Source organism: Chionomys nivalis, chromosome 1 (genome assembly GCF_950005125.1).
Source record: "Chionomys nivalis chromosome 1, mChiNiv1.1, whole genome shotgun sequence".
NCBI lineage: Eukaryota > Metazoa > Chordata > Mammalia > Rodentia > Cricetidae > Chionomys > Chionomys nivalis.
This window is the reverse complement of record NC_080086.1, coordinates 54,042,062-54,943,946: the sequence shown is the minus strand read 5'-3', so window position 1 is coordinate 54,943,946 and position 901,885 is coordinate 54,042,062. Positions and strand designations below refer to the sequence as shown.

The following is a 901,885-nucleotide window of genomic DNA, read 5'->3' as shown; positions in this document are numbered from 1 at the left end:
TTAGTTTTATGGATTAGATTAAATTAAATGACCATGGTGCTTAGTGAGTTATCATCTCTTCTAATTAAAGTAGCATAGTCTCTTGTTCAAATTGAATCTTTACCAATTTTTAAGATATCCACAGTTTTTCTTCTCCTGTGGAAACAAAAGCAAAACCCCTTACCCAATGTAACACATGCCCTGGTTTCCATTCTGAGGACAGTAATCTTTAAAGTATATTGGCTGATTTAATTCTGTAGCTTTTTTTCTATTACCTAATGTTTATCCACAGCTGTTGTTCCTTTCTCATTAGCATTTAGAAAATTCAAAGTTAATAAAGCATCATGAAGTCTATTTCTGGGGTTATTTATTATCCCTTTCTGTTTATTTAACATATCATTTAGAGTTCAATTTGATCTTTCTATAACTGTCTGCCCTGTAGGATTGTGTGGTAGAACTGTAATATCAATTACATTATAATTAATAAAAAATTTATTTCATTTTCTTAGAAACATATGCTGTAACATTGCTTGACTTTATATATACAGGTATTCCCATTATGGCCATAACTTCTAGCAAATGTATGATTACTGAATCAGCCTTTTCTGAATTCAAAGCAGCTGCCCATTTAAAACCTGTGATGTGGGATTTCATTGGTCAATAAAGAAACTGCCTTGGCCCATCTGATAGGGCAGAATTTAGGTAGTCGGAGTAAACAGAACAGAATGCTGGGAGGAAGAGGAAGTGAGCTCAGATGCAGGGCAGCTCCTCTCAGAGCTAGACGCGATGCAGCCAGCCACCAGGTCAGACATGCTGAATCTTTCCCAGTAAGTGCACCGAGTGGTGCTATGCAGATTATTAGAAATGGGCTAAATTAATACATGAGAATTAGCCTAGAAGAGGCTAGATATAATGGGCCAGGCAATGTTTAAAAGAATACAGTTTGTGTGTTGTTATTTCGGGGCATAAGCTAACCAGGCGACCGGGAGCTGGGTGGCAGGAATGCAGCCCGCAGCTCCTTCAACAAACCTGAATAGGTATCAATGGTGTGGTGTACATATTTTGGTTTTCCATATTGTACAAAATGGAACACATTCATCTGACAGATTTCATTCCTTTGAGTACCCTTTGGGTTGTTTCCTGCAGGTAGTGGCGTTTGGTTGCATGAAGAACAAGAAGGACAGTTCCTTGACTTATTTCTATGTCATGGAGAAGCCTTTTTTTAAACCTTTGTTATAGACATGATTTTTTAAAATGAAATTCTGAGACTTTCAGCACATTTCAAATCAATAATTGATCAATTTTTGCATTGCCTTCTGTTAGAGGACATGGCATACCTGTATGGGATCAGATGTTTGTTATATAGATGGGAGTATGCCTATTCCTGATTATATTTTGTAACTAAATAAATAATGAAGTCAATTCTGTATAATCTGTATAAATTCAGTGGTTTCAACATGCAAAACAACTCTTCATAATGCAAATTTGTAACTATATTGAGAAGTTCTTTAAACTTCCTTAGTACCATGAGGATGGCATATAATTCTGACTATGGATAGAATCATAAGGGCTTTGCTCCACTTAAATTTTCTGATATGTAACTTGCCTTTTCTTATTTATTTGCATCAGTATAGAATGTAGGGGTTCCAGTTATTGGTGTGCCCCATACAATGTGAGGAAGGATCCAATTAGTTCTCTTTGTAAATTGAACTCACTTGCTTTTGGGATAGTTGTTGCTAATCTCTCCCAAAAAATTACTATAAGCTTTTGTCAGGGTTCTCTTTTTTCCTCATATTTGTCAGTTTCATCATTATTAAAATGTATTATAATCTGCTGTGTCTATTCCTGCAAGTTAATAAAATCACAATTTTTCTTCTAGAATTAACTCAAAGACCTTTTTCACATAAATTTTTACTTTTTACTTGGTTTATGTGGTAAAGAGATCCATCATAAAATAACATCTTCCCTCTGGATTAAAATTCCTGTAGGGGAATGATCAGAAGCTAGTATGACCAGAATGTGGTTAAGATTTAGATCCCCATGATCCACATGTGCCTCCTGTAATTTCTCTTCAATCAAAGCCATTCTATCTCAGCTTCAGATGATAATTTTGTCAGCTTATTTAAGTCCTTTTCACCATCTATGGTTTTATTTAAATTAATCACGTTGTCAGGACCTATCTCAATAGTGGGCCATAAATGGGAAATATCTCCTAGCAATCTTTGAAGTCATTAAGAGTCTGCAATCAATTTCTCCTAATTTGCACAATTTGAGGCCTAACTTTTGGTAAACCTATTTTATACCCTAATTAATTAATAAATCTCCTCTTTATATTTTTTAAAGAGCAATTTTTAATCTTCAACAATGCGAAATTGCTTTTACCTTTTCAAACATTCTTTCTAAAGTATCTACATTTGAATCAGATAGCAAAATGTTATCCATGTAATGGTACTATAGATTCAGGATGTTGCTTATGTATCATTTCCAATGGCAGACTAACAAAACATTGGCACAGGGTGGAGCTATTTTATATTCCCTATTGGAGAACCTTCTACTGATATCTTTTAGCAGGCTGAGAATTATTATAAGTAGGCACTGTGAAGGCAAATTTTTCTCTGCCTTTCTTGCAAAGGTAAAGAAGCAATCTTTTAAATCAATAACTCTAAGAGGCCATCCTTTAGACAATAGAGAAGGCAAATGAATGCCAGACTGTAGAGAACCCCATTGGTTGAATATTTATTAACAGCTCTTATATATGTTATCATTTTCCATTTTTCAGATTTATTTTTAACAAAAAATACAAGAGAATTCCAAGGGCTGATTGATTCTTCAATTTGCTGAACATCTAGTTGCTCCTGTACCAACTGTTCTAAAACCTGCAGTTTCTCTGTTTTTAAAGGTTATTGTTTAGCCCATACAGGTTTGTCCATCAACCATTTTAAAGGCAGATCCATTGGTGTCTTTGAAATCTCAACAGCTGTTATGACCTGTTCTTGTACAACCGGAATGGTCAGTGACTGTTCTTTATAAAACCATCTAATATTTTCCCCAGAAACATACATTAATTCATGATTTATTTCTGTAATTGGGGAATGTTAATCTGAGTATTCCATTGCTGTAGGAAATCACATCCCCACAAATGTATTGCTCTGTTAATCACGTATGGTTTTAATACTCCTCTCTGCATTTCTGGTCCTATATATTTGACCCCATCTCGTGTTCTGCTTTACCTGATGGAGGAAGGTCATTGGCTAATAAAGAAACTGCCTTGGTCCATCTGATAGGGCAGAATTTAGATAGGTAGAGTAAACAGAACAGAATGCTGGGAGGAAGAGGAAGTGAGCTCAGATGCAGGGCAGCTCCTCTCAGGCAGACGCGATGAAGCAAGCCACCAGGTTAGACATGCTGAATCTTTCCCGGTAAGACTAGTGCTACACAGATTATTAGAGATGCGTTGATCGGGATATGAGAATTAGCCAGTAAGGGCTAGAGCTGATGGGCCAAGCAGTGTTTAAAAGAATACAGTTTGTGTGTTGTTATTTTGGGGCAAGAGCTAGCCAGGCTACCAGGAGCTGGGCGGCAGGAACACAGCCCGCAGCTCCCACTACATTTACCTGAGATAAAGTTTCAATCTCTAAAAACTGAACTTTTACATCTTGAAGAGGCCAATTTGTATGGCAAGATTCTGCTGAAAATATTGGTACATCCACACCTATGTCTATCAGACCTTCAATACAAAGTCATTTATTTATATTTTTATTTTTGGTCTTGGTTCATTTATAGAAGTTTGTCAAAATACTTGCTTTATGGTTTCTCCTGAGATTTTCTCTCTTCTATATCTGTCTGTTCTATTATCCAGAGCAGTTTGGTTTCTTACAATAGGCATTAGGTTCTTTAATCGCTCTGGGAAGGAGTTTCCTCTATGACAGAAAAAAATGACTAAAGGGGATTTGGGATAGGGATCTGTGAGCGGCCACTTATGGAGTTTCCCAATGGCAAAGGATTACTATGAATATTCCTTGTTGACCTACATTCATTAGTCCAACGCCTGCCTTTGCCACACCTTCTGCATAATCTAGAATGGAGGATCATTCTGAATGGATTATTTTTAGAAAAACATTGTTTCTAGGAACACTTTGTCTACAATTCCTTTTAAGGTGACCTTATTTGTCACAATTTTAACATTTGACATTTCAACTTTTCTAACATCTCTCCTATCCATGCATCATCATGGTCATGAGATTCCCTATTAATTGTGTCTCAGTTCCATTCCTCCAAAGGTGCTGACCTTGACTTTAATGGCCTAATCATCTTTTTTGTATAGAGAATTGTTATTTTCAAAAGCTAGAGGTTCAATTATCATTTGTCTAGCTTCTGAATTTGGTATCATTCTATTTACTGCTGAAGTCAATCTTTGTAAGAAATCCATAAATACTTCCTTTGGGTCCTGTATAACTTTAGTAAATGTTTAAATTTTTCCTATCTCTCTAGTTCTGTTCTAAGCATTCAAAGCTGCTATGCAGCATGAATTCATGATGTAGTCATCATATACAGCCTTTCTATTCATTAACCAATAAAAACAACATATATACAGAAGGACATCCATATCAGTAGATCACTCATCTTCTTATAGTACACCTGTTTTTGGACTTACAGTCCAGGCTCAATTAAATGGAATTTAAGGATCATAAAATTCATCTTGTAATCCTTAGCTTAAACCTGTAAGACTTTCTTACCAAGTAAGGCCATTTTCACTGGTTATGTGGGTTGGGACTTGGACTTGTTTGGGGGAAAGGTCACTTCACCAGCTATGATGGACGTCACCATGAAAGTCTGAACATTTGCATTCTAACCCCAATAATATGATCTCAGCTATACTTTAAGGAGACCTGACATATGTAAAATTATGATTTTCAAATGCTTATTAAAAATCTATTTGCAACCAGGTGGTGGTGGTGCACACCTTTAATCCCAGCACTGGGGGTTGAGTTGAGGCAGGCAGATCTCTGTGAGTTTGAGGTCTGCCTGGTCTATCAGAGCTAGTTCCAGGACAGGCACCAAAGCTACACAGAGAAAACCCATCTTGAAAAATAAAACAACAACTACAAAAAAAAATATGCAAAACTATTTGCTAGACTCACCACCCTGGATTTGGGGGGTCTTAAGTAATAAATGCCTGTTGTCATTGAAACTGTTCTATGTGAGGGATGTGCATTTTGCTTAGTTTTCTCTTTTGCTGGGACAAACACTTGACAAGAAGCAACTTAAGGGATATTGGGCCTGTTTCAACGGCAGTAGTAGGGGTTACAGTGCTTTGGCAGTCAGAGAACAGAGTGATGAATGCCTATGCTTGTAACACCCGATTCTGTGTTACCCTCTCGGTACAGTTCGCGCTCCACTGTACTGTTCAAGAGCTGGGCAAGGGCCTGGAGATTGAAAGAACACACAAGAGACCTGGGTCATTCGAAAGGAGATCAGCTGAATGCCGCTTATTCAACTTTGGGGAAATCCTTATATACCTCACTGCTGCACAAGAATTTCTGTCCAGGCAGGTGGGACATTACCACACCAAAGATGGAGTCAACAATGCCCTACAGCTAATCACCAGGTAGGACAGAGGGAGCACAGGAACAAACAGAATGTTTTAGTTAGCTGACCAGAAACTGTCCTCAAGATGAACCCCAGGAACAGGGGTAGACCCTGGCCCTACATATGCTTAGCTTGAGTTTTCTTTTGTTCTTTTGTCTGGGAGAGAGACCAGATGATAGTGGAGTTTGAAGACATTCTCATAGACACACAAGAGGTTAATGGTAACTCTAAGTGTAGTCTAGTTGACAGTGAAGGTTAACCATTATGTGGCTAACAAATTTGAGTATATGTCACATCTACTGGAATGTTCATTTGAATGGACACTGTAGGTATATTGATTAAGGGAGGTAACATGGAGACTTCAGTTCATATAATGTGCCCCTGAAAAGTTCCCTAGAAGCTCCTGTTTGAGCAATATCTTTGAGGAGGGAAGGGAATATGCCTGAGATATGCCTGGAGAAAAAGCCTTTCATGTAGAGATGATAGGGAGTGAAAAACACCTCAGCTAGGGCAGGAGGGAGTAAGAGAGGGGAAAGAGTTGGAGGAGATGTGATGGATGATGATGACAATAATGATGGCAATGCTGTTGTTGTTGTTGTTGTTGCTGCTGCTGCTGCTGCACAGGTACCTACTGTCCTGCTGGGGTTTTAGTATTTGCTATGGGGCTATGAAGAGAGGCCATGGGGATTCTAAGTGGCACCATGCTACTGGATTCCATCACAGCATCAATGATGCAGTTGCATTGAGAAGAGACTTAGACTAGGCTGTCATGGAGGCACATGTCAGCAATTTCAGCATTTGGAAGATGAAGCCAGGAAGAATAGGAGTTTAAGGTAATCCTCAGCTAATAGCAAGTTCAAGGCCAGCTTGGATTACATGAGACTCAGATCCATAGAGAAAGAAAGATGGCGGGAGAGAGGGGGAAAGAAGGAAGAAAAGAGAAAGAGAAATAAATAAAAGGAAATACAGACTCACATGAAGGTGAGGACCAAACAGGGAGACCACTGGTACAATAAGCCTAACAAAGGGGTTTCTAACAGGGATGTAAACCAGAAAAGCTGTGTGTGTGTGAGAGAGACTTCATGTATTCTGAAGTTGTGTGTGTATGTGTGTGTGTGTGTGTGTTGAGCTTCTAGAATTTGCAGAGAGTTGGGTATGAAAGATGAAGTACAGGTGTCTAGGACACTTCCAAGCATGGAGACAGAATTGCAGATCACATTACACTATTAAACAGTATGTGACTCAGGTCCCTGAGGTCCACTAAGATTATGTCACAGAGACACAGATATGGGATTTAGAATCTGATCTTATATTTACATTATCAGACTCCTAAATTGCCCACACACCATTCTTTCCACTGTAAAAAGGATCTTACTATTATGCTCACAAGTGTGGGATTGTAAGGATAATATGAGAATGATGGTCTGAGTCTATAAAATACAGTGTGGCAAATGCCTCACTCTTAGTACTGCAGAATGAGCATAGTTTATTATCTCTCATGGTTCTTGATCAGATTGCCTAGAGAACTGTAGCCAGATAACACTTAAACATGTCTCACTTGTGCACAATGTGTCTGATGCTGGCTATTGGTCGACAACCTCAGTGGGCCTGTAGGTTGAAACATTTACCTTTGACTTTTCCATGTGGACCATGCTTCCTCACAGTTGTGTAGTTGAGTTTCAAAGGCAAGCATCTTCAAAGAGAAAGATTCCACTGGAAGCTATGTCGTCTTTGAGGTCTAGTCTGGGATGACATATAGAATCAGTTATGTCATGCTCCATTAGTGGAAGCAGTAATTCACTAGGTTCAAAGGGAAGGATGTCACCTCTTTAAAGGAGTGGCTAAGTCACACATAACAAAGATCCTGCAAGATGGGATAGAATGTTATGGCAATTTATGGCAAGTATTTTCTACAGTAAAGTAGTTGATAATATTTCAAGGGAAGATAAATTTAAGAAGGCTTGACAAAATTAGACAGTCTGGGTTCTGAGTTTATGCCCAGAATAAGTAAACACAGAACAGGCTACTAGATACAATGTCCCAGGCTTTTATCAGAGGGAACAGACAGCATAACACAACCAGGAAAATTCTGACTGTGACCACTCACTCCCAATTTTGTAAAAGGTATGCCTAAACCTATAGAAAAGACCCCAGATAATGCTTGCTATAGAAATAAAGACAAACTATGGAAAGCATAAAAACAAAACAAAACAAAACAACGACCTGTCATCCTATAGACAACTAGCATTAATGTGTGTTCTGTTAGAGGTCATGCCATCCTCCTGGAGTAGGCCACTGTACTGGGCAAGGAAGGGTTTTGAGATTTAAGATCTCAGAGTCATGGGTATGAATCCTATCTCTGTTTATTTCTGCTATAAGACTGTGAACAGTGAACTTTTCTGTGCCTTCACTCCCTTCACTTCCTCACTTGGACAACGGTGACAATAACGAGTCAATCTTTCCATGTAGCACAGTGCACTTGAGATTACAGAATCAGTATGAAGTGTGCACACACAGAGTCACATCATTCCTGTGGCTTTTGCTGTTTTCACAACATAAGCTGGTCTTGGACATCTTTTCATATGACGCAATGTAAACGTCAACATCACCATGTTTTAGAGATGTATAAACATCCACTGCACACACTAAGTAACTTGTTGGTTACTTCTAATTGCTGGGTATTTAACTTGAAAACATAGTTTACCAATTACATCCAATCCTTCAGTACCCAAGGTAAACACTTAATAGAGTTTTATTCTTTGGCCCAGTATTTTCAGAAAAAAAAGACAAGCTTTTAGAAATGGATTTACTCAACTGCTAAATGTCCTATCTAATTCTTAAAAAATTAAATCCTGGATGGAGGTGGGTGGTCCTTGGACTTCCCACAGGGCAGGGAACCCGGATTACTCTTAGGGATGATGAGGGAGGGGGACTTGATGGGGGAGGGGAAGGGAAATGGGAGGTGGTGGCGGGGAGAAGGCAGAAATCTTTAATAAATAAATAAATAAATAAATAAAATTAAATCCAACAAGATATAAGCAAGTATTGTCTAATGACCACCAGTGTGCAGTTAACAAGCTGATTTTTAGTCTGCTACCATTTTCCATCTATGAATTTTTTGGAATATTTGAAAATAAAGTATGCCAATCACAACATTCCCTCTATTACTGTTGAACTTCGATGAAAGAAGATACATTCCTACATAACTACTACATCTTCATCAGACACAATGAATTATGTCTAATTCTTTGTCGTCTCCTAATGCACAGTCCATTGCATGCCTGCAATGTCCTTTTCAGTTTTGGCGGCTGTTTTGTTCAAATTATATTTCAATCAAGAACAAGTTATTATAACGAGTCTCTCCCATCACCTTTGCTCTCCTGTGAACATTAACTTGTTGGAGAGGCCTAGCTGCTGGTCACCCTGAGTGCCTAAACCTGTGTGGTAAAGAGAGCCCCTACATACAAGGTCCTGGTGGATGATATTTAACCATCTGTGGGCACTCTTAGCCTACAGTATTTTATTCCAAAGCTAGGCTTTCCTTGGAAGGAAGGCATTGTGGTTAGTTTAAGAGGCCACATGGGAGTTCTTGAGCTTAGAGCATGGATTCCCAGGTCCATTGTTTAATAAAAATGTTTCCTTGGGGTAAGAGACTGCTGTTAATTGCTCAATTCTGGAGTCTGGCATCACATAGACAATGCATTGAAGACTTTATCCCAGTCGATCTTCTGGTGCTTGTGGGTTTTCTGGGAAGCTTTTTGTGCCTTTTGTGGGGTGGCCAAAAGCATGTCTTTAGCGTCAGGCCTATGTGTGGAAAGCCTGGCTGTCTGCTGCTAGGGTGACATATCACCTTGGGAAATCACTTAAAGTTTATTGTCATTGGCATCCTGTGATGTAAAGTGACAGAACCCTTTCTGCTCATCTTGTGCAAGTGACTGATGAGCAAAGACTACTACTGAGAGACCATCAGGCTTCTCTGCCTTGATGTCAAGCCTTCTCACACTCCCACGGGCATGAGAATCACTAGGCCTTCGGAGCAACAGAACTAGAGATTCTTAATCTGTAGACGAGACCCAGGAGTGAACTTTCTTTAGCAGGTGCCTATGTAAGTCCCACTTAAGAGAGCCAGGGGCTGTGTTTGAAATAAACCTACTTGGGAAGCTCAGGTAACACATGGTGGCAGTTAGGATGTGCCAGAGCCCTTTTACCCCCACCCACACTGACACATTCAATACTCACAGCTCTCCCACGCACTGAATAGTTTTCTGTCCACATTTTACAGATGAGAAAATTGAGGCTCCGAGAAGTCAAATAAATCCCTTAAGGTTGAGTAGCTGAGACAATACAAAAACCTTGAAGGCGATAATGGAAAGCTTAATTGAAAAGTACTTCTCATTGATTTGTAGATTTAAAATTCTCCTTTGTTAAAATTTAAAAATTTGTTGGCCAAAAGGTTATTACTACTCTTTGGTAATGTGCAAGGACTGTTTCTCATTCTGATCAAAGAGATGTGTGTAAAGTACTGTGCTAGCTATTCTGTGAAATGCAGGTTGACAATCCAGAGCAGTTGAATGCTTGGCCGATAGGGAGACTCCACCCAGACTTGTGCAGTGGAGGAATAAATATCTTTTAATATACTCCAGTGTCTGCAAATGCTGCTCCTTAAGGCTTTATTCTGATGATGCTTGGATTTTTCTCTCTTGTTCTCACCAGCTACGGGTTCAACTGATCAATTAGAAAAAACTGGAAAGGTCAGGCCCTTGATTTGTTGTCTGCCATCTAGCCATCTGCCATACTGATGGTGGGAAATCTTTGAACTGCATCTCTTCTGTGTAGAATCCCAATACTGATGTCATTGCTTGCCTGTAGCTAAGACCACAGTCTGGCCTCTTGGCCACTTCAGGCTTCTGACTGTCTTACATAAATTACTGTGTTTAAAGTACAGAATTGACTTGAAATGTTATCTTGGATGTAGGGAACTGGCTTAAATGCTCTGATTGTGAGTGGCCTCTTTAGTCAGTCGAATTAGTGATTAGCACAAAGATTTGGTGCTGCATTGGTCAAGTTAAATCCAACCAGTGTTAATCAACTGTGTGAGGCTCAAGGCAACAACGTATCTCATCTGTAAAGCGGTGTAGATATTTACATTAGAGTAGTTGATGATAGAATGAAGAGATACATTACAGTGCTTTAACTGTGCTAGACATAAACTAAATATTGCTGAAAATCAACCCCATTTGAAATTGAAAATGATGTCTTAAGTGAATAAATTTTTGAAACATATCTCTGGATGCTTGGGAACTATTTCATAAATATTATTTGCCTTGTGTACTATTACAGGAAGGTGGGGTAAACTCAGATTTGTAAGATTATTTATAGTATCAAATAAATTTTTATTTAAAAATTTATACATTAATTGCATGCACATATGCAGTATTGACGTGTGTGTGTGTGTGCATGTGTGCGTGCAATTTTCCTTCTACCAAGTAGCTTCAGATAGAATTGGGCCTGGTGGCAAACACATTTTCCAATGAGCCATCTCTCTAGTATGTGATATATATATCACATACTATATACATACATATATATATATATATATATATATATATATATATATATATATATTTAAGTCCTAAAATAAATGAGCTGCCACTTTAACTCAGAGATAAGTCAACATGACAGGAAGGAGCCACGTGATATTTCTGAGGCTCTTTGGGGTGTTTTGGTGCTCTAGACTTCAGGATTCCTTCGAAAAAATACACCATGGACGTTAACAGTGATGACAGAGATATTTCCAAAGAGAATTCTGGTACCTGCAGATTGGACAAGATCACGGAGATTTGTTATTTTTTCAGCTAATGGAAATGTCAGTCCTTCTGAGTGTTATTACATTATTTAACTTGGAGAGAAGAAGCACCTCAGTCCTAAAGGAATCTTTTAGTAAACTAGCTCTTTGACAATCTTGTTTTGATATCATTATGGCTGAGCTCCCTGTCCCCAAGGAGCCTGCTCTTGTAGCACAGGACCCCAAGGTGAATTTGAACTTCAGATAAACAATGCCTTAATGTTAGCATGGATGGATGACTATGTCCCTATTTTCTGAATATGACAACCCTGGACTATGGTGTAGGGCCATGCTTCTAGGGCTTTATTGACTCTGCATCCCAGTAACCCGAGAAATTCTTGAGAAGGCATATTTTGATTCTATGATCATGAATCTGAGACACCAACTACATCCTCCTTCTTCTGTTTTGATAAAAGCCTTATGTCTGGCTTTAAACATATGATCCTTCTGCCTCAGTCTTATGAGGGCTGGAATTATGGGTTAGCATTCCCACTTGTCTTGATGACCATTCTAAAGTTCACACCAGGACAGTAAGTGGTGAGGGGGACAGTTCCTCCCTCTAGAAGAATCAGTCTTCATGCTCGGATGCTTGTTGCCATCACCAATGTTTCGTCATGATGCTGTTCTTAGACTGGGACCTTGGGGTAAAAGAATGTGTTTCTTTACAGTCCTGGAGGCTAGAAGTCCTAGATCAAGGTATTGGTAGGGTGATCTTTTTCCAGAGGTCTTTCTCCTTGATTTGTGTGGCTTCCCTCTACTGCTTCTGTACCTACTTTGCCTTTGAGCTAACCCTCTGCTTGGTGTATCCATTGTGGGCTTCTGTGTAGTCCTAATAACAAGGCAACTGAGTTAGGGTATACACTAAGAGACTCACTTTAATTAAATTGTCTTAACAAAATATCCATACCAAATACAGGTATGTTTTAACGTACTATAGCTCAGGACATCTGTGTGTGAATTCCGATGGGATAGAATTCAGTCTACAACATCATCTGAAAGTCGATGAACAGAAATGCCATGGAAGGGCCATCCAGAGAGATTAGCCACTTGACTGGCCAGAAGCTGTGAGGGATGAATGATGTCCCACGTGCTTCTAATCAGACATATCAGATTGTCTAGCCTGGACCCATGCCTCAAACTTGAGCACGAATTGGTATCATCAGAATTCCTCCTCCAACTCCTCTGGCTTTTCTAGCCAGCCAGCAGGGAGTTTCTTGTGGGTAGGCTCTTCCCAAACCCAAACCCATCCAGTGGCTGCTACAAACTACTAGCCCCACCCCATCCCCAAAACTGCCTTTCCTCCTGCAACCTAAGTGGAACTCTGAAACACAGGTTGATCCAATACTGAGGGGACTTAAGAGGTGAGTGAGCAGTCATGCAGCAGGACACCCCACTCTCTAGGACCTCCACAGTGGGACAAACCCCAGGTACCTCCCCCAATTCCCTTGGCTTTCCTAGACAGCCAGCAGGGAGTTTTCTGTGGGTAGACTCCCCTAAAACCCAGCCGCTTTCACTGGATCCACCAAGCTACTAGCAATACTCTGCCTAAGAGCTGAGAGCTTGCTACAGTACTGAGGCGACCAAGAAAGAGCACCAAGAGAGCAAACCAGGAGAGAAGACCAAGAAAGCAGGCTTTTAGAGACCTCAGAGGCTTTCTGAGACAGGCATTGACAGTACAGAGCAGATCAAGAAAAACTTCCAAACTCTCAGACAGCCACTGGAAAGATTGGACCAAGATGCAAAAACACTGCTGGCCTCATTTGAAGGAAGAGATGAGTAGGAGCCAATGCAAGAATTCCTCCAACAACCTAAAAAGCAATATGGTAACACCAGAACCCAGTGGCCACACAACAGGAAGACCTGATCATCCTAACCCAGAAGAAGTAGAAGAGAATGACTTTAAATGTAACTTTATGAAAATGATGGAGACCTTTAAAGAGGAAATGAAAAACTCCCTTAAAGAAATGGAGGAAAAGCAAACAAAAAACTGGAAGAAATTAATAAATTCCTCAAAGAAACCCAAGAAAACTAAGGAAAAACAATCAAATAGGTAAAGCAAAAATTCAAGACCTGAAAACTGAAATAGAGGTGATAAAGAAAACATAAACCGAGGGAATTCTGGATATGGAAAATCTGGGCAAACAAACAGGAAGTACAGAGACAAGTATAACCAACAGAATACAAGAGATAGAAGAAAGAATCTCAAGTGCTGAAGATACTATAGAGGAAATACACTCATTGGTCAAAGAAAACATTAAATCCAACAAATTCTTAACATAAAATACCCAGGAAATCTGGGACACCATGAAAAGACCGAACCTAAGAATAATAGGTGTAGAAGAATAAGAACTCCAGCTCAAAGGCATAGAAAATATATTCAACAAAATCATAGAAGAAAACCTTCCAACCTAAAGAAGGATATCCCTATGAATGTACAAGAAGCTTATAGTCTATCTGGTGTATTTCCTCTATAGTATCTTCAGCACACCAAACCCCACACTGTAATAGTAAGAGACTTCAACACTTCACTCTTGCTAATGGACAGATCAAACAGACAGAAACAGAGAAATAAGAGAACTAACATGTCATAAATCAAATGGACTTAACAGATCTCTATAGAACATTCCACCCAAACACAAAAGAATATACCTTCTTCTCAGCACCTCATGGAACCTTCTCTAAAATTAATCACATATTTGGTAACAAAGCAAACCTCTACAGATACAAAAAAACTTGGAGTAACTTCTTGTATCTTATTGAATCACCATATATTAAAGTTAGAATTTAACAACAGTAGTACTCTCAGAAAGCCTACAAACTCTTGGAAATTGAACAGTGAACTACTGAACCACCCCTGAGTCAAAAAAGAAATAAAGAAAAAAATTAAAGACTTCCATGAATTCAATGAAAATGAAGACACAATATATTCAAACCAATGGGACCACGAAAGCAGTGCTAAGAGGTAAGTTCATAGCACTAAGTGCCCACATATAAAAAATGGAGCTCACATTAGTGACTTAACAGCACACCTGAAAGCTCTAGAACAAAAAGAAGCAGAATCACCCAGGAGGAGTAGAAGACAGGAAATAATCAAATTTAGGGCTGAAATCATCAAAATAGGAGCAAAGAAAACAATACAAAAAATCCATGAAACAAAGAGCTGGTTCTCTGAGACAATCAACAAGACAGACAGACAAACCCTTATTTAAACTAATCAAAAAGCAGAGATAGAACATCCAAATTAACAAAATCAGAAATGAAAAGGGGAACATAACAACAGACTCTGAGGAAAATGAGAACATCACTAGGTTATACTACAAAAACCTTTACTCCACAAAATTGGAAAATGTAAAAAAAATGGACAAATTTTTTGATAAATACCATATGCCACAACTAAACCAAGACCAGGTGAGCAATTTAAATAGATCTATAAACTTCAAGGAAATAGAAGCTGTTATCAAAATCCACCCAACCAAACAAAGTCCAGGGCCAGATGATTTTAGAGCAGAATTCTAACAGAACTTCCAAGAAGAGCTAATACTTATACTCCTCAAAGTGTTTTACATAATAAAAACATTGCCAGACTCTTTTTATGAGGCTACAGTTACCCTGATACCAAAACCACACCAAGACTCAACCAAGAAAGAGAATTATAGACCAATCTCACCCATGAACATGGATGCAAAAATACTCAATAAAATACTGGCAAACTGAATCCTAGAACACATAAAAAAAATCATCCACCTTGATCAAGTCAGCTTTATCCCAGAGATGCAGGGCTGGTTCAACATATGAAAATCTGTCAGTGTAATCCATCTTATAAATAAACTGAAAAAAAAAAACATATGATCATTTCATTAGATGCTGAGAAAACATTTGACAAGATTCAAAACCCCTTCATGATTAAGGTCCTCAAGAGATCAGGGATAAAAGGAACATATTTAAATATAATAAAAGCAATATCCAGCAAGCCGACAGCCAATATCAAATTAAATAGAGAGAAATTCAAAGTTATTCCACTAAAACCAGGAACAAGACAAGGCTGTCCATTCTCTCCATATCTCTTTAACATAGTTCTTGAAGTTTTGGCAATAGCAATAAGACAAGAAAAGGAGATAAAGGGGATTCAAAAATTGGAAATGAAGAAGTCAACCTTTTCCTATTTGCAGATGTTATGATAGTATATATATGAGTGACCCCAAAAACTCTACCAGAGAACTCATGCAGTTGGTAAATACCTTCAGTGATGTGGCAGGATACAAGATTAAAAAAATTAGTAGTCCTCCTATACACAAATTATAAAGAAGCTGAGAAAGAAACATCACCCTTCACAATAGCCACAAATAACATAAAATAGCTTGGGGTAACACTAACTAAAGAAGAGAAAGGCCTATTTCACAAGAACTTTAAGTCTTTGAAGAAAGAAATTGAAAAAAATACCAGAACCGATCTCCCATACTCTTGGATAGGTAGGATCAACATAGTAAAAATGGCAATTCTACCAAAAGGAATCTTTAGATTCAATGCAATCCTTATCAAAATTCCAACACAATTCTGCACAGACCTTGAAAGAACAATAATCAACTTCATATGGAAAAACAAAAAACCCAAGGTAGCCAAAGCACTCCTGTACAATGAAAGAACTTCCAGAGGCATCACCATCTCTGACATCAAACTCTATTACAAAACTACAGTAATGAAAACAGCTTGGTAATAGCCAAAAAACAGAGAGGTTGAGCAGTGGAATTGAATCAAAGACCCAGATATTAATCCACACACCTATTAACACCCATTTTTGACAAAGAAGCTAAAATTATATAAAAAAAAGATGTATCTTCAACAAATGGTGCTAGCATAACTGGATGTAAACATGTAGAAGAATGAAAATAGATCCATATCTATTACCATGCACAAAACTCAAGTCCATATGGATTAAAGAATTCAATATAAATCTGACCACACTGAACCTGATAGAAGAGAAAGTGGGAAGTAGTCTTCATTGTATGGGCACCGGAGACCACTTCCTAAATATAACACCAATAGACAATACCCAACAGACAATAAGGGTAACAACAAATAAATCAGACCTTCTGAAACTGAGAAGCTTCTGTAAATCAAAGTACACAGTCAATAAGACAAAAAGAAAGAGTCTATTAAATGGAAAAAGATCTTCACCAACCCCACATTAGACAAAGGACTGATCTCCAAAATATATGAAGAACTCAAGAAATTAGACATTAAAATTCTAAATAACCCAATTTAAAAAAATGGGATGCAGAACTAAAAGAGAATTCTCAACAGAAAAATTTCAAATGGCCAAAAGATACTTAAAGAAATGTTCAACATCCTTAGCCATCAGGGAAATGCAAATAAAAATAACTCTGAGATACCATCTTACATCTGTCAGAATGGCTAAGTGGTGTAGGAGGTCCTTCTGTATTTGTGTTGCTTTCATTGGTTATTAAAGAAACTGCCTTGGCCTAGTTGATAGGGTGAAACTCAGGTAGGAAGGGAAGACAGAACAAAATTCTGGGAAGAAGGGCAGTGTGGCAGACACCATGAAGCTCTTGCCTAAGATTGAGGCTGGTGAGAATCTTTCGCAGTAAGCCACAACCTCGTTGTGCCACACGGATTATTAGAAATGGGTTAGATCAAGATGTGAGAGTTAGCCAATAAGAGGCTAGAACTAATGGGCCAGGCAGTGTTTAATTAATACAATTTCTGTGTTGTTATCAGGGGTTAAGCTAGCTGGGTGGCCGGGAGCTGGGTGGCAGGAAACAGCCCACTCTCCTTACTATAGCTAAGATAAAAAACACCAATGATAGCTTATGCTGGAGAGAATTTGGAGTAAGGGGAACACTCATCCATTGCTGGTGGGAATGCAAACTTGTACAACCACTTTGGAAATCTGTATGTTGGTTTCTCAGAAAATTGGGAATCATCCTACCTCAGGATTCAGCAATACCACTCTTGGGCATATACCCAAAAGATGCTCAATAACGCTACACAGACATTTATTCATATATGTTCATAGCAGCACTATGTACTAGCCAGAACCTGGAAATAACCTAGATGCCCCTCAAATAAAGAATGGATAAAGAGAATGTGACACATTTACACATTAGAGTACTACTCAGTGGTAAAAAAAAAAAAATGACAGTTTGAATTTTGCATGCAAGTGGGTGGAATTAGAAAACACTATCCTGTGTGAGATATCCCAGACCCAAATGACGAATATGGTATGAACTCACTCATAAGTGGATACTAGCTATAAACCAAGGACATTGAGCCTATAGTTCATGATTTTAGAGAAGCTAAATAATAAGGTGAACCCAAAGAAAAACATATATAGATATACCTTGAACTTGGAAATAGACAAGATCACCTGACAAAACTGGGTGCATGGGAATGCAGGGAGAAGGGAGGGTGAAAGGGGAAGAGAAGGGGAGGGTTGAGGAGGGATTGTCAAGTCTGGGAAAGACAGAGAAGAGAGCAAGGAAAGAGATATCTATATTGAGGGAGCCATTATAGGGTTAGTAGAAACCTGGCTTTAGAGAAATTCCCAAGAATCCATAAGGCTGACTCCAGCTAGGACCCTAAGCAATAGAGGAGACGGGGGCCGATCTTGATTTGCCCTGTAGCAAGACTGATAGATATCTTAAATATCACCATAGAACCTTCCTCCAGAAACTGATGGAAACAGAGGAAGAGAACCACATCAGAGCACTGGACTGAGCTTCAAAAGTCCAGTTGAAGAGTTGAAGGAATGAGAATATGAGGTAAGAGGTCAAGACCATGATGGGTTCATCCACTGAAACAATTTACCTGAGCTAATAGGAGCTCACCAACTCTAGCCAGACTGGAAAGAAACAAGCATAGGTCCAAACTAGTTCATCTGAATGTGATTGACAGTTGCAAGGCTGGGGCAGACTGGCAATGGCACCAGGATTTATCTCTACTGCATGCACTAGCTCTTTGAGAAGTTATTCTTTTTGGATGTATACCTTGCTCAGCCTAAATATAGTAGGGAGGGCCTTGGACCTTCTACAAAGCAATACGCCTTACCCTCTCTGAGGATAGGATGGGGGTGGGGTGGGAGGGTGTGTGGAAGGAATAGGAGAAGAGGGAGTGGGAACTTGGATTGGTATTTTTTAAAAATCTAATAAAAGAAAATAGGGAAACAAAAAATAAAAAAAACTTTAATTGGGTTGCTGATTCTAGATTTAGGGTACAATCCAAACCTTAATGCAGACTATGTTAATACATAAAATTCTGCAGAAGAAGAAATGGATAGCTTTACTTACAAATTTCTAAAGCATGTTTGAGACCAACCCTTTATAGCCTATTGGTTTTCTAGACTGTTAGCCTAGCAGGTTTTAAAAACACACCTTACTCTATATAGAAGTTCTACCACTATCGCCAGTAAAAAGCCAATACTCCGTCATTATGAGCCTTCTTAGAAATGTGCCGTGATTGACTGATAGACAGTCTTGAAAGGCTAGTATATAGTAATAGAACGGTATGTTAAGCTGTGTCTTCCCTTCAATAGAGTGGGCTAAAGGACACCCCCTGTATCTAATCTACATGGAAAGTAGAAAAAGACAAGACCATGGGGATCATGGGAAAGAACAGGAAGTAAGAAGAAGGGAGGGGAGCAGAGAAAAATATATCGCTCAATAAAAACAATAAAAAAGAAAAAGAAAAAAAATACTCCCTGTTAGGACCTTAGAATTACATGTGTGCAGAGCTGCAGCTGTGTGCTAGGGAAGCCCAACAGCATCATAAAAGGCAGGTGGTTGGTTCAAATGACAGACCTCTGAGGACATTGTCTATTTGCCTGCAGTTTTAAAATTCCTCTCTTTATTTCCCCTAACTCACCAATAAAGCCTGAGATGGGTATAATTTGAAGGAGTACTTTGGCCAGAAAATTTTGATGTTAGTTTCCTGTTTGTTTAGTTTTTCAATCTTCAAATGATAAATATCTTTAGAAATGACATACTTTGGCTGGTTCTGCTAAAGCAGAGGATTATACTGGTGTGTATGCCTTGCATGTTTGAGGCCTGGTGTTTTTTTCAAGACATTTGCAACCAGTATTCTGCCTAAGGATGATGGCCTCTTGCATATCTAATATTTAGTTCTGATAATTACTGGTTTTGTTGTCTCTAGGGATTGGACCTAGGACCTCACACATGACAGTCAACCCTATGCTGCTGAGTGCTCCCCAGTCCCTTTTATTTTTGTGTTTTTCCTTTCAAGTAAAGGTGTCAGTGACTACATTGCCTTGATAGTCCTTAAGGCTTCCGTCCTTCTCCTACCTCAACCTTCTCAGTATCTGAGATCACAGGACTGATCCTCTAAGTTTGGCTCAGTCCCTTGGTTTTGATGGTAAAAATTCACATAGAGAAAGGATGTGCCTCTTACTGCTATATTGCTATAGCAAGCCAGTGAGATAACTAGCAGTTAACCCTCTATCCTTCCATAATAGTGTAGCTGCTGAGGTAGTTAATATCACCAGGAACATTCATTTTCATAGTTGAGATTTAGTACTTAAGAAGAAGGGTATGTCCAGGTGTGGGGGGGCTCAACACCTTTAATCCCAGCACTAGTGGTGGGAGTTCTAGGCCAGCCTGATAGGATCATCATGAGACCCTATCTCGACACCACCATCCAGGCAGCTGAAGACAAAACAGAAGTAAGGCATACTTGACAGATTTGTTTCAATGAAACCTTAAACATGGTGTTCAGAGGACCTAAGCTCGTCAGAAATTAGTGTGCATCTAAGTACGAATCCTTAAATTGTTTAAGTAGGCAAGTGCTGGGTACCTAGGCTAGAGGTTGACCATTTGAAAAATCCCAGCATCGGCTGTTTATGAGCCAGCACAGCAATACTGGTGTACGCAGGATTTATCCATACCCTGGATTGGAAGCCAGACTGGCTAAATACTTCAATTTTGGGGGAGGGTGATCCACACAACCTGACATAAGAAATATAAGGCAAAACTGGGTTGTGGGAATTTTTAATTTTTCAAAGAATAGTTCAAACTAAGGGTTTAAGTTTAAAGGAGTTTTCTCTGAACTCCAATGTCTTTGCTGATGGGTTTCTGATTCAGTAAATCTGGGGTCTTCCCTGGGATCTCTTTACATCTTCCCTAGGTACCTTGGCTCCCTGATGGCATTGATTCTCCTTCTATGATTTGTTTTCCTTCAGGCTCTATTCTCAGAAGGCTACACACTAGGTCTTCTTTGAAGAACTCCTTCACTTTCTAGTATCATACCGGCCAGTGAGGGTGTAGGGTGAGTGTAGTAGGAGGCCACTTGTTTCTTTCCCAGCTGCCCAGACTCCCAAATAACCACACAGAAACTGTATCCATTGCATCACCACTGGGACAATTACTTAAGCATATTGCTAGCTAGTTCTTACATCTAGAGTTAACCCATCTCCATTATTTTATATTTTACCACAAGGTTCGTGGCCTACCAGCAAGGTTCCAGCATGTCTGTCTCTGGCAGCAGCTCCATGGCTTCTCCCTGACTCTGCCCTCTTTCTCCCAGCATTCAGCCTAGCTTTCCCCACCTATGTTCTACCATGCTATAGGTCCAAAGCAGTTTCTTTATTCACCAATGGTGTTCACAGCATACAAAAGGGAATCTTACATCAGGTGAGTGGGTGGTTAGAAAGAAGGGAGCCTAGAGGATCTTAGATCTTTGGCTCTCTCCTTACAGGGATTACATAGAATGTGCCTGTTCAGTGGCCCGGAGATCACATGTCCTGGGAAGGCATCCCTTTGCCAAAGGTGTTCCTTTGTCTTTCCAAGTTCTATTGACTTTTCTGTTTCCCAACCCTTTCCTCAGCTGGCAGGAAGGTCAGGGCCTTGCTAGAACATTTATGGCTTCTTTATATTCTTTGCAAATATTGTTTTATTTATTTTATTATAAGTCTCCTTTGACTAGGCAGCTGACTTAGCTGGTAAACTGCCTGTATAAGCATGAGGCTTGGATCTTCAGACTCCCCAACATTTATTTCAATGAAATCTGGGTGTTGGGTGTACACCTGTAATCCCAGTGCTAAGGAGATGGAAGATCATGGATCCTTAGAACACATTGGCCATTCAATCTAGTGGAATTGTTAAACCCAGATTTAGTGAGAAGCCTGTTTCAGAAAACCTGTCTCAAAAATGAAGTAGAAAGTGATTGAGGATACTGACATCAACCTCTGGCTTCCACATGCATATTTACACATGGAAGCATATGCACATATACACATAGCTTTATGAGTATGTACACATACACACATACACACACACACCAGACTCTTCTCATTCTTGGATTTATACTGTTTATTTCTTGCTGCAACCCAACTTCATTTTTGCTATTTTACCCACTTGCCTAGCTTTTCAATGCACTTGAGTGTTAAAGGACCTCCTGCACTCAACATTTTGACTCTGTACAGAGCTTGCAGAAGTTTAGAGGCCCTGCTCTTTATATCCATCATGGGATATTCCATTGTGACTGATTTCTCCAAGGTAAAGAGTTAGAAAACCAGTTCTAACACTCATCTAAGTGTATCTCCCCCCTCCCCCAGCATCTGGTATCAAATCTCTCATAACGGACTAGCAGGTCCCAGGTGGCAAAGGACAGATGAATTAAGCATGATGCTAAGGATAGAAAACTTAATTGAACTTTCTAACTTTCATTTGAGTGATACCAGATACCGTAAGATCAGAATAGAAAGGAGTGTGCTCCGAAGAAGGAGCTTGTAAGGCAGTCTTAACTGAATCTGGGTCTGAATTTTCTGCCTCAGTATCTGCATGGTCAATTAATCCCTTAAAGTGATGACTAGTGGCCAATTTATTTGGGGAGTACAAGGGGCTAATTGGTAATATTGTTACAGAGAATCTTGTGGGCAAAAATTATGCCTGCCTTTTAAAATTATGCCTTTGGGATGTAGAGAGAGCTGGAATGCCTTGGGCCTCAGAGGAATTCAGCCTGCCAATGTCAGAATTAATGAATAATATGGAAACTTAAGTGTAGGATGGATGGGGTGAGGAATGCATTAAAGATTAATGGCATCCGACTAGTAGGAGAGCTACATTTTCTGGTGATCAAAGGCTCTGAGGCTTTTATCTGTGAGTGCCTCTGAGAATGTTGAACATCTTGGAATTTGTCATATCGCCTTTGGTTAAGTTTTATCACCCTGCTATTCAGTAAGACACTCCAAAGAAAATCTTCCACACTCCCGTTCTGATCTGATCATTCTTTCAACAAATATTTGGGGGACATCTACTCTGTACAGGATGGTGACAGCAAAACACACACAGTCCTTTCTCTCATGACAATTACACTGCAGTAGGATAGATAAGTCATCCTTAAATAATAGAAGTACACAGTTACGTTCTCAGGCACTGAGAACTCTTGTAATAATGTGTACTGGGATAACAGATCTTCCAGTGGCAAATACTCTAAATCCTGGGTTAGATATAATAAGGAACATTTTGTTTGTGGCATTGAACCCCTCTAAAAGTTGGGAAGGCCAGGAAAAAGCAACATCAGAGAGCAGGATGGGGATCATGGGCTGATGTCCAAGTTGCCATGTCTGCGAAGCTTTCACAGAATATATCAGAGGGAACAGTTTACCCCATGAGTCAGCAGCCACAATGGGCAGCTGAAGTGAAGCTTAAGTAATATTCCACAGAAATGCAAGACTCAACTCCAAGATTTTGTTACCTATAATCTGGTCAAAAATGAGCCTGGCATTGGCTATCAAAGTTTCACTGAAGCTGCTATGCAGACCAATTTGATGTGGTGGTACGGGTGGTGATAGGGTATTCTAGCAGGGGATTGGTCATGTGAATAGGTGTCTTGGTCAGAAGGTTCAGGTTTAGGAAGAGGAGGGGGGAGAGAGAGAGAGAGAGAGAGAGAGAGAGAGAGAGAGAAGAGGCTAAGGGGTGGGAGAAGAAGAGGAGGAAGGAAGAGGAGGATAGAGGGAAGGAGGGAGAAACCACACACAGTACAAGAATTGAAATTAACATATTGAAGTATGAAGGTGTGGTATTTATAGCAAAGTTCCAGGATTTATAATGATGTGGTAAAGGACCAGTATTTATAGTGAAACAACAGTTATTAATGACCTTAGGTAATGAGAGAGCCCTGGGATTGCTATTTCCAGTGTTCTTTCTTGCTGCCTTTCTTATGTGTGTTGCAGCAAGGTAAGAGTTGGAGATGGTCCAGGTGAGATAACAAGTGTTTTAAACCATGCTGGGAGCAGGATGCTGTGAACAGAGCATCACTGGATGCAGGAAAGAGACAGTCTCCCCCTCAGAAAAGGTTAAAGGACTTTCCCATTGCCTCTGTTTTATTTTGGGAGCTGAAAAGGAGTGGATAGAAAATTCTATCTGCAAAGAAGTATAAAAACCCTTCATGGTGCAGATGTCACAATATCAGAAAAATAAAGCACAAAACACAAAATACCCAAACTACTACCACTAACATTTGTGTCTTTAAGGAATGAAGAAGTCAAGGGCAGTAGATCCTAGAACAGAGTGGCTATGAGAGTCATTCATGGTCCTCCAACCCCATCTCAGTGCCCCTCATAGACCTGTTTTCCTGTCTACATTCTCTCTCTACCCCTAATGATGCCCCCGATGGTCCTTTCTTCCATGCTCTACTTTGCTAATTTTATTTCTTTCAAATGTCTCATTAATACATTAATAACAGTCTTGAGGCTGTTCCAAGCACTCCTCAGAGGACAGCATATGCCTATGACCAGCTGAGAGATAGACTCCCATGTTCATTACCATTGAATAAGAAAATCAAGACCTAGGCAAGCCAAGTTACTTTGTTAAGGGTCACAGGCATTAATGGTTGACTCAGGACGTGAGTTCAGGTGGAAGTTCGCTAAAAGAAAATAAAAAAATTGTTCTTGCTGCAGGTAGCTAGATTTCCACATCAGTGATTACTGCATTTTAAAGTGAACATATATATTCTGTAGACTTCGAATATGTGGTCCTGGGATATGGCTTCAATTCTCCATTTCCAATGAGCTTCTGGACAGTATGGAAGTAAATAGACCTTCAAGCAGCAGTGGGGTGTGGTAGCCATTTGGGAAGGTTCACTGGACAAAATCACCCAAGGAAGGAAAGGCTAAAATACATAGCATAGGTGAGTCCATCTCTTGGAGATACCATGTTGCCTCACACTTATGGTTGAGTAGGAAGTTCTTAGTTCATTGAATGGACACCTACTCTGGGTGTGTTTTATTATGTTTGTATTATACGTATGTGGGCAAATGGCAACTTTTATATTGGATGAGTGTGAAAATATTCACTTGTAATATATTCCTCTTAGCAACTGGTTTTTGATAACTATCTCCGATGATCCATGGTGAATCACATAGGTATGGCACTTTCATTTAAAGTTCAGATTATTCTTTATTTTCCTAATGCTGGATGTGCAGTTTGTTTATTGAAATGAAGCTTCTTCTCAGACACAAGTGCCAGGTTTTCTACAGGAGTTATACAGAAATGAAGTGGCCAGATTTTACCTTCAACCTCTCTAAGAAGTACTGACCTGTTTCCAAACTGTCCAGCAAAGCAATTGCAAGCAACTCAAGTGAGGCCAGAAGTTTTCTTCCCTCTTTGAGGAGTGTGAGATTGTACACTATCTTGCTGCTATTTTAAGCTTGTAGGACTTTGCTAACTGAACTTTACAGTATTTGTTTTTGGGTTGCAATTGCTTCACCCACTCTTGTTTTCATCATCTGTAGCAGTCCTTATCTGCTCTTCACACTGTTTCCTACCCTGACTCATCACAGGTAGCTGCTTGTATTCTGTTGACTGTTTAACTCACATCTTACAGTATCTGTACCCTGGCACTTTTCATTTGGGCAAATATCATCTTTTCTTTTGTGAATTATCCTTTTCCTTTTTGAAGGCTCCTGTGCTGAGAAGATTCCTTGCAGAAGTTTTCCTTGCTCTACAGCTGAGGATGCCTGAGATGGAGCACAGTTGCCCCAACTTATCACAGTGCATGGATGAAGAGCATGAGGCCGGTGATGTTGAGGACTGGCAGCAGAACCTTGATGGGAGACTACAGAATGCATTTTCACAGCGTCCCGCGCATGTTTCACTTCCTGTGCAGTTGGTTGCTACTTCACTTGTTGATGCCCCTCACAGGACTCATGAGCAGTATGCCCAGGCCAATAATATTGGCTGATGATATTCTAAAGATTTAAATAGAACCCGTGTGCTTTATGTAGACCTTTCTTTGGTCACTGAATGAATTATCTGTAGTACTTGATGTCTCTGTTCTGTGATTTCTATAAAATGGGATCACTGGATCTTGCTCTACCTCCCTTGGAGAACTGGGAAGACTTGATCAGACAATGTAGTCTAAAAAGTTGCTTGCATGTTCTGATGACCACAGATGGTCACAGATGAAGAGACACAGACAAACCTTTGACCATATCCCACACCAGAATGTGAATTACACATTGAAATACTGAAAACCATCATATTCATTCACTGACTTGGTGGTGGCTGTGTATGACCCCAGAACTTTGAATAGTACCTGAAATGTTAGTCTTTTTTGGGCACAAAAACAATGTAGAATTTGCTATCATTTCTATTTGACTGAGGAAAAAAAGTAAAGTTGAATTCAAGATCTTATGTGAAAATATACATAAATATGAAACTCATAGCAGATATGAAAGTAGTGGGACAGAAGAAAGCAGAAAAGGAAAGGGATGAAAAAAAGCCTTTGCATTCTGATGAAGGAAACACTGCTTTAAGAATTGTAAAACCTTGTACTGAAAGAGGTCAAGTCAATATTTGAGTTTTTGTTTTTTTTTAACTGTAAAGGATTGATGGAATGATTGGTCTGATTGCATAAAGTTGGTCATTGAGGAGGCAATGGAACCACAATTTAACAGCAAATGCTTGATTTAGTAATTTTTTTATGTCTACAAAAAAGATGAGAGACAAGAGTCTACAGACCTCTGATCTTTTGCTTTTGGAGAAATGCTTTAAGAGTTGGACTGTTGCCTGTGCTCTGGAAAAAGTACTGATAGCTCCTGAAGGACCTGGAGTCTATGCTTAGGGTTGGGGTAGGGTACATTCTAATAGTATCTCTGTGTCAGTGTCTTGGGTTTCTATTGCTATCATAAAATACTGTGATCACAAACAACTTGGGAATGAATGGGTTTATTTCACCTTATAGCTTACAGCCCATCATGAAAAGGGTAAGGGCAGGAACTCAAGCAGGAATGATGCAGGGGCCATGATGGAAAGCCACTAATTAGCTTGCTCTCTACAGTTTCCTAAGCCTGTAATCTTATACACCTGAGGACCACCTGTCCAAGGGTAGTGCCACCCAGAGTTGGATGAGTCCTTCCACATCAATCATTGCTCACGAAAATGTCCCCCACAGACTAACTACTGTCCATCTGGTGGAGGCATTTTCTCAGTTGAGGATCTTCTTCCCAGATGACCTTACTCATGTCAAGTTGACAAAAGTTAATCAGACACTCATCAAGCAGTATGACTTGTCATCTGTTGCTTTTCTACTATTTCTGCATATTTACTATTTCCTGATGAGGCACCTCTACCTGTTTTGGAGGGTTGTGTCCCATTCTCTGCCATTTCATGAAGATGTCATGTGGATGTGTGGCTGCTCTTTTCTCTCTGGGAATGACTGAGTGACTCAGGCCAGGGAAATCAACACAGACTACCTCCCTAGTGACAACAGGTGAGCTCAAGAGAGGTTACTGTAGCAGAAATAAACAAAGAAACTCAATATAAAGACTTTTGATTTAACCTCTGTTGTGGGGGCTGTGGGCTGTGTTCCTGTCACCTCAGCTCCTGGTAACCTGGCTAGTTTATGCCCCGGAATAACAACACACAAACTATATTCTTTTAAACACTGCTTGGCCCATTATATCTAGCCTCTTCTCAACTAACTCTCGCACCTGGACTAGGCCATTTCTAATAATGTGTGTAGTAGCACCCCAAGGTGCGCTTACTGGGAAGATTCTAGCCTACGTCCATCCTGGGTCGGAGCTTCATCGCATCTGCCCCAGAGAGCAGAGCTATCGAGTCTGAGCTCACTTCCTCTTCCTCCCAGCATTCTGTTCTGTTTACTCCACCCACCTACGTTCTAACCTATGAGGGCCAAGCAGTTTCTTTTTTAATTAACCAATGACCTTCCTCCATCAAACCTCTGTTAGAGAAAAGGTAAGTCTCTTGCACCATCTGTCACCAAGAGGAAAGGACCTGCCCAAGTTGCAACCCAGAAGGAAAGATGCTGATAAGGAAAACCATGTTTTATTGATGCTTAAGTCCTTATCTGCTGGCAACTCTTCTACCCTAGTCATTTCAGTTAGGTTAGGGTGTAGATCCTCTTTCATATTATGTTGTGGTTTACTTCCATAAAAGGGGGCTTGATTAATATACTGATTACATTTTTTCAATGGAATTGATTCTTTAGGGCAAAGCCCTTAAATGTAGATGAATGAAGGCCAGGGACATTTAACTTGTATATATTTCTAGATAATTACTGAAAATATATCTTTGGAATTTTAAACTCTCATCAGAGCATGCATATCTGTAATTATAATAAGAGGTACTGGGATTAGAGAAAGTCAAATTTCTTGCCAGGTCAGACATTTTAAGTTTAGAGACATTTTGTGATAAAATCATAATTGTGCCTATATTTCTAGGCAGCTCTTGATGGCTTTAGATGTCTTTTGCTATGTTGTAAGTTGTGCCCTGCCACACTCATGGCCCTACCTTGATTCATTGTTTCCCAATGCTCTGACAAGATGGGAGGTACTGTTAGTGTGATAACGATGCTTAATGCAGCTTCCATCTTCAATTCACACAAGTCTTAGTGGCGATCCAAAAATGTGAGTATTTACACCTTGTCTGAAGGTCAGAGAGTTTCAGCTTGCTCAAAGTTGTTGACAACAACTATGATTACACACCCTGACCTAGGATGTGGTTACTTGGTGTTTTGGACGTTAAATTGGTCCCTGGAAGTAGGTCCACTCCACCCTGGCCTAAGGTCAGAGAGTTGAAACTTACACCTGTTTCTTCAAGGTTATTGTCTGTTTCTACCTCAAACAAAGGTTCCACCTTGATTTACACCAGAGAGTTCTGCTCCTTCAAGGTTATTGTCAACAGGTGTGATTAATATACACACCTTGTATTTTAGAGAAGTTGATCTGTTTCTACCTCAAAAAAATCTAAGTTCCTACTCCCTTAGGAAGATAACTATGTATTTCATCCAGGGAGTTATTTGCCTACAAAATGTTTTGGTATAGGGTGTGAGCGTTACTTGTCTTTGTTCTAGCAACAGAATGTTTAACCAAGAATGTAACCTGCAATCCTTCAACTGGTCAGTTCATTTTTTTGTATCATGTTAATGCAGATTGTTTTTTTTCTTGCTCCTACCTTTTGCGGTCAGGGTATTTAAGGAAATGGAAATTAAACACAGGTAATTTCAGGATTTACTGGAATTCCCTCCTGATACTATCCTATGTTTCTGTTTTATTATTTTTACTTATGTCTTTGTTCTCTTTATTTACTTTTCTAATCCCCATGCCTCTACCCTGGTAAATGGTATCTTTGTCAAAACTGGTCTCTGACACTCACACAAGTCATATCTCTCATTTTTTCCCTAAATTTTCTGACAAAACCAAAGATACAGATAAATATGTAGTATATCTATCCATCCAGGATGAAGGCATTTGCCTTATTCAGTTTAACCCTACTGGACACATCCCCACCACCATCACCAAGCAAAGAGGGGACTTCTCAACCATCTGTATTTAATGAGTGTTGAGTTTTCATTACAATTTGGGGTGGTTCCTAGCCACACTGAGAAACTGAGACAATCATGGTTATTACTTGGGCCAGTTAGTTGAGATCTATAAATTCTTTCCCACAAACTAGTCTCACTACCATGGGATCTTTATGGGTGAGATCCTGTTCTTTGAGTGTTTCAGAGCTGTCAATTCATATATCTTTTGGCTATGGTAGGGTAGTTAGTGGCCAGTGAAATAGTAAAGCCGTGTTGCCTTCCTTGTGACACCTGTTACCAATGCCTTAGCAAATGACCCACCTCATGACATGCACATCTCAGACAGATAAATCTTTAGTATCTTCAGTTTCTCTAGGCTCAAATTCTAACATTTTATAGTATCTTGTGTATATGTGTGTGTGTATGTGTATGCATGCACACGTTTTTGTGTGCACTCTGCATGTGTATTCATGTGCATGTGGAAGCCTGAGGTCAAGTTCTTTTGTTATTCCTCAGCTGCCACTTACCTTTCTTTGTCTTTGAAAGAGGGTTTCTCTCTCTCTCTCTCTCTCTCTCTCTCTCTCTCTCTCTCTCTCTCCTGAAACTCCATGATCTAGCTAGACCGATTCTCTTGCAAGCTCCAGGGATCCTCTTGTCTCTGTCTCTCTAGTGTTGGGGTTATAAATGTGTTCCACCTGTTATTGTTTAAATAAAATTAAATGGTTCTGTTCCTGAAGTGGCTGCAGTGGGTAGTGGGTCCCAATACCATGGTGGGCCACAAAGGCAGCCAGTCCCAGGCAGGGAGCCGCATTGTGGATGAGAGACCAATACAAATAGGCACACCATGTAGAGTGAGGCTAAATATTTATTTAGTGGATTATGGAAGGGAAAGGGAGAAGGATGGAGAAGGGGGATGTAAAAAAGGGAGAGAGACTTCTAAAAAAGAAGTTTTATTTTCTTCTTTTGAGTGTATGAGTGTTTTGTTTGCATGTATGTCTGTGTACTAAATATATGATTTGTACCTGTGAAAGTCAGAAGAAGACATTGGTTTCCCTGGAACTGGGGTTACAGATGATTGTGGGCCACCATATAAGATCTGGAAATCAAATCTGGTTCCTCTGGGAGAGCAGTCAGTGCTCTTAACTACTGAGCCATCTCTCCAGACTCTCCTGAAGTATTTTTTTAAAACACTTATTCTCCACTTTTAAAATCTTGATTTCCCTTCCATATTTAATCTACCTTGCTTTGTGAATTTTGCTTATAGTCCTTCAGAGTTGACACAAAGAATGCATTACATTTACATTACGAGAGAAATTCCTAGACTTAATATCCCAGTTTCATAAAGAAAGAAGTAGGTTAATTCCCTATACTAACATGTTGTAGAGATTTATGTTCAAGGTCCATTTCAATCCTTATTTTCTTGACTAGGACACTAAGTCTCCAATTATTTATGTGAATCAAAGCTTCTGGAATGAAAAGAGCATTAAGGTCTAAGCACATTATCTTCTTCTGGTGTGCAGAGGACATGCAGAGGCATTTCTGCCATTGCCTAGAGCCCAGAAACATGAATCTAGGACCCTAGGCTCTATCCAATGCAATCCACAAAACCCCAGGTTCTATCCAATACAATCCACAGGTCCCCAGATTCTATTCAATGTAATGCACAGAACCCCAGGTTCTATCCAATGTAATCCACATAACCCCAGATTCTATTCACTGCACACCATTCACCATCCTTATAATGGATTCCTGATACATGAAGGAAGTATACATGTTGGACACTTTGATTTCTAGCCATAGCTGGGAGCACACTATTTTCCACACTATTTTCTATCAAGTTCAAAGAATGTGGATAAGATTTGTCTTGGAATCCTACATTCTTAGGACAATGATTCCAGGAAAAAAAATCAGCTTAAATGATGGTTGTTAGAAAGACAAAACAACAATACCAACAAAACATGTATTGCAGAATTTATCAGCTTCTATTTTCTGCAAATTGTTAGGGGAATAAGCCAACAAAACATTGAGCAGTCCATGTAGATTTTTAGAAATTTGATCTCTGATAGACCTTGACAGTGAATCTTCCCTGAAATACATAATTTATAGGTGAATGCCTAGGCATTTGCTTTTCTCTAGGTTTTAAAAAGAACTTTGATACATTTTCTATGTAACCTTGTGATTACATTTGTCCAACCAGTACATGTGTATAACCCATTCACATTTTTTTCTCAATGTCTAATGAATGTGTTAAATACTTTTAGTTCTATATGGAAGCTATTCACACATGATTTTGATTTTTAACCAAAACAGAAAAAAATTCCTATGTAATACTATTCACATGAAAATTTCTTACACCAAGATACTAGAAGAGAAGGGATAGGTGTTCTGAACACCACAAAAGAGTTGGCCATGTGCACAGCATAACCGTTAATTCTGCAAGTTTCAGCTTGTACAAGAAAGACTTGTAAACCTGACTGTGAAATATGAACTTAACAAGCTTTTTAAACTATCATTTTGCACAAAAATATGTTAGACTTTCTCTGAGAAGGCAATGCTTGGATCCAGCTTGTTTCCAGGCACTGCATGTTTTTGTCACTCCAGTAAATTATTATTACCTCTAAATCCCCTGCATTTCTCCTGCTGTATGTTTATTTTTTGTTTTTCTGTGGCCTGAGAATTTATGTGACAGATGTCTGAGCAACAGGGTTTCATAGACGAGGGTAACAGTTAACACAGTATTACTTGTCCTGCACTGGCTAATATTTGAGGTTGCAAGACTGAATGAGCATGGCGTGTCAGTGGGTTGACTCTAGCCAGATATGATAAAAATACTTCTGTATGTTGTCATTGGGAACAGTTAGGGAACATGATGCACCTTGAGAGGCTGCCTTGACTGTTTGGTTTGTACTATACACATCCTACAATCCAGAAGTAGAATTACTTCTTTAATATAATGCTGAATGGGCGTGAATGAAAGTGAAGGGGATTTGTGTGTGTCGTGTGTTTCATTTTCTTAGACCCTATATGTCAAACTTCTTAAAATATAATACAATATAATGTCAAAGTTGGGAGGAAGTACTAATGCAAGGAATGTCAAAGTCTTCAATGACAATGAAAACAGCTGCTTAAGTAAATGACATGATCCTAGGCATAGGCTATGGGCCATTTGCCTGCATTACTGTCAGGTTCTATATAGCATATGGATGTTATTGACATAAGGGACAGTTTTAAATTCTAGAACATCCCTGGCCAAGGAGTACTGGGGATTTTGTTCAGAGGTGTGCAGCTGGTGTTTTTTTTTTTCTTCCTTTGGTCTCTGAGCCATCAACCTCAGAGTGTCATCCATGGAATTGATGGGTTGGTGACCACTCTCTTTCAGGGTGCTGCTGTTTCAATATTCTTCATAGTGGCAAATGGAGCCCACTGCTGGGACTACAAATGGAACTTCATCACTTCCCTATGAACATGACTTACCAGGTTATTAATCTGGGGCCATTAATACATCACTACATTTCATCGTCATAGATTTTTAAGGGGGATAGAATATTGTTATCTACATTTGTAGATGAGAAGGATGAGGGTCATGGCCATCAGGCACTAGAATTGAGACAAGAGTTTATAGATTGTGGAGGAGGAGGCAAACTGAGAGACAGCTTACACTGTGAGCCAATCATCTCTCCAACCTCGAAAGAATGTCTGATACGATTGGATAATGGATGTGAAGTGGGAAGAGGAGGTAATGATTTCTACATTCCTTTTATCTTGCTCTGAAAGGCTGGCTCCTTTATTTTGGGCCCTTAAAGCTTCCAGTAGCACCCTTTGTACTTTGAATGCCTTCTCAACTACACAGAGAGGAAACTGCATTAGCTATTAAATTGGATACGTGGCCGTACACTATTTTCTGACTGAACTTTTTAGTACTTCAAAGACTTGAAGTACAGTTTAATGGTGTTTTACCTGTCGTTGGAATTAAAAGTCGAGTGCCATTGTGTGCTGGTTTTTGTCCCTCCTTTGGCTGATATTTAGAGAGGTAATTCTTCTACTTGAGGCTTGCACGATGTGTGCAGTACGAAACAAACAATACTGATAGGCTTCTTGAGGTGCACCGTGGATTACTTATTGTCCCCCTAAAATTCCTTGCTGAGAAAATCCTACTGCCTACACTTTGACCCACTGCAGCTTTTTTTTTTCTTAATAGAAAGATAAAGAGACCTGAGGTCTAACTCTCCTGAATTTCTGTTACCATTCAATCATATAGTAAACACAACAAAAGTATTGTCTAGTTTTAAGGTTTTCAAGCAAGGGGAACAGGAGAAGAAGTCATGCCTCCTGTAAGACACTGACTGGGAGAGTGGATCTTTTGTAGGGAGCTTGAGGTAGACTGGGCAGACTCTCCCATTCTTCCATGCCCCCCTTTTCTTTTTTCAATGTACTAAGGCATAGGCATCTCATCTCTCTTTATTTTTTATAAGCATCTATTGCTAACAAAATTTTCTGCCCATTAAGGTTTGTTGGATTTTTTCCTTCGTCTCCCAGTTAGATCAGTGTATTTGCTTGGTGGGTCCCAGGCAGATGGATCCAGCATCTGACCTAAAAAGGTAAACTGACTACTATCCCATCTTGTACATTTTTGATACTGCTCCCGATACAGCTGGAGATGTTTGGCAAATGCTTAATACTTACTAACTTGATATGTCTAAGATCAAATATGCCAAGGGGAGGAAGCGGATTCCCTCCCAGTAATAGCCAAGGGACAGTCTCTGTATCAACCAATAGAAGAGGAGAGGCATGCATAGATAGAAAGGGGGATACCAACTTTTGTGAAATGGGGCATGTGGGACTGATGGACAGAGGAAGGAAACTGCTGTGTAAGAAAGTGCCCAGATTCAAATCACTCAGGCACAGACACACAGATACACATACATGGCACATGGACTTGAAGAATGTTAGTTGATAACAGAGAAATGGGAGCAAGAAAGGAAGAAAATGCAAGGATGTCAGGGGCTTAGCGTGTTTGACTGGTAATATCTGGTGCTAGATAATTCGTCCTGTGCAAGGAAGAATTCAGATCAGAGGAAATACTTTCCATAGACCTCAGAAAGGGTGACCATGGATGAATGTGACTGACACAGTGTCTGTGGTCAGCATTTGCCATTCAGAAGGAACTCGACTCTGCTGGAATGCATTTGCTTGAGAGACAGGGGAATTCTAATGCGTTGTAAGCTGCTGTCACCATGTTTATGATTTGGTTTGAAGACCTTACAGCAGGTGTGCTGATGGAAGATTGGACTGAAAGATGTTTATGGTCATGACTCCTTGAAGATCAGGGTGCAGATAGGCATGCAGGGTACATGGGTAGGCGTGAGAATCTTGACAGAGCACTTCTCTGCAAATGGAATAGATGCTAACTGCCCATTGAGTCAATGTACCCCGTTCCAGGGTATACACTGCATGGAGACACAGACATATTTTTAATAAAGCTTATTTATTAATTAAAAATATCTTTTCTCATTTTACATACCAATCCCAGGTCCCATTCCCTTCCCTCCTCCGCTCTCTCCACCTTCCCTCCCACCCTAACCCCCATCTACTCTAAGAGAGAGTAAGGTTTCCCATGGGGAGTCAACAAAGTCTAGCACATTGCTTTGAGGCAGGACCAAGGCCCTCATTATACCTAGGCTGAGCAAGGTATCCCTCCAAAGAGAATGGGTTCTAAAAAAAACAGTATATGCAGTAGGGGTAAATCCTGGTCTCACTGCCAGTGGCCCCACAGACTGCCCCAGCCATTCAGAAGGTCTATGCTGTTTTCCCCACTGTTGGGCTGGAATTGGTGAGCTCCCATTAGCTCAGGTAAGCTGTTTCAATGGGTGTCCCCATCATGGTCTTGATCCCTTTGCTCATATTATCGTTTCTCCCTCTCTTCGACTGGACTTTGGGAGCTAGGACCAATGTTCGGTTGCGGATCTTGGAGACACAGACATCTTGAACACAAGAGCCAGATTCTAAACTTTAAATCAATAGGGCACAAGAAGAATACTATAGGCTCCTTTTCTTAACAATGCTTAATAGACAGCATTGACAGATATTATATAGACCAGTATCCTTCTTTCAGTAAATAACCATTTTACAGAAACCAGTGTGTGATTTCACCAGTGAGTTACCTGTCCTTGCACAACAAATTAGACCCCAACAGTGAGTTTCTGTGGTTCTCCAGCAGCTTAGCTGGGCAGTTAGGGTTTGGGAGTCTCATGAGATTGCAGTCAAGGCATCAGTGGGGTCCGCACCTCTGACAACTACACAGGGTTGGCAAGTATGTGTGAGAAATCTCCTTCCTCACTTGATCTTCTTCATAAAGGGACTTCAATGTCCCTATGTGATGATAGTTGTCATTCTCCATAGTGACTTTCCCAAGAGGAAACAGATCAGAAATGACAGCCTTAATAGATCACTTTGGCAGTATTTGATTTTATTGCCAGTTTTATATATTATGGGAAAGATTCACTAGGGTGTAAATATAGGGAAGCAACAGTCATTGAAACTGCCTTGGACACTGGTGGTTATCAAATCCGATCAGCCTGCCCTTTCAGACTTACTTTTTGAACATTCTTCCAAATTTACCTCAATCAAAAAAAATCATAAATATGTACAAATTTTTGTACTTTACTCCAGTTCATATTTTTTGAAGTCATTTATTAAACAGAAATTTAAAAGCTCTTTTTAAATTAGTTTATGTGTGTGAGTGCCCATGTGCCATGGTGTACACATACAGATGAGAGTAAAACTGTAACAAGAAGGGTCCTGTTTGTTGTTGTTGGGGGTTTCTGTCCTGCCTGGTACCCCCAGCTGTTTAGCCCCAAAGAAAATCACACCTAGATCTCTATAAGTTATAAGCTAATTGGCCCATTAGCTCTAGCCTCTCACTGGCTAACTCTCACATCTTGATTAACCCATTTTTTCTGATCTATGTTAGCCATGTGGCTTAGTACCTTTCTCAGTGGTTGCAGATCATATCCTGCTGCTTCGGTGTCTGAGCAGGAGAGGGAGGAATCAACTTCCTCCTTCCCAGAATTCTCCTGTTCTCATTACATCATTTCTACTTCCTGTCTGGTTTTCCTGCCTATATTTCCTGCCTGGCCAATCAGCGTTTATTTATAACATAATTGACAGAATATAGACAATTCTCCTGCATAAAACTTACAGGAGTTGGTTCTCATTTTTACCCAAGTGGGATCCAGTGATTCAGCTCAGACTGTGAAGCTAAACAGCAAGTGCTCTCACCCACTGACCCATCTCACTGGGGCCAATACAGGCATTTTTAAGTATAGTCTGACAGCGTTCCATCTTGAATATCTTAGACTCACAGGGATGCCCAGCCTTTTGACCCTGAAGCATGACACCCACTACAGATGTGTTAGGCCTCATACATAGCTATCTTGGGACTCATGAAGTCTGGGACCATGTGAATCCTCACAACACCATTTGTGAATTGGAAAACGTATCCTATAACTGTATATTGAGAAGTCTAAAAAATTCCTTGGTTCTTCTGATTTGTGATCTAAAATGAATTCATAGGGAGGTCATATTTATCTCATGGGAAGGTGTATTATCCCTCATCAGTGACCAAAATTTAATCTATGACTCAAATATTGGCTAAGTTTACGATTTCTTCAAAAAAGAGCCACAAAAAGATTTTTATGAGTCTATGCCTTTGATGGGCTTACTAACCCTGTCAGAAGATTGCTGTGTCAGCGTACATGGCATTGCGTATACGGGCGCTTGGAGGGGGCTGCTCTGCTTTCCCAGTTCTGTTCTGCGGCAGCCAGTTGATGAATTTTCTCCCTTCCATCACAGATTGTTATAGTATTTAAAGTTTATGTGTTCTCTCTCAGAACCAACTGGGGCTATGGCCAAAATTCTGATTGGGAGTGGGTGTTGGGGCTGGAAGCTATATATATGGAAGCAGAACAGCTGGGATAATCTATGTTTTGGAGACAATAATCATGAATAATGCAAATTCAGCCATTAAAATAGAATGAAAGGGTGACATCTCATTCAGTGGAAATTTTAAGGAAAAGTCACAGTTCCAGAGTTTCAGTGGTGGCCTCTCTAGCCAGGCATCAACAGGATCACTCATGACGCCCCCAGCTTGGTTTATAAGCATAACATCTTTAATTTCAGCCCTGCAGCAGAGCTTACAGGGAATTCATCCAGGGCCATCCTTTCTGGGAAGTCTTCCCCCATAGCTGTCCGAAGCTGGGCCAGGTGCACCTGCTGGCTCCTGCACCCACTGTATTTCTCCACTGTTGGTGGCTGGATGATGACTCACTTACTAACAAATAATGGCTCTTCCGTAAGTCAGGAACTGCACTTTTCTAGGTCACTATTGAATTCCCAACCTCGACCATACTGTGTGTTACTACTGACTTGCCGCAGCAAGTAAAATGTGCTACTCCATATAACTGTAAAGGGAAGGCATTGCTTCGTGTAAATGGCAAATCTCTCACTGCATGGTTTCAGGACTGATTGGATTCAGATGCTCAAAGGCCTGTGCGTTCATCATCTCTTAAACCTGTGCCTAGTTCTGGCCTTAATTCCATGCAGCCTTTGTCTTTTGAATGTCATCACAGCCAACAGGAAATGTCTGCTGAAGGGAAAGAAGAACCCTCTTCCTCGAACGGTTCCGGCATAAATCCAAGCAGAACAATATTTGCTGTGACAGAATCACCTGGGATCACCCACCCTCCCAATGTGTTCAGTGTCAGGAGGGACACAATGCAGTAATTGACACGAACTGTCTGCAGAGAATGGGCCTGTGTAGGATGTGGAACTTGGACATTTGAAGTAATGATTTGGATAAAGGAGAGAAATGAAGATGGTATTCTGGTCAGACAGACCCTATCAGCAAAGGCTCAAAGGAACCACCTCTCATGAGGAAGTCAGAGGGTTGGTAACTGGCAGAGTCAGTATATTTGATTTCCAATTCCAGGTTTTTTTTTTAAAATAATGAATACCTCTTAAACTATTTTTTAAATAATAATAACTAAATTTTGCTTTTTTAATGTTAAATAAATAAACCAAATTTTGCTTTTTTAATGTTATCTTGCCATTATTTTATGCCTTTGTATACTTAATGCAGCTTCAAACACCAATCAGGGCAACGGACCTCCGAATTATCTGAAGAACGCAGCAGGGGCTGATGCTTTCAGCCCTTCACGTATTTGCTGAGCGGATTGGACCCACCGTGGTGATAACGTTGGGTGTCACTGCAAGCTGCTGAAATGAGAACAACAACAACAGTGGTGGCGACAACAAGAACGCTGCCAAGGGAAGCAGTGTGAGTTCTGAACATAGTAAGCAGATGCATGAATCTATAAAGACAGCAATTTCCCTAAAAAGCATCTCAAAGTGGAAATGAACTGAGAATAGGTAGCACGGTACTGCTTCTATCCGTAGGTGCTTAGAGTCCAGCCTTTATAGTTTATTGGCTGTCCATAGTGTCCATGGAAGGAGGCAAGAGACAGACAAGTCACATTTTGCTTTCATTGATTATATGCCTTTAGTCTGTCACTTCCGTGATGTTTGGATCCCATCTCTCTTCCTCAAATGCCCACCCATGGACTGCCCATCCATGTCTAGAAGTGGAACACCTGACCATTCAGATGTGGATTAGTGCCTGAAATCCAAGGTATTTTCAAAGAATATTTTATCTGGTGTCTTTGCCTTGAGGTCATTTCTTCTGTCAGAATTTTAAATACGATGCCAAAAAAACTGCTAAGCTATTCAGAATATGATTTATTATTAATTGCCAGTAAGATTTACAGGAAACCTGACTGTGTCCAGCCCTGGTGCCAGGCACTTTACAAGTGTAATCTAATTTAATTGACCAGTGTTTGTATAGATTAATAGTATGAGTGTAGAGTAGAGGCCATTTATTTAGTTCCCTCCTTGGAATTCACATCAGTGCAAGGTCATTGCATCCCTGTCTTTTTTGAATAGACACACGCGGTCAGGAGGTTTCGGGGTGCGGGCTTCCTTCCCCAGACTCATATCATTCAGAATCTGTCTGTAACCATGAGCGAGATGTCTGGAACTTTCTGTCTCAACCAGATGTTTCAGGCCACATGTGGAGGGAGATAAATGTGTCCAGTGGCACCGTCACTGCTTGTACCAGTGACCTTGCGTCTGATAGTTTGAAACTGTATCGATTCCATGAGCTGTCAGGAAACGCTGGGACTGTTCCCAGTTCAGATGGAGGAAAGGACTTTTCCTTACCTGGTAGTTTAAAAAAACCCAACAAGACCATTCTGCTCATTTGGGTACCAGATTGGAAAACACATAAACAAATACTCAGGGGCTCCAATCCACAAATATTGAGGTATTAATTGGCAGACACATTCCCTGATGTGACTCTACCCGGTCAAATTTAAGAACATTAAATTTCTACTTAGTGCATAATACTTATGCTAAAACACAGGCTCCCTTTTCAGACTGCCCACTGGGCCTCAAGACCATAATCATCTCTGCATTGTGCCTTATTTTGTGAGTTAATTGCAGTAAAGCACCATGGTGTGAGTTTTATCTTAATGTTATCAATTGGAATTATTATCATTACTACCGTTATTTTATTATTATTATTTTCTCAGAGACATTTCTGGATATGCTCTTTAAGGCCTTGAGAGAAATGCCATGCTAATGCAAACAAATGGACTTGAAATAAAACCAGAAGCATTACCACTCTGAGATCGTCACCTAGACATGTCATGATCTGCCTGTGCGTATGACTTGTTCCATAGGATAAAAGTCTCTTCAGGCCAGCTGCTGCTTCTGCAGTCTTGGCTCTTCCTGTCAGGAGGAAGTAGTTTTCCTTCCCAAGGCAGAGCAGAATTCTGAATCTGGGAGAACAGGGAGAGACAGGTCAAACCTGACTGAGAAGGGTGTAGCAGTAACTGAGGAGGCTGCTTTCACTCTGAAGACGATGGGCTATTCCATTCCAGCTCTAAAGATTGCTGCCGTTTTCTTTTTTAAACAAAGAGTTGGTTTTTATTACATAAAAATAAAGAGTCTAAGATAGCACAGTGGAAAATTTGAAGTTAGGGTACCTAGTGAGGGATAGAACATTGGATTAAGATTCCAGGGGAATTAGCAGCCAGTTTTCTATAGTTAATAACCTTTAAGACTCAAATACTATAGCAACTGTGTATCTTTGGAACAGTACCTCCCCAAATGTTTCCCCAACTCTGAGATTTTTAAATCTTCTGTAATGCTGGTGAATATAGCAAGGAAGGGGAAGAGTCCAAGCTGGGGCTGTACAATGTTTCTTCACCTAGAGCTGTAGGGAGACAGGCAGACAGAAGGGCCAGCACTAGGAGTGATGGAGTAAAGATATTCACCTCCACAAAATCACGTGGAGACCAAGAGGGCAAAATCACTGGAGGAACAGTCCTCCAGAATGTTGGAACTCAGCAAAGCCTTAAAACAGTGTGAGTATCCCTCAAGGGAGCTTCGCTAGAAGAGCATGCTTCCATACATTCTAACTCACGCTATTCCCGTCTCCCTTCCACCGCTTAGTAGAAACCCTTGAAACCAACAGACCGAGCCAACGGGGAAGCCCAGCCATGCACAAGAAGCTGACTGCAGCCAGAGCTGCTTCAGTCTCTTTCCTATAGAATTCACTGTTTAAAAATCTAATTTCTCACTGGGCAGTGGTGGCGCATGCCTTTAATCCCAGTACTCGGGATGTAGAGACAGTTGCACCTCTGAGTTCGAGGCCAGCCTGGCCTACAAAAGCCAGTTCCAGGACAGGCTCCAAAGCTACAGAGAAACCCTGTCTTGAAAAACAAAAACAAACAAACAAAACACCAAAAACCTAATTTCTCAAGAACTTCATGCAAAAATGTAAACAGAGACTGCACTTCCGTTCTTGACTGCCCAGACCTGAATAATCACATAAAAACCCTGTTAACTACAGCACTGTTTAGCAAATCTGTTTGGCAGTCATAGCAATACTCTGATTGCAAATGTATCTTGATTTGATCTGACTTATATATCACCAAGTAAAATTCTTTTTCTAGGGGATGCTAGCAAAAACCACTTAGAGGTCAAGCTTCAACTATGAAAGTAGAGAATAGTTTGCACACGTAACAGGCCAGCCAAAAAACGTCAAAGGAAATTAGGAGAAGGACTAAGTGTCTAGGCCATACACATGTGAAGGGTCGTGTGCATTCTCAGGGCTCTTAGTACGTTCTGGAAAATGACTGAGACTTCCAAAGTACTCACCTTTGACTAATCTTGAGGCCCTATGAAGGCAAGGAAAGGCAGACTAACTGGAAGTCAAAGATGTGTCCTATATATGTATGGAGCTGCTCAGAAAAGACTGTAAATACTACTGCTTTTAGGTGTTTAAGGAAACATGTCTAATTGATGGCAAGCACTATGCTCTCTGAGCACTTTTTCAAATCAGAGGAAGAATACAGATTTTACAAAATCAATTCAGAAAAGGCAATGTAATAGTTACTTTTTTTATAGTTATGACCAAATACTCAACAAAAGAAAGTTAAGGAAGGAAGAAATGGCTTACTCTGGTTCATGGCTTGAGAGAATTCAGTGTTGAGGGGATTCAGTCTGTCTAATCAGAGAGCCTGTGGCAGTAGGAGCATTCATTGTTGAGGGGATTCAGTCTATCTATCTAGAAAGCATGTGGCGGTTGTTCACATTGGGTCTGCAGAAAGAAAACAGAGAATGATGGTGCTCAACTGGCTTCCTTTTCTCCGTTTATTCTGTTCATGGGGTTTTGCTGCCCACATTTAGAGTGGGTCTTTTTTCTTAGCTAAAACTTCTTTGGAAATGCTCAGAGGTGTGTCTCATAGGTGACACGAAATTCAGCGAAGGCACTAATAAAGGTTAATTTTAGTCAGAGGCTGCTTGTTCATTTCCTGGCCTCCCAGACCCGAAATAATCACACAGAAACTATATTAATTGCAATACTGCTTGGCCAATAGCTTAAGCATATTTATAACTAGCTCTTGTATCTTAAATTAACCCATTTCTATTATTTTGTATTTTACCATGAGGCTCATGGCCTACCGGCAAGGTTCTGGCACCTGTCTCCTCTGGAGGTGGCTAAATGGTGTCTTTTTAGCTCCGCCTACTCTATTTATATATATCTCTTCCAGCCTGGTTATATTCTGTTGAGCTATTGGCCAAAAGTAACTCCTTTTATAACCAATGGCAACAAAACATATTCATAGCATACAGAAGAGAATCCCACATCAGTTAATCATCACAAATCCATCCTTATTAACTTGATATCTAGACACAAAACTTTGAACTACAGCATTTGATCCCTGGTCCTTAAATACTCATGGCCACCTTATAGCACAGAATACATTTATCTTATCTGAATAATATCTGAATCCTAACAGTTTTAAATGATACTGTCCAAAAATCCAAAGTCCAAAGTCTCTTCTCAGATTTAAGGCAGTTTTTGAACTCATTCTTTGTAAAATAAAAGATACACTTGTAATGGCACATAGTAAACATTCTTATTCCAAAATGGTAATGCAGATACAAAAAGGAAAGATTAGACCAAACCAGGTACAAACCCTCAGCTACAAGTATATAGAGCTTACAATGACATCATGTGAGCTCCAGCAGCCCTAGATAGCCTACCCTCTCTTTCTGCTACTTCCAGAACATTTGATGTCTCTTTGGGGTTACCTCCACTCTGTGCCTATAGCAGACATCCCATTGTTCTGGAATTTTAAAGGCCCTGCCATCTTTATTGCAGTTCAGGCTTCACTTTATTTATCACCCTCAATTATTGATTCCTTGCATGGAATACGACCCTGCCATACAGTACTTGATTGAAATAGATTTTTATAAACCTCACACAAACTTCCATGATTCTGAAATTCTTGTACTTTTACATGTCTGCCAATGTAGGTGGCACTGTTAATTTCTCCTGCTGTACTAAACTCTACTATTCTTTCCTGTTGATTGAGGCTTCTGTCCTGCCTAGTCCTGCAGTCATTCAGTCCCAAATAAATACACCAAGATCTACATTAATTATAAACTGATTGGTCTAGTAGCTCAGGCTTCTTATTAATTAATTCTTATAACTTATATCAGCCCAAAATTCTTGTCTGTGTTAGCTACGTGGCTTGGTACCTTTCTCAGCAAGGTAGTCACATCTTGCTTGCTTTGTGTCTGGCTTTCTTTGTGTCTGGGTGGTGACTGTGGACTAAACTTTTCCCCTTCCCATAATTCTCGTTGCCATGCCTCTACTTCCTGCCTGACTACTGGCCAATCAGTATTTTATTAGAAATAATACAAATGACAGGATAAAAGACCGTTGTCCCATAACACTTTCCCCACCTTTTACTACAACTATAGTGGCTTCTGGAAGCTTGGCAGCTGAACCTCAGAATTCCTTCATGGCATTCTCAGTTTGGGCTCTTTTCAGATAAATTTGTATTAGCTTGTATTAAATTGTCATCCTCACGCGGATGGCATGTTTTCGGCCTCAGGGCCCCTTTCCTTTCATCCCACGGCATAGCTCAAGGCTCTTCTTTAATACTGCTGATCTCGTTAACAATTGCAGCTCCTTATTCTATGCCCATCTTGTCCACAAATTTTAAACTAATTCTCTTTTCACCACCAAACTGTACTTTCAAAACATGCATTTCTCCTGTTCCTCACTGTTTACATGGCGGAGAGCACTGAGCGGTAACCATGTCACAGTGTGGATGTCATGCTGTCTTGAAATTCCACCTACCAGGCAATTCAGTTTATTGTTCTTGACTTTTAGCCTAACACAAAGTTTTATGTCACGGGCAGAATGCGGCAAGAATCTTTGCCAGAGTGCAACACAAATGGTCCCATATGGTCCTTGTTTTCCTCTGAAACCTATGAGTAGATCTTCCAGTGTCCACTTTGTCTCAGGGCTCCACTTTCCCAAGTTTCCACCAGAACTGACCATAGGGCTTTGTTTATAGCACTTTGGAGCTTTCTTGCCTATGTCACATTCTTTCTTATTTTTCTTACAAATCAATCCCCAAATCCCATGAGCCACACCATCAGGTTTAACACAGCAAGAGCCCCAGTTCTCTACACTTGTTTTATTGTATGGGTTACCTCACTATTGTGGTAAAATACTGGATGAGTACATTTGAAGGAAGCTTAATTTTGGCTCTGAGTTTGAAGGGATCATCGTGGAGAAGGCATGATGGCAAGAAACTGAGGTTGCTTGTCAGGTCTCCAATCACAGAGTAAAAAGGATGAACATTGCTTCTCATCCCAATCAGTGAATTTTCCCCTTTTTATTCACTTGGGGCTGTGATGGTTCTGCTCACACTGAGGGCAGGGCTCCGCTCCTCAGTTAAACCTCCTTGAAAACACCCTCATAGAAACACTAAGTGACATGTTGCCTAGTTGAGTTCAAATTCAGTCAAGGAGACAGTGAACAGTTATCATCAAAGAAAGAAAAAAAAATCAGCAACAACAACAAATCTTAGGAAGGGGAAATTTAAATTCTATTATTTTCATGATGTATTCAATAAGTCCAGTGCTTTCTTCATTTTCTGTAGACATGTAGTTTTATGTTGCCAAGTCTAGCCTAAAATTTGCTATAAGGCCAAGGATGATGTGTTGATTTCTGTTCCTCCTGATCCCACCTCCCTAGTGCTGGGAATACAGGCATGAGCGACACTGCCTGGTTTATGTGGTGTTATGACTTGAACTCAGTGGTTCCTGCATCCAAGGCAAGCACTCTACCAACTGAACCACATTGACAGCCTTAAAATGTCTAGTTTTCCAAAAAACAAAACAAAACAAAAAATCTTACAAAAAAAAGGCATACAAAAAGATAATTACTGGGAAAGTATCATCTTTGGTGATGAAAACTGGCTGCAACAAAAGTAAGCTATTTTATTTTATTTTATTTTTTGGTTTTTTCGAGTCAGGGTTTCTCTGTGGTTTTAGAGCCTGTCCTGGAACTAGCTGTTGTAGACCAGGCTGGTCTCGAACTCACAGAGATCCGCCTGCCTCTGCCTCCCGAGTGCTGGGATTAAAGGCGTGTGCCACCACCGCCCGGCTGTAAGCTATTTTAAATATGTTTTAAAATGAAAGAAAATTCGTTAATGAAATGAAACTAAACCATGAGAGTAATTTTTCAGCAAATAGGGTCACCTAGGTAGCTCAGTGGGCAAAGGCTTCTATGACAAGTTTCTTTACCCACTGAACTCCCTCTTTGGCCTATCATTTTTTTCTAAGGATTTTTCAGTTGCCCTAATATTACTTGTTAAATATGGTGCTTTCCTGGTTGAAAAGTGTGCTATCCTATTTTAAAAGCATCAAGCCAACATTTGTGGGCTCATGTCTGAACTTTGACTTGTACCCCATGAATGTGTATGTGTATCCTTGGTCAACACTCAGCCTTGGTGTTTGTAGCTTTGCATAAGTTCTGAAGTTTGACTGGGGTCCTTTAAGATGGATTTGTTGAAAGCTGCCGTTTCCTTAGCAGGAGGTTGACATCGGATATGCTGCTGTGTGTAAGCTCCATGTCCTGGTTGGGAGATCACCCGGAGCCCCTTTTGCAAACTGGATCCGTGTTAAACCCACAGCCAGGCATACTGCTTTGTTTGACAGAAAGAACAAAGTGCACAGACATGTGGCATTTCTGAGCCTTGATTCTCCAAGTATTACTGTAGTGTTTTAACTCTTGTCCTGGTTTCTCTATCTTTAACCGCTTTACTTTAACCCTAATTACTTGAAATGGAATCTCCATCGTAAGTGTTTGTGAAATCCTGGTTCTAAGATGTTGAAAAGAGTTTTTATATGTGTTTAAAATGCACACATAATTATTGAAAGGAAAGTTTGTTTAGGTCCTATAGTTTCTTTTCAAAAATTTTAATTATTTTACATCCCAGCTGCACTTTCCCCTCTCTCCTCTCCTCCCAATCTCTCCCCAACCCCTCTGTTCCCAACCCATAAATCCACTCCTCTGTTTCTATTTAGGAATGGGCAGGTCTCCCATGAGTATCAACAAAACATGACACATCAAATTGCAGTAAGACTAAACCCCTCCCCATGTGTTGAGGCTGGGCAAGGAGACCCAGTATGGGAAATAGGGTCTCAAAAGCCAGTAAAAGAGTTGAACATAGCCCCTGTTCCCATTGTTAAATCAAGCTACACAACTGTAACATATGTGCAGAGGGCCTAGGTCAGTCCCATGCATGCTGCTTGGTTGTCGGTTCAGTCTCTGTGAGCCTCTATGAGCCCAGGTTAGATGATTCTGTGGGGTTTTTGTATGTGTGTGTGGGGGGTGTATGGTGCCCTTGACCTCGTTGGCTCCTACAATCCTTTTCCCTCTCTTCTGCAGGATTCCCTGAATTCCACCCAATGTAGGCTGTGGGTCTGCATCTGGAAATCAGTTGCTGAATGTCACCTCTCTGATGACAATTGATCTAGGCACCAATCTAATCACAGGAGATGGCCAGCTCAGGCTATGGATTCACTATTGCTAGGAGTCTATTTCCCCTTCCTAGGGCGATCTGGGTTACTCCCCACCATGAACCCTCCTTGTTACCTAGTCTCTCTGAACACCTATGACTTTTAAAGAACCCTTAGGCATTTTAATACTGTCTTCAGGGAGGTGCAGCTGTGTGGTGATGCCCTTGTTTCTGTGAGAAGGTATTTGATTAGACTTCCACTATGCAGTGCTTAGTCTCCAGTCTCTGATAAGCATGCTAATCAGTGGCCTTATCTATAAACGTAAGCAATATATTTTCCTATATGAGCTACCTTTATTTTACTGGGTGCTTCCTAGAAGTCAATCCTTGGGGTTTTCTAGTAGTTATTCCTGATCAGATTGTCTGTTGTTAAAGACTGAACCATATCCCTTTCAATGGCATTGTGAAGTTCTAACCCAGCAGCCCTGGGATTGAGAACGTATTTGGAAAACAGCCATCTAAAATGTAATCTAGCCAGTAGGGATTCCTGACAGATTAAGAGTGGCTCTAAATCTTGTACTGGCAACTGGCGACTGTATAAGATAAGGGAAATTTAGCATACATGCATTGATAGAAGTAGAGTTGAAGTCATGTGTCAATAAAGCTAAGAATGCCCCGTACTGTGTGTGTTTCAGGGGTTTTATTGCTGTTATGACACCATGACCAAAAACAGGTTGGGGAGGAAAATGTTTATTTTGCTTACACTTCCACATCACAGTCAATAATGGAAGGAAGTCAGAGAAGGAACTCGTGGCAGGAACTGAAGCAGTGGCCTCGGAGGAGTGCTGCTCACTGGCTTGTGCCTCTTGGCTTCCTTAGACTGTTTTCTTATAGCACCCAGGACCCAGTAGGTGGCAACCACCCTCATTAATCAAAAAAATGCCCACAGATCAATTTGGTGGATGCATTTTCTCAGCTGAGATTCTCTCTTCCCAAATGATGTTAGCCTATGCCAAACTGACATCAGACTAGTCAGCAAAGTTAGTGATCGCTGCAAGTTAAAAGAGCTAGTGCATTCTGAGACCTTCTAAAATGGATGGTAGACCTCCTGATTCTGTACCTCTTCAGGAAATCTAGGGGTTATTATTTTTTTGATTGATTTAAGCTTCCTGAGTTGTAGTAACTTGTCCTGAACCCCAGTGAAAGAGTCTTTCCTACCTTTCCTAATCTCTGGAAGCCAGATGAGGGCTTGGGCCTTTCATTTTATGTACTGCTGACCCTCAGGTCTTGAAGAGTTTCCTCATGTGTACTAAATGTTTTATTTTATTGACTGATTGATTGATTGAGTGCGTGGATTGATAAAGCCTTCCAGCTACGTGGTCTTTGAATTGTAAAGAGATCAAGTCCATGTTTGCAAAACACAGTCATGGTTCATCTGCTACAAAATAGACAACTAGAGTCAAGTGGTGTCTTTAATCCCTTGAAGCTGAGAGCCGTGGTTCCATGCAAATAGTTTTGGAGTCCCAAGTTCAAGAATACTTGTTGAGTTTGTGTTAAAATTGAGACCTACCCATAAGAGGAAAATTGGAACACCTGGAGCTTAGTTTTTATTTAATAACATTGTACTACTTACTGTACACTAGGCCTCATTTGTTTCATGTGATGGAGGCTACCACAGTCTTCACACGTTCAATTGTTATCATTTGCATCTGTATGCATGAAGCAACAGAATCAAAAAGTCCTGTTTTGTTTTTTTTTTTTTGTTTTTGTTTTTTTTTTTCTTTTTTGGAGGCCATGATCAAGAAGCTGTGTAACCTAGATCCAGTTCAGGGAAGTTATAGGGCATACATGCACTGCTCTCGTGTGTGTTCTGATTGTACTTCAAGTTTTAGATTAACATCTTGCCACCCAAGCAGGCCTCCTTCATGCCATGTACCTTGTGTTATATGTTGCATATGGACCACAGCTCTGTATTCTCCCTTGTTTGTCCAGGTTCGAAACTGTGTCCTGTATCACACACAGTAGACACATAATCAATGTGACTGAAGATATTCGTATAAATGGTGCCAAGGATGGTACTTCATAGAAGCTGTGGGCCAATCATATTGCCAGGAGGTTGGGAAGGCCATGCTGCCATTGACCTTCTTGAAGCCTTTAGTCATTTATGTTCAAATCCCTTGGCTTCTTGCTAAGATTTTGTTTTCCTGGACTTCATTTATTGCATCAGACTCTCTGAGAGTGAATTTTTTTCCTCATTACACCTGATATCTTCAGTGTTTGTAGTGTCTTCTCCCAGTTCAATATCTTCATTAGAAAAATTTCCCAGCCTCTCGGGATATTTCTGTTTTTATAGAAGTTGGCAGGTGAAGCACCCATGTCTCTACCAAACATTTGGTATCAGTTCCATATAGCTCTTTGCCCACTTACTGTGCCCATGTCTTCTCTTTAAAGCTCCCATGCACTTGCCTGTAAGTTCCTGGAGGTCAAGGTCTTTCACTGTCACAAACCAAGCACTTGACACGGTATCCAGCAGGTAGCAGTCAGTCAGTAATACAACAGGGGTGTACAAAAAAAAGAAAGACAACAAAATTAGTGAGTAATTAGGAACTCTTAGTTTCTCCTCAAATTTCTACCAAGACTGCACAAGAGCAGAATATGTCTTTTTATTCAGCATTTACTTGACGATCACATCTTGCCCCTCAAGCTGACTCCTCAGTCACTTCCTTGGTCGCAGGATCCAACATGGCATTAATAGTCTTAGAAAAACAGGCACAAGTCACAGGGATCGACAAGAATTGCTTGTCTTACTCATTTTGTTTGAGAGGATGTGAGTGCAGGGAATTTAGATGTTGGTGGGACAACAGCCCTTTAGCCTCCAAAATAATACCTAGTAAGTGTGGCATGGTTTCTGTTGGAATGCGGGAAGAAAGCGGGAATAGCAGCCAGTAATTGGCAAATCACTGTATTTCAAACAAAACACACCCCTTTGGCAATCTAGGCAACTACAAGTTAAGTGAGCCAACATCTATGCTTCATAAAATATGGAATGCTTTCATTTTCTGATAGAATCTAACACATGCTGTATTTGTTGTATATAATTTAGTAATGCCTGCATATGGATGTTTTTAATGAGCCCAGTGGCCTTTGTAACACTGCGTATGTGGAAGGATATGAGACCCTTTGAGATTTCTTTCCCTTCTTATCCCCGAGTTTATACAAACTTGCTTTATGCTTACACAGCCAATAACGAAGCAATTTGCCAAAAAAATTTAAGTTAGGACAAACTTTTTTTAAGACTTTGATCATGAGTTTGACTGTAGCCAGATGGCCCTACATAAGACCTTTCTCTCATTATTTTTTAAAATGTCCTTAAATACTAGGATAGAAAAATTAAATTCCTTTGTTAATTAATGTCTTTATTCCTAATATTTAATAAAGCATTGTGTCAGTGAGAGGTTATTTTGTATATATATAGTATGGTCACTAAATATCAAGAGTAAACAAATGAATGATACCTATGGAGCAATTTAGTGGCTGGGGAGATGGCTCAGTAGCTAATATGCTTGCCACTCAATCACGAGGACCCGAGTTCTGATCCCAAGCACCCACTTAAAAAGCTGGGTGTGGTGGTGCACATCTGTAATCCCTGCACTGATGACTTAAGACAAGCATCCTTGGGGCGTTCTGACCAGGCAGCTTAGCTGAATCAGCAAGTTCAAGGTCCAAGGAGAGAACCTGTGTCAGAAGAAAATGCAGAGTGATTGTATTATCACACACAGGAAAGTATGGCATTACAATGTTTATTGTGGAAGACTGAGGTGAGGAGAGAATTGATTGACCAATCCTCATGTCTTTATAACCTATAATCATTAATTATCAAATCAAGAAATTCTTCTGTCATTTATTCTGTCTTCTATGGCACTATTTTGATGTCTATATTTCAAATTCTAAGGACTGTTTAAAAATACATTATCATGTAAAAAGTTGTAATTCCTTAAAACCATTAACATATCTAGTCAGCCTTAAGAATTTTTCAACTGTGTATGTATGTGTGTGTATGCATGTGTGTGTGTTTTATTTTTCTCTTTCAAGTAGTCAGCTTATTCAAATAAAGATCTAAACAGGCTCTGCACAATGCATTTACTTGATGGTGGCTAAGAATGAAATACAAAACCTCACTGCTCCAGAGAGTGTTCCACCAATTGCATTAAATCCTCAGCCAACTTGACATGTTCCTTATGCCTTCTTTATTCTGTAGGTTCCTCCTCTCTTCTCCTGATCATTTTATTCCTTTGTAGCTTATTTGTCATGGAAACCAATTCACTTCAAGCTTTTGAGTCTGAAATGGCACTTCCATGGTGTTAATGTATATATTTTGTCACTTTTTTCTTATAATGTAGTAATTACATCTAAAGGCTTAGTCTGATTGTGTCTGTGTGTGTGCATTTATGTGTGTGTATGTGTGTGTCCATGTTTGTGTGTTTACTATATGCACAAGGCTCTTTCTTTTAGAAGAGCAGAACTCTCTTGTCTTGGGAGATACATACCTGGATGTCTCTCTTCTAGTGAGATTAAGATGAATCTGTGAGTTTAGCTGGAAATGGATGACATTCGCATCACTAAAATACACCCCAAATCTGAAAAACAAAGTATTTTATTTTTTAGTCACAAAGATGCCTTTAAACGGCAAACACATGCATCAATGTGCAAGTATAAACAGTTGCCAAACCAACCCATCTATTTTATTTGTGATCATGTGAAAGCTCTCGTTGTGTTTGTTTTCTGTGAACTGAATTTGAGGCTTTGACTGGGAAACCATAAATCCAGTCTTTGATGATATACGACTTTGCTGAAAGGCCAGATTGGAAAGGGTCCCTGCTAATTTGTCTTCTTAGTGATAAGTGGCAAGCATCCCACTCACTCCTTTCTGGTCTAACACACCACTGACTTCATCCTTCTAAAAAGTTTTCTCTTTCATGCTTAATTTTTGATGAAAAAGGTCTTGCTAGGGACATTCAAATCAGCCAGGTTGCACAGGTCACATCCGACAAGCGCCTCAGGTGTGGGCAGATGAACGAGCGCCTTCTAAGACCGGAGTGCAGCCGCTTCTTCTCACTTTCCCCAGACACTAGTTAGGCCTAATACACTCAGAAGGTTGCTTGTCTAATTTGAACTGCTAGAGACTTTGGCTGGAGGGTAACTCTGTGTCCCCGTGATAAAAGAACACATAAAACAACCCGGTGCCTGATCACTCTCCCTGACTGTCAGTGAATCATGTCTAATAGCACCTCCATGCAGTTTGCGCCAATTTGCCTGCAATGGCATCCTTTTCCGTGGGCTTGCTGCTCAGCAGGCCCTGAAGCAATCTATGAATAACTTCCCAACAGATGCTGTTTATGAATTGAAGCAAATGGCTTCCCTGTTTCTCTTTTTTCTCACTTCAATAATTTTCAGTTACATTACGATGAATATTTATAGTCCTGTAGCAGTGCATAAAAATGGAGACCAAGCAGACCTGGGTATTGTTTCGTACGTGAGTGCTGTTCTAATGGGCTCCGGCTGACTGGTTATAATAATGTTCTGTTGATGGACCAAAAAGAGGATGCAAATGGTAGATGAGTCATTTCCATTCATTGTTTTACCTGGATGGGCAGTGATCGAGAGCAGGCAGCATCCTCTACTCTCCTGCGATGCCTTCCCTTGCCCAAACAACCCAACTTGGAGCATGCCTGGCTCCTAATTTTGACCTTCAAATACTTCCACAGAGTCTCCATCCTTAATTGAAAAACTCACTGGGCTAGTTGGGCACTCTCTGTAACTATTTCTGTTTAAGAATCAAGTAACTCCTGCAGAGGAAGCCATGGCCCACAAAATACAGCAGTCCTCAGAACTGAAACATAAGTCACAAAGAATATGTTGATTTTGATTGCCAGGCCTTTTACAGAAAGTCATTGAGTCACATTTTTTTTTTTTTTACTAAAATGGCTTTTCATGTGTTTCATATTTCTATGCTCTTTTAAATATTACAAAAATGGGAGGACTTATATCTAGTTATTGCTCTTAAATTTTGTTTGAAGGGAATTGCTCTCTCTTCAGTGGCTTATGTTTCAAATAGCTGGTACACCTTCTTGGCATTCCCATTTTACAATAATGAGTTCGTTAACTACCCTATATTTTCCAGACCATTGACTGTGTCATATTGGCCCTCATACAAATAATTGCTTGTTTGGCTATTTGCTTATAAATAAGAGTGTTGAAAATGGTATGTAAATATGTACATGCATGCATAGTGAATATATTGTGAAGCCTCCCAAAATATGTAAATGCTCCCATTTCCTACTTGGGCGTTATGAAATACTCACCAACTACTCAGATAGAACCATATTTATTATGCATGCAAGCCCACAATCTCTTTACCAACTATCATTTGTATGCAACACACAGAAGGTTGTGCTGTAACACAACGGTAAAAATAAAAAAGGCAATTTGAAAAGAAGCCCATTCCTTGCTTTAACTGCAGCAGAGGCTATGAGTGATCTTCCTTCGATACAGTGAAGCATAACCTACAGTTCTGAAATATTCAAAGCGTTAATGAAAAGCCTGAGAATTTAATATTTGATCCAGAATGGTTATTTTTAAAGAAACTGAGATGTAACATAATGTCTCATAGTGATTACCCTACCCCTCAGAATATGGAACTGGAGTCAGTGGGAAAAATTTCAGGCCTGAACTGCAAGGCTTAAGAAGAGAGTATGGCCCCTACATGCTGCCATGGTGCTTTTCTTTTTCTTTTTCCATTACTGCAGTGCCCAGGCTGCAACCTGGGCCTTGTGCATGCCAGGCAAGCAGTCTAGCAAGTCACACCCTGGCCCTCTATTTGCTTTCAACAACACTTAACAAACAATGAAAGCAGTAACCTTAATATGGATCACAGGGTCTCTCACTAAGACACCACCAGTTAACAGAGGTGTGACTGTCATTTTAGATGCTTGTATGCATATGGAACATTTGTAGCTGCACACAGGGGCACTTTTCTTCCTGTGCCATATTTTATAACTCACTGTGGAAAATATCTAAGCCCTTGTTTCCTCTTTGTCCCTGATCTACAATTGGTCACTTCCCTTTTTTCTTGATTTCAAGTCATCCATTTGATTTTCTTCATATTGTTCCTTTATCTTGGAGATAGTTTGGAGTTTCATTGATTATGATTTTGCAACAACACAATGAAGCTTTATGGGGAAAAAGTCACATTTTCTCATGGTCTTTGGGGATAAAAGTGGATGGGAGGATTGGGGTGGTGCTTATCATCAGGGAATGGACCAATTTTCAGGGCAAGGGTGTTGAGAAAATGTGGCTTGATTATGGAAAGCTTTGTGAGGTTTGGGTATTAGGAAGTTGTTGTTTTAGAGTAAGTAGCTAGAAATGCAAGAGGGAAGGTACTGGAGTCCAGCATTAAGCATAAATTTGGGAGCAACAAAGTTCCCAATAGAAACAGTTGGTATTATTGGGCCTGCAAGATATCACATTGGGTAGAGAAGCCTGCCACTAAGCTTGATGCCCTGGGAGGAGAGAACTGATTTTGCCAGCTGTTCTCTGACCTCCACATGTACACAGTGAAATATGAGCACACACGTGTTCACACACAAAGTATATAAAATAGAAATTCAGTTAAGTTTTTAATGAAAAACTTGGGAACACTAAGCCAGAACTAGACCTCACAATGGTGGTGGTGGGGGGGGGGAGTCTGTGGCTCAAAGATGAGGCACAGATCTATCTGAGCTTTGGTTCTTACTACTTTCAGAGGTCAGACCAATGGAAAAATTAAGGAAAGTCAATTGAAACCAGTTTTAAAATATCAAGATAATTGCCGGGTGGTGGTGGCGCACGCCTTTAATCCCAGCACTCGGGAGGCAGAGGCAGGCGGATCTCTGTGAGTTTGAGGCCAGCCTGGTCTAGAAGAGCTAGTTCCAGGACAGGAACCAGAAGCCACGGAGAAACCCTGTCTCGAAAAATCCAAAAAAAAAAAAAAAATCAAGATAATATCCCTATTTTCTAAAAATATCTGCTTATCTCATTTCCTAAATCAAGAGACAGGCCTAAAGGTAATTCTGTGGACTTTGAATACAGGTATATGTAACACTAAAGGTTATTATGTGGACTAGAAGCCTCTATTAATGTGTCACATGAAGCCTCTAGAGCAGGACTGTACAGCCTTCTGGCAATGCCATGATGGTATCTACAAAGGTATCAGGCCACATTCATGCTTATTTTGGGGCACGTGCCATCTGCAGGCTGGAGGTTGGGCATACTTGCCCTAAAGGATGGACATCCCAAAGGATTTCAAACTCCACATTGACAAGAGGTTCCTGCTTGGGCTGTTCCTGTCAATCTCCCTTTCATGAGGAAAAACAACAACAGCAGCAGCAACAACAACAACAACAACAACAAGATTTCCCAGACCAGGTGGAGAATGAACCAGGGATTGTGGAAATCACTTGCATAGTTCTTGTATCTGTGGGTGCCCGAAATTCTAGAAACTTGGACAAATATATCCCTTCTATTTTTATTAAATAATGCCATCAAAGAAACAACTAGTAAAAAAAGATATCACTTGTATTTCTGTACTTTATGGATACCCTATAGAGATAATTAAAGCAATTGATTATTTTTCTCTGTAAAAGTATGCTTTGATACACTGTGATATTAAGTATATTAGTCTTTTTTATTGTATTCAAGGTGATTACATTATTGTTATATTCTTCACATTTATTCTTTTTCATATTTTCTTAGCTGTTTTGTCATATTCCTCCAGCCATTGAAGAAGGAAGTTAAAAAGAAATCCCACACTGGCTCAGAATTGAGTATGATAAAGGGTTATTTATTTAGGGGTAGACTCACAGATCACAGTCTTCTGCAAAAACAAGGAGTAGAAACCAAATCAAGCCACTGGAAGAGAGGCTGGACCAGCACTTTACATTGGCATATATAGTATAAGAGGCCATGCCTAAGTGGGTGGGTAACTTAAAGGCTATTAGATGTAGGATTTCCTACAGCATTTCCCCCCTTTGTTTAAATAAGAAAGTTTTAAGCATAATACAAAATTATATACGATAAGAACAAATATTAGGTATAAAGATAAGAATTACAACTAACATAAACAATATCAAGGAAGAAACGTGATAAATGTCTCAATAATTATCCAATCCTAAGGAGTTTAAATCTTGTATTACAAATAACTTAGCCAAGTCATGAGAGGAAAGTAACTACAACTTCTAGTCTTCAACCCCATCGAAGATCCGAGAAGGGAAATAATATTACTTGAGTAAGCAGGAAGTACAATTATGCGACTTCCAAAATGTACAACAAATGAAAGAGACAACTGGCTACCTGGACAATCATCCAAAGTCTGATTTGCAACATTGGGGAAACCAACTTTGGACCATTTTCAGAAGCAGAAAAAATTTCAAAACCATCTTACCCTGTCTTGGCAAGATTTTGACAGTCTTTTTTCTTGTTTCCTGCTTGTCCTGTCTGAACATAGTGCATTTTGTCAGTGGTCGATGTGTGGGCAGTTCCTTGCCCAAAGGTCAGTTTTGCCAAGAAGAAAACAAACTCCAAGTGTAGTGTCTTTGGTTCTCAAAATTCTCTTGGGAATAGAGCAGTGGGGGAGGCAGGAGCACACGTGTCTCACATCAACAGAACCCTAAGTTATTTAAATGCCATATTCTACAGCTCTTTAAAGTGGTTGAAGATTATCTATCTATGCAGAATGCAATCTCTACGTATCTAAAGAACTTGATTAGTCTAACTATAAGTATGACAAACTATAGGGATGATTATTCACCTATTATTCTTAATGCCTATATAACTTAAAGACTAAGACTTCATATTAGAATATTAAGCAATCTTTAAACAACTGTGCAACAAATGAGGACAATGACATCAAAATGTAAACAATGTATAAGTATCTTGATCAGAGGTAGAAATGTATATTGCAATCCTAAAATTGTATCAATATACAAAATGTCTTAAGCATGCATTCATACAATATGACAAAATAACCTCTTAGGTGTACAAATATTATAGATGAAAATAGGAACATATTCAATATAATTTAAGTTTGTATCAATATAAAAGAATCTAAACCAATATAAATTGCCTATAAATAATAGCTCACAAGTATTCACTCTATTACTCACTATTATTATTGTGAGTAAGCACACACTAATCTATTATCTCATTCAATTTTCCTTTTTTTCCAAAGAGATCCCTGAGCTTACATAATTTCCCCCAACCCACAAACCTATAAAAATTATAATCAACCCCTAAATGATGTCTCTAACCCTAGGACAAACTTTGTTGGTAGAGAGACTATCGTCTTCTAGAATTACTTCCAGCTGTCATGGAGCAATGTCCTTTCTATGGGATTCTGTGAAAGTAAAATGATGGTTAAGTTTTGAGATTATTATCTGGTAAAATTGCAAATACTCTCTGAGTATTTGTTAGGGTTTTTCTGAGGTTCCTTTTTGGAGTTCTGGCCAGAATGTTGTAAAAAAGTGCACCATTTCAGCTAACCAAGTTGGAACCATCTTGAGCAAGCAGCTGGTACCCAAGACAGGTATTATAGTAGCACATTAGCATCATTATGTCATATCAACCAGGTAGAGTTGCTGTGGGGCCCCATCTTCTCCCTGGAAACTTCAAATATTTCTACAGGAAAATTCATTGTTCATTGAGGAAAACTTAAACATTATTTATACAGACATATATCCAGTAAAAGGTACAATAGAGACAAAAATATTTATGAAGAAAAGTAATTTTTTTCTAAATTCTTTTTTTCCTTCTATCCCATACCATAACTTCTGACATGAGACAGAAACTCTGAATTTTCATTTTAACAACATGCTTGGATTTAAAGAAGGACAGAGCCATTGTCCAACTCCAAAGCCAGCTCTATATATTTATATATATATATGTATATATATATATTTAAATGTATTTGTTTTGATCACATGTCCTTATATTTCTTTTTCTTGATGTTCCTTAATGGATAGTTATTTTTCCTTCTGTCAGCATCCAAATATTCAGAGTCTCTTGAACTTTTGAAGATGTGTATTTTTCTGTAAAGACGAGAACTGAACCCTGCCCCAACCCTATATGATTTCCTCACCACCTGCATGGTTGTCACCTCTGTGGATGAGCTGTCATATCTCTTTCTCAGGAGATTTCTCTTTTTCAAACTGAATCTTTATTAATTTTGTTGATATCCATAACTGTTCTTCTCCTGTTGAAACAAGAGAAAGACCCCTTCCCCAATGTAACACATCTCCTCGCTTCCATTGTGAGGTCAACACATCCTTGAAATATGACAGCTGATTTAATTCAGAAGACTTTTCTATTATCTAATGTCTCTCTGCTGCTGTTGTCTCTTTCCCACTAGCATTAAGAAAATTCAAAGTAAATAAAGCATTATGTAATCTATTTCTGGAGGTATTTTCCATCCCTTACTGTTTGTTTAACATATCCTTTATATTTCCATTTGATCTTTCTATAACTGCCTGACATGTAGGATTGTGTGGTATACCTGTAATATGATTTATATTATAATAAGCAAAAAAACTATGTTTCATTTTCTTAGAGACATATGCTGGATCATTATCTGTCTTTACTTGTGCAGCTATACCCATGATGGCCATAACTTCTAATAAATGTGTGATTATTGAATCAGTCTTTTCTGAGCTCAAAACAGTTTCCCAATGGAAACCTGAATAAGTGCCAATGGTGTGGTGTACATATTTTGATTTTCCAAATTCTGCAAGTGGAACACATCCATTTGCCAGATTTCATTCCTTTGAGTACCCTTTGGGTTACTTCCTGTGGGTAGTGGTGTTTGATTATAGAAAAAGCAAGTAGGGCACACTTTATAATCTCCTTAGTTTGTTGCCATGTAATGGAAAATTCTTTCTTTTGTAATGGAAAAACTTTGCTATTGACATGATGTTTCTTATGAAATTCTGAGGCCTTCAACACATTTCCAAACAATAATTGATTAATTTCTGCATTACCTTGTACTAGAGGACCTGGCAGACCCATATGAGATCAGATGGGTATTATGTATATGGGTCAGAGCCTATTTCTGATTATATCTTGAACCTATATAAATAATGAAGTCAATTCTGTATCATACTTTATAAATCTAACAGCTTCAATATGTAAGACAACTCTTTCTGCATATTGTGAATCAGTAACTGTATTAAGAGGTTCTTTAAAACTACAATGAGAATAGTATATAGTTCTGCCTTTTGGACAGAATTATAAGGGCTTTGTTCCACCTTACTTAAATCTTCTGATTTGTAACCTGCCTTTCCTGATTTATTTACATCAGTATAGAATGTATGGACTCCAGTTATAGGTATGTCCCATACAATGTGGGGAAGGATCCAAGTGGTTCTTTTTTTATAAAGCTAATTCTATCACTTTTGGGATAATTGATATTAATCTCTCTTAAAATATAGCACAAGATCTTTGCCATGGTTCATTTTCTTCCCATAATTTTTAAATTTTATCAGTAGTAAAAGACACTATAATCTCTGCTGAATCTATACCTGCTAGTTGATAAAGTCACAATTATCCTTTTATAATCAATTCAGAGATTTTTCCACATAAATTTTTAATTTTTTATGGTTTATATGGTAAAAATATCCATTCTAAGATAATATCTTCCCTTTGCATTAAGCTTCTTGTAGGAGAAATTCTGGAAGGCAATATGATTAAAATGCAATTAAGATTTGGATTCACCCTATCCACATGTGCCTCCTGTATTTTTTCTTCAACAACAATCAATTCCTTTTCTGCTTCAGCTGTTAATTTTCTGGGACTATTTAAGTCTTTGTTACCATCTAAGGTTTTGTTTAAATGAACTATTAGGTCAGGTGTTATCCCAACAGCCAGTCATAGACTGGAAATGTCTCCTAACAATCTTTGAAAGTCTTTAAGAGTCTGCAATCATTCTCTCCTAATTTGTGCCTTTTGTGTTCTAATTTTTTGTATACCTATTTTATAACATAGGTAACTGACAGAATCTCCTCTCTGTATTTTTTCAGGAGCAATTTGCAATCCCCATTTTGGCAGAACTTCTTTAGTTCTTTAAACATTCTAAAGGATCTCTGTTTGAAGCAGATAGCAAAATGTCATAACCGTAACGGTAAATTATAGATTTAGGATTTTTTTTTAACCTTATTATTTCCAATGGCTGACTTACAAAGTATTGGCATAGGGTGGGATGGTAACTTAAAGGCTACTGTCTGTGGAAATTCCCACAGCAAACCATGTATTTGTCCGTCCATCTTTTATTTGAAATATAGCGTTTGCTGAGCAATGGCTGGCAGATAGTAGTTAGAGACTCTTTGGTAAATAAGATAGGATTTGAATTCACTCTCAGAGGTACTCCCCCTAAGAAGGTTTCTAGAAAAGCAAAACACTTGTTAAAATACAATGGGACAAATGCCATAATAAGTCATAGCAGTGATACCCAGCTGGGCCTGGGTTTCTCCGTTAGAGATGGTACTAGGGTTGTAGACAGAGATGTCCAAGTGAAGGGTAGGCTAGCATCAGCAGAAATTCAGAATGATGGGTCTCAAAGTTCCATGCAGAGAGGGCTGGGAGTGTGAAGATCACACTGTAGGGAAGCTCCTGGCCTGGTCCTGAGATGGAAGAATGGTGTGTAGTCTGTTGTCATGTGCAGTGGGTGTGTGGGAAGCCCTGAGGATATGGGGACCTCAGAGACCAAAAGTGAGAAATAGTCAGATATGTGTGGACCTGACTTTAAAGGGTTGTGTTACACCTTCAGAGTCTGTCATTCTGAGGGTAATGGGGAGATAATTGGGTTTCAGGAAGACTTAAATGACATTTTCAGTTTGGAATAGTGTGAACATAGCATAGCAGACAGACTGGGAAAGCCAGACCAAAGTCAGAGAGACCACTTGGAAAGTGGCCAGGGTACCCTGGTGAGGTGATGGTCGCTTGAACTGAGGGAGTCAAGAGAAATTCTCAGATGGGAACATTATGTTGCTTTATGCTATGTTCAATTGCTTCACAATATGGAAGCAATCCCAATAGCAGAAGGGCAGATCCAACTCTTCCTCAATCTCCTCAGAAACTTCATTGTCCAGCTTTTTCATATTTTCTTCTTTGTTTATCTTACCCCTTTACTATGCAGATCTTTCATATACACCTTTATAAATTTTATTAAAATTGCTATACTCTTCAAGCCCTGTGTTAGGAATATAGACTTGGTATTGGACACATATAAGGTTAAATCCTGGTCCTGTTGTCAAATATTTAAGTATCACAGGCAAACTTTTTAACAGGTATTTCAACCTTCTCATTTTTAAGACACAACTAATAATCACAGCACACGGAAACAACATTTACTGTGGTGTTAAGACCAACAACTACTCTATCAGAGTAATCAATATAGTTTTTGATTCCTTACAACTACAGAAAGGTTCAGACTTTATAATTAACACTCCCAGAGATCCCAGTATATGTAGAGAAGAGGTATACTGGTTAATGTTTTTGTAAGTTTGTCATAAATACAAAACCTAACATTATGAGGAAATATAAAGCAATTATGTTATTAGGAAAAATAATTAGACTTTGTAAAAGATTAATGCAATCTGGCAGCTATAGATCTTAAATTATTTTAGATTGCATATAAACCTTACATTATTTTGTTCATGCAATTCAACAACAAGAGGTTATATGTATTTAAAAATGATTGTTGCTCAAGTCATCCTAAAAGCATGCATTTTTAAACAGTATATTTTAAGCAGCCCAGAAGGAAACTTCTGGTAATGTTAATTTCTCATGGAAATTACTTTTTTTGTCTCTGGACAAAGAGTTCAGAGCCAATCAAAAACCAATCAATATAAACTCTAATGTAAGCCATAATTAAGGTTGACAAATAGGTTCTTGAATGGTGTTAAATAATGCATTTATAAAAATAGAAATCAAAAGTCACAGAAGCCAAGGCATCAGTATCAGAGAGATGCCTGCTGGAGACATTCTTGCTTTTCACTACAAACTTTGATGGACATCTGTTAGTGACCCCAAAGCCTTATGGTGGTGTTTTAAAGGTACCCTGGGTTCCCTCGTGTAGATGATCCATTTTAGCCAGCTCTTGATGTGAGTTTAGTTGCTGTGTGGATAGGGTCACTGGGTTCTGAGAAATCCCTGTGGGATGCATAGGCAGGTAGTTCCCTGATGTGTGTGGATCTTAGAACTTGGAGGCCTGATAGGCATCTCTCTGACATTACCAATGGTCTTGATGTCAGTATCTTAAGATTTCACACAGAGCAGTGACATATCGGCTACCCATTGCAGAGAGCATTTGTAGGGGAGTATTTCCAACAGTTAAGTCAGGGGAGGATTTAGAATAGCACTGCTAACACAACGGCAACATTGTTGGAAAGCAAAGAACAGTTATGCCACATACCTTGAGGGGGCATTACTTCCATATTCCCTTACTATACAATATAAACATGAAAGCAACACATACCATATTCTCACTTTATGAAGCTGTCATAAAGATCAATTTGTTTGTAAAGGGGCTGAACATTTAGAAGAAAGGTATACATTTATTACATCTTTGTGTCAGGTTGTTTATATTTAAGTAGGAACTGTGCTCTGGAAGTAAAGTAATCCCTTTAAGCACTCAGCATTTCTAATGAGTTATTTAATGCTTTATGTTTGTGATGTGCTCTGTGATCAATAAAGTACAGATAAAAAGCATTCTATAAAGCTGTAGCTTATGTTATGAAATAACACAAATTTAGGTTGATGACTATGATTTGTACTAAAGTAAATTTCTCTTCGGAGTTACCAGCTGTTGATTTTATATTTTTCTGTTTGAAGGAGGTTTTCAAAGGGATCTTCACATCTAATGGATGCCCACAGAGATCATTGTCTTTGAAATTCAAACTGTATCCTGTTTGCACTACTCACTCCGAATTGGCCTCTAGGAATGACTTCCAGTTTCACTGAGAATTGGTTGTTTGTTTTCGGTAGTTTCAGACAGGGGACTGGAGACATGTATGAATCAGACTTTCTGAGTACAAAAGATGGCTGTACCCAAATCAAGTGCCAGGTGGCAGGAACTACCTTGTTGGGAGTTAGAATGAAAATGCCTGCACTTGTCTGCCACATGGCACCTTCAGCTAGAAGACCCTCTGCATCAGTTTTTTTTTTTTTTTTTTTTTTTTTTTTTTTTTTTACTTATTTATTTATTTTTAATCTTTTTTAATTAAAATTTCCACCTCCTCCCCATTTCCCATTTCCCTCCCCTCCTCCCAAATATTGCCCTCCCCCCACTTCCCTCCCCCTATCCCCACTCCTCTTCTCCTCCCCCCACTCCATTCCCCCTCCCTCTCGATACTGAAGAGCAGTCCAAATTCCCTGCCCTGCGGGAAGACCAAGGTCCTTCTATCTACGTCCAGAAAGGTGAGCGTCCAAACAGGCTAAGCTCCCACAAAGCCAGTTCATGTATTAGGATCGAAACCTAGTGCCATTGTCCTTGGCTTCTCATCAGTCTTCATTGACCGCCATGCTCAGAGAGTCCGGAATCAACCCATGCTTATTCAGTCCCAGACCAGCTGGCCTTGGTGGGCTCCCAATAAATCAGTTCCACTGTCACAGTGGGTGGGTGCATCCCTCGTGGTCCGAACTTGCGGGTGAGGTGGCATGGGGCAAAGGGGAAATGGGATGAGAAATATGAGAAGGGGAGGATGGGAGGAGCTCGGAGGATTGGGATGGTTGGGATATAGGAAGGATGGATACGGGAGCAGCGAAGTATATATCCTATCTAAGGGAGCCATCTTAGGGTTGGCAAGAGACTTGACTCTTGAGGGGTTCGCAGGTGTCCAGGAATATGTCCCCAGCTGGTACCTTGGGCAACTAAGGAGAGGGAACCTGAAATGACCCTATCCTATACTGATGAATATCTTGCATATCACCTTAGAACCTTCATCTGGCGATGGATCGAGGTAGAGACAGAGTCTCAATTTGGAGCAACGGTCTGAGCTCTTAAGGTCCAAATGAGGAGCAGAAGGAGGGAGAACATCTGCATCAGTTTTTGTCCTCAGTCAGCCTCCAGGCTCAGACTGCCTTGTGCTTGCATTGCCCAGATTGTCACAGGTCTGGTTAAAGCCTGTGGTTCAATTCTTGACTGTCTCATGTGTATAGATATGCTTTTCGTGAATGTGCCAGACCTGTCTGGGAACACTGACATACAGGATCCCCTGACTTTCTCACTCTCTTCATAATGAATGTATTTGCTTTCTAATGTAATGCACAGGCTATCTGGAATCCACTCCATTTCCAGCTCTACTCAAAGTAATAAAAGCCACCAGTGGGGCATCTTTAAGGAGCAGAACACAGTGTACAAGCTGTTTAAATATCATGTCTCACTTCTGCTGGAAGCTTACAGGACAAGCCTGTACAATGCTCTTCCGTTTTAAAGAGAAATTTAACCCACAGCTCAGGATGCTTAAGTGCTTTGCTCAAGATGTAAAAATCCAATATCAAATTCAAGTGTGTTGACCCTTCACTATACATGATGGCTTCTACCTGCCAGTCATACATACGTGGTGGTTATAGGTACACATTTACCACCTGTGTAATGAGAGGTTACAGCAAATTGATTCTGGAGCTGCTTTCAATAATACAAGATCTTGATCCCATTATTTCAGTACTTCTCTAGTGTCTTTTTGACTTTATCTCTACCCAAAATATTTAGCTCATAAATTACAAGCATCTTAAAGAAAACCTATTAAGGAGAGAGTTTTGCCTTAGCCTTCTCTTAGTGAAAGCCTGGGAGGTGGCACTTTCAAACACTGCTGATGAGCTCGCTCCCTTCCCAGAGGTCAAACAAAAAAAATCCCTCATGAAGCTAGTGTGTGTCGGGGAGACACATTGTTCAGTAAATGAAATAGCACGAGGACCTGAGTTTTAACACCTAGAACCCATGTGTCCTGGCATGTGCTTACAATCACAGTGCTGGGGAGCTAGAGAAAATAGAAGCCCCTGACTTACTGGCTGCCCAGCCTAAGTGTTTGGCAAGTTCCACACTGAGAGTGTTTTCTCAAACCCCAAACCAAATGTTAGAACAAACAGTAAGAACCTGTCGGTGGTGCTTATGGTGAGCAGCACCTGGGGTTGTCCTCTGGCTTCCACGTTCAGGTGCGCACATATGCATGTGCACCTAGAGCGGAGGTAGATTTACTAATTGTAAGGCCGTGGATGCTTTTATTTTATTCCAAAAATTATCAGGACAGAATTTTATTTCTTTACTTTAAAATTGTCTACAGTGCCAGATCTGAAGCAATCAGCTAAAAAATTTATTTTTAAGAGAGACCTGTTGCGTCTGTAGGGACAGCCCCTGGGAAGATACACAGCAGAGCCCTTCCTTAACTCAATTAGGAGCACTACAAGTGAGAACTCCATTTCCTCATGTTTTCTCCCAGCATGAGATGACTCAGCCAGAAATAGCGAGATAATATCGCAGATGTTCCTTTGCTCGAATAGCTGGTTATTGCTTATCTCGATGATATTTTAATACAAACACACAACTGTTCACCCTGTTTTATGGCTGTCAGGACTTTGCTTCATATTTAACAAATGGAAGTTTATGAGCAGATGTATCATTGACTCGGGCTTTCTTTCCCCGTCATTATGTTACATGGAAAAGCTAAATGCTGGAGAGGGAACTAGCCACATCTGCACCAATAGACTCCGGGATTCAAGTCACCTGTCCGGATGAGCTTTATTCTCTCCTGTTAGCAGCAAAAGATCAAAATTGCTCTCTACGATCCTAAGCAAATGACAATGGGGTATGATTACTATCACCACTTTCCTCGGGTATGTATAGAAAAGCAAAAGAATTCCCTGCATCATCATCATCTTCAAATGAGCCCCCCCCCCCCTTCTGATCGAGCTTAGTGGGCTCAGCAACGTAGCAGGCTTACATGGCTTTGAGGTTTTTGACCCTGATGGGGGATTAATTTAGCTCTGTGACCCTAAAGTGGTTCCTTACAATGTGTGTGTGTGTGTGTGTAAGTCACAGATCATTGTCACTTGTCTTTCCCAGTCCTTCTCTAGTCTTTTTCCTTCCTTCCTTCCTTCCTTCCTTCCTTCCTTCCTTCCTTCCTTCCTTCCTTTCTTTCTTTCTTTCTTTCTTTCTTTGTAGGTGTGATGTGTAATGTTGCTCAACAAATAGCAGGATTTGTATGTGTGTGTCATTTGTGTTTGTGTATGACTCTCTCTCTCTCTCTTCGTGTGTGTGTGTGTTCATGTAGAAATTGGAGGTTGAGGTCCAATGACTTCCTGAGTTCTCCTCTTTATTTTTGAGAAAGGCTATCTCACTGAATCTGCAGCTTACTGACTTGGTTACACTACCTGGCCGAGAATGTCAAGGATCCTTGTGTCTCTGCCTGACTATCACTAGGATTACAGCTATACACTACCACACCTGACTTTTTATGTGGGTGCTGGGGATTGGAATTCAAGTCTTCGCGCTTATGTGGCAAATTCTTCACTGACTAAACCTTCTCCCTAACTTCCCCCAAACAATAGATCTTATTAGATAGAGCAGAAAGGATTTCATGCTTCAAAATGTCTCTATTGCAACTTGTGCAAGTCATTAAAAATCCTGGACCTTTTGAAGTTAGCTAGGCCATGTGATTAGATTGGGAAAACGAAATGCAAAAGGAAATGACACATAGACAAAGTTCTAGTATCAAGCAGTGTCATTGGCCAACTCCTCAGCACTTTCCTTCCTCTCTACTATGCCGATAAAGTCCTAGCATGGGCTGCTACCTTACACAGGAAGTGTATAAGAGTGACCCACAGTTCAGCTTATAGTTGTAAGACAAAGTTATAAAATGTAACCAACAAATGAAACTTTGTGGCAAGTTAATGAGAAATTAGGATTGTTTTTTAAATCATAAAAATTACTGTGAATTAATTGACATACAAACTTAATGGTGAGTATATATGGTGACTCATTCTTATCCCCCACCTCTTTCTTGCCACCAAGACTCATTCTTAAAAATAATGTGTTTAGTGCTTCTTTGAGAGTTTCATACAATGTATTTTGATTACATTCACCCCTTCCAACTCCCTTAAACCATAAAGTTCAGTTTATATTGGCTAAGTACTCTTGGATATGGAGACAACCTGGCATACGGTCAACCTATCTTTGGTCGCACAACTAATGAAAATTGACCCTCCCTGTACTAGCAGTTATACAATGCTAATAGCTTCTCAGCTAGAAGTGATCTTTGCACCCTCCTACCTCCTGCAGGCTGGGATTTTGTCTGCTTGTAACTTTTGTCTGTCTTGTGCATGCTGCCCCAATTGTTGTGGGTTCAGATGTGCAACTGCCCTGTTGTGTATGGTAAACACTATTTCCCTGTAGTCATCTATCACCCCCGCTTATTGTAATCTTTGGACATCCTCTTTCTGGAAGATTCTCTGAGTCCATATGGAAGGAGTGTGATGTTGAGCCCCCATGTAGGGCTCAACACTCCAAAATCTCTTATTTTCTGCATGTGACTAAATATGGGTCATTTTTGAAGGCCTCCTCTTTAGTATCAAGTGTCCTCTTAAAAACTGAAGATATAGGGACTGGATAGGTAATGCAGCAGTTAAGAGTACTTGCTGCTCTTCTAGAGGACCCAGGTTCTATTCTCAACACCCACATGTAAGTTTACAAGTGTCTAACACTGATGCTCTCTTCTGGCCTCTGCAGGCACCAGGCATGCATATGGTACACAGACATACATTTAGCTGTAACTTTCATACATATAAGATTTTAAAAAATAAAAAATGGAGCTACATTCCTAAAAGTACATACAAGATAAAAGTAATTGACATTTTTCAAGTATGTACTATATGTTATACCCAGCACTACATAAACGAGGTATGGTAGCACGTGCCTGTAATCCTAACACTTAGGAAGTAGAGATAGGAGGATTGGGGATTCAAATCAACCTCAGCTATGCAGTGAGTTCAAAGGCAGCCTGAAATAGCAAAGCCCTGTCTTTAAAAGAAATTATGTGCTTCTTTCATGTATACACATGTATATATGCATAGATGTAGGAAAAACTCCCATACACATAATTGTATATATTTATGAATATATAATATATTTATGAATACATTTTTTAAAGACAAGTGTTCAACCTTGTGAAGTTGTTTTCACTATGATATCTTATAGGTAGGAGTATAAAGCTCAGAACAGTTAAACATATTGACTTTTGGTCAAACAACTAGCAAAAGACATAGCCAGAATAGGGGCCATATGTTTGGGGACAGAGAGTGCTCCTCATCACCACACCCCACCATGTATTAGTGCACACATTTGCAGACCCTAAGTAGAAATACAAACACTCATTAAGTGTGAAGAAGAATATAGATTTAAATCACTCTCATCAAACAGGCAAATAAAAGAATGGGCTATGTTGAAGATCTTCCTAGACCTCAAGTCTGCCATTTCACTTCATTTTTATTCTGCAATGAATTTGATCTAGTTGAGGAAACCTACCTTATTGGCATCTCATCCTTCCTGCACTAATGGAAGGTATAGAAGGGCCATGATTTGAACCCACAAAAATACGCTTTCCCAGATTGCTCTTAGAGGCCTCTTTTACCAGCGATTCTTTTCATTTCATGTTTTAAGGAGGACTCCACAGGGGCCACAGTCAACTACAAAACTGAAATTAGATGGATGGCCCAGTGTTAAGAGCCAACCCCCAACTTTTCTGAATTCTCTGTGATAATTCATGCAAGGATTTGTGTTTTCATCCTGACAAAAGTGTCAAAAATCAACATAAACACAGTTTGAATTATTTAGGAAACAAATGGGAAAGTTGAGCAGAAGTCAAAATTTCAGAGTTGTTGGCAGTCATGAGATTCGAGTAAGTTAGACCTGGCTGCAGTCCTTAACGCTGTCTCTGCATGTGTCTGAAGCTTGTTGCTATGTCCCTACATTTAAAATGTAAAATTTTACAATTTTTTAAACTGTAAATTGAAGATGAAAACCCTACATCTCAGGAAAAATAAATTTAATAATGTCTTGAACTAGAACATAATAAATTAATAAAGTATTATTTATAATTACTCATCCATGAAAGAATAATTTGGATTAATTTGACATAGAAGAATATTGGCTAGGTACCTACTGACCCTTTCCCTAAGGACTTTTCATAGGTCGATGATACTATGAGTGTGACAGCTGGAAACTGGCTTTTTTTCTTTAAAGGATTCACACTATCTCAGAAGCTGCTGAAGCCTAGCACACACCTAGAGGGACTCCATAAGCAAGGCATAGACAAATGGATATCCCAAGGAGAAAACTGCCTTAGCATAACAATGAAAACAGGTAAAGCTAGGCAATAAAACAGAGCAAAACAAATAGATTCTATAAATGTAAAGTGAAAACCAAACCACTCCTGCAATTATAGCACTCATATGATTTATGCCTTTAATTTGTCTAAATCAGTGACCCATAGAGTATTGGCATAAAAATTTCAAATTCAGCAGAAACCTAAATCACTGTAAGGAAACACTGCATTTTTATTAGTTATCCTTCTTGCATTGACTTCTCCCAAACAAAATGAATCCTTCCCCCAGCGAGGCAAAATGAAGTATTGTACTTACTGAGATATTATTGATCCCCGAGTCTTAGCATCCAATACGTCACAGACACATAGACGCATTCCTTGCCTGTGAAATCGACGGCTCAGAATTACATTCATGAAACCTTGGCTTCTGCGAAACGTTAACCGCACATTCTAGCCTAGATTAGTTGACAGGAAGACACTAAAACAAACCGTGGCAAATTTGGGTATAACAAACATAAACAAAAAATTAAATAAATCTTCCAGGGAAATCAGTTTGAGATAGCTCATAGAAGCCACAATGGCAAAAACATATATACTCGAGAAAGCTCAGTAAATGGGGCCAAGCCCTGGGGTCTACGCGACAGACTGCAAGATACAATAAAGTCCCAAGGGTGGATTGTGATTTTGAAGTACAACCATTGATATTCACATACCCGAGAGGAAGGTTCTGATTGCCCTTTGAAATAGAGGAGGCCAATAAAGAAAGAGAGGCCCCTGCTGACTTCCAGAAATGATTCAAACCTTGGGAAAGAAACTTTGATTTTAATTCACAGAGACCTATGTTATCCTCTTGCCCTAAAGAGCTGTGAGACAATAAATTTGTGTTGTTTTAAGCTACTATTTTGCTTGTGAGAATGGTTATGAAATCAACAGAAAGCTAGAATTGCCATTTTGGAAGTTATTTCTTACAACACGCATTAGTATTGTATTAGAAATTCAACTGGTGCTCAGTACCATCGACTAAATGCAGCTGCACAAACATAAACAAAACCTCCAACACAAAGTACACTCGTAGATGGTCCTGCCGAGTTTTATGAATAACTACCTCTGGGTTTGCTGTAAAGACAAGTTGGAAGGAATGGTGAGGAAAGATGCCAGTGGGCTATACTCTCACTTTCATGCCCTCCTCATGTGGAGCAGGAGAGAGCTATGCAAACTCCCTGAACACAGAAGAATTCAACACAAGGGAAAAAGTGGAGATGGTGGTCTGTATCCTCTTGGATTAACTCATAGAGGAAAGAAAGAAAGAAAGAAAGAAAGAAAGAAAGAAAGAAAGAAAGAAAGAAAGGAGGGAGGGAGGGAGGGAGGGAGGGAGGGGGGGAGGGAGGAAGGGAGAAAGAAAGGGAGAGAGAGACAGAAAGAAAGAAGAAAGAGAAAGAAAGAGAGAGAGAGAGAGGGAGGGAGGGAGGGAGGGAGGGAGGGAGGGAGGAAGGAAGGAAGGAAGGAAGGAAGGAAGGAAGGAAGAAAGAAAGAAAGAAAGAAGAAAGAAAGAAAGAAAGAAAGAAAGAAAGAAAGAAAGAAAGAAAGAAAGAAAGAAAGAAAGAAAGAAGAGGAAATATGTCTGGTGTCATGGAGGTGGTGTGGAAGAGGTTATATGAAAGAGGACTTCTAGGTGGGCTGGTAGACCTGAAATTTTGGGAATAGGAAACTTGAATGTGGTTGTTGGAAGGGGTCTCCACTAATGGTCTGGGAGCCCAGGCCAGAAGCCACCACAGAAAGGAACGTGGGAACTGCTGGGGATTATCAATGAAAAGTCTGCATTGTGGTCCTGCTATTGTCTAGAGGGCTCAGCTAGTAGAACAAGGCCTTTTCCTGAGTGAAAGACTTCAGGCTTTGGAAACCCAGCCAGAATCAGGCAATAAAAAGGGGTCAGGAGAAAGCAGTCATCCTGTACACATGGCTAATGTCTCTGTTTGAAGCGGGTCTGAAATGGAGGAACAGAGAAACTTAATGTTTGGACTATTATGTATTTAAGATCAGACTTTACTGCAATGAGACTGTTCCTGTGACTTGAAAAGAACCACAGAAACTGTGGGACTTGTCCAACTTTTCAAAACTAGAATCTATTGACAGACAGTGGCAGATGGAGGATGAAGTTTGTCAAATTTGTCTTATAAATGTGCTCATCAAGTCTAACTTTTTTTTCTTATATTAGTTATCAAAACAGCAGAGTGGTTTGAAGGCCCAAGGAAACAAAATCTTGGACTAAAACAATGACATTAAAAAAAGTCTGAATGTATAACAAGTAATCTGTAGTTACATCATATTACCCTAGAGATGACTATATACAAAATCGTCATGAATCCAAATAAGAACAACAACAACAACAAAAGGTAAACACTAGTGAGTAGGTAAGACAAGGAAAAGTACAAATTGGGATAAGAAAAGTGACCTAGGAGATGAGCTTTCCACCCAAAGATTTTGATAGGTTCAGCTATAGAATGCTAAAGAATTTCCTAAAATGAAGAGACAAACACATCTTCAAGTCAACAGAACACACGGACCCTGGCTTCTGAGCATAACTCATCTCTCGTGTTCCCAGGTAGAAGAAAATCTACTGGCTCTGACTGGTCTCAACCCTCTCCACAATCTCTATATTAGTTCCTTTTCTTGAGCAATAATAAAATATCTGACAAAGGCAAACTTATGGGAAAGAAATGTGTACTTTGGATCATAGTTTCAGAAGGTTAAATCTAACATGGTGGTGAAGGCAGGGCTCCTCAAGTAATGGTCAATCAGGAAGCAAAAACACAAGATCAGAGCTAGAGGCGAGTCTCATATAAACACACACACACACACACACAACACACACACACACTCAAATATGAGATCCATATATGAGATAAAAACAAGCGGCGTGTGTATTTCTGAGTATGGCCTCTATCACTGAATATGATGATTTCCTGTTCGATCCATTTTCCTGATGGTTTCACAGATGTAGCTTTAAATTTTAACTTTATTTTTAAGAAATCCATATATTCATACAAAGAAATATGATCACACCTATCCCATCTCCCCTAAACCCTTACATATTATTCTCAATAAACACTTCCCAACTTTGTCAACCCCACCTGCTTTTTTATAACTTATTAAGTCTTGTCAATGCTGCTCACATGTGCACCCACAGAAACATGGGAAACCTACCAGCGGCCATAACCTCAAAAAAGAATGATTTGTCATCCCCCAACAGTTACTCGCTACCAAAGGGGTGAAGGTTTGAGCCACCTATGCGTGGCTGTCTTGATCTTGTGCAAGTTATGTGCAGGTAACCATAGCAACTCTGAGTTTATAACGATAGTCATGCCATATCCAGAAAAGATTATTCTGTAGCCCTCCTCTTATTCCTCCAGCTCTTACATTCTTTTTGCCTTCTCCTCCTCTGTGTTACCTAAGCCTATGGGGGTTAATGTTGATGCCCTGTTTATGTTGACCCTTCAGTCCCTTATTCTCAGTACTTTGACCAATTATGCATCTCAGCACTGACTGTTGTCTATTGCAAAGGGAAGCTTTTCTGACAAGTTTGAGAGTAGCCCAGGTCTGTCAGCACCAAGAGCTGGGTAGCAGATACTGTTCCTGGCATGGCAGATTCTGGATCACAAACTGAACCTTCAAGACTCATCAAAGCCCTTTCAGTTTATGGCACATAAAGGAAAAAAATGCCTTAGGCACCATTTTCTTTGTTGCCATCCACAGCTTCTCAACCATTGCTCAAAGGTAGGAATTGGGTTCCTTATTGCACCAAAGGCTGCTTTAGTCAGGAAGCTGGACGTAGCAAGCAGACATGCTGATATAGGTACGCATCTCTAAGTCATACGCTGTTCTCATCAGTCGGAGGCTAAGGGCAAGTGCATTCAAGCAGAAGACCGAGAGGGTCAGAACATAATTGGGAGAAGAGTTGGAAGAGCAACCACAGGCACAGCGCAGAAAGTGACTTGCCCCATCGGCCCCTGGAGAGTCTTGGAAGTAAAGCAGCTGCACAGGAGGGGACTGGCTGGTGGCGCCAGCTGGTGGAACATATTTCATACAGAATGTTACCTGTTGCTTTCCATAGCAATGTCTGCAACACTTCTTAAAAATAGAATCGTAGCAGAAGCCGTTCTAGGCATATCCCCTGCTTCTAAGCAGCCATGCATTGCTCTTAGCCACAATGTGGGGAGATGCTTGACAGAGCTGATAATGTTTGCAGAGGGAGTTTAAAGGATCAAAAGCCCTAAAAGTCAAGATAACTGTTGTAGTCTTTCTGGAATTCCATGTGGGCTCTTGCTGACTGTGGCCTGAGTCTTCTGTGAGCATGAATCATGCATTTCTTTGTTTGTATGTTTGTCCATATCGTTTTATGAGGCAGTGTTTTTCAGAGGTACCCAGGATTGGCCAAGTAGGCTAGAATGTCTGGTCAGGGATCCCGAAGGATCTGTCTGTTTGTGTCTCCCCTTCACTAGGATAACAAGTGCATGCTATCATGCCTGGCTCTTTTGAGGGCGCTACCTGAGGTTCTCATGTTTATTCAGTATGCAGTTTACAGACTTAGCTTTCCCTCCTGCATTGTATATGCTCTTTAAATGTTGTAATGAATGAGGGAGGAGAAAGAAGCTGCTAGATCTCATCTCAATGCCACTGTACACCTGACCAGTCTATCTTATCTTTGACTTTAGTCTCAGTTGCTCCCCCTGTTTTCTGTTTCACCAGCCTTTATGGAAGCCTCTGTGCTTATGGGTGTAAAGATTTTGTATGAGGTTTACGTATTTTTTTTTCTTGGCGACAAAAGCCAGATGAGTGCTGAATCTCTTTGGGTTCACTGTGGCAGGGAACCACAGCAGCTCCAGCTCTCAGAGCTGGGTGCCCAGGGCTCTGACTTCCCACATTTACTAGAATCCCATTCTGAAAGAGCAGAGGGAGACCTCTGACCCACAAGTGAAAGGAAGGATAAGAGCCAGGAAACCTGTCAGTGGATGTTCTTGGACACAGCTTTCCCATGTGACTTCTGACTTGGTGTCGCTCTTCTTTAGGAACCTGAGAACAGCTTAGGTAAGCTGAACACATTTCTTTTTATAAGTGGGTTCTGCCAGTCAGGATTAACAGTTACATGCGGAGCTAGGCCAGGTGGTACCGATATATAATCACAGGTATTTGGGAACTAGGGCAGGGGATTGCAAGTTCAAGGTTTGACTGGCCTACAGAGCAAGATTAAGACCAGTCAGTGCAACTTAGTAAATCCTGCCACTAAATTAAAAAAAAAAATATTAAAGGGTTGGATATATAGGTTGATGATAACACACTTGCTTCGAATGTTAAGGACCCTGGGTTCAATCCATAGGACTATAGAAAGAGAGAAGAAAGAAAGCAAACAAAAGAGGAAAAGTGTTATAAGTAACTCTAGATTTTGGATACTAAATTTCAAAATCATACAAAGTTTATAGACCTTTCTTTGTGCTGCTATGGAGACACCAGCCTGAAGGCTTAGACAGCTTGTATTTGTTTCTCATAGTCCCCGAGGCTAGAAATCTAAGTCCAAGTTCCCAGGAGGTCAGCTTTTTTGTGAGGGCTTGCTTGCTTATAACCTCACATGACTTGCCTCAAGCACCAGAGGAAGGAAGGAAGCAAAGGAGAAACACAGAATGGAAGATGAGGAAGGTAAAGAAGGAGGGAGGAGAGAGGAAGGAGGGGGAGAAGAATGAATCTGTCTTTTCTTCTCCCATCATGTGATGGAGAACCATTCGCAGGACCTCACCTCAACCTAAGTAATTCTCAAAGATCTATCTCCAGAGACCATCCTGCAGAGGGTCAGGGCTTTAGTATATAAATTCTGTAGTACTTTCCCTCTACAGCTTAGGACACTTGGAACACTACTGCGAAAACAGCAGACTTTGTGTTAAACTAGCTAGCAATGATAATGAACAGAGTGGACATCAAGTTGTCTACAGGATCATAGTGCAACTGGGGTGAGGACTGGAGTGAGTTTCTGGAATCTCTTAGCAGCATTCACTCCAGGATGTTCACTTTGGGACTGTGAGCATCACCACTGGGGAGGCAAGCTGAATGTTTGTAGTGATCGAGAGCCCTCAGAACACCCAAACACTGCATTTCTCTAAATGGAATGTCACTGACAAAAAAGAAAAAGGCAAAAGAAAAATTATCTCTCTGGAGCCCCCTTGCTAACGGTCAGCTGGGCTGTTCCATCAACCTATAATGTGAACCTGTTCAGCTGCATTTTCCAAAATGAAAATGGTCCCAAGAAGGGGAGACTCCTCAGGCATAAACTCCTCGTGCAGGCTCAGTACTCAATGGGATGTTTGCAAATTAAAACAAGTCCCCTGAAGCAGAAGCTAGTCTTCTGCTAGATGAAATATGCTGAGGGTATCAGCTGCAGAGGAATCTCTGAAAGACATCCTGAGGTAGGTAATAGTCTAACCACATTGCCAATTTCCCTTCTCAGTGCATAACTTAAAATGCCTTTCAGAAGCAGAAAGCAAGATCCCCCACTCTCATCCCCTGTGGAGTAAGGGTGAAAGCCGGCTCTCCCACATCCCGCCAACCCCTCTATCTGGTAGTAACAGACTCTTCAACACCAATAAAGAAATTTTTTTATCCCTTATTAGCTGATTTAGTTCCAGCCCCAAGATTCCTTTGCTGTAACTTTTCTTTGGCAGCTCATTTCCTGCCAGGAGTTGTTTGTTATGAAAACCGATGGGAAATGAATAATGTATAAATTATAAAAGCTACCCCATTTTTACCTCCCTCGTTATGGCCCACTGTGTTTTCAGGAGCATATGTGTTAGTGGGGTGTTTGCAGTATTCATGACATGAACTTCTAATTTATGAGCTCTTAAAGGCACACTAGTCATCAGCATGCTAATTATTAATATTGCACTCTGAGGACTTTTCTCAGGAGCTCTATTGCAGCAGAACAGAAAGCTATGAACTAGTATTCGGCCACTTTCCAGACACAGGGCTAAGTCTGACTGGAGCGCGAGTCTCTGACACTGATGTGTGGATGGTTGGATCTGGAGTTATTTACTACGTGAAATACCAGCCTTGCCAGTTTTTAAATGTTAATGGCTTTATGGTGAAGACAAAAAGGTCTGTGCTTCCCACCTGGAGATTTCAGAATTTCGCATCCGGGCATGGAAATGCCTCCACAATGTCGGAAATCACTTTCACTTTTCTCTTAATTACCTATTGATGTTTATGAAGTTTCATAATTTCAGATAAAAGTATGTGAAATAGTGTTTGTAATGACAGAATGGAGAGGACTACATTTAATATGCTGTATTTACTGATTTGGAGTAGGGAGGACAGATTTTCTTGTTGGTTTTATAAAAAAAAAAGAACTGAAATTAAAATTTTAAATAGAGTATATGGATTTATTTATTTCAGTCAGGTTGCTGAGCCAAATTCAGAGACCACACTAATTGACTCAAGAGCATGAGTCAGCAAATTAGAAAGATTGCCCAGGGCCCAGGTTATCTTTAGAGATGTGGACTGAATGACCACACAGGTTTTTAGTCTATATCTTAGTCTTTATTTATTGTATATGAAACTTAAAAATTTTAACTCAAGTTCTGGGGCTACATCTCAGTGGGTAAAGAAACTTGCTGTGAAAGTATGAGGTTACAGGTCTGTAACGTCATTGCGGCCATGGGAAGATGTAATGTCATTGCGGCCATGGGAAGATGTAACGTCATTGCGGCCATGGGAAGATGAGCTGCTTTTGGGCTGGGTGTACAGAGCAGAAAACAAACCATGGAACTGAATCAAACAAGGTAGAAGGTGTGGATCAACACGATAGGTTTTCTTCTCACCACTGCATGTATGTGCCCTCATTTACATGCATGTACACATGCATGTATGCATGATTTATATGCACATATAAATATAACAAAATATACAATACTCAACTTCATATTTGGATAGCATTTTACATATACTCCCCTTAATCAGTTGTATACTAATTCTAGTATTTTACATATTTAAATTTTAGAGTTTTTTTTTAAGACTTTCATTACATGAGTACTGATTTTTAATCAGTGTAAAGCCTCTCTCTTCCCCCTTTAATTCCTAACATGACTACTCCAACTTCCTTTGAAATTCATAACCTCTTCTATAATTGTCATTGTGACTTTCTACACACACACACACACTAACACACAACCAACTGAGTGCACTTAGAATTGTTGACATATGCATGTATTTAGGGCTGATCACTGGGAATTGGATCAGGACACTCAACTTTTAAGAAGACTGATTCTCCCTTTAAGCAGCAATTGATTTACTGTATCCCTTCATGTAGGGGTTTGGTCTTGTGAAATTTCCCCTATCCATGTTAGCAGTTGACTGTTGGTATCATTATGCAGGCCTCAGGCGACTATATTGTTCAGATTTCTTGAATGCTGGCTTCCTGCCCCTAGAGAAGACACAGTTTCTTAGCAAGAGTGCTGGTCTTCCAGCTCCTATAAACTTTCTGCATAATGATCCCAAGTTAGAATTATATTGGCTTAGTGAAGTAACAGTAGTATATAAACAGTTATTGCACTTTCATTTCCTGACTGCCCAGACCTGAAAATCACACAGAAACTATATTAATTACAACACTGTTTGGCCAATGGCTTAGGCATATTTCTAGCTAACCCTTACATCTTAAATTAGCCCATTTCTATTAATCTATGTATCACCACGAGGCTGTAGTTTACTGGTAATGTTCTGGAATCTTTCTTCTTTGGCAGCTGCATGGTGTCCCCTTGAGTCTGCCTACTCTCACCCTCTGTTGGATTTCCTACCTGGCTTTATTCTGCTAAACCATTGGCAGAAACAGCTGTATTCATCAAACAATAAAAGGAACACATATATCAGAAGGACATCCCACATCATCTCCCCTTTACTGTCTAATTAAAAAGGAAGGTTTTAACTTTAACATAGTAAACATCACATACACAAAACAGTTATCAAGCAACAATTATTCCAAAAATTACAACATGTAATCTTTTTACATTCTGCAAATTAAGGAAAAGACTATCATCTATTCTGTCTTTGTGAGTCTAAAGTTTTAAAGCTAATTTGTCTTTTATCATAACTAAGGAAAACTGTAATTATAGCTATCTAGTCTTCAACTCCATCAAAGACCTTAGAAGAATATAATACTATCTAAGTAAACAGGAAGTGCACTGTAAGCAACTTCCAAAGTTCTAGAATTGGCAGAGACATCTTACTGCCTGAATAGTCATCCAGAGGTTTTTGTAACATTAAGGCATCCATCTGCAGCCTATTGACCTATAATAAAAGGCAAACTTTTTAGCAAAGTAGGAAATTTGAAGATCTATTCTGCCTTGTACTGGCAAAATTTGTCAGTTACTTTCTTCTCTGACCTGCAGAATGTCTGGCAGTTTCCTCTGTGAAACAGGAACCCTAATGGACCATTTTGTCTTTTGGAAAGTTCAGCAGTCACTTTTCTGTGCATCCTACATACCATCAAACAGTCCAGGAAATAGCAGTTTCTTACCCAAATGGCTAGCTGCATCACATTGAAAACAAATTCCATAATGAATTTCTTCAATGCCCATCAACTTTTCTGAAGTAATTGGTGCTGCCAGAAGCAGACATGTCTCACTGTTGAGAAAGTCTAAGTTTTTAAAACCTTTTGAATGCCATATTCCATAGGTCTTTGAAGTGTTCAAGATTATCCATCTAACTGAAATATATCTATGTATGTCTATAAAACCTAGCTAGCATGACTAAAAGTTTTATTATTATAAATGACTGTTTATTAATCTCTATTTCTTAATTATACATTATATATATTTTTGGTATTTCAAGACAGGGGTACATTACATTTTTAAATGAGCTGTGTAAACATAATACCTTAAACAAGAATAGAAATATATATACAGTGTAACAAAATTGACCTTAAATTTGTATCAATAGACCAAAATCCATATCAATGTAAAGTATTCATTTCTATATAATATCCCTCCTTTGTATTTTTAGAAAGAGATCAATTGTGACCGTTAACTATTTATACCCAACACATTTCAAATAAAAACAAATATTTATAAATAATTATTTGTGAATCTGAACATAGTTTTCTTCGAACTGTTTCTTGCAGTTTGTTGGGCAAAGTATTTTTAGTATACACAGAAACCTTTAGGGGGTCTTGTTTAATCAAACCACATTAGCTATTAAGGAATCCACAGCTTTCTATTATCTGTGGAAACAAAATCAGAACCTCTTTTCCAAAGTAACATATTATTAGACTCAAATTTTGAAGTTAAGATACATTTAAAATATATATGTTAATTTAGCTTAGCAACCCCCAGGATCAAATGTTTCACTACAGGAAAAATTTCAAAGAAAACACAATAATATGCATAATTCAGACTGTGTGTATTTTCCATCTTTTCATGGCCTATTATGATTTTTATTCCATTTTTTCTTTTTCTTTTTCCTTTTTTTTTTTTTTTGATTTTCGAGACAGGGTTTCTCTATAGTTTTTGGTTCCCATCCTGGAACTAGCTCTTGTAGACCAGGCTGGCCTCAAACTCACAGAGATTCCCCTGCCTCTGCTCCCAAGTGCTGGGATTAAAGGCATGTGCCACCACCGCCCGGCTTCCATTTTTTCTTTAAGAACCTCAGTTTAATAATATCCTTAAATTACTTTTTAAGTTATGATTCTTTTGATCTTTTAACTTCTCTGTCTTAAGCCCATTCACATTTGTCAAACTTAATGTGGCCCGTTTAGAGACAATTTTTATCTGAATCTGCCTTTATTGTTTATCTGTACTCCTTTTCTGGCTAGGAATATTTTTTAAAATGCTAAGCAAGCATGTTTACAATTAATGCTGTGGCTTTTCCCATTGACTCTACCCCATCCATCATGGCAGAGTGTGTTTACTGCCTCTGCAAGTCATGCTCACCCATTCAGTTCCAGAGATGCAGCAGGTCTAAGTCACCATTAAGCAACTAGTAGCATGCTGCTCACAAACCCCATTTAAGTGCTCCAAAGAAGGATGCCTCTGCTTGCTACCAGCAAACAGAGCCTATCTGAATAAATGCTGCTACCAAGAAGTTACTCATAAAGACTCCCGTTTTTGTGGGTCACTTCTGGTAGCTGCATTTTTTTTTTCAGATAGACCCACAAAGACTCCTGTTTTGTGAGTCTAAAAGTGCTTTTCAAAAGCTTCCTTAGGCTTTATGTGGATTACATTACTGAATGGTGGGCATCATTATGTAAACAGAGATTGTGCTTTTCTTTCCTGGCTGCCCAGACCCAAATAATCAACATAGAAACTATATTAATTACAACACTTTTTGGCCAATGGCTTAGGTGTACTCCTAGTTAGCTCTTACATCTTAAATTAACCCATTTCTATTAATCTATGTATTGCCACCAGGCTGCAATTTACCAGTAATGTTCTGACACCCTTTTCTTTTAGTGTCTACATGGCATTTCCTTGACTCTACCTATTCTTTCTCTCTCTCTCTCTCTCTCTCTCTCTCTCTCTCTCTCTCTCTCTCTCTTTCTCTCTCTCTCTTCACATTTCCCACCTAGATTTATTCTGCTAAGCCATTAGCCAACATAGCTTTATTCATCAACCAATAAAAACAACACATATACAGAAGGACATCCCATATCAGTGGCAGGTTCTCCTGTAAGATCTATGACCTCCCCCAGTAGCTGCTTAGGTGTAAATTCCTTCCCACTAATGTTTCCACTTTATGGCTACTTTAGATAGAGCAGCGATGAACATGAATGAACAATAGTAAGACACAGAGTGATAGCTCATCATATGGTAGATCTGTTTCTGGCTTTTTGAGGAACTCTGACGTTGATTTCTGTAGTCACTGCATCAGAATGCACTTTTATAAGCAGTAAGTGAGAGTCTCCTCTTTATCCCTTTCAAACCAGTGTTTGTAATGATCTTAGTCATTCTGACTTGGCTAAGATGAAATCTCAAAGTAATTTTAATTTAGTAGTTTCCTTCATGTTTAAGAATGTTGAACATTAAAAAAATTTCTTGACATAACACCATCCAGCTCAGTCTGTCTGGCGCTGGGGGCAAATCCTCAGGGCAAGTAGGCAGGCGAGACCTCCTTTGTCTCACTGGCCCGCCTGCACCAACCAAGGTAGGCGCTTTGTTTACGAACTACCCAACCTGCACGGAGATCTGATCTCGGCACCAGGAGAGACAGCAGTGCGGTGAGTTTGTGACTGGACAGGGAACTCTGAAGTTCCTCATCCCCCTCCCTATACTCCCCGGGCTCCCTGCAGGGGCTCTACCCCCCCATACTGCCTCTCTCTTCTTGTCCCACCCAGCTTGCATCCAGAACCCTTCTTCCTTCTGTCCCCTTTCCTCTTTGGGCACATAACACCATCCAGCTCAGTCTGTCTGGCGCTGGGGGCAAATCCTCAGGGCAAGCAGGCAGGTGAGACCTCCTTTGTCTCACTGGCCCGCCTGCACCAACCAAGGTAGGCGCTTTGTTTATGAACTACCCAACCTGCATGGAGATCTGATCTCGGCACCAGGAGAGACAGCAGTGCGGTGAGTTTGTGACTGGACAGGGAACTCTGAAGTTCCTCATCCCCCTCCCTATACTCCCCGGGCTCCCTGCAGGGGCTCTACCCCCCCATACTGCCTCTCTCTTCTTGTCCCACCCAGCTTGCATCCAGAACCCTTCTTCCTTCTGTCCCCTTTCATCTTTGGGCACATAACACCATCCAGCTCAGTCTGTCTGGCGCTGGGGGCAAATCCTCAGGGCAAGCAGGCAGGCGAGACCTCCTTTGTCTCACTGGCCCGCCTGCACCAACCAAGGTAGGCGCTTTGTTTACAAACTACCCAACCTGCATGGAGATCTGATCTCGGCACCAGGAGAGACACCAGTGCGGTGAGTTTGTGACCAGCGGAGGCGGAAGCAGCCCTGGACAGGGAACTCTGAAGTTCCTCATCCCCCTCCCTATACTCCCCGGGCTCCCTGCAGGGGCTCTACCCCCCCATACTGCCTCTCTCTTCTTGTCCCACCCAGCTTGCATCCAGAACCCTTCTTCCTTCTGTCCCCTTTCATCTTTGGGCACATAACACCATCCAGCTCAGTCTGTCTGGCGCTGGGGGCAAATCCTCAGGGCAAGCAGGCAGGCGAGACCTCCTTTGTCTCACTGGCCCGCCTGCACCAACCAAGGTAGGCGCTTTGTTTACAAACTACCCAACCTGCATGGAGATCTGATCTCGGCACCAGGAGAGACACCAGTGCGGTGAGTTTGTGACCAGCGGAGGCGGAAGCAGCCCTGGACAGGGAACTCTGAAGTTCCTCATCCCCCTCCCTATACTCCCCGGGCTCCCTGCAGGGGCTCTACCCCCCCATACTGCCTCTCTCTTCTTGTCCCACCCAGCTTGCATCCAGAACCCTTCTTCCTTCTGTCCCCTTTCCTCTTTGGGCACATAACACCATCCAGCTCAGTCTGTCTGGCGCTGGGGGCAAATCCTCAGGGCAAGTAGGCAGGCGAGACCTCCTTTGTCTCACTGGCCCGCCTGCACCAACCAAGGTAGGTGCTTTGTTTACGAACTACCCAACCTGCATGGAGATCTGATCTCGGCACCAGGAGAGACAGCAGTGCGGTGAGTTTGTGACCAGCGGCAGCGGAAGCAGCCCTGGAAAGGGAACTCTGAAGTTCCTCATCCCCCTCCCTATACTCCCTGGGCTCCCTGCAGGGGCTCTATACCCCCCATACTGCCTCTCTCTTCTTGTCCCACCCAGCTTGCATCCAGAACCCTTCTTCCTTCTGCCCCCTTTCCTCTTTGGGCACATAACACCATCCAGCTCAGTCTGTCTGGCGCTGGGGGCAAATCCTCAAGGCAAGTAGGCAGGCGAGACTTCCTTTGTTTCACTGGCCTGTCTGCAACAAGCAAGGAGAGACATCACTAGAACAACAGGAGAGCTAGCACTGCAGAGAGCCATCACTGGGAAGGTACATCAGTAGGCAAGGAGACCTGATCCGGTAAAAGAACATCCAGAGGGGAGCATTCGGAGAAAGAGATGGGCAGGCGCCAATGCAAGAATTCACCTAACAATCTGAAAAACTATATGAAACCACCAGAACCCAGCGACCTCCCAACAGGAGGACATGAACACCTTAATCATGAAGAAGTAGATAAAATTGACTTTATGAAAGTGATTGACGCCCTTAAACAACATGTAAAAAATGCCCTTATAGAAATGGATGAGAAGTATAACAGAAAGTTTGAAGAATTGAGTAAATCAGTGAATGATACCCTAGGAAACCAAGGAAAAACAATCAAACAGATAATGGAAACAGTTCAAGACTTAAAAACTGAAATGGAGGCAAAGAAGAAAACACAAACAGAAGGCCAGCTGGACAGGGAAAATCTAGGTAAACGAATAGAGACTACAGAAGCAAGCATAACCAACAGAATACAAGAGATAGAAGAAAGAATCTCAGATTCTGAAGATACCATAGAGAAAATAAACACGCTGATCAAAGAAAACAGCAAGGCCAACAAACTCTCATCACAAAACATTCAGGAAATATGGGACACAATAAAAAGACCAAACCTAAGAATAATAGGAATAGAAGAAGGAGAAGAAGCGCAGCTCAACGGTCCAGAAAATATATTTAATAAAATTATAGAAGAAAACTTTCCCAACCTAAAGAAAGATATACCTATGAAGGTTCAAGAAGCATACAGAACACCGAATAGGCTGGATCAAAAAAAAAAACATCCTCTCGCCATATAATAATCAAAACACAAAGCATACAGAATAAAGAAAGAATACTAAGAGCAGCAAAGGAAAAAGGCCAAGTTACTTATAAAGGTAAACCTATCAGACTTACACCTGACTTCTCTATGGAAACCATGAAAGCCAGAAGGTCCTGGATAGATGTACTGCAGAAACTAAGAGACCATGGATGCAAGCCCAGACTACTATACCCAGCCAAGCTTTCGTTCACTATAAATGGAGAAAACAAAATTTTCCAGGATAAAAACAAATTTAAACAATACGTAGCCACAAATCCAGCCTTACAGAAAATAATAGAAGGAAAATCACTAACCAAGGAGTCCAACAATGACCACAATATCTCAGACAACTAGAGACCCTTCACCAGCGCAACACAAAGAAGGGGAACACACAAAATTTACAACTTAAAAAATGACCGGAGTTAACAACCACTGGTCATTAATATCACTTAATGTCAATGGACTCAACTCTCCTATAAAAAGGCACAGACTAGATCCAGGAGTTCCTGTGTAGGTGCCGAGAAGTTTCATCGGGACAGGTGAGTGTGTGCTATCCTGGGGCGGACTGTCCAGGTAGAGAGCACAAACACCCCTCCCCCAGCTCCTGCTGCAGGGCTTGCTCTCCTACACACCCGCCCCCACCCCCACCCCCAAACCTGCCTTGTCTGCAAGGTCCTTAGCTGTGGAACAGTTTCCTGCCATTTCACTAAGGCTACCAACCCAGAGCAGTGAGTCCCTGACCAGAGGGCAGGCCTCAAGGTCCCCGCCAGGGAAAGCGGGCCCTTGCTGCTGGGGCTGCAGTCTCTGCTGTGATCTGCTGGACCTGCTCTGCCTGCGCCCTACTTCCATTAGTCCCTGGCTCATTGGGGCATCCAGGAGTTCCTGTGTAGGTGCCAAGAAGTTTCATCGGGACGGGTGAGTGTGTACTATCCTGGGGCGGACGGTCCCGGTAGAGAGCACAAACGCCCCTACACTAAGGCTACCCAACCAGAGCAGCGGGCAGGCCTCAGCAACCCCCGAAAGGGAGCGCAGGCACCTCCAGCTTGTACTGCAGTGTCGCCTGTGTTCTACTGGACCCCGCCCGACCCCTTGCATTTGGCCTTCTTTACGCGGGTCATTGGAATACCACGCATCCATGTTTTGGTGTTGAGGAGTTCACCTGGAAGGGAACGGTTCCTGCCCCTACACTGAGGAGATACACCTAGAGAGTTAGTCACAGCAAAGACTGGTCCAAGACATCAGGCCTCTCCTGGCTCCATTTGAAGGAAAAGATGGGCAGGCGCCAATGCAAGAATTCCCCCAACAACTTGAAAGGCAACGTGACATCACCAGGATCCAGGAATCCCGAAATGAGAAGTCTAAACCCTAATACAGAAGAATTAGAAGAATTCGACTCAAAAGTGAATTTTATGAAAATAATAGAGGACCTTAAACAGGAGGTGAAAAACTGCCACAACCAATTAGAGATTACAAACAAAAAGGTAGAGGAAATGAATAAATATCTCAAAGATACCCAAGAAAACCAAGAGAAACAAGAAAAAGTAATCAAACAGGTAAGGGAAATGGTTCAAGACTTGAAGAACGAAGTGGAAGTAATAAAGAAAACACAAACCGAGGGAAGGATGGAGATGGAAAATTTGAATAAACGAACAGGAACTACAGAGACAAGTACCACCAACAGATTACAAGAGATAGAAGAAAGAATCTCAGACACTGAAGATACCATAGAGAAAATAAACACTCTCATCAAAGAAAACAGCATAACCAACAAATTCTCATCACAAAACATTCAGGAAATCTGGGACACAATAAAAAGACCAAACCTAAGAATAATAGGGATAGAAGAAGGAGAAGAAGTACAGCTCAATGGTCCAGAAAATATATTTAATAAAATTATAGAAGAAAACTTTCCCAACCTTAAGAAAGATATTCCTTTGAAGGTCCAAGAAGCATACAGAACACCAAATCGACTGGATCAAAAAAAAAACATCTCCTCGTCATATAATAATCAAAACACAAAACATACAGAATAAAGAAAGAATATTAAGAGCTGCAAAGGAAAAAGGTCAAGTTACCTATAAAGGTAAACCTATCAGACTTACACCTGATTTCTCTATGGAAACCATGAAAGCCAGAAGGTCCTGGATAGATATACTGCAGAAACTACGAGACCATGGATGCAAGCCCAGACTACTATACCCAGCCAAGCTTTCGTTCACTATAAATGGAGAAAACAAAATTTTCCAGGATAAAAACAAATTTAAACAATACGTAGCCACAAATCCAGCCCTTCAGAAAGTAATTGAAGGAAAATCACAAACCAAGGAGTCCAACAATGCCCACAATAACTCAGACATCTAAAGACCCTTCACCAGCACAACTTGAAGAAGGGAAACACACAAACTCTACTACCAAAGGAAAGAAAGAAAGAAAGGAAAAATGACCGGAGTTAACAACCACTGGTCATTAATATCACTTAATATCAATGGACTCAACTCACCTATAAAGAGGCACAGGCTAAGAGATTGGATACGAAAACAGGATCCAACATTCTGCTGCTTACAAGAAACACACCTCAACCACAAAGACAGACATCTACTCAGAGTAAAGGGCTGGGAAAAGGTTTATCAAGCAAACGGACCTAAGAAACAAGCAGGTGTGGCCATACTAATTTCTAAGAAAGTTGACTTCAAACTAAAATCAATCAAAAGAGATGGAGATGGACATTTTTTACTCATAACAGGAACAATTCACCAGGATGAAATCTCAATCCTGAATATATATGCCCCTAATATAAAAGCACCCACTTATGTAAAAGAAACGTTACTAAAACTCAAGGCAGTCATCAAACCACACACACTAATAGTAGGAGATTTCAACACTCCTCTCTCACCAATGGACAGGTCAATCAAACAGAAACCTAACAGAGAAATAAGAGGATTAAGGGAGGTAATGAATCAAATGGACTTAACAGACATCTATAGAACATTCCACCCAAATAGGAAAGAATATACCTTCTTCTCTGCAGCTCATGGAACCTTCTCGAAAATAGACCACATACTCGGTAACAAAGCAAACTTACACAGTTACAAAAAAATATCGGTAACCACCTGTGTCTTATCAGATCACCATGGATTAAAGTTAGAATTCAATAACAATGCTATCCCCAGAAAGCCTATGAACTCATGGAAACTGGACAGTCAACTACTGAACCTCACCTGGATCAAGGAAGAAATAAAGAAAGAAATTAAAGTCTTTCTTGAATTCAATGAAAACGAAGACTCAACATACTCAAACCTATGGGACACTATGAAAGCAGTGCTAAGAGGAAAATTCATAGCATTAAGTGCCCACTTAAAGAAAACGGAGAAAGCACACATTGGAGACTTAATAGCCCACCTGAAAGCTTTAGAAAAAAAAGAAGCAGACTCACCTAGGAGAAGTAGAAGACTGGAAATAATCAAATTGAGGGCTGAAATCAACAAAATAGAAACACAGAAAACAATCCAAAGAATCAATGAAACAAAAAGCTGGTTCATGGAGAAAATCAATAAGATTGATAAACCCCTATCCAAACTAATCAAACGGCGGAGAGAGAATACGCAAATTAACAAAATCAGAAACGAAAAGGGAGACATAACCACAGACTCAGAGGAAATTCAGAGAATCATTAGATCTTACTACAAAAATCTGTATGCCACAAAATTGGAAAATGTTATAGAAATGGACACTTTTTTAGATAAGTACCATATACCAAAGTTAAACCAGGACCAGGTGAACAATCTAAATAGACCTGTTAGTCGCGAAGAATTAGAAGTTGTTATAAAAAACCTCCCCACCAAAAAAAGCCCAGGTCCAGATGGCTTCAATGCAGAATTCTACCAGAACTTCCAAGAAGACCTAATACCTATACTCCTTAATGTATTTCACAATATTGAAACAGAGAAGTCATTGCCAAATTCCTTTTATGAAGCTGAAGTTACTCTGATACCAAAACCACACAAAGACACAACCAAGAAAGAGAACTACAGGCCAATCTCACTCATGAACATCGACGCAAAAATACTCAATAAAATACTGGCAAACCGAATCCAAGAACACATCAGAAAAATTATCCATTATGATCAAGTAGGCTTCATCCCAGAGATGCAGGGCTGGTTCAACATACGAAAATCTATCAATGTAATCCATCATATAAATAAACTGAAAGAAAAAAACCATATGATCATTTCATTAGATGCTGAAAAAGCATTTGACAAAATTCAACATCCCTTTATGATAAAGGTCTTAGAGAGATTAGGAATACAAGGGTCGTTCCTAACTATAATAAAAGCTATTTATAGCAAGCCGTCAGCTAACATCAAATTAAATGGAGAGAAACTCAAAGCTATTCCACTAAAATCAGGAATACGACAAGGTTGTCCACTCTCTCCATACCTCTTTAATATAGTGCTTGAAATTCTAGCAATAGCAATAAGACAACATAAGGGGATCAAAGGGATTCAAATCGGAAAGGAAGAAGTTAAACTTTCATTATTTGCAGACGATATGATAGTGTACATAAGCGACCCCAAAAACTCCAGCAAAGAACTCCTTCAGCTGATAAACACCTTTAGTAGCGTTGCAGGATACAAGATCAATTCCAAAAAATCAGTTGCCCTCCTATACACAAAGGATAAGGAAGCAGAGATGGAAATCAGAGAAGCATCACCCTTCACGATAGCCACAAATAGCATAAAATATCTTGGGGTAACCCTAACCAAGGAAGTAAAGGATCTATTTGACAAGAACTTTAAGTCAATGAAGAAAGAAATTGAGGAGGATACCAGAAAATGGAAGGATCTCCCTTGCTCTTGGATAGGGAGGATCAACATAGTAAAAATGGCAATTCTACCAAGGGCAATTTATAGATTCAATGCAATCCCCATTAAAATCCCATCAAAATTCTTCACAGATCTTGAGAGGACAATAATCAACTTTATATGGAGAAACAAAAAACCCAGGATAGCCAAAACAATCTTATATAATAAAGGATCGTCTGGAGGCATTACCATCCCTGACCTCAAACTCTATTACAGAGCCTCAGTATTGAAAACAGTTTGGTATTGGCATAAAAACAGAGAAGTCGACCAATGGAACCGAGTAGAAGACCCTGATTTTAACCCACAAACTTATGAACACCTAATTTTTGATAAAGGAGCTAAAAGTATTCAATGGAAAAAAGAGAGCATCTTCAACAAATGGTGCTGGCAGAACTGGTTGTCAACGTGTAGAAGAATGAAAATAGATCCATATCTATCACCATGCACAAAACTCAAGTCCAAATGGATTAAAGACCTCAATATTAGTCTGAACACACTGAACCTGATAGAAGAAAAAGTTGGAAGTACTCTACAACATATGGGTACAGGAGATCACTTCCTACGTTTATCCCCAGCAGCACAGACATTAAGGGCAACATTGAATAAATGGGACCTCCTGAAACTGAGTAGCTTCTGTAAAGCAAAGGATACTGTCACTAAGACAAAAAGGCAACCCACTGACTGGGAGAAGATCTTCACCAACCCTGCAACAGACAAAGGTCTGATCACCAAAATATATAAAGAACTCAAGAAACTAAACTTTAAAATGCTAATGAACCCAATAAAAAAATGGGGCACTGATCTGAACAGAGAATTCTCAACAGAAGAAATTCAAATGGCCAAAAGACACCTAAGGTCATGCTCAACCTCCTTAGCGATAAGGGAAATGCAAATTAAAACAACTTTGAGATACCATCTTACACCTGTCAGAATGGCTAAAATCAAGAACACCAATGATAGCCTTTGCTGGAAAGGTTGTGGAGAAAGAGGCACACTCATTCATTGCTGGTGGGAATGCAAACTTGTGCAACCACTTTGGAAATCAGTGTGGCGATTTCTCAGGAAATTTGGGATCAACCTACCCCAAGATCCAGTAATACCACTATTGGGAATATACCCAAGAGATGCCACATCAAATGACAAAAGTATCTGTTCAACTATGTTCATAGCAGCATTGTTTGTAATAGCCAAAACCTGGAAACAACCTAGATGCCCTTCAATGGAGGAATGGATGAAGAAAGTGTGGAATATATACATATTAGAGTACTACTCAGCAGTAAAAAACAATGACTTCTCGAATTTTGCGTGCAAATGGATGGAAATAGAAAACACTATCCTGAGTGAGGTATCCCAGACTCAAAAAGAGGAACATGGGATGTACTCACTCATAATCGGTTTCTAGCCATAAAATAAAAGACATTAAGCATATAATGTGTGATCCTATAGAAGCTAAATAAGAAAGTGAACCCAAAGAAAATCATATAGTCATCCGCATGGAGAGGGGGAAGTAGACAAGATTCCAGGGCAAAAACTGCGAACTTGCGGGTGAGGTGGCATGGGGCAAAGGGGAAATGGGATGAGAAATATGAGAAGGGGAGGATGGGAGGAGCTCGGAGGATTGGGATGGTTGGGATATAGGAAGGATGGATACGGGAGCAGCGAAGTATATATCCTATCTAAGGGAGCCATCTTAGGGTTGGCAAGAGACTTGACTCTTGAGGGGTTCGCAGGTGTCCAGGAATATGTCCCCAGCTGGTACCTTGGGCAACTAAGGAGAGGGAACCTGAAATGACCCTATCCTATACTGATGAATATCTTGCATATCACCTTAGAACCTTCATCTGGCGATGGATCGAGGTAGAGACAGAGTCTCAATTTGGAGCAACGGTCTGAGCTCTTAAGGTCCAAATGAGGAGCAGAAGGAGGGAGAACATGAGCAAAAAATCAGGACCACGAGGGATGCACCCACCCACTGTGACAGTGGAACTGATTTATTGGGAGCCCACCAAGGCCAGCTGGTCTGGGACTGAATAAGCATGGGTTGATTCCGGACTCTCTGAGCATGGCGGTCAATGAAGACTGATGAGAAGCCAAGGACAATGGCACTAGGTTTCGATCCTAATACATGAACTGGCTTTGTGGGAGCTTAGCCTGTTTGGACGCTCACCTTTCTGGACGTAGATAGAAGGACCTTGGTCTTCCCGCAGGGCAGGGAATTTGGACTGCTCTTCAGTATCGAGAGGGAGGGGGAATGGAGTGGGGGGAGGAGAAGAGGAGTGGGGATAGGGGGAGGGAAGTGGGGGGAGGGCAATATTTGGGAGGAGGGGAGGGAAATGGGAAATGGGGAGCAGGTGGAAATTTTAATTAAAAAAGAATAAAAATAAATAAATAAGTAAAAAAAAAAGGCACAGACTAAGAGATTGGATACGAAAACAGGATCCAACATTCTGCTGTTTACAAGAAACACACCTCAACCACAAAGACAGGCACTTACTCAGAGTAAAGGGTTGGGATAAGGCTTTTCAAGTAAATGGACCTAAGAAACAAGCAGGGGTGGCCATACTAATTTCTAACAAAGTTGACTTCAAACTTAAATCAATCAGGAGAGATGGAGAGGGACATTTTCTACTCATAACAGGAACAATTCATCAGGATGAAGTCTCAATCCTGAATATCTATGCCCCTAATATAAAAGCACCCACGTACGTAAAAGAAACATTGTTAAAACTCAAGGCAGCCATCAAACCGCACACATTAATAGTAGGAGACTTTAATACTCCTCTCTCACCAATGGACAGGTCAAGTAGACAGAAACCTAACAGAGAAATAAGAGAATTAATGGAGGTAATGAATCAAATGGACTTAACAGACATCTATAGAATATTCCACCCAAATAGGAAAGAATATACCTTCTTCTCTGCAGCTCATGGAACCTTCTCAAAAATCGACCACATACTCGGTAACAAAGCAAACATCCACAGTTACAAAAAAATATTAATAACCACCTGTATCTTATCAGATCACCATGGATTAAAGCTAGAATTCAGCAACAATGCTACCCCCAGAAAGCCTACAAACTCATGGAAACTGAATAGTCAACTACTGAACCATACCTGGATTAAGGAAGAAATAAAGAAAGAAATTAAAGTCTTCCTTGAAGACAATGAAAATAAAGAAACAACATACTCAAACCTATGGGACACTATGAAAGCAGTTCTGAGAGGAAAGTTCATAGCACTAACTGCCCACTTAAAGAAAACAGAGAAAGCACACATTGGAGACTTAACAGCCCACCTGAAAGCTCTAGAAAAAAAAAGAAGCAGACTCACCTAGAAGGGGTAGAAGACTGGAAATAATCAAACTGAGGGCTGAAATCAACAAAATAGAAACACAGAAAACAATTGAAAGAATCAATGAATCAAAAAGCTGGTTCCTGGAGAAAATCAACAAGATTGATAAACCCCTATCCAAACTAATCAAACGGCAGAGAGAGAATTTGCAAATTAATAAGATCAGAAATGAAAAGGGAGACATAACCACAGACACAGAGGAAATTCAGAGAATCATTAGATCTTACTACAAAAGCCTGTATGCCACAAAACTGGAAAATGTAAAAGAAATGGACGCTTTTTTAGATAAATACCATTTACCAAAGTTAAACCAGGACCAGGTGAACAACCTAAATAGACCTGTTAGTCGTGAAGAATTAGAAGCTGTTATCAAAAACCTCCCTTCCAAAAAAAGTCCAGGACCAGATGGTCTCAATGCGGAATTCTACCAGAACTTCCAAGAAGACCTAATACCTATTCTCCTTAATGTATTTCACAATATAGAAACAGAAGAGTCATTGCCAAATTCCTTTTATGAAGCTACAGTAACTCTGATACCAAAACCACACAAAGACCCAACCAAGAAAGAGAATTACAGGCCAATCTCACTCATGAACATCGACGCAAAAATCCTCAACAAAATTCTGGCAAACCGAATCCAAGAACACATTAGAAAAATTATCCATTATGATCAAGTAGGCTTCATACCAGAGATGCAGGGCTGGTTTAACATACGCAAATCTATCAATGTAATCCATCATATAAATAAACTGAAAGAAAAAAACCATATGATCGTTTCATTAGATGCTGAAAAAGCATTTGACAAAATTCAACATCCCTTTATGATAAAAGTCTTGGAGAGATTAGGGATACAAGGGTCATACCTAAATATAATTAAAGCTATATACAGCAAGCCGACAGCTAATATCAAATTAAATGGAGAGAAACTTAAAGCCATCCAACTAAAATCAGGAACACGCCAAGGCTGTCCACTCTCTCCATACCTCTTCAATATAGTTCTCGAAGTTTTAGCAATAACAATAAGACAACATAAGGGGATAAAGGGGATTCAAATTGGAAAGGAAGAAGTTAAACTTGCATTATTTGCAGATGATATGATAGTGTACATGAGCGACCCCAAAAACTCCTCCAAAGAACTCCTACAGCTGATAAACGCCTTTAGTAATGTGGCAGGATACAAGATCAACTCCAAAAAATCAGTCGCCCTCTTATACACAAAGGATCTGGAAGCAGAGAGAGAAATAAGAGAATCATCACCTTTCACGATAGCCACAAACAGCATAAAATATCTTGGGGTAACTCTAACCAAGGAAGTGAAAGATCTATTTGACAAAAACTTTAAGGCATTGAAGAAAGAAATTGAAGAGGATACCAGAAAATGGAAGAATCTCCCTTGCTCTTGGATTGGGAGAATCAACATAGTAAAAATGGCAATTCTACCAAGGGCAATTTATAGATTCAATGCAATCCCCATTAAAATCCCATCAAAATTCTTCACAGATCTTGAAAGGACAATAATCAACTTTATATGGAGAAACAAAAAACCCAGGATAGCCAAAACAATCTTATACAATAAAGGAACTTCTGGAGGCATTACCATCCCTGACTTCAAACTCTATTACAGAGCTACAGTAATGAAAACAGCATGGTACTGGCATAAAAACAGAGAAGTCGACCAATGGAATCGTATAGAAGACCCGGATTTTAACCCACAAACCTATGAACAACTGATTTTTGATAAAGGAGCTAAAAGTATACAATGGAAGAAAGAAAGCATCTTCAACAAATGGTGCTGGCACAATTGGATGTCAACCTGTAGAAGAATGAAAATAGACCCATATCTATCACCATGCACAAAACTCAAGTCCAAATGGATCAAAGACCTCAATATCAATCTGAACACACTGAACCTGATAGAAGAGAAAATGGGAAGTACCCTACAACATATGGGCACTGGAGATCGCTTCCTATGTATAACCCCAGCAGCACAGACATTAAGGGCAACATTGAATAAATGGGACCTCCTGAAACTGAGAAGCTTCTGTAAAGCAAAGGACACTGTCATTAAGACAAAAAGGCAGCCTACTGACTGGGAGAAGATCTTCACCAACCCCGCAACAGACAAAGGTCTGATCTCCAAAATATATAAAGAACTCAAGAAACTAGACTTTAAAAGGATAATTAACCCAATTAAAAAATGGGGCACTGAACTGAACAGAGAATTCTCAACAGAAGAAGTTAAAATGGCCAAAAGATACTTAAGGTCATGCTCAACCTCCTTAGCGATCAGAGAAATGCAAATCAAAACAACTTTGAGATATCATCTTACACCTGTCAGAATGGCTAAAATCAAAAACACCAAGGATAGCCTTTGCTGGAGAGGTTGTGGAGAAAGGGGTACCCTCATCCATTGCTGGTGGGACTGCAAACTTGTGCAACCACTTTGGAAATCAGTGTGGCGGTTTCTCAGAAAAATTGGGATCAACCTACCCCTGGACCCAGCAATACCACTCTTGGGAATATACCCAAGAGATGCCCTATCATATGACAAAAGCATTTGTCCAACTATGTTCATAGCAGCATTATTTGTAATAGCCAAAACCTGGAAGCAACCTAGATGCCCTTCAATGGAAGAATGGATGAAGAAAGTGTGGAATATATACACATTAGAGTACTACTCTGCGGTAAAAAACAATGACTTCTCGAATTTTGCATGCAAATGGATGGAAATAGAAAATATGATCCTTAGTGAGGTAACCCAGACCCAAAAAGAAGAACATGGGATGTACTCACTCATAATTGGTTTCTAGCCATGGATAGGGGCCACTGAGTCTATAATTTGTGATCCTAAAGAAGCTAAACAAGAGGGTAAACCCAAGGAAAAACATATAGATATCCTCCCAGCTATGGGAAATAGACATGACTGATGGGCAAAAAATTGGAATCTTGGGGGTGGGGTGGGATGGGGATGAGGGGTAATGGGGAGAGAAAAGTGTGAAGGAGAGGATGAGGGGAACTGGGGGAATTGGGGTGATTGGGGATAAAGGAAGGTTGGATAGGGGAGCAGGGAAACTCATACCTTAGGTAAGGGAGCCACCTAAGGGGTGGCAAGAGACTTGAACTTGGAATGGCTACCAGATGCCCAGGGCAATGTCCCCAGTTAGTTCATTGGGGCACCTGAGGATAGGGAACCTGAAATGAACCTATCCTATAATCATACTGATGAATATCTTGCATATCGCCATAGAACCTTCATCTAGCGATGGATGGAGATAGAGCCAGAGACCCACACTGGAGCACCAGTCTGAGCTCCCAAGGTTATAATGAGGAGCAGAAGGAGAGAGAACATGAACAAGGAAGTCAGGACCATGAGGGGTGCACCCAACCACTGAGACAGTGGGGCCGATCTATTGGGAGCTCACCAAGGTCAGCTGGACTGCTACTGAAAAAAAACATGGGATAAAACCGGACTCTCGGAATGTGGCGGACAATGAGAGTTGACGAGAGGCCAAGGAGAATGGCACAGGAACTTTCAACTGGCGATAGATCGAGAGAGAGACAGAGACCCAAATTGGAGCAATGGTCTGAGCTCTTAAGGTCCAAATGAGGAGCAAAAGGAGGGAGAACATGAGCAAGGAAATCAGGACCACGAGGCGTGCACCCACCCACTGTGACAGTGGAACTGATCTATTGGGAGCTCTTCAAGGCCAGCTGGACTGGGACTGAATAAGCATGGGTTGAAACTGGACTCTCTGAACATGGCGGACAATGAAGGCTGATGAGAAGCCAAGGACAATGGCACTAGGTTTCGATCCTAATACATGAACTGGCTTTGTGGGAGCTTAGCCTGTTTTGATGCTCACCTTCCTGGGCCTGGATGGAAGTGGGAGGACCTTGGTCTTCCTGTAGGGCAGGGAATTTGGACTGCTCTTCAGTATCGAGAGGGAGGGGGAATGGACTGGGGGGAGGAGAAGAGGAGTGGGGATGGGGGAGGGGAGTGGGGGGAGGGGGCAATGTGTGGGAGGAGGGGAGGGAAATGGGAAACGGGGAGCAGTTGGAAATTTTAATTAAAAAAGAAAAAAAAAACATAATCCTTTTCTTGTGATTTGAAAACTGTCAAAAATAACCATAAAATTAAAAGTTTTGACAGTTTTTTTTTTTTAATGTCTGTGTGTGGGGGTATAGCTTGGTCAATAAAGTACTTGTTTTGAAAGCATAAAAAAAAATTCTTATCTTTTGAAAGTTATGTTTAATTCTATACCCCATTTTAAAATGTTTGGTTTGTTTTCTTAATATTTAGTATGTTTTAAATCGAAATCTTTAAAATATATCAATTATATATATAAAAAGTAATTTATCCACTTTTATTAAAAATAAGTTATTTTTCTCATGCCAAATATCCTGGTTATAGTTTCACTCCTCTCTCCTCCTCCCAGTTCCCCCACTTCTTCGTCAACTTTGATCTATACCCTAGATTTTTCAAACAACAGTTAATACTAATGCTCTTCAAATTATTCAACAAAACAGAAACAGAAGGAATACTGCTCAATTTATTTTATGAAGCCACAGTTACCCTGATACCTAAACCACATAAAGACACAACAATGAAAGAGAATTATAGACCAATATCCTTTATGAACATAGACATAAAAATACCCAATAAGATAGTTGCAAATCAATTTTAAAAACTTATCAAAAAGATCATCTGCCAAGATCAAATAGACTTCATTCCAGAGATGGAGGGATGGTTCAATATAAAAATAACCAATAAATATAAACAAACTTGAAGATCATCTTAGTAGCTGCAGAAAAGGGCTTTGACAAAATCCAACACCCCTTTATGATAAAAGTCCTAGAGATATTAGGTATGCAAGGGACCTACCTAAACATAATAAAGTGAGCTTACAGAAAGTCCATAGCTAACCTCAATTTTTCTTTCTTTTCTTTTCCATCCCTCCTTCTCTCCATCCTTCTCTACCTCCCTTTCTCTGTTCCTCTGTTCTTCTCTCTCTTCCTTCCTCTGTGTCTTGTCTTCTTTTTTCTCTTTGTATATTCTAGGTACTAACTTTGGCAGATGTATATCTCTGGTAAAGACTGCTTCCTAGTCTATAGCCTGCCTCTACATATACTTTAGTAATTTTTTTTTTGCTGTACAAAAACATTATAGTTTTATGAGGTCCACTGTAATTTTTTGCTTTATTATCTGAGCTATGTAGCCTGTTTAGAATGTCCTTTCCTATGCCAATGAGTTCAAGTATATTCCCCACTTTCTCCTCTATCAGGTTTTATGTTGAAGTTCTTGATGCAGTTGAAGTTGACTTTTAAACAGGGTAAGAAATAAGATCTAGTTTCATTCTTTGACATGTAGCTATCTAGTTTGATGAGCACCATTTATTGAAATTTTTGTATTACAATGTGTATGTATTGTTGGTTTCTTTCATTTATTTATTTATTTATTTATTTATTTATTTATTTATTTATTTAATTTATTTCTTAAAGATTTCTGCCTCTTCCCCGCCACCGCCTCCCATTTCCCTCCCCCTCCCCCGATCAAGTCCCCTTCCCTCTCCTCAGCCCAAAGAGCAATCAGGGTTCCATGCTCTGTGGGAAGTTCAAGGACCACCCATCTCCATCTAGGTCTAGTAAGGTGAGCATCCAAACTGCCTAGGCTCCCACAAAGCCAGTATGTGCAGTAGGATCAAAAACCCATTGCCATTGTTCTTGACTTCTCAATAGTCCTCATTGTCCACTATGTTCAGCGAGTCCGGTTTTATCCCATGCTTTTTCAGACCCAAACATCCCCATGTCTCAGTGTGTGGGTGCACCCCTCGCGGTTCTGAGTTCCTTGCTCATGCTCTCTCTCCTTCTGCTCCTGATTTGGGCCTTGAGATTTCAGTCTGGTGCTCCATTGTGGGTCTCTGTCTCTGTCTCCTTTCATCGCCTGATGAAGGTGGAGAAAGGGGTGCACTCATCCATTGCTGGTGGGAATGCAAACTTGTGCAACCACTTTGGAAAGCAGTATGGCGGTTTCTCAGGAAATTCGGGATCCACCTACCCCTGGACCCAGCAATACCACTCTTGGGAATATACCCAAGAGATGCCCAATCATACAACAAAAGTATATGCTCAACTATGTTCATAGCAGCATTGTTTGTAATAGCCAGAACCTGGAAACAACCTAGATGCCCTTCAATGGAAGAATGGATGAAGAAAGTATGGAATATATACATATTAGAGTACTACTCAGCAGTAAAAAACAATGACTTCTTGAATTTTGCATACAAATGGAAGGAAATAGAAAACACTATCCTGAGTGAGGTAAACCAGACCCACAAAGAGGAACATGGAATGTACTCACTCATATTTGGTTTCTAGCCATAAATAAAGTACATTGAGCCTATAATTCGTGATCCTAGAGAAGTTAACTAAGAAGGTGAACCCAAAGAAAAACATATAAGCATCCTCCTGAATATTAACCTTCATCAGGCGATGAAAGGAGACAGAGACAGAGATCCACATTGGAGCACCAGACTGTTTTAAAAAACAGGTAACTTTAAGGGCCTTTTATGTAGGTCTTAAGTTTATTAAATTTATCAATTAATCTGTTTTTATGCCAGTATCATGCTTTTTTATTACTATAGTTTCTGTAGCACAGCTTGAAATCTAGGGTGGTTTTAGCATGTTTTTGCTGTAGTTAAGAACTGTTTTGGTTATCCAGGATCTTTTGCACTTAATATAAAATTTAAGATATTTTCCATAAAGAATTGGGTTGGAATTTTGATGGGGATTATACTGAATTTTATAGTTGCTTTTGGAAGGATGAGTAATTTTACAGTATTAATCCCATCAATTCATGATCATGAGAGGTCTTTCCACATTATGGTATATGCAATGTTTTTCTTAGTGTCTTAATGTTTTTATTGTATGTGTTTTTCACTTTCTTAGGTAGATCTATTCCAAGAAATTTATTTTTGAAGCTATTATGAATGATACTCCTTACTTGATTTATTTATTTGTTGCTTATATATAGGAAGTCTATTGAATTTTCTGTGTAAATTTTGTATCCATCTACTTTACTGAATTTTCTTGTTAAAATCAACTTTAGGAGTAAAATCTTTAGAGTCTTCCATGTATAGAATTAAATCATCTGAAAATAAGGTTATTTTTCTTTCTTCCTTTCCTGTTGGTGGTATCACCTTACCAATTTCACTTGTCTTATTGCTCTATCTAAGACTTTAAGTACCATACTGAACATGTTTTGCTCCTGGTTTTATTGTCTATGCTTTGAGTGTTTCTATATTTAGCCAGATGGCTGTAGGTTTGCTGTGTACTACCTTTTTTGTTCTTTATATTGAGACATCTTCCCTGTATCCCTAGGTTTTCTCAGACCAGTGGTTCTCAACCTTCCTAATGCTGCCACCTTTAATACAGTTCCTCAGGTTGGGGTGACTCACAACCATGAAATTATTTTTTTAAAGCAATTTATAGATTTAATGCTCATTAAAATACCATTTATATTAAAACAGAAAACCACAATTCTAAAATTTATTTGGAGTCACTAGACTTCTTCATATCTGAAGTCATCTTGAGCAAAAACAACAAAGAAACTTTATGCAACCTGATTTCAATGAATGTTATAAAACTGCTGTAACAAATCATCACAATGATAGGATTAAAAGTAGATGTATAGCCTGAAATAACAGAGCAGAGACCCCTACAGGAAACACTCACATCCATAGAAAACTCACACTTAACAAAGTAGGTAAATCTTATTGTAGCAATTACATAATTTTAATAAATGGTGCAGAGTAAATGGAATGTCTGCAGCTGATGAATTAAACTATATCACCTTTTACAACTCAGTTTCAAAGGATGAAAGAGGTAAATAGTAAAACTTCTAGATCTAAGTACTGGGAAATGCTTCAGGAAATGGTAATGAGTAAGATATTTTGGATAAACCCAGACCCAAAAAGAAGATCATGGGATGTACTCACTCATAATTGGTTTCTAGCTATGGATAGGGGGCCTCTGAGTCTATAATATGTGGTCCTAAAGAAGCTAAACAAGAGGGCAAACCCAAGGAAAAACATATAGTTATCCTCCTGGCTATGGGAAGTAGAAAAGAGTGCCGGGCAAAAAATTGGAATCTTGGGGGTAGGGTGGGATGGGGGTAAGGGGAGATGGAGAAAGAAAAGTGTGAAGGAGAGGATGAGGGGAACTTGGGGAAACGGGATGATTGGGGATGTAGGAAGGTTGGATAGGGGAGCAGGTAAACTCATATCTTAGTTAAGGGAACCATCTAAGGGTTGGCAAGAGACTTGAACTTGGTGTGGCTACCAGATGCCCAGGGCAATGTCCCCATGAAATTATTTTATTGCTACTTTATAACTGTAATTTTGCTGTTGTTACGAATCATATTGTAAAGAACTGATATGTGAACCCAAAGGGGTCCTAGCCCACATGTTGAGAGCTACTGCCTCAGACTTGTATAATGATGTGAAGTTGGACTTTGTAAAAAGCCATTTATACATCTGAGATGATCATGTGGTTTCTTTCTTTTAGGAGGCTTATGTGGAGGATTACATATTATTATTTATGTTTATTAAACCATACCTCTATCTCTGTGATAAAGGCAACATGATCTTGGTAAATAATCTTTTTGATATGTTCTTGAACTTGGTTTGCAATAATTTTATTGAAAATTTTACATCGATGATCATCAGAGATACTGGCCTTTTTGTTGTTGTTGTTAGGACTTTGTTTTTGATATCAGGGTTATCACTAGCTTTGTAAAAAGTATTTGGAAATGTTCCTTCATTTTTTATTTTACTAAGTAATTTGAGGAGTAAGGGTGATAGTTTTTATTTGAAGATTTGGTAGATTTCTGTATTGGTTCAATCTGTCCCTAGATTTTTTTTAGAGGGGAGATTTTAATCATATCTCATTGGGTGTTATGAGTCTATTTAAATTATTCATTTTATTTTAATTTAGCTTTGCTAAGTCATGTATATCTATAGATTTATCCAATTCATTCATCTATCAGATCTTGTAGTTGCAGAATATGTGTTTGTAAAGTATTTTAATGCACTCCTCTTTCATCCCAAATTTCATTATTTGTATCTCTCTTTTGGTTAATTTGGCTAAGGATTTGTCAATTTTTCAAATAGCAAGTCTTAGTTTTATTGCTTTTTTTGTAATTTTTACTGTTTGTATATTATTAATTTTAGTTCAAAATTTGATTATCTCTTCCTGTCTTCTTCAGGTATTTTTTTTCTTATTTTTTCAAGGCACTCAGGTTAATAGTTAAGTTACTGAACTGTGATCTCTCATGTGATGCTGGATTCTCCTCTGTATGCTATACATATGTGTCATTACCATTGATTAATAAAGAAGCTACTTTGGCCTATGGTAGGACAAAATATAGATAGGCGGGAAAGCTAAACTGAATGCAGGGAAAAAGAAAGAAGGCAGAGGCAGGCAGACACCATGGAACTGCTGAAGGAGAAAGATGCCAGAACCTTACTGGTAAGTCATAACTTCACGGCAATGCACAGATTAGTAGAAATGTGTTAATTTAATATGTAAGAGCTAGCAAGAAATATGCCTGAACCATTGGTTAAAAAGTATATAATTAATATAGTTTTTGTGTGATTATCCAGGTCTGGGTAACTGGGAAGTGAAATGCAGTCTCCAGTAACACTCAATTTCTTTGAGTGTAGGCAGCCATTGGTACAAACTTTTCTTGCAACATTGCCTTTGTTTTGTTCCTTTGGTTTTAGTATGTTATATTTCCATTTCATTTTAGCAATTTATATTTTCCTTCTTTATTTCTTTCTTGGCACAATTGTCATTCAGTAGTGCTTTGTTTAGTTTCTACAACTCTATGTATTTCCTATAGTTTTTATTGCTGTTGATATTCATCTTTTTCTATTGGGCTCAGAGAGAATGCAGGATGTTATTTCATTTTGTTTGTATTTTTTGAGACTTGCTTTGTATTCTAATATGTGGTTGATTTTAAAGAAAGTTCCATGGGCTACTGAAAAGACTTGGTAATCATTAGTGTTTGATGGAATATTCTGAAAGCATCTATTAGGCCCCTTTGATTTATGTTGTTTTTTAATACAGAGTTTCTCCCTTTATTTATTTTTTTCTTGATGTCCTGTCTATTGATAAGAATGTGCTATTGAAGTCACCCATTACCACTGAGTTGTGGCCAATTTAGGGTTTTACCTGCAATATCATTTCTTTCGTGAAATCAGGTGCCCCTGTGTTTGGTGGTTATATGTTTAGAATTGTTATATTATGTTTGCGCATTTTTACATTTAACAAGTATGAAGTTTCTCTTATATTGTCTTGACTAGTTTTGGTTTATAGACTATTTTGTCAGATGTTAGAATATCTACATTTTCTTTCTTCTTTGTTCAATTTTCTTCAAATACCTTGTTTCATCCTATTACCCTAAGATGGTTTCTATCATTGGTAAATGGGTTAGATCAATATGTAAGAGCTAGCCAATAAGAGACTGGAACTAATGGGCCAGACAGTGTTCAAAAGAATACAGTTTCCGGGTAATTATTTCCGGGCATAAGCTAGCTGGCGACCAGGAGCCGGGCAGTAGGAACGTGGCCTGCAGTTCCTTCAACAGGTGGGGATATATGGTTTTTGGAGACACCTGTTTTCTAATATAATCTGTTAGTTTGTATTTTTATTGGAGATTTAAGGCTATTAATAACCAGAGTTATTAAAGATGTGAATTAATTCTTGTCATTTTGTTGATTTTGCAGTTTTCTCAGATCTCTTAGGATTACCTGTCCTGACATTGTTTATTTGTTCTTTGTGTCCCTTTGGGTATGTTTATCATTCTCTTTAGGTTGAAGTATCTCTTCTGGTGTCTTTTGTGGATCTATCTTTGTAGGCACCAATCCCTTTCATTTGTTTTTGTCATGGAAAATTTTGATTTTCCCTTCAATTTTCATAGTTTTTCTGTATGTAATAATCTAAATTGACAGGTTGATATTTCAGTACTCAGAGTATTCATTGCCAGGCTCTTCTAGCTTTAAATATTCCTGCCAAATAACCTGATATTATTCTAAAGTGCCCACCTCTATAAGTGACTTAACCTTTCTGTATTATACCTCAACTTTATTTCAGAATAAGGGGAGTAGGAATATGTAGAATGGGGATAGCACCTGAGACATCATGTAATTTGTGAGTGGAAGCACCATCCTACCATATAGCTGGAGCACAATACCTAATTTCACATGGGCAGCATGGTAGGATCATTTGTTGGGAACTGTCAAAGGTCACACTTAAAATAAGTCAGGTATCCATGTTCAGAGACAGCTTTCAAAAAAAGCTCAGGTAGAGAGCAGAAATCCCTTCTGGGAGAAGGGAGTCCTCTACTTGGCTCTGAGCTCAGAATGCTGTCCAGACATCATGGGCTAAAACCATAAGCAGCAGAACCCTCCTACATTTAGTAGGGACCTTCTCAATAAATTTGTATTTTTATGGAGGAGACATGTTACTTTGAGAGGTGTGGCGATGTGCATGTGTATGTGTGTTTATGTGTGTATGTTGTAGGATATTAGTTTACCTATGTAGATATGTGTAGAATTTGTTTATGTTGTAAAATGCTAACTTAACAATGTAAAGATGTATTGTATTTGTTTACCTTGCCTGCCTAAGGTACCTTATTGGTCTAATAAAAGGTTAAATGTCTAGCAGCTAAGCAGGAGGTATAGGCAGAACTTCCAGGCAAAGAGAATAAGTAGGAAGAGGAATCTACACTCAGCAGAAACAGAAGGAGACAGGGAGAAAGGGGAGAAGGGGAGATGCTAAGAAGATACTAGGGGCCAGCCAGCCAGCCAGCCAGCCAATCAGACATGGGGGAGGCAGAAAAGCATGACATATAGAAAGGATAAAAGCCCCAAGGCAAAATGTAGATAAATAGAAACAGTTTAAATTAAGTTAAAAGAGCTTGTGGAACAAGACTCATCTAAGGGCAAATATTCATCATTAATAACAAGTCTTCATGTCTTCATTTAGGAGCTGGTTGGTGATCCAAAGAAAATTCCAACTACATGTTTGTGTGTTTGTATGTATGTGTGTGTATCTTGTTTCTATCTTTGTGTTAGAATTTGTAAAAACTAACATATGGAGTTCTTTACATTTTATTTCTTTCTTTCATTTTGTTCAAGTCACATTTCTTTCAGAATGGGTGCTTGCAATGTTCAATATTAAGTTAATTCATATCAAGGTATGATATCAATTTCTTCTGGTTGTCTGCTAGTTAGGGACTACAGCTTTTTATCCATGGTCTTCTAGTTGCTAGCTCTAATATGTTGCCTTCAGAGGCTTGGTCAAGAAACATACTTGGGGAACTCCACAGGAGCAGGATTGAGTCAACAACCTGGACTGGAGTGGGCCTGAGGCAGGGAACTCCACAGAGCAGGACTGAGCCAGCAAGCTAGACCAGAGCAGGAATGAGGCAGTGAACTCTACAGGATCAGGACTAAACCAGCAATCTGGGCTGGAATGGGGCCTGAGGCAGCAAACTCCATAGGAGCAGAACTGAGCCAGCAACCTGGGCTGGAGGAGGCCTGGGACAGCTAATTCCACAGGAAGAGGTAGAGGGGAGCAACTGCTGAGGGAATAAGCCGGAGCTAGAGACCTCTGTGGGTCTAGCCATGAGTCTGGGACCTATAAGGGTGTAGGCAGGAACCAGAGACCTCTGCAGGTCTGGGCATGAGTCTGGGACCTTCCAGTGAGTAGACCTGAGCCAGGACCCCTGTGGGTCCAGGCATGATTCTGGGACCTCCAAGGAACTAGGCCTGAGCCAGAACCTCTGTGGGCCCAGGAGTCAATCTAGGACCTCTGAGGGAGTAGTCCTGAGCTAGGACCTCTGAGGGTCTGGGTGCACCCAAGTCTTTGACCTCTAAGGGAGTAGATGGGACCCAGAGACGTTGGCAGGACCAGCCCTAAGCTAGTGACCTCTGCAAGAGTTGATCCAAACCAGGGACATTTACAGAAACAGGTCTGAGCTGGCAATCTAGGCCAAAGCAGGCCTGAGACAGCAAATTCCATGGGAGTGGAGTAAACCCCATGGGCGCTAAATGATCTCCAGAAACTCTGACTGACTGCATCATGAGGAACAACCATCTGAGCCTTGGATCCACTGGCACCTGTAAGATTGATCACCAGAGTCACAGACAGCACCAACTACACCAATTAGAGGGAAATATGGGTAGACAAGATAAGAACACATACCACTACCACAAAGAGCAACATGACATCAGTAAAATCTAGTGTCCCTAAAACAGCAAGACTTGAACAACCAAATATAGATGAAGCAGAAGAAAATGACCTAAAAAGTAACTTCAGGAGAATGTTTGAGGCCCTTAAAGAGGAAATAAATTCCTTCAAAGAAATGGAGAAAAAGGCAGACAAAAATTGGAAGACATCAAGAAAACATTAAAGAAAAGCAAGAAAAAGCAGCCAAACATATGAGACTACTCGAGACTTGAAAACTAAAATAGAGACGATAAAGAAAGCACAAGGCAAGGGAATTAGAGAAAGAGAAATCATGAGAAAATAATCAGGAACCACAAATGCAAGCATAAACAGCAGAATATGAGAGATGGAAGAGAGAATGTCAAGCACTGAAAATACAATAGAGGAAATAGATGCCAAAGAAAACATTAAATGTAACAAAAGCTTAACATAAAATATCCAGGAAATATGGGACACCATGAAAAGACTAAACCTAAGAATAATAGGTATAGAAGAGGAAGACAAACAGTGCAAAAGCACAGAAAATATATTTAACAAAATCATAGAAGAAAACTTTCCCAACTTAAAGAAAGATATGCCTATGAAGATACAAAAAGCTTACAGAACACCAAATAGACTGGATAAAAAAAGCCCCCTCACCACATGAAAATCAAAACACTAAACATACAGAATAAAGAAAGAATATTAAGAGCTGCAAAAGAAAAAGGTCAAGTAACATATAAAAGCAGATCTATCAGAATTACACCTGAATTTTCAATGGAAACAATGAAAGCCAGAAGGTCCTGGTCAAGCATTGTGCAGACATTAAGAGACCATGGATGCCAGCCCAGACTACTATACCCAGCAAAACTTTCAATCACTACAGAAGGACAAAACAAGATATTCCATGACAAAACCAGGTTTTACCAATACCTAGCCACAATCCCAGTTATACTCAAAGGAATAGAAGGAAAAGTCCAACCCAAGGAAGTTGACTTCATCAACAAAAACACAGACAATTGATGATCTCACAGCAGCAAATCCTTAAGAGGGGAAAAACACACAAATTAACATCACAAACAATGAAAACTAAATTAACAGGAGATAACAATCACTGATCATTAATATCCCTTAACATAAATGAACTCAACTCACCTATAAAAAGGCACCTAACAGATTAGATACAAAAACAGAATCCATCCTTCTGCTGCAAAGAAGAAATACGTCTCAACATCAAAGACAGACATCGCCACAGAGTAAAGGACAAAGAAAAAATTTTCCAATCAAATGGACCTAAGAAACAAGGTTGTGTAGCTATTCTAATATCTAACAAAATAGACTTTAAACTAAAATCAATCAAAAGAGACAAAGAAGAACATTTCATATTAGTCACAGGAAAAACCCATCAAGAGGAAATCTCAATACTATGCTCCAAATACAAGTGTACCCTCATATGTAAAAGAAAGACTTCTAAAGCTTAAATCAAATATTAGACCCCACACACTAATAACGAGAGACTTCAACACTCTACTCTCACCACTGGACAGGTCAGTCAGACAAAAAATTAACAGAGAAATAAAGGAACTAACAGATTTTCTGACTCAAATGTACTTAACAGACATCTATAGAACATTCAGTCCAAACATAAAAGAATATATCTTCATCTCAGCACCTTGTGGAACCTTCTCAAAAATTGATCACATACTTGGTAACAAAAAAAAAAACCTCAACAGTAACAAAAAAATTGGAATAACTCCATGTATCTTATTGTATCACCATGGCTTAAAACTAGAATTCAACAGCAACACTAATTCCAGAAAGCCCACAAACACATGGAAATTAAACAATGCTCACCTGAATCATCAATGGGTCAAGGAAGAAAAAAAATGGAGAAATAAAAGACTTCCTAAAATTCAGTGAAAATGACCACACAACATACGCAAATTTGTGGGACACAATGAAAGTAGTGTTAAGAGGAAAGTTCATAGCACTAAATGCATACATAAAGAAAATGGAAAAATCCCACACTAGTGAATTAATAGACCATTTGAAAAGTTTAGAACAAAAAGAAGCAAACTCACCCAAGAGAACTAGATGGCAGGAAATAATCAATTTGAGAGCTGAAATCTGTTGTAATAAGGGCGGCAGGGCTGCGTCCCCGGCACCCGGCCGCCCACATGGCTTATGCCCCAAAATAATTACACAGAAACTGTATTCTTTTAATCACTGCCTGGCCCATTAGTTCCGGCCTCTTATTGGCTAGCTCTTACATATTGATCTAACCCATTTCTAATATTCTGTGTAGTACCACGAGCTGGCTTACCAGGAAAGATCTTAACCTGCGTCTGTCTGGAGTGGGAGAATCATGGCGACTCCTGACTCAGCTTCTTTCTCCCAGCATCCTGTTCTGTCTACTCCGCCTACCTAATTTTCTGTCCTATTAAAGGGGCCAAGGCAGTTTCTTTATTACTTAACCAATGAAACAACAGATAGAAAGATGACCCACCTCCATCATTTCCCCTTTTTCTGTTTAAACAAAAAGGCTTTAACTTTAACATAGTAAAATTACATATAACAAAATGGTTATCAAATAAAAATTATAGTTACAATATTTATATCTATTTTATCTCTTATCATAACTAAGGAAAACTATAACTATCTATCCATTCTTCAACTCCATCAAAGACTCCAGAAGGATATAATATTACCTAAGTAAACAAGAAGTCCAAAGCTCTAGAAATGACAGAGACATCTCACTGCCTGGACAGTCACCCAAAGTTCTTTTGTACCATTGGGGCATCCATCTTCAGCCTTCAGGCCCATAGTATCCAGCAGACATTTTCATCAAGCAGGAAATTCCAAAGACAGTTTAGTCACTTTTTGCTGTGTCCTGCAGAATGTCTTGCAGACTCTTTCATGAGTCAGGAACCCCGAAAATCCATCTCACCTTTAGGCAAGTTCAGCAGTCCTTTTTCTGCGGGTTCTCTGTGTCCAGTTTATGCAACAGTCCAGGCAAGAGCAGTTTCTTGTCCAAATGACTATCAAACTCCTTAAGGAGCCTCTTCGGTGCCCATCTTCCTCTTGAAGTAGATTGGTGCTGCCAGGAGCAGACGTGTCTCATTATCATGAAAAGCCCTAAGTTATTAAAACATTAAATGCCATATTCTGCAGTCTTTGAAAGATATGAAGAATGCCTATCTAGCTGAAATATATCTATGCACATCTAGAAAATCTAACTAACATGACTAAAAGCTTGACAATTATCGATGATTATCCATTAACAACCTATATACATTACATTTTTAAATGAACTATACAGTCACAATACCTTAATCAAGATTAGAAATATGCATATACATATAACAAAATTGACCTTCAAATCCACACCAAAGCAAATTATTCATATCTATATCATATCCCCCTTTAAATGTAAAAGAACATTTATAAACCATATTTGGGAACATGGGCGCAGTTTTTTTCTCTCCAAACTGCTTCCTGCTGAATGGGGGCACTGTATTCAGATCTTTCATGGTGTAACCTGTGTGTCAGGGTCATCTCAGTCGGCAGTTGAATGAAGTAATTTTTTGAAGGTGTTCACAGCAACCTTTCAGGAGGGCGTGGTCTATCATACCATATTGGGATAGAAGAAATCCACAGGGTCGCATCCTCTGTGAAAACAAAAGAAGACCCTCTCCAAAGCATCATATCCTTAGACCCATATTCTGAAATCATAATACCCTTGTATCCATTCTGGTTTAGCTTGGCAGCCCATATAATGAAATGTCTCTCTGCACTTAGCTCCTTTACAGTCAAAAATTTTAAAGAAAACACAATAATACAAAGAATCCAGACTCTCTGTGAATTTTCCATTTTTACGTGGCTTATTTTTCTTTATTTCTTTTAATCTATAACTATCTGTACTCTGTCTCTTTAAAGACTTTACCCTTTTTTTTAAAGACATTAACTTTATTCTTTCTATATATTTTTTTCTCTCTCTCAAGCCTACGTACATTCATCCAACAGTGTCTGAATCAGTTCTATTGTGAATCTGTAATTTTTTTAGTATCCAGGAGCACTTTGTTTTGTGCTTTTAAATCGCTAAGCGCTTAAGAATCTAAGCTGTGACATTCCTAGGTCAAAAACAGGTACTGCCTGCTTGCCCCGCCCAGTCCAACATGGCGGAGCCGCTCGTGCCTCTGATCCTTGCACATTGCACCAGTAGCATGGTGGAGTTGCTTGTGCCTCTGAGCCGCAGCATAAAATGACTTCCTTTTAGGCACACAGTGAGTCTAGTTGCCATCAAACAAATCGTAGCACTTTACTCCAAATGCTCCATTCAAAAGCTCTGTCTCCCGCAGGAGCCAGACAGAGATTGCAATGGCGGCACAGCCCAGAAAGCCGGCATTTTAAAACAGTAAGTTTTTTCCTGCTGCTGAGTCAGGATAATTTCCTTGCCACACGCAACCCACAAACAGCAAAAAGCTGTCTTAAATTCTCTCTGTGTCCTTTTTAAGCCCTCTCAGGTTTTACGTGGAGTTCATTAGCACGATGGGTGCCACTCTGTTGTAATATGAGCGGTGGGGCTGCGTCCCCGGCACCCGGCCGCCCACATGGCTTATGCCCCAAAATAATTACACAGAAACTGTATTCTTTTAATCACTGCCTGGCCCATTAGTTCCGGCCTCTTATTGGCTAGCTCTTACATATTGATCTAACCCATTTCTAATATTCTGTGTAGTACCACGAGCTGGCTTACCAGGAAAGATCTTAACCTGCGTCTGTCTGGAGTGGGAGAATCATGGCGACTCCTGACTCAGCTTCTTTCTCCCAGCATCCTGTTCTGTCTACTCCGCCTACCTAATTTTCTGTCCTATTAAAGGGGCCAAGGCAGTTTCTTTATTACTTAACCAATGAAACAACAGATAGAAAGATGACCCACCTCCATCAGAAATCAACAAAATGGAAACAAAGAAATAGAAAAATTGAATACAGCCGGGCGGTGGTGGCGCACACCTTTAATCCCAGCACTCGGGAGGCAGAGGCAGGCAGATCTCTGTGAGTTCGAGGCCAGCCTGGTCTACAAGAGCTAGTTCCGGGACAGGAACCAAAAAGCTACAGAGAAACCCTGTCTCGAAAATTCAAAAAAAAAAAAAGAAAAATTGAATACAAAGATTCAATGAGACAAAGAGTTGGTTCGTCGAGAAAATCAACAAAATAGACAAACCTTTATCCAAACTAACCAAAAGGCAAAGAGAGATAATAACCAAATTAACAAAATCAAAAAAGAAAAAAGGGAACATAACAACAGACACAAAGGAAATCCAGAGAATCACCAGGTCATATTTCAGAAACCTGTACTCCATAAAATTGGAAAACCTAAAGGACATGGACAACTTTCTGGATAAATATCACTTACCAAAATTAAATAAAGACCAGATAAGCAAATTAAACAGACCTATAACTGCTAAAAAAACAGAAATAGAAACAGTCATCAAAATTCTCCCAACCAAAAAGCCCAGGACCAGATGATTTCAGCTCAGAATTCTACAAGATTTTCAAAGAATAACTAATATCAGCACTCCTCAAATTGTTCCACACAATAGAAACAGAAGGAACATTGCCAAACTCTTCTTATGGGGCTACATTTACCCTGATATCCAAACTACATAAAGACATTACTAAGAAAGAGAATTACAGACCAATCTCACTCATGAACATTGATGCAAAAATACTAATAAAATACTGGCAAATGGAATTCAAGAACACATCAGAACCATCACCCAGCATGATCAAGTCGTCTTCATCCCAGAGATGCAGGGATAGTTCAACATATGAAAATCTGTTAACGTAATCTACTATATAAACAAAGTAACAAATAAAACCACCTGATCATCTCATTAGATGCCGAAAAAGCTTTCGACAAAATACAACATCCATTCACGATAAAGATCTTAGAAAGAGCAGGGATACAAGGAACATACCTAAACATAATAAAGGCAATATATCACAAGCCAATAGCCCACATCAAAATAAATAGAGAGAAACTCACAGTGATCCCATTGAAATCAGGAACAAGACAAGTTTGTTCACTCTCTATCTATTTAATATAGTTCTTAAGGTCCTAGAACTAGAATAATAAGACAAAAAAGGAGATCAATGGGATACAAATCAGAAAAGAAGTCACCCTCTTTATTTGCTGATGATATGATAGTTTACATAAGAAACCCCAAAAATTCTATCAAGGAATTCTACAATTCGTAAATCCTTTCAGTAATGTGGCAAAATAACTAAAAAAAAAAAAAAAATCAGTTTTAGAGTATCTTTGTAGAGGAGTTTGGAGGTTCTTCTTTTGTTTCTGTTATTTTAATTATTTAAAAGTTGTTAGTTTCAGTAATTATTTTGAAAGTAGAATTCTGCAGTGAATTCATTTGTACATGAGATTTTTATTTAGCCAGAATGCATTTTATTTCTGTTTCAATTTATTTGTTATGATCTGTTTAAGTTTTTTATCTCATTGTTTAAATTTGGTGGTTCTAATGAATCTAAAATTTGGCAGTTTTTTTTGAGATTTTCTAACTTAATAGAGTTTTAAAAGTATTCTCTTATAATATTCAGAATTATTTTGGTGTCTTGTAATGTCTTCCTGGTAGTATCTGATTTTGTTTTCTTTGGATCTTCTTTGTCTGTTTGTTGGTTAATTTGGATAAGCATCTATTGATCTTTCTTGTCTTTTCGAAGAACCAGCTCTTAGATTTGATTCTTTGTATTGTTTTTTTTTGTTGGTCAGTGATAATGTTTTTTCTATCTCATTAATTTCTACCCTGATTTTTTTTATTTCTGCCCAACTACTGGATTTTATCTTTTTTTTCTTTGTTGTTTTCCAAACTCTTAAGTTTCATCATTAGTTAATTTATTTGTGTTCTGTCTGTTTTTTTCTCTTGTTTTTTCTTCTTCTTAATGAGGCCACTCAACATTGTAAATTTTTCTCTTAGCATTCAATTTTAATGTGTCTTGGAGGTTTTGTTGTGTTTTCATTTTTCTTCATTTCTATGATCTAATTTTTTTCTTGATTTCTTCTATGATTCAGTCATCATTCAGTAGTCTTATTTAATATTTATGATTTAATGTAATTTCCAGAGACTTTTTTTGGTATTGATTTAAAACTTTATTGGACTGTTGTTAGATAGGACACATTTAGTTATTTCAGTGGGGTTGATGCATGTCTTAGTCTAGTAGCATGCTCTTTATTAAACTGCATGTATCAGGGTTTGTTCAAAAATATGTTTAGGATTATAATGTCTTCTTGCTTAATTAATATTAATTCTAAAATTTTGAAGACTAGACATAAAATCTTTATTGTAAAATATGGCTCTAATTTATTTGAATAATTAGTTACTTTTATAGGTCACAGTGTTTTTATTCATATTATTTGTTGGTGGTACTGCCAAATATAATAAAAATAATCACCCATATTGATTTATGTTAAAAAGCTACAAGCTATCCTTATCTTGTGATTTTTGGAGAGCTGGGGAAATGTATTCATTTATCAAAGTAGAATAGAGAGACTAGATAGATATTACTGTTCCTAAAACATTTGAGTTGTATTTCTCATTAGTACTTTGAAAAGTACACTTAAATGGTAATTAAATTGTAACCTAATGAAATAGTAAAATAACAGTAATTTCAGAAGATTAGTTTCTGACTAACCACAGTACAAAAAAATCTAAAATAGACATAATTTACTCATTACTATTATCAAAGATAATAATTCTATCTTTTGGTATATTTATTTCTAGTCTTTACATATAATTGATGTTTTTAATAGGCAATATTAGATTTTGCTATGGCATTCCATTTTACATTATTCTAATGCTATAAGTATATTCTCATATAATTTCAAGGTCTTCATATACATAATAAAAATAACTATAGAATGGGGCTATATAGCAGGCTCTGGTGTAGGAGGGTCTTCTTTCTATGTGTTGCTTTCTTTGGTCAAATAAAAAAACTGCTTAGGCCTTTTGATAGGACAAAACTTAGATAGGTGGCGAAAAGAGAACTGGAGGCTGGGAGGAAGAAGGCAGTGTGGCAAATGCCATGGCTCTCCTTTCCTAGATGGACGCTGGTTAGACTCATGCCAGTAAGCCACAGTCAAGTGGCAATACACATTAATAGGAATGGGTTAATTAAGATGCGAGAGTTAGCCAATATGAGGCTAGAACTAACGGGCCAGGCAGTGATTTAATTAATACAGATTTCTGTGTGGTTATTTTGGGCATAAGCTAGCTAGGTGGCTGGGATGACAAGCAGCCTGCCAGCTTGGGTGTAAGGGAGCCGGGCAGTGGGAAGCAGCCCATCACTTCATCTACAGGGCCCAGCAGTTAAAAATGCTTGCTGTTCTTGAAAAGGACCTGAGTTCAGTTAGCAACACACATACATGTTGGATAGTTCACAATCAGGAACATACTCCAGCTCCAGGGGATCCAGTGTATTCTTCTGCATTCCAGGGGCATCTGCACAGATGCACATGCACACGCAGGGATGCATGTGTGCACATGAGTTGGAAGTAGAAACAAATTTTTAAAAAATACAACAGAAGTTGGGAGAGTGTTGAGGATGTTATGTAATTCTGAAACAACCATTTAAAAAGATTAATGTCTAGAAATTGGCTCTTGCTTGTTGTGTTCAGTAGAATGCATCCCCATGCCTTTCACCCAGCTTCTAAGTGATTATTTGTATTATTTGTCGCAGTTGTTGTGGGAGTATTTTGTGTGTTCTCTAGAGCATGTGCTCTTGAAATATGTGCAGATTAAAGCCACAAGCAGTTATCACTTAGAAAAAAGTTGAAATAACAGCAGACATTGCTTCTGACCCAGAAGAAAGTAGCACTGGTGACACTGAGAAAAAAATGCAGTCATCTGGGAAAACAGTCTGTTCTTCCCTTTTAAAACTAAAAGCTAAGTATTTAGCTGTCATACGACAGCAACTTAATGACTGTTTTCTTGGGTATTTATCTCAGAGAAATAAAAACTTATCTTTACCAATAAACAAGTAAACAAATCATAGAAAAACAAACAAAAATTCAAACTGTATACAAATGTATAACAGCTTGAATCAATGGGGGAATGATCATACAAATGTGATATACTTCCTTTATATAATATAATTCAATATTAAGAATGAAATATATGCTTATATATGTTACAACTCAGATAAATTCCTGAAGAATTATATTGAGAAAGGTCAATATTAAAAGTTAATATATAATATACTTCTATTTATGCAGTATTCTAGAATAGCAAAATTACAGATTTAGATAGAAACTATGGACTTCCAGGGGTTGAAGACATGGGTGAACATGGGGCTCAGAACATGATGGAAGAACAGGGGATGAGTGTGTTAACAGGACAATTAAGGGCATCTTTATGGTGAAGGGTCTCTGGATTTACTTCAGTGGTGGATACAATGAGCCTATGCATAGGAGAAAATTTTACCTCACACATACATGAACACTGATGGACATGCACATACACGAATTGGCAAAATGCTAATTAGATAATTTTATGAGTTGCTATATAGCATAGTCTTTTCGCAAATGACAACATTTGTCAAACTAGGTAAAGTATCTATGTCATGTCTCTGTTTATTCTATGACTCCATGGGAATTTGTATTTATTTCAATAATTTTTGTTTTTGCTTTTTTTCAAGGCTTGGTCTATCTGTGTAACAATCCTGGCTGTCCTGGAACTTGCTTGCTTCATAGAACAGGCTGGCCTCGAACTCACAGAGATCCGCCTGCCTCTGCCTTCCAAGTGCTGGGATTAAAAGTGTGTGCCATAACTGACAAGTTTATTTCAATATTTTTTAACTAATGAGTTGTGCCAAAGCTGACTGACAAACCTGTGTCAATGACTATTGTGTTTACAGCTTACTTTGTAAATTGCTGCTAACCTTCATGACCAGTTTGAAAGAACAGATATCATCCATGGAAGGGAAAAGTGGGAGTTCTTAGACAGTTTGAGAATGTGAGGCAATAGATATGCTGCAGTCAAAACTCTGAACTCTTCACAAATCCCTTCCTGAGTACACATTCCATTATGCATTGAGTAGGTGCCCTAGAGCAAAATGGACTGGAAACTGGAAATCAACCAGGACTCTTTGAGTTCTCTGCAGTTCAGAACTGCTTCTGGGAAGGTGAAGACTTTGTTTCAGTTTTAAAAAGCTTGTGCTTAGTCACCATAGTTCATCCGGAGCTGTAAGGAGTATAACTCTGAAACTCAAACACTGGAAATTTAAAAGAAGATGCGCACACACAACCACAAAACTACACAGACTGTGAGGAGTGAAAGTTGAGTGTGAAATCTTGCCAAGTTGCTTGTCTTCTTTATTCAACAGACAGAAGCATTAAAAATCAAAACCAAAACTGGAACCAAATTAAAAACAGACAAAAACCATAATAACCAAATATGCCATAATTAGTGCAGTTATTTTACAGACAAAATTAATATAGGGCTGGTGAGATGGGTGAGCAGTTAGGAGTTCTTACTACTCTTTTGGAAGATATCCAGAACTAGCTTACAACTTGCCTGTAACTCCATTTCTAGGAGATTTGACACTTTCTTCTGACCTTAAGGACACACACAGGTGGTACACATAAATATACTCACAGTAAATGAATGAATAGTGCACACACATGTGGTATACATAAACACACACACACACTATATATATTATATATATATATATATAAATGAATAAGTACCACCCACATACATGGGGTACACATAAACACACACAAAAAATGTATGAATGAATAAATATTCTTAAAAAGAAAGTTAAATAAACTTAACGATAATAACCTAGAAGATGGATAGCTAGAAGATTACTTGCGTAAGAAATACTGGAGAAGTTTCTTTAAGTTCCAGGGGAGCCTTACAATATTGTAACATAGGCTTGCAGACAGAAATGAGAAACATTTGAAAGAATGAACACTTGTATATGTAAGCAAGTCTATATAAGCTACATATTATGTAAATACTTTTCCTTAATATTTACAATAAAAGGTATCACAGAATTCAGATATAATATATACTGTACAAATGATGTTGAAAATAGAAATGTACTGTTTCACAATTGTGACAGTTTAGTCTACAAAAATCAGTACAAAATTTAAGCAAATCTCATGAGTTTGAGTTAACTACACATGCTGGTACCATATGAGTAACCTTTGAAAAGGAAATTCAAAGGAATATAGTTAAAAGCTCATGGAGAGTAAACTGGCATTCTCTAAGATGTTAAGAAGGATATGATAGGTAAAGGGCAATGAGAGGGGAATGGAGCAAATAGAAAACACAGAGCACAATGACAGATCAAAGTCTTGGTATACAGCAATCCCACTAAGTATAAACGGTAAAAATATCCAAGAGCAAATATTAGATTGGACTATTTGTAATAGCTGAAGGAAAAAGGCACAGGGACCCTGGAAAGGAGTGATGAAAGGCTGGAAGACAAGTATGGAGGTATAGGTGGTCACTGTGGCCTGTGACAAGTGTCTTTTTGCCCTCAAACAGAGTTCAAAGGTTGAACTAACCATGCTGATCATCTTTGTGATCTTAAGATACTATTGGAGTAAGTGTGCCTCCTCCTGGCCTTGCTACTCTGTCCAAATCACAGAAGTCTGAAAGTCTGTCCCTCTTCTGTCACCAGTGTTTGCGTGGTGATCTTGATGACAGGATGTTGTCAAATAGAAGAAGCCTGACCCTAACGTGCACCACAGAAGTTATGCTAACTCATATCCTGCCTCATTGCTTAAGACTAGTTTTTAAAGATGGTGTGCTGCTTCCTTTCTTGTCCATAAAGTAGAGTTATATTTCCTTTCCCTAGTTCGCGTCTGTGAACTCATGAAAATACAAATGGAGGAAAGCATCCCAGTATATTGGAGGTGAGAAAAGGACTTCCGGTCTGAGAGTGACACAAAAGATGAAATAATGGTGAATTATTCTAAACACAAGGACTGGAATCACACATGCCACAAAACTCAAACCAGAAACAGCATGTAACGTGAAAGAATTACAGAATTCTTAGAACCAGAAATTTGGAACTTCTTTGGCTTACAGCCACCCCACCCCACAGGCTCCCATTTGAAATAGCGGCCCCAGCTGATGGTATTTAGGCAGATTGTGAAGCCTTTGTGGCTTGGGGCCTAGCTGGCCAATGTTGACTGGTTTGGGCATTCTTTAAAGATTATATCTGTTTCCAGCTTCAGTTTAACACGTTTCCTGGTCAAACTGCTGTGGGAAGCTCATGCCATTGACTCCCATTGCAGTAACTGGAGTTCTTCCAATTGTCATGTCCTCTTACAATGATAGAACATATCCTCCAAACATATGAGTGCAATCAATCCTTTTTCCTTTAAGTCACTTCTTTCAGGTAAAATTTTCATGTATAAGCTGTTGGTTGCAGTGACAAAATCCTGGAGATAACTTGACGGAAGTTTGTACCTTCTAGGTGATGGTTTCAATTCATGGTTATTAGTGTCATCCTCATAGTCACACTGAGGCAGAGAATCATGGTGGCAGGAGCATGAGGAGGTAGAAGCTGTTCTACTCATTTGAGGAAGGAGGGAGACAGACAAAGACCGAGAAGCAGAGAGACAGAGACTGAGAGAGCAACAGAATGAAGAAATTACTGGAGATAGCATATAGCTTTTAAAACCAAATTCCCAATGACTTACTTCATCTAATTAGATGGTATACCCCAAAGTTTCCTTTAAATATCCAATTAAAATAGAAATTATTAAGAGACTTAGTTCATCAACGAAGTGAAAGCACTTCTGATTTGATCATGTTCCATAGGCCTCATCTCTAATAGTGCACTCGAGGCCATGACTTTAACACATGAGTGTTTGGGAAACTTTTTCAGACTCAAACATTCAAAACATTCAAAAACTCAAAGTTGATGTGAATGTTCCTGTTGTAGGATTATGATGTCGTTATGATCTCTTCCAGAATTTGAACGAGGCTCACACTGAGGGGTCTGAGTTTTGCTCTTCTTTTCGGCATTCTTTGTACATTGATGGATTTGTTGGGGATAAATCCCAGAATTAGAAAGAGCTAGGTCTTCTGGCTTCACCACTGTTCTTAAGACCTAAGAATTGTTCTGAATTACTTCAATACTTAGGTCAGTAATCATCCAATATTTTAACTATGTGACACTGCCTAGATCCAAAAGTACTTTGATGTTTTCTGTTTAAGTTTGTCAACAACACACTAAATCAATTCCTTTTCTGATTTATATATGGAAACCACAGTCTTAAATACCAAGATATGGCCTTTGCAGGGAGTGTCATAAACCACCTTTTGGGATAGTTTCTGCTGTGGTCCTAGTCATGAAGGGTTTGTACATTCCAGAGTAGGGGCATGTGGATTAGAAGTGTTAGGTAGGAGGATAAAGATATGAAAGAAACACAGAGACACAGGATAGTGCCTGGAGGGCAACTCAGTGAATACTGAATACTGTGTTCGCCCACGTTTAATTTTCATATGCTTTTATATCCCAATACAAAAGGGGTGGGAAGTAGGCAAAAGATTGCTTTAACATGACACAAAGGACAGCCAGAACAGTTACTTGCTGCAATACTTGGGACATCAAGCTGTTATTTCCTGAGTAAAGCATTTAATATCTCAGGCAGGATATGTAGTGAACACACCCTACACCAAGTATCCTGTAGGCAGCCTCTCCCTATGTCAAACCACCCAAATAAAGGGGAAGGAGTGTACTTGAAGTCTCTGACCTTTGGTCAAGGTGGATTGGATCCATCTCTGTGGACAATTTTAATGTTCAAAACACCAAGTAACCACACCCTAGGTCAAGATGTGTAGCCACACCTGTTATCAACAACTTGTAAAGAGCAAAAGTGAGCTCAAACTCTGCCCTCCAGTCAACAGGCTCACAAGGGAGGGTCTTGTGAAGGGAGTCAAGGCAGGTGCTCCTCTTTGGCTCCTATGGTTGGTGAAGGCCTTACCTTCTTCTCTTCCTCCCACCCCCATCCTCCCATATATGGGACAAAGAGGAAATAAACAAGGCAACCTGAGAAATGCTTCTAGGAGAAAAGATGCTGAAGAAGGCAGAGTCGTCTCAAGTACATGTTCAGAATGAACAGGGTTAGGCAGGATGAACAGATCTGAGGCAGGATCACCAACAATCACAGGATGACACACAATGATTTAGAAAATAAGTGTTTTCAAATAAGCCTTAGCTTCCTGTAAGGTATTTTTCTTTCAGCACCTGTTCTTCCACACTGTCTGGTGTGTATATGTATAAAATTTTAGAAAGTCAGATATGCTATAGAGTGGCAGTTGCTTAATGTAGCATGACTCAGTCCACATCACTTGAATCTTTTCTTAATGTATTCACACCTAAATTTTTACTAGTAATTGGGAGTATCATCAAGACTATGGCTGTATACATGTAAGTGACAAAATGGAGTTTTATTGTATTGATGTGCCATAGTTAGTTCATTTGCCTCATTTTCTATCAATGGGCATTAGTTATTTTCAGAGTATTTTTTCTCATTTAAGCCACCATTAATTATGCGTATGTGTTATCTTGTTTATTTTTATAATTATTATTATTATGATGATTCATAATGTTAATTAGTCTGTCCAAATTACTGATTGGAACATTTTGAACATATTTAATAGTGATAGGTATTTATTTTTAAATGCTCATTGAATGCTTGAAAATCTAGGTAAAATAACAGGCATTTGTTTCCTATGTCTTTACTAACACCTTACATACCAGTCTGGCTGAGTATGATGACATACTGCTTTTGTTGTGGTCTGTCTCTCTTTAGGTTTCAATGATTGCAATTCCTGTATAAATAGCTGGGCAAGGTGAAACGGTATCTAAATAGATTTCTGGAAATAACAACAGTATTTGCCTTAACATTTTTATGAGGATTAAATGAAATGAGATACGTGAAATGCTTAGCACAGAGTTGACCCATAGTCCACAATAGAAGGTGGTCCATGCTGCGTGTGTGTGAAACTGAGCCTTTTCTATGGAGGAATGGACATCAAGCTAGGAGTCAGGCATTTCTAGATGACAAATGGATCTTGTTCTCAGAAAGCAGAACACCCTGTCTTCCTTTGGCCAGCTCCCCTTCCCTAGTCACAACATTCTACTAAAGCAGTTCATCTCACAAAGGGGCATGTATGTTGAACTCCTCCAATATTTGAGCTTGAGATTTAAGTGCCTAAGTCAGTAAAGAGTACTGAGTCTAAGGTTGGCTTAGTAAGTTAGAAAGTAATCTGAGATGCCACAAGACAGAGCTCATGCCTGGCACTGCTAACTCACCCAGGAATACATGACTTAACCCCTAGTGTTGGGATCCAGTCTCGTCAAGTTCGTACCTTCCAGGGTAGAAGCATATGGATTAAAAATGTTAGGCTGATTTTCATTCTTCTACAGGCTGACATCCAGTTTTGCCAGCACCATTTGTTAATAGATCCATATCTATCACCATGCTCAAAACTCAAGTCCAAATGGATTAAAGACCTCAATATCAGTCCGAACACACTGAATCTGATAGAAGAGAAAGTGGGAAGTACTCTACAACACATGGGCACAGGAGAACACTTCCTACGTACAACCCCAGCAGCACAGACATTAAGGGCATCATTGAATAAATGGGACCTCCTGAGACTGAGAAGCTTCTGTAAAGCAAAGGACACTGTCACTAAGACAAAAAGGCAACCCACTGACTGGGAGAAGATCTTCACCAACCCCGCAACAGACAAAGGTCTGATCTCCAAAATATATAGAGAACTCAAGAAAGTAGACCGTAAAGGGCTAATCAACCCAATTAAAAATGGGGCACTGAGCTGAACAGAGAATTCTCAACAGAAGAAGTTCGAATGGCCAAAAGACATTTAAGGTCATGCTCAACTTCCCTAGTGATCAGGGAAATGCAAATCAAGACAACTTTAAGATACCATCTTACACCTGTCAGAATGGCTAAAATCAAAAACACCAATGATAGCCTTTGCTGAAGAGGTTGTGGAGAAAGGGGTACACTCATCCATTGCTGGTGGGAATGTAAACTTGTGCAACCACTTTGGAAAACAGTGTGGCAGTTTCTCAGGAATTTCGGGATCCACCTACTCCTGGACCCAGCAATACCACTCTTGGGAATATACCCAAGAAATGCCCTATCATACAACAAAAGTATATGCTCAACTATGTTCATAGCAGCATTGTTTATAATAGCCAGAACCTGGAAACAACCTAGATGCCCTTCAATGGAAGAATGGATGAAGAAAGTATGGAATATATACATATTAGAGTACTACTCAGCAGTAAAAAACAATGACTTTCTGAATTTTGCAGGCAAATGGACGGAAATAGAAAACACTATCCTGAGTGAGGTGAGCCAGACCCAAAAAGAGGAACATGGGATGTACTCACTCATATTTGGTTTCTAGCCATGAATAGGGGACGTTGAGCCTATTATGCGTGGTCCTAGAGAAGCTAATTAAATAGAAGGTGAACCCAAAGAAAAACATTTAGGCGATGAAAGGAGACAGAGACGAAGACCCACATTGGAGCACTGGACTGAAATCTCAAGGTCCAAATCAAGAGCAGGAGACAGAGCACGAGCAAGGAACTCAGGACCGCGAGGGGTGCACCCACACACTGAGACATTGGGGATGTTCCATCAGGAACTCACCAAGGCCAGCTGGCCTGGGTCTGAAAAAGCTTGGGATAAAACCGGACTTGCTGAACATAATGGACAATGAGGACTACTGAAAACTCAAGAACAATGGCAATGGGTTTTTGATCCTACTGCACATACTGGCTTTGTGGGAGCCTAGGCAGTTTGGATGCTCACCTTACTAGACCTGTATGGAGGTGGGTGGTCCTTGGACTTCCCACAGGGCAGGGAACCCGGATTACTCTTAGGGATGATGAGGGAGGGGGACGTGATGAGGGAGGGGGAGGGAAATGGGAGGTGGTGGTGGGGAGAAGGCAGAAATCTTTAATAAATAAATAAACAATAAAAAAAGAAATGTTAGGCTGAATAGACAGAGATACAAAAGAAACACAGAGACATAGGATAGTACAGTGAGGGCAACTCACTGAATACTCAATATCGAATCGGCCCATGTTTATTTTCCATATGCTTATACACCCCAAACCAAAAAGGGGAAGAAGGCAAAAGACTGCTTTAACATGACACAAAGGACAAACAGAACAATTACTTGCTTCAGTACTTGAGACATCAAGTCACTATTTCCTGAGTTAAGCATCCTGATGTTTTGGGCAGGATATGCAGTGAATACACCCTAGACCAAGTATCCTGTAGGCAGCCTCCCCAGATGTCAAACCTCCTGTTTTAAAATGAAGGAGCAGGAATAGGCTTACATTCTCTGACCTTTGGTCAGGGTGGAGCAGATCCACTTCTATGTGCCATATTAATGTCCAAAACACCAGGCAACTGTAACCATACCCTAGGACAGGATATCTTGTACATAGCCACACCTGTTGTCAACAACTTTGAAAGAGCAAAAATAAGTTCAAACTCTCTGACCTTACATCAAGGTGGAACAGGACTCACATCTGTGGGCCCCCACACCCTAGAACAGATCTTACTTCTGCTATTCTGCTAGTATTAAACTGATACCTAAGCACATAAGTCTCTTCCCATAGATTATTGTATCTCTCAACCCTCATTAGAGAAGCTCCATTTTGTAGCGGTGATCACACAGAGACCCACAATCAGTCAAAGATAGGGGAAAAGAGACTGTAGAGTGTTCAGTCCTTATCACATCCCCTCCTCTCAAAGCACGGGAATCTTCCGGGAAAGGAAGCAGAAGGTTATAAGAGCAAGAGGCATTGAATGACTACACCAGAACACTGTTTTCAGTCATGACAGGTCTGCTGTACATGTGAACCCACAGTGGCTGTGACTGTGTGCATACAACCCTCCCAAGATCAAGCCAGCCAAAACCTCAAAATAGTTGGGGGAAAGGTTGACAAAATCTCATTCACTAGATGAGGAGCTATTGGCACCTGATGGCTGCTGTGAAGGGGAGAATAAGTTTTCTTTAGAGATAAGGCTCTGTAGATGCTACCCATGCTACAGTAGATGGACTGACACCTACGCACATGTAAGCAGAACTAAGTGGACTCTGAGTTAATACAGAAAGAGTACAAAAACGTGGATGAGAATAGCAGACGTGGAAAAATAGCAGAGGAATCAGAAGAGAAGGAAATGGCAGGTAAATGTAAGTAAAACATATTGCATGCATTATGAAATTCCTTTTTTTTTTTTTCCAAGACAGGGTTTCTCTGTGTAGCCCTGGCTGTCTTACAACTTGCTCTGTAGACCAGCGTGGCCTCAATCTCACAGAGATCTGTCTGTCTCTGCCTCCCAACGCCTGGGACTAAAGGTGTGTGCCACCACAGGGCACACTGTGAAATTTTTAAACAATAAAGGAAGAGGAACAAGGAGGTGGCTTACCAATAAAGGCAAATGTTGAAGATCTTGCTGTCTTGTGTGTTTATGTTAATGTCAGCCAGGGGAAAACCCTCAGACCAGGGGAAGGAGGGCAAATCTGAGAGCACCTGGGGAAAGATCGCCCTGAGGTTTGCATGCACTTGAACAAGCATGCCCCTTCCATAATGCTGCCTGAATTGAGTGTCTGCCATTTGTGACCAAAAATTTTCTGTTTGAAACACCAGTTTTAGGTAACAACTATTCCTTATGCACAGAAACTATTTTTAGCTGTGACTGACTTTATTTTCTTACTTATTTAAAATTTTAATTTTAATGCTACACTAATGATCAGTTTTGCATACTGTGAAAAATCCAGATTAAAAAAATATTCTCATGCCACTGCACATGCAATGATCAGGCATTTCTGACATCCAAGCTGTTGGATCCCTTTGCATCTGAACTCAGGATAAAGCAGACTCTGGCAGCTTGGGGAGGGTTTATATGTTTATATAAACAGGGTCACACTGTGGCTCTGAATCTAGGGTGCCTGGGTCTCATGATGCGGATAGCATTTCATTTATGGGCTCTTTAAAAATTCTATCTCTGGGCTAGAGAGATGGTTCATTGGTTAAGGGCACTGGATTCTCTTCTTTTAGGGGACCTGGGTTTGGTTCTCAGCACCATGTGGCAGCTCACAACAGTCTGTAACTTAAAGCTCAAAGGATCAGACTCCATCTTCTGGCCTCTGCAGGCACTGCGCATACATGGTATAGAGACTTGGAAGTAGGCAAAGCATTCATATACTTAAAATAAACGTAAAACAGTTCTATCTGTGAGCATGCTGAGAATCCCATTTCCTCTAGGAATTCAGTTCTGCCACATGCTACCTGGTAAGTCCTGCACAAGGTCCAGAGTCACTCTGTACAGTTGGTTTCTCTAAAATAAGGCTGACAGTTGTAGCTGTTTTGGGCTTATAATAACAAAACAAGGTAATGTTTCTTTTTTCTTTCTCTTTGTATGTGTGTTTCTGGGTGTGTGCATGTGTGTGCCTGCAGAGGCCAAAAGACATGCCAAATCTTTTGGACCTGGAGTTAAAGGAATATGCGTTGCCTGCCATGAGAGCTGGGATCCAAACTCAGGAGCAAGACAGAACATCAAGGGCTCTTAACACTGAGTTGTCTCTCCGGTCCCAAATGAAGTAACAAGTTATTGTGGTTCAGAACAGCATTTGACCCTTAGCACTTATTATTATCACCCTCTTTCCCCTTTGAAATTGTGTTTAAATGGGGAAGAAGGAGTCTGAGAGACCTTTATGTCAAGAATTTCTAGTACTTGTCATTAATTATTGATGAAGGAATTAAGAAATCAAATGGATCAGGGGTTCCACTAACAGGTATAATAAGATTATTCATTCCAACTCCATAATCTTTGCTAAGTAGTATCTTGCCTAGAATAGGGCCCAGTGGGAGTCCGTGCTATCAAGTTTGGATAGTTCATAGCTAAACATTACGGTAACCAACTTTCCCTTATCACACTGGGAAGACCAAGTGCTGGGGCGGGGAGATGAATTGGTTAGCTAATTATAGCTGCCTCTTCTTTGGACAAAACCTTAGTAATAACAAATTTAGTCAGAACGGAAGCCTTTATACAATAACTAATGGCTTTCATTGTCATCAGCAATAACATTTTGAATAGAATGGGATGCTGTGTGTAAAATAGCTAGGGTTACATTTTTTTCTTCTTTCATGTGAAGAGTAAAGACATGGCTGGGTGTAGTTACCGATCAAGGAAGCTACACCCTTTGAATGCTCTTATCAGATGATGGATTGCATTTCTGGTCCCTCCCTCTGGTGTTAGATACTCCTTCTTCTAAAAGTGTACTTCAACAGTTGTTCTCTTTATTGTCTGCAATGTTCCAGGGAATGAAATGACTTTGCTGAAAGAATGTGTAAAATAAGAGTGTATTCATCCTAAGCAGAAAATATATTCATTGGTGATCTTTGTGCATTTCAGTGCCTTGATTGCCATCTGGTGCACTATTTAACTTAATCGCCCAGTAACAGCCACATATGGATCCCCCCCGTGTGTGTCTATGTGTCTGTGAGTACACACTCAGGTGTATTATGCATTCATGTGTCTGTGTGAGTGCACACTCAGGTGTATTATGTGTCTATGTGTCTGTGAGTGCACATTCAGGTGTATTATGTGTCTATGTGTTTAGGAGTACACACTCAGGTGTGTTATGTATCTGTGAGTGCACACTCAAGTGTGTTATGTGCCTATGTATCTTTGAGTACACACTCAGGTGTGCTATGTGTCTTTGAGTGCACACTCAGGCGTGCTATGTGTCTATGTGTTTGTGAGTACACACACACAAGTATGTTATGTGTCTGTGTGTCTGTGAGTACACACTCAGGTTATTATGTGTCTATGTGTCTGTGAGTGTACACTCAGGTGTGTTATGTGTCTATGAGTGTACACTCAGGTGTTCTATGTGTCTATGTGTCTGCGAGTGCACACTCAGGTACATTCACCTAGGACTGAAGAAGGCCTTGGATCTCTGGATCCCTAGCAGCTATAGTTAGAGGCATTGGTGGTATGCCTAACTTGTTCCATAGACTGGATTTGAACTTCACTCCTCATAATTGAGAAGCAAGCAGGATTTGACTACAGCGCCATCTCTCAGGCCCTCATCACCTTACCTCCTCCCTGACTGGCCTGGATCTCTTTGAGTAGGCTGGGCTGTTGGACCAAGGAATCTTCCTGTTGGGAATTGGGACTGAGATTATATGTGTGTGCCTCTAGCCCAGCGTTTTTTTAAAATAATTTCAATTCTAGAAATTCAAAAAAAAAAAAAAGAGAGAGATAGTCATGCCTATAAGGCAAGCACTGACTGATCTATCACCTAGCCGAGAAATGTTTCTTCACCCAGGTGAGCCATTGTTACAAAGTGTTTAAGCAACTTTTATGCAACTCAACTGTGAACTGTGTTTGGTGTTATTTTCTTCTCACAGATAATATGGACGAGAGGATTTTAAAAAATATGTAACATGTTAGTAGGAAAGACATCAATTTTTAAGAGTTAAACATTTGTAAATAATATCTACAATATGCCAATCAGGTAAGAATTGGATTCTCGGTAATTTATATTAATTGTCATCAACATTAAGTGTTGTGGTCTTTTCTAAACACTCCGCAGATGTACAACTTTATCTATCAGTCTTGTAAAATGGATGAAATAGTCTTGTAAAACGGATGAAATAGTCCATATTTACGGCGACTTACAGTCAGGCCCGTCACCTGGGGTAGATGCTTTTCAGAGCCCTTCTGCAAGTGGCCATGAATTTAATTATAATATGTTTACCACTTGTAGTCAAGGACACTCTAATAAAGTGAATTTCTATTACTGAAAACAGAACAAGTCATTGGTTAGAATAAAGAACATTATAGTTTAGTACAAAGCACCACAGAAGAAATAAATGGAATACATCCAAGAAGAAAAAGGAAGTTCACTGAGGTTCCCCGCATACAGGCATACAGATAGGACAGAGAGCTTATGGTATAGTCTATCTTGCACTTGTTGGGGGTAGGAGCAGCTATGGGTGTTATAATGACATTTTCATTAAGTGGTGGTCTGGTTTCAGAGGAGACTTTCGTAGTGTGTTGGAGTCACAATTTGCATCATTTTATTCAACTAAAGGGTCTGATCTTGCCTCCTTTAAGTCACATAATTCTTAGTTGATGTTCATGGAAGCTCTGTCTAATTCCCAAAGGGAGAATAGAGTTCTAAATTATGATATCCTCCTGAAGAGTTACGAGTGTCACCCCATTAACACTTGACTTGTGGGAAAGGCAACTCTTTGAATGTTGAGATAAAAATATGTCCCTCTAGTGGAGAGCTATATTTTATCTGTAACTGAGTACTTTAGACTCAAGTGACCTATATTGAGGAATCGAATTAATAATGAAAAGATTAAGGGTTGATAGATTCTTGCCACACAGGAACAGGAAGTTTAGCACCTTGGCAGTAGCGAAAGGAATTTGGGACATGATGCTATTCCCAAAATTATCAGGAAGAGAAAATATAATAAAGGAGAAAAAATAGCGAGAACAGTTTCTTACTCCCACCTCCCCGGATGCTCACGCTCCTGCTTCCTTAGATGGAGCAGATACATCAGATTTTTCTTTTGAAAAAGCCCTGAGTTTTGTGGGCTCTTTTCCAGTGAGAAATAAACCAAAAGTTTTTTTGTTTATTTTTGTAGTGATCATTATGTCCTCAGAACATAATTCTCTGAATCCCACTTCTTAGTATTCTAAGAAAAGTTGCTGCTTTATATGAGATAAACAGTGTCATCTTCAAGTTACAGTCCAGATAAAAATGCATCTGGTTCCGTAGCAAGCCTAACTCCTTAATAGAATTGCTTCTTCATGGGACACGACTTCTCTGAGTAGGCTTTCTTGACTGCCTCCCTCCAGCCCTTCATCAATTCTTCTTCCATCCCCTCTTCCTCCCCCACCTCTTTTTCCTCCTTTGCTTTCACTTCCGCTGCCTCCTCTCTTTCTTCCGCCCACGTTAGTTCCTGTCACAGCTCAGAAAAAAAATCTGTCCCAGATCTTAAGCACTTTTAAATTCTTATGATAGGAAATGTACCCTGAATTTAATCTGATTATTTAAAAAAGAACTGCAGACTCAATTTCTTATAATAACTTGTTACGATTGAATAGACGGCAGATCTTGAAAAGTTAGCTGAAGTCATGAGAAGGAGGAGGAGGAGAAAGGAATCTGAAGTATAAAACCACCAGCCTAAAGCCATACTTATTCAATACATAATAAACTAAAATCAGGTTTGGGGATTTCAGAATCCCACCTCTGACTGCTTTTGCTTTTGTTTTATTTGTTTGTGTGTTTTGTTTTTTGTATTGAATGCTGCAAGTGATTTACATGCATTTGTGATATACTTCTGCTTTTAAAGCTGGTTTGGGGAGGCACCACGGTGCCATCATGAGGCTGTGAGTGTTCCTATGAGTCCGTAGTTGTGTACACTTGACTTCTGGTTCTGGAACACCAAATAACTTCTATTGGCAGCATCAGTTCCTGAATGAGCAGATTATCTGGGCTTTGGATCTCTAAGGTAGACATTCTGACATTTGGAGACACAAGTGTTTTTCTCAGCATTTTGTTTGGATCTAACTTTTTTTTTAAGGATGTAAAATGATTCCTAATGCAAAGTATTCTCGTAAAGAAATACAGGCTGATTTCACTAATACAGTTAAGTACTTTTAAACACAAAGATTTAAGCCTTCAAGAAACTGTGATTGAAATTGAAGTTCGATCTTTCTGCCCTGAGTGCTGTCTTTTTTAAAAAACGATTTATTTTAAAATGCGTGTGTGTGTGTGTGTGTGTGTGTGTGTGTGTACATGTGTGCAGGGCCAGGTAACTATGGAGGTCAAAGGCATCAGATCTCCTGGAGCAGTCTCCCCTTGAATTGAAGCTATAGCTGGTTGTGAGGTTGTGAGCCACCCAATATGGACTCAGAAAACTGAACTTGGATCCTCTAGGAGACCAGCAAGTGCTCTCAACCACTGAATCATCTCTCTAATCTCTTGGAGCTGATTTTTTTATTCAAATTATTTTTTACTAAAAGACTAACAACATAGTATAGACTCAGCAAATGTTGATTTTATATTAAAAAAAAAAGGGTGGGGTGGTCTTTAATGTCCCTGATTCCCTAGTATTCATACTGTGTGTCCTTGTTAGTCTTAATAGTCAGCTTGGCACAGCCTGGAGTCACCTGATAAAGGAGGCGTGCCAATTGAGAAATTGCTTAGTCAGATTGGCCTGTCCACATGTCTGTGGTGGCATTGTCTTGATGTAGGGAGGCCCAGCCTACTGTGGGCTTGTATAAGGAAGATATCTAACTATGGGTCTGCGGGTGAGCCAGTAAGCAGTGCTCCTCCATAGTTTCTGCTCAGGTTCCCACTTGTATTTCTGTCCTGACTTTCCTCGATAATGGTCTATAGCCTGTAAGCTAAAATAAACTCATTTTTTTCCTAAGGTGATTTTAATCCATGTGTTTGTCACAACAAAAAGATCAAATCAGAACACTGCCTCTATTTTTCCAATGAAAAGAAAAGAATCCATTGAACCTTGAATAGAAAGTCTAAATTTTTAATCTTTTTAAATCTTTTAGACATGGGAAGATAGGCCATCACATAACTAAATAGTATGACCCTTTATTTTCCCTGACATGGAAACACTTCATGTTAGATTCTATTTTAAAATATGTACATATTGATGTATGACTGCAGCTGTAACATGAAAAGAAGGAAACAAAGAACATAAGGGTACATTCCTACCCATAATCTCAGTTTTTCTGTACAAGTAGAATGTACATACAAGGTACAACATAACATACCTGAGAGAAAATGGGTAAGGTCCTAACAATGATGGTTACTTTAAGAATAGGCTGTAGGGACTTGATAATTTGTCAGTATATGTTCATTATTACATATTTAAATTGAAGAAGGAGCTTAAAGTGAACTCCCTGTGTAACTATTAATAGTACTATGCTAATATTTTAAGATAATTTGCCAATTAAGTGTCTAATTATGTACTAAGTTTGAAATGAGGTACTTCATTGTTTTGGCCAAAATCTCTCACACAGATGTTAGTTAAATAATTATTTGTGATGTGACAGAGAAAATGACTAGATCAGGCTGGAAATGAGGGTTTAACTACGTTTTTAATTTTAGAACACTGTGATAAAAGACATAGGAAAACCTAGTGTTTGTAAGAAGCATTTTTTATGCAGCTAACTATAGGTTTTTGTGCTCTCTCTCAATCTATACACGTATACACACATTTAATCAATGCAATATTTCACAGTGTCTGAACAATATTATACAACATAGGAATGCTGCAATGCTTACGACTCTCAAACTGCAGTTAATGCTCTAAAGCGGAAAGAAAGTTTAGAATTGATAAGAAAGCATACTTTCTATATTAGGTAGATATTATTATGGTATAGTTTTAAAAGAAACTGCTGTGGGATAACCCTTCTGCATGCTGTGAATATATGTTGCTCTCATTTGATAATAAAAGCTGTTTGACTTTAGCAAGGCAGAATATAGTTAGGTGGGAAAGTCAAACTGAATACAGGGAGAAAGAAGGGTGGAGCTGAGAGAAACCCAAGCCAGATGCCCAAGAATGGTGTAGGATGTGTTGCTTTCATTGGTTGAATAAAGAAAACTGCCTTGGCCTAGTTGATAGGGCAAACTCAGGTAGGTGGAGTAGACAGAACGGAATGTTGGGAGGAAGAAGGCAGTGTGGCAGACCCCATGGCTCTCCTTTCCAAGGTGAACGCTGGTTAGACTCATGACGATAAGCCACAGTCAAGTGGCGATACACATTAATGGAAATGGGTTAAACTAATATGTGAGAGTTAGCCAATAAGGGGATGGAGATAATGGGCCAGGCAGCAATTTAATTAATACAGATCTCCATGTGATCATTTCGGGCATAAGCTAGCCAGGTGGCTGGGACGACAAGCAGCCAACCAGCCTGAGAGTAAGGCTGTTGGGCGGTGGGACGCAGTCCACTGCTCCATCTACAACAGAGAAACAAGATGCCAGCAGACTGGTAAAGGCCACGGCTATGTGGCAATACATAGATTAATAGAAGTGGGTTAATTTAAATGTAAGAGCTAGTTAATAATAAGCCTGAACAATAGGTCAAACATTTTGTAATTAATATTAAGTTTCTGAGTGATTATTTCAAAGCAGTCATAAAACAGGGCAGGACAGAGAAACTTCCAGTTACAGAAACACTCATGATACATTGTACTGTAATAAGCACTCATGGGACTCTTGGTTTAACTGGGTAGTCTTGGTGTTGGCTAATCTTCCTCATATGTCTGTGGTCAGTCAGGAGAGACCCCAGTGGAGTGGCAGTCCACGGACTGGCTTGGGCTGGCAAGCATTTGGGACTTTAGCTGACATGATTAGGATGAGTGGCTACTGACCCATACTGCTTGTTTTCTTCTGTAAGTTAGGCTGGGGTTATTCTTACAACACAAGAAAACAGAAAAGGAGGTCCACAAGGCTTCTAAAGTCCCACATCTAGAGATTTTCCACTAAGATAGTGGACTAGAATCTGCCTTTGTGTGACTTGGTGACTTGGTGTACTGGTTTCTGTTGCTATGATGAAATAAAATGACCAAGGGCAACTTAGAGGAGACATGGATTTATGTAGCTAGAGTCTGTCTTGGTGGGGAAGGCATGGTCATAGGGAAAACATGGCAGCAGGATTGGGCAGGAAGCTGGCTGATCACATTTTTATTCATACATAGGAAGAAGGGAAAGAGGGAGAGAGAGAGAGAGAGAGAGAGAGAGAGAGAGAGAGAGAGAGAACAAGAGAATGAGAGTGAGGGAGTGAGGGAAGGAGAGAAAGCAAGTTAGCAGAAGAGAGAGCAAGTTAGAAAGCATAAGAAAGTGAGACGGAGAGGGAAAGAAAGAGAACAAGTTAGAGCATGAGATAGAGAGAGAGAGAGAGAGAGAGAGAGAGAGAGAGAGAGAGAGACAGACAGACAGACAGAGAGAGAGAGAGAGAAAGAGAGAATGAGGTTATATATAAAGCCCACCACCAGTGATGCACTTCCTCCACCAAGGCCCTACCCTCTAAAGGTTCCATAACCATAACCTTGACAAACAGCACCACCAATGTGGAATCAAATGTTCAAATACACAAACCTATGTGGTGCATTTCTCATCCAAAGCATTATGCCTAGGTAAGAAAGAGTCAGTATAAGAAAGAATAGACTACCTCAAAGAGAGAAAGAAAAGCTTTAGAAACTCAAGAAGGAGATAGGATAATGGCAAAGTACTCAGGAAAAGAAAGAGAACAGGCAATAGAGCCTATCACAGCAGAGGGAGGGGAAACAGAAACCTCTTTCCAAAAACAGGCCCAGTGGCCACAGCAGTTGTACCCTCAGGTCAGGCTTGCCACCCTCAGAAACCACAACTCTAGCTTCAGGTTTGACCAAGACAGTGTTCCCACCATGCTGTGTGACTTAGATGGACAACAGTCCTTATGTGACGTCTTGAGAGGGAATCAATTGTTTGAAACTGGACTAATTAAGTGTGCTTAAGGACTGGAGCAACAGTTATTTGGGGAGCTTGAATTTAACTGACCTGACCACACCTTCAGGGTGGGATCTGTCTTGAGAGGTCATTGTGGAGAACAGGAAACAATGTCAGCAAACTGAAAAGAAACTTGACCCAGGCAGTGAATAAATTTGACTCTCAATGCTTTTTATTTTAAGAACCAAATTCTAACTCAGAAACACATTTAGATTCAAGTTCAGTTATTAACAGTGTATTCTCTAATGGCTTAAATGTGTCCACAGTAAGACATATTTCTAAAGTGGAATATAAAATATTTATTTTGTACTCTTCAGGTGGGTTAGTTAAACATGAAGAGAGTGACGGTATCATGGCAGTACTACTACCATGGTATTTTGTAAGAGTGGACTTTGCTTTGTGTTTTTATATAATTTTGATGTTAAGTTTTTTACTGAAATGTAATGCAAGGAGAATTAAATATACAAAAGTGGAGAGCTCAAGGTATTTTTACTGAGTCAAAACAGACCCAACCCATTCATAGCAAACATCTTATTTGTAAGGTTCTTGCTTTCTAGACACAGGCTTTCAGGACCCAGACTAACTACTAACTGCATTCTGTGTGTGTCTGTGTGTGTCTGTTTGTGTGTCTGTGAATGGTTTTCATATGCATATGGTATCTATGCAGGTATGATGTGTGCTCATGTGTGTATGAATAGTATGTATGATATATATGTCTGTATGATGTGTATATGTGTGTATTTGTATTGCCACAATCTACTTGTGGGGATATGAATGTTTATACAATGTACATACATGTATGTGTGTTTTACCATAATCTACTTGTGGGAGTCAGAATGTCTATATGATATGTGTGTATGTATTACCATGATCTATTTGTAAGGGCCAGAATGTCTATATGATGTGTGTACATGTATGTGTGTATGTATTACCTGTTATCTACTTGTAGGAGTCAGAAAACAACTTTCAGGAATCCAACCTCATCTTTTCATCTTTCTTTCTTTTTTCATTAAAGAAAAATTTGTATATTGTGTACACACACACACACACACACACACACACACACACTGAGGCCAGAAGGGTACTTCAGACCCTCTAGAGCTGGAGATACAGGCACTTGTAAGCCTTGACTTTTAACTGCTGAGCAGTCTCTCCAGCTCCTCACCTTTCTTCTGAGGCAGGGCCTCTCCTGTTGGTTCTGTACGGTGTATTCTAGCATATCAGGCACACGAGCTCCAGGTCACTCTCCTGTCTCTGGCTTCCAATCTTCATAGAAGTGCCACAATTACAGATGTGTGCTACTGCATGTGGCATTCTGTTTAGATTCTGGGATTCAAGCTCATGTTGTTAAGCTTGCAGGACAAATATTTTTACCCATTGAGCCATCTGCTCCACCCTTACTTAGATGTAAAGATTGCTTTGAACTACATTTTTTCAGTATAGTGGAATGATTTTATGTTATATGTTTTCTTTATGTGTCTGACATCTTTGTTCAGCATGAAGTTCAAAATGAGACTGTGTCTCATGGCAGTTGGTTTGATCTCTTTACCAGTAAATACCACTATTGGTCCATTCTATTGGCATGAGCCTTTGGGTATCTTCCAGTGGGAGGCTATTACAAATACTTCTGCTATGAATACACCAATATGTTTTTTTTTAATACAGAAGTATTGCATTTATGCTGTGAGCATATCCAGAAATAGAGATGGAAGGGGGTGGATTGTATATATTTGTAGTTGAAAAATGGCTGCCAACTCACTTCAGAAGTAAAATTACTACTACTTTGTCTTGTACACCTTTTAACATTAGTGTACTTGCTTCCTTTTTTAAAAGTAATTGTAAAAAATTGAAATTTCCTTTGATAAGGATATGTAACCTCAGACTTTCAGGTTAACAACCCCAGTGAGATGATTATTAAAATAAACTCCTTTTGATTATAGGGAAATGCTGCTTTTAACAAAGTTATTCTAAATTCAACTTCATGAGTGAAGTGGGAGCTTAAATTAAATGATGGCAGCTGGTTTGCATTTGTTCTTTGGCCCTTTTATCATTTTATTGCATTATAAATTCCTAACCTATGTGTTCTCCTTAACTTAAAAATAGTTTTTATTCCAGATAATTATTTTTCTTTTCCCATTGCACCCAGTGACTTTGCTTCCTTTATCAAGTATGATCAAGGTTCAATTAAAGTTAAATTTTATTTCAAAGCAGCCTTGCGTGTCATCCTCTGACATAATTTTATGTGAAAGAAATACTTGTGACTTTGTTTGCTTAATACTTGGCTCAGGGAATCAGTAAGTGTATTCAAATACTCCTTTCCAATCCCAAAACAGAAACTCTTTCTCAAATTGTAGTCAGTTCAGAGAATATAATTTTTGGACAATTGATATTTCCATCAGTATCTGGCTTGGAAACTGTGGTTTTTCCATCAATAATGACATTGCTGCAATCTCTCCCACTAAATTATAAACACATAACAAATGCTAGAGTAAGAGGGGTCACTAGAAGACAGTGTCATTCTAGGGTGCCAAAGTAGTAAGACTTTAAAACCTAGTGCCTCCCAGCAGCTGTAAAATTGTGTTCCAATGCAAAGCTTGTGTCAATTAAAGCCGCAGTCATTTTTGGATAACACTGTTCATTTTGATTTGATTATAAGGGTAGGTTCTTTTCTGTTTAACTTCGGGGAAGGTTTGAAGAAGTATTAAGACATACACCATTTAACCACTAATTATTTTAATTATTCACTAACGATAAGGCACATGAAAAGTCACATTATATTCACATGCAGGTTATAATTTTTTCTGAACAGTGTATTCCAATTTTATGGGTGAATAGCAACCAGTGGGAGCAGATTATTATTTAAATTTATAAGCCACCTTTGGGTGAAATTAAAAAAAAAACCTATTTACCAAATGATATGAGAAAAACATCCCCCAAGTAAAAGGAAATAGTAAGTGTAAATTTTTTTTCTTTTTCTTTCTAGTTTTTCAATTGGTACATAAAGTTATACATATTTATAGGTTGCTGTGTGGTATTTTGATACCTGTGCACAGTATTGAATTTTCAAGCAATAAGTATATCAGTGTCTTTATAGTCACATGTATTTCTGGTAGAAATATTTTGTACCTTTTCTTCAAGCTCTTTTGAATATACAGTATGATGATTTGTGCTGATCCTATTGAGCAGTGACATATCAGAACTTCAGGTCATGTTTATAATGTAACATAAAACTTTCCTTACCTATACCTAACCTTCCCAACCTCTAGTGTCAACTCTACCACTCTGTTCTCAACTTCTAGAAGATCAATTTTAAATTTTCCATATGAATGAGATAAAGGGTGTATGTGGTTTCCTATGCCCCCCCCTTTTTTAACAAAGCATGATGTCTTCAACTTCAGTCCATATTGTCATTAATGGCAGAATTCCATTATTGCTATGACTGAATAGTATTATGTATATATATATATATATTATATAATAAATATACATGTACATAATATCTACATGCACATATCTATGTGTGTGTGTTTGTTTGCTTTATGCATCTGCCAGTTAAGGAACATTTATGTTGTTTCCATTGCTTGGTACTTGTGACTAATAATGTGGCTATTACCCTACTCCCATTAATATCTTTTCTTTATCACTATCTAATAAATATCCAACTAATGATAACCAGAAGAGAACAATAATTTTGGTTTAATGCTATTGGTAGCTATGCTTTACAAATGATGATATAGATATTTGAAAGGGTTAGAATAAGTGATTTTCCCCAAATATTATAATACAACTGATGGGGTTTAAAGTTATAAATTTATAGAAATTTCATCTTCTCTCTTTTTTTCTTTCTTTACAGAACAACTTTGTCCGAAAGAGTCCAGGATGGCCATAAGCTTAGAATCCTTCTGCCTCAGGTCCTTGGTTAGAAATTCCACCTTTTAACCTATCTACATGCTGAAGATTATAACATCACAGTGCAGGTAGTTTTGTTTTGCACATGACCAACCTCCTGGATGTCAGTGATCACACACTGGCTGATAACGGCAGTCCTACAACATCATGGTCCATAGTCTGGTAACCGCAGAAGAGCTTCCATCATCAGGTTTAGCGTGAAATGTATAGTAACAAATCATGTCACTTTTCTCGCAGCCTCTTGGTAATTGGTCTCAGTGTGCTCGGTATTAAAAGTATGTGCAGACAACAGTGCAGGTAATCTTTCCCATTTGCCTCTCATTGATAGAGCTGAGTGGACATTTTATAGGAACTGATAAAATTATCCATTTTCTAGGTAATAATAGTCAGTGGAGTCACTCAGCCAACAAAGCTAACGGTAAAGGAGGGAAATGAAATGGGAAAACATTGGAGGTGAAATTCAAGCAATATATATGATGTTATAAAGGAAATACTGTCTACAGGAGTGTGGACAGCAGCAGGCTTTGGGAGAACCTGAACATGAAGCTCAAGGAACCCAGTGAGGGTGAGTTTATCAACATAGGCAAGGAAAGCAGGTGCTGAAGAAAGATGACCAAGTCTAAAGGAAGGGCATCTGCACATTTCCGGCAGGAAGAACACTTGTAAAATAGTTCATGGCACTGAAATGGAAAACTATCTTGAAAGCATTTCAAATTTTGAAAGTGATATAATAATCTGCCGGAATACAGAAAAAAAATCTGACTTGGGATCTTATATGACATCCAGAAGAAAGCAAACTTTATCTGTGAGGTTTGTTTTCTCTTGTTTTTTTTTTCCTGTAAATATAGCAACAAAGCATCCTAGTCAGTGTGAGCAGATACAACAAAGTATTACAGACTTATTATCTTAAATAGCAAAATTTTTATCTCACAATCCTGGAGTATTATATATCTGAGATGAAGGACTAGCTAGGTAGATTTCATTTCAAGGACTAGTCTTCTAACCAACAAACAGTCAGCATTTTTTATATGTGTAGCTGGTCTTTCTGATAATGCCAAAACAGAGGAGAGGAGGGTAACAGAACAGTCTGTAAGAGCCATCTCTATCTAAGCCATAAACTCTTATGGCTTGCTTTCACTAAGTGCCTTCTAATGCCTTGGTTCCTCTCAAAGAGCCCTATTGGGGCTGCAGACCTTCAATAGGAATTTAAAGGGAGCATCATTCATTGAACGCCTTGGCGTTCAACATCTGCATTCTGTTTCTTGCTAGAGTTCATGAGCACATGACCATGAGAGCTATTTAGAAATGTGTAGCATGAAATCAGTAGATCAAGCCTGTGGCTTGCTGAAAGTTCAAGGTTGTCCCAGACTAGCACTACCTCCTGGCTCTCAGCAAAAATGAATTTTCCACAGTGGAAAATATGGCTAGCGTATTAATTACTTCACTCATTATTGTAACCAAATATCTGACAAGAGGTGACTTAAGGGAGAAAGGGTTTATTTCATCTTATAATTCCAAGGGACATGCTCTATCATGGTGAGGAAGAGGAAAATGCAGTAGGAACACAGGTGGGGTCAGAGCAATAAAAGTCAGAGCAATAAAGATGAATGCTACTGTCATAGCCAGTACCCCCAAAACTCGCCGATTTAAGATAAACTAGTAAGAACACACAAGCCACCAGAGGTAAGAAATAACAAAAGGCAGCAAACAATGTTTCAGACTTAATACCCAACTATTAGAGGAATAACAGATGCTGGATGTAAAATTAATATATGAAGTAAATAAAAAGATAAAATCGAGCAAGGAAGGAGGAAGTTGTTCAAAATAATCAAATATCTGACAAGCAAAAGTCTGTTTTTACACTCAGTATGAAGTTTTTCAGTGTTGCAGTTGCATTACAACACAGTTCATGCATATGGGTATTTACAGGTAAAATAACTAAAAAAACATTAAACAGTCATTAAATAAAAATAAAAAATAAGGATAAAAAATTTTATTTATCTTAACTTAAACAAAAAGTCTCAACTCCTTAGGAAGGCATAGCTATTCTAAGCATGTATATATTATCTAAAACAATCTTAAAGAGTCAAAACTGTTTGACTTACAAATGTGAGCTGGTAGATGCCTGTGATTCAGACACGTGGAAGACTGGCGTGGAAGACTAGGCTATCTGAGAGCAACTTCAACACATAACAAAAGTTTATCTCGAAAATTAGTCAAAATTACAAATTATTAGTACTAAGTCTAGTATCACACAGTAGAAATTGGCATGACTGTCTTATTTCTTTAAAAGATGTGCAGCTAATTAGCTATTAGTAATTGGCTATTTTATCAACTTTTGCTTAGAGATGTTTCTTTGAAAGTATCCAAGTCTTGGCATTTTGACAAGAACATTTAAAATTTTTCTATAAGTTCTCTGTTGACTTAAGAAGACAAGCCTACATAATTCTGAGAAGGGTTTTACTACATGTCTTCTGTGGAGTCAATCTTATTAAAGGCATTATTTAAGGCATATATAATTTTGCAAGTTTTTTCACACCAGAAAATATGAGGCTCAAATGCTATGTCAGCAAATTCTACACATTTTGAGAAGTAAAATATTTCCAATGTCATGAAAATTCACAGAATTCAAAAGGAAAGTCTCCCTTCCATTTATGAGCCAAAATACAAATGAAGCAATTTGACTGATAAATGTAAAGGTATCAATCAAAACATTAATATAAAAAGCAATACGTCAAAACTGTTTGCTTTATCCTAGAAATTCAGTTCATTTTTATACTTTTTGATATTAGTATATCTAAAGCTGCATGGTTTCAAATCATCAAATAACCACTATATTTCAAATACATTTTAAAAAATATATCAAATTATAAGTAGAAGAAAATTTTGTTACTCTATTAAAGAGTACATTAATACTTATAGAAACTCTAATTCTTTAGCAGAGGCATTTCTTTTAAAACTAAGCATAAGACAAGGGTTCCCAGATTATATCTGGACTACCAATTCTAGTCCGTTAACCAATTTGTCTATTTTTGCCAGTACCATGCATTTTCACTTGAATAGCTCTGTGTATCTTGAAATTAGAAATGATGACACCCCCAGAATAGGTTTTATTATTCAGGAGTGTTTTAGTTATATATAATCTTTTGTGCTTCTATATGAAATTTATGATTTTTTATAAAAAGTTCTATCAAGAATTGCATTGCAATTTTTGATGGGGATTGCACTGAATTTGTGTGTTGCTTTTGGAAGTCTTCTTATAACATTAATCCTACTAATTATGAGCATGAGAGATTTCTCCATCTCCTAGTGTCTGTTTCATTTATCTCTTAAAGTTTTCACTGTGTGAGTTTTCAGGTCCTTGGTTATGTTGAGGTTTATGGTTTAAGTCGTATGTTGTTTCTGAGGCTATTGTAAATGAGATTGTGTGCCTGATTCCTTTCATAGTCTGCACTTCTTTGGTATATTGAAAGGGCACTGATTTGGGCATGTTCATTTTTGTAACGTGCCACTTTGATGAAAGTATTTATAGCTCTAGGAATTTCTAGATGAGAGACTATGGAATATACTTCAGGGTATAGACTCATTTAAAGACTTATAGAATAGCACTCTTGTAACCCAGGAAATAGGACCAACAATCAATAAGCAGAGAATTTCCTGAAATTAAAAACAAAACTCTACTGCAAAGGAAACTGTCTATCAACTGAATGTTCAGGCTACAGATTGAGAAAAAATCATTGACTACTGTACATCTGAGAGAGGATTACTGTCTAGAATATACAATGAACAATGATAATGAAACTCAACAGAGCACTGAGAAAACAATCACAACCCAACTTTAAAGTGGGCTGTGAAACTCAGCAGAGCGTTTTTGATGAAAAAGTGCAATTGACTAAGACATATATTTAAGTTTTACCATCCATAGCAATCAAGGAAATGCAAATTAAAACTACTCTGAGATTTCATTTTACTCCAGTTAGTATAGCCAAGACTTTTTTTTTTTTAAAAAAGGCAATAAATGCTGGGTTGGATGTGGGGAAGGGGAACACTTCTTCATTGTTGGTAGGAGAGCAAACTGGTGCATCCACCAGGGTGGCTTTGAAAAAAACCTAGAAATAGATTTATCATCTGACTCAGCTACACCACTCCTTGACATATGCCCACAAAACTCTGTATCTTACTATAGACCTACTTAGTCATCCATGTTCGTTGTTGCCCCACTGATAATGGCTAGGACATGTGAAAAACCTAGATGTCTATCAACTGATAATGAATGGATAATGAAAAATAAACTTCCCAATGGAACATTAGTGAGCATTAAAGAATAATGAAATGATGAACTCTGCCAAGAAAATGAATTTAGCTGGTGGAATACACTGGGTGAGTTTACTCATACCCAAGAAGACAAATGTAAAATGTTCTAGCTTACATGTGGATCCTAGTGTCAAATCTTTAGATTTGTGTGTTCAGTTTGAAGTATACATAGAATCCAGAAAATTAGAAAGGAAGCATGGATAGGGAGGAGAAAGAATGATTGCAGGGGGTGGAGAGATAGTAGAACATTGATTGTATGAAGGGGAAAGAAAGAATAATGGAAGGGAAGTTTAAGTTGGAAAAGGGATGGAGGCATAGGTAGAATAGGGTCTAGAGGAAGGATAAACAACATTCAGAAAAATGCATACAAAACTCTACTTTGTAAATCTCATATGCATATAAGAGAATTTAACTGACATTACCTTATAAGTGGAATAATAATTCTCTCAGAAACCTTAAGTTGGCAAATAAAAAGTCTAGTTCTTGGTGTGGTATACCTGTCCTCCTGTTTTTGATCTCCCCCAATAGAACAGGCTATTGTCATTGTTCTGGGTTGCTGTTTAGCATTTTATTGCTTAGAGAGGGAAGCATTTGTTTGAGTTAAACTTCCCCATCACTATTCATTATTGAGGGAAGTGGGACAGGACCACAGGCAGGAACCTGGATGAAGAAACTGAATTTACACTGCCTACTGGCTTGCTTTCTATGACTTCCTCCCTCATTTCTTAGTTCTGGAAGGTGCTATGTAGACTCCTGGGGTGTGTGGTTAATGCAGAAAGTGATCAGAATACAGAGAATATCTGTGGAGTGTTCAGCCACACATGGGACATCTTATATCAGGAAGGCCTAGAGTAAAACGTTGTCTTTCGGACACAACAGGAGTGCTATACTCATGAGTTCACAATAGCTGTGCAGGGTGTTTTCTATCGGACACAACAGGAGTGCTATATTTGTGAATTCACAATTGCTGTGCAGGCCATTGTCATTCGGATACAACAGGAGTGCTGTACTCGCGAATTCACAATAGCTGTGCCTGCCTGCACTAGACCCACACAAAAAGTGTGGGTGATTATTTGAATGAAAATGGTCCCCTTAGGCTCTGAATTTGTAGTTTCCAGTTGGTGAAAGGGAAGGATTAAGAGATGTAGGTTTGTTGGAAGAGGTATATCTCTAGGGGTGGGCTTTGAAGTTTGTACAATCTACATCATACTCTCTCTACTTCACATCTGTGGATCAGGATGTAAGCTCACCTCCTGCTTCAGCACCATGCCTGCCTGGAGCACCATGCTCCCTGCCATGATGATCCTGGACTCTAACCCTCTGGAATTATGAACTTCAATAAACATTTTATTTTGTAGGCCACTTTGGTCATGATGTCTTATCATGTCAATAGAAATGTAACTAAGACCAGTGGATCATCCCTTTAGCAAACCTGTATCTCCAAAAAATTTATAATATGATTCAAAATAATAGCAAAACTACAGTTATGAAGTAGCAACAAAAGAACTTTAAGGTTGGGGATCACCTCAACATGAGGAGCTGTATTATTAACGGGTCAGTAGCATCAGGAAGGTTGAGAACCACTGCACTAAGAGAGAGACAAGGTGAGGAGGGGATGATGAGCCCCCACCCTTGGCCAGAGAGATGTTGACAGTTTAGGACTCCTGGAGAGAGTGAATCTATTTTCTTTAAGAATGTTTCTCCTGGTAGGTTGACTATGTCCAGTGCATGGTCTCACAAATTGGACTGGGTGGGTTATAAAAAAGAAGGACGTGAGGTTTAGAAGAGATGAGGGGATAAATGATGCATTAAGCAAGAATTATGGAGAAGAGTAAGCTGACTATGATTATGCATGAATGAAATTTTCAATGAATTAATACTTTTTTTTTCCAAAAAAGACAGGAATAGCTGCTGTGGTGATAATAGTGTATAAGATAATGCTGGAGGTTTCAGTCAGGTCCCCAGGAAAGAAAGACAGAAGATAAGGGAAGCGTGATGAATATCCAGAAAAATGGACAGAACCAGGGATTCTCATCTTAAGTGAAGTAAGCCACAGTCAGAAAGACAAATACAGCATGTTTTTATCTTGTGCAGAATCTAAATAAAGTAGCATTTTAAAGAGACAGGAAGAGATAAGTCAAAAATGTAATTTTAGGGGCAGAATTGAAACTATATTATGCACATGTAAGAAAATATTACATTGAAGCCCATTATTTTACATAAGTAGTATATACTAATAAAAGGGAAAGGGGAGTTTAAATTTAAGTACTTTAAAATATATTGTTATTTCAACTTTTAAGGACTTGATATTTTTCAAAATAAGAAGTTGAGAAGAATTTTTTTTTTTAAAAAAGAAAGATCTGTCTTCTTAGCTTGCAAAGTTCAAGCATATATTGTTTATTGTAGCCATTTTGCTTTAATTCTCCAGGACTGCAAAAAAAGTAATATATGAAAAGGAAAAAAACCAGATTTCTCTTTGTTTTTTAATGGGGGGCATGCAACGCTCCAAATAGAAAACTAAATGGTATTTATAAATAAGTCAGAGAAACAACAGCGCTTCATGAGGCAGCTGAATGTAACACTAATAATCAAACTCAGACTTTATGTACAGACTTCCTAGAAAATAATTTTAAAAAACGAGTTTTGTCACAAAGTATTTGTAGTACTTAGGAAGACATTTAATGGTGACATAATTTATGTGGTAAAATTATAGTAACTCATCACTTTATGAGAAAATATAATATGACAGTGTGTGGTGGTATATACCTGTAAACCCAGTACATCAGATCTATAGACAAGAGGGCCAGATGTTCAAGACCACTCTCAGCTACATAGCAAGTTTAAGATTGGTTGAACTTTTCAGACAAAAATTAAAAACAAGAACATTTTCTTCATACAAAGGCTTAATATCATAAAAATGTTACTGTTCCTATGTTGATCTATGGATTAAATGAAATTTCAATTTAAACTCCAAAAGGTATTTAAGAGGCAATTTATGACCTAATTTTTAATTTTAGTAAAGGTTCAATTGCCCAACAATAACCAAGAGACTCTTGAAGAGAACAAATAGAAAGAACTTAGAGGAGTAGCACTCCCAGAAGAGAACTCTAATAGTTAATAATTAGCTTAGATTAGCATCATATGCAAACTGAACAGGCTCAAGCTCTCAGTATGAAACCCACACTTAGCTGGTACCTTGCTGTGTGGCCGAGGCTTTGCAACTTTAGTGGAAAAGATAGACTTTCTAATACATAGTACAGAAATTATTTCTTATACAAATAGAAGAAAATATAAAAACCATCAAGATGTGATTCCTACAATATTCCTCAAAAATGTAAAATAAGCTGTTTATATATGCTAGCCTTCCTTGATCTTCTTTGAGTTATAGGGGTGTCATTCAATGTCCTCATCCTTTACTATTTGGAATTATTCCCTCCATTTTCTTTATCCCTTTCTCTAAATTTTTCTTTATTGTTTTTTAAGCAAGAATAACAATGGTTGCTTTGGGAGTTAATTTTAATTCAATATAATCTTAGCTAAAATTGATTATATCTTCAAAGGTTCTATTTCCAAGTGAGAGCACACTTCCTGCTTTGAGATGGATATGTCTACAGGGTGAAGGGTACTGTCCAATGTAGGATAATCATTGAAGAAAAGCTGAAAAAATCACCCACTGCTTATAAAGATAATGGAAAGATAAGCTACAAAACAAGAGAAGATATTAATAATATATATAATGGACAAAGTTTATGTACATATGGTGCATAAATATTTGCATAACTGATGTGAATCAGTAAGAGAGATAAATAACCCAATGGAAAAATTGACAAGAATCACAAATAAGCAGCTTACAGAAGAAAAAAACGTGTATGGCCAATCGCCTTATGAAGAGACTCTAAGCATGTGCATTGAAAAGGGAATGAAGACTAAGGTCATGATAAAAGTATATTTTATTATCTCTATGTTAAGGAGTCTGATAATGTGAAATATTGTCACTCCTCTCATTGTAACAGAAACCCTCATGCATCACTATTGTTCATGGGATCATTGCTTATCACAGTGAAACATTAGCTGCAATCCAATAACTCATTGGTAAAGATATGTGATATTGCTGTGGGATAATGGTCATTTATCCTGTCACTTTTATTATTTTAATAAAATACTGATTGGTCAGTAGCCAGGCAGGAAGTATAGATGGGGCAAGCAGGTAGGAAGTTAATGTGGGGTGACAATAACAGAAGAATTCTGGGAAAAGGAAAGGGTCAGTCTGTATTTTGAAAATGTCTTGACTTCAAAATTTAAGTCAAAAGATATGTTACTTTGAAGAAGAGATTTTGCTTTTGTTTCCACAGGAAATGAGAGTCTGTGGATTCATTATGGGTTAAGAAAATTCAGGTTTGATGAAGGAAGATCCCCCGAGAAATCTCTGATAACAGATAGCCCAGATGTCTGAGTTCTATACCAAGAACAGACTCAAGACTGCTGGCTGAGATGATTAAGCCTCACAGAATATTCTAGTCAGGACTTGACCATAATTCAAAATTTTCTTTAGGTCCCCATAAGATTATCAGCACCCTCTATCAGCAGGAAGTAACCTGAAAAACTATGCCCAAAACATTCCCCCAAAGTGAATTATGGTGTTTTTCTTTGTTTAGAGTGTTGGTTACAAGTTGTTGTGGATAATGCTTGGGAAAAAAGCTAAACAAAGGCAATTAGATTCAGAGTTCTTGTATGGAAAAAATGGAGGGGGGTGCTATGGGACAATGGTCTTGTATCCTGTGACTTGTATTATTTTAATAAAATGCTGATTGGCCAGTAGCCAGGCAGGAAGTAGAGGTGGGATGATGAGAACAGGAGAATTCTGGGAAGAGGAAAGATTCAGTCTACAGCCATTACCCAGACATAGAAGAAGCATAGAAGATGAGAATGCCTCACTGATGAAAGGTACCAAGCCTCACAGCCAACACCCAGACAAGCATTATGGGCTAATACAAGTTATAGAAGTTAATAAGAAGCCTGAGCTACTAAGCCAATCAGTTTATAATTAATGTAGATCTCTCTGTGTTTCTTTGGGACTGACTGGCTGCAGGACCTCAGTCAACACGATATATTATGATAAATTCTTTCAGTACACGAGTTTAAAGTTGAATTAAGTTATGTATGTGTGACAACACAATTCTGGGCTCAATCAAGAACTCTTGATACAATTGTGTATGATCTATGCTTTTACAAGCAAGAGAGTAAGACAAACTTGAAGATAATTTTAACTTTCAGAAAGAGACAGAGAGGCAGACTAACAAGATATTAGTAACAGCCTAGCTTTTGGAGGTAGATTAGTGTTCATTGTTATCATAGCCATCATTTGTATCAGATACAAATATCCCCTCATATAACACATACAAAATCATTTTCAGTAAAAGAAAAATCTTATTTAATATTTATTTTTCATTAAACTGTGTTTACATAGATGATTAAATGTATAAATTCAAATTTAATCAATCATCCTACACCAAGTCTGATTAAAATACTTTAAACCTCATATGTCAAAGATAATGTCAAAAAAAATCAATAGACAGCTCCAATTAGGAAACTCTTCTCTTTTTTATTTTTCCAGATTTAGTCTATTTTCCTTTATTGCTTGTCAAATTACATATTTCTATCAACATACTGTAATCTATTTTTTTTACATTTTTTCTTAGTTGAAAATAGGTTCTTTTCTCATACAATAAATATACCCTGATTATAGTTTCCCCTTCCTCTACTCCCATTTTCTCCCCCACCTTCCTCTCCAGGTTCACTCCCTTTCTGTTTCTTTTTAGAAAAGAACAGTCTTTTTGGAGATAACCAAACATAAAAAATATCACATCGAAGTTGGACACAGCAGCACAACAGCAGGGAAAGTTACATATGTGGAGAATTTTCTATCTCTATCCTGAACACATACAGAAAGCAGAAATAAACTGTATACACATGTCTTATCTTGACACCAGCACACACTGCTACTCTCCAAGAAACTTTAGGGCACAAAAGAGGCATCCGATCCCTGGTTATTTAGCCTGCAATATAGAATCTATATCTGTATATGTTTCTCTTGTCAGAACATTGCACAGTCCATAAACTGTTCATTCAGGAATTGTCTTTTTTGTCTTCACTCTACCCTGCGTCATGGCCAGGGCCAGGGAATGTTCCCTCCTGTCTAAAGAAGGTCTCTTAATCTCAAATGGTTTGTAGTATAGTTGCTTGACCAAGGTTCTAGCATTAAACCTCTGTTTCCAAGTCTTGAATTTCTTCTATGGCTGTGTAGTTGCTTTTTAAAGCTAGAATTTTCTTATTAGAGAATGCACATTTTTTGACACATTGGTTCATCAGAAGATTGGGTCAATCTCTTACATCACCCTAGAGCTATAGGAAGTGTGTTGTCATTTTGAAAGCTCCTATGTCATCCCTCTTGTCAGCTACTTGAACTTAGACACATGGGTTCTAAAATTCTGTCATTGATGGTTACAGCTCTAGACAATTCTGATTTTTCAAACTGTGGTTAACTAGAATAGTTATTCTCAACCTGTGGCTCAGAGCCCCATTGATAAACCCCTATCTTCAAAAATATTTATTATGATTCATAAAGGTAGAAAAAATTCAGTTATGAATTAGCAAGGAAGATAATTTTATGGTTGGGGGTCATCACAGCATGAGGAACCCTAATAAAGGGTAACGGCATAAGGAAGGTTGAGAACCACTGGGTTAGAAGAGCTAGAGGTGGGAGTTTAGATGAGGTTTGCATGAATCTTAACCTGTTATTCTGGAAATACTTAATTCATTAGTGAAGAAAAATTAACAAATTTACAACTCAACTCCTTTTTTCACTTACTTGTTTGAAAATTAAGAAATGAAAAAAATAAATGAGTGAATTGGCTGTTTCCTCCTTAAATTTTTTGTTTTAGCAGATAGTAAAGGAAGATTTACAAGGAAATACCTAAATATATCTTAAAACATCATCAGCTATTCTTGTTGGTGAAATTCCTTTAAATAATGCTGCATTATTTTAAGTTATACACCTTATTTTTGCATAATAAAATATATGAGTTCTTAATAAAATTCCTTCTTGGAAGAGACCTTGGTTCATTCCAGATTGAAGGGTTGTGCCTTTGCCTGCCTGGATTCAAATTTCACTCCTATGATTTACTTGTTGTGTGTCTTTGGACAAGATTCTTAGGTCTGTAAACCTCAGATTTGTGGTTTATAAAATGTGACAGCTAGTAGAACCTTTCTTGGGTCTTTGTGAAGATTAAATTACATTCATTTACAAAGTTTATAAAAAACAGCTGATTCTAGTTGCTGTTCAAATGGTTGCAACTAGCTAGGTCTGCCCTCGAGTTCATCTTTTTGAACAGCCTTATCTGAGCAGTTTGCCATGCTTCTTGTTAGGCCTGGGTGCTGAGAACTTGGAATTGCTTAGGTTTCGTATTCTATCACCTAACAGTAGAACAGCTGCATGTTGCAGTATCTTTAGAAAATGGCATACTGAATGGAAAACTAGGCTTCCTGTGTTTTTGGAAGACTAAGCACAGAAAGTTCCCTGGACAGCACCTTATACACACAGTGATAGAACAGTGAATGTCTGCCTTCTATCTGGTCTATGTTGAAGAGAAAGACCTTGACTTTGTAACCCTCTAGCAAGAACATTGCAAAGTCAATCCAGTGGCATCTTTGTGCTATCACTGCCAGGTTTTGGGTTGTCTGTATGGCTCCTGTTGGGTAACCTGGCCTGCCCTTGGCTTTGAGCCCTTTCTTCTCAAAGAGACTTGATTAGGGCTGAGCCAGAGTCCATACATACACAGTGGGCACCATGGCTCCCAGCTGCTGCCCATGTGTCACTTAGGATACACTGTCCTTGCAGGCTACTCTGAGTTGTTTTCCCAACTTCTGCAATAGACTTTAAGTTTCTGACAGTTCAGAAAACCTGTTATATGTAGTCTTTGCTCAGTGCAAGTTGGGGTATATTATGTCTGATCCCTTATCCACACCTGGAGTACTGTTATCTGTCTCCTCAGGCTGGAAAAGTTCAGTCCTGTGCATATTCAAGGTCTGGCCCAAAGCATTTCTCAGTGCACAGCTAGAACTCTCTTCTTCTAAACTTTTCATTATGTGTTTATCAAGCTTAAATCAAAACATTTTCTCATGGTCTACTGCTCTTATGCAATTCAGATCTTTCTGCCTCTCCTTTCATCCACTCCATCTGTTTGCTTTGGTCACAGAAACCTTTGTTCCTTGGACAGTACAAGGTCATTACTGCTTATTCCTTTCACATTTGGTTCTCTCTGTCTGAAAACCTCTGATAAAATTATTGCCTCATTAAATTGTTTTTCTTTTTCGGTGAAGTTCTATGCACGTCAAAGGACATCAACTCAAACAGCATATTCTGTGGCTCCATCACTCTTGTACAATGGTTCTTAACTAGGAGTCTTGTGGCCCTCCAGGGGACATTTGGCAGTCTCTGTAGATGATTTTGCTTATAACCACTATAAGGGACAGGGCATCACATAGAGGATGAAGGCCAAATGTACTCTAAACATTGGGAAATGCTCACCAAAGAATAGTCTCTCACAAATGTCAGTGTTATGAAGGCTGAGAGATTGCATGTAGCACAGTCTCACTTTATTTACTTAAGGAACTTGGCACTGTGAGGAACTGATTGATTCATTGTTCATGATTGTAACTTGATGCTACTTGTGTTCTGAATTAGAATATAAATGCCAGGAAAATAGAAATCTTGTCTTTCAAAGATTTATTTGAAATTTCATGCCTGAGCTCACTGTATTTGCATCATTTCCACTGCTCCTTCTCCTCCCTCCAGCTCCTCCCATCTCCCGCTCCATCCCTCATGGAGCTCATGATCTCCTCATTAACCATTGTTGTGATATACACGTATGTAGTTTAATAGATATGAAACCTATATGTGTGTGTTATAGGTATATTTTTAAAGACAACAACTTACAAAAATGTTTCCTTCTGGCCTTTCCAAACATCCTCAGTGTAGTTTATCTCTCCTCTCTCCCTCTCAGTATTAAACTCTTGTCCTTCTCCCTAGTTCCATCGCCCTCCTGTTTCTCTCCCAATCCCCCTTCACAGCACCTGTGTCCTGCTATCTCCCTCTCTAGAGCTCCTTTTTCCTCTTTCCATCCCCAATAGCTCCTTTTGTGTCTCCACATTTCTTTGGTTACCCTAGGATTTATAGTCACATGCAAAAATTCAAATCTAGAACCCACAAATATGAAGGAACGCTCAGGCTTGTCTTTGTGAATTACTTCAATCAATACAGTAGTTTCTAGTTCTATCCGTTTCGATAAAATTTTAAAAAGTCTTGCTATTTTTTACAGATGAACATGACTACATTATGAACTCATTCCACAGTCTCATTTTCTAGTTGTTGGCTAAGAGATAACTAGATTGTTTGCATGTCTTAGCTATTGTGAAGAGAGCATCAGGGAACATGGCTGAGCAAACATCTTTGTAGTAATGTCGAGTCCTTGGGCAAATGCCAAGGAGTGGTATAGCTGGGTCATATGGTAGATGTAGTTTTAGCTTTTGGAGGATTCTAAACAGTGATTTCCATAGTGGCTGGTACCCTTTGATGTCTCCTCACATGCACTTGTTGGTTGTTGTCTAAGAATAATAAAAAGTTAAAGAGCTGTTCTAACTTTGAAATCTCAAAGTAGTTTTAATTTTCATTTATTTCTAAGGATAATGACCATTTTTAAAAATATTTTATCTGTTTTATCATGGTAATGTCTCTAGTGTCTACTCTGTACCTGACCTTGGTAGGAATATTAACAGTATTTGTTGAATTAATAAAATCATGTCAAATCTCAGTGGGAAAGTTAACTATGTGTTGCTGTGCATTATATTTGACCACACTGTACTTACACTCCATTTTGTATTGGTTATTGATATATATTTTGGAGATAATTGACTTTATAACAGAGATATGTCTGTGATAGATGAAATAAATTCATTAATAGGCAATATCTATTGTAGAAATATTCCAAGTTCTGTGTCTGTCACAAGACTTATTTTTAAGTGTGCTCTGTGTACTGTCCTTCAATAGCTAGTACTTTTCGTCCTTGCTTTATTTTTAACTCTACTTTAACTATCTAGAAATTAATAAAAAGCAATGTACACTTTGAGAAGGCATGAGAACTGTCTGAACACACCCTTTGCCTGCCATTGTGGGTTAGGTTAACACCTCCCTAGGTTTGGAATTTGTAACACAACTGCCTTCCCCTAACATGCATGTTCCATTTCAGTATTATGAACATGGTGATAATGAGGGGTTAACTTCAACATCACCTGCTTAAAATCCAGACATACTTGTCTGTCTAACTAAAATCAGAAAGATCATAATGGGTCCATAAAGAGTTGATGCTGTCCCTCTTTGCCTGGTTTTCCTAGGGGCAGAATAGTGAGTCAGTCACTGAGAAGAGTTTGTTTGGCCTACATGGGATCTGTTCTGTTTTGAATAGTTTTAGCTGCTACTTTTAGGTTCCTAAAATGTGGAATTGGATTATTTATCATGGAATTGGGGCACCATGTACCTTTTGTTTTAATGGGCACTAGCCAGATGTGTGTGATGAGAGTTGATTGCACCTCCATCATTTTTTCACCACTTCTGGTATCTATGAGAGTAGAAGAGGAGACAAATTCATGGAAATGGGAATGTGTGCTGTGTCCTGTCTTGATGGCTATATTGTGATTGGATATATCAAGTCAAGATTGTTAATTACATTGTTCAAATGTTCAGTAGCCAGTCACATCTTTTCCCCATGTATAAATGAACTAGCATTGTCCCCTGTGATGGTGAACTTATTTGCGAATGGTAATTATCATTTTTTGTACTTTATTTGTTTTGTAGTTACATCTCTAAAATCTTTATGTGTTTTATTTTTATATGTATAGGTGTTCTCCATGTGTGTGTGTCTGTGCACTGTACATATACCTGGTGGTGCCCACAGAGGCCAGAAAAAAAAGTGCCATATCTCTTGTGACTGGAGTTACAAGTTGTGAGTCACTGTGTGTGTGTTGGAAATTGAACCCTTGTGCTACGGAAGAGCAGCCAGTGCTCATAACCACTGAGACATTCCTCCAGCTGCTCAAAGCTATGTTTTCAGGTACACCTTAGTTTAGAGTTTTATACTGTTTTAGTAATTAAGGCTGCTCAAGATTAGCATTAAAATGTGATTTTCTGCATAACTTTCTCTTGCCTTCAAGCCTATTTTATCCAGTATTATTGTTTCACCCACATTCTTTACTACTAATCCTTTAATTTACTAAAATCTCTTTGAGTGCAGTTAAGTGTGTCTCCTAAAATTTTGTCCATTTAATCACTTGTAAGCTGAACCCAGGTCCTTGTACATGAATGCTTTACCACTGAGTAAGTTTCCCAGTCTTGGGGGTTTTGTCATGGTCTCACTATGTAGTTGAACTTGGCAGTGAAGATCCTACACTCCTAAGTTGACTGCAGATTAGCTACTGAGTTTTTAACACCAATGCATCAATCCTAGATAACCACTAGATACATATGCATGTGCACGCACACACACACACACACATACACACTCACACACAACTTCTAATATGTTGTGTTTCTTGCTATTACTTAATAATTTGTAACAAGTTATTTCATTTTTTCCTTTTGTTTTTTAATTTTAAATTGTTGAAGGATGTTTTCCCCTTCATTCAGATTATTTTTGATAGTAACAAGTCAGGCGTCTGTGTTCCTAATTATCCAAGTTATTATAATATGCTTGCCTATCTTAATGATATATAAAATAATGACTATTATTGTCATACATCAGAATAAATAATATGTGACCCTAAAGTAGCTCTACTCAGATCATATTCCTTCAAACTTAAATAGTATTATTATCCTATGTTTTAGTTTTAATCCTTCCCCAATCAGGTAATTAGACTGTGTTTCATATGTTGGATGATTTTTATAATTTTATGTATCTGTATATAAAGATAAACATACACACAGTATATATATATATATGTATATATATATGAAGAAATGAGACTCGTGTATGTATATGTGTATATATATGTACATCAATGCCAAATTTACTACCTTTTCTTTTTTTTTAAATATTTATTTATTTATTTATTATGCATACAATATTCTGTCTGTGTGTATGTCTGCAGGCCAGAAGAGGGCACCAGACCTCATTACAGATGGTTGTGAGCCACCATGTGGTTGCTGGGAATTGAACTCAGGACCTTTGGAAGAGCAGGCAATGCTCTTAACCGCTGAGCCATCTCTCCAGCCCACCTTTTCTTTTTTTTTGCAATTTAGACTTGGTAAAATAATTTTCTCTCTTCTTGGTCTATGTATTGTAAGGTATCTTCTAGTGAAGATTTGACCCATTAAGAAAGCAGTAATTACCTTTTGGTCATGTGACTCTCAGTTTTATAGTAGAAAGTCTAAACAAATTCTTGATATTCCTATGGATTAAACTTTGAATCAAGTTTCATTGTGTAGCTACTTCAAGTTCCTGGATCTCACACATCAAAGAGAATTGAAATATCACAGACCAGGATGTGTAAGGAGCACAAAGGTGGAGCAAAGGGGCAGGGATAGATATAATCAAGCTACATTGTATGCATGGGTAAAAATTTCATAGAGAAAATAACAAAAAAAGAAGTACAATAACACACCATTATCACTATTAAATCGCTATTGTCATTTTATGTTCAAAATTGCTCACTATCTTGAATTCTGAACAGTTCATATTCATGTTTATAGTGATATGCACATGAAAGTACAAGCAGGGATATGAGACCCTCACAGGTAGTGATCCTCCTATAGCTAAGCAAAATATTTTAACTGATCAAAGCTGTCTTACACTGTTATTTTTGTATCAGAAGAAACAAATATGACAAAATTTATCTTAAGCTCATACAATATGGCTTTAGTTTGTTTTATATATTGAGGTTCTGCAAAAATATTTTAGCTCAGAAAGAAATTCTTCTAAGAAAACCAATCCAAAGAAGGAAAGATATATTTTGGTTTTAAATGTGTCGCTGCCTGCTTGTTATTCTTTGAAATTGAATCTTATTATATTCTGTGGCTGTCTTAAATCAAGTGTAAACTCTGCTTTACCTTAAATAAGAAACATAAAACTTTTCTCCCCTACCGCCACAGTCCTGGCTGGACACAAAATTTAAAAAATTACTTCTTTCTACTCTTCTGTCCTCTTCCCTTTTCTTCCTTTCCCTCCCTCCTTCCCTTCTTACTTCCTCCCTTTCTCCCTCCATTCTCCCTTACTCCTTTCCTCCTTCCCTCCCTCTCTTCGAGATAGAGTGTCATTATGTAACTCAGGCTGGCTTTGAGCTCCTGCTTTTCCTGCCTCAGTTTCCCTCTTGCTAGGATTATGGATTTGTGTCACCATGCCTGTCTTCCTGAAGAAACTTGTTAAAAGTTAATCCAATATTTGAGAACAATTAACTGAATACTACACAGAACAAATAGAGGACATTGAATGTTTCCAATGCAAAGAAGAGGCAAGTGCCTAAGGTGTTAGGTATCCCAATGGCCCACATATGGTATGATTACATATTATGTACATATATGAAATGTTACAGTGTACCCAATAGACATCTTATTGATATATGCTTATTCAAATAATTCCAAAGAAGTTAGTCTAGATTAGGGATAATCTATTTTCTCACTGATATGGTCTTCCAGAAAGGTCTTGCTGTGTAGCTCCAGGTGGCCTGAGACTCTTGCATTAGAGTCTGGGTTGGTTTCTAACTTGGTATCTTCCTACCTTCATCTCCTGAGTGCTGGAAATACAAGCTTTAGCCACCACAAACAGCTGTGGGAAAACATTGAATACTTTCAAGCATTTTCCAACCTATACAATTATTTATTCTTTTATGAATGATAACTTCATATTTATGATGAACCAGTCTAGAATAAGTGATTATCAATGCAACCTATTAATTCACCCTTAAAATTTTCCTGCCTCCTGAGAAAGGATAACAGTTGTGTCTTATTGATGTAAAATGTTGACATAATGATTTGTTATAGTATAGTCAAAATGGCTTTCTCTGAATTCACTTCTACTTTGTGCAGTAAGAAACATAAATCCATCTTCTTCATATGTCTCCCCTTTAGCTCTTGACCATTTGGGTAGAACTAAAAATGTAATTTTGTTGACTCAATAAAGTGAGAAAATTATGTATACCTAATAATTACATCACCCTTTGAGATTTATTTTTAACAATTCAATAATTTAAATGAAGTCCTATTTCTTAGAAGTATTTTACGAAGGAATTTTAACATAGATTCTAGTTTACAAATGACAATGTGGATGCCACATTATCAAACCCAAATTAACTCAGTAATGTGGTCACTATTCCTTTTGTTTATTTTTTTCTCTGTAACTTAAACAAAATTATTTAATTTAATTGTCAAATCACTGCTGGGAAATACAACAGCTTAGGTCTGAGGAAATGGGTACATGACTTGATCATGTCTTACACAAACTAAGACTGGATTCTAAGCCTCCATCTTGGGGTTGGGATTCTTTCCACCTTGTGCATTTGAAATAGTTGTGAAATCCTAACCAGTACCTAATTAAACAGTAGCTTCTGTGTACTCAGCAGATACTCCATTTGGCTAGTTCTGAGCTCTTGAAGAAGACCCTGATGTCTATCAGTGAATTTCATCAAGGACCTATTGATTTTTCTTGGATTTTGGTTTAAGTTTTGTTCTGTCTAGATCTTTTTCATCCAACACAGAAGTCAATAGTTACACGAGAATATTAATGCTCAACATGTAGACATTCTTATTCTAAACAGAGATGTTCTGTAAGTATTTTCTGATAGTGATATTGTACCCCAAAGCTTCTAGACAGTAAAGGAAAGAGTCAACAGGGGGAAAGGATGAAGAATGTAATGAGGTGATATATTTACAATTAATGTATCTGTTAAGATCTTGGCTGACATCCAAAACATGTAAGAAATCCAGGCTTCTCAGTACTGAAGACCAATACCCTGATCCTATATGGGTCCAAGGTTCTAAACTGAGATTAGTTGAAATGAAAGCAGGTCTTTTATTTGCAACCCAGCAGATACACCCAGAGGACATTGTGTTAAGCTAAATACCATCTCGGGATCTTACTACCATGTAGAGCTTCAGAGAGCTGAACAGACAGAAGTGGATAGTGAGGTTGGTCCCAGGGCTGGCGGGTGGCTGGGGTGGGATGGAGAGAAAGGGGATCTCAGTGTGGTCAGGGTTGGGACAGGTAATACAGTGGTTGAAAGACAAGGGATTCTCCATGTGAAAGGAGCCACGAATCGGTCCGTGCTGAACCACAATGACTACAGTTAATAACTACACTTCCAGTTTCGAAAATTGCTTAAGATGGGAGACTTTTAAAACGTTCTTACCATAAAAATCTCTTAAGAATGTGAGCTAATGCATAGGTAGTTGGATTACTTTAGCCATGACATGCTTTCATACAACCCTTGGTATATGGTAAACATAAGAATTGTAATCACAGTAAACAGAAGCTTTTTCATCAACAGAAGTTAATTTGAGGAAGAAGAAATATATAAAATATCTCAATAATTCTAATACTGATCATATGCTGGAATAACATATCTTAAGTACAATATTTAGCTTATTATTAAAACTAATCGTACGAACTTAAAGTTTTCTCTTGTAGTTTTAGAACACAAACCATGTGGGGCATATATTGAAGCTTCCCATCATCTTCATTTTTCTAAGATTTATCACTTATACAGTGTTCTGCATGTATGCCTGCACACCAGAAGAGGACACCATGTGGTTGCTCGGAGTTGAACTCAGGACCTCAGGAATTGCAGACAGCACTCTTAACCCCTGAACCATCATCTTATGCAGCAGCTAGAGCTTCATTTATCTTGAACCTAGCTCCTGATTTCATTCTTTACCTCATTCTCCTTCCATTTAGGAGACTGAGTTTTCAGCCAGTATTCAAGCCTCATTATAATATTGTCATCTGGGGCTGGAGAGATAGTTTTTTGATTAAGAGCTCTGACTCTTAGAGGACCTGAGTTCAATTCCCAGCATTCTCAGGGTAGCCCACAATTGTCTATAACTCTAAGATCTGACACCCTGATGTAGACATACATACAAGCAAAACACCAATGATTACAAAATAAAAATAAATAAATCACACACACACACACACACCCAATATGGTCATCTGTTTAATTTCCTGTATATGGCATTTGGCACTTGAATCCATATCCTATTGTGCTGAATAATTAAAAAATTTGAAACTTCTTAAATATTTGAATTGACTTTTATATTAGAATTCCAACTGTGTTCTGAGTTCTATATATTAAGCATTCAGACACTCAGAATCCTAGTAGTATATTGGGCTGGAGAGGTGGTTTGGTACTATCTGCTCTTCCAGAGGACCTGGGCTTGATTCCTAGCACTGACATGATGGAGCCAATGTTCTCTTCTGGTCTCTGCAGACACTAAGCACACACATGGTACACAGATATGCATAAAGGCAAAACACACATATAACATATTTAAAGTGAAAAACTTAAAAACTAGAAACAAAAGCAGTGTAAAAGTGGAGGGGAAAGCATTAGAGAAAAAATGGTTTTAAATTGTGAGATCTGTATATTCATTGGATAATTTCATTTGAAATGTTCTGCCTGGATTTCCTCCTCTCTCTCTCTCTCTCTCTCTCTCTCTCTCTCTCTCTCTCTCTCTCTCTGGGTGTGTGTGTGTGTGTGAGTGTGTGTACATGAGTGTATCAGAGCTTCCACAGAAAACTCTTAGAGCTGTTTCTGCCATTGAGTAAACAACAAATACTGGCCTTTATTTGATCACAGATGTTGACTGAAGATGCCTCAAACACTACTGTGTTAATGTTTGGTCCACAGCTTCATGGGCCTTTCTAGTTAACATTAGAATAATTATTAACATAGATAACTATGGAATCACAGCTAATTACATTTCTGTCTTTCACTATCTTTTTATCTAACTGTCCCTTCTCTTTTGGAACTTTGTATTATTTCTCAAATTCCAGTGTTTTACAACTAAATAGGAAATGGTGGATTATGATCTAGCCAAACTCCCTTTCTTACTAAATGACAACGATGTCATCCAAAGATGCTAACATATATCTTGTATTCAAATAGCTTTTTCAGAGATGGGAAATGAGTTCTATATTTTCTCTACCATTCACCTCCAGCCAGTACCAGCTCAAACTCTGAAGACAGTATCTCAGTTAAATCTCATAGCAAGTAACTATAGTGCTGCATCTGTTCCCGAGCATTGGGGTGGGGAAGCAGAATCTTGGAGAGAATGAGTTGTACAAGCACATGCCAGTAGGCTGAGAGCTGGTGTGCAAATTAGACTGTGAAAGCTGGTTTCTGCTACGTTGTTCTTAAAGCTAAATGATAAGATTGTGGATTACGAAGCTGTGAAATTTCATCTCTATTTGGTCAGTCTTAGACGAAGGGGGCTTAAAGGCTCCTGTGATCATGTGCATTTCGTGGCTGTGAGACTCAGCACAGAGACCCTGTAGAGTTCCCCTGATATGTTAAAAGTAAGTGAGAATAAACAGAGGATGAGAAATGAATGATGGGCAGAATATCTATACATAGTTCCTTAAGGGTCATCTAACTGACTAGAGCACACAGGGTATGGGGACTAGACTGGGAACATGTGACAGGGTGTGGGGACTAGACTGTCTGGTGACAGTCTCCCATCAGGATCATGACATTATCAGACCAATCTCAGTTTATCTCATTGCACAGCACTAGGGTAAATATATTAAAATATCCTTAGAATTGAAAAAAAATTAAATTACTTGCACTGCCTAGTAATTAAACAGAAGAACTAACTCTACTGCCAAGCTTTTAATTTTTTGTACTCAGTAGTTTCAGTAATTTACTTATAATAATAATATGAGGCCTTGGCTTAGTGATTTAAATAGCAAAAGGTTGTTTTGGGATGTCATGAATTTGTTCTATCTAGCTACCTAAAAATGGGAGAAAAAAAAGAAAAAAAAAACCCTGAAAATCAAGCCTATCAGCCCTACATTAAGGGAGTTGGGGATTAGATAACTCAACAATCAAAATACACACACACACACACACACACACGAGGCTATTCCTGTTAAGGATGGAGATTTTCCTTTCTTTTTGTTATTGAAGATGTCTATGAGGCAAGTCACTTCGGAGACTTGGTCTTCACATTTGTCTACCTGAAGTTGAGAGAGGTGGGGTTGTGAGCATGGACCAGGTTCTCCTACTAGCCTGACAGAAATCTAAGCCTTAGTTTCGGTTCACTAAAATGGGACGGAGCTATGCTGTGGGACAATGGTCTGTACACTGTCACTTGTATTTTAAATAAATGCTGATTGGCCAGTAGCCAGGCAGGAAGTAGAGGTGGAGCAACCAGGCAGGAAGTAGAGCCAGGGCAATGAGAACAGAAAAATTCTGGGAAGAAAAAGAGTCAGTCTGCAGTCATTACCCAGATACAGAGGAAGCCAGACACAGAGCAAACAAGATGTGACTGCCTCACTGAAAAAGGTACCAAGCCACATGGCTAACACAGACAAGAATTATGGGCTAATGTAAGTTATAAGAATTAGTTAAGAGCCGGGCGGTGGTGGCGCACGCCTTTAATCCCAGCACTCGGGAGGCAGAGGCAGGCGGATCTTTGTGAGTTAGAGGCCAGCCTGGTCTAGAAGAGCTAGTTCCAGGGCAGGAACCAAAAAGCCATGGAGAAACCCTGTCTCGAAAAAATCCAAAAAAAAAAAAAAAAGAAGAATTAGTTAAGAATAAGAAGCCTGGGCTAATGGGCCAATCCATTTATAATTAATGTAGACCTCTGTGTGATTCCTTGGGACTTAATGGTTGCAGGACCAGGCAGGACAGAAACCTCTGCCAACAGAGCTAAACAGACAGTACTCAGAAAAATCACAGGCTTCTGCTCACTAAGTAGGCTCCAAATCTCCTTTGCTGGCTCAGCGGGCCCCCAAAGCCCCTTTGCTAGCTCAGCAGACACCCCCAGTCCCTTGATAAGTAAAGATAACTTTCCCTACCCTGCTGCTGGAAGGTCCCTAACGACTAGGACCTCCAACCAATCAGCCCTCTACTAATCTTTCCTCTACCAATCAGCCCCAGATTAATCCCTCCTCTCTGGTATTCCCCTAACTTCACTTAAAAGGAATTTGTAACCTTCTATGGTGGTCACCAAGCATCACCCAACATTGGAATTAATAAAGCACTCTTGTTATTGCCTACATGGCTGTTGGTCTTCTCTGGCGCCTTCCCTCAGACCTTAACAGAAGTCTCACAAGGTTAAAAGAGAAACAAAAAGGAAACCAAACCAAACAAAACAAAACCCAAGCTGTGAGCAGAACTGCAATGTTGCCGGAGATCCCTGCCCTTGCTGGTTTCTAGAAGATTCCCACATTCCATGACTTATGGCCCCATGCTCTATTTTGAAGGCCAAAAGAAAAACATCTTCCATTCTCTCAATCCTGATACTGTCTCCGCATTTCATCTTCACTCATCAAAGCCCGGATGCAAACTGCCATCATCACAAAAATGTCTCCTGCAACTCTATCTTTCTTGCGTTCAGGTCTCTCCATCCCGCTTTTCCCTCCTTTGTTATTAATTTTTAGTGTTCACAGGCTCTACCCAGATATTTTTCTCTTTTCATTTGTACAGCTTTGCATGTAATTATAACCAGCGATTGTATATATTCATCAGGAAACACACCTGTCTGAGATTGTCACTGTGCACCTCTGATCCTCTGAGGTCTGAGCCCTCTTATTAGCTGGACTACCACACCTGTTTTCTAAGGGGTCCCTGTGTGTCATTTCCAGTGGCATCCATCCCTTCATCTCTGTTCACTTCTGCAACTCAGTAGCTGCCTTTCTTCCAGTCCTGCATTTCCATTTTACTAAGAGTCCAGATGTTTACAATGCCTGCTTCAGGTGGGAGTGGTTAAGGGTTGGATACACATGTAACTATATGTAGTGTTTATTTGCTGTCAATATTTGCTAGGAGTAAGCTCAGTTAGGAGACTAGTATCTGATTATTCAGAAATATCTGAAGATGTATCATATAGAAATAGATACAATACTATTATGTGGGTTTTCTTTGTTTATTTTTGGTGATGTTGGTAGATGGAGGACCATTCTCTTTGTATAATTACCCAAGCTTGCACTCAGACAGCCATTACTAAAAGAAGCTAAATCTTATCAGAAGATCTTTAAAATGCGTAATCACCAATGAGTACTTTGACAGACGCGTCATAGCCTTACATGAAAATGGACCGTAACTGAATTAATGGTAGACACAAAAAATTATTTTGCCACATATTTTATTGCTTAATATAAACCATGCTGTGAAATAAATATGCCTTCATAAGTGGTACATTCAGAGTCAATCAATGATAATTTTTCCTGTTGAAGTTTGGTAAATAATTTAATAAATCTCCTACTAGAAATCAGATGGAATTTCATATAAATCAGTAGATTTTTAGTTTAGCTGTTTAGTACCCATAATGAATACTTAATGTCTAACAGCATCTACTGTTTACATTTGCCTGGGGTCTCTAAAACACTAGGAGATGAAATGATTTTTTTCTGTCGCCTGGTGTATGACTGTTGCAGAATTAAAGAGTTCCATGACTTTCCTGTTAGAGAAAGAAATTTCTTCCTGCAGTCTCTTATGAGACGGGACAGGGGTGGAACTGCTCTTAACAGTGTGCTGTCTTGTCTAGATTAAATTCGTTCTGAGCTGTGCAGCTCTCAACTGTACCCTCTTGCATTCTTAAAACAAACCACAAATTCTATGGGACACATATTTTGTTCTTTGCTGAGTGCTGAGGATGTAAAATGATGATTTAAGGGCCATGAAACTGAAGTTGGTATGAAGCGAGGAACAGTATGTAAATTTCCTTTAGAAACATAAAAGAAAGCTTGTTTTGAATATGCTTAAAAGTTTAATAAGAGTTCCTTTCTTGGTGTTCTGGAAATGCAACTCCACAGAAAAAATAAATATATATCCATTAGCCTCTGCTAAAACGCGCCCAGATTTCCAATTACAAAAGTCTTGTAAAGCCAATGATTTCCTCCTTTTAGAATCACTTAAAACAAGTGCAAGAATTATATTGTTATTTGAATAGGCAACATTCATGGATATTGAATAGATTTCTGCATAAGCTGTGGAGAGTGTGACACTTAAATGTAATTCTATTTGAGTGCTTTGGGAAACTCCCCAGAAGGATCTGAAGCAGCACAGGAGAGGGGTAACTAGGGAGGTTCTGAGGTTCCCAATCTTTTCTGTGTGAACACTGATAATAAAGTTCACAGAGGAAGTCACAACTCAGGTCTTTGAAGGTTAGCCTGGGTTCCAGGTGTTGACGATTGATGGAGAAGGGTCATTTGTCTATCTGTTGCTTTCATTGGTTAATTAATAAAGAAAACTGCTTGGCCTGATAGGTCAGAACATAGGTAGGCGGAGTAAACAGAATAGAATGCTGGGAGGAAGAAGGCAGTGAGGCAGATGCTATAGCTCTCCTCTCCAAGATGGATGCAGGTTAAGATCTTTCCTGGTAAGCCACCAACTCATGGTGCTCCACAGATTATTAGAAATGGGTTAATCCAGATGTGAGAGTTGGCCAGTAAGAGGCTAGAGCTAATGGATCAAGCAGTGTTTAAAAGAATACAATTTGTGTGTTGTTATTTTGGGTATAAAGCTAGCCGTGGGAGTGGGGCGGGAACGCAGCCCGCAGCTCCATCTACAGACGATACAATACTGGACATGTTAGATAATGTCTATGTCCCAATAGCATTTACTTTCCTTATGTTAGGGTAATAAACAAGACTCATCGACAAACCAATATATAATATCCTGTTGGGTAGTTAAATATAAGCACTACCAAGAAATGCAAGATCATTTTTAAAAGTCATGATTGTAACCTAATTGCTTTGAGCTTTGTCTTCCCTCATAAGAAGATTTTTCTTATGATTTTCATATGCATGGGAATCGGGAGCATCTTATAAAGACACATTAAGGGGGTTGAAGGTTTACACAAGTGATTACATCCCAATATAAAATTAGACTCCAGACATGCCAATTTTATGGCCTAGCAGAGCTTCTGCACAGTTTTATCTCTAAGCCTGCTGACCAAAGCAACAGCAAAATATCCAAATATTTTGTCAGGAAGCCCATCTTAAACATACCTGCCATCTAGGTGTTTGTAAGTACCCATTGCAAAGAGGTATCATCAAGATGAGCTTGTGCGAACCAGTGCGTGGAAAAGTAATACCTAATACCATTCAGTGAAGAATAGTCCTTCATCACTGAAGAGCCATCACCTCACTTGTTAAAGAACAAAACTTTTTATAACACTATATTCTGTTTCCTCTTTCTTGAAAAATTCCCTCTGCCTCCTTTGGGCCCTTACTGGCTTCCTATCTGTGGATATTCTGCATGATACTACATAGTGAAAGCTTAAGAAGATGACATCAAATATGAGAGAAAGCATGTGGTGTTTGTCTTTCTGGGACTGAGTTATCTCACACAGAATAAGTGTTTCTAGTTCAACTATTTGCCTGAAAATTATGTTTTTCTTAATGGCTGAATAATATTCCATTTTGTATACATGCCGCAGTTTCATTACCGATTTATCAGTTGATGGACATCTAGGCTGGTTTCCAATTTCTGGATATTGTGAATAGAACAGCAACAGACATGGAAGAGCTTGTATCTCTATAGTAAGATATAGATAGAGTCCTTTGTAGATATGCCTAAGAGTGGCACTGCTGGGTCTTGTGGTAGATCTATTTTCAGCTTTAGGGCATGCCCAGGCTCAGAAATAATTGAGCAATAATGCAAAATGGATTCCATGACTTTGTTACTGTTGTTGTTTTGTATGTGTGTAAGTGTGTGCATGCATGTGTGCATACATGTGCTCGGGCATTCTCTTTATTGTTTGTGTATTTTTTGAGAGGAAAAGAATATGGAGTTGGGTGGGTATGGAAGTCAAATGTTCAGAAATTTTGGGAGACACTGGGGGAAGGAAAGGAATATGAGCAAAATATATTGTACATTAACACATGAAAAATAAAAAGAGTAATAAAAAAGAGCAAAACCATCTCTGATAATACTTCTCTCTCTTTTAAATTTTTGTTATTTATTTTACTGTGAATGCATGGATTCATATACATATGAAGGCCAGAAATTACTCACTCTTCACCTTGCTTTTCCAGAGAGATTTCTCCCTGACCTGGAGCTCATTGTTTTGGCTAGGCTGGCTGGCTGGCTAGCCCTGAGGGTCTTTATGTCTCTACTTCCTAGAAGCTGAAATTATTAGCCTATATTCTCATCCCTTTTTTTACATGGGTGCTGGGGTTTCAAACATGTGGCCTCATGTTTGTGCTGCAAGGGCTTTACCCCCAGAACAATTTTTCCAGTCCCTTCTTCATATTTTTGTATGTATTATGGAGAGATGCGCCAGGCCACTTGGAGAATTTGATGACAGCTATGGCCCCCATCTCCAGAAAGATAAACATTTATACTTTGATTCATAATTTGGCACACATTCTCAGAGTTGTCATCGAGGTTCTGAGGTCCAAGCAGAAATCCCAAGATGCCCGCTTCCCCCTCACTAGACTATCATGAAAAACAGAGAAACTTCATGTTTTTCATATAATCCTCCCACCATGAATATTCATGTAACCATCTTCTTTTTAATTATTGAGCAGCAAAGAACACACTGTTGTGGACTCTGATTAAAAGAAAAAACTCATTTGCAAATACTCCTTGGCCAGTTATTAACAAAACCATATGCTTTGAAAATTAGAAGCATCCAAGAAGAAATGAGGAAGAGGAAAGATATTGGCATCTTGAGTAGTCTGTTAAGGGTCTGGACAGAACAATTCTCAGACTCTAAGTCCATTGCCATTTATGTCTATGTATTTTAGGGTCTGATCTTTATTTTCCACTTGATCCCCTTTCACATTTTACATTTTCAAACTCCATAGTCAGGTTTCGTGTAACATTATTTATATCTGTTTCTCCATATTCATCCAAATCTTAAGAAACTGAATTAGGCAGCTAACTAATAGAATAGAACCGAAAAGTTTAACAAAACATTTCCCTAGTTGAGCCTTAATTAAAACTCCAACTGCAGTGAAGAAAATGGTACCAACGTAGGTGGAGAAGTCTTAATTGCCAGGTATCAATTATTAACAGTTTGGTTGGTATCGCTAAAAAGATTTCAAGTCATTTTACCTACTGGGAGTCCTTTGACCATGCCCACGGCATTTACCTACTTGATATGTGTAAATAAAATTATACAAATCAGAATGAACATGCTCACTGTGACATGATATAACTTCACCTGTTATTTTCTAGCCTTACTTTTCCATTCTCCACCTGCTCTTTCATTCTCTCCTCTTTGTTATTTAAAACCTTTATTGGAATCTAAGAACAGAGAATAGGGGCATCATTAGCAAGATTTCTGCAGGAGGCTTGTACTCAAGTGGTGGTTCCAAGGTCCTGAATTGCAAACACCTGCTTCTGTGTTAAAGTCTCACAATGGTGACACTCAGCATGGGAAAAATTTCTTTTTTAGAAAATAATTCCCTTTAGTGTGAGTTTCCCTTCAGGTATGCATGCATAAACACTTTTTTGTTGTTTTATTTTGTAAGAGTGGATCTTGTAATACACAGCAGGTGGGTCTCTTCAGTGCTCAATACCCGAGAAATATTCCTAACTTGGTCCTGTTCACTCAGATAATTTGATTATATTTTCAGAAAACTTGTGCTTGATGTATTGCTGGTGTGCCTTCTCTTGCCTAGGAGAATCATAAGCCACTGGTGTGCCATGAAAGACTTAGACATGTGTGTGTATACTTCATGCAAGAATATTTTTTAAAAGCACTGTGTTCTATCTAAATACGTTTGTGCCTAGTGGCATTAAATGAGATAGCTACATGTATTTTGGCTGGGAAAGCTTTTTTTTTTGTTTGTTTGTTTGTAACATCTCTATTTCTAAAATTCATATTCTTCCTACAACCAAACAACTTGCTTCTGTTTTATTGCTTTCTATGTGCTAAAGGAATACATGATAGATTGAGTGGGGAGGGGTGGGAAGTCCATAAATCATAAATAAATAAGACCTATGGTTAATAGTTTAGAAATGGTCTCCAGGAATACCTGCACATGACAAATCAATGTCTGAGATGCAAGTGCCTGACTTGTGACTTCTGGCTTGGGCATGTACTTGAAGAAGAATTGGTGTTTATTTTTTTAGTATAATAAAATATCAGAGCTTAATAAGTTTAACTGTTATTGTTCTTAATGTAAAATTCTAATGGATTGCATTTGGCAGGGTGGGTACAAAGCAAGGGAGATAAGTAGAAACATGCAGAAAGGTCTAATACCACCAACAAGTATGGAAAACACTGGGGTCATCTATAAGCAATGCTCTTCTGGAATGGAGAAAGCTTAGAGTTTCTCTTGGAGCTCACACATATTCTCATAGAAAAGCATGGGACTCATTTCTGAGCATGCTCACTTTAAGGTTCTAGACTCCACCCCCACCACTTTCTTCAGCATCTTTCTGCTCTTCTACTTCACTTCTGCTCCCAATGCCACAATCAGTTCTTATCCAAGGAAGATAATATCCTCAGAAGATGAGACTCTAAGGTGAAACTCGACTTTTGGAGGCAGCATAGCCAAAGCCATCCTCTGTGATTCTCAGACATCTCCAGTGGCTAATAATCATCTCCAGATCTATAATGCAGTTGTGTTGGCTTGTTCTCCTTCCTCCCTGCTTGTCAGGATCATTTCTGAAATCAATTACCCAAGATTGTTTCCCATGGATTTTATATGGAAAGACAAACTTGAGATACAAAGCACAGACTACACTGTGGCAAATGGAAGAAGCCCTGAATGAATGAAGTCCTGAATAAATATGTATTATTGACATGGGCATGGCCATGTCAAGGACCAGAGCCTCATACCCCTGGGAAAATAGCAGTGCTGTCCCCACATCCTAATTTGGAATGCCCCTCTGTATGCTGTGAATATGCTGTATTACCATTGGTCAATAAAGTATCTACTTTGGTCTATGGTAGGGCAGAATATAGGTAGGTGGGAAAAACTAAACTGAATGCAGGGAGAAAGAAGGCAGAGTCAAGCAGATACCATGTAGCTGCCGAAGTAGAAAGATGCCAGAATCTTATCAATAAACCACAGCCTCATGGTGATACACAGATGAGTAGAAATGGGTTAATTTAAGATATATGAGCTAGCTAGAAATATATCTGAGCCATCAGTCAAGTAGTGTTGTAATTAATATAGTTTCTGTGTGATTATTCTGTGTTTGGGCAGGTGGGAATGAAAGTGCAGTCTCCACTTCCACACATTCCCCCATCCCATTCCAGGAGAGGCTCAGAGGGTGATCAAGCCTTCCTCTGGTCCCTGTGTAGATGTTGATAGTGTGTGCAGAAAATGTCCACTATAGCTTTTTATGCTCCCGTACAGAGACTGCTCCTATGGGGACTAGGGAAATCTGCTTCTCCTTCCAGCTGTATAATAAACACTATCTCCTTGACTCAGCTGGCTACAATAACCCAGCTACCCAGTTCACCTCTATATGATAAACATGCAGAGCTCCCAGATTGCTGTGGTCTGATCCCAGCTTTTCTGTGTTTTATCTCCTTTTCATTCCCTCACAACTGAGTCGGGACAAATCCCTGGAGCCATTCTGGGCACAGCACTATACATTTGCTCAGACAACCCTATTTATGTCCCAAAACTGATGAAAATTCACCTAGATGTTTGTGTGTGTGTGTGTGTGTCTGACAATATAGACTGATAGGGGTCCAATTTTATCTATATAGAAAAATCCATACATAAGTACTTTTTCTTGAAAATTTTATAGGCTTCTACATATCAACCGAAATATCAATTAAAGAAAACTACTTGGATATTATAAATTACAATTTAATTATTTTAATCACTCTATGAAATAGAAATAATCCATTTATAGTATTGTCTGCTTTCTATTTTTGACTTTCTAGGTTGTTCTTTTGATTTATACTTACTTCCAGCCATCATCCAGTGAAACTGATAATAAATAGAAAATGGGCTATCTATTCAGTTCTAGGCGGGCCAAACTGCAGTTGTATAAGGCTTCATTGGAAAACTGTTCATGTTTTCTTATTAGCATTTTTACAGTATCCTGGGTCATCCACCTTTCTGTTTAGCTTAGGATATTAGGACTGATTTACTTTTTCTGTGTTGGGGCATATGAGAGTTTAGTGGTTATTTTTTCAGAGAGAAAATTAAAATAAGCATTCATGCAAGCTGATCCTCCTCTTATGAAACCCAGCACGTGAAAATAAACCCCAAAGTATAAATCCCATTCACTATGACTTTCATCATGCAAACTCCTAGTATATAGGTTAGTCATCTGAAAGACTTACCTGCTGATTTGGTCCAAACAAGGAAGATAATGTTTTTGTTTTAATTAGAATTACTTGTTACTTAAGGATCAAGGCACCATATGCCCAAATGAACTTTCTGAGATTCTGGACACAGGATGCTGTATCAAGCCTGCATTTCTCTTCTCATGGTGCATTTACGGTTGCTCAGTAACAGAGCCTGCCTCTTAATTTGGAGTTTCCCTGTACCTTCCTAGGCTGTGAGTTTATGATTTTTCCAGGAACAGCCCCTTTAAGGCTTGGATTGGGATCTCTGCTTTAACATCATGGAGGATACAAATTAAAAACCACTGCTCTCCTTTCAAGCCAGGAGGCAAGATGACTCTGGTGACAGAGCATATACTTATGTTTCTCAAAACCAAGCACCACCACCATTAGAAAGGAAAACTAAAACAGGACACTTATAAGAGCTGTTTCTAGTACTCACAGTGGCCTTTATGATTTGGTCCAAACATCCTTAACTTACTAATAGGGAAACCCAGGAACAGAGAAGCTAGTTTCATTCACACTCAGCTAGCTAATGATTTAGTGTGCTAGCACTTAAGTGGTTTGAATATGAATTTAAAGATTCTTCACTTTTGCCATGGAAGGAAAAGGTCATAGGCTCTATTTTCCTACAGCATCTGAGTTCTTTAAACATACTATTCGTAAAAAAGAGAAGAAAGACAAAAAGGAAATGGAAAAGAAAGAGGAGAAAATAGAAAGGAAAACAAGGTATTGGTAATAGCCAAATTAGGCAGCTCACAGTGTCTTTCAAATAGACAAAAACTCCAAATCATTATGCTTTTGAAGTGGTCTGGGTGGTTGTGATGAGCTTGCTGTCAAAATGATAGATCAGTAGGAAAATGAGAGTACACAGGGGTGACATGAGAGCATGTTAATTAGAAATCACAGGCTTCAGAGACGGAATGGACTGGTCTTGTCTAAACAGCACTTTCCAGTCACTCAGAGTGTAGGCTTTATCTTATTCTGCACGTGTGGAACAGTTCATTGTAAGACCTGGGCTGTATATAAAAAGGTAATGTATATTCTATTTCAAAGCCTTCTTCAATGTCACCTTATGAATGGGCTGAGGAGTTGAGCACAACATGTGTGCTGTCACCGTCATTAGTTATTGAAACAAAAGTTCTTATGTTTGTAGGATTGTGAAGTGGTGACAGGGCAGAATAAAAGGATCTTTTTGTCCTTCCCCAGCCGTTTAGAAAATAACTCCAAGGAATGGCCCATGGAGTCCTTCAGAATTTCAAGACATGACTTGAGTTGGATTGCTGAGTGGATGAGTGGAGGGTAAGCTGGAGCCACGCAGAAGCAATATAGCTCATGTTAAATATATACTGTTCTCTGAGAACGCCGAGTTTTTGAGGCACCAGGTAAATCAAATCTCCTATGGATTTGTATTCTGTGAACTATACCCCGGTACTTCTCAGCCCTTTAAATGAACCTGGGTCACACTCTCACAGCAAACTCCCTGATTCTCTGGCTCTCACAATCTTCCCATTCCCTCTTCCACAGTGATCTCTGAGCTTCAGGTAAAGGAGTTTTATTTAAGATGTGTTCATTGAAACTGGGCTCAGGAACTCTGAATTTAGATTGGCTGTGGTTTTCTGGAATGGTCTATTCTTGTTGTAAGGAGATTCCTTGATGAAGAGTGAGGACTACACTTATCTCTCTATGTGAAGGTAAGTCTTTAGAACATAGTTAAGGATTCTGGTGATTTAATAAAGTGGCAGATTCTCCTTCAAAATCTATGACTTCACTAACCCTGGGTAACTGGCTAGGTTTCTAGTACCAGGCATGCTTACCCTCTTATTGAGTGGGTCTTAAGTTCAAGTAGAGAACTATTGGTTACCCCTAAGGTGTGACCCACTGTATCATTAGCCCTGTCATTCTATGCCAGTGATTGTTTTATTGTGGCTCATAAGTGTCATAACTGGGTAGGATTGGTGGTTGCTCTCCTCCTGTGTAATGGGTGTAATAACCAGACTAGCTTAATATGAAACAGCAAATTTTAATGAAGTAATGGCTTACAACACCAGGGATTCATCGATGAACAGGAAATACAAAAAAGAGAGCGGTGGGGCTCATGCTCGCCAGATTTATACGTAAACATTAGCCCGAGAACAACACGCCCCCAAAATGGGCAGAGCTAACCGTACACTCCTGTTAAATATTACAAGGCACCTGATGGTACCATGAAAGCTAATCCTTAGGATGGAGGCTTTTAGGTCAGTTCATCTAAGGGGCCTCTGAGCCCTGTGTCTGAAGCATATGGTATCTTCAGCGAAAGGGAATTACCTTCCACCTCTGGGGGCAACCAAAGGCAATAGCCTGTTAATGTTGGGTAGAATCTTTTGTACAACCCTGACCAACAACTTAGAAGAGTGTTTCTTATAGTGTTGGAATTTTTGTTAGTTGGCTTTTGGTTCTTAGAAAGCACATTGTCAGCTTGGATCAGAAAATTTTGTTCAAACTATGTATGCATATTTATTTCAGAAGATATACCCATAAAGTCTCACCCACATGACTGCCTAAAGATGAACTGAGCCAGGATCACAACAATAGGTGTGCTACTATCTATGGGAGAAAGTCCACAAGGCATCAACTAAAGAATGCTGAGATTGAGAGAAAGGTCATACCAACTGGTTATCTAATGCTAAAGGGTCAGCCCTGAAAACATATACATATAAGTAACATTATATGGACTGAACACGTTTCTAAATTTATATATTTAGAAACACACACGTACACACATACACCACAATCACCACCACCACCACCACCAACAACAACAACAACAGTTAATCAAAAAAGAGGCCATGGATTTGAAAGAGTGCAAGGAGGGATATATGAGAAGATTTGGAGGGAGGAAGGGAAAGGTGCAGTTTATGTAATTATATTATAATCTCAAAAAATAAAACAAATACTTAAAGTTGTTGTGGCCTTTGAAAGAGAGGAGGAAAGAAGAAAGAGAAGGAAGGAAGGAAGGAAGGAAGGAAGGAAGGAAGGAAGGAAGGAAGGAAGGAAGGGAAAAGGAAAGAAGGGAATGAATTCAAGCAATCAGACAGAAACAGCATTTGACTCTGAACATAAAACATCTATCTACTGAAAGTTACTCAGAGCCCAGTGAAGTTGAGTTGTTGCTTACAAAGCCTTAATGGGCACCTTGGTTCCTAACACATTGGCTGTCTCACATTATAAACAGTCTGTCAGCTTTCTAAAGAACAAAGACCCTGGGGCTGGAGAGATGTCTTAGCTGTTAAAGGCAGGCTCATGACCAAAAATATAAGAACAAAGACCCTGTTCCATAACTCTCCATTCTTATTAAGGTCTGTTCCTATGCTAAAGTTTTTAGTAGCTTACATTAAATTTTAAACGTATTTTCTCTACCAAAATGACAAATAAACTGTTGACATTAAAAAGAAAAGAAAAAGAAAAAGAAAAAATGAATCCTGGGCCCCAAGAGGCAGACCTCAGCTCTTAGCTGCTTTCTACACAGCTATTTCACAGTGTGCTCTTTTTATTTTAATTATCTCACAACTGGGTCTTTCTCCTTCTACCCTTCATTCCTCACAGTCTGTTCCCGACCCCAACAGGCCCAGTGTGCTGCTAAAACAGAAGTCAGAATCTGTTGCTTCTCTATTCCAACTCTCTGAATGTTTTATATCAGCTTAGAACAGAAAGAGATCCAGGTCATGTTGAAGCTCTACAGATTAACCAATTTGGCAGACCCTGAGACAGAACTATTAGCATCAGCAGGCAATTTGTTAAACATACATGCTCACTGCGCTGGCATCGGAGTGCCTGGAGAAGAGGTCCTGAACCCAGAAACCTGTATTTTTGATGACCCCCTCAGGACATAAGATCCCTTCCTGGCTGAAGTTTAAGCATTATTGGGTCTTCCTGTTGTCTCTCAAGACGACAGTGTAACTGCTCCAGGAGCCTACTCTCGTTTCCTATGATCACATCTAAGACATCGGCTCACTATCCATTCCATTACCAGAAAACATGCACGTACTGAGGTGCCAAGAGGTAGGATCTCAACTTGCTTTCCTGAGGGGAAATGTATGAGCCCCACACTCTTGCAGGTTGTACCCCACCCAGCTCACTGCCATCCCACTTCTGAGCTGTCTCCTCACAATCCTACAATTTGCATGCCTATTTTGTTTACTGTTTGACTTCCTCTGGAATGAAAGCTGCATCAGAGCAAGTATTCTTGTCTATTTTCTATTCCTCAACAACTTTTGGAACATACCTGACAAACAGTAGGGTCTCCGTCATGTTTGCTATGTGAGTGGAAATGATAGAACAGCATAATCATCTTTTGTGGTTAAGACATCAGAATGCTTATCTTATGTTTGAAGCACAAAAATCTGTTTCTCTCTTTTTGATGCTCTTTGGGCTAGCAACGGAGAGAGGACCATAGATCTATGCCATGCAAGAAAAGTAAAGTTCATTCTGAATCTAATGACAAGCTTCCAGATGGACCAGGCTGTCCAACAGGGAGAGACCCAAGCTTTTTGAGCTGGACATGTTATGGTTTTAGTAACTAAGCTGGCAGTCAGCATCAGGAATAGACTAGTGCCAGAAATATAGTTGATTAAAGCATACTACAGAAGAAAAGGATCTTATACAAAGAACTCTTGTGTCTGCATTATGATGTCCCTGTTAATTTCTTCATATATTCCATCCATACACATATATGGCCATCCCATACATTCATCCATTCTACCCTATCAATATATCTATTCAATTCCATCTACCATATCCATCCATCCATCCACCCATCCATCTAATAGTTGACTAAATAATGAACTGTGGACTCCAAGATTAGGGTACTTAGCTGGGTCTTTGAACTTTTTAGAGGGTGCATTGTAAATAAGTTGCGCATAGGAATGTGCAGAGTCACTAAGACAACCACATATTTCTTAGCATAATCCTTACTTGAACTATCTTTCACCTGCCCCCCCACACCAAAAAACTCCGGCTTCCTTTTAAAGCACAACTGTTGGGAATATTATTTTAAGGTGTGTTACTTTTGTTTATGCTGAATTTGTTTAACTCTTTGAAGTTGTGATATTTTGCTTGTTTCGAACAACTAATAGTCTAATAAAGATCTGAATGCCCAGTAGTAAGCAGGAGACAGAGACTATATAGAAGGAGAAAACTGGGTGAGGGTATTTGGAATAGTAGCCCAAGAAGAAGGAGGATGTCAGAGGCCAGCCATCTAGCTTCATAGCAATCCATGGAATAAGAAAGATTTAAAGAAGAGAATGGGAAAAACAGGAAGGCTAAAGGGTAGACAGAATGATATAAGTTAAGAAAAGCGGGCAAGAAACAAACCAAGCTAATGCTGGATGTTTATAAATAAGAATATTTATATCACACACTCTGTGTATGATTCATTTTGGAGCTGGGTGGTGGGTCTCCCCAAAGAGTCCAAAGAGCCTAATATCATATTATCACACACACACCATAATGCAGATGTTTATCAGCTAAGTGGGAATTCATCAACATGGAAGAGTGGATGGGTTTCAAAGGTGAGGCTGCAGGTGTTCGGGTCTTGTCACTAAAGCTAGTCTTTTCGGCATCACCTTGAGCACTGAGTGCAGTGATGAGCTATTTGGTGACAAGAGTTAGAATGCAGAGCTTTACCCTTGCACTTGTGTTGTGCAGCAAATGAGCCAGGTGACGTCTGGAAATGTATGAGATCTGTATCATCTGGAAGACCACATTTATCTTTTTGCAGTGTACGATTAACATGAAGAATCTCAGCGAAGCCTAGTGGGAAACCTACATGAAGCTCTCGGTGTAGACATTAAAAAAAATACATACAGATGTCGCATATTCAAGAGATGGGTGCATCTTTGTTTTTTCTTTTGTGGCATCATGGGATAAAAAGGATTAACTCAAAAACAAATATGAATCAGATTCTGCCAATGGTAATGTCCACATGCAGGGAGGCTAATGATGCTGTCAGGAAGGGCATGTAAGGCAAGGCAATATTCTGGAAGCATCTCTTATGTTTTAAAAGACTGGGGCTTCTGCTGGACCCCACAGCCAAAGTTAATAAGCCACCTTGAGGTCACTTAAGACTGTTATGATACCATGTATTCAAATTCTTGACTTAACCTACCTTTAAGAGAATAATGTAACAACCAATCTTATCTGCCTTGAATTTTCCATGTGATCAACTTTTGCAATCTAAGCTAATACATACCTGCAATCTTAAGTTACATACTTTTCCATACCCCTCACCCAGAGTTACATGTGCATCATCTGCTGAAAGCAGCAAATACAAAAGGTGAAAGCGGCTTCCTAAAATTTACAATGACAATTGAAAGTATCCAAAATATGGATATTGGTTGACAAATGATGTGGATTTATCATGATGGCGCTTATTATCCTAGGTCATTTGGGATCAGTTGGAGGCAGTGACTTAATCCCTTGTAAAATTCTTTTAAGGATTTTTGTAAAGTATCCCATTCCCTCATGTGATGCATTCTGTGCTGTTCAGAAAAGACAGAGCAAAGCCCCTTGTTAGGGATGAGACACCATTAACACAGTCACAGACACACACAATCAGCACACACTGACAGCCGCACTACTCACACACAGACTCACACAGACCCAACAGCTAGTCATAGAGACACATACAAGCACACAGGCAGAAACAGACAGATACATACAGACAGAAGACACAGACCCAGGGACAAATAAATTCACAAGACAACCTTCAGGCAGGTAGAGATTTAGATTCATGCAACAGACAGAAGAAGGAAGACACAGGAGAATAAAGTAGAAAATTCAAATCTCGACTCACTCTTAGTTAAACGACTGCACAAGGAAGTGCTTTAGTTCTTAACACAACACTGATGCATTGTTGGTAATTTGAGTCGATCCTAACGGTCATAATCTGTGCAGCACAGGAAACTGAAGAGTCTCCTGTGTTTGGAATTTAGGGCATTACCTCAATTTCATCAGGCATGAACCTTGATTGGCAAACTTAAGGCACTCAGGCTTCCTAACGACTCAGGGAGAGAACCACACAGCCGAGCTGTAGTTTCTCCACCATGTTGTTAAAATTAGGCTGAGTAGCTTTGAAGGCCATTCTCTTTTGCAGCTCGCTTCTCCATGCTGCTTAGAAAAGACAGCAGTGAATGGAAACTGAACAGCAAACTGTGTTCTCACCATCTGTCTCGAAAGAAGTATGATATAGGAGTGACTGTCACTCAGGCTGCTTGGAAAGGCAAGCCATTTATAAGTGTCTCCAGTCCTGATTGAACACTGCACACAGAGTTGAAGCAAACTATTCAAAAAAATACCTTCTGAGGTGATTTCCAGGGCTGGCAGTCCAGTGAAAAGGCTTCAGGCATCAAGTTCACGGCATCTGCTGATAATGTCAATGTCTTTATTCGACCAGATTAATTAAAATGTTGAAGATAATAAAGATAAGAAACTGTCTTCCATCCCCCCATCCTTTGGATTTCCCTGTAAGAATCTCGAAAATTTGGAGAGCAGGTTGGGGACCAACGTATCCATCATTAGTAGTAACTATTCACACAGTTTCAAACCCTTTCAAAAACCATACCTGTAGCAGGCAATCTGGTTTGAAGCTGTGAGGAGAGTTGCACGTGTTGAAAAACTGAGTCTTGACAAACAGAAAAGTGTCAATTTTTAGAGCAGAGATGACATTATGCTTCAGAGTCTGAGGTAGGGAATGAGTGAAGAGCGCATGCCTTCAGTCCCCCTGCTAGAATCTCTAGCACGCTGTCAAGACACCAGTTTGCTGGCCTACTTCTGACACAGAAGACTCTGTTCTTACAGGGAAAGTATTTGCTATACTTTTTCCCATCCTAGCAACATGAGAGGTCGCCTTTTTGGGTCACATATATAGGTCTGTATTGTGAGTGAACACACTGCCTGCTTTTATAACCAATTGAGGCTCTGTCCTTGCACACCCAAGAGCAGAAATTATCAGTTAAACAGGCAATCACTCTGCTCAATGCCCACTGCTCAGCACCCTGCTCCTTATGGAGGGGCAACATGTCTAGCCTTGGACAAAACTAGGTATAGCATCTATTCAAGGATTCCTTCAACAGTGGCCTTTTCAATTTAAAGAAATACAGAAAAACTCAGTTTTGTTGCTAGTAATAGAGAGACGATTTTACAAGGAAACATAATTTGACTTAGACTTTTTCCATCTTCTTGTAGCAGTGTGCTGTATTTTAATAGACTTCCCATGTATTATGCAAACGGAATGCTTTACAGACTTGTCACAGATGGCAGTTGGAAGTGACTATTGGCTGATCACTCCTTACCACGTTCTTTTTAAAAATGACAAGCTTTATCAGCCTACCCATAATCCCCAAGTTGAGCATAAATGACAAAATTAAAACAAATTTGAAAAGAATTTCACAGGGAAGGAATGGCAGTGTGGCTGGGTTTTTGGTCTTGTCCTCCAAGTCCTTGCCTTAGGAACCTGATCCCTGTGCAGGGGGTTAGGAAGTGGGTTGGTGAGCAAGAAGCCCTAGTGAGAGAATTGGTGCTGCCCTCAGAAGAGTGGGTTGCTTAATCACAAAAGCAAGGTGATTTCTTATCTTTTTTGTTTTAACAAGATGAAGTCTGCCTTTCTTGCCTCCTCTTGTGGTTGTGTTCACTTCCTTTTCCCTTTCCACCATGTCACGATGCAGTATGAGTGCCCTTGCCCTACGCCTTCACTGTGTGTTTAGCCTCTCCTGCCTTCATAATCGTCAACTTCTCCTCATAATTTTTCATTTCTATTTGGTCTGTGGTCGTCTCGTATAGGAACAGAAAGTGCTTTAGAGGCTGTTCTTCAAAGAATGACTATAAAAAAACATTTTTCTTACATTGCAGGTGAAAGAAACTTTCAAAGCTCTTCACTGAAGTTTTGAGTGTTGGGGGCGTGTAACACGAGGAAGTGGCTGGGACAAGGGAGGGTAAACATTTGAAAGATCTGGGGCTGTTCACATCCTACAGAGTTCTGAACTGATGGCTACCAAGACTGCAGGTCTCATTGTCACCTCTGAGTCCCTAATATTCTCCCAGATTGGTTTCAGTTTCCCTCCCCCCCCCGCCAACCCAGTTTTTGTTCAAGACGTCATTTGTATCTCCTGAAGTAACAGCTTTCCATCCATTTATCACATCCATTGGCCTGTCTCCTGAAAGACAGCCTTTATTCCATTTTTATTCATGATTCCTTTCATTTATCTGGCTTCCCTGAACATCTCCATGTAGTTCCAAATCATTGGCCGGAAGAACCCTCTATTGTCAATGAAAAAAATTTGGTTGTAAAAACTCTGGTTATAGAAGTCCATGAGGAGGAAGGAAGACTTGATTGGGGGAGGGGGAGGGAATGGGAGGTGGTGGCGGGGAAGAGGCAGAAATCTTTAATAATTAAATTAATTAATTAATAAAAAAAATCAGCAAGAAAAAAAAAAGAAGTCCAGGCAGAGACAAAATTGTGGATAGGACAGGGAGAAATCCCTTGGAAATCATGAGCAAGAAGTACCATGCTGCCAAGGCTTCAAAGGGGATGACACTGGGAAAGAAGCCACGTGGAAACTCTTCAGGGAGTGTCACCAGTTACTGAGTCCACAGACTCTGCCCTGGTGCTCCCTGGTGATGCTGTAGCATCTTTCAAGGGCTCTTCATTTTTAGTCCTGCTTGCAACCTAGCCAATGTTTTCTAAATCCACATCTTAGAAGCAAACTGTTATCCCACAATGTCAGTGTCCAGCAGGAGAAAGATGACAGCTGACCTTCCTTTGAGTTATTGTTCATTTCTGCTCTGATCAGCTGCACTGGGATTGACGCACACTGAGGTAAGAAGATGGAGAAAAAATGTCCCACAGACCAGCTGTAGCAGGAGTTTGAGAAGAAGATGTGGGATATCCTGTGTGACAATGTAGTCACAGGCATGTCCCCAGGGTTCCTTCCAGATTAGCTAATGGGGTGTCTGATGACTTTTAGAAAGGGCTAAAGATGAACATGTTAGATTTCACTTATATTCAAATTTTCTTGAATGAACATTTAGTTTGCCCAGTGTGTATTCCCAACAGGAGTTGGAAAGTAGAAGACATAACACATATGGTCTGTGTAAGTCACTGTGTATGCATGTTTGCACTCTGAAGAATGAAAGGAAGGAGTGCGGGAATAGGAAAGCAAGCACTTTTAGAGCATGCTCCTCCATCCCCATACATCTCATGGATAAAGAGATACTGCTTATAAAATGTACACCGCTAGCTGAAAGGTGTGTAGTTGTTAAGTGATAAAATGGATTCAGACCTGAGAATTCCCAAGCCAAGGAGCTTTCTAACTCTGCAGCATATTTTTATCTCTATACAAGGTCTTTTATCAATTGAAACAGGACTGAGGATCTTTTATACTTTGTCATTTCATAAATAATGCTTATGGCTAAGGCTTTGGCTCAAAGGTCATCACCCACAAAGAGCCTGTGGGCCACTCCCTTCAGAACGTTTCATCCTGTGCCCCAGTGGTCAATTACATCATGATTTTGATTGTTGTCTATTCCTGTGTGTGTTGTCACTTTGTGTATCTGTTTCCACATCGTTCTCTCCCTCCAAAATACTAAGTTCCATGAAGGCAGACATTGCTTTTCTTTCTCATGCCTGACTCCCTGTTTCTACAATCCTGTCTAGGATACAGTAGTCACAGGGAAATAACTACTCATACCTCTGTGTGTTCAATAAGTGGAATATTATGATAATAAGTGTTAGGATAGAGGACACACAAGGACTTGTTCTAGCCACATGATTATTGAGGTGTTGCAAAGTTTAATTTTCCTCTGGCTCTCCATTTTTCCAAAAGTCCCTCCCTAACTTGTAAATGGTATCATTATTTCTACCTAAAACAAAAGTGGGGACTCACTGTAAAAGGAGCCAGAAACATCTGACTCAGATGTGACTACCTGTGTGGGTGTGCTCCACACAAACTGTGATGTGACAGAGAGCCACTTAGCATACAGATGCCACATCCCAAATACCCTCTGTGTTTGTGGATATTCCTGGAACTTTGTGACGGGGAGGAAGTGTTCATTCTTATTTTGGGCTCTGGCAGCCTGCAGAAGCTCCCTGTCACTGGTGCCGGCAGGTTGTGGATAGGGTCTACTGTTTATTACCTATCTATCAAGTCCTATTTATTTTTAAAATAAACTTTTAAGTGGACTGTAAACTCCCTTCACAATCAGATTTGTCCTCCTCTTTTACACTTGACAAGACTCTGAAAGGAATAGTAACTTTGTCTCATAAATATTTGAACTTGAACCTTTTAAGAAAGAACTATACTCAAGGTACTCAAGAATAAGGAAGGTCTCTGCATCTATGCCTAAGCCCTTCTTCCACCACTCATTTTACCACCTCTTTCCTTCTTATTTCCTCCTCCTTCCCTGCCATCCTTTTATTCTTCCTATATTATCTTATTGGAGAATCTATACTATATCCTGGACCCAAATCTAGCTAAAGACCACTACCTGCACTGCACTGTTCTTAAGTACTGTGGTGTTATGTAAATGTGTTTTTTAAAAAGCCAAAGGGGCAGCTCAGAAAACCTAAACATTGCAAATCCCTGACTTGTCCTCTGTCATGCAAACCTACAATGCCATTCAGCCACACTGTGCAAAGCTGATTAGAAAGGGCATTGACATGAGGGGATATAAAGGAGTTCAGCATTTAGAGTCATACTTGCTTTGACTCAATTTAGACTTCTTAGTGTCAAGCCTTCAGAAAGTCTCTTATCCTTTCACTCTTTTCTTCTTCATAGGAAATACAAGGATAATAATAATCCTTTGGGTGAGTATTCAGGATATTTTCTAAATATTTCCAACTTTTTCCCTTCTAAGCATGTCCCATCAGCCCTTTGTTTAGACAGTTTGTCTGATGTGTTATAGCTTACAGAATAGAACATAAATCTTAGTTTAAAAACTCTTTCTTTAACCCTAACTGTGGGAATGGAGAGATGGCTCAGAGGTTATTACATGTAATTTTGCTATGTTAAAGCCTTCTTTCCTTTTTGTTTAAACAGAAAAGGGGAAATGGTATGGGAGGCCCTTCTGTCTATGTGTTGCTTTTATTGGTTAATGAATAAAGAAACTGCCTTGCCCTGTTAATAGGGCAGAATTTAGGTAGGCAGGGAAAATTGGACTGAATACTGAGAGAAGGAAGGTGGAGAGAGAGAGACAACATAGCCCTGCAGGAGATGGATACCTGAACTTTAGCAAGTAAGCCACAGCCACGTGGTGATACACAGATTAATAGAAATGGGTTAAATTAATATAAAAGTTAGTCAATAAGAAGCTAGAGCTAATGGGTCAAGCAGTGATTTAATTAATACAGTTTCTGTGTGATTATTTCGGGTCTAAGCTAGCCAGGCGGCCAGGAACTAACAAGCAAGCCTCCATCCAACAGGTTAAGAGCATTTGCTGCTATTCAGGGAGCTCAGTTTTTGTTTCCACCACCTTCCCCTGGTAACTAACAACCACACATAATTCTTCTTCCAGGGGACCTAATGGCTTCCTCTAGCCTCTGTGGGTACTGCGCTCATGTGGTACACATGCTTTGGCACATATATACACATAAAATAAAACTTTTCAAAAAAATACCCTATGTCTTCCATTTCTACCTTTTAACCCTAGTCTGTCAGTCTGCCTACCTAACTATCTCCGTGTGTGTGTGTGTGTGTGTGTGTGTGTGTGTGTGTGTGTGTATAGGAATATAAGTTTGCTGGAAACACTGCAAGGAGCTGTAGGCTGTTTAGTAACAATTGTGCTGCCTGTATCTAGTTTTTCTCCTTTACCTGTGGATCTGCTTATATTCTCCACAATCATGGAGAGACATTTTCATAGAAAAAAAATGTAGAAAAATTTAAAAAGCTTTTAATAGCCCAGAAATTCAATTGCTTTCTCCTTAAGGATCCTCTTTAGTCATCTTCCCATATTTGGACCATTATCTGGTGACAGTGCATGACTGTCCTGATTGGACAAGCTTAAGTCAAGTGATTGCCCCTTTAATCATAGAATAATTTAAGGCACTGAAATCCATGAGGCCTTTATAACTAACCTAGGGAGGATAGGGGGGAGATTGGGAGGCTTAGTAGTCATTCCAGGGTATTCATTACATACCTTTTTAAAAAAAAAAAAAAAAAAAAAAAACCTTATAGGAAGATAGGAGAGATCATAGTAAGAGAACCGCCTCCTTCACTATGAGCTTTGTACTTCAGAGCCAACCTCCATGGACACTCCACATTGACTTCCTGTGGTTCAGAAACAAGAGTATTGACTGGGACTTCTTGTGGTTGTGTGTGAAAGTAGAAATGAATTTTCCTAGGTCTCCAGTGGAAGCCCTTGGCCTTAGAGGACCATGTATTTAGGTATCTCATCTCCCAACCATGAGAGGGCATAGAAAATAGACAAACTCTAGTTAACTGATGAACTTTTCTCAATCATGTGGGAAAAGTCACTAAATATCACCACGTGTAATAAATAAAGCATTACAATGCTCTATGAGTCAGAAACCTCTGGAAATGATCTGAATTCTGCTTTGTAATGTGAGAAACACTTGCAAATTCCTAATATAAAATGTGACAATAGAGGAAAACTGACTTGCTATTCTTGGCCACGCCAGTTGTGCCAAAGGGTATCATAACTGTGGTGGACAGGTGCTGGATGCTGAAAAGCTGTGGCAATTTCACCTCCCAAGTCCTTCTTCTATTTTCACTTGGCTCAGAAAATTTCATGAAATTATACAAATCCCTGAAATCTAATATTTTTATGTGATAAAATTGTGTAAGAGGAGGGGGTGGAAGAGAAGTTTGGAAAATATGATGACAGATGGCAAGTGGGCTCAGGCACATAGCGTTCCTATATATAGGGGAGGGGACAATCTGGTTAATCAAGGGGAGGGGGAGCATTTTTTAAATTTAGATCCAAGTATTTTATATATTCAGCACCATCATGTGTAGTGTAAAAGTGTACTGAGGCAGCTGAGCTGGGTAGAATTTTTAATGTTTTTCTTGGTTGGGGGTGAGCTGTGTGATCTATATTTTCAACAGCTTTACATATTATTTCATGGTGTCTACATCTGAAAACCAAATTGCATCCATAGGTTTGGGGGTATGTCTTTTGAGGGAGGATTGAGAATATCTATTTCTAGAGAGAGTTTCTTCCAGGGAAATCTAAAGGCATTTCAAAGACTATGGCCATCACATAACTTAGCACATTTAGAGAGTTTAGGTAAATATTCTCAATGAAGACGGCTCTGGAGTTTGAGTGGAATGAAAAATGGCATGGCAGTGAAGAGTCTGGAGAGCAACACCCGGCTTTACAGAACCCAGGATGGAAAGATGGACTATTTTGCATAAACCATTCCAGATCTTTGGATCCCAATTTAATAATTTCCAAAACTGAGAGTTTGGGGGCTAAGGAGATGGCTGAGTGGGTAAAGATGTGGCTGCACCAATATAAGCTTCTGAGTTTAAATTTTAAGAATCCTCATGAAACCAGATGTGGCATCGTGGATCTGTTATTTTAGCACTCCTGCAGTGAGATGGGAGGCAGAGGCAGGAGAATCCCTGGGAGGTCGTGGGCCAGTCAGAATAGGTAGTTCACAATCAAATAACAAGAGAAGATGAGGACTGGCACCCCAAATCTAAGTGCCTTATCCTCTCTCTAGTAGGAAACATCTAGGGCTGAAGGGACTTTGGGGTTGGTTTTCCCAAAAGGGACTTGTTTTCCATTGTGTATTTGCCTTGATTTGCTAGTATTGGTTTCATCCTAAGTTAGCACTCCTTTAAAATGGCTGCAAGTGACATAGTCACATGCCTCTTATTTCCAGCTCTAGTTAGTTACAAAGCGAAGATTATTTCTTGAAGTTGTTTTAGAGAAAGACATCTTTCCAAGAGATGTTTACAAATCCTGCATTTGCATATCCTTGTCCAGTCTAAATTGGCTTCGGTGCCCATCTCTAATTATGACCAGGGAATGAGTCTTCCATGTGCTATAGGAGAGACTCCTAAAACTATAGTTAACTCAGCAGAGTAATTGTATTAGCATGAATGAAAATCAAGACAAAAGATATATTTAAAGAAAGCAACCTTGAAATTTTATTGACATTTTTTTTTTTTTACCTACTCTATTCATTTAAAAAAGATCCGGGGGGGGGGGGACATGACAACAAAGTAGAGATTTCATATGAAAGCTATTACCACACAAAGCACATAGTAAGCTTTCAATAAATATGCCTACTTTGGGCTAACGTTCTATCTGTTAAACATAGCAAATGTGTTTTTTAGTTGGCAACTAATTAAAAAGAAATTCCAGGTATTTCTGGTGTTGCCATAGTGACATAAAATCTACGAAAATAAGTTTTTGTTTTAGCACAGTGGTTTTCAAACTTGGCTGCATCTTGGAACTAACTGGGGAGCTGTGAAAAATACTATTGCCAGAGTCTCCATCCAGAGATGCTAATTTGATAGATTTCAGGGTGGGGTCGTGGGACAGGGAGGCTTATCTTCTTCATCCCTTACTGAATTTACTGCTGAGCCAGAGGACCTCTAGTTTAGGAGATATGAGTATGGCCACTTCTTCCTCTTGAGCAGGGCCCAAGAGTTCCTTGACTTCCTTTTACAACACTCTTCCCTGCTTGTCTAAACTAGTTATGGCTAGAGTCTCCTGTCTGAGCTGGCACTGTCAGAAATACCACACACTCTCTATTACAGTATGAAAACCGCTGAATGTGAGGGTGGAAACCAAGAGTGGGGAAGGCCCACTATCAATATGGTGTGTGAGAAGAAAGGGATGAAAGGATAGGAAAGAGAAAATGAGAAGGGAGGCAGAAAGCACTTCCTTCTGTTGCTGGGATGTGGTTGGAGAGGCACTTGTAGGCATCCTGAGTCTCAGCATCCCACACAAACACCCATGCTCACACAGACACGTCATCTGAAACTCTTGTCAGCTTCCTCCCACTTAGCCCACTGCCAACCACTCACTTAGCATCTTCCTGGGAATTTATAAAACATCTCAAACATGAATAAATGAGAAGTGACTGAGTTTGTTCATTCATTCACACATTCATTTATTCATATTTTCTATAACTATCGATTGAATATCCACCATTGACCAGGTACACTGGCAGATGGCAAATGAACAACTGTGATCAGAACAAGCGCTTTCAGATTTTATCAAAGTCCTGAATTTGAAAAGCATTTGGGGCAATGAACATGGGCATGATGATCTACCATCTTTTCATATAAGTTCTTGAGTTCCAGTCTCTGCACATTGCTGAATGAATGGGGCGTTGGATAAATTAATGAGTGAAGGCAAGGGTAAATGAAGAGTAATGAATAGGCAGAAGGGCAGAGTAAAATGATATTGTTTTGAAAGGATGGATGAATGTCATTTCATTCTAGGTTTTATGATCTGTGGTTTTAAGATAATCAAGTAGACCTAGGTTTGATGGCATATCCTATACTCCCAGCATCCAGGAAGCAGAAATGGAAAGAATCAGATCAATCAGTGCTACACAGTAGGATAATTATCTCAAAAACAGAAAGAAATCCTACCTCAGATGGCATTATATGCTGTGCATGTTGGGAAGGTAATGCATGTTTGCAAGCAAGGAAAGATGAGGTTGGAGAAAGTCTGTACCCAAGGTGCTAAAAACCAACGTGAGTAAAGACTAGCATGATAGAAAGGTAGAAAATGTATAAACATTATGTATCAAGAAGAATGCAAAACATTCAAGGGCTAAAAGGCACTGTGTTTTCCCTGATGGTACAGATACGGACAGCAGGCTCAGGACACAGAGTAGTAGTCACTACTGCAAATGGACGTAGCACTGACTCTCAGGGATATTAAGGAGCAGTGTCTAGTGTAGACTTCAGGGACTAAGTGGAACTCAGTGGAAAATGACCTACAAGTACTGTGTCTAGAGACATTGAGTTGGGAGAACTAATGTAGAAGGGGACTAGTGTTTGAAAATGGAAGAGAGTGTGCGTGTGTGGATGTTTCAGTTACGGTTGAATTTGCAAGAGTTAAGAGAAATGAGAAAACACCCTAAAAGTTTGAGGAAAAATGTACTTTAAAAAGCACACACACACACACACAAAATATCAAGACTAACAGTATTCTAGGCACTCTGATAGTCACCTTGCAATAATTCAATGATTCCCTCCATATGGGGGTCAGAGTGGTACATCCGCACAGCTGGAGGTAAGAACAGTATAATCTGGTTCCAGAGTTCTTTGGTTATCTCTTTCATACTGTCTTACTGACCAGGTCAATAAGAAAGAATTAAAAGGAAGAAGACACAAGGAAGGGGCTGGTTGTGAGGTTCAGCAGAGGGCTGTTTGTCTAGCAGGTCTGAGACCTTGGTTTTAAAATACACATTTAAAAAAAGTATGTCCTATTACTAGAAATTGCATAGTTCCCAGAATTAAAACTGAAATCAGATTAAAAAAAAAAAGAATAGCTGATATTGAAAGAAAACCCAGAAAAAATATATTTTAAAATAAATTTGATAGGAACATAGAGAGAAAAGAAATGTCAATAGGTTTTCTTCCCTAGAAGGGAAATTCTAGGGAACTTTTGCTGAAGTTAACAACTAGTATCATATAGGATCCCATAGAGAACCATTTTTCTTGTTGGCTCTGTCTCATTAAAAGTAAGAGCAACCGTGTTAGAAATAACCAATGGATAGGAACTATTTAGGAAAAGAAAAGTTGTTTGTTATTGGTTAAGACACCATTGAAGGAAGAATTACTGATTTGGAAAATGTGATATCACAAGAAAAAAAATCTAACAAAACTTTTTTGAAATGTTTTTAGTCTTATCAAGAAAGGATCTCACTGTGTACCCCTGGCATACTTGGTACTCACTCCTTAGTAGAGGTTGACCACTTGACTGATAGCATCTTCCTGCATTGGCATCTAAGTGCTGGAATTATAGGAATGTGTCACTATACCTGGCTCAATATAGTTAATGTTAAAAGTTTATTATTTAGAAAAGTAAGAAATCCTATAGATATGCTTTAAAAAGGTTTAGGGATGTGCACATTTATATGAGAATGCTGCTAACCTTGCTGTGGTGCCTCAGAGATGATTTCAAATTCTCGATTTAGATCTTGAGTCTTCTACCTTTCTAAAGTGATGCATATGTGTGACATGAACACAGAAGGAGAGTCTATTTAGGGGCAGGAATGGTACCAGCAAGTGGGGGAAAGACTGTACGGGGGAGAGCAGTTGGGGGAGATTTGTCATATATATGTATGAAAGTGTCACAATAAAACTAAAAAGTATAATTCTAACTAGAGAGATACTAAAGAAAGAAAAACCTGAGTATGTATTTTTTTTATAAGTAGGAAAATGATAAATATTTGAAAGTATAGAAAACGTTACAACTTCAATCATAAAGGGATTATCTCTTTGATATTTGTTTCCCTTGTTTTCTTATTATTCTAAGGTTTTCTTGTGTGTCACCTTCTTCTGTATAGTATACCTCCCTTAGCTTATGGGTGAAGGATGGGTCGTTACACAGTTCTAAGCCCAGCACTGTGATCTTTCTTCTTGCTCCAGATAGCAGTCCAAAAAGACACAAGGATTTCAAACTAACCTCTGGAGACATGAAGTGCTTTTCTGTAGAAGTTAAAAAGGAGAAATCCTTGTTTATGTGACTTAGCTCAACATAATCCTTTTTCTTGCCATTACCTGTATAGATTTAAGTACCCTGGCTCTATTGAAAAGCACAGCTCTACCATCCATCAGCAAGGTCAAGGAAAACACAACCTGTGCCATCAATAATTGGCAACAAACTAGGAGATCTTGAATTACCTGAGAGTAGCTGCCATGGTTTGTCTTGCTCAAAACTTATGTCATGGATGAGGAAGCACAGAGCTCAGACACCTGTTAGCAATTCTGATGCATCATGATAAAGAGATTGCTTTGGAACAGATATCCTGAAAGGCAGAGAGATAATTGGAAATGAGACAGTTAGATCTTCAATGGCACAGTGGAATTGCAGAAGCAAATTCGCCTGGAGTTGAGTTCACTTGTGGGCTGCCAAACACTAAGAAACTATATATCTTTATTATTTTCTTGTTTGAAATGGTTTTAGTGTGTTTTTTTTTCTGCAAATAGCAACCATCATTTACAACCTACATCCTTCTTTTGTGTCATTAGCATCTTTGGAAGATTGATGTCTTTGTCTGCTTGCTGCTCCTATAACTGAACACAGTAGAGTGGGTAATTTATAAAGAGTAAAGGTTTAATTAGCATGCAGTCTTGGAGGCTGCTTGGTCCAAGGTCAAGGCACCATATCTGGTGACAGCCTGAAGGTCTTCTTGTGAGTGGTGAATCTGCAAAACTCTGACCTATCAGAGACTATTATATCATGAAAGGGATACTTACAAGAGTTAGACCTAGCTTTTGTAACAACCTAATTTCCAGATAATGAGCTAACTCATTCATTTATTGGTCCATGGATGGATTAATCCACTCATGGGGGCAGAATCTTTTGAAACTTCCATGTGGTCCACCTATCAAGACATCCAAGTGGGAACTTGATTTCAAGATGAAATTTGGTGAGGACATTTAAGCCATAGCAGCTACTATCCTTTTTCGAACTTCCTGCCAGCTATCCAGTGGCATAGGTTTGTTTTCTTTGACCTTGATACTGAATGCCAGAGCTATGCTTTCTAAGACAGTAGTCACTAGCTGAATGTGGCTCTCTAGATTCAAATACAGTGAAAGTTAAGTAGAATTTAAAATTGGCTTCCACAGCTGTCCTAGCCACACTTCAAATACTTAACAACTAGTTGGATAGTGGGTTACGTTCTTAGCCAGTGTACAAGGAAAGCATTTCCAGTGTTGAAGGAGATGCTCCTGTATGGCCGTGTGTAAGTACTTGTGTGTAGGGCACAGTGAAGAAGGGAGAGAGGATGAGAGACAGGGAGTAGGGGAAAAAGAGAAAGAGAAGAGGAGAAGGCATGTTAGAGTGGGAAACTTGGTGTGTGTGTGTGACACAGGAGAACCTCAGATATCATTTCTGAAGTGTTATCCACCTGTCCATCTCTCTCTTTCAATAAGGTCTCTCATTTGCATGAAACTTACCAAGCAGGCTAGGTTGGTCTGCTAAGGGTCTCTCTAATGTTACCCCTGTAGCACTGAGAGTGCGTGTGCATGCCTCCATTTCCAGCTTTCATGGATTCTGAGAGATTGCACTCAGGTAACCATAGTTCTATAGTCTGGTGGCTATAAAAAAATGCCCCCCAAAGGGAGTAGCACTATTAAGAGGTGTGGCTCTTTTGAAGTAGGTGTGGCCTTGTTGGAGGAAGTGTGTCATTGTGGGGGATAGGCTTTGAAGTCTCTCTTGCTCAAGCTTTGCTCAAGCTCTTGTTGCCTTCTGGTGAAGATGTTGCCAGCACCACTTTTGTCTGCATGCCACCATGCTCCCGCCATGATGATAATGGACTTAACCACTGAAACTGTATGCAAGCCACCCCAATCAAATGCTTTCCTTTGAAGAGTTGCTATAGTCGTGGTGTCTCTTCACAGCAATAGAATCATAACTAAGACACATAACAAGCACTTTACTGTTTGAGTAATTTCCTCAGCCCAGGAAACCTGTGTTCTCACACCACCATGTTGCTTCAGATAACCTCTGTCTTCTCCTGAGCATTCCCTCTTCTTTTTCTTATATTCTCTTATCTCTGCCAGAAGAGAGACACTAAAGTAGGAGACTGTTGAAATCCTTTCTAGGTTTAATTTCTTTTAATATTTTAAAAGTATTCTTTGTTTTTACATGTAGATTTTTCCATTCTTCAGGGCTTCTGTGTAATGTGGCATTGGACCATATTTGGATATCGAATTCTGAGATCAAAGGCTGCAAATTGAGAACAATTTTCTTCCAGCAAAAATAACCTAAATTTAGTTGCAGGGATTTGTATTACTTATTTTTCTATTGCTGTGGCAAAACTCATGTCCAAGGCAACTTATAAAAGAAAGTGCTTAATTGGGCTTACATTTTCAGAGAATTAGAATTCATGATGGTAGAACAAAGACATGGCTGCAGGAGCAGTTGAGAACTTACATTTTAATCTACATGTAGGAGGCACAGAGAGAAAGAGTCAGACAGACAGATAGACAGACAGACAGAGAGACCAAGAGAATGGCAAGTGCCTTTTGAAACCTCAAAGCCTGCCCCCAGTAACAAAGTCCTACAATAAGGCCACACCTCTTAATCCTTACTAGACAATTCCACCAATCAGAGACCAAGTACTCAAGGAGAAGAGCCTACAGAGATCATTCTCATTCAAATCACCACAGGTATAAACAATGTATGGGCCAATTTCCTTTACTTAGCATCAAAACAGAAGACAAACAAAGGGCACAGCACTCATCCTGATTGTGTCACTACTTTATAAATGAATACACTGCTCACCAAAGAGTCCAACGGAGGTGAGAGGAAAGAATGACATAATCAATATAGTCCTATTAAAAATAGTTTACTGTAAATGCATTCTAGATGGTGAACTAGTATTTGGTCCTTAATTTATTCATTATTATTCATTTATTCATTCAAACACTTCAGTGTTTACTACATCCTAGGCAGTATATTAGATTCTGAGGAGGCAGCAGCAAAACAAATGCTTGTTCTGTTCATCTCAGTAAGGAGATAAAGCAGATATTAAACCGATAAATTCAGAAATGGTAGTTAAGGCTGTAGAGGTGACACCCCAAAGATTTCATGAACACATGATATAATAACCACCTGATCTTGTCTGAGCAGAAGGGAAGGTTTCTGAAGAATGGTTTCCCTGTCTCATTCAAATTCCTAAGGAAAAGTGTCAGCAGGAGCAAGAGCAGACAAGTGTATTAGTCACTTTTTTGTTGTTGTTGTTGTTGGGACAAAATAACTGCCAAAGGCATCTTAAAGAGTAGCTTGTTTTGGCTCACAGTTCAAGGGTACAGCCCATCGTAGCAGCAAGAGCTGGCGACAGCTAGTCACATCGCATCTATAGAAGTAGAAAATATTGAGTGACGGCACTCAGCTTGAGTCCTCATTTTTACGACGTCCAGGGCCCCAGTCCATAACTGTGCTGCTTATGTGTAGAATGTGTTTCTAACCCCACTTAACCTAATTGGGTAATCCCTCAAAGGTGCTCTGAGATGCAGGTCTCCTTGATGATTCCAGATTCTGTCATCACAGCGTGTTTCTAACAGGTGAGTGTTGCAATCTAGAGGGTCCAGCTTAGGCAGATCCTTGTCAATCATGACCATAAAATTTGATATTATTTTAAATTCAGTGGGAATCTTTGAAATTTTTCAAACTAGCAAGAGTAACACAATCACCATAGGTATTAAACACATTTCAGTTACATACACAATGAGGGAGAAATGGATGGAAGATGTACACTCTCAGGTAAGTGTATTCAGTTGGAAGTTACTCCTTTGCTTTGGATAAAGATGATACATGTACCTTGGATGATGGTGTTTGAAGAAAGGAGGAAGTAGTGGATGACTGAGGCATAGCTGAGTAGCAGAGTTCAAAGAAAGAAGCAACTGAATGTAGAAAATCATTGAAAGGGATATAACAGAGCCATTTCATTGAAATGAAATCAATGAAAGAATGAGTAATTGATTTAATCTTGTGGGCCTGAGAGGGGTCTGGTTTCAAATCAACTGGGAATATGAGTGATATTTTTAAAGTAACACTAATGCTTCTTTTGCACATGTCTGCAAATGATAGACATACATTTACACGTTCACATGTGTGGAGTTGCATGTGCAAGTTCTTGCACACATGGGCCCATGTGCATATGAAGATTTGAGGCAAATGTTGGGTATATTTCTTGATTACTTTCCACCTTACACACTGAGGCAGGCTTTCTCAAAAAAATGCAGTTTGCCATTCAGATGGTGTGACCAGTTAGCTTGTTCTAGTGATTCCCCTTCTCTACATTCCGAGTTCTGGAATTACAGGAATCCGCTTTGTTCACTTGGCATTTGTGTGAACTGTGGGGGTTCCAGCTCAAATGCTCAGGCTTGCATGGCACACAGCACTTTCCCTTCTGAGCCATGGCACCAGACCTGGATCTGAGATTTTCACAAAGCAAAATGCCATGTGATTGTTTTTGGTTTACCAAAGTAATGACTGTTACAACCCTTATGTGCTTTATAGTTCATGTTCACACCTTTGTAATGAAGACAGCCCCCCTCCAGTCTCTGCCTTACCAGTACTTTGCATAGCGAGAAGAATGGGCAGCTGTTGTGATGCCAGATTTATCTGTGTCCTAGAAAGACAATAAAGAAATCAGGAGTTGAAGAACAAAGGAAATGACCCCATTTTTTCTTTCTCTTCTGACTACAAGACAGAGACCATAAGCTGTAAGCGGTTGGTTCTACTTGATAAAGTAATTGCCAGGATGGGCTACTGGAGCTGAAAAATGAGACTCCTACATCAAGGTTACCTTTTCATCAGGCCTCAGAGCAATCTTGCCTCCATCTTCTTTTTCTTACATTTTTTCTCACAAATTTTCTTACTAGAATTTTGTCTGATGTATTCACATCTGAATAGCAGACTATCATTATTATTTTATAACAAGTAATTTATCCTCACTAATATTATCAGTATTACTGACTGTTTAGTTTGTTTTTTAATTTTATATCTATCTTTTTTATTTTTATTCTTTTTTTTAAAAAAAAACTATCTTTATTCATTTTACATACCAATCCCAGTTCCCACTCCCTCCTCTCTTCCCATTCCCTCCACTTCCCTCCCCACCCCCATCAACTTTTCAGAAAGGGTAAGGCACATTGCTTTGAGGAAGAACCAAGGCCCTCCCTACTATATCTAGGCTGAGAAAGGTATCCATTCAAAGAGAATGGGTTCCAAAAAGCCAGTACAAGCAGTAGGAATAAATCCTGGTACCATTGCCAGTGACCCCTCAGTCTGCCTCAGCATTTCAACTGTCAGCCACATTCAGAGGGACTAGTTTGGACCTATGCTGGTTCCTTCCTTGTCCAACCAGAGTTGGTGAGCTCCTATTAGTTCAGGTAAGCTGTTTCAGTGGGTGTACCCATCATGGTCTAAACTTCTTTGCTCATATTCTTCCACTCTTCCACTGGATTTTGGGAGCTCAGCCCAGTGCTCTGCTGTGGCTCTCTGTCTCTGTGGCTCTCAGTTGAAGAATGAAGGTTCTATGATGACATTTAAGATAATCACTAATCTGACTACAGGGCAAGGCCAGATTGGGCACCTTCTGCACTATTGCTTAGGGTCTTAGCTGGGGTCATCCTTGAGGATTTCTGGGAATTTCTCTAGTGCCAGGCTTCTTGACAGCCCCATATGGTTCCCTCAATCAAAATATCTCTTTCCTTGCTCTCCACCTCTGCTGTTCCTCTATCTTGACTATCCCAATCCCTCAAGTTCTCTTCCCCTCCCCTCTTCTCCCCTCTTCCTCTCCTTCCTCCCTTCATTCTCCCTCACCCCCATGCTCCCAATTTTCTCCAGAGATCTTATCTATTTCCTCTTCTCAGGGGAATCTATATGTGTTTCTTTTAGAGTTCTCTTTGTTACATACCTTCTCTGGGCTCATTATCCTTTGCTTTACAGCTAGTATCCACTTATAAGTGATTACATACCATGCTCATCTTTCTGGGTCTGGGTTACCTCACTCAGGATGTTTTTTTCTAGTTCCATCCATTCGCATGCAAATTTCAAGATGTCATTGTTTCTTACCACTGAGTGGCCCATTGTGTAAATGTACCACATTTTCTTTTGGTTGAGGGGCATCTAGGTTGTTTCTATGTTATGGCTATTACAAATAATGCTACTATGAACATAGTTGAACAAATGTCCTTGTAGTATGATTGGGCATCCTTTGGGTATATGCCCAAGAGTAGTATTGCTTGAGGTAGGTTAATTCCCAATTTTCTGAGAAACCACCATATTGATTTCCAGAGTGATTGTACAAGTTCACATTCCCACCAGCAATGGAGGAGTGTTCCCCTTACTCTGCATCCTCTCTAGCATAAGCTGTTCATCCTGAATGTGCCCAGTCTCAGCTGTCTAGTTTTTAAATTTTATTATTTCAGGTGTATGATTATTTTGCCTGCCTATAAGTATGTGAACCATGTGCATGCTTGGTGCCTGAGGGCCAAGAAGAGGTAGTTGTATTCCCTGAAACTGGAGTTACAGATGGTTGTGAGCCATCACATGGCTGCTCAGAACCAACCCTGGGTTTTCTGCAAGAGCAGCCAGCATTCTTAACTGCCTTGCCATTTCTTCACCCCATTACTCAAATTCCTAAGCAGCAGTAGATTTCTTTGTTATTACCATTTTCATTTGTTTTATTTTACTTTTGCTTTGTGAGTTTGTATGTGCTCGTGCGCACGCACTCATGTGTGTTTAAATCTCATTCTGTTCTAGATTTTAAGAGAATAATTGTTTCCTTCTTCGTTGTGATTACTGAAGCATTTACTTAGCATTAAAATAGTTCTGTCTTTGAATGGCTGTATGTCTTGCATGTCATATTCTTCTCTCATATCTGGCTTCTTTTACTTTTATGAATAGGCCTATGGTGTTATAATTATGAGTTAAAGTTTATTGTTTCTTACTAATGCTGTTTGCCTAGAATTTGGTTGCCTAGCACCTGAGTTGTAGAAATCATAGAGGAATCTGAATTATAGTTCTCCAATCTTGCTGGAAAGAGATGTGACATTATTTTAATTATCCAGTTTCTTTGAATTTAGGTGTCTTTAACAAAAAAATTCATCTATTAGCAATTATGTATTAAATGAGATAATGTGTAAAGGGCCCAGACTAGTATCCACCTTCCTTCTTTTCCCACTATATGTATGCACTGACACATGAGCATCTGACCAGCATCATCAGCTCACGTATTCTAGCTTTGTTTTTACCTGATTTCTGTTCATAATACTTTTCTCATTCCATTATATTTCATATAACACAGTATAAAATAGAGAAGCTACTGTCTTTGCTGATTTTCCTGTTGCTGGGATAAAAAGAATCAGGTGTGGTGGTGCATGACTTTAATCCCAGAACTTGGAAGACAGAGAGTCAGAGGCTGGTGGATCTCTGTGAGTTCAGGGCTAGCCTAGTCTACATAGTGAGTTCTAGGCTATCTAGTGAGACCCTATTCCCCTCCAAGAGAGAGAGACAGAGACAGAGATAGAGAGACACAGAGAAAAAAAGATAAAAAAACCCAACTCAGGCAGCACAAAGGAGAAAGGGTTTATTCTGACTGACAGTTGTTGATGGATAGAGTCTCCTGTGGAAACACATAGCAGCAGAGACAGGAATTGTCTGGTTACATTACATTTATATTCAGGAAGCAGAGAGTAAACAGAAAATAGGACCAGGATGTAAAGCTTCAAGGCACTCCCCAACTCTCCCCATCAAGGGTATGCCTCCTAAAGGTTCTTACAACTTTTGCTAGCAAGACTATCTACTGGAGACCAAGCATTCAAATATGTAGGCCTTTAGGGGCATTTAAAATGGACATTGTAGACTATCTGGTAGATAGTCCCAATAACAGCTCTTTCTCAAAGTAAAAAAAAAAAAAAAAAGACAGGAAGAAAAAAAGAGAGAAATAAAGGAATAAATAAAGAAGGAAAAAAAGAGAGAGAAAGGAACAAAATGAGAAAATGGGCTTTAATGGTACTGACTGTTTGGATTCCAAGCTTCTTGGTAATGCTTTTGTCTGTGTCATCATTTTCATTAACAAATTGAAATGGAATAAGAAAAAAAAAGCAAAGCCTTGAACTCACAGCCAAACTTTGTTATCTGAAGAAATGTCTAACACACGTCTAAGCCACGTGACTTTGCATTGAACTAAAACTTGGTGGGCTTCTTAGTCTGGCTGTCATTTATTTAAATTCCTCTCATTGTTTTTCACTTTAGAAACATGGAGATGTAAATTTTACATGCCTCATATTTTCTACTGTACATTTGTGAATTAAAATAAGCTGAATTAGTAATTGAAATAAGAACATCTTTCATTTCCAGGGATCAGAAATAAAAGTGTGGAAGGAGATAAATGGGGAATTCTATCTTTGAGTAAATAAGTTCTGTTGCCTATTCTCTCTACATTGGACTTAGTTCCTTGGATGGATTTCCCAGGTTAGTTTTTGTTGTTGTTTTGTTTTTAAATTTATTTATTTGTTTTACATTGTGATCGCAGTTCCCCCTCCATCCTCTCCTCCCAGCCCCTTCCCAGCCCCCTTCTGTTCCCACTCCACAGTCCACTCCTTCTTCATTTCTCTTTAGGAAAGGGCAGGTTTCCCATGAGCATCAACAAAACATGGCATATTCAGTTGCAGTAGGACCAAGCACCTTCCCATGTGTCAAGACTGAGCAAGGCCACCCAGTATCGGGTGTGGGGTCCCAGGTTAGTTTTTAAATCACACTTACTGTATGGAACATTTGTATAGAGATTTGTCATCATTCAGAGCTACAGTTTCATCTGGAGAAATTCATTATACTATAATTTAGATGTAGGTTTTTTTTTTTTTTTTTTCCAAGACAACTGAATGACTTAACCGTTAAGAGCATTGGCTGTTCTTGCAGAGTACCTGATCTGGACTTGATTCCCAGTGTTCACTTGGATGCTTATAACTATCTGTAACTCTAGTTCCTGGAATCTGATGTCCTCTTGTGGCCTCTGTGGGCACCAATTGTATATACATGCAGATACTCAGATAAAATGACTTGTCAAGACAACTGGACTGGGTGGCTTCTCTTTACTTGGTTCCTTCTCTTCCTCAGCTTCCAGCTCTTTCCCACTAATGTTTCTTCCTCCCAGGTTCCCATCATGTTACAGCCTAGTCCCCTCCTCCTCTACCCTCTGCTTATCCACTTTTCCTTGTGCAGGGCAGTTTGCTGAAAGTTTGGGGCTATTTAAGTATTTTAGTATTAAGTAATCATTTTTTTACCTCCAACATCTCTGCAGGGCCTTCTTTCTGAATATGTGGGTTTTCCCATGGGAGAAATTCTAGTGTATAGGACACTTTTAAAGTACATATATGTATGTATGTATGTATATGTATTACTGTATTTGAAATGTCTGTCTTTAGGAATTTGACCCAGAACATAATTTGAACCCAATGATACTTAGACTATTTTGAATTAATGAAACTGAAAGTTAAAAATAATAAGTCTATAGTCCTTTTTAGTCTCCTTTCTTTCAAACATTTTCCTGGCATGACAATGGTCCATCATCATCAGCCACATATGAGATCAACTTATGATGTGGGACTCCCCTCTGTATGCTGTGAATATGTTTTATCCATTGGTTAATAAAATAGCTGCTTTTGGACAATGGCTTGACAGAGTAAAGCCAGGCTAAAAAATATATATTATAGAGAGAGTAGGCAGAGTCAGGAAAAATCCATAAAGCTGCCACAGGACATAGATACCTCTGTTGGAGCCTGTTGAAACTTTGCCGGTAGGCCATGACCTCGTGGTAATATACAAATTAATGAAGATGGGTTAGTTCAAGATATAAGAGCTAGATAACAATATGATTAAGCTATTGGCCAAACAGTATTGCAAATAATATAGTTTCTGAGTGATTATTTTGGGTCTGAACAGCTGGGAACGAACAAACATCCTCCCCCAACAAACTTATCCATCATTCTTCATTTGGATACCCCAGAGCCTCTCACCCCAATATTCCATGCTTTGTGATTATCAGTGTTTTGATGAAAAACAGCCAATAGATTCTTATCACAGTGGTCTCCCTGAAGACAGGAGTTTGAATAGGTGCACGGCTGTTTCCTTGGAGATAGTTTAGGATAGGACATGGAACAAGACAATTTAATTAGAAAATGACTAATACAGGTTTAAGTCTTTATCAATAAAAATTGTCAATTTTAAGCTATAATAAAGTTACAAGTCTCAGTTGCTTTGACAACTACTTCCTAATCACTGTGTGTAGCCATCTGGGTTGTGGAGGGGGAGGCAGGGCCTCTTCATTGTGGTCCCTTGGTGATCTGATCTAGGCTGACAGTACAGCTTGTCCCTGTTCCAGAGACAAAGAGAGATTTGGATGATATTTCTCCAAATGCTAAAACTTCAATCCCAATATAATCACACCTGTCATCATTGACCAAAGCTTTAAACCCTAACAAACCCAAAGGTTACCTGCTCTCCACACTACCTTGGTCAGAAGATTTCAAGTCACAGCTCCCCTGAAAGGCACGAGAGTCCCTTTGGTTTAAGTTGAAATAAACCTCAGTGTTAACACAGGGGAGGTGGCTTAGTGAGTAAAAACTCTCACTGAGCAAGGATGAGAACTTGTGTTCAAATTCCCATCACCTGTATGAAAAGCCATCTATTCCTGTAACCCCAGTGATTCCGGGGGCAGAGAGAAGGGGATTGTCAGAGCTTGTTGGCCACCAGTCTAGCTCCAGGTTCGATGAGAAGCCCTCTCCAGGGAATAAAGTGCAGAATGACAGGGCCAAACAGTTTACATCCTCCGGCCTATGTGCACACACAGGCACTACATCCACCTACAACACAGACTCACATGTGCAGACGCACATCCTCAGTATTTGCTGATGTTTATGTTATGGAAGAAAAGAACACTGACTGCAGTGTAATTGTTTCTAAGGTATCTGTTGGGAAGAAATAAAATGGAGTGGTGCTGCCGTTCTTACTTCACTCATCCGTTTCACTCTTCATATATATATATATATATATATATATATATATATACATACATACATATATATATAATGTTACAGCAAACTGTTTACCTCTTTATATATCCCACACTTTGTCTACAGTGTCTTAAGCATGACCCCTGAGTTCATGCTTCAACTGTATTAAAGTGCATTGAATTATAGTTTAGCAACTACATTGATCCTTTGTACATTTCAAAATGGCAGCATTTATTAGTATATGGGAATTTATTTTTAATTTAGATTCATTTGCAAACCATTGTCTAAAATCATGGGGCAAAGACTGTCTTGAACACCTGAATGTTTCAAACAACTAGAATAATACACGTCTCTAGAATTAATGACTAATAAGTTTTGAAACTACCTTTCTGTCAAATGTAAAAATATAAGGCAGATTTTAAAAGTACCTTTTCCCAAATTCCTCTAGTGGAGATGGGCTCCCGTGCAGAGCGTTTGAGTTGGGAATCCACTCTACCACTCTGTGCTTCTGTTACCTCGAAAAAATTCTTTCTGCTCTCTTAGTTTCCCTCCACGTCCCTCATCTGTGAGCTGGAGATAATGGCAATGCCTGTCCTACTGGGTTAGTAAAACACTTTAGATTATGCCTTACAAGACAGAGTTCAGAGTAGTGCGAGCACACGGGGAAGGCCTGATGAACTCTGGCCCCTGCTTCTGTGGCTGTTTCTATTTCTGTCTTGATTCCACAGCATGAATGCAAATGTCTATAGATACCCATTAATTAAGACTGCAGTAATGAGCCTCAGAAATAAGACACATGAACCCAAACTCTAAATTCATCATTCCTAACATTTTTGATTGTTATTTTGAAATTTGGTTTGTGGAAAGAGAAGTCTCTCTCTCTCTCTCTCTCTCTCTCTCTCTTTCTTTCTCTCTCTCTCTCAGTCTCTGTCTCATTCTCTGTCTCTGTCTCTCTCTGTCTCTCTCTCTGTGTGTGTGTGTTTATGTGTGTAATGATCACTGTAAGACCAGTGAGAAAGACTGGTGAAACCCAAGAGGGTCTCACTCTTTCACTTTGTAGAGCCCAGGAAAGAAGATTTTTCTTAAAGATGCACCCCAGCCTTGAGTCTTCTTTATAATGTTCACAAAAGGCAAAGGCATTCTCAGAAACTTTGAAGTTTTCAAGGCAAGAAAAGTGTGAGAACTATCTCTGCTCTGAAAATAACGTAGAGGACTTGGGGTGGTGACCTTTGACCATGGATCACACCAGTCTTGCTTTTTGCTTTATCGCAAGCACCTGGCACATAGTAGGTGTGGTGTCAGTGACTCATAAAGCAACTGAATGAGTATTTCAGAGACTTATCGCTGGCGCAGCCTAGAAAAGAAAAGTAGGTCACCTCCCATGCGCCTCTGAAGTTTAAGTACAATCATAGTATATTTCCAGGGAAGCCGGGGTTCACACCAGAGTACTCGAAATGCTAGTGAACTTCTGCGTGTTTCCCCTTTCCATCTCAGCACGCTATTGAAAGGAAGCAAAAATACTTTGACAAAGAACCCTGAGCATATTTCTTCATCATAACTCAGCCTTTGGTGTCAACAATGATATATTTCTACTTATTAAACATGTTAAATAACTCCAAAGATTTTTATTTGGCTTAGGAACACAAACATCAGTTATATTCCAGATAAACTGTATTCCAAGATTTAGCTGACAAAACAACTGACAGAAAAAAATAGAAGCAGGATAAGCCTAGCAGTGTATTTGGTTAACTTGCTGGCAAAAAGAACATTCAGAGGTAAGACCTGGTTTGTGTCTCGCTTTTCTGTTTACTGTTTCAAGTCTTAACAGTCATTAACACTATCAATATTTTGCATGATGCTTCCTTCTTTTTCATTTTTCTTTCCCTTCTCAGTCTACTGGCATGAGAATGGTCTAAGACAAAAACCTCCGCCGCAGACCGTCAGGTAACAGTGTGTTAAAGCACTGCTTGGGTCGTGGGAGAGTTAAGGGCAGTTATTAAAATTTACCTCATCTATAATAGAGGGTAATGTCACTTTAAGACATGTGAGACTTTAGAGAGGAGGGGTGTATTGAAACAGACTCCCGCTCCTCAGCTCCTCACAGGAGGGACAGCAGCCCTGCTCTTACATTTCGCTGCCTAACTCTGTCCTGAATGTGCCCCAGTGGGGATGGTCTGTCAGTGGCTATAAACTGCTTCTCATCAGGAAACTACATTAGCTCACCATCACTTCAAAGGTCTCGTCAGACAGAGGTGACGCCAGGAGAAGATTTAAAGGTGAAAATGACAAGGTTTCCACCCCTCAAACCCTGGCTCCTTCTCTGACAATACAGCGAATGAACCCAACGTCCTCTTAGCTGTGGAAATAGGATCGGAAGAGGAAAGCCTTTTTTTTTTTTCTCTCTCTTTAATTCTTGATAAAGAACTGCTGGGAAGTGCTGTCTTTGAATATCGCAGAATTGTGGCACAGATGGATTTTAAAAAGTGTTAGCTCTTTCCAATGAACACTAGGAGAGTGCCCTGCTCTTGGCTGGATTTTCCAGGTAAGAAAGCCTCTGCGAAGATTTAAGATCCAGAAAGCAGATTTGAAACATATTTAGAGAAGTACGTAAGGCTAGATGCATTATTTGGGGGAAAACACTTACTGCCACTGAGCGGAGCAGAGCTCTCTCGGAGAGTGAGTGAGTGAGCGAGCAGGAACAGAGAGATATTGAGGAGCCTGGGAAGTAATGCTGAGAATTAAAGAAAGTTAACAGGGGAAAAAGAAAGAAAAAGGGAAGTGCCGCGATTGTCAAATCCGAGCATCTTCCTGCATGCTGAGGTCTATCTGGGTTAAAAATGAGCAAGGGACGGCAGAGCTCTGAAGGACTATTAAGTTCTGATGATCGCTGGATTTTTCCTGAGTTAAATTTCCAGTGCATTTTAACAGCAATTGACAACACAGCAAATGCATGCCGGGTCACCTCTGTTTTGTCTTCCTGTAATTTTCAGGCTATTCCGAAAGACTCTAAAAATGCATTCATTTGGGGATACACAGAAGGAGGGATGCTATTTATCTGGGCTGATGAGAATGAATCTATGTTATCCTGCTAGTATAGCAGAGCATGCTGTATACAAAAGTAAACACTTAGCCACTAAACTGGAAACTAATTAGAAAGTGAGAGGTCCATCTGAGTCACTGCCTGGGGCATTGATTGCTCCATGGGGTTGAAAAGAATGCTTCCCCACTTCACACTTAATTACAATCCTCACGTTTATCTATTGTTATCCTTAAAGCCCTTCTCAAACACTCTGCCTCTCTGAAACCTGTGAATTACCAAGAATTATGCACATACATATATTTAATGTTTATTTTTGCTGAACATCACTGGTTTAGAAAGAGTACCAATTTTCACAGATAAGGAAGGCATCCTGGGAGGTCACAGCAGGGTTTCAATATATAGCAGAATTTCTTGAAGGGTGTCATTTGAAAGAGGAAATCACAGCCTTGCCTGCATAGCACTCTTTGAGCTTCCTAAGAGAAAGGCATGTTGTTAACTGAATTCTTGTATAGGAGATGCCTCCTATCACAGGCTGACTAAGGAAGATGCTTCAAGTTTGATTAATTTGGCAATATGAAATGCAGCATAAGGTGTTGTTTGGGAAATTGGACAATATGTAGCGCCGTTGAGCTTCTGTAGCTCCTGAGACGCTCATCGGTGCAGATAAGACTCTCAAAGTTTCAGCGCCTGAGAAAAGGTATATGCTCACCCATAAATACACATACCACCTGTATATGCATATTCATCAATGCTCCAGCAAATGCCACAATGGGATCTTAGGAGGCAAAACAATACTGTAAATTATGGGCCTGCTGTAGGATAGATGCATAGACCTTGCATCCGAAACTCATTCTGGCTGAAAACACGGCTCCTCTGATTCCAAGTCCAGTCAGAAAGCTGAGTTCTATCGGGAGATTACAACATGCCTCTGAGAAATGATTGCTTAGTTGAGAGGACAGCATTGCGATTAAAAATTCATGACTGTAGAATTAAAGGAAAAAAAAGAGCCCACTCTTTTTCTTCCAGGCTTATGTCAGACTTGCAATGAAGTTAGAATGAGCAAGTCTGCAGCTTCCGAATGTCTGGGGAAAGTAGTTTGCAGCTCCTTGTGTAAAACTGGGTGTTTTCATAGGCATGCAATGTTTTCATCTGCCTGATTGATAGTCAAAAACCTTAATTTTGCCTTTTGGGCAATCATTTGGCCTTTTACTTTCCAGATGTTAAGGGACATATTTATGAGCTTCTGGAAAGGGTCTTCAATCCAATCCCTGGCATGACCTCTGCTGGAGCATTCCTTCTAGGCTGCCAAGGAGCCAAAGAACATTACGCCTGATATCTCCCTTCCCTCTTGAGTGGGACGTACTCCTCTGGGGGCTGCAAGTCAGGGGTAACCTGTTCTCGTCTCATGTCCTCTCTAGAGAATGGCAATGGTCTCTGCGATGTCCTGGGTCCTGTACTTGTGGATAAGTGCTTGTGCCATGCTGCTCTGCCATGGAACCCTCCAGCACACCTTCCAGCAGCATCACCTGCACAGACCAGGTAGTGTGTGTGTGTGTATGGGGGGGGCGGTCTCGGAGGGGGCTTGCTCCAGAGCAGGCTCCTCCAGGCTCATCGTGGACTCTTCAACAGATGGTGGAAAGCAAGTGACAGAAATTGCTATAGTGTGGGCAGTTTGCCTTTGAATTCTAAGACATGTTGTAGGCTGGATGCTCTGGGGGATGGAGAGTACACCAAAAATGTCTTGGAAGTATTTCTGTTAATTTTTCAGAAAAGGTGGGTTTCTTTAAAGGAGTCGACCCCCCTCTCCTGCACTCCCACTAGCGTCTTCCACACACCTTGTTAGCAAAATATTCTACAAACGGTGGAGTAACTTTGAAGACGGGGGGGGGGGGGGATTCAGAGAGAAGGCATGTATTTCTTGGGTTGAGTTTATACCTAGTGTAGATGCTGTCATTTTTGTCTGGGGCAAAGGACTCCAGGGATGTGTTAATGACCAGACTAACTTTAGAAGTTGTCAATGAAAAAGAAAATGAAACAGTGACTTACTATGCCGTGTCTGGTTTAATTTGCATCCAGTCTTCTCTCCTTTCCTTCCTTCTCTCTTGGTTCCTCCAGCATGCTCGGCGCCCCCACCCCTTTTTCCTCCCTCTGTTGGTAGTTTCAGGAACAAGTTCGCTCTGCCATGTGTTTTGAAAATTTCCTTTATTGCTTTCCTTTTTCCTTTAGTTCCGGGTGCAGTTTGCTTTCTTTGGCTTCTAACTCTTCTCTCTCTCTCAGCTCTTCAATCCTGATTTTCCTTTCTTTGCTGCTTTAGCTTTCTCATACAAAATCACCCTCAGTTCAATTGTCTTTACAGTCCCTAGTTGGTTGCAGAAAGGTGTCCTTCGATCCTTGTCACCACCACCCTTATCCCCCACCCCTGTAGCTGTGTTTAGCCTTTGTGTCCTTTCGGCCACACCCCCTACCTTCACCGTCGTTGGGAGCCCCCTGGAATGGTCAAGTTCACTGTCCAGGTACCAGTTGCTGTCCCAAGTTCCCGCTCCTCATTTCTGGAGCGCAGCCGCCCTCCCTCCCGGACCTGCTTGTATCCTTCCCTGGCCTCCTGCCATCCACAGGCTTCTGAGTGCAGCAGGTCCTAGTCCGGAGTCTGCATCGCTGTCTTTCCTGGCTCCGCAGCAGCCTTGACTGTGATCCTGCATTCTTATTTTGGCCTCCTCCAGCTCCTCTCCCGGTGCCTTTTGCTGTCTCCCGGGGTTCAGCTTCCAGGCTGGGGCAGACTAGATAGAGCCGGGAGGGTGCATGCCAGCGCACGCCTGCTGGGTCTGCAGCCCTCAGCTGCAGAGGAGGGCTGGGGGCGGAGGAGGCCAGCTGTCCCGGGTCCCAGCCGCCTTCCTTCCTTCCATAAGCCAGGTCAGGGAGGGAGCGAGGGGGCGCTGGTGCCCCTGCGGGTGGGCATGGAAACCAAGCTGCTGGCTGCTGCCTCTGGTGCTTCTTGCCTGTGTTTACTGTGTCCTGTGTGCAGACCCTGGCACAGGAAGTGCCAGGTTCCTGCCAGAAGCCTCAGTGCCAACATGGAGGAAGTATAATCGTGGATTTGGGGATCCCTGAGCTACCTCCAATCACTTAATCGCCAATCTGTTCTGGCAAGAAAAGTCCTCGGCTTGTTACACAGTCGTACAAATAACTGGTAAATGCGGTTTCTCTGTAATGCTCAACAATGAGATAAAAGAACCATCCATCCCGAAAGTGCCAGAGAATATGTTCAGGGTTAATTCAAACTGTTAGTTTAACCACTTTGTAAGTGGATATAGTTTATCCCTTTTGTTTAGAGAATATATGTGGGAGTTTGGAGGTACTGGGTGATAGTCTGAAGCCACCCAAAGAATGGTTGCCGATGGAGGTTATGGCCATGTGATTTTACCACAAGAGGGGGAAATGTCCCCTAGTACACAAATTGTCTATACCAGGTACCTTTTAGGAGCATTGGATATAATCTATGAAAACTTTAAGGTCAGATCAGTGCACACACCCCTTTAAACTGTAAGCCAGTTCTTGGAGGTGGCTGAAGGAGGTGGTAGGTGGTGGGGGACAGGGACCAGTGGTGGGGCAAGTCTCTGTCACTTAACTTTCCTGACATGAACTTGGATAAGTGACTTTCCAAATCTGAACGAATTTCCCCATCAGGGGATGGGGGAGGGACTGGGGGGGAGGGGATGGGAGGGAATGACTTCCTAAGAAGTGGCAAGAGCTGGCTATATTGTGAATTTCCTATAAATATCAAGTACAGTTGCGTCCTGTTTAAGGGACTGCAGCCACCTACAAGTCAAGGGTGTTGAGTGAGTCAAATTCTCCTGTTTGCAATGCTAAGAGATCCATTGGTCAGGACAAAGTCTGTTGTCTTTGTTGTTTTCTAACCCAAGTGATACATGGCTAGGACCTGCCGGTAATTGCCATCTCTCTTACTTTATGCTGTGTGTGCAGTCATTAAATAAAAAGAAGCTCATACAGTTTGTAGTGAACTCTCATGTAGAGCATGTCTGTTCACTTCTGGGAACTGGGGCTATTATGTGTATCAACTGTGTATCATCATAGGTCTTATTAAAAAAATACCATATTTTAAAACTTGATTCTGGCTGAAATTCAACTCACTGCTGGTGTTCAACCTCATCTACCACGGAGTTTGCTCACTATCAGTCAATCTGTGTTGAAACTATACCTTAAATATCTCCGGGAACTTTGTTCCCAGCAACTCGGCCCCATGGGCTCACTCTCTGAGCCCTATCCCAGTCTTATTGTAGAAAAGGAGGAACTATAAACGCTTCTTCCAAATGCAGAGGGATTAAAATACTGTTGATTTGGAAGTCCGATGGGTCTGTGTAATGTGCCTGTTTAACTTTCTTAGGATCGCTACAATAGCTGCAGAGATTAAAGCAATAGATCTTGCTCATAGTGGTCTTCCAAATTATTTCAGTCACTCTTTAATGTGTGTGTGGTTTTTTTTGTTGTTGTTGTTCTGATTTTAAGAGCAAAAATGTGCTTCTTTTTTTTTCTCCCTCTCAGATAAGTGTTGTGGCATTTTTCCTTTGTGGGTCTTAAATCTTCAGGGACACTAATGAAATGTGTGAAGACAAAACAAACAAACAAACCAACCCAGGGCCAGTTATCTGTGACAATCTGCCCCTCAATGCACAAGTAACCAAATAAATGTTTGGATAAACGAGCAAAAAAGGGATAGCATAATTTCATTCTCTCAAATCAGTGAAAATAGGTGACATGATGAGAAAAAATGAGACAGCAGTGGACCCCAGCCTTGCTACATTTGCCTAAGCTTGAAAAATCACCCCCTTCACAAGGCAGAGCAGAGCAGCATACTTGGCATGCATGCCAAGCATGTGGGAATGTGCAAAATGACAAACCTTTCACTAGGCGTGTGTATGTATGTATTTATGTATGTATGTATTTATGTATGTATGTATGTGGGGGGGCTCTACAGTCACCCTCACCCGCTTAGGAATGGCATCCACTCCCCCTCAGGCCAGTCCCTCACAGGCAGCTTCCCCATCCCCTCCACAGCAAGATTGATGGTGTTCCTATTGCAAGCAGGCAATTTCAGTCTCTCAAGAAATAATCCACTACACTGACAGATGAGAGGAATTTGACAGCAGCTCCCCTTGTTGAGATTGTGCCACACCTGGATGGCACCAGCCAGCCAGGGCCCTTTAGGGGAAATGGTTAGAGATTTGGGCCAATTTCTGCTGTCATAACATGAAATTGGGATAGCGTTTTCGTAAGGCCATGCATTTGTGATCTGCCTCCTCAATAGAGTGGGTTTGTGCACAAACAGAATAAGAATATGTTAACTAGAAAACGGACTGATTTTAATGTATTCGCCTGCAGCCCCTAAGTACTTCCTATTTTTCATATTTATAGTATGAAGATTGCACCATTTATTTTCACTTACTCACTAGTTAAGGAAGATTAAAACAGTCAATCAAATGAAACTGAAATTTAAAATTACATAAGTGAATAAAATGTGCTGTAAATTAACAGATTCATAATTTCAGTAATTGAAATATTGAAATAATTTTTATTTGGGGAATGATGTACGAAGTTACTATGACAACTTGGAAAATATTTGTGCCCCCTCCTAATATGAAGCCTTTGGAAGGACAGTTAATTTAAAAACAAAACAAAAACCCAGACTCCACAATGAAAACTCATATGTAGCATCTCTTTGGTTTCCAGTAATTAAGATAGCCTAAGTTCTTCACACTCAACAGTGTGTATGCTGGAGAAAAAGCATAAATGGTCTGCCAAATGTAGCCTTCCAGTTTAAGATTATGTTTACCCCTGATACAGATATATGAATTATGATGACAATTTTAATGCTTCCTTTATTTGGAATATGTGGGTGGAAGTGTGTGTGTGTGTGTGTGTGTGTGTGTGTCTTTGAAACAATAAAATAAGAGTCTTCTCAAAATTCTTTAGAAAGATAAAAGGTCCCTGGGATTCTTTAGTAAAATAAAATTATGTATCTGTGGATTACATGAGACACAAGTTATTAGTAAACAATGAATCATTTGTTCTTCAGTCAACGTGATTTCACTGACATTGGAATGATATATAAAAGCTTGCTCTGCAGAGAACATCTATGTAATTCATACTTGACAAGATTTAAGGCTGTATTAAGCAGACTGTGTATGTTAGGAGTTCATTTATGACTCATTTATGACTTTATTATATAGTGAACATCAGCATCCATTTTAACATCATGATTTGGGGTAAACCATTAAAAATTTGTACGAACCTTACATATATATATTACCCTACCATTCAAAACTACATTTTAGAAAACTGCCTGGCACATATGTTTCAGATGCCAAGGTGCTTTTTCAAAAAGGGTTGTGTTGTGGGTTTAGTGTGTAAAAACTCATGGGTACAACTGTGGCTGCACATTTTCCTTTCAGGAATGCCTACTAGCTCGAAGCTGCTAAGTATAGTGGATTGGCATTAGGATTGGAGCAGACAGGCAGTTATTTGGTGTAAGCTGGTGCTAGTGATAATGCATTGATCATCTGATGGATGATATTGACCTCCTCCAAGAGGCAGAGCACGGCTATGGACATCAAATAAAACCCCCAAATACCAGGGAGGAGTAGAGATATAAGTACATATTTCTTGCCACTGCCCTGAACTTGGAGTAGAACGGTGAAAATGCCATTATTTGTGCACGAGACTATGCAATTAATAGTTAAGGATAATAGATGTTACACTACACTGCAAACTAAAGTATTTAGGAATAGCATAAATGAGCATTAGTTACCAATCATTACTTTCTTAAGCGTCATTGTGGATGATGATATGAACTTCCAACTTGAAACATGAAACTTAAAACATGGCAGACCATTTTAATTTGAGTACTCCAAAGCTGATGAACCATTTTCCCACAGCATTATATCTCTTAAAATGTGGAATCTCTTGAAATGTGAAACGTGTGAATTTGACACATGCTTCCACTTCTAGATGCTTACCTCCATGAAAAATTCTGGACATGTGTGAAAAGATTTATGTTGAGGTATAGTTATTGCAGCAATGGTTATAATAGCAACAACAGAGTTTCAACTCCATCGAAATGGGATTGATAAAATAAATTATGGCACACATCTACCCATTGGGATTCAGTGTGGGCCATTACAAAGGATGAGTTAGGTTTATGTGTGCTCATGTGGGAAAATCCCTAAGATATTGATGAATGAAGAAAACAAGGAGCAAAATGCTATTTCAAAACAATTCAAAGAAATGCAAAAAATATCAAAATGTCCAAAGAGTACAAACATCATGCAGTACTAGTGAAATCTGAAGAAAATTCTTAAATGATTTAAGAGAGTTTAATTTTTTAATTGCTTATATTAATATTAGTTATGAATACTAGTGGATTTTGCCATACATTTCCATGTCTGTATATAATGATTTTGTTTATATCCAACACTCTATTCTGATCCATTGCCCATGAACTCTCCTTTATCTTTATCTTATCAATTGATTCCCCTTCTACTTTCATGTCTTTTTTTTTTTTTTTTAAGACTTAGGTTTTTCCAGTTGTGTGTATTGTGTATCTGTGGGTGGGTGTGTGCACGTAAGAGTCAGTGCCTGAGGAGGCCAGAGCTGTTGAATGTCCTGGAGCTGGAGTTATAGGTGTTTGTGAGCTGCTCATTGTGGGTGCTGGGAAACAAACTCTGCTGCTCTTGCAAGAGCAGTGCATTCTCTTAACTACTGAGCATTCTCTGAAGACCTATTAGGACATTTCCTATGGATGTGTGAACTAATGAGTTTAATAAGGATGCTTACAGGAATGGGGGTGGTATTTACCTGAGCATAAACAACTTACCAGCGACTATAACACTGAAGAAAGTGTTTCTCTTTCCTCTAGAAGCTTGTAACTGACTATAGATTTTCAGGAAGGGGTAAGGCCTCCTGTATCCCTCACAATCTTTTTCATAATATTAATAGGTCTGATTTTATGTAGACTTTGTGCAGGTAACCACAGTTGCCGAGAGCTGAAGAGTGCCAATTGTGGCTTAGAATTTTCGCTTATTGTTTTGTCTGTATGCTTAATTCGTTTTGGATGAGCATGTATGGCTTTTTAACAAAAGTGTCAATTTAGCTATAGAGTTTTAAGGATTTGATTCAGAACTCTGTGAATTCGAGGCCAACCTGGTCTACAAGAGCTAATTCCAGGACAGGCTCAGAAAACTATAGAGAAATCCTGTCTCGAAAAAAACAAAACAAAACAAAAATAGAAATAAAATAAATGATACTTCTAAATAAACAAAAATAAAAGAATATGGTAAGAAATTAGAATGAATCCTCTTTCCTAAAGCCTTCTAATAATAGAAAATGTAAACCAGTATCACCCAAATTATACTTCATAAAGATATTTGTTGGGAAAGTGTATTTGAATGTTGGGCAAACAATTGCTACGTGATATATTTTCCACTACGAGACATATAGTGTAAGTGATGAAAATTCTGGAAACAGTTGCAGATAAAAAACAATTATTTTTTACAAACATTGTTTTTTTTATTTGGCCTGCATCAACAGTGTATGCTCACATCACATGCCTTGAGAGATGTGGGAGAAGAGAATTTTGAAATTATATTCATCCCTTATATCTCAGTATGACTGAGGCTCTTGACATGTATTAGATGCTCAGAAGATAAATTATTCTCTTATAATTTGCTAAATTTTTCAGCAAAAAAATTGATGAAGATTTTGGTAGAATTGCAACATCTTTGTTAGTTGTTATGATTTGTGTGTGTGTGTGTGTGTGTGTGTTTGGGTGTGTAGGCACAAGGATTTACGTTGTTTGTATGTGTGATTAGAATATGGACACTATTCAAATGGATATTAATATAAATAGCAAATAATTAGTATAATATACATGTTTATAGGTATGTATGTCTTTATATAGATATTTAACTATTTGATATTTGACAACCACTTTACTAAGCAAAATAATCTGAAGAACTACTGCTTTAAAATGTGCTTATAGAAATTATACTTATAAATATAGCCACATGTTAAATGCCTGAGATTTTCATTTTCAATCTAGGCTTCCTTTTTCTCTTTTCGATTTGCAAAAGTCTCATAGGGATGAGCTTGGGGGACCAAAGAAAAAACTCCCCTTAACAGGCAGAAAAAGGCCTTTCACTGTGTCAATTTTTTCATTTTGAGAGAGAAAAAAACCACCTCAGCTTTGTAGCAAAGAGAACAGCAGACAGGCAATTTCCCCCCTTCTTGGGGTAAAGAAAAGATGAATTATTTTGTTAACAAGTTGTATAAACTAATTGAATCCCCCAAAGATAACATCCTTAAAGCACACAGGGAACTCTCTTAGCGCACTCTTTCTTTCTCCTTCTTGACATTATGTAATATCACACTCCAGAATGAAAGCAGAAATGGTGTTATCATGAAGTTTTCCTCTCAGAAAGTTGGATTAAATACCGAGGGGTATGTCTGTTGATTAAAGACTTCCTTCATGTAGGGAAGACATCAAACCAAGTCTCACTCTGGGTCTTAAAGGACAGAAGACCCTCTTGTATGGTCACTGTTCTCCTGACATCACCAATGTTTACCTTTACTGCTTCCTGACATTCTCTTTGAGAATGTCACTCAATTCTAAATCAAAGCCATCTGAATATATGTATCCAGAGGTAATACCATGTTTCTCAATTTTGCAGATACACACTTTTCAGAATTCTAGCTCCTAGATTCCAAAGCACCTAAATTAAAGGAAAGAATTATCATGCTCTAGTAATTAACCATGCATCCTCGGAGTCACTAGCCAAGCTTCCTACAGAAGAAAAATTAAATACTGGTTCAATAAATATTTTCTAGTCAATTAGGCTTTATCTAAGCAAGATCTTTTTATCTTCTAACAGTCACATAATGGTGGGAAAAGACCACATTAGCTTTTTAAGAAATGATCAAATACAACAAGGAGAGATGACCATAGAGTAGGAGTCAGAGGCTGAGCTTGTAGCCTTTCTTCTAAGCTGTCAATTATGAAGGCTCCAGGGGTCATGGTTGGAAGGAATGAATGAACACTGTTCACATGCCAAGAAGGCAATATGTATGTTTCATAAATAGTGATGTATATTGTAAGATAATGAATCTTTAAACTGCCCCAAGAACTGGTTTGTTAATTTTATCAATTCCGTGTAGAAAGATTCATTGCAAAATTTCCTCTTTGAAAGAGTCATTGGCTGAAACTAATTAAACGTTATGGACAATTCATAGGTGAGAAAAACATCTCCCGTGGTAACTGAAATGGTTGAAATAGATGGGGGAGAACATGAGGGGATGCTAACATCTGAGATAACTAAAGAATAGACACACATCTTGAGGAATAAACTTGTTCTGAGCTGCCTCTGAGTCCAGCCCAGTGTGCGATTACCTGGCATTTGAAAGTGATCCTCAATCTTAACGTTTATTTGTACTTTCCTTACCTTGTAAATATCAGAAAAGCACAACAAATCTTGACTAAGACTGACATCCTTCTTGCAGACTGTCAGACAAGATTATCTCCAGTGGCCAATGGTTTTTGATTCTTAATGAATTTATCAAACATATCAGAGCAAGGTGAGGCAAGGGAGGCAAGGTCAACAGTTACTAAGGGGGCATTGTAGGCACAACTGTCTTTGTTTAAAATCGTGAGCACACTTGAGACATGTCCTGAGTTTTGCCCAACAAGCACTCGAATCTTTGTTTTTTACATGTACTGAAATTGTTATTACAGGGAATCCAGTCAACTGAGAGTTTTTATATAATGAGGCCATTGTTCAAATCAGAGCTCTCATTTGAATCTCAGCTCAAAAAAATCCATTAATTTTCTTTTAAATTAAGGCTTGGGAAAAATGGTAATCGGTAAATGTAATAAAATGGAGAGAAGCATCCAGAAGTACTGTGATGCCCACATAAAATTCTTAATTTAATATTTTATTAAAGTTCTCAGCATCTAGTTTGCAACACACTAGTATGTTATAAATATATCTTAGAAACCAGTATTATTTCTTTTTCGCTCTTGTTCTTTAAGCATGTGCATTTATTTCATGCAAGAATAAAGGTAACTTATTAGAAAGCCACCTGTGTCATCATTCTTCTGGAAATGACACATAGCTGAGGTTCCTGGGCATTCCTAAATTAGTGTCCTCCTAGGAAACCTGGCTTTCAACTCTCAGAAAACAAGACTGAGTTCCTGCGTGCAGATAATGCTAATTCATCCCGTTTGAGAAAAGACAATTTGTTATCAGTGCATCGTGAGAGTTGTTTCAGTTGTTAGTGATTTTCAATTGCTGTGGTCTTGCTTTTTAATTATAAATCGCTGTTGGTTCAGTTTTCTCATTATCAATGAGTTTGCTGTGGGCTGTTTGGTTAACCCTACAGTATGAATGATGCATATTTGCTTCTTTTGTACTTTAAATTGCTGAAGAAGACTAGTCATTAAGCCACTCCTGAATTTTGGTTGAGATATGGTTGATCTGAGGTTTGGCTGGTAAAATGCTTGCCTGGCATAGATGAAGCCCTGGGTTTGGTTCCCAGTATCCCATAGACCAGGTGTGGTGACATATACCGGTAACCTCAGCCCTCGGGAGATAGATCATCCTAAATTACTTAGCAAGACTGAGGACAGCCAAAATTACATCAGGCCCTAGAGACAGAAGGAGTGTGTGTGGTAATTTAGATTCTAATTGCTAAATCTTGTGTATCTTATCATTCTATGTGCATGTGTTACATATAGTGACTACGTAGACATTAACTGTGGACCCCTACAATGTGTTCTCATGGTACTTTTGTGTTTATGGAACTAGAGCATTGATTTAAAAGAATCTGTTCATAGGTTCATCTTATCTCAAAAACTAATAGAAAAGAAAAAGAAAAAGGAAAAAAACACAACACACACACACAAGCAAAACAACCAACCAACGTAACTGAAAACAGTGTTTCATTGAGGCTTCTTTCTAAGAATTTATCTCCTAGGACTCTTTCCATTATGAAGTTGAAATAGGTGGGCATTGAATATTTCTTTTCTTCACTGAGCTATGGTTATGGAAGTTTGAAGATCGCTTTTGTCAAGACAATTGTGTGACTAGAGATTAGTGTTCATAGGAGTTTAAATTAGAAATAGTAGCTGACACAATGAAAACTCAATCAATCAATCCTCTTTTATTAGACAAAATGATAAAATGCAGAGGAATGCAGTGTTTGGAAGCTTTCTAGATACAGTTACACCAGATGGAAATGGTTTGGTTGGTCCTTGCATCTCTTCTTCCAAGAATGCAAAAATGTCACATCCTGGAAAGATATCTGGAATTGAGGTCACTGGGTGAACATTTGTAGGGCAGCATTTTTGACAGCGGCTCCCAGAATTATTGAGAAGACAGAGTAAATTCATGGCTTGTTGGTTGCCAACCACAAGCCTTTTATCAGGCCTATGAGATCAATAAGTGATTACTTTCTATGCTTTCGTCCTTGTTGTTCCCTGAATTGGGCAGGGGAAGTAGTATAGTTGTCCTACTTAGGGCTGAGCTTTGATAATCACTTAATTTCAGCATTCAATATTCCTTCTCTATGTTTCCATGTTGCATATATTCTACTATCCCCTCCAGTTATATTTTAGTTGGGATTTCAGTACAGCAGATCTCTATATGGCATCTTTTTTATAACCCTCCATTTTGGTTAACCCGCTCTCCAGACCCCATTCCTCACCCCCACTCCATTTTAAACTTTTCTATCCCTAAAATTTTTATCTATTTTCATTTTACATAGACTCTAATCATACTCTCTGAAAACATCCCCTCTCAACTTCATTTTTAACATAGAGGGCATTTAATACATAATATTTCTTAAATATTTATTGGCCGTTTCCTGGATGCAATGAATTGTATTTTTCTTGTATAATAGAGAAGACTTATTTTTTTTTTATTTTTATTGAAAAAAAAATTTCCACCTCCTCCCAGCCTCCCATTTCCCTCCCCCTCCTCCCACTCCTCCCCCCCTCCCCCCACTCCTTTCCCCATCCCTCTCCAGTCCGAAGAGCAGTCAGGGTTCCCAAGATGACTTATTTTTTAATAATGCCCACTTAACATTCTGGGAGAGAGAAAATACTGGTCATGCTAAAAAAACTGTGTTTACACACAGCAAGGTCAACTGAGTCCTTGCTGATGAATGAATAAGAGCTTTAGCCTAAACATTAGTCCTCACAACTCTGTGACAGAAAACATAATTTTAGTTTATGAAAGAATCTAAAATAATAAGTTCATTGATGTGATCAAGTTCCTATAGCTTGGGACATGGCTTGGGATGACAAACTGGAGATTATTTCCAGTGTCTGAGTGGCACCTCCATTTACTATACAAAAAATTCAACGTGACATGATCCTTTCTTTATCACATTTTACCTGCAACACAATCCTACATGTCAGTTAGTGTCGCCTTCATTGCTTCACATAGCAAAATGTGAGGAATTACGCTAAATGTGAGGAGAAAACTTAGTTTATGCAAGGTCCCTTAGTCAAGTCATGCTTCCATTATAACCACGTACTGCTAGGAATACCAGCAAGATCATCTCAACCAAGTGAAATTAGAAAACAAATTCCTGTACAAGAGCCATTGTTTTATTTTAATACCTTACATATTGGGAACTTTTCTTAGTCTCTATCAGGCAATATTTTGTGGCTGGGGAATGCATTTGTCTTTATTTTTGCTGGACAAATTGGGGCACATGCATTCTGTTCGTTCTTTGCTGGATGAACAGCAACTCATCTGCAAACACTTTTTCTACATCTATTGTTTGCTGGTAGACTCTGGAGACCCTTCTGTACCACACACAGGGAAGCAGCAGCAGAACAGAAATGGCCTCAAATGGAGGTTTTTTTCCCTAATACTCGAAATGAAGTTGTAAATCATTCACACTGAGAAAGAATTCTCTCAAACTGCAGTCTAACTTTTCTGATACCATTTTTTTTTGTTGGCATTTATCATGTTGAGACTTTATAAATTATGTAGAGTATTGTAAAGTGGGCTGACCTTTCTGGCAAGTGATTTGATCATTTGCAGCAGTGTCTTTTGGCAAAATTATCGAATTTTATGTCTTTCAAATAAAACATGCAAGACCCACAGCCTAGTAACATGATAGGTAGAAATTGGTTGTAGAATCAGACAAGAAATCTTACTTCTCAATCCCTGTCATCATCAAACAGATATTGCCCTCTGTTATAAAAGTATCCCCATGACCAGTGATGGCACATTCTTGACAGACAACCAGTTCCTTCTTCCTATGAAAACACCATTGTAGGCATCATTAATCAATCATAGAAAGTTTTTACATTGAATCTAGATTCTGTTTGAGAATCACTGAGTAACTAATAGGACAGCAATGATTAAAAACAAAACAGAACAACAACAACAACAAAAAGAGCCTCAGCAACTGCTTCCAGAACAGTCAACACCTAGCTGATACTACATACCACATGTTGCCTCATAGACTTTCTATTTAGCTACAAATATGAAACACACTGGATCTTTCTGGTTTAGACTGTTCTTTATGTTAATCACCTGTCCCTTCAATGTGAGCCATATTATTCACTTAAAATTAATTATTTGAGAGCTGGAGAGATGGACCAAGAGTCAAAACTATTTCCTGGGTTCTATTCCCAGAGTCCACAGGGAGGCTCACAACTCCCATTCCCAGGGATTGATGCCCTCTTTTGGCCTCTGCACATACTGCATGCACATACATGGCACACAGACATACAGATAGGCAAAAATGCCTAAACACATTAAATAAAATTTTAATAAATAAATAAAAATAATGATTTAAATGATCAAAAATGTTGATTCATACTCAGTACTTAGAACAGATCCCAGAATAGATTAAATACCTACAAGTGAAGTGTTATCTTGCATCTTTGGGAATTAGCTGCTTTTATTTTGAGTGTCTTGACTTCACCCTGTTAAAAATTTTTGGTGCAAGGAGTTGGGTAGGATAGAACACCATGGCATACTAAACAAACCAGAAGTTCACATCATGCTTCTATTATTATTATTATTATTTCTATTATCACACTTATTGGCTCTAAGGATAGATAAGTGAGACTAATTCTTCCTGTTTTATCCACCAAATGGGAAACCCCTATTTATAAAATCCCAGCTTTTAGGCTTGAGGAGGAAATAGTGAAGTTGTGTGTTGTTATCTTCTCTAAAATAGGAGCTCAGCATGAGATACCCTGTTATCCTATCAGATAACTATTTGAATGTCAGAAAAAAAGGGAGATAGATGGAATACTTAATATTAGCATTAATACACTTAATGTTTTATCATGTAATGAAGATGCACATATAAATTTTATAACTTGGCCTTAATTAATTACAGTCATATCTGAGACTCCTGAGAATAAAATCCATGTATTCAGCACAACAAATAAGAGAAGTTTAATGGTTAATCTCTTCTGTACAATACTCAATAGTTAGCCATGAGTTCTAAGTCAATATGAATAGGTCAATATTTCTAGTGCCGTATATGTAATTACTCGTGAAAGTGCTCTAGTCAAGTTTGGCAGTGCCTGTACAATGCCACCTGAGGGAAGTTTAGTTAATTAATAATCCTTCAGAGGTACCCTGGAAGTTAATACTGTCGTTACTCTCCGAAGATAGCCCAACTCTTTTATAATTGCACTAAAACAGATACTAGTCACATGAAATCTTATATCATATATCCATGCTTCCTTGTGTGGCTTGCCTTTTTATTAACTTTAATTATCTCAGAGGCACTGGGGATTAAACTCAAAGATTTGCCAGTGCTAAGCCTGTACTCTATCTCTGAGCCCTTTTCTTTGGATCAAGCTGTTCCCAGGAAAATCTATTGCCTATGTATCATCACATAGCCCAACTACTGAAGGAAGATACTCATAAATATGCTGATAAACACAGCACTATCTAAATGTCCGTGGGATTCATCCCAAACCCCCATTTGTGTTTTGAAGCTATACTCTCACATGTATTCTTTATTTTCTAGTCTGAGTATAACATGTTACCTTTGTATATTAAGAATTGCCCAAGATGAGCCTGGGGAGATGGCTCAGTTGATAAAACACTTGCCATAAAAGCATGATGTGGACTAGAGTCAGGATGCTTAGATCACATGTGAAAAATCAGGACATGATTGTGAGCATCTATTCTCTCAGTACTGTGAGGGCAGAGACAGGTAGGTTTGCAGAGCTCACTGGTCAGACAGTTGGTGAGCATTTGGTTCATGGAGAGACCTTGTCTTGAAAGATAAGGTGGAAATAATAGAACAGACTTTTGACAGTGACCTCTGGCTTCCACATATACATGTCCACAATAAAATTGTACCCAAACACACACATGCACACATACAAATTAGCATATATTTACACTACACACAAGAATTCTTTGGGTGTGGTTATCGTTCCACTGATAAAGTGTTCGTCTAATATATAAAAACCCCTGAATACTCCATTATAAATGGGACATGGCAAATACATGTCTGTTTTCCTAAATTTTAGGAGATGGAATCAAGACAACCACAAATTCAAGGCTATCCTTACCTACATAGTAAGTTTGAGGACAATATAGGCTATGTGAAACTGTTGTAGAATATTATTTTAAGGTGTGTTGCATTGGTTTATGCTCTGGAACATTTGTCTAACAATGTAAAGATGTGTTGCCTTTGTTTATGCTGCATTTGTTTAACTCACTGAAGCTGTGATTCTTTGCCTGTTCAAAATACCTGATGGTCTAATAAAGAGCTGAATGATCAACAGTGAGGCAGGAGAAAGGATACATGGGGCAGTCAGAGAATAAATAAAGGGAAAAATTTGGGAGCAGGAAGAAGGAGTAAGAGAGAAGGAGGAGGACTTCAGGGGCCAATCACCCAGCTACATAGCCAGCCATGGAGTAAGAGTGTAAGATACACAGAAGAAAAGAAAAAGCCCAGAGACAAAAGGTAGACTGGTTACCTTAAATTAAAAAAAGCTGACTAGAAATAAGACAAGCTAAACCCGGGTGATTTTAAGTAAGTATAGGTCTCTGTGTGTGATTTACTTGGGTGGTGGGCTGCCCCCAAAAGATAAAAGAGTCAAATGAGTAAATAAACAATCAAGAACATGAAACCCTGTTTCAAAATATCTAAATGCCAAAGTTGTATGATATCTAAAATTCTGAACCTTGGCAGAGAGAACGAATATTAAAAGAAATATCAGTGGTCTGTTTCTCATGTTCTAAGAGCCTAGGGAATTTGAGCTATCATGAGAAACTATCCTGAATAGGCAAAGCCATGGATTAAAGATATTTTAAGATGATGATAAATTTGCAATTGATGTCTCAGAGTCTCTTAATAACTGTATCTAACAGTCATCAGATTTGTACTGAAGGGGTCAAAAGCATTATCAAGCCTTCCTGAGTTCTTCCTGGAGCTTTATTATTTCCCTTTTACTGTCCTCATTAACATACTTAGCAAATGCTGTTAAGTATTTCTGGCAAGCGGAGCATCTGAGTAATTTTATAGTAGTGGAAAGGATTTATTAATTATAATCTTTTCATGAGTCTATTTATTTTCAATTGTGACATTAATAGGTTGCCAAAACAAACTAGAGTTAATTGTATTTAATTAAATTGTTGAACACAAGTAAGGGTAGTTTATTATTGTTGTAAGTAGAAAGGTTTATTGATGTAGTTGTTTGTGTGAATAAGGCCTAGTGGGAAGTTCTTTCTGCTGGCTATCATGCAGTTCATCAAGGAAAAACAATTAAAGATGCTAACTCAATGATGTCATCATGATAGAAACTTTGGAAATAGAAGCTTCCCGTATTAATTGCAGCATTGAATTTTGTGTTAGGTATTTAAAGTATGTATGTGGGGTTGCATCAATGCAGAATTTCCTGCCTTCCTACTATGGCCCCTGGGGAGCAACTATACCTCCTCTCCTTCCTTTATTGACTTGAATTGATGGCAAGAAATGACTGAGGTCTGGGCAAAGTTCTCTCCTGCTTCAAATACAATGGGAAGAGGTAGAGTGGGTGGTGTTCTAGGGCAATAAAATACTTCCTGGTGATGATCACATGACAATCGCAGCATTCTCTTTGGTGTTTTGGTCAGGATGAAGGATGGACATTAAAGGGGCACATCAGATTGGAGGAAGGGTGCTGCTTTGCTGTGGACCAGTGCATACAAATGCTTTGAGGGCACAGAGGCAGAGGGAAGCAGGCTTTGGCAGGAAAAGAGTGACTTAGCACTCCTCTCCCTTTGCTAAGCCTAAAATTTGCATGGATACCAAATGCAAACTTTTGCTCATCATTTTCTGTGTGGCTGGTGTAGCGCCAAGCATTCCAAATCATTTTATTAGCCTGCATATTTACCCCTGTGAGGCAATTCCTCTCTTCTTTGTACAAATAAGGGGCATAAGGCTCACATAAGGAGATACGTTTCTTTGCCCAAAGTGCAGACTGGTAAGTAGAAAGGCAGAATTTGAGGCAGGCCATCTGGAAGCAGATGCCATGCTTGCTGCAATGACAGTGTGGGAATTGTGCCCCTGGCAGCATGCTTAGTTTTCGTTGAGGTGGGAAGTGTTAGAGATGGAAACAAATGTATGTCGGGCAGGGAAAGGTGATATCAGAGTATCTAGGCTTCTCAGGGTCACCAGCTCAAGTTCCTTCCCTACTATGTGGCTGTTTGCTGAGGATGACTTTAAGTGGTTCCCTCCAGTCTGGGTCCTGAGTGGCAGAGAAGAGCTGGAGAAGGTCTGACAGCAATGAGGCTGCTGTTTGTAATGATGACAAATCAATTTTGTTCACAACTTTCTGGCTATACCTGGTTGTATGGCTCAACCCAATAGCAGTTTTTTTCATTTGTATATATCCCTGCTTAAATGGCTTAGTTGTCTTAATACTTCAGTGAGGCTTAAGGAACTAAAGAAGGCAAAAAGGATAATCTAGTTAGTGAATCTATATCAAACCGAAAACTCCACAGAGACCCTTGGACAGGTAAGTGACTGAGTGTCACGGTCCACCTTCTCTTTGGTGAGATGTGAGGAAAGCCTTTGAAAGGGCATGAGTATTTCTGTTCTTCAGTCAGTTGCATTTCTTTCCTATCATGGATGTGTCATGCTTTTTATTGCTTATTATTTTTGCATCCCTCCCTCCTCCTCATCGGTGAGACTGTAATCTGGGTACTGATATCCAGTTCAGGGAAAATTTCCACATGGGTCTCAAAGGTCAAAGCATCCCCTACTACACCATCTAGGATGCTCTTGTTTGTTTTAGAGAAAATTGGGATAGGGAATACTTAGCAGGGAGGTCTTTTTCTATTCTCCTGGCTATGTCTTTTTTTATTTTTTAATCTCCTTATTTTCATTTCTAGAACTGTGCTTCTTCCTGGTTGGCAGGCAGAGAAATCAGCTATGGATCAAATGCACGCATGTGCCATGGATTAATGCATGCAAATGCTTTGATGACAGCAGGAGACAGGGGCTTGTGAGAGTGGATGCTGACTTGGGGAGAAAAAAAATTAATGAAGCCAGGAAAACAGCAATAGCAGAGAACATGGCAATTTTAGGTGCTAAATGACTTATTTTCAAACCCCAGGAGTATGGCAATATTATTCCTCGCCTCCTTCCTGTAACTAAGTGTTCTCATAATGCTTGGTGACCTCCACAGAAGGAAAGTTGTTTGAGGAGAGTCAGTCTTCAGGAGAACTCTTTGTTAACTAACAGAATTTTTCCTTATTACAAAAAAAAAAAAAAAAAAAAAAAAAAAGAATTCCGTGCTCATGGGCAGATCAGAAGGAGCTGAAATTCAGCACGGCGAAGCTAAAGGAAGAGAATTAAAAACAGGAATGCTAGTCTGGTCTGCTGACACTTCTATGTGTCACCAATGTCATCACCGAGCACCATTTTCCTGTGGATGGTTTATGAAGATGACATTTGCTTGCCAGATTTAGTTCTGTGAAACGTGTCTTTAGTATCTGACCTATCTCCTAAGAGGGGAATTCAACAGAGACAATTATTTTTGTCATAATTTTAAAGGCTTCTCTGGACTAGAATATCTCCTACACGCACAGAGACACACACAGACACACACACACAGTCTCATATGTTGTTAAGGTATTGTAAAATTATATTTCAGTGAGGAACAAGGTGGTGATTATTCTAGCAACCACCTAGACTAAGCTTTCGTTGGATCATTGCCTGCCAAGTGATTGTTGGCTCACTGATAGGGTCTCTGCCATGCTATTTTGGGATATGCTGCTGAGATTTGGGGAGTTTCCTTTGTCTTACCTAGAGAAGTCCCTTTCACTCAGGAAGCTGAGCTCTCCCTGACCCGCTTCATTCATAACTCTCTTCATCACAGTGAATGGCAACCCCAACCTTCCCATTGCTTATACTAACACCTTAGCATGGCTCTCAGCTCTGGGCTTTCTCCCAAATTTCACATTGAGTCTGCCAATGGGGCTGTTTTCCCAAGCTTCATGATACATCTAGACTCTAGTCTCTTCTCTGCATCTCTACAGTTGATTATTATGTGCTCCAGAGTGGATTGCTACAGAAGTCCTTTGCAGCCTCATACTTTCTTCTCTTTATAGCAGAACTATACAGTTAGACACCATCTAAATTTATTTATGGGACCACACCCTATTTGGGTTTCATATTTCTCTCAAGGTAAGGGTCACAGTCCTTAAAATGGTCCTACATGGTATACCTCCAAACCCATGACCCTGTTATCACTGACCTCTTTAGTCATTTCCCCTTTTGCTGACTCATCCTTACTACAATGGCCTCCTTATTTTCCTTTAACAGACAGACACACACCTGTGCCACCGGCCTTTACTCTGCCTGGAACATAGTCTCTTCCATTTCTACGTGATACACACTTACCCTCTTTGGTTTGGCTTCTCATATGGACTCTGTGCTCCTGCAGACCCCTTTACATTTCTCCATCCTCACAGAGGTCTGCATCTCTCCCTTCCTTCTCTCTCTCTCTCTCTCTCTCTCTCTCTCTCTCTCTCTCTCTCTCTCTCTCTCTCTCTCTCTCTTTGTGGCAATAGCATGTGCTACTTTAGACTTTAACTCCCTTGTACTTATGTCTGTCTGTCTGTCTGTCTGTCTGTCTGTCTCCTCTAACATGTGAGTTGCACAAGAGCTGTGGTTCTGTCCTTGCTGCCACCTGATAAACCCAGGATAAAGAAAAAGTCCCTGAAATACTTGACAAGCGAATCAATGAAGCAAAGAAATTTTAGAGTCTCATTATGTGACAACCTTTTCCACTGTTTCTTATTAAATATACCCATATAAAACTATTCCCATAGCCCTTGCCCCAAACTCTTGTTCCCAGCTTGTTGCTCAAAAAGGAATGCCTTTCTACCCTGGTGGTTCTGCCCCCAAAACTAAAGTGTCTTTGCTGGTCACAGGTGAGTCCAGGGGTTATCCCATGAACAAATGTTTTTGAGTGTGAATGGGCTGGTTTAACAAGGTGCAGGATGTGGACCATTAGTTCTTAGGATCTTTATGGCCAATGTGGTGCCAAGCCATACCCCACCCTCAGAAGGTCTATTTTCCCTTGACACTCTAAGAGAAATCCAAAAGAGAAATTCATATGATTTACAAACATACAAATATGCCAACGAGGGACATTTGGTGATATAAATATCATTTTCTTCAAACTGCTGTGTCTGCCTGCCATGTAGCTTTTGTCATGTATTGAACGTTAAGCACTGTGCATGAACATACCAGTACCCATCCCTGCTCTTGAATCTTGATAATAACTGAAAGAGATAGACTTTAATTATCTTAATCTTTCAGGTGAGAAACATAATTTTCCAGTTTCATACAAGTAACAAGTGACAGAGCGGGGACTAAAATCCAGTCACACCCTAGTGTGTGCTCTTAACCATTGTGTGGCATGCTGGTCTGACCCTAGGGTGTGCTCCTAACTAGTGTGTAGTATGCTGGTCTGACCCCAGTGTGTGGCATGCTAATGTGACCCCAATGTGTGGCATGCTGGTCTGACCCTAGGGTGTGCTCCTAACCAGTGTGTGGCATGCTGACTCATGTGTGTCTTCTGTATGGAAGTGATACACTATTAACTTGGGATACCATTCTTAAGGAAAGGAAACAGTGTTCCCAACTCTCTTTCAGGGCACTTCATGAGCATCTTTCTCTGAGATATGAAGTGTTCATCACCTTTTTGGATAGACTATTAGTGTTTGATAGCTTAAAATAGATTAGCCCTCTTTTTATTTGAATTTTTTTCAAACTATGTATTTGATCAAACTATATATTTCCCTACCCAAGTTTCAACTCCCCCCATCATCTTCCCCATCTCTCTACCCACCCACCCAACTTTCTTTCTTTTTCTCTCCTCTTTTCTCTCTCTCTCTCTCTCTCTCTCTCTCTCTCTCTCTCTCTCTGTCTCACTCACTCAGGAAAAACAAGGTCACAAAACTGTAAAAAAGCAAAGAAAAACAAAAACAAGCAAAAAATTTAAAAAATGCCAAAACAAGGCCCAAACCCACAAAACAAAATGAAAACAAACCACAACACAAAACACAAGCATGGAGTTCGTTTGTGTTAGTCAACTATTGGGCATGGGCCTACCTTGGAGTATTATTTGCAATTGATACCTGCTGGCGAAAGGAAAGTCTTTTTTCTCCAGTGGAGTGTCACTTTTGCATTTACTTGAATTGTAAGAAAATTTCAGCTAAGGAAGATGAGCCAAGTTGACTTTAAGTTTATGGGAGGTTGAACAGTCAAGACGTCTTCCTGACAAGAGTCATTCAGAGATGGTAAGTCAGTGGATCCCTCTTGATCAGGCTAGTTGCCTGTCATATGATATGCGTCACCTGTGGACTAGTGCAGGACTCTTTCTGTGATACTCTGAATTTTGTTTAAACAGCATAAATGTCCATACAGCTACCCTGGTGACTGTATCACCCTGCCAACTCCTATTGTGTTCTCGATTAGCAAAGACCCCCAGGCCTTTTTCACACATGCAGCACAGACATCATGCCCCCCCCCCCCCCCCCCCCCCCCCCCCCCCCCGTCTCCGCTTTTGCAACTGGCTATTTGGATCCAAGTGTGGACTCCGAGTTTGTTCCTGTTACTTTCTATCTCATTAAGTTTCAACCTTCATTTCCTCTCATTAGAAACTATCAAAAATTTTAATTCTCTTACAACCACTGAATTCTCAGCTTAGTGGTTTTGAATGGATAAAGAAATCTGTAAGTTATAATTAATAAATTTGTTTCTGAGCATGAATGAAGAATTTACCCTGCTCCAAAAGGGCTGATAGCATGTAAGAATTTTCTCATTTTGTGTTTGGGGTGGAAAGAGAGCAAATGCAATTGCCATGTGAGTAGGAGGACCTGAGTTTGGATTGCTAGCACTCACGTGACATATCCAGGTATGCTGCATTGGGGGAGCGGAGACAGGAAGATCCCTGGGTCTTGCTGGCCAGCTAGTCTAGCCAATTACTGAGGTTAACAGCACCTTGAGCGACCCTTCAAAATATAAGGTGGAGAGCAATTAAGGAAGGTGCGTGAGGTTGGCATCTGTCCTGTACAGTGCAATGCAAATGCACCTTCACACACCTATGGGGGAGTACACACACACACACACACACACTCATATGTGCACACATGCACATATATTCAAACAACACACATGCAGAAGAGTAGTTTCAAGTGCTTCTTACACATACAATCTTAGGGATGGGAACTACAGGAAAAATGTCCTAAAAGATAACATCAAGTAGTTCATTCTGAGGTGAGAAAGTGTGATGGAATTACAATGTGAGCCACATATAACACAACTTTCTAGGGACTACATTTTTATAGTTAAAAATGTGCAATTAGGATAGTATCATTTGTCCAACCAATTCAAATTATTAGTTTTAATTTTTCCCATGCCTGTTGATGACAAGTTACCATAAGCTTCACTGCTTAAAGCAGTAGAAATGTGTTGTCTCACAGTCACAGGGAAGCTAGGTCTAGCATCACTGTAGGCTTGCAATCCTCCAGTGGAAGAACCCGTGCCTCCTTTGTCTCTCCCAACTTCCTCTGGTTGTTGGTACTTTCACTGTGGTGACTACATCACTGAGATCTCAGTATCCATACCACCTATCCCTCTGCTGGCTGTCAAACCTCTTAGTCTTACCTGTAGGGTACTTATCTTTGGATTAAAGACTACCTAATCCAGGACAAGCTTTTTTTTTAAGACTTGCAATCACTGCTTTTGTTCCTCCCTCTTTGGTAATGGTAATATTACTCACTGTTTGAATTTATAGTCATAGGTTCTTTATGCATGTCAGGGAACATGGATATATTGCTTAAGGGGCATTATTCAGTCCATTGAAATGATCATTCAGGCCTTCATTAACAATATAAAATTACTTCATAGGTTGTTTGCTTTATTTTTTGAGGAAGTGCTTTGCTGTCTGGCCCTAAACTGGCAGTTTATTGTCATGCAGACTCTTAGGGGTCACCATAAATTCTTTATCTGCATTTAGAATTTATGAAATCTGTAGCTGAACAAGACCTAATCACACACTGAAGTTGTTCTGGTTATATTTAAAAGTTTTCCTCTAAGCAAACCAAACACCAGCTTGAAAATTTAAATTAAATAAATCCAGTAAGATTAAAAGGCCATCCTATTGGTCCCCTGGTCCTGGGTCAAGCTTTTGGTAGCCAAGCTACCTGAACTCCAGAAGAACGAACTCTTCCACTTTTTACCGGGTAGACACCAAATGCCCTTCTCTATTCCTCTAATTAACATCGTCTCAGCACGTTAACTTGATGTGTTTTAGGATGAAGAAACAAGAGACTCTAGCTAAAATGTCAGGAGAATGGGTACAACTGAAAATGCGATGGAGAGTGTTATTAACAAAGGCAAACAGTAATGTCCAATCAGTAAAACAAGCTAGAAAGAGGACACAAGTTTATGCTAGCCCACACTTAATGGTGTTTATCCCATCTCTCTTTTATATGGTATTTTCCCCTGTGGGCTTTTTTTTTTTTTTTTTTTTTTTTTCCCTGTGGGCTTTCTTAAGACACAGAGTGTCTGCTTCCAATAGCAACTCCAGACTGAAATGTCCCCTCCTTGGTACAGAGCAAATGCTGTCTCTTTAGAGGCTTCAGAGAGACCACGAATAAGCTCATGCATTACTGTGAGTCACATGAGCTTAGCTTCACTACCAGAAATAATTACACCAGCAAAAATGATGCCAAGGCTTCTGAGATGGTCAAGTTCCTAAAGTCTCCCGGTCCTCTGACTGTATTGCATTATATAGGTGTTGAAACTGTTTCCTGTAACAACTCAGAGCCTATCTAAAAATTTCAGATTTTTTTTTCTCAAAAAGGGTTTCTTTTTTAGAGTACAAACTTGAAGGTCTCCACTGAGAATACCTTAATACAATCATTATTGGAAGAAGATAAATATTCAATGTGGACTAAGGCCTGGAATTATCCATATTGAGAGACTGATGTACAAGTACTATCCTTGTGGAATACCTGGCGACAAATTTTACATCTCATGTGGATCTCATTCCACAGATGCTTCTGTGGGATGCTGTGCTCATGCCGGTAGGTGATAGAGAAGATGAATAAAAGTTTACTTTAACTCTAGAGTACTCACAAAACTGTAGACAACACTTAAAATGAAAAAGAGATGTAAAGCAAGGAGAAGTAAGGGCTGAAGGTGCGAGGAATAAGAAAATTTAATGATGCTGACCTAGAAGAGCCAGGGAAAGCATACTTTGTGGAGGAGAGCATAGAGGGAGTGGGTCTGGAAGGTAAATGAAAATAATCATTTCCATTTGTCGAGTCGTTCCTGGGCGGCAGACTAGTCACAAAACCAGAAGCTAGAGCATGGTGGCCAGTAATGGAAAAGGATGGGGAATAAATGAAACAAGAAAATCAGAAAATTTTGTTTAAAAAAAGTGGGGCCTCATTATGTAAGCATCCCTTCCTAAATCCCTGGTAACACTGAGCTATACTGAATAACTCAGAAGGTTAGATCTGATGTTTTCTATCTTCTCTTGTACCTCCTGTGGCTTTTGTTTTTATTTCTAATGTACATACTACTTGAGACATATCCCATTGTGATAAGCCCAAGCTGGAATCGGAGACACGTGGTTCTCTTAGACTTAATCTCTAAATTATACCTATTTGAATCTTCTTATAGATTTTCCTTCTTAGGCCTGTGGAGCTTATTTACTTATTTGCCCATTGGCCATGTTGGAATCTGAGTCTTGGTGCCTGCATTTCTCTAAGATTTCCTCATGTTTTATGTCTTAAGCCTTGTGCTCCTGTCTTCAGGTCTTTCTGAACTTTATGCATTTAGGCTGTGCTTCTCTGGCCTGTGTGAATCATCAGCTGAAGCTCTCACCATACTTTTTTTTTTTAATCAGTACAATGAGCCAATAGCCAAACAGATATGCCCTCTAGATAAGTGAAGTCACTAACACACAAGGAAGGAGTGTGTGCAGAGGGATGCTAACACAGTCAACTAGCAGGGGATTAACCAATGCTTGCTTTGATATTTTTTATTCCTTATCCTTTCTTTCCTGCTTTTTCCCATGCCCATATAAATTCAAAGTGTTTAGTTGCAACCCAAAGCTCATCTGATCTGATTAACATCTGGAAAAGAAAGGATGGTAAGAGTGCCAGGTTATATCAGGCTTTTGTTGTTGGTCTTACAGAGCTAGTACACATGGAGTGGCATCTGGCAAAAAAGAAGCATGACTTTGCTAAATTCTCTTTTCCCTCATTGTAGTGTTCTCAGTGCTGGCCTACGCCCATCCATAGTCCTCCAACTCCCAAACCACTCTTTTCCCACGCGCTGAGATCCTCCCTCTATTCCATCTCTATCCTACTTTCTGCCTGTCAAATTCCCTGTCTGTGTCTATAAGACGAACCCCAAATCATTTGTTTACTATAGAACCCACTCTTCTTGGGTTTCCCTTTTATACCACCCTGTTCTGTAAGATGAGAAGATTTTCCTTTGGACCTATGTACTGCGTGACTTGTGAGATTATTCCTATGGTTCACCTTTGATAGCATATGGACAGTAGTTTCAGAATCCCCACAGACACCCGAATCCTTGGCTGTTCAAATTCTTTATATAAAGCATTGCAGCATTTCTGTTCCCATATACTTTAAACTATATCTGGGAACTCCAATACCCAGCAGAAGTGAGTGTAGTACATGTTGACATAATAGCTATTAGACCATATTTTAGAGTTTATATTATTTTTATATTGTTTCTTCTTTTGCTTTTTCCTCCTCCTTTTCATTAAAATATTTTCAGCTATGCTTAGTTGATTGGCAGGTGCAGTACCTGAGGCTACAGAGGTCTAACTCTGTACATAAATTAATTATTGCTTGTATTGTCCTTCCATTTTCTTCTACTCACCGTTGTTCTTTCTATCAACCCCTCCAATCTGTCATTCCTTCCCTTCCTCCCCCTCCCCTTCCCTTGTTTTTTTTTCATCCCTCCATATAATATCCTTATATTTCTACCAAAATTAAGTGAGAAGAGAAAACCTTTACTTCTACATGGTAGATAAAAAATATATATACTTACCAGTTGGTTAGGGAGGTAATGCCTGGTTGTGAAACACTTTCACAATAATGAAAAAGTGGCCAAATTGCCTTCAATTTTTGGTGAAAATAGATAATGCCTCTAGTAATTTTCTGCATTTTCCCATTGACCTAGTTGCTACTTCCTTGTGTGAGAGCCTGGGCTCATGGTTTTCCTGTGAGGGAACTTTCAGACTTACTTCCCTTTCTGACAGTCTGGTCTGCTGTTCCAATATTCACCTTTCCTCTGTCCTCACAGCTGGGGACTGAACATTGACTTTCCACACCTGACATATCTGGAACACTCTACCTCAGGGTCATTCCTTTCTGTGTCTTTCTTTTTCCAAGTATTGGATCATGAGGGTTTTACTTTTCTGTGTTTCTTTTCTTTTCTTTTCTTTTCTCTCTCTCTCTCTCTCTCTCTCTCTCTCTCTCTCTCTCTCTCTCTCTCTTTCTCTTTCCCTCTTCCTTTCCCTCTTCTTCTTCTTCTTCTTCTTCTTCTTCTTCTTCTTCTTCTTCTTCTTCTTCTTCTTCTTCTTCTTCTTCTTCTTCTTCTTCTTCCTTCTTCTTCTCTATTTGAAAACTATGTACAATGCAAGGAAACTATGTCTGATATAAGTGTTTAACTTTTGATGTTGACATTTACTTTGCAATTTTATGTCAGACATTGCTCTTTTAAAAAATTATACACAAATTAAATGCTCCCTGACAGCACAGCATTTTTAAATGCAGGTAAGCTAATATGATATGGCAAATATTAGCTTACGAAATGCTGGATCAAACTTATGTTGGATGCTTCCTTCTTAAGGAATGGATAAAAGGAAAAATTAGCATGTAAAGTATTTTCTAAAGTAGGCAACATTTGTTCTCTGTAGAAAGTGGAATTGGACAATGCTTTCTCTTTCAAAAATATTTACTATAGAAATCTTTGTCAGCTGATAAAGGTTGAAAGTAAAGTTTTTAATGTCCCTGTGCATATACACATACCATGTTGAGTTTCATAAACCACCTTTCAGTTAAGAGATCACTTCTCAGATCAGTTTGTTTAGAAGAAGACAGGTGACAATATAGCAGTAAAATAAATGAGAACTTGATCATACTAATGACAAGAAAGGCAACATCTTCAGTCAGAGAAGCACATGTGTTCATTGTGACCAGACAGCTCACCTTTGATGTGGGAGATAGTAGTCTTTCATAGGTGTGACATTGACTACTTGCTAATCAATAGCACCCTTCTAAGTGCATGGCTCAGATTATAGATTGAGCTAAATAAGTAAACCATTACATAATATAGAGAAGGTAGTGTAGGAGTTAGGAGGAAATTAAGTTTGGGTCCTCTTGAATGCTTCCTTCCCTTGACAGATGATAAAGATCATTTTAATTGTGATAATAAACTTGAAAGTAGTAGCGGCTGATATACAGCACTTATGATCCACATACTAATCTTCTTGCTTATCTAAATTCATTTATCCTTCCCAGTATACATTTACCTGTTATGTAAGCCTATAAGACTCCATTACTAGATTATTCCCTCTAATCAAAGAGAAATGGCAAGTAGTTCATCATTCCTGAAAACATCCTTCAGATGTCTAGGAAGTAAAGGAGTCAAGTCTGTGTTTGGACTTTCCAATTTCTCACCCTGTGCTCTGATGTTACCTTAAATGGCCTGTATTCTGGTCTAGCATATTGTACTAGGTAGTAAGAAGTTCTTGGGCTAGGAGTTGTTTCAGTGGGTAAAGGTTTTGCATTGCAGATGTGAGGACCTGAACTCAAACCCTCGGATTTGAAAAGTGGATGTCCTAACATATGTCTATAGTCTCAGTGCTGTTACATTAAGGTGGGAGGTGGAGGCAAAAGAGTCTCTAGAGCTACCCTGGTATATGCAGTAGAAACCACAAACAAGAGACCCTGTGTCAGATGAGGAGGGGAATACCAACACCTGAGGTTGTCCTCCGGCTTCCATGTGTGCACTGTAGTACACACACACACGCACACACACACACACACACAAAACCTCACACATCTCTGCCACCTACAAACACATAGACAGATTTCAAAAAGAGTTTCTTCACAAAATAATGTTTTATATTCTTAGTTCTTACTCTTCTGTTGAGTTGCAGATGAGGAAGTTGCTATCAACCTTTCATGTCCTCACTTGGCAAGTACTAACACTTTCTATGCCAGGATGTTGAGTCTAAGAGTCTACCTTTTCTGTCTATATAAAACAATGGGGAAGAGAGAGGGCAGTGATATTTGTGTGAATGTTCAGGTGAATACGCAAACTGGGAAATGCCTGATACTAATACAATGCAGGAAATCAAAACACACAACAGAAAAGGCTGTTTCCCATTCGTTTGCATATTCTTCCTTGTGGTGGCACCTAGGTTAGAGGTGTCTTGGGATTTGCTCATAAAGGCTCTTCAGTTCTCTTAGAAGACTTTCCCTTTCAGGAATCCATCCAGCATTTACAGAAAAGGCTGCTGATAGAGCAGTCATTCATTTCCCTCTATTCCAGTGCTTCTCAATCTGTTGGTCACTACCCCTTTGGGGTTTGAATGACCCTTTCACCGGGGTCACTTTAGACCATCAGACAACACAGATATTTATATTACAAACCTAACAGTAGCAAACATATGGTTATGAAGTAGCAACAAAAATAATTTTTATTATTGGGTTCATCACAACATGAGTATGTGTTCTGCCGCCTGCAAGGGTTATTAAAGGGTTGCAGCATTAGGAAGGTTGTGAGCATTGCCTTATTCATTGATCATATCCCATTGTATGATTTAGGAAAGCCAAGAATTCTCTCTGATTTATGGACTGTACCTAGCCTTCTTTTTCCTGTTGTTTGTGACACAATCCTATCTGTGGGTTTCTTAGCCCAAGACTATTGTTTCTTACATGCAGTTTTGAGGCACTTTCTTACTTCATAAATACCTTCTGTTTGCTAGTAACCATCACTTCTGTCCTCTTAAACCTGACTCTATAATTACTTGTGTCTCCAAATATACCGTTAAAAAGTGAGTAGACTAGTGAGCTATGGCGTATCTGCAGAATGGAGTAGCAATACAGTACAAAATATTGAAATGTGCACTGACATGGTATCACGTTAAGTCAAAGAAGTCAGACTCAAGACCATCTTCTACAGAGTATTCTGAAAAGCCAGCATCAGAGTGATGGAAAACTTACAGTGATGTCCTGGGGCTGGTGCTGGAGCTATGCATGGTGTGGTGCCAGCGTGTTTGAGGGGAATGGAAGTACCCTACACTGTGCTAATGGTGACATGACAGTTGAGTTTTTCAAAACTCTGCGAGGCAATTCAGCAAAAACAACGGATGTTATTATCTAAATTTAAAAACAGTGAATGTAACATAAAACATTTCATGACATTATTTGTAAGTTTATTATTGATTTCATATCTAGCTTAATGTCAGGGAGCCTGATACTTATTATTATAACCTTTTGTAAAACTTTCTTTGGGGGAAAGTGTCTCTGAACCCAGTGATTTTTAAATATGTCATGTTTAGCTACAGGTGATGATTAGGTGCAGACTTGGTAAGTCCCTGTAAACTCAGGCTAGTAGCATAGGTATCACAACTCCTGTGCCCATTTATCTACCCTGTTCCAAATCCTGGTCAATTTCTCCCTAGAAAATATTATGGCATGATAATTACTCTGTTGATCCCCAAATAAATATTGACTCTGAGGACAATTCCTCCTCTTTGTCAAAGTAATTCTCACGAGTTCAAGAAAATTATAAAACCACTTGTTCAATACATAGAACCTAGTCTGTGGCCATTCAATATCAACAGAATTTTGAGTATTCAGCTAATACTTTGCTGTTTATTTCTTATGTTGGTGCCATCACTTGCTTATTGATCACACATATAACACCTGCCAAGAGCTAAGTCCTGAGTCAGAAGCCAGCAAAGTAGAGCTCAGACAGATTCTCTTAAGTCTGCGTTCTCTTGCATCAGATAGGTTCACTGTTTAGATGCAGTGTGGTAATCCGAGCAAGGTCACAGACCCATGAGCAGATGGTGAGTGGCTTCATCTCTGAGCAGGTCAAGGAAAAACTGAGAGACATGATAACAACTGTGTTGTCTTCAAGAGTAGGTGAAGTGTTTATCCCCACAAAGAACGGTAGAGAAGGGCACAAGCCAGGAACAAAAACAGGGAAGAGTAGAGAACATGAACAGCCCTGTATCTGGAGAAATAAGAGGACTGAAGTATTCTGGGGAGCACAACGGAGCTTACAGTCTGGAGATGACACCAGGGCGGTGAGGACCACATTTTCATGTCACACTAAAGGAACTGATGGTCTTTCTTATAAGTGGTGATGATGAGCCTCCAGGCTCCAAATCTTCCAAGACTGTCCCCCAGCCCATAACACCTAACTCCAACGTGGAAGATTTGAAAGCTATTTTTTTCTTTTTCTTTTCAAAAAATATCTAGGTATTAACATTTTATGTCTAAACTGCAGTTTCAATTTTTCCCAGTGACATTCTTCTACTCAATAAAGGCGGTAATCCATTTTAGAAGAAATACAGTTCATCCATGGGACTCAGTAAAATGATTTTCCATTTTAGTGGGGAAATATTCAGCCTGTAAATATTTTAATCTTTTCCTCTGGTGTGTGGAAGGGGCTCTTTTAAATGGTTTTTGGCAGGGATGAGACACAGTAAGATTTGCATTTTAGAAGCATCACTCCAGAGGCAAGGTAGAGAGAAGACTCTGGCAAGAAAGATTTCACTGCTCTGGAGGCTCAATTTAAGCAAATCCGTTTTAAGCGTCTTGTGGACAGACAGGACAACGGAGCAAGAAAAAATATTCTCACTGCCTACCATTTCCATGTAAGTGGGAATGCAGCCTAAAAGAAATTGTGTGGCCTTTGACTCTTGCTTTCTGAGAGAGAAGAAAGGCAATGGAAAACCATGAAACACCTTTGCATACCATTGCATGAAAGACTAGTGTTTGCTAAATTATTGTGTTACACAGGATTCTCAGCTGATCGTACCATCAACAGACCATGGAAGAGCACTAGAAATTTTGAGCAGTGCTAGGTTATGTCTGGGGTACTGTTAGCATATGCACCTTTGTTTTGACTTGTCATATTTTGTCTTTGTCATGTTTTGTCCAAACCATCACTGTCATACAACAAAACAATAGCTTCCAGAGTCCAAAACATCTCCCTTCTGCTTTTTTTTAATGAGTCACTTTCAGTAAATGATAGACACAGAGGCAACTGGAAATACTGAGGCAAATTATCTAAGCCTTTGAACACCTAAGTTTCATGTCAATGGAATCATGAGCCAATTTACTAGGGAAGTCTTAATTTCAGCAGACCAGATAATAAAATCTGTATCACAAGTCAAGTGAATCATACAACTTTGCTTCCTTTGGTTCTGCCCTGGACTTATATGTAAGTGCTCTGAGGCTAAGGACAATGTTTTCTCTTCATACTGCACCCACAGCACACTGCACAGACTCTGGTGAGAACTTGGCGAATATCACTTTATTGAATGAATGATGCTTTTATGTTTGCATTGTTAACATATAGAATCCATAGTTGAGTGGTCAAGTTTTGAACTACATATTATTTACAGTAGAGGATATCTATAAAATACAATTTTAAAAACTGCACAGAGGGCCTAAAGAGATGGCTCAGGGGTTAAGACGACTTGTGGCTCTTGCAGAGGACTTGGGTTCAGTTTCTAGGACCCCCATGGTAGCTCACAACTCTCTGACATTCTCTGACTTCCATAAGCACCACGTATACATGAGGTTCATAAATGTGGGGCAAAGACTTAGAGACATAAAATAAAAATAAATAAATGAAAACACTACACAAGGTTCAGTGCTTATAGGTTTAAACAATTGCATTAATCAAAAATCTTGGAAGTGTTTGAGTAAACTGAAAACAATCAAAATAAATGTTTTGAATAAATCTAATTATCAAACCATAATTGCTTGGTAACATTTCTATATTTAACCTCCCATGTTCTTTACAATCCATACAATACAGTGCCCATGCCTTTCCATGAAATGAGATGCTTTGTGTCTTTTATTCAGAACCATTTTTTATGTTAGATGAAAATTCCCTAAAATTTTAACTTGTGTATTTCTTGCTTTGTAGCAGATTATGTTTCAGTATTTTCCTTCCCTAGTTACACTTCAAGCTCCATGTCACCAGGATTGTGTCAGGCTTGTCCTTGCTCTGAGTGCAGTCTCTGCCGTTTGTCAGTCTGTACTTGCACACTTGTTGATTGATAAGCACTATTTTTTCCTGTAAGTGGCATAGTTCTTTATTTTCAGAATATCTCATGATTCATTTCCTTAACCTTCTGTTGATGGAATTTTAGATTTTAATTACTTGCACAGGAAGATCCACTTTCTAGGTTTTCATGTAGAATAAACACACCAAGAAAATCCATGCTACTGTGTGTGTGTGTCTGTGTGAGCATTTAGTATAACTAATATGAGACTATGTTGAAGGAGTGGCAGGCTAGCTTTACCCAAAATAATTACACGGAAACTGTATTCTTTTAAACACTGCCTGGCCCATTAGTTCCAGCCTCTTATTGGCTAGCTCTTACATATTGATCTAACCCATTTCTATTATTCTGTGTAGCATCATGAGCTGGCTTACCAGGAAAGATCTTAACCTGCGTCTGTCTGGAGTGGGAGAATCATGGTGACTGCCTGACTCGGCTTCTTTCTCCCAGCATTCTATTCTGTCTACTCCGCCCACCTAAGGGTTGGCCTATCAAATGGGCCAAGGCAGTTTCTTTATTAATTACCCAATGAAAGCAACAGATTAGAAAGAAATCACTCCCACATCAAGACTACCTGCCTTTATTATCCTACAGTTTCTTCTGACTCAGTGAGACTACAGAATTTCATCTGACTAATATCCATGTAGATAATTGTTTTGATACTATTTGAAACAACACTTCAGAGAACAGCTGGGGTACTCCTTATGTAGACTTTTTTGAAACAAGGATTTGAGCTTTGATAGTTCATTGGGAAGAGGCTGGTTATAATAGGAGATGCCAGTGGGGGTCTGGGGAAGTGAAGCAGGAAAGAGAGGACAGTCATTACATTTTGCATCAATAGCACGTTACAGATGTGGACAGTAGGGGCTCAGGCCTACTGAAGCCTTCTGAGGTCTGTGCAGAGCTTGCCTCAGAGGAGTCTCATTTAAGGAATAAACTAATTATTCTTGCTTGTCACTGGCTAAGAGCTGCTCTTATGGGTATTAATTGCACATTCCTGACTTGCCCTATGGAAGGGTTAAGTATGTTCATGTGCTCAGGTTCGTAGGAACTCCTCAAGCCACTCCACATGCCAACTACATGGAGATAGAGACTTCTGAGATAATATGGTAGGGCACCAGGAGCCTGTATGCAAAGACTGTGCTGTCTTGTGCACAGAGTTATTGCTACTGGTGCTCTGATGGTGCGTCGTTCCATCATGTTTCATCGTAGTGACAAAATGAAGCAACTTTAGCAAGTGTTTATTTTGGCTTGTGGTTTCATCATGGTTTCTTAGCCCTATTTCTGTAGGCTTCTTTTATGTAGAGCATCATGGTAGGTTTGCAAAGTTGCTCATTTCATGGCCCCCAGGAAGCAGAGAGGAAGAGTCTAAGGGTAAGATACTATCCTAGTTAGCTTTACCTGACTTATAATTTAAATGACATATCCTAGAGCCATCTGAGTGGAGTTTCATCTGAGAAATTGCCTAGCTCAGATTGGCACTGGAGGATTATATTAATTGATTAATTAATTGATTAATTAATTGATGTAAGAGAACCCAGTCCACTGTGGGTGATACCATCCCTAGGCACAGTCTTGAACTATATAAAAGAGCTAACTAATTATGAGTCTGCAAGTGAGTGAGAAAGCAATATTCCTTCATGGTTTCTGCTTCAAATACCTGCTTGAGGTCTTGTCTTGATTTCCTTTCCATGATGGACTGGGACCTGGAAGCATAAGCCAAATAAATCCTTCCCTCCATTAAGTAGCCTTTCTGTGGTGGTATTTGATACAGAAGCAGAATGGTGCTAGAACAGATATAGTCTTCAAAAGGTCTATCCAGAAATACCGGCTTCCTCAAAATAGGTCAGACCACCTAAGAGCCCATTCAGCTGCACACTTCCCAGAGGGTTGGTTCATTGATGCATTTAGCATCCTTGGGATCTATTCACTTCACAGTAGTCTCTCACGTGGAAAAGGTTGAAAAGATGAGCCACTGGAAACATTTTATTTTTAAACAATAACAGTGGGTTAATGATCTGCCTTAGCCCCCAAATTTTCCTTTTGATGCATTACAATTTTCTCTAGTCCAGTAGCTCAGGAAGTGTGGCCATCCTCCTAGCAGCTTCAGAGTTGCTCAGGAAACTATTTTAGGTTCATATACTTGGTCTCCTTCCCTGTTCCCTCGCAGTCTCTGGATATGACACACAGCATCCTATTTAAAAGCCCTTCCAGGAGATATTGGTGAGCACTAATTACTCACCCCATTACTGTACTCATTTACAATTTACATTTATGTGACTTTACTTCACTTAACAATTTTATAAGATAGAAATTATTTGAGCAAAACAACAATACTTTTTATTTTGAATTATTTTTCTTAATGACATGCATGTTATCAACAAAGATCCCAATGTTCTAATCCTCTGCTGCTTTATAGATTACACAACTCTGGGATAAAATAACGTTATTTTGAAAATTACACTAGTATTTTCCAATACTAGTGTATTTTTGATACTGCTGTACATGAAGAAGATATTAACGTATCGATGACCCATTAATACATCAGGCTTTAATGCAAATGTAAAAATTAGTGATCTCATTAAATGAGCTTATAGAATGGCATGGAAATATTTGCAAGTAACTTGGCTGATAATGATAAAGGCTTGCTGCCTCACCGAGAAGAATTCTGGTGGTCAAAACTAGAAGTAAAGTTTGGAGCCCTTGTTCTTGCCCTCTGTAGTTTTCCATACCTCTAATACACTCTGTTGAGGTTTGTTAATATAAAACATATCTTTCTTTTATGTTCACTTGTCTGATAAAAGAATCAGCTGAATTGTCTTACCAAAGTTCAGATTTTCTTCTCCCAAGAGTTTATGCATGGGTTAACGTGAAAATGTATGCATGCATGTTGCCCCCTCCCAAAATTTCTTTTTATTGTTTGCCCATTTCATGTAGTGTATTTTCAACTTCTTACTACAGTGGAACTCTTTGATTAAAAATTAACCTTAATTATTATAATGAATTATGGATACAGGTTTCTTATTGGCTGTTCTAGGTCTTGATCCTTCACAGAACATGGTTTGAAAGGCCTATCCTGGTGACCACAGGCCCTGCAAAGAGCTTTGGCCAGAGATCCGTCAGTGCTGTTAGATTTTTTTCAAATTCTGAGTACTATTTCTTAAAGAAATTAATCCAAATTAAACTCCTTACTTATTTGGATAAATTAACAGCAAAAAAGCCTTTCTTTTCCTATGGCTGGTCTGTATTTGCTGTAGACCAGTAGTTCTCAACCTTCCTAATGTTGCCACCCTTTAATACAGTTCCTCAGGATGTGGTGACTCCTATCCATAAAATTATTTTTATTGCTACTTCATAGCTGTAATTTTGCTATTATTATGGATCATAAATTAGATATCTGTGTTTTCTGGTGGTCTTAGGCAACCACTGCAGAATGGGCATTGGGTTGCAACCCACGGGTTGAGAACCACTGCTCTAGCTCTAGACCATCCTTACTCTCTGTTCTCTGATATTTTTTCTTCTCTAAGTTTTATAAAATGGCTTGAGCATGTCGGACACTTAATTTACAGGCTTGACTACAAATCTGGGAAACTAAGCAATATACAACATCATAGATTACGTGAGACTATCATCCATTATATTTATCTAGTGTTAACTCTGTGTTACACATAACAGACATTGTTATGAATTTTGATTGTTATTACCCATGACATTGACCATTATATGTTTGTATATGTCTTTTACTTCCATGTTGGCTATGATTCTGGTGTTGTTTAATTGAAGCCCAATTAGTGATACTGGGAAGAGAAATAGTACCACTAAAACTGACTTCTCCATAATATCTCAGTTTTGTTTCTGATCCTAAGACTATGCAGACAATAGCAACATTACTCAGTGAGGAGAGAAGAAAAGTAAAGTAATCTCAAAGTTGGGTGAGGGGGGATGGGAGAGCTGAGAAAGCAGGAAGGAGAAGAGTAGGTAAGGGTGAATATGTACAAAATACACAGTATGAACTTCTCAAAGAATTAATAAAACTTTATTTAAAAAATAAAATACCATCCTAGGTCACCTGAGTTCCTTTAGGTTCTTCTATTTGGGAAGGGAGGGGTATAATTTTAAAGAGTTAATAGGATGAGATATGGGAGCACAAACCTTTAATCCTAGTGTTCAGGAGGCTGAAGATCAGCATGCATTTGAGGCCAGCCTGAGCTACATAAATTAGAGACATGTCTGAATAATTTAGTGGAACTCTCTCTAGACAAGCAAACAAAAAGAAAAGAATTAACTGAAAATACTAAGAGTGTCTTGCTTGGAAATTTTTTTTTCAATTAAGAAAACACTATATAACAAGAAATTCAGTATCAAAATCATTTTTATTTTTGGGGAAATATGAATATACTTACTTGGATCTAATATTCCAATAAAGATAATTAAAAATTCACCAGACACAGTATAAACATTTTCTACTTTAGAAAAAAAATTAATTATAGCCTAAAAAACAAAGAAGTAGGTTCATCATTCACAGAGTGTTCTGTGAGTTCTTTTTCTCTGGTATCTAAATGTGAGGCTGAAGACTTGCTTTCCTTTTGCATCTGAATTCTGAAAGAGGTTGAGGCAGCTGGCAGAATTCAAGCAGTTCTTTCTCCTCAGTGTTTTCCCCAGATGATTCTGCATGTCTCAGATGCTGTTTGCAAGAATCAAATCTTCCTATGTTGTTAATAATGCACTTATTTGGAAGTAGGCTGTTACCAATGGACGTATACAGAACTTTTTCATACCCCTCGCCTCATTTTCTCACCTAGAATTCCCATGACCACCATTTCAGGTATCACTTTTCATTAATATATAAAGACAAGAAAATTCATGGCCCTTAATTTTAGAATTCTACTTTATTTTTATTTTTTTTATTGAAAAATTTTCCGCCTCCTCCCTGCCTCCCATTTCCCTCCCCCTCCTCCCACTCCTCTCCCCCTCCCCTCAGCCTCTCCCCCTCCCCCCACTCCATTCACCTCCCTCTAGATACTGAAGAGCAGTCCGGATTCCCTGCCCTGTGGGAAGTCCAAGGTCCTCCCCCCTCCATCCAGGTCCAGGAAGGTGAGCATCCAAACAGGCTAGGCTCCCACAAAGCCAGTTCATGCAGTAGGATCAAAACCTAGTGCCATTGTCCTTGGCTTCTCATCAGCCCTCACTGTCCGCCATGTTCAGAGAGTGCGGTTTTATCCCATGCTTTTTCAGTCCCAGTCCAGCTGGCCTTGGTGGGCTCCCAATAGATCAGTTCCACTGTCACAGTGGGTGGGTGCTAGAATTCTACTCTTAAAGCCAGAAGTTTGGTACTAGTCTGACAAATATATCATGCCCTTAAATATGTGTTCCTAACTCTCTCCTCTCTCTCTCCCTCTCTTTATCTCTCTCTCCCTTCCTATCCCTCCCTCCACTTCCCTTCTTTCCTTTTAAAAAGTATTTATTTCCCGATAGAACATCCCCATTGCCTCAGTGTGTGGGTGCACCCCTCGCAGTCCTGAGTTCCTTGCTCGTGCTCACTCTCCTTCTGCTCCTTCTTTGGATCATGAGACTTCAGTCCAGTGCTCCAATGTTGGTCTCTGTCTCTGTCTTCTTTCATCGCCTGATGAAGGTTAATATTCAGGGGGATGCTTATATGTTTTTCTTTGGGTTCACCTTCTTATTTAGCTTCTCTAGAATCACGAATTATAGTCTCAATGTCCTTTATTTATGGCTAGAAACCAAATATGAGTGAGTACATCCCATGTTCCTCTTTTTGGGTCTGGCTTACCTCACTCAGGATAGTGTTTTCTATTTCCGTCCATTTGTATGCAAAATTCAAGAAGTCATTGTTTTTTACTGCTGAGTAGTACTCTAATATGTATATATTCCATACTTTCTTCATCCATTGGGGTCTGAAAAAGCATGGGACAAACCGGTCTCGCTGAACATAATGGACAATGAGGACTACTGAGAACTGAAGAACAATGGCAATGGGTTCTTGATCCTATTGCACGTAATGGCTTTGTGGGAGCCCAAGTAGTTTGGATGCTCACCTTAATAGACCTGGATGGAAGTGGGTGGTCCTTGGACCTCCCACAGGGCAGCGAAACCTGCTTGCTCTTTGGGCTGAGGAGGAAGGAAGACTTGATTGGGGGAGGGGGAGGGAATGGGAGGTGGTGGCGGGGAAGAGGCAGAAATTTTTAATAATTAAATAAATTAATTAAAAAAGTATTTATTTATTTTATATGTATGGGTATTTTTGCCTAAGTGTATGACAGTGCATCACATGTATGCAGTGTCAGCTGAGACCAGAAGGGGGCACTGGACTCACCCATACTGGAGTTGCAAGCCACCATGTAAGTGCTGGAAATTGAATCCAAGATTTCTGCAAGAGCATTGAGTGTTTTAACCACCAAGCTATTTTAAGTCCCAGACCGGAGTCCTTTTTATCACTTTACTTCTTCATTCATTTAACCATGTCTTTTTATTCATTTAACTATGCCTAGTTTATACATTCAAAGTAGCATGTACTTTTCCCTACTCATTGCAACTACATTTTTATATTTCTTTAAAAAAATATTATTCTCTCAGTTTCCCCTCCCTTCTCTCCTCCCAGTCCTTCTTTCTACTCTAGATCTACTCCTCCTCCATTCCCCTTCTAAAAAAAAAAAAAAGAAAAAAGAAAAAGAAAAAAAGAACAGGCTTCTTAGGGATATCAATTGAACACAGCATAACAAATTGGAATAAAATTAGGCAGAAACTCTCATATCACGGCTGGGCAAAGCAACCCAGTATGAGGAAAAGGGTCCCAAGCACAGACAAAAGAGTCAGAGACACCCTCCTACTCCCACAAGAAAACCAAGCTACATAACCATAATGTATATGCATAAGACCTAGCTCAGACCCATAGAGGGTCTATGTTTGTCCCTTCTGTTTCTGTGCTTACAGAGTCCTGCTGAGTTGATTCTGTGGACTGTGTTCTCTTGGTATCCTCCATCCCTCTGTGTTGCAAGGAGGAGCTGTTTGGTGCAGCAGGCCGCTTGTTGGTTCCCGGCCACCGGGCTAGTTTACACCTGAAATAACCACACAGAAATTGTATTCATTAAATCATTGCTTGGCCCATTAGCTCTAGCTTCTTATTGGATAACTCTTACATTAATTTAACCCATTTCTAGTAATCTGTGCATCACCACGAGGTCGTGGCTTACTGGGTAAAATTCCCAGTGTCTGTTTCTGGCTGTTCCATGGCTTTCCTCTCTCTGACTTCCTTCTCCCAGCATTCAGTCCAGTTTTCCCCATCTACCTAAGTTCTGCCCTATCAACAGGCCAAGGTAGTTTCTTTATTCATTAGCCAATAAAAGCAACACATAGACAAAAGGACCTCCCACACCTCCTCTGGCTCCCATAATCTGTCCTCTTCCTTTTCTGTGGGGTTCCCCTGGCTCTGCCTGGTCTTTGGTTGTGGGTCCCTGCATCTTCTTATATCAGTTGTTCAGTGTCACCTCTCTGATACCAGTTGACCTAGGCACTGATCAATGAGTATACAGAATATCATTAGGAATCATTTCATTGACTTTTTTTCACAGTCATGTTTGATTCTACATAAGCCGCACGACTGTATCATATATGCAGACAATGTAGGTCAGTCCCATGCAGGCTCACTGGTTGTCAATTCAGTCTCTGTGAGTCCTTATGAGTCCAAGTTAGTTGATTCTGTGGATTTTCTTGTGGTTTTTCCTTTGGCTCCTACAATCCTTTCTTTCCCTCTTTCTGTTCTTCTGCAGGATTTCCCCCAAGTTATGCTTAAATTGGCTGTGGGTCTCTACATCTGTTTCTGCCAGTTGCTGGATGAAGCCTCTCTGATAGATGTTGTTTTCTTCTAAAGAAGCTGAGTAATACTTCATCGTGAAAATTGTGTGAATATATTCTTTATCCATCTAATAGGCTTTTTCCAGTTTCTGGCTATTATGAATATAGTTGTTGAGCAACAGTTTTGTGATAGGATGGAGTGTTTTTTGGGCATATGCCCAAGAGTGGCATAGCTGGGTCTTGAGGTAAATCAATTCTGAGTTTTCTGAGGAACTTCCATATTGATTTCCACAGTGGTTGTAGAAGTTTGTACTCACACCAGCAATAAAGCAGTGTTCCCCTTATTCAATATCCTCACTAGCATGAGCTGTCACTTGTGTTTTTGATCTTAGCCAATCTGACATGTGTGTAAGGTGGAGTCTCCAAGTAGTTTTGATTTGCAATTCCATGATAGCTCAGGATGTTGAACATTTCTCTGAATGTAACCCAGTCATTAAAGATTCCTCTGTTGAGAATTCTCTGTTTAAATGTTACACTCATTTTAATTAGATTGATTTGTTGATAGCTAGTTTTTTATATGTTCTCAATATTAGCCCTCTGTTGGACGTAGAGTTGTTGAAAATCTTTTCCCATTCCATAGGCTATTGTTTTGTCCTATTAACAGAGTTCTTTGCATTACAGAAGCTTTTTAGTTTTCTGAAGTTACATTTATTCATTTTGCTCTTAGGGCCTGTGTTATCAGTATTCTGTTCAGGAAGTTGTCTCTTATGCCAATGTATTCAAGCCTTGTTCCCACCTTCTCTTCTATTAGGTTCAGTGTATCTTGTTTTACATTGAGGTCTTTGATCAACTTTGACTTCAGTTTTGCTCAGGGTAATAGATATGGATCTGTTTGCATTCTTTTCCATGGCAACGTCCAGTTAGACCGGCACCATTTATTGAAGCTGTTTTCTTCTTTCCATTGTATACTTTCGGCTTCTTTGTCAGGTGTCCATAGGTGTATGGATTTACATCTGGATTTTTGATTCAATTTAGTTGATTTACCTGTCTGTTTTTATGTCAATCCCATGTGATTTTTATTACTATAGCTCTGTAGAAGATCTTGAAATAAAGGAAGATGATATTTCTGGAAGTTCTTTTATTGTACATGATTGTTTTAGCTATTTTGTTTTTTTTTTCCATATCAAGTTGAGTATATTGTTCCTTCAAGGTCTGTAAAGAATTGTGTTGGGATTTTAATACATTGAATCTGCAGATTCTTTTGGTAAGCTGACCATTTTTACTATGTTAATCCTACCAATCCATGAGCGTGGGAAATCTTTCCGTCTTCTGATGTGTTCTCCAAACTCTTCCTTCAGAGACTTGAAGTTCTTGTCATGCAAATCTTTCACTTGTTTGGTTAGAGTTAAACCAAACTATTTCATATCAGTTGTGACTATCATGAATTATTGTGTTTGTAATTTCATTCTCCCTAATCTATTGATTATATATAGGTGAGTTACTGATTTTTTGAGTTAATCTTATATCCCGCCATTTTGATGAAGGTGCTTATTAGCTGTAAGAGTTCTCTGGTAGAATGTTTGGGCTTGCTTATGTATATAATCATATCATCTGAAAATAGTGATATTTTGACATCTCCCTTTCCATTTTTATCTGCTTGATCTCATTAGCTCTCTTATTGTCCCAACTAGAACTTCAATTGCTATGTTAAATAGATATGGAGAGGGTGAATAGCCCTATCTTATACCTGATTTTAGTGAAATTGTTTTTGAATTTCTCTCCATTTAATTTGATGTTGGCTATTGACTTTTTCAAATTGTCTTTATTATGTTTGATATATATTTCTCTTTTATCCCTGCTCTCTCTAAGACATTTATCATGAAGGGGTATTGGATTTTGTCAAAGGCTTTTTCAGCATCTAATAAGATGGTCATGTAGTTTTTTTCTTTTACTTTGTTTATATAGTGAATTACATTGACAGATTTTCATATGTTGTACCATCCCTGCATCTCTACGTGAAGCATACTTGATCACGGTGGATGATATTCTTGATTTGTTCTTAAGTTCAGTTTGCAAGTATTTTATTGGATAATTTTGTCTCTATATTTATGTGGAAGATTAGTCTATAATTCTCTTCTTTGCTGAATCTTTGTGTAGTTTGGGTATCAAGGTGACTGTAACTTTATAGAATAAATTTGACAATGTTTTTCTTTCTATTTGGTGGAATAATTTGAGGTGTACTGGCTTTAGGTCTTCTTTGGAAGTCTGGTAGAATTCTACAATTAAACTTTCTGACCCTGGTCTTTTTTGATTGGGAGAATTTTAATAACTGCTTCTATTTCTTTAAGGGTCATAGATCTATTTAAATTGTTTATATGATCCTGATTTAAGTTTGGTAAATGCTACCTATTGAGAAAAATATTAATTTCTTTAAAAAAATTTGTAGACAGTGTTATGAACTACTTCCCTCTTAGAACTGGTTTCATTGTGTTCCATAATTTTGTTTGTGGTGATGTACATGTGCATGTATGTGCTTTCCTTCTTTTGGTTTTGTGAGATTATTTATTTGACTTTATCATGGAATATCTTGTTTTCTCCACCTATAGTGATTGAACATTTTGCTGGGTATATTATTCTGAGCAGACATCAGAGTGTTCTTAGAGTCTGCAGGATATCTGTCCAGGCCATTCTGACTTTTAAAGTCTCTGTTGGGAAGTCAGGTGTAATTTTAATAGGTTTGCCTTTTTATGCTACTTAGCATTTTCCCTTGCAACTTTTAATATTCTTTCTTTGTTTTCTGTCTTTATTTTGGTTATTATGTGGTGACGGAACTTCCCTTTCTGGTCCAATCTATTTGATATTCTGTAAGTTTCTTGTGTAATTTTTTGCATGTTCATCTTTAGGTTAGGAAATTTTTCTTCTATGATTTTGTTAAAAATATATTCTAGACCTTTGTGCTGGGCTTCTCTTCTTCTTCTTCTTCTTCTTCTTCTTCTTCTTCTTCTTCTTCTTCTTCTTCTTCTTTTTCTTCTTCTTCTTCTTCTTTTTCTTCTTCTTCTTCTTCTTCTTCTTCTTCTTCTTCTTCTTCTTCTTCTTCTTCTTCTTCTTCTTCTCCTCCTCCTCCTCCTCCTCCTCCTCCTCCTCCTCCTCCTCCTCCTCCTTCTTCTCCTCCTTCTTCTCCTCCTTCTTCTCCTCTTTCTCCTCCGCCTCCTCCTCTTCCTATTATTGTTAGGTTTGGTATTTTTGTAGTGTCCCAGATTTCTTGGATGTTTTGTCAGAATTTTTTTATTTGATGTTTTCTTTGAAGGATATGTTCTTCTTTTGTATCTTCAACATGTGAGATTTTATCTTTCAGCTCTTGTTTTCTGTTTCTGATGCTTCCATTTGTAGCTCCTGTTCACTTACATACATTATTCCATTTCCAGAATTCCCTCCATTTGTGATCTCTTTATTGCTTCTATTTCCATTTTTTCAGGGCTTGAACAGTTTTATTCATGTCCTTCAACTGTTTGTCTGTTTTTTTTTTTTATTTTGGCTTTCTTTAAGGGATTTATTGATTTCCTCCAATTTTTGTTTGTCTTTTCCTCAATTTCTTTAAGGGATTTATTCATTTCCTCTTTAAGACCATCATCATCTTAACAAAGTTGGTTTTAAGGTCATTTCTTGTGCTTCAGTTGTGTTGAATATTCAATGCTTGCTGTAGCAGGAAAGCCAGACTTTGGTGGTAACATATTGTCCTGGTTGTTGTTGATTGTGTTCTTATACTGGTGTCTAAGTATCTGGGTTTGGGGTAACTATAAGTATAGGGGCAGATTCCTGAGAGATTCTTTGTTGGGTGGATCATTTGTTCATTTGTTTCCTCTTTGGTCTTCTGGCTAGAGTGACCTATGGTTGAGTAGAGAGTGTCCACCTGAGTTGGGGGCTGGATTTCTGATATCTAGGGTAACCTCTGGTCAAGTAGGATGTTTCTGCTGAATTGGGGGCTGGAGATCTAGGAGCTGGTGTGGTCTCTGGTCCAGGTGGGGATCCTCTACAGGAGTTGGGCGTCAGGTTATGGTGACGGGGAAGGGCAGAGTGATTTGAGGGACACTGGGAAGGTACTCAGTGGAGTCAGTGCTCAGACAGGTGGACTACCTGAAGTTATGGTGGCTGGTATGGCCTCTGGCCAAGCAGGAGGCCTCTGCTGGAGCTGAGGTACATGGAGCAGGGCAGTCGGGTATAGGGTGGGCAGGAATTGAGAGAGGGGGACAGTTCTAAGATGCTATGCTTACCTAGGGTTCTGGTTGCCCTCTTGGCCTCTGGTGGAGCACAGGGTTTCCACCAGACTTGTGGGCTGGGATATGATGATGAGCTGAGGGAGGATTGTTGGAGGTAGGCTAGGTGGGCACCGGGGGAAGGTTAGTGGTCTATGGGCAGGGTGTTTACCTGGGGTTTTGGGTGCCAGCATCACCTCTGGTAGAGCCAGGGGACTTCTTCCAGAGGAGTTGTGGGTCAGAATATGGTGAGGAGAAGAGGAGGAGCACTTGGGGGTAGGCTGGGCAGGTACTGAAGGAGTGATGGTGGTGTGCAAGCAGGGAGCTTACCTGGGGTTCTGGATGCCAGCATGGCTTCTGGTAGATCAGGAGCCTTTTTCCATAGATGTGGATATATTTATTTTTCACCTAGTTTGGAAACTCAATAATGGTAGGGCTTTCTATTTTTTTTTAAGCTGACCACTGAAACCCTGGCATCCTGCAAAGTACTCATAAAACATCCATTAGGTTAAAACACCTGAATTCCTTCCTCCTTTAATTGTGAGCATCTCTTTGTGTTTGTTTCTTTCTAATATCTTATGCTGACCGTGTTAGACTTGAATTCTCCATTCTCCTGCTTTAGTCTCCCAAGTACTAAGATTACAGACACATGCCACCATCCTCAGCTTTTGTTCATAATAAAATAGGAGCTCTCAACAGTGACATGTGTTCTTAGCAACCCAGCCTCTGGTCACCTTCCTGATTTTACTGCCTTTTACTCTTATCTTGTACACTTCATTCCAGCCTTGACCTTCTAAGAAATATCGATCCTCTCTATAAAAATGTTCCATTGGTTTTCACTGATATATTGTTTATCATTAGAGAGAGGAAGAGAAAATGGAATGTTAAAGTGGACCAAATTCCAAATCACAGACTAACCATTTATTATTAGATACTAGAAAAGTGCAAAAGATTTTCTAGCCCTCAATTCTCCATTTCTAAAGTTGGAAAAAAGAAACTGTCATGGCAAAAGTCCCGTGATTAGGCTCAGCATAAAGACACAGGTAGTAATTATTACTGTCAATGATCATGAATATACCAACAGATATTGTTGTGAAATAAATATCTACACAATCTCAGGGAAAAGGGCATTTTTATTCTTTTCTGGGCAAGCCTCTACAGGTTGGCAAGGGACACTTCTGCTGGCCTTGGTTGGCTTAGTAATATAAGAAGGCATTGGCTGACCTCAAGAGTTCTGCTCTGAATTTTGGGTCCAGCCAGGCCAGATCTGTTCAACATGCCTATTTCAGGTCGATGAACCTAAACCAATGAAGAAAGCTCTTGCCATTTCCAAGGTAGAGAGCCAAAACAAAAATGAGACATCTTAAGAACCTAGGCTCAGAGCTGGTACCACATCCCTTATGTGCATAATCCATTGTCCAAACAAAGTCACCAGCATGAGCTTTACTTCATTTTGAAAATCAAGCACTTAAATTAACAAAGGGGATCTCTCTTTTCGAGAAAACATCCTAGCATGTCCTAACAAAGGCTGGAATTGGAAGCTGCCAGGAACTGTTAGTGATGTGAGTAGCAACTTTTCAATACTGTCATAATCACTGAGTTTTGGGAATTTTCCTGCTGGTATATTTTAATTACATTTTTCTGCTGGCAACATCTTTGTCCTAATAGGTTTACACTCCCCTTAGATCAACTGGAATTCATTTTCTTTTATCCTCATGGCTTATGTAAGTCATACTCCCATTGAGGATACTCCATTTTCCACTGAGGTGTTGAGTACAAAAGAGTTAATTTTGCGCTGGCTTCCACAATTTGAAACAAACTTATGTCTCCATTTAGTTTATCTACTATATGGAATATTTTTATGTAGTTTCAGATAATATTTGTTGTTGTTGCCTGATGTGAAAAGTTATATTTTAGAAGCTGTTTGTATTGGTATAAAATAATTCATCAAAAATAATTAAGCAAAAAATTAGCTGACCAGAACCTTGAAAATGTTGCTCCATTAGTTCTAGTAAACACTTATTTTTAACTTTTAAAGATTCATTATTTATTCTCCAGTTTGTAATGATACATTTTCAGTAAGCTTTTAAAACAATAGGCTGACTATGAACAAGAATGCTAGAAATAAATCAGTAAAATTTTCTATAAGGGTCTCTTTGTCTTACTTCTAAGATCAAGTTGAGTGTGTTGCTTCTTTGGTGACAATAAGTATTGATTGAAGTCTTACTCTGTTCAAGCATCATGATAAATATGACACATGGATAATCCCACTTAATCCACAAAGCACAATGTGTAGAAGATCTACCAACTGAATTTATAAATAAACAGTAGTTCAGAGAGGTTAAATAGCTTAGTTTTCTAGCCAGCCAACAAGTGGCAGATCTAAGACTTGAATTGAGATAGTCTGATTCCAGACCCTGGGTGGATGGTACTTAGGCAGAGGTACCATGTGTTTATAAAAGTTAAACCTGGCGATATTAAGTTTTATAAGGTACTGTTATATACAGCATGATGATTTTTTTTTCTAGTGCTGGAAACAAGATTGTGCATGTTAGACAAACACTTTACTATTGGGACTGTACTGCATATTTATATTTTAAAAGAAAAGACTATTAAATATGTACTACTTCTACCATATGTTGTCAGAACTATTATATAACACTATACCCAATAAATACTTGGATAAAGTTTTTGCTTTCTCAGTTACCCCTGTACAGAATCTATGAAAAACTATTATTCCCATATTCTAGTTGTTGAGATTATTCTCCTCACTTATCTTTACTCTCGTGCCGTCTTGGTTGGTAGTTACTGCTAGCTGTGAATTCATGGACACAGCAGCCATGACATATCCAGAGGCTTCCATTTCATAGTGCTCTTCTTCATATATTCTTCCACACATTTTCTGCAATGTTTTCGTGGAGGGCATGATATAAATGTCTTGCTTAGGACTGAGCATTCAGTAATCAATTTGTCTCCATATTTTGACCAGTCACAAAACTCTCCATTGATCATTACTTACTACAGACTAGTTTTTCTAACTTGTAGGAGTGACAGCAATTACATTTAATTAAGAAAGGTGCTGCCCTCTCTGAAATGAAGTCATGGATCTTTTTTCCTTGGGGTATCATGTAATTGCCTAGATGGGAAATATCTCTTAGGTAGCAGATGAAAATGTTGGTTAAGCCGTTTGATTGGAAGGAACAGACATATGGTCACATAGGTTATTTAAATGGGGAATGAGAATGTACTGGGAATTTTTACCAATATGGAACTAAGGTTGATGGGTGGTGACAGATAGCAGATCTAGAGGTTTTAGAAGCTTCCACAGCTCTAAGACCATTGTTCTACAGTGAGAGATGAGGGTTCAATTGCTCTCTGATCTTTTGGATTCTGTATGTGGGTCCATTTTGCTAAGTGTCCCTGGGGAATAGTGTCTATGCTCCAGCAGCCACCTACACATCAAGAGACAGAGAGAGATGTGATTGTATAGAAGTCAAGAACCCAGGCGTCATGGAGTCCCTGAAATAACAAGACCAGAATGACACGCTGCATTTCTGCTTTATGAGTCCCAACTCTTTTTAGTTGAATGATTGATTTCTGCTGGTCAGACACATTCTCATCCTTTGATTAGTAAATTATTTGTATTAACTAACATAATATCTATGATTATAAGAGTGTGTTGGGCAAGACATGTCCATATGGGACTCATAGATCTTGAAGGTGGGTTGAAAGAATACTGTGTACTACTGGGTAGACTTTCCACTATACAACTCTAGGATCAACAATTCCATAGTCTGTATTGTATATCATAGCTGTGCCTCAGTTCCCTACTTTCTTCTTAGTTTTATTTTCAATACATAGGATAAATAAACCCTTCATTTTGCCTAATAGTGCAGCAGGGTCTGTTGACAGAGGATATTTCCTCTCGGGACCAGATTTTGTTCAGCCACCAGGCAGGAAGAGTGTGTGACAGGCAAAATGATTTGAATGTCTCTCATCATGGGCTGTGGATGAAGAATAATGGCAGCAGTGTATCAATCACACATGTGTCTTATTTTAATCCCTTAGAGGAAAGAGGGTAATGGTTTCACTGTTTCCCCAGACTAAAGAAGAATAGAAACATGATTTGTGTTAGTGGGGACACATGAATTCTGTGTGTCAATAATAGAATCCAAGTGGAGATTTTATGTTTGTCTTGATGCCTGGGGAAAGGTAACTGATGGTGTGAGGCTCAGGGGAATAGTTCACCTGGGGCTGGTAGTGGAGCAGAGGTAAGGGGAGGGTGTAGATGTCAATTTCTAGGATGCAGGGGAGGATAGGTCCCTCTTCCAGTGTCTCATGCAGTGGCACAGAAACTATCATTATGAGAGAAGCCCTGATTTTTGTGTGAGAACAGGGAAAGACTATTTTTGCTGTTTGGTTTTCCCTCTGAAATAATTTTCTTCCCTTCCTGAATAAGCTTTCAGGGATGGTCCTGATGCTCTTTCGGGTTCCTATTTAGCAGAGGAAGCTGAGCAGGGACGCTCATCTATACCTACACAGAGCTGTTCTGATGAGTGTATAGACTTTGGAGCCAGATGTTTGTGGTTCAAATCTTGTAACATCAGTTCACAGCTGGAGGACTCTGGGTCACATTCTATAATTTTCTCAAATCTTGGTGTTTTTTTTTTTAATCAGGGTTTTCTAGAGTTTCAGAGCTTTCAGAATGAATCTTTCTCCCTCTCTCTCTCTCCCTTCCCCCTCTCTATATATACACATATATATGTACATACACATATATACATACACATGCATATATATAAATATACAGACACACATACATTTAAAGGATATTTATTGTAATGACTTACAAGCTCAACTAATTAAACAATGGCTAGCTGTGAATAGAAAGTCTAAGAATTTAGTAGCTGCTCAGTTTCAGGAGGTTGGATTTCTCACCTGGTCTTCTATATATGCTGGAATCCAGAAGAAATACCTCCAGTTCCGGTGAAGAATGGATGTGCCAACAAGGTGAGGGCAAAGAGGCAAAGAAGGAAGGCTTCCTTCTTCCATTGTCCTTATTTGGCTTCTAGCAGAAGTCGTGTTCCAGATTATAGGTGCATCTTCCTTCCTCAAGATCTGGATTAAAGAAGTTGTGTCCTTCAGCTTCAAGATCCAGATCAAAGGCATGTTGTCTTTCTATCTCACAATCTGGATCACAGGTGTGTCCTCCATTTCTGGATTGTAGTTCATTCTAGATATAATTAGGTTGACAACTGTAAATAACTGTCACAATCCACCCCTTTTCAACTGGACACACAACTATATCCAAACGAATATATGAATTACATATTTAACCAGGTCATAATTATGCCTAACATGTTGTAACTATCCCCTGAACAACTGAAAACACAAGTTTAGAATGTGTGACAATGTCCCTTGGGGGACATCGTTTTAGTATCTCAAACTTAAGTATCATGACAGTAATCTGGATTTAATCACCCATCCTAACACTGTTATTTCTTTCTTAGCTTGTTGTTTTTTTTATTTTTATTTATTTTTTAACAATTTTTTTTATTTTATGCTTTTTAAATTAAAATTTCCGCCTCCTCCCCGTTTCTCATTTCCCACCCCCTCCTCCCACATAGTGCCCCCTCCCCCTACTCCCCTCCCCCTATCCCCACTCATTTTCTCCTCCCCCCACTCCATTCCCCCTCCCTTTAGATACTGAAGAGCAGTCCAAATTCCCTGCCCTGCGGGAAGACCAAGATCCTCCCACTTCTATCTAGGTCCAGAAAGGTGAGCATCCAAACAGGCTAAGCTCCCACAAAGCCAGTTCATGTATTAGGATCGAAACCTAGTGCCATTGTCCTTGGCTTCTCATCAGCCTCCATTGTCCGCCATGTTCAGAGAGTCCGATTTCAACCCATGATTATTCAGTCCCAGTCCAGCTGGCCTTGGTGAACTCCCAATAGATCGGTGCCACTGTCACAGTGGGTGGGTGCACCCCTCGTGGTCCTGACTTCCTTGCTCATGTTCTCCCTCCTTCTGCTCCTCATTTGGACCTTAAGCGCTCAGTCCGGTGCTCCAAATTGGGTCTCTGTCTCTATCTCGATCCATCGCCAGATGATGGTTCTAAGGTGATATGCAAGATATTCATCAGGATAGGATAGGGTCATTTCAGGTTCCCTCTCCTCAGTTGCCCAAGGCACCAGCTGGGGACATCTCCCTGAACACTTGCGAGCCCCTCTAGAGTCAAGTCATTGCCAACCCTAAGATGGCTCCCTTAATTAGGATATATATTTCACTGCTCCCGTATCCACCCTTCCTATATCCCAACCATCCCATTACCCCAAGCTCCTCCCATCCTCCCTTTCTCACATTTCTCACCCCATTTCCCCTTAGCTCCATGCCACCTCACCCGCAAGTTCCCAGTTTTTGCCCGGCAATCTTGTCTACTTCCCCTCTCCAGGCGGATGACTATACGATTTTCTTTGGGTTCACTTTCTTATTTAGCTTCTCTAGGATTACAAATTATATGCTCATTGTCCTTTATTTATGGCTAGAAACCAATTATGAGTGAGTACATCCCATATTCCTCTTTTTGGGTCTGGGATACCTCACTCAGGATAGTGTTTTCTATTTCCATCCATTTGCATGCAAAATTCGAGAAGTCATTGTTTTTTACCACTGAGTAGTACTCTAATATGTATATATTCCACACTTTCTTCATCCATTCTTCCATTGAAGGGCATCTAGGTTGTTTCCAGGTTCTGGCTATTACAAACAATGCTGCTATGAACATAGTTGAACAGATATTTTTGTCATATGATAGGGCATCTCTTGGGTATATTCCATGGCCAAAAAACACTTAAGGTCATGCTCAACCTCCTTAGCAATAAGGGAAATGCAAATTAAAACAACTTTGAGATACCATCTTACATCTGTCAGAATGGCTAAAATCAAAAACACCAAGGATAGCCTTTGCTGGAGAGGTTGTGGAGTAAGGGGCACACTCATCCATTGCTGGTGGGAATGCAAACTTGTGCAGCCACTTTGGAAATCAGTGTGGCGATTTCTCAGGAAATTTAGCTTGTTGTTTTAAGACTTTAGAAGTTCAGCTTGACCAGGAGGAAGTCTGAGCTTTCAGTTCAATGTAATGTTTGTTACAGCTCCTGGCAGAAACACTACCCCATCTGGAACCAAAACTTCTAGGCCATCAGAATTTAGGGTTGTGGGAACAAGAAGCAAAATCTTTTCTAGTGGGTCACTAAGGGTGAGAGGGAGTAGAACTATTCTCTTTTCTATCTGTTGATTCTTGAACCAGTGGATCCTATGTATAGGAGAAACAGTATCATAAGGTAGCTGCTGATTCAAAGCATATATTGCCTCTGGAGAACCTTGTCCCAGTCCTCCATGCTGATGCCACCTAATTGACACTATACCTATGTCTTCAAAAGGGCATTCCACTATTTTATCAGGCCAGATGCTTCAGGATGGGGGGAATATGTAAGATCAGTGGATTCCATGATCGTGGGCCCACAGTCACACTTCACTGCTCTGAAGTGAGTTCCTTAGTCAGAATTACTATTGTGTGGAATATGATGTCAGAGAATAAGGTATTCTGTAAGCCCATGAATGGTGATTTTGATAGAAGCATTGCATGTAAGAAAGGCAAATCCATAATCAGAATAAAGTATCTACTCCAGTAAAGACTAAGTGTTGTCCTTTCCATGGAGGAAGTGCTTCAATGTAGTCAACCTGCTACCAGGTTGCTGACTGGTCACCCTAAGGAATGGTGCCATATCTGAGCTAGTGTTACTCTCTGCTGTTGGCAGATATTGTACTCAGCAGCAGCTGTAGCCAGGTCAGCTTTGATGAGTCGAAGTCCATGTTGTTGAACCCGTGTATAACCTCCATCTTTGCCACCATGGCCACTTTGCTCGTTGACCTATTGGGCAATGATATAAATGGTTGGGGATGAAGGATGACTCTACAGAATGGGTCATCCTATGTATTTGATTATTGAACTCCTCCTCAACTGAAGTCACCTTTAAATGAGCATTAAATGGGACACAAGTATATTCACATCCTTTGCTTATTTGGAGAGATCTATCCACATGCTTCTTCTCAGACATCTTTCTCACCAATTTTCTAATCATGTTCTTTCCAAGTACCTACTCATCCAGTCAATCTAGTAGCTACACCCGAGTCAGTGAACAATTGTCCACCTAGCCATTTCTTCTTTGAAATAAACTGTGTTACCATGTGTAGGGCCCAAAGTTCTGCCCACTGTGAAGATTTCCCTTCAACTGTATCTTTCAGGATTGTCCCAGAAAGGGATTGTAATGCTACAGCTGTGTCCTTTTGGGTGGTACCTGCTTACTGGCAGAACCATCAGTAAAGAAGGTCCTAGTCTTCTCTTCATCAATCCTAGGGCACATCCCATGAGGCTATAGAAGGCAAGCTTGGCAGTAGAAGGCATTGTAATAGGAGTACGAACCATAGGCATTTAGGCATCTTCTATGTAATTTGTTTGTGTCTTTAGGACCTGCTTGAGTCCACTCACATATGTACTGCTTCCATTTGATAATAGATTGCTGCTGTGCATGTCCTGGTGGGTCTAATAACTCCCAGTTCAAGATAGGAGGTTCAGGTTACATGTAACTTGGTGGTCCATTGTCAGTTTCCACTAAGGCCCAATAGCAGGTCAAGAGCTGTCTTTCAAATGGAGATTAATAGTCTTCAGGTCATGATAGAGCTTTACTCTAAAATATCCCAAAGATATCTTCTGTGATTTACCTATACGGGACTGCCAAAGACTTCCAACAGCATCCCTATCTGCAACTGACACCTCAAGTACCATAGGGTCTACTGAATTATATGGTCCAAGTGGCAGAGTGTCCTGCACAGTAGTATGGACCTGTTGAAGAGCCTTCTCCTCTTCTAGGCCCCACACAAAGCTAGCAGCTTTGTGAGTGACTTGGTATATGAGCCAGAGTAACACATCCAAGTGTGGACTATGCTGTCTCCAGAATCCAAACAGGCCTAGGTATCCCAAAGAAGGAGGCTCCAATGTCAGTGAAGGATGGATGTGTTAGCAAAGTGAGGACAAAAAGGCAAAGAATGAACAATTCTTTCCTTATCCCATTGTCCTTATATAGGCTTCCACCAGAAAGTGTGTCCCAGATTAAAGGTTTGTCATTCCAACTCAAAATTTGGATCAAAGGCATGTTGTCTTCCTGCCTCAAGATCTGGATCACAGGTGTGTCCTCCATTTCTGGATTGTAGTTCATTCCAGACATAGTCAAGTTGACAACCAAGAATAGCCATCACAGTGTTTTTGCCAGAAAACCTGATACGCCTTAGTTTTATTTTCTTCAGAAACAGACTTCCAAGTAAAAATTCAATGATTTTTTTTTTTAGGAGACAGTTATAAGAAATGTGTGTTGTAAATGAGGAAGAGGTACCGGAAAGGGGGAGATCCAAAAAAGGCTGCATTCTCAAAACAGCTGATCCTAGAAACCAGAAACTGAGGCAAAGCTTAAGATTCTGGGATTGTCTCAGTCAAGAATCAGAATGAGGTTCTCCTCACTGACTCTTCTCAGGATGCTCCCTGAGGATGATCAGTGGTATGGCCTTTGGAGAATCTCGCTTACTCTACATTTCATAAACTGTTCCCAGGACATTAAGAGAAAAGGCCTCTCTGTGTACCAACAAATGGAGAGGACAATGGACTGGCTCCCTTTAGCCTCGCCATGCCATGCCATATTACCTTGTTGAGTGTTAGAGGACTATGGTATTAACCTCAATTAAATGTTTTCCTGAATGGCCCATAGAAAGCTCTAGCTCTCTACTGGTGTCTGTCTTGTCATCATTAGAGAGTCCTCCAAGTGAGAACCTGGGTAAGGAACTGACCTGAATTCACATACTGCCTCTTACTGTAGCCACTGGAAGGAATAGCTTTGAAGCTTCTAGGACAAGGTCTAAATCAGTGACAGACTTCTAGAAAAGGTCAATTCATAATTATTTGGGAGCTAGACAGATGGTTCAGTGGGTGACATATTTACCTGGCAAACACAAAGATGTGAATTTGAATCCTAGCACATTCACAAAATCTGGGAAACAGATATGTGGGTTCCTGGGGTTGCTATTCAGTTAGAACAGCTGAAACAAGTTTTGAGTTCAGTGAGAGACCCCGTTTCCAATACTAGGATGAAGAGTGATATATAAAGACACATGTGTAGTAGGAAGTTGCTTGTTCGTTTCCCAGCAGCCAAGACTCCCAAAATAGCCACACAGAAACTGTATTAATTAAATCACTGCTTGGCCTATTAGCTCTAACTTTTTATTGGCTACCTTTACATCTTAATTTAGCCCATTTCCATTATTTTATATTTTATCATGAGGCTTGTGGCCTACCAGCAAGGCTCCAATGTGTCTTTCTCCTGCATTGACTCCATGGCTTCTTCCCTGACTCCACTTTCCTTCTCCCAGCATTCGGTTTAATTTTCTCTGTCTAGCTCTGTTCTATCCTATCAGGCCAAGCCAGCTTGTTTATTAACCAATAGTATTTACAGCGTACAGAAAGAAATCCCACACCACACATAGTCAACCTCTAGCCTCTACATGCACATGCATGGATGAGCACTCCAGCACATCTATGTTCATGCAGAAGTATATAACATACACACACTAAAGAAAGGATAAGAGTAATAATTGTTTCTTTACAGGCCTTATAATATGTTGCTTCTATTCAGTGTGACCTTACAGCATGAAAACTTTTGTAGACAGTGTATCTGTAAGTGGATGTGATCCTGATTCAGTGGCAATTCATCAGCTATCAAAGGTTCTCCATTAATTTGCTCAGGAGACAACATATCTTCCCCTATATCTGTATAACATTTGCTAAAGGAGCTTTTGTGTTTTAAGAGACAGTAGAGAGAGGTGCAAAATGTTCTCTGTACAACCCTGTCTGGGTTTGAACTTTAGTCTCAAGGGTTTTCTGTGTGGAAACCAATATAAAATGTTTATTATCTCACTATCACGTTTCTCATGAGGGTAATAAATTTACCTACTTTATAGGATCATTTGGATGATTGCATAGGTTAATCTCTACATTCAACTTGATATAATATCTGGCATATTTAGAATTGAATAAATGTTTATATTACACCTATTTAGATTTTGATTCCTCTCTTCTCTTTACTGAAAATCCATTGGAGTTATTTTGGAGGGAAAACTACAGGATAATTTCCAAGACTTTTCTTAAGATTCAGATTCAGTGCAGATATTTACTAAAACATTTGAGTAACCTTGAAGAACCGTAGGGTTCAAATCAAAAGACCTTTTGACAATTCAAGAGGCTTTTCAGATTACTCTAATCACGGAAGAAGGAGCTACTAGCATGCCATGTGTAGAAACTGATGATGCTGGCCTCTGTGGCAGGATTTATTTGCTTTAAACTGGCATTAGTGCCAGAGTGAATCCCTAAATTAGATATGTCACTACTGAACTCTTAACCTCTAATATTCGACACAGTGTATGTCATAATATCACATATTATTTATAAATTATCATCATAATTTTTCTGTCTCACAGGCTTTGAAAAGATGGATGGAAATATTTTGTCAAGATAAGTGCATGCAGTCAGAGGGGGTAATTTTTTTCATTCTTTCTTTTTTGAATGGCACTATCACCAAACAAAACTCTTGTCAGATGCCTGGTTGGTGAAAACTGTGTAATTTATTTTCTCCTAAATCAAATTTAAACATTGAAGAATTGTTTTGACAATACGAATAATGTCCTTTGCATTCTATATCTTTCCATCAATCTGGAACAACTGGAGCTGACAGAGGACAGCCCCCAAAACTCTCATCTTTGTTGTGATTTAAAGAAGCCTTTTCTCCATAAATTACAGAGGTGTCTGGCAGTGGAAAGTCTGTGAGACTGTTATGCATAGCTGTTTAACTCTCAATATTATGACAGCATGACTCTGAAGTGATTATCCCCATTCAATTGCTCTCTCTTCTAAATTTCACCACACTGGAGCAATTACTAATAGCTCTTTCCCATCAAAATCTCACCATGACCTCTTTCTCTTATTTCTAAATATGGAGAGCTTTCAACTTGACAGATAATGTGCAAAAGAATTTTTAATTGAAAAAAAAAAAAACAAACGGGTCTAGCTGGTGGCTAGTGAGGTCATAGGTCCCAGGGGATAATCTACTATTAATGCTTTGTTAACTGGACAGTGTCAAACTGCCTTCTCAATTCACTCTTTGCCAATTTAATACAAGTATATAACACATTTGAGTTGCTCTCATCCCTACCCTTTTTATCTCTCTCTCACTCATGTCAACCCTCTTTCCTCTTTAAGTTTGTTTCCCTTGTCTTCACATCTGCTAGTTTTATGTCCACACTGAATTTAATCTAGATAATATGTGTGACCATTGGTTTGCAACTATTCATTATTGGAAACTGGTGGACTCACTGGTCCGTATACAACTCAAGATATTGATTTCCCTTTCCCAGAATCTAGCCATAGCCAATAGCTTAGTATGAGAGAGTAGGAGCCCACAAGTTCCTCTCCCTTTTGTGACTAATTTTCTTTTACTGTCTCAGTTCTGATTGCTCAGCTCCCTTGAGTTCATGGTTGCAATGGTTGTGCCATCCCTAAATGATTGCAGTGAACAGTTCTCTGGGCTCTTCATGCTTCCTGTCCTCTCTAGCATGGCATTATTCAGAGAAGATTCGTTTTGCAGAGGGCAGACTCACAAATGGTCAGAATGTGAACACTAAGTGACTATGGGGTGATTACCTCTAAATAGGACATCTTTATTTCCTGCTCTGAGGTTCATGAGACATCATAAAAGAGGGTGCAGAAAGAAGATAAGAGCCATAAGATGGGGATGAGTGATGGGGAACACTGTCTTCTAGATGAAGCACAACGAATGTGCTCAGGTATTCACTGTAGCTGTGTCCACCTGCACTATACCTACACCAGATTGGGTCTATTACCATTTCATCATGCGGTGGGAGGGGCTTCAGAGGCCCCATCCCTCATCTAGAGACTGTGGGCTGGGCCGTTAATGAGTTCTGGGGGAGGGTTATCATTTTCTTCAGTGGTATGGTCATTTATAAGTTGCCTACAGTCTAGAATATTAGCCCCCAAATCGTGCTCATTTAAGTAACCATAATGGAACTCAGTGACATACACTGGCTGTCTCCCCACCACCAAGAGAGGACATCAAAGCACAAGGAGTAAGAAGAAAGGGTTCAGTAGAAGACAGAGTGGGGTAAGAGGGTAATGGGGCATAAAAGTGACAGAAACCCACATATATTTGTGGAACTGTCAAAAAATCAAGTGGGTCTGAATAGGCCCCTTCAACCCCTCTTTTGACAGCCACCTTTCACCTGACCATCAGCAGGTTTCCATGGCTACGGTGAGACTTCTAATGTTCTCATGAAGCTTATCACCTGCTGGCACCCACACAGAAGCCTGTGATGATTAAAGAAGGCTATTCTCTGAGAAGAGGCACACTGCAACCAAGACATGGGGTTTCCATCAGGAGATCTTGCACGGTTCCCAACCAACGCACTCTTATAAAGTATATTTGAAAGTTGCACTCTAATTAGTTAGCTTTGCCTCCTGGCTTCATATCTTGTCTGGTCAGCTCCATTCATCTTTCCTGTCAATCTGCTTGATCAATTATTCATCTATCATTCCCATGGTGTTTCTGACACAATATTGAGCAATACAGCTTTTCCTATCTGGTTCACTTTTTGATGCTGGTCTACTGTCAATGGCTAATTTTGAAACGATGAGTCATGGCTCACCCAGATATAATAAATGGCTCTCAAAGATTTGATTGCACTTCTAGTGGGATAATAATGTTTTACAGTTGGGCTGAATGAGAATTGGACTTACAAAGAATGTCCCTGTCCATCAGGGGTACTTACTTTTGTGGGCAGAAACCATTCATCTTGATTTGGACAGAAGATTTTTAGGTCACCACCATCATCTACAATTTATTTTCCCTTAGATGTAGACGTAGATGAGTAAAAGAGAGTCATAGTACATGTATACCACTGGAATGGAAACAGAATCAGAGTAGTGGTCCTCAACCTGTGGGTCACAACCCCTTTAGGGGTTGGTTAAATGACCCTTTCACAGGGGTTATCTAAGACCATCAGAAAACACAGATATTTGCATCATGATTGATAACAGTAGCAAAATTGCAGTTCTGAAATCATAACGAAAATAACTTTATGGCTGGGGGTCACCACAACGGGCGGAACTGGATTAAAGGACTGCATTAGGCAGGTGGGGAACCACTGCTCTGGAAGGGCTGCTAAATATTATACAGCACCCTACAGAAGCCATCCCTGATCTAGAACAAAGCCTTCAGCACTTTCAGCACTAGCATAGATAGCCACTGTGGTTAGGTCGAGAATGCAGCATCCATACCGTGGTGTCGAAGAGGGTGGTCCTACAAGTTAGGCAATCTTCAAGGAGACCAAGTCAAGGGGGGGTCTCACTCTAAACTGTTTAAGATGTCCCTCCCCTTATAGATGGGATACTTACTTTTTTTTCTAAGAAATCACCTGTACTTAATTTACTCAGTAAATAAATATCAAAAAAATTCCAAAACCTTTTTATTCAAAAGTATTCTGCAATGTTAGGAGGCTCTTTCTCCACATTCAACTGAAAGCTGGCATTTTTGTTGACCTTCGTTTTTCCTCACAAAATTTTTGTTATATGAAAGTTCTTAGGGTGGCATAAGCAAAAACAGATGAAAAACTATGTTTTGGAAGCCAGAAGGAAAAGCAGGAAGTTGGTAGGATCCCCAGTGGAATCTGTGTGTTCACGCACCCCTTCTCTGCAGTAAAATTTTGTGCAGCTCATCGGCATCCTTGCTTGTCTTCACCCGAATCAGCACAGTGACCTCAGTGGTAGCATTCTTCTTATCAAGTGGTGGATCCGGCACACAGACAATGAGGACGTTATTCTTCCCCATTCGGGTACATGGCATATTGGGAGGAATCAGAATGTTCAGGAGGATGTTGCTGGACTTGCTATCCTGCACTAGGAGCTGCGTCTTCTCATTGGCTGCGGCTTTCAAATGCAGTACGCCCACACCCTTTTCTTTAAATTCATTGTCTTTCTTGTAAAATAGTCTGCATTTTTTGGAGTAGAAAATGCCCTCCTCCTTCCCTTCCATGAGGACCATTTTGGGTGGCTCGTCCCGCTTGCTTTTGCACTCGTCACTGCAATTTTGTTCTGGACTGTCTTTTGCGGACACTGGCTTCCTCTGGGTGGTACCTTTACCAGTCACACTGGAGCTTCCGGTGGATGATGAAACCTCATTCATGGGACTAGAGCTTAAGGAACCCCAAACTGGGCTTTCCGTGCTCTTGCCAAAGTTACATGAGGCACTTGCTCTTTGGTATGGGTCCGCTTTATTTTCTGCGATAAACTCTGTCTTTTCAGATGTGACCGACTCTGCCTGTAGTTCTGCAGCAACATATTGGGAAGGAGGCTGCGTTCCAAGCCAGCCCCGGTTGGGCTCTCTTTCAGAGAAACAGCCGCAGCTGCTGTGGAGCTGCTTTTCGATAGCGACTAAGTATTTTTCGTACTGTTTAAACACAGGCGTCAGATCACAGAACGGGTTCGCGTCCACGTGCTTCACTATCCAGTCCCGGACAGAGCAATTCAGGCCGGTCAACTGCCTGTGGTAGACACTCCCAGCGTAGGCTTGACTGAAACTAAGGCCGAAGGAGGCAGAATGCTGACTGTGACCAGTAGGCTGGGGACCTGAGAGCTGATCGTGGTCTAAAGAGGAGGGGCCATCTACAATAACAGAACCCAGGGCTGCCTTGGGCTGTGCTGCGGCCCTGACCGTGTTCTTTCTGGTTGTTGGTCCTTCCCGGGGCTTCTCTCCAGGACCACTGCTAAATTCTCCTCCTCCTGAAGGCACAGCCAAATCCTTAATTTCTTTGGAAGTCCCTCCACCATCTGGCTGGAGTCTGGTGTGTCTCCGCTTAGCTCTCTTTATGGTTCTGTTCCTCAGGACATCCTGACAGGCCAGTGAGAATGTTCCCTCCTCTTCAGCATCTTGATGCCAGCTCCTGCCTGTAACTTCCTTCTTGGCATTTTTTTTGGCCATATATGTTGACTGGCCCTCAGGGTTCCCGCAGCTCTCCGTGGGTCCTGAGAACTGTCTTTATCAGGAGCTTGAAGAGATTTGGTTGTCAGCAAATCTGGCGGTTTGAAAACCTGTTCATAGCCCTCTTCCGTGTCCCGCACTGAGCCTGATACCACTTGAGGAACGGCAACCACACAGCGCGCTCCAGAGTAGAATCTCGGGGCTATTTAAATTTTAACGGACCTTATTCAGAACCTTGGTCTGTATGCCCAAGTAACTGGATATTCAAGAGGAAAACAAAAGAAATATACGATTTCTTTTTCTAATACGAATGAAAACACCACATCTGCCTTTTAGGTATCTTCACCTTCTTGTACTTATCCTCCGTAATTTTGCTGTCCACTTTTAAGAGACATGTATATAGTGATCTTCTGCTTTTACTAAGGCAATAGGTCCTGGCCCTCAATGAATGCCTGCAACTATAGATATCACCAAACTAAGTTTATGAACACATGTATGTGTGTATGTATGCATGTGTATAGGTAAATATAAGCCATGTTTTTTTTCTGTATATATAGCTCTTAAAATAGTTTTGAATTAGGTTTAAGATACCAACTACAGTACTAAAACATAATGCACCTTTACAAAGTTATTTGAAACTCATCTGATATTTATTTCTAGAGTTTTCCATTCAGTATTTCTAGAGCACATTTAACTACTTATAACTGAAACCATAGATGGTGAAACTGCATTTTAGAGAGGGCTACTGAGTCACTCTCCTATCCAGCCAGCTGTGGCATCTGCCTTTGCTACTTATTGTGTAACAGTTTATTTCTTCATAATTTGTGCACTGTAGATTCACTCTAATGGTCAGCGAAGCTTCCAGCAAAGCAGAGTCATCTTAAATAATAAAAACACTATAAAATAAGTTTGTATTTTTAAAAATATCAAAATAGCCATCAGAGACACCTGAACTCTTCTGCATTCCCTCTAACTTCTTTGGTAGTGAAACCAACTTGATGATACCAGGGACTAGTAAACTATGCCTTGTGGCCTGGCATGTGATTAAAAATAAAGTTTTATTGAAATGCATCTACATTCATTGCATATTGTCCTCAGATGCTTTTACACAACAACAGAGATAAATAGTTACAACAGACACTGAGTTCCCTGTGAACTATTTAATAGTCATCATTTTACAGGCAAAGGTTGTCACCCTGTGAGGTATGGAAACAGAGTTTATATTATTCACTTATATTCATTCAGTCAACACATATTTAATGTAGCCACTAAAGTCCAGACTGTGTCTTAAAGTATTAAGATTATCAAATTCTTAATCTGGCACAAATGTGTTTCTTTGCTGCTTCACTTTTGGGGAAGACAAAGGATACTGATTGATCTTAGTGTTGAGATTTTCATCTCCATGTCTTGGTTTGGGTTTTCCTGCAACCATGCCATCAGGCAAAGATTTGGGTTCAAGAACTTACGTTGGGTAGAAAACAAAACATCAAACAAACACAATCTCAGGAAATGGAAGGATGGGTGGAAAGGCAGTTGGCTCACTGACAGACCACCTATCATCCTTTGTGACAAGGTTAGGACCTCTATGGATAAGCCTGGGAAACATGTAAAGTTCATCATCAGAGATGGCCCACCTAAGTGGGACAAGTTTATTTGTTTCCCAGCTTTAAACTGTTGGTTGAAAGCTCCTCATGAGTTGGAGGACAGAAGATGGGAGAGTCTAATTCTGTTTACCTAGTTGTGAAAAGCCATTTTTGAATAATTTGTATTTCATGATACAGAGTTGGTACTCTCCTCGTGAAGCTATGTTGAAACTTGACTGTGGTTATCCAACCATGGAGTAGACCTTGAAGACAGCAATGTGGTCATCTTTCACACTTTCTCATGGGTCAAACTTCCGTTCAGTTTTTAAGTAGGAAGAGGGAGCTATGTTTGTCTCTATCATATCACATCTCCCAAGCTTCTCCCTCCCACCAGTTTCCAGTCTGATCTTTCACCTGAAGAAAATGAGAATCGTCTTTCATATAGTCCTTTAAACCTGCTGGCCTCCTTTCTTGCCCTGACTTGGTATTCAAAACACCTTACTCTGTTATTTCCTTCTTTCTTCTCATGGATGACACTTGGACTACTCTAGAATTCTATAATCCTTTCAAAGCCCATTGCCATGGTCTTTCTCAGGAGCCAGAGAGCTTGCACAAACCACTGTGTTCACCTTCAGTTATGCCCCATGCTGAGTCCTGGCAATTCTGATAACCTCAGCAGAGTCCTGGCAATTCTGATAACATAGCATATACATGGTCTAACCAGAAAGATCAATTTTGTTTGAGTTGTCCATTTTCAGGTTTCTAAGGTTAATTATACCCAACTCCCTGCCATGTATATGTGATGTGTTTGTGTGCATACTTGCATGTGTCTTAGAGTACTCATTTGTGGAGAACCAAAGTTGACATCTTGTATCTATAAAGCTTATTCTTTACATTATTTAATGAGGCAGGCTCTCTCCCTGAACTTCCTGGAGATCATCTATCCTGGCTAGTTAAGCTAGCCAACTTGCTTTGGGGTTCCCCTGTCTCTGCCTTCCAAGTGCTGACATGCCAGACAGCTGCCATGCCTGCCCAGCATTAAGTGAGTTCTGTAACATGAGGGCCAGGCTGCTTGGGGTTTCTGTCCCACCCAGTCCCCAAGCCATTTAGTCCCAGAAAAAATCACACAGAGCTCTCCATAAGTTATAAAACTGATTGGCCCATTAGCTCAGGCTACTTATTAACTCTTGTAACTTATATTAACCCATTATTCTTATCTGTGTTAGCCACATGGCTCGGTAGCTTTCTCAGCAGGGCAGCTCACATCTTGCTTCTTCGGTGATCTGGGAAGAATTGGCAAGGGAGCTTCCTGCTTCCTAGAATTCTCCTATTCTTATTGTGCTACCCGTCTGGTTTTCCCGCCTATACTTCCTGCATGGCTATTGGCCAATCGGTGTGTATTTAAAGTATGATTGACAGAATACAGACAATTCTCCCACACCAGAGTTCTAGATGTCTGAACTTTAATCCCCAGGCTTGCAAGGTGAGTATTCTATACACTGAACCATCTCCTCACCTCCTTCAAGGATCAGTTATAAAGATGCCTTTCTTGGGGCTGGTAAGGGCTCAGCAGGTAAAGACATTTGCTGCCTAGCCTGACAAAACTTGAGTTCAATACCATCAATACTAGGGATACACATGATAGAAAGAGAGAGATGCTCCTGTAAGCTGTCTTTTGACAGCCACATATCCACACACTTGTGTGTGTGTGTGTACATATTTGATGCTTCTTAAAAGGATAACCTTTACTAAGACTTTAGTTTATAATTGAAGTGTCTAGTTCATTCTTGTTTTCCCAAGACTTTCTTACAGAAAGTGTTGGGAAAGTGTTATATCACCCCACAACAACCAAAACCAACCAACCAAACCAACAAAATACAAGATTAAAATCAAACCAAATGAGAGAAGGAAAACTTCTCAGTTTCAGATAAATTTGTGCTGCTTTTCTTTGTACAGTCTTGGTTTGAAATTTCTTAGTTCACTTTCCTTGACCCCTCTAATTTCAAATGTCTTGATACCAAGAGCATATGCTGAGGTGAAATTCATCTTGATTTACCTAGAAAACACAGGAGGATATACTAGTTTGAAACAATGGAAGTAAAACAGCTGGTCAGGAAGACATTAATGTATCACAGTGAGCAGCAAGTGCTTAATCCCATGAGAAACTAAGAACTAAGGTGAAATACAAACTTCTTTAAATTTCCAATACTTAATTACAATATTGGGAACTGGCAAATTCCCAAGTCACTGGTTAACAGTTCTTCCTAGGCAGCATTAAATTCTAGGTATTTTCAGTCATCTGACCTTGGCCAGGGTGATTTGATTTGAGTTCCAGTATAAAAAGCATATGTGGTCCAAGAAGCCCCAGTTGAAATTTTGCAGGAGTCATTGAAGAAGGTATGATGACATTAAGCAGCACTTATCACCCATGAGAGCTGTGGGACAATGGTTTGTACCCTGTAAATTGTATTTTAGTAACACTGATTGGCCCCACACAGGAAGTATAGGTAGGACAACTTGTAGCCCATGTTAAGCTGATTTCATCACCAAAAAGAATTTTTTTATTGTCTATAGTTTATAGTAAGATGCTTAACAATAAAGAGGTATGAACCTGGTAATTATAATTCAGCTGCCTGAAACCACTTCTTTCTAATACTTGTCTTTGAATCCTGTTAGCCCTGGCCAACGGTTCTTTCCTGAGTGAAGACAAACCTGCCTGTTTTAGGTCAGAGTCAGTGGATCTTCTATAACCTGCAAAAGAAAACCAGGCTAGAAATCTGCCCTCTGCAGGTTGTTGTGGGAGAGCTCAAATGCTGTCTATGGTTCACAGTTTCCCTATCTGTTTTATAGGGCTAGTTCCCATTACATAAAGCAAAGCTCCAATAGCCACCAACACCAGCTTCCTGCATCAGAATTGGAAAGAGGTAACACTGTGTGTCTTCCTTACCTCCTGTGACTGACAGCTTAATCACTAAGTTAGTGAGAAAATATCAAGCTCACAGTCTCATTTAAACATAAATATATGTGTATCAAATATGGGAGGATGGAAGAAATTTGTTTTTATTTTAGAAATAATTATTTAATTATATATAGTTTTATACTTGATAAGTGTGATAGACAAAACATTGTATCTAGTCAAAGATGTCCCTTCTGCAATCCCAGGGCAGATCCTTTGATTGTCATATTTTACCAAATTGCAAAGGGGACTTTCTTCATTTGAGAAAGAAAGACTCATGATGTATGTGAATGGACTAGGTAGACCAGAGCAATTACAATGGCCTTACCTTTGAATGAGTTAGGGGTCATTCAGCATCAGGACAGGATATACAATGACAGAAGCATTGGCTCTGTGATAATTTGAAAATACAGGAGAAGCCAGAGAGATTAAGGAGCAGATTCTTTCTTGCCACATTCAGAAGGAATGTGACCCTGATGGCATAATGATTCTTGTGTCTGAAGATCCATTCTGTATGCATAATTGCTGTGAGATAAAGTTCTTGCACACTGTAAGGATTTGTCACTCATACTAGTTTAATAAAATTCCTAATTGGCCAGTAACCAGGCAGAAAGTATAGGTGGGGGTGACCAAATCAAGAGAATTCTGGAAAAAGGAAAGATAGAGAGTCAGTCACAAATCAGATGCAGAGAAAGCAAGATGATAATGCCTCAATGAAAAAAGGTATCAAGTCACATGGCTAAACATAGACAAGGACTATGGGTTAATTTAAGTTGTAAGAGCTAGTTAGTAATAAGCCTGAGCTAAGAGGCCAAACAGTTTATAAACTGTATGTTTCTTTGGGGCTGAACAGCTGCAGAGCCATGTGGGATAAAAACTTTCTCTACACCTAATCTCCAGAACTATAGAATAATATGTTTATGTTTTAAATCATTAAATATGGTAGTTTCTTGATGATTGTGGTGGTTTAAATAAGTAATGTCTCCTGTAGTCTCAGACATTTGAATTCTTGATTCCTAGTTGGTGACACTCTTTGAGGAAGCTTAGGAGTTAAGGCTTTGCTGGAAGAAGCATGTCACTGGAGGGAGGCATTTAGGAGTTTGAAGACTCCATTTTAGAGTGTACTCTCTATTTTGTGCTTTTGGTTCAAGATGTGAGCCCCCAGCTTCCTGCTTATGATTCCATGTCTTTGCTTCACTTGAGTGGACTCTAACCCTCTGCAACCAGAAGCTCAACTAAACTCTTTAAGTTGCTTTGGCCATAGTGTTTTCTCACAGCAACAGAAAAGTAACTAATATAGTCATGTAGCATCAATAAAAATATTCATTAGGGTATATATCATACATATTTATGGTAATATTGAGAACTATAAATTATGATAAAAATTCAAAAATGTAGTTAATGAAATAACACTTCACAGATCTACTACATATTAACTCTGTGACCTTCAGAAAGTTACTTAACAGCATTGAGCCTTGTTTCTTCATCAAGAAATGGTGATGATATAGCATTATCTTAGATTTCTATGAACTTCAACCAAGATAACTTATAATTGAGAGAATGCATTTTGTTCCTGGCATATAGTAAAAGCTAAAACATTGATTTACTGCAGCATGATGATTGCAACCCTCATTCATATGAACACTTCACAGCTCACAAAGTGTTGTCACCTACACAGATTATTACCCTTACTCTGTACTCTAGCTTTCTGCTGTTGGAGCAGAAAGGATAAATGCTATCCCCAAAGTTACAGAGTTAGTAAGTGGCAGATGTGGGATTTGAACTCAGGCAGTCTGGTCTTAATTCCTTATCAAAGAAGGTAAAGAACACATCTCCAATAATTATGAACAAAGGACATATGAGTTTTGATAGCCGGAAGGGAGACTTCTGGAATAGTGCCACTAAAGAGTTCTGACCTTTGTGACAGCATTGGACACTCATTATAGTTGCATCCCTATTTAAAACTATTCCTTATCCTTAGATTCAGCTGAGGACTGAATGTGTTTAAAAAAACAAAAGGTGCATGTGTACTGAAAACATACACACTTTTATTGTTATTGTTATCTAAGCAATACAGTACACTATTTACTATGTACTATTTACATGACACTTAATGTTATATGCAATCAGGAGATGCCATATTAAAGTACATAGGAACATCTTTGAAGGCTACATGTATATATTATGCAGTTATATTATACATATAGGACTTGAGCATTCAGCAATGTTGGGGTGATGGAATATTTTTGTGCATAATTGGTTATAAATAACCAAATTCAGATGAAAAGCCCCATGGATAATCTTTATCTACTCTACAATTGAGGCAAGTGCCATGCCTAACTAAATGAATTAAAGACTGAATAAAATAAGGACTTTTGTGAAGTATACTAGCTGGATTTACAGACTGGTAGGCATTCTGATTTTAAGTGCCATGAGAGAGTGTAATTGCTTAAATTTGGGTACCTAAGTTGAAATTCTTAGGTACAAGTGAACCTGTCCCTGTTACTAGGATTAGATGGTGTGCTGGTTACATTTTGTTAAACTGACACAATGTAGGGTTATTTAGGTCTTGGTATTTATCAAAGCAAAAGAGAGTGAAGTAGGACATACTGCTCAATGGTAGAACACTCACCTAGCACCCTCAAGACCTTGCTTTGGTCCCCAGCACCAAGACATAGACAACACAACACACACACACACACACACACACACACATAGACACACACAGAGAGATACACAGACACAACACACATAGACACCACACACAGAGAGACACATAACACAGAGACACACAGACACACATACAGAGACACATACCACACACAGAGACACATAACACACTCACATATACATAAAACACACACAGACACAACACAGGCACATACACTTATTTCTATGATTCTTTGAATGGAGTACAATTATAGAAAATCTGCTGCTTAAATCTTATTCATGAACGATACAAGACAATTGGCTTCCAGTCCTTCCAGTAGCCAACCTGGAAAGTAAGAGATGTTTGTCTGGATGTCTTAATATTATCCTTAAACTCCCTCAGAAGTCTACATTTTAACAGTGCCTGGCATGGGTATGTGTTCATATTTGTATGTATGTATGTATGTATGTATGTATGTTTGTATGTATATGTGTACATATATATGCATACATATGTATATACTCTTTTAGAATCCCTTTCTTCCATCAGAGGTATGACCTCCCTAAGTGGCCAGTGTCTGCCTGTCTCCTGGCAGTGACTACACTCTACTGTTGCACAGTACATGGATAGCAGCCTCACCCATCACAACTTCATCACTATAGTTTTTCTATCAACTGCTTCCAATGGAGAAATCACACACAAGCAGACCCTGAGTGTACAGTGACCAGTGAAATTTCATTTTGAGACTCCAGGATATTTTATTTTCTTTTAATAGTGTTTAAGGCCATGACATTTGAACTTAAAGAAATAAAGATAGACTGGTGTAATTTCAAGCAAAGAAACATATAGGGCATGGGAGTAATCTATTCTAGATCATAATTGATATGTAAATGCTTTGCCAGGAATCTCAGCACTGAGATTTTATGACAACCTTATTTGTTCATGAATGGCATCACTCTGGGGTTCCATGAATGTAGAGTTCCTGGTGTCCACTGTGATGTGGGTTTAGTTTCCTGTTGAGCTGTGGCTCTTTCTAATGGATGTCAGGTACATATGCCTTAGGGGAAAGATAAAAGAGTGAAAAGGTGGGCTGGAGAGAGGCTGTTTAATTTTATTGAGCAATATTTCTCTTTTAAATGGACTCATGGATAATTCAATTAGCAAGCTTTTGATTGTTCTTTTTAGTGGACAGGCACTATATAATGGAAAGGGGGATTCTTTAAATCTCACCATCACAAGCCATCATGGTAAGGTGGACGGGTGAACTGTCTTAGTCGCTGTACTATCGGTGTGAAGAGACACCATGACCAAAGCAACTCTTATAAAGAAAAACATGTAATTGGGAGTTTACTTTCAGTTTCAGAGGCTTAGAGCATTATCATCATGGCTGAGAACACATGGCAGATAGGCATGGTGCTGGAGAAGTAGCTGAGAGCTACATCCTGATCCCTAAGGAAAGAGAGATTGGGTGTGGCATGGGCTTCTGAAACTCCAAAATCCAACCCCAGTGATACATTTCCTCCAACAAGGCCAAACCTCCTAATCCTTCCAATCCTTTCAACAGTTCCTCTCCCTGGTGACTAAACATTCAAATACATGGGTCCATGGGGCCATTTTTATTCAAACCACCACAGACTTGATCATGCAGTGGCCTTGGATTGGTTTCTCTTTGTACCAGGTGCATGGTCCTTTTCAATGTCTCACCTTCTCCTTGCTCTGACTCCCTACCATGTCTGTCCAGTTTATCCTCACACTCGTTTGAACAGAGTTGCTCCCTGGACATGAACTTGACTTAAGCTGAGTGGACAGCAGCTACCAATAGCACTGTAAAGATCTTCCCAGTGGAAAGTGCCACAGCAGGCCACAGAGGTCTGTCTGTATTATCTATGCTGTATGTAGCAGAAAGCGCCATGCTAGGTCATGTAAGAGTCTGTCCCATCCAAGCTGTAAAAAGATGAAAACACTAGTAACAGACAGTGGACTTTGAGAAGGTTATTAAATGAGTCTCACATCAAAATCTTAGTTTTGCATTTTGATTGTGAAAATGACATGAGTATAATTTTCTTTTTTAAAAAAATGTGGTGATTGACTTCTTCTACTAAGAACTCGACCCTTAATGCAGTCGGTATGCCCCAGGGAGGGTGGGAAGCAGAAGTTTTGAGAGAGGGAGCTGGGTTGGCTGTGATGGAGTAGGAAGCAGTGTTGGAACATGAAGTCCAAGCAGGAATCATGTTAGTGTTACAACATTAGAAATGATCTGGGCAGCAGGAAGGACCTCATTGGAAGCTGAAGTATTGGAAATACCGGAAGCATGCAAAAGGGGGATTTCAGCCTGAATAACAGGTGTATTTCACACAGGATAGAAGCACGAAGGATTATACAGTGTCATGAGAGAGTAGATTCTGAAGCAGAATAGATGTGGAAGTGAAGAACAGAAGTAGCTGGTGATGACGGTATATTCAGAGCATCCAGGAGAGGCCTCTCATTTCAGAGAGTGACATCATGTCTTCTCCAGGAAGGATCTTCAGGATGGAGGAGGAAGATGAATAGACTCAGAGGGGTTTTGCTCTTTTATTTTGTTTTTTCTGTAGATTTGGAACCTGTCCTTGAACTCACTCTTGAAGACCAGGCTGGCCTCAAACTCACAGAGATCTACCTGCCTCTGCCTCCCGAGTACTGGGATTAAAGGCGTGCGCCACTGCCACCCAGATGATTTTGCCTGTTTGCCTTCTCTGACTACTACTTATAATTATTAAAAATACTATTTATTCTTCATCAAAGACAGGGATATTTCTTTATGAGCATGTGAAGAAATGAACTTGCAAAAAAAAAAAAAAACAACTCAGAATTAATGTCCACATGTGATTCTTTTTGTTGGCAGGTTTCTTTTATATTATAGTTAATAAAAATGTTAAAAATGTGGAACTGATACCTCCAAAAGAATAGTGTCTTCTTTGAATTTACAATGGAAGTCTGTGTGAGCTACTCCTTTTCATCACTGGAGTAGAATATCAAAAAACAAGCACTTTGAGCTAGGAAAGACTTGCTTTGACTCACAGTTTAAGGACATAGTCCATCTTGATAGGGAAGGCTGGATGGTGGGCTGGCTGCAGACTGTAGCAGTATGTGTGGGAGGTGGCTTGTTTGCCTCTTGGTTTGCTCACAAGGCAGAAGGAACAAACCACTTTCAAGCAAGTCAGGGTATGACGGCTAACTCTCAGTTTTCTATGGCTGGGGGGATTTAAAAGTAAGTAGAATCATTCATCATTCTGAAACAACAGACGTTAAGCTTTAAAGATTGAGGAGTTTTTGAACATCCAGAAACAGGGTAGAAGAGAGTTGGCGGGATGCTCTGTGTGGTTGGGTTTGCAGCAGTTAGAGTCACAGAAATGAAAACTGGCCATGCTGGGACACAGAAAAACAGCTGGGAGAGTATTTTCTTCAAATGGGCAAATGAACCAGTGGCTAAACGAATGGATGAATGCACAGGGAAGGAGGGAGTCTGGGGAGGGTTCTCGTAGCTCTGTATTTATTCACTGTTTATTGATTCATTTGTTGCATTTGGGGCATACTTAAAGGATGGTGGAGAACACTGGGTGCCTTCAGTCACTCTCCAGTTTATCTTTTTTTTAATTTAAAAAGATTTATTTGTTTTGCATTTGTACATGTGTGTTCTGACTACATGTATGTGCCTGGTGCTAGTGGAGGTGAGAAGAGGTTACTGATCTAATTCTCTAGCCTCCATCATTTTCAGATAGGCTGAGTGACCAGTGAGCTCCCAAGATCCTTCTGTCTCTTTCCCCTTCCCTCAGTCATGGGGTTACAGGCACATGGGACCACACCCTGCTTTTATGTGAATGCTGGGGCTTTGAACTCAGGTCCTCGTATTTGCACTACAAGTTCTCGTACTCGCTGAGTGGTCTCCACATCCAGTCTATTAGTTCTTACAGGAAAAGTATCTTCTGAAGCATTTCCTTTCAGCCTGACTGGTGACAGTAGAACCTACTCCCATCTCCCAGCGATGTCCTCTGACTAAGCAAATCGGCCCAGAATTTCCTATTTCTTGAATGTAGGTTTTTGTGTTTATTAAAGTCAAGCGACTGTCATATTAAAGTAGAAAAGGAGTAGCTGCGCATGTAAATTATTTCTAAAGTTCATCTGCTGCTAAATGAGATGCAGTTCCCCTAAACTTAGAAATGCTTGATATAAATTATGACCTAATTAACATTTGCATGGTAATCCGGACTTCCTACAGCTTATTCTGCTAATTAGCACATGACAAATGAGCACACATTAATATTTTATTGTAACATAACTTGCCCAAGAAGGCTTCTTAATGCCTCTGAAAACATTTCACACTTTGTGTGTGTGTTTTTGTCATTTTCTGCCTGAGAAGTGTCTGATTATGGTTTTGTTATTATATAATTTTAATAATAAAATTGCCTCATGTTGTAAATTTAACAAGATTGGACACATTTGCAAGCTCAAGGAATCTCTATTTTCTTCATTTAAAGGCTTTTAATTCAATTTATGGGAAAAAGCTGTGTTTTTGAGAAAATAAAATCGTGATGTGTACATTTCAGCTAGTGTGGCTTTCCCTGGTGGACCCTGAGGTGGGTCCCAAAGCTGTGCTTCACGAAGAAACCAAAACCACCAAAAAAACAGCATCACATGTAGGCCTAGCTTTGTACTATGTAGGACTTCCTGTACATTGTAAATGCAATTAATTAATTGTTTGTCATCTCTTATCTAAATTGCTACTTGGGGGAGTTCAGGATAGTCTTTCTTTGGCCTGGAAGAGAGAATGGCTACCTCCATAGACGCAATTTAATTGATTTGTCTGCCTTTGCAATTTTTTTTCTGTTCTGATGGACTTCCCTTTTGTGTGACAGGGACTTTTGTTTGTTTTACTTGGGATTTCTCTAACATGACTGCAGAAAATGCAGAACGTATTTTCATCTGATCTCATAAATCTTATCTGCGATTTTTAAACTCTGAGAGAAGACTTTTCCAACTAGAATAAGAACCTTTACTGGAATGGGTAATGAATTCTGAGTTTCAAAAGCATGTTTTCAGGGTATCTAGTGAGCCACTGAGAAAATAGTTATCTTACCTTTCATAGACAGGAAAGCTAAATAACTAGTCTTACATCCTATAGACAAATAAACTAAATAAATAATCTCATATGTCTCTATATGCTTCTGACATTGTTCAGTAAGATTTCATGCCTAGTGCTTGATTTGTATCAATGGCTTCCCAAATCTAATTCAATCAAACCCCCTTCTAAGTATAAGAGAGTCCATAAGTAGGGTGAGAGCACAAACTGGTAATGGAGAACCGTGTGAGTGCTTCATTTAACACTAGGAATTTGTATGTATGTCCAAAGAAATATAGATGTAGATGTATGATATAGATGTGTATGTCAATCATCTATTTACACATCTCCTTATTTGTATTAGCTTCAAGTTATATACAACCAAACTGTTTGCCATCAGATGGACAAAATAGACTGTACTGTCACAAATGTCACAAATAATGTATTGTGCTACTACTTTAAATTTGGAAATTAGATTGATTTTATTTGTAAATTGCTAAATGCAGTTTCCACCACTTAGCTACTTTCATTCTTTTCTTCCTTACATTCTCCTCTGCATCCCTTCCTTTCTCCATTCTTCTTGGCTCCCTGCCTTCCTTCCTTTTTCATTTAGTAAGTATTCACTAGTTGACTGTTAGGTAGCAAATCTGATGGTGCAAATCTGAATGAGACTGTGTCCTTGCTGTGCAGGAATGGCAGAAAGGCAGATATATAAACAGTTAGGGCAACTAGAAGGAATAATTCTTCTAATGAAACAGCTCTGAAATGCTCAGCTAAAACTGGGAAGATTGGTGTGGTTGTGCTTAGGGGGCTTCCTTTGACTTTACCGTGCTTGTCATTCCTCACTGGTTGCAGTGTCATCAGTAACCAAGGACAACAAGCCATGGTTGACTTTTTGGCTCTGATGGAGACAGGGAAATAACGAACACTCCTGTCTTACTTCAGTCATAACATTTCCCATCAGCTATTAGATGACAGATAAACTAAAAAACTAGTCTCAGTATGTGGTGCACATATAATAAGAAATGCAACAAGAAGAATTTTGTTGTACATTATATAACATGTCATTTTGTCCAGAAAAGATGTATCAGTTGGGACTGACCTCCACAATTCTGCATTTTGGTTGGTTGTGGTTTTATGTGATGGTCTCTATCTGTGGCAAAGAGAAGTTTCCTTGATGAGGGGTGAGACTACACTTATCTGTTGATATAAGGACAAATATTTAGAATATAATTTAGAGATTATGCTGGCTGAGTAAGTGGTAGTTGTAAGTTTTCATCTAAGATCCATGGCTTCATTAACCTTAGTTGGCTAGATGTCCAGTACCAAGTGTGATTTCCCTTTTGTTGTGCAGGTCTTAAACTCAACTACAGAGCTATTGGTTAATGCCAAGGTATATATAACCTTACCCTTAAGGTTGTGCCACATTAATCATTGTTGTGGTTCATAGGCACCATAGCTGGGTAGGACTGTTGGTGGCTTCTCTTCTTTGAAAGATTGTATGACACTTTCTGGTACCATGAGAGCAGGGAGGAGACTTCCATGAAAGCCCTTAATGCATAGACTTTTTTGTTTATAGTCACTCGGTTTTAATGTTGTCCCAAGGCTTGAGACTTCATAGTACAACCATGCTGATGACTCTAAGCTTTTAAATCTTTAATCACCCTAATACCTGTGCTTGGGGTCATGTTACTTAAGTAGACACCACTATTCTCAGGAATAGCATTGCTCAGATAACATATTTGTGTCTTTACGCTGTGGTTTACCTGAAACAAACCCCAAGAACATGGAACTGGAAATCATAAACTTCTTATTTCCTCCAAAATTACACTTTGACCAAAAAGAGTTCGTGCATTTTGGCTTTAACTAGACTGTTTACTCTCTCTCTCTCTCTCTCTCTCTCTCTCTCTCTCTCTCTCTCTCTCTCTCCTACCTTTCTTTTAAGTTAAGAAGAAAATTGTTAGGTAGTTATTTATTTTCTTCTCTTTGAAGCCAAAATGATGCAGAAAACAAAAGAACAATAAGGATAGCATGTTTTTGTTTATACATCTGCATATATGTATACAACTATGCTTGCTTGTGTAGGGACACATGTGCAGGTGTATGCACATGTATATAGAGACCACAGGTCAACTTCAAGAATCATTCCTTGGTACCATAACCTTGTTTTTTGAAACAGACTCTCTGACTGATCTGGAACTCATCAATATGGGTAGGTCAAATTGTCTGGCCAGGGAGCTCCAGGGATCCTCCTGTCTCTGCTTCTCTAGCACTGGGATTACAAATGCTAATGCTAAGCTTTCTTACACGATGCTTGGAGACTGAACCCATGCCTTCATGCTTCCCCAGCTTACGCTTCACCAACTGTATTAATGAATTTTATGTTGCTGTGACAAAACACCATGAACAAGGCAGCTTATCGAAGAAGGAGTTTAACGAGAAGGCTAGAGTTGATGGTAACAGAGTAAAGGCATAGTCACAGGAGCAGGAAGCTGAGGGTTCACATCTTGAGCTACAGTCACAAATCTGAAAGTGCAATGGAAATGGCCCAATGTTTGGAATCTTCACACCCCTCCCCCAGGGATGTGCTTCCAACCAGGGCACACCTCTCAAACAGCATCACCAACCAGGGATCACATATACAAATACCTGACCCTTTGGAGGGCAGTGTATTAAAGCCACCACACGGACTTATCTCCCCAGCCCGGAGGGTTGATATGGTTTTGAGTATTCATTATGTAAGAAGCTGTGGATTATTCAGTACCATCCCTACCTTTTTCTCTTCAGTCCTCCATAGTGTTGAAGACACAGTCTTTTTACAAAAGATTGTCAGTATTATAGGGTCTGGGTTCTTCCTTTGAAGTCTTCATTCAGTATGTATAGAGTGCAATGTCAAATTCTGGAATTGGGGTACTTCTGAGAAAGGGAGTAGCATATATATTCATTGAAAGCATATATATTGGAATGCTCTATTGAAGGTGACACAGGGACAAGGGGAACTGACAGGTATAATAATTTGTCCCTGGGATGAAATTAAGAGATCTGTGTCAACTAGTAATTATATCTTGATAAGGGAAATGGTGGAATGATGGGAGGAAATTAGGGAATGTTTATGAGAGGTAGGTTTGTGTAATATGCTTTAAAATAGTAGAGCCTGGGAAGCTGTGTTCCCATGCAATGACAAAGTTGTTAGCTTAGCCTGTCTGTACCTTAAATTTTTATCTCAAAAATGATGCAACCGTTGCAAGGAATCAGGCAGTTAAAACCATAATTTGCTTGGAACATTATCCTAAATATTGTAAGCACTATTTGACACTCATTCTCATTATAATTCTGCTAGCAGAGGTTGTAATCCTTGAAATGAGGCTTAAGGAATGAGGAAGAGTCAGCCAGAAAGAGGACCAGATGTGGTAGTAGCAGGTGGCTTTTGAAGCTGAGCTATGATCATGAGCAAAAGCACAGATGTGAGAAAATACCTCATGTTGCTTGAGCATAAAGCACAGGGTGGGAAACTGGAGAACTGGGCCGAGGTCACACCATAGCTCTTAATTTTGTGTTATAAATTTTCAAGTGATGTGACTGTATTCTCAAGATGAGGAAGAGGCTGATGTTTCGGCTATTGTTAGGCTGAAAATGTGGAACATGGATTTGGACGAGTAAGACTACAGGCAGGGTGAGAAGTTGGTTGGTCCTACAGGATTCCAGGTGACAGGGGATGTATAGATAGAAGCAGGAGAGGGTTTTAATTCATACTGTGCTGTAAAATACTCAACTGGGTAATCTCTGAAGGGTCAAAGTTTATTTGGCCTGTGGTTTAGGCGACTGTGACTTTCAAGAGCGTGGCCTTGGCTTCTATCCCACATGTCGTAAAGGTTTTCTTACTGCATGGTGGCATGGCAGAGGACATCCCATGATGACACAATACCAGTGTGCCAGCTCATACCGCACATCTCAACTCTTTTTGTTATACATTCACTAATGTTATCAGGAGCACGTCATACTCATGATTTCAGCTAAATAGCTGTCAAAGATCACTCTATTTCCAGATATCATTTGATGTAACATAATTTTGAGGATTAAATTTCTAATACATGAACTTTTGAGGTGAAATTCAAACCGGAGTTGATGGATAAAAGGATATCCAGGAGTGCCTAGAAGTGAGTGAAATTGATACATCGTATTTTATTTTATTTATTCCTTCTCTCATATACTATATCCCAACTGCAGCTTCTTTTCCCTCATTTCCTCTTAATCTCCCCACCTCTCCTCTTCCTCAGACCCACTGCTTCTCCATTTCCACTCAGAAAAGAGCAGGCCTCCCAATTTTATGCTTAGATGTAAGATGGAGTCACAGAAATAACTTTCTGGCCTTGGAACTCAAGCAATGACAATGGCACAGATAATATACAATGTTTTATGGATTGGTTGCTTTTTGTGAAATTTGTGATATCATGGGATGTTTCTAGACAGATATGTACATTCCGATATATGCATGGATATTGTGAACCCCAAGAGTGAGTGATGGGTCTTGTCAGAACTCTAGAGCATGTGACCCAAAAGACAGTAAGAATCTAGTAGCCTGAACGAAAGACTACAAGCAGAAGGCATGCAGAGCAGTGTTGATGTGTTTGTGCTGTTTTCAGCATTAATTAATCTGAGTTAGAGTACAATGAACTCTAGTGATATTTTTCTAAAAGGGAACAATGCTCTCTTCCCCCAGCTCATTAGAAAGATTTCTGTATGGAGGATCTTTGTTCAACGACAGGCGTTTGAATTTCAGGCTTCCAAAGGAAATTAGCCGACAGGCCATCCTTGTTCCGTGTTAATTACAAAATGAGTAGACAAATAATGGGAAAGACTTCCTTTGGGCAGCCTTTTCTACTTGGGGGATTCTGGAAGGATTACTTATGCCATGGCTTGGCTTTGTGACAGGAACACATTATGCATTTACAGAACATTAGATTTAAGTGAAAATGATGGGGTGTGATTTTTCTGTGTGGCTGTGGCTGACATTTTGTATGTATTCAAGAATGTGAAGAATTTTAACCCCAAACTCTGAACCCGAAGTTCAGATTCCTGGAACTGCATCTCAGGGTAACTTTTACCTACTGTGCGACCTTGAATAAATAGTTAAATTATTGAAGTTTCAATTCCTCATTAATAAAAATTAGAAATATAACTGTTCATATTAAAGGGAAATGATCAAATTAAAAGAAACCCATAAAAAGCATTTGGGAAATTGTGTAACTCCAACTTTGCTGCGGAGGCCTTTTATCCCCACATATCAGAGGACTGAGAGTCTAGAAAGAGCAAAGAGTTCATTTTACAGTGGAGCTGAGATATCAGTTGGGTGCACAGACACCTTAGCTTCCTTTGCAGATGCCATGTGCATTTCCTTTGGATAGTCGTTTCAATCTTGAATCAGGAAAACTGCTTCTTGTATCCCCAAATGCCTCTTTCTTAGGCTTTTTATTGTTTGATTTTCTCTTTGGTGGTCCTATGAATTGACTCCAAAGTTTTAGGAATGCTGGATGGACAAATGTTTTACCACTGAGCTACATTCTCTCTCTCTCTCCCTCTCTTTCCCTTTCTCTCTCTCTCTCTTTTTCTCTCTCTCTTTTAAAATAGCTTTTTTGTTGTTGTTGTTCTTGAGACTAATCCTGAACTTGTTATATATCCCAGATAAACCTCAAACTTAACATCCTCCTGTAAACAATTCCAAGCAGCTAGAGTCACAAGCCCATGCGGCTATCCCCGGTATACCTCATGCTTGCTGTCTCAGAATGATTTTCACCATATAGTGTTCCATTTCAGAATCCACTACAATTATTGCAACAAGATTTCCCCACTCTAAATTTTTTTCTCTTAAAACATTCAGGAAGCTGACAGTTGAGAAAATAGTTGCATCACAGAACATAGACATAGGATCAATAAAAGACTTTTTGGAAGCGTATTTGAATCTATGACTTTCTTTTATAAAGAGTTGCCTTAAGACTGTCATAGTTGGGTACAACTTCATGTGGACCACACAACTCCTGCTCCCCTTTATGTATGGACACACAGATGGTGGCGGACACAAATTAGCTGCATTTTGGTTTTTCACTGGAGTCTGGGGTCTATGTGACTTTGGTTTTTACTCTTATTATAAGTGAAGGCGCAAGTCATAAACAATCCCACACCAGTTTGGAATTGTGATTAATAGGGTGGTATTTATTTAAAGGGGAATAAACTTACAGATCACCGTCCCAGACAACAGCCCTCTGTGCACGCAATTAGGAAGAAGTCTAGTCGCCGGAACCGGAGCAGGAAGTAAAAAAAGAGAGAGGAGGGAAGTAGCCGCTTTTTTTAAAGGGAAAGAGACCACGCCCCAATGGGCTGGTATCTCGGCGGCTATTGGCTGGAGGAGCGGAAGGACCTCCCGCAACATGTAAGAGTCTTTTAAGTACTACCAATGTGCTTCTTTCCACTATGATCCTTTCATGTGGTAATTCAGAAATTAACTTGGAATCTTTGATAAGAATATTGAAAAGCTGGCTATAAGAGTGCATTTAATTCTATGACAGAAAGTCTATTTCGGTAGAATAATATCAAATTGTATATGGGCTTAGGTCCTAAGAATAACATTCTCTAGGTAGGTACATATAAACATACATATATGCATGCATATGTATAAATAAGATATTAATTTCTGAAAATATTATTTCAATAAAATAGAATAGGAACATTAATATTATGACTGTATATGAACTGTTGTTTATGATGTGCAGTTTTGGTAGTTGAAGACTGAAAGAGAAAACTGAAGCTGGCAGCCAAGCACACTAGGTTGTGGGTGATGTCAGTGAGGATTTTTAATGTTTTATGTGTTATAATAATTATTTCAGGTTTGCTTGTCTCATTACACAGCGAGTAGCTTAAGGGTAGGAACAAAACGGTATTTATATAGTGCTCTCTGAAAGAGACACCATTTTACTTGCTTCAGGTTCATCTGAAAAATGTAAGAGTCCTGAATCAAAAGAATTGGAGTCTCCAAGCTGTCAAAGCCCAATTGCCATTTTCCATTCTTCAGTTGTTTGACATTGAAGAAGTCACTCCCCCTTCTTGGCTTATCCACTTTTCCACATAGAAGAAAGGCGTATCCTACCTGCCCTTCAGGGAGTCTACAAGAATGTATTTAACATTTAACAGGGAATTGTCCTTAATCTGCAAGGAATTAATATTTAATATTAATGAAGTTCATAGCCTTGCTTTTAACTCTCTTTGTAGTTGCAAAGTGCTTAGCAGCATAAATGAGCATGAATGAAAGAAAGAAGCTGAAGGCCATGGCTATGGCGCGCACATTCCTAATGAGACACTGCCTCTGTAATCAGATGAGAACTCTGACTGGTGACAAAGCAGTGTGCTGAGCGGTAAGGAAATTACCCAAGGAGCTCAGCTACACCCACCCTTCAACCTGCCCTATTCATGGCCAGGTAGTTATATATTTCAGGTGGTAATCACTTTGGTTCGGTGGTAATCACATTGTTTCTATAGTCATCATCCTGGATTTTAATTGCCTGTTTTCTGTAGATTTTATATGAAAGTCATTTAAACTAAAATTATACATCAGAAAGACTGGACAAGAATACTCCAAAATGATCACTACATGAGAGCAGTTACAGAATGATTACAGTGGACTTCTTTGCTCTTTCTTCTTTAAACTTGCTTTAATTCATCTCTTTGGGTGTCACTAGCATATGTTGGTGGAGATTATGATCAACAGGCAAATGGACTTTCTTGAGATTTTTGAACTGGCACTGTGACACTCCTGAGGTTTATGAGAAATGGAGATGAAGAGATACATCACTGGAGATCTCAACAGAACTTACTGAATGTCTCTGCAGTTTCAGGCTTCAATTTTTTTTTTTTTGGCCTTAGCTTTTGTTTTTGGCAAGCCTTTTATTGCTTCTGGTCAATTACTGACTAGAGAGAACTGAGTGTTTGATTCATTCTCTCTTCTCTTTTTTTGTGTGTATGCATGTGCTTCTGATTTTTCCATGACCTCTACTTCTTTACTTCTACATAAATCATCTCATCCACCAGTGTTGTTTGGTAGTGTTCCTGTCAGCTACCTCAAGAGTTTCTTTTTTTCTCTTCACAGTCTCCAATGAAACCAGCACCACAGGATTATAATTCATATTTCCCAGTTTAATTTCTTAGAATGAGAGCCTCAGTATCCCAGCCCGTTCACTTTTGGCAGCGCTATTCATGCCAGTGTCCCCATGTTCCTGGACAGATGACTGACTGTCAATCATAGAGGTGACCTAACATGTGACTTAGCGGATACACTTCATAGTTACCTAAGATCACCCTTTAATATGAACTGTGGGAAGGAAGTTTCCCAAAGGGAAGGATAAGTGGATTGTAGACCTATAGTTACTGTGTTATTGTATACATATATATACATAGATATATGTTACAATGTCATAATAATTATATATTTTCATGATTATATTACAGTGTATAGTTATATTGTTTTATGGATTTAATATATGCTTAGTCTTAGATTAAATTTGTTCATAGCTTAGAAAAATGGCAATTTCTCTTCATGTATGACTTTATTACATTAATATATATTCTCTACTCCATTCAGATGCTGATATTGTTAGTACTTGGATGGCTTTTCTAAATTTTTCATAAGTGTGTATCTATAATTTAAGTTCTACCTCTCACCCTTCATGCTGTCTCCTTTGAGAATTATTTCTCCTAAGACAGTGAGAATTCACTGCCCTCTCTCCCACCCATTATAGAGCTTCCTGCCTTTATTTCAGTGCCTGGAAATATGTGCCCTGTGTTAGACAGAGTCACCACTGCATGTATTTGCCTTCTCTCCAATGTAGGTCTGGGTCATAGAAATGGTATCTTGTGGGCTGGTGGTTATGTCAGGGGGCAGTGGGGAAAGGATAGCTCTCTTGGTAAAGCACTTATCTTATGAAAAGTCCCATCCCCAGGATATACTTATACATTCCGAGTATAGTGATATGCACTTGTCATCCCAGCACTGGGGAGGCGGAGACTGGTGGTTCTCTTGAGCTCATTGTCCACCCACTGTAGCCTAGTTTTTGACTTTCATACCAATGATTGTCCCCTCCAAATGATGTGGTGAGCACTCCTGAGGGTTCTGTCTGTTGTCCTCTGGCCTCCACATGCTCCCCGCCACACATGAAACATTCTATGTTGTTTATTCATTTGCATCTTCCTCATGCTCCCTAGCACCCAGTGAATGGTCAAGGCATGTAAGCTCAAATTGAACACTTGGCATTATGATACAAGAGTGATGAAATAGACATGGGTTAACATTGCTCAACTGCCGTGTGTAAAAGCACATTTTATGACTTCTGAGAGCTGAGTGTTGGCATATTTTTTCCTGATAGAATAGGGGATTATAATTCCAAAATTAATAACTAGTGAATAAATTCTGTGTTTACAAATCAAGAAGTGGAGCACGACCTATAGGCCTGTAATCTTCGGAGACTGAGGGGCTGGGGAGGATTGTGATTTCCAAGCCAGCCTTGGCTACATTGTGACACCTTGTACCAAACAAAAACCCCCAAAGAAGAAATGAGAAGATGAACAGTGTAAATTGTTTTCTTTGTAACAGGGTTTATAAAGGCCTTAATGAAGAAGCCCTTTGGGGCTCTTTGGAGAGGATACCTAGCATGCAACTCTTCCTCATTCGTATGATTATAATTAATGCATGGACAGTGACCCTTAGAGTAGGGACGAGGGAAACAGTAGTACTAGAGCTCTTTAGTAATTGCTCACATTAAGCTTGCAAGTGTTATTATTGTCAATTCCAAAGGAAATTCCAATTTCCCAAACTAAAACACAGGCTAAATACCCAGAAACAAGTTCAACCTGGCCCATAGGAGGATATCTGATAACAGCCAGCATCCCTCAGTAACTTGTGCAACCAACTCCCTCCTGCCAAATGGAGTCATTTCCCTTATCTCTGGCAGAAGGAACATATGACTTTCCATTGACACATACCTGTGGCTTCATATCAAAACTTATGCCAGTTTCCAGGATTCCTCAGTATCATAAGTACTTGCTATACATTTTAAAGCTCCTACACCATTCTCCCTGACCATCACCCCACCCCCCCACTACTCGCCCTCCTTACCCCCTATTTTCATTGTCTTTTTTCTAGGCTCTATCACCTGTTATTCTCATTTCTTGCAGAGAGCCCTGGCTATGTCCAGTCTGCTGGTCATTCTTTCTGTGCTTTAGAATCTTCTAGATGCCCTGGACTGCTCTCTCTCCCTGTCTCTGTCTCTCTGTCTCTCTCTCTCTCTCTCTCTCTCTCTCTCGGTCTCTGTCTCTGTCTGTCTGTCTCTCTCTCTCCTACACACACACACACACACACACACACACACTAAAAACCTTACCATGGAGTGGTCATTGTATAGACTCTTTACTGCATCTCCTTGGATACAATTATCACTGTGACCCATGTAAGGACAATGAAGATGCCATTTTCTGCACAGCTTTGAAGGGATTTTGATTTGTTTTCAAGTCTTATCCTGCTCCTTAGAGTATACCCACTCATTCTACTCTCTCATGTTTGGTCTCGTAATTAGTATTCCAAGGAACTACTCAAGAACTTGAAAACTAAGAAAAGGATACTCTGTAGCTGAGTGCCTTTTCAATGTAAACTCCCTCAGATTAGGGTTTTCATATTCTTCTGGTGGGTTTCCTCAAAGTTTGTGCCCACAGGGAAACAGTAAAGCAGCAGAAAAAAAAATCCTCAGACATGTCAGAACATCTGTGCCCAATTTGGAAAATTCTAACAATGGCTTTTGATGTTTATTGCAGATATTGAGGAATAATTTAATATTTGAGAAAACTGACACCTGATATTTGACAAAACCCATCATTGTCCTTCCTACCCAAGAATTTGTTTCTTTCTTCTCAGACAGCACAGTCCATTGATAGATACTGAAATAGTCAATCCTTTACCAACATGTTTACCAGTGGGGACTTACCAGTTTAGTGATCCAGATTGAGAAACACACATAGACTTTTCCTCTTCTCTCTTAAAGTGTTCTAGGAAAACAGATACTTCCCTGATGTTCTTCAGGTTGTTTGTGGGTATTGCCCATGGTTTTCGTTCTGGGCAGAGTGTCAGGGTGTCAGTAGCTGTGTGGAGGTCAAGGTATGCTGGAAGCTTAGAGATCGGTGGTGTTTTCTGAGTCATCTGCCCACCCTTTTTGTTGATCCTTGATCTTAGCAGTATGGGATGGCATCTTGCATGTCTATCCCAGTTTGCTGGAGCTATCTCTAATTGCTGCGTGCTAAAGCAACATTCTTGGTTTTTTATTTTCACTTCTTTTTAAGCCATAGCCAACTATATAAAAACATTTTGACTATAATTTTCCCTTCTGTTTTCAAAATTGATACCTGAATTGGTTTATTTCTTAAAAGCTCTTTGTTCTGTAGTGAGTCTGAGGAGGACGAAAGATGAGATATCTCTCCTCCCTTTTAGTGCAGTCTAAAGCACAAGGGCAGCTTGTCAATCACAATGATTTCGAAGTTGTACAATTTGCAGTGAAGGGACCTATTGTGTTATGAACCTATCTTCCTCCCAGTGTCCTGTTGGAGAGCATTCTTTGATGCTAACAGATGACAAAAGGTTTTAGGTAGCGCTCTCTTAAATGATTTACTGAAAGAATTCTCCCCCTTGATCAGGACCACGGAGGTCAATGTGGGATGTTAGAGCATTATTCTTGCAGGATCATCATTTTATCAAAATGAAAAGGGTTTTCAACAAGACACCCCGCAACTCCCAAGACAACAATTACACTCTTGGAACTGAAAATCCTGCATGTTTGCAGACATTTTAGAGTTTGGCATTTGTGGCTTTTCTCACACTATGAAATATTTATGTGCTGTTCAAATAACCCTGCTTAGTTACCATTGGATACCCACTGCTGTACAGGAATTGTATTTAGAAGGGAATTGAATCTGATTTGCAAAATCCATAAAGCTCTCATGCCCAGATAGATGGAGACAATAGTTAATGATACTAGAGAAGAGAAGTGAATTAATTCATCTTGGAGGGGTTTTATTGTTGATGATGGTGGTAAAAGAAAGAAATGCCCTCAAATTTTGTATGTCATTTAGAGAACCTGCAACTGACAATAATACTCTGAAGGATTCATCCAAGTAATTAATTTTGTCAACACAGAAACATGAAAAACGGATTATTGGTGGATGTCATGTAGAGAAAGCATGTAAGAAAACATCTACCAGACTTCTTATTGTTCACTTTTCTCTGTTCCTTCCCTTCCTTCCTACCTCCTTTCTGCTTATCAGTCCGTGTCCATGTATGTAAGGCTGGATATGATGGTATATACTTGTAATGTCAGCACTTCCTAGGTCAAGTCAAAAGAACAGAATTTCAAAGTCAGCCTGTGCTTCATAGTGAGACTCTTGTTTTCTGCAAAGAATGATAATGTGTTGATTTATTAATTCAGAAAATGTCTTAAACTGATGATGTGTGCAGGTATCAGGAGGATAGCCATTTGTTAGCCATTTTGTTGCTAAAAACATTATTTAAAGGAAGAGTTTGATTTTCCATCACAGTTTCTGAGGTTTGGGGACTTGATTGACTGGTTCCATGGTTCCTGGGCTATGGAGAAGTGAAATGTCATAGCAGAGGAATGTAGCAAAACAAAAGTACTCACTTCAGCATCCTGAAAGCAGAGAGTCTTCAAAAGAACAGTGCTCAAGGACACACCTTTAATGACTTATTTCCTCCAAATAAGCCCTGCCTCCTATCATTTATAACACCACCAACATGGGGCAGGAATTTTACATTCAAACCCTAACATACCATATGTAATCCATCTTTTTACTCTATCTACTTTGTGAAAAATAATAAAGCAAAATCATTCAAATCTAATCAGGAGTAAAGTTTTGTTTTGTTGAGATGGTTTTCATCATCAGTTGAGAGTTAATATTACTAGTTAGTGTACTCCAGGGCTTTACAAGATTTTCTATAAATACCAGTGTAATGTAAACTTTGAAAAAAATTGGGCTCAGAGTGTCCATGGACTAGAGTACCCAGAAAACCACAGAGCAACCTTATTACCTGAAATCCCACAGCCACAGTGAATTAGTGATGTCAGGCATAGACACAGGCTTTATCCTTCCAAAGATTTTGGTTTTATTGATCACCTGTGGTTTTAATGCACAGCAGTTCCTACTATAACTACCAAGAAGGTGGCAATTATGAAATCATATCTGAAGCACTGGCCAGGAGCTGGGAACTCTCAACACTAATCTGAGTTCAGCTGCTTATAAGCAGCTTGATATTTGGAGAACATCAAATATTCCTGGGCTTCTCTTTCCTGTCCTGTAAAATGAAAGCATATTGCTAGATAGTTCCTTAGTTTATATGCAACTTTTGAATGAGTGTGTTCTTCATTGTTTCTACTTGAAGTTTAAATCAAAATTGTTGGGTACTTCATTCTGAGTATGTCTTCATTATATTTACCCGTGCAAAGAGAGGAGGAAACATAACCAAATAAATGCCACAGACTTCAACCAAGGGTCTGCTTGATCTATCAAGTTCTAAAGGTTTGTTCAGTACTTGTATCTGAATAGACTGTAGAAGGTCTAAAGTCATAGTCAAAATCTAAAGATCCTTTCAGTTGGCACAATGAGTGATTATAGCAGTGCCATGAATGGTGGGAATAGAGGGACAGTTCTATTTAGGGATATACAGCTAGGATGCAGAGGAAGAGTGAAAGGGATGTTCAGAAGGATTCTGTCATTGCTGGTCTGAGTAACTGGACAGACAGTAGTTGTCATTCCCTAATATGAAAGGTACTAAGATTTCCACGGGGATGTGTGAAAGTTGTCATGGGGATGTTTGGAGAGCGTGGTCACCATTTTGGTTTTATGCATACTATATTTGAGGACTGAGGTTGAGTATGAAGCTAGACGTGTGTGCCTGAGTTCAAGAGAAAGATGAAAACTTGTGATTTAAATTTGGGAAATGTTAACATTGCCAAAATGATATTGAGATGACCAATCCTGAAATTTCTCAGTTTTCTCATCTATGTGTTTTGCAAGGGTTAAATAAATAATGAAAACTTTATAAATCATGTATAACACTGCTTGATGAATAATATTTAACTGATAAATACCAGATATTTCTTTTCATTGTGACAAAGGGCAAATTAAGAAGCATGTAGGTGCTATATTTATGAACATCAACTTTGTTAAAGTCATTCCCAGAGACTTGGCCAATCTCAGACTTACAATTTGGTTTTTCTATTATTTTGGTATAATGGGGCACCTAAGAGAAAAGGAAATATATTTAAGTGAATGTAATAAGTGGTTATTAATTATACTTTTCAGTGAAATCTGAGCTATGAATCTCAGGATCTACATTATCCAAGTTGACTATGCCAACTCTAGTTTTTGTGGTTAAAATGTGTTCCTGATCCTCTTTGGCTAGATAGAAATGTTGACTAGGAGAGACTGTAGAGTCCTTGAGATGCTCAGAGAGAATCTGTTTAATAATTCAACCGGTATTTACATGGTCCCTTGATGTCTGAGCTAGGTCTTGTTAGGAATAAAGGATAAAATATTAAAGAGAGAAATACAAACAGTCCTGCACTGAATTACAATTTCTACTTTAAAAACGTGTTCGTGATTCACAGGCGCTATTATGCGTGTGATCTCTGCAAATGAGATTGGCTGGCTGACCTCCTAAGAGCCTCTCTTAAACACTCACTGAATATTTCATTATAAGGACCATGACTTGCACTTGGGGTAAGCAGCCTGAGATTTTCTATTCACTAAGAGCTGGATGTGACAACGCATGCCCTTAATCCAAGCACTCAGGGGGCAGAGACAGGCAGATCCCTGAGTTCGAGGCCAGTCTGGTCTGTAGAGCAAGTGCCAGGACAGTCAGCGATACACAGAGAAACTGTTTCAAAAAATAAAAAACTAACAAACTAAATGAATAAGTACATGCATACATAAATACATAAATAAATATAAATAAAAAATTCCCTCACTCATTTAATCACTAAAATGTGAAAAACAGCTAATAGAAGTCACAAACCTTGATGACCCAGAACTCGGTGTTGCTGGAAAAAAACTGTCAGGTCACCGAGGCATCTTCATCCAACACTCCAAATGAACAGGCCTTACAAACTTACCTTTTGGTCTCTTAAATAAAGCATTGACTTGTAGATTTGCACATATATGTAAGAAACAGTAGTGAGAGATCCTGGGTATATTTTCTTAAGTTCTTCTCTTTTTAATTATACTGTAAAAATGTTCGAGAATAGTATTTCTATATCATTTATGATAACTTATTGAAAAAAACCACAATAGACTATTCCAGTCAGCTATTAGTGCCCCATTTTTTAAAATTTATTTATTTTTACTTAAAAATTTCCACCTCCTCCCAATTCCCTCCTGCTTCCCCCATCTCCCTCCCTCTCCCTCTCCAGTCCAAAGAGCAGTCAGGGTTCCCTGCCCTGTAGGAAGACCAAGGTCCTCCCCCCTCCATCCAGGTCTAGGAAGGTGAGCATCCAAACAGACTAGGCTCCCACAAAGCCAGTACATGCAGTAGGATCAAAACCCAGTGCCATTGTCCTTGGCTTCTCAGTCAGCCCTCCTTGTCCGACACGTTCAGAGAGTCCAGTTTGATCATATGCTCCTTCAGTCCCAGTCCAGCTTGCTTTGGTGAGCTCCTCATTTTTAACATTAAGATTTTACACAGGATTAGAGGACTATTTCATCAGTAAAATACTTGCCTTGCAATCATCCCCCAGAACTCACCTTAAACAAATAAAAACAAATAAACAAGCAATCAATCAATCAATCAATCAAACAAACAAACAAAAAAACCCAGGCATGGTGGCGCACATTAGTAAACTAGCACAGCGGCAAACACGGGTGAATCCCTGAGACTTTCTGGTCAATTGCAGACCAATGACAGACATTGTCTCAAAAACCAAGTGGATAGCTCGTGACGAAAGACATCTAAAGCTGCCCTTAGTCCTCTACATGTGTGAACACATAACATACTCACACCCATCAAGGCATGTATTTGCACACACACCAACACGCACACAGACATACACAAACACAATAATTTGGTGTAATTAGGATTACAAATGCAAGATTTGAATCCTTAACTCTAAAGATATGCAAAGACATCGTAGTTAATACTATTTATGTTTTGTACTCTATGTATTTCTCCTCCGTCTATGATCCTGCAGATATGGATAGTCCTCTGTATATAGAGCAGCTCAGTGGACCTCTTTGTAACACTGAGCTCAACAGGAATTCCTTCTTCAGTGATAGTTTTCCTTTGGGACTGTAAATTCAGAGGACAAGCATTCTGTCTGCTCTCACCACATTTTCTGGAGCATCTGGCAATGTATCTACCATGCAGAGACTGGATGCGTTTTTGGGGGGATGAGAAAATCAACTACTCTACCCCCAGCTGAGATGCTCACATTGCCAAGAGTTAGGTTAGAGAAAACCCAGATTGCGAATGTTGATGCAACAAAAATAATAATAAAAGAAAAGATCAATGGCTGTGAGATTTTGAGTCTCAAAGCCTCAATCTGGATCCTTCTCAAGGTTTCCATCCATTACCTCCTCTCATAGTACATATCTATGTGCTCAGACCCATGGGAAAATATTAGTCTTCAAAACAATCAAATGGGAGCTAAATATCAAATAGCCAGACACCAAAATATTTTGAAAGCAAGTCAGAAACTGTGGTCCATTCCTGGACTTCTTTCTCAGTGGAGAACATATCTTTTTCTCTCTCATATTATTTTTTGTCATCTGGACAGGAGTCAGGAAATTATTTCTCTACATAACAACAGTGCAAGTCAAGGCTTCCCTAAACCTTTCTTGTGGCCACCCAAGACTCTGCAGACATTTTGTTTTCTAGAGATAATCGAGTGTTAAGAATTTGGCATTTTGTGTGTCTTGGTTGGTAAGTAATCTGAAATAAATTCTGGTAAAGGAATCCATCTTCCTGTCTAACTCTGAGCACATCTGGAATAGTTTTATAAAGTAGTATTTAATAATTCTTTTTCTTTTATTTATTGTGTGTATGCATGCATGTGTATGAATACATACACATGCATGCCATAACATGCATGTGGAGGTCAAAGAACAGCTTGGTAGCCTCTGAGAGTTAGTGGGATGAGACTCAGATGGTTAGGCTTGGTAGCCAAGGTCTTTATGCACAGAGCCATCTTACAAGCCCCAAAGTAAAATGCTTATTATACATTTGTTTGTCTTGCTCTTTAAGAGCCTGAAATAACTGGCTCGCTTTTTCTTCATACCTCTTTCCCCAGTGCTCCAAGCCTTAAGATTAAGGATTTCAGTTTCTAGGTTCCAATTTGAGATCTTCTGAGATTTCTGGTTGTTGCATGCCTCATTTTTTTCAGCACTGAGAAGTCACTGGGATAAAAAGATGAACCCGGGCACTGTACTGTGGTGTCTTTCTTCAGAGCTTAGCCTCTCTCTCTTTCTCTCTCTTCCCCCCTCTCTGCCTCCCCCTCCTTCTCTCCCTCTCTCCATCTCTCCCCCCTCTCCCTTTCTCTCTCTCCCTCTCTCTCTTCCTCTCTCTCTCCCTCTCCCCCTTTCTCTCTCTCTCTCTGTTTTTTTTCTCTTTTTCCCTTTTCAAAAATAGGTTCTTTTCTCATATAGTATATCCTGATTATAGTTTCTCCTTGCTACTCCTCCAAGTTTTGTTCCACCTCCCTCCCCCTCCAGATCTACTTCCTATTTGTCTCTCATTAGAAAGGAACAGGCTTCTAAGAGATAGTAACCAAACATGACAACATACAATACAATAAGATAAAGCAAAACCTATCATATTGAAGTTGGACACAGAAACCGAATAATAAGAGCAGACACAAATGTCAGAAACCCACTTGCTCTCAGTCAGGAGTCCCATAAAATACAAAGCTAAACCCTATAATTATACGTAGAGCACTTGTTGCACCCCCCATTTGGAAGCTCACCAGGTTTGAAACTAAGCTTCATATGCTTATCAACTTTGAGAAGCTACTTGAAATTCTTGGGCAAATTTTGAGTGCAAAAGGCAGGGTCAGGGTATGCAATTGGCCTGCTCCCAGCCAGCCTCTCCTAATAAGCATGAATGCTTTCAGAGAACACCACCCTCAGTCATGGCCAATCTGTGCCTGTGATGGACCACAAGTCTCTGATCACATCTAAACTTAGATAAAAATATGGAACCCACCATTTCCTTTGTATAATTAATTATTCTCAGTACAACACATCTTGTTTTTTGTTGATCAGCTACCACCTCATTGTTTTGTGTTTTCATCCAAGAATAACTAAGATACCCACTTATAGAATTATGCAACTTCGCGATAGCCTATAGTGATACTGAGAAAAATGCTGAGCAGTAGGGGCAGCTATTTTGGTAAAGAGCTGTAAGAAGACGCCACCATGGGGAGAGATTTTCAACTTGTTCAAATTAAAGGTTTAGATCAAAACAGAGAGTTCTTGTGACAAAGGGGCCATGACAAAGGAAGAAACTGAGTTGTGGCTACCAGTAAATTTATCCTTTTATCTCGGGCATATCTTTCATGGAGCATATTAAGCATTTTGCATAAACATTTTATAGGCATATCCATAAGCAAAAGAACACTTCTTTCTTCCAACAAACAGTTCTCAGAAGTCCTAAACAGAAGGTCTTAAGGTCTAGACGCCTCCCAGAATAGCCATCGAAAGTTCCACATGTTCCAAAGCTAAATCAGCTGGCTCCGTGTGCATGTAGAGGGCTATATTATAGTCATAAGGGCTGAGTAATTGATGCTTAGACCAGAGATTAAGATTTACACCCCACTTAGCCTTATCGTCTAGGTGAATGAAGCCAGCTGTGAAAAGATAATTTTGTTGATATTTTACCTTCTTGTTCATTAAATATGTTGTTCCAGATTAGTTCAGTCACTACTAGGTAAATGTCCAGTCCAGTGGTCGGAGAAATTCACTTTTGTGAAGGTTTATTTCCCTTCAAAAGTTTTCCATTCTTGCCGGGCGGTGGTGGCACACGCCTTTAATCCCAGCACTTGGGAGGCAGAGGCAGGTGAATCTCTGTGAGTTCGAGACCAGCCTGGTCTACAAGAGCTAGTTCCAGGACAGGCTCCAAAGCCACAGAGAAACCCTGTCTCGAAAAACAAAAACAAAAACAAAACAAAAAAAAAAAGTTTTCCATTCTTCAAAATCTAAGATGGTGATAGGTGTAGAAAAATTGTTGATGAAAATAAGAAAACTAGAGTGTTCAGGGTACTTTTGCTGGCTTCTTTTGAGAGCCTTTCTTCCAACCCTGCAAATCCTTTTATTAGGTCTTTTAGGTCATAACTGATGAGACTATCATCTATCTCTCTATCTCTCTGTCTGTCTGTCTGTCTGTCTGTCTGTCTATCTATCTATCCACCTATCATCTACACAATTGTTTGCTTTGTTTACAACTCCTTTCCTTATCAAGTTTTTCTTTCTATCTTATTTCTTGGTTTTATAATGGCTCTGTCTTGCCATTATGATGTTAAACCAATATCCACCATCTATAATTTGGCTATAAATTGAAAATTATCTTAGCAGCCCCATTCCAAGCCCTTATTACCTAGCACCTACCATTTGCTTTTTCTTCCTGCCCCCCTCCACCCCTCAAAAAAAGGTAATTTAGGAAACTTCTAGATGTTTCCAATATTATAGTGAGTCATAAAACAGTGTGTTCAGATCTCAGTTGACATGGTAGTCAGGCATAATTCTAATGGTAGTCCATTAGCGTCAATTTCCATCTTACCATGCCATGAAGCCATTTATATTCTTCTTTAGCTAACCTTTGAACGAAGGATACACAGGGGTAGTGTTCTCCTGCAGTTACAGTGGATGACACTTATGGCAACCTTCATGGTTACATTGTGTGATTTCACTACCCCACTTGGAAGATTGGTGCACAGTGGTAGATAAAAGATGGCAAAAAATAAAAACTTATCTTTCTGACTTCCCTGAAATCATTCTCCAAATTGCCCATGAATGTGCAGTTGTGTTCTCTCTTACAGTTCCTCTATCTAGGACATATAGCATATGGACATCTTTGCAGGACTTTCCATAAAGGAAGGGAGCCTTTGAACTTTTCCCCTCTTTTGACAATACCTACCTGTCAGAACTATTGTCTTGATATGATCTCAAAATAAATCTAACTTGACAGTCCTCAAGGAGCAAGATTTCTGTTATTCCAGATGATGCCTGCTCTTTCTCTGTGGCACTAAACCCCATTAGGATAGAGGAGCCTCAGGGTATTGTGATTGAAGATGAATGAAAAATACATCAGTTTAATATTTTTAAAAACAGTATATCTATCAAAGCTCTAATTCTATCTACTTATGATTTCCAACTTTGGTGGGCTTATAGATGTTTAAATAATTCGTCTCCTGTGAGCCAATGAATCTTTTTCTGACATTCGAAATAATTTGTTTATCTGTTGAGGTTATAATTCACTGCCTTATTTCTTCCATTAGAATATGAGATCCATAAGGATGGGTTTCTTAATCTCTTTTGTATCCTGATGCATGTTTTGTGTCCAGAATATTTAGTTGGAACTTACAATTGCTCAGTGAATAAAAAGAGCAGATTTTGTTTCTACCCATTTAATAACAAGTACAGAAATTCAGACCTTGTACATAGGTGAAAAAATGACTTGTCATACTGACTGAAGGATGCTTAGGAAATGTCATTTTGCAATATGGAAAAGACATTTGTCAGTTCATGGAAGATGGGAAAGAGAAAAATGAGTTATTTCATCTCTGCCACAATGGCAACATTCTCAAGAGTAAAATAGAGTAGTTTGCCTTTAGAATTTTCTAGGCACTTCAATGAATGTTGATATCCTTTCAGTTTTACTTCCCAGGTTTCAGCCTTTAGTAGGGCATCAAGAGCCCGAGAATCAAAGGGTAATGAAAGTGAAGGTGTTTCGGTCTTCATTCCTCATTGCACATTACTTTAGCAACGTTGGAACACCTTGCAAGACTGTGGCAGTACACGCAGGACTCGACAAAGCTACCTGGCTATCACAGAAATGGTCTTTGACCCTCTCACAGGCTTTCTGGTGGCTTGGCATCAGGTGTGTGTCCTTCTGATCCTGTCTTCACACAATGGGCATGTGATTGGATGTCTTCCAAATATGCTTACAGCTTTTTGGACATGATCACTGTATTCATATTGGCTAGCATTCCCCAGGCTGACTTTGCTGCTTACAAAGCCTCTACTGTAGGCGGAGACTGCTCATCGTTTCCCAGCCACTCAGACCCTAATAATCACACAAAGCTATGATAATTATAACACTGTTTGGCCAGTGACCCAGACATATTTCTAGCTAATTTTTACATCTTAAATTAACTGATTTCTATTAATCTGTTTATTGTTGTGAGGCTGTGGCTTACCAGTAAATGTTCCAGGGGCATCTTTCTCCTATAGCAGCTAGCTACATGGCATCTCTCTGACTCTGCCTACTTTCTCTCTATATCTCTGTTCAGATTTCCTGCCTGGATTTACTCTGCTAAGCCGTTGGCCAAAACAGCTTTATTCATTAACCAATGATAATAAAAATACATTCATAGCACACTGAGGGAAATCACATATCACTCTACTTTCTCAGACCCATAAGATCCACTTCCCTACTTTTGATAGTACTTCATAGAAGAGTATATATAGATATTTTTTTCATTGAGTGTATTTCTATTGTTTAAAAAAGGCATTTGTTTTAAAAAATAATATTGAGAGATATTTGTGCAATGAGATACCTCTGCTTGGTGTAGCTCGAACCTGTGGGAAATTTGACATAAACTATTAAGGAACTTTCAATTCTGAAGATCTGGGTTGAGGAAATATTTGTCCAGAGTATCTGGGGATGGCAATGATGGTATCATAGAAGTAGCTGTAATGGACAGCACTTACTGAAACATCCGATGTTTTATATAGTTTGATACCTGCCATGCATTAAATAATTTAATCCTGGCAAAATATTCTGTAAGTTAAATACTGTTAGTACCCCTATTTTGTACATAAAGTAAGTGGGTTAAGAGTAGTTAAATATTCTGCCAGAGTTTTGTGGCAGACGTCAGACAATTTCCTTTACTACAGATACATTGAGTTCATTATTTGTTTGTGTGTCATTGGTTTTTTTTTCTTGTTGTTGTTTTAATTTTTTTCCTTACAATTCCATAAGGTCAGAACTTTAGCTACTTTTCTAGCCAAAGACACTAAGGCTCTCAGGGAAGAAGTTCGGAAACTTCTCTCAGGTCAGACAGCTTGGAATCAGAGCCGGAGTTTAGAACAACAAAGCCAGCGCCCTGAACTTCTGGGCAAAACTAACTCCTATTGCAGTGTGACTTAAGTTCCAACAGAAAGATGCTGCCAGGAACAAGAGGCATAACATACACACACACGAACATATACAGATGCACATGAGAGCACTTGTGTACCCTCATCTTCATACCGTGCCTACCTTAAGGAAAGGGGACCACAAGATCACTTTGGCTAGGCTTAGAAAGGAAAGTTTGGCAAAATTCCTCTCACAGGTAATGGAAGAGAGTAACCAGATAGATGGGAAGGCTTTTTGAAAACATCTAATTACCATCCAGCAGGTGTGTACCCCAGGGCACCCTCAGCAGGTAAATGGTACCTGGGGATCTTTGGAAATACTTCTTTGAGTAAATGCTCCTTTTCTCCCTTCAGCCTTCTCCTGCAAGCCAGGGGATTTGATAACAGACGCTCAGGGCTCATTCTTATTAAAGTAAAAGAATTGAGTCATCTGTCGCTGTTGATGCATTTCCCATGCATGCATCTGCCAGGAGTATATCCTGAGAGAAATGATCTCCTCATAAACAAGCGACAGGGACTATAACCTGGGGTTGGATTTCTTGTGATTACAAAGACAGAATCTCAGCTTCATTAACACCAGCCTTTACTCCAGATGCTTCTTTCCCATAATAAACCTCATTTGAAAGGAACACCTTTCAGCCTTAGGGCCACAGCAATTATGTTGGGTTGAAGAGCAGTTAGTTAGAGTAAACAAAATAAATGATTGTCTCTATCTGTTTACCTTCTCTATCTGTTTGCTTCTGTGTTGATCAGCCAGCACAGTACTACTCAACATTCCGTTTTTTGCCCAAAAATCTGCTTTGGATAAAATGATCCTTAAAATAACAACAACAAAATAAACTTTCTATTGATTCTTTGTGGATTTCACATCGTGCATCCCGATCCCATTCATCTCCCTGTCCCTTTGTAATTGCCATCTGCCCTTGAAACACCCCCTCCCAATAAAATAAAATTTAAAGGAAAACTTAAAACCCAAAACCAAAACAACTAGCAACCCTCATGAAACAAAACAACAACTACAAAAATCTTGGCATGGAAGCTGTAGTGTGGCTCAGTGAGTCACACAGTAAACGCGTTAGTCCATATATCTTTACTTGTAAGTGTTCATTGCTATGAGTCATTGGTCTGGTTTCAAGGCCTCTGGGTTAGGCTACACCATTGATACTGGGCCCCCACTGGGGCTCCTCTTGGATATCCTGCTGTTACCTTGTCTCATGGAGACCCTGCAGCTTTAGTTCTACAGGTCTGGCCCCTTCACATGGTCCAGCAGTTCATAGATGGGGTGGATGTTGGGATGGGTTAACTCATAGCTCTGTTTCTGGGCCTGGATGATAGCTGGGTTTGTCAGCCAGCCACCACCTCATTGTCACCACCTGGGAAAACTCTCCTGCCCTTCCAGGGTCAGTTCACCCAATGTAGTAGGCAGCAAGGAGCAAGGCCAGTTCTCCTGCTCTCATGGCCTCTGGTCCATCTCACCCATAGACACACCACCTGGGCCAGCTCTCTACTGTTTTTCCCAGGCAAAGTGCAGGGTCCACTCTCCTGAGTGTGGCAGTTGGTGAGGGGCAGGACCAGCTCTCTCTTGCTCTTATGACCCCAAGGCCAGCTCTACTGCCTGCCACAGGAGGCAAGGGGAACATATGTGTATGCTTGGGGGGACATCTTTCTCTAATCCATGACACCACATGGCAGATGGGGGGCATGGGATCAGCTCTCCTGCTCTCTTGCCTTCAGTGCTGGCTCACCTGTGCCCGGTGCCAACAAGGGTCAGATCTACTGTGCTGTCCAGGCAAGATGCAGGGTCTGTTCTCCCAATCGCTATAGCCAGTGAGGGGCAGGGCCTGATGTCCTGTTCTCATGTTGTCTGGGCCAGCTTTTCCACTGGCTGCATCCCTCCTTTGCTCTCTCCACCAAATGGCAAATGAGCCATGGGATCAGATCTCTCACACACATTCGCTGGCTAGTGTTCTGTAGTCTTAGAGCAGTTATTCAAGCTTTGAGTCCTTACGTATTCAGTGGTCTCTGTCATTCTGCAATATGAGAGGAAGACGGGCAAGCATGTTCTATTCCTCTATGCACCTTCAAGGCCACCAAGAAGACAAGACAGGGCATTTTGTTTGACTTGCTCAATGTTGTACCCAAGACCTGGCACTTAATACATGCTCAGTAAAAGCTTAAGTATAGTTCTTGAGGAAAGGATACAAAGACGAAGAAGAAAAGAGAGAACCCTCAAAGTTTGGTAGCCCTGACATTGGCCTCCATTGTCAGGTAAATATGGGTCTAAAGCCCACTTCACTTCTTCTCATATTGGATATGAATGCATCAGCATGCTGTCCCTGTAAAGCCTTAGTTTTCTCATATGCAGAATGGGAACTTCTTCATGGAATGCTCGTTGTTAGGGACTAGACCATGCTGGGCAGTCAATAATTGTAATTGCCATTGATACTGAAGATTGATTGGCTTCTCGCTGCAGAGAATTACACCATTGCTTTCAAATGAAAGCTAAGTGAACTCAGCGCCTTAACTGCACTGTAATGGAAGTCAATAATTGGATGCATCAAATAGAAAATAGAAACAAAAGCACACCCAACTGGTGCCATTTTGATGTCTGACTGTTCTGTAAAATGTGTCCACAGACTTGAAAATGACTGGCATCTTCTCACGCAGAGCCGACTTCTCTAGTCTCCTGGGCTTCATCTTAGCTTGGGACTTAGGAGAAGTCACTGTACCTCCCCCGAGTTTTAGTTTCCAAACACAACAAAAATCAAAGCATAAAAATAAAATAAAATAAAATGAGTAAGGTCACTGCTTTCTTCATTTCAGAGCATCCACTCTGCACATGTCTGCCTTGTATCTTCTTCATTGCTTTATCAAATCATCAGCATCCACTGTCTCTGGTTAGATGCAAAGCAGTAAGACAGTCAAATGATGGGATACCTGACAAGTGGGAGTGTGTGCTAAGGAAGCCTGCTGGTTGAAAGACAGATGTGCAAATGAATACAAGGAGTAGGAAGTAAGAAAGATCATAGATAGGGGTGCTAAAGGTTATGGGTGTATGGACTTGGGGTCTTGGCTTATTCTGGCACTTTGAGGCTACTAGGAAGATGTGCTACCTTTTGAATATTGATTACCAATTTAGTGTCTGATACTGCTTATCAATAGACCTTCATGTGTATGTAGACTACAGCAATCCTAAGCAATTCTTCTGGTTGTTCACCATTCTTTATTCCACGAGTCTAATCATTCCATATGAAGCCTTTCTTGTGTACTGTGTTTCTGATTCTCTGCTCTGGAGACAGAGCTGAATAAGACCCTCTCTTCTTAAGAAGCACCTGGTCAAGGAAATGGTGCAGCTCATATATCAACAAGCAGAGACCAAGGCTGGGAAGCAATTCCTACTTCTGTTTCACATCTAACTAGCACTGTACATCAGTTACCTGCCATACTAGATGAAGGACCTAGACACTTCTATCCATGTGAAGGAAGAAGGAGAGGATCCTGTGTCGAGGTAATTGCGATCTTTTAGGCCTGAGTTGCCAAGTCGGATTATTCGTTAGGACAGCTTCTCAGTTTTGATGCAGAAGAAGGAGAGCATGAATAAAGATAGGTAGCAGCACCTCCTGGGTCCTGTGAGTGAGCTGAGGCTGAGAGATAACATCTAAAAAGTGCTATTCTATTTTCTTCTGAACATAGATGACTGATATTTTCTCCTGGAGATTTCAGGCATATCATTGCAATTTATAGATTTATGCCACAGCACCCTCTCCAAGGAATCTGGCAGCTCTCCTCTATTCTAGGAAGATGTACAGTTGCTTTGAATGACTTCTTATTTGGTCATTCCTCCCTAAGTACCTCTCAGGAAACGCAGGTTTATATAGATCTCAATGGTTCTGGGTGGAGATTCTTGCTTGGTTTTTCTTCCAGGTCGTGATAGAGATGAATAGGTTAAAACGAGCACCTGTATCATCAAAGATAAAAATTCTTTGCAGCCTCTTTGCAAGCAAGAAGTAAGATATAGTTGTGCTGGGTTAGCCGTATGTCTGACATTTCGCTCTGGAAGTCAGGCTCTGCCTTCAGACTCGATGAAGATGCTGTCTTTCTTTTTTTTTCTCCATAGAAGCCTGGGGCTGGCCTGGGCTGTGAGGCTGATACCATTCTTAAAGATGAGAGGACTATAAACTTCCTGTTCTGGTTAACTTTTATCAACTTGACAAAAACTCAAGTCACCTGGGAAGAGAACTGAAATGGAGACAAAGCCTGCATGAGACTTGCCTTTAAGCAAGTCTGGGGGACATTTTTTGAGTAATTATTGGAAGGACCCAGCCCACTCCTGGGTAGATGTATCTGGGTCATAAGAAAGCAAACAGAAAGCCCTGAAGAGAAGGCCAGTAAGGAACATTCCCCCATGGCTCTTGCCTCTGATTCTCCCTGAGTTCTTCCCTGATTTATCTCAAAGATGAATTGTGATTAGGGCTTAGAAGCCACATGAGCCCCTCCTTCCCCCAAATGGTCTTTGGTCAGTGTTGTATCACAGCAGCAGAAGGTAACTAGGATACTTTCCTATATTTGCAAGTTCTAAACTGGCTTTCCCATTCTTTAAGCACCCTGGACTCCCAATGCTTTAAGTACCCTGGGCTCAGGATTTCCTTTTGAAGCAGAATTGAGTTTAATAAGGGTGTTTTAATATAGACATAAGCCTGAGAGTTAAGGCAAATAGGCATTCAGATCGAAAGGCATACCTAAGAGCATGGGTCTGGGCTTCTCAGAAAAAGTAGCTGGGGCTTAGGATTTTAAAGATTGTTCATTTAATACCATTCATTATCTACCTTTCAGGTAACTATGATATCACAACTTTGCAACATCCTGTATCTCTCTGACCCAGCATTCATTATGGATATAGCAGAGATGTTACATCAACCTAATTAATAGGGGATCCAACCAGGAACTTTAATGTCAGCTAACTAATAATACACACAGGAAGCTGTGTGGCTTTCTTGAGTGGCTTGGACTTCGGATGGGACTGAGTTGAAGACTCATGCTCCTGTAAAAGTTAATCAGCTTGTTATTAAGTATCTCAGTCTCAAAATTATGTGCTCAGTCCCCCACAGTATAGGTTGGAGTCATGGTTGATGATGAACAGAAGGAGAGTGTGTGTGTATGTGTGTGTGTGTGTTCACCAGCACTCTTGCTTTCAGCCCTTTAAGTATTGGGCAGACTGAGTTATTGCTGCTACCTGCTAGGAGGAAGTATAGGGAAACAGCTATACTAAGGGCTGGCCTGTGTGTTGGGGGATAAGTGAATATTAAGAGTTCCTTCCCTACAAATGTTTATTAACTACATGTCATGATAATTCTAGTCTCTTTGATTAATTTCCCTATTTTAAATGTTGAATTTGTGCTAAAAATCTGAACAGTTCTAATCAGATTAGTGCTAATACGTCCATATTATACACTCAAAGTAATTAACATCTTTCTGTGCATCCACCCCATTAGCTAGTCATTGGTGGTGAATTATGAAGTGTCTAGGACTGCTTTGAAGTTCTCTGGGTCTGCGGAGTGTAAGCTTGAGCACTATAATCATTACCATCAAATCATAATAAAAGCAGTAATTGCCAGTAGTCTCTACCCGTTGCTTCGTTGTTATGTGCACCTCTGTTCTGCGCTCCTTCACTGGGTTATATCATGCAGTGCCCATGGAACAGTGATGTAGCTACTTTGAATTACCTCTAACACACAGATGATAAAGATCGAGACTGATTTTCCCATAACTGAAAACTAACAAGAGACAGCAGCATGGTGAGGACTTGAACCCAGGTTGTTTAAGATTCCCAAATATATATAAATATATGTGTGTGTGTGTGTGCCTGTGTGTGTTTTTGTCATCTCAGTTTATTGATTTATCCTGAGTGTACCTCCAAGATGCAGCAGGGATTTGAAGGCTCATTTTTAGACATCCTTTTCATAATAATTAATCTTTATTGTCCTTGTTATAATCATCACATGTGGACTCAGTAGCCACTTTATACCAGTCTTTTATCGTGGTCATTAAGGACCTTGGGAGGTTGCCAAATTGAATTGTATCTACTGTATTTGCTTAGCTAAACACCGAAGTAATAACCCTATATCAAACCATTCCAAGAACGGTTCTTTATGAATTTTTACATTGTTCAATTAAATTTTCATTATCCTTTCAAATGTATGCAAAACAGAGAAGTTTTAAATGAGACAAAGTATGTAAAAATTATAAAGTATTTTGACAGAATTCATTACATTCATATTATGGATAAAATATCACATTCCTAGAATATTTAAAATGGTCTTTAGAAGAGATGAATTATCCTTAAATTTCATTTATTTTTACACAAATTGTATTGCAATGAATTTTCTCATAGAAAGTCTTGGATTAAAGAGCTGTCACTCCAAACCACGGTCCTGACAAATACAACCTGGAGTGAACCTCTTCCTCAGACTTCCTTACGCATACAGTGTTATTGGACACTGACCATGCTCCCTGGCTCACATGTTGCTTATGGCCATATTTATGCCATGACAGCAGAGTGGCGTACCAGTGGGAGATATACAATCCATGCAAAACCTGGAATTACTTTCTGATCCTTCATAAAGAAAAGTTGGATCACGTCTGCTCTGAATGGTTTCTTCCAAGCTAGAATGTTTACAGATGCACATTCACATAAGACTTGATGACTTCTGATCTGGACAATTTCTCTCAAGCTAAATGTTTATGGATATCCATTCCTGTAATTTCCTAGAGTCATAGAATATTAGAGACTTTCCAGATGGACAAACTACTATCATTGCAAAATAATTAGAGTTGTTTAACATGTTTAGCCGGTTAAGAAATATTTTATCTAATTGAAACCTGGCTTGATTTGAAAAAGGCTCAGAGGTTATCTCAGTCTTACAGTTGGTCTTTAAGCACAAAATTTGTTTATGAAAATTCACTAAAGAGAAGGAAAATAAATACTGAAGTCTGTGTGAGAAAGCACGTCTTCCTACGGTTCTAGTTTCATGTCTGTTGCTGTGGTGAAATATCCCGACAAATGGCAACTTTACAGAGGAAAGGGTTTATTGGGCTTATAATTCCAGTTTACAGTCCGTCATTTCAGAGAAGTAAAAGTAGGAACCCCAACGGCTGGTGACATCCGATCCACAGTCAGGGGCAGAGAAAGCAATCACAGAACGCTGGCTTGTTCCACTAACCTCCAGCACTCACATGTCATCCAGGGTCCCGCCAGCGACTTCCTACCTCAGTTACCTCACAGGCCAACCCAACCCAGACAAATCCTTAGAGAGACCCTTCCTGGTTGTGTTAAGTCGACAACCAAAACTAACCATGGGAAACTTGGTGGGCACAATTCAGCTACAGTCGCTAGCATCTCGTCTTCTATTCTCAGGCATGCCTACCCCTTTGAAAGGAATTTTTAAATGCTGAAATTTATTTCAGTTGCACTTTCAAACGCGAAAGAATTACACCGTGCAGAAATATTTCAAAACTATAGCAGGAACCATCTTAAATCCATGTGTGAGAGCTGATCCTGCAGCATATCTCACATCGCATGCCTGGATTAAATTCATTAAACCCGAAACAATAAAACTTGGGTGGGAGGGGTCCAGAAAGGACATTAAACAGTTATGAAAATGTCCAGTCAGTGCCTTGCCTTATGTAATAGAACCTAGCCCATAAATCAGTTGGGCATAGAGATGTAATCAAATTAAAGCTTTACTTTTCTTTACTTTCGTATCAAATGTTAGGTCACTACCTGTGTCAATTTCATTGAACATTTGAATGCTAGAAGAAATTTTAATTAATTTTTTTTTTTTGGTTAGGTATACTTTTTAGAACAAAAAGCACAAACAATAAGAACAATGGCAAAAACAGTGAGGAAATGCCTATTAGAGCAGGCAGTGTTTCTCGGTAGGAAGGCAGCTATCACCATGCCTGATGATCATGAGGGCAGGCAGTGTTCTCTGTGCCTGACGCCCATGAGGGCAGGAAGTATTCTCAGTGGGAAAACAGCTTACCACCATGCCTGACGACCCAAGTTCAGTCTCTGGGATCTACATGGTGAATAAAAAGGACCAAACTTTGCAAATTGCCAAATCAAATAGCAATTGTGCCAAAGCCCAACTCTGAGAACCTTGGATATACTGGGCATGTATAGGCACTGGGTGGAGGGTAACATACTGGAGGAGGGACAGCTGTATCACTGAAAGGCCTTTCCTAGCATGGGTAACAAGTGAGCCATGCTGCCACCCTGGAGCTCTCTTCATGGCTGGCGGGCAACTGAACAGGGCAGAGTCTCTCCCCGCAGCAGGTGTTTACTGCTTCCATAACTCCAGGGAAGGTCCTCGGACATTAGGCTAATTCAGCATTCTCAGATAAGTGGAGATTGTTTGCTTCTTGGGTCTTCTGAGTATCCTTTCTGCTTTCTGGGGAAGATTGGGGCTTAGAATTTCAACTCACAGAGTTGAAATCACAGAGGAACTTACGGAGCCTCCCTCCACCTAAAATGTTTCAGCTAGAAGGAAATTGTGTTAGCCATCCCCTGACCTTCACTGACAGCTCCCCACAGCCTCCTCAGCTGTCAGCATAAATAGATATAATACATTTTAAAGGTAAATGAGACTTTGTCAGCATAAAAGTCATACTTTGTAAACAGACAGTTGTGACAATGAAGACAAGGTATGAATGGCAAAGCAAATACCTTTAACCAAAATACTTGATGTGAAGCGTAATAACTCAATATGCAACACTAAAAGAAAAGGCGTGGGCATTCAACATCATCAATCACAGGCACACTCAGCTGAAACTATGAATATAAAACATTATGTACCTAACAATCTGATTAAATTAAAGGGGATGAGTGTTGAATGCTGGCTAGAATGCTGAGTAAACAAAATTCATGAACTTTGTGGTGGAGATGCAGAACCAAAGACCCTTGGCCAAACAATTTGGCAGTTTCTTAACAAAATGGATATATATATATGTGTGTGTGTGTGTGTGTGTGTGTGTGTGTGTGTGTTTATAAATGGATTCCAGTTTGCCCACTTTTGTAAACTTGAAGTAGGACAGGGTGAAAGTATTTTTTATATCATAGTAACTAGAAAATGCTAAAATTAGGAACTTAGACCAGGAGGAGAGGAGAGGTTAAATGTTTACCATTACAGCCTTACACATGACCCAACAATACTAGGGACATTAAAATTTGTATCTATTTATATGCCCGTGCATTCATGTTTGTAATAGTTTTATTCAGACTTTGATAACCAGATATGAAAAAAGGTCTATCCAGCAGGAGTGGATGAACAAATAGAGATGTTTTCACATGCAGAGTGCAGAATACTGCCCAGGCAAAACAGAGAAATAACAAGAACCACCGACATATGAAGCATGTCTACAAACATAGTCTTTCGGGGCTGGAGAGATGGCTCAGTGGTTAAGAGCATTGCCTGCTCTTCCAAAGGTCCTGAGTTCAATTCCCGGCAACCACATGATGGCTCACAACCATCTGTAATGAGGTCTGGTGCCCTCTTCTGGCCTGCAGACATATACACAGACAGAATATTGTATACATAATAAATAAATAAATATTTAAAAAAAAACATAGTCTTTCTGTGGTTTAAGACTAAAGGGGATATCTACATCACATGTCTACCTCCAAGGTTCAGGTAGCTTTCTAAAAGGGGGGCAGAAAGAGTTTATAATACAAAGTTGCTAAGTGAGAATAGTAAAACCATGTTGCTCAAGAAACTCATAGTTGCACCAATAACTCAAAGTGATGATAACAGCATACACAAGACCTTCCCAAGCTCAAGCCAGAAAATCCCAGCATGGCCTTACAACTGGCATTTGATAGCTTTTGGGAGAAAGAGAATCAATTTTAAGGATGTGACCTCTGGTATGTCCTATCCCCAAGAGTATTAGTTAACACAAATAGAATTCGAAGAGCATGAAATTGGGAGCGTGAAGTTGGGTATGTATAGAGGTAGGGTTGGGCTTGGGAGGAGTTGGGGGAGGTCCATATGCTTAAAGCGCATTGAACTAAATTCTTAGGGATTTACTAAAAATAGTGTCTTAAAGATAAAAACTGCAAGAAGAAATAGAAGTAAGTACTTAGGGAAGGGACCTGCATCAACTATATCATCTCTTGTCATCTACATTTCTTTTTCTTGGATCATGAGGAGTGTTTATGAACTAGAAGAAAGGTTGCCATTGCCATTAGTCATCCAGTAGTGTTCACAGATATTTCAGAAGCTCAAGAGAAGGTTCAGGCTTCTCCCTTCCATGAATTGTCCAGAGAGGCTGGCTTTCATATGTTTTCTGATATTCTCATGTAACACCAATTAGCAGTATGCAGATTCAAATTCAAATTCAAAGGGCAAAAGTCTTTTCGCACATAATTTATTGTCAATTTCAATTTGCTGCTTGTGTTTTTATTGATTTTGCAGAGACTCTTGGATGGTTCTGCCCTAGTCATTAAAGTACTAATTTTGCTAAACACTTATTAAGACTTTATAAATCATGAACTCATGCCAAACCTTATGCTTCAATGCCTGGATGAGGAAATGCAGAGACTGACAGACTGTGTCATTTCTTTCTTTTTTTAAAAAAATGATACTATGTTCTAATAATTTTGGCCAAATATTTTTTGGTTTTTCAAAACAGAGTTTCTCTGTGTATCTCTGGCTGTCCTGGAACTCACCCTTTATACCAGGCTGGCCTCGAACTGATAGAGATTCACTTGCCTCTGCCTCCCCGAGTGTTGGGATTAAAGGTGTGCACCACCACACCCTGACTTTGACCAAAAGTTTGAAAGATTCCATATTAGCAACAGTCAAAGCACTTTTGGTAGATAATTATTGTATAACCTAATAGTATCTCTGTGTCAAATGGTGTGCAAGAATGGATTGTTTCTGTCCTTTAAGGTGTTTAGTTCATGTGGTAAAATGTAGAAACTTGTTCAGATAAGGGCTGTGAGAGTTGAATTTAAATGTGTGAAGCCACTTGAAGTAAGTTGTACTATAAATACTTTCCTAATAAATCCCAAGGTTAAGACCTTAATGTAATCAAAGAAAAATCGAGAGAACAGATGTTTGTAAGTTAAAGATAAGGTAGTGGCAATGATATTTTACTTAAAGTTTGTGTGTATATGTAAAGAGATGGGTATCATGATGCATTTTGGTCTTTGGCTCCTAACTCTTCCTTTCCACTTTTAAACTGAGAAGTGCATATACCTTGGCTGATTGGTGAGTGAGTACCCAGGGATTCAGTTTCCTGGAAGGGCTTCAGACATTAAAGAAGAACAAGTCAATCCAGGCAGAACAAACCTGTACAAGCATATTTAGTAAATTCTCACACACCAAGAACACTGTTGTTGATTAGATGAAGACATAAAAACACACCCAAGGGAAGTGGCCAAAATTAAACAGTTGCAATTTTTAAATTTATGATTTCTTACCTGAATCTATTATTATAAAATAAAAATATGTAAAATAAAATAGTAAGATAAAGCAAAGGCCTAGAAATGCAATGGAATAGTCTTTACTCTTGATTTTACTCCATAGAAGTAATATACATGTGTCTATAGAGAGAAATCTTTCAAATTAAAGCTGCATAATGTTATACATCCATCTCTGTAATCTGTCACATCACTTGCATGATTTATTCAGCCATCTCTATGGTAATTTGACATTATATTCTTTCATAAAATACACCTACAGATCTTCTGAAAGGCTACCCACAATTAAGGTCTCGGACACAGGATAGATAGCCAGCTCCCAATAAATGAATATTTAATTTTCTAGTCTTTCCTTCTTGTCCTTCAGATTCCTGTACTCAGTTAGGAAATTGGCGTCAATTGCTGTGTCCTTGGATATATTGCTCGATGCAAATGCTTTGGTTGAAAACAAAAAGGAAATATGGAATCAGAGCATGAAGCGATTTGTAGGGGAGTCACAGATTGAGCTATGTTTAAGCCCTGGAATCTGTTGGGAAACAAAGTGCCCAGTGGCCTCTCTTCAGAGATCTCATCCCTTTAGGTGCTCCGTGTTTTGCAACTTTTCTTCTCTCCCAACTCCTCCTCCTTCGCACAAACACATTCTCCTACACACACACAAACATTTGGAAAGTTTCTGGATTGTCTTTCCTTCACCTACAGCCTTTCTAACCTTCATTTCAAAATAACTGAAAATATAAGTTTGCACTTGAATCCTTTTTATTTCACTCCACCCACCTTCAAGTCATTTGAGTGCACATCCCCAAAATTATTCTCATTGAATGTCCCCAGTTGATGGGGAACCACTGTCAGTCAATGACCTTTAAGAGGTTTGATCAGGTTAAGGCATGAGCATAATAATAATAATAATAATAATAATAATAATAATAATAAATAGAAGAAGAAGGAGAAGAAGAAGAAGAAGAAGAAGAAGAAGAAGAAGAAGAAGAAGAAGAAGAAGAAGAAGAAGAAGAAGAAGAAGAAGAAGAAGAAGAAGAAGAAGAAAATGAAAAGGAAATAGTTTCTTGGGAAGGAAATGGAACGGCATCAAAATGGAGACTTGGAATGAAGAGTAAAAGGAGAGAAAACCAGGTTCTTCCTCTTAAAGAATATTTCCATAAAGCCATGACTGGGTTAATGATTGTGCTGGCTAGAGCTTTGTCACATCAGCTTTATCAAATACACTGAGTGACCCTTTTGTGTGCCAGCGCTGGGCTTCAGTTTTATGTGCTATCACTTCCTTCAAATTACCGTCATCTGATAATCAATTGTGACACTTTTAAGAAGGTTTCTCCATATCATAAAATGGAATTATCATCTTTGATTTGGAGAAATTTACATTGATTTAAAAAATAATGTTAGCATTGCAAGAACACTAAATGCATTTTATATGTATATGTACATATATTCATATATATTTGCAACATACTTAAATGCACACATATATATGGACATAGGAGTACATACACATGTGTGTATGATGGGTGATGTTAAGGAGCAAACCGAAGACCCTACACATGCTTGGCAAGCACTCTACAACTAAGCTACATCCCCAGTCTGCAAGGAACAAACTTAGAGTGGTGCTCAGGGGACTTGCTGAGGGAGAACTTTGCAGAGGTCTCCAGCCACAACCTCTTGGGAAAGATAGTGGGAGAAGAGCTGTGTGACTCAGTAGAGTCAGCCATTAGGCAAGTTACCAAAACTCTCCATGAACCAGACAGACTCTGAGCAAATCGGTGTTGAGGTGGAAAGAGTGTCTCCAGGGAGAAACTGTGGGCCAGAGCAAGAAAGTGATGATGTAAAAGTGAGAGTCAGGGAGAAACAATTCACATTTTGTATTTTGGTGTTAATTCAGGCTAGCAATGTTTGCTGTAAACCTCTCTTGCATCACTGGGTGACCACAGTGAGGTACAGCTCCCAGTCACACCGTGGCAGTGTGAGTGGACAGCTGATATTCCCTATCAGTTGTAGACTGTGTGATAAGCTCTGATGTTGGATGTTAGATGTACTAAATGCAATTTCAGCCTACAGTGTTACTTGCTGGGAGATGGCCGTATTGCAGGTTGAGAAGTATCTTCACTGTACAAGTACCAGAGATGGCCAAACTACAACCTACTATGATCTACTTAACGTGAATGACTGGCTGGTTTTAACTGTATGTTTGGAGATCTGTAGCATGATGAATAAAAACCCATAGACTGATATTGGGGTTCAGCCTGAAGGCCAGAATACAAAACAGCCAGCCACTTTACCTCTTATATCTACCTTAGCCCAAAATGGCGATCCTGCCTCCAGGAATCTCAGAATGAGATTGGCTGAGAATTATCTCCTCCTGTTTTATATTTCTCTCTAGTGCTGGAATTAAAGGTGTGTAGCTCTATCACCTGATTTATATGGCAAACTAGTGTGGTTACTGAGATTAAAGGTGTGTGTCACCACTGCCTTGTCTGTAACCTGACCAGTGGGACTGTTTTACTCTCTGATCTTTAGGCAAACTTTATTTATTAAAATACAAATGAAATATCACTACAGAGATTCCTAACATTGAAAGTGATATGTTCCTGCCTTGTCATGGTCTAGGCCCGTGGCTGGAATAGAATCACCATACTTGGGCCCTGGACAGATGGTGCAGAAGTTAAAAATTGCCATACTTGGAGAAATATCCAAGATTTTTAGGGCTCAGAACAAAGGAAGCTGTCTATAGAAATATTCTATAATAACATTGATAGAATCACGGCTGGAGAAGTGACTTAGCTGGTAAGTGAGCTTACAGTGCAAGTGTGACTGTTTGGTCCTCAGAACTCACATGAAGGTGGAAGGAGAGAACTCTGTGCATTCCGTTCTCCCCTTCCACTGTTATTCTTCCTATAGGTTTGAAAATGACTTTTTTCTAGACATACAATTCATTCTTGACCACAAGTTTCTTTTGGTACATTGAGAATATCATTTCACTCTACTTCTTACCTATTCATTGTGATGAGAATTGTCTACTAGAAGAGCCTGCCTGTGTGTACAAGGAAGCAGCAATGTAGTTTGTTTTCTTGTGTGCCTGGTTAATTCACGTTGTGTTATAGTCATTAAATTTGAAGTGTTTGTAGAATGACTGGTGTCGTAGAAGCTTTGTATATCTCTCTGAGCAGGGTGATACTAGTCCAGCCTCGGGCTGAGGCCTTGGAGAGGCAGGATCATGTGAGTTACTGGGTTCAGAATCAAGAGCCCGGTGTCTTCACAGTCAACTCACACTGAGATGCCTCCATGTGAAGTTTGATTGTCTTTCCACTCATGCTTACCCTCAAAGAAGGCAATGTTTGGAATGGAACCTCAACTCCTCATTTTTATGACTGTGACCTCTAACTGTTGGTTCTCTGAGAACCCCCTACTCTAGAATAGGGGTGGCCGTAATTTGTCTACTACTACAGTCTGCTTGTTCCTCTCTTGGTTCTCTGAGAATCTCCTCTTCTAGACTATAGGTGGCCATAATCTGTCTCCTTCTACAGTCTGTCTGCTCCTTTAACTGTTGGTTCTCCGAGAAACTCCTCCTCTCGACCAGAGATGACTATAATCTGTCTCCTTCTAATACAGTCTGATGGCAGTTTGTCATCAGATTTATGGACACCACCTCCAGAAAAGGCCTTTAGTCTATGACATCTTCCAAGATGTGCCATTATCCCTGTCCTGTCTTTTGCCCCTCATTCCTTCCTTCCTCTGATCTTCAAACATACAATTAAAACCATCTGGCCATTCATGTAGATAGGACCATGGTGGATTGCTGTTTTGATGTTTCTGAAACTTGACCAGTAAAGACACTCCTGAGCCTGCAACATAGCATTCCATGATGAGTACATCACTCTTTCCCCATGTCTTAACTGTGAGAGATTTGCCTTGATTTGAGTTTAGGGCTTCTTATCAACAATGCCAATATGTACAATCTTGTGTGTTTTGAATAAATCAAATGAAAGTCTCTTTTAAATGTGTGGCAGTTTGAGAAATGTCCCCCATAGAATTGGGTATTTGAGCACATGGTCCCCAGTTAGTGGCACTGTTTGGGAAAGCTTAGGAGGCACAAGCTTGCTGGAGGAAGCTGGTTACTGGTTTTGACAGCTGTGCTGCTTCTAGTCTCTTCTCTGTTTCTTTGTGCTCATAGTTGAGATGTGATCTCTCAGTTTCTGTTACAATCACCACACCTGCTACCACACATGATGGACCATTGCGTGTAAACACACACACACACACACACACCATGACAATGCTATCTGATGGACCAGGTGGAGATTCTGATGTCTTGGAAGAAACTCACAGTAGTTAAGACACCTCCCAACCTGCTTTGTGCCTTGTTCTCTGGGAGTTTTCTGTCGCTGAAGGTTTGTTTCTGTCCCTCAATTTTACAAACTGTCAGTGTTAAAAAGAAAACTCATCAAGATACGTATCAGAAGGTATATATACATGTACCTGGGTTTGTGCTTGTACGTGCTTATGTGTGTGGGCATATGTGTGTGTACATGCACATGTATGCTTGTGTGTGTGTGTGTGTATGTGTGTATAGGCCAGAGGGAAATCTCAGGTTTTGTTTCCCATGGGGTATTGTGGATCATACTTGAGTTTTGAGACATGGTCTCTCACTTGGACCTGAGGCTCATCCATTTGGCTAGATTAGTCAGCTAGGAGTATTACTAATGTCTCTGTGTGCCCAATTCTGGGATTACAAATCTAATACCATACCTGCCTTTTTAAGTAGGTCGTACGGATTAAACTCAGATTCCCATGCTTTACTGAGTAAAGTTAGCAAGGACTTTACTGACTGAGCCATCTTCAGCCCATATCTCATTTTGTGATAATTTTTTTGTTGTTGTTGAAAGCCTTGCAATACTGTGCAGGCAATGTCTTCCATCAATGTAAAACATTCCTAGAAAAAGCAAACTTTGGGAATGAACCACCCTTGAGTACCAATGTCTAGGACCAGCCACTATTAAAATCTATCAGTCTGAATCACTCTGAAGTATTCCTAAGCACTAACATGGAATTTAGATATGTACATTATGTAAATGTATCTAGTGTTCTTAGATAAGTGGACTGTTAGTATCTCAAGCTGCCATGCTACTTGTAATGCATAGGCAATTGGCCTTTGTAAAGGAAGAAATTATTTCTGAGCAGATAATTGATACAACATCACTGTTTCTATGATTCTTTTCCCAGTGAAATTAACAAATTATTCTCAACTGCATTTAGAAGAAAAAGACTGGTAAGAGCTCTCACCTGTAGAACTTTTTAAAAATGATTTTTCCTAAATATTTTCTAATTGAGATGTGTTGAACAAATACTTATTTGTAGAAGCTAAAACATTGTTCATAAAGAACTAGAGAATAGAGCAGTGGTTATCCAAAGTTAGGACAGAGGAGGGAGAAGGGTGAAGAGAGGGTTCTGAATTTTTACAGGGCATACTTGCATGGAGAAGTGAGTTCTAATGTTTTCCAGCATGGTAGGGTCACTATAATTGACAGCAAATAACCAAACATTTCTGAATGGCTAGCTAAGAAGACTTTAAAGGCTTCTAGCACATGGAAATGAGATATATCTGAAGTTCCAAGCAGAATCAATTACTCTGATCCAATTATGGAATGTGTGTATTGAAAGGTTACATTATAGTCCATAAATAAGTACAGTTACTATATACAAATAAAAATTATTTAAAAAGAATTAGTGTTCTATTACCCCTGCAGTAATGACAGAATTCTGTAAATATTATTGTCACATACACAAATATTTAAATATAACCTTCTGATTCCATTAAGTGTGTGTTACTATTGTGTCTATGTTTTCAGGGCTGACTGTATACTTATGTGTATATGATTTTTAAGCTTGGTACTGGATAACCAGTTAAGGCACTCATCCCAGGGGAAGACTAATCAATACTAATCCTACTCTCAGCATTCCTTAGTTGCCTTTAAGTTATTATTATTATTATTATTATTATTATTATTATTAATGGGTAATTTGTGTACATGTATGTCTGTGTACCATGTACATACCAAATGCCTGTGGAATCCAGAAGAGGAGTTACAGGTTTTGAGCTGCCCCATGGGTACTGGGAATCAAACACAGTTAATCTGGAAGAGCAACAAGTACACATGTCTGCTGAGCCATCTCTCCAGTCTCTTTGTCAATAGTTTTTTGTCTAAGGGTAGAGACCTGTGAGATTCCCTCTTCCCATGTTATCATATCTATTGGAGTTGTCATTTGGCAGCCATATTTTTTGTGTAAAGATTCCTTGTAGTTTCTGGAAGACATGCTCTCAGAGCAGATTTCTTGGGGTTCAGACTATCTTTCTGCCTCCACATTTGTGATGTTCCCTGAGCTTTAGGTGTAGGAATTGTGTTGAAGATTTATCCACCATAGCTGGGCTTACCATGATCATTTGGCCAGTCTGGATTTTTAGTGGATCCTGCTGAATGCCTATCGATATGTCAGGTTTGGAAACCGGCAGTTTGGAAGAGTTGAAACTGACTCATTAGGTGGCATATGGTAGTCATGTACTTCTGTCTGCTTTTCCATCACCCTTGTACTGGGGCCGAAGGTTCTGAAAAGAAAGACTTCTGAACCTTCACTCCTGGCTTCTGACCAGCTGAACAAAGGCTGTCACCGTGGAGTCTGAGCTAAACCCGCTCATTTGCCTGGTTTTCTGAATAAAGTTGTTTCTAAACACAATGTTGCCCAACAATTTACATATTATCTAAAGCTTTTTACACGCTTCACTGAGTGGCAGAGCTGTGCAGTTGGCAACTGAGTCTGCCTGGCCTGCCTGGAATCCTCGTTATCTGAAGCTTCTCAGAAACTGTGTGCTAGACCTGGAGTCAAAGAATGGGCAGCATGTAATGACTTTTCCTTGACCACATCTATCCAAACCATCGGATGTAAGTAGAATAATACAGTCCTGGTCATTTTTTCTGACTGGCCTGCTTCATTTTCCATAATATCTACAAGGTTCATCAACACATGGAAGACCTCCCTTTGCTTTTAAAGCTGACTGTTTCTTGTGTGTGTGTGTGTGTGTGTGTGTGTTGTATTTGATTTATCCATTTACTTATTATTGTACATTTCAGTTGCTTCTACCTTTTCACTACTGTCAATACCCTATTGCTAACGTGGATATACACACATTTTTCTGGGATTCTGATTTCATTATTTAGAGTAAATATCCAGACATGAGATTGATGAGTTGAATAGTAATTTTGTTATTGTTTTTGAAATTGTTGAGAAACTATTGTACTATTTTATGTCAGCTACATTATTTGCATTCCCACAAACATAAGGGTTCCTACTTCGTAACTTTGTTAATTTCGTAAGTTTTGTTCACTTTCTTTTTTATGGCAGTTGCTTTATAGTTGCAAGTTGATATCTTATTGTGGCTTCAATTTGCATTTCCCTAAAGATTAGTGATACTGAATACCTTTTCATGCATTTCTTGATCTCATATATTCATACGTGTGTGTGTGTTTTCTTTGTAAACGCATTTGTTTAAGTTGGCCCATGTTTTAACTGAGTTTATGTTTTTATTCTTCTTGGTTGGTTCTGTAACCTGGGTATGAAAACCTTGGTAAATATGTCATTTTGAAATTTTTCCTTCATTCTGTAGGTTACTTTTTTATTTTTGATCATGTCTACAAATGCACAAAACTTTTACATTTTCATGTTGTCTGGGTTATCTGAATTTACATCTATTGCCTGTTCTTTTGGCTTCATGTCCAAGAAACAACTGATAACACAGTGTTAAAAGGCCTCACTCCTAAACGCTCTTGCTGAAAACTTGATCTAGGTTAGTTCTCTGATCTATTTTGAATGATTTTTGTTCACGGTGAAAGGAAAGTGTCCAGCGGCATTTCTCCACATGTGGCCATCCAGCTTCCCCAGCAGCATTTTTTGGAAAGATGGAGTCTCTTATACTTATGTTTTATCATTTCACCACATAGGCCAGGTGTTACTTTTGAGCTTTCTCTTCCACACCTCTGGTTTAGATAGACGTTGGTCTTTATGTTATTATTGCCTTGTGCATTTATTACTGTGCCTCTGAAATGAATTGAAATTTGAAAGTATGAGATCTCTAACTTTATTTTCCTTTTCAACTTTTTATTTGGAGGAGGGGGGATCATCTATATAGTTGTATACTCAGTTTCTCATGACTGTATATAGTTTATTTTGGATAAACTATATCCAAAATCTCTCAAGTTAGAGAACCACTGATCTAGGTTAAAAGAAGGGGAAATGGAACACCTATATGCAAATGCCTGCTGGTGGTTTAAAATCAATTCTTTGAAAAGAACTATGAAATCCTTAGCAGACCATGCAAGCAGAGGTGTGGTCCAGCTCTCTGACTTTGTGGCTTTTCATTGCAAGACCACTCTATGTCCTAGAGAGGGTGCCAGCAATGACAGGGTCTCATGAAGCACGGGTGGTAATCCTGGGAAACAGTGGTCATTTGGAGGGACCCTGCTGCCGTCTTCATGATTTGTGCAACAGATATTTATTTTGTGCCTGCTGTTTCATGAAAATTCATGAAAGAAACATGCATTTCTATGAGTCCTTGAGGATTGATTTTCTCCACACCTTTTGCTAAGAACTCTTCCTTATGATCCCTGAAGAATGAAAGGAGCTATCTGCTGCAGTTCATGTTGATACAGTTTTATTGTTGTGACTGCTTCCAGCCTTTAGTTATATTTTTATTTTTAAAATTAACTTATTTTAGTGTATGTGTGTGTGTGTGTGTGTATAATGGACTTGTTCACGTGTGTGTGGGTGCATGTAGGCACACATGCACATGGAGCCCTGAGTTGTTGAAAGGTCTTCTATTGCTCTCTACCTTCTATATTAAGGCATGGTTTCTTACTTGAACCCAAGCTCCCTAACTCAGTAAAGCAGGCCACTTTGCACCCAGTATGCTCCAGTTTTCCCCTGTCTCTGCTGTCTGTGCAGATTCTAAGTGGTTTCCAATACTCGCCGGGCATTTGCATGGGTGCTGGGGAGCTGAGCTTACTTAGGTTCTCATACTTGTATGGCAAGTGCTCCACCCTCTGAGCTATGCCCTCAGCTTTTGGTTCCAGTTTTATACAACATATAACTGAAAGTTAATCAAAGACAACTGAAGAATGTTTACACAACTTGAGCCAAGAGCTAAATGACAAATTCAAACCCTGCCTGGAGTCAACAGTCTCTCCTTTGTGACAGCAGCATTTCCTTGTATATCAGTGAACTGCATCGGGACCAGTAGCATGAGGATGAAGAGGCAGCAGATAGATAGCGAAGGATTAATAAAGAAAGACTTTGATTCTAGGTCCTTTCTACTCTGATTTTAATAGAAGCTGAAAAATGCTTTGGATAAAGCATCCCTTTCTAATTATTCCTAGGACACATTTTAATTAGAATTTTCAAATGTTGTACGCGCATATTTTTGTCTGTGTGGATAAGTGTATACTTAATTTCATATCTTTGATGTCTATGGATATATGTATTCCTCACCAGAGTTGAAGCTTCCCAGGAGTAAACTCTGAGACTTCTGCTTCAATAATTATTAATGACACAAAGGAACAAAGATGACTTTCTTGTGTTTTTGACAATTCTGTCAGAACTCATTATTCTGTGTTGGTGGATCTTTCCCATATGCAAGCTTATTTTTGGTGTTCTAAGAAATCTGAAGTTCACTAACAAGGCTTTTGAAGAACACTCTTGAACTGAATGTACGGGCTACAGTTGAGAAAGAACAGTGTGTGTCTGGAGTGTGAATGAACCAGCTGGGACACTAAGTTCTCCACGGTGCCCTAATTCAATAATCACAGGTTTCGCCATTCTTCCAAAATAAGGCAGCATTCAGTATCGAAAATAAAAAGCCTGAGATAAGTATGTTCAGCTTGCTGTTCTGTTCAGTATCGGACCTCTGTCATTTAGATCAATCAAAATACAGTCTGCACTGTGACTTCCAAGAACAGCTGACAATGAACTAAAGAAGGAGTAGCTTCAAAAGTTTGGGTGTAATTCCCAGACAGGAGTCATGTATTTTGTAGGCTCATCCCAGCAGCACGGAAGGCCAGTGGTTTGTGCGGGATGTCTGCGTTCATGTTGTGGTCCATTGTGTTTATTATTAACACTGATTGTGGTTTAGAGAGCATTCACTTTTTCTGTAAGTCTAGCAGACTACTGTATTCACAAGCAGCATTTTTATATCTACGACTACCTCGTTTTTAGAATGGACTTTTAGAAATGGCACCTCTGTGTGTATATCTTATACCTTACTCTCATTGCCTACATTCATCTTCCTGTTGGTTCCCTTCTTCCCCCTAAACAGTCTCCCTTTTGTTTTTATGTCATATACAGATGTTACATATGTAACATATCATAATTTTGTGTGTGCATGCGTGCGCATGCGAGCACACACATATGTGTCCTACAGGTTTCACATATAAGAGAGAACATGGGAATTCTGACTTTGCTTTTTATGTTTTTTGTTTTGGTTTATTTTCTTCTCCACATAATTTCTTTTCTACTTTTGTATTACATGTACTACAGCTATTTGTAATATGATATATATGTTTACATTTATTGTAGATGCTGAATGAGAGAATATGTGATGTATATCTTAGTCTGATTTACTTTGCTTACCATAATGATCCCCAGCTTCCATCCATTTTCCTTCAAATGACATTTCATTCCTCTTCATGGCTGAACAAAACTTCCTATGTATACATCAGTTTCTTTACCGAGTTTATCTCACATATCTTTCTTTCAATCATCGGTTTACAAAGAAAAAAGCCATGGTCTTCCATTAAGCATGGATCTGGCATTCAAATTTTATTCCAAATAATTTGAGTCAAATTTCATGCTGCTTCCCCCAGCCAGGTCTCTAATGCTACTGTTCTGTATACTGATTTTGATGCTTACTTTATCAGTTAGCTTTTCTAATGATACTGAGGATTTGCAATTCTGGTTACAACCCATCTTTCTGTCACTCTTAACAATGACATCAAAACTGGTTGGAGCAATCCTTTAATATATAAATTTCATAGTGTTTATGAACACATTTGACCATAAAGCATACTACCTGCTACATAATGTCAGTCATAAAAACATAAATAAAATCAAGAGAAGCAAAGCTTGCAAAGAATTATAAATGAGTTGAAGATAATTACTAGGTTGAGTGATTCAATGGGGCAAGGCATATTGTGTGATTTAATAAGTGGCTCACCTAATGGGAACAGTTACTCATGGACAGGGAAAGAAGATAAACATGAATTTGGAACCATGTTGTAGTGAAACCAGTATGGAAGCAAGCTTCAGAGGAGATCTTTCACAGTGATATGGTTCACATGTTTTTCATAAAAGGCAAAACCTAGGAAAAACAAGCTGTTTTTCATTTGCTAAACAGAATTAGAAACAAATACTAAATTCATTAAGACTTCAGTTGACTTTACCTTAACATGTTTTATGCCATTTGTGTATGTGCATATGCTCGCATGTAATACGTGCAGATACCCATGAATTTTCACTTTATATACATGTATATGTTATATCATATATCTACACACATGATACGTACGCAGCAAAATTTCAAGGTTCATTGAGAAGAGCTTCCGACTGAAAGTAGCAGAACGGAAAACAACAATGCTTGAAACAGCCACAGTGGATGGCCACACACCTGAGTATTAGGCAGCACAAGTGGGAATCTATGTTCTTTTTTACTTTGTTTTTAAATGGGGGCATAAATTTGGGTTAAATACAGAGTAGGGCTTGGATCTGGGAGAAAATAAGAGAGGGTGATAAGAATTTTCAAAATATAATGTATTGAATTCTTTAAGAATTAATGAAGATATTTTTAAAGTTAAATTACAATTAAAACAAAGGACAGTAATGTTTTTAAAAATGTGTTTGATCTTTAGAACTTATAGTTGACACTGTTTCTGAACTCTCTTAGTCCTGCCAATGTTTCATTGTCAGGTTGCCAGTGTTAGTTACAAAGGATGGTAGCTCATGTAGTGTTGAAAATATTGCTGTATTTACTGACATGAATCTTCTGCTAACCTTCCTATGCGGAGAGTTTTAGGGTTAATATTTTGTTTTTTTTTATAAGTTAATGTTGCCTTCAGCTTAATTAATTACAATTTTAATTGTGTTGGCTGTAAGCCTTGCCACTCAGTGGTAACAAGGGTTTTATAATTAGCAGGGGCTATGGAATGAGAGATTTAAAAAAGAAATTCTTCCTCTAGCAATGAGAGCAACCTCTGGTCATTTCTTATTTTCAAAGACATTTCCTTGAATAATATTTCTTGTGATCTGGCTAATATGTAGAGGATCTCCACGGGGTGTGGATGTCTCTGGGGATTATGCACAATATTTTGTGTGTACGTGCACTTTAAAGTGGGGCCTGATCTTTGTCTACTCCCATTGCCCCCCTTTCTCTGTGGTGTGTGTGTGTGTGTATGCATGTGTGTGTTGCAGTATTGTCAAACCACAGAATTTTGCACATGCAGTGCAAATGCTCCACTTCTGAGCTTCACCACAGCCCCTTCCTTCCTTTAAGCTTAGAGAAGTGGAATGCCGTGAGTGCAGAATCTGTAATCTAACTGTGGATATGAATTCTAGCCCTGAGCTCAGTAACAACTTCACTCTACGAAAATCTCAGTGCTTGTTTTAGGTGTAATTTCCTCACCTGTAGAACTAAGCTGCTCCTACCGACACTTGGGCTGCTCCATCACTGTGAGGATGAAGATGTCCCACATCAAGTGCTGGGGCACAGCTTGGGATGTGGTGTTATGCTATTGTGCTTTTGCTATTGTAAGTGTTGTCATTGCTGTGGGTTGAAGGTAGCTAGAGAAATGTGGCTCTGGCTTAAATATGTGGAGACTCTAAAGTTCAGAAGCCCTTGGTTTTGTGAGGCTCATAGACAAGAACCCTGCACAGGGCTTCTCTGTAGACTCTGGGAATAGACTCTTACTATATTTTTAGTAAAAGAGTTGCTAGAGAGTAAGGTGGCACATATTTGTCACCCTAACACTTGGAAGGGTGACCAAGGAAGGTTGGCTGTTAGCTCAAGGCCAGTCTGGGCTACATAGACAGTGTAAAAAATGGATTATTCTTCTGTCATTAGTATCATGCATGGTTCACTCAGCTCAATCCTCCTTTGAGCCATCCAGGTAGACAGTACTTTAGGAGACTTACATTTCCTGTACCTCAGTGATGTGGGAGGTCTCTCTGTCTATGTGTTGCTTCTATTGGTTAATGAATAAAGAAACTGTCTTGGCCTGTTGATAGGGCAGAACTTAGCTGGGGGGGGGGACTAAACTGAATGCTGGGAAAAAGAAAGGCAGAGTCAGGAGAAGCCCTGTAGCCCCGCCAGAACTTTAGCCAGCAAGCCATAGCCATGTGGAGATACACAGGTTCATAGGAATGGCTTAAATTTATATATGAGTTAGCCAATAAGAAGCTAGAGCTAACGGGCCAAGCAGTAATTTAAATAACATAGTTTCTGTGTGATTATTTGGGGGCTAAGTGGTCAGGAACTAACTAGCAGCCTTCTTCAACACCTTACACAAGTAGCCCCCTAGCACACATGCACATAGACTGTCTGTGCTGTGTGTTCATCTGATGAGGCCTCCTCATAAAGGCAAAATTAGCCTGCAAATAGCCCCAGTCAGTGAGGATAAAGGCCGGTACACAAACATAGCAGCTTCTCATCCTTCAGATGGACAAGTCTATAAAGTGCACTGTGCACTTCGTGGCTGTCCCAGAGGATTCCCAACAGCCCCTTCTGTCTTTACCAGAAGCCCAGGAACATAGTATTTGATTGAGTTTGACCTGTTATTCCATCACTGTCCTTGCTGCATTGTTCCTATGTCCTTTGGACCACCTTTGAAATAAAATTTTTGTTCCAAAGGCCTGTCTCAGACTCTGATTTGTGGGGACCCATAATAAAGCATGCACTTTTCTGAAATCCTAAAGCAAAAACCAGTGTCAGTGTACGTCTATAACAAATGCCATTTGTCCTGGTCAGTACTGCCTCCCCAATGTCTGCTCCCATGTCGGGCAGCCTGTAGGCATCATCAGCTGCTGCTTGGATGATGGAGGCAGTGCATGAATGAATCAACATGATTCTAGGACCCTAATAATGAGCAGGTCAGCTGGAAGTTGTTCGGTTTTATTTACTAAGCACTACATTGGAGACATGGCAAGAGGCTGTCAAAAGCCTCCTTGGAGGGCTCTATGTTATGCCTGGTTAGCTCCATCTTTAGTCACGGCATGTTTTCTGCTTCCCTTATGGTCACAAAGAAGAGGAAGCTGGTAAATAAACCAGTTCTTTGTCTCCAAAATCTGTCTCTAAGGATATGTACTGACACAGACACACACACACACACATACTCACATACATATGTGTGTGTGTTTACATGCTATCATGTTTTCATCAAAGGCCTGCCTGAGGGTTGGTAGTAGAAATGGGTGACTGCCCTGATGCACAGTTTGTAAGAAGCATGGAGAACAAATGCATGGCCAAGGATACATCGTGGTAAGATGATGGAGGAATTACTTTCATTTAATAAAGAAACTGCCTTGGCCCATTTATAGGCCAGCCCTTAGGTGGGTGGAGTAAACAGAACAGAATGCTGGGAGAAAGAAGCCGAGTCAGGAGTCGCCATGATTCTCCCTCTCCAGACAGACGCAGGTTAAGATCTTCCCTGGTAAGCCAGCTCATGGGCTACACAGAATATTAGAAATGGGTTAGATCAATATGTAAGAGCTAGCCAATAAGAGGCTGGAGCTAATGGGCCAGGCAGTGATTAAAAGAATACAGTTTCCGTGTAATTATTTCGGGGCATAAGCTAGCCATGCGGGCGGCCAGGTGCCGGGGACGCAGCCCCGCCGCTCTTATTACAACAGTAAGAGGTGGGGACTAGGAGAAAAGCTGTCATCAGAAGGGCATCTTGCTGTGTGCTGGTTCAAGTGACCATACCCCACACTTGCTAACATAAGACCATGAGTATCCTCACCTGATTGAAGAATGAGAAGCATTCCCTTAGCATGGGTATGTTCCTGCCTCATATGTTCCAAATCAACACACAGCACAAATTCTTCAATATAACAAGTTCATAATTTCAATTGTTGAAAGATTTGAGCTTTGGATTTTAGGGTTTATAGAATTGGCCTACCTCCACGATTTCAGATACTGATCAGAGGCAGCTGATAGTATTGCTGAGACAGTGTGGCCAGCAGATCACTGCTGCAAGGTCGGTCAGTACAAGTGGCAGACTCAAGATGGGTCTTTATCAGTCAAGTGTGAACTCAACCAGATCACGAGTTAAAGTTCCTACCAGAATTCTGGTATTCCATTCACAGCTGCATAACCCACTTAGTTAGTAAAGAGGAGGTAGAAACCAAGGAGAAGATCTTCACAGATGTGTATGGCTACAAGATAGACAATATTTAGTGTTTAATAGTAAGATACCACAGCCCCTTACAGTGGAGAAGATCAAAGACTGACAAAGGTCAGGACATTTAAATCTAGATAAGAGGAAATAAGATCTAAGCTTGTAGTTACTGAGGCTTTTGTCTACTATCTTGCTAGCTGACTTTAAAACTACTGACTTTACCACATTGCAAAATGAGAGCCTGACTGAAATGCACCATGGAGGGGAAATGTTGGAATTCTAAAGAGATGTTAAAGACTCTTGGAGATTTTGGCTGATGGGTTTGGGTGGAACATGGCTGTTAGTGCTGTTGCTAAGGTCATGGTGATGATGATGTAGGGTTTATAGTGATGATAATGGTGGTGATGTTGTTGACAGAACTTCTGCTGATGGCAATGTTGGTGATGATGTGGGTGGTAGTGACATTGAGGGTGGCAGTAGTGGTAGTGGAGATGATGAATGTAGCATTGATCATGGAGGTGGCCATTTTGGTTGTATTAATAGTAATGATAGTGATGTTGCAATGACGAAGATGCTGGGAATGTAGATGATGGGGATGTTGGTTGTTAAGATGCTGGTTGTTAAGAGGGTGGCAGTGATAAGATATAGAGGCTGGTGGTAATGATGGTAATAATGTTGTAGTCATGCTGATGATAGTAGTAATCGTAATTATGGCAGTGTTTATGACAATAGCACTGTAGAAACGGTGATAATGATGGTGACCATGGTGATGATGATGATGGTGGAGATGGTGATGGTTGTAGTATTGAAAATGTGATGCCGGTGATGGTGCAGACAATGATGATGCTGATATTAATGATAGTGAATATTGTGGTTGCTGTGGTAATAAAAATGATGCTAATTACTTTGCCTTAGGAGCTCTATTTGTCCGTTAATCTTTATAATCACTCACCAGTTTATGGCAGGTATCATTCTTATTAAAATTATTGTTCAGGTTAAAGCTGGAGGAACAAGCCTCAAGAGGTCTCACAAATAATATGCCACAGAACCCAGACTCAAAGTTAAACAAGCTTATCCCAACGGCCACAAACTGAATCTCACATAGTCTTTATTCTAATCTAACGTTTTATTTTCCAATTTAAACCCATAAAGCTCAAGACCATTTGGATTCTGTTCTAAGCAAGACCCTATATCCCACTGCTAAGGGACTTCTAAGTGTAATGAACAGAAAATTGTGCTCAGATCCTGGGGTTAATGGCTGGGAGGCAGGGTTTTGCAAAGCACAACTTTATTATCTGAGCAACAATTTCATTAAGTAGACAAGCAACTCACAAGGGGACTGTGAACAGGATGATGTGTTTTAAAGGTCAAAAGCTGGTTTCCTGTAGACTTAAGTAAGTCAAGAAAAAGGTGAGATTTGCAATGCAGCTTTATGCCTTGTCCAAGCAGACTCCCTACACTGACATGCCCTAGTATCCCTCCTGGGACTCAAACCATGCAAGCTGTCTCACACTCTACTCTGCTGCTTAGAGACACCTAGGAGCTTATGTAGCCTCAGTGGCCAAGTCCTTATCTCTTGCCAATATTCCTCAAATTACTTAGCAATCTGAGTTAGCAGAAAAGAGTATTTCCAGAAAACAAAAAACAGCTTTTATGGAAAGCTCATTTCTAAGAATCATTAGCTGATTTTCTAGAGTAAGTGAAAATATGTGACCTTTGTCTTTTGTCACTTAAACCTAAATGTATGCATATGAATAAAGAGTGCTGGGGACATCTCCTTGAACACCTGGGAACCCCTCTAGAGTCAAGTCTCTTCCCAGCCCTGAAATGGCTCCCTTAATTAAGATATATACTTCCCTGCTCCCATATCCACCCTTCCTCCATCCCAACCATCCCATTCCCCCAAGGTCTCCCCGTCCTCCCCTTCTCACTTTTCTCTCACTATCTCACCTTACCCCCACCCCACACCCCCCACACAGAGCTCCCAATATTTACCTGGCAATCTTGTCTACTTCCATTATCCAGGAGGATAACTATATGTTTTTCTTTGGGTTCACCTTCTTATTTAGCTTCTCTAGGATCACGAATTATAGGCTCAATGTCCTTTATTTATGGCTAGAATCCAGTTATGAGTGAGTACATACCATATTCATCTTTTTGGGTCTGGGTTACCTCACACAGGATAGTGTTTTCTATTTCTATCCATTTGAATGCAAAATTCAAGAAGTCATTGTTTTTTACTGCTGAATAGTATATATTCCACACTTTCTTCATCCATTCTTCCATTGAGGGGCATTTAGGTTGTTTCCAGGTTCTGGCTATTACAAATAATGCTTTATGAACATAGTTGAACAAATGCTTTTGTTGTATGATAGGGCATCTCTTGGGTATATTCCCAAGAGTGGTATTGCTGGATCCTGGGGTAGGTTGATCCTGAATTTCCTGAGAAACCACCGCACTGATTTCCAAAGTGATTGCACAAGTTTGCATTCCCACCAGCAGTAGATGAGTGTTTCCCTTAAACCACATCCTCTCCAGCAAAGGCTTGGACAGCTGAGGAGAGGGAGCCTGAAATGGCCCTTATCCTATAGCCAAACTGATGAATATCTTGCATATCACCATGGAACCTTCACCTGGTGATGGATGGAGATAGAGACAGAGACCCACATTGGAACACTGGACTGAGCTCCCAAGGTTCAAATAGGAGCAGAAGGAAGGAGAACATGAGCAGGGAAGTCAGGACCGCGAGGGGTTGCCCACCCACTGATATGGTGTGGCTGATCTAATGGGGGCTCACCAAGGCCAGCTGAACTGGTACTAATGGAGCATGTGATCAAATCGGACTCTCTGAACATGGCGATCAATGAGGGCTGACTGAGAAGCCAAGGACAATGGCACTGGATTTTGATCCTACATCGTGTACTGGCTTTGTGGGAGCCTAGACAGTTTCGATGCTCAACTTCCTAGACCTGGATGGAGGAGGGAGGACCTTGGACTTCCCACAGGGCAGGGAACTCTGACTGCTCTTTGGACTGGAGAGGGAGGGGGAGGGGGTTGGGGGAAAGAGGAGGGAAATGGGAGGAGGGGAGGAGGTGAAAATTTTTAATAAAATTTTTAATAAAAAATAATAATAACAAAAATAAACTAATAGATCTAGCAAAAAAATAAACTAATAGACCTAGCAAAAAAAGAACAAATAACAATAATGCTATTTAACATATTCTATGGAATGTGAGTAGAATATATGTTATAAACTTCATTGTACACACTCTTGTGTTATTATACCAAAACCAATTAAAGATCCATCAAAAAAAAAGAGTGCTAAAAGAAACTCTGGAAGTAGGGGACAGTTTTGCTCTCATTTTCAGGATCTCATCAGTCTCCAAGAATCCCAACATTGTGGGTTCCTTGTGTATTCTCTAAGAATACACAACCAATAATATTTAGCAGATGATCCAAACATGTCAGGTACTGTAACATGTGGTTCATTTGGAGAGATACCAACATGACAGCTTAAAGGATTTTATGTATTACTGATTAACTAATTTCTCATAGCAACTCTTTTAGGAACAGGGGTCCCCAGGCCTGTTCCTAGAAGCCACCAAACCTCAGTGACATTAAGGAGTTGACCCTCTGCATTGAAGAAGCTGGGAAAACAGCTGTCTGAAATCCTTTCATGAATTAGTATAGGATAGAACCACTGTTTTCTAAATTATTTAATTCTAAGAATTTTAGACACTGTGCCAAAGGGTAACAAAGAGGTTTTGCTGCAAGATACTATTCCAAGCCTTTTTGCTGATTTCTGTTTATGCTGCTCTCACACTCTTCCTAACCACCTACTTCCCAGAGCAACCACTTCCTCCAAGTCTGCCCTCTTCCTGTCTCGTACTGAAGACCCCTTCTCCCTTTAGGAGCTAAGTGTCTCCACAGCACAGCAGAGTTCGTCATTCCTGTCACTCTCTGAAAGTATCTATTTCTTCTAAAATAATACCCAGGCTCGTATCACAGGCTATGAAGTTCTTCCACCCTTTCTCCTATTCTCTGATTTCCTCTCACCTCACTTTCTCTGTATTACAGCCAAGAAGTGTTTTTCTTCCTCCAATTTATTAAACTAGGTTCTGCCTCAGGGCCTTTGGCCTCAAGGTTTTCTTTGTCTGAAAGCTCTCCCCTTGCTGGAAGGTAGCAGAGATGGGTCCTTACCACCCTGAATATCTCAGCACATACCATTTTGTTATGAAGCACACACGTCACTTTCTTATGAAGCATCCCTCTTCTTTCCTGACTAATGCTTCCTCTTTGCTCTTCTCTGGTTTGTGGTTTGTTACATCATATTCTTTCAGTTATTTTATTGTTTCTCTTGGTTGTCATATGCATTGTTTATCTCCTTCACACAGAAGACAAGCTCTATGACATGGAAGCGTCTTATTCTATCTGTGTATTGCTGCCTCCATGTAACTGGGAAATGCATGCAACAGACTATGTTTTTATTAATAATGTGCCTTACCTACTTTGTGGAATAAGTTAGTATGTAAAGAATGGCCAGTTAAGGAGAACATTGACCTTTGAATCCGCTAAGCATGGCACATGTCTGCTCACAAGAGCCTGAAACAGCAAACACAGGGCCTGCATGGGTCTGTACCAGGTCCTCTGCAAATATACTATATTTATTAGCTTAGTATTTCTATGGGATTCCCAAGTGTGAGAACTGGTAGGTCTCGCTCTTGCAACTGCTCTTGGCTCTCTTTCCTCCTTTTCGGTTTCTGTGTCCAGCTTTGACATAACAGTTTCTGCCTAATCTCATTTGAATTGATTTGGTCATGTTTGGTTGTTATCTCTTAGAAGCTTTTCCTTTTTTAATGAGAGAAAGGGAGTGGAGGAGGGAAACAGAGATGGGGAGAAACTGGGAGGGGAAACTATAATTTGTGTGTGTGTGTGTGTGTATATACACACTATATATACATATATATGTATATATTGTATTTGAAAAGAATTTAATTTCAATTAAAGAAAAAATATTTTAAATAGAAATGCCTAGCTGAACTATGTTCCTTCAGAAAGATGCCAAACACCACATACTGCAGGTTGCTTGTGGTCTTTAAAACCAAGACTGAGTGGTGTTTTTTGGGTTTTGTTGTTGTTGTTTTGGCATATAAGTGACTCTCTCGTACTTTATCTATGTCCTGTCCACTCTGGGTGACGGACAGTATTATTCCTCCATGATTATCTCTGTGTACAAAGGTGTGTGGCTGTCAAAGCTGCTTATGCTGGCCAATTAGTTGATTTCTGTTCTCCCCAGAGGGTGTTCAGGTTAATTACCTTCAAGCCTCCCCATCCTGCATCCTTGCTTTTATTTTCAGCTTGCCTCCTGCTGTTATGTTGTTTCCCGTATTCGACCCACAGCTGCCTTTTATTCCACCCACAGCTGCCTTTATTAGTGTCTTCCCAGGTAGATCAAGTGAACTTTGCAGCTGTTGCTGTGGGCTGTTCAGTGTACAATGATTGTCTATTTCTTAGCTCCTTCCTGGCCTGGTGGATGGCATGTGAACCTCGTTGTAGGGGATTGAGCGGCATCCAACTAGTAGTTTTCAAAACTCTTGTCTTAGAATAATTGCAATGAGATATTCTAGTTAAACTCTAGTATCCTGGAGTCTGAACTTGAACCTGGAAGTAGACTTGGTTCATGAGTGGTTTATGTGCCTCAGTTTCTTCACCTGTAATATACAAATAAATGCAGAATCTCCTCATCTGATAGAGGTAGTCTATGGAAATATTTGACCCAGTAATTGGCACCTAGTAAGTTCTCTAGATACAATTTGAAAAATGATAAACACTAATATATCTTTAGATTGTGTGAGTTTCAGACTCCTGATCCCAACAGCTTAGTTTCAGGGAAGGTGTTCTCCAATGCTAACAATCAGGCTGGCTTCAGTTAATTATGTTCCTTGCCAGCCAATGAGGATGAAGGAGGATGAGGACACAGAATTTCTCTGAAAAACTCCATGAGTCTTTCCATTAGTCACATGATAAAAGGAAAGTTCTGAGAGCTGGAGAGATGTGTGCTTGTGTGTTATTCCTAGACCACACACATCCGAAATGTCATTCCTAGAATTGGCATATAAAATCCAGACAAGGTGACCTCTGTTTGCAAGCCAAGCACTGAGAATGCAGAGATTAGTGAACTGGAACTTGTTAGCCAGCCAACCAGCCAGTCCTACTTGGAGAATTCTAGACCAGTGGGAGATACTGTTTAAGAAGAAAAGGTTGATGGTACCAAAGGAATGACACTGAAATTATCCCCCTACGACATGAATTTACCCACCCATGTACCCATACCCCAACACACACATACATGCACATACAAAGAGTATAGTTTTAAGTCAAGACATAATTAATTGGACAGAGAGTTAAGGAAAAGGGACATCAAACACATGGACATACCTCTGAAGTCATGGAGTGTAGCTGTCATCTTAGAAAATGAAGGAACTGGGCTGGACACCAGAGAGGGGCTTGGATACAGTTGAAATGATGTTAATCTGTGATGGAATGGGAAAGGAGAGCACTAATTTATGGATTGATTAAATAGGAGGCTCAAATGGTTGGCCCTGTAGAATTGACTTTTGGGTGACAAGTCCAATTATTTTTGTCTGTGTTAGGTGTCTTAGCGTAGGTAGCGCATGCTTGATCAGGTGTGGTAATCTAGAGAGGTTGGTACTCTGAGTTCACAGTTACCAATGTGTAAGGGGGTGGTAGCTCTAGAGAAGATCACATGGCTATAGAAGCAAGCTTTCTAGAATAGTGTAGACAAGGGGGAAGCGTAACCGTGTAAAATGGGCAGCAGGATGGAAGGGAGACAGAAGATCACAGCACCCAGAATAGGTGTTCTGATATGAGGACAAGGGCACAGAATGACAAGAGTTGCCTCAGGAGACACAGGTGCCTTCCAGTTCCTTATGAGAGAAGGCTTTGAAATGATCCCTGAAGTATAAGCAGTAGTTACCTCATCATGGATGGATCAACCAACTACAACATGAAACACTTTTGCCTTAAATCTTGCATGGTACACACCTGTAATATCAACATGTGTGAGGCTAAGGGAGTTGTGCTATATGTTTGATGGCAGCCTGGACTATATCATAAGAAAGAGCTGGTCTTAAACCTCCACCAAGAGACATATCAAAAGATTCCTTTGCAGTAAATGTATTTAAAAAGTGCTTTTGTACTAAACATAAACAGGTTTGTTTTCTTGTCATTATTATATAAACAATATAGTATAGCAATATCTGTATAACATTTATATGATATTAGACAACCAACTAGAGATAATATAAAGGTAACAGGATTTGCATGTAGGCTACATGAAAATACTGCATGGTTTTATTCAAGAAACTTGACACCCTAGGTAGGCTTTAATATCCATGGTAGTCTTGAATCAAACCCCAGGATACCAAGGGAAGTCTTTAACAGTTCCTTTGTCAACTGTAATTATTTCAAAGTCCACAAGGCTCCCTATTTAGCTGCTGTCATTTAGAATGACACATTGAGAGCTGGGTTGTTGTTTGTACCAGGTTGAGGAACATTTGGTTCTTGCTGTCAGTCAGTGTCAGCGGCCTGCTGGAAACTGTCCCAAGTACATTTCCTTACAGTTGGAGTATTTGAACTGAGTTAACTTTGAAACAAGGATGTCCTTGAAGTAAGACTCTAACCAGAGATTGTAAAACATCGATGGGTTTGAGTGGAGAAGAAACTGTGGGTTCGTGCTCTTTGCCTGGGATAGTTAGCCATGTTGGGGAAACATTAAAATGTGGCAGCAGATAGAGTTTTGCGTCTCCAGAAAGTTTTCTTTGGGGGAAGATAAGAACATGAATTCGTGATTCCTTTACTTCCTTACCCTAACAACATTAAGTTCTAGTTGAAACCAATATGGACTTCGTGGAGCAGATATTCCAGTTGATTGTAGCTTAAATAAAATTGCAAGTCAGCCACACATGTACATACAAATGGGTACATACACATATGTACACACACATGCACAAGCACACCCCACAGCACACGTGGAGGTCAGAGAATAACATTGAAGTTAGTGCTCCCCTTCACCAGGTAGGTTTAAGAGATGGAGCTCAGGTTTTCAAGCTGGGGAGCATCCTTCCTTCCTGCATCACTTTCCTGGCCCATACTTGTTCTCTGATATCGAATGATGTTTGAAGTAGAAGAGGTGTATGAGGTTTCTTCATGTTCTCTTTTTACCTTCTGACTTCCTTCATAATTATGGATTCACCTTTCAGTCACCTGTATACCATTGTAAAGACGTGGAGCAAGGCTTTGAGATGGCTAAAAGGACACATTACAACCAAACAAGATTCTTTGAAAAAAGCTTTGCTGACAACTTTACCCATCCGTTTTCTATTACATCTCACTGATTATAGACATCTCTCCATATGTCTTACAAATGTAATTATTTGACTGGGCACATCCATCTGCTACCAAAGAGGGGAGGAAAACAGAGATTTAAGGTAGTCGTTTCTATTAGTTGCTTTTCTATTGCTGTGATAAAACACCCCCACCAAGGCAGCTTAAAGAATAAAGAGTTTATTTGGAGTTACAGTTCAGTGGGACAAAGGTCCACGATGGTGTAGTGCCTGGAGATGGTAGCTGAGAGCTGACCTCGAGAATGACAAGAAAGAAACAGAAATCAAATTGGGAATGGCACGTTGTTTTGTAACTTCAAAGCCTGTCCCCAGTGACATATTTTCTTTATCAAGGCCATACCTCCTAAACCTACTCAAACAGGTTCTCTAACTCTAAACCCCATATTCAAATATATGAATTTATGGGAGATATTCTCATTCAGACTCCACATCACTGAACAATATCTGTCACAATACATGTGTAGCTTGCTGAAGCCAAAAAGGGCCATGATTTCTTTCCTGGCAGCATCCAAACTCATGCCCTGAGACACATGGCTGACATGTCTGAGGTTCTGCACTTGAATGCTGGCATTTCCTGATGTCCAGGTAGTGTAGGATGCTAGCATGGCTTTTATGCAGAAGAATGAACTTTGGCAGGTTGCTAAGCAACTTTAGGCCCGTGTTTTCTGGTCACACAGCACCATCTCTCATGTGTTGTTTTGAGGACTGGGTAGAATTACAAATATAAAGGACTTGGCTGTGTGCATGGGAACATAATAGATGGTTGATAAATGTCAGGGAGACTTTTTCTTTTCATGTGCAAAGTTGAAAATAGTTCTTTAAGGATCATAGCATTTAGACTTGCCAGATCATTTATTTAAACAGCTGTGATGGGAAGAAAATTTCAGTTTCCCATTCCTTTGGTTCTGTCAAGACTCTTTGAGGTCAGTGAGATGGTTCAGTGGGTAGGGGTGATGCAAGCCTGAAGACCTGAGTTCAAATCCCTAAAACTTGTGTAAATATGCACCATGGCATGCCCACTTACCTGCACCATTCTCTCTCTCTCTCTCTCTCTCTCTCTCTCTCTCTTACACACACACACACACACACACACACACACACACTCAAGCACCTATTAAGAATTTTTAAGATTCTTATTACATTTAAGTAACTGCCAATATGATAAAGGGACATTTCTTTATCCTGTAGTGGCTGTGTGTATGTATCTTCTGTGCAGTTGTACTTTTCTTCATTCAAATCCAGGTAGGTTGGCTTCAGTCTAGTAATTGGACTAAATTTAACATCCATATTCTTAAATAACTCGCTGCCAGGAGTGAAAGCAGATAAGACTTGGGGAAGATAGAGGTGTGCACATTCTGGCTTTGACTGATAGATCTTTTCGAGAATGTGGAATGATGCACTTTAATTTCCATCAGGGTTGGAGGGAGCAAGAGTCAGAATTTCACAAGCTCATCCTATGTGGAGGAACTCCACCATACCCAAAATCCACAAAGGAAGAAAGAAAGCATAGAACAAAGCATTGCCAAAAGGTTTCTGTTAGACGTGGCTCCCACATAGGAGCATTTGGAATGTGCTTCAGCTTCAATCTAGATATTTGGGCACAGTTCTAGTACACAGCAAGACACACTGCCCAAAGGACAGAGCCTTTTCTGGTCTGGCAGAGTCATGTTGCATTTAAGTGAAGGGAAGAGGAATTAGGAGCTCTGCAGGGTAGCTGCTGCCCGTCTGCTGACAAGTTGCATGCCACTTTTCCATAGTGACTGTTCTTTACCTGGAACAGATTCTCCATGGCAACCTCTTCATGGGGTGCTTCTGTCTTCATAAAACATACACATTGGGAAAGAGGTAGAAAATGGAGACTTGCATTCCTAGGTAGAGAAAAGGAGGGGTTGCAGACACCAAGGAAAGAGTCAAGTGTTGCTTTTCTTCCTTGTTTCTGGCATTCCTTCTTGGATGAGTATGAGTGGGAAAGAAAGGATTAAAATTCATTTTGTAAACAGCATCAGTGAGCATCCCTTTGAGACATGACTCGAATCAATTAGTTAACGCTGTTCTTGGTAACTTGGTTTTGGCCCAGTGATTTACTGAAATGTCAAAGGACACTTAGGTTTTCCTCCACCTGCTCATTAAAGATGCTCACCAAAACCCAAGTTCTGAGGACTTGATGGGCAGAAAAGGATTTCAGTACAGTGTTTTCAAAGATAGAAGTTTTCAACAGTGAAGAAGGACTGAGAACCCCCAGAATTATTTTTCCATCATGGTCAGAATATGTTGCTATCCGAAATATTTCTCAAGGTCTAAAATAGGAGTTCTCTGTAGAGAAGCCATTCCTTTGTTCACATGGAGTAAACACAGAGCTTCCTGGAGACAGCAAAAGCAAAGCAAAGCCAACAAAGAAACCCTCAGCACCCAGTCACTTCAGACTACTTCACATAAATGCCCTGATCTGATTTCTGTTTCTCCCCACACCATCACCTCTCCTCCTTCTGTAACATTTCAGTTTCTCAAAAATAACTTATCCTATCAGGTTATTCCCAGAGACAAGATTGGATTTTAAATTCAGGGAATGTATAATAAATTGTAGTGTACTTGTAGGTAACAATTGTGGTAGAGGACAGGAACATATTGCAAAGCATAGAAAGTTCGAGAGAGTTGTTAGGTCCCTAGCATGTAATGAGGCAAATGAACCAAAGACAAGTAAACCAGTGGCTCTTGAAGTTTTTCTCCTCCAAGATCTTGCGTTTGGCTTCAGTGAAGCAGAGAATGAGAATGATGAAGGATGACCATTGCACAAGTTGCTGACCCTGGTGGGGAGCCTCTTGAACCTACAGTTGTGTTGGCCAGCTGTGGGCAGAAAGTGAGAATATAAACACTAAATCATGGCAGGCATGGAAGGAAAAGTCCAGAGAGGTCATCTTCATATCTCTCTGGCATTTATGTTTGGTACCTACCCATAAAAACTATTGAGATAAAATAGAAGTTGTAATTTTAAGCAAGAAATAGCAATAGTTTCGCTGGTAGGTGCACTAATGGACTAACGATGCCCAAATCTGCTTCTTAGTACTCTGTAATTATCTTTTTAAAAAGTATTTTCATACTGTCAACTATTCCAGATGAAACTACACATTATTATCTTTATTTGTTTGATCTGTGTGTGCACGTTAAGCATGTGTGTGGATGTACATGTGCATGTGGGTGCATGCGTACATGTGTAAGCACATACATGCAGAAGTCAGACGACGACCTCAGACGTTGCTCCTCCAGTGTTTTCCACTTAGTGTTTGAGGCAGATTCTCTCTCTCTTTTTTTTTTTTTTTTGGTTTTTCAAGACAGGGTTTCTCTGTGGCTTTGGAGCCTGTCCTGGAACTAGCTCTGTAGACCAGGCTGGTCTCGAACTCACAGAGATCCGCCTGCCTCTGCCTCCCGAGTGCTGGGATTAAAGGCGTGCGCCACCACCGCCCGGCTCAGATTCTCTCATTGACCTGGAACTTCACCAAGTAGGCTAGGCTAGGAGGCCAGTAAGCTCCAGGGATCTAGCAGTCTTTATTTCCCACTTCACCATCAATGGACTAGCATGCATGTGCCACCATAGCTGGCATTTTATGTGAATTCTGGAGAATCACCCTAAGTCCTTTGTGAAACAAGTGATTTCCTGACTGAGCCCATGTATGCTATTCTTAGCTAGTAGAGTAAACAGAATATAGAGTCAATGAGCATAATATTTACCTTCTAGAAATCAGGGTAAAGAACTTGAAATTGTTTAATTAATCCATCTGTAAATGTCCAATGTATAGAACAACTCAGGAGGTCACCTACTACATAAGGGTCATAAAAAGAGTTACACAGCAGAGGATGCATGTGCTCTTTTCCATCTTTCTAACCTCCTTGAAGCTGAGCTGTGTAAAGGCAGCATCCACTGTATTAAGTGGATATTTGCTATTTATTTGTGGGCAGAAGCACTTTTGAATCAAAAGTGCACGATTCCTACCCCTCTACTCTAGATATCATGACCCTCATCATGGACAGATGTGGACATGGTAGGGGCAGGGGCACAGTGTCAGAGTTGTCAGGAACATTGTGCAGACATGTAGCTTCCATGTTAAAATAAACATGGAATGACTATTGTCATGGTTTGTGTTTGTATAGGAACAGATAGAGGGCTTGAAAAAAACCACACTCTGGAAGCAAATAGTGTTGGAGTGAAACCCTAGCTATATGTACCCCTTATGCCTTGATGGAACACAGGACACTGTGGCACTGTTTCCTTACCTGTCTGTTGTGAACTCCTTACCCCTGAGCAAATCATGTTAAATTACCAGTGCAAAACTAGGAGTAGGTGGTGTGGACTCAGTCACATTGTTTGTCACCCTCCTCATGCATCATTATCAAGAGTCGGCTTCCATGATGAGAGACAATCTCCATGAACCAATATGTGACAGTGCTTCTGTTTTATGAGTGACTGCCGTTATGTGTGGCCATGCAGAAACAGGCACTGTATTTCCTGTTGGCCGGGAGAACTCTAGGAGTCACTACCACCTTTTAATTGTTAAAGAATTCCAGCAGGATTTCTGATGCATTGTGAGAGCCATCATTTTAAAGATAGTATTTGTTTACTTTTACTCATGCAAACGTTGATATACCAAATGCCGGGTCAATTAGCCTTGGAAATTAATTATGTATTTGGAGAGCAGTAAGATGAGAAATACGCACCATGGAAGTTAGAGCTGGGAATAGATTCTGTAAAGTGAACACAGTTTCAATAATATATGGGGGATGAATAATTCCCCACCAAACACCAAAGTAATAATGTGCTGTAAGTACTGCTTTCCCCTGTAGACATTGCCAGGAATTCAGTGGGAAACAAGTAACATTATGAGGAAATATTGATTCACTGTGGGCACAGTGAGTCCTGTTATGATAAAGACAGTCTGTGGCCATTTGTTTTTTCATTTCCTTCTTTAAAGAAAAAAAAAAAAAACTAAATATATGACTTGCTTACTGTAACCAAGACATTTAGATTGCATCCTTTTATAGAATAAAAAGATTTATTGGGCTTCAACATTTTCCCCCATGACTTGGGTACCCTGAGGTCGTGAAAAAGTAAACTCACTCCATTATACTAGCTCTGGGTTTTATACTTACATTAAGTCTGGAGTCTGCTGTAGGAAGCCATTCCAATCAGCAGAAAGCCTCATGTGACTTATCTGGATCCGTGAAGAGCTGGATCTGAACTCTATGACAATATTACAAAATAGAGAACATTGCACTCCACTGAGAACTGGCTCTACTGCTCACTGCCTAGATACAATATTGGGTCAAGTTCCTCGATGGTACTTAGCATTTTACTTGAAAAGTTTAGATAGTAGTTCTTCTCTCATGGAAAAGTTGTCAGAATTGTATAAATAATGCATGTAAAATTTAAATAGGTACTGCACCAATACAAGGTCCAACCCATGTTGATGTACCTATGGTTGAGGTGGCTTAAGTTCAGGCTTGCATCTCAAACTACACCAGTAGAAAGGACTTAAAGCAACTTCATGAAAGCTGGACACAGCAGCCAAGCACACTCAGTCTAGGTGGGAGGTATTCTGGTGATGGTAGTCCTTGGCATTGATTGGTCAATGCGCTTTTCTTGAGGACAGTGCCTTCCTGCAGTCTCTGTGCGGGGGCTGGGGGAGACGACGACATGGCCTGCCTCACGCTCAGAGGGAAAATGATTAGAGATTACTCTGAACAGCATTTTCCCTTTCAAAGATCGCTTCCAGATGAAACTGCTGCATTTTCCAGTCAAGTGATAATTTTTCTCGTTTTGAGGACATCCGATGATTCGAGATTATCTTGAGGTATGGAAAGTATTCGGAGGTCAGTGAGAGGACTTAGCCCTTGAAGGCATTTGCTGCACAAGCAAGCCTGGCAACCTGAGTTCCATTCCTGGACTCCACATAGAGACAGAAGGAGGGAAACAATGTCATAAAGTTGTTCCCTTCCTTCCACATACACATATTCCTCACACACTATAAATAGATAAATAGCACTTAGACGATGTCAGCAACACTCAGGTAACTACTATCTCTGCTTTATAGGATGGCAAATCATCTCAGGACAGTTGCACATTTTTTTTCTGGGGTTTCCCCACTAAATATACTGTAAAACCTAGACATGTAGCCCCCTTTATTGCTCTGCGTCAAATCCACACTACCGAAGTATGCATATGCTCTTCTGTTTTCCTTAAAGCTCATCCTCAGAGTGACCTCAGCAGGCTTAGGTAGAAGTTCACGAACCCTGCTCTGGAGAAAGACATAGCAGAAGTATCCTAGCTTCGATTCCATTTGCCCATGACTTTAGCCAACCATGGATTGATGGTTAGAATATTGCAGCCAGCCTGCTCCTCCCTTCCTGTTGCTCTAAGGGCCTTAGCTGTAAAGAGAGAGAATACTGAAAAGGAGAGAAAGGTCAGCGTCCAGCAGTGGTTCACGAGATTCTGCTTTCTTAGGGTGCCAAACAGCTGCTTGATAGACAGGGGACATGTATGTCCTGATGGGCACATGCCTTTAATGAGCTCACCGACACCACGTTTCCAGTCCAGCTGTTGCGACTCCCCTCTCATTTCCAGCCTGTGCTCAATTCACTTTTGGCACCACCCACAGCATGTGATAGGAAGGAAGGAGGTTTCAAGGATCTTTATTGACAAAGAAAACTTGACTGGCAAGCAAGACAGTGGAGGAGACTGACGTCTATTCTGCTTGTTTCTGGCTAATTCCTTGCCTTCTCAGCCAATGAGAATGAATTCTGAATTTTCAAGTGGTTTGGGGAAGTCTTTTTGGTCAGCTGGCCTCAACAGTCAAAGACTGTGTGTTGGCTGTCCTTGAAGCTGCCTCTCCAGGAAACCTTGACAAAGAATGCTGCAGCCCACACAAAGGCAAGGCAATTGAAAAGACCACTTTGCGATAACTTATTTTGAAGCTAGGTTCTTCCTCATTGAGACTGCTCATTGGGCGTCTCATCTGTGATTAATAAGGATGTATGGATGCCTTACTTTTTAATCCTTGATGTAGTTGGTATTGACTTTCAGTTATGCGCCACCAAAAAAGACCAGTTTAGTAAATTTTATTTCATTTCAGATCATTTCAACCTGGGTCACTTTCCCTTTTGCCATCATGTGACTTTCCAGAGTCCCTGAAGAATCTGAGCTTTCCTTGCTACAAGAATAATTACCAGATATCATTGTCAAATTGTGGAGAGACAGAAAATAGAAGTAGTCTCTGTGAGAGTTTTGCTTCATACACTTGGAAGCAATTGTAATTCATGGAGGGTTTTGCTATTTCATTTAAAAAGATGGTTTTAGTATTTATCTCTTTTTGGGAGTTAAACCTGATAAAGTTAAGTAAGTTGCCCAAGGTCTTATGCCAGCTGCTAGTGAGGAAAACTGGGATTATATGGCATGCATTTTCACCTGTATGTGATAGACAGGCCAACTGGGAACATCAAACCTTCCTCATACAAGGACACTTTGCATACAGACTTCCTATTCTCTAGCCTGGTATCCATAGCTCCTTCCTTACTTCTGTTTCCATGGTGCACTGTACACTGAAGTGCCTTGAACATTCTGGCATTTGCTTGGGGGTGGGAAGCCTTTCTCCAGACCTCAGCTTCAGATGCTGCCCACCTAACCATCTGTGGCAACAGATTTGTGTGTTATCAATTAAAGTCTAAAGGAAGTTGGCAAAGCCTCCTACTCTAACAGGATGGGCTAAAGACGTTCCTGTTAAGACAGAAATGGGTTGTGTCTATGATGGTGGTGATTGGTAGCTTTCCAAAAACACTTTAAATATACCCATGTCATGAATCGCCTAGCTCGCATTCACTTTCAGACGTTCTTCCCAGAAGTGGCTCTCTCCCATAGAATGGACCAATGCGTAACTTGACAGGGCTGCCGTCTGGAAAGCAGAGCAAAACGCACAGTTTGGAGAATCCAGCCCTGTGAATTTCACATTGACATTCACTTGGGAAGTTACTCCTTAAAAAAAAAAATTCTCTGTTCTTTCTAAGTTGCTTCTAAATAGTGAATGTTTCTCTGAAGTTGCACACAACTAACTAATTATGTTGTGTAAGTGTGAATCTACCTGGAGCCATGTAGAACCATTCTTCTACCATTATTCATTTGACAAATATAAAATATTTGTTAAGTTGCATATTTGAATAGACTCTGAAGACTCTTCCATGTATCTTCCGATGCTTTAGTAATCTCCAATTATTCCAAATCACAATTGCGACAAATGTGGTAAATAAAACATTCTTAACAAAAAAATCTGCAGATCTTCTTCTACGATTCTAAGTCCCACTTATAGCCACAGATGCTCAGCAAGACCTTTGCATCTCTTTGAGCTTTCTCCCTTGGTCACTCCAACAGTATTGAGCATACAGGGTGAGCAGCAATTCTAACACAGTCTCATGCCCATGCTTGAAATCTGTGAAAAAATAATTCACAAAACTGACAGGTTAAATTTTAATACAGAGATGTACAAAAACACTATGTCAATCATTTATTATATGTTATTCCCTATATTAGGGACCAAAGGATTAGGGCTTGGTAGTACATAGCTTCTGTTCTGAAAGGATGTAACAGCAACTACAATTAGTTGATTAATCTATCTCATTATTTTAAGAAGGCTCAGCAGTTATGAGTACTGACTGCTCTTTTAGAGGACCCAGGTTCAATTTCCAGCACCCACATAGTGGTTGACAACAGTCTGTAACTCCAGTTCCAGGAGATATGTCATCCTTTCTGGCTTCTTCGAGTATTGTACACCTGTTGTGCACAGACAGCCACGCAGGCAAAACATTCATACACACAAAATCAAAATAAATTAAACTTTCGAATACAGGCTTCTACAGTGGGTTATGAAGCAATGTGTTCCTGAATTACAAGAAATTTAGTCTCGGTATAGTAGTTAGGCACTTAGAGCACAAACATCACATTGTCTATCCCCTGCCAAGACTGCCAGCAACATGACTCTATCATTGCAAGGTTTATCACCCTCAACTATTAACCTATAGGCCAGATAACTCCTTGTGAGAGATCTATCTCAGGTACTTTACCATCCTTGGAATCAGCCACTTAGTGTCACTAGTAACCTCTGTTTTCAGTTCTAACAAAGAAGGGCCTACATGCCTTGTCACGTGATTCCAAGGTGGATGTAATGAGGGGGTACTCTCTCCAGACTGTGAAGCACTGAGTTAAACTAAGATTAAAGGTAGGGGGTTATAATGAAATTGGAGAAATTTCTTCTGGTCTTAGTATACAGTAAAATCTGTTGCTTAGGTTCTTTAAAATGGGATGAAGCTCTTCCTCTGAGGGTCCAGAGAAAGCGATTGAGAAGATGAGTCATTCTTGGAGACAGAGGGATGGAGTAAATGGTCTCTGCAGATCCTGCATGACCCTTGAATTCTATATCACTTTTAAACCTGTAACTGAACCCAATTCCTCTCTGTTCCTTTAACTGTCACTAGAACTAAAAATTGTGCCTGATAGGCAGCTTATCTTCCACATGCCCTTTATGTCACCAGAAGCTGGAGGACTCTATTTTTTTTTTAAGGATCGTTTTGTTTTTGAGAAAACTTGGCAGAAGCACTCTTTTTGAAAGAGGAAAAAAAAATCAAATTTCAGGGCTGTGGAAAAATAACTTTCTGTGCTCCTAGGTTCCAGAATGGACCATTTGTTAGAACCAAGTGTCTGCTGGGGTGTGAAAAATTCTTGGAAGGCATTTCCTAAATTTTGTTATTGTTGTTTTATCACCTCATTCCCATGAACCTTCTCATTTGCTCTCTGCTGCCTGTGAGGCTGGGCTGGCCAAGAGAGGCTTGGCTCATCTTTTATTCCTAAAGACCTAATGTGTATTTCCTGGTAAAGACACATGTGTTTGTTTCATCTTGTCTGTTTAGACAGTATTCTTTATTTCAAGTCAGGAAAACAAAAATGTGTTTACTAAGAACACATTCTGATCTCACATTTTAGATTCATTTCTCTCTTGAAATATTGTTCCTCAAGTTTTTTTAATTTCCAACTTTGTCCAGTAAGAAAATTTTAACCTAGTTTTCTATGTGAAAACCACAGCGCTGTAATTAGATTTCATATCAAATCCCAGCTCCTGATATTTTTTTCCCTGATCCTTGACCTTGAGCTTAAGTATAAAATCTTTCATAAACCCACAGAAAACACCATTTCCTAATTGGAAAATAGGATGATAATAAACCATGTTAGAGAGTTGGCATGGTGACAATATACAACAATGGTGTTAAGTGCTATCAATTGCCTAGCTTGTCAGCTATTACTGATGAACTGCTATTTGTTAAAGATCTTGGACAAAATCCATATAAGGCTTTATTTTTCACTTAGTATGGTACAGATCTTGAAAATATTTATTTGGTTCACACAACTCTCTGGGAAACCATGCAATGTGTGAACCACATTGATGCCTGTTTGTGTAGGTGCACAGCCTATAACACTCCTGGATTTTATGGCTCTTTAAGGGAGTGTTGAAGAGGTGCTACAGAAGGACCTACTCAGGACACATTGAGAAGGTTTCCACAATGCCAGGATGATGAAAATTTGGAAAGATATTGCAGAGGATGGGGGTAGGGGGTAGGTCATAGCACTCATTTCTACAAATTAGGTTTGGCAAAAACAGAACTCATAGCTCCCATCTTGGTACTCACTTGGTGTATGAATGCACCAAAAAAGATGCTGTGTTGTACCATGAAGCAATTGAAACAGAATGTTTCACAAGGTTTAATGTAGATTTTCCCTTGGGTTTCCCACATATCACTAGACTAGATCAAAGTCCCACATGAGTGACACAGAGCACTTGACTCTGGTGTGTAGCTGAAAAAAAAAATCCTTACAGAATTTGGGGGAAATCCTCTAATTGAAATAGTTAATCTGATGTAGCATATTGTTCATTATGTGGACTTGCTGATTTTCTGAACGGATTTGACTATTTATATAATACATGTCTTGCTAAAACAGTCTTAACCGAAATCAACTTAGGAATGTGGACACAAGTTGAAACTGTAAGTAAAGACTCTTCTTGACTTTATTGGGGCTGGGTCCTGATAAACCTATAGGAAGCTGAAAACGTCATTAGTTGGAAAGTGTATTCCTTCCACACACCCAACCTTCCAAAGAGAAGAGCTTGGTCAAGCCTACCTTAAAAATGCCAGAAAAGCTTACATTCAGCAGGCAAACTCATCCTAAACAAATCCCATTTTATAAGTGTTAAATGCACCCTCCCCATAACTTGCTGAATTCCCATATCTAGAAATACTGTCAGCACAGTCAATTGTTGAGACTTGATCATCTCACCATGATAAGGGAACTGAGAACTGTATAGCTCACTATAGCTGCTCAGCATCGCTGGAGATTGTAAAGCTAGGAAATGTTTAAAATTCACCATCAAAAGCAGAGTGTCTACTCAACGGGTGTCACTTTCCTATCATAGAAGGCTGCAAAACTTGACATTGAGCTGCTGTGGATTGGGGAATGGCTATGCAGTAAAACGTATTTTAGAATCTGTCTCCTCTATCAGCCATAGCACCAAACATAAAACAATACACAGCACCTTCAGAACCTAATGCTATCGATTTCATGACCATCTGTGGCCACCTTTGACTCTCATCAGTGGCAATTTCAACGATGCACCTCAAACTTTTTATAGCTATTCCCCAAATGTGTCCATTCTTGGCTCTTTCAAGTCATCTGAGGATAGACTTGAAACGGAGAAACTTAATCTGCCCACATGGCCAGTTCTTTGTAATTGAAACACCCAGTTCTTTGTGAAGGATGTAAGGCTATACCTACTTTGTCTAGTGTTTCCACCTGTTGTGAAAATTTACTGTGGCCTTTGAAAAATAAACACCTTAAAAACTCTTAGTCGAGCAGTATTTAAAGATGTTGAGAGAGACAACCTTACTGCTTTGAAAGAAACGTGTCTGGAATTAAGGAAGTTGTTGACCATATTCATACAGCGTAGAAATTAGAAATAATAAATCAAGACACTGTTTCTTTATTTGGCCTTTGTTCAGGGTCTGGGTGTGATTGGTTCCTTGTGGAAAGGGGCAAGGGAAACTTGGTTAGCTGGTTTATCTAATGAACAGCCAAAGATCCTTTAAAAAAAAAATCCTTTGTCTCTCTTACAGATTTAAGGGTTGTTCCCCAAATGGCAGCATATTGTTCTTCGCATTTGCTCCATATTGGTTAAAAGCATAGCCTCTGAGGGCCAGAGGAGCAGGCTCTTTCCCAGGAGTGTATTTGTTTAATCTCTTGCAGAATTTTGAATGAGTGTATTCTGCCAGCTGGGTCCCTTATTAACTAATAGGCAATAAAATTGGGCACAAGCTCAGATATGCTTGCCTCAGACATTTAGTTTTGTATTTGCAGTCTGCATGGCCCTCCTATCAGACCCTCAGCTTCTTACCTCTGCAATGGCATGCACTTGAGCAAGTCAGTTCTGGAGAGTATCTCAGAGGTTTTGGAATAGCGTTTGGCTTTAGGCCTGGATCCTGTTCCTTCTCTGCTCTGACATGCTCACAGCCCCTGAGGTGTTCAGTATTTCTCGCAACTTTATCACCTTTCTAAAGTAGCTTCCAGTTCTTACTAAGCCCCAGAGAAGTCCAGCTCCCATCACAGAGGAAAAACACAGGAGTCTCCCTCCTATGCATAGGGCAACCCTTTATACCAGGGATTAGTTTTATCAGTATTAAATGATGTATAATAAAATTCCAAACGTAAGTACCCAAATGTAAAAGATTCTTTCAAATAAAATAAACTTAAGATGTGGGACTTGGGAACAATATGCTCTTTTAAAAACAGCAATATTAGCTTATTTAGGTTTACTATAGTCGCGTCATTTAAGGTAAGGCCACTCCAGGAGTAAGCTGAAATGTTCATGTGCCTGCATCAGCTAAGCATTCAGGATGTGTCATGCCCTTGCCAACCAGAGGCATGAAGCCATGTTTTCCCCATACTATATGGTTAAGGAAACTAATTCTTGCCCTTATTAATAAATATTCACTAAGTGCTCATTTTGTGCTAGCCATTGCTCAAAGTATTACTCTCCATCACTTAAGTCAATAATCTTAATTTATGTAACTAAAACAAGCCCAAAGATTGATCAGTGTCATTATCCTGTTTAATCAAAGATGGAACTGAGGTATGGGACTCTAAGGAATGTACCTGAATATTCTAGATTTAAGTCAGGGTGTCAAAAGGAGATGACGATTGTGTTGTAGAGCATGGTGTATGCTAGTTTCTCTATTGGCATAAAATCTGAAGCTGTGGAGGGTGGAACAGTGGAGTGGAACTGAGGGCTGAGTCCCCTGCAGTCGCCTTTACCTGGAGGACTTCCCCTGAAAAGCTGTGTTTATTTCATCTGAGTCGCTGCCTAGGTGCCAGCACTGAAGGAAGCTCTCTAGCGCCGAGAGCCAAATGCCGTAATCATCCACCTGACTTGGTTCTTTATGCAGTAATATGAAAATTGTCAATTATGGATGAATTATGGATGCTACAGATACCTGTAATTTTCGGCTGCAGCTTTGTAAACACACACAGCTGCCTTTAATTTCATTTTACCAGTCATGTAATTCATTAGCTCACACCTGCAGTTACCCGAGCTGCAACGCCAAATGAACATGGCTTTCGGTTTGCGCTCCCTGTGTTTCAGATGCTCCTCTGTTTAATTACCTCACTCAGAGGCTGGAGGATTGGTTAAAAATAGGGCTCATCTAAAGAACAAGCCGGATGATTTTCCCTTCAGTGCATGCTAAGTCTCGTCTAAAGAAGAAACCCAATGACCATCCCTTCAGCGCATGCTAAGGCTGCCTTACATTACAGCAAATCACTGCTTTATCAGTCAAAGTCCAGGGCAGCTAGAAGGGAAGAAAATTGTAAATTTGATTTTTTTTTTTTTTTTGGCAACTGTTATGTCAACAAAGGCAAATGATTAGAACATGAATGTTGGGAAGTCCTGCCATTACAGCGATGAAGGGTGCTAGCTGATTCTCGTGTCCAAGGCGAAAGACAACAGAGGTTGTGAAGTTGTGTCTTGGAAACGCGACTTACAAGACTAGATTAGTGGGTATCTTTATTAGCTCTCCATTTCCTTCTTTCTTTCCCACCAAAAGAGTTGATTGGGTTGTTTCTTGTTTTCCCCATAAAGCATTAAATGACTTTTGTGTTCTTTCTACCGAACTCTGTCTTTATCTTATCATTTTCTTAAAAGTAGGATTCCTAGTCAACGATAACAATTACAGGTCTGCATTGGGGTGCCACCCCCAGCATCCTGCTCAACACGTGGAGTCTTAAGTCTCGCCCAGTGCTCCTGACTTTTCTCATTGTGTACACTCAGGATCTAGAATTTAAAGAAGTAACCTGCTGGCAAGAAGCACTTGGCAAATGGGACCTCTGTGGTTTAAACCCAGGATGGCTATCTCTAATAGCCAGTCCCCAATCATGATGCCACTCATAGTTTCCTAGTGTGTGATGATTCTAATCATTTCTTCTCCACTTGTCACGGCTAACCTCCCCCTTTTTGTAGCCGTACCTGTGTTGTACCTGTTGAACAAACTGCAGAGCATTTTGTGGAGGTCAGCATCTGCCTCCTGACTTAAGACTTAGTGTTTTCAGAGATACCAGCTCAAATTGGCTGAAGTGTAGAAGACAATTTGTTTGTTTATGGAACATATAGCCAGGTCCGGTGCCTTCTCTCTCTTCATGATTTCACTTACTTTTCTTTTTATGTTTAGTCTTAAGTAGCTGCTTCCACAGTGGTGAAGAGGAGGCCCCCACTAAAGGCAGGAGTGCATTCTACCAGACTACACTTCCCAATCACACTAGCCAATATTTCAACAAGGTCGCTCCAAACATCCTAGGGTTTGTGGCTAAGATGATTTCTGATACCTTGTTTAGCAGAATAGAAGTTTAAGTGATGGAGTGTCTCAGATGCTGTTTGTAGCCTTAGGACTGGATGGTAAAGGCAGTGCAAGATGGAATCAATCACTCACTATCCACAAAGAGGAAGGGGCAAGAGGGAGGGGAGAGGCAGGGAGGGGAGCAGAGAAAAATGTAGAGCTCAATAAAAATCAATAAAAAAACCACAAAAATAAAAAAAAAGAGAGAGCTTGGTTTCCAAGGGAAGGCTGGGTCTTAATTCTAAAATTCAGGAGTCTGGATATTGGGGAGGTAATTCAGTTGGTGCCCTTCTGATCCATCAGTAGATAAAAGGAGCCATTCTCTTTGCTCATAGTTCAGCAGTCCCTTCCCCCTTGATGGTTAAGTTTAGCAAAATTTTCTCGGTAAATATTTTAAATGGTGCCCAATCTAAAGTAATCTAGTCTGTGCCAGCTGTGTCTCTACATAGATCAATACCAAACTATTCACATCAGACCCAATTAGTGTTCTGATGGCATTTATTTCCCAGATGCTTCAAATGACTGAAATGAATAAAGTGGACATTTTCAAGGACCATTTAGAAACTGCTACAGTGGGAGAGCAGGAAGGTCATGGTTGGGAACTGGTAAGAAAGACAAAGGAGCGGAGAGAAGGGTGTTTTGTTGAGAAAGCTGGAGGAGGTAGATAAATGAGGACTCACAGTAAGTTGAAAAGCTTCTCTCTGGCTTTGGAATCAAGCTCTCAAAGGCTGCTTTATTTCTGTTGTTCATGTTTTATTTATTTTATACCTCTAGGCTTCAAGTATTAGCATCATTTGTATTTGCAGAGATACCTCCATACAGCAGCTAAGATTCACACATCAATCTGATGATGCTATGGTACTCACACAGTTAAGGGACAACACTCCAATGTTGACGTTTTCCTTGAGTGAGAGATCCCTGGGTGAGAAGACATGCATTTGACATTAGTATTGCTTGGGTCGATACATAGAAAATCCACCTTTCAAATAACCAGTTCATAGACTTGTGTGACTCACATTATGTTCATTGTTTACCTTGAATTTGTTTGCTTCTTTTCTCTAGCTTTTCTCTTTAAGTTATAAAAAAATTATGTCAGCCACTTGACTACTAAGAATGATCAATGCTAACTCATCTAATACATGGCATAAAGTTCTTTTTCATTTTTTACATTATTTTAAATATTTTATCCATTGAAAGTTTTCTAAATACTTACAATGTATTTTGATCTTGTCCATCTGTCCCGCCAGTTTCTCATAGTATTCCCCATCTTCTCTCCAAACTCCATGTTTCTTTTTTATTATTAGTAATAATTCTGAGTTCAGCTAGTGTTGCCTGTATGTAAATGCGTATAGGATCATCCACTGGGGCATAAACAGATGACCGGTGACCACAGACTGAAGGAGAGTAACTCTTCCTCAGCAGTTACCAACTGTCGATAATCAATCAATCAGCTAGGAGCAGGGCCCCAGGGCCCCTCTGCCATCCATGGTTGATTACTTTTACTGGGCTGATCCTATTTACGAAGGTCTGGTGTGGGTAATTACAGCTGCTGTGAGGTGATTCTTGCAACATTCATACTATGTCCAGAAGTCACAGCTCTGCTCCCAACATGCTGGCTCGTACGTTCTTTCTGCCCCATCTTCAGCAAGCTTCCCTGAACCTTGCATGAGGGGAAATGGATACAGACAGCCCGTCCACAGCTGAGTACTCGGTGTTATTTCTACTTGGCACTGCAACCAGTGATGAGTCTCTTCATTGACCACAACCTACTGCAAGCTGTGATGTTAAATGGGATTCCTGTGAGCATCCAAAAAGGAAGAAATGTGTTCTATGAACATCCAGCCAACTCTTTCTATAATCATTCCTGGGGCTTCCTTTGGCTTTCAGATTGGTGTACAACCTTGAGAACTTAGTTAGAAAATCAGGTCTGTGTATAAATTATGTCTGTAGCTGCTGATCCTTGTACAATGTTATCCAAACTTATGCTGCTTCCTTGGGCTCACGGTTGTCTCTTCTCATCCCCTCCTGCTCTGGGCTTTCCCAGTGGATTTTCCTTCTCTGGGTACCTGAAGACTTATGCTGGGGGCCTGGATAGAGGTTGTAATTTTTTCCATTCTCTACAAAATTTATTTTCACATAATTTCTTTATTACAGCCATGGGCATGGGTAAATACACATCACACACACACACACACACACACACACACATTTCTTATATGATCGATCCAATGCACATGGAACATTTAATCTCTACTTTCTGTGCCAGAATATTCCTAGACCAAGAAAGGCTTGATGATAATTGTGCCATAAAAATAGAACAGGGAATATTAAGAAAAAATAAAACTCTAACAATGAACTGCTGAACAATAAATAAAAGCAGACATGTATTGATTATACTAATTACAAGCCTTAATACAATTTATAAAGCTGACACCATGGGGTAGGTCATGTTTTCCCCATTTTAATCTGAGACTTGAAGAAGTGATACTAATTCTCCCCAGATACACTCTGCATTAGGTGGGATTCATAATGAGACCCCAAGGAGCACAGACTCCCAGTCCAAATGCATGAATATCTGCATCACACTACAGTGCCTGGTTACTGCAGGGCTACAACAATGGGGTAGCCTAAGAAGTGGTGCCCATCCCTTAGCCTGTTCCAGCATTAGCAGGAAGATGTGGTACCGTAATAATCCGCGTTTGCACGGAACAGAGTGTGCTCTTCTGAATTTCCCAGTACCGACTTTATCCTTATATTCTAGATGAGGAAATGGAAATGGAGTGCAGTTACCAACGATGTCTTCTTTAAGATCTGAGCCAGAACTCAGACTAATCCACGCCGGCCCACTGCCGTCCCACAGGTCGGATCTGGTGCCAGTCTGGCTGCCTTGTGCAGCTCCTGTCACAGCGTGCTACCTGGGAGACGCCGTCCTCCTTTATAATCTGAGAAGAATAGCTTGTACTTTTGGGGGCCACAAGCTGAAAATTAACAAGTCATTTCTGTAACAATAGGCAAACAGAGAGGGTCAGATCTGAAGAAGCTGCCAGAGGCTTGACCAGAGTCGAAGGCTGAAGAAGACCCTTGGAGAGGCCTTATTCATAACTGTGTTCCTTTGTTTGTAGCAACACTTCATTAAAAACCAGTCTTGTGCAGTCATTTCAGGGTATTAAAGTTGAACAGCTTAAAGTTATGTAATTAATTGCATTCAGCTTCAGTTACAATTACTAATTGATCCAAGCCTGCCAGCACCACACCTGGCAAGAGAGAGGCACGCAACAGTGACACCAGGCAGGTGGTGGCAATAATGAGGTTATTACTTTTTTCCCCCTTCAAGTACCAGGTGGTCTAAACCCCAGGATCAGGCAGGCTGCATTTGGCCCACAGATACCATTTCTAATTCTGGAGTTATTTTGAAGAAACTAAGAGCACTTGCAGGAATAACTCGTAGATGGGATGAGGTAAACCCAGTACCAACGTTGCCATACTAAGACAGGTTTGGGGAATGAAATCCAAGACCTCAAGATTTTTCCCGAGACAGATGAGGTCTGTGACCAATGACCACTGTGCCTGTGAGCACTCTAAGTACTGTGCTACCTCTTGAAACGGTCTTTCTGGGCACAAAGAATGAAGTCCCAGAAGTAGGCATGTGCTCTGAGGCTATGGTCACCATGTTAGCAGTCCCATGTGTCAGCTTTGATATCAGATAGACACTTATTTGTCTGGGTGATAGGTTTTTACTTTCTCCATGGATTTTCTTCTCAAATGTGACATTTTTGCAAATTATATTACTTTCTGGGCCTCAATTTCTTCACCTGGGCCTCAATTTCTTCACCTGGAACACGGAAATGGTTAAATGGGTGGTCATTGTGCATATTAAGAAGAAATGTATCAACACGGCTTAGTGCAATGCTGGCTGCACAATAAAGTATCCAGTCATAGAAACCCGTTTTACCTTATTGATTTCAAAATAGAAAATGGATTAATGAGTTAATATTCAGTTAAGATTGACAGTGATCAGAACTTTGAAATGACAAATACTATTGTCTTCCATTTCTAAAATAAAAACATCCACATTTATTAAGTATATACTACATGCCAGGAAAATGCTAAATGAATAATCGAATATACGTACTTCTTAATGTTGATATTAATATTCACATTGTATAAAAAAAAGCCTGAGGCCCGAGGAGGCCATGTAGTTCCCTACAGTCTAGATATACTTTTAGCTAATACATGAGGAGCTCAGTTGGAACTCATCCTGGACCTAAGGCTATTAACCACCATAATTTAGAAAAGAATAAAAATGTTCTCAGGTTCTTTTGGCAAACTTTGGTTCTGGGCTATCCTATCCTACCCTCTGTGTTTTTAGTCAGATAGATTTCAGAAGCAATCGATGTGGGACAGGAAACGTGTTTAGAGAAGAGCTGAAAGGATTATTGCTAGTATCATTTAGTTGTTGGTTTTCTTCTGGTTTTGCTTAAGGTCTTTGTGCTTACGAGTCTGCTCTAGAACATCCTGTAGAAACCTGGGCTGAGGTTCACATTTACTGGTAGACAGAACACTTGGGTGGGTCCATCATCCTAGGTCAGAAGCAGAATATTGCCAGGAGGTATCAGAAGCTATCACAGGCAACATGTTCACAGCTCTGTCCATAAAATCTGGTAAACAATTACTCCTTTACTGGAAATAAATTATCCCAACTGCAGTGGGAGAAAGAGACTAAAACCTTGCTTGGAAGGCATATAGGCAGACAGGAGAAAAAAAATACAGCTTCTTTATTTTTAAAATGGTTTTCAGTCTTTCTGGAACTGTCTTCTGATCAATAGACATGACGAAGAAATCCAGTGGTCTCATCTCCCAGGCTTATGCTTCCTGTTTATTTACCCAAGATGATAAACCCTCACATGTGGTCTCTGGAGTCATTTCTAAGTAGGGCTGGCATCCTCCAGTTTATCTCCTGGTAGCTGTGGCTGCACATTTTGCTTTTAGGCTGTCTTCCTACGCACGTTGCACTACAAGGAGGGCACCACCTTCAGTCCCTGTATTCATGAAGACAGGGCTTTTTGGATTTAAGAACTTTGATTAGATGATGAAAAACTATATCTTACTTTTCAGTGAACAGCTGGGAGGCTCCCCTGCTAGTTCCTTCCCTGTTGATCTGTTGCTTCCTCCGCAGGGTTAACCAGTTCCACAGATTAACACCTTCCTGCTAGAATCAGCGGAAATTAAAACCAGCAATGAAGCTTCACTCAAGCTTTTTAGAAAATATGCCCCTCAAGACCAGCCCTAATACTGGGCCTCTGGTAGAATGGCTTTGCTGGACCTTTGTTCTTTTGCTAGTCCTGGGCTGATAGGGAAAGGGCTTCTGATTTCAGGCCCTCTTTTACAATAGCGTTCATCAGTATACTGCTGAGATTTCCCAGTGACCTCTCCAATTCAGAAGCATCTGCACACTCTATTGCATGAGCCAGGCATCTGGCTTCCTAGCAACCGTTGGGAGCCCACACCCCCTTATCTATAGCTCTGCACATGGAGACCATTCGGGACATAGAGTGTAATGTCATGCTATCTTTGTTCAAATTCAACTTGTGAGGAATAAATTGTGCAAATTGAGCACAAAAGCTCTGTATGGGATCTTGATAGTGGTTACTAAGAGTTTGACTCATCATACACACTGTGTATTTTTTCTGGGAGCACAGGTAAGGATATGGACTCGGGTCCCAGATTAGTGTCGGTTGAAGACAGACAGGGTTAGTAGACAAGTAGACAATCATGTACCTGTAAAGACTACAGAGCAGTACTGACCATGTGTGAGGAGCTTCTTGACATCACAAGAAGTGATTAAAGTCTCCTCCTCATCTACCTAGCAATAGATTGTTAAGCCATGTGCCTTAGTTTCTTCATCTGGAAGGAAGCATCAAGACCAGTGGATCTCAAGTTTCCTAATGCGGTGGTACTTTAATATAACTCCTCATGTTGAGGTGACCTCCAACCATAAAATTACTTTTATTGCCACCTCATGAGTGTAATTTTGCCACTGTTATGAATCACAATGCAAATGTGTTTGGAGATTGAGTTTGTCAAAGAGGTCAACTCACAGGTTAAAAATGACTGCCATGAGCCCAGGGTTTTTTTTTTTTTTTTCAGGTTGTTTTGCCTACAACAACAGTCCTTCACAGTTTTACCAACACACCTACCAAAGCAAGAACACTAGAAAATACGGCAATGTACATGGCATAGGCATGAGCACTAGATGTGGAGAGTTTCTGGGATCCTTTAGGGTCAGCGGTGAACCTTACTTTATAGACAGGCGGCATAGTAAAGAGACAGACTGAGATGAGAGAAGTAACTTGCCAAAGAATATGCCAGCTCATTCCTAGGGCCTCTCAGAGCAGAAGAGAAGATACACAATACTTTGTGGGCCATTCATTCTTTGATGCTATTACTCAGCCCAACTAAGGAATAGGAATGTAAGCATAGGTTTTATGTGATTGAATGGATATAGCTGTGTCTCAGTCAAGATTCATTGACAAAATTTTTTTCTGGGATGGAATTTGGCCACTGGGTCATAATTTGCTGTGTAAATAGCTCTAGATACATTTCTTTCCGGCTTGGTGAGTCAACATAGGAGGTTCTCTTTACCCACCATTCTGTTTTTAAATCTATGGTATGGATGTAACAGTTGTGGAATTGTCAGAGTTGATATGAGGGTAAAAGTTGCTGCAGAACAATTAGAGTAGCAGCAAGCACCTGGTAATTTCTTGATTTATTGGCCTTTAGTGGTAAGACTCTGAGAATTTCACATGTTTCTCTGCCTACATGATCATTAATATATATGAACAGAATTTCTACTCGGGATGTCAGAACTGGACTGTAGTGACTGCCTTCCCAGGGCTATAGAGAAGGATTTGAACCAGTTTGTCTAAGCCCAAAGCCTAAGCTGCCAAATAGGATTTCTGGTCACTTATTTATGCTGGGTAAACCTCTTAGGTCAAATGCAAAAACTCATGGTTCAGAGTATGGACGAAACTATCTGTTTAGAACGACATCCTAAAAGTTTCCAATCCATGCCAGTGTTTTTTTTTTTTTGTTAGAAATTCTAATGAGACTTTATATCCTATAACCCTTCCTCTTTATCTCCCTCTCCCTCGTGTGTATGTGTGTGTGTGTAAGAGATATTATGTTAAGGTAGTACTTGGAAGCAAAGATAATTCAAATATACTTCTCTAGGTCTGTTAGGAAGCTGTAGAAGGAAGCTTGTGTTTATCATAGAGTCACACAATTTCCTGCAAAAGGCTTAAAATGCTTGACATGCTGACCAAAAATGTACCTTTCAATTTTAGATTCTTGTATATATAAAAGACTCAAATCTCTTTGTAGCCCTTACTGTTCTGGTCTGGAATTCCATTGTGACCTCCTCTTCACTTCTAAGGAATAAGTGGGCTCCAGACAAGCAATAACAGCAGACCCTGAGAACCGTGAGCAATGTGAACTGGAGGATCTCACTTCAAACCTGCTGAGTTGGAAAATATAGCACCCAGAATGTGGTAGCAGAACTCAGCAATCTGAGTTACAATGACCAAATAGCTATAATACCTATGTCATTTGCTTATTATCTTAAGATGTCCTAAACATTCCAAATTTTTGTTTATGTCATTATTCTAGTGAGTAGACTGGATGGATGATGGGTGGAAGATTACAGTCAAGTCCTTTTGCTCAAATTTTATTCTTTGTATATTTCCTTGCTTGCTTATTTTTAGTACTACTGGCATGAAGACTTGATCTTTCCTCCTTAGACTAGCCAGGGTATGCTGACACCATTTGGGTTCTATCTTAAGATACATGGTTTCTTTTTCTACTACAGAAATAAGAAAAACTACAGCATTGCAGACCAAAATTTGCCCATGGTTTGTTTTTATAAAATTTTATTTGAGCACAACCATCCTTATTTTTCAGTTGCTAACCATGCACCATCAAACTTGTATAGACACAATGGATGTTAGATAGTTCATAAAGTAGAAATTCTTTGTTATTTGTTCCTTTATAAAAAGTACGTTTGGTCTAGAGGTATAAATCTCTACATGTAAGACAGTGAAGAGAAGACAGGGCTATTAGGTGCAGTTTCCTACTTTTGAATTCAATATCAAAGATTCTCTAGCTCTTCTCTGAATATGTACCTCAATTTTCTAGATCATTCTTTGCATGGGGACTATAATTTTCCCACCTGAATTAGTAAAACTAAATTTATTCACTCTTCCCCTAAGGCTCAGAGATGTAGTCTTTTGTCGGTGTTCTGTTAAATTATAACATTTAAGTCTTCTTGGGAGTATCGGAGTATCATTACATGTGTGTGTTTCAATCTGACATAATGAAATTCTGATAATACTCCAAGAGGAATATTTTTATTCCAGATAGGAAGCCTAAAAGGATACAAGATACTGTTGCCTCTCGGATAGTGCTATCTGAAAAACCGAAAGTGCTTTACAGTGTGCACTGTGTCCAGACTCAGAATGAAGAATGACAAAAATTTTTAGATAAATTGGTTTGTGAAATATTTATGTGCACTTTGGTGGCACAGACAGGAGGTAATGTGTTTTGTATTGAATCAGCTTGGGATAAGAAAAAAAAGAGCACAATGTTAATGAGATTTTTTAAAGCTACTTTTAAATTCATGTTGGCAAAAGACAAATAGTCAAGACTTTTAATTTCTATAAACTTAACAGCTAGAGAACAAATAAAGCTTTATTAACTTAAATAAAAGTAGCTTTTCTGTCAAGGGCACCGTGATTTATTTTTCTTTCCATATCATGTTCTGAAGGGCTATTTTTCTGTATGTATTGATCAGTCCATTCCAGTGTATTGGCTGGGTTCTAACTAAGTGCTACTGAAGTTTGAAATGTCACTGAATGATTCCAGAGGGGAATATTGGTCTGGGGTTAACCACCATGTCTTCCAAAGAAACCATGCTATGATCTTTATGTATAACCTTAGGCCAATACACGATCTCTCCATGTTATTAGTTGGTTCTTCCAAAATTTAAGATTTAAAATGAATCGAGCACATGAAGAAGTCAGTGATGCACTTGGATGAATTGGTCATTCTAGGGAAGTATAAGTCCTGAAACAAGGGCTGAAACTTTGCATTTCTTTTCTTCATGAGGCAGCCAATTTTTTGTTTCCTTGTAATTTTCTCTGCTCACTCACCTCTGTCATTGCATACTTATTCTGGGCTAAAATGCTATAGTGGCTAGGACCCTTTGCAAGCTCTCTTTGTTCTCAAGGATAGGAGGTGAATATTGATTCCCAATGGATTTCAAGTGCCTGGAAGAGTGTGGTGCTAAGTTGATTTGTGGATGAACTAATCAAGAGACAAACTTCAGTGAACAAGCTGCACTACTGCTACAGGGATAGCAGGGTGTGTATGAGCTGATGGTGGACCCAGGCAAAGTCTAATCGAACTCTTTAAACATATTTTTTTTAAAAAATGAACTGGGGGTACAAGGATGACTTTCATCTAGACGTCTGCATTTTTAGCTCACTTCTATAAATGCTGAGATTCTTGTCAAACTCTCAGATCAGATCTCCCAACCTCTTTCTTAATGTAAAAATGCCGTTCTGCTGACCACTAGCAAAATGCCTTGGCTGGATGTCCTTATTTTTTATTTTATTTTTAACAGATATGCTAATTTCAGGAATGACGCATCACAGCTCCAGCATCATTAAAACAGTGTCCCATTGCCTCTCCTCAGCTTGCTGCTGAGTCAGCACCTCCACCACGGTCTCCCCCCGCCCCCTCTCTTTTTCAGGGATTTTAATTTGGCCATAAACCTTCACTCAGAGCAGAAAATTGACACAGAAAGGGCTTTCTTCTCAGTGAAGGATTTGTCAAACAGGTTCTCAAAGTACACTGTTCAGTGTATGTGAACTGTTGTGAGAGTCACAAATATTAAAGCAAAATTCTGAAAGGTTTTTAAGACATTGGAATTTGTGTTATCACCTGACTTCTGACATTATAGCTTAGAGGTGTCAATAGCCACATTTATTAAATTCTTTCCCTAGGGAAATTGTCCCAGGCACATTATGTTGAGTAGGTGCATTCTTTCAGTCTTAGGAAGTTCAACAAGTTCTTGTTTCTGCAGAAGCTCTTCTTTTTTATTATATTCTCTTTTTCATTTCTGTCTGCTTTAGAATTCACCTTGTTTTTGACCTTGGCTATGATGTTCTCTCTCTCTCTCTCTCTCTCTCTCTCTCTCTCTCTCTCTCTCTCTGTGTGTGTGTGTGTGTGTGTGTGTAAAAACTACATGAGGGAATTGGGAATGAGATTAATATCCATTTATTAGGATCAGCTCACAGTTTCCCATACGATAACTTGCTTTATTGGTTATCTGTAATGTAATTTTCTTTCAATTCTAATTTTTCTTATATCTAGAAGATAACTTGAGTGAACCCTCTCCAGTTCTCTCATACACACATAGTGGATGTAACAATCCTTTGATGGTCCTCTTAGGTGGATCATTTAAGGATGGTGTTTCTTCCTCAAATCTTCATAAATCATGGACTGACAACATGGCTCACTTGGATAAAGGTGCTGCCAAACCTGACTCAATCTTTGGGACTCACATGGTGAAAGCAGAGAACCAACTCCTGAAGGTTGTCTTCTGGCCATCACACATGTGTTACGGTATGTTTGGACTCACACCCCATCTAATAAAAGCAATAATAATAATACATATACACATATTTTCTAAACTTCATAAAATATGTCCAAAGTTAAGTGTTCTTATGCTTCTCTGCACATACCGCTACTCTGTAATACTCATGCTCCCTTTCTTTCATTTTGTAGATAGACAATGGTGGCTGTTCATACATGAACTCTTCACACAATTGTTCAAGATAAGTAACTTTCGGCCAAGGTACACCAGACTAAATAGACTAGAAAGAAGGACGATAGCCCTATAGCCTTCAGTGCTGTGTGCACGGAAAGTCTTTATCTACTCTCATTTCACAATCTCACCTCATGCACATCTGTGTTTTCCTCTGTAGATGGAAGAGGTGAAAATAAAATGGTCTTCACCTGCAAACTGGTTTAAGTCTATTAAATTCCTTCCAAGTGCCATACATTCTCCTATGATGTAGAATTCAGAATTGCAATATACATACAAGACCTGTCCTCCTGCCTCCCAGAGAAGTTAGACAATAAAAATAAGGTAGATGGGAGACAAGCAACCTTGTTTTGTCCAGTACTGTGTCTCTAGAGTGAGCTGCAGAGCCTGGCACATGGCTTCTACTCAACAGTTATTTAAAACTTGAATTTAAATAATTGAGTAAAACTGCAATGGGAATGAGGAACTGTTTTCATGGCAAAGTGGTCACCAAGGACAAAAGAGGGAACTATTCATTTTTACCACATGGGCTAGGTCAAAGTCCAATCTCATCTTGACTTTTTCCACACTATTGAAAATGCTGTGAAGGAAAGTAGCAATGGCGAACGAAGAGAGGGAATCCTAAGTACAGTCATGACAAACCCACATCCCACTCCTAAAAGTTAGTGTGGTCAGAGCTCAGAGACCACAGGGAGGGGTGGAACATGATTGCAAAACTTACTTGCCAAGGACAAGGCTTTGCTGGCTCACTGAGATGAAAATAGCTAGGATTTCTTCTTTCTTGTTCTTGTTCAGATTTTTAAAAACAATGGTAATAAAACAGCAAAAATGTACATGCTTTCTCACTTTTTCTCACATGTTGTACACGTGCACAAACACACACATACCAACGAAACAAATAACAAACAAACAAAATTCCCAGGCTCTCACACAGTTCAGAATGGCCTTGAACTCTTCCTGCCTCTAGAACTACAGGCATGGCTGCTGTGTCTTACTCCTGACACTGTTGGTCTTGAACGCATGCATATTTCTTGTTCCTTTTTTGTGGACTCTTTATTCCATACTAGATTGGGTGGTCTTGTTTCTTTCCAGGGAACTATATCTGTTCTCAGTCAGTCTTCTACTTGTTGTGTTATAACTCCTTCCATATTTCTCTGGTTACAGTAACAACACTCAGTGAACAAAAATAAGCTTTGTGTTCTTTTATTGAGATGATACAAGAGGCCGCCCTGAGAATCTTAGCAAAAGAAAGCCTCTTCCTTGAACAGCTAAAAGATTTGCCTCACAGAGCAGATGAGAGGCAAACAGAATGCTCACAATGATGCAGGGAGCCAAAGGAATTTGATGATCCACATTAAAAATTAACTCAGTGAAAGGCCCAACCAAGCCTGCCACCCTTCTGAAGCCTGTAATGGCAAAGCAACCTTCCCCTGAGGACAGGAAGAGAACAATTTTGTATCGAGCTTCCAATTGAATCATCAGAGAAAAGTTCTAGAATCAAAACGATGGCCAGACTCTCAGAAAGAGGCTGAGGGTTTAATTGCCCATTCCTGAGCCTGCAATCCCCTTACAGGGATCTGTTAGATCCAGGGAAAGCACAGTGGCCACAAAGCCTCAGAGTAGACACGTAGGGAACGGCTTCTGAGTGATGAAGGGCAAGGGTCTGAGCTGTTTACCTGTGGCCGACACCATTGTCCTGAGAGTGCTTTGAATGCTGACTGAGGAGCTCAGAAGTTTGTGACACCCATGGGAATTATGTCTCCTTTCCTGTTGTATCAGCTGCTTTCCCACTGACATTACAAATACCGAGCGGAGCACCTGAAGAAAAGAAGGGTTTATTTTTGACCTATGGTGGAGCCTATCGCAGTGGGAAAATCCTAACAGTGGAAGTTGGAGGTCTCATTTCCATCTTAGTCAGTAAGCAGAGAGAGAGACCTGCTGGTACTCAGCTCCCAATGCCAAACTGTGGAATTTGTCATCCACCTCAAGAATCTTCTCAATTCTTCACTGGATCCCCAGTAAAGTTCCCTAGGCCACTTGGCTGGTTGGAACCATAGTTGTGACATGGGCTCAGTTTTTCTAAATCTCTGTGTTGAATGTTCCCTTGGTGCTCTAAATGTAAGACTCATGCTATGGTTCTCAGCTCCTCACAGCACTCTCCTAGAAGACTAACTTTGGAATGACCCTGCAGAGTTAAAGATGCCGATTTTGGAGTTTCACTCAGCCACCCAAACTGGAAGGGTCCTCTCCTCAGTCTGCATCTTAAAGCAAGAGTTCTGATGAATTCGTAGCATATCAGAGCTTAAGGACTACAATGCACAAATAAACAAATCCATTATAGTCCGAAATATTCAGTAAAAATGTATAGAAGTCTAAATTTATTCCAAGATGAAGTTTACATAGCTCAAGAAGACCTGGCACCCCAGGTCTCGGCTCTATGGATGCAGTATTTGCCACACAAGTGGGAGGACCTGAGTTTTGATATCCATCACCCACATGACCAGATTCCAAAGCAAGTTTCTATGCTTCTTAATGTTCCTACAGAAAGATGAGAGGGTAGAGACAAGTAAACGGGAAGCTCGTAGGCCTGTTTGTTGTAATAGGAGCGGAGGGGCTGCGTCCCCGGCACCCAGCCGCCCTCATGGCTAGCTTATGCCCCGAAATAATTACACCGGAATCTGTATTCTTTTAATCACTGCCTGGCCCATTAGTTCCAGCCTCTTATTGGCTAGCTCTTACATATTGATCTAACCCATTTCTAATATTCTGTGTAGTACCACGAGCTGGCTTACCAGGAAAGATCTTAACCTGCGTCTGTCTGGAGTGGGAGAATCATGGCGACTCACTGACTCAGCTTCTTTCTCCCAGCATTCTGTTCTGTCTACTCCGCCTTCCTAATTTTCTGTCCTATTAAAGGGGCCAAGGCAGTTTCTTTATTACTTAACCAATGAAACAACAGATAGAAAGATGACCCACCTCCATCACCTGTTAGCCTTGCATATGCTATGTCAAGCGAGGAACCCTGTCTCAAACCAAAAAGAAGACAGGTATACTCTGACCTTCATGCCTATAGCATGTGTATATCACTAATACAGACAGACAGACAGACACACACATAGATTAAAAATGGAATAACTCATCTTTACTTTTTTTATTATGCCATTTACTTCCCTCTCTTTCCTCCTCCAACTGCTCCCATGCCCACTCCATATCAAGACAGTTTCTTTCCTCTTAAACCCAACAATCCTATAGAAAATTATCTCACTGAAAACACTTTCAGGGACCCATAGCCAAATATTAGACCAAGCTTGGGGAACCTTGCAGTAGGAAGGATTGTAGGAGTCAGAGGTTTCAAGGACACCACAAGACACCCCACAGAATCAACAAGGCTCACATAAGGGCTCACAGAGACTGAGCCAACAACCAGGGAGCCTTCATGGGATTCACTTAGGCCCTCTGCATATATCTGACAGTTGTGTAGCATGGTGGGAGCTAGGACTATTTCTGGCTCTTTTATCTACTTTTAGGACCTTTTCCTCCTCCTATGTGGAGGAGACTAGTCTCAATACAACTTGATATTCCATAGCTGGTTGATATCCATGTGAGGCCTTCCCTTTTCTGAAGAGAAATGGAGGAGGAGGAGTGGATGGGGACGTAGGGGAGACAAAAGGGAGGCACTAGTAGGAGGATAGAGGAAACTTCCTTTGGGAGGTAAAAACAAAAAAAGAAATAAGTAAGAGAAGAAAATCATCTTACTATTTTCTACGGAACTCTATACATACATTCAGAGGTACTTCTAAAGGTTATGTTGACTTGAATATTAATACTGCCCTCTATTTGTAATCAGTTTTTCATGAAAAATTTAGAAGAAATGGATGATTAGCATAGAGTTGGATTTTTTTCTTTATTTTTGTCTCATACACTTCAGACACACACAATAACAAAGACCTGCTATGTGTGATTTGATGGAAATCATGGGAACACTGCTCCTCCTTGAGGTGGTAAGAATTGGAGTGGCTCCCATAGGCTCATGTATTTGAATACTTGGTTAACACTTGAAATTCATTGAAAAGGTTTAGGGGTGTGGCCTTGCTGGAAGAGGTATATCACTTGTGGGTGGGGAGTGGGTTTTGTGGTTTCAAAAGCCTATGCATTTACAGTGTATCTTTCTCTGCCTCATGGTGAGATACTGGAAATGTCTCAAGATGTGAGGTCTCAGCTACTGCTCTAGTGCCATGCCTGCCTGCCTGCTGCCATGCTTTTAGCCATGACAGTCATGGATTTGAACCCTCTGAAATTGTGAGCCCTAGATAGTCTTTTTTTTTTTTTATATATATATATCAGTTGCTTTGGTTATGGTATCTTCACAGGAAAAGAAAAGTAAGTTAAATACTCCTCTTGGATGTTGGCCTGGGTCCAGATTCCTCAAGTAACTATCTTAAAAGCCACATATTAGAATGCAAGTAGGTTTTCAATACTGACAGCTATATAACTTCATGTTTCTAGAAACAGTCATCATCTTTTATGGTCATCGGCAATATCTGGTTAATCTGTAGTCTAATCAAAGAAGGGCAATTTAGAAACTATCTTTTCTTCAGATTCTGGAAGCAGATTATTGTTGTCATCAGTAAGTCAGTACCACAAATTACTCCTGAGAATCTTGATGTCCTCTGAGCCCTTCTTTGAGACTGAAAATTATTTTGCCAACCAAAAAGTCTAAAACTGCTCTTGATCTTAAAAATTCCTATAAACATATTTTCTTTAAATTAAAAAATGACCTTATTAGGGTTAAAGAGTAGATATTATAGTGCCTTTTTACAGGAGCAGAGAGTACACTTATCTCATAAAAAATGAACAGCAGATTTCTGATTTCTCTGTCAAAGCTGAGGCCCTCTCAGTCTACACTCTTATTTTGAAAAATGGATGCAATTCCTATTTTTACTCAATTTTCAAAGTGTATCATCTTTCTTTCATTTTTGACACATGAGTTATGTGGAGTTGTATTGTACTAGAGTGCGTGCTTTTACTCCTCTGCATAGAGATTGGCACTTGTTTAAGAGGTGGCCACATCTATAAATATTTATACCTTGCAAAATAGGCTTGGGCAAGTTAGATACTATAGCAGATGTTCTTTAAGATACTCCTGAATGATTTATGTTATCATTAATTGGTGACCTTCTCAGACTGAATCAAGTCTGGCCTCAGATGACCAGAAGGTGACAAACGTGTTGATGACAACCTTCCCAAGCTGGAGTTTCCATACTCTGGAAGATGCCAGCTGCTGTGTCATCATGACTTTCAAACAACCTTTGATGGTGCAACTGGGTCACTAAATGAAATTAATATCTACTGGCCTTCTAATTGAATAGCCTAGGAAGCTTGTCCTCTGTACCCAGTCATCTCCTGACAACAACAGGAGGGAATGGTTTGTAATCTCCCAAAGAAAGTGGCCCAGTTTCCAGGCAGCAGCAATAGCTGCTTGATCATTAACCCTGAGCATCCATGTAGTATAGACATTTTAGGAAGAAACGATAAAAAACTGTTTGAAGCCAATAATTCTTGGGAATTTTGGTATTTAGTCATTAATAATAAATATAACTTGGACATCTAATTTAAAACCTGAAATGTTCCAAAATATGAAACTTTTTAAGCATTAGTAAGGCATACTGATATCGTATTTATCATATTAAATTAAATTTAGGATATATATATATAATTTAGGATTACATTTATATATATGTGTATATATATATATATTTATGAGACATGAATTATTTCACATTGGTACTTGGCTCCCAATCCTAAATATCTTTTTATATGTGTGCATATTCAAAAATATATCTAAACTCCAGAATATCAGTCCCAAGTACTTCAAATAATTAAAGCATGTTCAACCTGTATAGAATTTTATCATCAAAAGCAAGAGGAAGACAAATAAAAGGCTCATGTTATTAGATGCAGCCAAGCTCCATGACAGAGATGAATCTCTCTAACAGTGTTGATCATGTGAAGAGTTTTGACACACGTTAGTTTCTAACAAGGTTTTAGGGGGAAGATTATGATAACGAGGCAGAGGAAAGTGACGTATCTGCTACAAACATTTGACAGATGGGAAGGTGGCTGCCTTTAGCGGGTGGTCAGAAAGCTTGATGTCCTGTTAGTGATGGGATATACTAGTTAAAGAAAAAGTGGAGAGATAGAAGGTTTTAAGAAAGGCTTTTAGAAAAAACCTTTTAGAATGGTGGAGAAAAGATTAGACTCTACCCTCAATCTGCAAAAATTGAAGCAAAAAATTTTCAAATCCTACATAACTCTAGTAGTGAACTAAAAGACGTATTGCAATACTTGGAGCTTATTCATAAAAATAAGTGGGTATCAGTAAGACTATGACCCAGTTCATCTAATTTTGATCTGCCATAGTCTCATCACCCTCCGTCAGGCGCCCAATCACCTTGGAAACCAGCATCTTCACAGATACAGTGTTGGTAAAAACCAGCAGTGTATCAGCCACTGGAGGGATCAAAGCCATAGGGGGACTTCCCCAAAGCTGCATCACCATCGTATTCCTCTAGTAACTTCCCGGGAATGCCCTATCTTGGGAGCTTGGTCCATTTAGTCAGACTTGGGTTTCTCTGTGCAAACAGCCCTCTCCCTGGGGTATTTTTTTTGGGGGGGGGGGGCATCAGCCTCCATTGTTTAACATTACAGCTCTGTAAAGTGGTGGCACAGTGATACAAACAGAAAAAGAGCTGACCATGGACATCAAAGAGAAATGTGGGTCAGGAGATGTCCACAAGTGGCACTTAAAATATTCCAGCATATTTCTGGGACATGAAGAGGAACTTATTTTCAGAATTTCTAGATTACATATTTGAAATGTGTCGTTATGGGAAAAGGGGGTTGAGGAGCTCATAGCTCAGAAAAAGGAAGCAAGCCCAGTGATAGAAACTGTCAACTAAGCAGGTGAATGTTGTACTTGCTGTACCAAGGCTTGAAATATGTCATTATAGAAATGATAAAAAGAACCACAGGACACTGTCTCAAAGAATCGATGGATGATAAAAAGAACAATGTCTTGCCAAATACAAATATTCAATAAAGATAATGGCATTATAAAAGATCTAAATGGTTATTCTCAAGTTGCATAGTACAAAAAATCTGAAGTGAAAATTTTACTTGAAGGCACCAATAGCTGTTGCCAACAAGCCCTGGAGGGGGAAGAGGAAGAAAATCAACAGAAGGAAACATTGACTTAAGATAGGTCAAATGAGATCATTTAGGTTGAGTAATAAAAATAGTAAAAACCTAAAGGAAGAGACTTCCCACATCTGGGACACCATCAGGTGAGGAAGTGAATTGGGGCTCTCATTGCTCATCTCATAGAACTGAAAAGGTAAAAAAAAAAAAAAACTTGAAAGCCCAGATAAAAGTAAGTTGGATAACATAATGAAATAATAAATGCCTATGAAAATACAAAAAGTATCAAATAATATGTAAAAGGCATCAGTGGAATAGAAATGTGAATATACCCACAGCAATCATTAAATAAGTAGTCAGTATCTTCCCCAGAGAACTTCGATGACAAGACTTCACTAGTATGTTCTATTCAGCATTTTCTTTAAAAGTCAATCTCATTTTTGAGATTATAATATAATAATTTCACATTAAGATAGCATTTTCTTTAAACATATTTTTCTTTCATTTTTGAGATTATATGATAATAGTTTCACATTAAGATTATATGATAATAACTTATATATATTAACTTCATTTCTCCTCTCTATTTCCTACTTTCAAATCCATAATATACCTCCTTGCTTTCTTTCAAATTCCTAGCCAAAATTTATTGACTCTTGATAAGTATTTCTATAAATATTTGCAAATGCACACACACAATACTAAATGTAATGTAATCAGTCTGTGCAATGTTTTATAGTAAGAGTAGTCTTTCATATAGCCTTTTAAATAAAGGAGGCTGTACAAATAGCCCACTGGTTAGGAGGAAATAGTGCTTTCCCAGAGGATCCATACTTAGGTCCCAGCACCTACAGTGCTGCTTCTCCAGTTCCAGAGGATCTGTCACCCTCTTCTGGCTGGCATAGCACTATGTGCATGTGACACACAAATATGCATGCAGGCAAATCACTCATCCATATGAACAGAAAAATAAGTAAAATAGTTCTTAAATAGAGAAAGTAATGTTTCCCAGTTCATTGTATAAAGGCAGATAACTATCCTGATATCAACATTAGACAAGAACCAACTTACATTATAAATAAAGATATACAAAATTTTATCAGAATTCTACTAAGTAGGAACTATGTACATATATATTGTAAGAGACTATACACCATAAAAATTGGGACTTGCTTCTGAAAAGTAAGATTGAATTAACAAACAAACTCAATTAGTAGAACAAAACATATTAATAAGGTAAGAAACCAAATTATATGACATCAGCAGATACAGACAAAATGATTTTAAAAGTACTAGTGGGAAAATATATTCATTTCAGTAGTGACATTTTTATTAAATAAGAAATAATTCCATTTATACTATCACCCTAAAGAAAAAATGTTTAGTCACATATTTGACAAAAGAAATATAATGCTTTGTTAATGAAAATTATAAACATTAAGAAAAGAGAATAAATTTATAAGCAAATTGGTAGTCATCAAGGTTGAGAGATTTTATGTGATTTAGATGGCAGTACTCTGTAGATTGATCTATTTATTCAGTGTAATTTATGCCAAACTTCTGGAAACCCTTTTATCAACACAGTTTGTCAAGTGGTTATCAGACTCATGTGCACTCTTCAAGGTACCCAGTTTAATTAAAATAATCTTTACAAAGATTGGAGAAATAATATATCCCAATTATGAACTAACTATGAAACCAAACTTTTTAGAATAGTGTATTTATCGTATATAAAGATGTATAAATATATACAGTAATAAGTCCCTACATAGGTTCATATTATCATCATTGATTTTTAAAGTGGGCTAGTGTATAAAAATAATAAATAATGTAAATATACACAATTATATATAGCTTTCTATAGAATAATTAATCTGGACCACTGCCTCAAGCCATATAGAACTTCATCTATCACAAATGATCAACTACTACAGAAAATCTAAAGTTTAAACAAACTTTTAGAGGAACACATAGACATAACTATGTCTAACTTTGTATTAAGTAATATTTTTAAATGAAAAGATAAGCTGATGAAAGAAAAAAACGATCAAGTATTTAATCAATATTCAAAACTTTTGTGGTTCAGGAGCCCTCATTAATAAAGTGAAAATATAGTTTCACACTGGATATAATATTTTTTAAATCACATTCCTAAAAAGATCTAAAATCCAGGATATATAACAATTCTGGCAACTCAACAGCACCAAGACAGACAACCCAATTTTATAACTTGGGGAGAGGATTTGAATAGACATCTCTACAAAGAAGATACCGTATAACCAATGAAGGATGAGAAAATGTTCAGGTTTTGGACATAGATTTGTAGTTCTTCCAAATGTGAAACAGAGTTATCATGAGACTTGGCAGTTTCGCTCCAGATATATTCCCAAAGACTTACCATCTATTAAAATTGTATTACATGATGTTTATACATATATATTCATAACAGCATAATTAAGAGCAGTAAGAAATTAGAAACAATGAATAAATAAAATATATATTAGACACAGAATGAAATATTGTTCAATTATAAAAAAAGAAAAGGAATAATACACGAATAGAAGCAACTCACAGGAACTCAGCTAGTTGGTATGCGATTGTATTTGTCCTGGTTAGCTTTTCTCAACCCAACACAAATTACAGTTTCTTCTTTTTTTTTTTTTTTTTTTTGAGACAGGGTTTCTCTGTGGTTTTGGAGCCTGTCCTGGAACTAGCTCTTGTAGACCAGGCTGGTCTCGAACTCACAGAGATCCGCCTGCCTCTGCCTCCCAAGTGCTGGGATTAAAGGCGTGCACCACCACCGCCCGGCAAATTACAGTTTCTTGAGAAGAGGGAACTTCAATACAGGGATTGCCTCTGTTAGATTGGCCTGTGGGTATTTTCTTGATTAATGATTGATGGAAAAGAGCCTAGCCCACTAGGAGCAGTGCCACTCCCTAGACCAACTGGTGGCTTGGGTTGTACAAGAGCAAATTGAATGGTGAAGAAGAATAAGCCCATGAGGAGCATTCCTCCACAGCCTCTGCTTTAGTTCCTGTCTCCAGGTTCCTGCCTCGAGTTCCTGTTCTATTTTCCCTTGATGAGAGACTCTTCCCTTTAATACAATAAACTCATTTCTTTCCAAGTTGTTTTTGGTCATTATTTTATCACAGCAGCAGCTGCTACATTATTTATATAAAACTGTCACAATATAAAAATAGAAAGGATGTTGGGGACAGTGCAGGAAGTGACAGCTATCCTCAGCAATAGGTTTTCGTTTCTAGAAGGATCAAAAATTAGATTGCCTATTTGAATGCTGTCCAGTACCCAAGCTGAGAGAAAGATGATATCAGTGTAGGGTAGGTCACAAGTGAAGGCAACATCTAGTTTCATTTCTGCCGCTAGGATAAAATACCCTGACATTGAGCAGCTTATGAGAGAAAGGAGTTTCTTTGGCTTACAATTCTAGGTTATGACCCATCATAGTAGAGAAATCACGACGGCCAGAGCTCAACAACAGTAGAGAGAAATAAGTACTTGAGACCTGCTTCTTGCTTGCTTGATTTCTCCCTGCATAGCGTTTAGGACTTCCTGCCTTGGAAAAGGTGTCACTCACAGTGGTCTATGTTTTTTCACATCCATGAATAATAAACATAGTCCCCCAAAACATGCCCACAGGCCAGCATGATTTAGATGATTCCTCATTGAGATTCTCTTCCTTCGGTGGTTCTAATTTGGGTCAAGTTGACAGCTAAAAAATAACTATCATCATGGGGGAACACATTCTTTTCTTCTAATTTCACATTGTAGGAAACTAAGATGCAGGGAAATTACATGAGTAGTTGCCAGGCATCTGAACTAAGATTTGAGCGGGGATGCTGAGCGGGGATGCTGAGCGGAAGTGAGGCAGATTTGGGAAAGCTCTGAGAAACTGATTGAGTATGAGTGTTTCTCTTTCTGTTCCCGACGATGGATGTAATGTAATGAACTGCCACCATGACTCCCTGGCTGTGAAAGACTGTACCTTCAAATGTCAGTCAGAATAAACTGTTTCCCTCTCTGGTGGCAGCTACTTTACCACAGCAACCAAAATGTTACCAAGACACATGGGTATCAGCTTAAATATGGTTTTCCTAATTCTCTGCAATTAAAAAGATGTCATTGTTAAAAAAAAAAATTAGATTGCCTAATAGCTAATGACTATCTTAAAACTTCTGAATTAAAAGCATAAAATTTATTGTATTTGTTACTTTCCTTTTTTCTTTCTTTCTTCCTTTCTTTCTTTCTTACTTTCTTTCTCTACTTACTTAGTCAATGTGGTGGTGTGAGTGTGTGTGTGCTTGTCTGTGTGTGTGCGTGCACAAGCACATCATGGTGTGCATAGGAAGATGATCAAAGGATGATCAAAGGACATCTTGCCCTGTAATTAGCTCTTGTAGACCAGGCTGGTCTCGAACTCACAGAGATCCGCCTGCCTCTGCCTCCCAGGTGTTGGGATTAAAGGTGTGCGCCACCACCGCCCGGCACCACCATGCAAATTCTAAGGATCAAATTCAGATCATCTGGCTTGGAAGTAAGTACTTTAATCTGTTAAGCCATCTTGCCAACCCTCAGTTTTATGGCATCTGAATTATAGTTCAATAAATCTATTATCTAAAGAGACATCTTAAGTAAAACACATTGAAACTGTGGACATTGAGGGTTTTTTGTAACAATCTGAATTCAGAAGTCAGAGCAAAGCTACAAGATAGTTGCCCTGGTACATGACAAAGGTGCTATGGTAACAGCCATTGCATCTTCCCCTAGCCTATAGAGAAAGCTAGCTAGAACTCCTAGCTCAAGTTCAAATGGCAAGCATATGTGTATTACCTAACCCAAGTGTCCATGTTAGAGTGACATGTGACTCCTGAACTAGGGCAGGAAGGTACTACTTACTCCAGAGAATCACCTTTGGGATTTATGACTAGAATATGGTGTGTTTGTCAGGTTTGTGGGTGTGTGTGTGTCATGGTTTAAAAGGCTAAGAGGGGGAGGACCTCACCCAGGACAAAATAAAAATTCTCTTTTGCATTTCATACAATGTTATGTTTTCCTGAAAAGATAGCTTTGAATTATCCAGGCTAAATGGCTGTGGCAGTGACTTCTAGCTGTATCTCTCTAAAACATGTATATAAGATGTTTTTATGTCCGTCCAGTCCTCTTACATCACTTGAATATTTTCCTGGAAGCCTTTGCATTCTCTCCTTCCCCACACAGCCACATTTCTCACTGTACCTAAGGTTTAAAACTATCTAAATCCTCATCAGTGCTTACTGGTGGAACTTCAGCCACAGGACATGTGGCCATATCACTCACATCCCGTGTGACAGAATGTCAAAATTGTGAATCATTCGAGTCATTCCTAAGCCACTTCACCAATATTTCAGTGGCAGTTTACATCCTGGAATATATATGTTTTCTGACAAGTTAGAGGTGTAATTCATCGAAGAAATGTGTCAAGATGTACATACCTTTCTGTGGTGCCCTAAAGAGGCTCTTCATATTTTTTAGAGGTATGATTTTCAATCCTGGGGCATAAGACCATAGCCATAAGATTTGAGTAACCCACCAACTTTAGTAGCTTATTTTGTGATGTTGGTGTGTTTGTTTTGCTAAGAGAGGAAATCCCTTTATGAGGAAAGTATCAGTCTGATGGAATAATCTATTCGTTAAGGCTTGCCCTCATTCTTCTCCTAAGTCACTCCCACCAGAACACACCTTCCAATATATAAGCTTTGGGGGCACATTCAAACCAAGCCCTTATCACCTTGCACCACACATGAAAGAAAACAGAGTAAGGAAAACAGTCTACTTTGCTATATATACCTTACCATTAGCTAGGTTTTAAGTGTGTGTACAGTGTTATATTATAGGCATGGTGACAATTTGAAATCCTCAAGCATTATTACAGCTTGCAGGCTGCAAGACTTTCCCTCTTGGAGAGTTCATGTTCAAGATGAAAACAATTTCTGTGTGACTTTTACTGAGGAGGTGTGAGCAAATGTCTGTTCACTCCAAGTAGGACACCAACAGCACACCAAAGCAATAATTACTCTACCTGAGTGTAGCTGGGTAGAGTGGTAAGCTTATTTGGGTTCTTACAGGAACATGGGTGACCCAAAAGCAGCTTGATTACTGGAAAACTTTCCTCAACTCTAGGAAGCTGTATCCCTGGCGCTTCCTGCCCAGTTTGCAGACAGCTCCCATAGGTTTACTGCTTTTGAAACCTTGGGAAGCCCTGTGACCCCTGTAAGGTCCTGTGCTTCTTCAGCCTTGTAAGTGGCCTCAGCTTCCTTATTCCCAAGAGACCCCCTGCTCCTTCCAGGCAGGGATGTTTCCATTTGAAAGAAGTTGTTCCCTGACAAGGATGGAAACCATTACCCTCTTTAGCCAGACCAGATAGACTGTTCCAGAACTTTTGTACTTTGCTACCAGAGATGGCAATCTGCTTGCCTGCCTTTCTGTGTGGCGCTTCTGAACCTCTTCTTTACAAGGTCATAGCCTTTTAGAAACGTCGAGTTTTAAAGCAGCACTTGAATCACTTACAGATACTTAGACAAGAAACAGGTGTAGGATGTTTTAATTTAAAAAAAAAAAAAACTTATTGTATGCAATGACAGTATCTCTTTGGATGTAAATTTCTCACCCCACAGATTTTCAAAGTGCATTTGAATATTATAAAAACAGTGCAGTGGTAACTACAACCTCTCACAGAAATTCAATTGCAAACAAATCATGTTGCGGACCAGCAATTGGTGAGATATTCAGAGATGCCCCAATCCTGATCCACAGACCCAGATTCAGAATTTGAACTGGACTGTGCTTCCAAAACACATAGCATTTCCACAAGCACCAGATTGCACTGAATGGGAAAGGATGGTTGATAATTTGGTTTGAAAGTCAAGTTGTCCAACGCAAAAAAGGACGTTATGTAAATAGAAGCCCAAATTACACCACATTTAGTCTCCCATTTGATCTTGAAATATTTTTTAAATTGGACATGTTGGCATTAATTCTTTTCCGTGATGATGACTAATGTTATTACCACTTTGGTATCACACTCATTAAAATCTACATAATTCATATTTGCTTTCATATACACATTCACCACTTCTCCATTCCAAAAATATCCTACTGAACCCTGACCAACGTGTTTGCACATTTCCACAATGCTCCTTCTGGGATCCCCAGGCACATAACAGAGCGAAGAGTTCATTAGGACCATGTCACCAGCATAGCTATAATTAAGGCTGCATCAGCAATTTCAGGGTTTATAACTCGGCTGTAAAGTTGTTCTCTGGGATGAAACTCAGCACAAAAGCTCAACCTGGGAATAGATCGTTTGCCGGATCTGGGGAGGGGGGATTGATTTGGTTGTTTATGATTTTCTGTACTGCTCATCTGAATCTTTGTGGCATTTGAATCAGGATCTTTTATGAGCTTGGTGATCATGAAGAACTGACATTTTCACCAGTGTCTTTGTGGACCTCACCCAGACTGTAAATATTACAGTGACTCAGCCAGTGTATCTGACTATATTCCTTGAATGGGGACAATATGCACAGGAATGCAGGTAACATGTAGTCAGGGTTACTCTAATTAGGTGGGATCTGTGTCAGTTCATTCAAGTAGAGCTCTGTAGCTGGCCATATATTCTTGTCAAGTACGTACTGAGGCAAACACCCTCAAATTGCTCTGGGATGTGTAATTGGTAAATCACTGCAAATGCTCAGAAAGGTTTAGATCCAGCTCCGTTAGGAAACTGCTAACCACACTCCTAGCTGAGGTGTAGTTGATGGCTGCTTAGGGACCAGTAGATTCACTGAGAGCTTTCCAGTACCTCCATGATGCCCCCACACCTGTGCACCCACGTGCACATCAGCAGCACTAATAAGACCCAATGGAATACATAAATACATAGAAAAGTCAATAATTAGAAGAGGAAATGAAGTTGGAAGGGGTGTGATGGTGGAACTTTGGAAAGTTGGAGGAGGGCAGTTATTATGGAGTGGAGACAATCAAGACATATTGTTTAGATGTATGAATGACCCAAAGAACAAATAAAAATTAAAAAACAAAGAAAACCACCAGCCACGCTTCATAGTAACTGCAGGGGAAGCTTCCCAGTTGGAAGGCCCCAGAATTCTGTACATCCTTGGCCTGTTTACAATGGGACTTCTTTTTATTAATTTTGCTATTGGAAAATTTCATGTATGCATAAATACATTCCGTTCACTCCCCAAACTCTTGTCTTTCTCCTGCTGCTACCAGTCTTCCCTCATAGGTATCAGTCTCTCTTCCAGATCCATGAAAGTTTATGTAAGTCCCATCCATCTTTGGAGGCCCCGCCCCTGTGCACGCCAAACCTTGACCCCTCCCCTGAGGAGGGATGAGGGATGAGACAGCCTTCCAAACCTTGACCCCTCCCCCAGTCCATTTAAAAGTCTCCGTGTGGCCTTTTCTCTTTCCCTGGTAGTGGTGGTCGCATTCCTGGCTTCCCCATTTCCCTTGGGGCCACCCAAGATCGCAGAAATCCCATTAAATCTGGACCTTCTTTAATTCAGTTCATTCTCATTTGGCTTGATTGGGATTTTTGCATCGGCAGAGAGGTCACGTTAGGAAAATTGCTAACAGTTTCGTTTTGTTTTACAATTTATTTAGTTTAACCGGGCAGTCTGTGTGAACATTAAGATGGAACTATCTATTGGAACTTGGTGGGGATTCTCAGCAAGTCTACAACTCAAGATAATAGTTACCCCATTATTTGAATATTTCTATAGCAAATAGTCTATCAGTGAAGGCTGGGCTTCCTTATCCAATCCTTCATCCAATCCTGACTGTTGCCTGACTCTCGGGGAGATTTGTTCATCTGTACTTGGGGGAAGCGGCAAGGATTGAGAGAGAAATAGACAAGAGACAACAAATAGAACTGGGAGGGCATCCAGTGCATACTGTGATCTTCCTAAGTCTACTACTCAAAATTCTTACATACTCAAATCCAAAAGATAAGGAAAGGCAAAAACAAAACAAAAAAAACTTCTTTACCATAAAACAAGGAACAAACAAAGTAATTTCCTCCACACATCTCCAAACATAAAGTAACCATACCCAAGAACAAAATATCCTTTTGTCTAGGCAATACATACTGTAGCCCCACCTTAGGTCAAAACATCCTGTCCTATAACCTTGAAGGAGCAAGGAAAGACGTGAACTCTCTGACCTTTAATCAAAGTGGAGCAGATTCACTTTTGTGGGCTCCTACACCCAACCCAGTCTGGGCCTCTGCAGTTGCTGTGAGATCCTGGTTGTGTTTCGGCCAGGATTTTTTGTCTTTTGATTCTTATGTTATTTCTACCGTCTTTACGCAAGACATTCCCGGAATCTTTGAGGTGATCGTCTAAATGTCTCATCTATGGCTGAGCATTCATCCGCCACTTACTCTCCAACTCTCTGTTCATCCCTGAGTCTCCGCACTTACCTCTGTTCACTGGAAAGAGAAGCTTCTATGACTAAGGCTAGAAGGAATGTCTGTCTATAAATATACATAAGACAGTCTGATGCTGTGTCAGCTTGTTAAACTAAATAGTATTAAGTTCCTCTCTAGGGCCTGTGATATCCTTGGTCCCATTCTTTGGTTTTTATTGTAATTTTTTTTGTAACATTTTTCGTACCAGGCATGTTTTTCTTTGTCCTGTGCAGCAGATCACAAATCCAATCAGATAGCAGTTGCTGGACTCCATAATAGTACTTCCATTCTTACACAGTGGACACATCTTACCTGGTCGCTGTTCTTAAGATGGTAGATTCCAGGCTGCATAAAACGGTTGATGGCTTTTCTTCCCAGCAGCCTGAATAGCACCTCTGGACCTATGAAAGTTATCTAGCAGATAGGAGACTTCCAGGCAGAACCAGTAGGATTTCTCTATGTCATGTATCCAAAGGGCTGTCTTACCCTCACCTTCTCCTTTGCCGATGTTGCCATCTTGAGACACCTGACTATAGTCCTCAAGAATGGAACAGAAGTTCACTCCCATTGTAGTCAATTTATGGTTAGATACATTGTCGTATTTGCTACAAGTTTAAATGCAGTCTTAGTCAGTTATCCAAATAATTAGAATGCCATGCTTTTTTCAGTGAGGGATTGACTGTTAATGACATGTTTAATAATTACAAACTGAAACTCCAACAAAATGAATAGGATTCAAGCATTCTCCCACTTCTTTTAATGTGTCTGGCTTTGGACAAATGACTTAACACCATTAAGCTTCCATTTCTCATTCATAATATATAGATGCCTACAAGGAATCGGGTAAAGTATAAAATTTGACAGCCCTGAGAAGCATAGCACTTAACGATACAGTGGCTATTATGTCAACTTGTATTTGGCCTAATTGGAATGGCTTTTTAATTTGTCATCTATCATTTGTTTATTCACTCATTTTCTCATCCAGTTGCTTCTACGGTGACAGGCACTCTGATGTGATGCTGGAGAATATGCGGATCTGGATTGCTAGAATCCCTTTCTTTCTTAAGTACAACTCTAATGAAAGAGACAGAAAAGTGATTGGATAAATAAAACATTCATGAATTTGGACAAGTGCTAAGAAGGAAACAGGTGACAGATTAAGAAGGAGGCTAACAACCAGGAGATCAAAATGAGTCTTAATTCTCAACATTTAGGGAAGCCTTCCAGGAGGTGTGTATAACATGAATGACATGTAGCATCCAGGGAAGACTTTCAGGAGAAGGTATGTGTAATGTTGATGACATGTAGCATCCAGGGATGTCTTTCAGGAGAAGGTATGTGTAATGTTGATGACATGTAGCATCCAGGGAAGACTTCCAGGAGAAGGTATGTGTAATGTTGATGACATGTAGCATCCAGGGTGTCTTCCAGGAGAAGGTATGTGTAATGTTGATGACATGTAGCATCCAGGGTGTCTTCCAGGAGAAGGTGTGTAAGAAGACCCACTCAGGACAAAGATCTAGGGCCAGCAGGAGCCTGCAGTGGAAGTGCTTGGGATGCTCAGGAATCTCACAGAAGGATGATTTGCTGGGCCCCAGGGAAGGTCAGGGCTGTCAGGATCTTCAGGTTCTTTCTCAACCAATAACCTGAGAAAATAACCAACGGTTCCGAGAGCAAGAGGGCATTCCTTTTGGTGACAACTGAATGAGTGATCAAGGGAAACCCAAACTCTAAGGATGCCTTCTTGATGGCTCTGGATGTGGAGTCTTTGCTAGGAATGGCTGTGAAAGAGTGTGATACTCATGCTGCCACCAGAACTCCTCATGGGAAGGGAAGGGAACAGACCTCCGGCAGCCCAGGGACCACAATTGGGGCATAGTTGCATTTGTCTGGTATCGTTATAATGAAACCAAGTAGGCAGGAGTTTAAAATGGCCTTCAGATCTGAACACTCCTGTTTGGAGTCCCCTGTGGTAACAGGGTAGGTATATGTGATGCCTCGGTATTGGGAAAGTAAGATCATGGGGTTTCAGTATCCAGGTTTTAACCTTTGTGACCAGGAGTCATCTGACTGGCAGGGTGACAGCAATCAGTATTTTAGGGACTTAAGCTGGAGAGAATAAAATAATAAGAATAGCTTGGAGAGGGAAAGGGCAGGGGGAGTAACAGCAGCTTTTCATTCATGAAAGGAACTTCCATTTGAGGTGTGATGAGCAGCTCAGTAGAGAGGTGGAATGGGGCATTAGGGTGTAAATACAGAAGGACTTCACATAGACTCCCCCTTAAGTATTCTATATTTAATTTCCAGCTGTCCATGCTGGTTGGGGAAGTTGTGGAAACTTCAAGAGGTGGGAAAAGTACTGGAGGAAGACACTTGAGAGTTGGCTGTCCATCACTCTCCTGCCTCCATGATGTTCTGTTCAAGTACATGGCGGGGGGATTAAGAGATGGTGGACTGGCTGCCTTAAAACAGTGAACCGAAGACAGCAGGCTCCTCTCTTCCAGTCCTTTCAGATCAGCTGTGATTAAACTCATGGCAGAGTCATATTCTTCAAGAAGCGTATCTCAAGATGGTCAGTGAAAGCTGTTTTTAAGAAAGATGAGGGTGATTCTGATCAAAAGGGCTTTCAGTAAACAACTATGTCTGGACCAGTCTGGAGACACTTGGAGGTGTTAGACGGTCTCATCAATGTATAGAAGAGGGCACAAGGTAGTGCTAACAAGGGTCCCACTTGGTGAAAGTTGCTTCTGATGGCAGAACCATTCAAGACTTTGGTCCTACAATTTGAAAAAAAATACGATATCATCAGTCATAATCCCAGCAGATTGCAATCTGTTCACATCCAGGGAAATAGGATGCTGTATCTCCCCTGCTCACCTCCCCTATATGAAATACCACGTTTGGTGCTTTTAAAAATTTAAAATTTAAAGACAGGTACAAGATGACTATATTTTCCTCATTTCCTCCTCACTAGACACAAAATACCTTTAGACTTGTTACATCTCAGTCTTTCTAAACAATTTTTAGAACTTAATTTGAGTTCCTCAGTATCACAAAGTGAACATGGAATTCAAATTTTTACTAGAATTTTTTTAGTAAGTATCATGTTACGCTAGCTTAGTGTTTTTGTTTTCTTTATTCATTGTAAAAACTACACTGAGTGTATGTTTTTGTTTTGCTCTGGTTGTGCTATTAGATTGTTAAATAATAATGTGGGAACAAGCAATTGGCTGTTGCTTTCTCCAAGGACGTCTTGTTTCCAACTCAATACTTAAGGAACACAGGAAATGCATTCTCTGTAAATTGTTCAAAGTGATATCATCTGGTCCTCATCTTCTTGATTTACTCTCCAGATGCTACGGTTATCATCTTCAAATAAAGAAGCTGATGATACACAGGACACGTGCCTTCCCTTGGATTATGTTGTAGACTCAGTCATGATCTTGAAGAGATACTCGCTCATGAAATCTTTTAGGCCATACCCTTCACTTGTGGTTGATTTACCTTGTTTCTTTACCTGTGTGTTTCTGTAAACACAAAGAAATTATATACATGGTTAATTGTCAGAAGATTTTGATTCATCTGGTGCACACCAAATTGCCACACTCACATGATGATTGTTCGCACTTAAACGTTTAGTTATAGATTCATGGAGATTAGGCTGTGAATTATCACCCAAAAGGGTAGAACTGGAAAATTTACAGCAAGTGAAAGAGACTAGGGCCTCCTCACCTTCAGGCAGGTTTTGCTTGGACAACTTGTGTCTGAGCAAGACATTTGCTGATTTAACACAGCAACTGGGTTTTATACCTTTTGAAAACGCACATGGTTGGCAAAAATCAGCAAGAACTGAGTTCTCCATGCTTCTGGTGGAGGATGTGCCTGTCTTCCTTCTTTGGTAAGATCTCTGCCATTGCCTAGTTTTCTTGAAATCTGATATGATTCAACCATTTTTTAATACTGCCTACCCTCTGTAACCTCAAGTGTGCAGTCACCTGGACAGTGACGATGCCTATGTGGGAGAAGGTAGCTTCTAAACTGGTCCTCAGGTTTGCTCATTCTCATGCCTATGTGCCTTCTGTAGAATGGCTTAGGTCTAATGAATTTCTTCAGAAACTACCAGAATAAAGCAGAAGTGATGGGATTTCACTTCTGAACTTGGATCATAAAATGTGGAGGCTTCCTCCTGCCTTCTCTGCTTGCTTGCTTTCATGATGCAAGCTGCCTAGTGAAAGAGGCATAAAAGTGAGGGCCCACTGCAAGAACTGATGAAGAACCCAGACTCCACATTGAGCAGCCTAGGAACAGGATCTAAGCCAAAAGTCATAAGAATGAGCCTGTCTTTCCTTCCCCCTAGAGGGTGTGGAGTAGAGCCTCAGTTCTGAATCAGTCCTTAGCTATATCCCTACTAGATACCTAGAAAGCAGAGGGCCTATTTAAGTTGTGCCTACATCCCTGGCTTATAGAAACTGTGTATTGTGTATTGCTTTATATTAATAATTTTTATTCCAAGCCATTAGATAACAACAGATAAACAACACACCTTGCTTCAGAAAAGGAAGCTCATAGAAAAGAAAACAAAGACATTCCCTTAAGGAAAACTATTCACTTTGCTCCTCCTTTGTCTATAGTTTTAATAAAGGTTGTTATCAGAATTCCTCAGCCACTGTGGCATGAATTAAGGGTGATTCGTGGTGGGTGAGTCAACAATTGTAGACTTCGATCAACTGATATGTTGTTTGTGTGAAAATTGTCTGTTCAAAGTTCAGTCCTGTGGCACAGGACATTTGGGGTTATAATGGAGCTAAAAGTTTTCTATCATCTAGTGATCCTGTAGCCAGTATAACACAGCAGCATATAAGACATGGCTTCCCATTTGGGATGATGCAGGTACCAACAAGTCTACTGCAGTGTCTGTGGCATAGAGGAAGAACATATGCAGTTAGTACAAATTTTTGATAATGATAATAAAAGCCTATATTAATGCTTTGTATGTTTATTATATACCTTAATTCACTTGTTCTTAGCACATATTGGACTTATGCAGTGTTTCCTATAATCCATCATGCATGTTGCCAGAAGTCATAACCTTGTATCCATATTGAGCATCTCTTGAGTGCATCTAGAGCCCATACTGAGATACTAGCCTATACCCTCTAAGTGCAAGTAAGGGTGAGCTGCGAGGCCCACCTAATGTCACAGGCCTCAGTCACTGTCCCAGCAACTAAGCAGCACAAACCCACACTGATTATCTCGATTTCTCAGTCCCTTCAGATACACTTTCAAATGTTCTAACTATCAAAAATAAGTCACAGATATTCAGAATGTTCCTGGCCATGACCAGCTTCCACAATGCCTGACTAGAAGTGAGGCAGACATCAAAAACAGGTTTCTTTTGCATCAGTTCAGAGAAGGGGGGCTTGCAATATTCATCTGAAACACTGGGGAACAGTCTAATGGAGGATACAATAAGAATCACGGGACAACTGATGAATATCTTGCATATCACCTTAGAACCTTCATCTGGCGATGGATCGAGGTAGAGACAGAGTCTCAGTTTGGAGCAACGGTCTGAGCTCTTAAGATCCAAATGAGGAGCAGAAGGAGGGAGAACATGAGCAAGGAAACCAGGACCACGAGAGATGCACTCACCCACTATGACAGTGGAACTGATTTATTGTGAGCCCACCAAGGCCAGCTGGTCTGGGTCTGAATAAGCAGGGGTTGAAACTGGACTCTCTGAGCATGGCGGACAATGAAGGCTGATGAGAAACCAAGGACAATGGCACTAGGTTTCGATCCTAATACATGAACTGGCTTTGTGGGAGCTTAGCCTGTTTAGACGCTCACCTTCCTGGACATAGATAGAAGACCTTCGTCTTCCCGCAGGGCAGAGAATTTGGACTGCTCTTCAGTATCGAGAGGGAGGGGGAATGGTGTGGGAGGAGGAGAAGAGGAGTGGGGATGGGGGAGGGGAGTGGGGGGAAGGGGCAATATTTGGGAGGAGGGGAGGGAAATGGGAAACGGGGAGAAGGTGGAAATTTTAATTAAAAAAGAATAAAAAAAAAAAGATTGTGTGAGGCATGAAAGTCATTCTTGACTAATAAGTTGTGTAACCCTTGGAGCACTATTGGCTATCTGATTCTCAGTGGAAAAACGGGTCCCATTCATGACTCTATTCAGTGAGTTTTGTATACACCCTCTGTGGTATTGTGCTGTGTGTGGAGATGAATGCATTAGAGTGCTGTGGGGCATCTTTACTTCCTGAGGTTGTGACATTTAGATTCTAAATGATACATACAATATAATAGTATTTGCTTCAAAAATGTGTTAACAGCTTAACATATTCAAATATCAGAAATGGGAATTTGGGGCACTTAGCAATAAGGTTCTTACTTGGCTGCTGGTTTAGTGCTTGATGGCCTCATGCTTCAGCCTCCTGAGTGCTGGGGATTATGAGACTCTACCACCACATTGGGCAAACATTATTTCACTTTGCCTTGTTTGTGCAGTTCTGGGAATAGAACCTAGAGTCTTATACTTGCTAGGGAAGCCTTTTACCCAGACCTACATCCAGCTGCCTAACATTCTTATTGACAAACACATACACATATTTTAATATGTGTTTTCAAGGAATGTCTAACACATTTCTTTACATAAGCCTTGTACTCTTGAGACTCTTACATAAAGCATACTGCGCTGTGTACTGTATACATTTGTTTGCAATTTCAGCCAATTCAGTTTGGATTTTAGCGGTAGTGTTATGTTTTATGGATGTTGTTTATATTTTATGTATATGATGGCAATAACTATGGGTTAGACTGAATTGAAAATGGAGAGAAATATAATTTATGTCTAGGTCCAGGAGGTTCACAGATAAAACAATAAATCTTCAAAGCCAGGTTTATTATCAACTGACTCGATCCTCCCAAGTAATTATTCCATCATTGAAACATAGCAATATTCAATACTTTTGACTTGAGGGGGTATGTGTGTAGTCTTAGCATCAATCAATAACACCACCTACCTCCTTGCTTCAGGTGAGAATGTTGGTTTGGAAGGGTTTTAGCTGTCCAAAAAAAAAGATTCACTGAATAATTCTTGCCCAAGTTCACCTTTTCAAGTTTTCCGGGGACCACTCATTGAGCATCAAGTGTGAGGAGTAGATCAAAGGTTAATGATACTTAATTGGACTTCATTAAGTGGTAATATAAGTTCTGGAGCTCCTCATTACACCCCAGGATTGGACAGCAGTGTCATAACATCAAGAAATAATGAACTAGAAGCCATGCATTATCATGCACTGGAACACTCCAGCCACTTATTATGTTTCAGATATATTGTCTCCACTGAGGGATAAAGTGAGGTGCATATTAATATCTTGGTCAAGTTCCAGCTTTGAGAGGACCGTATTTTCATATCATAAAGACTTTCTCATTGGAACTGTTAGGATTTAGAAGATGATTGAATGCTGTTTATCTTTTATTCTTATTTACTAGCTGCCCTCAGCCACAAGAGACAAGGTTATTTGATCATTCCCCTGGGGGTGGACAGTCTGCTTGAAACGGTTTCCTTTCCCTGAATCTCTTTTGGATTTAGGGACTGTCTATCCCCTCATTTCTGTGGTTGGCAATTTCTAACCCACTAAATGAAAATAATATATTTGCAAGTAAGCATAGTCTATTTACATGAGACGTCATTCTGCAGCTCTCATTCTGATTCTAGGATGGGAACCCATGCATACAAAACAGTAGTAACTGCCATTAAGGTGTCAAGGAGAACGAATGCACAAGTGTGTAGTATAATGCCATGTGCTTCAGAGATAACCACAAGGATGGGATAATGAGCTGACCTTGGTCTTGTGCAGCACACAGCTAATACACTAAAAAAGATACTGCCCTTCATCACAATCAGATGTAATTACCCCTAATCTGTAGCCCAAGCAGAGAGCTCAAGCTGCCTATCCAAACACTAACATTAAACTGCTTCTGTCTGAGATGCCAGCATGACGTGTCACATTGCCGTGCCTGAGAGATGAACTGGGCAGACAATGTGTTCTCTGGGCTGTTCTCCCTTTAGTTTCCTGTGAATAAAGGAGTAAATGATTAAGTCAACACTTTGTAATGATTCAGATGATTGATAGGATAAGTTAAAAAATCTCATGACTCTCATCTGAAAACAAGTACCATCTTTGTTGATCTTTGCAGGGGGAAAGGCATAAAAATTACTAGAACCCATATTTTAGGAAAGCCATAAATATAAGGTATATCAACGCCTTTTTCTCATTTAATCTCTGCATGTTAAATGCCATTTTTATCTCATTTCTTTCAAATAAATAAATTTTAGTCCTATTATGTGACAGGAAATGGGTCTAGAAGGTGCTCACATAAAAACCACAGCTCTTGTCATAAACAGAATAAGAGGTAGTAAGAGGTAGGTTTTTTTTTTTTTTTTTTTTTTTTTTTTTTTTTTTTTTGAGCTGTTATATTCTTTAGGATCATACTCCAGGAGCACAGATTTAGTTACCCCAAATTCCACGTTCCAACGTGGAGGTATTTTACAGGACCTTTTTTTTTATATAGTTTTGCAGAACAAAGTGCCAATTTAAAATATATTGGTTGGTGCACCAGAGAGGCAAATACATTTTGGTGGGGGAAGCTTTGTTATGAACAAAGCATGTTCAGCATGCTCTCTGATGACATACTTAACTCTTGTGTTGGTGAAAGATAATATTCTGCTAAATTAGTAGCTTTTGAAAGTTTTTTATTTATTATTACAAGGCTTTAGTTCGGATACAGAGTGGGGCATGGATGGCTGTTTGAGACTAAAACAAGCCCAAGACAGAGTAATTAGCCTCAGAGCCTACCAAATCCCAATCTCTCCACAGTACTGAAGTTTCCACAAATCTCTCGTCTCTGCAGACATAAAAACTCCTTCCAGGAGCATTTCTGTTCACAACCAGGCATAGGTTCTCTTCATGGATCTTCATTCAAAATGGCCATCTAAATGTCCTCTGCTTCTGATGAAGCTCTCAGGCTTTTGGGGAAAACATACTTCTGACCCAGCACCCTGAGTGTGTCTCTGAGAGACTTGAGTCTCCTAGGAAGATAGGAGAGGAGTCTCCTCAAAGAAGTTTGAATGTTCGTTAAAAATGTCACTGGGCACTAGGCAAGGGAGGTCAGAGAAAGAGAGAGTAGGGCAAGGACATTTTCTGATAAAGCAAATCATTTATTTCTGTGAGTTCAGAGGCTGCTAATCACAGAAGGTCTTAGTGGCTGGGAACGACAGAGTCTGGCAGCCCTGGAGGGAATGGGAAGGACTAGAAACTAGGGGTACCACCAGCCTGTCTTTTCTACTCCTTGAAATTGTCATTGAACTTTTGTAGCTTGCTACCTTGGGGATCCCTTGTACTGTTATTTCCCTATTTCATCACACATTCATTTATCTTAAAGGACTGTCTACATATATGTAATACCAGCATCTGATATTTAATGTAAATAGAAGAGGACATTTAGAAGAACCTAAAGCAAGACAAAATAAGGTTCTAATTCAGAGTTATTCTAAGCAGAAACTGCTGGGCATAAAGTTGCTCTTTTCAAATCGGGTGGGGAATAGATGTTAGTAAGGATCAAACAGGATCCTTTCTCCCTGCACATGAAGCTGGAAAATGACTTTCTCATCATTAACTCACAGTCTCCTGTGCCTTTCCCCACCCACTGAATTTCCTATCTAATGTTATCTTAAGTTTCTCCTAGTGTGCAATCCCACTACTTAAGAATAATTATTAGACCTCATAAAGATTTTAAATTTTGTACTAGGGGGTGACTAAAAACTGTGAATCTTAAATACTTCAATACTATTCTTTCCTAATTCTTGCCTGGAAATTTCCGGTTTAGACTGAACATGGCTTTCTGTCCTCATGTACTACTTGACACCCCCCAGTAATTTGTGTTGTGAAGTTTAACTCAGCTCCTTACACTGTTGAAATCCTTGCTAAGATGACCCCTGAGATAGAGATGCAGACTTTCTCTCCTTTTCAGCATAGCACCCCTTCATCTCTTGCATGTGGACAGGCACATGGTGGGTGCTCAATGACTATGTCTCATGTTGATAAGCGGTCACATGTGTTGTGCTTGTGATGCATGTAATGGCCTCCGCCATGATTCTTTCGGTTTTGAAACTCATATATACGGTGCATTTAATTCCCTATACTGAAAGAAAATAGGCCCTGCTTGGCCCACAGAGTCATCTTCCTGTATTTATTATACACTTCTCAGAAGTCTTTAGCAGTGCCAATCATCAAAGTCCTGGGGCTTTGCTTCCTCCTTTCTTGATTTTAAGAGAAATATTAAGCTTTTCCTGAGTTGGCCTTTTGTCAAATTTATTTCCTTTGCTGAGGACAATCTCTGTCTCATCCTTGCCTGGATCTGGAAGTAATTATTGCTTATCCTTTGAGCCTCCCTAAGTGTCTCCTTCACTTCCTTCCTCACTGGGGCGCCTAACCTGCCTGGTCCATGTTCGCTGCTTTCTTGCTTCCCTTTTATTCATTCCTTTGGCTCTTTTCCTAGGTAACCAAGATAATTAAATTGCTTTCAGCTCCTAGGAAAACTCAAGCTTTTGATAACAGCCTGTACAACCCTCCCCCTACACATACACACAGCACTATCGACTGGCATATCAAAGCACACCATGAGGCTACCCCACAGATGATGCTCTGGGAGTCACGTGTGTTTCTTGCCTCTGTGGATAATTAGCAGATTCTTAAAAACTTGTGAACGTGTGAAAACAATGAGTCAAGCCAGTTTGTTGTCCCTAAATGCTCACCCCCTGCTTCATCCTTTACTGTGTTTCACACCAAACTTCAGTGGAGAACTGGAGCCCTGAGTCCTGAGCCGGATTCATTCTATCTGATTTTATTCCATGTGGACAGAAAATAAATAAATAAAATCCACCACAGCCTTTTGGCTTACTCCACACATAACTCGGTATGATTTTCTGTTCATCAGTAAGCTATCAAGGTACCTTTGGAATGCTGGTTAACTGGACAAAGCACACAGAAGTCTATCATAAACACAAGGATCAGTGAATTAGCAGAAGGGGCTGCAAACAGACAACACAAAGCAAGACTACAGTATAGAACACTTTGACACATGCTTTCTGGTTCTTTTTACCCCTAGTCAAAGACTACATTAGCCTTCTGGCTTTACACATTAACTTTGTCTGTTTTTGTTTGTTTGTTTGTTTTCTAACTTTACACAATGATATTATATAATATGATTTCATCAATTCAATAGAGTATTTGTGAACATGGTTGTGTGGGATAGTGTAGCTCAGCATTGCATGGCATGGTTACAGGGACATGTTTAGAGGACCCCTGTAGTACTGTTTTTCCATTTGGGGTTCTTGACAGTAACAGTCTCCTGAACTTTCTGTCTATATTTTGGGAGTGTGTCCAAGTTAACATGAGATACTTAGGATGATTTAAACCAGATTACCCAAAGCAACCTGGGGTAAAATGGTTTATTTCATTTTATAGCTTGTAGTCAATAATTCAGGGAAGCCAGGGGGAAACTCAATGTAGGAACCATTGTAGAGGCCATGGAGGAATACTGCTCATGAAGACTTCCATGGCTTGTTCAGCTTGCTCTCTTAGGTAAACCAGGACCTGCCAAGTTATGACACTATCCACAGGAGGCTGGAATCTCTTACATCAATAACTCATTAAGAAAATCTGGGGAAGGATTCGGGCTTCTCATGTGCAAAGCACTGTGTCGCTTTAGTAAAAAATGCCACATATTTTCCCTACCCGTTTAGGTTTGTTCTTGGACCAAGAAGAGTAAACAACAATCTTTGACTTAACTTCTTCCAAGTACTTGGTTCTGTCAATCTTTTTAATTTTCACCACTGTAATGAGTACTGTGGGCACATTGTGGGTTTGATTTGTGTTTCATTAAGTAATAAAATTGAGTGCTTACTCCTGTGATTATTCATGTAATTACAGGCTGTTGGAATATCATGGTTTGCGGTTGCTGTTTCAATCTTCCCTATTTTTCTACTGATCTTGCTAAGTCTCTTTTCAGGATATTTTTTTATTACATTTACTATTTACTTGTGGACAGGTCTGAGAATGCATGTGGGCACACACACAGGCCGTGGCAAGCGTGTGAATGTTAGAGGACAGCTTGCAGGAGTTGCTGCTCTCCTTCAACCACGGCCAGAGGGTAAGATGAAGGTGGTCAGGCTAGGGGCGAAGTACTTTTACCCACTGAGTCATCTCACTAGCCCGTGCCGTGTCTTACTAGAGTACAAAAGTTCTTTCATAAGTCCTTTGTTAGCTGTGTTGCCTGTTCTATTTTGTGGGCTGCCTTATTTTTTTATTTATTAGATTTTTTATTTTTTTATTGGTTTTTATAGAGCTCTACATTTTTCTCTGCTCCCCTCCCTGCCTCTCCCCTCCCCCTTCAGCCCTCCCCAAAGGTCCCCATGCTCCCAATTTACTCAGGTGATCTGTCTTTTTCTACTTCCCATGTAGATTAGATCTATGTAAGTCTCTCTTAGTGTCCTCATTGTTGTCGAAGTTCTCTGGGATTGTGGTTTGTAGGCTGGCTTTCTTTGCTTTAAGTTTAAAAATACCAATCCAAGTTCCCACTCCCTCCCCTCCTCCCATTCCCTCCACACACCCTCCCACCACACCCCCATCCAATCCTCAGAGAGGGTAAGGCACACTGCTTTGTGGAAGGTCCAAGGCCCTGCCTACTACATCTAGGCTGAGCAAAGTATACATCTAAAGAGGATAGGTTCCCAAAAAGCCAGTACATGCAGTAGAGACAAATCCTGGTACCACTGCCAGTGGCCCCTTAGTATGTCCCAGCCATGCAACTGTCAACCAAACCAACTAGTTTGGTCCTATGCTTGTTTCTTCCCAGTATGGCCGGAACTGATGAGTTCCCATTAGCACAGATAGACTGTTCCAGTGGATGAACCCATCATAATCTTGACTTCTTTGCTCATATTCTCATTCCTCCTACTCTTCAGCTGGACTTTGGGAGCTCAGCCCAGTGCTCTGATGCGGGTCTCTGCTTCTGTTTCCATCAGTTGATTGATGAAGGTTCTATGGTGACATTTAAGATATTCATCAGTCTGACTACAGGGCAAATCAAGATCGGACTCCCTCTCTCTATTGCTTAGGCTCTTAGCTGGAGTCAGCCTTGTGGATTCCTGGAAATTTCTCTAGAGCCATTTTCTGCTAAGCCTATAATGACTCCCTCAGTCAAGATATCTTTTTCCTTGCTCTCATCTTGACTATCCTCAAGTTCTCCTCAATCATCCACTTCTCCCCTCCTTTTCCCCTCCCACACCCTTTCCTCTCCCACACCAATGCTCTCAGTTTTGTCAGGTGATCTTCTCTGTTTCCAATTTCCAGGTGGATCTATATTTGTTTTTCTTTGGGTTCACCTTATTACTTAGCTTCTCTAGGATCATGAACTATAGGCTCAATGTCCTTTGCTTATAGTTAGTATCCACTTATGGGTGAGTGTGTTACCTCACTCAGGATAGTGTTTTCTAATTCCATCCATTTGCATGAAAATTCAAGATGTCATTGATTTTTACTGCTGAGTAGTACGCTAATGTGTAAATGTGCCACATTTTCTTTATCCATTCTTCGGTTGAGGGGCATCTAGGTTGTTTCCAGGTTCTGGCTATTACAAATAATGCTGCTATTAACATAGTTGAACAAATACCTTTGGAGTATAATTATTTTCTTAAGGGTGTGCATTTCTTTTGCTTTTCCATTGAACAGAAAAAATTATCGTTAATGTTATTGGTTTTCTAAGTGTGTTTGACATCTTGTTGGGGAAACTAAATTAAGTGGCTAAATCCCAGACTATCTAACATTCTTGGACAACAGTAGGAAAAGTTTTACAAGGTTAATTCTCTTCTCACACTGAATTGTCATTTGTCTTTAAAATTCTTTGAGTGAGTTTTTCCATTTCTTATCTATTCTTAAGGTTTTAAAGTTTTTGACTTGTATTCTATTCTATGGAACATTTTAACTATTATCTCTCTGTGCACATAAGCATCTATGGTATAAATATATGTACTATCACTGGAAGATATTACCTCACAACTTTATTCTTTAATTTGTTTTACTTTTTACATTTCATTTGAGTACTGTGTGTGTATATACTGTTTGTACATCATTCCTCCCTCTTTCAGCCCCTCCCATCTCTCACTTGCTTTCTTTTAAATCCATGTCCTGATTTTGTTCTGAAATATTTGATTACACTGTGTAAATATATGTCACTGTGATTGGCTTATTAAAGAGTTGACAGCAATAGCTAAGCAGGATTTCCAGGCACAAAGGATGCTTGGAAGAAACCAGGCAAAGTCAACATCCAGATACAGGAAGCAGGAAAGCAGCATGGGCAGTACAGAGTAAAGATAATGAAGCCATGAGGCAGAAAGTAAATGAACATAAGTGAGTTAATTTAAATTAGAAGAGCTAGTTAGAAACAAGCCTATGATATCAGCTGAGCTTTTATAATTAATAAGAAGTTTCCATGTGGTTATTTGGGAGCTGGCAAGTGAAGCAGAGAAAGACTAGTTACATGATTTGATTAGTATATATATATATATATATATATATATATATATATATATATATATCAATAAATTTATAAATACAACCAGCTGAGTCCATTTACTTATAATTGGAGTTTTATTTATATTTGGGCTTGACCACTTAGGACTGGAATAAAGAGTAGGGGGTTCATCCTTGAGATAGATGGGTGATTCTATTATCCACAATCATTAATTGCTCATATCTCTTTATCTAGAAGTGGGGCCTTGTGAGATTTCCCAATTTAACTTCTTATATTCATTGTTTACTTGAGACTGACCATCTCATATATTGTGTTTCCTGAAGCAACCCAGGTTCTTGTAAATAGTGTTTTGTGTTTCCATTAAGAATTTGGTCTAACTGATTTAGGCAGGTGACTGCATTTTCTTAAGTCAGAATTTCTTTCTCTTGTACTGAAGGCAACTTTGCAGTGGAAGAAAGACGGTGGCTTTGGTATGTCATCCAGCATTTGACGTGAGGCTCTGCAAGTATAGTCTCATGCCCTGCCCATTTTGTTCCTTAATGGATGTGTGTGTCATGGATTGGAGAGAGTTTGTGACCATTATTGGCATTTTATGTTCAGACTCTGGTCATCAGTTCTAGACAGTGAGATTCAGGTTGGATATATGCTAATGACTGAGTTATTCAGGACTGACTTATATAAGTCATCTCTGGTGAGTAGAATAAAATTTTGGAATATAAGATTAGAGGATGGAAGTTTTTGGAAAGTGGAGATTTTGTGTTGTTCACTGTCATATTCCCAATGACCACATACATAAATGCTCAACAAATGTTGACTTAAGAAAAGAAAGGTTATAGTAGGCATTGTGGTTAGCACGCTCTCATCCTGTCCTCGGCCTTTATCCCTCAGCATGCTTGTCCACATGCTAGTGTTCTTGGCATACAACATGTAGCCCAAGAGAGAAACGTGTTTAAACTTTTTCTTCAAACTTAGCTTTATTGATGCTTGAACCCATTCCTGCTCTTCTTACCTCTTTTCCATAGATTCCTATTCCTGAAATGCTGCTTTAGCTGTGTGTTCTGTTAGACTATTTAGTTGATGGAGTATTTGCCTTGCACATATGAAGATATGAGTTTCTTCTCCAGAATACACTTTTTAAAAAAAATCCAAAATGAAATAAAAAGGTGAGCATGGTAGCATACACTTATAATTCCTATATGAAGGACAGATGGAATTTAGGAGACGGCTGGTAAACCAGCCTAGCCTTTTTAGTAAGATCCAGGCTTAGGAGAGATTCTATGTAAAGGAAATATTTCAAATTCATGTTATATGGTTCTTGAGGAACAACACCCAATTCTGACCCCTCGCTTGTACTTGCACACACCTGTACCCATGAGCATATATGCATGAACATAGACCCTCATGATTGCCTATATCAGATATGACTGCCCACCAAAGCTCTGCCTTATCTGGATTGCAGAGTCTCATTGGGAACTTCTCACTTGACACTGACTCTTTGATAGTTCACCTCTGGGTCAGTAACCAGAACCCCTCAAGATTATGTGACCAAGGTAAAAATAAAATACAATAGGTAAATTCTTGTTCCCTGTAATAATAAACCTAATCAAAGCTTGTCTCTTTGATTACGACATAACTTGTACTCAAACTCTTTCATCTCCCCTTGCTATGATTCTTCAGCTCTACACTGAGCATAATGCTTTTCTTCCTCCTAGGATGCTTTAAATTGAAAGTGAGACAATTCAGGATAAGGGGTGGCGTGATACCAGGCATCAAGGGGCTGGCGTTAATACCACTGCTGTCACTGCTCTAATTCCATTGGCATTATTAGTCATTGGCAGGGAGGAATTTCCTCTAGTGTGTGACTGAACTTTGAAGCCTCAGTTAGAGTGAAGCAGATTGTTTGATGAAAATGAATTAGAACAAAGGAAGCTGGTGAACTTCCAAGCTATTATATCAAGCTACTGTGGTTGGGTTGAATTGTCTTGCTCTACATGAAGAAGAGTCTGTCAGAAGAATTTGCTGCTAGTTATATGGAATCAGCCTACTTCCTACCTTGAGTGGTGTCAGAAGAGAGACACGAAGGAATTCTAACATTTTGTTGTTCTGTCCCCTGTTTCTGATTTGTTGTCAGTCTTTTATGTCTACATCTCTGTAGTGAAAGAAATAATTAAATAGATCACAGATGATCTTGTATCTGCAGGACAGCCTGGCAGCCTCTCTAGGACTGAACACATTTCTGAGTATATTCTAGATAACAGCAAGAAGCTCTCGAAGGCAAGACCCAAGTCCTTCCAGAAGGTGGTTTTACTCACTAACTTGAATTCAATTTTCATGTCCTTTTTGTCTGAAGGCAAACATTAACATGGGAGTTATGTCCTCTCAGACTCCACTGTAGAGGCCTAGTGTAAAGCCTTTCCTTCACACCATAAGGGTCACCACATGTATTCCTATAAAAATGCTATAAAAATCCTATAAAAATACAAGGGAAGAATGTAGTAGATTAATTCATTTTATTTGACACAGGAACATTCACTAACTAAGATGCAGAGTTCGGTTGGACTTTTGATTCATATGCTTCATGGATGTCATGGCATAGACAGCTATGTGGACAGGTGACTGTTCTAAAAGAGTAATATCTATGTTGGTAGGATGAGAAGAGGAAATAAAGAGAACACTATGTGTTCACAGTCTTCTGGCCTCTCAATATAGGCTTCTTCCTCCAAGATGTGGGGCAAGAACTCTTCTGGAATAAGACTTAATAACAACAGGAAGAGACTGGTTTGGCAAGAGAAGGGAGTACTGGCGTGGTACAGGAGAATTGTCTGTATTGTGTCAATCATGTTTTAAATAAATGTTGATTGGCCAGGCAGCAAGTATAGGTGGGAAAACCAGACAGGAAGTAGAAATGATACAATGAGAACAGGAGAATTCTGGGAAGGAGGAAGTTGATTCCTCTCACTCCTGCCCAGATCACCGAAGCAGCAGGATGTGATCTGTCCCACTGAAAAAGGTACTGAGCCACATGGCTAATATAGATCAGAAAATGGGTTAATCAAGATGTGAGAATTAAGCAGTGAGAGGCTAGAGCTAATGGGCCAATCAGCTTATAATTTATGGAGATCTATGTGTGATTTTCTTTGGGACTAAACAGTTGTAGGGTACTGGATGGGACATAAACCCCAACAATAAGCAGGCCCCTCCATGTTACACTGGCTTATTGGCTGGATGTTTTTTTAAAATTAAGATCCCTATGGTTCTGTTTATCTGGAGCTGAAGAATTCACTGTGATTAACACGATACCAGAACTACTATAGTAAAATTGTGCTTTGTTATGATATTTGATGCTGGTTGGCTGGAGCTAAGAAATTAGCAGTGATTCAGAAGAGACCAGTATCACTGAGGTGAAATCTTCTGGAAAGTATTTCATGAAAGCACAGAGAAACTGTGTTTGAAAGGTGGTCAAGTTTATGCCTACTTACTGATAGTCAGACTTGGTAATGTGATCTGTAAGTGTCATCCAAGTGGTACTGGTTTTGAAGACATGGAGGGGGGGGGTCATGGAGAACAGCTGAAGCTTGGCACTATGAAAGACAGGGAAGTCCCTTGGTGAAGGTGAAGCCTCAGTGGCAGTTGAAGGCCCAGGACTGATGGGGTCATGCAGAAAAGTTGAGTTTTGGCACCATGAAGAGTGCCTATGAGAGGCTATCAGTGAAAGTGCAGCCCAGTTGCAGCACGGGACTCCAGCATTTTGGAGATGTAAGTATCAATAGAAGATCACTAAGAACGGTGATATTAGGATAGGAGAGTGGAACCATCTGATGCCTAAAAGATAAACTGTGTATGCTTCAGGGGGCAGAGCCAGAGAAGAAACCCAAGCCCTTTGAAGGAGTCCAGAAGATAGTGAATGGATCCCAGTCATCGAACAGCTGGAATTTTGTTTTCTTTTAAATGTGACTGTGCCCTGATTTTTCCCTCTTGAAATAAGAACATATGTTATTGGAACCCACAGTTGAGAGACTTTGATTTTTGAAAGACTTTGGATTTTTTTAAAAATTGGTTACTAAAATTTTAGTGTGTTTGAATTTGTAATGACTGTGGGACTTTTAAAGTTATTTGTGCTCTTAATGTGAGATCTTGGGGGTTGAATAAGAAAGGAAGAGTTGTGGCTTAATAGTGCTGTGTTTGTCTGTCAAGTTGACACAGGGTCAGTTGTACTGGCTGATTTTGTGTGTCAGCTTGACATAAGCTAGAGTCATCAGAGAGGAAGCAGCCTCAGTAGAGGAAATGCCTCGATGAGTTAAAGCTGTAAGGCACTTTCTCAGTTGTGATTACTGGGGGAGGGCCCAGTTTATAGCTCTCCCTGGGCTGTTGGTCCTGGGTTCTATAAGGTTTGCTGAGCAAGCCATGGGAAGCAACCCAGTCAGCAGCTCTACTCCATGGCCTCTGCATCAGCTCCTGCCTGTGTATCTTGCCCTGTTTGAATTTCTGTCCTGGCTTTCTTCAGTGATGACCAGCAATGCTGAAGTGTAAGCCTAATAAACATCTCTCCGAAACTTGCTTTTCATCACAGCAACAGAAACCCTAATTAAAACAAAGGGTAACAATTTATATGCCCTACTTTGAGAAGGGCAATTCTTTGTTACTATGGAGATAGGTAGAGGTAAGAGAAATCTGGAGATCAGGAGGGATCCCTTTTTGAGGCCTGTGTCTTTCAGATCCAAGTTATCAGGTGTGGAAAGCAGCATCTTTAAGCGGCAGTGTCCTTTTCTGAACCACAGCGCCATTACCCTGTTAAATTTCTCAAACTGTGTTCTTCACACCGTTTGCCTTGGGTGTTTTTCAGAAGGGCAAAATGAATTGCAGCCAGACCCCAGCATACCTGGACCTGCCTCAGTGGGAGCATAGGAATTTCTACCACATTCCTACATGGTCCTCTGTGCATTAAGTTTGAGAGGGAGAGCCTTAGCCTCTGTGCGAAGCACATGTGTGCATAAAGGGAGGAGTTTGTGGAAGCAGAATAGGTAATTCTCCACATGGACCATTAGTTTTTCTTACTGAATTGGATCTAACAGGGGAAAAAAAGAGGAAAACTTCAGGTATTCCTAATTGAATGTGTGTCTGGTACTTTCTATATCAAAATACTATGGACTTCCAGTGAGGCTGTGTACTGGCTCATTTTCTTTCAACTTGACCCAAGCTAGGGTTATCTGGGAAGAAGGAACTTTACCTAAAATAATGCCTCCAACTGATTTGCCTGTAAGCAACTCTGTGGAACATTTTCTTGGTTAATGATTGATGTATGGAACCTAACCCACTAGGGGTAGTGCGACCTCTGGGAATATGTCACTCAGGAGGTTCCTTCTGGGTTCATCTTTCTGCCTTTGCCCTGGCCCCTGCTTTCCTTCCTTAAGTCCTGCCCATATGTGTCATTTGCTCCAGCTCATATGTATTTCTTGTCTTCTGATCTATGAGATGTATGCTCACTGCACTCCAGTGATTTTTTTTTTCATTGAGTACTTATTATGTATGAGACTATAGGAATATAAGGGAGTGGGTGATAGAATGCTTGTTGTCATGGAAACCACAAAGAAATGAGTGGAATTAGAGTGAGATTGAGAAGCTTCACAGCATATGGGGCTCTGATGACAACTTGAAGGGGCAGAAGATTTGATGGGCCACATGGGACCTCAAGCTTGATCAAGAATATTCTTCCAGATAGGGAGCTCTGTGTTCCATGCAGTTCAATAGAAGGGAAAAAGTAGAAATGCAGCAAAAGGAGCCCAGGAGAATGAAAAAACAAAGGATATAAAAAGAAGAGGGAGTTTTGTGCCATAAGCACACAGTGGATGGAAGGAAAGGAGATTGTGTTGCTATATATTTATTTATCTTGATTTTTTTTTGAAACAGTGTTTCACTAGATAACTCAGAAGGTACACTGTATTTTTTTCCCAGTGTCCATGACCTCACACATGCTAAGCATTGTTCTATCACTGGGCTTTTTAGATCCTTAGATTCTATTGTGATCTTCAGAAGCCTCATTTCAATAATGAGGATTAAGAGTCATTGAACTATTTTCAGAATGAGGAATTAGTCATAGTACCTGTCTCTTTCACCTATAGAAAACCAGAAATTCCAGTTAGGCAGCATGGTGTTTAGGAGCTGAGGGTTGGCAGAAGACAGATATCTTAGATATTTTTATATTATTTTTCTAAGTATTACTTTATTCTAAAAAGGCTTTGAAATACCTAGTTTAAGTACACAAGGTTCCACATTTTTACCATAAAATATTGAGAAAATAACCAAGTTAAACAGAATTTATAACAAGAAAACTCATCCAAATCACTTCTCTTTGAAATTTAAACAAGGAAACAAAAGTTCAAACACATCTCTTCTGCATTACAAAGCCTTCTGTTCTCTCTGTGCATCACTACTTCTGTTGTGGTCTGAAGCTCAGAATCAACCCCAGCAGTTAGAAGAGGTTACTACAGGGAAAGATTTAGTGCAGGGCAGCACAAAAGAAGGGAGGGAGGGAGGGAGGGAGAGGCCTGATCAATCAGGGGCTCAGAACAGACTCAGAGCTGAGCTGCAAACCCTAATTAATGTCAGTCGAAGCAAGTATTTAAGCACAAAATTTACAAACATTTGTTGCCAAGTTACAGTTACAGTTTCACCAATCAGGATTTAGAAAATAGGGGCTTCCTTGAATGTTCCATCAATGTCAATTGACATACAATGCAAGCTTTTTAGTCCAACCAATCAGATTCGTTTCCTCTGTTGTTCAGACCAGCCATGATGTTTCTAGAGAATTAAAGATGCGTAATGACTCTTTCTACAGTTGAAAGAGAAGGTGGGTCAGCTCCCTCAGGGCCTGGGAATCTGAACTTTGTTTCACCCTATGGGATAAAATGGAGTCTGAAGTCAAAAAGGCAGTACTTAGGACAAGGTGTCTTGTGCCTGTTCCCAACACTTTGAAAGTTGCTTGCATTGTCAAGGATAGAGATTTCAGTAGAGTTTTGTACGGTGACTCTATTGCCTTCTTGAGAATATGGCTAACATCCTTTTTTAAAAAAACATTTTCCTCCAGGCAAAGATGACTCTGAAATTATAATGAGTCAGTAGAAAAATATTTTTACTCATAGAGAAAGTGTGTTTTACCCTAAGTTTTAGTTTAAGCTCTACAGCTGAGTTTCAGAATGCAAACAGTTTTCTCTGAGTGTATCCTACATGATGGCTGGAGTAGCAAGTCTCTGTTGCTCTAAGGCTGCATAATGAACAAGTCCTGAGGTTCAAGTTTTTCCAGCTGCATATGGTCTTAAATGCATATGGACTTGTACAGTATTATACTTCAGATGATCTCGACTGAACTTGGTTAGGCTAGGCTTCATGTTAGGCTTTGGGTCAGGTCCGTGTCTGTGTCACTTATATTATTGAGGGTTCGTGCTAGAAAATCAGTTTAGGTGGGCTATACTCTTTCCTTGGCAGAGGGGAAGAAGCTCAAAAGAAGTTGGGGAATCTTTGATATTTATTGAAATCATGGCTTAAAGTAGAAGCACTGTCATTTCTGCTCACCAGTTAAAGCACATAAAGTACCCAAGTTCAAAGACAGTAGGGGAAGATGGTACCAGGAATTCTAATTGTTCTTAATAAAAACCCAGAGTCAGATATTAGGGGTAAAAGAGAAGCAGAGTGACCAGCCACTAAAGAGACCTTTTACCTCTATCAATGTTCAGACCAAAGGGGTGATCCTGTCCTCAGACTGTTTCCTCAGACTGCATGCTCCGACTGACTGCTTCAAACTGCACCTCAGACTGTACCTGTCTCCACAAACCTTATATTCTTCTCTCTGCTCAACCATATCACTCCTGTTTCTACCACCCTAGTTCTGGGATTAAAGGCATGGAATTCTAAGTGCTGGGGTCACCTCTGGGTAATCTCTGTTTCTCTTTTAGATAGATTCAATCTGATGTAGCCCATCATGGCCTTGGGCTAACAGAGATCCCTCTGCCTCTGTCTGTCTCCTAAATCCTGGGATTAAAGGTCTGTGCCACTACTTTCTGGCTTCTAGTGACTTAACTCTGCACTTTGATCTTTAGGCAAGCTTTATTTGTTAAAACACAGACAAAATATCAGAAGACACATGCTTATTCCCACAAGAGAACGTACTACCAAGTCACAGGACACAGGGCAGCAGTGTTAGGGAGAAGGCATGGTGTTCAGATAATCCAGGGTGCCCTGTTGGCTCATGTCCACCAAACAGGACTCTCTATTGCTGTCTCCACTTAAATTTTCCCAATGTGCAAGATTATAATTCTATATCTACCTTGAACAACTGAGTAAGATAAGCATAACTAGACATTCTTTGTAATTATGCTAATAGAAAATCTAATGAGAAGTAGTTAAATAATGAAGGCTGTGTTATTGTTATGAAAGATGTAGTATACCAAAAGTTGAACCAAATGTGTTCAAGCTGTGTGTGTGAGTGTGTTAGAATGTGCATGTCCACAGAGGTTTAGTGGTGGGAGAAGGCATATTAATATCCAGGTAAGAAAGGGTTGTGGTCTCAAACTTTGAGTCTCTGCTCTGTGAGAGAATAAAATTCTATTGCTTCAAGCTATTTTTGGATAGCATTACAGAAGACAGAGGAAACTCCTATCTTGACTCTGCACCCCGGAATAAACCACTTGTGTGTGTGAAGCTGATTTCCCCATCCTTACATAATGACAACAACACCTATAGGTATGTCACAGGGATGCCATGGATTTTCTATGTAAAGTCTACAGTGTCCAGATAGTATATGTCACAGTGAAGATGTGCCACCATTACCATTATCATGGTGGTTGTTTTCTCATATATTTCTCTGTAATCGTCAGGTTTTACATATAGCCATTTAATTTCTTACAGTCTTGCTTAAAGAGATGCCCCTCGATTACTAGTGTGTTGGGATTCTATGTACTTCCTCCACTTTGTGCTCCCTTCAGAAGAAGATGAATGTGTGCCCAAAGGGTTGTGACTACAGTCTTCAATAGCACATAGCACTTGGAAATGTCCTATCAAGATTTATGCTAATTTTCGTTACTCTGATTTGTATGTATATTTGTTTAAAGATTAAAAGTAGGCATTTCTGGCCGGGCGGTGGTGGCGCACGCCTTTAATCCCAGCACTCAGGAGGCAGAGGCAGGCGGATCTCTGGGAGTTGGAGGCCAGCTTGGTCTATAAGAGCTCGTTCCGGGACGGGCACCAAAGCTATAGAGAAACCCTGTCTCGAAAAACCAAAAAAAAAAAAAAAAAAAAAATAGGCATTTCTAATTACCAGTCACATTGCTTAACTTCTTTTAAAAGACTGAAGGAGTTGGTCAATGTTTTAGGAAGATAAACCATAAGCCCTAAGTGCCAGACACGATTCTTAATCTCAGTAAGTTATTAACACCTTACTTAAATGATTCAACCTCAGAACTCCCAGTACATAGGTGTGTATGGCCATGTCCTAGCTGGAAGATGAGACTGTGACAAATCTGTCTCTGTACATTGCTACCTCATTACCTCAGGTGTGTATGGGACATTTAAAATTATCTGGAAGCATTTCTGTTTGTCACCCCGGGGGGTACTTCTACCACCCAGAGGGGGCTAGATTAGCATTCAGGAGTGCCTGAGTAATTGCTTATAATGCATAGGACAGCCCTTCCATCACAAAAGATTATCCAACTTAACAAGTCAATACCTCCAAGGTTGAGACACCCCCCACCCCCTCAGCTATGCCTACGCTAGACAAGTAAATGTAACTGCAACAGGTGTGGAGATTCCTAGTACTCATAAAACTCTTTCCAAGTGGTGTTGAAATTTTCTCTTTTCTGTTGCCTCATATTGTACACATTTTGTACACATTTTTACCATTTCTTTAGCTCCTAGGATTCATATGGAAAATAGTAAGTGCTCAATAGACACTCATGAATGAAATCTGTGGTTATAAAAATGTGCACGTAGTCAGTGCCACTTATGACTCTAACATACTGTCTCCCTTCTTCCTAATCTCAACTGCATCAGGAATTCATGGTGTTTCAGTGCATGCTGGGCTCTCAGAAGATAGTCCATAGGTCTCCAAGGTTTAGGAAAACTGGTCTTCCAGCAAGGACATCTATGTAGAACATGGAAAGTCAGGAATTTGTTTCTGTTTTTGTCTACCTGTGGAGAAGCAGCTTTCATAGAGTGTTGATATGCCTCCATTCATATAACTTAGAAGCTTTCTCTTAGCCCTCAGAAGTGGTAAGGATATTTTTATACCAATGAGCAACTTGTGTTTTGATTTTTTACTGTTCCATGGACCTTTCTTATTGGATGTGTTTCCTCATTGCCTCAGTTTCTAGAACATTCTGTGTTTTAAAGATACTGAGCATGCTGCAGTTGGGCTCTGGCAACATTGTAGTCTAACAGCTCCTCAGTATGTCTGTCTCTCCTTAAATACACTGGACTCCTTCAGGGACTGTACCCATGTCCCTTAATCCCTAACATGTGCTGGGTACTCAGTGCATGTCTGAGTGGAGAAGTGAGACTAGCAGTCAATCAATCTTCAAATCAGTCACTCTGCTTGGATACTTATGTAAGACCTAGATTTGTTCTGACTTTCCTGTCATCCAGTATGCCTTTAGCATCCCTTAACTGAGAAAATATAGTTGAAATTAGTGTAAAGATAAAAGATCTGTGTAGGTACATATAGGAGAAAATTAACATGCTTCTCTTTCTCATTCCTCTTTCTGCCGGTCTGGGATGTTTCACATGTGATTTGGATCAGTGCTTTCTGTACTTGCCAGCTCATGTAGATGGCTCAACATGGTAGACAAGATGGCTACCACTAGTCTCTGTTAAGGAACCATTCCCTATAATTACATTAAATAAGTCATAAGAAGCCGGGCGGTGGTGGCGTACGCCTTAAATCCCAGCACTTAGGAGGCAGAGGCAGGCGAATCTCTGGGAATTCGAGGCCAGTCTTTTCTACAAGAGCTAGTTCCAGGCCAGGCTCCAAAACTACAGAGAAACCCTGTCTCAAAAAACCAATAAATAAATAAATAAATAAATATATAAATAAATAAGTCATAAGAACAATTTTAATCTGTCCATTTTGAATTATTTACCAACACCTGAACCAATTACTTTGGTCAAGGAGACTTGAATGATTTCATTAGCATGAACCACGGACCCATGCCTCTGTCTGAAAGAGGGTTCTGTAGCTGATTCAACTACATGGGATACATTTCAGAAAAGGACAAACATTTTGCAACTGGTAGTATGTACAGAAAGAACTCCAGGACAAGAGAACATTATGGTATAACCAATATTAAAAGATGTATCACAGATTCAATGTCGAATTGTGTTTTATACTTTAGCCAGAACTGAAAACATATATAGTTACTGACTAAAGGCCAAGTATAATGATTTACTCTGTTACATATTGTCAGCATTCTGGTTTATTTAGAAGGATTTGCCAACATAGTGAATGAAAAATTTCCTCAACAATAAGCAGAACATTTATGCTCTGCTAAAATAAGCATTCCCCAAGCTTGCTTGACTGCTTTCCTTGACAAAATGGTGAGATTTAGGGGAAGTTCCCCAGGCCTGGTCTGAATTATATGTCTTCATTGGATCACATGTATCTTTGGCATGATCTCATTTTGCCTGGCAGGATTTAAGGTGGCTCGGATAGGCTAGTTCTCTGCCTTATGAGAATATGGTGAGCATCCTGCCAGGCAGCAGTGGACCAGGACTGTGGCCTCTTCTGTCTCCCTATCAGTTTAACCTCTAATAATAAAGAACAGGAAAATGCTAATGCTGTTTGTGTTGTTTTGATTGCCAGCAGGTGGTTGTGTTAAAAAGAACTCTAGTTGGCAGATATAACTCAAAATTATCTCCTGAAGGAAAGTTCCATCAGACAAGGCATGAATATATCTTTGTCAAAACAGCAAGAAGGAGTCCTTATTTAAAAAAGAAAACCTTAGCAAATATTATACCTTTAGGCTCTTGTGATAAACTTGGTTCCAAATTCACTGCTGGAAGAAACATTGGGAAATCTGAGATATGTGAATTATGTGGTATCATTTTTCATTCTGGATTTAATTATTACTGAGTGCAGGAGGGTTGAGTGCTTCTGAAAATGAATTATATGTAATTAAACATAATGCAATTCTGGTTCTGCCAGCGTGCAAGTTCTAGCTACTGGGCATTTCTGTTCTGTTCACTATTGCCATCTCAGGACCTCGTATGTAATAATTGTTTAACCAGTACAGTTTAACCATATGTAAAAGTTGTCTAACAGTATTGAACAGATACACATATTTGTCTATTAGTCACCAAAAACTGAAAATCTTTGTCTACAAACACTTGCCTTATCCTACAGGTAGGGTCTTGCAGCACAAAGCCTTTACAAATCAACTTGTTTTTCTTAATAAAAAGCATTTAAGTTTCCTCCATGTTTTTCTTGACTTTGTAGTAACTTCTTTTTACAACTAAGTAATATGCCAATGTACAGATCTATTTGAACGACTTTCTTATTTACCTGAAGGGCACCCCAATGCTTCCAAAGCTTTGTGATTATGATTGATGCTACTATAAACATCTCCGCATTGCATTTATATAGACACAATTTTCAACTCCTTTGGGTAAACACTAAAGCATACAGTTGTTGAGTCTTATGGTAAAAGTATTCTTAGTTTTATAAGAAATCAAACTGTTTTCCGAAATAGGATGATTTTATATTTTTACTGACAAAGAGAGTTCTTGCTTTTTTGTTTTTGTTTTTAATTTTATTTTTAATTAAAATATAATTACTTCATTTCTCCTCTTCCCTTTTCTACTCAAATTTTTCCCATATTCCCTCTCTCCAACCCTTCCCAGGTCATTTTCTCCTTTTCTTTGATTATTATTGATACATACTAACACACACATGCAAGTGTGTGAATTTATTTATTTGTACTTTTCTGTATAAATATATGAACACAACCTACTGAATCCATATATTGTTTGTGATTTCAAGACTCATCACTTAGTATTAGATAACCAGTGAAGGAACTCATCTCCGGAGAAGAATAATTCTCCCTCTCTCAGCAATCATCAGTTGCTTGTAGTTCTGTCTGGGATGGTGCTCTGTGACATTTGTCCCTTTTACCTTAGTATATTTATTGGTATACTCATTGTTTATGTCTTCTTTAGATAGGCATATTGTTGAGTTAGCATGGGTGTAGCTTTCCTGTCCATTTCTAGGAGACACAACCTCCAAGTTCCTGTCTCTACATGGTCTTGCCAACATTTGCAGATGTCTTCCTCTTGATTTGGCTATTGAGATAGGTGTGTAGCAATAACCCGGGATTGCTCCAGTTTTTTTTTTTCCTGGTAGAATGTTCTATAAAACATTTTTCCATATTTACTTGCCATTCACAAAGCTTCCCTGGTGAGGGTTATCTTTTCTTTCTTTCTTTGTGCCTTCTGCTCAGCGAAATTTTTTGATTTTAATGATGCTTTACCCTCATCATTATTTTTTTCATGGTTTATGCCTTTGATATTAAGAAAGGTGTCATTATCAAACTGAGCTGAACCTCAGCTTTTTCTTGTGTTATCTTCTCGGAGACTGTGGTTTTGAATCTCTGGTCCACATTGAACTTATCTTTGGGATGGGTGAAAAGGATATGTCTAGACACTTCCTTTTTCTTTTAAGTTTTCCAAGTGATGTCCAGTTGTTTGGTGATCATTTATTGAAAGGACTGCCATTTCTCTGCTCTTGTCCATTATGAAATACCAGTTGACTAGATTTGTGAGCCTCTTTCTTGATTCTCTGTTCACTACATTGATGTGTTTGTCTAGTTTGTCAGCAAAATGATGTCATCCTTATTTCTGTGCCTTTATGATGTCTTAGAAGTAGGTAGTATTGGGCTTTTAACTCTGAATTTTTTCCTTCAATTTTCTGTTAGCCTATTGAGATCTTTTATTTGTGCCTAGAAACAATGTTTCATAATCACCACCACCACCACCACCACCATCATCGTTACCATTATTATTTTGAGATAAGGTCTCATCGTGTAGCTCTATCACGGAATTTACTATGTAGATGCCTCTGGCTTCTAAGTGCTGAACTTACCACAACACCCAGCAAGCTTCATGTACAGAATAATTTACCGATATTTCAACTGGCTCTCACTAAATATATAAATGACCTATGAAAGCTGGAATCTTCACAAAATTGAATCTTCTTATAGAAATTTTTTATTTAGTTTTCTGATTTCTTTAACCAGACTTTTATAGTTAATTTCACATAGGCATTGTATAAATGTGGTTAGATTTATGAGTAAACATTTAATTTTGTATGATGCTCATGTAAATTGCATTGTACTTTTAAATTAAAATTCTGCTGATGTATATGTGATTGACATTTTATATTATTATGTTTTGTAACTTTGTCCCACTGACTACCAGTTTCTAGAAGGTCTTTCGTTATTGTCATTTCCTCCAAGTTTTTACATAAACAATCCTGTTATCTGCTAACAGTTTCTCATCAGTAGCATTTTATTTTATTGTCTTTCCCACTTTCTAGAATTTGAAGTGCAATGTGGAAACTAAATGAAAAGGGTTAGTCTTTTGTATTTTTTTTTTTTTTTTTTTTTTTGTAGTGGGAAGACTTTTTAGTTTGGCAAAGTGAAAGAATGCTCCTTGTAGGGGTCTTTTTTTAATGAACATTCTTACTGAGTTGAAGCTGTTCTCTGTACTGAAAGCATATGTCATTCATTAGTAGTAATTGTATCTTACCCATCTATGAAGTGATTGTGTGCTATTTTCTTCTTCAGCCTGTTGGTATGGTGGATTGCATAGTTTTCAGATACTGAGTCATGTTTGTGTTCATTCTGTGGGAAATTCCATTTTGTCATATTTTTTATATTCCTAAGGGTAAACCTGCCTAGATTTTTGTTGAGGGTTTTTTAATGAGTGTTTATGAGAGGCTTTGTTTTCTAGGTCTCTTTTCTTGCCATGCCTTTGTCTAATTTTGATATATGGATGACACAGCTTGTATAGGATGAGCCAGAATTGGAGTACTGTGCTCCTAAAATGAATGGTAGATTCCACAAGAGGAGAGATCTGGACCAGTGTTTTCTGATTTGGAATCTTATTAATTATTATTTTGATTCCTTTAGCATACAGAGTCCTATTTAGATTGTTTGTGAACTCCTGTGTGGTTTTGACAAATTATATATCTCTGGGTATTAACTCACTGCATCTAAATTATGAAATTACAAGAATAGATCTATTCTTAGTATTCCTTTATTATCCTATTAGTTTATGAGTCCTCTATAGCAATATTTTTATCACTTAGAGAAATAATTGTGCATTATCATGTTTATTTTCTCTCTCTTTCTTTCTCCCTTTCAATCTTCTCTCTTCCTTTCTTCTGTCCTCCTCTCGTCTCAGCCTGGATGGAAGCTTATTGATGCTTTTTAAACACTAATTTATTAGCTTCATTGTTTTTTCTCTATTGAATTTTTATTTTCAATTTTATTTCATCAAAGTTTGCTTTTGTTTTATTGACCATTTTCATGGTGGTTTTCTTTTGGTCATTTCCTAAGGCAAACCCCATACTTTTTTGTAATAGTCACATTCAACAGTATCAATTTTCATTTCATCTCTGCCTCTGTTCTGTTCTACCAACTTTGAAAAGGACTACTTCAATTTATTAATTTCACTTACTTCAGACTTTTTGACATTTCTTTGTTGAAATTTAAATATTTTATGTCTTTGATGTATGTATTATTCAGAAAAGATTGGTTAATCTTTTAAATTTGTTAAGGTGTATTTTGTTGTTGAGTATGATATCTTAGTGCATATTCTAAGTAAGCTTGAGAAGAAAATACACATCTATGTCTACTTTTGATGACATAGGCTCTAAGGATCAATCTTATCCAGCTTGCCAATGATGCTTTTGAGTCCAACATTGTGCTTGCTGATTTTTCTGTCTTCTGGCCCTTTATTTTCCCAGTGAAGGAATGTCGAAGTCTCAACCCGTAAGCTGATTCACTTATATTTATTTATAGCTATCTAGGTTTTGTCTAAGATATCTTACTATCTTGCCTCTTTATAGTTCATTACATGTTTGATGATGGATATTTTATTCTTTGATCATTGCATAATGCCCCTCATGATCTCTGGTTACTCCCTGCTTTGATATACTCTGTCTCAAATCACTGTAGCTGTGCCTATTTGCTTTTCATTGGTGTTGGAGTCTTATTATTTCTCCATCCTTGTCTTGCTAGATTTTTAATTGACATGCAATCATTGTACAAATTTATGTAATACTGTATGATATTTATAGAGATCACAACATGATAATTGGCATAATTATTATTTAAAGTAGTCATTATCTCTTTGTGATAGAAACATTCAAAATCTTTCCTACTTGATGTTTTCAAATAAACAATTAATTGTTGTCAGCTGTAGCTTTTCTGTTTTTGATGGTTAATCTTCATTGTAAGTGTAACTAAATTGAGACTCACCTATGAAACAAACTTCTGTGCATGAAATGACAATGTTTCAGAGAGGTTTAACTAAGGAAGAAGATTACCATCAAAGCAGGTAACACTACCATGTGAATCAGGTACCAAATGATTTAAAAGAAGAAAGAAGGATGAGTGCCAGCATTCACCCCTCTCCATTTTCTAACCTAGATACACAATGGGACCAGCCACTATGTTTTTCTCATTATTATATATTAAATCCTCAAACTATGAGTCAAAGTAGTTCTTTCCTTCTTTTCTTAATTATTTTTAATTGTGCATTTAAAATTCTGTTTACTCTCATTTCTTTTCTTAACAATTATATTGCTTTGACTTCTTAAGTAGAAATTTTCATATACATATACAACTAATCAAGCTTGAAGTTTTACTACCTAGCTTCCAGAGTAGTTGAATTGCCTTATAATAAAGTAATCCTAACACCCTTTTATCCTTTATACTTTGTAATTCATTTCATTTACATATAATATGCTTAAACATTGCATACTTCAAGCATATACATAAGTATCTGTAATTAAATACTCTTATTTTAGAGGCTGTTGTATGAGATGAATTAGGAAGAGTAAACCTTAGTCTTTCATTTTCACCCATCTTCCTCTATCATTCCACACTTTATGGAGTCTCTGACCTTTGTTCTCTTCTTCTCCTTAAAGACCATCTTCTAAAGGTTTAAAGAGGGTTGCAAATTATCATAACTTAACTTTGAGAAAAAGTCTGTTTTTCTCCTGAGCTTTTAAAAGATAATTTTATAGGATAAAAAACCTTGGATTGTAATTTTTCCAGAACTCTTTCTCCTTGCTTGTTTTCTGGTTTTTTTGGGGGGGGTGGGGTGGGGAGGTGAACATGAATATAATTATTCTTTTCCCTCTTTTATAGATGAAGTTTTTGGGTTTTTTTTTCTTTTTTAAGATTTTTTCTTATTTATTTGTTTATTTATTTATTTATTTATTTATTTAAAATTTCCACCTCCTATCCTCCTACTATTTCCCTTCCCCTCCTTCCTGCCCCCTCCCCCTCCCTCTCCAGTCCTAAGAACAGTCAGGGTTTCCTGCCCTGTGGGAAGTCCAAGGTCCTCCCCACTGCATCCAGGTCTAGGAAGGTGAGCATCCAAACAGACTAGGCTCCCACAAGGCTAGTAAATGCTGTAGAATCAATACTCAGTGCCATTGTCCTTGGCTTCTCCTCAGCCCTCATTGTCCGCCATGTTCAGAGAGTCTGGTTTTATCCCATGCTTTTTCAGTTCCAGTCCAGCTGGCCTTGGTGAGCTCCCAATAGATCAGTCCCTCTGTCTCAGTGGGTGGGTGCACCCCTCGTGGTCCTGACTTCCTTGCTCATGCTCTCCCTCCTTCTGCTCCTCATTTGGACCTTGGGAGCTCAGTCCAGTGCTCCAATGTGCGTCTCTGTTTCTATCTCCATCCATCGCCAGATGAAGGTTCTATGGTGATATGCAAGAAATTCATCAGTGTGGCTATAGGATAAGGCCGGTTCAGGCACCCTCTCCTCTGCTGCCCACAGAACTAGTTGGGGAAATCCCTTTGGACACATGGGAACCCCTCTAGAGCCCAGACTCTAGCCAATTCTAAAATGGCTTTCTTGGTTAGGATAACTTCTTCCCTGCTCCCATATACACCCTTCCTCCACCTCAACTATCCCATTCCCCCAAGCTCTCCCCAATCCTCCCCTTCTCCCTTTTCTCTCCCTATCTCTCCTTCCCCCTAATCCACCCCCACCCCCTGCTTCCAACTTTTGCATGGCGATCTTGTCAGCTTCCAATATCCAAGAGGATAACTATATGTTTTTCTTTGGGTTCAACTTCTTATTTAGCTTCTCTAGGATCACAAACTATAGGCTCAAAGTCCTTTGTTTATGACTAGAATCCGCTTATGAGTGAGTTCATACCATATTCCTCTTTTTGGGTCTGGGTTATCTCACTCAGTAAAATGTTTTCTATTTCCATCCATTTGCATGCAAAGTTCAAGATTTCATTGTTTGTTACCGCTGAGTAGAACTCTAAAGTATATATGTGCCACACCTTCTTTATCCATTCTTCTATTGAAGGGCACCTAGGTTGTTTCCAGGTTCTGGCTATTACAAATAGTGCTGCTATAAACATAGTTGAACAAATGCTTTTGTAGTATGATTGGGCATCTCTTGGGTATATTCCCAAGAGTGGAATTGCTGGATCCTTTTAGATTTTTTTTGATGCTAGGAATTCCATAGAGCATTGAGAAATATGCACCTTTGTGTAATATAGTTCCCTGATCATACTTCCATGCTTCTTGAATCTAATATCCACCATTTACTTTTGGAAAACTCACAGTCATTATTGCTTCAAGTATTTCTGTATTTTCTTTAGATGCCTTGCTACTATTTTATTCATGATACACCTTTTATAGTTTTCACAGACTTAATAAATATTCTGTACTTTTTTTCTAGCCTTTTCTTTTTTTCTGCCTTGCTTTGCACCTTCAAGTGTTCATTTTTATATTATTAATCCTGGCAGTTTTATCCAACTCCTTCAAGACCTCTTCCAGCTTGACTCCTTTATCTTAATAATTCAGTGAGCCCAATTAGTCCTGTCCATATAGGATTATTGTTTATAAATGTTTGTTTATATTTAAAGGGGAATATGCTATAGGTATGAATACTTTGCATTGATATGGATCTTGGTTTATTGATACAAATTTAAGGTCAATTTTGTTACATGTATATTTCTGCTCTTGATTAAGGCATTGTGTTTGTACATCTCATTATAAATGTAATGTCTAATTAAGAAATATAGGGTTAATAGATAATCATCAATAATAGTTAAGCTTATAGATATGTTAGTTAGGTTTTTTAGATATATAGAGATATATTTCAGTTAGATAGATATTTCAAATCTTTCAGAGACCTTCAGAAAATGGCATTTAAAATGCTGTAAGAACTTAAGACTTTTCATGACTATTAGACACATCTGCTCCTGACAGCACCAATTAATTCAAGAGAATAAAAGATGCTCTTTATGGAGTTGGTGAGCTATTTTGGCAAGAAACTGCTCTTGCCAGGACTACTTGATGTTATCCTGTATGAACTGGACATGCAGGACCCACAGAAAAGTGACTGCTGAAGCTGCCTAAAGAAGGTGAGACAGTCCTTCGGGGTTCCTGCTTAATGAAAGAGTCTGCCAGACATTCTGCAGGACACAGAAGAACATGACTGATGAACTGCCAATATAGGCAGAACTGTCTCTGAAATTTCCTGCTTCATGGAAAAGTCTTCTGGACACTATGGGCCTGTTAGCTGAAGATTGGATGCCCCAACAATCAGAAGACCTTTGGGTGACTGTTCAGGTTAGCTAGATGTCTCTGTCAATTCTAGAGTTTTCGAAGTTGCTTACAATGCATCTCCTGTTAACTTAGGTAATATTATATCCTTCTGGAGTTTTTGATGGAGTTGAAGAATAGTTATAGTTTTCCTTAGTTATGATAAAATATAACACAGGTATAAATCTTGTAACTATAATTATTGCTTGATATCTGTTTTGTTATATGTAATTTTACTATGTTAAAGTTAAAATCTTCCTTTTTATTTAAACAGAAAAGGGGAGGTGATGTGGGATTCCCCTCTGTATCCTGTTAATACCATTTGTTAATAAAGAAGTTATCTTGGGCCTGGCAGGGCAGAATAGTGGTAGGCAAGGAAAATTCAACTAAATACTGGGAGAAAGAAGGCAGAGTCAGGAGATGCCAAGTATCTCTACCTGAGACAGATGCCAGATTGGAACTTTATCCAGTAATCCACAGCCATGTGATGATACAGAGATTAATAGAAATGAGTTAAATTAAGATGTAAGAGCTAGCCAATAATAAGCTAATAGGCCAAATAGTAGTTTAATTAATACAGTTTCTGTATGGTAATTTCAGGGCTAAGCAGTTGGTAGCAAGCAAGTGGACTCCTACTACACATTTGGGTAGGAAACCATTAACCGAAACACAGGTAACCTAGCATGGGACACACCACTGGAAAAAAAGACTCTTCCTTCCCTGGAAACTATCAATTGCCATAGCTTTTCAACTAGGTGTGGGGCCTTATGCACCATTTCCATCTCTGTGTTTGAATATTGGTCACATTAATCATGTGAGGATCTTGTGCCACCGTCCACTGCTGTCAGTTCATAAGTGGAACAGCTCTATGGTTTCCAGAAGACATTATAGCCAAGCAATTTCCAGACCACTGCCTCTTGTCTTTCCACCCCTTCTTCTCTACTGTCCTATGATTCTTTTTGTCTCTATGATCAAAATGACCTTGGGTTCAGGGAGTCTTTCCTCATGTCTAGACTAGTGTTCACCCCATTAAAAAAATTCTTCAATTTTACAAGTGTTTTGCACTTTAGCATTTATTTGTTTCTTTCTTTTACTTTTCATTTTTCTGATTACCTCGCCCATCTTTTCTTGCATGGTGTCAACGTTATCCATTATAGCCTATAGCATATTAAACACAATTGTCTTTGGCTTGCTGCCTTATCATTCCACCATCCCTGCCACCTTTGCTTTTGATGTTTACTCTGCTCTCCAGTCTATGTTATATGCCCTTTCCTTTTCCTTTTTGTTTTTGTTTGTTTTATATTTTTATTATTTCTTGGAAAAATATTTTCTTTCTGAGAATTTCATACTTGAATTCTTTATTGATATCATTTCCCCTCCTCTCTCTCTCTTTCCTCCAACCCCTCAAGTAACCCTCTACTCTCTGAAACTCTCTGTCAAATTTGACTTTTCTTTTTTAATTATCATTGCTGTGTGAGTATGTGAGCATGCACAAATACATGCATACATACACAATTCATCAAATCCATTAAATACTGCAGATAAGTACATGTGTTTAGAGCTGATCAACACATGTACAACCTATGGTTCTGGACAACCTATCTGGGGGATTGTCCCTGGGAAAGAGCAGCTATCAATCATCTGTGGCTCATCATCTAGGACTGGAGCCTTTTATACTTTCTTCACCCATGCTGTCATGTTGACTTTCTTTGTCACTGTGTGTGTTTTATTTAGATAACTGTCTTGTTGAGATTTTACAGATGGAACTCTCCTGTCATGCCTAGAAGATGCTATCTTGAAGCAGACATTCTGGTCCTCTGGATCTTATAATCTTTCTTCCCCCTATTCCAGGGTGTTCCCTGAACCTTCTTTTTCTTCTCTGTGCCACAATCATCCATGAATTTCCTCCGGTATTTACTGTGAAAACCTGGCTGTGAAACTTACAAAAGCGCAGGAATCTGACTCTGTGTGGACAACACAGTTTCAGCTATCAGCCGTGTCCATAGTGCTCCTCATCAGTTAGACTAGCTAGCTCCTCCATCTCCTTTGTCAATGTGACTTTTCATTGGTGACACTGATTAACCCTGTTTGATGATATGCCCAGTTATTGACTAATAGGAGGATAGAAGGGATAGTCTTGTAAGTCAGTTTGAGATATGTGCCTTTGTTGGGGTCAAGAAAGTGTAACCAGAATTAGAAGTCCATGGCAGTCAAATGGAGTACCAAGTGCCATATAGATTAAAAAAATCACAACTATAGGCTTTCAATTGTCCAACACTTTCCCTCTAACAAACTTTCTGCAAAGGACTCTGGTTGATTTTTATCAGTGGTCTTTCTCAAATTCCTTAGAGGGAACTGAAGTTCTCAAGGTGAAGCTAATTTGCTCAAGGTCATCTAGTGAGTTAATGACTAATTTATTCAATAACAGAGGTCTATGGTCTCATCCTGTAAATATCTGTTCTCAGTATATCATTTGGCCTCCCAGGTGCCCTATAAACCCACTTCCTTTTTCCCCTTTTCACTTCAAGCATAACTATTCCCATTTAGTAAATCACATCTTATTACAGAATTATAAAGTTGAGTGGCCAGTTGTAGTTCCACACATAATATAAAACTGACCTTGTGTGTAATGTATTGGAATTCCATAATGCGGGCTAGCCCAAGAAAATGAACTGTAATTTAACACTGAAATGCAAGGATTCTGTGAAGGGGGATTTCTTTGACTTAGTCTGGAAGACATGGATGATTTTTAGAACTCACATTCTCCTGTAAAATGATTTGACTCGGTTCAATAACCAGGGTTTGTGTTTTATGAACTGAAACTCTTAGTCGATAAATGCAATGGAAATTATTGCAAGGAGGCAAGCTGTGGCTGTGTTCGCTTCAGGCTATCTTAGGGTCTTATGTCCAGCCCGAGTACGCTGTGATGCTGTAGACCTTGTACTGAAAGATCACAGATCAAAGAGATAAACAACTGTAAGGATGAGGAAAGGGAAGACAGGGCTAGGTAGGGGTCTGTCTGCATTCTGTGGAATGGGTAAAGGTATGCCATCTCTGGCTCTCCCCTCCTCGACCCTTTCTCTCTTTCTCTCTCTCTCTCCATATGTGAAACATAGATGTTTAGGGCTAAGTAGAATTCCATCAGCATTTTTTACCTGCTACTGCAACACGACAAAAGTAAGTTCCACATGATTTTTAGATCTAGGGAGAATGTGAACTGTCTCGGGATGATTTTTGTTTCATCAAATTGCTACATTTATTTATTTGCAGGTAATGTGACTTTCATAGAAGCAGCCCATAAGTTATGTGAAAATGACTAGAAACTGTCACATAAGACCACAATTATCATGAATCTAAGAACAGACAAAGGAAAAGCAAAAGTAAAAATAAAAATAAATTCTCAGAATTGATTCTCATCATATTAATAAAGAAAATGTGTTAGATGTGTTGCTATGGATTACAGTTCAGAATTTCTCTTGTTGGTTGAACTCTCAAGAGATAGGTGAAGATACCTCATGGTCATCATGCATTGAGATTCACTTGCAGAATAAAAAACATATAGTCATGTGATATACTCCCCCCCCAAAAATGCCAAATTCTGTCATTATTCCATGTACTTCACAAATAGTGGGATGATTTTAGGCATTAGTTATTTTGAAAGTGCATATTTTACATGAAAAACAAACTGTTACTAAACAGTAAAAAATTTCATTTGGGTTTAAATCTAGTGCACAACCATGACAGCAAGAAAGATTTTATATATATATATATATATATTGGTGGATTCAATTTTCTTTCTATATCAATGTGCTAAATATGATATTGTCAACAATGAAAATTTAGGATGACAACAAGTGACAGGTAGATAATAACCTGCTGACAGCCTAAAATCTGAGTTCATTGGTAGTATATATCTCCTTAGTATATTTGATTTCTTGTGAAATGTTAGGAAATATTCTCAAATATGTGTCGATTCTAAGATACTCATTCTTATAGACCTACTAATTTACAAATTGCATCATTCAGGGATCTTTAAGAGATGGGTTGAAAATAGGTATAAAAAGGCTTCAGCAAAAAGAATATTTATTGACATAGTAGAATTAAAACCGAGTAATATCTTAGCTTCAAGTGCAGCGCGTTCCCACTGTGCAGCTGCATGGTGAGTCACAACCTCCCGCTTTGAGCTCCATTGTTTTCTACACCTTTTCTCTGACCAGACTTGAGTGCATGGGGACAGTGGAGCATCCAGCTTCCGAAGGGAACCTTTTCCCCAAGGAACTTCACAAAATGCTGGACTTATGTTTCTGAACTAACATGGACCCTATGACTTTACCTGAGCCAAATTTTGTAGTCGAGAAATTGGTATTAGTTGGCCAGCCCTGAGTCAAATGCTGTCCACAGACACTGAGAGCTCCAGTGAGTCACACTAAGCCACACTGCTGAAGAACAAAAATGACCTGACCGCCTAAGCTGATAAGGTAATTTAGAGAGGTGGTAGGGGTAATTTAACATCATAGCATCTAAAAATGTCTATGTATGTTGCATAAACCTAAAGGTTGAAGTTAGGGTTAATATCAATTTGCCTGCTAATAGCTACCCGGAGGCTTGCCAACATGCATGATGAGTGGCATTTAGAAAACAGATAATTTTCATCTCCAACTGATAATAAATAAATAAGCAAGCAAATAAACAAACAAATCAATAAGTAAAGTGTTGCTCTCTATTGACCAGTAAGGAATTACCTCTTCACAATCAAAATCCACCCGTTCGCCATTGTCTAAAATTTTTCTCTTTTTGAATCAGTAATTAATGGTTCTACACCTTATATTTTCCATGCATTTTCCCAATTAAAATATATTAACATACCATAATTAATTTTAAATGGTAAGTTTCTATAGGCGATAGGAGAATTTTTTCAGTTAAACAAAATATCATCACATGTTGCCGTACAATAGAATGTCACATTACTACTAGGATTGGTACTTTTCTATTCCATTAATGAAGTGCTAGGCTCTGCAGTCCACAGTGACAATAAGCATGCCACATAAATTCTCAGGGTGCCATGCTAGACTTATTGAATCTGTGCCTCTGGGGACAGTCCTAAAATCTACCGAGTGATTGTAATATAAACAAAGATTTACAAACAGCAATAAAAAGCCAGTAAAATTTGTATTCTGCTAATACAAGCTGTAGAAGTTGGAATGGTATTTGCTAAACTTTGACCATAGGTCAGACAGCTTCCAGAACTCATTTGATGATCAGAAGAACTGTAGGAGTTAGGAGCTCTTGTTATTCCTATTTTACAATAGAAAACAGAGAGCAAAAGTGAAGTGTTTAGTCAAGATTACATGGCTTGTGCATACAAAGCTTCCTTTCCCAGCTTCCTAGTCTGTAATTTAGATGCTTAGAGACACTCAGACACTTGCAGAAACAGGAATATTTTAACTGTTTTGCTTTACAGTCACTTGAAAGTAAGCCCTGCGCCTTTGCAAATTTATATGTAGGACATAAGAGGAGAGGGAGGAATTAATTAAAGCAAAAGGAATACCCGTCTGACTTTTGCTGGTAAGACAGAGTTTGCCAATCACTGCTCTCTGATGCATACAGAGACTTAGGATCCCATCTTTTCTACTATCCACCATGCACATACCACTACAAACCCAGTCATTATTTTTTCAACAGCATGCTGCAATTCTGGAGCCAGTGTGTTCATAGCTTTAGAGTTCATAACACAGACTGTATGTACTTGCAACAAGCTAAGTTGGTGTCAGGCAAAATGTTTCCTTCGGCCTTAAACAACATCTGGAGTCTGTTTACTTTGTATATATTATCGAACCGAGTTCAAGACCTGGCTCCTTCCTTCATGAATGCATCTTTAAGATAAATCACACGACTGTATTTTACTTTAGTAGCATAAAGTCCATGTACATACCATGGCATGCACATAGAAGTCAAAAGAAAACATTATAGTAATCCATGTTCTCCTTCTTCCACATGGGCTCCAGAGGTTTAACTCATCTCATCAGGCAACCACCCTTACCCTCTGAGTCACATCACTGGAGTCAGAAGCAGCCATAAAGTTTTGCTTAAGTTCACAGCAGGGACAAAACTGTACCATGGAGTTCTTTTCTCAAAGAAGTAGCCCAAATGTGAGTCTTTGCTTGTTCTTGCCTCAAACTCAGATTCACTAAGGTCCCATTCCCATTTTGATGGATGTTGTGTCAATTTACCCAAATAGTATTTTAGCTTCCATCTGGCATGTTGCCCTGATAACTGACTTGACATGCTCACAATCTATGTTTCTAGGATGCTTCTTTCCCTACAGAAAAAAGGACCAAGCCATGATTTGTGGTCATGTGCACAAGCCTATCACCCAGGCTTCTGATCTGTGCAAAATTGATTGCAGATTGTATGCTCCTAAAATTCTCTCTTTGGCATTCTATGAATGTTGAGGTCTTCTTTTTGTACACAGGTGCAGTTGAATCATGTGCGCACTGTGTAAAACAGGATAAAATAGGTCTAGTGGTCAGAGTCCAAAAAAACCTTGAGAAATTCCAATCTGTGGAATTCCAATCTTCCTTTTTGCCTTGATAGGCCAAATGCCATTTCATGGGTAGGACCCACAGAAGGGCCTGAGGCTGATCTCCAGTTTCTAAGAGGTGCTTCCAGTTAAGGCTTGGCAAGAATGAGAACCTTGGGTACACAAATGTGAAGAAATGCTTTCTGTTTGCAATGGTAGTGTGCACTAAGGGTTTTGCTTAGTTAGATTTGACCATATAGTCATCTGAGACTATGATTTCAGCCTTGGAGACCTTGGGCAGAAAATGCAGCTTGAACACATGACCCTTTTGACTCAAGGAGCCAGATGAATTTGTTATTTTAAGTGGTTAGATTTGTGATAATTTGTTATTCAGCAGTAGAAGACTAGTACAGCCTACAACATGCCTAGTCCTCCCTGAAGAATGTTACGTTATATAGTAGTAATTTCTATGACTGATGTAGAAAAAAATGGACAGTGGCTTCACAACAAATGGAAAACAACATAGGAATGTTGTGATTCTCACAGACAATTAAATTTAGAGGGTGGCCTATCGCATTATCATCATCCCTTCTTGCTCCTTAACCAGCTTATTCGCTCTGTCCCACTTGCGTTATTATATTACACGTCTGTTCATTGCAGTCATAGCCCATGGTTTTCTGGCTCCCAATGTATTTAGACATTGATTTAAATTCTTAGTTGTATGTCTTGATTTTTTTTTTTTTGAATTACCCTGTCCACAAATGCTGCAACATCCCAGAGATTCTCATGTTTGCCTACATTAGAGGATTTAATTTCTTCCTGTATTATAGTACAGATACAACCATAAACCCCACCACAGTCTTCATATAACTTACTGCCTCGAGATTGGAATTCAGCAGCTCAGAGTCTAAATCAATGCATGTAACCACGGCAGCTGGCATGAGGAGCCTGTTTTAATCTCATCCGTGTCAGTTTTGTTTTCTTTCTTAAGCAATGCTTAAAGATGGTTTGAAAGCACCGAGCGCCATCACAAATTTTTCTTCCCTTTCCTTCTTGCTGCCCTAGATTTGCAATGAGCTTGTGCTTTAGAGAAGGAGAAAGAGAGAAAATAATTGGAACTGTCTCTTCTATTACCACCGAGTCCTATTTTTGAAGATTTTTCTATTATTTAACACCTTCCATTTGTTTTACCTTAGATGTGTGATTCAGTTATCAGAAGCTGAAGAAAATGAAATCTAACTCAGAAGGCTTCATCACAAATGTCTCGACTCAGGAAAACCCAGCTGTTGTGAGGCCTATTTCTTAGGGGCTTTTCTCTAAAAGGATGGTTGGTCACATAGAGGCTTTAGGTAACCATCCTCAGAGACCAGGTGACCTCATCATAGTTCTCAGTGTGAATACACACTTGGTAGGCGTCCTCTGATCTTGGGCTTTTTAAGCTGCTTGCCCAGTGACGTTTGATAGGTACCTACCTAGTACCTATCACTTGTGCCCATGTGATTGTATCCTCAGGGTTACCAAACTCAAAGAGATTGAGCCATTTTAAATTTCCACACTGTCAATTCCATTTACTCTTTGGTCTAACAAGAGGAAAGGAATCAGTTCTGATGCCTGAAACACACTGTCAGAATTTCTCTGGGCCAAGCAGTGTAAATATTCAAGAATTCTTTTTATTCTACTGCAACTTATTCCTCCCCAGCCCCACTGAGTTATAGCTAAACTACAGCTATGGCTACTACTGAGGCAACTAGGGACTTTTGTGTGATTGTTCCTACATCATAAGCACTGGGAGACAGTATATTATTTCCCATACTGCTATGATATAAAGCTACTCCCCAAATTTAGCTAAGGAACAAGACTCATCTCACACAGTTTTGATAAAGGCCCAAGGATCCCATGTTAAGATAACGAACACTTGGGGCTGATTATTGTAAGAGAAGATTACTTTTCCATTCTGGATTGCCTCAGAGGCTGGTAGAATCTCCCCAACTTGACCGAAAGTTTTCCCCAAGCAGGGCACCCTAGGGAGCCATGGCCTTTGTGACTTACCTCTGGAAATTACATACTACCATTTCTGCAAGGATTCATTGGGTTTTAAGCAGACTAACTCTATTTCTTATGAAAGGCAATTGTGCAAGGACCATCTTGGTCATGGTTCAGAAATAGGAATATTATAGAATTAGTGCTTATAAAGTTTATTTTTTGCCTATTACTCTTTTACAATATTTGTTTCTTGTGGATCAGAATGAGGAAATAAGCCTATTTCATGGTACATGTGTGGAGGTCAGAGGCCAACTTACTACATTAGTTCTTTTCTACTATCTACATGTTATTTATGAGTATAAAATTTTCTGTTCTGGAGGATAATTTAAAAGGGAAGATTTTGAACATAGATATAAATGCCTTTACTGTCATGATTTTTATATCTGTATCCATCTGAATATAGATATTTGAAAAAATACTGAGGTTCTATTATCTTCTGGTCACTATACTGGCGTGATTGACATGGGAAGACCACCAACCATGATCAAGCTTCTATCTGTGAGGGGAAAATTACAAACTTTTAAATTGACAATGAAATGAACAGCACCAGAAAAAAAAAGAAGTGAGGTAGGAAATATCTGGGTACTTGCGTTTACACAGAAGGGGGCAGGAACATGGGCTATACTGAAGTGAAGGCACTTAATTTAAGAATAAGCGTGTGATGAAGAATGAACTTAAGATGGGAAGGTCAGGGTGGGAAGGGAGAACATGTCAGAAGGAGGAAAGAGCTTGGGCAGAGACCATGAGGAAAATAGCTTGGCCCACTCAGGGACAGAGGAAAGGTTCATACGACTGAAGCAAACTGACTTGCCTTGGAGACAGGGACAAAGAAGACAATTAGGAGTGGAGAAAGTGGCTAGACCATACTCTGAGCCCTTTGTAAATACAGTTGGAGACACTGAGTTATTCATACTTGAAACTGAATATAGTATTCTTCAGGCTTCGAGCAGAGTGATCTTATGTCTAGGGGGGAAATGAATATCTCATTGCCTCTTACCTTTGGTTGCCTTTTTAAAATTCTTTTAGATACCAAACATATTTATGTTTCAAAGCAGATGCTTACTTGTGATGAGGAGCTGTTCGTCTTTCCTTCCACTAGCCAATGACTAAAATCATGAATTACTCACACAGCGTACACATTCTTCCGTTTCTTACATTACTCAGCACCCCCTTCCTTTTCAAAATCTTGCTTTGTGTGGGATTTCCTTTTTGAATGCTGTCTGTGTATGCGTGCCACTTTTCTAAAGTGTATCTAACTGTGGCCAGGCAATAACAGTGGTGAGTTCAGCTGAAGGAAAGGGTTGGCTGCTCGGGAATTGTCCACGGCTTACCTTTGTGCTTCTCTTTTGTTGGTCCCACATAACCCACTCACCTGGCAGGTGGGATTTCAGAGCATCAGTCCAGCAAAAGGAAAACATGACTTTTTAAGAAACTTGCAGGATTTTCCTCTTGTTCAATCCTCTTCTGAGGTCAGCAGCCTTAACTTGTAAACGGTGACAATTTATACAAATCTGTTGCAAGAGAGGCAGAGTGTGTAGCACACATCCTTCAGTCTACACACTCCTCTTCGTGTCAAGGGAAATCGGCATATCAGCATCTTTTTTTTGGGGGGGGGCAATAGAATCAGTTCCAACACTTAGATGTCCATGACAAAAATGAGACCCAGCTAGTACAAGTTTAAAAATGAATTTATTCCATGACTATTGGGTGACTTGAGAAACTGTATGTTGGGTAAACTATGTTTGATGAGAAATGTCAACACCTTTAATTCATGAAAATGCAGCAGCTATTTTATAATGTCTTTAAGTGGTTACCTCAATGATGAAACAATCCTCTGGGTAAGATCCCCAATGATTGTAAAATCTGGGTGTGGCAACAATACCTATAACCACAGTACTGGAGATCCAGCTGTATGAAGAATTCTAAACCTGTATCTAAAAAAAACCTCATAAAGTTCATTGTTTTAGCTTGCTCCTATAGAGTTAGGAGAATCAAATATTCCACAAATAACTCTGAGTACTGTTACCCAAAGTTATAGCTTTTCTTTGCTTTCACTTTTCTACCCCCAATCTCCCTAAAGTGTCAAGAAGGAGGCTATTGAGTGTGTGAGAGTTATTGAATCTTAGAGGAAATATCAACAAACCTGTGGACTCTATCAATCTTACACTTTCTAGGAAGATACCCAACTTACATGTTCAGAGTAATTTGATCAGTAAGGCAGGAGAAGTCACAGGTGAAATTTCTCTGCATTACATCTTGCAGTTCAGGAATCAGGCTTACAGCAAACGTTTGAGACCAGGGAGTGTACCCAGCCGAAACCTTCTTATTCTCTGAACTAGACAGAAAGTTCTGATTACAGCCAATAGAGCCTTTAGCACATTCTTCCAATATTGAATCAATTCAACCTTGACTTTCATAAAATATTATTGAGTTTTGCCTGTCTTTTTATGTGGGTGTTATTACACACACAGTGAAAAAGACTACATAAAGTAGAGTTAACTTTAAGCAGATAATATTGTTTGCAATATTGCAAGAGAAAATGCATTAACAAGCTGTTTGTTAATTGACTCCCACTCCTCAGGCAAGCTAGTTAGAAGGAATAGATCGACAGAGGATTGTTCTTTTCCTAGGTATACATCAACATATTGGCAGGCAGCATGGCCCAAATGCTTTGGTCTGTCCTTCTGCTTTCTAGACATTATAGACTGTGGTCAACTTCCTAGCCTTCCAATTGTACTTAAAAAATATTAAACCATTAGGATTTGAGCTGTGCTGATAGAGGCAGTGGTACATTGTCACTCATCTAGCCAAATGGCACACACACAGAGAGCCTTTAGGATAACCTTTCAAAACTCTCCATCTGTTCTCTTAGGCAATGTAAAGTCTTTTCTTTCTCAAGAAACTTGTCAGGATTAAATGCTAATGAAATGTGGTCTTCTGATGACATGGTTTTCATTAGGTGGAAAAACACAGTGCTTGAGAGCCCAGGCCCTGGATTCAGAGTTCACTCTTAAGTTACATACAATGTTGAATGAATGCCTTCATTTCTCTGTTCCTTGGCTGTAGTAAAAAGCCGCTTGTTTGCCCAGATTCAGTGAAGCATTATTATTCCAGTGTACCAGGGGCTTTTATTACACATTAGTGTGGTTGTGACTTGTGGCAAAAATGGAGGTGATATATATCCTGATAATAATATTATTAACATCAATGATAGTAATATGATAGGAAGTATATCAAGATACTTCCTATGCAAGATCCCATTTAGCTCCTGCTAACAATCTACACAATAAACTTCTGCTAGTCAGAGTCCTCAAGAAGAAGAGAACCCATATTCTATAAAGTGTGTGTGTGTGAAAGAGAATGTGTGTGTGTGTGTGTGTGTGAGAGAGAGAGAGAGAGAGAGAGAGAGAGAGAGAGAGAGAGAGAGAGAGAGAGAGAGAGAGAATGTGTGAATTTATTAAATCAGCTTGTTGAGGACATAATGAAAACAGGTGTCTCATACATCTGAGAATGAGAACCTGGTAATTTCTTGGTCCTTGAGTCTTGGTGCCCGTGTTGGTTCGTTTTTGAATACCCAACACAAGCTGTTTGGGTAGAACCTCAGTCAAAGAATTGCCTTCATTATATTAGCCTACATTCCTGCAGGATAAGTTATTTTTTGATTGATTATTGATATAGGTGATCTCAGTCCTCTGTGGGCTGGGCCACTTCTAGGCAGGTGTTACTGGTTTGTATAAGAAAATGGGGTATATGAGCCATGCAACAAAACAGGAAACAGCGTTCTATGACCTCTGCTTCAGTTCCTCTTTTGGATCCCTGCCCTAACCTTCCTCAGATGAACTGATGAACAGGGACCTAGGAAACATAAAATGAAATAAACCCTTTCTCTCCAAGCTGCCTTTGGTCATCACTTAGACAGTTCTCACCAGTCAGAGTAGACCAGCACCTGTTTTAAACCACAGAGACCAAGAACACAACAGCTGCTCGGTTCCTGAGACTGGGTATCTCAGCAGTCCCAATCCGCCATCAAAACCCTAGAGGGTTACTGGAGAGGAGCCCCTGTTCAAGCTGGAAGTCTGAAAACGCTGGTGCCGATGCCAGCGAAAGAAGCGGCAGCATGAGCAACAGAGTGAATTATCTCTGTAGCAGGATGACAAAGAGCTCAAAAGGTGAATGATCTTACTCTGGCACATTATTCATCTGACCTGCTACCAGAAGATGCCACCACATTTGGGGTGGCTCTTCTCACCTCATTTACGGCACCCAAGACAGTTGCTTAACTGAAGTTTTCTGCTCGGGTGACTCTAAACTGTAACAAATTGACACAGGGAGGCATCACTACAGTTCTCAATAGGTATAAGCATGAGTAAGTCTATAGGGCTGGAGGTCAGACTATCTAGGTTAAAATTCAGCTTAAGGGACCTTGACCCAGTCACTCTTCATATTCCAATAATACCGTAAAAAAATGGAGTGTGTCATTTACAGACATCTTAGAGAGTTCTAGGTGAACCTGTGTTTGGTGATACAACAGCAAAAGCATGGTTCAGGAACAACAATAGCAAGTGAGATATTAAAGTTTATTGAAACCCCCACCCTCTGCTCTGTGAAAAACATTCATAAGACGATGAAAATACAAGCCATGTCCTAGGACACAGCTGATAAAGGACACAGGCCATAAAATGGCTAACATCTTTGAAACCGTCAATACTAAGTAACAGTAAAAATAGAGTCCTGGCAATGTTCTCTGGAAGCTTAGAAGATTAGAAAGCAGTCGACTGTGCACCCTGTAGCAAACTCTCTAATGAATGCATTGGGTGACAATCAGCCAATTAATCAATCAATCCATCAATAAAGTGCAACAAGTCTGGAAAGGAATTTAGCAGTTTGTTAAAAGCTAAACACAATCTTACCCTCATATCCTCCATTCATATTTTTAGGTATTTATCTAAATACTTTGGTAAATCTATACCCCCACAAAAGTCTGCAGGCATATGTTTATACTGGCCTTATTTGTAATTGCCACAGACTCAAAGCAACGAAGATGCTCAGTGTGTGAATGTGTAAAAGCACTGTGGTACACCCATAAAAAAGAATATTACTCAGCCATAAGGGAAATGACATGAGGGAATTTAAGTGCAAGTTACTAACTAATAGAAACCAGCCCAAAAGGCTATCTTCTGAATAATTACAATGGGGAGACATATAGGAACATGCTCAAATTTAGAGATGGTGGAACAATTAGTGTCTGCCTATGTTGTAACAGGAGAGCAGCGTGGACAATGATATGTGGGAGTATGTTTCTAAAGCTCATCACTTGCTGCTGTCAAGGCACCCCAAGTGCTAATATGTTTCATATTGCAAGTGTAGTAGCAGGATGCTTTCTATCTCTCCAAAATGCACTGAGCCCTCTCAGCACACAGGGTGGGCCTTAATAAGTGAAAACTCTCCCCCTCCCCCCTCATACACACAATAAATAAATAAATAAATATTCAAAAGAAGCAAGCACTGTGGATCTGGAATAAAGAGGAGATTAAGATATGAAGTGACTATAGATGGGAAATGTGTTTGTTGTCAACACAAACTAGAGTCATCTAGAAATAAGGATCTTCACCTGAGAAGATGTCTCCATAAGACTGGCCTATAAGCAAATGTCTAGAACATTTTCTAGATTAATGACTGATGGGGGAGGGCCATACTACTGTGTGTGGTGCCATGGCTGGGCAGGTGGTCCTGGGCTGTAAAAGAAAGCAAGCCAGTAGCAGCATTCATTTGTTCTTCCATGGCCTCTTCTTTAGTTCCTGTAGGCTCTTGCTTGAGTTCCTGATCTCACTGCTGTTCATGAAAGATTACAGTTATCTGAATCTTTTCTCCCCAGGTTGCTTTTGGTCATAGTGTTTATCACAGCAGCAGAAAATCAGCTAAGGCAGGAGTAGAGTGAACAATGCTGCTTTGAACTCAGAAGTCAGTGTAGTCTAAAATTAAAGGATAAATAAGTTATGCTTAAATACTGTAGATAAATTAGTAAAATTGTATTCTATAGGGGTATGGATTAAATGTGTACTAATACACACACAAATATTTTCTTGTTTGTTTATTTTTGCTTTGTTTTGAGACAGGGTTTCTCTGTAGCTTTGGAGCCTGTTCTAGAACTAGCTCTTGTAGACCAGGCTGGCCTTGAACTCACAGATATCTGACTGCCTCTGCCTCCCAAGTGCTGGGATTAAGTGTGCACTACCACTTCCCAGCATATTTTCTTAAAGTAACAGGAAACTCTTGTTATTTTAAAAAAAAAAATGAAAGAAAGAACGGGAAAAAAAGAAAAGAAAAAAGTGCCTGTACCTTGTTTTTAATGCTGCTCTCCAATAAAGGGCACTATCTGCACTTGGAAAAAGGAATGCTTCTTAGAAAGGGCCAGGGAATATGTAAAGTGAGCTGGAATACCTCGTGGTTCAATAAAGTAAAAAAATACTTAAAACAAAACAAAACAAAAATCCCATGGAGATGGGTTCAAAGGACCCAGGAGCCACTAGAACAGTGTCCCAGGAGACAGAAAGAGAGACAACAAATGAGAAAATGAATGAAGAAGGGCTGGGGGAATGGCTCCGCCAATGAAGTGCCTGACACATGAGCTCGGGGAGCCATATTATATCCCAAGCACCTTTACAAAAGCCAAGTGCAGTGGGATTGTTGTGTAATGAGAATTCTGGAGGGCAGAGACAGATGTTCCTGATCATTGGCCACCATACCCAACTGAACTGATGAACTCCAGGTTTGGTGAGAGACCTTGTCTGCAAAAATAAGGTAGAGAACCACATACAAGGGCATCCAAAATTTATCTCCAACTTTCAAACACACACCTATGCATATACACCTATTGGCAATACTTCCTCAGGAAAGCGACTAGGGTTTACATACACTCCAGTGTAACTGCAGTTGTGTCCTTGATATAATGAGATGAAATGACTTTCTGGAGTTCTATTCTGAATCACCTAAAACCTCAGAATAGTCTTTTTAAAAAGCTAGGCAAATAAAAACTCAGTAGAGTTCTATACATTATTTGTCAAATTCTTCAAAACAAGAAAACTATTGAGAAATTATAGTCAGAGATACCAAGAAGGTATTCTGTGCCATCCTGAGAATAATTTCCAAGAGCCACACTTTTGGTTCAGATGAATGAGCTTAAGTATACAGCAATCCAAAAAGAAAGAGAGAGAGAGAAAGACACGAGAGAGAGAGAGAGAGAGAGAGAGAGAGAGAGAGAGAGAGAGAGAGAGAGCTAAACAAACATGTAGACACATAGACAAACATCCAATCAGTTGCTCAGTACATGCAGCAGTAAGTAACTGAAGTAGCCCTTGACAGTAGTCAGCTGGAGTTCTCGAGAGAGAATGTCCTGGGCAGAGCAGAGTGTCCTGTAAGGTACAGCATCCAATTAAATGAAGGAGGAGCAACAGATAGAGCTAACAGATAGACTCTCACAACACAGAGCAAAATCTGACCTGGAAGTGGAGGTAGGTAGCTGGAGTTCCATCGTGAGCTTTCTCTCCATGACTGAGCTTCCTGTAGCTGCAATTCAGCTTCTCTTTGCCACTCAGCTGTCATTATATCACTGGATAAACCATAGCAACAACTGCTGGAAATTCTTTACTTCCTAACTGTCCTCAAGGACACAATGCTTTCACTCTTGGCCTGGATCTTCCCTTTCTGTCACATTGTTGGGGGATGATGTGGCAGCCATACCACCCACAGACAAAGGACCTTGGAGAACACTGTGAGACAAACGGTTTTGGGTTTGAAGTGAGAGAATAACCCTGCTTTCACAGCCAGCTTCTCAGTAAGCTCAAACAGCACAATTTACCAATACAATATACATTCAGAGGTAGATGATTAAATGTAATGGATTATAGTGGATAGGATCTAAAGGCAGAAAGAAAAGCATTAGGTGAAAAGTATGACTTGTAAATAGAACATCAGTATTGAGTCATTATTCAAGTGTATATACTGAGGCAAAATATTGACAACAGAAAACTGGGTGTGGCCTCCATAGGAACTGTTATCGTCACATTCTTTATTTAAATCTAAAACTGTTATTAAAATAAATTTCACTGGAATTTTGGTATGCTAATAGGTGTATCTTGTTTATAAAATATCTAAAAATAAGTTCACTTAACTAAGTTTTTTTTAAAATATTTATTTATTATGTATACAATATTCTTTCTGCGTGTATGCCTGAAGTCCAGAAGAGGGCACCAGACCTCATTACAGATGGTTGTGAGCCACCATGTGGTTGCTGGGAATTGAACTCAGGACCTTTGGAAGAGCAGGCAATGCTCTTAACCGCTGAGCCATCTCTCCAGCCCCCTTAACTAAGTTTTTACAGCATCCCTTGCTATTGTCTAATGTGCTAAATTTAATCCCTATTCTCTTTTTATCCCAGGACATTTAGATAAAAAGACGATGAATATCCTACATGGGGCCAGGATTGCCCACAATGTCCTCTACTATGGCTATACATGAGTATTCTTTCTGAGGACAGTGTCCAAAGTGCCCCTTTGATTTCAGATTGCGTGAAATATAAATGTTTTCTCTTGTTCTGATGTTGGGGACTGAACTCAGGGCTTCATTCACGCTAGTCAAACATGCTATCACTGAACTGTACCCCTAATCCCTTGCCTTTGTGTCTCAATGACCAATAGATCCGAGATCTTTATATAATGTGTTTCCTAGAGGGTTATTTGACAGACACCACACATGATTTGACATCTCAATTTTCCAGCATCAATTCAATGTCAGAAAGTTAGCCTTTCAGATCAAAACTGTTGACATTCATTGGAGGTGCCCCCCCAAGTCCATTTGTGTGTATGTAAACAGAAGTAGATTTTAGATTGTCTCCTTGAACTTTTGCTTTGAGATATAATTGTCTAAAGACTCAAGTTACAACATTACAGTGTGTCCTGATGTGGTGACCCTATTGGGAGAGTCAAATAATGTAGAAGCTCTACTGAAATCCTCTACAAAATATAATTTCTAAGAGCAAATGCCATGGCACTCAACCTACCATTCCAATATTCAGGAAGCTAAGGCAAGGGAGCTGTCGAGTTTAAAACTGACCTGTGGCACAGAGTGAGACTATGCCTAAAAAAAAAATAACTGCAAAAAATGTTGAAAATACTTAGGTTAGTGAATTGCAGCTTTTATAAAGAAAGCATTTTATTCTTGATAATTTGACCCGAGTCATTTCTGAAGCATTATGTGTAGTTGGGCAATGAACAGCACCTCCCATTCTGATGTAGGGTTTGTCCTACAGCTTGACACCCAGCCAGTGGCTGACTGTCTTGCATCTTTATACCCCATATCATTATTTTTCCTTGTTTACTGTTCCAGTCGGGCCTTATGAAAGTTATGTTAAGTTCCAGCCTATGAAAGTTAATAATAGTAACAGCTCTCTTCTAATAGAGCTAAATAGAACAAAATCATTTCATTAGTTTCTTCTCTGGTTATTGTCCCCAGATACCTGATAAGAAGTGGTTTGAGTCAAACAAAGGTTTATTCTGGTCTGCACTTTGAGGAGAAATCATCATGGCAAAGAAGGCAAGACAGATGGGGCAGAAGCCCCTGCCGTCAGGAAGCAAAGGATAATGCATTAAGCTGGTTCTATTTTATACAGTTTAGGATCCCAGACTATGAAATGATGTTGGGCACATTTATGGTGGATCTTCCTACTTTTATTAACCAAACCTAAATAATCCCACACAGGCATATCCATGTCTTTGTCTCCAAGGTGATTTTAGGGTCTATCAATTGTCATCTGTATAAACTGTATATGTAATTCCTATGAAATGGTAGAGAACAAAACTCAAATAAAAATGAACTCATTAGATCAAATTCTGCATTATGCACTGGAGAAATGCATTGACTTGTGAAACGCTGAGTCCCTCACCTGCTCTGGCAGGTGCAGCAAATTGGGGCATAGTTGAACATGATCACAAAGTTTCTGCGTAGCTCTGAAAATACCTAGTTCTGCTTCTCTGATGGCTCCAGTTCTTTGCCACCTACCTAGGACCATCACAAACATAACTTCATTTCCACTCTCAACTCTGAAAGTGAAATCCTTTTGAGTGTCCTTGATATTGCTTTTGGATTTCTAAATAGTACTGCTCAATTCCTGTGCATTCTTTTTTTTTGGAATTATTTTAAGCCAAGATGTTCTCTAAAAGGATTTATAACTTACCATTAGAAATCCTCTTCATTGCTTTTTAGCCCTCCAGGATTTTGTATGGATTACTAAGGGGATTTCTTTTAATCACTAGGGAAATATGGCTGCAGCTATTATATCTTTAAAAAAAATAAATCTCTACCATAGCCCGGCAGTGAGAAATGCATTTCCATTCCCCTCCAGAACAAGTTTCTCAATAATCCAAAGACATTTTTTAAAGTATTTTAATTTGACAGGAACTAGTACAATAGTGACATAAAACACTAAGAAGTTCAACTTACCTGTGTATATGATTTGCTAATATGGACATTATTGAACATCAAAACACAAGTTTGAAACATGGAATCTAGGGAATAATGATGATGCAATGCACACCCACCCACCTCCACTCCCCCCCCCCAGGCTTTGCAAATTTGCCTGCAGCATTTTTGCAGAACAGTAAGCACCTTCACAAAACTGTCAGTCATGTTCTTCCTGCCTCTACAATCAGCTAGGGGTCTCCAAGTGGCTTCCTTCTTCATCTGTATCTGCTTGATGTTTCCATTCCTTCCAGTAATCGTATTCCTGGTTGTTTATGTTTTGAGCACCTCTTTTGATTGGTCACAATCATGCAAATTAATCTGTCCTTATATTTAGTCAAACTCAGACTATTAGTTTCTTAAATTTTTGGTCATATTTAGTGCTTTTGCCCACACTGAATAGGAAGAGACGGAGTGTATATACCACAGTTCATGGCCTGGGGACCAGCTGAGAACCCAACTGTTGCAGAAGGCTATCAGGTTTATCTCATCCCTGATCATGTTTGATGACAGTTGCTTGTTACAAAAAAAAAAAAAAAAAAAAAAAAAAAAAAGAATGGCCCCCTACACATTTGAACAAAGAACAAAGAACTAATAGCTAAAACAGTTATCAGCACATAAAACAGGCTTGTACTTTTTCATCCTCTGAAGATTTAATATGATAAACTGGTTTATAAGCATTATCTGCCCTCACATAATTATGCAAGACACAGTATGAACTGTATTTGTAATAGAATAAGGATTAGATCTTTGAAACAAAACATTCTTAATTAGAAAAGAATGCAACGTAGCATCTAAATTTGGTTAGGTCATTAACTCAGTGAGTTACAATTTTTTTTAATTATCACAAGGACAGATACTTTCAAAGAGTTTATACGTTTGTAACAATGGTATATAAATATTGCCTGTCACACAGAGTCAAATAAAGGCAGTTCTGCAGCAAATTGGGGTCCTGTGGATCCCAGGTAAAACATGATTAAATTAAATTGAGCTAAATCTCACAGATGCAGGTCATTTGTACTGAGACTGGGGGCAAGTCAGGGTAATACGTTTAGTACTCATTACAACTTGAACATGTAATTTTTTTGTCTGTAATTAATACAATTCTTCCAATACCATTATTAATTGATAAGGAAAAATAGCTGCTGATGTGGATTTAATCAAGTTTGTAGGTTATCGTTTGTTGGTTCAGTCCCTTGAGGTGGAGTTTAGTCTTTTTGTTTTGTTTCGTTTTTTTAAATAATTATTTATTTATTATGTATACAATATTCTGTCTGTGTGTATGTTTGCAGGCCAGAAGAGGGCACTAGACCTCATTACAGATGGTTGTGAGCCACCATGAGGTTGCTGGGAATTAAACTCAGGAGCTTTGGAAGAACAGGCAATGCTCTTAACCACTGAGCTATCTCTCCAGCCCGAGCTTAGTCTTTTAAACTAAAATGATCAGTATCAATAGACAAAAAGAACTAACCTGTTTTCTATCCCCCATGCTGAAGACACTTTTCAAGTGGCATACAAGGTATCTAGGTGAAGGGATGTAATTGATGAAATCTCTGTATAAAGTGAATTATGGTCCTTGGGTCATGGTGTTCTCTGGTTTCTCCGTCTGCTGAGTAGTCTCCCTTCTTCATCTTTCTCTTGCATGTATAGCTTACTCTCAGGTAACTGGTGGTATTTTCAATCTGATCTCTTTCTGTTGATTGTAGCTCCTGATGCCCCTTCCCACTTTGTCTTTAATGTTCTTCCATGATACTATAGCCGCCACTACCTACTGACTGCTATGACTGTGAGAGCTGACTTGTCTGGGATGCTTAGTATCCCTAAGGTAGGGTCATCTTATCTTGTTCAGTCACCCTGGAAGAATCCCCCAGTTCCGCAGCAACTTCTAGTCCTTTTGACCTCATAGGGTCATGGGAGGTGCAAGAATTTGAGCCCTCAGCTCTCCCTGCTCTCCTTTGGTCCGGTGGCATCGTTTCATTGCTGCATAACAATACCTATGGTCTATCCCTCCCAGTGACAAATGCCAATGCTTGTCCTCAGTATTTCTCACCCCACTTGCACTTCTGATATTTCTTGATTTGTGGAGGTAAAAGTAAAGTGATTCAAGCTGGCCCCTTACCGGTCCCTTTGATGACATCTAATCCCTGTAGAGGGAGGGGTCACTTTTCTCTACATTTCTGTCACCTCTCCTCTACACACTTGCCATGCTGGTTCTCCCATCAAGCAGGTATTTAGTATCTATGGATCATTTGTTTGGCTTAATTAATTTTCCAGAGTTTATATGTGAAGGGTCTTCTCCCTTCAGTGTGGCACATGAGGCATTTATTCTAGCTGTGTAAAACACACATCAATCATTCTCCTTTTAAGGGGCAGAACATGTTCTTTTCATATTTTAAATCTTTTAATTAGCATACAAAATGATGCTTCAGTATATTATTTTATGCATATATTTTATTAGACTGTCCTTGCTCAATTCATGACCACTGACTTCTCATGTCCCCATTTTATTTTCCTTTAGAACTATTTCTCTCTTCATTTGGTCACCATTCTATTTTCATGACTATTTATAAATATATCTATATGTAGTTTGTGTGTTTCAAATGTAGGTTCTGCTCATAAAAGGAAAGCATACTTGTCGTTTCTGAGTCTGGTTTATATCACTTAGCTCAGTGATCTCCAGTTCCATTCATTGTCTTGCAAATGACTTAATTTCATTCTTCTTCATGACTGAACAAATCTCCATTGTGTTCATATACCACATTGTCTTTATTTACTATTCAGTCATCTGATTAAGGACCTTTAGGCTCATGCATTGCCATGGCCATTATAAGTAATTCTACAATACACATGGAGACAGAAGTCACATTCCATGGAACACTCTTCATTATGACTTTTTTTTCTTTGAAGCTTGATTTGTCTTTTGGAAGAAAGCAAAAGTTTCAGAGCCAACTTTGGTGACTAAGGTAGAGGCTCTCAATGGGTAGTCCTCTTTCCTGCCAAAGTTATCAGCATGATTTCCTTGAGGATTTATTAAATAATTACTCAAGTACTTTCAAGCTACTTAAGGTTGAGCTAGCTTATCAAGCCTCTCCACTTACATTTGAAAGAAAATCTGTGCCAATAAACATGTTGGAACTCTCATTCAAAAATTTTTAAATAAATGAACAATTGCTATGTATGTCCCAGATGCTAACATTATTTTTTTTAATTTCCTACTTACAATCATAGTAATGAAGTCATGAAATAGTCTGCAAAGCTAACACTATTTCTACTTATCCTCCAGATGTGTGTGTGTTCTGCAGTATGTGTGGATAAATGCATGCATGCATGCACTCTCGGAAACCAAGTAGGCAAATTTCCTATCATTGTCTCATGCTTCAGCAAGTATGTAAACCTTCAGAAAGTTTTACTTACAAGCAGATGGATATTGCACAGTTCTTTGGAAATCTCCAAGCTTCATAAAACCTGTCCCAAAAGCTTTGCCCACTGATAGTGGGATGGGGGGGTGCACTGAGACAAATGGCAAAGGCTTGCCAATGTGGTTTTGTTTCATCCAGTGTCTTGACATAGACTGGTCAGAGAAAATAAAGTTCCCAGCGATCTTAGGCAGAAATCTGTGACCAATCAAACTTCGTGCATATCCATATTTTATTTTACTTCTGCATTTTAAGTGAGTGCAAGATTCAATAGCCACACTTACATGAGGTTTTGAAAATCAAATACATGAATTTGCTAACCCTTATTCACTGCTTCCTTTATTCTGAATGCAACTGATGAGAATACAATCAGTTAAGCACTGATTCATCGGGCTGGTGTTGGGAAAGTGCTGCAACTGGGTATTTTCTGTCTCACATACCCACCAATGTTCTCTGGTTCATTGCTCACCGTCAACACGAAGGCTGGTATATGTTGGAAAGAACTGAATACATGTATGAATTATCTTCTGTTAATGAAAGTAGATGAATGCCTGGCTGCTTGTAAGGAAGAATTTAGATGCCCTTCATAGGTGTCATCCCTCTGGTTGTCTGCCCTGCTCGGTGATGCCCACCAGGGCCGATTTAGAGATACTTCAGGTATAATAAACCATTACACTTATGTATCCTGTGAGGCTGAAAATGAAATTTCAATCCTACTGTTTGTAAATGATTTGCAACCTTAGCTGAAGGGGTGATGATTTTAATTTGGTAGCGTGCTGGTTGGCATTCTGTAAATTCATTACTCAGAGGGGTGTCAACTTGGAGATTTGGGTGTCTGCTTCCTGGAAATGCTTGTTTGTGGCTTTCAATATAAGTGGTACGATATAGTTGGTCAAAAACGAGTCTTGGTGAGTTCCTGATAGAACATCCTGGGTCTGAAAAAGCATGGGATAAAACCGAACTTGCTGAACATAACGGACAATGAGGACTACTGAGAACTCAAGAACAATGGCAATGGGTTTTTGATCCTACTGCACGTACTGGCTTTGTGGGAGCCTAGGCAGTTTGGATGCTCACCTTACTAGACCTGGATGGAGGTGGGTGGTCCTTGGACTTCCCACAGGGCAGGGAACCGGGATTACTCTTAGGGATGATGAGGGAGGGGGACTTTTGGGGGAGGGGGAGGGAAATGGGAGGTGGTGGCAGGGAGAAGGCAGAAATCTTTAATAAATAAATAAGTAAATAAATTAATTAATTAAAAAAAATGAGTCTTAATGGAGAAACCAGTCACTCCCCTGACTGAGGCTCACTGATTCTCATTGTTGGCTCTGGAGATCACTTTGCCTAGACTTCCAATGAACTAATTATCTTAGATATGTTTTAAAAAGACAATTGAACTCATATTAAGATGACAATTGAACTCACATTAATATGAGATTGCAGAGTTACAGTAAGATGGTGGTGGAAGGGAAACAGTGAGCGGGCCTCTGATTATAACCCTTCATATCTTACTATCTACATCTTTGGTTAGTGATAGTTTACAAGTTGCTTGAATAATAGTTAATTTCCCTGATTTAAAGCTGGTGAAATCTCTTGTTCAAGAAGAGACATGAGGAATTAGGGGTGGAATAAAGTATCCTTCTAATATGTATGAGGCCTGGATTCAGTCCTCAGCATATATGCACAATACACACACACACACACACACACACACATTCATGTATACTCAAAGAGAAGGGGGCTGGAGAGATGGCTCAGTGGTTAAGAGCACTGACTGCTCTTCCAGAGGTCCTGAGTTCAATTCCCAGCAACCACATGCTGGCTCACAACCATCTGTAATGAGACCTGGCGCTCCCTTCTGGCATGCGGGCACACATGGAAGGAATGCTGTACACATAATAAATAAATAAATCTAAAAAAAAATCAAAGAGAAAAGACATGAATGGGAAATTTCAACAATCTTTAATGTCTAACCAGAATCTTGTGTGTATATAGTCTTTGTGAATTATACAGGCCCATCTCTTTAAAATAAACTCACACCAAAGGAATCTATTGAGACTGGCAAGGAAAATAGATAGCCTGATAGTTCCTGCCTGCGGTGACAATGTGGAGCCACAGAAGGAGGGCCAGCTGGTGACCTTGGATAGGTCATATCTCCTCCTCTAGTCAAGTCTGTTCAACTCATGTGTGTTGAAATATTGACTTCCTGAGCAATTACTATATATTAAGCAAATCCTATACTAGGAATCCTATATGTAGGGCAGAGAGCATGAGCATAAGAGACTGGAGTATAGAACAAGCTTCCTGGTCCCTAGCTATTCCTTTGTTACTATAGAAGATCATTAACATGTGGAGAGAAGATATGACAATGGGTAAGTGGACAGCATGTAGTTGATGCAATATAGGAAAGTCATGATTACCTAAAGTGGAGTATTTATAACAAAACGCAGCATGCAATCACCAGTACAGTAGACTCCAGATCCCATTTTCTGAGTTCCAACAGACACTGGCTCATCGTCTGAAAGTGGTGAGAACTTCTCAGTCTTGAGTACGCACTCTCCCCCCGTCCTTTAGAACTTCTTGATCAGACAACTAAGCATGAAGTGAGTCAGTGTCATGCACAAGGGCTGTTTGCTTCAAGGAGGTGCATGCTTCAGTTGTCTTATAGGCTTTCATGACCATTCACAGAGGAAGAGGGACTGCCGTGTTTTCCTAACCACAGACTTTGCACAACTATCTTTTTACATGTTCAGATGAATGCTTCTTAGAGACATGATTTTATATGCATGTGGCAGTGATCGCTTCAAGATGTTTATCTGATCTCCTACCACTCCACCTCCACTTCCTCCATTTCCTGTGATACCTTCTTGTGAAGTTCTAATATGAAACACATAAAAGTCATAAAAATAAATCTTTAGGATCAGGGGTGTAGCTCAGTTGTTAGACTGCTTGTCTAGCATGCAGGAAGTCCCTGAGCTCAATTCTCAGCAACTTCATAAACCAAGTGGGGTAATACATACCTGCAACCCTAGCCTTCCAAAACTGGAGTAAGAAAGGTCAGAAGTTCAAAGTCATCCTCAGCTATATAGTCAGTTACAAGACAGCCTGGGCTATATGACAAACCAAATATAAAAAGGCAAACGAATTTTAAAAATGTGTTTTAAGTGTGTAGACATTAAATCAATGAATTTATGGTCTGAATAGAAAAGTATGTGTACTTCCTCACTGCCTTGATCACTTCTTTATCATTTTAACTCATTATTTAGAACATGTTATAAGGTATATTTTAGGTGTATTATATAGCTTAAAGTAGTCAATTGGCCAGAACTGTTGACAGGATATCAATAACTGTCTTTTTTTGATGTCTGGAAAACAAAAGTTTAGAATGATCTGACTGGAGTCACAGAACCAGTCTGGTCCCTAGAACATGGTTTTGATAGTGTGTTATGGTTCACACCAGAGGAAAACCAAATCCTATACAAGGCAGTGATATCTAGGGAGTACTTCCAGGAAAGTCAGAGAATTCAGGGACTCCAAACTAGTGTGGGAGTTTACAGTGCACAAAGAAGTGCTTGGACTTCTGTCAGTTCGAGGATACACATTTACGAAGCAAAGAGCTATTGAGAGTTCAGGGTCAAGCAGTCACAGATGCACATCAAACGGTATTTCCATAGATTTCTTAAAGATTTATCTATTTTTCATTTCTGTGAGTTTTGTGTGTGTGTGTGTGTGCATGTGTGTAAATTTATGTGCACCATGTCTGCATGTATATATGGAGGCCAGCAGTGGAAACTGGATTCTGTGAAGGTGGTGGACTTAGAGGTGATTTTAAGCGGCCCAATGTGAGTACTGGGTACTGAGCCTGTATCCTCAGCAAGAGCAGCAAGCACTCTTAGTGACTGAGCCAGCCCTCTAGCCTGCTGGCCTTTAGATAATATTTCTCTCTCCTTCAATACTTCCTCTCCTTCCTCCTCTTCTACACTTTTCTCCCCCCTCTTTTCCCATTATTCTCTCCTTTCTTTTCTCTACAAATATTCATGTAGAAAAATATACACATACCTAGAACCGTAGTAATCTCTGTTTAAGTTTTGCGCAGCAGGAATAGAACTAAAATAAAGCTCAGGTCATTAGGCACTCACAGTGCTTCCATTTATTTTCTTTTGTACAAAAAAAGCAATGCAATTATGTTTTGAGTTGTGTGAAGAACATCATATGAAAAATGAAGAGAAGAAATAAAGACAAATTAGAACATAATTACAAGGGCTGGAGTTCAGCCAGTCCCTTTCAACCTTCCAAGTTGGAGACAGATGAACTTGGAGAATGAGTGCGAGCACCACATGTTAATTCCCACATAGAGAGGCCTCCTACAGGAACGTGGGGAAGAAGTGATCACTAAATACCGCCGAATGAAAGGGGAGAGAGGAAGCTAAAGGCTTGAGGGAAGGCAGAAAAAGTAATAGTGATCACTTCTATGTTAGAGAGTATTACTTTAGGTTTATTTTTAAAAAGAAAATTGATTTTAATTTAAGTGTATGAGTTCCTACATGTGTGTGGGGTCATTACAAGTATGCTTGATATACATGGAGGCCAGGAGGGTTGTTGGATCACTTATTAGCTATTGTGAGTTTCCATATGGGTGCTGACAACTAACCCAGGTCGTCGTCTTCAAGGGCAGCAAGGACTCGTAATCACTAAGCCATCTCTCCAGCTCCCCATCTGCCCTTGCCAGGCCCCTCTCAATCCAACTTTGGTCAAGATGGAAAGTTTCTCTCCCACTCTTGCTTAAAACCACATTGGATGCTCAGAGTGTGAATTTATTGCAGAATATTGGTAGTATCTGGCTCTTTTTTAAACTAAAAAATGCATCTTTTCCCAACCACAGATGCTTCATTGAGCCAGATCTGCACACGCAAAGTTATTCCCCAGAAGAAGGTATTTTCTGACTGGCTTTAATTTTGTAGCGAGGGGATGATTTACTTAAGGGATGTTCTGTGGAGGAGACAGTTCCATGGTTGAACTTGGAGACAGGTTCCCACATGCACAAGCATGCTGCTTGCACCTAAACCTCCAGGATAGAAAGCTGTAGACTATAGCCTGTTCGAGCAGATGCATTTGAGCTTTGTTCATTTGGAAAACTGGAGAGACTAAAACAGCAGTTACTTGGTGGTCCATCGTGAAGATTAAACTAGATCATGGATCTACAGCACTGTATCACATCACCTGGGTGTGACGGGAATGATTGATAAAGAGAGCTCTGCTATGGGGACTGGGTTCAGACTCAAAGGTTTTTCTAAAGAAAACACAGCACGACTGCATCTTTTCTGTTCTGTATCACATTGACATATGGCAACTATGCTTTTAATTATGACATTCTCTCTTGCTTAATTGCTTAGTCATTAATTCACATACACGCTCATCTTTTCCATTGTACCATGGCCCCTCAAAAGCGGACTCATTTCTTGTCACTATAAACAAGGTGCATTGCCTGGAGGCAACTCCTTTGCTGTTGGATTTTTGTTTCTTTGTTTGATTTGGTTTTTGTGGGGTTTTGTGTTTGTTTGTTTTGAACTTTTTTTTTTCCAGCAAAACCCACTTTGGAGAATGCTTCAAATCCTAACTAAAATGATCTGATCTGTCGTAGAACTTGCAAAAGAAATAGACTGAGGGACACCTCTCCATTTCTGCCTACATTGAGCCCTTAATCAAAGACCTAAAATCAAAGAAGAGAAGAGGGAAGAAGCAGAAGACAAAAGAATCTCTAAGAAGTGTGATGGGGGGCTCTTAAAGAAGTAGTGATTCCGGAGTTAATTTTGACAGAGATGATTCTCATGCACATTTTCCTCTGTGCCTGTGGACATCCACTACCTGCCCCCTCCAATATGGCATTTAACTCAACCTTTGAAAAGATCCAGCTTAATTCTTCTCAAAGTCAAATCATCTTGGATACAATTTGAGAGTTTGGAGCCAAGTAGGCAAAACAGTCTTGGGAGTGTGTAGTGCTGGCTTAACTGTAACTTTGGTGACCGTTTCCTCTTAGGTTTTCTGTCCAGCAGGTAAGTGCCATTTCCAGCTGCTCTTCTCAGTTTCCTGAGAACAACAGCTTTGCCTCTGTGAAATAGACACATACATGATGACCTTACATGCTTGCTTAAAAATATTGGGGTCCTTATGAAAAGAGGAAGAATGTGCCCCTGGTGTGTTGTCTAAAATGTCATTCGTCAGCCACCCTCATTGATAGTGGTTGACATCAGCCCCTTTATCTTACCGTAACCACAGTGGCATCGTAAGACACCACTTTTCATCTTCCCAGAAGATACAAAGTGATTTTCTATTTTGAATAGAGTCTGGAACTTACCATGGCCAAGCAAGTCATAATGCAGTCAGTTCAGAGTGTGTGCACACTAATCTCTCTGTTCCACGAGGAGGGAAAAAAGTGTCAGATTAAGGAAGCTATTATGTGGACATGTGAACTGCTCCCAGCATGTGGTTCTTAGACCAGAGGATAAGTGATGATGCCTCTATGCCGGGTGTGTCATGTTCAAACCCTCCCATTTATATGTCCATTTCAACAGGACTTAGATTTGGTTTCATCATATAGGCATGTAATGGAGATATTGATAATGCTTCCAGCACATTTGATATGCTTTCATCAAAGAGAGCCAAAGTTTGGATTGGCTTCCATTTTTGTTATTTAACTGTGTGCATATTTATAAATTTCCACAAAGTAGAAGGCTCCACCCCTTCTACGAGTTTAGAGCTTTTGATCTTCTACACATTTGTTTTCTATGAGATTTTGCTATGAAGATTTCCAGGCCTAAGAGAAGGCGGAAACTGCAAGAAGTGACTATTGACATTGACCAGCTATTTATGCCAGTGAATGGAGGAGCTAGAAAATTAAATACTTAACATTAATTAGTCAACAATTATCCTAAACAGCTTGCACAATTAATAGTTTTATTAGAGTTACTTTATCACATACCTGTCAGTCCTACTATCTAATCCATATTTCTTTTAACTAACAGCTGATTAAAGTATGATTTATAGTCTGTAAGAAGTATTTACTTCAAAGGTAAAATACAAAGGTTTTGGCTAGAACTGTGCAGCCTTCACTGCAGCCCAGTTTTAGCACACTGCCATCATCCTGGACGCTTTGTGTTCATTTGTAGTCAGTGCCCCTTCTCCAGAGCCCCAGGCAGCTCATCTACTTTCTGTCTCTGTAGATTTAAAAAGCGATACATTGTAACCAACATAATAAAACTTCACAGAGTACCTCTAAACCAAGATTTCCAAAATCACAAACTTATGGAAAGCAGCATCCAGAGTTAAGAGAACTTACATTTCTATGGGGGCAGAGGGGACACAGCACAGACAATTAATCTCCCCGGAATGAGCTTACTCATGATTACACTTGCTCTAATTCTTTATTTGAAAAATTGGTTCATCCCCATTTTACTGATGAGAACAAATGAGGTAAGGAAGAGGAAAAGGGCAGATGTGAATAGGGAAGGGAAGAGGTGCTAGAGGTAGAATTCAAATTAGGAGCTCACTGTGCTCATGCCTTTGCTCACACTGGGGCTGCGGAGGGCTGTTGGGAGCACTGTGGTCCTCCCAACACCACTGGGTTGGAGAATATAGACAGATTACGCAGCAGCTGTATTTTTGTGGGTTTTCAACCACCATGGTGATTGCTTGAACAGATTTCCCACGATGGCATTTGAGAAGGAAATCAAAGAGGAGCAGTGGCAGGTGTTTGGAAACTGAATTTGGAATTGGCCTCCTACAGAAAGCAGCTAGAATACTGACTTCGTGGGTGACGAGAGAAGTCAACGGCGTTCTCAGAGGGAAGTTACGTCTGTGGCAGCTTTCCAAGAGCAAATTCCAGTTTCCTTTGGATTAAATACCCTGAAGATAAATCCATGGGAGTAGAAAGAGGGAGAGCCTTGGAAATGCCACCTTCTTGTGTAGAGTGTCTTTCTTGGAAATCAACTTGCAGGTGCTAACCAGAAGAGGGCGTTAGGGCTTATCATTTCTGAGTGTGATTAAAGCGAGAAAGCGCCAGCTCTTGCCGCATGCTGTGCAGACACAGTTCCATGCTACTAGTTCCAGAAAGTGGGATTCTGATCATTCACAAGTAACAGTGCTCTGGTTCCTGTTTCACCCAGCCCACAAAGCTCCTCTTGGCATTCCAAGATGGGAGTCATGCTCACCCACATTTTTCTTGCACTCCTTTTATTCTCAGATAATAAAACTAACAAACAATGCAAATATCATTTCCAATAAATATTCTTATCCTTCTTCTAATGATTTGGTCCTTGAATATGGCAGAGTTAAGTCAAAGTGATGGAGCTTATGACCATTCAAGTGAAGCAGCTTGTAGTTTCCTTTAGACTCAGTTTCTTGTGCTTCTCTAGGACCACAAGAATGTGTGGTAAAATCTTATTAATGAATGAATGGATAGAGCAAATGGACTTGGCCGTCTACAACAAACATTTGAACCATTCTTGATCCTTGTTCAATCTTATATAGAATGTGCATGCAAACATACATGTACACACACGCCCCTTTTCTGGAATTCCAGAGCTTACTCTCAGAGGACAATATGAATTTTCATCTTACCTCAAAATAAGGAGTCATATTTGCTGCTCAGAACTATTTTTCTGTCTCAAACTTGATAACTTTTGAAGAGATGTCCAATTTAGGTAGTTATGTAGATGTATTGTGTTGCAGTCGGTGATGTCTCTGTTACATATTGTCCAAACACCATAAACTATGAAAGATATCTCGTAAGATGGGACTTCTTTTGAAAAGTGCCCTTTTTTGTTACATTGGTAGCAACTACCAGTCCAGATGGGTCCTGGTGTTACAAGTTCAGCACTCATGTTTAGCCAGCCAGGGATAAAATGTTTCCCAAAAATTACATCAGTGTGAATGGGTTCAGACTATTTTTTCTTGTCATTCATTTCTAAATAATAAAGTGTAACAACTAGTTAGGTAGAATTTACATTGTAGTCTCCTATGGATGTGCATAATAATGGGTACTACATGTGATCCAACAATCATTCCAAGTATATGGAGCATGTGTGTGGTATATTTCCCAGACCTTCCTGAGTGCACACTGAAGAATGACGATTTTACAGCAGCCTTGACACAAACCAGTTCTGAAATCTTGTGCATGTTATATACCTTTTGAACACCAGCTCCTTTCTATGGATTTTAAGAAATGTGTGGTAATTTTAAAATTAGCTACAGTATCATAGGTTTGTACTTGGCTAAAATAAATAATAATTTCTGGGGAAGGAGAAGTTGTGTTTTGTGTCGTGCCCAGTCCCTATTTCGGATATTCCTAACGGAATGTTCTTTCTCTTCTCGATTTTTCTCTGTGAAGTCATTAAAATCTGTTGGGCTAATCCTACTTTATACTCTGTAGGTCAATCATGTCTGACCATTCGAAGCTCTCTGTGACCCATAGTAGGCCAGTAGGATTCAATTCTGGAACCTCAGTACTTTGGTAGAGGAAAACTGTGTGTTAACTATACTTAAGGCTGGGAAGTTATCAACTGTCTCTCTTGAGAATCATGGCACACATGGAAATTTCTTCAGAGGAAGCAGAGAAAAGCAAGCTGGGATAAAGGAAGGAGAAACATGAAGTTTTCTCATGTGGGTTGAGTGTTTCATAGACAACCTTGGAATTAGAACCATTCTAGAACTTCCTCAGTAAGAGATACTATGAATTCCCTTATTAGTTTAACGTCATCTGAATTTGGTTTTGGATTTTAAAACTAGAAATCTTACTCGTTGGGAGGAGTAGATGGGGGTTGGCTGGGGAGAGGCAGGGAGAGCAGGAAGGGAGGGGAGAATTATGGATGGAATGCAAATGCAATTAAAAATAAGTTAATATAAAAAAATTTAAAAACTGAAATATTGGTTAACATAGTATTATAATTATTAATAGTAAAACAGAAGTTTTGCATTTATATGTTTAATATTTTTGCACAGATTTGATGTTTAGGAAACATTAAATATTCCCAAAATTACAGTAAGAGTGGATAAAAAGAAAGGGTCACTTTGTAAGATAGGTAGGCATTCTTCAGCCATTCAATTACTTTCATTTCTAATTCACTGATAAAATTCTAATATTACATTCAGTGAAGTAAAATGTGCTATGGTTATAACTTGATTTATATATGTGTGTGTGTGTGTGTGTATAAGGGTATATACACAAAACACTCAATAGGAATCTATATGTTAATCTCTTAATGGAATTGAGAAATGTCTAATATTTCTGTACTAGAATCCCACCTCTTAGTACTGGGATTACCAGAATGTACAACCAGGGCTAGTGAAAGCAGTGGTGGGCATCAAACCAGTGCCAGGCAAGCATACTACTAACTGAGCTAGCCTCAGCCCAGGAAATGGCATTTTCACATAGAGAGAAATGGTGGACTCTGACCACTGCAGTTTACTTTCCTTCCTTATTTTATAATGTGTTTAGTGACAGATTTCCTTTTCAGGTGTGCAGGGAGATATTGATGAAAGCAAAAAGACAAAAGTTATCCAAATACAGTATGGGAGACATGATAGGATGGAGCTAAAGACTTCTTCACCTTTGCTCTATTTCTCAGATAGTCTTCCATATTCAGACTAAAGTAATTTCTTCATAGGGAATGTACATCTGAAAGGAAGTTTCAATTGGGCCTGAAGCTAAATTCCCATTGGCCATCCTGATCTTTCACAGCTTTGGAAAACAGTGTCCGTGAAACCATGTCCCTGGACTTCCCAGATATGTTCTATAGTGAGAAGTGGCAGCTTCCCCTAAGATCACGATCAGTGAATAGTGTGTGGATCTCAGAAAAGGTGTGCTGGAGCAAATGCCACTTCTGTAGAGTTCTTAGACTAATTGTTCTCATCACAATTAGGTGATGCCCAAATACACCTGTGAACCCCACAAAACAGGCTAGCCCACAACTGTCTGAGCCATGCTCCAGTGGAAAAATATGTCTGTAACATCCCAGGGAGCTGATAAAGGCCAGAAATGCACTTCCCACAGTTCACAGTGAACTCCGTGTTTGGAGCAGACCTGCCTTCTGGCTCACAGAGGATGCCATCTTCACTGTGTTCTGTCATGGCACAGGACTCCAAGGTATCTTCTGCATGGCTACCAATGTCATTTGTGAAGGGTCATATATGATGATGTAGTCACCCCTGAGAGGCCTTGCCTTCTAATAAGATTGCCTTGGGAGTGTTGATTTTGAAATAAAGACTTGAGAGAAACAAATACTTGAATGTCACAGGCTGTTGATGCTTGAGTACATGATTATCCTCCAACCTAAATGGAATCTCATTTGTTGGGTGCCTGGGAGGATAACTAAGCATCTCCGAGTTCTGTGTTTCTGTGTTCATGGGGAAAGTGTAGAAGGAGCTGCGGGCCACTTCCCGCCGCCCGGCTCCTGGTCACTGGCTAGCTTTATACCCGAAATAACAACACACAAATTGTATTCCTTTAAACACTACCTGGCACATTAACTCTAGCCTCTTACTGGCTAATTCTCACATCTTGGTTAACCCATTTCTCTTAATGTGTGTAGCACCACGAGGTGATGTCTTACCTGGAAAGATTCAGCATGTCTGACCTGGTGGCTGGCTCCATGGTGTCTGTCCCAGAGAGGAGAGTCATGGAGATTGCCTTACTTCCCTCTTCCTCCCAGCATTCTGTTCTGTCTACTGCACCCACCTAAGGGCTGACCTATCAAATGGCCAAAGGAGTTTCTTTATTAACCAATGAAATCAACACAAAACAGAAGACCCTCCACGTCAGGAAAGCTCATCATATCCTAGGATATGATATGCCCAAAGACAAGATTATCATATAATGATAAAAGTACCTTTGAATTCTGTTTTACCTTACATACACACAGACATACAGACAGACATACACACAAATATGTGTGTATTTATGTATGTATGCATGTATGCATATATATTTAATATCTATCTGTACCTATATATGATTTAGGGTCCTTAGAGCACTCCAAATGACCAGTCGACACCCAATATGCAATTGTGGAAAGCAGCTTTATTCTCAAGAAAAACAGCATGCTGGGGCCCACCCAAAATGGTTTTGAACCAGAGGAATGGTAGGACAGTCCCTTTTCCATCTGTTTAGGGGAATTCCAGTTTTGGTTAAGTGTACTTTGAATTGATTAGGTATAGAACCTTACTGGTACAGAAGTCAATTTATGATTTGTTCATGATACCTGATCAGCAACTGTTGTTGCAGTGTCTGTCAGGGATCTGTCTGACTGAAGACAGAACAGTTTCTGCTTGTAACCATGTAGGATCCTGGTTGGCTACCACTCTGGACATACTTCCTGAGGGTCTGGTTCAAGCCAGACATGAGTCAGCATCAGATGGTATGGTAATACAGAGCAGAGGGCTTAGCAAACTGTCCCTGGTTCCAAAATAATTATGAACATATTCCATACTTATTATTAAAAGTAAAATATATACAAAGAATCCAACTAGAAATGAGAAACTAAGCAGTAGTTTGAATAGAAAGTTGAGTCTGTAAACATCAAAGGAAATAGATTCATCAGGAGACTGATGATTGATAATTCAAGATTATTCTCAGAATAATATCAGGCAGCAAATGGAAAGTAACCATTGCCCTCGGATGACATGTGGCACTTGAGACACCAACTTCCTGCAATTAAACTACCTACTTCGCTGGATCTCATGGACCACCTAGTATTCCTGCTTTGGATAAAGAGCACTTACGGTTCTCTTTAAAGAGGAGAAGCTGGCAACACCTTATCAAATGTCAGGTCTAGCCACAGAAGCCACTGACAGTGAACAGGTTTTCAGTAGGTGGACTGTACAGAAATGAATTGCAGAACACATTATATGGCCCATTTCTTCAACTGGTTCTTTTGAACATTTTCTCTTTCTGATGGTGGCAACTTGGTAGGGAGTGAGATGAAACTGTTTAGGCGAACGCTGGCAGAGAGTGAATAATCCCCCAGGAAGGGTAGACTTGCTTTTGTTTATCATTTCCTTTGCCAAACTGATGACTGATGATTAAATATTTTGTAACATCTTAAGACAAACAAAGACACGTCAGGCAAGTGTAATATTAGCCCCCTCCTTTAGCTTGCTTCTTTTCTCTTCTGAGCCCCAAATCAGTGTATGCTTAACTTTAATAAGAGAAGATTGACATTAAAGAAAAATTATAGGTTATTGATGCACTCTGGACTGTGTAGTTTAGATAAATGTTTAAGTTTTAAATATGGAAAATAATCACCAATAGTGTTCTGGGTGAAAACTTTAAATTACATATCTTTGCATTTGTATACTTGTTTAGTCTAATTTCTAAGACTTTTTGACAGATGGGACAATTTAACTGTTACCCAATAAAGCTTAAATTTTAACTGGAGAGAAATTTTCAGAAGCATTTGACTTACAGTGGGTATGTGTAAGATAAATTTTTAATTTTGGCTTAGTTGGGCCAAAATTAAAGTTTATGTCTATGCCAGTCAAATAATTGTTAAGACACCTGATATCTGTATCTCTACTTTTCATCTATCAATAATTCATTTTTTACAAACTAATATGGAAGAAAGCACTATGAGAGAACTGACTTGATTTTCCATTAAAATATTTATCAATAATTTTTGGGAAATCGAAGGTCTTAAATCTGAACTGAGATATTCATTCACAAATAAACTATCTGTGTTTCCATTTCCCAATTGTGCTGAACTCCAATTTATGACAAAGCAGATTCCATTGCTTTTCTCCTTTAATGTTCAATAAGAGGATATTCTTCTCCAAGTCTTAGCTCCTTTCCTAGCATAAGCCTGTGGATTTCTGTGTGAATTCACTCACCCCACCACACTGCTCCAGCCTCAAGTAAAACAACCCTTTAAAGTTAGTATCCAGATCCTTACACAGTAACATTTTCAAGCCGGGTTCATGTTTTTTTTCTACAACTCCACGGGCCGACAAATTGAAGGAGTGCTTGGTCCAACTTCTCATCTCCTGAATGCTTAGGTGCCAAAACAATTAGCAGGTTTAGTGAGGGGGAAGGAGGCAGTCCATCTGCTTCTTTTGTGCCATTTAGAGCAAGCAGCCCCAAATTCACTGAAGCCCTCAGACAATTAGTCAGAACCATTTGCAGCCCCTCTGTCCTGTACCAACCTCATTGACACATTTGTGGATGATGAGACAGATGGTTTCATTGAAAATGGACTTTCCTGTTAAATATATAATAGCATCTTATAAATAAACAGTGCTTGGGCATCAAAAGGCGCTCTTGTGCATTGGAAAATCGGATGCTCACAGCAGCTCTTTGGTACACCAGGTGAAGAGATTGTCCAGGCATGGATTGAGTTGTGATTCCAGCCCCTGGTGGTCTGGCTAGCTGTCAGTGATCTCTCTATTATGCTTTTAGAAATGGAGGGGAGCTCTGAGATTTGCCAGTGATCCAGGAATACTCATTTCCTTTATTCAGAGAGTCCTGTCACTACCCAAGGTGTGCTCTGGGGGAGGATTAATGAATAGGCAAAGCTGTTTCCTAAAACCCACTAGCCCTGCACAGGCATCTGAACATTTAAGAAACAGCAAGCCTCACACTAGTCAGTTCAGTGCCAGCCAGCTGAGGGTTCTACCCATTCAAATACAGTGTCTTTTCCCTTAAATACATGGCAAAGCTCAAATTACTTACTTCAGTCAACACCACAGGAACATAACAAGAATGAGATGAGACTACCAGAAGATGGCAGCAGTCAGAACATAGTACAACCCTACTTCTATTACTATTATTATTATTATTATTACTTATTATCACCCCAACTATATGGGAAGGAATTCCATACTGATATTTGTGTCATGTCTAAATGACATTTGAGGATGCCATTAATAAACATACAACACTGTAAGTTAGGCATAGGAAGTTCTGGATCTTCATTGTTATTTCACTCTTGTTCAGAAATAGGCAAAATAGACATGGAATAGGAAGATAAAAAACCTGTTTCCTTCCTGTTATTGTGAGGTCTGAGTCCCTACTGAAGCACCCTTATACTTTACAAAGGCCAGTTTTTTAAAACACCCCATTCACATTGCCTTGCTGATTGGTACTCCCTCGTAGGAAGCTAGTGTACTCCTATTACCATAATAAACTGTGGTGCACAGAAATGAAAAGCCAAGGACCCACAATGGTAGAGTGGTGCTTAATTCTGGCCAGTTACTTGCATCAAACAAAGATCTGAGGCCATAAAGAAGGCTTCATTGTGTGTATGCTCATATTTTTCTTCAAAAAGGTGGAAGACATACCTCCACAGATATATTTTCTGTTTAAAGTAGTGTATAAAAATTTTGTCATAGCTGGGTAGTAGCAATGCAGACCTTTAATCCCAGCAACTGGGAGGCAGAGGCAAATGGATCTCTGTGAGTTTGAGGCCAGACTGGTCTACAGAGTGAGTTCCAGGACAGCCAGGGCTACACAAACAAACTCTGTCTCAAAAACAAAAACAAAACAACAGCAAAAAAAGGAAGGAGATTTGTTTTGATAATGAATAGGTGAATTATGTGAGGTTAAACAGAAATGGGGTTGTAAAATAATGCTCTTATTTATCATAAAATTTCTAATTAGATTAATTTTACATAAGTGTCTGTACTTTATCCTGTTGGAAAGGGTATACAGCAAGTGAAGTTGTTTTGATTGAAGATATTAAATAGAAGAAAAGAACTATGCAGTTACCTGGTGACCGAGATCTCTTTTCCCAGAAAACACTTTCTGATGTTGATGCACTAAAACTGCTGTGCCCATACATCTGTCTCGAGATTTGTGAGATTCAGTGCATGATGGGAGAAGCCATGCTGAAAATCCCATCTTTTATGACTTTCAAAGAATTCCTTTTTTCTAAGCATTGAAATTAATGAAGGGGAAGAGGAATCTCACTTGAGAATGAAGCATAGAACATAAACCCTGAGTTCTTGTGAAGTATGCTTTTCATAGATATATTCATTCACTTGCCCCTGAGTGGGCCATTGTTATATCTTCCTATAGAATGACTCTTCAGTTGAATGCCCCAACTTTTTCTTCCTCTTTATTAAGGCAATTTCCAAGAAGAGACAGAGGCAAGGGCATGACAGGACCACTAGTGGCTCAATTTAAAGCTTGATGCAAAGACATGATTTTTCTATGCCCTTCAGAACCCAACTTTAATATTCCATTTGATTTTGGAGCCAAAGTCAATAGGAAACTTAAGGTATAAGAAAGACATTTGTTTTACGACCTCTTATTTTTTATTTTATTATTCTTACATATTTATATATACAAATTGATGAGTATATTTAGTGGTGCTCAGTGTGTGTTTATTTGTGTGTGTGTGTATGTGTGTGTGTGTTTGTGTGTGTGTGTGTAGAACTGACTTCCTACTACCAGATAATCTGTCAGGGGTCTTGTCCCTGGAGAATTCTCTAAACAGCCATTAATTGCCTGTAGCTCTTCATGAGGCAAGGGGAGGGGAACCTTGTGAGATTTCCCATCCTTATTAGTATCTTTACAGTGTACAAGAGCATTATCCAGAAGCAGTTTACAACAGTTTATAATTTAAAAAGAAGAAAAAGGATAGAGAAAGTCTTTTAAAAAAAGAAATAAAGTAGTCAAGTGTGGTGGTATACACCTTTAATCCCAGCACTTGGGAGGTAGATGCAGGCAGATCTTGGTGATTTTTAGGCCAGCCTGGTCTACAAAGTGAGGTCCAGGACAGCCAAAGATACACAGAGAAACCCTGTCTCTAAAAAATGAAAATAAATAGAGTAAAAGGAGCCATGTAAAGATGGAAAATACACAGAGAATTTGGATACTGTATGATTTTGTATATATTGTATTGTCTTTGAATTGTTTGAATGCTGAGGAAGGAACAACAGCTGCTAAAAGACATTTGATTATAAATGACGCTGGATTAATTCAACCTATATATTTTGAAAATGCCTTGACTTTAAATTTTAAGTCAAAAGGTATGTTACTTTGGAGAAGAGGTTTTGCTTTTGTTTCTAAAGAAAATGAGAGGCTGTGAATTCATTTTGGGTTAAGAAAGATCAAGTTTAATCAGGGAAGACCCCCCCCCCCGCGAAAAATCCCTCCAATGGGAGCAGATGGACCAGGTGATTCAATATTTCACAGTACCTCTGTTGAAGTTTCCTCTGAGTTTAACATCTAGAACAGCCTCAAGACTGCTGGCTGAGATGATTCAGCCTCACAGAATACTCAAGTTAGGACTTAATTATAATCCTAAATTTTCTTTGGGCCCATATAAGAATATCAACACCTTCAATCAGCAGGAAGTAACCTAGAAAACTATGCCCACATTCCCAAAACATGGATTATGAATGTTGATCTTTGCTTAAAGTGTTGATTACAAGTTGTTGTGGATAGCGGTCAGAAATAAGCTAAACAAAGGAGATTTGATTTGGAGTTCTTATTTTGAAAAGAGAAAAGGGGGAAATGCTGTGGGAAAATGCTCTTATATATTGTAAAGATTTGTCACTCATATTACTTTAATAAAACACTGATTGGCCAGTAGCCAGACAAGAAGTATAGGCAGAGATACCAGACTAAGAGAATTTTGGGAAGAGGAAAGGCAGAGATGTAGCTTAAAGACAGATGCAAAGGAAAGAAGATGAGAATGCCTTACTGAAAAAAGGTACCAAGCCATGTGACTAAAAATAGACAAGAATTGTGGGTTAATTTAAGTTGTAAGAGCTAGTCAATAATGAGCCTGAGCCAATGAGCTAAAGAGTTTATAATTAATATAAGCCTCTGTGTATTTCTTTGTGACTGAATGGCTGCTGGACCAGGTGGGCAGAAACTTCCATCTACAATTTTGGCCTTACTAACTTCTTCCTCATCCTGCTTGAATCTGCAGTAATATAGCCCCAGACAAAACTGTTTGACTATCAGGCTCAGGTACTGGGATCCAGCCTGCAGTTTGTAAATGCTTGTAATGAAATTCCATAGTTTAGGGAGCTCCTTTGTTATAGTTTAGCCCTTGATTCTGCATAGCTGGTAATGAATTATTCCATGCTTGCTTGTACTGGAAAATATATAAAGTATTAACTGATGTCTTAAAAAGTTTAGAACTTAAATCTGCTTATAGAATACATGTATTTACATGAACTGTTTAGATCAAAAATTCTTTTGTGAACATTAGGAGTTACATATAAAGCAACCATCCTTAATTGGTCTGAATTAGTGAGGTTTTAAATTAAGTATAATACCTTTGGAGTACTGTGTTTCATGAGTTTTTACTCCTTGAAATTGTTTGTTAGTTAATTATGATTATCATTATGACACCTAGTTTAATTCCCATATTAAAAACTACTTTAGGAGTTAAAGTAATTTATCTAATACCACAAATGGAGTTTGAAACCAAAAACTGTCATTTATATTTTGCCTAGTTAAGTGCTGTTGGTGAGAATTGAGTGCACACATATAAACTGAAATTCTGATGTAGACAGCACAGTGTTTCTCACTATCTGTGTTGTCTGTAACACTTAGCATATGGTGACTGATGAGTAACTGTGAGATGTATAAGCATGCGTATTGAAGGGAGTGTGATAAAATAAGCTGGTTTTCCCATTTGCTATTTCCTTGGGGGCATTCTGGGTTGATATTTATCCTCCTACCCACAGAGGGGAGAAACACATCAACTTAGCCTGGATAAATTATGGGATTCTTCTTGTCAGATTCCCCAGATTATGTTCAACAATGAAAGTGAGCTACAGATTCCATTCTTGGTGTAAACCTAAAAGTTTGGAGAGGTCTTACTTAAAGGAATAAAGTCAGCTTAACTTATTTTAAGTAAAAATTATCCAAGAAACAGAGAATTCCACAGATCAGCAAGACTCTCCCCAGTTAACAGCATGGATATCATTTCAGTTTGGTTACCAGTAACTGATGTTGCAATTCTGAGAATACATTCACATGTCCCAGTTACAGTTGGGTTTATTTTTGGGTGAGTGTTTTATGTATCTGAGGGTTTATGAGTGTTTCATGTGCATGTTTGCTTACACTCAACACACACACAGCTTAACTATCCACCCACCACAGTAGAAAAACAATATATCATAACCACAAGTTACCTGAGCTGTTCCTTCACAACTGTACCCTTGCCCACCCAACCTCCAGCAATTATGAATCTTTCTTTATATAACTATATTATTCTACAAAGATTATATAAATAGATCCATACACTATGTAACCTGTTAAAACAGCCTTTCTTCAAGAATCAAAAATTATGTGGGGCTCATTCAAGTTGTATATAGAACATTCTCTTTCATTTCTGTCAATTATCATATATACAATCATGATCAGCGTTGCCACTGACCTAATGAGGAACACTGGGGCAGCTTCCGGTGTTTGATTATTATGAGTTATGATACCAAGAACAAGCCTAGGAAAATATTTAAATTAAAATTTCTGAGTCATATTGTAAGTATAGTTTAGGTTTTTAGAGAAATTTCCAGACTTCTGTTGAGAGTGCCCAGCTCTGACTCATGTTAGAGTTCCAACTGTAATGGGAGACTCATCCAGGCTGTTGGCATCCTCACCAACATTTGATGTGGTGACGTTTTCCTGTGGAATTCCACAACTGTTTTAATTTTTACTTTCCCAATGATGTTGAGCATTTTCTTAATGTGCTGATTAACCACTAATGTATCTTTTCCAGAGAAATATCTGGAAAACTTTTGTCCATTTTAAAACTAGCTTCTTTTGAATGTTGAGTTTTGAACAATCTGATTCTAGATTTGAATCTATTACCACATATATTATTTAAAATGCTTTCATTCCATCTCTAGTTAATGCTTTTTATACTCATAAGGGTTTTTTTTTTCAGAGCAATCGATACTAATGTTGAAAAGGAAAAGTTATCAGCTCTTTTTATGAGTTTTGCTTTCATCTCTAAATATTCTTTGACTGGAAGTGGGTTATGGGGATTTTCCCCTCTCTTCTCTTGAAATTTTTACTGTTTTATATTTTAGACCCAAATCCATCATTTCTCTTCAGTCTCTGTGTGGCGTGGTGTGTTTAAGGTGCCTCTGTCTTTCTCTTTGTGTGCATGTGTACATGCGTGCACACATACACTTGACTAGGCCAGAGCATATGATGGCTGTGTCTTCTCTATCAGTTTCTGCCTTACTTCCTTGAGACAGGTATCTCACTGAAAGAGAAACCTGCCTTTTCATCTAGTTTTGCTGAGTAGGAAGCTCTCAGTATCTGCTTATCTCTGACTCTCAATGCAAGAGCTACAGATAGGTACAGCCAGGCTCAGTCTTTTAGGCTGATGCAGTATATCTGACCTCAGGTTCTCACACTTGCAAAGAAAATACTCTTACCCCCTGAACCATATGACCACCCCTTTAGTCAATTATTTAGAAGGATGTGTAGTTTGTGTTTAGGGTTGTTTCTGTTGCCTCAATATGTCCAATTGCTCCAACACAATTATTAACAAGACTATTCCTCATCCATTGAATTAGAGCATTTTTTTAATGTATACAGTGCTTTTATAAATATGTGACCTGAATAATATACTTAGGGATATCAAGTATCCATTTATTCCTCACCCGGTGTATTACCAAATACCCCACCTGCATCACTACCCACATACTTTGCAGGAAACAAAACATGTGGGTAGGATTACTGCCTTGATCATAATGGTGTGAAACTACGTTTTGAAAAGATCAAGTGACTTTCCCAGCATCACAAAGTTCATATGATACACATATAGGATCAGATTTATTGTGTGCATGCCCTGATAGCCCACACTGTGTTTAATATGGAATTATCTCCCTGGTAAAGGAAGCACAAAATTAGGCTTTCCTTTCTCAAGTTCTCACTGACAGATCTTCAGGATAAATGATCTCTTTGGCAGGCCTTTATAAAATGAATTTCCACATCTCAAGGATTCAGGAGGTTTTGGGAACTGATGATGATATTCAGCCAAGTGCTGGCCATATTATCCATTGAGCAGTTTGGGAAACTAAGTGGAAGCCTTCTCCCAGCATTGGTTGCTGACAATACTCTCTGCCGTGCCAGTACTTCCAGCCAAAGCACCCAGCAACACTCTTCATCCTTCTTACTGGGTGTCCATTTGATCAAACGCCTTCGAGAGCCTTGCTGATTTTAACAAAGGCCACAGAGCTAGGGATGACCCTCCTTATTTATCGAGTCTCTAATTCCTTTTAAAGATCCTGATGGGTTATTTTCCTGGACATTAACCTGTAGTAATGATTTCTTTGTGATTTACATGTTGCTCCTGCAATTTACATATATTCCTAATGTGCCTCTTCTCATTTCATGGAGCCTTGCTTAGCTATTGCATCCTAAAGCAAAGTGAACAAAAGGGTCACCTGGTACCATCTGGTGCTTAAAGGAGGACTGCTAGGCGCCTTTTATTTTTGCCATAGTTTATTTCACAAATGTCTGATACTTGCTCACCTTTTGCAAATAGAAAATCTTACGCACAGAGCAGGAATCAGAAGATGAATTGCCTTGCTTCCTTTCCTGATTACCTCTCGAATGACCTTGAACAGCCTCCCACCTGAAACCTGCCGGTCCTGAGAGTACAGATCATAGAGAAAATAAATGCTTTGCTCTTTAGGGTTAACCTTTATTGTTTCCTTGTTTTATAAAATGCATGAGCTGGTTTTCTGGAGGAAAGAGAAAGGATGTTGAGCTTTTGTAAGAGCCTTTAAGCAATGACCCATCAGAACTAGCTACATAGGTAAAGTTAATGTGACACAGAACAGTCTCCAGTAATGAAAGCTCTCCAAGGACAGGCAGATTAAGCGTGTTGTTTCCTGTTTCATCTCCAGAATCATCCACCACATCTGGTACTCGCCTCTGTCTGCTATTCTGATCCCATTTCTATACCACCGTATAGAACTTGCAGTCCAGTGAAGTCTGTCAGGTGTGCCCTAGAACTTGCCACAATTCAAGTCTAAAATATCCCATATAGGCTCAGGATTTGAGCCCTTGACCCCATTTTATTATGCTGTTTTTAAGGCTACAAATCCTTAAAGGAACGTGGGTGACTAGGGCAGGTCTTAAGAGGCTGCCCCACCCCGGGTTCTAGGTCCAGTTCTCTGCTCCCTGGTGTAGCTGCAAGCTCCAGCTACCAGGTCTGAACCACACCCATGGCCATGCCTTCCCACCACACTAGACTGAGAACATTTGGAACCATGTGCCAAAATAAGGTTTTCATCCCATAACTTGCTTTTCTCAGGTATTTTGGAAATACAACGGGAAAAGCAACACAGAATCTTCCATGCATTTCCAAGGAGTGATCGATCCCTCGCTCGGGGCATCTAGTACCTAGATTGTGGCCAAACATTTCCCACGGTCACAACCTTTGTGAGGAAGCATGCGAGATTAAGACTCAATAAATATTAGATGATCTTAGTTCATCTGTTTCCTTCTTTTTATCTCAACTTTCTTTCTGAAATTGAAGAAGTAATTCTAAAACTCTCTGGTCTGCTGTACCTACAGTGGAATAGTGAAATGGTCTTTCCCACTTGTGAAGCTCTGCCCTCAGTCTAGGGGTGTTCTCATCACCAATGCTACAGCTCCGTGTTTGCTCAGGCTGTCTGCTCAACCCACTTAAATAATAACCAGCATAGAAAATGATGAAAATGGAGAAGGCTTCATTTGTCCCACATGTGAAGTAAGACAAGCTAATCTGAGGATTTAGAAGCCTGATAAAGATCTGATGTCGAGTTGGCTGCTTGAGGCCAAGACCTAGTTCTGCCACTTATGGAAAATCGTGTGTCCGTTTCTGTCACTTAAGCGCTGCAGGGTGATTCTTTTTAAATTTCTCACCTTCATTTTTTCTCTTTTATTACATTAATCATTACACTTACCATTTGCGTGTGCTTGCACACTCATGTGTGCCACACTAGTGAGAAGCTCAGAGGGAAAGTGGTAGGAAGCAGTTCTCTACTTCTACCTTATGCGTTGTAGGAATTGAACTCGGGTCCTCAAATTCAGCAGCGAGTATATTTACCTCCTGAGCCATCTCTTTGAAGCTGATTATCCCCTGGGCTTGATTGAAAATAAGAAAAAATCTTTACAAGAAATGACTCATAATATACCTGGTTCACAGAAAACATCCGTAAATATGAATAAACATGTAGTCATTATTTCTGCTTTAAGAAAACCTGTCGAGGAAAGTTGAATCTCTCCTTTCTTATTTCCCAACTCTTAGTCCAGGAATATGATTAGAAACAAGAAATTCTATTGCCCTGAAATCTACCTGAAATATTCTATCTGTTACAACTTAGACTTTTCTTTTGTATACATCCTTTGAAGAAATCTCTGTTTTTCTTAGAATTTTCCAATTCTTTCTCCTCTTGCTAAGAAAAAAAAACATTATCATGTGCAATATTATTGTTTTTCTTGTCTCTAAATGTCATCAGATCTAACACCTGTCTTAGTTCCAGCTCCGGTGGCTCCTGCAGGCTTGTCAGAGTCTGTGGCTTGTCAGAGTCCCAGTGCTTTTTGCCTGAAGCCACCTCAAGTCCCTGGTGCCACAGGTATGTGAAGAGACTTGAAGGTGACAGGCTACTCAGCATCCATACACTCAGGGACCCAGAGTGCTACAGGGACATAAGAACAAGCATATTCCACCATTCCTTGCCACTACCCACCTTATTCTCATTTAGGTTTTCTAGTTTCCATCCATTTTTATGAGTATTTTGCACTCAACAAGGACACGAACACAGCACTACCTAGGACAGAGGACCCAACCCCATGAGGTTTCAGCACAGTTCATGAACTGTGGCAGAATGCCAAGGACAGACCGTCTCCACTGGGTCATAAGATCCCACGGCAGACATCTTGGGCTCTAGGCATTTAGTAGTTTTCACTGAGCATGAATCACCCTGAGTATCCTGTTTCTAGAAATTCCATTTTGTTGGAATCACTTTGGAAAGGTGATACAAATGCCCAAGCTATAGTTTATACTAAACACAATTTGTGTATTAATTCAGTAGCAGCCTAAGTGGCAGAGTTAGGAATGACCTCGTGCGCTTTAACAAAGGCATTGGGTGTGGGAACGCTAAGATTTCCTTCAAGATACAGACTTTAAAATTAGACAGAGTTGCTTGTTTAAAAGAAAAGCATCTAAGAATCACAGCGCCCTGGTACATTTTTCATATTAATTTCTAATAACTAGTTTTCAATGATTTATCTGCAAAATCAGAGACTGTGGCTCCTTGTTTTATAAATGTCAGAAATTCATAATTTGGCAAATCCAAACCTCAGAAAGAACTGCTAAGTGGAGACCCTTGATGAAACAATGTAATTTCAGATCATTACTGGGGAGAAGGCTTCAGTCTGCCTTAGGCTTACTGTTTCTAGAAGTAAAATAAAATTATTGAGATAAGATTAAGAATAAGACAAATCACTTGGAGAGGGAATAATTTGTAAAGTAACAAACAAACCAAGCCATTGTGGCAAATATCCTGTGTTATGGTTCGGATACAAAATATCTGTGATAAGGCTCCTGTGATTGCTTCCCAGATGGTTACACTCTTTTCAGAGGCTCTGAAACCTTAGGTGGTGGGATTAAGTTGGAGGAGGAGTATCTTATCCCTGGCTCCTCTCCTGCGGTGTATTCTGATTCCCCGGAGACAGCACATAAGGAGCTCCTTTGCTGTATGAGATACCCCTAGCACTTGGACTAAGGAACCATGCACTCAACCCTCGGACACCACGAGAAAAATAAATCCTTCCTCCCATTACATCACTTCTGTCATGTTCTTGGTCACCCAGATGTGAAATGTGTCTTGACATTGGCAGAAAAGTTTCCCTGCTTTAGAAAGTCAGCTCAGATGCCTTCACCACCAAAGAAGTGACGAGAACAATCCAGCTCAAATGCCTTAAGCATCAGGTGAAGTGACAAGAACAGGGCAGGAAATGACCCGGTGGAGGAACAAAGATATTGTCACCAGGATCTGATCTTTCCTGGTCCTTCCTAGCCATGCCTTTGCTATCTGGTTAAACTAGCCTAGAGAGTTTCAGGTTTAAGCTCCCTGGTTCGTCATTCTCCTTTGGAGAATCTTCCCTGTTTTTTTCTTATAGCCACAGTGATTGGTTGTGGTCAGAACATCAGCTCCTAGAGAATCACCCTTCAAAGTTTCAGATCTTTTCTTCGGCCCTTCCATCCAAAGGCTTGTGGACAGGAGAGGAATGATGTTCCAGAGCAACCTGAGAATAGTTACACAGGCGACAAGGCCAGTGTGGGAGTCTCCCACCACTGGCCCGCCACCCTCTGGACGTGGAAGACATCGAAAAGAGAAAGAAAAGCACCTCTAAGAACAAACATAGCCTAAAAGAAGATGAAAAAAAAAAGAATGTCCAGGAAATCCCCACTGAGGTCCTTTTGCCCATAGGAATTAAGACTGGCAGAGGTAGAGAAGGCTCATCGTTGAGTGGATATGAAGCCTGGATGAGACTAGTTGTGTGTTTTGAGAATATCCATAACCAGCTTAACACATACATCTTTGCTTACTGGAGACTGAAAAAGCATGATCCACCAATGCTCAATACATGGTTTGTTTTGGGTTTTGCTGTTTTTATTTTATTTTATGTGTGAATGTCTTCCCTGCAGTATATATCCGTATAAAGCATGTGCTTGGTGCTCAGGAAAATCAGAAGGCTTTTCTTTAGTCCCAGGGATTGGATAACAGAGGACTGGGAGCCACCACGTAGGTGGCTGAGAATCCAACACTGGCCTTTCCAAGAGCAGCAAGCACTCTTAATGGCTGGGCATTTATCCAGGCCTTCAATATTATGATTTGGGGGAACCAGAACCAAGGGTAATATTTCTTCCACACTGGTGTGGGCCCTTGAACTCTTCCTCTCACCCATCTCTATTACATCTGGAGGGAAGCTCTGCTCTGTGTCCAAGCCTCGTCTCCCCTCTCTATTATATCCTGAGGGCAGCCCTACCCTGTGTGTTCAAGCCTCCTAAATATAAATCACCATGCTGTCTCTTTTCCAAAGGATGGCTGGCTCTAGGCCTGAAACATTGAAACAGTCAGTAACAACTTATCTTGCAGACTTTGAAATTCTCACCCACTCTTTCTTACAGATGACCGGCCTCTAAGGTGAAATAAAAACCGCTTGAATAGGGATGTGGACTGAAATTCACAAAAGGAAAGAAATTCTCTAGCCTAGTTGGGCAAGCCTAAGTGATCCCTTAATCATTTTCCTAGCAATTTCCTTCTTCCCCAGAGCCTGACCCTGTAGGACAAGGATCTATTTTCAAGTCAATTACTATTCATAAAGGCCATAATTACATAAAAAATCATAAAAGGAACCCCATTTCTCTTATTATGGTAATGTGATGGTAATTTTTGAAATAACTACAATTCATATGATAGAAATGGCAGTTGCTTTCTTTCAGCTTCTCATTGCTGTTAGTTTAATATCACACCATTCCCAAATCTCTGATGTATCCGCAGAGCCGCGATAAATGGCAGCTGGTAGATGGTGTTTAAGCAAGAAAACAAACACAACAAATGATTAGTTCTTAATATTCCAATAATAATCAGCTTCTCATTGGAATAGCATTCGAAGTTCCTCCCAAGAATTTGGATGATGGATGCATGAGAGGGCAGGAGGTGGCTGTGGGTCAAGGCTAAAATCTGTTCACGGTTTCAGACACGACATTTCAATTCCTGACCTCATTGTATTATAGCATTTCCTTCATAACTGCTAAGATAAGACTATTTGATAAGTATGAGGAATGACTTCCCATCTCGTTTACATACCCTGCTAGAGTTTCTACTATTCTTGTGTCATTTTTCATTCCACTTACCCTTTTCTACCAACATTTATGAAGTCATTTGTTTAGGTCAGGATATGGCTATGAAGGAAACAAAGGCTCTGTTTCAGTGAAGGAAAAGGACATAGGGAAGGATGAGGTGGAGTTTAAAGAGAGAGCTGAATGAAGAGATGGAGATAGCTCGGGGGATAGTGTTTCCAGCATGGCCCCAGTCCAGGGCAGAGGTCCTGAGGAAGACGTGTTTGTGAGGACTAGATCATGGCTTCTCTGTGGGGAATATGCTGAAACAGAAGAGGGAACCAAGACCTTATAGAACAGCTAAAACCTGCATTTCTTCCTGAGGCTAAAGGAAAGCCACACAAGTGACTACAGAGAAGTAGCATGATTTACCTGCAGGGACACTGGAGCTACAGGGATGTTAATTTAGTCTCAGATGTCAAAGATATAGAAGCCACACAGCTGGGATTCACACTAGGGTCTTTGAAGCTCCAAGGCCTTAACCATTTACTATCATAGTATAACTTTCATCCCTCAGCAGGCAATGCCAGGTGTGGCCTATCACTGGCTTTTAAAATAAGCTTAGCCTTCTAAACTTATGACTGTGTGCACTGAACTCACTTGACTGGCTTCTTATCCTTCTGCTCTAAGTCTCTAGATTCACGGGTCCAGTTAAATTTTCCTTCTGAAATTCTCTCCATATTCCTTTCTTCTCTATTGTCATGATGAGTCAACGTCAAAGCCTCCTATCCTGTATTTTCCTAAGTCTTCTGAACTTGTGGCAATCTAGTACCAAACTTTCAATCCATACTCAGTATTCCCTGATGTCTTAGTTTGACCACCTACAGTCTATATTCTGAGCCACATGTTCTCCTCTTTCTTTGTAGAGGCAGGTGGATGGTGGGAGATGCTGCAAATTGAATTTAGGGTCAGGCAAGCACTCTACCACTGAACTATACACATGGCCTTCTTTTTGCATTTGATTTTGAGATGGGTTCTCATCGAATTGACCAATCGGGTTTAGAATCTACTGTTTACAGCATTGTGTAGGTTCAGACTCTGATTTGACCCCTCCCCCACTCTGATGCTGACCAGTTGTTTAAAAGCTCTGTGAGTGCCTGTGAAAGGAAGGTGATAAGAACAACTACCTGGTTTTATGAGTGTAATGGTTAACTGGACAAACACAAACAAAACCCTTTAAAGCAATAGCTGGGCATTTGGGCAGCACAAATTGGGCTTGATGTATTTGTTGTTTTCCTTTCGGGCAGAAGGAACAGAAGGGCAGGATGGTGCACTTGTAAGAAGTAGGAAGCAGGTGTGATCAGGATGCATTGTATAACATTCCCAAATAATTAATAAAAGTACTGTTTGGTAAAACAAAAAGCACAATAAAGTTTACTTTTTGAAGTCCTATTTTAAATGACACAGCACGTACGTATAGAACTGCCTACTGAATAATGAGTGTACTTACTAAGTTTCATTGCTAATAAACTTGAATATGCCTTTACAATCCCATTTCTTTGCCCTTCTCGAAAGCCCATCCCATCTTCTGTGATAATTGAATGGCACCTACCTCTTAAGGCTTACTTGAAATTCCATCCATCTGGGAGTCCATCACAGTGATTCTTCTAGACATCAGTTTCCACTCCTCTCCATTCCTGTAGCTCTGCTGTTGTGCACAACTTCTGTTGTACACGCCACTGTTTAAGTGTCTGTGCTGAGCCTTCTTCCCTTCCACCAGACAGTAACACTCTAATGAGATGGAAGGTAGGTAAGGATTGGATCAAGTTTCAACTTTCTGGCCCAGAGTCAACAACATGCTATGCTGGGCAGTATTTATTTTATGGAAGAACTGAAATATTACCATTTTCTTGGCCAACAACACTGAGCTAGAAGGTGGATTTCTCTCCTATCAGTAGAAGATGGAAAAGGGTAGCCAATTTTAATAGCAGGGTTCAGAAGTCAAAACACCTTATTCAGCATTGGTATATAGGTTGTTGATGACTGAAGGTCAATGTGACATTAGTTGTAGTTGCAACGTCTTTCCTTTGTCACAACTGTGCTTTGACTTTGCACTCTGTCTTAGCTCCTACCTTGCAGAACTCCAGATTCACTTGGAAAATCTACAGAAATGACTGGAGAATCAGTTTCTTTGTACTTATAAAATTTATCAAAATTACTAAACATATACATATAATTTGTATGGTTCATCCAAACATTGGTCTCTAATATGGATAAAAGACAAAATATAAGAATTATAATATATATGAGACGGAAACTAATAATTGAAAAAGTGTGAAAATCAATTCCATTAATATTTAGCCACTAAATAAGGATAAGAGGAGGTAAAACATTCCAATATTCGTCTACATTAATACCAACTTAAATTTGCCTTAAATGCAGTCAAATCTCATATCTTTTTTTAACCTGAAAAGATTTTTTAAAATAATTTGTACTTCAGAAACAAAATACTTTTCTATCTGCCTTTCAGTGTGGAAAGGGAAGCTATAAGCTCTGAAGCCACTTTCTAAATAGCACTGCTGGGACCTGGTCCAATAGGAAGCAGTGAGATCTTCTAAGGACATCACTACCTCAACATAGGAAAGCTGGGGGTGGGGTAGGGATGTTACAAATCACTATAGTTCTCTGCAGAGGCATCATACCAAAAAATAAGTCTCAGTTTTCTGTGAGGGACCGTCTAGGACAGTCCTGTTTTTCCAAAGGACAAAGGAGTACTGTGGTTGTCGGATTCCAACACGTCAAATTAACCATGCCAGTAGCAAGCAAAGAACACATTGCCAGGTTCCACAATGCAATGGCTAAAACAATGCCACTGGAAGTGGCAACTATTTGGCCTCATTCAAGATGGTGGGGAGGAAATGAATTTTGTAATGAATTGCTTGTCACTCAAACAATATCTGGTTTACAACAGGAAACAAACCATTCCTACGAGTGGCCACTGTGCCAAAGGGGAAGAAATCAATCAAACAGTTGCTAGCATAACAGATGAAATGTCTTCATTCATCTTCAAGTCATCTGCAGCCTCACTCAGCTGGATCAAATTGCAAGAATCCAGTCTGAGAAATATGAATGGATAAAGATGGAATCAAGAGCACTCTTTTGTTCTCAGTGAGCTTTCATTAATGTAATTCTTTTTCTCTTATTAAATTTTGCTTACAAACTTATATTTATAAATATGGTTTACTTGCCATTTTAAGGAGAACATTATTTATTTTAGATTCATTGGTCCCCTTCTGTCAACATTAATCACTAAGTTTAGATTATGAAAAATTAATTTACCAATTCTAGTATTTTGCCAAGAAATTTTTAAAAATGAGGACTTTGTGTCAGGTCTTTGTAACATCCCCAATCACCTTCATATCTCACCCCTTTGTTTTTCTTGGAGATAATTACTGTCCACATGTCCATCTGGGAGTTAGAAGTGTCTGTGATCACAGGCCAGGGAATCACTGAAAGAAAATTGAAGCCCATGTTACAATCCTTTAGACTTTTCCAGTTTTTCTGATTTGTTCACCTACTGGTCTGGTTTGTGAGATAATGATTTATCTGTTTAAAAGCCCCTGAACTGCTCGGGATTTGAGCCTTTCGGAAGATATTGACTAGCGTGTCTATGAAGAGAAAGAGGCTGGTTAGCAACTCGCCACTTCCTGTGGCTGACAGCTGGAAAATCTTTAACCACCAGAGACCTTGTTTTCATGAGCATTTATATGTAAATAACCAAAGTATGGATCAAAGAATCAATTTACTGGTGAATAAATTTCTTAATGAGTTCTTTTATTAATAATTGTTCTGCCTCATAATCCTACCTCTAATGTCTGTAGGATAAATTATTTGTCAAAGACAGAAAATTGTATTACAATGTCTCCCAATAGTAGAATCTAAGATAAGGCCTTTAAACTGAAGCATTTCTACTGTCCTTTCTGGTTGTAATAGGATAAAACAATTTTTCACTCTTAGTCTTTGATAACCCTGAGAAGGGGCCCTGCTGACCATCACTGATTTTTCTAGCTCCACAATGCCAGCTCAGAAACTCCCCTTTTCAGCCATAAGGGACATGGTACATTTTTGCTGCAAGGGGTCTCACAAATAAAAACGGCCTTATTTCTGGGTTTTGTCATGGTTGTTCAGAGCAAGCATACTATCTGTGAGACTAAGGACTTGACTATGCTATCTACCCTGTCTGTGCCTCCATTGTCATCTGTACAACGTGGCAGTCATAATACCTAGCTCCTGGCATTGTAGTGCAAAGTTGTATTTTGATCTGTGACTGCTTTTAACAGTGTCTGTGAGGTGTCATTTTTTTCGTAAATTGTAGTTTTCTTTCTTACAAGATTCTCAGTTGATCTTCCTGAGAGATAAAGATGCCACTGAGAGCATTTTGCCTGCAAATTGTAATTGGAATGTTTAAAAATGTTTGATCACGTGCGAAACCTAATGTGCATGGCCAAAGCATTGTGTGCAACATCACTGGGACAGTGGAAAGTCAGGAGAAAATGTGAGCCTGTGGTGAGAGGACTGAGGGTTGGTTAGGCAATGGAAGAGGTGCTGTGGCTCCACATTTCCCAAGGCAACGTGTCCACTCTGTTCTTCAGCTGCCCTATCTCTATCCAGAACCTTTCCAATGACCACAGTAGGCAGTTTCCCACGTCTTCGTTTCATTCCTGTGCTCACACCACAGTCGGTGTGTTATTTCATGACTCTATCCCGCATCTTGTCCCTCCTGTGGTTAGCACTATTCAAGGGATAAGAAGACAGCATCAAAGCATCAGACTCCTGATCCCCGTTTTGGCTTCATCTTACGTCCCCATTTGTTTGTATGAATCTGTGCTATCAGGCCTCCTTCCTGGTCCTCAAACACGTGAGACCCATTCCAGCCTCAGGGAATTTGCACGTGCTGTTCCAGATGTGGCACGCTCTGCTTACTCTTCCTAGGCAGCATGTCCGTGAAGCCTCTTCATGCCACCCCAATAGTTAGCTTCCCTCATCTGTTTTCAAGTATGACATAATCATTATTTCCTTGGCACGACCTATTGCTCAAAAAATAATTAAGTCCATGGACTCAGAGACTGTAGTCTCTCTTTCTGGCCTCATCTATGTACCTTAACTCCTAGGAGATCGCCTCTAGCATGGCTAGTGCTCAGGCAGTAGCTGAGGAACCAGCGGATAATCCATCAAATGAACACTTAATTCAATAAGCACCAGGGTAAACACACAGTACCCTGCACTGTGTGCTCTGAAGTATTTTTTCTCAAATAAGGTGCATTCTTTCTTTTTTTCAAAACATGAAGCTGTATTATGACTATTCTATTCAACTTAGTGGTTGCCATGGTGAACCTGAGTGTTCAGAGAATAATTAATATCTCCATCTGATATGCACATGAAAATGCAAGTTAAAATCCCACAAGACTCTGGAGTGACTCTCCCCAACAAAGACTAGTTGCCAGTGTTGTCAATTCTCGGTATCTCCTGGTGACCTCACACATTTGGACAAATTCTTGGGACACGGGAATTGTGTGCTGGAGGCTCTATGAATGTATCAGAAGAATGGATGTGTGTGAACAGATCTTTCAGATTGACTTTCTATGTCATTAGTATGTTTACCCTCCAAAACTATAAGCTAGGAGACCTTAGCACTGTAGTATAAATTAACCCATTGTGGGTACGTTTTATGATGATCAAAAGCTGATTAATAAAATACTCAAAGTAAAATCATATCTTCAAGGATTTAACTGCATTTTCCAATCTCATTTTCTCTTTTGAATTTAATCCTTTTGGTTCAGTAATTTCCAATTTTGCAGAATTCCTCCCTTATTTTCTAAGAACTAAATTTCAGAATTTGACCAACACATTTGGAGATTTGTTTGATTACAGATTTTTTTATTTTAAATTTTGATGAGGGAGTGATTTGTTTCTAATCTGTTGTTTTCATTGGTTAATTAATAAAGAAACTGCCTGGGCCCATTTGATAGGCCAACCTTTAGGTGGGCGGAGTAGACAGAACAGAATGCTGGGAGAAAGAAGCCGAGTCAGTGAGTCGCCATGATTCTCCCGCCGGACACAGAAGCAGGTTAAGATCCTCCCTGGTAAGCCACTAGCTCATGGTGTTACACAGAATACTAGAAATGGGTTAGATCAATATGTAAGAGCTAGCCAATAAGAGGCTAGAACTAATAGGCCAGGCAGTGTTTAAAAGAATACAGTTTCCGTGTAATTATTTTGGGTAAAGCTAGCCGGGTGGCGGGAAGTAGCCCGCCACTCCCACACAACAAAATTTGTTATTCATTTTATATATCATCTGCAGTTCACCCTCTCTTCCCTCTTCCTACTGTCTCCACCTTCCTCCCCACTCCAGTCCCATTCACTCTGAGCCTTCAAATATTATGATAGTTTCATAACTTGTACAGGGTCACTGAAAACATTTATAATGTACATTTGATATCAGGTTGTGTGTCTGGGGAAAAAAACCACTTAGTCTAACAACATGTCTTAATGTTCAGCATAGTGTGGCTTTTGAGCATAGGAAACACAGATTTGTTTAGAAAAAGTTCTTAGGGTGTTGTGTGTGGAAATGGAAGTTTGATTTCACTGAGGGAGGCTAATGTCCCCACACAGAATTTTGAGCCCTGAAAATCATCAAAGGCACATTTTGTTGTTAAATATCCACAGATACTACATCAGGGAGCATCAGCAGGATTTGACCCACAATATACTATTTTATCTCTCTCAACTTTATATTCCCCCTGTAATTCTTTTCAGCAATCATATATGAAAGTTATCTCATGCAAAATTTGATTGTAATTCTACATAGTACATGAAAAATTGATTTAAAAAGACATTTTCCATGGCTTCACTGAGGCCTGGAGACTTTCTTCCATGCATGTAATGATTGCATTTGGTGGAGATCCAGTCCTATTCTTTCAACTGTCTGGGGGGGGGGGGTTGAGAAAGTTTACTTAAATGGCTCAAAACCTGTCTTGTTTTGTTTTGTTTTGTTTGTTTTTCAAGATAGGGCTCCTCTGTGGCTTTGGAGCCTGTCCTGGAACTAGCTCTTGTAGACCAGGCTGGCCTTGAACTCACAGAGATCCGCCTGCCTCTGCCTCTGGGATTAATGGAGTATGCCACCACCACTCAGCTCAAAACCTGTCTTAATGATGATCAACTACTCATGTATTGTTCTATTAAGATCAAAACTGGACAAGTTTAGAGCTGTATTTTAGGGAAACATGGACAGTTTTTAATAACAACTACATAAGTGAGATATGGTAACATTATATTGATAATATTAAAATTTTATTTAAAACGTTATCTAAGATTCCATATCTCTTTATAGAATTGGCATCCTTGTATGAAAATATATGCAAAAGATTGGAATAGATTTATATATTATTGAATTTAGAAACTCACATGTTGCTTTACTGGCAAAGCTAGATATGTGTTCAACTCAGAGTAATTTCCATAATGTCAGAGTTTTATTTTCACCTCCTCATGGTGCTATTTAACTTGAGAGTTCTGTTCAAAGAGCTTCATCAAATTCCTGTTCTGAGGTTCACATCACTCAGGGCTCAATTTCCTGTTTGATTTCCCTCTGCCATTATTAACAAGTGTTGATTTCATTTTCTTTGTCCTAATCATTTCTTTCTAAGAGTCTCACACAGCATTTTTGTATTCCAAAGGGCCCCAATCCCTGCTGCTTTCAACATCAACTTAATTTGAGAGGTCTTTCATGTGGATGTGGCTTGCCATCATCAAGGGCAACTCGTTTGTTAATTAACAGCGATTTAGCACACTGGTCCAGCATGCTGCCAAGAGCAGGGTGTTTTCTTTTCTTTCCTTCTTTCTTAAAAAAAAAAAAAAAAAAAAAAAAAAAAAAAAAAAACCTCAAGTGGGAATTCTCAGTGGGAACTATTTTTATATTCCAAACTTCGGAAAGATGTTTTGATTTGTCCCCATGGGTAGATCTATTTTATGGACCTTGGTTAGGTTTCGTAGCTTTCAGTGTCTGGATTCATTTCCAGGCCTGGGGGATAAATCACATAGGGGAAAGACGGGGGCTTGAAGCTACTTATAAAGAACCTGCTCTTGACAGAACAGGCTGCAAAGACAGACAACCTCCGCTTTCCCATGGTCTGTATACTGTTGAGTACTGCAGTAAAGGTTGGCCAGCTACATCTGGGCTGCTGAATAATATGGCAGGCCTCAGTGGCATTAGTATACTTCTCTGGAATACTTCATGACTCCAGTTCATCCAATACCTGGATGGAGGGTTTCTGACTATTTTTGCTGCTGATATTTTAACTTATTTTTAGTTATATAAACTTTATTGCTAAAAACTTTTCAAATAAATAAAAATTTCACATACCCAAATTAACCAGAACCAAAGGCTATACAGCTCAATGAGCTTCTATAGTGTTACAAGGGGCATCTGGTCAAAAGCTATGGGGCTTCACCATAAATTTTGCACTTTGAGTATTGAATATATTTTATGAACTTAGCCTCCAACAAAACCAAAAAGATCCACAGCAAAACTAGAACTAGACAAAAAATTCACTTTATAGCTTCTGGTACCTGCATTTTGGTCTTTATAGTTCTGTAACGTTAGCTATTTATAAGTTCAAGGGCAGCCTAGGCTATGGATTGAGTTTAAGGTTAACCTGGGCAAATTATTGAAACTCTGCCTCAAAATAAAAAGGTAGGTAGAATGATGGAGGAAGGTCATTGGTTAAAAATAAAGAAACTGCTTGGCCCTCATAGGTTAGAACATAGGTGGGTGGAGTAAACAGAACAGAATGCTGGGAGGAAGAGGAAGTGAGCTCAGATGCAGGGCAGCTCCTCTGAGAGACAGACGCCATGCTCTCCTCTCCAGAGCAGATGCGATGAAGCTCTGACCCAGGATGGACATAGGCTAGAATCTTCCCGGTAAGCTCACCTTGGGGTGCTACACACATGAACAGGAATGGGTCAAGCAGTGTTTAAAAGAATACAGTTTGTGTGTTGTTATTTTGGGGCATAAGTTAGCCAGGCAACCAGGAGCTGGGGTGGCAGGAACACAGCCTGCAGCTCCTACTACAGTAGAAAGGGGCTAGGATGTTGCTTCATGGTGGCACAGTTTTCTAGCATACAGAAGACCTCAGATTTAATCGCTGGTTCTGACATTTAAAAGAAGAAGAAAAGTAAAAGGAAACAAGAGAAAAAGAAAAAGTAAATAAGAGAAAAAGAAAATTTGTGATTGGTGGAGGTGTGGGAGTCTGGAGTTTCTATGTGGGAGGCCCTTGGATGTTTTCCCAGGACATGGTAGCAAGACCTTATTCTTCCTGACTGTGCCTCATGGCTGCACTTCAACACATAAGTCATCTCTTTTCTGGGGCAAAACAAGCCTCTATGATCTGGATCCCTCTGGAGACAAGAGATTGGTGTGGGGCTGTGGAGAGAGATGCGGAATGTCATCTCTTTCATGCAGGGCAACCTAATTCGCAGCCAAGATGGTCATGGATACTTTTCTTCACTGTAGAAAAGTGTAAAAAAATTGGTAAAAGGTGAAGCTTGCTATCTAGCTTAAAAGAATGAGATTAAAGGAGAGCAAGCATATTTTTAATTGAAGAGATGTGTGTCATGGGTGTTGTGAAGTTGAATTGTGAAGTTGAGTATTTTATAATATAAAGTGTGACTACATTCTTCTGCAGAAGTAGAAAATGGACAGAACAACACTAAGCCAGCCTCTGGCTCTCTTCCACAATCTTCCTTCTAATTTTTAACTTCTTATGATTATTTTATTTTATGCATATGAGTGTTTTGCCTGTATGTATGTATGTGAACCCTAAGTGTACCTGGTACCTGTAGAGGCTAGAAGAGGGTATCAGATCCCCCAGAATTGGAGTCACAGACAGTTGTGAGCTGCCATGTGAGTGCTGGGAACCAAACCCAGGTCCTTGGCAAGAGCAAAAGTGCTCTTCACCATTGAGCCTCCTTTCTAGTGCCAGAATCTTCTTCCTAATGTTAATGTTTAGTTCATTTTTTTATTGTTTATAGGATTTTTCAAAATATATTACTTTTTCACCACTTATTAGTTCACACAGAAGTCAGAGGACAACTTGTGGAATGTCTTCTCTTCTTCTGCCATGTGGTCCCCAGGATTGAACTCAGGTCGTTAGGCTTGGTGGCGGATGTCTTTACTCTACGAACAGTGTTTCTGCCCCAAAGAATTTAAACAAACTTATTTGCTCCCTATTGCCTGTCTGTATTATGGTGTATTTTTATTCTTCCTTTATAAACACTTATTTCAGACTAGAAGGTCTGCATTTTTTAAACATAAAACTGAAAACCCTTTGACATGAATCACAAGCTTAAGAATTTCCAGAAAAAGGCAGTTAGGATTTCTTGGAGGAGGGGAGGGGGGAGAGGGAGGAGAGAGAGGAGAGAGAGAGAGAGAGAGAGAGAGAGAGAGAGAGAGAGAGAGAGAGAGAGAGAGAGAGAGAGAGAGACTGTGCCCATAGGTGTTTGGGCACCTAAGGCAGGGAGCCTGGCTGCTGTCATCCAGTGATCTTTCTGCCTTCTGTGTCCTCCTCACTGGAAGGTGCTGCCCAGTTCTTGGGGGGGATACATATGTGGTTTTAATTGGCTTGTTACCATCATTTCAAGCTATGTGTCCTGCCTGGCTGGACCTTAATGAGGCATATCCTCTGCTAGACTCAGGCAATGGCAGCTTCTCCAGCAGCCTTTGCCAAGGCGCTGGGTACTGTGGATGCCAATAAAAACACGTTTTCCAGAGATGATCTTCCAACATGCAAATGATCCTTTTCCCAAGGGAAGCTTTAAAAGGAGAAAGATGCTTTTCTCCCCACACTAAGCCATGTTTATCCCCACCCATTTGTGGCATTTTTCTGTGGATCACAAGGTTAAGACTTAGAGTTAATTACCCTGCTTAGTCATTTCACAGTGCAAACAACGCCACGCTTCCAAGTTATAGTCCATAAATATATGCTCTTACTATTTGTCAGTAATTTGTTCAAAATAAAAACACAAAAAGACTTACTGAACCCATTAACACGTACTAGTCACTTATCACGAATAATTTTATTAAAGCAAAGTGTCCCATGAAGGGTTGTGGTGTACATGTATGTGTTGTATGTATGTCACAGTTATTTCAGGCAGGGAAAGTGAGGTTTAAAGTTCAAGGAACTCCAACAATAATATAGAAGGCCAGACGTGAAGACAAAATTTGATGTGCAGTCTGGGTCACCTGTGGCTGGTCCTAAGTATGACTCCACCCAATTGGTAGAAGAGCTTTCTCTTGACACCTTGACTTGAGGGCTTTTTTTGTAGAGAGTTTCCAGGGAATTTTCTTCAAGAACAGGCAATTGCTGATGTTCTGATTTCTCTGTCAACCACTGAAATCTTGTTCAATCTGCACAGGTTATTTGAAAAACTTCCTTGGTGAGTTGAAGGGATTTGGGGGAGACACTAGCTTTATATTACTCTCCATATTGTAACATCTCAAACTTGTCTTTTCCTCTGAATGCATTTTAATGATTGCAGTTACATCACAATGGGAAACACGTAATAGACCTCTTCTGGACAATTGTAGGGCAGTATCGGGTCACTAAACACAATTATAAATACGAGGGAGCAAACAGTTATGAGTTCTGATGCTCTTCTTCACAGTGTACTCCTAGAATTGTTTCTCCTGACACTGGTGACACAGAGGAAAATTCTTTCTGCTGGAAGTTTCTGCCCATGTAAGGGTTGGTCAGAGGTGAAATGTGTTTTCAGAATCAGAGTCATTCTCTTTGACAATACCAGTTTCCAAAATAAAGTTATTGGCTTTCTAGGTTCTCTTTACAGCAAGATGATGACCAAAGTTTGGTTCTGAATCATGAGATTCTAAAAGAGAATAGTTTATGAGGGGATAAGAAAACTGAAATGGAAGAAAAAGAATAACATTTCAGGTTGAAAAAGATGATGAAAGAAATAGTTTAGGAAGTTATCCAAACTTTGACATTCTTGAAAGTTAGCACATTCAAACCAAAGAATAAAATTTGCTGGCCCCATGGTTCAACTCATCATGGATGTGTAAAGAGGAGGCAAGGGGAGTGGGGTGGGCAGTTCAAGTCCTTGAGATATTTTCTTCTATGATTTCTGACCTCTTTTTGACAGGTATTATCATCTCCACCCCCCTTCCCACTGGGAGAAAGTGCCGAGAAGGGAATGAGAGGTGAACGGAATGAAAAGGATAAGATGGATGAATAGCAAAAGAGGCCAGACTCCCTGACAGAAGGGGAAGAGGTCCAAACCCAGGCCTTTGGTTTTTCTCCAGGAACCTAAAAATATCCACCCTTTGCCTGCCTGACATTTCCACTGCCTTTTCTTACACATGCTCCATGAGTCCTGCCGCTGTGACTTAACTCATGCCTAGCCTGCTCTTTCCTGCTGTGAGAAAGAAACCAGTCAGTTGGACAATCAGGATAAAAGATGCAAACCTTCAAAGTGGCTGACACTGAGCTGTCTTCCCTAACTAACCCAGCATCCCTGCATTAATTCCAGGACCCTGTTATACCTGCATGTAAGAATTTCTAATTAAGGTGAATATTTCCTTTATGTCTTCTTATCCAAGTCTTCCTTCGATTACCTTTTCTTGTCTCCCCCCTTTTCCTCTTTCCTTCCTTTCTTTCTATCACTTCGCTAACACACTCCCACTGATACTGGGAGTCTATCCCAGAGTCACACTTTGACAGTTCTAGTCCAGGCTCATGTGTCCCTAACTTAAATGGTCATGTGAGTAACTTGTGGTTCTTTTTGAAATTGTGTGTTCTGACTGAGAAGCTCTAGTGTGGGACCTGAGATTTTTTTGCCTACCTAAAATGTTCAAGGAGAAGGTGATGCTGTTGACTGATGCAAAATGCTGAGTGCTTATAGACAACAACATTTAGATTTCTACTGAACTTGGAATTAACCCATTTTATTATTATCAAAGCCATTCTGGAAGCTGTTAACCCAGAGATGTATTTGGCTAAATAGCTTCAGGAATTTTGTTTCTTCTCCCACTCTTGCTGAAAGTCAGGATACAGAGAAGTACATCCAGGCACATCCAAATGTATCCTTCACTTTCTCAGGTATATTACTTCGCCTCTCTAAGCTCCTCCTGAAAATGAAGATGGAAGTGACAGTCTTTTTAAGTGTCTGTGGAGGGGCCTTAGTTCAAAAGTTAGCATGGGTCAGAACAAAGGGGACTAGAGATATCATCTGAATATGCTTTTGGTGCTTCTTATCCCATTTGGCATGTCTGGATCCAATGAGAAGACACACAAACATTTCCAATCCTTCCATAATGCTTAGAAAATATTTGTTTCAAGTGCAGCAAAGAACACCAGGAAATTTTCAACATATTCACGAGTGCCTGGGTGTGCTTGTGAAACAATTGTACCCATGCCACTGCAAAGATTTGGAATTTGGGTACTGTGGTTGTAAAGGCTTCATCATGGGGATTCCATGTGACAGCATGACCTAGGGCAGTCATGGCTTCCCTTTCCTGTGCCTTGGGATTTTAATCAATGGAGCTTATCCTCTGGGCAGAAGAGCAAAAGTGACATCACCTTCTGGTTATATGGCAACTAGTCTCCCTGGCAGCTATGGGGGAGGATATGGATTCAGCAGGAGAGAAAAGTCAAATTTCAACTTAAAATTCATAAAGAAAAAGCACATAGGGACCATTTAGCATGTATAAGTGTTTGAGCAATTTAGCACGAGTGATGAAATGATAACTGGCTATATTGTTTCTACTGAAAGCTTAAGAAAATTGATTTTTCAGTCTGCAGTCATCAAGAGTCCTTATAAAAAATTTTAGATATCCAAGCAAAACTAATTAAGAAACAAAATTAGATGTGGGATTGTCAGGTTATCTTAATTGTACCTGGCAAGAATATACATGCTTTGATACAGGTTAGCATGAGAAGCACTGGAGTGTCAAGTCCTATCCATGCCCATGTCTCCTGGCCCCCATCTCCTCATGAGATTTGTTCTGCATTGAGAAGATTTTCCCAGGATGTAGCATGAATGACCACCCATCAGGACTTCAGGTCTGTTTTCTAGGAGTCAATAAAGCCCAGGAACACGCACAGCTGCTGCTGATTGGCTGTATCCACAGGAGTCTTGGGATCCAGTTTTATGGTTCTGCCTTCCCCCACACCCTAACCATCAATAGCTACCGATGTGGTCTGGGGCATGGCATTGGTCTCAGCAACCCAACCTATCCCACAGCAGAGAACCAACCACTTAGAATTGCTGCCCCTGTGACACTAAACTACTGGCCAAGAAAGAAGGAAGACTGGGGAGAAGGGGAAATATTTTGGAGTTTTAAGAACAAATCAGAAATTTAAGGCAAGATATTCTGTTAGGAAACCAGAGGGAGTGATGGAAAGTCCTATACTTTGCAAGAGTTATTAGGAATGCTTGTGGTGTCAGTTACAGGTTTGGGGATGGAATTGGGAGAACAGCCACCTGTATTTTGTCTGTTACTTTCTATATTAAATATCTCTCTCTCTTTCTTTCTTTCTTTCTTTCTTTCTTTCTTTCTTTCTTTCTTTCTTTCTTTCTTTCTTTCTTTCTCTCTCTCATGTTCTGTCTCACACATGCTTACAATTGTTAAATACATACAATAAGCTTATTCATCTCAGAAATGAGGGCTCAGTGCCCACTGGAGGGTGTAACTAACATGATTGAAATGTGGTTAAGTTATTTTGAAGCCCACAATGATTTGTACTATGTAGCTATAAATAGATGCTCAGGGGGACAGTCTCTTTCCCCGATCCTATTGACTTATAGAGATGGATGTTAGATTTGAGCTCTGGGCTGAGTGAAATATGACTTTGTATTGCAGTTGCTTTCTGCCAAAGATAAAAATCACTTTACATAAAAGAGCCTATTCTCAGTGGTGAAACGACTCTTTTTGCAATAAAATACAGAACTATGAATAGCAGTGTTAGCTTCTGTGCTCCACTGCAGCTCCATTAGATAGGCACGGTGGTGGTCACCCTGCAGCTTCAACACCTGTTTGCCCTCAGGGTCCTCCTGACCCCTCCCTACTCTAGGTGGCTTTACCTACTTAGCTTGTGCAACTTGAGTGTCTTCATTTCTTCAATAGCTAAGATAAGGTTCCTGAAGCAAATGGAGTTAGGAAGTCAAAACGAGCTACAATCCATAAAAACATGTCTGGTGACCATGGCCTTTTCAGAAACCAAGGGAAAATGGCGATGGAAGTGCATGCGTGCTCAGTGTATGGAAACATAAGCAAAACCTTGGCTGTTGTTATTTTGAGACATGACCTCACACTCTATAGTGTGGGTGGCTTCACATTTCCAGTGATCCTCCTGTCTCAGCCTCACTTGAATATTACTATTCAAAGTGACTTTTAAACATCATTCATTTATTCTGTTTTTGAGAACCACAATCTTCTTTAAAAGCTAGGCATTGAGAAAGGCAGTTTTATGGCACTTGTCTTTCTTCTGCCTGGGTGTTAGGCTCTTCATTGGAAGCAGGACTCAAATGGTGTCTAGGATTCTGAGTAAAATTTTTCAGTGGCTTTATTTGTCCTGTATTGTGAAAAGAAGCTGTATATTTTCAAGCCAAAGTGGACTCTGTAGTTGGCTCAAGCAATACATCTAATACTGTCTTCCTTATTCTTTCAGGCATGCATTGAGATAGTAGTTTGTGTTTTGAATTTAAGTTCTATTCTACAAAAGTGAATGAACTAGAGTTATGCTTTGTCCCTACTTCTGTGATACTCACTAGGGTAATATTTTAGTTGAGGAAGCGGCATAGAAATATACAATGGAAAAGTAAGTCATTGTAAATTGTACTGCATGCAGTAGAGGAAATAAAACAAGAGACTCAGACTTGCTACCCTGGGAAAAAGCCTCCTTTTCATCTAGAATGGCTTCTAAGAGGTGGCAATAAGTTAAGATCTGGACTGAAAAGCAGATAATCAGGCAAAGAAGGAAAAGGAAGTATACCAAACAGAAAGAATGCAGAAAGAGTACAAATGCAAAAATACCTGCCTGCAATTAAGAGCTGCATGTGTTTGGGGAACAGAGTCCCAAGTGAGGCTGGAAATAGTGGGCGTGGCAAGGAAGGGGATATGACATGTTGGGGTAAAGAAAGGGACTACATCCTGCACAGCTTTATAAAGCGTTGTCAAAGCCTTACTCTCTCTGTGCAGAGGCACTATTGTGTAGAGCTAGAATGGCATAAGCTGTGGCTTGAGGAGATGCTGGCTTTGGTGGGATGGTCAGGGGAGAGTGTAAGAATGGAAGTAGGGAGATGAGTTAAGCAAAGAAGTGCAGAGAACAGATGGCATCGAAGTAAGCTCCATGGTAGCAGGATAATATAAGGGAGAAAAATGTCAGCCTTCTCCCTGGTTATGTGACTTATTCAAAATCTAATTAAGTCCTTGGGACTCAGTGTCCCTACATACATGAATGCATAGGACATATCTCTATTCCTCCTATACCTACATTTCATTCTGATTATCAGCCTTTTCTTAGATACAAGTAGTTTACCCAGTAAACCCCAGTTGCCCTGATTAGCTTTCTAGCCTGGCCTTGAATCTTAGCAATCAATAGGGGTGGGATAGTCTTTAAATTGTCTTGAATTATTTTCTCTCTTTCAAACTCAGAATAGCTTCAAAAGAGCCCATTAATTTGATATACAAATAAATTTCTGATTCCAAAGTCTCATTATAAATTTAAGAATCCCATATTATGAATCTAAATTTCTGTAACATGTGCTCAAGTTGAATGTTTTTATGGAGAAGGGCAAAACATTTAACAGATCTACAATAAAACTTTTACTAAATGACAGATTAGAAGAAGAAAATTCTCCACACCTCCTCTGATAGTTCTCTTGCTAGTGCTTAGAGAAAATGGTAAGTTAACTGAAGAACAAAGTAGTGTGGGATGCCAATATATCCAAGGGAAAGCCAAAGTTCACTTCTGCATATAGAACCAGATGCAGGCAATCAATGCCCACTTCACGGTGTGGTTTGCAAAGATCGTTCCACAGATAATATCTTCAAGAACAGGCATCACCCACGTTGGCTGCACTGAGTTCACCTAAAGTGCTGTGGCAAGTGATTTCTTCCACCGAGAGGACTTCAGACACCCAACAGATTCAGTACTCATAAACCATAACAAAACAGTGTCAAAATAATGGTGCGCACCTCAACAATCACGTCTCATTCTAAAGTACCTCTGTGTAGGCAAGGTGCATGCATGTATGCATATGAGTGCATTTGTATATGTATGCATATTTGTGTGCACATACATACATGTATGTGTGTATAAGTATCCATGAATATAGACAAGTGTACGCATGTCTCAGTGCATAACCTTAGTCAGAAGCATCATTATGGGCCTTTGCTTTCATATGATGTTGTGACGGCTGGTTTAATGGTTCTCTCTAGAAAGGATTCTTTCAGTAAAAGATTTTTCTATCACTTCTGATGTAAAATTAATGTAGAGTGCACACAATCTGAGGAAGCATATTGGATGGGTGGCCAGCAAAGCAAAGAGTTCTTGAGAGAAAGCTGCAAGATAAAGTTTGAGTAAATGCTTAGCTTGATTTCATTTTTAAATCTTATCTAGTTCTGCTCAAGGATTATGTTCTCCATTATCTTTGTGTTTTCTGCTTATGGGAAGGAAATCCTGGCATGAAATGAAACCATGAACTGGAACACAAGATATGTGTGTGTGTGTATGTGTGTGTGTGTGTGTGCGTGTGTATATGAGAGGGATTTGAATTATATGTGTGTATGTGTTTGTGTGTGTGTGTGTGTATGCAGAGAGAGAGAGAGAGAGAGAGAGAGAGAGAGAGAAGGAAGTAGGCAAGGCTGAGTGATGTTGTAAGTGAGGCAGTGGAGACTGAGTAAGCTAAGCGCTGAGCAGCAGAAACTGAGTAGTGATGAGGTGAGTGGTGTGGGATAGAGAGATGGACATGTCCAGATACTCACAGCAAATGTGTTTCGTGAGAAAAGAAATCAGACCAGTGCAGCTGGAAAAAAAAAAAAGAAAGAAAGAAACAGTGTTGGAGTATCTTTTGTGTCCTTGGACACCGCACCTTCTCAGGCCTTCTGAGGTGAGGGCATTTTCCCTTGCTCCCAAAGTCATTAAAAGTCACTTTTTCCAGACAAACACTAAACAAGAAAGCAAGATAATTTAAGATAAAGGGTAGAAACAACAATGGGCTGTAGAGAGTTGGAAGGAGACAATAGCCAGAATGATCACCTATGCCCTCTCTCAGGAGGTGACATTTGAGCAGAGACCTAAGTGACACAAAAGAGCCAGCTAAGAAGAGATGTGAAGCAAGATTTTTCATGAAGAAAAAAAAAAGACAAAACTGCAGAGGCCTGAAAGTAACAAAAGTCTAAACAGAAAGCAGACAGCAGCTAACAGAATGTGGACATTTCCAAGTGGGACTCCTTTCTGGGGCTTCGCTTGTTTGTTTCATTAGACAATGAATACTTGAGTCTAGGGAACGTGGTCTCTCAGTTCTATAAACCTAGAGCCAACAGCGATAGTAGGAATCACCATTGGACTGTGAATTAGAAATCCATTGATTGAAGGCATTTCGAAAGTAAACAGCCACAGTTCTGCTAAAATTCCAAGACTAGGAAAAAGAAATAACTTAGTTTGAAATTCAATTATCCAACTGCTAATTTAATAGGTCAATAAGTAAAGCAGAGGTTAAATTCGGGTCAAGCAATTAGCAAGGGTCTGGTTACAGACTTGGAGGAGTGCTTTCACCTCAATAGTTTTAACAACAGCTCATGTGAGATGTGCTGGGTGATGTCTTGTAGTACCCCTTGCTCTGACCTGTAAGATACTGTAGCATCTTCCGTTTGTGACAACCCCAAGTGCCCCAGTCTAGGCCAATGGTCTGAAGGTATTCACGCCGAGTTGTTCTCTAAATGTCTCAGAAGTCAACAATGCAGAAGGCGGTTTCCGCCACCCAGAGGGTTTTCAGTTGATTTGTGTGCACACTTTCCCAAGAGGCATGATAAATATATTCCCTGAATTGAAGTATTGTACATCATATGTGCATTCTTAGCCACAACAAACAAAGATGCTTCATTTTTTATTATTTCTTATGGTTTGTGTTCACACATCCATCAATGTAAAAGAATCCGCTTTCCAAATTTTTCTTTATAAATATGTAATATAATTGTAGAGTAAGCCTCCTTTATCATTCTGATGGGGGATTGGACTAATACTCATCTTGTATATTGAGTTTTATCAGGGTTTTATTCTATTTTTTAAGTAGCTTATGGAAGGGGGGGAGGACATGTGATTTGCAGTGTTTTGAAATCTATGGCATGCACAGCCCTACTTTATCACACAGTAGCACACAGCTTTCTTATACAGTTTTAATAGTTTCTTTAAAAAATGGCTTCATTGTTTTTTCCTGGTGCTAAATATTCAGAGAGTAGAGGCAAGTATACAAAAGGAAATTAAAATCATCCATAACCCCACAATCTAAAGATAACTGTGTACATTATTCTTTTATAGATTCACTTAGTCTTTCATTAAATTATGTGCCAGGCAGAATACTAAGGCTGAGATACATGTAAGATATACGGGGTACCTCTTCATACAAAATCTGCTTCTGTGTATACTACTGAGCACAAACATACACACACACAGTGTATATAATATACATATGTGTTTATATGTGTGTGATATTATATGTTATATGTATGTATACTGTGTATATAGCATATTCATATCATATACATATAGACATATCTGTTATGCTACGTGTGTGGATTTAGGTTGTAGACAAGCATATTCTCAAAGCTGTGTGTTTTATGCATGTATGCATCTTACATACATGCATGAATATATCTATGATGCACCTACTTGTGCCAGATGCACCTGACAACTGGACATTTAAGTAATGCTTGGTCTGAGAACTCTTCTGAAAAGAAAACCTGAAAAACAATGAATTAAATGTTGAAGACCCTGTTAAATGCGCACTGCAAGCAATTGAAAAAGAACTAGTTATAACATGTGTGTACTCTTTTGCTAGAATTTTCTAGAACACAGGCTGGTTGCCTCTAGTTTTCCTTGTGCTATTTATGGTCAGAAGACCTATGATAAGACATTGCAACAACTTTTTCATATTAAGGCTCTTTCCCCCTAGTTTCAATACGGAAGCAGGGAGAAGGCAAAGAGTAGAAGGCCGAAGGCACAGGAGTCTGCCTGCATACGTGAGCTTTACTCAGAGTTTCCCTTGGGAAACTCATTGGCTGGGTTTGTGTCACCTTGACCCCAAGGTGCATTAGCACAAAGCTACATTTGCATAAAAGTGATGGACATCCTCCCCAGAGCAGGCATTTTCCTTCCTCTTTCTCTGAGGTAAACACTGTTTGTTAGTCTTCCAGATGCTGGTCCATGTAGACACGAATGCACACATAAGCATTTTTTTTTCTGCACATTAAGAAAGGATGATGGACAGTTTCTTCCTTGAGCTGTGCATTATTGACAACTTTCCGGGTCAATACATTTAGGAATAACTGTGCTATGAACACATCCCATTTGCTGAACAGTTCTGTCTCTGTCGGTGCACAGGTGCCAATTCTCTCCATATGGTCATTACAAATAAAGAAACATAGACATTTGTATTAAGACTTTATGAAAATGGCTACTTTCTTCCCATTGTAAGAAAGCAATTACCAGGCCAATTTGTCTGAAAGATGTTTAAGTATTTCATTAACTACCATCAATGTGCCTTCCAAAAATGATGATCTTTTAGGTTCCTTCCAGCTGTCTAGATTGCTACCTCTCACCCAAGATGGATGCTACTAGACCTGAGGGAAGAAATCACACACATGTTCTAACTTTGGTTACAATGTATTGTTTTCATTCTTAATAATCTCTTATAGCGCTTGATTTAGAAATGGAACCTTGTCATAGCTATGCATATTTTGAAAAATCAGGGTGTACATGGAGTTCTGGCAATTTCTGTGTGCAATTTCAACCATCCACTGGGCATCTTAAATTGTTTCTCTACAATGAATGATTATTGTACTCAAAAGTATAAGGAATGCCAACCTATTCCCTTTGCTTGCTACCCAACTTGAAGCTTATAATATACCTGACATTCATTTTATCTACATAGGGTTTAATTTTTTTCTTAGATTGATTTCATCTTCCCCCTTCCTTTATGTGGTTGTTCAATTTTTATTTCTCATCCTAGTTCCAATTTTGATTTCCTGAAAAGTCCTATATATATGGTCTTAAAGCACATGACCATGAGTCAGATTTTTCTGTCTAGAGAAGGTATAATAAATATTGTGGCATAAGTCTAGCTGTGCAACTGTGCACCTGCATGGACCATATTAATTGATCAATACCTCTTCCTGTTTAAGCCCAGGTGTACCCTTTCAACTGTTGCCAGCATGGGGCTTTCGATCAGTGGCTCTCAAACTTAGCAAGCCTGAGCATCAGCTGGAGAGCCTGCTAAAATACACATCCTGAGCCCTGCTCTATCAGAACCTTGCTTAGCAGGTCTAGAGCAGAAACTAAGATTCTGATTTTTAACAAGATTCTAAGGGACGATAATCCCAATATGGCCTGTCCATGCACCACCCTTCTTTCTCAGTGCTCTTGAAGAATGTTTTCTAACTGTGACCAGGAATCAAGTTTAGATGCAGATCTCAGTAGATCTGCTGTGAGGGCTGAGATTCAATGGCTGCCACCAAGCTCCATGTGCTACTGTCTGTTCATGGCCTGGTTTGGATACCCAGGTCCTCAATAACTGCTCTTCTTCATCAGAGTTTGCAGAAATGGAGACTATGAGCCATGTCTGAACAGAGACACAGCAATGGTTCCTAAGTATCACTGAATAGGCTAGAGCCATACAGAAACTGAAATAAAATTTAAACCTAACATGAGAGACATGTGCCTCATCACAAAACTTGGGAGAAGTCCAGACGTTTATTTATCTAAAAGAAAACTAGGTAGAGGTCCAGAGATTTTTTTAACATTATGGGACATAGAAAGATAGCCAGGACTTTATTTGTAAAAGATGGTGCAGAGGTATTCATCCACGCTTGGGTTCACCTGCTTTCCCCTCCTACTCCAAAGTCATCCATTCTATCAAGTCAATTGACATTTTACAGTAGATGCCTCAGACTATGCAGAGATGAACTGGTGTGGATCTTATTTCTTGGATCTGCTAATCCAAACAATAAGGTAGACATAATAATGAATACATTATGTCTGTTATAGGCAATTTGAGGAGAAAAGAGCATATTTCTCCTCTCTACTCTTCTAACTAGAATTTCAATTCAAAACATTTACTAAATAGGAAATTTCCCATTTTGAGCGGAAATCTCATAAAATCATAGAACAGCTAGGAGATGGTTTTCTGAGCAACATTAAGTCCTAATATGGGCTTTGCGCATGGATTCTACTCCTGGTTAACAGCTAAGCTTGTAAGTATAACACAACACATCCTGCATTACATGGTACATGTGGCAACAGGGAATTGAACACCGTCTAGAGAGACATAACTCCTTTCATTCACGGACTTTAGAGGAATTTATATTAGTATCCTTAATGATATACAACTGTAGCTTTTTGCATTTTAAGTAATGTTCAGTGGCAGTTTTGCAGAGCACATTTGCTGAAATTCTCCTACACAATTTTCCATACAGGATGTAAAATTCTAATAATGTTAACATTGTAAGTGATATGTTTTTCCAACTGCTGGATAATGCTACTTGCTCCCATTAAGATTATGAAGGAAACACTTGAGAAAACAGAGTTAAGGAGGTGGTGTGGAAAGCCTGTAGTCAAACAGAAAAGGACTATCAGAGGGGCGTGGACTGAGACACCTGATGACAAAGGCCTCTTTAACACGGATGCTGGAATGGGGCTGCAATTGTCCATCATTCTTTTCAATGGTCAATATTCTGCTCCCCACAACTCATTCCTTCAATACCATTGATCCTTTAACAATCCTGGCTGGCAATCATTCTTTGTAAGTTACTGGATTAGTGGTACCCTAAACTTCTGTGGTCTATTGTGATGCAATCTCAATATTCTCTTTCTAGAAGAATATGACTCGGTGAGTTAGGAAAATTCTCAGGTGACAGACAAGGATTTCTTAGGCAATACATTGCAATAGTGTAACTTCAGGCTTCCATCATTACAAAGCAACCATGCCTCTAGTTATAGAGGAGTTGGCAGGGCACTGAGTCTTCACTTTCTAGTTGGTAGGATGCTTAAGCATATTTTGATGCAAAACAAAACCTACATTATGTAAGTTACATATCTGAAATCTGGATCATAGGGTTTTAGGAATTTTGAACATATTAAAAAGGTGGAAGTGTTTAGTGTTTAAGTCATATAAGAAATAAAATTGAAGTGACAGTAATATTAGTGTTTTTATTTGGGGGACAAGACTGTATTCCTTCAGAAGATTTCAGGTCCATACTCTTAAATCATAAACTTCTTTGCTATTCATGATTTTACTCTCTATTTCGTGAAGGTTTTAGAAAATTGCACGGTCTTTAACAAAAATTCTGTGCAATAAGAAATCAACACAACTCCTTATAAAATATTAGTATTAATTTTTACAGGTCTACTCAATTCCCTGTCAAATCCTTTGATTCTTTCAATGGCCCTAGAGAATAGGAATGGTAAATATTTAAATTAAGGTTTTATGGATGTCATACTCTTTGTCAATTTGACACAAACTTAAACATGCCTGAGAAAAGAGAATCTCAGCTGGAGAGTTACCTTGATCAGACTTGTCTGTGGGCATGTCTGTCATGACTGTGTTGCATTTTTTTAGATTGCTGATTGATGGGGGGGGTCACGCTAACTGTGGACAATGTCATCCCTAGGTAGGTGGGCCTGACCTGTGTGAGAAAGGTAGATGAAATTTCTTTAACCAAAGACAATCATGACAAAGCCATTATTCAAATCTGCATTTACTCCAAACAATCTTTGTCTTTAAAAACACCCATTCATCTATGCAATATGTATTAGAATGAATTAACTTGTCATGGCTGTCTTTGATTAAATGGAATTAACTACCAACAACCAAAAAAAAGTAGCTGAACAAGCCAGAGCTAGCAGACCCGCCTGGCTTTTCTCCTGCTCTCTTCTGCTACATTTCTGCCCTAGCTTCCCTGGATGATAGACTGTGTTGAAGAAGTATAAACCGGAGAAGCACTTTCCTTCCCCAAGTTGCTTTTAGTCAGTGTTTCATCACAATAGAGAAGCAAATTAAAGCAGTGACTGGAAGCCAAGGCTTGGGGAAGGTAAAAGGTAGGATACCTAGTCTCTGTGAGCCTTATATGTATCAAAGGACATTTGCATTTGTAATACTCGAATCCTCTAGATATCACTACACCATGCTGCCCTTGAGATTAGACTGTCAGAAGGCTTTATTTTCAGTGCCTTCAAAATCCGGAATGCTGGGTACCTGCTGCGACAGCAAGCTCTAGGATCCCATATTTAAGATGTTTTGATTTTTCTGGGTGTTAATTTCCATATTAACCGTTCTAATGAAGTATGTGCTACTGTTCTGAAGGAAAACCAGGGGAAGCAGGACTGTGCTATTTCTTTCTATTTATAGCACAATAGTGGCACTGGTGAACTGCAATCAACTCAGAATTCATATTCAGATCCTTTAATGATCGGATCCATTGTTCATGCTGAATTCTGTCCACGGTTTTAAAATTCAACAAAAGCATGGGGACCTTTTATTTGATGTGACAGCTCCATTGGAGTAAATACATTTTCATGTTTTCTTCCTTGTGTGGCTTTTCATACTGTTTGGGATACTGACATGATTGGATGCATGTGTGCTTCTGTCAAGTTACTTCTTTGATTTGCCTTAGTATAAATTAGCAGTATATTTTTGATCCCCAGAAATGAGTGCTATCTATTTTTATTCTAACTTGTATTCGCAGTAGTAGTAGTACTAGCAGTAGGAAGAGGAGAATTGGGAAAGTTGCACACGCCACAGCAAATATGTGGAGGTTAGAGAACATCTTTTGAAGTTAGTTCTTTCTTTCCTCCATGACTTGTGGTGATCTGGTTTGTGCAGCGAGAATTTTTAAATGCTGGTCAGTCTTGCCAGCCCCAAAGTGGCATCTGTTAGCACGCTTTGTTCCTATTTCTAATTGATGGTCCTCAGAGACGGCAGGTATCCAGTACCTATTGTGGATCAGACACTGTTGTGCGTACATTGTGCGTGTCTGCATGGGGTTTTGCCAACTCTTTTAATTATAAACTAGCCATGCCGGGCGGTGGTGGCGCATGCCTTTAATCCCAGCACTCGGGAGGCAGAGGCAGGCGGATCTCTGGGAGTTCGAGGTCAGCCTGGTCTACAAGAGCTAGTTCCAGGACAGGCTCCAAAGCTACAGAGAAGCCCTGTCTCAAAAAACCAAAATAAAATAAAATAAAATAAAATTATAAACTAGCCAGCTACTATAAACATTTCAGATATATGGGGTAACAGAACCAGGAATGGATTAGCAACTTACCCAAAAGTGTGCAGCAGAACCAGGAATTATGACTCTACCCACTTTTTCTTGGAGCCCATTGCTAGAGTGTCTCCCTATATGTGTAAGCTTACTCTTTAATGCTGATGGCTGCTACTTATTAATATAATTTCCTGGTAGATTGTATACATAATCATTTCATGCTGCTAATGCCCACTTCTCCATTTTCTCATTCATTGCAGTGAACTCTTTATGCTAAGTGCTTGTAATATGATGTTACACGTTTTATTCAGTTTTTGTGATGCCCTAATGAAGTGGGCACAACTGTCAGTCATCCTCATTTTAACAGGTAAGGGCAAGAGTAGTTAGCATGTTTAAACTATTCAAGGTCTGATGGCTGGTATTTGACCTGAACTCTAACCCTTAGCTGCCCTCTATTTTACCTCAGTGTCAAATGGTCCCTGTTTGGTCATTGAAAGCCAATGTGAGACAGCACCATTAGGAAAAATGCTGCCACACTTTTATGTGTACAAAATTTCTCTTGGGGTCCTGATAAGTTATGGATATGTTATAAAAATAATCCATAAAGCTGTTGAATAATCATGTAAATGTAGATGTTTTACTTTAAAATAATGGTGAAGGTTCCTCAAGTAATACCTGGTATAGGAGTTACTTCTGTCTTTGTGTTGTTTTCATTGCTTAATAAACCTTGATAGGACAGAACTTAGGGAGGCAGGGAAAATTAAATAGAATGATGGGAGGAAGAGAACAGAGTCAGAGAGCGATGCCATGGATCTGCCAGAGACAGATGCTGGGAATTTTCCCAAGTAAGCCACTGCCAAGTGGCGATACACAGATTAATAGAAATGAGTTCAATTAATATGTAGGAGTTGACCAGTGAAAGGTTAGAGCTAATGAGCCAAGCAGTGCTTTAATTAATACAGTTTCTGTGTGGTTATTTTGGAGCTAAGCTAGCCGGTGGCTGGGACAAAGAAGCAAGCCCTATCCTTGCAACAAGTGCCTTTTTACCCACCTTGTTTTTCTAATGGGCAGACTTATGGAGTCCCCAACCTAAACATAGCCCAGGGATACTGCTCCTTCTCTGAACAGAGTAAGTCATTCTGCACATCACAGCAGAAACCTGATGGTTATGGTCAGTGCTAAAGAATCTTCTTAGAAAGAACAGAATTATTACTTTTATTGTCTTATGACCCTGGGATAAGCCCAGTGCACAAGAATGTTTAGGATCTTAAGTTTCCTCAATTTTTTTGAAATATGGCAATCTGGAGTCTATCACATTCCAGATCAATTGGTTGTCCTCACTCAGTCATTGATGGAAAGGGTCATAAAATTTGAGTTTGCAATGAGATGAACTGGGTTCATTGCCATGCTCTAGTACACACGAGGGATTTTGGTATATGTCATTTCGGACATCAGGTTGGTTTTTGATACAGTGGGAATAGGGGCATCATCATATCATAGGAATGTTTTACTTTTGGCTCATTTAGAAGGTGACATTTTCTCTTGGAACTGTGACTTTACTATAATCTAAAAAAAGATGTAATGTACCTTATTGTCATAGAGAATTAATGTTTAAAGCAAACGAATGAACTTGGCACATAAGTAGGAGTGTTTATGACTGTTTTGTCATAATTGATTCCCACAGAAAAATTGATGAATGTCTTAAAATGTAAAAAGGGGAGCCATGAATCCACACATGCTTGTTTTGTTAGTTCTTTTTGTCTAACTTGCTGGTTTTCAAGCCTTCCTATATTTTTATATATGATTCTCTAGGGTTATCTATATCAGATCAGGTCTATTCTACACTCTGGGAAATTCAAAGGCTTCATTACAGCAGTGTATGCATATAATCCCTAAATTTGATACATTTTCCATCAAGATAAAACGTTGGGCCCTTATTTTATCCTGCATGCCTCCCAACCTGGGTGCAGATGTGAAATATCCTCAGTTCCTCTGAGTCTCGGTTTCCCTCAGGAAAGCAATAAAATCCACACTGGAGTATTTGAAGCTCGAAAATATGTTTATGGAAAAGGTCCTGTCATAGGACTGAGGAAACGCCACCTCTTTTTTGCTGTTTGTCCTTCCCCATGGCCTATCCCACACCACTATGTAGCGTGATCAACCCTGAGCTGTCGGTGTACTGTGTTGTATGACTTGTCTAGTATTCATTGGTTTCTTAGGGTAGACATTTATACAGTTTTGTTCATCTTGATCAAACTCAGTAGTATAAGCAAAATGACACACCAAGTGGAGAACCAGAAGTCAAATCCTGAGATTCCCCGCTAGACAATATGCCTGTTTTGGGGGGGCTATCTATAGCTAACAAACTTTTCATTGGCTTTTGATGCTGAATCTGTACTGATGCCCACTTAGGCCAAAGAATTCTTTAAGAGGCCAACTTCCAATAGGCTGTGTGTCTTCTTGAAGTGTGTTCTAGCCTCAACATATTTACTGGAGGTTCTAGTGATAACAGAAAATATGACTGTAGAGTTTGTGTTCTGAGTAATGTCTGGACACTTCTGAAAGATAGGTTTCATTTGAGAGTTTCATATGAGTACTGTATTTGCATCACTTTTACCCCTGCTTTTATATATATATGGCTTGGAATCAAATGTGATCTGATCTGGTCTGCGTTCACATTTTCTTGGGCTCTGCATACCCAAACGGATACCCTTATTTGCTAAATCTCAGCCTGCAGTTAATTTACTTTCCTCTTATTTTTTCCTTACCCCTGAATTGAATTCTCACTCTGCTGAAAAGCTGCCTGTGTAATGGAAAAGCTGACACAAGCTGAAGCTGAATACAGCAGCCCAAATGAGACTCCTATTATCACCCTATTACAGAAGACGTAGACTCCTCTTTGCCCTTCATTCATCACCTGCTAACTATGGAAGCTTCGTTGGCTTGCTCTGGTTTCCTGGGTAGCTGCTCTGCCCTGACCCTGCTCCTACCCACCATGCTCACGAGTAAACAGATGCATTCCTTCGGGGCTGAAATCACTGACAGAAAATCATAATCAGGGCCAATCAAGATTTCTTTACTTCTTCTTTATGGTGTAGAGAGAATTAAGCACTGTTTCCTGTCTGTCTAACCTCACATTCAACCATAATCAAATGTGGATCTGGCCTAACGAATGCTCAGGAAGAGCCCTGTTAGCACATCTTCCATCCCAAAGTTCTCTTCTCCTGGTGGCTTCAAAGTACCTCCTGATGCTACTATATGCATGCTAAGTTCTTTAAAAATACACCTGAGCAAATTATTTTAATCATGAATGCATTCTAGCCTGCACTGAATACCGTATAAACTTCCAATTAGAATTGCTCACCCCTTTCTCCTATGCCCTGGAGCAAGGCCTGTTTGTGAAATCTAATTACATCTGTTCATTTGCTGGAGTGAAGGGCATTTTTGAATGTCTCGTCTCACTCACTTCATGTACGCGGAGGAGATTTGTTGTAATGGATTTTGTTGTTTTTGTGGGGCATTATAATTTTTTTCCTGAAAACTATGACATGATTGGGACATTCGTAATGTTTTAAATACTTTTTTATGCCCACAGTTACTGTGAGTAAAGTCTTATTGCTTAGGCTCCAAAACCTCCTTTGGTCTTCTTTCTCATTAGTTTACTCCCTGGTCCTGGAAAATCTTATTTCTCCATGCATGCTGAGAGTTCACGTGTATTTCTAAACTAGATTCGTATGAACTGCAAAACATGTTTCTCAAGAAAACAGACTTCCTACACAGGCTGATCCTTAACATACGCTGCTCCTCATGCCTACACTGCTCCCCATGTATACACAGCTCCCCATGCATACACTGCTCCCCATGTGTACACTGCTCCCCATGCATACACTGCTCCCCATGCATACACTGCTCCCCATGTGTACACTGCTCCCCATGCATACACTGCTCCCCATGCGTACACTGCTCCCCATGTGTACACTGCTCCCCATGCATACACTGCTCCCCATGTGTACACTGCTCCCCATGCATACACTGCTCCTCATGTGTACACTGCTCCTCATGTATGCACTGCTCCCCATGCTTCTCATGTGTACACTGTTCCTCATGTATGCACTGCTCATCATATGTACAGTGCTCCTCATGCGTACAGTGCTCCTCGTGCGTACAGTGCTCCTCTGTGTATACTGGTCCTCATGTTTACACTGCTCCTCATGTGTACACTGCTCCTCATGTGTACACTGCTCCTCATATACACTGCTCCTCATGTGTACACTGTTCCTCATGTGTACAGTGCTTCTCATGCAAACACTGCTCCTCATATACACTGCTACTCATGAGTACACTGCTCCTTATTTTTAGACTGCTTCTCATGTATACACTGCTCATCAGGCCTGGCTTCAGAACACATCACATTTTAGGACCACATGTAAGCCTTGGCCTTGCCATAGGCATTCTTTACATAGAAGATATATTTATTTTTATTTTATGTGTATGAGTATTTTGCCTACATGTATGTATGTACACTGGTGTGTGTGTCAGGTGTCTAGAAAAGAAGGCATCAGATTCCTGAAACTAGAGATCCAGATGGATAAGGGCTGCCATGTGGGTTCTGGAAACTGTCCCCGGAATCTCTGTAAGAGTAACAAGTGCTGTTAATCTTTGAGCCATCTGTCCATCCCCAAACATTTAACTTTAAACAGGTCTACTAAGGTTCAGCTTTCCTTGAATTGCATGTGTGTTGAATCCAAAGGAGCCAGTGAGCATAAAAATGAAGCAAATGAAATTAAAGTCTGCTCTGGAAACTTCCATTTCATTGGCTGTGCTGCATGGAGAATTGGCCCCTGGCAGATGCTGCTGCCCACTCTCACACTAAGTAGGAGTGGCCGTGAGTTGAGAGATTCTAGCTAAGACTCTCACTAAGTGGAAGTGTCTGTGTATTGAGAGATTCTAGCCATGCTTTCATTTTTACTCCACCACACCACGCTACAGCAGTCTCGACTTTCTTCTCCACTTCTCATCCAGGTGGTTTCCCACCTGTGCTTCCATTCCTTTTTTCCAACGTAGGCATAGCACTTAAAACATTAATGTCCTAACTCTTTTATTCTTTGTTTATTCATCTCCCACAAAGGGAAACACCAAGGCTTCTATCCATATTAAATACCACTCTGTGAGCAGGTGAACTGACTTGGTAATGACTGCATCATGATAAGAGTGAGACAGGACTCTACATAATCACACAGTTTTAATGCAAATCTACTCTGCTAGTTTCACCCTGTAGGAGAAAATGACTAGGGCTTTGAAGATCCGTGGAGCAATTCCTAAGTATTGAAACCTGTTCACATTTCTTTAGTCTCCAAGGAAGTTCTCTCAGGGGTTGAAGTATTTGGCTATGTTAACTTTTGTCATGCTTATTAAAATAGAAACTTCATATCATAAATTTTACTTCAATGAATTATCACAAAATGTTTATCCATTGCCATAGCAAAGGAATAAGATTTTTACACAGCTCACGTTATTAGTCCATATTTTATTACATTGATTATGCTGTTTGCATTGAGATATATATATATATATATGTATATATAATCTGAATCTTAGCTCCTGTATATTACTAAACCTATGTAAATATTAACAAAGTGCCCTTTGTTACTGGCATCTTTTAATGTGTATAGAGAGTTTTAGTTTTTTAATGTAGTTCAATTTATTAATATTTCTTCTTTGTTTAGTATTTGATTTGTTCCATCTTAAATTATTTACTTAATTCAAGGCCTAAATATCTCTTCACTTGCTTGCCGATGTCCTGTTGTATGCCCTTCATAGTTAGATCTCTATGTTTTCAGAAACTGGGTTTGAGGTTATTGAGAGAACCAGGGGAGTGTGTCAGAATGTTCTTAGAAGAATGTTGGCACAAACTACTTCGGTTTGACAGTGATCTAAACAACAAACAAAGATGGAAACAAACAGAACACTAGACTATTCCAATGCAATAGTGCAGGTAAGAAATGATTACTGGTAAAATCTGGGCGGCATCTGTGAAAATGCAGGAAAGCAGAGTGGAGTCTAGTTTCAGAAGCTGAGCCCTCAAATGTTTCAGGTGAGCAGAATGTGGAAGATGAGGTGGGAAAAGAAATCACCAGTATGTCCTTGGTTCTGGATGTGAGCATCTGGATGAGTGACGACACCATCAGCTCAGACTGATCAGAAGAGAAGCAAAGTGTTTTGTGAAGAAAACGGGAGTCCTGAGTTTGGCTCTCGTTAAATTTGAAGGCTTACATTTCTCACAGGAAAACCACTGGTCATCTCATTCGTTTAACCCAAACCATGTAGGTGGAACTGAAAAAGTACTGGAATGAGCAGACAGGTTGCCCATGAGAAATAAAAGCCAACTAGTAGTGTAACTAGGGCACCCATGTGTCTTGACTCGATGCTGAAGGCTTTTTGCATAATGTGAGCATAACCCAGAGAATAGTCCATTGAACCCGTCTATTAATGGCAAAACAAAATACACAATTTGGGATATTTATATAGTAGTTTCTTTGAATTATTTTATACACCATTTTCTAAGAAATGCTGCTCACAGAAAAATAACTCTTTAGTTTTATTTAACCCCTTCATTTCTATATTTTTCCTTGAAAGTATCCTCCAGAAAAACATGTGACAGCACACAGCACTGCAAGTAGTGGTCAATAGAATTAGCTTTAGCGTTCTTCAACACTACCATGTAAAATTAGGGTGTGCGTGTGTGTGTTCATATTCATTGTGTGTGCTTTGGGGAGTCTATTGTCATACTTCAACCTTTAAAAATACATGAATAGTAAGTATTCTTATTCAAACTTATTTTTTTCTACAATTTTTGAGTGAAAAACTTGCCTCTTAACTGCCCTCTCTCAAGGACAGTTGCCCCATGTCATAATAATTGAAAATTAGGAAGTTGCAAAGTCATAATCAAATTGTCCCCTTTGAACTTTTGTTGACTGAAGTTGCGTGTTAACTACATCTCACTTGGTCCAGAAGTAGCAAGAAAGATTCTGAACAGTAACTAAGACAAGGTAGCATAACAAGCTTTGACAGGTTCCTAATTACTTGACTACCCAGTAATTTAAAACTCTTTAATAGTATCGTAATTCTCTTATTTTCACAGAAGTCAAAAGGTATATCTAATTTATGATTTAATTGATATCTCTATTAGTGCCTTGGAAAGAAAGCTTTTGTCTGATGTGTTTAAGTATTAATTTGTAACCTTTAATCTGTATGTGGGAAATAATTTAAAGAAGAAATTACTCATGTTATCAGTCACAAATAGTTATATCTGAAAATGGCTTTTTAAAATTTAACTCCTTTTACTCTGAAAGAAATCTTATTTTCTCACCCACAGTCTGTTTAATAGTTAGCTACTCTTCATGTTTTATTCCACTCTGCTAAACTCTGATTTTTGTTTGCCTCTTTGTTTTCTTAACCTGTGGAGTATAGTAAATAAGTCTTATGAGCATAGCAAATGTCAAATAAAAATAATTTATATCAAAGGATGGCAACTGGATCTGACACATAAAACTTTAAAGAAAATCCATCTTTATCTACCTCATTGGTAATAATGTTGTGGAAATGTTGACAACACAGGCTCCATTACGAGGTTATTGGATTGAACTAATGCTAACTCGCATTCTAGTTTCCTCTTTTGCATCACTAGAATAAAGATATTGAGGACAAGGCTCCTATTCCAAAAGATGATGTCTAGCCTTATGCACATAGCAGTATAATTATGAATAATTAACTAGAAGACCTAGAAGGTGCTTTGGAGCAGAATGGTTTGTTTTTCCTATGTAGAGTACTCTTTATATGGCTAATGGCTTCTAAGTTATTTATAGCTATGGGCTTGTTTAAATTCCATAGAAACTCTACAAGGTGGACAAAGTTGCTTATCTTTTTTGACAACAAAATTTATGGTTGATGCCTGCCTAAGGCCAAAATTTACTACCATCGTGCCCATGGAGTTGTCTTCCCCAAAGCATGTACATCGAGCCTCTTTCAATGCTCCTATTAAAATAACCTTGTGAAAATAAGTCATCATATAAAAAGGAGGAAGTAAAAACAGCAAGATATACACAATCGAGTAGTTCTAGATGGAGACATTCTGTTTGCTTTGCACAAAAGGAGTTTATTTGCTTAAAAAACATATCATATTATGTGTTTTCTTCCCAATAAATATGTGTGTATGTACATATGTATGTACGTATGTATGTAGAGAATCCTGGCTGCCATAACAGAAAAGACAGTCATTTCACTACAATTCAGTGTTAGAGTAATGTGGTACCAGGCATTAATGCTTCTTCCATTTAAAGACATGGAAGAAAGTTTCATGAATGAGTTCATTGTAACCCAATGCAGAAGAGACTAGAGCCATAAGGTAAAATAGGAAGTAGTAGAAAACATTCTTGAGAGAAGCGAAGAAGGGAGAATTTGAGTATGGTTTCTTTTAGAAGAAACCACCATTCATTTGAATAGATTTGACATTCAGTTCAGCCTGCTTTCTTATGCCATCAAGAACAACCTGCCCAGGGGTGGGTGTACATCCAGTGAGCTGAGCCTCCCCACATGAATCATCAATCAAGAAAATGCCCCCACGACTTGATTACAAGCTAATCTATGGGAACATCTTCTCATTGAGGTTCTCTCCTCTCAGGTGACTCTAATTTGTGTCAAGTTCACAAAAGAGTAGTTAGTATAGTAAGACTCTGACCCAGAATTTTAGTAAAACATTCAGAGAAGTGTACCTAGAAACCAGTATTCCTGAGAACGTAATTTTATTTTTTTTCACTCATTTCTCATGATTGTCTTCTTCCTAACACAAATCAACATAGACATCAGTTGTCTTTTATTCTAAATATGTTATATAAAATGTTGCATATATAAATATTCAAAAGAGTGTTTTTAGATCATATTAGTTCACCTACGCACATAGAATTCCATGTCCTCAGTCTTAATCTCATTAGAACTTTAAAGAAATTTTGACCCCATTTCCGCTCTATTTCTCTATGGGCTTCCCCTCCTGACCTTTTGCTTGTCAACATACATAATCTCTGAACCAGTTCAGAGCTCTTGGGAGTCTATTATGCACAGGAGTTAGGTTTCATGTAAATGTTTTCTTAATCTTTTCACTCTCTTTTTGACCACCAGTGAGCTACTAGGAGTTGGGGGAAAATCAGTAGTCATCTTCCTGCTCTCGTTTGCAGGTTAGACTAAGAAGCAGTTCACTGATTGTTTTTCATTGTTTTGACATGAATTCTCCAAAGCTACCTTGGCAATCTTGTGCCATCTTTAAATTGTGAGTATAGGAGGACCCAGTGGGTTTATTTATATTTTGTTTTGTGGGTTTTTTTTTTTCTGGTTTGTGTTCACCACCACCACAACCTAAGGCTGAAAACACCAGAAGTTTCACTGCTCTGTAGACCAAAGTGATGGATTAGTTTGATTGAATAATGAAAATTATAGACCCTCACCCAAGGACAGGTAGCACATTCTGAAAAGATGTGGCGGTGTCACCAACAACTTCTTTGGCTTCAGACATTAATCCAAGGCCTCAAATCGAGAACTTCTTTGCAGCCTTGCCAACATCTTGAAAGCTGGTGAAAATATAAACATTAAAATGTTTACTCTGGTTCAGACAAAGGCTCAAGTCTTCTTTCTAGATAATTTGTACGAGACAAACTGACACTGGTCAGTCCACATGTTTAATGGTGGAATCTTCATCTTGAGCTTCAGTTAGGACTGAACGTGGTATTACAGATACCAAGACTTTAGCAGTGTGCCTCATTCAAGCCCTTGATCACCGTGAGCCTCCTTGTTCTCCCTGAAGCCTTCATACTTGGTCCCTTAGTTCTTTCCCTGAGAATGGAAGTTGGTGGAGAGAAACCCCCATGTTTGGAGACGTGAGGAAAACGTTTGAGAACTGTGATGGGAAAGGTCTCTTTTATTTCATTTTGAGGCCCACCTAGGGACTGCTCCCTAAAGCTGCCCGATGAACGAGGTCATGGGGAAAGGCAAGTCTTGTCAAAACACACAAAGAACAGACTTTGATCAGAGCACAGAGTATCTCTGCGAAGCAATCGATCGAGATGGAGGGATTTCCTTCATTTCGAGTGAAATATGCTCGAACGTTCCAGAAACACACTCTCGGCAGTGGAGAAAATCACCTCTGGCCTGGGGCTTATTTGGGGCATTCTCTATCTAAGGAAAGATTTTAGAATATTCTGAGTCGTCAAATTATGCAGTCGGAGTAACAAACTTCAAATTGCAATATCCTGCAGGCACAGCTCTTTCAGACGTCCAAGAATCGATGGGACAAAGTGTGTCAGAACTGTCCTGCCCAAGACAAGGAAATTTCCATTCTGCATATAATCCTCAAATTCCATGTAACTACATTTAAAGTAGTAGAAAAATATAAACAAATATTTTATTGAAAACGATATTTCCAAAATGTCATTTCAACATACAATTCATGTTTTACTAATGAGATATTTTGAGTTCATACAGAATTACGCAAACTCTTCAAAATCCTGTGTGTTTGAGACGCCCCATGTATTATGTTCTGGCACTAAATTTCTAACGGTGCAACTCAATTGCAGTTTGAATGGAACAATAAACCTTGTATGGGAGAAAAAAGATTTGTAAAATGTCTACTTTAAATTTATATTTCAATTAGATAAAATCAAAACTGCAGCAGCTTTCTAGTCGCCAAGCCAAGTTTCATGGGTGCAACAGGCACAGTGGCGTTAGTGTTCATGGCACTACAGGATAGGGTCTGAATTCAGCCTGGCTCTGGGCCTGAACCGTCTGTTTCTCAGCTCTAGGTCAGAATCCTGCCTTTTCTGCTTCTCACTGTGCATCCTTGCTCAAGTCACCTACTCTCTCCGAGCCTCAGTTCTGGCCCCAGTCCTCTAAATGCATAAATTTGCTCAGAGAGTTGAGAGGGTAATGCCAATTAAAGGGCAGGTGGCCTGTAAAATGCAATGTAAATACAATACATTTTAAATGCAACAGTGTGGAAAGAGTTCATTATTTAGAGTTTTTTTTTAAATCAATTATACAACATTTATAGAAGACGAAGGAAACTGTCTCATCTCCCTTCCTGTGGTGCTGATTATAAATCCTATAGCTAAAATGCAGTGGATTGGTAGCTTTTTAAAGCAACACTTTCTCCTGCTTCCTGATAGAAAAATCCATGCTTTTATCTTGATTGTAAGTTCTAAGATGTGTTTTTAAATTAAAAATAGACTGTTCAGTTTTTCACAAAAGTGGAAGTGACAAGATGGTCACAGTAGGGTATTATTCGTATATGGACTTGTATGTGTATATAAAAGGAAAATGTATACATAAAATTGCCAGTCCTGTTTGCTCCCACAGAGATAGGTGGAAAGTGGACATGCCTCCCAGATTTTCACTCCAGAGGATTCTATAGTGTTTCAGTTTTGAATTAAGCAGGCATACATATGCTATAAAAACCAGTGCAGATGGCAAAGGAATGGTCCTCTTCAGATAAGAAATTAACTAAGTTCTCCTTGCAGCTCCACCATTGCTGTTGTACATGGGAATTGCTGAAGACACTTCAGTAACTATGTAGCTGTCTCTTAACGGAATCCAAGTCAGTGGGGAGATGCTCGGTTGGTAAAGGGCTGGCTGTCCATAGCATGAGGACCTGGGTTCACATCTCCAGTATCTCTGTGAAAGCAGTTGGCCTGGCAGTGAGTACCAATGACCCCAGTCCTGGGGAGGTGATGACAGAAGGAATGTTTGGGATAGCTAGCTAGCCCATTTTGTCAGGTAGCCTCGGGTTTAATGAGAGACCTAGTCCCAACAGATAAAGTAGAGAACAGTTGTCTTAGTTAGGTTTCTATTGCTCTGCTAAAACACCATGATCAAATAAAACTTAGAAAGGAAAAAATTTAGTTTGTCCTTCAATTCTCAGGTCATACTCTGTTGCTGAGGGAAGTCAGGGCAGGGAACCTAGAGGCAGGAACTGAAAGAGAAGCCACAGAGGAGTGCTGCTTCCTGACTTGCCTCCCATGGTTTGCTCAGACCGCTTTCTTACACCATCAAGAACGGCCTGGCCAGGGCTAGCACTGCCTACAGAGAGTGAGTCCCTCCCACGTGAATGATTAGTCAAGGTACTATCCCACAGGTGTGCCTACAAGTCGTTCTTATGGAGCCATTTTTCTCAGTTCAGATTTCCTCTTCCCAGATCCATCTAGGTTTGTGTTGGCAAGCACCAACCAGCATAGCAACTGGCAAAGGCGCTGGACATCAAACTTTGGCCTACATACACACATGAACATAAGTGCATACACAAACCCTGCTCAGCACACACAGAGCCCAGCCCCAGAGAAGTCACTGTGAGCCACAGAAATCTGGATCCCATGCTCTATGAACTTTCTTTAGCTTCACATACAAGACTCATACTTTTTTCCTATCTAGAGCCTTTCAGAGCATGTGGTATGCCTCTCCACGTGAATGGCTTTGAGTTTCAGTTTTAGCCTCTCCAGAGAATTATTGGCTTCTCAGTTGAGTTGTTCCCAAGAACCCCCTAAATAAATTTCTGTCACATATGCCTTGAAATTTCTATTTAGATCTCATAATCCCAAACATATCCTTGTAATTTGATGAGAAAAGAATCCATCCAAGTATATTCAGGCTAAGCAGCCGCAGAAAGATATGACATATTCAGATCATCACTGAAAATAATGCAAGGTGCCAAATGATGTTGTAAGGACCCCAAGAGAGACTACTCAGAAGGTCTTTCTATAGGGGATTTGAGCCAACTGGTTCATAAGTTCCTGTGGAACTGAATTCTTGGGAAGCAGATGCACTTCCTGGTTCACCTCAGAACTGTCCTCCTGTGCTTCCATGTTTGAATGTGTCATACTGAACCCTTTTCCCAAGCAAACATTGTACTTTATGCTTAGAAATATAAGGACAAGCTATGGATGCTGCTCTCAGGGGGCTTGCTCTTATTGGGCAGACCTGTGCATCACACAACCCCCGTACAGGTGGGAAGGACAGTGATGCTGGATGGATTCAGATGAAATTACTAGAGTGGTGCGATGAGAATGGTCCTTATAAGCACATGTATTTGAATACTTGGTCCCTAGATGGTGGACTCTTTAACAAGGATTTGGAAGCGTGGTCTTGGAGGAATGTTACTAGGGATGGGTTTGAAGTTTCAAAGGTCCATGCCATACCCAGTTTTGCTTCTTTTGCTTCCTACTTGGAAGTATGATATAAACTCTCGGCTACTGTTCTACTGCCGTGCCTGCCTGCTTGTTTCCATGTTTCCCACCATGGTGATGAAGGGACTCAACATCTGACACTGTAAACAAATCTCCCATTAAGGGATTTCTTTTATAAGTTGCCTTGGTCATGGTGTTTCTTCATGGCAATAGAACAATAACTAAGACAATGATGTATCTGAGAATACCTGGAAATCTCTGATTGAACTGATAGTGAGAGTATGGGGGGATGTTCACTGAGCCATAGAAGAGAGGGAATGTGACCCTTCCAGTTACATCAAGCAGCAAATGCCTCAGGCTTGAGGTGGGAGGTATATCTAAGGGTGTCAAAGCATGTCCCAGTAGCTGGAGTCAAGAGAGAACAGAAACATAGCCTAGAATGGCAGAGAAGGGGGAAAAGAGGGAAGAACCACAGAACTTGGTAACCTCTGTCAGAATTAGCCATGCAGGGAGGTACCCAGTGTAACAGGGTGCTTCTTCCTCACTAACTTGTTGCAACTGCCTAACCATTACTATCCTGTAAATTAGTCAAAAATGACCATAGATGTCTGGGGATAGAACTTAGTGTCAGAGAACTTGCCTAATACACACAAGACCCTCAGTGAAATTCTCATGTCTGGACCAACAATGGGGAAGGAGAGATTATGGGAGGGAGAGAGAGAGAAAAAGAAAGAGAGGGGGATATAAAGAAAGACGTAGCATAGACACTTCATGTTATATCTTCACAAAAGTCACTCTTAATTCTAAATATTTATCTTAGACCTTCAGAGACTTCTAGTAAATTAGATGATGTTTTATAGTGGAGACACATAACCACTACCAATTCCTAGAGAATGATTCTACTCATCTTGGGTGGCACTCAACCACCTCCATCTTTCAAACACCTTGTCCAGTGATTCTTATTGACAGGAAATTCTTGGAAGAGGCTCAGAAGTGGAGGTGTGTGGGTGTGTGTGTCCCTGTTACTTGCAGTCACCATGCACAACATGACACTGTTGATGTCACTGATCACTTTCAGTTTGATATGTGGTTTTCCTTTTCTGTGGTTAATGGCCTTTGTGGTACTCATTGTTTTGACATTTCTGGGGTCTTATACCTCAATAATACGTTTGTATACATACATTATATCTTTCTAATGACTTAAGATTTTTTTTTGTTTTGAAAGTCAATCAAGTAAGTGCCTACAATAATCTTGATAAGTCTATCATTTTCTCGTAGTAGTTTTATTTTATTTTTCTGTTAAGAGCTCATTAAAAATTTTCATATTTTTTTGTATGCCACGTTATTTATATTTTCTGAGTACTTCAGAAGAGATGCAAAAGATGTTTTCTCTCAGGCTGAGTTACTTCTTTGAACTTGGAGAACATTTCCCCTGCTCTAACACATCGGTTATTTTTTATCTTCTTTGGCAGACATAAAGGGGATCTGTTCTTCCTTAAGCCCTCCCTGAGAACCTGACCAATACAGAACAAGTCAATGCCTCTGCTAATCCGAAGTGCCCAGAGATAGAAGCCAGTTCTGGTAAAGCCACTGTGGTCTTCCATGCAGAAATTTCAGCTAGCAAGAAACTCAATACATCTGGGTAGGTAGTTAACACTCCTGGAAATGAGCAGCCATGCAGAGTCAGGACTAGGGGATCATGAATAACCAATAACAGGTAGAAGTGAATCCATGTGCAATACACTGAGAAACAAGAGTGAGAAATCAAGGGAATAGAATAAAATGTGGAGCATAGAAAGGAAGGTATCAGAGGGCTATTATTTAGTGTTGGAAAGTCTTATAGCTGGGAGAATGGAATGGATAGGGTGACAGAAACATAGAAGGAAAAAGAAAATGAACCAAAGAGGGAGATCCAAAACAGGAGACAGTGAGGGGAGGGTCTCAGGGAGCTTACTCTATCTCTCCTTGAATCTTCCATTGGATTACTGGTTAGATTCTCCATCTTGTTGATGTTTGGTGGGAAGGGGGTAATATGAGTTGAGGTAAGGTCTCCTAAATCCCAGATTTGCTTATGTAGTCTTCTCTATGTAGTCAAGATAACTTCGAATGTCGGATCTTTCTGCTGCTACCTAATGAGTCCTGGGATTATAGGAGTATGCATGACACCCAGTTTAAAGTTTTACATTTTCTTGTTTTATTTTTGCTGTATAAGTGTGTGGATTTTTTCATATGTATAAACCCCCAAATCTATAGCTTGTTTTAAGTTAGTATATCCTTTTTGACTGAGAAAGCCAAAATATCAGTGTTCTGTCAGATTTTTAATCCCACCTCTAGATCCTCTCAGTCTCTTCTCTGTCCTGTAAATAGTCACTTGCACCATTTCCCATCAACATTTCTTCTAGTAATTTCTCTTAAAATATCTGCCAAGTTAATCTCCTTTTTATTTAGATCCTCCTCACATAATAGGTAGCACTGATCAAACTCATATCTTGACGTCTTTCCTTGATCCACACTAGAGACCCACTCAGTGTCCTCACACAGAAAGCTACTTCCTTCTTAGACAGACATGAGGAAACTCTGACTGGCTTTTGTTTCAAATGCCTGTGTTTATGTGTACAGGTGTATGTGCGTAGGCCTGTGTGAGGAGACTAGAGAGCAACTGGGGTGCAGTTTGTCAGGCTCCATCTACCTCCTGTAAGGCAGGTTTTCTAATTGGCCTAAAGTTCACAGATTCTCTACAGCCACACCACCCTGAACACGCCTGATCTTTTCTGATCTCAGCAGCTAAGCAGGGTTGTGCCTAGTTAGTACTTGGATGAGAGAGTAGAATGGCTGGCTAGTAAACTCCAGGGATTGGGTTCTCCTTTCCAGTTCTGGCATGGCTAGTTCTCAGAGGCATGCTGAGTATCTTCATGTGGACTCTGAGGATGATATTCAGGTCTCCAGGCTTGCAAGGCGAGTACCTTACCAGCTGAGCTGTCTCCCTAGGACCCACTGAGAGACTATCTAAACCCAAAGGTGAAATAGTGTTTCCCAAAACAAGTCTCATCAAAGCTCAAGAGAAGTGGTCCATATGTGAACAATAGAAGTGAGTAAGTCTGACAGATGATAGGGGCGGGGGCGGCAAAGTGACCTTAGTTGGGCCACCAAAGGAAAAGAAAAGTTAAAAGCAGTAAGTATATATATCTATGGAAGACTTGAGTTTGTTTTTAATAATAATAAAAAAAGAACATCATCTAACTATTTATGATAAAGGGGTCCTGAGATGAAAACTAACATAGGAGATTTAGCCAACACTGAAAACCGTAAAAAGTCTGTGAATTGACTGACAGCTGGTGCTTCTGTGGAAAAGCAACAAAGAATATCACTTAACTGTCTAGGCTCACATTAAAAGGAAGATTATATTTTAGAATGATGGCATTCGGTCAATGTATGTATTTTGGAGACAGACTTTTTATGGTAATTTTATTCAGATTTGTATCTCAAGTTCACTACCGGCCCTACCGCTGGTACACTGTAGATTCAGCCAGCTATGCCATCATTTCACTTGACTCTTTCTTGTATTGCTGCTACCCATTTTATTTTATTTTTGTATTCAATGAAAGTATTAAAAATTTATTATATAGCATCTCTTTTGCTATGTAGTTAACATGACTTTGAGACTCTTTGCCAGATATCAAATGTTTCCTTTGCCTATACTTTTTAAAGGAAGATATACATATTTCTAGCTGGAATTTGCTAGGCCAAAGTGATGACTACATAAAGTCTTAACTCATTAACAGAAGTCCTATGGATAGTGAAGTATTTCTTTGCAGCCATGCCACAGGCTTTTGAGAATGAAAATCTCCCCCAGAAAGTTAATGAAAATGCCTCGACTGGGTCTTTCATATCAATCACAGCACACATCTAACATGGCTTCTCCCTCAAAGAATTCCCCAGGCTCTCCTATCAGGATCCACCATGGCCTCTCCATGCTGCACATTTCTGAGTGACAGGGAGCTGCTCAGAAAAAGTAGATAGCTCATAGCTGATAACAGTTACATCATCTACACATCTTGGCCCTTGTTTTGCTTAGCTTTTTTCCCCCTCATCTTTGTTTTTCCTTCTTTAAATACTCTCTAAAATTTTCTCAGTTCATTTTGCCCTGTACCCAAGTTCCCAAGAGCAGATCCTTGTCTGGCCTTTTGCTATTGTGTGCCAACATCTGTAACATCCATTGACACATTGGATGGGGAAACTCAGTGAATATTCTGTGAATTGGGCATATGATACAGTTGAGTCCACAGGGGGTGGAGCCTAACCAGGTGACTGATAGGCTAGAATTTTCAAGTCCATTTTTTACATTGCTAACCATATGAACCAGTATGGAAAATAACAATCTCAGAACCCCAGCTTCTGCCTTTGTAAGTAAGGCTAATGATTTAGATTCAAAATAATATTTTAAGATTTAAAACACTTGTGTCTTATCAAAACTCCACTCTCCTGGCTATGAATAATCCCAGAAAGGCTACACAACCCTCTGTACCTCAGTTTTCTCATTAAATGAGAAAATTGTTAGTAATGTCCACCACCAGGTAGTTATGATGACCTCATTTTTTGAAAGTATGCAGCCAGGTGGTTGGTAAAGAGTAAGGGCTCAATAAACAAGGGGCCATCTCCACTCCCAGCATTGTTGAAAGAACCCAATAATACATGCTGAATGAGAGCACCTTTACTTAACAAATAGGTCCACACAGAGAGACATTCTCATGCTGCTGTATGGCTCAGTCCGTTTGTGTTGCCCTAACAGAATATTAGAGAAGCTGATAAAAGATCAGACATCTTGCCGAGGACCTGAGTTCCGTTCCTAGAACCTGTTAGTTCACAACCACTTGTAACTCCAGCTTCAGTGGATCCGAAGTCCTCTTCTGTTCTCCACAGCTGCTTGCACTCACATGCACAGCTCAACAGAAACACACACATCTACACATAAATAAAAATAGAATAAGTCTATTTAAAACAACAGATTTGTTTATTTTAGTTCTGGAAAGTATACTATCTAAGGATAAGGGTCCAGTGTGCTAAGACAGCCTTCGGGCCATCTCCCACGGTGGAGGGCATATGGACAATGAAGCTCATATGCCATCCAAGAAGGGGGGGGGTTGAACTTGTTCTGTCTATGGTTTCCCATTCTCATGATGACATACTTTCAAGACGATGTCATTAAACCTTTTAGAAGGGTCAGAGCACTTATGGTCCAATCACCTCTAACTTCACACAACTAATAATGTTGATGTTCCCATCATCAAACATTGTAACACTGATGGGTGAGTCCCCAGGACTGAGCACCTTTGTGCTGATGGTTAAGTTCTCAGTACATGAACTTCACAAGACATGTTCAGATCATTGTAGCATTCATTTCATCTTTGTGGAGAATGTACATTTGTTTTATAATGTAAGAAGATTCTAAAACCAGGTGATCCAAGCGAGAGTCATAGATTTAATAAAAATAGTTCCAAATTGTGATAAACAGATTGAGTGAGATTAGAGAAAGGAGGACCCTAACATAATCCACATAGTTCTTCCCCAAAGAGTGATGAAACAAAGTTTTGCTCAGATCTTCCTGTTAGGAAGATCCTTTAGGGAGGCTCAAAATATAGCACAAGGACCAAAGTTCCTCAGATATGTTTGAAAAGTGATTAGGAAATTACATCCATTCACTTTATCAAGGCAGTTTTTTAAACAAACCAAAAATGTAAATGTTTTTGTTTCCTTTTGTCACACTTGAAACACGTTCACTAGAATTTTAAGTGTTAAGCTGCATCCACAATGTAGTGTCTGCTTAACAAAGGTAGACATTGCATTAGTGGAAAATTGAAGTGTACGGTAATAGTTTTACCCGCAAAGAATAAGGCAGAGCTATTTCAAAATGATAGAAATCTGAAATTGGATATTTAAATATGGCTAAATGAAGGTTTCTAAAAGCATGTGGAAACATTCAAACCATATTTTCATCCTGTTGCATATTAAAATAGAAAATATTCAATAGCTGTGTGATTTAAATGATATATTTCTGCTGTGAGCATATGTGAAGGAGAAAGTTGCATTTAGAATCAACGATCCAAGTTTCAAATGATGTAGAGTTTTGTTTGCGAAAAGTCCAAGTTCAAACAAGTATATTTGTAACTATAGTGAGAATTCTTTTGAAATTATACTTATATTTGAACTGAGGAAAAAAGGCATTTCTGGCTATCAGTTTATCTTTGGGCAGTGTGACTAGTATTTCAAATATATACTTTCTTTCTCTAAGTAAGCTAAAGGAAGAATGTGACTTGGTCCTGAGAACAAAGCCTATGTGCCCCCAAGACATGAGTATGTACATAAGGTTGGATGATAATAGCTCATCCCCAGGATCTGTGCTAATCACAGAGTGATAATCATCTGTGGTACCTCGGAAGTAAGATAAACTTTGTGTGACAGTGTTCGAGATTATTCTTTCCAAACAACCACTGGAATGAGTTACAAAGAATATTTAGAAAATCTGCAGAGACATTGTTAGGTTTCAGTTGTGAATGAAGAAATAAGGAAGTGAAATCCCACTAGATGATAACGAATGTTTTCATCTAAGAAGAAAAAAGTGAAGTTACCAGAGGAAATGATGGCCAAGGAAAGTATACTGGACTGCGTGGGTTTTTCATTTGCTTTTGCAGATCTTATCATAACTGCACCAGACAAGATTCTTCCATTTCGTGTCCAATGCAAATGGAATCTTGACGACAGTGATTGCTAACTCAAAGAACCACAAGCTGGGTAGTTTTAGTTTAGAATTTATTCTGGAAACCTAGAGGCTAGACGCCTAGAACTAATGAGCGTAGGCAGGCCCATGCCCCGTCTAAGACTCCACGTGGAATCCTTTCCGTCCTTTTCTAGTTTTTGCCCCTAAGTCACTGATGTAATGGTTGTGCTGAAAGTTGTCTAGGGGTTTGCCAAGCTCATTCCCTTGTACAAAGAACTGACCCAGAAAGACAGAAATCCAAGCTTCAGAGAAAAGGAGAGCAACAGCCTTAGCTGGAATTCCCCTAAAGGGGCTCTAATTCGGCTGTTTTCGAGGGTCCCTGCGTCCTCCCCTTCTCCCAGCTGGTCCTGTTTAGATACCCAGTGAATGTGTTCCTGATGTTCTACCTCGCAAAGTCTCGAGGGAACAAGAAGCTGCCGTTTCAGGGAGCCTGCCTTTGTTTTTCCTACCTACCTATGTTCCTCTAAGCCTCATTCTCCTGAAACTTCTCTGTACTTCCAGTACGCCAATCTCTATCTGTGTCATCATGCCCAGATTTTCCTGTGTTTTGTCTGCTATTTTTCTTTTTACAAGGGTACTGGTGTTAGTGGGTTAGAGACCACTCTAGTAACCTCAGCTATATCTACAGTCCCATTATTCCAAGACAACTCACAATTACAGGTACCAGGGTATTGCATGCGATCCAGAGAATTATCTATTACAGCCATGTTTTTGGTTTGGATGCGTTTATTTGTCAGAGAGCAAGCGAAATTAAGATAAACAGTGAGTGGTAGATCCAGAAATAGTAGATAGAAAAGTGTCATCAAACTGGGTGCTTGCAAAATCTAGCAGATACAACTGGACTAGCCCAAATGAGAACCCAAACAACAGTTTATCAAATCCTGAGTTTACAAATGTCCAGCTCCACTGAGCCAGCCAGCTGGAGTTCTGATTAAGAGTCCGGCAATTAAAAAGGGAAAAGGCAGAAAAGTAGCACAATCAAACGTGGCACTCTCAAATATGCAGCAGGGATGAAGAGCAAAGCCCTACTGGCACAGTCTCACTGGAGATTCTGGTGGAGATTTCCCAAAAGAGTAGAGCAGTCCGTCTGTGGTAAGCTTTTGCTTTCCCTTTCCCGCTGCAGCCATTTTTATAATATGGGATAAACAAGGGCAACCGGAACTGGAGATGATTTGCCCTTGGCTGTTCTCAAGGGCACTGTGTTTTCACTTTGGAGCTGGTGCTCACTTTTTCTTCTCTATGTTGCAGATATAGAAGGCCCAACTCATCTCTGGATGTCAGTTCTTAAACATGCTGGAGTATGGGATAAGAGAGCCCACCACACTAATAGACTCCACTTTCAATAAGATTAAACAGTACATGGCAATTTATCAATATAACTTACAGTATAATGTACAGGCTTTAGGACTTTCATATTCTCTTTTAGTGGTGGAGAATTCAAACTATAATAAAATCTTAGATCAAAGGGGTAAAAAGTGAAAAAGATAATAATTTTCTGGCCAGAAATAGTAGGCACTTTAGAGACCTGAGAATTATAGGGAGGTTCTAATAAGTTTCTAGCCAGAGTGAATAATTATAATTATTAAGTAGAAGTTGGTGGTTAGGGGAGAGAAATTTGTCATATGCCCCTAGCAGATTCTGTCATTGGAAGTGCACACACAATATGAATACAGAGAGGCCACAACAGAGCCATTAAGAAGCAAACAAAAGAGCGGAAGAAAAACTGGCCCACATGCTCATCTGTCTACTCCTCAGTGTGTAAGAGGGACATGTTACACATAACCTCTGAGCCCCAGTTTCTTCAGGTTAACCGGAGCTCTTAACAAGGCAGGACTGCTGTGGCTAATGGGATAATGCCCTGTATGGGGACACATGGGTTTTAAAGTTTAAAAACAATACAATTAAATCGATAACTAAAATCCTTGAATGACTGGAAAAGAGAGGAGAAAACATGGAAATGAGAATTACGTGAGTTAGATGCTTGATGCAATTCTTACACAGAAAATATGATCCAGGAAACATCGGATTCCAGGAAAGACCCAGTGGATGAAGGGAAGCCTCTGTCCATTGAGCAGTGCCTGCATGTTATTCAGGGAGGGAACACTGGGATGGGCACTTACTCTGTAGTGATTCCTTAATGTGCTCATCTTTTGCCTTTGCATTTCCTCCATATATGTGGGCTTATCCTTTTGCGGGCTAGTGCCTAAAGGGAAATAACAAGTCTCTCTGTGGGTTTGACCTTGCAAAAACTTAATTAAATGACAGTAATTATCAGAGTGCTATTAACTTCAAAGCATTCAAGACTTGCATCCCACCCCAGAGAGTTTGCCTGAATTTAATTTCTACACATGCATAAATACTTTAAAAAAAAACCCTCACCCCACCAGTTTTGTGTGTGCAAATGTGCATGGGTGCATTTTGTGCATTTGAGAAAATGTGTGTATATGTTTCTGTGTGTTGTATAAACTTGTGTGCTGTCAAAAGCATTTTTGACGCTCTAGTTTAAATTTTGTTTCATGTAAATTCATTGAAGAGTCCAAACTCTGGATTGAACCAGACCTCAACGGACAAAAAAGTGTCTCTGTATTCTTTCTATATGAAAGTTTCAAACACAGCATCTCATAGTCTCTGTGACTGTAACACATGCCTGTGTCTAAGGTGGGAAATATCTGATATGCGGGCTATCCAATATTCCACTGCTGTGGAGGTTGCGACCCACAGGCTGAGAACCAAGCAGTGAGTGGGACTGCTGTCCTTCATGCTCAACATGCAGTAGGCAGATGTGGGGTGGGGTGGGGTGAATTCTCCCGTGTCTGTATCCCAGCAACAATTTCATTTCTAGTTTGCTCCAAGACTAATTTAGAAATAATTAACATATTTTAATCATTTTATTCCAAATATTTACCTTCATTTTCTGAACACTTGTTATTGCTATTAATTGATTTCTAATTGATACATAAAAGCAAAATTGCACACATTAATGAACTAACATATATTTTGGTTCATTAACACATTACAAAATTATTCAATAAGATTGAAGATACATAACCATTCAAACATTTACTATTTCTTTATGGTAAAACAGGAAAAAGAAAAAGATATCCCTTTTCTCCTTTTTGAGTACAAGACAGATTTCTGTGGTGATTTTTTTTTAAAGTAGTCTTTGGATCAAACAAGGACCTGTATCATGTATAACTCTGGGAAGCTCTCTAGAATCTTTAGACTTTGATTTCTGCATAATGCTAAATAGTATATAACTGAGATAATTAACTAAGTTACTAAGTTAACACATTGTCAAGCACACACCAGTAGACATAGTCAGCATTACAAACTGTAACTTTTCAGCCTGCAACCTTAAGACCACTTTATGATAAAATGAGAGAAACCTCTAAAGTACTTATCTATAGCTCATTATTCAGAAGTTTAAAAATATTTATATTAATTAAGATTAGAAATGTTTGCATAATCGTGGGATACAAAAATCAAAGACATTATAGACACTTTGAAATCTTGTGTCATGTCTTATTGATAGTCCAAAATGATCTTGTAGGACAATATCCAAGTATGTGGATATTGGTGGTATTATTAGGATAAAATCCTGGGCATTCGTAGCATAACAACCCAGGCTCAGCCACCCATCATCCAAAAGCCAATTAAAAAGATAAATTAGTGGAGAAAACATGACCATATTTGGGAATGGAGACCAAGACCTCCAGTAACCATCCAGCAAGTCAGTGTGGGATCTTGACATGAGGGTCAAGATTAAGCATTGGCTCTTGTCAAGCTGTAGTCCCATCTATCACTGACCCATCATTATTTTGGCTTCAATCTCCCCTGTGAAGTCATCCGGGAAGTTGAAATTTTCTTTCCAGAAGTTTTGTGCCCACTCTGGATGTTCCCAATCTTTACCCTTTTTTCTTTTCCTAAAATGAGTTTCCTGCAGAAATTTCAATTTTGGGGTGTCCATTGTTTCAATTGTCTGATAGCCAAAGGGGAGTCACAACTATTTCTTTATAACACCTTCATCCCTGTCAGAACCGAGCAAGAGATGCTCTAATGCTGACAATTCAGAGTTAGAAATTTGGGGTTTGGTGCCTCCTTAGTCGCTACACATGACTTAGTGTGTTAATATTCTCAAATGTATGAGATGTGAAGATTTGTCAAGCTTCAACTTGTTTTGTTTTGGTACCAGAAGTTTGCATCTGCCTTCCCTAAAACTAATTCTACTCTATGCCTGCTATACATTTGCTTAACTCCATAGGCTAAAGGGTTGGGAAGAAGTAAGAAGTTTGAAAGCCTTCAACACATTGGTCTTCATTTAGCATATCAATCCATCTGGAGACATTAGGAATTCATGAGAGACAGTTTCTAATGACTGGGCCCCTCATAGTGAGGGCTGAACCCAAGTGACAAAGTGAACCTTAGGCCAATGTTGAGAATATGTAAAGATGTACAACAATAACAAAAACAATGACAGTCAGGGCAGAGGGTCTCATAATTGCCCTTGTCACTTGTAATATGGTTTCTAACATGGAGATTTTAGCCTTCATAAATATTCCAAAATAATTACACATTTAAACTCATAGTGATATAACCTCTCCCGACTGAGAACTCTGTGATTCTGAACACAGAATTGTATTGTGTGGGTTACAAGCAGCAGGAAGGCTTTGTTCCTGTGACAATTGTCTCCTGCACAGTGTGTAACATTCAGGATCTGACTTTATCTTCCGTTCAGCCTTAATTAAAATAGTATCACCCTGCAGGGGTCAAGCTAAATTACTATTTTTAGTTTAGTTAGTTTTATTAAAAGAAATGCCTATATCTGTCCATAACGAAGAAGTGCAAGTGTGCCTTCTTCTACAGTTATTCCTCTATAATCTTTCCTCCTTTCCCGAAGAATTTACTATCTTTTGAACAAACCCATTAATTAGAACAGCTAGGGTAGTCATTGGATACCTTTCTAACAATCTAAGGCTTTTTGAAGGCCAGTCTCTTCTCATAAAGATGATTCCTGCTTCAGAGCCCTCACTTTTATTTTGACACATCACATACCTTCACGTGGCATATATGAAGGCATGTGTGATGGTGCACACCTGTGACCCATGCACTTGGGGAACACACATGATACTTATTATTAAATATTTACTTCTTCCTGTTCTGGTTTACTATCCATTGCTATGATAAATACCATCATCAAAAACAACTTGCGGAGGAAAAGGCTCACTTGACTTACACTTTCTAATGACAGTATGATCCTGAGGGAAACCAAGGCTGAAACTCAAGACAGGAGCAAGAAAGCAGAAACTGAGGAGAAACCAGAAGAATATGGTTTACTGGCTTGCTATTCATTGCCTGTTCAGTTTACTTTCTTAGGCAACCCATTATGACCAACCCAGGGACAGCAGAGCCCGCAGGAGGCTGGGCCCTCTCACATCAATCATTAATCAAAAAAAAGCCCCATAGACTTGCTCACAGGCCAGTCTGATGTAGGCAATTCCCCAGTAGCGGTTTGCTCATCCAAAAGAACCTAGTTTGTGTCAAATTGACTAACCAGTGCACTTCCTTTCAGGGAAAATCGAGTGTTATCAAAGCTTTCCTCTAACAATGACTGAATGACTTACTTTGCTATCTTCACAGCATCTGTGAAGACTTGAAGAAATTTTTGTTTTAGTTTTAGACATTTCTCATACATCTTTATAAATTCTTGACCTCTGATCTAAGGTTTACCATCTGACAGGGGTTCTTCCCACATTGTGACTTTCTAGTCATTGGAAGTCACTCTCATTAATTGGCAACATCTCCAGATAAGACTATTATACTAAAGCAAGGGGAAATTTTGGTCTACCGTTCACCTTCCTAGTCTTCCCAACCATTTGTCCAATCTAAACTCAACTAGAGCCCCTGCTTCAGACCTCCCCATCCCTCCACCCTGAACTTCACAGGTTTGCTTCAGCATCTCAATGAATCTCAAGAATTCTTGGCATTTATTGAAGGTTGTTTTGTTTTTCAGTTATTTTCTTCACCCATGTCCCCTTGGGTGCAAATCAAGCATGAAACCCCTGCTCAAGACATATGCTGAATGGAGTTAATCATATAAACTTAAAAGCAAAACCTAGTATGCAAAACCAATCATTTTGAAGGCAAAAGGAGAAAATAAGGCACAATAATGATTATTATTTACTAACTACCTACTAAAACTGAGACATTCAGCCTAACTTATCTCATTTAATCCTCATGTGTAATCTACCACAGCTCCAAGAGGCAAAGAAAGATTTGAACCCCACTCTACTTCATGACAACGTGTGTTCCTAAGAACATGTTATAAATGCATGGAAAAGAAGTTCAGATGTTTACAGTGGAATACCAAAAGACAAGGTTCCCTGGATGTTACATTTCTCACATGGGTCTCAACAAATAACTGTCCTCTTTGAGGCTGATTTCCTACCAGAGACTTTGTTAGCAAAGGTAGAAATGTACAAAGAAATTTATTAACCCACAAAAATGGAACCCATCAAGAGGCTCCAACTTTAAAGGAGGTCCAATTTGGCCCTCAAATTATGACAATATGACTCAGGTTTTCCCTTAATTTTTATACTTATGCCCTCAGTGATAGGCTGGTGAGATGGGAGTTCCAGTCACTCCAGTTATCACAGATTCTCTCTCATGTTAGTGGGAAGAAGTTTGTTTTCCTGGAAATCAAGGCTGTGGCCAGCCCATATGTCTCAAATTAGGAAAAGATACCTCTTGCTCCAGGAAGTCTTCACAGTTAGTGTATGATTTATTTATCAGTAAAAATTATTGAAACGCATAAAATCACAAAAAGTCATCATTAGAAATCATGGAGTTTGTACACTTTGTCACAGAAATGAAAAATTCAAGGATATTGTTACATGCCAATTTTATAAAATTGTTGACTTCCTCTGAGGAAAACAAACTATATTGTTCTCAGAGTTTTCCTGTACCACAGCTGAATCTCCTACTTTACTGTCTTTGCAGCTTGCATAGAGACTTGAGGAAGTCTTTGTTTTAATTCTGAGAATCCCAGGTCTTTACTAGAGATCAGTATTGAAGTTAAATATTCTGAATATTTTTAAATAAAATATTTGAGCCAGGTGTGGCAATAAACATCCGTAAACTCAGCACTTGAGAGTCTGATACAGGAGGATTATAGATTTGAGATCATTTGGGTATAAACAGTGTCAGAAAGCCAAAGCAAACAAACATGGATTTTTTTAAACAGGGGAATTACTACTGAGTATTTGACTAGTTCACTAGAAACCATTCTAAATATGAAGAAATTAAGGTGTGCAATGCCATTACTAAGTTGCACTGCTTCCCTCTATATTGTAATGTTGTCTTTCTTGCAAAGTTCAGATGTATAGTTTTGAGTGCTGAAGTCATTTGTGATCATTATGGTTTTTCAACTCTTATTTTAAAATTCAGTTCTGGGTTATAGAGGATGTGATCATTGGATTCATGTTTGAAATAAGCAATGTTTGTATTATGGAGCAGTCAATGTTAATGATAAAAGACTTTGATGCACATTTTAGTTATATATCTTTAAAACTTTGCTTTATTTAAGTGTGTGTGTGCAAAGCTTATGATGCTTATCATGTGCTTAAGGCATTCTCATTCTTTAAAACATCACACCAAATTAAAACTGAATAGACATGAAAGTGAACCATTCATCTCCCCTGCATAGTCAACATTGGAAGCTGCTTGTTGACAATCTCCTGCTGTGTGTTGTTTTATGTGTGTACTACTGTGTCCTGTAGCACCAATGTGGCCAGTTCAACAGAACTTCCTGAGAACCTGCCTTTACCTAATTTACCCATTGGAAAATTATTTTACCATGATGAGCTGCTTAAAATAAAACATCTTTATGCTATCTTCCACAAAGCTTTGTCAAATAATATATAAATCATATATGCTGAACTAGAAAAAGTTATGAGTTAAAAAAACGTCCAACTAGTGAAGATATTTTAATATATATGCTGCTCCTCAATCGGAAGACTCATTTGCAGTACAGATCCTGGATATGTGTATGCAACTCTATTGAAAAGAGTATAAAGCACACTGCAGTTCTTACTGGACTTGTCCCTAGCTGGGCAGTATTGAGGCATTTGCTTATACGGCTCACTGTAAGAGGCTGAAGTCTTAATCTGGGCTTTGCCACTCCTATCAGATCCCAGTGGGGCTGAAGTCAGTTTCCATAAAAGCTACTAGACTAGGGGCAATGAGATGTTTTCTTTTGGAAACTAGGTTATTAATATTAGCCTCAAGAAATGACAAATGTTCCTTTACTTTTGAGCACAAACACTGAGACCTGCAAGAGGAAGCGTCTCCCTTTGGTATTAAGCAACACAGCAATTCCACCACATCTGCCTGGTGCCTCAAGTGGAGCTAAAGTGATCCCTGCCCTCTTTGTGTGTTTCTCTAGGCTTGAGGGATGTTGTTCCTTTGGGGGTTTAAGCGTTGCTTTTCCTATGAGAGCCTGTGAAAGGTAGTTAGGAGAAGACCAACCCGCATGATTGAACTGACCCCATTAGCAAGCAATACTTGACATGTGAGTAAGTCACGAATGCACTTTTCTTTATAAATTTCAAACAGGAACACCTGTTTCTGTCCATGGAGGACACACCTGTGTGTTCAGAGCCAGGCTTTGTTTGGAGACTTATTTAGAAAGAGAATTGATGTCTGCTGCCTTGCAGTGGAATTACGGCAAAGCCATGACAGCAATACCTGCTCATTTCTCTCATTTCCTCCGCCCCCTTTGGAGTCACCTGCCATCAGTGTCCCCAAAATTGTTGTTGATCACACACCCAGGGACAAATGTTTGGGAGTGTTTTCTCTTGATAAGGCTGGTGTTTGAAAAAGAAAGTGTCACTCTTCAGTACTCATTCGTATGTATTTCTGTACATACGTATGCAATATTCATACATGTGTATTTCTATACATACACACACTCTCACACTCACACATGTAAGTCACTATTTCTGTTGGCTAGCAATCAATAACTGGGATACTTTTTACCTATGGTGCTATTTCCATTGTGAATTTGACAATGACTTCTGTATTCAAAATATTTTCACTTCAGCATTGCAGAGCCTTGCACGTGCTAGACAGCTGTGCTATTTGGATGGAAATTTAAAATTTTCTTTTTAAATTTATGACCTATGGCTACCAAAGCTCACCCTGCTCCTGCATCTTAACAAACCAGTGCTGAGGAGACCATGGATATTGACAGGGATTCTCATTCCACAGTTTGAAGTCAGCTAAACCTTGACAGACTCCTGAGTCTTATTTCTGTGTTTTATGATAGTTATACAAACACAGATTATACAGTGTGCATGCCAGCATAACAAAGAAAAGAGAAGTCACAGAAATCATAAGACATTATCAAAGGGATTTGCCTTAAAGGAAAAATGTTTCCCATAAATAACAAATCATGGGATATTATTTCCCAGAAATTTTTAAAAAACAAATTATAACTTTAAAAAAGACAGATTAGCTGAATTCTTCCTGGAAGATAGAAGGCCAACCTCTATACCCGTTACCAGTTGCAATGAGCAATGAGGATTTATGATATCTGGTTAGAAGTGGTGGTAGGACGATAGGCAGACTGTAGATTATTGAATTAAATCCGTTCCCCAGAAGTGGTAATCAGGTCAGTGACTGCATGTTTGATTCCACAATGCACAGTCACTGAGCAAGTTCATCATCTCCTCTCCCCTTGACTTCAGAAAGGCAAGGAGCTCTCTGACTTCAAATGAGTTGTGCCTGGAATATCTTGGGAACTGCACAGAGATAGAGAAAATGGCTTGGAATTTAATTAATGATCATTCTTATGACTTCAATTGCTATTTCTCCTAAAGATATTTTGCTCAATCCATTTAATTAGAATGATTTTTATGGCGCTAGGAACTGAACCAGTGTTTTTATGTTTTATAGGCAGGGTCCCTACCACTGAGCTACAGCCACACCCCTGAATGTTCTTTAAGTATTGTTTTGCCCAATATGTACTGCTGTAAAATTCAAAAATTTCACAAAACTCCCTTAAATAGTTCTCTGTGAAAACTTCCAACCATCCTAGAACCTGACACATCAAATCACTTTAATGAACCACAGCAAACAGCTCATGTTGAAACAGCTGTAAGCACAATATGCAAATCATGTTTAGGAGTAGCTCCTACTCCAGAGAGACTGTCTCTCTATGACTGCTTTATTATTTACAGTAGTTTTGAAATTCAATTTTTGTCAACATTGACAGATGCCATCCACGTTAATGCCGAGACTGATATATATGGAAAAGGCTAAGCACGTGAAGAGATTTTTGTTGCTTGTGTGTTGATAATGGAGGTTGACAAATGGGTTTAACAATATCCAGTCATTTCTGAGCAATCGACAAAATTCACCTGAGGTCTGTGGGAACAGGGAAGGGGAAGGCCAGAGGAATATGAATGAAGAGAGAAGAAAGCCGGGGCTCTGGAGAGCGCTGTGTATAATGAAAGCATGACAGAAGATGATTAATTATATTCCAAAGGCAGATAATTCCCAGAGAATGTGTCTATGATAAAAAAGTTTCTAACCTTTCCCGTTATAATTAAATGAGGGATTCACTAATCTAAGTCGAGTGAAGACTATTTCATTGCATAACTGTCCTAATGCTCTGTTGAAATGGGTTATTTTAAATATGCATGCCGTGGCCCGAGCTGTAAAGCTGACAACCCAATGATACCCTGGAGGGTGCATAAGAAGGTTCACCCCACCCGCAGGAAGCTCTTCCCTGAGCAGTGATCAGAACGGTTCAATAAAATGACGCGGCTTAGAAAATTCACTTGCCCGAAAGCATCTCAGGATCTATCTTCAGATGGAAAGGAAACAGAATAATTTCCCAACCAATACTGTTTCATGTTGTTGTAGTTATAAATCTCGCATTGAATGTGCTTTTAATGTTGTTTAGATTTTTCATAATGTCCTGCCTCTTAGGAGCCTTACCTGTGTGGTCTGGGCTTTTTCGCTCTACTTTTCCTTTCCACTTCCTTCCAGACAATGAAAAGTAATGTTGAAAACATTGTGGCTTCTATGAGGTGGTTTGAATGCATTCCTTAGAGTCTTATTTTTAACAAGTATTTATTGATTGTTCTGTACCTACCTGGAGCCATCCTAAACCCTGGCAATACACTGTCTTCTCCAGTATCTGATACGTACGTAGCAAGTCTCGACAGATGAATGTGCTGGATGAGTAAGTGAAACAGAGCTGCATATGAGCACTTGAATAGTGTGGTTTGGGTACTTCTTGGTCTGGGTCTCTAATATGGGAAGCTAAGGAAGACAAAATGGTTACAGAGTGAATGCTTCTGAAGTGTTTTGATTGAGGGAAACATTACCATGCACATCTATTATCTCTGACTATATTTTTATCAGTTTGAGTGACAGTGATATGTGTATAATACAGATTCAGAAAATGTGTGTTTGATAAAAAGCTGCTGACCTTCCCATTTGTAATGAAATATTCACTAATCAAGCTGAGTAATTACTATTTTTTTCCATAACCATACTAATGCAGATTAAAATGGGTTATTTCAAATATGCAAATTATTCATAGTTGGTTCCTTATAAGACAAAAAATGTCAAACTAAACACGCATTAGTTGAGAAGTCAATAATTTTATATTGAAAGTTAAAAGGGATGGTTGTAAGACAGGATTGATTGGGGGGTTAAAATTAAGTAAAAGAACCCCAAAGACTTGATAAATTGCTGTTTTCTATGTAAAGTAGAAAGTTTACATTTATAGATCATATTCTATGTTAATTATCCAGAGATTCTATAGATATTTCTCTCTCTGAGTGAAATGCTACCAATCATAAATTAGTAAAAATTATACTACATTAAGCATCCTACATTAAGGAACAGTTCCTGGAGTTGGAGAGAGGTCTCAAGGGGTGCGAACATTTGTTATGAAAGCAAGAAGACCTAAATTCAAGTCCACCCTAACTACATTAGACCTAGCTATGTAAGCCCAGTCCTGGAGGAGGGGCAGGGATAAAAGACCCTGGGATCTCACTGACCAGCCAGCATAGACAAGATGATGACCTTCAAGGATAGAACTCTCTCTCAAAAATTACAGTGGGCAGTGGTAGAAGACCTGTGGCCTCAGCTTGGGAATGAATGGGCACAAGCACATGCATGCACACATGCATACATCCACAGACAGAAACATACACATACACACACACACACACACTCCTCCTATAGCCGGTGCTACTTCTTATGTAGATAACATAACAGCAATACTTATGCTCTACATTGCCTCCCCTCCCAGAACCCAGGCTGAAGGACCAATTATGCATAGAATGTCACCAGCGCTGACTGTAGTTAACTGTCCCTGAGTCATTATATGTTGAAACTAGAAAGCTAAAAATTTTACAGAGATAGTGCATTGGTAGATATTTATTTGTAGAATCCTAAGCCATTAATGTTCATGGGATTTCCAGAGTCATCAAGTTGACTGCCATTACTTGCAGGCAAGAACTAATTCTGCAAGAGGCCGAGTGGTGTTTCATAGGTCACCTAGTGTGCACTGTCACAATCTCGGCTAGGATCTGACTCTTCTGCCTTTCCATTTAACACTATATTGTTTTGATTTTTTATTGTGTCTTTCTTCCTCCTTGAGTATTATTCTCCTTTTAGTTTCTAGTTACCATTAGGAATTATACAAGGCGATGAGTATCTTCTTTAAACTGTTTGAGAACTATGCTTTATATGAAACCTTGTTCTTTCCTCATAATTGCTTAAAATATTTGGATGTAATCTGTTCTAAGTAGGCTTACTGCCTAAAAAGTAATTGAATTTAAAGATGATCTTTTAAAAAATGCATTGTGTAATGTCCTTGTTAATAAAGAAATGAAGCCCAATGAATCCATAGCACTAACAAATGCCCATTTATTTTTCAAAGGATTTTTTATTATTTGTGAGTGTGTGTGTGTGTGTATGTGTGTGTGTGTATGTGTGTGTGAATGCCACCTGTATGGGGTACCCACAGAGGCTATAATCCCTCCTTGGAGCTAGAGTTGCAGGTAATTGGTAACCACTCCACATTGGTGCTAGTAACTGAACTTGGGTCCTCTAAAAGAGGAACAAGCACTCTTAACCTTCCCAAAGCAGAGCATTTTGATGCATCCCCTTTCTTTCTTATGGATGTAACTTTGTTCATTGTAAGGGCATGTAAGAGGTAGCTGCGAAACTATTTAATCCTACAGACAGACTGAGCCTTGCGTGTACCTTCTACTTTTAGTAAAATCATCTTCTTGGCTAGGATTTAGAAGTGGAAGTTGAGCCTGACCTGGTGGCACTGGCGGCGCTGGCCTGTAATCCTTGCTACTCCAGAAGCTGAGGCAGGAAGATTGCAAATTGAAAGCAAGCTTGACCAATGTAAAGAGACGCTATCTCAAAAATAAATAAATGCAGAGATCTTTGGTATTTATATAAATATTAAGATAATGTAAGTCCACGTCAGCTTGGCAACATATCAGCAGTAGGTCCAAGACTCATGACCTCCCTAGTGCAAATCTCAGCCTTAGTCCTAATCTCAGCAACTGTCTCTCAGAGAAGGGACGTGCAGCTGGCTGCTCAAAGGGCTAAGAATGAGTGACTGCTGAGCACTCAGTCCCAAACAGAATGTCTACCATACCACCTCCATCACCCTGACCCTGAGTCCCAGGAAACATCACAGGAGAGTTGAAAAAACTGAAAGCTGAAGGATGGGGCAAAGTGTGGTGGGGCGCCATCTTCTGGACATACTCTGTCCATAGCAATCATCATACCACCTGCATAGAAGCTGCAATTAAGGAGTTGGGAATGGGTACAGTGGGGAGCCTTGTTGGGAAGGAGAGGTTCATCAGGAATGAGAAGGGAATGAGAGCGAGTAGTGTTCACAGTGCACTGTATACAAGTGTGATGTCATTAAAACAAATAATTCTGAAAAAGTAAAGGGAAGGCTGGGAATATAGCTAAGTGGTACAGTGCTTGCCCAACAAGTATGTGGCCCTAAGTTCAATGCAGATAATTAAAAAAACAATGCAAAGGAGAGCTAATTCAGCAAGCATAGTGAATGGTCACAAGCAAATACGCATAACTAATGTAACTGCAAGCCTTTAAAATAGTAACTCTCAGACAGGAGCTATTGTAGAAATGTCTAGGTGCAGGGTTGTCTTCACTGAGGGATGAAGTTTGGGGGATTACTAGCACCTGGTAGATAGAAGTCATGGGGACATCCTGCATTACTCAGGACTGCATGGTTCCCAGTAAAAATATAATCTGTCCAAAAATGTCGATACCGTGAGTTCAAGGAAAATGCCCTAGGTTCTGTATCCATACCCTGTCCAAGTGAATTACTGTGCACATTTATTAGATCTGTCTCATTAATCCTCAATGTTGATGTTGATGATTGTTACCACTAAGGACTTTGCAAAGTTAAAATTCATTCCTAGCTTGCTTAGTCCCTTCAGTAAAAATCCCATTTGCCTAACCCTACTCTTGGATTGATTCATCATCCTCAAAACAGAATGTTTTCCTTTCTTCCAAGTTCAAAAGAGATGCGTCTGTATTAGAGGGATTGAATCTTTCATTCCAGTTTAGTATTCCAAAGATGGAAAGAACTGACTAAGCCTAGACTCGGATCTAATTTATCCCGCTGAGCTCTTTAAAGTCTTCATTATCATAAAAATAATTGGTTATTTTCATAGTAAGACTGCAATGGTTGTTAACTTTGATACAGCTTGTAATGAGAATATTACCGAAACTGGGTTTCTGAGAAGAGGATGATTCTTACCTGAGTGAAATTTTTGCTTCATGTGCAATCGGAATGTGTGTATGGATGTTTGTGTATGTGTGGTGTGTATCAAGCTGTTAAACAAATGCTTCAGTTGAAGTCAAAGAATAATAATTCAGCCTTTTGTCTTTCTAGAGGAAAATCTGAATCATTTGAATGTGCTGGATTCTAAAACTCAGTAAAACCAGCTCCCCCCACTCTTCCTTCTCACTCGGGCCTGCACTTCCCTGTTATGATCCATTCCAGTTTCCACTGTAGGTAGCATCAGATCCTTTCTCTCCCTAGTATTCCGTTGAAAGATATGTCTTCAAAGATTCTTCTCATTCTAGATAGGACCTGACTTTCACTTCGTGGGGTGGGACCTGGAACAGAGAGAGTGTGTGTCCCAAGAGTATGCATGTCCTCAGAAGGAACTAGAACCTTCTGATGGATACCTTCATCTCAAGTGGATGAAGAGAAAATGTGGCAGAGAGAACTGGAGAAAGCCTGACCTGTGAATCATCACGTGCAGAGTGGACAGGAAGTTACTACCTTTCCTACTCAGTGGAGGGAAAACAAACCTCAGTTGTCAGGATGGGTCCACATCTCTGACCTGCCTCTTCCAGCTGTACTATGTAGGCAAGTTAGTTAGCTTATATTCTTGGAGTTCCCTTTTCTGTCAAATAAAGAATAAACATTTTATAATATGCAGCTTTATGCTTTACCCATAATCTAGTTCAGAAAAATAGTTTGAACATTGCCTGTTTCATGTGGATAGGCATTCTATAATGTGATTGTTATTATTTACGATCTTTTTGGTCACACATGTAATAGGGATCACATATATAATAACTTAATCACAGCATTTACTTTTTAGGTTCATTTGACATTCAGTGTTTTATCCCTGCACATCATAAGTCCTAAATAAAGTAGATATTACAACTGGCACCCCTTCTGGGATATTTTTAACTGTGACTTCTCTTAATGGTGGAGAAAAAAATATGTGGAAGTGGATAAATATTTTACATATATAAGGAGCAACTATTTAGAATTGTATGTTTGAGTGTGGTGTGTGAGTGCACATATGTGCATATGTATGGAAGCAAGGAACTGTGTGTGTCTCTTATTCATTATCTATCTTTCTTCTTTGAGAAAAGATCTTTTACTGAACCTGGAGATCACCAGTTTGAGGGACTGATGGTCTGACAAGCCCCGGCAATCCGAATTCCTCTTGTCTATTGCCTTCTCAGTCCTGAGATTACAGGTGTGCACTCCTGTGCCTGGATTCTTACATGGTTGCTGGGGAGCCACTGTCCTAATATTTGAATAGTAAGCATGTTACTGACTGAGCCATTTCCCTAATTCAAAGACTTTTTTTTCTTTTTTTTCTTTATTTTATTCTTTTTAAATTAAAATTTCTGCCTCCTCCCCGTTTCCCATTTCCCTCCCCCTCCCCCCACTCCCCTCCCTCTTCCCCTCTCCCCACTCCTCTCCCCCTCCCCCCCACTCCATTCCCCCTCCCTCTAGGTACTGAAGAGCAGTCCAAATTCCCTGCCCTGTGGGAAGTCAAAGACTTTTTAAAATTGCTCTGGTTTCTTGAAAATCATTAGCTATATAAGAAAGGCTGATAATAAACATATAAACCCGGGATTAAAAAATGCTGGGACTTTTTAATAGCCACATGCTTTTTAAGCATTTGACTGACCAGTAGCCATGTTCTCTCTTGTCCTCTCCTTCTGACCAAGTTCCTCTGGTTCCCCTCTTCTACTGTTTTACGGCCTCTTCCCACCTAGACTTCTAAGTTTCATTACCTTTGTCATTCCTCTCCAGTCTCCATCTGGATTTAGAGGCTTGGAAAACTGCAGGAGGACCATCGTCTTCTGTCTTAAGGGAAATAGCCAACTGCCGTCACCAAGGTTTTCTGAAAGAGCCTAAATATGCATAATTTCTTCTTCCTCTGCTTACTATGTTTCCAGACATTTCGGCTATGTCTATTTCAAAGACAAATGCTCTTCCAAAGCTGTGTACTCAAGGATTGTTCCAAAAGTCATAGAATACTTTATAAATGCAGAATTTTTAAAATGAAACAGTTAAGTTACACCAAACTCTGCCTAACTGAAAAAGAAGTTAATTTTTTGCTTTTTGTTTGGTTTGTTTTGTTTTTTTCTCCCAGGACCATAAGTTGACAGTACCTACTTAAAGTCCAACTTGTTTGTGACCTTTTCTTATAGATACCTTACCATAAGTATAGACATTTCACTTCAAACTTCATGATAGTTGTTTAAATATAAAATGCATTATAATATAGCAATTACCTAAAGTTCAATATTTAATAAAATTAATGTTACAGCAAGAATTTTGACTTTCATGTGTTGCTTCTCTCAAAATTATCACATATGCTTAGGCCTGAACTTCTCTCAGAAAGTTCAGAGTCTTGGACTGGGGAGGTGACTTGGCCAGTACCGCTGCATAAGCTTTAAAGCCTGGGTTTAGACCCCAGCACCTATGTAGGAAAGCCTCAGGGCGACTGCATTAGGACCTACTGTCTTAGCAGTGTGCAGGCAGAGACAGGTTTATCCCTAGAACTCAATGGTCATGGTTAAGCTGGAACAATGAGTTTTAGGTGTTGAGACCCAGTCTCAAAAAATAAGGTCTAGTGTGATAGAAGAAGACATTTCATAAGAACCTGTGCTGTCTCCACACACATGAATATGCATATAGGTATGTGCAAATAAATACAAACTCATGAACATGTACAAATCAAATTTTATCTCTATATTTAATATTTTGTATTTGTTATGATTAATTTAGTCTTTGACAACTTCATCCGTGTGTGTAACACATCCTCCTCTGCATGTAGTGTCTCTTATTCTCCATCCACCCTCACCAGCTCCCCCACCCCACTCTCATTTCCCTTCATTTTGGTTTTGCATTTACTTTGTGACCTACTGAATTTAACCAAGAGCATGGGTGTGGGGCTATCCAGCGGTGCATGCAAAAGCATCAGTGCATCACTAAAGACAACTACTTCTTCTCTACCGGTAGCCCTTGACTCCCATTAGCTCCCTTAGGGGTGAGATGGGCCCCATGAGCCCCTCGTTAGTCTATGACTGAATATTTTGGGACTCAGTGGTGGACAGATGCCATGCGACTCGATCGCCTGCTGAGTTCATGAGTGCTACAGCTGTCATACCTGTAATATTGTCTGTCACATTCTTCTTTCCGGCACTTGTATTTCTCTGAATCCTTATGTGAAGTTCCCCAAACCTTGGGGAGACTGGTATGTTCAAGGCTGAACACTCAAGTCAGTTGTTCTCAGTGCCTTGACCAGCATTGTGGAGGTTCACCCTTAGTGACTATGACCTCCCCAGTCATTGCCCTTTGACAAGTTCCTTGATTCGGAGAATGAACTCCCTCCTAAAGGGAAAGCCTCGGGTCTATGAGAAATCTATTGGTTAGCCTGATTGCAATCATTCCCTTAATCTTTCCCAGAGCTGGACTTTGCATATTACTCTGACTCTTCATTTTAATAGCCTCAAACATCAATGCTATTGTCTCCATTTCGTTGACACTACCACTTGGGTATCCCAGCCCTGTTCATAGAGTTCATAGATATCATTCACATCAGAATTTAAAATCTGCTGTAAGTACCAAGACACTACAGAGCCTCCCAATCCAAAGTAAAGTCAGGATCAATTGTGGTTCATAATCACCATTTCTGAGAAGATGTGCCATTGCTTATCTTAAAAGATGCTTAGAAAAACAGCTCTCATGTAAAATCTTCATGGGATTTGGCAAGTGTCATTTCGCTTTAAATATCCACTTTCATATGCATGACCAGGGCCATGTGCCCAGATCCTAGTGAGCTGAACATATTCCAGGAAAAACAGCATCTCCTCCAGATGAAATGAACCAGGATTTATGCAGCCACCTGTACAATACATTAGTTGCCACCTGCAGACCTACCCAGCTGTGCAAAACGCACTGAAATAAATAGGCTAAAGTGGCCAGAAGTAGGGAGCAGATTGAGGAGCCCGGGAATAGGAGCCAACACAAACGCAAAGAAAAGCTGAGGGGGAGTCAGACCCAAACCAAATCAAGCAAAACATAACACTAGGTCTCAGGAAGAAAGGATTCAAAGGCATCTGGGTTAACTACAGGTCAGGGGATGACAATTCTCTGGCTAAAATGTATTGAGCTGACTGTCCTTGTTTGTGTAACCATGTAATTTCAGCCATCAAAATTATGAATCTCACAACTGAAACGCATACTATCGTGCAAAACTGCAAAGAATGGAAGTAAAATAGCTACCAGCTGGTGAGAGGACCTCAATGACACGAACGTTTGCTTATTCCTCTAACCTGTGAGATTAGCTGGAATTCCTAACTTAAAATGTGGTCGTCAGAAGCAGCATGACATAAAGCGCATGCTAGCTTGTGGATTTACTGTGAAGCAAATGAAATCAGAGCTTGGAGCCCTCCGCTAACAGGAGCCCCTGTACTGCATTCAGGAGGGGAAGCCACACTGTAATCCAGACTAATTTTCATCTTAGCATTTCTAATCAAAGCTGTTCTGCTTTTATTTCTGTTGTTGTGGCAAACACCCAAACAAAAAACATCTTTAAGGGAGAAAAGATTTATTTGGATTGCAGTTCCAGGTCACAGTCCATCACTGAAGCAACAACTTGAAGTCAGGCTTGCTTACTGTTCCACACAGTATTTCCTCTGACAAAGAAGCTCACTTCACACCCAAACAAATATTTCAGGAACCATAAAGGATGTTACGTGCTGCCTAAAAGGTAGGCTTATGTCCAGTTTGCTTTCTCATGTAGTTTAGGACCATCTGCCTAGGGAATGGTGCTGCCCACCATTGCCTGGGTCCTTCTACACCAATCAACAGTCAAGGCAGTCTCCAACAGACATGGCCACAGACCAAGCTGATTTCTCCCAAATAATTCTAGATTGTGTCAAGTTGACAGCCAGAGCTAACAAGGTCAGCAGCTGAAGAGACATCAGCAGAGGGGTACCTGGGTCTCCAAGGCTCCAGAAACTAGAGTTTTGCTTTTTTTTTTTTTTGTCAGTAAATACCAGCTTTTCTACATTTTTTGTTTGTTTGTTTGTTTTCAATTCAGTGTTTCTCTGTGTAATAGCCCAAACTGTCCTGGAACTAGCTCTGTAGACCAAGTTGGCCTCGAAATCTCAGAGATCTGCCTGCCTCTGCCTTCCGAGTGCTAGGATTAAAGGTGTGCACCACCACTGCTCAGCTGAGTTTTTCTTGTTTTAAAAATATTTATGTTTTGATCTTGAGATAGTGCCTTACTCTGTAGCCCAGACTATGTTCAAAATCAGTAGAATTCCCTGGATTCTGCCTCCCTACTTCTGAAATTAAAGGCATGAGCCACCACGTGCAGCCTCATTCTAAACACCTTCTTACTTCTGCCTTCCTAGACCTGGGATTGGGATTATAGGTGTGAGCCACCATTTCAAGCCTTTCCCAAACCCCATTTTAAGAAACTCTCTCATGACCACAAATTTATGTTTTTTAAGGATAAACAAGATTAAATAATAAAAATTTAGAGGTTTTTTTGTTTTTGTTTTTTTTTTCCCGTAAAGCTAAATGGTTGACTTTAGCCAAAGTTATACAGGTCTTGCCTTGTTTTCTGTTTGTTGGCAGTTATTGAGATTATTTACCTGTTGTGTTTTGTTGATGAATGCTCTCTGTTTTAGAAATACTGCCCACAAATCATAGTTAACAAAAAGGGTTTTATGCAATACAATATATAATGTAAAATTCTACATCATAACCATGCAAGCACCAAAGAGCATAATGAAGACATCACCACTCAACAAACAAATAAACAACAACAAAAAACCCTCCTGGTTTGCAACAAAGGGACCAGAAAACCTGGGGATGTTTGGGAATCACAGGAAGGGTGACGGGTATGTGGTGGAGTTTGCCCTGGGACATGGACTGGCAGGGTCATTGGGGAAGGAGGCAGGGTCATGGTCTTGCTCTAGATAGACTTCTTTTGGAAGAAAGTTTTTAATTTTTATAACTAGAGAGGAAATACAGTGAATCCAAAACAATTAGCAATTAATACCATTAGCATTGTAATACCTTTTATTTATTAGCTAGAAAAAAAATAAATCTGGGGTCTTCCTTGGTTGGGCTGTGTTCTCCCCATTGTCTGTGCATGTGTGGTCTCTTTATCACTCTTCCTCACAAAGAGCGGCCTTGTGTAATGTGATTTTTCCTCCTATGAAATTGTTTCCCATGGGAACACAAGGTTGAGCTGTTAAGGATACACTGGCTCCAAGGTGACACACACAGGGAATATATTTGTGTGTCTAACTTCTCACCAAATTACAAATGTTGGGACCCATTGCAACAGAAGACATCAGGGTGAGGTCTGAAATCCATATATGTCATGAACTGGATGTGTATCTCTAGGGAAATCATTTAATGGCACTAGATGCCAGTGTCATTAATTTTAGGAGGGAGGTTGTTAGATGATGTGGGATTCCCCTCTGTAGGCTGTGAATACCATTTTTGAATAAAGAAACTGTCTTGGCCTGTTGATAGGACAGAACTTAGGTAGCCAGGGAAAACTAAACTGAATTCTGGGAGGAAGAAGGTGGAGTCAGAGAGATGCCATGTAGCATCTCTGAGACACTGGAACTTAAGCTGGTAAACCACATCCACGCGGCGATACACAGATTACTAGAAATGAGTTAAACTAAGATGTAAGAGTTAGCAAATAAGAAACTAAAGCTAATGGGCCAAGAAGTGATTTAATTAATACAGTTTCTGTGTGCTTATTTGGGGGTTGAGCAGCTGGGAACAAACAAGCGGCCTTCCTCCAACAGTTAGAAGCAGGCATGTTTCCTGTGGAGTGCTGTAGTTAAGGGTGTGGATTCCAAGAAGTGTGATCTGTTTGGCTGGGGCTGCCTCCCCCACAGCTGATGTCTGTATTAGTTATTAACTTCTTGCTCATATACCGAAGATGGTAATAGGATCTACTTTCTGAGATTGCTGTAATGATGCAATTAGGCAAGGGGTGTGAAGACTGTAAAGCACTCATGGCAGCAAAGGAGCATGCAGGCGTCTGCAGAGCCTGTTGTAGGTGATTGTACTGAGGCCTCTCACTATTCATTGTGTATGCATCATGTTTCATGTGCTATCTGTGTAGCGGAGACAAGCCCATTAACCTCCTCACAGTACTACATGAACTACAAGGTCCCGGGTAAATCTTGGAGCTTCGGTGTCAGTGGACTCTGGGAGGAACCAGTGGGTATTTCAAGACGTTATTGTACTAATCAAGTTGTCATAATGCTCCAGGAATCTCGAAGGCTCTTCTCAGATTCTTTTTGTGACTTAGAAGGCCATGACTTGATACATTAAGATTTTTTTTTTCCCAATCACATTACCTTGTAGTAACTTGAACACATATTCCCAGTTCTCAACAACTTCTCTAACATTAGGAGCTGCTATGCTGAAGAATCTTTGCAGGGAAGAGATGTGCATAACATTTGATGTTAACTTCATAAGAGGGCTGTCTGAACTGGACTTAGAGCCAGTTAGAATGTCTGAGAATTCAAGAAAAAGTAATTCCAGGAAAATATAAATAAAATACTTAATGGAATTCACTGAGCTCTCAAATCCCAAATGTCATTTTCTTGTATGTGTTGTTTTCTCATTTTCATGTACAAAACACGGAACTGAAATTTTTAGACCAATATTGAGCATCCTGACTACACATTTCAAATATTCTTCTAGGATTTATCTTTAAAATTTTTCTGTAATCATTCTTCTTTTCGCTGATGCCATTGAATAAAATCAGGATTTGAGGCGTGCCTAACATCACAGCTCTGGGCTCCCCAAGTTTGTGCAGTTCTTCCATACGAGGATTGTTTGCAACAGCATTGGTTTTGTGCCATTGGAGATTATGATACAACACAGTACTCAAAGGAACCGGGAGTAGTGGATGGATGCACTAGTGACATTCGGCCAGCCCTTGAATTTTCCTCAGATTACCTGAACACAGCCAAGGCATGTGAATGAGAAGACTGACTGTCAGTCTGTCCTGTGTGCTGCCTTTTGGTGGCCTTTGTGGGATCAGGATCTCATGTTTGAGTGGACATACAGATTTGGCCACCATGAAGTAAAGAGTGATCATGTCAGAAGCAAATGAAACTAGAACTTAAGAGCCCTCATTATTGGATGGATACAAGGTTAGGGATACATCAGAGGGCTATTTTGTTCAATCCTCCCAACTCTGGGAAAAGGAAGTATTTTCTCCTCTGAAATGAATTTTAAAAGGGTGAGGGATTCAAAATTCTTCACAGATCTGGAGAAGACAATAATCAACTTTATATGGAAAAACAAAAAACCCAGGATAGCCAAAACAATCTTATACAATAAAGGATCGTCTGGAGGCATTACCATCCCTGACTTCAAACTCTATTACAGAGCTACAGTACTGAAAACGGCTTGGTACTGGCATAAAAACAGAGAAGTCGACCAATGGAATAGAATAGAAGACCCTGACTTTAGCCCACAAACCTATGAACACCTGATTTTCGATAAAGGAGCTAAAAGTATACAATGGAAAAAAGAGAGCATCTTCAACAAATTGTGCTGGCAAAACTGGAAGTCAATCTGTAGAAGAATGAAAATAGATCCATATCTATCACCATGCACAAAACTCAAGTCCAAATGGATTAAAGACCTCAATATCAGTCCAAACACACTGAACCTGATAGAAGAGAAAGTGGGAAGTACTCTACAACACATGGGCACAGGAGAACACTTCCTACGTATAACCCCAGCAGCACAAACACTAAGGACATCATTGAATAAATGGGACCTCCTGAGACTGAGAAGCTTCTGTAAAGCAAAGGACACTGTCACTAAGACAGAAAGGCAACCCACTGACTGGGAGAAGATCTTCACCAACCCCGCAACTGACAAAGGTCTGATATCCAAAATATACAAAGAACTCAAGAAATTAGACCGTAAAAGGTTAATCAATCCAATTATAAAATGGGGCACTGAGCTGAACAGAGACTTTTCAACAGAAGAAGTTCAAATGGCCAAAAGACACTTAAGATCATGCTCAACTTCCTTAGCAATCAGGGAAATGCAAATCAAGACAACATTAAGATACCATCTTACACCGGTCAGAATGGCTAAAATCAAAAACACCAATGATAGCCTCTGCTGGAGAGGTTGTGGAGAAAGGGGCACTCTCATCCATTGCTGGTGGGAATGCAAACTTGTGCAACCACTTTGGAAAGCAGTGTGGCGGTTTCTCAGGAAAGTCGGGTTCAACCTACCTCTCGACCCAGCAATACCACTATTGGGAATATACCCAAGAGATGCCCAAACATACAACAAAAGTATATGCTCAACTATGTTCATAGCAGCATTGTTTGTAATAGCCAGAACCTGGAAACAACCTAGATGTCCTTCAATGGAAGAATGGATGAAGAAAGTATGGAATATATACATATTAGAGTACTACTCAGCAGTAAAAAACAATGACTTCTTGAATTTTGCATACAAATGGACGGAAATTGAAAACACTATCCTGAGTGAGGTAAGCCAGACCCAAAAAGAGGAACAGGGGATGTGCTCACTCATATTTGGTTTCTAGCCATAAATAAAGGACATTGAGACTATAATTCGTGACTCTAGAGAAGCTAAATAAGAAGGTGAACCCAAAGAAAAACATATAAGCATCCTCCTGAATATTAACCTTCATCAGGCGATGAAAGAAGACAGAGACAGAGACCAACATTGGAGCACTGGACTGAAGTCTCACGATCCAAAGGAGGAGCAGAAGGAGAGTGAGCACGAGCAAGGAACTCAGGACGGCGAGGGGTGCACCCACACACTGAGGCAATGGGGATGTTCTATCGGGAACTCACCAAGGCCAGCTGGCCGGGGTCTGAAAAAGCATGGGACAAAACCGGTCTCGCTGAACATAATGGACAATGAGGACTACTGAGAACTGAAGAACAATGGCAATGGGTTCTTGATCCTATTGCACGTAATGGCTTTGTGGGAGCCCAGGTAGTTTGGATGCTCACCTTAATAGACCTGGATGGAGGTGGGTGGTCCTTGGACCTCCCACAGGGCAGAGAAACCTGCTTGCTCTTTGGGCTGAGGAGGAAGGAAGACTTGATTGGGGGAGGGGGAGGGAATGGGAGGTGGTGGCGGGGAAGAGGCAGAAATCTTTAATAATTAAATTAATTAATTAATAAAAAAAATCAGCAAGAAAAAAAAAAGGGTGAGGGATATTATGAGACAAAACTCCAAACGTTATAACTGAGTTTAGACACCTTGCCTTTTAAAAATTTCTTTTAAAACTGTATGCATATATGCATGTTGTTGTCATATTTTGACCAAATTGACTTCCCAATCACTTCCTTCAAATTTTTCCAAGCCATCCTTCATGACCCCTCCCCCCATCTCATATACTCTACAACCGATTCCAATTAGTGCTGCCTCTGTGGATTGGCCATTCACTGGGGCAAGGATAACTTAAGTGAGACTGCATCTCTGAAGAAAGCTGTTGCTTCTCCTTTAGCAGCCTTGGGTAACAACACCTCTTCTGCTGGGGTTGGGATTGTGTAGGTCTCTCATGCTGGATTTTCATCTGGATTTTCCTCTGCAGGTACAGCGCACACCATATCCACTGTGAATCCATGAGTACAACCGCCCTGTCATGTCTGGAAAACACAGTTTAGTAGCAATTCTTTCAACTTCTGGTTCTTATATTTTTTTATTCTCCATTTTCCACAATAATCGGTGAGCTTTGAAGGGAAGGTTCTGATATAGATGTCCCCATGTGGGGCTGAGTGCTCTACACTCTCTTATTCTCTGAACTTGCACCAGTTGTAGATCTTTATATTGAGCATCATACACTACAAACAGGAGCGTCTCTGATGATTGTTGAGTGTTGCACTGATCTACTGTATAAAGACAAGTATTTAAAGGACAGTTTGATGCTGTATCCATTTAGCAACATAATAGTAGGTCCTCTCCTAGCCTTATGACCTACTTGGCTATGAGTTCTTGGCCAGGTACCTGGTATGAGTTCTACAAGATCAGAAAGTGAAGGTTTTTCCCTGACATATTCACATCACTGTTGCACTGATGGGCATGTCTTATCAGGCCAGTTATTACTGCAGCTGGTAGAGTCCAGAGCTGGGTAAGGACACCTTTAAGCACACACTCTAGACTCTGGATTTCATTGCCAGACTAATATCTCATCCAGGTAATAGGAAGACTAGTTTGGGAATCTTAGGACTATCACTTAGTGTTCCAACAAAAAAAATAATTTTATATAGGATTGGAATTAAAATTAATGTAAAACTAGGCAGAGACAAGGTAAACTGATTTTTAATTTCCATGTTAGGTCAATCGCAGTTCAAGTGCTAATTTCTATAATTCATTAGCAACATGAAATGGACCAAAATAGCAAATATCACTAAGATTTCATTTGTTTTGATAATAAAATGAGGATAGCAGTACAGCTTCATTAAAGTGCAAACATATTAGGCTCATGAAAACCCTTGACATGCTGGACGTGAAGTAAGTTCCCAACAAAGTTTGTTTGTTGAGTGTTATTACCACCTGGGCATGGTTCAGTGTCATTTTGAATAGCTAACCAAAGTACATGAAAATCTCCAAACTGAGATGAATGATAGGACTCTGTTACAATGAAGGAGGCTCTCCACAAAGTCTGTTCTGTGGCTCATGTTTAATGTAAGATATAGATACTTTCTCCTTGATTAGCTACTACCGGGGAAAATAACTGGATTCAGATACCCAAAAAACTAAAGAAAATTTGAATCCTAGAGAATTGTGTCTAAAGCATGTCATAATATGAGCAGCGTTTTTTTCTTAAATGGGCTTCTAAGCATAGAGAGTAATTGGGATGAGAGGAATATTACATTTCCAGAAATGAACAGTGTCTCAAAGGTGAATTTATTGTTCACCGTGACTGACTCTGACCTGGGAATCTGTCGATCTAAAAGGACATTGTCATTTGATGCGACCGACGCTCACATTTTTCTCCTCTTTCTCAACTGAAATGATAGCTTCGACTTTTATGTTTTCTCCATGCTGAGTTTTCATGAATCAGCTGCTTGGGGATCAACTGGGATTCTGTGCTGTTCTCTCAGATACATTCCCCAGTGCCAGGCTTCAGATGTGTGAGTGCTGAAATTACCAATTTCATAAAATTGCTTCTGATGTTGGGTAGGATGCTATTTTTATTGAGCACGGCAATTGCTGCCCCGGTTTCAGGAGGACACTCTCTTCCTCTTGATGATCCTATTTAGTTTCAGATTTGTGTTTGGGGGAAGCAGTGATTACCCGGTTTTGAAGCCCCTTGAGGTGCAATTGCTGGGTAAACTATCTGCTGGGCCAGGAAACCAGACTGAGCATTTCAACCATTTGCTGAAAGGCAGTAACAAACGTTTCAACCTTGGTGGAGCATTGCAAATTGTTTACAGGCTTTTCCGGGAACCTGCATAAAGCAGCAGGCAGACGTGAGGCATACATGCATTATCTATTCATTTTTATTGTTGAGTTCACTTTAGAATTCACTTGGCCTAAACATCAGCTCACAGATAACACTGTTCTCTGTACAGCTCCTATTTTATTCATCCATTTTAGAGAATAGATTGCTTACACACAATGAATGTGTATGTAGCATTGTACCTCGGAAGAGCAGAGACCGATGAAATTGAATCAGAAATTAGAACCTAGTGGCAGAAAACAGTGATACAGAAATCCAGAAGAGGATTAAACAGGAAGCAAGAGCATTGACAGAATATAAAGAAATGAGAATCCAGTGGAAGGCAGATGGGGCCCAGGCTAAACAAAATGGAAAAATCTTAACTCCATGATGTTATTAAGCCCTATGATGCTTTCTGGGACCCTGGTTACCTCTCCATAGTCTCCATGGAGAGCAGAACACAGATTATTGTAGTCATACTTAAAGGTACATCTTGAATTTGTGGTGCCTTGGTTTCCAGTCTCTGTACTCCTCAGGTCGTCTGTGCCAGTATAAGCATTTGCAACCAGTTCTGTCCCAGGAAAGACTCATAGGAGATGGCGATGGTGGGAACTCGCTTTCTCACTTCTGTTATAATATCAGTTATGATAAAAAGCCTTTTTGCTTTAATAAAAAAAACTGTCCTAAACAATTGTTTTCTTTGAGTGTTACTATGACTTTCATCAAACTCCATCCACACACTCTCAATCCCAGCTATTGGTTAAAGCTAAAACTTTGGAAGAGTTTTGTATAGGTGTCATGGGAAATGATGAAAGATACAGATAACCTACAGCTGCATTTGGTCATCTCCGATATAAGTGTTTATAAAGAGGTTTCGTACCCAGATATGAAAATAGTCTGATCTCTTAGGCCTAGCTCATTCCAAATTATATGAAAAAGTTACTTGACTGAGAAACACAATCATTTTGGTAACTTGGAGGTGAGAACACTCATCTTCTATGGGATTATTAGGAAACTGATGTGATTCATACAGAACCAATATAGTTGGAGTAGCTAAAGCAATCTTAAACAATAAGAATGAAGCAGCCAGCATTCCAATTACATGACAAAGCTCATAGGCATATGTTACTATGGCACATAGACCAACACAGTAGAACCCCTACAAGTAAACCTGGGCATTTATAGTCAGCTAACATTCTGCAAAGGCGCCAAGACAGAGTAAAGAGAGACTATTCAGAAGATGTGTTGAGGAAACTAGACAGCCACTTGCAAAGCAATGTTTAACATGGGCACATCTTACATCACATACAAAATACTAATCACATATTCAGAGTGGTAAATACAACAGCAGAGTAGAAAGCAAAGGAGCTTAGCCGCTGGGCGGGCAGAAGTCGTGCACCGCCATAGCATGCGCCCTTGTCAGACAGTGTCATATGTTTCTTCTGGAGGTAGCAACATCAGTTCTGGATACAGAAAGTGAAAAGGTTGTCCAGACTTCCTGGGCAACTAGGTGAGGCCACATCTGCATTGTGATCACGCACCACCTGTCCACCCTCTAGACCACAGACTGGATGGTGAAGACTCAGAATCACAAGGTCAAGCAGTGTGGCACCACCTGCAGCTGCTGTACAGAACAGCATCTATTTCTCCATGGTCGTGAGCAGGCTGGAGCAAAGTGCTCATGAACTGTGATCACGGAAGACGTTAAACATTTTTTAAAATATTTGTATTACTATACGACATTTAATCAAAATAAAAAGAAAGCACTTATTAAATAGCCAGTTGTCTATTTGCTGTCACCATGAAAAGCATTTGGCTCAGTTTAGAGTATTCAGAGATATTGTAATTGAAGGAGCAGAAATAGATGCATCATCAAATAAAGAGTAATGTTTTAAGTTATAGTATGCAATTTATATATAAAAGAATTTAAAGTTAAAGATAGTACACAATTTTATTTATACCTTCTCATGGGTAGCTGTAACTAATTTTCTAGTTATCTAGTTAAACAAATTATATATGTGACAAAAATTTTGAAATATTTGTGTAAAGTATATATAGTGAAATTAAAAAAAAGATGAATGAAGATGTATGCATAATACTTAGGAGTGTAAACTTCTAGAAAAAGGCACAAGATGAAAAATCTGATACGAGCCTTGCTGAAAGACCAGTCAACAAAATCAATATAATAAGGTAAAAACTACATCAAACTTGAATGCTTCTACAAGAAAAGGGAAACAGTTGATAAAATTAAAAGGCAACCTACAGACTATGAGAAAATATTTGCAAAAAATAAATTGCTTGAGAATTGGTATTCTAGATATGAGGAACTTACGCAGGTCTATAAGGTCAGAAGAAAAGATTTAAAAGTTGACAAAACATCGTAGAAGAGATTTTCCAGGGAAGACACAGATGAATGATGGGTATATGGAATGGAATCAGTAACACCCAACCCTGATGGGAGAAACGTCAAAGCCATAGTGAGGTGGATCTCACACTCAATACAGTTTTCAAGAAACAAAACTATGAATGATGGAGAGTATACAGAGGGAAGGCGCTCTCCAGTGCACACACAGACAGACCCCATGTCAAAATATAGGGTGGGAGTGGTTGGAAACGGTATTGAATACCAATCTCTGGCCTTCATAGGTGCACACACACGTGCACACACAGATAGATAGATATAGGAAACATCCTTACTATATGTAATAGCTTGATTCAATAAACATGGTGTATTTTAATTATTTCATTGCTGAATTTGTGAGAAAACCTTTGAATACGGGCTGAGAAGATTCTCAAATGAATAAGTTTCTTGTGAAAATGTAGTTACTTACTAAGTCTTCATATAAAATCAGAATAAACTCTCAGTCCACTGAACAATAATGTGTGTACAGATAAACAAGGTTTCTTTCAACTGTATTAAGCAATGTGAGTAGAATAGTGAGTTTGCTTTAAAGAAATGCATTGTCTTTTCTAGAAAAAAATGCCGGTTTTCTACATTCTGGAAAAGTCTCTGATTCAAAGCTGGGCATGGTGACACATACCTTTAATCACTGCACTCAAGAGGCAGGTGGATCTCTGTGAGATCGAAGCCAGCCTGATCTACAAAGTGAGTTCCAGAATAATCAGAGTTGTTACACAGAGAAACGCTGTCTCAAAAAAAAAAAAATCCTCTGATTTAGTAGCTCTGATCCTGTATTTTTAACAAATTTCAAACTTATACCAATGTCCCCACTAAAGACAGGTGTCTTGATACTATTGCCCCAAGTTTTACTCATTCTTTATGTTTTTGTTTACAATCTAAGGTGTGTCAATGATATACTCACCTGTATGCTCATTCACTGAACCCTGTAAATGGTGGACCTACCACTTTGGGATTATATCATAAAAGAATAGAAAACAAGAAAGTTAGAAAAGTAAATCCAAGCAATTAAATGCTCCAACCTCAAGGTATCCCATGGCATCTAGAAATTCTATCTCATTAGCCCAAATTAGCATTCTTTAGTCCAAAAAACCCAAGCCCTATAAGCTACAAAATCAAAAGCCTTTTGAACTCTTCCATGTCCCACGTGGAAACTATCACATCAGCTACTTTATGGACAAGATATTTAAAATATTGTATAAAATTAGCTTTTCACTACATGGATATAGTAGAAATGAAACAGAAATATCTTGTGCCTTTGACTTGGCTCTCATCCCCACAAGAGTTATTATGTACAGGCAAATATTATAAAATTCAAAATGCATTCCAAGATGTAAAATTAATAAAAACAAAAGCATTCTTGTTTCAGAATTTCATATATGGTGTACTGACCCTGATACACTAGTAAATGTTAGTATCTTGTCAAGGGATAGGCAGAGCTGCGGATCCTGAATGTTACTGTTCTTCATTTTCATGAAAAGGAATATGTTTGCATGAAGGTTGCAATCACAAAACTTGATCTGGAAGGAGTTTGGAATTTTTTACCTCCCTCTTCACAGAATAAGCTAGTCATTCCTCCAGACTGATAGAGTTTTGGAATTGAGCAAATTTGTTGAATTTATTGCCAACGTTTTTATTTAAATTCAGAGTTGGAGTATAAAAAGAATAAAAGTAACAGTATAAGTCCATTGTTTTCTAGATCTGGGAGGATCCAGTTATCTAAGCATCTACTCAGAACAATCCCATGGCATCATTTGCCTATTTTGAATCCCAAGAAATGGCAAGAATTGAGTTATCCAAACATAGATCAAATTTTCCAAGTCTGCAATTGTATTCTGATCTATTTTTTTCAATTGTTTTTATTGAGCTATATATTTACTCTTCTCTCCCTTCCCCTTCTCCCCTCTCCCATATGCCGTTCTTATGATGACATTTGTGACTCTTTTAAGTTTAAAAGAGATGAATTAGAAGTGACTTAAATGTCCAAATGACTGAGATTTCCAGGCATTTCCAATGATTTATGATCATGTTGTAACCACTTTTTAAATTAGAGAATATGCTATAAAATGTATGACATATATTTTTATACACATAACATTAGCTAAAGATATATACTATCATATCTACTTTGGAAGGTTATTAAGTAACTTGCTCTAATAATTTCCATTAATTGTAAACACTGATGGATAAATGATGAGTGATATCAGTCGCTAGAATGAATTTCAATTTGTTCATGAATTATTTGCTGAAACAAAAAATGTCCTCCCTTGGAAGGAATCCCCTTGGTACTTCTGGCAACATGGAAGATTTATTTATGGCAAACACTGCTTAGTTGTTTTGCCAAACTTTGATTTGTAAATTTTCTTTGCAGTTCCTGAATCCTTGCCCACTACTTTCAGCATGTGTCACTATTTCTATTTCGCATTAGTATACTGAGTTGGGAAAGTGGTAATCAGATCATGATGGATGGGAAAGCTTGGAGTCAGACCGTCCTGGTCTTGAAGCCCATTCTCACCTTTTGCCAGATGTGTGGACTTAAGTAAAACAGTCTCCCTGGTCATTGGTTTAAGCTAAAAAAATCCAGTTCATATTGAGAATTAAAGGTAACATAGGTAAAACAGCTAGTCAAGGGCCCATTTTATTGCGTCCCTTCCTTAAATATTGACCATGATGATTCTAATGATATTGGGATGGGCAGCCTCTGAAACTGTTTGCTGTGACTTTGGAGTCTCATTTTCATGCATTTGGGATCTTACCTGCTTCCCTGCCACCCCATGACACAGAATTATCCTATCTATTCAATTTTTAGAGAAAATCCAGAAATATAAACATTGATATAAACATTGCTACTCTTTTAAATACCAAATATATTTATAAAACATCTTTGGCCATTCATTGAAGTCTATGACTATATACTGATTCAGTACTAGGAAGCTAGGCAGGGTGGGTATTTTCAGCAAGTTGTCCATTTGATAATATGTCTTGTAATGTTTGACAATTTACATTATTTATTCAAAACATGTTCAACATGTGTATAAACTTCTCAAACAATAGAAAGATTGAACACTGGATATGATGGTATGTACCTGCACATCTATAACAGCACAAGTAGGGCTGAGACAGAGAGGTCCCTGGAGCTCACTGGATGGATATCCCACTCAGAAATCTTGTCTCAAAAATGAAGGTTGAAAGTGGTGGAGGAAATCACTTGCAGTTCACTGTTGGTCTCTGCATGCACACACAGACACACATAAACACCCATACATATATAACACACACACATGGGGGGATTCTCCTATTTGTTATTTCTGTTTCATGTTGTGCCTGTGTGTGTGTCTCTTAAATATCTAAGCTCCATCTCCCCTCCTTGCCAAGTGTTTCCATATTGTATTTTGGAAGAAATTACAAACTTGTGTGTCAAAGTCACATGAGTGAGCAGGTTTGTCATCACTTCTGAGGGATTCCTTGCTGTGTAAAATTCACATCCCCCTAGCTTTTGCTTTCTATTACATTGCCTGTCTTCTCAGTTCTATTTAAAGGAAAGCAAGAAACAACAGATCAGCGTGGCATGCCCGAGACAAGAGTCCATAGCCAGTGACATTAATTCACTGAAGCTCACGTGGTGGAGGTGTCTAATCACTTACTGGCTTTCTGTCAAATGAGATTAGCCCATGTTCAAGTGCAATGCTTAAAGTCCTTCTGGCTTGGGGCTTATTTAATGATGTGGGTATTTGTTTTTGCTGTACAAGCTTATGTTGAAAACTCTTTTCCCTGGTGAGTTCTGGGCTACCTGGTATAGATCTTTGATGCCTGTTGTTAGCAGCACTTGGATGAGACCAGGCCTTAATTTTTACCTAAATAATGGACTTCATCCATCACATCTCAGAGGGCCTTTTTGACATGGTCAGTGTTTATTGATGTTCAGAAAGTAAGTCTGCGTTTCAAACTTGTGTTTAATTCCAAAGCAATTGCCTTGGGCTGTGCTCTACTGTCAATATTGAATAAGCGGCCTTGCAGGTGGCTTTGCCTTTTAGTGATTTCTGACTCTCAACCAAAAAGATCCATCCTTGTTTTCCGCTAGGTTTCAGTTCGTGTTAGCGATTCTGTGAACAATAAGTGGCCAAAATGCCCCCTAACTAAAAGAACGCTGACGCTCACCGCATTGCTCTCTTTTATTTATTGTCTAGTTTTATCTTTTATCTGTGTAATCTTTTATCTATTATGTCCCAAATTCTAGGTCAAGCCCCTGATCGTATAGCATTGTGTGTTCACCATGTTTCATTGCTCTCTCTACCAAAACCTTGTAAAATAGGAATCATCGCTCCCCCCCTTTTTATTGAACCCAAGGCTAGAGGGATTTAAAATAATTAAGTCAGAATTCAAATTTTGCTTTCTGGTTCTAAAAACATATACTGGAATGACGAGGATGGCGGACAATGTAGATCAGTTGGCACAGTGCTTGCCTAACTATATGAGGTTTGATTCCCAGCACAGCATAAATGAAGCACGGTGGTTAGTAGATGGCTGTAATCCCAGCGCTTGGAAGATGGAGGCAAGAGGACTGAAAGTTTTACAACATCTTTAGATACATAGTAAGTTAGAGGCCAATTTGTGATATACAAAGCCCTGCCTTTAATTAAAAAAAAAAAGATTATTCTAAGTTATTGTGAAAATGATGTTTCATACTTGTTCTAGGCCTACTCAATGTTTGAGAAATGCATTAGTCATTTATTGGTATTTTAACTGTTGTATAACAAATTACTACAAACTTCAGTGACTTCAAACTCTCTGTTATTCACTCATAGACTTTGGTGATTTGTCTCTGGTTTGCCCTATCCAAGACAAGCTTATCTGGGCTTATAGCCAGGCTGTGTATACAGCTACAGTCACTGTCATGCTCTGGTTTAAATATTGTTTGTTAGCACTAACACTCATGTTGAGACCTAGTTCTTTAGTATTTAGGAAATGGGAGGGGCAGTGGAAGGTTCTTGAGTCACTGACTATGTCTGAATGAAATGACTGTTTTAAGGAAATGAGCTCTTACTCTACAGTCCTGAATTAGTCACTGTGGACAAGCTATTCCACCGTGCATCATCCCCTGTGTCTTTTCCTCCATTTCACACATGGGGATTGTCCCTGTTTTCATGCCATGTGTGCAGCCACATGTGGCCCTGGCCAGATAGGGCTGTCCAGTCTTGACCTTCTAGATCTAAATAAACCTGTTCTTTTTTTTTTCTGTAAGTTAACAAATTGCAGGTATTTGGGCTCAATTTTAAAAGAAAGGAGATGTCTAGGATGTGGCCTTTTCCCACCAATAGTATGTGGGGTAAAAACAAGCAAACAAATGAAAAACAAGTATCTCTTGAGGACTTCAGCTAGACACATGCAATGTAGATTTTACCTACATCCTGTTGGCTAACACAAGTCACATGGACAGTACCAAGTTGGGTCAGATAAGAAGGATGAAAATGTGTATGCATACTAAGGGGAAAGTACTTCAATAATTACAGATTGGTATTACATACCAGAGCTACACTTTGTTGTTTTGGTGACATAGAAATTGCACTAGATTCTAAACAAAACATTGAAAGAGCTGTTTTTTTTTCTCAAAGTATAATATAGGATTTGATTATGTGTCTTACTAAAGCTGTTCTATCATTTGCTAGCATTTTACCATAGAAAATACAGTTATAAGTAAAGGGAGCCCTGAGTTATTAGAGGTAGGGGGTTCAGTTTAGACCACAATTGCAATTTTAAAAGAATCATACCAATGTAGAAGGGAATGCTAACCGAATTTGAGAAAGAAAGACAAAGTTGAAGCTCTTTCTCTTTCAAAAAATATGAAATATTCTACAAGAGAAACAAGAAATATGTGTATAAAGAAAGCTCTTGTACTAAAAGTCATTTCAAATGCTTTGGAGGGTATTAAGCTAAACTGAGAACTAAAGGAGTGACTACCTAGTCACATGATGGCAAAGCTGTAGAGGGGTCAATGACATTGAAAGTAGTGGTTCTTTGTAGGTTTAGGGGAGTATGCACTAAAGTGTTGTTGTTGTTTTATCTCAGTCAAGATAAGGGTGTCTCTGACTCAGACACTGGAGAAGCCTTAGAAAAAGTAACATAAAATACCGTGGGAGACACTGGTTGGTAGAAGTCAGGAAGCAGTCAGCTGGTCTTCTAGACCAGGAGGAATCATGGAAGCAGTGATATTGGTCAGAAAGAGCAACAAGAAATACCAGTGATTGTGCTTGGCAGGAGCTTGAGCAAGGGTGAGGAGGTGTGGAATGAAGGCTCAACCTGAAGGAGACTAGAATACAAAGGAGCTTGAGAACTGGTGGTTTTGTGAACTGATATTTGAAAGGACTTATATTTTGAGATGGAAATCCTGCATATCCAGCTATCTATCTATCTATCTATCTATCTATCTATCTATCTATCTATCTATCTATCTACATACTTACCATCCATCCATCCACCTACCTATCATCCATCCATCCATCCATCTATCCATCCATCCATCATTAGATGGTTACTATCTTCCCTGAAGTTCAGCTGAGGTAGCTGACCTATGAATCTATGGAATGTTTCCAAACCCTTTTGAACAAGCTGGTAGCTTCCATAGAAAATCGCCACTAGCCCTGGCAAAGATAAGGGAATTGCCTTCTATTGGATGAGAAACACCTCTGTAGGCTTAAGCCCTCTATGGAGGTCATGGAGCCTTTAGGAGGTGGAGCCTCAGGACAAGAAGAACTTCACTGGGGGCAAGCTTTGAGAGTCTATACCCTCGCCCCATTTCTTGCTCCATTTCTGCTTCCTACATGTGAATTCCATGTGATCAGCTAGCATCCTAGTCTCATTCCTTTAGCTGTGCCCTCCCCACTCTTATGGACTCTTCCTCTGGAACCCAAAGTCAAAATAAACTCTTCTATAAGTTGCTATTGGTCATGGTGTTTTATCATAATAATAGAAAAGTAATAAAAATAGGAATAAATCCATAGGGAGAAATGTCACCTCTTGTCCCCAAAATTCTCCTTAAGTCTCATCAGAAAACAAAGTCCACACCAATTTGGATGCAAACAAAAGTAAGTGCTAGAAAATGTGGACTTTGCCACTTCCATTAACAATAAAAATGTTCCTGCAGTTAGCTTTTGTTCTGTTTTACCGACTGATCCTATTCAGGATGGATGAGAGCATCAACAGAATATCTTTAATCAGCCCACAAAGGCTGTGAACTTGTTTATCCTGTATGGGTGCCAGAAAATGAGCTAGTTAAATTTAGCTAAAACATTAAGTACCATTCAAATATTTTTTCTCTTTCCTTAACTACACAAATCCCACAGAAAATAAAATTTTCATGTCTTAATTGTGATACCGAAAGTCTCTTTTCTTTTCAGCATGCTTGAGATAGCAAAGTAATTTTCAAACTGAATGTGATTGTCTCCGCCAGTCATGATTCAAATATTTAATCTACAGGGAAAATTCCCAGAGTGCCTCTCTCATCATTTCTCAGCTCTGTGGAGAATAAAAGCCTCAACTTTATATGATCTGATATTATTTCCATTATTGGTATTATGCTGTAGGCAAATATCCTTCAAGAAGTACAGCCTGCTCCTCTCAAGCTTAGTGAGTTACCCATCACAAAGACCCGATCTGGCCTTTTCTGTGTGAGGTGCTGTTACCCTGTAATCTGCCAAGAATTTAATAACCGTAATTTCTCTTTATCCAGAGCAGCCTCTAGGATTTAATCATAGATTCTTCACTCACAAGGCATCTTTCTTCCTTTCAATGCTTTTTTTTTTCTATCTAAAAGATCAAATTTCCTATAGGCTAGTTGCTCTAACAGGGAGCTTTTGGAAAGCCCGCATGCGGCGGGTCAGAATCTATAGATCAATTACTTAGGGGATCCAATCAGAGAACATTACTGAGCCAGCCACTGGGGTTTCTTCAAGGGTGTTATTATCCATTCTGAAGAAAATGCCACAGGTTAACTCTTCTTTCCTAGATTGTTGGTGTTTTAATATAACCCAAGAAAATAAATGTTAGGTTGCAAGCAGTCTTTCTTCAAATGTAGCCTTCAGACCACCTGCATATAAAACCCTTGGTAAAATGAGAAACACGGATTCTAGAAGTATTTCATTACTCTACTGAATCATAATTTCTGGAACAGGGAAACATTTATTTATTTTATGCACAGTAAAGGGTTATTCTTATGCACAGTAAAGGTTGAAGGAGGTTGGCCTCTGTTCATGGCAATTCCGCTCTTGGCTCTCATAAGTGTTAAACACAATATTAGCCTCCTAGACCTGCCAGTCAGAGATAAGAAGATGGCTTGATTTCAATCCTTGCTTCTCAAACTGTGTGTTTATGTACTGCTGTGCAATTTGAGGACCTGAGTTCATCCAGCAGACTTTAAAATAACTGAGACAGTGCATTATCCCTAAATAAATTTTGAACAGTGAACTACTATGTAATTTTCAAACTGCTTTATCATGTATACTGTTTGATATGTATTTTTAATGATCCTACACCTTTATAGAACAGGGTTTTCAGCAATTACGGTGTTTTTTTTTTAAAGTCATGGCTGGTGAGATGGCTAACAGGCAAAGGTACTTGCCACCAGATCTGATGACCTGAGTTCATTCCACAGGACCAACATGATGGAAGGTCAGACTGACTCCTACCATTTACCATCTGACTTCCATATCTGCTCTGTGCCGTATATACATGAATGCATAAGTAAATGTAACATAACATTTACAAATGGACAATTTCAGTACCATGGTGCTATCAGATTCTGGTATTTTAGAAGTTACAAAACAGCACTATTTTATTTTTATAATAGTTAATATGTGTGCAAAGTGTGATATAACTTTTTTATAATATAGTGGTTTGGGTGACTTCTAAATTATTAAGGCATACATATCTATGGAAGTGTTTGAATCAAGTACTAACTAAACAGAAAGCTTCATGTGGCTGTTGAGCATCTACTAATGCCACAAAGGTACCACTTGACTTTAGAAGGTTTGGAGACCTCTGGTTGTGCTCATCAATTGCAGAAGTTAATTACAGAACCAAGTCTATCTCATAAATGGGCCTTCCTACTCAATGGTGACTTTTGTACCATAGCAGTCTCAAGGCACTCCAGACAACAAGGATACCTGTAAATTCACACTAACTACTTAGCATCAATTGATATTCTCAGTCCACCAAAATAACCAGATCAAACTGAGAAGCAAGGAACTGGAGTTCCAGCCCAGACCTAAACTGGATCTGAGCCTTGTTTTACAGCACAGAGACATGGAGAAGGCAGCTGAACATAGATCTTTAGCTTCCAGGGACTGTGACCACTGTTTGTGTCATTTTTACTTGATTTATTAATATCTTAGAAGCGGGTTCTTTTGTTCTCTCTGTAACAAAGACATGCAAAGTGAGATGAGGGAGGTGGCACTCAGAGGCCATGCAGCATATGACTTGTGCTCTGTCACCAACTGCATGATTGACAAGTGGATCCAGGTTCCTTTACAGTCTTCAAAATGAAAAATGAAGCTCAGTTCCTTCTGACTAAAGGAGACTGGTGGCATATGTAGCCTGTATAATGTCAGCCTTTGCTGACACTCACTGTCCAGGATGAGAAGACACTGCTGTGTCAGAGGAGACCAGCTGTCAGCCTCTGGAGACTCCTTGTTTGTACCCTGTTGAAATTCCCATAGAATTTTCATCAAGGCCTAAGTTATGGTGTACCATAACAGAGTGAACAGTCTGGGACAGATAAAGTCTCTGGTCTAGACGGAGAAGAAAGTTCATCAAAGACCTACCAGCCCCTGCTCTGAAGCTCCTGTGTGCCTGTAGCTCTCAGTGTGGCTGTCCTTTCTTCTACAGGATGCAATTTCACATGATGCACTGAATACAGAATAGAGTTGCTCTTTTGCACAGGAAAATCCTCTGACTGGGGGAAAATAGAAAAGGGATTAACAGTACTCAGGGCGTAAGAAGGTAGGTAAAAAGTGAGAGAAATCAGCAATCCACTGATAAGAACAGCAGAGTGACATTTCAACTAAACAAGGAAGCAGAAGAAACCTGGGCCACTATTTCCTGAGGGTGGAGAGATAATAACTCATCCAAGCTTTTGTTCTTGCCTGGAAAATACTCTCAGAGATAGGGGTAGAACTCAGATCCTCTCTAAAAATGGTGTGCTTGTAAGATGTAGGATTGGAATTTGATTCTAGAAAATCAGATATGCCTTGTTGAAAATTTATATAATAGCATTTGAAGGAAGGTGGGACAAAAGGGTGGAACAAAAGATGGGTTGACAATGTTAAAATATCCATTCTCTCTCTGGGGGACAAGGAGAGTCAGCAGCTTGCTGAGTCACAGACCTGGGGTACCGAGAGGGGATGGCTGAATGCCTACCTGCTATTGTTTGTAGCCTGTGTCCTCAGTAGCTACAACATGGGGATTGGAATGAAGTGAAGCTACTGAGAAATATAACAACAACATGTAGCCCACTCAGCTAGAGTCAAGCTTTGTGTGCCCCATTAGAGAAAGCTGACTACCTGGTGTTTTCATTCCCTGAAGCCCCAAGTCTTTTTAAAACACAGCTCAGGATGACCTTGAACTTGAGATCTTCCTATCATCCCTCACCTCTAAAGTTTGAGGATTAGAGATTTACACCAAGATATTTGGCCTTTATCTTATGAAGACAGCAGAAACATTGGCTGGCAACGATGGCTAACATTTCTCTATTTTATATTCTTTGGCCATTGTCATAGAGACTTTGGTCATATTAAGTCCATTGAATGCTAAAGCAAAACAAAACAGCCTCATATGCTGGTACAGTATGACATTATACACACACACACACACACACACACACACACATATATATATGCTTGCATATTCTGAATAGAATTGCTCTATAGCCTTAAGTGATGAATTGTACACAGTGCTCTTCATTTCTCTCTATAATGAATGGAAAAAGAAATGTATGGCCATTGGGATAAAGATACATAAACAGTTAAAGGACAGTGGATTGAGTACCACAAGCTACAGTGTGCATGATGCCATTTGACAAATTCTCCTTTCCAGTGAATCCTCAGGCAGGATGTCGGACCTGGTATGTTTTCTCTACTGAGTGGCAAGGACTTGCTCTTACCCTGTACTTAGCTCTAGTTCTTTAGCCACCATTGCTAATGTGCACCAGTTACTTCCTCTGGAATGTTCTTGGCATTACACATCCACAGAGCATTTGATCTTCACTGTGAAATCACGATGGGAGATTTCACCTTCTAATTACTGGTTATTAGATGTGTCAATTAACAACAATGCCTTAAGTGATTCCACTTGCGGTTTAAAGTGCCCTTTCTCTTGCTCTCTCACACTAGAACCACTGATATAAGTGATCTATGGGGCTCAGGCATTTTTTTAAAAAAACTCTTACTTTCAGTAAATCTTACTCTCCACAGTAGGTCTTGGCTGGAACTGGTTCTCTGATATGCAGCACCTACACATTTCCCCTGTGACACAGTCGGGCTTCTCTAGAGGAGAGCTAAGCTGCTTCCTATTGTGATGGATACAATAGGATTTTAGGTTTTGCAGGCCTCTTGCAATTATGCAATCCCTGTTACTGTACCATCATGTATAGAGCCATATGAAATATACATTACAATGGTAAATCAGCATGCTCCCTTTGAGCTCACTGAGAAGTTGAGATTCCTCCACCCTGCGTTTCAGACCCAGACATGCGCCTTATAAGTATCCTCCAAAGACTCTTTCCCAGAGTTGAGCTGACACCTTAACTTTGCAGCAGGGAAGGAAGAGAAGAGCAAATGAGCCCAAGAGTAAGAGCATTGTGTCCTTGAGAATAGCTAGAAGGCCAACCATTTTCAACAGACATTACAATAGTTTATCACAAATTATGAAAGTGGCCACAGTGGGAAAGGGGAGCTGAAAGTGCCACGGTGGAAAGCTCAGCCATGTAGAGAAAGTGCAACAGGAACTCAAGCTACCTGCTTCAGCTTGTCCAGTGGTTTCTGTTAGATGTTGTCAACACCTGATTTTATAACAGCGATCTGCAGCTATTTAATATTTTGCTGAGAAGTCTTTCCTGACTGGAAACTCTAGCTGATTGCCTCAAAGAGGTTTCCCTGATAATTTCTGCTGAAAGATTTTAGACCCCCAATTGGATGGCATCTTGCTCTCTGTTTGCTGCTTCCATCCATTGGCCACTTGCTGTATTTTATTTTACTTTTGTTTGCTCTATACTCTATAAACTCACTAACTCCAAACTGAAAGGGTAGCTATCATAGACCTTCTCTAGACCATACAGAACACTGTAGATGAGATATAAGGGACATATATTTCCTATTCCAATAAAACTTACAATAACAAATCCAGTTTCAATCTATTTGGCTCATGGGAACTGATTTGGGCCATGAGACGAGGCTCTCTACTCCTTCCCCTTCTCTAGTCTCTTCTTCTAATCCCTACGGCCTTTACACATTTTTAGCAGTGGAGGCAACAGAATACTTTTTAATCACATTGAATAGTCCCATCAGCAGGAAATCAGAGCCCTCTTCTCTACTTTTATCCATCTTTGCAACTTATCCATAGTAACCTATCCAGGAAGCAAACTCTTGGAGCACTCTCCTCCTCTATCTCAATGTATTTATAAACAATTCCCTGAATGCAAATATTATCCAATGCCTATCAAAGGCAGAAGACTGGCCACTAGCTCTTCTGGTGCTGCCATTTGCTAAGTAATTGTAAGAAGGCAATTCCAGGGAGCACTTACCCTCTACTCTGTAAAGAAGCCACTCTTCACAAGGTCACTGAAAAGCAAATATTCTAAAGAGCACAGTCTTGGTTCTGGTCTTATCTCCTTGTTAGCTGTATTCCACATGGCAAACTTTCGACCACTAGTTTGTAAGATCTGAGAACCTTGTAAGAACTGAAGAAGTTAATATGTATAACATGCTTATTTGGAGCTTTGCACAATGGAAGTGCGTGGTGACTGACTACTATTACTTTTATTTGTGTTTATCATTCTGCCTATGATGGATGCTTCATAGGTTGCAAGAGGAGTTGCTACCCATTGAATTGCATTCTGCTGTAAGTAGGTTTGTATTCTTCAATACCTTGATATATCCCATATTATTCCTAGAAATTAAGATAGAAATTTAGAAGAAGGAGTTGCAGAGATAGCTCATTCAGTAAAGTCGCTTGCCCAGTAAACATCCTAGAACCTAGTTTAAGAGAAAAGCCAGGCACGATGGGTGTGGCATGCACTTGTATAGATGGAGCTGCGGGCAGGCCTGCTTTTCGTCCCCACTTATAACCCCAGTGCAAAGGCAGAGGCAGAATGCTCTCTTGTCCTCCCTGGTCAGACAGTCTAACCTTCATGGGGAGTCCCAGTCCCATAAGCAACCCTCTCTCAAAAAACAAAAACAAAAATGAATGGTATCCTGAGGAAGGATACTGTACAGAATTAACCTTTATGCATGTAACATGCAGATGCATACATAATGTAGAGGTGTGTCTACACACACACACACTTTTTAAAAAAAAATGAAAATAAGAAATTTAATTCATGAATCACATAAAACCTCTTTTTCTAATTTCTCTCCTGTGCCTTGGTTTGGGTAAGTTTCCTGGAAGTGCCAATGAATTCTGAGAGAATTCCATCTTGCTGCAGTTCTGAAATATTTCAACACTGGCTTCTTTATAACCCTTGTTTTCTTCCTTTACTCCTCCGTTCCCTGACACCTCTGAAAGCAATTTTTAAAACTCAACATGAAGTGTGAGAATGAATTACTGCAATCCCTCCACAGCCACGGGGATCGCGTTCCTTCATGAGAACCAGTGTGCTTGAAAGGCTGCAGCAGAAAGATCAAGGGCTCCTAAAATTAACGGCTGGGGCAAAAACAACTGGAAAGGCTTTCGCTGATTTTAAAACATGATGGGTAAACATTCTGAAGACTTTGATTCTAAGACAAACCAGCCCTCTTATGTCAACATCTTATTAAAAGGCTGATGGCAATCTGCTTCCTGTATCTATCTTCTGTAAGGACCTGCTATTATTTTTGTATTTCTGAAAACCCTTCCTGAATTATTCTGTATGTTTTGGGGAGATTTTTCTGTTTTTTTCAAGAGCATCATAAAAATTGAGGTGGATCCTCCCACAGGCTCTTTTATCTAGACTGGATCTCTTTGAAGTTTTCTTTTCTATTTGAAAATTTTAAATCTGTGTTTACTATCTTAATCCAAAGGTATCCTTGTCTACTATTGCCCTTTCCTCCTGCAAGCAAAATGTTTTTAATTGCTGATCGTGTTCTAACCAGATAGCATAACTCAAGTGCTCATTTTTCCTGGCATTTTCTCTTATGAAAAGGTATTGTTGAAATGAATGCCCTGTGGATGCTTTACCCTGTGGAGCTGTAGCCCATCCATACATATAGTAAAAGAAGCATCTGTTAAGTTCTTTGCCATTTGGACATGTGGTCTTATGAAATTTTGAATATTTTAAATTTTAAAATTTCATGCAAAAACTACTTTGACCAGGGCCAGCAAGTTTTATCTGTAAAGGTCCAGATAATAAATATTTTAGGCTTAGAGGACCAAAAGCCTGTCACAGATACTTGACTGTATCAATATGAGAAAACAAAGGCTATTGAAAATTCGTTAATCAAGTGTTTGAATGTTCCAATAAAATTTTACTGGGAGAGACAGGTGACTGGGTGGATTAGACCCTCATGTCACAGACTGTAGAACCCTGATGGAGATCATCACTTTTGATTCTGGCAATGAGGGATGGGAGAGGAAGAGGTAAAGATTAGCACCTTTGGGTAAATATCATAATAGTAGCCCCGATACAGAGCAAAACAGTTCTCTTTCAGATATGCATGAGCCAAACAGTTTGCCAAGGTCCCCAGTAGTCCCTCTGAGTTCCCAACAGTCTGTTTGAGTCATTAGAAATGTTTGCCTGCCCTCTGAAGGGTTGTCTCTATGACTTTGACTTAAGGAGTATGGAGAGGTCAGTGCAGGAGGGGGATAAATGAGAGAAAGATGAAATATATGTATGAAAATCCCATAATAAAACATATTGCTTTGTATGCTAACAAAAACTTGCATATACATATGCATAGAAAGACATACATAGACACTGACTGTATCTTACACCAGTGGCAGGGATCAAATGACAGGGCAGGGGCTTCTCAGTCAGCTTCCTAAAATTTTGAGGGTGATTAGGGAAGGCCCTTGCTTATGATTGGATTAGAACGGGGATTACCAGTTCTAATCTTATCCAACACACAGATTTCCTGAGTCAGTCTTCTACGATCTTGCATTTTAAAAGGGTTCCAGAATGTTTCCTACTCACTCTGAAGTTTACAGAACTGCCAGTATAAAGCAAGCGCAGTATTCTATTTCCCATTCAGGAGACATACTTTAAATTCCTTTAAAACAGAAAAGAACAAGGATGCATCTTCAGGACAGAGTCAATTACATTAAGGACATCTATTCAAGATGCAATTAGCACTGATAAGAGTCTGCTTGTCTGTGCCAGGGAGCTCTGTGCTGTGTCTTTAAGAACTGCATGGCCTTAGACTTCCCTCTTAACCTCTCTGGTCTCCCCATAATGAGGATGGATTGGCTTTCCTTTTTCCTTTTTCCTTCTTCCTTCTTCCTTCCTCCCTTCCTCCCTTTCTTCCTCCCTCTTTTCCTTCCTTCCTTCCTTCTTTTTCATTATTACTAAATTAACATAGGGAGTAATGAGTTTTATGGTGGTATTTTTTTTATACATTTTTGTCATTTTTCTTTGTTCTTAGTCATCCTCGTACCCCCACTGTACTTCACATGCACTTCCTGTCTCCCTCTTGTTGGACCCATTTCACCGCCACCACTTGGCAAATCCATCCTTCCTCCTTCATGTTGTACATGCCTTTACTCTATCCCCCTCCCCACAATATCTTTCCATCTTAAAAACCATCAAGGCTACTTGTAGTTTGGAACACTGACTTCTACATTTTATGAGCATATCCCTGCTGTTGCCTGTGCTCTGGTTGGTGGGTGGAGTGGAGAAAGCGTCTGATGTTTCTAAGCTGCTCTCTGCTCACGGTCATTTAAGGAAGGCAGAGCTTCCCACCCCAACCATGAACGACATTCTCTAATCAGTTCTTTCATTTCCTGGGGGTTGGTTTAAGCTCCTGAATAATGAAGTCAAAATCTACAGAGGTGGAAGCCAGTTCTGTTGATGGTTCCAGGGAGCACCCAACATTAGAACATCAGCTCAGAAGCAAGGAGAGCCTTGATTCTTGTGACTTGATTACAAGAACCACTGGACGCCTGCTGAAAAGCAGCATCTCAGTCGCTGACCTCAAGTTTCTAGGCCAGTCACTAATCAAGATGATAATTGTGATCAAATAAACCACACCAAAATGATTCTCATTCCATCAATTTGATTCCATATACTATAAAAGCTTTTCTGTAACTGCGGGTTGAGAACAAAATGAATTCCATTATAAAAGACAGATTGATAAAAAATAGACACTGTTAGCTACCATGTGTAACTTATATACATAGGAGATACTCAGAGAATGAAAATACTTGAGATGGCTCTGAATCCCAGCTTGTATAGCTTCTCCAGTGATGTGCAATCAATGTTTAAGGAAGAGACAAACCAAAGGAACAGACCACGTATGTGTTTATGTGCAGGTACTTGGTACCCATGTGCGCATGTGGAGGCCAGAGGTCAACCCTGATGATGTTGTGCACACACTCTTTACCTTGTTTTATGCTACACGGTCTCACTGACCAAGAACTCTCCAAACAGTCTAGGTTGGCTAGATCAGGGGTCTTCCTGACTTGGCCTCCCCAGTGCCAGGATCACAAACTCTTGACACCGTGCCTAGCTTTTTATGTGGGTCCAGGGGATAGAACATGGGTCTATCAAGATATTCAAGGCAAGATGTTGCTGACTGAGTCATCTTCTCCATACCTTACTGCCTCTTATTAGGACAACCTCCAGAATACGCATAGCTCCTTGCAGATTTCCACTGCATCTTCCTTCTGTCCCAGGAGCAAGGTAGCAAACTGGTAAAAATGCTTCTTTGAACTGCTAAAATTGTACATTTCCACAGAAGGGGTGACTTGCTCTTTGTCCTTAGACTGTGCCCTGTAAGGGAGATAGAACATGCCACAGATACAGCTCCCTCCTTTGCAGGCATTATTTCACTCCTCCGTAGATTCTGACTTTACATTTTTGTCTTCCATGCATCATATGCAACTGGCCCAGATAGTAGACTTCAGATGTCTGTATCCTAGCTAGTGCTCATCTCTGTTTGGTCCTTCACAATGTAGATGGATTGCTTGACTGTTTCTTTCATTAAGACAGGTAAGTCTGCTAGCCATTTATAGAGGATCCTTGCCTTATCTTGTGTGTTCAACTGTGAGAAGGTCATGTGACTTCTGTGACATGAACACTTCAGCAATGATTCTTTCTTGTTGTTTTGAAAAGCTGTTGATGCTTAGCAGTATTTCTGAGTCTGCTTGTGGCTAAGTACATCTTTTTGTATTTATGGTCAATACTCGATGTCTACTCTGGCTCTTCAGGTCACAGGGGCTGGGACAAAGTAGGAAGCAATGGGAGGAAAACCTTGATATCCAGAAACATTGAACAAAGAGAAAAGCTAAGCCTGAGGTAGGGAGCAGGGAAGGAAGGCCAGTGGGAAGGAAGAAGCAGAATGTTCTTCATCAACAGCAGGGTCACTCAGCTCTATCCCTGTAATGATCGTCACAAGTGAACTCACTAAGGTTTGCTTTGCTCCAGTGTGGACTAAACAAAGAAAATTGTGTTACCTACCACTCCAGGGTTAATCAGCCCTGGCCTGAGCAGAAATAAAGGCAGGCTTCAGACCAAATCATGCAACTGATTTATATCTTTGCACAATGCATTTTTGATCTCTTGGGTTGAACTTTCCTATCACTAGATATGGTACATGAACCTGAACAAAGTATACATACCACAGCCTGTGGACTACATGTAGAGTCTCTGACCTCAGGCTTTGACCACCACTGGCTTTTCTTTAACTTCCTTTTTAAAAAGAGAAACAAAAGTTTTCTCTTTCATTATAAGACTCAAATATATATTCTATAATGCTTTAGTGCAGGGTCATGTTTTGTCTAATCATTTATCAATATTTTAAAAGTAAAACATTTCACATAAAATGCATTAATTTAATATGCCCCTTGGAAACATGGGCAGCACATGGCAAGAATCCCATTTTCTACTGACTCACTATTGCCCCTTTATAAATGGTGTTTTTGGACCTTCATTTTCCACAGTCTCCTCTACTCTCTATTGCTTCCCGGACAGTGATACACATTTACAGCCATTATTCTCACTGTCCACCTCTTATTGTGACACAGACAAGGACAATGGGATAATTACTGTGCTCAAAGGCATTCTGACAAAAAGACAAATAGGAAAAGAAAACGTTAAAGAAGTAAAGATTCCTTTAAAGGCTGAAAAGATGGCTTACTTGGTAAATTGCTTTCTATGTAAACATTAAGATCTGCTTTGGAACATGCATACTCACATTTACATGCACAAACATGTATATATGCATTCATTTCAATAAATAACCCATCACATGCACTTCTGTGAGCTTCCCAGACGCCATAAACATTTCAGTTTGAAGTCTGTGCCAAGAACATTTTTCCAAATTCTAGATACTTCTGGACATTTGAGAACTGGCTTTTCCCTACCAAGCCAGTATTCTGTGACAATGGTGAGGCTCTTGGCAACCCAGAGCTATAATGTTCTCTGCCTTCCTACTACCTAGCAAAAGGTTCTAGGCCCAAGGTCCTTGTCACCACAGAGCTATTTTTCTGTGTCATTGATTGTGGTCTTGGGAAGCCAGACTGCAGCATGATTAAACATGTGAACTTTGAATTCCAACTCTGTAGTTTAGAACTCAGGCTTCATCTCTTTCAACATGTATGCTGATACATGCACACTTGTCTTGGTTCCTGTTTCCTAGCACTGGACCTGGAGAGCTATTATGGGGAGTAGAGAGGAGCTGTTGCAAGGCTTGACACACAGAGAATGCTAGCTAGCATGTAATGATGAGTTTCTTCATCACCTTGATACCATCATCACCTGTGCCTTCTGAGTCTGCACTGCAGCCTCTTTAAATCCCAACCCTGGAGGGCTTTGTAATTGCCAACATTTGCATGCGGCAAGGAGTATTAATACAGACTGTTTTGTGAGACCAATTAAACATGTTTTATGTAGCTTCAGGGGGAAACTCAGACCAAGGAAGTAGAAGTTAGGAAGAAATGTTGGCTCAACATCATGATGAGTTTTCTCTTAGCTGGAGACAGAAGGCAGGGAATGAGCCCTTTGTCACAGGATGAGGAGCCCATCCCTTGCAGTGTGGAGAAAGATGATTGTGCCTGGGAAATGCTGGGGCTTCTTTTCACACTCTTATCCACAAGCTACATGTGGCCACTTAAATTTACTTGAAATGGAATAAAATTAAAGTCCAGCTAACTCTTCAGTTATACCACTCACATTTCAAATGCTAATAGCAAGGGCCACACGTGCCAATGGCTGGAGCTACTTTATTGAATGGCACAGCTAATTCTGGTGGAAAACTCCATTTTAAATCAAATCCTTGGGAAAGATGGAGACAGGAGGTATGGAGTAGAAACAGTAGAGAAGGAACTTGAACTGTTAAGTGGAGAAACACTTGCCTAGAGATGCCTACATTTCGGGTCCTATCATCACCCCAGGAGGTGTTTTGAGTTTCAACTTCCCTCCTGTGGAATTAAAATTGCTTGAAGTTCACCCAGTTATACTCACAAGCACTTTTGGGGGCACGCACAAGGTGTGGAGCACAGGTGCTTGGGTTCTTTCCATAGTGGAAGCGAAACATTGTAGATCCACTGGCCTCTTCTACAGAAAAGCCGACAAAGAGCCAGTTCATTTCAGAATTGAGAGCTGCCCACAGTGAGCACTAAGCAGTTCATACAACACTAAACTGGGGCAATTGTACACATTTATATCTAATGTGTGTGTGTGTGTGTGTGTGTGCATATATATGTTTAAGGATACCCATGCATGTTTGTGGACATCAGAGGATAGTTTCAGCTGTCATTACTAAGTCTCTACCATCCCCCTTATCGGTTTTGAGTCAGGTTCTCTCAGTGGCCTGTAGATTTTGATAGCTTGCCAACAAGCCCCCGGATTAACTAGGTCTGCCTCACCAGTGCTATCTAGGCTTACAAGTATATATCACTATGCCTGGCTTTTTTTTAAATGTCTACTCTGGAGACTAAACTGAGGTCTTTTGTGGAAAGCACTTTATTGACTGAGCCATCTTCTCAGCCCAATTTTTCTTCTGTAAGTTAATTTTTTAATTATTTGAGAATTTCATACATGAATATTAAATTTAAATAATCTTCATTGCTTTTTTCCTTCCAACTCTTGCTGTAGGAAACCAGGGGAAATGGCAATAGTCTGTTTCGGCTTGGGAGGTTTTAGACACTTGGACCAATGACTCAAAGGGAGGTTTCCCATGCCTGACACTGGTATCTTTGTTAGTCTATGGCTTTTTGCATATCACCCCATATGGCATAAATATATTATTTACTTATACTGTGTGTATGTGGACATATATACTTACACATACTGTATGTGTGTTTTAAAGTAAACATAGCATAATATGTTCCATATGACTCTTTCAAATATCCTTAATGGTTTCTTTTTTTCAACCACTCCTTCTTCAGTATCCATCCATGTCACTCTTCTCTCTCCCCCTCCCTAGGTAAATTTTGCCCTGTTTTTCCATTTCCACCTTCATAGCACCAGTGTCCTACCCTTTCCCTAGAGCTCCTTCTCCCTGTCACCATGGTGCACCTTACCTTCCTGGTTTCTGCGGTTACTTCAGGCTATAGACTCACGTCTGAAGGTACAGAGCTAGAATTCACAAATGGCAGAAACCATGCAACACTTTTACCATTTAAATGTGTGATTTAGCAGCACACATTCAGGGCAGGCATGGATGGGGTCTGGATACAATTCTGTCTAGGACAAAGAGCTTTACAACTGGGCTCTCAGCCGAGCTGCCTTGTTTATAAGATATGTGAGGAAATCTGCAAGGGGCAATGACACCGTGTACTTTGTCACAGAGAGATAAAGATGCTATGCTCGTGTCTCCTCTTGTCAATGACATTGCAAGCTCTCAGTAGACAAGAATTATGTCTACAACATTTCTTTCTTCTATCCTTCCCAGAACTGTGCTGAACACACAAGAATTCAGGAACTATTTAAGCAACTGAATGGAAGTAAATCTTCTAAAAAAGGATTGTGTAACCAAGAACTGTTTCTTACTTAGCAACTTGCTTCAGGGAAACCTGTCCATGTTGATGTAGCAAAGCAGCCCCATTATATTATCACTTTGGGTATTGATGAATGCTTGTGGTCAAAATGGAAGGGACTGTTTGTTCCCAGAAGAATAATAAGTAGTCTAGGCAAGGGAGACGTTGTTGGCTAATGAGGACCAGCATCGTTCCTTTGGTTTTATTTTGTCATTTAATTTCTTGAAAGGCTGTTATAAGTAGTGTTTTCTTTATGACAGCTTCCAGTCTTGTACACGGAAGACACTCATACTAGGTGGAGTCTGGCTTCTTTGCTAATCCAGCCATATAGAAAATTCCAGTCAGAGGAACAGGTACAGAAGTTCTTTTAAGGAGATAAAGCACAGGGAAAACAGCTTTTAGCAGTGATGCCCTTTCTGAGTTCTTTCTGTTCTTTCTTGTGCAGACATCCAGAGTGGAGTGGCAAACTGTTTTCATATCCAGTATACAGGTGGAAGTGTATTTGACCTTGTAGATTCCTATGTATGTTTGTTCAGCAATCCCAGAGATAACAAGAGATGTCCCTCTGTATATTAGATTTGTGATTTTGAAAATCAGAAACTTTTTTTAAAAGATAATAGAGTGAAAAGGGTAGGTGAGTGGCCGGATGGTGGTAGTTCACACTTTTAATCCCAGCACTCAGGGAGACAGAGGCAAGCAGATCTCTGTGAGTTAGAGGCCAGCCTGGTATTCATAGTAAGTTCCAGAACAGACTCCAAAGGTACACAGAGAAATCTTGTCTTGAAATATCAAATTAAAAAAATAGGTGTGATAGTAAATACAGCCTTTTGGTGCTGAGGCAGAGTGGGTTCTAGGTGGTGGCTAGCTTGGTCTATATAGTGAAACTGTCTCAGAACCTAAATATAAATAAGTAAATACCATTGGATATATTTACATGTTGTTTCATAGGCTGTTTCCTTCCAAAAGCATTATGTATTTATTAAAGAAATAATACTGTTTGGAGGTAATACCAGTGGTGTTTTCAGGGAGCCAATATTCCACAAGTCTCCTTATTATCATAGTAATGAAAGTAACAGCCAGAGAGTCCCATATCTGGTCCTATTCCAGCAACCACTGATACCTACTTTGTATTTGTGATTTTATACAGCCTCCTGTACTTGCTGAATTCTCTGTATATGTGGTTTAAGGGGTTATCTTATAAAATACCATTATTCCAGTTCTGTGTCTTAATTTTCCTTAACTTTATATGCTAGATGTCCTTTCATACTTTCTTATTGGGATCCTGGTTTAAAATGCCAAAGCAGCTACTAAGATAATTGCATCAACATCTCATTTAAGTGGAAAGTCCAGAAATAGAGGTTAATTACTGACTTCTGAATAGCCTATCAGCTGAAAGAAACCCATGACTTATGGAAAGTTAAGATATAGTGTGTGTTTGTCTTGAGCTTATTTTGCATGGCCTAGCCTATAAAGCATGCAACTCTACCATTTTGCTTTGTCAACAGCCCGAAGTGATTTTTGGGCTTTAGATTCCCATATGACCCTTTTGAAATATGTTTAATGTTATTAATCCCTCCCTTGATTCCATACCTAAACAACTAATTTCTTAAAATCATATTTAACAGCACTGGAAAAGAAGTTTCTAGTAACTCTTGGCTTGGCCTCAGTGACAGACATATTAATGATCCTCCCAAAGATGTCTAACCTCCCATATCTGTGAATATATTACCTTGCAGAGAGATTTTAAAGTCGCAGGTAGAATTAAGTTTGGAGCTGACGTTATTAGAAGGTGTGCATTCTGGCTTATGTGAGTAGATAAGTATAATCATAGAAACCTCTAAAATATAATAGGAGACAGAAGAGAACTAGTGGAGTACTGACATACTATAGTATGAGAAGCCCTCTACCTACCCTGATGGCTTTAATAAAAGAAGAACTTTCAAGCCAAGGAGTATAGACAGCTGAGAAGTGTAGATAGACAGCTAAGAAGTGTAGACAGACAGCCAAGAAGTGCAGACAGATAGTCAAGGAATGTAGACAACCCAGAGAAACTGGAAAGGTGAGGAACAGATTAGCCATTAGAGCTCCTAGGAAGCAACAGAGCTCTCTCTACCGCTCAGGCTTAGCCTCATAAGACCCATACTAGTCTTATGAATTCGGGAACTAAAGGTGCATGAAAACTGATTGGTGGTGGTGCACGTCTTTAATGCCAGCACTCAGGAGGCAGAGGCAGGCAGATCTCTTTGAGTTTGAGGCCAGTCTGTTCTACAAGAGCTAGTTCCAGGACAGGCTCCAAAGCTACAGAGAAACATTGTCTTGCAAAACCAAAAAATAAAATAAAATAAAAGGGCATGAATTCATGGTGGTTCAGGCAGCCATATTTCTGGTAATCTTTATAACCCCCACCAAACTCTGCTTCAAAGAGCACTAAGTCATAGTTGGAATGAAATTTTTAAGGTCAAAGTAGATGTGAATGTGGCAACCCATCCTCCTTTCCATGGGGTCTTGTGGAATCTTGGCAGTTGGATCCTTGATAAGAGACAAATACATTGAATAATAAATGATAGATAGTTGCTCCTCTATAAAATCTTGGTTTCTCCATTCTAGGTGAGCGTGCTCTTAGACCCCAGATTATACAAATTAGGATCAGTTTATGTCCTCATTGTTTTCAGCTGTGACACTGGCTTATTTTTCTTCTCCAACAGTGAGAGCAAATAGCCAACTTCAGTGACTCTTCTTGTCTTTGCCTATTTGTCTTGGTGACTTGGTGAAAAATGTTGATTCTACAGTCTTCATAGAGATCCACGCCACCGTGTGATCTACAGACAATACCAGTAAGAAACACCTGGCTTTGTCATCAGTCACTCGGTTTACCAGAAAGCTTTTATGAAACCAGTGAGGGAGATTGGGGCAATGCAGGCATTTCCCTTTTGTCTGGGGCTGTTTGCCAGGTTGTGATTACAATATGTGCCACGGTTTATAACCTGGTACTCAAGTGCCACCGTTACCATGGTCAATGCAATTTTTCTCAAGGCACAGGAAGGCAGTTCCACTTGTCTCCCAACGTACTCTGACAAAGGAATCAGAAGGCAAGGTCAGAATTCACCATAGTAACTACTCAACGGTTACTGCACGTAGCAGAATTGATTTCTCTTCCATAGTCACAAATACATACTCTGCAGGTTGAAAATTTCAGATCGGTATCACTAATATTGTCACAGTTAGTCACTTGAAATACTGTCTGTACACATAAGTATGACATATGCTGCTATTTAAATTCACAGCTTGGCCTCACATGAAGACACAACAATGCTGAAATCCCTGATTCATATGGAAATGCTCACATTTTATGCAGAGACAGAAATGATTGTGCCAGACATTATCCCACCGTCAACATACCGCAGCCATGAGAAAAGTTTTATTATACTCTAATAAAAGCTAAAATTTATTGGTATCTGTTATTATTCATCAAATATTAGAGGAGCTACTGAGAGGCCTTTAAATCACTAAGTTTAATGTTCATAAGAAGTAAATGTTATGTTTCCAGTCTTCTGTATGATGATGGATTAAAGTGGGGTATGGGTTTATACTGGAGAAGTAATAAGGCAAAATAGAGGCTTGCTGTAAGTGCAAATTAATTGTTATCATACACCGACTGCTCTCATGGCAGTCTTAAAGTACTGAAGTAATGATTATGGAGGTGGGGACTCAGCACATACCAGCTGCCTCCACTAGGTGTGGAGCAAGAGGCAGCAGGGATTACCTGCAGGCTGGTGAGGCCTGAGAAATAGGGACAAAGAGAGGGAGTCACCATCTCTCATTGGGTGCTAGCTAATTGGACTAATCACATTGTATCAGTTGTCTGAGTATGCACATACTTTAATTCAGATGTATTACAAATACATGCACCTTATTTCAATTTCATACAGTGACAGTGAATATTTGAAAGGCAGAGAATTTATCTGCATTCATATAGCTAAAGTCACAGTAGTGTCATATTATAAAATCAATGACCATTGCATTAATATTCTGTCACTCATCTGCCAAATAGTCTCCAAATAATGTAAAATACTAGGTTGGTTGTTTAGTAAGTGGAATGATTTTTACATTTGTCTGTCAAAGAATAAAACTGTGCTATTGGAATAGACTTTAGTGGCATGAAGTTTGTGCTTGAACATGTTCCTTTTGGACACCTTCTCGATGTGCAAACTTCTAAGCTGGTTTCTAGGCAAGATGGAAATAGTCTTTCTCCCTTCAATAGTCACAAGCCTCAAATATCTGCAAGGTGTGTGGGGAGCAAGCTCTCATGGATTCTGTGCAGACACTATGGGTGAATACACGGTTACAGTTATGCTGCAACACACTTGCTAATTTTATTTTTTATTTTTATTTTTTCTACTCTCTTATAATATGTCCAGACCACAGTTCCCCCTCCCTCCTATCCTCCAAGCTCCCATCCCTACCTCTCCACTCTCCAGACTTATACACCTCCCCTCAGGTGTGATTTTTCTAAGACTGCACATTGTCATAATCTTCATAGAAAAAATGACATTTTATGTCTAGAACATGTATTCCTGACCCTTAAGCCTTATTGTCTTACACACAACATTGAGCAAGTGTTTCCTAAGAAAATGCAAAATGGAAGAAGCATAAATAAAGAACATTCTATAATAATAAAAAATACCTTCTGGGTGATTATTTTGGAAGGTCTTTCTTGGTTCTTATGGAGAAGGCAACCATGCATTTGTTCACCTGTAGTGGCCACTGACCTCCCCCTGAATCTTGAAACCCAACATAACCAAAAGCTTTCTGCTGTTTAGACCCAATTTAAGACTTTAGGCAAATTATTTAATGTCTCTAAGGATAAATAATCTATAAGTCAGAAAGAGTGCTTTACTTATTAGGATTTGTGGAATTTAAGTGAATTAACAGACATGGAGTGTACATGGATAGTTTGGAGTTTTAGACAGGATCCAGTGTAATTATGAGAGGTGACATTGGAATGAAAAGCCACGAATCACTGCTGCCCCTCTAGAGCCTGAACACGTTCTCAGATAACTGTATTCTGACCCCTGAGTCACTTAGTACATCCTGGACCTTGTCCATAACTCATCCCGGGCTTCAGAGCTCCCTAACCACTCCCCATTTCTTTTAGATTTTCTTCAAGTTTGCCCAGGGATAATAAATTATGTCCACAGGGTACATCTGAGGACTTAGGGGATTGCTACCCACAGACCAGTTTGGATATTACCAGCTTTGAAACAGTGATACTATTTATATTTCATTTTGGTTCCACCTGAAGGTGTAAGTGTATTTATGGCACAGAAAGCTCTCAGACAGCCATGTGCTCATGTTCATCCATGGGAAGTTCTCACAAACGACCCAGGCTGCTCTTGAGTCACCTCCATCTATTTAGCAGCCCTTCAATTAACAGGTATCATTGTCTATCTCTTCAGGCTTTAATAATATTGTAGCAGCAGCATAAAAATGAGTCAAAAAGAAGCAAATTTTAGAATGAGAATCATCTGTCCTCTGGTCTAGTGACAGTTTAATGTCCATTGAAGTTCAATGAGCTTTAGCACTTCCTCTACATGAACAGGCCCTCAGTGTCAACACAAAGTCACCCGTGAGCCAGGAGGTGCGGCTAGAAGAACTGTGGTCACTGAGGAACTAGTCCTAAGCTGGTAAGTGTTACAGCTGGAGTCCGCTGCACAGCACCACACCTCAGGTGTGCACTAAGTCAGCCCAACCTTCAGACAGAGGAGGTTCCCTGGTAGGAACCATGCATTTCCTTGCTATGTTCTTTCTGTTACAACTCCCTGGAGGTAAAATGATAGAGCAAGGTTAAGAAATGGGATAGGAAATGCTAAGACAGCTTTTAGGATGGAGACAGGAAAACAAAGGACAGCTGCTAGAATGGAGGGCTCCTATTGTCTGCAAAACTAATGCTCAACATTAATGGCTCACTTAGCTTCTGCTTGTATCTGGTGGTAAGGCAAATTAACTCCAGTGCAAACAGTTTATTTATATGGAGACATTCCCATATATTTATTTGCAGTCCCCAGTGATGCTCTACAAGCTAATTACAATGAAAAATAAGGCATTTTGTATGTACATATACATGCAACTCTGCCATTTAATTGCTTGAAATTTTCATTTTTGTCCACATGCCCAGTGCAAAGGCTACAGATGTTAGTTTTCCCCAAGTAACAGAAAACTTGTGTAGTCTGTATCACTGACTCATGTCTACTAGTAATCAAAATAAATTTATGAGATGAAACAAACTTAGTCAACTGATATTAGATTAAATTATGTATTATTTGAAAAACCATCATTCTGTCTGAAATTTGATAAACAAATAGGGTGCTGGTCTACATCCCAAATAGAGAATAGTAATTTCCTAATTCCTAGTTGTTGAAAATATGGGCAATGGCATATGGATGTACAGCAACTTCATCACTAGGCCACAAAACCCTTTCTCTTAAAATAGCTTATGCATCTGGGGACCATAGAAATAATGTAGTCTAAGGAAAGAGAACCCCCAAATTATAAAGCATCAATAAATAGCTGGAATTTCAGGCTTCCCACTAACTAGAAAGCATCTTGAGGATTCTACGGTCATTATAAAATGTGTGTGTGTGTGTGTGTGTGTGTGTGTTGGTGCTCACAAAGGCTGTTGACTACTTAATGAACAAGAAGTTACAAATAGGACAGTATGGCCTGCACTTTAAGTGTGAAAGAAGAAAAAGGTGATATTGTGAATGTCATTGTAGGATAGCAAAAAAAAGTCAAAATTGCTAGTAGAAAAGGGGAGAACAGATCTTTGCTAAATCTCTTTGGTCTTTTGTGTTTGGGTTTAATTGTGTTGATTTCACCATTACTAGATGTTATGCTGTAGAGTGCCAACACAAAAGCTGTAGCATTGAACACTGATGCTCAGATCCATTGGTCCACGCCCACACTTCTCCTTCCATCAGATCAAGACACCTGTACTAGTCCGGTGAAAAGAGAAAAATAAATCAACTTAATTAACCGAAATCACATAGTATGATTTTATGTTTGAAGGAGGGACTTGGAATATAATTTTCCTGAACATTACTTTGCTTTTCCCACTTCCAAATACTTTTAATTGTAAATTTAATTATCAAGATAATGTAGAATTAGGAGAGAAAGAGAGAGAGAGAACAACTGAAAACAATTCTTTTATTATTGGAGCTTCATTTATGAGAAGACGTTGATTGTTTTTCTCTCTTTCTATTAACCATGTCTCAATCATCATGGGTCCATTGTTACATGAATATAATCTCATAGAACTTCTATTTGTCCATTGACAGTCTGAAGTACTACTTCTGGGGAGTTTATTAAATTAACATGCTTGAGATCACCTAAGCCAGGGGTTGCAACCTCAAATGCACACAGAATTCAGAAAATTAGAAATAGATAAGATGGCCAAATTGGAGGCAGAATGGACTGGCAGAGAATATAAATGGGAAATCATAATCTGGTTTTAATTGGAAGGCTGTCACTAATGACTGTCACCAGCAGCTAGCTATCTCTATGAATGAATGATGGCTTCTTGCTGAGAAACTTCTGATATTTTTCAAGAAACTAAGCAATAAACTAATTTCTTCAATTAATTAGATTTTGACTGACCTACATTGATGGAAAACCTTAAAGCACAGTTTGAGATCCCTGGTCTAAGCCATGACCGTATTTACTGGAAAGCGCTTCCTCAGTTTCCCCACTTTTGTCATGATTGTCAGAGGAATACCTAAGCTACTTAAGATGTCCCCAGTACTCAGAGAAGGTCTGGGTCACACACTTGTTTTCTAAGCATGACAAGGACTGGGTGACATAGACTGTTCAGCGAGTTAAGGGTCTGCTATGAAGCACGAGGCTGTGTGTTGCGATCCCCAGCACCTGTGCAACATGCCAGTGACATGTGTCTGTGCTTCCAGAGGCAGAGAAAGGCTGCTAGCGGGGCTGTGCTGGCCCGACAGTCTAGAAACAGCTGAGCTCAGCTTCAGTGAGAGAATGCGCCTCAAAAACTGAGGAAGACAATGAGAGAGGGAGGCAGCCAATATCAACTTTAGGCCTCTCCCTGTCTGTATTATGCACACCATTGTGTAACACAACACACACACACACTGTGACAATGATAGCATTATATAGCTGACTGTGTTTATGGCCTGGCAAAATTGCCGGAGACTCTCTGAGAATGTAACCTTGCACTGTGTGGTGGTGTGCCTCAGGCCTGCTGGTGGTAGAAAGATTGAAACTGAGGAATGCATGTGCAAGAAAAAAATAAGACTATTGTGAATACTGATCTGGAGTCTAGAGGAAGATGATCAGTGCTGGGAATAACATCTCAAAAACTCAAACTCTGGCCTGGAGCACGCTTGAGCAGAGAGAGCCACGTGGTTCTGAAGATCACTTACCAGTCTTCGTGTTCCTCTGAGCCTGTGTTCCAAAGGCCTCTTTCACTAATTATTAGCCGTGTGACAGAGTCCCATGTGGACCCCACAGGTGATATGAAATGACAGGGTAAAGATATCCCTGGACATAATGCCTCAGTACAGGATTGTCAGACAAAGGTCAGCAAAAACCAAACTAGACAAATTGCCAAGACCATCATACAAGAACGGTTGAACTAGCCGGGCGGTGGTGGCGCACGCCTTTAATCCCAGCACTTGGGAGGCAGAGGCAGGCGGATCTCTGTGAGTTCGAGACCAGCCTGGTCTACAAGAGCTAGTTCCAGGACAGGCTCCAAAACCACAGAGAAACCCTGTCTCGAAAAACCAAAAAAAAAAAAAAAAAAAGAACGGTTGAACTAATAAAATGAAATAACATAAGCAATCAAATGGGAAATGAACTAGATTCGGCACTGGAGGAATCATTATTAAACAGAAAGGAAGTGAAAGGACACAAAGAAATAACACCTACCAGAAGCTGAGCCAGGGATCCTTTGGAAAAGACCAAACTTATTTATAAACGTGTCTAGGCATGTAAATGATGCCAAGGTACAAGGTCCCCAGCCCCTCCCCAAGCAAACCTCCTGCTGGAGACAGAAATGGATTTGTTTGGTTCAGTTACACCCCTGAATCCTGAATATGTAAAGTTCACATTATTTGTTGCCAGTTTAAATAGTAAATTTTTTTAATTAATATATATATATATTAATTATATATATATTTGGTTTTTTGAGATAGAGTTTCTCTGCAGTTTTGGAGCCTGTCCTGGAACTAGCTCTTGTAGGCCAGGCTGGGCTAAAACCCACAGAGATCCAGCTGCCTCTGCCTCCCAAGTGCTGGAATTAAAGGCATGTGCCATCACCGCCCAACTCAACTAACATTTTATTAAAATATTATTATATCTTTTCTCTCCACTCCTTTTTCTTCCTCCAGTTCCTCCCACACCTCCCCACAACTCCCTAAAATACTCCTGTTCTCCTCTTCCATAATTGTTATTGGTATACATATATATATGTACACACATACACACACCACTCACACACACACACCATTCCTGAATATAGAAACACAATCTTCTCACTCCATTTAGTGTCACTTGAATAAATATGATTTTAGGACTGAACACTGGGCACTGAATAACCAGTTAGGTACTCTTCCTGGGAGAAGGCTATTTCTCCCTCTCTCAGCATTCCTTAGTTACCTGTATGTTTTTGCCTATAGGTGGGGTACTGTGATATTTCCTCCTTCCATATCAGCTTGTCTATTGGTGTTACATACTTTTTTATTAATTAATTTATTTAATTATTAAAGATTTCTGCCTCTTCCCCACCACCACCTTCCATTCCCCCCCCCCCAATCAAGTCTTCCTCCCTCCTCAGCCCAAAGAGCAAGCAGGTTTCCCTGCCCTGTGGGAGGTCCAAGGACCACCCACCTCCATCCAGGTCTATTAAGGTAAGCATCCAAACTACCTGGGCTCCCACAAAGCCATTACGTGCAATAGGATCAAGAACCCATTGCCATTGTTCTTCAGTTTTCAGTAGTCCTCATTGTCCATTATGTTCAGTGAGACCGGTTTTGTCCCATGCTTTTTCAGACCCCGGCCAGCTGGCCTTGGTGAGTTCCCGATAGAACATCCCCATTGCCTCAGTGTGTGGGTGCACCCCTCGCGGTCCTGAGTTCCTTGCTCGTGCTCTCTCTCCCGTACTACTCAGCAGTAAAAAACAATGACTTCTTGAATTTTGCATACAAATGGACGGAAATAGAAAACACTATCCTGAGTGAGGTAAGCCAGACCCAAAAAGAGGAACATGGGATGTACTCACTCATATTTGGTTTCTAGCCATAAATAAAGGACATTGAGACTATAATTCGTGATTCTAGAGAAGCTAAATAAGAAGGTGAACCCAAAGAAAAACATATAGTTATCCTCCTGAATATTAACCTTCATCAGGCGATGGAAGAAGACAGAGACAGAGACCAACATTGGAGTACTGGACTGAAGTCTCACGATCCAAAAGTTGGTGTTACATTCTTGTCAGGTCTTGTTTAGGCAGCCTCAGTGAAACTTCCCTATCGTTTCCAGAAGATACAATCTCATAGCAGATTTCCTGGTTGTGGTAGGCTCTTCCCAAAGACTCCACTACTCCTGGGTAGCTGACTAGGTTTCCAGTACCTGATATAATTTTTCTTCCTGCCGAGCAGGCTCAAAGTCTAATTAAACAGTTGGTGGTTACTGTCAAGATACGAGTGCCACTATTGCACCTTTAGAGCTATCTTGGCATGCTTGTCATAGTGGCTTATAGGCTTCACAACAACGTATGGACTACTTACTTTCCTTGGTTGTATAGCATCTGACAGTTCTATGAAAGCTGGTTCTATGTTCCTATGAGTGCTGGGTTCAAAGTGCATGGTTCCTTCAGGATTAAGGACTTACCTTTAACCCCTGGTCAGAAACCATAGACAGCAGCAATAGCCTGCTGGAGGGATTTCTTGGTTACCACTGATCAACAATTAGAAAAAATGTTTCTCCCTAAGATGGCTCTCTTTGACTCTAGAGGGGTTAGCAGGTGTCCAGGGAGATGTCCCCAGCTGGTACCTTGGGCAACTAAGGAGAGGGAACCTGAAATGACCCTATCCTATACTGATGAATATCTTGCATATCACCTTAGAACCTTCATCTGGCGATGGATCGAGGTAGAGACAGAGTCTCAGTTTGGAGCAACGGTCTGAGCTCTTAAGGTCCAAATGAGGAGCAGAAGGAGGGAGAACATGAGCAAGGAAACCAGGACCATGAGGGATGCACCCACCCACTATGACAGTGCAACTGATTTATTGTGAGCCCACCAAGGCCAGCTGGTCTGGGTCTGAATAAGCATGGGTTGAAACTGGACTCTCTGAGCATGGCGGACAATGAAGGCTGATGAGAAGCCAAGGACAATGGCACTAGGTTTCAATCCTAATACATGAACTGGCTTTGTGGGTGCTTAGCCTGTTTAGACGCTCACCTTCCTGGACATAGATAGAAGACCTTCGTCTTCCCGCAGGGCAGAGAATTTGGACTGCTCTTCAGTATCGAGAGGGAGGGGGAATGGTGTGGGGGGAGGAGAAGAGGAGTGGGGATAGGGGGAGGGGAGTGGGGGGAGGGGGCAATATTTGGGAGGAGGGGAGGGAAATGGGAAACGGGGAGAAGGTGGAAATTTTAATTAAAAAAGAATAAAAAAAAAAGAAAAAATGTTTCTCATCCCTAGTACTGGTGGTTTTTTAGATTATCTATGGCTCTTGGGGTAACCAATGCTGTTTCTCTTTTCTCTTCATTAACAGGGACTTGCACATAGTAGGAAGAGGGAAAAAACTTGTGGAATTAATGAATGCACAAAATACTAATATAGGAATTAAATGTAACAACTTTATTTGACCTAATAATAATAATTACAATCCAGTGAATATTTGCCTTGCCCATAGCTTCTATTAAAGTTTTTTTATTAAAATTCTATAGCAGAGAAAAATTGTGGTTTTCATGCTACAAATGAGGCAATGGAAGTTCAGGAAGGTAACAGAGTTAAGGTTTCATAAAAGAAGTGAGACATGAACCTCTGAGTAAATCCGCTCTAAAAGCATACTCTTTTCTTTATTCTACTTGTTTATTGTCATCCAAATAAAAATGTCCACAGTGACTCATGCTATTCAAAAAAACAGAAAATGTATGCCCAGATCACTTGTTCTCAACTCCTGCCCTTTCTATGGTCTCCTGTCCCCAAATCGACTTTGTCCCCCCAACCCCCGCTGAAGCTTTTGATAAAGGTGTCTGCCTGGGAGGGTTTTACACAGCAGTCACCAACACACCCTGGCTCTGTAATAAATGGTGATGTCAAAACTACCGTAAGAGACAGAAGTCATTTCATTTTATTTCAAGATATGAGTCACCATCTGGAAGCCCAGATATGCCAATCTTAATTTAGGACCAGATTTTTTAAATCTAACTGCAATGTGTGGAAAATGCTTATCAGTATTCAAACTGAATACTTGGGTCACTCTGCCTAGCAAACATTCATTTTGTTAGGACCCCTGTTCACGGGTAAAACTGAATGGGTTCTGCAAATAGCTCAATCCTATTTCTGTATTAGTTCAGGCTCTTATTTGACGGGAGTGGAAACCCACTCAAGAAAGAATAAAATGTTTAAGGAGGAAATTTGTTGTAAGAAAATACAGTGTATCCTAGAGCCTCGGGGCAGCAATGCATTGGAGACTCAGAAACAGACTGGGTGAGGTATCAGTACCTTTCCTATACTTCAGTCCTCATGACAAAACAGCCATCCATACCTGAGATTGTAACCCTCCACTCAGGAGCTCATCAGAGTTGGGAATTCCACATGCCCTTCCGGTTTGTGCTGTTGACCAGTCCTGGGCAGACCATTGAGGCTGGAAGGCAGGAATCCTACTTCATGGACATACATGTTTGTGTGGTAATCATAAGAATGGAGGAGTCTGAAGGACTGTCCCCATGAAGAGGAACAGCGAGGAACAGCAGATCCTGAGAGCCTTAGCCATTCTCAGCTGCTCCCTGCTCTAACCCATATGACAAAAAGAAAAAATTCCCCTACTGTGTGAAACAAATACAGAAAATTTGAGGTACACGTTTGCTGACCGTGAAAGTTTAATGCATCAATATTTATCACAGAAAGCTGGCTTTTTAGGTACTCTGGCATGCATAGTCTATGGTAAATAAAGTGACTTTTAACCATGCTACATTCTATATCTACCCCTCCCCCATCTTTCTAAAAATCAGTACAGTGTGTTGTCTTCACTTTTGCTTTAATGAAACCAACTTATTTCTTTGTTCTTTAATTAAGTTATTCAAGCTTACTTCTGAGAAAAATTGCCTCATCCCTGCTAGGAACTTTAATTTAGCCTCATCTGGTTATCTGGGCTGACTGTCTCTCTACATCCTTTGTGGAGCATATGACTTTCAATACCTCGTATTTCCTTGCCCACAAAAATTATCCCTCAGTGTGAGAGTAAAAACATCATCCTTAGCTACCATTCTTTCTTGACAATGCCACCCTTCTAAGACTAATCACATTCAAGATAATGGTATAGATGGAATGTTTACCAATGGATGTATCTGGCTCCGTCTTACTAGGACCTGGTCTTTAAATAAGCAGATCCTCTTTTGACCGGATACCTCCAGACTTTTGTTTTATTTTGTTTTTCAGAGTTTCCACCTAGAGTCTAATCCTTCCAAACACAAATAATCCTCATTCCTCTTTCTCACTCTGTTTGCTGAGCAGCTGTCCTATTCAGAGGTAAACTTTCCCTTTGTCCCCACCAAGACTGGCTTCTATTGTGTATCCCATTCTGGCAAGTGATGTGAATTTATGTCTCTATCTACACAGGCTTTTCATAACCTTACAACTAATTTCTAAGCCTTTCTTGATTCAAATACAACTGATTCAAGTTGTGGGCTGTGGCTTACCTGTACAAGACAGACTTGGAGTCAGTTCAAGACTTACTGGCATCTTTACCCCATGCAAGCAAAAACAAATGGAATAAAATCAGATGTCATGGCTAACCTTAAAATGTCATGATCAATGCATTCTGTATTCAGATACACCCAGCCAACTCTCAGGTCTGGGGAAAATCAATGGCAAATTTACTTGCATGTGATTTCCAAGGAGCACCACAAACCATTTTCCCCTGTTCCACTCAGTGCACTAATACAGATATGAAACCTGTTTTATCCTTCTTAACATTTCCAATTAAAGACTTTAAAAGTACCTCTGTGTCGGGCTCTGTGCCAAATACTATACATATGCGAGCGACTCAAGTAGGCAGTCAAGTTAAAGACATGACCCTACCCTTTAATTTTTACAATTTTGGGGATGTACATCCATCTATTTGCCCCACTTGATCTTAATATGCAACCTAGGAAAACTTCTGCTCATCTCTCACCCCAGTCCACGTGACTGGGGTCTCTGCAGAGATAAGTTAGACCCTTGCACATCAAAGCTTTCCACAGGCTGCTCAGGCAGAGCAGCAAGGGGATTAACAGCACCAAAGGAATGATCTTTTACCTCTGACTTTTCATTGGCTTCAAACTCTGTCTTTTATTTGTCTTCTGACTTGGACACTAGTGTGTGGTATGTCAACCCATCTCCAAAGGTCTTGAGAAACAATCAGGATGTGAGCTCTTGAGGTCTAATCAAGTCTCTATCAATTATATGTATTTCTGAGCTGAAAGGGACATTTTGGTGCAGAGTTTAAAGGCCTTGACATTTAGACCCTGGAATCTAATATTTGGGGATTCTGTCCTTGCTCTGTAATTTTCTATGTGACCCGAGGTGAGAAAGTTAATGTCTCTGAGACTCAAACTCTTTCACCTGCCAAATGGAGATGGTAATAGAAACTCTTCTCCTGGGAATTGGGATGAAGTAAGATAACAGAAGTATGGAGGCCATTGTGAGGGATGAGAGAACTGTCTCCCACATCATTCCAGACACGGAGAATCTTGCTTGTTTAGAAAGAACCTCTTCAGTTATGCATGGGTGTAAAGCTGACCAGATAGTGTAACCTCTGCAAACCATATTCCTCCTACATCACAGTCCGAAAGAGCAGGTATGAGGGGCACAGAGGGCAAAGCTTGAGGAGCTGCACTCCATCCTCACTTTTCAGGTCAACAACTATGTGGCATTATATTAATTGCTTATAGTCCCTGGCCTTGTGTCGCCTTGTTAAAGCAGAAATGGATTCCATTTCTACCTTGAAAGGGACAGACACTGTTACATTTTGGTTAGTGTATGTTTTAATTTTTTTCAGGTGCAGTCTCGTGTAACATGGCTTTGAACTTCATTAAATAGCCGGTGATAACTTTGAACCTCTGCAAAACCTACCTCCAACTCCTGAGTGCTAGGGATTCTGATGCTCAGTACTAGTCCTTGTTAATGCAGTGGTGAGACCTGAACTCGGGGCCTTGTGTGTGCTGAGCTAGTTCTTGATCACTTGAGCTGCATTACAAGTCCAAGACAGGGTAAACTAATATGGATAAGGCAGCTTGTGAAATGTGGCAAACAATCTTAAATATTTGTCGTGCTTGGATTTATTTGTAATATACTATTGGATTTTGCTCATTCTTATTCTTACCCTACTTGAGACAGCTTCTCTAGTTTGGGCTGGCCTTAAATTCTCAGTGGAGCCAAGAATGACCTAGAACTCTAGATCCTCCTGTTCCACCTCCAAAGTGCTGAGTTTAGAATGTGTGCCATTATACTCAGTGTTTATAACATTGGAAAATGGGCCAAGTATATAATAATATTATCAGGCAGTCTGTAGCCATTGTGAATTACAATCTGAGCAACATGCACCTCTTCTTGTTCAAAGTTTTGGAGAGACATTCATCCATCATTTACTTCTCTGTGACTGCTTTTGTGATCCACCAGAGTACAGTGTGCACTTGTGGCAGTTCACAAGCCCGCCTGAGCCTCACACATTTACTTGCTATCTGGACTTTCGGGGAAAAGGTTGTTGTTTTTGCTGCAAGCAAAGCAATGTATGTAACTGAGTCCTTGCAACCTAAGTACTGATTCTGTCCGTCCTGTTGTTTTGCCGATGAGGAAGTAAAGGATTAAGAATTATCCAGGCTCTTTATTATGAATCAAAATTTATATTCCTGACCACATTTTCCCAACTTTTTTTTTTTTTTTTTTTTTTTTTTTTTGGTGAAGTGGTGACCCTCTCGTGTAGATAGTACAAAGAACACATATCTAACAAGTCCACCTCCAGTTCCATTTCACCTGCATTGAGGACTCCTGTGGGGTGCTGTGTGCACAGTCTAGCCTCTCATTTTGTGGTGAAACAGCCTGCCTACAGAAATGCTTTGCTATGGCCTTCCATGTGAATGAGCATATATATCCTGATGGAAACTCTGCCCTCACCAACATTGGAGCGCCAGCTGTGGAGTTTGTGAATTAGTCCTGTACTGTGGCTTAATTTCCTGCTAGCCTTTTGGATGTCTTCTCTGTAGCTAGTAGGCACAGAGTCTGTTAAAAATGTTTGATTTTAAAACTTTGCCTGCCTAAGGCTAATTTTATTCGAGATGGTTCCATTTCCTTTTGATTCATTATTGAAATGTATGCATAAGATTCAGGTCCTGGGAAAACATTCCCATGAGATCAATTTGCAAGATTCTCTAGTTTACAAAGACAGATCATTCTCCCGTGTGTTTGTTGGTTTGATATGGAAATGCATGAGCTTGCCCTACATCCACTCACTAGTGTGCTCAAGATTTTCTTTGTAAACCCAGAAACCACAAGGCATACTCTGGGCCTTGGTCTTTCTTTCTTGCAACCGATATTGTAGATATTTTCTTAAGAATGAAAACTTAAACTACCAGGACAGGGGAAATTAATATCAAATCTACACTTCTGGAAGCTCTTTGTGACAGCTAAAGAAGAACCAGAAATTTGTGCCACCATAAACCCACACTATATTCTTCTAGTGATAATTATATTTTTTCACATATCTAATATTCTCAATGCTTGGCTCAAGATGGTCAATGGTAGCTGAATTTGTGAGGGGTCTGTTTCAAAACACTATGAAACCCTTGGAAAGTGGAGCGAGCAATTGGAATACAGTAATAAAAAGTATCGTTTAGGGTTATTTATTAATTCCAGGTTTATAAGTCGACTTTGTATTTATTTTTGACAATCCCTTTTTCTCTCTCTTGTTCTTGTATGCATGTTCATGAGCTATGGCATCACATGGAGGTTAGAGGACAACCTTGCATGTTGGTTCCTTCCTTCTATCTTGATTGACTTGGGGTCTCTTGTTCCATCTTGTGTATACCATGCACCAGGTCATCTGGCCCTTGGATTGTCCAGGAATTCTCCTCCTTATGCCTCCCCTTCTTCCATGGAACCACTAATTATAAATTAGTGTCTTGTGTCTAGTTTATGTGGACTTAAGGGGGTTCATGCACTCAAGTCTTCAGTCTTGCACAGCAGGCATTTACCCACTGACCTGTCTCTATCTATTTTTATGCTTTATATATTGAATAGTACCAGCCTAAGGAACTTTTGTGCATGGAAATTTATACCAATTTACCATGGAATTGGTCTCAATGGAGCATCTTGTAAAGGGCTTACTATGTGTTTTAACTTCAGCACTGACTGACAAATAACTTCATGACAAGCACTAGGATGAGTGCTGAGGACATGAAAACTGGAAGACAAAGAAATTTCCACTTTACTTTCCCCAATACTGATATTATTAAGATTTATCCCCTATTCAGTTAATCTAAGTGTTGCAAGGAGAGCCACGCCGCTTACATGTCCTGGCTGCCCAGCTACCTTAGCCTATAAATAAGCACATAGAAACTGTATTAATTAAAACACTGCTTGGCCCACTAACTCTAGCTTCTTATTGGCTAACTCTTATATTAATTTAACAAATTTCTATTAGTTTATATATCGTCACATGGCAGTGTCTGTCTCCGGTGTATCCATGGCATCTCTCTAACCCTCCCTCCTTTCTTCCAGCATACCATTTAGTTTTCCTTGCCTATCTAAGTTCTGCCCTATCAACAGGCTAAGATAGTTTCTTCATTCATTAACTAAGACAGAAGGACCTCCCACATCATTTCCCTTTTTCTGTTTAAAATAAAAAATAAGGTTTTAACTTTAACATAGTAAAATTACCATATAACAAAATAGGCATCAAGCAAGAATTACAGTTACAATATTTCTATTTACTTTATCTTTTATCATAACTAAGGAAAACCATTTCTATATTTATAAATTCTTCAACTCCATTAAAGACCCCAGAAGGATATAATATTACCCAAGTAAACAGGCAGTGCATTGTAAGCAACTTCCAAAATTCTAGAAATTACAGAGACATCTTGCTGCCTGGATAGTCACTCAAAATTTTTCTGTACCATTGGGGCATCCATCTTCAGCCTGTAGGCCCAATGTATCCTACAGACTTTTCTATGAAGCCAGAGATTTCAAAGACAGTTCTGCCTATATTGGAAGTTTATCAGTCACTTTCATCTGTATCCTGCAGAATGTCTAGCAGACTCTTTCATGAATCAGGAACCCTGAAGAATCATCTCACCTTTAGGCAAGTTTAGCAGTCATTTTTCTGTGGGTTCTGCATGTCTAGTTAAGAAGTTCAGGCAAGAGCAGTTTCTTGCTCAAATGGCTAGCAAACTCCATAAGGAGCCTCTTCAATGCTCTTCTTCCTCTTGGAGTAATTGATGCTGCCAGGAACAGACATGTCTTGCTGTAATGAAAAGTCTGAAGTTCTTAAACATTTGAATGACATATTCTGAAGGTCTCTGAAAGATTTAAAGAATATCTAACTGAACTATATCTCTATATATCTAGAAAACCTAACATGATTACAAGCTTGACTATTATAGATGATTATCTATTTACCTATATTTCTTAATTATACATTACAGTTTTAAATGAACTACACAAACACAATACCTTAATAAAGATCAGAAATATACATATAACAAGACTGACCTTAAATTTACATCCATGAACCATGATCCATATCAATGCAAATTATTCATATATATATATATATACATATATATATATATCATATCCCCCTTTAAATAGAAAAGAACATTTATAAACAATATTTGGGAATATGGGCATAGTTCTGTCCATACTACTTCCTGCTGTATGGGGTCACTGTTAATCAGGTCTTTCATGGTGTATCCTGTGTGCTGGGTTCATCTCAGTCAGCGGTTAGAAAAAGTAATTTTTTGAGGGTGTTCATGGTGACCTTTCAGTAGGTCTTAGTCCATGAAACCATATTCACCTGGAAGAAATTCACAGGTTCTCATCTTCTGTGAAAACAAAAGAAGAACCTCTTTTCCCAGGCAACATGTCCTTAGACCCAAATTTTGAAGTCATTATACCTTTACAATATACAAGCTGGTTTAGCTTATCAGCCCATACAACTACAGTGAAATGTTCTCTGTACTTAGCTCTTTCACAGTCAAAAAATTTAAAAAACCACAATAGTATACATAATCCAGACTCTGTGAATTTTCCATTGTTACATTGCTTATTTTTCTTTATTCCTTTTAATCTATGACTATCTGTACTCTGTTTCTTTAGAGACTTTTTAAAAAATGATTTACTTCTTTTTCAACTCTCTATACTCTTTTTCTTTTCTCTTTCAAGCCTATGTATACTTATCCAACACTATGACTCATCTAGATTTGTCTTTAGTGCAATATGTGTAATTATTTTCTGACCAGAAGTGCTTCTTAAAATGCTAAGCACTTAAGAATCTAAGCTGCGACATTAATAGGTCAAATATGGTGCTTCCTGCTTGTCCCACAGTCTAAAGCTTAAGATGCGCTATTTATATGGTATATACGGTACTGCCTATCCATTCTGCTCTGCACAGTTCAGCATACAGAACTGTTTACTGCCTCTGAGAGACATGCACAGTGCTCCAGCTCTAGGCACATAGCCAGTTGATGCCGCCATTAAGCAAATTGCAGCAGTCTGCTCATAAACCCCATCCAAATGCTCTGTCTTCCAAAAGAGCCAGAGGTTGCACTGGTAGCATAGCTCAGAAAGTCAGCATTTTAAAATGGCCATGGTTTTTTTCCTGCTATGGCTGAATCAGGAAAATCTCTCTCAAAGAAGCTGTGTCAAGCTGCTAGCAAATAGCAAGAAGCTCTGTTAAACTCTGTATATTTTTTGTTTAGAATTCTGTTTCAAGCCCTCTCAGGTTCTTTGTGGATTTAGTTGGCCACATGGGTACCAATCTGTTGCAAGGAGAGTCAGGGCGCTTGCTCACCCCGAATGCCCAGCTAGTTTAGCCCTGAAATAACTACAAAGAAACTGTATTAACTAAAACGGTGCTTGGCCCATTAGCTCTTGCTTCTTATTGGCTAACTCTTATATTAATTTAATCCATTTTTATTAATTTCTATATCACCATATGTCAGTGGCTTACTGGGTAAAATTCTCAGTGTCTATCTTCGGCTGATCCATGGTGTCTCTCTAACTCTGCTTCCTTTCTCCCAGCATGCCATTTAGGTTTCTGTGCATACCTAAGTTCTGCCCTATCAACAGGCCAAGGCAGTTTCTTTATTTATTAACCAAGATAGAAGGACCTCCCACATCATCTAGGCTCATTTCCTCAAAAGAAGTTGTGCTGTTTTATGAATGAATAGTAGCTCTTTGGTTCCCAAGTCGATATTCTATGTAATTTACATTCAAATTTTCAACATAATATTATTTTTTTAGAAAAAAATGTAAATTTTTTCTCTGAAGTTCTTATTTTAAAATTTAAGATAAAAAAATAGCTGGCAAGACATTCAGAAAAGTAGTGGTTCTTTATGGACTTTGGAGTCATATCATACTGAGTGAATATATTGGAAACAGTAGAATTAAACTTTATATTTGTTTTTTAAAGGATATTATGGACTTAGAGAAAAATGGTTGTGATCATCAGCTAGGTTTGCTTCAGGTGATAAACTTCCACTAATGAAACCTGAAACCACACAAGCAATTTTAGTAAGAGCATCCCACTGGGGCCTTGTTCTGAAATCACTATCAAATGATGCTTCTCTGTTTCTGTAAATCATAATTGTAAATCACTTCCCTTTTCTGTCTCCCTCTCTGCTTTTTCTCTGAGATGTCATGCTAAACATTTATCTCTATTAGTCGCCTTCTGCTCAGCCTGTCCACTGCCTAGAATGCTCTTTGGTTTCACCAGCACCATCCTGTTTATGTGCTATTTTTTAAAAATCCCCAGCATTTACTAAAACCACTCCAGCTGCATCTTCAGTGTGTCAAGTCCCTTCATTCCCCATCAAGCCCATATTCCAAAATTCCAAACCTGACGACTCAACTAGCCCAAGACACTCTTAATAAAGACATTCTGTTTTATTTAATGGGGTTTTTACCACCTCATTTTTTTAGAATGCAGGAGAAGAAGGGGACAACAACTCTGTCAGGGTGAAAGAGAGAGCTCCATGTGATGGCCTTTTAGTGTTGTGGATTCACCAAACACCTTGTCTCTTTGCAAGGGTGGGTTGATATTTTTCCCCCATGTTACAGGATGTCTAGATTGAAAACCAGCTATGGTCATTGTTTATGGGTTTGGAAAAGATTTTCTGATATGGAAGTTAATGATCACAAAGTCCATTTAGCTGAACTTCTTCATTATGACTTTTTCTCACCATAAATATGAAGCTATCTCTCATCATAGGTAAAACAACACAATTTTTAAAATAATAAGTAACAGAAATTGGAGCTGAAGAGAATAAGGAGGAAAGATGGATGAGAAAAGTTTGACCAATGTATGTTAAGTTATAGTATGAAAATAATAAGAATTTCTGGTATGATATTCACAGTAGGGGAATGCAGATGACAGTAAGACACTGTCTCATTTCAAAAGGCTCCAAGAAAGGATTGTAAAAGTCTTTGTCATAAAGGGTTGATTCATGTATAGTGTGAGGAGACACATGTATTTATCCTGATTTAAATATTATACAGTGTAACAATCAAAATGAGCCTATTAAAACAGCATGCTACCTTATTAATATATTCAATATCTATTTTCATGTATTGGTTAAAAATAAGTTGAATAAAAGCAAACAGTGAAGCAACATGACTGGAGTGTTTTTATAAGTATTATAGGGTACGTATTCCCTGAATCAGGTGTCACAACTTTGAATGACTCTTTCATTGCTGCTTGCCAATGTTTACAAACCTTTGTGTTCAATGGCAACTTATTCATAATGGAAAAAATGAGTTAGTTACTGAAGATGATATAAAATGATGAAAACATATTTAGTCTGAACAAGAGTGGACTGAATTAAAAAGAAAGAAAGTGTCTTATGTGATAAAAAGAAATCCACAAGCTTGAAAATCCCTGTCAAGTACACACCATACTGAACCTGAGATGGGTTAATTTACAAAGCAAAGCAAATCCTGTCACTGCCCAGACGTGTTTTCCTGGTATCGTCTATCAGCAAAGTCTTTGAAAACATAGGATTGTCTTTAGAAATGTGGGTTGTTGTGCTATCTGACAAAATATTTATTGGAAAAATATTTTTTTGTAAATGGGTGTTTTGCTTGTCTATGTAACACATGAACTCAATGCCTGCAGAGACAGAGGAGGCCATTGGATCCCTTAGAATTTCAGTCACAGAGAATCATAAGCTGTTATTTGTATACTGGGGATTGAACCTGTGTCCTCTGCATAGCCAGTGCTCTTAACCACTGAGACATCTCTCCAGCCCCCACTCAAAAGATATTTTTATTGACTTATATTCATGTTACAAACCAGTGTTTCATTATGGTATTTCCTTACATATATATGATATGCGTAATTCACCTTCACTTTTTCTCTATTGTTTTTTTCCATAACCAGCTATTTTTCCCCCAGTTTAAAAAATTTGCATATAGGTGTTAAATAACCTCAGTGTATTTCGGTGGTTCTCCTTCACCCTGTTCCTCCCTACCCCTGCTACTCCTGACCCTCCCTTGTAGTCTCCTCGCCCTACTGAATAAAAAACAAAGAAAGCATCTCTAATTTTAAAAATATTTAAATTTTATTTGTCTTGTATGTGTATGAGAGTTTTGCCTGGATGTGTGTATAAGTACCACTAGAGAGCACTGGATCCCCTGGAACTAGAATTAGTTGTAAGTTGCCATATAGTCACTGAGAGCTAAACCTGGGACCTCTGTTGGAGCAGCTTGTGTTATACTGTATAATAATGTTTAACTCAGATTAAACACATCTGTCTCCTCAGAATACACATAGACCATTTTTATGTGATAAGTATCTTTTTGGAGCCCTCTGAAATGGGACAGTATATGATAGTTTTCGGCAGATGACCTCATGCTAACAGAATACCAGAATTATTAGAATATTTTTTTCTTACTATAACTTAGCATACATTGATCGAAATTTATCCATATGTCCCTCTTCCTTATTCTCTTCAGTCTTTGGTAAACATCATTTCTACTCTAATCTATTAGATTAGTTTATTTCTTTTTCACATACGAGAGATGAGAGCCATGTTTTATATTCTACATATAGGCAATATTATATAGATATTCTCTTCCTATGCCTGGCTTCATTTAACATAAAGATATCTATGTTTATTACAGTTATCATGTTTCAGATGAAAGGACTTCGTTCTCTGGTGTCTGTGTAGTATTCATATATATATGAATATTAATATATATATATGGATTGATATATACTGTGAATTCCATTTGTAACTGAGTTGACTCTCCAGTTGCTTCCTTCACATAGTTGTTGCGAACAGTGAACATGGAAGAACAGTGGTCTTCTTGACTTCATTTCCTTTGCATATATACCTTTGCATATATGATAACATTCATAGTGTATACTTTTCTTAGAATTGTCTTTATATTTCTACTGCCTGTTTCCAGTTGGGCTTTTTGTTATTTTTTTTGTTTTTTTCTGTTTCTATATTCTATTTATCAATTCCTACCTGATATATAATTTTCAAGTATTTTCTCCCCTTCTGGAGGCTGTCTCTTCATTCTACCAATTGTTTCCTTTGTTAAGCAAGGATGTTTAGTCAGACATTTGACTCTGGTTGCTTTGGTTTCTTCTGCTTTAGGGATGTATCCAAAAGAAAAAGAAAAAGAAAAAGAAAGAGAAGAAGGAAGGAAGGAAGGAAGGAAGGAAGGAAGGAAGGAAGGAAGAAAAGAAGGACAGACCAGTGCCCATTCTAAATGAAGTGTTCTTTCCTTTTATTATAGTCGTTTCATCATTTCAGGTCCTACATTTAAGGCTTTAATACATTTTGAGCTGATTTGATAGCCATTGAGAGAGAACAATCTAGCTTAATTCTTCTTCACCTGAGTTTTTATTTTTCCCAGCACTGCTAACTGATAAGACTTTCCTTTTGTTCCAGTGTATCTTTTTGGAAATCAGTTGTAGGCATGTGGAATTACTTCTGGGCTCTTTTCTCTGCCTGCTTGACCTGTGTGCATGGATTTACCTAGAGCCATGCTGTTTTCATCACTACAACTTCAATGCACATTTTCAATCAGGAAATGTGACACTTTCTGCTTCATTCTTTTTGCTCAAGGTGACTTTGAGTATTTAGACATTTATGTGTCCATACTCATTTTTGGGTTGGTATTGTTACTTCCTAGTCTGTGAAGAAGGCCATTGGTATTCTTAGCAGCATTTTATTAAATCTGTAGATTCTTTTGGTCAGTATGGACCTTTTAGCAATGCTGATTCATCTAATCAATGAACAACACAGGGTGTCTTTCATTTATTGTGTATTTTTCAATTGGCTCAATCAATGCTTTATGATTTTCATTATAGATCTTTTAGACTTTTGGTTACATTTATTCCTAATTAAAAAAAATATTTCTGTTGCTATTATAGGCAGGGTTGCTTTCTTAATTTCAATTCCTGATAATTTACCATAGGGTGATGATGACATGGTAACTCTTTTTGGGTGGTAGTTTTGTGTCCTCCAACCTTCAGTCTCTCACCTCTTCTTTCTTTTTGTGTGGTTTTAGTGTCTGAGTAAAGCTAGGCTTATAGAATGTGCTTGCAAGGATTTCTTTATTCAGTAACCCAAGGAATCACAGTGGTGTTTATCCTTTAAATATTTAGTAGAACTCAACAGTGCAATCAGGAGGTTCAAAATGTTTAAAAATTGACATCTAGCTTATACCACAGTTGGTTTTGGATGTGTATGTTTCTACCTATCCCCATCAACTCTTAATTATAGCCTTCTTTGGAGGTTTTTTATTTTTGCAAGGCAAAGAAAATAGTTCTAAATTATTTACTGAATTTTAAGTTCTTTTCTAATTTTTTTATGATAAAAAAAAGCCTTGTTGAAGTGAGGGCTGCATATGGTGGGAGTTCTAATGTTCTCTATTCTTTCTCCCCTTTTTGTTTTAGGGACTGGTATTGTAGGGGAGTTGATTTAGCGCTTCCTTTGGGACTATAATGAACAAAGCTTCCGTGAACATTTTTATATGCTTCTTGCCTGGTTGCCCTCATTATTCTTGGGCACATGCCTACAAGAAAGCTAACGGTTTTCCACAGAAGTGAAAGCACTGCCTTGCTCATGTCATTTTGCCTGTTGACATCTTTTATGAGCTACTCAGTGTCCTTCCAATAAACAGGAGACCATTTAACTTAGATTTTAACCTATGTTAAATATTCTCCCCAGACTGCCTTTTATATTTTCCTCCCAGCTCATCTTTAATGACAGCTTTCCCCAGGTTTGACTTGAGCATGGTCATTTACGAGTCACTTTCTATTTTGTTTAGGGGAAAACCTTTTTATTTACCGAGAAAGGATCAAGCAAAACTGGGAAGGAGATAGAAAGGAGTTCTGTCTCAGACACTGTTATCGTCAAGACTGCATTTTCACAAGCACCATCCTATCTAGCATCCCTCTCCATGTCTTTTGTGTATTAGCGAGTACAGTACAAACTTAGTATGAGCAATCTGAGATATCTCCATAGCTCCAGTCCCCACATTAACCCCATTAACCCTAGCATAATGTGAAGAAGAAAACTTTAGCCTTAAGTTGAAACATATATACTTTTATTGGCCAGCTTCTCCCCAGAGTTATTTCATGACCATAATTAACTCTCATGAATGTTTCTTCAGGGAACTGAACACTACATTTTCTGCTCACAGATTACCATTCTTTAACTATTTGCCAGCAGACTTACATCTCACCAATGAAGAGAACCCATAGTCCCAGGCCATTCATTACAGGGTCACACACTGATAACTTATATGTAGGGATATGTTTAGTATTTCAGAGTTGCATTCTTTTAAATTACATAGCAAAATGCTGTCCTTTACTCTCACAACTTAACATTTCAATTATTTGTATGCATTTATATCATTTATAACACTTACATTACTTAAGTAATAGTTAAGATTTTGTTACTTAAAATGTTAAGGTCTAATTTACATTACCTTACAGCTGAACTCCTTTATCCATGATGGTCAATATAACTCAAATATCTAAAGTAATACTATGAAAGTTTACAATCTGGGCTGTGCTATGAAGAGCAGTACATAATTACTATGCTGTTGGTTCTTCACAGTTATCTTAGGAGGTATTCTTATAGTTTTAAGAAGCTCACAGAGTTTAAGGCACAAATCCATACTACATGATTTACAAGCTACAGAGTTGGGAGTCAAACCCTTATTTGGCTAATTACAGAGTTCAGCTCTCTTTACCAAATTCTTTTCCCACCATTGTTGACTCTGCTATTTGCCATTTCATAATAACAACAAAGGCTCTACCATCCAGCTAACCAAGATCAGTTCAACTGGTTGTTATCAATTGCTATAATCAATGTGGGGTGTTCTTATGGCTTTGCCTGTTCTAAAAATCTCAGGAAATCAGTACCTACCTGATTTTCTCTCCCAATCTCTTTCAGTAAATTTAGAGGCTGTTAGTGATTCTGTCAGGCACATATGCATTTTATCATGATAAAATTTCAACCATTTTGTTATAGCAGTTCTAATAATAGAAAATAGTGGTAACAAAACACCCCAGTTTGAAGGGCATTTTAAACACTGTACTAAATGCTTTATGGGGTTTTACTTGCCAATCCCTAAAACTCCTTGGTGACTTAATTCCAAAAGGATTAAAGAAATAAAAGGGGACTATATTGGCCCACTGAATTGAAAATTTCAGAGAGCAGCCAGCAGCAATGTGTTGAGAGCTGAAAGGGGTCACAAGATCCTGGTTCCTTGTTCTCATCTCTCACTTTTCTCTGCATCAGTTCACATTCTCTCCAAAGGTCAGCTCATGTCTTCAAGTTCAACAGAAAGAAATCTTCTTTTAACCAAGCATTTCTATGCAGACCTCATTTTGATTTTGATTTAGCCAAGTTGGGTCAAAATAAACCCACTTTCTGGTCACACTTTGTGACTGGGGAAAGACTGTTTGGCAATGTACAATTCTAGAGCTCCTGTCTACTGCACAGTGAAAACTTAAGATTAACAGGAAAGAGCCCATACTACTACTATAAAAAGGAATAAGACACAGATAAACAGGAGCAGTGGTTATAAATGTAAACAGTGGTGCTCATCAGCATTTCCCTTCAAGGTGTATGATGCTATTGTTGTTGGACATTTGCCAGCTATAAAACATAAAACCTATAATCAATACAAAGGTCCTCAGGATACTTGTAAGTCCCTGTCTATCCCTGTGGAGTCTATGTGATCAAGATTTCTTATTCCACTCCTAATATGGAAACAGAGCTCTTGACAGTCCTTCTAGCATCCATAATGGGACAAAGGGCTACACCCAGTAAAGTAGAAACTGTAAATCCTTCTCCTCATTGAACAGATTCTCCAAGAACAAAATCCATATGTACACAGCTGTAAAATCTAATGAATACTAATGACTCCTCTATGTTCTTGGTAACTAAATTCAAATGTCAAACCTGGCAACCATTTTTACATTGTAGTTCCTTCATCCATAGCTAAGAACACATACATGTTTAGGGTATAAGAAAGAGGTGGAGGTAAATTGTTAAACACATGGATTCGCTTAAACCCAGTATTAGGTACCTACAAAGCAAACAGAGGTCTTAAAATAACACACATTTATTACCTCATAGTGCCTATGCATTGGACTCTGGGCATGATTTAGACACTTTCTTTTCTTAGAGTCTTATCCAACTTTACCCAGGTGCTGGCTCAGGCCATGCGGTCATCAAACACTTTAGTGTGGAAATGGAGACTTCTTGTTCCCAAGGGTGGTGTCTAGAGATCTTCCGTAGGAAGGACAGGCTTTCTATTTCCTTGCTGAAGAGGCAAAGAAGCATTCAAAAATCTGAAAGATTCTCTTTAGATCCTTTCCATATACACATTTCTTTAGAGCGCCACAGCCCACTTACTCAGCACCAGCAATAGAGAATCCATCCACCTATATCTGATGATGTATTATCAGAAGGGTTGTTTTATCAATTTTGACAGGTAGTACAACCTAATTTTGATCTTTGCTTTTATGCATGTATGTGCAGATGACAGGGGTCAATGACAGGTGTCTCTGTCAATCACCCTCTGCCTTATTTTTCAAACCTGGGTATCTCCCTGAACCTGAAGCTTGCTGACTCAGCTAGAGTAGGTAGCTGCTCAACAAACTACAGAGGATGCCCCTATCTTCACTCCATAGCACCATGATTACAGGTACAGATCCCCAAGGCTGACTCTTATTAAATGTGGGTATGGAGATTTGAACTCATGTCCTCATGATTATGTGGCAAGTATTTTACCAAATAAACCACCGTTCTGGCTGAAATTTTGATAATTACATACAATCACTCTTTATATATTGTGTTAGTTAAGAGTAAGTCACAAATTCCATTCTTGCCATGAAGTATTATAAAGGGAAAGAATGTAAGTTACTCATCTAATACACAGAAGTTCAAAGTGTGTAAATTTTATATCAATGCTACAACATTTTTATAGAATGATTTTAACATCCCCAGATATTGGTGCCTTTGTGTGGGAGTCTAGAATCAATTCCCCATGGACACGGAGGAATGTGTTATGTGGGCAAAAACAATTTCCAAAGTCTGACCACTTGAGATAATACCATTAGTGAAAACATGTGTGACCACTCCCCTATGGGGTTTTGATTTCTTACAAGAAACGATGATAAGATATTTGACACATGCTTGTAGAGATGTGATTGTGGAAGTGCTGGAGTGTTGGTCACGGTGATCTGAGGGTACAGCATGAGAGGAACAAGGTATCAATGACCTGAGAGAGTAAGGAAGGATCCTCCGAGGAAAGGGAAGCTGACACAAATGTTCAACTTAGACAGTCACCTACAAAGATAAGAGAAATAAAATATAATCTTCCTGATATTTTTAGCACACATTAACTTCACGGTTCTTTGCAGTATGAGTGGCAAAAAATAGCGAATTCAAAGTCAAGAGAAACTAGCAGAAGAATTACTCTCTGTCAGAAGATCATCTTCCAACTAGAGGCATAACTGCAGCAAAGGGCACTAACAGCTGTGTTGGGGATGCTTCCAATCCTCCATTGCATTGATCCCATTCATTTGCTGGCTTTTCTACCATGGTGCTAAGGTATGAGCAAGCTCCATGTATATCTCTCCATCAGTGAGATAGGTAAATTGTATTCTTTTCTAGGTATAAATGTTCTGTGGTTTGGTCTCACAGTGAATAATTTGAATCCAATTGCCAGAACTGTTAGATCTAGAGATGGCAGGATCAGCACACTCAGGAGAGAGGCTTATGGGACTGGAACTAAAACCAGTGCCTATCCTATTTCATGAGCTGGGGATGAGGGAGAAAAGCTACTGGCTTACCAGGAACAGAAGACAATAGCTGTAGCAAGAGCAGAGTCTGCTGCAGAATGACAGTGGCATATGAATATGATAACAGCCATATGAAGAAACAGTCCAATAAGAGTGTCTCTGATTATTCTTCCTTATGCAAACTCATTTTACCATCTTCACAAAATGAGATCCTAAACACCCTGCTTTGCTATAACTGCCCCATCCACAAAGCAAAACTCACTCTGAAATTTGAAACTGGACTTCATGAATATCCTACTTATTGGGGTTTCTAAAACAATTAACATCCTTCCCTCTGCCTTTCAGTCTACCCTGCAATTGCTGTGCATGCACACACGCAAGCATGCCTCCTCGATTGCTGGCCTGCTTGGAGGAGGTCCATTAAAGGGAGGCACAGATGGTCCCCTGGTAGCTTAGTGTCTGCCTGTGGCCAGCCTAAGTGAATTCAGGTGGCCTTAGACTTCTGATCACATCCATGCAGCCAGGGAGGAAATGAAACCTTGTTTATCATCTTGATAAACCGTCTCTTTCAATGCCTCCTGATGCCATATGCAACTTGGTGGAGTCAAATGCTATTAAATTGTCATCACTGTCAAAGGGAGAAGTAATAAGTTTTTCTACCTGAGTCATCCTTAATGACTTCTACCACGTGTAGCACAAATCAGTTTCTGTTTGCCTCCTTTCCCCTTAAATGTCTGTGATGTTTGATCTCCCTGGCTGTTGACATGAAACACAGTCTCATATTATAAATAAATATAGACTTTTATTATTACCTCTCAGCCAAGCCAATAAAATACCAGGGTGACAAGGGTCAGCCCCTCAGCCGGAGCTGAGCAGAAATATCTATCTCCTTGAAGTGACTCACAGAAGGCAGAGACTTGGAAGACTCTCTCAGCGGGCAAAAGTTTTGGAGGTGCCTCCACCCATCATTCTCACTGTGATTAAATGCATCATCAGTGGAGGTTATATAAAAGCACAAAGGGTTGAATGTACCCCATTTAGTCTCGTCAACTTAAAAGATAATATAGCGAATGGACCTTGCTGTATTGTCAGCAACAACTTATCTATATGTCATTGGCTGAAAAAAAAGTAACAAAGTTTACTAGTTGGTTGTAAGACATGATTCAACAGTAATCTTGGGTTTTCAGTTCATCAGGGGCAAGCATTCTGGAGGGGCCATTAACTGAAATAAGAAAGGCAAACTGTGCTCTATACAGCCAGATCCAGCTCACCGTTAGACTTGGATGGTCTAAAGGCTAGGAGAAATCTCTACTTTTTCAATGCCTGTGAAAAACAATCAAAAGGAAATGATTTATGAGACATCAAAATCACATGAAATTCAAGTTTCTGTTTCCATAAATAACACCGGTGTGGGTAGACAGCCATGCTCACCTGTTCCCATATTGCTCGAAGCTATTTACATGATATAACAGCACTGTTTGGCAGTTGCCCTTACTAGAAGGCCTACAAAGCTGAGAATATTTACAGTCTGAACCTTTATAGAAAAGGTTTGCTGACCTCTGGTCTAAAATATTGCTAGCTGCTGTAATAGCAAAAGGGGGATCTCTGGAGGGTTTTGCACGTCAATTAGCTCTCAGCGTGGTTGTGACATGTCAGTTCTCCTAACAACCAGTTGTTTAGCTGTAGCAAGCTTCCATGGCCAGCCTTGGAATGAGAGAAGAGAGAGCTGCCAGTGAGAGTCAGTACAACCTACCACAGAAGACAACTGCATTGTGCTTTCCATTCTCCACCTGTGCCAATGTTCTGCTTGTATTCACTCATTCATCTTCACTACAACTCATAAGGGACTAAAGATGACTGTTCTCTACTTCTCAGATTAACAAAATAGGCAAGAAAGGTATCATGGTTTCCTTGACCTAAATATATCTGATAAAGCATGGGAGAGGTATCAAAATCATGTTAGCATTGCTCCCAGATCCAAACTCTCATCTCAATGACTATGTTTCTAACCATTCTACCTATACATGGATATCTGAGATTAAAACCAACAACAGAAAAACAAAAACAAAAACAAAACCCACAACAGTCTTTGATAGAATAAAACAGCATTCTCAAACATGTAGGGGTTGAATAATCTTTCCCAGGTAGGGTCACCTACGACCATCAGAAAACATGGATATTTACATTTTACTTCATAACTGCATCAAAATTACAGTTATGAAGTAGCAATAAAATTATTTTATGGTTGGGGGCTACTACATCATGAAGAATTGTATTAGAGGGTCTAAGGATTAGGAAGGTTGAGAACCACTGCCAAAGAGACTGCTTCCTGACAAAGCATTTTATTAAAGAAAGAATAGACTTAACCGAAACACTAATTTCTTGTTTGTTTGTTACTTGCTTAAGAGGTTGCTAATAATTAGTCCACAGATAAAGTCAAATCTAATGTGTTGTACGTGGTTTTCAAGTTCCAGGCATGCTGAAGAAAGGGCTTGTAGTTTAAGAAGAGTTTGTGGTGAGAAGATCCGCCAATGGGCATCATTGTGAGAATGTATATTCCAGAGGATTGTGTCTTTCAACTACCTTACCTAAGTTATCAGACATCGTGTTTTGATTCTGTCAGCTTTGCACAAAGCCAACTCAGTAATACTGTGCCATGAGTATGTTGTCATTTAACTGCAGGAGAGATCTTAAAATAGCTGTGGTGTAGCAGTGATGGGCTGTGAACATCACATTGTTTAATAGTGGCTCTTTCATGTTATCATGAAGGCTCTTGTGTATCATCAGTGCTGTGTTACCTTCAGTGGAAGATAATGGGAGGAAATCCCTTAAAGAGATTTTTTGAAGTACATACATATTGCTGCACTTCTATACTCTTTTATTCCAAGTTATATTCATTATTGGATGTCATTAAGTATACGCAATGAGGAAACACAGACTCCAAATGAATGGCATGGTACGTAGACAATGAAAGAGCATGATGAAGAGGCCATTACCACATTACCACAGATGAACAGTTCAAGCGCATGTGGCCCCTGACAGGAGGCTCCTAGCACTTGAAAGATAAATGCAGCCATTCCCACCAATCAGCAATCTGTCTTTCAGCCATCACCTGGAACAAATGCCCCTCTTCCAGTAGTATTTTCAAAAAACAAATTGCATTTTTATATTGGTAAGAAGAGATTATATGCTTATACTTTTACTAATTCCCTATCAACTGTCTAATACTCTCAATATCCCTTAAAGAGAGAACATTTTATTTCTGAGGAACCAAGACAAAGAGGGCACTATTTTGTAACCTTAGTCCCTGAGCTGAGTAACCAGAGACAGACTTATTATTTGAAATATCATTTCAGCATTAATATATTCAACCTCAATGCCACTTTTTCGTATAATCCTAGGGAAATTAACATAGTCACGAGGGTTCCTAATATGAAATAGGATATCCTGTGTCTTGTCAAGAAATTATCCCGGTATCAAACTCAGCCTTGAAGGCTACCAAAGGAGAAAGTCAGATTGCCCATTGCCTAGTTAAACCAGTAAACTTGGTTCAACATGTGGTTGAAGAAGGCCTGAAGAAGACTTAGACCAAAACTGTCCTACTTTATAATAGAATGGTAGGCAGAAACATTTTATTATCTTGAGTCCTAACAACAGAATTAGAACACATCTTATTGTTGTAGATTATAGCTCAGGGATGCTTAAAAAGCTCATATGCTGTAATTCAGTTTCCAGAGACATTCATGGTCATCCAGGATGAAAATGCATCTTTGAGAGAGAATATTCCCATGTATTTGCTTTTATTTTTATTTATTTCATATTTACTTTACTTGAATAATTATGTTATGGACAATAAATAATTTCCAACACCACAGCAATTTACAAAGTATTGAGGGTAAGTCTAGACCAAGCATATTTTGAGGATGAAGAATCATTAGACAAGTTATATTCTCTATTTCATTTTAATAAATAAAAATTCACTGATAGACCTGAGAATAAACCAAAGGCATTTTAATGTCCAGCTCATTATAGGGACCACAATCTTCAGGGTCAAACAAAGCTTTCCTTACTGTTAAGGAACAAAAATCTGACTTTATATAACAAATAGTCAAGAATTAGTGATTCTTTTCTATTCTAAGATTATTGTTAAGTAAAATTTATTCTCATGTGAATACAGCCATTAATAAAAATGATGCATACAGTTGTGTTCTGCTGTATCTACTGTATAAGTCATTTCTTCCCTAAAAAGAAGAATCTGATGAATAATATGAGTTGCTCTGAATGGTCCTTTAGTATTTTATTTCAGGGGCATTTGAGAACTGAATATAGCCACCTAGTCACTGAAAGTGAAGAGGAGAAGATACACCTGGCTCATGCTGACAGAAAGAGGAAAAATACTGAGAGATTATTACTCCCATCAATATTTCTATCTAGTCTAAGACCATCCCCACAGCATCAGAGCATCAGATTTCCTTTGGTAACTACTTTGAACCCAGCATCATGGTAGTCATCTATCTGTACTATTTAACCCCTGTACCTTGTCCTCAAAGCACCATTATAAAGCTGGCACTATCATCCACTTCTTAGTTGAGAAACCAAAGTGTGAGATGAAAAATAAGAGGAACCATCCTATCTCAAGATTTGAACCTTAGCAACCAGCTTTTATGTACTGCCTTCCCATTGTATGCTGCATCAGACGTGGTTATTCTTCCCAGATTTCTTCTTCTTTATTTAAAATTTGTCTTGTACATGCCTAGATCCCTGGAACAGAGAAGATGATAACTTGTTTAATCTTAAACCTAAACACATTAAGCAGCCATTTTGCCCTGTTTGACCAGACTATGCTTGAAGATCCATTAGTGTCTCTCCTGCCAATGATTCACAGACAGAGAGACACTTGGTGCTTCCTTCCAGCCCATTGGGTCAATAAAGCATTTTTAACAGAGTCTTAAATATGCATTTCTGACATCCGCTACAATAGATTCCTAAAGAGCTATTTTTAAAGCCTGATCAGGAAGTCCTATAAAAACGAATCTCAAAGACTCTGCTTTATCTTACTTATTACAGCTTTTCAAGAAAGGAACTACTTGAAATAAAGTGAAAATCTAAGTGTCCAATTAATCTTGTCAGTCTTAACATACTTCCACCTAAGTTTTTATTAATTTCCTCCAAATATTGTGTTGATTCTGTTCTTGCTGGCTTTCTGTTGCTGTGATAAACATTGTTACCAAAGCAGCTTGTAGAGGGAGGGTTTTATTTCATTCTACAGGTCACAGTCCACTATCAAGGGATGCTAAGTAAGGAATTTACAATAGCTAATGAGAGCAGAAACTGAAGCAGAGAACGAGAACATGGAGAAAAGTCACTTACTGGCTTACTCCATAGCTCACATTCAGTTATCTTTCCTTTACAGCCCAAGCTCACCCCGTCCAGGAATGAACAATCACCCACAGTGGGCTGGACATTTCTACATCAATGACCAGTTAAGAAAATGCCCCACAGAGACACCCATGGGCCAGTCTTACAGAGGCAGTTCCACAATTGAGGTTTCCCTCTCCTCAAGATGCAAACCAAGATTTTTCCATCATGGACCTTAAACACCTATCCTTGCTTGGCTATTGATAAAGACCCATGCTTCATTCGTGTGTGCGTGTGTGTGTGTGTGTGTGATTAGTTGCTACTTCATTTCCAAGTTATTTCAGCTAGAATAAAAAGCTTATGTATATTTTAACTCTACCTCTACTCAAAGTTGAAAGTTTTTAGGTGTCCTGGAAGTCACTTCTTTATTTCTATAGAAAGAAAATATAAAGACAACTTTTTAAAAATGTTCAAAATATTAATTTATTTGGGAAGGGGTGGGGACCTGGGGAGAGTTATGGGAAAGCATGGATTGAATACCATAACATAGCTGTGTGCATGTCAAAGAGTTTATACAATCATAATATTTGACAATAAAAATTAATGGTTAGCCTTTCTTCTCATATACCAATGTTTCCTATCTGGCTATACTCACTCTCCATTAGTTCTTCCCTTCTCTGCTTCTTTCTCCTTTCCATCTATCACAGACATGTAATCAATTCCATCACTTAGAAAATAAGCTCTGCAAAAGCTTTATAGCAAAGGTGAGCATTATTTTTTAACATCAAAACCATGCATTCTGAATGTTATTATGGGAGAATTATGTGAAGTGTATAAACATATATTAGAAAAACTTTTGTGTATTGATTCAGGAGGAGCACTCGAAGAAGACTTTGAATTGTGGGTTCTCTCTCTCTCTCTCTCTCTCTCTCACACACACACACACACACACACACAGAGAGAGAGAGAGAGAGAGAGAGAGAGAGAGAGAGAGAGAGAGAGCAAATGAAGAAATTCCAAGTGTTCATTTTTGTTCTGTTTTCTGGGAAAGAAAAGAGGTTCATTGTATCTCCTGGCCTAGAATATTATTTTTTTCCCAAAAAAGCCTGCTCTTGTGGTAATTTAAGTTATCTCACTATGCTGCTTCTTGCTTGTAAAGCCATCAACACACAGATAAATACTTTTCCTTGACAGATGAAAAGGAATAGACATAAGAAACTTCCTACAAGTGACCATTTTCAACTGGTTTGTCCCAGTTTGTAGCCCAGAATGAATTAGTTGCTTAGTATAGGCTACTTTTAGTAGCTTTCCAATCCAGGGGTGAATTCTGGTTGTGATGACAACCTTCAGTTCCGTTTTTAATCATCTGCTGCCAATCATTTCTAGGCTTTCCCTTTCCATCATGACACGCAATTGCCATCAGTGCGGAGTCCTTTGAAAAGAAACATTTTCCTTAGCAATCCATCTCCCTTGGGTCTTCTCTCTTGTATAGAGCAAGACAGTGATGCAAGGAGCTGAGAAAGAGAGATCTCTTGCTTGGAGCATTTGGGTTTGGCAGAGAGTTGATGCTGCCAAAAATAATCTTAAAATGATGACTTCTTATCACCTTTGAGGGTATTAGAAATTTTCTTTTCCTTTTAAGAGTAAATTTGATAATGCACTCATAGCTCTGACAAACCAAAGAGATCGAGAGGAATGGTAAAGGGAGCAATGGCCCCATGGGGTTCCCTTGCAAGGGATTTTCCCTTTGCACCTGGGTGAAGGTAAGTGAAGAGGGTGAGAGGCAAGAGAGTCTATTGAAGGTTGGGTAGGGAGAGAGCTAAGAGGTTGCTATCTGCTGAACATACTTAGCTATTTCTGAAGGACCTACATTAACCAGACACTTCATGTAATAGGACCTAACTGGAAAATAACAGAACCCTTCATAAAAGTAAACTTAGGGTAGAGGGTTGCATTTTTATAGATACTTTATCATAGACTTGTTGTCTATAGTCAAGATGAACAATGATTTGAATATCTGAGTAGTACAGACAGCATCCAAACTGTTTGCTATTTGCACTGTATCCTCTGCCATTAGTTAATCAGTTATTCCACCTGGGTAATTGGCTGAGCATACAGAATCCAGAAGTCATTTTCCAAATAATCCATATGCAGAAAGGGGAAGTCTGATTTTCTGAGCTCTTAAATGACTGCTCTGACAGGCCTTAGATCATCTTGAAATCATTTCAACTTAGATGAAGTCAAAATTTGGGAATGGATTGGCAATGGCGCCACGGAAAAGGCTGAAAAGCATTTGCATGACAAGTATTATTGTGATTTCTAAATAACTTTGGCATTTAGATTTAAAGGGACAGTTCACGAGGTGGTCCTTAAAATACAAATAATATTAAATAAAGGGATCCATATTTCCAGTTTCTAGAAAGGGGTATGATAAAACTTCTCTTTGATTCGGACAGCTTTGTGTGTGTGTATCCGTTCTGCTTTTCCAAGCAGCCAGCTGGTGTGGACAATAGACTTTGTAATCTCTGTAGTTATGCTACAAAAACAGGGTTTTACTTTCCTACAATTTCATCAATTTCTGGTGAAATTTTACATGGATCAAATTAAATATGGGATGCTGCTGTCTATCACTAAGAAATATTAAATATAGATCCGGGTGGGGAGCCACATTTGACATGTTTACTGTACTTTAGTTACTATGCTAAAGAAATTTACCTTTTTAAATTACATTCTGTATCTATGTGCCTGTCCATCATCCATCCATCCGTCCATCCACCCATCCATCCATCCATCCATCCATCCATCCATCCATCCATCCATCCATTCGATGCTTGTCATTTAGTACTAGCTTTGTATAGCTGGCAACGGGTTAAATGTGATTGCTTTCATTCTTCCTTAGCAGAGTGCTATGGTTAAAGAATACTTTGTTGCACTAAATTTTTAGGCACTGTGGTAGAAGACTCCTTTCCTTTCATGAAGACAGCTGGACTCCTTTACATGACCTATAAACCCCACAAATCATAACTTAGCACAAGGGAAACTTTTCCTATAAAATGTTACATATTTTCATTTTGTCATCACAAGCAAATATACTTAACTTACATGATCAGGATAGATTTGAATATTGAATTGCTGTGGGGATCACTGATTTGATTAGACAAACTGGCCATAGAGCTCCGAGAATTACCTGTCATTGCCCGAACAGTGTTGGCATTACAGAAGCCTGCCACCCTCCCCTCTCACATGGGTCCTGGTGATCTGAACCAGGTCCTCAGGCTTGGGTAACAAGTTTTTTACCTTTGCTTTAGTCATCTCTCCAGACCCAATTAACTGCTTTAATGGCATTGTTGTCTGAAGTCACATTTGTGTTCATCTAATCCAGTTATCAATTGTGTCTGGGACTTGTTTTCTCATATACTGGGGGTGATGTCATGTAAAGTTGTTGGGATCCAGCATGCTACACTCAAGATCTTGTATGTCTATCATTGTGCTGACTTGAGTGTAAATCAAATGAGATTTAAAGTGCCTCCTGGGAGCATCCACATGCCTTGTTCTGTTTTTCCTTCCAAATATTGCTGCTGCCGGGTATTAAAGCAAAGTAATCACTTAAATTAGTAGTATTTTCATGAAGTAGAAATCTACCTATTACAAGTTTGATTGAAGGAAGTTGTAGGTGACAACTGCTAGCTAAAGCAACATCATCATGGGTGACTGGATGAGAGTGTAATGTACCATTGGCCCTGTTGCATTAACTCTAATCCCATGCCTGTGAGCATAGAGATAGGGAGATGCTTTCCATTGTCCCAAGTTCAAGTCATTCTATTTCCTGCTCAGTACTGTGCAGTGCTGTTTGTCCCTCTTGCTTGGCCACCTTTCTTTTCTGCAATCCCTCCTATATACAGGTGCCAAGGACGGTGGTGTTGAAGTAACACCCACAACTGGACATTGTCTTTCCAAATTGCTATTCTGGCCACACTGCAAGAGACAGGATTCCCTTGAGAGAAGGAAGAGGAAGTGCCCTCCAATTGAATCTTGTCTCATCTGGCCTGGAAGCCTTAGTTCTTGGTTGTAGTACATATTTGTTTTTTTTTTTGTTCTTTTTTTTTAACATTGGAAACTTTAATTATTATACCACATTGACAAACAAATAATATGTCCTACCTTAAATGTCTAGAGAATAAAATAATCCTTTGTGATTGATTTTCTTTTAAGACCTCATATTTTTCGACTTTATAATGTGAAAACTGTTTCCCCTCATAGTTATGAGGTAACTGAAAAGAAAGAGCATAAAAAAGAGAAAAGATGTATAAATTCACTAGGTGAACAGTTATATGTTGTACCATTTCAATTGTATTTCAACTTTTTTTTGATGCAAAAAAGCATAAACTGCATATTTTAAAGTCATAAGGTGCAGAAAGTACAGTTAACCCCTTTACTTAGAGCATATTTTGCTTATAGGTCTGAGAGCAGAGATGCAGGTACATGGTACTCAGCAAAGCAGGCAGTGTAGAAGATTAGGGGAATAGAACATGGTGGATATGTTAGAATACAACAGTCACCACAGCCTGTAAAATAATGCTGCCTGTTGAACCAGCTATTAGATCTTCTTTTTTTTTTATTCTTTTTTAATTAAAATTTCCAACTGCTCCCCGTTTCCCATTTCCCTTCCCCTCCTCCCACATATAGCCCCCTCCCTCTGCTCCCCTCCCCCTATCCCCACTCCACTTCTCCTCCCCCCAGTGCACCCACCCACTGTGACAGTGGAACTGATCTATTGGGAGCTCTCCAAGGCCAGCTGGACTGGGACTGAATAAGCATGGGTTGAAACTGGACTCTCTGAACAAGGCGGACAATGAAGCCTGATGAGAAGCCAAGGACAATGGCACTAGGTTTCGATCCTAATACATGAACTGGCTTTGTGGGAGCGTAGCCTGTTTGGATGCTCACCTTCTTGGACCTAGATAGAAGTGGGAGGACCTTGGTCTTCCTGTAGAGCAGGGAATTTGGACTGCTCTTCAGTATCGAGAGGGAGGGGGTGTAGTACATATTTGAAATGCCACAATAATTGCTTTGGACAAATGGCTCCAAACATAATTATAGCATAAGGCTAGGACATCTACAATATGCTCGTTTAGCATCTTGAAGAGCCAAGAAGTGAGGAGGTATTCATAATAATGACAAAAACAAACCAAGGTAACAATGGTCACTGTGGCAAAGGGACATAGAAGCCAAAAGAAGCCTCACAGTATTCAAATCAGCAATATTTGAAGCAATTAAATGACCCCCTACTGCAAAATAAGATCACGCATAAATAAAATCCATGAGTATTCATAGGTACATGTAAGTAAGTGAAAATGGGGAGAAAGACACCAAGCTCATGCAGAACAATCCCAGATACTTTTATGCATTATCATAATCTCAGGATACAGAATATAACTCCTCAGTTCCTAAATGTAGACTGTTCACAGCAACTTCCCTCCAGAGTGTACACTACAAGGTAGAAAGGAAGGGAAAATACAATAACAATGAAGATATTGGACTGCTACTACCTCAGCCCAGTGACAAGATTCATCATCTCATAAGGGAAAAATGGATTGATAGTGTATACCTGTGGTGGGATAGGACCAGAGCAGCATTTATTTTTCCAATCTTCCTCCAAATATCACTCTAATATAATCACATAATATCACTCTAATCATAAGACAAGCATTAGATAAAGCCCAATTGAAAGACATTCTGCAAAACACCTGACCGGTCTACACCCAAATGCCGAGGTTACTAAAAAGCCAGAAATGTTTGAGAAGATGTCACAGCCATGACACACCTAGAGAGATAAGAAAAGTGAATGCAATTACATCTGCCTGGTTGAACCCTGGAGTAGAAAAGGTTAAAATTAAGAATGTCTATGAGAGCTTAGACTTTGGTTAATGCAAATATATTAGAGAGTGTAATTCTGAAGCAAAAATAAGAATCAGAAAGTAAGAGAGTCCTCAAAACAAAAGTAAAACAAACTTACAGTGGTCACTACCTGTCAAAGCAATGCATAAGCCAATGAAAAGACTCCCAGTCATCAAAGTCATCAGAATCTGTTAAGCAAGCAGGTACCATAGGACCGGATCATAATGCCAGGGATCAATAAACTATAAGCGCACCATACTGAAGATGTCAGTAATTAGATAACACAAACAGGAAACAGCAGAGTGAGATATATTTGGGGCTTCTCAGTACCATCTTCATAAATCTTGTGAAAATCTAAAATTACTCTATAATAATAAATTGACATTTCCAATGCCTCAGATTATCATGTTATACATGTTATGATGAGTTCTTCATAATTGCCCATTGGAGCATCGGCTTTCAACTCAGAATCTTGGAAATTTTCTGTAGTCTCCCTTTACAAATGGATCTCCCACTCTACCTGTTTACAAACCCTGAGACTTACCCCTAGTGCTAGTAAAGTCTGCTAATTAACTTATTTAATCAGTCATTTAAAAAAAGACTTCTAGACTTCCTCTGTGTTGATAGGACCAAGAACAAACAAACAATAACTTTGATCTTGTCTTAGTTTATAGCTTGAATGGGAGGAACCACAAACATTGAATTCTGGGTAATTAGAAATTTATGGAGTACCAAGAGACTGAATAGTTGTGGAGATCATGAGACATTCTCTAAAGAATTGATCTTGGCATTGAGTAACAAAGAAAATTCTTGAGGATTCTCTCTCTCTCTCTCTCTCACACACACACACACACACACACAGACACAAGCATGTATATGTATACATATACATTTGTGTGTGTCCCCTGCTCTATATCCCTCCTCTTTTTCTCCATAGTTTATATATACATGATGGAGGGAAGTGGCATTGGATGCATAGGCACTAAGATGGTACTTCAAGACTATGCCTCTGTGATTCAGTGATGGAGCTGGATAGGAGCTAAGAGACAATAGAAGGGACCATATACACTGAGACAGGAAAGAGGATAGTTGGACTTGAAATGTAACTCTGCATGGCTAGCATACACAAGGCCCTGGTTTTGGTCCTCATCCCTGCCAAAACCAAACAAGAAACAAAAGGAGAGGAATGCCAGGCAGAAATCCTCTCTGCAAGTTTTGTTGCAGGTATTGTTGTGGGACTCTGGCCTACGCATCAAGCTTACTGATAACCTCCTTAGGTGGGCATGTTCTCTAGTCTACATCTGCACATCCTCTGCTGTAGGAGTTGGGATTATGATTCTCACTTTACAGATGAGGAAACTAAGACCCTCCAATACTAAGTGGAAAGAGTGAAGTTCTAATGAAAATCAGTGGGTTAAGCCTTGGGATCTTCTCTTCTCTTGTAGGAGACAGAACTACCTATCTAATATGGGTCAATTTGGTGTATTTCTTCATCAGCAGATGAAGGCTTTGTGGCAGTTGTTATTAATATTTGGGGGCCAGGTCCTCCCCTGCTACAGCAGTTTGTCATGGGGCATTGTAGTATGTTTAATGGCATCCATTTCTTTAACTAGGATGCAAGTGGCATCTTGCTTCTCCCAGAGATTACAAGCAACAAAATTTCTCTAAACTTTCCAATGACTGGTGGAGGGAACTACATCATGCCCTGTTTCTACTGTACCTAAAACACTGTGTTGTAGCTAAGTTCTCAGAGAACTGTCTTAATTATCCGGTTTTTTTCTGTCCCCTTTTTCCACTTGCCTGTGTTACCTTCTATGTATCTGGATAGTAGACAGTCACCTTAGAGCTTATAACAGTATCATATAGAGCACTTGTCCAACAAATTCTTGCTATGTTTACTGAATGCCAAAAGGTAAAAATTATAAGGTCAAGAATTCTACGAGCCCATTTTGGTAAAACAAAAATCCATTGTCTCTGAATTCAAAACTTGATGATAGGAAAGTTAATTCTTGATATCTTTTATAACTCTGAAAAGCTCATTGCTTCCAGATGGAAGAAACTGACCCAAGCCAGCTGTGGCAATGCAGTCCTTTAATTTCAGCACTTGAGAGGCTAATAGAAAAAAATGACTGGTTTACGGGCTGCTTAACAACAACAGCAAAATCCAAAGCTACCAACATCTACCCTGACCTAGGAGCTCATCTTCCCAGGAACTAGTAGAGAGTGGGATCCATTATGATACACATATACATTGGTTCATGCCTGCGTGAGCCCTACCAATTTAAATGGTGTCCTATGTAGCCATGTCACAGAAAGCACATAGCATTCCTTCTAGAAATTCTCCCTTTCACTTGTGCATGCCATCTGGCTTTGACAATGATTCTGGACTAGATTTTTATTTAGTTCAGCCCCCTTATCATGGGTAGGCAGTGGAAAAGGGACCTGACTCCTGGCCACTTTATAGCCTTGTAGGTTCTGCATCACTGGGTTTTTGCTTCTCATTAGTGGGTGTTCAGAGAACCTTACATGCAAATAGCACAGGTAAGAGTGCTCAGCACAGAACATCTAAATCAGGTGGTTTCTTTACTTGGCATATAAGCTCCAGGCATTTGCTATTCCACTGCTTTCTATGCTTTCTATTACATCCAACCCAGAATCATGACATCTCGAGATGCCCATTTACTTATTTGCTGGCATTCTTCACTGTTTTGAGTGTAGCACTTGAATGCCTGGGTTCTCTGAGGCTGCAATGGACCATGGAAGAGAGCTCTTTAGTAATTGTATGTCACAGGGCCCCTCTATAATTGCTGTCATTTTCTCCAAACCTGTCTGTGTATTTTAATACACCACAGGAGCCCTGGAGTTAGAAATAATTAATGTCCATCTTTTTATTGTCTTGACAGAAGGAGGGACCTGCGAAGTGATTGCAGCCCACAGGTGTTGTAACAAGAACCGTATAGAGGAACGGTCACAAACAGTGAAGTGTTCCTGTCTACCTGGGAAAGTGGCTGGGACAACAAGAAACCGACCTTCCTGCGTGGATGGTAAGTAATGGGTTTTAGTCCTTTCTAATGGATATCCACTCATTAATTCACTGCACACAAGATACGATGTGTTTTCTTGTGTAAACTGCGTTTCTGACCATGGACAAGGCATATCTAAACTGTTGTGAGGCTAAATGTCAGAATTCAGCATATATGTGGAACTTTTGTTCCTCTGTTGTTAGGTTTGAATGTCTACTTCAAAACTCATGTTGAAGGCAAACTGCCATTTTGATGATTCAGGAAGTGAGGCATCTGGAAGGTGACTGAGTCATGAGGGCTGCACCATCGTGAGTGAAGTTAGTGCTATTTAAAAAGGGGAGGGCAGCCCCTCTTGTGCCCCTCCTTTTCTAGTTCCCATTATGTAGTGAGGAATCATGAAAGGCCTCCATTAGAATACAAACATCCGTCAGAAACACTCATGAAGTTCCCACTATGTAGTGAGGAATCATGTAAGGCCACCATCAGAATACAAACGTCCATCAGAAACACTCATGCCTTGATCATGAAAATCCAAGTCTCTAGAGCTGTGGGAATTAATTTATTATGTTTGTACGCTATCTAGTCACAGGTGTTCTGTTATAGAAGCACACACACACGGGGGGTTAAGGAGAGAGAGACATCTGGCTTGAGCGATTTCACATATTTTAATATTGTAAAAGAAAACTAAGTAAAGGAAATTTTAGAACAAAAAAAATGTATGGATTCAACTTATTTGGAAAGAATTTTGTTTGGGGTCATGGTAGTGTTAGCAATAGGAAAGTTTGCAGTACCTAAAGTTCATTTAAAAGATATTTAGCGATCACAAATTATCTACCAGGTATCACTCTAGTTGCTTGGGATATACGCGTGAGTGAACACCATTGTCTGAGTATGTGCTAAAATCTGGTACACATTGCTCATTGCTGTTTTAGCTAATCCTACCAAAATGCTTACTATTGTTATATGAGGTTTCTATTTCTGTGTGTTATAAGTCACACCCAAATTTAATAGCCGAAAATACCAAATACTTGACTAGGGTTGTGATTCAGTTGGTAGAATGCTTGCCTAGCATGCAGAAGGCATTGGATTCAAACCCCAGCATGGCATAAACCTGGTGTAGTTATGCATACCTGTGATCTCAATGGCTGGAAGGTAGAAATGGAATCAGAGTCATCCTTGCTTACATGGGAATTTCAAGACCAACCTGGATTACATATAACCCTGTATCAAATAAATAGATTAAGTTAAATTTCCAATGTTATCTTACCATGCCTATGGATTAAGACTTAAACTTAGCTGGGAGGTTCTGTCTCAAAAGCTCTCATGGAGTCGCAATTGAGTTCCAACATGTTGACTGGTGCCAGTGGGAGGTTTTAGGGTGACTTGTTCACATTGCTGGTGGCACGTGCTATTGTTCTCTGCCATGCGAACCTATCCATTGGATCTTGGTTTCTTTACAACATGGTGGTAGGTTTTCCCGAGAGTGCCTTGCAAGAAAGCAGAACATAAGCTCCAATGCCCTTTATGTTAAACCTTAGAGCTTGTGTGTCATTATTTTGTTGCTATCCTATAGGTTACATTAGTCTACCCTATTTAGTATAAAGTTGGTTGCCAAAACATAAAGACAAACATACAGAAATCATAAGAGGCCATGGCAGAGACTGGATATCAGAGGAGGTTGTTTCTTTCCCAATGCAAGCATAAAGAAACAGACTAAGGATAGTAGGATAATCCCCTCGATACATGCTTTGACAGTTTTTCTTTTGTGACTCTTAATGCCAGTATCGCAGACTTTAATCCTAAATCTTGCTGACACCCTTAAGATAATCTTATATACTATGGTCAAGCAGGGAGCCCGTGCTTCCCTACAGTAAATAAAATTTAAAAGTGTAGGTATGATTTGATTTCCTGATTCTTCACCAGGGAGGTTGAGACTCAGGGAAATGACCCATGAGTGCAGGGTCATAGAGCAGGACTGAGAACTTCTATCTCTTGGCTTAGGTCCACTCTTCTTCCTCTAGATATGCAGGGTAAGGAGGACACTTCCTAGATAATATTGTATTTTGTATTTTTCTTTATGGACCAGGGGGTGGTTGAGAGAGAAGCACACTCAAGTTATGGCAAGGAAAAGATAAGTTATTTCAGAAAGTACAAGAATTCTGCAGGAACCATTGGCAGTTACTTGTCTTTGTTCTTCCTTTGATTTCTGATCTTTGCTTACTTCATTCTCCTTTTTAGGGCCTGATTCTCTCTTCAAGTATTTGCTTCACATTCTCATATGAATTAGAAATGGGTAAAAGGCACTACTCTGATCTCATTTGGCTTGATAGTAAAGCTTCGGTAAAGCATATTTAACCAAGATCCCATGCTGTAAATAAGATTTCTGAGACAAAAGTGTGTGTGCGATTGGTCCAATGTGGGTCAAGAGGTCGACTTTTGCCTGGTCAACAACAGCCAGAGGGATAAGCTTACATGGCCATCAATCTCTTCTTCTGTTCCATGGGAAAGTCAATTTAATCTTGAAGAATGTGACTACTCAAATTTTAGAATACAGTACTATCAGTTCTGTACTGTAGCTGTGTGCCCCAGGAGTCACTTGGTAATATCTGTCAAGAAGGGGAACGTTACTGCTGCTGGCTCTAGCAAGGAATACTGCTAAGCATCCACATTACACTGGACTCATCCCCTGACCAAAGAATTTACAACAGTGTCATTGATACTGAGGTTGACTGACTTCGATTGTGATTTGGACTGTTCTGTATCACAGTGAACACCATGAAGAATTGGTAATGAGGGAAGGAAGGCAACTAGCCTACTAAAGCCATATTGGCCTATTCCAGGAGGAAGTTCTTGCCAAGAAGGCAGGAGGCATTGTACTGCTTAAAGCTACAATGGTCTCTTAGGTTCTTGGCCAAAGAAACATTAAGGTTGTTACCTATAAATCTTCATCCTGCTTCTAGTTTATTTTCATCACTAATGATCTAGAATGGACTTGCCTTCAGATTTTGGATGAAAAACACAAAGTACAGTGTATTGGCTGTGCTGAGAGAGTGGGAAATTGCATTTGGCTCTAATTTTGTGTCGGATGATAAACCATATGACAGCAATATTTTCATCTCACGACAAGTTTATTTAATTTTGGAAACTATTGTCAGTGAGGTTGTTTCAAACAAAAGGACCACCACATCCATATTCCAAGAAAAATAATTTAAAAGTTCTTTAGTATGATGATGAATATTCATATTTAAATAGCATTCCAATTTCAAATCTATGGGCGTGTATGTACAAGTACATGTAGCTATCAATTAATTTGTTTGGAAACCTAACACTCAGTGTGAAAGAATAAGTATGGAGCAATCATTTTGATGGAGTTGCTAGAATACTGCCCTACCTTATTACACCTGGGCAGAATCACAGCTAAACCTTTTACCAGTAGAACAGCCTCTGGCAAGGTGTGTCCCTCTCACCACAGTGTGTTGTCCTCTCTAAAATGAGAATGCGAAGGAGTTCTGTCTCCTGGAGCTGAGGTGAGGAATAATAGAACTATGATTGTAATGTGATTTCCACATTGGCACTCCTCAAGTGTTCTCTAAATTATAGGTTCTATTTCTTATCTTACTAGTAAGTATGAATAATTGTTAGAAATATCAGCGTCATGTTAATTCAGCATGGTGGCATCTTGGCCCCCATGTGTTCTGAGAATATTTTCCAACCAATCATCTTGGATAGCATCGATTGCTTCTCAGGAGTTCAAGTCCACTGTAGGGATTTTTAAAGCCACAGATAAATAATACCCATACATTGAAAACACCCATGATACCATTTCCAGAAATGGTCATGGCTTTGGTGATTGCCTTATAGTCCTAGCCAAGCACCAAAATGTTAAAAGCTCAATGGAGACATTTACTAGATTTAGATTCTGTGATACTAATTGATAGAGGGCTCATTTAACTTAATATATGATAACTATTTCCCATGTTTGTGAATATTCTTCCAGACATAATTGTCAATAGCTACTACATAGGATTCTCAATGATTAAATATACCTTCATTTATTCACTCTCTGCTTTCCACACTTGCAATATTTTTTGAATTCCCCTTACTCTCTTCCCTAAGAGGCAGAGACAGAAGGTCAACCTGGGCTGTGGAGTTCCAGGAGACCTCATGCAACAAATATAGTTAAAAGCAACATCTGGTATTACCACATTTGAGCTTCAAACGCTTTCTTGTAAGATGCAAATATCTAGGTAAATAGGAAAAGACATTACAGAAATATGATATACTTCAAGCAATGTCTGTATCTTCCTATTAGATATCATAGGAATTGGACCTTCTGGAGTCATTGCCATAAACTAGGTAGAAGTGATTCTGTAAACCATGCTTTTAGTTCCATATAACTGAGTATTAACAGGGCAATGCATCTCTCTCTCTCTCTCTCTCTCTCTCTCTCTCTCTCTCTCTCTCTCTCTGTGTGTGTGTGTGTGTGTGTGTGTGTGTGTATCACTCTCTCTCCCTCTCCCTACCCCCTTCTCTCTCTCTCTCTCTCTCTCTCTCTCTCTCTGTATATGTGTCTGTGTTATAGGGAGGACCTGTTTCATAATGAGATGTTCATACAGTACAGGGGCTTTGTAATGTCTTGTAGACATTAACCTCAGTCTAAACTAGTCAAAGTCTGATTTGACTTTGTAACTTCTTCTGCCTTTCTTCTCAGTAAGACAAGAGGATGACTATTTCAATGACTCCACTTCCTGGTGATTTCGACTTGAGGCTCTTATATTCTTATGTCTTACCCTCTGTCACCAGGCATGGGGAAGAGTGCAGAAGCAAACTTCTTTTAGAGATCTCTTAATCCTTCACCCATGAGCATCCCAAGATCTCCTTAAACCCTTTGCTAATACAATGAAAAAGTCACTACTTTTCTAGTAACTTTTGTGACACAAACAAGTCCTTGTACATCAGCACAATCTTCTCCTAGCTTGTCATAAGCCTGCAAGACAAGAACACATAGAAAGGGACACAAAGATTCTGACAGCACAGAAGACTGGCAGACATGAGAAAGGCCACAGAGTGAGAGAGAGCCATAGGGAGGAAAGGAAAGGTAGTGAGTTAGAAAGGGTATTCCACAGACTCTGAACACAAACACTAAATAGATTTCTCACAAAATAGATTGATTCATTGACTTGAAGAACAGTCTATTCAGTATTGCTATTGTTGTTTTGGGCTTGTTTCTTTTGGAGGGGATTATGTTTTTTTCAAGATTGTAATATAATTACAGCATCCCTTCTTTCACTTTCCTCCCTCCAGACCTTCCCATATATCCCTCCCCACTCTCTTTCATATTTATGACCTATTTTTTCACTAATTGTTATTACATTCATATATACATATACATATATATAGTATATGTATATATATATACATATTTCATATACATATATATTGAAATATATATATATTTCAAAATATAAACTGTTTGGTCCTTAGAGTGATACTTGTATGTATATTTCCAGGGCTGACATTTGATACTGGACAACCATTTGGTGTTCTTTTCCTTGTAGAAGGCCACTTCTCCTACTCCCAGATTTCCTCAGTTTGCCCATAATTCTTTGTGTATGGTTGAGGCCTCATAAGATTTTCTCTGCCCATATTACCTTGTCTATTGATGTCAATTTTGTTCAGCTCAAGTTTAGGCAGTCATGTTGGCAGGAATTCATGAGTATAACTAGCATCCGCAATCTCACAGCAAGCTCTCTGATCCTCTGGCTTCAAAATCTTTCTGAATGTTTCCTTACACTCAGATGAGGGAGTGTTTTACAGCTGTATCCTTTGGGCCTGGGCTCCACAACTCTGTATTTTGACTGGTTGTGGTTTTCTGTATTGATCTCTGTCTGTTGTAAAGAGAAGCTTCCTTGATGAGAAGTACACTTATCTGTGTGGAGAAGGACAACATTTTAGAACAATTAAAGAAAAATTTAACAGACATGATAGTGTAATTCATAACCAGAGCACTCAGGAGGCAGAAGCAAGAAGATCAAAATTTCAAGATTGACCTGGGCTACATATAAAGTTCCTGTCTCAAACAATTTTACTTGACAGAGTTAGATGTGTAATATATAGTCTCATACAGTTGTATGACATGAGATTCAAAACCAGAATTTTTGCAAGTGTTTCATGGATATCGATTGGATGGAAAAGACATGATAAAAATTTTTTGATGTACTTGACATATACCATCTTAATCCCAAAACACAATATAATGCTGGGAAAGCCTGAGAATAGAGATAAAATTTAAATTCAACATATTTTCCATAGAATAATATTATATACAATTTGACACTAAATAGTCCCATTGGTAGCCTGCCAAACTGTACTATCATATTAAAAGTTCTAAGAAGTTCTGCAGACTACTTGGTTGGTTAAAGTTGCAATGAGTGTCAAATATTTTATACTATAAGCTTTTGTTCTGTTACAAGCACTTACATAGACCTTATGTGCTCCATGATATAGACACAAGGCCATGACATTGTAGATACTATAGTTTTGCTTTGTTTTTCCTGTGTCTATGGCTCAGAGTTTTTTCTTAGACCCCCCTAGGCAAACAGTGAACAGATCTTTCCAATATCTCATGACCTGTAAGTTCAGGTACGGTTTGCCAATAATCTAGAGACCTTTCAAGACATAACCTAAAAAAAATGTTTGCTTTCTTTATAAATATGGTAGTGGTGGGAAAAGACTTCTTTGGGTTTTGCACTGTTGTTTGTCATCCACTCAATGAAGCACCATGTGAGGAGCTCATGTGACGTGTCAGAGATGCCATTCTCCATCACCTCCCTCTAATAGCTGCCTTGCTCTCGGAAGGGCAAGTCCAGCTGGCTTAATAGGCAGAACCAACTCCTCCCACTAGAAGAGAAGCTCGGACGCCATTATGTGTAAAATAGCGGCACTTGCAGATGCAGATGTGGGTTTTAAATTATATGCGAGTTCTCTTTGAAACAGCATTGAGTTCCCAACTACAGACCAGCACCCGCCCAGCCACAAAGGAACTGGAGGCTGCATTCGTACAAGAAGCACCTCTTAACTGAAAGCCAGTTTCTGTATTCGCTCTTTTTCATGATGGTAATAGCAAGAAGCTGGTGAGCAGCGGTTCTCAGAGCAGAAGTCATTGTACTATCCTCCATCACCTTCCTAGCCTTCTCTTCCAGTTTGCAGAGTCGTTACCAACAGAGAGAAGAACCATGCACATATCAGTCCTTTGGCCAGCAGCGTACCATAAGTTTGGAATTGTGTTTGGATAGGACACCTCGTCTTTCCTCAGTCTCCATTCTTCCGTACAGTCACTTAAGTCTCTAGCACAATAAAATTACTGACACCTGATCCATAAAGACTATGAGATGAAAGTCATGTGACTCATATAGTCACTTTTCTTTGACTATTTATTGGCTAAAAGCAAGTTATTTCATAATACTTTTTAGTATAAAGTAATAAACAACATGATATATACAGAAATATGTGTATACACCCTATAGTACAAATGTACACTGTATCCCATATAATGTATAGTTATTTGTCAATGAGAACTATTCAAAAGGAACTTATGTATATAGGTGCAGCAAAGGGAAAGTAAAAATAAAAGTAATTTTTTATGTTCCTCATTCCCTACAATTATTTTGCAATGTAACTGCGAGAAGTAACCATTACATCTTTACAGAAAATAATTACGCACACACAGGCCTATGATGTGCATACACAAAACTTTATAAATAAAATGTTAATATATTAAATAGAATGATCCATGTCTGTAATGTTAGAGCATAGCGTAGGAGGATACCTCAAATAAGTGACTGAAAGAGAAAGAGAAATGGCTGACAAGCTTGAAAAAAATTACTGGACATTACTCATTTAGAGAAATGTAAATTAAACACTGAGATGCAGTTTCATCAATCAAGTAGGCAGAGATGAAAAGTTTGGTAATATTCAGTCTTAAGGAGGGAGGAGAGAAAAATTACATTTAAATCATTCTCAATGACAAACGGCTTACAAACTCAATTAGTTAGCCACTCTTCTCTGTGTGGCTCACCAAAGGGAGGATGATAAATACCAGAAGTTGTAATGAGACTGGATGTTTTGAGGACATAATAGAAATTGGATATGTTATAGCTGCTTGTGCTTACTTTTATTTAGCAACAGTTCTTGGGCATTTAATTCCTTGCATTTTCACACATATTAGCTCCATGGATCTAGACAGCAGCTAAAAAATCAGAGAACTTGGTGTCATTTCAGTGGGAAAACAATGTATGGAATTAATTACATTTGATGTATAATACAGGTTTGTGAAATACAGCAGTCATAAAATACATGTCATGTAGTAAAAGGTGTACATGCAAGCTTTTGTGTGTGCATGTGTATATGATGGGTGAATATGTATGTGAGTGTGGGGGTGTGCATGCATTCATGCATGTGTGTGTGTGAAAGAGAGAGAGAGACAGAGTCAGAGAAAGAGATAATGGTATAGCCCCAATACCTGTCAGTCGTCTACCTGCTATAAATTTGATGACACATGATATCATTTTCATAAATGATTGTGTTTCTCCCAAAGCAATTGGTTTTTATTTATCTCTAAAGAGCCCAGGTGTGTTGTTCTCATATGAGTTCACTTTTAATCAATTCTTTTATTTTCCCAAAGGGGAGAGAAAATGTTGCTCTAAGTCTAAGGAACCAGCTCCTCATTCCTCTGACTGGTCTCGAGGCTCAAGAAGACAGGGTCTCAAGGTCTTGAGTTATTAATGCTCTGACCATATGAATAACAAGAAAGCCTTGTGAATTATTTCAGACCCCTGGAAAAATCCATGGCCTTGTTTTCTGCAGTGGTGCTGGACACTGCTGGGGATAGTCGTGTATTTCTATGCAGTACCTTCTGATAATGCCATCTAAGAGAACAGCAATGCAGATGGCCCCTTCTGACACTCACATATAAATTCACACAGTCGAATAATACTTTTAAAAGTTAATACTTTCCGTCATCTTCTGAAGTTTATTAAATCTCTGAAGGCTTACTCCTAATGCAAACAGGGCATGAGTTGCCTACTATGATGGCTAATCGTGACTGTCAATTTGACATCAAAGAAACAAGCCTCTAAGCTCATCTGTGAGAGAGTTTCTACATTAGGCTAGTCAGTACAGGAAAACCCACATTTCATGTGGGTGATACCATCTCACAGGCTATGATCCAAGACTACATTAGAGAAGGCAAAGTAACATTCAATGCTCCCTGCTTCCAAAGTCTAGATGGCCTTTCTAGCTGCCTCACTCTCCTGCCACCATGACATCCCCACGATAATGGGCTGTACCCTCCTGAACTGTAAGCAAAGTTGCAACCTCAGGGGCTTGTGAAATTCCATAGCCTCAGTAACAAGGAATTACAATCCATACTAACCAGATGGCAGAGACCCAGAAATATCTACATCTAAAATCTGTTTAACTATAAGATTGGAAAACGCAAGATTTATTTTTTCCCTCCACTTCAGTCTTCTATGGACATTGCCAAAATAGGCAAGAAAGCCTCACTGGCAGGAGGAATGTGGTCTTCTAGAACCATGACTGCCAGCCTGCAGTGGCAGATTAATTATCCACCCCTATAGGGCCAGCTCTATAACCTCATGCCACAAGAACTCCACATACATTAGTCCACCCTCTGTGCCCTCTCCCTTACCTTTTAGTGGGCTATTTATCAGTCAAAGATAGATTGTGCCCATTAATTCTCCAACAGGAGTCATAACCATTAGTGCATCAACATCTCCTCGACATATATGATCTCTTGAAAATGAGATGAGGGACCTGGTCTCCAAGGTATGCAAAAGATTCAGAAAGGCAATTGCATGCACCAACTTCTCAGGACCATCTGGATGGGTTTGGGGTATCCACCTGACAAAGAACACAGGTACAGAACTTTCATCGTCCCTGATTCACCCCATTTCACTTGTAAAACAGAGGGTGTGATGGTTAATCTCAAACTGTCAACCTGATCAGGTCTAGAATCACCTAAGAGATGGACCTTTGGGCATGCCTATGGCAGATTATCATAGGTGGGTTAACTGAGGTGGGAAGACCTGCCCACTGTGGATAGTACCACTCTCTAGATTGGGATCCTGGATTACATAGAAAGGAGAAAGAGAGTTGAACTCAGGTATCCATCATTTGCTGCTTCTTGACTGTAGAGACGTTGTTCGTGTGGGTCAGATCCCTCAAAATCCTCCTGCTGTGAAACTCTGAGGCAAAATAAGCCCATTAAGTTACTTTTTAAAAGTATTCAATTTTTGATACTTTAATATAATTACATCATTCTACCCTTCACTTTTCTCCCTCCAAACCCTTTGATGTATCCTACCCTTGCTCTCTTTGAAATTTGTGGCTTCTTTATTTTTAATTTTCATAGACGTATGTATATGTGTATTCCTAAGTACATAAATTCAAGCTACACAATCCATATAATGTTGCTCATATGTATACACTTTCAGCTCTGACCTTTTGATATTGGACAGACAATTGGTATGCTTTTCCCAGGGGAGGGGAAGACTGTTTCTCCTGCTCTCTGGTTTGCATAGTTATGTTGGTAAAACTTCATGAGTGTAGCTTCAGACATTTCTAGAAAACAAAATTTCACAGCAAAATTTCTGTTCTCTGGTTCTTAAAATCTTTCTGCCTCCCCTTCTGGAATGATCTTGAGCCTTAGATTCAGGAGTTGTATTACAGATGTATCAGGTAGGACTGGGCTCCACAACTCTGCAATTTTGGTAGGTTGTGATTTCATGCAATGGTCTCTGTTGCAAAGAAAAGTTTCCTTGATAAGGAATAAGAACTACTTTTATCTGTGGGTATAAGGATGAGTATTTATAATATAGTGCTGGTTTAAAAAAATTTATGGTAGCTGTAGGCTCTCCTCTAAGATCCATGACTTCATTAGCCTTGGGAAAGGTATAATTTCCTCTTGCTGAGTAGCTCCTAAGTCCAATTAGAGAACTGCTGGTTACAACCAAGATACACATGTGACTGTTACACCCTTAAGGCTGTCGTGCAATGATGGTCATTATGATGGCTGGGACTCCTGGTTGTCTCCCTCCCTTGCAAGCTTGCATGGCTCCTTCTGGTGTAATGAGAGCTAGTCCACAAGGATGTGGTTTTCTGATCATCTCCAGCTCTGGTCCTCTGAGCCGTGTCTGATATACATGATGTATTCAGCAATAAGGACTTGTTTTCCTTCTCTGGGGACAACCAAAGGCAATAGCAATAGTTTATAATATTTTGGAAATCTCTTATACAATTTTGACCAACAGCTCAAAAGAGGACTTTCGTGCTTGTTGTTGGGAATATTGTTCTTTGGTCTATGGCTCTTGGGGGAAGCATTGTCAGCCCAGGCGGACATTTTTTATTTGAACTGTGTGCGTATATTTATGTTTTGACTTATAAGCATTATAGGTAGATACTTACTTGTAAGATTCTTATCACTTTTTAGATACCTTACTGTTACTTTACCATCTTCCTTCCTTCTATATTTATCTCCCTTCTTAAGGAGCAGAAGGAGGGAGAACATGAGCAAGGAAGTCAGGACCGCGAGGGGTGCACCCACCCACTGTGACAGTGGGGCTGATCTATTGGGAGCTCACCAAGGCCAGCTGGACTGGGACTGAATAAGCATGGAATAAAACCAGACTCTCTGAACATGGCAGACAATGAGGGCTGATGAGAAGCCAAGGACAATGGCACTAGGTTTTGATCCTACTGCTTGAACTGGCCTTGTGGGAGCCTAGCCTGTTTGGATGCTCACCTTCCTGGACCTGGATGGAGGGGGGAGGTCCTTGGACTTTCCACAGGGCAGGGAATCCGGACTGCTCTTCAGACTCGAAAGGGAGGGGGAATGAAGTGGGGGAAGGGGGGAGGAGTGGGGGAGAGGGGGAGAGGAGTGGGAGGAGGGGGAGGGAAATGGGAGGCAGGGAGGAGGCGGAAATGTTTTCAACAAAAAAATAAATAAAACATAATTAAAAAAAGAAACCCCCATTTCCCACTTCCCCTTCACATAGCTTATACCTTGCCTTGCTATTCCCCTTCTGACTTCATCCCCACAATAATCACTTTTTACTTTTGTTATGAGATTTAATATCAGCAACAGAAAGTAACTAAGATGAAGAACAGTCTCTATAATTCCTGATATTATTTTATATTTTCCTTATCACATTAAGTCTAATGTTCCAGTGAACTGCCAGCTCCCAGTATTTATGTTAGGAAAAAGACTGGGTAATTAGCCAGCCACTCTTTCAAAGGAAGGCCACATTTGTTTAAATTTGGAATGACTTGCATGTACTAATTTAGAAATTGTTCTTCATTTTTCCTTTGGTATTTGTGAGTTTTCTTTGCACTGGTGCATGTTCTCATCAATATGCCTCAGGGTGCAGCTAACACAAACCAGCACCTCAGCAGCTGCTCATAGGAAAAGGAATATTACACTGGAGATATTTTGCTAGGATCATAAAATTCAAAATCATAGAATGTTCTCGAACAAGCCATGAGGCAGCTAGAGCCAGAAAGCTATCAGAGCCAGGCTATGTTCACTGCATCTTACCAATGATGTCATCTTTTATTTGGAGTCTTTCTAGATACTACCATACCCTTTTTTTTCTACAAATGAGGCAGCTGTCCACCGCAACTGGAAATGATACAAATTACATGGACCATTTGCTATAACTTAATATTAAAACTGGTAATATCATTTGTTTATAAGTAAAAAAGAATAATTACTAGTTTCTCAGTTTGTGCCTTACCCCATGTGTTATATGTATTGTTTCTTATAATCCTTTCAAAGCTCTGTATATAGTAAGGACTGCTGATGGAAAAGAACCTGGTAGCATCTTCCAGGACATGGTGGAGACTCACGTGGGCCCTCTAGTGGAGAGCTCCTGGAAAGACTAGTCAGGACTAGGCTTCTGAGATATTACTGGTAAGAATCTTGAGAGTACCTGCCCCCTTCTCATGTTCATCTCCCCAGAGAACACCGCTATTGAAACATGTGAGACTCTTCCTTATGCCTTTTTTCCAACACATACCCATCATTGTTCACCTCAAGTTTTCTCCATGCCTTGATTTCAGGACTTCACAAACACTTTCCTTGACTTTTATTAATTCCTCCATGTAAAATGTGTCTTTGGTGACCCTTTCTCACTTTTATCTGACTCTTCTTTTTCAGCCCGCATGTATCAAGTCAAGAAGTCTGATGTCTATCCTCCTGAAGCACCCACTGCTTTCCTTTCTGATTGTATAGTTTCTATCCATCGACTTTAACACACTTAGGCTAATGTCCGTCTCTCCTGTTAGATTGCCTGCTACATGGAAACAGGCTTGGTTTCATCACTATGTGTTGAAATTTAGAATAATTCCTGGGATACGGCAATGCTTTCTAGTAATTATTGAGTGGATGGATAGATGGATGGGTGGGTGGGTGGATGGGTAGGTGAGTGAATCTCTCTAGCAGCAAAAAGTGCAAGTTGTCAGATTACACATTTAGTTGTGGAAGATGTTACAAGGATGTTCCTCGGGAATACTTCTGGGAAGTCAGCAGACCTCTGTAGTAAGAACTCTGTGATGTGCCCTACAGATATAGATGGTAGAGTGAGCATTCCAAACAGAGAGACAGCATGACCAAAATCCATGGGTTTTGATCAAGACCTTGAGAGAAAGCTATTATGGCTAAAAGCCAATGAACTGTGAGATTGTATTCAAGAACAGGTGGGAAAGACAGATGGGGCCACACATTAAAGGGTAGCATAACTAAGCTGGGTGTCATCACTTCCTGATATGATTCCGAAGTCTGAGAGGTGTTAATCAAGACATCAAAAGAGGAATCTGCAGTGAGAAACTGGATAGTGAACCCACCAGGAGGTTTTGTGATTAAGGAGATGGCACAAAGCATTCTTTGTTGAGACAAAAACTCCTATCTAGTGTTTGACAACAGACTTCAAAACCTCAGCAATATTATTTCAGACCATGCCAAAGCAAAGAAAGCTGTATTATCGTTTTGGCGTCAGTAGCTTTCGCACGTGTCATCCTCCCTATGATTGCTGTCACCCGCACGTGTCGTATACTCTTCACTTCTGGCTCGCCACCCTGCCACAAATATGCCTCACAGCCACTCCCAAGTCAAACAAAACAAACATCTGGATGGGATTTCCAGTCACTGTTTTTCAAGTCTGCCTTCCTATTTTAATCACATATTAACTTGCAGGTAGTTCTTTTCACAAAGAGGAATCACACAAGGAGCCTTGGGGCACATTTCAATATGGCAATGGACTCCAATGTCATGTCACTTCATCTTCCCCTTTCTTGTTTCCCTCATTACTGACAATTCATTTTTGCTTTGATTTTATTGCTATTTATTAATTATGCAAACTAATGGGTTTCATTATGACATTTCATATGTATATAAAATACTTTGAGTGCCTTCAAACCCCTGTTGTCATATCTTCCTTCCCCTTCTACTGCCCCCCTTCTTCTATTTCTAACACATCCTTCTCTCATTTATATCTTTATTATTTTTTTCTTCACTTATTATTATCATATGTATGCATATATATAAATACATAAATACAACCTACCGAGTCCATGTAGTATTGGGAGCTTGTCCCTAAAGAAGACTACTATTCTCTTTCTGTCTCTGTCTCTCTGTATCTGCCTGTGTCTCTGTCTCTGTCTCTCTCTCTCTCTCTTTGCAGTCATTAATTGCCTATAGCTTTTCCTTTAGGTCTGGATTCTTGTAAGATTTCACCCATCCATATTGGTATGGTAACTGGCATTTCCACTATAAAGATCTTGTTTAGAAAACCATATGATGGATGTAGCTTTCTTGTTCTATATAGAAGACACAGTTGCTCAGCTGATGTCCTGGTCTTTCAACTCTTAAGATTTTTCCATCCTCTCTCCTTAAGGGTTCCTTGGACCTAAGTTGTAAGAATTGTGTCATAGATGTATCAATTGGGGATGGACACCCTACAGTCACTTCTCTGCATTTTGACAAATTGCGGTTTTCTGTAATAGACATTTCTATATGGATTGACAACACCATATTCAATGTATCTACACCCCTCCCCCAAATCTCATTAACATGCTATCACCAGATGCTACAACATAGCTCTTAAAATCTCAAGTGGTTGGTGTAATTCAGAAGAGTGTGTACATGAATGGAGGGATGATGGAAAAGCCATTTATCCTCTCACTGCCTGAAAATCATCAAACATCTTGTGTCTCAAAAATGACATAAGGGAATGCATTGTACCCTGCAGACATTTCCCACCACTTAAGCATCACTTAAAGGCAAATGTTAAGAACTAGAGGAGATGATAGTTATTGAGCAAAGAATATGTGAGACACTCACTAATAAAATTTCTAACACTATAACATTTAATATATTTAGTAATGCATGAGATGCATCCACTATGTGAATGATACATTGTGTGTGCTTTTAAGTGTACACATTTATGTGTGTGAGCACATATACACACCATGATATGTGTGGAGGTCTGAGAACAGCTGCTGCCTATCCTCTTGCTCTGCCCTGCTTGACACAATGACTCTCTTTTCATTGTTTGCTGTGTACAGCTCATAGCCAGCATATGAGGTTCTGGGGATTCTCTTGCCTCTGTCTCTGCATCCCACCCCATCTCACCATGGAAACACTGGGATTAGAGATGTGTATACTGTACTCAACCTTGCCTGGGTTCTGGGGATTCAAACGTAGGTCCTCGCATTTACAAAGCATGTACTTTACACTCATATACCCAGCCTGTGTTGCATATTCTTGTTACTCTCATCTTCCTGTTGATAAAACTGAGTAAAAAAATGAAAAGGGACTTTCCTGAGATGACAAAACCACCATATGTTAGAACCAGGCTTCAACCTCAGCAATTGAAAAGTAGTGCCCACATAGGATAAGACAGTTGTGTCTACTCCCACAGAGACAAAATGGAACTTTCATTGACCCTTGAGAATCTTAAAGGCTAGAGCACAGAGAGGCCTAGATCTCCACCCTAGGTTTGCCAGGTATTATCCCCACACTCATCAACATTTTAGTCCCCTGAACAATGGGTTTTCACCTGTAAACAAGGAATAAAACAGTGCTGCATCAATAAATCCATAAAAGCATTGTCTTAGTCAGGGGTTCTATTGCTGTGATGAGACACAGTGACCAAAGGAACTTGGGAAGGACAGGGTTTCTTCCCACACAGTTAGTTCCATGTAATGGTGCATCATCAAAAGCCGTGAGGGCAGGAACTTAACAGGGTAGGAGCTGTTAACCTGGAGGCAGGAGCTGATGCTGACGCCATGCGGGGTGATTTTTACAGGCTTGCTCATCCCATTATCTTGCAGAATCCATGACTACAAGCCCAAAGGTGGCACCAACTATGAATCGCTAATTAAGAAAATGCCCCATAGGACGGGCTTGCCTACAGTCTGGTCTTATGGAGGCATTTTGTCCTCCTATAAATTTAGCATGTGCAAGATCATGAGCACCATCCCCAGAACCACCAATTTAAAAAAAAAAAAAAAAAGGAAACTCAAAGAATTTTTCAAGGTGTGGTACAACATGCCTGTCAGCATTTGGGAGGCTGAGTGAGCGGAACAAGAATCTAAGATCATTTATGTACACTATCATATCATCTGCAAATAATGAAAGGTTAACTTCTTCCTTTCCAATACGAATCCCCTTGATCCCCTTATGTTGTCTTATTGCTATTGCTAGAACTTCAAGCACTATATTGAAGAGGTATGGAGAGAGAGGACAGCCTTATCGTGGGATGGCTTTGAGTTTCGCTCCGTTTAATTTGATGTTAGCTGTCAGCTTGCTGTAAATAGCTTTTATTATATTTAGGTATGACCCTTGTATCCCTAATCTCTCCAAGACTTTTATCATAAAGGATGTTGAATTTTGTCAAATGCTTTTTCAGCATCTAATGAAACAATCATATGGGTTTTTTTCTTTCAGTTTATTTATATGATGGATTACATTGATAGATTTCCGTATGTTGAACCAGCCCTGCATCTCTGGGATGAAGCCTACTTGATCATAATGGATAATTTTTCTAATGTGTTCTTGGATTCGGTTTGCCAGTATTTTATTGAGGATTTTTGCGGTTTGGATGCTTACCTTCCTAGACCTAGATGGAGGGGGAGGACCTTGGACTTTCCATAGTGCAGGGAACCCTGACTGCTCTTCGGACTGGAGAGGGAGGGGGAAAGGAGTAGGGGGAAGGGAGAGGAGTGGGAGGAAGGGGAGGGAAATGGGAGCCTGGGAGGAGGCAGAAATTTTCTTTTCAATAAAAAAAAAAAAAAAGAATATAGTGACTAGGAACTTCCCAAAAGGGAAGCTTAGCCTTGGGAATCAGGGAAAACGCTTTACTAAGTTCTGTTTAGCTGAGTTCTAAACGGTAAGGTAACAATCACTACAAAGGAAGCAAACTAAAGCAACAGACAACTGATGATACTCACACAGTCCTGCATTTGGTTAAAAAAATACAAAATGTGTGGTACAATTAAAATTGCCGAGTGATCTTAATTATGAGAAATATATTATGATAAACTAATCTCTTCCCCAAATTTGGTGAAATTAGTTTAAATGGATAAAATTCAGCTGGGGAGGTGCCTTAGCAGGTGCACGCATGGCTACCTGAGTTTAAATCTCCAGAATCCGTATAAGAAGCTGGACATGATCACGTGTGTGTCTGCAAACCCAGTCCTAGCTGTGAGGGTGGGTGGGTGGAGATGGGTGGAGTCAGGAGCATGGCTGGGGCTTACTTACAACTACAGGCTTCAGAAAGGGGACGCAGTGTCTTTAAATGATTAAGACAGAAGGACAGTTCAGGAAACTCATTGTCCCACTCTGGCTTCTGCCTACACAACAGGATGTATGCCCACTCACCCACACATGCCTACATACAGAAAACCTTTCACTGGGCCTTTTAAAATGATGTAATCAAACTGAGAGTTTTGTTTCCTAATTGTTCCCATTTCCCTACTTAAAGGATTTCCCACATGTCTGCCCAGATTTTAATTCTTATAATTTTTAAAAGGTAAACAAGTAATAAATATCAAAGAATTAAAAAAAACAAAACAAAACAAAAAAAGAATCTAAGATCAACCTGGCCCACATAGTGAGACTGTGTCTCAAATATTTAGAAAATAATTTTCTCCCCGTCCCTTTCCTTCTCCTCTCCCCTTTCATCCTTCACCCACCCCACCCCTGCCACACTCCCACTTTACTCAGGGTAAGGACACAGAGAGAGAATAAGGAAAGAGATATTTCAATAGAAGGAACCATTATGGGGTTAGTGAGAAATCTGGCACTAGGGAAATTCACAGGAATCCACAAGGAGGACCCTAGTTAAGCAATAGTGGAAAAGGGGCCTTAATTGCAATTCCCCTTTAAGAAGATTGATGACTGCTTTGATTCTCATCATAGAACCTTCATCTAATAACTGATGGAAGCAGATGCAGCCATCCACAGCTAAGCACTTGGTTGAGCAATTGGAGGTTAATAGTAGAGAGGGAGGAGCAACAATATGAGCTAAGGGGTTAAGACCATGATGGGGAAATCCACAGAAACAGCTGACCTGGGCTAGTGGGGACTCAATGACTCTGGACTGGCAGCTGGGGAACCTGCATAGGACAGAACTAGGCCCTCTGAATGTGGGTGAGAGTTGTGTGACTGGGGAAGTTTGTGGGGTCACTGGCTTTGGAACCAGTATTTATCCCTAGCCCATTCCCCATGGAGAGGTACCTTGCTCAGCCTAGATACAAGGACTAGGGCCTTGGTCCTGCCTCAAGTGATGTGATAGGCTTTGTTGACTCCCCATGTGAGTCACCCTCTCTGAGAAATGAATGGGGAATAGAGTTGGGGGAGGGGGAGCAGGAGGAAGGGAGGGAGAAGGAACTGGGATTGGTATGTAAAATAAAAAAAGATTGTTTGAGAAAATAAAATAAATTTTAAAAGGGGAAATTGTTTTTAGAAAAAAAAAAAACCCTAAGTACTTCCTCTCCTATCTACTATTATTCCAAGCAACATAAGACGGTTGGAACATTCTCTCAGCTGTTGTAAGGACTACATGGAATCAGATTCAAAGAACCTGAGCAGATCTCATAATTCACCATTTCTATACCACACTGAAAAACTTCATGTGGTTCATTCCATATTTGTAGTCACAGATATGCCAGGGATTTTTTAAAAATCCATTTTAATGGAAAAAAGGACTTACTAGACACCTTCTGCCCCTCAATGTTGCTGATGTTCTAGGTGGAGACAAAACACATAGCGTGACTTCACACGAGTCTTGGGTCTTAGGGAGAATGGTTTAATATGCCTGATGACTATTCCTACAGGGAAACTCTGAAAATGGCTTTTCTAACCTGCTGGCTGATTCTTAGAATTTCAATGAAAACTTCAGGGTTAAGACCATTTTTCTAAAACTTCTCATTTTAAATGATTTCAACTTGTAGACCCTGAGACTCAGGAGAAACGTGTCTAACACAACTTCGTCTTTAAACCATAAAACGCTGCATGGAAGGCTCAAAAAAAGTTCCTGTCAGAAACCAAATTCTACAGATAGCCATCCTCTTTGACACTGAGACTCAGAGGTAGAGTGGCCAAAGACAGCATCACTTTGGCTGTTATAGAACCGAAAGCAGACGCACATCTACAGTCATATGATGTGTGCGGCTATGGGAGTCAACCGAATGCTCTGAGAGCAGGCAAGTTGCAGATGAGTCCATATCCAAAATGAGACGTGGAGGAGACAGCACAGAATGTTTGAATCAGAAGGAATAGCACCTATAAAAATGTAAAGTCAACAAGAGAGGGCATGATGAAACAACAATGAACGGAGGAAAGAAGTGCATTGTGCCTGGGTAGAAAAGGCTGTGGGATGAGTCTGTAAAGAGGGGCTCAGAGTTCTGACAAAGAGGCGAGCTCATTAACACCCTGGCAGGTAGAGTGGCTGCGAGTCAAATGTACCTCTGTCCAAGAGCAATCGAGGCAGATGCTAAAGAGCATTTTGGCTGGGCGGTGGTGGCGCACGCCTTTAATCCCAGCACTCGGGAGGCAGAGGCAGGCGGATGTTTGGGAGTTCGAGGCCAGCCTGGTCTACAAGAGCTAGTTCCAGGACAGGCTCCAAAACCACAGAGAAACCCTGTCTCAAAAAAACAAAACAAAACAAACAAAACAAAAAAAAAAAGAGCATTTTGTCCTTGTGGCATATGCTTATACTCTCTGTGCTGGAGAGTGAGAGAGAAGAGGATCTCTGAGAATCCCTTGCCATTCAGCTTCCTTGAGTCAATGAGGTACTGGTCAAGACAGACATGCTAAAGAATGATTTCTCCATCCAGATACACACACACACACACACACACACACTTCAAAGTTCCTGTGAAAACTCTTTGGTCAGGTGTCACTGTAGTAATGAGACACTTGAGGTCTATGACGAAGAAGTCCTAACCAGGCAGAGAAAGCACATAACACTATGAGAATTGAAGACAACGTTGACTCTCTGCCAGCTTCTGCATTAGAATCACCTAAGGAGGGTCGTAAAATCACCCCGTCTTGTCCGTAGGTGTCATTTGTTTTTAATCACTGCCCACATTGGCATTGGCATACAGTCCTCACTCATGGAACTGGGTTTTTAAAGAGCACGCTCTGATAATTATTAACTGGAGCAAGATGGGGTCTGTACACTTTTAAATACTTTTTGGTGACACTGAGATATGTGCAGTTAATAACTAGAGGATAGGACTACAGAGCATAGAAAAGTGGGCTGTACCTCCACCCCTTTCTAGAAGCTGGATTATCTTAAATTTTAAAGTTTTCATCTATAAATTTTCATAAAACATTAAAAGAATAGTTCCCCTGGTATGGTGGCACATTCCTTTAATCCCAGCATGGAGAGACAGAGGCAGGTGAATCTCTAAGTTTGAGACAAGCCTGAACTATATAGTGAAATCCAGGCCAGTGAGAACTGCATCTCAAAACTGAGACCCCATCTCAAAAAATATGTAATACTTCCATCACAATGAGAAAATCTAGTAGAAATATTAAAGCAATTCAGCTTTGACCTTAGTCTTCTTATATGTAAGCCAGAAAAATAATAGTACCTGCCCAGTGTGATCAATGTAAGGATTCTATAACATATGAAGTAGCTTACAAATTCTTTCACTGTTTTTCACAAATGCATCTGTTGTCCTTACCGTAGATGAAGGTGACAGCAGCATCAGGATAGAAGGGATGGAAATCAAAAGTCTTATTCCAAAGACACAAATCAGTTTGCCTGGGACCTGGGGGAGTAATAGAAAAAACACATTTACAAAGGTGTGTTGGGGCCAAATGGCTTCCTGGAGCTCCAGGCTCATACTTAAACTCCAGCGAATATTCATTAATGATCATCTAATAACACAGTCCCCAAGCAGGTGGGACAAGCCAGGTGTGTATCATATAAAACAGAATAAATGAGTGGACTGCTCAGACTTCGTTCCAAAACTTGCGTTCTGATTTGAATTTAACCCAAATGCAAGAACCGACAGATGTCTATGTGAAAACTGGAAGTGAAATCATCCAAAAGCCTTAAAACTGAGCTGAGAAGCAGTGGGTATTGTTACGCCTTGGTGGTCAGGGGCGAGGATGTCTCTCCGATGCCTTCATCTTCTCGGCAGACAGAGCCAGCTTCAGGCCTGCTGTCAGAGTCTCTGCCCTCTTCATTAGAAAGCCCCACCCGGTGCTTCAAATTGTTCCTCTTTCTGCCACTCCTCTTTTAATATTCCGAACAGATTAGAAGTCACTTACAAGGATGTATCCCACACCCAGGAAAGAGAAATCCGAGCTAGATAAGAAACCAAGATGCAAACAGACAGGACTCACGAGCTTCAGTGGAAGTCTAATGGGAGCCAGTCCACCTAAAGGAGGCTGTGGGAGCCTGCGTAAACCTGCACCGTGCAGATTCCACACTAAATTTGCCAAGGGCAGACAACAGTGGGAGACAAGGTTTATCACAACAGGGAAACTGTTCCAGGATTAACCCAGAGCACTGATTGGGAGAGAAACAGCTGTTCCTAGCAGAGTACTAGACAAAGCTCTAGTTCCAGGGGTGAGACAAACAGAGTGCTGGGTGCATCAGTTAAACTTAAAGTTGCTGTGAAAAAAAGCAACTTAAAGATAATGAGGATATGGGGATGCAGCTCACTGTGGCAGGGAGGCCATGGTAGCAGGAGAGGAGGCAGCTGGTTCCATTGCACCCACAATCAGGAAGTTTAGGGAGAAATGTGTGCTGGAGCCTTGTTCACTGTCTCCTTTTTATTCAGTCTGAGGTTATAGCCATGGGTCAATACCATCCTGTAGCAGTATTTCCATTGTATTTTAATAAATAAAGCTTCCCCTAAGTTGAGAGAGTAAAATTGCTGCACTAATCAGCCTTACAGACCAGGCAGTGGTGACACACACCTTTAATCCCAGTAGCCACACTAATTTGCCATAGAAACCGTGAGGTAGTGGTGCGTGCCTTTAATCCCAGCACTAGAGAGCAATATAAAATGGGAGGAGACAGCTCTCACACACAGTCTCATTCTGAGATTCCTGGAGGCAGAGCCACCATATAGGACTGAGATGGGGTAAGAGCCAGTGGCCAACTGTTTTGCTTTTTTAAATATTTATTTATTATGTATACAATATTCTATCTGTGTGTATGTCTGACCAGAAGAGGGCAGCAGACCTCGTTACAGATGGTTGTGAGCCACCATGTGGTTGCCGGGCATTGAACTCATGACCTTTGGAAGAGCAGGCAATGCTCTTAACCACTGAGCCATCTCTCCAGCCCCTGTTTTGCTTTTCTGACTTTCAAGTTGAACCCCAATTTCTGTCTCTAGGTTTTTACTAATTGTGCTACATCATCATTCAGGGTCCAACTGCTACTTTCTTAATTAACCCAATCTAGAAGTTCCCCCTGAAATATACCAGAGGTTGGTCACCTAGGTGTTTTCATAGCTTCTCATTCTGACAAAAATTTTAAGCATTACACTACATGACATTAGTCTCATCACCTCCCAGGTTGTTGATACAGTGCCTATTGCCCAGAGGTTGCAAAAACAGTGAACAGAGAATGGGGGACTAGAGAAAGAGAGAATGGGGGAGAGACCTGTGCTGTAATTCCTAAGTCTCAGATGATGCTTTGCCATTATCCTTCTTTGAGGGCTGGTTATCTCTCATAGTTAATAAAACTAGCTCTAGAGTTTGCATGTCCAAAATAGTGTGGCACACCTGCACTGAACCATTCAACCAGCCTGAAATAAATCTAAATATCTGGAGAAAAAAGGAGATTAAATATCTCACAATTTTTACTAAAAGCAGAAATAGACATTCAATAGAAAGCCACTCCTCATTCACACAGAAAATTTAGGTGGATATGAGTAGCCAGTGACTGCCCTCCATGTGTGATTCTTTATTTTTGGAATCCTCCTGTTCTTGCTGTGGCTCTGTCCTCTTTGGCCACCAAGGGCAAAAATGTCATGTGGAACACAGAAGGACAGGCCCATCAGCCTTTTAACCAAACTGATTAAGAAACTGACCACATTGCTTCATTCACACAGTGTGTTAGGTTTTTAGAACAAGTTATTTTGATTCATGGTTTCAAAGCCTCTAGCACATGGCTGATTGGCTTCAACACTTCAACAAGGCAGAAGCTCATGGTAGTGTGATGAAGGAGGGTCATCTGTCTATGTGTTACTTTCATTGGTTAATAAAGAGACTGCCTTGGCCTTTTAATAGGGAAGAAAATTAGGTGGGTGGAGTAGACAGAACAGAATGCTGGGAAGAAGGGAAGTGAGGCAGATGCCATGATTCTCCGACCCGAGAAGGATGCAGGTTGGGGTCTTTCCCAGTAAGCCACCACCTTGTGGTTCTATACAGATTACTAAATATGGGTTAAATATGAGTATTAGCCAATAAGAGGCTGGAACTAATGGGCCAGGCAGTGTTTAAATGAATACAATTTGTGTGTTGTTATTTTGCGTGTAAAGCTAGCTGGGCGGGATGAAAAGCAGGCCTGCTTGTCCCATCACTATAGTCGTGGGAACATGTGGCAGACCAGCTGTCACCTCAGCCTAACTAGAAAGCAGAAGGACTCTAATAGGCCAGGAACAAAGTGTTTTTTACTAGAGGCATGCTCCAAGTGACCACTTAGATCTTCCATCACTACCTCAAATCACTACCTGGTAAAAAAAAAAAAAAAAAAAAAAAACAAGTCTCCAACCTCTGAGGCTGTGTTGGACATTTTCACATCCAGACTACTCCACATTTCACTGATGAAGGGTCCTATACCTCACTACAAAAAGCCTTAAAAATAAAGCAGATTTTTTTTGTGTGTGTATGTGGTGTCATTCTCCCTTAGGAAGTGAGAACATCCTGCTCTGGGCAGCACTGGCTGCCTTTTCTACAACACTTCTTACCAGCACTAAACACCTATATTCCCCTTTCTCCCACATAGAACATAGTCTCCATACCCCATAGAGGCAGCCCAAAAGCCTAGTGTTTGGACTACCCCAGCTCCCTGTCTTAAGATGTTAAGGATGGGAACACTCTGAAATGTATCAGATGTAGGGTTATACTTCCTTGTAAACAGAGAATGCACTTTCATTTCCTGGCCATATGATACTAATTCTGCCATTTAGTACTTTTCTCATCCCTATCCTCATATGAAATGTGTTATTATTTACATAATATTATTGGCTGTGAGCAGTCAAGTGACTTCATTAATCGAAGGGTGTCTGGAAAATGAAGCCTTTGCCTGGGCTTTCTGTCATAAAACCAACCCATAGAAGAGAGTACACATCTGCGGGGAAGAGCTGAACATTGTGCTATAACTTCCTAAGAATATTTGCAAGAATATGCACATGCATATAAAAATCTGGGACTCTTAGGTCTTCCTTTAGCTTGATGAGATGAGACTCTCATCTTTTGTCATTTTCAACCAACCTCTGCAATGTCAAGCAGTATTTTACCCATTCTGAACATCACATGTTCTTTGCTGTAAAATATTGATAACACTATTTACTCCATAGGCTTGGTTTCTTGGAGTGAAATATTTATCTGACTTACCAACAATGGTCCAATAATTCAAATAAAGAGTAAAACATCATTTTGATGCCTGTAGCTCATATTTGTGTTCAGTTCTTGTCATAACACCATGATATTACACCGAAGACTTGCAGAGCTGATGACTGCATCTCTGAGGTGTTTCATATTTTATAAACAATATACTTGGAGAGCCTTATTTGCTTTTCTAAAAAACTAGCTGACTTTCTGTGACATCTGCTTAACAGATTATGTAGAGTGCCTTCTCTATTTTTCTGCCATTTTTAGTTTGCATTTTGAGAATGTCAACTGCACCAATACAGTTGGAGGAAAAATCTCTGATTCTGAATTCTGTGATCTAAACAGGCATGACTGTGAGGCTTTGCACCCTTGTAGAAGCCAGCACTTAGGTGTTATCTGCTTTGTGAGATGTTTGTTTAGGCAGTGAGCAAATAAACAAGTGGTCCATTCAATGGAGCTAGAGCAAACTAATTCCATAGGGAATTCCGTGTGTGTGTGTGTGTGTGTGTGTGTGTGATTTTATATTGAACAAATACATAACAACTGATAACCTTATAATCATTGAAACTAACACTAAACACAAAGCCTCTTAAATGAATTCTATCTGTATGTTGGGTAGAAGAACGCTCTCTATGTGGATCATAGGGATGGACTCTTGACCCAACCCAATGTTCTTCAACATTGTATGCATTAGGATTTCCTAGAAAACTGTTTAAAACACAGACATCAGAGATTATCTCCAAGAAGACTAATTTGGTTTTAAGGCAGGGGCTAAGAAATTGCATTTCTAAGTAATTCCCCAAAGATGCAGTGAGTATGCTTGTGATCACACTCTTGGAACCATACACCTAACAAAGGAATAGGGAAGCTACACCCTCCCCACTCAAGTGACCTCTGCTTGTTCTTATAAAGTTTTATTGGTATATGGCTACACTCATTTATTTGTGCATTCTCTATGTCACTTTTGCACTGAGTCACAAAAAAACAAAATAGTCATAATAAAGATCATAAGTCTGCTCCTATAGAAAAGGTTTCTGGATCTCTGATTCATGAAAAGAGATGTGACTAATTGAACAGAGAGACCCTGCCTCCTTCCTTCCCTCTGACCTTCGTATATAGTCCCTTTATTGCCTTGAATTTGGAATCCTCTACAATCCCATAAGCAGTACATTGAGCTAAAAGGACAAATCATTTATATATGCCTGTCACTAAAGACAGAAAATGAAAGGGAATTGAATTACACACTTCAGTACCCAATTTCTACTATACAGATAGAAGACTTATGTCCAAAAGGGAATCACAATGACAGCTTCTCTGGCAAATCAATCCCTCCCAGGAAAGAAACAGTGGTTAATGTTCCCCTCTGAGGTGGCAGGGGCTCCCTCCATCAGTGTGACGGATGATCCACTGTCATGTCCAGTTAATTAGACACACATGCTCATCTGAAACCAAAGTGCAAGAAGTGGAGCCGTGTGTCTGTTACACAGAATCCACTAATCTGAATACAATTGTTCCTTAATGAGGTTGTCTGGAGTAGAGTGGAGCAGTCTGCAGGGATAGGTCCATATCATTCTGGTTGCTTCTTGGCTTTGTAACAGATTTAGCACAGGGGCATTAATTAATCTGTTTGCTGCATTTCTGTGTCTGTGTGACAGCAAGGTTGATGAATCTCTTCAGTATACTGAATCATTTGTGTCATTAGAAGAGGTATAAAATGATGTGTATGGCACTGGTTGGTACAACATACTTAAAAAGTGAGTAAAGGCAAAGCAACCAGTTTAATGCTCATGGTAATTGCAGGCATTTACTTGTCTCATCTCCAACACTCAGTGTGGAACTGTTGTGAGATTAGTGGTGGCATTTTGTTCCATGGTGGGAGACTCTGATATTTAGAATATTAAAGGATGTACTCAGGTCCATTCTAGCAGGTGATTGATAGCTTGGGGTATGTAACAACCAAAAGCTGACTGTGTCCCTCTGCCCAGTGTCAAGTTACTCTCTTATATTTTCTAGACATTTCACTATTTTCACGTACTATTACATTTACTTCTCTGGACCCTCTCCTTCTGCCAGCAAGCCTTTTGAAAAAAAAAAAAAACAAAAAAACAAAAAAATAAAAAATAAAAAACCCTTGTTCCACTTATCCACAACCATTGCTTCCAACTTCCTATTGCTTGTATGACCATTAATGATCCAAAAGTTCATCTCAGAGGTATAGACAATAGATGGATGAGTATAGATGATACTGAGAAGTTTTAATGGTTTTCTAGGTTTCCACAGAGAAGTATGACTTAGAGTCATGGAAAAGCATTCTCATGAATTGAATAATGCCAAGGCTTTCCAATAATTTCTATTATAGAGACAACTCTATGCATTTGTTAATGGTTATTGTAGTGCTCTGTGTTGGGGATTCTAAAGCCATGTTCTTAGGATGAAAAACACTGTAGATAATAATCACAAGATTGAGCTCTGACAACATAACTTGCCATCTGGAGCCGGCAAGTATATTGCATTGATCCACTCCACAACTGTCCTTTAGGCCAAAGGATAGAGCAAAGGCCCTGGGGTTAAATAGCTGGCCCAATGCACCATGTCACATTACTAAGAAGCAATGCACCATGTCACATTTGCAAGAAGCACAATGGAGTAACAAACCAGGGAAACTCAGCTGAATGTGGAAGTGATGGGCATTTCTTCCAGAGAGAACAGAGGGTGCAGGTTTGGTGTTGTTAGCATAGGCTGCTTATTCATTCCTGGACACTCAGAACTAAAATAATCACTCAGAAACTATATTAATTAAATCTCTTCTTTGCCAATCACTTGAGCATATTGCTAGCTTTCTCTTATATCTTAAATTAACCCATTTCTATTGATCTGTGTATTACCACATGGCTGTGGCTTACCAGCAAGATTCCAGCACATCTGTCTCTGGCAGAGGTTACATAGCTTTTCTTTGACTCCGCCTTCTTTCTCCCAACATTCAGTTTAGTTTTCCCCACTCAATTCTATTCTGTCTTGTGCAGACCCAAAACAGCTTCTTTATTAACCAATGGTAATAAAATATATTCACAGCATACAAAGGGGAATCCCACATCCCAAAGCAGACATTTCTATCACTAGATGGGTCACCTAGTGTCTTAACCTGTTTTGTGTCCTGAAGCCCAAACCAAGTGATATAAAGCCCCAGATCCCTTCCCAGCACCATGCTTCCTAAAGGTCCAAGATGAAATACACTGGGCAACTAAGAAAATAAATCCTATTAACATCCAGTTTTCAAACTATTTCGATGTTTGGTTGTGAGTGTGGTGGATATGTGCCATCTGCATAGAGTAAATAGCAAGCTCTACCCTTGAGTCTCACAGTCATGGTAGCTTTTAAATAATGTAGAAGATAAACAACATCTCAGGAACTCCACCTTGACTATGGGATTCTATGAAAACCAGTGTTTTCTGCATATGCCAACGGTAGCTACTATTGAGTCTGGTGTACTGAGTCTTATATAATTTAAGTTAGTGGTTAATTAAAAATTGCATCACATTTTGCCTGCTAAAAACTAGGGTATTCATAAAATGGCTTCTGTGTTGCCAAAGGAAAGGAGGCAGGGAAGTTTCAGCAAGCTTTGTTACTACATCACCCGAATAAAGTCACTAAGTTTCCATTGTCTGCTGTATGGCAGAAATAAACTTCTCTTGCAGGTCTTTTGTAAAGAAGAAAAAAGTAATCTAGTCGGAAGGATTTGTGAGCTCTTCTTCATCCTTAGAGGACTTGAGGATGATTAGATGAAATAGTCACGTGTCAGTATGAAGAGCTGCCTGCTACTTCACTTTAATCAAGATGCTTAAAACACGTTTTGTTTCTCAGCTACTCTGTACCTCCACACTAGGGTGACTTCTGGGCTAGGGTGCAAACATAATGAGATAAGCCTTTACCTGAAAGGAAGCCAAGGCTACTGTGAGAAAACAACGATCCATCTCTATCATTAATGAAAGTGCAGAGGTGGAGGGAGGGAGATGGAGAGGGGAAAGAGGAGAGGAACAGGGGAGAGAATGAGAGGGGGAATTTCTTGTAGGAGATGATCCATAAAGTCACAAGCTGATTATGAAAGGCAGGCGTATTGATGCTCCAATTATAGAAACAGCATTAAAATAATAGAAGTAGGTTGTGGATTTAGGCGTATAGGAAACGACATAGGAAATGCCACTCACTTCATTTTTTGCTAGACTAGGAGACCAGGTTTTTTGTTTGTTTATTTTGGATTGATTTGATTGTCTTTTGAAATAGAAGGGAGATGGAGTGGACAGAATCTGGAAGGTCTTACCATTCATGTTTAGGTGACTGAACAATATTTTGTGGGAGAGGGACACATGATTTTGAATACAGTGTTTATATGTTTATCATTTGTGTCTTACAAGGGAATTGAAAATTCATGAACTTCTGGGGAAAAATATTGCTTATATGTATGTTTGGCTACCCCATTAAATTCCAACTCCTTTTCTCATCATAATTAAATAATCAGGAGACCACACACCCTCCATGAAAACTGGAGGATCTAATAATCAAATTTGTATAGCCCAGAGCATCCATTATCTATAACTATCTATGTCTGATACAGTGCATAGTGTCCTGGAGACCAGGACTCCTCTACTTTTCTTACCAACACAAAGCACTATCTATAAGGCTATGTTATAGCTGTTTGTTATCAGAATTATACCACATTTTTATACAGTACAGAACTACTTCATAGTATTCAAAACTAGACCAAGCCGGGCAGTGGTGGCGCACGCTTTAATCCCAGCACTCGGGAGGCAGAGGCAGGCGGATCTCTGTGAGTTCGAGGCCAGCCTGGTCTAGAAGAGCTAGTTCCAGGACAGGAACCAAAAAGTTACGGAGAAACCCTGTCTTGAAAAAAAAAAAATCAAAACTAGACCAAAGGTGGGAAAATGAATTCCCAAAAGTTATATGTGTTTTTAGAAAAATGGAAGATACCATATTTCCTTTTTTACTGCTGAGGACCCCATAGCTACTCAAAATTCTTTGGTGTTGAGGAAAAGAGGTGCAGGAGGACTCCCCTGATTTCTAGTTTGTTACTAAGGGCTGCTATCATGGGGATAAAAGAGGAAAAGGGATGTTTATGGTAAGGAAGGAGTTATCCTTTGGGGAGATGTAAAGTAGGAAGTAAACTCAGGATAACTATGGTTACAAGTGTTGAACAGAAAATTGATTATGTGAGTCTCAAGCCAGCAGATGTGTCTGGGTTAAATGTTTGGGGTTAAATAATCAGCCTTGGGCAGTTGATGGGTAAGGCCTTGGGAATGAATCCACCACTTGGTGAGCATGAAGTTTATTAAGGCTCATGGACAGATGCCTAGACAACAGTACAATTATCCAAGAAAGAGAACTTAAAACAACAGCAAATAAGAATGACATGAATCCAGAGGTGTGGATAGCGTAAAAAGTAAGTAAGTAGATTTCTAAGAAGCATCAAATACAGTTAGTGCAAGGCCCAACTTTTGGAGATTTGAACTTCTTTGTTGACATTAATGAATTTTGGTGAATCTTTAAGGATAACACCAGGTAATAATGGTGACAGCACACACTTCCTGCATGGCTGTCACTATAGTCCCAAACATTATATGTTTTTATATAGTTTTATGTCATTAGAAGAACAGTGTTGGTGAGCCAGACTAGTCTGGTCAATCAATCTCCAACCCCCAAGCTTAGCATCAGTTGCATATCCTGTGTGCCAGCCAAGTCTGGCATCTTGCCCAACTTCAGTCCACCTGCACCACATCCAACCTCCAGCTTTTGTATGGGTCATTCATCCTGTGCCCAGATCCAACTTGAAAGGTATAACTCACCCCCCACTCTCCAATCAAAGATGCTTCCTTTGCAGCTTTACAGACGGGGTCCCTTACAGAAAACTGTAGCTGCTCAAACTAAGAACAGCTGGCTATGTGGTGTCCAGCCCCAATAGAGACATTCACAACCCAACTCCTTAAGGGAGCATTGAGGAAGAAGGGACAGGAAGATTATAAGAGCCAGAGGACCAAAATACCTGCCATGATATTGTGTTTTCCATATATGTCAGGAATGCCACACCCAGGAAACTGCAATGATCAGGCTGTTTTAATAAGACCTTAAGAGTGACACTACCAGCTGGCATGCCCATGGTATCAGGGAAAACTGCACAACACTCACATTAGATAAAGAGTTACATGCAATTAATGATTCATGAAAGAAAAAGAACCAGTCTTTCAGTCATCCTGAAGTGGTCATCCCTAAAGACACATGTAGATATATACATATGAACAACATTACATACGAACCAAATAAACCAAACATTATATATAAACCTAATAACATAGTTCCAGGCATCCAACACTCTCTTTTGCCTCAAGAAGCACTATAATGCATATATTGCACTCATATACATACAAAAAAAATACTTGAACATATAGAATAAAACAATAAACTTCTAAAAGTACACAGATCAAATAGGATCTCTGGTGGCCTAAGGTTAGAGATAATATATTGTATGGTGAAAAGATAGACTCGGTGGAATTTTATTGTCAAGATTTTTCTAGACACATGTGCTGGTAATTTTGAAGGCATCTAAGTGATGGGTGATCTGGTGGTACCTCTCTAAGAATGCTCAAGAGGAACCCATGAGAAAGAAGAAAGGCCCAACTGCCTGAGTGCTGGGATATGGAGACGGTCTGAAGGACCTGAGGGATGGAGGGTTATGGCCACAATCCTTTAACTTGGTATGCTGTTACCTTTTCTTTCATCTACTTTTAATGAAGTGTGACATCTGCTCTGGTCCTTACTCAGTCATAGAAGGCATATTCAACTTGAAACTCTTAGTGGGCCCCAAAGCATATGTATTTACCCCCAAGAAAGTATCCCACATTTATGTTGAGCCAACTAATGAATTTAAATACTGCACCAGGACCAAAACTTGGGATTGGTATGCCCTGGTCAAAGAGGACCTTTTTGCCTTGCACCGGGGAGGCATTCTCAGGCATGTGTGAAATTGATTGTAAATCACTCATGTTGTTTTCTGGATACTGGACATGCTCATTTAACATATTTAATGTGTTTCTGACATTTACAAAGTGTCTAGCAAGCTTTAGACAATCATTATTTGAAGCATTTTATTGAAAGTACCCCTGAGTAGTTCCTAAACACTGAATTCTGTTTCAATCGATGCTGAATTTCCCTGAAGAGGGAATTGTAAATGTTGAATAACGTAACTGTCAATCATGAACTCACATACTCCCTGTTTGAATGATGATATATTTTCATCTGAAACAGTACACATATCCAGTTGTTCGTTTTTTGCCTGGCTGCTATGGCAATGCTTTATTTCACTAAGATTGGGAGAGAAATGAATTAATCTCTAGAGACAAGAGCACTTGCTGACCTTGAACACTAGCAGACTCAAGGCTTTTGAGTTCTTTGAAGAATGATAGGGTTTGAGTGGGTCAGATGTAGTGTCCCAAATACTCTGTCTTGACAAAGGAGCCATTGCAGAGTCCTTTACCCTTTTGCAATTTGTGCTGGGGATTGACAGGCCCTACATTAGGATGTGGAAATATGTGCAATCTGAAAACGCAGCATATTTCAGACATGACAAAGAAGGGTGCACATTAGAAAGGCAGCACCTCTTGGTGCCACACTGCTTTGCTTTGTGTCTGATCAAAATGCAAACTGTAACTCTGCCCTTGGCAATTCTAGTACATTCCGAATCCACAGAAGACAGATGAGCCTGAACCAGCAGGTGAGTCAGGTATGAAGTGGCAACAGACAAGATAGGTGCAGAATGCAAATATGAAGCTCTTTGTCATTAATTCTATTTGATCGAGTATCTGTGAAGAATGTCAATCCTACCTAATGAGAAAATGTGTAGCGAGGCCATTTGGCAATGGGCAACAGACTTTGTGTAAGCATCTGGCATAGGAATAATTTGACAAACGGCAATATGCCAGATTTGTGCTAGATAATTTTAAAGGAACTATCTGTCTGGTTTACATTCATTATTCCTGGGGTGTTGATCACTAACATCATGATTCAAGTGACAATTAACTACAAGGGTTATGTTGTGGTCAAAGCATTCACATTTCTCCCAGGCCTCCCTATGCTTACTCTTTATTGATAGAAGCACTGGTGGCTGTCTATGACCTGTCATCTTGGTACTCGGAAGCTTAACTCTTGGGTATTTCTTAGTAAATAAAGGTATAAGAAGAAACGTTGAAATGAGAAATGAATTCTTCACACATCCCGTGGAAGTAGAGCAGTTGACAGAGACTCTACCAATGGGGCTCCTACTGTAAATTCAGAGCATGATGGCAGCTGTGGTGTTAAAGAAGAGTTGGTGACTTCAAAACATGTGACATTAGTTGACAGATGAGTTAAACAAGAATAGGGACAGCTCTTCTGGGTTAACCTGCTCTCTTTGTGCGAAACAGATCCACTACATGTAAGGAGTCTCTCATGTGTTCTCTGTCTTTAAACATTGCCTGTTCTATGCACTTGTTTGTGCTGTAACCTGATTCTAAGCACCTTGATCCCTCTATTCACCAACCTAACAGTTGTTCCCAGTGGTCTTCATGTCCTTCTTCCTGCCTTCAATCTCAAGATCAGCTATTTCAAATATCCTTATGCGAGAGTCAGGCACTCAGAAGCTGGTGGCTGTGTTGATGTGCTGTATTCCATTGATGAAGCCCAGCTACTGGTTAATAGACATCGAAGTTCTTCTCTGACCTTCTGGAAAGACTTGGGAGTCTTGAGCAGTGGTCAGTGGCAGTGTTTTGTTTTTGTTTTTGCCAGGTCATAGCAACCGCTGTTTCATACTCTTGCTTTGCCTCTTAAGTACCCAGAACCATCCCTGTGCATAGCTTCAGTAGAGTTTACAAGGGATTTTTAAGTAACTCTTATCCAGGAAGCTACGAAAGGAGAATTGAGAATTTAAGAGATCAAGACTAACCTTGACTATATGGTGAGACCCTGTGTAAAAACAAGAGTGATGGGGGGGGAGAGGAGGGCGTCCTCCAGATTGTTTACCTAAAAGTTATATTCCTAATGCTGATTCCAGACTCAGAAGGCTGAAATAAAAGCTAGGGATCCATAACTGTTCTCTTTGTAATAATTTACTTTTAATGGACAAAAGTTACTTTCATTTATCATCTACAGCATGCTGTTTAGGAATATGTATGTGTGGTAGAATGGTTAAATGTAGCTAATTAGCCTCACAAATTTAATGATTTCAGGGAGGAGGGAAAGCAACTGGTTAATGATTTTTAAGAATGCAATATCTTATCAACACAGTTGCCATATTGTAAAACAGATCTCTTGAACTTATTCTTTATAGTACTGAAATTGTATGTACTTCGACTACTCTTGCCCCTCAGCCCATGGTAACCACAGCTCTATTTACACATCTACATGTCTGTGACTATTTTAGAATATGCATAGCAACCAGATACAAATGCCTACAATTTTTTGTTAATATCTTAATAGTTCTAATAACATTGTCCCAGGTATCATGCTTCTAAATAGTTTGCCCTTTGTTTGTGTATTAGGAGAGATATGAAGCATTTAACCACATGACTTTGTTGTACTACTAGAACATATGTTATGAGCTAGTACATGGCTTGTTTTCCCACAGTCTACTTAATGGTCCACTATTGTGTTAAATCATCTCTCCAAAGCAATTAGCTCAGGACTGGAGGGTTGTAGTTCAGTGGTGTGGAACTTCTCCAGCATTCATATAATCCTCAGTTCAACACCAGGACCAAAATCCAAAACTGAATTCTAAAGCAAACCCAGAATCTTTTAGTTACTATAATCTTATTGCTTATCATAATCTTTTAAAATTATTGTTATCATCCTGACTTAATTTGACAGGTCAGGTGCATCTAGAAATTTATTTATTTATTTTAGGTTTTACAAATTAAGGGAGTACAATTTTTTAGTGTATCATTGTGATTTTCTGTATTTCATTGGTACCAGTGGCAATGTTTCCTTTTCATCTATAGTTATATTAATTTAGTTCTTTTCTTTCCCCTTCTTTTGGTTAATTTGGCTAAGAATTTGTCAATCTTGTTAACCTTCTAGAATAACAAACTATTTGTTCCATTGATACTTTAATGCTTTTTTCTAGTGTTAGGACACAGGATTCTGATTTTAAGAGGGTCTGAGTCCTACATGGGTCTGTAAACTCTAAAAACAAATAAATAACATTGATACAACTGTTAAAATATCTTTGGATGCTTTCCACAAAAACTGGTATTTGAAGGCCATGTTGAACAGCTTGAGCTACAATCTATTATGAGCTGAATAGAGATATTTTTACTTTTTTCCTTTCCTATATAACTTACTCCTATAGAATAAGGGCAACCTAAACATTACTTCAATATGCATAGTAATATCTTTGGAAATTCCCTCAAAACTGACTCATTTTCTGGAGGTTGGTAGAGAAACCTTTTGAGAATCACTTTGTGTGATGAGCGAAGGTGCTGTTATAAGAGACAGTTGCCTCATGGACAATATGGTGACAACACTTTTTGTTAGGCAGGGATCCAGGACATTCTTTCACCATTTTTTATGATCATAAAACATAAGTATGAGTATGAGTATGCCCTTCCAAAATGAAGCTCAGGCTCAGGGCCATTTCCAGTGATCCAGTGCAGGAACTGGGAAAATGAACATCAAAAAAAAAAAACAACAACAACAACAAAAAACACTGCTGGACAAAGACCCTAACCTTTCAGCTAACAAGCAACTTTCCTTTCTAAGAGAAGTAGAGGGCAGGTTAAGAAGATGAAGTTATTTTAAAAGTGTTGAAAATTTTGGTTCAGCTTTGATTTTGAATTTAGCATCTGTGTCATAGAGAAAAAGAAATAAAGAATTTCATGCAGGGACTAATTCCGAAAGTAAGTAATTTTTGTTCACTTGATCGTTTAATGGACGGGGAGTAAGCAATGATTCAAACTTGAATCTTTCGCTTTTGCAAAATACAAGTTCTGAGAATTGAATAAATATAACTAAATCCTGGTTCAAGCACAAAATCAAATGGGACTAATACTAGTTTTATGGGAGTTGAATGCATGTGTTTGCAGTTGATAGGGAGTATTATCTCATCTTTGAAATGAGTGATAAGATCGATACAGAGAATCTCATTTCTGTTTTTCCCTAATTCCCCACTTGCCCATAGAAGATTCTTATTTTAAGATGCTCATGAAGCGACATCATCCCCAGTGAAATCAAAGCAATACATAAATAGAGGCAAATTCTCCATGTACCATCACAGAGACCGCAGTTCTGGAAAACTTAATTAAGATGTTGCACTCATTACCCTTGAACTTGATTGTGTTTTCAGTATTCTTTCCTTTGTTCAGATTGGCACAGTATTTGACACCTGCTTTGTTACATGGGCAGATCAGAAGGGAAGTCTTGAGAGTACATAATTGCCATCCTTTCTGAGAGGCTGGCTTTATTGTACACCCTGTCTCCCAAAAAGCATAAAAAAATGAGCATAAAAATAGTTTTCTGTTTTTGTTTGCTAGTTTATATATATATACCCCACGCAATGCTTTTTAGCTGTTCCCATCATCCACTCTGTACTTAATGTGCTGAACCTGTGGTCTTAGTGCAGATGACTATATGAAGAGCAACTGAAGCTTTGATTGCAATTGCTGTAGACAACCACCTTGGGTTTTGTGGACACTATAGTGGTAGACAGAGTACAACATACCCTCCTAATGTCTGTGGGAATGAAAACGGATTTCAGTTATAATAATCTGGTATCAAGATGGAGACAAAAAAGCCTTTCTTCTTCTGGAGTGGATCTTTCTGTCTATGCTGTCCTATGTCTTGGCATGCTTCAGCCCCTGTCTATCTATGCTTACCTCTGTTTCCCTTCTCAGTTCATGCCCAGCTTTCTGGGGGTGCTTTTGGCTATTCATTCACAATGCATTATCGCCTTTGAAGAAAATCTATTGCTCCTAGAGCAATTATCAGGGCTTCAGAAAGAATATGAAAACAAGAAACATTTTCTGTGCAGTCACAATAAATGGTAAATCTTTGATAAGACAGGATGTATTCTTGCTATTGTAAGTTACATTTCTGAAAACCTTGGGGAAATTCTGAATTGGATGACATACAGAAATAACGGAGAAATAATACTTAAACTTACTTTATATTTTTCTGTATCTTTAAATAGTTTTAAATGTATGTCTATACTTGACTTAGTGGAAATAAAATTAAGTATAATCAATGTATAATCCATCCTATATAGATTTTGTAGGAAGGGGTATTTTAGCTTCTTATATGTAATTATTAGGAGTTTTATCTTATGTCTTATCATAAGAAAGTCCATTGGCACAGAGTAAAGTGAGGAAGCCGTTGGGCTTCCTAGTCCACTTGAGTTGTGTGTTAAATGACACAATTCAGACTAAATCATAACATATGTAGGACCTCTTGTCATTGTTTGTCAGGCAAAATGAATGCCCATGACACATACATATTTTTAGCACTCTTTGGGAGGAAAAAATTGTACTTTTCTGATGAATGTAGTTCATGGATCACTTGGTGAATCCCAAAAGTGACAAATACTAAGATAAATACAATTGCAAAAGCTTTTTTTTTCCTGCTTAAGTAAGCTCCTTTAAAATGTGGATTACATTCTTGTGGGCACTCAAAGTCTTCCTCTCACCTCCTTATGCAGTCCCCACTTAGTCTTTGTTTGCATGTTATTGTTATAAATTTAGCTGAAAGGGCAGCATAGAATTTTCAAGCACACAGGGGTACATAGATTTCTATCCAGGGTGACACATTGATCGAGCCAGCCAGTAAATTAACAGCAGCAGAGCACCATTAAATTTTAAACTTAATTGCTATCTCCTCTTAATTTCTATGGATATGATCAATAGTTGCCAGAGAAAAGTTGAAGGAGATCTTTTGAGAGCATCTACTTCCTGGAGCATAATGTAAAAACCCCTCTTTCGTTTCGAGCTCGATACCAACAACTTGCAGTGCAGCACAGTTACTTAGAAGGCTTCTGTTAAAAGACTTCACTTTACAGAGTTTTGATTAGCCCGTTTAGTCGACATACAAATGGGAGCTTTATTTTTAAATTAGTTTGACTTTCTGGACCCGTCTCTAGCTTTCTCTGACTGTTGAATTCTGTTGCTCTTCTACTCCTTGTCACCTATGAACCAATTTCACGTTCCATGCTGAATTTTGATTTGAGTCAGTGCCTTGTATCTTGTTTTAATGAAAATTATAGCTCAATATCAAATACAATTGAACATATGTATAATTCCTGAAAACTGTAGCTCACTATACTATTAATTGATATTGAACATGTGTAGATACAGAGCAATAAGCCCTGCTGGTTGATATTGGGTGTTATACTTGGGGAAGTCATATGCTCATAAAGGAAACAGACAAAAATCCAGGCTTGTAATCAGTTTGCAAGCTAATGGAAGTAAAATAGAACTATGAGTGCAAGAAGCATATAAATATCAAATTAAGATAATTTCACATAGTGAAATTACCACACGGTGAATAAAAATAGATAAAGGGATAGAGATTTGGATGGAGAGCTATATCCTTTAAACCACATGGGCACAAAGGGCATGTTTCAGGTGAGAAATGCCTATAGCTCTAACTCTATGGGAATTTGATGCTGGTAGCCTCTCCAGGCCTTTTCAAGTATAAGCATGGAGGTGGCTGCACACACACATACATTCAATTAAATATAAAATAAATATTTGAAGTGAAAAATTAATAAGAATGGCTGGCTGGTAAAGTACTGTGGATAGCAACATAGGACAATGAACATCCTTCCTCCCCATCCTGTACCATTGTATTTCTTATGATAGCAGAGCCACGTGCTTTCATATCCCTGTCTTCCTAAACCTGTAGAACTTTAGAACCCTGATTGTATTTGGGTAGCAGAAAGCTACTGGGAGGACAGACCCAGGAGGTCAGTCATGATACCCTCTACTCCCAGCCCACTTGGCTTTTCATTGGCTTAGAGGTATTCTTTGTGGACCAGGATTAGGAAAAGAACAAAGAGATAGTTAACCTTTATAGAGATTATTTAATCTTGATCTACACAGAGATAACTGGGGAGATAATTCTCTGAAAAGTGTGAAGAATATCATCATGGCATTTTGTGCCTGAAACCACACTAACATGCTGATGATTACAGGTTAGGAAGACAGAGTCTCAGAGCTGTGGACCTTCCACATCTGCACATGTCTGGCTTCTCTAATCTCAGCCATGACTAACTTGATATAGTATTGCTTACACACCAACATGCTGCTGTTTCTTTGTCACTCTGAGAATGAACCTAGGGCTTCGTCCATGCTATACATGCTCTGTCACTGAGTTACTTCAAGGGCTCTCAGCAACTGGAAGTCGAAGGCTCTATAAATTCTCAGAACATTATTCAGTTCTTCACAGGGGAAAGTGAAGGAAAAAAATCCCAATTAGTGGTGGCATAAGTAACCCAGAAACTTCTATCTCAAGTTGAAGTCTAGATCCATATAATTTCTAGAGCAGACGGATGGGTTTTTCTTGGACCACAACACTCCTGGGTAAGGTGGCCGCACTTCCTCTGTCTACAAGGTTTGTATTCCAACGACTAGAAAATAGAGGGCATGACTTTTCCCTTAAGGACAGTCATTTCCACTGACTTTTCCTTTGCCCTATTTTCATCTCATGAATCTGCTTACCTAGAAAATAGTGTCTGTTTCTAAGGAACTGTGTATCTGTCTATGATCTGGGCAGTTACCACAAGAAAGAAGATTGTACACTGGAAAAGAAGTAAAGAAGGCAAGATTACCAGCAAGTATGTTAAAGACTAAGAGCTGTCAGTCTGTCGGAGACCCATTCTGTGGTATAGCTTGGTAGTATTAACATTTATTGAATATGTAAAACTTTGTACTTGAACAAGCTGCCAAATAGTCTAGGTATTTCTCGATGTATTGTATAGTTTTATATTTCCTGGAATTCTAGAGGTTGTACAAAGTGTGGGTGAAATTTTTAAGATTTAACAGAGCATGTTCACTAAAATGAGATCATATAGACAGGTTCTCCTGTGACACGGTAGTTGGTGACAGTCCAGATCAATGGTTCACTACTCTTGCTTCAATTCACATAAAGTATGCATTGAAAAGGAGAAAAAACTCTCACCAAAATCAACTCCTTTGATTTAAGACATTTAAATCTGACTATTTTCATAGCCTATAATCATGGATATAATATTATCCTTTATATTTATATAGAGAGTTATATAGATATCCCTAAAATATGAATATCACCGTGCCCACTTTAGAAATACTGAAATAAGGTATTTCACCCTCTTGAAACCTTAGTTTGTAGCTGAACATTCCTTAATACATTGGGTTCCACTTGAAGCCATCCCTCAAGATTATAGTTAGATACACAGATTTTTTATGGTTATCAGGTTATCTAAATTAATATTTTTGCTAAGATTGGGTAATGCAGAGACAAACAAAATGTCAAACCTAGTTAGAATCAGCATCACGGAAGCAGAAATAATGTCTGTTCAATCAGAATGTTTATCAGTTAGAAGCCATATATACTGTGTAGAATTGTATTATCTCTCTCTGTCTCTCCCTGTGTATGTCTGTGTCTATGTCTCTGTCTATTTGTGGTTGTGATGAGGTGTATGTGTATCTGTTTGTCTCTGTCTTCCGTGGTGGTCGTGGTGATGTATGTGCAGCATTTATGTGTGTGATATAGGAATATGTATATGTGTATAGTGTATGTGGGGGGTATGCAGTGTGTATGTGATGTTTTGTGTATGAGCTGCGTGTGTGATGGTGGTGGTGGTGGTGGTGGTGTGTGTGTGTGTGTGTAAATGTGTGGTGTATGTGTTGTGTGGGATGTGTTGGTGGTGTAGTGTGGTTTCTGTGTGTATGTGTGGTGCATGTGCTTATGTTGTATGCATGTGTTTTAGCAAAGACTTAATGGATAACTCTTATGTTTCTTAATTTTTGAAACAAGGTCCTATACAGTGTCTTCTGGGCAAAGTCTGAAACTCACTGAATAGTTCATACTGGCCTCCTATTCACAGTAGGCCTAGCCTCCCACATGCCAACGTTATAATAGTGACCTACTACTCCCAACTAAAAATGTGAAACACTTCACAGATGTTGATGTCATCCTTATATAGAGGTCTTGATAATCTCTGTATTGTTCTAATTTTAATAACTGTACTACCAAAGCTAGCTCTTTCTTTTGAATAGGAAAAATAACACAGACTTCTTGCTGTGGCCATGTGCAAGATACAATTATGCAGTGATACTTGGATTTTTCTCCAATGCTGCAAGTCACTTCCTGTTTCTGAGGTCTTGATACATTATTACATTTAAAACATGCTGAAATGAGGTGCTGTGTTATGGATCAGTCCCCCCAAATAATCAACCTTCCCAAATTTATGTGCTGCAAGTTAATTCGCAGTACAAGGTGTCTGAAAGGTAGGACCCAGTGAGTCATGTTTGGGTTGAGTTGTGCCACCTTCAACATGTTAATGCTGATAAAACTCTTTGACTCTGTTTCTTTTCTTATTTTCCTGGGCTCAAGACCATGATATCCTTCCCCCTCAAGGGACACATAGAAAAGACTCTTGTGGCCCTAAGTTGGACTCTACAACTATAAGAAAGTAAACCTCAGGTCCGGACAGCTGTCTCATTAGTACTGTTTAATACAGCAACACAAACACACCCATAGGCAAACGCAGAAGGTTTCAAGATTTCTTTTTACTTCAGATTTATAATCAGTTGGAGCTTTTAATTCAAACTGAAACGAACACAGCCCAAATGTGTTGCTTATGCCACAATGGTACAAAATGAAAGGATGATTCTTGGCCTCTAGATTAAGAGGTGAATCACACATCAATGCTGTATCAGTTAAAAGATATGTAAAGAACACATTTTACTTCCAGTCCCACACTGTGACTCTGAGACTCTGTGGTATACGGTTGACTTGGGAATGTCACAAAGATTAATGGGCAGTATTTGTATTTGGGACAAAGAAGCCAAGTGCCTTCCTGGCCATGTGGTAGGAGGCTGAGCATCCCGGTGCCTGGGTTCTGTTGGGACAAGAAAGAGCAAAGGAAACACATATCAGTCACAGGACTGCTTGTTATCCATTCCTATTAAGGCTTGTCCACAAGGGCACTGAAACAATTGGATAAAATGAAGTTTTGAGAATATCCGTGGATTTCAATTACAGTATTTGTGCTCTTTCAGACCCCTATTAACATCCATAGCTGATGTGGCAATGCTGTTGAGATTTATAAGGAACCTCCCTTGTTCTCTGCATCCAACCTGGGGCCCACATGATCAGCACTATTCTATTATCGTCAAATCTGGTTTCTAAGAGATACATGTTTGTTGCCTGTGAGACCTAAAAAATCTGCCAACTCAACAATAGCTACATCATTTGTAGTAAAAAATGAATTCTGCAAGGTGTCAAATGGCTCTTTGTCAACGTGGTTAGTTCCTTGCAAAGTCACAGGAGAGGAAAAATATGGAAAAAGCATAATTTATGCCTCATTTATTGCTCACAGTCAAGAATGGCTCTTTTATTCTCTTTTTTTGAAAAGTGAGAAAGTCAGTAAGACAGGAAAGGTTACAGTGACTGTCCCCAGGAGCAGGGGCAGGGGCAGCTCTACTCTTCTGCTGGCCAGGCCACTGGCTTTGGTATAAGATAATTTGTGTTCAAATTCTGGCCTGGGTCTGAAAAAGCATGGATAAAACCGGACTTGCTGAACATAGAGGACTACTGAGAACTCAAGAACAATGGCAATGGGTTTTTGATCCTACTGCACGTACTGGCTTTGTGGGAGCCTAGGCAGTTTGGATGCTCACCTTACTAGACCTGGATGGAGGTGGTGGTTCTTGGACTTCCCACAGGGCAGGGAACCCTGATTGCTCTTAGGGCTGACGAGGGAGGGGAACTTGATTGGGGGAGGGGGAGGGAAATGTGAGGCCATGGCGGGGAGGAGGCAGAAATCTTTAAGAAAGAAAAGAAAGAAAGAAAGAAAGAAAGAAAGAAAGAAAGAAAGAAAGAAAGAAAGAAAGAAAGAAAGAAAGAAATTTAAAAAAAAACAAATTCTGGTTTGGTTATCTTCTATCTTCAGTTGTTTGAACTGATGACTTAAACTGTTTAATCTGGGAAACAGAGAAGCTCTTACCACACGTAGAGACACGGTAAAGACTGAAACTCAAAAGCATACTTGGAGTCCTAGTTGCCAGAATTAGTATCTTGGTGGCGGCGTTAGGTGCCTAGGAGCAAGGCACAACACCGGGTGAAATTCTTTAGAACTAAATGCCCATGCATGAGAGTAGAGCTAGGGGGATTGGAATGAAATGGTGGTGTTAACACTGACACCCGAGTGGTTGAGTTGTACTGTAATCAAGAGAACAGTCACTCTGGTTGGAACATGGATACATAATCCACAAATACTGGCCCCTTACTTGTTTCTCAACCATGTGCATTCATCTGAATAAAATGTGTGTTAAGCAGTTAACAGACTACCTGGAAATCGCGTAGGATTTTCCAGTCAATTAGTGATAATAACTTTTGGTAAAGTACCGTTTTGACTAATAAATTGCTTTGAACCGATGAAGAGGGATGAATTGTACATCGGTTTGCTTTAAATAGAACTGTAGGAGCCACTCTAGATAGCCTGATTAGATAGATGTAGGATGTACGAACGTCATGGTTGGATGTCTGACAGGGGGGCTAGGGCAGGTCGAATAAGGAAATGGTTAGTAGTCCACACCCAAGAAACCTTGAAGTGATTGTGAATACATCCGTGTCAATGGTCCCCACTGCTTTCAAGATCAGACTGATTGATTGGGAAGAGCCCACAGATGTGAAAGCAAGCCACTGTCCATTAACTCAGCCACTCAGGAACTCTCTCGTGTCCCAGCAGCTGCTGCTCTGAATTGTCTGCCAGAAAAATCCTGCCAGAGAATAACAGTTGCTGTTTCTCTTCTGTCTTCTTCTGCTTCTGGGTGCTGTATCTAAGCCAGAAACACACAGCATAAGATGCTAGGAAGTGTGCTTATACGGTTCTCCTGGGTAAAGAAGAGGAAATGTTAAAAGGTATGATGGTGATGAACCACAAGGTTGATGTGAGTTGATGGTAGATAATTCAATCTCTCTGTATGCTCAGCATTTCTTTATGATAAGGCTTTTTGTGGGGTGACACTGTTTTCTAAGTACACCTGCCCACAAGATAGTAGCAATGATGTTGTTTGGTTTGCCTCCTTCTTCAGTGACATTGGACAATGGAAGAATGGTTCCCTCAGATAAGAGCTCATATCAATCTATCTGCCATGGTTTCCTGAAATAAATCAAGCAGCCCCATGCAAAGAAAGTGTCATTCCTTGTCTTGATCCCTCAGCCTTCCAGTTTGACAGCTGCTCAGAACAGGGTTCAAGGTGGCCTTCCCTACTTTACTCAGTTCCAGTGTCTAGTGACTCTACCCAATAGTTTTGCTGTAGTTGGTGCTTATTTGTTTTCTTGAGCAGAATCTATAGCGACTTATATGTATGTTTATTTATACTTTATCTCTCCCCTTCCCCAAAATATCATTCCTACAGATAGCATAATTATTCTTAGTATTTTTGTATTGTATTTTCAGGGCCTAAAAATACCTGAAATATGGACCATAGTACAACAGATAAAAAGTTAAATAAAAGAAGGCTTCCAGGAGGTTATTGTGAGAAAGGTGGATAAGATCAGATTTTGGTGTTAAACAGTATGTGTGTAAGACAATGTAACAAACAATGTATAACACCTTGGAGTAAATGAAATTCCCAGATATTGCAAGTCTTCACTACAATTTAAGTGTCAGATCATTACATGGGCACTTTACATAGTTTGTTTTCTAATACTACAGTATCACTAGTATGTTTAGGAATCCTGTAAAAGAAAGGAACGAGAGGATCACGAGATCAAGTAACTAAGATGAAGTCGCTAAATCACAGGAGCCTCTTCTTTAACCATTTCTCCTGGATGCCTCACAGTGGTGGTATATGACACTCTTGTCACACTTGACAACATGAGAGGCTGAATCTTTACAAAAGAGTGGATTTCCACACTCATTTCCTACTCCTGGAAATTGCAGCAACTGCCCAAACCACTCCTAGGAAGACACCAGAGCCATGCAGCTCGCTCTATAACCGGAAGCTTCGGGAGTAGTCTGAGGGAAGAGAACAAGCAAGCGCAGAAAGGCATGCCTTGGAGAGAAGACACACACCTAGCAGCATCATATGGCTAAATGTAGACTCCGAGAACAGTGACTACCCATCCCATGATATTCCTGTGAAAATATCACTGGTTCTTTATCTTGGTTTCACGAGTTTGAAAATTATCCTTGTGACTGCATCCCATTTCTGTTCTCCGTGAAAAGTAGACTTAGGTAGTGGTAAGACATGCCAACAAACCCACAAGAGACTATAACAAAGTGAGCTAAATAAATCATCACTTCAACATAGTCTCTAATGCAGGTTTTTTTTGTGTGTGTAGCATAAGAGAGAAACAACGAAAGTGGAAAAGATAACGGCGACTCTCGGGATACAATCCCACTTATCGCGTTATTGGCTTTGTCTTCTTAGAATGGCTGTTTTCCCACTGACTTTTAGAAGTGTGGTGAATTCCTCTCAGCTGAGATGTGATCTGCTGAACTGATTGCCTTAGGTCGCACATCCTTGTCAGAATCACGCTGGTTCTCTGCGCTCACCCTAGGCATTGGGAGTGAAAGTCTCCTGCTAGGGTCAGATGTGAAAAGCTTCTGTTCTCATCCTTCAAAACCCTGTTTTCAGTGCTGGGGTCTCATTTTCAGGGGCCTGACCTTAAGCTGTTCAGACAGAAAGAGCGCCAGTCTTCAGAAACCAGCAGCCATCCAACGCATGCAGAAACATGCCTGGAACTTTGCCCACTTGTCTCAGAAATTGAGACTTGGGAACCTGTGACTCAATTATGAAGAATTCATGTTTGAATGCCTTAATTGTTGTGTCTCAGCCCGATGTGGTAACACATACCAACACTTAGGAAGCTGGGGTAGAAAGATTGTGAGTCTTGACTCAAACAAAAACAAAACAACAACAAACCCACATCACTTCCTACGTTTCTGAAAATAGAGGACTAAAATAGCAATTTCACAGACTAGTATCTGTTTTAATTATGGATTAAGATGACTTCATGGTCAAATATCTATTGCTAAAAACCATTTAATAAGATCTGGAGTCTCACCTACATAAGCCTGAGTGAATTATTTTCTAATACCCATTTTTTTAAAAAAATTCATAGGATTTGTTACCAAGATCAAACTTTATGTCATACCAATATTGGCTATAATTATTAATGTTCCTAACATTAATATTAAAGTGGAGTGTACACGTTTATAACAATAATTGTTTTCTTTTTATCTTCATAATTATGCAAAATAATGATCATTATGCAAAACTAAATAGCTTCTGGAATGGACAAACACATGTTCCAGGGATCCTTTGACAAACAATAGTGCCTGCATCTTGGCTCACTTACATCCTTTCTACCTTACAGTCACAGGTGTCTACTCCTTACTTCTGTTATCATGAGTCAGTTTATGTCTTTTTAAATTATTAATCATACAATACAATTCTGCAGTGTATTTTTTGTTGTATTTTATATTTTATTTTTATAATAAAATCACATAATTTACTCTTTCCCTCTTCTCCCTCCGTACCCTTCCATGTACCAGACCCATTGTATTATTTCAAATTCATTTCTTAAAGTGCTTTGTGCAGTGTATTTTTAAAACAGCTTGTAATGATGTTCTATATTGTTCCATGTAATACTTATTTTTTTCTCACCACTACACTACACAATGTGTAGAGTTTTCCACATGCTAAATACACCACAATAGTTCACGTTTTGAATTTTGTCCAACCTTTCTTGAACAAGTTTGGAACATTATGTGTCATTTTGTAATCACTAATAGTTGGTATGTGCTTGTGGCATACCTTTGTGAGTGTGTGTGTGCATGTGGGGGTGGAGTATGTGCACTCGAAGCACACGTGTGCAGAGGCTAGAGGGAAACATTGGCTGTTTTCCTCTTAATGTTCCACTTTATTTTTGAGATAGGGTCACTGAACCTGGACCTTACTGCTTTGGCTAGGCTGGCTGGCCAGCAAGCTACCTCGACATTCCTATCTCCACACCCCAATAATGGGGTTATAGACAGTATGGCCTGGCCAAGATTTTACAAGTGTGTTTACAATTTACACTCATTTCTCCTGCTTGCACAACAAGTGCTCTTGCCATCTCCCTAGCCCTAGTGTTCAGTATTATCAGGTTTAGGCATTGTTTAAAAGATCACATTGCTGGATGGATAGTGTTACCATTTTATTTTGAGTTTAAATTTTAGGAGCAGGAAACATAAGTCACATAGAAATAGTTCTACTAAGGGATTTTTTCCCTATTTATGGAATACTTGAGTCTTGAGCCTTTTCCAGAAAAGGGACAGAGTTTTAAAATCATCCAATGAGATTTGGGAACAAAGAGGGCTGCCATAGCCCAGCATTGAAGTCGGTCTTTGGAAGTCTGAGCAGATACATCGCTGTGACTCTTGTGCTCTCCTGGGTGGTGGCAGCTGCATTTTCTGTCTCATTAGGTATTCTCAACTTTGCCACTCTCTTTGTTTAACAAATCAGAACATGGTGTGGCAAGTTGACAGAAGAGTTGAGGAGAATTCTCAGTGATGCTTATAATGGACTCAGAACACCTGTGCACATCTAGTTGGTTTCTTCATACTTCCAGCAAGTCAGTGGCCCCTCCTAAAGGAGAAATCAGGAAGAGTTTTTAACAATGTTTGAGATAACATCGAGCAACTTCTATAACATAAAAGGGAAGTTTTTCAAATGAAAATTATTCTCTGTAAGGCTTTGGGTCTGTGAAACAAAGAACTCTCTCAGCGGGTATTTTCTCTCTCTCACACACACGCACGCACGCACACACACACCTGCATTACACACACACATCCATCACACACACATATCACATGCACACACACACCTGCATCACACACACACTGCATCACACACACACCTGCATCACACACACACATACCTGTATCATACACACACACACACACACACACACACCTGCATCACGCACACACACATACCTGCATCGCACACACCTTGGCAGGAGGCTGATGCTTGTTCATACCTGGAAGCTCAGACCCAAAATAATCACACAGAAATCAGTATTAATTGCAGTATTGTTAGGCCAATAGCTTAAGCATATTTCTGGCTAACTCATATCTTAAATTAACCCATTTTCATTATTTTGTATTTTACCACAAGACTCATGGTTTACCAGCAAGATTCTGGTGGGCTCCAGTGAAGGAGTCTGTCTCCTGTGGGTGGCTACATGGCTTCTCTTTGACTCTGCCTATTCTTTCTATATCTCTCTCAGCTTGGCTTTACACTGTTAAAACCATAGGCCAAAAGCAGCTTCTTTATTAACCAATGGCAATAAAACATATTCACAGTATACAAAGGGAAATCCCACACCACCCCCTTTTCTGTCTAAATAAAAAGGTAAGTTTTAACTTTAACATAGTAAAATTACATATAACAAAATAGGTATCAAGCAAGAATTACAGTTACAAGATTTATATCTCCTTTATCTTTTATCATAACTAAGGAAAATTGTAATTACAACTATATATTCATCAACTCCATCAAAGACTCTAGAAGGATATAATATTACCTAAGTAAACAGTAAGTGCATTGTAAGAAACTTCCAAATCTCTAGAATTGACAGAGACATTTCGTTGCCTGAACAATCACCCAAAGTTCTTCTGTATCATTGGGGCATCCAATCTTCAGCCTACAGGCGCATAATATCTAGCAGACTTTTCCATGAAGCAGGAAATTCAAAGACAGTTCTACCAATATTGGCAGCTTGTCAGTCACTTTCTTTTGTGTCCTGCCGAACATCCGGCATCCTCTTTCATGAAGCAAGAACCCCGAAGGAATGTCTCACCTTCTTTAGGCAGCTTAGCAGTCATTTATTGTGGGTCCTGCGAGTCCAGTCAAGCATTTCAGGCAAGAGCAGTTTCTTGCCTAAATGGATAACAAACTCCATGAGGAGCCTCTTTGATGCCCATTATCCTCTTGAAGTAGATTGGTGCTGCCAGGAACAGATGTATCTCACTGTCATGAAAAGTCCCAAGTTCTTAAAACCTTTTTAAATGCCATATTCTGTGGTCTTTGAAAGGTTTGAAGATTATCTATCTAACTGAAATCTCTCTCTCTGTCTCTCTCTGTCTCTGTCTCTCTTTGTCTCTCTCTCTATATATATATATATATGTGTGTGTGTGTGTGTGTGTGTGTGTGTGTGTAAAACCTAACTAACAAAACTACAAGCTTGACCATTATAGATGATTTTTTATTAATCTACTTCTTAATTATACATTACCTTTTAAAATGAGCTGCACAAACAAAATACTTTAATCAAGAGCAATAATATATATATATAACAAAATTGACCTAAAATTTGTATCAATAAACCAAGATTCATACCAATGCAAAGTATTCATATCTATAGCATATCCCCCCTTTAAATGTAAAGAAACATTTATAAACAATATTTGGGAATTTGGGTGTAATTCTCTCCAAACCACTCCCTGCTGTTTATTGGTTGAAGTTATTTTGGGGGTGTTCATGGAGACCATTCTGGTAGTCTTGGTTCATCAAATCACATTAGTCTGGAAGAAATCCATAGGTTTTCATCCTCTGTGTAAACAAAAAAAAGAGCCTCTTTTCCAAAGAAACATATCCTTAGACTCAAATTGTGAAGTGAAGATACCTTTAAACATATATGTTGGTTTAGCTTAGCAGTCCCAGAATCAAATATCTCTCTGCAGTCAAAAATTTCAAAGAAAACAGAGCAATATACATAATACAGATTCTCTGTGCATATTCCATCTTTATATGACTGTTTTTGCTTGCTCTATTACTTTTTCTACAAGTTTAGGGCACAGTTTGTTGGCAGAGGTTTCTGTCCTACCCAATCCCTCAATAAACATACAGAAACTATATTATTCACAATACTGTTTGGCCAACAGCTTAAGCATATTTTTAGCTTGCTCTTGTATCCTAAACTAACCCACCTCCATTAATCTGTGCATCACCACAAGGTCCTGGCCTACAGGCAAAGTCTCAGAAGACTCCAGTGGGGGTGTCTGTCCCCAGCAGTGGCTACATGGTTTCTCTGACTCTGCCTATTCTCTCTATATATATCTTTTCAAGCCTGGCTATATTCTGTTAAGTCATTGACTAAAAGCAGCTTCTTTATTAACCAATGGCAATAAAACATATTAACAGCATACACAGGGGAATTCCACATCATACCTGTATCACACACACCACACACATGCATCACATATGCACACACCTGCATGCCATACACACACACACACACATACACGCACCTGTATCACACACAAATACCTGTATTCACACATACACACACACACAAAGGTGCTAAAATATGACATGGTCATTTGACCATTATTCTGGAATCATCTTAGTACCACATGGTAATTGATGAGCTAGGAAACAGGAACAATTAGGAGCTGATGCAGCTGGGACTTTCATTTCTCAGACATTATTTAAAGTGGTCCTCAACTTCCATTTTACTTTAAAACAGATATCAATCTGAAAATCAAGAATAACTTGAATAATAATATGTAAATATGTATATTTATTATATAATCAAGGCATATCATTTAAATGACTGAAAAGCTTCTAAGCAAACATATGTAGGCATAATATTGGCAAATATCAAACCTCTACTTCTGTATAACACAAATTCAAAATAGAAAATTAATCTTGCAGACTATTAAATATATATATATTGTTCTTTATTAGTCACAAATAAGCACATATATTATGCATGTGAACCTTTGTATGAATATATAGTGTATGATCTACTTTTGAGCACATGTACATTTCATATGTTGTGCTTTTATATATATGTGGATGAATATTGCTCTACATAAATAGTATCTCTAGATACTGCTTGTATCTTCTTTTGTCTCTTTAGACATTCAGTGTTCAAAATGTTCTGCAGTATTTTTAAGGAAACAATGCTAGTACATGTCTCTTATATTTTATATGGTTATATAAGATTTCATTAAAGAGCAAAAATTTTTAAATCATGATAAATTTTTAATACAATGAGAACAAAATGCATGTGCCCATCATAATTCAATAGCACAATGTCCTCCTGTTGGTCCTTCTAGTTCTTCATTATTTTTTCTTTACTAAGAAAATACTGGAATAAGTCTTCCTATTTAGTAATTTACTAATACATAGGTATTTATTATTAGGATGGTTCTAAAAATTAAGCATATTAATTTGGAGACTAAATTTTGAAGGTATTTACAGAGCATTTTTTCTACATAATTGTCTCCATATATGTGGTATGATGATATAGAAAGTCCTTCTGTCTTTGTGTTGCTTTTATTAATTAATAAAGAAACTGCTTTGGGTTCCTGTTAGGGCAGAATTTAGGCAGAGAACAGAACTAAATGCTGGGAGAAAGAAAACAGAGTCAGAGAGACACCATGGATCCTCTGCCTGAGAGGGATGCTGGTTAGAATTATTCCTGGTAAGCCACTGCCACATGGCAATATACAGATTAATAGAAATGGGTTAAATCAAGACGTGAGAGTTAACCAATAAGAGGCTAGAGATAATGGGCCAAGCAGTGATTTAATTAATACAATTTCTGTGTGGTTATTTCGGGGCTAAGCCAGCCAGGTGGCCGGGACAAACAACCGGGTCTCACCTTGCAACAGTATAATATCGCTCCATTTAGATAACAGGAACTGAGAAGATGAAGGCATGTCCTAACCTAAAAACAGGGTAAGAGATGTCAAGGACATACATGCATCTATGCTCACTCAGCTTCCACCACCCTCACCTCTTCAAACTCTACAGGTCAGGGAGGACCTCACATGGTTCTACTTGCCTGATGTTCGGCTGTGGCCTAGCTAATATCGTCAGGGAGGACCTCACAAAGCTCTACTCACATGCTCTTCAACTGTGATCTAGCTAACATGGTTGAGACAAGGCCTTTACTTCTCTGGACAGAGATTAGTTTGATGCAAAGGAGAGACTGAGCCAAAATTAATAACATCAGCATGGCTTCAGAACTTGTTAGAAATGTAAATTTTCAGAACTAACTGAAACAGAAACTTAAGGAAGAAAACCCAGTAGACTGTTTCAATAAAGTGTTGTAGATCATTCTGAAGCACACTGAAATTGGGCATCTCTCACCTAATGTCCTAGAGAGTCCCTTCCACTGCAATACGACCCTCTAAGATCTCTAAGATTCTAGATGCCTTTCTGACCTTTCAGATGGTAAGTTTTAGAAAAAAAATAATAAAAAACATTGAGAAACACAGGTATTAAATTAATCTGTTGTAAGCATAGTCAGCTTATGCACAACCTTACACAGCTATTTTAATGTTGCTGATGTTCTTTCCATGTCTCCAAAATTAGACTGTCGTTGACCTCCCCAAGGTACTGAGATACTCTAACTTCTTATTTATATAGAGTGGGTAACAGTATCTGTCCCATAGGCTAATACTGATAAACAGTCGATTTTTCAGTTAGCCAAAACGTTTTATCCATTTTGACTATCAATTTTGATCAATTTTAGAAATCTGGACTATGAAGGTATACCTCGTAGACAGAGCTATGTGCCTAGTTTAGGAAAGGTCCCATGTTTGTTCCACAGTTCCAACAGTATTAATAATGATAGCAAATATTTAAGTAAGACATGTTGGTACCTCCCTTTTATCATAGTACCTGGGAGGCAGAGGCAGGCATATTTCTGTGAGTTTCAGGCCAGGGTAGTCTAGTACCAGGCCAGCCCGAAGTACACAGTGAGCTCCTATCTCAAGAAATAAGAATGACATAGACAGTTATTTTTAGATCACTGATAGGAAAATGTAAATTTAAGACAGTAAGTTTCTCCCTTTTAACTTTTTTCTGAATTTAGTTCTTTAAGAGTCCCCTAAAATGCATTTTATCATATAAACTACTGCCCAAATCCCCTCAGATCCATTCTCTTCCTTATCTACCCAACTTTGTGTCCTTTTTTTCATTTTTATTTTTTAAAACCTACCAAGACAAATGTGTGCTGCCCTTCTATTTGTAGGTATATTCTTTTCACCAGAGAGTGGTTAACCTGCCACGGACTGCATGTTTAAAGAAGAAGGACTCTCCCTTTCCCTGTAGCTATCTGTTGCCAATAGCTTCCCAGTGAGGGGGTAGGACTTTATGCCTACTTCCCCTTTTTGTGATGGCATTTTGTCTGGCTTGAGCTTGCATAGGCACAGCCACTGTGGATTCTTGTGTGTCACTGTCCTGCTGTGTCCACAAGACACCATTTCCTTGTAGTCATCTACCATCTATATGGCTCTTAAAATATTTCCATCTCCTCTTCCACAATGATCCCTGGAAAAAATGAATGTAAAATAGGGATCCCACTTAAGGCTTAGCATTCTCTAATCTCTTCTTCTTGACACTTTGATTGGTTAGATTGCCATCTACTGCAAATCAAAGCTTCTTGGATGAGGATTGAGAGATGCACTACTATATAAGAATAGCCATAAGTCATTAGGAATTGGCTTAATATTGTGGCTATTTAGCATAATAATATTAATAGGTTCTCCCCTAAAGTCCATGATCCATGTAGCCCCAGATTTCTGACCTGATTATAGTGCCAGTTATGGGTTTCATTTTGTAGAGCAAGACTTAAATCCAATTCGAAAGTGGTTGGTTATTCATGTGATGCTCATTGAATTACTGAACCAGTGAGCTTGTCTTACCAGGTCAGTTGTTTGTGGAGCTCACAGGATGCACAGCTGGATAAGACTGAGGGGCCCTTTCTCCTCTGGCTGTGTGCATAATTCCTTCTAGCATTGGAAAAGCTAGCAAGTGGTGATGAGGCTTTTGGATCAGTGCCTGCTTGGTTTCTCCAAGGTCTGTGACTGAAGCTTGTGATGTCTTCAGCAATTGGGTCTTACTGACTAATTCTAGAGGGTAACCAATAGCATTGACAATGGCCTGTAATGTTTTGTAGTCTATGGAACCACACTGGCCAACAAAATGAGAAGAGGCAGCCCATTCCTGGCACTGGGATTTTATTTGTTAACATGTGTTGTCTGGTAGAGGCATTGTTGAGCCATTCTTGGGTATTACATTTTAATTCTATTTTTATTGCATATATGTAAGCTACCTAGTAATGGGTTTCCATGTAGCTTTCAAAAGGTCTTTAGTCTTATTTGTACCTCTTTGACCCTTTATTCATATCCTCCCCCTACCCTTCCCTCCAATCCCCCCATCCCAATTTGATCCTTCCTGTCCCACGATCACCCCTTTAATCTCTTAGGCCACATGTTTTATCTTATCTTCCTTGACAGTCACCCCCTGCCAGGCCCTCAACGTATTTCATTACAGATACAGTGATGACCATTAAACTTCAACATTCCCAACTTTAGCATACAATGCTAGGGTAATCTTCCCAAAATACCACTTTTACACAGCCATCTCTTATTGAAGAAAAATACAGGTCTAGCATACATTTATAAACATCTAGAATTTTTTTGACCTCCTGAATTACAGCTCCTGTGTTTGAATATTGTGAACACACAGAATTAAAAGAAGAGGTCATTTATGTTGGCAGTTCCTGTAGCAGGAGAGGGGTCATTGTTGTAAATTATTATTGCATTGTATGGGCAGTACTGATACAGAGGAGTGTCCTTGGCCTTAGGAACCACAATGAATAAAGAAATCAGGAAGAATAACAGTGAAAGGTCAACGAAGTCAGTGAAGGTCAACAAAGAAAAAGGGGTTTCCATCCTGCTATCAAGGACAAGCTGGCCAATATCCACAAATTTGCCACACTGCTCACTTTTCCTTACAAAACTCTGACTTCCCCTTAGAAAACTACCTGTTTTTATTTTCAGCCTTTTGGCAGGAATGTCTTTGACCTCACTCAATAGGCTCCAGCTGATATTATTTTGACACAATAAAATCAGACCTTTCTTTTTGCTAAGGTAGCAAGTTCAAGGCTGGACATGCGGTATGATTGGAACCAAATGTAATGACAACTTTCATGGGTCTCTGGAAGCTCACAGCTCTGAGATATCATTGCAGCTTGGTTGCAATCTCAAGTGGAAAATTGCCTGGCGTTCAAGCTAATGCAAGAGAACAAAGCAGTAGAGAGAGAGAAACCAGATCCAATGCCAGTTTCAGCTCCTGAACCTAGACGTTCCTAAAGTCATTCCTACCCCTCTGTTGTTCAGTTAATAGGTTTTCTGGATTCATCTTTTCTTTATGAAAGTATCAATTCTACTGACTCTTGACAGCAACTGGGTTTTTTTGCCAAAACAAAGAAGAAAGTCATTCTCAGTCCCAAACTCAGCAAGTGGAAAACTATGTGCCAGAGAAAAAGGTGGCACCCAAGTACTCAAGATGCCATGGTATTTCATAGCTGCTATATATGGGATAGAGGGAGAATACATCTTAAAAGACACTGGATATGGGTCAGTTTATGAAGAAAATTGTATAGCTTTTTAAACAGGTATGTATGAGGGTTGAGGGGGCTGAAGAAAACTCCAGATGTCAATCTCAGACCACCTAACAGATATATGTGTGTATGCACATATGTGTGTGCACACATGCCATTTATATACATTCAAACATGCATACATATAATCATACACACCACACAATCAAAATAATATGCTATATAAATATTAAAATATTTATGTTCTTTGCAGTGAGGCTGATATTCTGGCTTTGTAAGCCATAGAACTCACCTGGTCTTTGTTAAAATGTGTAAGCTCTCCCTTACAGTAGGATGTAACTCATAAGCCCCATATACCCAATCTGCATAACGCTTCATGAGGTCCAAAATATATTAACAATGTTTTCACTGATTCTTTCAGCAAATATTAGGACCTATTGTGCAGCTAAGCAGCTGCTAATTGGGTGTGGAGAGTGCAGTAAGGAGGAGAATTGGAGACTGGCTGCAGAGACTAATGTGTTGACTCTTTTCTGAATAGTCAAAGCCCATGAAAGTTGCTGGCAGAAGCATTCCAAGAAGCCTGGGCTTAAATATATTAAGTTGGAGATGCTTATTAAGCAACCAGAAAAGCAGTTAAACAGAGTGGTTCTGTCCCAGGGATCCACCATTAATCTTACAGGCAGAAGTGGATGCTCATATTGCAGAGGCTTTGAAGAAGCAAGTTTTAATCTACATACGCTTGGCCCACATCCTCCCTTCCTCCTTCCCCTCCCCCTGTTTCTGAAGAGATTGATTTCACTTTGCATGAGATGCTACAGTATTTTCAATTTAAATAGAAATCTCAAATAAATTGGATTTAAAAATCTTCTCAGGGAAAAAGGAAACAATTTGCTTGCTGAGGTTTAATTTCAAGGCAAGAATCATAACCAGGGCTGTTTTAAACCTGGCCTCGATTGCTTTCCATGTGACATGTGCTCTTGCATACAAAGGGGGATTACCGGAATTCCAAGAAAGTGGAGGTGGCCATATCTATACAGGCACAAAGCCACTATCAGAGGTCCAGGTTATGATTGTCCCCAGTATCCCATGCCTCAAATCCACCCAGCACAAGCAATTGTCTGTCTCTAATGCTTTCTGCAAGTAAGGCCACGAGTTGCATCATCTCTCTTGGTGGCCAGCTACGACACCTTATCACACTTAAGCCAGCTGGGGGAAAAGAACAGCTGCCGTTAACTCCCAGCAGACTTTGCCAAATGGGCAACTGATTCCAGTCAGCAGTTTTCAAAATAACTATTTGTTTGTATTAAATTAATCTACCTCCAACCCCACTGCCTAACACTGGTCTAAATGAATCTACTTGTTTTTCCTATAGCCTCTTGGCTCTCGTAGAGAATTAGGAAAGGGAAGAAATTTGTCTTGTGCCTACCGATAAAGTCATGATTTAGATAAGAGTGATGCCTCAGATGGTACCCCACTAAACCATTCTGTTTTCATTACTTTTATATCACTGCAGTAGAGTACCTGGCAGAGGTGACTTAAAGAAAGAACGATTCATTTGGTTCATGATTTAAGCAGATACAGCCGATTGTAGTGTGGAAGGGATGCCTAGGACTGGAGCTTACATCATTGTGGATTAAGAAGCAGAGAGTATAAGCCAGAAGCAGGCAGCTGAGGCACTCAGCAAGCTAGCCTTTACTCCGTAATCACCCCTAATGCCCTATATATGCCAGCTAAGGTCCTGAAAGATTCCACAACCTCCCAAATTAGTACACAGAGTCAGGAGAACAAGCAATCAAATGCATGTGTTCGTTGGAGATGTCTTACATCCAAATCATAGCATCTCTCTCTGGCCCCGTAGGTTTGTGATCATCTCATAATACAATACGCAAGGAGTTCAACTCTAAAAGATGTCTTTTTTTCTGGTCCAATTATAGTAAGTATTGGCATAGCTAAGTTCAGTGTTTTCTGATACTCGAGTCAGTTTCTTAACTATAAGTCCATGTAAAAACACAACTTACATACTTCCAATAAAAAACGGACACAAAGAAACCCTTACCATTCCCAAGGGAAGAAAGAAAGGGTGGTAATGAACAATTATAGTAAAGCACCAAGTATTGTTGCTCTGTGTCTGTGTCAAGGGTCGAGCGGCTTGGAAAGCCCTAACCTAGAGCTCTGTCACCTGTAGAACACATGGGATTTTGAATGTGACAGCTCCACACAGTGCTTTGTCTCCAACACCGTGGGGTCTCCATGACATCTTACCCTTCACAGCCTCACACAATAGCATCTCACGATGACTCCCCAGGACTTTCATATTCTCAGGCTTCATAGGATTTTTCTAGACCCTTAGCACAACTCTCCATGACTGTAATATTTACTTCTGCTTCCTGTAAAGTCAGCACCACAGGAAGACAGTTCATTCTGCTGCTCCCTTGAGATGTGTTCTGGTCTTGTTTTAACTGCAGTGGCAATAACTCTGCCACAGAAGGGTATTATATGGTCTTAAAATTTACTCCACCAAACAAAATAGTTTATTTTTTCAACTTTGCCTCATTTAAATTAGCGGGACCTAAGCAGAATGCATGTAGATTCTTTGCCAAGTTGTAATAAAAGTGGCCTCTATACCAATTACCAATACAAAACTTACTCTCATCTGAAACTTTATGTGTCTACTCCTTACTGTACACATTCCTTTCCAGATTATAGTCTTTCAAACTCTCACCAGAATGAATGCTATTTACAGAACTCCATAACTCTTGTAGCTCCAAACTCTTTCACGCTCTTCTCATAAACCAGTGATAAATGTATGAACTACATGGTTAGATTTATAGCCCAGGGATACCACTTACAGTACCAGTTATCTTTATCAGTCACATCACTGCTACAGATAACAGACAGAAGTGACTCATGAGAAGGGTTGTTTCCGCCTACACTTTTAAGGGTATGTAGCCTATCATGGTAGCAAAGAATGACAGTAGTGTTTGGTCCACAGTGGTGGGAGTGTATAGTACATGTTACATCTCAGCAGATCAGGAGGCAAAGAGATGAGACTATACTGGAGGTACCTAGAGTCTTTAAATTCTATACCTATGTACCCACGTCTGCCAGCTGTATCCCATGTTTACAAGATTTTACCACTTCTCAAAACTGTGCCGCCATCTAGGGAAAGAAGGCTTCATGCATGTTAATCTGAGGGGAATATATTACATTAAAACCATAACACGTTCGGCAATTGTGAAAACCAGTTAGTGTATTTTATGGGACTTGTCTTAAAATGGTTTAATTCTTCTCTAGGTATCCCAGTAAATGTAAGTAACTTGTCATTATTTTAAAGAGCTTTGTGTATCCTTGATTTGAAAAAAAAAACAGAAAACCTATATCAATTCTATTAAATTTGGATGTTGGTTATCGACATTTGTCAATTATTCTGACTTTCTCACCAGTCATTTGCCTGCAGTAGCTCAGTTATTGGCACCTTGAACTAAAATTTCTAGGGAGTTGAAATGCTACAGAGCACTTATTATTGTAACGAAATGCTAGTGCAAATATGCCTTGAGCTAGGAATCTCCAACTTCATTCAACTCAGTGCTTTTTAAAAATATTTTACCTAAATTTCACCTAAATATGGTAAAATGTAGACTTTTCCTTCTTTGGTAGATTCTTATTAAAAGAAATTTTAGCAGCCTCTAACTAGTTGTTAAATGAAAGAAGTGTGTGTGAATGCTATTATTATTGATTGATTTTTGTCAGCATGAGAGAAGCAAACTAAAAAACAGGTTGTCTATGGTTTATATGCCTGTAACATGCGTTTCACGTAGGATGTGCTGCAATCTTTAGTTCTTCACAGAGAAGGCCACTCTTTCTAGTCTGAAACAAGCCCATATTATTCAAACCATCTGACCAGTCCATGATCTATGTAATGCCTTGAATATTAGCAAAGCCTGTCCCTTAAATCAGTGAGATATGGGTTCAAATCTCAGTTTCACCATTTGCTAGCTTTATAATTTGGAAAAAATTTCTTGATCTTTCTATGCTTCCATTTTCCTGTTCTCTAAGATGGGACTACTAGCTCATCCTGCTGTATGGAACTCGTAAAGTAGATGTAAGAGTTAGTGCACTCTGCCTGTCCAGTACATGTCACCTACCAAAGCTAGCTGAGCAAGGATGCACTAAGTCTGATGCAATCCTTTGAAGAATGTTGTCTGTAGCAGTGGTCTGTACAAGGTGAGCACCGAGTTGATTAGCCAGATGGCATGTGACCATTTAGGAAAAGGAGTTCCCTTTGTACCACTTGGTATTTTTATATCAGAATTAAAGTTTTCCAAGGAATTTCTCAGTCACGTTGAGATTATTTATGTGTTGGTTGCTTATTTTAAACACTGTTCTAAATTAGATAGGAGTTTATTGCAATGTTTCATTTCCACAAAGTTTTGACAGTAAACCAAAGATGAAGTAAAAATATCAGAAAATAGGGGACCTTTTGGATCCAATTAACCCAAAGAAGGTCATTCTCGAAATTATGAAAAGTTGGAAATATTATGATGGGTCGCTGAGTGTTCGAAAACCCTCACAGTTTAATTGCAAACAAGAGAGAATATCAATTGCCTTCAACTAAATCTCAAAGACTGTGCTGTTAGGAAAAGTTTGAAGAAACCTAATAGAATTCTGTGACAAAGTCTGGGTGTCTCTAACTAGAGTCAAAATGCCCCAAGATATTTTATTTATCTAAACTATAAATTTCACTTTTTAAAATGTCTGTATACAACTAAAGGAGAAAATACACATGCTTGTGGTATTTAATTTTCCACAGGTAGAAGTGCATTTTTATTCCTATCCATGTTGAAACTTGTGTCAGTGTAGAACAGTTCTCTATACTAAAAAAAAAAAAATGGTGAGGTGATAAATTATGCATCAATCTTACTGAAATACTGAGTGTTGTGCCTGTTTCCCTTGTTCTTTTGATTGATCTTTATTGGAGGGCTTCCTCAGACACATCTGTATGATCAGACAGCACAGAAGCATAAGGAGGGTCTCCTCCCTGCAAATACGCTACTCCTCAAACTGTCAGCAACCATGCCAACTGTGAGGGCTGCTTAGAACTATATTTCAGGACCTGTTTAGAATGCACTTCTTGGCACCAAGGACAAAAATTTCTCTATGATGAAATCCAAGTTCCTCTGTTGATTTGGAACAAATTTCCTGGGCCTCTATTGTTCTATGTGTTTGTCAATAAAACATATCCGTTACAGGGTATTATAAATACCCAGTGAAGGTGATGATCATGACAGAAACACACCACATCTCTATATCACATATTTTTTCACTGCTGTGAGAAATACAACAGAAGCAACTTTGAGAAGGAAGGGTTTACTTGGGCTCAGTGTTTGAGTATAAAGTCCATCATGGCGGGTTAGATGTATCATCAGGAGCCTGAGACTTTAGTCAGGAAGCAGGGACTGACTCATGCTGATGCTCAAGTAACTTCTTTTCTATTCAGTTCAGCATCCCACTTCAGTTAAACCATTCCGGAAACACCCTGTTTGACACCCAGTGGTAATTCTAGATCCAGTCAATTGACAGTGAAGATTGACTACGCTCTGCGTTATGACAAGCACCTATCCATTGCATCATTGATACAACCACTGTGCTAGAGAACAAAGTTGTATCTCCATCTGGAAGATAAAGAGCTGAAGTTATGGGAGATAGGAAGGACTTCACCAGTCACTGTGAGTACACACAAAAGAGGATGTTAATCTGGTACATCTAATGCAAGCAAATGCTTGCCACCTTTTTGTTGTAATGGACAGACTGGGGGATTCAAGCTCACATATGCTGCAGAAAGTAACTGCGATAAATGAACTAAACTAGCTAGGATTTTCAGCAAAGGGGAAAGAAAGAGTCCAGTCACATCCTGTAACATCTTAAGATATGTCTGGAATACAGATTTTTTTTTTTTTACTTTTTAAAAAATTTATTTATATATTTTTTGTTTTTATATAACAACCATAGTTTCCTCTCCCTCCTTTCCTTCTAGATCTCCCACACACCTCCACCCCATATATGCCTCCTCTTCCAGAAAAGAACAAGCCTCCCGTTGATATCAACCAGTCATGGTATATTAAATTGCAGTAAGACTAGGCACCTCCTTGCCTAGTAAGGTGGGAGAAGGCAATCCAGTGAGAGGAAAGAGTCCCAAAAGCAGATAACAGAATTAGAGACAGTCCCTGCTCCCACCATTAGGAGTCCCACAAGAAGACCAAGTTATACACCTGTAACATACATGCAGAGGGCCTAGGTCAGTCCCATGCAGGCTCCCTGGTTGTCAGTTCAGACTCTGTGAGTCCCTATAAGCCCAGGATAGTTCATTCTGTGGGTTTTCTTGTGGTATCCTTGACTCCCCTGGCTCCTATTATCCTTCTTCTTCCTCTTCTTTTCAGGATTCTCTCAGCTCTGCCTAATGTTTGACTGTGGGTCTCTGCATCTATTTACCACCGGTTGCTGGGTGAAGCCTTTGTGTTGATCACTGGGCTAGGCACCAATCTATGAGTACAGCAGAATACCTCTAGGAATCATTTCATCGACTTTTTTGTCAGTCATGTTTGGTTCTTTCCTAGGTCTCTGGGCTATACTACCTCTGGTCCTGGTGCTCCAGGTGTGTCAGGAGTGGGCTTCCTCTCATGGTCTGTGTCTCAAGCTGGCCACTTCCACAACTTCTTTTCCACCTTTAATCTAGGACATCTTGTCGGCAGGACAAATTGTAGATTGAAAGTTTTATGACTGGATTGGCGTCCCAATCCCACTACTGAAAGTCTTGCCTGAATACAGGAGATAGCCAGTTCAGGCTTTGTATCCCACATTGCTAGGAGTCTTAGCTGGAGTCATTCTCATAGATTCCAATGAGTTTCTATCTCATCCCAGAGATGCCCCCTGATTCCAATTGTCTCTTCCAGTACTCTCCCTCCATCCTCCCCATACCTGATCTCTCCTGTGTCCATCTCCATCCATTGGCAATGCCTATTCTGTTTCCCCTTTCCCAGAAAGTCATGTGTCCCCCTTTGGGTTCTCCTTGCTACTAAACCTCTCTGGGTCTGTGGATTGTAGCATGGTTATCTTTTTCTTTATGGCTAATATCCATTTATAAGTGACTACATACCAAGTTTATTATCCAGGTCTGGGTTATCTCACTCTGGATGATCTTTCCTAGTTCTAAGCATCTGCCAGGAAATTTCATGATGTCATTGTTTTTAATAGCTGAATAATACTCTGCTGTGTAAATGTACCACTTTTTCTTTATTAATTCTTTGGTTGAGGGACATATAGGTTGCTTCCAGTTTCTGGCTTTTATAAGGCCACTATGATGATAGTTGAGCAAGTGCCCTTGAGGTAGAATGGAGCATTCTTTGAATATATGCCCAGGAGTGGTTTATCTGGTTCTTGAGGTAGATCTAGTCCCATTTTTTTGAGAAACCACCATATTGTGGAATTCAAACTAAAGAAAACTCCTGATTATTAAATGCTTGTAGCAAATTCAATTAAATTTTTAGTCTTTGTGAGGGCCTGTGAGTTTTTGTTTTCTATGTTGTTCTCTGGATCGGATATTTACTGTTAATTAGTGATTCTCTGACACTCATAAGGGTCCAAGTGTTCAAAATTATTTTCAAAAATCCTGATTTGAAGTCAGTGATGATTAGAGTTCACATAACAGTCAGATCAGTGTCTCCAGAAACCAGAGCACACCAGTAGTTATTATAGCATTCACTGACACCTGATTACAGTAAATTAAAATAATTACATTCACTCAAGACTGAACTAGCATTTATGTGAACATGCTAATTTCATCTAATCTAAACTCTTGAGCACACAAGTATTCCATGTGACAAAACCTCAAAGACTTATATTGTCTTTGTTCCCATTGCTAACTTGATTAGCCAACTTGTTTATATCACTATTAATTCCTTTCAAACTATGTGTATAGTCGTGCAGATTAAATGTTTGTCAGCACACCCTCTCCATACCCATAAACATGAGATTGTCGTTTCTCAGGACAATGATTCATAGTATCTGACGACTATGAGAAGGTTCAAGCTTTCAAGGGAAAAATTCCGATTTAGGAAAACTTTAACTTGACAGATTTCCAATACATGCAGACTTTCCTGGCGTGATTGGCAGTGGCATATTAAGATGCTGGTTTTGATATAATATGATGAAATGTGCCAACATTTCAAAATCTGCTTAACTCAGTGAACCTACATTTCCAAGTGAACAATTACCAATATGACAAACTCTTGCCTGGATATGAGTTCTTTCACGGTACAAAGAGAACAAAGGCTTATCAGTAACAGCATGGAAACTATTTTCCTTTGTATTTTGAAGATATACAATGAGTATCATTTCTTCCTTGGTTGATGTTTTATTTGTGTGTTTAGTTTTTGCGATAACATCTCACTCTACTATAGCCCAGACTCACCTTGGATTTACTAGGTAGCCCAATCTGGTGTGAGATTCACAGCAATTCTCCTGCCTCGGATTCCTTAGTTCTGGAATTGCAGGTGTAAGACATTATATCTGGTGGTAAATCACCATAGATGGCTGCAATAATGCCATGTTAGCATCTTATAATGTAGTACTCTCTCTGTCTTATTATATATCTGCACAATAAGAGACACTCTTCACATATTTTAAGTAAAACCACATATCACAAAAGATTAAATGAAGAAGCATATGTGAAACTCCTGTTTTCTCACATTAATATACTCATTAAAGCTATCAAAAATTGGAAAATAAGCCTTTTTGCTAATTTCTTTTAGAAAATATAGTTATTTTCCTTTGAAATAAGTTATTTATGTTAATCTGTGAGATTATTATTAATTTAGGTAACTTAAAATATTTGTAAAACTCCTTTTTACATTTCTAATTCAGTAAACATCAATATGTACTACCAAAGTTATTGAGGACCATTTGTTTCGGAGTGGAACGGGATCCTGAAGTTAAAATTGAATGGTACCTACCCTTCAGAATAGTACTGATCTGTTCAGGTTTGGGGAAATAGTTAAAAATGCAATTTGGGGTGTTCCATTCCAAACCTGCCAGATCCGAATCTCGCTGGTGAATCCGAAATGGGTGATTGGCAAACAGGCGAGGTGACCCCAAAACTCCCTAAAGACAGCAAAGCTGGTCTTCCTCAAACTACATTAACACACTCTATGTTTACTGATAGGAACTAGGGAACGTACTTTCTGTTCATGCACACTTCTTTGCTTAGTCTGTATATAGACCATGTTACACTCATGTGTCATAAATATCTCATGAAAAAGTGACATATGTTCAAAAAAATAGAAAAGAGAGGATGAGGTGTTTCTTCTGTCTGTGTGATTATGCATAGAGATTAACCCATTAGGCTCATAGAATTGTGCCGTAAAAAGAGAAGAATTTCTCAATACTTCCCCTTTTCCTTATAATGGAACCTTAATATTTTAAGACAGTTCTTTCTTCCCTTTTCTGTTTAAACCAATGGCTTTTCTTTGTCTGTTTGGTTTGGTTTTTGCATTAAGCTTTTTGCCAAAATTCTCTGTGGAGGTTCCCACACAGAGGCTTTTTCCCCCGAGGAGTAAAGGGAGAACCCAGAGAAACCAGACTACAGAGGGAATTTCTGAGTGAGCTCCCTCCCTGGCAGTCCGACTTCCCAAGTTTTTCTGGAAATCCCTCTGATCTCTCCTCTCTGTGAATGAAAAAAGGAGCCAATAAATGAATCAGTACAAGTGTTTGCTCAAGCTCTCTGTTGTTTACGGGAGCCTTTCATTCTTGACTTTACTTATGGATGAGTTTTTAATCCTGAAGGTTCAACATAAATCACTTTGGAGTTTGAGAGGTAGTTTCCTTGTGATGTTCCCATATTTGGTTTGCAGGGGAAAACAAAGACCAAGGATGAACAAAATTTTCTGTGTTGTTTTTTAGTTTCTTTTCCTTCTGTTGAAAGGAAAGACATGGGGTAAACTATCCTGAAGACATTTTTTTACCTGGAAAAATCCCTGTGGACTCATTTAAATGAGTTAAGGTTCTGATTAAACTCTATACATTATGTGTTCCCACACCATGGTGGACACAAACCCAAGCTGGTGTAGTTTCTGAATCCATAGATTCCTTGGCTTTATTCCAGACCTACCAAATATCATCTAAAAGGAAAAGATATTATGTTATGCTTTGTGTCAGATTTTCTCCCATTTTAAGGACTAAATCATATTCCACCTCTCTCTCCCCCCTTTCCTTTCCTCTTTCCTTCTATATTTTATTTGTTCATCTAGTGAAGGGGTTTGGTTGGCATCGATCATTTGGCTATCATGACTGATGTTGTACAATCATATGTGAACAAATTCCTCTTCAAATGCTAGCTCTAAATTCTCTTGGATCTATTCCCAGAATGAAATTGCTACATCATATGATAGTTCTGCTCTTAATGTCTTGGGAGCCTTCCATTCTGTTTTCCCCAGCAGCTCTGCCACTGCGTTTTCCCACCAGAAGCACTGAAGGACTCTTCTGTCCCCATGTCTAGACCAGCATGTTCGCTTTCCTGCTTTTCTTCGTTAGTAGTAGTCATCTCAACAGGTCAGATGCTCGCTCTGGTTAATACATAGCCAAGGTGGTTTTTGCTGAATGACTCCCGTGTTTTTATTGATCTGAGGCAGTTTACACATTGCTTCTACAAGCCTGGATGTTTTTCTTGAGCTGAGCACAGTTCTCCTGTACTTCATACACCAAGAATGGAGCAGCCTGTGGAGTATGTGGATTGACTCTGCCCCCAAACATCAATGAGACAATGTGGTATGCTGCCTGGCAGCTTCTGCTTTGGAATCTGATGAGCTAGGATTCTGTTTCAGACTCTGATATTATTTGCTTTTTGTATTCATGTGGTTAATCTAAGTTCAATTTTCCTCAACACTGTGGTGGGAAATAGCAATTTCTCAGTTTGGATTTAAGAGTTAACACTGCCCTTGGCACTAATGTCTAGACTTTTGCTTAATACTTAGAAATCAAGCCTCAGTTCCCTGCCTTAGAAAACAGAGAGCTAAAACAAATGTATTAGTTTGCTAGTGATTCCCTACTATTCTCTCCCTTGTCTCTACTGTAGAAGAAAGCAGATGCGACACTGGGGGTCAATTTGCACAACTGAAAATAAGCACACAAGGCAAAGCCTGTAAATCATGGATCTATGGTAAGTCCTAGAGAATTGAGTTTCCCAGGTTCCTCTTAGGTCATGCCGTGATCTTGAAAGCAGAAGGTCACACACAGTCAGTGAATTCCAAACAACCCCGAGTCCAAGTCTTAACATGATCATTAAGTCTTTCCCCTGACAAAATTTTCTTTTCTTATATTCACAGCCTGCTATAACCCCATGTTAAATAAAAAAAACCACTTAGAGTTGTGTCTGGCACATAGAATACGTGGTGTGGGAGGCCCTTCTGTATATGTGCTGCTTTTATTGGTTAATTGATAAAGAAGCTGTTTTGGGCCTGCATAGGGTGGAATAGAGCTAGGTGGGAAAACTAAATTGAATGCTGGGAGAAAAAAGACAGAGTCAGGAGATGCCATGTAGCTCCATCAGAGATAGACGCCAGATGAAAACTTGCCTGTAAGCCACAGCCACGTAGCGATACACAGATTAATAAATATAAGGTAGTTTAGGATGTAAGAGCTATCTAATAAGAAACTAGAGCTAATAGGCTAAGCAGTGATTTAATTAATACAGTTTCTGTGTGGTTACAATCAAGCAGCCTCCTACTACAAATATGCTTTCAAAATAATTATTGTTCAAGTTAAGCTTAGTTTCCATATTAGATTAGCAAAAGTTTCATGCTAAAATCTGGCTTTTCCTATGGACTTTGGATAGTGTGGTTTTCACTAAGATGTTGTTTGCCAGAGTGAGAACCAGAATACAATGAAGCTCTTTAACATTGCCACCAACTGCTGTGCTGACTGATATCCTCCATTCTGTCTATGAGACTGACACGGAGATGCCCAGCACTGAGGCTTCTATCTGCGATCTTCCCCAATTTTCATTTGTTTCATTTTGATTTTAAGAAAAACAAAACTAGTCATTGCAGGTAATACTCAACAAATGTGTCTTAGGCAGGAATCACCGAGTTTGTGAGACATCAATATGAGAATCCTGAGTCCCAGAAATATCCTCACCTTGTGTTTAAAAACTTGACAAATAAATATGCATTTAGTTGTTTTAAGTTAGAGTAAAATCTATAAGAGATACTTCCTACTTGCTTAATGGCTATTCCAGAATATTCAGTTCACTTCATTTTGGATTAGGGGGCACATTTGAAATCCCACCCGAAGTCGGTATTGCTGCAGGCATAGCCCAAGGACAGATATCTAAAGCAACTTGGGTTTGATTGTGAGGGTGCAGAAAGACATGAGCTCCCCAGGCTCACACAGGGATCAAGAAAGAAAGGAAACCGAGGAAGAATTTACATCAAAGCAAGTGAGGCAATGCCAAGCAAACTTCCCTCACAGGCTGGAAGGGGAAAGCATCTCTGTGGGCAGAGGTTTAAGAGGTATCCTTTGAAGTGCGACTGTTTATTCTGCAGGATTTTCCTCCCCACCTCTTGAAATACAATGCCAGCAAACCTTCATTCCCTCAAGCAAATAAAGATGAATAATGGGCCTGCTCAATCCACTATCACTGAAACTGTGGTTCAAAACAGATATCTGAAGCCATTGCCCTGTGGGGCATTCAAGGAGAGTAGCAAGGCAGGCTTCCTTACCCAGAATCCTCTGCATTCCAGAGAACCAGTTCCAAATTTGCCTAAATTAGGGGAGGAAATAGGATGTTGTAGATAGTTTTTAAAAAACGATTTTCACTATTTCTCTTGGTGTGCGTAAATGGCTGTTGTCCCTACTGAGTTGTTGGATATAATCACCCTTGACCTGGACTGTTCTGAGTGCTGAGTTCTTCCCTGAGCAAAGAGATATGAGGAGTCACATTCAGTCTTGCCAAGGCTGGATCAACATGTACTCTTGCCCTGCCACTAGGGTGTTGGCTTTTCCTGCTGGGATGCTCCCCGTCAAATTCCAGTCTCAGAGCTGTGAGGATTACAAACTGTCTGAAAGGGTCATATATAAGTGTGCTAGCTGACAGTCTCAATGGTCTCCCAACCCACAGCAGCATCAGCTGCCAGCAAGTAAGTTATCTTGGATGTCCCTCCCCAGATGTCTAAAGCCCCAGTGACCAGCTTCTATATGCTCATAAGAGATTAAACGAATACAAGAACCTCCAGCTCAACAAACTCCAACACAAAACTGAGGTAGTATGTTATTTCTGGCGGCCAGTATATTTTGAGCAGTGGGTAACTAGAAGACTTGCTGCCCAGCTAGTATTTAACAGTGAAGGCTCTGAATTCTAAGACTGGTTTAAATTGTATCTTCACTCTTCACTTATTATTCATGTAAAGAGTTATTCATCCCTCCTTTCTGTATCGCTCCGGTAGTAGTAATTACATTAACCACCTCATCTAGGAGCTTTGAAGACCACATGATTATGGTACAAATAAGGAATATAGCCTACAATAAATCTTATTACCACAATGCCATCACCATCTAAACCATTACCAACAACACTGTGGCTACAGTTGATAGTGTGTTTCTTGCCAACTTTTACCTGCTGATCCATCTAATCTGCCCTATTTGGTTTTTAAAAGCTCTCTCCCTCCTTCCTTCTCTCTCTCTCTCTCTCTCTCTCTCTCTCTCTCTCTCTCTCTCTCTCTCTCTCTTCCTCCCTCCCTCCCTCCCTCTCTCTCTCTCTGAGTGTGTGTGGGGGTGTTGTGTGTGTGCATGTGTATTAAAAGAAGAATAGTTCTGCTCAGAATCACAATACACATAAAAGAAAACATTTAAGAGTCACTGCTAGTGGACAGTTGTCCCCTATGTGCAGCCAACATATATATTTTAAATTTTTCGACAGATCTGTTTAGATGTTATGCTTACTGAGATACAAATCTCATGCCTGATAGTAAATATACTTTTCAACAACAACAACTTGATGTTCACAACACAGCACTGTTAGTTAAGAGTGTCCAGATAAGAGTTTGATCTTGTCTCTACAGTTTCTTGCTGTTATGACCTGTTTCCTCATCTGTAATGTAGCATAAGGGGAGAGCTTATTTCATGGGATTTCAGCAAGCACAGTTCATATATCAAGTATCTTTGAGAGGCAACAGGAGTGGTGAGACTCCTTAATAATCCTTATGGCTTTGTAATAGAGGAGCGAGGAGTTGGGGCTGCAAAGATGAATCATTTAGATGGATTGTGTAATGCTAGCAGCCCCAGGTTATACAACACAGGGGTAAATGGGGCTAGAGGTGAAAACAACAGTCTTTCCATCATTGTGAGCAGTGGGAAAGGGTGCTGCGTTGATGTGCACAGATAGCTGCCTCTCTCTAAAACAACAAAGGTTTTCTTTTCTTAAGTCTAGTCAGGACAGAATACGATAGTTATAGAACCAAAGATGTCACTAGAAATGCAAGACAGCTTGAGGACACAAAATACTTTTCCTGATTCCAATGGCAGATTAGAAGAAGTCTATTTTAGAACATAAAAATTCTTCCAAAAGTTTTTGGGCAGCTTTCTTTTCCCTGTGAAGGAAAAATATATTTTAATGGCCCACCATGCAGAAGGAAGCATTTGAAGTAGTGCTTCTGTCTAGGGGGTCAGTTGCCAGGTGACTGACCAAAATGATCTTCAGGGACTTTTCTGAAGACAAGATTTATTTTTTTAACACTTCTTGGGAAATGAAGCCCTGAAAGCTTGTCTTCAGCTAAAGGGATTTGGGGAATGTATTGGCAGGAGCCTAGAAGTAAATTTCTTCTCTCCTACCTTTGTAATAATCTTTTCCCTTTATGCTGCTAGAGACTCAAGTGGTCAGCCTTGCATTACTGAAATGAAACTGTAAACCTCATCAAAGAGATACAATTTCCTGACTCTCATAGAGCAGCCTGGGCAGCATTGCAATTCTCTTCTGAGATACATGCAGAATTTTATTTATACTAAGAAACTCATCCTATTTTGTAGGGAGCAAAACCGATATTAATAACAAATATCTTGTCCGTAAATGGTTCCACAGTGTGAAACACGAACCAGATTTAATGGGTTCTCTCTCTCTCTCTCTCTCTCTCTCTCTCTCTCTCTCTCTCTCTCTCTCTCTCTCTCTCTCTCACACACACACACACACACACACAAATATGAAGTTAATAATAGGGAAAGTTGATGAAACATGAAGTAAAATTAGAGAATTGGGTATAAATGATCATATTTCATGTATGAAGCTGAAAATAAAAGTTTTTTAAAAGAAAAAAATTTTATAGAAAAATGCTGTAAAGTATACTCTTCTTGGTACATTCCAATCACCCTTAACATACTCTGGCAGTTGTATTACTTAATCATATCAGAGATCTTCACATAAGGGGTATTGTGACATTGTGTTTGTTTTGTTTTGTTTTGTTTTTAATTCAGAGTTTCTTATACTTTCATTCCCATTCTTTTCACTTGAATAAGCATTGTAAACAAAAATTACTGAATATCATAATCATATTATAAATTGAAGCATAGATATCTACAATTTAGCCATAAAACAGAAATAAAAATAAGTTTAAATTCTAACAAAATTGAAATATTGTTTGGTAAAACTCACATATTTTATAGCAGCAGAAACCCATGAACGAATGAGAGAAGTGGTGTTTGTAGTGAGTAATAGGCAACTCATGGAGGAAGAATGCAGGAAGATTGATGCTTTTAGGATTGATTTGGTTACAAGGGACAGAAAGGGGTGGGAGGGAATCCTTAGCTAAATTCTCAGTGAAGGGAGAGGGAAAATTTAATAGGCAAAGAAAGTGACAACAGGGGAGCGGTAGCTTGTGAACCGCATATTTATTAAGACATAGTCTCAAACTGTGTCCTCAGTGCTCAGATCCGTTCTCATCGCTCGGTTGTAGTGCCCACTACTGCAGCTTTCTCCCCAGGTTCTGTGGGATGGCCTCAGACATCAACAAGATCACATTTGTGCATGCTTAAGTACAACAAGAGATAGCCTCTTTCTTTAGATTGATCGCAGATCAACTCGGTTTCCTGGGCTGATCTTAAGCCATGTGGTGATCTGAACCAGTGGTGTTCAGTGCTATGTTGTGATTGATCTTTTATCATCATCACTGAACATCTGATTTTTCATGGAACCCTCCTTTCTTCAAACACAGTAAAAGAAAAAGTGAATTAGCATGAAATGGAAATGAAAATACTTACATGGCATATGTCTCAAGTTTTTATTATTAAGTTTTACAGATGTAAAATTCCTGTGAGATTTAAGTGACACATTCCAAATGTCTGTATTTGCTGCAGACCCAGCCATGCTTTGAGAAGAAGAATTCTAAGCTCAGAATCAGTAAACAACAGCCCATAGCCCAAGTCTGGCCCCTACCACACTAAGCAGTCTTATTGGAACATAGTCAGGCAAGTTTGTCTATGCCTAGTTATCTCTGCTGCTTGCAGGACATGATAATACAGTTCAGGGGTGGTGGCAGAGTATGCCACCTACAGGTACAAAATATTTGCTATCTTGTTACAAAGGAAAATAATTTTTAATGCCTTCTGTTATGGTTGAAATGGTGCGATTTGTGCTAAGTAAAAGAACACATTCCAGAAGCACATGTGGAAAGGAGGGGGAGGAGGTGATTGCATCACCTGCCAAAGGAAAAGAAGCTTTATCCAGGAAAGCCAAACTCTACAAGTGTGTAGCCCAGAATGCAGATCTTTTTACTCTTCTTAAGGTTTTCATTGTGTCTTACATACTGAAAACTAAATTGCTAGTTTTAAATGAATAAAGTAAAAACATGCTGTGATTTCAAATGATAACCAGGGCTTACAAGAATTTACCATTGCACATCCTCTGCAGAATAAGTATGGCATGGTGGTTTGAAAAAAAATGGCCCCCATAGGCTCATATATTTGAATTCTTGGTGACCAGGAAGTGGCACTACTTGAAAAGAATGGGATGCTTGGCATTGTTGGAGTAGGTGTGGACCTTGTTGGATGAAGTATGTCACTAGGGGTGGCCTTTGAGGGTTCAAGGGCCCAAAAGAAGCCCAAAGGCTCTCTCTCTCTCTTCCTTCTACCTGCAGATCTGAATATAGGAATCTCATCTACTTCTCAAGCCTCATGTCTGCCTGCATCCATCGTGCTTTCAGACATAATGACAATAGACTAAACTTCTGAAACTGTAAGATAATCCCAGTTATATGCTTTCCTTTATGAAAGTGGTTGTGGTCCTGGTGCCTTTTCATAGCAAAAGAACACACTGACTAAGAGGAAGGGTTAAACTATACAGAAGGATAAATTAATAATTTCAATGAAAATAAGAGAATTATTAACACCCGACACAGTCATATATAAAATTAAAACATTATAGTATATGTCTTTTGTTCTATTTCCCAGAAATGGAAGTGAAAGCTATACTAGTTACTGTATTTATTTATACAATATTTCATGAATATATAGTACAAATATCTAAGCATTGTGAAATATGAAAATCTTAAGAATGAATGGATAAATGGATCCCTGTAAGAAAGTTGAAGGCCAGACAGCCAAAACTATAGTCATTACATAAAACACCCGTACATTGTAATTAGGCTACATTTGGACTACAGTGAAAAAGAAAAGAAATAGTTATTAGAGATTAGAAATAAAAATTAATAATAGAGGAATTTCTCTAGCAAAGTTCTTTTATAGGAGTGGTTTGAAGCCAATTTCCATAGCGGAAGGACCAACTAGCCGAGAAAATTGCTGTGTAGGCACATCATAGAGAATTGCTGTATAGATAGGCAGAGGAAGAGAAATCTCTTGATCCCTTGTCATAGGAAAATTTTATCAGTTTGTAGGAAAGAAAAGGAGCAGTTTAAAGAGTGAGCTAAACCAACAATAGTCTCAAATAACTTGGGTGGTAAGAATCTGAATTTGGGGGCAGAGCCCAGGTATACACAGTATTTCTTGATTTATAAAAATGGAGAGAGAAGAGCTTTAAGCAAATGAATAACATGTTAGGTTACATTTGAAAATATCACCTTTGGTTTTACACATTGAGTGGGTAATGATGGTGACATACTGATTGGCTAGAATTAATAACAATGTTCTGAGTAATTTAAATACATTAAGTAACTTAATTTCCTATGACAACCCTGATATTAATTTCATTTTTTACACATAAGGATTATAGTTATTCTTTGTTTTACATTAGGAAAATTCAACTCTTCCTGTGCTTCAGAACACACAAAGTGAAACAAAGTCAGTCAGCAAACCTTGGGCTACTGTAAACAAGTGTTCTGAGTTAGACACTGACATCCTTGCCATTCTATACAGGAGACATTCATTGGTCACTAAACACTGAGTGACTGGGTGGGTGATGAATGTGCTCTGGGCATACAGCTGAAGAAAAACAACCACTAAGTAGACACTGTGATGAGCACTGATGTGGGATTCCCCTTTTTATGTTGTGAATATCATTGATGAATAAAGAAACTGCCATGGCCTGATAGGGTAGAACTTAGGTAGGCGGGGAAAACTAAACTGAATGCTGGAAGAAAGGAGGCAGAGACAGAGAGAAGTCATGCAGCCCCTCCCCCCCGCCCCCCCGACCAAAGACAGAACTTTACCCAGTAAGCCACAACTTTGTGGCAATACACAGATTAATGGAGATGGGTTAAATTAAAATGTAAGAGTTAGCCAATAAGAAGCTAGAGCTAATGGGCCAAGCAGTGATTTTAAATAATATAGTTTCTGTGTGATCATTTTGGGAGTCTGGGAGGCCAGGAAACGAACACGTGGCCCTCTACAACAGAGAACTGCACAGACGATCAGTGATGAGAACTTAGGCCTACATCCCAGATGCTGTCTCCCATCTTCCCATATCACTCTTCCACTTGCCAGTTCCCAGGTCTTCTCACCTGCTGTCTTCTGTCTCCCAGCCAAATCAGACAGCTCTTCCTGATACTCTGAAACACAACATGCTACATGTGGTCTCGGTCATTCTGTATTAGACTTAAGCTCGCTCCCTCAACAAGTAATGTACACTGCATTGTTCCTAGGCATGCACCCCAAGGATCAAAGGACCATGCATGCCATATGAAGCCAGAAACTGGTGTGAGGGCATCTTCCCCTGTCATGATCTACCTAAGTCTTAGCACAGAGATATTTGCACATCTATGTTTATTTCTGTAGTATTCATAATAGGTAAGAAACAAAACCAGCCTATATGTTCATCAACAGATGAATGTAAAAAAGGAATGTAGTACACATACACAATCAACCAGAAAGAAAATTGAAATTGTGCCAGTTGCAAGAGAATGAGTGGGACTAGGAAACACTATGTTAAGCAAAATAAGTAAGACTCTGAAGGACCAGTACTGAGTGTTTTCTCTCACATGTGGATCGTAAATTTTAATTTCATATATGTGTGGTATTGAAGATTATGAGTCAGGAACAAGAAAGAAACAATAAGAGGGGAAAAGGAGATCTTACATGAATGCAAGAAGAGAATGAAAGACTACATGACACATGCAGGTAACAGGGGATGATGGGGGATAGTGAGACCAGCAGAAGAAGGACAGGAGAATGATGAAGGGAGGCTGGAGAGAAGGATCAAAAACAACAGAGCACTGTGGGAATGCCACAGTGGAACTTCTGTACAGTAATTTAAAAACTAATATAAAAATCAAGCCTTAAAATCATTACAAGATGCCAAGGAGTTGTACACATGTATTCAAGCTGACGCTTTACTCAGATATCTACAGAAGCATCATGCATACTAGCCGCAAATGAGAAAGATCCCAGAAGATGTGTTAATGGTGATCAGAATCATGAAAAGAGGGGAAAATGCTTATTGTGTACAGTTTCCTTTGGAGATCTGAAAATGTCCTGGAACTAGCTTAGCAGAGATGGCTATGCACTGTGAGTGTGCTAAAAGACCCTGGGTTGTCTACTTTGAGTTGATTATGCCAAGTTCTAGTTAGGTAAGTTTCTCTCAACAGTTTAAAAATGTCACTCCAAGAGTATTTGTCTTAGGGACATCTTTTTATGAAAATATTTCTCATGGAATGTTTTCATTTCTCCAGTAGATATACCACTTATGATAATGCAGATTCTGGAAGCAGAGAATATGAGACAGAATGTATGGATTTGGTTTATGAGTACATGTATAGTGTGTGTGTGTGTGTGTGCGTGTGCGAGCATGCATATGAGCTCAAGGACTGATATTGAGGTGTCTGCCTCTGTCACCCTCTCCTTTTTCCTTTCTTTCTAGTCTGGGTCTCCTCACTGAACCTCAAGCTCATTACTTTGGTAATACCTAATACAAACAAAAATACAACCACCAGAAATTTGTAGCTATCACAGCCAATATTAGGTTCCCACATTAACTTTGTTTCTTGAAGTGAAATAGGAAACCTTATAATCAATATAAACTATGATTCTCAATCATGTCCTTATCACTACAAAAGTGTCATCCACTTTTCATGTGCTTGAATTTTCTCTTATTTCAATCTACAAGAATATCAATGTCCAGTAAAAAAGTCTATCAGAGAATAAGGAACCCAAACAATAGCTGTTTCTGCCTTACAGGTGACTCAAGTGGATTCAGTTTTGACCAAGGAATACTGGTGATTCCTGTGAGAGATGATGAAGTCTCCTCAAAAGTCAAGGCTATGAAAAGACTTGACTGTGAAATGAAAGGAGCACATGGAATGAGAAAGCATAGAGTATCTTCCTGTATGGAAAAGATGGGAAATTCTGAATTACCCTGAGCAGACACCCAAGGTCACAGAACAACCACAGATAGTTACCAAGCATGTGACAAAGCAGAATCCAGGCACTACAGGCCTCACTTGGCAGTGTGTGTTTGGAGGATGCTCAGGTAGATAATGAGGAAACTAGAGAGACAGAGTGCTTAGAAGTATTTAGCAAAAATAATTAAAATAAAAAATCTACTCCCCAGAGGACAATCATATATGATGATGTTTCCTCGAGCTATATTACTTTTCACATGTGTATAAGAGTCTTTTCATGTTATCATGTGTCTATATGTACCTGTGCAGGAAGCATGTTCACCTGTGTGCCCATGTATGTGGAGACCACAGGTCAACCTTGGCTATTTTTCCTCAGAAGTCAGCCATATTGTTTCTTAAGACATGGTCTCTTACTGGCCTGGAACTCACTAATTCAACTGTACCTGCTGGTCAACAAATCTCAGGGATTTATGCATAACCTCTACCTACCACATTAGGATTAGAAATGTGCACTGTAACCATAGTATTTTTTATGTGGATTTCAGCTAAGGTCCTTGTGCTTGTATGTTAGACACTTTGCCATCTGAGCTGTCTTCCAGTTACTATTTTTCATACTCATCCATTTTTTCATATTTTTATATTCATATCCTTCAAGTTCAAGGATTTCATTTTAGGCTCATCACTGACCCCTAAGGCTACTTTCCATATATTCATAACAAGTTATGCAAATATAAAAATATAAACAAATATAACAATATTTATCAACTCAAAATGTGTCTCACAAGAGTTTAAGCATGCCTCAACTTGCTCCTCTTCTTTTTCCCATTTATTGAGAATTTTTTCTCACATAATATATTCCAATTATGATTTCTCTCTGCCTCTACTCCCTCCTCTCCACCTCTTCTCCCATCTGGATCCACATCCTTTCTGTCTTTCATTAGAAAGCAAACATGCTTTTAATTGATAATAATAAAATATCATATTATAATATATAATATACAAACATGATGTAAAACAAAACCTAACACATCAAAGTTGGACAAGAAAAACAAAAAGAAAGAAAAGAGGCCAAGAGAAGGTAGAAAAATCAGGAAGCCACTCATATGCACATTCAGGAATCCCATATATCAATAAGCTAGAAACCATAATACATACACAGAAGACATGGTGTAGAGCCTTGCTGACCTTGTACATGCTGCCTCAGTCTCTGTGAGTTCATATAAGTTTTGATCATGTTGATTTAAATAGCCTTGTTTTCTCAGTGTTCTCTATTTCCCCTCTGGCTCTAAGTCTTTCTGCCTCTTCTTTTGGGGTAGCCTGAGCTCTAAAAGGAGCTGAGTGTTCTAAGGTTTCTTATTATCTGCATAATACCTGGCATGGATCTCTGTAGTTGTTCCTATCTACTTCAGGAAGAAACTTCTCTGGCGATGGCTGAACAAAGCATTGATCTATAAGTATAGCAGAAAATCAGTAGGAGTCATTTTGTTGCTACATTTTTGTTGTTGTCTAGAACGGCAGTATTTGGTTTTACCCTACGTCCTTAGGCTATCTAGTTCTCTGGTTCATTGTCACCCAAACAGTGCCAGGAATGAGTTCTATCTCATGGAGAGGGCCTTAAGTCTATTGGTTGGTTAGTCCCACAAGCTTTGTGCCACCATTTCCCTAGAGTATCTTGAAGTCAGGACAGTATTGTACATAAAGGTTTTATGGCTGGCTTGGCATTTACATTTCTCTTTTGGTAGCCTGCAGAGTTCTTCTCTGTACTAAAGATGTTAGAACAATGATTCTAACCCTTCCTACTGCTGCAACATTTTAATCCAATTCCTCATGTTATGGTGACCCCCCAACTATGAAATTATTTTCTTTGCTACTTCATAATTCTAATTTTTCTACTATTATGAATTATAATGTGAATATCTGTGTTTTTTGATGGTTTTAAGTGACCCCTGTAAAAGGGCCATTTGACCCCCACAGGTTGAGAATCACTACACTAGAACATAAAGGTGAGGGTTCTATGTGGGCACCAGCTTGACTTCTCCATGTTCAATCAGTTGTGTAGGAGCTATCTTCAGCAATGAGGTCTTGCCATCACTTGGCGGAGAACTCTAATTGTTGACAGCTATAGTTGTATACAGTTACAGCTATATATAGTTGACAGCAGCCTGAGTTCTTCGGGGATTCCCATGTAACCCTTTTGGTCAACAACTCAGTTAGATGTAAAACTCAATCTCAGTACTAGAGATTTCATTTGGTTACAAGAGTTGACCAGTTGAGACTCTGTCATCCCTATTATTTGACTATTTCATTTAGATTGTATTCATATATGTATATATTTTAGGACATTTCTACTGTATTAGGTTTCAATATTACCACTATAATGACCCTTAATTTTAGCTGCCTTTCCCTGTATTTTCTTGCTTGTCTCCCTCTCCTATCCAACTCCCACTTGATCCTTCTGGTCCAGCCCCCTGCCTGTCCATAATTGTATATTCTATTCCCCTTTCCTAATGAGATCTATCTGTATGCCCTAGCTCTTTACTATTAAGATATTAACTTAAGTAAATATCCACATATAAGTGAATATATACCATATTTGTCTTCCTGAATCTGAGTTACCTCCTCCAAGATGATTTTTCCTAGTTTCTCCCATTTACCTGTGAATTTCATTATTTCAGTTTTTAATGCCTGAGCAATACTCCATTGTGTAAATGTACTACATTTTCCTTGTCCATTCTTCTTTTGTGGAATAGCTAGGTTGTTTCAATTCTTTGGATATAAGAAAAGCATTGAGGGTGGTTGAACAAATATCTCACTGGTAAGGTAAAGTGTTTTGGGAGTTTATGAGCAAGAGAGGTATAGCTGAATCTTAGGGTAGATTGATACCCATCTTCCTGAGGAACTGCCACACTGATTTCCATGGTTATTGTACAAGTTTGGATTCCTACCAGCGATGTGTAAGTGTTCCCCTTATTCCACATCCCCACCAGCATGTGTTGCCACTTGTTTTATTGATCTTAGCCATTTTGACATGTGTAACATGCAACCTTGAAATAGTTTTGATTTGCATTTCCCTGGTGGATAAGGATGCTGAACATTTAAGTGCTTCTCAGTCATTTGAGTTTCCTCTTTTGAGTTCTCTGTTTAAATCATACCTCATTTTAATTAAGCTATTTGTTTTCTTGATATCTAGTCTTTTAAGTTCTTTTTATATTTGAATATTGGACCTCTATTTGATGGTAGTTGGTAAAAATCTTTTCTTGTTCTGTTGGCTTCATCTTTATCCAAATGGCAATGTCCTTTGCCATGCAGAAGGTTCTCAGTTTCTTAAGGTCCCATTTATTAATTAATAACTTAGTGCTTATGCTAACAGTGTTCTGTTCAGAAGTTCTTTTCCTGGGCCAGTGAATTCAAGGCTATTCCCCACTTTCTCTTCTATAAGGTTCCATGTATCTAATTTCTGTTGAGGTCTTTGAGTTTTGTGCAGGGTGATAAGTATGGATCTATTTGGATTCTTCTACATGGAGCCATCCAACTTGATTTATTGAAGATGCAGTCTTTGTCCAGTGGGTGTTTCTGGTTTCTTTATCAAAAATCAGGTGTTCATAAGCATGTGGATTTATGTCTCGGCCTTTAACTTGAATCCATCAATCAACGGGTCTGTTTTTGTACCATTATGATGCTTCTTAATGTGTTTCTAAGCTACTGTGAAAATGCTAAGCAGGCTGATCTTTATCAGGAGCCTTAACTACAGGAGTCCATCTCAAAGCTCCTTAGGGTGTTAGCAGCACTTACTTCCTGCCATAGGAACCTCCTGTCATTGGATATCTGATGGATGCTGCTTTCAGGTGTTGGACACTACCTTCCCACCTAAGCCCAGCATAGACCAGCAACTCATGCAGCTTGCTTCCTCGAGAGAAGAAAGAGAATTACTTTTTTCAGGCTGCCAAGACTGAATCTTGAAAATGAACAGAATTATGAGAGCAGTGCCTGCAGCATCTCTGCCATATTCTTAAAAACAACAACAGCAACAGCAACAACAACAGCATACAACTTATAGGCCCTGCCAAGGAGAGGAGATTATACAAGGATTTAGATGATTAGGATTCCATCTGAGGGTGGTATGTTATTCATACACACAGTACGAATGCTACACCAATTCACAATTAAGAGCCACCACTAGTATCTGGAATCTGCTGTCAGTTCTGTGGACATAAGCAGGACACTGTGATACTCTGTCACTGTTGTTCAGATATTAGTCAAGGATGACCTCTAATCCAAGACAAACATCTTGTACTGAGAAAATTGTTCACATTTTAATACTTTAATAGAAAATGGCTTTCAAGTGACTCATCCCTCATAATGACCAGAAAAGTTGCCATATAAAATGTTCATGAAAATATCCTTCTATTTGAGTTGACCAAAAGTTCTTCATTTATTTCACATGAATCATTCACAAAGGTGATGAACACAGGATCCCCCAGAACATGTGTTTTTAGAGCAGTAAAACGTTTTGAATTACTTTTTCTCTGGGAAGGAATGGTGTTCATTATGGTGAATGGACCACCTAACCTGGAAATGTACTACCCACAGTGGGCAGGGTGCTAATCAAGAAAATGTCCCATAAGCTAAACTGGTAATAGAAAATTTTTCTCAATTGGTTTCCTCTTTTCAAAGGAATCTAGCTGGTGTCAATTTGGAAAGACAAACAAAATAACTAACCAACACAACTGGATATCATGGTTTTTGTTCCTAAACTGCCTTATTTAGTCTCCATAGAAACTCTGTATTGGTGAATAGTTGATGTTATGAATATTAACATACTGTAGATTCTTAAAAATGTCATGTATACTATCCCAAAATCACAATGAACTAGCCATTTCTTTGTCTAAAAGCCAAAAATATTCAGGAGCTTTTTCCTCTGTGCGAAAACAATCCATAGTACTTGAAGTCTATCCATGAATGAAACAGAAGAGACCTCTCTCCTTGGAAAGTTTATGCATTGAGAAATGAAATCAGATGCACACAATACCAGCACAGATAATTACACTCAAGTTAGGAATGTGTAAATATATGAGAAAACTGTGTGGTTTCAGGTGACCCTGAAGAGTGAGGGAAAAAGAGACAATTAATGAAACAAAGTGAGGAGTAATACTGCCCAAATTCAAGGTCTACAGTTTATGGAGGAAACACTGAAGAGAAACAAGAGGGCTGACCAACTAAAGAAATGAGGGGAAAGGAATTGATGCAGGATGAAGAACAACAGAGACCTAATGACAGGATCATGGTGCAAATGCTGAGGCAAATTCTAACCTGGAAGTCACCAAGGCATCCAGCACCTAAGTACCTCAGAAAAATTCTTTCTATAGAAGGAAGAAGGGTACTTACTGATCACCTGGTACATATTGGGCTCAGTTCGAGGTGCTTCAGCTGTGTTTTTATGTTTAATTATCTCAAATAAATTGCCAAAGGGGTCTGAAGGAAAGTCATTGTTGTGTTGTCTCTTGAAAAGTCACCAGATTAATCAATGAGGTGACATCAGCACTTAGACTATTGAAGCGATTCGCATATCTATCCCATTTTCAGGATGATAGAGGAAGACAGTGGCTTAATGTTGAAAGATACCAGACAACCTTCCCTCATGGTCCTGTGTGAATATATGTCCTCTGAAGACCCATAACCTGAAAGTATTCACTCCATCCTTCTACCAACTTGGGCATTTTCAAGGGGTTAAAAGTAATACATTTCTAATTTTATATAATTTTTTAAAAGATTTAAAATGTCATTTTGATTTAAATCAATTAAAAAGGAGGTTCGCCAAGTGTAAGAAGATGCGATGAAAGTGGATTTAAAAAAATAAAAGCGCCAGTATCAAATCCCAATTGTTTTTAAAACTCACAGTCCTTGAGAAAATAGCTTATCTACTCATCAGCCATTACTCTGGGTAATTAGTAGTAATTAGTAATTGGAAGGTAATTTATTAGTTTGATTTTTTCCAGAGAATGGTAGAAAATTAACAACTGTGTCGGTAAAATTCTTTTACTGACAAAGCAGCTACAGAGCTTTTAAAGAGGCAAGCTTCGCCCTGATTGCGGTCTCAGAGGTTCTTGTCTGTGGTCATTGGACTTAGCACTTTTGGGTCTGTGATGAGGCATTGCCTAATGGCATGAGTGCACCTCAGGGCATCTGGTGAGGACACAGAGGGGAAGAGCCACTTCTCATAGTCCTTGTAGAGGATAACCCTTTGGGATGTAAAAACTCCCACTGGACCCCAGCTCTTAAAGATTCCAACATCTTCTAATAATGTCAAATTAAGAACAAAATGCTTAACATATGGGCCTGTAGGGGAATTCTACATTCAAACTACAGCAGGAAGGAAAGCTACAGAAAGGGCTCCAGAATATAAATGCTTCCTGGGAGGCAGAGGGCAGGAATGATGGGGTAAAATGGGACTGGGTACATTTGGGCGTCCTGCACAAAGGCTCAAGATAACTGTTATAACATTGTGTGGTTTCTCTGGACTCACAGCAAGGCCTCATAAATATTATATGTAACCTTATTCAGGTGCCCGTTGTCTCATGATAGAATCCAGTGTCATTCCGGTGACCTACAAGGCTATTCTGTTGATTCCCTGTCTCCTCACCCCATTTTCCCTCTGGTGTTGCATTTACAAAGATGTAGAGGACTTTCCTATATCCATAAACCTCAATCTTCCCTTGTCTGTCTTCTTGGCTGGCCCTCTGCTGCACTAGGTTAGTATCTGTTATCTCTCTCTTCTTCAGGATGTATTCTATTGAACTGTAATTGCCTGTGGACTTGACCTTCCTCACTACACACTGAGCAAGTCATGGGAAGAGAATAGAAAGCACTTCACCTATCACCCATTCCCAGGGCTAATTCATAGGGGAAGTCACTGAACTAAGACATGCCACCTTGTACTCCAGGAAGCTCTGTTTTGTGTGCCTATCTCCTGGGGAATAGCTTACACAGTTGTTACTCATTGGTGACTAACTGCAACATCCGTTTCCCAGTTGTGTGTCTTAGGGTAACAACCTTAGTCACCTCTGTTCCCAGCCATCCACCCAATGCTATTAAGTTTTATACCACATCTAAAATTTATATTCTGCACACTTCATTAGGATAAGGAAACTGAGACTTGGAAATTTGAAAATGTCAAGTGAGGTGACACAGTAGTTAATGTCAGAGCGCTGCTACTCAGTGGAGCTTTGAGGCCCAATTCAGCACATTTCTTATTGTATCATTTCACACAGTAAAGGAAAAAGTGAAGACAAGAAAAATAAAAATGCAAGAAGGTGACAGATTTACTGGGCTCTACGAAAGGGGAATGGGAGGTTATTATTCTTCTTTGGCTCTCAGGTAAAGTAAGTTGGAAAATTTCCCTCTGATATGGACACGTTCATTCCAATCCTATGGTTTTATATCTTTAGATTGCAAGTCTTTTCTTGCTTGCTCAGAAAGACACAAAAAAGGTCAGGTATCTGCTGCATTGATTTTCCAGAGTGCATACTAAAAGGCTTGGAAGCAAATGTTTCTCCATGCTATACTGGCTCTTTCCTTGGCCCTGGAAGGAGAAAAATCTCATTAGATCTTTTGTCGTTACATTTCACTCATTTTGCTTGTTCAAAACTGTAGGGCAGGGAATTTGGACTGCTCTTCAGTATCGAGAGGGAGGGGGAATGGACTGGGGGGAGGAGAAGAGGAGTGGGGACGGGGGAGGGGAGTAGGGGGAGGGGGCAATGTGTGGGAGGAGGGGACGGAAATGGGAAACGGGGAGCAGTTGGAAATTTTAATTAAAAAAGAATAAAAAAAAATAAGAAAAAAAAAACTACATCCATTGCTGTTTCTTTTTATCTTTTTAAAAAAGGCATATAGTACAAATATCAGAGTGGCAATAAATATGGAAATAAGGCTCGACTTCTCACTATAATAAATTTTATATATGAAGTAATAGGTGTAAAAACAATACCATTAGCAAGTGTGATTGTCATAAACTTTATTAACTTAATTATCTTCAGCGCTTCAATAGGTTCCTAATCATGTATTTCTAGAAGCAAACAAGTTGAAATAACTTATTCCCTTTAGACCTCAACTAGAAATACAGCAGTAAAGGTAACCATTTTTCTTTTATCAAACAATAAAAACATGAATTTGATTGTGAATAGAGGCAATCAAAGACAAGATGGATAGATAACCTGTTCTCCTGTTTTAAAATGATGCTAAGGAATTCCTCGCTCTAGATCAGTAAATATTCAAAGTGATCTGAGAACAAAAATAAACCCACACAGCTTTCAATTTTAAAATGTTAATTAAAAACAGATTAATATTCACTAGGCTTATGCTCTTTCAATGTTTCCCCAGTACTCTTTGTAACCCTAGAAAATCTTAATCTACTGAAATGACTTGTCTATTTTTATTTCAACTCTTAATATCACTTATTCAAATTAAAACCAAATATATATTTTAGAATTACAGTAGGGAATGAATGATGAGTGTTGTACAACATCTAATTAGACCCTTGAGATGCAGCAGGAATTGTTCTTAGTGAGGAGGGTAGTGCTGGTGGCCAGCATCAGCATCATGGGTCATGTATACAGCACTGGTGTGTGACAAGTACTGTCCTCAGATCTTTCTATTTTAGCTTGTTGCATATACACCTTAGCAACCCAAGGAGGTAGGAGTGTTGTAACCATCACTAATGTAAAAGGACACTGAGGCTTACAGAGGTTAAGACCTGAGTCGAGGTCTTTAAAGACCTCAGCCTCTCTGACAGCAGTTGACCATTCCTTGGTGTAATCTTTTCATGTGATGAACACGTCCATGGTTGGATCATTTACAAGTTTCATTCTGTTTCACTCATCATTTGGAACTTGACTATTTCTTGAAAGTAAAACTGAGGTACCCCCCTCCAAAAAAAAAAAAAAAAAAAAACCATGATAAACTCTACTTTCAAAATATTCATTAACTCTTAACCTTTTTGGCACACAGAATTATATACAATTTGCTTGGTAAAGTGGTATTACAACAGTGATACTGCTATCAGTTTTTCTCTACCCATCCTCAGAAGTACAGATTCATTTCTCTAACCATCTCAAGTCTATGTTGATTGAAGACTGCAACGGCTTGAAGATAGGGAATGAAAGTGAGAAGTTTTTGGCCAAATTTAGGTGCACTATTCCTAACTCTATTATTCAATTAGGTGGTTTTTGCTCCTTCGTTTTAAAAAGAAAATGAGTTGAAAAGAGTTTTAAAATTATCTAGATTCTTATAAGTAGTAAATTATAAAGTGAGATAAAAAAATTAAATATATTTTAAATGACTCTCCCTTATTGGAGTTCCTTATCTTGATTATACTTGATCTTTTGAAGATGTTATTAACCTGAACTTCATGTGAAGACTAACCATTCCATCCATCTTTCAGCTGCATACCTCCAGAGCAGTGAATGTAGACCTGACAGGAATTTGAGGGTCAGATTAAAGAATGCCTTAAGGCCAGAGGAGCGAGGTCATATGGGTGGATACGGATGTGTACCAGGTCGTGAATCATAGCTTCTAGTAGAGGGAATGCCAAGAATGCCCACCCAATGCAACACCATTTTCTGCAGTGTGAAAATGTTCTGTTCTGCACTATTCAGCATGGTGACCCTGGCTGATGGTTATGTCTTTCCAATGTGACTTATATTGATGAACTGAATTTTATTTTTACCAAATCTTAACTACTATAAAACTAAGTTCACGTGGCTAACAACCAGTTTTTGAGACAGACCCACTATCTACTTGTGCAGTCAAATCAACACTGCACAGTTGTGAGCCCTGATACAGCTTTAATTGTCTTTTCCCATCTGACTACCTAAACTCTAACTCATTTAATTAAAAATAAATCCAAGTATAGTGGCATGCCTATGCTTTCAGCTACCTGACAGGTGGATCGCTGCTTGAGTCCAGGAGTTCAAAGTCAGTCTGGGCAAGATCCTGTCTCAAAACAAACCTATTAAGGAAGTAAGACAAATACGATTTTTGTTTTACACATAAAAATCAGTATGTTACTGATGAAATAACGAATACATAAGCTAATGATTCTGACCACTGAATTATTCTGCTCATTTTGCTGAATATCTTTTGATCAAACATTGTGCCTTCATTTTCATGTATAGAAGTTATTTCTACCTTTGTGAAATGATCAAAGAAAATAGCATAAGCTGGGACTTCCACAAATATCAGAAATGTATTCACCATGATGGAGACCAGAGAGTGAAAGATCGAGTGTCCAGCTAGTTGAGCATCACGTGAGTCTGCATTGGAATCAACATTGTTGTCTCCCTGTAACGGCAGAGTGTGCAGGGCAGAGGAGGCCTCTGGGCTTGCCTCTTAAGAGCTCTGATTCTAGTCAAGAGTGCTACATCTCTATGGATTAATTATCTCCCAATCTCTCACCTTATAAAACATTCAACACCTTAACTATTAATAATTTTGATAAATAAATTATGGAAGGATGTAAACATTTAGTGACTGAATTTTAATCCATTTCAGAAGTACATTTAGAAAATACAAAATGGCCTTTGAATTAAGACCATTCCATATAGGCTTGGCAAAATATTTTCTGAGTATCTTTAAGTTGGTCTTTTTTGTATGCTATAACAGTGAGACAGTATCAATTACTGTTAATATTTCAAGTTCATGGTAACAGATGTGCAGAAGTAGAGAGCTTTCATTTCATTGCCCACAACCTTGTCCTTGAGGTGTTGCTTTTTCTCCCAGGAACAGTTTTCCTTGGATGAAAAAGGTACAGTGGCAAAAATCAAAATTCAACTGATTTAAACATAATGTTAAAAATCAAGGCAATGACTGTCTCCAGATACCACTATCTCTTAGTATCTCTGCTGTGGTTTATTCTCTATTGATGTCTTTCTCAAGCTGTCCCCAAACACCAACAATAACCCAGTCTTATATCATCTTGTGAAGTCACCCTTGGCAATAAGCAGAAAGCATCCTCTCCTCATTAGTGTTAGCATAACCCTGGAATTGAAGGTAATTGGTTGGCTCACGCCCCAAGCCTGTCTCCAAATCAGCCACTGTGGCCAAAGAGATTGATTGTCCCAATTTTTAATTGCTACATAATACTTGGGGCTCAAAACTGGCATTTTATTTCAGCCCATAATTTTATTCGTCAGTAATCTGGATGAAGTTCAGAGGGATGTTTTTTTTCTGCCCCACACCGTATTAACAGAGGTCATTTCATGGTGCTCCCTGTTCTCTGGAAATCTCAGTCTAGAAACAACATAGAATAAAGCACATTGGCCTAAAGAAAACTGGAAAGCAGAGCTCAGCTAAGATTTTCCAATGTGATATCCACATGCGCTGTGTTTTCTAGAATGGTATGGGGAGGGTAGTAAGATTGTTCCAGAAGAAACAGGCTTGATTACCAAAAAGAAGATTCGAGAGACGTTTTATGCTGTAGTTTAGAACATCCAGAAGGGTCCTTCTAAATGTTTTCATCTGGAAAAAGAGGTCACTGGGGAGTGAAGCTCTACCTCCAAGGGTTACCTGAAGCTAACTTTTTTCCCCTACAACAGTCTTTAACCTTACAAAGAGATAGATTGATCTAATATGACAAGCCTGGGGCTGTGACTATCCCTGTATCCAAGGGCTAGGGTCAGCTCTACCTGAAGTATATGACCAATATTTCCTAAAGGAAAATCAGACAAGTTCCCGGGGAAAGAGAAAGAAAGAAAAGAAACTGAAGCATGTGGACATAGAAACAACAGCTCTGTAGCAAGGAGTTGCTTACATCACACAGCCTTGTGGTTCTAGTAGACATCATAAAACACAAAATAAAATAGTGATGAGCTGAACCTCAGGCTCTACCATCTACTAACTTGGGCTAGTTTTTGTGTTCTTAGTCTTCCTTTCCTTTTCTATAAATTGTGGATAATAGTAACTGCTGTCTAGGGATGCAGAAGGTGCTGGATGAAGCCCCTGAGTTTTCACAGGGGCACTTCTCCCAGTCTCTCTCCTGATGTGTGAGGCAGTGGACATGAGGTGATGTTAAAGCTAGCACCCGCTTTGAGGGCTGTATAAAATGTGGTGAGCTAAGGAGTTTCCAAGGGCTTTAAATGTAGAGAACCTAAATATGTATCTGCAAGCAGCAGTGGGCTCTACTTCCCAGATGTAGTTTGTGCTTTCCTTTGATCTGTAAAAGTAGAGAGAGACCTGTCTTCATTCACAGAGAATAGTGCTCTTATGTATATCTGAGGTGACACTTCCTTCTCAACCTTTGAAAGCTGCCTCCCCTCAAAAGCAAAGCATTAAGGGCCAGTGGTCTTTCTGCTGCACTGGAAGCCACTGAACCCATCTTCATAATGGGATCAGAGGCTGCAGCTAGTTTCTATTTTTTTTCCCCTTTATTGGTCATTGCTGATAAAACTTGATTGCTTAGTATTTTTTTTTCCTGGACATTCAGTGGCTGGAAGCTGTCACCAAAATCCTGTGATTAAATTTGCCTTCAAATACTAGACCCATGACTTCTCGGTCTGAGGCTTTTCATCATGGAGACAGTTCTGAAAGGGAAATGCTCTTCAGGAAATGTTATCCTGGGGTTCTACATCTTTAAATGTGAATGCCAGATCGAACATTTAAGATAAGGATGTTGCAGCTCTTTCATATTTCAAGCTTTCTTTTGTACCTATTTTCAATTAATATATCTAGCTTGTGAATTTGATCTAAAAAAAAAAACCAGTGATCTTGGATTAAAAGCAATTGGGTTTTTATGTAGCATCTAAGGACAGCTACAATTCTTTATCCTGTTCCTGGAAAAGGCAATAAAAAAAGAGTACAGGAGGTCACAAATATTTCTGTGTGCTCAGTGTGTAGGAGTCATGGACTGATAATAAATGAGATTGTTTGTGGTAATAATTGAGGTGGTGCTAAATAACAGGGAAGAATAGAGTAAACTAAACATTTGTGGTGTGGGAGGTCCTTCTGTCAATGTGTTGCTTTTATTGGTTAATGAATAAAGAAACTGGCTTGGCTTGATGGAGTAGAGTAGAACTAGGTGGGGAAAACTAAACTGAATGCTGGGAGAAAAAAGGCAGAGCAAAGAGAAGCCATGGAGCCTTCGTCGGAGACAGACATGTTGGAAACTTGCCAGTTAAATATAAAATACTGGAAAGGGGTTAATTCTAGATATAAGAGCTAGCTGGCAATATGCTTAAGTTGATGGCCAAGCAGTGATTTAAATAATACATCTTCTGTGTGGTTATTTCAGGAGTCTAGGTGGCTGGGAAACAAACAAGGAGCCTCTTACAACACATTTGCTTCTCTTTCTCTATCATCTCTATCTTCTCTCTCTTTTGTCTTCAATATTTCTGATGTTCTTGAAAAGACAGAATCTGGGTGAATACTGTCATATATATAACAGCTCTCGAAGCATTTGCCTCCAGTGTTCGATACAAAGTAAGAACTGTTCCTTAGGGCCATGACCATATCTACCTAGAGAAAGTGACTATTTGTTATATTTGTTTTTATTGACCATGGAGTTAATTATATATGTGATGTGATACTATGATACAATGATACAACATGGTATGAAAGGTTACTTCCATGTATATATATACATATATATATACATATATATATATATATATATTCACAATTCCTAAAAGTGACAAACTGTATTTTTATCTCTGTCTCTCTCTCTCTCTCTCTCTCTCTCTCTCTCTGTGTGTGTGTGTGTGTGTGTGTATGTGTGTGCTGTTGTCAAAGCCATGGTCTTTCTCATGCTAGGCTGATGATCTACTACTGCCATATACAGATGTCTAGTCTTTCTATGTTTAAAACTCAAGTGGAGATATTTGTGAGCCCTTATATAATTTCCTTGTCTGGGCTTCCTGTTAATCAACCAGAAATCCACACAGCTTTTATTTCTCTTTTTGATACCAGTGCAGGGACATCTGTGCAAAGCACAGCCAAGCAACCTGCAAAAAAGGCAAGGAATCAGTGCTGAGCAAGCCTCCTCCAGGAAGCTCTTGATGGAAATTTAAACTGCAGGAAGTACTAAGGAGAACAGACTACATGCATGTTCTTCTTAAATTAACCAATGCATTCATGGCACCAGCTAGAATAAAGTTGCATTCTTCAAACATAGAACAGTGGCCAGGGAGAAAAAGTCTACCAGACAAAGGAAAGCTATAGCCTGAGAAGAGAGAGAGAGCTGTTCTGACTCTAAAGGAGATCGTGTCACCATTGGGAAGATGACTCAGAGGTTAAAAGCACTTTGCTTCTGACAGAGGACTTGGGTTCTGTCCCCAGTAGCATATAGTGGCTCTCAATCATGGGTAATTCCATTTCTAGGGGATCTGGTGCTCATTTCTGACATTGTAGTCACGAGACATACATGTGGTGCACATACATACATGGAGGCAAACACTGGTACACATGACATTAAAATCTAAATGTTGTTTGTTAGTTCAAACTTTTTAGAGTGATCATTTCCATCAGCTTCTTCACACCTTTGATTTTTCCAAAACAATTGTGTAGTGCGTGGTCTACTTTATGAGGAAGGTTGTGATCCAAGTCTACTTACCCTCAAATAGACCCATCTCTACTATTGCCACCCATTCACAAACACATACCTCCTCTTGCTTCAAAAATATCTAGCAACCAGTACTGGCTGGAATGTGACATGCTTGATCACACCTCTGGGTTATATACAAACTTTACCTCCATGAGAATATGCATCTCAGCCTGGGGACGGTGTGATTAGTAAAATGTTCGCTATGGCAACCTGAGTACCAGAGTTCAATCTATAGCACTCACACACCAAAGCCTGGCATGGTGGCATATGCTTGTAATCTAAGCACTGGGAGAGGTGAAGACAAGCAGGTTCTTGTAGCTTCCCTGCCAGCCAGCCAAGTCTTCTTGGTAGGCTCTAGGTCAATGAGAAATCCTGTCTCATATAACAAGCTGGATGGCATTCAGAGGAATGACATCTGACCTCTGGCATGTACACACATGTGCACCCATACATAAACAGTGAACACACACACAAACACACACACATACACACACACCAGTGCCTGTAATTAATTCCTCCTTCAGTACTTATCTGTGGCATTACCTTTTTGCTCTCTAATCATCTTTGAACACAGTGTGTGTTGATTGGTCTCCAGTTCTAGCCCTCCCTTGCCGACTGTGTAAACACGGGCCAGTCATGGCCTCTCCCTCTGCTCAATCTCCACCTCTCTGAACAGTAGTCATATCTGCGACCCATGACTAATTGGACATTTGACCCCTTGAACTCATGCAGTTCAGTTACCGCAATACCTGGCTCATAGTAAGTGCTACATAACTATTATGATTTCAAGCTACTATTCATTTTACTCTCTCACTGAGGACAGTAATGGCAATTAAATTATATTTTGCATTAAGCTGAGAGCTTCTCAGCGGCATTTACTAAAATTAATCAGCTTATCCTCAGCCCTAACGTAGCCCCAGGAATATGTTTCACTGAACTGCATGAAAACCTGTCTAGATGAGATCCCCTGATGACATTTGCTAATTACTGGTGATACTTAATCAATAGCAACAATAACACTTGGTCAGTGAGCATTCGGGTTTGATATGGAGTTTTATAAGTAGTAATGCTGTCAGTCCTGAAATAGAAACAAAACAGGGCAGTTCTGGCTCCATGTCCCCCATTACTAGGAGACTTTGCTAGGGCCACTCTCATATACTCCAGGGAGTTCCCACTGCATGAGGTTTCTACATTGCCCATAAAAAGCCACCCCTAAATCCAGTCTCCTCTCCCAGTGCTCTCTACCTCCATCTCTCCTACCCCACCCTATCTGATCCCTTCTGTTCCCAACCCTACCAGCCACCAGTCCACCATAAAAATCTCTTCTTTCCCATTCCCAGGGAGATAGATTCAAGTTTCCCCCCTTGAACTCGCTTGTTATTTAGTCTCTCTAGGTCTGTGGATTGTCCTTTACTTAATAGCTAGTGCCTAGTTATAAGTGATTATTTATCATGTTTGTCTTTCTGTGTCTGGCTTACTTCACTCAGAATGAACTTTTCTAGTTTCATCCATTTGCTTGCAAATTTTATGATGTACTTGTTTTTAACAGCTGAGTAAAACTCCATCGTGTAAATGTACCACATTTTCTTTATCCTTTCTTAAGTTACTGAACATCTAGGTTGTTTCCAGTTCCTGGATATTATGAATAAAACTGCAATAAACATAGCTGATCAACTGTCCTTATGGTGTGATGTGGAGTCCTTTGAATATACGCCCAAAAGTGGTATAAGTGGGTTTTGAGGTAGATTAATTTGCAATTTTCTGAGGAACTGCCATAATGATTCCCATAGTGACTCTTAGTTTATGCTCCTACCAGCAATGGAGGAGTGTTCCCCTTGTGCCACATGCTTAGGGCTCCTACCAGTGGGACTAGGATATCATCCCAGTTACAAAACCTTCGACCTATAATCTGTCCTGCCTGCAAGATAGCAATGAGGCAATGGTGGCACAGAGTTGGTAGGAGTGACCAACTCATGACTGGTCTAACTTGTTGCCCATGCCTCAAGAGGGAGCCCATACCTGGCATTGCCTAGATGATCAGGAACCAGAGGCAAGACAGCCCAGAGATCCAGAATAGAACTAAATACAACTGAAGGGGGGGAGTCAAAGAAATTATTTCTAATGATATCTTGGTTACTCGCCAATCAATGCCTAGCCCAGTTGTCATTACAGGGGTGTCATCCAGCTACTGATGGGAACAGATGCAGAGGCCTACAGAAAAAAGCTAGGTGGAGCCAGGGGAAACCACAGAAGAGGGAGAGGAAAATTGCAGGAGCCAGAGGGATGGAGAACACCACAAAAAAGCACAGCCCACAGAATCAGCTAAGCAGCTGATGGGCGGGGGGTTCACAGAGACCCAAGTGACAAACACAGGCCCTGTATGGATCTGAGCGAGGTCCTTTGCATATGCCTTATGGTTGTGTAGCTTGGTCTTTCTTATGAAACTCCAAGAGTGGGAGTCAAGGAGTGTCTCTGACTCTTTTGCCTGCTTTTGGGATCCTTTTCCTTCTACAGGGTTACCACCTCCAGCCATGGTATGAGGATTTGTGCCCAGTCTTATTATATCTCATTAGGCTATGTTCACTGTTTTGTTTTGTTTTGAAGAGAAACAGAAAAGGAGTTGAACTGGGATAGAAGGGAGGTGGGGGCACAGACTGGGAAGAGTGGAGGGAGGAGAAACTACTGGGAGGATATAATTAGGAGAAAAGAATAGAAGCTTAACTGCTCCATTCCCACCCTTATGGAGCATGGAGATAATCAGGGTGAAATATGTAATTAGGCCAGTGCTATGTCACCCTGATTTGAGAGGGTGAGACAAGGTGTCCCTAAGGGTTGACCAACTGTTTCTGTTAGAGTGGGGAATGTGGAGTTATGGCTCGGCAGAAAGATAGCAGCTGACACCTGACCACAAAGCTGATTTCGGGTTCACTTTCATTTGTCTGTGATGTTCTTGAGCTTTTATGTAGCAACTACTTCTGTAGTTAACATCAGTGATCAAACTAAAGTCCATTTTAGATATCAAAAATTCTTTTACTTCCAAATAATAGGTACTATTGTGTCTACATGAAACCAGATGTTCATCATCTTGATCTAAAACACAGTGTATGAAGCCTAGAAGGTTACCGCTGAGTATCCATCTGAAGACTTTCTATTGACTTCTAATCACCAGCATGATTTAGGAGATGTGAACTTTAATGGAAATCATATCCTCAGTGAAACAGTATTCCCATGACAGAGGCCTCCAGAACACTCTGGCTCTTTCTGTCCTCTGAAGATGTGACAAGAAGACACTATCTATGAACTGGAAGTGGCTCAACATCAAACCATGAACATGCCGGTGACTCACTCTTCTCTTTCCTAAAATTGACCTATAAATTCTGCGTTTCAGACTATAAGGTCATAGTATTATGTTTTAGCATCCAAATGGACTAAGATAATTGCTCACCACTACCTCATAGTCTTGTCGTAACTAGTTTCCCTAGGAGGATACATTTAGAAATGAGTAATTTTATTGTGCTGTGTACTTCCTTCATTAGTCAGGGTGATTCTAGTAAAGCATGATAGCCTGGAGATCTGACGCACATCAGAAATTCATGTCTCATATTCATCCAGACTGAACAGACTGGAATGCCAGTATGGACAACCTCGGGTAAAGAGCCTTTTCTAGGTTATAAGCTGCCAACTTATTGCTATCTTCTTGTGAAAGAAAACAGAAAAAGCTCTTTGAGGTTTCTTTTATAAGAGCAATGATTCCATCCTTGAGAAACCGGTTTTCAAGTCCTCTTCTCAGAGGCCCCACCTCACCATCACGTTGTAGATCAGGGTTTCCAGGATGGAAGCGGGGGAACGCAAACATTCAGTTATGGCATGGACGTCTCTATTCTCGAGGATTGAGGGGGACACTATTCAGCAAGGGTGCCGCAGTGAGGTTCGCGATTCCTGAAAGAAGGGTCATGGCCATCACAGCATTTGCCTTCCTCAGAATTTTACCGTAAGCCATGTTTCTCCACTGAGCATTTCTTTCCTGGAGAAAAGTTGTCATCTCAAAGCGTGACATGAAAATGGCTTTTGCTTTTAGTACTTGGTCTGAAGCCAGCTTGAAAACTCAGAGCACAAGGGAAGAGTGAAGTTGGTGCACACCTTTCTTCCCAGCAAATCCTGTCAGTTCCCAAAGCTCTTTGGTCTCATGCACTGTGTAGGGTATGTTTCAACCTGACATGGGTAGAAGGGAAAATAACCTTAAACAAACAGCCAAGAAATTTTACTAGACCTTCTTCCCTTCTTATGGCTGCTATTTTTTCATTTTTTTATCTTTTTTATTGATTTTATTGAGCTCTACATCTTTCTCTGCTTCCCTACCTGCCTCTTTCCTCCCCTTCAACCCTCTCCCATGGTCTTCATGCTCCCAATTTACTCAGGAGATCTTATCTTTTTCTATTTTCCATGTAGATTTTTTTATATATATATTTTGATAGCTGATGCTGTCTCCCAGTTTCTTCACGAGATGCAGCCAGCCTCGGGAAGTGCTTCCCCGGCACCAGTTCTTATATGGTTCCCTTTTCTGCTGGAATCATGGTCGAGAATAGAAAACAGATCTTAATTGCTTACTAAAATTGAATTTAGCTTCTCTAGATTATAACAATTAGAATTACTCCATGGCAAGCGTACTAGATTGTAATTAAGAAAACCCGTCGCCGCTGACACTCAAGCGAACCAGGAAAATGCCTGATTTACATACAGCTGTGCCCATCCTGCATCGTCTGCATCTGCTGTGTTGAGAAGGACATTGCAATGATGTATGCAAAGTGGAGGCACACAGAATAATCAGGACGGAGAGCCACTCTCAGGGTTGCCAGTCAGTCAACTGAGTGTTTGAATTGTAATATTAAAATATTCCGTCCTCAATCATATTCTTTGTGCATATTCAGTGCTAAATGAGGGGTGATGGCGGTGTTCTGGCTTTGTACTTTGTATGCTTAGATCCATTCATTTTTGCAGTCAGTCCACAAGTGCTCCTGGAGTACATTGGTGTCCCATAGGAGTCTGTTCAGCAGTAAGTACTAGGATGCTTGAACAATAGTAGCTTAAACAATAGGAACTGATATTTCTTAGGTATCAGCCTGCAGCAGACATTTAGTAAGCTAAGTGCCAGTATTGGGCAAGTTGATGAATTCCCCTTGAAGGTGCCTGTAGTTAGAGCTATCATCTCTGCATTCAGTAGACACACCTACAAAGCCAGGAGTCAGAAGATGGAAAACCAGGCCAGGAGCAAATGCTTTTTGCTGACAGGAAATGCGGACTTTTCCAGAACACTCTCCCTAAAAGACCTTAGTTGCTTTTATAGAGCAGAACTGCTCAGCCTCAGTCACAAGGAAATTATTTTTGTGTCATGATTCTGGGGTAGGAATTATAATGGGAGAAAGGGCTGGGAAATGGCTTTTCTGTAGCCAATTTACAGTTCTGGCCACAATTTCAGTGTGTCATCTGCTCTGTGTGGAGCCTTAAACACACAGATGGAGACGTGTAGTCCCTGGCCTTCAGAGATGTACGGCCTAGTGCAGAGATATACAGGGAAAGAAACACTTCAGCTTTTAAAGCCATAGGAAAAACACAACATAAAAGAAGACTGAAGTTTGGTCAAGGCAGGTCAAGCAAATTTTTACAATGTTAGGAAGCATGGGACAATTAGCTATTTCTCTCTTGTGCAGTCAGTGGTGGAATGAGTCAAGTAACCAACTCACAGTCAGTCAGTCTCACAAGCGAGGCAGGAGGGGAAAGGAACTCTAGAGGTTCTCAGCCCCAAGAAATTTTTTTTTAAATCTTTTGTGTTCAGGCAGATATCATGTGATTCTTGGATTTGTCTTCTCAAGTCTGCTAACTAGAAGTCTGAAAGCTTTCATAAGTATTAGTAGATTTTTCTAGAAATCTAAGGAACTATCTGTGGAAAGTGAAGACGGATAGATCTCCTGTGATGTCTGCCAATATCCTTCCATCTCACTTGCTCACCTCCAACTCTTTTCCCTTCCTTCATCATCACTGAAAAGAAACATCTTACTTGAGAGGGGAAGTCAGTGACCACAAATCCATGCAAGCAGTGAGAAAATGTGTGAAGAAAAGCAGACAAATGGCAAGGGTCTGGGGAACACGATGCTCTTCATAGTTGCTAGTCTGAAAAAACGTTCTTGATTCTAGTCCGTTGGAATGGTGTTTAAGAGACAGCGTTTAAACCAGGATTTGGGTGTTACGGCATAACTTGTGGTGTGTGTATGTGTGTGTATACAATGTGAGCGTCAGGGCTATAACAAAGGAGCAACAACTAGCAAAGTAGACAGCATAAACAAACACTACTTGGTAACACGAACTTGCCACTTCAGTGTGTGGCTCGATTTTTTCATTTTATTCAGAACATGAAATTTGAAACTTAGTGTACAAGCTCAACATTGGCCATCAAATTCAGCTATTAAAAACCACTGTGTCAGAGAGAAAAGCAGATTCTTCAGATGGGTTTAGTGTACAAGTTGCAAAATTTTGACCTTTAAGTCAAATTTGTTTTGTAATTTCTTAGAACCACCATGATTTCAAATCAAGAACAGCCTCATGTGCCAGTAAAGGGACCAGCCAGTGATTGGGGTGCCATAACAACATGCCGTGTCATAAATTGCTTCAGTCTTTGAAGTTTTTCACCAACATATGTTAATTACACATAATAAGGTGTTTCATTGTGAAATTTTTCAAACATTTATGCAATGTATTTTGATCACACACACACACACACACACACACACATACATCACCTCGTTTGTCCCTTTCCTTCTCAGGTCAGCTAGTTTTCCTTCTGTGTTTTGTTTTGGGTTTTGGTTTGGGTGTTGTTTGTAGGGGTGTTGTTGTTAATAACCCAAATAATATGCTTGGGATTGCTTCCAGAGTATGTGTGAAATGTTAAATAGAGGATGAAGTTGATTAATTTCTGCACTAGTACCTTCAGTGACAAAATTTTGCAACTGTAATGTTAGCACTGGATGGAAAGAAAATATCCTATCCAAATAATACTCCTGATCATGACCCAATGTGTGTTCACCCTCCCAGGTTATGCTATTTGTGGCTGTTAAGATTTGGGGTAAAGCAAAAAAAAAAACCAGCCCACAAATCACAATCCCAAAGAACCTAGACAATAATGAGGACCCTAAGAGAGACATACATGGATCTAATCTACATGGGAAGTAGAAAAACACAAGATCTCCTGAGTAAATTTGGAGCATGGAGACCATAGGAGAGGGTTGAAGGGGAGGGGAAAGGCAGGGAGGGAAGCAGAGAAAATGTAGAGCTCAATAAAAATCAATAAAAAATATTTGGGGTTTGTTTTATTTTCCTTTTAAAGACTTAAATTTGCACTGTCTTCTTCCTTAGCTTGATACAAGCCCTGATCCCTCCAAAATTCATCAAGAAAATCAAATTATAGCTTGTCAGGACCCTTCTTTGAGATTTGCATAGAGGATTCTTGACATTTCTATAGCAATTCTTTTCAAATTTGTCCCTTTTATACCATCTTCATATTTTTGCTATATAGCCACACACTCTCATTATTCTTTGCTTGACTTTTTTTATGTTTACTTAAACATGCTCATTTTAGAAGTGTATCTTCTGACTACCTAGTCTTTCTCAGGCTGTAATATATTACATTTTCCAGCTACACATCTGATGGTTGTGATCATCTAGGAGGGCCAAACCTCATATGCCCCTTTGATAGCCCAATCACTTTTAATCCTCTTCCCATGTGATATTTGCTATTGACCCAGAAAGTCACATGATCAAAGTCAACTAGAAGCACTGATGAAACAGAACACTCCTTGATGTTACTTTGTGAAGAAGTGAGCACAGATGGCAGAGGAGATTTTGGACATTTTTATCATCCAAAAATGGAAAATTTATGTCATATGACATAAGATAGTGATTTTTCAGAGTAAGGCAGAAATCTATCACCATTACAAAATTACTGTTGTTAGTAAATTAAGTTTAAAAGGCAAAAAACCCAGAAGCCCTGCAGCTCTCCTGCCTCCCAGGGTATTTGCCCTTAAATTTGGAGATGCTCTTCTAGTTTCTAGGCTTTATTGTGGAACTCTGATAAAACATCATGCCTGCCTTTCAACTTAACTAACTTATACTTGAGCACTGGCTGCTCTTCCAGAGGACTCTAGTTCCAGTCCCAACACCTTCATGACAACTCACAAACATCTGTAACCCCAGTCCCAGGGACTCTGTCGCCTTCTTCTGCCCACTACCAAGCACATAGTGCACAGACATACATGCAGTTAAAACACCCATGCACATAAAATTATTTTAAACAAATAAAACAGATTATTAAAAATAAATATTTGTGCTAGTTTGATCAAACTGTGTAGGGGTAATGAAATCATCATTTGTTGTTTTCTGCTTCTCAAGGGGTTGATGGCAGAAGATGTTTGATTCTGAGGAGATGATGGGAACTTATTGAAAATGGCAGAAATAAGGAATAAAAGAATTATGTTGATATTTCAGACAAATTGAATTAGGTGTCACTGCTCTACGATCCCAGGTTAAGCATTTCATCCTCACATGAAAGTCAAATTATTTATTTTGAAGTTAAATCCAGTACCACAAACCCAAAGGCATTGGTCTCCCCAGAGACAGCAGGACCAGAGCAGTGTTAACGCATATTGCTGTCTTGTTTTGTAAAAACACCTCAATTAATGAATTTACAAGTGTCTATATGAAAGACGAGTACAACACTGAGACCAGCCTGCTTTGATTCGACTTCCATCTTCAGCTGGAATTCACTCAGCCACCCATGACATCGTAATGAAATCAGAGAAACTGTGTGTCTTGTTCAATTCTCCAGGATTTGGCTGCGCAGGCAGTAGGTGAGCTCAGGGTTAGAGACACATCTGCCCTGGTTGCTATCAATTTTTATAGATTTGAAGTGGCCTGAGAGGTTTGTGTGCCCTGTTCTTTCTCCCTTGTCTAAAGTCTTGTCAGTGTCAGGAGCATCTCCCTGGGAGTCTGAACTTCCCTTTAATCTAATCCATTTAGAAAATGACTTACAATTTATTGAATAAAGTGGAGAAAATTGATACCTTTTCATTAGGCTGACAAAGTCTTTTTCACTGCTGGCATCTGAAATGTGTTTTCTATTTAAATTTTATTTATATCAATCTTCTCTAGTGGGAGTGAGATTAAAATGAAAGACCTTACAATCAGTGTGCCACTTTCCCATTACTGCCAATGCTGTGAGTGCTGGCTTTGCAAATGAACTTGATGCCAGGAATTTTCCGGGCATGATTTAGTATTCCAGATCAGTTGCAAAGTGAAGTAAAGCAAAAGTGATATTTTAATATATCAATAACCATAAAAGTGATTACTTTGCATATGAAAAGAAGAAAGCATACATAACCGACATTATTTGATTATAGTAAATCTGTAGCAATTCTAGCAAAAACCATATTAGAGAGCCTAATACTTTTGCAAAATACTCTTTTCAAATTGAAAAAAATACTTGTATACCAACGTAGTCCTCCAAGGAGACATTTCTGAAGTTGTAAGAAAACATAGTCAAATGGAACAGTATGCCTCCACCACATACGATTATAGGCAATGTTCCTCTCTATTGACATTTATCTCTATGTTCAGAATGCTAGAAAATGGTTAAATAATGGCTACAGAATCAAAGGAGAAGAATTCCAAGTACGTTTTTATGGACAATGGAAGAACTTTTGGAAACATTTATGCCTCAGCAAAACAAACAACTTCTGTGGTCTATGAGCTTCTGAGACATGTTTACTGTCTTAACTGTGAAATGTTAAATTAAGAGATTCAGGATATAAGCAATATGGAATTTACTTAAGAGTCAGAAATCCTTCTGTTCCTCTTATAACTGATTAAAATCATATACTGGGGACTGTGGAGATGGCTCAGTGGATAATACACTTGCTCTACAGCATGAGGAACAAAGTTTGAACCTCTAGTTCCCACATAAATGCCAGACAGACAGCCCAGCTGTAATCCTAGAACTTTGGAGGCAGAAATGGGTGATGCCCAGAGCCACCTGGCTTGCTCGGCTAATGAAATCAGTGAGCCACAAGTTCAGAGAGAGGGACTTTGCCTTGGTAAATGAAGTGGAGAAAGATGAAGGAAGACACCCAATGTCAACCTCTGACTTTCACAGGACAGCACACACATGTATGCTCATACACATGTAAACACATGGACATACACACACACAAAATTGAACCTATGCTGGTGTGAAAGTGCATTTAGCTGAACCAACTTCTAAAAGAAAGCTGGACAAAGGGTTAGGATCTTTCCTGGACCCACACTTAGAGATATCCTGAGCGAAATTGCAGAGTGAGGCTGGACTCAAGTGTCAATGTCCAGCTGGAGAAGGGAAAGCTTACTGGTGACAAGAGCTTGGGGTTCTCCCTTGAGTAGCACAAGCTGGAAGTTTCTGTCACCAGAACAGATCATTCTTTATAAAGCAGTGCATGTGCCCCAGCGGGTGGTAAGATAGCTCAAGACAACCAGTGATGACAAGAGAGGACTGGGTGGTTTCCTTCCACTTTATCACCGATGCAAAGCCGCCCCTCTCTCTTATGAAAAATACACCTGTGTGTTCTACTATGAAGGTTTTTTAATAATGAAATAATTTCATCAGCGGGAAATCCTCTTGGCACTCCCACCCTCCTTATCTGAATTAGACCCACTTCTCATATCCCTGAAGGGTATATTGTGCCTTTAGGCAGCACAGTTTGGCTCTTGATAGTATCCATGTCTCTCCTGTAAGAAGCTAGCAGTGGCTGAAAGGTGGAAACTGTGCCTCTTTGTTTTATGTGTAGGACAAAAGTCAACACATAGCTTTTGAATGCATAGATATAATACTTTTCTCCAAATGCTTTCAAGGAGCAATAGCACCCAGAGACATTGTACCAACCTTTGTGGTTTTGTCCTACTTATTTTACATTCCCCACCTTCACCGACACCTTTTTGAAAGAAAATTACCTCTGGAAATGTCTGGAAAGTGCTAGAAAACAAGTGTAGAAAGAATTAATGATAGTTAAACCTATCTATACCTATTCATTCCATGGATGTTATGGAATGTGTAACATTAATATATGTGTTATATAGCTTATTTGTTAAAATTTTTAGGTGTTATACTATATTAGTAATGAATGTGTATTATAAATCATACAAACTTCCACTGAAAATCAAGCATTAACTCATGGGTAAATTCGTGCACAGTACATAATGAACACACGTATAAAAAAATAACTGCCATGTGGCGAATACAACCTTTATTATGAGTTATGCTAAACCCTTTATGTCATGTGAAATTCACAATAACCCATGAGTTTGTAAGTGAGGAACCTGAGTCTTGAGCCAAACCATGTTTGACATTTATGTCGCTAATGAGTGGTGGAGTTAAGACAGAAACTTGAGGCCCAGTATCACAGGCATGTCATTCAGCACGTGCCATGGAGCTTGACAATGCATAATGTCTTAGGCTAGACCGCTTCCTTAAATGTCTGATCATGGGAAGAAGGTGTCTGGATAAATTGCAGGAATGGGTATTCGATGCTTTGATTTTCTGTTTGCTTTGATAAAGACAAAACTACTATGACTGTGTTCCCACAACTGCAAAAAGGGAGGCTGGAGAGCCGCCCCACCCCTATGGAGCTATGCCGTCTCTTCCATTGCATGACAGGCTGGATAAAAATGAGGGTGGCAACCCATCTTGACTGATGTGCTTATAATCTTATAGGAACATGAACGTGATCATATATTCAACCACTTATTTATGCTCAGACTCTCATAAACCATAGAAACAAGCTGGGACTTTGGCATAGCATTGAAGAACAATGGTGTACTCTCTAGCTTGTGACAAACTGCTGTTCTACCTAGAGTGACTTTATTCTAAAAAAATGATGACACCAGTGGAAATGACAGCCAGAATGTATGGAGTGTTTACTAAATGCCATCGTCTGCCTTGTGCTTCACATGCTTTTTGCATGTAATCCTCACAACCACTGTTTCAGGCATTTCTGTTTTCTCTTTCCGTTTCAGATTATATCCATTCATTTGCAAGTTGATAACTTACAGTCAGATATTACTACCCCTCAAATAAGGAAATGTAAGATTTCTCCTGGTTTTTTAAAGATTATAATATAATTACATCATTTTCTCATTTCTCTCCACCATCCAAGCCCTCCCATGTAACACCTTACTTTCTTATAAAATATAGTCTCGCTTTCACACACACACACACACACACACACACATATGCACAAACACACACACACACTGTATTGTTCCTACATAAGTAAATGCAGCCTGCCCAATCAATATAATGTTGTTTGTGTGTGTAATACCAAATGGTTAGCCCTGAAAACATATAGATTAAATTTTCTGTTTCTGAGGTTTGGCACTGGGGGTACATTATTCCACTGTCCACTGCCATGAGAGGGACAACGTAGGTGTTGGAGTTAGTGGCCACATTGTTTCCCCCAGTGCTTTTAATGCTGCTACTAGCTCTGCACTTCTTAGGTGTTCTACTGCAGAAACCCCAAATCAAGCCTTTTTGTTAATTAGGCATAATGGCAGTGCCTGTTTTGGGGATACTTGAAAGGCTGAGGTAGGGAGGCAGCACCTTAAAGGCTAGCCTAAAATACACAAGAAGGCTCTGTCAGACAGAGACCACCACAGAAAACCACAACCAAACCGGATGCAGAGTTGGGAAGCCCAGTCGAAATGGATATATCTATAAACTCTTCCACGCCTAAGGTTTGGGGAACAGGGTACAGAAAGATTGCAAGGATCAGAGAATCAAGGACTTTGGTGTGAGATCTTGGCTCCTGATAACATCAGAAACAACACCCATAAAGTCTCACAAACATGGATGTGCAAACAGGAGCTGAACAAAGACAGCACCAATGGACATGCTACAGTAGACGGGAAAAGCCCAGGAGACCACAAGCCAACACAAAGAACTGCAGACAACTGAGGAAATCTGGAAGCAGGAGAGGTGGTATCCCCAGGCAATGGCACACCAATTGGTTGTCCAGTGCCAGATGGTCTGCCCCCAAAACAAACATGCAATTAATATTATACATACTAAACCGGAAATATTTAGGACTATACATATGTAGGCAATAACAACTAGCAAAAAGAAAAGTAGTGATTTTTGTCTTTTCTTTTTTTTTTTAAAGACAGGGTTTCTCCATAGAGAAGTCATGATTTGAAGGAGACTGGGGAGGAAGATGTGGGAGGGTTTGAAGGTGAGAAAGGGAAGGTAGAAATGTAACTATACCATAATCTCAAAAATTAAAAAGAAAGAAAAAAATGTCTTTTATACAAAAGTTTGAAAAACCAAACAATGGCAACAGCAAAAACCTTTAAGGTCTGCCTTGAGTACAGTGAGCTTCACAGGCACATCGGGTCCTCCTTGGTCTTTTCGTGTCTTACACACCACTGCCCAATTCATCTTCTTCAAGCACCCTTCACTTGTATCTCATTTTTGCTGGTGGAATCTAGGTTCTAAAATCTTCAGTGACTTACCCTATTCAAGAAAAGTAACAAACAGAAGCCTAGCTTCCTGCTCCGAAGAACTTCCAGAGTATAATAAAGTTTTCCTATTTCCACCCCCACCCCCTCACCCCACGCCCAGTGCCAGTCTGTTTTTTCAGCATGGTAATACATTTGCTCGCAGAAGATCACTGTGCCCATTTATTCGTGTCAAATAGTGCTTGGGCCTCTGGCAAGAATCCAGATCTAGACTGAAGCTGGATGGCGGGCCTCTGTCACGGTCTTAATCACTCTAGGTATACTAATAGTGCGACGACAAACATTTCCTGGCCTGAGAGTCAACCGCTGTTGGCTGAGATGATAAAAGATGGATTTCTACTCTTGTTCAATACGACGCTTCTGTGCTATATTTATTAAACTTAGCGCCTATTAGTATCTCACTGCATCCCCTCATCAACGGCAGTAGTGATAACAGAAGCAGTATCCAACAAGGATGCCCGCTCATCTAGAGTCTCACTGACAGGCGGTTTGATTCTCCATACAGTATCTTTTTGGCCCGGCAGCAATATGATCTGATATACGGGAGAAATCCAGGACTCATGATTAAAGGGGCTTTAGTGATTTTTAAGAATCTCTCCAGGAGACATGAACATCCTTAAAAGGGCTGAAGATCAGATATTTCCTGCACGTGACACATTCGCAGAGCAAATCCCTGAACCTCGGGGTTAAAAGGGACCTTAAAGGCCCCCTTTCATAATCACTAGGGAAAAGAGGAAGTCGTTTTTGTAGATGATAGTGTTTAATTAACTCGGTTTTTCTAAGGGATGAAAAAGCCCTTGTCACAGCTACAGATCTGCCACACAGCATCCCTCACTTCCAAAATTGTTCCCTGGTGGGGATTTCTGTTACAATGTTGTAACTAATGGAACCGAGCAGATCGCATCTCAGACCGGAGAAGCAGCAAGCGTGCTGAAACTAATTTCATCAGACACTGAATGGTTTTTATTTTCTGTATGTGTTTGTTTGACATGAAATTATTTTCAGCAGTAATATGGCAGGGAGAATTCATTCACTCAGCAATCAATAATTGTTTTAAGTTCTCCGAATTCTGAACACAAAGCTATAAAAATGTGAGCTCTGCAAGGATTGTGTTTAAGATGTTCAGGAGGCCCTCTTACCTCTGTAAACCTGGAAAAACTAACCACTAGGGCTCCATAGTAACCCCTGGGAGGATGATGTAATACATTTTCAGTTCTTAGTACAGGGGGCAGGAGGGGTGACACACCACTGCAGTGCTAATCCTCAGGGGTGGAAGCAGATGTATCATTAAGTGTGGGCCAACCTGGGCTACATAATAAAGATCCTCAAGATGAAAAACAATCCAATATAGAAACACATGACTGATATTCAGTAAATGATAGTTATAGGTATTACTAACTGCTATAATTTGAGACAATGAAAAATTATTCAGATGTAGACTCTAGATTTTAAGTGTATATTTTTAATATATATATGTGTGTGTGTATATATATATATTAGTATGAGGAACGAAAGTAGACTATGTTGGACAAAGAAGGGGTCTAAAGGGAAGGAATGGGGAGAACAGAAAGGTAATAAAGAAAAGAATCAAATAATGTCTTTCATTCATGTGTAAAATTAAGGAACAATTAAGAAATGAAATTTGAATACATTTCAGGAAACTAACCAAAGTTATACTACTAAATGCACACATCAGTTTTATATTATTTCAGAAATATGTGCTGAGCAGGAAAAAGGAATTTTTATATTCATGTTTTTCTTCTTTTAATTTTATCTCCATTTTAAAAAATATCATAGAACAGCTAAATTGCACTGATAAAGCTCATTTTATGAAGTTTAACAGAGTTTAACTGTTTCTAAGTTTGAAGGTTTAAAATATCTTCCAATTTAAGCAAAGGAAAGGGGTAGTTTGAAACGGTCTCTGTCAATCATATAAAAGATATTAAAGAAATACAAGTTTATGGAAAAAAGTCAGAATTAGGGACTGCAGTTTGACTTAGGATGAGAAGAAGTATTTCTGAAGATGCCCGCATGATGGGGTGGTCCATCAAATAAGGCCATGCTGGATGATTAACCAGATTCACAGAGGAAAGGCAGATCAGCAACTTCATTCTGTCAAGAACGCCATGGTCCAAATGTTTTGCTATTATAAACATATCTAGGGATATTTCCATCTACATGGAGCCTTTCCCACAGCAGTCTGTGGCTCTTTAAAGCTTTTACTTAAAGGTGCTTCTTGAGTTTGAGAACTCTTTTCTGTCTGTCTGTCTATACATTTATCTAGGAAACATTAGTGCCCAGGATAAAGGGAAGCGGCTTTGGTAGTAGCTTTTAGGAAAGTAGGGCAGCACAAAGAGGGCAGAGAGCTTCCTGAGGGAAGGGAGGGAGCACAGGGCTGTAGAAGCAGGCTTAAATACTACAGGCTGACCCATTGCCACGTGGTCGTTATCACTACGCCTCTGTGAGAAGAAAATACATGGCAACATGCTCAGTGAAAGAATTGTTAGGAGAGTATTTTCCCCTCAGAGAGGAGGTCAGATGGTATCTGTTCAGTTCAGGGCCATGGTATAGAAATATGGGGCAGGCTTTACAAGAGAACATTGGTGTTGGCAATAAATGTGAATGAATTGTTTCTGGCTATACACCAGCTGAAGGGAACCACATGTTACAGGATTTCAATAAATACCAGCAAATCCTTATTTTTCTTTCACGTTATTAAAGTTTTACCATTTATTTTTGTTCCTTCACAACATGACATTGGTTTTCTTTGCTGTGGAAAATTTAGACTGTCTTATTTAATACGCTCACCTATTCATCAGCATGAATAAGTCCTTTTACACATGTCATAAAAAAACCCGCCCTTCTGTATGCCTGTTGTAGAGCAAGTACTGGTATTAGCGAGAAAAATAACTAGACAGTTGCGTTGTAAGGCTGAACCATGGGAAGAATTTTGTTTGTCTCATCATCTCATGCTGTCCTGTACATGGATAGAAGGCTTAGTGAACTTTGACCTCTGACGCCTTCTTAGCAAACCTGATGGAGGCATCATATTTGCATTGGTCTGTTCCACATGAATGTGACAAAATCGCCCCCGAAAATGTTCTTAAATTCATGATATAAAGGAGCAGGTATGATTTTTGTCTACATAACCCTGTCCAGTGATTTTGACTCAATGCACTGCCGAAGCAATATTGAAATCTAAGGGAAATGAGCTAAAGGAAGTGTGAAATGGGGTTGAAGAGATGACTCAGCAGTTAGGAGCACTGCTACTCTTCCAGAGGCCTGGGTTGACTTCCTATACCCAGCAGGCAACTCACAACCATCTGTAACTCTAGTTCCAGGGGATCTGATGCCCTCTTATGGCCCTCTTCGTGTACCGCATGTATGTGGTGTTACAGAGAAGCACACAAGCAAAATATCCACACACACTAAAAATAAATAAATAAATCTTTTAATTTAAAAAGTGTGGAAGAAGGAAAGTCTAAATTCAAGTGGCTGTTTGGGAGTGTATACCACATATATTTAAGATAGAAATCTAATCCCTATAGTTAACACAGGAAGCATGGAGAATTTTAATGTGTTCCTACTTCCCTACATTTTAATATTCATCTTCTGAGACATAAGTATTGCTTGGCTCCTTTACCACTATGATTTAAAATCATGGTAGCTGATTCCCTTTGGGGATGGGAGGCAAGATGGCTGAGTAGCCGGAGGCCCAGTATAGAATTTGAATAACCAGCCAAACAACAACAAAAAAAAATGGTTGCCATTTGCCATTTTAAGCATGTGTGTTTATTGTTGCTATTATTTGGGGGATTTACTTATTTTTATTTCATGCATATGAGTGTTGACCTGTTTGTACGTATGTGCACTGTGTGCATGACTGGTGCCCTTGAAGCTAGGAGAGAACCTTGCATCCCCTAGAGCTGGAGTTACAGACTCCGGTTGTGAGCCACTGTGTGGGTGTTGGGAGCTGAACCCCAGTTTTTCTGCAAGAGTAGGAAGTGCTCTTAGCCCTTGAGCCCTCTCTCCAGGCCCTTCTTTTTAGATCTTCAAATGGAACAAACCCAGGTGGATTTGTGAGGAACTAACACAATGAAAACCACAGCATAACAGATATTTGTTTTTCATTGTTTTATTAAGTATCATTATCAAAAACTGTTATATATGTGTGTATTCGTATATATGTGTGTGTGTGTGTGTGTGTGTGTGTGTGTGTGTATTCATTGCCAGTGTCTGCATATGACCATCCTTGATATAACCCCCAAAAGACAGTTTCATCTGAGGTTGGGCTTGTATAGCTCTTCCACAGCTTTTCAAACACATGAAAGGTAAACCACTGCCCATATCAACTGCACCTTTGGCTGCAAAGGAACGGGCTTGTCTTCATCATTACTCTTGATTTGTACTTTACAGCTCTGCTTCTACGCTTTTAGTTCTGCTTTTTTTTTCCCCCTTTTGTTAGGGCTTTGAAATTCTCAAAGGACGTAGGCTATCGGATAAACCTAATACTGAGTGGATAAACTGGCCTTTCTGGAAAGAATGCGTTAGTCATTCTAAAGAATACTCAACTCTTTGCCCCATTAACTGGCAAAAAAATAGCACAAGGTGCCTCATCTACAAAAAGTAGTGAGTCGAAATCCCTCAAACTCTGAGAGTAAGTCTCCCACATAGCAAGCTTCAGGCCAGGAAGAGCTACTTAGCAAGACCTTGTCACCGACAGAATGACACAAAAGTGTTTCATTCCTCATTTATTTTAACTATATGAGGTGAATTTGGACAGGATGATGACATCGTTATATTTGCATTGTAATGTATTATACTGTATTCTTGATGTGTCTCTCCTAGTCAGTCTTAGAAGATGGAAGTATACCTACTGTGCTTCAGAGAATATTAAAACCTACAGAAGAATACAGCATCAGAACAGGGTTATAAGGCAAAGTACCAAATACAGTTGTTTCCTGTTTTCCCGCAGCCTCCATAGTGATTGGGAAATGGTGGTGTGAGATGGAGCCCTGCCTAGAAGGAGAAGAATGTAAGACACTCCCTGACAATTCTGGATGGATGTGTGCCACAGGCAACAAAATTAAGACCACAAGAGTAAGTCCACTTCAAATACTGCATTCATGTCTCAGATTGTACCATTTGCTTTGCTCTTGCATTGGCAGCAGTCTGAAGGGCTTTGAGTGGGACAGGAGGGGAGATTTCCTTTATCAGGATGTATTCTGGATTGAGTGGGTTAGTGTCCACCAATGAATTGAAAGTTAGAACTTGACCTTTTTGCATGGTGTAGTTCTTTATGTTACAGAATCACAAATAAAGCAAGAAAGGAGGCATCAGTAGGGTGGTTACTTGGGGAATGTATCTTCCAACCACAGTGCTCAGAGTGATAAGTACATGGCTTGCTTCATTCATTCAGGTGGCATGCTGAAAAAGACTGTGTTTAAGGACAATCATGTTTAAAGGAATTTTAATGACATTTTAGAGAAATACAAAGAGATTTGTAAAATCATTAATTATTCCTGGTTTCTCTGGCTAAACCAGGAGCTTCCTAAAATGTTTGAAGTCTGTAGGTAACGTTGCCTCGTCCTTTAGAATCGGTGTTATACTCCTATACCAGGGTGGGGTGATATGGCTAGGCCAACCATTAATCATGTAGGGACTGAAATGTGTCTGGAATGTGAGACACCTAAGGGGGGAAGGTAAGTGGAGTTCTGGATGCTTAAGAGAGATTATTTATTCACAGTACAAATGCATGAAAATAATTTGACAGCTGGTATCATCCTATGCTATGTATTCCCTGTCAACATATCAGCCCTGGAGAGTATGTATGTGCCTGTATGTTTGTTTGAGTACCTGTAATTGGGTTCGTGTGCTTTCATTTCTTGTCATTTAAAAGTGATCTTTACCAGTTCGAAGTCCACATGATAAACTTTACTCTAACAAAAGGTTATTCAATTTTTTAATTTTAGTTACAACATAATGAACCTTCATATGATCCTTCTTCTCAATATCATACTGTCAATTAGTAAAATTACAGCTTCTCAATATCATACTGTCAATTTAAAGCTGTGTGGTACAGAAATCAGCAATAAAGTTACATAATACTATATGAAACATTCAAGTTCTCACATACAAAACAAAGGAGCATCAAGTCTAGCTACTCATGTGATTATAGTGGCCAACAAATGGCCATAATTCCTTGACTTATGGTCAAGAGGGATTTCTGAACAACCTCAGCTTATTAATATGAATCCTCGAGTCTCTGAATAATTCAGCACAGGTTTTTGCCTCACATTTCAATTAAACACTTACATAAGAAAGCGTCAAGAAATGAGGCTGGCTCAGGTTACTTATACTCAAAAAAATTGTTTTAATTAGCTGATGGAGGAGGCCAATTTTGGCTCTGGTTATGTTTTCTCTGAAACATACCTGGACAAACTAGAACACTTGAAGCTACTCTGATTTTTAGTTAGAGTCCAATCAATTATGTTTGGAACAAATCATTTAAGTGTCTTATGCTAAGGCTCAGTCTTTCTTCAAATGGTGACTGATGTCCTATATGGAAGGCACCCCATTGCTAAGAATCCAAAACTCATTAATGAAAATTAATCCAACTCAAATTATTTTAGTATTTAAGTATAGAAAATTTCATGAATACCAATTCAGAAACTCTTTGGAAAATAGACTTTGTACTAAAAGTAAGAATGAAACAAACTAAAAAATGAAAATATCCAGAAATAGTTTATGATACTTTTTTGAGAACTGTTCAACTTATATCCAAATTCTACCTCTATTTTAACCATCTGGCCGGCATGTTGTAATGCACCTCCAAACCCTTTCCACTTTGAAGGAGGCTTGTGCAGAACCTGGTCATTGTAATTGAGGTTATAGCAGCTGTTTGCTCTACCTTGGGTGCACAGAGATTGACCCAGGCAAATGAAGGTATGAGAGAAATAAACCATGGCTGATACTGCTTTGAAAGTTGAGGGTGTATGTGTTCTCACACACCTGAGAATTCTCTCAAGGCTACTTTCAGAGTGGGCAAAGAGGACACTGGATAAGGTTGTGCTTTATAAACACTGAGAGGAGCAGACATTGCTCTCACCTTTTCTCTGCTAGATTCCTAAGAACTCCCAGATTGGGAGAAAAGACTCTTTTGAGCAGGAAACACAGCCATTGAGCCCAGACATTCATTCATCCAGGAACCCACATTCAGAGCAGGTGGTAGACTAACACCACCTCTTAGATAAGATATCCCCAAAACAGGGTCTATAGTAATTTTTCACACACTTCCGTGTACTTTTCCTATGAGATTACATGTAGGCCTACCCATTTCAAATATTGACTCTAGCAATTTGATTTTAAAAGTAGTTTAATTCACAGAGGGACTTCAATCATTACGAGCTCAATTTTTATTGTTATCTAAGAGGTAAGAAACATAAAAGAAACTACTCATTTTCTTCTTATATGTAAGATTGGTTTAAAATGAACACTGCCCACTATTTTAAAAATGAAAAAGTTAAAAGATATTCTAAACTCTTAACCTTTAAAATTACAAGTGAACATTTCTTTTCTCTTTTTTTGTAGTTTAAACTTATTTAGATTTATTTGTTTGTATGTGTATGAGTAATTTGCCTGCATGTATCTCTGTGCACCATGTGTGTGCCTGGTACCCACGGAGACCAGAAGAGGTTATTAGGTCCCCTGAAACTGGAGTTACAAAGGGTTGTAGGCCACAATGTGAGTGCTGAGGGAAAACTCGGATTCTCTGTAAATGCAGCCAATACTCTTAACTTCTGAGCCATCTCTCCATCTCCAGGTACAGGTTTTAAATGTCCTTTTTTGGAGGTTAATTGAACACATCTCTCTACACAAAAAGAAGAATTTAATGGGGAAAGAAGCCTTGCTTTTTAGTTCACTATTATTCTTAGCACTCAATAAATTATCAAATACTATTTTAAAACTGAACACAGAGAAATTGTGTTTCTCTAGATAGTGACAATGTGTTCACTAATTTGAAAGAACCACAGTTGATAGCCTCACCATTAGTCCCTGTAAGCAGCTCAGGAACCTGAAAATGCAACTTACCTTTCCAAAGCAACTGTAAGGGTCTGAACCAAGCTTCAGGGAGCGCTGAACTGAGCTCCCAAGGTCCAGTTGAAGAGTAAAAGGAATAAGAATATGAGCAAAGAGGTTAAGACCATGAAGGGTTCATCCACTGAAACAGTTTACCTGAGCTAATGGGAGCTCACCAACTCCAGCTGGACTGGGAAGGAACAAGCAAAGGATCAGACTGGTCCCTCGAAATGTGGTTTACAGTTGCATGGTTGGGGCAGGCTGAGATGCCACTGGCAGTGGCACTGGGATTTATCTCTACTGCATGTACTGGCTTTTGGGATCCTATTCTCTTTGGATGTATACCTTGCTCAGCCTAGATATAGTAGGGAGGGTCTTGGACCATCCACAGGCTAGGTGCCTTGCCCTCTCTTGGGATTGGATGGGAGTGAGATGGGAGGATGTGTGTAGGGAATGGGAGGAGGAGAGGGAGTGGGAATTTGAATTGGTATTTTTTTAAATCTAATAAATTAAAAAAATAAACTCTAAGAATAAACCCTTTAATGGTCCCATACGTAACAACTTTAAGGGAAGTGAGCATTTCTTTCGAGCTGTTAGTTTAAATACTAACTCTAGGGCCAAGGAGATGGGGTAGTTGTTAAAACAATTGCTGGCAAGTATAAAGAACTAAAACCAGACTGCCATGCCCCACATTAAAAGCTACGATAACACATGTTTATATCCTGCTGGCCAATTATTCTTGCCAAATCTATAAGCTCTGGGTTAAATGAATGACCCTGTCTCAGAAAACACAGCACAGGGTCCTAGATGAAGACATGAACCTCTGGTGAGCTCCATGTACATGTGTATACACACACACACACACACAACACAACACACACAGAGAAAATATGTATGCACACATAACCAAAGATAAATAAATAAAACAATTTCTATGGTAAAGGTCTTTGCCAAAAAGTTCCTAGACACTTGATTCTTTTCCCTGGGAAATCAAAAACCACTAAAACCTTCCAGGAAAAGGGGGACTCAGAAAGTCTCTGTAATACTGACAAAATGTTTCACTGTGTGATGTACTTTAAATATTTCCAGTGTTCATTTTTAAAGGAGGGCTGGAGAGTAGAAATCACATGTATCACCTAAACCAGAATGAACAGGCTAAGGTAGCAAGCCACAGCGCAAATGACTCATGGTAATCGTGAGTATTAGAGACAGTATAAACTAAGGAGGAAGAGAAGATAGATGGAACAAGGCAAATCATTTTCTACCAAGGAATTTGGAGAGATAAACCTTAGAAAGACAGCAGATCCCTGGGAGTCACCATATAGGAATGAAGTATTCATGTTTGGGAATTGTTCAAAGATTCAGTGAAGTAGAATAGCATTAGTATCACACTCCTTTAGGGAGAAGCAAAGTGTCATAGCCACACATTAACTTTCCTCACCTTGAGCATTGCTTGAGTTATTTGATTAAATTGTTTTATTGTTATATAATAGCAAAACTAAACTAAATGTTGCCTAAAATCTTTTTCTGTGTTTCCAGATATTTCTTAGCACTTCTTTTATTTAAAATAATGTGTCAAATAAAGACTTGGAATTTTGGTGAGGCTGTACTCATGCTCAGTATCACAGAAACCTTATATCGGAGGCACAATAGCTTGATTTAGAGCAGCAGAATTTCCCACAGAGGAAATGAGCTATTTGGAGCATATATATGTTAGTGTATATATACACATACACACCTGGAAATGGGATGTCGAGTGCTTTGAAGATACTTAAGATAAAGGGATGAAATTCAGAGAAAATTGTAGTCAATTGGAAAGAAAAACAAAAGGATGAAGATTGTAGAACGTAGACTGATTGATTTCTTTGGGAAGAATCGATCAACTGTGGGTTTTCTTCAAACCAGTGGGGAAAAACAATAATTAGTGTGTCTTGTAAACTCAAGGGTTTTTTTCTACTTAAGTAAGGAGATATTGAACCTTAAATTACACAACAAAGAATAATAGTCATTTTGTAAAGTCACTGCTTTTGTGAGTGGCCAACACACTCCATGGTCCTCTGTTGATGGTCTCTTGGCCTCCTTCAGATGATGACTTTGAATTTGACAGTTTTTGTCCATCCTAATTACCCCAACAATTCTTTTATATTTAAGGAAGAGAGGAATATCAGTTTTGACACATTATAGCTTTTTCACTAAAATTCTACCAGGTCTAAAATGTTTTGAGAGACTCTGACATTACACTTCTGATTTCCATTCAATTTCCAATTGAAATACAGAAAGGGAGGGAGAGGAGAATACCAACCTCCAAGGAAGTAATATCAAATTACTGTCAAGATTAGAAAGCAAAATTGGGAGGGAAAGGAGGAGCTTTAAACATGGAGTTGGCTGAAAGGGTCAGAAAAATGTGTGAAGGGAAGATAAACTACTTCACACAGTGCCATTTCCCCATGAAATGATCAACACAATCATTAGTTTAGTCAGGAAGTACAGGTAAGCCTCTGGTGTCTAATTTTAATGTGTTAATGTCCCCAGGATTTGTTGGCAACATGACAGAGTCTCCCAATCTTCTGTGTTGGGGTATGGAGGAAAGACAGAGTTGGAAAAAAAAAAGGCAGTTTCAATTCAGTTTGGTGAATGTTACTTTATCTTATTTATAATGTTACTTTATATCCTTTTTGCAGTGGACAAGAAGACACTGTCAACCAAAAGTTATGTCCACCATTGGAATAAAGGAAATAGTGCTTTTTAAAAAAATCTCCATTATTGTAAAAAGAGAATTCAAGATAAATTTATGAAAAATTCCCATGCAATTCTGTACCTGGACCAAGCAATATTTGAGTGCGAATTTTTAATATTGCTCTACCTAACTCTGAAAGACATGAATTCATTTGTACTCCTGGATTCAGAAAGATCATTTTCCAAAACTATCACGAGTTAAGAGGACTTGGAATGTACCTCTGTGATACCCTGGTGTGCACAAGACCACGGGTTTGGTCCTAATATCACAAGACACTGAGATGATAAAGAACAATAATTTATTTCCTTCAGCTGGCTTCTCCCTGATAGAGTCCTTGTTCATGTTCTTAGCCAGTGGTTCCTCGAGCATGCATATGTCCTTAACATTTGAATCTTTGGGTCCATACTGAGATGGACTAAGTGGCATGTATAGATGTATAGGCATGTTCTTGATTCCCAGTTAACACTCATCATTGGTTGCTACAGTTCCTCATCTTACAAAGGTCTTCCTCTGTTCCTCCACATGCACGGACTAATCCACATGCACGAACAGCTACACAAGGCCATGAGGTGACGAGTTCAAATGCTCATCATAGGAGCAGAGGTTGATTACATAATTTACGTGCCCAATGCAACAAGAAAATGCAAGATCCTCATTAAAAATGTATTGGTAAATTCTACACAGCAGTAGCGAGGAAATAAACCACCTGTGGGACCCTTATTAGTCCAGAACCCATGGAATTGGATAGCGGTTGTATAGCCATGAAGCCAGCTCTGGGTAGTCATTTCTCTAAGAATCTTTCTTCTTGGTTTTGACACAAAGGATCTGAATGGATTTATGGAAATATGGAGCGTCTGTTCACATATTTTAGGTATCAATGGAAACCACCTAAATGAACACAATGAAATTAAAGACATCCTCATGTTCTGCATGTGCACATTTCTTTTGTCTTCATTTCTTTTATTACTGAAATATCTTTCTTTCTTTCTTTGATTTCAGATTCACCCAAGAACCTAACAGAAGCATTCATTGTACAAATAGGGAAAACAACCTGTGGAAAATACATTGCGAGGATTTAAAATAGCTTACATACTTGCAAGCCAAATGGAACTCTTATTTGCACTTTGACTGGTTACCAGATAATCAGAGTGCATTTGCTTTGTGAAACAGAGTACTCCATAAGAAGACTCGGGATTTTTCTGGCAGCATCATGGGAAAAAGACTTTAAAAAAATCAAAACAAACAAGTTTTCTCAGTGAGGTTTGGAGGATCATGAAGAACGATCAACCATCTTCTAACTTGGAACTACCATTACTTTGTACCATTTGAAATATATGTATATATAATATTTTGAAATATTATATATTCTCTTCAAGAAATGAACAGTACCATAGTGCGAGGTGGCTGGTGTATCCCTTTTGGTTTTGGATGTTTGGTCGGTTTTGTTTTGTTTGCCATTTCTTTTTCTCTTGGTGAGGAAGATACATGCCCGTGTGAGAATCTAACATGGCGCTCTCCCTGGAAGGCCAGCTGCAAGCGGACTCCTGGAATCTGAGGCATCCTGACAACACTGAGTCAAGAGCTTCCCTTTGCTTCTACCTGGTGACCCAAGGAAGCTCATCGTCTTGTTTTATTGCTTTCTACCTGTGCAATATTAGCATGCAAGCTTGGCTTACATAATCATACTTTATATTCGATTGATATATAATAACCGTTCTAACCTCTTCCAGGAAAATATTTTTAGAACTACTAGCTTTTCCACAGATAGGCAAATGAGGATTCTTGAGGGAGCTGCTCCACCACGCTTTTAAGACTCTGGCAGGATGTAGATCCCTATATTAATAAATCCTGTAAATACAATGTCTTAGGGCTTTGTATAGCTGTCCTAGATTGCAGAAGTGTCCTCTGATTAAATACAAAGTCTGGCATTGCTAACCACGTCATACTATAGTGACGCGTCTTATCAAGGCTCCTCTTTCTATGTTTGATTTGCTTTTTCCTAGAGTATTCGCATCTCCTCTGGTGAGATAGGAAGGCTATGAAAGCAATTAGGTTTCCCTGTGATCTATGTGACCAAATGTTGGACAGCCCTATTAAAGTGGTAAATAACTTCTTTCTTAACCCACTTGTCCTCTGTGTCTGCCATTTAGTTTTACAGACTCTGCTTCAACCAAATCACAAGAAGACCCTGTTCATATTTGTAGTTAGCTAGAAGGTCTTTGAAACTATGGAGGCTACTATTGCCAACAATAAAATATTTTGAAACCTAGAAATTGATGAACATGATTGTAGTGATAAATCCAATGACAACTGGGTCACTTCCATGTGGGTCACGCTGATAATTACATGGGGCTCACCCCCACCACAAAGTCATTTCCCCTGTCTTTTTGGAGTTACTGAACTAAGAGTAAACATCTTCCTGCTTAAGATCTGCTTTTCCTGGGGGAAGTTTTAATGGAACTTTACCCTCCTGTTACCGTGTCATCCCTGAAGTGCAAGTGTTGTGTTCTGTTTTCTCCAAAACTTAATCTCTGGCCTCTGTGTTGTTGGAGACTCTTCCTAAATCAACAGCACTGCGGCCCCTGACTCTGGACTCTCTAGTATCAAACCTTAAGTAAAACTCAAGACACCCCTTTAACTCTACCTAAACAGCCTGAAGTTTGATTGAATGTGTGAACTTCTAACCAGAAAATTTGATTCTGTATCTTGAAGGCCTGTAAAAAAACATCTGGAGAAAGAAATAGAAATCTTGACTGTAAAATTGAGACTTCCAAACAGTGTGGATTCTTGCTAAAAAGGGAATATAAAATTCATTCCAGTACCCAGGTGTGTTTGCAAATGATAGCTACCCACTACTTGAGATCCCAGTACTTGAGATATGGAAAGAGGAGGGCTGTGAGGAGTTCCAAGTCTGCCTGGGATACACAGCGAGACCCCTGCCCCAAAACAACAAAAACCTTCATTCCAGCAGTCCTTTCTGGGTTTTACAGTGAAGATTCAAGTGGCAAGCAATATCTTTTAGAGAGAGAGAGATTACTTCTTATCTGTCATCTTCAGATTAAAACCATAAAGAAAAGATAAATTATATTAAAACCATAAACCCTAATAATTATATAGTTAAGAAAAAACTTAAAGTTAAAGTAGAAATGTTTGACAGAGAATTTAACAGTGCCTCGAACACACCTAAAGACAGTGTGGGACATCACTTTGCTAAATAGGATCGAAATGGGAGCCTACAAAAATTCACTTCTAGACGAATTTACCATCACCATATTGTCACATCTTCAGTTTTTCAGGAAACACAGAAGTCTAGAGTTTTACATAAAATCCCTAACATTCCTAAAACTAAATGAGCCAACTTCACTTAAATGGCAGCAAATGTTGTTTTTGTGTCACGTTCTCTGAAGGGTGGACTGAGCTATGACATTAGTGTCCCCTAGAGTCTTCTACTAATTTTGATCCCAGATGAAAGACCAATGAGAAAGAAGCAGACTCCTCTATTATGCAAAACCTCTCATTGTAAGACAATTCTGGAACACACACACGAGAGAGAGAGAGAGAGAGAGAGAGAGAGAGAGAGAGAGAGAGAGAGAGAGAGAGAGATCAGTATGTGGGCACCAGAAGCTCTAACCCAATGTTAGACCTAGCCTAGAGGGTTACGTCTGTTAGCTCACTGACACCCATAAATTCAGACAGTAACATCCCTTGAAGAGACCTAGAGAAATAAATCACATCAGAATCAGGCAGCCATCCAATAAGACAGTGCAAATATTTGTAAATGTCAAATGCAATTTAGATTCGTCCAAGCCCCTTACACAAATGTGTGAACCATCAAATTGTGTTTAAATTTAACTTGTTCAAATTTGGGGAATTCAGTCGCTACCATCTGCCTACTGAGCCTACACATTTGTGGTGCACAAAATTTTATCACATGCATATGATAATAAAGGGATTAGTGTGTATGACTAATATCAATTTTAAGCTTGTGCTCCGCATACCATGAATAATCAGTAACATTGTTGATACACACACACACACACACACACACACTACGCTTCAACCAGACTTCTGTTCTTGATAAAAGAACAAATGAAGCTTGTTCAAAGATTTTTGAAGTGAGCCCAGTTCATTTGTTGACGTTTTGGGTGCTTGGATTTACCTATCCATTGGTTCCACAAGCACATTGAGAAGTTGACTACTCAGCATTGTCTAGCACCGCGTAACGAGTGGTTTCACCAACACACAGCCAACATCTCTTTTCGATTAAATCATGTAGCTTTCACAAAGCAATGTCATGATTTTATGGTGTGGTATATTATGCCACTTTGCTATTGTCACAGATACAGTAAGTTATGGAGGGCGTAAATATTGTTTATAGGAGGAAAATCACCCATTCCTCACGTACATGGAGTTTCTCTACTAACTAAGCTTGGCAGTTCCATTTCACTTGTTTTTTTTTTTTTTGTTTGTTTTGTTTTTTTTTTTTTTTTTTTTTTTTTTTGGTTTTTCGAGACAGGGTTTCTCTGTGGCTTTGGAGCCTGTCCTGGAACTAGCTCTTGTAGACCAGGCTGGTCTCGAACTCACAGAGATCCACCTGCCTCTGCCTCTCAAGGCAGTTCCATTTCAAAAGCTCTTAAAGTCTATGTGACACAGGGACGTGTCATGTCTTTTTGAGTGAGTTATTATCTTCTAAACAGGAGGGCTTATGTTTAGTAAAAGTTAAGACTGAAGCCATCTCCACATATTTTATAAATACAAGAAGACATGATGAAAGGCAGAATTAGGAACAGGAGTATTTGGGACAAGTGGCATGGGGGATGGAAGCTAATTTCCTAGAACTCACAGGCGTTATGTCAAAATGATGAAAAGAAATAAAGTTTAAACTCCAAAGTAAATTAAAGAGGCCAAGAATCAATCTCTCTGTCTGTCTGTCTGTCTGTCTGTCTGTCTCTGTCTCTCTCTGTCTCTCTCTCTCTGTCTGTCACTCTCTCTCTCTCTCTCTCTGGCTCTCTCTCTCTCCCCCTCTCTCCCTTTTCCTGACTCCCCCTCTCATTCTCTCTCTTTCTCCCTCTCTCTCCCTCCCTTCTCTCACATACTAAATAACCTATAACAGATTCTGTGATTTTAAATTTATTAGTCTGGGGCTTCCATCATTGACTGTTATGGAATCCTTACATTATTGGCTTAGAGCTGGTTCCCATTTGTTTATTATTTTTATTTCAGTGAGTTTGCTTCATTTAAAAATATATTGAGCTATTTATATGCCTCTCAGAAAACAAAGGTGTTTGCTTCCAGGCCTGATGAGCAAAGTTCAGAGCCCTTGCGGTAGAAAATAAACTCTGACAAGTTGCCCTCTGGCTGCTACACACACTCCATGGCAGTGAGCATGTCCTCTCTCTCTCTCTCTCTCTCTCTCTCTCTCTCTCTCTCTCTCTCTCTCATACACACACACACACAGTGGATTCAACCTATTCTTTTTTCCTTTTTTTAAAATTTAACTTCTATACACTCCTACTTTGGAGTAATCAAACTAGTAGAAAGGGAAAATTGGGGGACTGGGAGAAGACACTGCCAGCTTAAGATATTCACATGACTTGAAAACTTGTGTATTTACTCAAAATAATATAGGCCAGTGAAAATGTCCCCCCATAAGTTTCTATGCTGTGCATACAACCTCCCACATTTAAAATGAGTATGTGTCTCCCTCCCTTTCATAAAAGAACCTCTCCATTCACACCCGGACTATACATGAACACTTACTTTGTTTGGTTTTTGACCTGGACTTTGTCAGTGTCAGTGGGGCCAGACTGAGAAAACTTGAAGGCCTCTCTCTCTCTCCTGTCCTACACATGTCACTGAAGGCCTCTCTCTTTCTCTCTCTCTCCCTCTCTCCTGTCCTACACATGTCACTGAAGGCCTCTCTCTTTCTCTCTCTCTCCCTCTCTCCTGTCCTACACATGTCACTGAAGGCCTCTCTCTTTCTCTCTCTCTCCCTCTCTCCTGTCCTACACATGTCACTGAAGCCCCCCCTCTTTCTCTCTCTCTCTCTCTCTCTCTCTCTCTCTCTCTCTCTCTCTCTCTCTCTCTCCTGTCCTACACATGTCACTGAAGGCCTCTCTCTCTCTCTCTCCTGTCCTACACATTGTCACTGAAGGCCTCTCTCTCTCTCTCTCTCTCTCTCTCTCTCTCTCTCTCTCTCCTGTCCTACACATGTCACTGAAGGGCTCTCTCTCTCTCTCTCTCTCTCTCTCTCTCTCTCTCTCCTGTCCTACACATGTCACTGAAGGGCTCTCTCTCTCTCTCCCTTGTCCTATACGTGTCACTGAAGTCTACTCTTCCATCCTATACATGTCACTTACACATATTTCTTTCTTTGCTTTCACCCACAACCTGGAAAAGCATGTGCACTTTCTGCTTGCTTTCATAGTATAAGATGGATATTACTACACAAAATTTGAAGATTATAGGAGGACTAAGGCTGAAAGAAGCAGACACATTTTACACAAGCAAAGTGTTATGAGTAATTAGCCTTTCATGAATAACACTGCCAGTGAGTAATACCAGTGGTATTCTATGACGTCATCATTCTAGAAGTTCTGTGTCACTGGTCCCCATTCAAGATAAACACTAAAAACAAAGTCACAATGTTACTCTTTCACACTCTTTTTCCACAATGTTCAAAGACTGGACAGATCCATTGTCTAGAATTTTCTGATCACTAATACCACAACTACTATTTTTCAGCCGCTAGAAAATGCCAGTTGTACGCTACTCTTGAACCAGGTCAATAATACAAGTAAGCACCTGATGGCAAAGGCATGGCTAGTGCCAGAATAAACATGAATGTAATTCAATGATGGCATGAGCCATTTGATATGCAAGAGGATGACCAACAAACACAAAATGTCACGACACCTTCTCCACACATAGCTATCAACTCATTCAGGCTAACTGACCAAGAAAATTTATATAACACTCTTTATTACTCCAGCAGTAGGACCTCAGGGTTTTTTTTATATGCACCTGTTAAAGATCATGTATATTCATTCAGTCATGTAGTCAGTCAAGAAACAACCACTTATTGGGTTTTGACACTAAGTGACCACAGTAGTAGATATTGAGAATGACATTAAATGTTCTATGTATGACAAAAAGCAATCTAATAACCAAGAATTATACATAACTCAAGAAGTTCCAAAGGCACCCAGAAAGTAAATGATGGGACGGTAATGCTTGCTTTAAGTAGAATACTCACAGAAAGTCTTAAGGGGATGGCACTTAGTTTGAGAATAGAAGCATAGCAGGAAGTGAGAGAGTTGAAAGGAGGGATAATGAAGAGGATATATGTAGATTCCAGGGAGCCATGGTCTGTGCAAATGCCATAGTCAAGGAAGAACTGGATGTATCTGCAAAAATGAAAGCACCTCTGGAGCTATATGACATTGGGAAAGGAGCTTGAAGTCACATCATGTAGCACGTACACACAATTAAGATGTGTGGTTCTTTCTGAATTGTAGCAGGAAGTCATTATAAAGGGAGCTTAGAAGCTGGGAGCCACCCAATCTGATTTACATCTATAACATGTGCCATTGCTGTGCAGTCATAATCTCCACTTACATCCTTGTTGATGCAGAAAAATAAAAACTAGGTATGGTACAGGGAATTAGGAAAGCAATCATTGATCACTAACACATGAGACTAGAGAATAAAACTCCCAACCTCCTCCCTTCCAAGTAGGAGAAACTGAAGCATATTCTGTGTTCAAGCTCTGTGAAAAAAGACCCTACAATTTGAAGATGGCCTCCATTTGAGCTGTCTAGTTGAGAAATTGTTGGCACATGTGGCTCTCAAGTTATTGAATGAGGTAATCATAGTGTAACTTACTTCTGCTTAGAATCGTCATTGACTTAAAATTGAGTTTCATTTTGACCTGACTGGCTCCTAAATACCAAGTAGATCACACGTGACCAGACCAATATTCTGCTCATAAGCAAGCTTAACTGGTTTACCTTTGGTTTCTGACCTATTTCTTTGTTCGCTTACCAATGTATCTCAAGTTTATCACTCAGACTCCTTACCCCAAAATCTTTGTTTCAAGAACTTCCTATGGATAGCCCCAAAAATTGTTTTATGAGAGCCAAATGAAGATGAGATTGAAGAGCACACAAATGGAACTGAGGTAATAAGTGTTTAGTTATGTACAGGGAATATTCACCTCATCCGAGGCCAGAGCAATGAATGTCACTGCTCCTTTTGAGAAGGAGTGGATACCTTTGAGTTTGATCTCAGTTATTGCAATCAATTGCTAAGGCCATGTAGGTAACAAAGTTTAAGTGGGGCCGTTATAGTGAACGCTCCGGCTGTAAAGTGCTTGTTTTACATGCACTAGGACCTGATTTCAGTTTCAGCCTGGGACAGTATCAAGACCCTACCTTGGGAAAAATAAAAAGTAAACATGGCATCTGTGTAAGTTCATTTGGGTCCTGACCTCAGAGTCACCTAAAACCCTGGGATTGGCTCACAGATTGGCACCCTAGGCAGCAACAGCCAGGATTAAGAGTGGGATTATGGCAAGTCATCTTAAGAGCTGGTTTGGAATTTTTAAAGACATGGACAAATGCTTCTTCAAGTCATCAAGAAAGACTGTGTGAGTGACAGACAGTACCTCTAAGAATCAAGTCAGGAGGTTCTTTTCTCCCAGTGGCATTCTTTCCAGAAATATGAAGAGCAAACCCCCAAAAGCTTTCTGTATCTCAGCTCAAAACAAGAAAAACAAGGAAAGGGCAAACATCTGCCAGAATCTGGTCTTGTGTGGGCAACGGGAACTTAGGTTTCTCTCAAGTGACTGCTCTTCCTGTCTTCTGTGTCAATAAAAATTATCTTCAGGCAAAAACACCTGGAAGGAATACTGGAAAGAAAGAAATACACCCAGGATAGGGAAGGAGAGTTGTAAGACTGGAAACAGTCCTCCTCTGTCACTCAACCACCCCACCCGGGTACAGTGCTGAGGGAAGGGGGTCAGGCATGCTCTGTTCTTACCTGTGTACAAAGATTTCCACCAGAGCTGAACCCAAGCTGGGAATGTGGAGTTGAGGCGTGGTACATGTAGCCGCTTCCACAGCCAGAAAGAGAGAGTATCCTGCGTATCACTGGTTGTGGGAGGGAAATTATACTCTGTATTCTTCATGCCAAAGGAAAGAATTTACCCAAATATTATCACACCAGTGTATGGAAAACTCTGAGCTTGCTTGGAGAGGTGCCAAAAATTAAAATTAATTAATAGAGCTATTGTTGTCAAAAGACATAGGTCCTAAACCTAAAATACAGAGACTCAGAAATCAACCCAGGGCAAAAATCTAGAGTGGATTGTGAGTAATTAGGGAGATAGCAATCTATAATTTGGTTCCATTAAAAGAAAATCACATATGATACTATTTTCACTGGTCTTGTTTGAAACTAGTCTAAAGTATTAAAAGAAAATGATGAACCCAATTCTAGACTTAGTGAGACATAACCCTAGATCCAGGATTTCCAAATTCTGTATGGCTCTTACACTAGATTTTTCCTTTTTTAAAAAATAAAGTTTTATTCTACCATAGTCTCTTGTTAACAAATTGGCCTTTGTATTACAGCAGCAACTGAAAAGTTGTGACAGCTCTGAGAGCCTGGAACACTTACTGTATGATCCAGCATAAGGAAAGATTTTAGACAACTGGTTTACGTGGAGAGGACTGAGTGATAGAGACAAAAAAACATGTGGGCTCACAGCCGTGGTGGCAGCCATATTCTAATGTTTCTACTTTGTGGACAACAGTATCCTGGAGAAGAGTTTTCATTCTGCACAGTGTTTATCATCAAGCACATAGGAGAGGCTGGATTCTATATGCAGACTGCCTTTGCATATGATTGACGGTGTAGGCAGCCATTGCCCACCTTCCATGGTTAAAGGGACTCAAGCAAATAGACAGATGCTCCAAATTGGTTGTGACAAGTGTGTACAGTGGAAGGGCATGTGTTTAGAGTCTCAGAAAGGGAGTAAGTGGCTTAGGAATGAGAGCCACGTGCAAGCATTTAAAATTCTGTCATTTAAAAAAGGAATTATATTCGATTCTGAAGAGTACATGTAAATTTTCAGTCGAACATGCTTCATTCACGGTAATAACAAAGTACCGGCAGGCTTCTTCCAATGGTCATGAGCATTTTGTTATGCCTGGTATTGAAACTTCACTCAGAAGAACTGTTAGGAGGGCTGGGTCAGGACTCATAACTACGTAGTCTTGCCCTTCTCAGACCGTGTCCTTCTCTAAGATGGTTTTGTTGCTGGTGGAATAGCAAGAAAATTAGACCCACTCACTAATATCAGATTTTTATAACTCAAGAAACTGAAGAAGATCTCAGACACAGAAAGCTGGGTGGATTGGTTCAGATATGCAAATACCTCTTGACTGCCCTAAAAGTGCTACTTGCCAACAATGATAGTTTCTTTCTCTCAGTATCAGGGGCATCTGTTTCTTCAAAGTGAGGAGACCATGCCTGATGGAAGCCCTCTTCACCTCTGGTTAGTCCATTAGAGAGAGCAGTGGGCTGCTAATGGTGATGACCTGCAGGAATTCAATACATTCGCATCTCTTTATATAGAGAAGAGCAAAAAGACTCAGGCGTTTCATCAGCTACAGATTAAGAAACAAACATTTAATAGCAGGAAATAGACCAAACACAAACTGACAGAGGACAAATTGGCCCAAATTACAATATGATTAAAAACATGAGTTCTTTCAAAAGTATCAAAACAAACCAGCCAGTGAATATCTTAGCCAGAGATACTTATAATCTATAAAATGACCCTTCGCCAGATTACAGACAACATCAAGTCTACACCAAATTTTCAAAAGCAGTGCCAGCATAGTGTGGTGATGAAGGTCTGTAATCCCAACGCTCGAGATGCTGAGGCAAGAAGATGGCTGCAAGTTCAAAACCAGCCTGAGTCAAATAGTGAGTTCCAGGTCATGCAGGGTGATGGAGGAAGGTCATTGGTTAATAAAGTAACTGCCTTGGCCCATTTGATAGGCCAGCCCTTAGGTGGGTGGAGTAAACAGAACAGAATGCTGGGAGGAAAAGGAAGTGAGGTAAGACACCTCAGACAGATGCCACCTCCTCTCCTCTCTGGGGCAGACGCGATGAAGCTCCGACCCAGGATGGACGTAGGCTAGAATCTTCCTGGTAAGTGCACCTTGTGGTGCTACACACATTAATAGAAATGGGCCAAGCAGTGTTTATATGAATACAGTTTGTGTGTCGTTATTTTGGGGCATAAGCTAGCTAGGCGGCCAGGAGCTGGGTGGCAGGAACGCAGCCTGCAGCTCCTTAAACAGCAGGGCTCTGAGCCTGAACTTTTATCACTCCCACAAAATGCAGTAACAAAAATAAATTGCGGGACACTGAGTGAAACTCATCTAAACAAAAACCTCCAAATTCTACCTCACCTGGTAGTCTTAGCATACTAATTGCAATTTTAGTAGTAGAAAAAGGCAGCCACCACTTCTTTGTCCCACTGTTTTTCTTTTCTTGGGAAACACATTCATCAGGAACAAGCACACACAATACAATGTCATTATTAAGGATCTTGTCATTGTGCCACACTCACCTGGTTCAACAGGAAATGCAACTCACTTCCCCAAGGACCCAAGAACATGAACGCACCTATGTGTGTACAAGCAACAGCGATGGAATGTGAACCCACGAGAAAAGTTGACTGCTCATTCTCTAATACAGTGATTATCGACCCTAGATGAGCCAAGCCCCCTTTTGATAATAATTACTTTTGACATTATCTTCTATATAATTAAATTCATGGCTAGTAGGACTTCCCTACATATATAAAACAGAAAAACATACTGCTCAATTATTCCCTAGCAGTAATGAAGCATGGATATGTGCTTTTGAAAATGTCTAATTTATCTCTAACAGGTAAGGGAAGACAACATGGTGAAACAGATGATTGTACAGACTTCAATAAATCATGTTTAGTTTTAAGAAAAGTAAAATTTATACAAATACATTGTATTTTGTGTTTTAAAGTACAGATGAAGGGAAAATGAGTTTATAAGTTTAGGTATTTATATATAAAACAGAACACTCAGCATTTACACATTCAACTGCAAAAAGTTGAAACATTCATGATTCAAGTCCACAACCCCTGTTGCTCTTAATAATGTAATTTTTTCAAATGGTGAATAATTATTAGTCAAAGTTTTAAAGTATAGTTTTTCCCACATGTACATGGTAGCTTCACTCACTCCTGAGTAGTCCACACCTAAATTATATCAGCACAAACATCTACTGATAAATAAGTGGATAAAGCAAACTGTGCTATGTCCATAAAATGGAGTATCATTCAACCATTAAAAGGAAAGAAGAACTGATACATGCTACAATATAAACTATGAAAACATTCATCTAAATGAAAGAAAGCAGACACAAATGATCACATCCTGTTTCATCCCTGTTGTGTGAAATGTCCAGAGTAAGCAACTCTCCAAAGACAGAAAGATTAATTCCTAGGGGCTGGAGAGATGCAGATGAGGGAATGGCTGAATTGGCTGTGCTAAGAGATAAAATGTTTGGAACTCGGCAGGGTGGAGGTGGCACAGTCAGTCACTGGACACTTGAAACCCATCACGTTGCATACATTTCAAGGGGTGAAATGATTTCTATAACAGTTAGAGAGAGAATTACCTTTTTAAATAATCTTTTTCTCCTCAGATCTTGGGATGCCATCAATGTTTCAACTTAGTGGTCATTTTCTGAAGATCGGTCCTGTAGGAGGAAATGGCCCAGGAACTGCAGAAAAGGCCTTCTCCTCTTCCGGTCAGCAGTGAAGTTTAAGGGTGCAATTTGAACTGTACTGATTTCATTGTGATTCTTTTCAGCCTTATTTGCAAACTGAGCTTGCTTTTCAGGCTCCAGTTATCACAATAGGATTTTTCCTACATGTTCAGTGGAACACTAAAAATTCATTAGGACAGCAATTAATTCTATATTGTGCAGAATCAGTCATCTATTTCAGGACACGCAGCATCCTCTTCTTTTAATAATACTACCCTGCAACCGTTGAGACAACCCACAGATCCCTATACTGATTTCCAAGTGGCCTCAAGGTCAGGCATCACTGTGTGAAGAACTGCCTCCCTATTGTCAGAAGACAGGATCTAAACAATACTTTGCACCACGCAGCAACTTCCGGAGTTTCCAAAATGAGCAGCAGTCCAAGTGCCGAGACCTTTTCACAAACTTTGCCGGTGGCTGTGCTTTGGTCTTGTCTGTACTTCCTTACCTGTCCATCCCATGGAAGACAGCAGTGTGTACTGTTCTTCAGGGGTCCAGGAAGGCACTGGCAGTGTTCTGGGGTTTGCTCCTGGGTATCTATGCCTGGAACATGCAGCACTTTGAGTTCCAAGCTGCTCTCATGGTTGTAGCCATGTCTCAAGGAGGGGAGTGAGGTACCAATACTGCCATGAAAAGACATACAAAACATAAAATTTTGGTATATATATATATATATATATATATATATATATATATACATATACATATATATGTGTATATATACATATATATGTATATATATGTGTGTGTGTGTGTAATATTTATTTATTAGTTATATTTACAGTGTTCTTTCTGTATGTATGCTTCAGGCAGAAGAGGGCACCAGATCTCATTACAGATGGTTGTGAGCCATCATGTGATTGCCGGGAATTGAACTCAGGCCCTCTGGGAGGGCAGTCAGTGCACTTAACATCTGAGCCATCTCTTTCCATCTCCACAAAACATAAAACTTTTAAAGTTTTTGTGTTATATAAAAATGGGTTGTTGCTGGGACTGGAGGTTTTCCTGTTTCTCTGGGGTTTTTTGTTTTGTTTTGTTTTTCATTATAACAGCAGTTAAGAGGCCCTCAAGGTGAAAGGGGCTTCAGATGGGAAGTGAAAAGCTGTGCTGAGACTCCTTTTGTCTGTATGTCTGCCTGCCTACCTGTCTTCCTGTCTGCCTGAAAAGCTCAGGTCTGGGAAGAGGCCAAGAGGCACTTCCTTCTTTGACCTTATTGGCTCTACTCAGTGCTCAGGGCTGAAATCCAGTCAGTGCTTCTTAAATTAACACTGACCACACCAAGTTTTCCTCTTGTTTCCTCTTGTTTTGAGAGACTAACACCCTCAAAATGCTTCATTTGCATTAGTTTTCTTTTTGAAAAAAAAAAATGCCCCTAGAGTAAACTAAAAGAGATTGGAAGTGCTATCCAGTCATCCACAAAGAAACGTCCCGGGATTGGCCACTGTTGACAGGACCAAATGACTGTCCCCTAAAGCTCCTATGGTCATTCCACAAGGAGGATGGAGTTTGAATGACATAAGTATGGAGTTTAAGCAATGACCATTGTCCCAAGGAGAGAAAGGCTTTATTTAAAGTGTTCTGAAGGGACATGCTTTATTTTAAAAAGGCGCTATCTTAGAGTTTATATGATAAAACAGCATGACCAAAAGCAGCTTAGGAAGGGTAGGTGTATTTCATTTTATGCCTTGTGGTACATCATCCAGAGAAGTCAGGGCAGGGACCTAAAGACAGGAACTGATAGATGCAGAGGTCATGGAGGAGTGCTGTTTATTGGCGTACTCCCCATGACTTGCTCAGTTGGCTTTCTTATAGCAACTGGGACCACCAACCCACGGATGGCACCACCCAGAGTGATATGTGCCCTCCCACATTGATCATCAAAGAACAAAATGCCTCACAGAGTTGCCCACAAGCCAATACTGAGGGGACATCTCCTCAGATGACTGTGGTTTGTGACCCATTGATATAAAACTAGTCAGTACAATCACCCCCTTTCTAGATACCATGTAGACCATTCCCATGCATGGTGAGGACCATGTCTCTAATATTTTCATTTTGTCATTTCATAAGACCTGAAGCCCCAAGGAGTCCACAACTGGAAATTAAAATTTCTGTTATGAACTATTTTAATTTTAACAAGTAGTTAATGGTCAATGGTCTCTCTTTAATAAAGGGAACTCTAGTATTCAAACTGACCATTCTGTCTCTCATGCTTACTCAAAACTGTATATAAAAAGAAAAAACATTGATCAAGCATGCTATTACGAAAACTGAAGATAAAAAAAAAGTTCTAAAGCTGGGCAGTGATGGTTCATGACTTTAATCCTAGCACTTGGGAGGCAGAGGCTGGTGGAGCTCTGTGAATTTGATCCCGAGGCCAGCCTCAAATTCTACAAAAAGTCTACAAAAGCTAGTTCCAGGACAGGCACCAAAATTACACAGAGAAACCCTGTCTCAAAAATCAAAATAAATAAATAAATAGATAGATAAATAAATAAATATGAAAGCAAGAAAAAAAACTGAAGATAAACCTGTCTTGGGGGACAATCTTTCATTGTGCAAGAAAATGATCGACAGTGTATTCTTTTTATAACTTTTGATATTTTTAATAGATTCTAATAATGTTTGGGAAGTGTTGTCCTAACTTAGGGTTTCTATTGATGTGAAGAGACACCACAATCACAGAAACTTGTATAAAGGAAAATATTTGATTGAGGTGGTAGCTTACAGTTCAGAGGTTCAGTCCATTATCATCTTGGCAGAAAGTATGACCATGGTAGCATAAAGACAAACTCAGTCCTGTCTACATCTTGATCAGTAACAACAGAAAATGAACTAAGACACTGGAAGTATCTTGAGCATATATGAGGCCTCACAACCCGCCTCCATAGTGACACACTTACTTTCTCCAACAAGACCATACCTACTCCAGCAAAGTCACATACTTTAATAGTGCCACTCCCTATAAGATTATGGGGGCCAATTACATCCAAACTACCACAAGTGTGCATATATGTGACATATGAATTTGACTCAGACAGCTTTAAAATTCTATGAATTTCTTGGGTGACTGAGTACAACCTAATTTATGTGTCTAGTAGAAAAAAATGATCAAACAAGTCCCATCCAACTCTAAGGACAAAGGCTTTAAACTAGAATAAATTCTTACATCGACTACATGTTTCATACCATAGCTACATATACTTTTAGTTGTTGTTTTTAGCTTTCTATTCTGGAAATTTTCAAGCATAAAACAATGTTAGATAGAAATACAAAATGAATCTTCTGTATGAGTCAGCCATCTTGAAGCATCCTGTAGCAGTTTGTCTTGTGACCTCAGCAACCTCCCACCCCCAGGTTATTTGAAAGTAAATCCTATTATTTATCAATACATTAGACTATATCTATAGCATATAAAGTATTATAGCCATAAATAAAATGAGATCATCAATAAAGTGATACTTGTTAATAAGGCATTAATACATCAGCTGTCAAGTAATGACATTTTCAGTAGCAAGGTGGTCTTAGAGATTTAGGTAAGTTTCTTCAGTCAGGATGCAAATTCCATACTGTTTACTCTCTTAATGTTTAGGTGCCTCTATCTATATATATGTCTATCTATCTATCTATCTATCTATCTATCTATCTATCTCTCTATCATCTATCTATATCTTTCTATCTATCATCCCTATCTATGTATCTCACCCTCTTTTTTCTTAGTAAATCATTTTAAAAAGAAAGTTATCTTTTTCCTATTGAGTTTTCTGTCTCCATGCTTTTCTTGACAATTTTTTTTTTATTGATTTTTGCCCTGATCAGATTCACATGCCCCACTCCCATTCTTTCTTTGCATCAGAGTTCTTCATACTTGACGATGTATACTTCAGTCTGGATATACATAAAATCAGGGTTTTTTCTACTTTGCCATCCATTGATGATCATGACTCAGATACATGGAATTTGTTGTGCAGTTGTAAACAATGGCTTTATTTCTATATTATTTCTATTTTGACACAGGACTCACTGTGTAACCTAGGCTATCCTTTGAACTCACTGCATACTTCATATTAGTCTTGACCTTTTCTTTCTCCTTTCATTCCCAAGTGTTCAGATTGCAGGTGCATGCAACCTTGCCCAAGCTGATGTTTTATTTTCTCTCCTTCCTTGATTATCAGCCGGGTTTTTCTCTAGAGAGAAACTTTATGTGTCACTATACAAGCTTGATTATCGTGATTTATCAACCTTCAAACTATTGACATATTTCCCCTGTGACCTCCAAATTGACCAATGGATTTTTAATGTTACAGTGACTTTATGAAAGTATGAAAGTAAATGTACTTATACCTTTAAGTCTTTTATTTATACCTAATGTTCTTAGTGATGCTCAGATTTTCTCCCATCTTTAATCAACTGAAAGTTATTGAGGTCTGGCCAGAGACTTCTAAAGAGAATTCCAATAGCAATTCCAGGGGCTTCCTGCTTGGCAGAGTCCTTGTAGAGGAATATTTCCCTTTCATCTCATTCAGGCTCTTCCAATGTCACAGCACAGGGGGTGAACACTCACAGGGCAGATGCTGTTGTTCACACTGCAGGAAGAGGCCTCATGACCCAGATCAAGGTAACCAGTCTGCCAGGGGAACTAGGACTTCCTGGAAAACTATCGTGAGATGTCAGGACTTCTGATCCAAAGGCTCTTGAGGGCAGTAAGCAACTGTACCACAGTGTCCCTCTTCAGACTATTATTTCCCACCCCTTTCTCTCTCTCTGTACTCCAGAACTGAACTCAGGACATCACACTAGTAAGCACACACTACCACTGAGCATTTATTGAGAACTGCCTTAGGTATCTTCTATATACCTGGAAAACAAGTAAGATTGAAAGAATATTGATGTTGCATTATGTAGATGTCATGGTGGGCTATGTACTGTCTCTTTCTCTATATTAGAACCATGACCCTTTGCTTGCTTGTGTGTAGCCTGTGATTGAAGAATGTCTTTTACATTTTTTAACAGTTGAAACAAAAAAAATGAAAATACTGCTAATATGTTAAAAATTCTACAGAATTTGCATTCAAATGTCCACAAGTATTGCTTCTCTAGCACACTGTATTCATTTACACATTACATATGGTTGCTTCACACTGCAAGAACTGAGATGAATAATTGCCAAGGGGGCCTTCTTTCTGCCTTGGACTCCTTTGGGAGTCTACAGAAGTCTGCTACCCCCTTTCACAATAATAGTCTTAAAATTTATAAAATAGAATACATAGGACTTTAAAATTACATCAAAACTCACTAATATCTAATCAAATATCTGAAAACAAATTTGAGATGTAATAGCTAACATGCTCCTTTATCAAAATGTTAACAAAATCCCATAGCAGTTTTGATAATGTTCACAATTTACAGCAGTGGTGAGTGTAAAATCATGCAGAGAAGATGGTAGTGTGGCCCAGTAGTACAGTGCTTGCCTAGCATGTACAGAGTATCACCAAACTTTTGGAACATCTATGGCTGTACAATGATATGAAATAGCTGGTATCTCTACACAGCACAATAACAGGCTGTGCTGGTGTCACGGTGGCGTGATAGACGAACTTCCTAAACTTACTTTTGCTGAAAATACAGATACATCACTTTTTATAACCAAACTGAAGATACTAGAACTCCATCTATATGCCAAAAATTCCATCCACACCAGTCTATAAAGACCACACACGCATACACATACATTTGTGGGTCATGGATTCTTCTATTGAGCTTCTGTTTCCCAATATCAGAGAGGTAAAGCAATTCCAGAGACTGTTTCAGAGCCCTGAAGGGACTTAGCTGTTCAAAGGGCTGTTTTGATCAAATCTTCAGCTTCTGTCCCCACTAACTGTAAGTAAGCCTGGTGAGAAAGTCTAGACAAAAGACTGCCTGATTAAATACTCAGCCCTTGTCTACCACAGCACCCTTCCCATTGTTCTGAATGAAGCAGTGATGGAACCTGTATTGGGCAACTTCAGCCAGCTGCTATAGCATGACACCTTCCCTGGGTAGCTTAAACAATAAAATTTTATTCTTATACCATTTGGAATGTGGGCAGTCCAAAGTAAGATGTGGGACTGGGAGAGGCACTAGGAATTTGGCTCAGTTGCTGAGGTGTTCCATGAAAGCTGAAGAACGCAAGTTCAGATCCCCAGCACCCCTATAAAGTAAAAAGTGGAATATAGCAACACATAGCTGTGACCGCAGGTCTGGGAAGGAGGAGCTGATCTGGGAGGATACTTGCAGATTATCACACAGCTTGTCTTCCTTGACTCCAGGTTCAGAGAGAGACCCTGTCTCAACAAATGAAGTAGAACACAATAGAAAAGACACCCAACATCAACCTTGACCTCGTTTACACAGGTATGCACACCCACAAATGCATACGCACATATATATCCATACCACACAAACAAAAAATTCTAGCCTGCTCATCTCCTGAGGTATATAGGATGTGTAAAAGCAGTGGAGGAGGGAACAAGAGAAAAAGATTAAACAAGAGAACTTAAGGCAGTGTTTCTCACCTATAGATCTCAACTCCTTTGAGGATCTAACGATCCCTTCACTGAAGTCACATATCAGATATCCTGCATATCAAATGTTGACATTACAGTTCATAACAATAGCAGAATTGCAGTTGTAAAGAATAACCAAAAATAATTGTACGGTTGGTGGTCACCACAACATGAGGAGCTGTATTAAAGGGTCTCAGCGTCAGAAAGGTTGAGAACCACTGATAAGGTAAAGGCCATCAACACATGAAGCAGCAGGATCCTTACTGAGCTTTTTAGGACTCAAAGAAAGTGGAACATTTTGTTCCTTATTCCCTTTGCTTGACCCTCATATGGCAAATAGCTCTGTATGGTCATATTTCCTTGTTTTATCCCGAAGCAACATAGTGCCACATTAATTGTCTGTTCTTATTAATTCAATAAGCTGCTTCAAGGATGGAATGCTTGGCTATGCTTGCTTTACATGGACAAGCTTTTGATTGTTAGAAGAAAGCTTCAAGGCACAAGCTTCACCACTTCTGAGGTTGCTTGTGCTGGTGGAGACTCACCATATTTAGCCTGGCTTCAAACTGCAAGTTTCTCATTATATTATAATTTAATTCACACCTTTTAGGATGATAAGAAAATATGGAGGCATTTGCATATCAAGTAGGATGTTTGTTCATGGATAGTTAAGACTGCATTTCCACATGCATTCCAAACAGTGTTCAATGCCAAGGTGATTTCAGTTCATGTCAAAGACGCTCTCTTGTGACAATGGTTGCTGTAGCCCAGAATGGAGAAGTGTGGGCTTCTCAAACTTTGAAAAATAATCAAATCATAAAATGCAACTGAGAGTGAAATTTTCTGTAAACATGGGGGAAATCATCAATATTTTAAAAACTAAAATCTTGCACTTTAGATGAATTCTCAATAGGGGATTTTAAAGAACTTCTCAGACATAGATTTGCTTTCCTTTCTCCCAAAACATTTGGAATAGCAACAATTGGGATGTACAGATGGTGGCCTATTGTTTTAATGAGACTTACACTGATGATAATAAATAGGCTATTTTGTGAAGCCACATGAGATAGTACTAACCTGTGGCAAGGGAGGTGTTTTAAACAATTTTTTTAGCAGTTTAGACACTAGTGTTGAAGGCCACCATAAACTTCTCCTGCTACTGAACAAAAAACATTGCAAAACTTGGTGAAGTCATTCTTGTCTCCCCCACAAAGAATCACACATGTACGTGGGCTTTGTTTTGCTTCTTTGTAAAGAAACCATCAAATAATGGGTTTTGCAAAAAGAAAAAAGAAAAGAAACATTTCAAATGCTTATTCTACAAAGTCTTGACATACTGAGCCCATGAAGCAGTTCATACCTTGACAAGCATGCTTAATATGAATAAATATTCATTACCCAGTATGCTCACCTAAGCTTGAAACAAAAATGTGGACATAACTGATTTCTACTTGAAGCTTTTCTATTTCATATTGTACCCAAATCTGATTTTTTTTTAAAAAAAAGGATCAGTGTACTTGGTAAAAATTGTTTTCATTGAAAGAGTTTGATTTCTAGATGAAATTTTAAGCATTAATACTAGGAAAATGGATAATCATGAAAAACATAGAGGTTGCATCTTAGGTTGTAAGCCTCACAGAATATGCCTTATGCCTATCCTTAAAATCCCAGGAGCTATCAAAATTATTATTTACCTTCATAAAAACATGGGGAAAGACTATAAATGCATGAAGCTACACATCCTTTTATTTATTTAAAATCAATTATTCTATAGATATTCCATGAATGTTTATTATTCTCTTGGTTTCCCAATTTATTTATGTTTTCTACATCTTTATCTATGAATTTATTGTCTATATTCTCCTGGGGAAAGAGCTAAGTAATTAAAACATTTGAATGACAAAACTCAATGAGCAACCACTCACTCACACAATCTTTGCAGGGCCACTGGACTCAGCAGTGCTAAGGGGACCCTGAGACAGGACAGAGGCTGGAGCTTGGTGTTTGTGTGTTTGGGGTGTGTGTGGGGGGGTGTGGGTGTATACAAATACATATACAGAATGCTAACCTTACTTTTAATAACTTGGTCTGTTTTATTTGTAGTATATCTTTTACATTGTCCTATGTTAGTACATTTATATCAACCTTTATTTTATTATTCTATACATTTAATTAAAATATAATTACATCACTTCCCTCTTTCCTTTCTCTACTCCCTCTCATGTCATTCCATTCTTAAATCAAAAGAAATTCTCAAATCTTTTCCTTGATTATTGTGCATACACATGCATGCACAAATACATTAATATCACCTGCTGTCAACTTCTCTTTTTAACTCCCAAGTATTTTCTGTATATGCTTCTTGCCTTTGTAAAGCCATTTCCCCTCCCCAATCTATCATAACACCTCCTCAAAAAAATCATACACAGAGAGAGAGAGAGAGAGAGAGAGTTATATCTTACCTATTGACTATGTTTTCATTTTAAACATATGTTCTATACATTCTAAAGATATTTTTGGCACATTCTACCATCAGGCACACTTACACATCCCATGGATTCAATATTGAAAACAAAGACTATTCAGCTATCCTATATACTTGACAAGCTCCATGTCAGTGAGTGAAACTGTTTTAAAAGCAAGATGGACAACACTGGAGGAATGGAACCCAAGGTTATTCCCTCTCCTCCATTCCTCCATATGTAGCTACATACATGAGTACCTGTAGAAAGAAGTTTCTGCCCCACCTAGTCCTACAGCATTTCAGTCTCGTTAGGCCTATTGCTCAGGCTTATTACTAACTAGCTCTTACAACTTATATTAACCTATAATTCTTATCTATGTTTAACCACGTGGCTTGGTACCTTTTCTCAGTAAGGCATTCCAATCTTGCTTCCTCTGTGTCTTACTTACAACTGACTCCCTGCCTTTTCTCTTCCCAAAATTCTCCTAGTCTGATCACTCTGCCTATACTTCTTGCCTGGCCAATCAGCATTTTATTAAACCAATATACCAGTGACAAATCTTCACAGTGTACAAGAGCATTTTCCCACAGCAAGCACAAGAACTTATACACACACACACTTGCACATTGTCTTTTTGCTTATCTTCTGTGAAGGATAGACACAGCTATGACCATAGAAGACATTTAGATGCTAGGCACAGCAAAGTCCAGGGCCTCAGATGATTTTGAATGCATATTTTTGGTCTCTGAGTTCTGCTTCTGGTATGCATTGATCTTTCTTGTCTTCATTTTCCTGCCATATAATTGTATAATTGGGAGATAGTTACTAAGAATGTCATGCATACATCAAGTCTTCTCACAGTCTCTGATCCAAACATCTGAACACGCTTCTTGTTCAAAATTGCAGCCCATATGTCCAATGAGCATGCTGACCAGCCTATGTTGGTGGGTCAGCTGGCCCAAAACTAGCTGCTGCAGCTAGAGGGATGCTCATATTCAGCAGAACTGGATTCATCCTTGAGCTCAAGGAACAGGGACAGTCACACACAAAATCATATGAAGAATAGGAAGAAATTAATTGAGGAAAATATGTATCTACCATAAGAGTAGGTTATAAGAGGAATAAACCTTCTTAGGATACCCACATTTTATAGTTTCCAGTTGCAAAATAATGTATATATGTTGGAGCAGGCAGCTTGACCACTTGTTTATTTACTGACCACCCAGATCCCCAAAATAATCACATAGGAACTGTATTAATTAAATCACCACTTGGCCTTAGTTCTAGCTTCTTATTGGCTAACTCTTACATCTTAATTTAACCCATTTCTATTAACCTGTTTATCACTGTGAGGTTGTGTCTACCAGCAAAGTTTCAGCATGTCTATCTCTGGTGGTGGATCCATGGCATCCCCTGACTCTGCCTTTCTTTCTCCCAGCATTCAGTCCAGTCCTCTCTGCCTACCTAAGTTTTACATTATTAGAAGGCCAAGGCAGTTTCTTTATTCATTAATGGTAATCACAGCACACAGAAGGGACTCCCACATCATATATATTTTATGTAATAGCATCACTTTTTTCAGACTGACATTTTAACTTTCTATTGAAAAGTAGTGTGCATACACACAAAGTAGATATTTGGGAACTACACACAAACACACAGACACATTCTTAAGCTGTTTACAAATGTTTTCTATATTTAAAAACAGTACTATGATTTAGACTAAAGTAGATAATAAAACTATGTTCAGAAATTCTGTGAGACGCTAGGCTTGAGTGTGCAAGTAAATGGAGATTAAATGTCTGCAGCACTTAGACTACTCCGTCTTACAGGCAAGCAGACTGTATGACTTACCAAGCATGGTTTTCTTCAGCTACCATTTTCAGGTTACTCTAGCTTTCTGTATAATTCCTGAATAATGGTAAACTTGTGGTTCCATGTCTGAGATGATCCATGAGCTTGGAAGAGGAGATGCCTGCTGTCTCAGTCTCTGCATTGGTACTGGCAAGGTGGAGGAGGGATGATGGCACAGGGTGCTGTCTGTTGTGACCACCTTTTATGTATGATACAGCCATCATAAAGCCTCACCTGTTGTTTTACTATAGTTGCAGACTCAGGAGCCCTCTCTAAATCTTAATCTAGAAATTCACCTCTAACCATAGTGATATGGTTAAATCACTTGTACCTCTTTACATCTACTCCTTATCTCTGGCTTAAGATTGATGCCTGTGTAAGACATCAGCAGATCTCCTTGGTTCCTGACTGTCATTTGTGCTCAGCCAACAGAGACCAGTTCTGGAAGAGTAAAATGAAGAGAATACAGTAATGATGTTAATTTCCCAAGTTCCTCCCTATTGAACTGCTATAGAACAATGTACGAAGCTGATCTGTTGTCTCTGGACCAGAGAAGATAGCACTCCCAAGCTCCCATGATCTATAATTCCATACTTCTCTCCCCTATTTTCAGTGTTTCCTACCAATTTCAATCACAGGAAACATAAGTGGTCACCCTCGGGTGTGGGATAGATAGCTATAATTATGGTTTTCCCTAGTTAAGATAAAAGATAAAGAATATATAAATGTTGTAACTGTGATTCTTGCTTTATACCTACTTTGTTATATGTAATTTTACTATGTTAAAGTTAAAACCTTCCTTTTCATTTAAACAGAGCAGGGGAAATGGTATGGGAAGTCCTTCTGTATATGTTTTACTTTTATTGGTTAATTAATAAAGAAACTACCTGGGCCTGTGATAAGGCAGAATGTAAACTAAACTGAATGCTGGAAGAAAGAAGGCAGAATCAGGGAGAAGCCATGGAGCTGCTAGAGGAGAAAAACACAAGTTGCCAGCTGGAACCTTGCTGGTAGACCACAAGCCTTGTGGTAAAATACAAAATAATAGAAATGGGTTAATTTCAGATATAAGAGTGAGCTAAGAATATGCATAAGCTATTGGCCAAACAATATTGCAAATAATATGGTTTCTGGGTGACTGTTTCAGTTCTGGGCAGCTGGGAACAAACAAGCAGCCTCCAACAACCCTCATCTTTGAAATCTTTCTTCATTTTCATTTGGGCTCAAGTTTTCAACCTGGGACTCCAAAGCATCTTGATCTCTTATCTTGGATTTGAATACATTTCATGCTTAGTGGTATGGGATGGAAGGTGAGTAAGGACTCTTCCATGAGTTCTAATAAAGGAAGAATTGTGTGGTCGTTTTACAACACAAGAGATTTCTCTTAATCCCTGTGTCAGAAAGTAGAAAGAATTCCAGAGTCACTACACATTTTTATCCAACCAAATATAGCAGGAATTAACAATCACAGTCATTAATGTCTCTTATTGTCAATGGACTCAATTCTCCTATAAAAAGACACAAGCTAACAGAATGGGTACAAAAGCAAGATCCATCCTGCTGTTGCATACAAGATGTACACCTCAACATCAAAGACAGACATTATCAGAATTGGGAAAAGATTTTCTAATCAAATGGACCTAAGAAACAAGCAAGTGTAGCTATGCTAATAACCAACAAAATAGACTTCAAACTAAAGTTAATCAAAAGGGATGGAGAAGGACATTTCATATTCATAACAGGGAAAATCTATCAAGATGAAGTCTCAATTCTGAACAGCTATGCCCCAAATGCAAGGGCACCCATATTTGTAAAAGAAACACTACTAAAGCTTAAATCATACATCAAACCCCACTCACTAATAGTGGGAGACTTCAATACCCCTCTCTCATCAATGGACAGGTTAGCCAGACAGAAACTTAAGAGAGAAATAAGAGAACTAACAGAGGCTATGAGTTAACTAGACATAGCAAATATCTATAGACTATTTCATTTCACTCAAACACAAAATAATATACCTTGTTCTCAGCATCTCATGGGACCTTCTCTAAAACTGACCACATGCTCAGTAAAACAGCAAACCTCAACAGATATTTAAAAGAAATTTAAATTAGCCCTCTGTGTCTTATCGGATCCCCATGACTTAAAGTTAAAACTTAACAGCAACACTAATTGTAGAAAGCCTATAAACTCATAGAAATTGAACAGTGTTCAAATGAATCGCCCCTGGGTTAAGGAAGAAATAAAGAAATTAAAGACTTTCTAGAATTCAATGAAAATGAATGAACAACATACCCAAACCTACAGGACACTATGAAAGCAATGCTAAGAGGAAAGTTCACAGCATTAAGAGCTTACAAAAAGAAAGTGGATAAATTGCACACTAATGACTCAACAGCACACCTGAAAGCTCTAGAACAAAAGGAAGTAAACTCACCCAGAAGGAGTAGACAACAGAAAATAATCAAATTGAGGGGTGAAATCAATACTGTGAGTTTGAGGCCAGCCTGGTCTACAAGAGCTAGTTCCAGGAGAGGAACCAAAAGCTATGGAGAAACCCTGTCTCGAAAAATCAAAAAAAAAAATATGGATAGTCAATGAAACAAATAGCTTGTTCTTTGAGAAAATCAACCAGATAAAAAACCCTTATCCAAGTTAATAAAAATGCAGAGAGAGAATATTCAGATTAACAAAAACAGAAATGAAAAAGGGGACATAACAACAGACACTGAGGAAATTCAGTGAATCCTGGGTCATACCTTGAAAACCTGCACTCCACAAAATTGGAAAATCTAAAAGAAATGGACATTTTTTTGGAGAGATACAACATAACAAAATTAAGTCAAGATCAGATGATCAATTTAAATAGAACTATAACCTCTGAGGAAATAAAGGCAGTCATCAAAAATCTCCCTACCAAAAGAAGTCCAGACCCAATGGTTTCAGTGCAGAATTCTACCAGATCGTCAAAGAAGAAATAATACCTATACTCCTCAAATTGTTCCACACATCAGAAACAGAAGGAATATTGCTGAACTCTTTCTACAAGGCTATAGTCACCCTGATACCCAAGCCACACAGACTCAATCAAGAAAGAGAATTGCAAAGTAATCTCTGTCATGAACATTAATGCAAAAGTACTCAATAAAATACTGGCAAACTGAATCCAAGGATACATCAAATTAGAACGGAAGAAGGGAAACTTTCACTGTTTGCAGATGATGTGGTAGTATACATAAGTGATTCCAAAAATTTTACAAGGGAACTCCTATTGCTGATAAACACCTTTGGTAATGTGGCAGGATAAAAGATCATCTCAAAAAAATCAATAGCCCTCCTATATACAAGTGATGAAGAGGCTGAGAAAGAAAGCAGAAAAACAGCACTACTTATAATAGTCCACAAATAACATAAAGTATCTTGGGGTAACTGTAACCAAAGAAGTGAAAGTCTTATACAACAAGAATTTTAGGTTTTTGAAGAAAGAAATTGAGAAAGATATCAGAAAATGGAAGATCTCCCATGATCTTGGATAGGTAGGATCAACATAGTAAAAATGACAGTCCTACCCAAAAATTCTACAGATTCAATACAATCAAAATCCCAACACAATTCTTCACAGACTCAAAAGAACAATACTCAACTTCATACAGAAAATCAAAAAACACAGTAGAGCCAAAATAATCTTGTTCAATAAAGGAACTTCCGGAGGCATCACCATTCCTGATATCAAGCTCTATTATGGAGCTACAGCAATTAAAATAGTTTTGTATTGGTATAAAAACAGACAGACAGACCAATGGAATAGAAAAAAAGACCATATTAATCTACACACCTATGAACACCTGATTTTTGACAAAGAGACTAAAATTATACAATAGAAAAAAGAAAGCATTTTCAACAAATGGTGCTGGCATAACTGGATGGCAACATGTAGAAGAATGCGAATAGATTCATATCTATCTCCATGCACAAAACTCAAGTCCAAATGGATCAAAGACCTCAACATAAATCCAGCCACAATGAACCTCATAGGAGAGAAAGTGGGAAGTAGTTTTGAACACATGGGCACAAGAGACCACTTCCTAAACATAACACCAATAACACAGACACTAAGAGCAACAGTAAATAAGTAGGACCTTCTGAAACTGAGAAACTTCTGCAAGGCAAGGGACACAGTCAATAAGACAAAATGGCAACCTACTTAATAGGAAAAAATCTTTACCAACTCCACATTGGACAGAGGACTGATATCTAAAATAAATAAAGAACCCAAGAAACTAGACATCAAAATACCAAATAATCCAATTTAAAAATGAGGTACATATCTAAACAGAAAATTCTCAACGGAAGAATTTCAAATGACTGAAAGACACTTAGGGAACAGCTCAACATTCTTAGCCATGAGGGAAATGCAATTTAAAAAGACTCTAGAGATACCATTTATTTTTTTAATTTATTAGATTTTAAAAAAAAGAACAATTCAAGTTCCCACCCGCTCTCCTCCCATTCCCTCCACATGCCCTCTCACTCCATACCAATCTAATCTTCAGAGAGGGTAAGGCATATTGCTTTGTAGAAAGTCCAAGGCCCTTCCTACTATATCTAGGCTGAGCAAGATATACATCCAAAGAGAATAGAATCCCAAAGAGCCAGTACGTGCAGTAGGGATAAACCCTGGTGCCACAGCCAGTGGCCCACAGTCTGCCCCAGCCATGCAACTGTCAACCACATTCAGAGGTACTAGTTTGGTCATATGCTTGTTCCTTCCCAGTCTGGCTAGAGTTGGTGTGCTCCTATTAGCTTAGGTAAACTGTTTCAGTGGGTGAAGCCATCATAGTCTTGACCCTTTTGCTCATATTCTCATTCCTCCCACTCTTCAACTGACTTTTGGAGCTTAGTCCAGTGCTCTGATGTGAGTCTCTACCTCTGTTTCCATCAGTTTCTGGATGAAGGTTCTATGGTGATTTTTAAGAAATCATTAGTCTGATTACAGGGCAAGTCAAGATCAGCCCCCCTCTCCTCTATTGCTTAGGGTCTTACCTGGGGTCATCTTTGTGGATTCCTGGGAATTTCTCTGGAGCCAGGTTTCTGCTAACCCTATAATGGCTCCCTCATTCAAGATATCCCTTTCCTTGCTCTCATCTCTGTCCTTCCTCCATCTCTACTATCCATTCCCTCAAGTTCTCCTCAAGCCTTTCCTTCTTTCCTCTTCTTCCCCTTCTCCCCTTCCTTTTAGCCCCTGCCCCAATGCTCCCAATTTATCAGGCAATCTTGTTTGTTTCCAATTTCCAGGTGGGTCTATATATGTTTTTCTTTGGATTCACCTTATTACTTAGCTTCTCTAGGATCATGAACTATAGGCTCAATGTCCTTTATTTATAGCTAGTGTTTATTCACTTATGAGTGCATATATACCATATTCATTTTTTGTGTCTGGGTTACCTCACTCAGGATAGTATTTTCTAATTCCATCCATTTGCATGCAAAATTCAAGATGCCATTGCTTTTTTTTCCCCCACTGAGTAGTACTCTAATGTGTAAATGTGCCACACTTTCTTTATCCATTCTTCAGTTGAGGGATATCTAGGTTTTTTTTCCAGATTCTGACTATTACAAATAATGTTGCTATGAAGATAGTTGAACAATGCTTTTGTAGTATGATTGAGCATCTTTTTGGGTATATTACCAAGAGTGGTATTGCTTACACCTGTCAGATGGCTAAGATAAAAAACACCAGTGATAGCTAATGCTGGATAGGTTTCGGAGTAAGGGGAACACTCCTCCATTGCTAGTGGGTGTACAAATGTGTATAGCCACTTTGGACATCAGTATGGTGGTTTCTCAGAAAAGTGGGAATCAATCTACTTCAAGATGCAGCATGCCGGGCGGTGGTGGCGCACGCCTTTAATCCCAGCACTTGGGAGGCAGAGGCAGGCGGATCTCTGTGAGTTCGAGACCAGCCTGGTCGACAAGAGCTAGTTCCAGGATAGGCTCCAAAACCACAGAGAAACCCTGTCTCGAAAAACCAAAAAAAAAAAAAAAAAAAAAAAAAAAAAAAAAAAAAAAAAAAAAAAAAAAAGATGCAGCAGTACAACTCTTGGGCATATACCCAAAGGATATTCAATCATACTACTAGGACATTTACTTAACTATGTTTATTCAGTGGTTAAAAAAAATACATTTTGAAATTTGAATGCAAATGAATGGAACTAGAAAAAACATCCTGACTAAGGTAACCCAGACTCAGAAAGATGAACATAGTATATACACACTCTTAAGCGGATATTAGATGCAAAGCAAAGGATAACCAACTTATATCCCCTATCCCCAGAGAAGCAAGGTAACAAGGAGAACCCTAACAGAAACATACATGGATGCCCCTGGGAATGGGTAATAGACAAGATCTCCTGAGAAAACTGGGAGCATGGGGGTGGGGCGGGGGAGAAGGGAGGGAGAAAGAGAGGAGGGGAAAAGGAGAGCCATAAGGAGGACATGAGGGAATAAGATGTTCAAGATGCGGGAAGGACAGAGAGGGAGAGCAAGGAAAGAGGTATCTTGATAGAGGGAACCATCATGGGGCTAGCAAGATAACCTAGAAATAGGGAAATTTCCAGAAATCCAAAGGATGACTCCAGTTGAGACCATAAGCAATAGTGAAGTGGGTGTATGAACTGGTTTTCCCCTGCAATCAGCTTGATGACTACATTAATTGTCATCATAGAACCTTCATCCAGCAACTGATGGAAGCAGGTGTAGAGATCCACAGCTAAGCACTGGGCTGAGATCCAGTTGAAGAGAGAAAGGAGCAATAATAAGAACAAAAGGAACAAAATAATGATGGGGATACCCAGTGAATTCACCTGATCTAATGGGAGCTCACTGACTCTGGACTGACAGCAAGGGAACCAGCATAGAACCAAACCAGGTCCTCTGAATGTGTGGGACAGTTGTGTGACTGAGACAGTGGGGTCACTGGCAGTACAGCCAGAATTTATCCCTGCTGCTTGAACTGTGTTTTGAAAGCCCGTTTTCTTTGGAAGATACTTTGCTCAGACTAGATAAAGTGAGGAGGGCCTTGGTCCTGCCTCAAATCAATGTGCTATACTCTACTGACTCCCCATTGGAAGGAAGCCTTACGCTCTCTGAGGAGTGTTTGGATAGGGTGGGTGGGATTGGTATGTAAAATTTCAATTAAATAATAAGTCAATCAATAAATAAAATATAAGATAAAAAAAATGAAAAGTCAAGCTCATCATGGCTTCACCTGCCTAAAGACAGCTCCTAGCTTAGCCAGCATAGTAAACATTCTTCTTACAAAATGCCTAACCAAAAAACAGAAATAGGTCAGAATAAACTATCATTTTTTAAAGCACATATATATGAATTTGTTATCAGTCGAAGCTGTCTGTACCAATTATTGGAGGTTCTTGACCTCTTGTTCACAGAATTGAAGAAGCACATTCCAAAGTCAGAAGAGCAAGGGATTTTAATCAGAAGCAAAGTAAGCATACAGGCCAGGTACGCTGTAAGAAAACAGTAGGCTGTTAGCATGACTTACACAAGAGACCCTGCTTACAGCCTAGAGCTATCTTTTCTGGATCCAGAAGTTGGTTGCTAGAGGTGGAATGAGGGAGACTTTGTGTTTTGAATGACAGTCTTTGATATGACATGTTTGTCCTCTGCACATGTCCTTACTCATGGTACAGCTGATTTTAATGATACACACGCCTCCAATAATGCACAGGCTTTACTATGTTGCACAGAGAACCCGCCTAAAATCACTCAGAAGACACAGTTTGCTTAACTACATATACAACTAAAACCAGTCCAGAATGAATTGGCTGACTGCCTCTATTTTCAGGATATATTTCAGCAGGTTTTTGACCACAAAAGGAGAGTTACTAAAGGTTGCTAAGGGAAACACAGATGACTTTGTTTGTGTTATTATGTTGTGCGTCTCAGTGTCAGTGTGGTCCAACTCTCTCAGTACAGTGTTGAGAGTGGGATATGTGTTTAGCTCAGGCCGAGGGGCGGCCCCAGTGGCTAAGCTTTCCAGGCATCTCTACTCTTTCCTGCCTCAAATTCAGCAATTGATCAGCAGCAAGTGTTCTCATATCAGAGAGATCTTTTGTGGGGTATTTCAGGAAACTATCCAAATTCTGCAAAACAGAGAGCAGTGGAAGGAAAGAGGTGGGAGGATGGAGAGACGGAACTATTGTAAGTCTTGTAAAGATGGAGAATTGATCTGATTTGTTTGATTTCAACATTTTCTATGAGAATGAATCTCCACTAAGAAGACCCAGACAAAAGTTTGAGTGTCAGTGGTTACCTAAGAAGTAGAAAAGGGAGGAGAGAGGAAAACTCCCAGTAAACTGTGTGATACCATCAAGGTACTCTAGAGAGGGATGGAGCTTCACCCTGCTGGAGAACTCTGGGAAATGGTGCATTCAACCCAGTGGGGAGTATGAACTCATCCTGCCAGTCATCAGTAGACAGCTGCTTCAGTAGAGTAGAACTTCCAGCCACCAAGGGTGGCCTCGGACAGACACTGATGCCAGGACATTCTGAAGAAGTAATGGCTGGAACACCCACAGGATTTGCTATATGGAATTGAGTTTGTTATCCTCTTTGGGTTCGAAAGAAACCAGCAGCTTATTTGAGTCAGTCCAAGCTTTGAATTGTACTGTGTCTGAAGCACATGCAAACATGTTAGCTATGAGCTGACAATGCTTAAAATATTATGTCTTCATCAAACACGGACAAATTATTTTTTTATTTCCTTAAAAGTGTGACAATTATTTAGGCAGCATTTACATTGCATAAGGTATTTTAAGTGATGTAAATTATACGGAGGGATTTGCACAGGTTGCACGTAAACACAACACTGACTGTGTTAGGAATGGGCGTCGGCAGCCTTGCATCATCTGCTAGAAATAAAAACTTAGATATAAAAGATGTGTATAAAATGCATTGATTCTCATTGCACACAAAGTTAAATAAAAATGTAATGGAGGGAGGACTCAGAGAATGGTCGCAAATCCCCACAATCCTTTCATTCATCCAAAAACATGCAAAACCATAAATAAGAACTTCAGTGAAAGAGAGAGAAAATTTCCCAGCCTGCTCTCCGAAGCTCTCTAACAATGGCATGGTGTTAAGTATCTGTTCTTCGGGTAAGCTTGTTTCTGTCTATAGCGTCAGTGTGAGGCTTATCCGTCTTGTTTATTCTCTCCACTCTTGTTTGCTAAGCGGAGTTAGAGGATAAGAGCTGAGGTAGTCTGGACAAATAGAGAGGGTTCAGAAGATAATAAGAACAGGAGGAACAAATGTGATTTCAACAAAAATCGAGGCGTCGTGGGAGGGAGCAATGATTCAACATGTTTAGGAGATTGAGAGACACATCAAAAGAGATTAGAAGAAAACTTTGGAACATCTCAAGCAAACAGCCTCTCTCTGTTCTTGTGGGAGAAGCTGAATATATTTCTATTGTGTTTCTAGTTTGGTAATGTTGAACACAATGTGTTAGTGAACACTTATGTGGGCCTGTGAGACATATTTCAGACTCAATCCATCTTTACTTATAGTTATCTAGAGAAACAGATCCAAATGTGTGTGTGAGTGTGTGTGTGTGTGTGTGTGTGTGTGTGAGAGAGAGAGAGAGAGAGAGAGAGAGAGAGAGAGAGAGAGAGAGAGAGAGAGAAGAGAGTAAGAGATAAGAATTTGTCCATATGACTATGGAGACATAACAAAGCCAAGTATATAGACATATACAGCAGCCTAGAGAACAGGAGAGCCCATTTAAGGACCAAATGGTGTAGGGACCATGATCTGAGAATCAGGAAAGCTGATGGAACATTAGTCCAGTCTAAAAGTTGGTAGATTCAAAGGTCAAGGAAGTCTGAAGTTTTTATTTATTATTATTATTATTTCAAATTTTCACCTCCTCCCATTTCCCTCCCCCTCCCCCTACTCCCCCTCCCTCTCCAGTCTAAAGAGCAGTCAGGGTTCTTTGCCCTGTGGGAAGTCCAAGATCCTCCCCCCTCCATCCAGGTCTAGGAAGGTGAGCATCCAAACAGACCAGGTTCCCACAAAGCCAGTACATGGAGTAGAATCAAAACCCAGTGCCATTGTCCTTGGCTTCTCAGTCAGCCCTCCTTGTCTGCCTCCTTCAGAGAGTCTGGTTTGATCACTTGCTCCATCAGTCTCAGTCCAGCTGGCCTTGTTGAGTTCCCATTAGATCGGCCCCACCATCACAGTGAGTGGGCACACCCCTCGCGGTCCTGACTTCCTTGCTCATGTTTTCCCTCCTTCTGCTCCTCATTTGGACCTTGGAAGCTCAGTCCAGAGTGCTCCAGTGTGGGTCTCTGTCTCTATCTCTATCCATCGCCAGATGAAGGTTCTATTGTGATACGCAAGATATTTATCAGTGTGGCTATAGGATAGGGCCAGTTCAAGCGCCCTCTCCTCAGCTGCTCAAGGAACAAGCTGGCGACATCTCCTTGGACACCTGGGAACCTCTCTAGAGTCCAGTCTCTTGCCAACCCTAAAATGGCTCCCTTAATTAAAATATATACTTCCCTGCTCCCATATCCACTCTTCCTCTATCCCAACCATCCCATTCCACCAAGCTCTCCCCATCTTCCCCTTCTCACTTCTCTCTCCCCATCTCCTCTTACCCCCACTCCACCCCCACCCCTAAGCCCTCAATTTTAATTCAGGCCCTGGGATAAGTAGGAAAGGCTAATGGCCTAGCCCCAAGACAGTCAGATGGAAAGAATGTGCTCTTCCTTTGATGGGTAAGCCTTTGTGGTCTACTCAGGGATTTGAACCTATATTTAAAGACAATCTGGTTTGCTCAGTCTACCTACTTAAATATCTGTTTATATTAAAGTATTAGAAATTGCCCTCACAACCACACTCAGAGTCATGTCTGACTAGTCATGGGTCACATGATCCTGGATATATATTCTGAAGAGTGTGTAGACTGAGTCACTGTGGCATGCAGGCTGGATTTGAAGTCCTGAGCTTAAGCAATCCCTCCCAGCCTTCAACCTCCCAGTTGGTGGGATTACAGGGAGGCATCACATTTGAGAGTAGGCACTAAATATTCTCACCATAAGAGCAGGTAAGTATGTGAGGCAATGAATATGATAAATAGCTCTCTTCAGCTATTTTGCCTTGCACACATATACTAAAACATTATATTGTATACCATAAACACATACACAGTTTTAGCATGCCAATTAAATAATTGCGTGTCACCCTAATCAGGTTATGGGGCACCCACATGGCAAACAGTGCCACTTTGGCCAACAATGTGTGACAGTGGTTCCACAAGAATATAAAACCTTACTGTGCCAGTCATGGTAGCTTGGGCAAGCATAGAATATTGTCTTTTCATGAGGTCAAAGTATCTAGTGCTCTTCCCAATCTTACATACTCTTGCAATCCCACCAACTGGGAGGCTGGAGGAAAGAGACTGCTTGAGTTCAGGACTTCAGATCCAATCTGGATGTCGTAGTGAAAGCCCATCATAAGTGACATAAAATATACAATAAAAATGATGATGATAATCTGCCCTGTCAGCAATTTTCTAGTAGCTAGGATGTTGTTACTTACTTTTTTCACTGTGATACACACTTGCTCTTTTTATCCAGCTGAAAGTCTGTGTCCTTTACTTCTCACCTCTAGTTCCACCATTCTCCACACCTTTGGTCCCCAACATTTTATTATGCTTCTATGCCCAACACTTTTGTAGAGTTCACAAAGCATGACATACAGGATTTCCTTTACTGTGTCTAGTTTATTTCATTTACCGTAATACCCTTTGCGTCTATCCATGCTGCCTCAAATGAGAGGATTTCCTGGTTAGTACAGAGGATTTTAAATGTTTCCAGCACAAAGAAATGGCAGATGTCTGAGGTGATAGACGTGCTGATTACCCTAATCCGATCATTATATGTTATATGTATTTATTGAAATTTCACAGTCCCTCATAAATATGTATAATTACTATGCATCAATTGAAACCAAAAACATTTTAATGGCAGGCATTCATTCCTTTGGAAGACAGAATCCTATTCCATTAAGTACATAATACATTTTCGTTATTGGTTTATATGCTGATAGACACTGAGAATGAGTCCACATCGTGGCTATTGTGAATCATGCTACAATGAATGTGGGGGATGTTGTATCTTTGAGATATTGATCTCATTTCCTTTGGATAAATGCTGAGTGGTAGACCTGCTAGATCAAAGGGTGGTTCTGATTTAATTTTTAGGCACCCGCATAGTGTTTCCCATAGTGACCGAGCCAATCTGCACTCCCATCACATCCTTGCTAATACTCTCTTCCATCTTTTCGATAATAGCCATTCTCCCAGGTATGAAGTGAGAGCCCTTTATAGTTTGAATTTGCATTTGCCTGTAGATGAGCAATTCAGAGCATGTTTTCCCCATCCCCGTTAGCCATTTGTATTACTTCTTTTGATGTGTCTACTCAGGTCTTTTATCAATTCTTAAACAGGCTATTTGTTTACTTACTGTTGGACTATTTGTATTCATTATATTTTGGGATAGTAATTCCTTAGCAAATGTCGACTTGCAAATATATTCTCCCAGTCCTGACAATCTCTGTCTTCCCTCTAAACCATTTTCTTTACTGTACTGAAGCTTTTCAGTTTGACAAAATCCCACATGTCTATTTTGACAGATAATAGCAAGCATCTCACTTTGCATGGGATGGAGACAACTGGAGAATTATGATCCATGTTGAGACATTTCCTAATGTATATGTTAAACATCTTACTCTGGCTGGTGAGCTAGGGTAGAAACAGGGAAGACATCTGGAAACCATTGCACTGTTACATGCATGAAGGGAAGATGATTTGAATAACAAGGTTGTTAATGAAGATGATTAGAAATGATCAGATTCTACTTAAGCATTTTAACAATATTTTATATTATATGGCTATGAGTATGGGAGAAAATTTACAGTAAAAATGACTATAAGACTTAGTTGTGAGAAAGGATCAAATTGACTCAAGAGGAGGAAAGGGTTGGAATTTGGTCTTTTATGGATTCTTAGATACTCACTAGCAATCCAAGAAGCAACATGGAGCAGTCAGATATGTAGTCTTGTTAAAAAGTTGAAGATCCAACAATGAGGACTACTGAGAACTCAAGAACAATGGCAATGAGTTTTTGATCCTACTGCACGTACTGGCTTTGTGGGAGCCTAGGCAGTTTGGATGCTCACCTTACTAGACCTGGATGGAGGTGGGTGATCCTTGGACTTCCCACAGGGCAGGGAACCCTGATTGCTCTTAGGGCTGACGAGGGAGGGGGACTTGATTGGGGGAGGGGGAGGGAAATGGGAGGCAGTGGCGGGGAGGAGGCAGAAATCTTTAATAAAGAAATAAAGAAATAAATTTTTTTAAAAAGATTAAAATATAGTATCTACATATAAAAAAAGTTGGAGATCCATCCTGGGCCTAACTCCATAAGCAAATTCAGCAGAAACAATAAAAACATTTTAATATCACCATACTCCTACTTTCTCTTCTCTTCTCTTCACATATATAATACGTCCAAGAGAGAGCACTTCCCTCTGCCTGCTGCTCCATGTCCCACTCTGCAAGCCCAAGCTACAACTGCATTTCACAAGTTAAATAAATCTCTCTAAAACCCTCCCACTTTCTTTGGCCCCTGGGTCTCTAATTCTTTGTATTTTGCAAGATCTACATCTCTTGTCTTGGAAGGAGAAGAATTGAACCATGGGAAGGGGATAAGAAGAGAATCTGTGTGTCACTTTTTATAATCTGGTTAGGCGGGCCTCTGAGAATGGCTGAAATCTACAGACATCTCCACCAAATAGCTATATACACATAATATGAGCTATATACACATGAGTAATAATTGTTATATATACATATTATGAGTGCACCTGCTTGTAATTTTAATACATATTTAGTAAAAGCATGGAATTTCAGAATCTTAAAAACTCTTAAAGCTTAAGAATTATCATGTTCCATCTTATCACTTAGAAATTAAGAATCCAAGATCAGCAGCAGTGAGCTAACCTGTCTGAGCTTCAGTTTTTCTTTTAAAAAATTGTTTTTCTACTTATCTTCATAACAGTGCAGGCGTGCACATTGAAAGGCTGTGTGATTTCTGCCACACCTACTATGTGTAGCACTCAGATGTGTGATGCAGTCACCATTTCCTAACTCTCACAACTCTGTAGTTAAAACTAACCTACAGGTGAATTGCTAAACTTAGCCTGCTTTCATTCATGAATATTATTAATGAATACCAAGAGGAACTCCAAGAAAGTAAATGACTGGTGTTGGGTCACATAGGTAGGTAATGACTAAGTCAATAAAAAAAAAAAATCCTTCCTGGCTCACGGTTGGAAGAAAATGTGTGCTTAAAGGAGAGCATGCAAGTTCTGCCACCCAGAAGTTATAGCAGCATGAAAAACCACCTTAAGGCATGAAACCAACAAGTATCTGGAACTCTTGACGGCAATGACAAGGTGATGACTGCCGCCTAGTCTGAGCTCACTGTATTGGGTGAAGACAGGGTTCTAACCCACCAAGGACCTGTCTCTCCCTCTTACTGTTTACACTGCTGTGTTTGTTCAGGCGTGTAATTTCTCTAAAGCAGATTTTAAAGTAGTCTAAAAGTAGAATTGGAGAAAGAAATGGTGCCTCTTTGTGCAAAGAAGAATTTTCTAGAAGGGAAAGACAGAACCACAATGAAGCTGCTCAAGTGTTATATGAAAAGTCACTTACAGGTTCCTATATTGAGCACTTAGACCCCAGCAGGTGTCACTGTCTTCTGGAAGTGGGGAACAATCATGGGGCTTTTAGAAAGTAGGACCTGGCTGGTGAAGGTGGATCCTGTGGGTGAGCCTTTAAAACTACATCCCACCTGAGTCCAGGCATTCCCCTGCCTTCCATCTGCTACCACTGTGCAATCGCCCTGTGCTCCCACCAACACAGATTGAGCTGTTGCCCCCACTCCATCTCCCCTGCTGGCAGCTGATGTCCTCTAAAACCATGAGCCAAAATTGATTCTTCCTTTAAGTTGTTTCTGTAAGGAATTTGGTCACATAGACAAATTGTATAACTCATATATCAGGTATACAAAATTTTGTTTTTAATGTAAGGAATGCTAAGTTCATGTTGTTGTCTGCTGTTCCGTCTTTTGTGCTCTGCTTTAAAAGGAAAGGAAGGAAGGAAGGAAGGAAGGAAGGAAGGAAGGAAGAAAGAAAGAAAGAAAGAAAGAAAGAAAGAAAGAAAGAAAGAAAGAAAGAAAAGCACTAAAAGCACTTTGCTCCTTAGGTCAGATGTATCTTCTTTTCCAAGGCAAGCAAGAAACACACGTTTTATTCCCGCAAATAAAAGTGCAACTATTAACTAGTTGATCTGCTTTGGATGAGAAATGGTCTGTTATCCAAGAGCTGAACTTCCAGCTGTGTTACATTTCCACCCAGACACTTTAGATAAGTATCTATCTAAACAATACCAGTAATGTTTAAGGTAACATGGCTGATGCCTGTGTACATGACAGGGTTTTCAAACTTTGTCTCTGCCTGTATTCTGAAATGTTTTGCCTATTTTCTTCTAAAGTTAACTACTTCAAATTTTCAGGTCTGATGGAGGTGGGTCATCTTTCTATCTGTTGTTTCATTGGTTAAGTAATAAAGAAACTGCCTTGGCCCATTTATAGGCCAGCCCTTAGGTGGGTGGAGTAAACAGACAGAATGCTGGGAGAAAGAAGCTGAGTAGGAGTCGCCATGATTCTCCCACTCCAGACAGACGCAGGTTAAGATCTTCCCTGGTAAGCCAGCTCGTGGTACTACACAGAATATTAGAAATGGGTTAGATCAATATGTAAGAGCTAGCCAATAAGAGGTTGGAACTAATGGGCCAGGCAGTGATTAAAAGAATACAGTTTCCGTGTAATTATTTCGGGGCATAAGCTAAGCCATGCGGGCGGTCGGGTGCTGGGGACGCAGCCCTGCCGCTCATATTACAACAGAGTGGCACCCAACGTGCTAATGAACTCCACGTAAAACCTGAGAGGGCTTAAAAAGGACACAGAGAGAATTTAAGACAGCTTTTTGCTGTTTGTGGGTTGCGTGCAGCAAAGAAATTGTCCTGACTCAGCAACAGGAAAAAACTGGCGGTTTTAAAATGCCGGCTTTCTGGGCTGTGCCGCCATCACGATCTCTGTCTGGCTCCTGCGGGAGACAGAGTCTTTTGAATGGAGCATTTGGAGTAAAGTGCTACGATTTGTTTGATGGCAACTAGACTCACTGTGTGCCTAAAAGGAAGTTATTTTGTGCTGCGGCTCAGAGGCACAAACAGCTCCACCATGCTACTGGTGCAATGTGCAAGGATCAGAGGCACGAGCGGCTCCGCCATGTTGGACTGGGCGGGGCAAGCAGGCAGTACCTGTTTTTGACCTAGGGATGTCACAGCTTAGATTCTTAAGCGCTTAGCGATTTAAAAGCGCAAAACAAAATGCTCCTGGATAGTAAAAAAATTACAGATTCACAATAGAACTGATTCAGACACTGTTGGATGAATGTACGTAGGCTTGAGAGAGAGAGAAAAAAAATATATATATATATATGAAGAATAAATTTAATGTCTTAAAAAAGGGTAAAGTCTTTAAAGAGACAGAGTACAGATAGTTATAGATTGAAAGAAATAAAGAAAAATAAGCCATGTAAAAATGGAAAATTCACAGAGAGTCTGGATTTTTTCTATTATTGTGTTTTCTTTAAAATTTTTGACTGTAAAGGAGCTAAATGCAGAGAGACATTTCATTACATGGGCTGCCAATCTAAACCAGAATGGATATAAGGGTATTATGATTTCAGAATTTGGGACTAAGGATATGATGCTTTGGAGAGGGTCTTCTTTTGTTTTCACAGAGGATGCGACCCTGTGGATTTCTTCTATCCCAATATGGTATGATAGACCACGCCCTCCTGAAAGGTTGCTGTGAACACCCTCAAAAAATTACTTCACTCAACTGCCAACTGAGATGACCCTGGCACACAGGTTACACCATAAAAGATCTGAATAACAGCGCCCCCATTCAGCAGGAAGCAGTTTGGAGAGAAAAACTGTGCCCATGTTCCCAAATATTGTTTATAAATGTTCTTTTACATTTAAAGGGGGATATGATATAGATATGAATAATTTGCATTGGTGTGGATTTTAAGGTCAATTTTGTTATATGTATATGCATATTTCTAATCTTGATTAAGGTATTGTGATTGTATAGTTCATTTAAAAATGTAATGTATATAGGTTGTTAATGGACAATCATCAATAATAGTCAAGCTTGTAGTCATGTTAGTTAGATTTTCTAGATATATAGAGATATATTTCAATTAGATAGGCATTCTTCATATCTTTCAAAGACTACAGAACATGGCATTTAAAATATTTTAATAACTTAGGGCTTTTCATGACAATGAGACACATCTGCTCCTGTCAGCACCAATCTACTTCAAGAGGAAGATGGGCATCGAAGAGGATCCTTATGGAGTTTGATAGCCACTTGGGCAAGAAACTGTTCTTGCCTGGACTATTGCATAAACTGGACACAGAGAACCCACAGAAAGAGGACTGCTGAACTTGCCTAAAGGTGAGATGGTTTTTCGGGGTTCCTGACTCATGAAAGAGTCTGCGAGACATTCTGCAGGACACAGCAAAAAGTGACTGAACTGTCTTTGGAATTTCCTGCTTCCTGGAAATGTCTCTGGATACTATGGGCCTGAAGGCTGAAGATGGATGCCCCAACGGTACAAAAGAACTTTGGGTGACTGTCCAGACAGCGAGATGTCTCTGTCATTTCTAGAGTTTTGGATCTCTTGTTTGCTTAGGTAATATTATATCCTTCTGGAGTCTTTGATGGAGTTGAAGAATGGTTAGTTATAGTTACAGTTTTCCATTGTTATGATAAAAGATAAAATAGATATAAGTATTGTAACTGTAATTCTTGCTTTATAACTGTTTTGTTATATGTAATTTTATTATGTTAAAGTGAAAGCCTTTCTTTTTTGTTTAAACAGAAAAAGGGGAAATGATGGAGGTGGGTCATCTTTCTATCTGTTGTTTCATTGGTTAAGTAATAAAGAAACTGCCTTGGCCCATTTATAGGCCAGCCCTTAGGTGGGTGGAGTAAACAGACAGAATGCTGGGAGAAAGAAGCTGAGTAGGAGTCGCCATGATTCTCCCACTCCAGACAGACGCAGGTTAAGATCTTCCCTGGTAAGCCAGCTCGTGGTACTACACAGAATATTAGAAATGGGTTAGATCAATATGTAAGAGCTAGCCAATAAGAGGTTGGAACTAATGGGCCAGGCAGTGATTAAAAGAATACAGTTTCCGTGTAATTATTTCGGGGCATAAGCTAGCCATGCGGGCGGTCGGGTGCTGGGGACGCAGCCCTGCCGCTCCAATTACAACACAGGTCTTATGCTAAATTCCTTGAGTCAATTTTTTTGCAAGGTAGAAGATAGTTTTATGCTCTTACATGTGATTTTTCTTTTGTTTGTTTGTTTTGTTTGAGACAGGGTTTCTCTGTAGCTTTGGAGCCTGTCCTGGAACTAGCTCTTGTAGACCAGGCTGGTCTCGAACTCACAGAGATCCGCCTGCCTCTGCCCCCTGAGTGCTGGGAGGCATGCACCACTACCGCCCGGAGCGAAAATATTTTTTAAACACCATTTCTTTAAAAGACTTCTTTTTCTCTCTTATATGTTTTTGACAACTTTGCCAAAAATTGGATGATTGTAGTAGTGTAGGCTAATTTCTAGATGATTCCCATTGGTCTACATTTGTGCCAGTACCATGTTGTTTTTCTTATTATGACTCTGTAATATAATTTAAGCTAGAGATTGTAATACTTCCAGAATTGCTCTTTCTTAAAAGGATCATACAGGGTATTTGGGGGTCTTTTATGTTTTCATATGAATTTTAGAATTTTTTTCTAGTTCTATGAAGAATACCATTGGGATTTTTATGGGTATTGTGTTGAATTTATAGATCACTTTAGCTAATATAGCCATTTGCACTAAACTGGTTTCCCCCCAAAATAAAAAAATCTAAAATAAATGTGTAAATGCATAAATGTAACTTAATAAATTGATATCAAGAAGATATAAACAACTTAATCAGATACATAATAATTAACACAATTAAAATAGTAATAAAATATTTTCCAAAATAGAAAGGCCATAATATTTACAGTTGAATTATGCCGTATCTTTAAAGAAGAGCTAATACCCAATGTTTCTCAAGCTGTTCTATAAAATAGAGAAGGAACACTATCTAATTTGTCTCCAACCGAAATTATCCTAACAGGGAAACTGGATGAGCACACACACACACACACAAAAACAACAAAAAACAAAAACAAAAAAACACACAGGTCAGTTTTCTTGATGAGTGTAGATGCTAGGAAAGTCTCAAAAAAATTCTAGCAAACCAAAGTCAGGAATATTACTATCATACACTATGATCAAGTTACTTTTATTCCAGGATGAAAAGCTGATTGATACATATCACCTACTGTAATATAGCAGATAAACAGACTTAAGAACAGAAATCACATTATCACCTCAATTAATACATTAAAGGCCTTCAACAGAATTTAGGGTCTCATCATGTTAAAACACCTTGTGAAAACTGGGCTAAAAGGAACATTCTTTAATATAAAAAAGGCTATATATGACATAACCTATAGCCAACATTCTGCTAGATGGAGGGGAATTGAGAGCTTTTCCTATAATGTCTGAAACAAGACAAAGGTGCCCACTTTCTCCACTTTTGCCCAATACAGTGCTTGAAGTAACAGAGAAATTACATAATAAAAGAAATAAAAGGATATATGTGTATATATATATATATATATGTTTACACAAATAGAATCTGATAAAATCCTATATTAAAAGATCCTAAGGACTCTACTAGAAAACTTTCAAACATGATCAAGGGCTTGAGCAAAGCAGCAGTCTACACAATCAATATACAAAATCAGTAGCTTTTCCATATAGCAATAAAGAACCTGCCAAGAAATAAATCGAAGAAACAAATCCCATTCACAATAGCTTCAAAAAAGGAACACCTAGGGGTAAGTAAATGACCAGGGAGGTAAAGGGCCAATAAAAACTTTACTGCATTGAGGAATTCCTGAAGACACTAGGGCATGGAAAGACCTCCCACGCTCAAGGACTGGCAAAAGATTTAAACTCCTATTTCTCTCTTCACAGTAAGCCAAGTTGAGATGAAAATCAAAGTCAAGCTTTGAAATTGGAAAGTCTTCAAGTTGTTATTCCAGGTAATGGCATGTCTTAATAATATCCCAAATCACTGGAGAAATAAAACCCACAAATGTATTAGCTGAGAAGGTGTTGCCCAACAGCAAAGGGGACATTCAAACATCCAGAAGAACATGGAGAAAGCTTAAGAAATTCAGGACAACATTTATAATTTGTTATTTCACACAGGATTGATACAGTACATAAAGAACTCAAACTCACCACCAACAACAACAACAAAAAAAAAAATTTAATAATGGACAATTGTGATAGTATTCTTGGGGGGAAATGCAAATCAGCAGCACAATGAAGTTAGAGTGGTATCATCAAAAAGGCAAAAATGAAAAATGCTAGCAAGCCATGGAGAGACATCGTGAGCACGCAAACAAACACAGTTATTGTGGAGAGCAGTATAGACGTTGATCAGAAAGCTAGAATTTGGCCTACCATGTGATCCAGCTACCTTGCTTCTGGGTAAATATCTAAAATAAATTAAACCAGCAAATCAAAAAGACACCTGCACTGCTTAGTACAACACTACTGATAGTTGCCCTGGTATAAAGACAATCCCCGTGGCTATGGATGGATGATAAAGAAGGACCCCAAATAAGTACTACAAAAGCAGCCTGGGCTTAGAGAGGTATACTTTCTTACTTGAAGAACAGATTGTGCCTTTTAGAAATGTGGGGTGTGAGTGTGTGTGTGTGTGTGCCAGCACGCACACACACGCGAGTGTGCTCACACAAAAGCACAATGACAAAATCCTCAGCTATAAAAAGAATGAAACCATGTCATTTGCTGCAAAATGGATGGAAATACATGACATTGTGTTAACTGAAATAAGGCAGATACTGAAAGATAAAATGAAGGATTTTTCTCTGTGCATGTGCAATCATAAATTAAAGGTAGAGAAAAGGTTACTAGAGGTTGCCAAGGGCAGATAGCGGAGGTTTGGTCATGGGAAACAAAACACAGATAGCTCATTGGTGCTAGTGTTTCCAGAAGAGTGAGCAGACTTCAGTTCACAATACCCCACCACACATTTCATGAAGAACTAGAATAGAGGAGCTTGAAGCATTAAACACATGGAATTTATAAGAACTTGACATGCTAATCTGGTACTGTTGATCAGCTCATGCCTCACATGTGTATGGAAATATCACACTGTACCATATAAATATATTAAATAATTTTACACTAATCAAAACTTTAAAAAAGGAAAGCTAATTTTTAAAACATATGTCACAGGTGCTGTGTATCTTACCAAAGACGTATATAATTTAGGAGTTACTTCTGTGGTATATTTGGGTTCTGGTGTGGGAGAATTGTCTGTAATCTGTCAATCATGTTATAAATAAATACTGATTGGCCAGGCAGGAAATATAGGTGGGAAAACCAGACAGGAAGTAGAAATGAGGTAATGAGAACAGGAGAATTCTGGGAAGGAGGAAGTCGATTCCCCCCACTCCTGCCCAGGTCACAGAAGCAGCAGGATGTGATCTGCCCCACTGAAAAAATGTACTGAGCCACATGGCTAACATAGATCAGAAAAATGGGTTAATCAAGATGTGAGAGTTAGCCAGTGAGAGGTTAGAGCTAATGGGCCAATCAGTTTATAATTTATGGAGACCTGTGTGTGATTTTCTTTGGGGCTAAACAGTTGTGGGGTACCGGGTAGGACAAAACCCCCACAAACAAACAAGCCAGCCCCCTCATGTTACAGGTACAAGTGGTTATCTGCCACCTATCTTCTAATTGTGTTCTCAGATAAAATATTTAATATTTCAGAGACATTGAAGCAATGAAGATCTACTTTAGAGTGTCAGTATGATTACTAAGTGAGGTAGTGGGAAGGATGGGGTGTTGGTTAATAATCAGTTGATGAATGACAGATATGATGGCCCCATCTATGACATTTATCATTACCAATTCATTTTGTGTGAGTGATATGCTGTTGACATCTTTCTACTTGTTTCCAACAGGTAAGGTTCCAGAAAAATTACTGCAAAAGCCGTCTGGATTTAGACAGGTGCACTTTCTTTCTTGCAAAAGAGACGGTGCCTGTTAGAAAATGATCGACTTGCCCCTGCACCTGCAGGCTTTCTCAGGAAAAGTCCAACCCATGATCGGCAGTGGCATTTCCTGCATGGATATGAGACAGCCCGACCTGCCTGTGTCTGATTTACTTTGGCCAGACTCTTTATTGAATCCTGCCGTGAGGAAGGCAGTGTGGTGGCAGAAGTAGAAGATGCAGTTATCCATCTGGGTGAAGAACATGGATGGAGAAATGATGTGAGCGACTTCATTCCAGGAGATGGCAGCCCCTGACATGAGATTAATCTGAGGATGATCATACCTGCAAGAAGGCTTCCAAACTGCCCTTTAACTATTCACAGTTGGAGTGTAAACTATTTAAACCTTCCATTTCACAGAACAGTGGCTTTGTTGTTCAGGTAGAAAACTCTTTGCTGTTAAGGACTTTAAAAAAAAACTAGCACAGAACACCATCCGGTTGAATTTTTGGAAGGACACAGATTAAAGCAAGCGGGTGACCATTCTCAGATTTTTATTGGTGCTGATACACAAAGGTCACCTTTGGCCACCTGTGCAGCCATGCACCACATATTAAGATAAAGAAGTATGCTTCCTGAGGTCAGACTAACCTGCGTTCAAACTGTTCCAGTGTCAATTCCCAGCTCTCTGTCAGAGGGTGGGAATCTTCTGCTTGTCAGCCCTCTGTTCCTTCCTGTATAACACAAAGATGGTGATGATGGACAGCCAAACAGACCAAAGGTACCCAGCATTGTCACAATAGCTAGAGAGAAGATGGTGATCTTTGATGGATGGATCCTGGCACAAATACTTCTTGACATTTGTGGATGCAAGAAACACAGATAATGCACTGTGTATCTTAAGACAAAATTCTGTTTCCCACCAACCAAAGATACATTGTCCATCTTACCCTCTTGGAACTGGGGGAAAAGAAGAATAGGATTTGTTATCTCACAACTGTGTGTGCACTTACCCAAGAACAATCAGAGACCAAATATGAGTATCATCCAGTCCAAGCAGGCATTATGGGGAGAGTGCTAGTGACTAGGCTAAGTCAAGATCCGTGGGGTAAGGCAGGAGAGACAAATACATAAGTTTCCATGGCATCAGTTCTGTGCTAGTTATTCTCTGGCTCCTTAGATTTGAGCCCTTTCTATGCACTGTGGCCTCTGAAATTCTGTCATGAGCCAATTTTTCTTGGTTTTATTCATTCATTCATGAAATAATTGTTTGCTGAATACCTGGGTATAGGGATACAGTAGTGGAAATAAGTAGGATGCTAAGTGATGTTCCAAATGTGGGGAGCAAACCATGTACAAGAATGAAACACACACAAATGAATAATGAAGGCGTGCCTGGTGATGTAAGGTCTATCAAAGTCAGCATTAAGAATGGTGACTAGAATTGAGATCACCCCTAGGTGGGTACAAAGACAACATGTCTGAGGACATGGCACTGAAGATAATAATATCTAAAGGCAAAATAGGAGCCAAGTATGCAAAGATTCCTGGACAGAATTCGCCAAGCAATTCAGACAGCTAAGGTGAAGGCTCTGAGCTGGGGGCATTCCTGATTGCTTCTTCCTGTTCCTGTTGACTTCTGCATGCCTTACCCAGATATGATCACCCAAGGTCTTCCTACTTAGAAAGGTATGTAGAATCTTATATATTTGGACCATGTGTTTATCTATTCATTCATTTATACAGCATTTTATAAGGCACTTCAATACTTAGAGTCATAAATGGTTTTAACAAACAAAAATATATGAAACTGATGTGCGTTACATTCTCATGACTCTTTAAGATCCATGAGACGGTCCTCCAAGAACCCTTGGTTCAAATGGTCACATCTTAGAAGTTCTTCAGATCATACCCTGAACATGAAATACCCATTTATAGAGTTCACAGATTGATAGAGAGTTGGACATCACTGTCTGAATGCAGGTGGAACTTAGGGAAACAGCTGAGACTCAACAGTCAGAATGAACGTGGTTTCAAAATCTGGTTTTGACATTGTGTAGGACCTTGGAAAAGTCACTTACACTCCCTGAACTTCACTCTTTTCATCTATAAAATGCTTATTTATGAGAGCTAGCCATAATCCCCGGCCTAGGGCTTGGCGCATATCACTCCCACATAAATGATTAAAGTAACATTTTTGCTCCAATTTTTGTGTTCTTTTAAAGTTGTTTCAGTGAGAAAGTAAAATTACGTAGACTACATCAGGAAAATGTATTTTCAGTTTTTATTTTTAATCATCAAATTTAAAATATATCTTATTTTTAAATTCAAATAACATATTTGCTATAAGTTACCCATTCTGCTTTCTAGAGTAATGCCATATAAGGGCCTTCTCTTAGGCATGGCTTCACTGTCCATGGTTTCAGTTACCCAGAATCAACAGCAGTGAAAAAAATAACCAGTGTAAAATTCCAGAAATAAATAATCCTTAAGTTTTAAATTGTGTGTCATTCTGATCAAGACGAAATTCCATGTCCTCCTGCTCCATACCACCTAGGACATGAGTCACCCCTTTGTCAAGCACATTTAGGTTGTATATGCTACATGCCTGATAGCCACTGGAGTTTCTCTTAGTTTTAAGACTTACTGTACCATAATTCTTATGCTTAGATGACTTTTGTGTATCTTAATAACATTCTCAATGTGAAGAGCAGCAATACTAGTCAGTCATGTGTGCCAAAGAGATGACTTCAAGTAAAGAGTTGAAAAGGTATCCTCAGGTGTGTATGTATAACAAAAAGCATTATATAAATATAGAATTTGGTTCTATATAAGGATTGTGCCATCCACTCAGTATCTTAGAATGTATCTCTCACAGGAATGGGAGATAGCTTAGAACTTGTGATTGTTTATTTGTTTTTGTTTGTTTGTTTGTTTGTTTGTTTAAAACCATATGTGAAAGCACACAATTATAAACCCAGCACTAAGGAGCCAGAGGAAGGAAGATCCCTGATGTTTACTGACCTGCTAGCCTAGTCAATAAATGAGCTTTAGGTCAGTGAGATACTGTGTTTCAAAGAAGTAGATCATATTCATCAGGATGGCACCCCCCAAGTTGTCCTCTATCCACCACACATCTTTATAAACATACATAAACAAACATTCATGTGCACATGTATGTATATGCACACACACATTTTCAGAAACTAAAATCGCACGTGTACCCACAGATACAGGAGTTCTACTGTGCACTCATTGTCAACAGAGATGCTGTGCAGCAGCTGTCCTAAAGCCTGAACTCTCTTGTTGCCTCTGTGGTGACATTTAGGTAGATAATTATCTAATATTCAATGCAGTGAAGTTTAAGAAAAGGCTCTCACCTGCACTCTGGATGGGTCACTAAAAGGACAGTTTGGCTAGAATTTCTGTCAATATCTTTACAAAAGAAATATCCTCCATGGGACTGAACTAGGCACTCCATTTTTGGGAGACAGTGGTAAGCTTGGACTATCTGAGAGGCATCAGCAGTAGGACAAGGATCTATCCCTGATGCATGAGCTAGCTTGTTGGAGCCCAGTCCCTATGGTGGAATCTCATGCTCAGCCTTGATGCAGTAGGGAAGTGCTTGGTCCTGCCCCAACTTAATGTGCCAGACTTTGTTGATTCCCCATAGGAACCCTTACCCATTGGAAGGAATGGATGAGGAGTGGGCTGCAGGGAGGCAAGGGTGGACAGGAGGAGAGGTGGGGAGAAAACTGTGGTTGGAATGTAAAATGAAATTTAAAAAAGAAATATCACTTCTCTTTCTCTAAATTAAATATGATGTATTTTTTTATTTTCTGTGTATGATTGTTTCACCTACATGTTTATGTGTGCACCATGTGTGTATCTGGTACTTGTAGAGGTCAACAGAGGATGTGAGATACTTTGGAACTGGAATTATAGATGATTGTGAGCCACCTTAGTGGTGCTGGGAACTGAACCCAGCTCTCCGGAAGAAAAATACAAGCTCTTAAGCAGTGAGGCATCCCTCCAGCATCCCTCCAGCATCCGTCCAGCATCACTCCAGCATCCCTTCAGCATTCCTCCAGCATCCTTCCAGCATCCCTCCAACATTCCTCCAGCATCCCTCCAGCATCCCTCCAGCATCCGTCCAGCATCCATCCAGCATCCGTCCAGCATCCATCCAGCATCCATCCAGCATCCGTCCAGCATCCAGCCAACATCTCCCCAATATCCCTTCAACATCCCTCCAGCATCCCTCCAGCATCTGTCCAGCATCCCTCCAACATCCCTCCAGCTTCCCTCCAGCATCCCTCCAGCATCCATCCAGTATCCCTCCAGCATCCCTACAGCATCCCTCCAACATCCATCCAGCATCCATCCAGCATCTGCTCAGTATCCCTACAGCATCCCTCCAGCATCCGTGCAGCATCTGTCCAGCATCTGTCCAGCATCCCTCCAGCATCCATCCAACATCCCTCCAGCATCCATCCAGAATCTCCCCAATATCCCTCCAACATCCCTCCAGCATCCATCCAGCATCTGTCCAGCATCCATCCAGCATCTCTTTAGCATCCCTCCAACGTCCATCCAGTATTCATCCAGCATCCCCCCAACACCCCTCCAGCATCCCTCCAGCCCAGAAATGTCTTTTCTTACCCACTGGTAGTCACCACCTCTTCTAAACAAATGGGTTGGCGGGGTCATTGTTAATAGGTGCCTCACTTACTATGTTCTGCAAAATACAGAATTCAGAAGGTACTGCTCATTGTTACCTCAGAGCATCTATCTCTTGTCAATTAAGCTCTAAGTATGAACAGAAACAGATGTTGTCAGTTTCCACCTCACACAATCCCTACATCTGTCATGGCTCTCGGTGGGGACCATCACCGAGAAGAATTGCTGTTGAGTTTGTGGATTCCTTCTGGAATTAGGATGTGGGATAGGGGTAGTGTGAAGTGTTGTATGAATGTCAATTCCAAGCTACGTATGAACCTTCCGTTAAGTGACAGTGGGGAGCAGGGCTGCTGATTTTACCAAGGCCCTTGGAGTTACTCAGCTGTATTAAACTATTAGGAGGAAAAATGAAAATCGAAATAGATGACATCCATTTGAGGGTGTGCTGCTTGAAATACGTTCACTGGGAGTGTTAAATTCAATATAGATGACAAGGTCAGCTGAGATCCACTGCCATATGCCAAGCAGATCAACGCTCAGGTACCCACCTCAGGACATTACTGCACACTTCATTAGATTATACTCCTAACCTGAAACAATAACTACTAAGTTCCAAACTGCATCCGAGGCCCGGAGAGCATCCCTCTGGGGTACTTTAACCTTGGAGTGGGGAACGGAGTGGGCACTGATTCGTCTCCTAAAACTTGTTGAAGCTGAGAACTCACAAAATGAACCTCAGACAACATATTCTGAATTTCACAGTGATTTCAGCTCAGCTGGCGATTCAGACCACTTTGTGTCTGCTCCAAATTGCTGATGTCCACTGAGGCATTACCTTGAAGTTACACTCACATTTGGGATGCTGCTCTGGGCGTGGAAGGTTGTTTACATTAAGAATGTGCCTGCCTTGTGACCCCATGGACCAATCTGCCATCAGTTAACTTTAGCCAGAATTCATTTGTACCTGTACCATGTTCAGGTCACGAAGTTTAACGTGACCAGTGAGAATATGACCACACATTTCTAACCTTTTCAGTTCTGTGTTTCAACTTCATCTTTTTGCTGCCCTGTTCTTACAGGCTAAGGGTTTATGTTCCTTGATCAATCTTGTGCTTTCTTGAAATGACAATATTCACTCCGACACTGTTTTTCACCTCCCTGCCCTGCTGTAGATATCATCCGTCTTTCAGACAAAGGAAATGTCTTTGCAATGACACACTGCATTTTTTCCTCAAAGGATGAATTTGTTCATTCAATTAATGAATATTTCATTCAGCTGACAATACTGTTTGAGTTCTGTGTGCCTACTATGTGTCTGCTGTTGTTACAGGAGGACTTTAGCAGGGTCATTGGAAGTCATAGAAGATTGGAGGTAAGAGACAATAAACAAGTAAGGCAAACATTTAATTTCAGAAGGTGAATAAGGCGATGGTGTTAGGAAATTGAACATGTTCTTATACATGCCTTATAAATATCTCATGAACAGAGAGAATTTATAAAGATACCTGAAAAGGTTGAAGGAAAGAATATCTCTGACCAGACAGACAACACAAGCCTCTTGGAGGCAAAGAAAAAAGTTTAGAGAAAGAGTCCTGGGCAAAAGGTAAGTAGTTGGAAACAGGCAGAGATGAGTTTTTATGCTACATCCTCAGCCCAGGTCAATAGTTTGCGTTTTCTTACCTGACTGATGAGAACCTATCACTGAGTTTTATTATGTGAAGGCCATAACTGCCTTATCTGTTCTACCTGAATGTTCGAGTTTTCTGCCCAAAGTATAGCCTAGGGGACTTTTACTTGACAATTACTGGATCTGAGTTCAAGTCCCAGCTCTGTCACTTACAATCTTACTTTAGAGATGCCAATCCCTAACTCTAAAACTCAAACTGAGGGTTGGGAAGGGCACATAATATCTTTATAGTTAACATAGAGCAAACATTATTTCCTTTCATTCATTCATTCATTCATTCAAGCATTCATGCATTAATGCTACTAACCTTATACAACCACTGCTGCTCTGCCTCTTCATATGGTCATTCTTTCAGTACTTGATGATTAGTTCATACTATTTTTAGGCAATTTGACTTTGTATCATTATTGCCTCCTAAGTTTTTAATGTGAAGAATTTTTAAGCTTTCCATTTCTCAGCTCTTTCCCAAATCCAAAATCCTTCCCTAATAACCTATGAGGATCACGTAGATGGCAGATCCCTACTCACTCAGAAAACCCTGAGCTTCTGGCCCCAAAGCATTTGAAGGATGAGATGGTGTGGTGCTAGGCCAGCAATTCTCAACCTTTAAGACACTAGAAATTGTGAGCTGGTATTAATTCAGTTGTAAAATTGACAGTAGTAATAAACAATGTGATTATAGAACCACTCTTTATAGTAGTATAATACATTACAGAGAGTGATGGCTCATGCTTTTATACCTTTTGATTGTCTTTCAACCCAAAACAGCCCCTCTCAGAAGACTAGTTTAGTTCTCTGACTGAGCTCCCTAAAATATCCACCAGGAAAACTTCTTCAGCTCTCCAAGAAACCCAGGCTTCCTTCTCTTAAGTGACTTGGAACTGTGGTTAATCTGTTTTTATTGGTTTTCTCTACAGAGCTAAGTCTCACTCAGCACAGACTTCTATTTTACGAGGCATTACAATAATATGTACTCTAAACTGTAACAAAAACTCATTGTCCACATTGATTTAAACCCGAAGGCAGAAGCAAGTGATTCTCAGTATGTAATATTGTGGCATTCCCTTTGAGAGCTACTAAAATAAGGAGAGTCGCTGAACCCTTGATTTTTATTTCCAGTGACAATAATTGTTCCTGAGGTAGTACCACACAGACAATGATATTCTCCCTGTATAAAACTCTCAGCCCTACATCTGATCAAAACTTTCTCAGGCTCTAAGTTTTCCATAGAACTGTTGATGTCTCAGGTCACTGTGTCCAGACAGGTGTCTGACATTCATAAAAGATTTCTTAGAATGATACTTCTCATAAATCTGTTCCCATGTACTCAAAGATCTGATGACCACTCAGAGCGTAGAAAAATCCAATATGAAGCTAACAAACCTGTGGAACTGTGTGCCTAGATGCTGCTTTGCTCTGCTGGTAAAATCTCTGACAGCATGTTCAGCCAACATTCCTTGATGCCTATGAGACCCATGGGTAAAGTAACGGTGCATGGCAGAAATAGGAACTGTGAAGACTGAGCAGCCATACTGAGATGATTCCCTGCATTTGGATTGCCACCTCTGTTCCCTTCTCACACAGTATCACCTAAGAGAGTGTTCTGTATTTTCTCCCTTACTTAGACATGTTGAGAGGACTCTATGATGGTGTGTTTCGAATCCTTCCCATGGTTTGTCTACTGGATTGCTTCCTGGGTGCTTTTCAAACAATAGCATAAGAAAGCATTTTTTTTTTTACAGCAGCTGTTTTACCTGTAGGCCCTTAGAATTTTATTCCTTGTAGAAGGAGCTGTGGAGAAGCCTGCTTTTCATCCCACCCAGTTACCATATGGCTAGCTTAGCCCCAGAATAATTACAAAGAAACTGTATTCATTTAAACACTGCCTGGCCCATTAGTTTCAGCCTCTTCTTGGTTAATTTTCACATCTTGCTTTAACACATATTTAGTAATCTGTGTAGCACCATGAGGTGATGGCTTACCGGGAAGTTCTAACCTGCTTCCATCTCGGAGAGGAGAGCTATCTGCCTCATTGCCTTCTTCCCAGCATTCTGTTCTGTCTTCCCCACCTACCTATGTTCTGACCTATCAGGCCAAGCAGTGTTCTTTATTAATTAACCAATGAAAGCAACAGATAGATAAAAGACACTCCTACATAAATTCCTCAACTATTCTGTGACCCCATTGAGAGAAATGCTCTGTCTGTAGGAACAAAGAGACTTGACTCAAGATCTCACTGTTTCATTTTTAAGTTAAACTCTAAAAATTAGAAATGGTTAGATTTTCAGATGGTGAACCCTCTGTATGTGTTTATGTGTACATATGATTGCATGCTGTTTGTGTTCATGTACATGCAGGTGCAGAGATGTATGAAAATATGTGTAGAAGCCTGAGGACAGCCTTGCATATCATTCCTTAGGCACAGTCCATTTTTCTTGTGTTTGTTTGAGATAGTCCCCATTGGCCTCCACCTCCCCAACAGGATAACCTTCAAGGATCACAATACATGTCACTATGGCCAGTTGTTTCCAGTGTGGGTTCTGGGCATGGAACTCGGGTTCTCATGCTTGCATGGCAAACATTTGATGTTATATTTTTATTTCATATTTATTCAATAAAAGGAAAGTTTGCAAAAAATAGGTAAAGCTAGTTAGAGAAAATAGATAAAAGAAAAATATCAAGTCACTTTCTTGGGGAGGCAATGAGAACCTTACTTGCCAAAGTCCTCCCCATTTATCCTTCAGAATTTTTTTTCCATGATATATCTGCACTTCCTCTCAGTCATAGTATAATTATTGACCCTCATTTTTTAGCCTTCTGCAGTGACCTCTGCCATGACCCTGTTGGAATATATTTTACAACCCTTGGCTTTTTTGGAAACATGATCAGCACTGCCAATGGATAATTAGTTAGCAAACATGATACTAATATAAACTAGAATTGTGCCTTCAAGTGTGGGTTTGTTCTATTCCATGAAAAAAACAATGTTCAGGAACTAAATGCCCTTTTAGCACCACAAAGCAAGGTAAGGTCAAGCCCTGCAGACTTATAAGTGGAATCAAATCTGCCCAAGTAGCCACAATTTACAAAGTCTAAGCTACTGATCCCCGTTCATTAGAAGTCATCGCTGCTTTAATCGCCTGAATTTGGGAGCCATCTGTTACATAGCACCACTGAGACCAGAACTAATAAATACATTAAGAAACACAGACTAGGGGCTTCTTTATTTCTTTCTGAGTCTCTCAATTTTCTTCCTCAATTTTCTGCATTAACCATCAACAGTTCATCTACTTGCCAGGAAATATCCACGACCCATGCTGTTATTCCCAATGATCAGTAAATTTATTATTTGGTTGGAAAGAAAATATTGTACAGGATATGAATAAGTATAGTAAGGAGAAATTAAAGATTATAAATTAATATCAAAAATCATTCAGATCAGTGTCTTTACATGCACAATGCTGTAATTGTACATCCATCAAAATTTGAGAAATTCTAAAAGATGAAACCAAAGAAATCTATATGTGGATATGTAAGTATTCTAATTCGTTATTTAGCATAGTAAATAAATCCAGAACAGTGTGGGATAAACACATAGTGAAATCTAACATGCCTTTGCTTGTAAGAATGTTTAACCTCTGCCTGTTTGAGAAGATGCTGGACTGGAGTCTGGGTCTACAGGGGAGGTTAAGAAAACATCAATCTGTCTTCAGCTTGTGCACTAAACACCCACATGCATTGCTTCATCTCGCAATTTCTCTTTCACCTGCCAAACTCAGCAGTTTTTCTGATGAATACAGGGAGTCACTTTTTTTATCCCCTCCCGTCAACATTCCTCTGGTGCTCCAGAACAAGTTCACAATCTAGCCATAGGCAAAAGATGCTTCGAGGGTCCTATACTATCTCAGTTCTTTTTATCTCCTGAAGCATAAAGTGGGACAATGAAAATAAACTAACGCATAAACAAAATTGCCTGTCCCCAGGAAGCCTGTGTAGAACGTCTGAAAACAGCCCTCAATTTGACGCCATCATGGTTTGACAATTTCACCTTCCGTGGCAGACGGGCAAAGCAGTAAATTTTCCATAAAACTTTACTTACTCCATTTCAAAGACTGACTTATTACAGAGATTATGATTTTAATACTTTTAAAGGGTCCAAACCTTTACCTTCAAAACAAGATTGGTAAAGGCGGATTGTGGTGTGTGTTTGTGTACAACCGCATGCCTCATACCTGAACTTGACAGTTTTTATTACCCATTGATATGCAGAAAGTTAAATATCCAAATTTATTTTTATTTACTTCTGGCTTTAGAAACTCCAGCATCTAAAGACAAGGCAAGTAACCACTGGAATTTAAAGGAAGTTTCCAGTAGAAATCACTAACCCAAGTGTCAGAGTGATTCCATGGAAAAAAAATTCTTTTAAAGAAAATAATCATTCCTCAGTTTATAACCTTGCATGCACAGTCTCTCATTTGACCCTTTTGCAGGCTGGGAAAGAGAACATAACTTATTATACAGCTTCACAGCTGAGGGACTTCCATGTCACTTGTGGCGCATCCATGAAGTTTTCCTAGAAGGCTCATGTGTTGAACACTTCATCATCAATTCACAATTCACGGAACTGCCTTGGAAGGTAGGGAGACTTTAGGAGGTGGACCCTCTCTAGAAGAAGGAGATCACTGGAGGGTGTTCATCTACAGATCCTGCCTGGTCCATGGTGCTTTCCTGTCTCTATACTCCCAAATTGTTGTGATGCAACAAGCCCCTACTTCCTCCTGTCTCCTGCCATGACATCCTACTTGAGACCAAGTGACAGGAGCATTTAGAACCATGAGCCAAAATGAGTCTTTTTTACCTAAAGATCTTACTTTCAGATATTTTGTGAAAGCAATGAAAAAGTAACTAAAATAATTTCAGTCCCACTCAGTGCTGTAATAAAACCTGAAGTCATTCTTTTTATTCAAGCTTCAAGGTTCTTCCACAAGAGTACAGTGAGTTTGGCTTTAAACAAGAAAAAAAAAATTCAAGCTTCCTCACTGTCTTAGCACTTTGTTAACATTTAGCCAGCTCCATCTTCCTTAAAGCATGCCCTGGATATCAGGAGAGTTAGAAAAGTACAAGTGCCAGTGAAAAAGATGTTAAGGTCCTTTTGGTACCCAATAGTACGATTAACGGAAAGACTACAGACTAAGATGAACACAGATTCAAATACAATTCTCTATTATTCTAGCTAAGCGGCTTTGGACAAATCACAGCAGCCCTGTTTCCCTCTATCTCATAATTTAAAACAAATAAAAAAAAACTCGCAATGAACCTTGCATGCCTAGTACTTAGTAGGCACTCAGTTGAACTTGCTTGCACAGCACATAGTAGGCACTCAGTTCAGTGCCACTTGGTTTGTGTTGTTGTTATTATCACTGGTGTTACTGCTACCTTTGCTGGTATTCTTATTAGTAAAATACCAACCTCTGAGGAAAAGGCTTTGTATACCATGACTTTTTTTTTCTTCCAATCATCTTTGTGTTCTCTCCGGCCCTATCCATGGGACTGCCAACAGGTTTCCTAGTACAGTTATAAATAATGGATAATGTATCCAGAGTGCTACTTTAGCCTAGCCTTTGTCCAGCCTTCCCACTGAGCAGACTTTAGATGGATAAATGAGCTGGGGCAGAAATAAGAAGAGTCTTATTTCTTCATCTCGCACACCTAGAGGGATTTTTGTTTTGTTTTGTTTTGTTTTCTGAGAACTGTGAATCCTATCTGAAGCTCAACATAACCCTCAATGAGAGAAATCATTCATGGGAAGCCTGGGACGTCTTCCTGAATTTAAAGGCAGGTTAAACCACAGTTAGTTCCCCTGGCAACTCTCAGAAGAATGGGAAAGCAGCCATCAGAAAATGAGAACGATGGAATGGCAGAGGCTTGGGGTTGAGAGCGAACAATCCCCCTGGAATTGAAATGATGTTGACAGGTTGAAATCAAGCCATCACATTAAAAAACTTCAGCCTTAGATGGGTGCTCTCCAGCCAAGGCAGCTTTTCATACCTTACACCACTGAGCATTGTTACACAAAGCCTGCAAGTCTTGGTGAAACTGTGGCTTAGGAATCTAGAAAGTGCATTGTTGGAGATGAAGAATTCCATTACCACACTAGGAAGTACGTGGCAATGCCTGTTTTTATTTTTCCTCTCTGTTCACCTTATCTTGTAGGCATGTTAAAAATAAATCTCAGCTCTTAAAAGTAGCTCATTATTTGACTGGTTGCGCAGAAGTTGCTATTTTGGACTCCCTCTGAGTTTCCATCTTTCTGGTGGAAATTTTGATAGCTTATTAAATGGCACACACACACTCATTTATTCACAGCCTCACTTTCTACTATTTCTGTGTATGCCGAGGAATCTGGAGATTGCCCTCATGTCCACAAGTAATGCTGAATAAGTAATAGCACAGAAGAGGCTATTTTTACATGAATTGGGTTGCTGGTGAGTGTGGGAAATAGTACTGAAACTGAGCTATATGCTTTCCTTTAAAAATGTGTTTGTAAGAGTATTTTTTGTATGTGTGTATGTGATGTAGAGTCATATATATGTGAAGATTCCTATGTACACTGAAGTCAGGGGTAATCAGGTGTCCTGCTCTATTACCTACTGTCTTGTTCCCTTGATGCAAGATCTTTCACTGAACCTGAAGCTAGGCAGATAGTCAGTTCCAGTAATCCTCCTGTCTCGACTTAACATAACACTGAGGTTGCAGGCATGCTGTGGCTATGCCCATCTTTCTGTGGGTGTTATTAATCCAAATTCCTGTCCTCTGACTTGCCAGAGAAAGCACTCTATACACTGAGCCATCTCTCTAGCCTCCTTAAACTTCTTTCAAATGATTAATATCACTTAATCATCCACAGAGGAAACAACTATTTTTTTTATCACCAGTAGATTTTTGGTTCCTACAATGTGCCAGGCACTGTGTTTGGTGCTGGGTTTGGAATTCTATGTACCATCATTTTCTGTCTTCCTCTTCAGATGAGGGATCTTCAGGGCCTTAAATGACTTTGCTGCAGTCACAGCATGAGAAGCAGTATGTATTTTTCTGATTCCAGATCCCATGTTCATTTCCACAAGATAAATCTGTACTTGAGTTGGACTCAAGGGATCATCTGATTCAATAATTTTACTTTATAAGGAGAAGAATAAGCATCTGTCCAAAGGTTACAATTTATAAATAGTGTCATTGGGATGCGTACTTGAATCTCCCATTGCCTGGTATTATACTATTCTTATCCAAAAAGAAAACTAGATTTATCATGTATTTTAGGTCATCTCTAAAGCCCGCACACTTCCCCAAAGAACATACTAATAAATATTTTTGTCTAGCTGAATCCTCTCTGGAAAGTTGAGCTTAGAATATGGAGGGAGACAAAGGAATTGCTGATTATCAATAATAGTGACACAGGAAGAATCATATTAGAACACCCACACACACACATGCTAATGACAAATGGCTTGAGTCAACAACACTACAGGCACTTATGAGCATTGTTTGCAGGTAAATAAATATCCACAAGGTTTTTTTTTTTTTTTTTTTGAGTGGAACAGCAATTTTTGGATACGGGGGGTAGAAATGAAGATGGAATGAAGAAATTTGGGGTCTGTTTTCTTTTAGATCTGCAGTACCCAGTGAGCGGGAGATGATGGCCAGGTGAGTGAGTGAAACACTCTTACCAAACCAGTCACCAACTTAGTTTTAGCCTGTGTTGAAAGCGCTTCATGGTCATTATAGATGCAGCTCACAGACAGCTTCTTCTGACCCTTGAGATGGAGGAAGGTCATTTGTCAATAAACAAACTGTCTTGGCTCATTTGATAGGCCATCCCTTAGGTGGGTGGAGTAGACAGAATAGAATGCTGGGAGGAAGAGGAAGTGAGCTCAGATGCAGGACAGCTCCTCTGAGAGACAGACGCCATGCTCTCCTCTCCAGAGCAGACACGATGAAGCTCTGACCCAGGATGGACGTAGGCTAGAATCTTCCCGGTAAGCACACCTTGGGGTGCTACACAGATGAATAGAAATGGGCCAAGCAGTGTTTAAATGAATACAATCTGTGTGTTGTTATTTCTGGTGTAAAGCTAGCCGTGCAGGAGCCGGGCAGGACGAAAAGCAGGCCCACAGCTCCTACTACAGACCCTGTCAGTCAACATCTGTCAATGGTGCACTGACTGTCACTTCTCAAAATGCAAACTGGACCATTGTATTTACAAGAAAAGGCAGACTCCATCAGACATCCTGTGACATGCTTCAGTGTGAGTCCTTTCACGCATCCAAACGCTATGTTCCTTCCCATACCCCTCATAGTCCATTGGCCATGAAAGTCTGCCTTGAGTTCTATATCTCATCAAGTTCTTTCTTACCTCTGAACCACAGCCTATGCTAGTCTTTGTTCTTAAAGTGTTCTTGTCTCTTCACTCAGAAAACCTTTTTGTATTCTTCAAAGTTTTGGCAGAAGAATCCCTCGGGTAGTTCACAAACAGGAGTCTCTTCCTGCATCCTCATAGCCTATCTACCATTCACAAAACATATTTATTGTTCATGCATTATTTATTTGTGCAATTGGATACTTAATATGCTGCATGAAAGGTGGCACTGTATCTACTATTTTGACAGCTTTCCCTGGCTTATGATCATGACTTACTAACTATTATTGGATGCATACATCAGTGGCCTCCAGTAAATCCTTTAAAATCCAGTAATTAATGTGTCAGTTCTGGCCTGCATTAGAAATCTGTAAAGCAGACACTTCTCTTATTCATCTCTGTTATTCCCATAATACCTTTGTTATTCCCATAATACCTTTGTTATTCCCATAATAACTTTTGTGGTTCCTAACACAATACAGATGTTAAATAGTATGTATGCACAAAAGATCTTATGCAGGAATACAACCCAGAAAATGAACTGATGCCAGGGAATGGAACATACATCTGACAGACTGGGCTAGATTCCTCAACCAGAGAAGCATACTTCTCTATTGTCCTGCCTGCCTCTCTGACTTCTTAAACAGGCTAATGTGCCCCTGTGGCTTTGTTTACCTTCCCTTGATGTTGGTGAATATTACTTTAATTCAGATATCATTAGTTCAGAAAATCTCATTATCCCCTGCATGAAGATATCAGCAGCCTAACTGATAGTCACTTCCATGGAGACCAGATCTCCTAAGACACTTAAATATAAATCAAAAGAGAATGAAGACTAATAGTGACAGTGACTGCCTTCTGGCCATAAGCCAGCTTCCCCTAGAGAGCATTCGCTTTGCTAATGCAGTTTTAAATGCAGAGATTTAAATGAGGTTTTGGTAGGCAGGGTGGTAACATAGCCAAGGAAACTAACGTGGAGTTTGCACAAGGAACCACAATTGTGCTCGTCCTCATTCCTCCTCAAAGAAAGCTTGAGGTAGCCGCACCTACAAGGCATAGAAGCTGAAGAGACTATGTAGGGAGCAGCTGCCTTGTTCTACTGGAGAACCTTGCACTCCAGCAAGCCAGGCTGATGAAGCCTTGGTGTTCAGGGAGGATTTCGGTGTGTTAGGTTCTCACTGCCTACCCCATGTGTGGTTCCCAGAGCAGCAACCTCTGCATCACCTAAGAGATGCTTAAAAATGCAGAGTCTCTGGCCACAAACCCCCTGGTCCGATGAACACCTTAACAGGATCCTATCTCAACCCTTCCAGGAACTGGATGCACACTTATGCTGAAAGTTACATCAAGAGGAGAGAAGAAGAAATGGGGGGAAGGATGAGAGGCGGGGTGGCACCCCCTTACCAGAGTCAGTACCACAAAGAACACAACCATTAGACCATTAAGTCATCAAAATCCATCCAACGTTATCTTCCCCCATGGTTCTCCTTGTGGCCAAGCAGGGCCAAATCCCAGGGTGACTCTGAGAGGAAGACTTTCACAAGGATTTTGTGAATTCCAAAACAACTCAATGGCTGCTTCTACTAAGGCTTTCTGCCCACATTTCTGTGGCAGGATGGGGTGAGTGGATGACAGTGAAAACCTATCATTTGATATTGCAAAGATATAATAAACTAGTCAGCACCCAACAGTGACAGCCCAAAACCAAATTCCCAGACAAGAAAACGAATCCCCTGTTCATACCTAATAGCCTTGTTTACAAGGAGCTGTAACTTGGTCTATGAGGTGGAAGAATAGATAAGAAAGAGGATCAAAGCATGCTATCTAGAAAGGAACAAAAAAACACTGTATTATTATCTCACTGTGAATCAGGGTCTATTTGTATAGAGAAAAAAGGAATAATCAGAGAAATGTTGCAGGTTTAGACTTCGTTTCAGTTCAATCAATCTATTTTAATATTTTAACTTAAAAGTTTTGACACTGTAGGACTGGGGAGATAGATCAGTGTGTTAAGTGTTGACACACATGTGTGAAGAACTAAGTTCGGGTCTCAGAACGCATGTAAAGATAGACAAGGTTGCACTCACCTGTAATCCTAGGTCAGGATGGGAGGGACTGACAGGAAAGGCTCTGTAAGCGAGTTTGGGAGCCCACTAACCTGGCCAGTGCAGCAGTGGACAAGAGACCCTCTCTCAAACAAGGTGGAAAGCAAGAGCCAACACCAGGAACCAATGCTGCTGGGATTTCTGACTCGCATGCGTGGGCTGTAACATGCAGGTTCCTGTAATCGTATATATGAACACACACACATGCATGCACAAATACATTGACCACATACAAATAGATGCACAAAAGCTTGTTTTTTTAGGTTTGATACTCTATTTCAAGATCAAGTGGAAAGCCTAAATTTGCAGTAACTAATCCACTAGTAAATCAGTCCTAATGTATCCTAGAATCTGACCAATTACATTAAATTCCCCTTTTCTTAGGAAAGCAATAAAGAGAATGGTAGAGAGGAGTGATAATTCTGTGAGGGACTCAGCAATCCTCCTGCAGGCAGGCTTAAAAGGGAGAGTGAGTCCGGTTTTATCCCATGCATGACAATGGCACGGGGTTTTGATCCTACTTCAGGTTCTGGCTTTGTGGGAGCCTAGACAGTTTGGATGTTCACCTTCCTAGACCTGGATGGAGGGGGGAGGACCTTGGACTTTCCACAGGGCAGGGAACTCTGACTGCTCCTGGGACTGGAGAGAGAGGAGAAGAGGAGTGGGGGGAGGGGGAGAGGGGCTGGAGGATGGGGAGGGAAATGGGAGGCGGGGAAGAGGCGGAAAATTTTTTTTTCAATAAAAAAAAAAAGGGGGAGAGTGAGTCCCACAAGGCAGTGCAGGGGGTATGGGGAGAGAGGTGAAGATGTGTGTATGAGTCTGAGGGAATGGGTAACATCTGTTAATTTCGAACCTTTGAGAAATCTTTCCCAATCCTCAAGGCAGCTCTCTCTTCCAAAGCAGAGAAGAAAATAGTACCATTTAAATACTTCTCACAGATCACAAATCTTTAGCTTTCTCAGTGTATTTTCCTTCCAAAGTGAAGAAGCTGCCTATGAATGAAACACACCCCCCCATACACACTGGAATTCTTTCACCTATATGTATGAATCCCAAATATTCTAATTATTGTTATTCTGTCTTCTGTCAAAATTCTCAAGACAGCGTCTTAAATGATGAACTGGAGCCCTAAGGAGCGATCCCCACATGAACTGGCTTTTTCTTTCAACTCAGCTTTTAAATTGAAATTTTATAAAAAGACTAACATATTTTGTGGATTTTAATCTCTATAGCACATGGGCAACTTCGTAAACAAGGCAATAACTCATTTAAAAGAAATCTGATATTTTGGTAGGCTCCAATATTCTTTGACATCTGACATATCCAGCTGACTGGTTGGTTGTTTCCGTAACAAGATGTATGAGACCACCCTTTAAAAAGCTATAGGGTTTTGTTACTTAGAACACCATTACCTGCTTTAATGTGCCAGTGCAGTGATCAGGCATGTATGTTGGCACGTATGTTCCATGAGTATAAAAATGAGCTCCCTGACTGGAGAGATGGCTCAACAGGTGAGAGTGTTTACTGCTCTAGCCGAGGACCCAGATTTGCTTCCCAGCACCTATAAGGTAGCTCACAGTGCTTGTAATTCCAGTTCTAGGGACTTATAGAACCTTTTCTGATTCCCATGGGCTTCTGTATACACATGCTGCACATATTCACATGCATGCACTCCAGATTGCACACTTACATTAAATAGGTGATAGATAAATATATAGAGAGAGAAAGATTGATTAATAGATGATAGATAGACAGATGATAGATAGATAGATAGATGATAGATAGATAGATAGATAGATAGATAGATAGATGATAGATAGATAGACAGACAGATGATAGATAGACAGACAGACAGATAGATGATAGATAGATAGATAGATAGATAGATAGATAGATAGATAGATAGATAGATAGATAATAGATGGAACATAGATATATACATTGATATTTTAGAGATGAGGGAATTGGAGATTGGAGTCTGGTAAAACTGAATTTCCTAGATAAGTGTGTCTGGAACTGTAGCCATGCCTCCCCATTTTTACCCCATCCCACCTTGTAACACTCCGTCTTACAAAACTGTCAGTTAGGCTTCTAAGAAAAAGCTTTTCTCTGAATTCTGTATCGTGTGCTGGTGTGAAACATGACCATCAATGCCTTGCTTGATGTGCATGAGGATTTACAAAACTAATGAATCCAGCATTGCAAATCACATTCCAAGCTTTATTTGAACCTATTAATAACAAGGGAGGGAGATTTGTAAAGGCATACACAGATGTTATACAAAGGGATAAGTAGGCAGAAGTGTTGAGGAAGGGGGAGCAGAAAGATACATGTGATATGAAAGTGGAAGGGGAGTGTGTGGAGGATAAAAGCAGACAGGGAGATGAGATGAGGGAGGGGGACCAATTAAAACAAGTTTTGTTTGAAAATGCTATAATGAAACCTAATACTTTGTATACTCATTTAAATGTGTAATTAGGACTGGGGAGATGACCCACTGGACAAAGTCTGCATGTAAGCATGAGGACCCACATATCCAGAGGTCATATAGCAAGACGGGGAGTGGAGACAGGAGAATTAACAGACGCTTGCATACTAGCAAGCGTGGTATACACTGGAGCAAGGAAGAGACCTCACATCAAAACTAAATGGAAGGTGAGGACTCACACCTGAGGTTGTTCTCTGACTTCCACATGCATGCTTTGGCATGTGCACGCTCTCTCTCTCTGTCTCTCTCTCTGTCTCTCTCTCTGTCTCTCTCTCTCACACACACACACGTGTGTGTGTGCTATAAATAAATGATAGATAAATAGACAGACAGGTAGATTTATTGATATTTTTGAAGTTTGAGGGTATAAAGCCCCTGGTCCTCATGTGATGACCATGGGACCATTGGTAGGCAGGGATGCTCTCCAACATTCTAATAAATATTCCTTAATGTGTCTTTAAATGCAGATCTGGCCTCTATTTCTAACTAAGCAAAGCACTGTAATCAGTTTTCATACCACCCTCTTATTTTCGTATGTCCAAAGTTTACTATGACATGTAGAAATAAATCAGAAACAGACCTTTTGTCAATTGGGGTTTGTAACATTCCTGAGTAAACGCATGATGTTACAAAGAGCAGAAACACTAGGTTTTGGAAACTACATAGTGTCTGTCTGTGGCAGTTAAGGAATTTCACATGAGTGCACATTCAAAAACCTTGGAATAGGAAGTATAGCTTGGAATATTATTTGTAAGGAAAACCAAGTAGACTAAAATACGCAGTTGAAGCTGAGGGAGGAAACTGAAGGTATCCATAATCAGGATTGCATGACTGAAACCTTGCATTTCCTGTAAAGCCACACCTGGTGACAGAGTTTTGAAGTGGGCCATTTTCTAGATAATTTTTTTATTTCATGAAGGTGTAATCCCATTCAGTTCTACTGTGAAATAATGATGTGACCAGGAATGGTTTAGCAAGAGAGACCAGGTTCACATCATGTTCCTGTCCACACCAATGCTCTGACTTGAAAAGTTGCCTGGATTTTCTGAAAAGATTTCTTAATAATCTAAAAATGTGCCCTAACTTAACACTGTCATGCAGATGAATGTTTATCGATAAATCAGGATGCCTGCTTTGTAAGATTATGGTGAGAATTGCACTAAATAACATGCACAATTAATATAATTGTCAATCTATTGTTGATAGTCACTGCATTCAAGTGTCTTGGTTGCAGGGAACTCTATACTCTATGCTCCAAAAATGTGATAAATTGAGGGTTTCCTTCTTCACACATACCCTTATGCATTTTATTTACTCTCACTTGTATCATTCAAAAATTACTTTGATTTAGAATGTATTTGAGTTCCCTCTGTTGCTGGCATTGGATTTACCAGGTGTCAATATTCTTTAATAGCATTATCCAAGAACTCTTTTCAATGGATATCTGGATGTAGCAGTATTCCTGCCCCCATCATCTCCCATCCCTGACCCCAAGACAGAACATATTCAGGAGATGTGAATTGGCCTGGGTCTCTTTCACTAAGCCTTGTTTTCCTCTATGGAGGACACTACGTTAATGAAGCTTTTTTATGTGCATGTGTATGACACTGTGTGATTTTGTGTAAGCCATGTGTGTGTAATAGACCAGAGTCAGAAGAGAACACCAGACCCCTGTAACCAAACATACTAAAGGTTGTGAGCTGCCACTTGGGTGCTAGAAATTAAACTCAGGTCCCCTGCCGGAGTAGTAAGCACTCTCCCGAGCTGACTCATCTCTCCGGGCCTTCATGAAGCTTTCCTGACCATGGACAGGTGTCCCCGTGCTTCCCATGCTGACAGAACCAGAGGAATAGCACAGTGTTTTTTTCAGAGAATTTATCTGTCTTACTAAACTTATAAATAACCATCTACAGTTCATCCTGGAGTTTAGAAAATTAAAATATTTTTCTACTCTTCTCCACATGGCCCTTCCCAAGGCAGTTCATCCAAGCTTTAAGAGCTTCTTTCTCACTGAACTTTCTCTGAGGCCCAGGCAGCAGGCAGGGAAATACTCCTGCAGCAGCTATTTCATCTTAATTATGAGGACATGTTTAATAAATCAGAACATGCATCTGGCTGTTTCCTATTGACCAGTACAAAGTCGTAGACTGATCTGTAATATTGAGCTAAAGCGTACTTGCTGCTTCAACCTATATATAAGCACAAAGCCTCCTAGCTGTCAAGGTTAGATAATCACAAATAAATTTTAGAATTCTTTCCTGCACACCTCCCATCTGGTTCAATATTTGCATCACTTCCAGGTGAGTTTTGTACAAAATCCATGTTCTAAGTTATAGCAACAGTGTTCAGTGCTAACTCACCTTTTTATTCATGCAATCACTAATTGTCTGACACAAATTGCCACTCTTCCCCACTTAACGAACCCTTATTATGTAAGGACTCTGATCTAGGCACAATTTTAATGTATAACAATAAACAAAAACCATGAGTGACCTACTTCAGGGGAGTTTACAGCTTATTGGGATAAAAGGCCAATAAATATATCTGTTTTAGTTAGGGTTTCTATTGCTGTGGAAAATACCGTGACCACGGCAACTCTTATAAAAGAAAATATTTAATTGGGGCTGGCTTACAGTTTTAGAGGTTTAGTCCATTGTCAAGATGGCAGACAGTCACTGGGCTGGAGAAAGAGCTGGGAGTTCTATATCTGGTTCAACAAACAGCAGGAAGTGAATTGAGACACACTTCCTCCAACAATGCCACACGTATTCCATCAAGGTCACACTTCTTATTAGTACCATTCCCTATAAGCCTAGGGGGCCATTTTCTGTCACACACACACACACACACACACACATATAAATGTGTAATATAATTAATATATAATATATATTAATGTATATATATAAAGAATATATTCTTTCACATATATATTCATTATTAGAGCAAATGAAGTAAAACAATGATTGAGAAGCAGGAAGAGTAGGTGAGGCTGGACATTGCAGACTTAGGTAGGACAGTCATTGAAGTCCTAAGAGAGGAGTAAAAAGATTGGGGGAGTAAGCCACGTAGATATTTAGAAGCAGAGAATGGGCAGAGGAGTTGAAAAGGATGGTGGTCCTGAGGCAAGAACAACATCAGTAAGATGGAGCAGCTGGTGACAAATGAGAGTGTACAGCAATGGTGAGCAGGTGAGGTGAATGTGGAAACTTGCAGTCAGACCATAAAAAGCTTTAAAGGGCATCAAAAGGACTTTGAGTTTAATCTCTGAGCAGAATAAGAGCAGTCAATCTGTCCTAAATTTTAAGAGAAGTACTATGGCTTCTATGTATGTGTGATGTAGCCAACACTTGTTGTCTGTATACTTAGCATCAGGCTTGACACAAGGTGTTGGGGGACACAAACTTGAAAACCCTCTGGACTCTTCTTCGACTCAGAGATTCTGCAGGAGTTATTTATAGAGGGTGCTGTGAAATGAATAAAAGTCTGATTTAATTCAGTATATGAGCAAAGCCCATGGGTTATGAGGGAGCGAGGCTGTGATTTGATTCCACCACTGAGTGCCTCCACAATTCCTCCATCTATTGCCTTTCTTCTGCTTGGTGGGAACACCTATTTTCCACAGGCTCATCCATTACCTTCACTAATCTGACTAATAGCCCCTTTCTCCTGGCTGAGCCAGGGCTGGGGTAGAGGCAGCTAAAGGCAGCTAAAAATGTTCCACAGCAAGATGTATTTTATCAGGTTCCTACAAGTCAATTTTTCGCTGTAAAGAAAATGCAAAATATCTGAAGGAGTCTTATCATCATTCGCAACTATGAATTGCTTTAGTGATGAGCAAGCAGGTAAAGAGTGTTAAAATCTATTCCTCTCTCATAAAACTATCTCCACTCCAGCAATTCTGTCACCAGGGTTCAGAACTAAGGCAGAATGAATGGTCTTGGGCCAATTTGGGGGTAAATGATCTGGTGCTAGAACCTAAAACCAGCCTCCCTAAGAATTTCCATACACAGCCACTTACTGCTGTATCTGTTGCATAGTCTGTATATTCCCTTTTGCTGGAAGGCGAGTGTAATGACTCTTCCTCTGTCTCACCAGCCAGCTCCCAAAAATAGCACAGAGACATCTTATTAATTATGAAAGCTTAGCTTATAGCTGAGGCTTGATGCTAACCAATCCTTATAACTTAAATTAACCCATTTCTATTCATTGATGTTTTACTATGTAGCTTTTTACCTTCCTTCTGTTCTGTATGTCCAACTCACTCCTTGTCTTGTTGGTGTCTCCTCTGTGTCTCGATTATGTCCTCTTATTTCCTTTCTCTGCCCAGAAGTCTCACCTATACCTCCTGTCTAGTTATGAGCTGTTCAGCTCTTATTAAACCAATCATAGCAATATATCTTCACACAGTGTAGAAATATCCCACAACAGGAAAGTAACGGTGTGTGCTATTTATCTCAATGGTTTAGTAAGCTGTTGTTTTGCAAGAAGCTATAACCTAGTCCCAGTAGTACTCAGTAGTCAACAGTTGTGTTAAAATTTGGAAGATCAATTGGTGCACTATCAGTATAGGGATTGAGGCTTGTGTTTAAGCGTGCACAGGCAGGCACAGACTGAAGAATGGGGTGGAGTACTTACTACAGGAACCAAAAGCTCATAGTGTACACTGAGTTGAATCTGGCTGGGGGGATAAAATTCCATGTGCATTCCTAACTCCTGGAATTTCTAAATATAGAAATTCAGAGGGGGCTTGCTGTGTATTGAATATTGGTGTCCCCCTCAAATGTATATTTTGAAGACCTAATACTCAAAGTGGTTGTGTTTAAAACTGGAGCCTTTGGGAAGTAACCAAGTAAGATGAGCTCGGGGCCCTGTGTTGGTTACCCTTTTGTTGCTGTGATAAAATGTCACAAGCAAAAGCAACTTATAGAAGGAAGAATGCATTTGGGCACACAGTTACTGAGAAATAAGAGGCCACCATGTTGGCGAGGCAAGGCAGCCAGAGCAGGAAACGTGAAGACGACATCTCAAGCGCAAGCAGAAAGCACAAAGAGCAAACTGGAAGTACAGTGAGGCTGGATAATCTCAAAACCCACCCCAGAGACATACTTTCTCCAGCAAGACACACCTCCTAAACATCCGCAAACAATTCCACCACCTGGGGTCTAAGTGTTCAAAGGCCTGTGTCTGTGTGGGGATTCCTCATTCAAATCACTGCAGCCACCAATGACGGTATTAGTGTCCTGAGAAGAAGGAGAGACTAGAGCTTTCTCTCCCTCTACCATCCTGATGAACACCAAGAAGGTGGCCACCTGGAAACCAAGAACAGGACTTTAGCAGACACTGTTCAGCAAGGACTTAGATCTTCAGCCTTCTCTAGAAATGTGAGACATAAATATCTAAGTCTCCGACTACAGTATTGTATTATTGCAATTAAATGCAGAACTTCAAAATGAGATTATCATTTGTGATCCAACTGAACTCTAAATCTAGTAGATCAACAGAAACGATGGCACAGTACAATGTCACTTGACTATGAAGACAGATGTTGTAGTTGGACAAATACAAGTGAAGAAGCCCTGGGGCCACAGAGGGTAGACAAGGAAGGAACTGTTTTTTAAAGACTTTGGAAGGTATACAACTTGCTGACATCAGGATTTCAGGTTTATGGTTTCTAAAACAAAAAAAAAAAAATGTCTACTTTTCAAATGACCACAGTTTTGACCATTTGTTACAGCAGCTACAGAAAATTAATACACATACATGCAAGGATGCATAAAAACATGGAACACTTTTCCAAAATAAGCATGGAATTTGCAAAGTGCCAAACCAATACAGGGCCATCCCAGGTATCAGTGAGGCTGGAAATGAGTTAGTTCTCCGGAGGACAGGGGGAATGGAGGCAAGGAGCTTTCCACCAATAACATTTGATCATGCTTTGTTCTGCTTATTTAATAGTATTTGCATAGGAGGTATTTTTTCCAAATACATGAGCATAGGAACAATTCAGAACCTATCTGAGGTTCTATAAGAGGGGAAAAGATGGCCTAGGATTAAAAAGACAATGAATGAATGATAGAAAACACAGTAGATATGAGCTAAGTCCCCAAGAAGGAGATGGTTAAAATCTCTAAGCCTCAGCCAGTCACCATCAGTACACAGGTCTCCAAAACATTAGACAAAGAAAGCATTCAGGGTAAACACATCTCTATTCTTCCTAGAGACTTGAGCCTAAACACTTAGGCTCTGTCTCTTGGTCAGTTTGGCTGAAATAAACCAAGAGGCCTGCTTTCAATGTTTTTCTTTTGGTCCCATTCTTTTTAGAGTAAACCTTAGACCACCTCTATCAGAATTCCTTAGGGCGTTTATTACTAGGACAGATTTATGGGTCTCAGCTCACAGACTAAATCAGAACCTCTGGACATTTTAACACACATCACAGAGAATTTAGATGCATACTAAAATTTAAGTACCTCTGTTGCTTCTCAGACTTTTATACTAACTTACATCCATCACTACCACTCACTGTCTGATGTGAGAGATCCTCTATTCTGCTAGGATTTGAAATCCCTTGTCACTTGGCAGTTAATTTCTTGTATATGTCTATGTTCTTCTCTAAAGTCCACTAATATGTGGGTTTCTATTCCCCAGTATATTTCCTTCCGTGACAAAGATGTTTCCTTCATCTCTGAGTTAGGTAGAGGGCCCCCCACTTTGTATAGCCAGCAGTTTCCTGTACCTCATTCCACACTATTTTACAACCCATCTAAATATTGACATTATTCTGGACCTCTCTGGTGGCAAGGAGAGGAGTATGATAGGAGTGCATCATGTTTTCATTTCAGAATTTTATATTTATTCCTAGTTCCAATGTACAGGAATTTGCACTCAAGGGTCCGCAATCTCCTGAGTTTCCAGGTAAAGAAACCCTGGTTGAAATTTTATAGTGCTGCTAATAGATGATTCATTTCTATAATGGAAACAATAAAGGTGACAATAACCAAGCATTACTGAGCACTTACCATGGACGAGGCTTGAAGCTAAACGCTACCCTTATTTCATTCCACTCTTATACTTCCCTAAGGATTAGATAGTGATAGTATCTCCATTTTACACTTGAGAAACATGGGCCTTCAAGAGTTTATATAGCAATCCCCAGCTCAATAAGCTAAGAAGTCATTCTCCCAAGCCACAGGAGACCACACTCTGGTTTTTCGCATATATCCCAGTATTCCCTTGGCTAAGAAATGATGCAGAATCACCTGGCCTCTTGTCAAGGCATGAAGATCACTTTACTATTCCATGTGGCCTACAGAGACTTTGGCAAAATAGAAAGTAACCTTGGATCTCCTTTGATTGGTTCTTTGGTGTCTTGTTTTGTGTCATACTGACCTATTGCTCACCTTTCAATGTCCCTAAATGTAGTTTACTTATTCGTATTTTGGGTATACGTAGTCCCTAATGCTCAGACAGAGAGAGAGAACAGTGTATGAGGACATAGAGAGTGATGTGATTGTGGGAACTATTTTAAGTACAATGGGTAAAGTCTCTTTAGCAAGAGGACATTGCATCTCTGGGGGTAACCTGTTCCAGTCTTTGGGAAGATCATCTGCAAAGAACTTGGTACAAGGTCCCAAGTGCAGACATCTGTGAGGCAGATGTCTGCAGATGTGAAGATAGGGAAGGTAGACGCTGACTTATGTTGTGTCTTAAATGGCTCAAGCATTGAGGTTTAGCTCTCACTTGGTGTTAGGAAGTCCTTGAGTGGATGAGTGGGGGAAGTATATGGTACATTTAATCTGTGACAGGAACTACTGAGGCCATTGCATGAAGAAGAGAAGTTGCCTGAAACCCGTGAAATAAAAATAATAACATTAAAACTTTGTGGTTTTATGGAATCTGAAGTCTCAGAACAACTTTCAATTGCCTAACAAAAGTTAGATTAATTACAAGAAGAGTCACACAAAAGGCAGTTAGTGAAAAATTAAATGAAGTCTGCCACTCAGTAAAACATGAATCTCTTTATAAGCCCATCAAATGGTAGGATCTTAACTCTGAATCTTTCAAAATGGCAAAGGCATGATGTATATCAATATTTAACATACTGTGAACCTCTGTAATACATGGAATTTTCTATAATGTTTTTAGTTAATATGTCATTGATTCTGCTTAAAGTCTTACAGTATCAAAATAGAGCCAATTTTTAAAGAAATGCCCAACTTCCTATTCAGACACTAGTGAAAATGAAGAATTTCTAATTTCATACAAGTTCAAGCATGCCCTCTGAATTTTATACCTGGAACCACATTAAGAATTCATGAGGGAGTTTGTGACCAGCGGCGGCGGAAGCAGCCCTGGACAGGGAACTCTGAAGTTCCTCATCCCCCACCCTATACTCCCTGGGCTCCCTGCAGGGGCTCTACACCCTGCATACTGCCTCTCTCTTCTTGTCCCACCCAGCTTGCATCCAGAACCCTTCTTCCTTCTGCCCCCTTTCCTCTTTGGGCACATAACACCATCCAGCTCAGTCTGTCTGGCGCTGGGGGCAAATCCTCAGGGCAAGTAGGCAGGCGAGACTTCCTTTGGTTCACTGACCTGCCTGCACCAAGCAAGGTAGGAGCTTTGTTTACGAACTACCCAACCTGCACAGAGATCTGATCTTGGCACCAGGAGAGCCATCAGTGGAAGAGCTAATCTGGGTACAAGGAGAGCCGTCTTTGGGCACGGAGATCTGATATTGGTACCAGGAGAGACATCACTGGAGCACCAGGAGAGCTATCACTGCAGGGTGCCATCACTGGGAAAGTACATCAGTAGGCAAGGAGACCTGATCCGGTAAAAGAAGATCCATAGGGGAGCATTCGGAGAAAGAGATGGGCAGGCGCCAATGCAAGAATTCACCCAACAATCTGAAAAACTATATGAAAGCACCAGAACCCAGCGACCTCACAACAGGAGGACATGAACACCTTAATCATGAAGAAGTAGATAAAATTGACTTTATGAAAGTGATTGACGCCCTTAAACAGCATGTAAAAAATGCCCTTATAGAAATGGATGAGAAGTATAACAGAAAGTTTGAAGAATTGAGTAAATCAGTGAGTGATACCCTAGGAAACCAAGGAAAAACAATCAAACAGATAATGGAAACAGTTCAAGACTTAAAAACTGAAATGGAGGCAAAGAAGAAAACATAAACGAATAGAGACTACAGAAGCAAGCATAACCAACAGAATACAAGAGATAGAAGAAAGAATCTCAGATTCTGAAGATACCATAGAGAAAATAAACACGCTGATCAAAGAAAACAGCAAGGCCAACAAATTCTCATCACAAAACATTCAGGAAATATGGGACACAATAAAAAGACCAAACCTAAGAATAATAGGAATAGAAGAAGGAGAAGAAGCGCAGCTCAACGGTCCAGAAAATATATTTAATAAAATTATAGAAGAAAACTTTCCCAACCTAAAGAAAGATATACCTATGAAGGTTCAAGAAGCATACAGAACACCGAATAGGCTGGATCAAAAAAAAACATCCTCTCGCCATATAATAATCAAAACAAAAGCATACAGAATAAAGAAAGAATACTAAGAGCAGCAAAGGAAAAAGGCCAAGTTACTTATAAAGGTAAACCTATCAGACTTACACCTGACTTCTCTATGGAAACCATGAAAGCCAGAAGGTCCTGGATAGATGTACTGCAGAAACTATGAGACCATGGATGCAAGCCCAGACTACTATACCCAGCCAAGCTCTCGTTCACTATAAATGGAGAAAACAAAATCTTCCAGGATAAAAACAAATTTAAACAATACGTAGCCACAAATCCAGCCTTACAGAAAGTAATAGAAGGAAAATCATTAATCAAGGAGTCCAACAATGACCACAGTAACTCAGACATCTAGAGACCCTTTACCAGCACATCTCAAAGAAGGGAAACACACAAAATCTACTACTAAAAAAAATGACCGGAGTTAACAACCACTGATCATTAGTATCACTTAATGTCAATGGACTCAATTCACCTATAAAAAGGCACAGACTAAGAGAATGGATACGAAAACAGGATCCAACATTCTGCTGTTTACAAGAAAGACACCTCAACCACAAAGAAAGGCACCTACTCAGAGTAAAGGGCTGGGATAAGGCTTATCAAGTAAATGGACCTAGGAAACAAGCAGGTGTGGCCATACTAATTTCTAACAAAGTTGACTTCAAACTTAAATCAATCAGAAGAGATGGAGAGGGACATTTTCTACTCATAACAGGAACAATTCATCAGGATGAAATCTCAATCCTGAATATCTATGCCCCTAATATAAAAGCACCCACGTACGTAAAAGAAACATTGTTAAAACTCAAGGCAGCCATCAAACCGCACACATTAATAGTAGGAGACTTTAATACTCCTCTCTCACCAATGGACAGGTCAATTAGACAGAAACCTAACAGAGAAATAAGAGAATTAATGGAGGTAATGAATCAAATGGACTTAACAGACATCTATAGAATATTCCACCCAAATAGGAAAGAATATACCTTCTTCTCTGCAGCTCATGGAACCTTCTCAAAAATCGACCACATACTCGGTAACAAAGCAAACATTCACAGTTACAAAAAAATATTAATAACCACCTGTACCTTATCAGATCACCATGGATTAAAGCTAGAATTCAGCAACAATGCTAGCCCCAGAAAGCCTACAAACTCATGGAAACTGAATAGTCAACTACTGAACCATACCTGGATTAAGGAAGAAATAAAGAAAGAAATTAAAGTCTTCCTTGAAGACAATGAAAATAAAGAAACAACATACTCAAACCTATGGGACACTATGAAAGCAGTCCTGAGAGGAAAGATCATAGCACTAACTGCCCACTTAAAGAAAACAGAGAAAGCACACATTGGAGACTTAACAGCCCACCTGAAAGCTCTAGAAAAAAAAGAAGCAGACTCACCTAGAAGGGGTAGAAGACTGGAAATAATCAAACTGAGGGCTGAAATCAACAAAATAGAAACACAGAAAACAATTGAAAGAATCAATAAATCAAAAAGCTGGTTCCTGGAGAAAATCAACAAGATTGATAAACCCCTATCCAAACTAATCAAATGGCAGAGAGAGAATCTGCAAATTAATAAGATCAGAAATGAAAAGGGAGACATAACCACAGACACAGAGGAAATTCAGAGAATCATTAGATCTTACTACAAAAGCCTGTATGCCACAAAACTGGAAAATGTAAAAGAAATGGACACTTTTTTAGATAAGTACCATATACCAAAGTTAAACCAGGACCAGGTGAACAACCTAAATAGACCTGTTAGTCATGAAGAATTAGAAGCGGTTATCAAAAACCTCCCTTCCAAAAAAAGTACAGGACCAGATGGTTTCAATGCAGAATTCTACCAGAACTTCCAAGAAGACCTAATACCTATACTCCTTAAGGTATTTCACAATATAGAAACAGAAGAGTCATTGCCAAATTCCTTTTATGAAGCTACAGTAACTCTGATACCAAAACCACACAAAGACCCAACCAAGAAAGAAAATTACAGGCCAATCTCACTCATGAACATCGACGCAAAAATCCTCAACAAAATTCTGGCAAACCGAATCCAAGAACACATTAGAAAAATTATCCATTATGATCAAGTAGGCTTCATACCAGAGATGCAGGGCTGGTTTAACATACGCAAATCTATCAATGTAATCCATCATATAAATAAACTGAAAGAAAAAAACCATATGATCGTTTCATTAGACGCTGAAAAAGCATTTGACAAAATTCAACATCCCTTTATGATAAAAGTCTTGGAGAGATTAGGGATACAAGGGTCATACCTAAATTTAATTAAAGCTATATACAGCAAGCCGACAGCTAATATCAAATTAAATGGAGAGAAACTTAAAGCCATCCAACTAAAATCAGGAACACGCCAAGGCTGTCCACTCTCTCCATACCTCTTCAATATAGTTCTCGAAGTTTTAGCAATAGCAATAAGACAACATAAGGGGATAAAGGGGATTCAAATTGGAAAGGAAGAAGTTAAACTTGCATTATTTGCAGATGATATGATAGTGTACATGAGCGACCCCAAAAACTCCACCAAAGAACTCCTACAGCTGATAAACGCCTTTAGTAATGTGGCAGGATACAAGATCAACTCCAAAAAATCAGTCGCCCTCTTATACACAAAGGATATGGAAGCAGAGGGGGAAATAAGAGAATCATCACCTTTCACGATAGCCACAAACCGCATAAAATATCTTGGGGTAACGCTAACCAAGGAAGTGAAAGATCTATTTGACAAGAACTTTAAGGCATTGAAGAAAGAAATTGAAGAGGATACCAGAAAATGGAAGGATCTCCCTTGCTCTTGGATTGGGAGGATCAACATAGTAAAAATGGCAATTCTACCAAGGGCAATTTATAGATTCAATGCAATCCCCATTAAAATCCCATCAAAATTTTTCACAGATCTTGAAAGGACAATAATCAACTTTATATGGAGAAACAAAAAACCCAGGATAGCCAAAACAATCTTATACAATAAAGGAACTTCTGGAGGCATTACCATCCCTGACTTCAAACTCTATTACAGAGCTACAGTAATGAAAACAGCGTGGTACTGGCATAAAAACAGAGCAGTCGACCAATGGAATCGTATAGAAGACCCGGATTTTAACCCACAAACCTATGAACAACTAATTTTCGATAAAGGAGCTAAAAGTATACAATGGAAGAAAGAAAGCATCTTCAACAAATGGTGCTGGCACAATTGGATGTCAACCTGTAGAAGAATGAAAATAGACCCATATCTATCACCATGCACAAAACTCAAGTCCAAATGGATCAAAGACCTCAATATCAATCTGAACACACTGAACCTGATACAAGAGAAAATGGGAAGTACCCTACAACATATGGGCACAGGAGATCGCTTCCTATGTATAACCCCAGCAGCACAGACATTAAGGGCAACATGGAATAAATGGGACCTCCTGAAACTGAGAGGCTTCTGTAAAGCAAAGGACACTGTCATTAAGACAAAAAGGCAGCCTACTGACTGGGAGAAGATCTTCACCAACCCCGCTACAGACAAAGGTCTGATCTCCAAAATTTATAAAGAACTCAAGAAACTAGACTTTAAAAGGATAATTAACCCAATTAAAAAATGGGGCACTGAACTGAACAGAGAATTCACACCAGAAGAAGTTAAAATGGTCAAAAGATACTTAAGGTCATGCTCAACGTCCTTAGCAATCAGAGAAATGCAAATCAAAACAACTTTGAGATATCATCTTACACCTGTCAGAATGGCTAAAATCAAAAACACCAAGGATAGCCTTTGCTGGAGAGGTTGTGGAGAAAGGGGTACCCTCATCCATTGCTGGTGGGACTGCAAACTTGTGCAACCACTTTGGAAATCAGTGTGGCGGTTTCTCAGAAAAATTGGGATCAACCTACCCCTGGACCCAGCAATAGCACTCTTGGGAATATACCCAAGAGATGCCCTATCATATGACAAAAGCATTTGTCCAACTATGTTCATAGCAGAATTATTTGTAATAGCCAGAACCTGGAAGCAACCTAGATGCCCTTCAATAGAAGAATGGATGAAGAAAGTGTGGAATATATATACATTAGAGTACTACTCTGCGGTAAAAAACAATGACTTCTCGAATTTTGCATGCAAATGGATGGAAATAGAAAATACGATCCTGAGTGAGGTAACCCAGACCCAAAAAGAAGATCATGGGATGTACTCACTCATAATTGGTTTCTAGCCATGGATAGGGGCCACTGAGTCTATATTTTGTGATCCTAAAGAAGCTAAACAAGAGGGTAAACCCAAGGAAAAACATATAGATATCCTCCCAGCTATGGGAAATAGACAAGATTGATGGGCAAAAATTGGAATCTTGGGGGGTGGGGTGGGATGGGGATGAGGGGTGATGGGGAGAGAAAAGTGTGAAGGAGAGGATGAGGGGAACTGGGGGAATCAGGGTGATTGGGGTTAAAGGAAGGTTGGATTGGGGAGCAGGGAAACTCATACCTTAGTTAAGGGAGCCACCTAAGGGTTGGCAAGAGACTTGAACCTGGAATGGCTACCAGATGCCCAGGGCAATGTCCCCAGTTAGTTCATTGGGGCACCTGAGGATAGGGAACCTGAAATGAACCTATCCTATAATCATACTGATGAATATCTTGCATATCGCCATAGAACCTTCATCTAGCGATGGATGGAGATAGAGACAGAGACCCACACTGGAGCACCGGACTGAGCTCCCAAGGTTATAATGAGGAGCAGAAGGAAAGAGAACATGAACAAGGAAGTCAGGACCATGAGGGGTGCACCCAACCACTGAGACAGGGGGGCCGATCTATTGGGAGCTCACCAAGGCCAGCTGGACTGCTACTGAAAAAAACATGGGACAAAACCGGACTCTCGGAATGTGGTGGACAATGAGAGCTGACGAGAGGCCAAGGAGAATGGCAAAGGAACTTTCATCTGGCGATGGATCGAGAGAGAGACAGAGACCCAATTTGGATCAACCGTCTGAGCTCTTAAGGTCCAAATGAGAAGCAGAAGGAGGGAGAACATGAGTAAGGAAATCAGGACCACGAGGCGTGCACCCACCCACTGTGACAGTGGAACTGATCTATTGGGAGCTCTCCAAGGCCAGCTGGACTGGGACTGAATAAGCATGGGTTGAAACTGGACTCTCTGAACAAGGCAGACAATGAAGGCTGATGAGAAGCCAAGGACAATGGCACTAGGTTTCGATCCTAATACATGAACTGGCTTTGTGGGAGCGTAGCCTGTTTGGATGCTCACCTTCCTGGACCTAGATAGAAGTGGGAGGACCTTGGTCTTCCTGTAGGGCAGGGAATTTGGACTGCTCTTCAGTATCGAGAGGGAGGGGGAGTGGACTAGGGGGAGGAAAAGAGGAGTGGGGATACGGGGAGGGGAGCGGGGGGAGGGGGCAATATGTGGGAGGAGGGGGAGGGAAATGGGAAACGGGGAGCAGTTGGAAATTTTAATTAAAAAAGAATAAAAAAAGAAAAAAAAGAATTAAAAAAAATAAAAAAAAAAGAATTCATGAGTTAGGATGTTGTTATTTCTGTAATCCAAGTAGATAGCCTAAATTATGGTAAGTTTCCTGAGATTGGGGAGCAGTGAAGAACATACAGTACATTTTAATGCACATTGGCTATTCTATAAATCTGATTTGTAATCCCATTTTTATTGAACATTAGTGATATTAATATCCTGAACTAGAGGCGCAGACAGCCAAGCGGTGGGGACGGGCGCGGAACTCCGAGAGCAGATCTCCCCACTACAATTAAATCAAAGAGGTAGGCCTTTTGTTGGCGAGGTCCCTGGAAAACGGGGAGCCGGGTCCTGTTTCTGAAGACCCTTCTGAGTGGTGAGAGGGATCTTGGCCCACGACAGGAGCCAGGAAACGGAGTGAGGGCATTTTGTAAGCCCCTGGCCAACAGGGAAACCTGATTCGGTTTTAAACGACCCATTAGATAGCATCGATAGAAGGAGATGGGCAGGCACCAAGGCAAGAATTCACACAACAATCTGAAAAACAACATGAAAACACCAGAACCCAACGACCTTACAACAGAAAGATGTGAACACCCTAACACAGAAGAAGTGGAAAAAATTGACTTTATGAAAGCAATAGAGTCCCTTAAACAACATATAAAAAATGCACTTATAGAAATGGATGAGAAGTATAACAAAAAGTTTGAAGAAATGAGTAAATACCTACATGATACCCTGGGAAACCAAGAAAAAACAATCAAACAGGTAATGGAAACATTTCAAGAATTGAAAACTGAAATGGAAGCAAGGAAGAAAACACAAACTGAGGACCAGCTGGATATGGAAAGTCTAGCTCAACGAGCAGAGTCTACAGAAACAAGCATAATCAATAGAATACAAGAGATATAAGAAAGAATCTCAGATTCTGAGGACACCATAGAGAAAATAAACGCACTGATCAAAGAAAACAGCAAAGCCAACAAATACTCATCACAAAGCATTCAGGAAATATGGGATAGGATAAAAAGACCAAACCTAAGAATAATAGGAATAGAAGAAGGAGAAGAGTCACAGCTCAAAGGTCCAGAAAATATTTTTAACAAAATTATGGAAGAAAACTTTCCCAACATAAAGAAAGATATTCCTTTGAATATTCAAGAAGCATACAGAACACCAAACAGACTTGATCAAAGAAAAATATCCCCTTGCCATATAATAATCAAAACACAAAATATACAGGTTAAAGAAAGAATATTAAGAGCTGCAAAGAAAAAAGGGCAAATAACTTATAAAGGTAAACCAATCAGACTTACACCTGACTTCTCTATGGAAACCATGAAAGCCAGAAGGTCCTGGATAGAGGTACTGAAAAACTAAGAGACCATGGATGCAAACCCAAACTACTATACCCAGCCAAGTTATCATTTACTATCAATGGAAAAAACAAGACATTCCAGGGTAAGAACAAATTTAAACAATATGTAGCCACAAATACAACCCTACAGAAAGTAATAGATCTAAAATCACAACCCAAGGAATCCAACATTGCCAACACTGCCTACAATAACTCAGGCATCTAGCGACCCTTCACCAGAACAACTCAAAGAAGGGAGACACACAAACTCTACTACCAAAAACAATAAGAATAACCGGAGTAAACAACCACTGGCAATTAATATCACTTAATATTAATGGTCTCAATTCACCTATAAAAAGGCACAGGCTAAGAGATTGGATATGAAAACAGGATCCAACATTCTGCTGTTTTCAAGAAACACATCTCAACCACAAAGACAGGCATCTACTCAGAATAAAGGGTTGGGAAAAGGTGTTTCAAGCAAATGGTCCTAAGAAAAAAGCAGGTGTGGCCATACTAATTTCTAACAAAACTGACTTCAAACTAAAATCAATCAGAAGAGATCGAGATCGACACTTTATACTCATAACAGGAACAATCCATCAGGATGAAGTCTCAATCCTGAATATCTATGTCCCTAATATAAAAGCATCCACTTATGTAAAGAAATATTACTAGAACTCAAGGCAGACATCAAACCACACACACTAGCAGTAGGAGACTTCAACACACCTCTCTCTCCAATGGACAGGTCAATCAGACAGAAACCTAATAGAGAATTAAGAGAATTATTGGACGTAATAAAGCAAATGGACTTAACAGACATCTATAGAACACTCCACCCAAATAGGAAAGAATATACCTGCTTCTCTGCAGCTCATGGAACCTTCTCGAAAATTGACCACATACTCGGAAACAAAGGAAACTTCCACAGATACAAAAAAATATCAGTGTCCACCTGTGTCTTATCAGATCACCACAAACTAAAGTTAGAATGCAACAACAATGCTATCCCCAGAAAGCTGACAAACTCATGGAAACTGAACAGTCAACTACTGAACCACACCTGGGTCAAGGAAGAAATTAAGAAAGAAATTAAAGTCTTCCTTGAATTTAATGAAAATAAAGAGACAACATACTCAAACCTATGGGACACGATGAAAGCAGTGCTAAGAGGAAAGTTCATAGCACTAAGTGCCCACTTAAAGAAAACTGAGAAAGCATACACTGGGGACTTAACAGCACACCTGAAAGCTCTAGAAAAAAAAGCAGATGTGACCAGGAGGAGTAGAAGACTGGAAATAATCAAACTGAGGGCTGAAATCAACAAAATAGAAACACAGAAAACAGTCCAAAGAATCAATGAAACAAAAAGTTGGTTCTTGGAGAAAATCAGCAAGATTGACAAACCCCAATTCAAACTAATTAAACAACAGAGAGTGAACACGCAAATAAATAAGATCAGAAATGAAAAGGGGGACATAACCACAGACACAGAAGAAATTCAGAGAATCATTAGATCTTACTACAAAAGCCTGTATGCCACAAAACTGGAAAATGCAAAAGAAATGGACATTATTTTAGATAAGTACCATATACCAAAGCTAAACCAAGACCAAGTGAACAATCTAAATAGACCTGTTAGTCGCGAAGAACTAGAAACTGTTATCAAAAATCTCCCTTTCAAAAAAAGCCCAGGACCAGATGGTTTCAATGCAGAATTCTACCAGAACTTACAAGAAGAGCTAATACCTATACTCCTTAAGGTATTTCACAATATAGAAACAGAAGAGTCATTGCCAAATTCCTTTTATGAAGCTACAGTTACCCTGATACCAAAACCACACAAAGACCCAACCAAGAAAGAGAATTACAGGCCTGTCTCACTCATGAATATCGACACAAAAATCCTCAATAAAATACTGGCAAACTGAATCCAAGAACACATTAGAAAAATTATCCATTATGATCAAGTAGGTTCATCCCAGAGATGCAGGGCTGGTTCAACATACACAAATCTATCAATGTAATCCACCATATAAATAAACTGAAAGAAAAAAACCATATGATCATTTCATTCGATGCTGAAAAAGCATTCGACAAAATTCAACACCCCTTTATGATAAAGGTCTTGGAGAGATTAGGGATACAAGGGTCATACCTAAATATAATAAAAGCTATTTACAGCAAGCCAACAGCTAACATTAAATTAAACGGAGAAAAACTCAAAGCCATGCCACTAAAATCAGGAACATGACAAGGATGTCCACTCTCTCCATACCTCTTCACTATAGTGCTTGAAGTTCTAGCAATAGCAATAAGACAACATAAGGGGATCAAGGGGATTCGTATTGGAAAGGAAGAAGTTAAGCTTTCGTTATTTGCAGATGATATGATAGTATACATAAGTGACCCCAAAAACTCTACCAAAGAACTCCTACAGCTGATAAACACCTTTAGTAATGTGGCAGGATACAAGATCAACTCCAAAAAATCAGTTGCCTTCCTATACACTAAGGATAAGAAAGCAGAGAGGGAAATCAGAGGAGCATCTCCTTTCACGATAGCCACAAATAGCATAAAATATCTTGGGGTAACTCTGACCAAGGAAGTGAAAGATCTATTTGACAAGAACTCTAAATCTTTGAAGAAAGAAATTGAAGAGGACACCAGAAAATGGAAGGATGTCCCTTGCTCTTGGATTGGGAGGATCAACATAGTAAAAATGGCAATTCTACCAAAAGCAATCTATAGATTCAATGCAATCCCCATCAAAATTCTTCACAGATCTGGAGAAGAAAATAATCAACTTTATATGAAAAAACAAAAAACCCAGGATAGCCAAAACAATCTTATACAATAAAGGATCATCTGGAGGCATTATCATCCCTGACTTCAAACTCTATTACAGAGCTACAGTGTTGAAAACAGCTTGGTATTGGCATAAAACAGAGAAGTCGATCAATGGAATCGAATAGAAGACCCTGACTTTAACCCACAAACCTATGAACACCTGATTTTCATTAAAGGAGCTAAAAGTATACAATGGAAAAAAGAGAGCATCTTCAACAAATTATGCTGGCAAAACTGGATGTCAATCTGTAGAAGAATGAAAATAGATCCATATCTATCACCATGCACAAAACTCAAGTCCAAATGGATTAAAGACCTCAATATCAGTCCAAACACACTGAACCTGATAGAAGAGAAAGTGGGAAGTACTCTACAACACATGGGCACAGGAGACCTCTTCCTACGTATAACCTCAGCAGCACAGACATTAAGGGCCTCATTGAATAAATGGGACCTCCTGAGACTGAGAAGCTTCTGTAAAGCAAAGGACACTGTCACTAAGACAAAAAGGCAACCCACTGACTGGTAGAAGATCTTCACCAACCCCACAACTGACAAAGGTCTGATCTCCAAAATATATAAAGAACTCAAGAAACTAGACCGTAAAAGGCTAATCAACCCAATTATAAAATGGGGCACTGAGCTGAACAGAGAATTCTCAACAGAAGAAGTTCAAATGGCCAAAAGACACTTAAGGTCATGCTCAACCTCCTTAGCAATCAGGGAAATGCAAATCAAGACAACATTAAGATACCATCTTACACTTGTCAGAATGGCTAAAATGAAAAACACCAATGATAGCCTTTGCTGGAGAGGTTGTGGAGAAAGGGGTACACTCATCCATTGCTGGTGGGAATGCAAACTTGTGCAACCACTTTGGAAAGCAGTGTGGTGGTTTCTCAGGAAATTCGGGATCAACCTACCCATGGACCCAGCAATACCACTCTTGGGAATATACCCAAGAAATGCCCTATCATACAACAAAAGTATATGCTCAACTATATTCATAGCAGCATTGTTTATAATAGCCAGAACCTGAAAACAACCTAGATGCCCTTCAATGGAAGAATGGATGAAGAAAGTATGGAATATATACATATTAGAGTACTACTTAACAATAAAAAACAATGACTTCTTGAATTTTTCATACAAATGGATGGAAATAGAAAACACTATCCTGAGTGAGGTGTCCCAGACCCAAAAAGAGGAACATGGGATGTCCTCACTCATATTTGGTTTCTAGCCATAAATAAAGGACATTGAGCCTATAATTCGTGATCCTAGAGAAGCTAAATAAGAAGGCGAACCCAAAGAAAAACATATAGGCATCCTCCTGAATATTAACCTTCATCAGGCAATGAAAGGAGACAGAGGCAGAGACCCACATTGGAGCACCAGACAGAAATCTCAAGGTCCAAATCAGGAGCAGAAGGAGAGAGAGCATGAGCAAGGAACTCAGGACTGTGAGGGGTGAATGCACACACTGAGAAAATGGGGATATTCTATTGGGAACTCACCAAGGCCAGCTGGCCTGGGTCTGATAAAGCATGGGATAAAACTGGACTCACTGAACATAGCAGACAATGAGGATTACTGAGATCTCAAGAACAATGGCAATGGGTTTTTGATCCTACTGCATGTACTGGCTTTGTGGGAGCCTAGGCAGTTTGGATGCTCACCTTAATAGACCTGGATGGAGGTTGGGGGTCCTTGGACTTCCCACAGGGCAGGGAACCCTGATTGCTCTTCGGGCTGATGAGGGAGGGGGACTTGATTGGGAGAGGGGGAGAGAAATGGGAGGCAGTGGCGGGGAGGAGGCAGAAATCTTTAATAAATAAAAAGAAAATCCTTAACTAGATTCACTACTTTTGCTTTAAACATGTACATTTTAGTACATATATATGCTTATATATAATATGAATTATATAGTTATATACAAATGTAATATATAACATTATATAACTATATCATGCATATAATATTTTATGTACATTGCATTGTATCTATTATGTATATTACACACATATGTATGTATGCGTGTAGTGGCTGTGTAATGATTTAATGAACTGGAGTAATATCTTTCTCACTCACTGTCTCAATAGTTCTGATACATAATGATTTTAAACTAATTTAAAATAAGATTTGCAGGCTGTCTCCAGATCTGGTATTTACTTCTATATTTTTGTTGCTTTTCTTGTAAAATGGGAATGATTGAGTACATTATCTGTGAATACCACAAGATAGACAAGTAATAAGACTGAAGTACGCTTTGGTCAAGCAAAGTTCAGAAACAAAAGGGATACAACAGTCCCATATCGATGACTCCTGTGCTGGGCAGTTTAGGTAACTAAAAAGGGAGCTGGTAGGCAGTGCTATTTGGTGTTCTGATGAAGCAACGATGACAATGAATATGTACAAGACAATGTGAGAATGAAATGATAAACCCTGAGCCTGGCTAGCATTTTATTCCTACATTCATTTAATCTGAACTCTTATATAAAACATAGGGTATCATTCGTGTTGATCATAAATCATCTTGGCTTTATTCTGAGGTGTTTGCTTATTCAACTCCATCACCTCCTGATTTCGGGTCCCTGGAAATTTCAGTGACTAGGGCTAGGGCAATTTTCTTCTCTATCTATTGAGCCATTGGCGATTTTTGAAATAAAATGTCATTTACTCCAACAAATTTCAACTTGTTACCATTTAAAATAGGCAAGTGATCTTGCTCAGGGAAGAAAAAGAAAAAGGCAGGATCTATTGGAGAGCCAAACAGACCCTTAGCAATTGGAGTGCAATGAGATGTTAGTGTTAGAGTTTATAAATAATTCATCAATCGCTTGGCTTTGAACAGTTCTGTCAAACACTGCTAGAAGAGGTGGCAAATTATTCCTCAACAAAATCGTTTGTTTTTGCCCATGAAAAAAAAATAGTATGCATTAATACCATAAAAAAATAAGAATTGAAATTCCAGTGATGCAATGTGTTAGAAGAGTTTTGCACATCAAAAGCAACAGTATGCCCTATGTAATTGCCTCTTTCTTGCCATCACTGCACGCAGTCTCTCTTCCCATTATTTGACTAATTTGTGTGTTTGGCTGTCAACCTTAGAAGCAGTCCTGTAATTCCATGTCAAACTTAGTACAATGCTTTAACAAAAAATATAGTTGGGTCAGGCTATACAGGAAGTTTGCTGTTGGTTCTGTGAGATGAGCAGGTATTTGACTGGGTGTATAAATATCATTTCATCTACTCATTACAAAAATAAGAAATGATTTATGATTGGATGGAAGGAAGGATGGATGGATGGATGGATGGATGGATGGATGGATGGATGGATGGATGGATGATGGATGCATGAAAAGATATACAAAGTCTGATTCATAAAATGTTCTATGTGCCAATGAATATCTATCATTAAAGTGTCACATAAAATATGTCAAAACTTCATATTGATGACCCTATTGTTCTCACTTTGCAGAAAAAGCATGTAGAATGGGGTTAGAACAGAGCTTTAAAAGATAAGATGAACAGAAAATATTGCCTCCTGAGTCTTGCCCAAACAGCCCCACAGTTATAAATTAAACCAATGTCAGTACTCTATGTGAACTTCAGCCTGTTTAGCACGACAAGAATGGAGGATAAGAAGCTGAGAGGTATTCCAGTACTTCACCCCACAACACTTTCTCCTAGAAATTGTGGTCACTGCAATTTCACATAAGTTTACTTTGAGTCAAAGCCAATGAGATTGCTGAGACCCCGATATTCCAGAATGCTAGTTACGTTGAGAACAGTATCATATCTATAATATCAGGCTCTATCCCATTAGATGTAAATAGGAGGATCCAGATTCTAATCTGTCCCAGCTTTGTAGGCTTACAAATGAGTTGCTAGACCTCTAGGTAATGGTTCTATATTCTGAAACAGTTATTAATCTACTGCATTAATACAATATTTGTCCATGTCATACCTCAGATGCCTTGTTGTGGAATATTATTTTAACTGGGCAAAGATGTGTTACATTTGTTTCTGCTGCCTTTGTTAATGATGTAAAGATGTGTTACACTTGTTTATGCTGCATTTGTTTAATTATGAAAAGTTGTGTTGCATTTGTTTTACTTTGCCTGCCTAAGGCACATGATTGGTCTAATAAAAAGTTGAATGGCCAATAGCTAAGCAGGAGAGGGATGGGTGGGGCTGGTAGGCAGAGAGAAGAAATAGGAGGAGAAATCTAAGAAGAGGAAAGAGAGGAGAATGAGAGAGAAAAAAGAGGCACACTCAAGGCAAGAACCAGGCAGCCATTGGACAGACTGCACAAGAACTAATGAAAGTAAGACATATAGAAAGAAAGAAGGTAAACAGTAGGTAAATAGTACTGAGTCAAAAGGTAGATTAAAGAGAAATAGGTTAATTTAAGTTAAAGAGCTAGTCAGAGGCAAACCTAAACTAGGTAAGGCATTCATAACTAATAAGAAGTCTCTGTGTCATGATTAGGGAACTGGGCAGTGACCCAATAGAAAGCCTGATACATTGGTTTTTTTTTTTAAAGACATGGTCTCATGTAGTTGAAGTTGGCTTTGAACTTTCTTTGTAGCCAAGAATGACCTTTGGTTTATTGATGGAGGAGTTACTTTCATTGGTTAATAAAGAAACTGCCTTGGCCCATTTGATAGGCCATCCCTTAGGTGGGTAGAGTAGACAGAACAGAATTCTGGCAGGAAGAAGGCAGTGAGCCAAACGCCATGCCTTTCCTTTCCAGGCAGTCACCATGATTCTCCTCTCTGAGACAGATGCAGGTTAAGATCTTTCCTGGTAAGCTACCACTTTGTGGTACTACACAGATTATTAGAAATGGGTTACTCCAGATGTGAGAGTTAGCCAATTAGAGGCTGGAACTAATTGACCAGGCAGTATTTAAAAGAATATAGTTTGTGTGTTGTTATTTCCAGGGCTAAGCTAGCCGTGTGGGATCCGGGCGGGAATACAACCTGCCATTCCATCAACAGTTTATGATCCTCTACTTTCTACCTCCCATGTGCTAGAATTACAAGTTCACCACAATGTCCAGTTTTATTCAATTCTGAGAATCATACATAGGGTATTGTACATAATAAGTAAATTCCCCACCAACTGAGCTATGTCCCAAGACCCCTTAGCTCCTTTAACATCTCTTTTCTCATCTGTAAAATAGACCAGATAATTGAATTTATAGGACACAGTGATAATTCAGGTTAAACACCTAAATATACATTATGCCATTCTATGTAACATGAAATGATGCAATGAGAACAGGAAAATTCTGGGAATAAGGAAGTTGATTCCTCCCAGTCCCTGCGCAGACTCTAAGAAGCAAGACGTGAGCTATGCTGCTGAGAAAGGTACCAAACCATGTGGCTAGCATAGATAGATAAGAACAATGGGTTAATATAAGCTACAAGAGCTAATATGTAGCCTGAGCTAATGGTCCAATCAGTTTTATAACATATAGAGATCTCTGTGTGATTTTCTTTGGGGCTTGCTGGCTGTGGGGAACTGGGCAGGACAAAAAACCCCAACAGGCAGGCCCCGTTCATGTTACAATTCTAGATGGCCAATAAATATTTGGTGTTCTTTGTTTTATTGTTGTTTTCTAATATGGAATGGGATTTAGAAATTAATAGACTAGAAAATGCTATGAAGAGAAATTAGATGGGAGACAAATCATAGAGAAAAGGAATACATAGTATGTGCCTGGGTCAAGCTGGGTAGAGCTTCATGTAACACAGGCCCATCTAGACCAAGGGAAAATATCATACCATGTAGCCAGCCCCTCTTAAGGGGAATACTCTTTAAGTTTACAGTTTAAACTTATGCTTAAGAGCAAAATGATGGTAACTGAGGAAACAGCAAAAATCAAGCCTAAAAGACAATATTATCTACCATGATATAAGGTTTGTTTTCAAGAGCCACTTCAATGATTTCCACTTGTTGAGTTTCCTGATCAGGATATACCTCCTCTACCATTTCATCTGTCAAATTTGTACTTTACATCCCTGAGGGCTCAGCGGAGTGAGGGGACAGAAATACACACAGACTACATTGGAACCCAGATGTGCCACATGTAGGCCACAGGGACCTGTTCTGAAAGGGGGACCCCCTTGGGTACCCTCACTATTGGTTTTTAGTTTGGGAAGAGAATCTGCCTATCCTAAATGAGTGAAAAAAAAAGTCCAGGAGAGAGGACAAGCCAGAGTTTCTCAACGCAGGTTATAAAGACCTAACATTGGATTCTTGAGCCTGTGTATAATGAAATACAAAGCTGGCACTTTGCATTAAAGGTCTGTTACTTTGGGATGAGGGGTTTGGGTTTTCAAAAGAAATCTTATAAAGAAAATAAAATGCAGGCAAGCCTCGGAATGCAGAGTTTTCTCCAGATGTAATGCTTTGAAGAGCATTGGTTTTGTTGTTTGGGCCTAGGAGGAATTAACTTCAGTATATAAAGCAAGATTTACTTAACCCATTGAGACAGCTCTATCTGTCTAGTTTTTATATAAACTTAAATAAGATATGTGACTGAATACAAGATACTGTTTTGTTTTCTTTTGTTTTGTTTTTCCAAAACTCACCATTAGGAAAGTATGGAGTCATCTTGTGTACCACTTTTCAAACTTTTCAATTTCTTACCTTTGGTAGGAAAACACACGATTTGGGGAAAAACCTAGCTTGAAAGATGCTAAGTCAATTAGAGATGAAGATAGTTTTAGGTAGAGCTGGGGAAATGGCCCCATGAGTAAGCAGCTTGCTGTGTAACCATGAAGACAGGCATTGAACTCCCCAGCAGTTTTGTAAACGTTGGGTAGGTATGCTATGTGGGAGGCAGAGACAAGGGATTCTCAGAAATAAGCTAGCTAGCTAGATTAGCTGATTGGCAAGATCTGGGTTTAAATGAGCACTCATGCCTCAATATATGAGATGGAGACTGACCAAGGAAGACATTCAACATCAATCTCTGGATACATGCACACACACACACACACAAACATGTATGCATGCATGCATGAACACAAATTATGTGTATACATGGAAAAGAGGTATTTATAGAGATCCCTGTACAATACTGGTTTCTAATGGTTTTTTTCTGCTTGTCTTTATACAAGGACTGAATATTTATTTCCAGAAATATGACTATCATGATGGCCAAGATTCGGTGTCATAAGTAGGTCTAAAAGATGTGTTTGAAACTAAATAGAGTAGGCAGTGCCTTTATAAAGGTCACAAGCATAATCCAAGAAGAATGAGTGGGAGAAAATATCCCAGTGTTATATAAGGAATACTTTGAGGTTGAGATAATATACCAAAAACTAGCAAAATACCCAGCTTCTCAAAGCATACTGCATGTTACACTGGCATGCAAAGGTGCTGCTGAGCCCTAGAAAATTGGTAGGTGACCCAATGTGTTTTAGTGGTGGCAGAGAAACTGACTCAGAGAGGCAGCTTCACACTATGCCACCAATTCTGTTTGATTTGTAGCCAAGGTTTGACTTGGTTACAGATTGCTGCTGCACCCTGGAGTCTCCTCTTCCTCAGAAATTCTATATATAATAACCCATGAAATGGGACTTTTCATAAAGGCCCATTCACTTGAACTCCACATGGACAAATTTCATGAGTTCTGTGCACCACAGGGCTCCCCAGAAACTGACTCCAGACTTTGAGGGGCCTGGATCTCAAGAAGCATCTCCCACTCTTCAATCCGTTTTCCTCACTAGGGATGCAAATACTCCGTAAATATTCTGCACACCAAACTCTGTCTCAACATCTACTTCTAGAGAACCCAACTTGCACAGGCAGGGTTGGGGCACAGAGGCAATAAAATGATAGTGCTGCTGTAGAAAAGAGGTGTGCAAGTTCACGTTTAGACAACTGAGGAAAGACCAGTGCCTAAAAATAATACTACGGGTGAGGGTAGGACTGGAGGCACAATGTGAGAGGCAGACCTTACAGGGGTGCCTATAGCTGAGAGATGTAATGAGATCTTTTCTAGTACTGAGCTTGAACTCAGGGCCTTGCTCATCCTAGGAAAGCTCTTTATCATTGAGTTGTATTCCCAGGTCTCTTTGATTTTCCAATTTGAGAAAAGATCTCTCAAAACTATCCCAGGCTGGCCTTGAATCCCTGATCCGTCTGTGGCCAGCCTCCTTAGTTGCAGGCCTGCACTACCAGGCCCAGCTGAGATGAAGTCTTTTGAGGGACAAATACATATACAAATAACAAATGTTAGGGTCAGGATGAAGAAATCCCAGAAAGGAGACTAAAGGGATAGCCAGGAAAACAGGAGAAAATCCAGGTGAGTTTAGTGACCTGGACAGACAGCACTGAAAGTTTTAAAGAGTGATTGGTCGTGTCAGTGTGTCGAGAGGTTGAACAAGATGAGGACAGAGAAGCAATCAGATTTGGCAAGACAGAGTCGTTGCCAGCTTGACAAGAATGACTAGGTGGAGCTGTCCGGATAATCACGTGATGGGCATGTTTTCAAGACAGATGAGAGGGGAAGAAGTGAGGAGAAAAAGAAAGGAATTCTCCAGCTTCTCTCTAAAAGGAAGGAGAGTGGAAGGCCGGTGGAAGGGCATTGCATCTCAGGAGCATCGGTTTAAAGGCAGATGTGGTTTTGGGCGTGGCTATAAGTGATCCTACAGGGTTAAAGTTAATGATGCAAAAGAGGAAAGTGGGAAGATCACACAAGGGTGTAGTGAGAAGACCAAAGGAAACCTTTATTCCACTACCAAGAGAGCAGGAAACAAATGGAGGCAGGTCCAGGAAGGAGAAGGCATTGCTGGTGTTTATACAAAAGGGCTGTTTTCTGTTTGCTCTGACATTCTCAGTGGAATAGCAAGGCCATCATGTTAAGAAAGGGACATGGGTCTTTGTCCTCTTCCACCAAAAGTCTCATCTTTAACTTCCTTGCAGTCACCCATCCTTCAGCCTCTGGGCATTTAAAGCGTGAAATACTTAGGATCACCACTTATTTTCTTTTGCTTTTCCATGGTTGAATCCCCCGTGGTTCAATGTCAAGGCTCCCCTGACTCCTCTCTTGCTGTTGACTTTTGTAAAAACAAGCTCACATCCTCTATAACAAGGCGTGACTCACAGGCAAGTCATTTCTTGCACCTGAGTCAGCTGTCCTGTGCCCTTGGCTCATTTTAGCTGTTTTCCATTTGCTGGGGAAGATTTTCTGGGACTTCTGTCAGGCTGTATTTATTACTAACCAGTGTGCGCCTCTCTGTTCTAATCCCAAGTCCTGAAGGGAAATAGAAAGTTGGTTCTGAGAGGGAATGTTTCATTATAAACATAATTTGGTTAGCTCTTTAAGTGTGTCTGCCAGCACTGGAGGCCATGGATAATGATGCCAGTTAATTTTCCTGTGACATGGAAGGTGCTGGAGTCTGTCAGTAGTAGTGCCCAATGACAGGTTAGGAGGCGCTCTCCAAAGAATATTAATTTTATAAGTCCTCTGCACAAGGAATTGCCCTGCTGTTGCTATTGGAGTCCTTTGAGATCTCCAGCGGCCTTTTGTTCCAAGGATAGCCCAGGTTCTGGACACAAGTTTCTGGCTCTCAGTCTTTACTAGGATGCAAATTTTCAATGATTCTATGTTTCTGTTTCATTTTATCATTTCAAAAATGGACAGAGTGTGGCTGGAGACATGGCTCAGCAGTTAAGAGCATTGACTGCAATTCCAAAAGACCCAGGTTCAATTCCCAGCACCCACATATCAACTCGCAACTGTCTGAAATTCTAGTCCCATAAAATCTTACATCTTCATTTCAGCCACTATACACACAACGTATGTAGATATATAAGCAGACAAAAATCCATATATATGAAAAAGAACAATAAATAAAAATGGGTAGCGTAGAAGTTCCCAACTTCATAGAGTTGATATAATGATTAAATGAATTAACAGGATATCTCTGTCACATACCTTCTGGGAAGAATGCGAAATGCTCAGACAACAGCAGCAGCTAATATTATGTCAAAATCCCTCAAGAAAACAGTGTGTGTGTGTGTTCGTGTGTGTGTGTGTGTGTACATGTGTGTGTATACCCTAGAGGGCAACTTCCAGTGTCATCTTCAGGAATGTCATCCACCTTCTCTGAATGGAGGTTCTCATTGACCTGGAGTGAGATGTGCTGGCCATAAAGCCCCAGGGAATCTCCTGTCTCCACCTCACCAGTGCTTGGTTTCTCAGAGCGCGCTACCTGGCCCAGGGGTTTCATGTGGATTCAAGGAATCAAATCCAAGTCCCCGTGCTTCCAAAATAAGCACTGCGTAAACTGAGCCATCTCTCCAGTTCATGCATTCAGGAAGCAATTTAAAACTACAGTCTTTCGCTTTCTCCTAGGAAATGTATTAAGATGTGAGAACCTGTTGTTTCCTGTTACATAACAACCCTATAAAATGCCACTGCATAGGATCTACTCTAGGCTGGGTTTAGTGGCATACTCCTTTAATACCAGCATTTTGGAGACAGAGGCAGTTGGATCTCTGAGTGCTTGCCTGTGCCTGTGTGTGTGTGTTGGGAAAGTGCATATGTCTCAGTTGGTAGAGTGCTTGTTTGTAAACATGAGTAACTAGGTTTGGCCCCTTGAGCTACATGCCAGCCTGACCTACACAAGATCCAGGCTATACAAGATCTTGCCAAATTAGATAGATGATAGATAGATAGATAGATAGATAGATAGATAGATAGATAGATGATAGATAGATAGATAGATAGATAGATAGATAGATAGATAGATAGATAGATAGATAGATTCCATTCTTGGTTGATGGATTCATTTGCAATGGCTACCATCAAGAAGTCACAGATTGAATACCAAGATAACAGAATTTTGGTTCTAGCAACTGAAAACTCTAAAATTACAATGTCATCAGGATTTCCAGTCTGTATAAGGAAAAGATCCTGCCTTGGCTCTCCTAACCTTCTAGCAGTTTCTGGGTATCTGGTGCTTCTCTGCTTGCAGTTGCATCATCCAGTCCCTGCCTCTGTCTTCAGATGGTCTTCCTCCCTGCATCGGCTCTCATCTCCACGTCTCTTTATAAAAACACCAGCTATTGAATTTAGGCCTCATCCTGTCCCACTATGATCTCATTTCAACCATATGGCATCTGAGAAAAACTATTTCCACTATAAGATAACATTTCTAGGCACCAAAGATTCAGATTTAGACATCTGAGGAAAAACACATTTCAATCTATGCATTTATGGAACATATTCCTCTAGCCATTCTTTTGTTCTTTTAACCAAATCACATCTCTCCCACTGACTATGATCTGGTTTAGTAGTGACGTCCAGTCTGATGACAGATGCCTTTTTAAATCTTCTATGTGTATCTGAGATATGATAATTTGAGGAACATAAAATAAGTTTTAGAGACTTACAAAGTTGTTCGATTACTAGGAAAACAAAGAATGTATACAATGAACTTTGTTGGAAGGGAATAGATTGGTTTGGAGTTATCCTCAGTGAGTCTGGAAGCCATGGGTTATAAAGTTTCAAGAACTCCACTCACGGATCATTTGAGACTCATTGATGCTGTCCTCCTGGGGAGGGTCATGTGGAGGGAAATATTAGCTTTCTTTTTCTCCTAGTTATTTAGGTATTTCCCATTCAACACTCAGCCTTGAGTCCTAAATAATGAGCTGTTATTATTTCTGCCAGGAAATTGTCTTAGCTAGTTTATCTAAAGAAAAAAAATCACTTTTCCTTTTAAAGAGTTTAGTCTAAAGTTTCAGTGAAGCTGCTCAGAAAGTGGAGTGTGCTCACCGTCTGCAAACTGCTCTGTTCTGTAACTGCTGCCTGCTTTGTCTCAAGACCAAAATAAAAAGGTCTCAATTAAGAGTCTTTTAAATGCCTTTAGTGGCATAAAAGAAGTTGTTCTTATAAGAATGAGATATGGAGTTCATTGTGTGTCTTGGTTATTTGTATGTAGAGAAGACATTGGCTCTTGATGACACTGCTGTTTTCCTTTCCTTCAACTTTAAAATATTGTGCATTCTCACAAAGATACCAACTCTTCAAATGAACCATGGCTTTAAAAGACTACATTATTCATAGGTGTGTTATACTATGTTATATTGTTATATTACACTGTTTAGAGGCTACATAGATGGCTAAGGGTTAAGAGCACTGAATACTCTTGCTGAGGATCTTGGTTCCAGGCACATACATGATAACTCAGAACCACCTATAACTCCAGTTCTGAGAGATTCAACCCTCTTCTGGTCTCAGTAGATAGTGCAAGCACATAGTATATACACAGACATATATACGTACAAAAAAAAATCTTTTAAAATAGATACTGTTTTACTTACAATATGTGTTTAGTCTAAGGGAGAAATAAGTAATGCAAACTCTAACAATACTAACTTGCATTTTTTTAAAGGAATAGTTGTGCATTAGACTAAATTTTAATTGTTTCTTGCTTCTTCTTGTTGTTTTGTTTGATTTAAGTTTGGATTTTTTTTTTTTTTTTTTACTTTTAGCCAAGGAGCATTTCAACTAAATACTAGGTAAAAATCAAAATGGAACATAGAAGGTACCTTTTGGCCTAATACCCCTAGTCCCATGAACACACATTTTACAGGCCATCTGGTCACCCCTCTATAAGGTGGCCTTTCAGAAAGAACATACATGCATATATTTGTGCACAGATATGTATGCATTTCCCTAAAACCAGAACCATTAGTAGCAAACTATATGTACCATGCTGACCTTGATAAAAGTTTAACTCTGACGTAGGTTCATACCATGATGTCCTCCAGTGATCCTGTTGATCTTCTTGTGTCCCCATGCTGTTCTTTTCATGAAGATAGAGCTGACTGTAATTTAACAGGGGGTCATTTAAACCAGCAATGTGTGATTTCCAATACCTGGTCACAAAAGGATTGTGGGTTCCACCTTTCTCTTCATGAGACTAACACGACTCTAAGGTAAAGCACCTGGCATATGATGATGGGAGATTCAAGCAGCCCTGTGGAGAGACAAGAACTGTGCTCTCTGGTCAGTGAAGATAAAGGTTTGTAGTTCAATTCATCTTCCAGCATTAATAAAGGCTTTCCAACCACTGCACTCTCAGGTAACACCTTATCTACAGGTTCACAAGAGACCTTGAGCACCCAGCTCAGCTGGACTGCTCCCAGCTCCTCAACCTCTAAATCTGAGGTAGTAGATATGGGTGATTGTGGTTTTGATTCTGTTGTTGTTTTCACAGGGCTAAAGGACCCAACCTATAGCCTTGCAACTGTCATTCCAACTGAGCTAAATCTTTAGACCTTGGATAATTTTAGGCAATCTCATATGTGATTTGTTATTGACTCTTAAAAAGACCAAGATGCTTAAAACAAAGAAGAAACAAAATTCTAAACTATACCTACTCAATTAAAACTGTCTGTCTCTCAAGTAAAGTTCAATGACATGAAGCACAAACTGAAGTCTGCCCCTTACTACCTTTTGGAGACCTCTGTCTCTGTTAGTTTATTTTCTATCTCAAGCATAATGTCATCATCTGCAAGAGTAAAGGTGGCTTGTGATCTGGTCTATATGCCTGCTTATGGAAAGAGAAAAATGAAGAAGGCCAAGGCATGCAATTTTCTTGCATATGAAGCAAACTAAAATCTATCTTGGGAAAAAAGAAACCACATGACCCTCTCCTGGCTGCAAAGACAGCTATGACATTATCCATCTACCTGGTCACCACATACCCAATATAAAGTGGAAATAAGATTGGAAGATCTCTATTTGTAACAGCATTGTAGTATTTCTTTGTAGGGATATATACTTTTTAATTTTAGTTTAATTTTAATTTTTAATTTTTTAAATTTTAGTTTAAGCCTTTGTAGCAAATTACTCTGAGAATGAGCAAATGAGAAAAAAGGTAATGTCATTATAATAACTGCAGGAAAGCTATACAAACTTCAGATAATACATCATTTGAATGGTCATTGGTTATATAATGAAAGAAAATGATCCCACAAGGGTCAAGAATGCCATTCAAATACCATGTTACAGGATCTTCCAGTGAATATTCTTTTCAAGCCGATTTTATTAACTGGACTATAAATTTCAAAGACTTTTTGTTGACAGTTAAAATTCTCAAAGTACAGCTTTTGAACCAACACCACCATCTTCAACTGGGAACTTAAAATATATATGCTTAGACCCCATATATAGTCAGATTCCTAGGTTGTAGCCACCTATATTTAAAAACCCTGCATGGGAATTTATTGCTTAACAAAGTTTGGGGACTAATAACCTACAACCTGAAAACAACGTATGCTAATTTCAAGCTTGTAACCTTGGTAGCTTTGCTTGAGTTTCTCTGTCCAGGATATATGCAGAATAATAGTATCTGTGTTTGATGGGCACTGAAAGAGCTAAAATAAACCACATTATAGAGTAACTGGCATAGGTTGACATTTGGAAACTAAAGCCTAAAGACAATTACTGCTATTATCTTCTAATACCCTGGTGTAGTTTCACCACTTTGCCTCCAAAACGAAGTCATGTCTTTCACTATACAGTTGAATGACTGAGACATAGTACTCAAAGAATCGCTTCCTGCCTGCCTGAGATGGTTGGCCCCATAATCATGCCAAGGCCTTAAGAATATTTCCCAAAGCCTTGTCAGAATCAGCAGCAATGAAATGAGACTGATGAATACCTTTTCAGAGGAGTATGAGAGGAGCCCCCAAGACTACTGCTTCACCACAAACCCAGTCTCACAAAAATGACCAACCCTTCCAAAGGGTATTTTATGTTCTCAATGGTCTCAAATAGTGTTCTAGAGGCTAGGGAATTGAGCATGTAGCAAGAGTTCTCAGCATCACCAAGGGTTAGCCTAAGACACCAAGAGACAGGACAAGTCAGGGAACATAAAAACGCTCACCGTCTGGTGCTGGCTATTCAGCATCAGAATGTGTCTGTGCAGGCACACATATACTTACAGTACTGTGTGTGCTCTCACTTCATCTGCATACACGGTATTGAGTCATAACTGGTAGTTTCCTGGGCCTGTGGTCTTTCACAGTGAAGGCCTGGTATTAGTTATTTTTCAATTGTCGTGACAAACACCTGGCGAAACCAACTTAAGGAAGAAAGGGCTTGCTTCTGCCTGTAGTTTGAGGGATACAGTTTGAGAAGCCCTGGAATCAGGAAGGCAAGACATCGAGCTGCATTGTACTAAAAGTTGGGAAGCAGAGACTGATGAATGCTGGCGCTCAACTCTTTATCCTTTGTATGCAGTAGAGGAATCCATCCTAGGGAACAGTGACCTTCATATTTAGGGTAGGTCTCCTCGTTCTGATTAACTCAGTTTGTTGGTTTGTCTTCCGTAATTCTAGATGTTGTCAAGAAAATATTAGCCATTGCAGGCTTTTTGCCCTGCCTTCCTTAGGTATGTTGTAAGTGGGGAAACAATCAATATTGCAGCTTGAGCACTAGCCACAGAGAAGCTGACCAGCGATGCAGTGAATACAGAAGAGACAGAGTCTTTCCCTTTACCCACTGCCAGAGGGCAGCTTTTCTCTTCTTGCATCAGAAGTTGGCAGAGCCTTGGAAGTGGCATGGCAAAGAGTTCCCTTCACACTCAGTTATCAGTAGGGTTATAACCTCTGCTGCAAGACTCACATAAAGAGTGGTCACATCATTGTTTTCATTGTTTCTATGGTACCATTTTTTTTCTTAAGTTTATTGAGCTAGGTAAGTGGAAACAGAATTTATCTTTGATCCAATGATGTCTACTTAATAAGTGAGAAAAATGGAACAGTACCCTACTTGAGCACAGCTAGTGTTCTGTGATAAATTAGGCATATATCCTGAAAGAATTCATATACCATGCTAGGCATGGGGGCACATGTCCATAATCTTCCTATTTGGGATCCTGAACTTCATAGAGAGACTCTGTAGGGTGTGTGTGTGTGTGTGTGTGTGTGTGTGTGTGTGTGCCAAAATAACAGATGACAAGTAATTTTAGCTTCAATCTTGGCTTTAGTGGAGGATCTCATCAAGTTACAAAATCTTGACAGTATGTGGATAATGTCTCCAATACCCATCTATTCAGTCCCTTCCAAGAAGCAAACTCTTCGACATGTCTTTGTGAAATTCACCCCTCTGTCTTACTCAGCCCTATTCCCCTTAGTTCCCCTTAGTTCTAGTCAGAATCTCTGGCTGACTCAAGCAAATCTTCTCCAGAGACTAGATCTAGAATGAGCACCTGGCCATGTCAGAGTCAACCCCATACCAAAGACTCCGTAGGAAAGAGCAGTACTGCTAGGAAAGGTTCACACGTTCTTCATCGCCTGCTCAGAAGGCTGGGGAAAAGAAACGGAATCAAGTGCTACCTGAAAAACCCTGATGCCCTTCCCAAAGCCCATAGTGAAGCAGAGTTGGCAGATGTCAGAACAGAAATGGAGAGCCCTGTGGTCATTGGTGACATGTGTCTGTGAATCAAACCTCATCTGAAACATAAACCACCAGCATTTTCTAATGTGCTTTCCAACATTTGGCCTCTTCACCAGCAGAACCTACGCTGACTCAATAGAAAGTCAAGTTGTCAGGTCCCAATTCCACACTTTCCTAGTCAGATCTCTGTGTGGAGAACCCAGGAATCTGTCTTTGTATTTGTGTGTTTGTGTGTACATAGATACATGTGTGTGCACACATAATTGAAAGCCAAGGGATAATTTCCAATATTATTTCTCAGATACCATCCATCTAGTGTTGTGAGAAAACAGTTACCTGCATGTGTGTCAGTGGACCACATGTGTGCAGTGCCCAAGGAGACCAGAAGAGGGTTTAGATCCTCTGGGACTGAAGCTAGAGGTAGGTACTAGAGTACGCAGGTTCTCTCCCAGAGCCTATGTGCTCTCAATCATGAAGCCGTCTCTCTAGCCTCTCTGTGTCTCTCTGTCTCTGTCTCTCTGTCTCTCTATATCTCTGTCTCTGTCTCTCTGTCTCTGTCTCTCTCTCTCACACACACACACATGCACCTACATTTTTGGGGAAAAAAAAAGGTCTGTCATTGGATTAAAGCTTGATGTATAGGCTGGGATGACTTGCCACTAAGCCCCAGAGATCCAAATGTCTCTTCCTCTCCTAAACTGGGATTACAGCCGTGTACAACCACAACCATCTACTTAATATATGTTCCAATATCAAACTCAGGTCATCGAGCATTTGAGACAAGCACTTTAAGAATGGAGCTGTAACCCCATGAATCTACATTTTAACAAACCCTTCAGGTAATTCTAATATATACTCAAATTTAAGAACCACTGGTGTTGGCTCAAACAGTAAATTGACAGAAATAATCTGTTTTAGTTTAAGCATAGTCATCCTGCACCATAAGCAATTTTTTTTTTCGCTTAAAGGTGGCCTGAATTTGATGTGTGTTTGCTTGTGTTGGTTGCTGGATATTTTTGTTCATCTAGTTGGCTGGTTGGTTGATTTTCTCTGAGACAGGATCTTACTATGGCAAAGGCCAGCCAGAAACTAAATATTCTCCAACCCCAACCTCCCCAGGGCAGGGCCTACATCCCTGTGCCTCACACAAGTTTCGGTATTTTGTCTTAACAGGTAATTTATAAGTAGATGTGTTTCATTAATTATAATTATAATGCTTTAGTCTATTTCCAAAGGATGTTGATATCCATTCCCCCAGGACAATCATGTAAATTAAAGGACACTGAGTAAGGATATTCTGTATGTACCCTCCTCCACAAAGAGACGAGGAAACCAAAACGTTTCTCTTTAATTCTTTTAGGTAGTTCACAGGTTTCCGGTCTGGTGCTTTCTATCATATTTGGATGCTTGTGTGGCTGAGTAATTGCATTAGCAATTGACAGAGACTGGCAGGCTTGGGTTTGAATTCTGACTTTACTATGTGCTACCTATAAAACATGAAAAGCTAATTTCACAGAATTTTAGAGTAGCATAGTGATTGTCAAGCATTTATGCATCCCTTTCCTCGTGTGTAAAACAGTGAAGTGGTGGGATGAGAGTTCAGTGCAAATGTCTGGTAAATACTTAACATGATGTTAATTAAGAATAATGCCATCAAGGAGCTGGAACGATGGCTCAGTACGTACTAGCACTTGCTCCTGCAGAGAGCCCAGGCTGAGTTCACAGCATCCACATAATGGCTCACAATGGATCCCCTTTACCTCCAGTTCCAGGGAATCCAATACCTGCTTCTGGACTACAGGAGCCCCAGACACTTACATGGTATATGCACATGCATACCTACATTCATACACATAAAGGAAAAGTCAATAAATCTTAATAATAATATCAACTCCTTACACCCTCATGGCTGTGCAACTGCCTGTCAACCAGACAGGCTGTCACGTGGCGGACTGAGTCTAGCTGAGGGTCATCTTCAAGATCCAGGCATCTAATTATTCAGTCTGATCCGTTGACTTGTGGCCACCACATGACTGCGCTCAACATTGTCCCCCCACCCACCCCCTCACTATGGCATCAGGCAGCACTACAACTTGCTCAGGCTTCGGGTTTCCATGAGAAGCCTGTTCCACAGCAAGGCCTTCTTCCCTCTGAAGATGGTAGAGAGCCTGCTGACCTCAAGCTGTTTAAGTTGCCGTCAGGAAAGTGGGTTGGCTTGGGCACTCTTACTTAAGAACGGGTATGCTAGAACCTATAGCTGGCTCACCCACAATCATCCCCTTTCACCTGTGGCTGCTCCACATGAAGAGGTCAGCTTGTGGAAGATCTCGCCTTCCTGCTTGCTCTGGTTGGAATATTGTCCTGTAGGGGAAGCAGCCATATGAAGCCAGTAGTGGTTTTATTATTATTGTTCATCTGGCCTTGCTTTGGAAAACTGAAGTAGATTTTCATCATGGCCATGACTGTAACACCTAGATGGAAGAGAATCTTGTAGCTAAGGGATTGATGGAGGAAGGTCATTGGTTAAAAAATAAAGAAACTGCTTGGCCCTCATAGATTAAAACATAGGTGGGTAGAGTAAACAGAACAGAATGCTGGGAGGAAGAGGAAGTGAGCTCAGACTTGATAGCTCTCCTCTCTAGAGCAGATGCAGGGCAGCTCCTCTCAGAGGCAGATGCAATGAGGCAAGCCACCAGGTCAGACATGCTGAATCTTTCCCGGTAAGATTGATGCTACACAGATTATTAGAGATGGGTTGATCGGGATATGAGAATTAGCCAGTAAGGGCTAGAGCTAATGGTCCAAGCAGTGTCTAAAAGAATACAGTTTGTGTGTTGTTATTTCGGGGCATAAGCTAGCCAGGCAACCAGGAACTGGGGCGGCAGGAACACAGCCCGCAGCTCCTACTACAAGGGATAAAAATGACTCTCAGCTTAATACTTGCATGGGTTCAAGTCCTGGTTTTGTCAATTAATGCCTATTTGCCTTTGATTGCCTATTTGCCTTTGAGGGAGGGATTAACCATTTAATGCTTCAATGTGTCCATCTATAAAATGAGGAAAACAGAAGCATAGACAGGGTTGTTAAAAGTAATCAGTGATAATACATACCATTTACTAAAAACTTACCTTTTGCCAGACTCAATGTTAATCATCTAATATTTACTCTCTAAAATTATCCCAACCATAAGTCAATGAATACTGTGGTACAGATGGAGATAAATGGCCCAGTGGATAAATGTCTTTCTATGTAAGCATAAGGACTGCGTTTCTATCCTCAGCTCCCACAGAAAAAGTCAAGAAGGTATGATTGGCCCACATCTAATCCCAGTGCTCAGAAGACACGCATAGGAATGGTAGAGCAAGCTGGCTAGCTAGATTAGCTGAAACTGTAAGCTTGGTTGGATACACTTGACTCGTAGTAAAATAGAAATCAATTGGAGAAGACACCCAACATCAACCTTTTGCCCCTACACACATGCAAAATATAACCCTTTAAAGAGGCTGGCATCCTTCAAGCGGGTGAAGGTGTGCCCTTTAGCTGGCAAAGGAGACAGAACACACATGAGCCTATAAACATGTGAATATTCACACACATATGTGATGCCTATATACTCACAAAAAGAAATGCAATAAAGATGATAACATTAATGATGGCACTAAAGCTACATACTCTTGGCACTGTATTAAGAATTATGATATATCTCATAACAATCTTATTGAGGGAATTCTCAGAATCCTCATATTGCAGATGAGCAAGCTGAGAAAACCAAAAGGATGCTTTCTGTATCCTGCCGAAAGCCAGACAGCAGGAAAGGTATAGAGTTAAGACTCAAATGACTTCATACTCTGAGTTCTCCACGACTTCATACTCTGATTTCTCAGCTGTCTACCAATTTGAAACCACAGAAACACGGCTTTGTGAAATGAAGCTGCCAAGACTCACACTCTCTAGATACACAAGACTGACCAAAATCATTAATAGCAATTTGTTCTCTTGGAGGAAGGATTCCAAAAAGGACAGAGGTGAACAGAGCAATGAGTTTTAAAAGCTTCCAACAGACTGCGTGTACCGTGAAGATGAAGTGTTCCCAACGTAAAAAATAACTTCATTAAGTAATGGAATTTAGAAGCTGGGAGAGTCAGCACCAGGACTTTCTACAAGATAGGCTGTTGTGTTAAAAATAAATGGTGGATGGTTTTGTGGCATCAGGTGTTATGACAAATGAGGTACTTTCACAGGTATGGATAAAGTCATTCCAAACTTGACTGGAGAGCTTTCACCTGTCTGTAACTGGCCTGCATAGGAAGCTCCTGCATTCTGACAGAGAGTAGGTACATCGGCCTGAGAGTATTATGTCTGGCAATCAGGAGTTCACAGAGGAGGAGTTATTTTGGCCATCACTCGCTTCCCACCTGTTATGCGGCTGCTACTAGGTAAAGCCCTTCCCAGTGTGTCTCCTGATAGTCGGACCATTAGGAACACCATTTACCAAACGTGGAAATGGAATGCAGAAGGCAATAAGAGCATTGCAGCGCCCCACTGTCTAGAAAAGGCTTGAAATGGGGTCCCACTGTGCTCTAGAAACTGGGGAGATGGTGCTTTTTCCCTCTGTTGCATCGTTTCTCCCGAGATCAAATGGGAAAGGATGGATGCCAAGTTTCAGCCATAGGAAACAAGGCTTTTATTTGTTTTGCTCAATATGAGGTAGAAATGTAATGTTTCTTCTTAAAGGTGAGGAAAAATTGAAGCCTTTAGGGAAAGCAGTTAGGGAAGACTTGTGTGAAGTCAGCCTAGTAGAAAAGATCATGGGGACTCTCTTCTCGCTCCTCAGGTCAAGAGGAGCTTGCTTACTTATCTTTATAGGTTCACATTTTGTCCCAAGATGATACAGGGTGTATGCTCCAGAAGCATTTGCTCAGCCAGCTTGAATGTTCTCCTGGTTCCCTATCTCTTTAGGTAGAGTGAAACGCCTTGAGCTCTGTGTGGGGAGAGAGATCCTTGTGTCCACTTTTCTGCTTTGAGTCACTGTGAAAAGCACAGGGCTTTCCAAACAGTACAATAGATGCAAGTTCAGGGGAAACTTTGTTATACTTTAAGGTTCAGGCTCAGAATATGAATTTTTAGGATTAATGTAAGACCAAGTTGGAGACTTGCCTGAAACTAGCAGAAACTGGTAGAAAGGACCCTAAAACATTTGACCATGAGGAGGAGAGAATGATGTTCTTAAAGGACTCGGTTTAGCACTGGTCTATATGAAGAAAAAGAAACAGCAGAAGCCCCAAGTAGTGGCTCAACCCTCCAGTCTTTTTATAATCTTGAACATGATAGTTACAGTTGTAGAAGTCTAGCAGACTAGCTTTAGCCCTTGGCCAGGAACTTCTCCCACAGAACCATCTTTTCGTGAGGCTCTTGTGGCTGTCTGGTTCAGTTTTTCTTAGACCAATTTTTGTTTTCCTTTGTACATGTGGTGTCGGAAAGGTTGGAGAATGGGGTGTTTCTAGGAATGAGGATGTGCTTGTAATTCTTCCTCCTGAAGTTAAGGGCTGGATAAGAGGCAAAATATAACCCTTTAAAGAGGCTGGCATCCTTCACGTGGGTGAAGGTGTGCCCTTTAGCTGGCAAAGGAGACAGTGCAAGTGGGAATAGAAGGACCTCAAGGTGGTGGTCCTGTCCCGGGTTACTCAGGGGGTGCTCAATGTCATCATAAACATTTTTATGTAACAGAGACAGAAGTATTACAGTCTGAGATGTGAATAGGAGGATCTCAAGGTGGTGGTCCTGTCCTGGATTACACAGGGGGTGCTCAATGACATCATAATCCTTATTATAGAACAGAGACAGGAATAGTATAGTCTGAGAAACATATGTGACCAGGCATAGATGAACAATGGGACGTCTCATCTTAGGATGTCAGCGCCACAAATCAGAGACAATGAGAAGCTTGCAGGAGCTGAGAATGACAAGCAACAGACTCTTTATCATCACCTAGAGAAGGGAGACTTCTGACCTTCAAAGGTACAAGATAATGAAATCTGTATCATTTCAGCAAGTAGGTCATGGCCATTTGTTACAGTAGCAGCAGAAAATTAACTTAAGAGCTAAGTTCTCTTGAAACAGCTCCTGAGAAAAAACTTGACGTGATTGGTAGCCTGGGAATCATCGTTGGCTGCTTAGCATTTACCTGAGGGCTTTTTAATATCAGCGCTATCAACATTGCAGGCCAGGTAACTCTCTGCTTCGGGGCCACCCTGTGCGTTGGAGAACATTCAGAGGCCGCTCTAGCCTGTTTCCACTGTGTGCCGGCATCACTCTCTGCCCTTGGTGCTGTGACAAAGAATGTCTGTGGACAGTGCCAAATGTCCCCTGTGGAGAGAAGGGGCAGCAGAATTGCTCCCAGGCTTGTGGTCACTGCTCCAGCTTCATCATCTGCTCCTCAGATGTGAAATTTCTGATGACAGCAAGCAACTCATCTTTCCCCCATGGTCCTAATTCATAAATGAGCCAAACCACAAGACACACAACATATGCTTTTGCCAGAGACATTTTGCTGCTCAATTACAAGGCAAAAAAAAAATCCTTGCCTCTAGACTAGATGGAATAATCTCTGGCTTGTACCAAGAGATCAGACAGGATTTATTTCTGGATGAAGCTTGGCTGATAACCCAAGGCAAGTTATTAATCTGCTTGGCCTAGCCCGCTAACACCTTAAGCCTGTTACTCTCAGTAGATGCCAAATAAAGCCTTATATCAAATTGAGTCAGGTGGCTTTGTGCCCCTCTTCCTTATTTGTGGAAGTTAATTGTGGATCCTACTCATAACTACTACCGCTTCAAAACCCCAGAATGTATTAGGATGAAACTTGGTAAAGCTCAGATAAGGGGTGGGGGCTCTGGGCTTTTACTGGCTCCAAGATGTGCACGTTTCTGGAAATGAAAGCAAAACCAGTCTCAAGAAGCCAAGTTCTCCATTCTCTATATTAACATGACTGCCTAGGGAGGCCTGAACTTAGAGGGAAAGACAGCTATCAATTCATTTTCCAAAAAAATAATTCCTGCTGTGGGTTAGTAAAGAGAGATAAGAAGGCAGAACTAGAAAACAGGAAAAGAGAATAAATGATCAAAGGTCAGGAGTAGCCAGGCTATAAAAGAAGGGAAAGGCTTTGGAATTAAAGTTTGTTGGTTCCACACAAATTCATATTTTTGACAATCTAGTCCCCAGTGTGTGACATTTGAAGATGAGGCCAATGGGGAATGGGTTTTGAAGAAGTCGTGACAGTGGAGCACCCATAAGGAGACTAATGTAGCTAATTGTGAGAGGAGGAAGTAGCCAGAGATCAGCGGAAGGCATGGTAATAAGGGAGCCACCCACAAACCAGGAAATGAACATTGAGCAAGAACTCTATGTGCAGCCTAATCCTGGCCCTCTCAGGATCCACCATGATAGAAAGACGGGACAACTGAGTCACTGAGGGGGAAAAACAATGAAAAGAGACAAAGGAGGTTGAGTCTCTGGGCTTGCATGTTTGTGGAACCTCTTGGTTCTGTTTCTCAGGATTTATGTTGTGTCTAAGACAGAATGAACTGAGTAGCCCCTACCCCCAGGAACAACAACAGCAAAAAGTAAGCCTTCTAATTAATATACTCGTCATAAAGATTTCTGAAAATAACCTTATGGCGAAATTACTTGTGTCGATAAATAATTTCTGCCCAAAGATTCTGGGGCTAATATTCAAAGACCACTGGAAACACTGGAGAGCATCTGGTTGGATAAGTGCATGGGTGACCAATCTGCCATCATTGTGTAGACCTAAGAAGCTGACCATAGCCTTTGCTTAAAAACCATGGCCACTGGCAACCAGAGTATCCTACCCTCCTGAAAGAACAGCCTGTCTGCTGAAAGCCTCACATCCAAGACATACCTTTCTAATAGACAGGGAGAATCCTTTCTCCAGTGTCACACAGAGGGTAACCTCATTTTACCACAAACATTAAATATCCAGAGCTATTTCTCTCTCTCCTGCCCAATTCATGTACTCATTCATATGGCCAACGCCAGGACTTTTCTTACAATAGTGTGTGAGAAGCTTTTGGTGATGGTGGTAGTTTTTTTTTTTTGTTTGCTTGGTTGGTTTGCTTTGTTTTGTTGGTTCATTTTGTTTTGATTTCAGGCTTTTTTGTTTTGTTTTGTTTGTTTAGCTTTTCAAATCAGGAAGTAAAATAGAAAGCAACAAGTGAAGAAGGCAAGGGAAATCGTGGATGAAAGGCAACATCTGACCTACTGTCATGACTCGTAGAGAGAAGGCATTTAGAAAAACTAAGTCGCCGGGCAGTGGTGGCACACGCCTTTAATCCCAGCACTTGGGAGGCAGAGGCAGGCGGATCTCTGTGAGTTCGAGACCAGCCTGGTCTACAAGAGCTAGTTCCAGGACAGGCTCCAAAACCACAGAGAAACCCTGTCTCGAAAAACCAAAAAAAAAAAAAAAAAAAACAATTAAATCACTAACAAGAGCCTTCATTCAATTCACAGTTTTCCTGACATGAAAAAGGAAACTTTTTCTTATTACTTAACCACACAGCAGCCCTTGTGAAAGTGTCCAAGGCCATAAGACACTTGGATACTGACCCAGTTCAAGACATGAAGAGGAATGCAGAGACTTATTAGCCAGCAACATTTGGGGGAAATGCTATAAGATACAGGCAGGGTATCCTGAGGATACTTGCAATTGGTTTCTACATTTCTGTGATCATCTATCTTCCTCTATGGATTTAATACGATAACTCTTACTATGACGGTTTCTAATACTTTTGACTTGAGTATGTCTTTTGTTAATTTTTCAACAGTTCCATTAATGTTTCCTGAGTTGTAAAGATGGCTCAGTAGGTAAGAAGGCATACTGCTCTTGCAGAGAACCCAGGTTTAGTTTCCAGCACCCACACTGTGGCTCACACTCACCTCCAGCTCTCATCTGATGTCTCTGGCCTCTGCAGACTCCTGCACTAGCTCAAGGGTACTTGTATATGAGTGCAGGCATGCACGAGTATATATGTACATACACATACTCAAAAATAAAGTAAATCCTTAAAACTTTGTTTTCTAAGCTAGTGATTGCTCTCTGGAAAACCAAGACTAAGTGAAATAAAGAATTTAAAAATGGGAAAAACAAAAGACCTCAATAACTCTCTGCTTAAAGACCTCTGGGAAAATTGTGGATCTCACACTATTAAAACAACAGTAGGAACTGAAAGAAAAAGTTTGCAATTTGCTGTTTTTGTTGTGTTTTGTTTTGAGACAGGATCTCAAGTAAGCCAGAGTGGCCTCAAATTCCTTTATGTAGCTGAGCAAGGTCTTGAACTCTTGATCCTTCTGCCTCCACTTCTCAAATGCCAAGAAAACAGGCCTGTAACACCACACCTGATAAATTGCTTCTTTTGGAAGTGAAGAGGTACTTAGATATATTTCTCTCCTTAACACGGGATAGATGTGAAATCACTAAGTTGTTTAAGAATATTGTAATTCTTTCTCTGAATTTTCTCTGTGACTTCTACAGAAACCATAGGCTTCAGTTTCCAGTAGACTGGACTCTCTTTCTTATCTCAACAAAAATGTAAGATTGAAAATTCCATCAGCATATGTCTCTTGAAATACAGGAGGAAGAGAAATAAGGCAAGGAGTTGGATGGGTGGAGAACTGGGGAGAATTTGGGAGGACATGGGGGAGGGGAAACCATGATCATAATATATTATATAAAAAAATCTTAAATTTTTAATTAATAAAAAGAAATATACATGCCACAAGCTCGAGGAGGAAACATATATATCCCTACTTGTCCCATTTCCAGGCACTAAGAGAAACTGATGACCAATACTGGGCAGAAATCGACATGTCATCTCCGCCAGAGAAATGGCACCATGAGTGTCAAACACTTTGTAGTCACTTAGAGATAACTCCAAATCCCTGACAGTAGCTTCTAGAAAACTTCATGATTCCATATTTAAACACAAGCTCCCTCATTTTCGTGATAAACTCCAGGGTCACCAACATTAGTTAACTACAATAGTGGGGCTGATGGCTCCTTGCTTTGAGAAAGCATGTCTACCGTAAGATTGATCCCGGCCAACAGTTCCTTTTGCCAATATAAAGTTTGGACAAACAGGCTCCAAAACTTAAAGTGATCTTTAAGCCCCATTAAATAGCACAGTTCCTTCTCAGGGATTTCTCTTGGGAAGAGATGTCTTGTATTCAAATAGTGTGTTATGACAAGCATGCCAGAGCTGATAGGGATCTGTTCTGACTCATGACATTGCTTAAATTGGATTAGTGGAATGTGTGTAGGCATTCAAAGAAAAGCTACTTGGGGAGCCAGCCCTGATTTTTTTTTTTTTGGTGGCCCTGAATTATACTTGTCTTGCACCAAGACAGCATAACTCTTGGTTTTATATTGACTTATAAGGAAATATATATAATACCTGATTCCTCACTACCAGAGTCAATTGACCCCACACATCAAACATTATGGTCTGTATTAGTTACTTCTTAATAACTATGAATAAATACCATGACCAGAAACAACATATAGAAGGAAGAGTTTATTTGAACTTACGGTTCTAAATGGCTAAGAGTCCATCATGATGAGAAGACACGCAGGAGGCATGGTGTCTAGGCCAGGAATCTGAGAGCTTACCTCCTCAACCACAAGCAGAAAACAGAAAGGGTGAACTGGAAGTGGCATTAGGCTTTAAACCTACTTCCTCCACCAACCCCCCCAAAACAGCACCACCAACTAGTGATGAATTATTCAAATACGTGAGCCTGTGGGGAACATTTATCATTCAAACCATCATACAGTAGTATTTTCTTTTCCTTTCTATCTTGTCCACTAAGCCATAATTAGCCCCAATGCCAGTGTTGTAATAAGAGCGGTGGGGCTGCGTCCCCGGCACCTGGCCGCCCGCATGGCTTATGCCCCGAAATAATTACACAGAAACTGTATTATTTTGAACACTGCCTAGCCCATTAGTTCCAGCCTCTTATTAGCTAGCTCTTACATATTGATCTAACCCATTTCTAATATTTTGTGTAGCACCATGAGCTAGTTTACCAGGAAAGATCTCCTGACTCGGCTTTTTTCTCCCAGCATTCTCTTCTGTTTACTCCACCCACCTAAGTGTTGGCCTATCAAATGGGCCTAGGCAGTTTCTTTATTAATTAACCAATGAAAGCAACAGATTAATACAAGACCCACCTCCATCATGCCAGGACTACAATACCTTGCAAATCTACTCTTTTCAAGGTAACCTTCATCAAAGGAAGAATCCTAAAGACTCTGATCACCACTGTGTTCTTCAGCTAGATTCACAGTCAATATCTCCTTAAGAGCACTGGTTCATGATACACAGGATCATCTTGTTGTTTCATATCACAGGTGAAAAAAAGAAATGGTCTTTAATATGATTTAGTATATCCCACAAGTTCTTAGTCAGGAGTCAAATCTATCTCCTTAATTTATATTCAGGGAAGTTGAAGATAAGACGTACTTGGTTTAAATGTGTTAATAAATCCAACAAGTAGGTGATAATAAGAACTTGATCATTCTTACAAATCAAAACTTCAGCACTCCTGCCCATCTGATTATCATGAAAATTAAGTCTAGGGCTTCAAAAATCATACTTCTACTTCTCTATCAATCCCCCTTCTCTTTTCCAAGCCCCCTGTGTTTTCTTCACTGAAGGCAAGGTCCTCTTTTCCAATTGATGTGTTGAAACCCTAGAATTTCTACTGAGTTGATTTTGGTCACTGTTGTCAAGGGAACAGAGTGTGCTCTGATTGGTCAAGCCTAAATTGTAGGTTAGACTTTTAAATTCAGAAACAGGGCCAAGTCTATCTGAATTCCAGACAGTCCTGGTAGAGGTAAAGTGGTTCTGCACATGGAAATCTGAATGTATAAAACAGGGGATCAGATGCTGAGCAACAAAGACAGCAGTGCCCGTTGCCATATGTAGCAGTCAGCTAATTGATGAATTAACCACCACATCCTAGAAGACTCACACACACACACACACACACACACACACACACAATATCATTTCCCTTTCTGAAAGCTGGATATACAGGACCAAACTGTCAGCAAAGTTGATCCTAGTTCAGATTTGTCCCTGGCTTGCAGATGGCTCCTTCTTAATGTTATGTGTCCTTTTCTTTGTGTGCACTCGTTTTTTTATAAGAACATCACAAGAGAGATGGCCCAACAGTTAAAGCAGTCTGCTGTTCTTGTAGAGGACCCAAGTTCAGTTCCTAGCACCCTTGCTGGGTAGATCACATCTAACTGCAACTCTAGGCTTCAGGGTTCTAGTACTCTTTCTGCCCCCTATGGTCACCAGCAGTTGTGCACATATGTACACTTAAATCAAAATAAAATCAATCATCTTCATAAAAAAGACTGTCAATCCAATCAAGTAGAGCCCTGCCCTTATGACCTCATTTAACCTTAATAACCTCTTTAAAATCCTAGATGCCCCTCAACTGAAGAATGGATAAAGAAAATGTGATACATTTACACAATAGAGCACTATTCAGCAGTAAAAGAAAATGATATCTTGAAATTTGCATGCAAATGGATGAAACTAGTTATAAACTATACTGAGCGAGGTAACCCAGACCCAGAAAGATGATCATCTTTCTCTGGCGGAACTACATGGCTTCTCACTGACTCCACCTTCTTTCTCCCAGCATTCAGTTTAGTTTTTCCCACCTAGCTCTATTCTGCTAAGCCATTGGTCAAAACAGCTTCTTTATTCATTAACCAATAAAAGTAACACATATACAGATGGACTTTCCACACCATATAAGGATGGCCTGTAGGAAGCATGGCCTCCATGAAAGAGCTTTTAGCAGAGGTGAAACATGCTAGAAATGGTATGTGCTTCTGGATTTAGACTATTACTTGGGTGGGAAGGGTGGAAGGGGGGAACTTGTTAGAAGGTTCTTTTTGCTAGCAACAAAATTCATTGGTGCCATTGATGAGAGTCTAGCATCAGTGAAAAGGCATGGATAAAAATTAAGAAAAACTCCCTGAATAAGTTTTGGGAATGTGGAGATCAATGCCCTCAACTTCAGTATCTTCAGGTGAAATTACTAAAGGAGAGCAGGGGGAAATGGAGCTCTAATTGGAGAGAGGCCATCAAGGAAGATTGTTTTATGGTGAAAGACTGTCATGTTTTCCTAAAACCAAGAACAGGTTAGTGTGGAAAGGATGTGTGATGATGTGGAGGAATGCGGTATAGATGTAGGGTGGTGCTTTAGAATGGCAGAGACAGGGTTAACTTTTGTCTTCGAAGAGGGGCATTATCCTTAGGAAGGCACCAGTACAGAACCCCTACAGCAACAAGAATGAGACAGCACACCTGGACTGGAGAGCCAAATGGTAAGCCAGGAGATGGGAGTTTATGGAAGTTCTCTTACTCCTGCATGTATCCTTTCAGAGAAGAAAACAGAAATGAGCGAGCTAAGGATGTTGCGCTCTAAACTGATGACCCCAAGATGATAATGTTCTTAGGATGGGATAGAGATTTCAAGAGGCATCAGGCCAAGCACGCTGAGCAAACAGTGCCAAGTTGTGTGGCTGGATACCAGTGTCAGGTGAGAAGAGGATGACTGCGCTTCCTTCTCCCTGTTTCAGTGTCTCTGGCCCTTAACCCTGTTTTGAGGGATACATTTAAGGTTAGCTGGGGAAAGATGTTCAGCCATTGAGTTGGGCAGCCTAAGAAGATGACAAGGGACAGGCCTGGGCAGGAAGCATTTCAAGACACCTGAGTGGGGGGATTTTTTTTCACACAGCTTGCCCTATATTTGATAACAATCTTTTGGGAGGATTTTTTGCTCTGGGTTGGAGCACAAGGCAGGACCTACCCCACTGCTCCTTCAATGGATCCAGTTAAAAACAATCCCACTGCAGAGCCAGTGAGTTCATTAGGCTTACATACAGAGCAGTGGGTGAGGGATTATAGACAAAAGCATGGGGTACCCTGAAGCAACACCCCAGGAGGATGATACACAGCAGAGATGATGACTCTCACATTGCTGTGGTGATGGAGCCACTCTCTCTTAATCTTCCCTAGCCTACTGCTCTATCCGCTCTTGAGATCCAAAGACCACAAGCAGTGAGAGCAGAACTGCACACAAGTGACTGGAAGGAGGTGGTTGGATACCCAGAGGAGGGTCCTATGACCCTCTCTACACACTTCTAAGAGAAAATACCCATAGTCAACAAGGCCAACTGTGATGGTCTCTTGCAAGCAGGCGCAGCTGAACTTATGAAGATGGTGGTTGCTTGGGTGAAGAACCGGACCATACAAGGTCAGAGCTTGACTTAGAGCTGGGTTGTTTCCTTCTCACTCTCACACTACCAGAATTTTCCTGATATTGGCATGGGCGTCTGTAAGAAGATATTTGAGTATGATTGATTCTCTTTGGAGAACTGCTAACGTTCATACTAAGAGAAGTTCTCGCACGAAGACAGCAGGTTGGAAAAACCTGTCTGCAATGGAGGATGCTCGTAATCATACAGTCAATATACACTGAATAATGCAAAGGTAAATATTCCTTCAGCAAAAAATAATCAGGTGGAAATGAGCTTTTCCAAAATTATAATTGTCAGAAGATACCAGAGTCAGCAGCCCCTGACTCCCCTTTCAGAAATGAAGGCCCAACAGGATCCATTAAGCTTATTGGTTGACTTATCCTATTCAGATGCCTCTAGGCTTCTAGAAAAAAATGAGCCCAGAATGCACTGGGCTCAAAGAGAGAACCGATGGAGACCATAGATCAGCAAACCAAATTGAGTCTGAGAGACAAGCCTGGAGGTTGGAGAGCCTTATTTTGGAAATCATACAAAATATGCTGAAGAAGGGAGAAAGAAAGCATGTATGGCAGCCTCCTTTCATGTATTCACTTACGTGCCTTAGAAAAGTGCCTTTCTTAGCCCAGACTTTATCATGTCTATGTCCAGAGAAGCATTGTTTCCTGCAAAAGAGTTGTCTCTGGGGCTTGGCAATTGCTCCCATGATGTTCACCTAAGCTGCTCTCACGGCTCACAGAGCTTTTGCACCTGCCAGCTAAGCCCATCTCCTTCTGGGAGGATTTGATTGTAATGAGACACCACCAGTTGTTCAGAATCAAAACTAAAATGTAATGTGGCTGAAGAGATAGGAGACTGGGAACTCTGTGAAGAGGCCTGTGGCATGTAAATAAAATGGACAGATGATTTGCAGATTTGACACGCTCTGGAAAAGAACTTCAGAGAAAGCCTACATCACTAAACACTAGAAACAACCCCTCCATCTAAGCTTTTTTTTTATTATTTAACTTATTATTTAACTTTTGGATAGATAAAATTACAATTGATTTAATCCCACTACCAAGAGGTAGCTTTGATTTACACTTTTGTCTGCATTTTAAATAATTTCCCTTGTACTTTGAGTACAGGGAGTTTGAGATATTGATATTTTTAACGAAGTGTACAATTTAGAAATGTATTCCATTAACTATAAAACAATCATCTTTTATCAAACCTAGGGCTGCATACATCATTTTAACATCTGTACATTGTAGAGAACTCTTCAGCTTTATTCAGCCAGTCCTCTCCTGTCTTTTGCTGTTATAAACAACACTATTATTGCAGGCCGGTGTTCTCCACGTTTCTGCTGTTCACTCACAAGCCCAAGCTTGCTCTCCCTGTAGCCAAATCCTTCCTCCATCTTTTTATCTTGAGTTAGAATGTTTTTGAAAACATGGCTAACTTAGGCTTTTTATAATCCTCATTTTTTGAACCTCACAAAAAAGAGGCAAAGTACAAATGATAATACCATACTTCATGACCAGCTTTGGTATTGATACTGGGACTTCTAATCGCAATATTCTCCTACTGGCCAGGAGAGAACAAACTCAATTATTGCTTTTTGACCCATCATCCCGTGAAAACCAAGAGATGATCCATTTGAGCATGGAGTTCTAGATGATGATACAATGTCTTGCTGGCTTACATTCACAGAATGTAGTATTGGAGTTTATCTGAACAGTAATAGAGAGACCTGTCTACATATTTTTTTTCACCTATTCTTGGTATGCAGTAAACAGGAAGACTGGAGTCTGGGAAAATGAAGATCAGAGTCACTGGGGAGTTCATGGCAGTTAGTCTGAGCATACTTTACTGACCTGGGACCCAGAATATTACCAACACCGAATCTCTGTAATCCAAATTTTGCATTTGGTGAACACCTTCATCAAACTTGGTTGACTTTATAACACCCAATTTATACTGGTGTGAAGTCTAGAAAATTATGTAGCTTTTCAATACAATCATTTTCCAGAGGTTGTGGTGGACATGACAGAACAATAATGGTAGATTTAGTGTGGTGTTGGTGACCACGGCTGCCACAGCAGCTTGGACACGTTGGTGCCTGCGGACTGCATCATTCACTGCTGTAGAGCTGTGTTTAATGCAGGGACTGAGCTTGGAGGGGGATACAGCTTTGTTTAGTAGTAAGAAATAATTGCAGCATCTGCTGCTGCTGCTGCTGCTGCTGCTGCTGCTGCTGCTGCTGCTGCTGCTGCTGCTGCTGCTGCTATGTCCCGTAGAGCCATATCTGTCATTATGATAGAATGTAAGGGCAAGATACAGGGTTGGATTTTCTGTTGAGTGTTCATGGTGTTAATCTGTTTTACTAAAGTTCTCAAGTGTTTTGAAGTCGAGACACAATAGAGGCATCAGTCTAAGGTAGTACAAATGTACTTCTCTGAGGGAATTCTCATACATTCAGCTGTTTGGGGGAAGCACAAGGTTTTCTCCCTCTGCTCTAAGTCTCTCAACTTCTGCCCACTGCCTCCCGAGAAAGTCCATTGTCTGGTGGATGCTGCAGGTATGGCTGCTACTGCGTGATGAAGTAAAGGTGACATTCACAACAGTAACTTTGTAATCTCATTTTTCTATTTGCTTTCTTGACAAAGTGAACTCCTTTGGCAATGCGTGCATGTCTTTAAATTTTTAAAGGAAAAGAAAGAGAAATGTGTCTGTGTGCAGGCAGTCATTATAATCCTCATGAATATAACAAGTGGATCACAGTCAAGGTTATGTTTCCAAGTCTTGTGTATGGATTTATTCATTGACTCCTCACTGATTTAATAGGAATCATGCTGATAAATTATAACATGTAACATTTTTTAAAAATTAAGGGACTGATTTTTCACTAAGGATGCTTGAAATCAAATATTTGTATGACCATCTTCAGATAACCATTTTGAAGGAGAAAATAATTACCTCACCTTACGAGGCCTGCAGACCATCAAACTGTCCTTTTACTGAGAAATCCCTAGTGTGAGCTTTCTCCAATTCATCTGAAGGTCATCTTTAAAATTCAGCTTCCAATACAGTTTTCAGCAATGGCAGTGCTTTGAGCTGGGCAGAAATGTTTTTTATGTAGACTCTGAGCCAGCCATTGTCCTAGCAGTCTTCTCTTATGCAGGTAATCCACGGCAGCCCTGCAAACTGTGGATACTGTGGCCACAAGTGCCACTTGTTTGTGTCTGGTGACTTTGGGAGGTGTTCTGATTGCAAAAAAAAAAAAAAAGGTGGGCTGGCATCTACTAGGTGGAGGGAAGAAGTATTTCTAAATATTATCCTTGCCCAGGACACATTCATACCGCAGAATCACGTGATCCACAATGTTCACAACACTAAGACTGAGAGAGCCTGATAGTATTTGTCTTTTGATCCAGTGCTCCACTTATTAAACATCTTCTATGTGCCACCAGTGTTTTAGAGATGTTTAGGCTATCCACGGCTTAAACCACAATGCTAGATCCCTGTGGTCCCTCCTTAAGTCATGAGCTCTATGGAGCAGGAAGAAGGAAAAAAAATGTATTGTTCTGAGTTGTCACCACATTGTGCCCGGATCAATTTCACCATTGAGTATGTATTTTCAACACCAAATATCCAAAAAGATATTAGGCATGATTCCTACATCTGTTCAGTACAGGGAGATAATGTATTCAGTGCAGCCCTAAAATAATTCCTGAAGGTGGAATACGAATAACATTAGAAGAGGATATGTAACATATTATTTTAGAATAATTCAATATTTTTCAGTGTTTCAATTTACCTATTGCAGAAGAAGCTCCCAAGGAACTCTCAAAGACCCTAGGATGATCCCTTCACCAACAACCAAGCTACCTCACCCCAGCCTGTAGACCTCAGGAAGATGTGAGTAGGAAGTAGGCAATCGCAATGCAAATTTAACAATTGTGGGCGTGGTACACATGCAAATGAGGAGCCCAACCAGTCACCAATTTCCATTTTATGAACTGCCTACAGCTACAGTTCTCAGAACTGATGAAATGTTCAGACACTAATATGCTTTTTGTCATAGTAATGAGGTTTAAAAAAAAGTGGGAAGCGATACAAAAGCAACCTTTCATTACAAATTTCTTTCCGGCAGTTTGGCCAGGATTAGAAATGTTTTATTAAAAGACATGCAGTGAAAGTCTATGATTTGGAAATGGTGGGTAAGTCTTCAAAGCATATACAATCTCTCTCCATTTACTGTGCACTACCGTACCCAACACCATACACAGTGCCAATACTGTGTCAGTAGACGTCTCAGGAATCTAATCGAACAGGTAAAAAAGAATATTTCCCCTTTCAGCATCTTGTGACTGATGTTCATAGGTGAACTGAAATATCTGAATGGTGTTAGGACTAATTCTTTGTTTTGTTTTGTTTTGGTTTTGGTTTTTTTTATTTTTTGAGACAGGGTTTCTCTGTCTTTGAACTCTGTCCTGGTACTAGCTCTTGAAGACCATGCTGGCCTCAAACTCACAGAGATTCACCTGCCTCTACGTCCCGAGTACTGGGATTAAAGGCATGTGCCACCACTGCCCAGCAGGACTAATTCTTTAATGACCAAAATAAATGTTAACTTAGAGTGAAAAATTAAGAAGGATATGATGTGTGACAAATTGGACAAAATCATAAGACAGATATACACTGGCCCATGTTCAGTGTCTTCTAGATGTGGGAAAGATAGGTGGTTTTTAGGGATAATTGATATTAAAAATGGTAGTTCTTGATGAGTTTTGAGTGTCAGTGACCATTGTTTATTTCACTTACACATACATTACCCAGCTATTTATGTTGCTAATGGTGGGTAAACCGTGGGCTGAAGCCGTCCAACAAACATGTCTTGTTGATGCCTCAAGTTCTCAAATAGCCCAAGTTCCCAACATATCCAAAACACAAGGAAAGACCTTGAGGGGTTCCTGCTTTTCAGCTGCAGCGTGCAATTCAACTGGCTCCTTTTCTCAATCTTAGACAGAAAAAGTACTCTTCATCTTTGTGCTGGTGCTATTTCTTCCCTTTGCTGCGTATACACACGAGACTGACCCATCACTCAATAGCTGTCAATTCAGAACGAATGAAGCTTTAGGAATTGCCCAGTAGGAGCTAAACCATAAGAACAGTATTTCTACACAAAATGTGCAAACCCTACATATAGATGGGACATTGCTCTTTATGAATTGAGACATCAGATGAATGAGAATTAGTGAATCACGGGAATGTCTTTGAAATAACAGTATTTGTGATTGATTCTCTTTCCCCATATTTCAAGCTAATTATCTTTGTTTGAGGTGAAAAACTAAAAAGACTTAATCTGTTTTTGAAGTTCATCCCCATCAAATTAGGCAGAATATATATGTAGCATTGTGCTGGCAGCTTGGGGACCTAGCAATTATTTTAAAAATTAATAGCATCCTTTTTACAATATTTCACTTTTTGACAAACTTCAGCATTTACCAGTGCCTTGGAGGCTTATAATTGTCCTAACTCTCTGAGCAGCCACTTTATGCGCCACCAAACCAGTCACCTCAATTAAAATGAGGAAAGGAAAATTAAAGCTTTGTCTTCCTGGAGATGTTTTTTAGCTTAAATATGTAATGTATGCAAAATGTCTTACATATGTGGATAAGTAGAAAGACATTAAATGATAGCGATTACAAACTGAGTGCTGGGATGAGTTAAGCACAGAATCTAATAGGAACTTTGCGCTTCTGTGTTAAACCAGAGAAAGACTTTAAGGTCTTCTGGACTCACTTTTATGACCAGTACAATGGGAAGAAACAGCATCTACCGCGTGGGACATCATCAAGAGTACAGAAATGCTTGGCATGCAAACAAGCAAGCTTTTACTACTACCATTATTTTTTAACATGTTTTTCTTCTGGCAAAGATGGCAAAGGGGACTAGAAAGCCAGAAATCTAAGCATCAGAACATAAAATATGCAACATGCATTTGTTTATTCAGCCTGTGACATGTGGGTCATGAGGACTAGAAAGATGGCTCAGTGAGCCAAGTGCTTTCCTTGGTAGCAAGGTGACTTAAGTCTCCAGAGCTCATGTGAAAGCCAGAGGAAGTGACTCAGGGACTTGTAATCCCTGTGCTTTGAGGTGTCAATAGGAAGAAAAAGCTGTTAAATCACCAGAAACTTGTATGCTAACTAGCCCAGTGCGTGGAGTAGTGAACAGTAGAGACTATCTCAAACAAGGTGGAAAATGAGAACCAACACCTGTTACCTTATAAGCTCCACATGTGGGGTGTGGCACACACATACTCACACTGAAGCATATGAACACATGTCACACACACACACACACACTCACCCTCTGGGCCACTGCCCTTTTGCAGATATACACAGTGACGAACTTAGAGATTCCATGAATGCCTGTGAGCATTCATCACACAGTCTCGCTCTGGTCAAATCAAGATGTTGAATTGTTTAGATTCCCCAATACCCATTAATAAATGTATGTGCACACACGCACATGCATACAAATACCCACATATGCATGCCCCTCACCACCACTCTTTAGTATGAACTCAGTGGTGCTCTTTAGAGTGTTAAAAGAGTAGGCAGTGACAGGAATCGAGGAAGCCCGGGAGGTTCTGTAACTTTGATAGGGCAGAGAAGCTCAGGGCTGAGGCCAGCCTTCTGACTGCTGCTGGGAGAGAGTCTTCTACACATGTGAGTCTCATAATGCAGGATTTTTTCATGTCTAGCCATCTTGAAATGACTGACTTTTCTCATGTAACTGAGTCATTTGTCATCCATGGGATCAAGGAATAGTCTCTACGCTTTAAAATTATAGCTGGCCTCCATCCAAATCGACAGTTTCAAAACTAACCAGCTCAACCACAGATCAAAAGTATTTGTGGGTTACTGCTGCAAAACGGCTCAGTGGGTGAAGTGTCTGCTGTGTGAGCAAGGGGAGTGGTGCTTAAATCCCAAGTACTCACAGAAAAGCTGATGTGGTATGTCTGTAACCCCAGCATTGGGAGCACAGAGATGGGGAGAAATGGGGGAGCCCTGGGCATTTTCTGTCAAGCCAGCCAAGCTTTATCAGCGAGCTCCCAGGTCAGTGAGAGACCCTGTCTAACACTACAGTGTAGAGAGATTGAAGAAAACATCCAATGTCACACTCTGGACTTCACGTACATAACATATAAACACGTACCTCCACATCCTTATGCAGATGCACACATACAAAAGTACATACACAAAATACCTGTGGGGGAAGTGCATTTGTATCAACTATATAGACTTATTTTATTGTCATGGTTCCCTCAACAATAGAGTATAACAATTACATACTACACAAGTAACATTCGCAGGAACTGTAAGTCATCTAGAGATTGCTCAAAGACTACAAGAGGTCTTTTTATATGCAAATTCCATGCTGTTTTGTAAAAGAGATTTTAGGATTTTAGCATCTAGTGGGTCTCGGAACTTTGGATACCAGCAGCTCACTGTGAATGGCATGTCTCTAGGTGATACTGCCTTCTAAACAAACTCCACATAACAGCTCTCCATTTTGTTTGAGAACACTGCCAGGAGTTTGCATCTGTGGAGAACAGAACTGCCTTTCCCAAGAGAGCCATCTCCTGGGAAAGCAGTAGAATCCATGAGGCTTTTCTAAAAACCCATCCCTGACTCTACCCCTAATCATAAACATCTGCTCTTTGGCCCCATGAGTCTGAAAAAGCAAGCCTCATCCATAAGGCCTCGGTGCTTATCACAGTTTTATGGATGTTTTGAAGGTCTATTTCTCTTCCAGTTGAGTGTGCAGGTGTTAGACACAACTTTGATAGGAGTTGATCTAGCAATAATAAAGCAGTAATGGCTAACCAAATTCCACAGTCCTGTATTCTAGTTCTCTTTTTCCAGTCAACTTTTTCACTGAGAAAAAAAAAAAAAAAACGTAATTTCATATAGATTATTTTATCTAAAAAAAATCTTAATTATTTATCTGAATCAGTAAATCTTCTACAAAAAAAGGTACTGACTGTATGACATAACCTACTATAATTACCTGTGAGAAGAGAAGATACCTAGCCATTGGATTAGATTAAAACTGTTGTAAATCAAATTTGTAGAAAAGACAGGAAAGTGATTTCTAACATATACTTACTATGAGCTCCTATGCTTCTACTCTGCCTTTGAAGGGTTAATATTAGTATAAAAATAATCTCTTAGGGTTTTTCATCCCTTAAAACTCAACCGTGTTTGTACATAATCAAGTCATCACTCTTTCAGTTTACCCAGTCTGACTTATCTACTTAGGCTGGAAACCACACCAATATTTTTAAATGTTATATATTCAGAGCTGGAGAAGTGGCACAGGCTTTAAGAGGAGCAGTGACTGCTCTTGCAGATGACCAGCGTTCCATTCCTAGCATCTATGTGGAAGCTCAGAGCCACCTTTAACGCCAGCTCCAGAGGAACTGATGCTCCCTTCAGGCCTCTGCAGGCAGCAAACACACCAAGCCAAAACATGCATACACATAAAATAAAGGTCTTTTCTTCAGATATTATTTTAGTATCCTTATGTGATCATGATGTGGGAGTCCCCTCTGTGTGCTGTAATTACCATTAATGAATAAAGAAACTGCCTTGGCCTGTTGATAGGGCAGAACTTAGGTAGGCGGGGAAGATGGAACTGAATGCTGGAAGAAAGAAGGGTGGAATTAGAGGGACATGCTATGGAGCCTCCACCAGAGTCAGACATGCAGGAAGTTTGCTGGTAGGCCACAACCTCATGGTGATATACAGATTAATAAAAATGGGTTAAATTAAGATGTAAGAGTTAGCCAACAAGAAGCTAGAGCTAATGGGCCAAGCAGTGATTTAATTAATACAGTTTCTGTGTGGTTATTTCAGGGCTAAGCTAGCCAGGCAGCCAAGACAAACAAGTGGGCCCTCCTACTATATAATCACATTAATAAGTGTTTAGAATTATTATTTATTTCCATGCTAATTCTTATTAATCCATAAGTTAGACAGTTTAACTTTCATGTAGATATATGCAAATAAATGATGTATTTGTGTGCATGCACATGAATATGTATGTATGTGCATGTATGTGTGTGCATCTGTGTGCTTTTATATAAATATATATGCAATACATATGGATATCTGCAACAACATTAATGGAAAGAGAGGCCACAAATTAAAAAAAAAAGTTGAGGGGAGAGGGCATGTGTGAGAGAGTTTAGAAGGATGGAAAAGAAGAGAGAAATTATGTAATTGGGGGAAAGCAAAAATAAAGGGGAAAACATTCAATTTGAAAGCAGCTCCAGCATTAGTGTGCTTAATTCTCTCTAGTAACTTCTCTTTGGGACATCCTTAGGAGAGGAGAATGGTCCTGCTTATCTCCTTTGTTACACAGTTTGCCCCAGAAATTCTGTTGTCTCAGAAATCCTTAGAATGTATTATTTATCTTTTCCTGTTACTTGTAATGAATATTTTGCTTTTACTTTTGTGTATATTATTTTGCAGGCATATTTAGCCACGTTGCTCTATCAGGAATGATAACTTCCCTGTATTTTTTTACCAGGCCACGATCATTCTTGATTTCAAATATTTTTATACAAAATGACTTGCAAATGCTACATTTCCCATTGATGAACTGTCAGAAAACCCAAGACAAGAAAATGAAACATTAGTGTCATATACTTTTCTCAGCTTCAAGTGTTTGTTCTCTTGGAGAATGTTTCCTTCCAGGCTTTGTGTACAAGTATGAGTGACTGTATAGTGTTCACATTATTTCTTCAGTTGTATTTCTATGTTTCAGTTTAGTCTTTATTTGTGTGCATGCCTCAGTAACAGTATGGCAATAAAAAGACAACCTCAAATGTTAGTACTCTCCTTTGACCTTGTTTGAAAGGGTCTTTTGTTCATCACCGTATACCCAAAGCTAGTTGACCCACAAACTCCAAGGTATTCTCCTGTCTCCACCTCTCCAATCTCACCATAGAGCACTGAGCAATGGGATTATAGACATGTGCTACTATACACAGCCTTTGATGGGTTCTGAGGATTTGAATTCGGGTTCACAGGTTAGCACGGCAAGTGCCTTACCTACTGAGCCATCTCCCAGTCCCCATAAGTTATAGTAATGCTGTACTCACTAGGGACATAGTACTTGGTTACCAGCTTTCCTCACTTAGCATGGTAAGGAGACTTTTCTGTTTTTATCTACAGAATTAATTCATTATTTTTATATCCTTAAATTAATCTAAATACAGGACAGCTCCAAATATTGGCAATTACTATTCCATCATCCAATGTGACAAAACTGTTGTAAGTTTTTCTGATATCCTTACTTCAGTTACAGTGCGACAGTATGTGTATGTGTGCATCAGTACATGTGCACTCACACATATGCACCCACATACATGTGTGCTAGTAAGGTATGTTCCTTAATAAATGCACAATGTGTACGAATTCCTAGGTCAGCTCTGTCTAGAATCTTCGTAGTGTCACAACCATGATCTCAGAAAATAGTGTTTCAATTTACATACTACCAACTTGCCCATTTGTGAAAGTGCATATTTTCTGCCCCTCTCTCTTCTGAGCATGATTGTCACACTTAACTCTTGCACATTTGACAGGACAACATACTTATTGCTTAATTTTCACTTTTTCATCATTAGTGATCATGCATTTGTCTTCCAAGAGTGGCTTTCCACACATACTATAGAAAACATACTCCTAATTAGACCCAAGAACTTACTCATTTAGTAATTAAAAGCTGGCACCCTTTGGCACATGTCTTTCCTTTTCCCAGTCACAGGTCCTGATTACCACTGCTTTTCTTTCTGCTTCTGAAGTTATGACATTTTGGATTCTGCAAATAGGCAAATAGGCAAGACCATTAATAATTTGTGTTCATTTTTCTTATTTATTTCATTTAGTATAATGACTTTCAGGTTCACCTATATTATGACTAACATGACAGAATATTTTTCCTTTTTGGCTTAAAAGTGTTCCATTCTATGTATGTGTGTGTGTGTGTATATATATATATACATATATATATATACACATATATATATGTTAAATATAACATATTTCTTTTAATGAATAGATATTTGGGTCTTTCCACATTTTGATTGCTATAATATTGCCTCATTGAACATGGAGACACAAACTTGCATATCACATTGGTTGATGGTGTATACTGAACTATCCTAGCATGAGCCATTTAATGTGCTGCTAAATTCACCCTCTTCTATTTTGTTGAAAAGTTCTGTATCTATTAATGTACTCACCATGGACATTGGCCTATAGAGCCTTCTGGTTTCTTTGTAGGGATTTACATTCCTGGAAAATTAAAGTTACACAAGTTCTCTCCCCTTCAACTGTTTGGAGAAGTGTAGTGTTAATTCTTCTTTTAATACTCAGTTTAAGGTATGAATCAATAAAGTTACAGGGCATAAAATCAACATTCACAAATTATCTTTAAAAGAAATTAAGAAAATAATCACATAATGAGTCAAAGAAATACAATATTTTTAATAAATTTAAACAAGGAGGCAAAAAAATCTATACACTCTGAATTATGAATGTTAATTAATGAAATGGAAAATAACACGTAACTGAAAACTATCTCATGTTTATGGAACAAGATAATTAGTATTATCAAAATATCCATACTGTTCAATCAGTCCAGACATTCAATGCAGTCTCTATCAGATTCCAATGATGTTTTTCACAGCAGCAGGGGGAAATATTCTAAACTTTTCATGAAACTAAGCTATAATAGACCCCCAAAAACCTAAAGCAATTTTGATAAAATCAAATAAGTTGGGGCACTGTATTACCTGATCTCCAACTGTGTTACAGAGCTGTAGTAACTGTTTGTAATAGTGTACCACTAGTATGAAAGAAGATCAATAAAACAGAAGGAAGAGCCTAGACATGAACCAACATTTATGTGGTCAGCTCATCTGTGATAAACACATGAAGAATACTCAGTGGATACAGAATAGTTTCTTCAGTGGAAAATGCTAACACCATAAAATGCCTAAGGGGAAAAACATAAGGAAAATGTTCCCTGACATTGGATTCTGGGTAGAAAATGGGGGTTTTCCAGGATATGGTACTAAAAGCACAATTGACCAAAGTAAAAATAAATAAAGAATTGAAAACAGTGGAACTTCATCAAACTCCTAAGCTTCCGTCCAAAGTTATGAAATGTCAAAATCAATGGGGAAGAACTTGACACAGGTCTCTGCAGGCAACTGGTGTATTTGAAGACCTGTGTTCCTCTCTAGAATCCTGTGAAGGGGACCAGTCACAAAACCCATGGTCCTTAGGCAAACCAAGGACAGAGAAGTTGGTGGTGACAGTCAGGGGTCCTACCTTATGACTACCGTGTGGCTAGAGTGTGGACCTCAGGGATAGGTAGGGCAATCTGGCTAGTTTTGTCAATCTTCCTAGTCCTTTCTGAGAACAGCTCTTTTCCTTGATTTTTCTCTCTGGTTTTATCTTCCATCATTCATCCCAACTTCTGCCTTTCACTCCCCTCTTTCTATCAGCTTCAGATTTAGCTTTCAATTTTTGTTCTAGTCCCTTAAGGGGTACAGTTAGCAATTATTAGTGTGATAGCTTCTTCTAGAAAATATGCATTTATGTTTACACAATTCATTTTGATACTGCTTTAGCAACATCATATCATAGTGGGTTGTTTTTATTTTAATTCACCACTGGGCATTTTTAAATTTCTCCTCTTAGATCTTGAGCTCATTGATTAAAGTGTAGATTTTTTTTAATGATACCCTTTCACAAGTTAAAGGAATTCTCATCCATTACAAATAGTTTGTAACGAATGAACATTGAATTCCTGTAATGAGTGGGCCTTTGGTTAAGTTCATAACTACTTCTGCATTTATTTAGATAGCCACTTGTCCTTTTCTTTAATTCTATTTGTCTAGAAAATTACATTAATTTTTAAATGTTAATCCAATTGTGAAACCTGAGACAAATATCACTTGGCTATTATATATTAATATTTTATATATGTCTGGATTTGGTTTAATAATATTTTTCAGATATTTGAGAATCTTTTGTCTTAAGTGATACTCAAATGAAAATTTCTTTTGATTTATAGGATTTAGTATTTGAGTGATGGTGGGATAAACAAGGTGGGAAATATCCATCATTTCTTTATCTTCTGATGGTGTCTGGGTAGAGTTGTTAATTTCTTCATTATATGGTTAGTAACACAGAACGATCAAAGTGGACCTGAAACATCTTTATAAAATTCTTTAGTACAGAGAAATAGAGAGAGAATATTTTAATTGCTTTTCCAGTTAGCTTTGGTAATTTATATCTGTCAAAATTTTGCCCATTCTGCTATTAAACTTACAGAAATAAAATTATTGAAGATTGTTTAATCATTCTAGATTGACGTCTCCTCTTCATTCCTGCTGTGAGTAACTTGGGCTGCCTGTCTTCACATTCAGCCTGATGAGAGGGTTAAGTTTATTGTTTTGATTGTAAAATTTAGCTGGTTTCAGTAATTTCCCCATTTTTCTCCTCTGCTGAGTGTCTCCTTTCACTGTAATTACATCCTGTATCTGAAGAAGGGCAGCCTGGGAGCCTGCCCTAGCTTCTCTCCCTGTCGCTGTGATGAGGTCTCCTGGAAGCACCTGGCTCCTGTTTCAAGGTGCAGCCCATCACGGTGAGAAAGTCAGGGAGGTAAAAGCTGGAGGCAGCTGCTCACATAGTGTCCACAGCCAGGAAATAGCAAGCAATGCTTTCTGCCGCTCTCTGCCCTTCCTCCACTTACACAGTCCAGGATCCAACCAAGGAAAGTCACAGTCTCAGAGAAGGCCATCAAGAGAGTTCCTCAAAGGCATGCCCAGAGACTCCCTGCTTTGTCCAGATTCTGCCAAGTTAACAATCAAGACCACCTTTGATGGTGTGGCGCTTGGCAGTTCCAAAACAGTGATAAGGTTATCAATATGAATGTTTCCAAGACTCTGACTTCTCCCTGGAGCATTACTGTGGACTTGGAAAAGTGTGTGTGTGTGTGTGTGTGTGTGTGTGTGTGTGTGTGTGTGTGTGTGTGTGTGTGTGTTCTCAGGGCATAACTTCCATTTTCTACTTAGTTTCCCAAATTCTAAGCTTCCCTCCCAAAGCTTTCATTGTCTCTTTAGTCCACTGTGCTCTAAGCTGCACTCCCTATAGCTTCCAGAGTCTGCTTAGTTCTTTGTATTCTAAACTGTATTCCCTACAGTTTCCATTGTCTGCTTTGTTCTCTGAATTCTAAACTGCCTTCCCACTGTTTCCGTAGTCTGATTCTCTGTATTCTATGCTGTGCCCACTATAACTTCTATAGTCTACTTGGTTCTCTGTATTCTAAGATAAACCCCCTATAGTTTCCTGGTCTGCTTGGTTTTTGTTGTTGTTGTTTTGTTTTGTTTTTGTTTGTTTGTTTTTGTATTTTACACCATACCCCCTATATCTTCCATAGCCTGCTAACTTCTTTGTATTATGAGCTCACCATCCCATTTTGGCCTGGTAATTTCCTACTATGTATAGTATCTCTCTTTGTTAATTTATTTGATAATTATCCAGCAGTTTCTATTGTTCTTCATGAGACATTTCTCTGAGAAGGCTCATCTTTTATGATCAGAAACGGGAGGCCCTAGTAGTCTTGCTGACTTGGGAGGTACGTCTTTGGGTTCCCTTCGCAACTTCCCCAGAATCTTGGCTGCTGTTTTCATCCACAACACTTAGGGATATGGCGTGTTCTTTTCTCTCTTGTGCTTCACAAGCTGTTTTACTCATTTTTCATAATGTTTTCATTTTCTAAGAGAGCATAAGTGTGACGGTTTAAATACTTCGGTAATTATAAAATCAGTAACCAGTGAACTTTTTTTAAGAGTCAAGAAAAGGTACCTGTATTCCTTCAACTAGAAGATAGCAACAGCTAACTCATGTTATAGTATATTCTTTACCAACCACTTCCTCATACAAATAAATGGAGACAGGTAGAAGGACTTACCAGCGGACTGTGGTAACAAGAGAATCATCCCTGGTCAGATTGCTCAGAGGTTAAAGGTGCCAGTAAACAAACCTAATGACCGAAGTTCAAACCCCAAACCATGCAGTAGAGGGAGAGAACCAACTCTCACAGCTGTCCTCTGACTTCCACACACGTGCTATGACATACATCCAAAAGCACATACATACAAATAAATAAATGTGGAGGCAGAGGCAGGCGGATCTCTGTGAGTTCGAGACCAGCCTGGTCTACAAGCTAGTTCCAGGACAGCTCCAAAGCCACAGAGAAACCCTGTCTCGAAAAACCAAATAAATAAATAAATAAATAAATAAATAAATAAATAAATAAATGTAATTTTATGAGAAAGTGACTTGCACTCAGGTATAAATAATATTTATAAATAAATAAATAAATGTAAATCACTTTTAACTATAATAGAATCCTAAACCAGCACTTCCAAAACAGTAGCCACCAGCTACATAAAGCTATAAACCATTTGAGATTTAAATAGCATGTTTGGGAGATGTGTTATAAGGATAATTACTTTATATTTGGAAGACTGACTATGAAAAATTGAAATGACTTATTTGAAAATTTAACTTCGATACGTGTTGAGATAGGATTAGTTATTACTATCAAAATTAACTTCACAATTTGTTTAAGATTAAACTTATGACTGCTACCTGTAGTGTTTCCCTTAGCTATTCCTTTCAACAGCTCCGCTCTGTGCTGTTTCGGGTTCACTTTTTTTTCTTCACTAAACTTTATAACACGGGTGCCCTTGCTGCTCTAATGCTCTGACGTCATGACACACAGAGTTCTCCAGCACTGCTGTTTTAGAACAAGTAAGAGTGAAGCCTAATGGGACATGAAAATGTCAGGAAGGATCCTGTTGCTTTGTATGCTGAGCTAACATTTTCATAAACCAATTAGTAAATAAGATTACCATTTAATAGCCATTTTGCATTTAATCACCCAGAGATATTATGTACCTTGGCAGGAAGAAACTTCCTGTGTGAGAGAAAGTTGTCCCTGCTGTAACTACTAGATTCCACTAAATTGGTCTTTAATGTTCAATGGCTATATATTTTTTTCTATTTATTTTTTTAAAAAGAAAACAAACTATCTTTTTTCATTTTACATACCAAACTCAGTTCCCACTCTCTCTCCTCCTCTCATCCCCTCCACCTTCTCTCCCACCCCACCCCCATCCTCATTCCTCAGAGAGTGTAAGGCACATTGCTTTGAGGAAGGACCAAGGCCCTCGCTACTATATCTAGGCTGAGCAAGGTATGCATCCGCACAAGCAACAGGGATAAATCCTGGTGCCACTGCCAGTAATGCCTCAGTCTACTCAGTCATACAACTGTCAGCCACATTCAGAGGGACTAGTTTGGTCCTATGCTGATTTCTTCCCTGTCCAACTGGAGTTGGTGAGCTCCCATTAGCTCATGTAAACTGTTTCAGTGGGTGTTCCCATCATGGTCTTGACCTCTTTGCTTGTATTCTCACTCCTCCCACTCTTCAACTGGACTTTTGGAACTCAGTTCAGTGTTCTACTGTGGGTCTCTGCCTCTGTTTCCATCAGCTGCTGGATGAAAGTTCTATATTGACATTTAAGATAGTCATCAATCCGACTACAGGGCAAGGCTAGTTCAGGTACCCTCTTCACTATTGCCTAGGGTCTTACCTGGGGTCATCCTTGTGTATTCCTGGGAATTTCTCTAGTGCCAGGATTTTTGCTAGTTCCATCATGGCTCCCTCAATCAAAATATCTCTTTCCTTGCTCTCCATCTCTGTCCTTCCCCCATTTTGACTATCCTGTTCCCTCAAGTTCTCCTCCACCCTCCCCTTCTTCCCTCTTCCTCCCCTTCCACCCTCCCCTTTCCTCCCACCCCTATGCTCCCAATTTTGTCAGGATATCTTATCTATTTCCCTTTCCCAGGTGGATCTATATATGTTTTTCTTAGGGTTCACCTTATTACTTAGCTTCACTAGGATCATGGTCTTTAGGCATGTTTATCCTTTGCCCTACGGCTAATATTCACTTATGAGTGAGTATATAACATGCTCATCTTTCTGAGTCTAAGTTACCTCACTCAGGATGGTTTTTAACTAGTTCCATCCATTTGCATGCAAATTTCAAGATATCATTGCTTTTTACTCCTGAGTAGTACTCCATTGTGTAAATTATCACATTTTCTTTATCCATTCTTTGGTAGAGGGGCATCTTGGTTGTTTCCAGGTTTTGTCTATTACAAATAATGCTGCTATGAACATAGCTGAACAAAAGTCCTTGTAGTATGATTGAGCATCCTTTGGGTATATGCCCAGGAGTGGTATTGTTGGGTCCAGAGGTAGGTTGATTCCCAATTTTCTGAAAAACCGCCATACTTATTTCCAGACTGGTTGTACAAGTTTGCATTCCCACCAGCAATGGAAGAGTGCAGGAGGAGGAGTAGCTTGTTTGTCCTGGCTGCCCAGAACAGAAATAATCGCACAGAAACTGTATTAATTAAATCACTGTTTGGCCCATTCACTCTAGCTTCTCATTTGCTAACTCTTATATCTTAATTTAACCCATTTCTATTAATCTGTGCATTACCAAGAGGTCATGGCCTACCAGCAAAGTTTTAGCACGTCTATATTCAGCAGCTTCATGGCTTCTTTCTGACTCTGCCATTCTTCCTCCCAGCATTCAGCTTATTTTTCCCTGCCTACCTAAGTTCTGCCCTGTTATAAGTCCAAAGCAGTTTTTTATTCATTAATGGTAATCACAGCACACAGAGGGGACTTCCACATCAGAAGGGTGTTACCATTACTCAACATCCTCTCCAACATAAGCAATCATTGGTGTTTTTGATTTTAGCCATTCTGACTGGTGTAAGATGATATCTTGGAGTTGATTTGATTTTCATTTCCCTCATGGCTAAGGATGTTGAGCATTTCCTTAAGTGTCTTTCAGTCATTTGAGTTCAAGGCCAGCCTGGTCTACCAGGGCTATATATTCCTACTTAGTTTCCTTTCTTTTAGCAGATTTAAGTGTATATAGTGAGAATTAATGAACATTAAAAGGCATCAAGATCAAATGAAAGCAATGCCCCATGGAGACAGTAAGGCGTAGAGGAATGTGCACAAGCAGATACCATATTTTCAGTATCTTTCCTAATTAGAAGAGAAAATTCCTCTGGAAGAAAATCTGAGCAGCAATTCCTGGCAGAATATAATCAGCAATTTCAAATCTCTCAGATGTAGCCAGATGTTAATGCAATCTATCATGGCTTTTTAAATTTTAAATATGGCATCATTAACATTTACTGAAATTTAATTATAGGGTGATGTTCTATTGAAAGTGAATTTTTCTGGCCGTCTATTTTCACTCACTGCCATGTTGATTTCTATATATGAAAAAAACTATAAGCTAAGATCCATATGTAAAAGAGAATGTGATGTTTGTGTTACTGGGTCTTGGTTGCCTCAATTAATATAGTATTTTCCAGTTTCATTTACTTTTCTGAAAGTTACATAATTCCATTTTTCTTTATGACTGAATAAAATTCCATTGTGTATATGTACCTCACTTGCTTTATCCATTCATCTATTGATGGACACCTAGGCTGATTCTATTTCCTTGTTTCTCTGACTAGAGCTCGATAAACATCATCTTTTTGTCATTTGTTCTTTTTCTTCCTTCTCTCCTTATTAATTTCCATATACTGTCGGAGCCTGGATAGGCTATACACTATAGTGTGATGTTGGAAAATGCCTGCTCCAGGGCCAGACTGCCTGAATCAGATACTAGTTTTGCCACTGAGCATCTCAATTCATTTAGGTAAGTGACTTAATCCCCTATATGGCTTACATGAGTTTTTGTCTCCTATGATATTTGATTACTCACACCTCTAATTAACCAATGTACCCTATGATAACCTAGAGTCTGGTTATTTTAGACCCTGATTTATAAGACAATTTTCCCTTTTATTTTTAGCTAATAAATAAAAATATAAACTTATATATGATGGTACTATATAATTTTTGATATATGTGTATTATTCATAATGCTCAAATCAGAGTATATGTGTCTATCCTAACATTTATTATTTATGGTACATGACTTCAAAAATTCTATATTTTGAGATGTGCAGTGCATTATGGTATGCAGTCACCTTATAGTAAAGTTACCCTACTGTGCCACAGGATGATAGAGTCTCTTGTTCCTAAGTTAATTCCCATTAATCACCAATTTCTCATGCCCCCTCACGCTTCCTGATACTCTGTCCACTGTTTTACATCAGCTTCAATGAGATCAGCATTTTCAATTTCCACAAAGGAAGAAACTCATGTAGTACATGGCTTTCTGGGTTTGACTTAAAATAATGGTTTCTAACTGTTGCTGAAAATGACAGAACTCCATTTTTTATATGGCCGAGTGAATTCTTACCATAGTTGCTTCATCTATTCATGAGTAAACTGCTTTCATTTGGGGCTGTTTCATCATCCATTAATTATGATATAGTCATTTTCCCATGAGTTCTACCACTGTGGATTCAGTCTTACAGGTAAAAAAAAAAAAGCAGAAAAAAAAAGGCAGCTAAAATAAATAATTTTCTAGAATGAACATGTGCAGATGGTTTTTCTTAACTTAATGTATAAGTAATATACTAGACAATTATTTCTGTAACATATACATTGTATGACACAAGTAATCAGAAGGTACTTTAAGGTACATATGAGGCTATGAGTGTATTATATGCAAATAATGTAATATTTTATGTAAGGGAACTTGGTGTTTTCAAATTGCATATTCTGAGGATAGAGGGTGGATGTCCAGGATCAAAGTCCTATAGACACCACAAGACAGGAAGGGGCAATTTTACTAGGAATAGGAGCATGCTTGGTTAGCATCACATACAGCAGCGGGCCATATTAGCACAAGAATTGTTTTATTATTTAAATATTGTCCCTTCCCCCAGCTCCTCCCAGAACCTCCCACACCCCTGTTCACCCAACTTTATGCTTCTGTGTCCTCGCTCTCACTCTTGTGGATGCTTGCTTTCATGTACTGCCTCAAACACACAGAAAAACAAACAAACAAAAGTATACAGTTTGGTTTTGTCTTGGCCAACTATTCCTGGAGCCTGTTATGAAGTGTGACTGATAAACCCAGGAACACTGGAGAAAACTGCTTTTCCTTCTGCCAGCTGTATCAATTGCAAGTAGCTTCTTGGTAGGGCATAGAATCTCACGTCCACTTTCCCATCTGCCTTGAACCTATGCAGGTCTTGTGGATACTGCCACAGTCTCTGTGCATTTCTGTACAGCACAATGAGTCTTGTATTGCATGGTGAGCAGGCAAACTCCTAAACACATATGGTAAATGAAAAAAATCCATCATGACTTTAAATCAAATAGAAAGGCTTTGTTTTACTATGAAAGGGACATGAAGACACACAGTAACATAAAAAGAGCTGTCGGGAATTTGAGGATAATTCTAAGTGGAGTAGAAAATCCCCTTGCTTTTTGAATGGGAAAATCAATGTGATGATTGGACCTAATAGAATTACTAGTTACTAGTTCAATTACCCAATCTAAGTACACCACTGAGGTGATTGAGTGCTCCCCCACCCAGACAGAAGAACTACATTTACTAACAGCTGCCTTTCCCTACCAAATTGCTTAGTGATCAATTTGCTTTGTAGAAATAACTTCATAGAAATAGTGATTGTCTTTGTATCCGAGAGAATATAACAGTAAGTTTAAAAGAAAATCCCTTGAATTCGTTGACCCATCCTTTTTCTCTTACCACACCTTGTCTTGGTACTAAGTTAATGAGTAGTAGCTGACTCGAACCGAAAGGATGATGGTGCCAAACCGTAAAGATTTTGACTGAATGCTTGCAACACTGCATCTTTCAATTGCTATATTATTCAGTTGATGCCAATGAGGATTCTGTTTGTTTTCCCTTGCCTTTTTCATCGAGATGTTTTTAAATCCAGATTAATGAGAACATCAGTAAGCTACACTTTCTAGTAAATCCACACGTAGTAAGATATTTTGTCAGATATAATGTACTATATATCTAACTCTCACTGCATGTACTTCTTCCTTTTTTCCAATTTAGTACAATCCCCCAAAAGGATACCATTAGGGACATACTTATTCATGTTTTCATTTATTATGTAACTCATTTCCAATTTAGATACACTGCCAGCTCTGCCATGATATACGGCTGTGACTTGGTATATATAGATTTATTTGTCTGTATAAAAATACTCTGATGAACATAAACTTATATACTCAAAATTAAAATCCTATGTTCTTGAAAAGGGTTTAAAATACTAATGAAAATTTTTATACCACTGTGTCTTGAGACAGAGACACGGCTCAAGGCTGTTCTACATGACAGAACACAAGGTCTATGCACAGAACTTGGGAAACTACAAAGCCAAGAGTCCTGTATTGATTCAATGCCCCTTCCACCTTCAAAAAAAGCACTCTGCCCATATGACTGTTGGCACATGCATGTTATGATACACGTTGTGTGGGTCGGAAGACTTTGCTTGTCAGTTCTCACTTTCCACCTGGAGACAAGGTCTCTTGTTCCTGCTATTAATACCAGGTGCTCTTTCCACTTTCAACTTCAAATAACTAAAAGTAAAAGATCTGATCCAATAGTCCTAACAAAAGGTGACTTTCTTCCTGTGGTGAGCAATAGCTGTAGACAACTCAGTTATCAAAATTCAGAGTGGCTGGAGTCAGACAGACAGCTAAACAGTGAAGAACACAGACTACACTTACAGAGGACTCGAGTTGGTGTTCCCAGTACCAATATGGCAGCTCTCAATCCTGTTCCAGGAGAACTGATGCCCTCCCTTGGCCTCTGGGGATGCCAGGCATGTACATGGTACACATATATACACAAGGTCAAACATTCATACACAAAAAATGCAATAATAAATCTTTTTAGAAGTTCAGAGTGGGCAATAGTAGAATCTTAAAAGTACAGTCCAGGTATCTATTAAACAATATTTTGCACAGAACAGCTCCCAGTTAATAGAAATACATCTGTTCTGAAGCAGCAAGAATCTTAGAGTAGAAAATCATTGACCTAGTTGAATAAGTGTGAATCTGTTTTTTTTACCCTATTGTGTGGGCATCCATGTTCCTCTAGGTACCAGTCCTTGTCTGTGCTACTAAGCAACATTTTGGTGACTGATTAAATGAGTGCACACCACAGTTATGTATCTTCTGAATTAGCAAGAGAAATTGAGGGGGCTGATTGATTCCAACTGTACCTTCATACACCCTCACTCTGTGTGCCCCAACATGGGTTCTCTTTATCAACTATAGATCAAGGCATTCCGGAAGTTTCTTTAATTGCCCCAACTGCTGTCAGTATGCCCTGCCTTGTTGGTTCTTAGTGACTTTTTTTATTAGCCCAAATGAGAGAAGCAATGGCAAACAGGGAAAGTTAAATGGCAACACTATAGTTGCTCATTTTCCAAGCATGATACTTTCCAGGTCTAGGCTCTTGTGTACCCTGGTTTTAAATAGCATTTTCAATATAACTCCTGTGAGGAATAGTGTGTTTTCTTTCAAAAGGTCCACTCTTTCCACCCTGCTATTTCTAATACTTTTCAAGACAGGGAAAATGATGCTGAACTATACAAATTGAGTCATTGTGTATTTCAGAGGCTGTTCTCCACATATTATGCCAACATCTTCCTTCCTGTGCATGGGAAATACAGGAACTCCTTGAAAAATGATGACTCCTTGGGAATTCTGTGAGTTGATGAAGCTTTTGCTTTGGGTGGTGAGAAGCCATCATCTCACTGGAAAAGAGGACATATGTGCCTTACCTTTGTTTACTAAGATACCTTACTGTCAGCCCTTGGATGTCACCCAACATATAATTATCATTACCAGCATCCGTAGTGTTCATGTGGAACTTCTGATCAAAGTGAGAAAGATAAAATATTCTGAATTCCTCAAGAATTGTTGAGTAGGGGAAATGTTCACATATAAGAGTGTGAACATGGACGCTGAAAAGAAATCCCACACTAGCTCAGAATTGAGTATAATAAAGGGTTGTTTATTTAGGAATAGACTCACAGATCACAGTCATCTGCTCCATCAGGGAATAGCAACTGAACCCAGCAGCCAGAAGAGAGAGGCCAAGCTCATGCTTTACATCAGCATTTATAGTATAAGAGGACACTCCCTGTGGGCTGGTAACTTAAAGGCTACTGGCTGAAGAATTTCCTACAGCTCCTCCCCCTTTTGTTTAAATAAGAGAGTTCTAAGCCTAATACAAAATTATATACAATAAGAACAAATATCAAGTATAAAAATTAGAATTACAACCAACATAAGCAATATCAAGCAAGAAACATGCGATAAATGTTTCAAGAATTATCCTATCCTAAGGAGTCTAAGTCTTGTATTATAAATAACTTGGCCAAGTCATGAGAGGAAAGTAACTATGACTATCTAGTCTTCAACCCTATCGAAGACCAGAAAATGGAAATAATATTACTTGAGTAAGCAGGAAGTGCAATCAAGCAACTTCCAAAATGTGTAACAAATGACAGAGACAACTGACTACCTGGACAATCACCCAAAGTCTCATTAGCAATGCTGGAGCTACCAACTTTGACTAAGGCCTAGAGAAACTGACAGACCATCTTCAGAGGCAAAGAATATTTCAAAACTGTCTTACCCTGTCTTGGCAAGATTTGACAGTTTTTTTTTTCTTGTATCCTGCTTGTACTGTTTGGACGTCGTGCATTTTGTCAGTGGTCAAGGCATAGGGAGTTCCTTGCCCAAAGCCAGTTTTTTCCAAGAAGAAAACAAGCTCCCAGTGGAGTGTCTTTGGTGATCAACATTTTCTCAGGAATAGATTGGTGCTGCCAGGAGAAATCGTTTCTCACATCAACAGAACCCTAAGTTATTTAAATGCCATATTCTACAGCTCTTTGAAGTGGCTGAATATTACCTATCTATGCGGAATACAATCTCTGTGTATCTAAAGAACCTGACTAGTCTAACTATAAGTATGACAAACATGGATGACTATTGACCTATAATTCTTAATACCTAGTTTAAAAACTAAGATTTCATATTAGAATATTAAACAATCTTTAAACAACTGTGCAACAAATGAGGACAATGACCTCATGATGTAAACAATGTAACGTATCTTGATAAGAGGTAGAAATGTATATTGAAATATGATAAATATATTCTAAAATTGTATCAAGATACAAAATGTCTTAAGCAGAGGTAGAAGCATGCATGCATACAATATGACAAAATAACTTTGCCTAGGTATACAAATATTGTAGACAAAAATGGGAACATATTCAATATAATTTAAATTTGCATCAATATACAAGAATCTATACCAATATAAATTGCCTATAAATAATAGCTCACAAGTATTTACTCTATTACTCACTATTATTATTAGTGTGAGTAAGCTCACACTAATCTATCTATTATCCCATCTAATTTTCCTCTTTTTTTCAAAGAGATACCTGAGCCTACATAATCCAATTATAATCAACTCCTAAATGATGTCCCTAACCCTGAGGAGAAACTTTGTTGGGAGAGGGAATGTTGTCTTCTAGAATTACTTCCAGCTGCCATAGGGCCAATGCTCTTTCTATAGGATCCTGCAAAAGTAAAATGATGGTTAAGTTTAAAGATTACTATCTGGTATAATAGCAAATAGTCTTTGAGTATTCTGATGGAGGAAGGTCATTGGCTAATAAAGAAACTGCTTGGCCCTCATAGGTTAGAACATAGGTGGGTGGAGTAAACAGAACAGAATGCTGGGAGGAAGAGGAAGTGAGCTCAGATGCAGGGCAGCTCCTCTCAGAGTCAGATGTGATGCCGCTCTTCTCCAAGGCAGATGTGATGAAGCTCCGACCCAGGATGGACGTAGGCTAGAATCTTCCCGGTAAGTGCACCTCGATGCTACACACATTATTAGAAATGGGCTAGTCCAGGTGCGAGAGTTAGCGGAGAAGAGGCTAAATATAATGGGCCAAGCAGTGTTTAAAAGAATAAAGTTTGTGTGTTGTTATTTCAGGGCATAAGCTAGCCAGGCAACCAGGAGCTGGGGCGGCAGGAACACAGCCCACAGCTCCCACTACAGAATGGCGCCCGACGTGGTAGCAGCAATTTCTTGGGTCTGCTCTGCTTGCTAGAGGCAAGCAAGCACTCTCATCTAAGAGAGGCTTCCTGACTCAGCTTTAGTTGCAAAAACTTGCAGCTCTCTTAAGAGGTCCTGCCACGAAACACTTAAAAGAGTGTTGCTGAAAAGCTGAAGGCATGCTTTTTAGTTTTCAGCCATAGCAGGAAAAAAGTTGTGCTGTTTTAAAATGCTAGCTTTCTGGGCCGTCCTGCCAGGACAAACTCTGACTCAGGCAGGCAGTCTGAACGAGTGTGGTCTGTGAGCAGAATGCTGTAGCTTACTTGCTGGCAGGGACTTAGAAATGCCACAGAGTTGTGGCAATAAAAATGGCTCCAACAGTACCTCAGCCATGAGGCTGGAAAGCTAAGGAATGGGCTGGATCCAGCCGCCAAAGCCACAGCTTTAATCCTACCCATATTGCTCAGTAATTTAAAGACTTGTGTGGTCAGAAAAAGAGAGATATACAGTAAAGAGAGATTCAAAGACAAAGGAAACCTTTAAATGATTTACAGTGTGTTAAAAATATATGCAGACTAAAAGTTAAAGTTTTTAAAGTAAAAAACAAAATAAAAAAGGAAGAAAGAGAGTAGTTGGGTGTGGTAGTACACACCTTTAATCCCAACACTTGGGAGGCAGAGGTAGATTGACCTCGGAGTTGAACTCTGTGACTGCAAGGTGTGGTAGCACATGCCTTTAATCCCAATTCCTGGGAGGCAGAGACAGAAGGATCTCTGAGAGTTCAAGGACAGCCTGGTCTACAGAGTTATTCCAGGACAAAAATAGACAGAGAACCTGTCTCAAAAAATAAAAGTAAAAATAAATGAAAAAGAGGTTAAAATAAAGCCATACAAAGATGGAAAATACACAGAGAATCTTGATACTGTACGCTATTATGCTCTCTTTGAATTGTTTGAATGCTGAGGAAAGAGCAACTGCTGCTAAAAGATATTTGTTTATAAATGCTGCTGAACTAATCCAAGATAGATATTTTCAAAATACCTTGACTTTAAAATTTGAATCTAAGGACGTGACGCTTTGGAAAGGAGTTTCTTCTTTTGTTTTCACAGACGATGAGACCCTGTGTATTGTTTCTATCCCAATATGGTATGATGGACCACGCCCTCCTGAAAGGTTGCTGTGAACACCTTCAGAAAATTACTTCACTCAGCTGCCGACTGAGATGACCCTGGCACACAGGTTACACCATGAAAGAACTGAATAACAGCGCCCCCATTCAGCAGGAAGCAGTTTGGAGAGAAAAAACTGTGCCCATATTCCCAAATATTGTTTATAAATGTTCTTTTACATTTAAAGGGGGATATGATATAGGTATGAATAATTTGCATTAGTATAGATTTTGCTTTATTGATAGAAATTTAAGGTCAATTTTGTTATATGTATATGTATTTCTGATCTTGATTAAGGTATTGTGATTGTGTAGTTCATTTAAAAATGTAATGTATATAGGTTGTTAATGGATAATCATTAATAATAGTCAAGTTTGTAGTCATGTTAGATTTTCTAGATGTACATAGATATATTTTAGATATGCATTCTTCATATCTTTCAAAGATTATAAAATATGGCATTTTAAATGTTTTAATAACTTAGGGCTTTTCATGACAATGAGACACGTCTGCTCCTGGCAGTACCAATCTACTTCAAGAAGAAAATGGGCGTCAAAGAGGCACCTTATGGAGTTTGATAGCCATTTGGGCAAGAAACTGCTCTTGCCTGGACTATTGTATAAACTGGACACAGAGAACCCACAGAGAGAGGACTACTGAACTTGCCTAAAGGTGAGATGATCTTTCGGGGTTCCTGATTCATGAAAGAGTCTGTGAGACATTCTGCGGGACACAGCAGATAGTGACTGAACTGCCTTTGGATTTTCCTACTTCATGGAAATGTCTGTTGGAAACTATGGGCCTGTAGGCCGAAGATGGATGCCCCAACAGTACAGAGAAACTTTGGGTGACTGTCAAGGCAGCGAGTTGTCTCTGTCATTTCTAGAGTTTGAAAGTTGCTTATTTCTTATTTGCTTAGGTAATATTGTATATTTCTGGAGTCTTTGATGGAGTTGAAGAATAGTTAGTTATAGTTATAGTTTTTCTTAGTTATGATAAAGATAAAATAGATGTAAATATTGTAATTTTTACTTGATAACTGTTTTGTTATATGTAATTTTGCTATGTTAAAGTTAAAGGCTTCCCCCCTTTTTTGTTTAAACAGAAAAAGGGGAAATGATGGAGGAAGGTCATTGGCTAATAAAGAAACTGCTTGGCCCTCATAGGTTAGAACATAGGTGGGTGGAGTAAACAGAACAGAATGCTGGGAGGAAGAGGAAGTGAGCTCAGATAAAAGGCAGCTCCTCCCAGAGTCAGATGCGATGCCGTTCTTCTCCAAGGCAGACGCGATGAAGCTCCGACCCAGGATGGATGTAGGCTAGAATCTTCCCGGTAAGTGCACCTCGGTGCTACACACATTAATAGAAATGGGCCAAGCAGTGTTTAAAAGAATACAGTTTGTGTGTTGTTATTTCGGGTAAAGCTAGCTGGCAACCAGGAGCTGGGGTGGCAGGAACTCAGCCCGCAGCTCCCACAACAGTATTCAGTCAGGATTTTCTAAGGATCCTATTCTTTCTAAAGTATTTGTATTTGAATCAGATAGCAAAATGTAATCCATGTAAAGGTAAATTATAGATTTAGGAAAATGTTTACATATTATTTCCAATGGCTAACTTACAAAGTATTGGCACGGGTAGGGTTATTGAGCATTCCCTGTGGGAGGATAGTTCACTGGTATCTCCTAGTAGGCTGAGAATTATTATCAGTAGGCACTGTAAAGGCAAATTTTTCTGTTTTTTTCTTGTAAAGGTATAGTGAAGAAACATTCTTTTAAATCAATAACTATAAGAAGACATCCTTTAGATAACAGAGAAGGCAAAGGAATTCTAGATTGTAGAGGGCCCATAGGTTTAATTACCTTGTTGACAGCTGTTAGATCTGTCACCATTCTCCATTTACCAGATTTCTTTTTAACAACAAATACATGAGAATTCCAAGGGCTGGATGATTTTTCAATATGATGAGCATCTAATTGCTCCTGTATCAGCTGTTCTAAAGCCTGCAGTTTGTTTTCTGTTAAAGTTCACTGTTTAGCCCATATTGGTATTTCAGTTAAGTATTTTAAAGGTAGATCCATTGGTACCTCTAAACTTTTGCTAATTGTTTTGTGTTCTTCTTGTACAGCCTGAATGTCTGGTGACCTTTGTAGTACCTTATAATATCCTTCCCAGAAATATGAGTTTCTGAGACTGCAGGAATTTTAATCTGGGTATTTCATTGCTGCAGCAGGTCATGAACCCATAAATTCACTGCAATATTAGCCTCAGCTTTTCTCTCTGTCTTTCTGGCTCTGTGCATTCAACCCATCTCATGATTTGTTTCACTTGAGATAGGATTCCAATTCCTAGGAATTGAACATCTGCCTCTTGAAGAGGCCAATTTGGTTGCCAAGATTCTGCACCCGTGTCTATCAAACCGACAATTACAATGCTATTTATACACACTCTTTGCTTTGGTCTTTGACCATTTATAGAAGTCTGCCATAATATACATTTCTTATTTCCTATTAGAATTTTTTTTATTCATTCTCCATGTTTATTCCATCATCCAGAACAGTATAGCTATTTAAAGAGGGCTCTGGATTTTTTTTTAATTTCCCTGATGAGACATGTCCTCCTCATTGACTGGGAATGGCTAGACCACTTTTAGCTTGGGGGCCTGCAAGAGGCCCCCAAAAGAGTTTCTGGATGGTATCAGGTTGCCTTGTCTGTCTTTTGTTGATCTGCATTCATTGGTCTAGTGTTGGCCTTTGCCATACCTTCTACATAATCCAGAAGGTTGATAACTTTTATTTTTGCCATTCCCAAAGGAGACATTATTTCTAGGAATTTCTCATCTATAATCCCTTCTCACATGTCCTATTCTACCACAATTTAAAAAATTGGCATTTTGATGTCTCCTCAGACCTTTGGAAATTGCTTCTCCTACCCAAGATTCAGTATTATAGTCAAATGTCTAAATTTTCATTGTATGCAGGATCCATTCATTCACAGGTACGGATCTAACCTTTTAAAGCCCAAGTATCCTTTTGCTTTCTAATCTGGAATTTTCAAAAGCCAGAGATTCAATAAGTACTTCTTTAGCCTCTGGGTCTGTTACTCCTATTTGTATATCCTTAGTTGATCTTTGTAAAAAGTCACTAAAAGATTTTCTCTGGCCCTGTTTAACGCTTGTGTATGATTCAATTCGTTTTTCTAGTTCTTGAATCCTATCCCAAGCATTTAAGACTGCATTGTGGCATAGGGACAAGATTTGTTTATCAAAAAGAGCTTGAGCCTGTGGGTCAGCATATGTACCCTCACCAAGAATTTTATCTTGGGAAGTCTGAAGCCCTTTTGCTTTTCCCTGTTGTTCTAAAATTTTTGCCTCTTCTAGCAAATAACATTTCCACAGTAATTGTGGCCCATCATTTACTACTGCTGAAACTAATTGAAGCCAGTCATGTGGGGCAGTTTTATTGCTAGAAGCCCATGTCTTTACCATCTCCATAACAAATGCTGAATGTAAGCCATTAGATACTACTGCTTGTTTAATTTCTTTTAGATCATTCATTTCTATTGGTATCAAACCTTCTTTGGAGCATTTAGATCTTCATGCCTTTTTGGAGTAGATTACAGGGTAGGAAGCTAAAACCCTGGGTAAGTCATCTCTGACAGGTACTGGTGATATTAAATCCTGTTCTTGTACCTTCTTTTCATGCTCAGCTCCAATAATTTCCTCAACTATTTCAAGTCTTTTTATTATCGTCTTTTGTGAAGCCTGAATGAATCTCCTGGCCTGTATATTTCTAGTTATTTCATTGAGGCACCTAGCCTCTGGTCCTCATTCTGCACATGTGATTCCAAGGTCTGAAGTTTTTCCTTTAAAGATAACATCTCATCCTTGGACATTATTTGGATAGCATGCAGATTGCCTTTGGAGGGATACTCTATCTGCTAACCTATCATAACTTTTTAAACAGATTTTAATTGTCAAATTCAACAGTATGAATTCTTTCAGATAATTTCTCAGTACCCTTTGATATGGATTGAATTTTGTTTGTCAAATTGATGTTATCCTTTTTAATAATAATAATTTTTTCAGGTAACCTTTAATTTTCAATGGTATCCTGTCAGCTAAATATTCATTAGTAGTCTCTAAAGACTGTATCATTTCTAAAAGTACCTCATTCTTGGGTCTGTTACCAAACCATTTTCTAAAGGATATAATATGAAGGAAAAACTGAGTTCCAATATCCAATAAATGGATGTATCACAATAACCATATAAGCCTTGTAGAATATAACCCATAGTATCAGCAAAAAGGTTATTAAAATTTTGCATGGGACTATTGTCTGCAATTATATAACTTTCAAGTTAATTGATTTATTTATTAATCAAATAGTTACCTTTGTTATGATATTTGGTAAGTTGTTTCAGGTGTAATAATCTTTATTGTCCAGCAGGTGTCACGGTTGCAACCACGTGGTGAAGAGTCATGACCAGCAGTGGCATAAACGGGAGCAGCATGAGCAGTCCTGGGCCACTTTGGTTTTCAGCCTTGGTGCCTGGCTAAATACTGGCAAATGTGCTTTTCCTGACAAATTAAAAGCAATTAAATCAATTCTGTACATGAAACAAGGAGCCCAGAACTCACAAGCAGGGAGCAAAGACTGGAAGCTGCTCAAGTCATAGTGCAGCAGAGAACACAGCAGTGGGGGGTGATGTGCATGAGCTTGGGAAATTTCCAAGGCACCATGCACTTAGCTCCACTGTGACAGGGTTTTACAAAAAACTGCTTAGTAGGAAAAAACAAGCCAGGCAGGCTGGAGTAGGAGACCTTCTGGGCTATGGACCGTTTGGGCATTTTAGACCACTCCACTTGATAGGAGTGGAGTTGGGACTCACGTGGGCCACCAGATGAAGACAGAGGTTAAAAAGAAATTCCACACTAGCTCAGAATTGAGTATAATAAGAGGTTTTTTTTTTTTTTTTTATTTAGGGGTAGACTCACAGATCACAGTCCTCTGCTCGAATGGGGAACAGCAACTGCCAGAAGAGAGAGGCCAAGCACATGCTTTACATCGGCATTTATAGTATAAGAAGACATGCCCAAGTGGACTGGTAACTTAAAGGCTACTGGCTGTTGAATTTCCAACAGCAAGAGTGGACTCAAAGCAAGATGAGAACCATCTAAAGCAAAAGCACTGCTGATAACAGTCACAAGAGGGGCAACCATATATGACTCAAACCTCTGTTCCTCACTCCCATACTTGAAGTATGGGAGCAGCACTTAGTCTTGCTTGTAGAATTCCAGGGTGGGTGTAGAAATCTAACTTACATAGCAATACAATGGCTATTAACCGGGTCGTTGGAGAACATGCTATACATGATGAAGATCATTTGCCATCCTTGGGCAGTTTGAATAGATTAAAAGTTAGATGAGTGTAGTAGGAGCTGCGGGCTGCTTTCCTGCCACCCAGCTCCTGGCTGCCTGTCTAGCTTATGCCCCAAAATAACAACACACAAATTGTATTCATTTAAGCACTGCTTGGCCCATTAGCTCTAGCCTCTTACTGGCTAATTCTCACATCTTGATTACCCATTTCTATTAATGTGTGTAGCACCACAAGATGGTGGCTTACCGGAAAGATTCTAACCTAGATCCATCTTTAGCTGGAGCTCCATCGCATCTTCCCTGAAGAAGAGTGGCATGGTGTCTGGCTCACTTCCCTTCTTCCCAGCATTCTGTTCTGTCTACTCCACCTACCTAATTTTCTGACCTATCAGGCCAAGCAGTTTTCTTTATTGATTAACCAATGAAACAACAGATTGACAAATGATCTTCCCACATCAGATGAGGTTCTCATGCAAGTGTATTTCTAGCTCATTGTAAGATTGTGGAGACCTGGAAGAGCTTTTGACAATGTGTAAGTGGGGATATGAGGTTTTCTCCCAGCACAGGCAGAGACACTTTTAGTTGGGAAAGCAAAGCTAAGAAAGTATTTCAAATCACACATGTCACTTCTTATTCTATGCTATATGAAATTTCTCCTTCTCCATCTGCAATTTTCCACCTTTCTTTTTTCCCCATTGTCTAGTCCTCTCTACCATCACTTGACCTAACAGACTATTGAGGAGTATAAGAATAAATTAATCTCAAGACTAGAGAGATGTCTCACTAGTTAACAATACTGTCTGTTCTTCCTGAAGACCGGGGTTCAGTTCCCAGCACTCATATGAGAGCCCATAACTGTCTGTAACTCCAGTTTTAGGGAATCTGACGCCCTCTTCTGGCCTCCTTGGGCATGCATGAGGTGCACAAACATCCATGTAGGAAAAACACCTATACAAATAAAAATAACTAAATGATTTTGAGCTGGAGATGGCCCAGAAATTAAGAACACACTGGCTGTTCTTCCAGAGGTCCTGAGTTCAATTTCCAGCAACCACACAGTAGCTCACAACCATCTATGAAATCTCATGCCCTCTTCTGGCCTGCAGGCATAAATGCAGGCAGAACACTATATACATAAATAAATAGATCTTAGGAAAAAAATAAATAAATTGATATCTCCTTGTCTTCCTGAGATAGATAGCTGGCTACTTCACAGATATTTTTATATTTTATTACCAATTTTACATGGGATGTACTCACTCATAATCGGTTTCTAGCCATAAATAAAGGACATTGAGCATATATTTTGTGACCCTAGAGAAGCTAAATAAGAAAGTGAACCCAAAGAAAATCGTATAGTCATCCGCCTGGAGAGGGAAAGTAGACAAGATTGCAGGGCAAAAACTGGGAACTTGCGGGTGAGGTGGCATGGGGCAAAGGGGAAATGGGATGAGAAACGTGAGAAGGGGAGGATGGGAGGAGCTTGGGGGATTTGGATGGTTGGGATATAGGAAGGGTGGATACGGGAGCAGCGAAGTATATATCCTAACTAAGGGAGCCATCTTAGGGTTGGCAAGAGACTTGACTCTAGAGGGGTTCGCAGGTGTCCAGGGAGATGTCCCCAGCTGGTACCCTGGGCAACTAAGGAGAGGGAACCTGAAATGACCCTATCCTATACTGATGAATATCTTGCATATCACCTTAGAACCTTCATCTGGCGATGGATCGAGGTAGAGACAGAGTCTCAATTTGGAGCAACGGTCTGAGCTCTTAAGGTCCAAATGAGGAGCAGAAGGAGGGAGAACATGAGCAAAAAATCAGGACCACGAGGGATGCACCCACCCACTGTGACAGTGGAACTGATTTATTGGGAGCCCACCAAGGCCAGCTGGTCTGGGACTGAATAAGCATGGGTTGAAACTGGACTCTCTGAGCATGGCGGACAATGAAGGCTGATGAGAAGCCAAGGACAATGGCACTAGGTTTCAATCCTAATACATGAACTGGCTTTGTGGGAGCTTAGCTTGTTTAGACACTCACCTTCCTGGACGTAGATAGAAGACCTTCATCTTCCCGCAGGGCAGGGAATTTGGACTGCTCTTCATTATCGAGAGGGAGGGGGAATGGTGTGGGGGGAGGAGAAGAGGAGTGGAGATAGGGGGAGGGGAGTGGGGGGAGGGGGCAATATTTGGGAGGAGGGGAGGGAAATGGGAAACGGGGAGCAGGTGGAAATTTTAATTAAAAAAGAATAAAATAAATAAAAAAATATTACCAATTTTAGGATTCTGCAAATGTCATTTCCATGAGCCTGAGCTAGTCCAGGTCTCCACTCATGGATAATAACAATGATAGTGGTGAACACTTACAGCTGGCATTCACTGAATGCTGCCTCATCCTCAAAACATTTGAGAGGTTTAAAGGGAAGATGGAGTTCTTGGACCCAGAAATCATGGAGCTGTCAGTGGCGATGTCACACTGCTAGAGAAAACCAGTAAGACTAAGTGCTGACTTACAAAACTAAAAGTGACAAGTGTATTATGGGAAGGAGAGGACAGGGAACCATGTATCATTTCCTATGCATGTCCTCAGCATCGTTCCTGGGGAGGTGGAGCTGTAATGCTAATGGGTAAAGAAGACATCCAGGTCACAGTGTAGGAAAGCCTGATAAAGAATTAGGAAATGAGCAAACATCTGGGATGAATGGACTTGTTTGGTTACAAAGCTGCTATTATTTGTGGGAAACATTATTTTTCTTTAGCTGTGTTTCACATTCTTGTGTGCATAATGGTCACCTTTTTCCCTCAAAAGCTTTAGAAAATCAGCTATAGGTCTATGCTGGTATGCCAATAGGAACAGATATGTGCTTTCATGTTCTTCTGGGCAAGGAGTGTACAAAACAAATCAAGTCCTTCAACATCTTCCCCAGAAGTCAAGTAGTTGTTAGTAGAGAGCATTTATCAAGAATTTCTTACTCAATGGTAATACAAACCTACAAACCCACACCACACCATATATATATATATATATATATATATATATATATATATATATACATATACATGATGGAGGAAGGTCATTGGTTAATTAATAAAGAAATTGCTTGGCCCTGATCTGATAGGTTAGAACGTGGGTGGGTGGAGTAAACAGAACAAAATGCTGGGAGGAAGAGGAAGTGAGGTAAGATGCCTCAGACAGATGCCATAACTTTGCTCTCTGGGGCAGACGCAATGAAGCTCCTACCCAGGATGGACATGGGCTAGAATCTTCCTGGTAAGTGCACCTCGGTGCTACACACATTAATAGAAATGGGCCAGGCAGTGTTTATATGAATACAGTTTGTGTGTCGTTATTTTGGGGCATAAGCTAGCCAGGCAGCCAGGAGCTGGGTGGCAGGAAGCAGCCCGCAGCTCCTTCTACATACACACACACACACACAAAAAAAAAAAAAATACATTTACCCCATTTATACACACCACACACACATGCAAATACACACTCCATATAAACCACGTACGTATATACAAGTCACACGAATACACACAACACAGAAATACAAAGCATATAACTCACAGAGCATACAAAATCCATGCATACACAGACATACAATACATAAATACATGGAGGCAGAGGTTTTCATTGGGAGCACTGGCTCCCAAACAAATGACATGGAGACTTATTATTAGTTATAAATGTTCAACCAATAGCTTAGGCTTGCTACTAACTAGTTACTATAACTTAAATTAATTTATATTTCTTATCTAAGTTTTACCATGTGGCTTGGTACCTGCTTTCAACAAAACATTTTCATCTTGCTTCTTTTCCCATGTCTCCTGGCAACTCTTCTTCATCACACACTTTTTTTTTAGGTCTGCAAATCTCACCTAACCTCTTCCTCCCCAACTATTGGCCATTGGCTCTTTATTAAACCAATGAAAATAACACATCTTTATAGTGTACAAAAAGACTTCCATACACATACATAAGCATCACACAAAATACACACATGTATACCATGTATCTACCATACATACAACATACATGAATACACACACCATAGAGACACAACATGCATAAATAACACATACAACACACACACACCACAACCATCACCATTGGTGCCATGCTTTGAACTCCTGTGATATTTGGAAGTCATTCACTCTGAAATCTGGTGCTGGAAATTACATTACACATTATACATTAAGTAGAAAGAGAAAATATCCATGTATCATGTTGGAAATGGAAGTTGAGGTATAACAGAAAAAGTTAGAGTTTTGATTAAATCATGTCAGTTATGTTTTACCATCAAATCATAGTTTCCGTCAAGCACTCTTGTGAAAACTAGGGGTCAAAAATCCATGCTCTGGAGTGCTGTGGAAAGCAGCCATTCCTGTCCAGCTCCAGCCAGATTCTGTTTGGAGATCATTCCCATTGCTTCAATTAGTAGAAGAAATTTTTATGCTGTAAATGCACAGTGTGTCACTCATAATTTCTGTGCAATCCATCACACTCTGAGCATGTGCATGGCAGTTCTTCTAATAAAGGATTTTGCAGAGCACCTGCTGTGGCTAAAAAGCTTTATCATCTTTGCCAGCTCCAGTAGTTCTAGCATTATGTCATGTTTGACTCAAAAAAAAAATATTATCATAAGCTCTGGAATTAGAGATGCAGCCGTGGAACTAGCTGACATCAATTGCCCGTGAAGCTATCATATTTTGAGGAGTGAAATGTAGTAAGTTTTTATTTTAATCAAAACCTATAACGGGACCAGGTCTGCTTGTCTGAAACAAATAATTTTTACATTTCTGGATAGTACCAGAAAATGACTCTCTCATCCATGAAATAATTATAAAGCTAGAAATGCTTTAAGAATATCACATTGTCTCCCCCTGCTTTGTTTTAAGGTTACTTATGTTTCATCAACTTGGAGCTTAAAGGATAAAACTGGAGAGTATTCGAGAGTGAATTCTTAAAGGATCTCTCAACCTGTAACACTTGTGAAGATCATCAAGGGATGGCCATGTTCCAACCATAGTCCTAGGGTAACAGGCTAATTGAAGAATCCAATACTATTTAACTAGAAATAAAATCTTTTTCCTAAGTAAGAACCCTCAGGAAGCCAATGCAAAACCTCTCCAACTGTTCCCCAGTTTGGTAACAGCCCCTTCTAACTCAACATTTCCATGAGTTTCAAGTATTTATTGTTTATTCCATGAGTCTGCTTTAGACTCTGAGATTCAGATTCTTTGGATATTAAATACTGCTCTTATCTTTTCCCTCTCTTTTTTTCATGAACATTCAGTCCTGAATCTCATTAACTTCCCCACCCAGGAAGGGCATGAAGGAGTGGTCATGTCACCCGCGCATTTTGGATGGGACATACCTGGAACTCTGTGTCTGGATCCAGGTTATCTCCCACTATGTGTACCTGAGAAGTAGAGGCAATAGTTGTTCTTGTATTTTTCTCATCAGTGTGGTACTGTGGCCCTCTCGGGGTGAAGGGACTATTTCTCTTGCAATGATTCCCTTGGGGAAGTGCACTGGAAGTGGCAACTGTCTTCACTCTGGTTTTAGCAAAGAGTATATTGTAGTTTTTGGAACAATGAAGACAGGAGCCTAGTTATTAAGGACCATCTGGGCTCTAAGCTCTGAAATAGGTTTCCTATGCCCATTTGACAGATGATATGGATCACAGATGTAGCATGTCAAGGTGTTTAACTGAATTCAAGCTATGTCCTCTACAAGCCATAATGGCTTAAGAACTCCAAGAGTCCAATGAGAATAGAGTCTACCAGTTAACCTTGACTCACCCTCTCTACCAAGGTTTAATCCTGACTTTTACAGGTCTCTTCCACATCAAAGGCTCCCCATATAAACTTTGGCATTCCTAGGGATCTTGTCAACTTCCCAGATCCATGTTGCTTCTTATGTAGCACCCCTTTCTTAGTATATCCTCCTTGCCCCCTCTTTATCCAATCTCTTCTTGGAATTCAATCATGAAATTATTCAGAAACTATTCAATGACTTCATTGATCAGTCAGGATAAGCTAATGTTATAGGTGGCAAAAAGGGGGGGGGGGTTCATAGTTTCCTCATTCACAAAGAGTTTCCAGTAGCTCTGCCCAAAAGGTCTAACTGTAATAAAAGAAAAAGTCTACTTTTGATAGTAGAAAACAGTACCTAGTCATGGGAAGCAACTAAGCACTTAAAATGCTACTGTTGTAACAATGACACTTAATTTTTATTTAATGCTAGCTTAAATCAGTTCAGATTTCCATAACCAAAATTTGGTCCCTGATTCTGAATTGGATAGAACCATTACTGGTGTTATGTCAGGGAGAAAGAGATATGGACACTTACACACCTACTCCCAAACGTTTCTGCCCAGAAGTAATAATTGTCATGCCCCGCCAGATTTCAAGAACCCAAATGAGCCACATGCTCATATCCTGCCAGGAGACACTAAGAGCAATCCCTGACATCCTAGTCGGAAACAAAAATTATCAGTCACTGGCATGAATGAGCTCCACACCAGTTCCACTAAAGATTTTGGATCTTCAGCAGGAAGTGCGATGCACACACCCTTTAACCTGGAAGAGCTGAGATTTTAATGGGGGAAGGGAAGATGGAGGGAATCATTGGAAATGCATGACCACAAATCTCTGAGACACCAGAGAAAATCTATAAATCAAAGATTCCAACTGAGATATAGAATTAAGGATGACCTCTAAATCGGAAAATGCAGCCCTGAACGGCAAGTCTGATATCATCCAGCCTAGGGAACATGCAGACTCAGGAGGAGCACTGTGAAGGTTCTATATTGGTGATGTGCTTAGCTGTGTCATCTGGAAAGCGAAGGGAGACCCAGGCATGGGGTGGGAGAATGTAGAAGGAAGGGCAAGCAAAGCAGAAGCCATGTTCTCTACAGTGTTGGAAGTCTGCTGGGAGACAATGTCAATCAAGGGGAAGCCACAGGGCGCCTTCTGCAGGAGAGCCACTTTCTTGTGTGTGGTAATGAAAGGGAACTCTGAATGCTGCTTGGATGATGGGTTTGGGAAAGCACAAAAGAATAGTAGATCCTCTCTCTCTATGTCCTTTTGTGTTAGCTGGACACAATTCATCACAACCTTAATGGTGTAATACAACACTCACCACCAGCCTCACAGTTCCCCTGGGTCAGAAATGCAAATGTAACATAAAGCGCTTGTCCTCTCGGCATCTCACCCCACTAAATTCATCTATTGACTGAGCTGAATGTCCTCCTGGAGTTCATGTGGTTGCTGTTAGTCCCGGACCCTTGTTGAGTTTCATTTTTTTAGTAAGTATCAACTAGATATCCTCTTCAGTGTGTCTGTTCCTTGCTGTGTGGCATCTCACTGCATGGCAGCTTTAAGTCTTTTCGAAATGGACCAGCCCTATTTGGAAGCCTTTCACCTTAGTTCAGACCCTTCTAGGATATCTTCCTTCTGGTTAATTTTCAAACAACTAAACTGAATCATTGATTACACCTGAGGAATCCTTTCATACTTTCCCAACAGTGTGATCTAACCATGAGACTGAGAGACCATCATAATGACAAATCCCACCCAGATAGAGGAAGGGCCAGCAAGATGTCTCTGGAGGTGAAAGTCATCTTGAGTTCCTGGAACCCACACCTTGAAAGAAACACACCAACTTTTGCAAGTAGTTCTCTGACCTCTGTGCATGCACACACGCACACACACACACACACACACACACTGAGCCATATATTCCCATATACATATACATGCAATATGTAATTCAGGCTGGAGCAATAGCTCAGAGGTTAAATCCTAAGGATCATAACCAAAATATCAAGAATTCAGATCCCACTCAGCATCCACAATAAAACCCATCTCTCCAGCTTTCTTTCAGAAAATCATATGTGTATAGATACATATTTCATATATGCATATAACGTGTTTGAACAAGTGTGTGTGTGTGTGTAGGGAGAGAATTATGAAAGGCAGTTCCATCAGATGACAGGAATTGTTGAAGGGGGATTTAGAATTCTGCCTATCACACTTTTTTGGCCCTTCCAGCTTGCATAGCATTTAGGCTCATAAACTTTCTCATGGCATTGTTAAATATATTTAGGAGAAGGAAGGAGCAAGATGTGAGTTACCATTGTCCATAAAAAAAAGCAGGTCATTGGTGTGAGTCATGGCAAGCTACTTATCATTGGAAAACAATTAAATTTGTTCACCTATTCAGCCTTGAACCGAATTAGGCCCCTAAGAGTCACAAGACACTAACCAGTAAACCAGAATGGCACCACTATGGATTAGTATAAAATGTAGCTGCCAGACAGACAAAACAGTGCTATTTGAGGGCCTGCAGACACTGTTTAAAGAATCTTAGGATCAGAAAAAAGAGGGTTCAGGTCCTTAACCCTTCATGGCCTCAGTTTCTTCATCATCAAAATGGGGATCATTTGAGTCCTGGCCACCAGCATCACTTGTGAGCAACAAATGAACTAACATTTGTCAAGCCCTCAGCACAGCGCCTAATAATTGATAAGCTTGCCACAACCAGTAACTACTTTATCTTCTTATCCTTCTCCCCAGACACAGCCAAAGTTCAATAAATACTTGTTGCCGTAATGTAGTTGAAGGCAGACAGCTTGGGAAGGTGTCCAGGTTTCGTCCCAAAAGGGGCACCAGAGCCGAAGCAAACAAGCTTAGCATCGTTGTCACTAAGTGACGGCCGGCCATCATTTCTGAGTCTGTTAAACTCAGATAACCTCACCCTCCACTTCTTCCTCCCTGAGGAAATGTGTGGCAGGATTCGAGGCCCGTGGAAGGAATGTGTCATGGGATAATAACATTGTGATAAATACCTCACGTCCATGTCTCGTTTCCTCCCAGGGCATGAAGGTATCCGTGCAGCTCTACCCCGTCCCCATTACAGAACTCTTCTCCGCAAACTGTCATTCTATTACTTCACCCACTTAGTCTCTGCTGCAGACTGCGTACCAGCGAACAGTCACCAATTAGCTCCACCTTCTGGTTGTCACGCTTCTAGGATGGCATGGCACCATTCCCCTGCCCTGCACCTCTGAAGTCTCAGGAGTACGCTTGGCACCTTGACAGCTCAGTATTTGCAACATCCCTCCCAACACAAGAGTCTCATGCATTCTAGACAAGCACAGTAGATCTTAGCATGTTCTTTTATAGTTGACTTGCAGAGTTGTACTCTGAACACAGATGTGACTCATTAGAATGCATGCATCAAGTCCGTTTGGGTTTACGATAAGAAAATTATGCTGTCTTAAGTTTATTAAATGTCAAATGTCAATATTCAAGTTCCCAGTGACACAAAGAATGTAAAGATAATGCAGGAATATTTTTCATATCTGTTTCAGAAATAGACATTAAAGAAGAAAAGTTTTTCCCCCTTGGGAATAAACTTATCCTGAGTTGGTAGATGAAGCCTTGAATATGTGCAAAGTTCGTAATGTCAAATTACTTGCTGAAATTACGCAAAGGAAATGGCCTGAAAAATCACGAGGGGTAATATTGATTAAAACCATCCTGGAAATGAGTAACTTGCTGCAAAGTGTTCCCGTGGCTCAGGGGTTGTCAAATGCAGCCCCACCTGTTGTCTGCTGTTGTAAATAAAGGTTCACTGGGTTGTACTCCACCCTGCTCATTTATAGTTTATCTGTCTGTTTACTCAGAACAGTAACGGAGTTAAATATTTTGACAGAGACTACATGGTTCACAGAGCCTAAATATTAATTTCCTAGCCCTTTACCTAGACTCTATTTCTAAACCCTACAAAGACATTAGTTGTTAGATTGCCTTTTCAAATCCAACTGGGCACAAAATACACTTGGAATGTTGCTGTATTTGTTTAAGACAATGGAATTAAGATTGAAGCATTATAAGCAGGAAGAATACACATCAGTGAAATGTGAAGGCACATACAGTTTAAAACTGATAAACTCAAAAGAACTGAATTATTCAACCCTATTGATTAAAGATATGAGTACCCCACTACTAACAACAGAACAGCTAGACTTAAGACAAATAAGATGACGGGAGTCCTGGACAGCACTGTGAGCCAGCTACCCTAGCAGGCATCAGTAGAACGCCCCATCTCACAAAAGTAAAGCACACATCCTTCTTAAGTTTTCAGGGGCCGTTGCCCAGAAAAGACCATGTGTGGGTAGACAAAATAAATTTCAGAAAACTGTAATCTTTGACAGTAGATTTCCTAAATATAACAAAAAGAAATTAGAAATTATTGACAACAGAAGCATTCACAGAAATGTGGACCTTGAATAATATATGATGAAATAATCAAAAAGTCAAAAAAAATCACAAGGAAAATTAGAAAAATATTTTAAGGCAAGTGAGGTAAAGTACACACACACACAGCTACAAAAACTCAAAGGTTTCAACTGCTGCAGGGCTTACTGGGAAATTTAAGAGTGTTTACCTGTAAATAACTGTTAGATAGAAATCACAAATGAGTCATCTCAGCCCTTATGCTGCCAACAGAAAAAAAAAAAAAAGAAGGCTAACCCATACCAACCCATAGAAAAAGGGATGGTGGCGATTAGAACTGAAATAAACAAAAGTAGAAAATACAGGAAATCAACAAAGTTGAAAGATCAACAATGAGAAACCAGCTTACTGGACTCTTGGGAAAAATCAATATTGAGAAACCTCCCTCGGGTCAACCAAGATGAAAGGATTCAAATTACTGAAAACCAAGGGAAGAAAGATGGACTTACATATTTATAACCAACTGATTTTTGACAATTGTATGTGACAGCTCAAAGGGAATAAGAATAGACTTTTCTTATACCATGTTGCCAAGGCAGCTTACCCACATGTACAGATAGTAGGGTCTCTATTCTGTGGTAGGCTTTCTCCACCTGAATATTTTACAGCATATTCAAAAAGACTTTGTGGATATGAATAACTGAGTGCTTACAGAGTATGGAGCTTTTGTTTTGGTCCTAAAGCAGACGTTGGGTGTAAGGGAGACATACAGGACACAATCAGAAGGGCAGAGGCACAGGACCACTTAGGTATAGATTGCAATGGTGCAATCTCAAAAGAAGCAAAGTCAGCAGCCCCCAGGTACTGGAGAAAACAGAGACTACATTACGCCCGAAGACCTCCAGAAGAAACAATCCTGTTAAACTGGTTTCAGACATATTACCTCAAGAACGGTGAAGGAATACATTTTTGTTGATTGAAGTCCCCAGGTTTGTAGTAACTACTATATGTATCTCATCCAATATACAAGAACCAATTCAACAATCAAAGACACAAAATAAGGGTGAAAGGAAATATGGGTATCAATGTTACTGATCTTCAACTGGGCCATGGCTGTGTAGACACGTCACTTAAAGCCATAAAATAAAAGAAAAAGGATATAATTGGCCCTTATGAAAATCAACATGATACCCCAAAGGACCCTGTCAAAGTTCAGAGACTGCCACAAAATTGGAGAAAATATTTACAGTATCCACTAATTATAAAATCAATGACATCAAATCAAAGATAATAAAAAGGAAAACAATAAAACAATATTCCTCACAAATATACACTCAGAAATCCTTAATAAACACATATTCATAGAATTCAGTAATACATAGAAATATATGTCTTGACCAAGAAGACTTTCTGCCAAAGGTGCCAAGCTGTTACAATTGTCAAATGTTAAAAGCCATTCATTCCATTAACAGAAAACAAATAATAAGGTAAATACTGAGTTCAAAATGAAGATAGGTGTCTCAGTCAGTACTGTTTCTATGGCAATGGTAACTCTAATAAAGAGAGCCATTTCCTTGGGGCTAGCTTGAAGTTCAGAGGTTTAGTCTATTGTCATTGTGGCAGGAAGCATGGTAGCATGCAGGCAGACATGGTTCTGGAAAAGAGCTGAGACTTCTACACCTAGAACCAAAGACACCAGGAAGAGAGAGTGAGCCACTGAGTCAGGCTTGAGCTTCAGAAACCTCATAGTCTACCTTTAGTGACACATTTCCTCCAACAAGGCCACACCTCCTAATAGTATCACCCTCTATGAGCCTACGGGGGCAATTTTCATTCAAGCCACCAAAATAAGTTTAAACAGTTCCTAAAAAAATTCTAGTAGTAGTTTTATAAATAACACAAAATTATTCAAAAATTGAAAGAAAAAAGCCAAAATACCTAAATTTAATTCTAAAAACAAGAATGAAGTACAAGGAATCATTATCAATGTCAGGATTTTCTATATAAGAATAATGATATCATATTTATTACGTACACATAAATAAATAGAGCAGAACACAGAACTGAGAGGCAGAAGCATACAAATTGGACAAGCTGATGTTTGGCAGTAATGCAAAAGCAATTCCATCCAGGTCTTCAGCAGATGGCACCAAAGTAATTGAATATTCTTAGGCCAAAGCCCAGCATACCCTATATGTTATACAGATGGATGTTAAATATAAATTTATAAAATGTACACAAGCGGTGAAATATTCAATACAAAAGACTTTTGACAAAGTTAGACATCACATGAGACATGATGTACCAGAGGGGAGAGAAAATGAGACCTCACTGAAATATAAGGCTCAGAATAATAGCCACATAAGACAAAAGCAGCTGTCTAGCAAATAAAATGACCAAACACGTTCAGGATTCAAATCTGGAGCATATAAGGAGCTCTCAAAGTTCAATGTGGGCAGATCTTTGTGGTGTCAGAAAAGTGATATATCTTAAACTGCGCAAAAATGAAATCATAAACTTTCCAGATAAATGGATGGAACTAAAAGAAATCATAATGATTGAAGTAATCCAGACCCAGAAAGAGAAATGTCACATGTTCTCTCTTATTGAAGGGTCCTAGTCTCAAATTTTCAGGTGCGAGTATGTAGCCTATAGTAACTACAGAAACCAGGAAAGTAAAATGGGATCATTGCCAATAGAGGAGTCACTGGCCATAAGAGATATGGCCAGGGAAAAGGGAAGAGGCGAGGTCATTAGGGAAGGTGAGGGGAGCCGCGTAAAATAAAACTAAGGATGTCTGAAAAAGTGCAAGAAGTCATACTATTAAGTACTTTCCTTAAAAAATAACCCTATAATGCACATAACATGTAGCCAGTGAGCAACCTGGGACCAAGCCCCAAAGGATCTATCAATACTTTTCAACTTTCTATAGTTATTTCAAAATTTAAAAATAAAAATAAATAGAAGCAAAAGCCATCTATTTCTTCAGGGAAGGATTTAAAACATACTAAGCATTCCTTTTGATAAACAAATCTCGCTATTATTTAAACATCTGCCCGTTCTTCAATACTGAGACCCAATAGATAGAGAGTGTGTGTCCTTCAGTATTTGGGGGCTCTCCGAGCAAAGGAATTTCAGATACGATTGGAGGACAAACACTGATAAAAAATTGAAGCAGACAAGTCGAAGAGCCTTAACCTCCATTAAGGTCAACCTGCGGGGCCCCGACCCATTTGGGGGTTGCATTTCAGATACCCTGAATACCAGATATTTACATTAAGATTTATAACAGTAGCAAATTACAGTTACGAAGTAGCAATGAATTCATGTTATGGTTGGGGTCCCACACATGAGGAACTGTATTATAAAGTGGCAGCATCAGGACGGCTGAGACTGCTGCTCTGGATGCATGGTGCTTGATCTTGCTCAGTGCCTCTGATTCATGACACATCTCCCCCGCCCCCCGCTGCTCTGAACAGCTGTACCAGGGATCAGAGGGAAATTAAAGGGGGATACAGCTCTTCCTGCTTCATGGTCCTGGCTATTTTTAATCTATGAGGCAAGAGGCTGGGTGGTATTGCTTTCACATGTTCATCGAAAGATGAAAAGGGGACTCAAACACTGCATAGTATCAAAGGCCTAATTATGTCATTAGGCGTTTTCCCCAACAAAGGCTTTCCTCTGATTGAGTAAATCAACACCCGATATGGTCCCCCCACTGGGATGCCACATTCTTGGTGTTAAAATTTGTCCTTTTTATATCTGTATTTAATTTTAAACACAGTCTTTGATTTGAGAGGGCTAGGGAGAAAACTCGGTCAGTAAACCACTTGTCTCACAAGCTTGAGGGCCTAAGTTTAGACCCCTAGTACCAGCTATAAAAGGCCAGGCCAAGCAGGATGCATCAGCTTTAGGTCAGGGAATGGAGCATCCCAGAGATTCACTGACCAACTGACCTTCTAACCAACATAACAAGTCTGTGAGCTCCAGGCTCAATGAGAAATTCTGTCTCAAAAATTAGTGCAGAAGGTAGCTTGGGAAGGATGCCAGACATTGACCTCTGGCTCCAATACACACACAAACACCTATACACACATGTGCATACACATATAATAAGCACACAAAAATTAATTTGATATTGTTCAAGCTAGCACAATATTTAGCACCTTTCTCCAATGATGTGGGATGTTCTTCTATATATGTGTTGTTTTTATTGGTTAATGAATAAAGATGCTTTGGCCTATGGAAGGGCAGAATATAGCCAGGCTAGAAGAGATATATAGAGAGAGTGGGTAGAGTTAGAGAGATGCCATGTAGCTGTCAAAGGAGAAAGATGCCAGAATAGTGGAACCTTGTCGGTAGGTCACAGCCTTGTGGCAATACACAGATTAATAGAAATGGGTTAATTTAAGATATAAGAGTTAGCCAGGAATGTACCTAACCAATTGGCCAAACAGTTCTGTAATTAATATAGTTCCTCTGTGATTATTTTGGGTCTAGATGGCTGGGAAACAAAAGCACAATCTGCTTACACTCCAAGGAGACTGTTGAAGGTAGAAACTTAAAGGGAGTATGTCTCTTGGTAGAGAAATGTTGTGAAAGTAAATAAGACTTCATGTCTCCTATGGAAATTACATTGAAGATGGTCCAGTTTTCAATGAGACCTGGATGTTCTCATTGGTTCCCCAGACAGTTAAATGGAGTACTGGCCCAGGTTTAAGGGATCCCTTTCTCTAATTCTCCCTTTACCTTCAGCTCAGTCAAGGAAGTCCTATTTGGCAACCAAAAATAAAACGGCTCATCTTCATCTACCTAGCTGCAAAATTTCACATAGAATACAATTTTACCCAAGTCCTGCTTTCCCTTGCTTAGGGCCATGAAAGACAAGTGCCTGTAACTATTTTCTGCTGAATCAGCAGCTTGACAAGTGAGATGATACTTCACTAAGTTTCAAGATGTATTTTGTCCCATCTAGCAGTCTTGTTGACTGCACTTCACATAACCTCATATTGCTGAAATTCAGCTAATGCCTTACCAATTTTTAGTTCCTTTTTAAATCTTTTTACTCTAAGAATGCACATTCCCAGTTTTGGACTCTCTACTGCTACTGTTGTATTTTATGAGAATGTCACATGCTCATCTTCTCTCAGTTTCCCTTCTCACCACTTGAATGAGGCTTTTGTTTTCTCTAGATTTCTTATTTTTTTTTAATTGGAAGTCTAAGATAGTGGCTAGTAATTTGTAATACTATTGGCTAATATTTCCTCTCCAGTTGCAGATTAGAAAGAATAATAGTAGGGACATGGGGAGAAGGATGAATGTCAGCTCTAGAAGTCTCTGTAAGTCTTCCAGATTATTCTGCAATCTTTTTCTGGAAGTGCTGGTAAAAGAGACCCTTACTTCTTGCACACAGTGATTGAGCAGTAAATGCTAAACCCACCTCTTTCTCAGGGTTCTGAATAGTGAGGGAAAGATCTTAAGGACTGCATCAGGCCTGCTTCCTGGGAGATTGGAGGAAGGTTGTTGACTGATATTTTCTGTCCTGCCTAGTTCCTGCAATCATTAAGTCCCAAAGAAATCACACAGAGGTCTACATTAGTTATAAACTGATTGGCCTAGTAGTTTAGAATTCTTATTAACTCCTATAACTTATATTAGCCCATTATTCTTGTCTATGTTAGCCATATGTCACAGAACCTTATTCGGCAAGGCAGTTACATCTTGCTTCTTCTGTGGCTGGGCTACGACTGCAGACTAGTACTTCCTTCTTCCCAGAATTCTCCTGTTTTCATTGACCCACCTCTACTTCTTGTTCTGGTTGTCCCGCTTATACTTCCTGCCTGGCTACTGGCCAATTAGTGTTTTATTAAAATACAGTTGACTGGTACAAACCATTGTCCCACATCAAAAGGTAACAGATAAACTCTGCACAGCTGCAGAAGTCTTGTCCAATCAATATTCTGATGCATGAATTCTCTCACCAGACCTAAAGATGATCTCAAAGAGTTTCAATAGTTAACTATGATATAATTTCTAATGATTTATATTGTCTTCCTTGCTCTGAGATTGGGGTGGCCAGATAGACTCAGGGTGGTATTTAATGGTATTTCATATATATATATATATATATATATATATATATATATATATATACTGATGAGTGTGTCTCTTAAAAAAAAACAACCTTTCCTGTCTCATGAGTACCAGAGGGACTGTCACTCATGGAAGTACTGAATGATGATGTAGGAGGGACAGCACATTGAGTGAAGAATTTATTACTTCAGTTCTTGAGAGAAAAGGGTTGTGGCACACTTCACAGAGCCAGGGGTGGAGAGAGAACTTCACACCTTAGTCAGAAAGTAGGAGCAGGAGTGTGGGAAAAAAAAAAACCCGCATTACAGACTGCATTGGGATGCTGTCAAAAAGGAGACAGGGTAGAATTAGTTCATTTTACTAATTAACACTGGCGTTAGAGTGAAAATGTGTGTGTTGCACAGACTTTGAGCAGACACAAGTCATAGTGCTATTGGCCATGAGTTAGCAATACACTGAATGAGGTGTCTTTGACTAGAAACACAGACAAAGCAAGGTTACACACTTACTAGTTGATGAAAGAGATGTGACCAGAAGCTGTGTACCAAGCCTTCCATTTTTCCCAGGAGCCTGGGTTAAGTGTTCATCAATTCAGTGTTTGTGGCAACAATGTAGGACACAACTACTGTGAATAATAAAACTCAATTATTGGTTCTGGAGGGAGTGCAGACAAACTGGGTGTCTCAAAAATGGCATGTGGTAATGTGAAGAGCACAGAAACTCTAGAAATGATTGCAGATATTCTTACAAAGTTAAATGTGCACACGCTATTCCCTGAGTGTTGTCCTTGAGTGGTTTTCCCACATTAGCAAGAACTTAGCTATATGTGCACTCTTGAAAGGGTAAATACGAGTCATTTTGCTAAATTTGCCATGTTTTCGGCCACATGGTTAAAAGGTTTTGTTTTATGTGTGGGGTATTCTCTATTCTCTTCTGTCTCCCAAAGAACCTGTATGTGAGTTGTTCACTATTTTCTCACACTTTTGGAGACTCTGCTCTTTGTATTCCAGTCCATTTTCTGTTCATCGCTCAAAACAGGTGGTTTCTGCCGTTCTACTCAACTCGCTCATCCTTTCCCTCCTCATTTCACTCCAACCTGCCTATCCAGGGAGGTTCTAAACTTTGAGTAGTTTTGGAATCTAATTCCATTCCTCTTCATACCCTCCTGTTTGTTGCTAGAGTAGTCTACTTTTATGTTTATACATTAGGGTATTGTTCTCTAATATGCTTGCACATTAGAGTACTGTTCTCTAACATGCTTATTCATAAACTCTAGCACCTGGTCCTCACCATGCTGACTTATGCCCATCCCATTTCCTCATTTGAATTGGGCTTGTTTCTTCCTTCTCCTCTTCCTCCTCCTCCTCTTCTTCCTCCTCCTCCTCCTCTTCTTCCTCCTCCTCCTCCTCTTCTTCCTCTTCCTCTTTCTCCTCCTCCTCCTCTTCATTGTCATCATCTTCTGATGATAATGATGTTTAGATTGTATCCTGGAAATTCTATGGATTGTTTTATCAGATTTATTTCTATTTAAATCAACTTTGTAGGCAAATAGTAACCCATTTAGACATGTCTGACCTATCCATGAGGGTCATAGTTCAAATGTTAGTTTGACTTATACAGCATGATGAGCTATTCTTATCTTCCTCACTTGTGTAGTCTATACAATAGAAGATAGGAGTCCACACTCACAACCTCATTGGGGAATGCTGTGTCGTGTGCTACAGGGTCAAAGCAAGAGACAGGCTTTTGTGTGCTGACATAGCTAGAGAAGAGAAGGTGTTCTTGTCTCCCTTCAAAGAAGATAATGTCACAACTTTGCTCCCAAGCTCCACACAACAAAAGGGCCCTCATGACTGAAGGCAGAGGCTAGAAATCAGTTCTTCCTGGGAAGGAGAGGCATACTTCCTCATTGCTATTGGAGTGTGGTAAAAATCAGTTCATCACAGGCCATGCAGGACTAAACAGTGGGAGGATTTAACACAGCCTGTGCACTGAGTGAGAGGGATATGGAAGAAATTATTCAAGCCATAAGCTCCACTAGAGGAGTGTGAGCATTGGGGGAGAGGGATATAAGAGAGAGTATTCCAAGCCCAAACTCTACTAGAGTGGTCTTTTCATGGTGTTTATCTCATGAATAAACAGGACTGGGGAGATGACTCGGGGTAGAGGGCCTTCTGTGCAGGCCTGACTACCTGAGTTCAGTCCCCAGAGCCAAGCAGTTGATAGGTGAGAACAGACAAGCAAGAATTCTCCTCTGAGCTCCACTGGTATAGGAGGTCCTTTTGTCTTTATTTTGCTTTTACTGGTTAATAAAGAAACTGATTTGGGCCTGTTGATAGGGCAAAATTTAGGTAGGTAGGGAGGTGGAACTGAATGCTGGGAGAAGGGCAAAGTAAGAGAAATGCCACGGAGCCACCAGAGACAGACATGCTAAATCTTTCCCAGTAAACCACTGCCATGTGGCAATATAAATATTAATAGAAATGGGTTAAATCAAGATGTAAAAGTTAGCCAATAAGAGACTAAAACTAATGGGCCAAACAGTGATTTAATTAATGCAATTTCTTTGTGGTTATTTTGGGGCTAAGCTAGCCAGGTGGCTAGGACGAACAAGCGGGCTCCCTCCCTGCAACACTCCACACATGCACTGCAGCCCCAAGATGTACCTGTACTCCCACACACATAGTCAAACTAATTCATTAATTTTAAAAGAACATACAATGCTCCTTCAAGGTTTCTATACTGTTGAATTGTGACTTTCATGGTTTTTTAGCCAGAGAAGCCACTTTGTCTCCAGGTTACTGTTTTCTCTGGTTTTTCAATGTGGCTCAGTTGCTAATTTCTCAAGAGCCCATGCTAATGCAAGTAGAAGAGCCAACACGAGTCTACCACTCAATCCCAGAAATCCCAGAGACTCCCAGACTCCTACAGTGCTTAACCAGGCTCCCTTTCCTCAACCTTTCAGATTTCTCTGCTAAGATATTTATGTGGGATTTTTCTAGTTATTATTTGATAGTGTGTGTAATAAACTTACCCAGAATTTGAATGGTACCACTACCCTTTTGAGGGCTATGATATAGGATTATTTTAACTTCTGCTCTTCTGAACAGTTCCTTCTGCTCTTATGTGGTTCCCTTTCTTATCTATTCAACTGGCTCCTTAATGCCTTGAAATAGATTTCTACAAATAAAGCAATTTCTTCTCAAGCCTGCTCCCTGCTGCAGGGCGTTACTTCCCTGTTCAGTAAGCCCTGTCTCTTTCATAAATAAATAAATAAAAATTCCTACAAATTGAAATAGTAAGAGTTACTACCTTAAAACTCTTACTACCATCTAACTCTACATATATCTTGCCAATTTTTTTTTTGTTGTTTTTTCAAGACAGGATTTCTCTGTAGCTTTGGAGCCTGTCCTGGAGTTAGCTCTTGTAGAGCAGGCTGGCCTCAAACTCACAGAGATCCACCTGCCTCTGAATCCCACGTACTGAGATTAAAGGTGTGTGCCACCACCACCCGGCCATCTTGTCAATTCTTATTCAACATTGTCTTTCTTTTTACTATTAGACAAACAGATACACTATAAACTAATCTGAACTACTTCTCAAATCCTTGAGTCTTGGAAGTTTTAATGCAACTTCTGTGTATTATGAGTGTACATTTTCCACTTTCTATTGCACTGTTTATATTTCACTCACTGCCTTATTCATTTAATTAAAATATAATTGTATTATGTCTGATGGATCATCTAGGTAATTCTCACTGGAGAACATTTCTACAGGATTGGTGGATTTGGGGGCAGATATACTGTCTTGGCCTTTCACACTGTTTTTGTTTTCACAATGAGACCTGAGCAAGTGGACTTTATGGACTGTGCATCTGATGTAAGATTTTAGGCCAGTGTACAAGCTATATAGAAAGGTCTTGAAATCACACATGTTCTAAGGATTTACCAGAGTGGATGCTTGTACAGATGAGTGACGTGGGCTAGACCCAGAAGTTGTGTGTGGTTCTGGATGGATAGGGAATCAGGAAGAAGGACTCATCAAACTTGACCTTTGACGGGATATGTAACCAGGGTTAGGTCTGGAGATCGGGTAAGGGTTCAAGGAGGGTCAAATTGAAGGAACTACCAGACGAGACCTGGATACAGTCTGTGCCACCAGAGATAAGCCTGAAGGTTGGATGGAGGAAGAAGTTGCTGATCATATTCAGTGAACATATAGGGTGTAGTGTGGGATCAGCCTGGGGGTAGGGGGAAGGGATCATGTAGCCAAGACTGATTTTATTGGGCCTGCTAAGAGGTGTGTGTGTGTGTGTGTGTGAGAGAGAGAGAGAGAGAGAGAGAGAGAGAGAGAGAGAGAGAGAGAGAATTAGGTGCTATGTTTAGAGATTAGAAGGGAGAACAAGTAACTCTAGTTCAGCGAATTGACTGGACCTGGCCATAGGACATGGGATCTATCTAGGCAAAACCTAGGGCTTGCCTATAACATAAGTGACAAGCAGAATAGGAGGGAATGGAGAGCAAAATTATCCTGTCTCTGTGTACCCCCTGCGGTGGTGATGGGTCCCTGGCAGGAAATGGGTCTGGGGTGAGTCCCAAAGGAGAGGAGATGGACTAGGAAAGGGGTGGAAGCTGTCAGTGACTGTTGGACTAGGGTTCATTTAAGGAGACTAGAATGGAGATGAGGGAGAGCACAGTAGCCTTCCTGGGCCAATGCCGTACGTGATAGCTTTGGGGTACCTGTTAGGAAGAAGGACCGCCAAGTTCCAAACACCAAGTTCCAGAAAAGGCTGGGAGGAGGGCTCAGCTGCTGCTTTGTAGAAAACCTTATGGATGTGGATTCTAATCGCTTGCTAATAGGTGTACAACTGTTCCTTACTTGGCCTTCATTTGGGTCTGTGTGGTTTGCTATATGTGAAGAGCATATGTGGTCCAGAAAACAGTCGTGGGTGTCTGCTTAGGAACCACCCAGTTTTGGTTTGTCTGTCTGTGTGCACATATCTGTGTGTGGTCCACGTGGCCCTGTATATGTGTGAAGAAGCCAGACACTGACATCAGATGTCATTTTCTCTGCCTTGTTTTTTGAGGCAGGATGTATCACTGAACCTAGATCTCACAATTAGGCTAGACTGGCTAGCTAGTGAGATTCAGGATCCACTGTCTCCAAACACCTCCCCAGCTCGGTGGTTATAAGTACCTGTCCTAGGGCCTGGCTTTCATGTAGGTGCTGAGGTCCAAACTCATATTCTTATGCTTATCAGGACAGCACTTTACCACTGAGCCATCTCTCCTGTCCACATTTCTTTGTTTTTTTTGTTTTTGGTTTTATTTATTTTTTTGAGGCAGATGTGTCTATTTTTAACTGAGGCTCACTGAATAGGCTATACTGACTGGCCAGTGAGACCCAGGGATCTGTCTGTCTGTCTCCACCTCCCTGGTACTGGGATTACAAGTGCACACCTTTGCATCCTGCTTTTTAAATGTGGGTCCTGGGGATCAAACTCAAGTCTTTATGCATTTAGGTACTTTATGGGATGAGCTAGATCCCTACCCTACTACATATGAGATTTATGGAACATGCGTGTGTGTGTGTGTGTGTGTGTGTTTTAAGTGGTCATATCAATTTTATACATACTTTCTCCTTGGAAATCTCTGTCTTCTAAGTCCCACTCTGGGTTTGAACAGTCCTCTTCTACACTGGTTGCCTGTATACATCTGCTGTATCAGAGATGAGCAGAGGAAACATCATGGTCACTGTCTCTCTGAGCCACAGAAAGATGAATGGAGTTACAGATGGGGGAAGGGGTTCTCTGATGAGTCTGTACCTAACGAGGAAGGAGCGCCCTCCCCAAACCTATGCAATCCCTGTCTTCTTCAGTCTGTCTGACCACAGCCAAGATGCCACCACCACTGACTGCAGCAAAGCCACCTGCACACTTGAACTGGCTTTCTGTGGGGAAACGTACTTCCCTTGGGAAATCCGGGCACAGCAGTTTAGCACCCTCACTGCTGGTCCCCCTCGTCTGTGCTTCAGCACTGAATCAGGAGAGACAGTGATTGAAACAGTACATGCCAGTATCAGATGCTGACTTTCCTAACTTTGACAGTTTTGATCGTTGTCAGTAAGTTTTTCACAAGCTGAGACTTGGTGACTTAGTGGCTTTGTCCCAGTTTACTTCACTGCGACATAGAGATGAGTTTCTGTCTTCTGTCAGACACATGACACTCATAAATATTTAATACAGCAAATCACGGTCCTGATTCTTGTTTCAATCCTGGGCCCACTAAGCCAACCTGTGCACTGCCCTTTATGGTGTGGGAAACAAGAAGTGATCTCTGTGTCCATATGTATGCACATTCGTGTGTATATGTATGCACATGCATGTGCATACGCACAGTGCTGCTTTTCACAGGTGTTCTGGGGATTCAAACTCAGTTCCTCAGGCTTAGATGAAAAGCTGACCTAGCTGACCAACTGATCTAACTCTATAGGTCAGTTTTTTTTATTTTAAAATTATCTCTTTTCTTTATTTTACATGCCAACCACAGTTTCCCCTTCCTCCTCTCTTCCTGTTCCCTCCACATACCTGCCTTCTACTCACCTACCCACCCCACATCCCCTCCTCTGTCTCCATTCAGATGGGGTAAGGTCTCCCTTGGGGATCAACAAAGCTTGACATTTCAAGTTGAAACAGACCTCCCCACAGCATCAAGGCTGAACAAGGCATCCCACCACAGGGACTAGGTTCCAAATAGCCGGTTCATGCATCAGGGACAGGTCTTGGTCCCACTGCTAGTGACCCCAAGATCGAGTTACACAGCTGTCATCTATGGGCAATCTTTTTAAATACTTTCTTTTCAGTTATTAGTGTCTGGTGTGGCATGTGTGGTGGGTGTGTGTGGAGATATAGATATAGATATATATCATAAAATTTGAAGAAGGCAGGAGATTTTAAAAATCAAAACTGTATGATTGAAAGGATTTCAAACCATTGAAGTTCATTTGCTCACTTCCATTTGCTTGTGACTAATTACAGTTATTAAATCAATAATTCAGTGTCTTGAACTATTTTGATAACTCCTCATTAAGAGAATCAAAGGTGATCATTAGAGGATGGGTCAGAGGCCTGATCTGCAGAGTGCAAAGGCCCCTACGCACCAGGCAAAGACAGCCTTGTTTATTCCTAGCACGTGAGTGGGCTGTGAATATTGATGGGCCAGAGCAGGGAAGGAAGAGACTGAAGGAAGAGCTTGAGGAGAATGTTTTGTTCACAGCCGGAATCGATAATGTGAGGACTGCCCAACACACTTCAGTAAGTGCCCATCCATTATTTACAGGGCTCTTTGTTCAAAGTTTCTGTTTACAAGATTACTTTGTACCTTGAAATGATTGTTTCTTTTCCCAGGGAAGCAGGACCCAAGCGGGAGTTTTAAAGGGTGAATTTGAAAGAAGGAGTGGGTCCTTATTTTAATCTTCACATCCCCAGTTGGGACTCAAGTCAGGATAATTTGTGCTCTCCTACCTTCCTGCTGGATTGGTAGCCAAGATCACAGGAAGCTTTACTGCCTGAGCTCAGTCCCTCTAACTCAGTGGTTCTCAGCTTTCCCGGTGTTGCAACTCTTTAATACAGTTCTTCATGTTGTGGTGACCCCCAACTATAAAATTATTTTTAGTGCCACTTCATAACTGTAATTTTCTACTATTATGAATAATACTACAAGTACCTGTGTTTTCCTGTGGTCTTGGGGGACCTCTATGGTAAGGCCTGTCAAGCCACCAAGGGGTTGCAAACCACAGGTTGAGAACTCCTGCTCTAGCTTGCCCTTCTCAGTGTCTCCATGTCTTTGGCAGAAGGAGAAAATGCTGAAGAATCTCATCTTGTCCATGCCTAGGCTTCTGTGAGCTGTGAGCCTTTAGATTGCTGGCCTCAGTTTAAAGGACAGGCTGTTTGGTTTGGTGTTTGTAGGAAGTATCTTGGACAAGTTAATCGTGTAAGGGTATGTTTTTTTTTTTTTTTTACTACCATGTTGGGTTATGGTACCATTTTTTAAAAATAACTGTGAGGTTGCTATGGTTTAAATATGGTTTGTCCTCTTCTAACCCAGGTTGATTGATCCTCAACCTTTTGGCTAAAAATCAAGTAGAAATGGATCTTGAGATTTGTTTGCCATTTTGTTGTCAGACAGGGGGTCTTTGGGAGGCAACTAGGTTATTAGTAGAAATAGTGGATTGCTTTCCTGACACATGAAGGGCATTAGACGCAATATCTAATACCTCTGCACAAATCAGGGATTCAGGTCTTTTCTGTGAAAGCCGGGCCTTGCTCTCACAGGCCTAAAATAGTTATTTTAAGACTATGCTATCTAAAGTGGGAGCTGTCGCGTCTTAGGAGTCTGGTTTTCAAGCACCTGAGCTCCTTACACCCTACACTGTGTTGAAGCTCTTGCAGGCATCACCACCATGGCCTCGGACCACCCAGATATTTCTTTCCCATCTCAACCATTCGCTAACACAGAGAGGTGATAGGTAGATGATAAATAGTTCCCGTTTCAAGAAATTGAAACTTAGGAAATATAAAGCCTTATGAATAAACAGTAGAAGCATTGTTCAAGGCATCTTGTTTGCCCACAGCCTTTGCTATTCTCCTGCACTGTTTCAGGGAACTCGGTTTGAAGGGTCATGCCTTCCTATTGGATAAAACAAGAATTGGAAAACTCCTTCTGCAATGAACTGGAGAGTGAATATTTTAGGCCTTGCATGTCATAAAATATTTGCCACAGCCAGTTAATTCTCATTTTGTAGGGCAGCAGTAGCCGGTGATAACATATAAAAGATTGATATGACTGGTTCTGATATTTTTGTATTTACACAAATAAGCCAGCTAGACTTGACCTATGAGACTTAGCTTGCTGGCTCCTAGTGTCTAGAGTCCAAATCCTTGACCTATAGCTCTGAAAGGTGCTTTGCTGATTTCAGAGAGGTGCTACATGTTGAAAGTTGTCATGAACATGGCATCGACTTTGTCCTGTTCACGAGCCCCCCATAGCCCACAAGTACATGCAGGATTAGCTCCCAGTCCTGGAGACGCCATGTGGGAATTAGCCATTGGTGCTAAGCTTTGTCCTACTGCCATTTCCAGGGCTCGGGCCTCAGTCTTGCATAGCAGCAGTTTCTTCTGGAAATAAATACAAAAGGATTAGCAAAAACTGCAACTGGGAGAGCTAGCTATGTGCTGATGAAGCTATGTGATGATGAATCTATGTGAGGACGGAGCTGTGTGAGGACGAAGCTGTGTGAGGATGAAGCTATGTGATGCTGAAGCTGTGGGATGATGGAGCTGTGATGCTGAAGCTGTGTGATGACAGAGCTGTGATGCTGAAGCTGTGTGATGCTGAAAGTAGGTGGGGAGGACATGTAACGTTTATGCCACCACTATATGCGAGCTTCTCTCCAAAGCTCCTTGCGACCAGACAGCGGACACAGCAGGCTGTGTAATCTTATGGGCAGCTTATCGGCCAAGCCCAACCACATGACAGTTCAGTATGTAACACTCTCCCAAACTAACACTCTCCTTTAAATAACAAGGAACAGTGACTTCAACTCACGTAGAAAACCAGCTATGTATACTTGTCCCACTCGTTAAATGTTAGCGGTTTGCTCACTGTCAGATTATTGGTGCTTATTAGATGCTAGCAAAGCATGCAGGCGCTGATTGTAAGCATATCTAATGCAGGTACAAACATGACAACCAGAGGCTAAGGCTAGCCCATGCCTGTGACAGTTGCAGTGAGAAACACCACACCATGTGATAATTTAAAAGAACTCAAAGAAAACTAAGTCTACAGTTTGTTGTATTTTTATCATGGCCACTCACTTTTGATACGAGCTAGCTGTGTGACTTTGAGCAAGTTCAATATCGCCAATTCCGAAATCCTCCTCAATGGAATGGAAATATCTCCCAGGAATCATTTCTATGTAGATAAAAATAATGTCACAGTAAGTCAGGGCAATCACAGAAAGGTTAGGTTTGTCGAACTTAATGTTCTTTCTTTTTCAAGTGCTGGTCTATCTACATGAAACAGCACATCTGCCCATGAGGGCAAGCTGTAAATTCACCTGGTCGCTGGTTTTGTTAGACAGAGGCTACAGCTACATCACTAGATGGGCAGCAGTGTGTTTTAAGATTCTAAAAAAGGAAAAAAAAGAAAGAAAGAAAGAAGAAAGAAAGAAAGAAAGAAAGAAAGAAAGAAAGAAAGAGAAAGAAAGAAAGAAAGAAAGAAAGAAAGAAAGAAAGAAAGAAAGAAAGAAGAAAGAAAGAAAGAAAGAAAGAAAGAAAGAAAGAAAGAAGAAAGAAAGAAGAAAGAAAGGAAGGAAGGAAGGAAGGAAGGAAGGAAGGAAGGAAGAAGAAAGAAAGAAAGAAAGAAAGAAAGAAAGAAAGAAAGAAAGAAAGAAAGAAAGGAAGGAAGAAAACACTTAAGATCTACCTGAAGGGTACTTGATTGAAAGAGGAACCTGATTTTCACTTCTGTGAAAATACAGAAATGTCCCCTACCTACTTTCCTACAGAGAGGGAATGATAACATAGGATGAGCCTCAGAGCCCCAGCCCAGGGCTTACTCTGTAACTACATAAAAAGCACATATTGCAGTAATAATGGATAGTATAGCACTTTCTGGTCCTTCCATTTTCCTTACTAGAACATTTACTCCCCGGAAATAGTTTAGTCCCTAAAAGAATTCCCCAAGGTAAAGTAGTATCTTCCTTGCCTGTTCTGCTTTCTGATTCAAGATCAAATGTGAGGGTTACAAACTAACACAGTACTTCATCTACTGCAAAAATCTCCTTACATTTTTTAAACCCTTTAACAATAGAAGAGACAGGAGAGGACACACAGGACGTCATGAATGGGCCCAAGCCTTACTGATCTCCATTATATTCTCCGAGCTCCTTTTCTAAGCTGTACACACCAGAGACAAAATAAAGTAGTCACCTAAATTAGTCATATCCCCAAAGTTAAATTTGAAGTAACCCAATTTCATGTTTATGTGAAAAAGAACACTTGTAAGCTTCTGTCATGAACACAAAATCTTAAGGCACTAAATAATCACAACATCTTATATTGCCATCAACAGAGTGATAGTTTACTTATTCATATGAGATTTACTATTCTGGTAGGCACCCAGGCAGTCAAATTCAAACCAAAGTTTAACCAATAAATAGGTAGCACCCATTTCTATTTCTTCTGCAGGAACAAAATCAAACAATTGATAGCACTATAGACAACATGATGAAATTGACTTCTCCTTGTAACTGTGAAAGGACGCGGACGGCACAGCAAGTATCTTTTTGACATTTCTTAATATATACAATCAGTCCCACATTACAGAAGCACATACACAAATAACATCGCTGTCCAAACTTGGGCCAATTTCTCTTTGTTTCTTACATTTCTGTATGATATCATCTACAAAATCATTGAAACAAGAGGAAAGATGGCTGAGATTTTATTTACATTTAAAGAAGTAAGAAAGCTGGCAAATGGGTATAGAAAGACTCATGTTAGGCTAGCATCACCTGTAATGTAAATATTTAGCCTTTAAAGACACCTAGGAGATAACAAAAATATTTCCTTAGAATTGGCATAAAGTGGATCTAAGAAATCACCCTTACCCTAAACAGAAATTGTCCAATATTTTAAATGGTTTTCCTATTTGATTATACCCAAGTCATAAAAACCCCATGTTTATGTTCCTTTATGAATATCATGATAAAGCTTTGGTTATAAAACTCTGGTGTTAGTTTCCCTTCGAACTCAGCCAACGGTGCACCAAGGTTAAGATGCTTCTGCTGTGTCTCTGCTACTAAGAATGGAACTAAAAAGGTAAACATGTTAAATTATCAAAAGTGAAAAATACAAGTGCTCACACAGTAACCCAAGGAGTCCTTCCATTCTCCAAGGTTCATAAAATAAATTTTCTTCACGAGATAATTTAAGTTCTTTAATCTAGAACACATATATGCTAGCCAAATCTTCTGTCATTTAGACTTTCTTCACACCTTCCCCAAAATGGCTAAAGGACACATTTGAAAGAAGAGCAGAGCAGACGGTGTCCCATCGTAGTTCCTGTTCCCTGGGAGAGTCAGAAAGCTAAGAGGCAGGTTCCCCAGTGTTGCTCAGCGCTGACACCTCATGTTCTTCTCCAGCATTTCTTGTGTTGTACTCCTTTTGAGATCGGGACAAGTCAGTTGAGTGGCCGTCAGTAGTTATGGTTCTGTGTGATAAGATCACAGAGCAGAGAGAGCAGGGGCAGCCGGGTAAATGCCACTTTTCATGATGCATGGATTGTAGTTGTGAAGGTCTGCGATCTGAGGTGAGTTCTCACTAGACTGGCAATCCACACAGCACAGCTCTGTGTCCTGATGCCCCTCCGGGTCAAACACTTGGTGTCTGCTACCGTGTCACCTAAAACAGATGAAACTAGGTGAGCATTTGACCTTATACCACCAAAGAGAATCCTTGCTGGCAGAGAACCAGAGAGACTGGTTTATCAGTTGGAACCTGTGTCTGTAACCGACCTGAACCCAACAGACTCTTTACATCCAGCTCGGCTTCCCTGCTCTCACTTTCAGTATGCAAAGAAAGCATGGAAGAAGGCTTCTATGATGGGGAAGTATGTACCCTCGCTTTTTTATTTTCCGAGGTTATAAAATGCCATGAGATTAGGTACACCCACTGCCCACGAATTCCTGCATGTTAATTAAGCATGCTTTGTTAATGGCACTGAATAGCTTTTCAAATGAATGCTGATTAAAATCACTGCTTGTCAAAATCAAAATTTAACCTCTGTTACATTTTTAAATGCAGTTAACCTGTTTTTAAAAAATTGTTTGACAGTAATGATCGGTTTAATGGAAACATATAACCATTAAGAAACATTATTGTGTTCTTCATTTTTAAACACATGGACTCATTATTTAAGACCTTTAAAAAAAGTTTGTAAGTTACACAGTCAACACACCAGCACAGGGGAAAGTCGCATAACACTTTAACACATTTGTACTGTGCAAATATTTTCAGAAGAGGCTGGGTTATTTGGTAACACAGTCATCATGCCTGGACCTAACAGACCTTATATTCTTAAACTGGAACTGGAAAGCTTTCTCTGCAAAGAATTAAGTCTGGATCAGACTTTGAGCTCTGTGTGCTGGACATTGGCTACATTCAAATGTAACTCACAGCTACAGTCAGAGACTACAGGTAAACTCACAGGCATTGATTAGTTCCAACAAAGTATCGATGGACACTGAATGGGGATTTCACGTAATTCCCAATTCTCCTATTATAAAATTGTCTTTTGATACTCTTAAAAAAAAAAAAGGGTTTCACTATGTAACCCTGGCTGACTTCAAACTCCCTATATAAAGACAGGTTGGCCTTACCATCCTCCTGCCTCTGCATATTGAGTGCTGTGATTAAAGTCATGCACCACTACACGTAGGCTACTGAAGCCCATTCTTAATTCATAATTAAAGTAATATAAAAAGCAAGCAAAGGACTGAATTTGGGTCACAAGTGACTGAATCAAGGGGAGGAACCTGGGAAGGAGGCCCGACATCCCCAGAAACACATGTGAAGGGCGGTGTGCAAAGAGGAAAGGGAAAACGGAGTACTCGAGAAAAGAAGTGCAGGGACAGGAGTGTGAAGGATTGTCAGCAAAGGGGAAACACAGACAGCACTTGACGAAAGTGGGAGCCCATCAGAAGAAAGAACTTTCCAGAAAGAGGGAAATGCTAGACAGCACAAGTCACTTCAAGCACCCTGGCCTTTCTTTGATGAAGTAAGAAAAGCATGGCCAGACTATGAACTTACAGGTGTCACTTTGATCCAAGCAGTGAAAAGGAAAACACAAAAATTTAAGAGGAAGGGTAAGAGTGTGATAAGGAAAATGAAGATAATCCCCCGGCCTTTGGTGTGAGCAAATGGGTGCTGACTTCAGACCTGGCTGGAGGTGAAGTTAAAGGTGCCTGAAGGAAATATGTGAACTGTATTGTTCAATGCGTATCACATAGCACTTGAGAAGTGAGGGGATTAAAGCCACCGGACACTACAACACCCAGCCTAATAAAATCCACTCTTAATGCACGTGTAATATAAAAACAATCAAGGGGCTGGATTTGGGTCACAGTTGTTGGCACTTCTGGATGTGTCCTGCCTTCTCTTTGCAAGCTAAAGGCATGCACAGGCAAATATCAACCTGACCTAGAAATCTTCTAAAGTTTCTTATTTGAGGTGACTCAATTAAATCAGAAATATTCTGATTTATTTTATTTTTAAATCACTATTATACTTACTACATATAGAACTTTTATTTCTGATTTTAAATTTCAATGGATGTGAAGTTACTAACATGCTAATACTGACTTCACTTCCATGTATCAGCCCCCAAAGCCCACACATCTGAAACCTTGACTATAGAGGTAAAGGGACATCAGACTTCAAGGCGAGAGAGACAACGCCTCAATTCAGGAGGTGCTTTATGGTTTCTATTGTTGTGATAAAACACCATGACCAAAAGCAACTTGGGGAGGAAAGGGTTTCATTTATCTTACACTCCCAGGTAACAGTCCATCACTGAGGGAAGCCAGGACAAGAACCCAAGCAGGGGAAAAGCTGAAACAGAAATCTTGTAGGAATGTTGCTTACTGGCCTGTCTCTCATGGCTTCGTCAACCTGTTTTCCTACAGCACCCAGGACCACCAGGTCAGGGGTGGCACCAGTGGTCTAGGCCCATTACCATTAATAAAGTAAATGCATTACAGACTTGCCTACATAAAAATCTGTTATGGATATTTTCTCAGTTGAGGTTCCCTCTTCCAAATGACTCTAGCTTGTGCCTAGTGTTTGTGTATATAGTGTGTGACTCCTTGGTGTGCCCAGAGGCCAGGAGAGGGCACTAGATTCACTGAAACTGAAGTTAATAGATGTTTATGAGCCTTTATGTATGGGGGATGGGAACCAAACCAGACCCTCTGCACAAGCAACAAGTGCTCTTAACTGCTGAGCCATCTCTGCAGCCCTAGGTCAATGGTTTTCTTTTTGCTGTTGTTCTATAATTGAGACCTTTCTACATGAGCACTCTGTCTGCATTATCTCCGTAAAACTCCTTCCAACCGCATAATTCATGGTCTCTTTAGTATTGTTACATGTATATAAACATGTATAAATACACACACACACACACATCTACAACCCAAGTCCATTGTTCTTAAGTACCTATGTCCAGGATTGGACAGTGTATGTGAGCACGTATCTCTACAAGAAACTAACTCTCCTCTCTCAGCAGCCATTGACCACCTGTAGTTATTCCTCTGGAAGTCAGATCATATGGAATTCACCTGTCCACAATGGCATGTCAACTGGGATTGTCATTATGTTATTCTTGTTCAAGCAATCACATTGTTGAGATTTCATGGACGCATTATTCCTTGAATGTTAGGGGTCATTATGTAGCAAGAGATATTCAAATATTCTAGCTTTTACCACCTTCCACGATTTTCTCTGAACATTAGGTATAGGGATTGCATTGCTGATGTAAAAATTTGGGATGGGCAACCCACATCCCATTTCCCATTATCCCCTGCATTTTGACCAATTGTGAATCTCTGTAGCGGTCACTATCTGTTGAAAAAAAGAAGAAGAAAAAGTTTGTTTGATGAGGGGTGAGAGTCACACTTACCTGTAGGTATAAAGATAAGATTTTGAATATAGTTATAAATTCTATTAGTTTAGAAAAATGCAAGTAGTAGATTCTCCTCTCAGGTCTATACTACCAGCTGTAGGTACTTGGCTAGGTTTATAGTACAAGGCATGGATTTCTTCCTAATGAGTGGATAAGAAGTCAAATTAGATAGCTGTTTGTCATTCCAAGATAAATGTGCAACTATCACATTATGCAGGAAATTTTACTAGGCTGATCATTGATGGGGTTTGTAGGCTTTTCAGCTGGGTTAGACTACTACAGATTACTCCCTGGCACCTTTGGATACTATAGAGCCAGCCCTCTGGGAGGAGGCATCCAGGTCAATTCCAGCTCAAGTACTACATGTGCTCTAACTGAGTGTGTGGTACCTTCAGTAACAGGGTCTTACATTCAAGTTCTGGAAGGCAACCAAGAGTAATGGCAATTGCCAATAGCCAATGTGATTTTGGAAGACTCGATTGAGAAGCTTCCCATTTTTGGAACTAGCTTTTGTTAGATAGTACATGATTCTTCGGGGATAGCACTACCCCCAAAACTCCATTTGAAAATCACACATACACTTTAAGTACTAAAATAATATGCTGCCATATGGTCTTATCCAACATCCTAGCGCTCTCTCCTCTCCACTCCTCCTCTATCGCCCTCCCTCCCCTTCTCCAGTTAAAGTCTGACCCACCCCTATTTCCCCCCCCCCCACCCATAGCACCTGTTTCCTTCTGTTCCACTCCCCGGAGCTCCATCTCTCACTTTTCCACCATGGTCCCTTGTTGAAAGGAGGCTGCATGTTGGTTCCCAGCTGCTCAGCCCCAAAATAATCATACAGAAACTGTATTAATTAAAATACTGCGTGACCCATTAGCTCTAGCTTCTTATTGGCTAGCTCTTATATCTTAATTTAACCCATCTCCTTTAATCTGTGTATCAGCATGAGGTCATGACCTACCTGTAACATGAGGGCCTACTTGTTGGGGTTTTAGTCCTGCCAAGTTCTACAGCTGTTTAGCCCCAAAGAATCACACAGAAATCTACATTAGATATAAACTGATTGGGTCATTAGATCAGGCTTCATATTAGCTCTTATAACTTAAGTTAACCCATTCTAGTCTATGTCAACCACATGGCTTGGTACCTTTCGCGGGGCAGGTCACACTTGCTTCTTCCATGATCTGAGCAGGACTGTGGAGGAAGCTTCCTTCTTCCTAGAATACTCCTGTTCTCATTGTCCCACCTCTACTTCCTGTCTGGGTTTCCCGCCTATACTTCCTGCCTGGCTATCAGCCAATCAGCGTTTATTTAAAATAAAATTGACAGAATATAGAACTGTTCTCCTGCACCACTTTTCCCTCTTTTTTTTAAACAAAGGAAAATTGCCATGGTCCATTTTGGGGGGTGGGGGGGTATGTGGGTGTAGTATTCCAGACAACTTCCAGCTTGTTGGGGTCACTGATAATCTTATGGGGACCTAAAGAAAATTTAGAGTTATGATCAAATCCTGACTGGAGTATCCTGTGAGGCTTGATCATCTCAGGCAGCATCTTGAATCTGTTCTGGATGTAGAACTCAGACATCTGGGCCATCTGTTCCTACCGGAAATTTCCAGGAAGTATAGGCAGTCCTGCCCAGACCACAGAAGAAGCAGGATGTGACCTACCCCACTGAAAAAGGTACTGAGCCATGTGGCTAACATAGATAAGAATAATGGGTTAATATAAGTTATAAGAGCTAATAAAAAGCCTGAACTAATGGGCCAAATAAATTTATAAGTTATGGAGACCTCTGTGTGATTTTCTTTGGAACTTGCCGGCTGTGGGAACTGGGCAGGACAGAGACCCCAATGAGCAGGCCTTCATGTTACACTCACCAGCTAATGTTCTGGCATCTGTCTCCAGGGGGGCTACATGACTTCTCCATGAATCTGCTTCCTTTCTCCCAGCATTCGGTTCTGTCTTCCCCACCTACATAAGTTCTGCCCTGCTATAGGTCCCTCCCTATTTTCCTGGCTTCTTCAGAAACTATGGGCTAGGTACTCAAACCTAAAGAAACAGAGCTAGAGACCACAAATAAGAAAGATGATAACAGCATTTATGTATCTGGATCTGGGTTAGTTTACTCAGCACAATTTCCAGCTCCATTTACCTGCAAGTTTCATGCTTTTATTTTTTTACCTGCTGAATAGAATTTCAATAGGTATATATACCACATTTTCATTCCACTCATCAGCTGAAAGACATTTATATTGTTTCTGTTTCCTAGCTACTGTGACTAGAGCAGGAATGAACATGGCTGAGCACATATCTTTAGAGTAGGATACTGAGTCCTTTGAGTATATATCAAAGAATGGTATAGCTGGGTTATATGGGAGATTCAGTTTCTACTTTTTAAACAATCTCCACACTAATTTCCAGAGTGACTAGACCATTTTGTAAGCCCAAAGTGAATGTGGGATCCTTTTCCCCCAGAATCTTGTCAATATTTGTTGTCAAATGTGTTGAAGGAGCTGCGGGCTGCGTTCCTGCCACCCAGCTCCCAGCCGCCTGGCTAGCTTATGCCCCGAAATAACAACACACAAACTGTATTTTTTTAAACACTGCCTGGCCCATTATATCTAGTCTCTTCTTGGCTAATTCTCACGTATTAATTTAGCCCATTTCTAATAATCTGCGTAGCACCACTAGGTGCGCTTACCGGGAAAGATTCAGCATGTCTGACCTGGCGGCTGGCTGCATCGCCTCTGGCCCTGAGAGGAGCTGCCCTGCATCTGAGCTCACTTCCTCTTCCTCCCAGCATTCTGTTCTGTTTACTCCACCCACCTATGTTCTAACCTATGAGGCCAAGCAGTTTTTTTATTAATTAACCAATGACCTTCCTCCATCACAAATGTTTTCATGATCTTAGCCATCCTGACTGGGAAGAGAAAATCTGAATGCAGTTTTAATTTGCATTTCTCTTACTGCTGAAGATTTTGAATACTTGGGTAGTAGCCTCTTTTATTTCTTCTTTTGAAAACTTTGTTCAGACTCATAGCCCATATTGTTAATGGAGTCATTTCTTGACTCTGGTTTTTACATTCCTTGTATATTCTGGATATTTAGTCCTCTTATCATATGTATAGCTAGCAAAAATTCTTTCTCACTCTCTTCTCAATTATTTCCTTTGCAGGAGAAGCATTTTAGTTTTATGAGGCCCCATTTGTCAATTGTTGCCCTCAATTTCTGAGCAAATGGAGTTCTGTTTAGAAACTTCTTGTATCTTGTACTGATTTTTACTACTTCTTACCATCTACTGGATTTCAGTTTGTTCTTGTTTCTGCAAACTATTGAGTTGCATCTTTAAGTTGTTAATTTATGTAACTTCTGGTTTTTAAATATAGATACTTGGAGCTATACATTTTCTTTTTGAGACTATTGTTAATGTGTCCTATAGGTTTTGTTGCATTGTCTTGTCATATTTCATTCTAAGATTTTTTATGTATGTCTTGATTTTTGACCCATCCATCATTCAGTAAAGTATTAATATCTATTAGTTATTATGGTTTTTATAGATTATTTTATGACTATAAGTTTTACTGAACAACAGTTAGGTAGCATACTTGGAGTTACTTGTGTCAATTCTTTTGTGTTTGTAGGAATTTGTTTCATGCCTCAGTATGTGGTCTGTTTTGGAGAAACTTCTATGGGTGGCTAAGTAGAATGTATATTCTTTGGTGTTTGGTTGGAATATTCTATAGATATCTCCTAAGTCTATTTGATGTATAATTTCACTTAATTCTAATGCATCTCTGTTTATTTTTGTCCAAATGACATATCTCCTGGGGATAGGAGATATTAAAATCACCAACTATTATTGAATTGTGCTTAGATTATATCTTGAAATCTAGTAGTATGCTCTTTATGAAATGGGGTATGCTAGAGTTTAATATATTTATGTTTGGGATTGTAATGTCTTCTGGGTTAATTTTTCCCTTGATTAAAATGAAGTATTCTTCCTTATCTCTTTGGATAAATTTTAGTTTCAACTCTGGTTTTCTGATATTAGAGTGGAAACTCCAGCTTGCTTTCTGGTCCCATTTACTGGGAATATTTTGTTCCTGTCATTTCACTCTAAGATGGTTCCCATCCTCAAAGCAAACCAACATCGAAGTCTGTGTCCTAAGTTCAGCCCTAGGCTTAATATGCCAAGTAGGCTAGAGGTGAGGTCTAAGACTGTAGTTTTAACAAGCCCCTTGGTGAATAATTCTACAGTCATGAAACGATGAAATAATTATGGAGGTGACCCATGGTGATACCCAAGAGACAGAGAAAGGCCACAACTAAGGAGTCACTTGAGGAAGGTACTGGGCAAGGACTAGAGCATGGGAAACACTAATATGAAGGAAGCTTCTGAAGCCAACACTGCCATTTCTGTTATTTTATAAATTTCTGCATATTTCAGATGATTAAAATTTTATTTTTATTCCTGATCCTACAAATGTCAGTTTCATAGACATGATCATCCTAAAGACTGAAATCTCTTGGGGTTTAAACAAATATCCATGAGACACTTTTCTTCTTGACTCATTCCTCTTTGCATTTCCAATGAAACCCTGGAAACTTTTAGACACTTAATAGAAAATTTGAAAAAAAAATTGAATAACATTCACACCTACTAGTGCAGGCTTGTCATTCCAGCCACTGGAAAGCTGAGAAGATTGGACATTCAAGACATGAGAGTTTATCTCAAAATTTTAAAAGTAGAGGTAAGGCTAGGGATGTAACTCAGTTGAAGTTGCCGAGAATGTGTACGTCCCTTAACTCAATATCAAGTTCTTTGGGATAGAGAAATAACAAAGTGAATTTCAAGAATTGAGTAGGAAGGTTACAGAAAGCTCCTGAGAAAATGTATCATTCTCTAGAACAGTATCCGGGCCTAAGCACCATTGACTGTGGGGACTACACCATCATTTGTAGGATGCCTACCACTGTCCATGGTGTTGACTCACAGATGCCTGTAGCATCTCCACCTCAACATCTGGCAACCCAAACATATCCTCACATATTGTCCAGTGTCCCCAAAGGGGAAGAAGGCACCCAGTAAAGCTGTTCCTTATTCACAGTTTCAAAATAAGAAGCTTAAATCCCACAGACTTTCACAAGATCAAAGTTGTCTTCATCTACTGACAAATTATTTAAATGCCCTGACACACCCTTACTGTTGATGCTACAAAGTCACTGGGTCCTTGGAAGAAACTTTAGCAGCACTGACAGTTTGAAAGAGGGAAGTGCCAATCAAAAACTCTGAAGAGAGGAAAAGGAGCCTTGAGGCATGAGAACAGCATGACTTCTTTTCCCACAGGAAGTAGTTCCTGAGCCTTCTCAGGAGAATGAAGAGGATGTCAGTCTTTCCTATGTGGGGCTGATGGCTAAGTAAGAACAAGGACATGTCTGCCTCTCTTACTTTCATCTCTGAGACAGAGCCCATTAGTATCTCAAACCAACTGCTCACTCTTTCTGTATTTGCATTTAAATGAGAAGTAGAATCCTAGCATAGGTGGCTTACTACTCAAGACCTGACACTCTGAGCTGTGTGTTCCCATGCTGCTGTGCACAGATTCTTTAAGGAAAATGAAAACTGTTCTGATGTTTACTTAATACCCCTTCCAGGGAGGCAACTGCTTCGCCATCACAGGATGGCTGTCCCTCCAGAGATATAAGGTCAGTACCATTGCAAGCAAGAGCTACAGTTTCTAGAATGCCAAGTTCAGCATGGGAGGCAGTCAGAGCTCCCCAAATGAACTTCTGTGTGCATGCAAGCAATAACAGACATAAAGTGTTTTAAGAAGTTCAAGGCATGCTGACTTGGATTAATAAAGGAAACAAAGTTTTATACCTTCCAGATTATTCTCAAATGGCATATCACTGGAAACAAAGGCAGCCCAAGTATTACGGTGGCTTGGGGAACTGTATTGTTTCTACATCTTTCCAGGAGATAAATGAAATGTCACTACCATTGAGAATTTAGCTAGAGCAAACTCATATTCCCAACACACAGAGGCAAAATGCCCCTAAAGGTTTACTTCCTGCTAATGCTCTCACTAACTGCACATAAAGAGAGAGAGCCACTCTACCAAGTGAACTACTTACACACATTCTTTTTCCAGAATTCACTTGGCTTCCA

The 901,885-nt window shown here is 39.5% G+C and overlaps 1 protein-coding gene, 1 long non-coding RNA gene and 1 other non-coding gene across 4 annotated transcripts; 1 reads left to right on the top strand and 2 right to left on the bottom strand.

Annotated features, from left to right (window-relative positions):
- Positions 1-50,174: 50,174 nt before the first annotated feature.
- LOC130889424 (uncharacterized) lies at positions 50,175-204,227 on the bottom strand. The gene is made up of 4 exons (XR_009058556.1): positions 203,538-204,227; positions 192,002-192,060; positions 51,201-51,290; positions 50,175-50,388 (listed from the first exon to the last, which is right to left on the bottom strand). It is a non-coding gene; the product is annotated as an uncharacterized LOC130889424 (long non-coding RNA).
- Positions 200,221-719,425, top strand: Tafa1 (TAFA chemokine like family member 1). 2 transcript variants are annotated; one of them, XM_057793134.1, is made up of 5 exons: positions 200,221-200,226; positions 202,910-203,030; positions 600,579-600,719; positions 710,486-710,610; positions 717,326-719,425. In XM_057793134.1, the coding sequence occupies exons 2-5, from the start codon at positions 202,913-202,915 to the stop codon at positions 717,341-717,343; spliced, it is 402 nt and encodes a 133-aa protein (XP_057649117.1). In that variant the 5' UTR covers positions 200,221-200,226; positions 202,910-202,912; the 3' UTR covers positions 717,344-719,425. The 2 variants fall into 2 exon arrangements, with proteins under 2 accessions (XP_057649117.1, XP_057649108.1); XM_057793125.1 differs by lacking the exon at positions 200,221-200,226 and adding an exon at positions 200,567-200,993.
- LOC130889549 (U6 spliceosomal RNA) lies at positions 642,026-642,129 on the bottom strand. The gene has a single exon (XR_009058602.1). It is a non-coding gene; the product is annotated as a U6 spliceosomal RNA (small nuclear RNA).
- Positions 719,426-901,885: the final 182,460 nt, after the last annotated feature.

Coding starts and splice junctions, on each gene's coding strand:
- Tafa1 (XM_057793134.1), top strand. CDS start 202,913: ATGGCAATGGTCTCTGCGATGTCCTGGGTCCTGTACTTGTGGATAAGT. Junction 203,031..600,578: donor GCATCACCTGCACAGACCAG/GTAGTGTGTGTG, acceptor TTGTCTTGACAG/AAGGAGGGACCTGCGAAGTG. Junction 600,720..710,485: donor CCGACCTTCCTGCGTGGATG/GTAAGTAATGGG, acceptor GTTTTCCCGCAG/CCTCCATAGTGATTGGGAAA.